This window comes from Canis lupus, chromosome 14, assembly GCF_003254725.2.
Source record: "Canis lupus dingo isolate Sandy chromosome 14, ASM325472v2, whole genome shotgun sequence".
NCBI classification, from domain to species: domain Eukaryota; kingdom Metazoa; phylum Chordata; class Mammalia; order Carnivora; family Canidae; genus Canis; species Canis lupus.
Window position 1 is genome coordinate 41,145,763 of NC_064256.1, and position 939,604 is coordinate 42,085,366.

General features: G+C 40.6%; 4 protein-coding genes, 4 long non-coding RNA genes and 2 pseudogenes across 28 annotated transcripts; 6 read left to right on the forward strand and 4 right to left on the reverse strand.

Annotated features, from left to right (window-relative positions):
- Window positions 1–40,146: 40,146 nt before the first annotated feature.
- On the forward strand, window positions 40,147–63,070 carry LOC125752484 (uncharacterized). Its single transcript, XR_007402066.1, has 3 exons — window positions 40,147–40,290; window positions 58,167–58,473; window positions 60,843–63,070. It is a non-coding gene; the product is annotated as an uncharacterized LOC125752484 (long non-coding RNA).
- Window positions 63,071–118,660: 55,590 nt separating this feature from the next.
- Window positions 118,661–120,424, reverse strand: LOC112670883 (uncharacterized). Of its 2 annotated transcripts, XR_003143272.3 has the most exons (3): window positions 120,186–120,416; window positions 119,158–119,281; window positions 118,661–119,012 (listed from the first exon to the last, which is right to left on the reverse strand). It is a non-coding gene; the product is annotated as an uncharacterized LOC112670883 (long non-coding RNA). The 2 variants fall into 2 exon arrangements; XR_004804776.2 differs by having other exon boundaries at window positions 118,661–119,281; window positions 120,186–120,424.
- Window positions 120,425–120,593: 169 nt separating this feature from the next.
- On the forward strand, window positions 120,594–615,058 carry CREB5 (cAMP responsive element binding protein 5). 11 transcript variants are annotated; one of them, XM_025464478.3, is made up of 12 exons: window positions 120,594–120,715; window positions 204,921–205,047; window positions 283,355–283,426; window positions 288,141–288,234; window positions 300,969–301,090; window positions 364,241–364,413; window positions 513,150–513,276; window positions 518,534–518,644; window positions 595,434–595,757; window positions 599,746–599,976; window positions 607,395–607,503; window positions 608,423–615,058. In XM_025464478.3, the coding sequence occupies exons 2-12, from the start codon at window positions 204,961–204,963 to the stop codon at window positions 608,584–608,586; spliced, it is 1,614 nt and encodes a 537-aa protein (XP_025320263.1). In that variant the 5' UTR covers window positions 120,594–120,715; window positions 204,921–204,960; the 3' UTR covers window positions 608,587–615,058. The 11 variants fall into 11 exon arrangements, with proteins under 11 accessions (XP_025320263.1, XP_048949710.1, XP_025320265.1 ...); XM_049093753.1 differs by lacking the exon at window positions 120,594–120,715 and adding an exon at window positions 205,403–205,598; XM_025464479.3 differs by lacking the exons at window positions 120,594–120,715; window positions 204,921–205,047 and adding exons at window positions 208,854–208,916; window positions 212,413–212,496.
- Window positions 406,074–439,769, forward strand: LOC125752485 (uncharacterized). Its single transcript, XR_007402067.1, has 2 exons — window positions 406,074–406,209; window positions 437,496–439,769. It is a non-coding gene; the product is annotated as an uncharacterized LOC125752485 (long non-coding RNA).
- LOC112670643 (uncharacterized) lies at window positions 407,067–417,853 on the forward strand. Its single transcript, XR_003143101.3, has 3 exons — window positions 407,067–407,328; window positions 413,656–413,725; window positions 417,112–417,853. It is a non-coding gene; the product is annotated as an uncharacterized LOC112670643 (long non-coding RNA).
- A 737-nt stretch (window positions 615,059–615,795) lies between the features above and the next one.
- On the forward strand, window positions 615,796–616,616 carry LOC112670884 (60S ribosomal protein L36a-like; annotated as a pseudogene).
- Window positions 616,617–707,718: 91,102 nt separating this feature from the next.
- Window positions 707,719–708,319, reverse strand: LOC112670837 (60S ribosomal protein L9-like; annotated as a pseudogene).
- Window positions 708,320–723,317: 14,998 nt separating this feature from the next.
- TRIL (TLR4 interactor with leucine rich repeats) lies at window positions 723,318–728,927 on the reverse strand. The gene has a single exon (XM_025464483.3). The coding sequence runs from the start codon at window positions 728,152–728,154 to the stop codon at window positions 725,680–725,682; it is 2,475 nt and encodes an 824-aa protein (XP_025320268.3). The 5' UTR covers window positions 728,155–728,927; the 3' UTR covers window positions 723,318–725,679.
- LOC112670646 (translation initiation factor IF-2-like) lies at window positions 727,633–754,531 on the forward strand. 8 transcript variants are annotated; one of them, XR_007402073.1, is made up of 8 exons: window positions 727,633–728,916; window positions 729,053–729,307; window positions 730,492–731,934; window positions 732,085–732,233; window positions 732,804–732,931; window positions 745,701–745,818; window positions 752,872–752,934; window positions 754,293–754,531. XR_007402073.1 is itself a non-coding variant. In XM_049093758.1 (3 exons), exons 1-3 carry the CDS (start codon window positions 728,250–728,252, stop codon window positions 730,571–730,573), a joined length of 945 nt encoding a protein of 314 aa, XP_048949715.1. In that variant the 5' UTR covers window positions 727,633–728,249; the 3' UTR covers window positions 730,574–731,971. The 8 variants fall into 8 exon arrangements, 1 of the variants encoding a protein (XP_048949715.1); XR_004804531.2 differs by having other exon boundaries at window positions 729,053–729,248; XR_007402069.1 differs by having other exon boundaries at window positions 729,053–729,248; window positions 730,492–730,780; window positions 732,002–732,233.
- Window positions 754,532–771,808: 17,277 nt separating this feature from the next.
- On the reverse strand, window positions 771,809–898,621 carry CPVL (carboxypeptidase vitellogenic like). Of its 3 annotated transcripts, none has more exons than XM_025464486.3 (13): window positions 898,547–898,621; window positions 880,787–880,974; window positions 872,873–872,991; window positions 858,086–858,200; window positions 856,866–856,924; window positions 855,125–855,204; window positions 849,382–849,448; window positions 835,535–835,663; window positions 834,888–835,019; window positions 829,898–829,996; window positions 827,854–828,027; window positions 800,731–800,913; window positions 771,809–772,048 (listed from the first exon to the last, which is right to left on the reverse strand). In XM_025464486.3, the coding sequence occupies exons 2-13, from the start codon at window positions 880,962–880,964 to the stop codon at window positions 771,944–771,946; spliced, it is 1,440 nt and encodes a 479-aa protein (XP_025320271.1). In that variant the 5' UTR covers window positions 880,965–880,974; window positions 898,547–898,621; the 3' UTR covers window positions 771,809–771,943. The 3 variants fall into 3 exon arrangements, with proteins under 3 accessions (XP_025320271.1, XP_025320275.1, XP_025320274.1); XM_025464490.3 differs by lacking the exon at window positions 898,547–898,621 and adding an exon at window positions 884,119–884,153; XM_025464489.3 differs by lacking the exon at window positions 898,547–898,621 and adding an exon at window positions 881,415–881,761.
- Between the last annotated feature and the right edge of the window lie 40,983 nt (window positions 898,622–939,604).

Here is a 939,604-nt window from a genome sequence, read left to right on the forward strand (position 1 = left end):
TTTCAAAATAGATTTCTCGATTGTCAAGTGCATTTGCCCGTGTTTTACATAAAGTACCACGTTTGTTATCCTCCCTGCTCCTTTTTGGGAGAACAAAAACTAAAATGATTTCGTTCCCCCAAATTGCAGCACCCCACTGCTCCGGCTCAGGGCTGGGAATTGACTCATCCGTGTCCCTCGGAGCAAGACCATCAGCAGAAAGGACAGTGCATTGGTTAAGGCTAAAAGGAGTAAAAACAGGGTCAAGGGACATATTTACTCTTCATTTAAAAGAGAAAAGACTCTTCCAGTCAATCTTGATTACACTGTTCGGTGAACATTTAAACCAAAGCACTGACCACTTAAGCACTTCAGTTGAATTTGGTAGCATCCCCCCAAACTAGTACTTTGCTAAGAATCAATTGCTTTCTGGTCCCCGCACCCCCCCCTCCAGTTGCACTCATATTTTGACCTGCAGAGTGTGTGATCTCCGATAGCGCTTTTCCAGGTGCCTGAGGAACATTACACATTATCGGCAGCTTACGACCCAACAGTGCATTTTTAAAATTAATACAGGCACACTGAATTTAGCACTTTTCCTTAGGACAAATTTCACTTGCCTCTGGTGCAGATATGTACAGAAATAGTATTTCCCTCTCCATAAACTATATTCATCTCCCATATTATTACTAATAATATGATTGTCAACACAACACTTTCCATATGAGTTTTAAGAGTAAGAACACCACAAAAGTTTTATAATCTGACAGTCACAGCGATTAGGGATGATTAGTTCCCTCATCCATGGCATTTCTCCTCCTCTCCCATTTCTTCTTACCCAGCTCACAGGGTGACAGCCTTGTGCTGAGATGAGAGTTGGGTTGGATGAGGCCCGGGGCCGTTGTGTCATTGAAGTTCAGTTTGGTGCCAAGAATGGTTTCCTGGGCCCATTTGCGGGTGGGGGCAGGGCCTGGGTGGGCCTGATAATGCGCCAGCGACCCGGTTGGCTGGAGACCGGAGCCAGGGCCAGACAAGGGTCTAAAGAGCAGGAGTTAGAATTCTAGATCTTGAATTAGAATTTTGGCAGCTGTGCAGCGCATTCAGCTGCCCAGTCTGGGAAGGCCTTCAGCTGACAGTAGGCAGGATATCTGGCAGACAACACACCCCACCAAGTAACAGGACAGGGTAATGCCCTGCAAAAGCTTCAACCCAAACCTGTGCCAAAACAGCTTCCCCCTACAGATAAGAGTTAGGCACCACCACCATGAAGTATCTAGGAATTATCAAGAGCTTGGGAGAAGTAGCAACTCTGCCCTCCAGGGGAAAAAAAAAAAAAAAACTATCTATGTGGAATTATTAACTCCAGGCAAGAGAGTCAGGGATGGAAAGTGCCAGAAATGTGCAGGTGAAAGACAAGGAAGTAAGGGTACTGCATTTCACTAGAGCACTCTAGTGCACAAGTGATAGGCCAAATTTAATAAACAGAGCTTTTTCCTAAGCCAAAAGAACATAAATCAAATTTTTAAGATTTACATTTTTTTTAGCTTGGGCAATTATTAATATTTTGTAAGGACTCATTTTTTCTTAAATATTTTATTTATTTATTCATGACACAGAGAGAGAGAGGGAGAGAGGCCTCTGGACACAGGCAGAGGGAGAAGCAGGCTCTGTGCAGAGAGCCTGATGGGGGACTCGATCCCAGGACTCTGGGATCATGCCCTGGGCTGAAGGCAGGTGCTCAACCACTGAGCCATCCAGGTGTCCCTCACTTTCTCTTCCACTCTACTAATTCTTATATGAACTGAAGCTCTGCCTATGTGACATTCTGTTTGTTTGTTTTATCTGCACACTCTAGGCATTTCTGGCCTTTATATTAGATACATAATCATGCTCTATTAGATTTGGGAAGATACTCTGGCTGTCAGGCCCACTGATATCGTGCATGTGGTAAATAAATTGAGGCCAGGGACATGGAGTGTGTTCTCCCCAGGCTCCCACAGCATGTTTCCTCTCTGTATTCATAGTGCATTCAGTAAGGCATCGGTTGACAGTAAAAGAACAAAGATCTAGTAACCACAGGCAAACTTTTAAAAAATTACAGTGGCTTGCTTATCATCATGTACTTACATTGAAAAGTATTTGTTTAAGAGGTGCCTGGCTGGCATAGTCAGTAGAATACATGACTCTTGATCTTGGGGTTGTGAGTTCAAGCCCTACATTGGGCCTAGCTAGAGCTTACTTTAAAAAAAATTTTTTTTTAAATAAATGTTTGTTGCAAGGATGTCCCTTCAGATGAAGTCAACACTAGGCTATAAGAATATAGACAATAAATGTTTCAGCCTATGGTGTTCAAGAGAAAGTGATGGCTGATCTATCTCTACATTTACAAAAAAAAATTGTCTGCCTAATTTGGGTAGTAAAAATATTTCAAAGGAAAGAGATAGTGAAAGAATGGAGAAGTCAGAAGGATAGCATAGTGTTTATGGCCAAAAGTGTTCCCTGGGTTTAAGACCTTTTTCTTACAAACCTTTTCTCAGGGCACTAATGCCTCCTGCTGTGGAAACCTGGACAAAATATGGACCTAGTGGTACTTGATACCACTAGGTACTTAGTATTGGTGGTTGGTACTTAGCATTACAAATGATTTGGGATCCCAAAGCAATCTCCCCAAATCCAGCATTGTCCACAGGCTGGCGCAGCTGCCAGCAATGTGTGGATCCATCGGTCTAAGGGAGCCAACCAGAAGCCACCAGAGGATTCTGTGTCATATAATTGTCTGGCCTCCACATACAGGAATCGGTTAATTTAGGGATATTCTGATAAAAATCGTGTACTTCCTGTACCCTGCATGGTCATCTGTTAGCACTGTAAGAGGATGTGTATGAACATCGGACTCTGTTTTGAGTTTAATTCTCCATACTGCCTTCAATTCTAGCTTTCTTGGCTTTTCTGCATCATTCCCCCAGGTTCCTCTTAAGTTACTTTTCGGGTTTACTGGATGTAAACAGGCTCTTTGTAAGTAGCTTGAGGCATTCCTTCTACAGCCACCACGACATAGACTGAATAGATCACAAGGCCAGTCTTTTTCTGCTTGTGCCAGTCTGTGGCCATTTGTAGGAATGGCAGCTCTTGGGGCACCTGGCTGGCTCAGTCGATGAAGCATGTGACCCTTAATCAAGGGCTGTTAGTTCAAGCCCCACATTAGGTACAGAGATTACTTAAAAATAAAATACTAAATAAATAAATAAATAAATAAATAAATAAATAAAGGAATGGCAGCTCTTAAAGACTCAGGCTACCACTTTTGCCAACAGCTACCACTTTTGCCAACAGTAACCCTTACCTTGACAGGATGTTTTCTTTAGGCTTCACCTTCTTCCAAGGAGGATGATGTCTATTCCAGATTTTCTTGTCTAATATTTATGCAACCAAATCATTAAGCTTTTTGTCTTGATTTTACTCCAGCTCAGAAATGAATCAACTTTATCAGCTCTTTGGTGCTTAACTCTCATTTTGGTCCCCAGTCTTATCTGCCTAGATTTAAGCGTTGACCTCAGGATGAGTAATGGGGGTTCTCTGGTTGTATGCCACTAGTGACCAATCCTCATAAGTGTTACCCCTTAGAACTCTCTACCTGGCTGCTTCTGCCTTACTATCTACATAGTTATGGCATTTTCATTTCCAGCTCCTTGCAGGATTTCTCCAGAACTAATTTTTTTAAAGATTTTATTTATTTATTCATGAGAGACACAAGCAGAGGGAGAAGCAGGCTCCCTGCAGGAAGCCCGATGCAGCCCTCAATCTCAGGATCCTGGGATCACGATCTGAGCCAAAGGCAGATGCTCAACCACTGAGCCAGGTGCCCCTCTCCCAAACTAAATTAATGAAACATTCAACCAATGGCTGGAGCTCTTTTTTTTTTTTTTAAGATTTTATTTTATTTTATTTTTTTCATGAGAGACACACAGAGAAAGGCAGAGACACAGGCAGAGGGAGAAGCAGGCTCCATGCAGGGAGCCTGATGTGGGACTCCATCCTAGGACCAGGATCATGCCCTGAGCCAAAGGCAGATGCTCAACTGCTGAGCCACCCAAGTGTCCCAATGGCTGGAGTTCTAATTGAGCATCCCAGGTTTACTCCCCTACTGCAGTCTGCCACACTGCCACCCAAATGATAGCTGCAAATCTAAATCTGATGGGATTTAGCCATCCAGCCCAAGCTTTCAAATGGACAAAAGAGCAGACAGCCAATCACAATTTCATTTGTTCCTTCAACATATTTTGTTTGAACCTCTATGCAAGGTCCTGCCACACAACCCCAGAAGGCATTATTTATGTAGGCAACTGCAAGGACAGTGACCCCAAGATTTGTACATCCCAGTAGCCTGTGTAGGATACAAAGGATACAATTTGGATAAGACAAGTACAGTCTCTCCTCTAATGAGGGAACACCAAATGCTTTGCAAGGTCCTTCTAAACAGGTTCTTAGTGCCTGCCATGGGTGGCTCAGTGGACTCCACATACTGTCCTCTTGGCTGCTCTGGTGTCTGCCATTTCACTCCTTTCCAACTTGGGCTCATTCAGGTGATCACTCTTGTTGCTGTTGACTATAATCGAGTCACTAAGGCACTACTGCTTGAAAAAGACTGCACAGCTTTTTGCCGAGGGATGTGTCCTTAGGCATTATTGATGCTCACCCAGCAATGCCCAGTGTTGAAGATTTTCTATCCCTTCCAAAGCTGCTAGTATCTTTTTTGTCCTAGCTTTTTGAGGTTTCATCAGCTCCTGCTTTATAATCCTTTTCCCCTAGGACTTAAATGAGTTATCAAGGGAGACTGGGCTAGAGGATCAAGTTGGAAACACTGCTCCATGATCTCCTCTCCCCTGCTAAAATCCCTCAGCGCCAAGCCTCACCATCAGAATAGCTTTCTACTCAATGATCTTCATAATCAGATCCTGCAGAATGCAGTACATATACTGGCAGTTCATGATGAATCAAATTATTTTCGTTTTCAAGATACATTCACTATACGTGACAGGCCACCTTGCCTTTACATGTGTTTGTATAGCCTGCCAGAAACATTCTTCCATCTTCCCCTCTCTTCCTACCAACACTTCAGCAGCTTAGCCTGTGACTTCCTACAGGAAGCCTTCCCAGCATCCTGCCTCTTCTTTCATCCCGGCTAAGCTATATGGTTATCATCTGTGCTTCAGCCAAGCTCCCTCTGCATTAGATTTTGACTGTTAGCTTACTGGTCTTTCTTCTCTAGACCAGTGGTTCTTAAATCTTTTAAATCAAGAACTCTGTTGGGATGCCTGAGTGGCTCTGTGGTTGAATGTCTGCCTTCGATTCAGGGTGTGATCCCAGGGTCCAGGATCGAGTCCCACATTGGGCTCCTTTAAGGGAGCCTGCTTCTCCCCTCTGCCTCTCTCTATATATATCTCTCATGAATAAATAAACAAAATCTTTTTTAAAAAATCAAGAACTCTGTCCATAAAAAAAGTAAACCTTGATCCCATAAATATTTATGTTTTTATTTATAAATTGTATACAGGCACTCCTATTCAAATATAGTATGTATATTATAAAATAAATCAGACATTTTAAGAAGGTATCTTTTTAAAAAACAGAAATGGAAGGTCTAATATCTTCATTCCACATCCCAGAGTATTGTGTGGCCCCCACCCTGGGATGAATGCATTCTACCTTGAAGGCCACAAGTCCTAGTCTCCTTGAAAAAAGTCTTTCTTTCATCATGCCTGCACATAGTTTTCAGTACAAGCTGCATGGGGGTATAGCTCAGTACTGTGATAAGGCAATGCACTGAGATTTCAGTTTTCAATGCTAAAGCAATTTTTAACAATGTGTTACTGTTCTTCTCTTATGTAGCATCAGGAAAAGATAGCATTCAATCATCTCTCAGCTTGGATAGATTACAGCCATTATACTTTGCCATGATCATGGCCCAATCTTTGATGAGACCTTTTTTTAGGTCTAGTACAGTGTCACTGCCCTGTGCCCCTAACAGGCACTTATGAAATGCTCGTCTCATTGGTTTTGATGGCACTTGGTTTCCTAGTGTCTGCTGATGCAGACAAAGCTGTTCAACTGGACAGAGATAAGCAGGGAGGCACTGAGCCATGACATGAGATCTGACACTAGCTCTCCTTTTATTTGACTGACTAGGATGCCTTTCTCTTTCACAGATGTTCAAGTTCATTTTGATGATTATTTTAAATAACAATTACTACCATTCATTGAGTGCCTACTGTTGTGTCAGGCTTTGGATGAGATATCTTAACAGATCAGTTTTTAAACCCTATATCATGCCCAAGTTAAAAAAAATAATAAAGGAGTAAGGTAACTTACTGAGGCCCATAAAGCTGAACTAAAATTTGAACTCAAGTCTGTCTGACTCCAGAGTCTTTGCTCTTAATATAATATTAATATAATATTCATACCTGGATTTGGGTATTACAGATCATTTTCCTTCTCTCCTCTTGAGTCTGAAGAAGTTGGCCTCTTGGCCACAGGCAGGATCCATCACAGACATTAAGATATCACAGACATTAAGACATTAAGATTGAAAGGTAAGAATTTTAGGCTACATTACAAAGCTGTGATTATCAAGGCAGCATGGTATTGGTACAAAAATAGACACAGAGATCAATGGAACAGAATAGAGAACCGAGAAATGGACCCTCAACTCTATGGTCAACTGATCTTTGACAAAGCAGGAAAGAGTATCAAATGGAAAAAAGACAGTCTCTTCAACAAGTAGTGTTGGGAAGATTGGACAGCAGCATGCAGAAGAATGAAACTGGAGTACTTTCTTACACCATACACAAAAATAAATTCAGAGGATCTCTGGGTGGCTCAGCAGTTAAGTGCCTGCCTTCGGCCCAGGGCGTGATCCTGGAGTCCCAGGACTGAGTACTACGTCGGGCTCCCTGTGTGGAGCCTGCTTCTCTCTCTGCCTGTGTCTCTGCCTCTCTCTCACTCTCTCTCATGAATAAATACATAAAGTATTAAAAAAAAACAAAAATAAATTCAGAATGAGTGAAAGTCCAAATATGAGACAGGAAATCATTAAAATCCTAGAAGAGAACACAAGTAGCCGCATCTGTGACTTTGGCCACAGTAACTTCTTGCTTGACACATCTCCATAAGCAAAGGAAACAAAAGCAAAGATGAATTATTGGAATTTTATAAAGAGAAAAAGCTTTTGCACAGCAAAGAAAACAGTCAATAAAACTAAACGTATGGAATGGGAAAAGATATTTGCAAACAACTTATCCAAAGTCTATTAAGAACTTATCAAGCTCAAAAAAAATAATTTATCAAACTCAACAACCAAAAAACAAATAACCCTCTTAAGAAATGGGCAGAAGACATGAATAGACATTTTTCCAAAGAAGACATCCAGATGGCTAACAGACACATGAGAAGATGCTCAGTATCACTCATCATCAGGGAAAAACAAATCAAAATCACAATGAGATACAACTTCACACCTGTCTGAATTGCTAAAATTAACAACACAAGAAACAACAGGTGTCGGTGAGGATGTGGAGAAAGGGGAACTCTCTTGCACTGTTGGTGGGAATGCAAACTGGTACAGCCACCCTGGAGAACAGTTTGGAGGGTCCTCAAAAAGTTAAAGAACAGAACTACCCTACGACCCAGCAATTGCACTAAGGTATTTACTTAAAGGATACAAAAATGCAGATTCAAAGTGGTACATGCACCCCCAATGTTCATAGCAGCATTATTAACAATAGCCAAAACAAAAAACAAAAAAACCAATGGCCAAACTATGGAGAGAGCCCAGATTTCCATTTCCATCAACTGATGAATGGTTAAAGATGTATACACACACACACACACACACACACACACACACACACACAAAATGGAATGTTACTCAGCCATCAAAAAGAATGAAATCTTGCCATTTGCAATGACTTGGATGGAACTAGAGGGTATTATGCTATGCAAAATAAGTCAGAAAAACAAATAACATATGATCTCACTTATATGTGGAACTTAAGAAACAAAACAGAGGCTTATAGGGGAAGAGGGAAAAGAAAAGAGAGGGAAACAAGCCATAAGAGACTCCTAATAATCAAGAACAAACTTAGGGTTGCTGGAGGGAGGTTGGGGGGGTGGGTGGGATGGATGACAAGTATTAAGGAGGGTACCTGTGATGAGCCCTGGGTGTTGTATGTAAGTGATGAATATCTACTAGAAACCAATATTGCACTGTATGTTCACTAATTAAAATCTAAATAAAATTTTTTAAGAAGCGTCCTACTTTGCCAAATGTACTTAGGATTGGGCACTGAGGGTTGGGATGGGCCATTGATGATGGAGAGGCCCTGGGGCCTCCACCAGGTATTGATACTCTTGGCCTGTTTTTCTCCTTTCCTTCTCCTTTGGAATGTCCTTTTATTCCTGTTCCCTAATATCTTATTTTAAAATTGAACTTAGGGGGAGCTTGGGTGGCTCAGTCCGTTAAGCATCCAACTCTTGATTTTGGCTCAGATCATGATCTCAGGATCGTGAGATGGAGCCCCACAATGGCTCCGTACTGCTGAGCATGAAGCCTGCTTAAGATTCTCTCTCTCCCAGGATGCCTGGGTGGCTCAATGGTTGAGCATCTGCCTTTGGCTCAGGGTGTGATCCCAGGATCCTGGGATCGAGTCCTGCATTGGGCTCTCTACAGAAAGCCTGCTTCTCCCTCTGCCTATGTCTCTGCCTCTCTCTCCTTGTCTCTCATGAATAAATAAATTAAATTTTAAAAAAACGATTCCCTTTTTCCCTCTCCCTGTGTCCCTCCCTTGAAATAAATAAATAAAATTTTAAAATTAAATGAAATTGAACTTAATAAAGAAGTAAGACTTTGAGAGGTGCCCTTGTTTTGCTCTCTGGTTCCTGACTTACCCTTCATTGTGTACCTTTGCACCACTGACTTTGTGGGGAGCGGAGAACATAGGCATTACCTGTCACGTGGAAAGGTGACTCTGTTTGCTCTTGTAATGCTCTTTCCCTTTGTCCCCGGTCTGTGTCATGACTCTAACCATGTGGCTTCAGCCAATTGTTTGGCATAATCATGTTTTCTGTTGCAGTTCTAATTCCTGGAGCCACAGAGCCAACAGCCCTGCTGGACCCTACCTGGAAGGGGTCTGCCACTCAGGCCCTTCTCTTCTAGGGTTGGCTCCATGCAGAGGCTACTTTTGCCTTTCAGAAAACAGACCCAGATTCCAGGAGTACCCCCAGGAAGGCCTTCTCCCCTTGGTTTTACAACTAAATTTACCTTTCTATAATTTTCATCTCATTATACTTCTGCTGACATAAATGATTGTCTTCTCTATAGTACCTCAAACATCTCATGACTTTTTATTTCTCTTAGAGGTCTCAACTCAGAAGCCTTAAGGACCAGGCAATGAGAGAAGACAGTAGCTTGTGAGTGCACATGTATGTATCGTGTGGATGGTAGGGATGGGGATGAACTGGAGAGCAGTGTTCTCTCAAAACACTGGAAGGCAAACCAGTCCCATCTGCAGGCCACATCTGAGCGACTAGTTGGCAATCTGTTTTTCCTTCCATGCCACAGTGCAAAAATTAGATGACTTTTGCTGTCACAATAGCCCAAGAGTATTGGGATTAACTATTTCTAAACTTCTCACCATCATGAGATTAGACACAATTTAATTATTGGTGCAAATAATTCAGAAAGGACCCTTTGCTCCTTAGATCTCCAAGGTGATGTCAGAGCTGTCTAGGTAATAACCATACCAGAGGGAAGAATAGTTGCTAGGGCTTTCTCCAGGCTCCAACACTTCCTGGTTCTCAGTTTTCCTCTCATATTTCCCATTGCAGATCAGAGTCTTAGGATAATTAATTTTCAACAATCTGAGTATGGGAGTCCTCCAAATTTATCTAAATGAATACTGTATATAAAGATAATGTTTTATGATGCCTGACCAGTCTCTAGCTACAGTTTATTTAAGCAACAAGGGGGCTCCTGGGTGGTTTAGTCAGTTGGGTCTTGACTCTTGGTTTTGGCTCAGGTCATGGTCTCTAGGTCATGGGATTGAGCTCTGAGCTGGGCATGGAAAACGTTTGGTATTGTGTTTGAGAAAGTTGCACCAGAAAAGAGAATTTGAGAAAGAAACATAGGAAGAAGGAAATTGGGAAAGAAAATCAAAGAAAGGGGCACAGGGCAGATGCAAATGTTGAGAAGAGCTTTCTGTCTTTTTTCTCAGGTTCACTCCAAATCCTGCAGCAGAAAAATCCTCCCTTCAGACACCCCCCACTCAGTCTCCCATCCCTCTGATCCACAATCAAATTTGCATCTTTCTTATCTTTCTTACTCTGTTCTCTGGTCCAAAAAACTAATCAGAGAAAAAGTTCAGCATCAAAAAGACCTAGATCCCAATGGTAGCTCTGTCACTTACAAGCCATTGACCTTGGCTAAGTCAGTGGCTTCAATCTGTCTGAGATTTCCTTATCTACAAACTGGATGTAACAGCACAGATCCTACCAGCTCCTGGAGAGGGAATGAGATGCTGAGATGCCACATGTGAAAACACCCTGGAAACTGTAATATGCTAATCAAAGATGAAGCATGATTGTTATTATCCCTGAATCCAGTGCTGCTATGGCATGTGGTCATCTTTTCACCAAATGTCCTTAGATTTCTTGGAGAAGGAGGTGGGTGTTACAGTCTGGTACAGCAGTGAGGCAGAACTTTATGTTTTAGGAGGGAAGTTGGCATTTTAAATTCATATATATATATATATATATATATATATATATATGCAACTGATGAACTACCGAACTCTGGGGAGGTGGGTGGGAGGATGGGGTAATTGGGTGATGGGCACGTGATATGATGAGCACTGGGTGTTAGGCCAAACAAATGAATTATTGAACACTGTATTTGAAACTAATGATGTACTTACTATATGTTGGCTAATTAAATTTATATTAAAATTAAAAAATTAAATTGCCATATTTTGCTACCTCTGAGATATCATGAGGATATGAAATCATACCTTCTCTGTTCTGGAATGAGCCATTTGAGTAAATCCTATTAGCTACCTAAACAGAGTAAGCATCCATTAGTCTGGAAGAAGGAGGAACACTTGTTTTTGTTTGTTTTGTTTGAAGAGCTTGGGGCTTCAATTCTACAGGCAGATGGGGTCTTGTTGCCAAAGTGAATGATTCAGAAGGAGGGCATGTGCCCAGAAAGTTCCATCAGAATTAAGCTCTGAGCTTTTTATTCAGTGGCTATCTGGATGGAGGCCAGCTCTCTTCTCACTTGAACAAAGAAGCATGTGGCCCAGGTGATGTTAGACATCTTATGACCACAAGGGACACCTGCCTGAGGATAAAACCAATGTAGCAGAATGCAGAGTTGAGAGATTTTAGAGAAACTGAACTGGAGCTCTGACAAAACTCATTGGTCTTAACAGTTACATGAGCCAGTGGCTCACCTTTATTGCCTAAGCCAGTTTGTATTGGGCTTTCTAATTCTAGATACTGATAACAAAGTCCTCCTAAATGGTATAGGGTCTGCCGGTTTCTGGAGAAAGTGCAGGCATGTTATATAGTGTTTAGTGAGCTTACTGAAAAGAAGATCCCAAGTCTCCTCATCTTTACCACTGACATTCCCAGTTATGAGCATACCTCTGATGGGCTGAGGCAGGCTGAAGGGAGGCGCACTGCTGGAGGGGGCTGTCAACAACAAGACCTGAACTGTCATAAGGGAAAGAAGGCTGGAGTGGTCCTAGCATGGGGACATGGATAAAGCTATCACTAGGTTGATGGACATGACTATGGTCCATGATTATGCCTATGTTCAGTTTTAGTAGATGCTTGCAAACCATTTTCGTTCCTTTTTTTTTTTTTAAGATTTTATTTACTTATTTGAGAGAGTGAGCACAAGCTGGGGGAGGGGCAGAGGGCGAGGGAAAGGCAGGCTCCCTGCAGAGCAAGAGCCCCACCCCACCCCCACCCACCGTAGGACTTGATCCCAGGATCCTGGGATCATGACCCCAGCCGAAGGCAGACACCCAACTGAACGAGCCACCCAGATGCCCCCAAACCATTTTCCAAAGCAGATTTATCAGTTTGCACGTTCAACACTAATGTTCGAAAGTTCTCAGAGCTTTTTACTTTTACTTTTCCCACAGGCTAGTAAAAAAGGTGTTCGGATTTTACCAGAGCACAGCAGTTTCCAAACTGCAAATATAGAGGTTGCTGCCAGAATAAGACATACTAAAATAGGTATACATACACAGAAACACCAAAAGCATAACAATTCAAGTAGCAGAGCAATTTGGGGGGATGATTTAAAGGTAAATACATTTCAGTTACCTTAATTAAATTCTAAAAAGTCCAAGTATAACCCAAGGGCCTGAGTAACTATTCGTTCCAAACTGTTCTCTGCAAAAAAGGAGTACCTCAGCCCTCTGTCAAAATGTCCCTTCATTATATACAGTGGGCTTGAGGAGGGAGGGAGAGAGTGTGTGTGTGCGTGCGTGTGTGTGTGTGTGTGTGTGTGAGATGGTGAAGGGGTGGGAAACAGCAAGAATATGGTTGTTTTCTACACAAGTTGCAACCAGTTAAAAATATTCCATTCCATTAAATTATTTAGTAAATGTGGATGAAACAGGCAGTGAGATTTCATAAGATCCTCACTAATATTTGGTAATTTTTTGTTAATTGTTGCTTGAAAGAGTGCTTCAGTTATCTGAAAAAGTCATCAAGTTAGGTTTAGCTAACTTGTCACACCAACTTGTAACATGTGAAGGGTTTATTTGGAAATGGTGGAGAGAATTGATATACATTTAACTAACGTAATATTTTCATTTAAAGATGTATTTACTGAAAACAAACATTCAAACTGACAAAATTCTGCATGCTCATTCAGGTAGTACCGAATTTAGTCCTATCCTATATGACTTTTCATGGGTTCCATCCTTGGAGGAGGGGTGATAACACCACAAATTGATTTCTTTGTTCCCAATTTAATGTCATTCACCTCCTATTGTGTAGGCTTTCACATAAGCTAGATTGGTGGTATTATCATCTGTCAGTACTAGCTGCCAGCCTTCAGAAGCTAATGAACAGACCTCAGGAAATTCTGGCATCTTCTGTGAGCTTGTTTCTGCTTTATATGTGATCATTTCCAGCAACTCACATTTTCATCCACTCACAGACATCTTGTCGCAGAAACTCCTAGGTACCTATCCAGTGTTCATTCTCACCTTGCTCCTGAATAAATTTTATCAAGGAAGTGGTGTGTCCTGATTAAACCTAACATTCCAAGGCTCCCTTGCATATAGGGGTAGCCATATGACTAAGTTCTTGCTATTGAGATATAAGTGAAATTGTTGAATGGAGCTTCTGGGAAAACTTCTTAAAAATCATACTGGGGATCCCTGGGTGGCACAGTGGTTTGGTGCCTGCCTTTGGCCCAGGGCGCGATCCTGGAGACCCGGGATCAAATCCCACATCGGGCTCCCTGCATGGAGCCCGCTTCTCCCTCTGCCTGTGTCTCTGCCTCTCTCTCTCTCTCTCTCTCTCTCTCTGTGACTATCATGAATAAATAAAATCTTTAAAAAAAAAAAAAAAGAAAAATCATACTGACTAGGGGCACCTCGGTGGCTCAGTAGGTTAAGCATTTGATTCTTGGTTTCAGGTCAGGTCATGATCCCAGGGTTCTGGGATCAAGCCCTGAGTTGGCTCTGTGGTGAGCAGGGAGTCTGCTTGAGATCCTCTGCTCCTCCCCCAGCTCGTGCTCACTCGCTCTCTCCCTCCCCGCCCCTCCCACTATAATAAATAAATAAATCTTAAAAACAAAAAAGAAGAAAACCTTACTAACCCAACCATTGGGCACTATTTCCACTTGGCCCTTCTTTATTCCTGCTTCCAAGTGCACAACATGATAGCTAGAGCTCCAGCAGCTATTTTATGAACATGAGGATAAGGGTCACACTCTAGGATGATGTCCTAGAACTGCCGCATCAGCTCTGGACTGCCTACCTCTGGAATTCTCATTTTGTGAGAAAAATCAATTCCCATATTACATAAACTACTGCTTCTCTGATTTCTATTACTCACAGTCAAATGCAATTCTGCTATTCTAAATAGTCATTCAGTATAATCCTTTGATTTTTTTTCAACATTTTACAATTGTCTTTGAACAGAAGCCAAGCAACAGAGACGGCTACCACTCATTCAGGTGCTCTGGCCTGGACATTGAAAGATTAAGCTTTAAAGGTTCCACCAAGCTGAATTATGCACTATGAAACCAGGGACTGAGTGGCAGGGCAGGTCCTCCTACTCCAAGGTAGCACTGAGAAGTCCATAGGATAGAATGAAAGGTTAAGGTCTCAGAGTTATCACAACGGAGCTCTCAGCCTGTTGTCATGGCAGCAAGGAGGGAGCCGTGGCAATACGTTGGAACAAATAGGAGGCTTCCTCCAGCCTTTCCACTGCATCTTGTAGGGCTCCTTGCTTAATCAGACCCCCAGAATCTAAATATCGAGATCTTCTGGCAGGTGTAAATTATTCTGTAATCAGCCCATGGACACCTTCTCACTGCATCTGCCTTTCTCACCTGGCTTGGCTTTGGAATGGTTTTTTAGCCCTCAGTCCCACCCCAATACCTCCCACCAGTAGAAATATCACTGCTGTTGTGAGAGGAATGATAGAAAGGACCACTGAGGAGGGCGTCATTCCTCTTCAATCTATAGACCCCCTCACTCCACTCCACCCCTTTTATTTTGTTTCCCCATCCCATCACTTGATTAATAAAAATAAAGTGTTTGCCAATAGGAAATATTTATAGACAGCAAAACAGGTCAACTGCAATCCCGGACCATTTTTATAAAGTACAGCTTCCAGAAACAGTTTACAGATGCACGACTCTAAAGCAAACTCAAGATTAAGGCAGAAAAAGCAAAAGAAAGAGAAGAAGAAGAAAGAAATGAGTTCAAACTTAAGCAAGTCTGACCTACTAGCTTGGCAAATAAATGAGTCTATTTCTATAACAAGAACATTCTCTACGTTCTGTGCCTTATTAAATTAATTACCTGCTCTATGCCCCTTAGTACTACTGTCATTTTGGTAATGGTGTAGCCTTAAACTTTTCACTCTTTTGTGCTTTCTGAAATGGAGCTGGAGCCAGCTTTTCAAACTACATTGAACTCAAAGAGGCCCCTTAGTGTGTCATAGATGTCAATGCGAGTAATAGCAGGTGCCTCCCCAGACCACTGTGCTGGGGCATAGGCAGAGTGCTAATGAGGAATGAGGCCGTTATTCTGTGTCCCAGATCCCACATCTCTCCTCCTTCTGACCCAGACAAGACTGGGAATTGCTAAGGGCCTTATCATGGCTTTCGTTCCTGCTGGTTCAATGTTGGCCCCTGGCAGCCTCGCTTAAAGAGTCCTCTGGCTTTTGTAGAGTCCCTGTGCTGTCATGGTGCCACCTGCTTTGGCCTCTGCTCTGGAGCCACCTCAGGCCCATCCAGGCCTTCTCTGCCTTGAGAGCACAGACGGGAAGTCCCAGCAACACAGAGCTCTTAGCACTGTCTGTGGACCTGTCATCTTTCCAGACATGCTTAGGTGGTCCCTTTCCTCTGACTCTGACCAGCACCCAAAGCCATACAGGATCTGTCACTGGGGCAGGTGACATGCACTTGAATCCCTTTGGTAGGGGCACCCGAGTTCCACACAACAGCAGCACAACTACCGAACATTTGAATCACTTAATCCTTCTAAAGAATGTTTTTAAATTTATTTATTCATGAGAAACACAGAGAGAGAGGCAGAGACATAGGCAGTGGGAGAAGCAGGCTTCCTGCTGGGAGCCTGATATGGGACTCCATCCCAGGACCTCGGGGTTAATGACCTGAGCCGAAGGAAGATGCTCAATGACTGAGCCACCCAGGTACCCCCTTTTTAATACTTCTAAACTTCAGTTTCTTTATGCATAAGATGGGACTAAAAAATGGTCCCTTTGCATTACAGCCATTATCATAATGACAGCTGCCATTTTTTTCTTTCCATTTACTACAAAAGGTGTATAGCTTAGTGGTGAAGCATACAACCTGGGATGCAAAGTTGCTTAGGTGTGGTCAAAGTCCTGCCTCTGTCTCTGAATTCCTGAATAACCATGGCAAGCTGCTTGAGTGCTCTGTGCCTTGGTTTCTCCACCTATAAAATGGGAGCAATAATGACCCTGCCTGGTGGAGCCATCCTGGAGATTAAGGGAGCTCATAGAGTACTATATGTAAGTAACATGAGTGTCCCAATATTTGCCAAGCACAGTGACAAGCTCTGTTAACTTTCACCACAGAAGTATCATTATGGATTCCTATTAACAGGTAAACTGAGGTTTAGAAAGATTAAATGAAATGATTCAAATGTTAAGTAACTGCTTTTGTGTGCTTTTGGGACCTAGGGGTTCCTCTCCTTTTCTTCCTTTGCTTTGAGAAGCCCTGGATCCCTGGTTCTTGCTCACTCTTCCCTTACTTCACCAACTGATGTCAACCTAGAAGTTGCTCCCTCCATTCCTTCACATTTCCCCAAGCTAACTCCCATCAGCCTCCCTAATGAGGCTCCTTCCTCCCAGGGCCACACCAGTCAGGGACTCCCCACTGCCCCCTGCCCAGGCTCTGCAGGGAAATGTATGGGGGCCCAAGGGAGGCACCCCCTGCAAAGAGAGGAGAGCTTAGCAGGCTGTCCCTGCTAAGGGTGGCCTCCAGCCCGGGCAGATTAGTCGGCTGGCCTTGGGTGCTAACCATACCACTGTGGCCGAGTGGTAGTGGACTGTTCCCCTTTTTTCTGCAGTTCATGCTAAATAATTAGCTCCAGCTTCACTACCTTAGGTTTCCTGGTCTAGGTTCCTGGCTCACAAAACCAAAGTCCCCTTCTGACACTTTCTTCTTAGCATTCTTTAAGGAAGAAGTATGACTTCTTCCTTCTGAATGGTCTAATTCTGGACATAGAGTTAGTGTCTGTTTTTTCCACCATGACCTTGGACTTGTTTCTCTCAGCTTCCATCTGACCTTCAAGTCTGGCTTCTTTGGAGCACGCATTAGTGGTTCATTAGTGGTTCTCACACCCAGCAGCGAATCGCTCACATCAGGGGATGTTATTTATCTACTGTTCCCTGGAGTTCCGCAAGAGACACCTGCAAAATGCCAGGAGGGCTTGGTGGTGTTTCTTTATCTTGTCCCCCAAAGAATTTGGTGTGGGAATTGATTTTCTACCAAGTGACAATTCTCAAAACATATTCTGGTCTTGAGAAGCACTGTGAAAAGTAAGTCTCGCTTCTATGACTGACCAGCCGTTCCCCAGCATGCCCCTGGGGGCAATGGCTACTACTAACTTGTGTTTTGTCTTCCAGAAATACCGGCCTTTGTGCACATCTTTTATAACCAAAGGGTACCATGATATACATGTTGTCTTGGACCTTGTTTTTTTTTTTTTTTTTCCCTTTAATAATATATCTTGGAGATCTTTCCATATGAAAATATATGTTTTCTTTCTTCTTTTTAATGGTTGCCCAGTATTCCACTATGTATGAGAGTACTTGTATTTGTTTCTTGCTGTTGCTGTAACAAATTACCACAAATTTATTATCTTATAGTTTTGGAGGTCAAAAGTCCAAAGTTGGTCTCACTGGGCTAAAAAGCAGGGTGTGGTCAGGACTCCACTCTTTCTGGAGGCGTTAGGCAAAATCCGCATTGGTGCCTCTTTCAGCCTCTTCTTGAGGCTCCCCTGTTTTTTGTCCCATGGCCCCTGTTAGCAATCTATCACCTGACTTTGTGTCTGTCATCACATCTTGTTCTTGCTCACTCTGACCCCCTTGCCTCCCTCTTATGATTATATTAGGCCCCACCTGGATCATCTAGCATACTCTCCCCATCTCAAGATACTTAACTAAATTACATCTGGAAAGTCCCTTTTGCAATTAAGGTAACATTTTCATTGACTACAGGGATTAGCCTGTGAACATCTTGGCAGGTGGGGGTGGGGGTGCGTTTTTCTGCCTACCACAGTTTTTGTTGTCCACTTCCTACATATGGACTTTTATTTTTTTAAAGAGTTATTTATTTATTCATGACACACACACACACACACACACACACACACACACACACACACAGTCAGAGACAGAGAGAGGGAGAAGCAGGCTCCCTGTGGAGAGCTTACTGCGGGACTCCATCCTAGGACCCCCGGATTACTACCTGAGCTGAAGGCAGACTTTCAACCACTGAGCCAACCAGGTTCCCCCATATGGACTTTTAGATTGTCTCCTGGAATGATTACAAGCAGTGCTTCAGTGACTATCCTTGTGTGTGTCAGAATAGAAATCATTCCTAGAAAATGAATTGAAGTTTCAAAGGTATGTTCATTTAAAATTTTGATAGATCTTTGTCATGGTAATTTTTTTAAACTTTATTTTACTTGAGATATTCTGGATGCACAATTATCATAGAATCATGTAGAAGGTAGTATCATTTTACTCTCTTTTGAGTAAATCTATCTATGACTGCTCTTATCTATGATAGCTAGAACTGCATCCTTGACTTTAATGAAAGCTCTGAATCTCAGTCAGTGGTTTTAGAAATAGGGACCTGAATTAATTTATTTGGTTAAAAACCTAATACTATAAAGATGTGGGTACTTCAATCTAAAGTTAATCAAAATGAAATATAATGAAATATGTAGCTCCTCAGTAACCCTAGCCATCTATCAGGTACCCAGTAGCCCCATATGTAGCTAGTGGCTATCACATTAGACAGTGTAGATAAAGAATAAATTCCTTCATCATAGAAGTTCCATTTGACAGAGTTGCTAAGAGTGATCTTTTGCTCCTCTATCAAATTAGAACCTACCTATTGCCTGTCCCTCATTTAAATCAATTCTATCGATTCAATTAACATTTGTTGAATGCCCACCTTATACAAGATACTAGATGATGATTTTTTTTTTAAAGGTCCCTGTCACAAATCACTAGAAGAAAACAGAAGTGTTTCCTGAACTTGCCTCAGGAATGCCAACTAACTGCACTGAGAAAATACCCCATACCATGGTAAATTCCAAGGCAATGTAGGAGCACAAAAGAAGAACATACAGTTTGTGAGGGATCCTGAAAACAAGAATATAGAGGTCATTTTCCCATCTTTGAAAATAGCTTGCTCATTGTCCATTTTTCTAATGCCCCTGAAATATTGACATATTCATTGGTATTTTATTTGTAAATAACAAAATGAGAAAGCATTTCAAAGTCTCTTAATACAGCATTATTGAGAAGAGATTACAGCATTGACTCTGGAGTCAGGCTGCTGGGCGTTAAATTTGCTAGCTGTGTGAATTTGGGCAACTCACTAGACCCTTCTGGGCTTCTGTTTTCTCTTCTACCAAATAAGTACTTCTCTCAGAGGGTTATTGTGAGGATTAAATGAGTTCATGTCTGTAAGTGCTCAGAACAGGGTCTGGCACTAATTGAGTGCTAAGTGTCAGCCATTGTTATTATTTAAACATGAATTACTGTAATACTGGATCTTCAGCCACCTGGACAGAATGTAAGTGTTCACCTGGTTCTGAACTGATCATGGAGGAGTTCAGTGGTCTACCAGAGCACACCCAGGTCTTGCTGGTCAGTGAGGCAGAGGTGACATACACATGGTTGTCCTGGCTCAGGTCCAGAACCCTGCCAGCCCTCCTTGGACCCTGTATGGGACAGTGGCACTGAGGGAATTTGCAACCAGGGAGATTGGCTTTCCTCTCTGAGGTGGACAGAGGGAATTCTACACTCATAGCAGTTAGTTGTGGCCCTATCATTCATAAATTTGGCCAAATACTACCTCTCCCTGTTTCATGTGCTTATTTACAGAGACAAGTGATATGTCCTTTTCTTGATTCTGAAACTTTCCTTAAACTCTGGTAGATAGATACCCCATCTCTACTGTCTGAAAAGTCAGGTTTCTGTGGTGGTAAAAATTGTAGCCATTTCAGTGGTGACTTCATTTGGACTCTTCCAATATTCTTGCTCCTTTGATTTTTGTCCTCCTATAATATTCCCCTCTTCCTGCCTCTGTCTTTCTCCCCATCTCTGTAATGATCTAATACCTACTGGGATTGTCCTCACCAGACGATTACAAGAAATAAAGGTTAACATGCAGAAGAATGAAACTGGACCACTTTTTTACACCATACACAAAAATAAATTCAAAATGGATGAAAGACCTAAATGTGAAGCAGGAATCCATCAAAATCCTGGAGGAGAACACAGGCAGAAAACTCTTGGACCTCAGCTGCAGCAACTTCTTATTAGATACGTCTCCAGAGGCAGGGGAAACAAAAGCAAAAATGAATTATTGAGACTTCATCAGGATGAAAAGGTTTTGCACAGCAAAGGAAACAATCAGCAAAACTAAAAGGCAACTTATGGAATGGAAGAAGATATTTGCAAAGGACATATCACATTAAGGGCTACTATCCCAAATCTATAAAGAACTTATCAAACTCAACACCTAAAAAACCCCCCAAAAAATCCAGTCAAGAAATGAGCAGAAGACATGAATAGACATTTCTCCAAAGAAGACATACAAATGGCCAACAGACACATGAAAAGATGCTCAACATCACTCATCATCAGGGAAATACAGATAAAAACCACAATGAGATACCACCTCACACTTGTCAGTACGGCTGAAATGAACAAGTCAGGAAACAATAGATGTTGGTGAGGATGCAGAGAAAGAGGAACCTCTTACACTGCTGGGGGAATGCAAGCTGATACAGCCACTCTGGAAAACAGTGTGGAGGTTCCTCAAAAAGTTAAAAATAGAACTACCCTATGACCCAGCAATTGCACTACTAGGTACTTGTCCAAAGGATACATACGGTGATTTGAAGGGGCCCATGCACCCAAAGTTTATAACAGCAATGTCCACAATAGCCAAACTTTGGAAAGAGCCAAGCTGTCCATCGACATATAAATGGATAAGGAAGATGTGGAATATATATTGAGTGGAATATTACTCAGCCATCAAAATGAAACCTTGCCATTTGCAACAATGTGGATAGAATTAGAGTGTATTATACTAAGTGAAATAAGTCAGTCAGAGAAAGACAAATATCATATGATTTCACTCATATGTGGCATTTAATAAACAAAACAAATGAACATAGGGAAAGGGAAGGAAGAATAAAATAAGACAAAATCAGAGGGGGAGACAAACCACAAAAGACTCCTAACTCTAGGGAACACACTGAGCATTGCTGGAGGGGTGAGAGGTGAGGTAAGGGATAATTGGGTGATGGGCATTAAGGAGGACATGTGATATAATGAACAGTGGGTATTATATGCAACTGATGAATCACTGAACTCTACCTTTGAAACTAATAATGTTAAACTATATATTAACTAAATTGAATTTAAGTTAAAAGAAAAAAGAGAAAAGGCTAGAAAACACTCAGCAGATACAGGGTACTAGATAAATGTGAAATAATAATGCTTTGAGGGGCACCTGGCTGGCTCAGTTTGTGGAGAGCACGACTCTTGATCTCAGGGTTATAAGTTTAAGTCCCACATTGGGTGTAGAGATGACTTGAAAATAAAATCCTTAAAAAATGTATTGAACTATAAAAATGTACATTTTACTGCTTGTATCGTAGTATGGGTTACCTGAATCTTTTGTATTGCAAAGCCTACTTCTCAAGTATTAAATTGTTCATACTTTTGGACATCTATATTATCAGAGCCATTTGCTGTCCTGACTAAGCACTTAGCACCTGCCTGTAAGCACCTGGGGGTTTCATTTATCTCTATGCAACTGTCAACTTCGATCTTAAAGCCAAACTGCAGAACTTTAGATGGTTTTGCCAAAGACAAAGTTAAAAAAAAGATGAGCAAGAAAATAAAACACACCATACCGCCTGTAATTTCCCTAATGCAAATTAGCTAAAAAGCTCTTCAGAAAAGCAGGAAAGATGAAGCAATTTACAGGTGGCCCCACTACACTCTGTATCACTTCTGCTCTGAGGCATATTTGCCCTAAAACTAATGACATTTTGGGGCCCTGAAACTTGCATGGGTCCCCACCAAGGCCCTGGCCTAGTGCTGTACTTTTTGTTGTTGTTGATAAAGTGCTCTCCCCTACAGAGTTGTATAAGTATCAAGCTCCACTAAACCTAACCCCCTCTGTTGGTGCCCTAGTGATTATTACACATGGCCACTAGCAGGGGGGCAGTTGCAATGTGTTCTTTGCTGAGTGTCGATCTCTGCCTTGCTGCAGATTGTGCGCTACTTGGTCCCATTGTTCTAGACTTGCTGACCCAGGGCCTGGAATGCTGTCTGCACCTCCATGAGGCAGTCCCTGGGGGCTGAGAAATCGTTCCCTGAGTTTCATTCCACACATCTTTAGAATCCTAGAGATTTGAGAAGAGTAGCTAATGCACCAGTGAAAAAGGAGGATATTTTGGGAAATTCTTCCTTTAATTCCGGGGTTCTCAACCTCAGCACTGTTGACATTATAGGCCAGATAATTCTTTGTTCAGGGGAAGGAGAAGGGAAGCTGTCCTCTATATTACAGGATGTTTAGCAGCATTCCAGGCTTCTATGTACTAGATGCTAGCATCAACCCTCCCCTTCCTACCCAAGTAGTGACAACCAAAAATGTCTTCAGACGTTGCCAAATGTCCCTTGGGGCAAAATCTCCTCTGTTCATGAACAGCTGCTTAATATAACAGTCCAACAAATTCCCTTAATATGGAAACTTCCTTTTTCTCTTGAACAATAAGGTAGGCATGTTGATGTTCACTGGCAAGACTTCTTCCACTCCAACACAAGTAGGACTTTGGACTGGTAAATTAAACATTCAAAAGCCAATTGTTTATTCACAGAAGACATGATCTCATACACAGAAAAATCTAAGGAACTCATACACATAAAAAAATCTAATAAATGAGTTCAGCAAAATTGCAGGATATAAGATCAATAACCAAAAATTAATCGTATTTCTCAAAAAAAATCAATTGTGTCTCTATACACTAGCAATCAATGAATAATTGAAAATGAAATTAAGAAAACAATTCTATTTGGGGCACCTGGGTGGCTTAGTCAGTTAAGTATCCAACTCTTGACTTCAGCTCAAGTCATGATCTCAGGGTTGTGAGGTCAACCCCCATGTTGGGCTCTGCATTGGGTGTGGAGTCTGCTTAAGATTCTCTCCCTCTCCCTTCTCCCTCCTCTCTAGAAAGAAAGAAAGAAAGAAAGAAAAAAAGAAAGAAAGAAAGAAAGAAAGAAAGAAAGAAAGAAAGAGGAAAAAAGCTATTCCATTTATAATAGCATCAAAAAGAACAAAATATTTAGAAATAAATTTAACAGAAGTAAGGTGTGGACACAAAAAACTATGAAATTAAACACTGTTCAAAGAAATTTAAAAAGATCTCACTAAATGGAAAGACATTTCATTAGAAGACTCAATATTGTTAAGGTGGAAACACTCCCCTTTAGAGCAGCATTATCAACAATAGCCTAACTATGGAGAGAGCTCAAATGTCCATCAACTGATGAATGGATAAAAAGGATGTTTTATACACATACACATTACATATATATAATGGAATATTACTCAGCCATCAAAAGAATGAAATCTTGTCATTTGAAATGAGAGTGTATTACATACACTAAGTGAAATAAGCCAGTCAGAGAAAGACAAATGCCATATAATTTCATTCATATGTGGCATTTAAGAAACATAACAGTTGGACATATGGGAAGGGGGAGGAAAAGAGAGAGAGAGGAAAACAAACCATAAGAGACTCCTTATGACACAGAACAAACTGAGGGTTAACATGGAGGGAGGTGGGTAGGTGATGGGTTAAGTGGTTGATGGGTATTAAGGAAGAAACATGTTATGTTGAACACTAGGTGTTAAATGTAAGAGATGAATCACTAAATTCTACTACTGAAAACAATATTACACTATACATTAACTAGAATTTAAATAAAAATTTGAGGGGCTCCTGGGTGGCTCAGTCAGTTAAATGTTTGACTCTTCATTTTGGCTCAGGTCAGGATCACATGGGTCAGGAGATTGAGCCCTGTGTCAGCCATGTGCACTTAGTGAGGGAATCTGCTTGAAGATCCTCTCCCTCTGCCCCTCCACCCCCATACACATGCTTTCTCTCTCTCTCAAATAAATAAATAAAAATAAAATTTAGGGGAAAAAAGATGGAAATACTCCCCAAATCAACCTATTGCAATATTACACAGATGGATTAGCTTACTGTCTATCAAAATCCCAGGTACCACTCTTTTTACAGAAATTTACAAGTTGATCCTAAAATTTATGCAGGAATTTATTTATTTATTTAAAAAGATTTTGTTTATTTATTTATTTATTTATTTATTTATTTATTTATTTATTTATTTGAAAGAGAGAGCAAATACAAGTGGGTGGAGGGACAGATGGAGAAGCAAACTCTCCACCGAGCAGGCAGCCTGACATGGGGCATAATCGCTGGATCCTGGGATCATGACCTGAGCCGAAGGCAGATGCTTAACTGACTGAGCCACTCAGGCACCACAATTTTTATGGAAATTTAAAGGGCTCAGAGTAATCAAAACAATTTTAAAAATAAGAAACTTGGAGAAGTAATTCTTTTTTTTTTTTGAGAACTAATTCTTCCCAATTTTAAAGCGTAGTACAAATTTACATTAATCAAGTCAGTGTGGTCCTGGCATAAGGATACATAAAGATCGATGGAATAGAATTGAGAGCCCTTATTTCTTAATAAAATCGAAAAGAAGTTTATTTCTAGACTCTCAATCCTTTTTCTTTTTCAGTTTTTTCAGAAATATGGGCTCTTGATTCTATTCTATTAATCTATACATATTCTCAATTCAAGAAGAATTGAGAGGTTAGAAATAAACCCTTACATTTATGGTCAAGTGGTTTTCAACAAGGATGCCAAGGTAATTCAATGAGGGAAATAATAGTCCTTAAAATAAATGGTTTGGGAAAACTGCCTAATAATAGCCACATGAAAAGAATGAAGTTGGACATCTACCTCACACCACATACAAATATTAATTCAAAATGTATTAAATATCTACATATAAGAGCCAAAACTATAAAACTAGTATAAGAAATATAGAAGCAAGCCCTTCATGACCTTGAATTATGCAATGGTTTCTAGGATTTGACTCCAAAAGCACAAGCGACAGAAGAGAAAAAAAGATAAGCCAGACTTAATGAAAATAAAAATTTTTTATACTTCTAAGGACATCATCAAGAGAGGGAATAGTTATCCACAAATGGGAGAAAATGTGTGGATAACAGATTTGTATCTAGAGTCTATAAAAAACTCTTACAACTCAATAGTTAATGAATGCTCCAATTTATAAGAAGCAGAAAATTCAAATTGGCATTTCCCCAAAGAAATGGCCAATAAGCACTTGAAAAGATGTTTAAAATCATTAACTATCAGAAACATGCAAATCAAGGGCCTCCTGGCTGGTTCAGATTATGGATTGTGTGATTTTTGATCTTGGGGTTGTGTGTTCAAGCCCCACACTAGGTGTAGAGATTGTTTAAAAAAATCTTTAAAAAGAAAAAAAGGAAAAAAAAAAAAAAGAAAAAAAGGAGAGGCACCTGGTTGGCTCAGTGTGTTAAGCATCCAACTCTTGATTTTGGCTCAGGTCATGATCTCAGGATTGTGAGATTAAGCCCTGTGTGGGCTTAATGCTAGGCGTGGAGCCTCCTTAAGATTTTCTCTCTCCCTCGCCCTCTGCCTCTCCTCACCACCCCTACTCACAGTCACCCTCCCCTCAAAAAAAGGAACATGCATATCAAAACCACAATGAGATACCATTTCACACTCACTAAGATGGCTATGATTAAAAAAAACAACAAGAAACATACAAAATAACATATGTTGACAAGGATATAGAGTTGGAACCCTCATACCTTGCTGGTGGTAATATAAAATGGTACAGCCACTTTGGGAAACAGTTTGACAGTTCCTCAAAATGTCAAACATAGAGTTATAATGACCCAGAAATTCCATCCCTAGGTAGGAATTAAATTGTTCCACTCCTAGTTCAATTTACTATGACCAATATGAATAAATATTGAAAATATATGTCCATACAGGGCACCTTGCTAGCTCAGTCAGTAGGGCATCTGACTCTCGATCTCAGGTCATGAATTTGAGCCTCACGTTGGGTGTAGATATCACTTAAATAAATAAAACTTTTTTAAAAAGATGGGGCACCTGGGTGGCTCAGTCTGCTAAGCATCTGACTTGTGATTTCAGCTCAGGTCATGATTTCAGGGTCATGGGATTGAGCCTCCAGTTGGGCTCTACACTCTGTGTGGAGTCTACTTGGGATTTTCTCTCTCCCTCTGCTCCTACCCCACTCCCTACTTGTACGCTCTCTCTCTAAAATAAATACATAAAATCTTTTAAAATTTGAGAGAGAGTGAGAACATGAGCAGGAGGGGCAGAAAGAGAGGAGATTTTATTTATTTATTTATTTATTTATTTATTTATTTATTTATTTATTTATGAGAGAGAGCATGAGCAGGGAGGGCAGAAGGAGAGGGAGAGAGAATCTCAAGTAGACTCCACACTGAGTGCAGAGCCTGATACAGGACTCAATCTCACAACCCTGAGATCATGACCTGAGCTGAGACCAAGAGTCAGGTGCCTAACTGACTACACCACCAAGGCACCCCAAATAAACAAAATCTTAAAATATATATATATATATATATATATATACCCATACAAAAACTGTACATGAATGTTCACAGCAGGATCATTCATAGTAGATAAAGTGGAGAGAACCCGAATGTCCATCAACTGATGAATGGTTAAACATAAAGTGGTATATCCATACAAAAGAATGTTATTCGGTGATAGAAAGGAATGAATTATTAATACACACAATGATGAGCCTTGAAAACATTACGCTAAATGAAAGAAGTCGGTCACAAGTGACCATATACAGTATGATTCCATTAAATGAAATGTCCATAATAGGTCTATAGCAACAGGGAGTAGATTAATGGTTGTCAGGGACTGAAGGAAGGAGGCAATGGGTATGGGCACTAATGGGTATGGGTTTCCTTTGGGGTTAATAAAAATGTTCTGGAAATAATGGTAATGGTTGTACAACTTTGTGAATGTACTAAAAACCACTAAATTATATACTTCAAAAGTAAACTAAAAAAAAATGACCAAGCAATTAGAATGTAAAAAAAAAAAAAAAAAAAAAAAAAAAAATAGGGAGGGGGGAATCATGTGGAGAGAAACATGACTGCTAAGAACTTCATCAGAAAGGGCCTTAAGTAGAATGGAAGACAATGGGAGATAATAATCTAGCACATTTTGGTGGGGGTCAGAGAAGTCCCTTATGATGGATGACAGCTGCATTAAGCCTACCAGAGGGAATGGAGGATATGCTTCCTCCACTCACCCCACATTGTCCAGCCTCTGATTTCGTCTGCTAAAACCTTAATACAGCATAGGAAGGAGCCACTGATAAAACCCACAGAGAAAGGGCCAGAAAAATAAAAACTTGTTTACAAAGTATACACCAAGTGTCAGGAGTGCAAGTGCAAAAGACCACATTCCTCCTTCGTTCCCATCATGACAATGAGGTTTTTATCCAGGAACTGGAAACACTGTCAACAGTCTATCTGGGTTGCCACACCAGAATGCCATAACCTGGGTGGCTTTTAAACAGAAATTTATGTCTCGCAATTCTGGCGGCTGGGAAGTTCAAGGCCATGGCATTGGCAGATTCAATGGTTTGTAGATGGTGACTTCTCACTGTGTCATCATTCGGGAAGTGAAGGAGCTCTCTGAGGCCTCTTTGATAATGGAGCTAATTCCATGATTGGGGCTCCGCCCTCATGATCTAATCCCCTCCCAAAGACCCCACCTCCAAATATCATCGAACAGGGGATTAGGTTTCAACATACAGAATTTAGAAGGGGCACAAGCTTTTGGTCTAAAGCACAGACCTTGTTCCCGCTTCGTGCGTGTTGTAGAAATCTCACTTCCTTTGTGGTTTGCCCCCGTTAATTACATTAGACTCAGGACTGCCCTCTTTGCGGTTTATTTAAAAAAGAGAAAAGAAAAAATGAAAAAGAAGAGGCACCAGAGACACAATTCAGATCCCCACCAGGAGAGCTTCCATTCTAGAGATTAAATGACAAACTGTTTTCTGGGGTTTATATATACTCATTAACTTTTTGTTATAGCCTTATGAGATTGCTATTATTATAATTTCCATCATCCGTGAGAAAAGCTAAAGCTCAGGGAAGACTCATTATGCATCTCAGCTCACACTGTAAGGGAAGGGTCACAATTTGAACCCAAGCAACTAACTCTAGGTATTGAGCACTTAACTAACAATGCCCACAATTCTCAAACAGTGTACCGAGGTGCCCCAGAGAGAGCCCCAGGGAACTAAAGGCTGCTGCAGGATCCTTTTCATTCTTGGGTGAAACAAAAGATATATATCATAAACTACATAAACTACTGCTATTAAGTTATTTGGAACTAAATGAATGGTTTTATTTAAAGCCATTAGGTATTTCTTTTGATATAGGGATACTGTGAAATATTACTAATATTATTAGCATAATATTAATCCAAAGGCACTGTGAACTGAAAAAGTTTGGGAATTTCTGGATTTTGATATTTACATGTCTGGTACCCCCTCTAGGCAGCAAGCTCTTGAAGACACCCTTGGCATGTAGTAGCCACATCAAAAATGTCTGTTGATTGAATGAATGAATGAATGAATGAATGAAGAGTAGAATAGAACTACACGGTAGGTGTAGAAGTGACTTATAAAAGTCTGGGACAGCAGAGAGAAGAAATGGCAGAAGAGGGTGCACATTTGGGGAATAGGAATTATGTAGGGAACATAATGGCGAAAGGCAGGGTCATAAAGTAGTTAAGCACACGTTCTCTGAAGTCAGACTACCTGGCTTTGAATCTCAGCTCCACCACAGACCAGTTCTGTAATCTTGGGCAAGTTGCTTAACTTCCCTGGGTCTCAGTTTTCGCATCAATGAAATGGAGTTAAAATAGAATTGTTCAACAAGCCGAATGATGCTACATGAATAGACTACTTAGGAGGGTGTCTAGCACATGCTCATTATTTCTTATGGGCTATTTGATATCTTTTGGCTTCTATTTGGCCAGGTGTGTTTTCTCATTCCTTGGGGATGAGATGTTTAATGTCCAAACTGAGGAAGTCCTGAGCAAATGGAGACACCCTAGTTGGTCACACTGGTGGCAGCTCCTCTCAGTTCTTTCGGGAAATTTGCCTAGAGGCCTATTCCTGCATCAGGAGGGGTCACTTTACTGGCAGGCCCAGAGGAAGCAACAAGGAGGGATTCGGGTTGCTTGTGGCTGAGCAACAGGAGGTGGGAAGTGTGCAACTGAAGGCAGGAAGGCATATATGGTTTAGATTTGTATCAGCACTATCACAACAGAGAGGCTCCTTCCAAGAGGCACCATATTGTTCAGTCTAAGTCTTCAGGGGTTTTCAGAGAAGGAGAAACAATAGTTTTAATGAAATTTTATAGCAAACTCAAAGATTATTGAACCATGTGAATAATAATACCAGAAACTTTTCCTTTAGTTCCATCCTTAACCAGTTGGCTGCCAACACACAGAGGTCATCCTTCCAGAGTGTGTTTAGCCACATACAAGAAAATACAGTTATGCATTATTATTTCACCTTAATTCTGGCATCAGATGACCTTAAAGGGATGCAAGCCTTCTGGTCACTGGAGAAGCTACACTTTAATAAATGGGCAACAGAGAGCCAATCTCAAAAAAGACTTCACTTTAAGATCCACTGACAAATTGCGGTTTAGGACCTGCAGAACTGGGCAGAATTGAGATAAGGATGACAACTTTTTGCTCTTATTTCCATATAAGGACTGCATTTTTTTAAAAAACATATTTGTTGTCCAGATTCACAACCCTGTTCATATGTTTGGTCCTATCATTTTCAATAGCGTTATTGGTGTTCATATCATTTTCATTCCCTTTGTCACATTATGAGCTCAGGATGTTTGACAACCACCCTCTCCCATGCCTATAGATCAACATCACTGTCCATTGATGTTATCTGTTTCTAACTGGTGGTTTTCGTTTTGTTATGACTAACTCTGTATTTGGGCACTTGTCGATTCCACTCCCAAAGTGGTGCAGGACAGAGAGAGAAGATGCCATATGTGTAGGCGAGATTTATGCATTCTGTCCAACCCTCTGCCTTTACCTTCTTATCCCACCCCACTTCCCCACCTGCTGCTTGCCATTCTTTTGTCCTCTCTCTCTTTCTATGTTTAACTCCTCATGACATCTCACACCTTCCATCTGAGCTCACATACATTCTTACTGAAATACCCTCTTTAGAATTTCTTTGAATGAGAGTCAGCTGGTAATAAATGATCTGTACTTGTTTCCTCAGAAAGTCTTTACAGAAAGTTATTTTTGCTGGGAAATAAATAAATAAATACATTGGTAGCTATTTTCTTTCAGTGCATGGAAAATATAATTTCTATTAAATATACATTAGGCCTTACCACTCTATATTCCATGCCTTCCATTTTCCCCCGTCTTTTTTTTCTTTTGCTATGTTCCAGATACTTTCTTCTGTCTAAGGCTGGTGTTGACATTATCTGCTGCATTTTTAGCCTGACTTATTAGTTTTATTTCTAGGTATTCAATTTAGTTCACTTTCAGAAACGGTAGATCACTTTTTACATTTTCCATATCTGCAGACATTATCAAGCTTGTTTCTAAAAATTCCAACACCTCAATTATTTGTGGGTCTGTTTCTACTTTCTGTGATTTCTGCTGTTCTTGTTCATAAGGCCTAATTTTCTTGGATCCTTAGTTATTTTTCACGTATGCTTCTCATTGCTTTTGAAAAATGATAGGTGAGGGTTCTTTGAGGCCATGAGTAAAGGTGCCCCTTCTAGACAGGATTTGTCTTTGTTGTTGCCACATGAATAACTGTACTGTCAGTCTGGGAACACTTTGCTAAATTCACCACCTAGGTTCTTTCAGACCACCCACATGATGTAAATTTGAGGTAAAAATCTTTGTGAGGGCCACTTGGTGGTTAAAAAACAAATCTCAGGGTGGGGTTTCCCCCTACCGCTCAACCCAGTATGAAGGCAACTTCCCCTGGAGTTGGGGTTAGTGTTGGTTTTAGTTCTGGTTCCATCTTATACTGGGGTCCTGTCTTATTGTGGGGGTTTTCTGTTATAGCTCTCCCACCCCTTGGTGGATTGGGGGCTCTGATTTCTTTTTCACTCCAACATATAAAAGTTCAAAGGTGCTGGGATTGACAAATTATCTCCGGACATTAGTGGCTATTACAAATTCATCCCTCTAGTTTTCTGCTTTTGGCTTAGATATCTTTTCCATTTGTCAGATCTTCCTTGTCTTAAGGGATATATATTTTTTAATGTTTTAGCTAGCATTTTTTTTTTTTTTTTTTTTTTAGCTAGCATTTTTAATTGCTTTCACTGAAAGGGTTGATCTGAATAACCTAGCTAGCCATGATCAAAAATAGCAATATAATCACCTAGTTTTTATTTTTTTATTTTTATTTTTCTTAATCACCTAGTTTTAAAACAGCTGCATACTTCCCTATCATATCCATATGTTGGAGTAATATAACCACTCTCTCATGATGGACATTTGTTTCTCATCTTTTGAATTATAACTATTACTGTGATGAATCAATTTCTCTACCCATTATATCACTATATATATAATATCAAATATATACATACATTCATTTTTCTGTAGGATAAGTGCTCAGAAGTGGATTTCAGAATCAAAATGTATACACGTTTTTACTTTTTTTCAGGGGGTAGGAGCAGAGGGAGAAGGAGGCAGTGATTCTTAAGCAAGCTCCATGCCCAGCGAGGAGCCTGACATGGGGCTCCATCTCACAACCCTGAGATCATGACCTGAGCTAAAATCAAGAGTCAGATGCTTAACTGACTGAGCCACCCAGGTGTCCTGATACATTTTTACTTTTGACAGCTAATGTCAAGTTATACTCCATTTCACTAGTAATGTATGAGAGTTTCACCAGAACCTTCCTACCTGAGTATTATAACACTGGATTTTGGAAAAGGCAATCCTTTTTTTTTAAATTTTTATTTATTTATGATAGTCACAGAGAGAGGCAGAGACATAGGCAGAGGGAGAAGCAGGCTCCATGCATCGGGAGCCCGATGTGGGATTCGATCCCGGGTCTCCAGGATCGCGCCCTGGGCCAAAGGCAGGCGCCAAACCGCTGCGCCACCCAGGGATCCCGGAAAAGGCAATCCTTAAGGCTAGGTTCTCAAATGCTGTCTTTGCTCATCTAGAAATTGTGGCCATGAGATTGTGATTCTGGTGGGAATCTTCTTAGGTTGGATCTCAGCTACTCTTAAAACCACCATAAGTACTAACAGAGGGCTCAGTCATATCTTCAAGCCCATATTATCTTTTGTTTTTTAAGCCCTATAGTATCTTGACTTAAAAAAAAAAAAAAACCTTCTAAGTTCACGAAGGATACAGATCAAGTTGGAATAATGACAATGTTGATTTCCCAAAGACCTGGTACAGAGAGATGCCAGGTCTGAATTAGAGGGCTAGGAAATGTGACTTCAGCACTGAAGTTGTCAAGATAACTCTGGCATTATTGGATATGCCACTTTTGAAAATGTGTGGATTTTGCCTAATCCAGGCAACAAAAAATAATTCTTAAGCAATATCTAGTGTTAGTGTTATGGGCTGAAATGTGTTCTCCGAAGTTCCTATGTTGTAGTCCTAACCCTGTTATCTCAGAATATATTTGGAGATAGGGCCTTTAAAGAGATAATTATGATTAAAGGAAGTTGGGGCACCTAAATGGCACAGTGGTTGAGCATCTGCCTTTGGCTCAGCGCATGATCCCGGGGTCCTGGGATGGAGTCCTACATCAGGCTCCCCGGAGGGAGCCTACTTCTCCCTCTGCCTATGTCTCTGCCTCTCTCTGTGTGTTTCTCATGAATAAATAAAATCTTTTTAAAAAAAAAGGATTAAAGGAGGTCATTGGGGTGATCATAATCCTTTTGGTGTTCTTATGGAAAGAGATCAGGACACAGGCACACATAGAAGGAACACCCTGGAAAGAGACAGGAAGGAGAAGATGGCCATCTGCAAGCCAAAGAGAGAGAGGCCTCAGAAGAAAGCAACCCTGCTGACACCTGGAGCTTGGACTTCTAGCCTCCGGCACTGCAAAAAAATTAATTTCTGTTCTGTAAGTCACCCAGTTTTTGGTACTTTGTAATGGCAGCCCTAGCACATAAATAAGCAAGGGATGGCCAAGGAATTGTTTATAATATCTGATTTTAAGTTGCCTAAAGCTTTGAGTTAAAGAAAATATGCTGAGTGGAAACTTATCTGCTATCTTACTTGCCTGTCTCTGCTCTTATTCATTTTAATATACTTCTAAGGAGTCCACAAAGTCATTCAATGTCGAGATAAATGAAAAACTTTTTGTGAAACTTTCAGAATGGTGACACTTTTCTTACCTTTGCTTTTTATGAAAGCAGTTTGATATTAAATGGCATCGCAGATATATTGATAACTAGTACTTTTTCTTTTTTTAAAGATTTATTATTTATTTGAGAGAGTGAGTGAGTGGGGGAAAGGGCCAAGGGAGAGAGAATCTTCAGGAAGACTCCCTGCCGAGCATAGAGCCCAATGTGGGGCTCGATCCCAGGACCCCGAGACCATGACCTGAGCCAAAATACAGAGTCAGCCACTTAACTATCTGAGTCCCCCAGGCAATCCTGGTACTTTTTCAATATAGCTGTATGTTAGACAGAGGCAGATCTTCTGCTTCTCTATGTTCTGTGTTTCCCATAATGGAGTGTAGTGTCCGGATTGGCTCTCATCCCTGACAGGGGTAGACATTCAATATGAATCCCTTGCTGTGTGACTGGTGGTGACAGTGGATAGATTACACATGCTGCTGTGGAGAAAAGCAATCTGAGACTGGAATGCAGTCTCTGAAAGCTCACTTAGAGACCAGACCCTGGACTTAGTAGGCTAAGAGTTTTGAACTCCCTGGTATGTCTCTTTCAGCAGATGAGTAGAATTTGGTCCAAAAGGCAGTGACAGGAGATGTATGGTGGGATTGTCAATGGGATACCTGTTCACTAGCAAGTTGCAGAGCAGCTCTTTTTGGCACAAATTGCAAATGATATGTTTATTGAGAGAGAAGGATAACTTATTTGCTTAATAAAACTTTCTCTTATTTATTTTTCAGACTGCTTATGATAAGAAAGAAAGTAATATTTTATATTTTTTGAGGAGGATTTAGAAAAATCTTTGATGTTCTTCTGTGAAGGACTTTACTTGTGTTAAGCATGGAGAAAAGGCTCAATGCTTGGCGTCTGTTTTTCCTTTACATCTGAATTTAATGGCCTCTTGAGTCATTCTGTTGGCATATTCTTTTGGCATATATTCTCTGGATATCCAATCGAATTACTAAAGACCTGGATGAAAATAATTTCTTGGTAAATTGCTCATATTATACACTGACCTAGTTGCCATCCTGGTAATTCGCTAGAACCGTCAGTTCTTTTTTTTTTTTTTATGTTTTATTTATTTATTCATGAGAGAAACAGAGAGAGAGGCAGACAGGCAGAGGGAGAAGCAGGCTCCCTGCAAAGAGCCTGATGCAGGACTCAGTCCTGAACCCCGGGATCATGCCCTGAGCCAAAGGTAGATTTAACTGCTGAGCAACCCAGGCACCCGAACCCCTCAGTTCTGAAAGCATTTAGTGATTGCACATACTTAAATTAGGACATGAACTTAAGGACAAACTTTAAAAAAAATTTAGGGTCCCTAATTTCAGGTACTTCACTAGAAAACTATTCTTTTCCCCTTTATGGTTGTCTTTGGTAGGGAGATATTTTGCAACTATGTAAATATTCCATTTGCACCTAACTTTCACCCACAAATGTTAGCATTCGTTGACATCTCTTGCCTGAATTAATTATTTCTTAGAGCGTTGCCTAATGGTGATTTTCTATTTATTTCTTCTATATTTAATAGTTAGCATTCTGCTATAAAAGAGCCTTTTCTTCTCCTCATTTACTTATTCATTTGTTTGTTTAAATCTGCAAGGATATGTATTCAATGGGTTACAATCCATTCCCATCACTGTTTATTTTGATATTCAAATTGTTCCAGATGTGCCCAGTGGTTGGCCTTTCAAATGGGCTTTCTATGTCCTTTTGACATGCCCCTATTGGTTTTTGAGTGCCATATTACTTCCTGACATCAAATCATTCTTCCTACTCATCTTGTAAATTTGCTGCCCCAGCTCTGAAATCTGTCATTTCTAAGACCTCTTCTAACTATTAATGAAAATCAAGAAATCAAGATTTTTTTAGGTATGTGTACTGCTATGAGCTATTGATGCCTCCAGGATCTCTCAGTAGAAAGAAGTAGGATAGAACATAGATGTATCTATACTCATTTTTCTTTGTGTCTTATATGCAGGTATCTACATCTCTATGTATATAAAGGATGAGTTCAGAGCAGTACCTCCATTTGAGTTCAAATTTTTTTTTTAAAAAGATTTTATTTATTTATTCATGAGAGACATAGAGAGAGAGAGAGAGGCAGAGACACAGGCAGAGGGAGAAGCAGGCTCCATGCAGGGAGCCCAACATGGGACTCGATCCCAGGTCTCCAGGATCCCACCCTGGGCTGAAGGCAGCGCTAAACTGCTGAGCCACAGGGCTGCCCTTGAGTTCAAACCTAATACTACAGGGTTCATTATCCTCCTTCCATATATTTTTTAAAGATTTTATTTATTTATTCATGAAAGACACACACACACACACACACACACACACACACACACAGGGAGAAGCAGGCTCCATGCAGGGAGCCTGATGTAGGACTTGATCCTGGGTCTCCAGGATCACGCCCTAAGCCGAAGGCAGATGCACAACCACTGAGCCACCCAAGGTATCAACCTTCTTCCATATTTTTTTTAAGATTTAATTTTTAAGGAATCTCTACACCCAACCCAACATGGAGCTTGAACTCACAACCAAGATCAAGAGTCACACACTCTATCCACTGAGTCAGCCATCTTATATGTATAATTCCCTTATCTGGCAGCAAGAAATCTGGCTCTATACAATTTTTCTCTATGCAAAAAAATCCTCTAATCTACTGTACCACAGTCTAGCCAACTACTTTCTGACTGTCCTTCTTGCTTGGACTCACTTAATGGCTTTTAAAATCAACATTAAGAAGAGGAAGGAAAGAAGGTAGGAAGGTAGGTAGAAAGGAAGGAAGGAAGGATAGGTATTATTTACACTAATCCTGAATTAGTAGGTGAGTAGGAAGTCTGTTGATCAGGGAAAGAAAATATAAAAATCGGGATCTAGCTTATTGAGGAAGTAGTTTTTAGGAAAGCTAGATGATGCTGCAGTAACAAACAACCCTAACATCTTAGCAGTTTTAAATGTCAAATATTTATTTTTTGAGCCCACAAAGTCCACTGTAGGCCCGAGTAGCTCTGGAAGGTGACTACCCTTCACCTGGTGGTTCAGCATACCAGGTTGCTTTGACCTCATTGTCCCTCCATCTTATAATGCTACTATGTCAGCACAAGTCTTGGTTACTCTGAGGCAGGGGAAGAGAGCATAAGATGACCAGCCTGAAATATTTCCTCAAGGAAAGGACACCCATCAATTCTGTCCACTATTTATTCATTAAAGAAAGTCACACGGCCACTCCAAATTCAAAGGGGGAACAAGGAATAATCCTCTCCACTGCCCTTAACAGGAGAGCAGAAAATATTGATACACAAAGAGATAATTACACAGTTTTCTCCCAATTGTTAGGAAACGCCAGCAATATTCAGACTATTCAGATGCATCTCTTTTTTTTAGTAAAGAAGATTTATTATCTCCCCGTAGCCATAAATATTTTTGAACTCCAAGATAATTAAGATAAAAGTCACATTACAGTGACTAAGAGATAATTTTTAAATGATTTACTTCCAAATTTACACAGGACTTAAATCTGTATTTAGAGATGTTTACTTAGTTTCCACTCTGAAAAACTTTTTGGTAACAATGTCAGCAATTCTCAAATCTGGCTGTGCCTTGGAGTCACCTTGGAATGTTTATAAACATGGTTTGCTGGCCCTTACAGAGACTCAGATCAAATTGGCCCAGGGTCCAGTCCAGATAACACTAGTTTTAAAAATTCCCCTGGTAAGTCCAACCCAAAGCTGGGGTTAGAATCCATGCATCCCAGTCCTGACGTTATTGTACTCCATGGCTCCTTCAGCCTGCACACCTCCCAAGGAAACCTCCTCAACCCTAGGTCTCAGTTATGTGCTGCTACCTCCCTCTGTTTTCTCTGTATCTTTATATTGTATCCTTTATCACACTGCACTATATTTGCCTAGATTCTTTGCTGTATGTAGCTGTAAGCCCTATAAACATAAGTATGTGTTGGAGTGTCTGGGTGGCTCAGTCAGGTAAGTGTCTGCCTTCAGTTCAGGTCATGATCCTAGAGTCCTGGAATCGAACCCCACATTGGGCTCCCTGCTCAGTGGGAAAGCCTGCTTCTCCCTCTCCCTCTACTGCTCCCTCTGCTTCTGCTCTCTTTGTGTGTCAAATAAATAAATAAATGAACAAATAAATAAATAATAAATAAATAAATTTTCAGAAAAAGATAAGGTCATGTCATTTTCATTTATCGAATATCTAGCTCCTGGCATGAGGCCTAACACACAGTAGGTGCTCAATTAATATGTGTTAGATACATTAGTAAGCTAGTACAGAAAATTAGACTTAGAACCTTCTGTGATATTACTTTCTGTTCCAGTATAAAGTCTATAGGTACAAAAAAAAAAAAGTCTATAGGTACAGACAGGTAGTTAGGGAATCAGTTTATTTGTATCCTTCGTGAATGACTGACGTTCATCTTATAAAAAGATCCTGGTCTAATTGCATAATGAACATTTATAAAACTGGGTAAAAACAGCAAATAAGATATATTTCATGTTTATTGTGATTATTTGCTCTCATTTGAGGATTAGATGTACTCATGAACTTTTTTTTTAGGAGAGTCAGAAATGGCTTATCTGTTTGCCTCAGCATATTGAATCTGTAAGGATTTGGCTAAGACAACAAGTAGCCACCATACTACTACCTGCAGGGTAAAATATAAACTTATCATTATTCAGAGGCCTTTACAATCTCTCCCCAGCCTGCCTTTCTAACTTCTCTCTGTTGAGTATGGGTGGGAAGAGTAGCCGTTGTGTTTTGAATCCAGAAACCTCAGAGTTCAATTGCTGTACCAGAATATTCTGCGAATCTTAGATTGGTTTCTCAATTTCTCTGGGCCTCAGTTTCCTCATCTGTAAAATGAGGAGAGGGGACCTCCCGTGCCTGATTTGATGGTTAAGTAAGATATAGCACAAGACCATGCTGTGTGGACTGGAGAGCTTTGTCTATGCAAATGCTGCTTGTATTTTTTTAGCTGCCAAAGAGAGCTACTGATAAATGTCACACTCATCTAGTTTCTCTGCTTTGTGCATCCCTTAGCCTAGCAGACTTTTCTCATTTCTGGCTGTCCAGACATTTTGCTCAGTAATTGTGTCTCCTTCCCTTCCCTCTTGAATTGTTATTTCTAACTGAGTCTGGGCAGTGGAACCCAAGCAGTGATGGGGAAAGAGGCAATGTGGATTACCAGATTTTCTGTTGCTCTGTAAGTGGGGAACAACGGGGGTAGAAAGGACAGAGTAATGCCCCCACACATTTGCTCACTAATTTCAACATGCCATTTACTATTAATTATTCCCATAGTACTTCAAAGCATATTTTGCAAAATTAATAAAGTCTGAGTAATTTGAAACCTCTCCCAGTTAGCCTGCCAATACATCTCTGCTGAGAAATGCAGTAAGTGGAATTCTGCGAGAATGATTTGATCTATGGTTCAGGGACAGGAGGATTACTGAGGAATTTTATATGTTCTTAGAGTGCCTTTCTATTTCAGGAGAAAAATAAGACAAATTCCATTTCACAGAAGCAAGTGGAGTTATACCAGAGGATTGCTTATTTAGCAAAGAAGTGAATTTTTGCTCTAAACCACATTCGTTATGTTCATAAATATTAAATATAGAATGCAAACAATTGAAAGCAAAAACGACATTTGCAATTGAATTCTAAGAAACTGATGCAGACATGTGATTGAAAATATTTCAAGTGTGTGAAGGCCCATATCATTTTTTGCATGATTACATTTGTTTCCAGAACTCCCTGTTGAGATTACAGACTTATACCAGCATTTATCAGCATAGCGTTATGGAAGACCGGCTCTGCACGATGCTCTGTGGCGAAAGGTTTCAAGATTAAACCAGTTTGGTAAACCATGCATGCTCTTGTTCCCCTCTTGGAGATTCACAATGCATGTCTGCCTATTAAAACTCTGAGCACTCCAACAGTAAAGATCCTGTTTAATTTTGTTTAACTCTCTCATTCCCAAATTTCTTTTGACTGTGAGAACTTCTGAAGGGTAATCATTATCATGTGTTATTATTAATGGCTAAAAACCTAATGTCCTCTGAGGTACCAACTGGGAAATAATTATATACATGGATTAAATATATCCACTTGCCCAGGTAATGTCCAGAGTGTCTTTTCTCAAATGGAGCTGCAACAGGAATTGTGTATATTTTTACATAAAGCATAAAGCAACTAGCCATAAAGGGTTTGTTGTGGTGGGGGTGGGGTTGGTAACAGCTTTATTGAGCTAGAATTCACACACAGTTCACCCATTGGAAGTGTGCAGCTCCGTGCTTTGTGGATATTCAGAGTTATGCAACCCTCACCATAGTCGACCTTAGAATATTTTCATTACTTCATGTCCTTTGTGACTTCATGATTTCATGTCCTTTGGCTGTCACTCCTCGGTCTCCTTCCCCTCACCTCAGCCCTAAGTAATTGCAAACCTACTTCCTAGTTCTATAGGAACTATATTTGTCTATTTATATAAATGGAATCACATGCTATGTGGCTTTTGTGCTGGTTCCTTTCAATCAGCATAATGTTTTCAAGGTTCGTTCATACAGTGGCTTGTGTCAGCACTTCATTACTTCAGCAATAAAGAGTCATGAAGATTGACAGAAGACCAGGAACATAAGAAAGTAAGTGAAGGGTAGGGTTGGGGAGTTGCCATATTGAGAACTACCTGCTTCCTACAGTGGGTGCCATGATGGGTGAGCACCCTGGCTAGGTTAGAAAATGCCCTGCCAGGAGAAGGAGGGCCATCTTCTTGTCTTTCTTTCCTGTCTGCTCCTGCTTTTGGCTCCAAATCTTTTCACACATATTGAATTTACCTCCTCTGCAAAATCTGTTTCCTGAAAATTTTCTGGATCAACACTGATGCTGTTTTTTGATATGTGGGGCTCCAGGCTTGCACCTATTTCTCAAAATGAATATCTCAAGTCAGAGATGGTAGTACTTGTTTGCTGTTTATTCACTGACTTTAGGAGGGAATTTCCAGGGGGACTTGCATGGAGCTTCAGTTAATCCTTTAAAAATGTAAAAATAGTCTGGAGAGATAATGCTGCTTCTCTCCTGAGGCAGCTGCTAGAATCACTATAGGGATATTATATTTTGCAAAGCGTCTCACAGCAATTTTCAGTAATTAGCTCCTAAGAGCTCTGGGGGTGAAAAGAGTTCTTTTTCTTAATGGAGCAGGTGAAGTAGGACCTGGGCTCAGAATTTACCACCCCGTCCTACTGTCCCCAAGAAGAGAAAAAGTGAAAGAAAAAGAAAAGGAGGGGTGGATTGTAATCTTCCCTGCGCAGCTAAGATTTAGGTAGATTTTATGCAGATTCCTTCCATTTTCCCAGGTTGTGACTGTCACTTGCATCCCATTGCCTGCTGCTTATTATTGATGGGTGAGCATAATGGCCCTTTTAGCTTGTAGTTCTCAGGGACCCAAATAACTGTAGGGCAGGTGTTTTGGAGGTTGTTCTGGCACTGGCCTAAGGAGACCCTAATAGCGGTCTGACTGCTCATGTCACTGTAATGGTCTGTACTTAGTCTGGGTTACATTCAGGGGAATATTGATTCTGAGGCACTGGAGCCATGGAACTTGGTCTAATTTTATTCATTCAGTCAGTCAACAGTTCTTTAGTGCATACAGTTTCTAGATAACAAAGAAGACAGCATCTGCCCTCCTGGAATGTATAATCCCTCAGGTTCTAATAAATCATGGTTGTCTCATATCTCTTGTGGATTCCATGAAATAACAAAGGATGTCTCAAGTTCGTTCATTTCTGAACTGAGCTCTCTAGACCCCAAATGAGCAAGAAGGTGCATTTACATGCTATGTGCCAGCCCCTCCTCTGTATGCCTCCTCTCCTTTCATCTTTCTAGCAAGACTGCATGTAGGGCTTTGTTAGGACCCCTTGACCAAAGAAGTTGAGGCAAGGTTTATTAAGAGACAGAACCAGGATTGACTCTAAGACTCTCTGACTCCAGATCCCATTCTTTGTCAGTAAATCAGTGCTACTCCAAAAGCCTGAGAAACTTTGGCATTGGTCACAAAGTTGGGGGATGCTAACAGGTGACCAGAGTGATTCAGAGGGATTTTTGTGTCTTGAATCCTGTGGTGCAGTGGAAAGTGTATGGGCTTTCATAAATCGGTTACTCTCAGTAACTAAAATTCCAAAAATAGTGGCTTAGAAATTAAAACTACATATACTTTTCATGCAAAAGGTTGGTATAACCCCTTGGTCTTCAAGGTAAAGGGCCCTTTCAGCTTTCTGTTTCTTTTTCCTCAGTGTCCAATATCTGCTAGAGGTTCCAGATATCACGTCATAGTCCAGGCATCAGGATGAAAGAAGGGTTAAAAAGAATGTGGCCCCCTCCCTTTGGGAAGACTGTTTAGCATAATGTATTTACTTTCATTTCATTGGTCAGAACTTACTCACATGGCCAATTACTGCAAGGGAGAGAGGAAAATGTGATCTTTTAGCTGGGTGATGTTTCCCCAAATGTGAATTAAGGTTCTATTACCAAGGAGTCTGAATATGAGAAGATAACTAGCACTCCTTGTTCTAATATATTATATCCTTCTTTATTATATGATAGAGTCTTAGCTATAACCTATTAACTGAATTGATTACAGTTTTTCATTCATTCAACAAATACTAGTTGATGCCTACTATGCGCCATGCACTATGCTAAGTGCTAGGGATACAAAGACCAGTAAGACACAATTTGAACTGGATTTCATTATGATAGAAAAATTCTGTGCACTAAGGAACACAATTATGAAAGTGATTCCCAAGGAGAAAAAATTTTTTTTGCAAATAATAACCTGATAAGGAATAGTATCAAAATTATACATATCAAACTCTTACAACTCAGTAATTAAGAGACAACCCAACTAAAAATTGGGCATAGGATCTGAATGGACATTTTTCAAAAGAAGTTATATGAGGGACACCTGGGTGGCTCAGCTAATAGAGCATGTGACTCTTGATCTCATGGTTGTGAGTTGAAGCCTCACATGGGGCTCCACACTAGGAGAAGGCATGGAGACTACTTAAAAAAAAAGTCTCCATTCTTTTTGGCAAACTCCTGAATAATCTTGAAATTTTTAATGATAATCTCTTAAATGGACAAAGACATTTTTGAAAAGAAACATAAATTTATTATGTAAAGAAGAACTAAATCCAGAAATGGTTAGAAGAAATTTCCTCTGACGAGGTCAGGATGGTTTTTTGTTTGTTTTTTGGTTTTTGTTTCTTTAGTTTTTCTTTTCTTTTTTTAAAGATTTATTTATTTATTTGAGAGAGAGAGAGCGCATAGGCAAGCAAGCATGTGTGAGTGGGGGGAGGGGCAGAAGACAGAATCTTTAAGCAGACTCCCCACTGAGCATGAAGCCTGGGGCGGGACTCTATCTCACCACCCATGAGATCACAACCTGAGCCAAAACCAAAAGTCAGATGCTTAGCTGAGCACCCAGGTCCCCCTGGGGTTTTTAATTCTATTAAAGTGTTTATTTGAAAACAACAACTACCTTCTAATATGGCAGATTATACTCTGTATTGATCTGACTAATCTAATCCCTCTTAAAAGGTATTAGATGCAATTTGAGTAAATCTAAAAAACCAAAAGTTTTAAGAAGAAATGACAAAGAATTAAATGTGAGGAAAAAGTTATCTAACCATAACACAAATATTCTTGGGTGTTTCCAAAGCCCCCCAGATTGGTATCTTTTTGGGGCACTGGGGTGGCTCAGTCAGCTGGACATCTGCCTTTGGCTCAGTTTGTGGTTTTGGGGTCCTGGGATCGAGACTCGAGTTGGGCTTTCTGCTCAGTGGGGAGTCTGCTTCTCCCTCTCCCTCTGTGATCACTCTTGCTCTTGCTCTCTCTCAAATAAATAAAATGAAATATTTTTAAAAATTGGTATCTTGCCATTGTGAGTTAATACCACAATATTCTTGATTTTCTAGTTATTTTTCTTGTGTAATTCTGAGTTGTGCTTGCACTCTCTCCCAAGTATGAAACATATCTTTCTATAGATTTATTTCACTTGGTCCACTCAAATCAATAATATCTATTGGTTCCATCAACCTCCTAAATTCTGCATGTTGTTGTTGTTTTAGGATTTTTTAAATTTGTTCATAAGAGAGAGAGAGAGAGAGAGAGAGAGAGAGGCAGAGACACAGGCAGAGGGAGAAGCAGGCTGCACTCAGGGAGCCCGATGTGGGACTGGATCCCGGGTCTCCAGAATCACGCCCTGGGCTGAAGGCAGCGCTAAACCACCCAGCCACCCAGGCTGCCCAATTCTGCATGTTTTTATACTCCACAGAGAAGACGAGGCATCCTCGGATGCCCGAGACACATTCCAATCAGCCTTTCAGCCCCATCATTCTTCCAAAACCTACCTCTTCAAGGTCCAATGACCTTTATGTTTGCAGACTCAATGGTCAATGCTTGGTACACAGGTATATGCCACCTACCAATGGCAGCTCACCATTTACTCATTCATTACCTTCACTTGACTTTCAGGACCCCTCTATTTTGGTTTTCAGACTTTGCTATTTGCTTATTTTCAGTCTTCTTTGTTGATTTGACCTGTAAGCATTGGGTGCCCCAGGTGTCAGTTCTCAGACATCCCCTCCCCTCTAGCCACACTTCCCTACTCATTTCCTAATGAGCCTAACCAAGTCTTATGGCTTTAAATGGCATCCATCTGCTTATAATACTCAACATTGTATCTCCAGCCCTCACCTCTATGAACTCCTGACTTGTGCTTCCAGCTGCCTATAAAGTATCTCCACTTGGGTGATAAATAGTCATTTCAAATGTGACATGTTCCAGAACACTCTCCCTGACAACTCTGATTCTTTTGCAGGCTTTCCCAACTCAATAAGTGGAAACATTTTTCTTCCATTTGCCGAGGCAAAGCACATGGACTTATGTTTGTTCCCCTCACACACTAGTTGTGATCTATCAGCAATTCCGCAGCTCTCCCTTTGGGTATACTCAGAAGACCACTTCTCAACATCTCCATTAACACAAACGGTCAGCATTTCCGTCTGGATTATATGCAATAAATGGTCTTCCTCTATCTACTCTTGTACCTTTCCAATTAATTCTGCACATAGTCAGAGTGAGCCTCTTAAAACATACCTTGGATCATGTTATTCCCCTGCTCAATGGCTTCCATCTCACTCAGAGAAAAAGGCAAAGTCTTTTTTTCCCTCAAATGTGACTTTCTCTAGCAAATGATACTATGCTTCTCTTTCTCTTACCAAAGTTGGTTTCTCTCTATTCTAGATGAACCCTTTTCCTGCAGTTAGCTATCTTGAAAGCATAGGCCACCGAACACAGAGAATATTGAGAATAAGTGGCTGAATCAGAGTATTTCTATTTGCTAAAAACAAATAAAAAATAATGAGTAGTGTTGATGATGCCGTAGTAATGAATGTTTATAACAAGTAACAATGTCAGTCTATAAGTTTAGGTGTTTCTAGATGTACTTTATTTTCCCATATCCCAATTTATATGTAGAGCAGTGTTGCCCCATAGAACTTTCTGGGAGGATAGAAATGTGCTATATTGGCACTGTCAAAGGTAGTAGCCATTTACCACTTTGAACAGCACAGAGCCAGGCCCCCCTATTCTTCCCAGAGGCTGAAAACAGAACCAATGTTGGGCAAAGTCAGTCAAAGCAAAAATTTCCCAGACTCTCCAGGGCACTCGCCTTCTCTCTTTATTCCCTCAGTTGCATTTAAGTTACAAGACTCCTTGAGAGTTTCTGGTTCCAGCTGTCATTTGCTGAAATGTCTAAGTTCTTATCTGGGTCTCTGGTCATTGACCTGTCAGGTGATCATACCTTCTCATTTGCTGGTCAGCCCATAAGTATTATTTGTGACCTTGTGGTATGTCTTGTGTGTGTGTGATGTGGTGGAGGGAGGAGGGTGGTGACGGAGGAGGGTAGTGATGGGTGAATAGACACTTGCTCTAATATCTGAGAATATTCAATTCTGTTATGGAAAACAGAAATGGGATGGTAATGCTCATAAAATATGTTAAATATGGATAAGTTAGGAACTATTGAGATATGTTAAGCATAAATTAAGTAGGGCCTATAAATACTGAACACAGAAAGAAAGGGAAGGCCTAAGAGAACTCTAATTTCCACAAAGCATTAAATGTACCTGGCGCACGAGACTCACCTAATTTTCATGATAACTAAATACAAAGGAGGGCTACGAAGCACTTGATATTCATGAAGTCTTAAATTTGCCAGCCATTGGTGACACCCATTTGGGCCCCAAACAGCCTCTGCCACAACTGCTCATCAGACTAATTGGTGAGCCACAGCTCTGGCCAAGACTACTTACCCCTCTGTGTCTCCTATAAAACAAGAGTCTGTGCCAGTCCCAGGCATCTCTGTCTCTTGGACCCCTTTTCCCAAACCTCGTCTTTGGTCCCCATAGTCACCTTATCAGTAGAGAAGGCTCATGGGGTGGGGAGAGGGTGCCTACGAGCATTGCCTAATCCAAGTTTCATCTTTCCACCTTGCTCACACCCTTTCCTAAATATGCTATGCTATCCCATCACTTGCTCTTTGTTTCTTGCTGGGTATTTTACATTGATTTAGTAAATTTTGTGATTTGCACATCTTAATTTGGCCTCTGAATCTTTCTGATACAGCACCTCTGGGGTAGCTTGCCTGGTGGTGGACTTAGAGCCTATGAAGGCATTGAGGTAATTGTCTCATGACATTAGAGGTAAATCAAAGACTTTCAAATACTCCCCTGAGTCATTCAGGGAGTGAGGCTGCCTAAGGCTCTCTCTGCCTGGGCACAGGCTGTACGTGGTCCGCTGCTGTTGTTCCACCATGCTGCTGTGGGAGTTCATGGCAGCATAAGCCACCTCCATGAGTCCAAACTACAGAGTGTGACACAGCCATTGTTTGCTCGCAGATCCCTAGCTTTTTCCTGATCTGATTCCTTCTTTGGAACACCTGTCAGTGGGCACCTGGGTTGCTTAGTGGTTGAGCATCTGCCTTTGGCTCAGGGCGTGATCCCAGGGTGCTGGGGTTGAGTCCCACATCGCAGTCTCTGTGTGGAGTCTGCTTCTCCCTCTGCCTATATCTCTGCCGCTCTCTGTCTCTCATGTATAAATAAATAAAAATTTTTTAAAAAATGAACACCTGTCAGTGTCTGAATAGATTTTTTCTGCCTCCTCCCTCAATTTGAAGGGTATCTCCTTTGGAAAGCAATTTTTTTTTTCCAAATCTGTTGATAATAGTATAAACTTTATGCCTCTAACCCTTAAGGAATTTGGTTTGATTCTGATAACCTAAGCTTTTTAAACTCAAAAATGCTTTATCTCAAACTATTATCTCTGGTTTCACAAGTCTATTTTGAAAGTCAATGTATCTTTTCTATCTCTGCATTTCTTTCATGGCAACCATACCTGAGGCACACACACCCTCACACAGACACTCACAGATACACACCCACAGACACGACCCCCACACACATACACACATATCATGCACACAGCCTCTCAGCTGCCTGAATGGGGGGAAAGAGGAAATGGAATATTGGGGAAAGAAGAAGCATAGGTATTTCAAAATACTGTTCTTCCCCATTTGTGAAGGACCACACGTAGCTATAGTTGGAGCTCTAGGAAAGGAAGTCCACGGGATGTCTGACCTCAGGTTTCAGATGGTTTCTCCCTCTGTGTGTCTTGGTCCTCTCTTCTGCTTGTCTTCATACAACAACAAGATGGTTGTTGGCAGTTTCATGACAACATTGTCCATAGAGTACAAAGGTGCCATGATATGTGGTTCTGGAAATATCTTTCTTACCCTCTGTATAATTTTGCTTTTAAAGTCTCAAAACTTTGGTTCTTCAAGGGAACGAAGATAACAGTTATTGATTACCTTCTACATATTGGATGCTGCTTCTCAAGAGTTCCCTTTTAAAAATGTAAATTCCCCCTGGCAGGGAAAATCCTTTAAGCCCTCATTATCCAACCCCTAGAATTAACTTATTAGAAGCATTTCCATCTGTCATAGCCAGCTGTGATCAAGGCCATGTGAGACTGGAGTTGAGCTAGTCATACCATGGTGGGCACGAGGTAAGAGCTGTGAGAAGGAAGAACAGGGCAAAGGAGGCAGACTTCCAAATCAAAGTTTGCCAACCCCACAAAATTCACACCATGGTAGTCCTGTGCTAATTGATGTGCTAATCAAAAATCCCTGTAGATTCATTTAAGTAGTTCTAAGAAGAAAATCTGTTTTGCACTGAGGATAGCTAGTAGTTTGGGTATAAATGTGAAAATCATGGAACTCATTACTTAAAAAAATTCTATTTGCCTTTTTCTATCAGTCTAAATTATATAGTTTAAACATCATTTCAATGCTGAGAAATGCAAAATATTGATAATTAGATGAGAGAAGAAGTAAAGGTCATACAGGTAGGCTTTGTGTTTGTGTTTTACAATTTATATTATATAGACTGATCACAAGTGGTCAATCAGCATGCATAAATTTAAATGACCTGGTCACACAATAGAATACTACTCAATAATGAAAATGAAGGAATCACTGATATATGCAACCATGTGGATGAATTTCAAAAACTTAACTTAGTAAGGGGTGCCTGGCTGGCTCAGCTGGAAGAGCTTGCAATGCTTAATCTCGGGGTTGTGAGTTTGAGCCCTGCGTTGGGTGTAGAGATTACTTGAATAAATAAAATAATTTTTTTAAAAAATTTACTGAGCAAAAGAATCTAGACACAGAGAATATGATTCCATTTATATGATATTTTCATATATGTGCATTTTACCAAATATAAATTTATCATATATAAATACCACAATGAAAAATATTCCAAAAATATTTCCTGGTCTTCTGTTGGCCTATCTTTCCTCAGAACTGGCTGACTGCATGTTGACTAGAAGTCTAAAGTAACTGACAATACAGATATATCCAGCATAGAGTTTTCAGGGCAAATTGTACAACATGCAAACTACTATAAGCTGGAGTGCTATACATAGGGTTGTCTACATGTCATGTTATTAATCACTTTACTACATAATATTACCTCCAAAATACAGACAATTCAAATACATCCCAGTGATAGTGTTTTGGATTTTTTATTTATCTAGATTTTTAAAAAAGATTACTTATTTATTTATTTGAGAGAGAATGAGAGTGAGAGTGAGAACGTGAGCACACAAACAGAGAGGAGGGGCAGAGGGAGAGGGAGAAGCAGACTCCCTACTGAGCAGGGAAGGGAGCCTGACATGGCACTCACTACTAGGACCCCAGGATCATGACCTGAACCAAAGACAGACCCTTTACTGACTGAGCCACCAGGTGCCCTTATAGATTTTTTTTTTTTTTTTAAGATTTTACTTAAAATCTTTAAAAATCTTTGGGTGCAACCTCTACACCCACCTGGGGCTCAAACTCACAACTCTGAGATCAGGAGTCTCATGCTCCACCAAATGAGCTAGCCAGGTGCCCCTAAAATGCTTTTTATTTATTTATTTTTAAAGATTTTATTTATTTATTTGATAGAGAGTGAGCAAGCAAGTGAGAACATGCGCACAAACAGGGGGAGCAGCAGGCAGAGAGAGAGGGAGAGGCAGGCTCCTCGCCGAGTGGGGAGACACGTGAGGGGCTTCATCCCAGGGTCCTGGGATTAGGACCTGAGCCAAAGGTAGATGCTTAACCAACTGAGCCACTCAGACACCCCTAAAATGTTTTGTAATAGGAAAAGTGAAGACCAAACTAATCTCTGCTTCATTTAAACAAAGTCTTCAAGTGGCTTACTCTTTCCTATCCTACTCCCTATGAATTTCTAGAAAAATAAAATAAAAAATAAAATAATTCAGCTCTGGCCTTATATAATACATATACCTATATTCTTTTCAATACATAATAGTAGATTAAAACATTATCTGCACCTCTTTTATGCAGACAATAGTCTGTGGTACAAGAGTAGCTGCCTGGAAAAGTGAACTAAAGTAGTGTCTTTAAGACAGAAATAATTCTGAAAGGCATATGGCACATTTTCTCATCCAAATATTTCTTTTCTTTTTGAGAATAAGAATCCTGATTATTTTCATTATTCATCTGCTCCTGTTGTTTATTCCTTTCCCGAAGTCATAATCCCCTTCTTGAGATATCCCAGTTGGTTACTATGGAAATGATTATTTTGCTACAAACATGGAATTATGACTTATACAGTAGAGAATAAGCAGCAGAAGCAAATGAACTCTTGGAAAAGACTTAGTCTTGTTAAAGCCAAAATAAGACTGAAAACTGTGAAAACCCTAAGAGAAGTTGTCCAAAATTTTTCATGAGGCAATAATTTAACTTGACATTTTCTCAAATAATTATTAAATCCATTGATGAAGAATTTATGGCTTGAACATATTTATGGGCACTCATACCTGCATAAGTTACAGTCATTCTAAAGTTTTGAACCTAATGGTTCAAAGAAACCAATGGTTTAATATTAGTATTAATCATTTCATTCTTCTCCTGTCATACGCCTAAAATGTACTTACAACCCTATTTTAAGCTCAATCATTTAAATTCTTGTGCAGTCAAGGGGTGCCTGGATGGCACAGTCAGTTGAGCATCCAACTCTTGGTTTCGGCTCAGGTCATGATCTCAGGGTTGTGAGATGGAGTCCTCCGATGGGGTCCATGGTCACCTCAGAGTCTGCTTGAGACTCTCTATCCCTCTGCCTCTCCTCCCCGCCTTTCTCTTTCTCTCTCTCACCCTCTCTTTCTCTCAAATAAATAAATAAATCTTAAAAAGAAAATTCAGGGCCACCTGGGTAGCTCAGTCAGTTAAGTGTCTGTCTTTGGCTCAGGTCATAATCTTGGGGTCTTGGAATTGAGCCCCATGATGGGCTCCCTTCTCAGGGAAAGTTTGCTTCTCCCTCCCTCTCTGCCCTTCCTCCTCACTCATTTTCTCTCTCTCTCAAAATAAATAAATAAAATCTTTAAAAAAATAAGTTCCTGTGCAGTCATATTTGACTTTATATAATATCTAGAATTTGATTTAATGTTTTCTTTTGTTCTTATTATATATATATTCTTTCCCATATTTCTACATCATCTTAATATTTACTGTATTTATTGATTCATTTTAGGTAATCTCCATGCCCAACATGGGGCTGGAACTCACAACCCTAAGATCAAGAGTTGCATGCTCCACTGATGGAGTCAGCTAGGTGCCTCAATATTTACAATTTTTAAATTACATTTGAGAAAGTACTTATCCTGGTTTCCTGTGGTGGAATATGTATGTTGTATCAAATTGTTTTTGCCATTATAAATTAAACTGCTATAAATATCTTGATGGCAGGTCTTTAAAGAAATTCTCTATGATCAACTCAGAGAAGCTGGGGTTTAGGGCAATGAGTGTGAAGATTCTAACGTGCACTCCCCTACATACACTACATGTCCTCATGAACTGCTTGTTAAATCATATAGATCATCATCCTATACACTTACTTGAGGGCAGGTAATATGTGTGGCCCTTAAGAGGCCGGGAAACCAGGACAAGAGAAAGTTCCAAAGAATTTCAGGGAAGAAAGCAAACCTTCTAGAACCAGATGTCTAGGGAAGCTAAGCAACTTGGCTCAGGCCTCCTTTGTGAGGAGGGCAATTTCAGAGGCTGGTGTTCTCCTTTCCATGTCATTCTTTGCATTGCACCAAACTGTGCTTCTTAAGGAGCTAGCAGAGTCTTGGAAAGACCCTGAGGGAACTCAGTGTGTTTCTGACTTCATATAGGTTGTTAATTTTTGTGTAGTTTCTCTTCCAAAAATGATTTCAAGCAGATTATATAGAGACCTGAAATACAGTAGAATATTGCCAAAATAAAAAAAGCTAATCAGGTCAAACACAAAGTATGAGCAAGCAAAGTTACTCCCCTTGCAGGTCATCTGGAATTGGAAAAGATGTTGACACCAATGTCACTCTGAGCTTCTTCAAGGCCAGAGGAGAGAGGAAATAAAAACCAGCACATGATAAACCAGTTGCCCAGGAGAAGAACAGCTTTGTCACTGAATCTGTGTTTTAGTGGCCCTCAAACTCCAAGATATTGCCAAGTCATGCTTCCATTCCAGCTATGTACTTTAAGGCTTCCTTATCGTGACAGGAACTGTTACCAATGTAGGCTGGATCAATAAAGCCCAGTCCCAGAAGCACCTCAGACTTGATGACTACATTGGGATGACTGCTGCCAAGTGGGAAATCATGGCTTGATGGGGAGAATTTAGGCATAAGTATTTGAGAGTCTGGAAGCATTGTACTGTATTGGAATTTGATTTTAAATACTTCTTTTCTGATTATAGATGTAATATATAATATAGCCTTATTGAAGAAAATGGACAAAGTATAAAAAAGAAATAAATGTCAGTATAGATCTATTGCATATAGAAGTTTTTAAACTTTTAGGTATATATCTTTCCATAAATTAAGGAATGTATGTGTGTGTATATATGCAGGTATGCACACAGTTTTGTACATGCATATGTACAAAAATGTATATATGATTAGGTTTATGATTAAATGTGTATATAATCATGTATATAATGTACAATCATTTATGTACATAAATGTACATTATATGTATATATAATCCATACACATATGTGGAAACCATAGACAAAGCAAATAGGAAAGAGGCAAACTGAAAAGATTCTCTGAAGCCCTGTCGTGTAACTGTTAGGATTTATTGTTTTATTGATGTTTTAAGGATTTTTATTTATTCATGAGAGACGGAGAGAAGAGGCAGAGACACAGGCAGAGGGAGAAGCAGGCTCCTGATAGAGAGCCCGATACAGAACTCTATCCCAGGACCCCAGAAGTACAACTTGAGCCAAAGACAGATGCTCAACCACTGAGCCACCCAGGTGCTCCAACTGTTAGGGTTTTAAAAGAGTCTCTTTGGCCTCATCAGGGGTAGAAAGGGAATCTGGTTAAAGGGATTGTCACATGTTAAGTCCCTCCATTTTCCTAAGACTCATATCCCAGTAACATTTAGTAATTCTCTGTGTATGGGTCCTACATATTTCTTGTGGAGTTTAACATAATTATACATGTGGTTTTTTATTTTTAAATTATTTTAAAAATTATTTATTTATTTAATCATTTAAGTAAGCTCTACACCCAATGTGGGGCTCAAACTCATCATCCCAAGATCAAGAGTCACATGCTCTTACCACTGAGCCATCCGGGCACCCCTATGTGTGTGCTTTTTAACATTGTGAACAAAAATATTTGTTTTTATTCCCCTTGCCATTTCTAATATCTATGGATTTTTATAGTTTCCTTCTGCATCTCAAGGCTTAACTAAATTCTCTTTTAACTCTTAATATTTTTTTTCCTGCAGGGTTTTTTCAGAACGAAATGTTTCCTGAAAATAATGATGCTATTGCTTCTTTGTCAATTGACAAATTTTGGAAACGCAGTTATATCTACTGATTATCTTTCTAAATATGAATAGTATGCTGACACTATTTTTCTCATCATTTAACTTCATGAATCAGTTTTCTCATCTGTAATTACTATTTTTAAAAAGGTTTATTTATTTATTCATGATAGACACACAAAGAGAGGCAGAGACATAGGCAAAGGGAGAAGCAGGCTCCCTGCAGGGAGCCCAATGTGGGACTCGATCCCAGGACCCTGGGATCATGAGCTGAGTCAAAGGCAGAAGCTCAACCACTGAGCCACCCAGGCATCCCTGTACTTATTATTTTTATTATCCTTTAATGAATGCCTATACATGACTCTTGATGGGATTAAAGGTAAGCCAACAAGAAAAATAAAGAAAATTTATCTTTTCCACTAATTCTTGCTTTCCTGGTCACATGCTTTTTCCTTTCTCCTTCTTATGGATCAGTCTTATATCTATGTAATAGGAAGAAACGACCAACAGGCAAGGCAAATAAACAAATGTGAGCCTACAAAGCAGCTAAATCTTCTTAAATCACACAACGTTTTACAATTTACCAGGGACCCTATTATGGCATATAGTAATAACTCACAATATTAAATAACTATTTTCCTTTAAATTATGTAAGACACATAACTGATGCAAGAAATTGAGGACATTAGTAAGCACAAATAAAAAAATCTAAATTAACAAGAATTGTCATATCCCAAAGTAACCTTTACCTTGGATTTCTCCAGATGGAGCCTTAGACAATGGCTCACGGGCAAAGCTCTTGTTTCTCTTGGAAAGTGATCCCAGGGAATGAGAGTGGCGGACCGGAGAGAGGGAAATTGTAAGAGAAGGAAAGGCAACTCAAATGTGTATTATCAGATTGTTCACCACTGTGGGTGAGTAGAACTCAATTTCACTGGGTATCTCTTGGGGAGTTGAGACATATAGAATATGCTTCAGATTGTCCACTTGGGAGATAAAGAAGTGAGTATAATTCAATGGTGTGTTGGAGCTTGCTTGTCCCAGCTTGGCACAGCCTACTGTGCACATCTCTTGCCAACTTAATGTTCAGTGACATCATGTTGAAATCCACCATGGTGGGAAAAATTTACATCAAGGAAATTGGTGAATGCTACAAATCAGGGCTCTTTTTGTCAGAGGACCGGATGTTAAACATTTGCCAGCACATTGTTTGAAATATTTATCAACTGGCTCCCATTCCCCTTTAATTGGAGATAACCTCATGAGGCATGAACTCCCTTGTTCTTCTGAAGCTGCAGATACCTCCAAAGGCAAGGCTGAGAGGGCTTCTATAGACAATTCACAAACTGGAGAAAATCTCTCAGCAGCAGCAAGGTGCCAGCAGGTGATACCTGCACACATGGTTTCAACAGCAAGAACTGAAGTAAAAAGGCTGGCTAAGGTGGGGTGGGGGTGGGGCAGGCAAAGCACAAGAAGTATCCAACCCAAGCACTATTAGTGTTTAGACAGTTCTTCCGTGTCTGGGTGCACCTCCATGCACATGCATACACATAAAAGCACGACTTTGAACCCACTCACTGTACCACCCATACCCCGTCTCCCTAGCTTTTAGTCACTTGACAGTGTGGAATCTAGAGAAACACCACATTTAGACACCACAGACAATAGATAGTGAACATTTTTCATGTTAATCTACAAGCGGTTGTAGATTATGAGATATATCATATTTTACTGATCTCCCACAGTTTGCACTTCCAGGCTATATCCAATTCCAGATTGGATATGGATATGGATAAATAGAGATATGACATACATATTTTACATGTATCTTTATACACATTTCTGATAAATTTCTTTAAGTACAATTACTGGGTCAGAGGACATGCATAGTTTTAAGACCCTTTACCCTATTGCCTTGCCCATATGTGTATCAACAAAGCCTATACTTTATGATCTTTTGAAATCTTTTCTAACTTCATTATTTTATAATTTTTTTAAAGTTTATTTATTTATTTAAATAATCTCTACACCCAATGTGGGGCTCAAACACAACCCCAAGATTAGGAGTCTCACCTTCTTCCAACTGAGCCAGCCACGCATAGCATTACTCTATAGGAGTATCAATGATTCTTGTAGGATTAGCATAAATCACAATAAGTAAATAGATTCTTTATTGACTCTATATCTAATAGCCCCGAATAGTACATACTTTTGAAAACAAAACAAAGCCATTTTACTTTAAGAGCTATATCTAAATAAATAATATTATTTCTCTGTATTTATGATCCATGGGGACAAACTTGCAGCAATCTCAAGATTGATTTTTTTGAGATTTTAAAACTTAAGTAAGACATTCCTATAACTGTTATTAATCACCAGTCTTAATGTATTATTCTAGCATGTCTTTAGACTCAAGAAGGCTTTGTCTATAAATCCACCCTACATAGCTATTTTATTTGGAAGAGAGCATAATGCAGATGACAAATGACTCATTGTTCCTGGAGCAAAGTAACATCATTCTGGAACAAAAGGAAAAAAGAAAAATAGTAACAAATATTGTAATATTTTTGAATTTGGATTTATTTGTTTCTTCAACACTGTTCTAACTTTCTGTTTATTCCATTTCTCAAGTCAGATTTTTAATGACAAAAAAAGAATGTTTGAGATCTTACATACAGGCTCAGATATTTAACAGTTTAAGACATTGTGACTGTATTCAATTATATTGCTCTGTTAGAGATTAGAACATACAAAATCACCATCACGAGGTCCACATAGGGATTTCCTAAAAGTTTAAAATTCCACATCTACCATAAGGTTTACTGATTACCTTCTCTGTGCTAGCTGCAGTGCTAGGTGCCAGAGATAATACAGTAAACTGGACACTGTCCTTGACCTCATAGAGCTTGCAGTTAAAAACCATACTCCAATGGAAATGATGAAATTAAGAAGCAAACACTGGAACTTCTAGGTGATCCTCCCCACCTCCCTGATAACCCCTCAACCCCTCCCCCCACTTCCCCAGGCTCCATAGCTTTCTCAGACATTAAACATCCTAATTTCCTTTTTGAAGAGCAAAGGAGGGCCTGGTTCCCACCTAACTCTAAAGGAAAAGCTCCAAAAAGTGATTTGCTAGATTGCATCACAACCGAAATGCATCCATTTTTTTTTTTAAAGATTTTATTTATTTATGAGAGACAGAGAGACAGAGGGGCACAGGCAGAGGGAGAGGGAAAAGCAGGCTCCATGCAGAGAGCCTGAAGTGGGACTCAACCCCCGGTCTCCAGGATCACATCCCACACTGAAGGCGGTGCTAAACCGCTGAGCCACGGGGGCTGCCCTGTTACCTTTCTCTTATCAAAAGGTTTTCAGGGGGCACCTGGGTGACTCCGTGGTTGAGGTCTGCCTTTGGCTCAGGTCTGATCCCAGGGTCTTGGAATCAAGTCCCGCATCAGGCGCCCCTGCATCTCCGTCTATGTCTCTGCCTCTCTCTGTGTCTCTCATGAATAGATAAATAAAATCTTTGAAAAAAAAAAAAAAGGTTTTCAGTAACTAATCTGATATTATTATTGTCTTAGTAATAAAATGTGAATTTTAGCAGAAAACAAAGCTTTAAGTCAAAGGGATAGCTGGGAATAAGTAATTTAAGGCACTGGCGAGCACATAGAATGTATTTGGACAGAACAAAACAAAGTGAAACAAAACAAAACTAGCAACAAATATTTCAGGGGATGGATGAAGGCATCAGGCTACAGCAGGAAAAGCCTAGATTTTGGATGACAAAACACACCTGGGTTCAAATGCTTTCTGAGTGTCAGTTTCCTCAAGTACAAAATGGGGATCATAGCATCTGGTTTGTGAAAACACTGATTTTATCTCTGTGGAGTGGAGATTAGGTCTGATAATGTCTGTAAGTACAGAGAGCACTGGAAGTGCTCAGTGGATATTGGCTATTGTTATGTCTTTGAAGTCAGATGGAGGAGGTGGCTGCGAGCCGGCATGTGGGCCCTTTCTCAATCCCTTTCCTTTTCTGGAAAATGGGATACAACAGGGTTCTTATCCAGAGCTGAACTCCGATAATTTGGAATACGAATAGGAAAACTTGGAGGAAGTTTGGGAAGAACAGACCTTTTTTTTTTTTTTTTTTTTTTTAAATTTAGGCTTATTTTTATAGAGTAAAGCAGTGGTTCCTAAACTTTAATTTGCCTTAGAATCACTCAGGAAACTCCCCCCACCTTCTATGTTAACTTATTCAGTACATATTAACTGTAAACATACTGTGAGCCACAGATACTCTGTTCTCAAGAAACATGCTTTTAAATTCAAAGTCTGGGGCCCATTCCTAAGAAATTCTGATTCAGATCTTGAGCAGGTCCCAGGAATCTGCATTTTTTAAAAAGCACCCTCATCATTCTGAGTCAGGGCAGCTATGGGCAAACTCAGAGAAAGCTGGCTGGAGAAAGTGTGCCTAAATTTTCGCTCTGAGAATGCACTGTTTGGGAAAAGCCTCCTTAATGGGCCTTTTGGTGATTCAAGGGAAAAGCCAACCTTTTCAGAAGTGGAAAGACTGAAGACAAAGCTAAGTTGAACAGCAAAGTAAAATAAAAGGCCATTTCATTGTGAGTGAGATGAAATCTTGGCAGATTGTTTCTTTCAGGAAATGCTCCTTTGTTCTTAATATAGATCTAGACCACATTGAATCTGGACATAATTTTTCTTCCCAAAGAGTTACTAGTAATGCCAGGAAAGCTGGAGCAGAGGTGGGCAAGAGAAGCAAGACCAAGCGGTGTCGATTTTCTTTGCCACTATAAAGCCTGCAAAGGGATGGGACCAGAAGTATCAAAGCCCAAAGTCTCTGCTATGATACATAACCCTTTGGTGTTACTTCAGACCAAACTGAAAGCAGAATTCAACTACCTGCATATTTTTAAAAATAGGCTCCACGCCCAACTCAACTCATGACCTCAAGATCAAGGGTCTCGTGCTCTATGGACTGAGTCAGCCAGGTGCCCCTCAACTACCTTCTGATCTCAGACTTTCTACCTGATTAAGTTCTTTCCAACTTATCTCTTAACTCAGGCTAAAGACCCTGTGGGCCAAGCAACCCTTGATAGGAACCAGCAACTTCTTCAAGCAAGAAGGACTGCCCTGAGCCAGCAGGACCCTGTGACTGACTCCAAGATAATGATGGACTTGACCATCACTGCCTACCTGTACGACCCACCCACCTTTGGCCCACATTTTCCTCATATAAACTGGGAAGTATTGTCAGCGTTTTGGAGCTAGCCTTTGAGATGTTAGTCCACTCTCTGCCCATGTTGGCCTCACTGAAATTCCTTCCTTGTTTCATCACCACTCGGTTCTCGGCCTTTAGCTTCTGTTAGCGGTAAGTGGGAGAACCTGATCTGTTTGGACTCCCCAGAGCCAGATACTCTTGTACCCCTTTGCCCAGGCTACAAAATGAGGGGGTTTATGCAAAAGACCAGCACTCCTTCCGAGCACCTGGCAGGATTTGCCTTGGACCTAGAAAGATCTGATTGCATAATCCCTCCTGAAGGTGCAACTGATGATCTGTCCCTCTTCTCCCTAGAGAAAAATCCTTCTTTATTTTGGACTTGTTCAGTATGAACTTTTAATAACGCTCTTGAAGAGCTTATGTGAGCTGTTTGAACTCTAAAACATTACAAAAGAAATTCTCTTTCCAGCTAAAAACATTGGCTTCATTAGAAGTCTAAGTAGAAACTGCTTGATCAGTTTTGATGAAAATGGAATTGTTTATAGTTAGCAATTACTTTTTTGGCATCCATATAGCAATCTGTTTGCACTCTTTAAGCAAGCTCAAAATCCTCACCATCTTATTTTAAGAAAAAAAATTCCCATTACACATGTAATACCTGCTCCTAATGAAAATTTAGAAAATAAGATAAATAGAAGATTAATAGAAGAAAAAAATCATCAAGAGTCTCACAAATACATTGTGAGGTATTTTTCTTTCAATGTGTACCTTTTTTACACAGCTGCAATTACACGTTCTACATGAAATTCCATATGTTGCTTTCTTAAAAATCTGTTTTTAAAACGTCTGCTGACTCTATGAAGCAGGAAGAAATATCATTTGGAAGTTAGTGACTGATATTATCCCTTATTTTAAACTTCCAGTGTGTATTTTCTTATAATTCTTTTCCATACTTTTTTTTTTTTTTGTTTTGAAAGAGAGAGAGCACACACAGGGTGGATGGTTGTGGGGGGAGAGCAGAAGGAGAGAGAGAATCCCAGGCAGGTCCCATGCCTGGTACAGAGCCCGACATGGGGTTCAATCTCATGACCCCGAGATCACGACCTGAGCTGAAATCAACAGTCAGAGGCCTCACCAACTGAGCTACCCAGGAGCCCTTCTATATATACATATATACATATATACATATAATATATGCAATATATTATATATACATATATGTAATATATTACATATAATATATGTAATATATTATATACATATATATTATACATATATACATATGTATATATATTATAATATTAGCAAATTGCAATTAGGTTGGATTAAAGATTTGTTAACACAGGAAGCTTCACAGATCCTATCAGAAAGAGGGTAGGAAGAGGCTCAGTGACAGATCAGATCTGTTACTTGGTGTCCTAGTAGTCTTTCCCAATCAAACCCCAATGACTCATGACTCTTACTGCAAATTTTAAAGGTACAGAAAATCATCATTCATGTTCCAAGGCAGAAAAAAAATAGGGCCACCATGTTGCACTATGTCACTCTGGTTTGGTGTGGGGAAAGCACTATTTAAAAGTAATTCTCAGGGCATTCTCAGCCACCCAGGTGGCTCAGCGGTTTGGCGCTGCCTTCAGCCCAGGGCCTGATCCTGGAGACCCGGGATTGAGTCCCACATCGGGCTCCCTGCATGGAGCCTGCTTCCCTCTGCCTGTGTCTCTGCCTCTCTCTCTATCTCTCTGTGTCTCTCATGAATGAATAGATAAAATCTTTAAAAAATAAAAATAAAAAATAAAAGTAATTCTCAGTTTCTTAACAGAATGCCTGGTATAGCCATTGTTCGCAAGTGCTTAAAGAGAACACTATACATTACTGTTGCCAGTGGCCATTAAACATGCAAAAGTTTTCTGAATCTGAAGGATGTGTCTCAATAAGCCTGTTTCCTGGCACTAGCAAGTGGAAAGAGGAGTGCCAGGAGAGGTCATATGGAAGAAAGGGCAATAGGGCCAAGCTTTGCCCCTACACTTGCATCCCCAGCTGGAGCTCTTGATTTCAAGTCTTAACCTGAGTGGATGAGGGATCCTCAGGCTTTTTAGTGACAACTTCCTCTTTCTGGAGTTCTTATTTTTCATCTCTGTCATGGTCATGTGAATGTATTTTCTAGAATTTTCTTAAGTGGGATACAGGGATTCTTCACATTCTGAGATGCCACATACTTGAGAATGACATATATAATTTCATATATATAGATGAAACTCTGGTGTCATGATCCTTTTTCAGAAGTCTATAGACACACCTTCCTTGTCTTCTAGAATTACTAGGATGGGGTCAAGTGTGAGGTAAGCCTGATTTGTACCTTTTTTTTTAGTTATCCTTTTTTCTCTCTGCTTGGATTGTTCTTTACTTTTCATTTAATAAGTTTTCTAGAATATAATTAATGGAGCTACTATTATTGTAAATTCCCCAGATATATTTCTCCTCTGTGTCATCCAGTTTGTTTTCTCCCCTTTCTCCTACAGCCCTTCCAACATTGTCGGCTGGTGGAACCTATTGTCCAGGGGTGAAGAAATCAAGATTAAAGAAGTTTCCAGAGTACAGGAGGAGATGCTCTTAGCAGAAACAAATGGATCCTGAGTAATTTGGATGAACATATGGGAAGTTACTCCAGGGCTTAGAGGTGGATGCACGTACACAAGCTCAGCGTGCTCTTCCCGAAACACCTACACAGCTCACTTCCTCACTTCCTTCAGGACTCCACTCACATGTCACCTCCTCAGGGAGGCCTCCCTTTCAATCTGTCCCCAGGCCCACCTTCTTTTTTTTTTTTTTTTTAAGATTTTATTTATTTATTCATGAGAGAGAGAGGGAGAGACAGAGACATAGGCAGAGGGAGAAGTAGGCTCCCTATGGGGAGCCCGATGCGGGACTCCATCCCAGGACCCCAAAGATCATGACCTGAGCCAAAGGCAGACGTTCAACTACTGACCCACCCAGGTACCACAGCACCCCTCACCTCCTGCTCCTACATTCCCATCCTCCTTACCCTGCTCTAGCTTTTTCTACAGCATGTATCACACGTGCCACAGCACAGGCTCACTTCTATGCTGTCCCAAAGCCTTTTCCCTGGATCTACTTTGCTGGGCTGCATTAGACTGACCTCCTGAGTCTTTGTCATTCTGAATGGACCGAACACATGAAAACCTTGAGATTTCCCTGTTCCCTCCCTCTCTAGTACCACTCCCAAGGTGCCCTGTCACCGTCATCTCTGTTACCTCCTGTTGAGTTGTTTTTCCAAAGTCTCTAAGTTTCATATAATGAAACTGATATATTGTCCACAAGTGCTTACTTATTTTTGTCCACTCCTGTACTAGAATATTTCTTGGCATGGCACATAGTAGGCATACAATATATGAATATATTTCATGGAAAAGCTTAGGAGAGTTAGTTTGGAAATGGAAACTTTAAGAGGAGAGTCTGCTCTGGCCTCTCCAAAAGGCCATGGCCATGTAATAGGAGAGAGTTCCTCTTTTCCTGCTTGGCCTTCAACTTGTATTTGTGGGCTAGACGGAGGTGGAGATCTGATGCATTTCTCCCTAGAGACCAGCTCGTTTTCTAGGGACAAGAAGTGGGAAGACCTGCCAGGTTCTCATGGTCCTTGTTTGCCATATGGTGAATTTTGGCAGGGAAGTGGGCAACAGTGCTTCAGGGTTCATACCCAGATTCGCCATTTCAAGCTGGACATGTTGTCATACTTGTAATTTACCTAATGAACACTTCATAGAGAATGCAAAGGTAAACTACAGGCAGCTCAATTCATCCCCCAAAGGGCAGGCAAGAGACTGCAGGTCTATGTTATGTCTGTACTACAGAATATCTTAAAGCAGTATTTTTAAGTTATTGCTTCCAAGTACATACAAATGCTTTTTACTCATTTATATTGGCCACATTCACTATTCTCATTTGCTGTACATTAGTGAGTTTTTACTGTTTTAACGAAAAGAGGTCTAAATGATTAAAACATTTGGATACAGATTGTTCATAGATAAATGTTTTATCCATTTGTAAAGTGCAAGAGGGGAAGATTAAAAGAAAAGAAAAGTAACATCAAACCCCACAGAAATAAGTAAAACATATTTAATTGATTCTTTGGCAGTTTACTGATGCTGAGGCTTTTTTTCCCCCTTGGAAATATATAAAATTTCCCTTTTATCTTCTCTAAACCATGCCAGAATAAATTAGTGACTGCATAATTAATATCCAGGTATTTTGTGATATTTTGATAATGGGCTCCCCCTCTCCTAATCTCATTTTATATTTCAGACCACACACTCTCAGTTTGTTGATAATGCATTTAGTTACAGCCGGAGATATTTCCAGGTCTAAAGCCAGGTTCACATTTTTGCTTTGAAGAGACAGAAATTCCAAACAAATACAGATGGTCAGACCATAAACTTAATTAAAATTTCTGCTTTGCTGGATGTTACATTAAATATGGCCATAATGCCAAGAGAAATACATGAAAAATCCATTTGTATTCACATCCTGCTGCTTCCACGTAGTATAAAATAACAGAATGCTAAGAAGTATGTGTTTGTGTATACGTGTGTGAGAGCATGTGTGTGTTAATCCCGTTCTCTTTTGGCTTGGCTGTCATACTAGTCATGTTTTGACCAATAAAAGATGGGTTTTAATTAAAATCTGGGATTGGCCAGCTGTACATCTGTTAACTTTTCTTCTATACATTCTCAAGCACTAATTTAGGTACTTTCTGAAGTAGTGTGATTTGCTTCTTTTATGCAAATCTGGAACATTTGTATCTTTCCTAATTAGCCCGGGATATTTATTTAGAATTGTATAGAGATAATTACTCAACTCCAGAAGGGTAATAAAGGTGGTGCATAAGAATGTGAAACAGCTTTCTTCTAGAATTTGAAATGGAGGGAGGAAGGGTTCTCTGTCATTTGTAGGTAAGGACTCCTAGAGAGGACAAGTGAGGATGAACAGTCCAGTGTGGCTAGAACAGGACAAGCTGGGCACAGGCTGGGCAGGGAGGGCTGAAAGGATAGCTGGAAACACATCTGACAGGTCTGGTTGGCCATGTGGTAGGACACCAGCCAGTTTCTACAGATGTCTTAGGCCAATTTCCCCGAGAAAGATGAACCTGAGACCTGAGACCTGGGCTTATGTGTGAGGACTTTAGTGGTGAGTGTGATCCCAGAGAAAGGGCAGAGATACAAATTGGGGAATAAGCGTATATTTCAAGTTGGCCACCACTATGGGCAACTGGTTGCTCTATCCAATAGGATCTTCCATGGAGGCCAATGAAATGCATCTCAGGACCCTCTGTTATAGGCTGAATTGTGTCCTCCCCAAATTAGGGCAGGCCCTAATGCAATCTGTCTGGTGTCCTTTTAAGAAGAGTGAATGTGAACACACAGAGGGATACAAGGGATGCGTACCCACAGAGCAAAGGCCATGTGAGGACACACCCAGAAGGTGGCCATCTACAAACGAAGAAAAGAGGTCTCAGAAAAAAACCTCAATACTGCCCACACCTTGATTTTGAACTTCTGGCCTTTGGAATTGTGAAAAAATACATTCTATTGTTCAAGTCACTCAGTCTGTGGTGCTTTGTTATGGCAGCCGTGGCAAATGAATATATCTGACAAGGGAGAAGAAAGGGTCAAAGTTTCGACTATTGGAGGATTCCCTGCCAGTACTTCCATGTTGTATAAGCAGTTTCCCTTGTAGTCCCATGCACTGAGGTCAACAGGGATGTCCTAGGGGAGGAGTGGCAGGGGTACAAGTGGGCTTAAGGCAAATCCTTGGTAGGTAACCGATGCGAGAAGCAGATTGGAGCTTGTGCAGGACGGGGCTGCAGTAGATGAAAGGGATGGATGGGTGGATGGTTGGAATAAGAGATAGAAAAGGCTGAGAGAAGATGAAGCAGAGTTGAAATGACACCTGATACACAGGATAGTGATGATGGTGATGATGATGATGATGATGATGATGATGATGATGACGGTGATGAGTGACAATGAAGATAGGCACTGGTCTCTGCGCTCTATACTCTCTGACATTTTATTTATTTTAAAGATTTATTTATTTATTCCAGAGAGAGAGAAGGGGGGAGGGTTACAGGGAAAGAGAGAGTCCCAAGCAGACTCTTCACAGAGCCCAACACAGGGCTCAATCCCACAACCCTGAGAACATGACCAGAGTCAAAACTGAGAGTCAGACACTCAACCGACTGAGCCACCCAGGTGCCCCCCACCCCCACCACTTTACAGGACACATGTACGCTACATAAACTATCTCACTTAACCCCAGCACAACTCCAGAATTTAGTTACATTTTTATCCCTATTTTACAGATGAAGAAACTGAAGTAGACAGAGGTACAGGACTTGTCATAACAGCTACTAGCCAGGAATTAAGCTCGAGTTTAAGTGAACCTGGCTCAAAAGCTTGTGTTCTCACTCATGTTGCTCTGCTTTCTCCTGATGCTGTGATTGAAATAGTATTTTAGAAAGATAAACTTGAACAGATATTTTAATTTGTCTCAATTTCATATGTAAGTTGTTTCTCTGAGAATACAAAAGGTATTCTATGCAGAACATTACCATCAGAAGGTCAGTGTAGCACAACTGTTAAACAGGCTACAGAGTCAAGATGCATATGTTCAAATTCCAGCTCTGCTATCCACTGGCTGGGTGATTTGGGGAAATTTACTCAGCCTCTCTATGCCTTACTTTACACCTATGGCTGATTAAAAACAGCACCTACCTCCTGAAGTTGTTGTAAGAATTACTTAATATACATAAAGTAATTTATAGACTGTGTTTTTTTTATAATTATGATGTTTAAAAATATTGATGATATATGACTTCTAATAATTCTTATCTATGAAAACAATTGAACATTACACGTACATCTCTGAATTTTTGCGACATTTCTGTTGCTATGTAAGCTAAGGGACAGATTTTTAAAAAGTAGCCAAATGTCAACTGTTAAAACATCACATTGCCAGCATCATAAATGAAGTCACTATTTGGCAAATAAGTTCTTGGCGGGAATGGTTCTCACCAAGAGAGAAAATGAAAAAAAAAAAAATTAAATAAAATCCCCACTGTGATTTGTCAAGCATTTCAGACACATGGCTCAGCAATTTTTCCAGCTGCAAAGTTCTTTTCCTCCCATCTTAAAACTCAGAGGGCTGAGCTGCTAGGAGGAGGTGAACTGTTAGGTAATCCTGTTTTGTTTGTTTGTGTTTTCTGTAGCTGTAGTTCTCTGCAGGTGAGGCTGTTTTCCATGGGGAGAAGATAACCACATTATTCAAACACAGACATGGTCTCTGGCTTAGAGGCTGTTTGCTTATTATCTGATTGCTTTAATTCAACATGGGGAACCCAGCTGAATGGTTGCAATAGTCATTCTTACCTCATTTCCTCCCTTTCAAGGGTAGATGGAGCAAGTATCCTCCTTTGTGAAATGAGGAGGTTGAACCAGATATCCTACAAGGTCCTTTAGACTCTGACATTTTCTGTGGCTTCGGATTGTCTTCTTGGGCAATGTTCTTTGTTTCCCAGTGCATTAAATAGGCCCAAACATCTCTACGTGCCGATTCCAGTTTTGGCTGCCAGGAAAGCAAAAGGCAAGGTCTTACATTTCAGCAAGGCCTTGCAATTTATGACACGCCTTTACATATGCGATCCTTTATAAAATCTTCACAAAAACCACAAAGGACTTTCGGATGAGAATGAGACCCAGGGAAGTTGAATGATTTGTCCAAGGTCACATAACTCGTAGGAAGCAGAGCCTTACAACAAGCCTTTCTATCAGTGCAGTGGTGTTTACAGTCTGCCACAATATCCCCCAACCCAAGAGGACATGGTGACATTATAAAGACACTTAGGTTCCTTTAGAATTGATTCTGTTGGTTCCGATTAGCTCATACATATAGCTCTGAACCAATCATGATGGCCAGCAGAGAGGAAAGCTTCTGATTTACCCAAATCTAGTCGTGGCATCTTCTTAGAAGTTGGGCAGGAATCCACTTCCCTGAAACCACATAGCTGAAAATGGATGTCATCAAATGAAGAGAGAATAGATGCACAGAAAAATAAATGTCCTATAATCTGCAAAGAAAACATTTTTCCCAAAAGACACTTCAAAAATAAAGAAATGATTTATTTTCTATTTTGTCTTAATTGAATTTAATTTTTGCAAAAGCTGTTTTCCCTCTGATATTGGCTAACTAAAACTACCTCTAGGAACAATAAGAGCTCAATTGTTTCAAGTACCGGGATTTCTGGAAATCCATATCTATTTAGTGTGTTTGTGTCTCAGCTCAAGTGAGACAAACTCACTCTTCTTTGGGACATGAAATAAGGGTTTGGAGCTCTTCCAAACAGATCAAATCAACGGACTTATTTCAGATATCTTACACACAAGTACTGAGGGGGTGATTGGGTGGCCCTGTTTCCTGCTTTTTCAATTTGACCCCAACATCTAGTTTTCTGTTTCTTGCCCTGTGATTTCCAGATTTTGTACCTGTGAGACATTGTGCTTTTTGGGTGTGTGTCATTCAAATTCCCTTTGGCTTCAAGAAGTTGCTCAAAGGGTTGTTTTTTAAAAAAATTGTTTTTGGATTATATCTTGTTGACCAAAACTTTCCTCTCAGTTGTCATGGTAACTTTCATATTGCAAGAGCTAGATGTTAGCCTAGAGGTTTGACAAGCAGATGACTTCCAGACAGGGGCTGATTTAGGACTTTTGGGCTGAGGCACAAGGCTTTTACTGTCCTGGAAACTAGTTTACATAATTTGTAAATTGTCTGGATTCAAGTAAGCTAACCTCTGAACCAACCATGGAGTGTCCCTACAAGATACTACTCAATTTTATTCAATTATATTCTTCATGTTTCAACTAGTAGCTGACTAGTTAGCCATGGATATGGAGCAAGAAAAGCTGTGGTGTTTGTAAGTTGCATATTTTGTAATATTAAGCAAGTTTTGCATATACATGAAGTGTGATGTAAATAATTTTTTAGGCCACTGGATGAATTTCAAACACTAGAATTATAAAATTTCTATTTTTATAAAAACATTTTAAAAGCTTTCATCAGTTTTAAAAAATTAAGTAGAATTTGAGCTTTATTACTTTTCATTAAATGTTGATATTATTAATAATAAATTATTGTCTCTTAATAGATCATTTTGGACATTTAGAAGAAAAATGATACTTTTGCCAAGCTAATAGAAAAATATACTTAAGTTTTCTATATTAACATTTAATAATTCATATTTTTTGTAAGATATACTCAAATTTTGAATACTTTGAATACCATTATATTTTAGATTTCTAATCCTTTAGAACTATTACTATCTATAGGACATAATTTATGTCAGATTATTGATTATAACAACCTAGTGAAGGGATGTTACTGAAATGAAGGCAATAAATATTAATGTTATTGAAATAAATGTATAAAATTATGTATGTCCTTATTATATCACAGTGCATCAACACAAAACTCAGATGTGCAGAACAATAATTAAATTCAGTTGTCTTGGGGCAGTCCCGGTGGCTCAGCGATTTAGCACCGCCTTCAGCCCAGGGCATGATCCTGGAGACCCAGGATCGAGTCCCATGTCAGGCTCCCTGCATGGAGCCTGCTTTTCCCTCTGCCTGTGTCTCAGCCTCTCTCTCTCTGTCTCTCATTAATAAATGAATAAAATCTTAAAAAAAATTCAGTTGTCTTTGATATTTTTCTAGATATCAGTCATCTAACAGTCCCTGTCTGAAAACCATAGCTTTACACTTATGTTCTATACATTGTAAAGACATATTTGTCAAGGCATGGGAATAAAATACACTTTATAAAAATTGGTAGGTGGATTCACAAACGTGAAATATTTCAACAGTGGCATGTATGCCTACTGTGTTCCTGCACTCCAAGTCCTGTAGGTATAAGCTGGACCTGTACACACACTCAGGTCTCCCATGAGGACCAACCCTCAGGTTTGGTCACTTGGTTAAGGTGGTAATGACTAGATCTCTCCATTGGGAACACACATTTTCCCCTCTGTATTTAGTGAGTAATATGTGGGGTGAGAGATTGCACATCGTTTTAGAATCCATTGATCACATTTGCCAAAGTAGTTATCAATTTGGGGACTAGAAGAAGATGATTTTTCCACTTGTATTTTTGCTTCTATGTTTATTAGATAACATTCTTCTGTAACAAAGAGCTTTCCCTCCTTGATATCCTTTGCCTATTTTTATTTTCCTTTAATTAAAAAAGTGTTTGAAACGTACCATTGTTGTGCCCCTGGCTTTTTTCTTTTTCTGATCATTTTCCTTCATGTGCTTCAGGAAGCTATGCTGGCTCTTTGAGTGCTTAATATGCTCAGTACTTATATTAATTCTCTTGACAAGAATCCTGCCTTTAGAGACACCTGGGTGGTTCAGTCAGTTAAGCATCTATCTGCCTTTGGCTCAGGTCATGATCCCAGGTTGCTGGGACATAGCCCCATGTCGGGCTCCCTGCTCAGTGGAGAGTCTGCTTCTCTCTCTCCCTCTGCCTGCTGCTGCCTACTTGTGCATTCTCTCTCTCTCTCTCTCTGTCAAATAAATAAATAAAATCTACAAAAAAAATTAAAAGAGAATCCTGTTTTTAACTTGTTTGTTTACAACAATGCTAACAGCATATTGGGTAATGCTGTAGACTCCTCCAGTTTTGCCATGGTCACATTTGTGGGGTATTCCTTTTTGAATAATGCCTATTCCCCTGATGTTCACAATATTACCTTTCTTATAGATTTGCATGTATATAGCTAAAGGAACAACTCCATGTTTTCTAAAAGGTTAAGAGAATATAGCGGGTGCCTCTCCTTCCCTTGGGGCATTTTGTCAAATTACTGGGAGATGGTGGTTCCAGCTGAAAGGAATTATTTTTATTAGTTTATTTTTATATGAGCTGCTGCCTTGTGAAAGAACCTCCGAAGTTATGCCAAAGTCATGCTTCCCAAGGTTGATTCCAACCATTGACTGGGCATGGCAAGGACACTGTTGCTGCAAGACGGTGACTCCTTGATGACGGTGACCTTGGTTCCTCCCTAGCCTGGCTGAAACTTCCTTAGAACTGTACCACAGTCCAAGCCTCTTCCTACCCGCCCCTGCTTCCTCCCTCTTTTTCCCAGGTGCCACACCTGCATCATGGTCCTCTCTAGGTATCTCCCTAATACATTTCTTGCATGTTTAACCCCATCCTGGCTTCTTAGAGGACTGAGCTAGCATAACCATAAAAACAAGTATATATAAAACACATATATACACCTTATATAGTAATAAAGATGTGTGAATCTGCCACCCAGGCTAAAAACTAGAAAATTACCTGTACCCCTCCTTCCTGTCATTCACTTTGAAGTGAACCACTGTCCTAAATTTTATATAATCTTTCCCTCCTTTTTTTTGTTTAGTCATTGATATATGTACTCCCAAGCAAGTCATTGTCAATTTCCTCCATTCTGGAATTTTATACAATGGAATTATTTTTTTAAAGATTTATTTATTTTAGAGAGTAAGCATGTACATGCACAAGGAAGAGAGGCAGAGGTAGAGAGAGAGAAACAAGTCTCCGCTCATCAGGGAGCCCCATGAAGGGTTTGAGCTCACAACTCTAAGATCATGACCTGATGGAGAGTCCAGTGCTCAACCAACTAAGCCACTCTGGCACCCCTATAAATAGAATTCTACTTCGAGTATTCTATGACTCATTACTCACTCAACACCATAGCCCATAACACAACATTCAGACGAGGCAACCATACGTAAAGTCAGTTGACTTCGATATTTGTATGGTTTTAACTGTGTATTTTATTCTTTGGCAGTAACAAGTTACATATTCTGGACACTAATCGTTTGCTAATCATATGTGTTGCAAATATCATTTAAGGCTTGATTTCTCGATCTCTTTGTGATATCTTTGATGAACAGAAACAATTACAGATAAATATCCTTTCCTATATTGTGTTTTATTTAAAATATTCTTCCCTAGTTAAAGACATTAAAAGATATTCCTGTATTGGCTATGAAAAGTTTCATTTTGCCTTTTACATTTTAATCTTTTATGTACCTGAAATTGATTTTTAACATGGCATGAAATAAAAATTCAATTTTATTTTTTAAATTGAAATACAGGTTCACCTGGGTGGCTCAGTGGTTGAGCCTCTGCCTTTGGCTCAGGGGGTGATTCCCGAGTCCTGGGATCAAATCCCACATTGGGCTTCCTGCATGGAGCCTACTTCTCCCTCTGCCTAAGTCTCTGCCTCTCTGTCTCTCATGAATAAACAAATAAAATCTTTAAAAAATTGAAATACAATTTAGATTGGTAAAATTCATCTTTTGCAGTTCTGAGTTTTGACAAATCCAATTGTGTAACCAATAGCACTGTTGAGGTATAGAATTATTCTTTCACCCCCAGGAAGTCCCCTTTGTGCTGCTTTGTAATCCACCTCTTCCTCTATTCTCAATTCCTGGGAACTACTGATCTATTTCTTGTCCTAGAGTTTTACCTTTTCAATGAGCTCTTATAAATGGAATCATACGGTACATAGCATTTTGCGTCTGGCTTTTCCTCCACTCTGTAAAATGCATTTGAGTTTCATCCATGTTGTATAAATCAGTAGTTCTTTTTTTTAATTGCTGAATAGTATTTCACTGAGTAGTTTACCATAGTGTGTTTATCCCTTCATCCATTGAAAGATATTTGGGTTGCTTCTAGTTTTTGCTGATTCCCACCAGGACTATAGGAAGATTCCTGTTCTGCATTCTCACCAGCTTATCAGCTTGATAATGTCTTTTAAAAAAGCCATTCTAAAAAATAAAAATAAAAAAGCCATTCTAATGTCTGTCTAGTGGTATCTCATTGTGGTTTTGACTTGTGTTTTCCTTAGGACTCAAAATGATAAGTATCTTTTCATGTGTTTATTTTCCATTTACATCTCTCTCTCTCTCTCTTTTTTTAAAGGGTGGGGGGTAGGGGCAGAGCTAGAGGGAGAGAGAAAATCTTGAGCAGGCTCCATGCCCAGCCTGATGCAGGACTTGATGTCACAATCCTCAGATCATGACCTGAGCAGAAATCAAGAGTTGGACACTTAACCTACTGAGTCACCCAGGCACCCATGCATCTCTTCTTTGAGGAGACGCTTACTGTTTAAAAATTTGGTTGCTTATACAGGATTGTAATAGTTCTTTATGTATTCTTAATTAAAGTCTTTTATGAGATGGTGGTTATCAAATATTTTTTCCCAGTTTGTGGCTTGCATTTTCATTTTCTTAACCATGTTATTTGAAGAGCAGATGTTCCTAATTCCATGAAGTCAATTGGATTATTTTTTTTAAGGATCATGCTTTTTGCATTCTAAGAATTCTCTGCCTAACCTAAAGTCACAAAATCTTCTTCTGTAAGTTTAATGGTCTTTGCTTTTTTTTTTTTTAAGATTTTATTTATTTATTCATGAGAGACACAAAGGGGGTGGGGCAGAGACACAGGCAGAGGGAGAAGCAGGCTCCATGCAGGGAGCCCGACGTGGGACTCGATCCTGGTTCTCCAGGATTGTGCCCTGGGCCGAAGGCAGACGCCCAACTGCTGAGCCACCCAGGTGTCCCAACAGTCTTAGCTTTTACTTAAGGTCTATGATTCATTATTGCTTAACTTTTTCATATGCTAAACGGGCAAACAAATTATTTTTAACAATAAAATATTACCATTCTGAAATATCTCATAGAAAGCTACATAGTTAATATTTCAGCTTCTTGATTCAAGCTTCTTCAATGATGATTAAAGAAAACGTTTGTATTTTCTCCCACTTACCCATCATGAACTTCTCTTTTTTTAAAGTAAGCACTATGCCCAATGTGGGGCTTGAAATCATGACCCTGAGATCAAGAGTCACATGCTCTACCGACTGAGCCAGCCAGGTGCCCCTGAACTTTATTAATTTTATTTATTTATTCATGAGAGGTGCACAGAGAGAGTCAGAGACATAGGCAGAGGGAGAAACAGACTCTCCACGGGAAGTCTGATGTGGGACTCAAGGCAGGACTTGATCCCAGGACCCCAGGATCAAGACCTGAGCCAAAGGCAGATGCTTAACCACTGAACAACCCAGAAGTCCCTCTAAACTTTATTTTTAGTCAGGATATGTGTTAAGATCCAAATCAAACAATCTACCCTTTAGCTACTTTCCATGGAGCATGCAAACTATCAGATGGGATATTTCTAAGTACAGAGAAAATCTTGATTCTAAACATAAAAACACTTGACATTATTGAGTTGAAAATATGAATATCAAAAATACCCAATAAAACAGACTTGCCTTGCTCTTTAAATTTCAGTGGAAATATTGTTTCAGCTATATCCTTTTTTGTAAAATTGCTATTTACTCAATGGATGCGTTTGAAAAGTAAACCCCCAAGAGAGATATTTCATGATCAGATTCATTCTGATTCATCTTTAAACAATGTCTGCCTGCTGATTTGCCCATGGCAAGGCTGGCTGACATGGCAGTGGACTGCACACGAGCCTTCCCTTCTTCTATCACACCTCATCTTTTGAAGATGATTCTGTTTGCATGTGCACACTCGTGCACATGTGTATGTCCACATGTGTGCCTGAAGAGACGTGATGGAAATAACAAGTCTCTTCCTCTTTATGCCTGTGGGGAGCCAGCCCTTTGATGGGTGACCATGGTGGAAGAGGCTGCTATCTAAAAGGCCTCTTGCGGACTAGGATACCGCCTCTTGGTCTCACGGTTGGCCTGGAGCCTTTGTCTACAAACAGCAGCTCCACTCAGCACTGCTAAAGCTGTACCTCTGGTCAGCCTTTCCTGGCAAGTTTCTTCAAAGTACAGTGTGACTTACAGTTTGAAATGATAACCCTTGCAGGTGGCAAGCAGCACTCAACGGGCTTTTTGCAGAATCCCGCAAGTAAACATTCCCATGGAAAAGTGATATTTTCTACCCTTTACATATTGGATTTAATAAGAGGTTAGTGTCAAAGTCACACATAGAACAGAGAGAAGGATGTTATTGAATGCTCAGCATGGTATCTACAAAAATTGTCTGCTGAAGGCAGCAAATTCCTTTTCAGAGCTGATAAAAGCCAAAATGGGTTGATGCTGATATGAAGGGGAGCCCAATATAATCACATTTTGGTTTTGGTCTTGACTCTCTTTAAACTATGGCTTCTTTTTAAAGTCATGGGGGATAAGGATCATACACAGAGTGTCACTGACATCTCTTACTTCTACCTGTGTGGGCCCTGACACAGCTGTTGGTGACCAGAAATTCATGAAAAGAAAAGACTTGCTTTGAAATTCTATGAATACTGTTACCCATGAAAAGAATGGCTAGGATCTTCATGTCTTTGAAAAACTAAATCAGAGGAGAATCTTTGTGTTCAGCTCTGTAATTTAGTTAACACATCAAAGCTAAATATTATTATAAAAAAACTAGATGGTATTAGGAAAGCTTCTCACTCTTCAATTTGGTTGGTTGGTTCACCCCCGGGTGTTTCTAGGTGAGCTCCTTTTTTTAGTCCCTGATATTTATGTGCAAAAAATTAGATTCTCCCCAGTTCTATAGGTATAAGCCTGCCTCATTTGTAGTTGAGTGCACTTGAGGCCACAACCAAGGTTCGTCCTGATAACTAGCACAACTGAATGAATGGGTGCCTTTAAAATAACAAAATTATAGAAAAGCTTCAGAAGAACCAATGGCTATTAGGGGATTGTATCTGGTTGTGGGTTTTTTTCTGTCATTTTTTTAAGTAACCTCTCCCCCCAATATGGGACTCGAACACACAGACCCCAAAATTGAGAATCATATACTCTACCCACTGAGCCAGCCTGGTGCCCCTGTATCTATTTTTTGAGTGCTTAAAATTTCAGATGTTAATGACTAATGTTTCTTAGAAATTGTTGTAATTTATAATTCTGTGAATTACGTTAACTGAGGAGCACTTGGGTGGCTTGATAGGTTAAGTATCTGACTCCTGATTTTGACTCAGGTCATACATGATCTTGGAGTCGTGAGATTGAGCCCAGTGTTGGGCTATATGCTCAGTAGGGAGTCTGTGTGGGATTCTCTCCCTCTGACCCTCCCCCTGTTCGGGCTCTCTCTCAATTAAATAAATAAATCTTAAGAAAAAGAAAAAAGATTCTCTTTCTCCCTTTCCCTCTGCCCCTTCCCCTACTCTGTCTCTCCCGCTCTCTAAAAAAGAAAAAATATTACATTAGCTGAATTGGAGAAATATATATATATATATATATATATATATATATATATATATACCATACAAAATAAAATATTTTATATAAGTTCATTTATGTATGCTAACTCTTTTTAGAGTTGAGGATTCCTTTTTTAAAAAAATATTTATTTATTTGAGAGAGAAAGAAAGCATGAGCAGTAGGGAGAGGGAAAACCAGGAACCCGAGATTGTGACCTGAGCCGAAGGCAGATGAGATGCTTAACTGACTGGGCCCCCAGGCACCCCTAGAATTGAGGATTCTAAAGAAAGGTGTTTAACAGGTACCAGTTGTCTTGCATTGCACTAAAAGCTACACAGATAAATTTTTAAATTATTAAATATATATATAACAAAATAATATATAGCAAATGTAGATTCTTTTAACCCACATTTAAAAATATTCTGTGATCTAATAATTACACTATAATAATTACACTATTACACTTCTAGGGATTTTTTTTACACTTCAATTCAAAAGAAAGAAAAGCAATAGGCACTTAGATTTTCACAGCTGGGTTATTTATAAAGGATTTAAAAAAAGAGAGAGAGAAATGTCTCATGAAAGGTAAATGCTTCAGTTAATTGTTAAAAACCTGATGGATTATAATGTAGTTGTTAAAATAACACTTATTATTTCTATTTACAGATATATAAAATACATGTGATATTAACCAAAAATACAAAAGTATGTGTACCATATGATTGAAACTGAATTAAGATATACATATGCACAGGAATGAAGAATGGAATGTTTTTTAAAATTGTAGATTTGTAAATTATTGAATTACTTTTTATCAATTTTTTTAGCAATAAAAGAGTATTTTTAAATTACTGAGCCACAAAAACTCTATCAAATTTACACAATAAACAATTCTTCCATATTCCTCATATATTTCAGCAAAACCAAAAAGAGAAAATTTTTCATGAGGGATAAAGGAATCAATTATGGCATTGAGTACACTGTTTAGTTCAATTTTTTTTCTTTTTGGGGGAAGGGGGGTCACAAGTCTTTCCTGATGAAGTAGTAATTTGATTTACATTCTGGCACAAATTCTTCACCTCATCACAGAAAACCCCCGGAGCTCATACCCACCCTCCTTCTATTTCCCAAGTATGGCAACCTTCTTTCTGTCTCACACTTAACTGTTTCTTCTGCCTGGAATGTTCTTGCCATTCCCAAGTCCTCTACAACATTTAGGTCTCAGTTCCGATGTTGTAATTTGGAAAGGCCTCTGTTAACCTACCCAAACTAAGGCTGTAAACCTACCCTAACCAAGTGAAATCTCCTTTTTATCTCTCTAGATCTCTTCGGCAGGCTCTCCAATATTTGTTTGTGATTTTGGAGGTGGAATTGGGGTGGTTTTTTTGGATAGGACAGTGATATACTCAGAGTGTATTCTATGTGGGACTAGGGCAAGAGCAAAAATGGTCCCAGAAAGTCAAGTCACTTGGTTGATGGTTACCAATATAGGGGAAGAAACTGCTATATTTCATTTGTAATAGGAAGATGCCAAAGGTCTCACAATGGATCTGGGAAAGGTCCACACTCAGGACACAGGATTGAGCATCTGCCAAAGGAAATGAGCTGAGACAAGTAACTCCAGGGCCTCTTGACTTTTTAATCCTAGTGAATGACTTGCATTATTCTCATTCTCCTTCCAAGTGGCTGATCACCTTCATTATGTATGTATCAAGAAGTCCTAGATGGAGTGGGAGTGGGAGTGATTTTGCAAAAATACCCCCACAAAACACCAAAAAAACAAAATCCCAACCCCTCCACTAAGTCATGTTAAAAAGAAACATAATTTAAGTAGGTTTATCCTTGATTCATCTTGCCTTTCTGCACTGAACAAAATCTTAACACATTCTCTTGGATGCAGAGGGAATGTGGCTCTGGGCTTACCTGGGCCCCCACCTGTTATCCCAGCCTGTCCTCTCCTCTGTCACTCTGACCTCTTTTACAAAGCAGCAGCAATGAAACTTTCCAGGTTTCAGGGGGTATGGGATCCCTAGCTTTTTCACCTTAGAATGAGGCACAGTTTTAGGAATTCCATGGTGTAGGGAGAAGCCTGTGGCAGAGCTTTTCAAACTATCTGAATTCATAATCCTTTCAACTTTGCTTCTGGTTAACTACATATATGCTAATAAAGCAATAATTAATATTTTTATTATTTATTTATTTATTTTAATAATTAATATTTTTAAGAGCCAATAAGTCAGCTATCCAGAAAGAGTCAGGAAAATAAACATAATTAAACATTGAGGATAGAAGTTGTGGGGTTTGTAGTAAAATCTGTCTACTTATTATGTTCCTTGTCTAGGCCAAAATATAACAAAGAGAATGGAATTTGATCTACTGGTACAATATGCTTTCACCTAGTATCTCTTCCATATGTCCTAAGGAATTAATGTAAGTTTCAGAAGACTCTGAGTGTCACAATAATATATTTGAGGATTCTGATATTTGCCTCTTAATGATTCACTGACTTGACAGAGAGAATTAAAATTCTTCAATATTCAGGTCACCTGGCTGGTTTAGTCAGTGGAGCATGGGACTCTTGATCTTGAGGTTGTGAGTTTGAGCCTCATGTGTAAGATTACTTAAAAACAAAATCTTTGGGCAGCCTGGGTGGCTCAGCAGTTTAGCACTGCCTTCAGCCCAGGGTCTGATCCTGGAGACCCCGAATGGAGCCCGTGTCAGGCTCCCTACATGGAGCCTGCTTCTCCCTCTGCCTATGTCTCTAACTCTCTCTCTCTGTGTCTCTCATGAATAAATAAATAAAATCTTTTTAAAAACAAACAAAAAAACCCCACAAAATCTTTTATAATAATTCCATATACAAATTTCTTGGGTTAAAAGAACTGTGTGTTTTGTTTGTCTGTTTTGGCCTAGAAATCTCCCTTAAATACATTAAAAAAATTTTTTTTGGCCCCGTAGAGTGCCTGGGTGGCTCAGTTGGTTAAGCGTCTGACTTTGGCTCAGGTTGTGACCTCAGGGTCCTGGGATTGAGCCTCATTTTGGGCTGTGCACTCAGGATATGCTTCTTTCTCTCCCTTTGCCCCTCTCCTTGCTCATGCTCTCTCTTTTTCTCTCTCTCTTTTCTTAAAGATTTATTTATTTATTCATGAGAGACACACAAAGAGAGAGAGAGAGGCAGAGACATAGGGAGAGGGAATAGCAGGCTCTCCTCAGGAGCCCAATGTGGGACCTGATTCCAGATCCTGGGATCACAACCTGAGCTGAAGGCAGCAGCCCAACTACTGAGCCACCCGGGCGTCCCTCTCTCTTTCTCAAATAAATGAATAAAATCTTGAAAAAAAAGGGGCGCCTGGGTGGCTCAGTTGGTTGAGCAGCTGCCTTTGGCTCAGGTTATAGTCCTGGGATAGAGCCCCGTGTAAGGCTCCCTGTTTGGAAGGGAGCCTGCTTCTCTTTCTCCCTCTGCCCCTCCCTACCCCTTGTGCTCTCTCTCTCTCAAACAAATAAATAAAATATTTTTTAAAAATCTTAAAAATAATAAAAATTAAAAGCTTTTGTCCTCAAGATAGTCTGGTAGCTAGGAACAGTGATTCTGAACACCTGTAACCTAGGTTTTTTTTTAGAATATATTTTTTTAATTTTTATTTATTTATGATAGTCACAGAGAGAGAGAGAGAGAATGGCAGAGACACAGGCAGAGGGAGAAGCAGGCTCCATGCACCGGGAGCCCGACGTGGGATTCGATCCCGGGTCTCCAGGATCACGCCCTGGGCCAAAAGCAGGCGCCAAACCGCTGCGCCACCCAGGGATCCCCTGTAACCTAGGTTTAAATCTCAAAGGTCACATACTCAGTTTATTTAACTCTCTCAGCCTCGGTGTCTTCATTGATGAAAAGAGGATAGGAATAACACACATCTTACAGTTTGTTGAAAACTAAATGAGTTGGGATCCCTGGTGGCGCAGCGGTTTAGCGCCTGCCTTTGGCCCAGGGCGCGATCCTGGAGACCCGGGATCGAATCCCACGTCGGGCTCCCGGTGCATGGAGCCTGCTTCTCCCTCTGCCTGTGTTTCTTCTCCCTCTGCCTGTGTTTCCCTGTGACTATCATAAATAAAAAAAAAAAAAAAAAAAGAAAACTAAATGAGTTAATCAACATAAAACACAACAACGCCTGGCACGTAGTAGAGCCTTTGTAGCAATAACAATATAGCATATTGTTATTTTAAACTTAGAAATCAAAGCATCAGGTTAGGCATAGGTGGTAAAACTCCTTGCTGCAATGGATGAACATTCCTAAATTTCTTCATAGTAATACATCTTGTAGGCAGTTCTGAAATTTAAATATGCAAATCTTGTTTGTAATAAGTTGTGTTGATCACTGTTTCTAGTAGTTCACAAAATGAACTTTAAAGCAGTGGTTCTCAAATGGAAGTTGGCATGAATCATCTGGACGGCTTGTCAAAACGCAAGTTGTAGGGCCTCTCTACAGTCAGTAATTCACCAGCTCTGCGGTGGGGCCTTAGCATTTTCCCCCCTAGCAGGCTCTCAGAGGTTGCTGGTCCTCCTGGACTCCACTTTGAAAACTACTTCTCTAACGGCTAGTGCAGTTCATGGTAATTACATGAAGGAAAAATCCTCCCCTCCTCCTCTCTTTCTGTGAAGAACACGGCCTTCCTGTGATTTCCTGGGAACTACGGTGTTCCTTACGAACAACTTGATCTCTTTAATTGAATTAAAGTCTCCATTTACTCATTTACTTCATCTCTGTGAGGACTTCCCAGACAGTTCTCTAGTTTAGGGCATTGGTGTTTTGTTTATTCTGTTTTTGCTTTTTAAAATTTGGTAAGGAACATTAACTTTGCATAAGACAGATTACTTTTGCTTCCAGATAGTGGTTATATCAGTTACCGGTGTGATCTTGGGCACGTTTCCTAATCCATCTTTGGGTCCCTCACCTGCAAGGAGGGCATCACCTCTCAGTGCACGAAGTCTTTGGGAGAGTTCAATGAAAGAAACCATGTAAGCAAGTCCTCAGTGTAGTGCCTGGCCCAGAGCAATGGCCCAGTAAACATGAGCTATCAGTGATCAATAAACAAAACAGGAAGCCAAGACTTTGTCCTAAAGAGAAAAGAGTAATTGAAAATAATAGACAAGAAAATAATGTCATTTTTTAAAGAACAGGGATAGGAGCAAGAAGGATTTGAATTTTGATCAGATTAAGGAAGCCAAGTCACCAGTTACTTCACTTCAGCACCTAATAATATCACGCATGAGTTAAGGCCAATTTGCTGGAGTATTTTGACTTGTTTCAACTTGAGAGACTAGAAAATTTTGCTGGGATTTACCGTCATGTTGTTGGAGGAGTTTTACTGTCTTTCTCTTCTATATCAGTGCTCTTTATATATAACCCCTGGGTAAAGGAGACACTGTAATTCGTCTTACAGCTTTTCACATTGTGAGTGCAATGCTTTCTCTTTAAATTAATTCATCTCCTTGGAGCACACATTTTCCAAACATTTCAGAAAATCACAACTTAACATAATTTGGCAGGAGTTACCACAACAGGATAACTCACTTTTGCAAACATTTAGGATTCTTTGGAAGAAATTTCTAGTCTCCCTTTTGCCTGATTTTATTAAGTTTATTCTTTTCATACATACATATTTATCTTTCTGGCAGCACCAGACATCCTAAGGTTATGTCTACAAAAGTGAATCTTCGTGGTAGATACGTTACAATCCTAAACAAGTCTCCAAAAACTTCCTCTTAATATAAAACAAAAGAAGCTATTATTGTTGACATTAGTATTTTTGCAAAACAATTTCTAAATCTGTTTTGTGTGGGAGGCCCCATAGGAAGAAGGGAACTTTGAGAAATATCATATTTTGTGGAGAAAATTTTATATAAAAACTTCTCTTTACAGGGAGGCAATCCAAAGCATGCATCTTCAATGAAGTAAATGAAACAATAGCGATTGTCTTTGCTGTAAAATATGAGCTTAACGGTTTTCCTCCTCCTTTTTAGTTTAAGCATTTAAAATGTGCATATAGTTCCCAATTTGTAAACATCTACAAATGACTCACCAAACGCCTAACTTTGTCTCCATTCTCATATGCTTACCACCAGAGCCCCATTCATGAGAGTTTTCCAGGGGAAAAGTCTAAAAAAGAAACAAGCAAAAAAGTCCAATTGGAACCTTTAGAGCAATGGACTCCTCTGACTGTAGCATGCATCAGAACAATCTGCAAGGTTTGTCAAAACACAAATGTCCATCATGGATGAATGGATAAACAGATTTGGTGTATGTATACACACACACACAATGGAATATTATTCAGACTTTAAAAGGAAGGAAATTATTTTATATGCAATGACATGGATGAACCTTGAGGCATTATGCTAAGTGAAATAAGTCAGTTAGAAAGGTCCAATCTTGCATGATTCCACTTATACAAAGTATGAAGAATAGCCCAAGTCATAGAGACAATAAGAATGCTGGTTGCCAGGGGCCAGGGAGAGGAGAAGTGGGGAAATGTTTCAGGAGCATTATGTAAGAATTTCAGTTTGGAAAAAAAAAAAAAGAATTTCAGTTTGGGATGATGAAAAATTTCTGGAGATTGGCTGCACAGTACTATGAAGGTACCTAACACCACTGTACTATAAACTTAAAAATGGTTATGGTGGTAGAGGTGCCTGGCTGGCTCAGTTGAAGAGCATGTGACTCTTGATCTCCAGGTTGTGAGTTCAAGCCCCACATTGGGTGTGGAGATTATTTAAATAATAACTTTAAAAAAAATGGTTAGGATGCTAAATGTGTGTACTCATCACAACTTAAAAATTAAAAAAAAGAATGGGGAAGAGAAATTAGAGACAGCAAGTATAGAAAGTGTTGAGCTTTTCTGTGATGGAAAGCTGAAAAATGGGGCACAGCTAGAAGTAGAAGTGAGGTCAAGTGTTTCGTGCATATATTGTGATCCTAGTTGTTCATATTTATGAGGAAGAATTATGTTCATTAACATAAGAAAGCTCACATTAAACTTCCTCTTTCTCAGTGAGAAGCTTGTAGGAGAGCAGGGTGTGCTGGCAAGCAGGACTGAGTTGACAAATGTTCAGGTGAGCAATAATAAGGCAGATGATATTTTGCATTTATTAAAAAGGGACTAATAGTATTATTCACAGTCAGGTTTACAGTGATTATTAAACGTGAAAAGTACTTGGCATAATATGTGGCATGTGGTGCTGGACGAATGTTAGAGTTACCATTTCCTACCATTTGTTAGTTGCCCTTTTGAAAAGGCAAAAACTTAAATTTTTGTGGGTTTTTTTTTCAAATTTGTGAATTACTTAGTATTTTAGAAAAATTCAAGTTTTCTTAAGATTTTATTGATTTATTTGAGACCGAGAGAGAGAGCACACAAGCAGCGGGGAGGCAGAGGGAGAAGCAGACTCTCAGCTGAGAATCCCAGAACCCTGGGCTCATGACCTGAGCAGAAGGCAGACCTCAACGAACTGAGCCACCCAGGCACCCCAAGAAAAATTCAAGTTTTCTACCTGTGGTTTCCTTTACTCCTTACACGGAATCCTTCACTTCTGGTCATCATATGTGTGGGAATTTTTCCTCACGGCAAACAATTCTCCATGACACCTGCTGGATATTCTAGAATTCAATCTAGAGCTGACACCACCGGGGGATAGTGTCAGGTGCTAAGGGTTAAGGGCTCAATCCTACAAGACTGCCCTGCCTCCTACTGCAGAGCCCAATCACAAACCCCCTGTGTTATCACCTGTGCTTCTGACTGGCTACAGATCAGAGGTCCCCAGAACCCTTTTATTGGGTTCTATGAATTTGCTAGGGCAGCTCACAAAACTCAGAGAGACTGCTTACTTACTAGATCACTGGTTTATTATAACGGGATCTGCTCAGGAGCAACCAGCTGTAAGAGCTGCATGGGGCAAGGTATGGGGAAAGGCCCCCTTACTTCCATACCCTGTCCAGGTCCGCCACTCTCCCAAATTCCTTCACGTTCACCAACCCGAAGCTCTCTGAACCAGGCCTCTTGCATGTTTATGGAGGCTTCATTACAGAGACACGGTGGATTGAATCATTGGCCATTGATGATTGATTCAACCTCCAGCCCCTTTGCCCCTCATTGCAGGTCAGTGGATGGGACTGAAATTTCCAACCCTTTAAAAACCAGGTGGGTTCCGTTGGCAACCAGCGCCCATCTTCAGGTGAGGTCCAAAAGTCACTTTATTCATTGACAAAAGACACCTTAATTGCTCTCAACACTTAGGAACTTCCCAGGGCCTTAGGAGCTCTGTGCCAGCAATGGGGACTGAGACTGAACATATAAGTCACAATATCGCATTTAGGATATTTTATTAGAATAATTTATATGGTTAAACAAATTTAGCTGTGGTTCTTTTGTCTATATCCCTTGTACTTTTCCATTTGGTTCTTGGATTTTTTTCTTTTTAATAGGAGGAGTTGTAATAAATGGAAATCTCCCCCCTTAAATTTGACTTGGTTATTTTTCTTACATATGAAAAAATGAAAAAAGACACTTTTTTTGGTAAAGCAATGGTTGCTTGTGAGCTAGAACAAATCTCACCATTTGGGAAGGAAAATGTGTAAAATTTCCAGAACCTTTACCTTGGACCATAAGAAAAAGAAATTTGCCTTGGCCTCTTTGAAAGATCTTAGTTATCTAGGCTCCAAGAAAAAGGCACACTCAATTTTGTGAATTACCATTTCATGTGAACAAAACCAAGGCTTTATACTATTCTTAATTTGGTTTCTGAAAGGGATTTAGATAATTGGGGCAATTTACAAAAGAGTATGTTCTCCCTGGGGCCAACCCGTTTTTTTTCTGTGGATTGCGGGTTCTCTGCCCCCTTGTGGCCTTCTGCAGGTTTTTTTTTTTTTTTTTTTAACTGTGTTTCACATTTCCAGGCTTTGCAAGTAGTGACGTCCTGGTTCCCTGAACACCAGATGTAATCGCTAATCACATTTGCCCAGATCGGGGAGGGGGCCCCTCATCGTAGCCTACAGGTCTTAATTTCGGAAATTTGCTTTCAAAGTGAAGAGAGAGAGAGAGGATTGCTTTCCAAATTGAAGGGAATTATGTTACAGGCATTTGATTGTATGAGGAGCCATAATCTCAGAGCAGGAAGGAAATCTTCAGAAGTGTTTTAATTCGATGTGGACTCCAGAAGACATTTAGGACAGATGGGCAGGAGCCTAATCTTTGTGTTAGATCTTCCTGTCTCTCCTCTCGAGACAGTGAAATTATTGTTTTAAAAACAATATTTATCGGAAATATGTTTATTGTTAAAAATTTGGAAAGTGCTGAAGAATAAAATGAAGAAAATAAAAATCATCTATAACCCTATCACCCAGATATAGTCATTATTCACATTTTGATTTAACCCTTCCTAGTATTTTTTTTTTTTGATAGAGTGAAGTTATGTATACACTCTTGCATTGTATATGTAACAAAATAAGGGTTTTCAGATAGTGCAGAGTAGGGGTTGGCAACATATGGCCTGGGGGCCAAATCCAGCCCATGGCCTGTTTCTTGTATGGTGTATGGATTAAGAATGGTTTTCCATCTTGGGCAGGCTGGGTGGCTCAGCGGTTTGGTGTCGCCTTCAGTCCAGGGCCTGATCCTGGAGACCCAGGATCGAGTCCCGAGTCGGGCTCCCTGCATGGAGCCTGCTTCTCCCTCTCCCTGTGTCTCTGCCTCTCTCTCTCTGTGTCTCTCATGAATAAATAAATAACATTTAAAAAAAGAGAATGGTTTTACGTCTTAAAATGATTGAAAAAATCAAAAGAATAACTTTCTGATATGTGAAAATTATATGCTATTCAGATTTCAGTGTCCATAATAAAGTTTTGTTGGAACACAGCCATGTGTATTCATTTATGTATTGTGTATGGCTGTTTTTGCACCACAGCGGTAGAATTGAGTAGTTATAGCAGAGACTGGAGCTCTGTAAAGTGTAAAATATTTACTGTCCAGTCCTTTACAGAAATATTTTGCAGGGCAGCCTGGGTGGCTCAGTGGTTTAGCACTGCCTTCAGCCCAGGGCCTGATCCTGGAGACCCAGGATTGAGTCCCGAGTCGGGCTCCCTGCATGGAGCCTGCTTTTCCCCTGCCTTTCTCTCTCTCTCTCTCTCTCTCTCTGTCTGTCTCTCATGAATAAATAAATATTAAAAAAAAAGAAATATTTTGCAATCTCTGATACCAAGTTAGTATTTCCAATACCTTTAAATATTTTTTCAAAACCTGAACAGCAAAGTTATTGCTTGTATAAGTTGGTGGGGATGGATGGTATTTTCTTTTCCCTTATTCTCCTGCTCTTAAAAATATATTTTCCAGGTGCTGTCTGGTTCAGTGGGAAGAGTATGTGACTCTTGATCTGGGGGTTGTGAGTTCAAGCCCCATGTTGGGTGTAGAGATTACTTAAATAAACTTAAAAATACATTTATATATTATTTTCCCATAGTGATCTTTTAAGCAATATTTATTATAAAAAATTTAAACATACACAAAAGTAGAGAGTACAATACTGCCTGCCACATGCCCATCACCCGGAGTCTGTAATTATCAAGAGTCTGTCACATATCCTTTTTTTTCCTTTTAATCTTTACTGACACTTTAGAGCAAATTATGGGGATCATGTAATTTCACCCCAGATACTTAGGCAGTGTTTTTTTTTAACTATAAAAGTAGTACCTGCTCATGATGAATACTTAAATAAATTAAAATGATACAGATTAATGTAAAAACAGGAAGAGGTGGAAATTCCTTTTTTGTCTCTCTGCACTCCTCCCCCTGCAGTTTATTGGATATCCTTTCATTCATTTTTTATGTAGATAGAAATAAAAATTTTTTGTCATATAGGTTATCCAATGAAAAATAATTTTGGACTAAAGGAATGAGATAAGAAACCCAAATGAAAACCTATATGACAGCACTCCAAACCGGTACCTTGACCAGCCAAGAGTGAGAAGCAGGATCCCTTTAAGTTATCGGTTGGGGTGGGATATATTGTCTTCCTCACATGTTACCCATTGCCCAGAAGCCCACATCATAAACCAAGAGTGTGAAGGTGGTATGATGGGGACCCTTTCTACTGCCCTTTGCCACCACCCCATCTAATTATTTCAGGTAATAGGTGAAGGCACATAATAAATTATAGGGACCTTGTATGAGGCTCCCAAAATGTGAGTTACTCAATTTAATTCACTTTATTATGTTTTAACTTTCGATTTTGAAACCAAAACTCAAATTTAGAGAAAAGTTCCACAAACTGTGTAATGAATTGCTTGCTATATACCTTAACCTGGTCTCACCAATTATTAAAGAGCCATAGTTGTTTTTTTTTCCTCTCTCTCTATATAGATACTTATTATTATGTTATTATTGCTGAAAATTTTGAGAAAAAGTTGTAGACACCTTGATTCTTTATTCCTTAATCTTTCAGTGTGTAACTGTACTTTTTTTGGAAGCCTCATTTAGAGTGTTTTATGAAGGCTCATGCAAGAGAATCCAGGGTCTGCTAAACACAAGTCTTTCTACTTAGAACTCACTTGAGTGAGTTGTTTGTGCAGTTAACTGATCACTTTTGAACTATAAATTGACAAATTATACATTCTCTCCATTTTTTTTCATTTTTCTGAAATGAAACCATTCACAGAAGGATTTTTGAGTTTTAGGATTTGGGGTGAATTTTTTCCATTCTGTTCTTTCTTTTCCTGAAATGGATATAAGGTGTTTTTTTTTTTTTAAATAATAGCTTTACTGAGATATTCACATAACATAAAACTCATCCCTTTAATAAAGTGTACAATTCAGTGTTTTTTTTTAGTCTATTCACATAGTGGTGCAATTATCACTCCTATCTAATTACAAACATTTCATCTCCCCAAAAAGAATGTGTATCCATTAGCATTTTTCCACAACCTTCTCTCTAGCCTCTGGTAATCACTAAATCTACTTTCTGTTTCCAAAGATCTGCCAATTCTGGACATTTCATTGGAATCATACAATATATGGCTTTTTTTTTTAAACATACTCATATGCATGCTTTTTTTTAAAATTTTTATTTATTTATGATAGTCACACAGAGAGAGATAGACAGAGACACAGGCAGAGGGAGAAGCAGGCTCCATGACCGGGAGCCCGACGTGGGATTCGATCCCGGGTCTCCAGGATTGTGCCCTGGGCCAAAGGCAGGCGCCAAACCACTGCGCCACCCAGGGATCCTGGCTTTTTTTTTTTTTTTAAGTAGGTCTTCACCCAACGTGAGGCTCAAATTCACGACCCTGACATCAACCCTGACATATACTGACTGAGCCAGACAGGCACCCCTAATAAATGACTTTTTATGTCTAGCTTCTTGCACTTGACATGTTTATAAGGTTCATCCATGGTTACATGTGGTAGCATGTATCAATTCATTCATTTTTATGGTTACATATTTTGTCTCAACTTATCAGTTGTAGGTTGTTTCCATTTTCTTCAAAATTATGAACAATGCTGCTATGAACACTTGTGTACAAGTTTCGTGTGAAAATATATTTCAGTTCTTTTGGGTATATACCTAGGAGTGAAATGGGTCATATGGTAACTCTATGTTTATTTAACCTTTTGAGGAACATTTTTAAGGAATTACCAGACTGTTTTTTCAAGTTGTTATGCCATTTTACAATCCCACTAGCATTATGTGAGGGTTTCAATATGTTCACATCCTTACCAAGGACACCATTATTCATCTTTTTTTATTATAATCTTAGTGCATATGAAGTGTTGTCTTATTGTAGTCTTGATTTGCACTTTTCTAATGACTAATGACACCAAGCATCTTCTCATGCACTTATTGGACATTTGTAGATCTTCCTTGGAGAACTGTCTATTCAAAATCTTTGCCCATTTTTTTAGTTGGGTTGTCTTTTTTTTTTTTTTTTTTTTAAGTAGGCTCGGGGAGCAGTGTGGAGCCCAATGTAACACTTGCACTCACGACCCTGAGATTAAGACCTGCATTGAGAACAAGAGTTGGATGCTTGACTAATTGAGCCACCCAGGTGCCCTGGGTTATTTGACTTGTTATTGAGTTGTAAGAGTTCTTTATATATTCCGGACACAAGTCTATTATCAGACACATGATTTGCAATATTTTCTCTCATTCTGTAGGTTGTCTTTTCATTTCCTTCTAGCACTTTTCACTAGCCTCTGAGTACAATTTTTAAAAAGATTTTATTTATTTATTTGAGAGAGAGGGCATGAGCAGGGGGAGGGGCAGAGATAGAGGGAGAAGCAGGCTCCCACTGAGCAGGGAACCCAAGGTGGGGCTCAACCCTGAGACTCTGGGAACATAACCTGAGCCAAAGGCAGATTCTGTTTAACCAGCTGAGCTACCCTTCCCCTGAAGTATAATAATTTCTAATTTTAATGAAACTCAATTTTTTCTTTTGTTGCTTCTGCTTTGGGATGATCTCTGAGAAACCATTTGCCTAATCTAAGGTCATAATGATTTACATCTATGTTTTCTTCTAGGAAAGTTTTATAGTTTTCACTTTTACCTTTAGGTCTATGATCTACATGGAGTTAATTTTTGAACATGGTGTGTGGTACGGGAATATGTTACTTATTATTTTAAAGTTCATTTATTTTTTTAAGTAATCTCTACACCCAACATAGGGCTTGAACTCACCATCCCAAGATTAAGGGTTGCGTGCTTCTCAGCGTGAACTAGCCAGGGGCCCTGGGGGCATATGCTTTTTTAGGAATAAAAGAGAAAAGCATTTTTATTTATTTTAAAAAGTCTTTTATTTATTTGAGAGAGAGAACAAAGGCCAGAGAAAGCACAAGCAGTGGAGAGGAAGAAGCAAGCTGCCCATCAAGCAGGGAGCCTGACTTGGGGCTCAATTCCAGGGCCTCAGGATCATGACCTGAGGCAAGGGCAGCTGCTCAACCAACTGAGCCACCCAAGTGCCTCTACTGTTTTTAAAGTATTTTAAAAATCAGTTTTTACTCACTATGAATGAACAGCTTTCAAACTCCTAAGATTTGTTGCTTCAAAATTTCTATGCCCACAGCTAGACATTTTCACTGATCTTCATTAGACTGCATTAGGAAAAAAATATGAAAACAAAGTGAGCTTTTCCCTTTATGAAAAGATCTGTGACAGAGCTGTCAGATGGTTGGTGCCTGTGACATTCTGCATGGCAAAGCATTCCATATCCCCATTGTTCCATTAACTCTGTTTTATTTTTTGGGTTTTTTGCCTAAAATAGGAAACGCATTTAATAACAAGAAAGCTAGATATCACCATAAAGGTTTAGGTTACACATTTTAAACAAAGAGGCAACTCAAAAATAACAGAAGTTTGAAATATCCAACTAGAAATATAATGGCCCATCAACCCCAAAATAATGTTTGTGTGCACTATACGAAGACGAATGGATTTTAAGGTTTCTAGTTCCCATTTCCATGGGTCATAAAACATTTGAGGGTTTCTCCTAGATGTTTTTTCCCAGATTTTTAAAAATATTTTATTTATTCATGAGAGACTGAGACAGAGAGGCAGAGACACAGGCAGAGGGAGAAGCAGGCTCCATGTAGGGAGCCTGACATAGGATTGGATCCCGGGTCTCCAGGATCAGGCCCTGGGCTGAAGGCGGCGCTAAACCACTGAGCCACCCAGGCTGCCCCCAGATGTTTATTTATATATTACATTATAAGTTCTTGAATACAGGTGCCTTGTCTTAATCACCTTTATTCCCCCACCCAGGTTCCAGGACAGTTGTGTATGCTACTATGGATTGTGTAGTGCACAACTTTCAAGTTGCACTTGACTTGCGCTCAACTGCTCTGCAGTTGAGCAGTGCCCGCCCATCTGTCCAACTGTACACAGAGGTTCTGACCCACACCATAAATTACAGAAAGTGAGTCTCAATATTTATTTGTTGAGTTGAAATGAATTCACGTAAGTTCTCTCTAAGATCAGTGAAGGCTCTTGGTGAGCAGGTTGCGTATGAGGCAGGCAGTGAAAAGTAGCCCAGACTATTGTTTTCATTGAATGCTTCTGTTGCATCTTTCAGGGGATATTAAGATGGACTCTAGTCTTTGTTCCACTAAGACTTACCGTGACTGAGTTAAGCAACGAAGAGGCTATGTAGGCCGGAGTGCACACCCCGCAGAATGCCAGGAGGCTGACTTCATGCACACTGCATGCCTCCTAAAGAACATCTTCTATCTGCCGGCTATGATATCTGACACTCTTGTCCTGGTCATCCACCTTGTGTTCCTCTCTTTTCATCACAGAATTGAACTTGGCTTCCAAGTAAACAATGCTGGGTTTTGAGTGACCCAGCAGCTGCCACACTCTGGTGAGAGAGTTGTCTTCCCACCCCCCCTAACTTCTTTCTTCCCTTTGCTCTCCCGTCTCTTTCTCCTCTACCCCCACCTCCTCCTGAGTCTCCTACCCAATTACCACACCAGAAACTGCTTCTGTCTCTCTCCCTTCCCAAAGAGACACTTCCTTTATTCCACTGCTTAAACAAATAAAACAAAGTTTCCCTTTTCCCTGAACCACCTGCTCAAAATACAAGCGGGAGACCAATTATAACCAGGGAGACAAATCCCCTTTGAACAGCTGATCCAGGGCATGGATTTGGAGGCTTATCTTCGGTCTGAATCACAGGGTCATGCCAGGGTCATCCCTAGAGCAAATCGTCCCCTTGGCTTCCACTGAGCTTACTCTGAAATGTGTAAACCAGGTCTCTTTTCCCATGGATTATGGAGCTATTTGGTGAGGGCTGCTCATTTGATGTACTAATCAGCATCTTGACATGACACATGGGAAGAGTTTAAAAGTTTGCCTTTGTGTTGTAAGGCTTCTAGGGTAGTTTCTAATTATGCCCTTACAATTGCAGATAGAGGCCTGTGACTGCAAACCGGAAAAATAACTTCCAAAGAATAGGGCAGTGCTTCTAAAACTTTCATGTGTATACAGTTCATCCAGGATGTCATTTAAATGCAGATTTTGATTCAGTAAGACTGGAGTGGTGCCTGGGATTCTGCATTTTTAACAAGCTTCCAGGTGATGTTGATGCTGGGGTCCATGAAGCACACTTTGAGTAGTCTACTTTATGTACAGCTGGCTACGAGCCTTTCAGTTTGAGGCATAATTAGTGAAATTTGGTATTCCTTAACTACTACCCTAGGACCTCCTCTGTGCAGTTTTCCAATTGCCCAAACTCAGCTGGGTGTTTTCTCATTTTTGCCACTTTTTAGTTTAAATCTCTATTACTAAAGGTGAACATATTGAATTATATTTGTTTACATGTCTACCTCCTAGACCGTGAGCCATAGGGATAAGAGACACATTCTCATTCACCTTTGAATCAAAGGCATCTAGAACTTTACCCATTGGGTAAACAGTAGGCACTCAACAGACATTTACTTAATTAAAGAAAAACTGATAGGTTAAATTCATAAAACTTAAACCACCTAGATCTGCTCCAAACATCTAAATAAGATAAAAAAGGCATATGACAAACTGAGACAAATATTTGCAGCATATGAAGATCTCTCATGAATTGTTATGGCTTGGTTTTTGTCCCCCAGAAGGATATATGGAAATCCTAGCCCCCAGTATCTCACAATGTGGTGTTACTTGGAAATACGGTCACTACGGATGTAAAGAGGAGGTCCTATTGGAGTAGAGCGAGCCCTAAATTCACTATAACTTGTGTCTTCCTAGGGGGAGGAGATACAGACAGGCACACCAAGAGAATCTCATGACAACAGAGGCAGAGATTGAAGTGATTGATATATCTACAAGCCAAGGAATACCTGGGCTACCAGAAGCTGGAAGATGCAAGGAAGGATCTCCTCCTAGAGGCTTTAGAAGGAATAGAGTCCTCCCAACACCTTGATTTGGTACTTTACTCTTTAGAACTGTGATAGAATAAATTTCTGTGGTTTGTTAATCGAGTTTGTAGTATTTTGTAAAGGAAGCCCCTAGGAATCTGATGCACATACGATAAGAAAAAGAACAATTTAGTAGCAAAAGGGGCAAAACTCTATAGGCAGGGCTCAAAAGAACACATGCAAATTGCCAAAAACAAGGAAAAAATGTTCAAGGGCTAATAGTACAAATGGGAACAACATTAAAATTATTTTAAACTATTTATTATTATTGTACTTATTATTTTAATTCTTTTATTATTATTGTATTGATTATTTTAATTAATTGTTTTTAATAAAAATAGTATTAGGGGTTTAGGAACACTGTCCTTCTGCGCTTGAGCAACTATTGTCTGTTGATCTGATCTCCAAATATATCATAAACCTTTTCATGTCTCCTGCCACTGCTTCCTTCCAAGACACCAATATTGACCTTCTGGGCAACCAAATTAATCCCCTAAGTGGTCCTGTTGCTTAGGTTGCAATCTTTTAATATTTTTAATAAAAAACACTTTTGAGAGAATCTTTTATTTTTTAAAGATTTTACTTATTTATTCATGACAGACACACACACACACACACACAGAGGCAGAGACACAGGCAGAGGGAGAAGCAGGCCCCATGCAGGGAGCCTGATGTGGGACTCCATCCATCCAGGATGACACCCCACACTGAAGGGGGCGCTAAACCGCTGAGCCACCGGGGCTGCCTTGAGGGAATCTTTTAAAAAACAAAAGTCAGATTATGTGACTCTTCTGCTTAAAACGCTTTGATGAAGTCCCTCCCTGCCAGTCACCATCCTCCAGCTCTTTGGCTTCTTGCAGCTCCTTCTTGGAGCTCTCTTTGACCTGCACATTTCACTAGTCCCTCTCAGAATGCTTGTCCCTCAACTCTTAACCTTCTTGTCTCAGCTTCCTTGGTGTGCCTCCCACCTAGGTTAGGTCTCATGGTGCTATTCTTTTTCCTTTTAAAATTCAGTTAATTAACATATAATATAATATTGGTTTCAGAGATAGAGGTCAGTGATTCATCATTCTTCTATAATATCTAGTGCTTGTTACATCACACGCCCTCCTTAATGCCCATCACCCAGATATCTCATCCTCCCCCTACGTACCCTCCAGCAACCATCAGTTTGTTTCCTAAAGTTAAAAGTCTCTTATGGTTTGTCTCCCTCTCTGGTTTTGTCTTATTTTCTTTTTCCCTCCCTTCCCCTATGATCCTATTTTGTTTCTTAAATTCCACATATAAGTGAGATCATATGATAATTGTCTTTCTTGACTGATTTATTTTGCTTAGCATAATATCCTCTAGTTCCATCCACGTCATTGCAGATGGCAAGATTTCTTTTTTCTTTTGATGGCTGAGTAATATTCCATTGTATATATATTCTCATGATGCTATTCTTATTGAGTGATTTATTATAGGTAAGTGTTTGCTTAATGTCTCCATGTCTAAATTGTAAAATCTGTAAAGGTGAGTACTATATCTATTTTACTTCCCACTGTAACCCAGACATTGTTATGGAACACACAGCAGGCACTAAATGTATATTTGCTGACTGAATATATGGGGATGAATTTGGGAAAATAAGGCCAAAAATCTAATGTATATCCTTTCAATCAGCAATACCATTGACAGAAATATGTATAATTGAATATAAATGATACATATAATTGAATGTATAATATATAATTAAATGTCATTTATAATAGGACACATATAATATATAATTGAATATATATTTAAAAAATTAAGTATAGTTCACACAATGTTACATTAGTTTCAGGTGTACAACATAGTGATTGGAAAACTATATATTATGCTATGCTCAAGACAAGTTAGTACCACATGTCACCTTATAACAGTATTGCAATATCATTGACTATGTTCCCTATCATGTACCCTTCATTACAGGAATATATTTTAAGAAAATAATTAGGGATCTGTTCTAAGACTAGTTACATTGCAACTTAAATAATAGCAAAATAGATAATAGCACTGAAGTGGGAAAAATACATGTCAAAATGACCAGTTCCACTAATTATGGTTTGTATATTAAAATAATATTATACAGATACTCAACTTGGTGTTGCAGAAATATATGAACTGACATAATTTCTGTGATCACATGATGTTTTGTAAAAATAAAATGGATGTGACATGTATTTTTAAATTGTTTTTATTTATTTAAGTAATCTCTACACCCAACATGGGGTTCAAACTCATGAATCCGAGATCATATCACAAGCTATTCTGACTGAGCCAGCCAGGCACCTTTGTATGTGTATTTTTAGATCATTCTCTAATGCACAGAAGAATATTTGGAAAGCTACATACTAAAAAGTTAATTGCAGTTCCTTTTATGATTTTTAAAATTCCTTATATATATATGTTTAAACATTGTATAATAATATTTCCTTTTTAAAAAAGGATTTTATCTAAGAGAGAGAGAGCATGTGAGACAGCACGGGGTGGGGGGTGGGTGCAGAGCGAGAGGGCAGGGAGGGGCTCAATCCCAGGACCCTGGCATCATGACCTGAGCACCTAGGTGCCCCAAACATATTTCTTGTAAAATTAAAATTAATTAAGATTTTCATTGAGTGAGTGATTGAGACTTACTTGCTTTGAATTTGGAACTTTTGCTTCTACAAAAAATGAAATAATTTATATAAGCAGAAATAGTATAAGATTCCATTTAGATCTCAGGCATGGTTGCCCACTCCTACACAAGCTTGTACTGTGAAGAGGAAGATGCCCCATCTGTGGTTCAGCCCTAGACCATCCACTGTTTTTCATGGTTGAAAGGTTATTCTGCAGCTTTTGTTGGCCGAACTCCTTTTTTTCATATAGGAGTTTTCTTCTGTCTTTGATTTTAGGTAAGAATTGAATGCAGAAATCTGCAATTTCTCCCGTCAAAGGAATTCTAATACTTTGGTTGGATCCAAAAACAAATTCTACTGTGTAGACCAAATATTGTGTAGAAAAAATGGGATCTGGATCAAATTCACAAAAACATATGAATGAGTTTTATCATTTGAAAATTTTCAGATATTTTTATGTGGAAACTTAGAACTTTATATCCTGAACTATCTTTCCATCAGGAACTCAATGACCTCCTTAGATCCTCTGGAGACCCAGCAGAGTTGTTCTAACCCAGCAGAGTTGAGATGTGTTACTTCTCTATTTTTTCCCCGTTGTCATGGCTTCTTGGTTAGATTCAAAAGGAGCCTCTTTCATATTCATGTATAAGCACAATATTGGTTTGTTTTCAGTTTTATGTCGCTCAAAATCTCTAGATTTGACTGATAACACTGTTTTCACCAGAAAGAACAGGTTAAAGAAACAAGTTACTTTGTGTATTTGTGTGTGTGTGTGCATAAAATATATAAAGTTACATATTAATAATGAATCAACAGTGTAAATCTGGGATAATTTTTAATTAATCTCCTGAAAATAAGGAGGTTGTAAAAAAAAAAAAAAAAACAAATAAAAGGTGTTTAGAAATCAAACCTAGAACTGTTTTGCTCCTGGATACACAAATCTCAAAAGTCTAGAAAGTTATTTTTTTTTCTATTTTTATTTTATTTTAAGTTATTGTTTTAGAAGGAGAAGGAAGTAGGGGAGGGTAATTTAGGAGAAATGAGGGGCATAGGAGTGAGGGCATGAGGAGAAAATTTTATGTATATTCTCAAGTTCAGATGAACCAACCAAATTAATAAAATAAAATAATTACCCCTCCCCTGACTGGAATGGACCCTTCTCTGTATTTTCAGAGCACTTGCTCCTATCAGTAGTTACCATTGCTTGCCTTGTTGCTGTGACGAACTCCACCTCCAATACGTGGCTTGTAGGCCTTGATGGTCCCACTGAAGTTTTGGTGAGAGTTAAATGAGATGATGCATAAATTGGCATGGTGGCTGATAGGTATAATAAACAATGCTTATGTGCTCTGTGTCCATTTTCATCAGGGTTTTTTTCTCTTCCTTTGCATCCTCCTGGATACTTAGAAAAGTGGTCCGGATCATAGAAGATGCTCAATGAGTGTACGATTGAAAAGAAATGCATCAAGCTCTTTTTTCACTAACATGTATTCTAATTCAGGCTAACTCTATAGAAGTTCAATACTCTTTCCTTCCTTCCTTCCTTCCTTCCTTCCTTCCTTCCTTCCTTCCTTCCTTCCTTCCTTCCTCCCTTCCTTCCTCCCTCCCTCCCTCCCTCCCTTCCTCCCTCCCTCCTGAAGCTGAGCTGAAGGCAGACACTTAACTGACTGAGCCACCCAGATGCCCTGGGAGTTCAATCACTTATTAATTCTCACTTAACATTTTTTAGGAGGTGGGTGAGTGTAAAAAACAACCAAACAATACCCTCCATCTTTTTTGGTGGGATTCTTTTCATCATTTTCTTTCCATTTAAGTAAAGGAAAACATTTTAGTTTGTGTGCATTTTGATTTCAATCCTTCACTATTCATGTATCTCCTTAGCTATGAACCTCGGATTCTACTTATTTGATAATACCAATTATGTCTCAGATTTTCTGGTTTAAATATTTAGTTCCTTTCCATCTACTTCACTTTGATCTTCTTTGCTTTTTTAAAAATACAGATACAGCTAGCCCTCCCTGGCCATCCCTGGAAGGATTCACAAGAGAGAAGTAACTGGGATTATACCTAGGGAAAGGATCCAGTTTGGGGGTAGCAAACATGGTGGGAAGGAAATATACCTTTCTCTGTATACTTCTTTGTGTCTTTTGAAGTTTGTATACTATGTGTGTATTACTGTTCAAAAATAACAATAAAGAAACAACTAGTTTGTTTGGACTTCTTAGCATCTACTCATTTTTACAAGAATTTGTACCTAGTTTCCTTAGTCAATCAACAAATACCTTCTAAAAATTCTTCTTATTTAAAAAGATTTTATTTATTTATTCATTTGAGACAGAGAGAGAGAGAGAGAGAGAGAATATGGAAGGCAGGGGGAGAAGGGGAGAAGCAGGCTCCATGCAGGGAGCCCAACTCGGGACTCCATCCTGGGTCTCCAGGATCAGGCCCTGGGCTGAAGGTAGTGCTAAACTGCTGAGCCACCCGGGCTGCCCCTAAAAATTCCTTTTAAACAAATGACTGGCTTCTCAGTCCATGATTGCTTTTTTTTTTTTTTTAAGAAAGATTTTATTTATTTATTCATGAGAGACACAGAAAGAGAGGCAGAGACTTAAGGCAGAGGGAGAAGCAGGCTCCCTATGGGGAGTCTGATGCACAACTCAATTCCAGGACCCTGGGATCACGACCTGAGCTGAAGGTAGATGCTCAACCCCTGAACCACCCAAGTACCCCAGTCCATGACTGCTTTCTTTGATAGCAGCTTTAACCGTTAGTCAAATGCATAACTTCTTCATATCCATACACAATAGGGCACCACCTTAGTCCTTCAAACACACACAAATTATGCAATGACTTTGGGAAGGGAAACACTGCTTACTGCCTCAGCCTCCCAGTGACTGGCCATTTTTTAAAATAGCCCTCCCCACTGCTAAATTGTTCCTACATTTGACAGTCTGGACAAAATGTTCTTTGAAGACCATTCTATTCCTTCCTCTTCAGGCTTAGCAAGACTCTAATTTTAACCTGGAGAGGTTGTCTGGTTCCTGTCTTCTGGACTATTATGTGCCCTTGCCCATGGCTGAATAGAGATTAGTGTCTGGGAGGGAAAAACCATTATCAAATTAGTGAATTAGAATTCAGATTTTTGGGAAAGACAAAGCTACGTAAACTTGAATTTTTCTCACTCTCTTGCAGAAATTCAAGCACATCCAAAAAGTACTGATGATAGATACAAAGGTAAAAGCATTCAGTTTTTAAAACCTCCCACATAATTGAGGATAATATAAAAATCAGTGATGTTCTCAAGGAATAATTTTGCTAATAAGTATTCCCTATCCCGGACCACTATATAAATTCTGGGCCCAGTGCAAAATGGAAATGCATGGTTCCTTGTTCAGAATGATTAAGAATTTTAAGACAGTGAAAGCAGAGCATTAAAGCAAGTGTGAGTCCTTCTGAGCCCAGGCCTAGTCTGTCACACAGGTTATATGCCTATAAAGTGGGTCCATGAAGTTGGTTCCATCCCTAGTTAAGAAATTATCTCCATAGCATAGCAGTTGGGAGTATAGATTCTAGACTCAGGAGATCTGATTTAAATCCCTGCTTTGGGGATGCTTGGGTGGCTCTGCAGTTGAGCGTCTGCCTTCGGCTCAGGTCATGATCCCAGAGTCCCGGGATCGAGTCCCTCATCGAGCTCCCTGCAAGGAACCTGCTTCTCCCTCTGCCTATGTCTCTGCCTCTCTCTGTGTGTGTCTCTCATGAATTAAAAAAAAAAAAAAAAAAAAAATCTCTGTTTTGTTACTTACTAGCTGGGAGACCAAGGGCAAGTTACTTATTTTCTTTAGGCTTTAGTTTCCTTGCCTGTGTAATGGGGAAAATATCACCAAGCTTGTAGGATATTGTGAGCATTACATGAGCGAATCCTTTTAAAGTGCTGTGAACAATGCCTGGCATTAGTATGTGCTCAAAATATGTTAGCTCTGAATACATACATACACACACACACACACACACACACACACACACTACTGTCCTATAGTGCCCGCTAGCCTAGAGAGGTAGCATCACGTCTTTGAAGTTCAAGACCACACACCCTTTTTCCTTTTTCCCTTCTATATATCGAAACATCATCTATGTGTCCACCACAGTTCTGTGGAGTTTTTCTGCTCTTTTTTTAAGCCAAATCATCATCATCATCATCATCATCATCATCATCATCATCATCATCATCATTTTAATCCAAAGAGTTTTATTTTTATTTTTAAAAGATTTTATTTATTTATTCATGAGAGACACACAGAGAGAAAGAGAGGCAGAGACACAGGCAGAGGGAGAAACAGGCTTCATGTGGGGACCCCAACCTGGGACTCGATCCCAGGTCTCCAGGGTCATGCCCCAGGCTGAAGGGGGTGCTAAACCGCTGAGCCACCCAGGCTGCCCAAAGAGTTTTAAATGCTGAGTAAGATCTTCTCAATTTGCAACCTCGAGTAAAAGTCAAAAGCTTTAATTTGCCTGCATCCTGCAAGTCGAATCCAGCACATGCTAGAGACAATAAAAGGGCCAGTTTGTAATTTACTTCTTGCTCCATGATTGGTCTGTGTGGCCTCAGTTAAAGTACTTCTCTATGCTTTCTTTCCACTGCACAATTAATGGTATTAGTGGAGAGTAAAGCTAGAAGTAAACATTTCTACACCCTGCTCCAGTTTGATATTATATTTATTTAGTTATAGGTGCCATAGAAACAACAGCTAGATCAAAGCAGTCACTATGTCTTCAAACACTAGGCCAGTGGTATAAGAAGAAGTCTAGCCAAATTCCAAATTGAACTTATCTTGGGAAACATTTTCCTGAAGGGAGAAAGGTCCCATGCACACTGGAAGTGAGTACAGAAACTACTGCCTGGAGCTTCAGCTGGTGGTGCTGAGACCAGAGTGTGGAGAGAAGCCTGAGCTCAAGTGGAATTTGCACCACTTAGCAACTGATTGACCAAGTCCCATCCCTGGGCCTTTTCTTGTCACCTAAGACATTGGGACACTATTTTCTACCTCAAAGGGTTGTTGCAGAGATTGAGAAGATATATGGGAAGGTGTTTTGTAAATGCCTTTGTATCTCCTCTTCTCTGCCAAAATTCAAGAGGACAACTGAGGAATATGCATCTGGATGGTGCCCAAAAGCCAGTGTTTATTATGCTACTTCTTTCTTCAGTAGTTCCAGAGTCTAGAAATTTGCATATAAAGAAAAGGACTGGTTCCATGATGCAGAATATTTATACAAGGAAACAAGTGCTGGTCATTGGCAGTCACAGAGACCTAGATTCTGGTCCTGGCCTGGCCAATTACCTGCTGGGTGACTTTATGTAAATTGCATAAAACCCGTGAGCCTCAGTTTTCTCCCCTGTAAAATGAGATAAAAGAAATGAATCAGACAGTCCTAGGGCTGTTATTTTATAATTAAATGAGATAATGCAAGGCAAGTCACTTGGTGGTACACTGTTGCTGTTTTAAGGATCACATTTTAAGTAGAAGGGACCAAGTTACAATGACAGAAGTAAGTTCTATCCTTCATGACCTGCCCAGTAGGCACTTTGCCAGGAATAATTAGGAAGGATCCTGTCACCTTGTGGAACACTTGCTTTGATTGAGAATCAGAGAAAATTCTACAACTTTATTTCCTCCCCAAACAAATCAAAATCAGTAGCTACTGATCATTTCCAAGGGGGTCTTAAATACTTTGTGAAAAAGTGCTATGGTTGGCATGGGTTTAGGCAGGCTTATGCAAGTTTTATCTGCACTATAACCTACAAAAACCCACTTAGAAATCTCTGAAAGCTGCATTCAAGTTAGATACATTACAAAATTGATTGGAGGGGTGGCTGAGTGGCTCAGTTGGTTGCGCATCTGACTCTTAATTTCAGCTCAGGTCATGATCTTGGTGTCAGGGGATGGAGGCCTGCCTCAGGCTCCATGCTTAGCAAGGAATCTACTTGTCCCTCTCCTCTGCTCCTCCCCTTGATGTCTGTCTGTCTGTCTCTCTCTCAAATAAATGAATAAATGATATATTTAAAAAATGATTGGAATCAGAAGCAACTCTTCTGATTTTCTTGGATCATTACTACAGCACTGGATTGTGAAAGAACATTGTGGCTGTGAAACCAGGGATGTCAAGCAGTTTATTCTAATTGCTTTAAAGATTTTATTTATTTATGAGAGAGAGAGGTGGGGGGGGCAGGGAGAGGGACAAGCAGACTCCGCACTGAGCACAGAGCCCAACACAGGGCCCCATCTCAAGACCCAGAGGTCATAACCAGAGCCTAAACTAATAAGAGTTGGATGCTTAACCGACTGAGCCATCCAGGCGCCTCTATTCTATTTTTTTTTCCATTTTCATTTTTTTAAAGTAGGCTTCATGCTGGGCCCAATGTGTGGCTTGAGCCCAAGGCTCTGAGATCAAGACCTGAGCTGAGATCAAGGGTCAACACTTAAACCACCTGAACCACCCAGGCCCCCCCTAGTAGTTTATTCTAAAGACAGCCAAGCTCAGTCTCCATGGCCATAGCTTTGAAGCTGTTGGAGTTCTTCTATTCTGATGGCTGGTACTGTGACAGTCCCCTTCAGGACTGGCAGCTCCTGCTCATGATGCCAGGGGCACAGCTCATGACTGAACTCTCTTGGTGCACCACCTTCTAGGAAAGGGAGACTTGACAAGGTCATGCCCTATGCTGGGACTAGGACAAGGGAGGACTCAGCCCTTTGCCTGGATTTGCAATAACCCCAAAGGGCTCTAGAGCTCTCCAAGGGATCAACTGACATCTTTGTTGGAACTGTATCACTGTTCAACATTTCCCCAAGTGGAAGGGAAAGAGAAAGTTTATTTCTCAAGGACCATGGCCTTGCTGTATTCACAGCCCCCTTGATATGTCTCTTTCTTCATGAGCAGAGCTGCTAGAATGGCAGAGGAACAGAGCATTGACATGGAGTCACTTCACATCTTTCAGCCTCAGTTTATGTGAAGTGTGAGTTTTGGCCTGGAGGGTCTTGAGGGCATCTTCAGACTCCAGTATTGTATAGATCTGACGTGGTTCTATTTCATTTACTGGTGGTGAAAAGCAGCATGCCAATCAGTTGTTTCATCAATGTAGTCAAAGCAACCCATTCCTTCTACCTGAATTTGCCTTAAACAGAGGGGGAAATGCAGGCTACATTATTCCCAGAATGTGGAAGCTCAGTGAGATTCTTAGTATTGCAAGGTACATTTATTTCTTGCTAATGATCCCTGAAGCTGATTTTGGTTTTAATCATGTGAGACTAGCAAAGCATAGACACTCAGGTTTGTAATAACGACTCTGTGAAATCAATACAGAGAAACCTTGGGTTATATGAGACTGTTACCACTCAGTGAATCATACTATGCAATATTTCCTAAAAGATAATGGGTTTCAAAACCAAACATAAATCTTCAGTGACATGTTGGCTATTTGTCATGTTTCCTGGCGGTGGAATTACAGCAGCTTCAATAAAATCCACTTGGTGGTTGAGTCGTAGATTAATATCTGATACAATCAGGGTCTTAGGACCACAAGAAGTAGAGTGCGGGAGGGGCGGGGGAGGACAGCAAGTTTGCAATTATTGTAAGGTTTTATAGTAACCCTAATGCCGAACCTTGGCCCAGAAATTGCTCAAAAATTGCAGAAAAGCAATATAATGTGGGCTTTTGAATATTAAGCACTGTAAAGTGATACTATATTCTCGAAATAGTAAACATGACTTCCATATGTGGCTAAGTGTGCTCAACACTGCCAACTGTAATGCAAAGCAAATTGATTTGCATCTGTTTTGTTCGCACCATTTTAACTCCTGGCTTCTCATTTGAATCCTTGACACAATTTAATCACCTCTGCATATTTCTCGACTTAGCAGAAATATTTTCCCTATGACAAGGAAAATGAAATAGATTTTCTGATTAAATGACTTCAGTTAGTCCTTCTGAGTTAATAATGCTTCTCTGTGACAGATGAGTCAGCAACATTTACTGAGCCCCTACTGGGCAAGAAGTATTTACAAGGTGTTACATGAATCTATAGGAACAATAACTTTGCAGCTTTCCTACCCCATCCATGCTAGGAATTAAGTAGCTATTTTTGTCCAGATGCCAGGTTAACACCTAATTCTCTCAGTGTTGTGGAGAAAGGGAAGGTTGTCTGGACAACAGTTTGGAATAAGTCAACTAGAAGAATCTATTTAACTGAAAACTGTCATCTTTGCAATTTCATAGAATGTGGATGCAAATTCTGTTTGTAATTTAAGTCAGTATCTCAGTAGACACTTCTTCAAAAAAATAATTAAAAAATAGATAATACATGGGGCTCCTGGCTAACTCAGTTGGTGGAGTGTGGGACTCTTGATCTCAGCGTTAGTTTGAGCCCTGTGTTGGGTGTGGTGATCTGTACACTTAAAAATGGTTAAAGTGGTAGATTTTATGTACTGTACTGAGATTACTTAAAATATTTTACAAAATAGATAATAAATAAGTACATAAAAATAGATTATGCAGTCATATGTTGCAAAAGCTACAAAGGTACAAAGGATACAACATAAAGTGCCTCCCTTACAAATAGGTCTATTGGGTATCACTTCCGGCCCCAGAAATCTCCTCCAGGGTCTTATTTCTATTATGTCCTTCCAGAGATAATAAATGAATAGAAAAGCAAAGGCGGGGATCCCTGAGTGGCTCAGCGGTTTAGTGCCTGCCTTTGGCCCAGGGCATGATCCTGGAGTCCTGGGATCGAGTCCCCACATCAGGCTCCCTGCATGGAGCCTGCTTCTCCCTCTGCCACTCTCTCTCTCATGAATAAATAAATAAAATATTTTTTAAAAAAAGAAAAGCAAAAGCGTATGTATCACTTGTTTTCTCTCTCTTTAAAATATAAATTGTGGCACATTTCTTGTTCTGAATACATTTTTCAATTAATAATGTTTCTGGAAGATTCTTGCATCTTAGCCCAAAAAGAGATGCTTCCCTTACTCTTTCTTTCTTTCTAAAAAGATTTTATTTATTTTTTTGAGAGAGAGAGAGAGCACACGCATGAGCAGCACAAGCAGGGGAGGGGGGGTGGGGGGGAGGAGGAGGAAGGGTAGAGGAGGGAGAAGCAGCCTCCCCACTGAGCAGGAAGCCTGATGTGGGACTCCATCCCAGGACTCTGGGATCATGACCTGAGCCGAAGGCAGACACTTAATGGACTGAGCCCCCCAGGAGCCCTTATTCTTTCTTTTTTAAATTGAGATATAATTGACACTTAAAAATATGTGAGTTCAAGGTGTACAACATATGATTTGATACATATACATAGTGCAAAATGATTATAACTAGAAGTTTGTCTCTTTTGACCCCCTTCACCCCTTCTCCCTTCCCTGCTTCTGCTGACCACGTCTGTTCTCTGTATCTATGAGTTTAGATTTTAAAAGATTCCAAATATAAACGAGAACTTCTCCATTTTTTCTAATGTCTCCCTTGTATTCCACTGTGTTGATGTATGATAATTTAGTTAACCAGTTTTCTATTGATAATTTCCTGTCTGTATTACTACAAACAATGCGCAATGGATAACTTTGCATATATGTCACCTTTCTTATGGTCTAGTATATTGATAAATTATTGGAATTAGAATCACTGAGTCCAAAAGTAAGGTAAATTTTAAATTTTGATAAGCATTGTGAAGTTGTCCTCCACAGGGGCTGTATTAATGTAGTTTTCTACCAACAATGTGTGACAATTGCCTTTCTCCACATCCTCTGTCATGTATATTATCAAGTTTTCAAAAATTTTTATTTTATTTATTTTTTTAAGTAAACTCTACTCCCAATGTTGAGCTTGAACTCATGACCCTAGGTCAAGAGTTGCATGGTCTACTGCCTGAGCTGGACTGGATCCCCTACCATATCAGATTTTTTTATTTTTGCCAACCCAGATGGGAAGATTGCATCCTAATGGTTTCTTTGAGGTGGAAGTGGGGGCAGGCAGCAGATCAAGAGCTGAATCTAGCTAGAATCAAGAGCTCTTCTCATTCAGAGCTCTTTCCTCCAGAACCTTCCACTGGGTGCACAAATAATAGTAGGCCATATGTTTCCTGCATATATGGAGCAATGGACAGGTCAGGGGCAACTTGATGTGGATGGAATGGTTAGTCTGGGTTTAATTTACATCCCTCTTATTATAATTTGTTTGGACATTATTTTGCATTTCATTTCTTCATGTTTTGTGTATTTCTTTTCCTTTTATATACTGTGCAATTATATTTTTCCAACTGGTGATTGTTTGTATATGTCAAAGTTATTGACAGCTGTCTCCAGCTAACTTACTAAATTCTTTTTATGATAGTTCTTTCGTTGATTCTCTTGGGTTTTCCAGGCATACATTTCATATCATCTGCAAAAATGATAATCTGATCTCCTTTTCAATGTTCACATGGTCTTATTCCTTTGTCTTGTTGAACTGTGTTGGCTAGCAGCTCTAAAACAATACTGTATGATAGCAGTGATAGTGGAGATCTTTTTTTTTTTTTTGTATTTTTCTTATTGGAGTTCAATTTGCCTACATATACATAGCATAACACCCAGTGCTCATCTCGTCAAGTGCCCCCTCAGTGCCCGTCACCCAGTCACCCTGTCCCCCCACCCACCTTCCCTTCCACTACCCCATGTTTGTTTCCCAGAGTCAGGAGTCTCTCATGTTCTGTCACCTTCACTGATATTTCCCACTCATTTTCTTTTCTTTCCCCTTTTCTTTCCCCTTTCACTAATTTTTATATTCCCCAAATGAATGAGACCATATAATGTTTGTCCTTCTCTGATTGACTTCCTTCACTCAGCATAATACCTTCCAGTTCTATCCACGTTGAAGCAAATGGTGGGTATTTGTCGTTTCTAATGGCTGAGTAATATTCCATTGTATACATAGACCACATCTTCTTTATCCATTCATCTGTCGATGGACACCAAGGCTCCTTCCACAGTTTGGCTATTGTGGACATTGGAGTGCAGGCATCCTGCCGTTTCACTGAATCTGTATCTTTGGGGTAAATCCCCAGCAGTGCAATTGCTGGGTCGTAGGGCAGTTCTATTTTTTTTATAGATATTTATTCATGAGAGACAGAGAGAGAGAGGCAGAGACACAGGCAGAGGGAGAAGCCAGCTCTATGCGCGGAGCCCGATGTGGGACTTGATCCTGGGTCTTCAGGATCACACCCTGGGCTGAAGGTGGTGCTAAACTGCTGAGCCACTGGGGCTGCCTGGGCAGTTCTATTTTTAACTCTTTGAGGAACCTCCACAGAGTTCTCCAGAGTGGCTGCACCAGTTCACATTCCCACCAACAGTGCAAGAGGGTTCCCCTTCCTCCAAATCCTCTCCAACATTTGTTGTTTCCTGTCTTGTTAATTTTCCCCATTCATTCTCACTGATGTGAGGTGGTATCTCATTGTGGTTTTGATTTGTATTCCCCTTATGGCAAGTGATGCGGAACATTTTCTCATGTGCTTGTTGGCCATGTCTATGTCTTCCTCTGTGAAATGTCAGTTCATGTCTTTTGCCCGTTTCATGATTGGATTGTTTGTTTGCTGTTGAATTTAATAGGTTCTTTATGGATCTTGGATACTAGCTCTTTACCTGATATGGCATTTGCAAATATCTTCTCCCATTCTGTAGGTTGTCTTTTAGTTTTGTTGACCGTTTCTTTTTGCTGTGCAGAAGCTTTTAATCTTGATTAAGTCCCAATAATTCATTTTTGCTTTTGTTTCCCTTGCCTTCACGGATGTATCTTGCAAGAAGTTGCTGTGGCCAAGTTAAAAAACGGTGTTGCCTGTGTTTTCCTCTTGGATTTTGATGGATTCTTGTCTCACATTTAGATCTTTCATCCATTTTGAGTTTATCTTTGTGTATGGTATAAGAGAATGGTCTAGTTTCATTCTTCTGCACATGGCTGTCCAATTTTTCCAGCACCATTTATTGAAGAGACTGTCCTTTTGCCAGTGGATAGTCTTTCCTGCTTTGTCGAATATTAGTTGACCATGGAGTTGAGGGCCCATGTCTGGGTTCTTTTATTTATTTATTTATTTATTTATTTATTTATTTATTTATTTATTTATTTTTGGGTTCTTTATTCTATTCCATTGATCTATGTGTCTGTTTTTGTGCCAGTACTACACTGTCTTGATGATCACAGCTTTGTAGTACAACTTGAAATCCGGCATTGTGATGCCCCCGGCTCTGGTTTTCTTTTTTAATATTCCCCTGGCTATTCAGGTTTTTTTCTGATTCCACACAAATCTTGAGATGATTTGTTCCAACTCTCTGAAGAAAGTCCATGGTATTTTGATAGGGATTGCATTAAATGTGTAAATTGCCCTGGGTAGTGTGACACTTCCACAATATTAATTCTTCCAATCCATGACTATGGAATATTTTTCCATCTCTTTGTGTTTTCCTCAATTTCTTTCAGAAGTGTTCTGTAGTTTTTTAGGGTATAGATCCTTTACCTCTTTGGTTAGGTTTATTCCTAGGTATGTCATGCTTTTGCGTACAATTGTAAATGGGACTGACTCCTTAATTGCTCTTTCTTCAGTTTCATTGCTAGTGTACAGAAATGCCACTGATTTCTGGGCATTGATTCTGAATCCTGTCACACTGCTGAATTGCTGTATGAGTTCTAGCAATCTTGGGGTAGAGTCTTTCGGGTTTTCTACGTACAGTATCATGTCATCTGCGAAGAGGGAGAGTTTGACTTCTTTGCCAATTTGAAAGCCTTTTATTTCTTTTTGTTGCCTGATTGCTGAGGCTAGGACTTCTAATACTATGTTGAATAGCAGTGGTGAGAGTGGGCATCTCTGTCGTGTTCCTGATCTTAGGGGAAAGGCTCCCAGTGTTTCCCCATTGAGAATAATATTTGCTGTGGGCTTTTTATAGATGGCTTTTAAGATTCTGAGAAATGTTCCCTCTATCCCTACACTCTGAAGTGATAGTGGATATCTTTGTCTTGGTCCTGGGGTTGATATAAATAGTTTTACTTACCTCATTAAGCAAAATCTGGCTTCTGTGTTGAGATGGAGCTAAAAGGTAGAAGCAACCTAAGTGTTCACTGATGGATGAGCAAAATGTGCTATACACATGTGATGGACTGTTATTCAGCCTTAAAAAGGAAGGGAATACTGTCACAAACTGCAACATGGATGAACCTTGAAGACATTATGCTGAGTGAAATAAGCCAGCCACAAAAAGGACAAATACTGTATTATTCTACTTAGATGAAATACCTAGAGTAGTTAAATTCAGAGACAGAAAGTAAAGGGTGGTTACTATAGGCTGGGAGAAGAGGGAAATGGAGAGTTATTATATAATTGGTACAGAGTTTCATGTTGGGAGGATGGAAAAATTCTGGAGATGGTGGTGAATGTTGCACAACTATGTGAATGTCCTTAATGTCACTGATCTGTACACTTAAAAATGGTTAAAGTGGTAGATTTTATGTACTGTATATTTTACCACAGTGGGACAGAGTGGATATTGAGATTTATCAGATACTTTGTCAGCATCTATAAAAAGGATCATATACATTTTCTCTTTTGGTCTCAAAGTATGGTGAATTAGGTTAATAGATCACCTAATATTGGCTCATTTTTGCATTTCTCAAATTACCCTTCCTAGATTATGGTCTAATTCTCTTAAAATGTTACTGGATTCTTTTTTTGATTTTATTTATTATAGTAAGTGTCACATAACATAAAAATTACCATCTTAACCATTTTCAAGTGTACAGCTCAGTGGTATTAAATACATCTGTAATATTGTGTAACTATCACCACTATCCAGCTCTAGAACTCCTTTCATCTTGAAAAACTGAAACTCTATACCCATTAAACAATAACTCCCAACTCCTTGCCTACCAACTCAACCCCTGGAAATCACCATCCTGCTTTCTGTCTCCATGATTTCAAACACTGTAAATGTCTCATATAAGTAGAATCATATAGTATTTGTCTTTTTGTGACTGGCTTATTTTACCTAGCATAATTATGTCTTCAAAATTCACCATGTTGTAGCATGTGTCAGAATTTCCTTCCTTTTTAAGACAGAATAACATTCTATTGTATGTGTATACCACATTTTGCTTATCCATTCATTTGTTGATGGACACTTGGGTTGTTTCCACCTTTTGAACATGGTTGTACAAATATATTTTTTGAGACTCTGATTTCAATACTTTTGAGTATATATCCAGAAGTGGAATTGCTAGATCATATGGTAATTCTATTTTTAATTTTTTGTGGAACTGCCATGCTGTTTTCCATAGTGGTTGTACCATGTTACATTCCTACCAACAGTGCATTGAGGGTTCCAATTACCCTGCATCCTAGACAATTGTGTTATTTTTCTATTTTTTGGATAGTAGCTATGACAATGGGTATGAGGTAGTATCTCATTATAGTTTTGATTTGCATTTCCATGATGTTTGGTGATGCTGAGTATCTTTTCATGTACTTATTGATTATTTGTAATCTTTTTGGAGAATGTCTATTCTGATCCTTTGCCCATTTTTCAACTTTTAAACCAGTTGGTTTGTTTTATGGCTTCTCTATGTATTTGGGATGTTAATCTTGTACCAGATATTTAATTTGCAAATATTTTCTCACATTATATGGTTTTCCTTTTTACTCTGTGGATAGTGTCTTTTAATGCACAAAATGTTTGAGTTTTCATGAAGTTCAGTTTGTCTATTTTTCTTTTTATTGCCTATGTCTTTGGTTTCATATCTAAGAAATCATTGCCAAATTCATTGCCATGAATTCTTTGCCCTGTTTTCTTCCAAGAATTTTAGTTTTAGGTCTTGCATTTAGGTCTTTGATTCATTTTGAGTTAACTTTTGTACATGGTTTTAGATAAGGTTCAATTCTTTCCTTTGCAGGTGGGTATCCAATTTTCCAAGCACTATTTGTCAAAAAGACTGTAATTTCCTCATTGAATGGTGTTGGTACCTTGTCAAAAATCATTTGACCATATATGTGAGGGCTTATTTCTGGGTTCTGTATTCATTTATTTAGTTATTTTTTTAAAGTAACTAGGCCAAACATGAAGCTTAAACTCATGATCCCAAGATTAAGAGTCACATGCTCTACAGAATGAGCCAGCCAGGCACCCCTACTCCTCCATTGGCTTATATGTCTTTATACTAGTACCACACTGTTTTGATTACTATAGCTTTGTAGTAAATTTTGAAGTCAGGAAGTGTGAGTCCTCCAGCTTGGTTCTTATGATTTTATTTTTATTCTTTTAATTTTTTAGGTTTTATTTATTTATTCATGAGAGACACACACAGAGAGAGAGGCAGAGATACAGAGGGAAAAGCAGGCTCCATGCAGGGACCCTGACGTGGGACTCGATCCCGGGTCTTCAGGATCACACCCCAGGCTGAAGGCAGCACTAAACCGCTAAGCCACTGGGGCTGCCCTCCAGCTTGATTCTTAAAAGCACTGCTGGATTCTATTTATTAATATTATATTCAGGATTTTAAGAAGTTGAAATCCATAAATGAGATTCTTCTGCTTTTCTCTCCCTCCTCCTGTCTTTTCCTTCCTCTTTTCCTCTCTCCCTTTTTTTCCTTTTTCCTTTTGTGCTGGGTCTTGTATGTTTTTCTCATGAATTCTCCATTATAGCTGCATTGTTTTTCTCTAACTTAGCTACATAAACATCACCAGAATATTCCAGCTGTATTTCCACTTACTCACAAAATTCTGAATATTTTCAGAATAAATATGAGTATTTACAAATTACTCAATGTATTCTGAATAAAAAATATATCCTCAGGGAAGATAGTAAGCTTTTCAAATGATGCTGCCATTTAAGAGTCCAGATGACAGGGTTTTATGTAATATTAATGCATTTAACAAACATTTGTTCATCACCTATGCATCAGGGACTATCTTAGACCTGGGGAATAAAAATATTATCAAGATAAGACTTTTGTTTGGTGGAGGCAGAGGAGTAAGTCAGTAATCACTAGACTACAAGATAGTGCTTTGAAAATATTGCCCATTGTGCACAGTGAGGGATAGCTGGGGAGTCTCTGGGAAGCCTTCACATCTGACTTCCCTCATCAATTCTTGTTTATTGTAATATATGTCTCTTTACCTAAGTTCAAAATTGGCATGTAGCCTCACATTTGGCAGAATCTCCCTTTTTGTGCTTATGTGTTGTCCTAGGATCCAAAGAATCTCATGTAATAGTTTGTACCTTCTTTGGCATCATGAACTACTTGGATAACCTGATGAAAACTTCAGAACCGCTTAGACTGTAAGTGGCCTGCCCAAAGCCACAGAGACGGTAAGTGATGGAGGCATCTAAGGATTGATTTATGGTGTCAAGAAACAAATTTACTGAGGACCTGCTGTGTGAGAACAGATACTGGGGAACTCTGGAAAATCTGAAGCAAAAAGAAAAAAAGAAAAAGAAAAAGAAAAAAAAAAAAAAAGAAAATCTGAAGCAGAGCTCTTCCGAGGAGAACTCAGAAATCCTTACGAGGAAACAAATGCCTTTGCCTTAATTATGTAGTGCAAATCCAAGCCACATAATGTGGCTCTTTCCTCTCCACACTGAACGTCTTTTAAGATTTCCTGTATCCAACCAGTCTTTATCTTTCTGCTAAGACTGCCAACAAGAGTGTCAATTCATGCCAACTGGGCCAATGTTAAATTCATGTTATTTTCATGTTTATGCTCACTTTTGCTTTGCATTTGTTCCAGGGAAGATTTGCAAGCTTCTGTCACTTTAAAATGTCTCCTGGAGTTACATTTTGTGAGATCTTGGGCTTCAGCACAATTCTCTGCCAAACTTAGTACAGAGTTGAGCCCTCTTGAGTCATGGAAACTGGGGGCGCACCATCTGCCTACCTTACAATGACAATGAATGCTGTATGGTGCTGATTATTTTCAGTTACTCTAACTTTTTGCTCTTTAGATATTTGCTTCTTGGAATCTACATCTCTAAGGAATTTACCTGTGTTTCATATTGAACATTTTTTCCCATTCAGAGGAATTCTAAATTGAAAAAAAACCCCAACTAAACCTACACACAATTCTGTAACAGTGTATTCTAAGTAAAATGTAATACTAGAATACCATTCAAATTCTTTACCAGAGGATTAGCTACAATAGCCAGAGACTAATGTGGCTTTTGGAATACTTAAGTTTAGTGTAATTATAAATGTACATAAGCTGATGATTCATGAACTCTCAAATTATACATCTGCATTTAATTTTATATTGAAGTGTTTTTAAACCCACAGAAAAAGATGTTACCAAATGTTTCTGGCTCACTCAGTTTTCTATTTTTAAAAATTCTTAATTAAAGGCAAAAACCCATCCAATACCTTCATATAATATTTGACGCATGGGAAATAAGTTTCTCATAATGTAAATACTTTGGGTTGAGGGAATTCAAGAAAATCTTGAATGTTTAACACAATGATTATTGCTACTTTTGCATTTCTTCTTAAGAAAGGCTACAGAACAAAGCATTGATTGACTTAAGATGGAAATAAACGTGACAAAACTATGGTGCAAATGGATAGGATAGGCTACTTCTGCTATCATCATTCTCCCATCTCAGCCGCACTACTTATTAGCATTCTGACTATGTAGGATTCTTCCCTCGCCAGAAAGGATCCTGCTGGAGTCAGAAATTCAACCAAGCATACTGCCACTGGGTGGCACAATTGGAAGTCTGTAAAAAGATCTGGGCTTTAAAAAAGGTCTTTCCCTCCCTCCTAAGGACTGAGATTTATAAACACAAAAGCTGTTGCCCAGTGTGATTGCTTTTTCTTGGGGACTGTTTATAAAAGTGAGGAAGTCTGTGGCCTTTCAAAGAGTATGGATTTCATGTTGAAAGTCTTGGTGTTTTTATTCTACATGAGATTAACTGGAGTATTTTTTAGTTTGTCTTCTTTTTGATCTGGGGAGTGCAAGGAGTGGAACAAGAGGCATATTTTGGACAAGGTTACAGGCTTATTTGCAGAGAAAAGTGGCTATCACTTTTATTCTCTATACCTAGATGTCTTTTTCCCCTGGTTCCAAAGACATTTTTTTAAAAAATTTACTTAAATTCAATTTGCCACCCAGTGCTCATCTCATCAAGTGCCCTCCTTAGTGCCTCTCACCCAGTCACCCCATCCCCCCACCCACCTCCCCTTCTGTAACTCTTTGTTTCCCAGAGTTAGGAGTCTCTCATGGTTTGTCTTCCTCTCTAATTTTTCCCCACTCAGTTTCCCCTTCTCCCCTTTCACCATTTCCTATATTCCACATATGAGTGAAACCATGGGATAGTTGTTTTTCTTTGATTGACTTATTTCACTCACATAATACCCTCCAGTTCCAACCATGTCCATGTAAATGGTAGGTTCTCTTTCTTTCTTTCTTTCTTTCTTTCTTTCTTTCTTTCTTTCTTCTTTCTTTCTTCCTTCCTTCCTTCCTTCCTTCCTTCCTTCCTTCCTTCCCTTCTTTCTTTCCAAGATTTTTAGTTTTTTATTTATTTATGAGAGACACAGAGAGAGAGAGAGGCAGAGACATAGGCAGAGAAAGAAGCAGGCTCCATGCAGGGAGCCCAATGTGGGACTTGATCCTGGGACTCCAGGACTATGCCCTGGGCCGAAGGCAGGCGCTAAACCTCTGAGCCATCCGTACTCATTCTTTCTGATGGCTGTGTAATATCCCATTTATACCTATATGTCTAGTGCGGTAGGTTCTGATTGTGTATAGCTATTTAAATTTAAATTCAAATTCATTAAAATAGAATAAATTAAAAATTCAGGCCTGAGTCACAGTGGCCATATTTCAATCACTCAATAGTCTCATGTGACTAGTAGTGAATATTTTCTACATTTCCATCATCCCAGGAAGTTCTATTTCCTGCTAATATCCTTCTCTTACCATCCTTAAAAGAATATTCTTAAATGAATATAGAAGTAATGGATGTTTTGTTTATGCTCCCCAAAATCGTTGGGAAGTGTTACTCACTAGCACTGATTGTGCAGTTTGAACCAATGCACATTTGCTTAACATTTGCTCACTGTTAAATAGATCCATTTTGTAATCCTGCAATTTTGTGTTACCAAACTTTAAGAGCTAGGGTTGATTAATAAATGCACTGCATGATATGTTTGATTGACTCAAAGTTATCTTTATTGTTGTTGTTGAAGCTCTACTCCCAAGATGGGGCTTGAACCCTGAGATCAAGAGTCACATGCTCTACCAATGGATCCAGTCAGGTACCCTCCAAAGTTATCTTAAAATTGAATTTGCATAGTGTGTATTATAAGAATCAGCTCAGAATCTGTATCACTACGATTTTGATAGTTAAATGTCATTATTCAGTGATTCCTAATCACTGCATCTATTACTATGTAACGTGGTGTTTTTCTTAAGGTGTTGTCTTTCCTTTAAAAAAAATTTTTTTTTTTTATTGGAGTTCAGGTGTTGTCTTTCCTATTCTGTCATAGCTACTGTCCATCTTGCTGCTATTACTGCTGCTTCTTTTCTTTTTAACCTTAGGTGTTTCATTTCAGCCACGCAGGGAGGGCTGCTCATCTTCCTCAACCTTTGACTCTTCACTACCTCTAAGGGAACTGCTTGAACTGCGCTCCCACCTTCCCCATCTGACACTGGTCCTCAAGCTCTGGCTCCCACTGAGGATATCACATTTACATGCTGGCTGACGGATAATTTGCTTGTCGAATATTTGTGGCAACGTTCAGAAGTTTTGATTACATTTATATGCTGGCAAGGCAGCTTGGTGGAAAATGAAAATTTCAGGCCATTGTGTCCTTCTCTGGACTGTGTGTGCTTGTCTCCAGGTGGCTGATGTTGAGTGGATGGTAGAGAGATTTAATTCTATAAGCTGTTACTGAACTTTTTTTTTTTGTTTGTTTTTGGGCCAGGCCCTGTGTTTGCTAATAAGGGGTAAAAAGATGTGTTATAGGTATAGTCCTTGCTTTTGAGGGATTCAAATACTAGAAGTGAACACACAAACCCATATTAAAAAAAAAAAGAACTCAACAACAAACCTCTGGACATTTCATTTTGCCAAGAAGTTTTGAAACTTGGATAGTTTGTGTGGAAATTGGTTGGGTGTTAGTGTATGTGATTTGATGAAACAGGTTTCACAAGATGTATGGGAAACCAATCTATTTTTTTAATGCTCATGACATCTTTCTCTAGAACAAGGGTTATTCAACTTGACTGCACATTAGAATCTCTTGAAGAGATTTTAAAAAATACTGTTACACAGTACTGACTCCTTGAGCAGTGGTTCTAAGTGTGGTCCAAAGACAAACAGCATTAGCAGACGTTGGGAACTTATTATAAATGCAGATTCTCACGCCCTACCCCAGACCTACTGAATCAGAGACTGGGTTTGGGGCCCAGCAATCCGTGTTTTAACAAACCTTTCAGTGATTCAGATCCTCGTGAAATTTCAGAACCACTGCTCTAGAGATTCTGATTTAATTGGTCTGGGACCTGGTCAAAGTTTTGGTCTTTTTAAAAGGGTTTCCAGGTGATTTTCAGGTGTGGACAGATTTGAGAACCCCTGCTCTAGGAAAAAAGTTGCTCAAACTTCCCTTTTGATTTGAAACTGTTCAGGTTGGCATGGCAGCAGAGAACCAGTTGTTTCAGCTGTCCTTGGATTGTGGTCAAACTGTCAGAAAGGGATTTTCATACTTTTAAAGTGTGTGAGGGGAAGAACACACTCACTTGAGACTAGATGTAGAGCAAAATTTAGAATTGTGGGAGCAAAATTGACCAAAAACCCCATTGGGAAATAAGCCCTAAACTGAAGCAGACCAGTGCTACTTAAATGTTCACACAGATCACCTGGGATCTTACGAAATGCCGATGCTCAGTCAGTAGGTCTGAAGCAGGGCCTGAGATTTTTGCATTCCCATCAAACTCCCAGGTGATGCTGATGCTGATGCTGCTGGCTTGGTGGTTTTCAGTTATAAGTTAGAAATTAAGACTGAGGTCCAACCCCAAATCTATTGATCCAAGATCTACATTTTAATAAGATCCCTATTGGCCAAAGGTATTCTGTACTCTAAGAAGAAAAAAAAAAAAAAAAGAAAAGAAAAAGGAAAGCATTCCAATCTCTGGAAGATACAGCCTTGAGATGAATTTTGTTGTGCTTGGATTTGTTTTGTATCCTTCAGAAAAGAAGGAAGAATGAGGTGTAATGATATACTCGAGATCTTGAAGTTGTTGCCTAATGTGACAGAAACAATTATTAAGAAACAATTAAAAAAAAGATTTTATCTATGTATTTGAGAGGGAGAGAAAGAGAGAGAGTGAACATGAACAGAGAGTAGGGGCAGAGAGAGAGAGAGAGAGAGAGAGAGAGAAGCAGATTCCTCGCTAAGCAGGCAGCCCCATGTGGGGCTGGATCCCAGGATCCTGAGATCATGACCTGAGCAAAGGCAGCCACTTACCAACTGAGCCACCCGGGTACCAAGAAACAATTTCTTAAAAAGAAATTAACTATGTTAACTATGTGAGGTGATAAATGTGCTAATCACCTTGATCTCGATAATCATTCTACCACGTGTTTACATATCAAATCATCCCTATGATCCAGCAATTGTACTATTAGGTGCTTATCCAAAGGATACAAAAGTACAGATTTGAAGGGGTATATGCATCTGATGTTTGTAGAAGCATTGTCAGCAATAGCCAAACTAGGGAAAGAGCCCAAATGTCCATCAACTGACGAATGGATATAGAAGATATAGTGTGTGTATACACACATGTACACAGACACATTCACACACACACACACAATGGAATATTACTCAGCCATCAAAAAGAATGAAGTCTTGCCATTTGCAGCAATGTGACTGGAGCTAGAGTATATTATGTGAAGTGAAATAAGTCAGACAAAGACAAATACCACATAATTTCACTCATATGTGGAATTTAAGAAATAAAGCAGATGAACATATGGGAAGGGGAAACAGAAAAAAAAAAAAAAGAGAGAGGGAAACAAACCGTAAGAGACTCTTAACAACAGAGAACAAACTGAAGGTTGATGGAGGGAGGTGGGTGGGGGATGGGTTAGATGGATGATGGGTATTAAGGAGGGCACTTGTTATGATGAGCACTGGATGTTGTATGTAAGTGATGAATCACCAAATTCTACCTCTGAAACCAATATTGCACTGTATATTACCTAACTAGAATCTAAATAAAAATTTTAAAAAACAAATCATGTTTACCCTTTAAATATATTAATATTATTAATAATTAATATTATCAATATTATCATTTTAATCAACAATATTAATCATTCCTCAAAGTTAAAAAAATACTTTTTGGATCTGTGGTTTAGTCTTAAAAAATTTCACCTTGAGACAAAAATCCCTTGAAGGTTTGCTAAATAGTAAAAATGACTAAATTGAGTTAGATCCTTGATCTAACTTTTTTTGAAACTGCTTCAGAAAATAATGTGAGGGGCACCTGGGTGGTTTGTTGGTTAAGTTTCTGCCTTTGGCTCAGCTCAAGTCATGATCCTGGGGTCCCGTAATCAAGCTCCGCATCAGGCTCCCTGCTCAGCGGGGAGTCTGCTTCTCCCTTTGCTTCTGCCTGCTGCTCTCCCTGCTTCTGCGCTCGCACTCTCTCTCTCTTTCTGTCAAATGAATAAATAAAAATAAAAGAAAAAAATAATGTGTTCGGTAGGACATTTTATCAAATAGACAAACTCAGAAGATATTTGAGTGAATTAGAAAATTTAATTTATTTTATAATAAAAATGGCGTATTATTTAAGCCAAAAGTGTGGCATATTAAGATGAAAATTATTTAAGCTAAATGAAGCGAGAAATTTCAGTATTCCTATACACCACATTAAAATATTAAAACTCCAGTAGTGAGGCAGCAAATAAAAAAAGCTGCTTATTTCACATTACATTAAGCATTTTGTTAATAATTTGAGGGTTTTCTTGGATAGATTTCTACTAGCTTCTACTGAGAAGAAATACTAATGTCAAATTATTTTAGAAACAAATATATCATATATGATTTTCTTTAGTGAATATAACAGGTTAAAAATCTGTCTTACTTTAAGTGATTCATGCATCTTAAGGCTAAAACGTACAATGAACTTAATGCATTTTTGTTATGTTTACTTAAAAAAATCCAACTATAATTATTGAAACCATGGGACTTTTAATATAACAACTTCACAGCATTTAGAGCTGGCAGAGATCTTAGATGTTGAATCCAATCCCCTCATTTTATAGATGAAGAAACCGAGAGCCAGAAGTTTTCGTGCATCTTGCAAAGTCTCAGAGAGCTGGGATTGAGTTGAGGGGGCTGAGGCTGAGAGAGGCAGAAAGGGCTTTGAGTGTCGGGCTAAGGAGCCTGTTGGGCCCCTAGGGCACGACCTCTCACTCCCAAGGAGAGCCAGCCCTCTCTCCAGCACAGAAATCATGCTCTCAAGCACCACCTTTCAAGACCAATGTGGAAAATCACATTAAGAGAACAGAACGCCACATCTGTTTGGCTTTGGACCCACAAGAATTATAGAAATCACCTCTTCTTTGCCCACCAATTATGGTGATTAAATTATTATAAAAAAATAGGACTTGAAAGAGAGGGAATGCTATGCTGTTTCATAAGATGATGGCGGAACATAGAGCTGCTCTCCACCTTCTCTCACCGATTTTTTTTAAAGAAATTCAAAGCAGAGATCTAATTTGCTAGTCCCAAGGTTATATTATCTGCAGCCTGTCTAATTCCAGATTTTTGTATAATATATATTCAGTAAGCAGACCTATATGAACCTTGTGTATTTGGATAAATGCTGTTGATCCTTGACAATGTAATGGTTGATCTAATTCATAGGAATATTTTTTTGAGGTCAGTTGACCTCAAAATATGGGCCCTCACTTACATCTTGGCACAGTTAACTAAAACCCAATAGAAAAACAAAATAATGTACGATTACAGTTTCATTTTACTACAAAAAAGAAGCAATAAAACATTATTTAAAAATACTATAACAATAAATCAGGAGGAGGAATGATTCAACCTTTATCTAGTTAACGTGCAAGCATTTTAATGTAGAGGGACTGTTCTCTTTGGTATCCTAACTTTGCCGTATGTAAAAATATACGAACACCTAATAAATGTATACGTGCCTGCTGATTAGGCTGTTTAACACAAATATTTGCATTGTTGTTGAAGATGAATAGGAATTGTATATTGTGCTGGAACTTCTATGAGTCAATAAAAGAAAAGGATTGATATAAATAACCAGTTTTGCCTCCCTGTGGCCAATTTCTCGCTTTCTAAAACCTTATGGAAACAATCCAAAATATACACATATACATACATATTTAAGTTAATGCTATTGCAAATAAGAATTTGAGAAATGTGGACCTGATTAATGTTAACTGGATTTTATAATATTTTATGCACAAGTGTTCAAAAATAAAGTTTAAATAAATGCAAAGAAAAATACCCATTTAATTTACATTGGCAATAAAAGTGAAATAAAATAAATATAGTTTTAATATAAAATCAGGCAATCTTGTTAATAAGGGAATAAATAGCTCAAAAGAACAGCTGCTTTTTTATGAGTCCAATACTGGCATTCAAAACGCTATAATTCAGCTCAAATGTACAAATTAAACATTGTTACTGTAGGACCTAATGATAGCAAGAGTAAACATAGGGCTTCATCCTGTTTTCTTCATCTAGAAGTCTTCTGTTACAGGTACGATCCCAGTGTCAACCTAAATAAAGAGTTAAACTGAGGAAAGTTTGACTTACCAGAAAAATGAGTTTATTCTTGAATAGCAGAGGAACTGCAATTCAGAAAATGCAAACTGGAGCAGCTACACGCGACAGCTCTGAGGGATAGGGGGTGGCTGTGCTTACGGAACGAGGAGTTGCAAACAGGGCGAGGAGGTCCAACCGGACCCCAAGCAGTCAGTTCATCGGCTGGAGGACTGGGAGAGATTCTTGGTAGCTATTCATTGGCCTGGAGGTAAATTCTGGTTTTCTGTAAGTTAGGGATTTATGGGAGATCAGTCTCTTCAGTTCTTTTTTTTTTTTTTTTAATATTTTATTTATTCATTCATGAGAGACACAGAGAGAGAGAGAGGCAGAGACACAAGCGGAGAGCGAAGCAGGCTCCATGCAGGGAGCCCGACGCGGGACTCCAACCCGGGTCACAAGGGTCACGCGCTGGGGGGGAAGGCAAGCGCCAAGCCGCTGAGCCACCCAGGCTGCCCTGTCTCTTCAATTCTTAAGTTGTATTCCCGAGGGTGCATGCATGGGATTCTTGATTTCATATCCTCTGGTACCATTTTAATTAGCAATAATCGCACCTTGGATAAACCTCACTTGCTTACGGTACTGCCACTGCGCAAAGCTCCTCTAGTACCATTTTAATTAATTAATTAATTAGTTTTTATTGGAGTTCGACTTGCCAACACATAGCATAACACCCAGTGCTCATCTTGCCAGGTGCCCCCCCCAGTGCCCGTCACCCGGTCACCCCAACCCCCCCGCCCACCTCCCCTTCCACTACCCCTTGTTCATTTCCCAGAGTTAGGAGTCTCTCATGTTTTGTCTCCCTCACTGATATTTTCACTCATTTTCTCTTTCACTCTTTATTCTCTGGTACCGTTTTAGATTGAAATCCTTTCATACCAGTCTTACGGGGGGGAAAATATAAAGGTGGCGGGGAGGTGTCTAAAAACTTTGTTTTGGGGATCCCTGGGTGGCTCAGCGGTTTAGCGCCGCCTTCGGCCCAGGGCGTGACCCTGGAGACCCAGGATCGAGTCCCGCGTCGGGCTCCCGGCATGGGGCCTGCTTCTCCCTCTGCCTGTGTCTACCTCCCTCGCTTCCTGTGCTTCTCAAGAATAAATTAATAAAATCTTAAAAAAAATAAAAATAAAAACCTTGTTTTGTGACCGGAGCACATGGTTTAACCATCGTCAGCGTAAACGGGTAGCGAGGCGAGGGTGAAGGACCAGAAATCGCGTCTCTTCAGAAGGAATAGCACAGGAACTGCAGTCGGGGAACCACACGCCGCAGCAAAACCCCCGCCAGGCCCGGAGAGGGTTTGGGGGTGGGGTGGGGGCGGCTCTATTTATAGGCAAGGAATACAAAGCCGGGCAAGGTGGGCCAGAGGCCAAGCAGGAAGCTCATTGGCGTAGGGAACCGGGAGATATTCTTGGCGGACGTTCATTGGTCAGGAGATGAGGCCCCGTCTTCTGTGCCTCACGTGGTTGGAGGAAATCGGTCTCGCGATGACGTTCGTTCCCGCCCCCTCCCCCCAGGACGCATGCGTGGGACTCTCGCTTCCGGGACAAGGAAGCCGTTTCCGGCAGGTGTCAAACGCCCTGTCCTAATCATAGACACCTAGGCCTGGAGGATTTGTGAGAATCCCATCTAATGACCAGCACGTAGAAGGTGCTCCACTTCACAAGTAAGCAAAGAAATGACCATTTAAACAAGTTGTTATGGGGGCACCCGGGTGGCTCAGTGCTTGAGCGTCCACCTTGGGCCCAGGGCGTGATCCTGGAGACCTGGGATCGAGTCCCACGTCGGGCTCCCGGCATGGAGCCTGCTTCTCCCTCTGCCTGTGTCTCTGCCTCTCTCTCTCTCTCTCTCTCTCTGTGTGTCTCTCATGGATAAATAAATAAAATTAAAAAAAGAAACCTCACCAAGTTGTGTTTTCACCCTATTAGATAGTTCCTCGCCGCAGCCCCCCACTTCCGGCAACAAATGCTAATGTCCAGTGTTGGTGAGTGTGGGAAGATGGAAGGAAAACCACTTTCCTCCCCAATTAGTGGAGGCGTCTTTCTGTTCCTTTCCGAAGTACAGTCTCGCAGTGGTTATGGAAAACTGCAAATTCGTTCGTTATCTCTTTCACGTAGGAAATCTCTAAGAAAATGAGGGGCATGTGCAAATATTAATTTTTTTATAAGTAAAAAAAAAGAAACAGTACAAATATCCATTAATTGGGGGGTAGTAGATAAATTATACCTGTACCATGGAATGCTGCAGAGTTAGTCAAACATTGTGGAAACTTTATTTGAATGGAAACATTTTCATGGTATACTACGACGTGTGGGGGAAAAACAGGCTGTATGGTAGTAGATCCTATATGATTCTGTTTTTTTTTTTTTTTTTTTTTTTTTAAGATTTTACCTATTTATTCATGACACAGAGAGAGAGGCAGAGACACAGGCAGAGGGAGAAGCAGGCTCCATGCAGGGAGCCCGAGGTGGGACTCGATCCTGGGTCTCCAGGGTCATGACCTGGGCCGAAGGCGGCACTAAACCGCTGAGCCACCCGGGCTGCCCATATGATTCTGTTTTTGATAAAAACATAGCATTTGTAGAAACAAAAGGCTGGAAGTATATGCACCCAAGTGTTCAGTGTATAGTGATTGTCTCTGAGCGATATATTTCTAATTTTCTTCATTGAGACTTTTTCATATTTCCCAAGCTTGCAATGTGCTTGTCAAATTACATAATCAGGAAAAACATACGGCTTTCAAAATAGTGTAGCTTTGCCAGTCTCCTAAATTACAGAGCTATGAGTTGCCACTCTCATCTGAAAATGTAACCTGGTCTTCAAAAAAAAAAGAAAATGAAAATGAAAATGTAACCTGGAATATTTAGCATCCCTCTTGTAGTGAAGTTCAAGGCAACTTCTTCTACAATTCACTTTCAGGGCCTCTCTGGTTCTTCACATTGGAACACAATGCTGGATTCACACCGAGGCTTCCTCATCTCCAGGCTTTGTGGCATCTCTTCTCCAGACTTTTGCTCGCTCTTCTTCTCTGAGTCTCCTCACACAACGTCCTAGGATAAACCTACTTCCCACTACTGAACAGGGTTTGGAGGACAACCTTTTATTTCCTTCAGAGTTACTTGCTTCTCCCTGGGGACTTTCTCGGTAGCTTGGTCCCAGCAGTTGTGAGCAGTAGGTACTCAACCCAAAGCGGAGGAGTAGGTACTTAACCCAAATCTGTTGTCTTCCTTTTGAGCTTTCCTGGTGTGATACAGTGAGGAAGGTGCCCCTGGGAAGGAATTTGCTGACATGTTGAGGACTCCTGAGGTGACTTCATGGAGTTGAGTGGATGGTGACTCATCTGTTTGTATCTCTCAGTAGCAATGCTTTCCCAGCCTCTCTTAGGTTCCTTTGCATTATTAGCCTTTACAGTGAATATCAACTCTCTGCTTGACTTATTTTAAAACTTTATTATTTTAACCGACTTTGTCCTGGGCTGTTGTGATTTATAATAAGAAATAAATATTTGGTCCTCATCTTGTTTCTGGCATAGAGCTCCCAAAACTTTTGGAATTTCTTAAGTGATGAATGTGATACAAATGTCTTTGTGATGTTCATTAGGTGACTTTGGGAAAGACCTTAAGTCACCTAAGGATGGGGTCTGGTTGCCAGGGGGACCAGTGTTGTAGTTAGAGGTTTGTTTATTTATTTATTTATTTTTAAATATTTTATTTATTTATTCATGAGAGATACACAGAGAGAGAGGCAGAGACACAGGCAGAGGGAGAAGCAGGCCCCATGCGGAGGACTCAATCCTGGATATCCAGGATTGCGCCCTGGGCCAAAGGTGGTGCCAAACCACTGAGCCACCTGGGCTGCCCTATAGTTAGAGGTTTAGATTGAGTTCAGTCACCAATGGCCAATGATTTAATGCCTAAATAATAAAGCCTTCATACAACTCAAATGGATGGGGTTCAGGGAGGTTCTAGGTTGATGAACTAACTTGTGAAGATTTGGGGAGGGTGGTATGCTCAGAGAGGGTGTGGAAGCTCATGGCCCTTTCCCCATATCTTGCCCTATGCATCTCTTCTACCTGGCTCTACCTGGCTCTTCCTCTTATAACAAACTGGTAATCTAGTAAGTAAAATGTTTCTTTAAGTTCTGTGGTCCACTTTAGGACGTTAATGAAACTCAAGGAGAGGTACTGTTGAAACTTTATTTTTCTTTGTATATTTTTTTTATTGGAGTTTGATTTGCCAACATATAGTATAACACCCAGTGCTCATCCCGTCAAGTGACCCCCTCAGTGTTCCGTCACCCAGTCACCCCAACCCCCTGCCCACCTCCCTTCCACTACCCTTGTTCATTTCCCAGAGTTAGGAGTCTCTCATGTGCTATCACCCTCACTGATATTTTCCACTCATTTTCTCTCCTTTCCCTTTATTCCCTTTCACTATTTTTTATATTCCCCAAATGAATGAAACCATATAATGATTGTCCTTCTCCGATTGACTTTCTTCACTCAGCATACTACCCTCCAGTTCTATCCATGTTGAAGCAAATGGTGGGTATTTGTCATTTCTAATGGCTGAGTAATATTCCATTGTATACATAGACCACAGCTTCTTTATCCATTCATCTTTCGATGGACACCGAGGCTCCTTCCACAGTTTGGCTATTGTGGACATTGCTGCTGTAAACATTGGGGTGCAGGTGTCCTGCCATTTTACTGCCTCTGTATCTTTGGGGTATATCCCCAGCAGTGCAATTGCTGGTTGTAGGGCAGCTCTATTTTTAACTCTTTGAGGAACCTCCACACAGTTTTCCAGAGTGGCTGCACCAGTTCACATTCCCACCAACAGTGCAGGAGGGTTCCCCTTTCTCCACATCCTCTCCAACATTTGTTGTTTCCTGTCTTGTTAAACTTTCAATCTATAGCCAGTGGGTCAGAAGTATCTGTAACAACCTGGACTTTCAGTTGGCATGAGAGGGGCAGTCTTGTGGGACTGAGCCCTTTACCTGTGGATCTGATGCCATCTGTAATAGATAGTGGGAGAATTGAGTTGAATTGTAGGACACCCAGCTGGTGTCAGAGAATTGCTTGGTGGTGTGGGAAAACCACCCCCACACATTGGATCTGGGGACAAAACCATCATTCAAGCATTCATTTATATACTTATTGGCTGATTGATTGATGAGATAATACATTGCCTTGTCAACTAATTCAAATGATACAGAAGTAAATGTTGCTTCCTCCTCAGAAGTCACAACTATTGTTATCCTACATGGGAATCCATCTAGGTATTTGTCTGCATATCTGGCATGTTGTGTGTGTATGTGTGTGTGTGTGTGTGTGTGTGTGTGTGTAAATGGATGTGACATGTCCAGATTTTGTTTCTCAAAAAATGGGATCATGCTTTTCTGCAGGCTTGCTTTTAGTCAGCCATTCTGGTGCTCATAGCTGTTTAGATAATTGCAATAATGGAAAAAGCAGTTTTTCATTATTGCAACCAATGCTGCAGTGAATACCCCTATATGATATCTTTGCACCACCTGTGTTAGAAAGCCACTCTCTCCTGGCTCGAGCTGCAGCCAGGCTAAGTGTCATTAATTGTGATAGTTGCTGCTTATGTTCACAGTCAGCAGAAACCCAACTGTCAAACTGAATATGAGCTGTAATAGTTATCACTTACTGAGTGCTCTCCATGTGCCTACTGCCTACTTAGGTCCCCATTTTGCCAAGGACAGTGAGGCTGGGAAGGGATATGGGTTATCCTTCATTGACATCATACAGGCCATCACAGTGTGACAATACTGCCGGCTTTCCACTCCACAACCTTGGCTCCTTTCTGAGGCTACGGCTTATTTCTAGGTGAATTGGTATCCCCCAGGGCAAACACCCAAATCAGAAGTTTTTCTTACTCACAGTGGCACATAATTCTAAAACAGGTGGGAAAAAAAATGGTATCAGTACATGCAGATACAATTTTATAGTCATAAAAAGGGTTTTATGAATAGTACAAGATGTGAAAATGATGACTGAAATTGGCATCTGGTAGATGCCAATTTTGGCTTCCTTGTTCTCGTGGTGTAAGTGTAGCTCTGAAGTTTGCCTGTTCAGATTATAACCACCCTTGTACTTTTTCTTTGAACTTAATGGTTTGCCATTAAACTTAGAGCAGTGTTACCTGAGAGATTACCTCTTTGCCAATAAAGAGATGGATGTCAGATGCCCTTGTTCCTCCTGCAGCCCCCTCAGCCATGGAAGGGGTGTAGCTATGACACGATGTAATTTCAGGCTCCTTCTCAACCTGGCATATCAGGGCTACCACAAATCAGGTGGGTTTGGCTGAAAGCTTAAATCTGTCATCTCTAGATTTATTAAAATCTCTCAACATATTTGTTGGGCACTGTGTGCCTGGAACTGTGCTGGGTCCCAAGGGTTCAGCTGTGAATGATACAAGCTTGGTCCCTGATCTTATGGAGGAAGACAATGATTGAGTATCTGATTCCAAATAATACTGACTACTACACAAAGAAAAGCAGGGCCAGGGCGCCTGGGTGGCTCAGGGCCCTGGGATCAAGCCCTGCATTGGGCTTCTGGCTCAGTGGGGATTCCGCTTCTCCCTCTCCCTCTTCTCCTCACTCTGCTCATGCTCTGTCTCTCTCAAATAAATAAATAAAATCTTAAAAAAAAAAATGCAGGGACTATAAGAGCATACTACAGAGGCAGTTAACTTGGTCTTGGGGGTACTCTTCCTTAAACTGAGCCTTAAATGATCAGTGGGAATTGGCAGGTAAGGAGGGCAGGGCCCAAGGGTGGCTGCTCCAGGCATAGGGAAGAGCCCTGCAGTGGTGCTGAAGGCAATTCAGGAAACATGGAGAAACCTGGTGTGACTGGAGCCTCGGAATCCTGGAGGAGAGATGTGAGTATATGGGGACATACTCAGGGTGAATCAGGCAGTCCTTACTGGCCTCAGAAGTGATTTGAGTCTGAGGCAACAGGAAATCCTAGAAGGATTTTAATTAGTAACTTAAATATATTTGCTTTTTTTTTTTAAAAAAAAAAGAAAAACATGGGACTGAAGTGTAAGATAGAATGTTTACATGGTTTAGTTCCTTCTTTTAAAAATCTTGATATTTTTATATTTTATTTTTTAAGATTTTATTTATTCCTGAGAGACACAGAGAGAGGCAGAGACATAGGCAGAGGGAGAGACAGGCTCCCCGTGGGGAGCCTGACCTGGGACTCAATCTCAGGACCCTGGGATCATGACCTGAGCTGAAGTCAGCTATTTAACCACTGAGCAACTCAGATGCCCCAATCTTGACATTTTTAAAAGATTAATTTAATATTTTAGAGATAGAGAGAGAGCATGAGCATGGGTTGTGGGTAGAGGGAAAGGGAGAGAGGCCATCTCAAGCAGACTCCCTGCTGAGTGTGGAGCCTAATAGAAGGCTCCATCCTATGATCCTGGGATTATGACCTGAGCTGAAATCAAGAGTTGGATGCTCAACAGACTGCTCGACCCAGGCACCCCTAAAATCTTATTATTTTATTCTTTTTTAATTTTTGAGTGAGCTCTCTATGCCCAACATGGAGCTCAAACTCATGACCCTGAGATCAACAGTCATATGCTCTACTGACTGAGCCAGCCAGGTTCAACTAGTTCCTTCTTATTTTGGCACTGTTTGAAGAAAAAAATTTCAATTTGGAATTTCCTAAGTACCTGTTCGGTTGAGCACAATATATAAGCTGCTGTAGTGCTTGCAAATACTACTAGTAACCTGCCCTAGAGCACTTATCTAGTGCCAGGCTTGATATTTTTGTACTTTACAAATATTCAACTCATTGAATTTAGGTATTATTTGATTTAGATGTTCCTGTGATCCCCATTTTACAAAGGAGAAGACTGAGGTACAGAGGTGAACTAACTTGTCTAAGTTAGTTAGCAGTGGAGCTGGCAGGTGGCACCACTGTCCCTGCTCTAGTGGTGAAGGGCTTGGTCCTTTCCCCCAAAGAGCTGACAAAGCTGTCTGTTCCTTGCCAGGTACCAGCGCTGCCCCTTCTGGTCCAACCCTACTAACTTCTGGGCCAGTTCTTTCCTGGCTGTGGTGGGAATATCAGGACCTGCATCATCATCCAAGTAGGAGGCCCTTGGCTAGTCTTCTAGAATCTGCAGTTAGTTGAGGCTTTTTCTGTTCACTGCTTGTGATGGTTAATTTTATGTGTCATCTTGGGTGGGCCGCCAGATACCTGGTCAAACATTACTCTGGGTGTTTCTTTGAGGTTTTTTTTTTTTTTTTTTTTTTTTTTTTTTTTTATTTTAGGTGAGATTAACATTTAAATCAGTGAACTCTGAGTAAAACAAATTGCTCTCCATAGTTGGATGGGTGGGCCTCATCCAATCAGTTTAAGGACTATATAGAACAACAACAACAAAATGGAACTCTGAATAGGAGAGCATTCCACAGCAGACTGCCTTTACACTCAGATTGGAATATCAGTTCTCCTGTGTCTTCAGCCCACCGGCCCCACCCTAGAGATTTTGGATTTGTCAGCTTCTGTAATTGCTTGAGCCCGTTCCTTATAACAAATCTTCTTCTCTCTATATATATGCATCCTATTCGTTCTGTTTCTCTGGAGAACACTGACTAATACCCCTATCTCCAGCATTTGGTTCAGAGTATGTGCTCAATAAATATGAGCAGCATTAATAAGCCTGGGGCACCTGCCCATTGAGCCATAGCCTCTAGACAACCTCTTTTTTCAGTCTCACCACACATGTCCAGCTGGTTTGCATGGTTTTTTGGCTTGTGCCCTGGTTCATGCCTACTTTCCTTTGCTGGGGGACAGGCTTGACCTCGACTCAGGGCCTTGGCTAACATCTTGCTTACCCTTTACCAGCTTCCCACTCTGAGGTCCTGGTTTGTGTTGCCTTGCCACCCAATTACTGAGCTGTCTATTGATTTTGCCAGTGCCAAGAGAGCCTACCAGCCTTTTTTCTGATGTTGGCTCCTCTTAGATCCTGCTTCCCCCAGCTAGGAAAAGTGTAGGCTTTCTTCATACCCACTGGAAATGACATTGGGATTTTGACTCAAAGCTTTGCCTACCTCCCTCATCATTTCCAGAGCCAGTCATGTTCCTGGGTAGCTTCTGGTTCTATGTGGGACCTCTTTGGTCCTGGATCTCTATTTTCTTTTCTTTTCTTTTCTTTTCTTTTCTTTTCTTTTCTTTTCTTTTCTTTTCTTTTTTCTTTCCTTTTTTTTTTTTTTTAAGATCTTTATTTATTTGAGAGAGAGAGAGAGAGAATGAGAATGAGTTGGGGGCGGGGCAGAGGGAGAGGGAGAAGCAGATTCCCTGCTGAGTAAGGAGCCTGATGTGAGGTTCAATCCCAGGACCCCAGGATCATGACCTGAGCCAAAGGCAGGTGCTTAACCGACTAAGCCGCCCAGGTGCCCTTAGATCCCTGTTTTCCCTTCTCATTTCTGCCACTGCATCACTGTATTCAGGCCATTGAAAATGCAGGACATACATATGCTTAATTGTAAAGAAGGAAGACAACAAGGACTATCACAGAGGCTGAGACTAAGGGCTAGGGTTGTCCTGAGATGGGAGAGAGAGACTTCATGGAGACAGCTGACTTGCTCTGGGCTTTGAAACTGAGCCAGATTTCAGCAGGAGGAGCTAACATTGGAAGGTGGACACAGATGTCTCAATGTGCAGCATGAGCTCAAAAGCAGCAAAGGGTGCAAAAAGTCTGGACGATGAGGGAGGTGGCTGGGAGATGGAGAAAGAATGGAAGGGAGAGTGGAGGAGGGTAAGCCCGGAAAGAATGGAGGAGAATCATCTTATGTAGAAATATATTCAGAATGAGCAAAGGAGGTGTTCTGTTGTCCTTTGACCAGTTTCACTTCTGCTAAATAATTACAGTGAGGTACCTTGTCTGAGAGTTTATAACACAAGGATTAGAGCAATGTGTTTACACTTTTTGATGGCTGTTGGGTGTAGGAGTTCTGGCCTGAGAGTCTGGAGAACCAGAGTCTCATCTTGGCTGAACCACTAAAGAGTTGGAAGAGCTTTGGTGAGGAGGGAAGGGGTCTCAGATCCCTCTTCTGGGAAACAGGGATTATGGAATGAACTGGATAAGATCTAACATTTCTTTCAGATATGAAACTTTAAAAGTTTGACATAAATTTTGCTCTTAGGAGTAACTGCAGGAGTGGATATACACACATTATATAGATACACATACACACATATATATATGTATGTTTGTATAAGGATTTTTTAATTATAAAATTTCAAACATACATAAAAGTATGTTTACCCAATTGTTAAAGATCTTACCACATTTTCTTCATCTATTCCTCTCCCCTCCCCTCTCTTTTTGGTTGAATTATTTTAAAAACACTAACATCATGTCCTTTTACCTCTGGATACTTAAGTGTTCTAACATATATGAACATTAAAAAAAAAAGAATTACAATGCCATTAATACATTTAACAAAAAGAGCTTTATGTCATCTAAAATTCAGATGATAGGGGCTCCTGAATGGCTTGGTCAGTTAAGTGTCTGACTCTTGATTTCAGCTCGGGTCATGATCTCAAGGCTGTGAGATGGAGCCCCTCCCCTCATGGGGTTCTGTGCTCAGTGGGGAGTTTGCTTGAGATCCTTTCTCTCTGCCCCGCCCCCTGTGCACTCTCTCTCTCAAATAAATAAATAAAATAAATTCTCAAAATTTGAACCATAATACAATTTTCTCAGTCCTCTGAAAAATATCTGTTCCCCATCCTTTTGTTTCAATCAGGATCCACATGTGACATTTGGTTGTTGTCTCTCTAATCTCTTTTAAAGAACAGATATTAAATTAAATTTAGTGTATTTATTTTTTATTTCTTTATTTAAAAAATTATTTATTTAAGAGAGGGAGAGTGAGAGAGAGTGCCTGTGCACAGGGGGAGGGGCAGCAGGCAAGAAGGACAAGAAGACTCCCTGCTGAGCAGGGAGCCCAACTCAAGGCTTAATCCCAGGACCCTGAGATCATGACCTGAGCCAAAATCAAGTGGATGCTTAACTGACTGAGCCACCCAGGCGCCCCTGTATTTATTTTTAAAGTTCTATTTATTTAAGTAATCAGTCCACCCAGTGTGGGATTTGAACTCATGACCCTAAGATCAAGAGTTGCATGTGCTTCTGATTGAGCTAGCCAGGCACCCCAAGAACAGATATTTTAAGATTTATTTATTTGAGAGAGAGAGAGAGAGAGAGAGAGAGAGAATGCATGGTAGGGAGGGACAGAGGGAGAAGGAGAAGCAAACTCCCTGCTGATCATGGAGCCTGATGTGGGGCTCGATCCCACAACCCTACGATCACCACCTGAGCTGAAACCAAGAGTGAGATGTTTAACTGTGCCACCCAGGTACCCCAAGAACAGATATTTTAAATGCAGACAAAAAGTTGTTCTTTTCAGACCAGAGAGGGTGGGCCTAGGGAGCATTTAAGAGGACAGTGCAAATAGCATTGTGACCAGGCACCCCTCAGTTGGCTTCCCATCTAAGGAAGGCAGGTACTGTTTCTCTCTCAGGTCCTTTTTCATGGACTCTTGGGCCATTAGGATCTATTTTCAAGTCCATTGCCTTAACCACTCGGCCATGACTACCTTTCTAGGATCTATTTTCAAAGAAATATGCAGTTTTATCTGTGGCCACATCATTAAAACCAAAGGGAACTGAGCAGTTGAAATCTTGTGCTGTGCTTTGAAAACATATCCCCATTGTCCCCTGCTCACCTGTTTTGTGGAAGTGATCAGAAACAGACCCTTGGAGCTGTCTTCCTAATATATTTAAAACCACTTTGGTCATATACAATGTACCTTATATTCTGCTCCAGCCAATCTGTGTAGCCACTGATGTGGCTAGTGATGTAGTTGGTCTCTCTCATTTTCTTCGGTTTCTTACTGGCTGGCTTTACTTCAGTCTCCCATTAAGGCCCATTCCTTTAGATAAAAGGAAGTCAGGAAACCTGGGAGCTGATTCTGGCTCTGCTAGTGGCCCAGGCAACATGATCTTGGGCAAGTTACATCACCTCTCTTGACTTCTGTAAGTAAAGGCTCTGACTCAAACGACCAGAGCATGGAGTGATTGACCAGGACCTCCCTTTCAGCAGAATCCTCAGGTGACAGTTTCCCTGCTGTGTGGCCCCTTTGTGCTTCCCATGATGCTTTGACTGTTACCTCTGTCCTTCCACCGCCTTCATGGTCAGTCCTCCTTGGAAAGGTCCTGCGCTCTGTACCCCTTTGTTCCTCTACCTCACAGAGAGACCCTCTTTACAGCTGGAAAAGATCTGCTTGGTGAATTCAGACTCTAAGATGTAATTGGCTGTTACCAAATTAGGGTGCTCCTCCTTGAAGCTCATTTTCATTTTGGTGAATGAACGTATTTAGCTAATTGATAGAGAAGTAGAATTTTATTTATTTTATGTTTTTTAAAGATTGTATTCATTTATTCATGAGAGATACACAGAGATACAGGCAGAGGGAGAAGCAGGCTCCCTGTGGGAAGCCCGATGTGGGACTCAATCCCAAGACCCTGGGATCACGCCCTGAGCTAAAGGCAGATGTTTAACCAGTGTCTGAGTCACCCACGTGCCCCAAGAGGTAGAATTTCCCAGTTCCCAGCTGGCTTCTGATTACCGTCATATCACAACTCAAAGGTAGCTTCTTATCTTCCTCAGGAGGGTGGATTTGAGAGCAGCTGACTGAAAGCATCTTTGTGAGAGAGTAAAACACCCACCACCAAGATTTTGCAGAGGGGAGGGTGTGGTGACAGGAGCTGGAGGCCTGCTGTGCCCAGACCTGCCATGGGGAGGGCTTGGGGAGCATGGTGGCTTGGAGGACCATATGTGCCCAGAAAGTCTCTGACATGGAAAGGAGAAGGAAAATGGGTGGAGGAGAAAGAACATGGATCTTGAGACCTGGGTTTGAATCCCACTTTAGACATTTCCTGGCTCTGTGGATGTGGACAAATCCTCAACCATTTTCAGCCTCAGTTTCCATCTGTAAAAATGGAGATAGCAATAATACCTGTCTTGTAACATTACTGTGGAGATAGGCTTGTTTTAGAGACTAAGTGAATTAATTAATGTGAAAGTACCCGGCAAAAAGTAGGCCTGGGACCCTTTCTCCAGAGATTCTGGGTGGCCAGGTATTCTTCTTCTTCTTCTTCTTCTTCTTCCTTCTTCCTTCTTCCTTCTTCCTTCCTCCTTCTTCTTCCTTCTTCTTCCTTCTTCTTCCTTCTTCCTTCTTCTTCCTTCTTCTTCCTTCTTCTTCCTTCTTTTTCTTCTTCTCCTTCTCCTTCTCCTTCTCCTTCTCCTTCTCCTTCTTCTTCTTCTTCTTCTTCTTCTTCTTCTTCTTCTTCTTCTTCTTCTTTCTTCTTTCTTCTTCTTCTTCCTTTCCTTTCCTTTCTTCTTCTCCTTCCTTTCCTTTCTTCTTCTTTTTTTTTTTAAAGATTTTATTTACTTATTCATGAGACACACACACACACACACACACAGGCAGAGACACAGGCAGAGGCTAGAAGCAGGCTCCATACAGGGAGCCTGACATGGGACTCCATCCCAGGTCTCTAGGATCACGCAGGGGGCTGAAGGCGGCGCTAAACCGCTGAGCCACCTGGGCTGCCCTTCTTATTTTTTAAAGCTCCTCAGGAGATCTGAATGTCAGGATTTATAATAGCAGTGATAATATATTTTTTGTTCCTTTACATAATTCAGAGTGTCGCCCAGGGGTCAAGCCTAAGTATTAGTAGGCCATTGGTTCCTCATTTCCAAAAAGGAAATAATGCAGGCCAAAGAACCTTATTAGACTCACAGAACTACAGGGTTGAATGGTCATCCAGCCCAATTATTCATCTGTTAGTTGAATCTTCTTTGCATTATTCTTGCCAAGTGGTGTTTTAAGCCAGTGTTTTTCTAATTTTAGCAGAATCACCTGGAGGTCTTGTCAAAACCCAGAATGTTGAATTTAGCCCTGGGGTTTCTGAATCTGTGGTTCTAGGGTGGGGCCTGAGAATTTTCATTTCTAATAAATCCCCTGGTGATGGTGATGCTGCTGGTCTGGGACCACACTTTGAGAACCACTGATCTGGACAATGCTTGGATACCTCCAGAAACAGAGAAATTCCTCCCTCGTGAGCTTGTTCACTCATCTTCTGATAGTTTGTAGCACTGACACAAACTGCTGGAAGGGTCTTTCTGATGTTAATCTGAAATCTGTCTTCCTACCCCTTTTACCCATAGGCTCTTTGTCTTGCCTCTTTGATGGTAGCCTTAAAAATTATTCATCTTAGCCTTCACAGAAAGTATTTTTATTAGCTTTGGCTTGTGATTCACTATGCTAAGGGTAAAAGAGAACCTGACAATATTGGTACTCTGGACATATGGTAAAAACCTTAAACCATTCTAAGGGAGAAAAAATCTGATCTTCTGTTCCTGGGATAACACCTTCAGTTGAACGATTGTATTGTGAGTGCCTAACATGTTTGAAGAGTATGAGGTACCCAGGTGAACAGCCACTTCAGGAATTCCTTTGGAAGGCTGGAATGGCCACTCAATGGATATGGATTTTTAGTGATGAACAGCTCAGTGCTCCTCTGTGGTTCCACCACAGCTTTGTGGACTTATGACCATTATAGCAATGAAATGCATATTTTGGCACACATGCAACTTACTCAAGAAATAAAAATTTAATAGACATATATCTGAAAGTTTCTAGCACTTCAGGGAGATTTTGAGATTTATTCTAGCATACCATACAATGAGTTTTATTGGGAACTGCAAAAATATATAATTTTAATAGGAATAGGTAAGCACAAAACGTTGACACCACTGAAAAAATATTGGCTATGCCAAAGCAACCCCCATAAAAGTTTGCAGAATGTTTCAGAAAAGAATTATTAGGGGCTGATTTTTAAGGAAACATATCTATGTTTCCAAGGAAAGAGCAGATATTTGCTGCCTTTGAAGAGAGGCTATCCTGCTGATCTTGTAGCTATGTAAGGAAAGATCACACACGTTGTTTTGTGTATATTTGGTGAAAAATCCTAATTAATAATTAGAGGTATAATAGCCTTGTAAGTCAGACATGTTTTAGGAAAAACACTTTATGGTGATACTACAGTGCTCTTTTGCATTCAAAAGATGGAAATTTGAGTATTAGGCAACCGGGTGTTTTTCCCTTAGAGATGGCACTGTCCTCATTCCCATTCTTCACTCCTTTGCCCAAGTGAAGAGGATTGATTTCTTTTCTTTTCTTTTCTTTTCTTTTCTTTTCTTTTCTTTTCTTTTTTTCTTTTCTTTTCTTTCTTTTCTTTTCTTTTCTTCTTTTCTTTTCTTTCTTTCTTTCTTTTCTTTTCTTTTCTTTTTTCTTTTCTTTTTTTTTTAAAGGATTGATTTCTTACTGTTGATTGTAGGGTGTGAATCTTGGTGCTTCTAGGCATGGAGCTTTCTTTTTTTTAATTTCTTTTTCTTTTTCAAGAGTTTATTTAAATTCCAGTTAGTTAACGTACAGTGTAATATTAGTTTTATGTGTAGAATTTAATGATTCATCACTTACATACAATGCTCAGTGCTCATCACAACAAATGCCCTCCTTAATCCCCATTACCTATTTAGCCTATCCCTAGGTATGGAGCTTTAAAGCGCCACTCTTTTGTGACCTTAACCTCTCTCTCTGATTTTGATTGCTGATAAAAAATGGGAGAATAGGGGCACCTGGGTATCTCAGTTGATTGAGCATCTGCCTTCGACTCAGGTCATGATTTTGGGGTTCTGAGATCGAGCTCCATATGGGTGGGACTCCCTGTTCAGCAGGGAGTCTGCTTCTCTCTCTCTCTCTTTCTCTCTCTCTCTCTTTCTCTCCCTCTGCCTCTCTCTACTGCTCATTTTCTCTCTCTTTCTCAAATAAATAAAGTTTAAAATAATGGGAGAATAATACCTCCCCCATTGATTCTTTTTTTTTATTTAAACCAAGAATCAGACTCTTTTTTAAAAATTTTTATTTATTTATGATAGTCACACAAAGAGAGAGAGAGAGAGAGGCAGAGACATAGGCAGAGGGAGAAGCAGGCTCCATGTACCAGGAGTCTGATGTGGGATTCGATCCCGGGTCTCCAGGATCGCGCCCTGGGCCAAAGGCAGGCGCCAAACCGCTGCGCCGCCCAGGGATCCCTCCCCCATTGATTCTTATGAGACATAATAGAATGTTATCTCTGACCCACTCAGCATGCTCAGCCTGGTGACCAACAAATACCTCTGTAATAGTTCATACACTTTGAGATGAGGGTCAGTAAGTAGTGACACACATACCCCAAGGAAAAGAATGCTAGTAGGTCACTTCCCAAAGAATATTGCACCAGGTGCCCAAAGTCTCTTGACTGAGAATAATAGCAGTTCTTCCCAAACTGTGTGTCCTGGATCACTGGTGTCCAGTCAGATCTTAAGAAGTCCGTTGTGCTAACTGAGGGTTAATGGAGGAATGTGGGTGGAGGATGGGCTAAATGGGTCCTGGATCTCTAGGAGGGCACTTGTATGATGAGTACTGGGAGTTATATGTAAGTGATGAATAACTGAATTCTACTCCTGAAACCAATATTACACTATATGTTAGCTAACTAGAATTTAAATAACATTGTGTTGAAAAAAAAAAAAAAGATCTGTTGTGTTAAAAGGACTTTATGGTCAATACATTTGGCTAATCTTGCTAAGGGCTGTGAAGAGCTCAACAGCAATGAATCTTGTTCAGCTTTGTTTAAGGAAGCATTTTCTAAGTTTATTCCAGTGGTAAAAAACTTATTTTCATAACAAGACTATTAACACCCTGTGAGACTCTGGTACCCGTCAGAGCAGTTTGAGAGCAAAGACCTTTAAGTCAGCAGGAGAGCCTTTGTCCTTGGTGCCTAGTAGAGTCCCAGCTGTGGTAGGTATGGTTATATGTGTCAGTGTCCTGATGATTCCTGCCAAAACAGTGACTTGTGGAGGGCACGATTTGTTGGCCTTATCACCCCAAGCAGGGAATCTGGCCCAAATCTTTCTCCCATAAGCCTCTGTTGCTACCACCCTACCAGGCGAAAGAACTTCAATGAGCAGACTTGGGAGCAGCCAAGGTCTTGGTCTGACTGATCTTTCTGGAGAAGTCACGATGAGGGCTGTTTCCCCAGCTATCTGAAGCAGAGGTGACTGCCCTCAGTGAATCACACTCCCTGAGGTCAGACCTGAGCGATGGTCAGGTGCCAGAGACTCCTGAGGAAGATGCTTCCAGCAGGCCTCCACAGAGGACTTGTTGGCCAAAGATAGGCGGGAGACCTGGAATAAAGGGTTCTGTTCTCCAGCAACAGATTTCATCATTGCAAGGCTCCCACGGGCTGTGTTTCTATTTTGTTTCTCCCTGCAGTTTCAATCCTCTTTCCTCTCAGAAAGGAATCTTTTGTGTTTGGCCTCGTCCGGGCTTTGGGAGACTTCCTGCCTGCACCAGCTCCCGCTTCCCCTTCGTGTGCCGACTTGCTGCGGCGGCGGCGGCGAGGCACACTCACCAGGTTCCCTCCCGGGGCTCCCGCTCGGCCCGCAAGGCCCGCCCAGCTACACGTCTTCAAACGCGTTCCCTTCTGCGGAGGAATGAGCTGTTGCCCGAGCCGGGCTCTGTGACACGGAGGACTGGCTAATTGGCCGGCTGCCCCGAGTGCTAATCTGGAAGCGATCAGTGGAGGAAAAAGATAACACAGCTGTGATTTTCAAGGAGACAGGTCCCGGTTTTTCTACCTGCCAACCACGTTTCCTCTGTGGAGTTTTTCCGCAAGAGCTGTAAAAGAGACCTTTTAATCTTGTTTCAAAAGCCTGGAGGCCCGCATCTTTCCAGATCTTGGGAAGAAAGCAGGCCAGGGAAACGTGCGCTGCCGAGGAGCCCCGGGTTTATAAGGAAATGCAGGGGCGGGAGGGAGGGCAGGCAGGCGGGATGCCTTGCAACGCTGTGGCTTAGCTTTGCGTGTACTCGAGAGGGCCTGGTGCACTTGGCCTCTGAGTGCTTTCACCCACACGTATGATATGATTTGGGAGTGGGGGCGGAGGGTGTTTCAGAGATTGACGAACATAAATCTGTCAGTGGGTGATTTTCAGACATCTGCCTGGAGCAATTGCAGACAAACACGGGAGTTATTGGAGCCACAGATACGCCTGACAATGCCTGGGAAAACTGGAGCCAGAGGATCTCCTGGGAGACTTCTGGGCCAGAGGAAAAGGTTGTGTCAGTAATAAATAGTTTATCATTTAACTTTTGGATCTAAAAGGAGAGAAAAAAAGAAGAATCAGTCCGGAGTGGGGGCTTCGGTATTAGGTATTGTTTTTGTTAGAAGTTGATGCTATAGAAACGCACAGATCCTGACAGTGTCCGTGTGCATTGGGCATCTTGAGTCACGGCTGCCACCAGGCTGGCTTTAGTTTAGCGACAAGGCCTGGGAAGTCCCCAGGATGTGGTTTTAGAGATTTACTCAACTGGATTATTTCATCTTTCTTAGTACATAACTGGCAGGGCTACTTGCTGATTTATAGTAGACATTTCTGCTGCTTGGTGCAGTACAGTGGATTCAACAGTTGTTATTGTGGTTACGTTTAAAAATACTTAAAATATGGTTGATTTGCAGGGTAGAATGCATGTGGTAGATGGCAGCTGGGCACCTGGGGCTTCTCCAAGCCTCAATACCTTAATCTTTAAAATGGGGAGGACAATGCTTGCCATGAAAAGTTGTTAAAAGAGCTGGTCGCCAGTTGGGCCAACAATTGATATGGTCTTGCCTTTCACAAAATGCCAACTTTTCATTTTGAAGATTCAAGAGTGGTGTACTTAAGGAAATGACACCCATGTATGTATTTGGCAGGAGCAAAAGGAGACCCCGCATTTTGTAAGATCCATTCCATCTCTTCCCCCGACAGCATTTTTCTGATGACTATCTGCTTTCTGTTGCCTATGTCTCTGCTTTACTTTCTTCCTGTCACACCTTGCCCAACTGGCATCTCACAGGAAAAGGTTGAGAAATGCTATGTATAGGGCTCGTGTCACCGTGTGAGAGTAGAACACAGAGAAATCCCCACCAGAATCAGAGATGGACTTGTGGTTGTTGTTACTTTGTGTCAAAGAGCAGACAGCTGGTTTCTCTCTTATTCTCCCTAGGGCATTCCATAAACTTCAAATTTCAAAGCATAAAGCTTCAACCCACTTTGGTGGGCAAGGGGAAGGGGCATCTTCCTAAGACCTTTGATTCCTGTGTCTCTGAATTCCTGGAGCACCAACTGCTGATGCTCTGCTATGTTCACTTGAAGGCAGGAGAACACCATTAAAAGCAGCAGACTTGGATTTATTCAGATAGGGTGTGGAAGCCCACTTAGTATCCACAGTCATGTGATATGGGACATATTGGTTTACTTTCCTATCTTCCTCCTTCATCGTCTAATTGCAAACATTGCACTGGATGATATATGTACTTGCACAGTGTACTGCACACTGGTAAGTCTTCACTACATGTTTATTAATAATAACAGACAGTATGTTTTAGATTATTGTTCCATATGTGTCACACTAATCTCTTTATTTCATTTTTAAGTACCATAAGAAGGACTGGGTCTCATATTTCTTGAGTCCCGCATGGGGTCACCACATCATTGACTGAACACACAGGATGGATGGTCATTCAATGTTTGGAACATTGGTCTCTACTGACAAGGCAAAGTCAATCATTAGCAGAGGAAGGTTGGCGCCAGAATCTGCTTAAGACACTGTAAGCCGGGCAGCCCGGGTGGCTCAGCGGTTTAGCGCTGCCTTCAGCCCAGGGCCTGATCCTGGAGACCCGGGATCAAGTCCCACGTCGGGCTCCCTGCATGGAGCCTGCTTCTCCCTCTGCCTGTGTATCTGCCTCTCTCTCTCTGTCTCTCATGAATAAATAAATAAAAAATCTTTAAAAAAAAGATGCTATAAGCCATTTTCTAAAAGTTTCAGATATGTTTCTGGAATTTGCCGGTTATACCATAACAGTGGCATTCTCTAATAAATTCTTAATATTTCCAGACAACTGTTTCCAGATAAATGAAGTTATCTAGTTTTAAAACCTGCCAAACATTCCTAGTATGTATCCCTAGGACTTTTTTTTTTAGAGTTTGGAATGTTTCCAGTCTACCACAGTCTATGTTTCTTTTCTATAAATTCTCTGATATTAAGCTCCTTCTCTCAGTTGAGATTACCAGAGAGGGATTCAATATGGAACGTGAATGTTGTATTATTGATATAGTCAATCTGCAATTCAAGAGCAGGTGGCAATAATGATGCCTTAGCAAAAAAGATGCAGATGTTCTGGAAATATCCATTCCAGTAAAAAGTGTGTTGCAAAAATGAATAGATGCTGTTTGTAAGAGTATATGAAATTCTTTTCTAGGTTTCAAAATATGTTTACTGCACACCTTGAGGTATGAGTGAGTTAAGTTGAAAATGTATTATTTTTTTCAAAAAATGTATAATTAACAATACAAGTATTTTCAACTTCATTGATTCTCCCTATGGCCTCACTTTTCTCTCACAGTGCCTCCTTTTCAGACTTGCCTGGGAGAAGACCTGGACCGCTTAGCTTGACCCAGGGGACAGGTTCAGGCTGGGAGAGACCAAGAGGCAAGACTAGTTCCTAGTTCAGGGATTGTGCCAAAAATGTCCAGTATTTAATTGTACAGAGTTAAATACTGGACTCTTGGAAGAGGCACATGATACCCTTCTAAATTCTAGGCTGCTATAATGGAGAGGGAAATATTTCATGGTTCATGAAAATCTAATTGCTTAGGCTTCTGCAGATTGATAATATAATACCTTGAAATGATTATGTGGGGAAGAAAAATGAAAGGTGTCATATGAGTCCTCCCAAACATTATTCAACAGATTCCAAATCTGGACTGATATTCTTATCTGTGGCATTTCAATCAATTCAACTAAAGGAAGCTAGCTTATCTGTATGTAAAATGTGCTAATTCAGTTGGTAGATTGGCACATGAGGTTGTTCCTATCCTCTTTTCTAGTATCTTTTCTTTTTTAAAAAGATTTTATTTATTTATTTGAGAGAGGGAGGGAGAGAGAGAGAGAGAGAGAGAGAACAGAGGGAGAGGGAGAAGCAGACTCCTCTACATCAGTCGAGAACCTGATGCGGGGCTTGCTCTCAGGACCCTGAGATCATGACCTGAGCCAAAGGCAGATGCTTAACCAACTGAACCACCCAAGTGCCCTCTCTTTACTAGTTTTTTTGAGGATGGGGACTGGAACATACTTGAAGACTTAGGCTCTAGCTTGGGAAGGGCAGGGAGCCATAGGCTATAACCTCAGGGGAAGAGAAGAAAGAAAATGGCATCCCCTTATAGATCTTTTGTGTTACTTGCTCCATGGAAGGCCTGTGGGTCAAAGGGCAACTGGACAACCCATTGGTGAGGGCAGAAAAGGCGGTATGTCTTACAGATTCATCCCTGCATGCCTTATTTATTCTTCACTTGTGCCATTCATTTACATAGGATACCTTTACCCGTAACTTGGAGTATTTTCACCCCTCAGTGTTGGTAAATTGTAGGACAGTGTTGGGTAAAGGAGTGAAGGCATGCTATTGTGTGATTCCCAAGATTCCTAGTGGAAGGTAAATAGCATTTTCTTTGTTTCTGTTTGAACAGAAGATAAGGAGGAAGCTGGACTTTCAGGCCTTCATAAAATGCCACTCTAGCTCTTGGTCTGCATATAGGCTCCTGGGTATATGGCTTCTCTTTTCTTTTCTTTTCTTTCTTTTCTTTTCTTCTTTCTTTCTTTCTTTCTTTCTTTCTTTCTTTCTTTCTTTCTTTCTTTCTTTCTTTCTTTCTCTTTTTTTAAGATTTTATTCTAAGTAATCTGCACACCCCATGTGGGACTTGACTCACAACTCCGAGATCAAGAGTCACATGCTCTACTGACTAAGCCAGCCAGGTGACCCCTGGGTGTGTACTTTTGAATAATGCAGATGGATGCAGTTGAACTCTACCTCACTCCACCTTTTACTGTTGCCTGACCTGCCATACTCAGGGAGGCCTCATGATTTCCCCATCAGCTGCAGGATTAGCACTATCAAGGTAGCAATGGTCACCTCTGGTGTTGGCATCTTCATTTATTATTTACACAGTCTGTTTCAAGCATTATCCCATGTGTTTAGAGACAGTGTTAATTGATAACAGTTGTTGGGTGGCAGGGGTCTGGCAATGTAAATATTCTCTTTTTAATATTTATTCTCATGGAAATAATTCCCCTTTATAAGTCTTTTTACTGCAGATTGTTTTTTTCTCCTTTAATATAATCTCAATGTAACACCAGCGTCCTATACCTAGCATAGATTATAAAGGGTGTAGATGTCTGATAAGGAAAAGATTCCCTTCTCAAAGAGAAGATTCCCTAACAGGGAGTCCATTTAAACACCAGATGATCCCATACAGGAAAGCTGGTGATTTCAGAGATAAACCCAGAAGTTTGGAATGAAACTTATACAAGGACATTGGCCACATAAGAGTGTGGCTCCATCGGCTTCCTCATCAGCTTTCCCTTACCCTCTGCTGAATTACAACTCCAGGTCCTGCCTGAGTCCTAATGGCCTATTTTGCCTAAAGACTATGTCTTGCATAAATACCTAGTTCTAGAATTTAGGAAATATGGTGAAGATTGTTCTGTTTTAAGGTTTCAGGCCAAGTGCAGGCCCATATTCTCAGCCAAGATAATTATTGGTGTGTGAATAAATTATGCTTGCCTGCGCTTGTTGTCTACTTAAGCAAAGATAACATTTTAAATATCAGGACTCTCACTTCACACCACCAAGTCAAGATTATTCAACACTTCCATTAGGAGTGAGTTACTAAAGTATAAGATAATCCTTAAATTAAGCAATAAATAATTAAAGAAGTAAAGTTTTATGAGCAGGAGAGCAAACATAAGTAAACTGAATTTATATTCTGAAAGTTCCTTTTTTTTTTCAAAGGTTTTTATTTATGTATTCATGAGAGACACCGAGAAAGAGAGAGAGAGAGAGAGAGGGGCAGAGACACAGGCAGAGGGAGAAACAGGGTCCACGTGGAGAGCCCGCTATGGGACTCGATCCCAGGACCCTGGGATCTTGGCCTGAGCCGAAGGCAGATGCTCAACCGCCGAGCCACCCAGGTGTCCCTATATTCTGAAAGTTCTTTATAAAAATAACATCTTTCAAAATTAGTAAAGAGGTAGGAACAAGTGTATATGCTGTGTGATGCAGAGAGGTGGAATGGGAAATTTGTGAAGAATTATAGACTCTGAAGTGAGATGACCTGGGTATGAATCCTGGCACTGCCACTTTACCATCTAGGCAACCCCAGGCCAGTTACTTAATCTCTCTGGGCCTTAAGCTTGCCTTAGCTGTAAAATGGAGCAATCATAGTACTTTTTACAAAGGATTGGTGAGAGGATTAAATAAGTTAAAATATGTTAAATGCTTGGAACATTGCCTGAATTAAGTGCTATAAAAATACTAACTTTTAAATAAAAGCATTTAAAAAAATAAATAAAAGCATTTGTTTTGTCTTCCTTCTCTTTTTTCTTATCCTTTTCCTTTTCCTGTTCACTATCATCATCATTATCATCATCATCATCATCATCATCATCATCCATAATGAATGGCCAGGGCTGGCTGCTTACCATTACAGGCACAGTACAAAATGAAATTGCAGGGGCACCTGGGTGGCTCAGTCGGTTAAGTGTTTGCCTCCGGCTCAGGTCATGATCCTAGGGTCCTGGGATTGAGCCCCACATCGGGCTCCCTGTTCAGTGGAAGCCTGCTTCTCCCTTTCCTTCTACCTGCTGCTCCCCCTGCTTGTGCTCTTTCTGTCAAACAAAATCTTAAAAAAAAAAAAAGAAAAAGAAAAAGAAATTGCAGGGACTTTTGTTCAAAAATCAGGAATAGAGCTTTTTTCTTTCTCTTGTGGTGTTTCTCTCTTTCAACTATCATGGTGTTCTCTATTTACTATCTAATGACACACTTTGTTCAAACACAAGGATATTCCTCTGGCCAGCGCAGACCCTCACAAATGCTTGGGCATCCTCCCTGTAACTTGGTGCACTGTAAGTGCTCCTCTGACTTTGACCCTCCTTGTGTTTGAGTCTAGCCACCTGCTGGGGGTGGAGGTGAGCAGAGATAACTGGGCAGGGGTGGAGGAACCAGATGGCTGAGAACACCTTCTTAGGGAGGCAGGGAGGTGGCGGGAGGAGAGCCTGAACATGAGCACAGTCTGGCAGTGTTTCATTGTTTCATTGGACTTCACTTATACATTCAAAGATAAAATTATTGAGAATTTTCAAGATGTAGATCACAGAACATTAATACCCCAAGTGTGGATCCCTTTCGGAGCATGGGCTTCTGTGTCACGTGTCTGTGAAGCCAGTCCTGAAAAGTGCTGAATAGACGTGATGTTCCTTAGCAGTCAGTTAAAATACTGTTGTTGTTGTTTTGTTCTTAAGGATTTATTTCAGAAAGAGAAAGAGAGAGTGCAAGCTGGTGAGAGGCAGAGGGAGAGGAAGAGGGGAAGCGGATGCCTCGCTGAGTGTGGAGCCCCATGTGGGCTGATCTCCCGACTAGGAGATCAAGACCAGAGCCACAACCAAGAGTCAAAGGCTTAACCAAATGAGCCCAGGGGCTCCCAAACCCTGTTTTGATTATCAAGTGACTCTTTGGTTTCAGATACAAGAGTCTATAGAAACATCCAATAGAACCTGGATTTTGTTCTCAGATTTGGTGAGGCCAACACAGACTGGGTAAATCGTTTTAACTGTTTGTGAAGCTGGAACACAAACTGGGTAAATAATCTTAGCTATTTTTTTTTTCAGGAGAAAAAAATAATTGGTCTGTTTTAACCAAACAGACAATACAAGAGATTTAAAATAACTTCTACAAAGGTCTTTGTGCTCTCCTAACCCAAAGCATTAGACAGCATTTTCCAAAATGTATGACTTGAGAAGAGGGTTTTGTAGGGAAAAATTGGATTACTGGGTAAAATAAAATTAACAGTTAAAAAATTTAGGACTACTTACTTAATAGGACTAAATAATTTTCTGGTTATTTACCACATGTCTTATTCTTTATTAATTATTAATTTTAGACTTTGGAAAGAGCCAGGAAACGTGGAAAAAGAGCCATTCAGCAAACTGAAATATTATCAAATTTCAAAATGAATTTACCTTATAACTAAAGTTAGACTCATAGTTCTTCAACTGTCTCATCCCCTGCATGGTCTGCTCTTTTCCATCTATGGCTGTCTGCTCCCAGGATCACATTGTTGATGCTATCCTGTCCTTTACTCCACTGACCATCACTTTCATTCACCCTCTCCGGTGCCCTCACTTCCCTTCATCTTTAGCTTAACTGCCATGTTTCAGCATTGTGGGCATTTTTAATTGTCTCTTAATTCTTTATTTTTGCATACTCATCCCCCCTGAACCTGGCTGGCCGAGCCCTGATCCGGTTAAAACCACAACTATCTCCTCTGTGCTGGCACTTGACTGGAGAAAAACATCTCTGCTGACTGTCCTCGCTTTAAACCCTTGGTCTCAAATCTCAAAATGGACATTCACCATAGCAGCCATCGTATTTCCTTCACTTTCACGCTCTTCAGAATTACTGCACTCTGCCTTTTCCTCCTCACCCTCTCCCTGCCCTTGTCTTGGGACCCTGTCTCAGTCTTCATTAGGAAAATAGAAGTAGCTGGGTAGTAATTCTCTTACTGTTTTTTTCATCAGTTAATCTACCCACACTCCTTCCCTTCTCTCCTTATATCCTAATAAATTATCCTTCCATCCTATCAGACATATTTGTACTCTGTATCTGTTCACTTATTTTTCAGTTCATTAACTCTTGCAACTATCTCCTCTCCAGCATCACTGCTTCACAAACATCCCTACTCTGTCTAGAGGGATACACATCTAAAGCAAAAGATGTATTCTAACATCTCCTGCCTAAAAGATAAAATAGAAAACAAACCTTCCTTGACTCTACGTATCCTTCTAGCTTCCACTCCATTTTTCTGCAGACCTGAAAGACTTGCCTGCAATTTCTGAACCCACTTCCTTGTCTCATGTTCTCTGCTTAACTCATTCCGGTAGGGTTTTTTCCCCACTATTTCAAGGGCACCATTTCCTCCATGTTACTAAACCCAGTGATTTCATGTTATATGACACTTCCTCATTTTTGAAATCCTTTAGAAAAAATAAATCTTGATTTTCCTGATGTCATATGTCTTGCTCCTATCTTACTAGCCATTTTTTCTCTTGTCTTCTTTGCTAGTTCCTTCTCCCTTCTTTGCTAGATCTCTAAATGCCAGAGGCTTCTGGAGAATATTCCTGAGCTCTTTCTTAATCCCAACCAGTATTTTTCCCTCTGAGTGATCTCATCTAATTTTAAAATCTTCAGTATAACCTACACACCAGTGACTTCCAAATCTGTGTCTCTAGCTCTGACCTTTACTTGGAACGTCAGGTTTTCTATAGCCAACTGTTTATCTACATCATCATGTGGATGTTTGATAGGAAGCTCAAATTTATCATGGCTGTTGGAACACAGCTTTTGATATTTTCTTTACTCTCCAAATCTGCTTCTCTCCCTATTATTCCTCCTCAGTAGGCATTTCCATCATCCACTTAACTGCTGAAGCCAAAAATCTAGGAATTATTTTTATTTTCTCTTTACTGTTCTGTGTCAAATCTATCATCAAGACCTATCAATGCTTCCTATAGAATACATCCCTAATCTGCCCACTTTTTCAACCTCCAGTACCGCACTCCGCTATATTCTATCACTCTCTCTAACCTGAACAACTGCAGTAACATCCCCATTAATGTCTTTGCCTACGCTCTTGCACTATTATATTTTCTGTATATAACAGCCAGAGAAATGTTTAAAACATGTGAATCAGAGCATGCCTAAAACATTCCAAAGGCTTCCTATGATGCAGAATAAAATCCAACTTCCTGTGCTGGTTGTAAACTCTACTTGGTCTAGACCCTGTCAACTTCTCCGATTATCTTCTGTGACTCTCTCAGCCTATTATGCATGCTTCAACCACACTGGCTTTCTTTACTCTTCAGACATGCCAACATCATCTTAACCAAGGAATCTTTGTACTAGTCGTCTACACTGCCTGGACTTCTCATGATTCTTCTCATTCAGTAGTTTCTTCTTTCTTCTTTCCTCCTCCTGCTTCTGGCTTAAATATCACTCTTGTAATTTATACCACTGTGGAATCATGAATTCCTATTTTACTCATTGTGTTATAACCAAGTACTAGTGTAATTCATTTAGCTGCTTAAACTGTTCCAGACTCAGCCATCAGGAGTCCCTTTATGCTGCCTTTTTTGTCCTTTTGAGCTGTTTTTGTCATTCTTTGAGTACATGATTATGTTCTGGCACACAAAGATGTTTTAGGGTCATTTTATACTTTCTTTGGAACCAGTCATTTCTTTAAGGAGCTTTGATTCTTTTAGTGGAGAATGGTATTTAGTAACCAAGATATGAGCTCCCTATGTGCTCATTGTTACTGGAGTATCATTGTTTTTAGGCCTTCCCAGCAGACAAAATGAGGACACACACACACACACACACACACACACACACACGCGTCTATCCATCTATCTAAAAAAACGTGAGTTCACACTGATTTCCACTATTCCAGTCTGACAACTACACACTTTATTCTAGCCAATTCTCTTTCTATATTTGTACTTCTTTCTTCCAACAGTGAGAAACCTGGTCCCCATTATCCTTGATGTATTTGTTTGCTCAATTCCTCCATTTGTAGCCGATCTCCTGGCCACACAGACTGTCCTTGGCTGTAGCACTGCTGATTCTCACAAGCCCATGCCAGTTGAGAATCCATGCTCCTAGCCCTAGTGTTGTTCCAGATTAACTACTTATAATTTTCTGGTAGATATTCATTTATTCGTTCAGTCATTCTTTCATTTGTTATTCTAGCAGGTGTTTACTGAACATGTAGCCTATGTCAGACACAATGCTCAATGCTGTGGATACACACATCAGTGTCCATGGCAGCCAGAACATCTGACCTTATGGCTTACCCTGTACCATGTGTCTCTGCTCTGAACATATTTAAACTTTAATGTTTGTTATTATTAATATATCAGTAGTTTTAATGTTTGTTATTTGAACATATGTTAAACTTTAAAGTTTGTTATACATAAGTAAGCCTGTGTAGCTGTGTTATGTATAATGCTAATTATGGAATTCGGGCTCAGTCATTTTTCACATGCCCTTTTGCAGTCTACATGCAGTCCTAAGTTAAAGAATATGCTAGGTAGATAGAGGTAGATAAACATACAGACATCTTATTTGGTAGACTTTATCTGACTCTGTCTCTGGAACAGAGTAGACATAACCAAGTAAGCAGTGCTTATTTCTCCCTGGCTTGGGGTATGTTAACCATACCCAAGAATTATAAATTTTGGTTCCAAGAAATGCTTCTGTGAATCTGCATTTTATCATGTATCTTAGAGTGAATTAATGGCAGATTCATACATTGTAATTAAACACAATGGGCTATTATAAAGGGAATGAAATTTAAGTTTATAGCCTAATACTCATCTGCAAGTCAGCAGTAATCCTTGTACATAGTAGGCGTCTGATAAAAATTGGTTATTTGAATTAAAATTTATGAATATATAATTTAGGTACTGCTGTAATATGTGTTGATTAAGACATTTATTGGCAGTATTCTCCTTTGTCTCTACCTTCCCTACCTTTCCCATAGTTTGGCATTTCTGTTGCCTTTGTAATCCAACCCTTTGAGAGCTTTTATTATTATTTTTTCTGCATTTTTCTATTTACTGTGGCCACATGTCCTACTGAAGAGTCTTGGTGAAAACTTTCTTCCAATTTTATTTTTTAAGAATTTTTTTATTTATTTAATTTTAGAAAGAGACCACAGATATGTGTTTTAGCCTTTGGAGGGGCAGAGGGAGAAGGAGAGAATCTCCAGCAGATTCCCTGCTGAACATGGAGCCCAATGTGGGCTTGATCTCACAACCCTGAGATCATGACCTGAGCTGAAACCAAGAGTCAGATGCTCAACTGACTGAGCCAACCAGGCGCCCGTCTTCCAATTCTTAATATCTGTACATATAGAAGTTTTCAGAACTTCTCTGGAATACATTTTACACCTCTCCCTGAGAGAGAAAATGCTAACACAGATATTAGCAACTGTTTCTGAGGCTTGATTTGTGGCAGATAAGATGGCTTCTTAGAGACTTGATTTGGGGATAAATGAGTTACTTTATATTCCATTTCCTTTTTCAAAAAATGAGTCTGGTTTTGTTCAGACTCCTTATTACATTTAGCTTCTGTTCTCATAATCCATCAAAATTACTAGCTGAAAGATCAAAAATAAAAATAAGCATTCCTGTTTTGAAGCATACTGTTTAAGTCACTGCAACACCCTTCAAGCATATGGGCCTATCTCCTATTTGCTTCTAGGATTTCCTGCAAACCAGAGCCAGTTGTCTGCTCCACTCCATGAACTCTGAAGAATGGGTGAGAACATGCCACTCTTTTTGGATGGCAACTTTCTGTAACTGTATTCAATCTGGGCCTGGAGTCCTCATTTGGTTTCAGCCTCCCATTTTAGTAAAATTCACTTTATAAACTTTATTTTCATTGTATGTCATGCCTATGGTTGGCCACAAGGAAAGGAAATAAAAAACACAGACCAATTGAGACAGACAAAAATTTATGACTGTGTCTGCATTGTCATTTTCGGTGAGGTACAGGGCTCACTTTCAAATAGTTTTGAATGTTTTTGGCAAGAGAAGAGCCTTCACACAAGTGCTGTGTAATTTTAAGGTGTAGCCAGGTTTCTACCTGGCTTTTCTTCTTTTCTATTAAGATGCTCCAACTGCCAAAAGGTTCTTTTATTTTTTAATTACTTTTAATTTTTTAAAAAAAGTTCTTTCTATACCCTACATGGGTTCCAGCTCATGACTCTGAGATTTAGGGTTGCATGCTCCACTGACTGATTCAGCCAGGCACTCCTGCCACAAGGGTCTCAAATGCTAATTCTGAATGATGGTGACAGTAAGAATCAGATTTGCTGAGCACTTACTGTCTGCACTGATTTTTTCCATGTTGAGATGGAGTCCATCTGAGTGTATCACTGTATACTGCTGGTGGGAGCTCCGCTTTTGGGAAGAGGTTCTCAAACTTTATCAAAATTAACCACTTGGGAGAGAGTTTTTAAAAATGCAGATCCAGGCCACCTTCAGAGATTTGATTTGCATGTTTAGGATGGGGCTCAGGAATTTGAATTTTTCACAAGTTCCTGGTATTACTCAGCTGTGATGGATTGTACTTTGAAAAACATCGTTTAGAGTATTGAGGGGACCCCTGGCTGTCCTTAAGAGGCAGATAACATTTCTGGAATGCTATATGCAAATGTAATTTTGGTGAAGCCAGTTGAGTTTTGTCCTTGATTGACAGCTATCCTTTCTGAGAGGCGTTTCTGATTTGTCTAAACAGCACTTGAATGTAACCAGCGAAGCTCTCCATTCAAAAGACTATTTTAGTGTTTCATTCTGTAAAGCCAAGAATTCATTTCTTATGTGAATGATCTTCTAATAGATTAACATGGGTTAATATACAGGAAGATTTCTTGCAGAAAGGGAGCACCCATTCTCATATCACATAACAATGGCAGTTGTTGAGTTTACTAGCTGAAATCATTTATGCCCCCCTTTCCTGCATTATTTTCTTTTCATTATGGACATGGTTATAGTTGTGCTGCTCAGAGGTCATAGGCTGGAGTGGAGGCTGTGTTTATGATTGTGTTTCCAGAAGCCTCAGTCTACAGAGAGTTCACCCTTATACTGGCCTTTCAGCTACAGAATGGGGTGACACTGGGGAGAAGAGTCTTTGAATTGGGGCCATTGCCTCTCCGGCTGGCTCTGGGCCCAAGGCTCCTGCACTCAGAAAACAAACCCAGATTCAAATTTTAAACATTCATAAAAATCAGAATGGTGATATTTTTGACCTGCTGCCAATTTGTTTAACCTTCTTTCTCTTTCTTTTTTCTTTCTTTTCTTTTCTTTCCTTTTTTTCTTTCCTTTCTCTCTTTTTCTTTCTTCTTTCTTTCTTTCTTTCTTTCTTTCTTTCTTTCTTTCTTTCTTTCTTTCTTTCTTTCTTTCTTTCTTCTTTTTCTTTCTCTTTTAAATCAAATTGCTGGAATATGGTGTGTGAGAATTTAAAGTCAACATCTCCCACCATGTAGGCCCCCCACCCCCACCCCCAAGCCCCAGTGGAAAGAAGCTCTCCAGTGTGAGAAATTTTGTGTCAGCTTTTTGCCATGAAAGTGTACAGCTCTTTGTCAATGATGAAACTGCAATTCTCCTCATATAATGAGACAATTTATGCCCTTGGCATCTTACAGGGTTAACAGGGCCGAGGGGTATAAATTCTCCTCATGTTAAGACAGGAGTAGACCTCACAACTTTGGCTGTGCCATCCCATGTGGCTCTGGTCAGAGAAGCAAAACCAAACCAAACACAGTCAATAAGAGCAGATGCTTAAGTACTTTTTAAACCGATGGCTTTGTGGAGCTGTTTTCGCTTAAGGAAGGAATAATTTGAAACACCTTTCCCACCAGTTCATCCGCTCGGGCAGCAGCAGGGGCCCCTCTGCTCAGTGCCTGCAAGGTTAGGTCCAGCGAAGGGCGAGCGTGGCCCAAGCCGCCCTCACTTGGCCACAGGTTTCAGGAGACATCTGCAAATCATTGTGCAAACCCGAAAAGTACAAATTCACCACAGCTCCACTCTCCGGAGTTGAGTCTGATATTTCCTGTTTTGAAGGTTTCCTTGGTATCCCACACATCGGCTGTGAAACACCAGCTGCTCAAAGTGACTCAGATTTATCGACTCTTTGATCAATTAGCTTCCCCAATTTCTGGGTAATTGAGAGGAGGGTTAAACCGTCCCCTTATGTAAATAGGAGCCTTAATTTTTCAAAATCCAATCTTTTAGTGAGTGCTATAGATGGAGCCTCACCTTTGTTTTCTTTTCTTTTCTTTTCTTTTTTTAAAGATTTTATTTATTTATTCATGAGAGACACACACACACAGAGGCAGAGACACAGGCAGAGGGAGGAGAAGCAGGTTCCATGCAAGGAGCCTTATGTGGGACTCGATCCCGGGACCCCAGGATCACGCCCTGAGCCAAAGGCAGACACCCAACCCCTGAGCCACCCAGCCATCCTTCGCCTTTGTTTTCTACACTTAATTTGTGTTAGCAGTGGGGTCCTTTCTCCTTCATGTCATTGAATCATCTGGTGCTTTGCAGCAAAGCCAAAGGGGAAATACTGTCAATGACAGATTGTAAGTAATAGTATGCCTTATCTCTGATTCTCACTCCTTGCTAATTCATTTAATTTATGGTATCCTTAGGGTTTTTGCAAAATAGAATAGTAGAATTGAAGAAGCAAAAGAACAGAAACAGCCACAGATGATGGGCTAAGTCTCCTAGTTGAAGGGCAGGTTGAAAGCAACAGTACCAATTTTCATTAGGGTGTTGTTTTTCCTTCTTGGTAGAAATTCTAAAGTCATGGTTAGGGCTTACGTACAGTCCTAGACATTCAGACTTGCAATAATTGGACTTGGTTTGTCTAAAAGCCAAAGCAGCTGAACAAATACCCGACAGAGTTCATGGTATTGTGACATTCGTGTGTCATGGGCTGATGAAGCTTAACAAATATTTCTATACTAGTCCTGACATTTGTGAAATGGAAATCCTCATTTAGCCTCCGTTTGAATACTTCCAAGGACAGGGTGCTTACTACCTTGTGGGGAAGACCTGGTTCACTGTTAGTTCTATTTGTCGAACTCCTTGTTAGTGAGGCCAAATTTGTCTCCCTGAAGCTTCTGTCCATTTATTTGACCAATGAATTAACAGTTACTGAGCACTTTGTTTACACATGGATGACAACGAGATGGTCTTTGGTTTTGTGGAGGTTCTGGCCTAGTTCAGCAATCCTCCATCTTATTTTTTATTATTATTCCCACTTCATGAAACTTTAATACCACAGATACACTGTTTATCTGATTATATACTATAGATATATCTGTGCTTTTACAATAAAAGGTAAGGTGGTTGTTGTTTCCTTTTTTTCCTTCCTTCCTTCCTTCCTTCTTTCCTTCCTCCTTTCTTTCTTCTTTCTTTCTTTCTTTCTTTCTTTCTTTCTTTCTTTCTTTCTTTCTTTCTTTCTTTCTTTCTTCCTTTCTTTCTTTCTTCCTTTCTTCCTTTCTTTTTTTCTTTCTTTCTTTCTTTCTTCTTTCTTTCTTTCTTTCTTTCTTTCTTTCTTTCTTTCTTTCTTCCTTTCTTTCTTCATGCTTTTCAAGAACCAATTTCTGCTCCTTGAGGGGATAGCACCCCTACCAAGAATTTGGTCTAGTGGGAATGACAGACACATGAGTAAATAGCTAAATCCTGAGGGTACACCACAGTACCCTCTCCTCTACCCTTATTCTCTGTCCTCTTTGGCTTCCAGCCATTTGTAGTGGATTGAATGATGCTTCCACATCCCAAGATATGTCTACCAGGAACCTATAAATGTAACCTTGTTGGGAAAAAAGGGTCTCTGCAGATGTAATGAAGTGAAGAGATCATCCTGGATTATTCAGATGGGCTCTAAATCCAATGACAGGTGTCCTTCTATGGGAAAGGTCAGAGGGATTTGATATAGACACAGAGTGGAGGCCACATGAGATGGAGACAGATTTCTGTAAGCCAAGGAATAACAGCAACCACCAGAAGCTAGATGGGATCCTCCCCTAGAGCCTCTGTAAGGAGTGTGGCCTGGCCGAAATCTTGCTTTCAGACTTCTGGCCTTCAGAGCTCTGAGGGAGTAAATTTATGTGATTTGAAGCCCCTCAATTCATTATGACAGCCACGGGAAACAAATACCCCATCTCTCTTCCACTCTCCTGTAGTCTCCTAAAGGCACAGCGTTTTGCTCATCTATGTATTCCTAATGTGAAGCCTGGCGAGTGACATACAGCAGGTGCTCAGTTTGTGTCTGCACTGTAGGAGCATTGAGTGGAAAGTGATGCTGTTTACGGCCTCCTCTGCTAGACATATTTACCTGATAGGTAGGACTTCCTCTTCTCTCTACTCCCCCAACAGTCTTCTCTTGTGCAGGATAAACAGTTCCTTATCTTATATTTTCATGTTTAGAGACATGCATTCTAAAAATGTAAAAATACTAGAAAGTAGAGGCAAGCATAGCTTTATATAAACTGGTTAATATTATATAGGCTATTCTGTAACTTGCTTTCTGTTCTTCCTCATTAAAAAACATGCCATGAGCATCTCTTCTTGTCAATAAAGGTAGCGCACACCATCATTTTAATAGTTACCTGGGTTCCATTGTGTGGATGATCATAATTTATTTGAGCTCCTATTGATGGATGCTAATGTCCCTTTTAAAACAGAATGGCTGGGGTGCCTGGTAAGCTCAGTGGTTAAGCATCTGCCTTAGACTTAGGACATGATCCCAGGGTCCTGGAATCGAGTCCCGCATTGGGCTCCCCACAGGGAGCCTGCTTCTCCCTCTCCCTATATCTTTGCCTGTCTCTCTGTGTCTCTCATGAATAAATAAATACAACCTTTAAAAAAACAAAACAAAACAAAAACCAGAATGGCCATATCAATATAAGGTCCTGTAAATGTAAGATCCTGTAAATCTGGCCACACCAATCAAGTGGAGATATAATTGCTTCTGACTTGAACACTTCATATATTTTATTGATGACTTCAGCCCCATGTATTTTAATGATGACTTCATTAGCTTTGTGAAATTGTTGCTACTTTTTTTTTTCTACCTTCTTTTCATGGCAGCTTTCTTCTTTTGAACATGTGATAACTGGAACTTGTTCTTTTAACCGAATAGTTAGAAAGTGGAGTGCTTTGTCAAACTTGCATTTGAGCAACTGATTACATGCATTTAAAAATAATTCACGTGGGATTTTTACACAACTGTAGCCATAGCTTAGGTATAGTCTTGATTTTGCTTTTAAATTGAAGTCAGTATAGAGTTTATAATATAATAAACATTTTTCTTATGCTGTTGATTTTTCTTTGGTTTGAACTTTTAAGATTTTACATTTAGCCCTGTTTAATATTGGGGGAAATGGATTTTGTCTTCTCTTGTCAATCTACTGAGATAATTTTGGAACTATTCTTTGTGCTCCATCATACCATTTACATGAGATAAGGAGGTATTTTATTTTTTCTTCTGTGTTAAGGATTGCAGTGTTGACTAGTACAAGGTGAGAAATGAAACTTTCTCACCTCAAAATGCTTCCCTTCTGGTTGATATTAAACTCCTAATGAACATCTTGTAGTCCATTATTCACCCCCAATACAGCACCTTTATCAGATTGTACTGGCTCTTGTCTTGGCCCATTCAGGACAGGACTTGCATCTTATGTTGTTTTGTATTCCTTGTCACACTTGGTACAGGGCCTGATATGCACCATAAGAGGTACCCAATAAACAAGTGTCTTAAATTGAATTGTCCACAAGAATATAATAACTTGTATGTGGTGGATCCTCATAATCTCTTAGCCATCAGCACTTTTTTGTACCTTTGCTCATTAATCATCTGTTCAATAATCCATTCTGGAATTCACTAGGGATCGGTGCCAAGTTCACTGGATTATATCCACCTTTACCCCCTTCTTAAAAGTCAGGAGCTGGGAAAGCTGTATGCAAGGGGTGGGGCTTCGAGTTGGTGTTGATGGACAGGTATGATTTGAGTAGAGGGAAGGGAAGGAGAGGACATTTGGAAACCAGAGTCTCTTCAGAGTAAATGTGGTTGGAAGACAGAATTGTTCACAGACACAGAGAATAGTTTTGCATTAGTGAGATCTTGGTTAGTGAGCACGAGGACAACCTGGAAAAAGGAAAGTGGTTTCTTTTTTTTTTTTTTTTTCTTTTCTTTTTTTGTATATTTTTTTATTAGAGTTTGATTTGCCAACATATAGCATAATACCCAGTGCTCATCCCATCAAGTGCGCCACTCAGTGCCCATCACCCAGTCATCCCATCCCCCCACCCACCTCCCCTTCCACTACCCCTTGTTCATTTCCCAGAATTAGGAGTCTCTCATGTTCTGTCACCCTCTCTGATTTTTCCCACTCATTTTCTCTCCTTTCCCCTTTATTCCCTTTTACTATTACAAAGACTGAATAGATATCATGATGACACTAAACTCATATCTCTCAATAGTAACTCTGAATGTGAACGGGCTTAATGACCCCATCAAAAGGCGCAGGGTTTCAGACTGGATAAAAAAGCAGGAAAGTGGTTTCGAGAGCAGAGAACAGTCTATGCCCCAGGGAGATACAGATGGGGAAGGGCAGAGGATGACAGGCCATCCTCTGCTTCCAACACCACATTCTTTTTTCCAGGTTGTTCTGGTCTTTGCTTAACTGAGATTTCACAAATTCCACAGTCTTTAAATGTAAGACCTCAAGTATGTAAAAATAGATTTATTATCACCACTCTTGTCTTGTTTTCTGCTTAAATGTGGCTGTAGAACCTAGAGACAGTGTGGGAGGACAGGTGGGGGTGAGTAGGAAGATCGAAGTGGTACAGAAATCCCTTTCTGCCATGAGCTGGGAATGGCTAAGAAGGTAACCATGTAAGATATGAACCTTACTGATTCAGACTAATTAGTAGTGATGTAAGTAGAAATGCAGGGAAGCCCAGGTGGCTCAGTGGTTTAGCACTGCCTTCAGCCCAGGGCGTGATCCTGGAGACCTGGGATCGAGTCCCACGTTGGGCTCCCTGCATGGAGCCTGCTTCTCCCTCTGCCTGTGTCTCTGCGCCCCCCGCCCCGGTGTCTCTTGTGAATAAATAAATAACATCTTTAAAAAAAAGGTAGAAATGCAAAGTCTGGGGCACTTGGGTGGCTCAGTGGTTGAACATCTGCCTTCAGCTCAGGTTGTGATCCCAGGGTCCTGGGATCAAGTCCTGAATCAGGCTCTTTCAAGGGAGCCTGCTTTTCCCTCTGCCTATGTCTCTTCTTCTCTCTCTGTGTCTCTCATGAATAAATAAATAAAATCTTAAAAAAAATGTAAAGTCTGAATTACTGGATTCTTAGGAAAAGAAAGGAGATTTATATGTGTTCAGGAACTCAAACTAAATTTATAAACGCTTGCATCTGCAGTGTTCCTTGTACCACAGCCTTGTGGTTGTGGAGTCAGAATGGCAAGATCACAAAATTTGAGATTTATTGAGTTAGAAACTTCTATTGAGTTATAAGGGCCAAAAAGCTTTTAATTACTGTCACCTCACCTGGATCTGCAGTTCTTCCCTCTAGCCTAGGAGGCCTTGAAAGTCAGAGAGGTTACAGAGGAACAAAACAAGATTGGAATTTCAGTTGTCACGTTTGAGCCCTCTGAGCTACCTATTTCACTTATTGCAGACGAGAATTTGCTGTGATGAGGGCAGAGTGGTAGTGGTAGTGGCTGGAGGGAGGCTTGGTCCTAATGTACATACCCTTCAGGGCAGGTGCTGGGGGGCATCCTGTTCATTTGCAGAGGCTCAGCCCAGTGGATGAACCAGGCACACTGTTCAGGAGGGCATGAAGTAGCAATATCCTGTCTTAGCCTGGCAGATGCTTAGTGTGGGGCCAGTGGGGATTTGAAGGGATTGCCTGCTGGGTTGGGAGGTGCTGGCCTTGCCTGCTGGGTTGGGAAGTGCTGGCCCTCAGCAGGCAGCCGAGGTCTTGTGCAGCAGTAGTGAAGCTTGCTGGTTAGCAGGAGACAGACCATCTCAACATGCAACTGCAGGGATGGGGAAGGAAGTGGAGGGGATGAAATAAGGTGGGGTCTTTGTTCCGGATACCACATTACCAGATGGGGGTCAGGGTAGGAATGGGTAAAAATCAGGTTGGGTTCCCCAGGAAGTAAAATCTGAGGTGCAAATCAGCATGCAGGAGATTTATTTGAGAATGCTCTTGGGATCAACATCTGTTAAAGGAAGAGATGGCAAGTGGGATTGAGCAGAGAGAGAAGTTAGCTGAGGTGCTGCTCCAGGAAAGGCCTTAGCTGACCCCGTTGGGAACTTGAGAGAATGTTTCAGAATTATCCTGAGTTGGAAGGGTAGGCTTGTGGTGGTGGTGGTGGTGGGTTCAAGCCTTTAAACCCCCCCACACTGAGTAGTCATTAGATCAGGCTGCATTGAAAGAAGATGTGACTTTGGGTCAGACATTTTTCTTTAAGAGAAACAGTTTTTGAAGATGGCTAACAGCTGAGGGCCATCTTCTGGCTGTGATCCCAGCAGCTGGGGGAATAAGTCCTTTCTTCCTGAAAGAGGATCTGGGGAACACATCACAACATTCACCACAGTGTTATGTCTTGGGGAACATGAGTGCCCACTAGCCATGAATGATAGGACTGGGACATTAGAACTTTGATCAAAATAAAAGGCAAGACATGATATTATATTAAATCCCACTGGATTGACCTTGATGGGAGGGGAGGGCACAGTGAGCGAGGGAATAGGAAAGACTGTTTGCATACTTCTCTCTGAACTCAATTGCTTTGGACCCTGGATGGGAAGGGGTGGTGGGAGGGAGGCCCTGTGGTGGCTAAGTCTAATTAGGTGAACCTGGCTATGAGAAGTTAAGGAAAACAGAGATAAAGAAATAAAAAGACCTCTGTGGATATCTGTGAGGAATATCCCTGTTCATTCTAGCAAATCTTATACATCCTTACCTTGAGGCTTACAATGCCTCAAAAATGCTCAAACAGTCAAATCTACTCATCATGTGCAAACATGCAATGTTAATTTTAAGGAGAATTTGTCAAGGCATTGATGCAGTTTTGTTCCTAAGGCCTAAATTAATATTCTTTTATTGTGAGATTTCCAGGATGCTGTTCCAGCCATTTTGTGTCTTAAGACCAGGGCAGAAGATTTTTCTATTCATTAATTTATTTTTAGAGAGAATTGTCTCCTCTCTGCACAGCTCAAAGTAGTCTCTGATTTAATCCCACTTGGAGGACAGGAAGGAGGGAAAATTGTTTTGCCTGACTCCAAGAATAGAAAATTCTTATACCAGAAAAACTTTCCCCTTATAAAATGAAGTGAGTAAGCAGTGGGGAACTCATCATATTAGAGCATGTTTCGATGTCAGCATTTTATGTGTCACAACATTTGGCTCATCTTGGCAGATTGTGAGATTTTTCTAATTCCTGAAGTATCATTAAACATCTGCTGTTTCTTTTCTAAATAACATTAACTCTGGCCCCATCCCCAACCCAGACTGTCTAGGTTTCAATAGCTTGAATTTTCGATGCAGTGGCATCAGTTTCATTTTGGAATCCCTTCACAGACTGTGGATGTCCACTTCTCATGTGGGGGTGTGACTCTCCATGAAATTGGTCAGGAGTCTGCCGTTCACGAAAAGGCTCAGCTGTAGCAGCATATGGACAACACACTTTCTAAACAGGGTTATTTCATAATTGCACTGACTCTGTCCAAGAGGAGAGAACACATTCAAATTCCCTGTAATTCAAATCATTTGTTAGCGGAACCCTGCATCCTGAGCTGAGGTGGACTGGTGTCCTTGAGAGATTGTTGTGTTCCAGACCTTCCACGTTCACCTGGTTTGAGCATCTCATTATGGCCTTGGTGCTCTGCACAGGAGAGCTTAGGAAGAGAGCCTTGTTGGGAGGGGGGTTAGATGCTGCCCTGAGCTGAGCATGGGCTGTGTCTGTGTGCTGAGATTCCTGTCATTTGTCTGGACACTCCCACTGGTTGCTTCAGAGGTTTGGGGTGCCTAGGATCACCACCAATTTGTTTGGCTTCTTACTGTACATGGGTAGAAGCAGGGCCTGGCAGGAGACAGTGTGACTCAGGGAGAAAAGTGAGGGCTTGTGAACCCAAGAGAACTATATCTGCATCTCACTACTACTGACCAGCACATTGCTAGCCTTAAGCCAGTCATGGAATGTCTCTGAACATCAGCTTCCTTGTTTATAAAATGATCATGCGTGAACACATGCGTTGTGCACACACTCGGACACTCTCATCCTGTGTGGTAGTGGTCAGAATGAGAGAGAATACATCTGAAATGCTCAGCATACTATTTGGCGCACAGTAGACACTCAATACATGGAAGTTATTATTATCGTTAGCTATTACTTAATAAGGTCTACAGAAAGGGTTTTTCTGTATAATCCAAATCCCCATATGCTTATCTTATGCCCAATCTGGCAGCAAAAATGGCTTGCTGACAGCATCCATCTTTCCATTCACAAGTCACATGAAATATATGGCCATTTTCCTAATGGGTTCCCAAAGGTCTGCTGGGTTTCCTGGCAACGAGACAGCAATTCAGGCTGGTCCAGGTACAGAACAAAGTTGTGCCAACAGCCACATTCCATGCACAGAACACTCTCCAACTGGGCCATACATGCGGCTGCTATATGTGCCAGCCTCTTGGGCCTGGCTTACCAGGCAGCTGCATAAATTGCTTCGAACATGAGGTTATTTATGGCGTAACCAACCCTGACTTTGGCCTAGCTCTTGTTCTTGTTTCTTAAATGATAGTATTAGTGCTGGGGAAAGACATGTGATGTAGGAAACTGAATTCCACAGACAAACGTTGCCAGGTGCAGGCTTACCAATGCAGTGGCACTGGACCTTGTCGGTTTATTGTCAGCTCCATAATTCCAGGCTCCGGGTGGCAGTAACTGCCCTAAGTGAAGACAGTCCACAGAGAACAACAGTTTGATTTTTCAGTGATTTTGAATTTGTGAAAGCTCTTGGCAGAGTATTCTGACAATGGTTATAACCTTAGGGGTAAGGTTAAAAGAAAATACAAAAGAGCACCTATGAGTATTTCCAATTTTTGCCTCTTTGCCCTTCATCCGAAGGAGCTTAGGTAGAGGGAATGGGCTTTTTATTCTTAGCTTTCCCTAATTTTTAAGTCAAATAACAACATATTGGAACCACACTTAAAATGTAATGGATTTTGCAGATATTTTTCTGATCCAAATTACCCCCATCCCTAGTCAATCCAGTGTCCTTTTGTGGTGGGAAAAGGGAAAGAGGAGTGTAAGCTTTGGCACTAACTTTAGGAGAAAGGGCCAATGCAAGAGGTGTGAACCTTTATAATTTTGCTTTTGCTCCAAGTTCTTATACCCTATGAACCAACTGAGGGAGGAGGCCCACAATGGGCCCAGTGGGACTTAAATACTTTTTAAAGCCATGTCAGTGTGAATGGTCATCTGCTTGATCAGGGACCTTAGTTCCAGTGATAGAGGGATGCCAGGAGATGAGGTGTGATTTAAGGTTGTGACCATGTCCCTTTAATTTTGATACCCATGTGTATACCCTATTCAATCATTCATTCAATCAAAGGAATATTTATTCCTACACTGTGCTAAACACTGGAGAAATAGCTATGAAATTTGTTTCCTCTGTGGTAGCTTTGGGGAAAGGGTACTGTGATGTCTACAAAAAAAAAAAATCAATTTTTACTTTATTTGCAGGTAAATTACTCAATGAGGTAACTGATGTCTATTCTAGTCAAGGCCTTTTAAGTAATAGAGTGGCGTCATACAGAGGCAATTAGAAAGGAAAGTTAACACATTGAATTTCCCCTATGGGTACAGGCATTAAACCATCATTGGTAGGATACAGGCAGGACCAGGTGCTGACTTTCAGAGTCACAAAGGAAAAAGTTAACTTAAGGAATAGCCTAAGGAAATATATCTATATCTACACCCATATCCATATGTATATCTATATCTATTTAAAGATAGTTCGTTGTTTCTCATCTGACCCCCTCCAGAGTGTTCCATTTCATGGTATCTCTGAGATGAAGGAGAGGAGAGTGACCACTTGTGGAAGGTAACCTGTGTGAGTAGATGCAGTATTATTACTTGCTGTTCAGCACACGTAGCTTCTCTTGCTTATAGTCCTTCAGATTTCCTTTGAGAGAGCTACTTTCCTCCATTTTTATCATGTAGTGTGGGTGGAATTTAACTCCCTTAAAATTTCATGGGAGAGTCATAATCTGCTTAAGCCAATACTATTATCTATTTCCTCTGGATACATATTGGTTCAGGGAGAGGCCATTAATCCAATAATGTTTACTGAGATTGAAGAAAAGCTTTGCTATGGTTTCTGGAAAAGAGAGCTCCCCCTTCCTTCCATGGAATCTACTAGATTGCATGGGGTAAGGGCATAAGAGTAGAGATAGATATTTATTTTGTGATCCCATAGAGAATTCTCAACTTCAGAGTTGAGACAGGGAGAAGAGGGAGCTTGAAGATAAAGCTAAATTATGGAAGGAAGAGCAGAGACATGGAGAGAAGCCATGTTTGGGTTGCTAGATCAAACCTTCCTGAAGTCAGCCATTATCTTTGGACTTTCCAATCATGTGAACCAGTACACTCTTCTTTTTCCCTCGAATAAGTTTAAGTTGGGTTTTGTGTCAGTTATGATGTAAAGAATCCCAATGGGCAGCATGGATTTTGAGTCCTACCTTTATTTCCGTCAGGTAACTTTATGTACTACAGAAGTAAAGTTCATTCCAAAGGCACTCGTAAATGTAATCCAAAGGTGGATTATAAAATCCCTGCTCAAACAAATTAAGACTAACTGTGATAAGTGGTTGGAGTGTCAGGGAGAAGTGGGAACTGAATCTATACATGAATGTAAAAGGCATTTGAGATTTTTTGGGATAATATATGATTTTCTGGAATAGCTTCCACTCTCCTGAATAGTTTCATGAAACACATCTCCTAAAAGAATACTCCTGGGACCATACAATTACTAATATTAGGTTTTCCCAATGTGCTCCATGGTTTGTTTTTTCCTCTCATAAGGGTTATTTCCTATTCAGGACACACATCCAGTGGTTGTAGGTCCACACTGCTGGGCTACATGAAAGAGGAAGAAAGATGTTTGTGAAGGAGCCAGGAAGAAGGCAGGTTGCCTGCGCCAAAATGGAGTGTCTTTTATGTTCTTTGATAACTGTGAGATTTCCCTTTCCTATTCCTTTCTCCTCATCTATTAATGAGCATGAACTACATCCTGGCCTTTAATCATTGATATCATTTCATATACACTTTTTCATTATCCTCATCTCTCTTTTGCTCCTATGAACATCTGCTTCCCAGACCCACTCTTTAGAGTTGAGTGTATACATGGCAGCTTTCCCCATTTCTGAGCCACAGAGCTAAATTTCCTATGCACCTTCAAGCATTAAATTGAAAATTAAGCTAAATGTACCATGTTTTGTTATAATTGCAGTTTAGAAAAAAAATCCTTGTTAATTGGGTATCCAAGAAAGTTATGTGGTCCATATGCTATGGAGGAATTTATAGTCCACAGTAATAAAATTTGGTAATAAAAGGATAGTGATGAGTGAAAAGGACAAATGTAAATTAACATCCCCCAAATAAATCAAAGTTTAGAAAACTGGGCCATTCATGGCAACCACATGCAACTAGTTACAATTATGTCTTAAAGTGTCTGATTTTAGTTTCTTTAAAATTACAAAAACCCAAATAGGCATGATTCAAAGCTTAATATTCTGGTATCATTTGATAGTCCTAGAGCTGCTGAGACTGCCACATTATAATCAAAAATCACTCAAATTATTCTTCATAGAGTCTTTGGGGTGGGTCTGGATAATGATGGAAATTAGTGAGTTTAACCCAGACAGGGTCTGTTCCTTCAAGGAATTTACCCTCTACAACTACCTTCATTGGCCTGAGCTGCATTTGGAACAATTGTTCTTCATTGAGCAAAAGAGTCTCCTGGTTGATACTGATGGATTGACATTGTGTTCCAAGGACTTTCTCTGGGCTTGGTCCAGCACTGAACTCTTTATATGCATTACTGCTTTTTATCCTCACAGTCTTCAGAGGGAATGTATTACCTAAGTATTTTTTTTTTTCAGTTGTAAGTATGGAAGATACCAACTAGAAATGACTTAATCGATAAATGAATTATCTCTAGGAATAAAAGCTTTAAAGGCAGGACAGCTTCAAGATTGGTAAATTTATCACTTGGCACTATTAAAAACCTGGATTTTCTCTGTCTTTTTGCTTGGCTATTGGACTTCATCTGTGGGCTGACTGACTCCCTTTAGTATTACTGGGTTATTACCACAATTTCAGGGGTTGCATTTCCCATGTTAGTGCCCTAGGAAGTAGAGGGAACTCACTTTTCCTTAGTTCTCATTTTATTTAGAGCCAACTTCTGTCTTTCATAGAAGACAATCAGTAGGTCAGGAATAGATGTTGAGTAGACAACCAATAACATCCACTATAAATAGATGCTATCTTTATCCCCATTTTACAGATTATACAAATAGGGAAAGTAAAACTGAGAAAGGTTTAATAATATAGCATCTCTCTGCTAACATGTGGTGAGGCTAGTGTTTGAACTGAGACAGTTTGTCTTTATAGTAGATGTTTTTATCCACTGCACTAAACTGCTTGGCCCTTTCGTTAATTAGGGACTAAATCTAGAATCAGTTTAGATGAAAGAAATATGTAAAAATAGTTTTTTATTTTTCTCGTCTTCATTCTTTCCTTTAGAAGTGCTTTTTTTTTTTTTTTTCCTTTTCCTCCCCAGGGTCCTGTCCTGGATCCCACACACTGATAGGGAAGTGTACAGAATTCTAGGAGAGTCTATGGGAGGGGCAATGAACTTGGTCTGAGAGTGAGGGGTAGCTTCCCAGAGGAAGTGAGTTCTATTACCTCTACTGAGATCTGAAGAACAAGAAAGATTAGCCATATAAAGTAAATAGGTTATGGGGATATGATGCATAGCATAGTGACTATAGTTAATAATACTGTGTTGTATATTTAAAAGTTCCTAAGAGAGTAGATTTTAAAAGCTCATCACAAGACAAAAAACTTTGTATATGTGTGGTGATGGATATTTGCTTGACTTAATGTGATCATTTCACAATCTATACACAAATCATTATGGTGTATACTGGAAACTACTATAATGTTGTATGTCAATTCTATCTCAATTGAAAAGAAAAAGAAAGATTAGCCAGGTGAAAAAGCATGTGTATATATGTGTGTATTATGTGTATATGTGTGTGTATGTGTCTATATATGTATGTATGTGTGTATATGTGTGTGTATGGGTGTGCATGCACATAGGATACAGTGTTTCAAGTAGAGGAAGTACCATAAAAAAAGGGAAAATGGGGTGCAACTGGAAAACTGAAAGTAGTTCAAAATAATCTGGATCAAGTACAAAGGGTGGTGTAGTTGAGAGAGAAGGCTCTAGAGGTAAAAAGTAAACTGTTAAAGACAATTAAGCACATTAAGGAGTTTGAACTGTATTCTGCAATTGGTGGGGAGTGATTAAGACATTTTGGGAAAAAAGGGACTTAATCAGAATAAAATTTTATTTTTGTTTATTTTTTTTAAAAAGATTTTATTTATTTGAGAGAAAGAGAGAGGGAGGGAAGAGAGAGAAACAGATTCCCCACTGAGCAGGAAGCCCAACACGGGTCTCCATCCCAGGACCCTAAAATCATGACCTGAGCCAGAGACAGATGCTTAACTGCCTGAGCCACCCAGGTACCCCCAGAATAAAGTTTTAGCAAGATCTTCCTGACTGTAGGGTAGAGAATGGATACCTGTAGTATTAAGGTTGTGATTATAAGTTCAAATTCAGTGGAGAAGGAAGTTCATTACCTGGGTATTCAGGAGTTCCTCTCATGGCCTTTCCTAGTGCCCCCCTGTGGTTGACTTACCCAGCTCGCCAGCCATTTCCAGTTCTTTTATCTGTATCCTACTTCTGAGACTGAAAAATCCAGATAGTTGCTTTCCCAGTTGTTCATATAAGGGTGGTCATGTTAACTCACTTTGGCTCTGGGTTTCTGGAAAAGAATTTACCTTTTTAAAAGTTTTATTTATGCAAGTAATCTCTACACCCCACGTGAGGCTCAAACTCAAGACCCCAACGTCAAGAGTTGCATCTTCTACTGACCAAGTCAGCCAGGTGCCCCTTAACTTCTTGATAATAGGAGAGATGTACTGAGCCATCTCTGACCCTGAACTGACATACATACCTGAGAACGAATGCCTCTAAGGACCAGAAAAATGGAAGTGGCCTGCATCCCTGATGACATCCCAAATTATCCAAACCAGTGGGACCCGGCTACCTTCAAATGTCTTATTCAGCAAGCAAGCGAACGTGCCTCTGGTTTAAGTTGGTATGGGTTTAGTGTTGGTGACCTCTTCTGTTACCCACAATAGAAAAAGCATCCCTAGGAAAGTGGCATGCATTCATCCAATATAAGAAATATTCAATTCTCAATTTCATTTTGGCTGTGTATACACTGCATCCTTCAAGCAAGAGAAGGAAGTTCCTATAGTGTACTTATTACACTGGCAGGGTGGAGGACAGAGCTCTGTGAAGCTTCTGTTCCATTTGGGATAAAATGGGCATGTGCAGTGCAGTTCCTACTCAGTCCAGCACAGAGAAGGCCTGGTGAATGTCTTTATCCATTGCTCCATTTCTTGCTGTCCACTCTTGACATGACATTGGAATGAAGTATGTTTGGCCTATGATTGGATCTGAGGCACCAAAAGCAGTAGTAGGAAGGATCATGGCAGTGTTTTTAAAAAGGACCTCAAAATTGTGATAAGGCTTCATGTTTGAAGAAAAATATTACTCACAACATGCTTTTCCTTCAAGCAATTTATGTTAATAGAAGAGTGTCCTAAAGAAAAATTAAACACAGCAGTGGGGCATGTTATATTTTTCTCAAACAGACACGGCACTTTTATTGGAATTCTGATGAAATATAAGCCCATAAAAGTGCTTTTCCCGCCTCCTGACCACCCCCCCCCCACCACTTCAACATGGCTGACAGTAGTCACATGTATAGAATACTCAAGCCAACATCCACTGATTAACGTGTCGTCTGAGGTCTGCCATCACCTGACAGGATAAAGCTAATCCGAATCGACTACATGCCACGTTTTTATGACATGGAGCTATTGAAAAGTACAGGAATAATTAACTGGAAATGTAATAGAGGAAGCTCTTTCCAAGCTGGGGCTGTCACAGAGTATAACACCTGATACGGCTTCCCCGAGCACCAGGCCAACTGCAATAACAGTTTTTATGCTACTTTTTGAAGAAACGAGTGACTCAAGTCGTCCATCAGTGTAGTTCATTCTAAAGAGAGCATGACAGCTGTGGCAGGTACAAAACAGAGGTGCCTTGTTCCACTGAGTGACACTAATTATAGGTAAGGGCTTTGTAAACACACCTCTGTGTTCGAGGGAAGTGAACAACATACAGTAAAGCACCAGCATAACCAAAATGACGTCTATAAATAAATAGAAAATAACGGCACTTTTCTAATTGAATGCAGATAGGTAAATAAATCAGGGGGCACTTAAACCTGTTTCAGATACAATGAGTCATTTTCTACTCCTTGACAAAGTGAAAAGGCAATTGGCCATTGGAGTTTACCCAGATGTGGCATGCTAGAAAGAAGGCTTTCCACCTATACAGCTGCTATCTCAATGAAAAGTGTGTGTATATTATAATACACACGTGTGTGTGCATACATGGTTTGTGAGCAAGGCTGTCTCAACTTAGAGGTTTTATTTTACGACATCGTTTTAGGCAATAGTTTGGCACTCTGGCATTTAACTGGAGAAGAAGTTCAGCATGTTGACTACTTACCTAGGCTGGCCACCAAGTATGAGCAGAACTAGAGCACAGATAAACCCACAGGCAATCGATAGGTTCTCAGGGTTAACCTAAGAACCTACACCCAACTGTTGTACCCATTAGACTTGCATTAGGCTGTGAGTAAGAGAAAACCCCAAATAACAGCTTGGATAAGATATAAGTTCCTTTCCATCTCATAGAAAAGTACAAGTAGTTGGTTTAGGGCAGTTATGATACTCACAGGATCAGGAACCAGGCTCTCTCTGTTGTGCTCTTTACCTTGGTGGGTCCACACCCCAGGCTCATTATGGTGAATGCTGTATTTCATCCATCATAGAATAGGGAAGATGTGACAAAGGCCCACCTGCACTGCTGCTTAGTTAGGTTACTGAAAGCTGCCACATGACACTTCTCATTAGCCAGAGCTAAGTCACATGGCACATGGCACATAGTTCACTGCAAGAGTGCTGATGATGTGTCTCTCTAATCCTGGAGGTAAAGAATATTGTTCCTGCAGAGAGGGAGCATGGAAACTGAGAGGACTATTACAAGGCTCTTCATACTTGATCCTATTGAAGAAAAGAATGGTTTTGCAGCATGCAGTAAGACAAAACCCCCTTTGTCCCTGGACCATTCCCATTCCTGTTCTTCTTTCCCTAAATCCCTCACTAAAACCCCAGAAAAAGATACTTGATGTGGGCCAAGAAGCAAATCCTATATGGAAGAATATTTCTTATTCTGCAGGGAGGGTTCCTTCTTCCTAAATCTCATTGCTAATGTCCAAATTCCATAGCATGTCTTTCTTCAACAGGAGTCAGATTCTTGTTCAAAAGCAACTTCTAGAAATCACTTTCAAATGTCTCTAGTTTTTTTTTTTTTTTTCAGTTCAATTTGAATGTGTTTCTGAGTTTCCAACTTTTTTCCATAGCAGAAGACTTTACTAGGAGACAATGAAGGACTGCCCATCTAACTTGCTGGAGATGAAGGAAATTCATTGTAATTAGGTATTTCAGCATTTGTAGAAATTACTTAGGATTTTGCTGTTTGCAGCCGTTGGTTAAGAATTCTATTAACCTGGATTTAAAAAACAGCAATTTTTCCCTATCCTATATTTTTTCATCTAAGCAATGAAAACAAAAATAGAGGAAAAATGTTACCCATAAACTTCTTTTCATTTCCTCGCTAAGTCTTTCTCTCTCTAGTTTAGAGGTGTTCTGACTTCATGTGCGTGAATGTATATCAGTTAGAAAATACTCTTGGAGGGCATAGAGTGTATGTACTGGAATTACTCTGTGTAGGAAAAGAACTGAGTAGATACAGCTTTGTGCCAGGAGCTCACTGTGGAAGCAATTGCTTGGAATAGCATTTAATGCCACTCTATCCAAGTCAGAGCTTTCATTGAGGAATTCTCGGAAGTGGCTGAGTCACATGGAAGGAAGGAAAGATCCTTAAAGGTGAAGGCGAGGATATTTGGGGGGGTTATGAGCTGAGCAGGGTGGGGGAGCAGAATCTACACTCCCATCATTATATTCTGTATGTGCTAATTGATAGCAGAGAGGGAAGCCAGTGAGGAGGAAAGAGCCAGGGTGTTTGGGTTCTATAATGAAGGAGCCAATAGCCTTTATTAAACACCTGTTGTGTGTCACACTGTCTCTTAGATGTCTTGTATGCACACCTTCACTTAATCCTCACAACCCTAGGCAACAAGTACAGTTATCCAGTCTTTGAGATGAAGACACTGAAACCAGAAGAAATGAAAGCCTGAAAGTCAAAGCTGGGCCTTGAATATAGTCTGTTGACTCACAGCCTGTCCATTCTGGCACCACCCTTGGTTAGGACATAAGGGAGACAGAGCGGAGGAGTTGGTAAACTGGTTTCACCTGGGCTCCTGCCCTCACAATTTTCACAACTCCCATTCCCCACTCCCACCCCAGCACTCACACTTCACCAGGGAAGAGGGCAGCTGCTGTGTTTCCAGGTCTTGACATGGGCCCTGGTCACCGGGGAGGCCAGTGTTGAGGATTGTTAGTGGTTCTTGGATATTATTGCTGGTCACCACTTCCAGCAGTTGGGACAAGGCCTGGGAGTTTTCGTGGTTAACCAACGCTGGTTGTTTTCTTTTTAGGCATTGTCTTGGTTTCTAATTAGCCAGGAGTTTTGTTTTGCTTTTAAGTCACGAACATCCCAGCTGTAAAAGTCTTTCTTTCCCAAACATCTGCAGCCATTCTGCCTTGGGCCATGAACTCATCTGATCTCTTACTTCAAGCTGCCTCACATTTGACCTGGCCTTGGCCATGAGACCTTCAGTGAAAGGCTAAGTGGTAAAGTGGTATTTGTGAGTCAGTCCTCCCTCTGAGTCAGAAATAAAACAATGCCTCAGCATGTTAGGGGGAGGATGGGGCCATTCTGTGGTGAAATGCAAAGGGCTCTTAGTTCTTCTCAGATGCAAAGCAACTTGTGACTTACAAGGTATATGAGAGGTGGGGGGCGCTGATTTGATGAGAGTGAGGATAAACTTCAAGGCAGCCAGACTAGTTCATTTTTCCTTTTTTCTTCCCTCCCTCCCCCTTCCTTTCTTTACTTCCTTTATTCTTTTTGACTTTTTACCTCTTTCAAAATAGTAAAACTAGTAAAACCTAATCATTCAAGGAGAATTTCTATTTCTTCTTAACTTTAGTCAAGAAACTTATGCCTATCATTAATTCTATTGGTTAAGTAAAACTGGTAGAGTGGAAAAAATACTGGGTTGGAAGCAAAATAAAAACGAAAAAAAATAAAACAAGAACCCCAAACAAATCCAAACCCAAACAAACTAAAAGTCAAACAAACCAAAAAGAGGGTTTTGAGTGGTGGCTTGACAAATTGAGAATTGAGAGATCTTAGGTAAGTCACAAACTCTGTGAAGCTACATTTCCTCAAAGGGAATATGAAGACAACCAGACTTGCCTTACCTCCCCTACAAGAGTGTTGCCAGACACTAGTGAAATAATCCATGTGAAAGTGCTTTGTAGACTGGAGTGTGTATCACAAACATGGCTAGTAGTTTGGGTTCTGGTTTCAGAGAGGTCTGGGAACAATCCTTATGCAGTGTGACTTTGTCTTAGTGAGGGTAATTTTGTCCTGCTGTGGGGATATTTGGCAGTGTCTGGAGACACTTTTTGATTGTCACAACTGGGAGGTGGGGTACCATCAGCATCTAGTGTGTAGAGGCCAGGAAGGCTGTTGAATATCCTACAATGCGCAGTACATCCTCTCACAATGGATAATTATCTGGCTCCAGTGTCAGTAGTGCTGAGGTTAAAAAAAAAAATCCTGCTTTAATTTTTTTTTTTCATCTTAAGGTAAGACAGAAATAATAGCAATAGTATTGATTGCATGGCGTTGTCATGTAGGTAGAATAAAGCAATGCAACTAAATCATAGCCCAGTGTCTGGCATAGTTAAGTGTTCATGGAAGCCTATTCCATGCTCAGTGTTCCTGTAGCTGTTTTCCCCAGAATCCTTACTTGTTTGCAGTCTTTGATTATCAACCCTTCTTACACCTTACATAAGTCAATATTCATATAGTTTTGGCTGCCTACTATTCATTCCCCCTCTTCAAGAGTACACCAGTTTGCTTTTTGAGAATTTCTTTTCCCCAGTCCTATGACACCTTGGTGGGTACATAACTCCACACATATCTCTTTTTTTAAAAAAATTATTTATTTATTTATTTATTTATTTATTTATTTATTTATTTATTTATTTATTCATTCATGAAAGACACACAGAGAGAGGCAGAAACACAGGCAGAGGGAGAAGCAGGCTCCATGCAGGGAGCCTGATGTGGGACTCGATCCCAGGACTCCAGGATCAAGCCCTGTGCCGAAGGCAGGTGCTCAACTGCTGAGCCACCCAGGCATCCCTCCACACATCTCTCTTTAAGGAAGTGAAAGGTGCTATATCCTTCCTTTCCCTGCCCCTGCACAGCTGGGGAGTGGTCATGAGATCTAACTTTGGCCAATCAAATAATCTCTTCCAGGACATTGACTCTTGAGCATAAGAAGAAGTGATGAAAACATGGCCTCAGCATGTTGATCTTGCTCAGCATGATGGTCCTGCTTCTATGAATGCGTCTGCTTTCCCATTCGAAGGAGTCTTTTGGTTCCTGTCTTTTGCAGGGCCTGTTCTGCAGCCCCTAGTGGAGTTAGTATGTTCCCACAGCCTTCCAATACATTTCCAGAGTCTGTTCTGTTGGTGGCAACCCAGACTTTTTTTTTTTTTTTTAAGATTTTATTTATTTATTCATGGGGGGGGGGGGGGGCGCAGAGAGATAGGCAGAGGGAGGAGCAAGCTTCATGCAGGGAGCCCGATGTGGGACTCAATCCCAGGCCTCCAGGATCATGCCCTGGACTGAAGGTGGTGCTAAACCACTGAGCCACTGGGACTGCCCACAACCCAGACTTTTGACTGATCACTTACTCATCAATGACCCAATGAATAAACCAGGACTGTGTGTACCATGTCTGCTAGTAGAGGAGATGAGGATAGAGGCATGGATATGTAGTGTAGATGGTAGCAAAAACAGAGAAGAGCTTCTAGTTGTATTTTTCCCAGTAGCACTGCAGCAATATTCAGTTCCAAGTTCTAGAGCTCACATTCTTTTTTCTTTTTCTTCTTTCTTTCTTTCTTTCTTTCTTTCTTTCTTTCTTTCTTTCTTTCTTTCTTTTCTTTCGAGCTCACATTCTTTATCAAAGTAAAAGCAGAATCTTCCTACTCTGGCCAAATCCTCATCAATAAACATAAATTAGCCAAGTGTTTTAGCTCTGTCCTGCAGTGAACCCTTTACATTTGGTTAATAGAATTGGGCAACAGTATGACTTACAATATTGATTTAAACAAATTCTCAGAAGTACATGGTATATTTATTGTAAGATACACATTTGAAGCTATGCTTTTTTCTTTACTTCATCTTTTGTGTTTGCCAGACCCTATTTTAATATCTGTATAGAATAGAAGCTTACATTTTGTATCCATTTGGGAATAGTCCAGCCAGGCAATGACACTGGTCAGTGATAAGTACAAGGAAGAGCAATGGGCACACTCATTAACTGTTGTTTTTAGTTTTTAATTTAAGGTCATTTCTCTGGACCAGAAGTGTGACTGTTTGGAATAAAATCTGATAAGCTTCACTTTCTGTTTTGAAATAATAGCTTAATAACAAATCACAATTATTGGGTGATTTAAACTTTGTCAAGGATTTTTAATTTTACAAAGAACATTGTGCATAATCTAGTATCTTCTTTATCTACCTTCTCTTGATCCCACCTGTCCCTCCAGCTACTACTCCATTTCTCTGCTTGCCTTCACTGCAGAATTTATTGACAGTTGTCTTACTGGGGGCCTCTACATCTTCACCTCTTACTCTCTCTTCAACTTATTTTAACTAGGTTTTTAGCCCTTTCACTGTACTGAAACTGCTCAAATCAAGGTGGTCAATGACCTGTCTGTTGCCAGTACAGTTCTATTCCTATTTTACCTCTTAGCTGCATCCGACAAGCAGACCACTTTATGTTTGAAACCTTTTTTCTCTTGGCTTATGCATGTTGTTTTCAAACATTTTTGCTCATAGAGCCCCTTAAAGAATTTTGTAAAAGACCCTTACACATTTTTAGAGATGACATCTATATTTTTCACTGTATGTTTAAATAGTTGCAAGGGATAGAATTTTTGGCATGTTATAAAAATTGACATTTTTTTAAAATAATTTTTTAAAATTTATTTATTCATGAGACACACACACACACATACACAGAGAGAGAGAGAGAGAGAGAGAGAGAGGCAGAGACACAGGCAGAGGGAGAAGCAGGCTCCATGCAGGAAGCCTGATGTGGGACTGGATTTCCGACTGGTCTTCAGGATCACGCCCTGGGCTGAAGACAGCACTAAACCGCTGAGCCACCCAGGCTGCCCTAAATATTGACATCCTAAAATAAAACTGTTATATCACTCTTTTTTAATGTGCCTGGTGGAATCTAAACACCATAGAAATGTGATATTTGCCATAAAGCATTTAGAAAATACAGACTTCTGTAGCAGTTTGAAGTTTTACATTGTTCCCCTTTCCCCTTGAATTTATATCTTCATTCAACTTTCTGCACAAAGTTTTTTCCCAGTGTAATATGTTTTAGTGCTCTACCAACTTCTCTACATCTTTCAGATTCAGTTATTAATTAGTTATTTAATTATACACTTGATAAATTAATTATTTATATACCTGATAACATGGACCTGTATCTTACAAATTTCGATGAAAAAGTATGAACCTAAAAAGAAAATTTTATTATAAACAAATTCCTCTCAGTTGGCTAGGGCTTGTATTTTTTCCAGTTTTGTTCCTATATCCATGGATCCTACTACTTATTGTTAAAATAAGACAGAATTCAGCATCAGTTCTCTGTCTATTGTTTTCTTTTTAAAGGTGTAAGCTCTGGGACACTTAGGTGGCTCAGTTGGTTAAACGTCCAACTCTTGGTTTTGGCTTAGGTCATGATCTCATGGTCATGGGATCAGGCCCCGAGTTGGGCCCTGCACCCAGTATGGAGCCTGCTAGAGATTCTCCCCCTCTGCCCATTGCCCTGCTCATGCTTTCTCTCTCTCTCTCTTGCTCTCAAATCAATAAATAAATCTTTTTTTAAAAAAATTAAAAAATAAAAGGTATAAGCTTTAAGAAAACCTGTTCATATAAATAAGATAGAAATTTTATTTTGGAAGTGCTATTCAGTTCTCTGAACTCCTGAGATATATGCTAAAAAAAAAAAATCACAGAGTAATTTAATCACAAAAATGTTTTTAATGATCCACCACTTCTCAACTCAATTAGGCTCTCATCTGATCTTGTGGAAAGCAAAAAAATTGGATATCACCTGACTTGAACAAGGCTTTGTTAGGTAGATATTGCAGTTATGAATTTCAAACTATCTAATTCTTTCTTTTTGTCCCCAGGACATTTCATACTACTGAGCACTGCAGTAGAGTAAGATGTAGGATGAAGGAAGGTGGGAGAACAGTGTTTGTGAAAGGCAATTGGGATGGAGAACCTCTTATTTTCACTAGGCACTTGCTCAGGCAGTTAAGTTTTCAGGCAGAGGGAATGTGAATTTGAGGATCTAGGAACCACTTTCCTTAGAACTATCTGTGCTTGCATTCCCCTTGGAAAATCTTTGCATACTCTGAAGACCTCTGCTTTTCTCCTAACTCAAGAGCTTTTCCTTCTCAGTGCCTTAGCTAGCTCTCCTTCTCTGCTTACCTCTAGGTGTTGAATGCCCTGGGCATAATTCCTGGGCCCCCTTCATTCCCTTTTTCTGATCATCTCTTTCCCAGATGATCTTCGTCCCATCACTCAAATACTGTTAGTAAGTTGAGGCTCCTAGACTTTTGTCTTCCCCCGTGACCTCTCCCCACAAACTCAGATTCCTACCTGACTTTAGCAGCTTCTGACTTTATTTTTCTGCTTGAATGTCTAATTGGCATGCCTTATGGCCATGTCTAAAGAAGAGATCATGATTCTCCAGGGCCACCTCTAGCTCACTTGTTCCTGTGCAGCCTTCCACACATGAGAAAATGGCAGCTGGAGTTGCTAAGTCCGAAAACTTAGGAGTTGTTTTTTATTTCTCTCGTCCATCACTCCCTGCAGCAAATTCTGTCAGTGCCACCTATAGAACATATCTCAAATCCATCCAATTCTCTTTGTCATCTTCACTGCTCTCTCCCTAGTCAGAAACACCCTTATCAGGGCTTACCTGGAGCATTGTCATACATCTTTGTTGGTCTCCCGGCTTTCCCTCTGTCACCTTCCATCCAGATGATCCTTGCTCCACAATGCAGTCAAAGTGTCTTTCAAAAATGTCAATCAGAGCATGTCATTCCATTGTCTGTAACACTAGATGAAAAATAATCCCTTTTCCTTATCTGGGTCTCCAAGGGCTAAGTGTTCTAGACCTTGCCAACCTTCCTGATCTCAGGTTCATGTCTGTGTTGTTTCTTTTTCCCACTGAACTCTAGCCACACAGACTTTCTAATTCCTAAACACAACAAGTTTCCTTCTCCCAAGCCCTGTCTTCAGGGCCTTGCACTTACTATGCTCTTAGCCTCAGATCATCTCATTGCTACCTAATTTTTTTCCATATTAAATCTCCTTTTAGGAGCCTTCCCTGACTAATTTCCTCCCTATCCCATTATCCTATGTCTTAAAATAGCACATATCCTATAGGATGGATTATTTCTGTGATTAGGGATGTAAGCTCCCTAAGAGCAGAGATCTTTCCTATCTTTCCTATCTTATCTATCTATTTCCAATGTCAGAACGGTGTTAAACACATAGTAGGTGCTCAATATATATTTATCGAACGGATGCAGAAATTTTCATTGTGTTTGCTATGTGTTTTTTTTTTTTTTTCCTGTTGTTTATTTTTAAGTACAGGAGCATGTCCTAGTGACATTTTCAGAAGAATAAGTTTGTAATGCAGGCCTAGATAATGCCTGTCATTTCATCCCACTATTGAGCATTGACCGAAAACTGGAGCTGGTATCACAGAATAACAAACAGTTGCAGGCTTTGGAGTCAAATAGGGATGAACAAGGATTTAACTCCAAGACTGCCAATGTCCAGCTCTATGATCTCAAACAAATCACATCGTTTTTTATATATCAGTTTCTTCATTAATAACTTGCAGAGTGCTCTAAGAACTGGAAGAAATATAGGTAAGTGACTATCACACAATAAACATTTAACTTATGGTAGTTGTGGAATTATTCTTAATATTATTAAATTATTACTATTATTGCCCAGACCAATTTCTTCAGAGTCTCTCCTATTGGCCTGTCCTTTGGCCGGTGCCAGACTGAGATGGGGCTATAAGATCCTGCTCCTTTGCCTCAAGCCAGGGCACACTCTGGGTAGCCCTGGAACAATGGGGCAGGACTTCTGTATCTACAAACCCCCCTGCAAGTTGAGACACAAGATACCAACTTTCCTCCTTCCCTGTCCTGATTCTTTCACTCCTCATCAGTTGTCCTTGTGACGATTCCTCAGTAAATGGGGTATGTATGAATCCCGATCTCTGGCTCTGCTTCTGCAGAACCTGACTGGGTGGTGGTTATCACTTTTTGTTTCACCAGAAAATATCTATGGGGTTCTATAACCCTGGTAACTATTTTTTTCTGATAATGTCATTAGTTATATTTGTTTACCCATAGTAAGAGCCTTATTTAGAAGCAAGAATTATCATGATGTCTTTGCATTAGTTTAATGATGATTGGAGGACCACCTATTACTAAAGAAGAATAGAAAGGAAGAGAAATTACACTTATCATTTTAGGAATATGGGATGAGGCCCTACAGCTGAAATGCTAAGGCCTTTCCATGTTGTCATGATATCTAAGGTAGCAGTAGGAGTGCCACTCACAGCTGAGCTGTGAGGCTTGGGAAGAAATATGCAACATCCCTACCTCATTTGTATCAAATGTAAAAGAAGAACAAATAATACAGACCTGTTGAGAGAAGTAAATGAAATTTTATATGTGAAAGAGGTTGGTAATTATAAAACACATCATAAAGGTGAGGTGTTTGAGGTATAAAAGTGAATTCTGGTTAGTTCAGGAATTGGAAATGAAGACATTAAGATCTTGCCTGCAAGTGTGAGCCTCTTTATACAGAAACAGGGAAAATTGTGTTAGAGTCATATGTGTTGTGTTTTAAAGAAATTGCGTTTGTGGAAAACATATTTTTCATACTTAAATAAAAGCAGAGTGAGGCAGAAGTACTTTGTAAATAATAAAATATATATATACACGCACACATTGTATATATATATATCTCCTAACTGCAGCTCCAGTGACTTCTGAGAACTATTTAGGGAAGTTAAATTAACAGTATTTCATAGGATTTATTAGCCATAAAAAGTCCCCCAGAGCTGCCTACATAAGGTTTTAATTATTCAAAGATTGTACTTTGGCACCTCAAACATTGCCAAACCCAGAAATAAGGAGAACGAGCACTTTACTGGTGGCAAAGAGAGACATTTTGTGCAGGCAGCAGCAATGAAAATGGGAACCCCAAAGCTTGAGGAACCCACAATCCGAAGGTACCTGAGAGGCCTGGGAATGAGTTATTTACTAGAGAGAAGGAAAGAAGGACTTCAAAGGGATTGGGACAAAGCCACAAAGCAAAACATGAATGACAGGCTACAGAAGAGATGAGACAGAGCGGAGGAAAGCAGGAGCAGAAAAGTTAAAGGGGCAGACTGGGTGCCTGGGTGGCTCAGTTGGTTAAATGTCTGCCTTCAGCTCAGGTCATAACCTCAGGGTCCATCTCAGGACCCTGCTCAGTGGGGATCCTGCTTCTCTCTCTCTCTCTGCCTTCCACTTACCCTGCTTGTGCATGTGTGGACACACACACACACACACTCTCTCTCTCTCTCTCTCTGTCTCTCTGTCAAATAAGTAAATAAAATCTTAAAAAAAAAAAAAAAAAGAAAGAAAGTGGCAGATTGATAATTGGGGAAGGCAGAAGAGCCAGAGGGCCCTGTGCGGCTGCACACCATTCAAGCAGAACAGAGTGGCTCTGGGAGGCCATCCTAAGGCTGGAACCTGTCCTTGGTCCCCTAGAACATCAATCTCCCTAGCGCCCTCTGCAGGTAGGACCAGCCTGATAAAGTGCCCCTCTGCACCCCTCTTCTCCAGGTGCCACACATGGAAATGACCTTGTTTCTCTGTTTTCATTAGAGAAAACAGTAGGTTTACTGCTACTGCTTGTCCTCTGGGACTTGGGGCAACCATCCCGGGCACCCTGTCTCCAACATTCAAGACAGAGGCTGCTATAACAAGTGCATTTTTTGGTTCTCTATATAAAATCATGAATCCCTGTTTTCTGCTTCTGCACTTCTCTCCTTATGTTTGTCCTAAGACACTACTGACATGTGCTCCTCCAAGATTCATCTCTGTGCTCTCTAAGCGCAGTCCATCTTCACAACCTCAGTGCTTATGACTTGGTCTGGCATATGCCATTTTCCCAAAAGAAGTTAGTTAAAACCTGCTTAAGAAGGTAGGGAGAATATTCTTCTGAAACTCTACTCAGTACTTACATGGTTAAGAGATCAGATATTTCAAAAACCCATGTTTCCATCTATTTTTCAAAAAATGAAAGAGAGAAGAGAGAGAGAGAGGGAACCAAGCAGGGAACCTGATGTGGGGCTCGACCTCAGGACTCCAGGATCATGATTTGAGCTGAAGGCAGACATTTAACAGACTGAACCACCCAGGTGCCCCTTTCCACCAATTTTTGTGTGTGCCAGATTCTGTTCTGGGCAGTGGCATGCATTTCAAGGTGATTAATAACAATGGGTAACATCAGGTCACTCTAACTCTCTACCAGGAACTGCGCTAGTATATACTACTAGTTAATAGTATATATAGCAGTATATTAATATATACTATTAGTTAATTCTTACAGCAAACTCTGCCCACAAGGAAGGCAGATCAATTATTTAATGAGGAAGGAGATAAATACATGACTAATAAATAACAAATAATTTATAATACAACACAGCCCGTCATGTAAAAGCGTGAGAACTAGGGACTGGGGGTGATTAACTTTGCTTCCTGCATTTGGTGAGCAATGATCAGGTAATAATGGAGGTAACCCTGTAACTTCAAAGCTATTTATTTCTCAAGGAGACAAATAGTCCAAATAGATCAGAGAAAGTCCTTCCTTGAGTGTTAGACTTGTAAAGAACAAAACAAAGCTCAGCAATATATTTTATCCCATTGAAAAGCAAAAGCCCCACATTACAGTCTTATTATTTGGGAAGGATATATGAGTTGCTTAAAGGTGCAAATATTATTTATGATACTTGTATTTAACTGGGACGATAGTAGGTATTATTACTTTTATTTCTCCTGTTTATTATACATTGGTATTAAGGAATGACTCTAAAGCTCTTTGAATAAATCATTTTAATTGCCTGGTAATGTGAGTGTTCATGTTAATTAAATGGATATTTTCCACATGGCAAAGAGAATTCTTTTGAGCTTTTTCTTTGGAAAGACAGCCTTATGAAGTGCCCTTTGTGAATAAATGACTTTCCTATTATCAAACTACCATGCAACTATTTAAGAAATTGTATTTAAGCATTTAATTTTGATCTTAAAATACAGAGATGCCTAGCAGAAAATAGGCTGCAAGTTAACTAGCATATGTCAGGTTGAATCATGCTGTACACTGGAGTGTGGTGAAGTGGGAGGGTGCTTGTGTGGGGTAAGGCCACACCAGTATTGATTGTGCTGAGTGATCATAGGAAAATCACTTTGGTTCTCTGAGCTTCAGTTTCCTCACTTGTTAAATGCAGGATTAGGACTCTTACAGTCTTTTATCTGCTACTAAGTCCTCTCCCAGGACGCTCCAGAAAAGGATATCATGATAGCAGGAATATGTCCCTTCTAAATAGTCAGGACACTGGGAAAAAAGGCATGACTTCAGAGATGTCAACATGAAAAGCTGGTTTTTGTTATCTTGGAACTTAGAAGTGTATTAGAAATTGATGTGTCTAAAAAATGATGCAAGTTATATTTAAAAAGTATGGAAGTAACAATATATTGAACATAAATGCAGGAAAGTGAACACATTCAGCAAAAAATAGAAGCACTTTTAGAAAAAGAAGTGTCAGTAACATTTATAGAGTGTCATCAATGAACCACATTCCATCCAACACTTGTATCTTACTTGTGTATGGCTTTTTGGTTTTATAAACACTGAAGTAACGGGCAGGGACAGATCAGTATCTCAAGTGAAAAGCATGAATCATACATATTGCTGGTCACTTGTCCAAGTCACGGAGCTGGTGAGAGGTGTAGGTATACTGAGCTTGAACTCAGAGTCTGCCTTCAGAGCACATCTTCTTTCCTATCTAGGTTTTTCTGACTTCTCCAGAATGCAGTTGTCTATGGATGACAAAAACCCTGGGGTTGGTTCCTCAAACACTGGTTGCTTATCCAGTTTGGTTCAGACTGAGTGTATCCTGGTGCCAGTCATCACCTGTTGCACACCATGATGGCTGGGACTGTGGCTGGTTAAACACAAGCAAATGGTCTTCTTTGTGGATGGATTTCCTTTTTGAATAGCACTTTGGGATTCCCTTCAGAGAAGTACCTTTATGTTCATAACCTAACTAAACACTTAATTTTCTATTAGTGAGTTTAATGTTAAACTAGAACTACGGGTGAGCTGGTTGGCTGAGTGCAATAATTAAATATATGTATTAGACACATGTTTTAGGTGGGTTATTTCCAGACTGAGCTTAGCTCGGTTATGCAGTAACAGTCTCTCTTCGGCTTCATGTCAGACCTTGAGCCAAGCATATGGCTTGTCTTGATAGATAACTTATACTGGGCTCCACCACAGTAAGGGCACCTGCTGTGCATTTGCATAACTAGATTGGCAAGATCAATTAAGGAAAGGTTGGCTGGCCACTTGTCGCAGAATATCATGAGATTGGTGTTTGACCTTGATTCTCAAACCTGACAGTCATAGAATTATAGCCTCAGAATGAGAATGGACTTGAGGATAATCCATTCCAGACCCATCCCTATGGGGAAATGCTTAAATAATCCTTGACATGTGCCCACTCAGTCTAAATTAGAACATAACCAATGACAGAGACCTCATCATTCTGTAAGGGACTCATTCCATTTTTGGACAGTTCTGTTAGAAAGTTCTCTCTAACATCTCTTAATTGCTCACTTCTCCCTGGGAAGCTATAGAGCTGTGCTGTCCAGTGTGGTAGCCACTCGCTGCATGTGGCTATGGAGCACTTAAAATGAAGCTAGTCCTAATTGGGGTGTGTTGTAAATGTAAAATTTACATCAGACTTCAAAAACTCAATATGAAAAAGTTTTACAATGATATGTGTTGAAATGATACTGTTTTTGGTGTATCGGTATAAATACAATATATTATTACATTTAATTTCACCTGTTTCTTTCTACCTCTAAATATGGTGATTAGAAAGTTTTAAGTGACATACGTGACTAGCATTGTATCTCTACTGGATAGTGCTACTAAAGCGTATTATAAGTCTGTGCACTCTTACAAATGGTAGCCTTCAGATTTTAGAACCCTGCTATTGTGTTTCCCCTAATATATATTTTTTAGAATAAATGTCTCAGATTCCTTCAAATGCTTTTTATTTAACATAACTTCTAGACCCTTTTCAGTTTTTTGGTCTCTACACTTAGCTGAATAATGTAAACTGAAGACTATAATTAAGATGTACCATACCTTTTGGGACTATTATCTCCATTGTTTTCATGTTACTAACTTTTGTTAAAGCACATAGTATGCTGTAGTTTTTATGGTGGTTCAAATATACTACTCAAGGGTTCTTAACTTGGGATCCAGAATCTCTGGTGGTCATAGATGGGCTCCAGCTGAAATTGTAAACAAAGTTTTAGGACTATGGACATTTGTCTCTGAGATAGTCTTTAGCTTTCAACAGATTTTCAAAGAAATCTGAGACCCACTAGATTGTATTGAGACTATAGTCACTTAAAACTCCTGAGCTTTTATTTTTCATTAAATTATTTTTAATCTCAATCTTTCATACTCCACTACTTTTGCATTTGATTTTAACAATGGATGATTTTATATTTAGCTTTTAGATTAATAAATAAGAACATTTGTTCTTATAAATAAATGATCTTATAAATATCAAATAAATAAGAACGTTTGTTCTTATTCATGTCAGCTTGTTCTTTATCAAGACTGTTTGTCTCTCTTGGTTCATTTGACATTTAATGAATTAGGCTTCTCTCCCAGCTTTGTCACACCTACAGTTTTGATAAGCATGTCTTTTGTGTCCTCATCCATCATTAATTGAAATTTTGGACTGGATGAACCATAGATAGCACTTGGGAGTCTGCCATTGTGATTGCCCTTCGGGTAGGCAGTGATTCATCAAGCCGTCGACATTCCTTGGGTAGAGTTGTTGAAACAGCTACAACTCTATTCAAGTGTACTGTCATTTATGTCATTCTTGTCCACAGAATGTCAAATTCTTTTCCGAAATCAAGATATATTTTTGTCTATGATGTTTCCCTGATCTCCCTGACCTGTAACCCTGTCAAGATGGGAAATGAGACTGGTTTGGTGAGACACTTATTTTGGAAACCTATACTGGCTCTTAGCGATCACTGCTCACTGATTTTTAAATAGTTTGTTTTAGAGTGTTACTAGAAGTTTGACATCAAACCCACCTGGCTGTAACTTTTAGAATCTACTTCCCCATTCTCTAAGATCTTTCTGAAAATTGGCACAAATGTCTTGACAAAGGCTTGATTAAAAAATGAAATTTACATGAGATTAAAGTGGGAAATAACAGGCTTTTATGTTAGCTAAGAACGGGAATAAAAGGTGATGATGATGAATAAGGATGCACTGAGCTGAAGGACAAAGTTATGTGATACCAAAGCCCTGGGTAAAGACACTATCTACCACTCTAACATGTTCTGTCCACCAGCTTAAACCATTTGGTCCCCCAAGGCAATCACATTTGTTTATCACAGTTTGTTCTCTGTTGACATTTAATGTTTTCTAAGGTTTTGGAAACTATTATCTTTCAGATATCCATAGTTTATTTTGTTTTGAAGTCTAGAACAGCTCAATGTTTTTCCATGGAGTGTCATAAACACTTTCTCCTCTGTCAGGAAAAGTAGATGTCAGAATACACTCTTAGGAGTTATCAAGGACAAAGCTTGGTTTTCAAAGATCAGAGGCCATTAGTTTTCACACTACATACTCCATTTTTAAAATCTTGGTGTCCATATCATATCCCCAGAAGCTAGGTTGTTGGCTTGGGTGTGGATACCAGCATTTTTTTTTAAAACTGTCTATGGGATTCTAATATGTGGCCAATGTCAAGAATGCTGATCTAGGTGATTAATTTCCCAAGTGGATTTTAGATCATCATCAGCAGCAGCAGCAACATCACCAGGAACTTGTTAGAAATGCAGATTTCCAAGTCTCCACTTCTGAAATGCTAAATCAGAAATTCTAGAGGAGGAGCTCAGGAATCCGAGTTCATTTTTTTTTTTTTTTTTTTAAATAGTATCCATGGCCAGCATGGAGCCCAATACGGGGCTTGAACTCATGACCCTGGAATCAAGACCTGAACTGAGATCAAGAGTTGGACACTTAACCAACTGAGCCATTCAGGTGCCTCAGGAACCGGTGTTTTAACAAGCTCTCCAGATGATTTTGATACATACCAAGGTTTGAAAGCCACTGCCCTAAGCTTTCTCTCCTGGAAAAAAAGGTTGCCTTGTCAAATGCTACTGACCCTGAAGATGTCTGGTCTGAGGCCAGTTAAAGCTCTGTAAGACTACAGGAGTTGGCAGGTAAGCTAAGCAGAAAGCTTTGAGTGCTCTACTTCCTCTCAGCCAGTGAGCTGGCCTGTAGTGTACAATGAATGCTTTCATCCAGTGTTGGTACATGACTGTCCCATCCTCAGTTGAGGGTGGTCATCCAGATCTGCTGATCACTCTGCTGCACCTTTTCTTACAGCCTTTTATTTTAATTTCTAGTGCATGCTTTTGAGCCATAGTGGCTGATACAAGTCTACTTGTGGCCATGCTAGGTTGCTACAAAGAAGAGGAAGACTACCACCTGGATGTTAAAACACAAATTTTATAGATATTTCAGACAATTTGAGGACAGAATGAAAAAAAGGCAATCAGAAATTGTTGGAAGATCTTTGGTATCATGCCTAGGGGATAGAAAGTTTGGAAGAAACTTTGGCCAGACTTGCACTGTCTGTGGCTGCAGAGCCACTTGGCTTAGTAGGAGCTGGCCCTGGAGGAACCTGTAGCCATTTTTTGGCTGCTTTCCTTTCTGGTAGGATGACCTTGAGTAGCTCACTTAATTCTTTGAACCCCAGTTACCTTGTGTATAAAAATAAGGAATGATGATACCTACCTTGTGGGGTTGTTAATAGGGATTAATTGAAATAATACTTGAAAAAATGCCCAGCACAAGACTAGTACATGGTGGTTATTCAGAAGCCTCCTCTGCACTAGCCCTCAAATTGTAGTGTGTTGTCTTTAGCTAGTTTTCAAAACTAGGGCTCAGTAAAACCATGAAGTAGAATGTTTATCCATAAAGCTTCATCAGATTCTAGTTCCAGAAACTTCCTGTTCTCCTCTCGGCATCCTTTTTCCTTCTCAAGCTAGGACCTTGGTCTCTTTTTACCCTTCTGAAATTCACTTTCATATACCAGTCAGTTGGAAGAGAGCTAATGTGCTAATCAAGTAGAATGTACATGACTCGGAACTACTGAATGTGTTCGTGTTTGCAGAGTTAGATGCAGTTGAACAGCATTTATACATCTTTTAGCCCTAAGGAAGGAAGTACCTTCCTTAGAATGTGCCATTTGATTTGTATTAATGCTCACATAATCCTCAGAAGAGGTACTACTCTTATCTCCATTTTGAAGGCAAGGAAACCAATGTTAGTGGAATTTAAGAAACCCATTCAGACTGTTACAAAGTGGAATATTTTTCCCAGAGCCCCTTAACTTATCACATAGATTCTAGACTTTGATTTCCCACAAGGTTAGCATACATTATAGGCAGAAACAAACAGAAAAATTTTGTTTTCAAATCCATGCTTTTTCTGCACCTAGTTGCAGGGCAATACAAAACTGTTAGTTGGAAAGGGGTGGCTAATTAGGAGAGTACAGAAGCTGGGGAAAGAAGTTAGGGTGGATTTCATGACTTGGATTTCTATTTTTTTGAAGTGTCAGGTGGCATACAGATCTCTTAAGATTTAACTTTTGCTTTATCCTAAAAGCACAATGAAAGGGTAAATCACCCCATCACTCTTTACATTTTACAGAGTCCTTATTTTATATGCTATCAATGTAGGCTTTAATTCTCTTTGGAAAATGAATACTTTTCTGGGTCCCGTGGGAGCTGTTCCTTGTGGCATTTGCAAGACTACCATCTGAGCTGAGTGCTTATTAGATAGGATGAAGTATCGTTTAAGGTTAGCAGCAAGGCATCATAGGCCACCCACTGGACACCCTGGGAATGAAAAAGAGGCCAAAGGTCTAGTGTCTTTAACTGGAAAAGTACAATTGCAAGATTAACAGTGGCAACCCCACTGTGCATTACTGCTAGTGGAAATAAGCATATGATATCATAACAGAGGAAGGCAGCAAATTTGCTTTCAAAGCCCACAGTGTGACAGCTTTACAGTTGTCTTTTGAATTTATTTATTTATTTTAGAGATGGGGGATGGCAGGGAGGACCAAAGGGAGTGGGACAAGCGCACTCTGTGCTGAGCGTGGAGCCCGATGTGGGGCTCAATCCCAGGACCCTGAGATCATGACCTGAGCTGAAACCAAGAGTCAGATGCTCAACTCAATGGATTGAATCACTCAGGTGGATTGAATCATTTAGGTATCTACAAATGTCTTTTGAGTGGTATCTGCATTGGTTTCTTATTGCCTCTGTAACAGACTACCATGAATTTAGTAGCTTCAGATTATCCTGCTATCCCAGTCCTGCAGTGTTATGCTTCCCATGAGAGTTCCCAGTCTTAATTAACCAGACATGAACAAGCATTAGAATCTTCATATTTGAAAACAGGTAATTTTATTTTAAAAAGAACCTAATTGTTTAAGTAGTTACCTCCCTTAACCTAAAAAATAAAAGATTGTTCATTTAATTAATGTCTTGGAAACATATGAATGTCTGTATGTTCTGTTTACTAGCTGAAGTCTGACAAGGAGATACATTTGGCACAGCATAGCAGTAATCAGAGTGTCGACAGCATGCTTGGGTGCAAATAGAAAAGTGGGACATCAAAACAAGGTCACGGAGGCAGTATTCTACAGTTTTTATTTTTCCTACTGAAATAAATCAAAAGGAGAGTTGATCTGAGTTCCTGTGAAACCCTTTGCCATTAAATGTTATAATCAATTTAAACTTGAATTGGTAAACACTTCTTATTGTTAAAGCTAAAATAATTGTATATGAAAGATTCAAATTGTTCCTCTCTTTATCTTAACCTAGAGACCCTTAATATTTCAAACTCACTGAAAAATGCCAGATCAGGGCTTATATAATTAAGATTTCTCTTTAAAAAACAAAGAAATTATAATATATCAGTGATATTGTAATAGTGTTGTGTGGTGAGAAGTGGCAGCTGCACTTGTGAGCATAGCAGAAAGGTTTGGACTTGTTGAATCACTGAAACTAATGTAACATTGTGTGTCAACTATACTTAAAAAAAGAAGGCAAATTAATAAGCTTTTTCCAAGAACTGCTAAAAAAAGGCATATGGCTTTTTATAATCATTTAAAATAAAAACATGAATGTTATGAAAACAAAGTAATAGACACAGAATGTTAGTGTCGTGAATTTCCCTAGATAAGTTGCAGTCTAGTGAGTTTCCAGCTCATTCCTTAGAGCCCTGTGACTTCATGGTCATAGCTCCTATGAAACATAGCTGGTAGGAATCTCCTGCCCTCACTTCTATCACAATAGCTCCATTTTATCTGATTTATATGAGTATATTTATATATCCATATATATGTTTACTCTGATCACTCCCCTGCATCTCACATATTATTGCCCACTATTTTGTGGCCAACTTTTTTTACTGTTTCAATTCTACTGATTCAATATGAATCTACTGTTTCATTAATGTTGTTTTATACTGTCAGTGTTTAGATTCACCCACTTGTTTGCATTGTCTTTATCTGTCTTCCTTTTGGGCATCTCATCTTCCTTCTCTGCTCCTATAAATTTGAAGTATATTCTTTAAATTTTGAAGGTCTTCTGGCAGTAAATTGTATCACTTTTAGTTTGTGTGAAATGTCTTTATTTCACCCTTATACTTTTTTTAAGGGGGAGAGGGGCAGAGGGAGGTAGAATCTCAAATAGGCTCCACACCCAGTACAGAGCCGACTTGAGTTCAGTGCAGAGCTCAGTCTCATGACCCTGAGATCATGACCTGATCTGAAATCAAGAGTCAGATGCTTTACCAACTGAGCTCCCCAGGCTGCCCCCATCATCCTTATACTTTTGCTATATGTGAAATTCTAGGTTAATAATTTCTCTGAACGGTTTGTAGGTTTTATTCCACTACAGCCTGGAATTTGTTGTTGCTTTTACGAAGTCTACTGCTAGTTTATCTTTTTATGGATAATCTGTCTTTTTTCCTTTAGATGCTTTAGTATGGTCTTTATGTGTTTGGTATTTTGCAGCTTTACTGCGATGAGTCTTGATGTGAGTTTATTATTTATCCTCCTTGGTTTTCTGAATCTGAACATTTATATCTTTCATCTCTTCTCAAATATTGTATGCCAATGTTATTGGTATTTTCACTAAAATAATCTTCTTGAACTCCAGTTAGACATTTATTAAATGTCTCATTCTTTTTCTCACAACCATTCTTTCACAGCTGCCACGTCTTTGTCTCTCCTGTGTTTTGGTTGATTTCTTGAGTGTAACCTTCCGTTTTATCAATTCTTTCTTCAACTGTGACTAATCTATTAAGCTATCCATTGTGGTTTTAAATTATATTTTTAATTTTTTAAATATTTGGTTCCTTTTCAAATCTGCCTGGTGTTTTGAAAGTGTTTTATTACTTTCTCTGTTTTTTTTTTATTTCATATTTGTTTTATTAACATTTTATGTCTGGTTATTTTATTTTCTGTATGGTCCATTCCAATATTCAAAATTCTTGGCAGTCTAATTCAGCTGTTATTGTTTCTGCCGGCTCTCACTCATGGGACCTGTTTCCTCATGTACTTCATAATTTTGGATTTTGAGTTATTATTCAGCTGTATCTGTAGCAATCCTGTAAGACCTGAGTTGTGAGTCAGTCCCTCAGAGAGAGGTCCCTACCTATCTGGGTCCACATCAGGTTAATTTCTTGGCTTGAGCCTTCCTAGATTGCACAGTAGTGTCAACTTAACCACAAGCTTTTATAGGACAGGCCTGTGGTTGTAAATTTTCAGGGAAGATGTAATATCCCAATCCAGAACCTCGGCTGAGACTTTTTTGTTATTTCCCTTTACATGGTTTATGTGGAAGGCATGCCCCTTCATTATTTGGGCTTTATATGAAGTCTCAGTTCCAAGTCCTCATCTTACTTAGGACTCAGTGTGGCCATTAAAATTCAAGCGTCTTGGTTACAAAGATTGGCAAATGCTTATACGATAGCCATAGATTCAGCTAACACCTGCTTTCTAGCTCTTATGAGCTCAATGATTTGTTTATCCTTCCTTTGTTACATAGCTCAACTATTAAAAAAAGATGTTTATATATCGAATCTAGCATATTTCTAGGTTTCTGGATCTAAATATTCCTTCAAACAGAACTTTTTAATTATTATTATTATTTTTTGATGAAGAAACTAAGACACAGAAAAGTTAATTGTAAAAAGGCTCAGCAAAGTGGAAAGTAAAGCAGCCTCTGAATTACTTGTTCACTACTTGTGTAGATCACACAAAATAATAACACTTCAGCTTTTAGAGTTGGCATTTATTGTGTCACTTCTAGTAACTCTTGAGATAACTCTGAAATCAGAAGTCAATTTCCCCCAAATTGTGATAACTTGCTAAAATAAGGTGAGATTAAATCATTGTTGCAAGGTCATTCACTCTATTATAGTTGAGATAAGAAGTCTGCCTCTGACTCCCAAGGCTGTAGTGATATGAGTCAGAAAATTTAGTCCTAACAATTTCTTCAGGCAGATTCTACGTTCTGAATCTGGATTTGGAACCACCTACATGGAGAGGAACTCTCTGTAGTAATTCAACAGTCACACTTTTAAGGATTCATACAGACATATTTTGGTTTGTGTTTGTTTTGATGATGAATTCTATTTACTTATTTATTTTAATATAATTTATTTAAATTCAGTTTGCGTTATGCTGAGTGAAATAAGTCAATCAGAGAAAGACAATTGTCATATGTGGAATATAAGAAATAGTGAAAGGGACCATATAGACATATTTTATCAGCATCAGGACTTGCTCACATGCAGAAGCCTCCAGTTAAGAATCTCTACTGTTTATTAGAAAAATAAATATAATTTGAAAGATATATATATTAGTTATTAATGCATTCTCAAAAAGTGAACTGTTTGTATCTTAAAGGGAATCTGAGTAACACTGTACAATATTGCAACTAGCAAATCATTGAAAAGGGAAAGCTAATATGTTTTTGAGATACGAATAAAAAGAAAAAAAAAGACACATTGTGAATTTCAATGTTCTTATCTTAAATGACTGAGCGTTAACAAACCACCACCACCACCACCACCAAAAGCAGAATCACCTAGGGCTACTAGCTATGGTTTTGTTTTGCTTTGCTTTGTTCCAAATTACTAAATTTTCACATAAAATGGAGACATCATCAACATTTCAGATTTTTCTTCAAACTTATCAGTTTTATTCAATTTTTCATCTTGTGTCTGATAGCGTTCACCCTACTTATTAGCCTTTCTTAAAATTGAAAACTGAAGGTGTGGGTTTGAAACCTCCTGTAGAGGGCGCTATTGATATGGTCAAGTATATCAAACATTTTTAAAAAATATATGGTTCATAAACTGTAGTCTCTGCTGAGAAGTCATTAGGTTGCTATTTGGGAGAGTTGAATGAAACCAAAATCCTAAGCAGACTAATAACTCTTAAGCTGTTTAATACTTGTGAAACCAGCGTCCCTCCGCTGCTGGCTTCTTGAACGCTGAAGTCTGAGCATTCCCTCCCCTCCCCCCTTTTATTATTTAATGAACAATTCCTCTTCTGGTCTGTATTAACAATGGTGCTTGGAACTCGGCATCGATAACACACTGTATGCCCTGTTGTGCTGCATGTTGAATGATTTGTGTGTCTTTGAGAAAGTCCAGCTTCTCCTCTTAATCTGGTATCCTGGAGGCTCTGTAATTTACTCCCACAGTTCCCTGCCATAACATATTTCATGTCAAGTGGGAAGGTTTAAAAAAAAAAAAACCCTCTTAATAGAGATATTTTCAAACAAAGACAGAGGGCAAAGAGGATCTTCTTAGGATATTAAATGAGAACATAACCAAAGCTTATTTTTCTTTTGTATTATTATGAAGCAATTGATGATTGCCTGGGGCTTTGGGGATGAATCAGACTTTTAATAAGTTTCAGTGAGAACAGTGTTCACAGAGATAAGTTAATTAATTGCTGTGCTGTGTGAAAGCTCATGTAGATAGTGTTTTATTCTACTGTGTAGACTGTTCATAAAAAGGCACACAATTTTTTTTACCACACTAATGCTTATCGACAAACTTTCACAGAAAATATTCCTTTGCTCTTTTCTTAAAAAAAAAAAAAAGCAACTGTTAATAACCTTATTAAACCAGAAATGAAATACACTACTGATCACTCTCCAAAAGTGGCACTAAAAAGAAAATTTTCCTTTTGGAGACTCTGATGTTTTGCATCTATTGTTTGCAAAACTCTTCTGGATGCTGACAGACACCTCTCTCCTTATTACTTTTAACCTTGAGGTTTTGGCAAAGTGCTACTTTTTCCTCTGCATCATTTGGTTGATTTTAAAGTAGAAGAGTTTTCTATCCCATCTTTTACCCTGTTGGTGTGGCAGCATTATAAAGGATGGTGAGAAAATGACTTTGAAAGCATCACTTGTTAGTACGGTGGGTTTTTCTCCTGATGGCTACAATTTACATGCCATGGGCCCTATAAGCTTTCCAGTTTTTTCTTGATGCTATGAAGAAAAAAAAAATCAAACAGTTTCTTAGAGTCTGGAATGCTTTTCCTGGCAATTGACAACAGAGTTCAAGTCAAGTTTATGATTTGGACTTAAATTTAGACTTTGCTTACACATTTTTAACTCTTTGAAAGATGGGTTGAGTATAATGTGTATTACGTGCCTTCTTTTATATATGTTTTATTGTTGACTGAAATTTTGAAAGGCTTTGTTGATAACTTTTTAAAATTTTGCTTCTAAAATAGAGGAAAGAAAGCAATTCAGAGTCTCATCTATCACCTTATTGCATTAGCTGTTAATTTTTTTCAGTTAAAAGTTAGAGGATAAAACAATTATATTTGTATCATCACTTGGTTATCTGCTCTATTTTAAACTTAGTGTTATAATTTTATCAAAAACATTTTTTCTTCATATGTATTGGTATGGTCTTCAGCCCTTGTAGAGATTTCAGTAATTTATATGTATTCTTGGGAATTAGGAGTTGTCCTAATGTGTAAGAAGTCCTCTCTAAAAGGATGATATGAGGACTAAATGAGCCCATCTGAGTTGCCTAGCACTGTGCCTGGCACATAAGCACTCAACAGATGTTTTTCATTTTTCTCCCTCTTCTTTCCCTGATCTTAATTGGATTTCATTTGTCATTACTAATAGGCTATTACATGCTATAGAATGAATCTTTTTGGAAAACAATTATATGAGCAAATAAAGCTTGTATTTAAAATATTTTCACACTTTCCAATAAAACTATAATATGAAATATATGAAATCAGATCAACTGGCCATCAAAGAATTGCTCCGTTAAGACTGTGCTGCTGTAAATTTTGCTGAGGTATGAGATCTGCTCCAATTCTTGCAGGCAGTCAGTGGCCCTCAGTGCCCCTTTTGGTGACAGCTGCCTGTAAGACCCTCTTTTGGCTTACCCTAAGTATCTCTGTGGCCTCCAGGAAAGATTGGCTGTGGTTCTTCTCATTAAATATAAGAACAACAAATGAGGTTCTGTCCCTGTTTCCTCGTTTTCACTTCTATTTCTCTATTCTGGTGTCCTTTTTTCCTCACCTGCTCTGTTCTAAGAAGACATTTTATTTTCTATGTTTGGGCATCCATTTCCTAACCTTTGCATTTTAAAAAATATTTATTTATTCATTTTAGAGAGATAAAGAGAGAATGTGTGAGTGGGGGGAGGGACAGAGAGAGAGCATTTTCAAGCAGACTCCCTGAGCGTGGAGCCCTCTGCCAAACTGAATCCCATGACTCCGAGATCACAACCTGAGCTGAAACCAAGAGTTGGATGCCCAACCAACTGAGCGCCCCCCCCACCCCCCCCAGGCACCCCAGTAACCTTTGCATTTCTAGCCAAGGTCCATCCAGAGGACATCCTTCTTTTCCAAATGTGGCCATTTTAGAAATGTCTTAAAGAGCCTTCTTGTTCTCCCCATTGTCCATCAGAGGGGCAGCGCTATACTTCAGAAGATCTTGACCTCTGGGACTCCATGCTGTGCTTGCCCCTACTTTGATTCTCTCCTCACGTGCAAGGTTTATTCTACATCCCATGGCTTTGCTTCTCGCAGCCCAGGATGATGTGGGACTACACGTCATGAGTTATGCAATATTTGTCTTGTAGGCTTTCACCTTTGGGTCTTTCCAGCTCACTCGTGCTCTTGACCAATGATAGATCAACATTTCTATTGCAAATATACCTGACATAGGGTTTTAGAAGTTCAGAACAGAGTGATCTTGTAGTTTATCTCATCAAAGCCTTGTTTTCAAAGGTGTGGTAAAGGAGACTGGGAGAATGAAGAGATTTTCCAGGTACAGGTGATACCTCAGTCCTATAACTCAGACCTTGTCTGTCTTGTGACCCAATTTAAGCATTAGTGAGTTCAGGCTGGATGTTGCTTCTTTGTTTACTCATTTGTCCTTTTTAAGTATAGCAATCTTTTTCAGTCCATAAGGTGATGATGCTTTTTAGCAAAGAAACATTAAATATTCCTGTTGGGTCTGACTCACCTCTCAGAAACTTTGTTTCCTCAGACTGCATTTCATAAAGAAAGCAACAAGCTTAAAGTTTTAGATTTTTCAAATATCTTTCTTCCTAGTCCTTCTCTCTGCTATAACCCTCCCATCTCCCTACTTATTTCAACTTTTCTTGGTTACTTTGATATTACGATGATTGATTATGGATTCTGGTTTCATTACTGTTTCTGCTACATCTTAATTAGCTTTTCTCTGATCTCTCCTGGTCTCACTGTGATGTAAATTAAGGTTGACTTCTGGGTTCCAGTCCAATATGTAAAGAGCTTGGAAGTCATCAATCCCATTCTCACAGCTGAAAATTAACAACTATTTAACAGAAAACAGTTTGTTCAAATTAATAATAGCAACAATGCATTGGGCAATTATAGTTTATGAATAAGAGAAGAAAGGGAGAGAATTTGGGAATGAATTCTCTGTTATAAGGTGCCTGGATGACCTCTGATGGAGGATGGTGTTGAAGTGGACTTGGATTAAGATGTAAATGTTTATTGCAAATTCTAGGAAGACCACTGAAATATTTTTAAAAAAGAAGTATAATTGATATCTTTTTAAAAAAGATTTTATTTATTTAGGGACACCTGGATGGCTCAGTGGTTGAGCGTCTGCCTTCAGCTCACGGTGTGATCCTGAGGTCCAGGGATCGAGTCCCACAACAGGCTCCCTGCATGGAGCCTGCTTCTCCCTCTGCCTGTATCTCTGCCTCTCTTTCTGTGACTCTCATGAATAAATAAAATCTTTTATATTTATTTTTAAAAAGATTTTATTTATTTATTCATGACAGACATAGAGTCTTTTAAAAAAAGATTTTATTTATTTATTCATGACAGACACACAGAGAGAGGCAGAGACACAGGCAGAGGGAGAAGCAGGCTCCATGCAGGGAGCCTGTTGTGGGACTCGATCCCTGGACCCCAGGATCACGCCTTGAGCCGAAGGCAGATGCTCAACCACTGAGCCACCCAGGTGTCCCTATAAATTGATATCTTAAGAGAAAAGAAATGAAATCATATAAAATGTCAATTAGAAGCTGGGAAGTCAGAAAAAGAGTAGAAGACAAAAGGAAAAACCCTAAAAGAATAAGAGCAACACATATGAAGTATTTACCAATATGATAGATATAATTCCAGCTACATTAGCAATCACTTGAAATGGGAATGGTCTAAAAGAGAGAGACTACTAAAGTGGAAAAAGAAACAAGACCGAACTAACTATATGTTGTCTATGAGAAATGTACTTTAAATGCAAAGACATATGTAGATTAATAGTAAAGAGATGGGGAAAGATATACCTTGCTTTATGTAAGCAAGAAAGCCAAGTAGCTATAATAATTTCAGATACATTAGTCCTTAACACAAGTAACATAATCCTGTGGAGAGTCAAGTGTTCTTCAGAAACCTTTGCTTTTTTCTTATAATTCATATTAAGAGACAATCCCCCATCTTTCAATATTTAGCACAAACTTCACCCACATTGGATTCTGTGCTTATCATAATTCAATGATATATCATGCCTGTTGAGTGTTGGATCTGATTTGGTTTTACCTAGGATAGAACAACATTGCTCAAAACTTTGTCATGAAAAGAAGCCTGTTTGCAAATTCATTTTATTTTATTTTATTTTATTTTATTTTATTTTTGAGAGAGAGAAAGAGAGAGAGAGAGAAAATGAATGAGCAGAGAGAAGGGCAGAAGGAGAGGGAGAAGCAGACTTCCCAGGGAGCCTGATGTGGGGCTCCATCCCAGGACCCTGGGATTATGACCTGAGTTGAAGGTAGATGCTTAACTGACTGAGCCGCCAGGTGCCTCTGCAAATTCATCTTTTAACCCTTGAATTTTTGTTTTTATAAAGGAAGGGTAAAGGAATTACCATACTTTTCCTATTTTGTTTTAGCGTACTTGTTGGTCTTATGCCTTCTTTGAATTGGAGTAACTTTTATCTATTTGGAAATGTCCATCAAAATTATCTTTCATCCTACTTTGAAAGAATACAGCTTATTTCTCTTCTCTGAAGGAGGAAAGGAATTGTAGTTACTTCCTTAGGGAATATAGGAGGAAACTATTTGGAGGTTTTTAGATGAAATTCAAACATACCTGAAAATGTTGTCTAAAATTTTATTGGAAGAGGGCCTGTGTTAGATTCTTCTCATGGAAGATGAAAGCTGTTTTATATTTTTATTTTATTTTATTTTATTTATTTTATTTTATTTATTTTATTTTATTTTATTTTATTTTATTTTATTTTATTTTATTTTATAAACGAGCAAGCACACATGTGCACTAGTGGAATGGGGAGGGGCAGAAGGAGAGAAAGAGGCTTAGGAGAGAAAGAGGCTTAAGTAGGCTCCCTGCTGAGCACAGAGCCGGATGTGGGGCTCTGTCCAAGAATCAGACACTTAACCAACTGAGCCACCCAGTTGTCCTGAATGAAAGCTATTTTAATTAATTAGTTAATTAATTAATATATTTATTTATTTTAGAGAGAGCGTGCACAAGAGGGGACTTTGAGCAGACTCCCCATGGAACATGGAGGCCAACACAGGGCTGGATATAGGACTCTGAGGTCATGACCTGAGCTGAAACTAAGAGTTGGACACTTAACCAACTGAGCCACTCAGGCATTTCATGAAAGCTCTTTTAAATGACATCTGTTAATTTTATCATCAACTTAGAATTCTAAGATTCAACTAGCTGGGGGTACTCACCTACTCTCGAGGAGAACAAGCCCATTTCAAAGCAGGCTATAGCCATTTCCATAGTGGTCAAGGGCAGTTTCTGTCCACACTGGTTTTGCAATATGAACTTCCCTTTTACACAGGCTTCATTTAAATGACATGATTTAGAGTGGATGAGGATGAACATTTGTTAGGAACAAAGTAAAGGAAGAAAAAAGGGCCCTGCCTTCTCACTGATCTTCCTGATGTTTCTGTTTTCAATTTTCCTGCATGCTATAGCCTTGCTGCATGTCAGGACAAGGTTGGTGTTAACCCAGGTTCCCCCCACCCTTTTCTTTTTCCAACTGGCTCTGTTGGGTAGCAAATATCTGACTTGTACTATTCTCCAGGTTGCAACAGGTTGGTCCACATTGTATATTCCATTCGATGGGGGTGGGGGGGTGTGCTCCAATTATAGAGAACATCCTAAACAGGTCTTCATTTCAATAAAGGCATAAAATGCCTTTGCCCTAATGGGGCTAAAAATCTTAAGCCAAAGAGGTATTCTATGAAATGGTCTGAAAGGAGGGCAAGGAGTACCTTCTCCATTTTTTCCCCTGTAGCAACTCTAGGCAAATTCCTCAGAAATCAGATTGGCAAGGACAAAGAAGGGGTGGGCTGAAACTCTGGAATTTGGGCTTGCTGAATGCATGCCATTCCCTTGCCACGTAGCACAAATTGGTGCCAACTGTGGAAAATAAAGATCTAAGTCAGAAGTGCAGTGTAGGCACAAGGCAATCATCGGCTCAATTAAACTGGTTATTCCACAAATAACCTAGAAACAGCAGGATTGCCAAAGGATCTCCAGCCCCTGAAACATTTGCAAATGAGCATGACAACTGAGATTTTTCTTTCTTTGTAGCCATACACTGTCACATTTTAATGATGGATTATAGACATGGGCTTTTGGCAGCAGACTGTAGCAAACATGATTCTACACTTATTTTCTTTTAATCAGAAGATACAAAGGCTTATAGATATATGGCATCGTGCCCAAGAAGGAGTTAGATAAAGCTCTAGAAGGAAGAATGTGGGTTAATGGGAATATATATACACACACACACACACACACACACACATACATATACTTTCCTTTCTTTTTGGATATGAGGCAGATATGCTTTTATTGTCATAAGACACATTTATATTTTTATTTTAGGTGATATTTTTATACTTGTTGGGGACGTTTATAACAAAATATAAAACTAGCTGAGATAGCATATATATCTAATTCTGTAACATATACTAATCTGTATCAGTGCCATTCAAAACTTGCAAATTAAACATCTTTTTTTCATAAACCAGTAATCTCTTGATGTCATAAATATGAAAGTAACATGTTATTTCTACAGTCATGATGTCAGGAAGATATTATTTAAGTATTTAATGGGATCAGAGGCTTAGTGGACAGGAAATATATTTTTTTTCTATATGTTTCCTGTGTCTGTTTTACTTAGTTTAATCATTTTAATTGCAATTTATTTTTATTTTAAGACAGGACTATAACTCTTGGATGCTATTCTTTTCTTTTTGGCAAGTTGAGGAATACCAGGTAACTGTAAAAATGAAGCTATAACTTCTGTATTCTGCATTGTCCCTGTCTTGGTCTATATCTATCTCATTTGGTTCCTTTCCCCTTGTCCTCTTTATATTCTGGATTATTTAGCCTTTTTTCATTTCACTGGGCTGTAAAAAGAAAAAAATCTGGATGTCTTTCTATGAAGATACTCTATAATACATTTTAAACACCCTGAAAATATACAGGCATTGTCTTGAGATGTTTTCTTGTAGTGCTTTGGATTGGAGTGCTAAATGATATGTGGAAACTGATTTCTCAAGAAGAATTTGTTCTAAAACAGCAGTTTAAAAAGTTTAAAATACAAAGAAAAAATCCAATATGTGGATTGGAAAAAAAAATCCATAGCTCTGGTTCAGGTCCCATATGTGTGGATGTGTGACATCCATCAGTGGGATAAACAGCACCTGGTGGCTGATTTACAGAGTGGTATTCTTCCAAAAAGGCAGCCATTCACCCCTTGACAACTGAATGAGTGATGGCAGCTGTATTCCAGAAGGCTCTATTTGGGAAAGCAAAATTTAGGATAGGGTGGGATCAACATAAAAAGATAAGGAGACGTAGGGATCTCATCTGTCTGGGTCTTTTGGGTTGGAGCCAGCACCTGGAGGACAGCATCTCCCTCTTCTTCCAGACTGTGGGATATTGAGGATTTTCATTGAGGAGATCCATACATGCCACAGCTGCCCCTTGGTCAGTCTATTTGGATTAGTGAATCAGAATAAAAACTGTTCTTCCTTTGATTAAAAAATGGATTCATCAGCTTAATGTAAAACCTTGGCCTTCATGTTTAACAGTTAGAACTACTACAGGCACATTCAGTAATGGTAAGTCAGCAATGCCAAGGCTTTTGCCCTGATGATCCCACCTTTGCCACAAAGCCTCCATTATTCTGGAAGTATTCTATGGCTGCTATTCCTCTACCACACAAAGCCCTCCTCATGAAAAGAAAACACTAAAACCAGAGTTTAATTCAGATGCACAATAAAGGAGAAAGTGGTGGAACCATTCAAAGCAGTAGATCCTGGTATTGAAGTCTTGGGCTTTAACCTCAGGTTTTGTGAGCTCAAGTCTCAGTTCCAGGGAGAGAGGAAATGAGGAGTTACTGTTTAGTGGGTACAGGGATGATGAAAGCATTCTGGAAATACATAGTGGTGATCATTACACAATAGTATGAAAGTATTTCATGCCTCCAAATTGTTAATTAAAAATGGCTAAAAAGGTAAATTTTATGTTCTGTATATTTACCACAATAAAAGAAAAATGAAGATAAGAATTCTAGTTCCACTTCTTAACAGCCATACAAGCAAATGACTGTATCTCTCTGTCATTATGTTCCTTCAGCTACAGAATGTAAGAGGATGATAATAATGATACGAGCTTCACAGAGTCATCCTAATTGAATGAAATGTATGGGACAGACTTACACACTAATTCAAAATCATCAAGGGATTAGCTATTGTTCCAATGATTTATGAATGTTAATTCTGTGGTTAAAATCTCTTACATTTGTTGTATAGTCCTCCCTTTGTAGAATTCTCTGTAGAAACCACCAGTTTCAGTTTTGCTTATAAGATAGACTTTCATCTTTTTGATATCTCATGCAAAACTTTTAGCTCTTTAAACCTATACCTTGTTGACAAGGATGTGGGGACAGGAGGCATTCTTCTCATTGCAGTTTGGACAGTCAGTTGGTAAAAGGCTCTCAAGCAGTATGTAACAACAGTTAAGACGTGCATAATCTGTGATGCTACAGTGCCATTTCTATGAAGAGTCATCACATATGTATGTACAAGTACACGGAGAGGCATCTATTATAGTACTGATTACAATAGCAACAAATTGGAAACTATACAAATATCCATTCTAGTGAATTGATTAAAGCTAAATAGTGGAATCTTTTATAACCATAAAAAAAGATGATGCCAAATTACAGTAAGGGAGGGGCACCCAAGTGGCTCAGTTGTTGAGCATCTACCTTTGGCTCAGGTCATGATCCTGGGGTCCTGGATTGAGTTCTGCATCAGGCTCCCTGTAGGGAGCCTGCTTCCCCCTCTGCCTATGTCTCTGCCTCTCTCTGTGTGTCTCTCATGAGTAAATAAATAAAATGTGGAATAAAGAAAGAAAGAAAGAAAGAGAGGGTCACCTGCATAGTTCAGTCAGTTAGGCGTCCGATGCTTGATTTTAGCTCAGGTCATGATCTCAGGGTCATGAAATCAAGTTCTGCCTTGGACTTTGTGCTCAGTGTATGGAGTCTGCTTGAGATTTTCTCTCCCTCTTTCCCTTCCCCACCCCCCTGCCTTTGCATGTGTGTGCTCTCTCTCTCTCTCTAAATAAATAGATAGATAAATAAATAAAATCTTAAAAAAAAAAGTAAAAGAGAGAACCATAAGGGGTCTCACTGGCTATGGAGAAGAAGAGTAAGCCCTTGTATTTCTCAAGGTGTTACCCTAATTTAAACCTTTTATTTTTATGTAGAGTCCTCCAAATCTGAGTCCATAAAGGAACATGGATGAGTGACTATTGCAATGAAAGAAAAAAATAGTGTTCCAGCAACCTTAAGTGTCTGCATCTGTCTTCTGGCAAATTCAGTCAATGTTTTGAATATCCCTCCAGCCCCCATACCAGCAATGGCAACCTTTCTGCCTTTACTGATATGTCTTGTCACTGGGGTTAAGGTAAAAACTCTGTTCATTATACTCTCATGATAAGTGCTGTGGCAAGCTGCTGGCTCTCTAGACCACAGTCGCCCCAACACAAGCAGGGTCATGATATACCTGGATTACCTATCATAGCCAAGATCTTGCTATGTAGAGTCCCATGCCCATGATCACAAAAGTCTTCTACTCTCCTCCACAAACACAGGACTCAATCTGTGAATGGATACGTCTCCCAAGAAAATGATCACTGAGAAGCACAGCAGTTTCCAACCTTTGCCTATATATATGTACACACACACACACACACACACACACACACACAGATGGGTTGCTCAACAGAATGATAAAATGTTATGCAGGAGGGTTAAAAGGAGAGATGTAGTGTTTTGAAATAAAGGCTGCTGCAGCAGGATGTGATGCACAGTGGAGATGATTCTGGGGTCAGAATGAGGTTTGAAACCCAGCTGCCTTATTGATTAGCTGTGTGACCTTGGTCAAATTACTTAGCCTCTCTGAGCTTCAGAAGTCCCATCAACAAAATAGGAGTAATAACATCTTCTACTCAGAGTTGCCAGGATTAAATGAGATAAAATATATAATGGGCTTGAACCAGAGGTGATACACACAAATAAGGGGGTTCTTTCCTTCTCAGACTTTGGCAGAGCATTAAGTAGCCATGGCAGTCCTGAAAATAGATGGTTTTTCTAAACAGCACAATGTCCCAGTGTACTGTTTGTACTGCACTCTCTTTAAGGGTCATGTAAGGGCACTGTTGTGAGAGCTATAGACAGAATATGTTAAAATCAGGATGGGGGAGGAGGACAGTGGGGAGAGGGAAGCTTTATATTTTCTGACTTTATCAGTGGATAATTTTCATGATTCAAATGAGGCTGAGAGTAACTTTCCAGGTTTTAAATACTCCATTTCATGTAAGAATGAGGAGGAATTGCTGATCAATTAGGTTTAAAAGCTACTGAAATTCTCAAGAATCATTTAAATAAGGTACTTATGAATGCCCCGAAAGAGATGAGTATAACCTTCCACGTCAGCAGTACATGAGTTAAACATGTGGTTAATGATGATATAAAAAGAGGTGGTATGTGAAATATCAGTTCAGGCGAGGTGACGCTCAATACTAATTTATGTGATATCAATAACGCTTTAGTCTAAATGAACCTTCCGTATATATAAAACACTCCTAATTATTGTAAAACCGTTACTTTCCACTTACCATTGATCTTAAGGAAATGACTAAAATTTTTGGAGTGTGCTGACACAGCACTCTTATTCTGGGTCATTATTTAGAGCAGGTGTCAATCTCTTTCACTTAATCTCAAGGCAGGAAAAAAAGTAGTTTTTTATTTAATCAAGCCTCTCAAAAAAAAAAAAGGAACACATTAAGATAAGTGTAACTTTTATAGGGATGTTAACACTCTAATACTCTTTGGGGTAGGCAAAGCTTTTGATTTTCAGCCAGGTTCAAAAGAAGGCATTAATTTTTATAAGGTGGTGAATACAGTAATTCCCTATAGGAATATTCCAAGCCATCAGCAACCGATCACCTTCCAGGTGAGGTTCCCCAAGCTTGAGTCAGGTGACCAGACTGTCCTGTTGTTAAACAACATTTCAGAGTTGATATTTACCCTCACTTCCAATGCAAGAGCATGGCATTTTCAAGCTCTACCTGTTGAGATTTTAAGGTATTATTATAGCAAATCCAAACCACACAAGAATTAATATAATTACACAACTGCTGGCATAAAATGCATTTGTAGGTCAGGACTAGAAGGTGATCATTTCAACTAGAACATCAGCTTGTATAGCATTGCTCTGTTGCCCACACGCTCAGAGCAGATTTGTTAATGTAACTGTCCCTTCTCCTTCAAATACAAGTGGCTTATAGTAAGGTCTTTAATTTGAGGCTAATTGGATTGCTTCCTCCATTCTCATCCATAGAGCTTAAGTATTATAGCTTCCATGCAATTTTATGCAACATTTACAGAGCACATTCTAAATGCTAAATAGTGCTAGGCATTTGAAACAGATCATTTTATTAAATTCTCCCCCAAATCTTAGAAGGCATAACAGCCTTCTACTGAAAATTTTGTTTTCAGTAATTATTGTGTACCAGGCATTGTTTTAAGTATTTTACACATATTAACTCATTCAATCTTTGTAATATCCTGGGAGGTGTCATTAGCTCCATTTTACAGGTGAAGAATCTGAACTTCAGAGAGGTTTAAAAAGTGGCCGTGGTCACAACACAGGAAATGACAAAGCTGAGGCCACTAAATCTCCTGCTCTGCTTGCCTGCTCTTAGCATAGTGAGCATGGACCTGAAGGCATGACAGATATCTTCAATCATTTGTCTGTAGTTGAAGCTGGCTACATAATTCTTGGACCCAGTGCTAACAAAAAGTGCAAAGTCCCTTGTTCAAAAGACAGGGGGAACATGTCAGTAAAGATATTAAATAGAGGGGCACCTGGGTGGCTCAGTTGGTTGAGAATCTGGCTCTTGATTGTGGCTCAGGTCACAGATCTAAGGGTCCTGAGATGAGGCCCTGCATCAGGCTCTGCACTGAGCATTCAGTCTGCTTGAGATTCTCTGTCTCTTTCCCTTCTCCCTCTCTCCCTGCTCATGTGCCCCTCCCCACCAAAACCAGATATTAAATAGAAAAGTTTTTCCTTGCTTTCATAGCTATCTCTTGACTTACGGTGTTTTCAATTTGCTATTTAATGTGTCATTCTAAGTAACACAAAATTTAAATATTAAGTTGTTAGCATTCATCTTACCATTAATCTTTATGTTGTGCAATGCCAGTTATAAACGCAAATATAGGTGAACTTGTATATGGAATCACAGAACTCACACAATTTATATTTTGTGGCTCCTGTGTATATGTGTATTGTGTTCTTAACCAGAGCAGTAGAAACACTGCACAAAATGAACTCAACTGTCTTTTATTTCAGTTCTTTTTTTTTTTTTTCTAAAGACCTCACTTAATTATTCATGAGAGACACACAGAGAGAGGCAGAGACACAGGTAGAGGGGGAAGCAGGCTCCCTACAGGGAGCCTGATGCAGGACTTGATCCTAGGACCCCAGGATCATGACCTGAACCAAAGGCAAATGCTCAGCCACTGCGCCACCCAGGTGGCCACTCCCTTTTTTGAAGATTTTATTTATTTGAGAGAGAGAGAGAGAGAGAGAGAGTGGGAGAGCACAAGCATTGGAGAGGGAGTAGCAGGCTGCCCATACAGCAGGGAGCTCGATGAGGGGCTTCATCCTAAGACCCTGGAATCATGACCTGAGCCAATAGCAGCCACTTAACCAACTGAGCCACCCAGGTGCCCCTTTATTTCAGTTCTTGACATGAATATATCCTGCCCAAACTCTGCCTTCTGTTTACTCATGAGTAAGGAAAGACTGAATGGAAAAGCAAGCGAGGGCTGCCCTATCTTTCCCTTTACCCTGATGTCATCATTTTAGTGTATGTGACTGGTTGGCCAGTGCAGCGATGTAACCTGAGTAAGACAGGGTTCCTTATTCATTTATGTTTCTTTGAATGGCATATCCTTTTTTTTCTGGGTTCCAAGAAGGTTCTGGTTTGAAAGGGAAGCAGGTACTCTCAGGGCTGTCACTGTCCACGTCTCTCAGGCCACTCAGCCATAGATGAAGCGGGCTTATTTCACACTCATTTTGGCTCTCACTGAACACCTATGCAGCCTCAGTAGCACTACATGCAGACGAGCTAGGAGTGAACAATGGGCACACCTGCCAAATCTCTGATCTCATGCGTGCTCCAGGTCCCACCAAGCTCTGGCAGGTGCTGGCACTGGTACGAGTGTTCTGGGTCTCTCTCACAGCTTGGCTACACCCCAGATGTGCAATCCTGGGCAAGTTACTCACTGCTCTAAAACTGTCTTCTCTGTAGCATATATATAGACACAAGAGAATATTACTCAGTCATCAAAAAGTTAAATCCTGTCACTTGGAGCAACATGGATGAAGCTAGAGATTATTATGCTAAGTGAAATAAGTGAGTCAGAGAAAGACAATACCATATGATTTCACTCATATGTGGAGTTGTAGAAAGAAAACAGATGAACATATGGGAAAGGGGAAAAGAAGAAAAGGAGAGAGGGAAACAAGCCATAAGAGACTCTTAATAACAGAACAAACTGAAGGTTGCTGGAGAAGTGGGTGGGGGATGGGCTAGATGAGTGATGGACATTAAGGAGGGCACTGGGTGTTGTATGTAAGTGATGAATCACTGAATTCTACTCCAGAAACCAATATTGCACTGTATGTTAATTAACATTTAGATAAAAGAATAAGTAAAATTATTTTCTCAGCTTAAATAGGAATACTTCCAGCCACTCATAGGGTTATTTATTAAAATATCTGAAAGAATACACATAAAGGTCTTAGCCCAAGGCATGGCACATAGTAAAATACCTGGTGTTAGCTAGCCATCATGTTGTGGATGTTGCTGCCTCTGGATACATTTTGCAATTCCATTTGTTTGAAAATCTTTACCCCTTCACATAAAATAATGAAGGGGCACTCGGGTGGCTCAGTTGGTTAAGCATCTGACTCTTGATATCAGCTCAGGTCTTGATCTCAGGGTTGTGAGTTCAAGCCCTCATTGGGCTCCATGCTGGGTGTGGTGCCTACTTTAAAAATAAAGAAGTTAATGAAGAAACCTGGTGAAGATTCATCTTAGAAAAGACAGAAACTTTCCAGTGAAGCTCAGCTAAGGTGTTAACCACAAACCTAGCATCCTTTCCACTACCACTGTCAACTCAGTTAAAAAAAGCTTTGAATGAAAAAATTAATGGGAAAGGTCCCTCTGAGTAGTGTTTGTAGAAGGGACCAGGCGAAGCCTTCTCTAGGAGTGTGTGTGTGTCCTTCTGGGAAGCAGCTATAGGATTCATCTCAAGTATACAAGCCTGGGGTCATATATATATTTTTTAGTGTTGCAGGCAGCTGACTCTGCTGTTCCCTCCCCAGCTTTCTCCTGGGTCACTGCCCATCTATGAATTCACTAAATCAGTGTCACTCAGAGTGGGGTCCCCAGGCACTTGCAGCAGAATTACAAATGCAGGATCCTGAGCCCAGTGCCAGATCTTTGAACTGAAACCCCAGGGGAAATCTCATCCAAAAAACTCCCTTTAACAAGTTGCCCAAATGCTTATTACTGCTAAGTTTGATAATTTCTGTGGCAGTCTAGAAACTGAGAAGGAGATCTTTTTCTTTTTTTTAATCCCTAGCTCTGGGAAGACTGGCCACCCTTTGTTGAATGCTGGAGAAATGTCTAAATGCAAAGCACAAAGCTACAGGATTTTTCCTCATCTGAAGACCCTTGGAATGGTTCTATTCAGGCCTAATATTCAGGAGGTAAGCACTAGTAAGGCTATAGATTTACCAAAATATTAAAATTCTTCCATAGTGGGTAGTAGGTAACCATTGTTCTGGGCTCTATCCTGTCCCACTGGCCCAGCTGCCCAGGCTTCTCCCTTGGACTGCTCTCTGATCCAGCAACTAAAGGGTTAACCCTTTGTCTAGCAAGGGGTCTCATCTATTCTCCCTGGCCAGCATAGGTGCCAGTCAGCTCCTTATAGGTCCAATCAGTGTGGTGCCTTACCAGTGGGCTTGTGCCTACGTCCCTCCCCTAGAGAGGGAGGTGGGATTGGGAAGGAGGTCCTTGGGTGGATGGTACCCTAGTCAGTTTACCTTGTTTACCTGTTATCAGGGTGCCCCTCCCCACATGTCCATGAGGCCATAATGGATGGACTCCTAGTGGGTGAGATGACATTCCTGGGGTAAATGCCCCAGGTTATGGCCACCACCAGCTGAAGTACTACCCCTAGAGATGCTCTTCCATGGCTTCTTCTGGGAACTGCAGCCTCCATGGCACTTCAGATCTGAGGGATCCTGGAAGAGACTGGGTGAGTTCGAGCCATGCAAGAATTTGAGTCTACAAACATGAGGGTTCTCTGGGCATGCTTTGACAGATGAGAGTCTATTTGGTATAGATGGTGCATGCAAGGGTTAGTGTGGGGGCTGGGTGAAGTATGGGGAAACAGGTTCTCTTTTCATTTATTTGGCCAAGTTTGCTAAAATCACTGAATGCTCTACTGTCATGGCATTAGCCACATTGCTTTTAATAATAAAAATGAGGGCAAGTATTTACATAGTTATTATCCTGTGCCCAGCACAATTCTTTTTTTTTTTTTAAGATTTATTTATTCATTCATGAGAGAGACAGAGACACAGGCAGAGGGAGAAGCAGGCTCCATGCAGGGAGCCTGATATGGGACTTGATCCCAGATCCTGGGATCATGCCCTGAGACGAAGGCAGACATTCAACCGCTGAGCCACCCAGGCATCCCTCGCATAATCCTTTTTTCTTTTTTCTCAGCACAATTCTTAATTCATTTGAGTTACTATGATCATCACCATATTACATAGATGAAGAAAGTGAGACCCAGCAGTTAGTTAAATCTCAAGTAGCAAAGTCATGATTCGAACTCCAGCACCCTGAGATTAGAGTCCAAACTTATAAACGCCACTTCTCTTCTTCAGTTTACATTTAGAAAGTTTAGTTTTTGTGTGTGACTTAGTTGGTAACAGAGAACAGGAAATATATATATATATATATATATATATATATATACCCTGTAATACAATGGATGGAAACATTTTGAATGCAATTTCTGTCAGTTCAGCAGAGGAGAGAGGAGTCAGCACCATGAACAATATTGCTGATATTAAGAGAAATTCTCTACCTACTGACACTCCATAATTAGCCTAACGATTATCAGGGTATTGGGGAAGTCATTGGAAAAGTTCCCTGTATATTCCTATGTCAGTCATGGCTCAGACAGGGGCATTGTTTACCTAGTAGCAGCACGTCAAACAAAAGTTCAGCAATCATTTTTAAAGATCAACAAATGATTTGGATAGTATTAGAAATTGATGAGCTACTTGGATGAAAACTCATATATATATGTATGCTTCTATTTAGAGAATGCTGAGAATTAAATGTTTTAAATTTATATGTTGATTAACTACTTACAGGGTTTTAAATATTTTATCACTACATCTTTGCTGATTCAATTCTTCATTTTTTTTTCCTTTGGCCCACGCTTGTCAACTGGGAAAAAGACTAGCTCTCTGACTGAATTCTGATGTCAAGCTGTATCCCTTTTCTGTCTCAAATTTGCTCCCTGTGTGGCTCACACTTCTTTGCTAAAGAAGGAGGTAGACTTTGGCTTTAGGTGGAAAAGGCTATCCTCATTATTGAGTGGCAACGCAGGCAAAAAGACTGTTCCTCAGTAGCCTATTGCTTCCTTCTCTAAGCCCAGGTAATTGAGCTGTCATATTTAAAGTTTTATTGGTTAAGATTTCAAGTTAGGACTGGAGCCCTTCTTTTGGAGTTCCTGCAGAGCTACATGTGGAAGAGAACAAATGGAAAACTCAGTGATGAGCTCTGAATAAGGCTGCAAGAAACAAAGAGTAGCCAGTCCCTATGGTCTCAAGGAACATTTAAGGGCAGGGAGTTGCTTAGACACTTAAAAACAGAAAGGAGATTCAAAACTCTTCCATTTAGTATGTCAAAAACAGCTCAGAAGCATAGTATGTGATGATTGGGGCAAAGCATTACAATTTCTAGCCAGTCCAGTCATGATTCTCTGGCAAACTGCACAGTCATGGTTATGATGCATTGGGATAAGAGGTGCTACATACATGTTAGATATTACATAAATGTCAGGAATGATTATTGTTTGTTAATAGGGGCTAAACTGTTCCTAAGCAAAACTGACTCCCAGCCAACAACAGCGGTAGCAGAGATTCTAACTCCCGAATAACCCATGAGCATGGAATATTCACCTCTGCTTCTAGAAAGAGCTTAGTTGTGATCTGGGGTTGAAAACTGGTTGGGGTGGTCCCAGTGCCACCACTTGCTCAAGTGACTTCAGGCCAGCTCCCTAGCCTCCTGGAATCTGCCTTAATTCATCTGTAAAATGGGGATAGTAATTACACCTGCCCTACTTCTCCTTCCTGTGCTAGGTGGTTGTGAGAATCAAGGGTGTTCACATGGGTGCGATTGCTTCGTGAAGGGTGAGACGCTGCAAGAATGACAGTGGTCATCTAGGATAGGCTGGTATTTAGCCTATGCCTTCCCTTTGAGTCCTACTCACAAGGGGAAATCCGAATGGAAATTAAACTGGGGATAGGGCTGGTGTGTCTGGCCGATGCTGAAAACGCCAGGCTCCTTCTCTCACGGAGCTGTCAGGAAGATACTGCAGACCAGGCTCCCGGATCCTGCATTTTGGCTCTGGCTCTGCCACTTGCCAGCCTGTGAGCTTGGGCGAGTTACAGAGGAGGCTCTGGAAGTGATCGCCAAGGGCCCTTCCGGCTCTGACGCTGAGTCTAAATCAGGCTCATCACTTGGCTCTAGCTGTGATTCACCTTTCGCCTCCTGGAGAAACTCCCCTCCAGCTTCTCAGACGCACGAAGCTGGGGTCTTGGAAAAGGTGGGGGCTGTGTATTCCATGTGAGGGTGCACAGTAAAGAAGTTACTCCCTTGGAGGTGAGGTGGGGTAGGGGACGGTGAAAAGGGGTGCCGAACGTTCTGGCAAGGCAGGATTCAGGGAACACTCTAATGAGGTCACGACTGTCGCAGGCGAAAAGGAGCTGGACATCTGCTGGTGGGGGAAGGGGGGAGCGTCTTGCATTTCTGCTTGCAGAAAGTCTCTGCACCCTTTAGCACCCTCTTAGCCCACTACCCCCTGTCCTCATCCCCACATCTTTCCAACGCAAGCAGGCCTTGCTCGTAGGAGAGCCCGTGTCCGTGCCTCCTCCGTGGTCCTGTCTGAAACCGTGAGGATTGTTTCCAAGCTGACTCACACCACTAATGTCAGGGAGCCGTGTCACACGGCGCTGGGCTCTGCAAGCTGTTGCTTGCGCGGTCGCCGCCGCGGCCGCCGCTCCCCGGCGGGTGCATCAGGGTCCGCTCTTGGGGCGGGGGCGGGGCGGGGCGGGGCGGGGCCGGGGCGGAGTCCGCCCCCTCAGCGCGCCGGCCCCGCCCCTCCTTCTCTCCCTCCCCCGCGGACCGCAATGATTTAGAAGTTCAGGAATCCCACGTGACGTCACCGGGGGGGTGATGTAATGCACTCTAAATAGAATGTATTGTAATCTTTGCTCAGTCCAACGTGGTCCCTTCACCCGGGCTCCGCTCTTGCCTTCTCCACACTTGTTTGGTAAGTTCCTAAAAATACGGCTCGGCCACTTCTGGGGCTTTTGCATTTAGCTACTTTTGTTGCACTTGCCGCGGGAGCCATCTCGGGAGCGTACTTGATTTGCAGGGGTTGGTTCTCGGCAGCAGCCGCGAGATTACTTGGTCCAGTGGGCAGGTCACAGGGCAAGGAGTAGGGAAGATGCGATGCATTTTTTTTTTTTTTTTTTGGAGGGTGATCTGTGTTTGTAAACACTTTGGCGGACCAGAGGGAAGTCCGGCCCTAAATGCTGGTGGACTGTGGAATTCTGCTGTGTCCCGAGGCCACTCCAGAGACCCCCACGCCGTGTCCGTGCCGGAGCGCGTCTCGGTGGCCGCCGCGCCGTGCGACTGGAGGGATGCTAACGTGGAGCGAGCGCCGTGTCCTCCCCGGCGTGGTGCGTGTGTGGGAGCGCGCGTGTGTTTCCCCGACGCGGGGAACAGTCATGAATCGGGGGTGTGTGTTTGCCTCCAGAGACCTGGCCAGGTGCGGACCCCTCCAGAGGTGCGGCCAAGCGGCGGCAGCGGCGGCGGCAGCGGAGACGGCGAGCCAGGAACCTCCCCCCGCGTCCCCAACTTCCCGGTGTTGCGGCGGAACCCCCGGAGAAAGTTTGCAAACTTCCAGCGGGCGCGGCGAGGACGCCGGGGTCACCTCGGGGGCGGGCGGGGGGCTCGCTCCCTCCCGGTGCCGAGCCTGCTGCTGCCACCTCTCCCGCAGGGCTGCCCGCCGCAGCTGGTGGGCGCGCGCGCCCGGGGAGGGGACGGGGCCCTCGAGGGGCACTTGGCTGTCGCTGCAGGCGCAGAGAGCTCGAGGGCGGCGCGGCTCGGTGCGCTCTCACTCCTGCAGCCGTCTCCTGCCTCCGGCCGGTTCTCGCTGGCATCGTTACCCCCCCACCCCCACCCCCCGCCGCTGCCCCCAAATGACAGCTCCCGCTTTTGCCGCGGCGGCGCGGCGGCAGCTCCCGGGACCCCGCGGCGGAGCCTTCCTCTGGCGGCAGATTTCTCCACGCAACCGCTTAAACTTTTCGCGAAGTTCTTAGAGGGGCAAGACGCGCCAAGGAGCCGAGGACACGTTTTTCTCCCGACCACCGCATCCCGCTGCTCCTTTGCAGTAGAGATGTTTCCGGGGGGAGGGAGTATCCGGTAGAAAAGCCGCAGGCCTTGTGCACCTCCTCCCCAACTTTGCGTGCACGGGGGCCACCCCCCCCACCCCCCACTTGATGCTTGTTCGAGGCCAGAAACTGGAGCGGGTTGCTTGTGTATGGCGTTGTCACAGAGTCCTCCGGGTGTGTTTGATTTTTATTTTTCCCTCCCTCTCTGACATGTGTCAAGGAATAAAGGCTGGATACAGGTCCATTACGTCATTCTGCAGGCCAGTAAGTGTTTGATTAACAGCTTCAGATACTCAAGAGTTCGGGGGTTTAGAAATGCTGACAAAGCAACTCTGCTTCCCATCCCACCCCCAACATACTCCCACAACAGCCCGTTCCCTGGTTCCCTGGGCATCTTTATTGCCCTCTCCTCCTGGCACCCCCTCCTTCTCGACCCCCTCTCCCGCCCGCACCGTTGTCACTCTGGCCCCGCCTCCGCCTTTTACTGCTTTCCCTGGGGCGATCACTGTCCCTGGAGTGTGGGTAAGAGCTTCTGGGGTCCGAGGGGAGCACGGTACCTGATAGACGCACACACAATCTGCCCTTTTCTATTATTTAAGAAAGGCACCAGCGATCCCTCTTCTGCAGGGCGAAAATGCTCGGTCCTGATAGGAAAGGCATCTCAGGAAGCGTTTAGAGTCGTTATGATGACACTGTGTCCCCGTGGTGACTTAGGAAAGCAACACACCCACTGCAAACAAAGTACTTACTTTTACCTAGCGCCTTCCTCCTAACCGGTTAGCGGAAGGGGGGGCGGAGGGGAGACCAAGAAGTGAGGATGCTGACTGTATCCTGTTTAGCTGAAAGAATCAAGATTCAGCGTTGCATTTGCAAAAGCGAGGGGACATGAGTCGTTGAACCCAAAGCACCTTCCAATAAATTGGCGAATGTATTTCTTTCTCTTAGCCTTAAGATTCTATATTTAAAGAGGAAGTTGAATACTTTAGTCATAGAACTGAGTCAGAATCTTCGAATCTGGCAGTTGAAGTAAAAACACTGTGTGTGACGTGTTTAAGGGATAAAAGTAAAAAAGAACTCTGAGTGGGGGAGGGTGTGTGTGTGCAGCAGAAATCGAATAAAAAAAAAGCTACTGACAGTTTTGGATCGAGTGGGGCAGAGGGTTTGGGTGCCCTCTGATTTGAAGTTGACGGAAGCTAAATTAAGGAACATTTATATTCTGAGTATGTGGGAATTTCGTGGAGAACACATGTTTTGTTATAATCAGATCTACTTTCTTCCAAGTGAAACAGCCATGCTGTAGAGTAGGCATTTGTGAAACTTCCGTCTGGGGTCTAATTGACATCCTTCCCTAAGTTTGCAGCGGTATTTATTATTTATTCACATCTAGAGATGAAATAGTATAACCCCTACAGAATGCTTGTGCATCTAAAATGTTAAACTTCTTGTTTGTGATGCAGAGACCTAAGGGAAAAATGGCCCGGGTCACCAGCACTGGAGAGTGTGATTAATGATCAGTGATTTAGTGATCAGTGATTAGTGGTTTTATTCAAACTGTTACCTCTGACCAGAAGCACACATCAGAGGATTAACAGGCTCTTTAGATAAATGCTCATTAGTGGAAGGGGAAAAGCAAAGATAATAGGCATGCACCCAGGGACAACTTTCGAAGAAAATCATTCCCCGTCTTCAGAATAATAAGCTCTATTAACAGAAAGCCCTTTTAATTTAAAACTTGCTTTTATCTTGTAAATCAAAGTTAGATGTAAAAGTTTGTAGTGCCATTATAACCTAAATTTTCCCATATCCACTCGATGTGGATTATCTCAGTAGCGATATTTTTTTTTTATTTAAGTAAACAATTGGACCTTCAGAGCAGCTGAACCCTGACAAGTTCTTAACTCCCAGGGTTTGAAGGTGTCCCCCCTTCTAGAATGGCGAGTGCAACTTGCTAGCTAGATGGCGCACTGTTATTTGGTGTCCTGTGCCGTTGTAGTGCAGGAGTCTCAAGGAGCAAGTAGCTGCTTGCGAGGTGTTCTTCCACACTTCCAACAAAGTTGATTCTGTGTAGGGTTGGAGGCTAGACAGTTCTACAAGTTTTTAGTCACATTTTCCATGTCAGTTAAATCTGGGGAGTTCAAGGCTACTGGAAAAATTAGTCTCATTACTAAGAGAAACTTAGCGAACGAAGGAGGAAAGGAGGTACGGGAGTCCAGGAGGTACCTCTGGGTTGCAGAAGTGATTGTAAAATACCAGACCTGTTCCTTTTTTTTTTTTTTTTAAACTAAAAGCTAGTTTCACAATCTTGTGGTCTGAGATTCTGAGGCAAATACTCAAAGATTTATTTTCTTCCTAATCTTGCTGGTGAAAAAGAAGTTACTAGAAAGAAAGGAAGAAAAAACCTGATTTGGTGACTGCAGGAAGCAACACGTTGCTGATTCTATTCTACAGATAATGGTAAGATGATGTTTCTTATGCTTATGAAGCAGAAAGGAACTTTGCATTTGGTTAAATGAGGCCGATCTTATATTTTCATAGATGGAATTCAGAAATGGAATTCTTATTTCACACCGAATTTTAATGTTGCCTTTGTCGGTTTCCTGGGACTTGGTGGCATTTTGTGTGGAAGGGGTGTGTGTGTGTGTGTGTGTGTGTGTGTGTGAATAAGACCATTATTTTCTGGGTAAAATAATGTTCACGGGCATGTGAACTGCAGGAGGGTAGCTATGAAGCATGTTAAGTAATGTGTCAGGTAAGAATTCCTTTTTCCACAGGCCTTCATGAATCACTTTAATAAGTACTTAAGTTTTAATAAGGAAGGCGTTTTTAAAAAAGAAAACTAAAAATGAAAATAAAACAACAACAAAAAAACATTCTCCACACCCAAACTTAGATGTGTATTCCCCTGAAGTAGGATGCTGTTGATTGAATATCAGCTATTATTTTAGTTTTAATACTTAAAAAGAAAATAATAATAGAACTCACTGGTGCCTTCCTATAAATGTCCTCATTTTCCTTTGCATCATTTTATACAGATCTGTTATTTTAAAATCCTGACTGATGCATAACGATTTGTATTTTTCAACCTTACTGGGGGTAAAACATATTTGCTCTATTGATAATATCTTTAAGCTGTTTTTGAATGTAAATTGCTGATATCCATAAACTGTCAAGAAGTCAGTTGTGACCTTATATAGATTCTGCATGAGTAGATAGTTTATTAGAACATTCCCACAAAAACATGGACCCATCTCTGTGACATTGCAGCTTTTATTTGAATAGAAGTTTAATTGAATGGTAGTTTGCCAGAGAGACTTTTCCTGTATAGCTTTTCAATTATAGTAGGTCAAAGGTTTTCATACAATTAATTGTCAGTTTCCCACACCTGTGGATTCAAAACCAATCAATCGTGGGTTTTCATGGCTGTTGGTACCGATGTCAAGTTCCTGGTCTCCTGATTTCTTACCATAATTTGCCTTTTAGCAACCATGCATCACTTTCCTATAGTATTTCCTCAGCCTTGGAGTTTGTTTCTTATTAAACTGAAAATTGTTTTGTGGGAAGGTGATATTTGCTGTACCCTCAAGATGTGAACTTTGTGTTTATAGTTGGTTTTCTTCCGATTGCGTTGTTGGATTAAAATTGGGGATTTGAGTGGACTTATTATGTTTGTCATATTTTTTTCCCCTTCTTCTTCACTTCAAAGCAATGCTGTTAGTCACAAAATTAATGTGATCATGGCTGGTGTTTCCCATCTATACGCTTCTTTTGCTTCTTACAAATTGGATTTCTACAGCAATTTAAGATCTTTTTTTAGAGACAGCTTTCTTGGATGAAGATGGAGCAATGATCTCAGTCAATTCATTATCTTGTCCAGTTTGACTACCAGCTGTATTATGGGAATCTACCAGTACTTTTTATAAATTGTGTTTAAAAATGTATATCTAGTACTATCTCTCTGAATGCTATTTAAGAAAATTATGCAACTGAGATAAGGTAATAAACTAGGCAGCAGTAGCCTTAAACATTGAAGTGTGAGGAAGAAGCACTTTCAGATATGCTAAGCAGACTTAAAGAACCTTTTTGTATTGCTATTTGTAAACTAAATAAGCCATCAATTTTGTGGCATTGCTTTAAATAGAAACTCTGACACTTTAAAAAATGACCATCATGTTTAATGTTTTCACTAAAAAGTTCTTCTATTTTGTAATTTGGAAAAAAAAGTGAGCAATTAGTGATTTTGAGGATCCATTAGTATTCCATTGTTGGGAATCACAAATCATGGATTTGACATGAGAGAAAGAAGAGAGAGAAGGCTTTTAAAAATTTTCAGGTACTGATAACAGTATGCCAGAGACAAGAGTTAAATTTTTGTTGCTTATATTGAGACTCTGGGACTTTCAAACTAAAACTTACATTTTGGATACATTTCAGATGTTACATTGGCATTTTTGTATTTCTTTCTGTCACTCTGCTGCTCATTTATGTTTTCTGAAAGATGGATCAGAATCAATTTAACACTTTAAAAACACATATTTTAGTTGCTTCCTTCTATTTCCTCAAGGTTTACATTTCTAATCTCTACCCTAAAATTAACAAAGATTGAAAACTATCATGTTGGTGTTTGGCTTGAGCTAATCTTGGAGAGTAAGAATTCCTTCTGGACCAGGGATTTAGATGGCCAAGTTGAAAGGCTTGCTATAGTGTATGCAGAGCCAGAGCTGGGGAGGTCTTCTCATTGATAGACCAACCTTGTCACTTTGCAGGGGAGAACCCAAGGCCTGGTTATATCCTGTGGCTCACTGAGGCCCAGAGCTAAAGACTGCCAGACTGAGCCTAAAAGCCACGTCCCTGCCTCCAGGTCAGGTTCTCTTTCCATGAGCCAGGCTGCCATAAATGGTCGTGAATGAAACATAACCCATGGCTTTGGATGCTTTGCTCTTTTCAAGCCTTTTGATCACTAACTTTTCGAAGACAGTTCTTATCAGATCTTTTGAATGAATACCCTAACCATAAAAACTGTAATTTCTGTTCTGTTTATTCTGACATATCTGTAATGTTAATTTTTTTCACATTGACCTCCTTATTGGAAAACCATTCTTCTTATTCTTCGCCATTATTATTAGACATGCCTTGTAAAACAGTACTGTCCAGATTTCATTTGAGACTAAACACCAGGCAGGATTAAAGATGTTCTAAAAGACTGTTGTAGGATAAGGCAGTAACTTTTGTTACTTCCTTTCTTTTCTTAATCACCTTTGAAGAAGGGATCCGTAAAATTATTTAAAATTAAAATAAATCCTCTTTCTTTTTGTCAAATAGACAAACAAGCGCTATTTTCACTCTGGCAGATGTACTTTTGCCCAGAATCTGTCTCTGTAGTATATTATCTTTCCAGGTTGGTATATACGAAAGTGTTTGGAGGCGACTATTACTGTATCAGAAGTGAGTTGGGTCTAGAAGTATGCTGTTTGAGGTTTGACTGGCAAAACTTGACTAATCATAGCTAATAGAAATCATGCATGCAACATAGGGGGCTCCACAGCACCACACATTTGATTTAAGATGACATTTAGGCTATGCTGTATTTAGGATGGGGAACAAGACAATCTCAACAGAAATCTTGAATGCATCTACTGTATGTGTTATTTGGCTTGACCCATAGGTTTCCTTTCCAGCTCTTTGCATGAACACTTTATATCAGAATTCAGGTCTCTTTTATTCTTTTATTACACTGAGGAGCCCCTGTGTTGCATGATTCCTCAACTACAACACATTTCAGCCAATTTTATGCAATTCTCTCTCTGCTGGCTTCCCAAGGGGGAAAACCACATACAACAAAAAACATCTTTGTTTTTGTTTGAATTAGCTGATTATAAGAAGAAATACATTTTATCTCCATTTGCCAGATCTGGTACGAGCCTTTCACTTTATCAAAACAAGATCTTCTTCTCTAAGTAAGCGATGATGCTGTTTGACTTCTGAATGATCAGGTTCTAATCATGCACCAGAGGGTAGAAAGCCTTGAGGATAAAATCCGTTTCCACCAGGGTGGCAAGGCGTGATGTAGCACGCCGTTAGGAAGAGCCCGATTTGCCTTCCTGCAATGACAGCATTGTCCAGAAAAACACTGCCTTCTGGGAGGAAAGACCATCTTCTCAATTCTCAAGCTCACTGATGGCTGTGTTGAAGATGACTCTCAGAATGCTGAGGGTTTCTGAGGTTATTTATTAAATTACAACATGGTAAAACATCCACAGGCTAGAATTTGACTATCTACATCTTAAAAGCCTTAATGGTCTTCTTCATCCATTCCCTGCATTTTTCTTATGCTAATATTTTTCTAGATTTATTTTTAAGCATCCATTCTGGTTACTCTGCTTTTATGAGTAACCCTACAATAACAAATCACAAGTGTGTGCGTAACGGGATAGGGGACATTTTTCCATAAGGGAAATAGGTTTTAATATCCAATCTTAGGAGAAGTAATTAGCAAGACAAAAGAGAGAAAGGTTTGAAATCCAATTGATGGCATCACAGGCTCTGCTGTAGCTCTGCCAAACAATGTGGTTTATGGCAACAGGAAAAGACTAAGACTGAGAGGGGGAATCCCTTCAACTCATTATGCTTCTCTGCCTCAGTTTTTTTGTTTGTGATAAAAAGAGTGTTAGTTGTGACCAGCGCTGTTCAACAATGGAAACCATAAATGCAAGTCACCTTTGTAATTATGAATATTCTAGTAGCCACATTAAAGAGGTAAAAAGAAACAGTTAATTTTAATACCATATTTTATTTAACCCTAAATATCTGAAATAGTATCATTTCAGCATATAATCAATATAAAAATGTTGATGCGATACCTTGTGGTTTTTTTTGTTGTTGTTGTTGGTCCTAAATCTTTGAAATCCGGTATGTATTTTACAGTTATTTCACGTCCAGGTTCAGGCCGGTCACAGTTCAAGTGCTCTATAGCCACATATCAAGTGACCGTGGTGTCAAGCAATGCAAATCTACACTCTGTTTCAATGGTTCTTAGTCATGGCAGCCCAGTAGAACCACCTGTGGAGTTTGTAAAAAGTACTGATACCTACTCCGCATCTCCAATTCTGATTTGATTGGTTTGGGGTGGGGGCCTGGGCCTTTGTATTTTTAAAAGCTCCAAAAGTATTTCTAATATATAGCCAGGTTTGAGGACTGAAATTGTAACTGACCTCTGTGGTATCTTCTCCCATATTCTGTGATCCGTTGACAGATAGGGATTGCAGGAAAGCATTCAGAGTTCAAGAGCAAGTGGTTGTCATAGCATGCTGCACACTATAAAATGTATTTAGGAAATGTAATCAATAAAAATTAAAATGCATAGATTGAATGACTAGAAGACAACTCTATGTGCTACAGATGAACTCTGCTTTGTATGAGTTTCAAATATTTTAAATGGTTTTAGATGGTTTGCTTCTCCCAAAATCTTTTTTTATTTTAAAGATTTTATTTATTCGTGAGAGACAGTAAGAGGCAGAGACATAGGCAGAGGGAGAAGCAGGCTCCATGCAGGGAGCCTGATGCAGGACGGGATCCCAGGACCCTGGGATCATGATCTGAGCCAAAGGCAGATGCTCAACCCCTGAGCCACCCGGGTGTCCCTGTCCCAAAATCTTTATGTATGGTTTGGTTTACATGCAGCCTCTTAGAAACCTTCCAGTTTGGAAAAGATGAAGATTGTCACAATTTGGGTATTTTGCTAGTTTATTTCTTTGCCCCGGTACTACTTGTCTTTAGCTCTTTTTGGAGGGAAAAATCTTACTGCATTTAAGACATCTGGCTCCCCTTGTGTTTCTCTCTAAGCTTTTCACAAGCTCTGTGTCATTGCAGAGACCAGACTTGCCCTTGCCCTCTGCTCATGTCAAAATGGTAGTTCCAGCTCCTTGACTTAAAGTGTTTATTCTTTGTCATCCTTTAAAATGTTAGAAGAATCAGTATTTCTCAGTGCACACCAGAATGTTCTCCTTTAATACATTTTTAACACTGTGCCAGGTTGTGCATTGACTAACGGGTGCAAAGAACCAAAAATTAAAAATAATGAGTTCCAAACTCTGTACCATCTTCTTTCCAAGTCAACAAGCAGTATTGTTTGTGGAGGGGAGGAGAGACCTCAGGGATGATCCCTTGTGACTTCGTGCTGCTGAAAGCCTCTGCATTCCCGAATTTGTGAGTCATCCCACCCCGAACCTCTCTCCGTCTCCCCTGCATAGTGGTCTGTTTCCAAGTTCATGTCTATGTGGCCATGTGCTTTTTAAACATGACTTACAGCCATTTCTAGGTGCAGAATGGCACATTTCTCTGTATTTTGTGGTGATAATATTTGTGTTTTCTGTCATGTTCTTCACTGGGAAAATTTTAACTTCCATTTATGAGAAGAAACTGAGGGATTGACAAGGCAAAGCATCGTGTTCATTAACTAGAAGGGTGTGAGACAAAGGCTCCCATTTATTAGTGCCTAAAGATAAGCACCACTCTGGGTGGCTTCCAGGTGGGGATTTTCCAGTTGTGTATATGATTGCATTTGTCTTTGAATTCGCAAATAACATTTTTTTCTAATGCTTTTGCATGCATTATTTGCACTTAAATGATTTCTCTGCTAATAACTCTTGCTACTCAGCTCCAGGCTACATGTACCTGGATTGATTAACAAATACATCTGGGTATACCAGCCTCTTAACGTGGGATCTATTCTAAAAGTTGCATGGAGACATCTGTTAAAAACCTGTGTTTTTAGTGGTATCTAGGGAAACTTTCTCTAAGGCTACTTCATGATTGACTGTTGAGGACTTTGTGGAAAGACAATGAGATTAAAGATGTAAGTGATTCAACTCTTTTAGGGATTGAAAGTAAAGAGTTTTGGGTATTCATTCACTGAGCAAGATAGAGAGCTCCTGAATTATCTTCAGTAGAAGATTTTAGCTCTTGTTTTACCAATGTACTGTCTTCACACTTGGCCTGGAGTCATTTGCTTTTGAGTATTTGGTTTTTGTTTTCTTCTAACAATGACTAGGGTTGGGCTTAACTATGAGCAGTTTCTGTCTGCACCTCTAGGTCTTCCATGGATGAGATACAAGCCATGATTAATAATGTAGTCTGTGACCAGTACCAGCGATGGGTTATTTTGGGTCTTTTTCTAAGCATTATACTAAAGTTAAAGCAGTTTCAGTATCCACACATATATGTGGTTATGGTTGTTAAGCTTGTATATAAATAAAAACCTTGGCCAGTGAGGACCAGGATGTTACTGGCATATATATTTGCAAATGTGATTATCATCTTTTTTAGGATGCTCATGGATAAACTGCCCTTCTTTTGGGCAAATATCTGTTTATCACTTTGATTTAGATACAGATATTATTGATTAAAAGATATTGTTAGATTAAAAAAATTGAAACTGTATTTAAGACACTCTTCTTTACTAATGTGGCCTGTTCAAGCACACATTGTTTACAATTTCGTCTTCCAGCTTTGCAAAGCCAGATGACTAATAACCACCATTCTTAGTGCTGTGCTGGTGGACGTCATCAAAGATGATGGTGCACAGTGTTTTGGCACCATGAAGCAGCATGTAATTTGAAATTGTACTTTTTGTTAAATACCCATACTAATCTCCAAATCATTCAAAACATTAAAAAGCAAAACAAAACAAAACAGTGATGTCTGCTTATTGGATGGAGGCAGCACTGGCAAAGATGCACATTTTTTTTTTTTTTCATGTGCCTTAGGAGCACTCACAAAAACAGGGATAAAAAAATTACATGTAATTATTTGGCATGCCCTTTGGAAGGAACATTTTTAAGATAGACAGATTAACCCTTTAACCCAAAGTTCATTTTTACCCTTTTCAGGAAATGTGCTCCCCCCTGCAAGGCACAAAACCCATAGTATCTTTAAAAGGAAGGTTGTAAATGGGATGCTTTCTCTTTCTTTAATATTTTTTTTAAAAGATTTTATTTGTTTATTCATGAGAGACACAGAGAAAGAGAGGCAGAAACATAGGCAGAGGAAGAAGCAGGCTCCCTATGGGGAGCCTAATGCTTGGAACCCAAGATCATGACCTGAGCAGAAGGCCGATGCTCAACCACTGAGCCACCCTGGTATCCCTCTTTATTTAACTTTTTTTAAAAACTTTTATTTATTTATGATAGTCACACACAGAGAGAGAGAGAGGCAGAGACACAGGCAGAGGGAGAAGCAGGCTCCATGCACCGGAAGCCCAACGTGGGATTCGATCCTGGATCCCCAGGATCGCGCCCTGGGCCAAAGGCAGGCGCTAAACCGCTGCGCCACCCAGGGATCCCTATTTAACATTTTTTAAAAAAGATTTTATTTATTTAAAAGAGAGAGAGAGAGAGAACACAAGCAGGGGGAGAGGCAGAAGGATAGCGGGAGGGAGAAGCAGGCTCCCTACTGAGCAGGAAGCCTGATGCAGGGCTCAATCCCAGGACCCTGGAACCATGACTAGAGGGGAAGGCAGACCGATTAAGCCACCCAGGCGCCCTCTTTATTTAACATCTAGCAGATGTTTTAGGAGGTCTCCTTAGGAAGTTTTATATTTCTTTATATAGTGTTAGTTACTTAATGTTTGTTTAAAAAAAGAGGGGTTTCTGGAGGTGGGTTGCACAACGATGTTACTGTACTTCACACTACTGAACCATGCACTTAAAAATGGTTTACGTGGTTAATTTCATAAACTGTGCATTTTAATACAATTTTTAAAAAAGAGAGGGATAAGGTTTGAATGCAGCCATTCCCCAGATGGAGCCATAGAATGCATAGACCACTTATTCCAACTTAGGTATCTTAGTTGGAAGAGCAAAAGTCTAAAGAGGACTTGTGCATTTCTGGTCAGTGCAGAGAGATGACAGGTGTGTAATGTGATTCTGATGCATAGAGTAATCCAGGGAGGATAACAGCACTAAATGCCTTTTTTTCTTGGAGACTGGCTTGGATCTTGATGGGTTCTGTGTATAGAAAGCTGTATTATTTAATTTGAAAAACACACCATTTGGCATTATTGGAACATGTCTGTTTGAATTGACTTGATTGCCTTTCTCAGTGTAAGGGTATGCTCAACTGATATGCTTAGATGAGAAAAAAATAGACCTCTAGTTCCTGTAAGGAAATATAAGCCCATGCTTCCCTCCCTTCCTCCTTTCCTCCCTTCCATCCTTCTTCCCTCTCCCTTTTTCCCTTTCTCCCTTCCTTTATCAGGATTTAATGAGAACCTATTATGTGCCAGGTACTGGGGACTCATGGCCAAAGCCAAACAGGGTCACTTTGTTCCCAGAGCTTACTGGTAGGAGAGATACCAGATAGGTCAGTACTGTAGAATATTGTGGGGGTGCAAGTCTGGAAGCAGAAAGCCCTGTCAGGGGAACTAGTGTGGTTTGTCCAGGCAAGACATGATAGTGGATTGGCTACAGTGGTGCCAGATTTAAAAAACAGATCAATATGACTAGGGGATTGATTACTGGAATATGAGGGGAAGGAAGAGGGCCTTCCTCATTCTAAGGGGAGAGGGAGCCTGGCAGGAAAAGTTTGACCCAGTATTGAAGCCCGGATTGTCCTTTGCGGTGGTAGAGGAATGGAGGGTTTCTGGTCTAGTGCTCCGTGGACATGTGTCTGAATCCTTGAACAAGAACAGAAAACTGTGAACAGAAACTCAAGAGAGCAACTATAACTAAAAACTGTAGTGTAGTCGTTGTGTTATAGGCATTGCAGTTTAGATAATTTCTGTTAGAAAGTAGCCTCTCTGAGAGACAGGCACCCACCTCCAAAGCAGCCTCAGCTGGGGCACTCAGTGGGGTCCAGGGCACAGCTCTGTGTGTTTGTTTGTTTCCTCGGGCTGCTGTTAACAAAGAACCATGGACTGGATGGCTGTCAGAAATTTATTTTCTCACAGTTTTGGAGGCTAGAGTTCCAAAGTCAAGGTATGTCAGAAGGGTTGATTCTTTTTGAAGGCCATGAGGGGGAATCGTTCTAAGTCTCTCTGTTTGGTTTATGGTTGGATGTTTTCTTTTTGTGTCTCTTCACATTATCTTCCTTCTATGTGTGCCTGTCTCTGTGTGCATATTTCCCCTTTTTATAAGGACACCCAGTCATATTGGATTAGGACCCACTCTAAGGAACTGATTTTATTTATTTTTTTAAGATTTAATTTATTTATTTGAGAGAGAGAGAGAGAGAACATGAGAGAGCACAAACAATGGAGAGGGAGAAGCAGGTTGCCCATTGAGCAGGGAGACCAATGCTGGACTCAATCCCAGGACCCTAGGATCATGACCTGAGTTGAAGGCAAATGCTTAACTGAGCCATCCAGGTACCCCTCAGGACTTCATATTAACTTGACTACTTGTAAAGACTTTATCTCTGATAAGGTCACATTTTAGGGTACTGGAGGTTTGGGAGGATGCAATTCAACACATAGCAGTGGGTAAGCCTCTCAAGAAGGTAGCACCCAGAGCACTTACTAGTGGGATCCCACAGGAGCTGGCAGATAGGGAGTGATGTGGCTCATAACCAGACATTTTTTAGCACATGTTAAAAATAAACTTCTGATGGACCCCCAGCAAACCTTGGAACAAATCTTCAGAGATGAGGGTACACACATTACCAGGTGTGGACAAAGCCAGCAAAACAAGGCTACACTTTAAAAAAAATGATATGTATAAGTAGTTATATATATATTTATATATAGTACTGATAAATGAATTTACTAATATGGACCTTGTCCTTGATTTGGCCTTGAATTTGTCTTCAAAGTTTGTGAAAGAGCAATGCTAAAAGGGCAATACCAACGTTTAACCTTGAGAACAAAGAATAAATACAATTAATTTGTCACCCTGCCAGGCTTAACAATCATTGTTTTGATGTGGTAGTATTTACTCCAAGGACAATAGCCACCAGTTCCCATACACAACACACACACACACACACACTCACAATTGAACATAGACGTTTCAATGCAGGGGGAAAAATTCAGCTCTTCTAGTTGTAGATGAATAATATATGCCTGTGTGCTATCTCTGTTTTATACAATGAAAGCACAGAAGACAAAATTCTGTGTTTAAAAACATATCCTAATAAATAACAAATAATCCAATTAAAAATGGGCAAAGGATCTGAATAAACAGTTCTACAAAGAAGATATGCAGATGACCAACAAGCACATGAAAAGATGTTCAGTGTCACTAGTTACCAGAGAAATGCAAATCAAAACCATAGGGAGGGGCAGCCCGGGTGGCTCAGCAGTTTAGCGCTGCCTTCAGTCCAGGGTGTGATCCTGGAGACTCGGGATCCGGATCGGGTCCCACATCAGGCTCCCTCTCCCTCTCCCTCTCCCTCTCCCTCTCCCTCTGCCTGTGCTTCTCTCTCTCTCTCTCTCTCTCTCTGTGTCTCTCATGAAAAAATAAATAAAAAATCTTAAAAAAAAAAGAGAAAAACCATAGGGAGTTACCACTTTGTACTCTGTAGGATGACTATAATAAAGAAGACGGACAATAACAAGTTTCGATGAGGATGTGGACAAATTGGAACCTGCATACATTGCTGGTGGGATTGTCTAATGGCACAGCCACTTTAGAAGACAGTTTGGCAGTTACTTAAAAAATTAAACAAAAACCTTATGACCCAGCAATTCCATTTCTAAGTATACAGCTAAGAGAAATTAAAATATATGTCCACACAAAAACTTGTACACGAATGTTCATAGCAGTGTTACTCATAATAGCCAAAATGTGGAAATAACCCAAAGTCCATCAACTGATGCATGAATAAACGAAAGGTGGTTTATCCATATATTGGAATATTATTTGGTCGTAAAAAGAAATGAAGTACTGACACATACCACAACATGCATGAACCATTAAAACATGCTGAGAAAAAGTGTCAGACACCAAGGACTGAATATCCTATGATTCCATTTATGTGAAAGGTCCAGAGTAGGCAAATTCATGGAGAGAGAAGAAGGATTGGTGGTTGCTAGGGCTGAGAGTGGGGCTGGGGACCTGGGGGTGACCACAAAGGCATGTGTGGTTTCTTCTTGAGGTGATAAAATGTTCCAAAATTGATTGTGTTGTTATTTGCATAAATCTGTGAATATTCTTAGGACATTGAATTGTACACTTAAGTGGATGAATTGTATGTGAATTATATGTCAAGAAAGTTATCTAAACTTCATAAACTATATAATTCAAAAGATAACAGATAACAGAATCATGAAGATAAAAAGATAACAGATCATGAAGAAAAATACAGGATGCCAAGTTTAGTCAGGTTATATGCCAAATAGAATATTTTGATCCAATAACTTCTCTACATATTTCGGATGAATGTATTAAGATGAGCAGCGGAGAAAGGTTGATAGGAGCATTACAGATCTTGGAAATAGGAATGGTCAACTACTAAAAATCTTAGGGCATATGCAATGTGTCTCCAGATTATACCTCTCCTGGGCCAGGAGCCCTAATTTCTGAGTTCACTCTGGCCATTTCCTCCTAGATGGACTGCTGCTGTTCCTTAATTTTTAAATTGTTCCAACAGGAACTAATCTTCATACCATTTCTCCTTCTGACACACCCATTTCAGGAAGGGCCACCATCATCCTTTGGGTCCACAGCTTGGACGTTCAGTTGCTGACCTTGCCTTTCCCCTTGGTCAAGATGAACAGGTCATTGCCATGTCTTCTAGACCCTGCAGAGCAAAATCCTGTGATTTTTGTCCTTCTGCCCTGTCTCCTTCTCAACTACTTCTTTCTGTGAACCGAGAATTAAGGGGAACAGAATTATTTAATGTGTCTTTTTTGAGCTTACCCTCTTGATGTACTATGTCAGCCTTTAAAACAAACCTACCCAGGAGCTGGACTTAGCCCATTTTATAGATAAGGAAAGTGAGACTCACAGGGTAGGCAGGGGACAAACCAGTTAATGGGACAAAGGAAATGTGACCACTAAATGGAAGAATTGGGATTTACAACTGTTTTGGCTGGTCCTTGAGCTCAGACTTTCCATTGTGGCTACGAAATAAATCCTTCTACTCTATGGCTCTGAATGTCTCATTTCACTGCTCAAGAGCCTTCATCAACATCTGTTTTAAGCCCCCTTAGTCCAACCCCAGCCAGCATCCTTGTATGTATAGCCCATATTCAACAAGATCCATAATAAACTCTTGTTTTTGTTGAGTGCCTCTCTGCCATGTTGAGGCTCTCCTCTTCCCTGGAACATCTGTCTATGGCCAGCACACTCCTTCCTCCCACCACTTCACCTTGTGCCTGTGCAAACACTCATCTCCTGATCTCCCCAAATAAAAACTAAAGGCAGAATTAATTTCTTAGGATTTTCTTAATATTTTTCTTATGATTAGAAAATATCTTCAATTATAGTTCTTTTTATATTGTCATAAATTCCTTCTCTTGGTTTATAAGCTCCATAACAGCAAGAATTGACTCTTGCTTGGTGTTGATTTCCCTCATAGACCTTAGCATATAGTTCCTTATATAGAGTAGATAATCTTGAGTGAATTGATGATAGGGATACTCAGATGTTGTTCTTTGTCATGAATTTTCTATTACCAGAGGGAGATGTTTGATGTCTGTTGAGGGCTCCTGGAAAGACTAGCCCAGGGAAATTCTTCAGGTATATTGATGGACGTCCCTAAAGTATAAAAAACAATTGTAATAATATTTCAGAACTTCAAAAATGGAGTGAGATGAGGAAATCACAGAGAATTTCACAACCTCAAGGAGTCATTGATTTTTCATTTTTACATTCTTTACCATACCTGGTCCAGATAATAAGTTTTAAATAGTTTTAATCAGAACGTAGACACATTTTTAAAGGCTGCTTCCTTCACTTAAAACTATGCCACAGGCATTTTTTCATGTTGCTACATAGTTTTCAAAACTATGATTATGCATGATATTCCATGGAGTTGCTATACCATAATTTCTTAACCATCCCCTATTGTTTGACATTGAATTTTGTTGTGGATTCTTTTTTATGATTATAAAAAAACACATGACCAGTCTTTTGGCAAGAGAAATATATACTCCGAAAACCTTAATCTCCTTCCTTTTACGCTGGCTGAAAAAAATCTTCCTTTAAAGGGTTGAGCTTAGGCAAAAATGTGACAGAGCTCAGGTTTGTCTTGGGCACCCTCAGACTTTTATTCCTTTTATTTCTGCCCCTCTTCCTTTCACACATTCTGTTCCACCACAGTGCCTGTCATAGGAGCTCAGGATTGCCATCCTCCTCCAGACACTGATCTGTCTTTTACAAACCCTGCCTTTCTTGCCCCTCATCTCAGCTGGATTCTTTCTTTTTTTCTTGATCCTTGAATCAAGAAAAGGTAAGAAAGGTAAGATAGTAACCTACCTTTATTGAGAGTTTGTAATTTTATTACAAAAGGACTTCTGGAGGGATCCCTGAGTGGCGCAGCGGTTTGGCGCCTGCCTTTGGCCCAGGACGCGATCCTGGAGTCCCGGGATCGAGTCCCATGTCGGGCTCCCGGCATGGAGCCTGCTTCTCCCTCCTCCTGTATCTCTGCCTCTCTCTCTCTCTCTCTCTCTCTCTGTCTATCATGAATAAATAAATAAATAAATAAATAAATAAATAAATAAATAAATCTTAAAAAAAAACAAAAAACAAAAGGACTTCTGGAGATGGCCAGGTGGTAGCCCAACAAAGTGCATCATCAAAGGTATGCCTTTGCTCTCTTTAGCTAGATCTCTTCCCGGTTCTAAGGATTTGTCAGTGAACCAACAGCAAAATCTCTATACAAATAGGTAAATACATAATGCATCATCATATAGCAGTAAGTGATAAAAAGAAAGATGAGACTGGGTAAGTAGATACTGTATGCTCTTTCCTCCTTCAGCTGGAGAGTTAGGGAAGGTCTTTCTGAGAAGGTGACAGGTAAGTAGAGAGACTGGAGGGAGGTGCCCTTCCTGCAGGGGTGTGGAGAACAAGTTTACAGACAAAGGATCTCTTGGTGCAAAGGGCCTGGTATGTTCGAGGGGCTGCAAGGATGCAGACATGAAGATGGTGAGGAAGGAGTAGGAAGTGATGGGTGGGCTTGCAGACCATACTGTGAATGTTGAATATTAATCTTAGCCACAGAGGAAGCTGCTGGGGAGTTTTGAGAAGAGCATCCATTATTTCTAAAGACCTTCTTTGTGATTGAAGAGTGGATTTGTACAGGCTAGGGTGACAGCAGAAAGGTGTGTTAGAAGGCAAGAGACTGTGGCAGCTTGGACTGGGTGATCATGGGAGAGGTGGTGAGAAGGCTTATTTCGAAGGTAAAGCTGAAAGGTCTTATTGACAAGTTGGGTGTTGGGGTTGGCGAGATATCAGGGAGGATGTTAACATTCTTGACCTGAGACACTGGAAGGTTGGAATTATATCTGCTAGGTGATGTGGGGAAGATAGCCTGTGCAACAGGTTTGGTGGGTGAGATATGGAACTCAGCTGTAGATATGTTATGTGTGAGATATCCGGTGAATGGGGGATGCTGAGTCTGGTGTTCAGGGAAGGAGTTTGGGCAACAGATATAGAGTCAGGATCACAGTCTTGGCATCAGATAGGACAGCCTCATTTCTCAACACAGCCCCTCATGCAGGGGGTCCTAACCATACTGGAGTTTTAGGTCTTTGAAAGCACCAAGCCCTTCTCAATTATGGGGCCTTTGCATATACTGTCCTTTTGCCTCAACCATTCCTGCTGAGATGATGGCCGCTTTCCTAATCTTTTTTTTTTTTTTTTTTCCGCTTTCCTAATCTAAATTAGGTTTCCCTGTTGAATACTCCTGCTACCCTGAACTTTTCCCTCTTAGCATTTATCAATTTTTAGATTTATATTTCTTTAAGTGATTTTTAATTTTTTTAAATTTGAAATCTATATGTCCCACTAGAATCTGAATTCTGATCATGCGAGTTTATCACCATTTTTCCAACATCTAGTGCTGGCACATAGCAGACAGTTCTTCAGTATTTGCTGAATGAATGGATGTCTGTTATTAATTTATTACTTTACTCATGATATATTGCAGTTCTTCTATTTATAAGCATATGATTTCATGAGTAATCATACCTAATGATTTTCCTATCTTCTTAAAACATAGACTAATTGATTACTTAATGGCTCCATGTGTTTTTTTTTTTTTTTTTTTGTGAACACTTTCTTATTAGGTAATAGGAGGGAGTGGGCTGTGGTTAGAGTAAATGATCACTGGACTATGATACTTTGAAAAGAAGAGGAATTTAAGGCTTATATAAACTTCCTAATCAAAATCCCCCTACCTCCTGTTTCCTTGTCAGCAGCTTTGTTGCATTTCTATGGACACTTCTATCTAACATTGCTTGAGGTTATTTTATAGTGACCTTTGGCAAGACTTATTACTTCCTCCTTACCATGTTTATTGCCATGCTTATTGGGGAAAGAGGCTAGGATGGCAGGGGAGGGGTGGGAGTGTGGTGGGGATAAGGGAATCTGAGCTGGATGAGGACTTCCTTTGGTGACTCTTAGAAAGGTCCGTTGTCTCCAGCTTCATTGGGGAGAGTTTAGGAAATGATATGTGAGGGAAGAGATTAGATTTAAAAGGGTTGTTAGCTTGTAAAAGAGCTTTAGGTCTCTGTCTTCAGCAGCATAAAACTGTATGAAAAACAGGATTAAATTAGAGAATGATCTTTTTATTGTGTTTAAAGCTGGAGTAAGCTTTCAGAGGTATCTGTGTTGTTTGAGAAACACATACACTGGTTTCATGAATACATGTATGTGTTTTACACTGGTCCGTATAGAGATTGACCAGTTGATGTGTTTGTCAGTTGGGGACATGAAACAAAGTCACCAACTTTATAGATAATGTTGTGGTATGAGGCATCCACTCAGCAAATATGTGTTAAGCATTTACAGTGCTAGACATGGAATGAGACATGTCTCATTCCATGGGGAAGGATGGTGAACAAGAGAGAGGTATTTGCCTTCCTGGAGGTCAGAAGATCTGCTGAGTCTCAGTCTCCTCATCTGTAGGATGGAGATTGTGCTAATACCTACTTCATAGCCTTTGCAAGAGGAGTAAATGACCATTTATGTAAAAATGCCAATCATATTGAAAAATGGTATGTAAATTTTAAGTGGCTATTATGATTGATGTACCAAATATAGTTATTGTTTCCTTTGGGAATAAATCCTGATTCATTATTTCTAGTTTTGAATATCCTCCATCCCTATACAACCTAAGATTTTATTCTTATAATTTAGAGAGCTAAAATTTTCTTTCACATAGACCTAACAGAAAGAGGAAATGTGAGGAATGTAATTTGGGTTATAAACAGTGTGTTAGTTACCTATTGCTGTATAACAAATTAGCCTCCTCCCTCCCATATATTTATTTTAAAGAATTTGTTTTACCTTTTTTTTTTTTTTTTTTTTTTGAGAGAGAGTGCATATGTGAGTTGGGGTGAAGGTAGAGGGGCAGAGAGAGAAGAAGAGAGAGAATCTTAAGCAGGCTCCATGCCCAGCACAGAGCCTGATGTGGGGCTTGATCTCACAACCCTGATATCATGACCTGAGCTGAAATCAAGAGTTGGATGCTTAAATGACTGAGCAACCCAGGCGCCCCTCTCCAACATATATTTATTGACTCAGAGTTGCTGTGGATCAGGAATCTGATTATGGCTTACCTGAGTCCCCTGGCTCAGGGTCTCTCAAGGCTGGAATCAAGATGTAGGCCAGAGCTGTAGGCCTCTTTAGCCTCATCTATGGGAGGATCTACTTCTAAACTCACATGGCTATTGTAGGCCTCACAAGATGCACACCCAAGCTTGTTTATATGGCTGTTTGCAGGCTAAGAGTAAGCAAGGCTTCCAAGAGGTAGAAAGTGAGAAATGGAAATCACAGTATTTTTTTCTAATCTAATCTCAGAAATGACATCCCATCATATTTGCCACATTGTGTTCATTAGAAGCAAATCACTAAGCCCAGCCTTTACTCAGGAGAGGAGATTACACACATGTATATATTAGAAGACTGGGATCACTGGGGGACATCTCAGAGACTGCCTGCTACACAATACTTGTAAATGATACTTTGGGTTAATGCTGTATCTCTGGCATTAATAATGGACACTATTTGAAATGAAAGATATAAAGGAAATAAACACTACTATTCCCCTAAGACACCATAGTTGGTGAAGACCAGGGAAGTTGGTGTTAGAGCTTTCTAGATTTTGAGTTGTAACCAATAAGGAATCCTGGTTCATTGTTTTACTTTTGGCCCTGGCTCATGCTTGGATATTTATAACCTCTCTGTTTTTCAGGAAAGCATTTAGAAGGCACTTTACAAATATTGGTGGTAAACCCAAGACAGTTTCTCCTAAGAAGAGTACCAAATTAAAAATATGTTAATTTAGTCATTTTATGGTATTGATGTCTCATCTGTTCACTTGCTTACTTTTAACCTACACTTAAAAACAAAGATGGTTCAATCATTTGGAGATCAAGGGGAAGAACATTCCAGGTATAGGTGAAACCTAGTGCTGTGAGAATAAGCTTGCCGTGGTTGAGAAAAAGGAAAAAGACCCGGGTACCACAAGTGTAGTGAAGGAGGGGGGCAAATGCTGTGAGATAACATTGGAGGTGAGGTGTGCTGAGCCAGGTTAGGGGGTTTAATTTCAGTCTAAATGCAGTGGAGAGTCATTGCAGGGTTTGGGTGACTGCAAATAGCTATGAGTTATTATTTTTTTAGTGATTCTGATTGCACTAGTTATTGCATCTAGCTGGGTTTTTTTTTTTTTTTCCTTTGAGAGAGGGAGAGAAATATTCTGAAATCTATTAAGTAAAAGCTGTGCTTGGGCAAAGATAAAACAAACATGGAAGGTTTGTAATAAGATGTTATAATTATGCAATGTGTTTGAGAGAGTTGAAGAGTTGTGTATTTCTACCAGCCAATGGCAAAGGCAGTAGGGTAGGTGCATTTGGAATGACATTCTCATAGCATAGAGATTCCTAGTATTACATTATTTTCAAGTGACAGAACTTACAAGAAATTCATTCAGAAAAACATCCAGTGTAGGAGTCTTTTTGGCATATTCTATGCATATTTTCTCAAACAAGCAGCTATCATTTTTTCTGTTGTGTCATTTATGGCTGTTGCCTCTATGTAGTCTCGGGGTTCGTCTCTAATTCGACAGGCACCTGGGCGATTTGGCAGTGTCTTCTAAGGTTTTAAAATTAGAGCACACTATTTTAAAATAGTGGTCTTGGTAACTTTTCTTACCTCTAAATTCCCCCTGAAGCTGACCTTGTGAGAAAAATACCCCAAAGAGGAACAAAAGGGAATCTATCTTTCCCAAAAGAGTAGCTAGGCAGGGAAGGTTCCAGAGTTTTAACATGGGAAATCAACCAATTCTTTTATTTTTTAATTTTTAAAAAGATTTTTAAAAATTTATTTATTCATGAGAGACACACAGAGAGAGGCAGAGACATAGGCAGACAGAGAAGCAGGCTCCCTGTGGGAAGCCCGATGTGGGACTTGATCCTAGGACCCCAGGATCGCAACCTGAGCGGAAGGCAGACGCTCAACCACTGAGCCACCCAGGTGCCCTGGGAATCAACCAATCCTAATGCTCAAATCTACTTGTGTCGTGTTCCTTTCTGAGTCAAGATGAATTTTTTTTTTCATTTTTTTTTTTCAAGATGAATTTTAGCTGGCTTGCACAAACATGGGTAAAAAAATGTTAACAATATCTCAAGTTTAAGGATTCCCTTTTCTTTTTAAAAATTTTAAAGATAAATTTACTGTTTCCTGATTTTAAAAACTCATAGAAAATACAGAAACATATAAGAAAGAAATTCTAGGGATCCCTGGGTGGCGCAGCGGTTTGGCGCCTGCCTTTGGCCCAGGGCGTGATCCTGGAGACTTGGGATCGAGTCCCACTTCGGGCTCCCGGTGCATGGAGCCTGCTTCTCTCTCTGCCTATGTCTCTGCCTCTCTCTCTGTGTGACTATCATAAATAAATTTAAAAAAATTTAAAAAAAAAGAAAGAAATTCTAACCAAAGACAATCACTTTGGTGATTTTGATGTATAGTCTCTTATAATCTATGTCTTTATCCATCTGTATTATCTAGTTATAATTCATTCGAGTGTTTGAAGATTTGTGTTTGGAATATTTCTGCTTAACATTATTTTGTGAACATTTCCCAGAGGTCATGATTTATTTTTTGAAAATACAGTTTTAATGATGGTATAATCTTCTGTTTGTCATAATGTACTTAAACCATTCTGCTTATTATTGGATATATAGTCTATTTTGGATTTTTCGCTGATAACAAATATTGTGATAAATCTTCCCACACATGACCCTTCATCTGCATCTCTCATTTTTCCAAAGGAATCATTCCAACAAGTGGATTTTGATACATTCTATCAAATGCTTTCAAACAGTTTATATCAATTGCCTTCATCATTGTCAAGGCGGTACAGAGTATCTATCAAACTTGACCTTTAACCAGGATTTAGATAGTCATTAAAAAGGAAATATTTGCCAATTTTTTAGTCAAAAAATATTTCGATTTGCTTTTATTTGATTAAAAGGAACATTGAAAACATTATTTTCATTTATTTGCTGGCAATTTGTCAATTGTTCATGTCTGTGTACCTTTTGGCCATTTTTCTTTTAGAGTATTAATGTTTCAGATATTGGAATTTATATTTTTTAATACGGGAAGGCTATACACTCTTTATCCTTAAAACTTAGAGGCACAAATACATGCGTGCGCTTTTAGTATAAAAGGTTAAAAAAACATTTTTTTTTTTGTGGTTCTTAACTCCTGATGTAGTAGTTTATATGTGAGTCTGCAAATATATAAAGACATTACTTTTAGAGTCAGATCACTTCTGCTTGTTACAGGTTCAGTAATAGCAATCTTCCTTCCATTTTTCTGCCCATCTCTCCTGTTCGTCTTCTGTAATAAAAATTTTAAAAGATCCAGACTTCTACTTATCTCATTTTATTCAGCTACACTTTTAGGTGGCAGCCTGCCAGGGAAACCACAGTCTGAAAAGAATCTCATGTGAGAACTGAAGGGGTCAATAGCTCTACTGGAGAGGAATAGTTGACAGAGAAAAAAGACAGCTTCTTGTTGATGCCATGAGAAGAATGAACTTCCCGATGCCAGCTCAGAGTGAGCAGGCTTAGTGAGTGAGGCTGTGGGGCTGAGGAATTCCAGGTATCTGACAGTCCGTTCTCTTTTCCTGCCTGTGGCCAGAGGCAACTCATTCATCTCGGCTCCATCTCTACTGCCTCATTTTATAATGGAGGTAATCATACCTCAAAGGTATGCTCTAATTAATTACTCTTAGAGACTCTGAAAATATAATTGCTAATTATTATAGGTGTTAGATCATTAATTCTTCACTCCTTTTTATAGAATTTTAATCATCTGCCTAAATTCGACACTGATGACGATCCAGTGATTTGTGCACACTTTGTTGCCTATCATTTTCACAGCTTCTTGGTGCTTATTTTAGCCCATGCTAAGAGAATTCCTTAAAATATAGGAATTTGAAAGTTTGCCGAAAATACTTAGGAAGTTTGGAGTTCCAAGAAAAGGAATGCCAGAGAAATTATAAAATTTTAGGTCTCCGTAGATCATTGTAACTCAGTAGTAAAAAAGTGAAATATTTGACTGTTGGTTTTAAAACCACATGAACTTCTTTTTTCCTTCAGTGTGAGCCATATAATCTGGTCGCTGGTAAATGATTTTACCTAAGACTAGGCATTGCAGTTTACCTAGATATTCAGCAGGAAGTTCACATGGGCACAAATAATTTAACAAATGATGTGTTCTGAACAGTGGCCCTGGCTTTCATTGTGCAATTTTAAGTTTGCAGCTGTGTGTTAACTTATTAGGAATCTTTTTGTCAGTTTATAAATTTATAAAATTAATGTGGCTCTGAGCTGAAAATAGTGCAAGGGATGTACAGTGAGCATTGGTAATTTTTCACAATGGCATCGTTTAATTTAGCATGTGAGCATCTTATTTTTGTAATTAGGCCATAAGCACCTTAAGAGTAGAAACCATGTGTTGTAATTCCTCTAAAAACAGAGAGATTCAATGAGCGCTGGACCACCTGGCTTTTCTACCCTGGCTCAACTTATAACCAACTGTGAGTTTCTGGTTACTTGGGTGACTGCCTGCTGCCTCAGTTTCCCAACCAATAAATGGGAAAAATTCTATTTTCTTAAATTTACAGGGCTATCATGAAACTCAGAGGACTAGTCCTCTGTAGGAGGGAGTGGATAGTTAAAAGCTTCATGTGGGCTGGTAAAAATTCAGTGTCATTTTGTAAGATTGTCTTATTTCCAGATGTACAACTGTCAGTGGAGATGTGCATTTTGATCTTTTCCCCTCCATTTTTTTTGCCAGAGAGATTTTGCATGCTGATAAGAATGAAGAATTGATTTAGAAGGAGTTATTGTCAGCTATTTCCAGCTCCTGTGGCATCTAACTTCTCCTGGGCTGGCCTTAATATGAATGAGGGCCATATAACCAGCCTGTTCAATTTAATGTTAGCTGCATCACCTTCATCAGGAGAAAAGTTTCAAATATTTATTTTCTTTAGAAAAGGCAAGTTTTAGTAGTGGAGTCAATTTACTTCTGAAACGATCTCATTTACCTGAATGAGGAGCACATATTTATTTTCAGGGTAAGTGGTGAGGTTGTATAATTCTCATGTGACAGATGAACCAAACACTCCACTGTAAATTACGTTTGGCTGGAAGAAGATGCTCTGCTATGAAACCACATTTCTGCCTTGCTCACTTGCTCTTCTTGGGGTGGGTCTGGGAGCTGGAGGATTGGTGACTCTTGGATTTACCTAGAAAATGAAAAGCATTTTTTAGAGAAACCAGAAAGGGGTGAGTAAGACCATCTCTCTGTCTTTATATAAAAAGGAGGATTTGAGGATGTGACCTGGGTCCAGCACCTCCCTATCCTGGAGACTGGAAGTGTCACAGAATGTGTCAGAGTGGCTTATGGCAGTACAGTTTATTTTCAAAGGCCTTTTGATAATACAAATAAGCTTTTCTCTTTGTTTTATCTTAAAGTTGCCCTTAACCAGCTATATTAATGTGTGACAAAGTGGGGTCTTTTTGTTGTTGTTTCTGTGAGCTTTCAGGTTCATAAAAATTAAATGTGTGCATTGCTGTAACCTGATATGTCCTCTCCAGTGAAAATCAATGCTTCTTGCCCTTGCTGTGTGAGCTGCAGAGGTCTTACTGTGTAGTCTGGGTGCATTGTGTGCATTTGTACGTATGGCCTTTTGTCACCCGTGTTTTCTGAGGTTTCTGAGACATATCTGAGATCGCAGCACCACTACAAACGATCTGTTGGCTCGTGACTAGTCTCCTTGTGTGCTTGATAAAGAGCAGGAGAGGGGGTGTGTTTTCTCCCCTCAACGTTTGCCTCAGGGAGTGGGCACACGATGTGGCTGGTTTATTGCTTACCTATATATTATTCCTTTGGTTGGCAGTAATAAGGGCATGTGAAAAAGATGGATTTCTGGAGGGGTAGCACAATTTTAAACCATTTAGTTCCTTCCAGACTTGAATTACACTATCTTAAATATGCCAAGTACAAAGAGTCTGCCTCTTGATGGCCAAGTTATTTGCCTGAACTTAGATGCCATGATTTTTCTTAACGAAGTAGTTTCCATCACAGTTCTCTTCTAGGAAGTAATCAAATGGTGAATTTTAGGATTAGGTTCCAAAGTAGAGGAAAGACTGAGATTCTATTAAATCCTACTTGAACTAATGGTCACCTCTGATAAATGGGACCAGCCCAGCCTTTCATAGCAAATGTATATGAGATTTAAAAACTTGTAACCAAGGAATACCTGGGTAGCTCAACAGTTGAGTATCTGCCTTCAGCTCGGGGTGTGATCCTGGAGTCCCGGGATTGAGTCCCACATCGGGCTCCCTGCATGGAGTCTGCTTCTCTCTCTGCCTGTGTCTCTGCCTCTCTCTCTGTGTCTCTTATGAATAAATAAATAAAATCTTTAAAAAAATTAAAATGTGTAACCAATATGATGGGGTTTGTGGGAGCGGGTTGTGTCTATCCTACTACACAAAATTCCCAAAATGAAATTGTGTACTGGGCTCTTGAGGTAACTCAAAGGTGTGTTAGAGAAAATAATGAACTGTTCCTAATTGTCCTTGCCTCAGTTTTAGAAGGAGAGTAAGCATCAGAAGGTCTTCAGATTGGTGCAATCCAGTCATGACTTTGTCTTCACTTAGGCCTGATATCACTGGGTCAGTAGGACAGCTTCCATCAGAGATCTCAGATCTTACTCATAAGGCCTCACTTATGTGATCTGCAGAAAGGATTCTCTCAACCTGAATGACATAGATGAGCACCTGTTAAGGGGCATGGCCAAAGATTTCATATTATTGCCTGTTCAAGTGGAGGAAATAGATTAATAAATTAATTTGATTAATGCTTACTAAATGCCAGGCACTATGTTAAATACTTTATTTACATTGTTTTATGTATGAGGTGTTATTATCTTTATTCTAATGGGGAAACTGAGGGAGGCTGAAGATTTTACCCAAGATCACGTAGCTGTTAAGTGGCAAAGCCAGCCTTTTTGTCTCAGGTGCCTCTCTTCCTTGTGTTCCTAATTATTGTACTGTGCACATATTTTGAAAAACTTTCCAAGAGAAATCACCATGCCATCTTTTTCAATGAAGCTATCTGTATGGAGAAAATCCCATGGATCTCTTGGTTCCCTAGATCTTATGTCCATTGCCTTCAGTCAATATGAGATTTTTTTTTAGTTTTATCTGTCACCCCAAATCCTAATTTTAGTGACCATTGATTTGAAAAAGTACAATGGAAGCATAGGTCATTCCACCTAACAATAAGAAATTGAGGGTGTAGTTGGTAATACAGTCTAACTAAATGGAATTGTAACTGCTGTTGTCATTAGCAGTCATGTTATTAATAGTTGCATTTACAGATACAGGCCTGTCCACTGTAAACGATGTCATTTCACTGTGCTTTTTAAGTGCAATGACTTGAGGATTTACATGTTCGGTATTCTTTGTATGATTGTTTTTGGAATTAGGGTCCTAAATCTGTTCTGGAACGGAAAAGAGAATAGACCTCTGCAAGATTAGGATCTGATCACTTTCAGGCTCGGGATGAATTTACAAACATTGGCGTTCATCCCTGCATGATATTTTCCAGTTATCCAAAAAGGCTTTTATTCAGGATCCATTTGTGGTTGGGATGCATAGTGATGCATCATTTATGCAGTGCCTTAAGTGTTTACTGGGTAGAGTGTGCAAGAGACAAAGTACAAGAGTCCTTGCTAAAGGCCTTACTATCTAGAGACACATTGACTGTTATGTAATAGAATTTCACCTAGAGTAGATACTGCTTAACTCATCCATTTCTTGAGAGCTGATGTTCAGGCTTTCCTTGGATATTTAGATAATCCCAAACATGCTGAGTTGTCTTTTCACTTCCAATAGGCATTCCTAGTAAAGAATTGGTTTTACACTTTAAAAACAGGCAGGAGGTAGGACAGGAATGAGGATATAGATTCTATCAGCAAGTTATCGCCGGTAGGGTGGATTCTGGGGGATGCTGCTGGAGGTTGGACTTGACACCACTGATTTCCACCTTTACACCACAAGGACCTCTTTGTTTTCTCTTGAAAGATTTTTTTCCCACTAGATACGTATTACTTAACTCATTTTCTTTTTAAATTAAAGACACTTGTAATTGTCAATCAGAGCTTGTGATAAACATAAGGTGACTGATGTTACCATCTTGAATCAAAAAATTCTAGCAGAAATAAGGAAAGTCGACGTTTTACTTGGCATGTGGAAGCTTTTTTGTGAATGACTAAATGTTTAAATATATGGTAAGCTTTTAGAAATACTGAAAATAGAACCGATCTCTGTTATTACTTTCACAGACTGCCTAGGAATCCAGAGACCCCCAAGTGGGGAACAACTGGACTTAGCAATTGCCATAAATTCCCTTTGACTTCTAACATTCTGTGATTTGTGAATGCCATTAAAGCTAATAAAATCGACTGGTTACAAATGTACTTCCAACAGTAAGTTTTGAAATCCAGTTCCAACATTTTGTGGGGATGGGGGAAGAGGCAAACGTAGATACCCCCAAAACTTGGAGAGCCGTGTAAGGATGTGGGAATAGTTGTGCTTTGGGTGTGCCCCACAATTTTCCTTGGTAAGCAGCTAAAAGTAGCAATGTCTACTTTGTAATCCTTGACCACAGACAGTTCTACTTGTGATAAAAACAAAAACAAAAACCAGACCCTTTATGTGGTGCTTTGTCTCCACATCTGGCATGGACCTTACCCCACCCTCTAGTGTAGGCCCCATTACATTACAGGCAGAATGCTCTGGAAAACCAGAGCTAACTATCAATTTTTTGTTGGGTCTCAACTGCCCCTTGACTAAAATCTAACCTCCTTGGCTTGATGTACAAGGTCTCTGACAATATGACCCTAATCTATACCTGATCCCTTTCCACATATACATTATGAACCTGCTATACCAACTTTTCCATTATAATTGCAACTACTGGACTTTCCATGAATCCCACTCTTTATATATGCTCTTCTGCTAACTGGAATACTCTCTGCACAGTCTCTGTTGGGTAAGTTCCTATAATATCTGGCTAAGATAGTAGCACTTATGTACTAGACACTCGTTTAATCTTTACAATGGAGGTGGTTGCCATTATCAGTTGCATTTTGCAGGAGGAACCAGAGAGGTTAAGTAAACTTCCCAGAATCACATAACCAATAAATAGTGGAGTCAGAATTTGAACTTGTATGATCTGTCACTTCAGAACCTATACTCTTGACCCCCTACACTGCCTCTCCCTCACAATGGCACCTCCACAGGCAAAGGTTTTCCAGAATCCTTCAGGTGGTGTTAACTCTTCCTTTCTTAGAATTTCCAAAGTGCTTCTTTAAAGCATCCTTGTAACAGCATTTAGCAACTTGCATTATTATTTTTGTCTTTCTGTGTCTGCATAATCTATGAGTAATTTTGAGCATCATTCAGGTTCATATGCCCAGGACCTCATGAAATGCCTGCCACTGGGTAAATATTTAGTAAATATTTCTTCCCTCCTCGTCCTCCTCCTCCTCCTGTTCCTCCTCCTCCTCCTTTAGTAAATATTTCTTGAATGAGTGAATGAATGAGCAAATGAACAAACACAGAAGCGCCTTGTCTGTACCCAGATTGAGATCATCTTTCCTTCTATGACATGACATATTTCTGGGAGAGCTTGAAAAACGTTTCCTTCCAGTAGGTAGACTTTACCTGTCTCAGGGGTGCAGAACATTCCAACAGGAAAACTTAGAGCTCTCACTTGTCATCTTCACGTGACAGTAAATCATTTCCAAATCTTGCAGGGATGCCCATGAATTGTGCTGAGTATCCATGTAGTACTCCAGTCCGACAATGCTGATTTATTTAAGTATAGGTTTGGTGCTCTGTGAGATCTCACCATCTGCGTAGGTTGTGTTTACTTTAAGTACCAGTCAGCATTTTCCTGACAAGTTATAGAAAAATGGTAGTTGAACTTAATTTTTAAGTGAAGTCTGTTTAAGAATAATTTGTTAATTACTGGTTGGTTGATTTTGTTTCCTTAAATTAAGGGCTTCAGTTAATATCACATGCTTATTATTCCAGTTTGCAGGAAGCTGCTGCAGTGGGGCCCACAGTTTCATGACATATTATAGTCCTGTTCTATGCCAGCCCCTGCCTGGGCTTCTAAATTCATCTTTAGCTAATTTTACAAGCCTGGAAAGTAATCTGATGGTTTGCTAGCTTTAGGATTGCAAGTTGCAAGCTTAATTTAATAGCCACTTATAAAACCATTTAGGCAAAAATTGGTTATTAGGCCCTCAATATGATGGGGTGCATGCACAAAGCCATTTGATTGAAGCTGATTCTTCAAAATACTGAGAATTAGAGTTAGCACCATTTGGGCTGAAGGTGTTCCATCAACTACACATAAGACAGGATCCAAACCTTGCTGTGGGGTGGCTTGGAGTCCAGTGATTTATTTTTGGCATAAAGGATATGTTTGGCAGCCTATTGGGGAGGTTCAAGGAGGCTGGCCATGGCCTTCAGAAGAGAACACATCAAGGTTGGGTGAATCTGGATGTGTAATGGTTTTATAAATGTTTTGGTTTCAATAAAATCCCAAATGTATTTTATCAATGCATTTTTCCCCTTAATTTTTAGACCCTTGTGTATTTCAAGGGAAATTTAGTCCATATGTTTTTGATTCATTTATACTTAACTCATCAAAATGTTGTTTTCTAAGAGTCATTTGGTGTCCAAGAAGACTTTAGAGCTTGATTTAAATACCTTCCAATGTTCTTTTCCCTTCCTTTTTAAAAATAGAAAGCCATCTAGTCTTGGCAAAACCTAAATGCAAACACACCAAAAGTTTGCATTTGGTTGAAAGCTTCAAGCCCATAAGGCTGTTAAGCTGGGCCAAATGCATTTGCCAGCTCCTGGTAATGTGTGAGCTCCATTACTCAAAAGCACAGAGAAATCTTTACCTTTTGATAATCTCTAGTGGCTGTGCACATGGAAAGAAACTCTAAAAAATAAAATGTCTGCTATTTGCTAGATCTTTGATCTTGAAAAAGACACTTAACTTCCCTTAGCTTCAGTTTTCCCATCTGTAAAATTGGGCTCATATTTGTCTTGCCTACCTCCCAGAGTAACTGAGAGGGTAAAAGGCTAACATGGAAGTACTTTGGGAAATACAGATAGCTCTGCAAAGAGAATCACATCTCTTTTCTTGATGTCATTGATCTTTGAATAAAATGATAGGTGGATGTTTGTTATATGCCAGGCACTATGTTAAACATTTTACAAGGCTATCTTGTTTAGTACTCATAGTACCTGGAGAAGGGTAGATACTTTTAATTTCTACATTTTGTAAGATAAAACTCCTCTGCATAGTTTACCCAAGGTCTTATAGTTTGGGAGAAGAACTAGAATACGAATCCAGCTCTTTATGGGTTTTGACCATGAAGTTGTATAGTATGTGGTAGAAGCCATATTAATCATTATACTATTGGGACCCAATATCAAAGTTTATCTTGAGTCATAACCAAGTCGCCTCATATTGTTATGACTACTTATTCATGTTTTTGATTGTATTCTCTTACTGAATAGAGTGAGTACATGTATGATGATATGCTATTTGAATATATATGTGTGTGTATATATATATATGTATATATTAAAAGATCGTTCGTTGCATAGGATAGTGATACAGTTGAATATTAGTTTGAATATTAATTGAATATTTACTTTGAACCAGACACTGCAGAGCTTTTTATCTGCTATCTCATTTAAAATGCACAACTCTATGAGGTAGAGATTGCTATAGTCAAGAACTAGGAAGATCTGGGATTTTACTCTGCATGAAAACTAATAAGTTAGCTGCAGGTTTCCTGGAGGCTGGTAGAAGATAGGAGCTTTCTGGGTCAGAAGGAAAGTTGTTGATTATCTAAGGCAGGGAAGCTAGCAGTGGCTACATCTTCACATCAGTTTCCCTGGCCCCATATCCTGCAAAGGTGATGTGGATTGGCCCAGATGGATGCTGAGCATGCCATGGGTTTGTGTCATGGGTGAGGCACTCCAAGTTTAGAAATCCCAGTCTCTTTTAATGTTGTGGTGAGCAGCCTTCCCTGACCTTTGGCGCTTTGGGAGAGATTATTTTAATATACTGGACAGTAAGCAAACCTGCCTTCTGCCTCAGAGGGACACACTAAGTATGTTTTCTGAGACTGTTCACTACATAAACATGCTTGAAAAGATTCTGGAGTGAAGGTTTCTGCTTCTCAGACATATGCAATAGCAAGAGATCCATGGAGAATTTTCTCCTAACAGTTATTATCTCTATTTTACAGACAAGGAATCTGAGCTTAGAGACGTTAAGTCATTCATTCACTCGAGAAATGTTTATTGAGGAAGTGTATATGTTAAGGTCACATAGCTAAGTCAAGTCAACCAGGCTCCAAGCTATTAACTTATACTCTTCACCTCTTCTGCCCTCACCTTCTCAACCATGGTCCATCTTGCTTCCTCCTAATGACCAATGATATAAAACAGAAATGAATTTAAGATGACAATGACCCTTTGGGACAAGTACTTCTCTGGCCATCAAGGTGTCCCTTTGCAGCTTTGACCCAGCCCTAGATACCCAAACTCAGCAGGGTTGCCTGCGATGTGGGAGTGGTATTGGTAGATCCCAAGAGAAGTCCGAATGGCATCTTGAGATCATATTTAGCAGCACACAGAAGGCAATGGTGCTGGATTATTGAAAGTTAGATTCAATGTGAATAATTTTATTCTGGAAAATTTAATTTCGTAACTTGGAAATAATTTGGTTTCTGTACAAATTCCAGAAGGTTCTTTTTCCTGGTTGCCCCCTCTACAAGTCAATTAGTATTCTTTTATGTTTGTATAACAATATCATTAAATGACTTGTGGAAGGTTTTCGTAATGGCTATGGTTGCTTGTGAGATTCCTCTTGACATGTGCCTGAATCTATGTATCAGGAAATATTCAGTGGTTATGAAGTTGGAATCTGGGGAGAAGAAAAAGTCTTGGCAACAATATGACTAAAATTATCTTTTCAAAACAAAGAGCTCTTCTCCACCCTACAGAAAGGCCTCTCAGGCTGCGGATTGTCTTCTCTCTCAGCAGGGTCCCCTTAGGGAACGAGTTTGTCAGTTTTCCGGGGAAAATAATAGAGAGGGACATGGAATGAAGAGGGTTGGTAGCAAGCTTTGAACTGTGGTAAGGAAACGGAGTGAACCTTAGTTGGTTAACCACTGTCCCTTTTCAACCAAGTATCTTCAGAGGAAACATTCTTCCACTGACATCTTTCTATCAGAGGAGAAGCTGTACCTTAAAAAAAGAAGTAGTAGAAGAAGGAAAAAAACTTGACTTCAGCTTATTTAGCTCTGCTACCATGTTCATGGATTAACATAGTATGGTGAGAAATTCTCTCTCCTGTTGGCCTACTCCTCAAACCCTGAAGCAATTGGCCCTGTTTCCTGAGCTGATTTCAACTCTCTTTGATGCCAGAGAAAATCTAATTAGTGAAGAATTTGAGAGAAAGAATTTTAGCGAGAACTCTGCCACCCCAAACCCACAGCAGAGTGGGGACATGATTCTTCCCCATGAGGTTATCCCTATCCAGAGATTTTTTCCGAATCTTGAATGTTAAGAAAGAAAGGTGATACATAAACTCTCTGTGATGGAGCCAGGCCCCTTTTACAGCAGATGATTCTAGAGCCATTTATCTTGCAAAAAAATTCTGTCTTCAGACAGGCTCTGTCTATCTGATTCTAGACTAGGCCGCAGAAAGAGGAAACTACTTTGTGGACATTAACAGCAAAGTCAAGTAGAAGAAGAACATAAGAATCTTTGGGGAAAGGGTTTTATTTAAGAATCACAGTAGGTTTCAGAAGCCAGTCTTCTCCCAGTATACTCACAGGGTGAGGGAAGGGTTGCTGCTTTGCCCAGAGAATCAGAGGCTTCTGCATGGCAGTGGCAAAACAACCTCAACAAACAAACCCAAACAAAAACCCACCAAAAACACGTGAAGCGTTACTTTCATAATTACTTGGTTCAACTTCTTTCCCCCAATTGGAGCCCTTTGAGCAGCCTGGGCACCTTTCCTTGATGGAACAGTGCAAGATGCCCAGACACATGTGGCCTCAAAGGAACCTTCCATACAGACCAAGAATCTTCCCCTCCCACTATGTTCCTTTGGATGGTTCTGCCCACAGTTTCCTTGTTGTTGTTTTTGGTGGATCTGTTTGTTTTGGGTTCCCCTCCCCCCCCAGCTCAAGGAAGCTGTACACACACTGGAGCATTTGGGGCTGACTTGGCAGGATGATGTGGCTGCCGGCAGCTTCCAAAATATGACACCAGTGAAAATATGAACCAAATGTTCCCTGTATGCTCGGGTGTGAAGTCTTCATCGCGCCTCTCTCTGAGATCAGAGAGCGTGAGAGAACCAGACAGTTTTGGGTCTTGGTTTTTGCTCTGCCTCTTAATAGCTGGGAGACATCTCTGGACCCAATTCTTTATAAAATAGCTGTCGTTTTGCTCACTTCATAAGGGTGACACTGGAGTTAAGCAAAATCATTTCTGGAGTGCCTTCTATGTGCCAGGTAGTGTGAGCTGAAGTAGCTTCAATGCTGAAGCATGAGCACCTCCAAGGCAAGGCCATTTCTTATTCCCACATGGGCCAGAGACTGGCTGGCCTTGGGTCTTGATTCTGTTCCTTGCTAGCTCTGTGATCTTGGGGAAACTACTCACCTTTTACCTGGAAAGTGGAGATCACAACACTACCTACCTCACAGAGTTCTTCTGAGAATCAAGTAAGAAAACACATGTAGCCCAGGGCTTGGAAGGCACTCCATGAATGTCAGCAATGGCTATTTCTGTACATTGAAGCTCAGTGCCTGGCACATATCTGTTTTTTTTTTTTTAATACAGAACACAGTAAATGCGCAAGAGATGCCAGTTCCATTTTCTATAACCCTTCTTTGACAAGTCTTCCCATTCACATATGACAAGTTATGATGGCATGTTCCATTGGGACTGATCCTAAGAAAGGAAGATAATGTTCTTCCAGACGGAGTTTAACCCTGAATGTTCCTGTCATCTATGTGTTTGTTCTTTTCATTGCTATAAACCCACAAAGGGAGAAACGTGGACTAACCGACTCAGTGCCTTAGGGCATTCATCCTCTTACTGTAGACATTTGTTTCAGTTAGCCCAGCTTTGGTGATCCTTCGCTGTGTTTGTGGTGGGGAGAAAGCAGTGCCCAAGAATGTTCACTTAGCATGTCCCAGGAACAGGGACCCCACACATGCACCTGCCCGGGGTGGGGAGCGGGTGGTGTATGTTTGTGTGTGGTTGCAGGATGAGAGTGTCACAGTGGGGAGAGTGCGATAAAGAAGTTGATGACTCAGGGTCTTTTATTTTCCCTGGCATTTCCAAAATGTGGCTTCTGATTACACAACTAGCTCACATTCCTCGCCGACCTCAGGTACACCTCAGGCCTTCTCTTCTTCCCATTGGCTTCTTCCTTTGACTTGGAGAAGTTATTTATAAAGATTGGAATCTACTAAAAAAAAAGAGACAAGAAGCAGCAAGAAGCCACTTCAGTGAGTGAACTTCTTTGGGGGGAGGTGTATGTGTGGTTTCATTTTTATTGCTTCCAACTGTTTTTCAGATCTGCTTAATTTATTGTTGGACACCTCAGAGTTCGTTTGGCTCTGACAAGCTCCCTGGCCCCCAGGCACTTCATTCTCCAGCCTACACTTCCCATCGGGGCCCAGGACCCTTTGTTAGCGATATGGCGCTGGTGGGTTTAGCTGTGGGGTTTTGCCACTTCCTTCGTGTATCCTTCTGGAGGACTTTTCAGATATTGAAGTGGGCCCTTCACCTTGGAAATTCTTTGGATAGCTTGGCGGGTTGCCACTTGTGACTTTGACAACATGAGAGCCCTGATTCTTTTCATCTCCAGGAGGGTTGATTGAGCAGAGGGGGATTGGGGAGTTGATAAGCCAGGACAGTTCATCACTGGATTCGTGCTCAAATCCTGAAAACATAACAAACAAAAAACCCACCAAACAGCAAGTGAAATATTACTTTCAAAATTACTTGGTTCTGTTTTCAGGATTAGAGATGATTTAGTCGAAACTTTTCATTTTACAAATGTGGGAACTGAGGCCCAGAGGGGTTAAATAACATGCTCCTAGGGACGCCTGGGTGGCTCAGTGGTTAAGCATCTGCCTTCGGCCCAGGGCGTGATCCTGGAGTCCCGGGATCTTCCTGCATGGAGCCTGCTTCTCCCTCTGCCTCTGTCTCTGTCTCTGTCTCTCTCATGAATAAATAAATAAAATCTTAAAAAAAAAAAAGAAAAACCAAACAGGCTCCTGGTCACATTGCCAGGAGCAGAGACGTGGCTGGGACACAGGCCTTGTGATCTCTTCTTTGGGCTTCTTTCTGGCTATTCTCTGCTCACTCACCTATCATTGGCTGAGGCAGAAATGAAACTCTGGCTTCTTAATCAGTTCTTAACCATTTTCCAACCCCTCTCACCTTCTCTAAAATGGCATTTTCCTGCTTCCCATCTTGGCTGAATTTCTTCTTCTTCCCCCCTTCTCCTCTTCCTCATAATATGTGCATCTGGAAGCAAAGTAAAAGAACTTAAGTTAAAAATGTTTATTTCTGGCCACTCACCAGAAATAATCTTTTCTAACTGGTTTTGTTGTTGTTTATTTTTGGAAGTGACTACTAGATTCTAAATTATACAATTATATCTATGTTTCTTTTTATCTTTTTATAACATCTGTTGAGTCTCTACTTTGAAAATGGGGCTTTAGCTCTCAGTTGCCCTGATTCTTCTCTTTTCCCTGTCTTCTCTCAATGTTACAATATTATATTTACTCCTTCTGTTGGTTGCCCCTGCCTTTAAATTATAACTTGTGTTGTGATGAGCACTGGGTGTTGTGTGTAAGTGATGAGTCACTACTTCCTACACCTGAAACTAATATTATACTGTATGTGAACCAACTGGGATTTAAATAAAAACTTGGAAGAAAAAAAAATTGTAACTTGCATGTTCACTTTGTGCCCCATCAACTTTCCCTCAATCTCTTTTTTTGTTGTTGTTGTTAAAGATTTTATTTATTTATTTATTTATTATTTATTTATTTATTTATTTAGGAGGGGGTAGCAGAGGGAGAAGCAGACTCTGCACTGAGCATAGATCCTGACGCGGTGCTTGATCCCATGACTTTGAGATCATGACCTGAGCCAAAATCAAAAGTCGGATGTTTAACCAACTGAGTCACCCAGGCACCTGTCAATCAGTTTCTTAAGTTGAAGCCCTGAATCCTCTGAGGACCTCTTCCTTATCCTACTCCCTTCCACCTTCCACGTTTTGTCAGTGCCATAGTTACTTTCACATTGTTTGGGCGATTTACCTTTTCATTCTGTCTTGCAACCACCACTCTATCTTCTGTGTTTTTGGTTAATGTTAAAAGTTGAAAACCAATGATTAGCATATATATATTATGATTACAGTTTTTGTTTATTGCCTGGTCACATTATGTATTAGGTTCCTTCTTGAGGGGGCTTCATGTCATTACTCAAGAGCCTGTCTTACAGGCATATTCCTAACATCAAGGTAATGATTGGCTTTTTTTTAATGTTTCATCAGTTTGGCCAAGGTTAGTAACTCTGTCAGTTTCTCCTAAGAATGTCCCTGTCAGCCTTTCCTCTATTTTCTTCCCCCCTACCTCTTTCTCCTTCTAACACTTCACAGTGAAATAGAGCCAAACACTGCTGAGTTTTCTTAGACTTTGGAACTGTCAGAATTTAAAGATCTAGTCCATGAGGTAAACTCAGCCAGTGATGAGATTGTAACTTTGGACCACTTTTGGACCATTTGGACCACTGGAATGAAATCATGTGTGCCCCACAATAATCAAAGAAGCTCTTATTTTGGAGAATCAGTTGATATTGCTGATGAGCTTAATTTTGTGTGTCTATTTATTTATTTTTGGTCTTCTCTTCCCAAAGGAGGATGCCAGTATAATACATGCTGTTTGTTTGATGGATCCTGTTGCGATTGATAATAATGCTTTCTGTTGGACCAAGATAATAAAAAGCCCAAGGGTATTTGTAATGTGCCTAACTGGGCTTTAAATCAATTAGTGGGTATCTGAGGGCTTTATATAATACGTCACCAGAAACAGCTACTTAAGGAAGAGCCTGGAAATTTAAAAAAATTATCCTCTTTCAAAAGTGTGATGCCTGCTGTTCCAAACTGCTGTTCTGATACTCGAATTGTTTATTATGTGAAATATTGAAATAGATAATTTACCAAACTTACAATTTCTCATGCTGAAGAAAATATGTAGTTAGAAAATGCCTAACATAGATTAGAAAAGGGTATTTGCAGCAACTCAAATGGTTGATGTTAAACCATAATTTTCCCCAGATAATGGATTGCCATGGGAGCTGAATCTGCTTAGCCAGATGCTCCACCTCATCATAGTTTTGCACCCCCTTCGCTCTGTCTGTGGATCTTGGATGAGAGAAGAGAAACATGGGGAGCAGAAGATGAAAACTGGCTCTCTCAATTTTTCTCAAGTCTTAGCAAAGTGTTGAGAATGGGTTATAATATATATTCTCTGCAATTAATCAGTCCTTTAGAAGCAGTAATTTTCTGTTTGATATTATGGGGTATTTGGAGTCATTGCTGATGAGGTAGACACATAGCCCTAAGGTATTATAAACATGAGAGTAGGGGAGCCCCTGCTATGTGGTGAATACTCACGATTGTAGGTCTCTAAGGAATGCCAGGTCTATAAGGGAGAAGCACGCTCTTTCTTTGTGCCTCCAATCAAGGTGATTTGGACAAAAAGGGTAATTGATTTTTCTGTTATGCTTCACTAGTGCTAGTACTAGCTGTGATCTGGAGAACTTTATAGGGGTCTATGGCATGGGTTTGTGGTGCTCAAAAGGAATAGAGGAAAAAATACAGTTGTGGGGGCCCTTGTCTGGGAATCTCTCTCCTGAGGGAACTTCCCCTTAATTTGTGCATTTATTAAATATATATTTATTAGAAAGTAGCTAGTTTGTAGTGTGGCTGGCATCTAATGTTCCTCAGACTTACAGTTATACCAGCTATATTAGGCTTTCTTTTCTTTTCTTTTCTTTTTTTTTTTAAGGTTTTATTTATTTACTCATGAGAGACACAGAGAGAGGCAGAGACACAGCAGAGGGAGCCTGATGTAGAACTGGATCCCAGGATCCCAGGATCATACCCTGAGCTGAAGGCAGATGCCCAATCACTGTGCCAACCAGGTGCTCTATATTAGGCTTTCTGTAAGCCTTTCATGGTTTGGGCATAGACATGTAGGACCTAGGCTGTTTGGGTCTTTTACAGTTGACCGGGATTCCAGCTACTTTCCTGGGATGTCATTCTGTTCTTTTGCCAAAGTGTGTGTGTGTGTGTGTGTGTGTGTCTGAAAAATTAGTATTATGTGAAGTTGGTTGTGGGACTGCCACTTAAAAATAGTGGGATCTGAATTCACCCAGAGGTTGCATTGTGTGTGTGTGTGTGTGTGTGTGCATGCATGTACTGTGGTTATACCATGACGGGGGTGGAAAAGGAAACCCAGGTTGTGTGTCCACAGAAGTACAACAGTCCTACAGGAGCATCCCTATTCCAGTACCACTCTCTAGAGAGTGGTACTAACCTGATCTTTCCATCCTGGGCCCTGGGAATTTGAATGTAAATAAGGATTGAATTTACATACAATTCTGGTGCCTTTAAAAAGAGCCGATGAGTTTTGGGAGGATCCTTGAGCTGACATTCTTGATTAACCTCCATAGGGTTTGCCAAACAGATCATGTATTTTGAGGCATACACATATGTAAATACACACATTTACAGCAATTCCAAGTTATATGTAAATGTCATTGCTACATGTTCTAGTGTTAGCTGCCAGTTCCTCCCATAAGGAAATAGGTTTCTGCCCCCACCTTCCGCTTTTCTTGCATCATCTGTTGGTCTACCTCTGAGTCACTCCAGCCCATCCTGGACTGGCAATTTCTATTATAGAGGTTAACATTTCTCTATAGTCTCAGCTCTTTGCCTGCTGCTGCTCAGTCATGTTTCCTCATTCCGTGTTTTCTTTATCTCTAGCTCCATCAGATCCAAATGATCCATCTTTGGACAAATATTTTATAATGAATTGTTACAATCTTGCAATGAATCTTATAAATTAAAAAAAATAACCTGCCTTAGGGTGCCTGAGTGGCTTAGTCGCTTAAGCATCTGGTTGGTTTTGGCTCAGGTCATGATCTCAGGGTCATAGATCAAGCCCCACGTTGGGATCCATGGAGCCTGCTTAAGAGTCTCTTGCTCTCGCTCTGCCCCTCTCCCTACCCCCCACCTCTGCCCTGCTCTCTCTTGAAAAAAATTTTTTTAAGTTTTAGTTTTTTAAAAAACCCTACCCTGGACACATAATCAAAAAAAACCATAAATATAATATAATAAAGAAATAAGTGTAATTTTAATAAAATAATATGTATTTACAGCATTCAGGATCCTAACAGGAATGATATGGCACAGTAAAGAATTTAACTGAAAACACTCGAATGAAAGTGAGGGCAGGGTTGTGGGAACCAGCCAAAGATAGTGAGAGGCCAGAGACTAGGGACAGCTAGAATCTGTTATTATGCCTAAATCTACAGGAATCCTGTGAGCTGGAGCCGGAAGATGGGGAGGAAGCAACATTCGGACCTTAGGGTTAGGAGGGAGAGGAGGGGGAATGTATACTCTCTGCTCTCATCCTCTGATCTCTTGCCACTGCTTCTCATTGACGGAATGCTGGAAGCCAGAGGGCAAGGGAGCCTGGGGGATGCAGTCCCATAGAGTTCAGCTTCCTGATGCAGAAAACAGAGTGGAGAAAGGCAGACAATGGATCATGGAGGGCTGGGGCAAATGGAGAAAGCAACACAGCATTTTGATACACACATGGTAGGTGCTTCTACTCTGAAAGACTTAATGAAGGGTCAAGTCCTTGCACCTTCATGTAGGATTTCCCCATGAATACGGGAATGTGACAGATTGCCTTGTGTTGGCAACTCTGATGTTCTCAGACGGCGAACAACTTAAGGTAAAATTCCAAATGAAAACAAATACAATCTTCTATTTCCAGGTTGCATTTCTAAAAATTGCAGCATATGTTAAAGTCATGCAAAAATACATTTAGCTTATACATATAAAATTGAGTTCACCTCTTACATAGTTTTAAGTGTCTTTTTTCTACATGAATGCCATTTCAGAGTTGGTTGTATGGGTGTCGGGAAAGTAGTGTCTTGTCTATTTCAGGGCAATTGGCATCCTTGGCCCCCACCCAGGAAATGCCCCTAGTTTTCCTCTAATCCTGGTAAAAACCCAAAATGAAGCACTCAGCAATTTTCAAAATGCTCTCAGAGTAGGGTCTGTCTTGCTAGGAGCCATTGCTCTAGCTGTGTCTGTGCCATTTACTATGTGATCACCCATGAAACTGCTAGAGGTGCAGCTTTGCTCTAGCACATTTGGAGTAAAACAAAAGAAAAATCTCTGTAAATGAAAATGCTGCCTTCTTCACCTTGCTGGGGTGAGTGAGGTTTTGTAAACCTTCTTGCTGGGAGAAGATATGGTCTAGGCTAGTGGCTGAAGCTCTCCCCCAGTTCCTTTTCCTGGAGAAACTTCCTGATCACCTCTCTCCTAACATGCTCCTGTCCCACACACTCTCCCCCTGGGGTTGTAGCTGAAGAGGCTCCACCCTTGCCTCTGGGGCATGAGATCAGCCTGAAGGTAGGCTCCTGAAGTGCTTGTGATTACAGGCACCAGCACCCAAGTCTCCGCTGCTCTGTTGTTATTAGCATTTCTCAGCCTTCTCTCATGGCTGCTCTGCCCTTCTTACTCCTTGTCTGTGTGGGCTGCCTTGCTTCCCACTGCTGCCTCACAACATCTGTGGCAACCGCACCTCCACTTGAGCCTCATAAGATGGGTCAGCTAGGTCATGACGGTCATGCGTCATAATCAGCCTACCTGGGGCTCGGCTCTCTCTTTATTACTATGACACTTACTTGTCAGGCCCCCAGGCCCACTGGAGTGAATATTATCCCTGATGTATGCTGTTAAGCATATAAAATTCCTTTCAAAGGACTGAGATGCCAATATAACTACGCTGCTTTATAGTTTGATACATGTGCGGCTTTATAGTTTGAAAGAGCTGATATGCCAACAGTATCTTCATCACTTGGAGGATCTGGCCTATTATAGTGAAATGTATTTGGACAGAGGGTGGGTTGACCATGGAGGACTGAGCATATTGGTCCCCACTTCCACACCCCTTTCTTCATGGGTACTGAAAGGATGCCCTTATAGTGGCTTCAGCATACATACCACCTCACCAGTCCTCAAATAGGGTTTGCTTGTAGTTGTGCATGGAACCTGACCACCCCACTAACATGAATTTAGCCAGTATTTCTACCACCTTTAGTTCTTTAATTTTTTCACATTAAAAAAAATATTTATTTATTTATTTGAGAGAGAGAAAGAGAGAGAGAGAGAGAGAGAGTGTGTGTGTGTGTGTGTGTGTGTGTGTGTGGTGGCAGAGGGAGAGGGAGAGAATCCTCAAGCAGACCCTCCATTGAGTGTAGAGCTTGATCCCAGGACCCCAAGATTGTGACCTGAATGGAAACCAAGAGCCAGACACCCAACCAGCTGAGCCACCCACGTTCTCCTCCCCCTGCCTTTAGTTCTTTTAATCAAATAATGAACAGCAGCTTTAAACATAGTATTTGGTAGAGGAAGCATGTGGAAGGTAAACCTGCCTCAAGTCATCGTTTACGAGGCATTAAAATTGTTCACTTGCTAGTAGGCATATGTCAATCTTCAGACATATTTGCAAGTGCCTATTATTTGGAGTGTTCTGGGCAAACTCCATGGAGCTACAGAGATGGACAAGGATGAAAGTGCTTCCTATCTGGTAGGGGAATCAGGCGGGCAGATGGAGCATTTCATTATGATTTGGAAGTGGACAAGATGGGGTGCAAGTAGTAGAGGTTTTCTTATGGTGACATTTGAACCAAGCCTCGAAGGTAGAACAAGCTTGTAATTAATGTAGAAGTGAGAAAAGGTGCCACTTACAAGCATGAGAAAAATTTTATTTGTAAATTAAATGCTCAAAGTGTGTGGCAAGATATTCAGGATTGCAGATATGTAGGATTCATGCAGCTATGAGCTTGCAGGAGATAAAGTTTGGGGCTAGACAACAGAGTGCCTTGACTATCCTGCTAAAGAGCTCAGACTAGCTTTAGGGCTTTGCTGCTTCGGGTTCACATTGAGGATGGGGCCAAACACAGTGAAGCCTGGGTTCTAGGAAGATCACCCTGGGGCAATGTGAAGGAGGGATTAAGGAGGTCAGCAGCCAGGAGGGAGATGGTTAATAGGCTGTTGTAATAACTCCGGCCAAGAGAATACAGGCTTGTGTCAGATACCAGTGGAGAACTGTGTGCATCTTATTTCTCAGTAACAATGGAGGGATGGCTGATACCTAGGTAAGGGGAGTTACTGACTTGGTCAACTTTTAACCTCCCCAGTCTCAGCAAGGTCAGGCCACAGAGGGGACCACCACATTTTCTCTGCACTCTCATGGTGTTGGGGCGGAGAGTGGGAGGAGAGCTAATCTGTAAAGTAAACTCCTAAGTGAGATTCAGATTGTTCTGAGGCAGTCTACTGACTTCATGTTCTTCAGCAATAGCTAGAGTTTACATCCCCAGCTTTGGGCGGGGGGGGAGTCCCCTCTGAAGCATGTACTAAAACGAAAGGCTGAGAGGATTGATTTTTTTTCCCAAAGAATCCATAAATATTTACATAAGTGCAAGTTACAAATCTGTGGCTTTGAGATTATTGAATTTCACTGCTTTTACACCCACAGCATATAAATTTCCAGCAGGCATTTGCTGGTTGTGAATGTTCAGTCTTTGGAGAATTGTCTCCTAGTTTGTTTCCTCCGCTCTCAGAAAACAAATCTCTCATGTGCTGTTTTAATGCTCTCACTTATGGTTATGGATTGGTCACTGACAGCCATGTGACGATGGTCCTTGGCCGAGGGAGCTTCACCATGATGGACTGCCTGCTAATGGGGGCACTACTCCCTGAGCCAAGAGGCTGCTTTTAAAGACCCTTTTGGTAACACAATAATTCTCCCCAGCAAAGAGCCCTAGATGATGGTGTAGTTCCAAAGTCTTTGGGGGGTTCTTAGGAAAAGGGGAAAAACTCTAAAGATCATGTCCCTTTGGCAAAGAGGCGGGTTAGCAGGTCTTTTTAAAATATGGGTGTTGCATCTACTCTTTTTCCACATGGTCAAAACTCACCTATTTTATTTTTAGCCTCTCTTTACAGAACTGTGCCTGGAACACGCTCTCTTCTTGTTTGGCTACAGTCAGAACAATCGCTGCTGAGTGAAGTTTTCTAAATTTTATGATCGCTAGATTTTGGACTGGTCTACTAATCTCAGGGGTATAAATCTGTATACACTGAATAGGGGATTGCACAGTATGCTTGGGACAGGGCCCTCCTCTGTGTCCTACATGTGGGAGGCAGTTACTACACCTTTGTGGAATTGGGGAGTAGTTGACCTGAAAGTAGTTTATATCTGTCTCATGCCAAAAAATTTGTTTTTAAATTTGAGAAGGTGCTACACAAAAAGTAAACAAAATGAATGAAAAAAATTCCTATGTTAGGGGACTGGATTTCATGTGGATATGCTTGGATCTTTTACATATGTGCAGAAAAACTTGTTTGCAGGAGACTGGCTTTCAGACGGAGAAACAAAGGGACCATTTCTTCTTGTCCTGGGACTCAGCTAGGTACAACCTAGTCACCTACAAAGATGGGATTGGTGGTACATGAGCTTAGAATTGGATTTGCCCTCTGTCTGAGAACAGAATCTCTGGCCAGCCCAGGTATCTTGGTACCCATGGCAGTAAGTGATCACTGTCTTCATGAGAGATTTGCAGTGGAAACCCAACAGGCAGGGGCAGGGGTTCCCAAAAAACAGGCAGACTAAGACTGCAGAGTGGATGGTAGCTGTTCCATCAGATTTTGTGCCATTGGACAGGACTCCAGGCCTGGGAAGGCGGTGTGGAAGATCATGGCGGGACCCTGGCCTTAAGAGGAAGTGGTGTTACTAATCAGGCAATTAGAACAGGGAGACAGGACCTTGAGAAGAAATCTAAAGTTGGAAATCTTGGTTTCTAGGCATGTAGCAGCCCCGGTATTTAAACTGGGGTGTAGGATTAGGACACATTAACAGCGAGACAAATGAGCCATGCTTAGTTCAAGAGATGGCACCTTAACCCTTGTATCAGGTCGGGCTTAGCTTTCGGTCTTGGGGGGAAGGCCTGAGACTATTTCTTATGTGTTTTATATCTTCTAGCATCTATCAAGATGCCTGACTATGTAGTATTCATTAAGTGAGTATTGCAATGCGGGTGGCATAGATGGTGTTTTGAAAAGAAAAAAAAAAAGCAATGAAAGATTATGTAAAGCTGGATTTAAATTTATAGGAACATTATAAAAAAAATCTTTTACTCCTATTGAGATTGTATAATCCCCAACAGAGGCAGACAGGAAAGGGTAGCATTAGGAGAGGGATCCTGAGTTTATTTTGGAGGCTGGGTAGCCTGGTGGGAAAAGCACATGGGCTGTGGTCTCAGAGTGACCTGGGTTTGAATCTCAACTTTGCTAGGACTAACTGTGTGATCATGGACAATGACTTCACCTCTCGGAGCTCAACTCAGTCACCAGTAAAATATGGATGCTGTTGCATTCCTGGAAGGGATGTTGTGGGAATTCAGTGAGTTAACATATGTTAAATACTTAGGTGTGCCTGAGACCTAGTGGTCACAGGAATAGCAATTCCCATAGAAAGGCCTAAAGGAACCGTGAAGGAGAGAGGCAAGAGGCCTCTCTTGCCTTGCTGTGGGATTTGATGACTCCGGTGGGCCTGGTCCTTATGCTCCCTGAGTGATGCGATTCTTGCTGAGGTAATAATGGGCTGGGTCGATGTCATGCAGATCTGATGACAGGACACCCACACCCTGTCACCCTCCTTGCCAAGATGGGCTGTGCTCATTCAAGCCTCCCCTCCCTTGCTGACTGCTCCATGTGAACACCCCAGTGGAATTGGTCTTTTTTTGGCATCCTGGAAAAATGAGCATGGGTGCCTTGCTGTGGTCACGTTCCTAGAGAGGGAGTCCCTCTCTAGAGCTGGCATTGAGCCACCTCTGCAAACCCCATCCCTCCCATCCCTTGTCCAGGCATGCCATTTTCCTGCTTCCTCAGTCAGAATTTGAGCTTGCAGCTTGATGATACTTTTGTCTGGTTTGGAAGAGGGAGAAAGTACTGAAAATAAGAATTAGGGAAAGGGGCCTTTGTTTCCCTCTTGCCAAGGCCCTTAAAGAAGTGAGACTCGTTGTTGGATCGGAGTCATGCCGCACTGGTGTTTCTCATTAGGTTGCCCATAAAGGCAAGGCCCCTGGGTGATTTTAGGTCCTGAAATCTTATCATCACGGGCTGTGTTAAATCCCCTCTTCTATGCTCCCGTCTCTCCATTCCCCACCTTCTCTTTCCAGGCAAAGCAGAGGGCAGGCAGGATACACATTTATGAATGAGCTGACGGATGTGTTCTACAGAAAACATGGCCAGGTAGGAGGGTGGGCTGTCATGGTGGGACATGTATAGTCCAATTTGGGTTTGGTTTGGCACCTCTTTTGGCCAGTTCAGTGACCTTGGCTTTGTGGGGTCTTGTGTCATTACCTAATATTTACTGGGTGTTCAGTAGGTTCCTGGCACTGATCAGATACTTTATATATGTTATTTTGCTTAAACCTCATTGCAGTTTTATAAAGTATGTGTCATTATCCCCATTTCATAGATAAGGAAAATGAGCCTCAGAGAAGCAGATTAAGTGGCTCAAATAGCACTTTGAAGATAATGATTTTTCTATAGCTACAGTTTCTCCCACAGATACTGTGTCTTCTGCTCTTGCTCTCAAAAAAACCCCACTGCCTGCTAAAAACAATGTTCCCACTACATTCATGTGACAGATAAAGACATTTGACCTCTCTGTAAAATAATTTGTTCTGCCTATTTCATGGAATTGCTTTGAGGACAAAGAATTTTGAGAAGGATTAAACATTTTACCAAGTAAAGAAATCACACTAATATCATGAAATTTATACACAGATAATGAAGGTTTGCTGGAATAGACAGAAACCAACAAACAAAAAGAGTAAGAGAGGGTAATAAGGAAAAGTTTTACTTGTTAACATGTATGCTTACCCTATCTGATTGCTCCACATGTAAACTTTACAACAACTTGGTAAGGTACACGCTTGTGCTGTTATTACCCCTAATTTACAAAGAGGTTAAGAATATTGCACAAAGTCACCTTGCTGGTAAGTGGCAGAACTGGAATTGAAGACCAGCAGTCAGAACCTGCAGTTTTAATTCTGATGATTCGATGTTCTGCTTTCTAAGGGTTTTCACAGGGGTAAGGGTAGGGGGTTAGGGGACCCATGAGAGAATTAATTTTTCTTTCTTTCTTCTTTCTTTCTTTCTTTCTTTCTTTCTTTCTTTCTTTCTTTCTTTCTTTCTTCCTTCCTTCCTTCCTTCCTTCCTTCCTTCCTTCTTTCTTTCTTCTTTCTTTCTTTCTTTCTTCTTTCTTTCTTTCTTTTTCTTCTTCTTCTTCTTCTTCTTCTTCTTCTTCTTCTTCTTCTTCTTCTTCTTCTTCTCCTTCCTTCCTTCCTTCCTTCCTTCCTTCCTTCCTTCCTTCCTTCCTGATTTTATTCATGAGAGACACAGAGAGAGAGGCAGAGACATAGGCAGAGGGAGAAGCAGGCTCCATGCGGGGAGCCTGATGTGGGACTCGATCCCAGGACCCTGAGATCACAACCTGAGCCAAAGGCAGATGCTCAGCCATTGAGCCACCCAGGTGCCCCCATGAGAGGATTTCTTAACTCATTCTTTCTGGTGGAGTGTCTACCATGGAGGTGGAGACAGCGATGGTGTCCTACCAAAGCACTTGTAGGAATTGGTAATGAATGAGACGGGAGAGTTAAGGAAGAACATGCTCAGGTAGAACCTTATTAAAAGGCTCATACTTTACTCTAGAGGACAATGAAGGGTTGTATGCAGGGAAGTGCCGCTCTCACCATGGAATATTAGAAGCATGGCAGCCATGATGGCCGCAAGGAAGGGCTGGGGCAGGACAGTGAGATGGGCGGGACTGAAGGCCACTGCGTCTGACAGACTGAGCTGTCAGCTCAGCGGGGACAGGCGACTTAGCCTGCGTGAGCCTTGCATTTAAAATGGAGTCTAATGATAACCCCTACCTAGTGGAGTTACCCTGAGGATGAAATGAGAGCTGTTTGGCACAGTAGGTGCCTCATAAAGGTCAGCTATTCATACTGTGAGCTATTCCAAAAGGCCAGTTAAGCCAATGATGGTTTTGTCTGAGATGGTGACGGGGGAGTGGAGAAAAGTGGATAGATTTGGGGCACCTGAGTGGCTCAGTAGTTAAACATGGCCTTCGGCTCAGGTCATGATCCCCAGATTGGGCTCTCCACAGGGAGCCTGCTCCTCCCTCTGCCTGTGTCTCTGCCTCTCTCTGTATCTTTCATGAATAAATGAATAAAACCTTAAAGAAAAAGTGAATAGGGCAGCCCGGTGGCTCAGCGGCCTAGCGCTGCCTTCAGCCCAGGTGTGATCCTGGAGACCCGAGATCGAGTCCCACGTTGGGCTCCCTGCATGGGGCCTGCTTCTCCCTCTGTCTTGTGTCTATGCCTCTCTCTCTCTCTGTCTCTCATGAATAAATAAATAAAATCTTTTTTTAAAAAAGAAAAAGTGGATAGATTTAAGATAAATGGAATTTAGAGGATTTGACCATGGACTGGACGGGGTGGAGAGAGGAGAGAGAAAGCTGGAAAGAGAGGAGAGTGGTAGAGAAAGGAGAAGGTGGCATAAAGGAGTGGAGATATGGGTATCAGGGAGATGCAGGTCCTATAAAAATATTTAGTGTTAGCTGAGGTGTAATCACAGGAGAAGATGTACAAAGGAAAGACAAGAACAAGAAGGAAGACTTAGCATTTGATGAGGGAAAAAAAGCCACATATTCATTCAACCGTTGCTTATGGAGCACCTATTATATTAGATACCAGTCAACAAAACACGATGTTCTGGTTACTGCGTGTTTTGGATGGGTATTTGCTCTAGACGTGGTGCTTGTTAAATGTTCATACTCTGAGTTTAGTGTAGAAAATAGCAGTATTTATTTTCCTGTATAAACACCTTCTTGTAGTCACAGTTTTCCATTAACTCATCATGACTATAATCTAGAAATTAGTGTTTTTTGAGTAGTGAAATATGTATATTTCATGTGGACTGGTGGCTGACATATATGAGCCCCCACCTCTAGGATTTTCTGTGACAGCCCCAATTTTGTGTCATTGTAACATAGTCCCAACAGACTTGTAAAACAGCTTACTGTGGTTGAATACGTGGACCTTTTCATTTATATAAATATAAAAGCAGAAACTTCTTGTGTCAGAATGTGTCCTGATCTTATTTCAGAAGGTTTGAGCCTTAGAAAGCTTAGCTTGTAAATCCATTGCCATTCTTCAACCTGAAAAATTGGGGTAAAATGTGAATCCACTTATAGACTTTAAAAATATATAAAAAACTTTATTGTGATATAATTCACATACCATAAAATTCTCTTTTAACATGTACAATTCATAATTTCTTAAAGTATAGTCACAGAATTATCTAACCATTACTGTCTCGTTTTAGGACATTTTCATCACTTCCGAAAGAGACCCTGTATCCATTAGCAGTCACTACATTTTTCCTTCTCCCCAGTTCCTGGCCACCATGATTCTCTACATTCTGTTTCCCTGGGTTTGCCTATTTTGGATATTTCATGTCAATGGAATCATACAATACATGGCCTTTTGTTTCTGGGTTCTTTTACTTAGTATAATGTTTTTATGATTCAGCCACATTGTAGCATGTATCAGTACTTCTTTCTTTTTCATGGCCAAATAATATTTCAGTGTAAGGATATACCACACGTGGCTTTTCTACCTCTCAGTTGACGGACATTTGGATTGTTTCCACTTTTTGGCCACTATGAATAATGCTGCTGTGAATGTTCATGAATGGTGTACAAGTTTTTGTGTAGATGCATATTTTCATTTCTCTTGGGTGTAGACCCAGGAATGGAATTGCTGGATCATTTGGTAACTCCATGTTTAACATTTTGAGGAATTGCCAAACTGTTATCTGGAGTGGCTGCTTCATTTTATATTCTCACCAGCAATGTATGAGAGGCTGTAATTTCTCCACCTTATAATACTTGTAGTATATCTTTTTGATTTTAGCCATTCTAGTGGATGTGATGTGATGTGATATTTCACTGTGCTTTTGATTCAGATATCCCTAGTAACAAATAATATTGAATACCTCTTCATGTGTTTTTTTTGCCATCTGGATATTGTCCTTAGAGAAATGTGTATTCAGATCATTTGTCATCTCTCTAATCGGGTTATTTAAAAATTTTTATTGTTGAATTGTAAGAGTTCTTTTTTCTGGATGCCAGATTTTTGTTGAAGATATGATTTGCAAATTTTTCTCCCATTTTTTCCTTGTCTTTTCACTTTCTTGATGGTGTCCCTTGAAGGACAAAAGTTAGAAATTTTGGTAAGTCCAATTTATTTCTCTTTTGTTGCTTCTACTTTTAGTTTGCTATCTAAAAATCTATTCCAAATCCAAGGTCACTAAGATAGATAGATAGATAGATAGATAGATAGATAGATAGATAGATTTATTTATTTATTTATTTATGAGAGAGTGAGGAACAAAAGAGATCACAGAGGGAGAGAGAGAAAAATAGACTTGCTGCTCAGCAGAGAGCCTGATGTGGGGCTCAACCCCCCAACTCTGAGATTGTGACCTGAGCTGAAGCAGATGCTTAACTGACTGAGCCACCCAGGTGCCCCACAAATATTTATACCTATGTTTTCTTCCAAGAGTTTTATAGTCTTAACTCTTTTTTTTTTTTAGTTTTAACTCTTATATTTAGTTTTATGATCCATTTTGAGTTAATTTTTATGTATTATGTGAGGTAAATGTTCAGCTTCATTCTTTTGCATGTGGATGTCCAGTTGTCCCAGCACTATTTGTTGAAAAGACTATTTTTTTGTACACTGGAAGGTTCTGGAATTTTTCTTGAAAATCAGTTGACCATAGATATAAGGGTTTATTTATGACTTTTAACTCTATTACATTGATCTATGTGTCTTACTTACTACTGCTTTGTAGTAAGGTTTGAAATCAGGATATGTGATTTTTCCAATTCTATTCTTTTTTAAAAGATTGTTTTGGCTATTCTGTAACCCTTGCATTTCCATATAAATTTTAGGATCAGCTTGTCAGTTTTTGCAATAAAAAGAATCTGGGATTATGGTTGAGATTGTATTGCCTCTAAAGATAAACTCGGGTAGTGTAGTCTTTTAATAATATTAATCCTTGCATTTCATGAACTTAGAATGTTTTTCCATATATTTAGATATTCTTTAATTCTTTAATTGGACTGGGGATATTGCACAGAGGGTTTACATAGGGCAGAAGGTGCTGGAAAGGTACTGGATGCAGTTTTTTCAGCCTCTACGGTGAAAAGACTACTTGCTCCCCATCTTTGGAAACACCCCATAGGGCCTAGGGTTTTTTAGAGCAATACTTGAGTGTTGTATCATCCGTGTATTTTTAGGACTCACTGGCACTTAGGTTAATTCCCCCAGGTGTAGAAAACATCCCAAAGCACTGGCAAATTGGTCGCTCTGCTCTGTTCTAAGAATATCCTAGTGTTTAGGGGCAGGGGGCCCAAATTCAAGTCCTAGTTCTGCTTTTCACAAGTGGTGTGACCTCAGGCATATTCCTTTCCCTCTCTAAATCTCAGATTCGTCATCTGCAAAAATGAGAAAAAAAATACATCCATCTCATAAATCATTCTAAGAACCAAATTAAATTAATGTATGGAAAATGGCTTTGTAAACTGTTAAACTCTACAAAGGTTAACAAACAGCTCTTTTTTTCCTCATTTGGAAAAAGCCACTGAATGAATAATCTCTTGCATGAGTGTCCATTTATGTCAGCCTGCTGAGGTCATATGGTGTGGCTTTGAAGTGGAGAAAGTGTGACTGTCAGGTTTTAAAAAGGAAGCAGAGAGACTGTATTTCTCTTCTCCCTGCAATGGAGCAACCACAGCTGTAAAGGCAATGATTTCACAGAACCCGGAGCACTTCGCTGGGGCAGAAATGGTGAAAATAAGGACAACTAAGAAACCAGACTTGAGCAGTTGAAGAAATGAAATAAAAACAGACCTGAAGGGCATAATAGCACCTTCATTTCTAAAGAGTGCTAGTAAAATAAATAGGTTCTTATGTTTCTTTTGTGGTCTCTCTAATAAATTCCATCTAGTTATTACCTGATCAGTTTTATCTTAAATATATGACTGAAAAAAAAAAAAACGCATGAAGTTTTTAACTTGGTACCTCGTAAAAATTGAGAATGATCATGTTTTTCAAGATGAAGTCAGATCTATCATGAACTGTTAGGGAATTTTTGCTGATTATTTTGGGAACCTTTCAATCAGAAAGAAAATAAAGCAGTCAGGGTGCTGGAAGACTGCAGGCATCGGTTCCTGGCTCCCCTTTTCCTAGCTGGGTCCTTGGGAAAATTGTTTACCTCAGATTTTCTTGCCTGTAAAGTAGGGGTCATAAAATACCTTAGGGTTGTGAGGATGACTAAATAAACCGCTGTAAATCTCTGTTGACTTCCCTGGCTTGTTCTAGGTTTAGCTTTCCCATATCATAAGGCCAACATCTCTTATTAATTAGGAAACATTTGCAACCAAGTCCTTCTACCTCATTCTAAATATGCCCTGAATGGTCTGACTTGTCTTTGTTCAGGAACATCCAGATTCTGAATGACATCCATCTGGTCCATTGACACCCCTAGAGAATTCTGAGGCCCTAGGTCAAGGCCTTGAAAATCTAGGCATATGAACATGATGAAAGGTTTCTCAAACAGAGACTGCTATATCAGTCAGGGTCCCTACAGATGGTGCCCTCCAAAGGATAAGGAAAGAAAATATAATGAAGGAACTACTTTAGGAGCCGGCTGTGGGCAGGCCAACTGGAGTCTAGCCATAGGAGGGAGCTGTTCCCACCTGAGCCTGGAGGGCCCAGGGGGCCGAGGGGAAAAACCCACTGGAGAGGACTTAAATGGGAGGGGGGCTGCCCACCTTATGTCGAGACACATAGCCACTGCCACCCAAACCCCAACAGAGAAGTGGTACAGGCAGCAGACACCTGACTTCTCCCCACTTCCACCCTCTAGTCAAGGGAATCTGGAGGCAGCCTCCTAGGACACACAGGGATGCAGAGAATGGATCTGGAGGGGCAGAGGAAGACCATCCAGCAGAATTGTCCTCTCAATGTGGGAGGGTCATTAGGACAGGCTGTGGCATTATGCAGACTAACTCCAGTCTTTGGAACCACAGGGCAAGGGCACTACACATAAACCCAACTTTTTATTCCATCCTTTCACTTTATTTACTGTCCTTTTGCACATCTAGAAAGGAAAAAGATATAATATGTCCCAGATTTGGTTGTATTCCTAGAAGTTGTTTTTACTGTTTGCTGTGTATTCTTGGGCACAACCTGGCAGTACATATTTCAGGAGATAGTACCTGTTCACAAGATCCCACTGAGGATTTATGAAAGTGGAGGAGTTCTGCTCCTGGTGATACTTGCAATTCTTTACTTTCCTTCTGTAGACAGATGAGGAGTTGCTCTTGTGTGGTGATTTGAGGTGTGCAGAAGTCACTGCAGCTCACATCAGCCTGCACATTTGTCAGAATTTCTCCACATGGCTTTCTTCTTGGGGCTACTCTGTTGAAACTGTTGCGCAAGTGCAGATGTCCCCTAGGATGGGTGATAGAGAAAAGCCCCGTCAGCCTGATGCCCCTATCGAGTTGGCACCCTAGGAAAGACAGCATCCCAAGAGAAGCTGCAGAAATGGCCTGGAGATGTTTGGTCTGTTTAAGAGGAGTGGGGAGTGGCAAGTAGCTTTGAGTTACCTGGAGATATGTGAAACTGTGCCACGTCAAAGAAAGATTACAATTTGTCAAGGTGACTCCTAGGATGGGAATGAACCCAATGGCTGCAAGTTACAGGGAGATGGTTTAGTTCTCTGTGAAGAGGAAGTTTTTAAACAATGAATGCAAATGAAGATGGGCAAGCAGCCTTAGAAGGCCATTGGGTGCTTGCACCAGGGGCAGTTTAATTCAAGGTTCAGAATTCAAGAAGCTGTGGCAGAGAGTGGATTCAGAGCCTGGGAACAGAGTAGGAGGCAGTGTCTGGTACCCTGAACAGACGTCATGAGTTGCCAATCACGAGAGCTTACTTGAAGAATACAAACGAGGCTCCTGAACTGCTATGGCAGGCAAACGATGGGCATGAGATGCTGGGTTCATTTCTGGGATTGGAAGCCCATTTCTGGGTTCATTTCGGCTCCAAAGGCCTGGACCAGTGCCCGTCAGCTAATGCTGCCAGGTATCTTAAAGACAGTGCCCAGTCCCTCACAGGGCAAGCTCACCATTACTGCAAGTCCTTTGGCCACATCGGGACGATGAGTTCTTTGAGGTGTTGTTGAATAGACTCAAGCATCAGATGCATGGTTGAACAAGATAAGCATCTCGTTCAGAGAAGATCCGAGTAAGCTTTGATTGACACTGGGTCTAGAGACATGGAGTCAGGAGCCTGAGACAGGAGCACATCCACTCAGGCAAGGATCATGGGCAGTGGGGTTGGACAGACAACAGAGAGGGGAACAGAAGGTGCTAAGAATACTAGCTTAATTCCATTTTCCTAAACTCTTGACTGTTGCAGGTAAATTGAATGGCTGCCTGCTCTGTGCTCTCAGAGTCTTCCTTGAAACTTGATCTCACTTTTACATAGACATGTAGTTATCAGCTTGTGTCTGTCTCCTTTGAGACCATACACCAATAGTTAACTTTGTTGAAAACTTATCATGTGCTAAATGATTTATAGGCAGCTCCTCATTCAGTCTTCACAACAAACATGTAGGATAGTTATCTTCACTCCTGATTTTGCAGGTGAAGGAACTGAATTGGAATAATTAACCAGTGTGTCCAGGGACACAGAGCTATTCACGGTAAAGAGCAGGAGAGGGGGAGGATCAGACTCAGTGCTGTGTTACTCTGAACTTTGACCACTGTGTTATTGCTTGGGGACTGCTTTTTTTTCATGTAGGTCTCTCCGGTACTTAGCATGGTTCCAAGCAAGATAGGCTTCCAATAAAAATTGTTTTTGATAAATAAGTGGATGACCTGAGCCCCCCTTGTATGCTTGCCACACTGTGTGATTACATACTCTAGCAAGTATGCATGCAGACTTACTGAGTCTGGTTCTACACTGGAGGAGCAATATAAAGACAGATATAAAGACAGAATGATGGCAAAGAAAATATTCATTGGAGAAATTAGCTCAGGCAATTAAGAGTGTGTTGAATAGTCCTGAAATTATAGCTTGTGTGTATATATATATATATATATAAACAAATAAAAAATTAGGACCTTGATTTTTTTGACACATAAACATAACAAATTTATACATGAATAAAAATTAGAGTCCCTGCCAATGAATGATACTAAAATGCCATGATATTCTTGCTTGTTATTTTTGTCACCATAAAATAAACCATATTTACATGATTGTGTAACCATAGGCTTTTCAGAAGTTTTAGGTTCAGATTTCAGAATAGTAATAAGAACTGGCAGTTACATAGCACTTACCACGTGCCAGGCACTGTTCTGAATTGTTTACATATGTTAACTCCTTTAATCCTCAGAGATTCTTATACCCTTATGAAGTAAGTGCCATTATTGTATGATATGAAGAAACTTAGGCACAGAGAGGTTAAGTGACTGATCCAAGGCCACACAGCTAATGAATGAAAGAACCAAGATCTGAACCCAGATACTCTTAAAAGACTATGTAGTGCTATGAGTTGTGATTTACTGTATAGTCACTGTGTATCTCATTCAGTCTTTACCACAACCCTGAGTAAAAAGGATTGTTTTGTCTATTTCACAAATGAGGAAACTAAAATCCAGAGAGGCTTAGAAATTTGCCCATGATGGAACAGATAGCTACAAAGGTCAAGGCAGGCTCATGGACTCTTAGAGTATCTGCCATCATCGCACGCTTCCAGATATATTAGCTTACATTGATTTTTTTAATCTTTTATTTTACATTGAGTTTTTTATTTATTTTGTATACAACCAATGTTCATGATAGAAAATATGCATAGAGATACAAAAAATGGGGGTGCCTGGGTGGCTCAGTTGGTTAAGTGGCAGACTCTTGATTACTGCTCAGGTTATGGTCTCAGGGAATGTGAGATGGAGCCCTGCACTCAGCACACAGTCTGCTTGGGATTCTCTCTCTCCTCTCCCCTGCCCCTCCCCCCATGCTCATTGTCATTCTGTAAAATAAATAAATCTTTTTTTTTAAAAGATTTTATTTCATTTTTTTATGAGAGACACACAGAGAGAGGCAGAGACATAGGCAGAGGGAGAAGCAGACTCCCTGCGGGGAGCCCAATGCAGGACTCAATTCCAGGACCCTGGGATCATGACCTGAGCCAAAGGTAGATGCTCAACCTCTGAGACACCCAGGCATCCCTAAAAAAAATAGATCTTTTTTAAAAATTCAAAAAATAACCTCATTGTGAACTGTTAATCTGTTAATGTTTTAGCATGTATCTTTCAAGATATCCTTTATGTATAAGATTGCAGCTTGAGATAAAACATGATTTATCAATTGCCATAGTTTTCTTGACCAACTCTCAATGGATAAACTGAGTCTTTACATTTAAAATAATTACTCAGCTCTTGAGCAGCCTTGGTGGCTCAGTGGTTTGGTGCCACCTTCAGCCCAGGGCGTGATCCTGGAGACCTGGGATTAGGTCCCACGTCGGGCTCCCTGCATGGAACCTGATTCTCCCTCTGCCTGTGTCTCTTCCTCTCTTCCTCTCATGTGTCTCTCATGAAGACATGAAATCTTTAAAAAAATAAAATAAAATAAAATAAAATAAAATAAAATAAAATAAAATAAAATAATTACTCAACTCTATAAAAACTGAAACCAACCAAAATAAATCTAACCTGTTGAAAGATAAAAATTACATTTGTTGCAGTTTCTCCACCCCAATAAAAATGTTTTAGCCACTAAATCCAAAGTATATTTAGTAGTCAAAGCAAAGACATAAAGTAGTGGAGATTGTCCTAAATTTGGTTATATGGGATTGAAAAGATCTCAATGTATTGTTTGAAAGACAAATCAAAATAAATAAATAAATAAATAAATAAAAATGAAAAAAAAAGAAAGACAAATCAGTCTCTTCTGATAGAAAAAAGTAATTATTGTTATAATTACAGCTAATATATATTATATATTCCCTGCATACCAGAAATTATTCAATGTAGAAAATACTATATTCCATATAGAATAATAAACTATTATATATTTATGTTATATCTATATATAAATCTTTAAAACAAGCCTATGAAGTCAGTGAGGAAACATGCACAGAGAAGTTAAGCACCTTCCCCAAGGTCACAGAGCTGTGGTTTGAAACCAGGCAGTGTGACTTCAGGATGCGACTAAAGTGGTAAGTGAAAGAATTAATTAATCCCACGGTGGGGCCCTGTATTTTTTGTGTTCTCCCGATCTCTCATTCCTAGGACAACATTCTTATTTGGGGGAGGGGAAGTCTAACTCTTTCTTTATGCATGAGCTAGGCTGTGTTTAGTTTATGAGAAGCTGAGCATCTACACTACCTCTTTCAGCCAGTGTCTTGTCCTGGGATGCCATTAACCCTCGAGATAGCCCCAAAGTGACTTGTTAGGATCCTCCTGTTTCAAGTGAGGCTTGAGGAGCAGAAAAGTTAACGGTTTAGAGTCCCTCTCTCTGTAGCCTGAAATTCAGTGGTTTTCTCTCACTCTTAGGATAAATCCTACAAATCCTACCCTTGGATGATCTGAGGCCATTCTGTCGGTGACTCTGGGCCCCTCTGTCCCTCACCTGCCATCCTGCAGTGTCCTACCAGCCTTTTTCCAGCCCCTCAGAGTCACCAGACTTTTGGCTTTTCTGGTCCCCTCTACCTGGAACTCCCCTCTGCTCTGTCTTCAGGCTGCTCTCTCTGCTTCCGCCCCAAGCAGCCTGCTCTGAGGGATGGACCTGATCCTACCCCAAAGGAAGTGTCCTCTGTCTGCCTTTCTGGCTATCAGAGCATCCCCTCTGCTTCTTTCAGTGAACTTCCCAAAATGTGCAGCTGTTTTTCTTGTTCACTTACTTGATTTGTGTGCTTGTGGTTTTTGCTTACTTTTGCTCTGTGAGCAAAGGAACCTCATCTGGCTCTGTTCCCACTCTTCCCCCCCACACACACCTAATGAGGACCTCCGGAGGCATTTGCTGAAAGACTGACAGGTCTCCTGGAGGAAGATAGGGGAAATAGGGGAAGAGGGTGGCCCTTCCAGGTGCCTTAAAACCCTCAACCCTGCCCTGTGCTTGAGTGAATGACATTTGTGCTCCGCGGTCTGCATGAAGCAGCCAGACCTGGGACAGGAATCTGGGGTCAGCTGATGAGGGAAGATAGAGGCCGCTGTCCATTGTCTGGAAGGGTCCAATGGTGGCTGATTAGGCCAGATGTTCCTGGGAGTGTCTCATTGTCACCTTTGGGTCCATGACCCTGGCCCGTGGCAGGGGAACCTCCCTTGCGCTTTGAAGATTTCAGACGAGTGCTTTGGGGTGTGTTTTTAAGTGACTTGAGTGTACTGTGGAATTTAGCTCCCAACAGCTTCATGTTTTTAAAGATTTTATTTATTTATTTGAGAGAGAGAGAGAGAGAAGCACAAGCTAGGGAAGGAGCAGAGAGAGAGGGAGAAGCAGGCTCCCCATGGAGCAGGGAGCCCAAAGCAAAGCTCGATCCCAGGACTCTGGGATCATGACCTGAGACAAAGGCAGAGGCTTAACTGACTGAGCCACCCAGGCACCCCTCAGCAGCCTCATATTTAAGGGGTTATCTGAAGCCTGCTTTTGTTATTTTTGCTTTTCTTTTCCTACCTTAGCTCACTGAATCACTTGTTTCAGGTACATTTAGACATCCAGATTGACTCACAACGTCACATTGACATTGAGTAAGTTCTCTTTCTCTGCAGAGTCTGCACTGAATATTCAAGTGGCTAGGGGTTGGAGCCTCTCTGAAGAGCTTCCTCTCTTATGCTACTCCTTTCTGAGCTTTCTTCGAGTATATTATTAATAGAAGAGGCATGGAAGGGATGGCTTGGATGTGAGTACTGGTTTGTATAGGAAAGCTTGAGAATAAATGAGCTTGGACTTCAGAGCGCGTGCTGGTGAATCCTGACCTCAGCGTCCGCAGGCACTGATGGGTAACTATTGGTTTCCAATGAGAGAGGAGAGCCTTAATCTCACGATGTGTGGGATGTGCCCCATGGGGCTGTGTTTTGTAGGCAGTGAAGTTAAGGCTTGCCCAGAAAAATAACATGTTTTCCTTGCCTGGTGCTTGAGCTGTTTGCCTGGTGACTGGCTGATTGGCGGTTTGGGAAGGAGGAGGATGTTGGTTTACTTGGGTGTCCAGGGGATTTTGTGTTTGTGTATGTGTATGTGTGTGTGTTTGTGTAAGTGGTTGTTTCTGTTTCTTTGGAAACAGTAGAGGACAGATAAAGAAATAATGATGATACTATTACTTTCAACTTGTGTTCATGTTCTTTGAGGCATTTTACAAATATTAGCTTGATGCCACTATTTAAATAATGCCCTCACTTCGAGAATACCAGAAATCCTTTGATGTAGGTATCGCAAAAGTGGATGGGAGAGCTGAGAGTTTCGGAAATAACTGGGAATTTTGCCATCCTGACTCATGTTAGAACTGCTTTATCCGGCTGTGTTTCCTACAGAGGTACTCAGTGGAGAAGATAAATCAAAGCTGTATCTAATCAAGGCTTTCTTTCAACCTTGATGGAAAATGCTTTTTTGAGATTAAAAATGCCCAACCCATAGTATGTAGTGGTACATGGAAAAGACATTTTCATTAAATAAAATTTTGACTATTCCCAAACATGAAACAACTAAAAATTTGTTAGGTTTTCAATGCATACAGACCTTTCCACATTGGGAGGTGGCTACCTGCTTTAAGAGACAGAGGTCTCAGGCTATTCATCTTGAACTCCCCAGTGTCCTAAGGTTAGGAAATGTTGCTGTTATGGACATACCACATCTCTGTGTTTCCAACTGGATGAATTGAGCAGATATTTGATGGTGCTCTGACTTCCCTTTTTTCCACAGCTACCTTGCACAGCTTCATCCTTTAGTCAAAGTATTTCTATTAAATATTACATGGAATATTTGGGGGATGAAAAGGAGAGAAAAGAAAAAAGTAAGAAAGAGAGGGACTAAGAATAAGCAGTAAGATGATTATATATATATATATGTATGTATCAGTCCTGTGTGTATATATATTTTGCTAAAGAGAATTTAATAACAAAAGGAAGATTCAGTTTCTTTTTTGACCGCCCAAGTGGAGAGAGTATGATGTCATAATCTCTACTCGTCTTATTTCTAATGACTCTGGGTAGATCTATAAGCAAGAAGGTGCTGACTTTCCCAGTGTACCTTGGGTGCCCTCCATACTCTACTCTTTCCTGCCCCAGGGTGAATGGAGTTAGGACTGTAAGGACAGCATAGCCAAGCACAGATGAAGGGGTGGACTGGCCCAGCAAAAGCCTTTACCTGTATTTCTGCAGTCAGGAGCAGTGTTCCAGGAAGATAAACAAATTTATATGCAGTCTGGTTTTGGCTCCTCCAAGTCCAGGGCAAGGTATCTGATGGTTTGCTCAGCCAGCAATGGCCAAATTTATCCCAGGGTCAAGTGACCCATAGCCCACGCTAATAGGTCAGCTGGTATGCCACAGAGCTAGAGTTTGAACACAGACCAGACTCCAAAGTGTTTCTCAGCATCATGTCTCAGAAGACAAAAAAATAATAATTCTACCTGGAGCCTTCAAGTAAAAGGATAGTAGATAACATTTTGCTTGATAATTGCTAGGTTATCTGAGAATCATAGAAGGTCGGGCTCTCTTTAAAGCTCATACCTTCAATACCTTTCAGAATCTTTCATCTCTTTACACATGCTTTCAGCTGTCAATGTAACTTTGCACTGACCAGGACCCTAGCAGCTCCATATGCTTACTATAAGGTGACTGTATAATAAAAACAGTAACTGCCATGGCCCAGCGCTTTACAGTTTATGAACTGCTTCCCCAAATGTCATCCATTTGATCCTCCCAATGTCCTTGTGAGGCAGATAATGCTGATATTGTCTATAGTCTCTTTTGCTAGCAAGAAAATAGTGTTCAGATATTCGTCGGGTATTCAGAATAATGTTAAATAACTTGGTCGGCTTCATAGCTCAGGGGTTAGAGCACTGGTCTTGTATTGTGAACTAATTTGCCCAAGATCACACAGCTAGTGAACAAGAGAACTGAGATTTAATGATCAACTTTTTAATGTAAAATCTGGTCTCCTGGCCACGTTGTTAGGTTTGCCACAAATAATACAGTCTTATTTACCAAGATTAAAAGTGAAAGAAAGCCTAAAGTTAAAAAACAAACAAAAACCTTATTTCTAGTTCAGTTAAGAGATTGTTTCAAGGTTTTGTGTGTGTGTGTGTGTGTGTGTGTGAATGCACACACACCTTTAATTGGCATTATATTATGAGAGATATTTAGCTGTGAAAGGAGAGTATCTGATATTTGATGTAATTAATGAAATAGCATTGCTTTCTCACAGCCTCAGAACCCTCACAGAACTTTGCTAAAATTCCTTTTTGGCCTTTAATTCTACCTTCCACTGTAGACGTCCATGCAGTCCTCATATCCCTAATGGGTGGTCAGGGCTCAGCAGGCAGAGGTTATTTTGGTGGAGCCTTGGTACTCCTAGCTTGAGGCTTAATGCATGATTGGTGCTCGGCGACTAGGTGAGGAAAGAATGAATGAATGAGACCAGTGTCCTCAGATTCTGATCCTACGCCCAGTGCATGCCAAGGTTGAATCACTTTTGAACAAGTTCTCTGTGACAGGTAATCAATCACTGTCCACAGGCCACTTTTCCTGAAGCAGCCTGCAAACAATGCTCCCTGAAGATCCCTGAATTCCCTTCTGAGCCATTGTAGTTTACCCACGTGGATGTGGGGACTTGCCCCCACCCTTTCCCCTTTACCCAGCCTTTCAGTGGAAATGTCTGATAGGCCTCCCTCCAGATCCCCTCTGGGTGTTGCCTGCACCCTTTCCCCATTATACTTTTTCTCTTGGCAAAGTCAGGTTCAGGATATTTTCCAGGGCCTGACCTACACCCCCTGAGCAAAGAGACCACATTCATGCTTAGGGAGGGCTCCTAAGTTTTGGAGAGGAGGGGCATTAAAAAAAATCCTCTTTTCCTTTCTGTGCTGATTTGGAGTGTTGACTGAAAAATGGTGCTGTTGTCTGGGGGCCGAGCCCGGGGGATAGAAAGAGCTGGCCCCTGCGTTTGTTTGTGAATGGCTCGGACCTTTTGATGAATTGGGAGTCTGGTACAGCGTAACCTCTCGTGGGTGGTGGTTCAAGGAAAAGGCCTTTTCTTTCCGCGTCCTTTTTCCAGGCTGTTTTAGTGGATTTGTAGGCTTTAGTGAGTAACTCTTTTGTTTAATAGGAAGTTGAGAAAAGCATTAAGGATTTTTCTAGCCCAAGGAAACGATTTAGTGATCCTCAAAAATACAGCTTATTTCTGTACTTCTAAAATACAAGTTTAATGATCCTTAACTGTGGTGACCTTGTGCTGAGAGGCGGACTTGGATTTTCTTATCCTGCCCCCTTGCGAGCTCAGTATTCTCCTCTGGGTTACATTAGGGACTAGGCATCAGTTTTGAATGTTGAGCTAGTTTATGGGGATGAAATCATCTCTGTAATATGTGTATGAATATATACATATAAATACACACACCCCAACTTCTCAGTAAAACAGGCCAAGAGAAAAAAAATTGTGTGTATGTGTGTGTGTGTATCGGATCTATTAATACATTTTTCTTAGTGGGAAGTTGGTTAGGAAGCCAATATTTCCTGATAAGTGTTCTGTGAGCTGATGGCTGATGGTGCTGGCAACATGAAAACAGAATTAAAAAAAAAACAGAATTTAGAAACTTGTGGTATTCTGTACTCAGATTTTAAAAAGAAAAGAAAAACATGCTCTTTTTGATGGGACTATCCTCAGCAATAATATAAAAGCAACAGGCAATTATCAGGAGTGAGAAGGCATCTGAGCGAGAGCCATATTTCCACCTTGGGCCAAATGCTTTATTTTGCTTCTGTTGAGTCAACACTGCTTAAAACGGTGTGGTAAGTTAACTGGAGAGTGGGGACTGTAGGTAGCCAAACCAGGTAATTTATTTAAAAAAAAAATCTAGGTAGCTTATACTAGCTTACTCATCTGTCTCCTCTGTGGATTGAACCTCAAAGAGTATGCTTATGCTTCGTTAAAATTTCAGCCACAGCCCCCCTCCTCCTGCCTTTGCTTCACTTGGAAAGGGAATGATAATTTCACACACTTTTTTGAATATTCATGACATTTTCTTTGGCATTGAATTTAGCCTCATCCTAAGCTACACTGTATTAGAGCTTTTTAGAGCTCTTTGAAAAGTACAGAGAGGTGAATATTATGCATTTAGTCCTTTTAGTTACTCTAGTATGTGCTGGCTTAGTTTTTCTTGTTTCCTCTGTTCTCTTCCTCTTACCTGCTTTTTTTTTTTAATCTGTGAACCCGGTGGCATGGGCCAGGGGGCAGTGGTGCTCATACTATCATTACTCTCACAGGGGCTGTGCTATGGGCTGTGGGGTCGGGAGACGAGTACTGCACTGTGCTGCACTGTGTGTTGCAGTATATGTCCCAGCCCTGCCCTCCACCCGTTAAATGCCAGTGGGGGCCCCCAGGGACAGTGGCAACTAAGAATTGGCTTCATGTATTTCCACATCCCCTTACTGGAGTATGCAAAGAAATTATGCCTTCTCTAAGGAAGCAGATGAAAACATGCCTTTTGCTAGTATTCAGAATGGGTCCCCTGTTAGAGTGATGGCATAATCTTCAGGTGTCATGAGGGTTTTGCCTTTACGTGGCCTTTAAGTGACCTGCTAGTACTGTCAAATATTCACAGGCTTGACATTTGAAGAATAGTGTGTTAGGAATCTGAATCAAGTCTGTGAGTATATTTTGACCCTGTATTCAGCTGACACCTGTGAGTTGCAGGGGGCTCCGAGCACAACTGCCGACTACTTTACATCGAACCGAGGGATGCCCAGCTTTCTGTTGGAAGTCAAGGGGAAAAGTACCTCGTTCAATATGATCATTTGCAAATGTCTTTTAACAGCAAGTCAGTCATAGTAATCTCAGGATGAAATAGCCTCTTGCCAGGCCCTGCAGAAAATAGAGACGTCTGGCGTGATCACCACTCTGTTTATATACAGCCTCACATTTTGTAGTTGAGATTCATGCACAAGAAGAAAACTCAAAAGTTTCAAGTATTACTTCAGCCCATAACTTAGGTGGACTAAACATACAGTGTTGAGATGCAAGGATACTTACATAGGATAGAAATACAAAGAAAACAGTGATAGAACTGATAAAAATCATTTGAATGTGAAGAAAACAAACTAGAAATTTGTGATTTTCCAGACTATTTAAAAATATTCATTGTTTATAAAAAGTTTAAAAACCAATATACCCAAAATGTCTCAAAAATTATACTGAGATATAGCAGAATTATTTGGGATGTGTTTTAATTCCAAAAAACGGCAGATTTTACTATAGCAGAGCAAGAAGGAGTAGAACTGTACTGCTGACTTTTTTCCTGATTTTCTAAAGGTAACTGCTTTTTGACTCAAAGGAAAAATAGATCCAGTTTTGTATTTAATCTTTTAGCTGTTAGAGTTTTTCCTTTCAGGATTTCAGGGGCAACTGTTTTAAATTGCAATGGAAGACTTTCTGGAAAGGTAAAGATGACAGTGTCAGCTAAACCATGGATCACCTCTTATTCCAATTTAACTTTTTTCTTTCCTTTTTTTTTCTTTCATTGCTTTTCTCTTCAATGTGTTTGTATTAGGAGTAGGTAAAAAGGAGGAGTTTGCTGCCTTCAGCATGTTTTCTGAGTCTGTCCTATTAGAAACAAGCAAGTGATTTGGTTACATTTAATATTTTCTGAGAATCTCTATTCTAGTGTTTTGTTAACCACATGTATGCCAAATAAACTTTTTTTTTTAGAGATGGAGTATGTCCTGCAAAAATAATAATAATAATACTGTGCTCCATGGGAGCAAAAAGAGGAATAGGACCTAAATACCCACTCTTAGTCACAAATACATGCACTGCAGTGGCTTATTCAGCTCTGCACGTCTAACGCCCAACACTGATGCTTAGCAAATACATTCTGAACTATTGAACCCATAGATGGGAAAACTGTAAGACAGGATTGTGCAAAACATAAGTAGAAATTAGCCAGCAACTTTGAAAAGAGGCCTCATATCTAAAGAAACATATGGAAAACTTAAAAAAAAAAAAAGAGGAATCTAACATATGAAAACCCAATCCCACTGGAATGTTTTTTCATACACAGTATAAACGCCACATAAATAAAACCACAAACCTCTGCAGAAGTGCATGAGAGGACGTGAGCCCCCAGCACTCTCCTGGTAGGGCCTCCTATGGGAAGTAAAGCCTGGGTGAATTTCCAGAGACAAAAAAGCTGTTTAGAAATCCTTCCTCCTGGGAATGGTGGACCTAGTTCGAAGGGGACTTTGGACAGTCCCTTAGCATAGCATGATGCAGTTGTGTGAAATAATCCTAAAGAGTCTCTGATTCCGGTTGTAAGATTCCAAACTTTGGGGAGACCAGTGGCTGCTGAACATCTTTTAAGGACGGTGATTTTCTGGTTTGAACGGAAGAGTAATATGTAACTGGAGCGGTACGTGTACAGTTTAGGGCTTCCGAGGAAGAGTTCTGGCTGTAAACTGCCCAGAAACACGCCCCAATCTCGCCAAGTTCTGTTGGAATTTTCACTTAGAAGGTACAGTCCCACTGTTGGTCTTGTTCCCTGTGTAAATCTCTGGTTCGAAAACTTTGCAGCATTCAAGGCGTTTCAAGCTTGAGGGCTGAAATGTCACTTTAAAAGCGGGAGGGGGTTAAAAAGGTCACGCAGCTGCAAATAATAATAGCCCAATGAAATTCAGATTCTAGCTGCAGCCCACTTCAAGAATAACACTGAAACAGGAAACAAGCCTACTAGATCTTTTTACCAGTAAGGCTAGTAAGAACACATCTGATAAAATGTGTGTGTGTGTGCGTCTGTGTGTGTATTCGTGTGTATGTGTGTGTGAGACAGACTCACAAAGAGAGACAGAGAAAGACAGATGTATCAAGACAAATAGAGACAGAGAAATAGGCACAGAAAAAGGTTTCTTTTTATGAGTATCCATTTTTAAAATTTATTTGAGAGAGAGAGGTACTATTTGTGTGTGTGTGTGTGTGTGAGAGAGAGAGAGAGAGAGAGAGCACAAGCATAAGCAGGGGGGAGGGGTAGAGGGAGAAGCAGACTCTCTACTAAGCGGGAGCCTGATGCAGGGCTCGATTCCAGGATCCTGGGATCATGACCTGAGCTGAAGGCAGATGTTTAACCGACTGAGCCACCCAGGCACCCAGGAAAGAGTTTTTCAGAGGGAAGATACAGGAAAAAAAGACACAGAGATGCAGAGAGAGATACAAAGACACGCACACAAAATAATTTTCTTGGACTTAAGCTCAAGGGTGTTTATTTTTCTGTTTGAAGTTACGATGTTAGGTTAGAAAACTAGAGGTATATTTGAAATAAAAGGATTTACTTTTCTGCGATTTGGCAGTTAGCTTCCATGGATTATTTTTTCAAATGATAGCTCTTTGAATGGTCTGATTTTACAGTGTTTTACTAAAGTGATCCTGTTTCACAGATTAGCAAACAACCTAGTGAAAGATACAATATCCCTCACAAAAAAAGAAAAGTCTTAGCCCCAAACTGAATATATAATTATCTTCCAGGAAAAGCTAGCCATGCTTTGGAAGAACCATCCTGCCTCCTGTTAAAGTAGGATCAGTCATCATAGAATAAAAAAATTTATAGAGTGTGTTTTGGTGAATTTCTTAATATTGTGTGGTGCTGTTTGGCTTTTGACCAATGCATTGAGAGAAATACTTGCTTCCCTCCCTCCCAAACACAAACTACAAATTGGCTAAAGAATTAACTATTTTAGTTAATAAGCAACTTTGTTCCCAGAAACAGAGACTGATCTGGACTCACACAGTGTGACTGGCTCAAGACACTCCTGTTTGCCAACTGTCCTTGGCACTTTAGGAAGGTCTTGTTTCCCCCTCTGGAACTTTTTCTGCAGTCTCATAACTCTGGCAAGGTAGTGAGGTCTCCTTCACATGAGTCCTGACAAGAAGGCTCTTTCCCCACTCATGACCGGCCAGTAAATGCTGACAGATGTTAAAGTCATTCTTAAAATTCGAGCGCCGCCCCCCCTACCGATCTATAAGGCATTCATGATCAGATTAACAATGGCAGAGCTGATGGAGACATATCAGTATTATTATTAGTGCTCATTTATATGTATGACTTTAATTTGCAACTTTGAAGTTCCCATAACTTCTGGTGTTGATAAAAGTGCATGCATATTTTCAGGTGAAAACAACAAGATACATTGTTAGTATCTTCATATTTCAAATCCCTCATCATTGTATGAATCCATCTGCTGTTATTGGGAGAAATTTGTGCCATTCTAAGATCGGAGATCTAAGACTGGAGTTTGATGTTAACTAAGGATCAGTAGCGCCTTCCTATGAGGTAGATGGGGAGTATCATTCTTGGCTGATTTCAGCAAACCGAGGTGATGGAGGTTTTTTTTCCCTTGGAGCTCAGTTGTTATCCTTGTTTAAAATACATATTTACAGTATTTTGTGCAGACTCTCCAAGTTTTTAGTAACAGTTGTTTTTTGCAATGTTTGCCTTTCATGAAATGGTAATTCCAAGTATATCTCTAAATGCCTGGCAAAGCATTTGAATGGATTGCATCAGCCATTGTGGAAAATTTCCCATTTTAGACCAGGAGGAATTTGTGGGGTCAAATGCTGAACAATGAAAGAGATTCTTGCTCATTTCAAGGCTGAGGAATCCAGTGGCAGTTGAGGGTTTGAATTGTAAATCAAGCCTGTCATCTCCTTGTCAACTAGGAAAAACCTCTACTCACTTTATGCGCTATTAGGGTTTGTTATTAGGGTTTTGTGTTGTTTTCCAAAAATTTGAAGGGAAATTAGACTCATAAGGCATTTGTTCTCAGTGAGCATTGAATCTGAACTTTGGAGAAGAGGAATAAAAACTAGAACTATTTAGAAACTCTTAAATGATTAAACAGTGTCTGCCACAATTATAACTGTATCTAACCAAATTTATGGGGTCACTCAGTGTTTCTCAATGGGTGCTCTGTGGGTATAATAAGTAGCCAGCACATGGCTAATCGACTGGACTTCAGTGGCTTTACTGTCTATGGCAGTATTAACAGATTGAATTCATAATAAATTAATAGTACATGTACATGTGAAATTTAGTGAAAACTAGCCTCATCTCATTGTTTTCACCAACAGCCATTTCGACATTTGTGTGTGTGTGTGAAATTTCTTCTATGGTTATAACTGAGGATGGGTGGAATAAGTGGTCTGTACAACCTCTTGCTTTGCTGAAAACTTGGTTCTGGGCCAAAAAGTTTGAGAACTACTGCCTTAGGAGTGGAGAAAAGTCAAGCTGTTTGGGGTGGTTTATGATGATGATTCAGGATTCATTATCCATTCCACAAATATTTATTGAACGCCTACCATGTCAGCTCTATGCAGTGGAGCCTGGGGTATGGCAATTGCCAAACAAAACTTGGTTTATTAAAATGTCCCAGCTGGTAAAACAACAGAATGGGAAATAAGAGGATGAGGCCTGACTTCTGAGGACCTAATGCAGAACAACATGGATAAAATCTGTCTGAGTGATTTGCTCCAGTTGATGGAGGATAGAAGAATATTTGCAGGGCTTTAGTAGGAGTCTGTTGAGAGAATAGTTATTACACTATTTGCTAGGAAAGAACCATAATAATAGGCCATAAAAATAGACCAGTGGTTCTTCACTAATACATCAGACCAGATCGTACTAGTTGATAAAAGTAATGAAGCCTGTGTGGTAGAGTGGTACCATTTAGTAAAACTATCACAAACACCCACACAGTAAGGAATGAGCAAGGGCATGCTATTTGCAGAGGGCTAAATGTGGGAACTGCAGTGCATCAAAATAAAGCAGTTGAGGTTCACACACTTATATATACACACCCACTCACCTCAGACTTTATTAATCACTTAAGCCTATTTTATTTTAGCAACTGCCATTTTACCTTAGGACTTTTATTCCAGGGACACCTGGGTGGCTCAGCAGTTGAGCACCTGCCCTTGGCTCAGGGTGTGATCCCAGGGTCTAGGATCGAGTCCTGCATTGGACTCCTTGTGGGGAGCCTGCTTCTCCCTCTGCCTATGTCTCTGCCTCTCTCTATGTGTCTCTCTCATGAATAAATAAATAAAATCTTTTTTTAAAAAATGACTTTTATTCCAACACTGTGTACTATGTTGCCAAAGCATTTGGTCCATGGGATCCATAGCATAGAATAAACTCATACAGATTTGTTCATGTTTAAAACATACAATAATAAAATGACAGTAGTAAGTCAGCTGAAGATATTGATGACTGAAATCTAAACTGTTTGAAGGCAGACTCTATTTCTCTGATTAATCATATTCCTCTAAACATAACATCCATACTATGAGGGCTCAGTAAGAGTAAATCTACATATGGCTGGAGCTTATTCTTTCTTTTTTTAAAAGATTTATTTATCTATCTATCTATCTATCTATCTATTCATTCATTCATTCATTCATTCATTCATGAGAAACACAAAGAGAGAGGCAGAGACATAGGCAGAGGGAAAAGCAGGCTCTCTGTGAGGAGCCTGATGTGGGACTCGATCCTCGAACCCCAGGATCATGCCCCGAACTAAAGGCAAATGCTCAACCCCTGAGCCACCCAGGTGTCCCTGGAGCTTCCTTGTTCTTCAAGCATCAACACCATAGTGTAATTTGGTGGTATTTGCTGCAGCTTATATGCACATTACACCTTGGTTACAGCACACTGTAACCAATAATTAAGATAAAGCAGCTAATGTTGATATCAAGCAGAATTGTTAAACTATTACCATTGTAGGCTGAATTTATGGGGGAAGTCAGCATTTTGGTGAAGTAGGGTTTGGGGTAGAGTTGTGATTATGGTAGAAAAATACATTCTTCCCATACTTACCTGACATGGCTTGGCTGATGTCTCTTCTCACTTTGGCTTTTTAATGAATCTCTTTTAACCTTCAGTAGTGGTGCTTCCAATCTTGACCACTTCTGTTAATTGGAGATTAATTATTATCACTAATTAGTACTTTTAGATGTATGCCATAAATGTATTTATATGGAGCTTTCCTATTTTACTGTCAGGCAATCTTAATATTGGTTTGTAATGTTACTAATATTGACATTCTTTTATTATTATCTTAGCAACTCAGGCTCTTATGTGTTAATCCAAGAAAGATTCACCTTATAACAAATTCTCTTTTATAATAGGGAATAGTTGACATTAGAGTGGGGTTCCAGTAACACTTGCCTACAGAACCTCTCCCTCTCCTACCTCCAAACACACAGACTTAAACATGAAGAAACACACTTTCTCCATAATTCGGGCATGTCTTACAGGCCTCCTAACGAATCAGTGTGATAAAGAAATGAAGGAACTGAAGATTATATTCATAGCCTTGTTGTAAAGGAGGGGAAATTGAAGCCAGAAACAGTTAAATGACCTGGCAGTAGTCAAGTAAATCATGGTCCCAGAGACAGAAAGAATTCCAGGAAAGCATTTAAAAATTTACTAGAAAAAAAAAGGCATATTTAATTAATGGATAACCCAATTACTCTGTTGTTTTTTCTGTCCTGACTCAAAACCACTCTCTCAACCTTTGTTTTGAGGTGTAGACGTAAGTCAGCCTTCATAGGAGAGAGAAGAGGTGCTTTGTGATAAGTGATGGCAAAATCAAATGAATAGTGAGGTTTGAGAAATTATTTTAATTGCTCATGACTTTCCTCAGACAAGGACAAGTGGAAAGCTTCTAAGGATATTTGTTTTTTTTTTCCTACTTCTAAGTACAATAAAGTAATTTACATAATATGCCTGATCAGGAGAGCTGTAAAATTATGTTCAGTTACTGTGTTGGTAGGTGACCAGTGGAAGTAATGCCAGACGTAGAGTACAAAGGGGTAGTACTTAGTGAAAACTGTATAATAAGGAGGCAGTGGGAAGGAGAGTTTGTGTTTGTAAATCTGTTTTGTTCTCTAATATCTGACTAGGGGTGTTATCTAAGGCAAATCTCTTTGATTTGCATTTCAGAAAAGGGAAAAGATACACCTATTTTCCAAAGAATGTATATGAAGTTTCTTAGTGCTTGGGGAAAGGGCATAGTGATGGACAAAATAGTGTTGGGTTTTTTTGCAAGATAATAAAGCTTCCATGGACGAAGGCTAACTATCACTTGAATAGAAGCAGAGTTCCCTCTTTCAACAGTAAAGGGGACTTGGGATTCCTTTGGTATCACCTACAGGTATCATTTTAAGGAAGTGGATACCTTCTTGTGCTTCAGAGATAAAGCAATAGGTTTTAGTACCCTGATAGAGCCATATCCCACTGGCAGCACAAAAGAAAAATATGATTTGGAAAATGATTTAAATTGTGAAACTTAAATTTACATAGTGTTTTGTGATGTTTAAAAAAATTGTATGTAAAAAAAAAGCTTGAACATCTCTGCTATCATTTGAGAATGTTCCTATAATAAACGCCTTTGTTTTGTCAAAAAAATTTTTTTTATGTTACTGTGTAGATCAGTAACCATGAAACTATGTGTGTGTATTTTATCAGTTTGGAGGAGGATTTGTAAAGGTAATTTTGATTACACTCTTTTTTGCCTAATAAACTTACCTCAAAACCTAACTCCTAGGCAGCCTGGGTGGCTCAATGGTTTAGCGCCGCCTTCAGCCCAGGGCCTAATCCTGGAGTCCCGGGATTGAGAACCACGTCGGGCTCCCTGCATGGAGCCTGCTTCTCCCTCTGCCTGTGTCTCTGCCTCTCTCTCTCTCTCTCCCCCGACTCTCTCTCATGAATAAATAAATAAAAAATCTTAAAAAAAAAAAACCTAACTCCTACAGGGATGCCTAGGTGGCTCAGCAGTTGAGCATCTGCCTTTGGCTCAGAGTCTCAGGATCGAGTCCCTCATCAGGCTCCCTGCGTGGAGCCTGCTTCTCTCTCTGCCTATGTCTCTGCCTCTCTCTCTCTATGTCTCTCATGAATAAATAAATAAAATCTTAAAAAAAAAACCCTAACTTTTACATAAGAAAAAAACATAGTATAATGTAACATAGCATTGAGACCATAACATAAGATTTCTCCCACTAAAGCTGCCTTACTCCTGATAACTTCTGGAGATCAGATGGGCAATGGCCTTAATCTAATATTAATTTCAAATCAGCCTGTAAAACCAAATTAACAAAATATCCAAGGTAATGTTTTCTGCATTTTCTTATTTCTGTTTATCCTTGCATAACTCAGATACTTTTTGTTGAGGCATCCGTGAATGCCTGAGATGAAAGGGAATTGAAGACCGGGGCTCACCGCTGGGGTCATTTGCTAAACTGGCTGCGGGGCTTCTTTGCATCCTGTGGTTATCCTGAAGCTTGGTGGGATGATCACGGGTGAATTATTTGACCACTGCTCAAATTTGGTCACCACACTGGTGATAACCCTGTTTACTGCCCCCTCTCTCGTTTTTCTAAGTAGCCAACTCCAAAGGACAGGTGTGAACTTTGCTTTGGAATCTTCTTGCGCAGGTGCGGTCTTACTGGGTAATAACACAGTCCAGGTGGTTTTCCAGAGGCAGAATTTCTGCTGCAATAGCCCTATGGCATTTTTCTTCAAAGTACAATAAATATGCGCCCAAGCAAACAATAGGAGCGCAGACTGCAGAAATCCTAGTGAACTTCAACAAGGCGGGACCTGTGTTCACGTTAATGTTTATCTTGTCTAATTTGGGGATTGGCATAGAAAGGGGCTCCGAGCAATTGCCTTTCTCATGTTTCTTAGGTAGAAGTAGGAGATATTCATGGATTTCTGTTTTTCTTCCTCCCTCTCCCCCGTCCCTACAGATTTATGAGGAATCCAAGATGAATTTGGAGCAGGAGAGGCCGTTTGTCTGCAGTGCCCCTGGCTGCTCTCAGGTGAGTGTGGGGGTCCTTTGGTCTGTTTTGCTGGGGATGTAGCTGCCTTCTGACAGGGAAACAGCTCTCACTTGGCAATCATGCCTGCTGTGGGCTTTCTTCACCAAGATATCGTCAACCCCCCCCCCCATCATCATCATCACCACCACCACCACCACCACCACCACCACCATCATCTTCTTCCTCATTATTTTATTTTCTACATTGAATAGTTTGAATTACTTCCCTCACAGCCCCTGAAATACATCAGCATTGGCCATTTCCATCCTTAACTTTCCCCTGGAAGTAAGCCAGACGCATCCTGCCCACCAGATGTTCAGGACTGTTATTTCAGAAAGGGGAGGGAGGATGCTGCTTTTACAATAGTCACTTGATATGGGGCCTTTGAATTACTGGTAAAATAACTCACCATCAGAGTTGAATTCGATTTTGTTTTGTTTTCCTCATTGAGTACAATAAGCCCCCTATAACTTTTGTAGAACCCACAGTTTTTCCATTTATCTAAACTTTAAGAGGGAGAAGTTGGCATGCAGTGCTAGATTAAACCTCTTTGTCTCCAATGGCTCCTATCAAGCGGGATCGTTGTGATGATTAGATGAGACACTACATGTATTTAGTATAAGGCCTGCATATAACAAATGATCAATTAATGTTCACCATTGTCACTCTTACTTCTGCTGTAATTATGGACCGTGTGGCAGAATTTTCCAAGCTCGGCACTGTAAACACTTCAGGCTGAATAATTCTTTGTTGTGAGGGCTGTCCTGTGCATTACAGGATGTTTGGCAGCATCCTTGACCTCTGCTTAATAATCCTAGGGGTCACTCCCCAGTTGTGAAAACCAAAAATGTCTCTAGGTATTGCTGAATGTCCCCTTGGGAGCCAAAATGTACCCCCCCAACCCCCCATTGAGGATGACTGCCTGGTGGTTTGCACTTTGGCTTTAGCTTTTTCTTTTTTTGGATCCCTTCCCTTTCGGGGGTCCCCTAATTCTAGCTGATGTTCTCCCACTCCATTTCATGTGTTGCTGTAAACTGTCTTTCCTCCTTTTTGGAATCAGGCAGGGTATAAATAAATAATGCCACAGACGTGTGGTCACTGGTGTCAGACGCTGCTAGAGCCGGGACAGTGAGAGGCTGAGCAGAGGCTGTTGGGTTTGGCAGTTGGGTTCTGGCGGGTGACCTATGAGAGAGGAGTCAGGGTGGGGGCCAGGTTGGAAGGGATTAATGAGTGAGTGGGTGGTGAGGAAGTGGAGGTGGCCAGCATAGAGGACTCTTTCAAGAGCATTGGGGAATGACGGGAAAAAGAGTGATATAATGGTAGCCTGAGAAGAAAGCAGCCTGAGAGAGGTTCTTTTTAAATGAAAGGGTAGCCTTTAATCAAGAGCAAGGAGAAGTGAGAGTGCTGGATTGAAGAACCACAGCTGAAGCACCAACCCCAGAAGACACAGGGTGTAGAAGATCCAGTGAGGGAGAAGCGGGTGCTTATTCCTTTCAGGCAGGAAGGAATGGAAATAGTGCTATGAAATCACAAACACATTCTGAGGTAGAGGTGGTAGTGAAGGTTGAAGGGGCACATTTCTAATGACCTTGTACTCAGTGAAAGAGCAGGTCATTTCCTTGAGAAGGCTGAGTGGACTGGTTAGACAAAATCAGAATGGAAGATGCCCATAGTTTCTTGGTTTTAAGGTAAAACACCAAATCTTTCCCCCTCAACCTCTTTCCAAATTTAAGTATAAAGATGCATCTAAAACTTGATGTTTTTATTTAAGGTGGGACCATTTCTTTTTCTTGACAAACTATTTAAAAAATATGTGCATCTTTCAATTGAAGAGGTATTAGAATTGAGGAAATGTAGTAGTTGCCTAGTGATTCCAAATGTCTCCTGCTGGGGTGATAGCAAATCACAGTCCAGTCAGTTGTGATCATGGCATTTACTGTAGTGACCTTCCAGAGCCTGGGGACCTGCATGGAGAAGAAAGGAGGCTGGGGATTGGAGAGGGGAGTAAATATGAGTTATCAGTGCTTGTGCTGCATTGGCGGCAATGGAAGGATGTTTCCCTCTTTTCCGTCATTGAAAGAAACTCTGCTGTATAGGAATGGTCTACAACACCTGGGAGGTTTTTTTGTATTACAGCTCCTTATACATTAGCTTTGTGTCTTTGTCTCTTTGAAGTAAAGAGAAATAAGCTTCTCTGGCTCTTTCTGAGCTCACAGGGTCCATTGTTAATTTCACTGCTCTTTGCCCTTAGCATGACCATGCTTTGAGTTCCAGTGGCCTCTTTTAGCTGTGTATCTGTCGTAGACTGTACATTTTGGTTATTTACAACTTGCTGTTATTTTCCTGCTAAATTAAAAAAGCCCTGTGATGTCCTGTATTGTCTCTTTGGGAGGTATTGGGAAGGTATTTATAGTTAATATGACATTTTATGGAAATTATTGTCATTTAATAAGTATTCTAGTTAATATTCTATTTTAGGCTATTATTTTATGGAACCAAAAATGGCTTACAAATACAAAATGAAAGCTATTACCATGTTGTTTGCTGATTATATATATATATCACAATAAAAATTATAATAAGGATTTTAATGGCAAGACTGAGAAGTTTAACCTGTCCCTAAACCACACATGGTAGCATCCCATATTAGATGTAGTCATTTTAAGGTGTTCTAAAGGACTGAGAGAGAAAAAAAAAAAAAAATTAAAGGACTGAGAGAATAGATGAAGCTGTAGCAAAAACTCATGTCATTATAAATCAGACTTCCATGTAGTTTGGAATGTGACATAATTACCATGCTTTGCAGATTCTATATTCTTTAATTTATATGATACAAATGATAAATAACTAAGTCATATTTGTTCCCAAAATTACTTTTAGAATATCCTGAAGGATTTAGCCCAGTGAATTCCTTTATTTGTATGAACACTAATCTGTACTGTTTGCAGAGAAGATTTCTACCACAGTGTACAATGATAATTAAAACTTATAATGACTATCCTAAGGAACTGGGAAGTTCTGAGAGACTTTCTAAGTTGTCTACAATTCAGAAATGTTTGGCAGAGTTTATTGTCTTTTCTTGTGTTTTCATTTGACTTTGATAAAGCAGATGCTCTTTTAAGTTCAATTATTAAAACATACTAGTCTGAGTCAGGAGAGGCTAGGATCTGCTGCAATAACAAATCACTCCAAAGCTTCAATGGCTTAAAACAACAAAGTCTTATTTCAAGACTGCCCAAGTAATTTCTATTGTACATTTTTATTTTAGCTTGGCAAGACATTATTCGTTATCCTTTAGAATTCAAAAATGCTCTTCAGAACGCTTCAAGAGATTTAGGATGATTGAGGGGCCACTATTTCTAATATTGTGCATTGCCATGCTAAAGGAGAGAGGGTCTTGCACCAGGAATCAGCTAGCATGTGAGTGACATATCACTTCCATTCCTGACTCCATGGGTAGAACGAGTCATATGTCCCCTGCTACCACAAAAGGGCCAGGAAATCCAATCCCACCATGTGATCCAAAGACAGACAGCTGTAAACATTTGAAAGCCACATTTTAAACAACTGTAATATTACTCTTTGAAAACTAAAAATAAAGTGTTGGTTTACTACACTGTACAAAGTATAGAATACTAAAAATGATTTGTCATTTTACTATAAGTCATCTGTATACTTATAAAAGATCACATGAGTGCAATGTGCAAGGTCTTCCTAAACAGAAACATACTATACAAATGTCACATGCACATTTGTAGGTATTTATGTCAAACAGTTAAACATGACATGCAGTTCTTTCCCAATGTCTGACATGAATCAAAATTCTTTTCCTGCTTCATGCATTTTTCCTACTTTTGGTTAATCTATAGATAATGTCTAGCATATTTATTATGCCTTAGACTACTTTATACTATTTTGTAGTATACTATTTTATACTATTATGTAGAACAGTAACTACTAGACAGAAGTTCCACATAGTTTTGCAAAACTCCAGTGCTACTTAGGTCTAAATTCATTTTTCCATAGTGGACATGTTTTTCTCTCATATATAGGTAGAAATAAGAGCATTTTACTTTTGTCATGTTGCCGCTGTTAGTTTCTTTGTGAACATATGTGAGCATTCATTCAAGCACTCTTATTTATTGAAGATATAGCATATTTCTATTGTATCTATTACTTGAATACTTTCAGCATTGTTCATTTAACTCTTTCTCATTTATTCTTTAACTAAACACAAATTTAAGATCTTCCCTCAGATGCAAACCTCTAGTTCCTAAGGAAATATCTAGTTGACTGATGAGTCTTTACAATTGATTATATTCAAAGACTGTTTAGGAAGTAGAAGCCATTAAAAGGAATTCCCAGGGAAAGTGTAGGGAGTCAGAGATGACATCAGGGAAAGGTCTCCAATTTCTTATTACTATTCAGCCAGATTTTACTGCAACCTAGTTAAGTTCCTGGTAAACGATAATGGAAATAATGATGCATATATTTGGGTGCAATCCAAAGGAATATCTCAGCACATTTGCTTGCAAAAAATAATTTGGCATTTAACTTAGCATGCTTTCATACTTTTTCAGAACTAATTTTTTGTTTTGCCTGTCACATATGTAATGCTGAATACATCTTTTTCTCCGTGATGGCAAATATATATTATAAAACTGAATGGTTCCTCTCCCTTCCCCCCCCCCTTTTTTTTCTATTTGTCTGACAGCGCTTCCCAACAGAGGACCATCTGATGATTCATAGGCACAAGCATGAAATGACTTTGAAGTTTCCCTCAATAAAAACAGACACTATGTTATCAGGTAAGGAGCCATCAGGCAAAAAGGCTTTGGGTAAACGGATCAGCTGCATGAGAGATAATTATTCTGCTTATGATAGGATGATTTCCATTGGCATATTCTGTGCCATGAAGATGTATATTTCTAAGGTACAGCAGAGACTTAAAATAATGGTAAGCAGAAATGTAATCAGCTAATGTGGTGTTCACTCAAATAACTGAAGAGCTGTGATTTCTCATTTTCAGGAATGTGAAATATTTATTGCTATGAAAGTTGGCTCCATATAAGTATTTTTAAAAATCACATACCTGTAATCACTCAAGCAAAACATCTTCATTGAGCATCTCTGATGGGTACTATACAGTTCTGAGTACTATGGGAGATGCAAAGATTGATATGATTCCTGTTCTTGAGAACATCATAATATAGTGTACATGTGAAAATATAGCTAAACTAGAGGATTATCTATGATATATTTCACATGAGTATTGTAAGGAAGATTCTATAGTGGCTTTAGTAGAAGGAGCTCTCTTGATCTCTCTCTCTCTCTCTCTGTTTTCACTGAGGTGACCATTGAATTTTTTTTTTTTAAAGAAACAGTATCTGCCTCATAAGTGGGAGGTTAAATGAGATGATATAGCATGGAGACATAGCAAGTGCTCAGAAATGTGAGTAGAAATAAATAACAATCCCAATGAACTCATCAAGTAATTGCCATTCCTTCCCATTTTGATAGGTGGTGCAGTAAATTAAAACAGTGGGCAGGGCTCAGAGTGAGGAAATCTGAACTCTAGCATGGGCTTTGCCTCCTCCGGCCAGGTGACCTTGAGCCACGTTAGTGAATCCTTTTGGGCCTCAGTTTCTTTTTCCATAAAAGGGGAATGATTTTGTCTGCCAGTCTACTCCACAGCCTCACTGTGAAGATCCAATGAAAGAATGTAAGTCAAAGTGTTTCCTAAATCCTGGTGGGGTAATTGAAGCATTTCCTGTTACCCTTCTTAGGCTAGAGATATTTCACTGAAACCACTGTCTCCTTGGCATCATGAAAGAGATAATATGCCCATAAACATGCTTTAAATGATATCAGAAGAGAAACTGACTGCCCTGGCAGGCCTAGCTCATATAACTTAGCATTTCTATGGCACTTAAATTTTACAAGTATTTTATTATCCCTATTATTAGTAGATCATCTAAGAGTTTTATCAGGCAGGTTATTATTACAACTCATATTTTACTGATAGAGAAGGGTCCTATGGAGATGGAGCAGCTTTTCCAGGCTTACCACACAGGGCAAAGATGAGGGTCCTTGATGGTGCGGTCCCAGCTCCCTGATGGACATGGCTGCAGCATTCTCACACTTCACCACTTGATATGCACGATTGCGTACTTCTGGTGCCAGAGCCATGCAACATGTCTTCACAAACTTGCCAGGGACTTGTTGATAGTACAGATGTGTTGTGGTTTAGAAGAATTCTGTTTCAAAGGCAGCCTCTTTGCCTTCACTGCCACCTACCACCTCTCTCTCAGCTTATTTGCTTGAATTGAAATAGTTGGTTCTTCAGAAATAGTTTTATCTTTCCTTGAATCTAGAAACAGAGATACAGAAACTTCAATCTGTAAGAATTACCAAGGCCTGGAAGGGTTAGGAAGGATAGTCTGTTCTTTGGTTTATTATGTTGTATCATTTATTAGGTCATATAACTTCATAGTTAAAAGATGAGCATATCTATGCAAGTAGCAGGACTGTAGACCTTGCAGTTCTCAACATTTAAATGTATGAGTTCTCCTTTTGTTTTCCTGAAATAGAATTCTGAAAATAGGTTCCTTGGTGGTAGGAGAGTGGGAGGTAGGTGTTAAATTATGTGGAGATATTAATGCTTAGTGGTAAGTACCAGGTAGTATCTTTCAGGTACAAGGAGCCCCATCCAAAGGTCTGAAAAAAAAAAAAAAGAATTAAGGATGTGTAAACACTTATATATGTTGCCTATAAACAGGTTTTTGATCAAGCTCTTGTAGCTTTTCAGTTGTTCTTACCAGATCTTTGTTAGGTTGAGGCCATTGCTGCCAATAATTGGCAGTGTCAGGTGGAAAATTGTTGAGAGGAAAGTCTCTCTAATTTTTATTATGTCAAACTTAGAGTAAGAAAATGAAGGGAGAAATAAATATGAGGGAAAATACCATGAATAAAATATTGGCATATTTTCTTCTTCCTTATGGCTTATGTTGAAGCTAATATGAGGCCATTTTATACTCCAAGTGAGATTAGTTGCTACATTTTTACACTTGCTACCCACATTGCATGCTTGTAGTGTCATTGAATTTTCTTGCTGGAACAGAAACAGAGCTATTCAGTCCAGCTCATTACTTTGCATTTAGAGGACTGAGGTCTACTATATGTCATAGGCTAGTGTTGTCTACACTACATTGTAATAGGCTGTCTTTTGGGTATTTTTACTTTGTTAATTTTTTTCTAAGAAAGACTTCAATGTATTTATCTCAAACCTCATATTACTTTTAGCATATCAGATTGTGATTGCAAGTATGACTGAAGTTTTACTTATCATATATCTTGATTTATTTAGATTTGAATTATCAAAGGCTCTAAAATCTACTAAAGTATTTATTAGAATTTTATTTCTGAATGTCCTTATTTTGTGGCCTCTCTTAAGGATGAATGATTTCATACAGCTTGAGGTAAAGTAACATAAACAATAAAAATAGCAGAAATTAAATCTAAAGTCAGCAAGCATAAGCCAGGACAAAAATCTTCAAGTCCCTCTTGGGCCACTTTTTTTGCAAGCAATATTCAGTTATACAAAATTTCATTTAAATGAATTTGAATTTGACACATATGAAGAGGAAGTATGGTAGGTGTGTTCATTACTAATTTCAGGATATCTTGTTAACTTGTATTTTGGAAAATCACTTTGTCCTATATTAATTGCAAATATTCAAGTCAGGGAAATTATTAAGATGCCATAGATATGCTTTTTGAAGTTAAGAGTCCAAAGATTTTAAGATCTAAAATAATTTCCTAGCTTTGCCATAAAGTCCATTTTATTTATACCAGGTACAATTTACTACTCAAAATGATTGTAAATGATCTTTGACATGCCATAAGGCAGAGTAGTAAAAGTGACAGTCATGATGTTTTATTAAGATGAGTCTGCTCTTATGGGTTGACAGTAAACATAAAACCTCATTCTAAAGGGACAGTGCTAGTTGGAACATGAATGGGGTTGTGATGGTGGATTCTGAGCCCCTCCCACCTTGGTCCTTCCATTCTTCTTTGGTCCATGTGGATCATTTCCAGAGTCCTGATATGATGATGGACTTGAGTCATTCCCTTCAGCTGTTCTTGCTGTGATTGAAGATAATTTCATGGTGAGGGAAGTTTTGAAGTTTGGTGAAGTGCCAAGTTTGAAATGGGAACTTATTGAGGACAATATACTTTCACACACAGATTGCAAAATTATCAGCTCTTATGTGACAAAAGATATATTTGGTTTGAAAATTATTTTAGTATTAGAGCTAAAGAGTACGGTGTTTAGGTCTGTTTTAATGGTATTATGGTTAGGTATTCAGGAATTCCCACATCTTGCCCTGTCAAAATCCCTACCCCCACTTATTTAGAGTTCCCAGGTTCTGTACAGGAAAAAAACAGAGCGGGAATCAAGTGAAGTTTTATTTATAGCCAGACAAGCGAATAATCCAAATGAGAAGTATGTTCACATATCCATGTGTGTATGTGTGTGTGTGTGTGTATGTTTGTGTGTGTGTGGTAGAAATATTGACCTAGAAGATGATGGATTTTGCTTTATGAAAAGGAAGTGAAGCTCAAGAGTGTTGCAGACCTAATCAACATTTCAAGTGGGAAGCCTGAAAAAGAGATGCATGAAACCATACCTTCAAATGCCTAATAATCCACATCAGATATCACAGCCCAATTAATGCCAAAAGCAACTTGAATGTGCTTGGAGGGAAATGAGGACAGGCACCAGCTGAGGTGTGGGAAGAGGGGCCGAAGTTGCCCTTCCACTCCCACTTATTCATCCATTCAACAAATACTTATCAAGTGTCTGCAAAGATCCTCTTGTGCTAGGTGCCAGGGATGCCCCACTGACCAAGACAGATGGGGTCCCTCTTCCATGGAACTTACAATACTCTGCTGGGGGTGAGGAGGTAGAGAGATAATCTACAACACCTCTTCTTCATCCCCCCATTAATAAACAAGAACGAGTGCTCTGATGAAGATGAAGCATGACAATGTGAAACAAGTGGCCAGCAAGCTGCTAAAGGAGGTCAAGAAGGGCCCCTCTGCATTAGTGGCATTTCAGCCAAGATCTGATGCTCAGCACTGTGGGCTCAAGCGTCCTTTCTCCCTGTCTTCTGAATATGGTGAGACTGAAAGTGGTGACACCACACCACCAGATGTGATGCAGCTGACACACAGAAGAAAGTTGAGAGAGACTGGGTTCGTCATCCCATCTTCCTATTCCTGTCAGATGGTAGAGCATCTACCACCAAGTGACAATATAGCCCCTCTCAGAACCCAGTGTCCCTGGAGTAAGTCTAGAATCAGGCACTGTCTCTAGTTCCAGGCTCTAAACCTAATTCTCACCATGGAGAAAGCAAAAATGTTGTTCAATGGAGTAGAACATTTATCTTTAAGAGATTGATCATGATTAATCAGATAATTGTAGAACCCTGATCCATTGCTCATGGCTGTTAGCTACTAAATAATCTATGGACATTTTTTTAATTTTTAAAAATCATTTTTAATTTTTTTAGAGAGAGACGGTAAGGAGGGACAGGGGGAGAAGGAGGGAGAGAATCTCAAGCAGGCTCCACACTCAGCATGGAGCCCAACACAGGGCTTGATCTCATAACCTGGAATCATAACCTGAGTGAAACCTAGTTGGATGATTAACCAATATACAACCAGCCAATTCATCCAGCCAGCCTGGAGAGCCACCCAGGCACCCGAATTCATGGGCATTTTAAAGGGGAAGTCAGAGAAAAGGTGATATATCTCATTCTACATTCTTTTTGGATTGAACTACTATGTTAAAAAAAAAAAAACAAATAAGAAAATAAATCTCTCTCTCTTTCTCTCTCTCTCTCTCTCACACACAGACACACACACACATATACAAGGAACATACCTCCTCTTCCATTGATGGTAAAGGTATATAGTGACTTCTCACTATTGAAATTAATCAGGTCTTTATGGAACAGAGGATGGTGGAAATGGCTCGCACTGGAGGGCAGCATGATAATAACATAGCTACCATTTATTGCCTTATCTTATGCCTATAATTATAGCTCCTGCTTTACATACATTATGTCATTTAACCCTGGCCACTCTTTGCATACAAAGAAACAAGATTGAGAGGATAAGCAGTTTGTCCAAAGTTCCTGTCTGTCTATAATTTTCTCATTGTACATGTAGATTTGATGACCTACATGCACTAAGAATGTGTTTTGGTGTTAGATTTATATTTGGATATACATCTATGAACTGCTTTTATTTATATTATTGGCTTATTTCTTCAATAGTCATCAAATGGATAAAACAGTCAAAAGTTTTTAGGAGATTATACTGACACATTAGCATCTAGAGGAATAAAGACTGTGTTCTTAAATCAGATTTTTCCCTCTGTTATGACAAGTGGCAGTCAGCATTTATAGGAGTTGTCAGCTTCTCATTCATGTTTCTAGCTGGTCAAGCAAGATTCAATTTTGAATAATTCACCTGAACACCTCAGAGGTCTTGATCTGTAGTACTCTTTATATATGAAAAACTGGCTTCCAGTCTGTTCTGTCTGGAAACCAAACCAATCCCTTTCGACAAGGAACTCAGGCAACTGGTGACTAAGTGGAAATGTGAAGCTTTAGCTTCCACTGTTCAAGGCGGGGCTTGATAAGAAACCTCTCGTATCCCCTCAGTTCACCTAGCCTGCAGAGACATGATCTCTGTTAATAACCCTTTCCACCAGCTCAGCTCCTCTAACATGAACTGAGGCTTGATTACTGTTGGAACACTCTGGTTAGGCCATGGCTAACAATGAGTAGGTATGGATTATTTACTTGGTTAATTTAAATCTGAATCTGTGTCTTCTGGAGCCATGTGTATTGAAATGCCATTGTCAGAGCATTTTCTAGTTGACTCAAGACCTTCCTAAGGGCATCCAGTCCACTAGCTCTCTGCCTTGACAATAAATAGATTGTAGCATTCAATTCCAGAGTCTCATGTCTCAGGGACCTGGATCATCCACACTGTAGTCAACCATGAAGCATTCCACAACTATTGTGTAAAAACCAGAGTTGCCTTCGTTTGTCCCATGGAAGCACTGCCTCTTGGGACAGATGCAGGGAAATAGTAACAACAGTGTTATGGAGAGGACCCTATTGCTCCTATTGTGTATTCACGCTCAATAAAAGGCACATTTATTGTAGAGAAGCCTAAAATTTCATGGAATTCAGTCAGTTGTTACTGATTGTTGCTCTTATAAAGGATTGTGTATTTTAAAATTCATTTAATATAGACTCTCTTAATTAAGACTTTATTAAAATTTACACAGAAATAGGAACTGTGTAAGAGTATTTTGAAGAAAGCATATGCTGAAAAATTCACCGGATAAATGTAACTATAAAAAGAATATTAGGGATCCCTGGGTGGCGCAGCGGTTTGGCGCCTGCCTTTGGCCCAGGGCGCGATCCTGGAGACCCGGGATCGAATCCCACGTCGGGCTCCCGGTGCATGGAGCCTGCTTCTCCCTCTGCCTATGTCTCTGCCTCTCTCTCTATCTCTCTGTGTGACTATCATAAATAAATAAAAATTAAAAAAAAAAGAATATTAAAACTGTCCGAGAAAAATGCCTTTTCTGAGAACCCCAACTCTTAACTAAAATAGATATGCTAATTCCAATACATTTCTCTATTGATTTAAGCAGCATTCTTGAGGAATTCCATTAAGCTGCATTTTGTTGGTTGAATCTGAGTCATGCAAATAATAAAAATGCATTACCTTTAAAAAATACCCTATAATTAGAATGGTCACTAATTCAAACTGATCTTTCTTATAACTGGTCTGAATTACTGGGACTTTTATAGTATTCCTAGCCACTGTCAATTTAATACAAAATGATGTAAAATTACTTCACATAGTTCTTTAGTGATAGCATAGTTTGATAATATTAGACCAGAAAGAAAATTTTGCTTAGGAAGTTTACATCCTTCTTCTGTGGTATATCATGGGAACCCTGCTTTTACTTTTTTTTTTTTTAATTGATGACTTGTCGCCTTGCCTTTTTATCATTGAAAAAAATGAAACATAGACAACCATGTAACTCAAATGCAGCTCTGAAACCGAATAAGGTAGCAACCTATTATTAAATATAGAGCAGACTAAACACTTTTTAAAAGAAGAATCAGATTTCAGGCTTTAGTTTTGTGCTTGTCACTTAGCCTTTGGAGTAATCATACTTGCTGGGGCTGAAGCACTTGATGCTAGGCAGACTGTGGACTGATTGAAAAACTTAGTGAGTTTTTTCCCCTCATAGTTGTAGCTATATACTTGTTGTCCTTCCCAGATGTAGTGGGGTTGCAGGATTTCCTGTCGTATAGCTGATGGGTGAATTTCTAAATCATAATGTCAAGCTTGTGGCACTATTTCAGGTAGATTTACAAGTAGAATCTCTGCATGGCAAGAATCCTCTACCTAGCTATTTACAGAGGCAGTAATTCTATGAAGTGGAACTCCTTTTTCAAGGAACAGACTCACCATTCCAGGAAGGGGCCCAGATATTGAAATATGACAGACCTTACCAAGAATTTTTTTAATCCCTTTTGGTGCCAGTCTTTCTTGTCCAAGGAGTAAAGAAATCCTAAGGACATGTAAGACAGGTAGAAGTGGTTAAGTTACTTTGCTTGCACTGGTCCTCACTATCTGGGTGTGCTGAGAAGCTGATGTGCTCTTTGCAAACTCCCTGTGAGAAAGTAACATGCAGGTGTTTATTCAGGGACAATTCAGATTTGCAAAGGGTAATAACAACAAAATGCTTTTGACTCAAGTAAAGCCCAACTCAAAAGTTATTTAACTTTTAGTTTAGTTTGAGATTTGGGGTTCTTTCTCACATTCAGATGCTCCTCACTCAAATGGAAACACTGAAAGAAAGGTGAGCAGAAGTCCTCCAGCAATCATCTCAGCTCTGAGTTCCCACTGGAACAAGTTCCTGTAAGTGATTAGAGTGTGGCCTGTTACTACTGAACACATCTTAGATAATATCCACCAGTGGAGAACCAACCACTATTATTCATGATATAGAAACTGCTGCTGCCATAGCCGGTGCATGCCCTTGGTTCTAAAGAAGGTGTGGTTTATCAGAATTTTAATTTATGGCCATGGATATTACTCACCTACTTCAGGTCTCATTTCAGCTGGAATGGTTATTTGACAAAGCATTCATGTGGCTGAGAAACTGACTCTTTTATTTAAGCTGCGGATAGATTTAGCTGCCCCTTTTTGAAGGTTTGCACATTTCCTGGCTTACTTGGAACTGGTACCATGTGGGATCAAAGACAGCCAGAGACCCTGTATTAATTCTATAAATGTTAAAATAAAAGTTAAGCTCCATTTTCTGGTTCCTGTTGTAACTGGAAAGAATAGCTCATTCACAAGAAGAAAATGAATTAAAAATTAGGAACAGTGTGCCTTATCTCTTCCAAATGTGGATATAGATATTTGTTTTGCTTTTCCCTCATTATATCATACAGCAAAGAAAGACATTTAGTAACAATGCTGTAGCCTCCATCTGGGTCTTCTGCTCTAGGGATAGGAGGGAACCAACTCTTTTTAGGGCCCATGTCTCCCCTTGCTTCACACTTCTTGTTTCCCTGTTGCTGCAGAGAGGCTCATGATGGAGGACATTGTCTTGTACTATCCCTGCGCCATGTTCTTTCCACCTCCTTTACTGATGTATGTGTGTGTGTGTACATGTGCTGGACTCTGGGGATAATTTTGCTGAGAGAAGACAGAAGACATTTCTCAATTTTGCCTGGGGCTTGGCCTCCAAATGCCAGTCTGAATTTGATTTGATGGCCCATCTCATGAATTCATCTCACAATTCAGGAGTCATATGGATCCTGCTGGATGACTATTCTCTCTACCTGGGATCATGACCCTCAACTTATAAATCTCCAATAGAGAAATATAGAGGAAGAGAAGAAAAATTAAAACCTGGCAAACTAAATTCCTCCTGGTGACAAGTGGTCTAATATTTCAATTCTGTCTTGTGTTGTTTTTTTCAGGCTTTTTAGTCACAAAATGACCCAAAAGATAATAGAAAAGTCTGTAGGATTGTAACATGGTCCTATTATATTAGGGGTGTAAATAATTCCAAGATATTTTAAAAGAACCAAGGACAGTTAGGATTGTCAATTACCAATACCATCATGTGACTCAATTTCTAAATGGGGCCTGGGGCGAGTTTAAGTTTTCTCATAAGTAAAAGGGGGAAAATATTTTTTACCAAATGTGGTTGGTGTGAAAACTAATGAGATAGTGCATCATACAAAGCCTTAGCACTATGCCTGACATGGAATAAGCACTCAATAAATGGAAGAATATGTACACACACACACACACACACACACACACACTCACACACACATCCCTTTATTTCCACTGTCAGGTCTTGTATATTTATACCTTCTTTTCAGGAAACTTCTTCTTCTATCTCTTTAGCCTTTACCTCTGGCCTAATTTCTAGTGTGTAGCCAGCTGTTGCTGGTGTTCCCATTAAGCTGTCCTTTAAATGGTCATGTTTCTTTGACCTACTGACAGTGACTTTTGAAGAGAACCCATTATGGTGGTGATTTTAGGATTCACAGAATCATGTAACTTTAGAATTTTATTTGAAACATGAGGAATATGAGGTCCAGAAAATATAGGTAATTTCCCCCAAATCACACAATTTTTAAGTCTAGTTTTCTAGGTTGTCAGCATTGTCTTTTACACATGTGACAACATCCTTCAGACCCGGAGGAAGCATTTATTATTTATTTATTTATTACATTTAAAATTCTTTTTTTTTATTTTTTAAATTTATTTTTTATTGGTGTTCCATTTGCCAACATATAGAATTACATCCAGTGCTCATCCCATCAAGTGCCCCCCTCAGTGCCCATCACCCAGTCATCCCCAACCCCCGCCCACCTCCCTTTCTACCACCCCTTGTTCGTTTCCCAGAGTTAGGAGTCTCTCATGTTCTGTCTCCCTCTCTGATATTTCCCATTCACATTTTCTCCTTTCCCCTTTATTACCTTTCACTATTTTTTATATTCCCCAAATGAATGAGACCATATAATGTTTGTTCTTCTCCGATTGACTTATTTCACTCAGCATAATACCCTCCAGTTCCATCCACATCGAAGCAAATGGTGGGTATTTGTCGTTTCTAATGGCTGAGTAATATTCCATTGTATACATACACCACATCTTCTTTATCCATTCACCTGTCGATGGACACCGAGGCTCCTTCCACAGTTTGGCTATTGTGGACATTGCTGCCATTAACATCGGGGAAAGTATAGCATTTAGATTGAGAAGGGGTTATGTCTGAAGGTAAAAGAGGACTTAATAGTGATAAAATGTTTACAAATTGTGACCTTGTGCAAGATACCTATCTCTCCATTTCTAAAATAATGTGCACCTTCCTACCTCACAGGGTCCTGTGAGATCTAGATTATAGACAGTGTGGGTGAAAATGTTTGAAAACTGCAAAATGCTCATAAATACTAATTTTATCCTTTATAAGCGCATAACACACTGTATGTATGTATATGTGTTCCAATATACATATACATGTTATGTATATATTGGGACATAGGTGTATATGTGTTAATCTTAATAAATTAATGTGCTAATAAAACCATTTTCAATCAAACTCAACTTTTGCATGACTTTTATCTGTAATGTCTGATTTATGACCACCTGTTGTGGGCTTTCTGTGTACTGCAAAGAGAATTCAGTATCTTGGAGGTTGGGCTAAGAAGGAGAAAGAATGCAGAGGGGGATTTTTGCTGCATTGAAATCCAAGTCAACCAGTTGCTTAACAGGTAGAAAAGCCCCTTGCCATAGAGAATCAGGAGACCTTGCCTTAGAAAGGCTGAATATATGGGGATATCAAGCTATTTTCAGCTTCATGAATATTAAGCTATTTCTTTGAATCTCTATGGATAGTTTACTGGGATCAACTGCTCTGTGTATGAATTAGAAAAGTAAATATGATTCTAGTTTCTTGTCATATAGGAATTTATAAAGAGCATGCAGAAATGGCACGTTCGTTTCAACTTGAGGGCACTCTTCAGTTGACTGGTGGTGAGGTAGGTGTTAGAGAACTGTACCGAAAGAGATTTGGGGACTGAGTATAGGTCAAGGTGGACAAGTGTCATTCATTATCAAACTAACAGGGTGTGCTGTGTAGCTTGGGCGGGAATAATACAGTACATATTGGAAATGGCACCAGGGCCTTGGTTATACTCCTGGTATCATCACACATACCTGGGAGACCTTGAATAAGACTCTTAATCACTCAGTACTTCTATTTTCCTCATTTGCAAAATAATAGCATGGCCATCTTCTGTTTCTGAAAAAGGGACAGTTTACAGTTTTATTCATGTCAACTTCAGTATTCCTTTGCCAAGGAAGATGACTGTCCTTAGTGATTACAAAGGTGTAATTCTACCCTATTTACCTTAATAGGATCTTGTGAGTTCTAGACTATATAGCATGTATGTAAAAACATTTTGTAAACTGCAAAGACTATATAAATATTAAGCCATAAATAGTGGCTTCAGAGCCTCTAGTTTTCTAAGTAGTATACTCGCTAGACAGTCAAGAATATGAAAGAAATTCTATTCCTTTTAAAGAGTTTTCTCAGAACATTCCTTTGGCTATAGCAAAGGAAAATAAAATTAATAATTATATTTTTAATGGATGAAAGCTGAATGTGTTTGACTTGGAACCTTTCATCATCCTCTGTGACTCTCAAAATAAGAGAGAATTGCTGTATTTTCCTTTTCCATTAAGAGAAAGGAATTAGCATGCTTGTTTGTTTCTTTTTGTTTGATATAAACATTTACAAAACGTTTTTTTCCTCCCAGCCCCCTGAAATCGAGCTTAATATTGGCTTAGCAGATTTTTTGGCCTGATTTTAGCTTAATCATTTCTTTCCAGTTTTTTTTTTTTTAAGATTTTATTTATTTATTCATGAGAGAGACACACACACACACAGAGAGGCAGAGACACAGGCAGAGGGAGAAGCAGGCTCCATGCAGGGAGCCTGACGTGGGACTCGATCCTGGGTCTCCAGGATCACGCCCTGGGCCTAAGGCAGGCGCCAAACCGCTGAGCCACCCAGGCATCCCCCTTTCCAGTTTTTTAAAAAAGTCATTCCACACATTTTGATGTGTATTCAAATGATAGGGCCCCCATAAAGTAGATGATAGAATATTTGGAAAGAAGTTTGGAAAACTGTCACCTATGCAGCCTGCTACCCATTGTATTCCTCCTGCGAGATGTGTGGTTTTATTTTCTTCCATATTGTAATTTCATTTAAAAGGATGGAAGATTATGGATGACCAGTTGGCATCTTAATTAAGACGAGGGGAGGGGATTAGTGAATTGAGCTCATGCTTGCCCCTGGCTTTTAAGGAAAAGAATCCATGTATGATCACTTGGTCTCTGTTTTCAGATCAGACTCCGACCCCAACAAGATTCCTGAAGAACTGCGAGGAAGTGGGGCTCTTCAATGAGCTGGACTGCTCCCTCGAACATGAGTTCAGGAAGGCTCAGGAGGAGGAGAGCAGCAAGCGGGTAGGTTTGCTTGAATGGACACCTTGACAGGTGCCTCCTCTAACCTTCGTTAGAATCTTCTGTGTGGAAACTTAGATGGCACTGCAGATTGTGTGGATGTGGCCCTAAAATAGTATTTCATCCATTTGCAAGTATTTGTCTAATGCTTTTTTTTTTAAAAGATGAATCCCTGATTGTGGTATAATCCGTCATGGGAAAAACAGACCTCTGAAATAGGAAATTCAAGCAACAGAACAAAACAAAACACCAAAACCAAAAACAACACCTTATTCTTGGACCTTGAGTTGGATAAACTCACAGACTTTCTGTGTTCAAAACTATTGTTTTACTTTGCTAAATACTTAGTAGGAAGCCTTACATGGGCGTTGTATGCAGAAGACAAGAGTCCAAGAATAATTGTAGCAGTAGGAGAGGGGGTTTCATCTGATTTTGTCCCAGGTTCTCATTGTCTGATTTCCATAATCTTCCCGGTAGACCTCACCAGTTTCAATTACTTCCCAGTCGTATTATTGAACATCTGTTGTTGTTGAGACAAATGGTTTAAATATACATGTGGGTTATTTGTTCTTACAAATGTAGAAAACCCAGTTTATGAATGCCTCCAGAATATATTCAGTTTCTCGTAATGTTGTGGTTGCATTTTAAAAATCACTTTACAAGATTAAGGAAAGGAAATGGGGTCACAAGTAAATGTGATAATGAAGCTCTTTAGCATTTTTTCGCTGTTGCGATAGAGCATTATTGAATGCCCACAATGTACTAAACAACAAATTAGACACATTCCATGAGAAAAGACTTAAAATATGGAAGTTGGTTGAAAGGAAGGGCTGACTAGGTTGTAATGGATTCTGAAGTTCCAGCTGTTCTATCCGGAGAAGACATTTTAAAAGGCTCTGATATTTCAAGACCTTCGAATCCTCCTCTACGTGAAATTATAATAATCCCCCTCCACCAGATTTTTCATGTCACATTCTCACACTAAAATAATCAAGGGCTTGCCTCAAGTCTGTACTGCTTTAGAAAAAAATCATGATAATTGGCAAAGGATACAAGAAAGGTATAAAATCTCAATCAACTCATTTGTGTATAATTAATTTATCATTAATCCTTGACACAACCACTTCTTCCACCCCTCAAGTGACATGAAAGGCTTTTTTTTTCCTTTTTAAACTAATATTTAATACTTATTTGCCAGGCACTGTTCTGAGCACTTAAAAATTTAACTCAAAAAAAGGCTTGCATTCTAAATTTCACCTAAAATGAAAATAACAAGGGTAAAGAAGAACCAAAAAGTCAAGTAAATTTCCTCTCTTTGAGTTATAAATTTAGCTTTCCTGATAGATGTGGCATATGTGAAAAACTGAGGAGTTAAGTTTGTTCATTCCTCAAGATAGTCAAGGTGGACTTCTTATATTAAACTGAACTGTAAGAAAAGGATATGCTGGTTTGTATTGGTTTATATTGTCTTCATTTTTGATAGAATGGTTTTAATCAAAGTATGTGCCCTTGATTTTCCTACAGACATTTACCAAGGACAGCTTTAGGAAGCCCATGGCAAGGGTGTGGTTTTAAATGTTCTTCTTTACATAGTATTCATGATCTCTTATATGAAGCCTCATGGGAGGAAATTCTTGCAGATCCGAATTCTAGGAAATTGTTTGCTTCCCCTAAGGATCTGCAATATTTTCTCCATGTGGACATGAGAATCATGCAACTGGTTCTATTTCTCGTTTCACTTTGCTCAGTTAACAGAAAGCCAAGTTTACTGCTTAACTTTGAGAACTTTTTAGAACACTGTGATGAACATATTTTACTTCCCCTGAGACTAGACTTTCGCTTCTAGTTTATATTTCCTCTGGTCCTGATTTTTTTTATTAAAAAAAAAAAATTTTTACACTGTACATTTTTTTGTGAATTGCTTTTGAGTCATTGTGGGTTGAGAAAGAGTATAAATAAACTTTATAAATTAAAATAATTAGGTAAGCAGAGTGGAGAAAGAAGATATTCTAGTTGAAGAAATATGTATTTTCAATACATATTTAGAATATTTTTTTAAAGTGTCTTTGAATGTTGCTTTAATTTTTTAATTTTAGTTAGCATACAGTGAATATTTGTTTCTGGAGTAGAATTCAGTGATTCATTACTTACATACAACACCCAGTGCTCATCACAAGTGCCCTCCTTAATGCCCATCACCCATCTAGCCCATCCACACCCACTTCTCTCCATCAACCCTCAGTTTGTTCTCTATCATTACAACCTCTTATGGTTTGTTTCCCTGTCTCCTTTTTTTCTTTTCCCCCTTCCCACATACTCATCTGTTTCCTTTCTTAAATTCCACATATGACTAGGATCATATGGTATCTGTCTTTCTCTGAGTGACTTATTTCACTTAGCATAATACATTCTGGCTTCATTCACATTGTTGCAAATGGCAAGATTTCATTCTTTTTGATGGCTGAGTAATATTCCTACACATACACACACAGGCACATACACACACATATTTCCTTTATCCATTCATCAGTCAATGGACATTTGGGCTCTCACCATAGTTTGGCTATTGTGGATAATGCTGCTATAAACATCAGGGTGCATATACCCCTTTGAATCTGTATTTTTATATAGTTTGGGTAAATACCTAGTAGTGAAATTGCTGGATGGTAGGGTAGTTCTAATTTTGACTTTTGGGGGGAACTTCCATACTGTTCTACAGAAGGGATGCACTAGTTTGCGTTCCCACCAACAATATATGAGGGTTCTCCTTTCTCCACATCCTCGCCAACATCTGTTGTTTCTTGTGTAAATTTTAGCCTGAATGTTGCTTTTAGCCATGTGCTGGCTTTGTGATGGATATTTGGGTGGGGGAACCTAAAGCCAGCTTCCCTCATGGTTTTGGGGTGGGTATCTTAGGAGATTACCTTCTTAAACCCCAGCTTGCATGCACTGAAAGTTGGATAGCATTCAGCCTCCTGAGGTATCCTCTTCCCTTGCCTCTTTCAAACCAGAGTAGCCAAATCCAGCTGGGGTGGCCTTGGCTTCTTGAGACCTAATGCTCAGTGACTTATCCAGCAATCAAATGGGCTGTGTTGGTGGCTTCTGCATAGCATTTCTTTGGAAGCCACAGGTGGGTAAATGAAAGGTAAGACTCCAATCTACCAGTATACTTTTATCCAAACTTTTGACCACATTTCTCCAACTATCAATATCCGTGGCACACTGCCACCCCTCAGCTCCTGCTTCATTTATTCATCCCCTACTTAGAAAGTAGGAATATAAGCTCTTATTCAATGTATCCCAATGCATATATAGAATGAGGACAGGCTAGAGGTAGGTCATAACAATGGAAAAAGACCTAGTATCTATCAATATTATATATACTGAAGACAACACATTCCACAGTTACCTCAACCTTCCATGGAAGTATAAGCTCATGGTTTCAAAACTCTTTAATAAGAGATGTTTTTCCCTTGGAAAAGCATCCATCACTAGCAGGTATCACAAATCTCATTTTGCCCATGGCTCAGAAGTCAGACTAGTCCATGTCCTGAAACAGGTGAGAAACTTGTGTTCAGAATTTATTCAATCAGTAAATATTTTTGAGTGCTCATCATATGCCAGGCACTGTCTGAGTCACTGATGAATATACCATGGACTAAAGTTAATTAAAAACAAAACCCTACTTTCAGGTAGCTTACCTCTCATGGGTAAGACAAACAGTAAGCAAGTAAAAACCATAAAACATATAACATGTCAGAAGGTGGTAAGTGTCCTAGTAGAGAAGGAGCAGAGGTAGTTTTGGGGGTGATCAGGGAGGATGCACTGGTGAGTGGACACGCAGCACAGACTGAAGCTCTGCTTCAGAGCAGGCATGTATTGGGGAAAATTGTGTCCCAAGTGGAGAGAATATAAGTGCAAAACCCTGAGGCTAGAGGATGCTCTGTGCATCAGAGAAATCACAAAGAGGAGGGTATGTAATAGTGCTAAAGAGTGGGCATAGGAGAGCAGATTCCAGAAGGCCTGCAGCCTTCAGATTTTACTCCAAGTGAAATGGCGAACCATTAACAGATTCAAGCAGAGGAGTGATAGGATCTGACTTATATATTAGAAAGTTCACTTTGGTTGCTGAGTTGAAAGTAAATTGTTAGGGGGCAGTAGCAGAGAGAGACCAGTTCAGGAGGCAAATGGAAGAATCTAGATTGACAATTATGGCAGATAGGTCCAAGATGGAGATGGAGGGGGTGGTTACATTCTGGTTCTATTTTGAAGATAGAGCCAACAGGATTTGCTGAAGAATTATCTATCTATCTATCTGGGGAGTAATAGAAAGGATGGAATCAAGAGTGAATCAGGTATTTGGCCTAAGCAACTAGAAGGATGGAGTTACCTGTGGGAAGATCAGGTTTGAGGGGTGAACTGTGGAGACTGTTTTTTGACTTACGTGGTGATATTGAATAGGCACATGGATATAGTGGTCTGTAATTCCAGGAGAGGTAACCCATCTGGAGATATAAATTTGGGAGTCCCTGGCATATAGGTGGTGTTTAGATACATGAGACTTGATAGAATCACCCAGGTCAGGAATGAATGAAGATGAGTCAGCATGCCCTATTTCATGTTCCACATCAGAGAAGAAAACAAAAACAAAAGCAAAAAAGATTTTTAAAAAGAGAAAAAGGGGAAGGTGAACTGACCTTTAACATTTGATTTTTTTTTTAATTGAAGGTATAATGCTTGCCTAGGAAGTGGGATATAGCTTCATCATATGATAGCAGTTGTGTGGGAGTGTGTCTGTGTGTCTGATTGTGTCTGTGTCTGTGTAAGAAAGGAAGGGCAGTTGAGAGGACTAGGAATGAACTCCTTTGTCTTGCTGAGAGAAATATAACATTACAGCCTAACGTGGTTAAGAACCCTGAAGATGAAAAGCACGGTGTGTAAGTGCTGAGTGTTGCTCTTCTCCCATAGGACCTAAATTTGACTCATTATGCTGATGGAGCAATAGCAAATGAGGACATTTCCATGCTCTAGAATTCCTACCCAAATGATGAAAAGTGCAGTCTATTCCCAGAGGGTACCGACTGTTGAACACATGGGAACAAGGGACAAGCTACAATCTTAAGATCTTGGATCCCAGCTCAACAGGAGTCACGGAACAGGGCATGGCCAGGTCAGCCTCAGCTCAGAAAAGTAGGCTGCTCCATCTGATTAAATTCTGTACCTGGAAATCATGTTACTCGACACCACCAGTTACTCAGGGGGAGAGGGTGCCGGGAGGGAGGCCCTCTGCCTTCATACACAGTCTAGTTCTGTCAGGCCTTAGCTGGCACAGCTGCCCTCTGGGGAAGGCGTGAGTGATGCTGAAATGGGAAAGAAAAGATGGAAAAGATAGGGAGTGGAGCAAACTTGCAACAGCTGCTCTGTTAGCATGTTGCTTCTATGACATTGGCTCGTGTAAAACAGTCCCTCCCTCTTGCAGAAGTCTGGAGAAAAAGAATCTCTGAAACTTAAACTTAGTTTCATTCTGATTTTGAAAATGTCATCATGTTTGCTAAATCCTAGGAGATGAAACGATGAAACTGGTTTTGATCTTGGCGTGTTTTGTTTTGTTTTGTTTTTAATCAGCATGACTGAAAGGAAACACCCACTAGCAATGCTAGAAGAGATAACAATCTATTTATTCCCCCATCCCAATGACTGGAAAACCTAACTTTTATCTTATAAGCATTACTTTTGTCCTCCCATCACAGGACACGACAAATGTAAAACTTTTCAGCTTTCTCCTTATAGGTTTACATTATGCCCTCAGCCTGAGTAGACTCTGACACTGGAAGAGAAGTTAGCTTGGTCTTTGCATCCCACTCAGGGGAATGACTAAATCAGTGGAAAAGACCAGAAGTATTTCATGTGTTTTAGTTTCTGGGATTTAGGGTTAATGTTCACTGCCACATAGAGTTCACTGGCACAAATGTCAATGAATCAAATGTGATCTGACGTTCTGCCTCGATTTTAAAATGGAGTGGGAAATAAAAACACATAGGATTTTTTGAGGGGGGCTCCTGGATAGCTCAGTTGGTTAAGTGCCTAGCTCTTGGTTTTGGCTCAGGTTATGATCTCAAGTCCCTGAGATCAAGCCCCGCATTGGGCTCTGCTCAGAGGGAAATTTGCCTGAGGGTTCTCTCTTTCCCTCTACCCCCCAACCCTCTCTTTCTCTCTAATAGTAAATAAATAAATCATTAAAAAAACAAAAAACCTCATAGGGTTTTTTGTTTTATTAAAATTTTTTTTTTGATGGAAAGTCAGGGTTTCTTCCAAATGGCAAAATGCATTGTCTATTGCCTTGCAAAAAATGAGCACCTACTATTAAGTATATTTGATGTGGATGATGAGAGAAGGCCCACGGTTTGGGGGAATACTGACCCAGAGGGGTACCAGGTCACCTCTTCCCTCGGAAAATTTGTATATTTGTATAATTTGGCCTGAAATGGATGAGTCCTCACAACCTAACTTTCTCACTGAGGGGAAAAAACGTTATCTCTTAAAGCAGAGGATCGAATCTCTAAAGCTAAATTGTTTGGCAGTTCATGGCTCTGCCTTCAGCCAGTGTACAAATCCAAATTATAAGGGGTAGTGGCAATGGTGGGAATTGCGGATAAATGTCTCAGCCTCTGAGTGGCAGGTTTTATTGTTCTCTGAGTTCAGTATTAAACATTTAAGTTTTCTTGTCATAGGTCTTCTTGATATTTGCTATCCCATGACATATGTCCTGGCTAGATAGAGGTCTTTGCCTGACATCTTTTGGAGAACTGATCACAAGGCTTCCAGAGGCTAAAGTTTGAATGAGAGCGTTTGCACTCATTCCATGCTGTGACGGGTGTTCTTATAGCAGGTACTTATGTTTCCACTTTAAGCCACAGGGTGGAAGAGATTGGGAGACCCAGACCCCATTTAAGATATAGCAGGAAGATTACTAGAAGAGAACTCAGCATTGATTTTGAGAACTGCTATTTGTGTTGGGAATATTGCAATATAAAATAGCATTTTCTTGGGCCAGTATTTCCTGTTTGGCTGTGATTGGGTACAGAAATGATCAATGTACTTATATATTCATGAAGCATATTCAGACCCACATATGACACTGAGCATGTTATTAATGATGATTTGACTTTGGTCCCTTTAATTCACAAGGATTAATTATAGGTGGTTATATCAGTAGTATGTTCTCCATTGAAATGCAGGGGAATAAACTCTCAAGAGAGATGGAGTATTGATAGGCCCTCACTGCAGAGGGCCAGCGGTAGGGCTTTTCTCCTACCTCTCTGTTTTATCTCTACCTCCTTGTCTGTTGGCTGTATCCACTCCTATGTGGTTTCTCTCTACACCTTCTCTTCAGAAAACTCATAAGATTTTGATACCATAACAGTCAACTCCTCTGGACAATTCCTTCAACTATAAATGTAGTCTTCAGACTTGACTATTAGGCTCCGATTTCCAGCTGCTACCCACATTCCCATCTAATACACTTCTGCTACTTCCACCTGCCCCCAGACTGCTCAGAGCTCCTGTGCAAACTTGCAGCCAGGTCAGAGGCACGTGTCACACAAAGCAGGAGTCAGCTCTGCCTTCCCACCCTCCTTTGCCCCCTTCACCAGGTCCCAGCAACTTCCTAAGGAAAGAGACCTCCTATCTTCCATCATCATTTCCTACCGGGTTATTGGTGTGGATTCCAAGATTATTTTTGACCGCTAACTTAACTTGAATGAAATACCTAGCATTAAGTCTTGCAAAATTAAATGCATTTTTTAATACATAAAAACTAACCAAATATTTACAAGTCAAAAAAAAATTAGTTCTCGAAGCTCTTTTACTTCTGGCTGTGGTTAAGTCCAGAGTTCCTCCAGAAATTGCCATTATTAAAAGGTAGAGAGGTTGGTGTGGGATGTCCTCGGTACAAAGAGTAGTGCATTGGGAGCTTTTAAACATCATCTTGATTGAATGACATTGTATGCATGGAATGCTTCTAGAAGGACCAAAGCAGAGATGGGGAAGCCCTGAAACTATGAAAAAAGGACACCAAAAATAGCCCAAAACACAGTGGAGCCTTGAAGCTCCCCAGGCGCCACCATCGGCCCAGACTAGGGCTGTTAGGACCACTTGTTTGGCCTGCCTTCCCATCAGGCGGCCTTCCTGTAGCTGAAAATTCATCCAATTGAATTATTTGGCTGGGAGGCTCCTCACTAAAACAATTACAAAGCTCAGCCTTAAGGGCCCAGAAAAGGGCAGCTTTTCCCAGCAGGAGACTTTCTCAACAGGGTGATTTTTCTGTTCCAGCTTGGGTTAGGTTCTCAGCTAGTTAAAATCACTCCTCACCTGTCCCGAGGCAGGCAGGCCAGGCTGGGAGTTCAAGGTAGGAACCCGAGTGGAATCACAACAGTGAATAGAGGCTCTCTTCCGAAGGAATCGGTTTCCAGCTGTGAGTAATTCAGGCCTTGCCACCCGGCCAGACAGGCCCTGGGAGGCGGGTGCGTACCTGGGCACCGGGGGCCTTTGCATCTGCAGAGGAAGCTCATACTGTCCTCTGGGAGGCCCTGCATTAATGCTCCCAAAGGCAAGCAGGAAAACAGATCTGTTTTCAGGGCTGGATTAAGACAAAATGACTTAAAGATGAAGCTTCCGTTCTAGGCAGAAAACAGCACTCACATTTGGAAAATTGGACCAAATGTTAGACTCGGTGCGCATCTGTAGCTAAGAATTACCTACCTGGGCCCCTCGCAGAGATGTGAGAAAAAAAAAATGACATTGTAAAAGGAGAATGGGAAAATAATATAATAGTTGCAAGAGTCTCTGTCTCCATCGTCTCGTAAATCCAGGTGAACATGAAGTATGGTCTGGAGCAGGTATGGGAGTGATTTACTCTGGGAACCCTGCTTTAGCATTTGTGTGTTGTTAAGTTATTTCCATATTGATAAGGCTGAGGCCAGGAAGTGGCATTCCGAGCATTCCTCCCGTCCATATTTCCAGCATGTTGGCTGTCAACTCAAGCCTGTGGTGCAATTACTGATTTTAGCCTCAGAACCCCCTAAGAGGACATTTTCTTTGTTCTTTCCTCAACTATCACCAAAACCCAAAGGCCTAGGAAATAGTGGGGGTTTTTCCCTCCTCGAATTACTTGCACCACATTCTTATATTTTTGGGAACTAGCTGTTCTGGTGACCTGGAGGGGCTCACAAGCTGGTTGGATTGGAGATGTAGGCAGGCTGTTCTCTTGGGTAGCGACGCACAATGTCACCTGCTTGCTCCCTGATACTTGGCTGGATGATCCTCACACCCCAAATATGACGGGATATCAGCTGCCGTCTTTTCTAGAACATTGCTGGGATTCACTTTGTTTTTTGTTTTATGGGATATTAGAGGCTATTTTTAGCCTGTTTGAACCTGTGACTCTTCTGTGTGATGAGGCCAGTTGTCTCACTTGGCTCTAGAGTGAAATGGAATGCCGAGAGAGTTTACCCTTAGCGTCTCCTCTAAGCACAAATTTTCTAACAGGATGCACTCACATTGGCAAAATCAGACTTGTGTACGTAGATGATATTTTGACCTTTGACGTGAAGGTGAATGTGAGCTGTTTCATTTGATCAGAAGGGATAGTCCCACCTACAAGCTCTCCCTTCATTGTCTGGCACTGTGGGGGGTGTCCCATTTTCTCTGTGGAGTGAGGGTGAACCCCACATTTTGAATTTAGTGTGGCTGCAGTCGCAGCCATCCCTGGGATCTGAGTGATATGCAGAGCACACGATCTGTTATATGAAAACTTTGAAAGTTGATGATGGTGCTGTCGAACCCTGCCTGAGTTGGTGCTAGGCCCCACCCTTTTCTGTGACTTTATATTTGGGTGGGGGCTTATTTGGGCTCTGCAAGCAGTCATGTCCCCAAAGAAGAAAAGCAGTCCTGTTCCATGTAGATGTCGGGTTGATTGACTACAGATGATGCAGCACTGGGACTTGTAAATCTCAGCCGCTTTGAGGGCACCCATCCATCCCCTTCCTGGCTTCTCCTGGTATGATTCGTTATGCACAGAGCTTAGAAACCTTCCCAGAGGATTTACAAACGTGAGGCTTTTGTTGGATTCGTTGACATGGTGGGCCCAGGCATTCCTGTCCTTTCCAGGGTAAGCCTGGAATCTTAGTGCTTTAGAATATAGAGTACAGGTGAGCCCCACCCTTCTGGCCCACTTGATTGGTCCCAAATGCCGGAAGGGAAGAAGACATCCCAGAATTCTGGTGGTCCCTTTGTGGCGTGATGTACCAACGTGTGGTGTGTAGTGTGGTAGCCATGTGCTGCTGGTTCCACCTGAAAATGGCCTTTCAGCATTTCCAGTGCTGTTCATTCACAGCCCTGGCATGGGTTGTGGAGAAGTAACGAATTGAGGACGGGGGCAAGAAATCCGAACTCTGTTCCATCACTCTCTAAAAGTCATGCATGACTTCATTTTCTCAGTGCTAAACTGAGCCTTTTAACAACTTTGGAATTATACATATGTAGTTTGAAATAAAGATCTGGAGAATAAATAATAAAGCTCATTCTTAGGTAGATGGTGTTAGATGCACATCTTACCTTGAGTATTCTTTCTGTTGTTGATTAAAATAAGTGGTCAAAAAGGGTCCCAGGGACAGATACTCAAACTCCACATTCACAGAGACAGTCCTTCAGTAGCAACATTGCTTCCTGAAGGAGCATCTCTTTCCTGCACAGTGGGGTAGGGAGGATAGTTTTTTGTTCCAGATCTCTGCTAGATTTTTAGTCTTTATTTGTATCATAATGATGCACACATACATGTATACTTGCACACAAAATGGGCAATCCAGGCTTTGTGAATAATTCTTCATTCTGACCATTACCTAGAATTGCCTTCAGTGTCCAATACCAGCTTTTACAGACATTTAATGTCAAGGTACAGGTACCTCCTGCCCTCTGATTGTGAAGATGGCACAACTAGATTTGCCCATCAAGTGTGAACTTAAGAGTTGATTGACCATTAGAGGTGATAGATTCACACAGATCCAAACACACATGCCCTCCCCTGGACCCCCTTGTAACTAGAGGCACATATTGCCAGACAGCTGGCCAGGGCCAGGGGTGCATGCAGGCTGTGATCGCAGGGGAGGGGAGCCGCCCTGACCTCATTAGTGCTGTTCTTCTAATGGAGTGCTACAGGCACAGACCACAGCTACCAAGCCCGCACTCTTCATACAATCAGCTGGTGCATTTTACACGGAAAAACAATCTGTTTACCACACTGATGGAATAGTCCAAACAGCCTTTTCTTTTTCTGAGATTTTATATTTTGTCCTTCCTGAGTCTATTGCCAATCTGACAAAATTTCACAATGCTACAGCAGACCTGCCTAAATCATGGAGCAGTGGTTTGTTGTTGTAAAGAGCATTGAGAACTTGTGTTTGTGCTTCAGTCACCCTGCAGATGGACATGTCCAGCAATGCCCGGGAAGCTCAGATGGAACAGGGGGCAGATGCGTCTGTGATCTCTGTGTATAGGTCGGTGTGAGAAGGGAGGGCATGAATGGTGCTTTGTGTGCATGCGAGGAATGGCTTGAAAGGGACTTAGCCACTAAAACACTTTGCTTGGATGCTTTATGGGATTTATTCAGCTCATCCTCCTGGACTTACTGGCTTTTTATCAAAGAGTAAATACCTCTCCAACAGAGTCATGCCCAGTGAGTATAAAATGGTTGACTTCGTGCAGTTTTCAAACATCCGTTTCTGACTTAAGGCACTCACATGCTTTGACCCAGTTCCTCCTCCTTCGTTTCGAAGTCACGGCACTTACTTCCTCATCCCCCCCCCCCAGGGTGTCTGTGAAGACTTTTTCTTTCAAGTCTGCCGCTGAGACCATTTGACATATTAGCCAGCCAGAGAATGAGGTAGGAACCAAGATGACGAATATTTGCATTTGTCTTTCCTTTCCATAGAAGAGAAGAAAGAGACCAAGTCTGATTTTTAAAGTGGTCCTCATTTTCTACAACCCCCTGGCAGAGGTGACCTGCACGAGTGCCAGATGCCTTTCCCAACAGCTGTTTGGTGATTCCGTGTCACCAGGCTCACTGTAAAATCAGGCATATCCTTTTAATTACCTGTTCATATTTCAGCCATGCCGAGCTCCGTGGCACAGAGAGAGGGGATAAGACTTCATTGTAATGGATTTTTAGTAAGACTATCTCTGAGATAAGAGTCCTAAATCTTGGCAGTCTCTTTAGAGCACACACTTTGTGATTGCACACAAATTCTTGGCTCCCCAGAGCCATGTTGTAAATGGAGTGCACTGCACAGGGCTGGGTAATAAGATACTGCAGATACATTTGAGAGCAAGGTGCACTTTTGCTTTATTTATGAAGATAGACATGCTGGTTGAGGGCTTAATCACAGCTGATAAATCATTTTAAGAAAGCCTATTAGAACCATATGCTGATTTTTTGCATTAATATAGTGTGTCTGTTTCCAGTCTAATAAGACAGGATTTTCTCACATGCTCTCTGTGTCTCTCCAGTGTGGACTATTTATCTGTTTAAGTGGTATCACTTGTGTGGGAGCATTTATCTCTTTAAGAGGTACCATTAATAAAAGAAGGTGAAAGGAAAGGGGGAAGGAAAAATGAGTGAAGGCATCCTTCACACAATGCCTGTGTGTGTGTGCACTTGTGCTTGCATGCATGTGTGTGCGTATGTGTGTGTGTGTATGGTATTACAAAGGAAAGAGTCAAAAAAACTGAGAACAGGAAATATCTCAGTTAGACTTTTGGAAGACCATGGCCTGGTTTTCACTTGGCATAAGGTAGTCATTTTACTATAGTAAAAGATTATCTGAATATGGGGAGGGGGGCGTGCGTGCACGTGTGTGTGTATGTGTGTGCACACTGACATTTTGGTTACCTCACTTCTCCCCAAGCTAGCAGAGGTCTGCCCCAGGAATAGGTCCCAAGGCTCTTTAATGAGAGCCATATTGGGGCTCTAACTCTGAGCCAAGTTCTGTTTATCACTAATTGCAGGGGTGCCTTGCAGATCTTTTCTATTATTTCCTGATTATACCCCTGTTCTTTTTATTATCTTGCCAAAATTCAAACAGTCATAATTGCATGATTTATTGTTTATTTATAATGCCTTCTACTGCATCAATCGCTGTATTTAATAGATTCTAAAACAGCAATAGCTTTTACCAAATGACTGGATTTCTTTTACCTTCCACGGAGAAGTCAAGTATTTGTGAATCTCACTTGGCATTCTTCAAAGCCTGTCTACAGTACTCCTCCAGAATCCTGTTTCTGACCATATAAATAAGGACTGTTTTTTGGTGTACAGAGAGAGCTAGTGCGCCAGGAAGATGTTTTAGGAAAGGATGTTAATTTATCCTTTAGGATTACATTCAGGTTGGGTTATATGACTCCTAAGTTTCTTTCCAACTCAGTTTCCATAATTCTATGAAAACAGAGTTTAGAGATAGAGAAAGTAAAAATCTCATTTTATACAAATTTAGACAAAGTGGGGAGATATGATACCATATGATTAGAGATGGTGATTAGAAACTAGTAATAATAAAAATCACCACCATTGGGTTCTTGTTTGTCAGGCACAGTGCTAGAAGGTTTTTTATTTTATTTTATTTTATTTTATTTTATTTTATTTTATTTTATTTTATTTTATTTTATTTTATTTATTTGAGAGAGAGAGAGAGAGATCATGTGTGGGTGAAGGACAGAGGAAGAAAGAAAAGCAGACTCTGCACTGAGCTCAAGCCCAACCCAGGGCTCAATCTCATGTCCCTGAGATCATGACCTGAGCCAAAAATCAAGAGTTGAATGCTTAACCAACTGAGCCACCCAGGCGCCCCATAGTGGTAGAAGTTTTGTTTATATTATTTCCTAATCATCACAACAGTCTTACAGGATGGATGTTTTAACCTTCATTTTACGTAATAAGAAGTTAAGGCTTAAGAGTTTAAATAATTAGCAGAAATCCACAAAGCTAGGAAGTTACAAATACAGTATTTGTATATAGGACTGTCTCCTGGGAAGTTTCACATGCTTCTTGCTACTTCAGATGGCCTCTTCTCATCCTTATCGCCTTATGGTACATGTATGTTTGAATATGCATGCTTACTGTTTAAAAACTGTCCAGTGGAAGCTTTGCAAAACATCAAACTGTGCTTGACCTTCACAAGTACATTTACAAATCTTGATTGTACCCACTATATCCTGGTCTTTAAAAGTTCTAATTTAGACTTCCAGTCTCAACTCCAGATTCTTCCATGTTCTATAGCTGTGGCTGCAGACAGCAGACTGGCCCTGAAACTTCCAAGGCATGCAGTCTACTGTGAATGCCCTGCTCACCAAAATACATAATTCCAGTTCTAAGCCAGGCATGGGACAAGCCTCTCATCTCTAGCATTTTGTGAGCAACATTCTCTTGTTTTGGGACATTTCCTTCCATGCCTGGTCCGAGTGACCATTGCTTTCCTGGAGTAAAATGAACATTTGTCCTGTGGAGATGTACTTGGAACATACATTCGATTTTAATAAAGTAATATGTGCTTGAACAACTGCCTCTGAAGAGAGTACCCTTAGAATGCTATGGTCTCCCAGGGCATGCCTTGAGATTCAGGGGGTTGCTATGCCATTATTTCTGATGTCATAGGAGTTTTGGCAGTAGGATAAAGAGTAATTGCTGGGATATAGGCTGTGGTCAATATTTCATATTTAAACATTGGATTTTAAAGGACAGCATTGCTGTGCTGTGCACCTTCTCTTCATCCCTAACTTCCACCGCTGGAAATGTTTCTATTATGTCCTCCCTATTTGATCCAACAAACTTTTATTGAGGGCTTAATACGTCCCAGGTGCTATGCTAGGTGGGCCAGGCTCCAAGGCTACATTCTAGTAGGGGAGTTGTTCATCTTGGGGTTGGGGGAATGTTTGGCTTTCTTAATCAGTTCTGAACTCTTCTGGGAATGTGTGTATAGTAGAAATAGCATTGACTGTGGCTACTTAGTTTAGCTGCATATTCTTCATGATCTGCCCTGATTTAATTTACCAGTTTTTTCTTTTGTGCCATTTTTTCTCTTGTGTCTTTTTCTGCTCCAGGAAAATGGAGTAAGTCTCCCTTTCCTAAACCTATCTGTGGCTTCCACACCTCAGTGCACTTGCCCATATAGTCATCTCCACCTGGAAGGTTTTCCCTTTCCCCTCTTCTTTAACCAAATCTAACCCATCCATAAAGCCTGTGTCAAATGCTACCACCTCTGTGAAGCATTCTCTGGTTTCCCCTCACTTGATGCAACCTTGAATTCCCCTGAATTCCCACATTGCTTTCTTCAAGTGCTTCTTATGGCACTTCCAGCTGCCTGTGTTGTGTTCTGGTGTTTGCTGTGTTTTCCTAACTCCCCCTGGACTGTAAACCATGTGATTGCAAGGCTCTCCCTGCCCCCTTATATGACTCCCAGAACCGTCACCTTATACACAGAAGGAACTTCATGAAGACTTGTTGCAGTGGGTGAATGAATGAGCATGAATGAGTGACTGGATGTCCCTACACATAAGATCTGATTGCCTGGATTCTCTGAAGCAAGGGGAATGGAAGTACCTTCTACCTCCAAGGAGAGATGTCTCTTAGATAATGTCTCATTATCCACTTTCTTTCAAGAAATTTGTTAATTCATGATGACTGAGGATAAAGTATCCAATAACATAGTTACCAGTTAATTGCCATCCTGTGCAGAGAATCTTGAATTGAAAGTAGGAAGGCTTTTCTTTTTTTTTAAGATTTTGTTTATTCATGAGAGATGCAGAGAGAGAGAGAGAGGCAGAGACAGGCAGAGGGAGAAGCAGGCTCCATACAGGGAGCCTGACATGGGACTCAATCCCCGGGTCTCCAGGATCACGCCCTGGACTGAAGGTGGCACTAAACCACTGAGCCACCCAGGCTGCCCAGCAAGAAGCACTTAAAATCAAGTGTAACAAATTTCTTGTGACATAATAGTGTATTAGGGATAAACTAAGGATTTCCCAATCCGTGTGTGTGTGTGTGTGTGTGTGTGTGTGTGTGTGGTGGGGAGAATAGTAGGTATCAGTGGTAGGTCTTGGTTAAGTAACCTAATGTTATTAACTTTGGTCTTCCCATCTGTAAAATGGTGATAAAACCCAACTCGCAGAGTGTTGTTGATGATAAAGGAAACCTCCTGTGTAAATCGTTGGAGTATATTTGGGGTGGTGCTCGATTCTTGTCCTCTCCCCCTCGCTATGCCTACACCAAAGGATTGGAGGCTGTTGAGACTTTGATGCCAAACTGGAATGGGAAATTAAGCAAATGTTCTACGCCCATAATTTTTCCTGGATTTTAGGTGGCAGTTGTGACTCAGAAGTCCCTTCACTGCTGCAGTGGGCCAAGAGCCTGAAACCTTCCAAAGGCTTTAGTCACAACTCAGAGGTGGGTTTGGGGTCTATGATCCATACCCAGCAGGAGAGAGTCTTTCTGTTGTTACAGGTGATTCTTATATAAATCAAAAGTCTCTGGGCTTCTCCAGTGTTTCCTTTCATAGCCCAGGTAATGTAGGATACCTGCTATTTATTTTTAGGAAGATTTGGCAGATGTTGGCTAGGCCGACTTCCAGGTCAGAAAAAACATCTAAGAATGAGTTCTTCGGAGCAATATTATAGAAATTCCTCTGGGACAAATCGAAATTAAACCTTAACATCTTCAGAGCACACTTGCCTCTTCCTCTGTTACATCTCCTGCTGATACCATCTCATTTTGCCTTCTTTAGCCTTTGAGTTACTTCCTGGAAAGACGTGCTTCTTCCGGTGTCTGGAGTGTTTATGACTATCAGAGTTTTGGTGACTAGAGAACATTGTTGGGAAAGAAAAATAAACACTCTCTTTGGACACATCCTCCATCAAGGTTCATGGTTTAGGCAAGTTCATGGTTTAGGCAAGTTTGGCCTGATTGAAGTTGAAAGTCTGTGCAGCTCCATGGGCTGGCCATGTGGGGCGTTTTGAGGCCAGGGATGTACAGAAAAGGTTCTGCCTGCCTGTTAGTCCTGGTCCTTCTTAGGGTAGGGATCCAGGCGAGAATATGGGTCCACGCACAGGTCTCCACTGGCTTGGAACACGGGCCCTACGCCATACAGTTCATTAATTCTTGTTTTCTTTTTCATTGCAAATATTACAGACTCCATGAGGTCCTGACTCTTCTGTACTTGCGGTATTGAAATCATCCATGCCTTATGACACCTGTGATGGCAGGTGCTTGACATTGGGACGCATACTCTGCTACTTCCTTACCAGGAATGGGAAAATTGTGAAATATTAAATCTATGATAGTGGCAGAATGCTGACTTTTTCACTTTGTATCAGACGAAGGCAACTTACTGGGAAGCCAGAGCTGAGATACGTCATACACCCTGCCCTTTTGTGAAAATCTGATTAGTTGTAGTGAGGCATGCTGACATGGGTCTTTCCAGTTTTCAAGAATGAGTTTGGGACCACCATGACCACAATTGTTCTTATCCCTTCCTAAGTAAGAGTTTGAAAGACTAACTTTCTGGGACACCTGGGTGGCTCAGCGGTTGAGTGTCTGCCTTTGGCTCAGGGCATGATCCCGGAGTCCCAGGATAGAGTCCCACGTCGGGCTCCCTGCATGGAGCCAGCTTCTCCCTCTGCCTGTGTCTCTGCCTCTCTCTGTGTGTCTCTTATGAATAAATAAATAAAATCTTAAAAAAAAAAAGTAAAAGAAAGACCAACTTTCTGCCCTAGTAGAAGTCCTCTTGTCTTTCCTTTTGCTACTGGAACCAAGTATCCAAAGCTCAGTGCCACACAAGTACTTCTATGTCAGTGTTTGCAGAAATGACTTCCTTGGAAAATTTTTCCAGAGAAATATGCTACATTGGGATGACCAGCAGAACCAGCATCACCCACCAGCATCACCTGGGACCTGGCTCAAAATACAACTTCTGGGGCTCCATCTTAGACCAGTTCACTAAGTCTGGGTATAGCAAGTTCCAAAGTGATGCTCATGCTGCTGGGCTGGGGACTATACTGTGAAAACCACTGTTCTAAGCATTTTCTTGTCAAATATGTTCACAGTTTGTTTAATCCTGTCCTTCTCCCGAGGACTCACAATATACATGGACATTTTAAAGGCCTGAAAGAATTTTGCAAGAAAGAAACTTTGTTCAACCTATTATTTTTCTAACTTATTATTTGAACAGAGAACTCTTTTCTTTATGTGGAACAGCCATTAACATCCCATGGAGCCATGACCCATTAGAACCCCTTTTTTCATGATTGTAATGGAAAGAGCTTGAGATTTCCAGACTTACTGGTCAGGTGTCCTCACCAGGTTACTTTTCTAAGCCTCCATTTCTATCCACCTTGCAAAGTTATGGCGGAGTTTAGGCATAATTACCTGTAAATAGTCTATATAGCACTTAGAATATATTTAGGGGTGCCTGGGCGGCTCAGTGGATTGGGAATCTGACTCTTGATTTTCACTCAGGTCATGATCTCAGGGCCATAGGACTGAGCCCCAACTTGGGCTTTGCTCTTCAGTGTGGGGTCTGCCTGAGATTCTATCTCTCTCCCTCTCCCTCTGCTCCTTCCCTTCTCAAGAAATGAATATATTTAATAAATGGAAAGTATGCTTTGTTTAGTTCAAGTCAGAGTGATGTTGACATTTGCCCCACTCACACTCTCTTTGACATTTTGGATGTGTCCAACGATTTCTTGAAACTTGAGGCCCATAATTTCTGTGTGTCTGTCAAGTGAGCAGATCTTAATATGGGTATAATTGAGTTAGCATTCATTGTTCCATAATTATCCAGGGGAGTGTTTTCATGGTGAAGAAAAACCACCGGCAGGGTAGTTTTTGAAGATGCTGTGACATTGAGAGTGTTCAGCATTCAATTCTAAATTATGTGAAAGTAGTTTATAGGCTTCAATGTGCTATAAAAATGAGTGACTGGTGTTAATTATTATTATCTTAAAAACATTTTTGGTTTTCAAAAAATCAGGCTTGCCATTGCAGAATAGGGAGTTTGTCACTTTCCAAGAAGGAATATGGTCTTTCTTTCCCTTCTGTGCTCATTCTCTGACCTTTATCCTTCAGAGAATCTCTTTGGGAGGGGCCTCCATAACTTCAGGACTATTCTGGGCCTTATTCCTTCAAAGCTGGACCCCAGAGAGGCAATGGGAGGGTAGAGTATCAAATGACTTTGCAGTAAGTTCCTGTAATCAAGGAGACAGTCCAGGCCTTCTGAGGCAACAGACCTGGGGGTGGGGGTGGGGGGCGGCAGGTGAGTTATATGGAGAGGCAACAGATTCCTGGTGGAGAACATGGAACTATGGGAGTGACTCTAAAGCTATGGTCTGGAGTGTTCAACTGGTTTCTATGACTTGGTTGTGTGACCAGCTAGCGTCCTGGAAGGAGCTCTCCAGCCCAGAATGCAGGGAGGGCATAGATAGACCTTAAAGCTCAAGAAAGCCTAAGGCATGGGGAGTAGGTGCCGAGGCCAGGCAGGAAGGGAGCCTTTTCAGTATGGTTCCCTGCAGGGATCCCCATTGGCAGGAAGAAAAGGGTGGGTCAGGAAAGTGGGAAAGAAGTGAGGCAAGGGAGAAGAAAAATCACAGATGTCCCAAGTTTCCACAATTTTATCAAAAAATTTTCCATGACTCATCTTGTGACCTTTCCCCAAATTTGAGATGATAAAACCAGGACTCCAAGTGTAATTAAGTTGCAATTACCCAAGAGTAAGAGGGTGGTGCATTTTAATCAACTTCTTCTCCCTTAACCACCCAGTCCAAAGGTGGGGAAAAATATAGAGCAAAAATTGTCTCTTTTCCTTCTTCCATCCCAACTCCCCCTGCTCTGTGGCCCTCTGAAGGGGTAGGGGTGGGGGTAAAAGAGAAAACATTCCAGAATAATTTCCTCCCTCTCCAAAGTAGTGAAATAAAGTGAGAGTCGCATAGAGGGAGCTGGAGGACTATGGTTTTCTGCATGTTTGTTGACTCATCCCAACGTCAAGCTATGTTTGGCTTTAACGCACTTTGCATTACCTTTCCGTATGTTGATCTGCCAGGCAGGTTTCCTTGATGGTGAGGATGTTTGGAACACTTGATAATAACTACTGCTTACTGAGCACCTATTATCTGCCAGGTGTCTTACAAACATCATCTGTTATCCCCATAAGAGGTCCACAAGTTTTACTGATAAGAAATGAAGCTCACCACTGGGTGTTATACACAACTGATGAATTATTGAACACTACCTCTAAAACTAATGATGTCCTATATGTTGGCTAATCGAATTTAAATAAAAAAAAAAAACAACAACAGAGCTCAGAAATTGAGTTATTTGTTCTTAGTCACCCAGTGGCAGAGCAGGGATTTAAAATCAAGGCCATGGAATTCCCAGAGTCCCCTCTGATGCTGGAAAGGAGCAATGGTGAAGGTAACAGGAATAAAAGCAGTTCAGATTTGCTGTTCCCGCTTGTGAATGCCTACAGACTGTTTGTCTCGGGCTCCCAATCCACCCAACCCTGTTTTCCTCACTACCCGGGATAAGAAGGGTCATGCTCGACCTGGAAGGTGTTGAAAGACCTGCTGCTGTGTGTAGCTCATCGAAGAGGACAAGGTTCACCATTGCTGTGACCTAGGAAGGTGCTGTGGTCCAGCTGGACCCCTCTCTAGTTGCTCAGGGGTGGCTCGGGCTGCTGTCCAGAATGCACGAAGCCATCGCCAATGTCAAGGACTCCTAACGTCCAAGCAGGAAACTGTGACTGAAAAGCTGAAAAAACATATGATCCCATAAAAAGCTGCCTCTGGGGAAACAAGCCATTAGTCAGCCTTATTTATTTATTTTTCCTGCTTGCTGCAAAGTTCAATACATACGAAGGAGCTGTGATTATCATATAAAAGGCTATGCAAAATTGCCCTCCCTGTATGATGCTGAAGAAAACTTGACCCTGGCTCTTGGCCATGTTAGCTTTGTTTGTGTTCCTCAGATTCTGAATGCTTTGACCACAGTTGTGTCGGAGCACAAGTGTGTCTCAAAATAAACAAGCAGAGTGGGAACTCTCCAGAGCCCCCTCTCATCTCCACCCGCATTTCTGCCTTTTATCCTGTCCAATGACAGAGGCTGGAGGAACAGGGTGGTGGTGGCCTTATTAAGACAAGATCTTCTGCAGGAAAAATGTGCTTAATGAGCTTAGGAAATACCTTGTGGTCATGAAAGAGTAATAAAATTTCCGCTTTCTTGGGCGAGATCAGGAAACCTTGACTGTCCACTCAGTTTTTGCCAGTTTCACTTGGGAATGTACTTTTGGAAGGTCAATTTATTATTTTTTTTAATGCGTGGCAGGAAAGATGAACAATATAATCTTTTGAGGAAAGCCCCATGGTCCATCTATGGATGCAAGATAACCACACCTCCTGTCTTTTAGACATCTCTTGGTATTGGAGATGTCTATTTTTTTTCTCTTACCATCTGTATTAGTTTGCTATGGTTACTGTAACAAAGTACCACAAACTGGGTGGCTTAGAACAATAGGAATTTACTGTCTCACAGTTCTGAAGGCTGGAGTCCAAGATCAAGGTATCAGCAGGGTCAATTCCTTCCGAGGGCTGTGAGGGAGAATTGTTGCATGCCTTTCTCCTAGCTTTGCTCCACTCATGGGATGTTCCCTGGCCTATGGATATAGCATCCCGATTTCTACCTTTATTGTCATATGGATTCTCCTTGTGGTGTGTCTCTGTCCAAATATCCCCCTTTATAAGGACTCTAATCATACTGAATTAGGGGCCTACCCTATTCTATCTTAACTAATTACATCTGCAGTGACCCTATTTCCAAATAAAGTCACATTCTAAGAGACCAGGGGCCGGGACTTCAACAAATGAATTTGGGGAGGAACAACTTGACCTGTAACAGCATCTGACAGACTTATCCAAGTTCTCTTTTACACAGGAATTCTGAAAGTATGCCAATAAAGAGGAGTGTGTACATACTAAGTAAAAACTGAAGTTAAAACTTTATTGGTGGCGGGGTGCTTGGGTGGCTCAATTGGGGGAATGTGCAACTCTTGATCTCAGGGTTGTGATTTGAGCCCCAAGTTGGATGTAGAGATTACTTAAATAAATAAAAACTTTAAAAATTTTATTGGTGGAAAATTACTGGTTCAATTTGAGACTCCAGTATTGGCTTACAAAGCAGGGCATGTAGGGCTTCGGTGGAAGGCAGTGCCATGTCATGAGGACAGTTCAAATGGTCCTAAGGAGAAATCCATGCGGTCAGAAACTGAGGCTTTCTGCCAACACAGCTATATAAATGATCCATCTTGGAAACATCGTCCAGCCCCAGTCAAGCCTTCAGATGAGTGCAGCCTGAGCCAGTGTCTTGACTGTAATCTCATGAAAGATCATGAGCCAGACCACTCAGCTACATCACTACTGAATTTCTGACCTAAAGAAACTGTGAGGTTATAAATATTTATTTATTTTTTATTAATTCATGAGAGACACAGAGAGAGAGAGAGAGAGAGAGAGAGGCAGAGACAAAGGCAGAGGGAGAAGCAGGCTCCATGCAGGAAGCCCAATGTGGGACTCGATCCCAGGACCCCAGGATCATGCCCCGAGCCAAAGGCAGACACTCAACTACTAAGCCACCAAGGCATCCCTAAATATTTATTGTTTTAAGAAACTAAGTTTAGAGGCATTTGTTATGCAGCAGTAGAGATTTAATACAGCACTGGCTACTCCAACTTTGGAAAAACAAAACTGTATTTACTTTGTGGACAGTAACTTGCAAAGCAGTACTATATAATGGTAAGAGCACAGAGTTCTGAGCCAAGCTGTGTCAAATCCCAGCTTCTACCAGCTGCATGATCTCTCAACCTTAATTTTCTTGCCTATAAAATGGAATTATAAGAATAGTGCCCACCTCATAGTAAATAGTTAATATGAACAATAATTTAGAACTGTATTTGGATATAGTAAGATTAATTCCCTATTGTTGAGAACACGGGGTGGGAAGATAACACTTAGGACATGAAATGTCTTATAGTTGGATTAGGGTACACGTTGAAAGAGTCAACCTTTCAGAACTTGATAATGAAGGTAAGACTGTGCTGTCATAACCTACCTTCCTCAGCCTTGATAAATATATGAACATAATAAATGTTAGGAGGAAAAGTAACTGTCCCTTGTTACAGAAGAGATATCAAGACTAGATAGCTTGTTCAAGGCCATAACATACAAGAAAACAGTAATTGCCACATCAGTCCCAACAAAATGTCTGTTTCTTTCTTTTTTCTTTCTTTCTTTCTTTCTTTCTTTCTTTCTTTCTTTCTTTCTTTCTTTCTTTCTTCTTTCTTTCTTTCTTTCTTTCTTTCTTTCTTCTTTCTTCTTCTTCTTTTCTTTCTTTCTTTCTTTCTTTCTTTCTTTCTTTCTTTCTTTCTTTCTTTCTTTCTTTCTTCTTTCTTTCTTTTTCTTTCTTTTTTTCTTTCTTTTCTTTCTTTTTAAGATTTTATTTATTCATGAGAGACATAGAGAGGCAGAGACATAGGCAAAGGGAGAAGCAGGCTTCCTGGGGGGAGCCCGATGTGGGATTCAATCCTGGAACCCCAGAATCATGCCCTGAGCCAAAGGTAAACACTCAACCACTGAAGCACCCAGGCATCCCTCTTTCTTTCATTTATACCTGCACTTCACATGGAGATGGTGACCCAAGTCATACTGTTAAGAATGACTCACCATTCAATGAGTTAAGAATTCCTATCAGAAAGTACCACAAGACCAAGGAGGGAATTTAATGGGATGAGCACTGGGTGTTATACTATATGTTGGCAAGTTGAACTTAAAGATTAAAAAAAAAAAAAGAAAGAAAGTGCCACAAGGATTTCCTAAGGACAAAGTGTTTTAAACTCTACTTGATAAAGAAGTTTCTCATTCATAATTTCTAAAATGCTGAAGGTTATTATTTTGAGCTCTGCATTTTACATGACATTTTCTAAGAAGCCTTCAATGGACTTAGTCCTGTACTGGGCAGAGAACCTCCTCTTCTGTTGTAAAAGAACTTGAAATTCCTACTCCTATTTTTACTTCTTGGTACAATAACCAACCCAGTATAGGTTGTGGGGTGCCCATCCTGAGCCAAAACCCCAAGAGGTTCATCTCCCATCCTCTTGCTCCTCCCTGTCCTCTTCCTTCCCCCTCTCCCCCTCTTCTTCCTTCTCTTCTCTTTATCCTTCTCTCCCCCTCCTTCTCCTAAATGATGCTACTATATAGGCTGGGTCAATATCTCTTTTAAAAATTAAAAAAAAAAGTGTAAACATTTATGAATCAGAATGACAGGTTACATTTGAGACTAACATTTGCTTTCAACAGGGTTTTTCAGTTGCAATCTGGAGACCCAGATCCTGTCACTCAACCCTGGAAAAGCAAATCTGTATCTGCTTTGTGAACAGTATTATCCCGACAACCTCTGGTGAAAAGAATCCTAGACCAACAGTGCCTGGGGCCTCAGGGATAGGAATTTCTAGAAGAAAAAAGAAGAAGAAAAAGGCATTTTGATCCAGTTGCCCTTCATATTATTGTCTCCCTGTCCAGTTTGCTAGAGAATTTCCCACTGGCTGTTGGCTCGTTCTCAAATTGGAGTGCAGTCTTTCAGAGATTACTCTGTATGCTAAAAGACAAGGAACTCTTTATTAAACAGAATGGGAGGCCCTGACTTCTAGGAAGGGCAGACAGATGCTCTGGCCTCCATGTCACAACTCCGCCCTGCTCCTCCCTCCAGAGCCCTCTGTAGGCCCTTCCCTCTCCCAATGGAGGAGAAGGACAGTACGGACCCCTTTACCTAGGGGAAGTGAAAACACTGTTGTAAGCTGACTAGCAATTAAGGCAGTCCCTCCCCTAATTGGGGGGCCTCTCACAGAACTATTACTGCTGCAAGATAATATTTCCAGTCAGGCGTTCCAGTATAAGGTATGGGGGGGGATACCCCTTCTTTACCCACTTTTCTCCAATTATGAGAATTTTCAAATAGAATTCTCAGATAATACTTTCTTCTCTTCACATCCACTTCCTCTGTCATTTATCTTGCTTTTCTTCACTTAACTTTTAACTAAAAGGCCTGGATTTTCCAACACCATCTTCATTATCATCACAGTAACCATTTACACAGTGCTTCCAGATTAATTCATTTACTCCTCGCAGCAGCCATGTGAGGCAGGTGGTACTATTTCCCCCAATTTGGAGATCAGAAAACTGAGCAACAGAGAGACCAAGTCCTTCTCCCAGGGCACACAGCTCCTAAGTGGCAGAGTCCAGATTTGAACTCAGCTGGTCTGATGCCAGAGTCCCAGTTCTCAAGCTCCTGATGTCCCGCATCACTTCTCTTTTGTTACTTATATCTTTTTAGAAACTCATTCTTCCCTAACGATTTGTTTCTTACCAGAGGGCTTGTGTGCTGCAGCTCCCATCTGAGCTTCCTCCCAGTCATGAATGAGTTAGTGAGATACGGTAAAGCCTTTGGCAGCAGCAGAATCCCTGTCCATCCCCTCTCCACAGTCACGCAGGGGCAGCCCTGTTAGGAACGTTAGGCCACTCTGATTTGATAACAAAGTCACATCTCTGCAGGAACACTCATATTCTTGGGCTTTGTCCCCTGCTGCCTGTAAATATCAAAGTCCTCCATAGTGAAGCTGTTTTCTTTAGGAAAAGAAAGGAAAGGAGGAAGGATGGAAGGAAGAGAGAGAGGGAGGAAGGTAAATAGGTAGGAAGAGAAAAGAGAAAGGTGAGAAGGAAGAAAGGAAGAAAAGAATACTCACTGACGTGGCAACCATGAGTTTCTTAGGAAGGATCTTCTTTCTGCCCTCTTATGCCTGGTCATTTCTGTAGCATTCTTTTTCTCCTGGGTAGGGCCTTACTGACTTCTGTCCTACAAAGATTTTACATTTGGAAGCTTGGTTATGTTCCTAGGGTTTCCTCTCTGAAAAGAAGGAATGAGGAAAAAAATGTTGAAACACATCAGATCAAATCAAGTTTCCAAGCCCGGAACTGTGAATGGGTCCCTCCAACATCCTGGGTCTTGTGAGAGCCAAAGTGTCTATCGTTGCATTTCAGGGCTCACAGAATGTCTTGATTCCCATCTTTGTTAATAGGCAGCCTGCCAGAGAAACCAGCAGGCCAGTGCTTGGAAAACACCTGGAGTCTATAGGGCACGTTTTGTAGCTTCCCTTTTTCTATTTCAAAGACAGAATAGTTTCAATAGAAGAGAGGGGAATGCATACCTGTAGACTTTGCAGAAGCCCTCTGACATGGCGTCTGTATTTCTCCATCCCCTCTTCGGGTCTATGTTACCATCCTTGGCTTCTTTTCTAGTCCATTGTAAGGTGCTTCTCTCTGCCCTGTGGTCTTTGCTGCCTGCCTGCCAAGTACTCAATTCCCGTAGAGCTCTGAAACTCAGTAATTCTAGTGGTGGGAACTCTGTCTCTGCTGTTTCCAGGCCTGATCCAGCTCAGACCTCAAGTTCCTTGCAACAGGATTTGACAGCTCCACGAGGCCGCAATGTGCTAGTCTGACCAGCCTGAGGTTTGTGGAATCACTTAACAAATAAGATTCACTTCCAGCATTCCAGTTCAGAGACAGTCATCCATCTTAAATTATTAACATTATTAATAGTATTAGCACCATCACAAATAGTATCTACCCCTGGTTTCTTAACATTCACCGGGGGCTGAGTCTATACAAATTGCTTGAGAGTGTTACTTGTTGCCCATTTAGCAGTATTTACACATAAAATCTTGTTTAGTTTCACTTAATCCTTGTACAGTCCTAATGGGTAGCTACTTGATGCATATTTGATGGGTGAGACTGAAGCCCAGGGCAGTTAAGTAACTTGCTTCAGGTCAATCTATCTGCAAGGAGAGAAATCTGAAGTCTAACCACTAACCCTGGCTGTTTTTTTTCCTGAAGCCAGTACTACTGCTTAGCTATGTCATTGCACCTCCCAAATACTAGCTATGTATATTAAGCACGTAGCGAGCATCACAGCTGTTTTGGAAGCTTAGCATGTTCAATTTGATTTAATCCTCAGAATCATCTTGCAAGTTGGGAGGATTGGCTCATTTTTTCAGGTGAGGAAGCTGAGATTTAGAGAGGTTGAAAATGACCGCGCTGGTATATTCACTGAAGTCCAATAAATGTTTAGAACAGCTCTGAATTTCACCACCAAACCACCAAAGGAGTTTCTATAACATGCATTTAAAGACTTTCTGTTTTTCAGCATTGCTGAGTGTCTGCGTTTATTTTGAGCCCATGGTCGTTGAAAATTATACCCTGAGACAGCTTACCTGATGTGGATGCCTCAGAATGGAAATGGAGAAGATGCAGACTGCTGGGATTACTGGGGGGGAGGTGGGGGGGGGGTGGTTGACACACTATTTAAATACGGGGTGGGCCAGCAGAGACAGGACTGGGGATCTGCTCCACGTTCCTGTCAGTGAATAAGAGGGAAAGACATGAACTCAAGGCAAAAAGGTCATGTTTACAGATCTTGAGAATTCCTAACTCATTTGCTGGATGCAAAAAGCACAGACTGTAGTCTGTCATAAGAAAGGAGAACTGAATCTCCATTTCAATCCTCCTACATCACACTCAATATAGTCACATCCTTCTGTTTCTCATTCCATCTTTATTTCATGTAAGTGATTTGGGGTGCAGTTTGGGTTTCTAACCATGCATCCCTTACCTTGATGAGCAGGAGAGTTTAGACCTTTCACTACTAAATCTCTGTAAATGAATGTGGCCAAGTTCAGGTTAAACGTTTTTAAATGTCACTTAAAAAATGCTGGGGAAAAAAAATCTATACGTTGCCTCCATGGTTCCTTAATTCATTTCAGCTAGGCCCATGGACTCTGTCCTTGCTGCAGTCTCTCACACTGCTGTTTCCTGAAAGTATTTGTAATGGAGCTAACATCATTTTCTCAGCTGTAAATCCTCTATTCTGGGCACTATGTAAGTATTCAGAGGGACATTTTGGTTCAAATGCCAATGTTTTGCTTTAAAGAGCAAAAATAGACTTTGGTTTTTAAAATTTAAAGCCAAGATAAAGTTAGAGGTGATGATGGACTGGAAAAAGAGACGCCTGACAGGTATATCTTGTTTTTATCGAGAGCTCAACTATGTGCCAGTTACTGTTCTGAGTGCCTTTGTGTTAATTCTCGTGAAAGAAAAGCAAAAAGCAAACAATGGAGAATACCTATAAGACTGATGCTACTGTCGCCCCCATTTTACAGATAAGGAAACTGAGAAAGAGACCAATTAAGCAGCATTCTCAGAGCCATGTAGCTGCTCATTGGTAGAGTTGGGATTTGATCAGGTGAGCCTCACTCTAGACCAGACATTGTCTTTATATTATGCTGTGAAGGAAAGAAGACCCCTGTATCGTTCTGCGCCACCCCTCAATGAAAGAAAAATTATTTTGCAAGAAACCCATGGGAAATAGTCCTGAGGACCAACTTCCTGCAGCCTCAGCTGACTCATGCTGATGCCTACATCAGTTTTCTAAAAGACTTTGTGCTGACTATGGATAGGTTACAAACTCATAGACTAATCTAGCTTTTGGCCCCCTAACATTTGGAAGGATCCTTGAATCTGGAATATGAGGGCTTGTGTTCACATCCTAACTCCATCCATCATTGCCTACTGGAACTGTGAATAGATCACCTAAATTGTTAAGTATCAATAACATAGGCAACAGTAGTATTTCTGTCTACTTCACAGAGTTGCCATGAGATAAAATGAGAACTCTTCTCTGTAAGCAAACTCTAAAAACTCTCCTATAGTCTACAGATTGAGGGAAAAGAATAAAGTCCACTCACTGGAACTAAGGAGAACACATGGCTTTGGATTTTAATTTACTTTTAAGTAAAATCCAGGTATTCAGAGGTGGATTTTGCCACAGACAGTGCCATCATAGTGTTCTTGTCTGCTTGAAAGTGCTTGTGTCTACTTCAAATAGTGATTCCATAATCATATTTTAGCAGTGGCCAGGTATCTTTATTTATTTTTTATTTTTTTGCCAGGTATCTTTATACCCCTCTTTTGTAAAACAGCATCTCCAAACACTGGAGGAAGAATATATTCTTCTGTCACCATCTGTCAAGATTTTCTATTTCTTTTGATGTCAATTTTATAAATTAGGATTATCTAGGAATTCATCCTTTTAAATAAAATTTCAAATTTTATTTCAAATTTCAAAATTTCTTGCTAGGGTTAATCAGTTTTATCAGTGTTTTCCAAGAATTTAGCTTTGTCTTTGTCAGTTTTTGTAATTGTATATTTGTTTATTTCACTAAGTTCTACTTTTATTTTCATTAATTTTCTTTTCCTTCTTTTGAGTGTAGTTTGCCCTTTTTTAGTAACTTTTTAAAAAAAGATCTTATTTATTTACTTATTTTTGAGAAAGAGTGAGTCAAGAGAGTGAGCTCAACTGACTGAGTCACCCAGGCACCCCATTTTTGGTAATTTCTTGAGATGAGTATTTAGATCATTGAGTTTTTAGCCATTATCCCTTCCTAATTATACAGTTAAAACTATGCATTTCCTTCTAAGGAAAAAAAAGCTATATCTCACAAGTCTTGATATATTGTATATTGTATTTTATATTATCATTCAATTAAGAGTATTTTCTGATTTTTACTGTGATTTTATCTTTAACCCATGAGTTCTTTAGAAGCATATTATTTCAGTTCCAAATGTTTGAGAATGTCTACTCATCTTTCTGTTACTGATTCTAGCTTAATTTCATTGTGATCAGAGAGCACATTCCGTATAATATTAATTCTCTGAAATTTGCAGACACCTGTTTTATGGCTTGGAACAAAGAACCTGCTTTGCATTTTACTTGAACAGTTTTCCTCTGCTATCTTTTAGTACCCCTACTGGAAAAGTTATTGTATACACTACTAGCAAGTTGCTTAACATCTCTGTTACTCAGTTTTCTTCTCTCTAAAGTGGAGATAATAGTAGTGTTTTCCTCAAGGTGGTTTACATTATATTTGGTAGCATATTAAAACTTTTCAGGGTGGTACACGGCCCATAGTAAGTACTCTGTATATATTAGTGATTATTAATTAATTAATTAATTAATTAATTTTTACCACTGGTTATTGTGTTTATCTAATATAAATGTCCCCTGCCTCTTTGTAGTGCACTTGGTTGTCTGCTCTCCTTTGCTGGTAAGCCGTAGGCATGTGTTTTGAATATTATTCCAAAGAGATAGGTACTATTATTATCTGCATTTTATAAATAAGAGGATTAAGTGCAAACAGATAAGAGACTTGAATGGAAGTCTCTGTTTCTCAAAATATTAGCAGCGGCCTATCCTCTAATTCACATCTATATTCTTAGTTTATCTTTTATTCCATACCAGTAAAAGAAGTAATAATTTTGCAATCAAGTGTTTTTGTGATTGACATCTTTGTCCAGTGTTCCTCATGGATGTCTCCATTCTTCAGGCCAGAGGGAAATCTTTTCCCCATTTGGTAGGTTTGCCTCACCTCAGCTGCTCAGTTTTAGTCTAAGAAAGAGGCAGAGTCCTGGTGAGCTGAAAATATGTCCAGCTGCCCAGCCCTTAACATCTTCCAAAGGCAAAACCAACCATCATCAGCTTGTGGGAACTCAACAAATGGTGGTTGATGGACCGTCATGGTATTGTTCTGAAAATAAGCACAGACATTTTTGGTTACCAGCCCACCATCACCCAAGTCGTAAAGCAAGTGAAATCAACATTCTTTCCCATTCATTGGGCATAAATTGTTATGGCTGTTTCCAAGGATGCATGGTACACGTGTAATGTGGGGGTCTTTCAGGGAAATTTGACATCAAGCTGAGTCTTGAGAGACTAGTTTGTATTTTCAAGGAACATTGAAGACTTTAACATATTTTATAAAGGGCATTTCCAACTATATTGGTGCCAGTTTCTCATCCTATATTATAATATGGAGTACCTTGTCTCTTAGTATGATTTCAAAGAGGCAAGTATTCTTCTGAGTATCCTAAATATCCTTGGATGCCCTAAAACTGCATAATTTTATTCCTTTAAGGTGTCACCTTGATACTTTGTTTATGGTTCTGATGCACAATCCTTTGGGAAAGATAACACTAAAGTTCATTAATTATTCATACTGTGGGTGAATGAGTTTTGGATTGGCTCCTAAGAGTGTGTTTTGGTTTAGATTGAGAAGGGCCAGGGGAGAGAGGGAGCATATAGGTAGAATGGGCATCTGGGTTTGGAAGGGCTAGGTGAAAGAGTCCTGTAGTCCTGAGGCTGGGCATGTGACAGCAGAGGAGACCTCATGTTTTGCTTGGGGCTGCTACTGCCCACATCCTACCACACATCCAAGTGCCATTTAGTTGGATAATTGTTGTAAGCCTTTAGCAGTATCGCCATCATTGTCACCTCACTAAATTCTGTGTTTATAGAACAAACTGCTCTTTTTCTGATTCTTTGACTGGTTGCACATAGGCATTTCTTCCTGGATTTAGACAGCTCTTAGGGTTGTATCTGGTGTTAATGGCAAAGAAGAGCTGAAAATAGAAAAATAAGGTGGGATTTTAAGAATGTTCTAATGGAGGACTCTACAGTTCTTTCTCTCCCAACCATGATGATCATGAGCACGTGATGCAACTTCTCTTGATGGACCCAAACTGAGTCCACCTGGCAGTTTAATTGGTGCTCTTCATTCTCTGTTTAAAATAAATCTGCTGGTGCTTATGATACCTCACATGCTTCCCACTGCCAGCTCTTTAGTGTGTGTCGCAGACAGCAGTTGTATTTGTTTTCAAACTGTCAGTGGTGGTTGTACCTATTTTTGTAATGCCATAACTTAATTAAATAAGGTATACATGAATAAAATATGAGCGTGAAAGGAAAGACCTAATTTGAATGCTTACAAAGAATACTGGAGAATCTCTTAGAAACACTGTCAAATTTAGTAGGGGAAAAACCGTAAGAGATTGTGAATGTATTTGTAGAAATACAGTCAGGTTCTGCGCTCAGACTGTTTCTCAATGGTCTTTTGAGTTCTCATTGTACGGTTAAAAGTCTAAAGCTAGAAATCATCAACTACACATGCAGAGTGTGGTTTATGCAAGAAAGAATATGCAGAACTTCCTCAGCAGACCCACACTCAGAAAAGGCATTGGCCCTACACTGGAAGATTGGCAGTGCATTTGTGTTTAGACATTTTAACAAGATTTTTAAAGTATACACCTATTGTTTTTATGGTCCTTCCCCCTTATTCAACATTTTGTAGTAGTCAACTACTACTTTCAATGGTTTCTTCTGTAATTTAAAAAGCTCCTTGCTGTTCTCTTTATGTTGAACTCAAAAGTTGGCATTATCTTAATTCTTCTTTCTAGTCTCTCTTGAGAGTCCTATGATACAACCACAGTTCTTAAATTCTTAGTGTCTCTCTTAAGGCTTTTTTATAGTTTTTGCTTATATTATCCAATATGCTTATTCACCACTAAATAAAGATGATAATACTGCTGACACTATAATAGTAGCCACACTTGACAAGGGCTCCATTTGTATCTAGACTCTGTACTAAGCACTTAACTCATACTATCTCGCTTAATCCTCACAACAACCAAAAGAGTAGGTTCCATTAGTATTGCCATTTAACAGGCAGTTGAGCACAGAAAGAGAAAGTAGGCTGCCCAAAGTAACACAGGTAGTAGATGGTAGAGCGAGATTCTAACCCAGACTGAATCCATATTACAACTATTGCACTATTTGTTTTTAAGTATCTTAAGACATTTTTGCAGCTCATGATGTTTATGGCTCCTTTTGGGAGGCAGGGGTGCTGGGGAGCAAAACTGACCACCTGCCGATGTCCCTTTATGTCCAGAAGGTGAGAGAACACTGGTTGTTTCAGACACTGTGTTATCTGTGAACAATTCTGTTAAATCTTGAGAAAGAGACAATGTGGAGTATGCAGCATTATGCGCTTAGACCAATAATCATTAATGCAGACAGTCATGAGTGCATGCTCATGAGTGTGTGTGTATGTGCATGCACGCAAGCAAGCACATGTGTGTGTGTATATGTGTCCCTTTTCCCTGCTGCTAATGAGGAACTGGCATTTTAGTGCCCTTTTGTGGCACTGTGCTTTTAACTGCTGTTAAGATAAGGAGTAATGTCCCTCCAGCTGTACATAATAGTGTTGTAATTCCATCAAGGGGCTTTGATAACTTCATAAACCCTGACAGAAAAGCTTGAGTGGATTTTCATGTCACCATAACACCAAGATGGAATTACAGCCTTAATTTACTGGGTGTACATTTTGGGGGGTACATTACTTAATGTTTAATCCTGTTAAAAACAAATCAGCTGATGCCATCTGGCTATTTCCACTTCATAGCGGCATCCCAGCCTCCCCACGATTTTGGATCTTTGTTCTTCTTCAGTCTACTTCTTCAGATTATTATTTTCTTCATCCTGGTAATTACCTGATCATCATCATGATGAGTATCTTGTGTCCATACAACTTTCTTCTTAGTTTACAGACCAGTTTCTCAGACACCGTCCTGTCAGCCTCATAAGAACCTCAATACTTGCTTTCTTCTTTCCACTGGAACATCTGAAATTTAGTTATTTGTGTTATGTAGAACAAATGTCTGCTGGCCGTTTTTAAGAATAAAAGCAATGTGTGCACATTGAAACTTTCAGACAGTGCAGGAAGGCATAAAATGAAAAGTAAAGTTTCCTTCTGCCTTTCTAGAATGCCTTTCCCCACAGGTGATCCCTGTTAATAGTTCCCTTTTATATCATTCCAAAAAAATTATTCATGTACCATAATCCATAGCATCCCCCCAAAAATATTATGCATTTGTTTGGCTGTCTATTCATTTATCTCTCTCTCTTCTTTTTCTCTTTATCCAAAGGATATGTTTGCTCCAAGTCATTTAAAAATACTTAATTGTATATCTGAGGCATCGTTCCATATCATAACAAGTAGCTTTCCATCATTCTTTGTAGCAACCACATGACAATGTCAGTCATGCAAAAGTCTGTTTTTCAAATATTATTTTAGGTCATAAAATGTGTGAGTAAAACGAAAAGATGGGCTTTCATTGGCCCCTGCTTGTTGGGATGGATCTCAATCCAATTCATCAGAGGAAAAGGAAATGAATTTTTTTTTTTTTTTTTGTACTGAATGTGACGTCCTGGATTTTGTGTTTAATGTAAAAGTGGATCATTCTGAAAATGTCATGCAATGTCACATTCCTATGTGGCTAGTAGGAGCATGCAAGGTGTCTGGGGGGGGGCACTCTGGACCAGGTGCATGCAGACCAGTCATATAACTTGGAGCCTTTCTGGGCTTCATTGTGTATGTGAGGGAGGGGGGGTTGGGGGGAGGGTTCATTTATCTAGGCCTCAGTTTCTCCATCTGCAAAATAAGACAGTTTGGTAGATCTACTAGAGAGTGCAGAGAGGTTAGGAGAATGTGTTTGTTTTGAATTCCGGCTCCATCAGTGCTATGCCATGTTGGACAAGTTACTTAACTGATCAGAGCTCAGTTTTCTCACCTGTAAAGTGGGATTAGTAATATTTACCTCATATGGGTGCTGTAGTCATTGAAAAGAGTGATTATTTTTGCCTTGATAAATGGTGAGTTTTATGAGTACTCTAGGCTGCTTTGCCATCTTTAGTTGATGAAATAACTTTCCTTGGAGGTGGCTGGATTTTTAATGGCTATTATCTTTCCAGGACTTAGCATTTATTGTTGTCCTATAGATTTCAAACTTCTAATATAATGGAATTGACTTTGAAAGATGACTTCTAGGAGTTGGTCTCATTATTTTATAGCTGCATATTGTTTGTTATTTTCTCTCTCACAGCCTGGCACATGGTGGATGTTTTGTAATCCTTGTCGATCCAGAAATCTGTGAGCTTTATTTTTATTTGTTTGTTTGTTTATTTATTATTTATTTATTTATTTATTTTAATCTGTGAGTTTTAGATGTTGTGTTGGAATGCTAATTATATGAGGCTTTCAATATATTCTGACTTTGGGAGAAAGGTCTACACTCTCAGATGTGTGTTTCAACTCACCTTCCAAAACTCTAGCACTTTCTCTTTTTAACAGGATAGCAGTCCATTGCAGATTTCCTAACATGCATGACTTTTTAATTTAACTTTTGCTCTAATAGACTTCCTGCAAGGTGATGCATACTCCATAAAACACAGAAGCATCAGTAGAGTGACACATTTGCCTACTACTTTGCAGTATGTTAAAAAAAAAAAAAAGGCAGTATATTTTCTTAGGAAAACAAGCTTCTCCAGAGGACAGGTCTCCTAAGATAAACAGTGCACTCAGAGAAGACATATAGGATGATGCCCAGGCTCGTCTCTGCACAGCCCTGAGCCTGCAGAGCTGTCATTTGGAAAGTACACTGTTGCCTCATGAAGATACTGCCCAAACTGGAAGCAGAGAAGGGAGTGTGGGGGGCAGGCAGAAAGATCCATTAACCTAGCTGGTGTGCAGAGGCGGCAAGACACAATATAAATCTAGAAGCTGCTCTCGTGGTGAATGCCCCTGCAGGAGTTAGAGTAACAGACAAATTAGCATAATGTAATTGGTTGGCAGGGTCAGCCCCTCTCTGTGAGCATTAGCCATGGGGATGGTAGGAAGAAGCAGATAAAAGATTGGGGGGCAGCATTTTGTCTGTCACGGTGAAGAAGGAGCTTTCATTTCAGCACCGCGTAGATCAATTGCAATCGTGGAGACAGCTGGATTTTTCAAGTTAGCAAAGTTCCCATTTTTGAGAAATTCCTTCCTTCAAAACAAAATCTAAAAAGTCCATATCACTCCCCCTGCCAAACCCAAAACCAAACAAAATCAAACAATGTAAGTTAAAAAATAAAAAAGTAGAAGGAAGATTTTGTTTCTTAGCTAATCTACTTACACCACTGGCTTTTAGAAGCTATTTCTGGAACTTTGAGGACTATGCATTATCTTTTAACTGGTATGTCTCTGGGTGATTAATTTGCTTAAATTACTTTACTCATTGCCTACTTGTTGTGCAAGCACTACCTTATCCTTTCTGAGGGAAGTGGAGATATATTTCTTTTCTTCTAACCCTAAGCATTACAGAAGCCTATGCAGAAAAGGAGACAGAAACCCTTCCTTTCTCCCACAGCAGTCTATACCTGGGCCACTTGACTGCTTGTGTGATTTTCAGGAACAGAAATGTAGATCATTTACTGCTGCTGTCATGTATTTTTAAAATGTTCTTTTGCTTTTTTAACTTAAAGTTTTCTTTCAAACTTAAGGTGTTGAGTTCATCACCATTATTCAGTAATTTCTCAGATCAGAGTACTTTGTCATCACTGGTTTGGGAAAATCTCCACTTCTGTTCTATTTTCTCTACTCTGTCTTCTATTCCCACACCCATTCACCTCTTTCCATAGCCACCTACTCCAAAATATTCATCATATGTTCTTTTTTTTTCTTTTAAAGATTTTATTTACTTATTTTTTTAAAGAAAGATTTTATCTATTTATTTATTTAAGAGAGAGCATGCACACGAGTGTGAGGGAAAGGAAAGGAACAAGCAGACTCTGGGCTGAGTGCAGAGCCCAGTGTGGGGCTTGGTCCTACAACCCTGAGATCATGACCTGAGCTGAAACCAAGAGTTGGACACTCAATCAACTGAGCCTTCCAGGTGCCCTGTATTTATTTATTTGAGAGAGAGAGAGAGAGAGAAAGTATACACATACATATGGGGAGGGGAGGGACAGAGGGAGAGGGAGAGAAAGAATCTCAAGCAGACTCCACACTGAATGTGTAGCCTGACCCAGGGCTTGATCTCATGACCCTGAGATCATGACATGAGCCCAAACCAAGAGTCCTCAACACTCAACCAACTGAGCCACTTAGGTACCCCATTATCATATGTTCTTAAATCTGCATGTACCCTTGTAAAGATATAGTTGTGTGTGTGTGTGTCTGGTGTGTTGTTGAATGGTAATGTGCTGAAAATCTGCTATTACTTTTCTCATGCAACACTGATTTAAAGATCTGTTCTTGTTATATACTTCTTCATTGCTCCTAGCTGCTATATAGCATTTCACAGTATTAATCCACTCATTTTATTTGTTCATTATGGCAATCAATTTTTAAACATTTTTATCACCTCAGAAAGAAACCTCATGCCCATTAGTCATTGCTCACCCTCCTATATCCCCTCAGTCCTAGGCAACTATAATCTACTTTCTATCTCTATGGATTTGTATATTCTGGACATTTCATATAAATGGAAACATATAATACAGGCTCTTTTGTAACTGGCTTCTCTCATTTAATGTGATGACCTTTTCAAAGATCAACTATTTTGTAGTATGTATCAGTAGTTTTTATGGCCAAATAATATTTGTTGTATGGATATACCACATTTTGTTTATCCATTCATCAGTTGATGGACATTTGAGTTGTGTCTGCTTTTCAGCTATTATGAGTAATGCTGCTGTGAACATTTGGGCAAACATTTTTGTATGGACATAGTCTTTATTTTTCTTGGGAATGTACATTGGAGTGGGATTGCTGGGTCCTATGGTAATGCTATGTTTAAGGTTTTGTAAAAAATTTTTTTTAAATTTGTATTTATTTATGATAGTCACACACACAGAGAGAGAGAGAGGCAGAGACACAGGCAGAGGGAGAAGCAGGCTCCATGCAGGGAGCCCGACACGGGATTCGATCCTGGGTCCCCAGGATCACGCCCTGGGCCAAAGGCAGGTGCCGAACCGCTGCGCCACCCAGGGATCCCTGTTTAAGGTTTTGAAGAATTGCCAGACTGTTTTCCAAAGTGACTGCACCATTTTATAATGCTAATAGTTTGCAGGTTCTTGGTAGGGTCCATTATTGCAAGGACAGACTGTACTACTGGCCTTATATGGGGTCAGTGGTCAAGACCTGGTTATTTGAGGGGTAGGGGATCTCCATAGAGCTTTTATATGAGCTTCAGTCTCTGTATAGCAATGATGCTCATCTAGAGTCACCTTATCCCATCTCAGTAGCTCAATTTTAGGGTTATTTTATAGGTAGTTGTCTGATCAGTTTTGTCCACTGCAAATAACTGAGTTGTGCAGGATTGGGAATCAGGAAATCTGAATTCAAGCCCTGATTTTGTCACTTATTCTGACTTCTCAAGTAAATTATCTGAGTCTTCGCTTCTTCATTTGTAAATTACCTGCGTGCATATGGTACCACCCTTAGTGCAGATAGAGCTGTGGGTAGGAAGAAAAGGGGGGCAGGTTGGGGCCCAGAGCAAGAGGCTAAAGGTAGCATCCCAAGGAGTTGGGACTTGTTAATTCAAACCTGGCCTTCCAGGCCTTTATGATTGTACATTTGTCAAGATAGGAGGTGAACGTATTTATAAGTTGATTTGTGACTACAAACAATTTAGTAATGTGGGATATAGACCTCCATTTGTATACCTGCCTGTACCCTACACACAGAACGGAGCTGAGTCATGATCATGATCATTGTTTGTTTGTGTTTTTTTTAAAGATTTTTTTATTTATTTGACAGAAAGAGAGAGAGAACAAGCAGGTGAAATGGCAGGCAGAGGGAGAAGGAGAAGCAGACTCCCCACTGAAGTGGGAGCCCAATGTGGAGCTCACTCCCAGGACCCTGGAATCATGACCTGAGGCGAGGGCAGGTGCTTAATCAACTGAGCCACCCTGGTGCCCCTCATGATCATTGTATGGACCTACATGAGAATAATAGGGACATACTGCCTATGCATATTTAATTTACCTAAATTGATTCTGGTTGTTTTCCAGAATGACCACAGAAATTTACATTATGATAGCATATAGTTCCTAACTCCCTATATCAGCACCAATACTAATCTATGTTTCTATTTTTTCCTATTCTCATTTTAGTTTTCATTTCTCTGATTACTACTAGTAAGTTTGAACATCTCTCCATATGTTTTGGGCATTTGGGCCTTCTCCTTTTTGAATTTCTATTCATATTTTGTAACCATTTTCTTTCTTTTTTTTTTTTTTTTTGGTAGCCATTTTCTTTTGGGTATGTACTATCTCTTTTTTGTTTAATTCTTAGGATATGTACATGTTGTGTGTGTGTGTGTGTGTGTATATATATATATATATATAGATAGAAAGAGAGAGAGAGAGAGAGAGAGAGAGAGAGAAAGAGAGAGATATCATAGGACACACACACACATATATATACCTAAAGAGAGAGAGAGAAAAAAAAGCCAATTACTTTTATGTTGTAATGGAGTCAGAAAAAGGCAGTAGCTTCCTAAAAATGTCAGCATTACTTTTTTTAAAACCCTGTGTCTATCTATATCTATACCTAGGCTTCTATCTCTATCTTTATGAGAAGTGTATGATGAATCATCTCCAACATAGATTCCAAGCAGTGTCCTCTTTATAATTACATAGATTCAGAATGTGTCTTTCTAGATTGCTGCCTTTCAGTTAAGATTATGTCTTTTTTTCCCTAGGAACAGCTTTGAGAATAGGTTTAAGTCTTGACTGAAACCCAGGTGGATGTCAGGAGCTCTCCGCTTCACTTGTTCTTCTTTGTCCCTGCTCTTAGGAAACAGTGTTTGCATGGAGTGGCAAAGATACTGTTGGATATTGTGAGGCATTGCTTTGCTTGAATTGGTGGAAGGGAAGTGCAGGCCAAGGAAGCTGTTTGCAGTGATTGTGTCACCCTGGCCAGAGCTGGAGGAAGAATTCAGACAGAGCCCTTCTTAGTATTCACAGTAATTCTTTTGACATCTTGAAGTTCTGTGTTTGGCCAACATGACTTTCTCACTCTCCCCTTTTGGAATAATAACTACTTGTAGTGTTTGTCTCTCCCATTTTATCTTTCTCTGTAGGTCAGGAGGCCACATCATGCTTTAGTTTGTATTGCTTCATCCCTTAACAGTGATTACAACAGTGATTAATTTCACCCCCATGGAAATGCTACCTGATATTCAAGACCCATCTTTAGTTCCTTGTTGAAGAGCTCCCTGAGTGCACCAACCAACAACCACCTTCTTATTTTCTTGTCTTAGTCAGGGTCTTCCAGAGAAGTAGAACCAATAGAAAATATGTATCTACCTCTCTCTCTTTCTATCTCTGTACAGAGAGAGGAGAGAGAGAGATGGGGGAGGGGAGGGACTAGGAAGTCTGAAGCTCATAAGACAGGCTGGCTGACTGGAAATTCAGGCAAGAGTTGTTGTAGCTTTTTTTTTTTTTTTTTTTTTTTTTTAAGATTTTATTTATTTATTTATTTGAGAGAGAATGAGAGCACATGTAGGGAAGGGGCAAATAGAGGGAGACCCAGAAAGAGAAAAGCTCCAGCAGACTCCACACTGAGCACAGAGCCTGACATGGGGCCCTATCCCAGGACCCTGAGATCATGACCTGAGCTGAAATTAAAAGTCAAAGGCTTACCTGACTGAACCACCCAGGAGCCCCGATGTTGTAATTTTGAGTCCAAGATCTGTAAGTGGAAAATGCAGATAGGGTTTCTATATTGCAGTCTTGAGGCAGAACTGCTTCTTCTTTGGGAAACCACAGTCTTTGTTCTTGGCCTTCAACTGATTGTATGTAGCCTACCCACATTATGGAGGGTGATATACTTTCTTCAGAGCCTGTTGATTTTAATGTTAATAATATTTAAGAAATACATTTACAGCAACATCTAGACTGGTGTTTGACCAGATAGCTGGTCACCATTTTCTAGCCAAGTTGATACAAAATTTACCATAACACCTCAGGACTCTTGAACCACTCATTTGGCCTGTAATCTTATGCAGGTTAATGAAATCTCTAGCATTATTTTCTTTTGACATTTAACCTTTTGCAAGTGTATAAGGTTTGTCTTGCCAACTTCTTGAGACAGGGATCATATCTTATACTTCTTACGGGTTTCCCAGAGTACCTAGTGGGATGGTACACGTGTTGCACTTAATAAATTTTTGTCCAAAACAAATGAGTGCACAGAAAAAGTAGCTTTTTGAAAATAACATCAAAGTAACTATTTAGTTTAAAGAATTGATCTTTAGTATTTTGTGTCCTGTTTTACTCCCTAGTTACAAACCAAAAAAGATATTGGTTTGTAAAGTCTCAATAAAGTCTCCAGACAGTTTTTGATTGGAATTTTAGTAGGGTCAAATTTTTTCAGCCAGGCAAGCATTTCAGTTCCCTTCTCAGGGAATTAACTTGAGCTTAAACTCTGTAACTGGCCTGTGAATTCAAAGTTGTTCTCTTGGTCTTTTTCACACCTGAAACACCTGGTCATTGTGGGACATTCTAAGTCCTGAAGATTCCTTTTGGTTCATTCATTTCCACCTTTTCTAGCCTTTTTTAGTTTCTTCTTTCTGACCCTTGACAATTAAATACATGCTGGTCCAGTATGTTTTGGGGCATTAGATTCCAACTTTGGTGAAATGCAGTGGACCTGAGTTCTGTGGTTGTCTTAGCCATTGGTGAAATGTCCCCTAAGGTGTGTTAAGGCTGTAAATCTCAGACTTGCACAATTAAATGACTGTTGTCAGTGACAGATGACATTCATGGTACCTCTCTAAAAACAAAGAATAATTATAGTAGGATAATGGAGTGCCAGGACATTGGTAGGGCCAAATGGATATAGAGTTAAACATACAGTCTTGTAAATGTTAGGAACTTGCCAAAATTCAAAGCATAAAAATCCCCATGATGCTAGCTAGCTCAAGAGATAAAGTTTCCAAAACATCTGAATTTCTACTGCCCTTTGGAAAGCATTTCTACTGCTCTTCTCTTACTCATATGGTCAGCTGTCCTGAGGGCTAATTAGCCCAAATTATGTTTTTTTCTTAATTACTTCTGTTAAATATTACTACACATTATTTTTGCTATCAGTTTTCCCCAGGCCAGAGGCTCCCAAACTTTCTTGGAATTTAGGCAGTGTCTGTGTTTCAATATTTTTTTCACAGCAAGCCTTAGCCAAAAGAGATAGATCATTCTGCCTAGTAAGTAGTTATGTCCAAACAACTTAATAAGTATATAAACATCTTAGTAGCTATTTGAAATGAAAAATAATAGATATTAAAATTAAAAAAATAATACTTTTGTTTTATCTTAAAATAACCATAATTACTTGCTAATAGGATGTGTGTACCTGTTGGGCTCTTTACAACTTCCCAAACCATTAAATCAGAATGGACAGCACCACCCTTGTTTTCTGTCCACATTTATTTTTGCATAGTATTTACTTTTTATCACAGCAACCACCAAAAATCTAGCTTTGCAAAGTTGTGATATAATCCAAAGGAATGTGGTATGATCTAATGTTGAAACACTGACAACCTCGAGTTTGTGCAGTGTCCAACAGATGTCAAGTATTGCCATGTTTCCCTCAAACTTGAAAGGCTCCGTGCAGCACCCAGGGGCAACGAGGCACACAGTTCAGAAATTGCAACTCTAGATGTTAAATGTAAATTATTAGATCAAACATTAAAATCTGTCAAACCTAGGAGGAATGGGAATTTCTGATTTATAAGACTGAAATTTCTCTTCAAGGGATCACATTCTAAGAGTCATACCTGTGCACCTGGCTGTTCTTCTCTTTCTTCTTCTTCCTCTTTTTCTTTTTTTAAAGATTTATTTATTTATTTATTTATTTATTTATTTATTTATTTATGACACAGAGAGAGAGAGAGACAGAGACATAGGCAGAGGGAGAAAGAAGCTCCCTGTGGGGAACCCGATGTGGGACTTGATCCCAGGACCCCGGGATCACGACTTCAGCCAAAGGCAGACACTCAATCACTGAGCTATCCAGGTGCCCCATTCTTCATTTTCATAGGAAACTATATGCCTTAAAAAAAAAAAAAAAAAAGAAAGAAACTATATGCCTGTTCAGGATAGCATTTCTCCCCTCTTTTCATTCTCTGTCTTTTGAAATACGCTCAATTTGTCATTTTTTGCTTTGGTTCCTTATCAACAATCATACTTGCCAAAACAGCCTGGTTGTTTATTTCATTGGACGCCTTTTGTTTTTGCAATGTCACCTGCCTGCTTTATTTTGGTGTAATTTATTTTGTATTTAATTAGTAGTAAGTCTCCTGAGCATGAAATACTTAGTGCAGGTTACACACTGCAATACTTGTCATCTGATGGTTTGCTTCCATCCTTTAGCCATCCATGAGCCCGCAAAGGTCACCTGAGCTCTGACCCCAGAGTGTATCAGCCACTTGGTTGGTTGCTCATGCCTGTGCTCTAGCCTTTGCAGTAGATTTTAATACCTTGGCCTTTGGCTGCTTTTCTGAAGAAGCCTCATGACATCACTAAGCTTCAGGATTGATGATATTTTAGCTTCACTTTGTGTCTCTTTTTCCTCATAAAGATTTTGCTCCTGCTGCTACTGTTGTTGCCATTGTCTCCTCTTCTTCTTCTCATCCCCTTTCTTCTCTCTTTCTCTTCCTCCTGCTCCTCCTATTCCCCTTTCTTGACCACATCCTCCTCCTTCGCCTTCCCCTGGCTTTGCTTTTTAACATGTCCACTCTTTCCCTTGCAGTATCTTAGCCCCAAAGAGGTGAACACCAAGCTGTTGGATGAGTGGCTACTGCTGCTGGAGGTCAGCCTGTCTCCCAGATCCCGGGATCTAGAACATTTTCCCAAAGGACAGGGAGGTTAGGAATAGGAGCCCTGCCAGGTCACCGAGGTGGCTTAAGCCAGTGTCGGAATCAAGATGGTCATCATGGGAGGCACCTGGGTGGCTCAGTGGTTGGGCGTCTGCCTTTGGCTCAGGTCGTGATCCCGGGGTGCTGGGATTGAGTCCCACATTAAGACACCTCTCAGCGAGCCTGCTTCTCCCTCTGCCTGTGTCTCTGCCTCTCTCTCTGGGTCTCTCATGAATAAATAAATAAAATCTTAAGGACAAAAAAAAAAAAAGATGGCCATCATGGCCAATTTTTCTCTCTCTCCAATTTAATAAGTAACTCTGGCAGATGCTGACCCTGCTGCTCGCCACTGTCCCTTCAGCCTGCCCTGACGCCTTTCCTGCAGCACCACCCCATCCCATCTCTCCCACCAGTCCCGAGCCACCCCGGCGTCTCCACTTGAGTCGCACATTCCACTTTTGACTCCAGCCCGTAAAACGTTCTTGTCGCCGTCCCCAGTCAGGTGGATGCCGCCTTAACTCCTGTGCGATATCAATAACCCACGCTAGTGAAGCCAGTGAGGTAATTTTCCCTGAAGCTCTAAATATAATTTAACAAGTTAAACACTGTAACATTGTGGCGAATGTGCTATTAAGGGACTGTAAATTGCTTACAAAGCATCAATAAACACAGTGCCCTAAAGCGAGGGGCTGTTAAGACTTTATAATCTAAAGCAGCACTTGGAGTATCACCCCGAGGCTTCAGCTTCACGTCAGATAAAAACAAAGCAGCTCAAGTCTTTAGTTGATGCCAAATGTACGTAGGAACACAACAAGCTTTAGGGGGTAATTACTTTTTGAGTGCTTGATGTGGATTTGCTGGGAAACACATCTGTTATCAAATTTGCCGGTGATTAATATGATTCTTGCATTGCCACAGAAGGGGGGGGAGCAAAGTTGTTGGTCGCAAGTGCCAAGCCAGTTGGTATGTGGCCCCTATAGGTTCATGCTGTGTCATTTTCTTGGGATAAGAACAGAAGTTTTCAGTATAATCTACTGTCACACCTTAGGTTATACCCTATAGGATTATGTGTGTAGAAAAATATTTTGTGTAATTAAATTATGTTTGGTGTTGTTGAAAGGGTGCAGCGTATTAAAAGTTAAATGGCCTCTGTTGGAAGCGAAATAATTCATATTTTAGACTTTGCAACCCCTAAAGATTCTTTGCCCTTCTTTTTCCTTCCCCTGATGTGCACTCAACCATAGTCAAATCCTTTCACAGAACACACTCCTTCTGCAGTTCCTTCCCAGGTTCATATCCTCAGCCAACTGGTGACTAACCCTTTTTGTGTTTTAACTGTTATCCAGAGTATTTGGTCTAAAGTATTTGCATCTGAGTTCTGGAAAGCTCTTAGCATTTTACAAATGTTACCTCATTAATCACACAGCCATCAGACTGACAGTGTTTGCCTTATATTAAAAGTGGTGGAAAAAAGAAAGCTCCGAGTGGCCCAGAGACCTGACCAAGGTTGCATGGTGAGTGGGGGGCACTAGTCCATCCCCTAGCCCCCACATCTTGTCACTGCTCAACGCCACTCTCTGGGGTAGGGCCATCATGTCTGTGGGATCTCAGGGTCACCTTTGTGACTTCTAACTATTTTCTTTATTTCTGACTAGCTAGCCTAGTTGTATTTTAAGCTTGAACTCAAGCCCCTGAGTAGGATTAAAAATTTCCTTCTCTTTCTTTATAATCAGGGCTATCCTTAGATTATGGGGACTTTTTACCTTGTGCCCTTGGGCTCCAGTATGAGATACTAATTCCCTAATGAGAGGGAGTAACTGTGGCAAGGATGCATCACTGGGCTTCAGAGCAACGCACAGAATGCCCTCTGTTCATATACTACCATCGTAGTAGCAGCTCTGCTCTCAGCTGGGCAGTCTGGATCCTGCCTTCTCCCTTTTCATCCCCATCCCTCAGGGTCTAAGCCATCCTGTCTTGGGACTTTGTGTGCTCATCGGGATGCATCAGGACTCCTGCTGCCTGGGCTCATCAGCATGAAGGTGCTAGGAAGATGATTGAAGGAGGGAGATGATGCAAGGAATATTTTATTTGGGCCTCATAGTCCCCCAGGGATGGCTTTGGTCCTGAGACTTCAGGAATTCATTCTTTGGTAAAATATGAGGTGGACGAGATCCAGGAGATCCTTCTTACACATAGATTACTAAAACCATTTCCAGCTGGGAAACAGGTCGCCATCCAGGAGAATTTTCCGCCGATGCCAGTCATCCAGGCTCGTGCTAGTCATACATCCCTAAGCAGGGAAGGTGTGATTCGGTTTTCTTTCCCGGCTTTCCTCACACCTATAGGATGCACTCTAAGTAGGCTACTTACATCTTGATGACAAATTATAAAAACATGAAGCTCAAACAAGTTTCTCAATAAGAACAACTTCATCTTACTTCTGAGGAGCTTTAAGTTAATTTCCAAAATCTGTTGCGGTGTAGAACACCCCCCTTCTCACCCATCCCTAATTGATTCCTTCAAACACAATCCAAATATATCATGGGAGAGGCACTATAACTTTCCTTTCTTTCAAGTAATGCATTTTTGTGTAAACATGTTGTTTAGGAAAGAACCTTTTATGGATGCTTTGTGTTGCCTTTGTGTTGCTCGAGAAAATACATTTTAAAAGAATTCTCCCCAGCCTGGCATGTAATGTTTCATTAGCCAACATAACCTTGTTTATTTGCTTTTTAAAATTTTATTTGGGAAAGGAAATCAATTTGCACCCCTGACATGCTGCCAGGTTCCTGTTTATAAGCACACAATAGCAGCTTGGAGGGGGCAAAAATATATAGTTTATGATTTCAGCATTAAGTATGACACAATCTGTGTATGAAACCATAGAAGCAATAGTGCTTTCCTGTCCCTGCAGCCATGCTCTGCAGTCTCAGCTTTTTATCAAAGTATTATCCAAGTATGCGCAGAATAAATGGTCCTAATTGTGCCGGGCACTTGAAGTGTGCAGAAGAATTGTCAGGACAAAAGGAGTTCTTTGGTGGTTTTTGTTTTTGTTGAGAAAATACTTGGAGCAGCTGGCTGACACTCAGACTTAAAACTGTGCTATGCTTTGGGGAGGCTTGACATGTTCCTCCAGTGCAATTAAGAGTGTCCTCAGAACTTCTGCTGTCAGAGATTCTGATCAGCTGCAGGGAGACTGGTAGGGCTGAGGACTGGTGTGTCCATTGTCAAAGAGAATTCCTTTCCCTTCACTCTAAACCCTTGTTGGGAGGCACCTGGGTGGCTCAGTGGTTTATCGTCTGTCTTTGGCTCAGGTCGTGATCCCAGGGTCCTGGGATTGAGTTCCGCATCAGGGTCCCTGCAGGGAGCCTGCCTCTCCCTCTGCCTATAGCTCTGCCTCTCCCTGTGTTTCTCTCATAAATAAATAAATAAAATATAAAAAAAAATAAATTAAGAAAAAAAAACATGTCGGTCATTCTGAGGAGATGGGCATCTCTGGACTTGAACCTAACTCTTGTGTCTTTTGAGTGTCTGTCAGCTTTTTGCATCCCCAAGATAAAATAACTACCTTATTAGTCCAACGTATCAAGGTCTGAATTGAACATGAAAGAAAGTCCTCTCCATCTGCTTCACAAAAATAAAACTCTAAAATCATTCATCAAGCAAACACCATTGATTGAACAATCAAGAGATCTAGACTTTTGTCCTGTTTCTGCCTCCACCCAGATGTGGGCTACTCTCCCCTGGCCTCCATTTTCTTTTCTGCCAAGTCACAGAGTTGGGATTAAAGGCTGTCTATGGCATCTTTCAAACTTAAAGTTCTGAGACCAGAACTCAGTTTCAGACTCAGAATTCAGTTTCATTAAAAAAATTTTCCTTGGGGCAACTGGGGGGCTCAGTCTGCCTTCAGTTTAGGTCATTATCCCAGGATCGAGCCTGGCATTGGGCTCTCAGCTTGGAGGGGTGTCTGCTTCTCCCTCTTCCTCTACCGCTCCCTTTGCTTGTGCTCTCTCTCTCTTTCTCTCTAATAAATTAATAAAATGTTTAAAAAATATATTTTCCTTGGCATACTGGGTGGCCCAGTTGGTTGGGCATCCCACTCTTGGTTTTGTCTCAGGTTATGATCTCAGGGTTGTGAGATCGAGCCCCACACCAGGCTGGACCCTTTATAGGGAGTCTGCTTGAGATGGTCTCCCTCTCCCTCTGTCCCACACCTCCCTCTCTCTCAAATAAATAAATAAATCTTAAAAAATATATATTTTCCTTGAAGTTGGAATTCTTTTTTCCTGTTTTCCCAGCCTGCATCTAAACTGGATCTGTTTTGGGTTTATCCATCCAAAGTCATAGGACTTTGTTTCTGATAAAGTGGAGACAACTTCATCCCTCCTTTTCACTCTTTCAGTTTCCACTGTTTCAGTGATTATATTTAATTCCATGGATCTTCTTTTTTTTGTTCCTTTCCATGTCCCAACATTACCACTGAAACCTAACAATTAAATCCTGTACATGAAAGATTTTGTAACTCTGCTGGCCAACATATCTTTGGTTCCAGACACTGGACCCACACAGGGTCCCTTTCTGTTCCACTCTGCCATTCACAGTACCAGCCTGTAGCTATGGGCTCTTATTGAAGCCCCAAAGGGTTTTTCCAGTTTTTTAAGCGACTCTTTAATTATTTTTCTAAGAGAGAGAGTAGGGGAGAAATGGACAGAGGAGAGAATGTCAAGCAGGCTCTGTACCCAGGGTGGAGCCCAATGCTGGGTTTGATCTCACAACCCTGAGATCATGACTTGAGCTGAAATCTAGGGTTAGTCTCTTAGCCAGCTGAGCCACCCAGGTACCCCTAAGTGACTCTTTACTTGGCTGAGCTTACTACAAGCTCTAGGTATAGTCTGTATTGGAATCTGGAATGTTCACATGAGTGAATAAGGAGAGCTTGAATACAAGTGAAATCTTTCATTATTTATCTCTGTGCATAATTAGAAGGCACTACTGAATAGATGTAATTGGATCATGTCACAAAAATGAAGATAAAAGGCCATATGTACTCTACCCCTTTCTCACCAATGGGCAAACATCCCCTCTCCTCTCACTTCTCAGCCTCTACTTGAATTTTGTTCAGCCAGTGGTAAGTAGCCCTGTGTGTGTGTGTGTGTGTGTGTGTGTGTAGAAAGTTTCCCCAAATGTGCTCACCATGTGCTAGGAAGATAGATTTTCTGGATTCCTTGACACAAAGATACAAACAAAGGATCAAACAGGTCTTTTCCCTCTGTTGCCTCTGGACCAGCATGAAAAAGACCTTTGACAAGAAATGTTCTTGATGATTTTAACCCCAGTAAAGGGAAGGGAGGAGAGGAAGAGGAAAGAGGTGTGTTTTAACCTTGACAGTACTTCCTCAGACATGGATCCTAAACCTTTATCAAAAGTGGACGTATAACAGGCTGTTAGAATAAATGGGGTAACATATAAGACAAGGCATCTTTGAGGGCCCTGAGGCTTTTGGGGATGGGTTCTCCTGTGCCAGCAGAGGGGGGTTCAGACTTTATGCCTAAATGTTGTCATTGTTTCTTGAAAAGTGGATGGACAGTAAGCTACTCAGAGAAGTCAGTGTGTTGTTTTGTTTTGTTTTTTTAAAGATCTATTTATTTGTTTTAGAGAGAGCAAGAGAACACAAGCGGGAGGGGCAGGGAGAAGGAGAGAGAATCCTAAACTGACTCTACGCTAAGCCCAGAACCTGATACAGGGCTCGATCTCATGACCTGAGCCAACACCAAGAGTCAGACACTTAACCAACTTGGGGCGCCTCCCAGAGAAGTCAGTATTATGCATAATTGCAGAACCAACTTGTAGGCAAAGGTGTTTAAACCAAGGTGAAGATAATACAAGAGATTCAGATATTTTGTGCTTCATCTTTTGCCCTGAACAACACATCCTTACCAATGGTTACTAACCTTTAAAATGGCTTTTCATACTCAGATTCTATTTGAGGTTAAGAGCAGACTCAAATTTCTAAATTTATCTGTAGGAATTTGGAAAGTATTTCATAAAGTGGTTAGTAAACTATATAGGTGTGAAAAAACATCTAAAAAAAATTTCTTTATACATAGGCCTGCCATTGGACTTCTTTAAAAGTAACTAGAGAACATTCAGATGTTTAAAAAATAAAAACTTATCTGTGGGGCAAACAAACACACACACATACACACACACATACATATAATCAACTTGTGGATGTTATCGACACATAGGGGAAAATATGAAGTCTTTTGTCAAAGGACTCACTTACTAAAAGCTCCAGCAATATGGGTGTATAGTTCTTATGTGGATCCTTGACTCCCCCAAGTTCTCATATTTATTTTAGATTTAGAAATAGTATTTCTTGGTCTGTTAAATAATCAGTGGTTTGTTCTACCTTGAGATTGTCAGGAGAGCAGTGGTACAAGAGGATGAAAATGACGTCAAGATGGAAAAATATAGGATGTTCAAGTTGCCAAAAACCAAGAACCTCTAGACTTTGTGTTCTAATACAAGAATGAGAGGTTGCTGGGGGAGTTATCTCAATACTGATGAAATGATGTCATCATTTCATTAGCATCAGTGCTTCTATTTAGCAAGTCAAGCCATAAATCCTGACTGTCTAGAGTAGAAAAACACACCTTCCCTCTACATTCTCTTACTTTCCTGCCATCTGACAACTTTGGTGGAAAGGAGAATTGAACTCAGCACTATTACGCTCTATGGTACGCAGACACCAGGTGCCAAATTCTTCTCTCTGTGACTCCCACATTGAAAGCTGTTCTTATTCCAAGCTCGATTGTTTCACCAAGAGGAGTGTAGTAGACATATTGGAAGCTGTGGCCTAAAAGTGAGACCTTGGTTTGAGGGTGTGTAACTGGATTCAGAGGAGCCGTGCTTGCCCCGGCTCATGGGGTGGAGCTGAGTTACTTGGGCACATTGTGGGGTAGGCTTTGCTTGGCCTTGTTTGTATTGTTTTTATCAATCTCATGATGATTTGTTAATCATGTGGATAAATGCAGAGCAAGTTGAGTTAGTGACAGTCCTGTCCTTACATGGTTTAAGTTAGAGAGAAAGGAAATAAACATACAGATAACTTTTTTTTTTTTTTTAAGTCATGGTAGATAGGGTGGAGTGCAAACTGTGTCCTGTGTCCTGGTGGGGTTTCTGATCTTCTGGATATCTTGCATATAATAATGTATGTATATATGTATATATTATATAATGTGTGCATATATTCTATAATGTATATGTGTGTGTGAGATTATGCATGTGAATAGAGAAAATATTGAGAAAGATATAGTAAAATATTAGGGTTTTTTTCTGCATGCTGGGATGATGGGTGATTTTATTCCTTCCCGCTTATTTTTTTTCCTCCTCAATTTCCTCTAACAAGCTAGTATATTGCTTGTGAAATAAAATAATGCAAGTTTAATCAAAACATACTTGTACTAGATATTTTCCGCCCAGGACCATTCTTCCCTTTTCCCACCTTGCTCTCTACACTGAAAGGCTGACCTTTAACCTGTGTTTTCTCGTTGGATTTGGGCCAGTGACCGCGAAACTACCATAGCAGGTTCTAGAAAGGAAAAAAAGGGAGCCTTGGTGTCTACTTTCCCAGCTGCTTCAGTTATTTGACCAAGGATCTCAGGTCTTGCCAGGTGTCCTATCCACACAGCTCTCTCCTCCCTGTCTCCTGCTAACCTCTCTCTCTCTCCCCTGAGGTCTGATAGCCTCTCCCTTTTCTCACCTCTGTAGGCCCAGGGATGCTAACAGAGACCTACTGAAATTGGCCCCAGGGTACTGCACTTTGGCTCAGTGGCTTCCCTGCACTCTGCCCACACCTTTGCAAATAGTTCCTTTATTAATCATTCCTCAAATTATGCAATCTGACTGTGCTGTCTGTTTCCTCCTGGCATCCTGAGTGATACAGTAGTAAAACTCTAATTGAAATTGTACATTTATCTGCAGCAAGTCTGCCCAGACTAACTAAAAGCATCAATTTCTTTTTGTTTGACTAGAATTTTATCAACGCTGTGAAATAGTAGTGTCTGATGGTACAATAGAGTGAAATGAGATTTTAGAAATTGAGGAATGTGAAAGCTTCAAAAGACTGTTATAGGAAGATGAATTCATGACTTTTAAAAAGTATTTTCAAAACGTGGCATCGCAGGGAGAGATAAAAGAGATTGCTGGTAGTAAAAAAAAAAGAAAAGAAAAGAAAGAAAAAAGGGAAAAAATGCAGTCACTGGACTTTCTGTACTTTTTCTTGCATATTGTTTTAAGAATAGGGATCAGTAGTAAGTGGTTTGGCGCTTTTGCCTTGGAGTAAGTGAGGAAGGAGTGGGTGCCATACCTGGGAAAGGATGAACTAAAGGAAATATAGATGCAGGGAAGCAGAGTTGTAATTTTAGAGTGGCCAGCCTTAGATGGAGGGCTCATTGGGAGGTAACATTTGAGCAAACATTTGGAGAGGTGACAGGAGCTGTGAGGATAATGAGAAGAAACCTTCCCATCGCTGGGGAGCAGCCAGTGACAAGGCTGCTGTAGGTTAGTAGAACGTTAAGGAGGTCAGCACATGTCTGGAACAGAACAAATAAGGTAAGGAAGGAGTAGCAGGAGATGAGATCAGAGTGGTAATAGGTGGTATCATGTAGGCTTGGGGATGTACCTCATATGCCCTGTAAATACGGAAACTGTCTCGTTGACCCCCATCACATTTTTCTTTATGCCTAAGGATACAGAGAACCCAAATTACCAGTAAGAATTCCTATTTTAAAAGTTGCTCTTAATGTTCAGACAGGATTTCCAGAAGCTTCTTGGAGGACTGTTGTATCCAGTGGTAGCCAGTGCCCCTATGCTACACAGCAAGCGTTGTTGGTTTCATATGGTCAGAATACAAATACAATCTCTTTCTATCAGGATTTCATCAAATAGGATGGACTAAATCTCTCATCGATTTCCTGTGTTGCATTATGTAACTTGGTTTGGGTCTCAAACCTAACAAACACCGGTAGCTATGATTCAGTTTGCTTGGAAGCAGTGGCGATTGAAGTGTACTTGTCTTCCAATAAAATATCCACTTCCCAGGATAGAAATCTGCTGCTTAATTAATATCGATCATTAGCACAGCAGAGCAGTAACTTCTGTTTGTAAAGTACCGAACAATTTACAAAGCAAGGCCATTCATGGCAAGCCACCTGACGGGTTCCACCAGAAGTGAAATGAAGGCCAAGTACTCTTATTCTCTATTGTTTCAGAGGAGGAAGTCTAACTTGTAGCACATTTTCCTTCCCACTGAAGATCACATTTCTATTTTATGTTAAGAGCCTGCTGTTGCCAAATATTCAGGAATGCAGATACCCAACCAGTGCTCCAGGCAGGGGAGTTTTCAAGCAAATTCATCTTCTAGGCCAGCCCTGCCCTCCAGCTCTTTTGGCCTGAAGAGAAGAGCTGAGAAGGGGGGTGGGGGGGGGGCGTAAAGGGAGAAAAGGCAAAATCTCTTCTCAAATCTGCAGTATATCATTAGCAGCTTTCAAAAGAGTGCTGCATTTATATTTCTGGTCATTAAGTAAGTATTTGATTCTCTTTGAAATATGGAGAAAACAGACCCTCAGCATCCTCGTGGTGATTTTAGATACACTCTTACTTTTAGCAATTTTACATTGCTGGTAAGAGAGGAAGAAAAATGTGTTTAGCAATTCTAGAATGGGCCATTTGCCTCTTGTGTGGCTATAGCGGGTTTCTAGTGTGCCTCCTCACCATTGCCCTATAGGCTTCAGTGCCCCTTCCGAGATATTCAAGAATCTTTTCTTCCCTGTGCCATACAGAAATGTGAGCCTGGTACTGCCATTGGTGCCATTCATATCCCTCCCCCATCCGTGCCGCAGGACCCCAGTTCCTTGCTTATTTGTCATCATTTCAGTCTGGCTCTTCCTGTCTATTTTCCAGTTACTGAAGGAGGCCTGTCTTGGCCTCACTTCAACCAGTGATTTGAATTGACCAAACACAGGACAATTTGAGGAGACTTGTTTGAGCTGTTTCTGGCCTCTGTCTGTTGATATGACTCGTGAGGATTCAAATCAGCAGATGTTATCTCTTTATATCTCAGGCTTAGGATGACCATGTGCCCAATTTAGACCAGAGGAAGTTGTAAGCTGATTGCTCTTCATTCCTGTATCATCACCTCAGAGATCACGACTCATTTATCCTTTTGGTCATTGGTTGTCTAGTTCTTTGTTGGCACTGAGCTGGGCACTAGCTGACTCATACCAATTAATGGGACCACTGTGGGGTCTGGAGTGCTCTGGGAGGGACCAGAAGGGTTGGAAGCCACGAAAACAGTAGGAAGCCATAGTGCGATTGGGATAGGAGGTAATCAAACTCTGGAGATCAGGAGATAGCAAGGAAAAGACAGATGTGGGAATCATAATGAAGGCAAAATCAACAGACTAAGATACTGAGCAAGATCATGTGCTCCATGGTGGAGCTCACCATGTGTAATCAGAGCTTTAAAAGAAGTATTTATGGGATAAAATGGAGGACAAAGGATTGGTTAATTGATTCTACCTTGTGTAGAGGTGGTATCGGCATTGGTAGTGATCATGATAATAGTAATGATAATTACAGTAATGGCTGCTAACATTTACTGGATAGTTAATGTGTCCAACATTGTATTAACTAACTTAATAATATAAAAATCTTACAAGGTACAGTTGTTCCTGTCTAACAAATGAGAAAACTGAAGCAAAGAGAAGCAATAAACTTGCTCAAAATCACACATCATTCATTTATTTACTGAATAATTGAATTTATTGCACATCTACAAGGTGCATGTCAAGGAGCAGACACATGTTCTCCGATGAACATGGTATATTCCCTGGCCTGAGTTTGCTGGAGGAAACACTTGTGGAAATAAGTCAGGCCCTTAAATGGTGGTGTGGAAAAGGCACTGTGGGAGCACAAAACAGGGAACAACTAATGGTGCCAGAAGGAGTGGGAAAAACCTCTACAGAGGAGGGGACATCAGCAGTGGATCTTGTGTTGACTGCGAAGAGGAAAAATGTGCAGAGAAAAAAGAAACATGAAACGGTGTGGAATAGTCAAGAAGCATGGAGGTCTGTGTGTATGAATGAGAGGGGAGAGGATAGAGAGGATGGATTGCCAGGAGGTGATATGGGAAAGATTGATTAAAATTAGGTAGTAAAAGGCTTGAGCCATATATCAGAGGTATGGCCAGCAGAAGTGTTTAAGTAGGCTGATGCCACAGCTTTCTTGAGGAAGACTCTTGAGACGTGAGGAACTTTACCAGTGAGCAGTGAGTACAATATTTTCAGTAGCATTAGACTAATTTCTAACTTCTAAGATATCCAAAGGTGCATCAATCACAGAAATTTGCTCAACTGTGACTCTAGTAACCTGAATGAAGTGGCATCATTTCCTTCCTTTTAACCCATATGATTATATTTAGCAGAATTAACCAAGACAGTAAATCAGGTGAGAGCAGAGACACCAACAGTCTGTGGCATTGAGAATCTGAACAGGAAGGAGCAGGATCTTTGAGAGACACCCAAAAACTGTTTCTCACAGTCAAGGGTGGCACTTGAGAAGACCTTTATTGTCTTGAGCATTTTACTACAGTATTAAATGAATAGCTATAAAATACTTACAGGGATGTTTCAGGGCTCTGTTGTCTAAACCCAGTATTAGAAAGGATGACAGAGGTCTGGAGTTGGAGGAGAGCATAGCTGGTCAAATGGATCTTGCTGCTCTGTATCCTGCACACTCAAGTCTAGAACCCCATTTGGGGGTGGGGCTGCCTACCTCCTGGAACCCCGTGAGTTGCTAAAGGCCACTGAGGGGTCACATCAGTGTGGGGCTGCCTTTCTACCACTGTAAGGGAAGTTGCCTTGGAAGTTGAACCCAACTCAAACATCAGAGAAATGATCTCTTTCTCAGCCTTTTTCTTAAATTTGTTGTTGAGGGTGAACTAACATCAAAGAATGAGTGAGTGAGAGTTGGTTGTTATTTTTGGTAGTTTGATTAAAGTATTGTTCAACAGTTTTTGAAACACATCTTTCTTCCCTAATTTTAATCTGCCCTGTTCGTTGTAAACCAGCTTAGAAAGGCCTGTGTAGGCAACATGACATTAAGATGAAGATCATTAGTCAATAACTTTGAAATGAATTAATGGTGTATTCTTAGGCTTTTCTAGGTATGAATATAGTGGTGATCACATTGACCCAAGTTGGTGGTATGACTGTAATTCTCAGGATCACATACCAGCATTAATAACTTCTTTTAATTTCTCTAGAAAGGATATTAGGTTCACTTTATTTTTTGCCATGTCATTTTCCACTAGAAAATATTTTTGCAGCAAGACTATGGAGGCAGTATGGCTTGGTAGGTAAGAGCCTCGACTCCTAAAGCCAAGTGGTCTAGATCTGAGCTCTTCCACTTATTAGTTGTGTGACTTTGAGCAAGTTACTTAACCTCTCTGTGCTTCAGTTTCCTCATCTGTAAAAGAGGATTAATAATCCTGTCTACCATCTAGATGGATAAGGATTAAATGGGTTTTCTGACATAGGGTAATGCTGTGTATGTGGTAACTATTATTAGTAATGTTTCTATTAAAATCCAATCAGTAATGGGGAGTAGCCATCCAAAATGAACACTACTCTCTTAGCTTCACTTTTGGAACTATACACTATGCTAAAAGGAAAAAAAAAGTACATGTATGGTGTTAGCACTGTGCTGGAGCATCTGTCATCTCATTCAATCCTTACTACAATCCTGTCCATTAGATGATTATCTCTATTTTAAAGATGAGGAAGGTATGGCTCAGAGAACTTAACATACTTCAGATGATATGGAGCTGATTTGAACTTGAGCCCTATTCTGGTGCTCATGTTTTTATTCTGTACCATGGCTCTCCTTAGAATTCTTCTGGAATAAATAGCAAACTCTGAAAAAGCAGAATTTAAATGTGTGTGTGTCACGGCTGGGGTTTTCACAGCACTCTGTGCTCTCCTCTCTCTTCCTCTCCTGCAGAGGTTGCCTGAGATGGTTTCTTGTCTAATGTTGTTTATCTTTCACTGTGTGGAAATAAGGAGAATGTTATGGAGATAGAAGCAGTTGGCATTGCCCCTGGTCTCCTCCCCAACCCCCCCACCATGTCCCCTTGAATACTTCACTGTCTCCTCTATCATGGAGCAACCTGCCCTCTTAGTAGGTTTCAAAATACTCACACTGGTATTCTAGCTCCTGAGAGCACCAGAAAGGAGGAGTCAGAATCCAACGAGAATCCTTCCTGGACCTCCAGAAAGCTTAGTTTCTTCTGGAAGGTTAGAACTTTTGTTATTCTGTGAATGTGTCAGACATATTTTGGATGCAATTCATGGATGTTTATATCTGGGAAGTTCTGAAAGTCTTCATAACTGCTCGGGCATCATTAAGATGCAGACAATTCCAAGATTGCACAACTTGACTTGTAAACGCGTGTTGGGATGACCCTGGCTCTTTATGGAGAAACCCATAAAATCTCCACACCTTGGCAGTTGGACAGAATATAGATTTGAAGATAACATTTTGGGACATTATGGGAATCAACAACCTTTTCCCTGTGCGCTCCAACTTTTACTTTCATTTGTGGTCCACTGCTGTTCATCCTTCATTACTACACCCTGAAATTATAGGTATTTGTAAGAACGTATATTCATATACATTGGGTTGTTATTTTGCATATTGTATTCCAAGTCCATGCATGCAGAAGGACAATTACCGCTCTACCTCAAGCTCACTGAGTATGCAATCAAGACTCATTATGCCCCTGGTTCTCATCCTATTCACACCCTTTATGTCTCAGAACAACAGTGAATGGAGAACAAGGTATATTACAGGATATGAAGGGTGGAAGAAGTCAAAGGAACATGCAGAGAAATTGGAACCAAGAAGCGAACAATTTAGGTGAAAGTAGTTTGCAGAGTTTTTATGTATGAAGTTCGAGAAATTTTACTTTGTGTTGGATCCGTTTCTTAAATCATGATGCCTTGGGTCTGGCATAAAGCTATAATTTTCAGAAGGCTCATTTCTGCAAAAGCTTATGGTTATGGAGAAAAATCAGTGTTTCTAGGCCCATGAATCAGAGTCTAAAAAGTCTGTTTGGATATTTAAGGTCTCATAAAATATAACATAGAAAGAGACTTGTGGAGTATCAGAGCTGGAAACAATCATGGAAACCAGATAGTCCAGCCCCCTGCTTTTAGCAATGAGGTTACAGAGATGAGGGAGATTGAACGATTTATCCAGATTATGTGGCTGCAAGGAGGAGCAGAGAGCCAGGACTAGAAAAGACCTCCTAACTCCTAAGCCAGTATATTTTCAAAATTATCACACATTACTAATCATTTGGAAGCACTGACCCAAAATATGAACCATGGATCATAAGTGAGAAAATCTTAGCAATAGTAGAAACCTTGGAGGTCATGTAGCGCCATCTCCCTCCTGATGCAAAAGTTCTCTTGGTGACATCCTTGACAGATGGCCACTAGTCTCTACTGGCTTAACTCCGAGGCCAGAAAGCTCAGTACTTTACAAGGCACCTTGTTTTGTCTTTGGATAAAAGGTCAAATTCATATTTTAAGAGCATCAGTCAAGAATGAGTGAAGGTGACTAGAGGTGAATGGCATATTTTCAGTGATGGTGAGAAGTTTTCTCTCTTTATCATCTTAAAATGAGGATAATAATGATGACCTTCTAGTGTCATTGTGAGGATTAGCAGTGCAGTTTATAAAGCATCTACCATAGCGGTTGCTTCAAAATAAGAACTCAAATTATAGTCATCATTGGCTTTTATCATCATGATCCCATTTTTTTGAAATTATGCCCTCTGGAGTAGTATAGACTATGTGTAATCCTACAAATATTTGAAAGCAGTTAGCAAGTCTTTTTTTCTTCAGACTAAATATTCCCTGATTCTCTTATGGTTCTTCCTGTGATGCATTTTGGATGCCTTCATTGCTTTCATTCTCTTCTATTTGTCAATTTCCCCCTTAAAATGTGGTGGCCAAATGTGGTCAGTTCAGCATGCTCTACAGTGGAATAATTACTTCCCTTGATGTGGACATTGCACTTCTCCTACAGCATCCTAGATTTATGTTAGCATTTTTAGAGGCCAGATCACAAATTTGGCTCGAGTAAAACCTGATTCTACTACCCAGAACATAAGCTATACCTCCCAACATTGTGTCAACTGCAGATTTGACAAGCATGATTTTTACATCTTTATCCAAGCTGTTGATAAAAATGTTGAGCAAGAAAAGGCCAAAGGCTGAGCCTCGAGGAACACCTCCGTTCATTCTCTGAATATTGAAACCCATCCGCTGATTTGATGACACTGTTTCACCAGCTCACAATCTATGTACCTATACTAGCAAAAATAACTCCACAAGATGTAGTCACTCATTGTGTTTTTGAAATTGGATATTTAATTTATCCAGAGGTAAAATGCCATTCTTTTATCAATGAAGACAGGTTTTGAACCCATAATTGGGAAAATGTGAACTCAGAAAATAATTTCATGTTTGAGTTACTATGTAATGCTTAAAGGAAAAAAAAATATCTTCTCTTAATGTGAAATGATAATGCTTGCCTAATTGTTTATTTTTCCAAAATGTTTTGAAATTACTGTCTGGGTCTGGGGGGAAGGAGAGTGGAGAATGTGGATTTCACATGTGGTGGAAAAAGCAGATTATTGAAGAGTTAGAATAAAACCTTTAAGAGCCTTTCCTGGGCAGCCCCGGTGGCTCAGCGGTTTATCGCCATCTTTGGTCCAGGGTGTGATCCTAGAGACCCCAGATGGAGTCCCACGTTGGGCTCCCTGCTGGGAGCCTGCCTCTCCCTCTGCCTGTGTCTCTGTCTCTCTCTGTGTGTCTCTCATGAGTAAATAAATAAAATCTTTTAAAAAAGTAAGAGCCTTTTCCATCTCTGGTGGGGTCACAGAGACAGAGATGTCTTAAATGTTGGTGGGAGAGGATGTGAGGTATATTCCTAGGTTTTTAAAATTCTTTTTGATGGTTCTCATTAAAGAGTTCGTTCCTTCTTTCTTTTAACACACTTCCATCTAAACAAAGCAAACCAACTTCTTTGTGCTATAGCACAGATCAGTTTTTCCTGGTTTTCATGTGGAGATAAAGAATGGCTGTTGCCAACCTTTAAGCCAAAGTCCTCAAAGATTCAGAGCTCACCTCTTGGCATCTTCCTCCCAGGGCTCATTTAATATTTTCTCAAGGGCTTTACTTTCCAGTCTACATCCCATGTTTGTGGCTTTCTTCTAAGCTCCTGTCCTTTGTATTTCTCTAGCCCATAATCAAACAAATGCCTTAGTATCTAAAACTCTATTACCACGAACATGCTTTGAGACCTCAAGGTAAATAGACAAAAAGCACTCTCAACAATTCGCCAGGGTAAAAGAGCTCCTCATACTGAATATTTTAGGAATGTCATTCCATAGTTAACTCAGTCAGTATTTATTGAGCACTTATTATATGCCAGGCACTGATCTAGGCAACAGAGGCAATGGGGAAGAGATTCAGATTTAGTCTCTTCTCACATTCTGCTTATGCTCTCTAGGAAGAGACATATTAATCAAACCAAAACAATCGTGAACTTATACAAAGTACTGAGAAGGAGAAGGTGCCCTTCACTGGGAAGACTTCAGGGAAGTCTTCCTCATGTGATACTTAATCTGAGATTTGAAGGTGGGGTCTGGGGAAGGGCACAGGTAGCAGAAGACAAAATATCCCAAGCCCCTGTGCTGAAGTGGAACATGGGTAGTATGAGGGCAAGAACATGCTAGAAAGGTGGAGTGAAGAGCAGAGAGCAGGAGTGAGAATAGCGTGAGATGAGCTGAGAGAGGTAGAAAGGGTCCCTCACAGGCCTTGTAGGTCACACAAAGAGTGCTCTCAGTGTCATCTGAACCATGAAAGCCATCTAGGAATCTTGTGGGGTGGGGAATAGGAGGGTGCGGTTAAGCAGGGAGAATTGTGTGATGTGATCAGTTTTGTCTTTTATAAAGATTGCTGTGGCTGTATATGGGCAAAAGGAGAAAAGGAAGCCAAAGCGACAAGACCAGTTAGGAGACCACTGTCTAGTCCAGGAAAGAGGATGATGCTGGTTGGGTGTAGGTTGGTGGGAGGTGACATGGAAGGATAGAAAGAGATGAAGGATACATAAATTGAATTGTAATACTCGGGGACTGCAAATGGGAGTGATAGAAAAGAGGTGTCAAGGGTAACTCAAGGAGGGCTCACATATGTTATATCCTTTGGCAATTTAAATATTATTAGTTTAAATTTTAGATTATTCAACTCTATTCATAATCCTTGATAGCACAGCACAACAGAAGTAATTCTAAAAAGAAAGTCTGAAATCATTCTGTGCCTCAGATCTATTATTGGCAAAGTAGGTTACTGTGAGCAAGATGAAAAATTGTTGAGTATCTCTAAGGATCCAAACAACGGAGAAAAGAAAAGTATTTATAACTGTTGATTTTGTCAAGGCCTCATTGAGACCCCGGGAAATGTGTTTGTTAAGGCTCACTTTCAAAAAAAGTACCACAATTATCTTTATTTTCAGTATTATTTTAGTTCAATTCTCTATGTCTCTAGACCCTATAAAAAGAACGTTAAAAAAAAAACCACTTAAAAAAAAAAGAACTTAAGCTTATCCCTACACTGCCACTCCAACACAAATCACCATTTCCTTTCATCTTGCTTTAACCAACCACAATATTTTCCCATGTCAGAAAAACCTTCCAGTGTATAAGAGGAGCCTTTGGACCGTGTGTGTGTGTATATAAGCCTGTTCATGCCTCTGGGATCCCACGATAACACAGTCGGCTCACAGCCTAAGCCAGGTGCCCAGTTTCCATCTGGACTCCTGACAAACTGTGTGGTCAGGATTTAGAAATCAGAAATCTGGGAAAGGTGCAATGTGATGGACACAACCACCCCAAATACCATATATGTTATCACCATCATTTAACACATAGTGCAGGAAATCCTGTTCTTTGCAGAAGAACTTCAAAGAACCACTTCTGGTTCTCCTGGGTAACATTTATTTTTTTCTTTGCTAACCCCAAAGCGCAGACAGATATATATTTTCCTTCTAGTAAATTGCTGGTGACACTCCATTTCTTTCCTGCCATCCTCAACCCATTGTCCAACTGACCTCTCAAATTTCACTACCCTTCTAGGCTGAAGAGCTATGCTTAGCTGTTTACCGAGGCCCACTTACTTACTTGGCTTTCCACTGCACTTTCCCTTTCTTTTCTGGGCTCTGAATTTCTCACCTTTTAGCTCCGCCATATTGATGAGACAACTTCTGCCCCTGTGAATCTGCCTCTGTCACTCCTTTTGTCCCAGTGACTTTCTTTTCTAGAAAGAGCTATCTTTTAAGATAGCTTTACCTTTCATGTTTTACCTTACTGTTGCATTTTAAACAAAGAAACCTTCATTTGGGTCATCAGAAATAAGCACATGATATTAGTTCCCTTAAGTGACTCAGATGTCTCACTTATGCCTTCACTAGTTTATTCATGCAGTGTATATTTACTGAGTGCCTACTGTGTCCCAGGCACCATGAGAAAGAGAGAGATATGAACACAAACATTCTGCATTCTAGAGGAAGACAGTGAACAAATAGATGGACAAGCAGTCATTGTTCTGTATTCCATTATTCCATAAAAATTGTTAGAGATTGATTTTCTGAAAATGCAGCTGAAAGTTGCAACCTAGGCTTTTAGCATTGGATTCTAGACACCCAGTCATATGTTCCAGTCATCTATCCTCACTCTCCAGGCAGTTGAGCTTGGGTCATGAGTACCCAGATTATGATTTGGAAAAGTAGTAGTTTCCTGGGGAGAAAAAAAAAAAAAAAAAGTAGGTGGTTGGCCACTCTCATAGGGCTGTAAAAGAAACAATAACCTAGTGTGTGTGTCATTCAAAGCAGGATGCCGAGCACCTCTTCACTAAATCATAGTATTGTGCACTTACCACGGAAATCATTTTCAAATGCGGTATGTATCACACCAAGTCAGAGAGGATATGCACCAAATGTCCCTGATAAAACCTCACGTTGGGATGGTGACAGTGATTAGTGAACTTCAAGATATTTTGTAGTGTGCCTTACTGTTAGGGTAAATAGTTATTTTTCATCTGCTCGTAGTTGTAACTTATAACAAGATGGATGGATCCATAGCTTGCCAGAAGCCATAACTCTTTATTTAGTTGACATGACCAGATTCCCAATTTCGTCCTCTGAGAGCTTGAGAGTACAATAAAACATTGACTTCTGACCATCCTCTTTGTCTTCTCTGGGCAGAATATCTCGATGCATAACACAGTTGGTGGGGCCATGGCGGGGCCCGGAACTCACCAGCTTGGCAGCACCAGAATGCCCAACCATGACACCAGCGTTGTGATTCAGCAAGCCATGCCGTCACCCCAGTCCAGCTCTGTCATCACTCAGGCACCTTCCACCAACCGCCAGATTGGGTAAGGAGACTTCTTCGGCTGTCTCTAGGGTCTGGCTGGAGCTCAGAGAGTGTTCTGGACCTTCTCCTTGTTTCTGGTGCTCAGATTGGATGAGATAGAAGTTGGTGTTCCTGGCAGTGTGATATCACCTGGCACCTAGCGTGATGCTTTTAACGGGAGAAGGGAGGGGAGTCCCCATTTGGTGGAAACTGTCTGATCCTGAACTTTGGGGAGCAGAGCAAGTCATTCTGTGTCTTCGTTTCTTCAGATAAGATTTGTGAACTTCAAGATGACTAGAAAACATGTTGGGTGTTATGGAAAGCAGAGCATAATTTTCAGGACAAATGCTTGAGGATGGTAGAGGGAAATTTCACCAGCTCACTTTCCTCCCCAACACAGTATGTCCCTTTTTTCCTAAGATCTGCTGAGCCCATTCCCTGTGTCTTCTACGTATTTCCATTTCTCCTTCCTCTGATTATCCTTCTTTGCTTCTCTTCCTTGTTAATACCTTCTTATTGCTCTCCCCTTCTTCCTCTGTATTGGTCCAGGCTCATTCCTGGAGTAGACAAAACAAAAAAAGCAAACCCTTTCCCCCTCATTTATGTAAAAAAGACAATACTGTGGTGTTGAGCAAAATTGGTATAAAAAGATCCTGTCAGAATCCCAGATACTCTGTATTATGGGATAGAAAGAGTTTTCACAAAAAAAAAAAAAAAAAAAAAAAAAAAAAAAAAGAAAGAGTTTTCACTTCTGAGTCTCATGGGACAGCTCTAGCCCCTGGCTACTCAAGAGTGTGGTCTGCGGACCAGCAGTCAGGGCATGACCCCTGAGCTTTCTCAGAAATGCAAACTCTCTGGCCTGCTTCCTTATCTTCAGGATGATGGTGCCGTGTCTTCTTTCCACCCTCACAAGAGCAGAGTGAAGAGGAAATAAAAGATTTAAGAGCAGTTAGGTTCTTAGGAAGAAAACGTAGTAACTTAAGCCAGAGAGCCCTGATAAATTTATATTGCTGGAAGCTGAGAACTACTTGCTGTATATTCCCAGAATTCTCTCTTTAAAATAGGAAAGGGAACTTCCTGTGTTTGGTATGTGCATCAGAATTTAGTGTGAATATCAGTTGAATATTAGATATGGCAATTAAAAAAAAAACCCCTAGAAGCTGACCCACAATTTGCCAGTGTGTCTTTCCTGCTTTGTTTTGTTTTAGTTTTAAGATTTTTTTTTAAAGTAATCTCTACACCCAAGGTAGGGCTTGAACTCACAACCCAAGACCAAAAGTCGCATGTTTTACCAACTGAGCCAGCCAAGTGCTTTCCCAACTTTGGTTTTAATGCTTCTAAGAATTTCAGATCAAGAGTGAGTATCAAGAACAGCACTGGCTTATTCCTCCTTGGAGTGCTTTAGAAGGGGTACCTTGTCTCTCACATTTCTCAACTTACCAGATGGGTTGTGATTTGTGAAGACCCATCATTAACAAATGAGAGCTGTGGGCAGTGACTGTTTTGTGAGTTTGTCATGAGTACATTTGATTTCCCATTAAAAAACATAGGATATTAATCTGGCCACTTGAATGCTTGGCTTTATTGGAAGAAGCCAGTGCTAAATTAGCTAGCATCTCTGTTAGATATTTCTTTTCTTTTCAGATGACTGTGGGAGCAAATATTGCCACCATCTAAAGCAAGAACCTATAATATACTAATGGGGTGGGTTCTTTTAAGACAGCATCTATATCTCAAGGGACTCCTTCACTCTAGTGGTTTGGCTTTGGGCAGACAATTCACAGTTAGGCCTGCTAATTATAATTATTTTATTTTTCTTTCAAGGGGGAAAAAACATAAAATGTGTTGGAGTTTACTAGCAGTTTTATAACATTCCTTCCCTCCTGGAGTCCCCCTGCCTTCCCCTTACCCCTACCGCAACTACCCTCTTGGAGGCCCTTAGGATTCAGCCATTGTTAGTACAATGCTGGTTTTTGTGAAACAATCTTTTAAGGGTTAGCACTAAATTCTAAGATGGGTGTTGACTCTGTCAATAATTTACCCAGCTGGCCCAGGGCTGTAGAGTTGGGTGACATTTCTAGGCTGTATCACTGTGCCTGGATGGGTTGGAGTGTTTCTCTGGTACATGTGACCTCCCAACCCACTCCATCTTCTCATTTACTCCCAATCCTGGGGTGTTGTATGTCTCTATTGGTGTGTTCTAGGAGATAATTGTCACTTTTGGGACTCTGTCTCATTGCCAAGCTTGAGAGAAGCTGTTTCTTTTCTGCAGAGCCTTCCTTCCCTGTCGTGCTTACCATGTTGATTCCAACCCACACATCCTGTCATTTCCATTTTCTCCATGTGACCCATCCAAAACCTTGCCCGGATGGCCGTGGGGGCTCAGCAAGGAACAACCCAACCCATCTCACCAGTGGATTCAGAATGAAACTCTAGGTGGTAACATTTGGGGATGGTTTGACTCTTTTATTTCTCCCAGCAAAGAGGAAATGAGTACTTATTTTAAAACATGAGTTCCCTCTGGAGACTGTGTCTTTAAATGAGCATTTGAAATTGCAGATAGATTTTTTTTTTGAGACTGCACAGAACCATATTGTAGTAATATTCTGATTTTTATCACAACCTCAAATATTTAAGTGTCAAAATCTGGCCAAGCCACCTGCAAATGTTTGCCATGGCTACTGGCCAACAAAAACAGCAAACAGCAATGAAAGTCTTCATTCAGGCTCAGCGCTTAAGCTGCATCCAGGCAGGGAGGCTGGGACCCACCTGTGCCCACGCACGGTGCTTTTTTGCTGCAGCCAGTGGGTGTGTTCACGACTGGAACTCTGTGGGAGAGGGAGAGGGCCGCCTGTCTTCTGCTCCCCCTTTTTCCTTTCCTTCTCCCAGTGCTTGGCTTCTGCTGCCAGCCTTACTTTTGCTTTCTTTTCGGCCCCTTCTTTTATGCTGTATTTAAACTTAGAGGCTTGAATGTACTGAAAGTGGTATTGACAAGGAACGGATTGGAAATGGGAACAGCACTGGTGTCTGGGGAAGATTTTAGGGGGACTAAATGTATGCATTTTTGTAAGCATTTGATTTTCATACTTTTTGAGCAGGCACTGAGCCAATGTAGACTAAAATGGGTGGAAATGCAAAAATCCAAAGAAACAAACTTAAGAGTAGGGGGATAAGCAACACAGGCAACTTCCGTGCTATCCCATATCACCCCCTACCATGCCCTCTGTCCAGTTCTGTCAAAGTAACGCTGTTATCCCAGTAGAAACTGGAGGTAAGTATAAATATCCCAAATTGCACTCGTGTGGTTAGGCAGGCTAGAAAAACACTCGGTGCTAGAGAGTGTGGGAGGCATCCCCAAACTAGAGACTACTTGTGCTTAGTCAGACTGGCAGACACTCTGTCGGGAAGAGTGTCTTTGGCTGATTGATGGTAGCATTTTAGGAGATAAGTTTTCCAGATGGAAAAAAAAAAAAAAAAAAAAGAGTTGAGCCATGGGCTGTGGAGGAGACACGTGAGACAGAAAACAAGCATGTGTTAAATATAGATGAAATCGATTCAGCCTTGGACCAAATATGTGGCAGATTCCATGTGGTATCTCTATTGCAGTCATTTTTTATTAGATATCATGTAACAGGCTCATTAATTCAGGATTAAGTCAGCAGAACCTGGGAAAAATGGTGGATGAGCATGTAGTGGTCATGTGAATTCCCTAGCTCTGTCTCTTACTCTCTGTCTCTTTCTGCATGAGACATTTTTGTAGGAGCCAATAAGCAGTTGAGGAGGTGGCTGTAATCTTAATAGATCCCAGCTTTCCTAAAGAAGCCTATTTCTCTTTATGGAGTAAGTATGAACAGGTAATTCATGCTCAGTAATTCTTTAGAAGAGCAATGAAGTTAGTATAGAAAGTGGAGATCCACAAGGATGGACATAAGTACAGAATTCTGATAGGTTGTGGGAGGCACTGCCACTATACTCCAGACATTTTCTTCCTGTGTTCTTTTTGTATTCCAAATGTTCTACAAATTTACTTCTCATAGGGATTTGGGCAAATAAGCAAGCTTACAGAGTTATTGGTGAAAATTATTTGATTGTAATAGTTTATGATATAGAAGTGTTCTATTCCTAATATCAAAATACACAAGCATTCCTACCAAGGCTTATATATGGACAGAAGATATCTGATCATTGTGGAATTTTCTAGTTAAGACATCAGGAAACTTGAAAATATGGTCAACAGCATGCATATATGAAGCCATTTATGTATGAAATTCCTCCTTGATTTTACATCACTTATATTCCTGGCATGTATATGTCCATGTCTGTGTGATGTCTAAACCCTATTTGCATGGGTTTTTAGCCATGTAGTGTATAGACCTAATACTTAGCCAGAAATTTATATAAAATACCATAGAAGGAAATCTTGTATTATGTAAGAATAAAGAGAAGCCTAAATCATAAATTTATATGATCATAAAATATGCCTCATCATATTTTGTGATAAATATCATAAATTGTGCCTCCTTTCACCTCACTCTTTCTGCAGTTATTTCTCTTATCTCTTTGAGATCCCTGATACTATGTATCACACAGAGTATAGGGTAGTATAGCTCAGTGGATGTGACCAAGGGAAAAAATTAATAATAATAATAATAATAATGATAATAATAATAATAATAAAAGCTTGTTATGTCTCAGAGCATGTTGGTGTCAAAAGCAGTGCTACCTTTTCTATCAGAGTTGCACAACTTTTTTGTAGGAGTTGGTGTTGCTGTTTGAGATGGGAATGGTGATTGAGGATTTTTGTGTCTCAGGAAAAAAAAAAAGAAAGTCCGTAAATGACTGTGTCACAGAAAAGCAACATTTAAACATTTAAAGAAGACTTTAATCAAACAGTTTTTTAGGAATGTGCTTGTTCTGTAAATGCAAAGGTGTGTAAAATCACTATGAAGAGTTTTTTTGAACTCTGCAAACCAAACTGAGCATGATTAAGACTGTCACTGTCTCCCCCCCACCCCCCAAAGGCTGCGGCTGGTGACATCGGGCCAGCTTTCTTTCTGCTGGAGGCAGCAGATCAGATACCCAGGTTGTCACTGGCCCCCAGCCGTTGGCCAGGATAGCTTGAAGACCCCCTTGAGTAATTCAGAAGAGAAGCCATTACTTCCTGCTCTGTGTTTTGCTGAGTATCATGGCTATGAACATTGCTTTATTGTTAGAAAGTTGCTGGATCTTTCACAGCCCCAAGAACATTTACGAGGGCCCTTCAGGGGGATGCTTTCTGGGAGGGTTGATGGACTTAACCATATGGCTCCCGTTAAATCCCATGCAGAGCCTTGAGAAATTACCTCTGACAAGGGGGCCAGCAGCCTTCCACTCACAGGGTTTTATGTGTGGAACGAAAAATTAAGTACTGATACTTGAGGAAATATAAGGTTTCTTAACATTCAGAAGTTGTAATACCACATGGTATTATGGCCAGATGAAGGGGGCAGAGCCAGAACACCAGAGCACATGACTGTATATTCCAAGGAGAAGAAAAATATCCTTGCTCTTGTCTCAGAATCAGGCTCTTGCCTCGGATTCCTCAGGTGAACTTTCTAGGTCTTGGTGCTTTAGCTCCTCACTCCAGGTGAGGCACAGCAAGGCTGGTAGCCTAGTCAGTTTAGAGTGATAAAACAAAATACCACAGACTTTGGTGGCTTCAACAATACAGACATTTATTTCTTGCAGTTTTTGGGGACTTGAAAGTACAAGGTCAAGGACCTTGGTCAGATGATTTGGTCAGAAGGTGCTCTTAATGAGGACCTTTGTACTGTCTTGCAGACAACTGCCATCTTGCTGTGTGCTCACCTGACCTCTTCTTTACACTTCATGGAGTTGGGGGAGAAGAGAGAGTTAGTAAATTCTGGTATTTCTTTCTCTTATAGGGACATCAATCCCATTATGAGGACTCGACTCTCATGACCTCATTTAAACCCAATTAATTCCCAAGCCCCCACCTCCTAATGCCATCACATGGGCGGGGGGGGGGGGGGGTTAGTGCTTCAGCATATGACTTGGGGGAGTACACAAACTCAGGCTATAAGCAGCTTGTGTAGTTGGGAGGGAAACTTGGAGGTCACTCTTCAGTGGCTCAAACTTTTTGTTAGAAAAGCACTCAATTATCAGGCTGACAATGAAGACAAGGAAGGAAGCTGACATTTATCCAACATCTATTATGTGCCAGGTACTGATCTAGCATAGCATGTTGTTTCCTATAATTGTCCAAGAGCCCAGAGAGGCAGACATTATTTACTCCAGTTTTATTTCTCAAAGAAGAGAAGTAACTTGTCTGACATCCTTCAGCCAGAGAGATAAGCAGAATTTTGAATGTAGGTCTGTTGGCCTCCAAAGCACATGCTTTCCCTGTTCTTTTTTTTCTTTTCTTTTCTTTCCCTGTTCTATGCATAGCTGTCCCAGTGCTGTGGAAGACACATGAGCTTGTCTGACCCTTTGGGAGAATCTTCTACCCATTGGAGTTGGCTAATGCTCAGTCTGTCTGGTTCCAGTGTGAAGAGCTTCTATGCTTTCACACACCTGCAGAGTGGTCAAGGGCAGAGTGAAACACCTTGAGTTGTAAGCAGCTGCTTCAATCCTCCAGGAGAAAGATATAGGAGGTCCCTAGTTCCTAAGGAAGGGAGATCAGGGACTATCTTGAGCACATAGAGGCAGAGTTGGTCTCTCCTGGAAGAAACCAGCTGGCCAGATGCCCTCATTTGTAAGAAAACCAAAGTCCCCACAAAGAGTGACTGATCTTTTTCAACCATTTGGTTGCTCCACATTTGGCTTCTTCATTTGAAGGAAGACCCCCGTATCCCTTGCCCAGATGAACTATGACTTCCAGACTTATTCTGATTCCTACTGTGGATAAGTGACTTTGCCTGTGACCTCCTCTTGGAGGAGGATTTCATTTCTAGATCTTATGAACAGAAACCCTGCCCACAGAGTTCCAGGAGCTTCCATATGAGCCTCTCTGTGTGCATCTGCCCCCCACCCCATTTTTAGAAACAGATAGGCACTGATGAGGGTCTGATTCTAGAGAAAATAACCCAGGATCATTCAGTCTGTATCCATCATAAATCTAAACAGTTGTTCTTTTCTGCAGCATATTGAAATGCCTGGAGAACAAGAGCTTGCCCAAAGCTAAACTATGTTATATCAGAGTGGAGTCTTGGAGAAGTATTGGCCATGAGTTCAAAGGTCATAGGTTTAAGAGAGTCCAGAGTCTGCCATTTAAAAGGTTTGCAGCCTTGGCCAGGTGTTCAATGTCCCTGGGCCTCAGTTCCCTCATCTTTATAAGGAAACGTTAACCAGATGATTGCAAATCAGTCCTAGCAGCAAAATTCTCGCTCAGTACTTCTTTCTGTCTCAAATTTATTTTCTCTTTTATTTTGCTTTCTCCCAGGAGCTGAGTTTGGTAAGATCTCTAGGTTATGTGTTCATGGATGTGTTCACATATCACTGTAGACAAGAACATAATTGGGCTTGGTAAGGCTTGGGAGGAGGCCAGTGCAGTCAAACAGAGGGGTCCAACATATGTAGCCAGAGATATCTGATTTCTGGGCTCAACTCCTGGGTGAATAACAACAATTTTATAATTCTGTTCCATAGAAATGAACATACCCATTTTACATTTGAGTAAAGGGAGGTTAAGAGATTATGTAACTTGCCCTAAATGGTATAGTTAATAATGAAGGGCAAGAGCCAGAACTATAAACCAGGACACCTACACTGCATGTTCAATGGGTCTAAATGAACTTGACTTCCCCAAGGTTTGGTTTCTTCATTTATAAAATGGAGAGGTGTCACTAGAAAATCCTCATGGTCCTATTTAACACTAAAAAAGTAGTGATTTTCATACAAGTTTAATTTTGAAAACTGGGCAGCCCTGGTGGCTCAGCGGGTTTAGCGCCACCTCCAGCCCAGGGCATGATCCTGGAGACCGGGGATCGAGTCCCACATCAGGCTCCCTGCATGGAGCCTGCTTCTCCCTCTGCCTGTGTCTCTGCCTCTCTCTCTGTGTGTGTGTCTCTATGAATAAACAAACAAAATGTTTAAAAAATTTTTTTGAAAACTGCTTGGCAAGGCAGGTTCTTTGGGGGCACAGTGCTTCATGCATGGCTATGTGTAGTATTCTTCTTTGCATTAATTTTACAAATAAATTGTTCTTTTATTGTCACTTTGCTAAAAGTAATTATTGTTAGACTCTAACAAGAGGAACACCTAAACAATGGCATGATAGTGAAAGATATAAAACAAGTCTGATGCGAGAAACCTGGACAATGATCTTGCCAGAAGCATCTCTGTGGGAAAATGCAATTCATTATCTTTTTTTCTGGCATTTTCATTTTGGGGGTTATTTTGTGGAAGACTTGAAACATGGGGCTTTAGTTTATATTAATATTCAGTGTTTTCCTAGAGGTAATCCTTGGATAAGGCTCCAAATAACTAGACAATGGGGGTTGAGGATAGTATTTCCCATGATATAAAATGCAGTAATTAACTGTACTTTTCTGTACTTGTCATAGTTTATACATGGGGATTGGCTCAATATTTCCTGTTTTCAGGACCAGAAACATGGTGCCTTGTTGGCTCACCACTGTAGGTTTCACATAGCTCCTGGTGTGATGTTTAAAGAGAGCCCCAGGACTAACTGTAATCATTCCTTGTTGAATGCCAAAAGGGGTATTAACATGGGGAAATGATTAGTTTGTGTAGTGCTCTGTAAGGTAAGTGTGTTAGGAGAAATGAATCTGATAAAGCAGATCTGGTCCTTTGTAACTGGAAGGACACTTTGTTCTTTTGAAGACTGAGCATGTCCAGGTCTCCGTGGACATTTCTGATCACTTAATGGTTTTCATATTCTCAAGTACTGTATGTCTCATAAAGTGTGAACAACTCTCTTCTGAACTGATTGGCAACTATTTTCTGAGTTAAGGGAGGACTGTTCTAAGAATTCGCAGATAGTCCATGGTGCCCATTGCATATACCATGTATTTATATCATTGGATATCCTGGGATTCAAAAGATTCAATAAGCTCTCATATATTTTTCAATATTAAATCAAATGTATTTTCTCTACCATCACTTTTTATATCACTTCTAATGAGAATTGAGTTAAAGATTATATAAATTCTGTGAAGTTTAGCCTTTGTTGGGATATGAATAACACATAAACATCCAGTTTGGTCTTGGATTTTGGATATAAAGGGAATCCTTGATATTGAATTTCAGTCATATCCAGATGAAATTTTATGTCAGTGAGGAACAGAGCAAAGTCATTGCTGGAGACTTAAAGCCATAGCTGGTGGTTCTGACTTTACCACTTACTGGTTCTTCAAACAGACCCTTTGACCTCTCTGGGCTCTACTTTTCCATCTTATAAAAAGAAAGAATGGAACTATATTGTCTAGTAACTGCCCTCTTCCAGCTCTTAGGAACAAGTCAGTTTCTTTTCCATGACTAACACTCTACTACAACACTGCTTGGCTGATATGGATTGTGGAAGAAGAAATTCCATAAAATAGATATGTTCAAATTTAGTAGGCAGTCTAGTAATCTATTTGCCTTGTATGTTGTGCTTTTGGTAAATATTAACGTGAAATTCCTGTAGAGTAATAAACATTCCTAATGGTACCAGACACGTTTAAAAGAATTTGGAGTTTTATAGTTTCACCCCCTTTGGCAAAGTGCATTTGGGCTGGTGAATAGGCCGGTAAAATCTGTAAAATGATAGGACCCTTGTGAGTGTGGGATAGAGACATGCCGGCATGTGCTGGGGTTGCTTTTGCAGGGTTGCAGAAGTTTTCAAAGAACAGACGGCCCTAAACATCTTTGAAATGCCAGAAATGACTTCCCCAATAACCATAGACCCATCATATATTGGTTCAGATATGGTAATTCACAAACCAAATGCACAGCACTTCATAGCTGACCTCAAATCTATTATTTTCAGTCCAGAAAACTCAGAAACATTTTTGACACAATAATCATAATGACAAGTGCAACAAGAAACACCCATCACCAAGTCACCAAGCCACTGAACATTTGTCAAATGCACAATGTTGTTCTCAGAATCTGTAGGGACTGGAGGCCAAGCATTTGGCAGACTCTCAGGGATCACTGTGTAGCATGACATCTCCTCTCACTTTCCCCAATGTCTTGCTTAAACTGAATATCTGAAGAGATACAGTGTTAGTTGTTGGATTAAAGAGAAGTAGAGGCTGTTTTCACTTCAGTATTGTTTGGATAGTTTGAATGGAGCCATATTGATGAAACTGTAAATTCAGGGAGACCAAAGTCTACCTCTAACATCTTTCTATAACCCTATGCTGAGCCAAGGTATATTTTTAATGACAAAACTAAACAAAAATGCAGCTTTATAGATGCATATTCCAAGTTATAGCCTCTCAAATACATTGCAAGTGTGAATTTAAGAATAGGGACACCTGGCTGGCTCAGTTGGGGGAGCATGTGACTCTTGATCTCAGGGTTGTGAGTTAGAGCCCCACATTGGGTGTAGAGATTACTTCAAGATAAAATATTTTTTAAAATTTAAATAATCCCAACTAAACTACACTGTTAAAGGAGACAGGGCAATTTTAATATTCAGTTATATCTAAATGTAAAGTGGTGTGTGTGTGCATGTCTCTACATTCATTTTTTTAAAATTTTTATTTATTTATGGTAGTCACACAGAGAGAGAGAGTCAGAGACATAGGCACAGAGAGAGAGAGAGTTAGAGACATAGGCACAGAGAGAGAGAGAGAGGCAGAGACACAGGCAGAGGGAGAAGCAGGCTCCATGCAGGGAGCCCGACGTGGGATTCGATCCCGGGTCTCCAGTATCGCGCCCTGGGCCAAAGGCAGGCGCCAAACCGCTGCGCCACCCAGGGATCCCTCTACATTCATGTTATAATATTTTGCTTTACTGAAATGTAATGTAGGTCATTTGATGTGTATATTATCTTTTAAAAAATATTTTATTTATTCATGAGAGACACACAGAAAGAGGCAGAAACACAGGCAGAGGGAGAAGCAGGCTCCCCTTGGAAAGCCTGATGTGGGACTTGGTCCCAGGACCCCAGGATCACAACTTGAGCTGAAGGCAGCCACTCAACCACTGAGCCACCCAGGTGCCCCTGACATGTATATTATCTTATTCAATACCCTTGAAGAATTGTCTTGGGTATATTCTGTATATTGTACAAAGTATGGTTTTTCATGATGCCTTGAATGTCCCTATCATCTCTAACATGACAATAAACTATACCAGCACCTTGGAACCATTTTTAAAGAGTAGCCCCAGTGACTGACAAGTATAATAAGATTAAAAAAGAAACTCACGTAGATTCACATTAGCCCCTTTACCTAATTTTCAGAAAATTGAAACAATTTCCTCATTATCTAGAAAATGACCATTTGGATGATGGATTATGTTTTCAAGAGGAGCCACTTTTTATTTCTCTGACACCTTGACATATTGGCATGTGGGATGACATACTTAGGTGCTAATGCTTAAGTCCCTGGAGGGTGGTGACAGCTGAATCTGAGAGCCCAGGAGGAAGAATCAGCTCAGGTGGTGATTCCCTCGCTGTGAGGAGGATGGTGAATATTTCATAGAAAATTAGCTGTGATACTAACCATGGGCTTGCGGCTTCACCAAAGAAGACTTTGATTTATCCAGAGATTCCAATTTATAGTCACAGTAGAGTGGGGGTGGGAGGGCACTCATCTAGAACCCTGACTTTCTCTCCTTTCTTTGTTCCTCTTTCCCTCTCTCTTTTTTTTTTCCTATCTCCCCTAGAAAGAAAGGAGAAATACATCACATTATTCATGTCTGCCATTTGACCATGGCTCTGGCTAAAAGTCTAGAATTGGAGAAAGTTGAAAACTTTTAACTAAAAGAAAAATGAGAGAGGGGGGGTGTCAATTACTAGACATGTCCCAATCCACCCTCATTGTGTGGATAGATGCTATTTATTTAATTTAACTCTGAAGTCAGGCACTTTGCAGGAAACTAGAGGAGTGAGTTTGTCCAGATCTCTTTTGGCAAATATGTGTGTGTCTGTGTTTGTGTGTGAGAAAGAAAGAGAAAGAGACAGAGGGAGGGACAGAGGTGGAGAGGGAGAGACGGAGAGAGGAAGAGAGAAAGAGAGACAGAGAGAGATTTTTATAAAAAAGGTGTGTGAAACTTTGGCTGCCCCACTGAAGCCACAGACAACCAACCTTATATTGGGTCCACCCCGTTCCATAATTATTACTGCCATTAGGAATAATTATTATTTGCTTCATTGAGTTGGCAGTTTGGAGCCTGCCTGAGACAGAGGCTTTTCACAGGAGCTGTAGCACACAAAGGACCAAGCAATCACCCACAAGTGCTTCAACATGTTTGGACGACGTCCTTCTCCTGGTTCACTTCATTGGGTTTCGTACACATTGAGCTTAAAATTGAATGAAAAGTTCATCAAATACAAACCCAGCATGAATGAACGCCAGCACTCAGAAAGCTTTTTTTTTTTTTTTTTTTTTTTTGATGAAGCATTCTTGGTTTTTCTGTGTTCCTTTAATTAAAAATAGAAAAATAAATAATAAGTTGAGTCTTCAGTTAGAGGCTGGTTTTGAAATGGTATGAGAGAGAGAAAATGTAGAAGAACAGAGGAGCACCCAGTGGAAAAGCAGCTGCTTATTTTAGGGGGCAGTGTCTTTACAATCTTACCTTCGTATTTTTCCTGACTTATTTTTACTCCTTGCACACAAACTCTGCAGATTCCAGACTCTGTGTTGTTTCCTTTTCCCTTTGCCATATCATTCTGAAACACGTGTGCCATGGGCATCCTGCATGCCCTCCCTAGGGACTGCAGGTAGACTGTGGCCAGGGAGTTTGAACGAGTAGAACGTTCTCAGCAGAACTTGTGCCTGGCAGAAGTCTCACCAAGTCATTAAAGTAAGAAGAGCATGACAAGATGGGCTTCCAGACATTATTTTTCCCATAAGACTTCATCGGTTTCTTGCCAACGTCTGTACCAGTCACAGGCCTCCGGGCGCTTAAAGAGAACAGTACACACCCTCAAGTGTGGGGTATCTGTCCCTTCCCCTGAACTTCTTCCTTGTATCATGGCAGCTTTTGTAGCAAAAGCTACTGATCCAGACCCCTCAAGAGCCTCCTATCTGCTGAGTCAGATGAAAAAAAAGTCCCCAACAGCTTTCGTGTGACCCGCCAGACCTGACACAACTGAGTGAATGTAAGCTTTGTTTCTACTGATGCCCACACAGTCTGTCCTCCATCCCAAAGCCAACCAAGATTCCTAGGTGGGGTCAGGGAAGACCAGGGCGACCTCACTGGGCATGAAGGAGATGCCACGTCTGTGTAATAAATAATGCTCAGTAGGTCAGGGGAGGAAGCAAGTGGGTACACACCTTCTCCCAGATGTTGTGCCCAAATAGGGTGAGTAACAGGAATTCCCTCCTCTGTTCTAGGCATTGAAAAGTGACTCCTTTTATAACACATCATTAAATGGGTTCCTTGGGTGAACGCCCCTGTGTGAATAAGAAGCAAGCGAAAGTTTCACTGTAGTGATTTCTGGGGATTTGTGATCCTGGACATTATAGGTAGGAAAACTGTTTGGAGGGAAAATATTACAAAGGAGCATTCCTGTCTGGGTTTGCATAAAAAATGACAAAACAGTACTGTAAAGAGAAAGATATCCAACGCTTTTCTTCATAGGAGTAAAGTTTGTCTTCGGGTAAGATTTCCTGCTAGGGTAGAATTTCTGCCTTTTCATCTGCTGTTTGTTTTAGGGACTTTGGGGTGAGAAGGAGCAGGGAAATGGTCTTCATTGGCATGGATTTTCCTAACTGTGGAATCATGATTTGTTCGTTTTCAGTGGTAACCTTCACAAGGAACCCCGTCCTTACAAAGCTGTGTGGAGTGTATTGTTCCTGTCAATCCTTAGTAAAAAGTCCCATTGTCATTCAGTGATTCTGTTGTACCAAGTCTTACCATAGGAACTGCTTATTTTAAGGGTATTTTGAGAGAAAGCATTTGATCCCTCAAGTTTTAATACTGGACTTCTCTGGAAAGGTGGTTTTTATAGTGATGGGTCTGATGTATCCTCAATTGGACGCCATCTCTCCATTCATTGACTTAATTTTAGGTCCTTTTCTATGTCAAGCAATGAAAAGAGCTTACAGGTTTTGTTAATAGTTCCAGAATGGGGCATGTGATGAGTTTTCAGGGAGCTTCCAAACAGAGCTAGGCACTGTGGGAAACTACAATCACATTCAAGGGAGAAGACATCACAGTCTGGCATGTGACGACACCAGGGAAATAATTGTTTTCTCAGCTGCACAGAGATTTTTCCTGAAAAAACAAAACAAAGAAACACAACTGACTGCCTATTATGAAAGATGGCCAGGTAGACCCCAGTATATTATAATATGATGCCTACATGCACATCATAAAGGTGAGTTATTAGAATATAGGCAGCTAGGATCCACTACATGGAGCTGTGCAGAGTCTGCTCAAGGGTTAGGGAGGTAGATATTGGCCAGGTGGGCAGGCATCTTACCTCCCAGGTACCCCTTTACCCAGAGCAGCTCCACATTTTTTCACTTAGTTGAATTTCTCCCTAGTCACTTCTTTGAATAAAGATTTCTGTAGAAAGAAAAAAGTTTGAGCAATCCAGAATTAGGAGCTTCTTTTCTCTCTATGTACTAGGGGAGAAAAAGTGAATTTGGGGATATGTGTATGTAGGTACCATGTTGAAGACCAACTTCCTGGAGAAGAAGTGATACCATCACCATCATGGAAGGGAGATGGGTTTAGGGAAAGCAGCCATGGTTTCCAGAGTGATGGGGGCAAAGTAAAATATGAAAGAACTTCCAATGACTGGTTGGGAAGGAAGAAAACTGTCTGAAGGAAAACATAAAACCTTCATGGGAATTTGTCCATTTTAATCTCTCAGGAAAAGGTAGGACAAAAACAACGACAAAGGAAGTTGTATTGTTTCAGTTCACTGTTGCAGCCGGATACATTAACACTTAGGATCGCAAGGTCTGAGGTGCTAAGACCCAGTGCCGGGCAGAGGCAGCCATCATGGCCCGAGGGCACCAGATGCCTGGGCTTCACCCTCCACTTTCCATCTGCAGACCTTCTCTCTTTCACCATTGCAGTTGAACTTTCCAGGATTTCAATATTTTTTTTTTCTCTCTTCACAACTTCACCTTTCCCACAGTCCGCCTGAACTCTGCCTCTTGGCATCCCTAGGACAATCCCTGACTACTTCCCCCTTACGGGCTCTGTAGGTCCTGTATCCTAGGCAAGACTCAAGTGATTTCTATCTTTAGCTACCACATGTGTCCCCCAAAAGATTGGCTGAAGTCTGAACTACCACCCCCCGTCCCTCTGAATGTGACCTTATTTGGAAATAGGATCTTTGCAGATGTCATCACGTTAAGATGAGGTCATGTTGCGATTAGGGTAGGTCCTAAACCCAGTGACTGGTGCTCTTAGGAGAAGGTCATGTGAAGGCACAGGAAAGGAGCCATGTGACAGCAGAGGTAGAGTTTGGAGTGATATGGGTGCAAGCCAGGGAAAGGCAAGGTTTGCCAACAACACCCAGAAACTAGGAGAGAACCATGGAACAGATTCTTCTTCTGAGCTTCCTGAAGGAACCAACCTTGCTGACACCTCAATTTCAGACTTTTATCCTCCAGAACTCTGAGGGAATACATTTCTGATGTTTTCAAATCACCCAGTCTGTGGTAATTTGTTACAACAGCTCTAGGAACGAATACATGTGTCTTCATGTAATGGTGGACCTATTTGCTTTGCCAACAGATTGTGGTAAAAAACAAAGCTAAACAAAAACCCCTCTATCACTTTATTCTCCTTTTATTCAGCTGCATCAGATGGGCAGATAAAAACATTAAGAGAAAAAAATGACGAGAATAAAAATAATACCACTCTAGGGAACAGGTGTCTTAGAGTTGAGACCTATTTGGTAAGATAACCCCCATTCTCCATGGGGAGAATTCTCCCCATTCTCCATTCTCTACAAAAAGGGAAGGAAGAAGTTTGCTAAATCAAACTGAACCACCAATAATATTTTCTGATGAAAGATGTCATTAGAGATTCATTTCTCTCGGGCTGCAAACATACACAGCCATAAAAATCCACTTTGAGGTGAATGGGGAAGAGTGGGGTTCTTCTCTATGCTTACTCTGCTCAGTGGTATCTGCTGGATTCTGAAGGATGTACTTTTTGCCTATTGAGCTATGTCTTCCCCCATAATTTACAATGAATGGAAGATCTGAATTGCATATAGGCGTGGGGGCTTTTAAACTCAGTCTTCCAGAAGTTTTTGGTAGCGGGTGACGTTCTCTGAACATCGAAGGCAAGGGTACCAGCAACTGGCCTGAGGAAGGGTGATGGGTTTTGTTTGCACGCGTGTGTGTCTCTCTCTGTCTGTGTCTTCAGACTAATTCCTTTTAGCCCCTCAGCCCGCAGACTGGTGCTCATTTTCATGACTGATCAGGGTTTTAGCTGCTGTTTTCCTAATACATGTTTTTGAAAAAGGAAGTAGCTTATGTGGCAGCACTGTTCTTTTGATCTGTTCGCCTGTCTTAATTCTTTTTGAAGCATCCTTCTGCCTCCCTCTCTGGCTCTGAGTGATTTAAAGGAAAAATCCTGGAGTTTATATGCTCCAAGAAACCTAATGCTCCGAGAAATCCAATAAAGCCCACCGCCAGAATTGTGTTGGGGGCTGAGGGGGTAGGAGATGACCACCCAGAGCGAGAGCCCGAGTGGGAGAGTGTTAAAAGCAAGAAGACATATACCTGTGTGAGGCTGCCGTTGAGTAGGGGACTGCAACCTGTAAAAGTGGGGCTAGACTAACACTTTGAATGTTAAAATATTCCATGTTTTCCATCAGGGAAGTCTGTTCACCCCTCAGTATAATAGATACAAAGTGCTCTTCTTGACCACCCACCCCCACCCCTGCCCTTAGAAGCTTTTGGTTTGAATTCTCACCTCTTAGGAACTTTGTGTTTTTGGATCCTGAGTGATTCAGGGTTTTCTTTTTCCTAATGGTCTCATCAAATCATGATGCCACCTTGATTTCTTTAGTGTTTTTAATAAACCAGAAAACCAAAGCAATCCCCCCGGCCAAACCACTGAGTTGATGTGAAGTGACACCTCCCAAAGCTCATGCTGTTTGCGGTCTTCGTCCTTATTGGTTAGAACTGTGGTTGGGCACTTTCCAAACACATGTTTCTCTGAGTCCTGATGAAAGCCCCATAGGTGAGCGTGGTGGCTGCTATGGCAGGCAGAGAAGGGGAGGAAGCAGAGTTCCCCCAGAGCAGCTCAGAAGAACTCTGGGAGGGATCCAGGATGTTCTCACAATTTTCGTAGAATAATAGCCGCAAAGAAACTTCCTGCAGTTCAGCCCTGTTAAAGGCAACAGGGTAATTGTCCCTGCCAGCCCTCTGACAACCCCCACTCCTCCCCAGCTGAGATCTAACACTGAACCCTTCATGTGGCTTATTCTGTCCTCTGGTAGCTTTATCAGTTTCATGAGAAGTAGAGAACAACAAGGGTGAAGAAGGAGGGTTAGGATAATTGAATTGCCTTCACCAGCAAGCATGATAAAGAGAAGTAGGGAGTCATCATGAATCTCAGGCTTTGAAATGATTTTTTAAAAAATCCAATTTAAATACAAAATAAGTTTTAATTTCCTAAGTCTTCTAAAAAGTGGTCTGTAGGAATGCCTGGGTGGCTCAGTGGTTGAGCTTCTGCCTTTGGCTCAGGGCGTGATCCCGGGGTCGTGGGATTGAGCCCGCATCAGGCTCCTCTCAGGGAGCTGCTTCTCCCTCTGTCTGTGTCTCTGCCTCTCCCTGTGTCTCTCATGAATAAATAAGTAAAACTTTTTTTTTTTTTTTAAAGTAGCTTGTAAGCAAGCTTCAGTAATAATCACATTCTGGCTGGTAGCCACAAGTGGGAAAGAATGGGACACCCCAGCTGGCCGCAGGGCGTGTTTGTCCATCCCACAAAACTCCCTTCTGGTTTGGCATCACTTTCCCCACCTGGCAACTGCCTGGCTCAGAAGAGCTTCCATCTAGAGTGCTTGGCAACACCCCCACCAGGCATTCCTGATGGTGAAACACCAGACCTGAAGTGGACAGAGTGGTTCAACCGTTGCATTGGCAGTGAGCCTCTTGCCACGTGAGCAACGCTGTGATAACAAGATCAGCTCAAATGTTACTGTAAAAGGTGGACTGTTAGAGTCATAGGTTTCTAAATATTCTGTTATTTATCTATAGTTGGCTTTATTCCCCCCAAAAAAAGGGATTTGAGGAGACTCGCAGAAAATACAACAAATTTAAAAACACAAAAATCTATGGAAGAAAGGAAAGCAGTGTGAGAGAATTCTTAATGAGACTGAACGAGATGGTTTGTCACTGATGCCCTTTGTCGTGATGGCTGCCATCTGTTAAGTAACATTAGCGTCTGTGGTCTGTCTGTACAGAGTGCTACTTGCACGAGTCACAGACTTTGAAGGGAGAGTTGAAGCTTGCTTCGTCCCTTCATAGTGGATTTTTCAGGTATATGGTCAGCCTCACCTAACCGTCCCTGCTGTGCGTCATCAGCGTACTGTTTTGGACCATGTGTTAATGAGCACTGAAAGAGCAGGCCAAAGGGAGCAGGATTCTTTGGGAGTTAAAAAAAAATCAGTTTTATAAAACTAAGCAGGCCATTGTGGAGGTGGATTGGGATGGGGGTTGGAGGGGAGGGCAGACTCATATTAAAATCCTGATATAAAGTTCTAAGTGACGAATAAGAGGCTTAAATACATAAAGAGCGAGGCTAAATTTGGACCAATTTCCTGTGAAATCTCTTGTGTAATATTTTCAATTTGTGCTTGTTTAATGTGGTTTATTTTCCTAAGGTTCACGGTATAGGTTTTAAATTCAGCCTTGACTACACACATGTGTCGAGAGGTTATAAAACGAGAGCCAGCTCAGACCAGTCTCCAACTGGATACCCTTTGGTGGAAAACATTACCTTGCTTTTCAGTACCTACAATTTCTTCACAGGCACCGTGTTCGTCTTTTCCCCATCCAGCTCCCCAGCTAGTTTTCCGTCACCTGGTTTCACCAGCATGTGTCTGGTTCCATTAGTTAGTGTAACTAAGGATGCTATAGGGCCCCTTCTATCCAGATCAGAACTCCAGGGCTGTATAGGGCAGGCCTCCCGACCCTTCTGTGAAATCCCAAATTCTTGACACCAAAGGATAATCCTGCCTTTCTGATAAAAATAGAGAAACCACCTTCGGCTCTCCAGAGGGCTCTGATTTGCAGTACAGAATTCGGGTTTTGACTTCTAATGTCCTAGATTATACCTTCTCTAGGATGGGATCATTACCTCTGGAGCGGTAATATTTCTGGTGACTTGAATATAGTACATAGGACCCGTAGTGGGAAATCAGACCTTAATTAAAACTAGATGGGATCTCTGTTGTTCATGGTACTTACTATATCAGACCTTGTATGATAACTCCCTGCTGTGGATCTATTTCTCTAGGCTTCAAGTCGTTAAGACAAAGATCGTGGTTCATTCATTCGTGTATCTCCTACAACACCTAGCACTTTACATAATACATAGGGCTATATGGGTGAAAGTGTGCTTACCCTTGTGGGTATAGAAGAATTGTGAAGAGGCATCATGTATATGCAGAGTTCCCTCATTTGAACAGTAAGAGATTGATAGGAAAGATAATGAGATGCATGTTTTTATCTTTGGGTCTCCTGGGTGGCTCAGTGTCCGACTCTTGGTTTTGGCTCAGGTCCTGATCTCAGGGTGGTGGGATTCAGCCCCGCATGGGGCTCTGTGTTCCTCAGGGAACCTGCTTAAGATTCTCTCTCTCCTCCCTCTGCTCCCTGCCCCACCCCCACCCTGTTTGCACATGCACACTCTCACTCTAAGATAAATAAATAAATAAATAAATAAATAAATAAATAAATAAGTGTTTTTATCCTCTTTACTACCATTCAAGCAAAATATTTCCATTCATCCAGCCACTTTTTTTCATTCAGCAAACATTGATCAAGAACCTACTTTTTCTGAGGATGTGTAAACCATCCAAGTCTAGGTTGCAGAACCAAGAAGGACTATTTACCGTTCCAGCTCTCATTTCCAACTGCCTGTGTGGCCATGTGCAGTGATGTTGAAATCCTGCATCTTCTCCTTGCCTCTGCTGTGTAGTTGTTTCCTCTTTGGCGTGAGAGTCTTTCTCGAGATTGTAGGTCTGGGCTTGAGGTTGTCAAGGAGCCATTCTCCAAGCTGGTTGGTTTCCCTGGAAGGGGCATGTGATTATTGGCTTGTGCTGACCCTCTGACCCCAGATATGTAGTCTGTCTCTTCTCACCTGCCTGCCCAGTTTCTAAAACTCAAGGGTGGTGTCAGGAAACCAGTAGCACAGAAATGTGAGCCTCACCCTGTGGTCACCTTACCGCCTGACATTCCGTTGCGAACGTTTTCAAATATGAGAAGCTTAAAAAATTACTATCTAGATTTTACTATTCTACTTCACTGTACATGTCTTATCATATATTTATACAGTTATCTGTCCCTCCATTCATATATCAATCCATCTTATATTTTGAATTATTTCTCTTTTTTTAAGGTTTTATTTATTTATTCATGAAAGACACACAGAGACAGGCAGAGACATGGGCAGAGGGAGAAGCAGGCTTCCTGCAGGAAGCCCAATGTGGGACTCAATTCTAGGACCCTGGGATCTGCCGAGCTGAAGGCAGATGCTTAATGGCTGAGCCACCTAGGTGCCCCCCAAAGTGAATATTTTGTATGATCAATGAACTTCTGAGGAAATACTGAACCATGTGCTTCTCCCCCCGCTACCCCCCACTGTTTTAATGGAAAAGAGCACTGTGTAGCCTCCACTGAGAAGTCTACTTTTACCTCAGACAGAATAATCACTGAATTTTCCTCACACTATTCCTATCCTGTGTCCCCGGAGCCATGCCTTAGTAAGGGAAGAGCCATGACCAAAGGATATCATGTTTCCTCTACATGGTTCCCAGGGTTTCCTTTGAAACTTGAAGTCACAAGGTGGTTTATTTTTGGCTTAGGCTCCATACCATCCCTTCAAGCATACCATCCCTTCAGGAGTCTTCTTGGCTTCTCCCCTCCATTGCTTTCACGTGCTTAGATCAGCCACATGTTTGCCTGATTTTTCTTTCTCCTTTCCTCCCAAGCCTCACTGTTCATGGTGGCTTGTGTGGTACCCTGCTTGTAATAGTCAGAAAACATTTGTAGACTTGCTGAAGTCATGTGATTATTTCTTGGAAACCTACATAGGGGAAGTTCAGCTCTTCCTGGGAACTAAACGACAGTTACTTCTTGCTTCCTCTTGTTTTCAGAAATGATAAGGGGAAAAGTTAGAAGCTGTGGAAGCTCTTCCAGAAGGTGGACAGGGTCCAAGGAAGACTGGCCACAAAATACCATCAAAAGGGACCAAAAGAGGGACCATATGAGCCTAAAGCCCTCTTCTGCTGAATCAGAAAAGGACAGACATGAGGCATAATTGATTGTGGGGTGGAGGGAAGAGAGGAAGGTGGCAACTCTGACATGTCATTAATACTGTATTAGCAATTTCCCAGCCCTTTGTGCTCTGGGGACATGCGTGTTCTGTGTGTGCCAGACACTAGCTAGGTCAGCACTATCGAAGAAGCCCTGAGACAGTATGCTGCCATCTCCACTGAGCTGAGTTCAGATGGTCACAAGTGGGATGGAGTGTGGGATTGCGTGGGCAGCACTGGTTCTGAAACTAGAGTTGGAGCAATTCGGATCCCTCAGCCCCTTCAGCTTAGTCTTATCAGATCAGGCCATCACGGAGCAGATAGACAGGTAAGTCTCGGGGACCTCTGAACCCAATTAAAGTTATACCACAAAGAAATCAAACTCATGTGGTTTGCATTTCAGAAAGCTACATTTGGTGGGCTGTTCCTGTTTTAATTCGGTAACCTAATGCAGACCATGTGAACATTTGAAACGCTTTTAACAGTTAAACCAGCTCAAATAACACAAAACCAGAGCAGCAATAAAGAATGAATTAAAGCTGATTGCAACTGTGGCCAACATAATTTTTTTCTTGCAAAGAACTTGGAGGGGGGAATAGAATGCAGGACCAGTGGGGGTGAAGAGACCAGTACCCCCACTTTCAACTTTGAGTAAAGCACTGGGCACTTTGACTTCTTTTATTTCTTGAGTAAATGTTTGAAACAGATTAATTTAGAAGGTGTACTTAAATCTTGAAGGGATTTTGGATGAAGGAGCAAAGAGGGTTGACATCCTTTAGAACTGATAGCGTGGTCGTTAGTAGCTCTGTCTAAGACAGTTAGCTCAGTGGGCAAGGGCCTGGTGCTAAACCTACAGAGGTCAAGAGTTCATTCCTGCATGGGTCACTTAGCCTCATACTGAAGGAGATGGAGCAGCAAACCTGTTTGAGTACCATAGCCCATACTCCCCACATGTGTACAAAGGGTGACCCAGCAATGAGAAGCCCAGATAACAGTAGCATGTCCTGTGTACCAGGCACTGTTCAAGATGCACCCAGTGCCACATACCTAACCTAGTTGCTGAATCCCTCTGTGCCTCAGTTTTCTTATCCTTAAAATGGGCATACAGTTACAATCCCTACTTTATAGTTGAGGAGACTGAGGCACAGGGAAATTGAGTTACTTCCTCAAGATCACATAGGTAATAAAATGACAGGGGTAGTATTCACACCCGGGTAGTCTGATATGAACAAGATCAGCACAGCCATAGTCTACTGCTCTAGCAAGCTAAACATCCCAGAGACAAATCCAATTGCTGCTGATGAGAGCAAATGGCATGAGCCTCAACGTGAGCTCTTTGCTTCCCACCAAGAGAGGCTTGACCTCAGTGGTAACACATCCAGACTCACTACAGTGTGCAGTGTATGCTTCCCAATCATCGTTCCATTCGTGCTGGTCGAATTGCAATTTATACACTCATAGAAGATGCCTCCAGAAGAGTGATTGTGTGGTCCATCTGTGGATAGAGAAATTTCTGTGAATAAAATTTAAAAGCAATGGTGAATGTGCGTGGGATTTACTTCCATGTAATTCCAGGCACTTGATGGGAGAGCCCTGGAGAATGACAGATGCAGCTTGGTCCCAACCCTGTGATATGTGCCACAGGTAACAACTAACCGCCTGCCATTTCCCAGAATGTGCTGACTTTGTCAGAGATCCAAAGAAATAAGGGAGTAAGGACCCATTAATTTTGGATCCATTAGCGACAGAAAGCCTGCCAAGTAGGAGGGAGTAAAGCTACAGGAAGAAATTTTATTCGCAGCCACCTGAGAGGTTATCACCAGCAGCAGGGGAGCTGAGTAATCAAGGGTGGGTGAAGGGGCTCCGCTGAGCCCCTGAATGCAGGTTTCTTCCCAAGCAGTGGGAAGCCAGTTTGTGGATCACTTCTGCACGCAATGCCAAGTTCATCTGTCTGACTCTGGCAAACACTCCTCTCCAGGGTATGAGAAGTCTGCCACCTTTCTCCTTATACAGTGAAAACTGGTATCAGTGTTGGCCCCTTGAAACCCCAAACAATACTGAAAATTGTAAAGTATAAATAAAAAGGTAAAGTTTATCAGTGGTTTCTTTTTCTTAACCTCATAGATAAGGTCAAATGGTTAATTGAAGTATCTTAGACTAGGTAATTATTTTTACAGCCCTGTTCTGTTATTAGAGGGGAGAAGTGGATTCAGACACTCAGTGAATGTGATGCCTGTTTGACTTAAGGTAAGGGAAAATCTGGTTACCGCCCTCTACAACTCTGGTTACAAGGATTACAGCCCACTTAACTCTCTTTAAGGCCTGGATAAACATAGACTGCCTAGTCTCCAAAACATTCCTCAGGTTATTGGTCTAGTTACAATGAACTTTCTAGAAAATTTTTCAATGGGTTCTCCTGATTTCCCCAGGCCAACCCTGCCCTCTTTCTGTAGCATGCCTGCATGGCTTTTAACATGTCACTTACCTAGATAGATTGGATGCATCGTGTACCTGGAGCTCAATAGACAATAAGTAAAGAATTTTTGAAGAGTGCCTGGTGAATAGAACAAGACAGAATAAGAACGCTGATTAACATTAAGGATATAAATTCATTTTCTGTCTCATAAAATTTTTTTCATATCAGACTCTGTCTCAGCATCTACTTTCAGACAACCCAACCTGTCACAGGATCCATCATACATATGAGGCCCAGCTAACCAAATCCTTACATACAAAGAGTTTTCAATTAAGTCTTCCTCCTTACTCTGTTTCCTCTGCTAGAACTTAAAATTTCTGTTCAGCAGCTTCTACAAGCCACTCCAGTTGTATAAGGACACAACATTCTCTGAACTTCAGATGGTTCAAGGAACACGAATTGCCAAAGATCTCCTTACGCTCTACTTCAGCCCTTGAGCATCCTTCAATTTTTTTTAACTCATCATTCAATAAATATTTCTTGAGCACCTCCACCCTCCAACCCCCATCCGATGTCTATGCTCTCTATGAAAAAATAAGTTTTATATGTTATACGTATATATTTTCATATATATTTCGCATCTATAAAGCCACACAAGGTTTTATAGATGCAAATAAATGATACAAATATATTGTATATATTGATTTATTTCATTTTATGTGCCAGGCACCGTGCTGGCCTCTGTGACAAATAATGGAGAGAAAAATAAATCGACATGATCACAGAATACATAGTCCCATGAGAGGGTGATGAGCGTTAATGGAATATTTATACAAATACCTTAAAATTGTAACCCTTTAAAGTACAAAGGTCTGTTGTTATGGAAGCATCTAGTAGAGGAGCTTGACTTTGCTAGGATGATCAGGGAAAATTTTTCTGAAAGTGTTTGGAAGTTGGGGTTATCACCATCCCATAGTATAAGCTCATTCAAACTTTAAGGATGGTGTTGGAGAATGTCTATCTTTCTAAATGGATGAATGGCCAATCAGTGGTCTAATTTGAAATAAAGATTTAAATAGTTCAACATTTCTTTCTGCTTCCACCTCAAGTTCCATGGTGTACCCACTTTCTTTGGTGGGTTCTGCTTATGTCTCACACTTTATATAGCAAGCACCCAGCTGTGCAAAAATGATAAATCACTTTTAACTTTAGCCAAAGTCTGAACAAAAAGAAGCCTCCTCTTTCTACTTGTCAACCCTTCCCACCAACATGGTCTTAATTTCAAAGCTGGTGATGAAGATTGAACATGGAAAAAGGTCTGGCTTATGGCTCTTTCTTTTGGCAGCAGCAACCTTGGGAATAATTTAGAGATCACATTTCAGACCTATTTTGCACACCATCAAAGCAAAGGGGATAGGAACTGATGCTTTTGAAATTGGAGGGGCCAGGCCAGTTTTCATGTTACTCTAGTTGAAGTTCTCTGGCGTCACAAGTTCAGCAGACGGATATCATACGCCTACTTCTGGTATGGTGTTCTGGGTTCCTTGGGAAATATGATCCTTGGCCTCACTTTCATCGTGCCTACCACAGCGTTTAGGCCAAGACCTCCTAAATCACAACGTCATGCAACCCCCTCAACCCAGTGGACCTAAGCATTGGGATTTCAACGACCCCTCCCAAAGGGGCCACCTTTCTAACTGGAGATTCTTCTCAGAGACGATATGGTATAATTTTTATGAGACTTTGAGGTGTGCAGCAGCTCCATGGAATATGATGAGTGAATATTCCCCTAAATCAAAGGATGAGTGAGTACTCCCCCAAATCGCTTTTATTAAATATTCGTGCAGCCAAGCCAATGGGAGCAAGATAAAGGTGATCACTTCAAAGTCAGAGATGCTCTGAATAAAGCAAACGGAAATTTTACTCTTTCCAAAGGGCAAAGAAGAGGAGCCAACCACCCTGAATATTTCAGCACTGAATTTCTTGAATTGCATATATTATAAGAAAAGTATGAACTGCCCTGCAACTTATTTCCATAACAGCACTCTGGGATCCAAAAGAAGTGAGTCACAGATGCTTAGAAGCATCTCAATTGCTCACTTTGAACAGTTCATATTAAATTATTGAAAGGAGGTGCACTTGAATTGTTTCTTCCCATATCCCTATCCAGCTAAAACAAGTTCCTTTGCCACATATGTAGTCTTTTGAATGGGTTAAGAACATGAATTTGCAATGGTGTGGACCGGGGTCTAAGCCCTGGCCTGGCCAAATAACTACTATGTGACCTTGACATGCTCACCTTCTCCATGCCTCAGTTACATCATCCCTAACATGTGGATAATAGCAATCAATTCACATAGCTGTCATCAGAAATAAATGAGATAATGCCTATGTAAAGTATTTAACATTATGTCCATTATAAGGACTCAAGAGCCTTCACTATTATTATTATTGCTACTGTTAATAGCATGTGATGGTGATTTTCAGTAAAAAGGATCCCAGTTTTGCCTAATAACTAATAAGTCTCAGAGCCAAGATAGCACCCAATGATGCTGATCCCTGCACACTCACTGGTGAAGTTTGCACTGGGACCAAGGCCATGATTAAGTATGAAACCTGAAATGCATGATGTTCTAGCCTAAATTCAAGAATGTGGCTAATGGATAGTTGAACCTTCTTGAGTCAAAGTCGGAAATTACTGGATCCATTATCTCCTTGGCAGGATAAGCAGTGCAGCTCTTTTCCTTTCCCAATTACAAAAATGCATGTTGAAGCAACAATCCTGATACCAAGGGTTGGATGAGTATGAGTTGCATGAGGTCTTCCATTTGACCCTCTGTTATTGCTTTCTGATGAAGTGTAGACATTAGGCCACCAGGAATAGGCATTCTCTCAGGAGCAATACAAGAGAAGAGCACACCTCTTTGCAAATGGAAAGCTGATCTCTTGGTCCTGCTTACTCTATCACAATAGTTTTTCAGATGTCCACTGGGGACTCTGAATGATATGTCATTTCCAGTTCATTCTCTACCAATAAAATGTGATAACAATACCCTTAGGAGTTTTTAGAGAGACTTGATGCCAGATCAGGAAAGATAAAGAGTGGACCTGGAGGATCTGGCCTATATGCAAGTCATATTCATGCAAATAATTTTTGGAAAAATCTAACTTGGATTTTGGATGTTTCTTTTAATTTGATGTCTGACCAGATTGATGGGGAGTGAATAGCCTATTCTTAGTCCCATTTGAGGACTATATCAACTACCTCAACTCTGGAGACACCTCAGCCCCCTGACTTTGATGAACCACAGCTTAGCTGAGTCTTTCTGGCTCTGCTTAGGGAGGATTCCCAGCCTGGGTGGGAGTAAGGATGGACTACAAGGCATGGGAGAGCAAAACAGCAAGGAGAAAAAATATGCCTCATCAGACTCTCTTCCACTGGAGGGAAAGTAGACAATATTTGTTCATTAATTTGAATTCTAAGAAGGTGGGAAAATGAACTTAGAATTATATTTCTTTGTCAAACTGATGTTGACTTCCCTCTGAAGGAAAAGGCAGGACAGAGAGCTTGAACTAAGATTTATTTATTTATGAACTTGCACTTTATGAGTCATGTCATTTAAGAGAAGATGCATAAAAAGAATAGGTAATCATTCTGAGGTTTAGCAGAACCTTTTGTGTGTGGCAAAATGTTTTTAAAGCTACCCTTGGGAAAAAAAAATAAAGCTACCCTTGAGTCATCATGGGATACTTGGCCCATGAATTATTTCTGTGGTCATTAGACTTAATTGAAGAATTATCACAACTTCTCATGATACATTTGGTCACTCCTTGTCTCAAGTTAATTAGCACTGGTGAATCCATTAAACTGGTGTAATATCACTCACTCCTAACACAGAACTAGCATCTGTGCATCTTGTGGACCAAACTCTCTCACCAACCCACTGTCCATCATGACCTTATCTGAATACTGCTCCCTCTGTAGAGTTAGCCATTCCATGCAGTGACCTGAGAGTGTTAAGAGGAGCAACCTAGGTATAATTGGTGAGTTTTTCCTGCAGAGTTTAAGGGGATATTGGAGCACCTGGATGGTTCAGTCAATTGAGTGTCTGACTTTTGATTTTGGCTCAGGTCATGATCTTGGCTTTGGCCAAACCACATTTTGAGCTCTGTGCTGAGCGTGGAGCCTACTTGAGATTCTCTCTCTCTTTCTTTGCCTCTCCCTGCTCCGCCCCCCCGCCCCCTGCAAAATAATAATAAATAAAAAATAAAGGGGGTCTTGGTGTGAAGTAGGGCAGGATTATTTTTATGCTCTATGGTATATTTTAATGGAAAGACATGTCTTCATTTTTTTAAAGTGAGGGATATTTCACATTATTATTATTAGTAGTAGTATCTTAAGTGACTTAGAAAAGTCAAATAAGACTCATAGTTTTGCTGACCCAGTATGATCTGATACACAATGTCAATATTCCTCTTCTTTTGTGGACTGACAGATTTCAATGAAAATTTTCTGTATGGAAAAGATACTTGCTTTCATACAGTAAATTACATGAGATTAGAAACATTCCCTTTTCTTCAAACTGTGTTGGCAATTTGATCTGTAGGAGGTGATTGAAGCTCCTGCTTTGAACTAAATTACTACAGCTTAAGTCTGTCTCTTAAAGTTTCCATTTTAAGTTTATTTGAAGTATATACAGGAAAGATGAGAGAGAAGGAGAGTGATTGAAACAAATATCCTGTATCATCTCACATTTTATTTGGAATGTCCTTCCTCAAATACTGCTAATTATCAAAGATGTGAAAATAAGCTCATAAATACATATTCTTGGGTTTTATGCTTACCTATTAATTAAAAACTCAACTGGTGAGGATGTCTAGAAGTATTAAAGTAATTTGATAAGATGATATTTGCAAGCATCTTGGTCTGATGTTAAGATGAGACTGTAATTTGGGGAGAGGGGGGATGTATTTGGAAGGTCTTTTATGGATTCTTCATCTATCCAAAGTAGATACCCCATTGCACAGCATGGCCTCTATAAAGATGAGTCCCTAAGTATATACTGAAATATGATGTCCATAGCTCTGCACTATTGCAAATTAGTAAGGTTCTAAAATCTGTTTTTGTCTTAGGCATGAAGAACTTTGATTCTTAAAGTTCCAGGACAGGCCCAGTTTTTCTGTATTGTTTTAGTGAGAACTTCTTTCTTTGATCAGCATACTGTCCTTGTAAGGCAACAGACACATCATGAATACTGAGTCAATGCTCAGATGTAGGAATAGTTCCACAATGATCTTTAAGATACCTATCATTTGGGGACACCTGAGTGGCTCAGTTGGTTAAGCATCTGCCTTGCCTTCAGATGGGGATCCCGGAGTTCTAGGATCAAGCCCTGTATTGGGCTCCATATTCACTGAGGAACCTGCTTCTCCCCCCTGCCCCTCACCCTGCTCATGCTCCCTCTCACTATCTCATTCTCTCTCTCAAATAAATAAAATCTTAAAAAATAAAACATATCATCTGCCCTTTTGTGATATGACCTGCCTCTATAGAAATGCCATCTACAATTTAATTTCTGCTTCTTGTGAAGTTCACAGAGAAACAATAATTGAGTTATTAAAAGGGACCATGCCATGTTATGAGGGTGGGGACTGAGGTGTTTGTGACAAGGAGCTTGTCTATAGGAGCGGGGAGTTTGGTGAAGGGTACAGGTCACCCTTGTATTATAGTGATGCCTGCCTCCTCCTTCCTTTCTGCCTCCCGCCAGCTCTATATCTCACCCTTTATATCCTCTGTGTCCCTAGACCTGCCTTGGATCCTCTCCTCCTTGCCACTCACTTCTCCTTCAGTTGCCTAATGTGCCTTGGTAGTTTGGAAAGAAAATGCTATTTGAATCCAGGTGTTGCTGAATAGGAAGTAGAGAAGCAGTGCAAAACTACCTTGACATATCCTTGGTGTGCCCAGCCAAGCACCCATTGGAAGACTTAACACTGATCAGAGCAGCTGTGTGAAGATGAGACAGGGGGCCTCATCAGCGGTTTAATAGAGGCAAAGTTTTTTTTAGCATATTTTCCTGAGAATCCCTTTGTAATAAAACTCACTTTTGCAGGCAAATGCCCATGTTTGTTTGATGTAATTATATGAGAACCAAGCATGATAGGGAGGGGATGGAGAGAAGTTACTAGCTAATACATGTTTGTGTGAGAGAAAAATTTTTGCAGGCTAGACAATCTTTCAAGGCTTTTTGTTTGTTTCAAGATTTGGTGTGAGGCAAAGGCAAACTTTTCATATTTATATCTTATTACACATGAAAGGTAAAATGTGAAAAAATAGTACCATTAGCACTGTTCACATTGTATGAAAGAAAGCCAAAAGTGTGAGGGACAGGCATGGGAGCTATCAAAAAATATTTTCAACACATATCTTAGGGTCTTTAAATATGTGTCTCCTCTAGAGTAGTTATGGGACTCAGTAACACACAAATAAATAGTTCAACCCAAATTAACATGTTTCAGCTAAGAGTTTTAACAGCTTCTTTGCCTTCACACACACCCCACCCCCTGCTGGCTAGAGTTTCTGTAAAGGGTGATTTCCACCAACACAAGCTTCACATTCTTTCCTCTTCCTCTGTCTACTTTCTTCTTGGATGTATCCAATCCAAAATGAGGGAACTAAGGAACCAAAGGAAGAGAACAGATAAAATATCCAAGACTGGATTATCTCCCTTCAAATAATCACCATGTTGGTCTTCATCTTGGAGGATCCTTAAAACCTTCTTTCATCTCTCTGTATTTGGGAGGAGAGGAGGTGATGCTTGGATCTATGTAGTAAACTTTAATAGATGCTTTCTTTTTTAGTGTATGGGGGGTATGCTATAGGACTTGTTCTAGAGATGTAGAAGATAACAATAAGAAAAGAAAAACCATGAGAATAGGAGCAATATGAAACAAAAATGGGAGGAATGGTTGAAAGCAAGAAAGAGCATTTGACAAACTGGACCAACAGGGATGCACTCTTCAAAAGTGGCAAAGTAGTGGAGCACCATGTTGGAGGTAAATGTGGTAGAACCAATCCCCTTGGGTTTGAATCCATCATTTGGTAAATATAAGACTGGGAGAAAGGTGCGTAAATCCCTCCCACACACCCATGTTTCTTTATCTGTGAAATGGAAATTATGATAGAAGCAGTTTGAAAGGATATTTGTAAAGAATAGAGGAGTTAGTCCACAGGCATTGGACATGCAGCACTTGCTCATATGCATGATATCTTAAGGGCTTAAAATGACAGAAAAAAGGAAGACAACTCTACACTCAGAACTGCTAGTTCCAGTGGAAATATTTCAGTGCATAAAATGGCTGACAAGTTAAGCAAGGCAGATCAAAAGTGCAGATCTCAGTGCTCCTGGAGATTGTTAGTTCAGTTCATCTATCTGGAAAAAACAAACAACTATTTCTTCAAATTCTGGACTCTATGAAGATCATGGAAGCATAACTATAGTTAAATGACCAAATAAAAGTCCAGGATAAAAAGTTGTTTGGGGAGAAAGTCTTTGATAGAGGTGTTTTTAGTCTTTCTTGTTTTGTTTTAAATCCAATAGAAGTATTGTGTATATGGATGCATGTAATAGAATTACAACAATATATTGAGAACTTCATACGGTCACCAAAAGGTAAAAGCCATACATGAATGCATAATATTCTTGTATAATCAGAGATAGATTTGTGCATAGATTATGGTATGACATATTTTCCTTCATTAAAGATGAGTTGTTTCTAGTATAAAGAAACTAATTTGGTTTGTGTCAGAACTCACAAATTTAGGCTGTTGTAAAATAAAGATATGTTTCCAAATGTCCTTCAGCAGGTGAAGAGTTAACCAAACTGTGGTACATCCATACCATGGGATATTAGTCAATAATAAAAAGCAATTAGCTATTAACACACACGATAACTTGGATAGACTTCAGAAGTATAGTTAATGAAAAAAGCTAACCTCAAAATATTCCATACTGTGTGATTCCATTAATATCACATTGTTGAAATGACACACTTATAAAGATGGAGGGCCAATTAGTGGTCGCTAGGAGTTAGGGTTGGTGAAAGGGCTGGAGGTGGCTATAACAGGGTATCATGAATAATCCTTATAGTAATAGAACACCTCTGTATCTTGATCATAGTGGCAGCTACACATGTTAGATTTCATGGAGCTAAACACCCACACACATATACATACATTCACACACACAATAAGTGCATGTAAAACTGATGAAATAAATTCTGTGGATTGTACTACTGTCAATTTCCTGGTTTTGATATTGTACTATAATTATGCAAGATGTTACTGTTGGAAGAAATTGGGTAAAGATAGGAATGAGCCTCTCTGTACATTTCGCTTTCTGTGAATCTGTAATTATTTCAAAATAAAAAGTTCAAAAATCAAAGGTATATTTATTTCTAATTTGATTATCACTTTGTTGATTTCCACAATACTACCATGACAAGATAAGGTAATTCTGTTGCAGGCACCTAAGATAATCACTTAAAAGACCGACTGACTGACAGCTCTTTGAATATGAACATCTTAGTGGTCTGTAACTGCGTACTACTCCAAAATTCATAAATTCACTATTTTCCCTTGCTACTAGATGAAGAGTCAGTGACAGAAACCTTTATGTGTAATTAGGCAGAGTCTAAAAAACATGCAGAATAATTTTTCCACGGCCTTTGAGAACTTGGCCAATATGACCCAGTATGTTTTCTTTTGATCACAGCCTATCTGTTGGAGGCCTTTTGATCACATTTAAAGAGGCATTGGGCAGTCCCTCATCTGAGTCCTTGTTCCATGTAGTACCAGCTCCCTTATCACTATTCCTGTAAGCTTCCTATCTCAACCAGATGACAGAACAGGGAGGAGATGCATTTGGTGTGCAGTAGACTGCTAAGAACTTGGGCTCTCCAACCAGGTGGAAGTTGTCTCAAAGAAGGTCTTTGTTGGCAGTGGCCGCTAATGAGCAATGACTGCAGTCTGAATGTGTGTGACATCCTGGTGTGGGAGTTTGTATTTAGCTTGTAGATCTTCCAAGGAGTGTGATGTTTTTGAGGAATAATAGTTGATTTGTCTAGGGCCCTTTCTGCCCATATTTTGGATTTGGATTTTGGATTTCTTTTTTTCCATTCTGGTTCAAAACCTGGTAAGCTTACTGAACATGTGATTTATGCCCCTATCTTTTAGTTAGTTGGTTAGTCTGTTAGTTAGCTGGTAAGTTACAGCCAGATGTGCTTTTAGTTTAGAAAAGAGAGGCTGGAAGATTTTGCTGTGGATTTAGGGGTCTTTAGGTAATTTGTAAATGTGTTCACAGAGGTCTAACCATTGTTGATATAAGGAGGAATGTGTCCTCAGGAGATCTGCTGCCGAGAGCTGGATTGTTTCACAAGTTTAAGGGCAGTGCTTACGTCAGAATGCATGTAGCGTACATTTATAGAGAGGTGTGCATAAAAGGGTGCTAATCCTCTGCATTTGTGTGACATTTAAAAAGTTTTGAAGCCATTTCATGTGAATCTTTTTGTTATCTAAACCCAGGTAGGGCAGGTATGACACTCGCTGCCTACTTTTTTTTTTTTTTTTTTTTTTTGACCAATGCAGAACAAAAGGCTTGGAAGGGTCATGACTAATTCAAGGGCCCCAACTCAGAAAGTGAGGAATCAAGGACTAGTTATAATTTTTTTATTTTTGTGCTCTTTTCACCAGAACCTCCTGCCTTTGCACACATCTCGATACCAAAGAAATATGATAAATTCTGTTTCTTCTTTTTATTGGCTTTAAATATTTGAAAGAATCTGTGTTTATGGTGAGATCTGGGTTTATTTTCTTCCATCAGATGCTTACGTGGCTGAGAGACTGGACTTGAGAAATATCAATGAAGAGATCGTTTTTATGGCCATTGATCTTTTGAATATATGGTTCCCTATAGAACTAGGTACTAGAGGGCAAGACTGCCTACTAAGTAGTGCTTGATACCAAGTTACCATTCAGAAAAATTAAAACTTTCTTTTAAATATTCATTCTGTGTTAGTGGTTTGATTAACCTACTCCTTGGCTCTTTCATTGGTCAGATAATCTGTCCAATTAAGGAACTATTGCTCTGTCTAGGTCATGAATTTGACAGATAATTTTACACTAAATGATAAATAACAAATATCAAATGAGTAAATAAATAATAAAGTAAAATAGGAAGATAATAAAAGTCATGAGTATAGCCCTCTCTGCAGTTCTTCTCAAGATATATCATGTTGGTTGTTTTTTTAAGTTTTGTGCCTTAGTTTTTTTCATCTATTACAACACCATTGATTAAAATAATCCTATCACTGGGATTTAAGTTATTTTGTTTGAAGTGGAGGGGTTCTTAATGACAAACATGTAATTGTAATATTACAAACATATGTAATTGTAATATCAATATGTAAATTGATTTATTACTTGCATTATGCCCCAGGACCCTGGAAGAATTAATATATTCTCTTCCAATCATTTTGTGGGAGCAGCTTGAGGGAACACAGAACCCAAGAGCTGATGTTTATATACAGAGTTAGGACACAGAAAAATGTATGCCTTTTCTCAAAAGAAAAAAAAAAGTTGAGTCACACAGGAAGGTCTTGAAGGATATCAGGAGGAAGACTAGCCTAATAATTTTGATAATTTGGATTCTTCTAATGCTGGGATGGTTTATATAGAAGAGTATCAGGTCCAGAGAGAACTGGATATTATACACAACCCAAAATACCCTTGCATGGTCCTAATAAGGAAAAGGAATTATTCATGTTTGGTGTTAAGTGTTGGCAAATGAAAATTTCTAATTTGTAAACCCAGAAAAATTCTACTTTAGGAGAGAATATTGATTGATTCAGAAATAAGTAATCCATAATTGCTTTGTACTTTTGTATTTTGGCTAAATTCTTCTAGATACTGTAAGAAAACCCACCTCTACCTCTGGTTGCATCATCAAGCATTTATCTTGCATCTACTTGGTCAAAGATAAAATACTTCAAGGCATGTGTGGGAAAGAGCATCCAAAGGGTCTTCTTCTTTTTCTATTTTTGGCCATTATGCTTGGAATTCCCTTATTCTAAAAATATCTTTTTGGGGAATCCCAAACAATGTACTAAAATTAATACCCCAAAAGGAAATGAACTGGAATTGACCTTTGCTGCTTCCTGCTCCTTGTTTCCTGCTATTTTAGCGACTTTCTCAAAAGTGGCAACCGTCCATCTCTGGTCTTGTTATCGGAGTCAAAGCTGATTTCCTGACCATGAGACACAGGAGTGAGGGGCATAGGGCTTTGAGCAAAATGATGGGTTTGGCAAATGGAGATTAGAAATGCCAGACACAGAAGAATGCATTCAGTATGATTCTACTTCTATGAAATTCTAGAACAGGCAAGATACTCTGTAGAGAAAGAGAGCATGTCAGTTTCCTAGAGTAAACTGGTAGGAAAAGTGCAGGAGAGAACTTTTGTAGGGATAGAAATGTCATATCTTGATTGTGTTGGTGGTAACAAGTATAGATGCCTGCTGAAACTCAACAACTGTACACTTGAAATAAATGTTAAATAAATTTACATTTAATTAAAGTAAATCACTTTAATAAAAATTAAATTTGAAATAAATTTTTACAATGAAATGGATTTGATTATATATAATTTATATCTCAGTAAAGTTAGTTTTTTAAAAATTGTGATTAGAATGCAATTTGAAAAGCATTGCTACCAACTCCCTGCTTGTTCTTTAATTTTGTCTTTAGTTCAAAGGACTTGACAATATTTTGGGACAATATTTTGATAGCAATAACTACTTTTCATGTTTTATAAGGTTAAGATGTCCATGCAATACCACTGAAATATAATTTATCTCACAAAACAGGATTAAGTAGAAACTTAATTAGAGGTGTTTACATTTTATTCCTCAAGATATCCCTTGCCTGAGGGTAAAACAATTTTTTGACTTAAAAATATTATTTATATATTAATTTCATTGTTGTCTTGCTAAGGGTGAATAATTACCTCACAAGCTATCCCCATGTCCTCTCATTCAAATTGTATACCTTTGTATGACCTTCCTGGAGGACACATTTAGTGTACCTGCTTGGGTTTTGTCTGAGAATAGCTACTCATCCTTGGAAAAGGGTTCTCAACAAGCAGTGTTGGCTCATATTCATTTGCCCCCGGCTTCTCCACTACAAAATGTTCCTAATCAGAACTGTTCTTTTTAAGCCTTTGCGAACTTTGTTAGATGGAGCGTGGCTTTTTACAGTCCATATGCTCATTTTTCTCTTCTGTCTTGAGAATATCATCCTATGTTACTCATATATGGTAGTAAGAAACAGTGATTTATTTTGTGACAAATTTAATGATCCTTTTGAAAAACTAGATTATGATTTCTCTAGCTAGACTTTAGAAGCAAATATAAAAGCAAATGTATAACTTTTCATAGCCTTGCAGATCCATTTTCTGATTATCTTGATGGACCCGTTTTAGGGATAGTCTAGCTAAATGACAACCCTTTGACTAGTATTTTAAATATCTGAGCTTCAAAAAGGTATATGCACCCTCATGTTCATTGTGACATTATTTACAATAGCCAAGGCATGGAAATGACATAAGTGTCCATCAATGGATGAATGGATAAAGATACACACACAGAGAGACATGCATAGTGGAATATTATTCAGCCATAACAAAGAAGGAAATCTTGTCATTTGTGACAAATGAATGAATCTCAAGGGCGAGTAAAATAAGTGAAATAAGCCAGACAGAGAAGGATAAATACCTTGTGTTCTCACATCAATGTAAAATCTGGAAAGAAAAACCAAACTCAGAGATACAGAGAACATACGTTCTCTTTATGGTGATTGCCGGAGGCAGGAGTAGCGGTTGGGGAGTAAGAGGACCAAAATAGATGAAAAGTGGTTAAAAGATACCCCCCAAAATTGTAGTTTGAGGATAAAACTAACCTAGACATGTAAAGTGTGGGGGCATAGGACTGAATGTAAGGGGAAATAGGAAAGAGGAAAGACCTTGTACAGGGTGTCCTTTGAGTGGGAGCAAAACAGTGTGTACCTACATGAACTGGAGGCATATGAGGCCTTCTAGGAACTTCCAGGGGAAGGAAAAATACCAGGAAGAGCCAATCCCTAGAAAGAGACTGGATTTACTTTTTGAGAAAATTAAACCCATTTCAATGGAAATCTTAAACTAGGTAAGATCTCCAAGTTTGAATGAAGTACACAACCCTGAGTTACTTGCAGGATGAAAGTCTGGAAGTCTGGTGCATCGAAAAGGAAGTGGCCTAATGCCTTTTTATTTGCAAAACCAGGAAATGGTAAAGACCACTGACTTACCCAAAAGAAGACCAGTGCCCATAGGTTTTTCTTTATGATGTGCATACTTGAAAAGGTATTCTCCTAACAAAAAAAAAAAAAAAAAAAAAAAAAATCCAGACTTGGGATTTGGCTTGCTTTTAGAGCTCACAGCAGTACAGTTAAACTGAATTTCTCTTCCTCCCTCTGGCTTCCTTTGTTTTTCTCCAGACTTTGCCCTTTGAAACAAACACTGAACAGCACAGGACATGGTATTTCCTGGGTAATGTCATTGGCTGTGAGCTTTGTTTATTAATCATGACATTAGGGCATTGAGAGATCTTATATGGCTTCCTCTTGTACCATACAGACTTCATACACATGTACACACACACACACACACACAAAGTCCTTTTGCCCTGCATTTTGCTTTGTGTCTTTCCTCACTCTTTAAGACAAAGTGGGACAAGGACTGTTTTTTCCCCTTATGTATGTGTATGTGAGTCATAATCTTCTGTTTTTTTTCTCTTTTCTTTTGGTTGTGATTTTTTGATAGTGGTCAGGGGTAGAGGAGTATAGATAGAGAAGACTTCAGTGGTAAAGGCCAGAAAGATCCTTTTGACAATAACATAAATGTGATTTTTTATCTTATTTTTTAAAACAGAGGTTGGAGGGGGATATTAAGGGGGAAGTAGGGTATAATTGAAACCGCTAACTAGCCTATGGTCAGAGCCAGGCTAGAATTTAAGGATGCTGCTCTAAAACTTCATATTATAGCAATCCTAGCCTCACTGCTTTCCTGGCCTCTGCCTTTACTTCCTCCCCACAGCACAGCATATTGAACATGCTACAATCCTGGGTGTAAAGACTTATATCAGTGACCCCGAAACTATTTTAGAAAATCATATTTCATTGTCCAGTCCTTCAGAAGCCATTACTACTTTTCTTAAAACTAAGGCTCTGAAATTTCTCAGGGAATGGGGCAACTTGATGGTTTGACATGTGTTGATATATGAGTAATCCATAGGTCACTAAAGGTTAATGATAGGGACTGTTGGTTAGATGTAAGCTTAAGTATTGCCTGGTTCATATATGAGAAGAACAGGATCTCCACATTTCCTCTTAAATTAGCTTAATTTAAAAGGGGAGATTTTGTAATTTTTGGCCTAAGTATTAATCGATAACAATAGTCATCACTGTTGATTCCTAATCTGTGACCTACTTGCACATATCATGCTATACTTGTGGTTATAATAAGAAAGTCAGATAATTCCTCTTGGAGCTTACTATCTAAAGCAGGATGCCAGGGGATCCCTGGGTGGCTCAGCGGTTTGGCACCTGCCTTTGGCCCAGGCCCTGGAGTCCCGGGATCGAGTCCCATGTTGGGCTCCCGGCATGGAGCCTGCTTTTCCCTCTGCCTGTGTCTCTGCCTCTCTCTCTCTCTATGTCTATCATAAATCAATCAATCAATCAATCAATCAATCTTAAAAAAATAAAGCAGGATTTCAGAGGTATGACTTTACATAGCTTTGCACATCCATTTTTCAAAAAATGTTGACTTGAGGTGATTATGCAACCACTGTCAGTGGTAAGCAGCAGTAACGTGAATAAACACGGTCATTCCTAGGTGGTAAATTGTATGTTTAATTTTTGAAGGATGTGTGCTCTTCTGACCCATGCATTTTCAACAGAGCTTCATTTTTTTTTCTTTTTAGGTTCTAGGTCTATGGTACAGCATGTCTTATGCTTTGAAGCTGTTTGTGCTGGTCTGCTAATAGCCTCTGTCTTGTTTAATTTCTAAGCCCTGACCTCACCTGAGTTAGGCTCCTCAGCTCCAGGAGCTCATTTTCAGCAAAATTTGCTTTAGACAGTGGTTGCTTCTAAAGTGCTTTCTCTACCCTTTTCAGGGCACATGGGATCAGCTTATGCACACACGGAGTTCAGGTACTATTGTTATATTTAGCGCGTGCCCATTTAGAGCAATATTTGTTAAATAAATGCAGTGTCTGAGAGAGGTTAGAAATATTTCACTATTCCTTAGCCTAGTGAAAAAGGTAGTTCTTAGAACCATCACCTTGTATTTTGATTTTGTATGCTTTTGTCTTTAGGTTAGGGAGAGTCGTGCAGTGGATTTTTTCCTTTCCTCCTGCCATGACTTTGTTCAATGAGTTGTTTTTTTCCTTTTGTTTCCTGTCTGCCAGGTGCTGGGGCCACAGCTTACTGAGTTTGGTGCACTAGGGCGGTAGTTTGGTCTCCTGCTGGCAACAACGATGGCTGAGTTGCAAAGTCAGCATGTGTGCTGGCTGAAGCCCACAGCCATCATGCACACCAGCCTGTGGTCAACTGGGCTCTGGTACAAGTGCCAGGAAGGCAGATGAATGGGAGGTGGGCACATGAGGTCAGAGGAGAAAGAGGGGAAAGGTCAGCTAACAGACTACAGATTGTCTGAGGTTGCCATTTTGAGTGGGACCTTGGGGGGCCTGGAATCTGTGCCCTTAGTGTTAGGCAGTGTTGATTTGAATGGCTAAATGTTAACTTTGTTCTTGACCAAAAGTTGGAAGTCTTCCAAGGGTGCCTTAGTAGACCTTTGTCCTTTTCTTGTCATGAGCCTCCTTCCCTGGCCTTGAGAGCGTGTAAGTCATGCTCTTGGGTCTTCAGTTGTCTTTTCAGGTCCCACACTCAGTCTCTCACGGCACCAGTGTCTGCTGGTGGCTCGTCTTGGGTTCCTTTCTGTGTCCCACTCTGCCAGCCGGGTAAATGAGGGGAGTTGGCAGCAAGAGGAAGGGGCCAGAGGGAAGGTGGTGAAAGGCGTGCTCAGAAGTATCTGGCTTTGGGTTTTTACAGAAGTTGATAGCATTGGGCTTAGTGACCACAATTCAATTATAAGCACCGCACAGCCATCCTGAGTGACTATATCCTTGCCAAAAACTGCTGTGTAAAGGCGGCTGCATTTTTGTTAGCCTTGCCTGATGGATTTTTAAGTATATTAACCACATACATTCACACAAAGGGGAAAATTTACTACCTCAACAGAGGGACCTAAATCCCCCAGGCTAAATAAACCCAATGAAAACACAAGAACTGCATTTACGGGCCTCCCGAAGATAAGAATTCAACCTTTAAAAAGGTTCCTTCAAATGAAAAATGGATGGCTGAGCTGCTAATGGCCCAGTAACCTAGGGATTTCACTCTTCCCTAATGTGCAAGGACCTCAGATGGGTTCCAGCTTCTGGGATGGGGAATTTTCATCCCAGGCTTCTGGGCCTAGAGGGTACAGCCAGGGCCTTAGAGATTTCATGATGACCCTGGAGGACAGACCGTCTTGGCAATTTTTGTGTTGCCTCTGTTTCTCGTGTGTGTGTGTGTGTGTGTATGTGAAGAGAGAGAGAGAATCAAATATGTATATATGTGAGGAGAGAAGAAAGGGCCAAAGTCAGGAGAGGGTATGTGTGCTCCAGCTTTTCCCAGTTAGCATTTGGTGGAGGGGAGAAGCCGAGGTTTTTCCTCTTAAACTTATGGGAAAAGCTAGGGGGCTAAGTATTTACCTATTGGTATTATCCTGTGTATGTTTTTCTACAGACATAGGTTATGCATGAGGGCATATGTGAGTCAACAGGTCTCCCTGAAAGGTTCTTGATCTTCTGGTGCTGTTGAGGATCTCTGAGGCTTGTCATCAGTAAATCCTGCTACCATATTGCTGTAAATTATCGGAGTATTATTTTAAAATAAACATAGTGGGTGGGAGAGGGGTTAATTACAAAGGGGCTGAAAGAACTTTTTGAGGTGATGGAACTGTTCTATATGGATTGTGGTGGTATTACATGACTGTCTCATTTGTCAAAGCTCATAGAACTGTGTATTAAAAAGAATAACTTTTGCTATCTGTAAACTATAGCTCAATAAATCTGACCTCCTTGAAATAACAAATGAATAAGTACATAATTTGTGAATGAACAAATGAATATTCCTTTCACTTGTCCCTAGCTGTTTTGCCAGCCAGTGAGCCATTTAGATAATGCCTCCCTTTCAAAGGAAGGACACCACATAGTCAACTCCAGCCTATGAGCTCATGATGCCAGTAAAGCAGTTCCAGAAAAAGCAGAGATGGTGTGTGTTTCCTCCTGAGGCAGATGACCTAACCCTCCAGGTAGCAATGCCCTTATATGGTTAGCACAGGTAGGGAAATACCTGCTTCATGCTGACTCACCAGATAAAAAATCATTTCTCTGAATGAGTCAGAATCAAAAGTGTGTTCCAAAAAGTCTCAAATGTCCTGCATCATGAAGGGCTTAGAGCACCAATCAGGGTACCTGCTTGCAGGGTCCTTCTGGCCGTATATGGATAATATCCACAACCTGCAGCTCTTATTTCCAGGCATGATCACGTTAAATTCTAGCTCACTCAACTGCGTGCTCAGGTACAGGAAAAACTTATTTAAATTTATGCTCTACTAATGTTGCTTATTCAGTTATAGGTAAACCTAATAATGGTAGAACAAAGTGCTTCAATGTTAAGTGTATATCTGGACATTTGGGGAGTGTGTGTGTGTGTGTGTGTGTGTGTAAGGATACAGAGTTAAAGCAGACTGGGGCAATGTAAAATACCACAGAAAGTAGGGGTTTCCAAGGAAAACATGGGGAAACTCTGTATGTGAATCTAATGTATGCTATAGCTTTTAAAAGGAAACGTTAATAGTGAAACATGCCCTCAAAGGGCAAGCCAGTAATAAATTTCGTGTCAGAAATTACCTGTCAGTAGGATTATGTTAAATAATGTTGAATTGTTATTAGTCGGAGGGGAAAGAGGAGAGTAACTTTCTCAAAAATGTTCAAAGAGTGTAATGTTTCAGACACAAATCCCATTATTGTTTAACAGGATTTTTGTGCTTAACCCTTCTCAAAGATGTATTGAAAATTTTGGCCATTTTAGTTCATTCCCCAGAGCAATCATTATAGGAAAAGAAGCCACTGTTTCTCTACAGGAATTTGGAATTACCCTCAATGACCAGCGTATCTTATTAGACATCCATTGCAGAGCAGCCTCATTGGTCACTGTGTAACTGCTCGCTGGAGTGACAGAGGAAACTGTCTTCACTTCTATGCCTTAGCAAAGCAATAATGAAATAGTGGGAGGCCCACTATTTCAACATTTTGAGCATGTTGGCCAAATAAATAAAAATATATGTTTTCCTTTCAAAAAAAAAATCTCATTGCAAATGTGTGACTGCCTAAGTATTTTTAAGGTTTGTTGTAATATATTGGGTCTGAAAATGAGGACGCTCACTAAGCCAGGGCCTACGACCCTGCCCTAGAAGCAGCAAGGATGAGGGACTGATGGGAACAGAGTGTCATACACACTGAGGCCTCAATGTGAGCTAACACATTGTCATGAGGTCCTTCACAAAGGGCCACTTATGACTCATAGGTGTCAAATCATCATCCCTACTCCCAGAATAAAAGATTGTTTTGACTATATGTGAACTGAATGAAAAAATGATTGCTGCATTGGATTGGGTTTTTGAAGGACAGAGCCAGAGGTAAGCTTTGGGATCCTTTCATGTGTTTTGATTTGACCCATTGGTTACTGGTCATTAACCTGCCCTGGGTCCCTTTAGGCAATTGTCATATTTGATGACATATTTGATTTCATGGCATTCGGACAAAATCTTGCCAGTGAGTGTCTGCACCTTGGGCATTTGTGGAGATGTTTATTTCTTTAGGTTGTCAAATGTCAATTTTAGTAAATGACACCCCCCCCCCCAGCAGGAATTTACAAATGGCCTTGGGGGTGGCTTCGTATTGGATATAACCATTTTAAAGTGCAAGCCAGTGTGTCCTTTCAGGGGCAACTTGCAATCTGGAGAGGCTTCTTGCCAGCCTGAAGCATTCAGATCTGCTTTAGGAATGCTCTATCTTGGGGTTAAGGACAATGGTATTTTAAAGCTCATTCAGATGGCAGGCGCTGGTGCCCTCCATTCAGGTCTTGATTCTGTGGTTATGGAATGATCTTTTAATTATATTGCCAAAGACATAGTCTCCCAATGTCCTGTTTTGAGTTAGCTAAAACATACCGAGGCTAGGCTGCTGTTGTTACCTCTAATGTAATGAAACCGAGACTAAGTCTGTGAAACCACACTTTTCCCTTGTGATATCACCCTCACCACCAGCAGGACCCCTGTCCTGGTCTAGTCTAGCTTCAGTCAAAACATATTGGATATTCTTGTTATCACTTCTGAGAGATTCCTCATGTCCCATTCATAATGAAGGTCCCCTGCATTTCCGGGAGTTTCTGAACTTCCTGTGAAATCCCTTCCTGCCTTTCAGATTTGTTTTTCTTTTAACAGTTGAGCAAAAACTGTTTTTTTTTGTTGTTGTTGTTATTTTTTTTTGTTATAATTCTGAGAAAAACACCTTTAAAATCTTTTTGTTATGGAAAATTTCAAACATGTTTTAAATACAAAGATGAAGGTAATGACCTCATAGATCTATCATCAGACTGAAACAGCTCTCGACTCACCCACCACCAGTCATGTTTCATTGGTGTTTCTACCCATTTCCAGCCTGCCCCAAGGTTGTTTGAAGCATAGCTCAAGTATCATAGCATTTCTTCCCTGAGTATTGCAGCATGTAAGAATCAAAAGTGAGTATTCTTTAAAGAAAAGTAGAAACAATACTGTTTTCTACCTAAAAAGTTACCCATGGTTTATTAATATTTTAAAATACCTTTCAAATTTCCTTGATTGTCTCATAGCACGTTTGCCCTTTACCTTTTTTTAATTAATTCACTTTATTAAAAACACTACAGTGGTAGCCACAGCTGCAGTCTGGAGCCTCTGCAGGGAGACTCCAGTGTGATTCTGTAGGAAAAGGTCAGTTGAACTCCTAATAGGGAGATTTGGTGACCCAGTCTCTCTCTAGAAGTCTGGGGTGAGGTAGCTGCAGGTCTTGGATATGGCATCAAAGGTCGCCTTGGCATAGTTGTCTAAGGTGTCAGTGCAGCCCCTGGCTGAGGTTTGACAGTCCTCCATACTGGCCATTAGCAGCAGCTTCCGGAGCACAGAGGCAGAGATCATACTGGTGTCTCTGGGGGTGAGATGAGGTGTCCAGTGTGGAGGCAGGTGCTGGCAGGGACTTCCTTGTCTCATTCCCCTAGGAGCCTCATCACACAGGGACAACTGAGAGCTTCGCCAACTGATGGCCCCAAGCACAGCAGTGGCTACCTCCTTGGAGCACTTAACACCCAGACCAACATGGCCATTGTAATAGCCCCAGATGGTGACAAATGCCTTGATCTTGGTTCACTGGGTAGTGCATGTCTGATCTTACATGGGCATGATCTTCAAACCTTCTCCCGAGGCACATCCATAGGAAAAAGCGAGTGATTTAGGACTCTTTTATGGGCAAGAAGAGAAGAGAGATATCCTATGGACATTTGATCTTCATGCCCTTGCCCTGGTGATCCAGCTTGGCCTTGCTTCTTCAGGCTCCAGGGTCTAGGCCAGACTGCCACTGCTTGCTACTCCAGGGTCCCAGGAGTGCTTGTGTATCTTCAACATTTGGTGTTTTCCTGGAGTAAGAATGCCCTTTATTTTCATCAGAATTGTTCAGTCCATACATTGAAACTGGTGACATGTCTTCCAAGACACTTCTAAATCACAAACCCATGACCCCCTTACCTTGATTTTCCTTGCAATTGATTTGTTGAAGAGCCCATAGACTTTGTACAATCTGAATATTGTTTTTTTTTTTATTTTTATTTTTTTTTTTTAATTTTTTTTTAAATTTTTATTTATTTATGATAGTCACAGAGAGAGAGAGAGGCAGAGACACAGGCAGAGGGAGAAGCAGGCTCCATGCACCGGGAGCCTGACGTGGGATTCGATCCCGGGTCTCCAGGATCGCGCCCTGGGCCAAAGGCAGGCGCTAAACCACTGCGCCACCCAGGGATCCCACAATCTGAATATTGTTGATTCCATTTTCATGGTGTCAGTTTAATAAGTTCCACTGTTTCTTGTATTTCCTATAAGTATTTACTGGCTTTCTAGACTTGCTTTAGAGTCCAGTTCAATTTTTTTTTGGCTATAGTAATTCATGGGCAATGTGGCATGGGGCTTCTGTCAGGAGGTATCAACCTCTGTCTCTTTTTGGGGTGTTGGCAGTGATTGACAGTTCTTCTTGGACCCGTTATTTCTTTAGGGATTGCAAATTGGTGAAGTATAATTCTATTTATTTATTTTCATTTATTAGCTGGAATATTTCTATAAAGAGAACCTACTCACAACTCTGTGGCCACCCTGAAGTCCAGTTCAAAACTTCTTAAAGTTTGTGTCCCACTCATTTTAGCATCAGAGAGATGTCCTTTAACCTAATAAGTACCCAGAAACAATTCTTCATAAAGGGAAGTATCCTGTAGGAGAAAACAGCAGGCCAGTGTCTTGGCAGTCTTGGTTCTACCTCAGAGATCTGTATAGTGTTGAACAAACTTTGTAATTGATTCCTCAGAGCTGGTGGTCTCCAGGCCATTACCTATGTGTCAATCAGAGAAGCAGGTTTTTTTTTTCCCCTAGTGGCATTTGAACAAATCAGGCCATGACTTTTAAAAATTGTGTAGGGGCACCTGGCTAGCTCATTCCATTAAGCATCCAACTCTTGATTTTGGCTCAGGTCATGATCTCAGGGTCGTGGAAATTGAGTCCCACATAGTGGGGAGTCTGCTGGTCTCCCTAGCCTTCTGCTGCTCTTCCTCCCTTGCACATGCTTTCCCTCTCTCTCTAATAAATAAATAAAATTTTTAAAAGTAAAAGATAAATAAAAATTGTGTATTAAGAGTCTACTACTAAGGTCTCTTCCAGCTGAAACATTTTGTGATTTTCATTTAGGATAAACAAAATACTAGTCTGTGCCAGGATATTTAGGAATCAAATGACCAAGAAGAGCTAAAATGTTATCTCTAACAATCTGATGTATCCATTCATTAATTTGCTTGTTTGTTTGTTTATTCTTTAAATTAAACACCTTTTGGGGATCTCCTGAGGTACCATTCCTGAAGCTTTAGCCTGAATTTCAGGGAGTTGAGGAAAGGATGCTGGGATTCTTGGAAGTCTACTAAAATCATCCATAAGAATGATTCCATGTATTTGAGAGCCAAATTTGGATTTTTTCCCCCATGGAAAGAATGATTCCATGTACTTAAGAGCTAAATTTGGAAATTTCCCCATGGAAAGTGTCTTTGCTATGCAGAGCCAGCATAGGGGATATTTAATAACATCCCTGAGAGGGAAAAGCAATTTAGAAGAACATCTGGAGAACTCTCATTAGTTGTTTACATGATAAAGTTAATCTCAAACTGTAGAGGAAAAATCCAATCCATGATACTCCTACACCTTTTGCTTTTACCCAGTTACTGAATGCATACAATTTAGAAGCATGCATGAAGTCTAGTGACAGCACAGTCCCAGGTTCCAAATAAGAAATGTGGACTCTGATTTCCCATTGATGTGCCTTATATCCCATCTGGAGCATGGGTAGTAGATGTGGCCCACGTGGAGGGGATGCTCAGGGGAAGGAAAGCAGAAAACACAATTCCAAAATCCACCACTTGACTCATGCTTGGCTTGTGGCAGGAGCAGCATGAAGATCAAGTCAACAGTCTTCACCTTTGAAACTTGGAGCAAATAAGGGGCTTCCCTTCACCACAGTTACACCCAGTCATTAATCATAGAAGGTGCTGCTGCTTCCCTGGCACCGAATAATTTCATAATAGGATCTGTTCCTGACAGAAAATGCTGTGAAACAACCTTAACAGTGATAGGAGGAGAAAAGAGCAATGCTACATTTAAAAAATTCAGAGCCTTTCTTGGAGGCCATGAAGTTCTCCTTCAATTTCATTATTGCCAGCAAATATTTATTTATTCACTTGATGAATATTTATTGAGTGGCTTGTTTGGGTAGCATGCAGTATAGGTGTCACTGTGACACAGGGGTGACAAGAAGCAGTTCCTTACAAACCAGCAGGGCAGAAATGGCTTGCACAACCCATCATGAAACAAGGCGAACTTTGACAGCACTGCATTAAAGGTGCACACATGAAAATTTTATGAGGACACAGTAGGAAGAGATTAGTTTTGGAGGGAGGATTGAGAGGAAGTGTAGTAAAAGAGAGGAGCATTGAAGCTGAACTTCAAAAACTGAGTAGAACTTCACCCAGGGAGGCTGGCAGGGAGGGGGCAGTTAGGGCACATGCAGTAAGCCGCCAGGAAAGGGCGCGGAGAACAACTCTTCTCACTTGGCATCTGGTCTTCCTTGAAGACATTAGAGCTTGGAGTCCATGTGTATGTCACTGGGTGAGACCTTGATGCTGAAGAAAAAGGAGGAGATGCAAGTTTCCCCTCATTTGTATCAACTGCACTCCTACTGAACTTGCCCAATATTAGCATGTCATCTCAAACTACTATCATCATGAGCCTTCCCCTGGGAAGTGAAGGAACACCAGGTGTTGGGTAAGCACTACGCTGGCTAGACAACACCTCCAACTCCTTGATTTCTGCATCGCAAGCTCCCAATGGGGTCAGACTAGAGATTAGAATATAAATGATTTTCTCTATTTGATGCAGTCAGAAGGCAGGTATAGCTCAGACATTGCAACTTTCTCTTCAAGATGATGCATTCATTCTCTATATGCACAGTGTTTTATTATTTACAAAGACAGGATGTATTTTGATTCTTGTTACATGGTTTTTCATTTTCACTTTATAGATAAATACATCTAGGGGCTCATTTGTTAAGATAATAAAAATAACTGCTCTCATTGAGCACATTGCCAAGTCCTGTCCTGAGCACTTTACATTGATCTCTTTGAAGCCCTTATATTGTCCTATGAGGTAGACCATTGTTGATCCCCTCTAGAAAACAGGCACAGAGAAGTTATAGAACTTGTTTAAAAGCCTACAGATAGTAAATTGTAGAAATAGGATTTGAATTCAGCCAGCATGGCTGCAAGGTTGCACTGGATGGCCTATTACAGGCTTAAATTCCTTAGGTCTGGAAGAGAGAGGTTATCAAAATCGACCATTCACCCAGCTGACCGGATGCCTGGGTATCGAAGGGAATGTTTCTCAATGGTGAATGATTCTGCTGGACAAATGCCTTCTCACTTATTGGCCTACTATAGCAGGGTGGGTTTTGAAAAAACTATTAAGGAAAAAGTTGTTTGGTGCCTGTTTATTTTCTCCTGTCATTCTACAGTGGACGGACACCATCCTCTTCAGTGAAAAAAACCACACATCTAAATCTGCCTCTGTTCTTCCAGAATGACAGTGAAGCAAACCTTGGGGACAGAGGGCTTTTCCAAGTTTTGTGGTGAGCTCAGGCTCCTGGGAAAGCAGCACTGAGCACAGTGCTAGAAAACCTGGATTGTGGTCACGGGCTAGAAGTGTGATGTTGGGCTAGTTATTTTGCCCCTTTGAGCCTCCAATGACTCTTCTGCCTATCTCATGTAAAAAAATTATAAGAATTAGTCTTATCTGTAGAACATAGTATAAATGTAATGAGTTACTGTTGTCCTTTAGCGTTTGTAGCAAGTGGCTACTTTTCTGAGGTCATCCTCCTGCCTCAATGCAACAGACTTTTTTAAAAATGAGATTTGACAACAGCTTGTAAACTTCTGCATAATTTAGCCATCATTATAATAAAATGGACTTGACTTAATAAAGATACTAAAAAAATAACTTTTAAGATGACATAATAATTCATCCCTTAAGGGTGGGCTAGGAATGTATTTATATAGATAAGAGAAACAATTTTTGCAATATTCTCATATATTTTTCTAGAAAATTCAGAATAAGTTACCTTTTCAATGTCTTTAGATTTGAAAAGATTTGCACTTGAGGAGATTAAGCTTCAGAGACAAGCAGAACTTCTCTACAATCAGCAGAGGTAGGCTCAAGTGCTGGCTCTACCACCTACTGCTCTGAGACCTTAGGCAAGTGATTGAGTTGCACTTAGCCTTGTTTTCTTACCTGAAAAATGAGTACATATATCAATTAACTTTATAGGTGTTTACAAGGGTTAAATGAAATAAAACATTTGAAGCATGGTCAGTGCTCAAATATTGTTAATTTTTTCTGAAAAGAGCATGGCTCTGTTGTTGCATATTGTGGAATTAGCCTCTTTTTTGAGGTTGAATAGTATTCCATTGTATAATACATTTTCTTTATCCATTCATCTATAAATGGGCATTTAGGTTGTTTCCACATTCTTGCTACTGTGGATAGTGCTACAATGAACATAAGAGTCTTAATATCTCTTTGAGATCCTGATTTCCAATCTTTTGAATAAATAACCAGAAGTGGGATTCTTGAATCACATGGTAGTTCTATTTCTTTTGAGGAACCTTCATACTATTTTTTTTAAGATTATTTATTTGAGAGAGAGAGAGAGAGAGAGAGAGAGAGAGAGAATGCACGCGGCAGGCAGGGATGGGCTGAGGGAGATTGAGAAAGAAGTTCAAGCAGGCTCTACGCAGAGCGCAGAGCCCAACCTGACACAGAGCTCCATCTCATGACCCTGAGATCATGATCTCAGCCAAAATCAAGAGTCAGATGCTTAATCAACTGAGCCACCTAGGTGCCCCCTCATACTATTTCCTGTAGTAGCTGCAACATTTTGCATTCCCACTAAGAAGGTACAGGGGTTCCTGTTTCTCCACAATTTTGCTAACACTTGTCTGGTTGTCTTTTGTTTTGACAATAACCATCATTAGTTGGGTCGCCTGGGTGGCTCAGCGATTGAGTGTCTGCCTTTGGTTCAGGGTATGATCCCAGAGTCCCAGGATCAAGTCCTGCATCAGGCTTCCTGCATGGAGCCTGCTTCTCCCTCTGCCTATGTTTCTGCCTTTCTCTCCCTCTCTCTCTCATGAATAAATAAAATCTTTTAAAAAAAATAACCATCATTACAGGTGTGAGGCATATCTCATTCTGGTTCTGACCTTCTCTGGTTCTGATTTCCCTGATGGTTAATGACATTGAACATTCCTTTTTGTATACTTATTAGCCATGAAAATATGCTAAGTGAAACAAGCCAGTCACAGGAAGACAAAAACTGCTGATTCTACTTATATGAGGTATTTAAAATGGTCAAATTCATGAAATTAAAGAGTGGATGGTGGTTGCTACAGGCTCGGGGAAAGGTGAAATGGGGAGCTATTAATCAATGAGCATAAACTGTCAGTTAAGTGAGATGAATGAACTCTAGAGAATTGCTATACACCGTACCTATAATCAACAATACTGTATAATAAGGAGCAATAATAATATATAATAATGTATAATAAAGTATAATAGTACACTTAAAAGTGTATTAAGAAGGTAGAATTCATGTAAAGTGTTCTTACAACAATAAAATTTAAAAATTTTTTAAATGGTCCTGAAAATTGGGAAGGTCTGACCCTGCTTCTAAATAATAGGGAGAAAATATATTCCAATATAGCTATTCATATCATCCTCACAGAATCGATCAGTTCTTAAGTCTGATATGATGTAAGCCTAATAGTACATTTTTAAATTATATGCAGAATTGGCTACTGACCTTCTGATAATGTTTAAATAAGAAGTTAAACAAAAGAAATAAATAGGAAGACAAAGGCATTAACATGATAAATTATTTTGTGCAGACTTATCAATAACAGGAGCCTGGTATCTTACTAGGTGAGTCCCCAAATAGTTGGTCTTCCAATATCATGTAGGATAGGATGTTCTCATTAAACTTCAAACTTGGATCTCTGGGAATCCTCCATCTTAAATTAAACTAAATCCTACTCAATAGCAAACAGATTTTGATATAATATCTTAAACTGATGAGTTGGCTTAAATTATTGTTTGATTTAAACAATAAATAAAAGTTGTCTCCATCAAACATATAGTTGGAACCCAATCAGCAGAAGACGTAAAAATTAATAGCTTAGTGGAGTAGTCAATGCCAAGTTTCTGATTTATTCTCTGTTATTGAGGTAGTAGAAATAGAAGGAAACTACTCTTTGGAAATGCCAAAAATAACTGTTCCAGAGCCCTCTATGTTGCTTTGCTGAAGTCTTTGTTTGGGAGCCATCTGATGAGAAAAGCTGCATTGTAAGGAATTCCTTTCATTTCTTCAATAACAAAATCCAGTTGGAAGAGGTGATACCATTTATAACTAATGTCTCAGTGAACAGAGCTACAAGAGAACTTTATCTCCAGATCTTCACACAGGCATGGTGACTAATGAAAGATCATCATTGTCTCTGGAAAGAATATTCTTGAGTGATAAATTTGTTCATAGTATATGACATTTCTAGGTAAAATTTGTATTTGGCCTTGTAGAGACACTAGGAATCAAATAATCAGAAAATGCCTATTCTTTTCACTTTTCCATACGTGGCCCCAGGCTCCTTCCAGTTTGACCCTCTTAATGGCATCCAGGGCCATTGTAATCAAGGGGAAGGAGGTCAGATTGATCTGAATTCAATAATAACCACTTTAGAGTTTGGAAATGTCTGTATAGATTGTCATACCCTCTGCCATAGAAATGCTGTTACCAAAGGGAGAATCAAATGAAAAAAGAAAAACAGCCTATGATCCAGTTGGTATTGAACATGAAGAAGTGCTTGCTGGCATTAACATTTCACAAAACCAACAAGAAATCCCTGAAATAAATTCCACCAAAACTTAGTCCCAAATTTGGAATTGAATGCTAATTGGAAAAGTTATGTTAAATCTCTACTTCCAAAATAATTTCAGAATGACATGAACATTTCCCCGTGCCTAATATGGCAGCATCTTCTGAGGGCCACCAGAACTGAGTGGCCTTGGAATTGTGTAGTGAGACTGGAGAAACCCCTAGGGATGCCCAGACCCAGACCATTCATGAGGTCCAATCTAGGCTTGGCTATCCCAGGGGATTCAGAGGGGTCACAGGGAATCCTGCCTTTTGGGTAGAATAATGTTTGCCTGGTCAGGTGGTGTGTAAACTATTACTGGAATGCAGGGTTACTGAAAAATGCTGAGAGCCAGAAAGTTTGTGTTATGATAGTTACAAACAAAGGAAAGTATTTACAATGTTCCTTTTGCCCCAAAATAGATTTTACCACTATACAGCTACAATGGAATGTGTCCATTCATTTCTAAATGGGTTATCTCCTACCCCCATGCTTAGGTCATAGTTATTTCAAGACTTCCATGTGACAAGACCTTCACGCACCAAATTCAGTAGTGTCACCTTCTGAACAAAGTAGCTGCATGCGCTGTGGTTTTTCCCTTGTTTATTTTGTCTTGTTTTGTTTTACACAGCCTGTATCACTAGCCTCCCAATCAAGGTCAGTAGATTGAATTCAACCCCATTCGTTTAAAAGAGCGATAAATTCATGCCAGCACCATGATCTCACCCCCCTGAGTAGCGGAATGTGTCTGTGGTGTGCTTGTGAAGTCAACCTTCCAGATGCAAGTGTCCTTGTGACCCTGAAACCACACCTGAAAGACAGGATGGTGTCATCCTACCAGCATGAATTCTGACTGCAACTTAATTAAGGGCAACATGTATCCAGAGGTGAAAAGAAAATGAAAAATGCCTGATTTATTGTCTTAATTGAGGAAGACCCTGTAATCCAAATAAACTATATCGATGGAAAAGACTCATCCCAACACCAGTGTGCAGTTTCCTAATATTTGCTGCCAATTTGCTATCAAGTAGATGGTTAGGAAGTCTCGGGTGGATTCTAATTGTACAAGGGCCAAAACAGATCTTATTGCCAAGGCGGAGGTCAGTGATTAACATTGTGATATGAAGTCATAGTCCTTGCAGTACAGCTCTTTACACTGTGCCAGGTTTGAGATCTGTGTGCAGGCAACGTTGACATGTTTGCTTGTGAGTGAAAGTCAGGTGAAGAGGGTGGCAAATCCTTGTCCCTACATGAATCCTTTATTTATTTATTTATGTATTTATGTATTTATGTATTTATTTATTTATTTATTTATTTATTTATATTTTTTTAGATTTTATTTATTTATTCAGGAGAGACACACACACACAGAGAGAGGCAGAGACACAGGCAGAGGGAGAAGCAGGCTCCATGCAGGGAGCCTGATGCAGGACTCAATCCCGGCACTCCAGGATCATGCCCTGGGCCGAAGGCAGGAGCTAAACCACTGAGCCACCCAAGGATTCCCCTGACATGAATTCTTATATACATAAACATTCTGTCTTCCTTCCTCTTTGCCTATCTCTCCCCTCTCCTCCCATTTCCCTTTTCTCCCTCTCATGTTCTCTCTCTCTCTCTCTCGTCTCTCTCTCTGTCTTTCTCTCTCTCTCTCTCTCTCTCACACACACACACACACACACACACACACCCTTCTTCCCTCCAATCATACCCCTTAACGATGTTCATTATATCAGCTGTGCAGGAGGGGTGAGAAACTCCTACTAACCTGTAGCCATCAGATATGTCTCCCGAGGCAACTATTTACAAGACTGAAGACATGCTCTAGCATTCAAGAAGTACCCAAAGAAGTGGGAAACCATACCATACCATCACTGCCAGGGCTGAAGAGAGCAGAATTGAAGCTGACACTTTTAAACATTTTATTATGTGTACGGTGTGCTTTATATGCATTACCTTATAAAGTCTCACATCAACCTCCTGGGGTAAGGACTATATCCCCATCTTACAGATGAAAATGAGACTCAAAGATATTAAATAACTTATCTATAGTTATATAGATTGACTCTAAACCATTGTACAAGTCAAAATGCTCCTAACTACTTCTTTATAGGAGCATGTATGGGATGACCACCTGTGATTCTGCACCAAATAGTCGCTCCCTACATGCTTATGAAGATGGATAGATCCGTAGTAAGTACAGGTCCGAGTGTGTGCTCATCGATGGACACTGGCACCCGTGCATACTACTCATCCTGCTACCAGATGTTCTGACCTTATGGTAGCCTCTGGTTATATTCTAGTATAATCAAAGAATCTTTATATTTCAGAATAGCTTTATAGATCAAACTCTGCGCAATCTGAAATGCCTCTTCTCTGATGAGGGTTAAATGGGTGTCTCAGGCCAGTGCTTAGTTCACGTTCTATAAATGGCTCTTATTCCTTGATCTGACTCACTGTATGTATTACAGCAAAGTCACTTACAGATCAATTTATTTTTAGAATCTTAAAGAAACAGATTCTACAGGGAGTGTTTGTTTCTGACCGCAGGCTAGTGTGAGTGAAAACATATCTCAGTCAGGAACTTTCTTTCTGTTTGATTCCTCCGCCTGTGGCTCTCTGTTAGTGATAGGTCTTTTTGCATTTTGTGTTAAAATGTTTTGAATGGAAGAATTTTATGCCAGCATCTCACATAGTAAAGGAGTTTTGTGGTGTGCAAGTGGGTGAGCCTTTTGGGGCTTAAACAAAATAATAAGTCAGAAAAAAACGAACACAATTAATATTCAGAAAAAAATATATGCATATTTCCTACTTTGTAATAGAAATTTTCTCTAAGACTGACACCCAGGAATCGGATAAGAACAATGGTGGTGATGGTGATGATGATGATGATGGTGACAACTATCACCACCGTTAGTAGAGATTCTATGGATCTATCTATTAAATAAATATGGCATACTGCCCTCTACAGGTATTCAATCTAAACCGGATGGTATTAAATTCATAAAAATAGAGAAAGCATTCTCAAATACACAGACCAATACAGAAATACAAATTGAATATTGAGGCCAGTTAAATAGCAAAACCTTTATGCTCTATAGGCCTAATTTGTGTGAATTCTGAAGCCAGAAAAGAAGCAGGCCTTTAGTAACTCATTTATTTTAATTTACTCTTTTGAGTTTTTGAGTATGTGTATTTGATGTTGAAATCAGGGAAGAACAACTGGGAATTTGAGCTAGTTTTTTGTTTATACTTGAAAAAGCTGATTGTTGTTTGGTTTGGCTAAGCCCTGTTGTTTTTTGCTAACACATACTTAATGAACAGTTAATAATAACAGGTTTAGAAATCTCAACTTTTTTTGCAGTTCAAAATGGTTGGATTTTATACTGCATTTTACCAACATTTTAAGATACTAAGCTGCAAGGCTTTGTATAAATAGAGTGTCTGGCTGGCTCCTTCTTTGCCCCTCTACCTCTCTGCCTTATCCCAGTCAGTAGTCTTGTAAGCTTAAGTTGAACATTTTCTCAGTTTACTCTTTGCTCTTCCTTTGTGGGGATATGAGCCAACAGAGGAAAAAATCGCTGGGCAAAGAGTCTATAGAACTGATTTCTTTTTCTTTTTTTTTTAGAACTGATTTCTTGTATATGTTCTACCCTCGAGTTTAGTTTAGATTAGCTTGGCCTAATGACTAGACAGCCCTTAATTTTATTCCTCTCTTATTAAAGAGGGGCCGATTCAGATGGTCTGGAGTCCATTAGACCTACCTTTCTGGGAATTTGTGATACAGGCCAGTGAGTGCTTAGGGCAGTGATGATGAGCACCAACTTTGGAGCAATATTGGGCCCATGCCTAGCTTCCTCCACCCACTTGCTGGGTGACTGTGGGCGAATCCATAATGTCTCTGAGCCTCAGTTTCCCATTAGCAAAATGAGTACAATAGTATCTGCTTCATTGGTATTTAGGGAAGATTTAAAGATACAGTGTATTACAGGATAAAGCATTTTATAAGCCATCTCATTTAATTCCCATGACTACTTTGTAAAGAAGAGACAGGTTTGTCCCCATTTTATAGATCAGGAAATGAGGCCTGGAGAGTTTCCACAGCTGATTCCAAGTTGCAGGGTTAGTAGATGTGGACCTGGATCCAAGCCCAGGCCCAGGCCATGCTTTAACCACTATGTCGTTATGTTAGGTATCTTTTTTTTTTTTTTCTATTTTTATTTATGATAGTCACAGAGAGAGAGAGAGAGAGAGGCAGAGACATAGGCAGAGGGAGAAGCAGGCTCCATGCACCGGGAGCCTGATGTGGGATTCGATCCCGGGTCTCCAGGATCGCGCCCTGGGCCAAAGGCAGGCGCCAAACCGCTGTGCCACCCAGGGATCCCTATGTTAGGTATCTTTATCCATTTTCCCAACGTATGTGGATGGATGAGTTTCACTCTACTCTCTAAGATGCCCCCTCCTCTGTCATTCTAATTTCTTGCCAGAAGCTCTTGTGCCTCCAACTACAAGAGGTAGAGAGGACAAGAGAATGAATATCTGTCACCTACACTCTCAGTACTTGGTAGACATGGAGAGACTACAGAAACATTCACACTACCCCGTGGTTCTCAGAGTTGACTTATATAGTCAAAAAGAAGGGGATCCTTGTTAGTGGTTGGAGTTAAAATCCCAAAGCGCAGTCAGCCAAAACCTCATCCAGATGCAAGTGTGTGGTCACTGGTCATGCATTTCTGTTTGCTGAATTCCATACAGCCAAGGCAACTGCCTTGCCTCGCTGAAGATCCACAGGGGAAAAAAGTTATGTGCTCTAGTACAAAAAAACACGCAAGTGGAGTTCTCCTTCATTGTCAGGAATGTTTGATACAGCAATGTTTATTCCGTGGCCTCTATCCATGGAAAATGTGCCATCAGTCTTCATGTGGGGAAAACCAACCCTGGGCTTCCTTATTGGCCTCTCATTTTGCTAAAATGATGTAGCATCATGGAGGATAATCTATTCCAATCAAAACAATTTTGTGGAGTTATAAAAGTACATGCATTTTAGTGAAATAACTACTGTTAGAGTCTTCTTGGCTGTTGCCAGAGTAAAAATGTATATAAGTTGTCATTACCATATGTTCCTTTTCTTCACCTAATTTCTTACATCCTCTGGGGGAAGTTTATGATAATGATATCCTAACAGATTATTGTCTTTCTTCCTTATGGTGTGCTCATTTTAGTCGTTCGTTCTTTGGGGGCGCACTATCTCATATTTAAAACATATAGTAGCCATTTTATGATAGTGTAATTCATTATTTTCTGTATATTCTTATTATAGATCACTAGAATAAGTAACATTTGTTGTGTATGAAAGATGACATTCTTTTCTACCTTAAAATATCATTTCTTGTCAAAAACTCCATTGGCTTTACTATTTGAGTTGTAATGTTTTTAATAAAAAATCCTTGGGAATGGGGATCCCTGGGTGGCGCAGCAGTTTGGCGCCTGCCTTTGGCCCAGGGCGCGATCCTGGAGACCCGGGATCGAGTCCCACGTCGGGCTCCCGGTGCATGGAGCTTGCTTCTCCCTCTGCCTGTGTCTCTGCCTCTCTCTCTCTCTCTCTCTCTCTGTGACTATAATTAATAAAAAATAATTAAAAAAAATATTAAAAAAAAAATCCTTGGGAATGATTGAAGTATGGAAGGGTTTGAATTCCAATAAAAATTTCCTGGTCTTCTCTTTGATAATTGCATTAGCTAAAACTCATTACTGCTTACTATACATCAGGCCTTGTTCCAAGCGTTCTGTGTGTCAGCCCATCAGTCTGCACAAGCATCCTATGAGGTGCGTTACTATAATTATACCCATTTTACCAACGGGAACACAAAGGCATGAGAAGTTAAATGACTTGCTCCTGGTGACACAGCTCCTAAGAGCTGTTTTGGGATTTAAACCCAAGGAATTAGGCTCAGTATCTGCTAACATAACCCCTTTCCTTTTGTACCACTTTAAACTGTGGGGTGATAGAATGGAATCCATTTTATTGCTTTTAAAGGACGTTTACTTGTTCTTTTAAGTGAGTACAAATAGATTGTCATCCTTGGCCAGAGAGAGAAGGGAAGAGCCTATTCAAAAAGAGATCTAAACTGTAAGGGAGAATTAGGTTCTTTCTCACGTTCTATTGCAAGGGCTGGTGAAGGAGGCTGAATGTGTCTTACTCCCCCTGGTGTTCAGAAAGGGAGCCTGTGGGGGCCCTTAATGAGATTTGGGGAAAGGAGCCCCAGGAAGGCTTCATTTCCTTTCTGTTCCTAAGCTTGAGAAATGAAAAGCAGCCAGAATGTGATACAAGAGTTTCTTTCCTCATCTGTTTTTGCTCTCAAGGCTTGCAATAAGTTAGAAACAATTCAGCATCCAATTGCAACCCTTGACGGTCAAAGTTATTAAAATTTCTAATTTCCTAAAATTTTTCCTGTTCCCCACCCCTCTCCATTCAGCCACACCCTTGGCCTTCTGCCAGAGTGTCTGGTTTTCCATAATTAGCATGGCAGTTCATATAATCTTTCTTTCCCTGTCTTTTGCCCTGGCTGCTGGGCACTCGTTCTGAAATCTCCATTGTTGTTGCCTTGTTATTGTCAGCTTGGAGTTTCTGATAACCAGCATTCAATCAAAATGGAAGATCATCCTGAATTTTCAAGTCAACTTGAACTTCAGTTCTTTGTATTAGATAAGATGGCACTCAGGCCATTAGTTTAAAGAGTGTTTCAGCCCTGGCTACCTGAGGGGCTTGAGAAAATACCAGTGCTTGGGCCCCACCCCCAGAAAGTTTGAATCATATCTTCTGGGGTGGAGCCCAGGCATTAGCTTGCTTTCTTTTCTTTTCTTTTCTTTTCTTTTCTTTTCTTTTCTTTTCTTTACTTTTCTTTTCTTTTCTTTTCTTTTTTCTTTTTTCTTTTCTTTCTTTCTTTCTTTCTTTCTTTTTTTTTTTTTTAATGTTAGGTCATAGTTAAGAAACACTGGGCTAAATTAATCTTTTGGCTTAATTCTGAATACCAAGACCCTAAAAGGTCTTGGCTCAGAAATATATAAATTTCATGTACATGGCCAATTGTAATTCCCATGACCTGTCTCTTGAAATGGGAAAAGGGTTTTTTTTTTCTATACAGTTATGGTCATCCCCAGATTAAAGAGAAAGGATGAAGTTCATGGCACCTTTGAAGTGTTCCCCAGATCTCCTCTGGCCCAGCCTTTGCAAGAGGTCAGTGCTTTGTGGCTAAGATGTTCTGGCTTACTTCAGCCTGAGACAAACCAGGGCTATCACCAGAAATCATTTTCACAAGGGTGCCCAGTTCATACTGGATGTTTAAGAAATCATAATTTGTATGTGGCTTAGTACAAAATGCAGGGGCTACTGTTACTGTGAGATTTTGGAGATGAGTCTAGTTTCTTATTTGTAAAATAGATATACTGATGCTTACCGTCCAGGATTGTTTTACTAATTAAATATGACATAAGTGAAAGTTCCTGATCTACCTGCTACCATGCAGTAGTAATTCCTTTCTTTCTTCTCTTCTGCCATGATCAAGAAACTTCCCAGTTCAGAGGAAGGAATTTCTCTCATTATAACTATCAGTACTATGATCTTCGCCAACATCATCAACTCATCTTTCAGGGGTGCCAATGAGGAATGGTTCTAATACCTCTCATCTCTAAGACCCCAAAGACAGAGAGCTGCCAGGAACTTTTGTGGTCAACGCTTACAGCACATATGAAAAGACCATGCAGGTTTCCTGAACTTCCTTCTATTTATTTACTAAAACCTGTTACTGCTGTTACTGCCACAGCAACCCACTGTGCCTGCTTATTGTCCGTCTCCTGTCTGGTCACCTCTCATAGTTCTGATTTGCTCCAGCAGGCTTAGCATCTGTCAATCTACTTTGCCCTCAAAACCTTCCAGAAGATGTTTCAGCAACCACAGGAAATAAACAGGCTCCTCTGGAACCCAGGGGACATGGCCAGGAAATCAAGGGGTAAGAGAAGGAGGAGATGACTGTAGAGTCAGAACTGGACAGAGGGAAATGTGAATTCAGAGAACATTGTGTCCTGCGGGAAGATGGCTAGGTAGCATGGAAACCAGGGGACCTGGTGGGTAAATGATAGGCTTGTGAATCAGACAGCAGCCCCTGAGGAATTGGAGATGATATGCTGCATGCTAGTGCCGTCAGTATACTACTTCTCTGACTTTTCTAGGAAAATCCTTTTAGACATTTCCTATGCTGTGTTCATTCATTCAGGAAACATTGACCAACTACCTATCATTAGCCAGATGCTCTACTAATATTTGTGAAGCAGGAAGGACAGCTCTGATTCATGAAGTATACAGTCTTCTGGGAAGCACCAGATCATTAAACAGACATTGAACATTGATAGATTCAACTACATTAAAAACAAGCAATCAAATCTAAACAACAACAACAACCATAAGCCAAACTTCCAATACCTCTTCTTCCTCATGTCTCCACCCAACTAGTGGATAGTGGCTAAGAGCCCAGACTTCTACATCAGGCCATCTGTTTAAACAGTGGGTTCACCATTTACAACTGTGTGATCTTGGGCTAAATGATATCTCAGTTTACTTCCCCCAAAATTGATATAATAAAAATACTCATTCAGAAGTTGCTGAATTAAATTGAGATTGATAAATTGATAAAGGGGATTAAATGAGATGATACAATGCAAAATCCTTAGAGGAGCGTTTATTACACGGGGTGCATGCAACAAAAATTAGATGATTGGTATTAATCCACTGAAATATGTTAAGAAAAAGGTGAGGATGGACACACAGAGGAGGAAGTCCATGTAGGGAAGTCCAAATGACTAATTTATTGCCCCATCCTCCTTTCACCTCCGCCCTTCCCTTGGAGAGTTGTTCTGGAATCGTGGATTCTGTGTACAGGTCAGCCAAGCTCTTCAGCAGCTGCTGGTTCCTGCACTCTTTTTTTTCTGGTTTCTGTAGACGCAGCCAGAGAGGCTCTGGGGCAGCCCACAAACAGCTCTGTATCACAGCTGAACAGGCAGCTAGCAAACAGGGAGTTTCTTTGCTCCAAAAGATAGCAGGACAGCCAGGAGCTGAAGGATCTGTGCTGCATTTAGAAAACTCGTTGACCTTCTAGAGTTAGGAAGGGCTTCTTAAACATAGGGCCACAACATCATCCTCAAATAACCTTTGCTTAGGAATCATAGGTTTTCTGAAAGCATTGACCTTCCTTGATTCAGATGTTCTGAAGAGCTATTTCAGTTTTGTATAAGGGATGGTGTCTATTAACTGCAAAAGTTAGTTTTTGTTTACCAGAGATTTCATTACCATGTAAAGGCTCTTTACTATGTCGAGTTCTCATCGCTAGTCAGAAAGGCTTCAGTATTGATTATGCATCTCTAGACACAGAACTTTTGACCAGTGATGAACCAAGGAGCACAGATTTGGAAGGATGGATTTCTATGACACATTTAGAAAACGTGGAGTCCCACGGTTAGAAGGACCCTCAGAGGTCTCTCAGACCAAACTTCTTGCCTAGTAGATAACTTCCAACAGTCCTGACATGTGGCTGCCCAGTTTCTGGCCTAGCCATTCTGTGATACTTTGCTCATTGGCTCCTACAGCACCTTGGGCCTGTGGTGGCCACTTGGGTAGCTTCTGTGGAGCCAATTATAGGCATACTTTGGAGATATTGTGGGTTTGGTTCTAGAAAACTGCAATAAAGTGAATATCATGATAAAGTGAGTCAAGTGAATTTTTGGTTCATATAAATATGAATGCATATAATGTTGTATTTACATTAATCTATAGTATATTAATTGTGCAATAGCATTATGTCTAAAAAAAGTATATACCTTTTTAAAAAAAGATTTTATTTTTTTATTCATGAGAGACACACACAGAGAGAGAGGCAGAGGGAGAAGCAGACTCCATGCAGGGAGCCCGATGTGGGACTTGATCCCAGGACTCCAGGACTACACCCTGAGCCAAAGGCAGATACTTAGTCACTGAGCCACCCAGGCATCCCAAAAAGTATATATCTTAATTAAAAAATACTTTATTGTTAAAAAATCCTAACTATCATCTAAGCCTTCAACAAGTCATAAGCACTGATCATAGATCACCATAACAAGTATAATAATGATGATAAAGTTGGAAATATTGTGAGAATTATTAAAATGTGATACAGAGACATGATGTGAGCAAATGCTGTTGGAAAAATGGCAACAATAGACCTGTTCAGTACAGAGCTGCTATAGACCTTCAATTTGTAAAACACAATATCTGTGAAATACAATATGAAATGCAATAAAATGAGGTATGTTGTATTGCTTTTTTTTTTTTTTTTCTGGGATTTTTACCCATAGAACTGAGCTCTACTCATTTGACCTAGCACTAAGCCCATTTGTCCCCAAATGATAGCTGTATTATTTCTCTTGAGCTTTCTTTTTTTTTTTTTTCCAGACTAAACAACCCAGTTTGATAGTTTTTAGAATTCATCATGAATCTGTAGTACCACCTGATCTGTGAAAGTAACAAATATTGTCTAGTTCTAATACTGGCTGATTAATTGTTATTCCTAACAGCAACTTCAGGAACAATGGTAAATCTACATTTCGGTCCATTTTGTTTGAAAATCTCATTCTCGAATCTGTGTTTTTTGGAAAACCAAGAATACTTAAAACCAAGTGCTGAAAAACCATGTGTTTTTCATTTTCACCTGACATATTGCATCTTAAGGCATCATGCTGGGTGTGCAGCAGCTGAAAAAGTTTTTAAAAATGTAGCTGCTCAAAACTATAGTGATACCGGGACACATGGTAAAGCAAAATGGTCAATGCATAAAGCAGTTTGCTTTATAGCTGGGAGATTGTGACCATTCGGATTAAATAGATTACCATATAAAAGGACTTTGTGCACACCGAAGACATATGTCTATAGGTTCTTTCAGTATTCATTCAACATTTATTAAGTGCCTTCCTTGTATTCTAAACAGAGTCCATATGGTATCAACACTGTGGGGTGTGTATGACCATCTTCCCCACATTACATAAGAGGAAACTAGGCACAAACATGAATAAGTTACCCAAAGTTACACAGCTAGTATCTCCCTGTGGTTAGAACCAGAGACCTGACCCCAAAGTACGTCGTCTCAAGTAACCCCTGAGACCAGCAGTGAGACGTGGAGACATATGGAAACCTTTTAACCCTGAGCTGCTGAGTGTCTCTTGGGCAGGCCCATTGGTTCCTCTCTGTGGTAAGATATTTGCATTCTGATTCCGAAGTATCATCTGCTTTAATCTGTTTCTAAACATTCTGCACCCCAGTTGCAGTGTGCAGGGGAGGCTTTTCCCTGCACATCCAAGGAAGTTCTCTAATACCAGCAGGGTATCACAGATAGTATCTGGGTGATACTATCTACCCAGAGGTAGCATCCAATTCCGCAGGTTAAGGGCTCAGTTTCACAAGGCTGCCCCAACCCTTGCCACTTCAGACCCTGTGGCAAGTCCAGGTTGTCTCCTGGGCTTCTGACTGACCATCTACAGATTGGAGGTTCCAATGACCCCCTCCTTGGATTTTATTAATTTGCTAGAGCAGGTCACAAAACTCAGAGATACATTTTACTTACTAGATCAGTTTATCATAGAACTCAGTAATGGCAAGAGATGCCTAGGGTGAGATGTGGGGACAGGCTATGGAACTTCCATGCCCTCTCCAGATATGACAGTCTTCCTGAATCTCCATGTCTTCACCAATCCAGAAGTTCTATGAAACTCATCTTTTTTGGGTTTTTACGGAGGCTTCATTACATTAGCATGATTGATTAAATCATTAGCCATTGGTGATTATTTCAGTCTCCAGCCCCTCCTCCCCTTCCTAGAAGTCAGGGGCTTCTGATGACAATAGGAAGCCGGGCCCATCCATAGACAGGGCCTGAAAGCCATCTAACTAGTATAACAAAAGCCATTTTAGGAAATTCCAAGAGTTTTAGGAACTCTGTGCCAGAAACATGGACGAAGACCAAATATATATTGCTCATTAAAAGTCTCAATATCACAACCTCCCATTGGGATACCTGGAAACTCCAATTTACTTTTTAATTTTTTAATTTTTTTTTAGTGCTCTTGACAGTCATTTGGGTGTTGTTTTCTGTATGGTGTATAGCAGAAATAGCCCTAAACCCAAAAGTCGGAAGCCCTGAGTTAGTCACAGCTTCACCAAACAGGAGCTGAATGTCCTTGGGGGCAAGGGACCAATCCTTTGGGATTCAATTTCTTCATTTGTAAAACCATCCACTCCTCAAGTTTGTGGTATGGATTCTTTTATGCAACAAATATTGAGCATCTCATCTGTGCCAAGCATTTGGTAAAGCTGTGGGTATGTGTTTTTAGATAAAGTAGACATAAGTGCTGCCTTTTTCTTTTTTTCTTTTCTTTTATTTTTTGCTGCCTTTTTCATAGATCCTGAAGTTGAGTGAGGAAGCTAGCCAAAGAGAAGTAAGCAAACACATGCATAGTTACACCTTTGGATAAGAGTTCCAAAGGAAATGAAAGATCCCGGCATTGGGAAAATGAGTGGGTGGGAGCATCTTTGACCATACCATGGCTGGGTATGGTTTCTCTGAGGAGGATATGTCCAAAAGATAAAGAGGCATCTGCCAAGGGAAGGGCAAGGAGAACTGCAAGCTTAGGACTGGCATTTTTAAGGATTCTGAGCTGGGAAATGGGGTTAAAAGAAACTTTATCCTATATGTGTATGGGGGCACTTCGTAAACGCAAATAAACTGAACACATAGAATAAACTTTTTTTTAATTTTTAAAATTATTTATTTATTTATGCATATTTTTTATTGGAGTTCGATTTGCCAACATATAGTATAACACCCAGTGCTCATCCCATCAAGTACCCCCTCAGTGCCCATCACCCAGTCACCCCATCCCCCTGCCTACCTCCCCCATGGAAGAAACTTCTATTGCAAATGAAAAATAGCAATGGCCACTTGCAAAATACAGCTCGGACCATGTTCTCCCGTTAAGAGTCAAGACTGACATTCCAACCCAGTGAAGTTTGTTCCATTTCCACAAGATAACAGCCTTTATCCCCCCACACCAAAATTTTAGGTGTCTGGACTGAACAAACACAAGCAGTAATGTTTTTCTTGATTTCCATCATCTACCAAGGAGCAGAACTTCCTCCCTCTCTCACTTTTCCATTTCCTCCACCTCCTGTCCTTGCAGATTGGGCAACAATTTCTAAAAATTTCCTGCAGTTGACTGATGACAGGACATGGGTGTCTGGAGTCTGAACTGCCTGAGCAGAACAGGATAGATGAGGGAAAAGGAGCAGTGAGGGTCCTTCTCTATTCTTTGCTCTCTGTCTCCTCTTGATGCCTTGATTGGGGGTGACTGTCAGAAGGGCTGAGCCCATACTTTTCAGATGTGTTCGTCTTTGAATGTTCTGTTCACTACCCTTAAATATATCTGTGGTAGGGCATACCTGGATGGCTCAGTTGATTAAGTGTCAGTCTCTTGGTTTTGGCTCAGATCATGATCTCAGGGTTATGAGATAGAGCCCTTCACCAGGTTCCTCACTCAGCCGGGAGTCTGCTTGAGATTCTCTCTCTCCTTCTCTCTCTACCCCTCCTCTCTTTCTGTCTTTCTCTCTCTCTTTCAAATAAACAAATCTTTAAAATATATATGTGTATATAATATATAAATAAATATTTAAATATCTATCAATATCTATCTATCTATCTATCTATCTATCTATCTATCTATCGGTATATAAAGAACATTGACAGTGTTAAAACAGGAAGAACCTACTGTAACAGATTCTTGGGGAATGGAGAACACCACAACTTGCTTCTGGTTAGTGTTCCTTACACAGGAGATGTGACTGAGGTCTCAGCAATAGTGTCATGAAGAGAAGAGATTTTGCCCACCCACTTGGAAGTTAGGCAGCTCCTGACCCCAGCCAGCCTCTCTGACATCACCCACTGGCATGTTCTTCATAGCGTTTGTCATTTGCTGACATAACATTATGTATTTATTTATTTTGTTTATTATCTACCTCCCCCACTACAGTGTAGGCGCAAGGTGCTCATCTGTCCTGTTCACCACATGTCCCCTGTTTTCAGAATAGTATCTATCATATAATGGTGCCTGAGGGCTGAATGATGAATGTGGCAATAGATCAAATTATAATAATGAGAGCTAATACTTCTGTAGCTCTCATCAAATTCTAGGCACTTCTCCAAGCACTTTAAAGATATTAATTCGTTTAATCTTCATGGTAAACACATGGGGCAGGCATTAGTATTATTCCTGTTTGCAGATGAGTAAACTAAGGCACAGAGAAATGAAGTGATTCACTCAAGGTCACACACCTAATAAGTGCTGCAACTAGGATTCAGATTGCCACTGTCTGGCTCTAGAATTTGCACTTGTACCCACTACACTGATCTTCTTCTTCTTCTTCTTTTTAAGTAGACTCCATGCCCAGTGTAGAGCCTAACATGGGGCTCGAATTCATCACCCTGAGATCAAGCCTTGAGCTGAGATCAAGAGTCAGACACTTAACTGACTGAGCCATCCAGATGCCCTATCACTTGTTGCTATTCTATTGAACATGTTGCTATTACAAAAGAAATACTGATGATACCAAAACAAAACAAACTCTTTTACAACAAAATTATTTGCCACAAACAAGTCTCAATCAGTTTAACTAAAGAAGATTCATATGCATGTATGTGAAAAGAAATGTAGAAAATTTGGCACTGTGAATATTCTTTTAGCCTGGACTCTTAGGTTATCAGGAGTTACTTTTGCTTCTGTCTACATTTCACATCTAGAAAAATACTTTTGAGAACACTTGAAATGAAGGTAAGGAACACATCCCTTCTATACCATTTCTACCCTGTGTAAGGTGATTACACAGTGGTCAGGCCAGGCTGAGAACGATGAGTTGGAAACTCATTGGCGTCCTTTTAATTTGCTGGCTACTTTGTGTATAGATTTAATAATGATGGCAGTGATGGTGGGGATTCATGGTAGCCAGTGTGGGAAAGGAGGGTTATGAATGTATGGGCTTTATGAGTTTGTCCAAAGAAATAAATACAGAGGCAGTGGTCCTGTGTCTCACTTTGGGTCCCCTTGGTCCTGCATCTTCAAATCTAAAAGATAATAATCTAGCCTGTCTCCAGTTATTGGACAGCACAAATTCTGTGCTGCCTATAAAATGAGACCAAGTCTCTAAATCACTGTTATCTGAAGCCAGGAGTCTGGCTCTTAAACAAAAGAGTGAAAAGAAAATCGATGAGTCTGAAATCTTAGCCTGCCTTCTTGGCTATCTGATCAGTCAGGATTCCCAGAATAAAAAGTAAAATGGAGGTAATTGATAACAATTTTGAGCCTCATCTTTTTCTCAGACTTTTATAAGTGTGAGCTTGGTGTTTCCCATTATAGCCTTAAAACATGGCAGACGCATTTCCGCACGGATTTCATTTGAGCTTTAATCTACCCATCCAGGCTGTCTCTGAACAGTGATTGGCACCTCTTGGCTCCAGAAGGAGTTTCTTTTTAAAAAACTATTTTCACCCAAAGCTTTAATCATGTCATTTCCCTTTCAGACCAATGGAACAGATAAATGCATACTCATGAATTAAAGTAAACCGATATTTTATAATGGGAAAGGCAAACAGATGCTCAGATCGCCTCATGATTCCTTCTTTCCTTAAGAAAAAAATATTTTATTTATTTTTTAAAGATCGTATTTATTCATGAGAGAGAGAGAGAGAGAGAGGCAGAGACCTAGGCAGAAGGAGAAGCAGGCTCCATGCATGGAGCCTGATGTGGGACTCAATCCCAGGACCCCAGGATCACACCCTGGGCTGAAGGCAGGTGCTAAACTGCTGAGCCACCCAGGGATCCCCAGGGAAAATATTTTAAAGTTGATTTTTTTACATCACTTTGACAATTTTTCTTTAAAAATTATTATGAGCTATGCATCATCCTTCAAGCTTTGCCTTCTCTGACTGTTTAGCTCTGGCCCACCTTCTTCTCTAAACTCTTAGAGGAATTTAGTCTGTATCTCTAATATCCTCCTTTAATTTTATAGATTTTCATTTATCTTCTCATGTTTTATGCATATTACTACTTCCTTTTCAAAGAGATATAAGTAGCTTTAGGGTAGAGTATTGTGTCAGGAATGCATTTGCCTGTAGGTTAAAAAAAAAACACAAAAAACAGGTTTGTTGTTCTCATGGAACAAGAAATACTTGAAAAGTACACAAATCCATAGACCAATCTTGATGGATCTTCTGGTCTCTTTTTTTATCATCACAGAAAGATTACTAGAAGGTTTGGCTCAGCTCTCAAGCTACAGAAACAAAAAATGCTAGACATTTTGAAACCATAAAACTGTCCAAATTAGTCAACAATACTTTATTTTTTTAAAAGATTTATTTATTTCTTTATGAGAGAGAGAGAGAAGCAGAGACACAGGAGGAAGGAGAAGCAGACTTCATGCCGGGAGCCCCAAGTGGGACTCGATCCTGGGACTCCAGGATCACGCCCTGAACCAAAGGCAGGCGCTAAACCGCTGCGCCACCCAGGGAGCCCCAACAATACTTTATCTCCATATTTCTTCTGTGCTTCTTTTTCCATCTATCTCTCTACCTATTTCTCTCTCTCTCTCATAAACCTATATTTATTTTGGCTTAGGGTTGCTTGCTTTTGGACCAGTCTATTTCAGTTTTCTATTCTCCAGAACCTCTTGATTATTTTTTTTAGGATTTATTTATCTACTTTAGAGAGAGGGGGGCACATGCATGGGAGAAGGACAGAGGAGAGGGAGAGAAAGTCTTCAGCAGATTCTATGCTGTGGGCAGAGCCTCATGCGGGGCTTGAGATCATGACCTATGAGATCATGACTTGAGCCAAAGCCAAAAGTCGGAAGCCCAACCAACTGTGTCACCCAGGTGCCCCGACGTCTTGATTTTTAAAATTTATTCGTTCATATTATTTTCTAGGCACAATCACATTCCAGAATGGCCTGTCAATAGACATGCGCCTCCCAAATCTTGGCAGCCCACCTGAGAATCCTGAATTGTGCCCAACTCATGCTATTGATGCATGTAGCTTGGACCTGCGAGCCAAGATTTCTGAAGAGATGGACAAAGCATGTCCAGCAGCTTGTTAACTAAGCATGCCAAAGGAATCAAATAAAATCAACAAATAATTATTGAGCAACAGAAACAGAATTGCAGAACCAGATGAAACCTTAGAAATCATCTGTTCCAGTTTCCTCTTTTTTTTTAAGTTTAATGCGCTAATTTTTATTTTTACATTTTAGTCTTTTTAAAATAAGCAAATAAATTCTCACAATACCCTTCATTTGACAAAAGGGAAAAAAGTAAAGGGCAAGACTATACAGGTAGGGGCCAGAAGCCATGTTTGTGCTTCTAGCTCATGCTCTAGGTTCCTTTGAGAGACCCTGTCTGAGGTTCTCGCTGGGAAGGATGAGGGACACAAAGGAGTAACAGCAAAAACTTTCACCTGTGCAATGTGTTTAGAGCATCTTCACATGTGAGCATTTTCACATATGGAAGATTTGACAAGGACTATTGATGTCACATTACCCATGACTTTATCATTTTGCTCCTCCTTCTGCATTCCCATACACCTGGTCCCTTTTTTTCCTGGATAGCATTTACCTCTGCCATGAGAAAATAATTTGCTTATATATTATCATTTGTTTATTGTTGCCTGTCCAACACTATAAACTACATAATGCCTTGTATATCTCCAATTATTTGTTCAATGAATAAACATTGTAGTCATCCTAGGCTCTTCCCTTTCAACCATGACATACAACCTGAGTGTTCATTTCCCATTGTGAAAATCTCAAATATGTCCTTCGTCTTCATTCCTACCATAACTACATGAGTTCAGGCCCTATTACTCCTTCTCTAATCTCCTACTTGGTCTCTCTTACCCAGCCTCCACAATCCTGCAGCTGGAGTTACTTTTCTCAAATGCACATTGGATCACATGATGCTTCCTAGCTTAGAATGTCTCCAGATTCAGTGGTGCCCTATAACTTTCATTCATTTGTGCTTCTGTTCCAGAAATAGTTCTTGAGAGGCTATCATTGCTAGGCACTGTATGAGGGACTTCCTATGTAGAGGTTAGTTTGTTCTTAAGGAACTTACAGACAAAGCAGCCCAGGTGGCTCAGAGGTTTAGCGTCGCCTTCAGTCCAGGGCATGGTCCTGGAGACCCGGGATGGAGTCCCACTTCAGACTCCCTGCATGGAGCCTGCTTCTCCCTCTGCCTGTGTCTCTGCCTCTCTCTCTCTCTCTGTGTGTCTCTATGAATAAATAAATAAAGTAAAATTTGAAAAAAAGGAACTTACAGACAAGTGAGGAAGATTGATACTAAACAAGTATGAAGAGTGTGTGTATAATTAAATGTATTTATTTATATGTAAATAATACATATTATTAATATACAAATCAAATACATTATTAAACATATTAATATATTAAAATTTGTGATGATTGTCAGTATGAAGGAAACAGGTAGAGTGCTAAAATAGAGACTAATGGAAAAGAGGAAGGGAGAGAGAGGTGTTTTTGATGAGTTACGTAGAAAAGGTGTGTGTACCTGAAACATGACATTACATGTGAGACCCAAGGATCAGAAAGAGCTGTCGACATGAAAATGCAGAGGGAATGCATTTTCACAGAAAGAACAATGGGATGAAGGCCCTTTGCTGGGGAAGAATTTGTGTCATTCGGTCTGTGAATTAAAGGTGTTGCTGTAGATGGTATATCAGTCCTTCTGGTTACACAAGTCAATTCATTAAGAACTTAACGTTTAAACACAGAGCATTGGGTACTTTACAATTTTCAGTTCTATTTTTGCTGTGTCACTATAGTTTTCCAGCAGCACTTAGTGAATAGTTTGACCAGAGAAGTTGAACAGATACTAGGTTTGTAAATGAAAAGGAATTCAGACAGCTCAGCATTTGAAACTGCATGGCTTTTATCAAATTGTAGATTAGTCATCTTTTTTACTTAATATGTGTCTTAATATGTGAAGTTTCCAAAAGACTTAATATGTGTCTCTTGGAATCTTTAGTATTAGCCTCATTAGCCACAGGATCTCGTTCCCTGGAGGAACATTGTAAACATTGATTTACAACACTTAATGAATAGTCTTTCCTGGATTTTCCAAATGTTCATCAAATCTCTGGGCTTATGAATCCTGGATGAAGGGGTTCTTGTGAGATCTGTCAGCAAAGACATGAACTAAGAACCTATAATATGTAACAATTACTATCATGTTGGCCAAGAAAATCTTGGTCCAGGCTTCATTCAACTTATTATCTGAAAGAAAGAGATCAGACATACACAGTCTCACCCCAGAGATACTTCAGGTTCAGTTCCAGACCACTGTAATGAAGCGAGTCAAATGAATGTTTTCATTTCCCAGTGCATATAGAAGTTACGTTTATACTATACTGTAGTCTGTTAAGTGTGCAATGTCATTATGTCTAAAAAAACCAAAACAAAACAAAAACTGTGTGCATACCTTAATTTACAAGTATTTTATTGCTGAAAGAAGCTAACCATTATCTGACCTTTCAGTGAGTTGTAATCACTGATTGCAGGTCACCATCACAAATACAATAATGGTGAAAAAGCTTGAAATACTACAGGAATTACCAAAATGTGACACAGAGCCATGAAGTGAGGAAATGCTGTTAGAAAAATGACACCGATAGACTTGCCTGATACAGGGTTGCCACAAACCTTCAATTTGTAAAAACAGGGAGTCCTGGGTGGCTCAGCAGGTAAGCTTCTGCCTTCAGCTCAGGGCATGATCCTGGAGTTTTGGGATTGAGTCCTGCATCAGGCTCCTTGCAGGGAGCCTGCTTCTCCCTCTGCCTGTGTCTCTGCCTCTCTCTCTCTCTCTCTCTCTGTGTCTCTCATGAATAAATAAATAAAATCTTTAAAAAAATTTTGTGAAAATACATTTGTAGTAAAATGAAACAATAAAATGAGGTCTGCCTACATGTGTTTGTCCTACGGAGCTGGTTGCTGCTAGAATGTACATTTTCTTTCTCCTAATCTTAAATAAGAGATAATCCACCAATGCAATTGATACTATTATAGCTTGTGTTAATAATATACTCCACATAGCCTTAGGTATGAGTTCATTTTATATATGAATAGTCTAACACAGATAATCTGCCAGTAATTTTCAACTCACATAGCAAATCAGAGAACAAAACCCGGACATTTTGTCTCCTCTAGAAAGGGGGTTAGATCACAAAGTAGGGAATATTTTGCATACTCCTTCCTAAATTCCAAAGAAATGAAATGTCTATATCTATTTTCTTCTCTTATTGTATATTGCATGAGAGGAAAATTAGCGCATCTACTTATTTGAAATACATTTTGAGAAGATTTTTGAGCGGAATATATTGAGCTGGAACGTGTAATGCCCACACCCAGCCCAGTAGCCTTCATGCTATGCTTCATGGATGCTACATAGCATTTGTTCTCCTGGACAAGTTGAATAATAATGACTCAGTATAATGATTACAATTTCCTCTGGTACTCAATGAGGTATCTGGTAAGTTTCTTTGCCTTAGTCTTATTTCTATTTGGCCTTTAGCATTTTTCTAGAATGTGTCCAATATTCTGATGCAAGCGTGAGTCTCTTCTTAAAATAAATCAGAAAATAAACCCAACAAAATTCCTGAAAACAAATGTGCTGTATTAAAATGTCAACAGACACTTAGCTCTAGAGAAGAGTAAGCATTTTGGTAGGTTCATTTTTGTGTCTCAAGAGACGTCAACTAAGAAACAGAAATATGGATTTTTTGTGGTATTTAATATGTTCTGCCTCAACTATACATTTTTTATTTCTAAAAATGAGAAATGAACATATATCCAAATTCAATAAAAGGAATCCATATTTCAATTTTTCATAGTGTGCGAGTGAATTGAAAACAAGGCATCCATCATTCCCTGCTGCTGGCTTCTCACTGGAAGTTGAATAATGAAAGCTGGTCATTAAACGTGGAGCGAAGACTGCACAAAGCCTTATATGATGCTCATCAAAGCAAACAAGAAATCCTGATGTCTTGTCTTAATCTGCTGTGTAGGATAACCCATTCTCCACTGTGTTTGAACTCCGACAGGCAAGAGGTTGTTGTGAATGAGGTTCCTTTGGCATTTAAAAGCATTTCAACCCTGAGGCCAGCAGCAGTGCTGTGGAGTCAAAATAGACGCCTCTCAATGCGGACAGAGGTGGCAGGGACTCACAACTACTAGCCATGTTTGTGGTCTTCACACACGCACTGCTGCAAAAACTTGAGAGCGGGTGTGCACTTGCACGTGTGTGATTCAGTTGGCAATAAAAGATGAATATAATCCCGTTATTTCACACTCCCCTTCACTCTGGATTAAACTTGGGCCCCACAGTCTCAGGTCTGGGAAGAATTTGTTTGAAAATATTAACCTCAGGGATTACCTGCACTAGAGCCTCTAGGCAAGTGAGCATGATGCTGTGTTGTGCCGCCGCAGCACCAAGTGGTGAAGTTTTAGATAGTAAATCAAGAGCCTGAGCCACAGAGCCGAATTCTCCACCCAGGTCGCTCATGCCAAATAAATGTGATGGGCGACCTCCACTTAGTCAACAGTACTTGGAAATTTCCATTTTTACCACAGGAACTCAATGACAGCACCTGTGGGGCGTTTTGACTTTGGTCTCATTTGGACTAAGAGAATGCCAAAAGCACCGTGATGTTGGTGAAAAGCTTACCAAACATCTTTCAAAACAACAACAGCAACAAGGCAGAAATAACAATTTTAACAACTACCCAAAACTACAGATGCTTGGCTCTTTTCACCATTTGGGAAAAAGAAAAATACTCCTTTTGTGTTATTTCTATCAAATGACTATTTGTAACAAAATTGGGTTAAGAAAAATTAGATTAGGAGCATTTTTAAATTTTATGGTGTCATAAGGAAGAAGTATGGAAATAACTTTCATACAGTAAGCTCCATAATTAAAAGAGATTACAAAATAAATATGAGCTGGCCACATTCTGGAAGAGAATGAGCCTTGAAATTGGGAATGTGACAGGACAGCATTTCAAAATTATATACCTCCTATAAATGCATGAAACTCATTTCTCCCCTCTTCAAGCTGGTAATTCCTGCCTCCTCTCCAGAGCAAGACCCTCTTTCCCAGGGTACTGAGAGAATATTATTTCTTAATCTTCAGTTCATTGGTCACTATAGCAGGGTAGCCCTGAGGAGGAGGTTTTTTTTTTGTTTTGTTTTTTTGTTGTTTCGTTTTGTTTTTTTGAGAAGTTTTAATATCTTGTTCTGGTTTCCCTTGGAGCCTCATTGACAATACTTTAAAATCAAGTTTTATTCTCAAACACATTTTGATGTTTGTCCCAATTCTAAATCTTTGGCATAACTAGGGTTCCTTTCAGAATGTTGGCTTTCTCCGAATGGTTAATGAGTGTCATTCTGTAAAGCATCTCTTTCACCACCTCAAGTGGAGAAATTTCATTATTAGAGAAAGCTCATTCTGGCCTGTAAGTATCCCTAGTGAGAGTGCACTGTTCCCTGATTGCTGACAACCTCGGGTTAATATTAGTTAGTATCCTGGAGGAGATTATCTGTCCCAGGTGATTTCCATAGAACCCAGAACCTGACAGTTAATAAGTTCTATGGGAACATTCCAGAAGTTGGTTGTGAAAGACCATGACAAATCGTCCATTGGTTGATGACTAGAGGAACCATCTTTGGGTTGTGGAAGATGGGTCTAAAATTTCAAAGAAGAAAGCATGGAATCAAGAATATTGGACCCAGTTAGTCCTCTTGGAAAGTTGCCTTATTCAGATAAAGAAACTGGGACTAAAGGAGCTTAGTGATTTGCCAAAATTTACCTAGCAGATTTGTGACGAGCCGGGCCAGCACACAGGTCTCTTGATTCCCAAACCATCTCTTTCCATTCTGCCAGAGGGACTTATCCTCAGGCAAGGAAGGGTAGAGGAGTAGCCACATCTTTTTCTGGAAAGAAGAAGGTACTTTGGGTCTCCTACATTTCTAGCTACATCCTTTTCTCTAGGAGAAAGGAAATGGTGATTTATACTAAAATAAGAAAAGATTTCATAAATCCAGCTTAGCAAGGAGTATTGTCGTGTCCTTGTTCTTGTCCCAAATAAAATATCCTAAGTCCTTCAGGATTTCTTTTGTTCTTATTCTTTTCTTCTCTGACCTCCACTCCCTCTCTCATTAGTTTTTATGGATGGATCATGGAAACCAGAAATGCACACACAGCAACACATCTGCCCATTGGGTAAAAAGAAAAGCGTGTGTGTACATGTGTATGTATATATGTGTTCGTGTGTGTGCATGCCATACTGAGAGGCAAGTTCAAGAGGAGCACCAAAATTAATGAGTTCTCCCACAAATAGCTGGGTGTAAGATGGCCTTTATTCAACCCAGCAATTGTGTTGGAACCCCAAATTAGAGTCTTCATTGTTCTTTGTTGCCTTTGTTTTAAGCTTAACACCAATTTTTTTTTGGCTATAAAAAAATAAATCTGAAAACAATAAGTCTTGTTCATTGACATAAACCGGCTGTCGGTTCCTTGTGGGACCTAGGCTGATAAAAACCAGGGAAAAACTATTTTATTTGCAATGTAAAGAATTTTAGCCTGTGGAGATTTTTCAGTTCAGCAGCAGTAAAGGTAGGGACAGCAACCAAATAAGCTGTTAAAATCTATATCCCCCGCCCTCACCCTTCTCCCAGTCCCAAGAGACATAATTAAAACTGCAGAAAGTGAGAAGCTGTTACTAATACTAACATAACTATTTAGTGCAACAGAATCATGCATTTACTAACTTCATTTTTTTTAAATAGTTCAAGCTGAACTTTATTTTGCTATTTCACATACAAAGGCCTTTTCTCTGTGTAAGTGCTTTAATATGATCTGCCAATCAGCCTGTTAATATTTGTCAATGAGTAGACATGCTGGTAAAAGATAGGACAGTACTTATTAGGGCCCTATGTGCACCTCAGCTGTGAACTTCACTCCTTCCACTGAAAATGTTCTAATTGGTGGCTCATATATTAGCCTCATCCCAATTTTCTTAAGAAAGGGATTTGTAGCTCTAGCTGACTAAACTGTCCTTTGTGAGTTTTTGTATGCAAACAGAATAGAGGTAGGAACAGATGGAAATGTGCGTATATAATAACTAGCATTTTTCTTGAAGTGGATGAAAACAGTCATGCCCTAACCTTGGCCCAGAGTATACACAGATCTTATTCAACATTTGCCAGAAAGAAAAAAGAATAGATTTTAACCCTTATTTTTCATGTTGGTACACTACTTTTGAAGGATCGACTTCCTTCTTCTTACACAGACAGACAGACAGACACACACACACACACACACACACACACACACACACACGTCCTGGCATGGCTGGACACCTTATGAGCAAGCCTGTTTTCTCAAGATTCAACTCTCAATTGTCAGCTTCTGGAGGTTTACAGTAGCAACTGCTTTGAACTCTCATACTTTATGAATTTTTTGTCTCAATGTATGTAATAAGGCAAGCATATCTAAGAAGCCAGAAGCTACAGATTAGTCCTTGGAACCAGCTTTCTTAGAAATTTCTAAAAACACTTGCTAATCCCCAAAGGAATCTTCCAGCTAATTTTAGGGCATATTTGTCCAATCTCACTAAAAGGGCTGGAGTGTATGGGTTGAATTTCTAGGTGTTTTGTGTATTTGGTGCTTCTGTTCCATTCCAAAGTGACTGGAGTGGAATCTTTCATTCTCTATGCACTGGGACTATCCACCCTGTTCCCATAGTGACCTTCAGCCACTCCCTCCACACACACATATACAACATGCTCAAACGCACATCCTCTCTAACTTGAATGGAACTGTAATGACCTTATAAAGTTAAGTCCTTTCTGTGTTTGTTGATTTGTAATGGGATAAATATATATATATATATATTTCCATAGGTGTTAGGACACCTGATGAAATGATACAAGTGAGGAGGCTGAAAAATACCTAACACATAGTAAGATTCAAGAGGTATCAGCTTTTACCATCATCATCCTCATCACTATGTTGAACTAGAGGCAAATGCCTATAAGAAGGAAGTCTGTATAAATATAAATATTGCAATACACTGTGTTGGGATGAGTGTATTGATGGTAGATACCCCACGTGTGTGCACATACTCACACTCCTTGGGCTGATGGATGCCCAATCATCTTCATGAATGCCTTTCCCTCATGCTTTCCAGAATAGCATCAGAAAAAGTGTTTACAGTTTACCAGTGGGAATTCCAGATTATTATTTTGGAGGGCAAGGGACTAGACTGTCAAATTGATTTCCATTATGGCAGAAATCCAACTCTACCTAGAAATGTGAGCCTTTCTTCCTGGCCTACAACATTCCACCCTGCTGCAGACTAGGGAACAAAGGGTATTATATGCAAATGAACCTGGATGGAGGGATGCGAGTGTGTCCAGAGATTCAAAATTAGGATCTCATCTCAAATTCTATCGGCAGATATGTGATGGTTAAAAAGAAAAGAAAAAGAAAAACCAGAAAGAATCTAGTGCTCCTATCTGCATTTAAATTGTTTATCTAAGATTAAGAGTGCCTACTGACCCTAAATATTAGATTTTTTTTTTCCAAAAATCTAGTTAGGGGACACCTGGGTGGCTCAGCGTTGAGCATCTGCCTTGGGCTCAGGGAGTGATCCTGGGATCTGGGATCGAGTCTTGCATTGGGCTCCCTGTGGGAAGCCTGCTTCTCCCTCTGCCTGTGTCTCTGCCTCTCTCTGTGTGTGTGTCTCTCATGAATAAATAAATAAATCTTAAAAAAAAAAAAAAAACTAGTTAGTTTTGCGGTCCCACCAGTACCACATTGTACTAGTTTTTGTAGATTCCTCTTCCTGTTAATGATGATCATTGTGTGTAGCATGCCAAATTCAGGGAGTGTTTGTGCTTATTAGAACACAGACACATGAAGGGACATGGGAGAAACTCTCCCAAAAGTCCATAGCCAACTCTTTGTTTTTTTAGATGGAAGATCTCTGGTGCCACTTTCAAGATGGGAATATCCAGGTCAAGTTCTGTTTATATCCCAATTTGTGCCCCTTTTAAGTCATCTAAATAGGTTTTGTCTCAGCCTTTAAATGGGTAAGAAAGCATAAGCCTAAAGGAATTGAAGCCATAGAGAGGTGGGTGGCATTAAGAATAATTTTCTTGGGCAGCCCCGGTGTTGCAGTGGTTTAGTGCCGCCTGCAGCCCAGGGCGTGATCCTGGAGACCCTGGATCGAGTCCCATGTCGGGCTCCCTGCATGGAGCCTGCTTCTCCCTCTGCCTGTGTCTCTGCCTCTCTGTGTCTCTATGAATAAGTAAATAAAATCTTTAAAAAAAATAATAATTTTCTTACCTTGAAAGCTATGGATCTCTTGATATCAAAATTACTACCATGATAAAATCCTAATTACCTCTGAATCTTCATAAGGGAGAACAAATGGCCGAAAATGTAATCTCTCTGGATGCTAGCAGAAAACGATAGTTGTTCTGTTGATGATGATTTTACCTTCTCCCTGAGGGAGGAGGAGGTGGAGAAGGAGGGGAGAATATTTACTCTTGTAATGATTGTTTTAAGATTTTTATTTTTCTTAACGGTCAGAGGGAGAACTGAAGTGGCACCCAATCATTTGGTGATAGAGACCAAGAAATAAGTTGATGAGCAAATGATGCTGCTTCTGTTTTGAGAAAAATCTCTGCCAGGGAATTAGAAAAACTCAAAATGCCTTCTTCAAGGAGAAAGCTTCCCAACCTTGTTTTTCCATGAGGGATATTTCAGTCCAGAGATCCCAAGAAAACTGAGAGGAAGTGGAAAAGAGAAACATCAGTCACACCTTTCTATGGAGGCCCAATGCTGTCATCTCCTGAAGTATTTTGAAGTAACCCTGTGAGATGTTACATACTTTATCTTTCAAAGCCATCCCCACTTGCACAGACTTGGGTATAACTGTGTTAACAGTGCAAAAGGCTGTCCTCTGAGTGCCTTCAGACCAGGATTATTTCATGTGTTTTGAAGAGAGATAGTGCCAGTTACCACGATAGCATTAACCAAGGATAACAGAGAACAAAGCTTTTAAACTTAGAAGAAAGAAATCTTTCAGAGAGGGAAGAATGTTTTTTGACACAACCCAAAGGGCAGGTTGGAAGTATCAGGAAAAATCTGAAATGTGTTTTCTTTATGTTACCCCATCTTTGTTTTGCAGGCTGAAATAAACTTTTACAAGTGAGATTTTTTTTCCACTTGGGCTTCTACATTATTTATTTTGCAATTAATTGTGATTGCAAATTTTCTAAAGTAACCCCTGGTTACAACAACAGTGGCAACAATAGCACAGTCTTCTGCATCTGAGTTTGTTTCTTTGGATGAAAACTGGATTAACACAACATGGTTGCTAACAGATTTGGAAATAACACAGGAGATATCATGAGTGATGTATCGGTAGGTTCTTGGTGATAAGAAGAAAAGTTCATTTGTTACCTGAATCAAAAGAAGGGGACATATTCAAAGGATATTTGGTTGTCCAGAATTAGCCAGAGGCTGGAGGGGATCAACATTATAAAGGAGGCAGAGATCAGAGGAGCTCCAGATGGCCTCTAACACTTGTAGCACGAACAGCCTGGCCAGAATGTCACTTTGGCTGCCACTGGGCGCTCCCCACCACCACTACTGGACACCATCACAAGTGTGACACAAATGATCCAATCTGCTCTTTCTTTTTTTTTTTTTTAATTTTTATTTATTTATGATAGTCACAGAGAGAGAGAGAGGCAGAGACACAGGCAGAGGGAGAAGCAGGCTCCATGCACCAGGAGCCTGACGTGGGATTCGATCCCGGGTCTCCAGGATCGCGCCCTGGGCCAAAGGCAGGCGCCAAACTGCTGCGCCACCCAGGGATCCCCAATCTGCTCTTTCTTGACCTCACTTGCCCCAGACTCATAGGCCAAAGTGGATCATTCAGTTGACCAAGCCTGCATATCATGTGCTCCACCAAGTCCTTATTCAACAGGAATTCCACAAGAAAGAGTAAGGTAGACTCTTCTAGACAACGCCCTGAAATGGCATTTGTTGACCATAGGTGTATCATTAACATTACTTTGCTAATTCTTGGCACTGAACATGGGAGATAGAGGTTTAAAGAGAAAAGCTTCCTAGCCTATTATTAGAGGGCAGGACTTTCTAATAGTAACACATTGTTCATACTTGTAATTGAGAAAACTAATTTTATTCTGGAGAAATAAAGAACTAAGTTGGGCAGGATAATTCTTAGCTGATATAAATAAATCAAGGTGATTGACCATCATAACTACTGTCTTCCTGCTCTTTCATCTAGATCAGCATGGTCCAGCAGCACTTTCAGAATGATGGAAATGTGGCTGTTGAGCACTTGAAATATGGCTACTGCAACTGAGAAACTAAATTTTGCTTAATTTTATCCAGGTTATATTTATAAACAAATAGTCATGGGGCACCTGGGTGGCTCAATCGGTTAAATGTCTGCCTTCAGCTCAGGTCATGATCTTGGAGTTCCAGATTGAGCCCCACATCAGGCTCTCTCCTCAGCAGGGAATCTGCTTCCCCCTCTCCCTCTACAACCCCCCCCCCCCCACTAATGCTCACTCTCTCTCTCTTTCTCTCAAATACACAGTCTTTTTTAAAATTTTAAAAAATAAAACTAAACACAAATAGCCACATATAGCTGGCAGATACTATATCTTATGAAAATCACAGTTTCATAGTATAGAACCGGAAGGGATATTTGAGATTCCTCTAGCACATTGGAAGTTTGTTATTTTTAATGTAAAGTATGTTGAATACAAGATGGTTAGGTTTGGATGGGATGGAGGATATAGAGACTGTCATTCACAATGGTAAGAGCAAAGATAATCAGGATCACAAAGAATTTATGTTGAGAAGGGACCACAGATTAGCACCAGGATGTGTGGTTTAAATTTGTAGACCTTAGAAAAAGAGTGCCCAACTCCACTCACAAACAAGAACCCTAGTACGCGGGCAGTGAACCAGCCACATTGCTCTCAAAGCTAAACCTCATCAAGTATGAAAGGAATAATAAGATGATAGCTTTGAAAAAATGCTATCAAATATTTGGCTATCAAGAGTTACTAAAACATTACTATAAGTTTCCATAATATACTTACTTGAAATCCTTTTTATTTAAAAAAGAAAAACAGGAAGCCTGTATTTTTCTATAGCTTCTCTTCTTCTGCTCTAATTAAAGTTATGCCTTGAATACTTTTGATGTACCAATAAAGTATCTGTGCTTTGGGAGTCTAAACAGAACACTACTGGCAGTTCCAACCACCAGAGGAAAAGGGACTGGTGTTCAGTAGGTGTGCAGAGAGCCCACAGTGCTTTCCCTGGAAAGCATGGATTATAAGGGTGACTTCACATATGTGTCCAGAGGTGAACTATACACAAAGCAAGTGATTGAAATTCCTGTGATTCTTGGCTACCAGCAACATTTACCAGAGAAAGAAAGCCCCCGAAACGCCTTCCTTCAAACTAAGACAGGGGTTGGTAAACTACAGCCCTTGGGCCTAATTTAGCCTGCCACCTGTGTTTATATGGCTCATGAGCTAAAAATAGTTTTTACACTTTTAAGTGATTGGAAAAATTAAAAGAAGCATGACATTTAATAACATATAAAACTTACAGGAAATTCAAACTTTAGTGTCCACAAATAAAGTTTTATTGGAGTATAGGCATGCCGTCATCGACATATTATCTACTGCTACAACATAGAGGAGTTGCAATAGAGACCGTATGGCCATATCGATGGCCAAAATTGCACTTTACAGAAAAATTTTGCCAACCTCTGACACATGCCCCAATGTGTGGATCATCCTTTAAGCCAGCAAGAGAGTATTCAACCCACTTGGAATATATTTGACCCTGGATAAAGAAGGATGGTTTTGCCTTTTCATTTGAGACTTTTTTCCCATCATCCTCTCAATAAAGTATAATTTTTTGAGAAATGAACCATGTGTTATTTTCTCTTGTATCTTCTATACTGCCTTACAAATAGAAGGTATTAACAGTTCTTTGTTGAATGAGTGGGTAGCTAGATAAATAGAATGGTGGATAGGTAGAGTTTGGGAACAGATTACCTACCTTTGCCTTATTGCTGTATATGAATATCAGAATTATAATAGTCTTACGTAATGAGCTAATTAGCCAGCTAATTACTAGAAAATAGGAAAATACCAACAACAGTAAAGTGTAACAGAAGTTCTATTAATTGAAAACCATCCTTGTTTAAAACATGCTGATTAATGGCTATGTCACACAAAATCTGCAATGCCAGTATGTAACTTTATTTCTTTTTTTTTAAGATTTTATTTATTTACTCATGAGAGACAGAGAGAAAGAGAGGCAGAGATAGGCAGAAGGAGAAGCAGGTTCCCCACAAGGAGGCTGATGTGGGACTCGATTCCTGGACGCTGAAATCCCTCCTTGAGCCAAAAGCAGACGCTCAACCGCTGAGCCACCCAGGCATCCCCAGTAGGTAACTTTCTTTGGCTCCCATTTATACCTACTCCATCAGCTGAGTTGTGTACGTACTAATTGCCCCCTCCCCAATATTTGTGGTTATATGGTGGTTGTACTAAAAGTGCATAATCCAGTGAAATACTAGAAAACTTCTATGAGCAAAATAGAGTGGAGAAAAGTAATATTTGTTAAATACCTTCTTTCAGCCACGTGCTGACTTGGGCACCTACAAACACCTACAAACCCAGATTCTCTGGAGCAAGATTTTCTGTTATACACACTCTTTGCAAATTCTGTCTTCCTGCAGCCACTGAGTGGGACCATAGCCTAGATGATCTGCTCGTTTTTTGCTGTCTTCATAAGGAGTATTGATTGCCTTGGTCAAATCAATTGTGTGGCCATTTCCATATACACATCATTTAGCTGCCTGAACTGATTGCTTCTGCCAAGCCACAATTACGTTGTTTCAATCATGTAGATCCAGGTTGTCTCAAATCCTCCAAGTGGAACGCTGAAACATCAAAACACCAGGCTCTGGAGAATTAGCATAGCATATTTTTTTTTCCATAAGAAATTAATGTTAAGGTTAGTAGGAAACAAATCATCAGAAGGTTGTTTTGTTCAATAATATCAAGTAAATCAGAAATTTCTAGAACATCTATTCCTTAATAACAAAGAAAAAGAATATCCAAATTAAGTGTGCATTCACCTAGACTAGAAAACACCTTTGGTAGCAGATGGCTCTTTAGATCTCAAATTCAATTATCTTTCTTGAAAAAGAGAAAACAAATGGTGATTTTAATCACCTTTGATTATTGGATGTTGGCATATTGGACTGAAGTTTTCTGTGTTTACTGGATTCACATAAAGATGGCAGGGGTCTGAGGTCTGGAAAACAAAGTACTGTGCTGAATGGGAACAAAACCCCTTTTGCAGGTTATTTTCAGTAGTGGCAGTAATCCAGAGCTGGCAGTGGTGGTAAAAGGGAGAATGGGAATATAAAGACAATTCATTGCTGGAGGACATGATTTTTCTTTTACTATTTTTTTTTAATTTTAATTAGTAGGAAAAGCAGGTTTGCACCTCCTGGCAAATTAACCTGTAAAACAAATATATGTTTTAACAAATATACTTTAGCATAAGCCAGGTACATTTTATTAAAAATCACAGTGGCGACTCGAGGCTGACTTAGAAGAATACTACTGTTGCTGTCTCTTTAGAATGTGGTGGAGGCTATGCTAAAAATTACACAAAGGACCCTAACTGCATTCTTGGGCAGGGGCAAATGGAGGAAAAGAGTGTTTCTCAGTGCATACATTCAAAAAGTAGCCTCACAAGATGCTTTATTAATGTCATGGCAGCATATGTGTAGCAACATAGAGTCCAAGCCCTACATGAACTTGCAACACAGGCTTAGGAAGACCTCTGGGCCTTTCTACTTCTGTTTCAACTTTTTCTGGTCCTGTTTCATCCACTAGCACTGAGGACCAACCTGGGCCAGACATAACATTTTGCTTAACTTTGTTTCCTGCCGTCAGAACTGTTGGAAGGTACTGTTGGCATTGTGAACTATGCCAGTTACATTTTGAGCCAGAATTCGTTATTCTCTTATCAGAAGTGCTACACCTCTCTCTTGGGCTTTCACCATTATCCATTATCTTATAAGCTTACTGTTCTGTGTCCTATGGCAGAGAAAGTACTAGATGGGAGTCCTCAGAGCTGCATTGCACTTCTAGCTCTGCTACTTTATAGAGGCCATTTCAGAAATGAAATATTTGGTGCCAGACCACCAGAATGAAGTGAATATTGAAATGTAGTAAGTCAAATGAATTTTCTGGCTTCCCAGTGCATATCAAAGGTATGTTTACACTATATTGTAGTCTGTTAAGTGTGCAATTATGTTAGCATTATGTTTTTTAACAGTGATACATACTTTAATTAAAAAATACTTTATGATAAAAAAGGCTAACCATTGTCTGAGCTTTTAGCATGTTGTAATCTTTTTGCTGGTGGGGTTTCTCGCCTCCATGTTGATGGCTGCTGACTGTTAGGAGGTGGTTGCTGAAGGTTGGGTGGCTGTGGCAATTTCTTAAAATAAGACAACAATGGAGTTTGACATATCTATTGACTCTTCGTTTCACGAATGATTTCTCTGTAGCATGCGATGCTGTTTGACAGTATTTTACCCACAGCAGAACTTCTTTCAAAATTGGAATCAGTCCTCTTAAACCATCCTTCTGCTTTATCAGCTAAGTTTATGTCCTATTCTAAATCCTTTGTTGTCATTCCAACAATCTTCACAGCATCATCACCATGTCAAGTGGTGATGTCCCCTTGATTCCACATCAAGAAACCACTTCTTTGGTCATCCATAGGAAGCAACTTTTCATCTGTTCAAGTTTGATTATGAGATGGCAGCAGTTTAGTTCCATCTCTGGGCTCCACTTCTAGTTGTTGTCTTGCTATTTCCACCACATCTGCAGTTACTTCTTCCACTGAAGTCTTAAACTCCAAGTCATCCATGAGGGCTGGAATCAACTTCTTTCAAATTCCTGCTGATGTTGAAATTTGGACCCCTTCCCATGAATCATGAATGCTCTTAATGGCATCTAGAGTGGTGAATCCTTTCTCCATGTTTTCCATTTACTTTGTCCAGATCCATCAGAGAAATTACTCCTTGATCCATGGGGTAGAGTATGGATGTTGTGTTAGCAGACATTAAAACAACATTAATCTCATTGTCCATCTCCATCAGAGCTCTTCGGTGACCAGGTGCACTGTTCATGAGCAGTAATATTTTGAAAGGAACCTTTTTTTTCTGAGCAGTAATTCTCAACAGTGGTCTTAAAATATTCAATTAATGATATTATAAATAGACGTATCAGCCAGTCTTTGCTGTTCCATTTATAGAGTGCAGCGGATTAAGTTTAACATAATTGTTAAGGGCCCTGGGATGTTTGGAATGGGAACTGAGCATTGGCTTCAACTTAAAGTCACCAACTAGAGTAGCCCCTAACAAGAGAGTCAGACCTTTGAAGCCAGGCACTGACTTCTCCTCTCTATCTATTAAAGTCCCAGCTGACATTTTCTTCCAACATGAGGCTGTTTCATCTACTTTGAAAATCTGTTGTTTAGTGTAACCACCTTCATTAATGATCTCAGCCAGATCTTCTGGGTAACTTCCTGCAGGTTCTGTATCAGCACTTGCTGCTTCACCTTGCACTTCTATGTTATGGAGATGTCTTCTCTTCTTAAATCTCATGAACCAACTTCTACTAGTTTCAGACTTTTCTTATGCAGCTCCCTCACCTCTCTCAGCCTTCATAGAATTGAAGACAGTTAGGACCTTGCTCTGGGTTGAGCTTTAACTTAAGGGAATATTATGGCTGATTTGATCTTCTATCCAGACCATTCAGACTTTGTCCAGGTCAAAAATAAGAGTGTTTCACCTTCTTATCATTTGTGTGTTCACTGGAGTAGCACTTTTAACTTCCTTCAAGAACTTTTCCTTTCATTCACTGTTTGGCTAATTGTTTAGTGTAAGAGATCTAGTTTCTAGCCTGTCTTGGCTTTTGACATGCCTTCCTCACTAAGCTTAATCATTTCTAGCTTTTGATTTAAAGTGAGAGGTGTGAGATTCTTCCTTTCACTTGAACACTTAGAGGCCATTGTAGGGTTATTAATTGGTCTAATTTCAATATTGTTGTGTCTTAGTGAGTAGAAAGGTCCAAGGAGAGGGAGAGAAACATGGAATGGCCAGTCAATGGAGTGTGATCAAAACACACTCATTATTAAACTCTTCTGTTTTATATGGGAGCAGTTCATAGCACCCCCAAAAAATTATATTAGTAACATCAAGGATCACTGATCACAGATCACCAAAACCAATATAATAATAATAAAAAAGTTTGAAATATTGCAAGAATTACCAAAATGTGACACAGAAACATGAAGCGAACAAATGCTGTTGGGAAGACGGTGCAAAGGTTTGCTTGATGCAGAGTTGCCACAAACCTTTAATTTGTAAAAAACCAAAAAATAAAAAATAAAAAACAAAAACAACCACAAAACTGCATCTGTGGAGAGCAATAAAAAGAAGCGCGATAAAATGAGATATGCCTGTGTTTTTTTTTATTTTTTTTTAATTTATTTATGATAGTCACAGAGAGAGAGAGAGAGGCAGAGACATAGGCAGAGGGAGAAGCAGACTCCATGCACCAGGAGCCCGATGTGGGATTCGATCCTGGGTCTCCAGGATCGTGCCCTGGGCCAAAGGCAGGCGCCAAACCGCTGCGCCACCCAGGGATCCCAAGATGCCTGTGTTTATCTGAGCCTCAGCTCCTTGTTTATAAAATAGAATAAACCTACCTACTTACTTTTTGTGGTTACAGTGAAAGACATTGACGTTATTATTAGGCAAATTGGTAAAAATAACCAAAGTATGTATTTTGTCTGTGGAGTAATATCTTACTTCCAAAATAATTAATAAACAAGTTTAGCTTAAAGGTAAACATATTGCAAACATATAGTAAATTTTATGTTAATTTTTCATATCTAATATATTAATAACAACTTTCCTAATATCGCTTGTAGTTATTACAATTAGGACAAATAGATAGCATTTCATAATTCACTATTTTGCTCCTTGAAAGCTCCCATTTTCAAATTGCTTTAAAGCTATAATGGAAATGTTTTCACATTATGGTTTTAAAGAAATTTATTCTAATAACCTAAACTCTTAATGGTTCTAATTTTATAAATGTCGGAAACGTGACTACTTACGGAAAGCAGATAGGAAAGGGAGAGTGCCATTCTGTGGTCTACTTAAGACAGCAGTGTATTGAGACAGGTGGCATAGTGAAAAGAGAATAGCCTGAATTCTGTCTCCTATACTTTTTGTGTGGTCTCCTTGCTTTCTTTGAGCCCGAAAGCCCCCATTTATAAAATGAGAGTAATAATATCTTGTAATAATGTTGTCAGGGTTGGAGAGAATGCATACAAGACGCTTTGTACACAGCTTAGATGCTCACTAAACTATTATTATATAACCATCCACCTACACACATCCACCTGGCAATGAACTCTCTTAGGCTTAGGTGTTCCTTGCTAACGGGTTGATCATAGTGGATTCCTGTGATTCCACCCAAATATGTAGTTCCACTGCAGCCTGTCATGTAAAAACAGGGAAAATCTGATTTAATGAAAGATGATGGATGTCCAGGTGCCTTTGCAAACATGCCTGAGAAGTGAAAAAATTGTGGTGACAGATATTCCAAATTCAGTCTTGCTTCTTCTATCTATGAAAATCCTTTTCAATGAGACTTGGCATAGCATTGAGCCCCATACACCCAGACAGGAGTGAAACAAAAATTAGGAAGCCACTAAAATTAGAAAGAAACTAAGATCAGGAAAATCAGTAACCCAACGTGTTTCATTTGGCAGGGAGCAAGAGTAATTACCTTGGATAATTTCCATGCTAAACGTTAACATGGACTAGAAAATGTTTCTTGTAATCAAAAGATGTGAAGTTACTACTTTAACAGCAACCTCTATTCTAGAAGAGCCACCCATGAATAATTAAATTAGAGTTACCATTTGAAAAGTACAAGTGGGCGTTTTCACTAAACATCTATGAACATGTGCCGTTTTCCCCTTTGAGGCACTTTAGGTTGATGGGATCTTGAGGTGCGGGTGATTTTCCTCAGGAACAGAAGTAATTCTGTAACTTGTCAATGCGTTGACATGGCATGCCCTTTCAGATTTCCAGCATGAAGGCAAGTAGTGTTTTATTGAGGCTGACTGAATGTGGGTGAACACATTCATTGTACATTTATTTTATTTCTTTAGAAGTAGCTATTTCCATGATAGCCATTTCCTGATTTAAACATTGGGAAAATAAGAGTTTTCCATTCATCCATGAGAACACAGTAGACATCACCTTACATTATTTGCCACCTAGGTACGAAGATGTTTTTCCCTAACAACTATCTGTGAATGAATCTGTAAGCTAGTCAAAAGACTCTTTTCAGAATCTGGTAAAATAAGGCTCAAGTGCCAACTCCACCATCCAAAAGATTTGTAGAAGCCATGGTGGCAAACCACTTTCTGCAGGGAAAAGTCCCAATTTGTAGGGTTTACCAATTTCTGTGCTCCCACCCCCATCCATTTCAACCTCCCAACAGTTGAAGAATGGCTTACAGGATTCCTAAATATAACAATTGGCTCTCACAAAGCTGGTGCAACTGGCTTTAATACATCTCAGCCTTTAAAGTGAGTTTTTAAATCTCAGGCCCTGACCATTTGATTTCTTTCGGCTCCAAAGACATCTTAATGAGACTGGCAGGTGCCTGTCACTTGAGGCTGCATGTAGGAGCCTGTGGATTTTTTCCATTTCCTTGCCTTTACTGCATCATTTAAACCTTTTGTTTCCAGTAGCTGATACACATTACACCTGTGAAGTTTCCAACACAACAGACCTCTACTGAACACATTGATTTATATAAATAAAAGGTTCTCTTTCTACCCAAACAGTTAAAAATCTAAGATATACTATAGTCCATATTCCCTCAGCAATTAGCCAAGGCTTGCTGCTTATAGGAGTGGATGTGACTCACTCACTTTGGGTTCTCAGCTTGCTATGGAGTTTTGCTGACACCGCTCTAACATCCAGGCCTTCTAACTGCTGCCTGTCAGTGGCTGCTGGAGTGATTTGATTCCTTTATGTATGTAATACAGTAAAGCGCTTTGAGGCTTGCAAATGGCACTGTTTAAATCAATACATAATGATTTATTACATATTGTGGAGCACTTATAAATATATTATGAAGCCCTAGAGCACAACAGCATTGTAGGCTAGTGGGAGGCAGGGGTGGTGGCCCTCCATGTGGTGTTTTGTGCTACTGAGATGATGCTTGACCCTGGATAATTCATTTGTCTTTGCTGTACTTCATTTTTATATTTGGAGAATGGGGTCACCAGGGATGAGATTGCAAATGGTTTAGAGACATTGGAGTGCCAAATGGGCAATATTTCTACAAACTAAAGAATTACTGGGTCACCTGGGTGGCTCAGTCCATTGAGCGTCTGACCCTTGGTTTCCGCTCAGGTCATGATCTCAGGTGGGGCTCTGAATTAAGCGGGGAGTCTGCTTGGGATTCTCTCTCTCCCTCTGCCTTTCCCCTGCTTGTGCTCTCTAAATAAATAAATAAATAAATAAATAAATATTTCTTTTTTAAAAAAGAGAAATACTGTATTTAATATCTTCAATATAATCAAGCATGTTATCACAGTGGCTAAAAAGTGAGGTTCAAAATACATACACGTATGTAGCAAAAGTATAAAGACAGGCAAAGGAATGATAATCACCAAATTCAAGGCACTGTGACTTCTATGGCTGGGGAAGGGGAGTGACCAGGACCCAGAGGGGGCTATAGGGGACCACCAACTCACCCAACTCTATTTGTAATACTTTATTTCTTAATTTGAGAGGCGGGTATTTAGGTTTTTATCGTGTTACCCTTTAAATTTTTACCTGTCTATAAAGTAACACCAAAAAGTCTTTAAATAAAATGAATAAAATGAAATTTAACGTTTCTCTTAGTCATGATGCGTGTGAGTTTAGCTTTCCTAATGTGTCGCATTTACAAATTAATGAATAGGAGTTTTTGCTTGTATTCACTGAGACCTTAAGGAGCTCTCAGTGTCCTCAGTTAACTGAGTTGGGTGTGAAGACTGTAACAGCAATAACAGACATGGCTTAATTAATCTCCATCAAGGCTGACAGTTTATTAACACATTCTAAAACGTTTTTTAAATGTAGGAAGCTGAGCCTATGGGATAATATTTCTATTGATTAAAGGAGAAAAGAAATGGGGGTATGTTTAGTTACTTGTCTAAAATTCAGCCCAGATGTGCCCCTCTCTGGGTTGGTCATATAAAAATATCATGACAATTCTAATAATAACCATTAGGGCATTACTAACAAAAACTGGACCCTAATGGGACATAAGTTTATCTTTTTAAGGTAGTTCAACTGAATTAAAAAAAAATATGGAGATGAAGGTTGGAGAGACTCCTACTGAGATACTGTGCCTAAAACAGTGAAATGTACCAGCATTGACTTAGTACTCCTCAGTCCCAGAGTCAGTAAGGTGATAACCTAGTATAGGCTCTGGAGTGATACCACTGCAGGCAGCCTTCTTATGAATAGCCAAAAAAGAATCTCATTTATTTGCACCTAATAATTACTTTCTTTGTCATGAAAAAGGCAATATTCTGAGTGCAGATGATTTTCATAGCAGCATGGTATAAGAACAATCTAAATTGTGGGGTCTGAAACAGGCTAAGCAGGCATAGCCTTGGATTGTACTGCATGTAACTTTAATGGTTGTCAGTTCAAGCTCCGGACTCACTCTGAAAGAAGGAGTCGTGGAGTGAAGAAACAGGACAGACCTTCCTGCTCACTCGTGCTTCCACTCATGCTGGAGGTTTAGAGAGAAAACTATCATTTTATTCTTGGGGCACATTGTATAATGTGTTCTTCCTTGATTATAAGAAACCAGTTTTCTCACCTTTGTATTCACATCCAAGAAGATCTTAACTCCTCTTTCAGTATCTTCTTTTTTTGAAAAATATTGCAGGACAACCAAATCATTGGACAACACATGAGACTATTTACTGTGAAGGGAAGAAAAGTAGGAAAAGGAGCTTTTCAAGAGAATTTCAAATGATGCGATGCATGGAATATGTTTCTATGCAGATATGATCCCAAACACACATAATTCCTTCTGAAAACACACCTGTCCCATCTGTAAGGTACCAGCCTCATTACTCACACCTGCCATACACACAAAGGGTCTTAAGCATATAGTGGTGGTTTTGTGAAAAAGTTTTTCATGCCAGAAGGTAGAGAAGTAGGTAGCCAATTCAAAGTTCCAAGGGGATGTCTCTGGACAATTGGTTTCTAAATATAAACTGTCAGGTCAAAAGGAATTCAAAGACCAAGCCAGAGCCTGCTTTGACAACTCTGTCTATTGGCATTAATGCTGAGTTCAACCTCCTTTGTCTCTGCAATTTTACTTCTCACCAACCCCCTCCCTATCCCTTGGCCTACAATTAAAAAAAAAAAAATTGTTCCAGAGCTCTATTCTAGTCATTGTGTCTCCTTTGTAAAGTAGTGGAACCAATCAGCTATCTTAAGCCAGCTGCTTAGATATATGCCGGCATGGCTCATTAGAGTGCAGTCATAAACTCATTCATAGAAATATTCTGAAGGATGTTTTTATTGCTTTATTGTGTGTATAAATCTCTTTGTTTGCACACAGAGAACACTGATTGAACAAAATGATGAACTGCTGGTTCCATTTCTTATCTGCTCACTGAGCAGGCACATTATAGTTTATCTTATGTTACTCTTGCGTAAACAGTATATTAGTGACCGTGAGCATCATTTACTCCACACCTTTGTCCTCCTTAATGCAGAGCATGCAATATAAATAAATGCACTGATGAGGGTGGAGCCTGGCTTGCACACCAGGGATAATTGTGGCTCCAGACAAAGGATAGGATGAGTTTTTAATTGCTTTTTGGAGCCATTTCTCCTGTGTGTGCCCCAGACTTTTGTTTCCTGAAAAATAAGGTAAAATATCCAAAGTCAAGGAGTAAAATTCATTTCATGACTAACTCTGTGGTTGTGTGAATCCAGAAAGAAAGAGAATTATTGGTCAAAACCATAGATCCTAGCTACCTCTGCCCATAAACTGATTTGGATGTTTGTTTTGTTTTGAAGACTTCTTTATTAGGTTGACTTTTGTTTGCAGTTTCATACAGGTTAGGGATGCTTAACACTGGTGGAGGAGGCGAGAGTTTCTGTTCTGTGCATGCAGCAATTATCTTCATTGCAAGAGAAGGCAGTCCTTGCAGCTGCACTGGGAAGCTCAGGCATCCTTGAACAAAGCACGTCTGCACTCATGCACACAGAAACGTGAGAGACACTATCAAATAGACAGCTCGCTGAGGTCTGGCCAAGTAGCCCACCAGCAGTTCATGGAGTTCCCAGGAGGATGCAGCCTGGCTTTCTCAGACTCCGAACTGATTAAAGTAAGGGGTGATGGCAAGGCTATGTTGAGTCTCTACTTTGGGGAGGGGGATAAGAGAAGGGCTGACAGCTGCTACACAACTGGAAACAAACATGGGTAGAGATAACAGCCTCCTGTTGTGGGGGAAAAAATAAACCAACAACTCCATAGCACTAAGCTATGCTCTAGACTATTTGCAGTAAATGAATGCTTTCTCTATAGTCCCTCTATTGGCTAGCTCTCTAAGCTTTAAGTCATTGCACTAAATATAATATATATGTCGTAATTTATAATAAGTCTTCATGTCGAGGGACCTCCAAAACAAGAATGAACATTTTATTTGGTTATCTGCCTCAGAACACTGACCTACTGACTCATTCCTTTCACAAACGTGCAAGAGAGTCAATGTTTTAAACAATCTCCTCAATAAGTGTACTGGGCGGACAGGATTTTTCCTGTTTATTAGACACGCATGAGGAAAGCCTTTGCAGGCAATTATTTAGTATCTGGAAAGTCCCCTTAGCAGCTGGAGTCGGTTCCTGTGGTGCTTCAGAAGATGGAAATGGTGTTCAGAGCTAAATGCCTGATAGGATGTTGGATATTTTAAGCCAAAGAGGGTAAACCGGGCTCCAAATGAGGCAACAAGGCACTTTTTCCACTAAGAGGAAGTTTAAGGTGTCAGCTGCAGAATGCTTTTCCTAAACCATTTCCGAAGCTGTTTTATTCTTCTTTCAGTATGCTGTGACACTGTCCTGTAGCCAGATATGACTTGCATGCAAAGAGCCTAGAGCCTTGGACCAACATTTTATTGTTGACCTTCATGGTATCCTTTGGCAGAAAGAGCTACTAACCAAGTTATAAATACACATCATTTTGAGACAGCAAATTCTGCATTTTTCTTAGTCTTTAGGCTGCCTCTTAATTTACACATATAAAAAATCTATTTCAATATGGATTAGATCAAATTGAACTAAATTTCATTATAATTTTGATGTCTCTAATAAATGAGTTTAAAATGAAAAAAATAAAATAAAAAAAAAAGGATGCCTGGGTGGTTCAGTGGTTGACCATCTGCCTTCATTTTAGGTTGTGATCCTGGTCCAGGAATCAAGTCCCACATCAGGCTCCCTGCAGGGAGCCTGCTTCTCCCTCTGCCTGTGTCTTTGCCTCTCTGTGTCTCTCATGAATAAAGAAAATCTTTAAAAATCAATCAATCAGTCAATGAATCAATAAAAATGTAAATGCAGTAGTTCAAGATGTCAAACCAAGTGTGTGTACCTGACTTCCTTGAAATAACCCATACATATGAATAAAATGAAACAAACACACACACACGAGTAAAACTATAACAGCACTGGGAAATGACAAATGGTACCATGATTGAATCCAAAATTTTGAGGATTTCCTGGAAGATATGATCAGAACAGAGGAGAAAAAGTAGGGAAAACTGCTTCGCAAGACACCAGGAGCAAATGGGTTTTTCCTCAGGTTCCTCAGCTATGCTCCAACCTTCAAGTCAGTAATTCCAAAGAAAAGGAATGGCATTAGGGCAAAAGAACTGCATTTACATGAATTGAGATTACTGAGGTTCTTCCTTCTCTGTCAATAGTGTTTCTCATTCTTATGATTATGTCAAAATATGCTATGTATAGAGTAACATGGCTATTATGACATATAGCTTATCTATAAAAATAGAGAAAATTTTTATAAGTTTTGAAAGGAAGGAAAAAAGGTTCTGGTTACCTTTAAGAATAAAAAAATAAAAGAATAGGATTCAGAATGGCCTCAAGCTTCTCATCAACAACACTAGTTACTAGAAAACAAAGTACAATTGTAAAAAAAAAAAAAAAAACATACAAAACAAAAAAATCAGGGAAATTTACTTTGAACCTAGAATTCTATACCCAGCCAAACTATCATTTATTCATTCAACAATTTTCTTGAGCGTCTACTATGTGTTAGACATCCTGTTATTGACAATAGATAAAACGGTGAGCAAAGACAGGCTTAGTCCTTGTCCTGTTGGAGCTGATAATCTAGTTGGGGAAGTAGAGGTAAATAATTGCGCAAACAAATGCGTAATTACAAACAGGTATAGTTCTACCATCTAGTACTGCCCACACTGACTTGGAGATACAATATTATTTTATCAAAAACTGAGAAATCTTCCCATAAAATGCCTGGATAACTTTGTTTAAGCAAATATGTCCTAAACCTATTTAAATGTGGAATTATATCTCCTGCTCCTTTTCTCCTCCTTGTCCCTTCTCCTTCCCATTTATATTCTTACATTAATATTCTGTGGATATTGAACTCATGTTCCCCACACACATCCTGAGAAATGCTGGATTCCAGAGGAAAAAGTCATTTTTCTTGGCACTACCTACAAAGCCTTTTCATAATCTGACCTTAGCTTACTCTCCCCGCCCCCCTTCTCTCTTTCTCCACAAACCTTGCCCTTAGCCATTCTCTGTTACTTGCCAGGCCTTGAACATGCCAACCACTTTGGCAGCTCCTTGCCTTCTTCAGTGCTATTTTCTCTGTCTGAATTTTTTCAACACTCATTCATCAAGCACCAACTGAGATTTTGCTATAGGCTGAACCATATGTGGGGGAGAGAATACTGTTGGGGTGTGAAAGATGAAAATATGGCCCTTCCTTCAAGGGTCTGATATCTCTTGCCTTTGCTATGTCTCTCTCTGGCATCCAAACCCCAGTTCAAATGTTGCCTTGTCAGTAAAGCCTTCTAGAATTGCTTAATTCCTCCTCATCCTCCATTCCCAGTGGCCAGTCTCCTAACACATCCTACTGTGCTCCTGGAGCATTATATTAGACCATGATTGTTTGACTTATTTGTATTGTTTTTGCTGGAAGCTCAATGGTTTTTTTTTTTTCTTTCTTAATTAATATACTGACTGGGATAAAGATCATCCAGTAACTATTCTCTTTTTCTTTTCCATTCAGCCCGCCAGCTTCCATGGAACCCAGTTTCCATGTCATTGCAATCACTTCTCCCTCTTTCTGCATGAAAGCAAAATTTTCTCAAGTCATTATCTTTTTTCTCTTGGCTGTTTGCATATCTGCCAGCATAAGTTACTTGCTAGGTTTAGAGAGACTTTAACTTCATAGATAAAACTCCTTGTCTTTATTGAAACAGAGACACAGAATTCATTAAAGCTTTGGCTTCTTCGGAATTTTCTTTTTCTCTGAAGTCAGCAAAGTTGATGGGTTTTTCAAATTCATCCTGATTCTTTCTAGCTTCAAGACAACACTCATTCACCTGTCCTTGTAGTGAGGGTCAGGTTTGGGTTACCACCATTCTCTTGCCTTTACACAGAGTTTGAAATTGAATCCATTATTGTTAAGGGGAAGGTAATGATGATTTAATATGAAAGTTGCAGACTAATTGTAAACATCATAAATGGCCACTGCTTCTCCTGTAACAATAGGTGCACACGCCAGCTGTGAAGGAAACTGACATGCTGTACTTGGGCAGAAACATCGTGTAATAGGGAAACACAGTTCTTTGTTTGGATCCATTTCCTATGAGTGCGTTTCATATTAGGTCTGTGCATGCCAGCCCCCAGGGACAGTATGCTGGCCCCTTAGAGAACAGCAGGAAAGTATGCCGCTCTTCCAGCTGCACATACCTCCTGATCATCGAGAGCACATACTCAGATCACTGCGAGGAAACAAAAAGGTACAAGCAGAAGAAAAGCGGGGTCCATCCTCTGATGATGGTCTTGTGACTTGAAATGGTGCATTACTGATGTGGGTCAGCCACCAACCTTGACTGGAAGGGGGGAGGAAAGAGACCTAAGGTGGTGTGGACAAGATATTCGGGGGCCTGGCCTTTTATGAGGCAGAGACTTCCTGAGGGCCTAACATGCTCTGATGGTGAGTGACTTCACCAGGTGGCTTTGCTGCAGCTCTGTTCTTTATGCCACCAAGAGGAGTTCCAAACACAATGTGCGCTCTCGTGCTTGCCTCAGCAGGAAATGGCAGGGGTTAACCTTGGCCCCCAAAACCTGTTCTGCACAAGATTGTTGATTTTTGCTGCCCACAGTCAGTCTTTGGGGGCCAAACCATAAAACCGACTTGTCATCTCACTCTGGAGTTTGATTTCAGCACTTAACCTGCAAATGATGACCCTTGGCCTTCACACACACGTACACGGCACACACTCACATGCAAGCATGAGTGCACATGGCACCATGGCCCCGATGAACTGACTGGTGAAGATGCTGTGAGGTGTGCGAAGAAGCTGCTCCACAACAATCTGCCCTGGGCCAGCTCCATCTCTGTTTCTCTCAAGGAGGATGATGAGGGGACAAGAGAGCCTTTGGTTTCTGAGATAGCTGTCAGCCTATTTTTCCTATCAGGCTTACTATTTAATCCTCCTTGATGGATGTGGCGGGGTGGGGTGGGGGGACATGGAGGGGAAGGCATTGGTATACTTGAGAGATCAGTTTCCTCTATTACCAAAGTCCACTTCTTATGTGGATCAGTGTTTGGGGGATATGATACTACCTGGAGGAACTCTCTCACCTTGTGGGTGAAGCCGAAAGGAGTCTCTAAGATAAGACGGGACCATAAATCTGTGGTTTAAAATTCCATTTTCGGGCGTGTGTGTGGTTCAGTGGTTGAGTCTGCCTTTGGTTCAGGTTGTGATCCCGGGGTCCTGGGATCGAGTCCCGCATCGGGCTCCTTGCAGGGAGCATGCTTCTCCCTCTGCCTGTGTCTCTGCCTCTCTCCCTGTGTCTCTCATGAATAAATAAATAAAATCTTTCAAAAAAATAAAATAAAAAAATAAAATTCCATTTTTTATTTTCCAATTGAAACCCTCTCTAGTTTCTAGACTGAGGTATCAGGGACAGAAAGCCTGTGTTCTCATCAGGTGACTTGATTTCTCTCCCCACATAGTTTTGGTATTAATTTTTCTTCTTGGAATTTAATGATTCAAATTTTCTCTGTTGATTTGTGTTTATGTATGTGTTTGCATGTGCTTTCGTTTATTCTCTTCTCTTTTTTCATTTGCTCATAATGTGTTCTTCTACACCTTGTCTTATATTCTTTCACATACTTTAATGGTAGTGCTATTTCATTGAATGAGGGCTTGGTAATTACTGTTCCCTCCCAAGTGCAGGCTAAAGTCTTTTGGGGGAAGACTGTTCAAAGCGTTTCTCAAATTTAGCCTGCAGAAGAATGACCTGGAAGGCAATTACTCAGATTCCTGGTCCCCACCCTCAGAGATTTTGATTTGCGGGTCTGGAGTGGGGCCCAAGAATTTGCATTTCTAACAAGTTCTCAGGTGATGCTGATGCTACTGGTCCCAGGACCTCAATTAAGAGGTGTACTGCCCTAGAAACCCATCATACAGGACTTTTCTGCTTACTTAGCTTCTACTCTTTTTCCTCCCGAGAGCTCTCAGACTAGTCATGAAAAACAAGCTGAACCAGTCATCTTGTTGATAGAGGTGGAATTAACATTCTTGTCTCTGAGCTATGTATCAAATCAAGGAGTATCGAGCGAATTCAACCCTTCAAGTATGATTTGATATTTCAGATCCCAATTTTTTTCCAGTTTCCATTCCTACAAGGAAAGTCCTACAAGGACTTTTAGAAGAAGTTTTTGTGTATGGAAAGATGAAAAATATTACCAGTTGGTTTTTTCCTTCCTCTCTCCTGTCTTCTCTTCTTCATTCTCTTTTCCTTCCTTTTTTCTTTCTTTCATCCTCTCTCCCTTCCTTTCTTTCCTCCCTCCCTTCCCTCTTTCTTTTACTTTCTTCTTCTTCCCTTCCACTCACCCACCCTTCCTTCCTTCCAGCCTGCCTTCCTTCCTTCCTTCCTTCCTTCCTTCCTTCCTTCCTTCCTTCCTTCCTCTGAAGGTAAGGGTTTAAGTAAGTGAATTTTCCTCTTTCATTCTTCATTCATCACTGCTGTGCCCATCATTTTTCCATCATCCTCATTCCTGTGTTCTTAAGTAAAGAGTGGCAATTGAATTGGAAGACTTGATGCCTGTGTATTTAATGTTTTCTCCAATGTGATAATTGGTGATTTTTGTGAGTCTGGCCACAGAAAGCTATTTCAGCAGGCAGTTTTTATATTCCAGAGTTTCACCAAAAGGCACAAAGATTAGGAACAGAACTCATATAGCCTGCGTTAATGTTTTTCCATGACAAAATGGACCACTCTTTCAGGTGGATGAGTTAGGGGTGGGAACGATTAATACCATGGAGAGCAAAAAGGAAAGGAAAAGTGAATGTTAGAGACAGTATATTCTCTCCAGAAGTCATAGAACATGTACAAATAATGAGAGTTCTGAAAGAGGGACAGACCTGGCTAAGTATTGTGTCAGGAACATCTGTGATCTCAGGCTATTAAATATTACCCAGCTCTTTCTGGCTGTCATAATTCAAAACTACAGTGACACCATGGTAGCTGCAAGTGGTAATCCTGCCTTTGGGGAAAAGACTAAAAAGAAGACAAAAGCTGGGAAAGATCAGAGAGCATATTGGGTTGAGATAAAGAGGTTATCTCATTTTTCTATGAAGCCTCATGAAATACTCAGCTTGACCTCTGCTGTTGGATAATGAATTTCAATGAAGATGGGGGAGTGCAGAGGTATGGGGGGTAGTGGGTTGGAGGAGAGAGGAGGCTGAAGGTCAACATTTCCTGGATCTCCTGGAGCCCAGCTAAAAGGACTGGGCCGAGTTGCATTAAACCTGATTGGGAAACTCTGCTTAATACATTAAAGAAACAACTTGCAGAAACATCTACCTCCCTTCCTTCCTCCCCCAAACAGTAATGAGTCCAAATTGCTAATAAAACATAAAAACTCAAAGATGTTGTGCATGGGCCATTTTTCTGAGCTGGTTATTTTTTATGTCAGTTTTCCCACAGCTGTGAGCATGCTATAACTATCAACTTACCAAATGCCCCAGTTTAAATGAAACTTAAAAAGAATGTATTTAGGAACTTTATAAAGAAGGGGGGGGGAACAGACAGGCAAGCTCTATCAATTTTTTTTTCCTTTGGGTAAGAAAGAGGAATTGGGAAGGATATGGGCTGGGGGAATGGCTTGAACTGATAAGTCTCAGCAAGTAGTGGTTGAGATAAAAGAGAGAAGATCTATTCTTCTCCTTGCAAAGCCATTATTCAAATTGCGTTCAGCCTGAATGGTGTCTTTTTTTTTTTTTTAATAATAAATTTATTTCTGAATGGTGTCTGATAGAATCTCACACATGTTACTGTGACTGTGATCTAACTTCTGAGGTTAACTTACCCAAGTAAAATTAAGGAGCAAGTCTAAAGCACAAAGAACAACAGAGTATTTCTTACACCTACCTTCAGCAGAACCCCATATCTACCCCAATAGATCGAATGGCTAAACTGTCTAAGGAAATGTATTTTTTGCTGTCTTTTTTATTTCCGTCTCTCAAAAAATAATAAGCATTCTTCTTTGGAGATGCATGAACATTGTTACAAGGAACAATTGCCAAAAGTTGAGGAAATAAACAAGAAACGCATGTTGTGGAGATGAAACTTGCATGTTATACCCAGAATTAGAAATTGAGTTCCATCACTCTGGGGCTCACAGCAGCATCATTCAAGCCACAAAACACCTTAGGGATATTTAATGTTCTGTGCCCACTCCTTATAAATCTATATGACTCAATATCCCCAATGAGTAATATGGCTGGTGGCCATACCACCTTCAGCTAAGCTCTCATAAGCTGAATGAGGCTGGGCTGGGTCGATGTTCATATGGGAGACCTCCAAAGAAACGCTGGAGGTGTCAGCGATGATTCAGTGGGTAGTTCCCTGCCTTGAGTCAGTCCCAAATCACTTTCTTTCCTGGTGTTAACGGGCCCTTTATATATGCAGGTGCAGCATTTTTCTTTCTTTCTTTCTTTCTTTTTTTTTTTTAGAATCAGTCCAAAACCGATTTGGCTTTTTAAAAAAAAGATTTTAAAAATATAAAATAAAAGTCAGGGTGGAGGCAGGTGGCCAAAAGAAAGGGAGAGGGAAAAGGAAGGGAGCAGCAAAAACAGAGAGAAGTGATCCTTTGCAGGCCACATCCCATTTCAAGAAACTCATGACAATGTCCCTAGTTATTGGACTATATTGGAACATGCTTGTCACAAATTTTGCTTCGACAGAGCGGATCATCCATGACAAGATTTGGGGATCTGCTTTGGCATGGAGAGTGAAACAAGGATTGATGCTTTTGGGACCCAGAGAAAGTTCTGACTTTCCCCGTGAATGACCCACTCAACACAAATCCAGAAGATCTGTACAGCCTCATTAAGAGTTCTCAGATGCTTGCTGTCCCTGGCTGGACCCATTCAGTCCAGGGCAAGCACTGCAATGCCAGCCAGAGTCATCAAAGATATGTAGTCTCAGTGTATCTTCTTGTAAGCACTTACTCTGCTCTTCTTGTTGCTTGAAACTGCCACCAAGTTTTGTTGTTGGTAATTAAAATGCTACTGTCCCCTCTTTGTTTGGATGGTGTTTAAAATCTTATCAAATGTTTTGAGGTTTTTGGAGTAAAAAGCACTTCTTCATATGCAAGAGGAACTATGAATATATTTCCTTTCTCCAATTAAATGTGGTTAGGTGGCTTCTATCCATATTAAACCCAAGGATATGAATAAATCTGCCTAAATATTTTCTTTGGGATCAGGATCATTTTCTAAGTAAATCCCATTGGATGATGTAAAAAAAAAAAAAAAAAAAAAAAAAAAAAAAACAAAGAAAGAAAAGAAAAAAGATGAAACAGTTAAAAAAAACCAAAACATTTCCACTGTTACAAAAGAGAAAAATTTGTTCTGTTTATTTGTAAACTTGCAAAATATTTCTAAGTTTGCAAATAAAATAAACATTTTTCCATACAGTTGTTTTTGAAGTCACATCCAGCCTGTCTCCCTAAAATGACAAAGCCGAGGAAAGAAAAACAAATATCTCTTCAATAGACTTGAAATTAGTCCGCATTTATATTTTTATTTGGGGGATGTGTTAGGCTTTTAAAAAACTGCACACGGCAAATATTCAATTCTTATTAATAGAATTTTCTGGGCACTTGCTTTGCCTTTAAAAGGAAAAAACCAGTTACAGTGTGTATGATAATTAAAGGTTTAAAAACTGCATGTCTGCCTTGTAGTCGCATTAAGTTAATCATACGTCTTCTTGCATGATCTCCCCAGCCTTAAATACTGCATAGTCATATACAAAAATCAAACTTTTCCATAAAATGCCCTGTAGTCAGGTTATATCACATTCTATCACATTCATGAGATTTCCCTTCTGAGGTCTAGTGCATGATCTCACTTTACACTGTTCAGCTTTGGTTAAGTTTATTTGCCAACTTAATGCTAAGAGATATATAAGAAAACTATTAAAAGGATAACACATCTTTTCATTTGCAGAAAATAAATCAGCGTTCTGCATTCTGATAGGAGAGGTCACATCATACATTCCTTTCCATTGTCTGGGTTTCAAAAACCTCTCTGGATATGTCAAACTTTATTTCTTTTTTAGTAATCCTTTTTATTATAGATCTATAACTATACAAAATTATGTTGTGATTATGCAAATATGGAAGTAGAATCATAAAAATACAAAACAATTGCAATAGTCAGTGATACATTCATGTCTTCCCCTGAAGTGTGGCTACAAAAGAAAAAAAAAAGAAAACGCACTTGTTATATAACTTTTAGTGAAGGAAGGAGGACAAAATACGAACACCTAAACAAAAAGAGTTTATAAAGCATTAGGTTTTCCTCTACACAGAGTTTGGGTGAAAACAGGCTTTACTCCAGTTAAAGGAATATTATAAGTAGGAAATATCCGGTTCCTTTTACTTTCTGATATGATTTCACTCTGTAGCAGCATCAGATTGTATTGTTATGCCTTAAACATTCTAAGAAGTTGGGTTCTGCAAGCAGGTGAGAGTGGAAAGTTTCTTCTCAAATTCACTGCAGTGCCATGTCCAGAGGGACTCCTGTTACCCCCTATTTCAGGGAACCCTCAGCTGCTCAGGCCTAGCCCCTCCACCCTGCCCTGCTCTGACATCACACCCCATTGCAGCCCCAATACGCAACACAAGAAATGCAACCAATACCACGCACCGGAAGTTTCTGGGCAAAAAAGATCACGCCTGACTTGAGGGGCTAGTAACATTTTCTTGAACCAAGAAAGCACTGGATTCAAGCCTTAGGGAGAGTATAGAACCACGAGCACGGGAAAATGTTTGGAGTAGAGGGACTGGCATGAGCCAAGTTGTAGATGTAGGAAAGATCAGGTATATTGAGACAAAGAAAACATGTCCAGTTGGGCTGAAGCCAAACCTTGTAGGATATGTGTTGGTGAATAGTGGCAGCGGATTCTAAGAGTATAGGATGCAACCAAACAACTGAAGAGCATTTACTTCGATTGGTGACAGAGCTTGTTTTTGAACAAGGGAATAAAATTATGAAAGCCCTGTTACAGTGGTATCGGGGTTGGGGGGGAGAGAAATTCGTGAAAAAACTAGTGAAGTCTGTAGCTCAAATAATAGTATTCCACTAGTGTTAGTTTCTAAGTTGTTATAAATGTGCCAGGCTTAATTAAGCGAACATTAGGGAAGAAGCTCAGTGAGGGGCATACAGGGAGTCTATACTATCTTGCAGTACTTCTGACCATCAGAAGTGATTTCAAAATAAAAAGAAGCGACAACAAAACACCACGATGGGACTTTATCACCAACACAGGACCCTCACATTAGGGGCATCGGGGGACAGTTTGGCTGTGGCCACAAGCCAAACTCCTGGAACCGAGTAAAGCATTTGTTGTTTTGCTCTAAGCTCTGGAAGTCTGTTTCCTGTGTCAGGAATCTTTGTTTCTGTAATTTCACCTGCTCTTAGGGGCTGCTGCTTCCTGTGACCTGCCATCAGGGTGAACCTCTCAGCTGAAAGCCCAGGGCTGCCCTGGGGACCCATGAACTGGGCACAAAGAGAAGACCCAGCTCCCTGGGGCTTCTTTTCTTGCTTTCTTTACCAGTTCTCCCTCTGTCCCCCATCCTCTTGATGTCATTCTGAGCGTTGCCTGCCACATGTGCTAGAAAGTAAAATGTTTCTAAGACCACTTGGCATATAATTTGAAGTGCTTATTTGAGTTCATCGCCTTTTATTGGGTGACTTTTTAAAAAGATTTTATTTATTTATTTATGAGACACAGAGAGAGAGAGAGAGAGAGAGAGAGGCAGAGACTGAAGTAGAGGGAGAATCGGGCTCCCGGCAGGGGGACTCCATCCCCAACCCAGGATCACAACCTGAGCAGACGCTCAACTGCTGAACCACCCAGGTATCCCTAAAAGACTTACTTTTAAAAAAAGATTTTATTTATTTATTTGATAGAGCACAAGCATGAGGAGTGGCAGGGAGAGGGAGAAGCAGACTCCCTGGTGAGCAGGGGGCCTGATGCGGGACTGGATCACAAGACCCTGGGATCACACCCTGAGCTGAAGGCAGACACTTAACTGCCGAGCCACCCAGGCATCCCTTATTGGATGATCATAAATGTGTCTTTCCATTAAGATTATCTACCTGAGTTTGGGATTCTAGGGGCTGCTGTGCATCTGGCATTGAAAATGTTTTCTGTAGTCATTAGAGCAGACTAGGGGAAGCTGATGGTTTATCCAAAAATAATAGAAACGTGTTTCATCCATGAATGCTTACTTATATACAAAGACTAGGGCAGCCTATGTGAGGTCATTGTTCAAAATTTGCTTTTAAATCTCCGTAGCTCCCATGGGTCATCAAAAAAACCTGAGGGTACACGTCAGTAGGAATCAAGACAGCAGAAGTTCACTGGTATAGAAATATACAAGTGTGTACATATTTATATGGTGTGTATGTATGTTTTTCCATCAGTCTCTAGCAGGCCTGTTTTTTGATGTAGTTATAATTACATTTCCTATAACAACCCCGTTATCCAAAAGTGTGTACCAAATCGTTTGAGTTATTTAGTGACATTTATTGCGAAATGAATTCAGACACTTCCTATTTAGAAACGTGTTTCCTGCTTTTCATCATCTCTTCTCAAAAACACGAGGTCCTCTTACAATTTGCTTTAGCATAAGCACAATTTGGATACCCTGGGCCAGTCTTAGATGTCGCCAGCCAGCTTCAACGAGAAGAGCATGATCCTGATTGTTCAAATTGTCAGCGGAGAAGCAAGAGCCTTTTGGCTTTTTTTCTCCTGTCTCAAACACTTCTTCTCAAATTCTGGTAGCACTTGGGTGGCTCAGTTGCCAATCAACATGTGAGAGTTCAAACCAGGCAGAAAAGCCAAGAAAGAAGAATTGGGCCTTTCAGTTCTTTTTTGTTTTGTTTAGCAGCAGCCCCAAAGGAAAAGCAACAAGGTGTGGTGGATTGGGGTGGTGAATGCATTAATCAACTGCCTGGGTTTGTGACTTGACTGCCAGGGCCAGCTGTGTGACCTTGGGCAAGTTACTTAACTTCTCTGAACTTGTGTTCCTTCATCTGTAGAAAAAAGAATAAGAATTCTGGCCAGATTTGTTTTTAGAATTTAATGAGATTTTGAAGATTAGCTCTTAGCACATTGCTTGGCATCTAGTAAGGACTTACTGACTTTTATTTTTATGATACTTATTACTACACTTTCTTTGTTCTTTCCTACCTCAAAAGTTCAACCATGCCACTGAATTGTACATTTAAAAAAGATTAAAATTGAGGACACCTGGGTGGCTCAGTGGTTGTGTGTCTGCCTTCAGCTCAGGGTGTGATTGCTGGGGTCCCGGATCCAGTCCCTCATCGGGCTCCCTGCATGGAGCCTGCCTCTCCCTCTGCCTATGTCTCTGCCTCTCTCTTTCTGTGCCTCTTATGAATAAATGGATGGAATCTTAAAAAAAAAAAAAGGAAAAAAGTTTAAAACTGTAAATTTTTTGTTATGTATAGTTTATCACAGTAAAAAAAAAAAAAAAAAGAGTTCCAATCACCCTAGCCAACCAAATACAAAAATCAGTTTCCAAGATAAAACGACACACATCCAGGAGACCCAACAAGGAAGAAAGTTATATTATAGAAAAAAACGCCAGACCAAGATGTTAAAAGACCTGGGATCTAGTTAACGAGTCTTTGTTCTTGACCAAGTCATTACACCTTTCTAACCTCAGCTTTCTCCCTGGGAAAAGTTCTAGGAGGCTTAAATGAGGTAACAGATTGCTTTGCAACACATATAAATTGGCATTATTGTGGCCAGAGACCCTACTGTTTTTTATCCATTCCTAAGAGCAGACCCAGGATGTTGTAGAGAACTGCAGGAAAAATGTCCTGCTCATAATGCATTTATTTGGTTACAAAAACATCAGGGCATTTAATAATGTACTATGAAATAGGCTCTGACAAATTCTGATCGACAGAGTCTGGCCGTCTTGACTCAGTTAAGGGGAAATGCCCTGGGCCCAGCTGTTGCTTCCATGGGCCATTTCCAGTGCCCCTCAACTGACCTTGTGCAGGGCACAGCTTCCACTCCCAAGAGCCCAAAGCCAAGAGCAAATTCAAGGAATTAAGTGAATGAAAACCTCCCCATAATGCAGAGATACCTGGGCCATCCAGAACTGCAAAAGAAAGAGCTCTGAAATGGGCACAAGGGTCCTGGGTTATTTTGAATTAGTGACACCGATATTTCGGTTTTCTTATCTGCAAAAGGAAGAAAGTTGAATTTTGAAATCTTCATGGTTCAGTGCTCTGTGAGGTTGTGTTAATAAAGTACCTTGAAAATTTTAGAATATTTTTCTGCTTGTCTCTTCAAATTTAAAATAATTATTGTAGCCCTTGGTCTCACAGACTACCATGGTCACCCCAGAACCTACTCCCATGCTTTCCCTCTGTGGCCCTTTATAGGTCAGTAGAGGTCATCTTCAGGGGAGGGATGGATTTGTGTAGACCCCATGCTCCTGCTCTTTAGGGAAATTTGAATTTACCTGAAATATAAGGGTCCTCATGAAAACATCTACAATTTGGCCTCTACATTTTTAAAATACATTATTTAGTTTTTGAAATTTGGGTGGTGAATTTCTCAAATCTCTTTCTCTCTCTAAATCCAGAGCCTCTTGGGCCTAATATAATGGATGTCATCCCACATTCCAAAAGGACCTCCCATTTTAAAACCTGTCCCAGGGATCCCTGGGTGGCGCAGTGGTTTAGCGCCTGCCTTTGGCCCAGGGCGTGATCCTGGAGACCCGGGATCGAATCCCACGTCGGGCTCCCGGTGCATGGAGCCTGCTTCTCCCTCTGCCTATGTTTCTGCCTCTGTGTGTGTGTGTGTGACTATCATAAATAAATAAAAAATAAAATAAAATAAAATAAAATAAAATAAAATAAAATAAAATAAAATAAAACCTGTCCCAGGATACCTGTGTTCTCCCAAAAATGCCTATTGGAAAGCAGCTCTTGCAGCCTACATTCCCAAACCATCCTGGGACCATTCGAAAGTGAGAAAAGTCCTAGAGCTATTAAAATCACATACATTAGTCAAGTTTATTGTTTAAAAACACATTTTAGAATTTTCTTTTCAATCTTCTTCCTAATGAGACAAAAGGTCTTCATTTGAATGCCCATGGGTAATTTCAATTTTATCATTTCTTCTAAATCTCAAAAACGGTAATGACTAAAGCAGAGGCCCTTATTGATCAGAAGTTTATCTCTTGCTAATAAAAACTACACAGATTTATCTGGGTGTTAGAGCCAGGTTTCAAGTCCCCCACGAATAGCGACTATAAAAGAAAAAGGTGTCCGGGCAGGGGGTCTCTAACAGATCTTGACCCCATGTGGAATTTTTTTCTAAAACTCATCTTTTGTGGCTGGCGAGTGAAATCCTCCAACTTTCAGCATTATGGTAGTTTCTTTCTTGATGCTTAAAATGAGAGGGAAAAAAAAAAGAAGTGTAGTATTTGCACCAAGGCGGTGGGTGAAAGAGAAACTGTTCTCTCATTCAACGGACTCTCCGTGTTGCCCTTCCATCTTCTTCTAGGCAGATCACAGCCATAAGACCGACCACATAGGTGACTTTTAACAAATGTGTGCTTCTTGGGCATCTGAGCAACTGCTGTACTTAAACTGACTTCCAGGAATCTCCCCTGCCTCCTTCCTGGTTTTTCTCCCACCTCACCAGCTACCCCTCCCCTGCCCAGCACTTACTGTAAGACTGTCCCACATGACTCAGTTCTGAGACTCACCCAGTCTGTGGCTTTAAAGACAGTCCATCAGAATTGACTCCCAAGGGATGTCTTCGGCCCTGCCTGCCCACTGAGCTCAACCGTTCCTAGCCCTCTGCCTTCCCGATTTCTCTGTCTGTATGTCATCAGGCATCTCAAATTTAGCTTGTCCAAAGCAAAACCCTTGACCCTCCTCGAGTCATCAGCAATGCCAGTCTTCTTCATCACAGCCAATAGCCGCAGCATTTACTCATTTGATGGTATGGGAATCCAGTCTTCCTGGACTCCTCGTCTTCAGTGCTCCTGTGGCCACCTCCAGGAGTGCTGCTGGGTTCTCCCTCTATGTACCCTGGCTCTCCCCTCCTCTGCTGCGTCTTCTGTTGCCAGCCTAGTGCCAGCCGCCATCACCACTTGCCCAGGCTCTTGCAAAATCTCTTCACTGCTCCCCAAACTTGAATTCTTACTCTCAGACATTCCATTTTCCATACAGCAGTTAATGCAGGTTCTTTAAAATACAAATCAGATCATGTGAGGCCTTTCTCTCGACTTCTCCCTGAAAATAAAATAGAAATGCTGTTGTGCCAGCAAGACCTCTCCGACTTCTCTGGCATTTCTTACCCCTCCCCTTATCTTCTCTGCCTGGCCTTCCTTCCAGTCAGGGAGCACACCAAGTCCTTCCCCCTTCAGGGTGTTGGTCTCGGTTCTGTCTGCACACGTCTCCCTCTGTGTCTACACTCACACCTTCATATTTTATTATTCAGTTCTCAGGTACAATGCCATCTCTTTGGAGAGGACTTCTCTGAACACCTTATCTGAAAGACTTCACCATACCCACCCTTCCTTCATGGTCTAGCGCTCCATGGGGTTGTGTTAACAAAGTACTTAAAAAAAAAAAAAAAAAGATTTTGCTTATTTATTTGAGAGAGAGAGCATGAGCAAGGGGAGGGCAGAGGGAGAGGGAGAAGCAGACTCCCCGCTGAGCAGGGAGCCGGATACCAGGCTCCATCCTAGGACCCCAGGATCACTATCCTAGCCAAAGGCAGATGCTTACCCGACTGAGCCACCCAGGCACCTCTGTTAACAAAGTACCCTGAAAATTGTGGAGTATTTTTCTGCTCATCCCTGTAATTTTAAAATAACTATTGTAGCCCTTGGCCTCACAGACTACCACGGTCGCCTGGACCCCAGAAGCCACCCCCATGCTTTCCATCCATTGTCCTTTATTGGTCAGTAGTGGTCTGTTTTGTTTTCTGCTGTTTCTCTGACATCTATCTGGACCCAGAGATCCAGCAGCATCCTTATACCAGGATGTTCCCTTTCCACCAGTACGCCCTCTACGTGCCACCGTAACACCTTATGACTATGTGTTTCCTGGAGTTCTCAGCATATATAGTGGAGCAAATTTGCCTTTATCAGCTAAAATCTTTTGTAAAATTACTTGAAACTAGTTAAGAACAAAAGGGCGTCAGGAAATGCAGAGAAAGATAGTGAAAGGGGAGACAAGGTGGAAACAAAAGGATCTCAATTTTTGCTGAGGCTTGGTCAGGTCGAGAGATATCAGGTGACACCAAATAGCCTTTGTTAAAATAACAGAAACTTTGACAAATTAAAAGGAGCTGCTCCAGACTAAGTTATGGGGCTTTCTAGGCTCCAAATCATAACCTTGCAAAATTGTGCTACCCTGTGCAACTGCGTGCATCATGGATACCGTTTCAGTTTGGGGTAAGGTATATGCACTCCCACACACAACAGCATCTCAGACTTGAGACAGGAAAGACTCTGGGCTTGACAATGAGAAGTCAACAAGGACTTTTTTTTTTTTTTTTTTTTAACCAAACGGAAAAGGCAATTTGCTGGTCATTACAGATTATTTCTGAAAATATCCAGAACTTTAAAGAGGATTAGTATCCCCAAACTATTTCATTCAAAGATGAGAATCATTAATAATGATCAGTGTCTCTTTATTCTCCGAATCTTGGAAGCTTTCCTCTTCTGCCTACACAAAGCTTCTCTGAGTAAATGGCTGTAAAATTCCAACAAGTATCAGAATGAAAGGGGCACGATGGCCCCTGGCTTAATGGGCAGTAAGCGACCAAAGACTCTCCTTTCCTTCTGTCATCTCCATCATTATTTTCCTTGTTCACTGCCCTTTACGTTCCTACAACCTTGATACCTCCTGTTGAAGCATTATTTTCCCAGACATTTAGCGCCTATGAAGGTTTTTCCCTTTTGTCTGTTCCCTGGACTTATGTGTGGTGTCTGTTTTAATCATTGTTTCAGTGCTGCTGTGACAGTATTAATATGACAGAGCGTTGGTCAAACAGAAATTATACAAGGACTATCATTGTAATTCAGACACTTAATTCCTACTTAGCAGTGGATACAGCCCTGGATGACTCACAGGTCATGATCCCCATTCCCCTTCATCCATCACTTGCATTTTTGGGTCTGTGGAGGGCCTGGCACTTTCTCTTCTCAAGTGCTCATGGCACTTTACAAGGATAAACATAGAAGACTTCTCAAGAACTTTAAAACATCCTTTAGAGAAACAGATGGGAAAAGAACTCTGGAGAAGGGACACCTGGGTGGCTCAGTTGGTTGAGGATCTGTCTGTAGCTCAGGTCATGATCTCAGGGTCCTGGGATAGAGCCCCACGTTGGGCTGTCTGCTCAGCCAGGAGCCTACTTCTCCCTCTCCTTCTGTCGCTCCCCCCTGCACATGCTTGTCATACTCCCCCCCCCCTCAAATAAATAACAAAATATTAGAAAGAGAAAGAGAGAGAGAACTCTGAGGAAGGTGACCCCGTGCAGAATTTTGTAGCATTCTGTAGTACACAGAACCAACACCACTGTTTGATGTTCAGCTGAAGTTCTAGAAGATAACCAAGTTGTGCCAAAGATGTGGTGGGCTTATACCATGCAGTGCACTCTTCAGCTACCAGTAGTATTTCTTTCCCTTCCCCAAAGCACCCTCCCTGTGATTGTCACACGAAGAGACTGGGAATATTGCAAAGTAAACATCTGGAACCATTGATAGTAAACATAGGAGAGAAATGCCTTGTTAAACCAGCCACAGGTCAGGAAGCTCTAATCTTATCAGGAGTCTTGGGACTATAATTCCATAGACCATTTAAATGTGTTATGTCACTGCGAATATGTTTTATTTCCATCCATAGTAGGCATCCTGCTTTGGAAAAGCCACTATAGCCGATTTTTATAGGATTGATAATTTTACTATACTTCTTAGCTTAAAAGATAAGGCATAAACAAGATCACAGCTCCTTTATACCCTGAATTGCAGTGGAAATATAAACATATTCATATGTGTTTTCTTTTACTTATTAATTTATTTCTTTATAAAATTTCTAGGACTGCGGCATGACCAGTTAGAATTCAGTCTTTCTTGAAGTGTGCACAGTCTGTGGATCAGTAGCATCAAAATCTCTAGGGAGTTTTGCTAACAATGCATATACTTAGGCTCCTCCTTGCTGTTGCAGTCTTTGAGGTAGTACCGGGAAATCTGCATTTTAGTCTGTTCTCCAGAGATTCTCAGATATAGCAAATCTGAGAACCATTGAGCTAGAAAAAGACCAAGGTCTGCAGGTCACAGTGCCAGGATCTGGGTCAGCCTTCAAAGCTTCAAGATACGGCTGCGTGTGGCTGCTTTTCTTTACCTGTAAAGAGCGTAGCTTGAAGTTTCATATAAGACAGCATGCTTTGTTTTCTTGGGGATTTGAAACCTGGGGTCCATGGTCAAAAGGAGGGTGCGTGGGACTCCTGGGTGGCTCAGCGGTTTAGTGCCTGCCTTCAGCCCAGGATATGATCCTGGAGTCCTGGGATTGAGTCTCATAACAGGCTCCCTGCAGGGAGGCTGCTTCTCCCTCTGCCTGGGTCTGTGTCTCTCTTTCTCTCTCTGTGTGTGTCTCTCATCAATAAATAAATTTTTAAAAATCTTAAAAGAAATAAAGGAGGGTACACAGTTTTCATTAGACTCTCAGGAAGGCATGTTGCTGAAGAAAAGTATGTTCCAACACAAAAGTGTGCATTCCAGTCTAGGTGAGGGCTAAGGGAAAAGAATTGGGCACTCAGACTCCCCCAATGGTGCTTGGATCTCACTTTCCTTCCCATTTCTTTGAATGTCAGAGGAATTCTAAAGTTTATGAAGGAGGAGGTTTGGATCTCTCACTCCCATACTTAAGACCCTTTGGACATTGTAATATTCAGTTTTCCTCTCATAGGAATGGAGAGGACGAGACCAAGTTATTTATAAATCCAACAGTACTATACTTCTAGAAAGACAGAAACATCTCCCAGTGCATATGAAAGGGTCCCTGTGATCCTTTTCTGAAAGTTTAAAGCTAAATTTCAGCATAAGGCAGGATTAGCTGCACCTTTCCATTTGGGATTCTGATGCCGGTACAGACACTGCTGTCATGTCCAGGCCTGAGAGGGACAGCAGAATGTGGAAGTGGGCTTGGAAACCAAAATATTATGTCAGCAGTTTTCTCTTTCATTTATTCTCTCTTATCAAAACCAACTCTTTAACTCAGGCACTCTGTTAATAAAAACATAGATAATTTCATTTGGAAGGCCCAAGAGCTTCATGTTTGGGGTTAAAAAAAATTCCTCTTATCCCCTCCAGGCACAAGTGTTGGAGGGCTTGTCCCCCTTGCAAACTCTCTGAATAAATCAGTGCTGGTGAACCTCTCTGCTCAGAGGACAGGGTGGTCAGTTACTAAATACACACAGAGCCTGCAGCGGGAGTCTCTGGGAAAAGAAACAAAACCACAAATACAACTCCTGACTTTAAGCCTTCCTTTTTATTTTTAATACCCTTAAAACCTCTTCAAATTCATTCTTTTGTAGTTTTTTAAAAATTTATTTAAAGATGTTTAATAACAAAAACAACCAGTGGAGTGTACTTTCAAGGCCATCGTCCAAGCAAGTAAGTAGTCTTTTTCAGAAAGCCCTTTTGTGCAACTGCAAAGTATTGGAGGGGTAAATATTCAGAATGGAGACACCCCAATACTTCACACTTAGAATATGCAAAGGAATAACGTTGTTCACTGAGTGTGAAAGTGGGCAAGAATGACTTTTCCAGATATGAACACTCAGCAACATGATGCTTAGGTTCTGACAGGCACACATTTTCCTCCACGTGAAATGAGGGGACCCACCAAAGAAACAAAGAGCTTGGAAGCCAGCTGCCTGCGGTTACTAGGGGACCCGTGGGGATTAACTTTGCAGTGCAGGTTCAGATTGTGGCCCCTGACAAGACTTCAGGGATGTAGCGGAGGTCAGGTGAGTGGTGAGAGTCAGGCAACGGCATCTTATCACCTGGCAGGGGTGACCTCCTGCATTTCTGACTTCTCCATGTTATGCCATAAGGCTTCATTCTTCCCTGCTTCTACTCCAGGCCTCCTCTTTTGGTGAAGCTCCCTGATCAGAAGCCTGAATCTAAGAAGACCCACATTCCCCATCCTGCTCGCTTTGACCCAGACACTGCTTCCTTCTGCTCACGCAGATTAGCCGGCTCACCAGGAGCATCTGGTTGTACAAGGAGTTAGTGCTCGGATACAAACCAAGGAGGTGGCACAGTCCCATCCCTGACTTGGGCATTAGACGACTTTTCATTTGACTCTCAGCCCCACTGTGACATTTAGGCAGGTTACTCAATCCCCAGTCAGTTTTTTCATGATATGGGGATAAGAAGAGTGCCTACTTTCTAGTGTTGCTGGGTCTTGAGAGGATTTAAAATATTAGTATCTGTGGGATATCTAACACAATACACGGCACAGTATTTGTGCTCAGTAAATACTGGCTAATGATGAAGCTATGTGTGCATATATTCATATATGTGTAAATTTCTTTGTATGTATGCAGGCACATGTGCATATAGACGCATGTGTACTTTCATATATATATATATATATATATATATATATATATATATATATATATATGTTCATGTGCCAGTAAGATGTGTAGGATAGCTACAGAACTAGGAAAAATTATCAATTTCTATAAATTTTAACAGAGAAGGCCATAATCTTAATGTTTCACACAGACAGCAGTTAGAATGAGGGAAAACTAAAACAGCAAGCTGACAGGAGATTGAGAAGGAGGACAGAATGAACACAGGTAACGCTTCCAAGCAAACGCTCAATCCACTGTAGACACCGCCTCTCTTCCCCGCAGCCGGCCAGGTAGACCTAGAGCTTCTCCCCTATCATTTCACTAGTCCTCCCAGTGCTCATGAGGGATGCAGAAGGGAGTAAATCTCACCAACCAGGGCTCCGGACAGGCGGGGGGCGGGGTGGGAGGGTGGGATGGGGGTCCACAGCTCCACATTGAAGGGAGGGGCTCACTCTCAAGGTTGTGAAATTGCTGACGTGCCCTTGCACAGCTCCAAGAGCCAAGAGCAAGCCGCCTCCTTAGAGATCACACCCCATGCCCCCTACCTGCTTCACCCTAGACTGGCCTGGTCACCACACTCTGTCAAAGGGACCAGGAGAATTTGGTAGATGACCTTTCTGAACCGAGGTTAGCCACAGAGCCTGTGATGGAAGCCTGTTCCTCTCCCTTCATTTGGTGGCCCACCTTTCCCGAGAAGGATTGCCCCTCAGCCAGTCCTGGGCATCAGCACTACCATGTCCCACCTCCACTCAACACAGGAACAAGAATTCACTGTAGTCAAGCAATGCTGGTATGTTCCAATCCTGTCTATACTTTTGCCTACAGATGTTTGAGCCTCCTCCACTTTGAGCTTTCTCTACCATTTTTTGGAGTGCTCTTCCCATAGTTCCAACCCTGAGTTGGAGGGATCGATGGTTAGAACCGACACCACCATTGCTTTGGGGACAAATGAGTCCTGGGGTCAGTCTCTTCTTCCTTAGGGCACCTCAACACCCTGACCAATAGGAAAATAATTGCTCCCTTTTACTTCAAGTCTTGGTTTCTCTGGATGTTTCATATGGGAAACTGGAGAAAACAGTCTAGTGTCCGCTGCTCTGATCCAAACCTCAGTGTGCCCATTCTGGCATCGCCATCATGTGGATCCAGGAACAGAGGAGCAAAAAGAATCTAAGGCCTTTTGAGGAGAAATATGCATAGTGCAGGGATGGAGAAGGCCAACCAGAAGATTTCCTAGGATTTTCTTATTATCCCAGGTTTTTTAGTTTCCAGATCTCAAGAAAACCACAGAAAAAGTCTAAGGACGCAAAAGGGAAAGAGGACTTTTGGGAGGGAAAATATTCAGGGAAGACAGAACAGCCTATGCTGCCAACCCTCGAGCTTTAATCGTGTTTCTTGAGGACCTACAGTGTGTGAGCCAGGTGCTTCCTGGGTGCTAGGGTGCTGATGGATAAATGGGTAAGCCCAGGTTCTACCCTGAAGAAGCTAGTGACTCATGAGGAAGACAGGCATGGAAATAGGTACCTTCCATAATTGCTAGAATAGAATCTGGTCCAGGATGCCATGGGAAGCTAGAAAAATGGACAGTCCTACCCCAGGGTAATAGTTGTACAAAATGTTCATGGAAAAAGTAATGCCTGAGCTGAGGAGTATGTTCATTCACTTATTCATTCATTTTTTCAACAAATATTCATTGGGTGTCAGCTGTCTTTCAGAAACTGTGATAAGTTCGAATGATATAATGACATGTACTTTTGGGTTTTTTGATGACATGACATTTTAAAGATGGAGAAGTTAGGGCAAAGATGCTATGAGTAGGCAGGATCAAGGATAATATTTTAGGGCTGATCAGTGGGCTCTCCTTACCTCCCGATACCTACCCCTTAAGCTTCCTGATGCCTCCTCCATTAGAAATTCATTCCTGTGTTTGAGACACTTTTAACGTTGCCACTTCAGAACTTTACAAGTAGGTTTGGACACAGGAAGGTCCAGCAAGCTGCCTGAGGGCACTTGGTGCCAGGGCTGGGATGTAGGAGTTGCAGTAGGTACAAGACAGAAGTAACCAAGGGCTGACCAGTCTGTTTTTCTCCCTGGGAGTGCCGGGAGCTGGCTGTAGGAGGCTCAGCCATCTAAAGCAGCTAATTCCGCTAGCACACAGGATGCATGCTGCACAGGTTCACCCAGACAGCCCCTCAGCCTCTGTCCACTGTGAAAACACGGGACACCCAAGTTGAAGGGAATGCTGAATGACACCACGTGGGTGTGCAGTGGTCTGTGACCGGAAGGTTCGCTGGAAGCAATTTGCAAAGGAGGCCTTAGAAAACCACCTGGATGGTTATTGTAAATTAAAAAAGGAAGAGATGCCACTTTTTTCTGAATAATTTTTAATACTAGGTTTATGGCTGGGTACATATGATAGTCATTACAGCTTATTTAACGCTGAAATTATCTGGCCCCTCAAACTCCACTGGGACTGAAGGAATCATGGGTCAAATTTTAAAAACAACGTCTGAAAGAAGATGATATGCCTTTCCTTGAGGAGAATAAATTCAAACCTATAAGAGAGAGAGGGAAAAAAAAGTCCGCTGTCTCTAGGAAGCATCGCTATCATTTCATATATTTGCTGCGTGCCTCCGTGTGCTCGAGCTCAGAAATTCCCCCAGACACGCAGAGTTTTCTCTAGTTGGCCCTTGCACCCTTCAGTCCTGCCGTCCAAGTTGTGCCTTTTCTAGTGGGTTGTTTTGGAGATGGTCCAAGCGTATTCTGAACTCTGAGCTCAAATCTCAGAGGCTTCCACTTGTCCGGAGCCCAGCATTTCATCAGGAGCTGGGAGTATGGGAGTGAGTTACAGGGAACAGCTGCGCGGTACCCACCACCCTCTCCCCAAGGATGACACGTTCTGAAAGGAGGGTGTTGCAAGCATTCCTGAGCAAGCCAGCTAATCTGGAGGCCTAGCCTGCTGGCCGGGAGCTACTTTTAAGAAGGCTCCCACTGGAATTACAGCATCTCACAAGCCCTATCTGTAAAGCCCCCAGTCTTCAGAAGAGCAGCTAGGACGCAGAGGGGGCTGCAGGGGGGCGGAGAGGCGCGCGGGGAATCAACCAGAGGGCCAGATGGGTGAAAAAGGAAGCTCTGGAGTCTGGGGGTGGGGGGGGATTTCCTTTTGGGAACAGGATATTCTCTATCATTAGCTGCTCACAGGAAGGAAAATGGGAAAGCAGGGTTTCTTTTCAAGTGGGGAGAAACCCAGCAGCCAGTGAGAATGCCTGATTTGGAATGGCAGGGAGGGGTACTTATGTTTGGACCAGCAAGTGCAAATGTAAATACTCAGAACCCCTTTGAACTCTGAAATTGTTTCCAACTCGGGCCAGCACTCCAAAGAAGGTTTGTTGGAATGTCAGTGTGTCCTGGCACATTGTTGGGCTTCAGTGGCATCATCGTCGGGGCACAGGGCTCTCAGAGTTTGGCTGGGTTCTAGAAGCTCTGAACCCACTGGCCACACCACTCACCCACCGCTCAGAGGCACGCTCACCATCTTGGAACCTTTTGGCCCCTTCCTCCTCTTGGCAGAGGCAAAGATGCTGTGGTGTCTCATGAGAAGTCTGTGCCTGGCTTCGGCCAAAGCTGCCATCCCCTTCGTTACTTATACGGGAGAGCTCCTTTTACATCATCTTTACCTACAGCAGAGGGTCCCTTTTACCTACTTCAAGGAAGGAAAAAAAAAAAAAAAAAAAGGCAGGGACCCACTTCCAGCAGCTTAACCCTGCCTCTGTGACTTAGTATAAGAAAAATCGTAGAGAGATCATTTTCCCATTGAGGTTACAGGAGGATGTCAGTTTGGAAAACTTTTACCACATACCCATTTTGAGATGCCTAAAATAATAATGTAAAGAAAACAGTTCAATACGAAAGCTAAGGCAAGGATGGGGGTGGGAGGGGTGTTGTCGGGAGCAGAGAAGGCAAAGGGAAAGTCCTTAGCTTTATATTAACCAACATGGTCAATGGCTCTTATAAAAGGGAGAAAGTGGCTTCTGTAAAATCTTGTCAACCTACCTCGAAGTGGAAAGGCTAGTAGGAGTGATTGAAGAGTTTGTTTTATTTATTCCCTGCATCAGAAGAAAAATCCATAGCTGCTTGGCGAGTCAGACGTAAATGAGTTATACAGGCCACTGACATGGTGGACCAAACTTTATAACAACCACATTTGCCGCTGTCAGGCCACAGGCTTCAGTGGCGCCAGCTGTAATTACGGCTGATCACCTTTAATTCAGAGCTGCCTGCCTTGATAAAGGTGTCACTGCAGAAACTGTGGCATCAGCGTCAATTGGGGATGTCATGCTCCAGGCAGACTGCTGGAGAAAGCGCTTCCCCGCCCCCGCCCCCAGGGTCAGGCAAACACTTGGGCAGACCTTGCTTTTTAGCTGGATATTCCCTGAAGCTGTGATTTAAATTCCAAGGGACTCAGATTAACCGTCCTGTCCCCAGCAGCAGAGATCTTTAACAAGCAATAGATTCCTCTGCGAGCAGAGGAGCAGAGGGTAGGAGTTGGGATCCTCTCCGCTGGGCAACAGGAGCTGAAGAGACCAAGGTTTGTAGCATCTGTTCAGTTCCCTGGGCACAGATGCGACGAGGGGCAGCAGACTTGGGCAAAAGCTATGATCCTTTTCGAAAACAAAACAAAACTTTGCAACTCTACGCCTTTCTTCTGCTTTTGTGGTATTTAAAAGAAATTTCTCGTGAACTTCCCATTTTTTGAAAATCACTATTTTTTTTTTTTCTTTTTTAAGGAGGCATGTAAGGGTGGTGGTGGGGGGAAGATTAAAAGGAGAAGGTAGGGTTAAAAACCGTCGCTAATAAAGCAGCAAGTGTCTGTACTGTTCTAGGTAAAGTCCTGAGCAGAAGTGTGAAGTGAGGAGTAGAACCCGCGTTAAAAGGGCTTCACTCCTGTTGGTGAAGGATGATGTTTGACTCCCGCCCCCCACCCCCACCCCAGGCTGGTTTTCCTCACTCTGTAATTAAAGGAGAGACACACATACTGTTTGTTCTCCCTGTATCCTTTTAAACTCACAGACAGCCCCACCTGCACTGGTACCCCCGACCCCACCCCCAGCAACAGGTAGAGGAACAGGATAGCTTGTCTTTCATTTTGAGGATGGATGTGTTTTAACTCTCTCTTCTTTGGACAGCTCACCTGAGAGTGGAGTGCTAAGCTCAGAGTCAAGCTTTGTGTTCTGGGACTAGGGGCCTTTACCCTCCCGCCCATAAAAAAGGGACCAATAGGGGCGGGGGGGGGGGGCGAAGTTGGAGTGGGGAGCCACTGTGATTTCCCAGACCTTGATGGCTTCAGACACAGGCGCGTGTTTGGCCCCGAAGTGGGTTTGCCCTTGCTGACAGGGAGGTCAGATGTGCGAAATCTCTGGAGGGCTGGTGGTTGGCATCCAGCAACAGAAAATCCAGCAACAGCTCCAGGGGAAAAAAAAAAAAAAAAAAAAAAAGAGCCTTGAGCCATGGAAACCGTGTCACCTGGTTCTGAAAGGAAAGCCTGAGCTGGGGAGCAGTCTTGGTTGGACAAGCCCCGTCCATCCCAACCTGACCCCTGGGTCTCTACTTCTACTTGTATCTCCAGTCCTGTTTGCAAACACGGGGACCTTTTTGTTGTTGTTGTTTTAAAACCAGCATTTTTTTTAAAAAAAAAATCGGAACCAGTGGACCCCTGCCCACAGAACCCCCGGTCCCTCTCTGAGTCCGAGGCAGCTGTTGGGCCATCCCCAGGCGGCACTGTTTCCACCGCTGTTTACTGGTTTCTAAGGGCAATTGCACCACTAAAGGCTCCCTGAGTCTGGAACTCGGCCTGGGGCTGTTTTGGTTACATTGAAGTTTTTGCTTCAGTTCTGCCAGATTTAAATGGTGACTTCACCAGCACTGAGCTAAAAAGAAGAAGGGGGAGGAGGGCGAGCCCAGGAGAAAGAGCGAGCAAGGGAGCGAGCCGGAGGGAGAGAGCCAGAGCTAGGCGCAAGAGAAGGGCCAGCGCATTACATCATCGCTTGGCCTGGAATCAAGTGGGAAGGATATGACTCACTCAGGCTAGTTAAGCTTTGGCTCAAATTCTACACACACTCATTCCAGAGCTCTCATGTTCTGCACCTCAGGAGGGAATTCAGCCTCAGTGATGTCCATGAGGTTTGTTTTTAATTTTATTTTCTTTTTTCCCGATTTTATAGAATTTTTTTTTGCCCCTACCGCCTTCTTCTCTCCAGCCTTCATCCTCCTCCTCCTCTTCTTTTTCTTCCCTTTCCCCCCTTTCTGCCCGTCTTTGTTTCTCCTCTTCTTCCTTCTCCTCTTTCCCCAGCCCCTCCGCTCCTCTTCTTGTCCCGAAGAGGCATTTCTTTTCACTTTGATAAGAGTTTTTGTGCTAGCACAGCGGCCTGAATGAGTTGAACCGAGGCCGGGGTTGGGCAGAGAAAAAAAAAAAAAAAAAAAAAGGCAGAGCGAGCCAGAGCGCGACAGAGCAAAGAGGCCACAAATAAAAAGCGAAGCGAGAAAGAGCAAACTCGGGCGAAGTTTCTTTGCGGCGGTGTCGCTCCTAATCGGAGGAGACAGGGAGAGAGTTAAAATGCAGGAACCAATCGCTTGAATGGTGATGTAATGCAAGAACCGCAGGGTAGTTAAGTAATGTGAGAGCAAGGGGGTCAGGGTTGCAAAGCATTTACCTGCTCTCAAGGGGTTTTCAGTTTATTATCAATTGCAGTGACTGTAACTGGCTTCAGACTGCAATCTCTAATTATTCACAGACGCCCCTTTTTTATCTTTTATTATTAAAAGTAAAACTATATTATGGTATTTTAAAAAAAACACGATATTATCACAGCTGTGTATTATTTTCCACCAGGATTCTCTCTCCCTCTCTTTCTTAAATGGCTCAAAACGGTTGTCTTTTCATAAAAGGTCGAAGTGAAGTGACGGTGGGAGTGGGGGGGCGGTGGCTTTCTGAGTGTAACTGGTGAATTGCAAATGCCTGGAGAAGGATTTGGTGTGGTGTGCTGAGTATGAAGAGGTGTGCGATTGCATTTATTATTAAGACTTGACTGTGGGCTTGTATAGTCGTAGGGGACGAGCCTCCGAAGTAGCCACAGTCCTTTGCCTATTACTTCGGCCAATGTTAACGGCGACTGTGCATTTGCTTGAGAATTTTAACTTTCTGTTGTTTTACGTGACAGCTTAATCTGGTGCTATCTTTGGGACTTCTGTGTTCTTGAATTAATTTTGAGATGATATGCTGTGGTTGTGGGGGAGATGATGGAAACTTCCTGATTGATTTGTCTAGAAACAGCTAATTAATGTTGGCAAGTCAGGAATCAACACTAAATAAATGGGGGAGGGGGCAAAGGATGGTGTTCTTAAGGCTTTATGGCTCTAGTACACCCAGAGACAGAAACAGATATTTTGAAAATTACACCACATTTCTGTGGTGTTTCATAAAATGGATTTAGTGCTGTGATGCACTGCTCAGGCTGTGGACCATCTGAAACCATCCAGCATCATTGGATAGTTACAGACCAGAGCCCTCTGCATCTAGAGACCCTGGCCCCGTGAGAGTGGTCCTGACCCCTGGCTACTCCAAAACTTCTCTGCTTGGTTAGCTGTGATCGTCCTACAGTGAGAGGCATAATGAGGCATGGGACACATACCAGAAAGGCGTTTATGTTTATTTACTAAATGCATGTCTTGGTTATAATTAATTATGACTTTTTATGGATCTTTTTCTCGCTCTCCTTTTCTGGGCAGAGATGGAAGGGGCAGGGAAGGCAGAGGTGATTTTTGGAAGAAACAGCCTGGTGTGGTCAGGTCAAGAGGCCTGAGTGCAAATCCTGATGACCTGGAGCAAATCACTTGAAGCATCTGGGCTTCGTTTTAAAATAAGGGAGCAGACAAGGTGGGCTGTAAGCCCCTCCCCCACGTGTGGAACCAATCTGGGATGGTCTCTGAAGTCCCTTCCAGCTGGAAAGTTCTGTGTCTGTGTCTGTGTCCGTGGTCTGTAAAAGTTCTGCTAAAAGGTATTTGGCGTAGCTTTTCAGAGAAAAAGTACATTTGAATTCAAGATGCATTAGTGCCTTAAATGAATGGAGGAGGGTGAGGAGAAACAGGGTTTTCTCCACTTTGAAGATTGTTTTTTGTTTTTGCTTTTTTGGCGTCAAGAGTCCCCTAGTGAAGGTCTTAGTTTTCGAATGCTACCTGCAAGGAGTCCTTAACGAGGGAGAATTACGTGAGTGAGTCTTGCAGAAGAGCAAGGGAGGATTTACTGATCCAGCACATTTTCCTAAAAGACCCTGCAAGTTTCCTCAGATGCATAGAACAGGGCTGCAAATACAGGAGACACATATATTTCATTCACTCATAACGATACACAACAGTATTGGTAATGAATTTATTCCTCTAGAAGAAGATCGCATGACTCCTTGATAGGTTTCAGGAATTTTAATACAAATTCAAGTTTTTAAGTGGAGGTTGAAGGCTCAATTTTAAGACTTCAAAGAACATGAAAGGCAAAACTATATGTGCTTCTTAGAAAGATAACTTTCCCAAACAATATCCCTATTCTTCAGCCAAATCCCAGGGCAGTGGCCTTATTGTAAAGCATGTATTTATGGACCAAGCCTTAATTGTGCATAGGGAGAAGGACCACAACTATGCCTATCTGGGGGTGGGGGGGGGAGGAATTACCCAGCGCTGAAACGAAACCGCTGGTGAAGGTTATTAGTCATTGTGCAAAGTTTGATGAGTGCCAAATGTGTGCTTGAGACTCTTCAGGAATAAAGAGGGCATGATTTCTTTTTTTAGAGCATTACAATTTATGTTGACTTGGCTCTGAGTTGTTCACCTTAATCAGAAATGCTCTGCTTACAACTGACAGGCAGGCAGTGCAGGGAGCATGAGCCCAGCCGAGCTCTTAGATCAGCCTAATATTATCTCGCTTCTTCCCCATGGTAGCCTGGAAAGGTAAAACTGATTGCTTCCACCATTTGGAGATTGTTTTGTTTTCTTTGAAGTTTTTGTCTTGGTTATTGTTTTGTAACTGACATTTTTACTGGGATAATTGTAGACTTACCTGCATTTGTAAGATAGGATAGTGATGCTGTGTACCCTTTACCCAGTTTCCCCCAATGGTAACATCTTACAAAACTATAGTAAATATCTCAACCAGAATATTGACATTGCTGCAACCCACTGCCCTTACTCAGTTTTTTTTTTCTGGCTTTATTTGTACTCATTTGTTTGTGTGTGGGTTGTTTTTATCCATGTGAAAACTGAGGGTCAGACTTGCCATAGTTCACCCAAGCTCTAACCCCTTGAGTTCACTCCACACTGGGTTTACCTCGCCATCACTGACAAACTTTGCACCATCGTCATGTCGGTCAGGGGCCTCATGGCTGTGTTGTCAATGAGCAATCTAAGTGATGTTGCCTATGTTTTATAATTTTGGGGGGCACGGCTGGAATGGTAGCTTTGCTCTCCATAGGGGTCCCTGGGGCCATGCCTCCCATGTTAGCAGGTGAAGAAGGAGGCAAGGCTTCGATGGCATGATAGAAGAGGCACACATGTATTCCCTCTGGACGCCAGGCACAGAGCTGAGGAATGCCAACTGTCCATGCCTAAGCTTCACCATAGCCGGTGCTGAACTCAGCATTCTTCCTCTTGCCCTTGCAGTTTTGCCTGGGTGGATACACCTGTGGCACCAGGGATCAAACATCTATTGATCAGAGAAGTAGTGTAGGGTTTCCTGAAAAGAGCATGGCCTTTGAAAGGGTCCAAAGGACTGAGTTCAAATCATTTTTCCACTTACTAGTTGTGTGACTTCGGCAAGCCGCTTAGCCTCACTGCACAATAGTTTCTATCTTCTATGTAGAATGAGGACTGCGATACCTACCACGTGGGTTGTGAGGGGTGGAGATCCATAGTGAGGCCCCCAGCCTGCAGTGAGATAACAGAAAGTAAGCCTTGGCTGCTGCTACAGGGAAGCAGTGAAGAATCCACTGGGAGAAGCTTCTGTGCAGGTAACCAGCTTCAGACTCTACCTGGTTTGAGATCATGTCAAGTGTGAGAGAGGTGAAAGTACAATTCTGATTAAGGTAAGGTGAGGATTTGCCAAATTTCCAGTGCTCTGAGTGGAGGGAGAGATGAAAATAGTGCAGGTTGGGAGGGAGACTCTTGCATCCGTGCTGTGGCTTTGGGAATGGGAAATGAGGTGAAATGGAGATGAGTGAATTCACCCCTTAGAACCAGATTCCATTCCTGGCTTGAACGAGAGAAGGCTGTTTTTGCAATAGCATATGTGGGTAACAGGTATCTTGAATTGGGTGAGACTGCCTTTCAAGCTTGCACCTCCCCTCGTGCATTTCTCTGGTGGTGGAACTGGTGTTTTGGAGACTGAAGGGAAGGGGGTTTCCAAGGTGGGAAGTGGAACAGTGTGATGATGGCCAGTTTCATAGAACCATACAACAGCAGTGGGGCCCAAAGCATATATTGAGGGCTCCATTCTAGGATCCCCAAGTCTATGCTGGGAACAGGCCCCAGGCTGTTTCAAGTTGAGTGATAAAAACATGGTCTCGGATTTTACTTAGTGTTGGTCAGAAAGGCCAGGTGAACATTAAGAGGCAGAAATTCATGTGTCCTGATGAGAGAGAGAATGAGCACTGCCATGGGCCTGATAAAAAAGTAGGATGAGTAAATCTGGAACTGCATTAAAAAAAAAAAAAAAAAAAGGAGTGGTTTGAACACTGGCTTCTGCTTTCTGCTCCCTTTTTGTTTGGCTTACATGGGCCTTTGACCTTTGGAGGGGACTCCTTTTGCATCCGTTTACAGAAAGATGTGTGTGCAAGTAGCTGAGTGAATGAATGGTCCCAGCTCAGGGATGTGGGGAATAGCCAAGAGGAGGAAGGAAAACGAGTGGCATTGATAAGGGTGAGTGAAGCCAATCAAAATTCTGTGGTCCAAATTTGTGATTTTTAAGGAAATTTTCCTAGGCCTATTAAATAGTTCACTAATGCTTCCAGAGGTGTGTGTTTCATGAGTCTCATTTGCAACAGGCGCAGGTCCTTAGCTCCTTACATCTTTAAAAACAGAAATTGACTTGCCTTAGAACTCTCAAGTCCACTACACAGTACATATACACTTTATAACAAGTCCATACATCTTTCCTTCCTGCACCTATCCTGGCAGGAGAGCTTATTTAATGATTGATGAAGCAATGCTGCACCCAAGAAGGATTAATCAATAGTCCGCAATCATTATGGAGAACGTGAGAGTAGTTATACAATAGCTGAAGCCCATCTAGCTATCAGCAAAGTCCTCCTTTCCTTCCACGGGATACCAGACATTGAATTCTATCTTATAATTTCTTTCTTTGTCGTCTGAATGACTGAAATAGAACTGGATGTGTCCAAAAAAGCCAAGCCTGGAAAAAATAATAATAAGGCTCCAAATGAGTGCCAAGGTATCTGTTAATGCACAGACTCAATCACTCATCTTAATGGGAGGTGGAAATGGGGCCAAGAGGCTGTGTTATATAAGCTGGAATACCTACCATGAGTTACAGTGTTTTAGGAGCCCATGAACTTTTTTTTTTTTCCTTGTAAATCAAAGACCTTTAAAGACTTGAGGTCATGGTGAGCTGCACACATGCTGATATGGCAGAGAGGCCAGCTGGGCCTCGTCTAGCCTGTGCACCTGGCTGCCCACTTGGCTCTGCCCCTCTGCCCTCAGTGGGGTTCGTGTCACTGCTAAAGGAAGGTCTGTAAAGCTCCTTTACAAAGGTGAAACCTGTTTATTCAAAACCCCGTGCAGCCTATGTGATTGTGCCCTATGAATCATGTTGGAGTTAGATCTGTCTTCCAACTCTGGCTTTGCCACTTGCTAGCTGTGTGATTTTTGACAGTCTGTTGAAAGTTTCTGAGCAGCATTTACTTCATCTCTGAGACAGGATCCATGAAATGATGACTGTAAAGCACTCAGCATAGTAAATGTTCAGTAAATGTGAGTTATTTAATAATGGGACACTTGGGACCAGTTGACTTCTATGGAAGTCTGGATAATGATGTGTTTGGGGCATCCATAACGTAGAGAGAAATGCTGTCCTTTAGCAGTTCCTTCCCAGGCAAGTAAACTGAGTCACAGAATGCTGGTGAGACTTTGAGCAGTAGACAAGGTAAGGAGAGAAGCCTTTCATGGACCCTATTCTGTGTGACCAGATCTCTTCACTGGCCAGAAAACAAGGCCTGAGACCTCACTGTAAAGCAGTTTAGTTCAGCATCAAGAAGAGGTGGGCCTTTCCCCCCCCCCCCACTGTTTTTTAGTGAAGTACTAGGGTTCCTTTTTTAGATAGCATAAAGCAGTTTTTCTTTTGCATTTGTGTCTTCTTGACCTTCTTATTTATTTTAGTACTTCAGTCAGCTCAGCAGCAGTGCAATAAAGGGCTGATCTCCTTTAATTCCTCGGGAATTAATCATAATAACAGCAATTATGATAAACCCATTTAGTGTAAATGTAGATGTAAATTACTCTTGCGATGCATGTTCGCCTTCAGTCTGCTCTCAGGCTGTATCCACCCTGAGACGATTGCACACTAGTCTCTCTCTAGCCACACTAGTTTTCTTAATTCGGATCTTGACCTCGCTTAGACTGTGGCTGCTTTTTGGCCTTTTCCTCCCATCCAAGGCAAAGAGGAAGCTTCAGTGTATGGGTCACAAGGGATGTCATTTCATTAGGCTTCCCTCTCACCACCCAGAACTTCCTTAGCAGTAGAATAATAATCCCCTAATTCTAAATGCATCAATAAGGCAAGAATCTTAGAGATCCTTCAGCCCAACCATTCATTTTACAGATTCAGAAATCGAAGCCACCCAAAGATGTGATGAATTATCCAGTATCCCCACAGCAGAGAGATGAATGATCATAAAGCTATTTGGTGGCAGGGCCAAGACCTGGCTCTGATGCAGTGAGGAACACATTTCTGCCCTGCCAGGCTATTGGGCTTCCAGGTGCCAGGAACTCCATCTTCTCACTCAAGTGTATGCTTTCCAGTCTTCTTTTGAGTTCTGGCTCCTGGGGACGGTGCGGTAGGGTGAGTGCAAAGACTTAGCTGAGCAAGGGCACAGGGGAGCCCAACCAGCTGGCTTTGAAGAAGCTGGGAGTCTGACAGGCACCTAGCAGTGCAAAGACTCCACCCTCTGGTCTGGAGGGAGGAATGGGGAGATGGACATGAAAGCTTGCTTTCTCCACCTCCAGCCAAAAGCTCCCTGGTGTCTAGTTAGTGGGTGGGGTGTGCTGTCCCTGGGCCATAAATGAGATGGGGTAAACGTCCAGAGTCTGGCACTCTCTGCTTCCCACCACTCTCGCCTTCCTCTCTCTCCCTGCACCAGCCCTCGCTGCACTGAGTGCCTGTCTGATGAGGACAGAGTTTGGAATCCACCCCAGAACCAGCACCCACCCACCTGCAGGATGTGACCTCTGGGCTCTGAAACTCGCTGCTTCCTCCCTCTTCCTCCCCACCTAGGGACCGGTTTTAGACCACAATTCCCAACACAACCCACTTCACACTTTAATCCCAAAGAGACTCAGGCACTTTGTGACCACAGAAAACTTGTCACTTCATTACATTTCTGAAAAAAGAGAGCAAAGGGTAATTCATAGTTGTTTTAATAACTTTGCATCCTTTCCCATGGAGGCAGCTTTGAGCTGTTAGGCACAAAGGATGCCAGCTCTGACATCTCACAGCGCAACCGGGGCAGTGTTTTTCACAATGCTTTATCACCAGATTCTTCACAGCCAGTTAACCCAATTAATCTTCCCACAGTAATTATCCAGGTGCTGTACGATTCGGCTTCCCTGAAGTCTCCAAAGCTCTGCTGCGTGTAGATGAACTATTGTGCCTCCCGACCTTGAAAGGATGTTTCTAACTAATTAATGATTGTTAAGTGCTTGGAAAATGCACTTTGGAAATATGTGGGTGCTAATATGTCTGATTCTTCCACTGTGCAATTGCAGTGGATGCAAGTTGGAAATCATTCCTGTCGTTTGTAAATCATATGAGGGTGAAGATGACCCTTTCTTTTCTAAGCCAGGTATCTGGCACCCCCTTCCCTTCCTGCCTCCACCACATATTTGTTCCTTGTCCATTTCTCCCAATCTGTGTAATAAGCTGTCTTTGGTGCAATAGGCCAGTGATTCATAGGATTTCCTCCTTGAGGTGAGAAGTATCATTTGAGGTCTGTTAGCCATGTGATCTTTAACGAAGCAAACTGAAAACTGCTACTGGCTAAACTACCAGTAAAAGAAACATGTTTTTCTATATGGTAAAGTGGTTTTGAAACTTTTTGGATATGAACAACAGTGAGAAATATTATTTTATCTTGCAGCCCCATACACTCGCATGTGTGTTTACATATGTGTATATATGTATGTATATAATTTGATGGAATAGTACTTTTTTTACTGTATAAAGTCTTGGGTATCTTATATTCTATTCATTTTTCTAAGATACTATTCATGTCAGATTAAACTGATTTCACCCATTTCCCACCAACTGACCCACCAATGAACTACATCCAGAGGTGGAAAAGCATTGGCGTAGTGGAAGCATCATGAGGATGCTGGACAAGGGTCAGGAGACCTGGGTCGTATCGCCAGCATTATCCCAACTCTGAGATTGCTTCCCTGGACCTCAAGGCCCTTATATAAAATTCAGGTATTTGTTTTTAAGCTGGATTTACTCTCAGAGTACTTTGTGTAAAAAAAAAAAAAAATTTCTCTTATGTGGAAGCCAAGTATGGAAGACAGAGAGAGCCCGGACTGGCCCATAGCTACTCCCTTAAGTCACCCCCCACCCCCAACCTCCTCCTAGGAGCCCTTGGGGCACAATCTGAACAGTACTGGGCTAGAAATCTCTAAGACCCTCTAGGCCTGGAATTCAATGATCATTTTATCTCCTAGGTAATAGATTTATCAAATGGGATGCACCAAGTTTCACTTCTGTTGATTCTGAGCTAGGATTCTCCATTGGGAATCTTCAGGATCAGTGGGAATTTTTGCTCTAGGACCATCGTTCTTTCCTGCTTCAGCTTTATAGCTTGTTCTTGGGCCCCATGGGCTCGGCTTCTTCAGGGAGAGGGGGCGTTTGAAAGGTCTTCAGGAGATGCGTGAGCAGGCAGGCATGTGAGGACGTTTATTTATGTCATTGTGTCTGCTTTTTCCTTGCCTCCTAAATTCAGCAGGTTCCTGATTTTTAGCACAGCTCAAGTCATTTGGCTTACAGCTGGTAAAATACAATTTTCTGGTTCTCAGAAAGAAAGGCTTTTCAGACTTATAAAAAGAGAAGCGCATAAGACTTCTTGAACATCAAATAGCTCTTACAAAACACCATTTTGATGAGTTAAGTGTAAATGAATCAGAAACATACGGATTAAATTTCCCTTGAAAGACACATGGGTTTAAGAATTAAGGGGGGAAAGTGCTTGGCAAGATGAATTTCAGGTTTTTGCCAAACCTCAAAATGTTTGAAAAATGGCTTGAGACATTTTTACTGAACGCAAAATGCCACGGAGTTCACCCATCCCAGACATAATAGCGAATCTTTTTGACAACAACTTTATGACAAGAAAAAGGGCCTGTGGGGCTTAGCTATTTTATTCATTTCTCCTTCAATAGCCTCCCCACCACCACCACCAGAAAAAAAAAAAAAAAAAAAAAAAAGCACATTTATGGGGCTCAGAGAACTGTCTGATTGACAAACTAAAGTTTCAAGTCAGGCAATTACCAGAAAATAGCCCTACAACTCAAAAATACTTGGATTTTTTTCCCTCTATACTACCCAAAGTCAATTATACCATTTTCTAAGTGGAATAATACACTCTAGGGATATGCAGTATTTGATATATTTTATTCATTGGTGTCTAGAGCAATGCACGGTTATTCTAGTCATTTGTCTGACAGTATAATTCCAGTTTCTTTGGAGAGGGGGAAAAAGCCCACTAAAAGCAAACAGATTGGAGGGAAATATCCATTGGTTTATTAAAACAGCCGCAGTGTGGAAATGCTATATATTATAGAGGCAGGGCATGGGTTGAGGTTTTCAAGTTGCTGGGAATGGTCTTGGAAACTTGAATTCTGTTATAGCCTCTGTATTTGATAAGTTGTTTTAGAGCTTCTCCACACTGGAGAATTCTTGCTGGCATGAGAAAACTGAGGAGCAACAGATTAAGGACCCAGGGATTGGTCAGCAGAGAGTTGTGCATCTTATGGATGAAATGGCCTCCAATTATCTTTTACTAGCTATTCCTACCAGCTAGTCAAAAGCCTGCTGACACTTTTATAGCCTCATTTTTCATATGCAAAAGCACAGAAGGAGTGGGTTTTGAGTGAGCTGCAGAGCAAGTAAGAGAAAGAGTTGGGATGGGAAGCCGTGGGCCAGGCCACCCACTCTCTGAAGCTACCTTGTCTCCTGCCCTTGTTTCCTCTTCAGAGTTAAGCCAGGATCACCAAGGTTTGCTTGCTTGCTTGCTTGCTTGCTTCCTTCCATCCTTTCTTCCTTTCTTTCTTAACTTTGAAAGAAAGGGTGCATTCAGTGACTGCCAATATCGATTTAGAAACGAAGGGAGAACAATGTACTTTTCAAATGGTTTCAAGTCATGCAGACCAAAAACAAAACAAAACAAATAAACCCTATCTTTGAATCTATATGTTTTAACTCTGTGCTAGAAGTAATGGAGAGCTCTATTATTTGGTTAGTGTAGCCTCTGACACAGTGCTTCCAGGTAGGACCTTCCTCCCTAGGAACCAAAATTAATTTGTTGCAAAAGGAATACTCACAAAGGAGAGTAAAAGTCACAGGAAACACAAAAAAACTACTTTTGCCACCTCCAATGAAAATGCTATGTAAAAGTGATGGGTTAAAATATAGGCCCACCCTCTATCTCGTGCCCATCTATGTTTATTGAGCTCCAAGTAAGAAATGGAAACTAGAAATCTGGGAGAGAAAACTCAAGTGATACCAACTTTCTGTCTTGGAAAAGGTTTCAGAATCAGAAAAACTGGGGCCAAATTCTAGCTGCATTTTTACCTTTTCCAAAGCAATTTAATATAGGATAATAGGGCCAAAGAAGGGTTCCTTTGATTCTGAAAAATGCTGAGCCCCTGCCCAGAGCTCCCAGCACCTCCCTCCCACTTACCCCAAATCTCTTTCTCCCTTTATTCCCCTCATCCCTAAATCAGAAAGGATCAAATTGTGCAGTATAGCCTAGCAAATGGTTCTCATAGTTTGTAACTCAGCCACCTACAGAAAATACTGGAAAATCAATTTAAAAAATTCTAAATCTATATAGTTCCCGGTTTGGCCCCTACAAGGGGATCAGGCTGAGTGAATGCACATCAGATGGCGTGTATTTCTAGGTAGGGATTGTTACCTTCCAAAGAGATTATTTTCCTTTCGTGTTAAGCTATCTATAAGCAACAATAATTATTCACTATCTTTTCAGGCTTTTGTTGATGTACTTTAATAATCTGTCTTGCACAGATGGTTAACTCAGCCCAGAGCCTCTACCACCAATATCCATCCTCTCTCCTCTCTCTCCCTCACTCTCTCTTTCTCTCTCTCACACACACACATACACACATGTGTGCACATGCAGTGCAAGGTTAACATCTCATCTTTCCTCAACTAGTTCTTGCGTTTCCTCTTCCAGGACCCCTCCCCCAGAGCCCCCATGGTATTAGATATCATGGGGAGGGGGGGGGGTCTCCCATTACACCCTGCCCTGACTTCCATGCCTTGTCTGTTTTCTCTTAATAGATGATGAATTTCTCAAGGGCAGGGATGATCTTTTATTCACTCCCGGCCCTCATTCCTGAAACATAGCAGGAGCTGAGTAAATGTTTAAAAAAATAAACTTAAAAAAAATAATTTTAGTTGTGTTTCTGTTGGATCACAATTTTTTTTTTTAAATTGAAGCCACAGAAGGTAGGTGGGACTGAAATTGCCTCCCTGCAAGCCCTCTGGGTTCTCAGTTCTTAGAAAATGCAAGGAGTAAAGTGCAGTGTAGTTTTTGCTCAGATGAGCTCCTTGCCTGATTTCAACTTTCTCCCCTAACCTATGTTTATCTCGATGGTCTTATTTATATCTATTTCCTTTTGACAAAAATAGAAGCTCAAAAAAGTGAATTTACCACACAAGGGATGATACTTTTGACTTGTGTCTGAGTTCACAGATGTAGTTAAGATGCTGCCCTGTGTGTGGATATCCAGCTAGATGCTCATTTTCTGAGTCATCTGACTTCTGAGTTTTCACTTTTTTAAGAGTATAATTAAGATAGGTTCCCAGGGCTTTAAAAAAAACACACACACAACAACCCATGAGTAAAGCAGACAGTCTATACGTTGAGACCCATATAAGGCGATCTGTGGGCACCTGACCAAATTGAGAGAAGCATTAAGAGCTATTCAAAACCTACTGAAATGTCAACACACTTTTGAAAAGGGTCCATTAGGGATGCAAATGTGTGGTTCCCTGATTATGATAAGCACGGGAAAGAAAACAGTGAAACCCATTAGGAGGTTTTGAGAACTTGGTTTTGAAGAGCGGGGAAGGCAACTCTAGTTTCTGCTAAGGGCTGGGCTTCATTTTTTTTTTCTCCAGTGCCCTGAACCAACAATTCTCCTGAATTAAAGGACCCTAAAAATTCCTCCATTTTTGGATAAAGCTAATTAACTCATCTGTAAATGGGCCAACTTTGAAATTCCATCCATGTCAGATAAAATTCATTTTAATAAGATTCAGTTTCTGGATTGCAAACTGTAACTTGTTTGTGTAAAGGATCTGACGTCAGACCCTCAGTTCAGGCTTTTGATGTCTTTTGATTTGTTCTTGCAAGGATTTTTCTTATACAAGATCAATTGTAATTTAAAATCTATAATTCTTACTAGATAGTCTACAAATCAACTCACACTAGGGGGTGTATTTCTATTTAGTAACCATTAGGGCTTTCCTGTGAAAATAATTGGTTCATCTAATGGGAAAGACACCTTTAATTCTGGCTGTCTTATGTTGTTCACACATGACGTCAAATGATATTCATAGTAATGGATAAATTGGGGCATAATTTTTGTGTAATCACTGTCAGTGTAAAAGAAAAAAAGTAATTGATTTTTCCATTTTCCTTGATCTGGAAGGAATTGTATCAATTTCCAGGACGTCATAAAACAAAATATTTAAAGTATGTTTCAAATAATAATAAAAAAAGAAATACTTAACTTAATAAAGATGTGGAATTCATTTATGAAGAAAAACACTGGCTGTGAACCAATAGGCCGAAAAGTTTGCCAGAAGCCTGCAGTAGACCATCATTCCTGTATGTCCGCTCTCTCCTCATCACCTCTGAGCCCACACCATATTAAGAAAATGAATTCTCTCAGCCACACTGGACTTTGAAATCATTGATTTTGTTTACTTTGTTTTTGAGTAAAAAAATAGAAGATCTTTTCCAGCGTTTGCCTTATAAGGAAAGCAGTCCAAGGCACTTATAACTATAGTTCTTCATGCCCTATTTTAACTAAAGAGGTTTTCTTGGCATATATATCCGATGCTTGGGAACCTTACATAAAAGTTGTGGGTTTTGACCCTTCTGGAGAGCCTCAACAATTGAAACCATTGGCAAAAATGGAAAACACTTAACTGTCATAAGAATAGTTGAATGCTTCAACATTGACCTAAAGCAAAATTATAAGCCCTGGAATGGACATTTCCATTTGGCGTTTTTGCTTTTGTGCTTTTCAAAAGAAATACCCCCCAGCTTCAGGAAAGTAGAAAGATCTATTACTAATAGCATGTAGATAAATACCATGGTACTGACTTAGGTTAGATCAATCCTCTTAACTTCTAGAACTCTTTCCAGCTATATTATGGTATTCTCATTTCTCCTCCATGCCTATGGGGTAGGATATTCTAGGAAGTAAGCACAGATTTTCCCAATTCTTAAAGAAATCAGAATGACTTTACCTCTGATACTCAAAAAATACACAGTCCCTGCCATCAGGGAGGTAGAAGCAAAATGATAAAGATTGACACTAAACAGAGGCACTTGAGAAGCTCTGTTGGTTAAGCGTCTGACTCTTGATTTCAGCTCAGGTCATGATCTCAGGGTCATGAGATCAAGAGCCCAGTGTTAGGCTCCATGCTCAGCTGGGAGTCTGCTTCTCTCTCTCTCCTGCCCCTCTCCCCACTGACTCCCTCTCTCTCAAATAAATAAATCTTAAAAAAAAAAAAGAGACTGACAGTAAATAATAATCATACCTATAAACATATTATTAGACATTGCATGAAGAAAAAGCACACAGAGCTATGAGACCCTCAAAATTAGAGGCACCTCTAATTTGAGGGTCAGAGAAACTTTTAAGAAAGCGATATTTAAACTGAGACCCAAAGGATGAATAAGAGCTGGTCAACAGAAGAGCAGATGACTAACCTTTCCAGGTAATTAGATGTACTAAGGCCCTGGAGCAGGAAAAAGCTTGCACATCCTAGGGAATGAATGAATGCCAGGGTGGGAGAAGCACATCAAGTCAGATTGAGAAGTAGTACTATAGGACATTAAGAGGTAGAACATTTAAAGGATGATTTTATTAAATCCCAAATGCTGAGGAAAGCCATGGAAAAATGTTGAGTAGGGAAACGTCATGATTAGATCATTGGTTCATGGAGATCATTCTGGCTATAATGCAGAGACTGGATTGGAGAGGAGTGAAACTGAAGGTAGAAATTGTTGGGAAAACCAAGCGAGAGAAGAGAGTGTTTTGGACTAGGATCTTAGTAGTGGGGAGGGAGCCAAGTGGATTGATTCCACATCTATTTTGGGGGTGGAGTAGATAGCATTTAGTGAATGATTAGAAGTAGATGGTGAGGGATGTCAAAGTTAATGCCTCTATTCCACTAATTCACTACCATCAAATATATTTAAAGAAACATAGGACACTTTCTAGAGAAAAGGGCCTAAAGTTGAGCACTGTATTTCTCAGAATGAATAGGATATGGGATATCTATATTATACAGATATAATATATATAATAGGATATGGAATTTACATATGATATTGAATATATATAATTTATTATATTATAATATATAATCATATATGATTTATCATAAAGAATTGGCTCATGCCAATTATGGAGGCTGAGAAGTCCTACTATCTGCTGTCAGCTGGCTGAAATCCTAAGAAAGCCAGTGCTACAAATTTCAGGCCAAAACCACAAGCCTGAGAACCAAACAAGAGCACTGATGGTATAAGTCCAGGGCAGAAGAAGGCTGATGTCCCAGCTCGGTGAGTCAGAGAGAGATAGAGAGAGAGAGGGAGAATGCAACCTTTCTCCTTTTTATAAAAATTCTATTGAGAACCTCAATAGATCAGACAATGCCCACATCATTTCTGATGATACCCACTCACCCATGGTGCGGGGGGGGGGGGGGGGGGGAGGGCAATCTTCTTTCCTCAGTTGACCCATTCAAATGCTAATCTCTTCCAGAAACACCGTCGCAGATGTGCCTAGACATAATGTTTAACCAGCCATCTGTGTATCCCATGGCCCAGTCAAGCAGACCTGTAAAAGTAACCATCCAAGGCATCAGGGACAGGATCAGCCATGGGGCTTAACATAAGCACTTGGGGAGTATTATCCTAGCTCTTCCAGGGGTAGGGCAAGGTAGCATTTACTACTCAGTAGTGAAAATGGTTTTCCTGGCAGCTGTCAGACTTGGAGGACTTTTGTCATTTTCAGAATGCCCAGTTTTTTCCCAATGCCAATGGGCTTGATGGCACCACACCGTACAGATAGAACTGCTTATTCGAGGGCCTGACCTACGTCTCCTAAAGAATGCTATCCTGTTTAATAATAAGTGACTAACTGGTGCACAAAAGAGTGAAACCTTTATTTTATGCTAATTAAAAGGATCATTGTTCCTGTGTGAGAAGAAACTACACCCCCTCTCCTACCCTTCAGCACTCCTGGTTCCTGGCCTACTTTGCTACTAGGCAAACCAGTGGCTGCGGCAGTAACATGTGCGCTGGGGTATTAGGATCCAAAACCATACCATGAAGGGCTCGGTTTTACTTCACTGTATCTTTTTATGATCTTCAGACTGACACATTCTCTTCCGGTGAGTGGCTGATATTCAGAGGCCAGAGGAGAAAGCAGACTTTCGTCACAGACCAGTGAAGGGATTTCTGGGGGAGCAGTGAACTAGGAGCAAGCATAATGTGGCACACGTCCTATAAATATACTGTCATTCAGATACAATTTCTATTTCTAGTAGGGCTTATTGTCGATAGCTAAAATTGACATTTACTGTGACCATAACCCTACCACAAATTAAAATCAGATCCCAAGGCCCTCTGGGGAAGATGTTTATTAAGCTGTAGGAAGACATCTGAAATGATACCAAATTACATTTTAAACTTGAAACCCCAAATACCACATTTGTTTGGAAGTAGGAATAGGGCTGTCTGGGGAATAATATGGGAAACTGAGCAAGTCACTCTTTTTGGCAAATGCAAGGCCACCAAGGAAGGGAAAAGTGCCTTAGAAGAGATGCTTTATGTATAAACCCCTGTATGTTTAAGCCTAAACAAAATCTCCTTCAGAATGAACCTAAAGGGAAAATAAGCCCTTTAAAACTTTATGCCTTTAAAGAACAGACATGGAATTTCCAGTTATACCTATAAACACACCAAGAAGGGGCTGAAAGAAGTATCATAATAAAACAAGTCTATCAAAATACAAATCTGTGTTCCGAGGCTTGACCAGGCTGATAGAGATAAGAGTGTGTTAGGAACCAGATGTCTTTTTATCACTTTTGCCTCTTAGCAGCTAGATGTCTGGGGGTGTTTGTGGATAGTGGGTGTGTTTACATGCATAGCGTAGCCACAGTCTCAATCTCAGAACCTAATGATAGACCAGTTCAGTCCACAGGGAAGCCATACATAATGGCTTCTTTACTTGTGTTTCCAGCCCATGAGTAGCTTTGAAAATTGCAAAGCCCTTTGAGATCCTTGGATGCAAAGTGCAAAGTAAATGCCAGGTATCATTATTATGAACTTTATTGCTATTATTTTATTAAGTGTTCGAGATTAATATCAATTTAGCTCATGATAGGTGCTGCTGCAAAGTGGGAGAACTTGAAAGGTAGCTCAGGGAAGGTTGCTCAAGGAGGATACCAGTTTCCTAGAAACTCTTTCCCTCCCCCAATCCCCTTGCTCAGGTCAAAGATAAGTTGACTGTCCCTACAAGATAGGATTTCAAGTTATCATGACCCTTAATAAGAAGCCTATCAAAAATGTGTCATTGGGGTACTGCTGCTGGGAAATGAATGACCATGTACAATAAGGCAACTTCATTAAGTCGTTCCACAAATCTCTACAAGGCTCGTATTATGTGCCAAGCTTTGTGTTTTGTGATACTCTCTCCAGTCTAGTGAGAGACTGGTATTTGCTGTGAGAACACAGAGCAGGGATCAGCCTGGCCTGGAAAAATCAGAGCAGGTTTTCCTGAGAAGATGACACACCACAGATGCCAGGTCTCATAGTGATGGAAAAGACACTCAGGTCCCTCAGAGCGGCTGGAAGTTTCTGGGTCTTTTTTCCCCGAACTACTTCACCCTGAAATTTAGAACAATATCATTTTATTTTTTTATTATTATTATTTTTTTCAATATCATTTTACTTTCTGTTTTAAAATGACACTAGCCGTAGTTTTATTCTCTAAAATAGATTAATCATCTCTTGGGTGGAATATACATCGATCGTCTCCCAAGGGCCAGGCGCACACATGATATTATCTCATATATGATCATTGAAGCACCCTCAAACCGTACGCACGAAGTATAGGCCTGTTTCTGCCGACGAGAAAACGGAGAAGTTAAACGACTTGTACAGATCACACACTCGTGGGCCGTGACAGGGCCAGCAGGCGGCCCAGAGCCTATGCCTTGTCAGCCACACAAGGCTGCTTTATTCAATTTACTGGTTAATGATGGCAGCCAGCATTATCTCTATCATTTCTGTCAGCCACTCTGACTGGAATAAGTGAAAATAATAGACCTAATTTAGGACTATGAGAAGCCTGCCAGTTCCTCGTCCTCCTCCCTAGAAACCATGCCAGACGGGGACGAATCTAGTTTTTAAGAGCCTAATAAGAGGAAATTCCAAAACTTCAGTAAGCCATTTAATTGTTTTACACTATTCGTTCTTGGGAGATACTCTTTCTTCTAACGTAAATCCCATGTGCTGCTGTTTTATGACAGTTATTATTCTGCTTTGGTTGGCTTTGAGAGGACCCGGCCACCATTCTCTGAATATAGTAATTTGGAAACTTGAACCCTGCTCTCGTCATCTCTGGGGCTCGTTCCTTTTACTTTTCCATTTAGGTCTTCCCTTCTGGCCTCTCAGTGTTTCTGCGTGCGTCTTGGGAGCCTTCTCCAAGCGCTGCCCTCCCCCGTGCCCTCTCCCTCCCTTCTCCCCCCCCCCCCCCCCATCCTGTCCAGCCCTGTCTGACAGGGCTCTTTAAGGCTCTCACACCCTCTCCTAAGGTTTCTGGTTATTTGATTACAACCATGGCCTAGAGTGTGCGGCTGGCTGTCATGATGTGACCTAGTGAGGAGTTTGCTAGGCCTTGAAGCAATGCCTCTTGCCTTGTCCTGTGTTTCCTTGGAGGAAGAGTTACCCGCTCAGCACTTGTGATACTTTATGGAGAAGCACAGAACTTGAGCAATCAGGCTTTCAGCCGCCTGCATCCCTGCCCTGCGTCACAGCTGGCCTAAGCCCCTCCTCCTGTATCACTGACACATCCCCTCTCCTGCCAGTATAGCTATGGAGCTAATAGTTCCTAGTGCCTCCTCCTAAGGAGCTGAAATAATCCTGGCAAGTGGAGGGGTGGAGAGGGTTAGAAACCTGGTGTCCCCGGGGAAGTACTTGAGAACTGTCTAAGAGACCCTGCCTTGAGATTCAGGAAGAGGTTAGGTAAAGGCATTCTTGGGGTGACTTAGTAGGGAGAGCTTGCAAAGTTCCCGGATGAGTAAAGATTGTCCAGATGATCTTTTTCTAGAGCTCTTCTGTTCCTGCTGAAGTCTTTTGCGGTTGGGAGGTTTTTGTCATTCAGCTGCAGAATGATGCTATGTATTTGGATCAGAGGTATGGGGCGACTGTACAGGGTGTGGAGTCCACCACAACTTACTCATTAAAATATGATAACTGACAAGCTGTGAGCCCAGAAGAAACCAAAACAGAATTGCTGACTTAAGAGTTAGGGGTGGAGGTGGGTGCTTGTAAGCTCGGCCAGCTCTGCCTCTACAGAACATCCAGACAAGTGTGTTAGTGAATGTTTCCATGAATTATTCATTGATGGTGAGTGAATGCAAGCAGCAATCACATGTAAATGACAAGGCTCATAATCAGAGGGCTCCTTATTTGTCCTTATGAAGCAAGGAGGAAGCTTATTAGCAACGCAGAAACAGGAAGAAATTTTACTTAGAGATACGTCTCTATAAAGAAAAAATTTTCCCCAGCCAGCCAGATGTATATCATTTATTTGAGCCTGCATTCGAAATCTTCATTTATTTCATGTCTTTTGATCTGCATTTACTTGCCTTTTCTGAGTGTAACTTTATGAATAATTGATGCAACTGAGAAGTTATTGGCTAATTGAAAAGCCATCTCGTCATGTCTTTGAGCCTGACCCATGGCGAAAGCCAAACTGTTCAGGCATTTAGGGTCTTTTATAAAGGGTCTTTTAAAAGAGCCGTTAGCTCTTTACAAGGAAAAAATATCAGATTTTGAAAACGGATTTTTTTGTGTGTGACAATAGTATATCAGAAACCAATCCAACCGTGTTTTGGGTTAACTTAAATGAATCAGACTGACTGCATGACTAATTCAGATTAATGGTGCAGAAATCAGTCATTAAAGAAGAAGAAAAAAAAGAGATTGATTTAATAGTCTTCACAGAATGGCCATAAATTTACATCTCCCTTTCTATTCCTGCTCTCTCTGTTTAAAACACTTGAAAGCACTAGTAAACATCTCCTCTGCCTGAGTAGATATAGCATATATTGCTATAAAACCCAGCTCAGGCTCCAGCAGGATGCAGCTCTGTGAGCTGTATTACATTTTATGACTACTATTGGCTCTCTCGCAGTCAGGCTTTTATTTAAAGAAAAAGAAGTTACATTTCCAAGATATCAGATACTACATCTATAAAATAAAGGCGGCAGTAGTACAAAATTGATAAAAAGGAGGCCTGGATTTATCTTGCGTGGTAAATTTAATTTCCGACACCCCTGGTGATAATGATTACAAAAGTGTTCTTGTCAATATCGATAAGTCAGTGCAAAGCAGAAACGAGATGTTTAGTTGACCGTGGTGTGGGTGTAACTGGTACCTCTGAGCCCAGAGCTCTGAACATTATAAACTGCAGCCTTATTGCAGGGCAGGCATCCAATTTTTAAAACATTATATAGATTGGAGACAGATGAGTGTTCCTGAATTATTCTTGGCCTTTTCTTATGAAATGCCCAGAATATAATTTCAAATGGAAATTAATTTAATTGACGCAAAAACAAATGGGCCTAGGAGTCATCAGAAAGCTTGAGTTTAATCTAAGGGGCACTGCTAAAAAGTACAGATTACCTTGGGCGTAACCATTTATGCTTTTCAAGAACAGAAATGGGTTCTATTAGGCTGTTAATGTAAATTGGAGTTTCACTTATGACTTGTAAATCAATTAAGTTCTTCTCATTAGTTAGCAACGATAATTTATTGAACCCTGTTCTTGCAATGTGTTTTGCTAGTCGAAGAGATCCTTGATATCTATGTTCTTATTAATTCAAGAAGTATCTATTAACACCTACTAGGTACCATGCGCTTTCTTAACATTTCTGAAGTATCTGCATCTGTAAAAACAGAGCGGACGTTATCTCTCACGAAGTTTATTGTCTAGTTAGGGATAGAGACATCATTTAAAATCACTCAAAATCATTGAAGAATTATAACTGGAGAGCTGAGATGGTAAACACCAAAAGACCATGAAACACATCTATTTTGTTTTTCATCATGTTGTCACAAATTTTGAATTTGTAAATGAATTGTTAGGCAAACGACCTAACTTGCCAAACTGTAGTTTTCCACTCAGAAATGAGTGCGTACAGAGCCTGAAATGCATTAGATGCTTAATTTGATCTTTGATTTATTCATTGATCAAATAAATGGTGATAAAATGTTACTAAGGGAAGAATGCAGGGTGAGAGGACTCCAGAGAAGGTCCTATCCTGGAGTGGTTGCTCAGAGATGGTGGTGAGAATTACTTACGTTCAAGTTCAAGGCTATGGCAGCAAGGAAGGTAGTGCTTGCATGAAGCTGGAAGGAAGTCAGCTATAGCGCTTGGTGCGGAACCCAGGGCCATAAGCTGGGGAGGCAGTGAGGGGCCACAGAGTGTGATGGCCTTGGAGCCATGTCAAGTTTGTCACAAGGGGCCTAGCTTACTGTTACCTCTGATGAGGTAGAGAATTCACTATTTTTCATTAGGCTGTCATACTAGCTTCTTTAGAAAGGATGGGGGGGTGAGGATATAGATATATAAGCAAAATTTTCTTCCCAGACACCCAAATGATTGTGTCATCAAAGGAAAGGTGGAGGGGATTGGAGTGGAGGAGTGAGGGATACCTTTCATGCAGGGAGTTTCCAGATCTTACCAGAGGTCCTCCCTTGAGCTTAAGGAAGCATTGACATGGAAAATACATATTTTAATTGAATTCTGCTGATATTTTGGTGCCTTTTCTAAGGCTAAACATTTCTACCCCTTTGTCTCAAATTCCTCATTTCTTAAAAGGGGAAATATTGTATTTGCCACCCAACTTTAGGAACTTGGCAGTGAGACTTGGTGCAAGGCATGAGCTCATTCAAAAAAAAAAGATACGGGTAATATGATGTCTCTTAAAATATGGGCCAGATAACTGTCTTGTTTTCCCAATTATTGCTTCTGTTGGATTTTTGTCATTGTTTTCAGGAAAAACAAGATACTGAGAACTGATCTCTGGGGAACTAGTTTGGTTCCATTTTGAGGAAATATTTTCAAAGATCCTTTCTGAGAAATAGTGTGAATCATTTTGAAATTCTGTAAAATTGCGGGCGAGAGGAGTCCATTTGCCTCCGCAGAAGGGTTTGGGAATCTAAAGTTGATGGATCTTTAAAGAAATATCTTATGTATGCAGGAAGTATGGGACATTTTCATAGGCATTTGGTTATGCTGTGGTTCTTTAATTAAAGCTAAGGACTGATATTACCTTTAAGATCCCAGCCTTAAGCCCCAGTTCCTTGATTGAAGTGTTGTGCTTAATCTGTTGTTTGGTCTGTGTTCCAGAAGAATAATAACAAAAACAGCTAATTTTATTGAGCATATTCAATATATAGTTGACCCTTGAACAGCACAGGTTTGAACTGCACAGGTCCACTTATTTGTGGATGTTTTTCTGTTTTGTTTTTTTTTTTAAGATTTTATTTATTCATTCATGAGAGGTACTGAGAGAGAGAGAGAGAGAGAGAGAGAGAGGCAGAGACATAGGCAGAGGGAGAAGCAGGATCCCTGCAGGGAGCCCGATGCAGGACTCGATCTTAGGACCCGGGATCATGCCCTACGCTGAAGGCAGATGCTCAACCACTGAGCCACCCAGGCGTCCCATATGTTTTTTTTTTTTTTCAATAAGTACAGTACGGTACTGTAAGTGTAGATCTCTTCTTATGATTTTCTTAACATCTTCTTTTCTCTAGTTTACTTTACTACAAGAACATTGCATATATATATGTGTATATGTATATATATACACACACACACATATATATATATATATATATATATATATATATAGTTCATGTTATCACTAAGGCTCCCAGTCAACAGTAGCCTATAGTAGTTAATTTGGGGGAGACTCAAAGTTACACAGGACTTTTGACTGCACAGGGAGTCGGGGTTCCTAATACCTGCATTGTTTAAGGGTCAACTGTATTTAATATGTAGTAACTCACTTAAGGCCATGGCATAAATATCTCTATTGTCCCATCTTATAATTGAGAAAACTGAGGCACAGAGAGGCCAAGTAACTAGCCCAAGGTCACACAGCTAGTGAGTGACAGAGCTGAGATTCCAACCTAGGCAGATCATCTTCTGAGCCTACATTCTTCACTACCCCATTCATTTTACAATGTAATTATTACCCATGGAAGAAATTAACTATGTCATCTTTCCATTTCACATTCTACTTGGTTATCCTGCAATTTGCTTTCTTTACAAAAATAAGAATTTTTAAATTCCACTTAGGAGAAGAATGATAAAATAAGCATTTCTTATTACAAATGGCCTTCTCTTAAGATTTAAGAGTTTGTATTCCCCTCTTTAGTTCTTCAGCTTCCCCATCCTAGACAGAAACTTGTTTGCCACGTTAGGCCACAATACTGCATTTAAGAAGGTGGAAAAAAGAAAAGCACATTTCTTTTTATAAGTAAATACAATGTAGTGAGTAATACTCTTTCTCTAGCCTGTGTATGAAATTATGTTACATGTAAATGAGGAAAAGGTGTGGACCCCCTGGGATGTATTAAGTCCTTGAGGTCCTTCTCTTTCTTTTTAGAGACATTTTCTATTTGCAGTTTATTCATAATTCAAATGTATTTTTGACATTAAGAACTAAGTACCATACTGACTCTGTTCCATTCAGTACAGACACTGACCAGCTACTATGGTGCAGGTGCTGGGTGAAGCACTGTGGATTCATCAGTGAGCCATGAAGAATACCCTAACCATAATAGAACATAGAGTCTCATGAGATTAAGAGCATCTCATTTGCAAGTTCTAGAATCTGAATTTTAGAGCTCCAGGGCATTTCCAGATGGCCTATAGTCTGATCCATTCATTAAACAGATGACGAAATGGAGAGCCCCAAAGTGAAGAAAGTCTCTCCCCCGAGTCAGAAACTCTAATGGCAGTGGCATCTGGATCTTCTGCTCCCTGCCCACTCTTCTTTCCATTTTATTGCTTTGAAGCTTTTCATATTATTCTTCTCACACAAAGTCCTTCCAAATCCTTTTGTTGTTATTTATTACCTGCACACAATTTCTTAGATGTCTATGGTTGGATTTTGATGCTAACATTGATCTTCCGATTCTTTGACCTAATTTTTTTTCACTGCTTGCTTCTTCTCTTTGCCTAACCACATACCTGGCGGATTTGTCTGTCCTGAGTTAAATAGGCAATCCCAGGGTGCCATGGGTCTTTTGAAGACCTGGGAAAGGGGAGCAGTCTGCAGTGACCCTTGTGAGACCTTCCAAACAAAAGCACTGGCCCCTAGCTCCTTAAAGATAGTTGGGCTTATCCACGGGTAAAGATCAGCAGACATAGCGCTTGCTTTTCAGACACCCCTAGACTGGAAAACATCCTTTGGGGGTAAAAATGAGGACATGAAATCGCTTGCTGTGGTACCTTTCATTCTGTTAAGGACACTGAAAACACAGTCTGTCATCCTTGACATTTTAATTGAAAGAAAAGCTTACATAGATTTCAGCCGTAAGCAGTATGTTTATACAAGTGTATAAAGAGGAATAATCTGTCAAGTTGGAAAACTCTTAATGCTACAGGACTCAGTTTAGTAATTGAACAATCCAACATGAGCTCACACATCTTACCTTGTTCCATGCCTCAATAATTTTTAGTAGAAATACTTTACCTAGAGGCATATGGTTATTAAAAAGGAGGCTCGGCTTGCTCAAAGTCTGGAGTTATTAGCTCATGGCAACAAGCCTGCACTGGAGAAAGACTGTTGGGTCTTTGTTTTCACAACTTTGCTGCGATTTGCCCTCTGATTTTCAGAGTGTTGTTTGGGAAGTTTTTTGTTTTTGTTTTTTTTTTAAAGGAAGAAAACATAATTTCACATGGATGAGTGACTTCTCGTGTTAGCAATACTGCCAAATTTTACTACTTCATTGCAAAGTCCAGGGGAGCAGTGTGAATATCAAAGGAAATAGACTGTGAATTTATTTTAGTATAAAAAAATCAATAATAACTTAGTTATGGGAGCCATCAAGGTGTGATGGGGGGAAGCCCTGTGTTGCAAGTTGAATATGAGCCCTGCTTCTTTTCATGACCCATATGACCTTGGGCACATTTAAATGTTTCTGAGTTCAGCTTACTCCAAGTAAAATGGGGGTAATCTGACCTACCAACCACATGGCATTGTTTCAAGTCACGTGAAAGTGAAAATATTTTGAAAAATATGAAACTGTATAAGTGCAATATAAAAAGTTTTGAGCGAGCGCAATGTGTTAATAATTATTTCTATATACACAAAGGGAATTAGATAATTAATGTAATTATTCCGATACCCCTCTTGCTTCAGGGATCAGAATATGCTGGACAAATGATTATTTATTGGGCCAAGCTACATAATTACTTCAATCTAGCTAGCCCTTTGTATACCCAGTGATAGGTAGGAGTAGATTTTCTTTTTTCTTTCAGTTTTTGTAGTTTTAAAAGCCCAAGCAAGCATAGAAAACTCCTCATTTTTATTCCCAACACGGATTGGGAAATTTATTTATAGAATCTATGTAGGGATCCCTGGGTGGCACAGCGGTTTAGCGCCTGCCTTTGGCCCAGGGCGCGATCCTGGAGACCTGGGATCAAATCCCACGTCGGGCTCCTGGTGCATGGAGCCTGCTTCTCCCTCTATGTCTCTGCCTCTCTCTCTCTCTCTCTCTGTATGACTATCATAAATAAATAAAAATTAAAAAAAAAAAAAGAATCTGTGTAGAGGTGCCTGGGTGGCTCAGTCGGTTAAGCATCTGACTCTTGATTTTGGCTCAGGTCATGAGATAAAGCCCCATGTCAGGTGTATGTGGGGCCTGCTTAATTCTCTCCGTCTCCCTCTGCCCCTCCCACCTGCCTGCATGTGTATGTGTGCATGTGCTTTCTTTCTCTCTAAAAAGTAAATAAATGAATAAAATACAGAATTTGTGTTAAACAATAATTCAGAATTATTCAAAATCCAAAGATGCAGAGTTCTCAAATAGCCATTTCTCTTTCAAGTATATATTGCTAATTGGTTTGATTGCTGTCATTAGGCAATTATTATAATTCCAAGGGAACCCAGTACCTTGAAAAGCTTTCTTAATTAAAGAAGGAATGCTTGATATTTAAAAATCTTGTACATCTATGCATGGTGTTGAAGTAACTGACCTAATAAGAACATTGATTAAATGAAGCATACCATTCCCCAGCTACTCTATCCAACTGGGAGTTTACTGTAGTTGTGTGAAGAATGAAAACTCATTTTAAATTTAATTACTTTTGCATCTTCATTCACATAAGCATTGTTTAATTGATTTCTTTTTTAAAAATGATTCATCAATAGAAACTGATCACCAAGATTATCCTAAAATGTCCTGTTGGAAACAAAATGTAAATGATGATAATATGCTGCCCTTTGTTTATTTACGAGGATGATATGACCAATCATCATTATAAACGTTTTCTGTTGTCCTTTTTTTTGCTGGTCCCTATCTTTACCCAAAGCATTCCTCCTGGTAACTGGGAAAAAGACATACACGGTAGAGGGTTGTATGTATGTGTGTTTAGATGTATGTATATTATATGCATGGATAAGATGTATGTTTGTACATCTCTCTGGATAGACGAGGAGATGGCTAGGTGATTAACAACTCTCTGTAGAGATGGGCTCAGTGAATCTTTTTCATTGTAAAACAGGGCAGTTCAGATTCCTGTCCTTGTCTGTTGACAGAGCCACATTTGTACCTATCTGACTAGAGCTGTCTGCCTCTGAATGAGGTAGGCTTTAAGACCCAGTGAAGGTACAACATACTATAGAACTTTGCAGCAATTGGAACTAGCAGTTTCCTACAACTCTAAAAAGTGAAGGACCTTTTCTTTGAAGACCCTACTAATCCTATTGTTAATCTATACTCTGGAGGTCCCCAGGGCACATGTCAAGAAATACCCATAACACTCATTTGCTTTTCTGAAAACACTCATTTTATTGTTACAGGCTGCTTACCTTGGCCTGTTCATGTAACGATTCACACACACACACATTCTATCAATAAAGCGGGGTGTCATTTGTGTACATCTGCACAGAGTCTGTGTAAAGGTTTTATATTATTTTGTATTTTCATTTATATGTTTTCCTAAACATCTAAGTATTGACTAATTGATGATTCATCCTTCCAAGATGCATGAGCCTGTGACAGCTAGCTCTACCCAAAGGAGCTGTTAGGAAAAAACAATAGGAAACCTAATCTTTGGGATTTCAACAACAATGCAAAAGAAGAGCACGTTGGCACTGATCTCCCTGTTTCAGTCTCCCGCTTCTCACTAAATCAGCCACGAAAGGCCCGTGAGCTCCAAAGAAGAGGCTTCTCGTGCTACTTTGGATGGGACTGTCCTTCCCTGAAGCATAGGAAGGCATTGGCCCATGTAGCACATCTCTGTCTGCAACCATTACCCAGCACTTAGCATGAGGGAATTGTGGGGGGGGTTTTTGTTTGTTTGTTTTGTTTTGTTTGTTTGTTTAAGGAAAATGCATTAATTCTGGAAGGAGTCACTTCTTTTATGGCATTCAAGACAAGGTGGTTTAACATGGAAGACTCAGAGGTCCCCGGGGGTGTTTGTTTATTTATTTGTTTTGTTTTATTTGTTAGATCTTTAATTTAGTGGTTTGACATTTATACGGCTCCCTAGAGCAAAAGCATCAGGAGATTGAGAATTTAGCTGAGGAGGTCACTTATTTGCCATTTTTCATAAACACAAATAATTTCCTTTTTCCCTCAGCCACACATTCCCTGGCTCATTAAATCAATTTAAAGTCCTAAATTTTTCCCCCCTCTGGCAAATTGAAGCTAAAGCTCAAACTATGTACTCCCCTGAGGAATGCTTACCCAAGTTCTACAGGTCAGGCCAAAATCAGTTTCTGTCAAACAGCCTAACACCTCTAGTTATTATAAAATGAGGAATTGGTAATTGGGGGCTGGGCTCTGGACTTGCCTGAGAAGGGCTGGCTGCAGTGGCATGAACCTCATTCCTGCTGCTTTGGTCTATGTCCTGGCTTTGTTTTGTTTTGCCTTTTTTTTTTTTTTTTTTTTTCCTACCCACAGTGGAGAACTATGAAAAAGTCAAAACAGATTTCTATCGGGAATTCATGAATTGAGTTGGCTATACAAATCTAGACAGTGAGAAGTGTATTCAGAATAAAGCCAGGAGGGCTTCCAGGCAGAGGCATAGGACAGTGTGGATAAAAAAAAAAAAAAAAACATACTCAGATCTCAGGGTCTAAGATCCTCCAAAGGGCAGAGAATCCTGAGTAAAGGATTTCACCCCCAAGCCCCTTCCCTAAGAGGCAGGGGTTGTAGGAGATTTACTGACTTGTTGACTATTGAATATGAGTTAGATAACAGAGGTCAGGAAATGAAGTGGAATTTGATGTATTAACTAGGAAGCAGCAGAGGAAGCCAGGCTTGTGTTTTATTTGTTATTATTTCCCTAATATCCTCAATTATGTGGTTCCCATCAGAGGATCTGATCTGTTGCTCATGTAATGGTGTTGTTCCCTCTGGTTCTGGACACGGGGAAACAGGCCATGAATCCCCTGCCCCAAGGCATCGGGAATAATGTTTGCTTTTTTCTGTGTGTTGCCAGGCCTGTCCCAGGCTCTCTATCTTCTCTGCTACATCTCCACAACAGACAGAGACAGCCCATGCCAGCCTCCATGCCTGGGACCCTGCCCAACCCTACGATGCCGGGATCTTCTGCAGTCCTGATGCCAGTAAGTGCTTCTCACTTCCACTGAGCCTTGCTCTTTTGAAAGCAGTAAAGAAAAAGCTGAGATCTAAGCTGGAAAGAAAGTGGCTTCTTCTGGATGAGGAGTTGAGCTGTGTACTGGTCTGCTGAGAGTGCCTGGTTGTCTGTCGCTAGGCATCTCACTGGCTTTCCTGCCCTTCAGTTCTTCCTTAGCGAGGCCTGGCCCCATCCTCCTGCTGGTGACAAGTGAGCTTGCCATACTCAGGGAGTAGAATTTGTTCAAGGATATAGTGTTTTAGGACTAGCCCACAGTCTGTATAGCTATGTACAGAGTGTCCTTAACTTACTGGGGAGTGGTCTTGCCAGGCAGGACTCAGTAACAGAAGAATAAAAGTAATAAAGACGGTGCACAATACCCACTAATATGTATTCCTGCATATCATGTTCAAGTCATCATGCTCACAACCTTTACTGCATACTTACCATGTGCTGGTCCTTCTGTAAGCACTTCAGCAACACATGAAACCATCCTGTCAGGCACGTACTATTTCTACCACCATTGTTTGCATGAGGAAGGTATAGCACGTGGCTTTCTTGGCTGAGAAGCAGCATAGCTGAGTTCTGAACCCAGGAGTTCGGACCCCAGAGTCCACTCTGTCAACCACTGCATGATACGTACATTCTCTGCTTTCACTGTCACAACAGACCTGTGAGGGAAGCACTGTTATTAACCCCATTTTACAGATGAGGAACCTGAGGCACAGGATGCTGAGTAGCTTGGCTAAGGTCTCAGTTATTAGGTGATGAAGTGGAAGGATTTAAATCCAGGTGGTATGACTCAAGAGTCTACACTCTAATCATTATATGATATGACCCCCTTCTGAAAACAACACATTAGCCTAGAAGGGACATCCAGAGTGTTCCAGAACAAACCTTGCTCTCCTAATACAGGATTCCCTCCCTGTGCTGCTTCATCCTCCCTGGCCTTGTGCTTCGTGGAGCATGGCTGGTGTCATTGTTCCTAGGGCCACAGGAGTTCCCCAAAGCCCTAGATGTGAGAGGACAATGCAATGAAAACTCTCCCACAACAGTATCAACAAGGCCTGACTGGAACATTTTTGCATTTTGAGGAATTATCTACATTTGTCACTTCATGTTGCTCTCATTGGGGTCCTGTGGGAATGGGATCACAGTAATTATTGCCATGCTCATTTTACAGATGAAAAGCTGAAGAGTAAGAAGTTGAAGGAAGCTGTCTAATGCCACACAGCTGTGACGATCCCCAATTCTGCTCACACTGAGCAGCTCAGATTTTTGAAGCTTGAGCAGTTTGCTGATTTATCTGAATGGAGGCAGGTGTGGACAAGGGCTTGGAAGCCCAAGTTCAAAAAAAAGTTCCTGCCTACTATAAATATTGGATTGTCCCAGCTAGAAACAGTCTTTGCAAAATCAGGCCAGAAGGAACCAAAGAGTTGACACATTTTACCTGCATGGCTCACTTGAAACATCTTTAGATGAGGTACAACAGCACCCCCAATGTCACTATCCCAGGTATTATTCAACCCAGCCAGTTGCATGAAAACTCCCACCATAAGCTGTCTTCCTTTACACTATGAATCACTCTTGTCCAAAATTACTTTCCTTTCATAAATTTTCTCCACTATCCAGAAAAATAGCACTTTGGTGACCTTCTTCTTTTTTTTTTTTTTTTTTTTTCCATTTGATTGTACCATTTCCAGGGACAAAGGTGGGACATGGGCTGAGAGGACCCAGAGAATAAGTATCTGGCACTGGTTTCCACCATATCATCTCATTGTACAACTTGACCTCCTATTGATGCTTCACAATAGAAGTAAAGGATGAGGTACATGATCAAGAGCCAATGTAGACAGCAAGTCTGGGAGGCCATCCCCACAGGAGTTCCCAAACCCATGCCACTGATAGTTACAGCCGCCATGACAACAGCGTTAGTCTAGAGCACTGAGTCTCAACTTGGGGCTATTTTCTCCCCCAGGGGATGTTGGGCACCATCTGGAAATACTGTTGATTGTCACAATTGAGGGAAGAGTGCTACTGACATCTGTGGGTAGAGATCAGGGATCCTGTTAAATATTTTACAATGCACAGGACAGCCCCCACAAAAAACTAATTATTTGGGCCCCAGATGTCAACAGCACTGAGCTTGAGAAACCTTGGTTTAGAGTGACAGGAATGTAACTAATGAAGACTATTATAAAATATCTAAAAAAGAGATACCCTAAGAGCCCCTGGTCCCAGAAATCTAGGCCTTCTCCCCATTGTTATTGAGTTCCCTGCTCCTGTGATAAGATTTTGGCATTTTTAAGCCCAATCTTCTCATAGAGTTCCTGCCTTGAGAAACCATGATGCTCTTGACATAAAAGATCTGTCTATAAGTGGAGGTAATATTCTTTTTTAAAAAAAATATGGGAATCCTGGGTGGCTCAGTGGTTGAGCATCTGCCTTTGGCTCAGGGTGTGATCCCGATCTGGGGATCAAGTCCCATGTCGGGCCATGGAGCCTGCTTCTCTCTCTGCCTGTGTCTCTGCCTTTCTCTGTGTCTCTCATGAATAAACAAATAAAATCTTTAAAAATAAATAGATAAATAAAAAAATAAATAAATTTAAGTTGTTATTAATTAAAATAAAAACACATACTCCTGTCATATTACCACCATACATTATCAAGGTAAAAATGCAGTTACAAAATAGTATGTAAAATATAATCTTATTTTTATAGAGGGAATATTCTTAGCTGATTTGTAGTGCATGCTGACATTTCACAAGGTCCCAGGTCTGCAGCAAAATGATGTGTTTATTCATTCCACAAGCTTTTGCTGAGCACCTGCTATGAGCCAAGTACTGTCCTGGACACTGGGGATGTGATGAACAACAAGACAGGATCTCACGGTGCTATGATTTCCTATCCTCAGTCAAATGTTGGCATAATTTGGGAATACAAGCACTCATTGTAATTACAAAAGCCCAGTGAACTGTTGAGATTTTAGCTCCCTTTCTCTGACTTGTTTCAGAGGGAAAGGAAATGCTCAAGAAAAAGTGAATCCTTTACCTGGATGTTTTTTTTTTTTTTTTTCTTTACCTGGATGTTTTACCTGCAGTGCTAAATGTTGCTTCGTATTCAGCAAAGCCACTCCCATCTTCTGACTCCTTGATTCCAGGAACCTCCCCAAAACACACTCATGCAGCAGGACCTTGTCAGTATAAGCACCATATAGTTGTCTTGCAGAGGCTCTTGCTAACCCCTTATAATCACTAAGATGGAAAAATGCGATTTTTTTAAAATAGAGAAATCAGCCTGTTTTCAACATTCTGGTGAATTTGTGAGTCATGGAGTAGGAGTAGTCACAGACTGTAACTCTTCCACAAAGTGGGAAGCATGGCTGATTCTGGATCTCGAGGAGAGCAAGTAAGCTGCTCGCCCTTTGTAGTACATGATGGAGAGCAACGTGAAACTTCCAGATAAGCATTTGTACTTCTCAGTGACCTTCTTTCAGGAAACTGAAAGCAAAAGCTCGTTTGGGCCTGATTTCTCTCTAGGAGCAGGTGACCAGTTGGGATAAACAGTCAAAGGCCTTTCTGACTCTTCCATCTCGCTGCCTCTGGAAGTGGGAGTTATAAGCTCTAAGTGTTTTGAGGAGCAGCTGTCAAGACTTAACAATTAGAGTACATGAGTGTACTGCATAGCACTGAACTGTTCGCTTAAACATAGCTACAATGGTAAATTTTATGACGCACATTTTACCTGAATTTCCAAAATAATCATACAAAATAAAAAACCTAGGCTATGTGGAGACTCAGGGGGTCTAGGAGAGGGAAGGTTTTATTTTACTGAATTGATAAGGCTCCAGAAGTTTTTGCTGGCTTGCTTTGGAATGTATAGAAAATTCTTCATCAAATAGCCCCTTGTGAAGCAGTGTCACACCAACATACACTGCCCAATAACTGATGTGCTCTTTCAGGCTAAGGTACAGCTGAGGGGGATTTGCTGAGACAGGGACTGTCCACCCATCACTCGTGTCATTTAGTGAGCATCTCTGCTCACCCACACATTAATGTCATAATTGCAGCCCCGCACTTGGGACGGACCCAGCAGGGATGGAACCCGACAGCAGTGGGGACCCTAACGGGGCATTTACCTGAGCTTTCACTCTCAATTCTTGCCAGGGAGGTTCCTGGCCTGCACTCTTGGAAGAGCTCCAGTGACAAAAACCTCTGTGTTTCCCCAGACTGCCCAGGCTAACACTCTTCTCCCTTCCTTCCTTTGGCAAGGGGAACAACTTTTGCACCGAAGAATCTATTTTTTTCCTCTTGAGGCGAGTCTTCTGTGCAATTTAGTATTAAGTATACTCACTTTATTTTTGTTCTTTGAAACAGGCTAAATTTCTACTGAATAGACAGTATCAATCAGATCTACCCTCCCCTGGCTAAAAGAGAGGTTTTACTGTATTTACTTATTAACAGGGACACCCTGGAGACAAGAATGCCAGAACTCGTGCAGGTATTTGAACAATGTTAATTCTACATGCGGTGGCAGGCCAGCAGGACAATGTCCATCATGTGCCGCACGGTACCCTCACCTGCTCTCTTCACCCACTCAAAGGCCTGGCCCTGCCATGAGGCCAAAATCTGCTGCTGTATGGTGTCCTGATGAGGTTAATAGGGAAGAGGAGATGTGCCAAGGGCAGCAGCTCAAATATCTCTTGGACATCGTGATTGTGTTTATAAGTTACAATGGCAAGGAGACCCAGCATATTCAAGAGCATTCCTTTTTTAAATTAATTTAATGTTTTCCTTATTGGTAAAATGATTCATATTGTTGTATAAAACTGAGGGAGGGAAAAAAAAAAGCCATGGATAACCTGAGATAACCATTTGGTATATATCCTCCCAGCATTTTTCTGTGCATACATTACTCTTTACATTTATAAAAAGAAGCATGACTAGTGGCAGTTGGAGTGTTTGCAGAAGTGGAAATATTCCATACTCGTGTTTGTAAATGTACCATGACAACACGATTCTCGTTGGCATGGGGCATCTCCTATAGCAGGCACAGCTTTAGATTAATTATTTGATGTCCTAGAGTTCAAGGCTCAGAAGTGTCTTACTTGCCCTTCCTCAAACCATAGTCTTTCTCCAGAGTTATTCAAAGAAATTCTAAATGACCCACTTGAAAGAGAAATGCAGCTTTGTCTGTGACCTAGACTGCTTTTCTGAGACTCTGACTCTTGCTTTTCTTTCTCTTAGATGGAGAGACAAATGTCAGTGAACTCCAGCCTCTTGGGAATGCAAGGTCCAAATCTCAGCAACCCCTGTGCTTCTCCCCAGGTCCAGCCAATGCATTCAGAAGCCAAAATGGTAACTAACAATTATAATCATCCTTTTGTTATTTCGTGACTTTTTCTTTGGATTTCTACTCTGATTTCCAAATTTCAGTTAAGGCAGGTAGATGGCTCCGTCGTCATCATTTTTGGTGAATAGGTCTTTTCTGTGGAAAGGCAGTACAGAACTTGGCCCTCTTTTTGAGGGTGTTTGCTATTGAACCTTGGCATCAGATGACCATGTAACAAGCATTGGATCACCCTTCATGAAAGGGATGTTTAGAAGTTTGGGGAGATCCATAGGAGTTGCGGTGGGATACACACAAGTAGGAGTTCATTTCCCCCTAAGGTAAAATTAACAAAAACCATCCAGAGTTCCTCTTCTTCAAGGTGGTCACAATTTCAGTGCCACGCTTCCTGTCCCCCATATCCGTGAGAACAGACACGTGATTCTGAAGCACACACTAGCACAGAAATATTTTTCATGTTTTGTTATAGTTGTCAGATGTGACGTTAATTCAAAGGATCACAGCCTTGTTTTCATGCAGGGTAACTGCGCCTCTTACTGAAATACGTGATTTCAGGTGACAACCTTCACCGACTCGTAACGTAGAAGATTTATGTGCAGTAAGCTCAGTCTTTCCAGTCATATTGAGAGATTTATACATTATATTCTGTTAAATATTAATAAAAGCAATGCATGTCCATCTCTGCCATACAAAGTAAAGTTGCTGGCTGTATTTAGTAGAGATACTTGAAGTAGACTGCTCGGTTTTCATGTAGTTAAATTCTGACAATTAGTATAAGGTATCAGATGGCAACAAAATACACTGTTAGTATCTGATATTGGATAAGGGTAGCTTTGCCACAAGTCGGAGATTTATTTGGTTTCCTGACAGACAGCATTGGGGACCGTGTCTAATGGCTTGGTATGAGGATGTTCTTGACAGCTCTGAAAATTAGCCACCAAACGCCAGTGACTTCAATTTCAATGGCAGCAAGTTTTTTTGATGTCTGCTTTGGTCACTTTCTCTTGGAAATTTTACTCATGTGTCTTTCAGCTCCTTGATTCAAGGAAGCGCCTGAATTCCCAGTGTTGGCTACCTTGGGCAAATAAAATCTGTGGTTAAGAGAGTTCTCTTTGCTGTGCCACAGTCCCTGTGACATGCCAGATGGCACCGGCATCTTCAGCAAAGCTCGTTAAATCTTTTTGGAATCGGCAAATATTTTTTCAACTCAAGCCCTGCAGAGCCAAACCAAATACTTGCTGGCAGAGTAAAGTTCAAACTGGCATCTGTTTTGGAGACCAGAGTAATACCATTTACTTTAAAAAAAAAATTTTTTTTTTTAAGGAAAATAAAAAATGAACTGTGAAGGTACTTAAGAAAAAAACAAAATTAAGTTATTCATGTGTTCTGGGTCTGAGCATCAGATGCTACTCCCCCAGCTGAGTTATTTCTGAATCATCTTGTTTGGTTCGGGGTCTGTATCCCTCTAGGGAGACCTCCCAGACAAACTTTAGGTGGATTTTTACACATAGTTCCAAACCAAATTTCCCTGCCAATTGATTTTCGCTGGATTATATGCCACCACTTGACTCAGAAATGTCCTAACCCTCTCTTCTTACTGGCAAAGAGAGAGAACGCTTCCAAAGGGAGTACAGGTTATAATTATTTATTTATATGTATGAAATAAAAACATATGATATGGCCAATTACTATGAATAATATCAGCTGGAGACAAAAGGAAATTGGTCTGTACCTATAAAATAGTGTTACCCCACAAATGTTTGTCGAGTTAAATTTACTGAGCAAGCACACTACTCTGCTGATTCATGCTCTGAGTGGATGGATGAATATTTCCAGATCCATGATGTCTGGGCTAATGAACTCTTATCATGGAGTTAGGGCTTAGAGAGCATAGTTAGTCTCTCTGTCACAGGCTCCCACCCCTGACACTATTACTGGCAATCAGTTATTCCAAAGGGGAAAATGATGTACTGGCCACTTACTTTTTGGAGAAACAGCATTTACTTCTTAGCCTGGAAAAGTGTTTAGTAATCGGCTTTTAATGCATTACTCAGCATTTCTATTCTTATTCCACTTGCCTTATTCACAGGAGAGACCAGTTATTGCCATCAACTAACCATACGGTATTTTCTAGCAGCTTTGGGGCTGCTCAGATGAAAAGCTTTTACAAAATACAAAGTAATAGAGAAAAAAAAATCTTCCATGATTTTAATGTCAGCCAGAGCCTCCCCAGGTTTTCTCTGAACTATGGGCTTTGTTGTTCTATGCCTAATTTTCTTCCTGTGTAAGACTGGAATGGATTCCAGATTTCAACTAAGACTCCTGTTTCACTGTTTTCAAGGACTTTTCCAAAGGTCACACATGGGCTATTGTGATGAATGCACTCTGCGGGGTGTGTTCTCCGAGCACACAAGAAACCAGAGAGCTGCCAGGGAGGTGTCGCCCACACCACAACACTGCATATCTGTTCTCCTGGGGACGGCGATGTCAGAGTGTCTATTTCACACTCTCTATTGACCACTGACAAAAGCCGTCCTCTTGCATCTCTGGTGAAGTTTGGAGGTCCTGGAGGTGGACAAAAGCTTAAGACAGGATTGCTTTAACTGTACAGCTTTGTTAGAAGCTGTCCGACTAGTGATTGCTCAGTAGGATACATCCTCTTCCCTCAAATTGGTCATTTCAGTTGTGGAAGAGAGCAAAATAGGTGTCCCCAATAAGCTGCACTGTGTATTAATCCAGGATATCCAAATCAAGCAGCACAGTGCTCTTCTTTGGATTTAATGTATATTGGCATCAAGCAGTGGGCTTCAGTGTACTGAAGTCACATCTGTCCAAGCTGGTTCTGTCATGATTTCTGACAGATTATAATGGAGTTTTATGGATTCTTTTTCTAAAGAATTAAGCCAACAAACATATGGCTTCATGGTGATACAAGTGAATATATACATATTAGATTTTGTTTTGCGGGTCAGGACAGACTCAAAGCTGTGAGAGCTTTCCATCTGTCTAACCACCCAAAACTACGGGTTCTCCTCCCAGATTCCTGGAATTGGTGGGTATTGTCCATGAAAATGGGGTCTGCTAGAAAGAAAATTGACTGGATACTGATGGACATTTTTGACATTCAAAAGGGAAAGGGAGAAAATGGGGGGGATAAGCAGACAGAAATTGAAAAGGGGAGGAAGAGAATTTAAACCAGACTGGGACACATTTCCAGCCTCTTGTGGCTCTTGTGGCCATGAGTGATTCTGTAGTGGTGTGGATATGGTATCTTCCGGTTACGGAGATTTGTGTTCATTTCTATTTGTGAGAATGAGACCAATCTTATTTAGTTTTAAAAGAGGTTTTCTTTCTTTCTTTTTTTTTTTTTTTTAGACCAGTAATAGGGTTGGAAGCTAAAATAAGGAATGGGGAGAACTTGTCCGTATATCTGTCTTATAACTCAGTAATGTTGAGAGGATTACCATACTGAAACCAACTAAAGTGAAAGATGGCATATAAACAACTTTCCAGACAGGGCTGTGGCCACTCTGCCCAGAATTCACCTTCAGTGTGGACAGAGTTAGGGAAGCTCATGGAGTGTGGAGATACTAGGGGGAAGGTACATACAGCTGATACCTGGTTTTGCCCTCAGGACAGTCCAGGATAGACTTGTCCTCATTTTATAGTTGAGACAACTGTAGCTCCAAGAGTTTAAAAAACTGGCCCAGTGATGCATCACATAGCAAAGGCTAACGTCTCAGACTTCACCGACAATGCTTTTTCATCACAATATAGATAAAAAAGGATGTTTGGGTGGCTCAGTGGTTGAGCATCTGCCTTTGGCTCAGGGCATGATCTCGGGGTCCTGGGATCGAGTCCTGCATCGGGCTCCCCATGGGGAGCCTGCTTCTCCCTCTACCTATGTCTCTGCCTCTCTGTGCCTCTCATGAATAAATAAAAATAAAAAATAAAAATAAAAATACCACAGAGCTTCCAGATAACAGTAACTGGCAGATTATATCAAAGTCTTTGGATTTCTTTTATATTTATATACAAATGGGAGATAAGGATGACAAGGCCCTCCCATTTAGAGGTTAGACCTCTAGATAACCTGGAAAAGATGAGGGATAGGTGGTAGTACAGGATGTCCCCCTTGGCTTAACCAGAGCTCTGTGGCCTCTCTGATTCAGCTTCACTGCCTCTCTTTCTCCAAACACATTTTTATCTTGATGTTTCTTATTTTACATATGTGTCCCCCCCCTTACTTGATTGATGAAGATAATCCTTGCATCATGGAAGTTCCTTGTACTAAGAAAGGCCCCATGAATGAGAACTGAATTTGATTGGTTGAGCTGAGTTGAATTAAAACAATGAGAAAGAACCAAACAGTAATAGCCATGGAAGTGAGGGTGGGATGGAGTGGATAAGGGGCAAAGGAGAGCTCAGAAGGGAGAGGATAAAATTAGGTAAATGCTAAGCTAAGTAATTAGCTGATAAAAGAGTATTTGACTGCATTTGATTTCTTTGGAAGATATCTGGAAACAAGATCTGGCTTATATTTTTTTTCCTTGATAGAAAAGCAATGTATGTGTTACTTAGAAAATAGAAGTTGGAATCACACTGACTTCTTAGGAATTGAGAAGGATCAATACCAAATGTTGTTTCTTCCCTTGTGATAGGCCAGCTGTGCTGCAATTTGGTTGTCAACTTGTCAGTACCTCATCTATAGTTAGGTTTACAATCTTTTGAATATATACATAAATATGTGAATGAAAAAGACAAAAAAAAATTGGAAAGTCAAAGCCCTTTAGAGGTGGGAGGTACTTAGTGAAGACCTTGCCCAGATTCCTCATTTCACGAGTGAGGACACCAAAGACAAATAAACACAACGAAAATCAAGGCATCATTTAAACACAAAGCTGGGTCCCCAGTTCAGACCTTCCCATTTCTACCCAGCATTATGCTTTTTTCATTCACTGTACTGATAAATTACTGACAGTGCTTCTTTTCTTGGCTCGTGGTTTTCTCCTGGCAGATTGGCAGACAAGAACTAGGGTGGTATAGCGAGCCATCCGTGGTTAAATCTCCACTTTGTTTTGAATGTCAACCTGGGTGTGTTTGTGTTTGCCTTTTCCCTCCCTAATTATCGAGCTGGATAACTGTTTGCCTACGGTGCCCCTTGGCCACCCACTGTCCAACAGATAAATCACAGAGGAGCCTGGCTCCATATGGAGTTGCCTGGAAAGTTTATACACATGAAAAGACAGTCTCCAGGTAACATCTCTCTGGCACTCTTGAGAAATACCCTTCATCGATTTGCCTATTTGCTTTAATCACCCCCCTAGTTTCACTTCCTAAAAGTCCAGGCATTAAAAAAAAAAAAAAGAAAAAAAGAAGGCAGTGAATGAATAGGCTGTCTGCTTCTCAGAAGCTTTGTGGTGAGGCAGGAAATACTGTTGACTTTAAAGAAACTCTCATTAACTTTTGAATCATGCCAGCAGCTATGTGTCCCTGTAGCTAGTGATCAAAACATGAGGATGGCCTGATCCAAGGTGGCCTCTTTTTTCAGAATCCTCCTCCCTCACTGCTGTGAAAAACCACTGTCCTGTATGCAGATGAGTAGGAATTATGTAGGATTCCCTGACAACAAAAACAGCAACAATGATCTATGCTCTCCTCTAATATCTGTGATGGGTCTCGTTTTAAAGGCAATCTGCTTTCTTAAAACACCCTGGTAGAAAATGATAACTGTTAACATTAATTAAGCACTTGTACTTGTGGCAGAAGCTTTGTTAAGCATCTTATGTTTTCTCATTTAATGCTCAGATCAATCTGATAAGGGAGATACTAGTCCTAATCTCATTTTACAAATGAATCAACTGAGAAGTTAGGTAGCTAGTGCAGAACATAGAAGCTGGTAAAATATGTTGGGCTGGGCTCTTGGTCTCGGCTCTAAACCATAATGGTTTGCCAGCAGGGGGATGATCATCCTATAGGTTTCTGTTAGTAGAGACCTTTCCAAATTGCAAAGCCATCTGTATTGAAGTATCATTGAAGACTCTTAGCAACCCTGTAAGGTCAACAGGGAACTATTACCATCCTCATTTTGTAGACACGGAAATGATGAGTGGCTTTTCTAGCATCATCCAATGGCACAACCAGGCCCTGCACCCAAGTCTTCTGTGGGTTTTGTCCTGTTTCTACTTTATCATCCTGCTGTCCGGGGTGTCCCTATAGTAACTTACCCTGAGTAGAAGCAAGTTCTTACAAAAACAAAACTCAGCAATAAAAGTACGATGAGGCTCAAATGAATAGTTCAGGTCCAGGCTCCTATTTGCTTATACCTATCAGACTCTCTAGTTTTCACCAGCTAAACACAGGAGAGAAGGCTGGTCCATATTTCTGTCTGGCCAGGACAAATACTGAATTTGAGCTTAGTTATGATTATTAAAGAATTAAAAGCAGCAATGTTTCTCTAAGAGCAAATAGAAGTCCCAAGTCCTTTCTGTTGGCTGAAGGTATACCCGTTCACATGCCATTGCCACTTTGCCTGTTAAACTATAGAAAGTTTAATTTAGGAATATCTCATGCCATTTTTTTGATAAAATATTTACATTTACAACTCAATTTTGAGATCCTCGGTAAGAGCTAGCAACCATTTATTTATATTTCTATAGAACAGAACAAATTCCTACAGAATTACATTCTGGAATTACATTCTGTGTGCTGATCAGAACCTCAAATATATGGGATTAGACATTTGATTATATTTGTTTTGAAAATAAGAATTTGAGAGATTATCAATTGCCTGTGAACCACCAAATTCCAGAGAAGGAAAGGAGCTTGGGGATTCTTTTAGCAAAATCCTTTCCCTTTGAGAAAAAAGGCCTGAGGTTTAAGTTAATAGCTCGTCCCAGATCACATAGCTAATTAGCAGAAAGAAGAGGAATTAAAACTCAGTTTCTGGATTTTCAAGTTTATTGGAACTTTACTCCCCATGTGTCAGTCAGGAATTGACAGGGAAAGCCATCTGCTAGCTGCTGTGATAGCAAACTTTCTAAGGGGAATGTTTCCTGAAGTGTTTTTTGCAGTTTAGTTAGGGAGGCAAAGTACCTGGGGAGAAGAGGGTCAATCAGCTTTTCCTTTTTATATCATGTCAACTGGGATTGACAGCAACCATCAGACTACCCAAAGGAATGGTCCAATTCTCTGTAATTCTTCTTGAGACTGGGGGTCTTGACATGATACCACTAAGCTATTCTTTTTTATTGTTATTATACAAGATAGTTAATATATGGTGTAATTACTAGTTTCAGGTGTAGAATTTAGTGTTTCAGATTCATCAGTTGCATATAGCACCCAGCGCTCATTCCATTATGTGCCCTCCTTAATGCCCATCACCCAGTTATCCCATCCCCCCACCCCTCCAGCAACTCTCTGTTTCCTTGAGTTAAGAGTCTCTTATGATTTGCCTCCATCTCTGATACCACAATGCTATTCTTATTCATCATCCAGAGTGGATACACACTGAGTATTTCATCTCTTGGTGCTTAGGACAAACTGCCTCGGTGTTGTCCGCCTCCAAGCAGAACTAAACTTCCTACTTCTCTGTGTGTTCCTTGGGCTGCATGGGTCTTCCATGGGCTTTAGGAGGTCTGTATTGTGTCCCTGCAGAGCGTTGGCCGAGCCTGCTGCTCCCACAACACAAAGGGGTATTGAAACGCCCCTTTCCATTGGATCTCTTCTCTGGGCTCCCCACTCTGCCCTCCCCAGCAGCTCCTCATACACACATTCAGACACTCTCCTGGGACTCATTGTCTTCCCAGTTTGATTTCTTTCTCTTTCTGTCAGTATCCACCCTGTTTTGGTAACCATGGCAATAGGTGAAACACAATCTCAATATTTGCTCGGGCCTCTGTCATCCAGCCCAGCACGCGCATTGCCGGGTCTTGTTTTTGTGTTTGTTTAATGTTCCCAAGCCTGAAGTCAGATGCATCTGGGCAAGGACACCGCACATGGTCCGGTTCGGAACACTCCCTCTCAGACAGTTTTCAGGCACGTCTTCTTGTGGGTCTGTGTACGTGTACGTGTGCGTGTGTCCCTGTCTGCTTTGGAACGTCATGCAAAAAAGTTTAGCTTGTGTCAGAATAGCCAAGGAAGGGAAAAAAAAAAAGGAAATTTTATGAATCTTGTTACAGGGAAGTTCTGCTTTGCAGAGATATATTATATTTTGGTCGTTTTCTTGGAATTTGTGTATCTTTCCAAGATTTTTGCCAGCGCAACTAATAATGAGAGTTTGCTTTGCATTTTGGGATGATGGCTCTGCCTTGATTAGGCGTTTTTATGTGGCAAGTACAGAAAATCTGTCAGGAAATTTGTGCCTGGAGGGAGGTGGAAGGTGGGACATGAGGGTGGATGGAAGAAGAAATGTTTTCCTGAAGTTTGGGGATTTTTCTTTTCTTAAAAAATAAAAGGGAGAATTTAATCTTCAAGTGAAAAACTCACAAAGAGTATATTTTTTCTACTTGTATCCTTTTAAAATTGTCTTTTTATCCCCTGTTTGAAAAGCTAGCTGTACTATGGTACTATAATTCTATATGACTGTTGTGTTTGCCTTAGTAGGAATAAGATAAATTGCTAGGTTCTCAGAATAGTTAAGTCCCACACAATAAAACTAAACGCCAAGTATTTTTATTTTGAAATGGTATTCACAGTTACCAGAACAGAAGATGTGTTTAAGGAGGACAAGATTTTCATCCAACTGTGGCTTTGGATTCTAGAAATTAAAAGCACAACCAGAGAGGCAAGGCAGTAACCTGATGCCAGTAGACAGCCAGGATCTGAAGTGTAAGAGGGAGCAGGAGCACACTGGGGTAGAATTTCAGAGCTGGCAGGTGTTTCACTTGCGCCCTTTCCTGGAACATCCTTCTCCATTTTGGCACTTTGCATGGGAACGTGCCCATGTTTGCGTGGTACTTGAGGGCCCAGTCTGGTCCCATGTCCCCTCTAGCCTCTTCTGCTCTACACAGCTCTGTGCACCATGGTCACTCTCTGAGAGCCCATCCCAGGAAGCTGGCACCTTCCTCAAGGCTTCTTGCTCTCTCTCTGGCTGCCTTACCTCTCCCATCCTATTTCCTTTGCCTCCTTTTTTTCAAGGCTTAGCTCAAATGCACCTTTCCTATGAAGTCTTCTCAACTTTCTCAGATACATAGCAGTCACGCCTTCAGCGAGGGTAGACTCCATTTGTACCTTGTTTATCTCTTCCTTGTGGTGCTGTTGTCTGTGTTCTGGCCTCACTGCCAGCTTGTGATCCCTTTGAGAACAGAGGCCAAATTGATTCAGGTCTCCTGCATGTTCTGGGTATCCAATAAATGTTTGTAGATAGATTGAATAAGGGAAAGTCTGATAAACTAATTTAGGTGGGATATTACTCTGAATTAATATGTCACCTCACGCTGTGGGCTTTTTTTTTTTTTCTTTTCTTTTCTTTCTTTAAGTTCCAGGGATAAGGTAGGACTTAACTGAGATGATTGATTCACAGTGATAGAATTTCAGGGCCCATGACAAGCGGGTGGAAAGAGATATTTGAGCAGGTGAGAATCCTTCCCACAACTCCCCCAGTCCCTGCATCACTTGGTACCTGGGGCTCTGCTAGCCATAGCTGAGTAAAGCTCTCCAGAGATATCCTACACAAACCTTCCACACCCACTGTGGTACCTCCTGAAGGTGAGGTGGCTTTATATGAAGGCACTTTGATACTTCAGTATTGAAGTACCCTTGGTGAGGGCCCAAGACTTTAGTACCTTTTAAAAAAAATTACAGAAATTCACAGATTCTGATGTATTTTTGGTCAAAAATTAATATATAACAGCAAACTTTTAGATAATGTTAAAATGAAAATATTCTTTTGTTTCACTGTTCATGTAATATATCAAGATTAGCTTTATACTTTCATGAATATATACTTTATATCCTGTTTTGAAAAAAAACTCACATATTATAAGCATTTTCCCATTTCAAGTGCCTTTTGAAACCATTTTAATAATAGTATGATTTATCCTATGGGTGTCACATAAAACTTTTAACTATTCCCTTATTTCTACTTTTGGATATTTAGTTTTTATCTACTAGAAAAAAAAAAAAAAAACAAACCTTTGATTATAAAAATAAATTTTTAAAAAACTGATCTGAAATTATTTGATTAACATCTTTAATTATTTCCTTAGGATAGATTTCCAGAATTAGGATTAGCAGATCAAAGAGAATTAATTTTTTTTGAGAATTAAACATTTTAAAGTTCTTGTATATATGCTGCCAAATTTCTTAAAATTTATATTAATTTTCATTCCTATCTCCAATACAGGAAGATATCTAACATTTTCAGAAGTGCTGAGCATTACCATTGTTTTTAAAAGATTAATTTATTTGAGGGAGAGAACGTGTCAGGGGAATGGGCAGAGGGAGAGGGAGAGAGAATCTCAAGTAGACTCCCTGCTGAGCATGGAGCCCAACCCTGGGATCGATCTCACAAACCTGAAACCATTCCCTGAGCCTAAGCCAAGAGTCAGATACTTAACCGATGGAGCCACTCAGGTACCCCAAGCACTATCACCTCTTAAAATCTTGGCCAGGTTTTGTTTGCATTTTTTACATTACAGGTCATGTTGCATGTCTTTTTCTATATTTGTTGGCTACTTGATTTTTGTCTTTGATACATTTCTGTACTTGACAGCAATTTTTCTTAATTAGGGTGACTATTGGAATCCAGGGAAAAAATAATAGAGCAGGTTGTCCTACCCCTATTCCATTTTTCAAAATCTTATTAATTAGCTGGCTTTCCTACCTTACTTTACTCATTATATATTTCTTCCTAAGACCTTAAAACACATACCTTAAAATATATTCAGTACGGTTTTTTTTGGTTGTTTTGTTTTGTTTACATGACTCTTTTGCTTGAAAGCACTGTGTTTTGAGGGTTTTTAGAAATTCTTTTTAAGTCTTCTAGTTTTTGTAGTTATTTGACTTATTTATTACAAAAATATTGGCTTCCCTAGGAATATAAATGTGACTCTTCCACATATTTTGTGTTTATTTAGCCAAGCCTTTGTGTATTTAAATATATACCTGAGTATCTTAAATAAACCAAAGATATGTTTGTGTCTTTCACAATGACCTGAGGTAGGATTATATGCCTCCTGCTCTTATCCCGTTTATGAGAAATCAACCTCCAATCATTTTATTTCACCAGTCACTATGTAAGTAGATGGATTTATATTGATTAAACTTTATCATCATGACTGGATGGTTAAATGTTGCTGATCCTATTTCCAAACAAGAAAGTTAAACAGAGAATATAAGACAAGCTTAAGTCCCATGGGGTGATATTAATGGAGTATTATTTTAAAGGTTGGGTGAGTCTTCTGGTAACCAGATTGTAACCTCCTTACCATGCCTAGGCTGTCCAAAGGGAGGGCTCTGAACACCTAGCACATAGTTGGCACAAAATATCCCTGTGTTGAATGAATGAATATGAGTAATTAATTATATGACAATATCAAACATGCATTGAGTGCTCTTCATGGGCTCTTCATGGAATTGTGTGTAAAGATTTAGTGAGGCACTGTGCATAAAATACTTACTTACACTTGGCATTTACATGTATCATCTTTTTTTTTAAGATTTTATTTCTTTATTTATGAGAGAGAGAGAGACAGAGAGACAGAGAGAGAGAGAGAGAGAGAGGTGGAGACACAGGAAGAGGAAGAAGCAGGCCCCATGCAGGGAGCCTGATGTGGAACTCGATCCCGGGTCCCCACGACCATGCCCCGGGCCAAAGACAGGCACCAACTGCTGAGCCACCCAGGGATCTCCTACATGTATCATCTTATTTAATTCTCATACCTATCCTATAAAAACTGTATTCCTGCTTTTACAGGCAGATGAACTGATTTATAGTGCCCAAGATCACTCAACCAGCAAATGACAGACCAAGGATTTAAACCTAGCTTTGGGATATACCCTTCCATACTGGATCTTTGCTTTGGTAACCTAAAAACAAGGTGGTGACTGGATTCTAGTAGGAGTGGAAGCATGGAAGCAGAGAGAATCAATTGGCAAATATTTATTATTAGCATCAGTTATGCACTTGGCTCTTCTTCTTCTTCTTCTTTTTTTTTTTTTTTTTTTTTAACAGTAGGCCTCTGACATTCCTGAGGGTTTTGCCTGGCGTTGTTGTGAAGCTTCAGACCTCTGCTTGTGGCACATCATTTCCTGCATCCAGGGCAACAAGGAGAGAACAAAACCAAATTGTAATCGTGACTCTGAATGGAGGGTCAGGCTGGCTGCTATATCCCCACTCAGAGCTGCAGCAAATGCAGTTCAAATCTGTGCTCCCAGAAGTTCAAATTACTATAGGTTATGGAATTTGAGGGTTATTTTTTAATACTTGAAACCTTGAATGTTAAATTGGAAAAAACCAAGTCTCTGTCGTTAGCAATAATGTTAATAATGACTTCTAGCCCATATTTTAAGATCTGCAGAACATTTTCACACCTTTCACATAGACTGTCAAGCTAGTCTCTTATGGGAGCCATAGCTCTCAACTAGAATTAAGAATAGGGTAGGTTTTAATTTTATTTTTTTTCTCTCTGAGTAGCAAAAGGAAGCATTGGTTAAGAGCAAAGGCTTGAGAGTCAGACTGCCTGGCTTCAAATCCTAGCTGCATGATTTGGTTGCCTGACCTTTTTGTTCTTCATTTACCCACCTATAAAATGGGGATAATGGCGGGGCCTCTCTTAGAGACTGATTTTGAGGACTAAATGAGGTAATACAGGGAAATAATTTGACACAGTACCTGGCACCTAGTATTCTTGCTCTCTCTATATTTTTTCCTGTTTCAAAGGGTACTTCTTTTTCTTTTATCGGTTTAATTCATGATATTTAAAACATACTTGCATAAAGTCCATAGTCTCATAGAAAACTGAAACTAAGAGAGATTAAGTACCTTACCTTTGATCATTCAGCAAAGTTGTGGTAAACTCAGTTCTAGAATTTAACTCCAAGTTTTGATTAATGCACTAAATTACTGTGCTCTTTATAGATACTTGGATAAATCCATGTGAGTTATACAGCTGTTGCTTCGAACTGACCAATTAATTGAAACATGTAAAAATAAAAATGACTTCAAAAACTGTTTTAAAATAGTTAAAAAATTATTTTAGAAAACAAAGTTCAGTGCAGCATATTTTCAAATTTCAAACACATGTTGTTTTATGGTTAGTTCACAAACATATGAATATGAAAACATTTTGTAACATTAAAATATTAGAACTGAAATTACACAAAAGATCAAATGCTCACCAGGAAATATATATTAAAGTCCATTGCCTAAAATAGACTTTTACTATGTCTGTACAAATTACTTTAAATTATACAAATATTTGGAATATGTCTAGCCATGAGACTCAGCTATGTACACTAAAATGACACAAGCAGTGCCATGCCAACTTCTAGCATTCAATTTTTTTTCCAAAACACCTAGAATCATTATTGGTTTGAATGAGAGCATCTCTTATTTCTGCAAGTGAGTTTGGAAGAAGTGCTAGTGAAGGAGAGAAGGAGTCCCTCAGTCCCTTGGGTGAAGGTAGTTGAGTCTCTGGGACATGGTTAAGAAGGCTCTTTGCCAACATACCCTTTGGAACAACCATACCCGTGATAACAGAGTGTGAAGACCTGATTATTTTCAAATCTGATGAATGAGTCCAGCTGTTCTGCAGGCCAGTATGGGGTATGTGAGAACATGGGATCACAGCAAAAGCATGTTTATCTCACTCCATCATTGCAGTGAACTTTATCTCCTGGGAATTTTCTTAAAGAGCAAGTCTGGGCAGAGTCATGGCTTAATGACCAGGGGCTCTACAAGAGGGTTGTTCCTAAGTTCCAGTTATGCAAAGACAGGGCCTGTGTTTGCAAGGAAAGATAAGCTAAAAAGCTGTGCATGTTCCTCAGACAAAGATAATTTGTCACATCACCACCATTAATCTCTTAGTTCCCAGCTCACATGGTTCCAAGAAATCTGTTTTGTAGATTTATTACATACAAAGCAATGTCTTTACCAGTCCATTGAGCAATCCATTCGTCTATTCATTCTTTCATTCAAATATCTTTATTGAGCACCTCCAAAATGCCATATTGTACTTGGTTTTGGGGGATCAAACTGTGAATAAGACATAATTCAAGACTTTAGAAAATTACAGTCCAATGGAGACTGAGATAAATAAATAGGCAACTGAGTATGTTGTGATAAACGTTATGATAAAGACACATATAAAGCATGCGCCTAATTTGCCTTCATGGTGATGGTGGCAAGGCTTCCAGAGGGGCCCGCAGTGTAGATTTCTCAGGTGAATGAAGATCCTGCTCTCTCCAGTAAAGTAGCCACTACCCACATGTGATCATTTTAATTTACCAAAATAAAATAAAATTTAAAATACAGTTCTGAGGTGCAATAGCCACATTTTAAGAGTTCAATAGCCACATGTAGCCAGTGGCTACCACGTTGTACTACACAGATAAGGAACATTTCCATCATAGCAGATCTTTCTTTCTTTCTTTCTTTCTTTCTTTCTTTCTTTCTTTCTTTTTTTATTTGTAAAGATTTTACTTATTTATTCAAGAGAGACACACAGAGAGAGGCAAAGATATAGGCAGAGGGAGAAGCAGGATCCCTGCAGGGAGCCTGATATAGGACTCAATCACAGGACCCCGGGATCATGACCTGAGCCAAAGGCAGATGCTCAATCACTGAGCCACCCAGGTGCCCCCCATCATCATAGATTTTTCTATTCAATAGCACTGGCCTAAGCAGATTGGACTGATGGGAGAGTAAATAAAATCGTTTAAAAAAAAAAAACTTTTTCAAATTTATATATGTATTGATTTTAGAAGCATTTATTATGCAATAGTGGTGGAGTTTGCAAAGATGCATAAGACAAGATGTCAACCTCTAAATAACTTACATATCTATAGGTGAGGTAGGAACCATAAAAAATGACCAAAAAACTGTATCTTGAGTTCAGAGGAGAGACTGATTGATTACTAGATGTTAGGAAGGAGAATTGCAAGGTCAGGCTAGTCTTCAAACTTCATGAAGTTGTTGCTTTTCATCTGGGTCTCGAAGGGCTGTTAGGATTCATACAGGGAGGTGGAGTTAAATTCCTACCTTGGTTAAAAAAACATTCAAGTTTCGCACAGTTATTCCAGCGTTAGGGTCCAGCAAGCAACTGAGAAGCTGAGGGCTCTCCCCACTGGCATATTCATTAATGTCTTTCTACTAAGACTGCCGTTTATACAATGGGGAGCTTATTCGTCTGTGCCAACTTACACGGAATAGTCTCCCTTCTAAATGGTGTTAGCATGGATTAGTTTAGGGAAGTTTGAGCCAGATCTTGTTTGCATTAGGTGGCTGAAAAAAGGATTGGGGTGTGTGTGTGGGGGGTGGGTATTAAGGATTATGCAAATCACTGGCCAATATGTAGGGTGGAAACTGGAGACTTCTGTACAAGCAGCTTTTATGTGCCAATAGGTGAGAGAACTTGGAAGCAGTCGTAGGCGTATTATGGGGCAGATGACTTAGGCAGATCCAATGAAAATATCAGTAAATGCCTATGTACATATATAAATCCAAGTCTCTGAATTGTACAATCAAATCTCATGAAACTCATCCCTGGCCTTTTTTTTTTTTTTCCCCTGAAGTTACAGACAATGACCGCTTCCCTTTTGTGTTTGTTATTTTTCCTCCGCTGGAAGCATCTACCAAGTGCAGTTGAGGTCTTGCTTATCACAAAAGCCACTTGTCCTTCCATTTCTAGGATTATGATGTACTTTGTTGTTTGGGAAATGCCAGTCATAGGACTCCGCATGAAGGAAATCTTCCAGCCATCCAGGAAGAGAAGGATTCGAAAGGGTGACTGTGGAAGATCTTCTTAATAAAAACGATTCTGATGTGTGCTGAGACTTGGATTGAGATCAGATCTTTAGAAATTGTGTAAAATGGTGGGTGAAATAAAGGGAAAACCAGTTTTGCAGATGACCATTTAAATCTCCTTTAAAATGGGATAATCCAAGCTCTCTTCTTCATCCTTTACCAGTAGAAAACCCTTACAGAAGTTCTAAAGCTTTAGAAAACAGACAACTGGGAAGATAGCATGAATGATTTGGGAGAAAAGGAGAAATTTTTTTCCCCATTATCATTTGGTATGTAATTTCTGAAATTTATTTAAATGTTATTTGATATTTATGCAGGAAAAATAAATTCAAAAGGACAGTAGTCTAACTGGATTTTATGCTTTGAGCTTCACAAGACCAAGAAGAATTATGAACAAATTACTTGGTTACTTAGTGGGTGTTCTCCACAGTTGTTAAATTGACTGATTTCTATTTAACTAAAGATTGTTGAGTTACCAAAAGTGCTATGGGGTTGAGCAGATTTCAGAAGGTTTACAGTACTGCCTTTGGAACTCCAAGGTGGATCTTCTGCAAATAATTCTATTAGAGGCAGACCTGAGTCTCACACAGGAGTGGTGTTCCCAAAGTGTGTTTAAAAGTCAGTCATTCAGAACTCAAAACACAGTTTTCCTCACAAGAAATGTCAGAGATGGTTACTTTCCCAGGGCTGCCCACAAAAGCCTTTTATTCTATAATGTATCTGAAAGAATCTGTCTCCATGTGTTGAGAAAAGAATGGAGTAGTATGGGACAGGACTCCCCCACACCATCCCTAAGGACATCACTAGTTATTTGCAGTGGAGGCAGCCACCAGGCTTCAGTGAGAAGAAAAGGAAACATGTTTCTCTCTGAGGGGAGCTTATCCCTGAAATTATCCCTGGTTCAGCCTTTTGTAGAGTGAACCTTTATCTGTCAAGTTGTATTGCCTTTTCAAAATGACAGCTCGATACTTCTGGAATTAAGTATGTTTTTGAGCTTTCTCTTCTTTTATTTCTGGAGCTCCATGGTGGGTATTCTACACCATTGCTAGATTTAGAAACCAGGGGAATGATGATCATGTGACCACAGAAATCAGTGTCCCTGGGGTTCATCGTTAGCCAAAGGTGCACGCATCTCCTACTAACTTAGATTTTGACATTTTCATAGCTCTTAAAAATAGCCGCAATGTGCCATTCTCACATTCGATTGATATATTGTGACTTTTTGATGTCTGAGCAATTGATTGATTGATTCTTTTTAGCATGGAAACCAAAGACCAGAGTGATGGTGATGACCTAGAGAAAGGTTAAACCTTTCCCCTGTGAGGACTGGACTAATCGAAACAATTCTATGTATTTACTTCTTCTTAGAGAATGAGCCCTTCATGTCCTTCTCATCATCAATGGCACTAACATTCTCTACCATTTTTACCCATCTAGAAAGTATATCTGTGACTGATTCCTAAAGCATGAGTTACTACCCCTGCAACCTTCATAGTGATATAGTTGGGAATTTTTCAGCCAGTCTCACAGACTATTGCTTTCTCTTTTCTTTCTTTCTTCTTTCTTTCTTTCTTTCTTTCTTTCTTTCTTTCTTTCTTTCTTTCTTTCTTTCTTTCTCTCTCTCTCTCTTTCTTCTTTCTTTCTTTCTTTCTTTCTTTCTTTCTTTCTTTCTTTCTTTCTTTTTTAAGATTTTATTTATTTATTCATGAGAGATACAGAGAGAGAGAGGCAGAGACATAGGCAGAGGGAGAAGCATGCTCCCTGCAGGGAGCCCAATGTGGAACTCAATCCCAGAACCCTGAGATCACAACTTGAGCCAAAGGCAGATGCTCAACCACCGAGCCACCCAGGTGCCCCAGCCTGTTGCTTTTTCTTGCTTGGATTTCACTATGGGAGATTTGAGTTTTGGATGACAAAATGAACCCTAAAGTTCTATGGCTAGTTGTCAGTGATAATCAAGGATATTTTTGAAAAAAGAAAGAACAGAGAAGTGACCATTAGAACACATAGGAAACATTTATTTCTGTGTTGGTTTGTTAGAGCAGCCATAACAAAGCACCACAGACTGTGTGGCTTAAACAACAGAAATTTACTGTCTCACAATTCTGAGAACTAGAAGTTCAAAGTCAAGGTGTCAGCAGGATTGGTTCCTCTGAGCAGGAAGGCTCTGTACCAGGTCACTCACCTTGGCTTATAGATTGCCACTACTCCTTGTGTCTTAACATGATCTTCCTCTGTATGTTGTGTCCTCATCTTCTCTTCTCATAAAGACACCGGTCGTGTTGGATGAGAGCCCACCGATATGACATCATTTTACCTGAATCACCTCTATAAAGGTCCTCCAAATATGGTAACACTCAGAAGTACTGTGGGTTAGGACTTCGATATGTGCATTGAGGGGTAGAAGACAGCACACAAATTAAGACCAAAACTGGTTTCAAAAGTAATCTGAAGGTTACTTGAATCTTAAAATCTTAAACAAAACCTTGACCAAGACTCCATGATTTGCCTTTGCAAAATCACATCTTAGATCCCAGTGGAGGTTCTGTGGAAATAGTAAAGCTTAACAATGCTGTGGCTCTCCCTTGATAAACATAGCTCGCAGATTGGCCCATTTCTGAAGCTTAAAAGGGCTAGGACAAGAGACAAGAGAGGCACCCAGGATACAACGTGAGAAAGCATAACTGCCAGCGCTGGGCCCTTACCTTACACCGACACATTTCCATAACTCTGTGAGTGAGTATCCCCTTAAACATTTGCCCTGGCATCTCTCCTGCCTCACCCTAGTCCCCACACTTCTTCAGAGGAAGGCGAAAGCTGTCCATGTGTCATCCACACAGCTGTTTCAACCAAGTTCTGGCAAACACCTAGTATTTAAGTAGCATTAAGTAGTATTTCAGAGGTGGACTGAAAGTATGATGGTTAACAGGGGCGGAGAGACAGGATATGGGTCCTGAGTCCCTCCCCTGTTGTTAGCAACAGCCACTGAACCAGGAATAGTTTTGGGGGTTCATGTGCCTTATCTCTACATCCATAACCCAATAGGAGATTTGCTCTTCTTTGGCCATATTCTCAGCCATGTGCTGAGTGGTCTAGAGAAACGCATGGAATTTGGGAAGCTTCTTAGTGCCCCTCTCTTTGTGAGTCTGTGCTCAGGCTCAGAATATACTTCGGTCACCCATGCTGTATCATTGCCATGATCCTACCCGAAGTGCCAGCTATATTCTGAGAGCTGAGTAGGAATAGGCATATACCCATACCTCTGCCTATGGCTGATGCCTCTGCTGTGAACTTGAGAAACCTGTTTCTACTGTGGCAAAGCAGAACCCCGTGGCCCAGAACAAATGTGTGAGCAAACTCTGCCAGAGCACGCCACCACTCTAGCATTGGCTTGGAGTTGTCTAGACAGAAGAGAGATTTGCCCCTGCAGCCATTGCCCCTGCAGCCATTGATCTGACCGCTGAAGCAATGGTGATGTTTTTCTTTAGAAGTGCTGTGATTAGTAGGGCAGTGAATGCTGCTGTTTTCTAAGAGGCCAGAGAGGACAGGTCAGACCAATGCTTTCAGGGTTACCATGTTCATGCTACACAGGACACTGTAGCTCTCCTCTTTTGCCTAAGAACCTGTATGTTTTCTGGGAGCCCGCATGACTGCTTCTCTAGGGAGTTCAGCTCCTTGCTAGCTTGTGCCTTAATGTGAATTTGTAGAGCCTTACTAAATATTTCCTTCTTTTTTTGGTAGGTTTTATTTATTTATTTATTTATGAGAGACAGAGAAAGAAGCAGAGACATAGGCAGAGGGAGAAACAGGCTTCCTATGGGGAGCCCGATGCGGGACTTGATCCCAGGACCCCGGGATCACGACCTGAGCCAAAGGCAGACACTCAACCACTGAGCCACCCTGGTGCCCCAATATATCCTATTCTGATGGGAAAATAAAAGCTATCTCTATCTTTCCATCTGACTATTAAAAATGTCATTGTAAAATTTCCTTTAGAAGTTGGTTTCTAAGGAGATTCAAAGCTAATTTCACAATGGATCCACCTTTTCTCAGTGTTTTGGGAAAGTTTCACCATTAATATTAACAAAAATAAGTTCGCTAGTGACACGAGGGAAAAGAAATTTCACTCATAAGGAAAGTCCGCCTGTAGCTTTCTCCTTCTACCACACCATGGAGAACAATAAGAAAAATTATGTCCAACACAACATCTATCTGGGGCAGCCCATTTTAACACCATGAAGTCTACTTGAATTGTGTCTTGTGGCTAAATTATATAATCTGAGACCTTGCTATTCAAAGTGGGTCCCTCAACCTGTGGCATTAGTATCACCTGAGAGCTTGTTGGGAGACGCAGGATCTTAGGCCCCACCCAGACTTACTGAATGCAAACCTCCATTTTTATGAAATCCTCAGGCGGGTCAGAGGCACATTAAGTTGTGAGGAACACTAAAAAAAAAAAAAAAAAAAAAAAAAAAAGTTGTGAGGGACCTGATGTAAGAACCATTGCACCTGAGGAGATTCTGACCCAAGCAGAAATATTAGAATCACCCACTCTCCCCCAAAACTCCTAATGAACATTAACAGTCATGTTACAGAAGATGATTTTTTCCTGTCCACCCCCTTTGTGATTGGTCCCTGGTTATCCCATCTTTTTAAGACCCCTTTGGTTTCTAATGAAGCTTAATTGATGAACCCTGTTTGTGAAAAGCTCAGGCCCTAGTAAGTACACACTCCCACTGGGTACACAACTAAATAGTTTATGAGGTAATTCGTATTTTAATGTCTTTACTAATGAGCTCTTTCAGTAAAGAAATCTCCCGAGAGAAAACGTTGCTGGTTCACAGACCTTTCTTAGGATTCTATAGCAATGGAGCTTTAGGTTCCAGTGTAGAAAACAGTTCCAGTTCAAAAGGAATCCAACTTTTTTTTCCTCAAAAAAATTTCAAATAAGTTTTTTTTTGTTTGTTTTAAATACCTTCTTTTCTAAGCTTCTATCTTCTCTGTCATTTTTCATGTTAGAAATGAGACTTTCTTTCCTGAGGCAGTTCTGGAACTCCTTACTTCTGCTATAAGTAAATAATATGAGGACTGCCAGTGTGTATAATGTTATATGAACAAAAAGGTCAGATGGAGAGGATGAGGAAAAGGGACACACACGCACATGCACACACACATGCATGTGCTCACACAGCAGTGCCTGGACAGAGATTCCTTGGTCTTTCATCATCTGTATTTTAAATATTCTCAGCAGTATCATTTCTATAATAGATGATGAATGCATCAATCACTCCTCATTAAGAGTAAAGCCAAAATGAATCCCATAATGAGAAAGAAGCATTTAGAACTGCAAAGTAACTGAGCAACAAGACGGTTATGTGCAGAATTCTGTCCAAAGGGAGTTAGAGCCAATTCCCTTTGAGTGAGGGAGGAAGCGATGTCCCATGGGCTGGCTGGCGGCTGTCTAGAACCTGTCATGGTGGAAGGACTCACCTTTCTGCTTCCACAGCTGAGCAGAGAGAAGACATACACACGCATTCTGGAACCCTAACTTGAAGCCAGACACCTGGGCATGAAGGCCCAGGGATCTTTTTCCCAGTTTCTCCCTCTGGGCAAGGTGCAAGACACTGGGCCGGCAGCTGACACATTGCCTATGGCCTGTACTGCAAATGATGGTGAGGCATGGCTTGATCCTACTTTGCATGACACAAAGATCAAATCTTCCCAGCTTGTAATGGATCCTGAAAAACAGCCTTTGTTTACCAGTTTTGCCCTTTTAATTTGTTAATAGCATCTCTCCCTGTAGGAAGAAGTTTTCTCAGCTAGATGCTGGAAATGGAGAAGATCCTGTATGGTGGCAGGAAAGTGCCTCTAGAATCACTGATCACAGTGGTATATGATGTCTGTTCCTGTAGGAGAAAAGCCAGAAAAAGATGAATGTATTTCAGTTGGGCCTATGGCCATGTGCCTGGCTTCAGATTATCCTTTGTTACCTGATTGCATTGGATAAGCAGGATACAGAATAATGACTTAATAGGCCATGTTTTAATAACATGTCTGTAGGTCACTTGGAACAGGGACAGTGAAGAGCTGAAGTGAAACAAAAGAGCTGAAGTCTTTTATTTTTCTACAGGCAAGGCCTGTGACACTTTCCTGGTAGTCTCTGCAAGTCCAGATCTATACAAGCTAGATTTCGTGGTAAATCCCTAGATCTGTGGGCATCTTGGATTTTTATGAATGAGGCAAGCAAATAGATGCGTAAAACTCCTTTGAAATCCAAGTTATAACTCTTCTTGTCATCATGAGAAAGAACATGTGTGGATAAGGGAAATCTCTTTCCTCAAAGCCAGAGTTGGTGATTTTGAGGGCAGAGATTGCATTCTGAGCATGACCCTTTGAAACTAGAGAGAATCTGTTCTAGCCAAGGAAGACAAGGTGCTAGAGCTTAGTGTTGTGAAACAAGAAGAATCTGAGTCCTGGAGAAGACTGTTTCAATGCCTCGAGCAGGCTTTGGAGTCAACTTCTTTTTTGAGAGGTGAGACTTCATTATCCATGGAACAAATGAAGCTAGAACTTGGCATTGGAGCATACTGCTGAGCAAGGAAATCTCTACTCAGACTTGAGTTACTACAGCATGCCAGTGAGGAAAAGAAGCCTGCCTATGCCCCAGCATGCAATTAGGATTTCAGAGTGGTTTGTAGGTCTTGGCCCTCCAGACATCATGAGCTTGTGTGTCTCTGAGAGATGCTGCCTGGAAAGTAACACAATGAAAGAGGGGAAGAAAAACGCAATGCCATTTTTCTTCTAGTGTCACAGCTGTTTCTTTGCAGGAACAAAGAAAGCAATCAAAGAGCAGGTGGTATATATCAACTATATTTTATAACAGTTGATGAGGGTTTAATGCTTTTAAAAGTTTATGCTTCCACTGAATCTATCTTGAGCCACTTGCAACTATCCTTGAGGAAGAAAATTGGGAGAGGGACTTTGGAAGCAGAATCTAAGTCTAGTTTTATCAGGTGCAAACTCTAGCCACTTTCTGGGTATTTCAGCCTCTATGAAGACCAAGGCCTCAACACAGAGTGGTAATTTCAGCAATTTCCCCAAACAGCGATCTGGATGAGACAAGTCAGCTCTTCCCATTTACTTATGAGTTAATTGGCATTTAAACTCAAGTCTCCAGGCCAGTGATTTATTTTAATAATATGTTAGCCCCACGGCAGGCCCATGACTTCATGACTGCAGCAGTGGAGAAAGGGCACACCGCCCTGATGGATGTCTCAGTGCTGCATGTGGCTGATTTACAAGGCGCTCCTCTGACCTGACTCACTCTTGCCTCCTTAGCTTCAAGCCCTACTGGGTGGTACCCAGTTGTTAGAGGGGCCACCTGCTTAAAGGGACGGTAGGAAGAAGTGGGTTGAACACAACTAACTTGGAAGACATTATTCTTGGACAAGAAATCACTGGATACTGCAGATTGTGAGGTGGTTTGTACACTGGTCAAATCTGATCAGTTTTCATATGTTTATTGCATGCTGCCTTTGTTAAAACAGAAGATAATAGATGCGGTATTAAATAGACTTTAAATTATCCTTTTGAGTTCTATCAGATGTCCTCTGCATTTTACAGCTCTCATTACAAGTGTCCCTAATGATGGAATCAGTTGATTTTTTTAAGGCAATCTTTAAGGTTACTTTGTGTTTATTAGGTTGCTAGGGGTACCTAATACATCAGTATGAGTAGAAGAAGTGTTTAATGCAGTTGCCAGATTTTTGTGCAAGATAAATAGTTTTACATGTCTCAGAAGTAGAATCCAATTGGCCAAGAAGTTGGCTAAAAGCTGAAATTTGACATCATTCTTGGCAACTAATCACTTTTTTTTAAAGTGCACAATGTAAAAAAGTATACTGCATCTTTTCTAGATACATTAGACCCAAAATATAATAATAAATTGATGTATGCAAACGATCAAGTATATTTCCTGTTGGTCATAGCAATAGACAGTATTTCAAATGCAAACAAACTTTTTATTTTTAAAATGAGAATATATATCATGCACATGTATGTTATAAAGCATAGTGATATAACAAATATCTGTGAACTCACCACCCAGTCCCAGAACTAGATCGTCTGCCATTTCTAACTACCTATGTGCACACTCCATCTTCCTCCCTCACCCTGGAGGTCATGACTATCCTGAAATCTGAGCTCATCATCCCTTAGCATCTAAAAAATAGCTTTATCATGCATATATGAGTTTCTTATAAATAATATTGTTTAAGTTTGCGTTTTGTAAAACTTTGTATGAAATGGTAGCTTATAAGGAGTGGTCTAGACTTGCTTTTTCACTCAATGCAAATTTCTGACAAGGAAACTCATTAATTTTATTTAAAGAAGAGGATGACTGTATATCGATCATTTTAACTCTATGCCATAGATGTCTAATACATAAGAAATATAAGAAATACATTTTGAGCCTTCATGTAATATATATAGTTCTTTCTTATTGGATTTAGGGATGCTTGTAGTTCTCATATTTTTATTTTAATTAATAAATGGTTAAAATATATGACTCTTTGAAACTAAAACCTTAGTTTGATGTTTCTACAATGTGGCAATTAAACTCAGAGAAGATACATTTTCCATGATACACTTACACCTAATTAACATGTAATAATTATCAAATTAAATGCTCATTTTAAAATATGTTAATTGAGTATCATGGGTTGAAATCTAATTTTTACGGAATGAATTTATTAGGTAATGAAATTCAGGTTTCCATCAGCTTTCAGGGCTGTGCTAAGCCTAGGCCTAATTATCCCTATAGAATCTTTCAATTATCCATCTGGTTCAGTGCAGATTCTGAATTTTTTAAGGGTAGAAATGGAATATTTGATAATCTCATCAAGAATTAAGTGGTATATTCCTGGATGAAAGCCTTTGGATTAAGTTCTCTGGGCTTCTTCCAGCTATCAAGGCAATTTTGTGCCTTCCTCATTAGCCAACATGGGACGCAATCCGGCTGCCCACAAGCCTGAGAAGTATCAGGGAGCACAGGTGGACTAAACATGGCACAGTGGGGATGGAGTGGAAAGGACACACTTCTTCTCCATGTATATTTATTAACTAAGATGCTGTTCTCAGCATTCTGAGAAAACCATGACTCTTTGAAGGGTTTGCCATGATTATTATTTTGTCAGAAAAGAGAAACAGACATATTTGGAATTTAAATGTTGGCCATGTGAGAATCAAATGGATTTTGTCTATAACATGTTCTTAGATTTCAGTAGACAGGTTAAATTAGCCATTTCAAAATGGACAGTGTTTTTCTGCTCAGTCATGGAGTAACCTGTGGTTTGCAAATATCTGGAAGGATTCAGTGCCTTCCAGACAGGACTTGCCTCCTTATGTGAGATTTCATCTTATAGGTGCATCCTGTTATTTCTTTTCATTATGGATGTCATAATTTTTAATTCTTACATTTTTTATTTTGAAATCATTTTAGACTTAGAGAAAAGTTGACAAAAATAGTATGGAGTTCCCATATACCTCCCAGCAAGCTTTCCCTAACATTAATGTCTTATATAGCAGTAGTATAATTATCAAAACCAGGAAGTTAACATTGGTGCAATGCTGTTATGCTAAACTACAGACTATATGCAGATTTCCCCATTTCTTCCTATTAATATCTTGTGTCTATTCCAGCATCCAACGCCACTGATGTCTTTTTTCTGTTCCATCACCAAATTCAGAATCCCACATTGCATTTAGTTGTCGTGCATCCTTGACCTCTCTGATTGGTGACAGTTTCTCAGTCTTCCCTCAATCTTATGTAAACGTGGCCTTTTTGAGAGCCAATTACTTAATAGAATGTCACCAATTTGTGTTTGTCTGATGTTTTCTTGTCATTATTGGGGTTATGCATGTTTTAGAAGAATACCTCAGAGGTGATGTTGTGCCCTTTCTGGTATATCATGTCAGGGGTACCTGATGGTGATAAATCTTATTACTGGTGATATTAACTTTGCTCACTCAGTTGAAGTGATATGTGTCTGGTTTCTTCACAGTAAAGTTATTGTTTTTTCCTTTGTAATTAATAATTACCTTAAGAGACTATTTTGAGACCCCAGTACCCCTTCTTTTGGGGGAAATCTTCACAGAGAAATCTGAAATAAATACTGATGCATTTTCCTGCATTAACAAAGGATTCTTCACCTTCCCAAAGAATTCACCCAGGATTTCATTTTAAATAGCAATCTCAGTTCTAGTCCCTTTAAAATATGGCTCACCTAATGCATGTTGATAGCTATACAACTTTTTGAGGCAATGTCTACCACAATGTCTTCTTTGGGGATAATGTTCGTCTTCTCAAATAATTCATGAATATATTCTCATTCCCTCATACAATTAAAACAAGTAGAATTTGCCATATATGGCAGTTCACTAAAAAACAACAGCAACAACACTAGAGTTTATCGTCTACTCTTTGTCCTTTAAAAAAAAAAGAAATCCTTTTTTATTGTCAGAAATAGTTAGAGGTTAGGAAAATATATTTTTTGGTGGAAAATGTTTTAAGAGATGCTGTCTTAATACTAAATAGATACTTAATACTAAAGTAGACAGGCTAAGAGGATGTCAATTATATGCCATATATATGATTTCACTCTCTGGAAAATGATCTGGCGAGATGTGCCAAGCCCTTCAAAGGTGTGAACCTTGAGAATATCTGTTCTACCTAAAAGAATTAGTCCTCAGAAAACAATTGCAGATGTACTCAGAGAATTATGATCAAGGATATTCACTGCAGTGCTATTCTCAAGAATTGGGGAAGTGGTTTGGAAAATTGAAGATAATGTAAATACTCGATAATAAGGCAAGGGTACAGGGATGTACAACAATTAAAATCATCTTTTCAGAACACAAATAATGTCAGAAGAAAATGTTCAGGAGATCACAATAATATACTATGTGGAAGAGACAGAAATAACACTGTCTGCACAATGTGTCCCTTCTTTCTCTCTCTCTCTCTCTAACACACACATACACACACACACACAATTGGAGGGAGTATATCAGAAAGTTATCGTTACGTGTTAGAATCATGAGTGATACTCATTTTCTTCTTTGTACTTGTTTCCCAATTCTTCCATACTAAGCTTCTTTAATTATAACGAGAAGATATTTTTGAGAAATTAAAATAAGCAATAATTTCACACATGTCCTTTGGTGGGGGGGGGGGTGGATTCTTTGGAACCTCTTTCTAAGTCCTCTTTTCAACCCTGAGTAGATCATAGCCTTGAAAGCAACCAAATGGCATGTACTTCCTGAGTGTGTTCTCAGAAATATTTATGTGTATACATTATGCACACATACACATTCAGAGAGTCATGATGAACTGCTTCCATTTAAATAAAATAAATGGAATTTTAGAAATTCGATCTGTATTTCGAGAAAAAGATTTGATGTCTATGTTTTCTATGGTTGACTTCCTAACAGTAAATAGAAAATTCCCTGGGTTCTAAGGACTGACATACAAGAAGGATAAAAGATGGGTAACTCTACCAGAGAATAGTTTTCTGGGGGCGAGAAGAGTGGGAGGGATATTTTTTTCTATTATTCTTTCAAGGTTAATCTTTAAAATTAAACTTATTTAAAAAAAAAAAAAGCTCATTCAACCCCATCAAATTGCAGAAAACCAAATATCTAGCTTTCATTTTTAATCAAACAGGCTAAATATTCGTGTTTATGTGACTAAATGAAACTTTTGTATGCCGTGGTCCATTCCATCCACATGAATAGTAGCATTGTGGCAGGGTGAGGTCACTGCAGAAGGGAAAGTGAGGTAAGAACACAGCTGAATCTACAGGCTTTTCGGCAACAGGGCGCACCAGCTCTTTCTTAAAGCCACAGAACAGCCATTCTCACACCAAAGGCCCTCAGTGTGTTGATGCCAGGCTGCAGCACCCCTTGCCTATGTGTAGTGATGCACTGTGGGTCATGAATAATTCAAATCTTCCAAGACCGAGTCAGAAGTGCAAGGAGTACCATGTAGCCAGAACCACAGTAGTGTATAGCATCTTCTCCTTAGGACATAAACCTTGGCAACGTGCTCTCAAAGGAAAAGACAGTACCTCCTATTCCCTGCTGCTCAGTCACAAGATCGAGGAGGAACCTCAGTCGCAAGATCCAGAAGGGATCTCTACTATAGGTGTGGGATCCTGATGCAGTGCGTCTTCCTCCCAAGCAGTGGCAGGCTGACATCTCAGAGCTAAGTCACCAGAAGATGGGTTAAAAAACATGTCAGTTCATATTTTAACTACAGTGGTTCCTACCAACCTAGAGGAATAAGTCCTTGACCGAGAGCATGCTGGCAAATAGCCCTTGCCAACACTATCTTTACTGAGCTGGGAGGCCTTGGAAAAAACCCTCCTTCCCCCCTCGCCTCCTGCCCCCCACCCCAACAAGTTCTCCAAGCTCTTAACCTCCTGCTTTATAATGGAGAGGGATTCTTCACTCTTCACTTGGCATCAAGCAGCATCCAATTTAAATAATGAAATATTTTAAGGATGGTAGACACCATGCCCCTGCTTGTATCTGCCTCAGCAAGTGCCATCACACCAAAAATAACAACAGCTTTTAAAAGCTCTCCATGAGCACATCTGGGTGGCTCAGTGGTTGAGCCTCTGCCTTCAGCTCGGGGCATGATCCCGGGGTCCTGGGATCAAGTCCCACATCGGGCTCCCTGCAGGGAGTCTGCTTCTCCTTCTGCCTATGTCTCTGCCTCTCTCTGTGTGTCTCTCATGAATAAATAAATAAATTTTTTTTTTTTTTAAAAAAGCTCTCCATGAAAGCTGCCTCACCCAAGGTCTTAGCCCTTACAGATAAAGCCATCCCTGAACCTAAACTGTAAGAGTAGGTAAGCCTGATTCTTTACAATGACCATATCCTATATATTGCATTTCAGGAATCAGTACTGATAAATGAAAGCTTAAGTTTCAGTAGGTTAAGGTTAGGCATTATGAGGCTCCTGATCCATGCCCTTAAGAAGCTTATCGCTCTGCTGACATGGGGCAACAGAAAGTTAAATAATGCAAAGCAGTTTGTGACCAATGTGCCACAGGCATGCTATAAAAAGGAAGCGCTATAGAAATTTAGAGGAGGAGAATGTACTTCTGGACTTGGTGGACTTAGAGAGAAGACCCAATAAAGGAGTCAGGTCACTGAAGGAGGAACAAGCTTTGGCTTCTTTAGTTGAAGAAAACAGAATGAAGAGAGAGATGATGATGCCTTATTTATGACAGTTCCTCAAGATACAGATTATCAAACAGAGGAATCAACTGACAGTTGACCAACCCTGTGTTCAGCCATCAGTGGCAGATGTGTTGACCTGAGAGATCCCATCCATGTGAGAGAGATGGGAGGTCCAGTTGGCAAGGCACCCTGGGTGCCAGCCAGGCCATGGACATTCTGGAATGCCAGCTTAAGGAAATGGTCATTATCTTTTCGGCAATAATGAGTCACTGAGGATTGTGAGTAAGGGAGGGACACAGTAAAATCAGTTTTTCTGGGAGGTGAATCTGGCAGTGGTGTGCAAGAAGCACATAGCAGCCAATAACAAGAAAGGGAAAACCTCACTAAGTTACAAATACTACAAGTTCCAGTTTGGGCAGTGTTAAGCAGTGATTAAACAGTGAGCTCGGCTCCTTTCTGCAGAAAGCTGCAGAACGGTGACCCTGACAGCTGCTCACCTTGGAAAGGATGAAATGAAGACTGCCAGCCAAAGACCCAACCACGATGCAGGGAGCCTCTCAAATCTATATGTCTTGGAGGCTAACGTGTGATTTCAGAGTGTTTCGAAGATCTTTGAGTCCATCCATTCATTCATTCCTTGAGCAAATATTTGTTCAGACCTGCTGTGTGTTGGGCACCATCACAGCCTCTGGAGGTATGAGGTCAAACAAAACACATTCTATCTTTGCAAAAGATGTATACCTAATTGCTATGGATTTCCCCCCACAGATCATAGAAAGGTGCAGAAGCCCAGAATTTACACCATATATGATACCACTGTATGCAAATGAGGACTCCATCATAATATACTTCATTAATGAAAATGAATGACAAAATGGTGTATGGACAAGCTGGGACACCTGTGATATCTTTAACTGCGTGTCCTTCAGAGTTTTGTTGCTTCTGGCACAATAAGGTGTGGAATATTAAGTATACTTTGAGCAGTTTACCAGGCTGTTGGTAAGCACTCACTAGCCTTGCTGAGGGCCAGCTACTCGGTGGCCTTGCATATAAGAGAACAGAATAATGGAAGGCCAGCCACAGCCACAGGAAGGGCTGGCCAGCTCCCTTTCTCAGTAAAAAAGCAAATTGTATCTAAGGAGCCCTTGCGTTTTAGTGGGTTGGAGACCTGTTTATTTTGTACTTACAAAGGAATCTTTTCCAGAAACTTCAGTTGAGAGCCCCAGACTTCCTGGCCAACAGTGTTCTCCAAAACGGCCCTTCCTCATACACCACATTGATCATTAGTATCGGCCACAACCATATACTTCGAACTCTGTAACTACGGCTCTGGGACATTTCTTGGGAGTTGACAGTAGTTTTCAGAGAGACAGAGGTCAGTTAGCTGTTCTTGCATCGTGTTTAAATTGCGGGTTACAGTTCCAGCGGTTTTATGGATCATTGGTTTAGGCACTCACCTTTTTAAGATTGTATGACCAACCATTAATAAATGCATCTTGGCAGTCTGTAATATGTTGTTTACAGGCACCAAGTTAAACACAGTTAATGCCCATCATATTGTGTTATTGCCAGTTATCAACTACCCATGCTAATTTTTTTTTTAGCATACTATTATGTAGTGTTTTCTCTGAGCCAGGCACTGTTCTAAATACTTTGTAAATATTAGCACACTGAATGCTCATAATATCTTATATTTACTAATCCTGCCCTTATTTTATAGAGAAGGAAACTGAGGCACAGAAAGATTAACCTATTCAAAGTTATGCAGTTAGTAAGAAAGCAGAACGGACATGTAAATCTTGGAGTCTCACTGCTCTAGTTCTTACCTTTAACTGTGATGCCAACAGAACAACAGGCGGCAATCTGAGGACAGGAATATATAGAGTAATAGCATTGATAGTGGCAGTAAGTGGTGGTGAGGTACTAATGGGAGTAACGTTGTAGTAGCAATAGAGGTGTTATAGTAGAATTATAGTAGTGGTGCAGCAGCGGCAACAGTAGTAGTGGTAGTATTGTAGCAGCACTGTAGTAGTAGTACCGTACTGTAGTAGTAATATATAGTCATAACTATACTGCTGGTTGTGGTGGTGATGGTGGTCATAGTATTACCGTAGCAGCAGTTGAAGCAACAGCATCGTAGTACTGTACTATTAGCGGTAGTAATGGTGTAGTAATAGTAGCAGTATAGTGGTGGTGGTGATGGTGGTAGTAGCATGGTGGTGGTAGTATATTAGTAGTAGTAGCAGTAGAAGCAGCAGCGTGGTAGTCTGTGTATTAGTGGCGGTGGTAGCATGGTAGAACATCAGCCATCATTGTGTCTCTTGTCCTTGTCATTAGTATTTCCTTTCAGAGATGACGATACTAAGGCTTAGGAAGCACTAAAAACTAGCAAGGGTCAGAATAGGCTTGTGCCTGCATGTATCTGCATCCTTTGTCATCTCTCAGGATGAACACCTAAGAAGAAGCAGCCTGTAGAAATCAGTGCTCAAATGCATTTGTGCCAGTGACAGCATGGCCATTGGTTTAGTGATGGTGCCATACCCTATGTGGTGCCTGGATGGTTTTGTTGTGCTTGCTGGCCTTGGTAGAATAACTGTCATATTCAAGTGACCGGTTTGTTGGAGGTGCAGCTGGAAAGTGAGAGGACTGGTTTGTGAAGGGAAATAAGTCCACTGGGACAAGCTAGTCAAATTAGTTGTGACTAAACTAACTTGTCAATGCGGTGAGACGGATCAACCCAGTAGCCTCGTGTAGATACTGCTGGGGTCTGAGCCACCAGTCTGGAGGTCACTGACTCGGGCCCCTGTGAAATGCCCCTGCCACTTAGAGCAGTAAAGACTGATTAAACATGTTTATATGTAATTTGAAAATGGCTCTTTCAGGAAATGTGTGGTTCTTTAAAGTCATTTTAAAACCTGAGATTTTACTTTAGTTTATTTACATTCTGGCCAAAAAAAAAAAAAAAAAAAAGCACAAAGTTGAGCACAAAGTCCCATGATGTATGGAGTCCTCTAGGAGGATTGTCAGAGCTGTTTTATATATTTTTACTCTTTCAATACACCCTTTCACAGTTCCTAATTAGTTTTGTTAGTTGACTTACAGAAAAGTGTATTTAAAGTGAGACGTCAGTAATTCCACTGAGGGAATGGCATTAATGAAAAGCACACACTGTCAGGAGGCCAGTGGAAGAGCAAATGGTTCAGTCCTGAGCACCCCTAATTTGTACTGGGGTGATTAACTCAACTGTTGCTCTTGTTAGAAAACACTTCAGTATAGAAACCTCTAGAGATTATTCAAGCAATAGATTGTGTGTGTGTGTGTGTGTGTGTGTGTGTGTGTATGGGCACACTCATGCCCACATGGACATTCTTTTTCTTAAAACCAGTAAATAAGGATTAATCGAGCTTTTAGAATACCTACCCAGTGTACTTCTGTTAACATATATGCCACAGAGATTATATTGGAAACTCAACCGAGTTTGGGCTAAGGTGCTGTATAACTTGCCAAGGAGAAAGGAAATAGCTCCAAAATAAAGAGAAGGAGCAATAAAATATAAATTTACCCAATTTTGACATTTACTTTTGCCAGATATGTGAAGTCTGACTTTGGTTATTTATACTTACATGGGATTTCTTAGAATAATGTATTTGAAGAATGCTGTCTCAGAATTTCAATAGCTAGAGCAGATGTGCAGTGTACTTTTGTGGTTTTTACAGTAGATATGTGCAGTCTACTGGAAATTATAGATGCACAATTAGATTTTTACAATGTACACATTCATGCAGTTCAAACCGTGTTCCTTAAATGAGGGCTTAGTTTTCTTTATTTCCTGCTGAGTTTACCAAGTGGAGAATTGGCTGCCAGCATTTCTAACTAAGAAGTTTGCAGTAAAACCATTTCCATTCGTTTGTGCTCAGGCCAGGATGGAGGGTCACTTATCTTTGTAGAGAGGATGCAAAACAGGAGAGTCATGTGTCATCACTCCAGCTTCTGCACCTCTGGCAAGGAGACCTGTTCAGCGTGTATATACCCCGCAACTTTTCAGAACGCATGACATGCTCAGGTTGGTGTTTGTCTGCGGTATGCCATGGTTGTTTATTATGTGGAAGAAATGGAAAGCTTGCCAGTCCACCTCGCTAATGCAAGTTTGACTAATGACATCAGCAGTAAACTAGAACTTAGCTTCTAACCACATACAAATAGGTCTCAGGCTGCTGGTTATGCTATGATGTCAACCCTGATGCCCCCTTCATTAGCTGATGTGCTTTTCAAGGTAGATGCCAAAAGAAAGAATTTGGTTTTGTTTTCCTAATGCACCAAACATGTTTTGAACAATAGAAATACTTCTCTATCAACAGTTTTCTGGCTTGTTGATTTCCCAACTCTGTTAATTACACCCTGAGTCTGTATTTCCAGGTCTTTATTAGAAGACAACATTACCTACAGGAGAGTTGATTTCTAAATCAGATTGAGTTTCCACACACACCTCTCTCTTCTCTCCCTGGAGACTCCATTGGGTATCTACATGTGGCAGCAAAACCAGACCAACCAAATTATTCCATACTTCTGATGCATCACGGCAGGTTAAGACAGTAGCCTAACCAGTGGAGAAAGATGTTTACAAGGTCCTACTGATGATACCACCTTGAAGATCCGAGGGAATGATTCAGACCCGCCAAAGTTTTTGCTTCAACCAATGCTGCCTCTGCATGTTTGCATTCATCTGATGGGCAGTCTTGCCATAACTTAGGTAGGGCATATATTATCATTTGTGGCTGTCTCTTTGTGAATCAGCATTTACTTTGCTGGCATACTGTTTTGCCACACACAACAAAACTATTTATTAAAAAAGCATTTCACTCCAAAATACAGCATTGACTTATGAATATGTGCCCATTTAGGGCAGATCTGTGTCTAGTGTCAAGAAGAAGTGATAAGTAGTTTTTTAAAAAAGAAGAAGAAGCAAAACCTACCTGTGACTAGCTTTCATATGAAATGCCTCTAGAGTCTACACAGCTATATTTTTGGCACAGAAACAAATACAAATGAAATCGTTGCTGAATATATGAGAGAGAACTTTAATTAGGTGTAATAATAGCACTTTTCATTTCCAAAGCACTTTGCAAATGCTAACAAATTAATCATCCATAATATTTCCAAGTGGTACGGATGTATATTGTTCTACTTGTACTGAGAGTAGTGTGTAGAGGGTGCTCAGTTCACAGGAAGACCCTTGAGGACTCTGTCCACATGCATTTCCTCCCATTTCCCACGCATCAAACCAAAGTGAGTATTGTTAGGAGGAACTGTGGCATGGCAAGATGGACTGGGTTGGAAAGAGAGATGAAGGACGTGAATTCTAGTATATAGAAATTCTAAAGAAATTAGCATAAGCGGGGCACCTGGGTGGCTCAGTGGTTGAGCATCTGCCTTGGGCTCAGGGCATGATCCGGGGTCCTGGGATGGAGTCCCACATGGGGCTCCCCACAGGGAGCCTGCTTCTCCCTCTGCCTATGTCTCTGCCTCTCTCTGTATGTCTCTCATGAATAAATAAATAAAATCTTTTTTTAAAAAAAGAAATTAGCATAAACCTGGTGATTTCAAGTTCAAGAGGAAAGACAAATTAAGAGAGAAAGAAATATATTTTTATATATAGCTGTTGAACTTAGGTGTGAAATGTATATCTTAGAGCTGAGAAGATCACGTTTGCTGCTAACCAGTGGAGGGCCCTGGGGCAAGTTAGTAACTGCTCTGAACTTCAGTTTCCTCTTCTATAAAATTGTGGGTGTCAGACAAGATCTTTAAGGTCCCTTTTGTTCTCAAATTCACGGGTCTCTGCTCAAGGCAAATGGTGAGTCAATGGGCATGTCTCCATTCCTCAAAGAGGTCTCAGCAGAATGTTTTCTGAGTGGGTACCTCTTTAGCAGTTGAGCAGAGACATGGTATAAATCTCCATACAGAACATTTATCTAATTAAATTTAGACTCCAGCCTTAATTAAAGATTTCTCTTTCGTGGTGCTATACCAATATCACAAATGCAAATAGGGTAGGGTCTTTTTCAGCTGGAGAACATCATACAGTTAACATTTTGTATGATTGGGAGAGACTCCCACTTTTCTTTCTCTCTGTATAGTCACTTTAAATGTGTGTGGGGTGGGGGAGTGTTTTTATCATTTATCTTATGAAAATATTTGTATGGGAGGTAAAAGTGATAATTCAAGAAGAGAAGCTAATTATATATGCCAAGACTTCAGAAGATTTTGATGATTCCTTAAATATTTAAATCATTTTTTATAACAGTATGATTCTGGTGCTTTGTGGAAGCAGAATAATTTTTAGAAGTGAATTTGTGACATAAAGATAAAATAGTGTGAATCTAAGTGGTCACATAACCAGTTGAGGATGAAACTGACCTCATTCTCAAACTTCTTGAAGAAGAAAGTTTGCAGCAAGAAGTAAGGTAAACTTGCCAGCTAAGTCATTTACCTAAAGCTTTAAAGATTTCCCCAAATATCCGTGCAAGCTTTGCAATGCCACCATCCATATTTGTGTTTTAAACGTGGTAACCACATTTGGCAGAAACTATTATTTTGATTGTCAGTTTAGGTCAGTTAACTGAAACACCTCACATTTCACAGAAAACCCTAATATAAGACAAAAAATAGTTTACAAAAACTAATTTTGTGTGAATAGAACTTTAGAGATTTAGGTGTCAAAATGATGTGCTCAAATTTTCAAGTCCCATAGATTAGATTCCATTTAATTTTAAAAGAATTTTTAACATACTGTGTTTGGTGGTTTGAATTTTCAGGCAAGTATTTATTAAGCAATTTTTTTGCTGTTGTTCTTATTGATGTTGACAAGGATTTGAAATTATACACTCACAGTTAAAATGCACGTATCCTGCTGAAACACAAGCATGGTTCATGGTATGGAACTTAAAGCAAAATAATGCTTTGATATAATTTTAATGACCGTATTAAAATTATTTGTATTTCCACGTCACTGTGCACCCAGAACTGAGAATCTCTTGTGCCTTCGAACCCTCCCTCCTATACAACACAAAAGCAAATACAACAAAACCTGATAAATCTAAGTATATTTTTCTTTCCTCAGCAAAATAGTTATCTGTCCCAAACTCTGCGTTTTTTTTTTTTTTTTTTTTTCCTTTGTGAGACTCTCAGTACAAGTAGAGGTCACCCTAGGTGGTATGAAATGGAGAGACAGTACATTTCTTTTCATCCCCTTATTTTCTCACACATCTTTAGTGCTTCATTTTGCTTTAGAGCTGAGAGACACAGTAAATCTGTTAGAGATTCTTGATTTTAATCATGAATTAGTTCCAATGCACAGTCCCAGAGGATTTTATTTATGAAAGCATTCAACTTAAATGTGGGGTTTGTTTCTTACCTTCCCTGAGTTTACCCAGGGACAATATAGATTGTCAGGAGCTTAGAAAGAAGGGAGAAATTGTAGCAGAAAGAGGCCTATCCTTGGGTAAAGCAGGACTCTTACGTGTTCATCACTCTCTGAGCTTCTTAAGGCTGATCAGATCAGAAGTTCTCTTGTTTGTCCCGTTAGCCTTTCCTGATGATCTGTTCTGCTCTTTAATATAGAAACGTGCTTGCTCTCACATCCGTGAAAATCCCTTATGTAGACTTCCACATCCTGAGTACTTATGAGCAGGGACTCAAGTTCTGAGGTGTGTATGCATTGTATAATCCTACTGATCTCCTTTAGCGGTGCTCTAAGTGCTATTTCAAAGGGAGTCCTCTTTGCTTTCTATAATTTGCTTTTCAAGACAGGCCACTATTTCTCAGGAGCTTGGGGGACAGGAGAAAATTTTAGTTTCCAGGAATATGAAAATCTTGGATTTCTTGCTTCAGTATTGTCAAGAAATTGTGAAACTCCCCATATGCAGTTAAACACCCTCTACCCCCAGCCCCAGGGCCCCCATTATCCTGCCACATGTTAGCCTTTTAAAAAAGCTGGTCCTGCTGCAAGGCGTTTTTCCTGTGCCTAGACCCTTTGTAGCATAAACCTGACCACAAGAAGAGCCTTTGAATATATTTTCAGTAGATTCGCAATATTCCCATAAATCATCCTGCTCTTATTCTGGGGTTTGGTGATTGATAACAGACATATTTCCGTTAGAAATATTTCTTGACTTTTTTTTTATTCATAAGATTTGAAAACATGATATAATCAAGAGTGTGGTATTATTTTACTTGGTGAGGGTTGTATAGAAATAAATTTCCTGGCGCTGGAGAAGTGTCCTTCAGTGACTACTTAATCGGATATAAAAATCACTTTTCTATTGACCTGAATTAGTCCCTAAATTCTCTATCATTTTCTTATGTCACTTAGTATTTTAAAAAAATTTCCACCAAACAATAAATTATACAATGTTAATATTATAAAAATTAGTGTTACACACAAGCCAGAGCTGAAATTCAGGGAAGGCCTAGAAGTTTACACTTTCAATCTACCATTAGCCATCTGGGTTTTGGATGGCAAACACAACACTTTGCCAAGCTGTAAAATTCATGATGTTTAAGAGAAAGATCAAAACTAAAACGAGAGGGTTTATATGTACAAATATTTGCTTAGCGCAAATATTCCTGTTGGATGGTCTGAGACCATTTGATTCCGGTGGGTTAAAAGAAAGTCTGAGCTATAATTTATTTGATTTCTATTTTTATAGTATGCTTTTCCACTTCTTAAAATCCTTTGCGAATATTACTGATTTATAAAGCTGCTATCTTCCTGTGAGAAATACAATCCTTCTTCATAGACTATTAGATTTTTTTAAAGTTTTACATGTTTTAAGAAGTGAGAATTTCTTTCCTTTTTTTCCTTAGTGTCTAAATATAAATGGTGATGGTAATTTATCCTTCTCTTGTTGTGAAGAATCTATTTCTGAGGATAATGAGGTTTAGAAGGGCCACTTACATTCTGTTGATGTCACATAAATCATCTTTAGTCGCTTCAATGTCTTATCTGACCAAATACAATTTTGTTTTTATAGTCAGATTCTCTGCTTATTCAGCCAGGAAATATAATCTAAGATGTTGGTCATCAAAATGGTGACAAAAATGAGCTGAATATCTCCCTGGTATTTACCTGAATGACGTTTTTGTTATTTTGAATCATAAAATATTGCATAGGGTCTCAAATTATAAAATATTTTATCCCATAAAATATAGGAGAGTGGACCTTATTACAAATTAGTCTTTGAATATTTCACCTGTGCTTGTCACTTGTGTTATGATGGAAGTCTTAAAGAGAAGAGACAATAGTGGGCATATTTACACTGCCCACAGTCTCGCCTGATTTTCTTTTTCTTTTTCTTTTTCTTTTTTTTTGGCCTGATTTTCTTGAACACAATGTGAGGTTTTTGTTAAAGGTCAGTGACATAAGACTCTACATCTCCAGCTGTTTTACTGTTGTACAAATCCAGCACTTTAAATGTGAAAATATTTATCCAGGATTTGTTGTCAACATTTCATTCAAAGAAACACAAATGCATTTTAGGTGTGCAGTTTGATATTTAGCTGTTGTTCCTTTGGCATTCCTCTCAAGGAAAGCAAATGCCACAAAATCGCATTTGCCTTACCAGTATCTTTGCGTATACACGTATTTCTACCTTTCTCATAGAGCCATGACATAAGCAGACAGGAAAGGAGAAAGAAGAAAGAGAAAGAGAGAAAGAAAGAAAGAAAGAAAGAAAGAAAGAAAGAAAGAAAGAAAGAAGAGAGAGAGAGAGAGAGAGAGAGAGAGAGAGAGAAAGAAAGAAAGAAAGAAAAGAAAGAAAGAAAGAAAGAAAGAAAGGCAAAACAAAACAACTGAAAAAGAGGTTCAGCGCTAGCAATATAAAGAGAGGAAAATGTTGTTTAAGACATGAATGGCTGGAAAGCAGGAATCTCTACTTTGCCTGTTGGTATTTACAGCAGAAAATCTGTTTCTCATACATCACACCAGATCTCAACCCCAGCAGTATTTATGATGGGTGCACAGTAATGTGCCCGTAGAGAGTGAATGGAATAATGCGTAGAGCATGTTTCCAAATGTAGCCACCATCCTGCTTCAGGCGCCCTCTGTCTACCCAGTGGTGGCAGATTGCTGAGGCTAATGCTTCTGTGCAGGTCAGTCTGGGAATTAACCACAAATCATCACAGACTCTAATCTCAGAAGTTTTCTTTGGGTGGTATGGCGGGAAAAAGCAAGGGCTTTGAAGTCAGACTAATGTGAGTTTAACACCTTGGACAAGTTACTTAGACTTGGAGCTACAGTTTTCCAGAGTATAAACAGTAACTCTTAATACACCAAATTAAAAAAACACATAATATTTGTATGTTCCTTAGCTTATGCCTAGTGCATAATAAGATCTCATTAAATGGTATTTATTGGGTTAGCCACTAGACTTACTCTCTTTAGGTTGTACACCATTTCTTTAATGTTACTTAAAAATCATTTGGCTATATAAATGAGAAAACACAGTCTATGAAAAGGAGAAAAAGTGATGCTTTATGCCCCAATATTTTTGTTAAATTCCCGGCTTGGTTCTCTGTAAAGGGTTTAAACAGATCCCTTGAACCCTGTCTGATAGCTTCTTCTAGAAAGTGCAAGAGAAATAGAATCAGTTTACAGAAAACATTTAAGGATCCAGGAGTGGGAATATCAAGTTTTAGCCATTAGAATGAACAATGTCCATTAGACTGTGGCTATTGGTTGAGATGGAGACCTGAGGACAGCTTTTATGGGTAACTAAGCCTTCTGTGGAATGATGAAGACGACCTTCCTTCAGGCTCTAGATTAACAAGACTTGGTAAATCTAGATTTTTGAGTCCCCTTGCCTATTAATGTTCACTGGAAAAATGTAGAGACAACCTTTCTTCCTCAGCAGGTTTCATTTATAAGATAACTCTTGGGATCAAGGTGATATCATGCTTTAAACCTCAATAGAGTATGAAGTACAGGTCATTTGTGCCCCAGTTCAAACCCAGAGCCTGAATAGTATTTCTATACTAATGTCTACTTCTACTACTACTACTACTACTACTACTTCTTCTTCTTCTTCTTCTTCTTCTTCTTCTTCTTCTTCTTCTTCTTCTTCTTCTTCTGTACATGCTTGGTTTTAAACTACATGCTAGGAGAAAAGTTCTGGAAAGGCGAATTGCTCAGGATGCTATGTTTTGTCTCACGTCGTGACTTAATTTTGAAAACTCAAAATGACTTCATTCAGAATTTATGTACCCAAGTAACTTAGCTCATCTTGAAATTCTCACTGCCCACCCCCACCCCTTTGTATGAATATATTTTTAAAAATTGTGATTATGTGTACCAGACTTGGCTATAGGCAGTATGTCACTGACAAGTCAGAAAGCATGAGAGGGAGGGAGGGAAGGAGAGAAAGAGGAAGTGGGAGGAGAGAGAGAGAAAGAGAAAGAAAGAAGATGAATGGAGCTTCTAAGTTGGCTCAGCCAGGCTCTCTAGGTGCTATAGTCACAACATTATTTTCTTTGTTTGAGCTTTGCTCTGTCCTTTCAGGAATCTTCCTATTAGTAAGTATCTTAACAAACCTGGGTTCATTTTGCTTGGCAATGGTTCTGATTAGAAATGTTGCAAAATAACCATTCAGCTCAACATGGCCCTAAAGACTCAGAGTTTCCAAGATGAATCAGGACAGACATGGCATATAGACTGATGAGCATTTCTAACCTTTAGCCTGAGGGGGTGGGGACGAAAGGCATACTGTGAATTGGCAAACACCCTTTCTGCTGCCCTCAATTTTCTTTCTTTTTTTTTTTTTCTCAATTTTATTTCTGTGGCTTTTTCCATGTAAAAGAAAGTTACTTTCAAAATTATGAAGTTGCCAAGCATCTGTATCCATCCAGCCGCTGCTTCAAAGCTCCCAACTAGAGGGACAGAAGCTGCCCATTTTGCCTAAAGCCTCTTCAACTTAAAGCAGTTCCTTAAAGATTAGTCCTTTCATGACCCATCTAATTCCTGTGTAAGGGATTTTGTATCCTCTCAGGTGGCCTACAATACATTAAAGTTTAATTTCATTGTAAAAAAAAAAAAATTAAGGGGCACCTGGGTGGCTCAGTCAGTTGAGCATCTGCCTTAGGTTCAGGTCATGACTCCAGGGTCCTGGGATCAAGCCTCATATCGGGCTCCATGCTCAATGGGGGAGTCTGCTTCTCCCTTTCCATCTGCTGCTCTCCCTGCTTGTGCTCTCTCTGTTAAATAAATAAATAAAATCCTAAAAAAAATAAAATTTGATAAAAGTTCCCTTAGGAAAACCGTCCAAATGTCCTTAAAATATTTGAAAGGTTGGTGAATTGAAAAGGATCCCCAGAAGCATGAAAAACAATACTACCATTTATAAAATTGTGGGATTTTGCATGTATTGGACTTACTTGGTAAAAATACAGAACTGAGTCTGAGTTGCATATATCATGAAATGGAGGAGGAGTCTAAGGGGGCAGATTCTGTGCTGTGCTAAGGGCATGAAGTGCCTGTGTGGAAGGGAAGGACACTTCCTCAGAAGTGAAAGAGGAAAGGCTAATGAAGAGAAAGACTCTGAGGGAAGTAAGGAGCTGCCTGGTGGTGATTGGAGGCACTCACATCCCATGCTTTAGTCTTCTCATGAATGTAGAGATGAGGTAGAGTCCTTGGGGGAACTTTTATCCCACCCAAATTGGTAAAGAATCTGAAAACCTTGTTGCATGAAGAGTGAAGGAATCCCAATATCTAATCTAAGATGTAATAATTATCCTCATATATTTGAAAATCTGCAGTGTGGTAAAGGAGTTAGAGTTCCAGAAAGACAGATCTTACATCAGGATAGAATAAGTTGCTCTATAGTTGGTGAGCTTTTCCTTTTCAGATCAGAGGATAAAATAGCTGCCTTCTGAGGATACTGTGTATGTGTTGGGGAAAAAGGATTTCTGCATAAAGTCTCTTCTAGCTCTGGTTCTTCTATTAGTAAGTTAAGGTTTTAAGTGTTCATTTTTGAGCAAGTATCAAGAGAGTCCTACAAACACTGAAATTTGATCATGAGCTCCAATCTAGTTCCACCATTTATGACCCATGTAGAGAATTCCTCTCACCCAAATGAGTTAAGCATTTTGGCCATCTTCCCACAAGGAGACAGTTTCAGCCAGTTAATAGGATCTGAGTTAAGCAGCATTCACTGAAGGTAGTCTTCAGACTGTCTCATCCCATCTCCTTCTCAGGCTGCCTCTTGGGCAAAGCAAGACCTTTCATTCTTCTAGACCATCTAGGCTCTGTCCTATAAGTGACCAAATATCGACCTCCAGCCATGAGCTTGGGTGTAAATTCAGTCCTCTGATACTCTGAAGAAAACTGATCTATCTTTGGTCTCAATGATATAGCATTAACATGCAAAGAGTTAGGGAGGTAGCGAAAAAATGACATTTATCTTCTTTTTTTTTTTCTTTGCTGAAGCTCAAACAGATAAATCATTCTGTTTTGACCAGGCCTGTAGCCATAACCTCATTCAGTGGCTACCTTGTTGGCTTATGAACCTCTCATGCATGTAAAGGATATGTCCTAGAGCCTCAATGCATATGTCCTGTTGTGGCTATGAAGTAATTAACTATACACTCAAGTGGGTACAATTAGGTTTCAAAATTAACTCATTATTTTAAGGAGGACTGGGGAAGGCTCCTTGGGTACCTGACTGAAATGTAATTCCTTAGACACCACAGGGTCATTTGAAATATCCCCATGGCCAAAATTCATCATTTGGTTCAATGGGATGATCCAGGAGCTGAAAATTGGGATCAGAGTGGGAAGGTGAATAGGACTTGAGGAACATTCTTCCAGCTTTAAAGCCAGGCATTTCCATTACAACGAAAAGAGAGAGGCTATTGCCAATGGAGAAATGAGGCCAGTTATTAGCATTAGGCCCCAAAGTTCTATACAAGCATGCCCAGAGTGAGTTACTGCTGGCAATATCTGCCACCCAATCTCAGACTGGGGCAGAGTCTCCACAGCAATTTCTCCCCACAGCTGCATTCTTACCTCTGATAGAAAATTTTCTATAGGAGGTGAGTTATGAAAAGTGAGCTGTGAGGAAGGAGAGCCCCTGGAGAGAAGGGAAGAGGAATGCACACAGTAGGACTTCAGCCACCCACGTCTGTTGTCCTGCCTCTGAGAGCAGAATTATGGCCACTACAAGCGGATTCCAAACTTTCTGAGGCTTCTGTGGCAGCCCTTTGTCTGCTGTACTGGAGCATCTGCTTGTACTTGCTGGTAAGCTTAGTCCCAGCACCAAAGTTGGGAGTAGGGAAAGAGAAACACAACAAAACCCAGAGTATTCACACATTCTCTTTCAGTCCTGCCAAGACATCTTTTTCATTAGCCAATTTTCCTGAATAAAAGACAAGGAGAAAGAATGGAACACTTTTGGTTGGGTGTGAGGGGGTTTCAGACCTTTTGTCTGCTCCTTTTTTTCATTCATTAGTCCACTTACTGCTTTGGTTTTCAAAATCAGAAAAGTAACTCAGAAGAATGAGGGGGAAAAACCTAATTTGGTAATGTCAGTTGCTTGAATGATGATACAATGAGCTGATAATCTGCTGATGGTCTTGTGAACAAAATGTGGGGGACTTAAATTTTGAGTTGCAACAGCAGCAGTCCTTTTTGCTTTCTCCCACTAACTGGAGCATTCTCTCTTATGTTAAAAGAGAGAATATATATATATATTCTCTCTATATATATGCAATAGTAGCAGAGCCGAAAAGAAGGGCTTCATTACTCCTGAATTTCTGTCTTGGAGTAAATTATCCTACATCTCCACACTTCCATTTCCTTCTTTGCTCTGTGACAAGGTTTGGATGAACTGATCACTAAGACCCCAGTGGTTCTGTAAACAGAAACAGAAACATGGGGTTTCCTTTTGCAGAAAAAGACAAGGTTTGAAATTCCATGGTCACCATTCCCAGGATTTTTTCAGGGGAAATAATCAGTCAGTTAATGTTGCTTTGTCAAGGAAGCTATTTTGGAATAGAGAAATTCTACTCAAAAGTGAGCCTGGGCAAGTTAGGGCCCCTCTTAATCTTTAATAGGAAGATAACGACACCCACCTCGGAGAGTTGTGTGAATACATGAAATGATTCTTATCAGTCTCCTAGCATGTGTGAGAAGTAGGACATATTATACTCCTCATATTATACTCTCTCTATGTGGGCATTTCATCTATAGCCATACCCCTTCCAGAAACTTCCAAGTGTATTTTTAAATGGCAAGTGCCTAAAACAAAAAAGTATCTGTATTGATGCCCAGACCTGGCACTTCATAATGTTTAAAGCATTGGCTGCCAATTTGCTGTGCCGGTAATATCTGATTTACAGTTCCCCGTGGGTGGGTGGGTGGGTGGGTGGATGGGTGGGGTACAGTCTCTCAGAAGAAGACATCCTCCTTGCTTGGAACTTTTTTTCTTTGGTCATTTAAAAGGAGGTTGAGTGACCACGCTCCACGGAGTCAGAGAACATCCCATCCCTCCTTTGCATGGCTCATGTGTGAGTCTCTATTTTCCTCTGGCAGTAAATTTTTCATGAGGGGCAAGCCACCATTTTCTTTCTGGCCCAGTTAAAAACTAGACAGCAAAGGGCAGTTTTCATTCTGAAACTCACCCACTTTCTTGGGCAGCCACCTACCTGGTGGTCTAGCCTAGACTTTAAGGAACATAGGGTAGTTTCACTTATAAAATCTGCTTCCTCAGACAGAAGACACCAGTAGAGTTCCCTGAATTTGTCAGAATCTCTCTTTAGAGAAATTCCACTTCAGACTGCCAGACCCTGAAACCTGTGGGCTCAGGTTTTAGAAAATGCTCAGGTTGGATTGCCTGGGTGGCTTAGTCAGCTAAATGTCTGACTCTTGATTTCAGCTCAGATCATGATCTCAGGGTTGGGGGATCGAGCCTCACATTGGGCTCCATGCTTGGCTGGGCAGAGAGTCTGGTTGAGATTCTCTCCCTCTTCATCTGTCCCTCCTTCCACTGCTGCACACATGTGCTCATGCTCTCTCTCTCTCTCTCTCTCTCTGTCTCTCAGATAAATTTTAAAAACGGGAAAGAAAGAAGAAAGAAAAGAAAGAAAGAAAGAAAGAAAGAAAGAAAGAAAGAAAGAAAGAAAGAGAGAAAAGAAAAGAAAGAAAAGAAAGATAGATAGATGTTCAGGTTAACATACAGAAAGTATTGGATGCTGGGGCAAAAGAGCAATGGGGGGCAGCAGGGTGACCTGAGAAGGCTGTGGGGTGTGACTGCTTGGGGCAAAAATCAAATGGGGAGCAGAGCACCAATGAGGGCCCAGGGAGGTGTGAAGTCAAACCCACCAAGAGGCTGTGAGCTCAGGATCACCTGAACTTTGACCCCTGGGGGCAGCAGAAGGTGAAGAGAGGTAGGGGCAGGTACAGAACTAACCCCATATGTATAACTATCAATTCTCCTTGCAAATACTGGAAAAGAAAGAAGCAAGAGCTGTTGTGAACAAAGGAAACACAGGAAGGTAAATTCTTTTTTAAAGATGTTTTCATACTAAGTATAGTAAAATTTCCAAGCAAGGACTTTCCTAAGCAAGTCCTCTTACTGTGGTTCCCTGCATTGCAGGGCACAGTTGGAGAATGGAAGGCATTGAGCTTTGAAGGTGACCCTTGTGATCTGGCTCTGGTCTACCATTTTGCTAGTGAAGTAATTACAGGCAGCTTTCTTAACCTCTTTGATCTCAATTTCATCATTATAAAGTGAACTAAATAATATCTAATGTCTGGGTTATTGTAAGGATTAAATGAGTTACTATAAGACAAAGTGTTAAGGAGCTTTAGAAATTGTTACTATTATTTCCAAGCAGGTAAATTCCCCCTTTAAGCCCTTATTCCAGCATTTCCTTTTTAATTTCTTCATTAATACTCTCTTAAATAGTTTGATTTTCAAAAAGGAATCTTCTTAAGACTATTCGTATTGAATTCGACCTACCTCTAATGTCATTTTTTTATGCAGGGCAATAAATAAATAAATAAATAAAGCCTCATTTCAAATGTTACAGCTTAATTGAATACATAATATATATTTAATCTTAATTGAGGAAGTAAAAAAATAAGGATCCAGAGAAGTAGGTTTTTACTCTAAAGCTTAAACATGAATTCCTAAAGGTTATGCCCAGTTGGGTAGCTATTCTTATAAATTATTACTCTAAAAAGTTTTTAAACCACTGAAGCTATTCCAGATAACTAGTAAACTAAAGCAAAGATGGGCAAGTTACTTCTGAAAAGGGCCAGATAATCAATATTTTTGCTTTGTGGGCCATATGATGCTTGTACCTATCCATGCCTGTCATTATACCTCAAAAGCAGCCATAGACAATACATGAATGAATGGGCATAGCTGTGTTCCAATAAAACTTTATTTACAAAATCACACAGCTGGCCATGGGCCAACTCTTGTCTTAAAGGAAGCCATATCTTTCCCTGATTTTCCTGTTTGGAATGGTTTTAACTGACACCCTTGCTCCCCCGAGCTCACACAATTTCACCTAGTATGGCTCCACCCAGGTGAGTGGATTGAGGAATTTAAGGAACACTTAAATTCAGAGCTGATTTTTAATGAGGAAGTCAGCCTATAAGAGCTTTAGTCTCCTAATCTTTTCCTAGCATCTTTTATTTCTGTTCCCATGCCAGCACCTTACAATACAGAAGTGGATGAGGAGCTGTTTTCCAACATGAAGATTTAGGCTGGAGTATTGCCCAGGTCATTTCTCTCATATTTCCCTCTACTTAGAGGTTGTTCATTAACTGATAGACTTTGAGGGGGAAGTTTCATATTCTTGACTCCTGAGGAATTCTTTCATCTTTCCTTTTTTAAAGTGAAAGGTTTCCAGTGTTGTGGGGTTTTTGTTGGTGGTGGTTTTTAAATGTTGACTTGATTAGTTTCCATTTCATAGCTGCTGTCAAGATTTGGAGAGTTTTCGATCAATACACAGCTTTCACATTTCCAGAATTTTAACCAATAGGTTAAAACCCTATTGGCTACTGCAGATAGTACTTGTGAGTGAGCTCAAACAAGAAATAATTCAAATTTTGTCCCATTTTTTGGCATTCCTTTTGTTTGGGCCTTGTCACCTCATTTCATTCAGGTCTCCAGTTCCTAGACGACAAGCGGTATTATCAGAGGCCAAACATCATTCACAAAGATGTCTCTTGGTCCTTTTAAAAGGCACCTTTTCCCTCAGCTTCTCTTCAAAGACCCTGCGCGTCCTTCCCAGAATCCTGCATTTACAGTATGGGCATTTGTTATTCTGAGACTTACTCTTGCCATACGGTATTACATAATTATTTTCCCTTTAGGTATAATTACGGAATTGCCAACCCTGCGACTCTGTTTTGCATTATTTCACACGTATTTTCTAGTTTTGATTTAAGTCTCTGCGTGGTATGCCATAAATCAGCAGAGAGGGGGTGGGTAACGAAAGGACATCAAAACACAGCCCCCACTGCTATAGAATGTTACTCAAGTGACACTCCATAATTCAAATACTGAGAACCACAGGGTAGCCAAAGCAGGGCAGTGCGACAGTATGAGTTGTTTTTGTTAATAGAGATGAAATTATGGGTGTAACTAGCTGGCAGTCCTCAAACAGACTTCAGCAAACTGTTTACTCAGCTGTCCTCAGGCAACAACTTAATACTTGTGGATAAAATTATTCTCCCACCATCTCCCAAGTGGTATATTCCAGGGATCCCAATTTGTTCTCACTGTTAAAAAGAAAGAACAAGTTTGCAAGTCTCCAAACACAGTTTGAGATTCTGGTTATGTTTGGTTTTTAATGTATTGGGCATTTAGGCACCATGCTTCATAAAAATCTCCTTGTCCTTTGTGTTCTGCAGTTCAAAAATCCATGAGAAGATGAGATCTAAAATGCTCCGGGTGACTTTTAGAAACCTCATGATCTCTGCTGCTAAAAACCTGTTATTTTAATGTGCTTGTACTATTCCCTTCACCCACAGTGCCTTCCCTTTCTCTCTACCTGTGGAAATCATGCATCCTTTTAGGACTAGCTCGGGCACCTCCTTCTAGAAGTCTTCCCTTATCCCCTAGCATCACCTGGTAGAAATTGACCTATGACTTTCCCTCTAATCCAATATTTTAAAATTATCATGCACCATTTAAGATATACAAAACTGTACAGGAAATAACCCTAACAATCGCCAATTTGCCCACCATATATGGTGCAGAAGGTGCCGAGTGTTAGAAGAACCACTATCTGACTCTGGTATTGATCATTCCTATGGATAGCCTCATAGAATTATATATTATATACATACCTTTATATTTTATATAAATATAATTTTACATGATTAAAATACATAAATTATTAAGGGATTTATACTATTAATAATATATAGTATTTTAGTATATTTTAAGCTTTATATAAATGTTTTTATGCTATATGTATTTTTCTAAAACTTGATTATTTGGGGCCCACATTTATGTTTATCAGGTTTATCATGTGGATTCTCATAGACCATTCATTTCCACTGTTTTATGGTATTCCATCATATCATTCTGTTGTTACACACTTAAGGTGTTTTCATCTGAGCCCATAAAATTTTTTAAATTAGTATTATGACATTATTATTGTATCCTAAGATATATTTCTTACCCTCTATGAGAGTAAATGTTTCTTGAGGGCCGAGATCACATTTTTTTCACCTTCCTATTTGCCACAATGTCTGCTGCAGTCCTGTGAACCCAATAAGTAATTCTTACATATTTTTTCTTTTGGATTAAATCCCTACAAAGAGCCAGCAGTATTATCACCTTTTTACAAAATGAGGAAACTGGCACTGTGTTACTGTCCCGTGAGCACAGTTTAGAAGCTAAATCTTGTGATTCCCTTGGCTGGAAAGTTAAGCAGGGCTCTCTTAAAAACCTTCAGAGTTTCCTAGAAAAGACTAGGAGATTTTTTAATCTCTCTGTTTCTATCTATGTATATTCACAAAACTCTGGATTTTTTTAGTTCAGAACTTGAAAATTCTTTGAAAAAATTTAAAAATCATATTATCTCTGCTTTTCATTTGGAGGAACCACATCTCATGATGAGAAGGCCGATGATAGAATTGAAAACAATTTGTAAAATATACCATAAAATTTACCTTTTTTTTTTTTGAACATTTTTTAAAATTTTTATTTATTTATGATAGTCACACAGAGAGAGAGAGAGAGGCAGAGACATAGGCAGAAGGAGAAGCAGGCTCCATGCACCGGGAGCCCGATGTGGGATTCGATCCCGGGTCTCCAGGATCGCGCCCTGGGCCAAAGGCAGGCGCTAAACTGCTGCGCCACCCAGGGAATCCCTAAAATTTACCTTTTTAAAATGCACACAATTCAGTGGTTTTTAGTATATTTAGAGAGTTATACAATTATCAGCACTACGCTCATTTTCATTAACCCACGAGGAAGGTTACCATTAACAGTCACTCCTTCTCCCTCTCTAGCCCCTGACAACTACTAAATTAAGTTTTCTGTCTCTATATATTTTCTTCTTTTGGACTTCTATCAATGGAATTATGCAGTATGTGGGCCTTTCCTGTCTGGTTTCTTTCACTTACATAATGTTTCCAAGGGTCATCCAAGTTACAGCATGGGTCAGCACCTCATTCCTTTTTATTGTCGAATAATATTCCATTGTATGGTTCCACCACATTTTATTCATCTACTCATCAACCAGTGAACAGTTAGTGTGTTTCCACTTCATGAATAATGCGGTGTTGAACATTGGTGTAAACATTTCTGTGTGGATGTATGTTTTTAGTTCTCTTGCATATATACCTAAGAGTGTGATTGCTGGTCATATGGTAATTCTGTGTGTAATTTTTTTGAAGAGCTGACAAACTGTTTTCCAAAGTAGCTGCACCATTTTACCCAGTACATTCTTATAAGGACTTCAACATTCCAAAGACACTACTAGCTTAATCATTATCATTGGTCCTTAATTTAATGTTCTGAATTTTATTTTATTTTTTTATTTTTATTTTTTTTAATGTTCTGAATTTTAAAGCAATGTCTGAACTCCCTATATTATTCCGTGTCCCTACACATCACTACATGATTTCTCTAACAATTTCCTATTTGTCCTTCCATTTGTGAGTGAAATCGTCTTATCCCAGATTGCATTTATACTTAGCTTCAATTTGATACAGCTTCATTGTAGTGAAAAATCCATAAAATCATTTCCCCCTTAATTCACTGTATCTTCCAAACTTAAATGGCTCTGGCATAAAGAGAGTAGCAGAAAAATACCCCCCCCCCCACACACACACACTTTAAAAATATAGGACTTTAGGACTTTTCATGTAACTCATTGAAGTAACAATGTAGGTGATTCATATTTGAATGAAAAGAAAAAAAAATAAGACAGTGAGAAGTGTGAAGTCCTGCAAGCCCCACTGCAAAACAATCTGAACAAGAACAAAGTAATCTGCTGTCCAGATGTTTGCCCATTGAAAGTTCTGGGACTTGTGAATCATCTCTGTTTTGGAGGCTTATTTTATTGCACAAATATAAGTCTCCACACTGTTTTTTTTTTAATTTTTTGATGCTTGGTGCATTGTAAAAATTATACTTATTTTTTCTGATTAAAAGCTATATGTTAATTGCAAAAACAAGTTTTGGGAAATGAAAAAAAAAAGATAGAAGAAAATAAAAACAAATAAAGGAAAATAACCTGTAACCCAATTACTCAGAGATGACTACTGTCGACAGAATATTTTCTTTTGGTCTTTTGTCTATGCATAAATAATTCTTTGAAAACATGATTTCTCTGGTTGAACGACATGTCTTCCTATGAATGTACTGTGATTTATGGGGCCATCCCCCTGATGGAGAACAGTTTATTGGTCTTCTCTGTATTGTTTGTTGATGTTTCCATATGGAATTGTGAATACCTTTAACTTGTTCTCACATTATGGTGGGAAAGATGGCCCAGACCTACCTATTCTTCCCATGGAAGAATAGCAAACAAGAAAATTTCATAAGAAAGTATTGGGAACTTGTAGGAACCAGAAAAACATCCTCAGGTAAACAGTTTTCTAGTTGAACTCTGTGATTTAATGTGCAATTAACAGAAAATTGTGTAATAGTTAAGTTTAAAAGTGACAAGGCAGTAACTTTTGACTTATAAGTACAGGATTATTATAACTGCACATATAAAGAGGCTGAACAATACTTTCAGGACTTAAGGCACCTTAAATATGTAGGGGTAGGAGATTACCTCTATCTTTCTTTGAAATCTTCTGAAGATTTATCCGTTGTCATTAGGACTGATTATTATTATAAATTTGTGTTTCCCAGTCATGTTGGAGATACAAAACTATTTAGACTTACTAAATATCTTCATGCCTGCCCTTACGAGATCCACTTACAGATCCATGGACTATTTCCATTCCATGGGCATATAAATAATGAGCATAAGTATAAAATGAATTCAAATTATATTTATCATTATCATTTTTGGAAACTCCTTAAGGAAATGGAAAATGTCTTAGTATAGTGCCAAAAACAACAAAATATGACTGGGAGTAGAGAGAGTAAAGATCACTATTAAAATTAATTAATATGATCCAGAATCATAAATATTACTTGGGTAATTAGGTAAGACTGAAAAAGAAAGTTAGGAAAATAAACTTATTTCAAAATACTGACTCTTTTTTTCCTCCAATTCTTCCTCATGACTCAGACATATCAAATATATTTTGACTTTATGTTGGGATTTAATAGCATATTTTTATAGATTTTAAAACTCATCTCATTCATTCTAAACCAAGGAAACCAATCATTTTTACCGTTGTTGTGAAATACCAGCCATGCCAAGACAGATTTCTTCCCCTCAATGCATTTGCAATCTTATAAAGAGCTTCTGGTGACTCAGAAAATCCCATGCATCAATTTTCCAAATTGGATTTTATGTGATTAAAAATAAATTTAAATCACACAGAGACTTTGGTGTGCTTCTGAGAATTCCCATGTCAGGAGTTGGCAAGTACCAACTATGTGTAGGTGTATGTGTGCTCACTAATACTGTATGAGCATTTAGGACCTTATTTGAAAAGTTCTTTCCTGGAAGAAGAGTAAAGGGTACTGTCTTGGAACATAGCCTGCCATATCCAGCTCTGCTTCAGAGTAAAAGAAAGGGGGGTGGGTAGACACAAAGAAAGTCCACAGTTTAAAAATTAAAGAAATGGGCTCACTAGACTTGTTACCCTGGGATATTTATTAACTGGAATTATTTGTTAATGCAGAGCCCTCAATAGGTAAAGGAGAAGGGAGGGAGATGAGTATTCTCATGCCACAAATAATGCATTTTTCTAAATTACGTTCACACCCTCGTCTAGGCCTGCTCACCCCAACTGCTCTCAATTAGTGGCAGTGACCACGTTTTTCTGTTTATAGGTGAAATTGGTAGAATGAAGGCAAAGTCAAAGAGAAGGGTAGACCTCGATAGGTAACACACATCTGAGATCACTTTAAGTAAATAATGAGTCTTGGCAGAGAACAGAGGAAGAGAAGGAAGGGACTTCTTTCAAGAAGCTCATACTGTTATCTAGATGAGGTCTCCAAGCTTTGTTAGAAACCTGGAATTTGTCCCCCTCAAATCGTCATATAAGACGCCTGGCTCTGACTCACCTTTCTGGCCACCCCAGGTGCTGTCAGGCTCTGTCTCCTCTGACACTTATTTTCTGTCCCTTCCACTAATTTGACTGTTTAGCTTTGGTGTGTATGCTTTTTATTCCCCCAACTAGACAGCAAGTGTCTTGAAAGTAGGAGCCAAGTTTTCTGGCATCTCCCACAAGCCTGTTTGATTGGCTTCTGTGTCTTGGGCAAGGATGATGCAGTCTGCAGCATAACGCTTATGCCTGTACGCTTGGGAGGTAGAGAAGCTGGATGTCAACTGAACTGTCCGATCGGACAGTCCCCTGGCGAAATCGGTGTGCTCTACACCACAGAAAACACTGCTTTCCCATTATTTTTTTTAAGTTTTATTTTTTTTATTTGACAGAGATAGCAAGTGAGCACAAGTAGGCAGAGCAGCAGGCAGAAGGAGAGGGAGAAGCAGGCTGCCTGCTGAGCAGGGGGCCCAACTCAGAACTCAAGTCCAGGACTCGGGGACCATAACCTGAGCCGAAGGTGGATGCTCAACCAACTGAGCCACCCAGGCACCCCCCACTTTCCCATTCTAAATGGAGGAAATGTCCTTTGCCTAATAGGAAAGACATTTCCCAATTCAAAGCATAATTAATGCTATATTAAAGTGATTCTAAATCAAACCTGTTAAGATCACCTGCACTTTGATTCTAGTGGTTCTTTCAACTCTTGTTCCTTGAAATACATTGCAGTATATACCCAACATACAGCTCAGTGCTTTTCTTCTCTCAGCATTCAGTAACTACAGCCCACTCCCCCCCTTTTGCACTGTCGTTTATATTTATGATGGCAGAGCAGTAAAATACGTTCAAACTGCCTTAGCCAAAATAGTGCTCTTTTCTGAATGCACTTTAAACTGGAATTTGAGAAACAGAATTATGTTATTTCTGTGGTATTGAACTCTGAGGGGAGAAATATTTATTCCTGTCCCTGCTTCTCCAAACATTATACATCCTAAAGGAGGTGCGGATCGGCTGTGTTATAACGTACGGGAGGTCAGAGTGTAGCTGAAGTGACCTTCCTAGGGGCAGATGCCCCCAAGGATCCAGAGACAGTAATGAATGAAGCCATTTGGAGAGATCAGTGCCCTTCGATTATCCTGCATTCAGCAAAGCAGATGGGATGTCCATTCTCTGGGGAAAACATGAAGAGAAATCCTGAAAAATCCTTAATTTGCCTGATTTATATGGAAATTATAAGTCTTATTTGCACAGAGCTGTTCAATAGGCTATAACAGGAAGATTAAGAATTGCTAACATGTTGATATGTGGTCTCAACAAATCTACACGAGTGAAATTATCTGCCAGTGTTTCCATTTCCAAAGGAATTGGGTTCGAAGTGTAAAATTTGTGTTCAGTGATGAGAACCTTCTGGAAGCAAACACCAGAAGTCAATCTGAGAAATACCTTTGTGAGTCAAGCAAAGCTCTGGGGAAATCATCCACAGCCTTTCCTACCAAACCTAAGAAGCCAGACCTTCAGTGTCTAGGAGGCTTCGATATAATACAAAGATATTTCCCTCAGTTTTAGATATTTCTCTCACTTTTAAATGTGCATCTTACCACTTGAAATAAAGTGAGAGGCCAGACAAGATAGTTACAAAGAAGAGCTATGAATTCTTTCGTGAAATTTCCTGTCAATCAAGTAGCCTCTTGTTTTGTCCACCACTTACCTTTTTTTTTCCTGGAAATATTTTGTCTAGTGCTTTGTGCCAAAGCACAGTTTGGGCTAATATACCTTTTTAAAAATTGAAAATAAACTTTAGAAACTGAAATTTAGTAAAGATATTGCTGAATCCAAAAATACATTAGGTTTCAACAATGTGAAGTTTTAAACTGAGCTGTTTTTCCTACGCAGGGATCAACTTCTCAACCAAAAATAGATGTGTATGCATACCCATGTAGCTGCCTGTCATTTTGGTGGAAAAACAGTAAATGTTTTTTACCCAAGACTGCTGATTAAATTTGTTTCAAGATTTACCCAGAATCCTTTAAGATATAAAGAGTTAAAGAAATGCAAGGATGATTGTTCTGTTGGTTTTGCCATCGCCGGATATAACTGTCACACAAATTTTGTGACGACCCATTTTGATACTTCATCAGCAACAGAAACTGAGACCACATGCTTAACTGAGAAATTCAAACACATATGGAAAATAAGAGAATATCCAAAGTTAGGTAAAATGTATCAGTTTAAATTTTTTGTTTTTACTTAAGTTGATCTGAAAATAAAAAGAAGAAATGAAAGACATACTAGTACATCACCACCTAAAACTTCCTTCCCATTTTTGGAAGCAGAAACTCCCAGTCACAACTGATGAGACAAAAGATGTTAATAGGAAGAGGGGATTTAATTCCCCTGGATCTTATTCCTCTCAGCAGATTATTATTATTATTTTTTTTTAGATATTGTAAGGCAAGTGTTGAAAATATTATCAAGAAGAGCTCATATTTCTTGGGGAATTTTAGAAATCAGTAAACTGTCAAAGGAGAAGCTGAGTCCTGGGAGGAGCTGAGTCCTGGGAGGAGCCAAAGACTGAGTTAGCCAAAGGTGAAAGAAGGAAGGACAATGTAGGCTTGTGCATAGGTTGTAGGAAGCAGTCAGGCCAAAGGAGTCACAGTGAGGTGGCCCTCTTATGAGTTCATCTACATACATTCATCTGTGCACCTGATGTTTTGTTTCACTCTCAAACTTGGTATTGCATGAATGGAAGAAGGAAGGAAGGGGATGGAAGGGAAGAGAAGAGAAAAGATAAAGATGATGTGACATTTCCAGAAGTTGGAAATGTCTGCCCCTGTACAGTTAATGGTGGATATGAAACAATGATGATGTTTAACTCTTAGCATGATATAGAGAAGCTGGCATAATATACTCCCGGAATCCTAAAATTCAATAGAACACTCAGGTGAGTGACTTCCTCATCTCTCCCTAGATCTAGCTCTGGTGTAGGCTCACAGGTTTCCCTTTAATATGCAATGTCCCCACTAAAGTGGCCATTTTGGTCTTATCATTGGCACCATCTTCACATCACATTTGCTGCTTGATTAGCCAACAGAATAACCAGAATATTGATCACATTCCTTTTTTAAAATATTTTATGTATTTATTCATGAGAGACACAGAAAGAGAGACAGGATCTCTAGGAGGATCCTGACGCAGGACTCGATCCCAGGACCCTGGGATCACGACCTGAGCCAAAGGAAGAAACTCAACCACTGAGTCACCCAGGTACCTCGATCACATTTCTTATATCATGATTCCTCCTCCCTATTTTTTAAAATTTTATTTATTTATTCATGAGAGACACACAAAGAGAGAGGCACAGACACAGGCAGAGGGAGAAGCAGGCTCCATTCCATGCAGGGAGCCTGACGTGGGACTCGATCCCGGGTCTCCAGGACCACACCCGGGACTGAAGGTGGCGCTAAGCCACTGAGCCACCCGGGGTGCCTTCCTCCCTATTTTTTTTTTAATCCAGAATACACTTGTTCCAGATTACATGTGCAAATTACTCCTTCAAATTTGTAAAACACCTTGGTTGTGAGGCTAATGAGAGACATTGCTATATTCCGAATTTAAAAAATCAAATGTACACATTAGAACCATCTCTCATGATGAGGTTATTTTGAAACAAAACAGTAAAATTGTAGACATGTTCTCCTTTTTCTCCCTTCTTTCCTACTTGCCACCGTAGGATCAGCAGAAAATGTGTAGTCTGGGTCACCAAGGAGACATTTGGCTTCAACCAGCCAAGAGCAGGGTCAGAGGGACAGCGGCAGTGAAATGAGGGGGCCATCAGGGACATCTCATTTCATTCCCAAGGGGAGACCTTGGTTGAATCGACAACAGTTGCTGCATTAGCCGACTCATGGTAAGATAGACACATCTTACCCACGACATGAGGGTCCAGTAGAACCGGCAACATCTGTAAAAGTGCTGTAAAAAGACTTCAGCACAAAGCAGCAGTTAGTAAACCCTTTGTGGATTTTCTTTATTTGATAAACCAATTACATGAATGAATTATTTCTCTGATCCTGAGCAACACTGGTCTGGACAAACTGCTGATACGCTGGCAGCCTTGTGTCTAAATAACCACTAATGAATGAGAAACACAAACACCAAAAAAAAAAACAAAAAACAAACAGGAACTAAAATGAGCCCAGAAAGGATGCTGCATTTTCCCTGGAAGTGGCCCTCGAGTGGGTGGTAAGCCCTAATGACTGTCATCACTCAGAGGACTTTGTCCTGTTCTGAGCATCTTCCCACCCTAGGATTTCATTACAACTGATGGGCTTTCCTGTCCCGTACCAGGCGTTCAGGGTAAACACAGCTAGCTGATGCTCCAAATCTTGGGGGGTCAGAATGCGGGTCTCCACTTTGCCTGCGGGGCCCACGAGCGACTGCGAGACGCGGGCATCCTTTGGCCTTCTCACCGCCCCTGCTAACCCAGCCCTGATAAATAAGCCAGCTAATTGAATTAATAAACAACTCTTTCTTATTTTTTTTTTTTATGGCCAGCTGGCATGCAACCAAAATGTGTGATAAATTATCTGTCACTGCTTTAACCACAGTGGGGGAAAAGTGGAAAAATTAGCCACTTGAACCCTTTCTTGCTGCTTCCAACCCTCCTGCTCCGTTTGCTCACTTAGAGGGTTTCCCCCTCCCCGGTCTTGTCACTTTGGCTGAGGTCCAGGACGGAGTGGCCTGGGTGGAGAACCTGACTTGGCTGCCCCCCGATGATGTTGCCGGAAGCCCCCGCACGGTGCTGGGAGCCCGCAAGGCCGCAGGCCTGCGCGCAGGCCCGACTTGCCTGCTGCCCCGGCCGGGAACGTTCAGTTATGAGCTTGTGGTTTAAGCCCACAAGATTTTCGTTAAGGGAGGGGAGTGTGATGTGGTTCACGGACGAAGTGTTGTGATGTCTGCTTTTCCTTTGCTCCACCTCTAATGCCAAACAGCTTTGGGGCCTTTGTGGAGTGAATGCTCACCAGTCTTAGGGAATCCGAGTGGCAGGCAGCCCGTTGCGCTCTGCGGATGGCTTCTCGCCCAGATTTGCACCTTACCCACTTTCTTGGGTGGCTCTTTTCACCCTTTTCTCTGTATCTTCACGCCTGACTTCAGGTCACTGTTGTCCTTAAAGGTATGGATTTCTATCAGCTCCCCTTCAGGACTGGCCACCAGAATCAGGAAACCTACCAAAGGTTCTGCCTAATTTAATGAGACTTTTCCTCCTTCGTGTTTTCTGTGGATCCCCAGTGCGGTGTCTCAAAAGTCAGGAAAATAAACAGTCACCGCCAGGCTAGATGTAGGCGTAGACCTCATTAGGCTTTCCTGTGTCGTCTCCTTCTGTGTGGGGACCTCCTGGGGTTTACCCGAGATGGGAAGCATCTGGATTGTATGTCCCAATTTAACACTGTAATTCTTAGAGGTGCTTTCAGTTTAGGACATTGCCTTGTATGACAATATACAGATCATCTGCAGGGGACACAGATGTAGGCTGGCTGAATGCAGGGGTTCTTGGTCTCTTTGGTTCATGGACTTGCAAACACTTACACTTCGGAGGAGCTTTTTCCAGAGCCTCTGTGCTTTCTCGTCCAGATAGAGCCAGGGTTTTTATCCACTAGACTTAGATAGGGCTAGGAGATGGGATAAAAGGCTATTTTTTTTTTTCTTAATCTTTCAGGAAAATAGAGCTGTTTGAGCCAACTTCAGGTAATTGCTTAAGTCGGACTTTGACCATTACCAAGCAAAAATCAGACCTATGCTCCTTGTTAGTATTTGATGATATTCTTATACTAGAATGCTTAGTGCAGGTCCTTTTGCTGCTTTCATTGGCCTTTTCGGTGCTGGCTGAGCTAGGCCTCTGTGGATCTAGCAGCTTCTTAATGGGGATGGGGGTGGGGTGGTGGAAAGAGGAATTAAAATAATTCTGAACCAACAATGTGAAGTATTGTGCTTATAGAACTCCAGGACATTCACACCTCTGTGGAACAGTAACTGGCTGCCCTGAAGAATGCACTTGAAACTCCACGGGACAGAATCCAAAAATTCCAACAAGGATCCTGTTTAAAGGTCCACAGGAAAATCTCAGAGCAGACCCATTATTTCTGGGGCCTGGTCCGTGCCATGGTCCCTTCCACCTCCCCTGGCTGCCTCCTTCATCCTACACACACACATACACACACACACACTCATACACACTCTGGCCCTATGCTTTGTTCATTTCCTTGGTCATGAGGCAGATCCAGTAATGTCAGAAGACAGATGGTGATCGTTTCAAGGAGAATATTAGTGATAGTGTCAGTAGACTGACAGAGGAGATTGCCAACTTGTATGAAGCTTTTTATAGGCCTTTCTCCCAAGAAAATGAGCAACACAAAACAGAAAATTCAAACTAAAATGTTGCTTTGAAATACCCTGCATTTATTTTACAGAAGATCTGAGAGGAGAAAGGAAGTAAGGAAAAGTCTTGTAGATACTTTGATTGCCATATTTCCAGGCCCCTCTTGAAATTCTTTATAGACAGAAAGTAGGATGAGAGTCAGAGGGAAGTCCCCCTCCCCATTTTGTTGACTAAATAAATGTTGAGTCTAACTACTAAAAAGGTTTATGAAAATGTGCATTGGAATCTCTGGTTTGGGGTTAATTATTTGAAAGTAGTATTGTTAAATTCACAGAGGCCATTCTTTCTGCTTTTTGGCAGACAAATGGAGCATATCCCTCTTTTCCCACTGCAAAGGCTATATCCATACGTAAAACTAATAAATTACTAAGAAAAGAATATCAGGCCTGAAGTTTTATATAATTCCCTTTAAGCCCCTTCACAGGAGGGCACCTGGGTGTCTCAATGGTTGAACATCTGCCTTCAGCTCAGGTTGTGATCCCAGGGTCCTGGGACCGAGTTCCGTGTCAGGCTCCCTGCTTCTCCCTCTGCCTGTGTCTCTACTCCTCTCTCTTGTGTCTCTGTGTCTCTTGTGAATAAATAAATAAAATATATATTTTTTTAATTTTAAAGAAGGACCTTCACAGGGCTGGAATTATTTAAAAGGTAAAAATACAATCCATAATCACTTTAGGAAGCCAGAAGAAGAAACACTGGAGAAGGACCCTAGCCACCTTGGTAAAAGAGTATATGGTTATGTCCTTGATAACACTCCCCAAAAGGTGCTAGGATCTATACCCTGGCCTTCTAGGTTGGTAGATCCTACCAGGATAGCACTCGTTTCCAGCTGAGGAGATGCAAAGGCCTATGAGTTTCCCAAACCCTACCCCCCAGTTCCTTCATGGCACAGTGGCTGACATTGTTACTGTGGCTCCGCACAAGAAGTAGCCCAGCCTCAGAACACATTGACTGAATGCCATGGAAAATACACAGCACATGGGCTAGTTCACATTTTCAGATGTCATTTCTGTTTCTTATTAATGTTCAAGATGCAGCTGAGCCCCACATTAGTCTCCAGGGTAGCAGAGGAGACCTGGACAGCAGGTCAGGAGGCATGGGCTCTAATTCTCCTTCAACCTTGAACCTGTCACGTGGTCACAATGGCCTTTAATCTCTGATTCTCAGCTGTTTAATCTGTGAAATATATATCTTAATGAATAAATAAATTTTATCATTTTGGTCCAGGTGGGTCCCAAAATTTTTCCAGTCATTAGAGCATATGGTGAAGAAAACTAAATTCTCAGTGTTGTTATCATCACTGCTATTCAGGAGCCAAAGTGAGGTGACAAATTTCATTAAGGACAGAGAGAAAATGTCACACAGACGACATTCTGTTATTCACTTGGATTCTGATGCAAGCCTATTTTAATACCCACATCACAATGGCCTGGTGGTATCACCTTCAAAGTAATAAAATGAATAACTGCTTGGTAAATGCCATTTGGTCATGGTGTGGTTAACCAGGAAATCAGGTCAAGGCAGGGCTTCTCAAACTTGGCGTTATTGATATTTTGGGCTAGATAGTTCTTTGTTGTGAAAGACTGTCCTGCATATTATAGAATGTTTAGCAGCATCTCTAGGCTCTACCCACTAGACATCATAGCACCTCCCCCGTAAGTTGTGACAATCAAAAAAGTCTCCAGATATTGCCAGATGTTGCCACGGGCAGGGGCAAAATCACCCTTGGTTGAGAACCACTGGGTTAAACCATTACTAAAAGTCCCAGTGTAGGGCAGACTAAACTTTACAAATTTGATATGCTGCAATTTAAGAATGTTAGTCCCAGAGCACCAGTGATATCTATTTAATTCGGGGACACCCCTCTAATCCTGGTCTAAAAATCTCCCTAGAAATAGCCCATTTAATCTCTAGTGTCATAGCACCTCACAGGTAATGGAACCTACTAGATTTCAAGCTTTTTTAGGGGAAATGAGCAGAATCATCTTTGTCTTTGTATTTCTTACCGTGCACAAAGTAAATGCTCAGTAAATGCATGTTGAAAAATGAGTGGTTCCCCCCAAACACCAGCAGAGTGTAGAATGAGGAGCTGCCATGCTCAGCCAGCCATTCTGCATGATTCTTATCCTACAGGAGGAAATGAAGCAAGTGTTTGCCAGTTGGAAGGGTAGAAGGAATCTTTGGGAGGGAGGCTGCCATTACCCTAGCTGAAGTGGAGCCAGGTTAAACCTCTTCTGGTTAAAAAAAAATGTCATGGAACATTTAATAACCAGCCTTAGTGCATCAGAGCCCAGGCTATGTACATCACCCGTGCTCCCCAAGAGCATATAAGAGTGAAAGATTCAATTACTTGAACTCTTCCATATTCCTAAATTGGCATCTATTTTGGCAGCATGGGATGTGGAAATCTCAGATGTGCATCTGACGTGTTAATCTCCCTTAAATGGTAGCCTCGCTGTTTTTCTAGTGTACTTAAAGAGTATGACTTTAGATTGCATTTGAAATGTCTCACTCAGTTGTCTTGACAACAGTATTTCCTCAAAATAAACAGAATCCACCAATATCTGTCACTGGAGACATGAGTACTACACTGAGTTTGTTTGCATGCATGAGTATTCTTTGAACTAGCCTTGCAACTCAGGACAATGTTAAATCTAAATCTGAATTATGTCCGATTCATGATATTTGTAACCATTTACTTAATGTGAGATGTTTGCCTCTTACCTGGGTAGTTATTGTCATTTAGAAGGAAATCAACCCTATCCATCCAGTCCCATTGCCCACTTCACTGGGGGATATCTCCTTTTTAAAATAGATCAGTCTTACCAACAGATCCATTCATTGAGTTTGAATGGCGACTGCTTTGGAAACATCACACTGTATTAGGACCAGGCGAAAGGTTCTCTGTTGTGGTATCCTTTTGATTATATAACTAATTAATTGCCAACTGATGTTACAAAGATCTGAATTCTGAGATCAAAGCCAAGCCAATAGCAGTAGAATGGAAAGAGAACGCTTCTATCTCTGCATCTGAAACAAGGCCCAAAATTAGGATTCAAAGAGAAGTCCAACTGTTATTTCAAAAGACTGGTGTAATCAGCATGGATGATGAATACATACTTCTAGGGTTCCTGATTTTAGTCCTGTGTTACACATCCTATCTTTAAATGAAAAACTGAAACTAGTTAAAAATTTTTAATCTGGGATGAAAGAAGAAAGAGATTGAAAAGAATGAAGATGTGCTCCTTTTCTATCCACCTTCCCTCTGTCCATGTCTCCCCACTCCTCCATCTGAAAACACCCAGCAGAGCAATGTTGTGTACCCAGATTGAATTTAAGATTTTGAAAGAATGAACACAAACAGTTAGATGTATTTATTCTTGTTGGATTCTGATTTAAAGCCTGGTTTTGTCCTTAGGAGAAATAATTGGGGTCGGTAGCAGAAGAGTATAACATTTATTTCTTTGTTTACATTAGATTTTAGTACATATTCTTCCTACTTCTAGAAATAATTTTGAATTGCTAAATAATACAAATTAATACAGTGCATTTAAGAACTAGCCCTCCTCTAACACACACATGTTACCCAACTGTAAGAAGTTTAGTGTCTGACTATTGACAGTTGTCCTCTTTGGCAGAGCATACAATATTTGGTGTCCCACCAAGGAAGCTTAATAATGATATACTTCCTGTAGTGAATGGGTTTTGGAAGGAAATCAAAGGATACTCTGGAGCAGAAGAAGAGAAAGAGGAAAAAGTAGCAGGCACTGAAATGGTACCAAGAAAAACAATCTATCTCCTACTTTAAAAGGATTCCCAATTGATGGGCTTGGTCCCATCAGTTAGTCAGACCAGAACTGAGTGGTGAGCTCACTTACTGTGGACACATTGGAGAAAATGTCTCAATTCATACCCAGAGCTGCAACATCTGCTTTGAAGGAGAAGCAGTCTATAAATGCAGACGGCCCTTCCCCTGGTCAGCTGGGCTTCACTCGTGTGAAGACAGCAGCCCCAAACATGCTCCCTCCAACATGCCACCATTCTGAAAGTTGGATGCTGGATGCTGGGTGGAATGTGTCCCAGAAATGGGAGAACTCCCCAGTGCTTGAACTGCCATCACTATTTCCACTTGGCTTAGCAGCTGACACATTTGGTTAACCATTTTGTTAGCCTCTGGTTAACCACGCATGGTTTGAAAACCTTACAGGAGTGGGAAAGTGTCTATATATGACTTGACCCATATAAAAAACAACCCTACAGGATGCACTCCTTCCTTACCTGCCACATCAAATCCAGATTCTCTCCTGCTAGCTCATGGTGAAAAGAAGAAGCCACTTGATAATACCCTTTGGTGGTGAATTTATCTGGAAACAAGGGTGGAATGGACAATTCTCTGAAAAGGGGAATTGAGCTTGTTTTGGGTTTGAGACACTTTGACTCAATCTCATATTCACTTCTCTTTTATAATTATTCTTCCTTGTCCTTGTAAATTAATAAATACAAATATCGGAGCCCTGGGTAGAGCACCTTTTCCAGCTCCTAGAGCTGACTTCCTTCCCCTCTTTCTTTTTTTTTTTTTCCTTCCCCTCTTTCTACTCTTCTATACGCCTTCTTCCCTTCCATCTGTCCTTTTGCTTCTTTCCTTCCTTCTTGGCTTTTCCTCCATGCTCTTTATTGTCCATGAGCTTTCTCCAGACAGACTGTCAGGTTGCATCGCAAGGAACATCAGGTTCAAATGGCTTCTCTGTTTACCCAAAAAATACAAAATCACTAATCCAAAGGGTTATATGCTCCCCAATGTTTATAGCAGCATTATCTACAATAGCCGAATTATGGAAGCAGCTCAAGTGTCCACCGATAGATGAATGGATAAAGAATTTGTGATTATATATATAATGGAATATTATTCAGCCACAAAAAGGAAGGAAATCTTGCCATTTGCAATGACATGGATGGAGCTAGAGAGTATAGTGCAAGTGGAATAAGTCAGAGAAAGGCAAATACCATATGATTTCACTCATATGTGGAATTTAAGAAACAAAACAAGAAAAGGAGGAAAAGAGAGAGAGAAAGAGAGAGAGAGAGACAAGCCAAGAAACAGACTCTTAACTATAGAGAGCAAGCTGATGGTTAAGGAGCGGGGGGGGAAGAGGAGGGTTAATATGTAATGGGAATCAAGGAGTGTACTTGTCTTGATGAACTGGAGTTGTTGAATCATTATATTTTAGACTTAAAACTAACACTGTATGTTAACTATACTGAAATTAAAAAATTTTTAAAGAGCTTCTAACATCTATAATAAAAATAAATAAAATACAATTATCTTAAAGCAAAAATCCTTTCTCAGCACTGGCTTCTAAGCAGATTGACTTAACATTTCTTCACAGGAATTTTCTGTATCTCCAGAACATGGGGAGTGATCTCTGTTACCTACAGCAGAGGCTTACTATCTGCAAAGCGCTTTGCTCTCCCTAGAAGGAAGGTACTGACTTAGGGGCAAGCTACTATATATTGTCAGTCCCTGGTGAGCAGTTGCTTAAGAGAAACTTGGAGACAGAAATGAAATTGCTTGAGCAGAAAAGAAGACAGATAATGAAAATGATATTTTAAACTTGTTAGAAGATAAATTCTTAGGCCGTTTTCAATTAATAAATCCACCAGGAAGCTTTCTCTTTGGCATTTTTAGAATGGTACTCAGTTGTGACAATGTGATTTAAAGAGCTGGTTGCACATTCCCCACCCCAGCACCACCATTACTTGTGTTTAGGAAGTAAAATGGTAGATTTAAATCTCTGGTTCATTGAATTGTACACCAGGGAGACAATAGAAACAAAGAGATAAAAAGGTAGCTTTGCAAGGGCCTGTGATTCTACTCTCAAAAATGTGCAGACAGTCCAAGTATTCTGTGGGTCAGGCCTCCTGAAACAAAAAAGAAAAACTGCAGAGAAAACTCTAATAAAAGTAGAGAAGAGCATAGAATACTGGAAATTTTTCAATACCTGGTTATTAGCGGAGTTTTAAAAAAACATGTGACAACTAACATGATTTGGATGCACATCAGCTCAGAAAGAAGTTGTTATTCACTTTTTTGGTTGGCAGTGCTCTGCACCATCATCTTCTCAGGCAAAATTCACAAACTCTCCTTAAGCTTAACTTTCTAAACACACACCAGTGACCAGATACTCCATGAATCATAAATGGCTTCTCTTGAAAATGCCTTAACCATAGACATGTGGTGGGGCGGGGGGGTGGGAGGGACAGCTGATGTTTTGTTGTGGCTTCCCAAGCCCTACTTTATTCTCCCTGGTGTGGTTTGCCTAAAACCCCAAAGATTGTGCTGTGAGAGCTTTTGGTAGTGATGATGTGTCTTCATTTCGAGTCTGACAGGTATCTCCTGGCCTTCTCTGCTCAGCGACACCAGGCAGCTCAGAGGTGGCATCAGGGATTCTTGATGTGCTCAGAGCCCCGGGGGCTGTTTATAGATGCACTGTTGTATTGTCCAAAAAGAAGTTACACAAAACTTTAAAAATCAGAGTTTATCACTATCTCCCTCTTCCCCCTCCCTGTCCCCAGTTCCTCTCCCTCCTCTCTTCTTCCCATATCAGTATTAAGACACTTTAGGGAACTCAGGCAGAGGTCAGATCTAGAGGCAAAGGATACATGGAGAATAAGAAGGTACCATTACTGTTTTACCAAGTGGAAAGACAGCACCGGACACACGTAGAACATTCTAGATGGACTTGGATATAGATACCAAGAGGCGGGACACCTTATACTTCATACAATCTACTACCCATAATTAGAGAGAAATACCTAGAGACTTCTTCTATAATAAGTTTGTGGTCCTCTTGGCCAGACACCTTATGTCTCTAACAGAGACAGTAATGCGCATCTTGCCATCTTCCCACAACTGGGATGAAACTGGAGAATGACAACGTGGACAGCTCTCTTGGACAAGTCTCCTCAGGATCAGGCAGGGATGTGTTCAAGAAAGCCCTTTGAACCCCCTGAGGGCCTTTTAGTCAGACTTTCAGACTCAGCGGTCTGAATATCTGAATTATAATTACCGAGAGATGTCCTCTGGCAGCAGAGCAGGGATGAGGGGGACAGCACCCATTCAACACAGCTGTCCTCGGAAGGGCGGGGGGCAGGATCCCCTGGAGCACCCGACGATGGGGTGGAGAGTAGCTGCTCCACCTGAGTAGCACATTGCCAAGACCTGGACCTCCTGACTCAGGCATGACAGTGACATTGTTTCATTGTGTCATTTGGGTCACCGAGGACTGCCGTACATCAGAAAGGGTACAGTTTACGTAGCTAAAATTGACCACTGTCCATCTTGCTCGGGATGATAGGAATTGTCACCATAAGGAGAAATCTTTTCCGTTGCTTTTTATTGCACCACATTTTACCAAAGAATTAGGTCACCCCACTCAGGAAGGTCCTGGGATGCACATGTGGAGTGAAGCCTGCTTGCTATGGGAACTTGAACTCTGAATTCCCTGACTTCTGTGCAATTAAAACCCCAAACTTAATGTTGCATTAGCATGGATTTTCCATAGCAAGTTACAAATGCAAAGTTCTATGTTTCATATATATTTTTCTAACATATGTTACTGCCTATGTTTCTGATTAAAAGCTCGTCCAAAATAAAATAACAAAGGATTACTTTTTTTCCAATAGAACTTTCTTCTTCCATAAAAGCTGGAAATAAGCCCTCACCTAAAATTACCCAGGCTTGCAGGTGCTGGGTTTTTGGGGGTGAGTAGTGTTTGCTAGCAAGACAAAGGGCATTATTCTCCCCGCAACCACCACCAGAAGGTGTTCTTTCTGTGGAGAAAATTATAGGCCAGCGCTTCAAAGACATTCCATGGTTAGGCACCACTCCTGGAGACTTGCAGGCGGCAGGCAGGCAGGCAATCAACAAATATTTATTCTAAACCCACTGTGGATTCTGCACCTTTAAGATTGCCAGGGAAAACAGCCAGGAGGCTGTAATATCTGCTAGAGCCAAGTTAGTACCTAAGGTCGTCCCTTAATGCTTAAGGAGCTCAATGACCTGAAGGGAACAAGGAACCCTAAAACTATAAGGCACTATCTCCCTTAAGTATGGAGATATTGATAGAATAAGAAAATGAGACCCAAGAAAAGGCTTTTTAACTAAGGCTGATACTTAACAGGTGTCCCCACCCACTTTGCTTTTAGCTCCCCTTAACAGTCAGCCAGCCCCCCATTCCTTGCATCCATCCATTCCATTCCAACCTCCATACACACACTGCTGCTACTACTACTACTACCACCACTATCATCACTATCACCTCTGCCCAGAAACCAAACCCAACTGGACTGATCAATTCATTGTATTTTTTTTTATGATCACTCTTTTCAAAATAGGCACACATGCCAAGATGTGTGGATACAAGGATGTTCATCTCAGTATTATTACAGAAGGGAAAAAAGGTAACCACAGACATGTCCACCAGTCGAGAATTGGAAATACAGGGAAAATCTAACACCTATTAGACGTGATGCTGAGACGTGAGGCAGGGATGCAGGGGACATGGACTGGTATGGTGCACATTGTGGCCCATGCAGAGGTGAATGGACAGGACTCTCATGCTCTTGCATGATGTTCTGCAATCTAGTTTCAGTGATGCAACTGAAAGTCACATCAGCTGTTTTGACGTGTGCATTACATAATGGTGCTTTACAAATTCACATGAAATTCCTACATCCTCTGTTATTCCACTAAGCTGCCTTTGGACAGTACTAGGGTTTTGTGTGTTTTGTTTTGTTTTGTTTTTGTGAACCAAGCATAAGATGTTACCCTGATCCCTGTCAATTTTCTCTTTTTAGACTCCTTGCTGCCGGTCTGCCAAAATCTTTCTTTTTGTATTTAATGCTCTCTACCAGCTTTGAATCGTACACAGTTGATAGCTATGGCTTCTGCATTTTCTCTTTAGTTTTAAGCCAACTAGAAGATGACAGAGTTGTAGGGAAAAGAGGGTGCCAATGTCTTGCAGAGGAGTCAAACTCCCTGAGGCATAGACTAAAAATCTGGCATTGACTTGCAGCCATTCTAGGGCGAAATATCTTTTTGGCCTTTATTATTCGCAATACAGTGCTTTACTTAAGGGGACGTCAAAGTGGCTGTTAGTAATTCTCAGACGAAGTCAAGAGTTTGTATTGCCCCCCTGTTAAAAAATGAGATTCTCATTCTGCTTTATTTTCAAAATAGTTTTAATTGACATACAGGTCATATAAAGTCTATAACCATGACATTGTAAAGTGTACATTTCAGGAGCATTTAGTACATTCAAAATGTTGTGTAACCATCACCTTCACCTAGCTCCAGAACATTCTTATAGCCCTAAAAGAAAATCCTGTACCCATTATGTAGTCACTCCTCATTCTCCCCTTTTCCCAGGCCCTGGCAAGCACTAATCTGTTTTCTGTCTCTGTAGATTTCTCTATTCTAGATATTTTGTTTAAATCTAATCATAGGAGATCTAATCTTTTGTGTCTGGCTTTTTTTTTCTTAAACATAATGGTTTTGAGATTCACCCATGCTGTAGCATGAATCAGTACTTCATTCCTTTTCATGGGTGATTAATATTCTATTGTGCTTTGCTATGAATTTTAAAAGTTGAAAGTAAAACATACATCTTAATGCTAAGAAAAATATTTTTTAATGTCTCACTTTGTTATTTTTCATTGGAAGCTGGTTTTACCGCTCAGAAAACAACTGTACTCTGTTCCACTAATTATTCCATATATCCTTCTGGTGTATACATCTTCTTATCCCATTTTGTATCCCCGTTACCTAGAGGAGGCATTTGAAACTCAAAGTGACTGCCAGGGTGGTGGAGCCAGGCTTCTAAGCAAAGACTTCTCACTACTTCTCACTCCAAGTCTTCTGTTCTTCTTTTGAAATCCTCTGAAATAATGTCTTTCTTTATTCTAGACATTCATATAACTCTCTCCTCCTGTAAATTCCTACTTTTTAGGGCCTTCACCTCAGATTCTTTCTCTGATGAAATACGGAGCTCCAGATTCGGCCCTTATGTGTTAGGTAGATTAAGGCCACAGAGCCAAAGCGGTTTACTTCCCTAAATGATTAAAAGCTATCTTATAGCAGAATGGAAACCAGCTCCTGCTCTCAGAACATCAGCTTGTTCTGAAACTCACTAAAACATACAGCCTCCTAAAATGCTCACGATCCTGCTGAATTGTAAAAGGTAACTACTGAGTCAAAGAGATGAAGGGAAGTGGTATCTGAAATAAAATAATTCTGTAAATGCGCACTCATTAGCTTCTTCATTTAAAAAGAATTTTTCAAAGGCTCTCTCCTGCAGAACTGTAATTAATACATGATTTAGATATTGATAGGAAAAGGGCTGGCAGGGAAATTGCTAAGATTTCTCTCTGGGGCTTGTTTGGCTTTTTAACCACCACAGTTTAACGTATCACCTAGCACTTAGGTCTGCTTTTCCTCATTTTAGGAGTTATATCCACAAGTGGAAAATGGGAGAGTGAAATCAAACACCAAATCTTTTCCTTGTTTTTATTAAAACTGCTGACGTTCTACTTTTCTAAGGTACTATTCTTATTTGTGAGATGTTCTTGCATCATTTTCCAGGGTACTAGAGTATTGATTTATAATACAATTTATTTGTGTTTTTTTTTCTAACTACATTATGTCTAATATCTTCAGAGTTAATACTTTGTAATGGCAACATGACAAAGAATATGAATATTTTTACCTTCTAGACTTTAAGGCATCTTGCCCTTCTGGATCATCTCTCCTTCCAGCTTGGTAGCCTTATTTGAAATTTATTTACCAAACCAAACCTAAACAGATGAGTACTTAATTATGAAACCATCAGAGCCAAACAAACCAGAGTTACATTATGAAAGTTTTGAAAGAAACAGATTCTATTCTAAACGATTGAGCCAAGTATAATATAAGTTAATTATCTCAACGATGATCCTGAGATAAGTGTGGATTTTAAGATCCACTATTCTATCAGAGTTATACGATTATTTTCAATGGTCATCCGGAAGCCCAGATGTGAATCTGGGAATTAAAACTATTTCTAGGGGTACCTGAGTGGCTCAGTCAGTTGAGCGGCCAATGCTTGATTTCAGTTTGGGTAGGGATCTTGGGGTCCTATGATGGAGCCATCGGGCTCCATGCTCAGCTAGGAGTCTGCTTGGGGATTCTCTTTTTCTCTCTCACTGCCCCTCCCCATGTTAGCTTCTCTCTCTCTTTCTCTCTTTCTCTCTCTGAAATAAATCTTTAAAAAAAAATGTATTTCAGGATGCTTGGATGGCTCAGTCAGTTAAGCATTTGCCTTCAGCTCAGGTCATGATTCCAGAGTCCTGGGATCAAGCCCCACATTGGCTGGGCAAGGAGTCTGCTTCCCCCTCTCCCTCTGCCCTTCTCCCAGTGTGTGTTCTTTCTCAAATAAAAATCTTAAGAAAAAAAAAGGTATTTCTATCTTGGCAAAATAAAGCTCACAGTTTATATGACTGACCCATGGCACTGTGTGACAGGACTCTTTCTGCCCATCCAAGTTTGCCCATTCCAAGTTTGGGAAGCATTGGGGGGATCTGGCCGTATAATAGTCATAAAATTCAGTGGATAAATATCAGGTTTTGTTTTTTCATATCAGGTTTTGGTTTTTGTTTTTTACTAATTCAGAGACTTAAAATCAGGAATCCTTGACACCTAGAACAAGTCAGTAATCATTGACCCTGACCTTCTGGTGAAGGCATCCAGTCCCACACCATTGACCATTTAGACCATCCTGAAGCCTGTGTTGACCCTCTCACCTGATCATTTATGTCTAGGGAAGAGAAAGAAAGAAGAAATTACATTTCAAGCAATACCTTGGGGACGCCGCTGTTGGCAATTATCATGTATTCGAAAGTTAAGATGAATACGGATTTTGCCCAGTTTTTTCTATACACAGCCTCTTCCTCAGTGGTCAACTCAGCAACACTACATTTTGATGTTATCACATTCTTTTCTGGAACAAAACCCAACAGCCGTTTTTAATGAAAACCTTTCTCCAAAGAATGCTCCAACCTTGCCCACCCCCACCCAGCTGAATTTCAAATAATGTTTAATTCGCCTTGGCTTTCAGAGTCTGTAAAACATAAGCAATCGGCTGCGCTGAGGATGGAGGAGAAATGTTTTTACAGTTCCACAAATGTTTCTAATTGGCAAGAGCGAGTTGTTAATGGGAGATAAATTGCCTGCGGTGGGTGTGGGTGGGTGTGGCGTGTGCGTGTGTGCTCACGCAGGCCCACATGCACGTCGGGAGCGTGCATGCCTACCTGGGCCTCACCAGGTGCCCGAAGCCCCAGATGAAAGCGGGCGGAGCGGCGGGGTCGGTGGCTGGTTCCTCACCAGGACTCGGATCCCGGGCAGCAGGCCCACCTCTCTCCCATCGGGAACAGTGAACAAGGATCTTGTAAAATACACAGAACGAAGGAAAATGACCCTCTTTGACTGAAACCAGCTGTGTCGGGCTTCTCGCTGTCTCTCCTGATTTGCTCTCTCAAGTAAATGGATGTGGTAAAGGATGATAGAGAGTAAACAGAATCATTCTTTTTCTTTCTTGCAGCCACACCTCAGTGAGAGCCCCGGTTTTCATAGCTGAAAAATATATGTTTATTTGCTCATTAATTTTCCTCTCTCTCCCTTGCCTTTTCTTGGCATTGGGTAGAATGTTATTTAAAACAAGACACAGTTCGGCTTCAGAAAGAAAAATCATTCTGCAAAATACAGCTTGGACTCATTTAATGGTCATTCATCATCCCTGAAAAGAGTGGGGTACAAATATCTACATTTGGTATATTTTAATGATTTACAGTGCAATGATTCGTGTTGGCACCAGGATACAGGGAAGCAGTAGGCTCTTTAGGGCTTTGAGAAGGGCCCCAATAATCACCTCTTGGCACTGCTTTCCTGCAAAGAGGACACTAACTGGTGCTCCAACCCCAAGGAATGGACTCAACCCCAAGGCCTGAGGTGCTCTGAGAGGTGCTTGAAAGCCTTCCTTTCCTCGCTGGAGTGTGTGTGTTTTCTCTCCAGGGCTTTGAAAAAGCTTTGGTTTTATGTGTCTCCCATTTCTTTCAGGTAGTGGGCAAATAATGATGTGCCCAGCACATAGTAGACGCTCCATCAGTATTTGTTGGGGGAATAAATAGTTAAAGGGAATGTTATAAGCCTTACTAGTATTATTGTCTTGGCGTGAAATATGCAAGAATAGACTTGAGGCAACCAAGTAATTTCCCTTAACAGGACAAGCTAATTATTTGAGAGATGAAGATCTGGTGCAGAGTGTTTATTTGTCAGGCTCCATTGGCTCCTAATTAAAGGTGGCCATTGGCTCCTAATTAAAGGTGGGAAAGTTGTTTGTAGCATTGAAGGGATAACACAGTGACCCACGACCAAACAGCTTTTCAATTTTCCATACCCACTTTTTCAGGGAAAACGTGTCAAGAGAAAGTTCATGCACATTCCTTTTGTTTCTTTACATTTTCTTATTTCTGTTATCAGTTTTGGGAAGGCAGGCAGGGTATGGAGCAGGAAGCTCTTTTGACAGTGCATTTGTAGCCTGTCTGCCTCCATGACTTCTGTAATCTTTTCTAGTGACTTTGGTTGACCCCCAGACAGTACCTGCAGTGGTCCAAGTTGAAGATGCTGCATCCTCGGGAACCTCAGAAGATTCTTTTATTTATTCATTCATTCATCTGGACATTCATTTCAAAAATATGAATCTAGTGCCCACGATGTACCAGGCTCTGTGCTAAAGCTCTGAATTTAACAGTGAGCAAAATCCAACAATCCAACCATAACCTGCTCTCATGAAGCTTATGGTCTGGGATGGTTGCTGGATATGAATTGAATAATCATACTAAAAATCATAACTAAAAAACTGAATTAAATAGAGGAATATGGCCTTACTGGGACCATGTAATAACAGGAATTGATTTTGACCAGGAGACCAAGGAGAATTTTACTAAGGAGGAGCCAAGAGCTAAAAGCTATAAAATGTCTGAAGAGGGGTGCCTGGGTATCTCAGTAGGTGAGCGTTCCACTCTTGGTTTCAGTTCAGGTGGTGATCTCATGGGTCATGGGATTAAGCCCCGCATGGGACTCTGGGCTGGGCCCAGAGTCTGCTTGAAGATTCTCTCCTTTTGCCCCTCCCCCCAATCTCTCTCTCTTTCTCTCGCAAATTAATAATTAAATCCTTTTATAAAAAATAAAAATAAAATGACTGAAGAAAGGGAAAGAGCATTTCAGGCAAGAAGACTGTCAAATGCAAAGGCCTGTGGGGCCTGCGTCAGAAGAGCAAGGGCTGATGGGAAGGCAGGGCCATACCCTTCAGTGTCTGTGCCTACACCATATCGTCTTCTGTACATTAGAAAGACAAAAGGGTCATAAACCCAAGGGTTAGGAAGTGGGGACAAGAAGAAGGGACACGTGTTATCAGATTGGGGGGCACAGTGGGAGGGAGAAATACAAGTATCCATTCTTCACAAATGTAACAAGGGAAGTGATCATGGTAAGCCCATGGTCTTTTGCTGCACTGGAGCTTTCTGGAAATTCTTACCATTCATCCTTCTGTCTGCCAAGTTTCAGAAAGAGTGTATCTAGATCTTCATTGTGTGCTGAGTCACCATGCACTGGACCATGCAGCAATGGCATCTTGTCATTTTTATCATATACCTATCTCTTCTTTCTGCCTTTCTTTTGATGATAAGGAGGTGGCATAACATAGTTTATAACTGTTTTTGGCAAGTGTGCATGGTGTGCCTTCCAGCACCTTCTTTCTTGTTTTAGAGAACAGGCTCTAGAGGTAGCATGCCTTTACATTTCTCCAGTGATGTGAGCTTGGACAGGTGGCTTAGCCTCTCCTTTAGCCCTTGTAGGATTGTTCTAAGGATTAGGTGAGTTAATACTTGTAAAACATAGAATGAGGAGTGGCATGCAGTGAGTGCATGCAGTAATGCCAGACATTGTTATTAGCTACTTTTACTCATACAGAAAAGTGTGGAAGAAATATTGTTAAGGAAAACAAAGGCAAGCTACTTGGGACTGGGGCACAGAGGGAAAAGGGTAGGCAGGTGGGTTTTACTCTTTCACCTCATTTTCTTGTAGTAGTTGATTTTTTTTTGTACTACATAGCTGTGTTTTTATAATAATGAAACTACGAAGAATAGTTTATCAATACTACCCAATTTCTAAAAAAAAAAAAAAACCCAGTGATTCAGTATAATTTCATAATTTTCTTCACCCTTAAGTTTGGAGATGTCATTTGGAAACTTTTCTTGGCATAAAGAAACATACAGCCGAAGTCCAGCAATTCATTTTATTTGTTTACTTCTTTTGCTTAGGTTATATTTAAATTAGAATTCTTCAGTTATATGCTGTTACTATCCCACAGAGGTGAAATTATTCTACTTGTTTTTCCACCTCCACATATGCATATAGAGAGTTGTCTGGAATGCCATTCACCCACCAAATATAAACAGTGCATTTGGTTCATTGGTTGTTGACTTTATTGTACTTTCAAGCATTGTTTTTTTTTTTTTGTAATTAGAATTTTGATAAAAATAATGAAATCATTTCTAAAAATTGAAGTTGAGGAGTATGAGTTCACCTTTATGTTTAGTAATAAACGCAGTCAATACTGAGCGTCTAATCTTTCTCAGGGATTCAGGAAGCTTAACTTCTTCACGATTAATATGATGAAGGTCAGTCAGTAGCTGATACTCATGAAAGAGGAAGCAAGTAGGCTTAGTGGTCACTGAATCTGGATGTAGGAAATCTTTTCAATGATTATCTAATGTTAAGATAAAGTCTGTCACATACTCCACTGCCTTTTATTTTTCTTTTACAAGTGGAGGTTCCTTGTGTTTAACTAAAGATTTTGATGAATTCGGTTGGCATTTATCAGCAGCTTACTCTGAACAGTCGAGAATCGTTAAAATTGGGGGCTGGAGATTAGTTGATTTGACCCACATTTAAATACAACTCTTCCTTTTCACAGTGATGGCACACCACTATCATTAATTAGATAAGAACACAAATCAGGAGAGAACTTTCAGTCCCCTAGCAAATATTTCACAAAGCCAGGGTGAGCTTGCCAACCAGACTATCATCATTGCAGAAAATACGTTTCCAAGGAATAACTGTATTATACAGTACTTAGCACATTGTGCCCCTCAGGATAGGATGATAATTGCCTGTGTACAAGAAAAGGCAATTTTGAAGAAACTGTGACTAAGCTGATTACCAACTGATTCTTTAAATCGGGGCCAGCAAACCATGGCCCGTGGGCCAAATCTGGCCCATGGCCTAATTTTGTACAGCGCATAGCTAAAAAAAGGTTTTTGCATTTTTAAATGATGAAAAATCAAAAAGTAGAATAGCATCTCGTGTCATGTGAAAATTATATGGAATTCAAACTTCCTGTCCCTGAGTAAAGTTGTATTAGAACACAGCATGCTCACTCATTTACTTACCATCTATGGCTGTTTTTGCACTAGAAGGGCAGAACCGAGTGGTTGTGATAGAGACCATAAGGCACGCAGTGGTAAAAATATTTGCTATCTGACTCTTTATAGAAAAGGTTTACTGATCCCTGCTTTAGATTCAGGTATAAGTTATTCATGTGCATGTCCATTTGCTTGTTAATGGATAATGCTTTTGTGTTAGAGATATGCCTGGTGATGTGGCCATCAATGAAGCTGTAGAATTCAATACTCCGAATCTTTCCACATTCCTCACTTCCTTCCCCAAATCGGAAGAACGTTATTGTGTGAGAAGAATTAGGTCATCAGGACTATGAGAAATTTTATGGCAACAAATAGAGAAGACCTACTAACTGACTCCAAAAGTTCTAGATCATGAATCTAATTTGAAGCCCTAAAATAACATCAGTACTATTCCTGTATTCTGAAATTTGAAGTTATTTCCTTTTTGCCTTTGAGAAGTCTTTTGAGAGGAATAAATCTTTTATTCTTGTGACCCTTACAAAACACAGTGTCATATCAAATAAGCCCTCTGTTCAGTGACATTATTGTATTGAATGATTTTATTTACTTTATCCTTATATTCAGCTGCCAATGGGATATGATGAATATTCGATACTTGGAAATTAGTAGGATATACCCTTTAGTAGACTGCCTACATCTTAACAGGGTATCCTGTTCATCTGCTGTGACAGTTGAATTAACATTTCCAGCCAACATTGACCCTCCTAGCCGCTAAAATATATATGAGAATTTGAAATTAACATAAAAGTCATACTGCCAACCAATAAAAAATCATTGACAGGAGTACCATAACATAGAATTGAAACTATGAGTCATTTTGATTCAAAATCCCTATTCTGTACACGACTGACCTCAGTTGTCCCCTCTTGTTTTGTTCTGTTTCAGAGGTTGAAGGCCGCGTTGACTCATCACCCTGCCGCCATGTCAAATGGGAATATGAACACCATGGGACACATGATGGAAATGATGGGCTCCCGGCAGGACCAGACGCCACACCATCACATGCACTCACACCCGCATCAGCACCAGACACTGCCAGCCCATCACCCGTACCCACACCAGCACCAGCACCCAGCACACCATCCTCACCCTCAGCCCCATCACCAGCAGAACCACCCACATCATCACTCCCACTCCCACCTTCACGCGCACCCTGCACATCACCAGACCTCGCCACACCCACCCCTGCACTCCGGCAACCAAGCACAGGTAGACCCTTTTATGATCTCTTACCCCCTTGTTGTTATCAGCGCAGGCTTGAATGTGGGGCTCATTGGCAGCAACCTGGTGTGACAAGCTTGGGTGTTCTGAGCTCTGTTCTTTCTTAGGAAATGATGGTAACCTGTAAGACCCTCCCAGATCCTCATTTCTAGAAGTAAATATCAGGTCTACTCTCTGAGGGCAAATGTAAACTTCAAGTTCTCCAAAATCTGGTTGTTTGCAGAGTGTGACAAAGGTAACTCTAAAAAAAGTAATAGCGATGGGAGATCAGGAAGACTTGGAGCATGTGAAGAAAGATGTGAATAAAAAATGAGAAAAATAAATGAATTCTAGCCATGATTTTAACTTCAGTGCTTTGTAACAGAGACTCAGTTTTGGCACCTGTAAAATGGAAGTTAAATACAACGGACAGTCTTCTGACTAACACTAAATGTTAAAAATCTAAAAAATAACAGTTCCAGGCAGACAAAGAAGCTTGGTAATGGATGATAGGGCATAAGGTGCTGTATAAATGATGAACAGAGGTGACTCATGCCACCTAATGTGAAGTGCGTTGGAGGCAGCAGTCAGAGAGCCAAGCTCTGTAGATGATTGGTTCTAGAGAAAGGCCAGATCCCAGGGGTGGAGAGTCACCAGAAGTGGCTAGAAAGAAAGCCAGCATTTAGACTCAACTGAAAGAGGGTTGGGGGACCAGGCAGACGTTATGTCACCCAGCCCAAGAAGAGAGGCGGGTCCATGTGCCCAAGTACGTTTTAGTAAGTGGATGAAGAACATGTCTAGGGGCATGGCTAGCCCAAGACACTTTGGATCTTGAAGCAGGATGACCTTTGTCAGTCCCCTCCACCCATCCCACACTGCCAGGTTCCAACCAGTTGGGTCAGAGTGGTGTTGGTAGCCTGGAATCTCCAAATAACACTTATTCACCGTCTCCTCCATCCTCTGCCTCTGAACTTCACACTAGGCAGTTTGGAGCTTTAGAACCCTCTCCTCTAACACACACCAGACTTGGATGGCCATCAACAAGATGGGTTGTTCACAAGCAACTCTCTGATCTATTATCTCTCTCTTACCTATTCAATAGATAAGCTTATTCATTAGGTCAGCTTACTTTTGCAAAGGTAGTCAGAGGAGTTCTACATAGTGAGTAAGAAAAAATCTGTAATTCTTTTCCCACCTTACTTGCTGTGTGACTGTGGTCAGTCAGCTAAACTCCCTAACCTCAGTGGTCCCATCTGCAAAATGTGGTAATAATAGATGAAATTCATAGACTTCTAGGAGTATTAAGACAATGTCTGGAAAGCCCTTGGCACAGGTATCAATGCATGTTAACCATGATTAATTCCAAACTGAAGTAATATGATAGATGTCTAGCAAGTTGTTCAGCAATAAAATGCCGACCAAAGCACTTATTAGTCAAATGCCTTAGTAGGACATGGAGACAGTTAGAAGTGACAAAGAAAACTAGAAGTGCAAAGATAGGCAAATAAATTCACATTTGTACTTATTTTTTTAAGGAAAAGGATAGCATCAAGCTTTGGTTTCCTTGTCGGCAAGTTACTTCACAGACAAGTATAACCGTTAGTTGAATGTAAAAACCATTCATTAGCTAATTACCAATTAGCCAATTGCCCGCCATTTCAAGTCAGTAAGTGGCCAACTGTATATGCAATTAGTTAATTGCTATTATAATTAGCTGCACAAACAGTTGCTTTTTAATCCCATACTAAAGAGAAAGAGTACAGGTTGCTCTTGTTAACATTTGAACAAGATCATTTAGACAATACTCAAAATGCCACCCTTAAATTATATGAACTTGGCTGATTACTGAGATCTTGTCATATTGCTTAAGCATACAATGATTAGAGCATTAGGAACAGAAGTTTATTGAGGTCCTCCTGACTGTGAGATTCTAATATGACTTCCAATAAATTTGCCTTTATGAACTAACAACTCATTATTTTTTATCAAAAGTTTCAGAGCATCTATGCCAAAAGAATTCTATTTTTAAAATAAAAATAAGTAACAGTAATTACCAGGGATGTATATTCTGGTCTTAGAGTTGCATTTGCAATTCCTCCTGCCTTCTTAGGGATTCTCTTGCATGTAAGGATGTGATTCTAGAGTCCTGGCATCACTCCTCAGTCACTAGGAATTTCTCTTAGCCAAACTGCGCTTTCAACCCTGAACCAAGCCTGAGCCTGAAGCCACCACATAACTTAACCCCTCGGGTAAAGGCACAGGAGAAGTGTCAGAGATAAAGGTTGGTGGGAGAACATCGTATCAACTGAGAGGTCTTGGGGATGGAGGTTCAAAACCCAGTTTTGCCTCCTTGAGAGTCTTGTTTGCGGCTGACAGTTAGACAACACAAATTGCCTAAAAGAAATGGTACAGGCAAAAATGGCCAAGTTAGCAAGTTCCTTCCTAATGCTTTGCTTTGAGGTAGCTAGCTCAGCAGCCAGCATCTGAAATGGCAAGTGCTAACCCTTTGCTAGTAACAAGGCTCGCATTTTCACCAGCCACTCTGGTGAATAAGAACTTCAACACTAAATTTATTTTGTTGTTTCTCTGTGATTGGGAGGAATGGAATCACCAATAAGCACTTTTAGAAAATGTCTCCGGTTTAAATAAAAATCACTGAGATGCAATCTACTTCAGGCCTGAGCCTGATTTCTTCTACAGTGAGTCATAGAAGCTTTGATAGAATTCGGTATTAAAATATATCACTTTCAGTCCACTGATGTCAACCAGTAGTGATTATTAGTACAATTACAGTCACTCTGATGGATTTCAATCATAGATTCGGAATCTGGTAGCAAAGGTTGCTGTGCTTTCTTTTAAACACTTTTTTTTTTTTTGCCTGTTATTTCTATAGGTTAAATGTCTCTTGTAAAACAACTTTATAGATATTGCAGCCATAAGCCTGAGTGACTGAGAAATGAGAAGGAAAAAGAACACCCTTTATTGAGGATGAAGAAAGGAGTGCAGTGCTTTAGGGAAAACATTAGGTGTCCAGACACATAAAGAGTCAGTCGTGAAAATTTCACTCAATGCTGTGTGTCTGCCTTATGAAGGGAAATAAAGCTGTATGGGCAGGAGTCTCCAAAACTTCAGGTACCACTGAGCCTCTTGCAGTTCTTAGAGGGAATCTATAAGTATAGTAAAAATTTTTAATAAAGTGCTTTGCCACTCCTAGGGTTTCCTTACAATATATGTGGTGCTTCCTAGCCCTCTCTCCCTGTAACACAGACAAGGTGTATTACAGGGCTCAGGGCTACTCTGGGCATCCATCGTGTAGGCCCCACTTCCAGCCATCTGGAAAGGCCTGGCTCCGGCTCAGCTCCAAGGGGCAGGTGGACCCATCTGGAATGTGCCAGTCCAGCTAGGCCGTTCGCTTTAAGAACTCTGAAATGGTGAAAATAGGATTGTAGCTGCTTTCTGGGCTTCCCAGGGTTCTTTCGGCAGGAGTCGCAGGGGTGATGATGTTCCACAGGTGTGTTCTAGGAACACGGCTTTGACACCAGGAGAATGAAAGCTCACAACCTGCCCAGAAGGAGTTTTCAGCAGAGGACAGAAGACTCATCAGTATTGTGACAATAACCCTGGTCTCTCTGCTTTCACCTGTAGCCCTGCGCTGGCACGTTAAACCTTTAAAACACACCTTAAATAAAACATGCTTAACATCTGAAGGAGATGTTAAACATGTTTCCTCAGCTGTGGTTCAGCCCAAATGGCTGTCAGGGAAAAAATCTATTTGACTCTGTTTCGCGAATCATTTCTACGTCTTGCCAAAATATCACAGAAGATAGTTCAACGATGCCTTTCATGAGCACGATTTCACTAGTTACTTTGTTCTTAGAAAACAAGTTTGATATGAGCCACCAGCTCTCTGTACTTTGTGTTCCAATACCAGCTTGGGTTTCTTCTCTCACCCAGCATGTTCCTTCTCTGTCCCTGACCCCTTCCCTCCCATGCCCAGCAGGTCTCACCAGCGACGCAACAGATGCAGCCAACCCAGACAATACAGCCGCCCCAGCCCACAGGGGGGCGCCGGCGAAGGGTGGTGGACGAAGATCCCGACGAGAGGCGGAGGAAATTTCTGGAACGGAACCGGGCAGCTGCCACCCGCTGCAGACAGAAGAGGAAGGTCTGGGTGATGTCACTGGAAAAGAAAGCAGAAGAACTCACCCAGACAAACATGCAGCTTCAGGTGCAGGCCACTGTCTCTTTCCTCGGGACTCAAAAAGCCCTGTGTACAGTTGGCATTTCCTGCCCCCGGCAGGCACTTGTTGACCTAAGCAGTAATACCACACGTTAGCCCACAGAGCAACTGCAGGCCTACTCCTCAAGCTTTGGTTAACTCTGGGACACTTTACAAAACAAAATGACCATTCAGTTTTAAATCAATCTGCCTGCAAAGCTCTGAGGAGAGAGAAGCTGCCCAGCTGAGTTGTATAGGGCTGACAGCATAGGCTTTGGTCAGATGAGGTTCACACTCTCCTTCAGCCATTAATTGTGTTGAACCCCCAGGCCCTCAGTGTCCTCATCTATAAAATGGGAGTAATAACCTCATAGAGTCGTTGGGAGTAATAAGTGAACTAATGTCTCCAAAGCAGTTTTCCCGGTACCTAACACATAATAAATCTTCAACCGAAAGGCAGTTCTTTGTATTCACCAGGGAGGGGGTTGCTTTGACTTCCACTGGGTGACCGCTGTTTTTGTTTAATGGAGGAAAAGAACATTCATGGTTGTTATTTTGCTCTATAGGAAAAGACATGTTCCCGTCTCATTTTCTAACTCAACAAGATTTGAATCTTGCAAGATTTTTCCTTTTCGTGGGTGGCTCAGCGGGGGACATTTCCTAACAAGGCCACTTCTGGGAGCATTTGAGAGAAGGGGAGGAAAGTGTAGTACCCAGGGCTCCTCCTGCGGACCTTGTGTGGTACAAATGATGCGTTCAGGGCATCTGTTCTCACACGAAAAGGAATGCCCTCTCCACCAGCAGAAAAAGCAACTAAATAATTATATGCAGGGATAGCTTTAAGAGTTGGGGATTACGGCCTCGTGCTTCTAGAAGCAGAGAGAATGGCTGAAAAGTGGAAGGAAGAGGGGAAAGATTGCCCCAAATGGGGAGGATCTGTTCCTCAATAGTTTTTGTAGGTCACCTTCACCTTTCCCCACCTGGTTCTCTGTGTGTCTTTAGAAAGGAACAGTAGAGGTGCCAAGCTCCCAAAGCTTTTGCATATTCAGTGCATTCAATGGAAATGGCCTTGGGCAGCAAATGTGTACACGAAAATATATAAAGAAAGCTTGGGTTATACATGGACTGCATATAGATGCTTACATTTTCCACTAAATTTATCATCCTTTGTGTGATAGACATGAGAAAGACAATGGGAAACATATATAGCAGATATGGGAAATAGAGTAGTAATTCTTCCCAGTGGCTTATATGTGTATGAAGGTGGGGGCTGTGTCTTATCTTATTGCCCTTTCCCCCTACTCTACTCCCTAACCCTGTTTCTAGTATAGTGTCAAGCTAACATGCTGAGTTCCTGAGTGTCTATACTCAGTATCTGCTTGTTGAGTAAATGAATGAGTTCCCCATCTCTGGAGTGTCCAAGAACTGGCTGCCTGACTACTTGGCAAGGATGTGATTGAAGGGAGTCAAGCCACAGTGGGATGGCTGGACTCTTAACACCTTGAAAGTCATAGCAACTTGAAAATCTGTAGTTCTAAAATCCTGGCAGCCACAGTGGTATGTGAGAAGCTTTTAGGTAGAAGATGGTAAGCACTTTTAACATTCATAGTAATCATGTTTTTATTTTTGTGTATATTGAAAAATGTAATTAGAACATCAGACCTTCAATTTCACAGATACTCTTGGTAAGGATGAGGCTAAATTATTAAATAATGAGTTAATTTGTGCAAACATGTTAAGTCAATAAAAACTCTGGTACATGTGGATCCAGCAAATATTACAGCCACTGGCTCTGCAATGACTGCCGTGTGGGAATCTCTGGAATTTGCTACCAGTTGTGAGGTTTGCAAGAGGACCATGAAAATGGGCAGGATTTTTCAATCTTGGCACTATTGGTTTTGGGCCTTGATAATTCTCTGTTGTATCCTATTCTTAGTAGATATTTAGTAGTATCATTGACCTCTACCTCCTAGGTATGAGTAGCACCCCCTGTCTCACCACCAGGTTGTAACAACCAAAACGTCTCCACACATTGTGATTATACCCTGTGGGGGCAAAATCAGACTAGTGATTGAGAACCACTGTCTTAGATGAAGGAGCCATGAGTAGCCAGCTGGCACATATCAGATGCCAACAAATGTTTAAATCAGTTTTAACTGAAATGAGTCCTTGCAGAATTATATCAGCATATTGACTATGGTCCTAGAGCTTAAAAACAAGGAGAGATCACAGCAGAGATCCAGGGAAAGTGAAGATGCTGGTCTCCCTGAAGTCAGATGTTCTCATGACTTGGCATATGCCTGTATCTTATTGCTTTTACAAAACACATAAGATAAATTTACCCTTTACAAGGCCCTAATCCATTAATTTTTACCATTCTTTAGGACCATAGATGACAAAGGAAAAAAAGATACTAGAGTTCTAGCCCCCCAAAACCAGGGGGTTGGAAAGTTTTATTTGGGCCAGTCAACAGGCACCAATATTTTTGGTTGTTAAAGCAGTGCCCAAGGAAGGGACAGTCTCCGAGAAGACTGAATTCTTTGTGTTTTCCAACCACTGCTTTGCTTCAGAGGGACAGAAACCACAGCCGTTCCATGTTTTCTGGGATGCTGAGTGCTCCACATCATGCCTTGTGATGCTGGAGAGGATATGCAGATTCTGCTACCTTTGAATGACCCTTTCCCTCTTACTGGACCTTTGTCAAAAGAAAAAGGTGTCTCTCTTGAGGCTAGTCCAGTGAGCCAAATTTTAAGTAAACAGAAATGGAAGGTGCTAAGCAAACAAACTCTAGCCAAACGGAATATCCAAGGTCTGGATGGCCAGCTGCCACTTTTGAGTTGTTTTTCAGCATAGAACCTTTTAGCTGGGCTGCAGAGTTTCAGATTGGAAAAAAATCAGACCTAAGAAAACAAAATCAAACTCCCAGACTTCATTTCCTTGTCTCACAACAAATCTAAACCCAAGAGGTCAACACAGGTATAGGAATTGAGGCAAATATCAGAAACCACCCAGTCTGACGTTTCGTAGAGGGAAAAACTGAGGGTCAAGGGGACAAAAGGAGTCTTCCCAAAAGTCACACAACCAGCAAGTATTAGGATGAGGACTCAAGCAAGTCTCCTCTTGACCCAAACCACTGCTGTATGATCTTTCATTGTAGACAATTCTTCAACTAAAGGAATCCACGTTCTTTTCTCTGACAGACTAGCTAAGATCAGCTCTGAATTTATCAACTACTGATGGGGTGCTCGGTGGATTGTTTGTGTGCAGTAGATGATATGGAAATCATCTGGTCACCCGTGGAAATAATTGCTTTTCTTTTTTAGTGCAAAGACACATGGCCTAAGTCGCTGCTAAAATTTTAGACACATGAGCCCAGGTTTGGGACTTGGCAAGAGAATAGGCCAGATGGGAACTGTTGCCTTACAAATTGAGAGTCCTTTGTTTTAGAATGAACTAAACCTGGCCTCGGCTAATCTACAAAAAAGAAAAAATAAGTGTGTGGGGGTATGTGTGTGTGTGGGTGTGTGTGTGGGTGGGTGCTATATTGTAGGGCCCATTTTGATAATTATTTTTTTGGCACAGACTACTGCTTGCATCAGAAAGCATTCTGGGTTTATCATATTAACAGAATGACATCCCCAAAGCCAAAAACTGCAAATGTAGCTATTAGGAACTTCTTGGAGTACTTGTTTAAAATATGTTATTATGGTATTGAATGTCTGTATAGGGGCACTACTTCACCCCCTAGACAACCTTATGGGTTAAAGAATGGATTAATACAACGGCGTCTAGCCTCTGACAGTCCCTGTCTAAATGGCTAACTGCTTTAGAGTAGCAAACCCAAACTCAGTTCAAAAACTGAAAAAATGAAGGGCGGATTTCAACAGGATAATTAATACTGATTATTAATACTTTGCTTTTGTAAAGTACTTTTATATGAAGACCTAGAACGATTATTATAACCCATGCAGGGGAGTAAAAAAAATTGGTGATTTGCCTCAATTCATAAAGCAAGGTAATTCAGAGTAAGAAAGTGCCTCCGGAAGGCCTGGTTTTTATTTCCCTCCTAGAGCTGCGGGCAACATTTTATTTCTTCCATGCATTTTGAAACATTTGCTATCTGGTTGTTCTCTCCCAAAATGAATTCAAGGTGATTCTACTTATGTTCCCTCGAAAAGCATTTTTATTTTAAATATAGTCTAGCATCTCCTAGGTCAGTTAGCATGGAGACTTGAAGATGGTGATTATGCGTGTGCACGGCACATGATCTACTCTGCTTTCTCTAGGTCAGCGATTCTCAACCTTTCTTAATCCAAAGTCTCCCTAATGGGATCTGATGAAGGCTCTACAGACTCTCTCAACAATATGGACACATACATGGACATGAGGATTTGTGCTAAACTGAGACTGTAGCTATAGCTTTGGAATCTGCCCTGATAAGATTCGGAAGCACGGGCGGTGCCAGAACTGGCCCCCTCAGGAAATACAAGACTTGAAATATAGGCATAGTTGAGAATACTAAAGGTAGTCGACTAATGAATAAAAAATAAAGATCGACTCTTTCATTAGATTATTAGGTGGTTAGCTTTCTCACTAGAAGGCAAAACAGAAACACTCAAAGAGTAACCACCATTTTGGGGGCAGGAATTGGAGAACTCCTCTGACCATCTTGTCACCATTACTTCAGTGTGGCAGTTTGGGAGGCCAGACAGTATTATTCTGAAACCCCTGTTGAGAGCTCCTTTTCCTGCTGGAAGTTGCCCTGGGATTTTCTGTTGCTTCTGTGGCCAAAAGACTTTGATTTCATCCTTAACAGCATCGGAATTATGTGTGTATGATCCAAACAAGAGGCTGATTGTTCTTCTTTATGGAGAATATTGATTGGCATTGGTTTTCCAACCATAACTCAACTAACATAATTACTAATGCATTACTTTAAGAAATATGTCCATATTCACATCTATCTTTAAAGGATCAGTTACCACGGTAGTCTTCAGGTTCCTACACTTGTACAGACCATCCTACTCCCAGGTTCTCGGTTCCTATACTGACAATGTATTGCTTTATTAATAAAGAGCTTTGCTATCTCTAGACCAAAAGTGCCCCCTGAGTTATCAATTTTTTTGGGGCCTTTGGTTAAAGGCCGAGACACTATATATGCCGTTCATAGCGGTGATCCGTGCTGTTCTGTTGTAGCCTCTCATGGAAGCAAAAGGTTTACTGTGAAACAATTTGGGGTGTGCCAAGTATTGCAGGCAGTTAGCAACTTGCGATTGTAGAAGCCCAAAGAACGGAATTCAAAGTGTTTTTTTAAGGAAGGGGCAATGAACACTTTGTGCCTGGGAGATTGAACACTGCCTAGAGAAGGTGGGACGGAGCAGAATGTAGTTGGGGAGGAACAGAGAATAAAATCAACCTCTCCAAGAGGGCCACCGGGTGGGAATTTTTTTTCTCCCCTTCTAGAAGTGTAAGAAAGCAAGAGAATCTTATTTGGTTTTGTTTTAAATATTTTCCTTATTTGTTGTTTCCTAGGTCACAGAAGAAAAATTGTGGGAGGATATCGTAAAAATTGGAGCTTGACTCCATTTTCTAAGAACGATTGTCTGCATTATCTGCAGCTGAGAGTTTCTCCTTAGAGTGCAGGTGTCTTGGCAGTTGTGGGGTTAGAAAAGTGCTGTATCTAGAATCCAGTTGCAAATAATGACATTTCATTTTGTTTTCTTTTTCTCTATTTTCATTTTGTGTTTGTTTGTTTGTTTGTTTCGTTTTTAACCAGGGGTTGCCTTCTATTTAACAGTCTAACTTTCTTTTACACATGCCATTTTTAAGCAAAGGGAATCTGGGAAAAGCAAGGACGGCTGTCTGAATTTAAATGGGCATTAAAATCAAAGAGGAAAGAATTAGTATTTAAGGCTAAAATAAGTTGTCCTATAAATAAAGGTTGCACTGACCCCAGAATTGACAAGGGTCAGTTTTGGCTTTCATAAGGCCCCATACCAGTCATACTCCTTTGGAGGTGGGAGATGCAGTTCACTCTCCTGAATGTTTGCAGATTAAGAGCAATTAAGTGATTTATTTGTCATTAATGCTAATTTCCCAGACAGGCATTTTTATTTTGTAAAATTTGGAGAAAGGTTTTTGTAGATAAGATTCTTACTATTTTGTTACTTATGTTACTCAACATTTTATTATCTATAATATAGTTTGCAAATAAATTTGGAAAAGGGAGGTATTCCTTAAAACAAGTCGCAAAAAAAATATTTTAATTACTTTTAGAATCCCAAACTTACTTTTTTAGGTGGTAAATGCATGCCTGAAAAGCCAAGTTCATATTGAAAGTGTAGATACAACTTAATGACAGCAATGTTAAAACACCCTTTTCTGTGTGCATGTTTTTTTTAAAGTCTCCCACATGTGGAGTACAATGCCTGGCAGCCACAAATGAACATTGGCCAAAAAGAGGGTATTATTTATCACAACTATAAAATGGCTTATTTGAGATAGTGCTGTGTTTACAGTTTACTTTTATCAAGTGGAAGCACCTTAGAACCAACCACCTATTCTACATTTATATTTACAGACAGTAGTGCCAAGCACATTATTCTACAAAGCTATGAATCGGTCTTTGTGAATTACTACATAAAGTGGAGATTTGAGGCACAAGAAACACACACACACACACACACACACACACACACACACACACACGGAATCCACAATACCCTGATATTGATGCCAGAAAGAATTCATAGGCTTAAATGAGCCAAACTAGTTAATGAACCAATCAAACTAATTTAATCGTGGCCAAAGCTTCATTGCCCCTCACATTTCTGGGCTGACCTCATCCTACCAGTAGAGGATCAACATTTGTTCCACGTGTTCCACGTTCACTTTTTCATCACATTGAGTGTCAACCTGAGCTTATCAGACAGTGTGAAGATGATTATTATGAATAGCTAAATTCAGTGATTGCTCAGTATGTGCCAGGCAATATTCCTGATGTTTTACATCTGTTGCCTCATTCCGTCCTCACAACTCCAAGAACTTTATTCTGGTTTTATCCCCAATTATAAACAAGGTCACTGAAGCTCAGCTGGCTTACGTTTCCTGCCTAGAGTCACCCAGGTTGTGTAGAGTGGAGATTCCCACCCAAGTAACATGTCCCAGAGTCCACCACCTGAAGGGTATGCTCTGGACTTTTAATAGGATTCAGCTCTTGAATTTAAATTGGGTATTTTCAAAAAGTCCCAGGTAAAGGTGAGGAGCAAATTAAAGGCAAGCTACACATTTTCAAGTGAATCCCATTAAATATTATTCTTAATGTCATTCAGACACAACAGAAAAGGTTGCCAATATCATCGTTGAAGGTGCATGGGGACTTGTATTCTCTGGTCTTTTCAACATGGCTTTGATATGTCTCTTTCCAGAATGAAGTGTCCATGTTGAAAAATGAGGTGGCACAGCTGAAACAGCTGTTGTTAACGCATAAAGACTGTCCAATAACAGCCATGCAGAAAGAATCCCAAGGATATCTAAGTAAGTCATTGACTTTTTCTCTTTTCTTAGTGTCCAATTTTTTTGCCATTAATTTCGCATTGGATTTTATTGAAAGAGCAAAAGTAAAGTGTAGATTGCACACCCGGGCAGATATCATACTAGAAGTCTTCAGTGGCTGCCAGACTATTGCACTGGGGGATCCCTCTTTTCTGGCCCTATCACCATGCCCACCACCTCCCAAAAATTTCTGGCTAGCCTTTCCCTGGCATTTCACATTATAAACTCCTACCGAATTCCAATTATGCAGCCAGTAGGAAAATAGCTTGCGGGAGCCCAACTACCAGTGGGCTAGCAGTCTTCCAGAGAAATAAATGGGCTGGGGTAGAGGCATTAGGTGAATCACATGCAATGCCTTAAGTTATGCTGCCTGTTATTCACTGGGCTGAAAAGCTAGTGACCTTGTCTTAGTTTTCCAAGAAGTAAAGTGAACCCCTTCCTCTAGACCCCAATTTCTGCATCTGGAACGTCAATAAGTTAAATGCTAGTTGAGTGGGGGATGGTGGGAGGAGCAGGGATTCATGGCTGAAGGTCAATTTATTTTCAAATAATTTTTTAGATTGAGCAACACAGATTCTCCCACCACATGTGAGTATTTTTCCACATTTGATATATGGATGGCTATGTGAAGATACAAAAATGGGGAAGTTCACATATCAAGACTCGAACACATGAAATCAGTTTTGCTGGTCTAGAAAGCATGGCTTTGCTTGTAGCTAATAAAGTGGGAAGGCATAGCTTTTGACTACAGTTTAAAATAAAGTTTTGAAATTAACGTCCAGGAGCAAATGTGTGAAACTCTTCTATTTCTAGTAAACACGTAGTAATATTTTCCTGAGTAGCCCACAGGTCCACCCAAGAAGAGCTATATTGGTATGTGTGTGTGTGTGCTTTTTCCTAGGTCCGGAGAGCAGTCCTCCTGCCAGCCCCGTCCCAGCTTGCTCTCAGCAGCAGGTCATCCAACATAATACCATCACCACTTCCTCCGCAGTGAGCGAGGTGGTGGGAAGCTCCACCCTCAGTCAGCTTACCACTCACCGAACAGACCTGAATCCCATCCTTTAAAATCCACTGGTGGGTCAGACCTTGCCTCCAAGAAGAGCTGTCGCATATCATGCGTCCTTCTTTTAAGGGCATTTTTAGAATTAACTCAGACCTGGAAGACTCCTCAGCCCTTCAGAGACTGGCTTTCATTTTTATAGTTATTATGGAAATGTTGTCTTTTATACTTAGTTATATAAGAAAAAAAGGGAGTTATGCAATTAATTAATCTATCAGCTTGGGAAATGCTTTGGTGCTTTTCTCCAATTTTCTGGTACCAGTTAACTTGTTTATAAACTGAACTCTTTCTGTATATAGAAACGGTTTCATTCTTATCAGTCCAACCCTTTGCCTGAAACATTGAATCTTGTTAAACCGCAGCTTTTAGCCAAAATGAGGCATACCTAGATGTCACGTAAACGGATGCAAGGTAACTGGGTGGTGAGTCTGGCGACATCATAACACATATTGAATTTGCGCTGTGATGTCGCTAGAGTTCCAGATAAACACAGAGCCTATTCCATATTTTCTTCTCTTCCTATAAAAAATTATAAGATCCGTTGATGTCCAAATAAAACCACCGAGCATCTCGCCACCTCTCTTCCTCTTCTTGGTCCACTTCCTCGAATTATCCTCTAATTTCCTCCAATCTTCCTTTCCATTTCCACTTTTTCCTGGGCTCCCTGTGTACTCTTCATTTTTACTTTCTGCTGACTTATACCCCCCACCCTGCCCCTTAGCATCGCAGGTAAAGAAGAAAGTAATTCCTAAAGGGAAAAAAAAGCAAATCTCAAAAATATGGATCTAGCCATCGCTTCCCTTGCCCATGATCCACAGCTGGATTCATTCAGCTCTTGCTTTTTACAAAAATGGTAAGCAGGAGATGTTTAACGCGCCTGATTTAATGCTTTTAATAATCAGAGCAAATAAAAGGTGGCTTAGCCATAGGTGAAGCACTGTTGAATGCCAGCTGTGGAGACACCAGGGAAGGGAGCCTTATAAGCCTCGATTGTGAAGGTCCAAATTATGATGCGGGCTATAACATCACACCCTCAAATTACAACTGGTTTTATATGGCCTGTCTATAAGGTTGAAAATCCATATACTATATAATAATTCAGAAGGGCTCTCTATTCACTACACAGATCACATTGTTCCATCATCAGCTGCTAATAGACTAAGATTTATTACTATTTTTTTTCTTAAGCCTATGGAACTGCCTTTGCCGTTATGGTGGGTGAAAGTGGACACACCACTGGAGGAACAAAGAAAGAAAGAAAACCTAACGTTTCCAGAGGGGTGCTTTCAGCCCTCCCAGAACAGCCAAAGCCTTCTTTGGCTGCTGAAAAAATCCCATGGATGTGGCTTCTCCACTCTTCTGAATAATTCTGATTTATATTTTCAGCAACTTTCATCGACTTGCCCATTTTAGAAAGCAGAGAGTCCCAAACCACGGTTGTGCCTCCTTGAAACAAGCCATTCGACTGTGCTAATGTTTTAATATCACATCTCACAAGTAACGGGGCTAATGTTTTCCTCCAGCAGTCTAGACAGGTGCTGGTGTTTCATCTCCATTTGAATGCTTGATTGACCTCCTAACACAGTGTGTGTGTGTATGTGTGTGTGTTCGCGCACGCGCGTGTTCATGGGATTTAGAATAATAGTATTTTACAAAAGGTGTAGCTTTTATAAGAGTTCAGAAAAGGGAAAGATGTGTGTGGGTGTGTGTCTATTTGTTTATCTCTCACTATAGCATAAGAATCTATTTTGGAGAAAAAAGACAATACGAGGGTCGTGAAGCATGATTTTTATAACTAGTTTCAGTTTTATCTAATAACTTGCTTTTTAAATCAGTATTTATCAACAATTTTTTTTATGTATGCAGTGCTTTCAAAAGAAAGTTTCGAGTGTCCAGGGAAACTCATGACTGGATATGTGGTCTAAACATCAACACAAAAGCAAAAACAAAACAGGAAAACAAACCCACACACACACACGCAAAAAAAAAAACCCAAAAAACAAAACAAAACAAAACAAAAAAAAAAAAACAAAAAAGAAAAAAAAAGAGAGAAAAAAAGAAAAATGCAAATGAAAAGAATTTTCTATTATATTTTAGACAAACATATCTTTTTTTAAGTATTTTAAATACTGAATTCATAGTTATTTTGTTTTGCATCCCAGCAGTAACAGCTAAATGGTTGAACCTAACTGGCTTCCTAAGAAATATTTAAGGTATATCTGTATACTGATATTAAGTTTAATTTTTTCAAAACTCCTTTCTAGGACCATGTATGTGTCTCTCTAAAAAAGATGAAAAGCTCATTGAACTGTTTGCTCGGGTTTTAAATTTTTACATCTTTATTTTATTTTTTGCTTTAAGTAAACAAAAACTTTTCTTTCTTTCCTGCATGCATAGCACTTAATCAAATGGATTTTTTAAAAAATCCACTGGTAATATCAGAATGTCCAGGGAGTGGGCTGTCACTAAAATTATGGTTTACTTTACTTCTGTTCCACCTCTTGATTGAATATTTAGTTGTTAAACTGAAAGCCTCTGTAGTGAAGAACTTGCCTGAGTTTTCTTAATTCAGCAACTTGACAGTTTGACTGATGTGCATTATATAGAGCTCAATTATGTCTGTTTTTTATGCTAAGTAGGCAGACCAACCACACACACACACACACACACACACACACACACACACACGTTAGCAAACGGCCCTCAATGTATAATTAGAATAAACTGTCTTCTTGTTATACTTAGAGCCTTTAGGTATATTCATTAGCAGTGTGGAAATACAGTAAAATGGAAGACGCCAGCTCATTGTCAGAGCATCTTGAAACCCTGAACAGAAAGGCTCATTGGTCAAATCCAACACTCGGCTTATCAGTATTAAGTACTTCACTGGAAGGTCCAGCCTTCACCAGCCTGCCTGAAAATCCCTCCGTGCCCTACATTTTTTTGCCAATCTGGGAAAACATCTTTTTTCTGCCCCATTCTCCTCTCCCACTCAATTAATGGGTCATCCACCTAGATCTTCATGAATCCATTGTAATGACCTTCGGAGCACACCCATCCTGAGGAGGGAAGGCCCCTGCAACCCCTGCAACACTGCCCCTCCTCATTCATGCATGGTTTTTTTTTTTTTTTTTTAATTGGCAGCATCTGCCTTTCAAGTCACTGCCAGCCTACCTAGAAATTTCTACATCGCTTTCCCCTCACCGTATGTGATGGGACTTGACAGCTTAGATAAGTAGACCTGATGGCATTTTCCCACCAGGCGATCCTAAATTGAGGCGTCCACTTCGTAATTATTCCTCCTTAGGACATTTCCTAACATTTGATGCCAGGACAGGTAGAGAGAAATCCTAGCCGGATGATCGTCCTCATGTTAAAGCCTGTGTGAAGCTGATTTTTGTCCCTTTCCACCCCCACTCATCCCTCTCCTACCTCCACGTCAGTGTGAGTGAGTCCCAGTGTTCACGCGGCCTGTGGGAGATGGCAATTTGTGTGGTGTCGTTGCATGAACTGTGATAATTAGGGTGACTTACTTGGGGCAAAAGCCCTTTGGAGCCCATCCGGACAAAGAAATCAAATACAGCGCATGTTCTGAATAGAGGGGCACCGATGGTGGATGTTCAGGTGGTTTTGTTGCCTGTTAGTAAATTCTAGTGTGTCAGTTGAGTTTGCCATTAAAATCTGAAGCCAGCTGCGGTGAAAGACCAGCCTTGGGCTGGGGTGTTGTAAGCATCAGTAACTGCTATAAAACTAGCCATCCAGTTAGGATAGAATGTGCTTCTTTCTGGTTAATAAAAACCATCTAAGAAAATATATATGTATGTATGTGTGTATACAGTGGAATTCAAGGACCAAAGCAAAAATTTGAACAGGAATCTATTAATTTAGAATTTTATAAGATATTTATTAATAAATGTTATTTTAAAACATTCCATTTGAACAGTATTCTTCTGTAGGATCTACTTGTTTTTAAAGTATTAGTTCATAATAAACTACTCTAGTTGTGTATATCTTCATTTTTCAGGGTTTCAAATGGCTATTCTCCATCATTTGGTGGAAGTGTTTTGCCTAGATCTCTGTGCATAGAAATTTCAAGGATTTTTTATTGCTCTGTGAGTTATTTTTTAATCTGTGTTCTGAACAGTTTTTTAAAAACTTTTATTTCTTCTTCTTCTTTTTTTAATTTTTAAAAAGTAAGCTCTTTTCCCTTAGGAAGCAGAGTTCAGCTAAAGGGAATCGGTAACTATAACTGGAACAGCTTTCTTGTCCAAGTGTAGAAACAACTTCATCTCTGCTTCTCCCTGCCCCACCCCAATTTCCTAGAATGCCTTGCACTATTCAGCTTCCTTAGTGCTCGTTTTGTCCGTCCCAAACAATGTGCAGTAGCTTGAAGCCATTCAAGTTCCATTATGCAGCATATCTGAGAAGGAAAAGGAAACAACCCATTTAAATTTGAATAAAACTGTGCCTCTGTGAACAGTAGCAATGTAGAGTCTCTCTTCTGCTTTTAAAATAATTTATATTTTAAAATTGCACTTTAGCTTTTTCGACCCCTTTCTGTTTCTCCTGTTCTCTCTCAAAAGTCCCTCCCTGTCCTCAAACTTGCCTCCTGCTCTCCTCTTTCCACCTCCCCACCCTCCCTCTAAGGCTCTGAGCTGCATCATTTACAAATACTTTACAGAATATTTGCACCAGGTACATGTGCGTGTGTTCCTTAGTATCCTAGCAAAGCCATGTTCCTCACATCAGCCTAGATTAAGCCTGCTACGAGAATACCAAGGAGAAGAGCCAGTTTGTACTCTTTAGCCCTTTATTCATAGCATGTTTTTTTTTTTAATGTTATATTATGCAACAGATGTGAGGCAGCAGCTAAGCTACACTTAAGAGTTTTCTATCTCATCCTCCAAACCAAAGTGTCCTGAATGAGCCAGGAGACTTACTCTTTTGTGCACCATGGTGCATGTGGACTGGTGTCCCAGCCGTCGTCTCTCTGAGGCTGCTGAAGTAACAGTGGCCCCGTCTATTTCATTCCTAGGTCTCAAAAATACAATGTTGCCTTGTGACATAATTAGGGACAGCACCTCTCTTTTACAGTGATAATCTGAGAAAGGACAAGAAGGCACTGAAGCAATAAACCTACTCGTAAAATTCAATACCAAAACAAAGAAATGAAAAACAGAAAACAAAACAAAAACCCTAGCTCATCATGTTGTGAAAAATGAAAAAGTGTATGTCCACTCAAAATATTTTACTATTTCTTGGGGAGTTTTTCAGTGATGTAATGCTTATAGCCAAATTGCTTAAAGAGTGTTTATATATTTTTTTCCTTATAAATTGTCTATTTTTTAAAAAAAAGAAACTATTTACCACAAGTTGAAGAGGGGGGTAAGGCCAAATTGCCAGCATTTGTTAAAAGATTAATATTCTTAAGTAGCACTCTGATACATTTCCAAGCTTATCATCAGAGGGGAATCAGTAACGATCCGCTATTGTATTTCGACCAACTTCTAATATGTAGCTCATTAGAAGCCAGGATTTAGAAAGCTCTTCTTAAGCCATTTAGGATTTCTTACATTGAGTTTCATATTATAGAACTTTCTAGGATTAAAAAAAAAAAACAGAATCATTTTAGCCTCAGGACTGAGAATGTGGAACCTGAATAAATTAGCTTTAAGTATATCATTAAAATCTTATGCACAATAAGCTCATTAGATTCTAGTTGGCTCCTTTAGAATACCAATGCCATAGGCCGGAGATAATGGAAGTTATCAGCAGTGCTGCAGTGGAGGGGGTTTCAGAGAAGGGACCCTTCCCAACCAGCCAGCCAGTAGAAGAGGAGACCTACTCACCCTCTTTCCTTCTATGTTCTGCTAAATCACACCTGCCTCATAGAGAGAGGAGTTCTGCCTTTGAGGTTTGTCTTAGAGAAATGATAAGCTTGAAATGTTCTCCCTGGCGGGGACATGGGGTTTGGGATCTTCTGAAAAGGCCCAGAAAAATGGCTCCGTTCAAACACAGTGTTCTAGGACAATTGGAATATAAATATTGTCCAAAAATAGAACCTAAAAAGTTTAGCACTGTACAAAGTAAGTGCTAACTAAGGAAGTCCCAAAAAAAGGTGCTGTCACTTTAAGTTCTGGACTGGGGGGGTTGTTTGTAATTGTAAACAGCAAAGCATTTATGTTTGTCTGTCTATTTGTAAAGCAACCACCTTCCTTACTGGAAGGAGAAAAAAAAATTGGGGGTACATGTAAATACTTGCTGCAGCATTTAATATGTTCAATTTTATGTTAAGCTTTTTGTTGCATCGTGAACACATTTATTGTTACCAATGGACAATGAGTTCATTAAGACTGTTCAACGAGGTCAGATTTTTACATCTCTTTCGAGCAAGAAGAGACAAGATTTTGTGCATTTGTACAAATGTTAATAATATCACTGCAATTCCAATATAATAAAGCACTCAAATGCAAATAATACATGTAACTTTTGTATGATGAAATTCGGGTTTGGGGATAATGGTATCTATCCTGCACATGGTCTCATTCATGCCTTGTAAACGAAGGCTTGCTTTTCCAGGGTCATGATGATCTAGGGACAGAAGGAGGTGGGATTTTCTCCTTCCTAGACCACCACTATGCTCCCACTGCCTCTTCCATCCAACATCCCAACTAAGGCCACCAGCCTAACACAATCACAGCGAGTAGGCCAACTAAACTTCACCTTGGGGTCAACAGATTTTAGCAGTCCAGAAAAACAGCCAGCATAAATTCACGTTCAAGATGTCCAGGAGCCAAGCATCACATGCTGGCCACTGAGGCAATCAAATCCTGGATTTCTTTGCTTGACTTACAGAAAAGTCCTAAGGATAGTCTTAGCCCTATTGAGTGTGCACTCTTCAAGGTATCCTCCTCCCTTCCATCCCCTTCTACCTTCTTTCCCTCCATCCATTTCATTAATGTTTTCATCATGCTTCTCTTTCTCCTACATTTAATGTCTGATCCATCAGTGTGGCCAGAATCCAACCACCATTGATCGCTGGCTTTACTATTACAGCTCTGTCCAAATTACCAGCATCTTTCACCTGAATTATTGGATACTCTCCTAACTGGCAGCCAGAGGGAACTTTTGAAAAGGGAAGACAGATCATGTCCCTCCACTGCTCAAAACCCTCTAAGGACTTCTCTCCTCGTTCAAAGCAAAAGCCTGCTTTCCGTGCCAATAGCCTTCTCGCAGAGATGGTGAACGTTCCTAAAACCCGCCAGACTTTCTGCGAGAAGTGTGGCAAGCAACCCCACAAAGTGACACAGTACAAGAAAGGCAAAGATTCTCTTTATGCCCAGGGAAAGCAGCGTTATGACAGGAAGCAGAGTGGCTATGGTGGGCAGACTGAGCCATTTTTTCCAGAAAAAGGCTAAAACTACAAAGAACATTGTGCTGAGGCTTGAATGCGTTGAGCCCAACTGCAGATCTAAGAGAACTCTGGCTATTAAGAGGTGCAAGCAGTTTGAACTAGGAGGAGATAAGAAGAGAAAGGGCCAAGTGATCCAGTTCTAAGCTTCATGTTTTGTTATGAAGACAATAAAATCTTGACGTTATGTCCACTTCAAAAAAAAAAAAAAAAAAAAGCAAAGCCAATTCCTTACTACCAAGTTCTGGAAAGGCCTCCATGTCCTGCCCCTCATTAATTCCGTGAGCTCATCTATCATTATCTTTCCCCCTCACACCTCTCCAGCTCCACTGATATCCTTGAGGTTCCTTGAGCCACCCAACTGAGAGCCTTTTCACATGCCCTTCGTTCCCTCTACCCAGAATATTCTTCTCTCAAATGTCTTCCTCACATCCTCACCTGCCTCCCAACTAGTTAAGCCTTTCCTGACCATCCTCTATAAGATTATGCCACCTTCACTCTTCCCCTCACCTGCCTTGTACAGACTTTATTTTCTATAGCATTTACCAACATCTAACATAATTTTTATTTAGTTGTAATTTTTTATTGTCTGTCTCCTCTAAGCGGAATGTGAGCCCCACAAGAGCAAGGGTTGGTTTGCTATTCATTCACCTTGGTCACCCAAGGTCTAGAACAGCCAGACATAATGGGCACACAATAAATATTTGGGGAATGGATAATCTTCTGTTTCCTGTCTTCCTTCTTGATCTCAGAACACTCTGACCCAACCACCTGGTCCTATGGCCACAACAGTCATATTTTAAAATTAAGTACCAGGATGTGTCATCTGACACATAGCCTGACAGGATATTTGAAATTGGGACAGAAACAACAATTTGGGTGGAGAGGATGACTGCTGTTCTAATGGCAATCCCATCTGTTACATTTACATTTGGACCACTCACTACACTCATAGTTCCCATGAGAGTCTTTCTAATGCCCATCCCACACTCATTTGCAATTTCAAAGCCATTACTATTGGTTAAAAAAAATTGTTATGATCCCACATTTATACTTTGAAGATAGACAGCTCTAATCTCCATTCTATGTTTCATCCCTTTGTCTCTGGAGCTTCATAATGTCCTTTTATCTTATACTCGCTATTGTGGTTGGTTATTGGTTGGTTGCTGGATCAGATTTTAATTTTGCATTACATATTTTCTTATCTAACAAAAACAGTGTTTTATCAAGACAACTTGCCTTGTGGTTTGGAACCTAAGTATCTTCACCATGAGATCATAAAACTCTGGAGCACTATGAGCCACCTTTTCAAAGCAATTGAAAACAAGACACTTTGTGAGATCTGTTCCCATGGCAGTAATGGCTGATTTTATCAAAAACAACCATGAAAATTAGGCCTCAAAAGAGAAAAAAATATATCAGTTTTAAAAATCTAGAGTCTGGGTTTAGACTTGCACACTTAAGAAGCTACTTCTTTTGGCCACTATAGATGGTTTTTCAGAATGGCTGAAAGGATGGGTACATTATCACATCTAAAAAAAATAGTAGCTAGTAGACCTAGAAAATCAATAATAATAATGAAAATGATTGTATTTAAACCTGAAAATTAATTCATAAATTTTTCAGTGATCACTAAGTTTCATCTTTTATATTGTCAAGTACTATGTCCTTCTTTATATCATATTTCCTTGTACCAACTGGGGGCTGAATCATAGCATTGTCAGCAATCTTCCATAAATCAAAAGAGACACAATGGGCTACAAAGGGTCCCCTATAAGTCACTTGCACTTTCTCAGAAAAAGAGCTGCCTACATGTTTTTAAAAATGAATAAAAAGGGAAGATTCTACATTCACAACACATTTCTAATTTCTTAATATTACAGCAAGAAAATTGTCCTGAATATCTAAGTGTGATATTTAGTATTTATACAGGTTAAGTCCATGATCTACCATCACTGCATTTGCGTTATCTTAAATGAGCACTCTTCTACTTAAGTTGGCTTACTGACAATGATGAGTCTCAGAGTGCCTGTGCTTAAAGAAAGAGAAACTCTTCCAAGGAGGCTTGAGTGAAGGTGGGTTTCTTACAAGGATGTAAGAGGCCACTCATAGAGCCCAGCCAGGCAGTGTAACAACTATCCAAAACAACTCTGGAAAGTCATTAAATAGCTCATCTCTCTGGCTTGTCCATTGCTCAGGGCTTATTGTTCCTCATTCTGTTCTCTCTCTGCTCTCTTTCTCTCACTCCCTTTCTCTCCTCTTTCTCTGCAAACTGGTTTTTATACTCACTCAAGTGTTCCTGCATGGGCCCATCATTTCTGCTCCAAAATGACAGCCTCAGCCTCCAGCATATCTTTGGTCTTCTAGTTCAAACATCCAACGTCAACTTGGTCTCTGTCTTTCTATTCCGATTTCTCAGGAGAGAGAATCTCGTTGACCATATGGGGTCAGGCATTTAATCCTAGGACAATCAACTGTGTCTAGGGGAGCAGGGCTACATGCATTGAAAGCTCCTACTTCTAGGGGCAGAACTGGATTTCCAAAAAGACGGTGAAGAGAAAATGCCTGAAATAGTTGTGATGTCTAAGACTACTTCTAGAAATCTAGTCATTTACCCTTAAAACATACCAAGAGGAAAAAGTACAGTGAGCAGATGAACTCGAAGCTGGGCATAGAGCAGATGTTAACAAATGTTTATTGAATGAATAAATGGTTAATGAGTTGTTATTTTATTGAAAGCTTGGAATTGAAACAAAATTCATTAAAGATTAAATAAAAGTAATTTTATAAAATTAAGAAATTTTCTGGATATTATGGCTCAGTTTGTAGGCCATACTTCCAGAATATAAAAACTAACCATTAAAAAGAGTGAGAAAGATTTTAGTTTGTCCTGTTTACCAGGACTTCCCATTCTCTTGCTTTGAGCTGACTGATCACACATATACTCTCCAAGAAAGATCACTGATATATGTATAGATGATAGATAGATAGATAGATAGATAGATAGATAGATAGATAGATAGATAATCATATATATATGATATATATATCTATATATCATGATAGATATAGAGAGATAGATGATGTAGATAGGTAGATAGATGATGATAGATGAATTATAGATAGATAGATAGGTACTTATAATCTCCAAAGCTGATTCCAGTGTATTTGTGTCTGTAAGGATGTCACCATAATGTCTCCAAGGTGAGGTTAAGAAACACTCTTGTCTTAAAACTCCCACCAGATATTATAATAGCTGATGAAGCCTTTGTGACAAGGAAACAGGGCAGTTTTTTATCAATAAGGCTTCAATAAAAGCAATGAGAATTTCTATAAAGAAGACTAGAACAAAGCTTAAAAGACTATAACAACCTAGAATAAGAATTAATAGTTCTTCATTTTAATACCAAATTGCCACTGATTTCCTATATGACCTTAAACAAACACAGATTTCTGTTCCTTGTCTCTTTTGTCAGTGTAAACACACATGGAGTGAAGTGGAAATTATTCCTATGGTGCCTATCTACAGAACTCAGCCAAATACCACTACCACACCTTTCTCTGGAAATTTCTCTTCCCCACTCTATCATCTGACTCCTCCAGGAGATTCCATGGTCCAGCCCTCTGGCCATAGCTTCTTAGTCCAGTACTCTGCCCTGAACTCCCAATGGAAGAGTGAGCCCCAGCAACTGAATAACCTAGGAGACCTAGAAAGTCAGAGTCTCTCTCTCTCTCTCTCTCTCTCATTGCTTGGAATGAAAAAGATGCAAAACTTAGGAGCTAGCAGGATCCATGTTTCCTCCAGGTAAGGGAACCCAGTAGAGCAGGAGAGAGAAATAAAGCCAAAACAGCAGAAACAGAAGCAAGAGGCAGAAAGAGAGCTTTGGAAATGGTCATATCCTATTGAGATAGTTTTTAATGGCTCACTGCAACCACGACTCTCCTCCTAGCATGGTTTTACTGTAAGATAGCCTAAGGACCATCTGATAAATTTCTTTTGACTTCCAGTGGCTGAAACAAATAAGGGTTTATTTTTCTTACATAATAGGAAATCTAGAGATAGGACTCTTGGCACTGATCTGGAAATGAAATGATGTCAACCCAGCAGCTCTACAGTAGTCTTGACCTCTACTTCATGCCTTTCACCCTCTGGTTGCAAGATGGCTATTGAAGCTCTAGAGCACACCCAATCAAGGAAGAAAGAAGGCAGAATGATCAATACCAGGCACACTCCCTGTTGTCCTTTTTTATTTGGAAAACGAAAACTATCCCAGAACTACTGCTGCCCCCGGTCAACTCAATTATGTTTCACTGGCCAGTATTAGGTCATTTGGCCACTCTTAGCTTAGCAATAGTAGGAAATAGGATTGTCATGCTCGCTTAGACCCAAGCTTCTCAACTAGTGTGCTGGGTTGCATAAGGCCTCTGGGTTACAGTTAAGCAACATAAAAGGGATCTCCTCATTTCCTGGTGTAGCAGCGCCCTATGGCTGGTTGTCTCTGGCTACAAGCATGGTCTTCCAGAACATCTTGCAGCTTAACCTGAGAAGACCTCTGCCCAATGGTGTACCCTGTAGTCCCTTTAGTGGTGAGTCTAGGGAGCACTATCTGGCACTTGGTGACAAGACGGTAAGCCTCGCCACGGAGGTATGCACTGGAGCAACTGGCTACAGAGTCCGCAGTGGTAGGGTTGGTGATCTGAGGGCTGCTGGAGAGGTTTGTATAGCAGGTGTTCAAGGAGACTGCACAGCCACAGATCATTAGGGGTTGGGAATCAGGGAAGTCAAATAGGGGCTTCTGTAGGACCAACTCTGGTTGACTACCCCTAATTTCAGCCTTCTTCTTCCTATATTAGAAACTTCTGTCCATGTGCAGTTGATACACTATTTTAGTACATCCAACCTACCTGAGGCCAAGTGTGGTTTGAGAAGGCAACATGTTATATTACAATATTTTCCAGTTCACAAAGTGCTTTCACACAGTCCCATTCACATGTTCTGCAACTTACAGCTTCGTCATGATTTTTAGATCCTTGATATGAAAAGTTTGGATTTATAACACATTCACATTATTACACAAAACTTTAATACTGTATTTGTCAAAACAATGTTAGACTCAAAAAAGTCATTTCAACTATTACAAACCTTGAATTGTTATAAATACAGTTCTAGGTTTTTTTTTTTTTAGTCACCAATTTGTACGAGCAAAATTGTGATGACTTTCATTAATTTGAAGGGACTGTAAAAAAAAAAAAAAGCTAGAAAAGAGATTATCATTTCAACCCTAAAACCCTAAAAATCTGATTATTAAAATTAAGGTTTGTAGAAGCCAGCTTGAGTTTCTCATTTAAAAAAAATTAGAAAATATTTTATTTTGACATTTTATCCAAATTTAATAATTCATATCTTTCTAAATATTTTATTTTTCTTATAATTATATAATATGAAGAGCATGTAATAGATTCGTTTTTGCCAAGCCCCATACTGATGCCTCCAAATCCCCTCCAGGTTAGCACAGAGCACAGAATGCAAATTTAATCATTTTCCATGTGTCAAGTCATGAAAAATGTTTGGAAGCACTGGCTGAGACCCGTCATCCATCCCCAAAGGGGGACATGCCACCATCCTAAATGCACAGAGGTCTTTTTTTGCAAAGAAGATGGTGAATGAATGGCAGCTGGGCAACCCAACAGCATCTGCCACAATGGGTTCTAAGTTTCCACTGTATTCATTTCAGGACATTGAGTAATTGTGTGCTTATTTCCTTAGCTCTCATTTAAAGGTATGCTAAGACTTGGCCCCCAGTACAAAGTAATTAAGTGAAGCATCTCCACGCACAGCTCCTTTCTCCAGATGTCTTGCAGTACGGTTCAATTACCTTAATAACAACAGCACAGACTAACTCCATTTTGAACAGATTTTTTTTTATTTTTTTATTTTTTTTTTTGCCAGACATAAGCCAAGTGTTCTAGCTGAATTGAGATGGCCACACTATTTCCTGTTGTTCCCTTGCCATCTCCCAGTCTCTAAGAACAAAGAAAGAATTTCAAGAGGAAAATGCCTGGTGCAAAACCATTCTACCCGCATCTCATGGGAAGAACTGAGTTTGCCTTGATCACCTTAAATTTTGTATTATCTACGGCTCTCCCTCTCCCTTAATTTTCTACCTCTGATTTAATTTGCCATGCATTGATTTAGCACTTACCGTGTGCTAGTGATGAAGGAACAGAAGGCAAGCTGAGGACAGTGCACAAGCTGACACCCAGAACCATCCTCTCTGCAGCTCCCACTCTCGGGTGGGATCTGTGTGACATTCCTCAGGCACTCCCAGATGCCCTAAAACTAAGGGAAGGAAAAGACAAATGGTTAACTAATAGAGATCATAGTCCTGCAGGACAGGAGTCTTCCTCTGTTTACAAATGTCTTAGTGATTTACAAGGAAAAAGCATCCTTATCAATAGCCTAACTTCCAGAAAACTATAGACTCAATTTCATGGAGCCCCAATGTCACTCTCCCCTCCATAGTGATGTGGGAAATGAAGGTAGAAGGAAATGGAGGGAAAATTAAATGTCCTTATGACCTGTAGCCCATTGACAAATACTTGAGGCAGGCAGAGTGTAACCTTCCTCCAGGAAGCTCCCGACTGTCTTAATGCTTTGTGGGGCACCCGGGTGCTGGCTAAGCAGTGAAGCCTCTGCCTTCAGCCCAGGTCATGATCCCAGGACCCTGGGATTGAGTTGCATACCAGGCTCCCTGAGCCTGCTTCTCCCTCCCTCTGCCTGCCACATCCCCTGCTTGCACTCTCTCTCTCTCTCAAATAAATAAAATCTTTTTTTAAAAATGTTAATCCTTTACTAGAGGGAAAAACAACTTTAACAATAGCAAGGCCTCCAGTATCTTTTTTTTTTTTTTTTTTTTTTACATTTTTTAAATTTAAATTCAATTTGCCAACATATAGTATAACACCCAGGGCTCACCCCATCAAGTGCCCTCCTCAGTGCCGATCACCCAGTTCCGCCAACCCCCTGCCCACCTCCCCTTCCACAACCCTTTGTCTCCCAGAGTCAGGAGTCTCTCATGGTTTGTCTCCCTCTCTAATTTTTCCCACTCAGTTCCCCTCCTTTCCCTTATAATCCCTTTCACTATTTCTTATATTCCATGTATGAGTGGAATCATATGATGATTGTCCTTCTCCGATTGACTTCACTCAGCATAAACCCTCCAGTTTCATCCCCGTCGAAGCAAATGATGGGTATTCGTCTCTTCTGATGGCTGAGTATTATTCAGGCCTTCAGTACCTTGTAAGTCCTCTTTAGCACATGAAAATCTTTTTGAAAACCTCTCTTTTTCCTTACCTCTCCTAACTCTCAAGTACATAACCAGTCACCCCACACACCTTTATAATGCAGCTCTTTCTGTCCACGGGTCTGATCCCTGTGCTTTAATAAAATCACTTTTTTGCACCAAAGACATCTCAAGAATTCTTTCTTATCTGTTGGCTCCCGACCCCACCACTTCGAACTACATCACTAGTCTGGAGAGCACAAAGGTGATTTATTTACCCTAGAGCTGGCCCAGGATGCCAGATGATGTGCTGAAAGCGGACAGACCAAAGGCCGAGAATATTTGGTCTCATATACCTCAAAGGTGATTTGTCTAGTGTGGCAGGGCAAGAAGAGGAGTGAAGATGGAAACCGAAGCAAAATGCTGAAGATCTAAAGAATTTAAACTTTAGGCAAGAGACAACAGGAAGCCTTCGAAGATTTTAAGGCCAAGTGTGGTTTGAGAAAGCAACATGCTATGTTATAATGTTTCCCGGTTTACTAAGTGCTTTCACACATATTCCCATTGATGGGTTCCTGAATTTTCAGCAAATTAATTATGAATGGGTACAAAGGAAGCCACAGCTAAAGGAACATTTCGATCAGTCAGGTGCATGCTTTCAGAGTAGCAACACAAGAGGGAGAGCTCTGGCATCCAAATGCCTGGATTTGCAGCTTGGCTTCACTGCTTCCTGCTGTCTGAACCTGGACAGTCTTTAGCCTCTCTGTGCCTCAGTTTCCTAATATGCAAAATGGGGCTAGTTATAGTATCTACTTCACTGAGTTACTGTAAAAGTCGAATGACAAAATATATAAACACACATATGAAGTCTTGAGAATAATGCTTTGTGTGTAAGTTCTAAAAAATCTATTATTACCATGGGATACTATTTTCAATCTCAAAATTAACAATTTTCTATATATATCTGGCATATATACACATTTTTGCACATATACACACACATAATTTCCTCCACTAGAATTAAGATTCATGAGAAGAGAGTGGCCTGTCATGTTCCAATGTCAACTATAGCACTTGACATAGAGTAGCCTCTTAATTAATATTCATTAAATGAATGAACTGTGGGTGAGACAATGCTAGGCACTCACCAAACCTTTGTATTCTGTTCTGAGCAATTACAAGGGGCCATGTTTCCCAGGCTCACTTTATCTAGGTGGAACCATGTGACATGTTATGAAAAGGGAACGTGCTCTGGCCCCTAAAACCTCTGTGAGATCCTCCAGACTCTCTCTTCGCTCCCCTGAGGAGGTTCTTGCAGAGGATTCTGAAGCCCTGGGTTTGAAATTTGCTTGGATTCCTGAGCCTTCACATGTAGGAGGGGTACCCAGGGGAGCTGACACAGCAGAAATTGCCATGCTGGAGTTTGCAGAAGCAAGAAGTAAACGTCCATTTTGTTAATCCACTAAGATTTTTTTTTTCCTAATAGCAGTTAACTTCTTTTGACTAATGCAAAAGGAAGGAAGGAAGCAAGGAGGCAGGCACATTCACTTTCATGCTTTTGTCTAATAAGAATAAGCAATACTAGCAAAGTAGGACTTAGAACTAGGAGAAACAGGGCAGCTAGGTTAACTTTCTCACTCTGCAGTAAAGAATCAGACGCCAGATGTGGTTACGCCACTCATTCAAGGTCACACAGCTGAAACTGGACACCAGAACTCCTGATTTCCCGGCCAGTGTTCTGTTTCATCTTGTTTTGTTTTTCCTATTGGCCCTATTGGTTTCTTATATCAGTTTTCCTAGGAACTGAATATATTTTTGTCCTCCACACCAAGTCCATAAGAACAACAAAATAAGGAAGTTCTCTTTTTAAAATGAAACAGGAAACGGAGAGAAGGTGACATTTAACTAGCAGTCAAAGGTAAATTAAAACTAATTACACATTGATTTTTTTTAGTTCATTCAGATGAAAACTTTCCAACATTGTCCCAGTTATGCAGCCTAATTTCTTTGCCTGGCTAAGCCACCTGCCTCTCAGATCCCAGGCACTTTGGACCGGGAGGTCCAGTTACTACAATAATAGTCTTTAAATCCAAACACTGTGCATTAAACATTAATGATGGCATGATAATACTTAATTGTGCCTGAGCCCCTTCTTGACTAAATCATAATAGCATTAACTAATAAGAGATTAAAACATTTAGATTCAACCTAGAGAGTTTCCAAAGCCAATTCCCCAAAGTCACTCAGTTTTATTTATTCTTAAAACAACTTTAAAGCTCTTCCAAACAATAAAGTAGAGAGCAAATTCATCAGGGACGATAAAAATAAAAATTGCAAATGAACAAAGCATCGAGGAACATTTTTTTTTTTTTTTTTTAAGTGCACGAATCCCATGAGCCAGGACAATGGACTTGAAGTCAGTATTGCTAGGCCTGGATGCTTGTTCTGTCACTGGCAGTTTAACCTGACAAATTAACCTCTCAAGGCCTCAGTTCCTGCATCTGTAAAGTCAGGACAACAATTTATATCACAGGAGGTGTTTATGAGATACTACATGAAGGCCAGCACAGTGCTTAGGAAATATTTGTTTTCCAAAAGTGAGGAAAAGCCTTCAGACTAAGAGACTTGAACTTGGCCGGTGCTAGCTGCAAAACATAATCACTGAATCTAGTTACTGGAGGAAAAGTTCATGAAAGTTGCAAATCCCATGAAAGCAGCCAGATCTATTTTTGCCTAACATGGATGCTGAAAGTCCTGAGGGCTGGGGGCAGATTCTGAGGGGATCAGAAGGAAGAAAGCCTACCTGATAATCCTGACTCCCGCCACCCCATTGCCATGGACACCAGCCATGTTTCTCTACTTGCTCATTCCCCAATCAATAGAACACTCTCTTTGAGGCTTTACCTACACAAATTCCCCCTCCGTCCAAGTTTTTCTCCTGGATTATAGCCAACCTTAGAACCTAGACTGGCATGCTCATCATGCCTAAATGCATAAGGTGTTCGATAAAAATGTACTACTGTCCTGACCAGGAGCACCTGGGTGACTCAGTGGTTGAGCATCTACCTTTGGCTCTGGTCATGATCCTGGGGTCTAGGGATCGAGTCCTGCATCAGGCTCCCCATGGGGAACCTGCTTCTCCCTCTGCCCGTGTCTTTGCCTCTCTCTCTCTCTCTGTCTCTCATAAATAATAAATAAAATCTAAAAACAAAACAAAACAAAAAACAAAAAACTGTCCTGACCAGAAGCTCACTGGGGTTGGAGATACATCAGGCATTGAAAAGGACTGCACGTAGGCAAATGAAGAAAGCTGGCTTGCCGCTCCCTAGGCTAGAGGCCACTGGTGATTCCAAGACCTCCATGGGGCTCACCACTCTTTGTCCTATTTCATGTGGTGTGGCCCAGAATCAAGGGAAAGGTCCAAAAACCCACAATTGACTCCAAAACCCAGAAACCAGTTTATAAGATTCATTGGAAAAGTGAACTCAAACTCATGATTTAGCACAGGGAAATGATGCTTGTCCCAGAGAGATTTGAAAACTAACAAAGGAGAGCATTCATTCACTCAACAGTCTCCAGCTATGAACTCGGCAGTACCAGGATCATTTGGACAACGAGAGAGAAACACAACTCCACTGGCTTAATATGTGGCAGGAGCTATGCAAGCCAACCAAACATGCTGGCATGGCTGGAAGGTGAGAAGATAAATCAGAAGAAAGCGATGTGAGGCTTCAAGGCTTTGCCCCGACGACGGCACTGGTGCACACCCACGACGCCGGTGAACAAGAACCAGCCACGCTGATGTCACCTGGGAGCAGATTAGAAATGCAGACTCTCGGGCCTCACCCCAGACCTAATGAACCAGAATCTGCATTTTAATAAGAAACCCAGATCATTGATGAACAGTTCAAGTTTGAAAAGCATTCTTGGAGGTAGAGTTTGTCCATCGGGTACAGGTTTCATTCACTCAGAGACACAAGGCCTCCAATGCTAATTTCGAATTCAGCTTTGCTCTGCTCCTTTTCTGTTCCCCATCCAACACTTTCCTCAGACCTTCCTTTCATCCAATACCACTGCTTGCTTCTAACTTCGGCCTCCCGTCTACATGGAGGGGAACTATTATCCAACCAGAATGCCTACTTTACATCCGTGAAGCAGGAAATTCATTCTGCTGATAAATAAAAGTCACAAATAGGAATTTCAACAGTCAGAGGCACCTGAGTGACACAGTCAGTTAAGCGTCCAACTCTTGGTTTCAGCTCAGGTCCAGATCTCAGGGTCATGAGATCGAGCCCCACGTCGGGTTCTGCACTCAGCTGGGAGTCTGCTTAAGCCTCACTCTCTCCCTCTGCCCCTCCCCATCATCTCTCTAAAATAAATAAATAAATATTTGGGAGAAAAAAAGGAAATTTCAACAATTAACCCTTTTCTTGGGAATTAGAATCCAACATTTAGGGTTACTTCACTGTATAATTTTTTTTTTACTATTTATTTTTAATTGAGATATATTTGACTTACAACATTCTCTAAATTTAACATGGACAACATGTGTATTTGACACATTTATATCTGATGATTGCCATTGTAGCACCTCTGTCAGGTCACATAATTATTTCCTTTAAAGATTTGGTCTCTCAGCAAGTTTGATGATTATACTCAGTATCATTGTCTACATTCACTATCCTGTGAATTAGATGTCCAAGACTTACATATCCACAAGATGCACATTTGTACCCCTCAACAACATCTTTCCTATCCCCCCACCACCCTGGTAAAGACCACTCTACTCTGTTTTTAGGAGCTTGGCTTGTTTGAATTCTACATATAAGTCATATTGTACAGTATTTGTCTTCCTCCATCTGACTTAGCTCACTTCTCATAATATCCTCAAGGTTTATCCATGATGTTGCAAACACTCTACCACTACTCTACCTAAATGCACTTGTAAAAAGTCTCCTTTCTAGTAGAAATCAGATAGGTTTTGGATGAATAAAAAATTGGAAGAGGTCTCATTATTTTGAGTTGATCAGTTACCATGAGAGAAGAGTTTCCATTAAAGCTTGTTGGATTTTCTAGTGCTGTTAAGTGAGCTTAGCCATTGCCAAATAAAGTGGTTCCCAAAGTGTGGTCTTTGGATAAGCAGCAGCACCTGGAAACCTATAAGAAATACAAATTCTCAGGCCCCATCTTAGACTTGTTAAACCAGACAGTCTGGGGGTAAGGCCCAGCAATCTGTGTCCTAAGCCCTCCAGCTGACTCTGACACCCACTCAGATTTAAAAATTGCTGATTTAATTTAATTTAAGGACAGATTGACACATCAAGAAGACAGGTTAGGCCAAGAGAGCCAAGGAGTTTCCACAGAAAAATCTAAGACATACTCATGGCAAATATTTCCAAACAGGATCACGAGACTCAGAACTAGTCAGTCAAAGGCAAGATTTGAGGATTCCATTGTTTAAAGAGTCAGGTAGGAATAAGGAATACTGTGTTCAAGGATAGTTATAGTTGGTTGGAAACCTTGAAATACTCATTTATATGGGAATATTTTCAAAGCAGACACTGTTTTTAAATCAGCTAGTGGTCTAAAGAAGACCTGAAAGGATCCTGGCAATTCCTCTGGTGGTGTTGCTTCTCCTCTTTCAAGACTTAAAAAAAAAAAAAATATTCTGCTCCTGGGTCATTTCATTTTATTCTTGTCAACTTAGAGTTTCAGATTACAAAACACTTAATAATCCAGTAGAGGGGCTCTTCTTCATCCTATAGTGCATTCAGCTTTTCAGCTAATGGATAAATTTCCACTCAGTTTCCAAGTGTTCACTTAGCCTAAGAAGAAGCATTTGAACTCCATTTTGGTATGCAAACAGCCAAATCATGCAATTAGCCCATGCCTGGTTCTTCAGAACCAGGGAGCAGCATGGGCATAGGTCAGGACCGTGCGATTTTTATGTTCAGGAGTCGATTATACTAGCTAAGGGAGATGCACTTAAGTAAAGTGCACGAGGCTTTAATAGCTGGCTGTCTTTACGATATAGGGAAAGCCAACATCTTAATACCTACAGTCTTGTTATCAACTTAATCAAATTTTTAATATCAGAATGTGTATTACTGTTATGTCACTTAGTGTGGGCCAAGACCCTTCTGCCTCCCTCCTAGGTCTGTTCCGCAGGCCATGCAATGCCCTGTGATGAAAACTACCCTTTAAACCTGATAAAATATTTAAGACGTGTGTCCTGATAGTGTTATGTAAGCAAATACCAAGAAAAATCCAGTCATTAGTGAACCTGATCAGACCAATCTCCAAGGACTGGGCAAACAATCCAGTCATGGCTACAGTGCTGATGTGCAAGGAGAGCTTCCCAAGGTGTGGACTCCTGTAAGCTCGGAGCACAAACACCCTCCACACTCCTTGAAAAATGATTCTTTGTCTCATTACTTTAACCAGGTTCAAGAGTCACTGAGTCTAGGGGACTTCACTTAAGAAAGATTAAATATCTGTGCCTATCACATTGAGATCACAATGTGAAAAGGCAAAGATCTTAAATGCAAGGCAATTTTATATAGATAGATAGATATAATACATATATATATATCTATATAGATAGGTATAGATGGCAATATATAATGCAGGTGCTTACTCTTGTGTTTCTCCTTATCAGGCAGAAACCCTGAAACAACTGTTCTCTCTTTCTCAGCATCCTTTTTCTCAGCAAAAGAAATATATAAATCATGCTAAAGGGAGCTTTGAGGACTGAAGGATCAGATAATTTTATGAGACCTTCCTCCCACTGATGAATTTCCTCCCAGGTGAGCCATCTGACCACCTAAATTCACCAATCACTTCTAGAAGGACAACTCCCAAGTCTAACTAAATAGAACCTATTTAGTCTCATGATTTTCCATCCTCAATCCCCAGAGCCATTGGAGTCACATTTATCTGTCTTAAATCTCCACTGTGTCCCAGTTCCCAGCTCAGTACCTGCCCTGCTCAGTAACAATTTGCTGCGTGCCCTACTAAAGGGATGTGTGGGTGTGTACACTCGTTCCTTCTCACCCTCCATCTCAGGCCAGCTTGCTGCCGTGGAGCCCCTGTACATTTTGTCCATGCTTTCACACCCAGCTCTAATCAGCAAACCCTGGCAATCTTGCCTTTGTGATAAAACTTAAATCTGTCTCCTCTTTATTGTGCCCACTTCTCTTTCATAGAATCTCGTTATCTCCAAGCTGGGTTACCATAATATCCTGCTCACTGGTCTCCCCTGTTTCTGTTCATGTCCTTGCCCCTTTCACACTGCCAATGCAGCTCCTTTGCAAAGCACAGAACTCTCCTGTGTCCTCCCTCCTTGCTCGTCCTTCCCTCATGCACACGCATGCACACGCATGTACTCCTGCCCCAATTCATATACCTTTAATGACTCTCCATTATGTGCCAGGCAAAGCCCAGATTTAGTAACCTGGTGGCTGCAGAGATGATTGCACACTGTCACTCTTCCATCTCTCTGCATACTCTATATCTTCTTGCCCACCCTCACCCTCTGCCCGCACACCATCCCAGGGAGGCTGTTGCACGCACAAGTCCTGTCCCTTCTCTCTGGAACACTGTTCTATAGTTCCCTCTGCCAGGAACCCTTCCACCGACCCCTCTGCCCCAAGGGAGACTGCCAAACTCACTCATCCTCTGAGCCTGGGCCCACTGCCCATTTGTTCAGAAAGCCTTTCCAAGATCTTGCCAACTAAAATGCATCTACCCATCTACTCTACTTTATCATATCCTATTGTAGCTCATTTCACAGTGTGCTTCATATAAATATTTATACGTGTTTGTCTCTCTCACCAGATGATGGCATCTATGGGATCAGTGTTGTACATCACTCATTTCTATCATCTCTTATGGCTTAGCATACAGCATAGCACTGAGAAAGAGCTCAGAAATGTTTTGCAATGTATGCCATTAATTTCTATAATGTCAGAGATCTACATATTCTCTCTCATTTTCTCTCTCTCTCTCTCTCTCTCTCTCACACACACACACACACACACATACACACACCATTGGCCCCAGCTCAAAATGAAAATCCTACCTAAGGACTCTGAGGCCCACATGTGAGAATATTTTGCCTAACCCATGCACAGCCTATGGCCTTCACTTTTGTCATATAGCTTCTTCAGGTAATTAGTCAAATTGTCATGTGATGAACATGTAACATGCAAGCTCCCTGAAAAGCACACATGGTTGAGAATCCACAGCACAGCACCTGGCCCTTTCCTAGGTGACTGCACCTACTTTGCATTGGGAGAACCATCTGTCCAGAAGCCCTACACCAAACCACAGGGATGTGCTCCTTTAGGCAGTCAAGCAGGGCTCCCTGGTCTGCATTCAACCCTAACCACCATCCCTTTGATTAGGTGGGGCTGCTCTCTCCCAAATCTGACTTTTTCTGACTCACACCCAATGGGTGGCCCTGGAGCTAACAGTCTTTGCCAGATAAGCTTTCAGATAAGCTGAAGTTGAAAGGAGCTTCCTGAGTCTCCTATTGGATTAGATCCGCTTGTGACTACACAGATGCTGGCTGCAGGGTGCTCTGCTCAGAGCTGATTGCCAACTTGCCCTTGGGATCGAGGCATTCCGATCTGTTTCCCAACCAGCAAGCACAAACTTTGTCTACATTTTTCTTAATTTAGCAAATAAACTATTCATTCTAGATAGTAGCCAAGTCTCAAAGGTGATAAACAAAGAAATGTGATTAAGACACCAAAAAATTACATTAAAATTCTCAGAGCAAAAATATCACTCAGTCTAGGGGCGCCTGAGTGACTCAATCAGTTAAGGATCTGCCTTCAGCTTAGGTCATGATCTCAGGGTCCTGGGATGGAGCCCTGTGTCAGACTCCCTGCTCACTGGGGAGTCTGCTTCTCCCTCTGCCCTCCCTCCCCATCCCACCCCCCTACCTCCCCTCTCATGCACACTTTCTCTCTCTCAAATAAATAAATAAAATCTTTTAAAAATATATCATTCAGTCTGAAGTGGGGAAAAAGGCACTGGAAAGCTGAGGATGGAATTTTAAAATTACTAAATATAAGACCAAAAATATTTGTTTCCATATTTTCCCTATTCCTATTTTGAGGTGGAGAAAATTATTTCTCTTCCAGATCATTTCCTCCTGAGAGGTTGTACTTGGCAGCCAGAGCAGTTCTAATCCTTTGATTGGTAAGAACTGTAGAAGAGAATATTTAATTAAATCCTATTTTCTGGAAATAAATAGGCTAGTTAGCTGCTATTTACCTCTCATGCACTTCTTTCTTATCAATTGTACTATCAGTTGAAGAAAATGTAGATTTGATTCACCCCCAATTCCAAGTAGGAAAGGGCTCCTGGCATTATCCTTAGGTTTTTCTTTCACTGGTAAAATGTATTTGGAAAAAAATTTATAAATAAAATGCTCCATAATAAGACCTAGATTTAAGAAGTGTTGGACTAGTTCCATCAATTTTCCTGCAACAAAGCTGTAATGTTTATTATTAATATTGTCGAAGTCATATTTTTAAAATATTTTATTTATTTATTTGAGAGAAAGACAGAGAGAGAGAGAGAGAGAGAATGAGCCGGGGGAGAGACAGAGGGAGAAATAGACTTCCTGCAGGGAGCCTGACATGGGTCTTGATCATAGGACCTTGAGATCATGACCTGAGCCGAAGGCAGACACTTAACTGACTAAGCCACCCAGGTGTCCGTATTAAAGTCATATTTTAAGCAGCTTCTCTTTTTGTCTTTCTCTGTCTCTCTATAGATATCTCTCAATAGATAGATATAGATACACACACACACACACACACACACACACACACACACACACACAGAGATACATGTATATCATTACATTTAAGTCCCCTAGAGGTTTCAGAAGCAGAGAATGTTTAGTTTAGAGGTTTGGGGAAGCCACATATATCAGTGGTCTGAATAATAGAAGAACCCATTTGGGTCCATCCAACTGCAGTCATATTCAGGAATGAGCTGTCACCAGGAGCCTGTAGTAAGAATGACGGTGAAAGAGGCTAAAGCTGGCTGTCCCCGCTCTCATAGCTTCTGCATCTCTGCATCTCAGAGATGTCCTATCTCTGCATCTGAAAACACAGGTCCTCCATGTCGCTCCAATAGAACAAAACACCCCCATTAGGCAGACCATCGTCTTATTTCCAGTCTATACTCTCTTACCCAAACCAACATGAATGAAGCTCAATGGCCAATCTCCTAGAATCAGTGTGACATTAATTCACTTATTAAGTCAATCAACAGAATTCAAGTGAGCTTAAAAAATAAAGAACATTCAGTTAGAAATTATGGTGATAAATGAGACACAGCTTTTGCCTCAATTCGCAGTCCCTCAGTGAGGATAGGCAGGCAGCACCAGCATAGGTGAGCCCAGTGCTGGAGCCCTAAAGGAGGTAGATTGCCTGGTGGGCTTCACAGAGGAGGTGACCTGCATGGAGATTCCCAATGGACATAGATTCCAAGGAAGTAAAATTTAAGAAATGCAGCCCTGGATATCAGAGCAGAAAATGAAGACTTCATAGGCGATGTCTTTACAACAAAACTTTCTTAAGCAGAGCTGTCAGTTTTTGTTTCTTACGGTGACAGATTATAGTTTCTACAAATGACAACAGTATCCCACATACCCTTCTGCAGTGTGACCTTGGCCATCTCCCATTAAGAAGCGGAGTCTATGTCTTCAGCCCTTAAATGTGGGTGGGCCCTGTGAGTGCTTTCACCAGTCAAATTCCATGAAGGTAGCAGTGAGATCCTTAGGAGGCACAAGTTTTCCTTGGCCTGGCTGCTTTCACTTCTTGCCTCTTGGAATCCAGCCCCCATGTGTGAAGCATGCCTACCTTGAGACCACCATGCTGGAGAGAGGCCAAGCCACGTGCAGAGGCCTTAAGGGAAGAGATGTCACACAGGGAGGGGGAGGAGGGAGAGAGAGAGAGATTGAGAGAGACAGAGAGAGAAGAGACAGGAGGAGGAGGAGAAGGAGGAAGATGAGGAGAAAGACGAGGAGGGGGAAGAGGAGAGAGTGGAGAGATGCTAAGAAGCATAGAGGTACCGGATACTTGAATGAAGTCACCTTGGAAAGCATCTCCAGCCCCAGGGGCTGACTCGTGTGGGCCAGAGATGAACTGCCCACCGATCCCTTCCTGCATATGTGACCTACAGAACTGTGAACAAAGTAAAATGGTTGGTTGAAGCTACTAGGTTTGGGGATAGTCTGTGCAAGGGATCCCTCCCCAAAGCATAGAGGTCCTACAGTGCTACATGATGCCAAGGGAAATAGAATCCTAACATGACTTAGGATGTCATCGTGTTGGTCCCAAAGTATGGAGATAAAGAGAAACCTAAGTCCCTTTTGTTCTCCTCTCTTTCGTGCTTCCATACTTCTATTCCCGTGCTGGGACTCATCTTCTCCCATTATGTAGGTCAAGGGTAGACAGCACAGCAATATTCCTTCCTTTTCTTTTTCTTTTTTTTTTTTTTTTTTTTTTATAATATTCCTTCCTAATGCTTAAAAGATCTTTTGGGGAAGCTATGGAGGCTCCGAAGGTGTTGCCCTCCTTATGCAAGGAAACCAACCTCTAAGCAAGGAGATGTTTTAAGTATTAGTCTGCCAAAAAATGGAGAAAACACTCTTTGTCCATTTTTCATCTTTTATAAACTCCAAAGGGTATAACTCACCCAAAGATTAATAGAGACTTAGGTGGCCATCACTCATGGGACCTCAGAACATGATTACCTGCTTCAAAGGCTTTTAAAATCTCCTAGAGGACAATGTAACATTTCACTGCACTGAAGGGAAGAGTCTATGCCTGGTTAATACCAAAGAGGAGAAACAAATCTGCTAAGGGTCTTGAGTTTTATATTAAGCAGGGAATATTTTAGTCTTAGAATAGGCTAGAATCTGTGCTCGCTTCAGCAGCACATATAATAAATAGGCTAGAATCACTCACTATGTGACTATGGGCCCACACGTCCCACCAAAAACTGAGATGCCACCCAGAACTTTCCAAAATATAGTGAACTCACTCAAACATTATGAATGCAGTGAGGTATAGTCAACAGTTCAGTCTTATTGCTTCTCTCTCTGCCCCCATCCATCCCCAACGTCGGCTTTGAGTCCTGGATTGACGGACTCTGATTCATTCTACTTGGAAATTAGCAAAGAGTTAGACTGATCAAAAAAACTTGTCATCAGACGGGACCTTTGTGAAATGGCTGTTTAATTAGCCATTTCATATTTTTGTTATTTCTTTGGCGATTCATGTTAAAAATATGTTCCACGGATGCCAGTCTGCTAGATTGCAAAGAGCCCTTGTCACTCAGCAGTAGTTCAGTGAAATAATAAATAAGAGCAACAGCAGCCCTGGCCCCCCCTCCAGCATTAGCTCTTCCCCACCGCTCCCCCTCCCCCAAGGCCATGTGCCTAGGCTCCCCACCCCATCATCGGGCTCTGTGGCAAGCACTGAGCGGTCAACACAGACAAGAAAGGGATCTTGCCTCCCAGGAGCCTTCTCTCTACAACGATGGGCGGGTGGGTATGTCTCCTGAATCTGAGGTCACCCAAGGACTGGGTGTAAAAGGCTGTCTTCTTTGACACACTGTTATCGCAAGCAGCATATCTCTTGAGTGAAATTTCAGGAATGGAAGTTCCTAAGGGAAAGATGCCATTTCATCCACTAAGCCAGATCAGCTGGAACTGGAAGGCAAAGGCTTACATCTGTGGAACAGCTTGGACCAGGACCTCATGTTCTGTTAGCTTTTAGGTGGGGCCCACCCGCTGGCTCCCGCCAAGATTTCAGCCGGGTCCTAGCCCCACCCTGGCCCACATTAATCGTCCTTACTGAGCATCTCAGGAAAGAAACAGTAACTTCCCCTAAGAGGCTCACCCTTCCTCGTCAGTGTTAGAAAAACAGTAGGGATCTATCAAAATATGACAGAGGAAGATGTTACTCAGGCAACCCTGGGCTAGGGTCATAATGCTCATGATAGTAAGCCAACTGTGGCTTTACGTACCAGGCGGTCTGTTGGCGGGAGATGATGGAGATAGAAAGCAGCAAGGCAGAGAATCCTGCCTCCTTCCCTACTTTGCAGAAGGCCAGATTTTTCATTTAGGGCCAAGGGTTTTGATTCACTCTATAAACGGAGATGACAAAGAAATAAGAAAAGTCTATTATCACCATTGGAATCCACATTCACTCAGGGACACTCAGAAGCACTCCTGTTCATTCTAGAACCTTCCACGAACATGCAATGAACAGGGAGCCCTGATCAGAGATCCCCACTGAGCCCCCATCTTTTCTTTGTATCCTCCTTAGCACACAGTTCCCCAGGGAGTGGGTCTTGGATGCTTTTTACTTCATAGATGTCTAGATCATGTCAGTCTCTTGATCTAGCAGCCGTATGTGAAGAGAACTGGAGACCACCACCGAAAAGTCACATGTTGGATGACAGGAAATGAGCAGAAAGGATAGAGCTGAGGAAAGCAGTTCTGTTATTCCTTCAAGGTCCTACGGCATGAAATAAAGAATAAGGACAGTTAGTGATATGTTCTAGTCATTTACTCTTCTTTTGGCTTTCCTGATTTTTTTAAGCAATAATTTTGTGATTTGGACCTATAAAAAACATTCATCCTTTTAAAAAGTCCATTGTCTTAATTAGGTACCATTTCTAAACAGAGAGTAGGTTTTTCTTAACTTTCTTAATTTTCCTATGTAGCAGGAAAATTGGTTTTAGAGATAGACAATTTTTTCTCATAGAAAATATGAGGTTTTGCTGAAATCTTAAATTGACAGTGTTTTCCGATTATTGGGCAGAAGCATGCTGAATGCCACTGCTTACTATACAGGTGGAACATCTTCTTCCCAGACTCATAAGGAATGCAAGCAGAACCTACCTACCTGTTCCGTATTTTTTCTTCCTGACACTCCAAACATTATTAAAGGAACCGAACTCACTTTATAAGTATACATCCTAGGGAGAAGGTCCTTGGGACAATCTAGAAAAGCAGAATAATGATGTGACCACAAATGGCCTTTTGATTATTTGCATGGAATTTTTAAACCTGTTTTTTTCTGAGAGACAAAACACAAAGTCCCTGTTTTTACGTTGTATTTCACACCAACCAACCAATAATCTAACAAACCCTGAAAATAATATAAACGGTGAATGACGGAAAGCTGTTTGAATTAATTTTGTTATATTTATACAGTGTAATGCTCTAAAGTGCATTTAAAATAGTGATGGCTTCTGTATTTATCCATGTCAAAAGATGCCCATGACCTTGTTAAGTGAAAAAGTAGGTTAGATTGTGTAGTATAAATGCATATTTTGTTTTTTAAAAGGTGCATCATAAGGGTGCCTGGGTGGCCCAGTTGATAAAGCAGCTGCCTTTTGTTCAGGTCATGATCCCAGGCTCCTGGAATTGAACCCCATGCCTTTGAGTCCCTGCTCAGCCGGAGTCTGCTCCTCCCTCTCCTTCTGCCCCTACCCCCTCCCACCACCCAGCTTGTGCTTTCTCTCTTTCAAATAAATAAATAAAATCTTTAAAATAAAATAAAAAATTTAAATGTGCATATATATCCATAGAAAAATATCTGGGCAAACGTGTTAAATAGAATATATGTCAAAATGGTAACTGTGCTTCTTCCTGTGTGTTGGACAGAATTATGATGGGTTTTTATTTTCTTCTTTAGACTTTTCTTTATGTATGACTTATCTTAATTCAGAACATCTATTACTTTGTATTAAAAATGATATTTTCAAAAAAAGATGATTATTTTCAATTAAAATATTTTTCCCTAAAATATGGATATTTAGCCCAATTTTAAACTGGGTTAGCTCATGCTGCCGTTCAGTGCTGAAGACCCTGGGCTGGCTGTAAAGCTGTCTGTCCTCAGAGATACTCGTAAAGGGGAAGGCCGTGCAAAACAATCGGAAAAGGTGATAAAGACACGTTCAAGATATAAAGCTGGCATAAAAGAGTGAAGGAGACCACATATGCAGGCCGTTTTAAAATTCTCAACCTGAATGGTTTTTGGAAATGTTTTAGAAACATTTATTGATTCAAAACCCACCAGTTCAGAACTTGTAAAAAGTCTTTTGTCGCTGAGTAGAAGTTATCTTTTGAGAGTTACTTATTAAGAAAGACTTATTAAAACAACAAGTAAATTGGATTATGTGAAGACTTGGTTGATTTTTCTAAACAAGCCACTGGACTGGTCTAGGGGACACGGCATCCTTCTTTTTCCTTGTGTAAGCCCACGTCATGCAGGGCCAGACACTGCATAGGTGCTTCAGTAAAGGGTTTTTGATATTATATTATCATATGATAGCACATAATAGTGTATTCCTTATATGCAAATAAGGCTGTTTCTTACAAATGGGAACTATCAATAGTCATTCAGTTAAACTCACTTGGAACTAACACTGAGAAGTGCTCTTTATACCGAAAAGTAATACAACTGCATTCCATTCAGGCTTTGCACTAACTTTTTTCCTTGATTAGCCTAAAGATTAACAGGTTACATAATGTTGGATTTAATTAATAAAATTTAAACTGCCAGAATGTTAAATGAATCATAATCAAATACCATACATTTCATGTGAAAATTGAGATCCTTTTACATATTTTGCTTTTGACTGCTTACTATTTGATTTGAATACATTAACATTTTCTTTTCACCATAATCAAATCAAACAACTCCAACACGAAATGTCATTTTCCCGCAAAGTATTCTTATGGTATAACATCCTTTTCATGCATAGCATTGTGATTAGTATTGTTTGCTGCTGTCTTTAAATCACATTCATTATAGACAGGTATCGGTTTCATAAAGAGAGAACATTGGGATGCAGCAAAGAATGAGATATTATTCCCCATTTCATTGTCAGCCAACAGGGATGATGCTCAAAGAGAAAGTGAGTTGTGTGTATATCAAGCACGAAGAGTAATAGGGACAGAAAGATCACATCTGAGCAGTAATGAAGCAGAATAGTCTTCTCTGACTGATTTTGAGAAAGAAAGAAGGGGAAATTGACTTCTCTAAATAATATTATTCTTTAAATTCAGCGTGAATGAGATAGTAAAAAGGAGGACAGGTAATATCCCAAAGCAGAGGCTTTCTGCCTCCCTGATTCTTCCTCTCCCTCTTCCCCCTGCTGCTCTGTCTTCCTGTGTCCCCCATTCCCATCACACACACACACACACACACACACACACACACACACACACATGCACACACCCCAGACACACAGCATTACAGTAGCTAGGAATTTACCCAAATATAACAATAGTCATACAAATGAAGATATTCACTGCCCTTAACTCTAAGAATAGGCCGAAACTATGTACCAGAAAAATCTGGATCCAGACCTTTGGCTCTGGTACATTGGGCTTTTCCACGCTTCACTGTGTGAAGTCAGAGGTCTGTCATCTACGAAACACAGAACACTGACTTGTTGCTTAAGAAATAGCCGGCCGTTTCATGTGCTCCCATCTTGATTCCAGATTTAAACATACAATTGAAGAGAAACAGAGCCCTTCTTGAATTGGAGAATCCAATGGGAAAATGGGGGGGGGGAAGGGGGGGAAGGCAACAAAAATTCTCTTCCAAACCTGAATCTTATTTTTTTTTTACTTTTCTTATTAACTAATAAAGTACAAATTGATAGCTAAACATCAGATGAAAATTAATCAAAATCCCGATAATTAAGAATTTTTAATTTTTTTTGTCTAAAGGTCTTAATATTTTTTCTCTTTTTTTTCTTTCTGTTATTTATTTAAAAATTTTTTTAGCATAGTCAAGTGAAGAAATTCCAGCACAAACTCTCATCTTCCTGAAACGTTTCATTAGAGTAAAACACCCTTTCTTTGTATCTGAGTTCACTTTTTTGGATGGAAGAAGAGAGGGTAAGATTCTGACGTAAGAGAATGGCAATGAAAGATGCTTTCTGCCACGCTGTAGGGCAGTTTACTTTAAAATGTACGTGGGAGAAATTTTCGAGACTCTGCCTTTCTGCACCTAATAACTCAACCTTCAAGCCTCCCTGCCCGTACTTATCAAGGTTGGGAACAATTTTTTTTTCGGTCATTTAAAAGTCTTCATTGCAGCAACTTCCTCTGAAACAGACCACCTCTTTCATTAGGAATATTTATGGGAAATAATATATTTGTACAGTTGAAAGCATCACCTGTTTTGCCAAGTCAGTTCTTGTCTGGATGCAAATAGACTGTTAGAGGGTTTACTCAACAACACTTGCTAATGGAAAGTACTAATCAAAACTTTGCTACAGCCGTAAATTTTTATATTTTTTAACCACTGGATTCCAATTAAATGTATTCAATATAGCACGCTTTGATTAAAAAATTTTTAAAAGAGATTATGTATACAGCACTGTGTAAAACAAGGCAGGTTAGGTATGCGAGCACTTGTACATTCTTAATAGAAGTCTTTACCTGAAGGTAAAACCCAATAAAATGTACCCTATAATGTGCTATGGACTCTATGTTGATTTACCTGGGTTACCCCGTCAGCAGAAACCAACTTTACCAGGTACACACTACGCTTATATATTTAGTGCATATAAAAATGCATATAAAGAAGTACTGAATTCATTAGGGCACACTTTTTCTTTAAAAAGTTCTTTGTTAACCATGGGATATACTGATTGCAAATAAAGGAAGTTATGGCACTCTGCTGATGCTTATAAAGGGAGAGAAAATCCTTAACGTGAGCCTACAATTTCAATGAAAAAAAAAGCATAAATAGAAGGGTTGGCTGTACTCAAATATACATTAGCAACATATTTCAAAGAATCTTCTTGCTTTCACCGATATAGAAATACTCACCAAAAGAGATGTTATTTGATTTAATTGAAGTCCATGAGGACAGGTCTGGGAATAGATGGCTAAAAATTATGGGTCTTGGGGGCGGGGGGGAGGGGAGGTGCGTGGATCTCAGTTTTTCCTTATCTGGGGATTTTTAAACAGAACATTTTTTGCACATTTCCCTTAAAAGTTTCACGGACCTTTCATATGTGGGATTCTTTTCCCCGTATTTAGGTTTCAGGATTAGTTGCCGTCTTAAAAAAATATTTAATTCCCTTTGCTCTGTGACATGGCTTAATGAACCCAGGCTGAGTCTCTTTAGGAAATGTAAGAACTTCTTGACAACTGAGAAGTCTCCCAGACACTCATCCCCGCCAGAGTTTTCCAAAACCACACGTAAGCTGAGGCCACGAGGTGCCTGCATCAGACAAGAAAAGAAGAACACGGCTTCTCTCCTCCACCTCCGTTATATTTGAGGGAGGAGAAGTGTGTTTATTGCTCAGTCTCGCTGAGTGGTTAAATGTCCCTATTGTGCAAATCCTGAGGCCTTTGAATGCAAATTATGGGTGCAGCGGACATTCTCTATAATTTCCAACGGTCTGATCTACTCTATTTGTCCTTGGTAACCACCCACCTTTGAGAATTGCAAAAAGCCATGCTCGTTATTATTTTTAATAAGGCCGTTGCATTAAACCTTGGTGGAAGTCCTCTAGTGATTTTTCTTTCCCTCAAAATCTATATCGCCGTTAAAAGCATTTCATTAAGACTCTGCCTTTATAAGGAGGGAAGAGAAGAGGAGGAATGGTTGATATTAGCTGCAACGAAATGCTTTTTAATCCCCAAATTAAAAATAATAATATTAACCTAACAAAATAACAGATATCAACCTAACAAAAAATAGCAATATTAACTGAAAAGAGCTGCCTGCCTCTTTGCCTCGGACCCTTGATTTCTAGGGCGTGGGGCTGCTGATGAGGGGGGCGCCTGAGTGGGAGGCGATGCAGGTGGGCCTGCAAACTGCAGCAGCTGGAAGGCAGGGAGCCCTGGCCGGGTCTGCGCGCACCCACTGGGGGGGGGCAGGTGCCTTCCCCCCGGGGCCAGGGGGCCTTCCTACGCTCCCAGCACCCAGACAAGTCGCCCACGGGTTTCAGGAGCAGGTGGCAGGGGCCACCATGTGACCAGTGAGGGAAGAAACAGCCCCGTCTCCCCTGCCTGTGCTGGGGCCCCCAGGCTCTCCCCAGCAAACGCGCCCTCCCACTCCTTAAGCGGCAGAGTGACCCCGCTTCTCTCGCTCGCTGCTGCTGCCTCCTCCTGCCTGAGCCGCGCACCGAAGGGAGCGCGGGCGGGTGCGCGGGCCCCGGGAAGGGCCGCCTCCAGCCCCGGAGGCCCGGCCTGCTCGCCTCGCAGCACCTGCAGGGCTCCTCCGGGTCCGCGGGTTTCCCTCCCCTCGGGCGCCCTCTGGCGCTGCTCTGGAGAAACTCACCCGGGGCCCGCGCGGCGGCTCTGGCTGCGAGAGCCGCGAAGGGGGCTGCTGGTTCGGGGCCCATCGCCCCCCCGAAACGTTGGGCCCGGCTCTGCCCCAGTGTGCCAAGGCTGCGGAACCCCACGGTTGCCCTGGGCAACCTGTTAGACGCCGGTGACCTTCCCCAAATAGGCTTGTGTGAGACTCCAGATCTCAGGGAGAGCAAGGAGGTCCCACGACTTCCAGAACCATCTTTTGCCTCTCTCTACATGCACACGTACCTGTTTTCTTTATTCATCCACAAGGTCTCCAATGCATTAGTCTTAAACCCACGTGTGGGTTTTTTTTTTTTTTTTTTTTTGATGTTTATGACATTAGACCCGAATCGAGATGGGACTGTGAGGGGGGGTTGCAGATGTCATGGAAATCATTAATGAGGGGGCCACCTGGGTGGCTCAGTGGTTGAGCATCTGCCTTCGGCTCAGGGCATGATCCTGGGGTCCTGGGATCGAGTCCCCGATCCGGCTCCCCACAGGGAGCCTGCTTCTCCCTCTCCCCCCTATCCCTGCCTCTCTCTGTGTGTCTCTCATGAGTAAATAAAATCTTTAAAAAAAATCATTATTGAGTATAAATAAAAGAGATCATACTGGATAGTCTGGGTGGGCCTGACTCAATCAGCTAGAAGCCAATGAAGGCCTGGCTGAGACTTCCCAGGGAGGGAGAGACAGGGAAGAAATTCCACCTGTGGACAACAGCTCCGGCCCTGCCCGTCGAGCTCCGCTCTACTTCTGATCTTCTCTTCCTAATTGCCTGCCCTACAAATTTCGGACTTGCTTGGCCAGCTCCCACAATAGTATAAGCCAATTCCCTGTAAAATCTTTTAATATATAGACGGGTTCTGCATCTCTGGTTGAACCATAGCTATACAACTCACGTGGCTTAAATCAGAAAAGGTATTAAGGAAATTCACAGTACTAGAAGATTCCATCCAAATTCCCCCTGTCAGGCAGCAGATACTTTCTGAATGTCTACTGGCGGTAGGCATGAGGCACTGTGTTCCGGAGATGCAACCAGGAGCAGAGCTGATGGGATTTCTCCCCTAATTTGTAGCTCCCCAGATTTGTATCTGCTACTAAGGTCAGTGATTGAGAGAGGTATTGGTTATAATAGTTGGTGACGCTCTCTCACACGCACACCCAGTTCCATGTGGCAATTGGAACTATTCAAACCTGGACCAGAAGCTGGCTCGAATTAATGGTTTGCTGTGGATGCTACTGGTGGCATGCTTGGAGCTATACAAAAGTATAGGAGAAGGAGGAACAACCAGGAGAACCAGACAGCAGTCTTTGCCTCAAGGGCCCTCAGTCTATCACCATGGAAGGTAAAAGGCTCATTTATCCCATTGCCAAACACCCTGAGTCATCCACCCCCACAGCTCGTTTTCCTCTCGCTTGCTGTTTCTATATAAGGCAAAGGGGTGACACTTCCTGATAGTGGATCAGAGCTGCAGAATGTTGGCAAAAGCAAATTCAAACACCCCTAGGAAAAGGGAGTCTTCTCTCTAGATTCATCAGCAGAACCACTGTTCCTGGGCCAGACTGAAAAGCCCAATAAAAGACCTCAATCCTTCTCCAAAATCTCCTACCCCTGCCTCAAGGCTCATGGCTTATTCCATGATGGCATTAATCCAGTGCATTGCAATCCAACAAACGTTTAATGAGTACCTTCCATGCTACGAGTTCACCCTCTACAGCCTTGTGTCCTGAAATAGCTTTTGTAATCACCAGTAGCCTGCAAATAAATTGCTATATGTAGTGATACCTTTCATGGGTATCCTGTTGACATAATTTTTTATCTTCTGGGTTACTTTCTACTTGATAGTCACACCTACGCCTGGGCTGGATCAGAATTCTCTCCTAATTTTACCTCTCCTTCTTCTTAGCCTCTTTGGAAGAATTTTCTTCTCGTCCCAATCCTCATGATTGCCAAGTAGGGGGGTGTTCAAGGGCTCTGGATGGGTCACCCTATTGTCTGAAGCCATTCTGTATTCTCAAGAGATGAACCATACGCCGTGATCCCACATAAACACCTCAGGCTTGGACCTCTCTCCTGAGCCCGTGTATTACATTGATGTGGACACTTAGGTGCACCACGAGCACCTAAGTTCATTCACCAAATGAACGTCCCTCTGTGCTAATCTGTTGCTCATCCTCAAAGCCCTAGCTGATGCCATGAACTGTGTCTGCCCAAAAGCCCATGCCAGGAACTCAAGAGGCAGTCCAGATTTCCTCTTGCTGACCTCGCACAGCCAATTGTATCTGTATCTGGCTTTATCACCTCACTACAGAATGTCTCTGGTGTCTGCTCCTCCTCCCCATCCTTACTGTAGGCGCTTTAGTCTAGGCCTTTCACATTTCACATCAGGGGCAAATGGTCTTTTAATGATACATCCGGCTCCCTATCTCTGCCTTCTCCCGTTGTTCTTTCTAAAATGCAAATCCTCTTATGACACCTTCCTATTTTAGAAGTGTCAATGGTTTCCTGAAAGCTTTCCTTGACTCTCCTCCCCACCCCACCCCCACCCACTCCGGGGGGTCCTACTCTTGGTTCCCTCTGCATCCTAACTTATCCCATATCATAGCACTTAGCACATGTAGCGTTTTCTTCTTTGATGAAATATCCCAAACAAAGAGAATTGTGCAAAACAGAATGTAAAAAATACCCACGTCCTCGCCATCCAAATTGGACAAATCTTTGATGTACTGATGTCGCTGCTTTTTATTTTTAATTTTTCTTTAAAGATTTTATTTATTTATTCATGAGAGACACACACACACACAGAGAGAGAGAGAGAGAGAGAGGCAGAGACATAGGCAGAGGGAGAAGCAGGTTCCCTGCAGGGAGCTGGGTGCAGGACTCGATCCCAGGACCCCAGGATCATGCTCTAGGCAGAAGGCAGATGCTCAACCTCGGAGCTACCCAGGTGCCCTCATTGCTTTTTTTTTAAAAGAATTTAGCCCTGATAAAAATAGTCAAGGTCCCCCTGTGACCCATCCTTTGTGGAAGCCACCGCCGTTCAAGTTTGGGATTGGTTTTATTATTTAGCTCTGCACTTGACTGTTATATCCCCAAGAATAGCTTCTCTGTCTTGTTCAACCAGAGGAAAGTAAATAAAAGGATTGAGTGAAAGGTTTGTTGAACAATTGTATGAATGGATGGATCCACGTCTACAACTCTTGTGGACCATTCTTTGTCACATCTCTGAAAATTTGCCCAGTTAACATCCAATGCTTTTAGAAGCATTTGATTTTAATAAGTTATCCCTGCTCTCCAGAAGTGTTCCTCCTAACCAGTGCTTCTCTACATTGACTGCACACTGGAATCAACAGGGGAGATATTAGAGTACTAATATCTGGATCCTGCCCCTTCAGCAATCCTGATTAATGGGTGAGGTGCCTCCTAGGCATGGGTTGTTAAAAGCTCCCAGGTGCTCGTAATGTACAGACCAGGCTAAGAACCTCTCTTACCTCCTACCTGGCATCATTATCACCAGCAGCATCATTACCGCCAGCACCAGCAATTGCTCACACTAACTAGATGCTGTTTGTGTGCATTATCCTATTGATTCCTCACCACAATCTAAATATTTTTATTATCCCCATTTTACAGATGAAGAAAGTGACACTCGGAGGGGTCAAGTCAACTTGCCCAAAGTCAAATTAGCCGTTCTCTGCTGTTCTCACTCTACCATCAGTTTCTACTATGACCATAGTTCCATCCCTTAATTTAGCTATGGCTCTTACAAAGCCCAGGATTAATAGAATTTCAAATACCCTAAAGAAAGTCACTGAAGCCTGATATTACCAGCGCTCTCTAAGATGCTGAGCTTTAAGTATTAACCCTGCCTCTTTCTTGAGTCGCTTGCTGAAGCTTGCCATAAACTCCTTGCCTGAGCAGCCGCCAGAGACTCAAAAAGGTGGAGTCCTTCCTGCCGTCGCCCACCACACCCTCTTTGACTATAGGAATTATTCCTCTCAATTACATTCTTTAGCACTCTGTTCCTCCCTCCCTTATCATACTGGCCTGCCTTTCCCATTGTTCCCTGCCTCTTGTTCTCCTTCTCCTGGAGGACATGGAACCATCCACCAAAAATATGGAAGACTGACGACTCAAGACCACACTGCTGCCTCTTTATTCTCCTTCTGCTCTTTTTAATTAAGCAAGTGCAGGAGGAAAATACACATCGGTATTTGCTCTGTATACTGATTTCTTTATGGGCCTAATGCACATGCTTAACAAAAGTGTTCCAAAAACAGGATTTTGCTGTAGGAGAAAGCAAATTGCATCATCTTAGAATCAGAGGCCCTTACAGTTTAAAGGAATCTGGGAGATCACCTAGCCCAGGGGTACTGCAATAACAGAAGTACTCAGGAGTGAAATAGGCAGCACTGCCTCACTAGTTAGGCAGCGGACAGTGAGGAGATTAGTGTTCAATTTGGGGAACATAGTACTTCCTGTTGTGCAAGTCTACTGCCTGCAATCACATAAGAGATCACAGGATTGTAAGCCTATCGCTCCAAGGAAGAGGCCGCTATAGACCATGTGCGGCCAAGTATCAAGAGAAAGAGATGAGCTCAAGAAAGAATGACTGTTTCACAAGAAGAGAGAAAGGAGATACATTCCAAAATTTGAGACCTGATAAATTTAGTCAAGGGACCACTTCATGATTCCTAATAATACTGAGAAAACATTCGACCCAAAGCAATTTAGGGAAAGGAATCAGACTAATGATGTGGTGCTCAAAAATAGCTTTCTGTTGGATAAAAAGACTCAGGGTAAAATCCTATGAAAGGAGTGACCGTGCCACCAAAGCGGACAGCAATGTGAAGTTGAGATGAGACGTGGAGCGCGGCAGAGGCAAGAGAGCAAGGACACAGAGATTAAATCATTTCTCCGAAGCAACTTAACAACAACAATGAAATGATGGGTGTCATTGCTGGCTCATAGAATTGGCTGGAAGCAGATAGAGGAGAAAATTACTGTTGGTTTGAAAGAGACGATTGGAGAGTTAATATTTTTTTTAAATATTTTATTTATTTATTCATGAGAGACAGAGAGAGAGAGAGAGAGAGAGAGGCAGAGACATAGGCAGAGGGAGAAGCAGGCTCCATGCAGGGAGCCCGATGTGGGACTTGATCCCAGGACCCCAGGATCACTCCCTGGGCCGCAGGTGGTGCTAAACCGCTGAGCCACCCGGGCTGCCCAAGAGTGTTAATATTTTACAAGCAAGAAGTGGGCTGAGAGAGCCATGCATCTCTCTAGGAGAACATGTTCCCCAACACTCATTTCATATTTAACCCAGGAAATTAATGAAAAAGGAAAAGACTTCCAGAGCTTCCAGAGACGGAACCAAAGGTCATGTTGAACTCTGGGCTCTGTTACTGACCAGAGGTCACTATGCATCTCACAATATTCTCTTTTCCAAAAGGGAGTGTGTTTTGTGGTTGTCTGTCCCTGTGGCACTGTTGCGTATTGGGTGTGGGGGAAGGTAGAGAACGTCGCTTTAGTTGACGGGTCTCTGGACCACAATAAGCTTCATCCTGCTCTGATGGAGATGCCACCTCTAGCACATCCCCCTCATACCCTCCCGGAGATCCTGGACGAAGAGCTGTATGCAATGACTAGTTGGGACTTTGGACAAGCTCCCCTGGAGAGGTGTTTGTAGTTGTATGTGTGTTCCAGGGTGGACTGTTGCGGAAACTTTTCCACTCATCACATAGGCACTTATGGGGCCTCTATACGGCAAGCCCCCTTGCGATTACTCAGCCCTGTGGGCAGTTCTGGCTAGAGGGCTGTGGTCAGGCACAGTGACTGTCACTTCTGGGCCAGAGCATTTAGAAGCTGGTGTGGGAATGGTCAGCTTTCTCTTTGCCTGCTGCGAGACCAGGAAGGCATTTATTGTGATGGCAGCATCCTAACACCAACACGGGCTAGACTCCTGCATTGCCACGTGGACAAGAGGCATCCTGGAAAGTGACCCAGCCTGCGCCGTATAAGTAAAGCCACTGAGGTTTGGAGCATATTTGTTACTGTGGCTTTGCCTAAAAAAATGATATTTTGACTTCTGGTGTGTCATTTTGTTATCCACATGACTGAGGCCCAGGTTGCTGTGGCTGACCATGTTATTGATCTCACTGGAGAGACAGACCCAATAATTGGCCGAGTGCCACTCCGAAAACCATTCACCAGGCAATAAGAATGGGTTTTCATTACTACTGAGGGCCCAGAAAATAAATATTCATGTGTGAGCCTTCTCTCACTCATTCTCTCAACAGTATTTATTGAGCTTTTACCATGTACCAAACATTTATGGGCACTAGAGATATGGTGCCCAAGAGACATGAGGTCTGTAGTCCTATAGAGCTGACATTCCAGTTGGAGATGATCAGGAATGAAAAGGACAATGAGATCATTTCAGAATGAATAACTGCTCCTAAGAAAATAATTGGAGCACAGTAGTAGAGAGTGAGTGGGTGGTCAGGAAAGGTCTCTAGAAGGGGGTGGCGGTTAAGCTAATAACAGGAAGTAGCCCTGTGAAGATCTGGCGGTGGAACTTCCAGACAGAGGGAACAGTAGCTGCAAAACTCTGAGGTGGACATGTTCTTATTTGGTGGCCTTGAGTTTTCAGTTTGATGGGAATTTGCTTTGGCTGGAATGTCATGAATGGAGAATAGAGAGAGTGAAGTCAGAGATAGATAGGGGATCACCTAGGGCCTTTTAAGCCATCACAAGGTGGCTGGATTTTATTTGAAGAGCAATGGAGGGACGCCTGGGTGGCTCAGTGGTTGAGCATCTGCCTTTGGCTCAGGGCGTGATCCTGGAGTCCCAGGATCGAATCCCACATTGGGCTCCCTGCATGGAGCCTGCTTCTCCCTCTGCCTGTGTCTCTGCCTTTCTATATCTCTGGGTCTCTCATGAATCAATAAATAAAATCTTTTTTTAAAAAATGAAGAGCAATGGAAAGCTGTTCAATGACTTGAAAGAGAAAAGGTACAAGATTTGATGGAGGCTGATTAGCAGGATGCTATGCCTCAGTGAGAAAGGATGGGGCAATAATGGGTACGTGTTGAAGAAACAACCCTCGCAGATGGTTTACATGGTACAAATGAGAATAAGAGAGAAAGGAATAAAGAACAACCTGTGGATTTGCAGCTTGAGTAACTGAAAATGAATAGTGTGGTGCCATTTCCGGAGATGGGAAGGCTTGGAGAAGCCTGGACTGGGGGCCTCACGGAGGGTGTGATGTTAAGAATTCTCAGTTAGAGATGCCAACAGACATTCACGTGACTACAAGAGGGAAGCAGGTGGAGTTTCAGGGCAAGGTTTGGCCTGGAGATATAAATTTGGGGCCTATCAGTTTATAAATGTTATTTAAAGCCACGGAACAGGATGAGATCACTTAGGGAGAGAGTGTAAATACAGACGAGGTCCCAAGACTGGGGTCTGGGATCCAACATCTATCTAGAGGTCAAGGGGAGGAGAAGCCATTCTTCCAGAATACTGAGACCTTTTCCACTCCAAAGGGCTGTTTGCTTTTTAAAAGATGTCCTAAGACATATAGATTTTTCCACATATCTTAGTAATAAATGTTACATCAGAGTCTCCTGTGAGTGTTAAGTCACATGTGTCACTGTGAGGAAGCAGCTGTAGTAGAATGGAAAATGTGTGACACCGAGGGTCAGAAAACCCTAGGAGCTTTCAAACACTTGGCTACTCACTAGTGATGTGACAAGAGTTAAGTCACACATTCTCTGGGCCTCAACTTCCTCTGCCATAACTCGAGAGTAATGAAGGCTCCTCGTTGGGCTGGTGTCTAAATTAAAGAAGGTAATGGAGGTAAACGTGTTTTGCACACTCCATGATTACACTGTCCCTTACAGGAGCCACTAACCACATGCCATTTACACTAAGATGAAATCAAACTAAATTTTCAGGTCTTCAAGACTCTGAAGACATAATGTATAAATACAATGTGGGATCCAGGACTGGATCCTAGAACAGATGAAAGGTCAGTAGTAGAAAAGCTGGTGCAATCTGAATAAAGCCTGTAGGTTAGGGATGCCTGGGTGGCTCAGCGATTGAGTGTCTGCCTTCAGCCCAGGCTGTGATTCCAGATCCAGGGATCGAGTCCCGCATGGGGCTCCCTGTGTGGATCCTGCTTCTCCCTCTGCCTATGTCCCTGCCTCTCTGTGTGTGTGTGTCTCTCATGAATAAATAAATAAAATATTTTTTTTAAAAGCCCGTAGGTTAGTTAATAGTATCATACTAAGGCTGATTTCTTCATTTTGACAAATGCAGTGGGGGTTGTGTAAGTTGTCAACGTCCCAGGGAAGCTGCAAGGAAAATAGAGGAAAACTCTCTGTGCTTCCACAATAAAAAGTTAAACAAAAATTCAGTTGGTCTGGTCACACGGGCCAGACTAGTCAAGTGCCCATTAGTCCCATCAGTGGTGCTTATATGGACTATTTCCATCACGGCAGAAAGTTCTATTGCACAGGGTTGGCTACAGCATTAAAGAAATCTATGGTTCTACTGGGCAAGGCACTGACCATAGCACCGTGCCTTAAGATGATTTCTGTGGAAGAGATTCAAGGGCTTTGGTGAAAGCCTTGAAGTCATGTCTAGAAATAAAAGTTCTGTCTGCTCTCCCACACCCAAATTAGACTAACTTCTGTTCTTTCCTCCAATAGATGACAGGGTTAAACCAAATGATCTCTAAAGTACCTTTTACAGTGAACGTTCTATGGATCCTGGACAAAGAACACAAAAGGAAATGGCTCATTATCTCAGTAGCCCATGGAGTAAAGTGCTCCTACGGCAAAATCTGAGTATGTGGGGTGGGAGCTGGCAGCGATTCCCTGCCCCTACTGGATCTGCCTGGGTGCCGAGTTTTAATGAGTGGGCAAGGGGACGAGAATAAATAGAAGATAATTTTTTTCAATGTGAGAAACATCCTACTCTCTGCTGTTTTTGTGCTCATCACTCCTTGTTTAAAAAAAAAAAAATGAAATAACTCAGGTCAGACTGCATAGGGATTTAGAAAACACTATTGACCAGGGAAGTTAGTGACTATTGATTTTTCTCCTCTTCATACCCCAGTGAGCAGTCAGTAATAATCTGCTGTTCTAACGAAGCACTTTTCATCCAAAGACATTTCAGATGAAGCATGACTATTAACCCATTTACTTCACCATGTTCATTGACAGTTAGATATGGTCTTTTCATATCTACTATTTATAAAGAAAAAACATGAGATTATGTCACTGTTGAGAGGAAGATAATCTGGTGCCTAAGTAGAATGTACATACATATATGCAAGGTTCCGTTCCCCTTGAATCATCTTGGAATACTGACCAAAATTAATTTTTAGTTTTTCATCAGATTAATAGTTATTAAATATATCTGAAATTCTGACCACTATGTATTTACCTATTTATCTCGTTCTTCATAAAGGGTATATCAGTTAGGATTCTTGGCTAAAAGCAAAAGAGACTTTTTTCTGGCAAATTTAAGCCAAAGGGATTCTTACACCATGCATCTCCTGGGAGACTCGTCTTGGGATTCCCTAATTCCCTCAAAGGAAACTGGAATGCCAATAGACAAGAGCAGGTGGAAAGGAAGGAATGCCCACTACCAAGTTCAACCTATCTATATTTTTATGCACATTCATCCTTTTTATAAGTTAAGTATAATCTGAATGTGTTAAGTGTGGAACTTTTTAATTTAAATTACAGCACACACACTCCATCTGTGTTTGTGTGAGTTCATCAGAAAAGGTACATGCGGTCATTGATATTCATCGTCTTCAGTTAAGCAGCAAATAAAGATCCAAGTAAAAGCCCTTGATCTCCAAACACTCTACTTCCAACAGAACAAATTAGAAATATGAACAAAGGAATAGAGATCAGTATAATGTGTCATTTGTTTAATAAATATTATTTTGATGTGTTAGTAAGTCCTGTAATAGAAACTGTTGTTCAAACACCCAACTATTGGGTTGAACAAATGTTCAAAGAGGCACTTTCTATCAATAACTTGATAGTTAATGATCACTAACCGGGGGATATATGATATTGCTAGCAGGAAGGTCATGAGAGGACTGCTGTTCTCAAATGTACTCTTGCACCCATATGTACCTGGAATCCACATTCTCACCTGTACTTTCATAGCTGTTGCTTATAAGCTGATCTTATAATAACTTTTAAAAGTTTAAGAGAATTCCTTCTGTCCTATCCAAGCTTTGAAGAAGGAGATATTATTTCTCCTTGTTACAGTATTTGAGTTTGCTTTAACAGCACGTTAGGGCAATAATGTTATTTCTCCATGTGCACCATTGTTACAGACTTCTCCACCACCCCTTAGAAATTTTTAGTTGCATTTGTTAAAAACCAAACTGCCGTGAAACTGCATGTTATTTTATTCATCTTGAGATTAACGGTGTCTTCCTAAGAGAAATGCAAACATTTGTCACATTTCAGAGGAATGACTGAAAGTAGCCAAGCAGATTCCAGAACTGTCACTGAGCGTTAAGATATGTTTCTGAGGGAAGGGTGGTGGTGTTTGTCTTTCACATCCTTTTCTACAGGTGTGCCACCCAGAAAAGACCCAGGGAGCCATCGATGGCACCAACTCCCTCTCCCAGGAGATGCAAAACCACCAATGACATTGCTAGTCAAATTCAGTGTTCTGATAACTCAGAGACTATACCAGGGACACACTAAGCTGAAATAGCCACCTCTCCTGCATTACAGCATCTTCAATATCCTTTTAAGAAGAGTGTTTTGGGAGGGGCACCTGGATGGCTCAGTGGCTGAGCATTTGCCTTTGGCTGAGGGTGTGATCCCGGGGTCCTGGGATCAAGTCCCGCATAGGGCTACCCACAGGGAGTCTGCTTCTCCTTCTGCCTGTGTCTCTGCCTCTCTCTCTCTGTCTCTCCTGAATAAATAAATAAAATCTTTTAAAAAAGAAGAAGAATGTATTGGGAAATCACTTGGTATTCTTGACATTGACATTTCCTGTGGAAGGCTAACACTGAAAATCTATCAGATGACACCTTGGCAAGGATTGCTGATGGCTCACCCATGCTGCCTCTGCTCCAGGAACCTAGGGAAGTGTGAGGGAGCAGCTCTGAGAAGGGGTGATTGCCACAAAAAAACCTGATCCCAGGTCAAGTCAATCTGGCAGCCCTCGGTTGGGTGTCACAGTCAAGAGATAGCAAGGCCACTGTTGGTATCAGGCAGGAAGGTAAAAAAAGTCAGGGTTAGGACAGAATGAGGTGTAAGGCCCCTCAAAACTCCTGGTTGCTGGATACTTTTACATAGGATAACTGAGATTCCTCATAGCTGAAGGGAGTAGAGCCTTCCCCAACCAGGCCCAAGAGAACTTACCCAGAGAAGGGAGAAGGAGAGCACTAATGAGAGAGCAGTAGGATTTAAAAACCCAACATCTGAAGGTGATACTTGCATTCCCAACTGTTCCTCTACCAAGCATACCGCTGCCTCAGGGCCTTTGAACTTGCTCATCTTTCAGAAAAGAAAACTGTTGCTCCAAGATCCACAAATATCCTCCCTGGTCTCATTCAAGTCTCTCCCCATGAAAGAGGCCCTCTCTAATCACACTATTAACACCTTCTATACTGTCTACTCATCCTACGTAATTTTTCTACATAGCTCTAGCATCAGCATACATATTAAATATTTATTTGAAAATGTAGAACTCAAGCTCTCTGAGAGCAGGAACTTAGGGTGTTTTTTCCATTCCTGTGCCCCTAGCACTGAGTATCATTCTTGGCTGGTGCTCAAGAAATTGCAAAATCAACCCTGCATACTTACGTGAGTTTGATTTACATGGTACAATCCTCTTGTGTTTGGGATCTAATTACATGATTCTTCTTTGATTTTGTAAAATATTTCAGTATACGGTACAGTCCCTGTCTCTCTCTGCTTTTCCTCTACTCCCTTCCTTCTGACTCCCACCCATGCCCAAGCTTGGCCATCAATAAAATATTTTTGCATAATTCATTCATGAATCTGTTCAATAGTTTTTGGATACTCACAATGTGCTAAGCATAATGCTAAGTGCTGGGGATTTAATAGCAAAGCAAGAAAAAGAAACAATTGCTGCCAAGAAGAGAGTTATGGTCTAATTGAAGAAGCCAGGAATTAATTTTTAAAAGCTCACAAATACACGGAAATCACCACTTGGTGGGGGCTGCTAGGACAGATGTGTGCTCTGAGTGCTGTTCGCGAGGGATGAGATGGTCAAGGAACCCGGGGAAGACTCCCATGAGGACATGATGAGGTCCTTCCATGGTGACAAAGGGTTTCAAAGGCTCAAGAAAGGCAGAAGGGCAGTGTGGCTGTAGAAGTAGGTAGGGGGCACATCGTGCAGGGCCTGGAAAGTGATGCTGGGGACTTTAGCCATTATCCTGAGATATGAAGAGCCATGGGACTCCTCTGAAGGGTCTGGTAAATAAGTGGAAAAGGAGAAAGAGAAAATGAGAGAGAAAAGTGGTCACATGGGTGGAAATTCAGGAGGTCCAGGTTAGACATTGGGATCCATTCTTATAAAAGATTCAAAGATGGGGTATCTGGGGGGCTCCGTGGGTTGGTTAAGTGTTGGACTCTTGAATTTAACTCAGGTCTTGATCTCAGAGTCATGAGTTCAAGCCCTGCATTAGGCTTCATGCCCAGAGTGGAGTCCACTTTAAATAAATGAATAAATAAAACAATAAATAAAGAAAACAAAACAAAGATAAACAATCCCTGTCCGCAAAAGCTTAAATTCAGAATGCCCATTTGCTAGATAAAAGAAAAAAATCAAACATAATGATTCCTGGTCAAAGTCTCCAAAAGATAGTCACAAAATATCCTTATGGAACTAACTTTCTGACCAAGATCAGTGGATCCCTAGATGATCCCTAACCAACCTGTTGAACCCTAGTATTTTCAAATAACAAGAAAATAAGATCTTCAAAGAATTAAATTTAAGTTTTCTGTGATTATAACATGGCGGATGGAGGGGAAAAAAAAAAACAACAACCTCATCTGCCATTTGCCTCTTCTTGGTGTCAGCTTCTGCCTCTTGAGGTTTTGTAATGAAAGGCTCTGGGTTTGGTTGATCTGGACAAACCCACCGGTCAAGTTCATTGCCAGCATTAACAATAATAAATGAAACCATCAATTTTACTACAGAAGCACAAGGGCACTTAGTGCCTTCGATGTGAGGGATATTATCCCTCTGTGAAATAGCTTGAGAAAATAAAAAATGTTATCTTATGTCAGACTCATTTAATGTGTATTCATTTATTTGACTTTAAAGTTATTTAAGGGATAAAGGGGTTCATCTTTAATCTTCCTCCAGCATGGCGGAGCATTACTAAATAAATCTGAAATAGACAATAAGGATAGAAGACAAGGAGGCGGAATTAAGAAGTGAAAAGGGGGAAGTTACTGCGCTATAGTAAAAACATTAGAAAAAGGATTCCTTAATACTCTTAGATTGGTTGATGTGGCCATAATTTTTTTTTCTCAAACAAAACAATACGAAACAAAACAAAAAGGTCTGAGTGTGGATCTAGGGAGGCATAGGGAAAGGGAGACAAGATCATAACACTCTCCTTTTGGGGGGAGTCCCTCCCTGCCCCTCCTTTATGCGTATTGAAGATAAGGAGCATGAAAACCATAACCCCAACCACCACCAGCGTGGTGTGGGTTTTCTGTAATGTCGGACTTCATTTTAGTGACTATTTAGTATTTTCTTAATCTGGCACACCTTTTATCTGACATCCTGGAACATTTCCCTGTTCCTTCTTTATTATTTCCTTCCCCACTAATGATGTTTCTGGAACTGAAGTCTGTTCTTGAAATGGGTTCTCTTCATTAACAGAGGGAGCACTGGGTTTGATTTATATGCAAAACCCTTGGGATGACTTTTGTGCTTAGATGTCAAAGAAATTCTCCATCTCCTTCTAAACCATTAATTTTATCATTATGGAAATAGCTTCCATAATTGATAAAACATTGTCAACTGAGTTTGACAGACTATTAAAACACTTCTGAAGATTTGTAATCTCGAGCTCCTGTCTCTTGGGGCTTGCTTAAAACACGCACACCCATATTTATATTCTCTCTTAAATGTCAATGGAAAAAATCTTCGAGATAAGGTCATTGTAATGCACACAGACAGTGATCAAGAGTAATTTCCCTCCTGTCCTGGCCAACTCATGTTATTATTAATAAAACAGGGTAAGCCATTCATCTTTTCCCACTAACTGAGAAAGTTAAAGCTCTATCATAAATGGGAAGAGGACCACCCTGTAAAAGGCATAGCCTGTTGTGAAGTCTGGAGGGGGGGGGGGGTCTACTTTTTAAAAAAAAAAATTTTTTTTTGTTAAAATTTTTTTTTAATTTTTATTTTTTTAAAGATTTTATTTACTTATTTGAGAGAGCGCGCACATGAGCACAAGCAGGAGGAGGGACAGAGGGAAAGGGAGAAACAGACTCTCCACTGAGCAGGGAGCCCCACGTGGGGCTCGATCCCAGGACTCCAAGATCACGACCTAAGCTGAAAGCAGATGCTTAACTGACTGAGCCACCCGGGTACCCCTAAAACATCTTTACTTTTTTAATTAAATCTTTTTTTACTTTTTAAATTAATTTTTTTAAAATTTTGAGATAATTGTAGATTGGTTATAAGAACTAAAAGAGATCCCATGTGCCCTGTACCCAGTGGCCCCCAAGGATGACATCCTGTAAAAACTATGGAACAATATCTCAACCAGATTATTGACATGGATATTATTCAGATTTCTTGTTTCATTTGTACTCATAAGTGTGTAAGTTCCATGCAATTTTATCACACGTGCATACCTGTGTATGCGCCACCACAGTCAAGAACAGGACAGTTCCAACACTGCAAGGATCCCTCATCTCATTCTTTTATAGTCACACCCATCGACCTCCCCCCACCCCCAATGGGGTATCCACTTTTCTCAGAGCTTTTTTTTTTTTAACTTTTCTGCATAATAAAGAGAAACCAAGTTTGTGACGATTATTTGCCCTCAGTGAAAGCATCTGAGCTTTTAGAAAAAGATGTCCCCTGGTGATGGATGCAGCCAGAGCTTGATTTCTGAACATGAGTTTCGGTCCTCACAGATCTACCTGGATGATAGGCACTTTTGTGCAGGGTGCAGCCTTCACAAATGTAGGCTGTGGCTTTGTGTTCAAGGCAACAACAGTTAAGAAAAGAGGTGTTCTGTGTTAGTAAGCTTCAATTTTTTTTTTTTTTTTGCAAAATCCCATTTATATTATTCCATTGAAATGATGAATTTTCAGGTAAATCAAGAAGTTGCTTCCAATTGCTCAATCTCGAGGGTTTCTTGGGAAGTTATGAGTGAGAGCGTCCAAGGTGCATGAGCAGCTTCTAGTTGGGACTAGGATAGTATCATTCTCTGGAATTTTGTACTTAGAGCAAAATGGACTATAAGAATATCCAGAATTCTTTGTTTTTAAATATGGGAAGTCAGCTTGAGTTTCTATCCTTTGCTACAAGCTGATTTTATACACACACTCTCTTTTTCTCTCTCCCAGGCTGCTCCCAGGCTGACTCTTCCCATCTGCTACTGTAGGCATTTTTGCCCATCTGATATAATATGCTGGAAAGTAAGTCCTCAAATCCAGCTCAATGGCTCCATAAAATATGGTCTTCCTGTCACCCCTAGTGCTTAAATCATTTGTTGTCAAACTGGGTGGCTTTCAGAGTTGACATTTACTGCTGTTTGCTGCAAAAGAGATTGTAGCCTCAAAGAGAGGGCCAGAACTGTCATTAAGCACTGCCAACTATGAGAACAAAGGACTTGGTTAATTTTTTGTGATTTTGTTGCTGCCCTATGGTTCTTAAGATGGATCATTTTTAAATAATGGATTTCCAGCAAGAGACACTCATGAAGTGTTTACCCAGTGGTCCCAATGGCCTCATGCCTACACAGACACTCAAAGCCATACAAAGAAATATTAAAAGACCCTTTATCTTCCCTCTCGCTGTGCTCGATTCAGCAGCACATACACCATCTTCCCTCTCCCTATTCCTGCCCTCCCCCCCACTTCTCATGTTCTTTCATAGTTTTTTTTTTGTTTTTGTTGTTGTTTTTTTTTCAAAATCTCTAGGTTAGATCCAACATGGACAGGTAATAGGAATGAATTTAAAGAAGCTTTCAAGATTCCATTTGACAAAGATAAATCCAGTGACTTATATGTTTATGGCACTATGATAATTGATCATTGCTTTGGTAGATATCAGAATGAATCTCTTCTTTCAAAAGGGAAGAAACTGGGACACCTGGGTAGCTCAGCGGTTAAACATCTGCCTTTGGCTCAGAGCATGATCCCAGGGTCCTGGGATGGAGTCCCTGTATCAGGCTCCCTGCAGGGAGCCTACTTCTCCCTCTGTCTATGTTTTTGCCTCTCTGTGTCTCTCATGAATAAATAAATATAATATTTTTAAAAGGAGGGGGAACTAATATTTATCAAGCATTCCCATGAGCCAAGCACTTTGCATTTGTTATTTCATGCTGTCCTCATGGAGACTCTGATATTATGGTACTAAGATTTTCTGTATCAGGAAACAGGAGCCCAGTGAGGTTCAAGGGTCTGCCCAGGGTCAGACAGCTATTAAGAGGTAAAGCTGAGATTCAAACCAGTTATACCTGACTCTGAAGTCCATGCTCTTTCTATACTGTCTCCTTTAACTTACAAAGAAGGGAATAATAGAAGTATGGAAATGTGGAAATGCAAGAGTACACAAAACTGTAGGACAGAGTAAATTATTCTAAATTGCATAAAAAATGTTGAATCAAAGAGTTCCAAGGAAATTCAATATATGTGTGATGTGGACACTGAGGATCCCCTCTCCGTGAAGGGCTCATTGTCCCAGCTGCTGGGAGTGCTGATGACATACAACCTTCAACTGTCCCATCTACAGAGAACCACCTAATCCAAAGTCATACCCCTCCCTAAGAAGCCCACATCCACTGACTAATTGATATGGAAGTAAAAACATGGACATCTTGATTCAACTTGGGATAACCTGTTAAGGACAATTCTGGTCCAGAGCTCCCTATGTATTGCTTGACCTGTTGTTGAGGCTTCACAGCAGCTCCTGCTTCACCCCTCCCTTTCACAGGTGTCAACCCCAAGGACACTCCTTAATAAACATCCTGCATGTTTAGCTTGGCTCAGAGATTGTCCCCCAGAGAATCCAATCCCTAACAGTTGGGTTGACCAGACACTTCTTTACAGGAAATTTGTCTTGTAGGAAATAGGTCTTGGGTGACAAATATGATTTCAACAGGACCACCATGTAGGTATTGTTGAAAAGGCAATTGTGAGTCTGCTATGGAAGATCTCCAAGACTAGAAAAGGAGCCTGTACCGAGCTGAGAAATAGAGAGCCAAGAAGGCTTTGAGCAGAGGCAGGCTGTAGCTGAGGAAAATGGTGTGGTCATTTACAAGGACAAATGTTGCAGATGGAGGCAGAAGATGGGGAGCCAGTGGTCTAGATAGTTTCCATGAGCAGACTATCAGATTTCTGGCAGAAAACTTAGGTCTGAATCCTGGCTCTGCCACTTATTATCTGATGGACTTGTAGAAGTTTCTTAATTCCTCCAAACTTAATTTCTTCCTCTGCCAACTAAGATAATATTTGCAGTGTGGAATGGCTGGGAGTTTGTGAAGCATTACAGACATACACGCATGCAAAAATCAGCCTATAAATCCCTAAACAAATACAAGTTTTAACTGTGAAGATAAAGAAGGTTGGCCTAGAGCAGGAGCTAGTGAACTACAGCTCTCCACCTTACTCAGGCAGCAAGTTTTATAAACAAACTGTTACTGGCACACGCGTTGTGCCCATTCATTTAGATATTGTCTATGGCAGCTTTCAAGCTACAATGGCAGAGATGTGTGGTTGCAACAGAGACCATATGACCCCGTAAAACCTCAAATACCTACTGTTTGGCCCTTTACATAAAAAGTTTGCCACCTCTGACCCTGAGTATCAGAAGTAAAAAAGAAGTGACTGATATAAAGAACACGATGGGGTCAAATCTTTAAGACCTAGTAACTGCTCGGTCTTAGAAAAAAGCGAGCAAAAGAAAGGACCCATAACCCAGAGTTTTCTAGCTCAGGGCCCAGCGAAAGTGGCACTGTCATTACACTGAAGAAACCAGGAGGAGCCCTTACCCTTGATGGTTGGCTGAACTCTGGGCATTCTGCATTTCAGGTGCTGGCAAAAATGTTCAGCCAGAGAATAGAAAATATGAACCTGGTATTTTGGCAAGGGCTCAGGGATGAAGTTTTGGCTTTTGGAACAGTGTCCATGGATGTGAAAAAATGAGAGAAAATTGGTAATCCTGTAGGTGGTAAATTTCCATGTTAAGTTTCTACTTTTCAATGGATCAAGCTCTGTATTATATTTGAGGAGTTACCCAAAGACTTAATGCTTAGAACTGGTAAGTTAAAGTAAGGCTTTGCTGACCATTATTCTATTGAGCAGAAAAATGAGAAAAGGGCAGTAAAGTTTTATTGTCGCTAGAAAGAAAATATTTCAGGACCAGGCAAAGACTCCCCTGCACGGAAGACTTATCTGACCATGTTACTGGCCACTAAACAACACATGAAAACCAATTTTCTGTCCCAAGCAATGTGTGTCCCGTGAGATACTAAATACTTTTCTGCAAATCAAAGGATTTCATGGTTAAACAACTTTGGAGAAAACCAGATTAAAGAAATGTAAAGCTTTCTTTATTATAGAACTTCTCAGAGTCTTTATTTTTTACTTTATTTTATTTTTTTAAAGATTTTATTTGTTTATTCATGAGAGACACACAGAGAGAGGCAGGAGAAGCAGGCTCCCTGCAGGGAACTCGATCCTGGGACTCTGGGACCACGTCCTGAGCCAGAGGCAGATGCTCAAACACTGAGCCACCCAGGTGTCCCACTCGGAGTCTTCAATATGTGAATAAGTACTGGGAATCCCCAAGAAGAGCCACAGTAAGGAGATAAGAAAACTTGGTCTCAGTACTGGCACAAAAACAGACACAAAGATCAATGGAACAGAGTAGAGAACCCAGAAATGGACCCTCAACTCTGGTCAACAAATATTCGACAAAGCAGGAAAGACCATCCACTGGAAAAAGGACAGTCTCTTCAATAAATGGTGCTGGGAAAATTGGACATCCACATGCAGAAGAATGAAACTGGACCATTCTCTTACACCATACACAAAGATGAACTCAAAATGGATGAAAGATCTAAATGTGAGACAAAAATTCATCAAAATCCTAGAGGAGAACACAGGCAACATCCTTTTTGAACTTGGCCACAGCAACTTCTTGCAAGATAAATTCATGAAGGCAAGGGAAACAAAGGCAAAAATGAATTATTGGGACTTCATCAAGATAAAAAGCTTCTGTACCGCAAAAGAAACAGTCAACAAAACTAAAAGACAACCTACAGAATGGGAGAAGATATTTGCAAATGACATATCAGGTAAAAAGCTAGTATCCAAGATCTATGAAGAACTTATTAAGCTCAACAGCAAAGATACAGACAATCCAATCATGAAATGGGCAAAAGACATGAACAGAAATTTCACCAAGGAAGACATAGACATGGCCAACATGCACATGAGAAAATGCTCTGCATCACTTGCCATCAGGGAAATACAAATCAAAACCACGATGAGATACCACCTCACACCAGTGAGAATGGGGCAAATTAGTAAGACAGGAAACAACAAATGTGGAAGAGGATGTGGAGAAAGGGGAACCCTCCTGCACTGTTGGTGGGAATGTGAACTGGTGCAGCCACTCTGGAGAACTGTGCGGAGGTTCCTCAAAGAGTTAAAAATAGAGCTACCCTACGACCCAGCAATTGCACTGTTGGGGATTTACCCCAAAGATACAGAAGCAGTGAAACAGCAGGATGCCTGCACCCCGATGTCCACAATAGCCAAACTGTGGAAGGAGCCTCGGTGTCCATCTAAAGATGAATGAATGAAGCAGCTGTGGTCTATGTATACAATGGAATATTACTCAGCTATTAGAAATGACAAATACCCACCATTTGCTTTAACGTGGATGGAACTGGAGGGTATTAGGCTGAGTGAAGTATGTCAGTTGGAGAAGGACAAAAGTTGTGTGGTTTCATTCATTTGGGGAATATAAAAAATAGTGAAAGGGAATAAAGGGGAAAGGAGAGAAAACGAGTGGAAAATATCAATGAGGGTGACAGTACATGAGAGACTCCTAACTCTGGGAAACGAATAAGGGGTGGTGCAAAGGGAGATGGGTGGGGGGTTAGGGTGACTGGGTGACGGGCGCTGAGGGGGGCGCTTGACGAGATGAGCCCTGGGTGTTATGCTTTATGTTGGCAAATTGAACTCCAATAAAAAAAATATACAAAAAAAAAAAAAAAAAGCAAACTTGGTCTCAAAGTAGGAACTTGCCCAGGATTACAGAGCTATTAAGAGGGAGAGCCAGGAATCAAAGTCGGAAACTTTGCTTCAGAGCTGGTAGCAATCATGCCTTCCTAATGGTGACGACGATAAGGGTTGATGGCGGGGGCGGTGGCGGCGGTGGTGGTGGTGGTGGTGGTGCTGAGAAGTGTCATTACTGCCAAGTGCCCCCTTTGGTACATGATAACCCTTGGAAAGCTATGTAGTCCTCAGACAGTATATCAGCCCCCTGGTGACAATATAACATGATGTCAAACACTGAAACCTCAGTGGCATAAAACCATAAACATTTGTTATGTCATGTGCATCTGCAGGCTGGCAAGGACAACTTTGCTGATCTCATCTGGATCTGGCTCCAGCTTGCAGGTTCCAACCAGGTCTGCTCTCATCTGTCTGGGATGAGCAGACTGCCATGAGCATAGTCCTCTTGAGCTGGGGGCAGGATGGCTCCATTTGCATCTCCAAGTCACACACCTGCACTGGAGACAAGGAGCAGGGATTTCCAGGCAGGGATCTCTAGTCACATGGTAAAAGCTGTGGGTATGGGAAAGAGTGAAGAAATGGAATCAATTCTTCAATCTCCCATGACCCATGTGTAAAATTCAGCTTAGGAACATGACATAAAAAAATTGAATCTGTCTGTTTAAATAATTTATAGAAACCTGGCACCCTGAATTCAAGTTCAGTCGATGCACTATGTGAGATTAGGTGTTATTCATCTTATCCCTACTTATTCAGAATCTGTTCAAGCCTGGGCTAAATAAGGTATACACTCTTAGAATCATGCTAAGGGTTTACTAAATACATGACAAAATGGTCTGCGAGTCCCTTTGTATTCCCTTAGCTCAGGCATCAGAACTGTTGACTTGGCCTCTCTGCTAATGCTTCTCGGGGTCCTGCCATGCGAGGGCCCTGCTGTCCAACCTCCTCTGCCGGCCAGGCCAGTGGGGCTTGAGCCTTAATCCAAGGCTAAGGTCTTGGGAGTACTGGGTCTGGATAGCTTGCCTGTTTATGAGGATCCATGAGCCTGTGAGGACTACCTAGGCCAAGAGAGCAAGGGGGGTGGTTGGAGAAAAGAATGAACAGGAGAAAACTGGTGAAATCAAGGGAAGAATGAAGGTGCTCTGAAGCTCATGCTGAGAAAATGCATGGAAGGAGAGTGAGCTTTTTGTGAGGGTTTGTGGTTTAGTTCTGGAAAAAAAGAGGGAATGGGTTGCCTGAGTGGCTCAGTCAGTTGAGCACCTGGCTCTTGATTTGGCTCAATTCACAATTTTGGGGTGCTGGGATTGAGCCCCACATCTGGCTCCATGCTAAGAGGGGAGTTTGCTTGTCCTTCCTCCTCTGCCACACCCCCATTCTCTCTCTTTTGCTATTTCTAAAATATAAAGATAAAAAAAATTTTTTTTTATTATATTTATGATAGTCACAGAGAGAGAGAGAGAGAGGCAGAGACACAGGCAGAGGGAGAAGCGGGCTCCATGCACCGGGAGCTCGACCTGGGATTCGATCCCGGGTCTCCAGGATCGCGCCCTGGGCCAAAGGCAGGCGCCAAACCGCTGCGCCACCCAGGGATCCCTAAAAAAATTGTTTAAAAAGAAAAAAAAAGGGAGAGGGAAGCCGGAGACCATATTTCCCATTTTTGATGAAGGTGATGATGATGCTTCTGCTGACAATGAAATATTGGATATATGAACAAGGATATACATGACACATATAAACTTGGAAACCCAGTCATAAAACCCCACCCATGACCTCACCACGCAACTTAAAAAGCAGCGTATGACATCTACTGTTATTCCACTATTGGAATGTTGTGTTTGTCATTCTCTTGCTTTTCAAAAAGATTGTTACATGTTGTATGTGCATTCTCAAACAAATAGGATACGATACTGAGGCTTTCTCTTCTTTGAGTTTTATTTTATTTTATTTTTTTTTCTTTGAGTTTTATAAAAAGGGTGTCAAGTTGCATGTAATCTTCTGCACTTCATCACTATCATGTTCCTGAAATTCCTTCATGCTTTGGAATCACTTTAGTTCATTGATCTTCACTGCTCCATGATCAACTTTATTAGAAATATACCACAGCTTGTTTATTCATTCTCTTGTTCATAAACATTTTAGGCTGTTCCATTTTTGCTATTATAAACAATTCCATTCCCAGTGAATTTGTATGTGTCTCCAGGTGCACAGATCCAAGAGTTTCTCTGGAATATGTAGTTCAGAGTGGAATCTGGTTTATAAGCTTTTCTTTTTTTTTTTCAATTTAATTCTAGAAAGGTTGTATCAGTTAATAAGCCACTAGCAGGGTATGGGAATTCTTTTTGAATCACATTTTCACCAATACTACATTGTCAGATTTCTATAGTTTCGCCAATTAAGCAGATAGAAAACAAATCACATTTTGTTTTGTGTTTCCCTGATTAATGATGAAGTTGAACTTTTTTTCCACAATTGAATTTACCATGTATATTTCCCCTTCAGCAAAATGTTTGTCTATTTTCTTATTTCTGTTAGTTTCTTATTGATTTCTTATAGTTCATTATAAATATTGAGTGCTAATCACTTGCCAATCACATGAAGTGCAAATATCTTTTCCAATTGTGTGGCTTGCCTTTTTACTTCGTCTATGGTTTCTTTTGATAAGCAGAAATTCTCAGCTTTGGAATAGCCAAATGTATTAAACTTTTCATTGCATCTTCTTTAAGGGGTCGACCCCTGCCCTAACTTTGTAAAGATATCCTCTTCATTTGCCTCCTAAGAGTCTTAAAGCTGTGCTTTGTACACTTAAATTTTTAATGTACTGGGGATATATTTTTGTCAATGGTATGAGGTTGGGAGCCCCCATCCACCTCTTCAGTCATCTGCAAGATGGCCCATGTCAGCTTTTCCATGTAGCAAGGTTGCCTCATGGACCTGGAACATTGATGGGCCCTCTGCTCTGTTGCCTTGGTCAATGTACATCCCAATTTAGACTTTAGAAGTCTTGATAACTGGTAGGGCCTCCTCTGATCGGGCCTTCTAGTAAGTAGGTTACAATTAGAATTTTAGAGGTAAAATGAGTTTCAAACACTTCAAGTAAGAAAATAAGGAAAAGATGTTAAGGATTTTAGGCCATTATGTATTTTAAAATATATCTATCATCTGGCTTCTGCTCCTTAAGGCTGGGGTTACTGTAATTGAAAACGCCTGCTAGTTATTCTGGACTCCATATACATTCTATTTTCAGGTGAGTGAACCATTGCTTTAAGCACAAATAATTCAGATTTCGATGAAGTTGGTGAAATTTGACTTTGCTTTTCTGTTTTTGCTTCAAGTCATCAGCTGATACATTGCAAAAAAGATCACTCCGCTCCTTTAGAAAATAGTCACATTAAAATGTTACTCGTGTTTATTCTGAAGTAACTCTAATGCCAATGTGTCTTTGCATTTCTTCAGTGTTATTTATACAGGGTTTCATGTTTATAAAGCTAAGACAAGGTGATTGGACGAACTTGAAGTTTTCTGGGTGGGGGCAGGGGTCTTAGGCACTCTGCTATAAATATAAACTCTCCTCTCTCTATGGACCACACATTTTATAACTCACTCTGTAAAAACAGCACAAATCTTTTGAGCATTTTCTAACCAGTGAATGTTGAATAAATTCTTTTCAATGGTGACATTGACTCCTTAGGCTGTTTATTTGGACTTCTTCGCTGGAGATATAGCTATACGAATCGAACAATCTTTTAAATGTTGTACCCAGGATGTATTGTAAGTCATGTTTATGAATGGAGTTTTATATTCTCTATGAAGGTGCAGAAGGAAAGAAGGTAGTACACACAGGACCCTCAGGTCAGTCAGTATGTGATAGAGTGAAGAAAGGGTAGCCGTGACCTTGGTAAATGTGTGCCTACCTAAAGGTATATTTTTTAAAGAAATTTGAAAATTGATTTACAAAGAAATATTAAATGTGCAAAGAATTGGCAATGTACATTTAAATATGACTTGCTAGAGAGAACATGCTCATGGTTCGTGGGCAGGAATCAGTGGGAAATGGATAGAGATAAGAAAAAAAGAAATACAAGCAGGAAATAGATTCAGGGAGACACATAATGTAAATGAAAAGAATAGAACTGAAGCCAATAATCAAAATCCTCTACCTTAACAGAGGTAAGCATTATAAATGAGAGAGAGATGATTTTTCAGTAATTTTGGCTGGAGCAAGGAAATAGTGGGTCTTCTATAGAATAGCACTTTTAGTGTGCGCCAAGGTGGAAAAACAATCAGAATTATTGAGCTTCTGTTGGGGCAGGAGGTGGGCGGAGCAGGGAGCAGTAAAAGGAAGTTTGATTTTTGCTATGGTTACAAATTAAGTGTAGCTCAGAATCCAGTCTCTAAAGCTTGTGTGGTGCTCCCAGCTTCCCAGCTTCCTCTCTTCCTTACCATCCTGAGCCCTGCTTTCTCTCCACTTGTAAAACCTGTTTTAGGTCATGCTTCTCTTGGTGCCTTACAACCTAGGAAAATCTTTTCACCCAGCAGCCTGTTAATAACACACATTGCACAGTAGGAAGCAATGCAGCCACAGTGAAGTAGAAAAAAATTGTCAAGAGAAAATAAATATAATTTAAAATTTTTTACATTTGTATTTACATACACCAAAATGTGAATGAACCCTGCAATGGATGAATGATGGCAATGCTCCAATAAATATTCTTTCATGTCATTTACAATTCTTACATTAATAGGGTTGCAAGATTTAGCAAATAAAAATACAGGATCCCCAGTTACATAAATTACATGTCAACAACTAACAGTCCTTTTGGTATAAGTTTATTCTGTTAAATTAATGAAACAAGGAAGCCATTGGACTGTGACTCTACTGCTGTGATGGCCCATGTCAGCAAGCCAAAGTTAAGCCTGTAAATGCCTCAAGATTACAAAACTGAAATGCTAATGACAACCAATCACAACAGCCAAGTAAGCTCTAAGCTATAGTCAATCAATAATTGCCTTGCTTGCTTCTTTCTTTACTCCATAAAAGTCTCTCCCCACGCTCTTGCTGATGAAGGGCTGTGAACCACTTCTGGTTTGGCAGTGCCCTGTTCTAATCGGTTTTTACCCAAATAAACTCTTAAAAAAATTTAATAGGCCTCAGTTTATCTTTTAACAGTCCTATGCAATATTTAGGACATACACTAAAAGTATTCATTGTTTATCTAAAACTCAAATTTAACTGGACATCTGTGTAAAGATGCAATTACAAGGATCAACTTAAAAATAGTAAGTTGAACTAAACGAAAATGAAAATATGACTTAATGAAACCTATGGGATACAGCTAACACTGTAATTAGAGGGATAGTTTAAAAATCCATGTATTCGAAAAAAAGCTTTCTTTACTTATGGGTTATTCCGATGTGTATTACCTAATTTCAAAATATTTGGGGATTTTTCCATAGTGGTTCTCTATTATTATTGACTTCAAGTTTAATTCCATTGTATTCAAGTAGTCTGTTTCCATCCTTCGAGATTTGGTGAGACTTGCTTTGGAGCAAAGCATAAGATTCTTTTGGTAAATCCCATGTGTATTGGAAAAGAATACTTATTCTACAGATGCTGGGTGCAGAGCTCTTTAAGTGTAGATTTGGTAAAGTTACTCTGGCTTTTTGGATTTTCTGTGTATTTATTGAAATTTTATTTATTTATTATCTCAGCTGTGAGAGAGATTTGATAATAAATACAACTAGGATTGTGCATATGGATATTTCTAATTTTAGTTCTACCAATTTTTGCTTTATACATTGTGAGATTATGCTATTTATTGTGCAAAAATTTGTGATTGTTATATCTTTTATCTTTATAAAATATCCCTCTTCTAGTAATATTGCTTGTGTGGAAGTCTTATATTTGTTATAGAAAGATGGCTCTCATTATCTTCATGTGTGCACTTTATATCCTTTTCTATCCTTTAATTTTCAGTATTTCTGTATCCTTTATATTTAAGGTGAGTCTCTTATCAATAACATATACTTGAATGTTGTTTATTTTGCATTAGCAAAGTTTGTCTTTTATTTGAAGTTTTAAATCCATTTATATTTAACTATCACCATATCCGAGTTTGACTCTTCCATCTTGCCATCTGTATGTCCCATCCATTAGTTACTTGTCCCTTTTATCATTTTTTCTTGCCATATTTTAGTTTAATTTTTAATTATTTCTTTTCCCCCTCCTAATAACTTGTAAGAGATTATTTCATTATCTTTCACAATCCCCCAGACAAACTCTCAAGATCAGTCCGTTAAAGAGTGGTTAAATGTATCTCCTTAAATTTGATCAATGATGCTTTTAAAAGGGCAAACTCACCAATACCCCTAAATGATCACACCAGAAAACATTTAGCCATGAAATATGAGTTTGTTTTAGACTTGAGACAGAAAAGAAAAATCCTTCCATTAAATATTGGGCTATAAAGGCTTATATTCTTATTTCTGGACCGTCAGGAAAAATTATTTTACAAATTTATCATTAAGATCATAACAGAGCTCAAAATTCCAATATGAAAGACCGCTAGCTAAAGTCCTCTAGAAGACAACAATGACAACCTCAACAATGTATAAAAAATGAAAGGAGGCAGTTTTCCAGGGAGGAGAGAAAATCATAAAGCTGGAATTTACTAGGAAACTGAAGCGTTTCCAGAGGCGATAGAAGCCCTGGGCCTGCTTTGTCACTGGGGCAGTGGGTGCATATCCCGGTCCACCCCCTGTTGTTCCTGGTGAACTAAGAAGCAAATCTTTCTTCTCCTTCTTCTTCTTCTTCTTCTTCTTCTTCTTCTTCTTCTTCTTCTTCTTCTTCTTCTTCTTTCTTTTCTTCTTCTTCTTCTTCTTCTTCTTCTTCTTCTTCTTCTTCTTTCCTTCTTCTTCTTCTTCTTCTTCTTCTTCTTCTTCTTCTTCTTCTTTCTTCTTCTTCTTTTTAAGATTTTATTTATTCATGAAAGACACAAAGAGAGAGGCAGAGACATAAGCAGAGGGAGAAGCAAGCTCCCTGCAGGGAGCCCGATGTGGGACTCGATCCCAGGACCCCAGGATCATGACCTGAGCCAAAGGCAGTTGAAGAAGCAAATTTCCTATGAGAGTCCTTAGCTCCTCGTGAGTATAAATGGTCACATGGCAAGCATACCATTGGAAAATAGAAAACCCCGAAGAAGTCAGATTTTGGAGCAAAGATGCTTCTCTGTTGCCTCTGGCCCTTTTCCCTACTTGTACAAGGGAAGTGCCTGCCTAAGAAACAAAACTCTGCCTAAGTGTAAAGTTCACAAAAAGCCTTGCCAGGAGCTGGAAGGGCCTTGAGATGAGGTGTGATTCTTGTGTCATTGGGCCCCCGCACGGACTTCCTTTGGGTGTGTCACACATCTGCCGAGGGAGGCCCACAGGAAAGTTTTATAACCTCTCAGGGAGGAACATGAACTAACCTATCTATACAGTTTGTGTAGCTTGTTTTTTGTTTTTCTCCATATATCCCCTTTCCTTTCTTCCTCCTTTCCTTTCTTTTTTCCTTCCTTCCTTTCTCCTTTCCCTACCTTTTCTTCCTTGTTCTTACCTTTCATTCTCTCATCCTTAACCTGGTGGGATTGTGTGTATGTGTGTGTGCTTGGCTGACCTAAATCCTTTTAGCCTTCAAACCAGGCCTCACCTTGGCTCATGGCACATATAGAATAAACATGATTTTTCCTTTGGACGGTTTTCCTGTTCTGACACTTCAGTATTTGAACAGTCCTCCAGAGCCTAGTCTCCATTCTTTGCTGATGTGGTTCTCATTATCTTCTGGCCAGGTGTCTTCCTATTTTTTATTCCCCTGATGGGGCAGTTTTCTTCCCCATTCTGTGTATCCAGAGAATGGAGAAGAATATGTTCAGTGTCACCCGGCTGGATATTTCATTAAATTCTCAGGGTTTGTTTCATATTAGCTGAAGAAAAATATTAACATTCTGTGGCTAGAATGCAAGCTAGTATAAATTACAGTATATTGGTTGCAGAAATGAAGTTTGCATTGGAAAGAGATTCTAATTGGGGATCATAAAGCATGATGAAAAACATTTTAGCTGTGTCATTAGTATTGTAATTTATTCATTGATGCCTGGCCTGTTACTGATGCATTCAGAAGTACCTTTTGGTCCATATCTGTCCCCCACTCTGAGAATCTGATGATGAGAAACTTCAAATTGCCTTCAGAAAAGCAGGGATAAGATCAATTTAAAATGGATGGTGTATTAGTTAGGGTAATAAAGGCTAAGCTCCCATAACAAAAAGACCTCCTCCTTCCACCTTAGGAAAGGGAAAGAGAAAAAATAGAAAGAAAATGATTTTCTTTCACAAAAGTGAGGTAGGAATTGCTCACATCACTGCAGCTTGCATTCCATTGACAAAAAACAGCCACATAGTTATTCCTAACTGCAAAGGATGCTGGGAAATTTCATTTCCAGCTGGGAAGCTATGTTTCCAAGAGGAAAAAGCAAATAGAGGCCTGTGTAAGGTACTCTGAATATCAGACTTGAAACCGATTCCAATTATCATTAGCTCTTTAAGGCAAGATAGTATAATGGTTAAAGGCTCTAACTCTGGAGACAGAAAGCCATGGTTTGGGCTCTACCACTTACTAGTTGTATGGCTATAAGCAGGTTACTTAACTTCCTTAAAACCTCAGTTTCCTTAACAGTAAAGTGGGAAAACATAATATAACTTGTGCTATTAAATAAAAATTTGAAAAGAAAAAAAAAAGAGCTTGTATTAAAGATCATATGAAATCTACAAGTGCTCACCTGGTAAGTGTTCAATACATGTTTGCTTGACTTAGTTTCCTGAAAAGAGGAATTGACCCCTCATTAATAATAAGACTTCCAGGGCAATGAGAGATTAGCCACCAAAGAACTTCTTTGTTTAAGCAAAATTGATTTAACAAGAGTCTACTTCACAGAAGGCACTGAGACAGTCGCTTTTAATATATCAGATAGTTCCACACCTCGAATGACATGGATGTAGCCATGTCTTTTCTCACTGAATTTGGAGGGATAAATGACATATTTTTTTTAAGAGCTTAACTCCCCCTCTAGCATATAGTAAGCACTCGGTACATTATTATATATTACATATATAATATACATAATAGTATAATATTGACCACTTCTGGTAGCAGCTTACATTGTAGACTAGATGGATGAAATGAGAACCTGGGAATCTAGATAGGTAACTTGCTACAGTCCAGGAAAAGAATGATAAGGTTTGAATCTGGGCATTATCATTGAGAATGAAAAGTGGAAAACAGAGAAGAATCACTGACAGAGGTAAAATCAAAAGGTTTTTAAGACATTCTTACTAAGATAAGGAACAAAGCAAGGGTAATCACTGTATCTTCTGTTCAACATTGTCCTAAAGTTATTAGCCAAAGCTATCAAACAAGAGAAATCAATTAGAGGTATTAGAGGTATAAGGTAATTAGAGGTATAAGAATGGTATAAGGTATTTAGAGGTATAAGAATGGTTAAAAAAAGAGGTAAAATGAAGTATAATGATCTCTATTTGGAGACAATATGATAGTATACTAGTAAATCCTCAGAGAATCCATGGTGAAATAAACTAAAATAATAAGACAATTCAGGAAGGTAGCAGGATATAAAATTAGCATTAAAAATCAATAGTTTTCATATGTATAAATAATGAAAAGTTAGAGGATACAGTGGTAGAAAAAAATTTACATTAGTATCAAAAAATACTAGGAGTAAATTTAATTGTTAATATGTAAAACCTATACAAGGAAAATTCTAATAAACTCGCAAAAGACTAAAAAGTAGATTTGAAGAAATGGGAAGACATCTGTTCTTGGATGAGACAGCTCAATATTTTAAAAATGTACGTTCTCTTTAAGTTAATTTACACATGTAATGTAATCCCAATAAAAATACCAATGGAGTCTTTATGGATTAAGTTGTTACCAATGTTTATATGGAAGAACAAACATGCAGAAATAGCCAGGAAACACTGAAAAAAGAATATTTATGGGGGGTGGGAGCCAGCAGACACCAAAACATACTATAAAGTTTCCATAATTAAAACAGTGTGGTACTGGCACAGGGCCAGTAGAATAGAGTAGAAAATCAAGAAATATACTCAAATACATATAAAAATTTAGTATATGATAAGGGTGACATTCCAAACTACCAGAGTAAAGGTGAACTTTTAAAATAAATGATGTTGGACAACTGAATAGCTATTTAGAAAAAGATAAATGTTAAATCCAATATCTCACACTACACATAAGAATAAACTTCAAATAGTCTGGGGACATAAAACTAAAAAAGAAATAAAACCATAGAGTGCTAGAAGTTTATATGGGTGAATTCTTCTGTAGTTTTAATGCGGAAAGTCTTCCTGACAATGGCTCAAAATCCAGAAACAAGCTGAGAAGAGATGGAAAGTAAATGTGACTAATAAAAACTAAAAGGTTTTGTACAATAAAAACAAACAAAATGCCATTTTTGAAAAGCCAACTGACAAACTGGGAGAAAATATTTGCAACATATACCACAGACAAAGGGCTAATATCCCTAATATATGAAGTAAAGTGCAAAATTGTAAATCAAAGTATTGATAGATCATAGTGGGTTACAGATTGAATTCATTAGTTTTCTTAACGCTTTTAAGGTAGGTGGCCGTATTATCTTTCATATGGAGAAAAAGAGGCATAAATATTAGAAGACCAACCTAAACCATGCAGATGACTAAAGTACGTTCTATTGGCAGCCCCCATCCTCCCCAACTGATGCCTCTCTGTGTGCACATCTTCCTCACTGGCCACGCTCTCAAACCCCAGATTTTGTTTCATCTTCCCTCTTATTTAACAACTCCTGGTCACTCCCACCATGCCCCAGAAATCAGTTCAAATCCTACCCTCACTAGACAGCTCCACAGTCACAACCTGTTTGTCTACCATGACGTGTTCTTTCAAGTGTTGGTCGCAAATGGATTTATTTATCCTGTGAGAATTTTCATGTATGTTGACACCTGGCATTTCTTCCCAACTACACTCCTCCCTGTGTCAGTTTCTAGAAGGAAACTAGAATTAGAAAACCATAAAACTCAGCTGAGTAGGTGGTGGCCTTAAAAGCAACACTTGATTGAACAACCATTCATTTATTTTTGCTCTTGTTTAAACTATGGTCTGTCTGGAGTGTTATATTGTGACCTAAGTTTTTCGAAGGCAGCAGCACACCTTCAGGCTGTGGGGGATAGGGGTTACAGTTTTGCCAGGCTAGAGTTTCCAGTTCACCAGGTTAGTTTCCTGTTGAGCTCCAGCGCAGAACTTCTGGACAAATTTAATCCCCAGCCAATTCCAAGGATTTAGCTGCAGGGCCAGCTGATGCCCCAAACTCTTCACTGACCACTCCTGGAACTCCTGGAACCCCAGAACAGAGGGAGGTAAAGAGTTAACCCTTCTCTCATCAGAGCCTAGCCTTGCCAGCACTACCTCTCTGCTATCACCTTCTTCAGTGATGCCTCCTTAAAAAAAGTTGGGAGCTGCTTTTTCTAGCTCCTCCTTTGAATCTTACACTTCAATATCATTCTGCCAGTTGACCAGAGCATCAGTTCACAGTCTTCATGGAAGGAAACAGCAGAGAAGAGACATTGAATTATGGCTGCTCTGGACTCTGTTGGAGTGGAATTTCGGGTGTCAACAGTGTTAAATAGTTATAAATTCTGTTTTGTTCAACCCAAAACTCCAAATTTCCTTTTCTGTGTGCATGTGCTACCACATTAAGTTATTAAGTAATTTCATAATTAAGTTACTTAGCAATTTAATAATTCATTCCTATTACAAAATATTCAAGCAAATAGAAATATATGTGTGTGTATACATATATAACATTTTCCTATATATGGAGGAAAACATAAAATTCATCCTTTATCTGCTATGCTTCCCCCCATCCTAGCCACATTTCCACTTCCTTCCCCAAGGAAAGGCAATCCAACTGGCATATACTCTTGCAAATCTCTCTCAAAATATATACTGATATGCACACTCATATCAATTTCTCTTTCTCCTTTTTTACATTAATGGAATCATACTATACACTTAAACACTGTGACTCTTTTTTCACTTAATATTTTGATAATCTTTCGTAAGGCTGCTTAATTTTTTCTTTTCTTTTCTTTTTTTTTTTTTCTAAGGAAGAGTGAGTACTTCAGGGAAGTCCCCAGGGCCAAGACCCACTTCTCTATCCCCCACAGTCTACTCTATTCTTCATTCTTATGAGTGGTTATGTACTGTTCCACAGGCTGAATGTACCATAACCACTTTCCTATTTTGCATTCAGGAGTGTTCTCAACTGTTATAGCTAAATGATGTTCCCTCAAAATTCACATATTGAAGTCCTAGCCCCCAAACCTCAGAATGTGACTGTATTTGGAGATAGGGTCTTTAACGAGGTTATTAGGTTAAATAAGATCATTGGAGAGAGTCCTAAACCAGTATGACTAGTGTGTCCTTAAAAGAAGAGATTAGGATACAGACACACACAGGAGAAAGACCATGTAATGATGCACAGGGAAGATGCCCATCTATTAGAAGCCTCAGAAAAAAACAAAGCCTGGCAATACCTTGATCTTAAACTTCGAGCTTCCAGAACTGTGAAGAAATGAATCACCAAGCCTGTGGTATGTTTTTATGGCAGCACCAACAAACCAGTTAAATAATACACAAACCTTTTGTAGCTACATAGACCACTCTGGTGAAAAGTCCTGTACATATATATTTTTGCACACGTGTGAGTATTTTTTTAGGCTAAGTTACTAGAAGAGGAATCTCTAGGTAAACCACATGATGACTTTTTAATTTTGACCGGTACTGTCAAATTGCCTTTCAAGAAGTCTTCATCAGTATCATTTTCTCCGTATTTGCCAATCCTTGACATATAAAGCCTTTCAGTATTGCCCAATGATAAATAAAATTTAATATTCCATTGTTTTAGCTGATTACAAACAGGCCTCACAATTCTTGTTTGTTGGCCACTTATATGTAAATATCAATTGTCCAAAATCATTTATCAGATAGAAAAACTTTCTCTATTCATTTGAAAGACTATAAGCATATGCATTTTTCTATTCTCCTTTCATCTAGTCCTCAACAAATACTCATTGATGTAATGATTATGTCTTTACAGTACGTTGATAGCTAACAGGAAAATATTCTCTTTGTCTTCTAATTTTTAAAAACTTCCTTATAAATTCTTTTTCATATTTTCTCTTATAAAGTTTTAGACTTTTTCTACTGACCCTTATAAAAATATCTTGATAGAAATTTCATTGTAATTGCATTGAATTTTTAGATAAATTCGGGGGCAGGATTGTCATTTTTACAATTAAGTTTTCCTATTCAGGAACACGGTACATTTTTGTTTGCTTAAGCCTTTGTAATGTCTTTCAGTAACATTTTATCATTTTCTTTTTTAAGTCTTGCATATTTTTGGTTGCATTTATATTTAGGTATTTATTTTATATTTCAAATTGGTATTCTGAATGAAATCTCTTTTTCCCAATACAATAGTGTATAAAAGCACAATTGATTTTTATACGTTGATCATTTTCTGGCTACTTTATTGAGCTTATTTTATTGAGTTGCTTTTTTACATAGATATTTGTATTAGTTTGCCAGGTGTACCATAATAACAAACACCACAGATTAGGTGGCTAGAGCAACAGAGATTTATTTTCTCAAAGTTTTGGAGGCTAGAAGTCCAAATCAAGTATTTTCCAGGGTTGGTTTGTTTTGTTTTGTTTTGGTTTGGTTTTTGTTTTAAGACCTCTCTCCCTCACTTGCAGATGGCCACTTCTCATTGTGTCCTCACATGACCATACCTCTGTCTGCACATGTTTCTGGGGTCTCTATGTGTCCAAGTTTTCTGTTATTTTTTTAAAATATTTTATTCATTTATTCATGAGAGACAGAGAGAGACAGAAAGGCAGAGATATAGAGGGATGGAAAAGCAGGCTCCACGCAGGAAGCCTGACATGGGACTTGATCCCGAGACTCCAGGATCATGCCCTGAGCCAAAGGCAGAAGCTGAACCACTGAGCCACCCAGACGTCCCAGTTTTCTGTTCTTCTAAGGACACCAGTTATCTTGTTTTAGAATCCACCCTAAAAACCTCATTTTAACTTACTCATCTCTTTAAAGATCTTATCTCCAAATATGATTACATCCTGAGGGTTTGGACTGTAATATATAAATTTGGGAAGACACAATTCAGCCCATAGTAACAATCATATTTGCAAAGAGTGACATTTTTATTTCTTCTTATTATTCTATTTATACTTCTAATTTCTTCTTCTTATGACATTGGCAAACTCTCTAACATAGTGTTGAATTACATGGTGATTAAAAACATCCTTTTCTTTTTTCCATTTTTAAGAGGAATGCTTCTAACACTTCACTATTCAGTACGATGTTTGTTCTTGTTTGCTAGTAGGTAATCTTTATTAGGTTGAGCAAATTTTTCTCTCATAACTTACTAAATGTTTGGTGTGTTTTTGTTTATTTGATTGGTTGTTGTCTCTTTTGTTGTCTTTGACTTGTTTTGCAGAGCTGGTATTTGGTCCTAGCTGAGTTTGACTTTTTTCAACTGTCCCACGCTGATTTCAATTAAGCTTTTAAAAAATTGCAAACAACCAATTTGAAGGTATGTGAAAGCAGATTTGGGGTAACATTAAGATCCCTTTTCAATCTCATTGATTGACAGGTACTTCAATCTTCAGTTTTATCCTCAACAAATAATTACATTGATGAATAAAATGGAATTTATTCCAAAGATGTATTTTATAAATGTCTACTGGGAAGGTAGACAATTGCACTGCAAATAGTGAAAGTCAGACTTCAAATATTCTTGAAATAATGCAGACATTTCTTTATAGTCTCCTTGCCTTGATCTTCACCATGCCCCTTTGTCTTTTGGTTTCTCTAAAAGGCATGTAGAAAGTCCTACATTTGATATATGACCAGATTTTCACACAGAAGTGGAAAAGCCTAAAGATAAACCTATGTTCTTCTGCCTTCCACCAGTCATTACTGAGTTCCCAGTGATAATACTAAGAGTTCCCACTCACTGAGGACCTCTCGTCAGGGCGCTAAGGATGGGTAAGAAACAAAGGGCTCACAGTCAATGTCTGAATCAATCTACTAATTCAAGTTGGTTGTATTTTCCCACAGATTCTGTTCAATTTGTTGGCCGTGCTTGGGTAAGGTCAGATAGCACTTAATTGCAAACAATTCTGGAGCTTCTTGGCAATGCAAAACTACTTGAAATGAGAGAATAGCAAGTATACTACATGATGAATAATATTAGGACCCAGAGGGCATTTAGAAGACGGAAAAAAGGAGTGGGTTAATTTTGAACCATTTTCAATTTCCATACCAGTCATTACCCACATTAGTGGATTTATTATGTTCTTTTTCTTCCTCTAATAAGAGCCTTGTAAAATTCAGCATATCATCAGGCAACCTAATAATTACTGTATTTAGGGGCAAATGTTAGATCCTAGACAGAGACCATTTATTATGTTCCATTCCCTAAAGTTTGACTGAATGGTCATTTTTCTGCTTCCTCATTAATAATTATAATAAGTAAACTGCAAGAAAGAGGAGGAAAGAACTCAGCAAATCAAAACGTAGAAAACTGGAAAGGTCAGAGCAATAAAGCATCCTGCCATTACTCACACACTGTGTGAGATATTAGAGTTATGATTCTTAATTTTCAAGACCAAAATTCTAAAGGGAACAAAAATGGCACCAAATGAATCCATTCAATTAATGTGGAAGCCCAGATGGAAAAAGAGCAAAATAAATAATTCCCTGAATCTGCCTTTTATCAACTCAAGTCCAAAACTGTAGGCCTCCCTGGAGCCCAAGAATCACAAAACAAAAGCTTAATGTGACCGGTAATTTAAGTGTTTGCTAACCTTTTGTCCTTCAAGCTCTGTGGAACACCAGAAAAACATTACGTGATGAAGTTGCTCTGGTTGAATGTGCACTGGGTAATGGCATTAATCTTCCAATATTCTTGATTCAGGATTTGAGATACAGAAATAACTCCACCCATAAGATTTTTATTTTTTTTATTTTTTTATTTTTTTATTTTTTAGAAAGCTCTTTTTCTTTGGATCACACTCAAGGATTTTCTTGCTAATTTTCCAAAAGCACGTTGTTCTTTTACCAAGCTTACTTCCCGCTTTATCACAAAACGTGTTATAGATAGATACCTAAACTGTAATGCAATTCCATTGCACGTGAAGGGAATGTTTGTGAGCTACCAAATAATTTTTTGGTGACCCATTGTTTGGCTTTCCATCTGAAAATGCCTTCTGCACAAACATGAAGATCCACTCTGGAAGATTTTGCATTTTATTTATTTATTGATTGCTTTTCTGTTTTCTTCTGCAAACATGGAACCAATTGCTTCATTCCTATTACAATTTTCTTTCCCTCCTCTGAAAGTCTGGGCAGCCCGAGTGGGTGTTTAAAGACACCTTCTTAAAATATTCCCTAAGGCTAAAGCAGCAAGAACTCACTCTCTGTTTTTGAAAAGTTAGAGCAGTTGGAAACTTTTGAACAACCACTTAGTGCCAATGTTGCCCTTGATCCCCTCTTTACAGTACATGGGGTTTACATTTTGTGAGCCAGATTCAATCCCAGCGGACCTCTGCTGGAGAACACAGGAAGAAATCTCCCCACACGTCTGCAGGGAGCATTTTCCAGCCAGAATGCATAAACCATTGAGAATATCTCCCATGGAGTCACTGAGAGGAAGATAATCCATTCCCCTCCAGGCATTTGGCTGCAGTAGGAAAGACTGGGGAGCCCCGCCTCGGGTGATAATAATGGGAGTTACATTTGAAAACCTCTTAAAAGCCAAATTCTGGAATCCAGTTTTCTCCTCACAGGTTTTTCATTTCTCAGAAAGCAACACAAGGAGACACAGAGAATCAGAATGTAAATCATGACCTTTAAGAAAACATATAAATCAAAAGAATGGATAAATATATTGTATTTGCATAGCCCCTCTGACGACTTGCATTAGCTCGATTCCATACAAACCCGTGTGCCCCAGTTTCATAAAGCCTTCTCTCCTTGGCCAAATGAAATCAGCCTCTCCAAGTGACCCTCAACTTTAACACTTCAAAGTAAAGCACAGAGTTACTTTGATTATTACCACAGTACTTGACCACAATCCAGAGAAAGTCAATGAAAACCAGGACCAGATAGAGTTAATGCTTTCATAGAAACAAAATGCCGCCTGTGGATGCTGAGTGCCAGCACATCATTAAGGGAAGGATAGGAATAAGGCCTTCTTAAGAGCTGACATTAAAAATTGAAATCCATTCTGTAAAAGACAGGCCTTGTGTATTTTTTAAAGCCCAGAGCTATAGCAGCTGAAGGGTAATAAAAATCGTATATAAGAACATTATGGTGGTTAGATTGTTCCCAAGAACCCTTGATTCAGGATTGGGTATATAACTATATAAATTGGGAATATATCTATGTAAAAATTCCACCCAAAGTTAGTAGAGCTTTTCCAATTTTAGGGTGAGGAGAACCAACGATCTGATGTAAAAACGAGCAAGTCATCTGAAAGCACACTGTTCACCGAAAATGAAATATAAGTGCGATACAAATATTTGAAAAGATACTTGACCATAATCATAATTAAGGAAAATCATTTTAGGAAAAACAAACACTTTCACCTATGAGAGAAGCGATAATGAACTCGTTTGGTGACACACGAGTTAACCAAGTAGGGAAACGGCATGCTTGTTTTCTGTGGCTGGAAGTGCCATTTGGCCGTCTTTTGGAGATATTTTGAGTATAAATAGACCCAATTAGCTTGGCAATATTTATCAGAATTTTAAAATGTATATTCCTTTTGCTCCAGCAATTCTACCTCTAGGGGTTTACAGACGGATGTACTTGCACTCACATACAAAGACAAGGATGTTCACAGCAGCAAGTTTTTAATAACAGAAAACAACTACTTGTTTAGGACTGGCTACATTAAATATGATACATCCGTTAGTGGAGTACTTGGGGGCATTGCTGGATATAACGAAGCGGATCAACAAATAAATACTGACTTGGAAAGATCTTCAAAGTAGAGCGTTGTTTTGTTTTGTTTTTTTCCCCAAATGTGATAATATTCTCCTCTTTTTGTAAAAAGAAAGAAGAACATAAGTGCAAATGTTTATATGCTTACAAATCATAGACAAATCCTGGGAGGATATATAAGAAATCGTTAATAATGGTTGCCCCAGGGAATGAGATTATAATGTGTGCTTCATTTTATGCACACATAAAATATTTTGTAAAGCTTGAAATATTTTATCATGTATATATTCTTATATATATTCTTGTGTATATATATCTTGTATATACATATATACATATACATGTGTGTATATATGTAAATATATGAGCATGTGTGTATATATATATATATGCTTGTATACATATGCAAGGAAAAATGAAGAGATGGTCGGGTGGGTGTGAAGGTGGGATTGTGATCATTAGCATGGTGCTCTTGTTTGAGGGGCTGGAAACAATAAGAGACCCCCGATGGACAGCTCTGACATGGAGGGTCCTCAAAAGGCCACCAGAGGACAAGCTCAATCATACATACACTGTACTCTTGGAAAGTCTTTCATAGGAGAAACTGTCTTAAATCTCATTTTTTTTTTCTTTTAAAGTGTAGTCAGCATGCTGTACATCACATACCCGGAACTTACTTATCTTATAACTGGAAGTTTGCATATTTGGCCACCCTCACCCATTTTGCCCTCTGTCCATCCCCCATCCCTAGCAGACACTGACCTGTTCGCTGTGTCTATAAGCACAAATTTTTTAAGATTCCACATACAATTAAAATCATCCAGGATTTGTCTTTCTTTGTCTGACCTCACTTAATTGATGCCGTGGGCATACAGAAATGATTTCTATGTTTAGGATTCTGTTTAAAGTAATGCGTATATTGATTCAAATAAAGTGAATGTTTTACCAGGTTTTGTTCCTCAGTGAAAGTATCCAACAGATCTTTTTTTTTTTAACCAGAGAAATGCTTGTTTTGCAGATGGTATTTCCATGAGCTTCAATAAATATTTCAAACTCTTGCTTCCTTTAAATAATTAACTTAATCAAGTTTTAAGAATGCCTACTATATGCTTAACTTGGAAGTATTTGGCATGAGTATTACGTAGGGGAGGGGAACCGACAACTAATAGAAAGTGGTATTACAGATTTTCGTTCTTAAGTAAGCATTTGACAAACACTGAGCTATCGTTTTCCACTGAAAATCTGTTGTCGGAGTTAAATCAAGAAATGACGCATTCATCCAAATGTCAATCACTGGCAAACTTGGCCATCTATCCTGCATTTGGAAATATTAAAAATGAAATAAAAGAGCTGAAGAACAACAGAATTATCACAAAACCAAGAAAGAGGCAAGATACATTTCGCATTTGTTCATTGAATTAACAGAGGAAGGAATGAGAAGTAACCATGAAGGGAGGCAATATGAGACCATTGAGAAGCTCTTTGGACCCCTTTATTTTTAAAATTTTATTTATTTATTTGAGAGACATATAGAGATAATGAGAGAGAGAGTGTGAGCAGGGAGCAGAAGGAGAAGTGGACTCAATCCCAGGACCCTGGGATCATGATCTGAGCTGACCAAGCACTGGCAGACCCTTGGTTTCATGCAAAGTCTCCCCAAGAAACCAACTCAGATGCAAGTATAATGCAAGGTCATCTGGCTGCAGGTCTGTGGTCCCCCTGAAGGTCAGAATTGATTCCATGTTTTTTCTCTTCCTCATCACTCAAGTCTGAGCTTCCTAAATGAATGACAATCTTTCTTTCATTTGGGTAAAAGTAGGGTGGCTCTGTGGTCAGGTTTGCCAAGGGCTAGCCCTGGTTTGCTCTTGTAGGTTTTTAATGTCATACAAACCCTCTTCATTCCCCCATAGTGTCCTTGTGTGGATGATAAATTGTATGGTCACCTTAATATAAGTATATTAAAGTGGAGAGTGAGGAGACAGGGCCTCTTTGATTATGACTGCAATATTGACTCTAAATAATAAGTCATTGGTGGGCTATTAAAAAAATTATTAACAAAAATCAACTGGATTTCTCTGCAGACACCACTCTACATAGCTCAGAAAAAGGCAATGCATTCTTTGTTATTTACCCAAAGTATGTTGTCTGCAGCATGGAAAGCACGTTGTAGTATATTTTAAGTCTTACTATTTACTCTGTGTAGTAGGCGAACTTCTAAGATAATCCCCGCCTCCTGCTATGTATGCTCTTACATAATCCCCTCCCCTTGAGTGCCCTCACAAAATACCCTCTCCTTGGCTGGAGCAAGCGACTTGCTTTTAACCAAGAGAATGTGGGAAAGGTGATGGTGGTCACTTTTGTGAGTCAGTTACAAAAGTTCATGACTTGCATTCTCCCAGCAGCCTCACTGCCTTCCTGGTTTTGATGAAGCAAACTGCACATCTAAGAGGCCCAAGTGGTTGGGGACAAGAGGAGCCTCTAGCCAACAACTAACAAGGAACCAAGGCCCAAAGTACAACAACCTTAAATCTGAATTCTTCCAATAACTACATAACTGAGCCTGGAAGGGGGACTCTCCCTCGGGGGAGCTTTCAGACAAGACTCCAGCCCTGGCTGACATCTTGGTTGCAGCCTTGTGAGGAGACCCTGAAGAAGAGGACCCAGCTAAGCTGTGCCTGATTCCTGATGCACAGAAACTATGAGATATCAAGTTGTGTAGGCTGCCAAATTTGGGGGAGGGTGTAATTTATGACCTATGTAGATAACTATTATACTCAGTGTGATGCTGGGGTAAACCACAGACCTCCTCTACACTTCAGTTTTCTTCTCTGCCTGGTATGTAGTAAGGCTGAATAAATGCTCGTGGCCTGAATGAATGGGATACTGAGGTTGGACCAGATAACACCTAAGATTTCTCCTAATGCAAACAATCTACCATGTTTTGCTGAGAAAGTGACAACTCTTGCTGACGGATTTTAAATACTGGTTGTACTACTTTTCCTTTGATACTACATTTTTTGGTAATTTTTAAATTGCTTTAAAATTTAATTTGCTTTTAAAAGAACCTCAAAACAGAGGTCTCTTGTTTGAAAACTCTCCTCACCAACTTTTCTTGTTTTAAAAATATTCTGACCTGTGGGTGTCTGTGCAGTCTGGCTGAGGATCACCGCATACCCCAATGCTGCCTTTGATGTAAATGGTTATGTGCCCTGCAACTTTCAAGTAGATACGTGTGGATTTTATGATCACCATCTCACCTGGCTCCAGAGCAACACCTGCCTTTCATTTAAGATACAAGGCGACTGCAAGCTGGCCAGGGTGTTGGACACATTTCATTTTGCCTCCCTCTGAATTCACTGGTGGAACCTTTTTAAAAAAAAAAAAAAAATCTTACAGGTCATTACCAAGAATCTCTGGTACTAAAATACCACCAGTCTGTGCTAACCCTGCTTTCCTGAGGATTAAACTTTGCTCCATTGTGGATAAAAATGGTGTTTTACAGGCTGGAAACAATGTCTTTGATGCTAAAACCATTCCTGTGGTGGACCCTAAAAAACTTTTTGGAGGCAACAACTCAAAATCTTTACCAAAACCTCTTTTGACATTTAAAACAATTCTTTCATTTTAGAGGGAGTCATTTAAACAGTGAAAGAAATAAGCTGCCATCCAGGTGCCATCTTGTGCATGTGCCCATGTGCATGTTTCATGCCTGTAGCTTCAAAAGTCAGAGAAACACCCATCCTACAGCTGTTGCAAAGGGCTTGGGTTCAGCAGAGTGGAGATAAAGTAGTCAGAAGTGGAGTTCATTTTCTTTTGTTTATATCTTGGATATTCTGGCTTTATGCAATGAGCCATTCATTGACCCATCAGATTATTTTTATAGTGGCATTCTATAAAAGGCACCAATTTTGGTTTAAATAAGCAAACAAAAACACAACAAAGAAATCTCTCTCTCGAACTGAGTGGGAGAAATTAGAGAGGGAGACACCATGAGAGACACCTAACTCTGGGAAATGAACAAAGGATTGCAGAAGGGGAGGTGGGCAGGGGGATAGGGTGACTGGGTGATGGGCACTGAGGAGGGCACTTAATGGGATGAGCCCTGGATGTTATACTATATGTTGGCAAATCAAACTTTAATAAAAACAAATGAAAAAAAAAAGAAAACTCTCCCTCCTTGGATAGAAAAATAGGAAAAACTATGAAATTTATGAACATGACAGAGGATAAAAATCCCAACTTTATGTTTTCTAGAGTCACGGATATCTCGTTATCTTTTATCTTTACAGAGAGCTTAAAGGATTTCTCTTACCTCCACTGCAGGATCTTTCTTGTCCTTGAAGTGTAGGTTAATATGTCAGCCACGTGCTGTTTCCACAGAAGGCTTGTAAGGGGGTAACTTGAAAGATCTTGTAATCAAGAGCACCTAGTGTGGACACATTAACGCTACCATCCTACCGAATTGAGGCAGAGTGGGGATATTTTCGACTTCACTGCCACCATGCCAGTCGTTTCTGGGCAAAGTCAACTAAAAGAAGCTGTTAGGAAAGGCAAGTGATTAACGCCAAGAACTATGATTTCTGTGAGGGATTTTGTTTGGTGATCATTGTTAGTGTAATTTAAAAAAATAGGAATGACCATGTATGGCATGTCATAGAAGCATGGGGTTTCAAACTAAGAAATCAGAGAGTATAATTCAGGCACCTCATTGTTTGGATTACAGAAGATCATCAACAGTTGAGTGACTCAAGCAAAAACATGTATCTAGTGGAAGAATGCAAGACTCTGGCTCCTATGGGGGCGGGGGGGGAGGAGTTAATGCGGGTCCAAGGTTGAAAGATTGCTGAAACATGAAACTTCTAAGTTTATAGTATGACTATTTAAAAATATCTTTGCGGAGAAGCTGTAAAGATGTGATCTATACGATGCTGGATGGACAAGTTCTGGTACCTTTAGCTTTTTGCGGTGGAGATACTCTACTATATCTACCCCACTTAACAGATAGTAGAAAATCTTACAGGATAAAAAACTAAAACTAAGAGTCAAATTATCACCATAACCAAGGAAGATTTTCCATGAACTTACAGAAATTGTGGAGCTAGACTGAAAACACGAGACCATGAAAGCCCAGAGTTTGTCAGGAACCCAGAACCAGCCTGCCAAAACAAAAGAAGGTAGAAATAGGCTAGCCCACTTCCTATGCCGTCTGATTCCTGGCTCGGAGACTAAGAAACTAGCCAAAACACTAGAAAACAATAATCACAAGAGCAAAAATAAAATTAACAGGGAAATGGCCAAGAGTGAAAATGACACATCACTTAGGACAACAAATCACGGAGGCCGAGAAATCTTTGAAAAGATCAGGAGAACACACAAAATGAGGAAGCCAAGGAAAGGTGGGTAGTTCTGGAGGCAAACACAAGACTCGATCATCAAGGAGAGGGATTCTAACCCATAAAGGTCAGGAAACTCAAGGAAAACCTGCAACTGAGTTGAGACCAAAGAGATGACCGAAAAGAAACTAATACTGGTAGACTTAACAATTTTAATAGTTACACTTATTTAGGTTTTAGGTGTTTTTAAGATAAGATAAAACAATGAAAAAGAAAGGAAACGTGGAATAATTAAAACAGAGAAGAAAAAACAAGGCCAAATGTAACGATATGTAACAATAACAAATGGTTTCATAAAACCCCTTTTTCAAAAGACCTTATTTTCAAGGTGGGTTTAGAAAATCTAAGTCCAGGGATGCCTGGGTGGCTCAATGGTTGAGCATCTGCCTTTGGCTCAGGTCATGATTCCAGGGTCCTGGGATTGAGTCCTGCATCGGGCTCCCTGCAGGAAGCCTGCTTCTCCCTCTGCCTATGTCTCTGCCTCTCTCTTTGTGTCTCTCATGAATACATAAATAAAATCTTTAAAAAAAAAAAAAAGAAAGAAAGAAAAATCTAAGTCCAGTTACATGCTGCTAATAAGGGGTGTGCCTAAATCAAAAAGATACAGACAAGTTAAAGGTAATTTATAGGCAACCAATAGAGTGTGGTAATAGCACTGGGATAAACCAATAGACCAGGGAACAGAACAGAGAATCCAGAAACATCCTTATATAGTTGCTTGATTCATGAAGGAGGTGACACTACAGAGCAGTGGGGAAAGCATAGACTTTTCAACAAACAGTGCTGGGCTAATTGGATAACCATACAGGGGGATCCTCAAATGTTACCTCACACCATACACAAAAACAATTCAGATAAATAGCAAAGACAAGTATCAAAGCTATAACAATACAGGAACTCTGGAAAAAAAAAAACTTAGGAGACTATCTTCATGACCTGGGAGTAAGCAAAGATTTCTGAAACACATTGCAAAAAAGCACTACCCGTTAAGGGGGGGAAACAATCAGTGCATAGCATTGAAATGAAGAACGAACTAGGGGTGGTGGAAGGGGAGGAGGGTGGGGGGTGGGGGTGAATGGGTGATGGGCACTGAGGGGGGCACTTGATGGGATGAGCACTGGGTGTTATTCTGTATGTTGGCAAGTTGAACACCAATAAAAAATAAATTTATAAAAAAAAAACCTTCATTCTTAAAAAAAAAAAAAAAAAAGACTAGTAGTTATCACCCACCCATGCCCAAATAAGTGAATATACTACAGCTTCTGATGTTAAGGTATAATGGTTTTGCTGTTTGGGCTCGTAAGGGATTTTAAATATTGACAAGTACTTTGAGTTATGTTTCGAGTAAAATTTCAAAATGTTGTATTATGCATAGGTTCCACAGTGTTAGAAAAACTGAAATGTCGAATAAAACATATTAGAAGAGCTTAGGAAAACGTATAAAAATTAAAAGGCTAAAAAAAACCACTCCGTTTTAAATGTGTAAAAATGAATTGGTTCATGGGAAAGAAAAAAGAACCTCTGTTCATTAGAAGACACCATTATGAGAGTGAAACAGTGGATCACAGAATAGAAGAGATTTGCAATGTGCATATTTGCAAAAGAATTAAATGGAGAAAATATAAAGACTTTCTACAAACTAAAAAGAAAAAAAATAAACAACCCAACAGAAAAATGGGCCAAACCCTCAAACGGGCACTTCACGTAGAGGATATTCAACTAATAAACATACAAAAAGATGTTTCATATCTTTAGACATTAGGGAAATTCAAACGGAAATCGTCATGAGATACCACTGCGTATCTGCTAGAATGACCAGAAGCCAAAAGACTGATGATACCAAGTGCTGTGGGGAAACTTCATGTCTAATCCGCTGCCGCTAGGGTGACTTGATACAACTACTTAGAAAATGATTGGAATGATCTACAAACACTGCATATTAGCTTACTCAATTACCCAGCATGCCAATCTGGTTTTATATCAAACTGAAACATATATATGTGTCCACTAAAGACAAGTCTAAAAATATGCAATTGCCCCAAACTGGAAGCAACCCAGATGTACATTGCCATAAAGTAGATAATTGGTGGCATATTCATAGAATAGATTTCTATTCAGCAAAGAGAGTGAATGTGCTATTTCTACATGCAAGCACTTGAATGAATATCATAAGCACTATGATGAATGAAAGAAGTCAAACACAAATCAATGCAAGTTGTATGATTTCATTTCCAGAAGGCACAAAAACAGGTAAGACTAATCTTTGGTGTTAGAAGTCAGATTAATGTGGGCCTGGCTCAGTCAGTAGAGCACGCAACTCTTGATCTCAGGATTGTGAGCTTGAGTCCCACATCGGATGTAGAGATTACTTAAAAAATAAAATCTTAAAAAAAAAAAGAAGACAGTTAATGTTTATCTTGAAGGTGGGGTTGTGTCAGGAAAGGGGTTTGAGGGAAACTGAGATGCTGGTGGTATTCCATTTCTTGACTTGGGAACTGGTTACACTGGTGTATTCACTGTGGAAAATTCATCAAGTTATACATTCCCATTCTTGTGTGTACGTTATACTTCCATATTTTTTTTAAATTCTAAAAGCAAACTAGAGGCACTTTAAATATATGCTAAAAGCAAATAAAACTAAAATGCCATTTTATACTGACAGGTCAATCCACCATAAAGCCTCTATATCTCAAATCAACTAGTGTTGAATTATATTAAGCAGAATATTTGAAAGATAAAACATTTGCCAAAAAGATTTGTTAGGAGATATATATTGAACCTCTACCATGTAGAGGTGTAGGTGGCCATTTATAAACATGTACCTAATAATTGATGATGGTAGGGACACAGTCTACAACTTGAACTTCCTCTCACTAAAGCTAATTGCACCATTGCCACCTCCTTGGTCAGAAAACCTATAACCTAAAATCACTCTGTTCCACATGAGGACTCACCAACTATGTAATGGCAGGTCCAATACGTGGACCTTCTCTAGAAGACAAATGCCAATTCATCCTCAATGTACAGTACATTTGAGAGGGGAGGTGACGCAGCAGAGATGAGGCTGCATCACATGGGTCACAGTGGGATGAAAAGGTTTGCTGCACTGATGCCTCCCCAAGGCCATCAGTGATCTTGGTCTATGTGTGCTCACATCATAAAGTCTGTTACTCTTAGACCTTGATCATCCACCCACTCATGACCAAAAATAACGGAGGGGACACTAGTCCTAAAGAGAGTCTCCGGCTTTTGAATTGGCCCATCCATTACCTAATTTATGAAACTTGATGGACTTACCATCACTTTCCTGTCTTCCATATAGGAAAACTGTGCAGAAGCAAAGCATGTCAGTGCCTACACTTTTTTGGGCATTTGGCCTAATTTCCTTGTGCTGTCTGGGAAAGGAAATCTGGAGGGTTCCACCTATACCAACTCACAACTTTGTTTATTTTCCTTTCAAGTCTGCTTCTGAGGCCAAGACGTTGGTGAGATGAATAGTCCATTTATTGCCCTGGGTTAGGACATCACGGTCTGTCATTGCGCAATGTGTTTTTGATGTGTGAACTTGGATGCTAAATGAACGCTTAACGTGGCGGGTGAGAGGTGGGGGTGGAGATGACAAACAGCCAGTGGGAACGAGCGGACTTATTTCAAGGCTTCAAGACTGATTTAAAAAAAAAAAAAAAAAAAAAAAAAAAAAAAAAAAAAGACTGATTTAGAAGACGATGGGGTCATAGTAGACCTAACCTGATTATCAGTGGGCAATGGCTGTAAGAAAATAAACAATTCTAGGATAAAATATGTGGAAGATAGAACCAGGATGTATTAAATAAAGTTGACATAATTTAATCAGTTAGGGTTCACTGGTGATCTCTGCAGCCAAAGGAGAATTTGTAAATATAGCAAAGAGGCAGAGGTAGATGCTAACCAATGTCGCCAAGTGGAGTGGAACCCTTGTCGTAAAGGATGAATAATGATACCCACCTACCCAGCCACCATTCTAAGGGCACAAAAAACTAGATGCAGATGCCTGAAGGGGGAGGGCCACACTTGTATTCTTAATCACTTATATGCATGACTATGAAGGAGACTTATGGAAACATTCCATGGAGCACAGTCTGACCAGGAAGAGATGGAAAATGTCTAAGGCCCCCCAAGGAGAGGGTGGGGTTGTGGGTGAGATTTTGCAGACAAAGATTGGAAACCACTAAAAACTGGCAGTGAAAACTTCTGGGGGATTGAAGATAGTAGCTGTCTTATCTCGAGCCTAGGATAAAGGAATATTCCAGTACTTGTATCCCATCTTCCTCTGCAATGGATGAACAACAGTCTATGTTTCTAGAAGCTAATCAGGCAGGGACAATTTTTTTCTTGTCTTAATTGCCCAGAAGCTATTGTTTCTCCTTACGTACTGATTAATTTGTGTCTTACAGACCTATAATTCCTGGGATTTGTCATGTTTCTTCCTTGCTTCAATGGCTAGCAAACTCCAAACTAAACTTAAGATTCATTCTTACCAAGACCTTTACAGATCTTTATTTTCATTCATGTGCTTTGTGGACTTATTTCAAACCTGGTTCTATTTTATGTTCTTACCCCTTTCTCTTTTTTTTCCTTATCCCTCACACCTATTTTTATTTTGTTATTTGGTATTCTATATAGATTTCAAAAAAAAAAAAACCCACCTTAAATATTTTGACACAAAGACCTGGTATAAATAAATGACACCACAGTGACTTTTAATGTGGCCTATAAAACCTTATTTGCCTTGTTGTGTCAGCTTTGTAAAGAAGATCAGTTTTAAACAAGATCGACAGATACAGAAATAGTGAAATTGGACCTTAAAAGAAGGATTCCAGATTTCTTGTTGTAACTGCTGTCTCACACTCCGCAGCACGTAGTGAAAATATTTTAGATCTATGGTCAGGTAAACTCCATTTCATCCTAAGTAAATAGTAAAATAAGTTAAATAGTAAAATAAATTAGAACATTTCTCTAACCTGTTTATCACATTTTCAGGGCATGTTATATTTCAGAGGGGCATAGGTTTGTTTGTTTGTTTAATCTGTTTACTTTATTTAAGGTTATCTTATGATGAGAGAAATACAAGTTTGTGTTAATGAATGAATGATAAAATAAAAAGCAAGTTTTCATTCTCCTGCCCTCTTCATATTGATCCCCAGACGTCACAATCATTAACAATTTGATGTCCATCCTTTTGCAATTTCCCATGTATACACACACGCAAATGCATGCACGCTTGCACGTAAATGTGGTGCAAAAAAGCAGCATTCAATGTTAAATGGATCAAATGAATACACCATAGTTTGTTTACCCTTTTGGTAATTTACTTAGTGTTTTCAATGCTTGCTCCCACTTGACTTAATAGCTAAAATAGGAAAACAGACAGTGGCCAGGCACGTCAGCCCATTGTGAATACCCACCGCTCTGTAGGCTGTAACTCCACATTCCACGTTGAACCCTAACACATTGTTGGATCTGAATGCACTTATTATTTCTTTCATCTAAGGCAGGAATTTAATAAGAATGAAGATTGGTAGTACTTCACTGATCACATACCGGTGGCTTCAGTTTCCCTGGACAGGACTCTGCACTCACCAAAAGGTATATCCTCACGCTTGTTTTGGGTTCATTACTGCATTAAATTTTAGGGCCAAATGTATAAATTCCCCTAATGGCCACCAGAGGGCATCATCCATCAAGAGTATCAACACCCCTGAACGCAGGCAACCTGAACACGACTGTGTATACAGGTAAATGCCTAGCTTCTAGCTTGAAGCTCTGTTTCTGCCTACATTGATTAGTTTTTTTTTTCTTTTTAAATCTCATTAAAATTTTCTAAAGGGCCATGACTGAACCCCTCCCAAATGACTGAACTTAGCAAGGCAGGTTAAGTGCTTTACACAATGCCTTGAGAAATAAACAGTAAGCGAGTTATTGTTATTGCCATTCGTATCCTACTGAAAAAAATAGCCAGTCCTCGCTGTGATATTCTCCGTAACAAATACATCCTTGCTCGGGTTTTTCATTTACTATTCAGTGTAGGGCATCACACCATTTCCAAAAGTGATTCAGCCTAAATTGTGTAATTCAAGCACAGATGGTGCATCTCGCAAAGCACATTTAAAAATTTTTTATTCTTTTTTTTGTTAAATATGTATTACCTTATAGACTCCTGCCCCCAATTAAAAGAATTTTGTGAAATATATATATATATATATATATATATATATATATATATATATATCATGCATCATTGTTAATCAAAGAATTGGGGGAGGTATCCTGGAAAAGGCATATTTTCCTAGTTACCACCATCCCAAAGGCAGAATGCTGACTGACGTGAGGCTTGCGATCACTCAGAAACATTATTCAAGCATGTTCATGCCAAGAACAAACGCATAATTTTTCTACCAAGTAGTTTACAAATGCACCTGGTTGTGCAATCAGGAGGTTGCACTGAATTTCCTTAAATTGCCATTAGTCCCATGAATTTTACAGGTAAATATATAAAATATGTTGTCATTTAAACAGGAAATAGACTTTCTGATACTTATTTACCAAGGTTCGGAATTAAAAATTCAAAGACCAGAGTAGTGAAGGGCATTATCCCATTAGGCCACACGGTGGCACTATTTCTCTGATTTGAGAAATTCTTTAGCCACCTGCTGGAGATGACCCAGCTGAAAACAAGATTATGAATATATGAATCTCCTTCCCTGTATTTGTCGGGTTTTTAAAAAAGATTTTATTTATTTATTTATTCATGAGAGACACAGAGAGAAGCAGAGACAAAGAGGGAGAAGCAGGCTCCTTACAGGGAGCCTGAGGTGGGACTGGATCCCAGGACCCCGGGATCATGACCTGAGCTGAAGGCAGATGCTCAACCGCTGGGCCACCCAGGCGTCCCTCCTTCCCTGTATTTGAAAGACAGAACCCTAATTTGAATGCGAGAACCCAGTAGAGTTTAGCATTTAGGATTAGTTTTCTATTTATTTATTTATTTATTTATTTATTTATTTATTTATTTATTCATGGTAGTCACAGAGAGAGAGAGAGAGAGAGAGGTAGAGACATAGGCAGAGGGAGAAGCAGGCTCCATGCACCGGGAGCCCGACGTGGGATTCGATCCCGGGTCTCCAGGATCGTGCCCTGGGCCAAAGGCAGGCGCCAAACCGCTGCGCCACCCAGGGACCCCTAGGATTAGTTTTCATAACCTCTCTATACAATAAAGCAGCACCAAAATGCATGAGGAAGCCATTGCTGAAATGTGGGTTGTTTGTGAAATTATGCATAAAGTTTCATAGTATGAACTAAGACTTTAATAGTAATATTCTATAGCGCTCTCTGAATGTACAAGGTGTTTCCACTTTCCTTATTCCATTTGTTCTCCACATGATCCGGTGAAGCAGGGGAGGGAGCTCTGATCCCCCATTTCACAGCTAAGGAAGCTGACATGTTAAGAAGTGGGGGTTCCCAGCTCCCACAGACTGCAGAACCTTCTGCAGCACTGAGGAGATTTGGGGGTCCTGACCCCCACCTGATGCATGGGAGAAAGTGTAAACCCTACAGGCACTTCACCGAAGCCACTCTGGCACTCTGACTCGGGACTGCTCCTCACCCAGGAGAATACGGCTGGACCCTAAGGTTGAAATCCATTCCCCATGGGCCAGCGCAGACTGGCCTCCACAGTGCTGATCATGGAGAGACTACAGCTTCCACAGTCAGAGAATCCCCAAGGAGCCCGTCTTCCATCCCAGAAATATGAGATGATTTATTACCAGTACCCTCCCTTCAGCCATGGGGCTAGAGCCTGCATCCTGTAGCCAGTCTCCCATGATAGGAGACTGCAGAAAACAAAATACCATCCCCTGATTTCTTATTCATAGAGAAGCCGACGTATAATATGATTACATACGTGATGGATTGGATCCGACAGACAGTATAAAAGGCAAGCCGGAGAACATTAACTAGGGAATGGATTTTTCACTGATGGCCAATGTCTCCTGTAGTCAACAGCGAAGGGAGGTGGGGGGAGGCAGATTCAGAGAGATACAGAAATAACTTTCAAGATCAAACTCTAAAATAAATTCCTCCACTAGGCAAAGGCTCACTGAGCGTTTGCTCTATGCCAGGCCCTTGGCCGGGTGCTTCACATACTTCATCTTCTTTGATTACCCTTGTTTTACAGACATGAGGAAAGACATTCCAAGAAGTGAAACTCACAGACAAGACCTCGCACCCGTCTTGCCCAGCACACCCAAACTGCTCTTCTTGACCATGAGCTGCCTCCCAGCATCCTGCCAGGACGCACGCTGTCTAATGCTGAGCAGGGCCCGCCTGCACAGCCAGGGCTGCTTTCAGGTGTTGACCCCTCTGAGCAGGGAATGGCACCAGAGACTAGATGTGACCTTCAAAGAAGTGAAGGAAGCCTAAGGCTTCTTTAGCACAGCCCCCTGTGAGGTCTAGAAGTCCCCGAGTCACTCCTGGAGAGGGCAACAGAGCAAGCCATGTTGAGATCACAAAGCCCTTCTCACATTAAGCGTTTTGGTGCATGGCCTAAAGAGAGCTTCGGGAGCAATGACCTAAACCTTGAAGTTTCCAGTAATCTGTCATGAGTTGTTTTCTCATTCTCAGTAAATATTCACTTTGCATGCCTGATTTTGTATTTATAATCATACAGCTTTTTATAAAGAGAGTATCCCAAATGGAAATGCTTCAGGCTTTGCAGTCAGGACCTGCCCCTACCTGTGCCTTTGTTGTCAAACGTTTTGCCTCTCCTCTCCTGAAAGGCTGAAACCATTTCTCATATGTCTTTAGGCTGTGTCCTTGGCATAGTCCTGAAACAAAGTCGTCCTGGAAAAGGAGAGAGAAGGAAAGAGAAAAGGAATGGAGGGAAGGTGGGAGGCGGGGGCGGGGGGGAATAGACAGGATTATACGTAGAGTTAGTAATTGGTTTAATCCACGGAGGGAGAGTCAGCAGTGGTGGGAGCATCTCTTTAAAAGAAGCAACCTTTTAAATACACTGGGTCTCTTCTTCTCTTATGAGATTTCCAGCACACCAGGGTGACTTCAATAGGATATCCAATAATAAGCCAAAAGGGTCACATTGCCACAGGCACCGCCTGGCTAGAGACAGGATTTAGACTTAGCTCCTCTGATTGTTTTACATTTTGCTAACAAAACTTATATTTTTTTAAAAAAAGATTTTATTTATCTTTTCATGAAAGACACACAGAGAGAGGCAGACACATAGGCAGAGGGAGAAGCAGGCTCCCCGTGGGGAATCCGATTGGAACTCAAGCTCAGGACCCCAGGATTACAACCTGAGACAAAGGCAGATGCTCAACCACTGAGCCACCCAGTCATCCCAATAAGAAGCGTCTTGTTATATTAACCACTGATGATCAGTCATGTATTATTTTGCCTCATCCCAATCCTCCAGTCGGAGGGTTTAAAACTCCTTAACAATTCAACTGCTTGTTATGGAAGTTTGTAGCAGCCACCTGGCACCTTTGTCACACAGTAGCTCTCTCCACTTATCTTGAGGACCATGTTGATGGAGCTGTAAGAGCAGTAGAGATCCTTGGATCTGAGGATGGGTAATTTGACAGCCAGACTCCCTGACTTCACCATCTGTCTTGTTCACCTCCACAAATTCCCATCTTGATCATACTGACAAGTTTATGTCTACCTCCATAGATATCATCTTTTAGGTGGTATCTATCACCAGAGTGTTGGGGCTCAGACTCCTGTTAACTTGGGGTCTCGGAGTCAAACCAAATAAAGTGACAAGAAGAAGGTTAAATAAGCTTCAGAAGCATAAACAAATACATGGGAGGTTTCTACCATGTCTATTCCTTTTTATAAAACATCTATGCACATTTTATTGTTTTGAAGCACAAGCTGTTGATTAAGCCATTCACACTGTGAGGCAAGAATAGAGGAGAAATTTTTTTAAAATGTGGGGCAGGGTAAAGGGAGTAGTGGGGTTTCTTTCTCTGGTGCATGCTCATATGCAGCAGAAAGAAACAAGGGCATATTTATTCTATTAAGCTTATAAATCTTAAGGAAACCCAGCTGCTGCCCATCGCAAAGGCTTCTGCAAATGTCCAGTTCACAGTATCTGACCTTCCAGGCTCTTTGCTATTTGTGTGCTTTAGGCCTAAAATCAGAACTGCTTCAATAACTCTAGTTTAGTATGAAACTTTTTGGTATTTGTTTGACTTAGCTGCCAAAAAAAAAAATATAATAAAATTCTAGCTCCCGAGGCCTTCAATAAAATTTTACTTTCTGAAAATAGAAAACGCCCTTTGCAAAAAAAAAAAAAAAGTAAATACCAATCATGAATTCACCATCCAGATTTGGATGAGGTGATGTTTTGAGTGCTATATTCTGAGATAGTTAAACATATCATTGAAGCCCACATGTACAGTTACTTTTTTAAAATGTCCTTCTTGAAGAACCAGGTTTCAAAATCTGTAGAGTAGCTTCCTTGGTCTCCATTCTCCTGGGTTTCCACCTTTTTAAAAGGCTTTATAGGGTGACGCCTGGGTGGCTGAGCGTCTGCCTTGGGCTCAGGGAGTGATCTCTGGGTCCCAGGATCGAGTCCCACATCCGGCTCCCTACATGGAGCCTGCATCTCCCTCTGCCTGTGTCTCTGCCTCTGTGTGTGTGTGTCTCATGAATAAATAAAATCTTAAAAAAAGAAAAAGAAAAGCTTTATAGGATTACTAATGGCACAATGTCACCTATTGACAGAAGAAGGCCATTAGAGTGGTCTCTAGTTCTCTGAGACTTCCCTGGGCTTACCAAAGCTCTTAAGATGACAAATCCGTGCATTTGCAGGGCTACGCCTGTCGCATCAGGTTAACTAAGTGGTCTGGAGCTGGGTAAGGAGAACAGACAGGCTCTTGCACAGTAGCACCGTCCACTTGGGAGGAAGGACATTCCAGGGGAAGTTTTTGAGGTCCAGCTCAGAAACAGCAACAACAAATCATCCACATTTTTTTTTTCCAGCTGAATCGTTTCTATTTTTCGTGTGGCAGCTCTCTTCTGGGCATTCATAAAACGCTTCTTGTCGGCTGTTTCTAGGGACAGGATGCTCCTTCTATTTAAAATGAAAACAGCTTTGAATTCTTTCCTGCAAAGAAGAGGCCCAGTCCGCTGGCAGGAAGGAGCAAGGGGTCACTGGGTGCTGGTGCTGGGATGTGCAGGAATGGGGCTGCAGAAAGATGGGTGGGGCTCAGGGAGGAGAGGGGTGCGGCTGGGGGTGGGGGGGGGGACGCCCCAGGCTCAGGATTCCGCTAAGCCAGAAGGCAGTCGCTCTGCGGACCCCGCCCAGCTCCTGGTGGAGTCCCTGGCTGGGTTTCCAGTCTGATAAAGTGGTTTGATTAGCGCCTTTCTGCCGCGTGCTGCAAAACCAGGAGACCGCTCGGGGGCACTATGGTGCAAGACAAGAACTTGCTCACCCTTCGGTTAGAGACCAGGGAAAATCGAGGTATTGTAAGGAAGTGTGCGGAGTATGCTTTCCACGCCCTCTTCACCGTGGCCATACGCTCCCCAAAATATTGACAAATTACCATGACAAAATGCTATGCATGTGAATCCACCTTTTTTTTTTTTCTTCTTTTTTTTTAGGCAAAGTGGAAGAAAAATTCAGGGTGAGGGACCCTGGTCCAGAGTGACTGCAGGTTGCAGATGATTTCCACTAAACAAGGGTGTCATCTAGTCGTGCAGCACTTAAAACCAGACACTGTTCGAGGATCCCTGGGTGGCTCAGCGGTTTGGCGCCTGCCTAAGGCCTGGGGCGTGATCCTGGAGTCCTGGTATGGAGTCCCACATCAGGCTCCTTGCAGTAGCCTGCTCCTCCCTCTGCCTGTGTCCCTGCCTCTCTCTCTGTCTCTCTCTCTCTGTCTGAATGAATGAATAAAATCTTAAAAAAAAAAAAAAAAGGCAGACACTGTTCTTGTTGATCTGCACCCCTTATGCACCAGGTGTTTTTGCCCTAAGTAGACCTGTCAGTCTGATTGAACTAGGCTAAGGCAGTTTCATCCCTCTTTCAGACGCCTGCTAGTCCTGGGAGACCCATTTTCTGCAAGGCAGTGGCCCCAGGACACCTCAACTTAGAACACCCTCTTTGTCCCTGGCAAAGGAGTCACCAGCTGCCCCCTCACCAGACCCCTGGGTCCTCTCCTAACAGAGAGGTGTGGATCCTAGCCCTGCCCTTGCAGGGCACCAGGCAGTGGTCTGGAGCATCAGCTCTGCCTCTAGGCACCTGGGATTGAGGTCTTATTTCCACCACTTACCAGCTGGGTGACCCTGAACGTGTTACTTAGCTTGGGGATGATAATGCCCTACCTCCTCAGGGTGCTGGGTCCTGCAGATGAGCTAATGCACTTAAAGCCTGATAGGTCCGTAATGGTATGAGGCATTTCCCCTTCTCTCTCTCACACTGTGTTTCTTCTCTGAGAAGGCTTCACTCAAGGGCATGTACAACATCTGTCATTCTCTCATGCTTTTTAATTTAAAAAAAAAAAAACACTTGTTTTGTGGGAGTCATTATTCCATTCCTCATCTTATTACTGACACTTTCAACTACTTTGCCTAGAGACAGTGCAAGGAAGTGATTGCAAAATCTTGACCCAGACTGCCTGATACTGAACCTCTGTCTGTCCCTTTCTTGATAGCTAACACTGAAGAAGTCATTCAACCTCCCTGTCCTCAGTCTTCCCATCTCTAAAATGGGCATGATAACAGTACTCGTTTCATCAGGATTAAGTTAATCACTATTACGAAAGCAGCTGGAGCGGTGCCTGGCACACAGCAGGCACTCCAGGAGATAGAAATAAATGGAAACAGCAGTGATAAGCTTAATACTATTTCCCCAACACCTAAAAACAAACCCAAATGCACTAGAATAATAAATGAGGGAATGGCTGAGGCTAAACATAGAGCCCAAGCACTCCAAGGTCATCTGTTCTCTGGGGGTAAGCTTGACGGGAGAGCTTCCTTTGCATCTAGGAACATTCAGAGAGCAGAACTGCATATGTGGTCAGACTCTCTGATTTTACGAGCCTTGCACACCAAGGCTGTCAGTGCTGCACGGTACAGAAGCTGGGCTACACACGCAGCTTGCTGCCTTTCCCCTCCATTTAGTGAGTTCAATCAGTAACTGCTGTATTGATCTGACATCGTTTCTGACCTTCTCCACAACTTGCAATCTGGCTTCTCCACATCCTGAACCGGCATTATATTTCTTATCATATAGCCCCTTGAGAATGTTTCATGTCTCAAGAGGCACTAAATTCAAAGTACTTAAAAAACATCAGCTGGGTTTTTTTTTTCCTTTTACCAGTGGGTTTTTATCTTAAATAGAATACCATTAATATTACCGAAAGAAAAATTAAAAGGAAGCAAAATCAAGCAGTGAACATAAAAACAACCAGGATGTTAGAGAATTTTTCTTGAAAACTCAGCTGTCCTTCAAGGGTCACTCCGATAACACCTCACCGTTCCCAGATGCATTTTGCACATGGTATTATGACTGTTGGTTTATTTCTCTGTGTCTCCATTCTTTGAAATCTTATGGGTAGGGGCAGTCATCATCATCTCTGTGCTCTGGGCAGGAGCTCGGCACCAGGCACACCGTAAATCTCATAAATATTTGTTGCTGCCTTGGAGAGTGGTGTTGACTCAGGCCCATAGGGCAGCGTAGACGGATGCCTGCTGGCCCTCACAAGGTTTTAGGTGGAGAGATGATTTTAGATAGGGTGTGGGCAAGGTATTAAACAAAACATTGACTCAAATAATGAGAAAGTTATTTCTGCTTCAATGAGCCTCCCATCTTTCCAATTCCTTTAGAGAGAGGGGTCTCCATGTGGTGCTAATAGATCTTCAACTCCTGTATCTCTCTCTCCTGCGCCCCCCTCACCCCAACATCTCTTGGACAAGAAACTAAATCTAAGAATCAGAATGTTTAGCAGACAAAAATATCTACCTAGAATTTAACACATTGTTCTCGTTACATCTATTTATGACCCTATCTTATTCCCAGCAAGCGATAACAGCAGCTTTCCATTCTTGTCCTCCTGTCCTCAGGATGGGGACCTCGGGCTCAGTGAATACCTCACATGCCCGCTCCATGGCCATGCCCCTTGCTCTTCGCCAGCAAAATGTGAGTAGAAAGAACTTATGGCACTTTCTGGGCTGAAACACTCTCGAGCCTGTGTGCAGCCCCTGTCGCCTCTCTCTCCTGCCTCAATGGCCCCTGGATGCCACAGCAAGGGAGAAGAGCCTTCAATAGCTGTGTCTCTGAAATAAGCTGACAACAAGCAGATTAACAGAAGAAAACCTATGCACATATATTGACTTTAAATATCATGTGCTTGCAGCATCGCAAGAAAAAGCACAAATACCCCCAAATCCAGTGGGATCCGAGAACTTATATGTCATCTACACAGGGGAAGTGGGTAAAGGGCAACTCAGGAGAGAGTAAATGATTCTTAGGAAAGATGAATGGACCCTTAGAAGAACAGATGGGAGGTGTGATCGTTCATGACCCGGTTTGTCTGGGTGTGGTGTTGGCACCGAGGTTCCTCCTCTGTGATTAGACTCAATCCTCCCTGGTTGATGGAACTCTCAGGAAAGATGGTTAGGACAGTTGGGTCCTTTTGGAACCTCTGTATTTAGGCAAATAAGGAGAATTCAGAATAAGCCTCTCTCCTCTCTGCCTTGGCTGTTTATCAAGCGCCTTCAACTCAAAATAATCAACATGCCAAAGCAGCACATCGTAGGGTAACATGTCCCGAATTTCCCCACCACACCTGGAGGTGGTGGCATTATAAAACAGAGGGACCGGGGATCCCTGGGTGGCGCAGCGGTTTGGCGCCTGCCCTTGGCCCAGGGCACGATCCTGGAGACCCGGGATCGAATCCCACGTCGGGCTCCCGGTGCATGGAGCCTGCTTCTCCCTCTGCCTATGTCTTTGCCTCTCTCTCTCTCTCTCTGTGTGACTATCATAAATTAAAAAAATAAAAAATAAAAAAAAATAATAAAACAGAGGGACCCTGGACCTAAGGGCCATCATCTAAGAATCATCTCCAAGAAAAGCTGCCCTGGAAAGTCATCAGACTCACATTGGATTTCACATAAATAAAAAATAAACCTTTGCTATGTTAAGCCATTAAGACATTAGGGTTTATTAATGCAACAAAGCCCATCCTATCCTGACTAATACAAGGATTTAAAATTGTTTTTAATTATAAAAGGAGTACATTTAAAGAAAATATTGACATGATGGTCCAGGATATAATAGAAATTGTAAAGGTGGTACTCAAATGCCACTTAGTGTTGCAGAGTCTTGAAGCTGATCCTCCAAAAGAGTTGAAAGGCATGGCGCGGCTGCCCTCACTAGGTCCCCTGAGAGACCAGGACCAGGCCGGGGTCAAGTGCAGCCTAGGGCTACAAAACACAGCTAAAGGAAGTAGGAGTTTCAGGCATCAAATCTGAGCCTCTGTCCCCTTGGAACCTCCATGGATTAGCTCATTCTAACAAGTGGAGGTAGCCTAATTAGGATCATTAGGGGCTAAGAGAAAAGACTTAACATTAGTCTGACAACACAAGTGTGATGTACTCTTCCTTCCTTTTCTTTTATGAAGCCTGGCTTCCCTAAGCCCTGGTGCTTCCATGGATGGCAGGTGGATTCAACACCATGTACTTCAAGGCTAAGTTTTCCTTTCCAGTCCTCATGCTCTGATTTGGCCTAAAGTCCAAATTATTCATTCATTCTCATTATACCAGACATGGAAAGGGGTGCACGCATATTTTCATCTTGGGGATGATTTAATGTATTGATCAAATATACTGTTTCAAAGTGGGAAACAAAACCCATGGGGTTGATTGCTTCCAAGTAAATTCCTTTTCCCAAAGAAAGATCTGGGTGGGATCAATCTTAAGACTTAGACGTGTCTGGGGGCACCTGGGTGGATCAGTCTGTTAAGCATCTGCCTTCAGCCCAGGTCATGATGTCAGGGTTCTGGGATCCAGCCCTGCATTGGGCTCCCTGCTCAGCGGGGAGCCTGCTCCTCCCTCTGCCCCTTCCCATCCCACTCATGCTCTCTCTCCTCTCAAATAAATAAATGAAATCTTCAAAAGAAAAAAAAAAAAGACTTAAATACATGTGGGGCCCAGTGACAAAGGAGGGAAAACTCACAACAAATCTAACTCCAACGCTGGTTTTGCTGTTTGCCTTTGAGGAAGTTGCTTTACCTCTCTGGGCCTGTGTTTTCCACACCCAAAAAAGAAGTATTAATGGTTACCTTTACTAGGTAACTAATACTGTGGTGAAAGCAGATGATGGACACGGTACTGCTGTGCAAATAGCACCAGTATCGGCTAAGGTATCCTGAGCTCTCACTACATAGTAGGCCCTATACCGAGCACTCGACACACTGAGGAATTCAAACTTCAGAGCCAGCGAATGCAGAAACCGTTATGGTATCATTCCCTTTCACAGGTGGGAAAACCAAGATTTAGCTGGAAAGAGCAAGTAGCTTGCCTATGAAGTCACTCCATTACTAAGTGGTGGAACCAGAACTCAAAGTCGGGGGTGTGGGCAGCCCAGGGACTCAGCGGTTTAGCACTGCCTTCAGCCCAGGGCCTGATCCTGGAGACCTGGGATCGAGTCCCACGTCGGGCTCCCTGCATGGAGCCTGCTTCTCCCTCTGCCTGTGTCTCTGCCTCTTTCTCTGTGTCTCATGAATAAATAAATAAAATCTTAAAAAAAAAAATACAAAGTCGGGGGTGTGTGGCCACAGAGCCCTGGGCCATGACACTTCCTTGCCCCCAGAAAGGACCTTGTGCTAGGAAATGCAAAGTGTAGATTGTTACCGACTCCCTGATGTGATTCTTGGGACTGTCACACCGCCCCAGGCTTTTCATCTAGGGCCAGCCACATGGGGTTAATCTGAATAATCAGAAGAGGGCGGGAGTGGACAGGCAGCAGCCAGCACTGCCAGGGTGCCCCAGGCTGCTTAGCAACGAGGGAAAACAAGCTGTGCTCTAGAAGGAAGGGAAATGAGCTTGAGGGGTGGGTGGGAGGAAGGCGGGTGGGAGGAGGAGGAACTGGGTCCTGCCAAATCCGGGAGTGTGCGAGCAGCGATGGGCACCAGGAGTGCTGGCGCTTGGGAGCAGCAAGAGGATCATCTGGGGGGGCCCGTGCCCTCGGTCAAGTGGTCAAGTGCTTCCTTGTGAGGCGAGAAAGGCTCCGCCAGGCGGTTCACGTCCTGAGGTCTCTTTAGTTCCCTCTCCTCGGGCCTGTGGATGCTGTAGGGGACATGGGGATTCTGAAAGTTTAAACTGGAGTAAAATTCACTTAACGAATCTGAATACCTTCTCCTTATTGTTACCTCGTCACTATGCTTATGAAACCTCAGGCCCAAACAGGAGGGCAGAAAATGGAAACACCTGATCATCTAAGGGTGACCTTAGCCATGGTATAGATACCTCCACAGGTGGTGAGCGCAAGTGCCAGCCCTCAGAGGGCCTGGATGGTGTAAGCATGGCCTGCGGATGGGCCACGGAGAGGATGCAGCTCTCCAAAGCCAGCATCTATTGAGACCCTTAGAGGAGAAAATTCTAGACGATTAAGATAGTTCTAATGTAGCCCCACTCATCCAGTACAAAAAGTATGAGACATTTCACACTTCCATCTAAAATTTGTAAGAAGGTAAAATGGATGCACATACCCTTCTCTAGTAGGGATGACTTCTGTTCTGTTATAGTTAGAGAGTACGGAGAAGCTAGACCCCCTCCCTCCAAAACCTCCGTGAACATTTTATTACATTTCTAAGGAATTATTGTTAATTTGTTAGGGGTGGTTATGTTAAAAAAAAAAAGGAGGCATTTTGAAGCAGGATAAAATGATATGCTGTCTGGATATGCTTTCAAATAATTCAACAAAGAATAAAAAAGGAAAAGGAAATGTTGCGAATCGTTGATAATTGTTAATCTGAGTGATGAATCTATGAGGCTTGTATTATTCCTACTATTGTACTGGTCCGTCTATTTTTATGTGTGTTTGAAACTTTTCATGAAAAGGAAAATGAATTCATGGAACAGACACCAAAAGACTTCCAAATGTGCCCAGGATGTATTCCTTTGGTTTAAGTAACTTCCAAACATCTATGAATTCCAACAAAATCTTCATGCCTCAAATCTCTGTGTGCTCTAACACTTTGTGAGAATTAATCAAGCAGATGATATTGCAATTAATATACAAAATTAGGACAATGATAAATTAAGGAAAGAATTTGTTTGGGGAAGAAAGAATGGGCATCCGTAAGCTGAAGTGTGTGGAAGTGCAGAAACCACACTGGGTTTGGGGGAAGTTGTGGAGAATGTCTTCTCAAAGGCATTCTCTGATGGGAATGACAAATGAAGTACCACGGATGGAAGACCAGGATATCTGGCCACTAGCCTGATCCTTGCCACGTGTCTAAGGACATGTCGTTTGTGTATTCATGTCGAACATCTAAAGCACCAGTGCAAGGGGAAAAAAAAGACACAGATGGCACCTTCCAGTCCTGGAGTTGCTTAGTGTTTCTCGGGGAGGATGCAAACTAAGAAAGCTCCATTCATTCAGCATGGTTCAGCAATAAGTGTGCACCATGGGAAGACATTATGGAGCTGTTGAGGCCCCAGTGGGAGGCAGAAGGAAAAAGAAGAGCTGAGCACAGGTATAAAGGGGAAATGCTATTGCAAGAGGGAGGAACCGCACATGATAATTTGTGGATGTGTGCTGCAGATCTCCACAGATCTTTAGGCGGCTGGAGCATAGGGTAGGGGTGCAGGGGGTTGGGGATGTGGCATATGGAGAAGTAGGCTTGACAGTTCTGCTTGACAATTTATTCAACCAATAATTACCCAGCACCTAGTGTGTACTGGGCAACGTGTAAGGGACCAGGAAACGGCAATGACCAAGACAGAGAAAGTCCTCACCTTGGCAGGAATCGCACTGGTACAGAGGAAGGAGAAGACAGTGAAGAAGACAAATGAAGATGGAGTATGAGAACAAGAGGTATAGAGAAGAACTGGAGGTTGGAGATTGTGAGACACTGCCTAGGGAGGCTGGCTGGGGAGGAGGTGGGAGAGGACCCACCGCCCATCACACCCCCTTCTGATTTCTGCAGATAGAAGGGCTCTGGGCAGATGTTTGAGTTGACCACCTACTAAGTAAGCTCGGTGTTTGATCACATGTCTTATCACTGGGTGACTCAGGTGTGACCAGAACAAGAAGGACAAGCCCACACCCAGGGCTGCCAGTAGTTGCCACCTTGGCACATGAAGGGTTGCTCCTCATTCTTGTGGCTGGCATCTCTGTCCATGTGTCCCAGCAGCAATGGCCCTGCTCCACAGAGAAAGATAGGCCTCACACCACCAGCTGGAAATCTTTCTTATTTCAAAAGAGACACATTGTCCTAAAAGGCACCTTGCATCAAAAACTTCAGAATGGAAGAGAGTGCCATTGTGTCCTATAATTAGCCGAAGAGCCATGTTTTGTTTCCTGGTGCAGGTTGGTTGTACAGCCGTTTGTATTTGTTCTGCTCCATTAGGTTAATTTGTTTTCAGATATAAATTAAAGTTGCCTTCCCAAACCCACTGTGCTGTCTTTTCACAGAAATACCCCATTCTGTGTTTAATGAGTTAGCAAGTTTTGGAGATGCAGAGGGATACCTCTTTGATTTAATACTCAAACTAAAAAAAGGAAAACTGCCCACTGGAGCACAGAAATAATTAAGCAGTACAATATAGAGTGGTATATGCAAAAGCCACATGCCTGGGGCAGGTCAAGTGTCTTGGTGTGGCATTTGCCATTACACTTTCTGCATCAAAAAACACATGGCCACTGGGAATGTCCAACAGGAATTCCATTGCCCCAGGCCGTATCTCGCAGTGCAAAAATATCAGGAATCATCCTGAGGTGCCTATAGCCATCTGGGTTGGTTAATGCAAGAGAACAAGCCCCCTCCATTGCTGTAATTGCCTAGGAAGGTAGAAAGTCCCCTTCCCCTGATACATCTTTCCACTTATCTGTCTGTGTGCCACGATCACCACCATCAGAGGCTTCATTAAGTCAAGACAATTGCTCTAGACTGGGATCAGCTGGACTGACTACATAATTTGTGGGACCTAGTGCAAAAGGAAAATGTGGAGCCCCTGGTTCAAAAAATAGGGGAAAAGTGCAATGTGAAACTAAAATAGAGTTTTTTCCTTCTGCTCCAGTCTCTACCTGAACTAGTTATGATATTTTTTATTTGCTATTTAATGCCATGCCAAGTAAAGAAAACAAAATTTTAAACTGTTAGTAGGCTGAGTGAAGTAAGTCAATAGGAGAAGGACAAACATTATTATGTTCTCATTCTTTTGGGGAATATAAATAATAGTGAAAGGGAATATAAGGGAAGGGAGAAGAAATGTGTGGGAAATATCAGAAAGGGAGACAGAACATAAAGACTCCTAACTCTGGGAAACGAACTAGGGGTGGTGGAAGGGGAGGAGGGCGGGGGGTGGGGGTGAATGGGTGACAGGCACTGAGGGGGGCACTTGACGGGATGAGCACTGGGTGTTATTCTGTATGTTGGCAAATTGAACACCAATGAAAAATAAATTTATTATTAAAAAATTAAAAAAATAAAATCTGAATCTGAAAGTGTAAAAAAATAAATAAACTGTTAGTAGGAATTTTGCAATGCCAATTTTAAAGGCAAATAGACGTGCATTTAACTCATCCATGAAATCACCAAAATTATACAATTTGCATTTCATAGCTCATACATGCATATGTATTTTGTTCTTACCAGAACAGTTTAAATCCTGCGGGAAATAAACTCAACTTGCTGCTTCTTTTTTTTTTTTTTTTTAATTATTATTGGTTTAAGAAAAAGCCTCAAATCAATACAGCTTTTATTGCATCTTTAAAATATCACAAATAAGTCTGAAAAGTCATCTAGCATCTTGTTATTTCTGTAGCTGGACAGATTATATTTTCTTCATTAGCCTGCTGAACTATTCCTTTTTCAGAAACATAGATACCACCCCAAAATTTTCTGATATACTTGTTTTTAACTGTCCTGGCTTTCTGAATCAAAGCAACTGAGTTGGGATACAAGTTCAATGTCATTTCCTTCAAGAACTAACTCCTCTTTCTGGGCTTGAGATACTGAACAAGTAATACCTGGTCTCACCTGAACACTGAGGATGTATTTTTCACCCAAGAAATTTTGGATTTCAACAAGAGAATCGTTCTCCTGAAGAACAATGTTGATGGGGAAGTGAGCACATACCAACCTCATCTTGTAACGGAAGCCCAGGGTAACAGCCTTGATCATGTTCCCCACATGACTACAGATAGTGTGGACAAGAGCCAGTTCTTTTCTAGTTCCCACCATGTGTCAGCTAGTAGCCTCTTCTTTTTCTTTCCAAGGAGACTGAATTCTACATCGATGCGATTGAAGTCCCTTTGGGGCTCTTCAAATAACAGTGGGTCCCTTCGGAGTGATGACATTTTCTGGAATGTTGGCAGTCTGACTGCTGAGAATGGTCTTCATTCTTGTGATAGATGCCGCAAAGAGCTAAACTCCACTTGCTTCGTGATCACGCACCTTCTACCAACACTGTCTGCCTTCAGCTTACTGAGGAATAAGGAGAGAAAAAGAAACTACGGGCTGGCCTATCCTTCCTTTTCCTTCTACATCATCACGTCCAGGACAAGTGATTTCTAACACAGTTAATAGCAACTTGTCAGTGTTCATTTCTTCATTTTGACAAAAGGACCACGGTTTTGTAAGATCTACATGTGAGGTGGAAATGGATGGGAGAGGGTAGATGGGCTCTTTCTTCATTATCTTTGCAACTTAGATGAGTATCTAAAATTATCCCCAAATAAAAAGTTTATTAAAAAGAGAAAAACTTTTTTTTTTGCATGCATCTTGCCAAGAATTACTAAGTTAAGGGGATCCCTGGGTGGCTCAGCGGTTTGGCGCCTGCCTTTGGCCCAGGGAGTGATCCTGGAGACCCGGGATCGAATCCCACATCAGGCTCCCGGTGCATGGAGCCTGCTTCTCCCTCTGCCTGTGTCTCTGCCTCCCTCTCTCTCTCTCTGTGACTATCATAAATAAATAAACATTTTAAAAAAATTACTAAGTTAAGAAGAAATTAAGGCATACCAGCAGTATTTATAAAACTTGCCAGGTCAGATTCACCTAGGGTGAATTCCCGTACCCTGTATAAAAGATTCTGGTTTATGAGGTCTGCAGCAGGATCAGACCCAGGCCCAGAGTTTTCATAATAAGCATTCACCCTGAGGAGTCTTATCAGACAAGTTTGGGAAATATTGCATTGGAGTACAATGGAATCAGGATAGCTTTAAGAATAAGGTAAATTCAAGGCCACATTCCAGCTATGTGACCTTTTATCTTTATTTTATTTAATTTATTTTTTTTGTACCGCATTTTTCACTTAACACCAGATTGGAATCCTACTTGCCAGTTGTGTGGCCTTTGAGGTACTCACTTAACTGCTTAGAAAATTCATAGTGACAGAGTCATACTATAGAACCACTGTGACATTTAAATGAGGTCCCTGTAAAAATCCCTGCACAGAGCTTGGCATGCCTAGGTTTATGTTATAGTTGACCCAAACACCTTATATTCTGATTTTTTTTTTTTCTCCAGAGGAGAACAGAAGAGGTTAGTACACTGTGACCGTAGTTCTTGAACTAGTTACACCCAGACCCATGACCTTTTTTGCAGAATATTATTAAACCCAGAGAATAGGAAATATGACTTCCTCTTTAAGTTTTCCTTCATCTAGAGATTGTGCTTGCTCATTCATTTTCTAACAGATAATGGAGAGATATTTGCCCTTCACTGTGCCAAATGAGGAGAGTCAGCCTGGACGTTTCCGCAGGCTTCTGCCTGAGGGAAGGTCGCCTGATTGCCTGCACAGAAGCCCCAGGCACAGCTGTGGCATGTGAGCAAAACCCTTCTGTGTGTCCTCCTCCCTTCCAACCCAGCCACCCCAGCTCAGGCCCCAGAACAGCTGGGATGTTGGATGAAATCCCTCCCTTGGCAGAGGACAGGAAGCAGTGTGGGTAAAATATGAACACCACTTAGCGTTGTATTTCATGGGAAATAAAGGGACAGTAAACTCCTTTGGCTGCTTTTTGTGTCTTGACATCCTGAAACTGCTGTCTCTTTGGGATGGAGAGAATCACCCTATCACAGGTCCTGAGATAGTATGCCACAAGCTGCTAGTTCCCTTGTCTCTGACAAAATAATACATTACAATGTTATAATCTGTGGGTATATTAGAAAAAAAAATTTCAAGGCACTGAGAAGATGACCATGTAGCAGGCATTGGCCAAGAGGCTGATTAGATTAAAAGGGAATGGAGGGATGAGGCTTAAGAGGAAGCATGAGGAGAGGACACAGTTGGGAGTTGAGGGTTGGCCAGAGAGCAAATGGAAGGTCATCCTTTATAAAAGGAGTGGATGTCGCTGGTCTGCTTCTCTCAACATCTCTGATGGCAAAACTTACCCTACACCCCCCTCTGGCTTTCCACCTGTCAGTACACATGGCTGAAGATAGTGGCCCTGAACCCCAGAGCGCTACCTTCTCCCAGCTTCGGCACAACCAAACGACTGTCTGACATTCCAGCTCCCAGAGCAAGAATCTGTCTTGCTTTGTGTCCAGCGTGGATCAGGAGTGAGCCAGCCTCATGGGGTCATGTGAGGTAAGCATGACCTGCGTTTGCAGTCCTTCGTGGGGTGGGGGGAGGGAGGAGCAATTCTCCAAGAAAGGGGCTCGGTCTCACAGAGACCCCAAAAGGTATTTAGCACAGGTGGAAAATGATTTGCTGCTAATTCAGAGAATTTTTTTTCTTTTTTTTTTTTTTTTTTAGCACCTTGGTTATCCTCTTCATAGCTGCTCGGTTCGGCAATTTGTTAGTTCTGCATTACACATTTGGATGTTGGAATCTGGAGGAGAAAGGAAACAAAGTTAAGGAAGTTAGTGATTCTGGCTTTAAAATTATCTGCAGAGGCGCACCTGGGTGGCTCAGTGGTTGAGCATCTGCCTTCGGCTCCAGTCATGATCCTGGGGTCCCGGGATCTAGTCCCACATCGCCCCCCCTCCCCCCAAGGAGCCTGCTTCTCCCTCTGCTTCTCTCTGTGTGTCTCTCATAAATACATAAATACAATATTTTTTCAAAAAATTATCTGCAGAGTCTACAGACACACCCAGACTGCTGTCGGTGTTCTCCCTCCCTCCACGCACTTGACATTCAATTCACATCGGGGAAGAAACACACAAGCCCGATTTGGGGCCCGGAGGAGGGCAAGGGCGCCTGTTCCCCCCAAGCGTGGCCTTCCAGGGCACAACTCTCCGAGGGAAACCGCAAACAGGAGAGGCTATAAACTGTGCACAGAGGAAGAAAGGCAGGGTGGAAAGGTTAGAAATGAAAAAGGATCTGATAGCAGGAAAGCTGGTTCAAATTAATGAGACAATGCGAGCCTTGACATTCTTGATGGATGTCAGCGGTTAAGTGCTAGCTGGACCTTCTGAGATTACAGCCTCCATTCAAACCCCAGCCCCGGTGGCAACCTGAAACCCAAGGCCATGGGCGGCCGCGAGCATCTGTGGGCACAGCCCGGATTAGTGCGGTGGCCTTGGGGGACCCTTCCAGGCGGCTGCTTCCTCCCTGTGTACCAGTTACCCCGAAGCCAGGTGTGCTCCGGGGGGCGACGACAATACCAAGTAATTAAGATAAAATGTTCTTGGCTGTGTCTGCGGCATATTCCTTTATGCCAAGAACAAAGAGTGAGTTGATGAACTAATTTTTTTTGGTGGGGAAAGCGGCAGCACCTATTATGAAATGAATGCTTGGGATTCTCGTTTGTTTGTTTTTCAATAGCCCCATTATAATTTCAGTTCAGATACTCCAAAGCTCATGCTCCCTAATTTATTATCGCTGCCGCCGTCCTCTGGGATGCAGTAATTGAATTTCACTGGCGTCATTACCATCTCCACAAACAAGCCAGTGCTCTGAGCTCCATCAGTCAAAGCCTGTTCGGGGCCCCACAGGAGCTGTGCCCAGCGTGGATGTCGCTCTGGGCCCACGAAGGCCGGCGGGTGTCCCTGGCCGGGGACACTGGCTGCTGCTCTGTGCAAAGCGGGCTTCCAGCCGCCAGCTCTGCGGGAGCCAGAGTGGGGGGCACTCGCAGGAGAAGAGAGGAAACTCTGGGACTCGGGGACTCCCAAGACATTGCGACCCACATCACCAGATGGAAACCCTACTGCAGCCAAAAATAGACGAGCTTCTGGGAGATGGGCTCTACATACTTGGTCGAGAACCAGGAAATTCCACAAGGAGATGTTAAAATTCCATCTTTAAAAAAACAAACAAACAACCTCCCCCCTCCCAGATGGACAGCCTACATCCTCTTCTTCGGACATCCCAAACAGGAAAGTAAGATCATAAGTTTAGATGCACGTTAGGGCCACATGGATGCCCGGAGACCATCTGAATCCGGTCTCCTTGTTTTATGCTAGAGGCTCAAAAGGGTAAAATGAATTAATGAGTTTTTTTTTTTTTTTTTGGTAAAATGAATTCTTACCTCGATGTGAGAGTTCATATTTTTTTAGAAATTCACATTCTTCAAAGATTTACCCTCAAATACTTAGGGAAGCAGGGAGGCAGAGAGAAAGGGATACAGTGTGCATGCAAATGGGCTCAGGCACGGCTTCCGTGGGGCCCTGGGCAAGCCACTGAACTCTGAGCCTTGATTGCTTTATCTGGAAAGTGGGAATGGTACTACAGGCTTCTGGGAGGACTGAGATAATATGAGCCAGTATCTAACAAAGCACTTGGCAGCTGCCCTTAGCTGAATTTCATCCTACTGTGGTGATTGTCAAGGAAGTAGATAAGGTATTTTTGACCTATTTCATAACAATGAGGAAGCTAAGAGGCTGAAAGAATGGGATGCTTCTGCAGGAGCTGCTCCTTCTCAAAAAGTTCCCACCATATTTGAGAACACAGGGAAGAAGAAAGGCCAGTAAGCACACCCATATTTCTGAAGGCATTAGGCCAAGGACTTGGGGTAATTTTTCTGGGCAGCTAAAATTCTCATACCACTGGGAGTTTGCATAAGCTTTGGGGACTTAGGTCCTCTCTGACCCAGAGACCATATTTCAACTCAGATACTGTCTGTGTCCTCAAACGGATGACTCCTGATAAACGATGAAGGAATCCTACCCCTTCACCCCACAAACTTTGCTTTCTCATGTCTTGATTCTTTGTTAGGAAAAAATTAACTGTTCCCACCGGTTCTTCTCTTGGTTTCATGTTCCTTTCCTGTTTTTTTTAATTAATAAGCAGATACCTGGGGGTGGGAGGTGCCTGGATGGTGTCCCACTCTTAGTTTTGTCTCAGGGTCGTGATCTCAGGATCATGAGATTGAGTCCCGAGTCAGGCTCCGCAAGCAGCAGGGAGTCTGCATAAGATTCTCTTCTTCTCCCTCTGCCTCTCCCCTCTGTGCTCGCTCTCTCTCTAAAATAAATAAATAAACCTTAAAAAAAAAGACACTCCCAACTGAATCAATTGATTTCTGAATTCTGTTATGGGCTGAACTGTGCATCCTCCCACTCCATAAATTCAGATGTTGAAGCCCTAATGTCCAAGAACCTTAGAATACCACATTATTTGGAAATAGGGTCGTTGCAGAGATAATTATTGTTAAGGTGGGGTCATCCTGGAGTATACTCCAGTATAACTGGTGTCCTTATACAAGGGGGACATTTGGACACAGACAGGCACACAGGAGAACGTTGCAAGGAGATGAAGGCAGAGTGAGCCGATGCGTCTATAAACTAAGGAATGCCAAAGATCTCCAGAAAATGACCAGAAGCTAGGAGAGATGCTTGGAGCTGACTCTCCCTCAGAGTCCTCAGAAGGAACTGTCCAGCCCACACCTTGACCTTGGACTTCTCACCTTCAGAACTGTGAGACACTGGATTGTTATTGGAGCTGATTCATGGTACTTTGTTGCAGCAGCCCCAGCAAACTATAGCCAACGGCAACTACTTCTTTCTGGAAATAAAGCCAGTCTCATCTTATTAGTCTTGTCCCAGGACTGCTGTGGACTGAGCATTTGGCCCCCTCTCTCCTACACCCCCCTTCCCACAACAGCTTCCATGGGGCTCTGCTTCACTATCACTTAAGCAGACTTGGTGCTCTCTGTACACTGAGGTCCCAAAGTTTGCCTCTAAACTCCAGTCCAGAAAGCCGTTAGCACCATGCTGGGGTGGGGAATGAGGGGCAGGGGAGGGGCAGACAGCACCAGCACCATCCAAGGTCACATCCCTCACCTCTGGCCTCCCCTAATCAGATGGCAATCATAGCCTGAGAGATGATAACACAGATTGTCTTTGTTTTTCAGCCTTATTCAACTCCCTTATAAGGAAAAACTATGCCCCTTGAAGTCTTGCAGATCAGAGTGGCTATTACAAATGAATCTGAGCTTGCAGATGAGAAACTGATGTCATATTCCCTTGTCAGAAAAAAAATTAAAAGTGGAAAGTGTAAGAAATGAAATATTCTTGCTCTCTCTCTCTCACACACACACATACACACACATCACCTATAAATACAAATTCTTTTCCACTAGATTGTACCTCCTTTTATGGATGTGTATTCACAAGAATAGATATATTGGTTTCTGTCCCCTGGGGTAATGATGATAAATATGCCAAGGTCAGTAGCTTCATCAGCCATTGAGACTGCTCACTCTGGCCCCAGCAGATAATCATTTACCTGGTGGGACTAGTCGCCTGTATTTCAATTCATGCTTCATGGCGTGGCTGAAATGTTTCTTATCTCACAAAAACACTTGTCTTATTGTGTCTTTCTGGTACAGAAATAAATTCATAAATTATTGCCGTGCCTTGGATTTTTCAAAAAGTCTTGGTCATGATTCTGTCAGGGAAGAAGTTACTAAAGGATGGAGAGAAGGTGGAAAGTCACCAGCGTGTGTACAACAATATTCTGTTCCATATCCTAGAAAGTAGAAACTCAGGTTTTGGTAGATCCAAAACATCTGTGATGACAAATTCCTCCTATTGTGACTCCTTTTCTAGTAGGACCAAGACTTAATTAAAAAAAAAATTAGACTAACATTTTTTGAGAACCTACTATGTGAAAGCACTATGCTAGATGATAGGATTACCATCATAAGTAATACATAATGTGGAGGCCGAGAAAAATCAAGGCCATTCCACCTCAAGTTTAGCATTAGCACAAGTACAGCCATCTTAGGCCCCTGTGAATAAGAGCTGAACTTCATAGGAAAAACTGCAGAATGAATCCCATATCAGAAAGACAACAGAACTCAGAATTGCCCTAGGCAGAGAATCCCATATCAGAAAGACAACAGAGCCCATGCCTGTGGTAGAAAGTCCCATATTAGAATGAGAACAGAGCTCAATGCCCTTGAAAGCCCCATATCAGAATGTAAACAGAACTTGAGAAATTCCTCCACCCCTTCTTAAAATCCCCTAGACCAGCCTATAAAAAAACCAACTGTAACCCACTTCGGGGTCCAAGTCCCTGCTCTGCTGTGTTGGGTATACTTGGACCCAAGCTCGAGCTTGCTAATAAACCCTCGTGCGCTTGCATCGGTGTCGGCTCCTTGGTGGTTTCTCGGATTAGCAATCTTGGGCACAACAATAATTCCAGATTTAGTCTCAGCAACATGAAATCTATTACTAATAATAAAAAAAAGAAATCTATAAATAGTACGCAAGGGGAAAAATAAGTTAAAATTCCCAAATGTTCACTTTTTGAGAACTGTATTCCTATAATAAAGATAGAAAAAGTCATATAATACCCCCATCTTATATCAGTTCCCCACTGTTGCTATATAAATGTATATTTGGGTAGAATTATAGCTATTAAATGACTTGCCCCACTACACAAGTGTATATCACTATTGTGAACAGTGTCTAGCATGTGTGTCTTGGGAAAAGGTTGAGCAGCTGCCCAGCAGCATTCATCAATAAGTAGGTAGCCAGGGACTCAACTCTATGCTAGCCAGGCCCTGTGGAAACACAAAAAAAAGTATAAGATGCAGGGCGCCTGGGTGGCTCAGTGGTTGAGGGTCTGCCTTTGGCTCAGGGTGTGATCCTGGGGTCCTAGGATCGAGTCCGGCATCACGCTGCCCACAGGGAGCCTGCTTCTCCCTCTGCCTATGTCTCTGCCTCTCTCTGTCTCTCATGAATAAATAAATACAATAAAAAAAAAAAGAAAGAAAGAAAGAAAGGAAGGAAGGAAGGAAGGAAGGAAGGAAGGAAGGAAGGAAGGAAGGAAGAAAGAAAGAAAGAAAGAAAGAAAGAAAGAAAGAAAGAAAGAAAGAAAGAAAGAAATACAAGATGGGATTCTTGTCCTTAGGGAACTTACAAACCAGTAGAAAGGACTGACCCCATAACACACAACAGTGACCCATCCATGTCAAGACAGAGTGAAGCATTTGTGTCTATGAGAAGGGCTGTATGTCTCTCATTAAATATTTAAGGACAAATGGATTTTGCCCTTGATGTAATACACGGATTGAGAAAAATCAGCCAAAGATAAAGGACAAACTAGAGATGATTTTTTAAGTGTTGTATTGGGGGGAAAAAGAAATACTCACAAGAACCATCCCTTGATGTTTTATCAGTTGTCATATGTACACACAAGGCAGCACAGGGTCAGGATGGACAGCGTTGGCTCTGGAGCCAGCCAGTCTGGCTTCAAACCAGACTCAGGATTCTTGGTCAAAGTCCATAACTTCTCTATGGCTCAGTTTCCCTATCTCTCATGGAGGGATAGTAACAGTACCTACCTCAGAGCATTATTATGAGGACTGAAGGAATGAGTGTGAGGAATGCCCTTAAAATAGAGCCTGACACAAAATACATGCTTGTAAGAATCTGTTAAATTATTTTTTTTCTTTATTTATTTATGATAGTCACACACAGAGAGAGAGAGAGGCAGAGACACAGGCAGAGGGAGAAGCAGGCTCCATGTACCGGGAGCCCGACGTGGGATTCGATCCTGGGTCTCCAGGATCGCGCCCTGGGCCAAAGGCAGGCGCCAAACCACTGCGCCACCCAGGGATCCCCGAATCTGTTAAATTAAATGCATTAAATACTTTGTATCCTCAAATAGTTAATACTTGAATCTTACATGCTCACTTTATGTAATAGTCCACTTTAAGTCTTCACATAAATGAAATAATACATACATAAAGCCAAGATTAAAGTCTCAAATACAGCATCTCCTTCCTGTCCATTGTTTCATGGTGTCAGTCAATAATACTTTTGATGTAGGCAATATGAAAATTAACTATTTTTATTTTCTGTGTGACAGTGTGCTATATTTTGTCTAGCTAAAATTTTGAGATCTCAGGAGCCTGGGTGGCTCAGTCGGTTAAGTGTCTGCCTTTGGTTCAGGTCATGATCCCGGAGTCCTGGGATCAAGCCCCACATCAGGCTCCCTGCTCAGCTGTGAGTCTGCTTCTCCCTCTCCCTCTGCCTGCCGCTCCCCCTGCTTGTGCTCATGCAGTCTCTGACAAATAAATAAATAAATAAAATCTTATAAAAAATAAAATGATAAATAAAATTTTGAGATCTGGTGATTATTATACAGTACTGGGTTTGCATAATCCTTGCCAGGAAAGAGGCATCATCACAAAACACAAATCCTAGTGTCAAGCATTGCTTGTGCTGCTCCTCTTCTTCCAATTTGACTTCAGACTGAGCATTTGTTTACAGTTCAATGTGTACAATAGAAAGTCATTGCCTTTTATAAGATAAGGTTCCTTTGTAAACAAACGCAGTACAAAGATGTGTCTAACTGGGAATTCCTGATACCATGATTGGTGATGTTCTCAAGCCAATGTGAAGACCCCCAAACATAGAGCTTTGAAAAGTACTCCATTCTGTACTCTCCTCTCTTGAACTCTTTCAGACATCTAAATGTAACCCAATTCATGGAGCTATTTATTACAAAAGGAGTCTCACACTGATTTTATTCAGAAAAGGGTCCCTATTTTTTACACCATGTTGGAGAGGAAAAAGTTAAGTAAAAAGAAAATTTATCACTAGGTGTTAATTTGCATATATATTAGCATAAACTCTTACACAAATTTAACTTAAGAACATCTGTCTATGTGTGCAAAATCTCCAAAAACAGTTCGTTGAATCAAGAAAACTTCTTACTTACTATGCATAACAAATGCTTCTGAAAATAAATAATTCTAAAAATTAAGGTTAAACATACTATTTGACATATAGATGTATTTGTGACTTAACAAAACTTGCAAAGCAAATAAAGCACACAAAAGAAATCACCTATTGTTTAAAGATAAAGCAATCAATAAAACCAGACTCAGAGATGACCAAGATGTTGAAATTATTAGAAAGGGGCTCTAATTCAATTTAAATTAATATATTAAAAGATGTAATGGAAAGCTACAGAACATGGATGAACAGATGCAGAATTTCAACAGAAAGCTATACATGTTTTTAAAAAGAATCAAAAGAAATGCTAAAAAAAAAAACATATCAGAGATGAAGAATTCCTTAAAAGGCTAATTAGCAGATGGAACCAGTTGGAAAAAGACCAGTAAATATAAAGATAGGTCAATAGAAGCCATCCAAGCTGAATTACAAAGATTTTTAAAATGTCAAAGAAAAAGAACTATGGAATACCCAAGAGCTGTGTGGGAGATATCAAATGGTCTAACATACACATAATTAGCTTTTTATTATTAAAAACCCGTACTTAAAAAAAAGAAAAAGAAAATCAAAGGAAATGGAAAGAGAGCATAACAACATGACAACTAAGTGCAATGCATGATTCTACATTGAATCAGGGGAGAATAGCTTTTGAAAGGGTATTATTGGGACAGTTGCTATATTTTAAATATGGATTATGGATTAGAGAATAGCATTTTATTGGTGTCAATTTTTTTCTCGATAACCATACTATGGTTATTTAAGAGAATGTCCTTGTTCTTAGGAAATACAACTGAAATATTTAAGGGTAAAGAAACACGATACATGCAGTTTACTCTCAAGTAGTTGAGAGAGAAAATAATAAAGCAAATGGAGCAAAATATTCACGATTAGTAGAGCTGGTTAAAGTGTATACAGAAATTTTCTGAAATAGTCTTGCAACCGTTTTTAAGTTGAAAATTGTTATTTTATTACCTATTTTTATTTATTTGACAGAGAGAGAGAGAGAGAGAGAGAGAGTGTGCATGCACAAGCAGGGAGAGGAGCAGAGGGAGAGGGAGAAGCAGGTTCCCCGCTGAGCAGGGAGCCTGACTTCAGCTGGATCCAGGATCAAGACCTGAGCTGAAGTCAGATGCTCAACTAGCTCAGCCACCCAGGTGCCCCTATGTTATTTTTTAAAAATATTTGTTATCTCGTTTTGGGTTTCTTTCCTTTTGTTCTATCATGACATTTCGCCCATCCCCCCCACTAGTAACCAGTTTGTTCTCTATAGTTAAGAGTCTGTCTCTTGGTTTGTCTCTCTCTCTTTTCTTTCCCTTGCTCATTTGTCTTGTTTCTTAAATTCCACATATGAGTAAAATCGTACGATATTTGTCTCTTTCTCACTGACTTGTTTTGCTCAGCATAATACTCTCTAGCTCCCTCCATGTCACAAATGGCAAGATGTCATTCCTTTTTACGGCTTGATAATATTCCATTGTATTTATATACCACTTCTTTGTCCTTCACCTATTGATGGAAATTTGGGCTGCTTCCATAATTTAGCTATTATATATAATGCTGCAATAAACATAGGGGTGCATGTATCCCTTGGAATTAGGGGTTTTGTATTTTTTGGGTAAACACCCAGTGGTGTGATGACTGGATCATAGCGTAGTTTTATTTTTAGTTTTAGTTTTTGAGGAACCTCCATACTGTTTTCCACAGTGGCTATACCAGTTTGCATTTCCACCAACAGTGCAAGAAGGTTCCTTTTTCTCTACATCCTAGCCAACACATTGTTTCTTTGTTTTTAATTTTAGCCATTCTGGCCAGTGTGAGGTGATATATAGGTCATTGTGGTTTTGCTTTGCGTATGTCTGATGATGACTGATGTTGGGTATCTCCTCATGTGTCTGTTGGCCTTATATGACATTAGAAGTTTTGTTTAAAGAACCAAACAAGAAAGAGAGAAAATAATAATGAGTGATACCAGCAAGATATAAGGAAGAACAGCCTAAGTAGAATCAAGCACAAGGTAAAAACAAACAAAAAGCTGTGTGTGCATGGTTTCAGCAATCAAAATAAAAATAGGAAAAGTATATGACCCAACAAGGTGTGTAAAGGCAGCAAGAGTACATAAATAAGAACTTCCAAGAAGCAAACTGTCTTCTCAGAGGAAGCCATGTTTTCCTTTGGCACAAAGAAGAATGCCACAGAGTTGGAGAGTCTTTCACAGTTAAGGGGAAACAGAATGGGGGGGGCGGGGGGGTCAGGTTTATACTTAGCCCAGGATTATACTCAGTCTAGGGATAATACTTAGCCATTTCTTCTCTGTGGAGCCCTTCCTGAGAAACCAGGAGTAGTGACTGGGCAGAGGTAAGACACCTACATGGCTATCTTTTCAATGTGTAAGTATACCCAAAGAAGAAATAGAGATGGTGCACATATAGCAAGGGAACAAAAACCACTCTGAATAGCTAGAAAATATTCAACTAGAATTGTTGAAAAGAAAAAAATTTCCCACCACCTTCCCCTTTCACACAGGGCCAGAGCCCCCTTCGCCAACAATACAACTAGGTGTGGTTATTCATTGAAAAGACAAAAGACTGGCCAAGGCTTGAAGTGAATAATTAATTTATGGCTTTGATAAAACAGGTGGGGTCACAGGAGGAGGATCTGGGCAGATAAAAAGCACAGTTGATCATCATTTTTTGCAGATTATGTATTTGTGAACTCTCCTACTCACCAACATTTATGTGTAAGCCCAGAATCAATACCCTGCAGTACATTCCTGGCCGTTCCAGGACACATGCAGAGCCGTGGGGAGTTTGAGTTACCCATGCATGCTCCTAGCTGAGGCTGAAGGAGGCCATGTGTCACCTTCTTGTTTCAGCTCTCCTCTATAAACAAGTGTCCCTCTCATAGACTGTTTAGTGCCACATTTCTTACAGTTTCTTGCTTTTTTTGTTGGTGATTTGCTATTTTAAGGAGCCCCCAAACTCTAATGCCGAAGCGCCGTCTACAGTTCCTCAGTGAAGGATGGCAATGATGTGTTGTAGAAAGAAAGCTGGTGTTTAAGGTAAACTTCATTCAGGCATGAGTTATAGGTCTGTTGGCTATGAGTTCAGTGCTAATGAATCAACAGTATCTATTAAATAAGGCGTCTTTAAACAGAAACACTCATAAAATAAAGGTTATGTATTGATCAGTTGATGGAAATGTGACCAGATGCTTGCGGGCACCCAAACCTGAATTTCTCCTCAGAGCAATGGTTCAGTATTTGTTCGTTCAGTGTTTTCTGTGATCTTCTACAGCATAAGTGTGAATAAGAATTGATTAATAGAAACACATTCAACTCTCAATGGTAGCTGGTGTTGAGGACAGAGTAGGGAGAAAGAGCTAACAGTCTGAAGCTTTGGTCAGTTTGAAAAAAAAGTTATGGGTGAGAGCCAAGAGATGCTGTTGCTTGAAATCCTGGTACATGACAATTTATTTATGTCTCGCATCTGATGCCATTTCAGAGTCCGATTATAAGCCACATTTCTGTGTCAATAAGGAAACACCCACCACTTGTAGCTTAAAATCTCTCAAATGGTTGTAATGACATTTTTGGGTTTTCTGTCCCAAGATAAAGCAACCAGATAACAGGAAGCTACATTTCCCCCTAATTATTTCAGTGATCAATGTGAATATAATCTCCAAATACCTTAGTCTCCCATATAAAATGAAAAGTATATTGTTTGCCACATGATTGAGAAGGATGAAGTGACCTGAAATACCTAAGGAGGAAAAAAAGCATTTGTTCATACAAAGTATCCCTTTAAGAAAACTAAGTCAAAGGACACTTGGGGATGCTATCACAAAGTGAAAGGGAAGCAACAGCATTTATACATCCTTAGTTCCAATCTAAAAGATGAATGAGCTTATGCCAAGAGTTTAATAAATGTAGAAAAATTTGCTCAAATACTAGTATATTCATTTTTTCTTTTTTAAAAATAATGGAAGAGGAAAACATAATAAAATAGTGGGAAGGTATTTCAAGAGCTATGCTTCCACATTAAATTACACAGGAGCCTCAACTAACCAGAACAAAGGGAGGGGGGTCACTGAATCTCATTATCTTGAATTTTCTGATTGGTTAGGGCGTAAGCAGAAATGCCTTGTCCGTGACATTTCTAAAAAGTCTCCTACCATTTGTTGCCCTGTGCACAAAATACTGCTACTAATAACACATCTAATATGTATTGAACATCTGCCTTGGAACTGGTGCTGTCAAATGCTTTTTCACTCATTTATTCCTCAAAATGGCCCTCCACAGTCAGGACTCGGGATTCCCATTTTAATGCGGAAACTGAGGCACAAAGAGGTCAGGTTAACAGAGCGAATGCAATCCCTGAGGACTGAAATACTTTCATCGCTTCCTTAAAATCATACTGAACTTTAGCGAATGCTATCATTCTCTGGGATGGCAAAGGTATAACACTGGGTAGAAATCTGTTTTAACCCTGGGTCATGGTCTTGATTTTTAATAAATTTTTGGCATGAGAATGCTTCACTGGCACTTATTTCCAAGTCTTAGAAGCAGATTGGGGAGTGGTTAAGCACAAACACCAGGTAATCCAGTGTCTATTTTGATGGTTTCTTAATATAGAGTAGCTGCCCACATTGCTATACCTCTGGTGAAAACTAGGTTTTTGCAAATTAGTGAAGGTGCTCTGATCACATGCCAGGTATTACCGGGCAGCATGGCGCAATGATCTGTCTTAGGAAATCAGTAACAATCCTACAGGTTGAGCTGAGGATCTGACCACATTCCAGACTGCTTCAATGGCGCTTTAACTGAACACTCCTACTTCATTCAAAGTTTATTCTTTCTTTCTTTAGGAATCTTATCTTTTCATAAACTTTGTAATGGCAAAAATGACCTCCAGTCCAAGATAGCTCTTTCTTATTATTGACCATGAGAGTCAGAAGTCCTGATTCTTTTAAACAGCTGATGTTGGCTGAGACCCAATCATCTCGCTGTCACTGGTATTTTAACAGCATTTTCTTATCATGGCTCACCATCTGCCTTTAGAGTCATCTCATTGTTTGTTTGGGCATAAACTCTCCTAACTATTTCTGAAAAATAAAGTCCATACTCTCCCATAGAGATGCAATTAAAAACCACTGCAAGAGGACGACAGGTTTCAAGCTTATGTTTCATTGTCATCAATGAAAACTGCTGTAGAAAAGCACAGCATATCATTATGCGAGTGTATAAGACATTTGGAAACTCCAACAATAAAACATCTCTAGTAGTAAGTGGGTTTATTGACATAACTGAACATAACAATGTATAACATTTATTCATTTCCCACCAAAGGACTTTCCAGTCAAAATGTTTTTACATAGATTTTGCTGGGTATTTTTTTTTTTCTTTCCGTGAAGTATTTTCAGTGATGTTCTGCGGTTGAAAAGGGTGGGTGGTGGGGAGAATCAGAGGTTTTTTTTTTCCCAGACTTTCGATGGGGCTCAATATTACACCGCTGTGCAAAAGGAACAGCTAAAAGATGCCATTGCTCTACACATGAACAAAACCAGGAGCACAAGAGGGGTAAGTAAATAACCTAAGGTTGCAAATAAGAATGAGCTGCGACCCCTGTCCCATGTACTAAGATGCTCGGGATCTGACACAAGCCCTGGCAGCAAACTTAGAATGACAGCCTATTTCCTGCGGTTTATTAAGTTTTGGCCCTACAGATAAGACTGCCAGAGAAGCAGCTGTACTGTAAGTGGTCTGGACATTTATTCATCTGAACATAAACACAGATCCGTTCGTTTAGAGCCCTGGGTCCCTGCTCAGCTGCTGGGGCAAAGGCAGGCTCGGCTCAACGGAGGCCAAACATAAAAGGAGTGCACTGGGGTTGAAGGACCCCCAGACTACGATAGATTCCCTGAGTCATCAGGACCCTCAGGGGCTTAAGGCCTGAAACAGAAGATTCACTGTTAGCCTTTGCACCATAGCAGTAGCCTCCATGGCACCCCACTGCCAATAAATCCATAACCACGGTGAAATATAACCGTGCAGATCTTCCCTGTGACTGCTTCTCTTAGACCACACACAAGATTATTAATGTAAACCAAAGCACTACACTTAGTGATAAACATGTACTTCATAAATATCAGGGGACCAAAGAGTCCCAAATAGTTGAAAACCACTGAGCAAATAAAGGAGCCTAATCCTAAATCTAAAACAAAAACATTTAAAGGAAATACTGCAATTATTAACTAAAAGATAAGATTTAGTAACATGGTAAAACACTGCATAGTGGGGGGATTAACTTGCAAAATATATAATTATTTCACAGTGAGGTTTAAGTATGCCTAACAATCTTCTGGTTTTAGTAGAAACAAACAACTGCGGATGTACACTTTTCACATTTTTTCCCCATAATTTCCTCCCCTGTTTCATATAGAGTAACAACACATTAATGTGATTGAACATTACACTGTCAATTGACTATCACCTTTTGCTTCCCTGCCTTTATCACTTAACTGTGCAACTCAAGAGAAGCAGGGCACAATCAACCGCATATCACTGATAAAAACATGAGAAGTACCGCATCGCATTTATTCCAACCTGGACACAGTGTCAGAGATGCGGTTAGGCCAACCGGGAGGCCGCTGTTCCCTACACGGTCATCTGTTGTGCACACCGTACATTCTTTTATCAAGTCTGGCACTGAAATTTCCTTTTCCACACATGGGCTTAGAAAAATAAAATTAAAAAGCCACAGGAGCAACCCTGACAGAGAAGTCTGGCACGCAGCCTTCTCCTGAGAAAGTAGGTAATCTCAGTTAACCCCAAGGTCGGCAAATGTTCTTGTGGTGTTAATGTTAAAAAAAAAAAAAAAAATACTAGTTGAACTGCTCAGCTCAACTAAAATAGTCCTTGAGTTTATGGTCAGTTTGTTAAACGTCAGAGCTCTTCACATTGTTGAAAACCAAACCAAACCAAACCAAAACAGCGTCTCTAATTATTTAAACATTAAATTATCCTGAATGTTCTATTAACCAACATGAAAGAGTTCCTTGGCGAGCGTGTTAAACTTTACCACCTGTTTACAGCCTCCACCTTCTTGGCAGAGACCACCAGACCAGTGCCTCCTTTGTAACACTAATAAGTTCCTTTTCCCTTAAATAGGACAAAACTCTTCTATTTCACACTGAACAAACAAACAAACAGAACAAAAAAAAAAAAAAATGCATGCACCCAAATCTCTTTCTGGCCATACCGGGGAGGGCAAAAGCACCCTTTTCTACCTGGCCATACGGGGCCAGGTTCTTGCACTGCAAAGCCACAAAAGCCATATCCAAGGTCTCCATGCAGAAGAAGGCTTCCCGCCTCTGGCCTGTACCATCCGTTTGTCCCCTACTCTTGGCCTTGACCGCCAAGTACCACCCATGCACTTCACGAGTGAGTACTGGAAATTGGGGGAGGGGGTGCCAAACCGGCTTCCCCTTGGGCCTCTCCGGCAAGTGCACAAGAGGAGAAGCTCTGATAAAATGAGATCTTCCCCTGAGGTCGGCTGAGGGGCTCCCCGGGCAATGAGAGGGTCTGCACACTGCACCCCCCTTCCCCCCCCGCCCCCCACCCCCTGCAGTCTCTGGAGCTAGTCCGCAAATCGCTGCAGAAGATGGTCCTCCCGCCTCAAGCTGCCCCCCGTGCCGCCGCCGCCGCTGTCCATGAAGCGGTCGCAGGGGAACTCGATGAGGTCGGCCTCGCTGAGCGCACACACGGTGGCGCGCGGCCGGTGCGACTGGAACCCGGAGAAGTCCGCAGACACGCCGGTGCCCATGGAGCGCAGCGGCCGTCGGGTGGAGTACATGTGCCTGACGTGCACCGGCGCGCCCGCCTTGCGCCTCGCCCGCAGCTTCCTGCGCAGCCAGCGCGACGCCCAGGCCGCCAGCGCCAGGAGCACCAGCAGCGCGTTGACCGCCAGCAAGACCAAGGTCAGCAGCTGGTAGTCCACGCTGCCCCGGGCCCCGGGCTCCGGCAGGGTGACCAGCCCGGCGCAGTGGTCGCGGGGCGCCACCGGGCAGACGCGGCCGCCGAGGACGCCCTCCACGCACACCAGGTAGGGGGTGTCCCCGCGCAGCTCGCGCAGCGTGGCCGAGTCGCTGCGCTCGGGCAGGTAGACGAAGCGGTGGAACTTGGGCTGCTGCCCAAAGCGGTCGAACAGCAGGCGGAAGCGCGCGCCGCCCAGCGGCGGGGGGCTGCGGTGCTGGCGCACGGCCCAGCGCACCGACGCGCTGTCGGCGCCCACCGCCTCCACCGTCAGGTTGCACAGGATGAACTTGTTGAAGTCGCACGGGTCGGACACCAGCGGCGGCGGCGGCGGCGGCCCGGCCCCGCCGTCGGACGGGGCGGCGCTCTCCCGGGGCTGCGCGGCCAGGCGCTGCTTCGCCGCGCGCTGCCAGGGGTCGCCCGCGGGCGGTGGCCCAGAGGCGGGCGCGGCCGTCGGGCTGGGCTCCGCGCGGGCGGCCTCGGCGGGAGTCGGCGGGCCCCGCTCGGGCTTCTGGAGCAGGTCCAGGGGCTGGGGCGCGGGGCCCGCGGCGGCGGCGGCGGCGGCGGCGGCGGCGGAGGGGTCCGGCGGCTGGAGGCCCGGGCCCCGGCGGCTCAGCCTCAGAGCGCTGCGGTTGCCCAGGAGCTCCCCGGCGGCCCCGTCCCAGGCCCCCCCGGGCAGAAACCGCCCGCGCTGCTGCGGCTGCGGCTGCGGCTGCGGCTGCCGCGGCAGCACCTCCGAGAGGCCGCCTGCAGGGGGCGCCGCCGCCTCCCCGGTGGTGGTGGGCAAGGGCCTCCCCCGGCCTTCGGCGGTCGGGGAAACTGAGGGAGAGGGATCTGCGCAAGACCCGTTCTGCAGCTGCTGGTCATCCAGGTAATCCAGGTACTTGCCCCGCAGGGCCGGGGGGTGGCGACACTGCACGAAGACGGTGAGGAGGCGGCCTTGAGAATGCCAGTCGCCCATCCAGCGCTTCAGGCCGCGCAGACGGCAGTCGCAGGTCCAGCCATTGCCGTCTAGATCCAGCCGGTAGAGGGCCGGGCTGGCGGCGAAGATGTCCCCCGAGAGGGCGCTGAGCGCGTTGTCGCGCAGGCTGAGCTCGCGCAGCCGGCCCAGGTGGCCAAAGATAGCGGGGTGCAGGGCGGACAGCGCGTTCCCGCTAAGGTCCAGCGCCTCCAGGCTGTGCAGGGGCTCCAGCAGCGCCACGGGCAGCTGGCTCAGCCGATTCCCCTCCAGGCGCAGCTCGCGCAGGGCCTCCAAGCCCCAAAAGGCCTCCGGCGCCAGGTGTGTGAGCTGGTTGCCCCTGAGTGACAGTAGGCCCAGCCGCGGCAGGTGCTGGAAGACGCGCGGCCCCAGGTGCTGCAGGCTGTTGGCCGAGAGGATGAGCGTGGAGAGGGAGCGCAGCGGTGCGAAGGTGGCTGCGTGGCGTAAGGAGGGCTGCAGCTCGTTGGCGGAGAGGTTGAGGAAGCGCAGTTTGCCCAGCTGGGCGAAGGCGTTCTTGCCCAGAAAGCGGATCCGGTTGGACTCCAGGTGTAGGTAGAGCAAGTTGCCCAGGGGGGCAAAGGCCGCGTCCGGCAGCGCCCCCAGGGCGTTCCCGTCCAGCCGCAGCTTGACCAGACTCTCCAGGCCCTCGAAGGAGCCGCGGCTTAGGCGGCCGATCTCGTTCCCGTTGGCGTAGAGGATGCGCAGCTTGCGCAGCGGGGCCAGCGTGCCCGGGACGAGCGCCTGCAGGAGGTTGTTGCCCAGGTACAGCTCCTCCAGCCGGGAGAGCTTCTCAAAGGTCTTGGGGTGCAGGGAACGGATCTGGTTGTACTGCAGGTCCAGCCGTCTGAGCTGCCCCAGACGGTGGAAGTCGAAGGCCGTGATGTTGGTTATGAAGTTGCCGCCGAGGCTGTAGGTGAGCACGTCCTGGGGGCTCGGCAGCGAGCTGGTCTTGGGCACGGCGCGGAGCCCCCTGTTGGTGCACAGGAGGTGCTGGGGGTGCTGGCAGTCGCAGCGCTCGGGGCACACCGGCTGGGCCCGCGGCGGGAGCGCGAGGCAGCCGCACACCACGAGTAGGAAGCGCACCGCGCGGGCAGCCCCCATCGCCGCCCGCCCTGCGTGCTTCGGCCGAAGCGTCCTCTTGGCCCGCCTGCTCCGTGTCTCCTCTGCATTCCCCTTGGCCTGGCCAGAGCCGCCGAATGGCCTCTTTCGGACTCCGCAGCGCGGTCCAGCCCCTCCTCCGCCCTTTGTCCGGTGGCTGGCCCGGGTCTCCGCAGGCGGGCTTCGCCCGGCCAAGTCAGGCGGCTCGGGGCGCTCCGGGAGCTCCGGGTGCTACTTGTTGCATTTCTGCACAAAACTGTTCCTCCGGCTGTGCGTCGGGGGGGCGGAGGGGGCGAGCCAGACCTGAGCTTTTTGTTTGCAGCTTGAGTCCGGAGAGCTGGATTCCCTGGCACGGATTCTCCCCGCCGAGCGGATTCCCCAGCTGCAGGCGGGAGCCCTTCCAAGAGCTCCTCGGGGCGCGGCTTGGCTGCGGCGCCCCGGCGGCTCGGCCCCCGCAGCCCGCAGCCCGCGCCTCCCGGTCCCCGGACCCCGGACCCCGGTCCCGGTCCCGGTCCCGGAGCGCGGCCTCGGTGCAACAGCCGGAGGGAGGAGCCGGGGGTGCGCAGGCTGCGTCCGGAAGGGACCCAAGTCGGCGAGTGGCGGGCAAACCGGGCGGAAATTCGTTCTTCCCACACTCTGCCCCCCGGGGATGCAGGCGGAGAAAGAGGAGACGGCGGAGGGAGGACAGACCCCGACTGGGGGAGGAGGAAACGCTAAGTGGCTCCGCGTCTGGTCAGCCCGAGCCCGGGACGCCGAGTGAGAAAAGTACGGATTAGAAACAGCTGTACGGGTCGGCCCTCTCCGCCGGGCTGGGGGCGGGGGTGGATTACCGGGCTAGCAAACGGAATTTGCAGACAGAGACCTTTTTTTTTTTTTTTTTTTTTTTTTAAATTTATTTTAGATCAGTACACCAGGCATTTCGGAGCACCAGGAGCGCCGCTCCTCTTTTTCGTTAGAAGTCACTGGCTCTTCCAGGTGTCACCTTGCGGGAAATCCAGGCAGCACGGAGCATGCAAACCTTTCTGCAAAAAAAAGTTTAGGGCAGCGTTAGGTTGTCTGCAAGGAGCTGTCGGTGGACCCCCGTCGGAAGAGGCCAGGTCAGCCCCTTCTGAATGTCGGGTGTTTAGGTGTCTGACCAGGCTGCACAGGTAGCCAGGTAGGTGGCCCAGGAGAGGCATCGTCCCATTTAGGGATCTGGAACTGAGCACTCGCTTGGCCTCTGCTGTAGGTAAGCGCCTGGAGAATCTCAGAACTGGTTCTACCGCCGTGAAGGTGTCTCTGTCAGATTTTCGTGATTTAGTCCCATTACTCCTCCTCCAGGCTTACAGCCCTTGGGGTAGGCTCTGCACATGTGCACATATATAAAAGTCACCTTCACAGACCCTCAGGGAACTGCTGCCTTGGAGCCTCACCCTCCCCACTGCCTGGGCTTGTGGTGATCTTCAAAGTCTTTAGGCCCAGGAGTTCTCAGGCCTGGCTTAGTGGGGGAGTCTCACCACTTATCAATATAGAATGGAGCATTTGGCACTGACTCCTTTGAGGGCAGCCCCTGCTGAAAATGAAGATGGGCGAGGAGTCTCTGTTTTGTAGAATTTGTTTATGCGAGGGGTGTTGCTAAAAATAAAGGCCCCTTCTCTCCCCTCCCCACCAAGGGGTTCAGAAAATGTAATCTTAAGGACCCACACTGTGAAAAATTAAGGGAGACATATCCTCACCTCAAAAGGCTGACTGTCTAGTGCGGAGGGCAAGTCGTGGAAAGGTGAAGTCATAATCTAAGGTGGTAGTAGGAGACAGCTGCTGAGATACAAGGTGAGTTTTAGTAATTCTAGTGATGGACAGTGATTGATCGTCTCATTTAGCAATTTATGTAGGCGGGTGATAGAGACGCGTTCTGAATCGCAGGAAAGATGAGATTCTTGGCTGCATGGTTGAGAAAGACTTACGGGAAAGCAAGTACCGGGCTCCAGGAAGATGGGTGGTGGAGAACTAATGGCCAGTCAGTAGCAAAATGCCTGTTTGGGGCACAGTGAACAGCCTCACGTTTGCTTGTGATGTGCTTTGAGTTTTCTAATAAAGGATGAATGTGGGAAATCAAGTATCTGTCTTCACAAGATAAAAGGTAGTTTGGTTTTTAGTTCTCATGGTGAGAAACTTCGAAAACCTTTTTAGTTCTTGACTGCAGTCCTCTTTACAAAGGAATGGCTGCTCTAGAGGGTGAAACCCAGCCAGTGTAGCATGAGCTGGCCTGATCCAGGTCCCAGGAGCTCTTAGGAGGATGCTCAGTCCTTGCTGGCAACAGAAGTTATCTCGTTTTTTGTTTTGTTTTGTTTTGTTTTTCAGAGGAGAGAAGACTAAGAAGCTACTGGCTTTCAAATTGAACCACTGGATATACCTGGGATGGAGCTGTGAGCCTGTAGTGTGAGGACACACAAAAAGCCATCTGAGCAGAGAAGAGGTTGGGAGCTGAGAGACGTGTAACATGGAAGAGAGACGGCGGAGCCGAGATCAGACCCATCCCTTAGCATCAGCCTCCCCTCCTCCTGAGCCTGCAGAAAACTTGCAGAGCGGGGACAGCAGGCAGCGTTCCATAGGACCTCTATAGTTGGCCCTAATCATAAGATGCCGCTATGTAAGATTTACAAAGTCATCAGGCCCCTGCCGATGTTCGGTATTTTTCAGCGTTTTTTGACGTTTTGACTGTCTTTGGTAGTAGTATTGCCCCGAGTTGAACATTTCTACCAGTTGGTGCTGGATTGCAGGTAGAAATAACATCATATGCGGTTTATGTCAAAAGACAATTGCTTTCCCATAACATTCCATTTCCTTGAAGTAATCCATCTGCCTCCTATAGTTAACTTTGCTTAAAATAGATACAGTGTGCCATACTTCAAATGAGTATAAAAAGCTTCTCATGGGTTTTGCTAGGCACCCTCACCCAGTTTCAGCGAGATTAAGACTTTGAGATCTACAGATGACGCGATACCACCTATGTGTGTGTGCGTGCAGATGAATTCTTTCTGAAGTAGTGTGATTACTGTCTTTTTAACCAGGGCTTCCATTTGCAAAGGCATGTAACTTGAGGTCAACTTTACAAATCAATGACATTTACATCCTTCAGAGTACATTAATGTGATATTCCTCTGTGCCCCCAGTGGTCTCCATTTCTGTAATGCTACACGTTCAGGTGTTCGATTTATTTTTCAGGCCATCTCTCTTCCAGGAGCTAAAACAGTATTTTGCTTGAATTCAGCAGCACCTTAGGTGCCCTGGTAGTGAAGAGCTATAATAGCAATGCCAAAACTGCATTTGCTCTGAATGCTGGTGGTCTGGCGGGTAGGTTTTAGTGAGAATCTAGCAAGTGACCAATCCCAGGATGAGTGATGGGAATGTGGTCTCTGATAGGATTCGATGCCAGACCCCAGGGCTTAACGGCTCAGTCGGGAGGCTGATGAGCAAGGACCCACTGCATCACCAGCTGATTAAGTGCTGAGGGATGGAGCCGTGGAAGCCCTGAGGGGGACACGTGGCCTGGCCTGAGAGCGTGAGGAAGGTGTCCAGAGGAGGAAAGTGCTGGAAGCCTGCAGACATGTGCAAGAGAGTCTGCTAGGAAGCTCCTAGATCTTCTGTCCTTGTAGATGAGAATTTTTTTTGACATCTGTAGTTTTCCACAGTATCACACAACCTTGCTCATACAATGATTTTCCAATAAATATTCCCTTATTCCCCTTTAAGGATTTCTGCAGGCAGTGGACAAAAATCATATTTGCACTGCAACGTCAAAAGGTATCTCTGCTAAATAAAGTAGGTGCTATACAAAGAACATGTTATCTGTCTAGTTCTTGCCTTCTAGAACCTTGCTGTGACTGTGGTTTGTGTGGAATATGTGTTGATAGAACATCCAGACCAACGTATTCATTTATGTACAATATACAGAAGCATCGTGTAGGTACTAGATCTATAGCACCACTCTTGGACCAGGGCTGCCTGGCCCCCTCTTCTGGGCCCCTGCACTTGAGAGAACTTTGTTCCAGTCCTCCTCTGGTGTGTCCATCTCAGAAGAGCAGGATTTCAGGCTTCCGAAGGTATGTGCCCACCCACAGCCCACAGCCCTACTCCTGCTTGGTTCCTAGGACCCTGGAATTTCTTACTCAACTGCCTCAGTCTGTGAAGACCTTTTATCCATCTGTCCTCTTGGCGGTTGATTATGCCTAGGGCCAAGGGAAGGCCAAAAGGCAGCTGTGCAAAAAAGAATCTGGAGGTGTGAGCTGCAATTTCCCATGGTATGCCCGGGAGGCCACTGCGAGACTCCTGGTAATTCAGGAGCCGGAGCTGAGAGGAGGAGCCAGGGACCAGGGATCTTCTCTCACTCTCTAATCCTGGGCTTCTCAAATATTAGCGACAGGCTTGTCCACGTGTGTAGCATTTTAGGAGGAAAAAGTACATATACTTTGATTTAGAAAGAAAAAGGAGGCAAATTATAGGAGTTTGAAGGAAAGCATTTTTTAAAAAGTAAATTCTACTTTGTTATAACATAGCCTATACCTAATTTTCTATAAGAAGCAATAATTTTTAGTAAGAGCAAGGATGCTGTTGTCTCCATTTAAGTGCCTGTCTCTTAACTATGTAATGTCTTTGTTTACGGATGGATCCAGGCTTGATCATATTCCGGGAGATTCATGTATTGATTATGCTTAAATGTATAATTTGGATAATCACACATGGAAATCCAGAAGCGAATGCTGTTCACCAGAGAAACAAGAGCTTTGCTGTTGCACTTTTGGTAAGCTTGCCCTTTAAATCTCAAGCGCATTGGGGGATAGTTGCAGAGGTCAGAAGCACAAGCAAGTCTGGGCTGGTTCCATGACACATATATATGGTGCAAGGGGTTCTTGGATGTTCTTGCCTGGGCCTGGAATCTTCTTGGGCTTGCCAAGGATGTACAATGCTTTCTTCCCAAGCAACCTGTGGTTCCCTTGAACTTGAACTGGAGAGGCAAGAAGGATTCCAGGCCGTGTCTTCAGTAGCTCCTGGACCTGGTGTGAGTTGGCTGCTCTGGGGCAGGAAAGGTTAGGGGGAGGAGAGCTCAAGCTCCCTGCCGCGGGGAGAGGTGGATCTGCCAAGTTCTGCTGGAGCAGCCTCCTGGAGCTCACTCAGGACAGCCTGCAGAGAAGGCAGCTGTTTCCTCACCCCTGTACGCCAGTCCAAGAGAGGCAGTGTGGCCCCTGACACAGATGAAGTAGGAAACCAAGAATCCCTGTTGGTTCATGTTACCAAACCCGACCCCCAAAACTCTCTTTCTCTGTCTGAATGAGCCTCATCTTACTCCCAGTCTGGGAGTCAGGTTTTTTGCCTCCAGGATTAGGAATGTGAATAAGAAGACCAGTGGGTTACAATATATTTGCTGATTCTCCATGTTCCCCCCGCCCCCACCCCTTATGCAATAGGAATGTGGATTCCTGGCTAGGTACCGGCCTTACTAAATCAGAATCTCTGGGGACAAAGTTCTAACATCTGCATTTATAAGCCATCAGATGATTTTTACGCACAGCTTAAGTTTGAGAAAACTAATCGACAGTATTTTGCAAACACCTGCTTATGATTGGCTGGTTGTATTATGATAATATCAGTAATGATGACTGGCACTTACATCGTGCTAGCTGAGTGCCAGGCAGTGGTGTGAGCACTCTGCATAAAGTAACTCATTTATATCTCTACAACTACCCTGTGAGGTGGTAGGAGCTATTGTCAACCCATTTTATAGAGAGGAAACTGAGGAGCTTACTAAAGATACCGGATCCTAGGCTCACCCTGATAGACTGATTCAGAACCTCCAGAATAGGGCCTAGGAATCTTTATATAACACATTCCCAGGGTTTGGTTTTTTTTTTAAGGTATTATTACTGAAGGAGAGATCTGAAGGGCTTATTCAGACCTTTCCATGTCTCCTCTGCTAGAAGCCCAGGAAAAGAAAGATCAGGGAAGGGTGCCTGGGTGGATCAGTTGGTTAAGCATCTGCCTTTGGCTCAGGTCACAATCCTGGGTTCCTGGGATGGAGCCCTACATCGGGCACCCTGCTCAGCCAGGGGGTCTGCTTCTCCTTCTTTCTCTGCACCCCCATTCATGTTCTCTCACACTATCTCTCTCTCAAATAAATAAACAAAACCTAAAAAAAAAAAAAAAGGAAAGGTGAGTGTGACCTCTTTCCATTCCTTCTGAGAGCTCAGCATCCTGAGCTGAGTTCAATGTTATATGGACAATAATCCAGGATGCTGGTGCCATCATAGATAAACACAACGAGCACCATTTGCTGTAATAGCAATTATGTTTTGAGAAGAAAGGAATAACTGAAACCTTTGTAGGAAGTATCAGCCCACATAATACTGTCTGTGTTGAAGGCCGTTGACAAGTGACTGCTTCCAATACACTGGATTTTAGGCTCAAGGAACATCCTTAACCATCCATTCAAAGATGCCTGAGTATTTGAAATGGACGTGTATAAGCAAATTGCCTCGCTACCAGAATGATAGTGAACTGCAGGCACTTTTGGCAAGTTAAAAGAAAAAGTTGCTGGCTGAGTGTAAGAACTTAAGAAATAAGGCAAATCCACATACTGTTTATAGTTGCAGCACAGAGTTTGTTTTTGTGTAAACTGAAATTTTATAGCAGTAATACAATGATGTCCCCTCTTAGAATTCAGTCAGTAGCCTAAGGAAATGCTTTAGGTATAAAAGTGTTTCTTATTCCTAAATACTAAAATATTTGCCATCTCAAGGAACCAGACCTATAATTGTATTTTATGGTACAACTTTCCAATATTCTTTTATTTGGGTTTCTTCGCACTACAGTAATAACATTTATTTAGCGATTTATATCCCCACCCAGCTGGAAAGACAACAAACACCCTTATTTTATTCCACTTTGGTGGTACTCAACAGCTGTCGCTGACTTGTCAAAGAATTTTCACAAAAAAAAATCTAGAAGAAAAAATTTTAAAATGTTAATAGTTGTCTTTACATGGTGAGAAAATGAATGATTGCTTGCATTCTGTTTTTTGGCTTTTCCTAAATGAGGTCCAATCATTATGTGTTACTTTGAAATTAATAAAAAATACTTTAAAAACAAAATTTTAAAGAACAAATTGAATATCTGGCTTTAACCTCAACATCGGTCTCATGAGGCAATGAGGTGAGCATTTTTCATATCCCAGTTTGGAGGAGAGGGTGCTAGAAACTAGAGAAGTTAGCTAACTTCTGGAATGATCCAGCACTATAATAATAGAGTGCAGACCACAACCTAAGCCATTGGCTTCTGACCTCGAATTTTTATGGTTGGACCTTGCTAGGCTCCCTGTTGATACACGCCTATAGGTACAACTCATGAAGCCAGTTGAGAGTGATATTCAAAATCTTCGCAGTTGGTACAGTAAGAGCACCAGCCAGCCGGGTTTGGCACTGCCCCAGTTCCGGACAGACGGATGCCGTGAACAACCAGCTCAGCATGCCAGTGCCCATCAGCTGAAAGTAGACCTGCCTGTACTTGATTAGAGTTTTTGAACAGTGCTTTAGACATCCATCTTTTTGTTTCTTTAATAACTGCATTATTAAAAGCCATCAGCTTAAGGCTTAGGCACAATATAATCAGTAACCACGAGAAACAACACACAGAGCCTTCCTGGGTTCAAGTTCTTTCAAATTACAAGTTTGTCTGGGCTCCAGTCTTAACAACAGAACATTGATGAGAGGGCAAAGTCTTCATTCAACATTTCACAAAACTTGGGTTTTGTTTTCCATTTATAATTCAGAAATTGTCTCCCCCTCTCCTCAGTGGACCCACAGATATATTTGAAGGGAATTTAATTCATAACTCATTTAATTCATAACTCATAAAAAGCTTCTCACAACTTGATCTGAATTGTTATTATTAATGGCTTAAAAATTTTTGTGTGTGGGGGGCACCTCTTGAAGAGTATCAACTTCAGGACTCCTGGGTGGCTCAGTGGTTGAGCATCTGCCTTTGGCTCAGGTTGTGATCCTGGGGGGTCCTGGGATGGAGTCCCTCACGGATCCTGCTTCTCCCTTTGTCTGTGTCTCTGCCACTCTCTCTGTGTCTCTCATGAATAGATAAATAAAATCTTAAAAAAAAAAAAAGAGTATTGACTTCAAGGATGAGTCACTCTTCCTGTCTGTTATCAGTGATTTTTTTTTTTTTAATCAAAGCCTGGATGCACATGTGGCAAGCCCCAGCCCCCCATCTGCCCCAGAGCTGCAGTGTCTCCTTATTCTAATGTCACAATGTAAGGCCAAAATAAGGGAGGCAATTTCATACCCACGCCACTGAAAACTGTGGCGCTATCCTGGCAAGAAACAGTCTATCAATCTCAGCAATGGAAATAATCTCGAACAGTCCAATAATTGACTGTATACACGGTGTAAATACCCTCAAAGTGTTTGCAGATTTCATCAAAAGACCAAATGCTTTTTCCTTAAGACCAGGAATATGGCAGGGAAGGAAATTAAAGTAAAAGAATACCATCCCCTTCTCAGAGTCTCTGTAATTTTCTATAAAGATTTGCACTTTGATTATGCTTAGTAGCACCATATGCTGGAGTGGGACGCAAGATCAAAGGTTTCAGCCACCGCACTGGAGCCTTGCTGGAGGCAGGATCAAATATTTCTGCTGGTAGAAAGCTAATGGGTACGTAGGACACTCCTCCAGCTCCCTGTGCCTCCCTATTTAATTTCCGAAATATAATTGAGAACACAGCCAATGTGAATGTTTTGAGCATCTTCTTCATTGTCTGCTCTAACACACCTTAGGCTGAAAAAGAAAAGTGTTTTTTTTTTTTTCATCACTTAAAGATATTTAGAGGTAAAGAATTTTCAGAGGCTTAATATCAGTCGTCAAGTTTTATAGTATGTATGATCTTAAAAAATTTGGGGAATGAGAGGTTGCTGAACATGGCTTTTCTCTGGTTGGTAGGAGAACAGATATTTTTCTCATTCCACTTTATGATCAAAATTTTCTTCAATGAACATTTGTTTTTGCAGTTAAAAATCTTTGCTAAAAGTGTACATGATAACATATTCAGTCTTGCTTTCCCCATTGCCCTGACAATGTCCCTCTTCCTTCCTTTGTTACAAATGGTTTTTCTTATAAACCTTTTAAAAAACATTTAAAAGCATTTTAAATGCTTTTAAAAAACATCGATCTTGGTAATGGAAATAATCCTGGATAATCAAACAATGTATTGTATACTGTGTAAAAACCCCCAAAGCATTTGCAGATGTCATCAAAAAGCAAAACATTTGTCCTAAACTACCCGTGTGATGTGTATGAGGTGAGCAGAAGACAGAGTCCACTTGCTAGGTCTCTGACCTTGAACCATGTCAGTGTCTTTGGTCGGTGGTTCATTGTCTTATTTATAAAAAGGGACAAATCATACTTGCCCGATGTATGAGTTTTGGGAACTATATGGGAAAGTACTTAGTGACTACCAGCGTTATGAAATCAGGATTCTTGCTAACATTTCGACTTCATGCATGTCTTCTCTGTGAGAATCTGTGGCCCTCCAGGGCAGGACCGTGCCTTATGCACAGATTTTGACATCCTTTGTGACATCAACAGGGGCTTTTCTTAAATTGTGAGTCTCTAAAAAATATTAGGTTGAGCCAAAAAGTAGAGGAGGAGAGCACACTCCAAGTAACTGTTCTTTTTTTTTTTAATTTTATTTATTTATGATAGTCACAGAGAGAGAGAGAGAGAGAGGCAGAGACACAGGCAGAGGGAGAAGCAGGCTCCATGCACCGGGAGCCCGACGTGGGACTAGATCCCGGGTCTCCAGGATCGCGCCCTGGGCCAAAGGCAGGCGCCAAACCGCTGCGCCACCCAGGATCCCAGTAACTGTTCTTCTACCTTTCCGTGTAGGTTCTGTTCCTAACTTTTCATGGTTTCCTCACTCTATTCCAGGCTGCCTGAGCCCAGAGCACTCAGTCTTTGGCACCCAGGTTCTCCTCGGATAACTATATGGATGTGCCTAGGTTCTGGGCCAGCTCTGCCGTCCGTTAGAACATGGTGAATCTCTTGACCACTTTGGGCATCGTGCTTTATAAAGTGCGGTTGTAATACAAGCAGTGCTTGCTCAGATGGTTGTTCTTGTCAGTAGTAGCCCCTATGCAGGTGAAAGATTATCAGGGAGAGAAAAGGAGGAGTTCTTTGGTCAGCCTGGGCTCTATGCCACGTCTCAGTCTTGAAGAGTCCTGATGCATGATATATACTGAAGTTGTCTCCAGTCTCTCACAGCCCCAGAAAACTTGCTTGCTTTGCCCCCACATTGTCAAAGTAGCAAATTATTAGACTTTTCTCTCCATCACGATACAAATGTTAGAACCCCATAGTTATAAGCACCATTTGGCATATTGGCAATTCTGGGCATAAGAGCTGTTGATGCTTCAAAAATATTATTTAGCCACTGTGCTAATGCCACTGGGGTGTTTCCTGGGAACCTAGCCATTTGGCGAAAATTCCAGTAGTGAAACCCTCAGGCTAATTACTCTAGTATCCTTGAGTGTAAGAACCTCGTTGATAATCAGTGCATGACTCTTATGATTCCCCAAAGTGATGGAACATAAGTACCAGCTTAAGTAAAATTCCAGAAGTGGTTTTCCGTCTGAAACAGGTGGCCACAAACACCTGCCAGAACCGTAACCATTACTGACTAGTGTCTATAGGGTCCTTGTCATGTGCCAGGCACAGTTCTAAGCCCTGTACAAGTAGTAAATCGCTCAATCCTCCAACAACCCCAAGAGAAAAGTCTCCTCTTTCGGATAATGCAGTGGAGGCAAAGAGAGATTAAATAACGGGCACAGGTCACACAGCTAGTTAGTGACAGAGCTGGGACTTGAACTCACATTTTATGAATATTGTTATTCATACTTTTCACATGTCTCTTTGACCATGGTGTCCTTGTCATCCCTAGAGTCATTTTTTTCTCTTGATACATAACATTTTCCAGAATGTAGCATCTGCCCTTTCATACACATTATTTGAACTATAGCATTTTTAAATATGATCCTGTCAGTGGAAATTTTCCAAGGCACCAACACCTATTAGGCCGTATGGTTTATGCATTCCTGCTGTAGGTGTTTATTCATGATCTTTGTAATATTACTGCTTACAGTATTGCTTCCTCCCTCAGCACTATACTTATTTTTAAATGAAGAATAGCCTTTTGTTATTACAGAAGCCATATATGAGCATTGTAGAAAGCCAGAAAATACAGATGAGCAACAACAAGAAAAGAAACACCATGTTTCCATTGTGGAAGGCTGCATAGTGGCCCCTCCAAAATATCTATGTCCTAATCCCAGAAATTGCAAATATGTTAAGGTACAAGGCAAAGGCGAATTTAGGTTGCAGATGGAATTAAGATTGCTAATCAGGTGACCTTGAGATGGGAGAGTGTCCTGGTGTTATTCTGGTGGCCTGGTGTACATGGGTCCTAACAAATGGAAGAAGGATGCCGAAGAGAAGTTCAGCGTGATGTAGGGTGAGAAGGGCATGATCTGCTAATGAAGGAGGAAGTGGAGGAAGCAGCCATGAGCCAAGCAATGCAGGCAGCCTCTAGAAGCTGGGAAACACAAGGAAATAAATTCTCCCCCAGAACCTCTAGAAAGGAATGTGGCCCTGCTAGCACCTTGATCTTAGCTCTATGACACCCATGTTGGGCTTCTGAGTTAAAGAACTTTGAGATAATAATTTTTTATAGTTTTAATCCACCAAGTTTTTGGTAATTTGTGTGACCATAAATAATTGATATACTCACCACCCCAAGACTGTTAAGTGGTAATCTTTTATTACATGTATTTCCATATTTTTATACATATATGTCTTTTTTACTAAAACAAGATCATAATGTTGGAAATAGTTTTCTTTTCATAGTCTTTCTCTTTCCCTGCCAGTAAGTGTCCATAGCATCCTATCCCTTGATCATATTGAAATTATCCTAATTATCACATAACTATTTCCCCAAAGCTAGTTTGTTCAAATCAGGGTTTAGGTCCAGAGCCTGCATTTTATCCAGTTTGTATGTCCCTTAGGTGTCTTAAATCTAAAACAGTCCTTTTCTTCATCTGTTAATTTTCCTACTCAATGTTTGATTATTTCCTCATGTTGTCACTTACCCTGCTCCTCTGTCCCCTGTATTTCCTCTAAACCAGAAGTTACATCTAAGAGTTTGATTGATTTATGTTAATAAATTTTATCTAGAATACATTTTGAGTGCCATTGTATGGTTTACATGGCATTTCTTCAGGAGGCACATGCCATCTGGTTTTAATATCACTGGAACCCAGACTGTCCTCTGGGTTGTGTGATGGTCCCCAGAGCTGGCTGCTAGACACTGCTATGATTTCCCTCGTGACCTGACAGTTTTTGGTATGGAGTTACGTCATCACCATACAGATGTGCCATTCCCCCTCAGCCATTCACTGCATGGCCCATTCCATTTGATAGCCCTTGACTAAATTAACATTCTTTAGAAATCACAAAATTATGATTTTTCTAATGTTAACATTTCTCCTACATTAATCAGCAGCCACTCATTAGTGAAGAAGAGTTTTCCCTAATGAAGTAGATCCATTTGGTTACCCTGAAAAGCATTTTAGGCAGGGGCAGCAGGACAAGTGCTTCTTCTTTTGTCAGTTCTCAAAGGGAGGACTTTGTTAATAACCACCTCGGTGATGACCACTGATTTCTGCCTGTCTCTTTTTGAGAAGCATTAAAGTCTCCCAGATTTTCACTGAATCTGTTTCTTTCTACAATTTTTCTGTGTGCTCATGTTGTCAATTTGATATATGTTTAGGTTTGCTTTCCAACTTTAGGGGTTTTTTAGTTGTAAATTTTTTAAGAATTTGATGAAATGGGGTAAATTTATTTCAACTGAATACCTTACTTGTAATTTTTAATGGCAATACATTTATGTAATTCAAAATCAAAAGTATATGAGAAAATATTTAGGAAAAGTCTTATTTCTACCCCTGCTCTCTCTGCTTAGTTTTTCTTTCCTTCTACACATGACCATATTTTATTAGTTCCTTATTTATATGTCCGTTTGTACGTTTTTTTGCACATATGATATATGTATGTGTGTAGATATATAGTCTTATTTTAACTCCTCTTTCTTTGTATACATACTTCTTGCTTTTGAAAATTTTTTCCACTTAATGGTATATTCTAGAGATGTCTCTATATCAGTACCTACAATCCTTTCTCATCCTTTCTTTAGAACTTCTTAGAACTCCATTGTGTCGGTGCACTGTAGTTTATTTCAACTAGTTCCCGATTACTGGATCCTTGCATTCCTAATGACCTTTTTTAATTGTAAACAATACTGCATGGAATAAAGTTGTACATTTTCTCTTGTACTTGAGTAGATATAAATGTAGGTAGATTCCTAGAAATGGACTTGCTTGTTCAAAAGGTTATTACATCAATAATTCTCTTTATATTTCTAGATTATTCTCCAAGGACTCAGTACTCTTAACTACTTTGCTACATTGCTTCTCAAAAGTCTCGGTCTTACCACACAGATGAGTGAACTTTAAAAAAGTAAAGATCTAAAATACTGGCAATGCTAAGGCGAGAATATGGAGTAACCAGAACTCTTGTACATCGCTGGTGGAAACATAAAATGATTCATTCATTTTGGAGAGCTGTTTGGCAATTTGTTTATAAAGTTAAACATATATTTATCCCATAGCTCAGAAATATCACCTCTATGTATTTACCCAAGAAAAATTAAAATGCTTTTTTTTTAAAAGAAGACATTAGGAAGACTATTCTATAGTAGTTTTATTTCTAATAACCCTAAACCGGAAACAACTGAAATGTCTAGCAACATTTATATAGATGGACAAATTGTCCTATCTATGCCATGGGATATCTTTCAGCCATAAGAAGATATTACATGTATGGATACATGTAATAAAGTAGATAAATCCCAAAATAATTATGTTGACGAAAAGAAGCCAGATACAAAAATGTTCCATTTATGTGAAATTCTAAAACAAATCATGCTAACTTACAGTGATAGAAATCGAAATGGTGGTTGCCTCTATGAATGCTGGAAATTGGCTGGACAGTGTTCCAGGGAACTTTCTGGGGTGATGGCAGTGTTCTATATTTTGATTTAAGTAATGATTACATTGAGTATATATGGTGATCAAAGTCGTAACTGAATGCTTATTATCTGTGCAGTCTTTTATTGTATAATGTATATTGTATTGTACATATTTACAATATGTAAAATCTTTAAAAATTTGGTCCTCAGTAGAACTCTTTAGGAAGTGACGGCTTTCTTCCTTCATCATCCCCACCCTGGTTGCACTCTTGTTCTGGGGCTCTTAATACTCTACCTCTCTGGCCCAGGCTTACACTTGAGTACCTGTGACTTTTATAGGCTCCAGTCTTAGCTCCTCCATAAGTTATAAGCCTCTTACAACAGAGTTATGATTATGCCACTTTAATATTCTTTACAACAACAGTCGTCAATCTCCGCTGCATAATGTTAGATTCTCCCCGTGTCTTAGCTTGGGCCGCCTTAACAAAATGCCATAGAGTAGGTGGCTTAAACAACAGAGATTTATTTTCTCATAATTTTGGAGGCTGGAAGTCTGAGATCAGGGTGTTAGCATATTTGAGTTCCTCTTCCTGGCTTGTAGGTGGCCACCCTCTAACTGTGTCTCAACTGGATGAAAGAGAAAGAGTAAGCTCTCTGGTGTCTCTTCTTTTTCTTCTTTCGTAAAAATACTTTATTTATTTATTTGGAAGAGAGAGAGCACAAGTTGGGGGGGTACAGAGGGTCAGAGGGAGAGAGAGAAGCATATTTCTCCTCTGAGCAAGGAACGCAACATGGGGCTCAATCCCAGGACCCTGGGCTCATGACCTGAGCAGAGGGTAGACACTTAACCAACTGAGTTACCCAGGCACCCCTCTGGTGTCTCTTCTTATAAGGATACCCATCCTATCGTGAGGGTCCCAACTCATGACATCATTTAAATCTAATTGCCTGGGTGGCTCAGCGGTTGGGCACCTGCCTTCAGCTCAGGTCATGGTCCCGGGATCCAGGATCGAGTCCCACATTGTGCTCCCTGAATGGAGCCTGCTTCTCCCTCTGCCTGTGTCTCTGCCTCTCTCTCAGCCTGTGTCTCTCATGAAAAAGTAAATAAATCTTTAAAAAATCTAATTACCTCCCAAAGGCTTTATCTCCAAATACCATCATGTTAGGAATGAGGGTTTCAACAAAGGAATTTGGGGAAATACATTCAGTGCATAAGCACTTGGGAAACATTAAAAAAATTAACAGGGCTTGAATTTCATCTCCAGAGGTTCTGATACAGAATTGGGACCTGGGCATCTGTATTTTTTCTGGGTTCCCCCATACTGTGCAATCAGGTTTGGTGACCATTGCTCTGTGCCTTCCTGTTCAAGATGAGGTCTAGGGACCAGCAGCAGCAGCATCACTTAGGACCTTCTTAAAAATGCAGAATCTCTGGTTCCATCCCAGATCCATGAATCTGCCTCTTCATGGTAACAATATCCCCCGTTGATTCTTATGCACTATAAAGTTTGAAAAATACTGGTCTACAGCACCTTGCATAGACTTGCATACAGGTAGGGGAATGCTCCATCAGTCAGTTCCTGTTTGAATTCAAGATGAACGTTTTGTCAGTGAACCAAGTTTCACCTTTTTTCTTCTTGGGAGCCTGTAAAGGTGTGGATCTTGCCTGCAAAGAATTGCTTTGCAGTGTGAAGATTTTATGGATAGCCTATATATCATTGTCTATTAGCAAACCAAAAAAGCAGCAAGTAGACCCAATATTAAAAACAAAATCTTAATGTTTTTGAAAATATACAACCATCCTAGCAATTCCGTCACAATGAATGATTACTTCCTTAGCTTCAGGTGAGCTTTAAATTGATAATGAAATAGAATATGTACTTGTGTTCCAGCTGCAAAAGGAGAGAGAAGCGGCACTTAGCACAGAGCAAGAGTATTGTGTAACTAATAAATAATTCAGGAAACCGGGGAAAGAAAAAACACACAAGCTTAAATAAATAGCACAGAATCCCTAATGCTTAAGGTTGAGAAATGAGAGGATTATTATATATGATGCCATTATGTAGCATAGAGTGCTAGTTTTCAAAAGATTCGATTACGATAAGTATGCTTACTACTAAAAACGTAGAAAGGAATGCAGTCTTACTTGATATTTCAGAAGGCAGTTCAAGGTCTTGTCATCTGTCAAGAGCTTCGATGTGGTCTTCAATATGAATGTGGCTCATGAAAGTACTAAACAAGAGATTCCGCGCTGACAGACACTTAAAATGATGAATTTCCACTTTCCCCGGTTCAGAAGTACCTAATGGGTATCCTTCTTTATATTTAAGAACTATTAATTCAAGTACCTTTATGTTTAAAACACCTTCTTAAGTCAGTATAGGTGCATTTTAAGACTTCAATCTCAGGAATAATTTCTGCTTCTGGAGAGTGGTCTTCCCTTCATTTTCTTTTCCACCCCTACTTGATAACTTCTTCATTGTTAATAGGATTAAATAGTTTGCTAAATTGTATCAAGATGGCTTTCTGGGGACACCTGGGTCCTCAGCAATTGAGTGTCTGCCTTTGGTTCAGGGCGTGATCCCGGAGTCCCAGGATCGAGTCTCACATCGGGCTCCTTGTATGGAGCCTGCTTCTGTCTTTGCCTCTCAATCTCTCTCTCTCTCTCTCTCTCTCTCTCTCTCTCTCTTTTTCTCTTTCTCTCTCTCCCTCTCTCTCTTTCTCTCTCATGAATAAATAAAAAAAGTCTCAAAAAGTATAGCTTTCTGGTTTAATTCATACTGCATTCTATTCTATGTAGTAAACTGAAAATAAAGAGAACAGTTGCTAATTTACAGTAAGTACACATACACGCATACATACCTACAAACCTACAGAGAAGAGAACCTCAGTGCTTTGTATTTAAATTCCATTTCCCACATGCTTAGTGTTGACATTCATCTAATTAGTGATCTGATTCAACCCAACAAGTTTTTATTGGATGCCTATTGTGTACCCAACAGAAATGCACTTTGAAACTAAAGATCTTTTACCTTGGGTATTCATAATGAAAATTTATGTTCCAGTGTTGCAAATTATTGAATAAAGACATTGCAGGTTCAGTAAAAATCAATTTAGAAGACTACTTTCTGAAACAGCCTAGAAGAGAATGACTTTTCTCCCTTAAATGTTGTATAAGAAAATGTCCACTATGTTAATACAATAATGCACAGCCAGAATTGTTGAATTTTCTGGTTTTCTTTCTAGCAAAGATATTTTTCTTTTTGTATTAATCTTTAATGAAAAGTATAAATACACCTCCTAAAAATAGTGGAAAGTTCAGAAAAGGGATATCCAGTGGAAAGTAAATCCTTTCAGAAATGTTCTATGTACATACACACATTTTATATATAACTCTGTGTATCAACTTATTCCTTGCTTTTTTTTTTCACAGGTGGGAGCATACCATGTACTTTTCTGTCCTTTGATATCTTTCACTTATGTAATTTTGGAGACTTTCTGGAACAGAAAGTCGACATCAACCTCATTTCCAGTGCTCCGTGGTTTTTCAGGTATGGATTTAACCATCCACTACCCATATACATTCAAGATTTTTTTTTTTTAGGATTTTGGTATTATATATAGTGTTCTAATAAATAATAGGTAGATATGTCTTTGCACATAGATGGTGGCATATCTACAGAATCGAATCTTGGAAGTAAAAATGCTATGTTCAAGAATGCATGCGTCTGTAATTTCAGTATATAATACCAAATTTCCCTCTGAAAACCTTGAATCAGTATGCAGTGTAAGAGTGCCCTTTCTGCCTGGATGGGTGCCCATATATCGCTTTAGCAATTTTTCCTTTCTCTCTTACATCATCAGTGTATCCTCTCTACTGGATCATTCCAACTGGAGTCTGAACTTGCCTTCATTTCTTGCATCCTAAAATAAAAAAGCTATTTATTGACTCCACTTCCCTTTCCCTCACTAACCCATTTGTCTGTCTCCCTTTGCAGTGAAACTACTAGAAAAATAATGTCTACAGTGACTGTCTCTTAATACTTGTCTTCCTTTTTGTCTTGAATCTTCTCCAGTTAGGACTTTCAGCCCTACCCTTTCCAGAACTGCCCTTGGCAAATCACCAATGACCACTGCTGCATCCAGTGGTGAATTCTTGGTCTTCATCTTGCTCTGCTACAGCTTTTGTCAGTAGCCTGTGGTAGAGCTGATCCAACCATTTTTCTTGGGCCACTGTCTTCTCTTGGCTTCAGTGATACCATACTCTCTTCCAAGAGTATAAACCATTTTTTCTCACTCTCCTTGCAGTTTCTTTCCATCTCTATGACCTCTTGATGTTGGGGTGTCCCAGGTCCCAGTCTTTGGATCTCAACCCTGTCTGGGCCCCCTCCTTTGGTGATCTAATCTAACCACCCAGCCTTAGATACTGTGTCTATCTAAGAGACCCCAGATATTCCCTGGCTTGGATCTCTCTTCTGAACACAAGCCTTGTGTATTGAACTTTCTCTTGACATCTTTCCTTGAATATCAGAGATCTTCCAAATAAAACATATCTAAAATTTGGTCTTTTCCCTAAAACCCATTCCTCCCACACTGTATCTCATTTTAGGCAATAGTCACTCCATCCTTCCAGTTACTCAGACAAGAACCTTGGAATCATTCTCGACCTCACTCTTTTGTTCACACTTCAGAACCCATTCATTAGGAAACCTTGCTGGCTCCACCCTCAGAATATACCCAGATTCTCACATTCTCACCCCTCCCACCTCCAGCACCCTAGTACAAGAAGCTATCATCTCTCACCTGGACTATTTCAGTAACTTCCTGCTTCCACTCATGCACCCCACAGCCTGTCCTCCATGGAACCACACAGCAGCCAGAATCATCCTGCTAACACCTATCAGATCATTTCACCCTCTGCTCAAAACCCTGCAGTTGCTCACTCAGAGTTTAAAGGCCAAATGTGAATCTCCTTCCACCCTTGAGAACATTCCTCTCTGAGCTCTCCCATTCTTCTTCTCTTTCTCCTCATGCTTTGCTGCAGTCCCACTGGCCTTCTTGCTATTCTGGTGCCAGTACAGGTATAGGCTGATGCATCTAAGGAAGAGAACAGAATCCAGAAATAGACTTATCTATATATTGGAATGCTTTATTTAAAACACTTTATCATTTACCAAAAAGAAAAGAAATGATATACTTTCCAGTAAATGGTTTGGGGACATTCAGGAATGAAACTCAAGCAGATCTAAAACCTGAGCCTCCTGTAGGATACTCCCGTGAAATTGCCATTCATTTCACTCAGTCTCCTGGTTAACACTCCCTGAATGTGTAGGCACATTAGCAGAGTTTCTGGGATAATCAAAGGTGAGGGAGGGCCAGAAGGGTATAAAAGCCCATGGATGTGCTTCTAGGCCATGATAGAATCCTCATTGCTCATGGTGGTGCCATCCACAGCAGCCTGTCTCTGTGGTCCTTTGGGGGATCTGGGAAGCCTTGGCTATGTCTGGGAGCATGCTGTTTTATCTCCTGCCTTCTCTATGAAGATATAACCATCTCTGTGTATTTCCACATTATTTGGCATTTTAGCCAGTACATTGAACAAGCAGGTCTTAGAGGGTCCAACTACGAAGCAACATTACTTATATATCCCAGTGTCTTTTATAAGCCACTCCATGGGTATTTCTTAAAAAAAAAAAAAAAAGATTTATTTATTTGAGAGAAAGAGTGTGCGAGTGAGGAGAAGAGCAGAGGGAGAGGGATAAGCAGACTCTGCACTGAGTGTGGAGCCTGACATGGAGTTTGAGCCCACAACCTCGAGACCATGACATGAGATGAAATCAAGAGGTGGATGTTCAACTGACTGAGCCACCCAGGCGCCCCTCAATGAATATTTCTTTGCCATCGCTTGGATCAAAACTCAGGCAGATCCCTGAATTCTCTGGTCACTCTTAAAGTCATATAAATGAAACTCCAGTCACTTCAAGTCATACAACGTACTCTTATTTTAGTAATTAAATTCCATGTAAAGATGAAAACCTTGTTTTGCAGATAAGTCTCCTTATCCGTACCTTAGGCAAGAGAGAAGCCTTCAGTACAGATGGGGCTGGGATCAGTTTCCTCTCTTTTTGCTCATGCAGTGCTTCTACCCCATACCCTACCATGCTAACCATGGTAGGTCATGGTAGGTTCTGGTTCCTCTAGGATGGAATTTGGGGAGACAGAATGGTAGCAATGGGAAAGGTCTTTCTTGATTGATATTATCATGGTCAAGCACGGTGGCAGATGTTTTGAACTTTCTTTCTTGTTCAAGGGTTCTTAAGAGACCCACCAATGGGAAAAGATGTTTTCATTAAAACAGACTGCTTGACTTCGGTGGATGACAGCCTTCTGCAGGGGCAGAGCCAAATGGCAGCCCTTAAGTCAAAGCAAGATAGGTGATACTATTATAATGGGCATAGTGCCTGAAGCAGCAAGCAGAGTATTTTAGCACCCAGGAGTCTTTGATGTTGGCTAACTGTTCTTGGTGGCCCAAGAACCAGAATATCTGGGCAGTCTACTAAGAATTACTTTATTTTATGTTATTGGAAAATCTCTAGGTCTAGTGCACAGAAACCTGAGTTGTTTGATAGAGAGTCATAGCATTTCACCCTAGTCCCAGACCTGAATCTATTCAAAGACATAGAAATCCTCAGGTCACTGATTCTCAGACTGTGGCCAAGGAGTGGCAGCAGCAGCATCACCTGGGTATGTGTGATAAATGCAGGTTTTCAGGCCCTCCCCAGCCCTACTGACACACGTACTCTGCAGGTGTGTCCAGCAGTCTGTTTTGGCAAGTGCTTCAGCTGGCTTTGATGCAAGCTCGGTTTTGAGAAGTCTAACCATAGATGAAGAAGGGGCCTAGAAGCCTTAAGAAGGATCTGGATAATATTGCTATGAGCTTCTAGCATAAATATTTCTTTACGCCTTTCCCAAAAGACCTGTGGCCATTCATGGGGGTGACGGTAGACTGAGGGGAGGGGAATAGCCAGACCTTGAAGGAATTTCTGGACATTGGCTCTAAGGCAGTACTGACCTCCAGGGGCCCCAAAAGCCTCTGGACACTGGGGGCGGATGGCACTTGCAATAATCTGGGGATAAATGAAATTTTGGCCTGTGCTTGCATTGCGGAGTTCCAATTGGTCCATTGGCCCCCATATGGTTATTTTCCCACTCCTGAATATAGTTGTAATAGGTACCAGCAACTCAAAGAACCCCCGCTTTGATTCCCTAACCTGAGTAGTGAGCCTTGGGATAGCAGCCCTAGCCTCGCAGAAGCTTCTCCGAATTTGCTCTTTCTACATCGGAGTAAACTGAGAGCTATATATATCCCTGGGGGGATTGCAGAGGTCAGTATTCCCATCTAGCACTTGACCAGCATGGCATTTGACCATTCCCTCATGTAACTCATTTGTGTGACATGAGCAGAAGTGAGACAGTTGTTGGGGAATGACTGTGGGTTCTTGTAAAATTATTCGGGTACTGGACCGGATGTAGTCTCTTTATTGGGTGACACAACAGTGCTCCTGGCACTTTGTGCACAGCTGTTGCTCTGGCAGATGCTTTTTTCCCCTCATTACCAAATTAGCAAAGATCACCAGCTGGAGTTTGCTTTCAACTAGCAGGATCAGCAAAACACCCTCACTGTCCTACCTCAGGCCTACGTGACTCTTCTGCCCTCTGACAAGATCTGGTCTGCAGGCGCCTTGATCATCCTGATATTCCCCAGAGCAGCATGCTGATATATTATGTTATTGACACCATGATGAGCAGGATGTAGCACAGATCCTAGATACCTTAGTAAGACATATGTATGCCAGAGGGTGGGAGATAAACCCCAAGGAAAATCAAAGGCTTGCTCCCCAGTGGAGTTTCTGGGGGTCCAGTAGTCTGGGAAATTTGACATTTCCTTTCCAAAGAGAAAGGCAAATCGCTATACTTGCACCACCTACCACCGAGAAAGAGCTACCATGTTTTGTGCCTCTTTTGATTTTTGAGATAACATATATACTTTTTGAGAGTACAGTTCAGGGCAATGGTTTGTGTTATATAGACGGCTGCCACTTCTGTGTTGGGACCAGGGCAAAAGAAGACTCACTAATGGGGTTTCTTAACCTCAGCACTCTTGACATTTTGGGAACAGATAATTTTTTTTTTTTTAAGATTTTGTCTATTCATTCATGTGAGACAGAGAGAGAGAGAGGCAGAGAGACAAGCAGGCTCCATGCAGGGAGCCCGATGTGGGACTCGATCCCGGGACTCCAGGATCACGCCCTGGGCCGAAGGCAGGTGCTAAACTGCTGAGCCACCCAGGAATCCCTGGGAACAGATAATTCTTAGATGTGGGAAGCTATCCCAAGGATTATAGAATGTTTAGCAGCATCTCTGGCCTTTACCCACTAGATTTTAGCAGCTCCACTATCCTCCTCCTCAGTTGTAGACCAAAAATGTCTAATATCCTTGGAGGAGCAAAATCACCCCCATTTGAGAACCACTGGTCTACAGCATGGCTAGTTAAGCTGGAGGTGACTCCCTCAATGGCTGGCAGCTTGACCTCAGCCTCATGAGAGATCCTGAGCCAGATCCTCCTGGTGTAGCCTGACTCCCAGAAACCACGTGAGATAACAAATGGGTGTTGCTAAGTTTTGGGAGTAATTTTTTACATGGCAGTAGATAATTAATATACTGATCTAGCAGGCCATAAGGCTGGGCGTGTACAGGAGCAATCCATCATCCACTGTAAATAGCATATACCAGATAGGGGTCGAGGGAGTCCTGAAGACACAAGTAAGTCTCATGAGCAGGTATCTCAGACTCCCAAGGTGTCTCCTTTTGCTGCATTTTGATTCTCGCACAGAGCACACCTATGTCCCTTTGCAATTGACAATTGACAGAGGAAGAGAACATTTGGGGCAAGTTCACAGATGGTCCCTTGCAATTTGAAGGCACCAGGTAGATGTGGACTGTTGAAACATTATAGCTCACATCAGGAATGTGGTAAGGGAAGTTCTCTCAAGGCCAACACAGCAGTTGTCCATTTTGTCTGGATGGAGACATGGCCAGAGGTTGAGATTTACATAATTCATGGGTGACTAATGGTTTGATTGGCATATGGGTGACAAGGGAGTTGAGGCAGAGGTTTGCAGATGGACCTCCCCATATGGCCACTGTCTTGTGTGAATGCTACCATGGGACATCTACTGAGAAGGCTCTCAGTAATCAACTGGATGGGATGGTCCATTGTGTGGATGTCAGTCGGCCCTTTTCCCGGCCACCTGAGGCTTGTCCAATAGGCTCATGTAGCACATGGCTGTTGCGGTAGGGATGGAAGCTACTCGTGGGCTCAACGGTATGGACTTTCCCTCTCCTAGGCAGATCTGGCTACTGTCACTGTGGAATGCCTGTCACTGCTGACAGCAGAGACCAGTAGGGAGCCCTGGTGTGGCATCATTCCCCAGGGGGACCAGTGAGCCACCTGGTAGCAAGTTTATTACATGGAACTCTTCCCATTATGGAGGGCATGGTTTTGTCCTTACTGGAGTGGACACTATGTCTAACTGTGCTGCCCATCCCTTGCCTGCAGTGCTTTTATCAGTCCCACCATCTGTGAACTTTCGGAATGTTTTATTTCATGACATCATGTCCTGCACAACATTGCTTATTACCAAGGAACTGATATTATGGCAAAAGAAGTATAGAATAGGGCTCATGCCCCTGGGACTTATTGGTTTACCATATATTCCATCACCCAAAGGTAGCTATCATTATAAAGGAAAGGAATAAATCTTTGAAGTTTCAAAAATGGCACCATTGGGAGATACCTCTCCGCAATTTGGGTGACGTTCTTGCAGAATGTGGATTAGGCTTTGAATCAGCAATGAAAAAGTGGTGTTGTGTCTCTTATGGTCCAGATACATGGATCTGGGAGTCAAAGGAATCTGCATGATGTCACATGCAGAACATCACTCAGATTATTCACCTGCCTTCTTTGAAGCATCGATCAGCTGGCTTATAGGTTTTGCTTCTAAGGAGACAGTGGTTTCTCAAGGGACATACAATTGTTCCACTGAACAGGAAGTTGATAGTGCCATCTGCACGGTTCAAATTTCTCACGCCACTGAATTGACAGGCAAAGAAGAGGGTTACTGTTCTGGCTGGGGTGATTGGTCAGAATTACTCAGAGGAATTAGGTTGCTGTGACACAGTGGTGGCAGGAAAGACTGTGTCTGGAGCCCAGGAAATTCTCCTGGGTGGTTCTTAGCCCTTCAATGTGCTAAAAGTTGCTGGAATAATATTGCAACTCGCCAGTCTACTATAAACTCAGGCCTTTCAGAAATGAAGATTGAAGTCATCCTGCTAGGTAAAAAACCCAAAAGCTAAGGTTTAGGCTCAAGGCAAAGAGAACCTGGAATGGATATTGGAAGAAGCTCATTGTGAATTATTACTCAACTATTATCACCATCAACTAGTTTTGACAAGAACTGTGGTGGCTACACATATTTTCTTCTTTGCTTGTTATGTGTAGCATCGAGTGTTGGTGGCGGTTAACCTTACAGTGTGGCCTTTAGATTACAGAATATCCGGGATGCCGTGGTGATGAAACCGAGAAGAAGAGCTGACATCACACAGAGGTGAATACAGTGGCTGAGGCTGCCTCTTCACATGGTCCCGCTATGTGTCCCCCTCTTTTGGGGAGAGAGTGAGCCTGCACTCATCTGTATGAGGAATATAGTTGCATTCTGTTAGGTAGAAGCACGATGTCGTTGTTGAATGGGTACAGTGAAATGTGTGGATCTGAGTAGCAAATGTACCAGATTGTCTCTTGGCAGTTGGGTCCAAGTTCATCTTAGGGACCCACCATTCCCTTTCCCAGACTTGCTTATGTGACCAATTTCATGTTAGATTCTTCCAAATGGGAGGCACTGATGGTAGATTCCAGTATGGGAGGAAGAAATTAGTCATTTCCCCCACTACAGGATCCAGCAACCTGGGGGGTGGTTTTAGCCACATCAGCAGTGAGTGTTCAGTCCTTTAATCCAGCCAAGGGACAGTTGGCAGCTTCCATCTTTGGACAAGAGCCCCCCTCTTTTATGCTCCATAGCCCTCCTGGCTGTTTTTTCACCAATGTCCTCCACTGCATCCTTTTCTGCTTGAAATATGGAGAATGGCTCCTACTCTCCTGTTTGGACACTGAATGATGTAGAGATTTTTCCATATCAGCACAAAGCAAGCTTCCTCATTCTCCAGTTTAAAACAAAAAACCAGAATGCATCATATTTATATAAGAAGACCCAGGTGATGGGTATTTGTGTTGCTCTCAATCTCCTCTTTTAATCAGTAGGAGCATTAAGGACATTTCCATTTTAGGCAAACGCTGTTAAGGCATGTATTTGGCAATGTTCATGCCTTTTCCCACTTGGAATTATGCCCACCGAAGCTCTTGTGCAGGCTTCTAAATGGCTGAAATGGGATTAAACTCGACTCTGGAATCCAGCAGCTGGCTACTTATTGCTTAATAAGTATTCTCAAATACCGTCCATGTGTGTCTTAGCCTTATCTTTTCCAAATGAATGGTGAGCACCTTGAGGCTTGATATGATGTCACCTTTTGAATATGCAAACATGGTGCGTGTTGGGCAGGGGTTGCTGGTTAGCAGGACCTCTCCCATTTATGATTAACAGCATCTGAACATGTCAGCTGACTGGCAGCCGGGGGAGATCCCTACATTCTCTCCTGCGAATGGGCTCAGGTTTTCTGTTGAGGAAGGAGCTGATGACACAGCCAATACTGCCACAGAGGTCAGTGGCTCACACCGAGGTCCTGTTAATTTTATTATTGGCCTTATTCCAGATCCCTTCCACAGAGGCAGTGCTCTTTAGAAACCATTTTTTCAAAAAAAAAAAAAAAAAAAAAAAAAAGAAAGAAAGAAAGAAAGAAAGAAACCATTTTTTCCTAATTATGAAATATTTCAAATGATTTTGATTTGTAGGAGGCGCTCTTCTTCAGCGGGTGCAGCCAGGCCCCTTGGTTGAGCATGGGCTGGAGGGCTGCCCAGACCCACACAATAGCCTCGGCCCCATGAGGCTGCCTTGGGCCGCATCTCGGCCACCTGATACTCCGCTTCCGCCAGCCTGGAGAACCAAGGCCTCTTCAGCCCTGCACTAACGCCATCCGCAACTCTGTTTCCTGATTTTATCTTCTTTAATTCATTAAACAGCACTTTTGCCATCTTCTCGTCTTTTAGGTGTTCAGAGGATTCTAACATTCTACTTCCAGCTCTTAGACTTGTTCAGATTTTCTAAAATGGGAAAGGTTGGGTCCCATTTACAGTTGTTCACGCCAACTCCCATTCAGCCTTTTCTAGGATTTTTCTTTAGCTGCTCTACACTTTCACAGCAACTTAGAGTGTGACAGGAATCCTCAAACATTCAAGCATCTCGGCCAGTAGGGACGCAGGCCTGTATTCCTAAAATGAATATCTAATCTTGTTCCAGGAGGGCTCCACTTTTTCAGCATAATCCCTTTAAAGCATGACTCCCTGGCAAATCCAAGCTGCTATGGTATGAAAATTCTCATTAAGGGCAAAAACCAAAGCTGCTTTTGGTGGTAATGCTGTTAGACTGTCAGCCTCGTTGTCAGCCAAATTAACAAAATACATTTCTACTAAGCCAGCTAATGCTGGTAAGGAATCAGTAGCCAAATCCATTTAACTCTCAGAAGCTTAAATGCTGTTAAATCACATTTTTTTCCTTGTGGGGCTGAGTGCTAGAAGATATGCATGGATTATATATTTCCAAATAGTTGAAAAAATGAGAACACATGAAAAGGAGAATTTTTTACTTTTTATGTTTCAGTCGTAGTCATGGCATGTACTGTCTATTACCTGTAATACTCTATCACAAATACACATGACAATTATTTCAGTCTCTTCTGGTACAGTTAACAAAATTGCGTTGAACAAAGCAGCAGTTATCCAGGGTAAGTGGTACATTGATGTGCTCATTTTCTAGAGAGCCACATTGCACAGGTGAGGTCCACCAGTGGATCAAACACAAATTTCATGGAAATTGGTTTTAAAAGTATCAAAACAGGAAGAACATGGAAATCCCACCCCACCCACCACCCCCGAATCTTCGACAGCACATAGGAGATCTGTTCATGCAGATGCTTTTCTCTTCCCTGGAATTCCACAGGCAGGCTGGGAGGTGGAAGGAGTTCTTAGAAGCCACACATCTGACATCATCACAAATTAGTTTTGCCTCTTGCTGGTTCATATTCCCTGTGCTCAGGTGCAAAGAAAACTCATTAAGTCTCCAACTGAATTTCAGTCAAAGGACGCAGTTCTACCTTTTTCGTCCCAGCCAGTTTCACTGCTGGGAGTACCACCAGCTTTCTCTTTAGCTGTCAACACATTTGGAATAGACTTTTCTCTGTGGGAAAAGATTGTATACAGCAGTCTGGATTTTGGTATATAATTTCATTGTAAATAAGACAGACTTCTAAAAACTCACTTAGGAACCACCACACAGCTTCATCTGGGATTTGGCCAACAGTTGTTGGAGTTTTATTAAATCAGCTGTTTCTCTAACTGTGAAAAGCAGAGGTTGAAATTTTATATTTTCTCAATTCCTCAACCTCTAGCTCAAATAGCTAGGGATGATTCGGAATAATATAATATGGGGTATTTTCAGAATTATACATTCACTTTGTTTACCTGAATGTGAAGAGAATTGATAAAATTTCGTCTTAGTGTATCAAATTTGAAGTATATCCCTTCTAGAGTCTAGAATCCCCTTTTTGTGTACACTATAGGGGAATAATCTGTTTGTTATTGCTGATGGGGCTTAGTTTGTAACTGACAAAGGAGCAGTGCTAGATACGAAATAGGATTTTTATTTGTTTTTTTTTAAAGATTTTTATTTATTCATGAGAGACACACACACACAGAGAAAGAGAGAGAGAGAGAGAGTCAGAAACACAAGCAGAGGGAGAAGCAGGCTCCATGCAGGGAGCCCAACGTGGAACTCGATCCTGGGTCTCCAGGATCACACCCTGGGCCGAAGGCGGCGCTAAACATCTGAGTCACCTGGGCTGCCGGGATTTTTGTTTGTAATGGAAGAAAGGGTTGACTTTCTAATACCTAGGGATGGTTGCAAATTTAAACTAGATAGACATCTATTTTAAGAGTCTCATTGCTTCCTAAAAGTGAAAGTAGGTTGAATTTTAATTCTTAACTCCAAGACAGATAAACATTTCTGTTTCACACAAAACACCACAGAATTTAAAAAAAAAAAAAATGGGCAGACTTCCATTTCCTGTTAGAAAATAGCTCAGTTATTCAACAATAAATATTAATGAACACTTACGAAGTGCTAGGTACTCTACCAGGAGCTGAGAGTACAAGGTGGAGCACAACAGAGTAAACTCTCTTCACTGTCTTCGTAGAGCTCATGTAGCTCATAAGGGCTTCTGGCATGAATTGAAACGTTAACAAAGTGTTGATCTGAACAAACGAATGTTCTTCACTAAATGGGTGAAATGGCAAATGTGATAAAAACTATAAATAAAAAAATACTGCACAAAGGACTTCTGTGATGTTCTTTTCCTTTCATGGAGCATCAAGATTCTTGAATCTCTCCACTATTGTGTTGTTAATAATGAACAGAACTTTTCGATTCATTTGTTCTATGGAAAGGATTGTTTTCTGGAAACCATCTTGCCAAAGTGGGGAAAAAACATCTTTCCTGGGGAGATTCAGACAAGGAGCTGTAAAAAATTCTGGCAGGACGAGTGCTGAAGGGAGAGGATGTCAGCAATTGGAAATGGCTTGGTTGCCAGAGGCTGCATATGATGACATTAGGAGCCACAAGATGGAATTAGACTGAGGCCATGTGCAGGTCTGGTTAAGCTCAAAGCCTCTAACAACACGCCATGAACTGATTGCGGGACAGCCATAGAAGCAGCCGAATGCAGCTTTACTATCTCTGGATGGGAGTCTGGTTTTGAGATCCAAAGTCTGGGGAAAGTGTTGAGAAATCATGACTACACTCCTCGATGCTTCGCCCTGTTCCACCCACCCCAGTCCTCAGCTTTGATCCGCAGCCCCGTCACAGAGTGCCTTCTCCCTGGGAAGAGCTCCAACCTAGAACATCCCCATGGCTACAGGGAGAGAGGAAGGAAGAGAGGCAGGAAGGGGAGAAAGAAAAGAAGAGAGGAAATATGTCTCTGCTTTGCAAGTGACATGAAGGTTTGCACTGTGCTGGCTTATGTGCAATTGCTTCTGTCTTTAGAGGCGCCCCCCCCCCCCGCCCACTCCTCTAATCGGGGCACCTGGGCTCCCTCCTCCATCTGGCACTAATCATCTCAACCAAATAGGGCTGTTTGTTGGTGGCGGTGGGTTGCGTTTTTTTTTTTTTCTAAAATTTCCCATTAATTTTGTCTTGCCTTAGGTTTGTTTTCCTTTCAGTAATGCAAGATGAATAAATTCATTTGTTGCTCATGGGCAAAAGCAGCTTTAACAACCAGCCAAAAACATCATTAGGCTCTAACAATGGTGGCTCACTGGTAAAATCTGCATTATTCCAAAAACATTCAGTGGGCCTTCCCTCTTGGTCATGAACATGCCTGTCTACTTCTCTGAGCTCTAAGAGCACACACCTCAGCACAGGCCCTCAGCATACACCTCAGCACACACCTCAGCACAGGCCCCAGTGGCTCTTCCAGAAAGAACCTTCCCCAAAGCACATGTAAGGATAGGAGGCCGCATCGGAGAAGAGCTTAGGCTTGCTGCCTGATTTCTAGTAAGCCCTCTCGGATTTTGTTTTTACTGAGGCACATGTTTATTTTCATATTTGAAAAGCTTATAATCCTGGACATTGAAAATACATACATTTTATGTCTTCTGACTTATGGTCGTAGCTCGTAGGTGGTTTTACTACCTTGGTTTGAGCTATGTGTCATTGTGCGGCAAAATGGTCTGGCTCCTTTAAGAAGCCACATGTTGTAGACCCAGAATCAAGCTGAGTCATTCACCCAGAGAGAGAATTAGGAACAGCTGGGGGCAGCTACTGGAGGTAAAAGCAGAGACAGAAAAGGAACACACTGCCTCTCTAGGAAATGTTCCAATGCCTCAGGCCCAAATGTGGAGGGGAAAGTTGCACAGGCGCTGTCTTGCTAATGATGACAAGCTCTGTGGACTGTGAGGCAAAGACGCCCCCTGTGTTAGGGAGCAGACTCAGGCATCCTGCAGCCAGGCGCCAGCAGGGGTCCTGTGGGCCAGCGTGCTGTCACTCCATCTGAGTCTGCAAGGTTTGGTGGTCTGTGCACCCCCCTCCTGGTAAGACTTAGTGGCTGCTGAACATCTCCTGTGGCCCTTGAGTCGGTTGCTACTGGTCAGAATGGCTAAAATTAACAACCCAGGAAACAAGAGATGATGTGGAGTGAGGATGTGGAGAAAGGGGAACCTCTTACACTGTTGGTGGGAATACAAGCTGGTGCCGCCACCCTGGAAGACAGATGGAGGTTCCTCAAAAAGTAAAAAAAAAAAAGAGCTACCCTACAACCCAGCAATTGTACTACTGGGTATTTACCCCAAAGATACAAGTGTAGTGATCCGAAGGGGCACAATCACCCCAAAGTTTGTACCACAATAGCCAAACTTTGGAAAGAGCTCAAATGTCCATTGACAGATGAAGGGATAAAGAAGATACACACATAAACAGACGCACAGAGACACGCAGAGACACACGCAGACACGCAGGAATATTATGCAGCCATCAAGAAGAATGAAATCTTGCCATTTACAACAATGTGGATGGGACTACAGGGTATTATGCTAAGCAAACTAAGTCAGAGAAAGACAAATACCATATTATTTCACTCATATATGGAACTTGAGAAACAAAACAGATGAACATAGGGGAAGGGAAGGAAAAATAAAAAAAAGATAAAAACAGAGAAGGAGGCAAACCATAAGAGACTCAACTCTAGGAAACAAACTGAGGGCTGCTGGAGGGGAAGTGGGGGGGAATGGGGTAATTAAGGAGGGCATGTGATAAACACTGGGTGTTACATGCAACCGATGAATCACTAAATTCTACTCCTGAAACTAATAATACACTATATGTTAATTAAATTGAATTGAAATAAAAATTTTATTTTAGTATTATTTCTTAAGATTTTATTTATTCATAAGAGACACAGAGAGAGAGGCAGAGACACAGGCAGAGGGAGAAGCAGGCTCTTCGAGGGGAGCCTGATGCAGGACTCGATTGGGATCACATCCTGAGCCAAAGGCAGATGCTCAACTGCTGAGCCACCCAGGCGTCCCTAAATAAAAAAAAAAAAAAAAAAAATAATAATAATAATAATAATAATAAAAGAGTCAGTTGCCTTATGACCACTTTGCTCAAGTGACTGGGACCAGTTAGATGCACAGTGCATCTCCAGTGAGTTAAAGGATGATATTAAAAATTGCACACTGATTAAGTGACGAAAATATGACATAGCATTGTCTCAAATATGAAAAAAGATAGAATCTACAAATAATAAGTAAAAGACTAAGAGGACTAGCATTAAAGTTTAAAAGTGGTTCTATCTGGGCTAAGGGCTTATGGGTCATTCTTGTGTTCTATATATTTATTCATATCTTTTATGTTATCTTTTACTTCTCAGTGTGTCACAAATCACCATGCTCCGTCCACCCTTGATTCAATAATACTCCCTGAGCACATATTGTGTGGTTGGCACCCTGCAGGGGAAGCAAAACTGAGCAAGTGCCAAGTCCTTACCTGATCTACCACCTTCCATGGGTCTGACATGACCAGCCCCTCCTCCTGGCTCAGATGGCTGGCCGGGGCCCCTGCTGTCCCGCAGTGTTGGTAGCACACTCTCTCAAATACAAGTGAGACTCCTTCCCGCCCTTCCTTCAGACCCTGCTCGGATGTCAGCATGTCAGGAAGGCCTTTTCTGACCACCGGATGTAATCACACCCTCACCTGCTTTGATTTTCTTCATGACACTTGCCAATATGTATCTTTACAATATATATATAGTTGAACACTGACCTCTCACCGTGATGTGTTGTCCTTGAGGCAGGGTCTTCGGTCTTGTTCATCGGTATGCCTCGACATCTAGACCAGCACCTGGCTCACAGTGGGCACTCAATAAATACTATTGTCTTCCTCAACGGACAAAGTTGTGATATGTGTTTTATATATCAAGAATGAACACCAATACACAAGTTCAGGTGTTAAGAAATATGGTGTCTCTATTTTTTACAGTATTTTTAGAATATTGACTCCTACACTGCTGGGCCAGTAGACAATTGCATTTCAATTATTCCTCTGCCTCCCCCCTTATCCATTTTCAGAGGGGCAGGGGTGCCAAGTTTCCAAGAGTCTCAGGCAGTGACAAGGGCTTGGAAGAAGGGACTCTGCGAATCAACCTACCATGTTTTGTCTGCACGGTCCCTTCATGCCTGATGACCATCTACTGTTTCTGCACAGGGTTGAAAATATCAGTGCCTGCGGCCTCCACTCCCCAGATGCTTCACCCCAAAGCTCTCCCTCTCTGGGATCTTGCCCTAGCATGGCCCCTGCCAGGCAGCAGATCCCACAGAACTTGCTTTTCCCTCCACAACTGGAGGGATTTCCTTTTCATCTGTTGTTTCCCAGCCTGCTTTTCCAAGCCACTAAAGCTTTCCTCAAGCTTTTCACTCCCCCCCGCCCCTTTGGGCTTCTGACTTTTAGAAAACCAAAGCTGGAATCCTTCTGCTTCTCACCCTGCCACTTACCTCCCCGAAGCAAAGGACATACAGTCTGTTACCTGCTCAAGTCGGGAGTAAGAAGGAGAACTTCAAACAGCTTTGACACGAGGCAAAAATGTAGGTTACAGGGACAGTTGATGTGGAGAAGAAAGTGATTCCATTGAGGTGGGGGTGGGAAGAGAGAAACCAAGGCAAAAGGAAGAGTTAAGGCATCTTGCCCTTGCAAGTGAGCCTGGAAGGCTGGGTGGTATTTCATGTCATGGAGTGCGGTGGATAGAAAGAGAGGCCCAAGCAAGGAGATGTATTAGAGGTGGTGTATAGCTGAAGGCAAATGATCTCGTCTGACTTGTTATGTTTGAGCAGTGGAAAAAGAAGTGCCCAGAAAGGTAGGTTGGAGTCATCCTGCAACAGGCCCTCAAAGTCAGGGCATTTTGATGTCAGCTTGAAAGTCCTTGGAGGCCAATGGGTCATGGAGCGTGGAGATGAGAAATGTGCCTTAGAAAATGAAATAACAATTCTGTAGAGGATGGATGATGATCAGGGCTGGTGACTGGGGAGACCAGAAGTAGGGAGAATGTTTCACAGGGAGTGGCCCGGAATCAGCAGCAGGCAGAAGGAGTGGAGAGATGCAAAAGATACTGTAGATGTAGAACAAGCAGGGTTGACCACCGGGCGCATAGGAGAGAAAGGCCCGAGGAGGATGGTGATGGTGGGAATGGAGACCTTCTCAGCAGAGGAGGGAAAACCAAGAGCAGCTGCTGGTCTTTGGGAAGGGTGACAGGCTGCTCGTGTGGAATCCGAATGTCCATCAGGAAAGTTGGAGCTGTGGATGGGGCGCTCAGAAGAGCCGTCATGAGGTGAGACGCTGCAGCTGAGCTGGGGTGGGGGAGGGAAACCAAGGGATCCAGTGTCGGGATGGCTTTGATGGTCTCAGTGGAGCAGAAGGCAAGGCTGCTGAGGGGGGCGGGGGGTGAGGGGAGTCCCTGGGTCACACTGGAGCTTGAACGTGGATGCAGTGTGGAACAGCTGCACCGGGGAGCAGAGAAAGAATCAGTTCCTCAAACAAAAGCACAGGACCATGCAACCTCAAGGTTTCCCTCCATAAATACAGAATTTTTTTTTAAGATTTCATTTATTTATTTGAGAGAGAGTATGAGCAGGGAGAGGGGCAAATGGAGAGGGAGAAGCAGATTTTCTGCTGAGCAGGGAGCCAGACACAGGGCTCCATCCCGGGACACTGGGATCATGGCCTGAGCCAAAGGCAGAAGCTTAACCAACTGAGCCACCCAGGCGCCTCAATACAGAGTCCTTTTATGGTGGTTTTATGAAATCTGTCCAGGCGGATGTGAGAAGAAATAGCCTTTACATCATATACATCATATATCTAGTTTAAGGCGTATTATATCATTCTCCGTGTTTTCTGCTAGTTCTCTCTTCCTTAGTGTTGTTATACCATTCATTACAGGTCTCTCTTTTTAGGAATCTATTCAGATGCTAGAGTCCCTCTGCATAGCAAACCTGGAAAAGTAGCAACTATTCATGGCCAGCATTCCCAACCCCTGTGCTGTCTCTCTGGCATTGAACTTCTGTTCCCAGAGAAGCTCATCTTCACCTGCTCTAGGGCCAGGTGGTTTTCTTTACTGGGTGGCCTCGGACAGAATGGGGGAGACAGCTCATCACAAAGACCAGTGGCATTTCAGGCTTCAAGGCCACCGTTGCATCTACACCTGGAGCAGGTGAGAAAGGGGAGCCGAAAACCCACCTCACTCTGGGGTGAGTGCCACACACTGCCCTCCGATGGTGCAGGAACCCATCTCCCTTTATCACCTTTTGTTATTCCCAAGCTTCTCCATGCCTCCCTTTTCTCTCTAGACCCGGTGTTGTTTTTACTTGATGGTACATCTGTTGGGGATATAGGGCTTTATGTGAAGTGAGACGTAGGAAAGAACAACACAAACCCCTCTGCATCCTTAGCCTTACCGATACTGTCTTCACTAAAAGATGATCCCATGAGAATTGTTGGTACTGGGTTTGGTTTGGTTTTGTTTGGTACTGGTATTTTTAAACCACCTGATTTCAATATTCATACCTGGGTATATCCTAATCACGTGGGATTATTGAATTCCTTTTCTCATCTTTGTAATATTTCCAAGTTGAATACATGACTATCACCGCTGTCCTCTACTCTAGCCCAAGGGTTTAAAAGGTCCACTGAAGAGCTGGGAATCACAGAACATTTGGAATTGGGGATTCAGAATCCCATGCTCCCTAGGCTGGAGCATCTTTCTCTTCTCTCTGACCATCCAGCAAAGAAAGAAGATGATGTAGAAGCAATGCTACATGGAGCTTGGCTTACTTCTGAGGCCAAAAGAGAATTGCATTTCTCCTTATGTAAGAAACTAGAACTTAGAGACCTGTTCAGGTTGTGGCCTAACAAATGAGAAGATTTGTCGGGGGAAGAAGGAATATAGCTGAGGGAGCTGTGCCTTATTAGAGATCCCTTTTCCTCCGTCCCTCGTAACCCGGGAAAGTACATGCTGGTGAAATTTCACACTGAACAAACTACCTCATTTGACTAAGTAGAAGCTCTCTCCATTATTCCCTCCAGCCTGTCCAAGATAAGCTCAATTTTCTAGTGCAGCATCACTCCTAGCCTTATTTTAAATATACACAGAATCGGCATATTTTTTTCATTTTTGTTTATTTTTGCCCCAAAGCCTTTGGCATTTCCCTCCAGTGAGTCACACTATGGGACCATTTCAAAACGATCTTACAGTATGTTTCTCTTCCCAGAGGATATGGGAAATGGGTAAATGACAGCCTGTCCCAAGATGTTGCCATAGAGCATGCAGGGTTTTTGGTTTTGTTTTTTAAGATTGTATTTATTTATTCATGAGAGACACACAGAGAGAGACAGAGACATAGGCAGAGGGAGAAGCAGGCTCCCTGAGGGGAGCCTGACATGGGACTTGATCCCAAGACCCCGGGATCATGCCTTGTGCCAAAGGCAGATGCTCTACCACTGAGCCACCCAGGTGCCCCTTGTGCAGGGTTTTTAATAAAGAAATGCCATATCACTTGCCACCAAAGCCACTTGATGGATGGACTTACAGGGAGGCAGCCTTCTAGATCTTTCTCTGATCCCACAGAGACAAGATGAGAAAATGAAAGCATGGCTGTGAGGGGTTTATTTATATCAATTGATTACGGAAATTAGTCCTTTTACTTTCTCTCTTACAGAAGTTTAGGATAAGCATTTGAGAGTTCAGAGTTTGCAATAAAATAATTGAGCTGTCAGAGGTGAGAGGTTACAGCTAAGAGGAGAGAAGGCAGGAGCCTCACCATCCCCTGGCACTGATGCTTATTCTTCAGGCCTTTGCCCCTGGAAAGCCTCCAGCCTTCCTCCCCACTCCTCAGTGTGGAAAACTTTCTCCCCAGTAGTTGTCACTCTCTCTTCTCTGCTCTCAAAGGACTTTGGACTTTCCTCTATTAGACTACTTGGCACTCTGGGACGATGGTCATTTATGCAATGGTAACCCCCCTTGCCCCCATTTTGAGGGGCAGGGAAGTGGGCCAAATTTGTCTCGGTATCTGCACCACCCAGAGCAGAAGGTTTAATACAGCACATCCTAATATAAGGTGGTGAGCATTTGGGCCAGGGATTCAGGAGCATTTCTGTTCATAATGCTGACATGGGTATTTGGGTTGTCCTAATCTCTTCAGACAATACCCCACCTCCCCTGGCCTTGGTGCTCTCAGACTCTTATTTAGTTTTCCCCCTTTGATTCACATAAGAAAATATAAAGTATTAGCAAAAATTACTAGATGTGCATGTAAGTAGTGATTACAAATATTCATTGGGATATTAGGAAAATCACCAGCATGTATTCCCACTGCATGTCAAAATGTAGAGGCTGGCTTGAATCTTTCTACTGAGCTTTGACTTTTGCATATGGCGGACATTTTCTGGCCCTTGGTTGTCCAGCATCCAGGCCTCTTTTCTTCCAGAAACAACACCCTGGGTTTTTTTTTTTTGGGGGGGGGGAGGATATAATTGGGTGCAGACTTGGTGGTACCAAGTTCAAGGAAGCCCACTCTCCCTTGGCCTGGGGTGAGTTATTAGTGGTCACCACTGTGTATAGTGTAGGACTGAGGAGAGGCTGCTTTTACTTAATTTTTGCAATGAACACTTTGCAAATTAAAGATTTAAGGAAAAGAATAACATCGCCCCAAAGACCTGGCTAGATGCAATGAATTTTCCTGTGAAATCCATTTGAACAGCAACCACAGGCCTGATCTCTCCTCCTTGAATGCGCAGGGCCCAGGGGAATGCAAACCGAGCCACGTCACACTCCCGAAGTTGCCAAAAATCCCTTTAAAATGATTGAACAGATGTCTTTTCTTGGGGTTGAGCGGATATACATCACAACAGCCTGCTTTCAATTCCAGGCTTGTTGTCTTAGGGGCAACTAAACCAATCCCTTTCAGGTTTGTTTGGGGAATGTTTTTTAAATCTTCAGAATTCTAATAGCACAAACCATTACAGTATGTGAGGAAACTAAACACATCTGTGCAGGTTGCTGAATTTCGTCCCGGGGTGTCCACTTCGCGTGTGACAGTGGCGAGGAACGGGCCTCCCCCCAGTCATCCTTGCAGCAGGGGCTCACGGGGAGAAGTGGTTTCTGAGCTTAGAGCCAAAAGTTTAAATGGCACAAAGACAGACACAGCCACAGCCTCTATACCATCAGCAGTAAGAGTGGGGGCTTGTCATTCACGAGTAGGAAGGGAGAGGACATCGGACTTTCCAAAAGAAATCGGGGCTCAAGTCAAACAGTTTGTCACAGGATCTGTCCTTGGTTTCTGGCGTTTATCTATCGTGTTTTTGGTGGCAAGACAAAAGACAATTGAAGAATGGCACATAAATAAATGATTAAGTGAAGGCTCTCAGTGCTTGTCAAAGAATCATAATTTAAGTTTACATTCGTTCCTCTTGGATGGAGCAGATACGGCATCTAAACATTTCCAAGGATTTGGTTTATACAACTTTCAAAAGAAAGCACATTTTTTTTTTTTTAAGAAAGCACATTTTTAATGAGGGTACACACTTCCTGACCCCCAATGGGCGTCACTGATGCCTACTTATTTGTCCACAGCATCAGTTGAGGAGGAAGTTGGGGATCAGAAGGCCATGTGTCTCCTCCGTGGAGAGAGGGTGAAGTAGAGGGAGAGACACCGGGGTTTGAATCTGGACTGGCCTGCCAATGGCTGTGGAAACTCAGCAAGTCTCTTTGTATCGATGAAGTGCATGACCTCATGTGGGGAATGAGAAAACCATTTCCCTGGTAATATCATGGTGAACATCTGGTACATTTTCGGAGCTTAGAAAGGATAGCTGTTATTATTACCTCTGATTTCACAGAATTAGGTATGTACAGCTCAAACAGACCCCTGTTTTGCCACGTGGGAACAAGTTCTCAGAGGTCAAGGCTGGGTGTTGCAGACCTACCCCATGGGGCTCCCAATACACAAGCCCATTGCAACAGAAGTGCTTTTCTGCCTCCTGACAGTTGCAACCCAAAGGTCAAATCAACTCACTCCCTGCTCGCCACCCAAGCACAGAGAGCAACAGCATTGAGTCAGCCTCCCTTGCCCGACAGCCCTGCCTTCTGCATGGGGGTGGGGGTGGGAGGCTGGGGAGCGGGGTGGGGGTTGTGGGGGGCTGACTTTGTTCCTAATGCAGGTTCTGCAGAATTCCAACTCTCTCTGGTCTCAGCCAACACATGGCCAGTCTCCCTCCTTTACCTCCTCTAACCCCTCCTTCTCACAGATTTCTGGCACTTTCATTACTCCACTGTCAGGCTGCCCAGGAAACCTGAACACTCCTTCTGGGATTTTGCTGAGTAGACTTAGTCCCTTGGGAGCTGTCTCAGGCCTCTACCTCCACAGCAAAATGACCCAAAGGGCAGTTCTTTCTCTGAGATTCTGGAGCAGTTATATGTGTGTATATAACACACACATATATATGTGTATATAAATATACACACACACACACACACATATACACAAACACATATGTATATACATATACACACATATATACTATATGTTTTATATATATTATATGAAGTGTATAATATATATAATGTGTGTGTATATATGTAACATAAACAGAAAATTGTATAAAAATCCTGTCTTCCTCACACCCACCACCAACACCCAGTTCTTCTTCCCCTACTTCTATTAGTTTCTCATTTATCTTTCTAGAGACACTTACCCTCTACAAAACTTGTTTCTTTCCCTCCCTTCCTCCTTCTCTTATTTGTTTAATTTCCTTCCTTCCTTCCTTTCTTATAAATGAAAGCATACTGTATTGTTACATGCCGAGCTTTTTAAAAAAAGATGGACTTATTTTTAGAGTGGGAGGGGCAGAAGGAGAGGGAGAGAGAGTCTTAAGCAGACTCCTTGCTGGGCCTGGAGCCTGCCATGGAGGCTCGATCACACAACCCTGAGATCACGACCTCAGATGACAACCTGAGCCGAAACCAGGAGTTGGTCACTTAAACAACTGCACCAACCAGGCTCCCCCCATGCCTTGCTTCTTTAACTTAGCCAAATAGGTACATAGTTTAAGGCCATTATTAAATGTGGACTTTTTCTGTCCTCTGAAATAGTGTTGTCCAGATCTTTATGTATCATCCTATCATCTAAAAATTGCTGGAGGCATATCAAAGAATATAGTTATTCATTCTATATAATTACTCTATATAGAGAGCATGATCACACCATTACTGTGTTAATAACATTTACATCATAAAATAGTAATCAAGGGCGCCTGGGTGGCTCAGTCGGTTAAGTGTCTGCCTTTGGCTCAGGTCATGATCTCGGGGTCTTGGGATCAAGCCCCATGTTGGGCTCCCTGCTCAGTTGGGGGCCTGCTTCTCCCTCCTTCTCTATGTCTGCCCCTTTCCCCGCTCATGCTCGCTTTCTCTCTCTGTTAAATAAACAAATAAAAAATCTTTAAAAAATAGTAATCAAAACAAACTTTAGAATTATGAAGATGAAGTTTTACATACTTAATTTTAAAAAACTATTTGATTTTTAGTAGTACAAAGTATTTTTGCTTTCTAAAATATTACTGTTAATATCTTTAATAGGATCAATGTGTTGTATATGCTTTCTCATATTTGAAAAATCTTGGGTCATCCTTTGTGATACAGCAATTCAAAGTCTGGTTATATGTTCACTTTGACACTTGGTTTCAAAGTCTATCAGAGCTGAAGAAGACACTTACAAATGGAGATATATAAATCCAAGTGGAAAAAATGCCTCATCAGATGAGAAAGCTCATCTACCCCACAAACTCATTTTTCAAACCTATCTATCTTTTGTGCAAAGACATTTGTTGAAATTTCCCTTGATTTAAGTTTTTTTTTCCTTGTAATGTGCAACAAAGTAAATGGAAAGATTTCCAAACATCTGTTTTCAAAATGTTCTTGCCATAGGTTGAATTTCTTTTGAAAAGAAATGACTTTCTCACTAATTGTTAAAGTTCCACTTCAACCTTGAAAGGACAGATTGTGGGTTTACTATTTATGTATGTATGTATATAAATATGTATGTATATATTTTTGTGTGTCTACTTTTAAAAAAATATCTGCTAGATGATATACTACCAATAGCTGCTTACCATGACAGAAAGTTGACAGCTCATCTGCAACACTTGTGTTTTTGTCAAAGAAAGAATGCATGACTCATTCCCAGGTTCTACAACTACTTTTAATACACTCCCATGAGGTGACCAGGGTGGTATGAGAGGCCTACCTGGCCATTTCCCATTGATTGGCGAAGTGCCATAATAATCCTACTATTTGAAGGCTTTGTTTTCATGAAATTAATCCTATTGATAATATCCTATAAGCATGGAAGTTGCAATTGGCAATATACTGGACCCAGAGTCATGAGAAGGGCCCTCACCTCTCCTCTATGTAAGTTGTTCATGGTAATGGCAGCCATGTGAGACATGAGTCTGTATCACATTTGAAGCAAGAGAGGGCATCTTAATGGATTGTCTTGAGTGTCCCACAGAGGGTGCATACCCCGCACAAAGATTCTCTACATAAGGCTCTCTCCAAGTGAATTCAGAAACTTGTTTTCCTTTAGTCTCTGAACTAGTCTTCCCTTCCCTTTAAAGTAAAATACGTGCCAGGTTTAGTTTCCACAGGACTGTACCCTAGGGTTGTTCTGGGAAGACCTGGCAGGTTGTCCCCTAGTACTCCCCACTGCGGGAAGATGATAAACCTGACAGCATCACAAATTCTGTTTGTTGAACTATTATTTTGTGTTGGTCCCTAAACTAAGTGTTCCATACATACAGTCAATTCTCTTTGTTCACTCCAGTTGTCTTCTATAACATCTGAATTAGTGAATGCTGAACCATTGCTCCTAAGGAAAGTACAAGATGTGGTTCCTACTAGCCTCTGGTGACAATATTTTTGTCAACCAGTTAATATACATAACCTTGTTTTATGTGTGTTTTTGTTTGAAGACGTTGAGAAAGAGAGAGAGAAAGAGAGCACAAGTGAGGAGAGGAGCAGAGGGGGTGGGAGAAGGAGAGGAAGAGAGAGAATCCCAAGCAGATCACTTTGAGTGTGGAGACTGATGCAGGGCTTGATCTCACGACCCTGAGATCATGACCTGAGCTGAAGGCAGACGCTTAACTGACTGAGCCACCCAGGCACCCCATGTGTATTTCTGCTTAAAGAAACCTTATAAAATATATATTATTGCTTTATTAATATTGAATTCATGACCAACAGCACTGTAACTTGTGCTTGAATGAAGACTACCTAACATGTGGACTTTCTCCAGAAAGCACACCACAGACCTCTTGCACTGAGGAACACTAGACAGTATTTCAACACTGTGCTTAGAAGCCCCCCGTCTTTTTTAAAAAGATTTTATTTGTTCATTCATGAGAGACACACAGAGAAGCAGAGGCATAGACAGAGGAAGAAGTAGGCTCCCTGCAGGGAGCCTGATATGGGACTCAATCCCTGGACCGGGATCACGCCCTGAGCCAAAGGCAGACTCTCAACTGCCAAGCCACCCAGGCATCCCACTTAGAAGCCCCTTTAAACAGCAAAAGCACCAATGAAAAGCATAAAAATGCAGAAAAATGTGGCACTAAATAGACTACAAAAAGAACACCTGTTGGATCGTAGCTGGGAATGCGCACTTTTGGGCAAGTCAGATTTTTCATCATTCTGAGCATGTTCATGAATGACCACACAAGTGAAAAAGTATTGATTCTGGAGTTACAAGTAAATTCTAGTCAATAGGTGATACAAATATGGAATCTATGAATAATGAAGATTCACTATATCATCTCATGGTACCCTTGTGAAATGATACTAGTATAATGATATGTGAACTGAAAGGAACCTCAGGAATCTTTTCTGGCTGTCTTCTTTGAGACTTTGGGAAGCTAGGAGAGTGAAGTATCTTACCCCAAAATGCCCAGGACACGTGTGATACACATGGCACTGAATTCCTGCTCTCCTAGCCATAGTTAGTGTCTTTTCCACCGCATATTTTTGGGACCAAATGCAACAATTTAAATGGCAAGTGGGGCTATGTGCAAAACTCTTTGCACACTCCCTCTAGTTTATTCTCTGTGATAATTAAAATCTGTTTTCAACCAGAATGTTTGATTTGATGCCTTATAGTATATGGGCACAATGAAAAATATCTATAAAAAAATACGAAAGGAGGTCACAAAACTAAATGAAATCAGGCACAAAACGAGAAATTAAAAGAACCCAAAATATTTGCAGCAAGAACAGGTTTGACTTTTAAAATTTAGTTCTCCAGTGAGCCAATTCACAAATGGGTAATATGAGAGAGAAAGGATGTTGAAAAAGCCAAACGTGCTGTGGAATTTCAGAGATGAGAGCACATGTTGCATAAACAGGAGAGATGTGCCAAGATGTGATATTTTAGTTGGATAATTACTAATGTATGCATATTTATAAATGTATATATTTTGATGCCAGATTATCTCAAATTTTTTGGCTATCCCAACAATTATACAAAATTACTTTGCTCTTTATTTGGCTAAAAGAAGTACAAAACTTAAAACCCAAATTTAAAATGGCTCATAACTAATGCAGCCTGCAGGCTGTTTGATAAATGTGTACTCTTGAAATGAGCCAACACACCGAGGAACCAAAAAGCTGAAAACACACACAAAAAAAGAGAAGATAAAGATTCAGTGAGTTCTTCGAAGAAGAGCCTCTGGTACATTATAACTTTTATGGATAAGATTTCTATTTCAAAGAATCCCAAGCTACCTTTCTTGCTAAGACTCTCCACATTCCAAACTCTTGCCCACCACTGTTAGGACTGCACCCTTTCCTCGGGAGTGCTAATTAGATGCTCCTATCCAATACTACTCACCAAGTACTTTCCTGTACATAATATGACAAACTCTTCTGCTAGTCACAAAACAGGCTGTTGCTACAACTTTATTCACTTACTGCACTTTGCACACACTCTTAGAAGGGATTAAAGACTCCCATTCAAGGCCTCAATGTTCCATTTATCCATTTCTATCCGAAAAGGTGTCTCAGAAACCATTCTTCCCATCCGTTAAGTTAAAAGATGTCATTCGTCCTCAGGAATAGCATTTTCTTAAAGTTAATTTTGTAAGGAGCCATCTCTCCCCACAAACAGAGCCTTACTTGTTTCAAAGATAATTTTTATTGGTGAGAAACATTTTAAAGATATAAAAGATGATTTTCTTATTTATATGACAGTTTCCATTTTGAAAGTTTTCTTCTCAAAGTCTTCTTTCTTTCAATAACGTAGCTTATCCATCAATAAGGATCCCATCCTCTCTCGAAAATGAATCGATTAATCATGTCAAAAGATCTCAGAGGCTGGTCATAGGGTAAAATGTGTCCTCCTCCTCGAACAATTACCTTGGAGAAGAAAAAAATAAAAGTTAAAATTTAGAGAAATGGATGTTCTACATGGATGGAAAGTTTCGGTTTGGATTAAAGTATTTTTAAAGCTTACATGAAATACAGAACCTATTCTATCAATCCATGCCTTTGGATATGCTGATTGCCTAGGTTTTGATAACTTTGCTGATAGGTACACTTTAAGGTAGGAAAGCTTTACAATTGTTGGGTTATTTAACTTAACACAAAGTAGTGTTCATCTTTCACAAGTATGGAACTCGAAAATTGTCTTTCTCCTCTTGGGAGTGAGCTGTCTGCTGCTCTATGCTTTACCCTTACCTGGTGAGGCCCCTGAGGTGTGAGGATCTACCCTATGGTCAGTTCTGTTCCCAAGTGGGTGGAGGAGCCTACCCAATGCCCTCCTTCAATCCACTGAGCCACGTGGCCCTCACACTGAGCTCTACCTGACATCTTAGTCTTGGCCGCTAGTACAGGGGAATTTTGATTCTCCAAAAAATTACGACAAAAACGAGAAATCCTTGACACCTGAAATCTTAAAAGGCCATTTTTTTTTTTTGGGTAGCACAGAATTAGAACATTCTTTTTTCCCCCAACATTATGAAAACTGTCCAAATATAGAGCGAATCTGAAAGAATTTCATAGACTTACAACTTAGGTTCTCTCATTAACACCCACTTTACTCATTTTCTCACACTATCCATCTATTAATCCATCTTATCTTCTTGACATATTTCAAAGTAAAATATGGATATCAGTACACTCCCCCCCAGATTTTATGTAAAATTAACACACAGTGAAATGCACTTATGTTAAGTGCAGATGCACTGCGTTTGGATAGCAGTGAATGCATGTGTCACCTGATGAGATATATAAAGCATTCTGAAACATCTACAGTTAGGGTGAGTTCAGACCCCTGTGCTAGGTGCCATACAGATTTAAAACAAAAAAGAAAAAAAAAGGAAGGGGTGGTGGAGGAAGGGATCAGTCTCTATTTGCAGCAAATGTCAAGGGGAGGCCTTCATGATTCAACACCAAAAGAGAAAGAACCGACACTGAGTATTGGCAGGTCGCCTGCAGGAGGACAGAGCAGTGTGGCTTGACATGTCCTATGGCACATGTGGAAAATAGCCAGGAGTTAGTAGTGGATGAAGTGAATGAACACTTGCAAGTAAAGAGGTCACACTCAGTAAGTTCTACCTGCTAAATCACAACAAGCAAGTTAAGACAACTTCGGTAAGGCCCTTAATAGCTGGTTTAACCTGCCTCAATCAGAAGGGAACTGAGGCAGAAAAAAAAAAAAGGAGAAATACATTTACACAGTGCATTTATTATATTAAAAAGCCACCCCAACACTCAGCATCTTACAACCTTGCTGTGCGGTAAGTGGGACCAACATTATTAGATGAATTTTGCTTTACAGCTCACAGCTACACAAGTTGTGTACTGCACAACTAGCAGCAGAGAGCACCATTCATGCCAGCCTCGGTGACTGAGTGATAACAGAGCTACTAGGAGGCTTGTCCAAGTCACATAATTGTAACTGAGAGAAGGAGCTGGAACCTGGCTTTTGATGCACACACCAGTGTTTTTATTCAAATCATAGTATTTGTACAATAATTCTTTATATTTGAACCAAACTTTACAGTTTAGTCATAGAACATTTCACCTGGCTCTCAACAGCCCTCTGAGGCGAGTAAGGGAAGTAGACCACTATTACAGATGTGAGATTGGACTCAACCCTCATACACAATTGGAAACACGTGCTGTATGCTACACTCCGTCAACGGCCATTTGTGCCTTGCTGCAATGACAGTGGAGCCCATCTACCATGTGTGTTCAAGCCTCCATCTGGAAACCCAACATTTTGTCACAGACTGAAAGTAAACATGTGTGACATGAGCCCCTCATGTGACTCTAGAGGAAAACTTTTGCTGCCCCCACAATCCCAGGCTCGAACTCTTCCTGTAGGTTCCCATCCAAATCTCCGGCTTTGGCAGGATTTTGATGAGTGATTCTCTGCAACTTCAGCTCAGCTGAGGACACTTAAGGAAGCCATGTTTGTGACAAAACCCAGCTGCTGCTTCAACTGGAAGCAGAAAGCTGAATCCAAGAGTTGAATCCAAGAGCTAATGGTCATTCTGCCTCTAGGACCAGAGCTGGAGCTACTAGGGGTAACATAGTGCTTTATGGCCCAGGCTTGGAGTCAGAGTGCAGGAGCATGACTCAAGACACAGCAAGCTGTGTGACCCTGGACGAATAACTTACCTGCTCTGAGCCTCAGTTTCCTTAACTGTACAACAGAGAAAAAAAGCATTACATCTTGGGACAGTTGGGAATTACGTGAGCAATTAATGGAATAATGTCCATGGATTACTTAGCATAGTGCCTGGACTAGGATGGTACTCAGTGAATATTAGCCATTGTCATTATTCTTCCAATAGTTATCCCTATTCAAAATCTAGGATCAAAATGCTTGTGTCAAACTACTCTAAAACACTAAGTTCCTACATTAGCATTAAGAAATCTTGGTTTCAGGGAGTTAAAACAGAGCTTCTCAAACCTGAATATGCATCAAAATACCTGAGCTTGTTAGAACAGACTGCTGGGCCTCACCCCTGGACTTTCCAGTGCTGAAGGTCCAGGGCAGGGCCTGATAATTTGCATTTCTAACAATTCCAAGGTAATGTTGACACTGTTGGTTCAAAGATTATTTTTTGAGAACCACTGTTTAGAAGAACCTTTTCCATTCTGTGACAAACTAGGCAATTCTCTATATTAAGAGAGAATACGAACAGATTTTGTTTAACACCTAACTCATGGCTCACCACAGTATATTTCCTCCCAATCATCCACGTTCCCAGTATTTACACACATGCACACAAGCACACACACACACACACACACACACACACACACACAGCTTCTCTGACCATGATAATCAAGTGGTGAAGAAGAGATGATACGTTTGGTGTTACAATTCTTATTCTTATAACCTGCATGACTCCTGGTCCAGTTCTTAGCTGCCATATGCAGTGACCAAATGTCATCATAAATGGTGCCATTAAGATTGGAAAGAAAAGCTCATTTGGGAACAAAGTCTTTTTCACACAGCAGAAAATTCTCAAAGTATATTCCTTAGCATATTCACAAAGAACATTTTACAAATGTTAACCTCAAAAATAAACTTATGAGTTCCAGAAAAAAAAGACCATTGTTTATAACCATGCTGTTTACCACTCGCAAATCAAGGATACAAACAACTCCATGGTTTTTAGAAGTATATAACAAAATGTGACAGGGCTGTGATTCCATATTTGACTGTGATGAGATTGATCCCAAGTCTCTCTGGTTAGAAATGGTCTCATCATCAGAAACTGTCTATGTTGGGTGTTTCCACGCTAGAGCTGAAACCTCTAAACTCATGTGTTCCAGATGTTCCAGGGGGTCACAAATGTGTCATGAATTTTAAAAGGGTTATGCAAACACTTTAAAGCTTCATTCCACTCTATTTTTTCGACATAGATACAATTCTCCCTGGAACTAGAAACATGGACGTGGCGGTCAAGGTTTCCCAGTTGTGCCTTTATAGGTGACAAGATATAGAGGGAAATTCACACTGGGATTGTTGATATAGGTTTGTCAGGGGAAACTTCACGGGGGTCTTGGAGGAGCAGATGTCTGGACAGACTGTGCTGGGTGGGGTGGGGGAGGGATGCACCCAGAGGAAACTGCCCTCGCAAAAGCAGCGGAACATGAAACTGCATGGCACGTGCAACAAGCAACAACCCATGAGGGGTTCCAGGTATGCAGGGGAAAGAGAAGGGTGGAACAGACAAATACTAGTGAGACCATGTGATGCTCCATATGATGTGCTGCTGGGTTTGTGTGTTTAAACGAACGGTAGCATTTAGTACATTCATGATGTTGTTCAAGCAACACCTTTATCTAGCTGCAGAATGTTTTCATCACCCCAAAGGGAACCCTATATCCATTAGCAATCTCTTCCCACTCTCCTCTCTTTGCCAGCCCCTGGCAATCCCTAGGCTGTTTTCTGTGGACCTGCCTATTCTGAATATATCTAAAGGGGTTTCAAGCAGGGCAGTAATATACTCAGATTTGCATTAGAGAAGGATGACTTAATGTGTAATGAGTGGGCTGATTTGGAAGGAAATGATACTGAGGCAGGGAGGCAGATTAGGAGACCAGCTGTTCAGGTGAGAGAGGATGTGAGTGCATGGGAGAAATGGGGAGAAGGGGAAGGAGAAGAGAGATGTCAAGGTGGAACCATAAAATCAGTGACTATTCAGATGTAAAGGTAAAGTGAAAGCATGCCCCAACACTCATACATATCCTCCCCATTTCAGGCTTCTGACACAGGCAGCTTTGTAAGTGGTGGTGCTATTAACCAAGAAAGAAGAAAAAGAGGCAGGTTTGGGTAGCTGGCAATATAGTATAGATTTATAGTTCTTCTTTTTTACTACAGGATGATGCAGACATGGGAAAAAATCTTGCTTGTTATGGTGTCTGATTTACACTAAATTTATTTTATTATTTTTATCTTATTTCATATTCACAAAACCTTACCCTTTAGCTTTCAGACAATAACCTTGTATTGAAATGGAATAAATATGCACTCAAATAAAAAATATACTGAAAACGAAAGATACCTGGGAATGAGCCAAAGCTTGTTAGTAGCCACGTCCTAACAAGGAATTGGGCAACCCACTTAAAAAAAAAAAAAACGACAACAACAACTCCCCCTGCCCCTAAAAAAAAAAAAAAAAAAAAAAAAAAAAGCAGAGATCGAGGTTGCAAGCTGTTCCCAAAACCCTCAGGGAAAACTTGAGATTTACCAGTGTACACTTCTAGTGTACCAAAGCATTACTGAACAGGAGGGGGAAAGGTGCTTTAGCTGACCAAAATGTAGCCATCACAATGGGAAACATCCCTCAAGTAGTCAATACATAGCTTTGGTGGTACTTGACAGTTCCTTAAGGGCTTCCCAGATACACCATCTTACATAATCAGTTGCAACAATATTATAATTTAAGATTTCCACCTATGATGTAATAGCAAGTGTCAACCCCACCCACAAGAACACTCAAAGCTGAATTAAAAAGAAAAGAATCCTCTTTAAAAGTATCAGAAAGCAGCCAGTACTTGAGAATGAGACCATGGAGAAAAGAGAATCACAGAGAAGTGAACTGAACATTTTGTTCTGCTTTTCTCTTTGAGAAATTTCACCATTTTCTAAGCTTCTTTTTCCAAGAAACTGAGCAAAGAATGAAGATAAAAGGATAAAAAGCTAAGTAGAGCGTAGGGTACTTGGGAGACCAAAAATTAAAACAAAGAAAACCCAAAAAGAAACAAAAGATAAAATTTAGAATTACAGGCTTGTCAAGGAAGCATGGCTCTAGTAATACTATAGGCTTTCTGTTAGACCCACAAAAGACAAGGTCTTAGAAGTAATGGAAACCAGAAGGAGGTTAGCCCTCCCAATATCTGAAATCCAGCACCAAATCACCATGTTTGCCCCTGACTGAAGCCAGTTGATCTGCCCCTTCACTAACTGCCTTTCAGGAAAAAAAAAATCAAAGCCTTTTTGGAGGAAGATAACATTATTTTTCATATATTTTGTTCAGCATTCAATAAAATGTAGTAGACATGCCAAAAGATGAGATCAAATGACTGAAAACCAAGGGAAAAAGCAGACAACAAAAAGAGATCACAGGGATCCAGGTATTGGAGTTATCAGGTATAGATTTTAAAATAACTGTAGATTTTAAAATCTAAATCAGGCACAGGTTTTAAAAAGACAAGAAGTTATGGAAAACACAGAAAAGAGAAAAAAAGACATGGTATGACAAAATATTTAACTATGTTTAACTGGAATCCTATAATAAGAAGAAAAGGAAGGAATTGTGCAAAAGACATAGTAAAATATAGAGATCATGAGTAAAACACTCCCCCAAATCAACAGAAGTCATCAAGCCACAGTGTTGAGAAGCTCTATGGACCTAAACTAGAAAAACCCAGAGAAAACCACATCTGGGCACATAACAGTGTGCTGCTAATACTAAAGACATAAAATCTTAAAAGTTGTCAGAAAAAGAAACCGCATTTTCAATAACTTCAAAGAAGCAAGAAAATTGACTAGTTAACAGAAACAATGGAAGCTATAAGCCAGTGGAATTGGATCTTTTGAGGTTTTGTTTTTAAAGATTTTACTTATTCATTTATTAAAGGGAGAGAGAAAGCAGAGGGTGGGGCAGAGGGAAAGAGAATCTCAAGCAGACTCCATGCTGAGTGTGGAGTCCAACGTGGGGTTTAATCTCATGACCCAGAGATCACAACCTGGGCTGAAACCAAGAGTTGGACGCTCAACTGACTGAGTCACCCTGATGCCCCCATATTTTTCAAGTTCTAAAAGAAAGTAGCTGCTGCCAAGGACTCCCATGTGAATGACTCCTTAAAGATATTTTCAAGGGAATAAAAAACTGGGAAAAGGTATTGTCAACAGATGTGTAAAGAAACATTTGAAGATTATTCTTCTGACAGACAATCATCGCTAATGGAGACACGGAGGAGAATGAAAAGCAAACGAGAGTTTACATGGGTAGATAAACAGAAATGAATGTCAATAATAGTAATGTCTTGTGGAGTATGAATGATGCAGAAGTTTTAAAAAAAAGACAACAGTTGCACAAAAGGTGGCATAAATTGAGTTAAGGTATTGTCACGTACTTGCACATCTGGAAAATAATAAGTGCACTAACTCAAAGTCAACATTCTAAGTCAGCATGTGTGTTGTAATCTCTAAAAGGATAAATACCCTGATGCTTATAGCAGCATTATTTACACTAGATAAACTATGGAAGCAGTTTGTGTCCATGATAGATGAATGGATAAAGAAGATGTGGGATATATATACAATGAAATATTACTCAGCCATCACAAGAATGGAGTCTTGCCATTTGCAACAGCATGGATGGATCTAGAGAGTAAAATATTAAGTGACAGGGATCCCTGGGTGGTGCAGCGGTTTGGCGCCTGCCTTTGGCCCAGGGCGCGATCCTGGAGACCCGGGATCGAATCCCACGTCGGGCTCCTGGTGCAGGGAGCCTGCTTCTGCCTCTGCCTATGTCTCTGCCTCTCTCTCTCTCTCTCTCTGTGTGACTATCATAAATAAATAAAACTTAGAAAAAAAATTAAAAAAAAATTAAGTGATAAAGGCCAGTCAGAGAAAGACAAATACTATATGATATCATTCATGTGTGAAATTTAGGAAACAAAGGAGGAAAAAGAGAGAAAGACAAACCAACAAACATACTCTTAACTATAAAGAACAAACTGGTAGTTACTTGAGGGAAGGTGGGTGGAAGCATGGGTGAAATAGGTGATGGGGATTAAGAGTACATTTAACATGATGAGCACTGAGTAATGTATAGAATTGTTGAATCATTATATTGTACACCTGAGACTAATTTAACAGTGTATGTTAACTATACTAGAATTAAAATTAATAAAAAAATAAAATTAAAAAATAGATAATAAAACAATGTATCTTCAACAAGCTAATAGTTTTTTAAAAAGGAAATGTCTCCAAAGGAAAATATGGGATAGAAGGATGAGAATAAGTGGCACAGACGCTTCTGTGTAATGTGAAAAACAGACATCTGACAATCAGGGAACTTTTAAATTAGAAGATATCTGGTGATCAAGTAATATAGCCTGTTTTTTTTTCAGAAAGGTACAAAATGAATGCCTGGGAAGTGAAGACCCTTCAGTCAAATCTCAGCCTCATCTCATCAAATCAATTAGATGCTTCAATGTGCTATGAATGTCTCTGTTTTTAAAAAAGAAAAAAGTCATGGAAATTTTCTCTAAATGAATTCCAAGAATCTCTATGTTAACTTCAGCAAGGTTGGTGGTATGAATGACTAAGGTTAGAGCCTTGTCTTCCTTTGATCATTATTATCAGTGGAAACCTAAAGGCACAGTACAGTGTAGTAAGAAGTGATTCAGCATGGTGATCAAAAACATGAACTTGGGATTCAGTAGATCTGATTTTGAGTCCAGCTCTGTGACTTTGGCACCAGGACTTACCTGCTTCTATTTTCTCATCTGTAAGATGAAGGTAAGCATTAGGGTGACCAGTTGTCCCACTTTGCCCTGGCCTGAGGGATTCCTGGAAATATAGGATTTTCAGTGCTAATGCTAAAAAAGTGTCAGGCAATCTACGATGGTTTGTCACTCTAAGAATATTTAACTTTTTGTATGGATTCGAAGAGATAATGCACATCAACCACTGTATGGCACTCAGCTCACAAATACACACCATGTGCCATGTAGACATATACTAAGAACTCAAGCGATAGTCATCATACTATTATCTCATTTTTTATTGTCAAAGGAATATTTTTTCCCTTTGACAGTAGAGAAAGATCAGAAGTTACAATACTAATAAATATAAAAGATAGTACTATACTTTTTCAGTAGGAAAAAAATATATTGTTCAGGAGGGAGAATATTTCTTTCCAGGCTTTTTTTTTTTAATTTCCATGCCATGAATTCTTCCTACCCACAGGAAAGGTCTTAATTAAAGAAAGAAAGGAGATTGAATATGAGCTCAAACTTCTGTCAGTTTGCTTGACTTAACTGTCTAGAGTGAATTTTATCCCTTTAACCTGCCAACACCACGATCCATCCCATTCTTTCCCTCCACCCCCTTTTACCACTTGCAATGCTAAACACCCTCATCTCACCACACAGAAATGTCAAGCAAGCAAGACCTTACTTGTCTTAGCAGAATGGCAAAAAGCTGTTCTGTCTTTTTTACCCATGTAAGAACCCACTTTACAACACGGGATTTGATGCAGTTAAAAAGTCATCAAAACTTTACTTCCTTCATGTCCTCTTTTCTATTTGAAATCCACCAGAGGATAAAAAGCAAAATCCAGTTCATTAATTACTCTTACTCCCTAGCTTTATGCTCTACGTCTGTAGTTTGCTCTGCGAGGAGAGAATGAGAGCTGGGGAGGAGTGGACAGGGGTTACTGCAGCCAATGCTCTCTGCTGGCAGTGTTGTGAGGATGGAGAGCCGACTCATTGTCTTCTGGGGAACAGGGAGAGGAGACCCAGCAAACCTACTAAAGTTTTACCTCCCGCACGACAGTGTGGAATGGCTCTGGCATTGTGCACTGGCCCAGGACAGCTGATTGTGCACATTGCTGCCCACCCAACTCTACATTCAGGGGTGTCATGCTGGTAGCTTGAAATCAGCCACGGTGGGAAAATTTACAGCACAGAAATCGGCAAACACTATAGATCAGTGTCTCCTCTCCCTCCCAAGCCAGTCTACCTTCCCACCCCTAGTTCTCTGACATTTAAGCTCTCCTGGGGACAGATGAAACATTAGAGCATTCTTTCTCTCTCCCAAGATAAATCAAAGAAACATCTATTCAGATTAGTAAATTATAAGGCCAAAACTTCTCTGAAATCTTGGCTCAGGAAATCAGATGGGCCAGGTTTCAGATATTTGCTGAAAGATGAGAAGGTCCTGCTCCCTGCTTCCTTTCCTGCCTACCCCCTGCCAGTTATACTGAATTCTAGTATAACTGGCAATGATAGGTTCAAGAGCACACACTGCATTCACTGATACTTCTGTTGGTATCAGAGCCCCTGTGACACTCCAAAGCTGGTCTGTTTGGGACAACTGGTCACCAGAGAGGGTATCTAGATCCAACCGTGTTCCTGACCCACAGGCTAAGGGGATCCCAGGCCTGAAAGTGTCCCCAGGTTCCAAAAATTGAGGATACAGGACACGCCAACTGGCACAAGATTTTAATGATGCCATTGGTTGAAATAAAACAAGGTGAACAGTTTTCACTACCAAGCCAAAGACTGTCCAAGGCAAAAACAGTCCCCTTGGGCCAGTGGACAATGTGGCAGTATCTTAACACAACTTTATTTTGTTCTTCACACTGCTCCTTTCTCTGCCCCTCTACCCTCCACCTTGTGTATTTTGGGGCTGTGCTTAATGTTTCTACCAGCACTTTTGTGAATCTGGTTACACTTCAAATCAAAACAACACAATGTTACTATTTAAAAAGCAAACCCCCATTCCCTCTTTGTTCCTCAAATATCATTAATTTTTAAAAACTATTCTCCATATGTGGATAATACTTTAAATGTTAGTCTTCTTAGTATTTATTCACTTCCCATAATGAAATGGTTCTCTGTTAAATTTCAATAGATTATTAAAACCCACTCAACGGCTAAGAGAAAATTATGCATCATTGCCTAGCTGTTATACCTCAGTAAATAGATTTGCTATCCAATTTATATTTTAAATAATACAATAAATTAGCTCCCTGAGTATTAACTAAGTGCATATTTGGGTAGCTTAATTTAGAAGCATTCTTTTTATGCTAATCAGCCCTCTCTAATGAAATAGAACCACATGAACTAAGAGGACTCTTGGCAAATAATCAGAGTAAAATTGGGAGTTGCTATTGTTTATGGTTTCCTTTGTTTTCAGGCAGCAAGCTGTGTGGGTTTTATTTATTTTTTTAAGAAAAAACCCCCCAAATGCCAAAAATTTAATTTTTTTTAAAAGGAGAGGACATTCTAGTCAGCCCCCAAGATAATGAAACTTCTACAACTCCTCCCATAAATTTATTTCCCAGAATATTTCTCCTTTCTTCTCCTGTATAACACAGAAAAGAAATCGTCTTCAGCTGACATGAACAATGCATCCTTTCATTTGAAGGGAATTGCTTTGAACTGTTCATTATCTTAGCATGCCTAGACTGTTTCCTAGAAGACACTTAAGCATGTACAATTGGTGAGCAACCATAGCATTCCTTGAAAACTGCAGTATGGTTTGTTTTGAGATTTTACTTATTTACTTATTTGAGAGAGGCAGAGGGGCGGGGGGCAAGTAGACTCACCGCTGAGCACGGAGCCTGATGTGGGGCTTGATCCACAACCCTAAGATTGTGCAACCTGAGCCAAAGCCAAGAGTCTGCAGGTTTAAAACACACACACCTACACACACACATGCACGAGATGAGTACGGATAGAAGAGGTAGGGGCCAATGTGATTTTCATTCACTGGATATTCAATGGGGGCTGGGAATTGTGGTAAGGGGTTTGCTAAAGAGATAAATGATACATTATTCCTGTTCTCAAGGAACTCAGTGTCAAGAAGGGGAGGAAAGCAATTAAAGAGTTACATGAAAGAAAAACCCCAGTGTGGTACATGCACTAAGGTGTACATAGAGATGCAAAGGAGGTATTCTGAGAGAAGAAGGCTTCCTTCCTTCCTTCCTTCCTTCCTTCCTTCCTTCCTTCCTTCCTTCCTTCCTTCCTCCCTTCACTCATTCATTTATAAGTAATCTCTACACCCAACATGGGGCTTGAACTCAGGACCCCAAGATCAACAGTGGCATGCTCTACTGATCTAGCCAGCCAGGCACCCCCTTAGAGGTAATTTTAATCCCTGAAAGGTAAATGGGGGTTCTCCAGGCAGCCAGAGGTGCAGAAAGGACCTTATAAAGAAAAGAAGGAATCCCATGGGAATTGCTGGCTGACACAAGAGCAAGGAGGGTTTGAGGAATCATAAGGTGTTCTGTTTTTTAGGATTCTAATGGAGAAGGAGGCAGGGTGAGAACTCAGATTGGAGAAGAAAGCAGAGGCCAGACCTAACCTCTTTACTGCTCTGGAAAGAGAGTTCAGACTTTATTCTGCAGGTAGCAAGGTGTCCATGAGAGAGTTTGAACAAGGGAAAACATGATCAGACTTGTGTTTTGGAAAAAGCACTGAAAGAAGAGCAGATCGGAGAGTAGGGGGACTTGTTAAGACCAGCTATTGTCAACGGAAAAAGTTTAAACCACAACTTAAAACACAGAGTGTTCTTGAATAGCATCCTCTAAAACCTGTGCTTTTATTTTATTTTTTTTGAAACACCACAGAGCAAAAAAGTTTCAGTTTAGAATGTATAAAGTAGGGGAGTCTCTCTTTTAAAATGTCCCCAAAATGCTGTATTTTTTTTTATTGCTGAATATAAAATCAGTGTTTTTCCCTTTAAGCAGTTCTTTGTGGTTTCTGTGTCAAGCACTAGGAAATGAATAAAATCAGGCCACTGAAAAGGATTTATAAAGCAGATGTGAGGGATGCTAGCTAAGGAACTGGGTGAGTAATATTTACCAATTACTATTCTTCTCAATTTTCTGGTAAGACACAAAGCAAAGCACCTGGCTAAATAACTTCACTTCCTTATTGTTTCCATGGGAAAGGGATAGAAGTGAGGGTATTTGTGCTGTGTTGGGGAAAGATGGCCTAGGGCTTGCCTGCAAATCCAAGGCATCTATTGAAATCTGTCTATTTTAACAATTGTTCCTTTATACTGAGCCACTGTTGGGGAGTTGAAATGAAAAGGTTCTAAAGAACTAAATTTCTTATGTTTTAAAGATGGATTTTTTTTTAAATATTTACTTATTTATTTATTATGAGAGAGAGAGAGCGAGTGCCAGGGGCACGGGTAAGGGCAGAGGCAAAGGGAGAAGCAGACTCCCACTGAGCAGAGATCCTGATACGGGGCTCGATCCCAGGACCCTGGGACCATGACCTGAGCTGAAGGCAGATATTTAACCGACTGAACCACTCAGGCACCCCTAAGCTGGATATTTTGGTAGCCAACCTCGGCACAGGAAAGAAAAATGCATCTGCCTAACCAAAGCAGTGTTAGGACTTAGACATGACAAGTCTACTCTACTTTTCACTCTGTGTGGAGACTGCAGCCTTTCCATTTGGTGCTAGCCAGAGAAGAGGGGAAAGACAGCAAGAGAGAAAGAAGACAATCATGAATGGCAGATATGGGAAAGGACATTAAGCTTCCCTTTAACTTAACAAACCCACGGGAAAGATGACTAGTGACAAGTCCAAGAGTTGGCAAAAGTGTGAAATAATCAGATTTCTTATACATTACTGGCAAGATTATAATCAATTTAGAAAACAGTTTGGCATTATCTCATGAAGTTGAAGATGCTCAAACCCTGTGAACGCATCAGTTCCACTTCTAGGCTTTATTCTTAGAGAAACTCCTGCACACAGGCACGAGGAGGGCAAGAATGTTCATGAAAGCAATACTCGTAGTAGCGAAACACTGGGAACCACTAACATATCCAACAGCAATGGAATATATGGATGATAGAATTATACAGTGGAATATTATGTGGCGATGAAGAAGAAACAAAGCATAATTGAACTTATCAACGTGGATGAAATTTTAACATTGCTGAATAGCAAAAGCACATTATTGCAAAATACACACAAAATAATTCCTTTTTGGGACACCTGGGTGGCTCGAGGTTTAGTGCCTGCCTCCAGCCCAGGATGTGATCCTGGAGTCCCGGGATCGAGTCCCACATCGGGCTCCCTGCACGGAGCCTGCTTCTCCCTCTACCTGTGTCTCTGCCTCTCTCTCTCTGTGTGTCTCTCATGAATAAATAAATAAAATCTTTTTAAAAATTCCTTTTTATATAAAATTAAACATGAAAAGTTGGGACACCTGGATGGCTCAATGGTTGAGTATCTGCCTTCAGCTCAGGTCGTGATCGAGTCTCACATCAAGCTCCCCATCCGGAGCCTGCTTCTCCCTCTGCCTGTGTCTCTGCCTCTCTCTCTCTCTCTCTCTCTGTGTGTGTGTCTCTCATGAATAAATAAATAAAATCTTTAAAAAAATTAAACATGAAAAGTAAAATGTTATTTATGGGGATGTATATCTGTAGTCAAACTATTATTTTTTTTAAAAAGGAAAAGGATGATAAAAACAAAATCCAGTTCAGTGGTTTACCTCCAGGGGAAATGAGGGAAAGAGGTGGGATTGGGGAGGGCAAGCTCTTGGTAATGTTGCATTTCTTTAACTGACTGGTAAGTACAAAGGTTTACTTATGATTATTTGTTTTATCTTCACAAGTATTATACATACTCCTCGGTTATTATTCCATTTTTAGTTTAAAAAAAAAGAAAAAACCCACCTACTGATGCTGCCAGACACACAAAAATGAATCTTTAAAAATTTAACATGTTGTCTGTCATGTTCTTTTCTTTTGTGTAAAACAGAGCTGATGAGATGGGCCATGTGTCTAAAAAACAGTAAGAGGGGGGGATATAGGGAAGCAACTGAACGGCAACAAAAGCAAAAATGGGAAGTCCCCCTCTGGCAAGCAGCTCTACGAAGACAGAGCTGGTGCCAGAATCTAAACCTTGGGATTCTGGTTGCTGCATACGAAAATAAATATTAGGAACAAAAATAAACACTCACATCTCCATGCCGGACAGCAGAAGAGCAGAGAGTTTGCTAAATAACTGGGGTTTTTGTTTTGCTAGATGGTTTTTTACTCTCTAAATATGAACCCCTATATTCCTCTTCTTCCCTGTTTCCATATGTTAGAAACTCAGTACAAAGAGGTGGGGGGAGGCAAAAACAGAAAGGCTGGATGCTTTCATTTATTGTCAACAGGGATGTTCCAGATTACTGGTGACCTAGAAAGGGACTCAATGCTGCAGAAACATCTCATTACTCAATGTAGCCATTTATATTTACTATCATTAGACTGCATGTAGCAAAAGCTGGAACACCTCCCCTGCCCCTCAGTTCCTTTTACCTCTCACCAAGACAGTTTCTTTGTTATTGTGAAGTTACAACTGGTGTAACTTCAACTGTCATAGTTCTAGGCTTTTCTGATAAAGAACATTTAGTTGAGCCCTTAAAACACAGTATCTATTAAGGATTCTTTTAGGGACACCTGGGTGGCTCAGCGGTGAGCCTCTGCCTTCCACTCAGGGCATGATCCTGGGGTTCAGGATCCTGTCCCGCATTGGGCTGCTTCTCCCTCTGCCTGTGTCTCTACCTTTCTCTCTGTTTTTCTCATGAATAAATAAATAAAATCTTTAACAAAAGGGATCCTATTAGATAGGAGGAGATCTGAATGCAGAAGAAAAACAGATGAATACTAGGAGAGGCAGTAGGAATTTTTATTTCATGCTTACTGGGTGCCAGGTAGAGTGTCAAGTAATACATGTAGGCCCATAATGAATCCTAGTAACTAATCCCTTCCTGAGAGAGAGAAGTATTGATGTGATGCCCACTTCACTGATGAAGAGCCTCTTGGAGAGGTTAAGTAACTTCCCCAAGGTCACACAGCTAGTAAGTGGTGGAGCAGGGTCTGGCACAGGATCCAGTTTTTTTTTTTTTTTAGGATCCAGTCTTTTAACCTCTACCCTGTTGCTTGACTATGGTGATAGTAGTCATTAGAATTACCGAGGTATTAGACTAGAAAGAAAATTCAAGCCTACTTGATAGCTAAACTCATAGCTGTCAGTCTGGGGTTCCCAAAGGTGGTCTGTAGTTTGGGTTGGGGAGGATCTAGAAATTATTTTCAATAATTCAAATAGTCTAATGCATGAGTTCTTGGTCTTTTTTGTGCCATGGACTCACAGTGTCTACTGTGGCCTACGGATATTTTCCAGAAAAATGGTTTAAAATACTATATATATATATATATATATATATATATATATATATGTATGTATGTATGTATACTTACATATATATCATAGATTACAAGCGAACTCATTACATTGAAATTAACAAAGTAGTAAGAAATAAATTTGTGATGTAACAGTATATATACTTCTATATGAATGCATTGAATAAGAGCAATCAGGGGTCTGGTAACTACTGCAATTTTAAAGTAGCAGTGACGGTGATAAATGTTGTTTCAAGGTATTTGCAACAGCATTTGTATTTGGTATGAAAGTATTTCTGCTTTCTGTTGGTGACAGAGTCAAAGGTATTGCTAAGGCCACTGCGGTTTGTTGCCTACATTCATAATGGGAGGAAATGCTAAATTTCATAATTCATAATGGAAGGAAAAGCTATTTGAGGTCAGTGAAAATAAAATGCATTTTTTTCCCTTCTAAGTTCCCTGACCCCTTGAATACTAGTCACAGACACTTGCCCTGGGTTAAGAACCCGAAATCATTGCATTTTTATTTTTGCTTTGATAGGACATTAATTTTATCAATCCATCATAGTGTTTTATCAACTGATTAATATCCAGAAACAAATTCAGGGTGCCTGGTAGATACCATCTTTGCTAAGAAAGGATCCAGATGATGTTTACAGCAGACCCTACTTGATCTAGTTGTGTCATTTCTGAAGAGTAGCATAAGACACACCACTATCTAAGGACTGCACAGGACGACCACATCACTTCAGTACAGCACGGAAGTCTGCTGGGAAAAGGAAGCTAATCTTTTGAATAAATAACGGAGTTTTTCTATGAGTCTAAATTACCAGTGGTCTATCAGTGTTTTGAGAAAACAAAGACCATTTGTAAACCTACAATGCACTGCAGGGACTGAGGTTTAAAATTTAGCTTAAGGTTTTGGCTGAGGATTCCAGAGAATCAGAGCCCCGCCAGTAGATACTATTGACGAGAGGACACTTTTCTAAAAGTGATATTTCAGATCAATGGCTGGTTTGTTAAGAGTGAAACTACATTCTCAAGTTTCTGGTTGGCCTGTAAGGAAGTAAAATAGGTCAGGATTTAGAGCTGCCTTTAGGGATCAGAATGGAAGTTTATCCAAACAATAAACCACGTGGGGTTCCTACAAGATGAAGCCATTTTGGCATCAGTAGAGGGTCAAAAGACATCACAATTTAGGTTTCCCCCAAACAAGATGCACACTAGAATTCCCAAAAGACATATATACTAATGTTCAGGTCCTACCCCTGACAAATGAAGTCAGACTATTTGGAGATAAGGCCTGGGAATCTATACTTGCAAGGGTTAGCATACTATGTTAGGAGAGTGCAGTAGATTAATGATGGTCCCAAATTCTTCATCATTCTTCCCAACAAGAGGAATCTGGCCTTCTTCTGTGATTTGTTTTGGCCAAGAAAACACAATGAAAATAATATTCTGGGACTTTTGCACCCTGGGCTTAGAAGGCATCTTTTGCTGACATCTGACATCTTTTGCTTCCCAGTTTGGGAGACTGGCTGCCAGGCTGTGAGGCCCAGGCCAAGACACTGCATGGTGAGAGGCCCTATGGAGAGAGCCCTGGAGAAGAGAAGGCCACCTTGCACGTTCCAGCTTTTGCCAAACTCCCAGCTGAAGGCAGCTGCATGGATGACCTCAGTGTATCTCACGTGAGTCAAAAGAACCACCCAGCTGAGCCCATCCCACTCACATAATGATGAGAAATAACAAACTTGTTGTGTTAAGCCACTGAGTTTTAGTGTAATCTATTATTCTATTAATAAACAATTAAAAAATAAATATTACCTAAAAAATATTTTTTTTCCTAAAAATTCTGCTGTTCCTATCTTGGAATCTTGATATGAATTAAAAGCAAGGCTGGAGCCATCTTTTTAATGCAGACAGAAGACACAATTACACTAAGAGCTTAGGATAAAACTTACATTATGCCAACAAAGAACAATATCTCATGTGGTGTTGGGCAAACCACCAGCCCCTGATGCAATCCCCTTCTCCATGCCAACCCTGAGAGTTCGCAACTACATTATCTGGGTGGCCTTCATGGTAGACAGAGATGCACTATCAGATCCCTCCGTCAAGGATGGGCAAGCAGCCCAGCCTCCAGCTCTTAGCAGCTCTAGGGGCTGCCTCAGCTGCAGAGAGTAGCCTTTCCCAAGATGATGCCCTTTCTGGGGCAGTCCACATTTGGTGAATGAGTGAGGTGGGGGTTTAAAGGCCATGTCATTTTGGCCCAATGTGGCACACTGATGAAAGAAGACTCTCTCCAGAGCTCCCTGCCAGGTTGGCCAAGCTTTCTCAGGCATAGACCACAGTTTGATTCCCTCTTCCATCAATTCTGCTTCCTCCCCACTCCCTTCACTGGTGTTGATCCCTAATAAACATCTTGCACCCCAAACTTGGTCTGAATGCCTGCTTCTGGAGAACTCAGCCTGCAACTACCATGGAGCTCTCTGATGATAGCAAGTCATGATGATGATGATGATGATGATGATGATGATGATGATTTGACCACTATGTTCTGGCTTTCTGCTCATAGTCTGATTCCCATGCATGAACAGAGAACCTTCCCCAGATCTAGGTAACAGAGACAAAGAAGCTACGAATTGGAAATCATTCTTTGTAGGAAGTAACAGAGCTGGGAGAGAGGTGAAGGCTCTGCGTAATAATCTCTGTAACAAAGCCAAAACATTTTCCCAGGGAATTAGCTGCATTTGGTAATCATCATCTCAAATCTGTTTAACAGTTACTTTCTTGCATTAAATATTGTTTTAGCTTCATCTCACCCCTTCTCAACTAGTCAAATGCAAAAATCACATTTGTTGCTCTTTGCTTACTCTGATTTTGTCAATGCAACCAAGGACTTGAGGAAGACCTTTCTGGAACCATTAGTTCCTTCAGAAATAGTGCAGAATGCACCACACTGTTTAATTAAAAAAAAAAAAGTCAGAAGTCCAAGAGAGGCAGGTGGCCAGCTCTCTGTCATTCCCTCTGTGGATTATCCGTGGAAATGTTCAAATCCCAGCCTGATCTTCCTTTGTACTCGAAAGACTGAGGTTATTCTTTTCTCTATTTTATAGTTGTGCATAGTCAGAGAAACTAAACAAAGTGAACATTAGTTTTAGAAAAGCACAGTTAGGTAGCTGGGTTTGTTCCTGCTTTCTATCTGCACACCATACCTTCCCTGTCCTCCTCCCTCTTGTAAGCACTCTGCTTTCCTTTAGGAGACAGGCTTTTCTGTGTGGACTGGATGTGCTGCCGAATATACTGGCCGCCACCACCACTCCACCCCTCCCCCTCTGTCACCACCACCGCATACACCCCCCATGGGCAGACATGTAGTCCACTCTGGCCAACTAGAGTGTTCCATTCCTTTCCACCCCACTGCCCTCACAGGTACTTAGAAGCATGGTGGTGTGGAGGAAAGATCGAGATTTGGGTTGTTGAGTCTTGGATACAACTACTATTTGAAACCCGAAGCAAGTATCTCAGGTAAACCTTCTGTTTCCTCATTTACAAATTAGTAAATATAATCACATAATTTATAGTGGAGCTATTAGTATTCCATAACATTGTGGATAAATAGTGCGTGGTAGGCCTGAGGGCTGACATATGCTGAAGAATGGGTGTAGCTGTCATCAGCATGGGCCTTCCTGACACCCTTCTTGCTCAGAGTTTATAGAACCATGAACAGCCCACAGCCAGTGAGTGGCAAAACTGAAATTCACACCACGTGTGTCTAGCCCCAGAATCTAGACTCCTCTCCTGATATCAGACTGTCTTCCATTCGTCACAACTCTTCAAAGTAGTCAATCTTTGAGGGTGGTGGGCTCCTTGCCTCTGGTTTCTCTGTACATAACCTTTAGCAGAAGGTCTCATTCCTGTTGGGTAGTCAGGGAGAAACCCTTGAGGAGATTGTAGCAGACCACCAGCCTGAGGGGCCCCACAAGCCAAAGCCCAATCAGGTGGAGAACCTCCTTCCAATAAAGCTCCCAACAGGACTCCTTATTTCTCAGGATCCCCTTTCCTGACCTCTCTTCACCCTGAATTCATCCTATTGCTGGATCCCCTTTCCTGACCTCTCTTCACCCTGAATTCATCCTATTGCTGCCACTTTAAACTTCTCAAAGACCAGTTTTGAAAATGTGCATAAACACCTTCCATGGTGACAAGCACTGTATGCTTCCATTTATACAAGATACGTAGAGCAGTCAAGTTCATAGAGAAAGTAGAATGAGCAGAATGGCGGTTGCTAGGGACTGGAGTGGGGGAGTGGGAAGCAAGTGTTCAATGGCTATAGGTTCAGTTTAGGAGATGAAAAGAGCTATGAAGATGAACGGTGGTGATAGCACCCCAATATTATGAATGTATTTAATACCACTGGATGACACACTTCAAAATGGTTAAGATTAGGGGGTGCCTGGCTGGCTTAGTCAGTAGAACATTCCACTCTTGATCTTGAGTTTTAGCTCTATGTTGGACATGGAGCTTACTTTTAAAAATAATTATTTAATTAAATTTAACAAATGGTTAAGATGATACATTTTATGTTTTATGTATTTTACAATTTAAAAAAAAAGGAAAAAATAAACCTTTGAATGGCCTGCCTCCCACTGCTTCAACAATGGAGCACTCACTTCTTGACTACCATCAAGGGCCCGTGACCCTTCATAGTCTCTCCCCTGGCTCTTATTCTCTGGGCTCCAGTTTGGAAACTCACAGGCTGTGCACACTGCTGGTGCTCTGCTCTTCAGGCTCCCACTATGAGGCTCTGCTTATCATGTTGCCTCTGTTCATTTTAACTACCTTCAGCATCTGTTCTTTTATTAATATCAGAAGTTCGAGATAAAACCATAACTTCTTAATTTAGGATGAACCTTGCCTTACCATCCACTAAGCACTAATATACCTTTTAAAAACCCTGATACTCTGTCTATAGGAAGCGGGTGCACATATGTGACTTCACAGCTAAAGCTAGATGTGAAATACAAGATTTCTCAGGCCTGCCTGAATTATGGCAGACATGTATGCAGGCTCCAGTCTTCACCATACTAGCATGCAGCTGCCAATGCATCATTCTGGAGGTGTGCACCCTTGTGAAGCAGAAAACCACTGGGCCGGAAGCCAGGAGTCCTGGAATCCACTCTCAGCTCAGTCATGAAATGAGTAAGAGACTTCGGGACAGTCACTTAACCTCTGGGTTTCACTTTTACCACCTGAAAAATGAGATCTAAAATTTGTTCCAGCTGTAAAATACTACCTAGCTGAGATAATCCATCCTGTAATTATTAAATAACCCGAATTGATATTGATAATGAAAACATAAAATAAAAATAACAATGACTCAAACTGCAATCAGGAAAAATAGACTTGTTGGAAATTCTGCAAAACTCATGTTAGCAGAAACTACGCCCAGTAACATTTGATAAGAATGAAAACTGACCAGCGACTCAAACTTTTCTTTCAATGTGGAAAATAATTAGTCTCAATAAAATATTTCCAGTGAAATAAAGATGGAAAAATTGGAAATGGTTTCCATGCCTTCTTCAGAAAATTTAGCTTCGTGAAGTTTATTTTAGGAAGATGTTCTTAAAGGAATTCATCAGTGTTATTCTGACTAAAATTTTTTATTTCTAAATGTAGAGTCAAAACTTCCTTGGGGTTGAAATAGCAATTCAATGGTGTAAAAACAAAATATCCTGTTTCAAAAGTAGTGGCAACATCAAAACTGATCATGAACAGTAACTGTGACTTTTGGATAAGGGAAGAGAAAGACTGTAAAAGGAACAGCAGGGTAGCCCTGACAGTGTTGGTCTGGGTTTTCACCAGCCAGGGAGGAAGAGGATTAGATCTTTGATCTACCACTATTAAGTCAATGCACACACACACACACACACACACACACACACACGGGCCACTATTCTATTCTATATTGCTTGCTAACTGAGCCCTTCTGAGCATTAATGAAATATAGATATTTCAGATCTTTCTTAGATATCTTACAGATAACTCAGTCCAAACCTTGCACTTTAGAGATGAACAAGCTGAGAAGAGGCCACTGCCCCAGATGCTGTAATAAGGCAGTGTCTGAATCTTAGAAAGGCAGAGATGCCAAGGGCACATTGTCTTCTAGGCCAGAACCAGCAAGAGGCCGCACGCAGCCCTCCTTCTTCACCTGCCCTCCATGGGCTGGCTGGGGCTGTCTCCGGGTTTCCCAAGGCATCGCCTGATGGGAACATGTGGGGAAGTGGCTCCCTGTCTCTTACCCTGCTGCTCCCCAGGGACAGCTGTCTTCTTTCAAGTGGACACTTTAGGTAACCATCCGGGGACAAGTCTACTTTGGTTTTGATTTTTAAATTAAGAGCTGTGGAGTTTGGCAAAGAGTGAGGTTTCTCTTTTGGCAGACACATTCACATGCTTCTGTTTTGTGTGTCTAAGGCTGAAAAGTAAGTCCATGGCTAAGGCCCGTTTTTTTCATTATCAGACGCTTGATGTTTGGACAGGATTCTCAATCCAAGGCTCACAGAGAATGCCTTTGTTAACACCGGGGCTCTTTTCTCTCCTTAATTCCCCCTCATCTCCACACGCCACCCTCAACCCTACGCGGAGGCATTAAGCGGGCAGGAGCTCTGCCAACATTTAAAAATCACCTCCATAAAATTCAGATCCCTTGCCGTGCGGTAAAACACTCCCTATCACAAACACATGTGGGCCTTGCTTCTTTTGTTACCGTTTTTTTGGCAGCCAGAGGAGGGCCATTTCATCTCTCAATGTGTTTTGCATTCACAAGAGTCAGTGGGCTTAGTGTGATATTTGTCACAATTTCTGAGTGGCGGCCAATCCCTTTGCCCACCTCTGTAGCACATGCCGCCCTGCAGCCACAGCCTGGCCTCTGAACTAGATATTTTATGCACTGAGCCAAGCAGGACACATGTGCAGTGCCAGGCGCTGGAGCGTCTCACAAGGCTGCTCTGGGGGATATAGGTAACAGGTAGCAGAAACAGCCATCAGGAATCTGGAGGATATGCTGAGAGTGCCTTGGTGGGACTGTCATCACAAAGCAGTGTAGCAGACAGGGGGCAAGTGACATGTCCATTGCTCCCTAGCAGCTCAACATTCATGTTGCCCTTAATAGCTTAAATATTAATATTTATTTATTTAAAAAATATTTTATTTATTTATTCATGAGAGACACAGAGAGAGGCAGAGACATAGGCAGAGGGAGAAGCAGGCTCCCTTTGGGAAGCTGAATGCAGAACTCAACCCCAGGACCCCAGGATCATACCCTGAACTGAAGGCAGACAGACCCTCAACCACTGAACCCAGGTGTCCCTAAATATTAATATTTAAACTTTCCCTAAGGGTTGATTTTCAAACATTTTCCCTGATCTTGACTTTTGCTATTTATAATTTTTACTATTTATAATTTTACTATTTATGATTTTCCTTTAATTACTATTTATTATTTATAATTTTCCTTTTATTATGTATACTTTTATATGTTATTTGGGATCATTTACTATACATGATTAGAGATAACGTTTACTATGATGAGATATTGCTCTATGCTAATTGACTTGTTGAATTCCCTCAATAATCCTATAAGGATACCATACACTGTTGTTCCTAAACAACAGACATTTATTTCTTACATTTCTGGAGCTGAGACAAAGTGCTGGCCGGTTTGGTTTCTGGTGTGAGCTCTATTCTGGTTTGTAGACAGCTGACTTCTTGTTGTGTCTTTCCATGGCAGAGACAGGGAGAGCAAGTGAGCTCTCTGGTGTCTCTTATAAGGACACTAACCCCTGCCTTTATGACCTATTTAACTTAAACTACTTCCTTATACGTCATCTTTGCAAATATAGTCACATCATAGGTGATGTCTTCATCACATAAATTAGGAGAGACATAGTTTAGTCCCTAGCAGATAGGTATTATTATCATCCCTATGTTTTAGAGCACTGTGCTCTAATATATTACTGAAGGTAACTCAGAATTTCATGAGTATTTATAAGTATCTCTTTTATATTGCACCAAAGAAAGCTTAACAAGTATCTTTCAAACGCATGAAAAAATTACCTAAAGGAGTTTTACCCTGAGTGTTTCCCTTCTATTTAGCTAACAGTCCCTATATTACTGGCAATTAAGTATCAGAGGTAATATGAGAGGCATTGATAAAACTGCTATGGAAGCAGAATGAATAAGGTTCGAATCCCCATCCTATCATTGGATGATACAGGACTGTTTACCTTCTTCAGTCTTTCCTCATATGTAAAATAGAAATGATATTGTATGATTTGCAAGGATGTTCTGATGATAGCCATGAAATACCAATCATGTCTGGCACGTTTGCTCAAGAAGCAAAGCTATTTTATCATTACTGAACATAAATATTGATAGATGAGCCCACCCTTATAACTCCTGTCTTTTATTGGCATACTTTCTCTTCCATCCTCTCTTTTGTTATTTTGCACACAAAATTTATAGTGGTTTTTGACAGGTCTCTTTAAAAAGTTGACATAGATCAGAACTATTGAAACACCTATTTGTTAGAAATTAATAATAATATATCAGCTACAACCACAAGAGAAAACAACCTTAAATGGTCAACAGGAAGATAATTTTTAAGAAAATTAATTACATATATTAATGGAATCCATAGAATATTACTTAAAGATAAATGAAGAATGTATACTGTAACTTTGAAAATATGTATGGTATCATCCTAAAAGAACAGAGCAACAAGTGCCACTTCCTGTCTTGGCAAAGAAACTTGTTGCTCTCAATCTCCCTGCTAAAAAACAAACAAACAAACAATCAAACAAACAAACAAAAAAATGAAAAATAAAACCAGGAAAGCTGGACAAAAATACAGAACATGCCCATTTGAAAGTCAGGGTGACCTATGAAGACAGCCAGGACATGAAGAATGGATTAGTTTCCTATTGTCTCTATAACAAATCACCACATATTCAGTGCCTTTATAACAATATACATTTCTTATCCTATAATTTTGGAGGTTAGAAGTCTGAAGTGGTCTTACTGGACTAAAATCAAGATGTTGGTAGAGTTTCTTCTGAAGGTTTTAGAGGATAATCTGTTGCCTTGCCTTTTTTAGCTTCTAGAGGCTACCTGCATTCCTTGGCTCATGGCTGCTTTTGCTATTTTCAAGGCCAGCAGTGTAGCATCTTCAAATGTCTGACTCATCAGCCTCCCACATCCACTCATCCTTTTAAGTAAGCTCTATCCCTGATGTGGGGCTCAAGCTCATGACCCCAAGATAAAGAGTTGCATGCTCTACCGACTAAGCCAGCCAGGTGCCTCCCCCCTCATTCACTTATAAGGACCTTTGTAATGACACTGAATAATGCAGAAAAATTTCCCCATCTCTGGGTCAGAGGATCAGCACCCTTATTTCCATGTGCAGTTTTAATTCTTTCTTCTGTAAAACATAACATGTTCACAGGTTCCAGAGATTAGGAGAAGGGCTTCTTTGGGGAACCACTATTCTTCTTAGCACAAGGAGCTATGGTTACAAAGCGAAGGAGAGGGCAACAAGATGACTCTGATATTCTGTGGTTCTTTTCCCATCAAAGCAATAGTTGATTCAGGGACCAAGAGGCTACAAAATCTTTATTAACGTGATAGTGAAAAAGCTGGAAACCTGAACAGAGCTGCGGGGAGACAAAAATTGGTGTTCATGGCCTGCCTAAGAGTAGAGGCCCTAGTTAACACTACAAATGTCAATTTAGGACCATGGAAATAGACCAGCTAAAATACAGATTTAAATATAATCAATTCCAGACTTGATCCAAGTGCTTGACCCCTATTTAACTGCTTGACAAAGCAAAGTAAAATCTCTTTAAAAGAAAGTATCATCAGCCAAAAGCTCAAATTATCTCTACAGTTTTACCAGCATAATGTCTGACATTCCATTGAAAACTTGAGGCATACCAGAGAAAAGGATCAAGTTACCATAAAAATAAAAAAAAATAATAAAAAAAAACACACAATAGAATCAGGCTAAAGGGTAATACAAATCTAAGAGTTATCAGCAATGGATATCAAAGTAAATGTGATTAATATGTTTGAGAAACAGCATGATGAGGAGTAGATAATTATCTAAAAGTTGAGATCTATAAAATCGATAAAAAAGAAAAAAGACTGAAATTCCAGAATGACAAAAAATAATTACTGCAGTTAAAAAATAAATGGGCTAAACAACATATTTGGAATAGTAGTAGGGAAGAAGAGAAAACTAAAAGAGAAAAAAGAAAATATCAGACTGAAGAATGGAAAGAAGAAAGAACAGAAATAAAGCTATATGGGATGAAATGAAAAAGTCTAACATTTGCATAATTAGGTCCTAGATTGAGAGGAAAGAGAGAACAGAGCACAAGCAGTTTTTGAAGGGATAATGATTGAGAATTTTCCAAATATGACAAAAGACATCAAGTCTTAGTTTCAAAAAGCTTAAGAGAGCACCTGGTGGCTCAATGGTTGAGTGTCTGCCTTTGGCTCAGGTCGTGATCTTGGGGTCCTGGGACTCAGTCCCACATCGGGTTCCTCGCAAGGAACCTGCTTCTCCCTCTGCCTGTGTCTCTGCCTCTCTCTGTGTGTCTCTCATGAATAAATAAATAAAATACTTAAAAGAAAAAGCTTAAGAAACCCAAGAATAGTGTACATATGTATTTAAAATCACTGCTATATACACATAGTCAAATCTTCTGAAAACCAAAAATTGAGAAAATCTTAACAGTAGTCAGGTGGGGAAAAAATCACCTTCAAAGGAACAGCAGTAAAAAGGACAGCTCACCTCTGAAGTGATGCAAGTTAGTGAACAACAGAATAGTATCTTTTATGTGCTGAAAGACCATAACTGCCTAGCTAAACTTCAATTCCATGAAAAATGAAGTTCTCAACTAAAGGCAACACAAAGACATTTCAGACAAACAAAAACAGAAACTGTTGCCAGCACAACTTTACTAAAGTAAAAAATAAAAGGATTTTTTTTTTTAAGCGAAGAAAAATAATTCCAGTCATAAGCACGGAAATGGGAAAGAGGCTTAAGGGGGACTGAATGGATCAATTTATGGGTAAGTCACAGTGACACTGGCTGTGTAACATGATGCAAGTAATGTTTTGTGGTGTTCAAACTGTATGTGGAATTTTTTGTTTTTAATGATAACACAAAAACCAGGAGACTTGATAAGGAAGATCTAAGGTTCTTGCATTTATCTGGAAAGTGGTAATAATCTAAATTATGTAATTCTAATTAAATAAGTCCAGATATATATTTTATATTACCCTTATATTTTACCCTTGAGTATAATCATTAAACATTAAAAAGTGTTGGCTCATGGCTGCTTTTGCTATTTTCAAGGCCAGCAGTGTAGCATCCAGTGTAGCCTGGGGCACCTGGGTGGCTCAGTGGTTGAGTGAACCCAGTCCCCATGAACCCAGGGTCTGGGGATTGAGTCCCACATCAGGCTCCCTGCAGGGAGCCTGCTTCTCCCTCTGCTATGTCTCTGTGTCTCTCTTTGTCTCTTTCATGAGTAAATAAATAAAATCCTAAAAAAATCAAATAAAAATCAAATTAAAAATATCTGAATTCTTTTTTTTTTTAAATATCTGAATTCTTATATTACTTGTGTTACTTAAAAACAGACAAATAAATACCAAAAATGAAATCCAGAATATCTTCTGCAAATGGAGAGCCTCCACTTGTCCAAGAATTCCAATTGATTTTGGAATCAATCTTCAGAGTTAACCAATTATTGTGATTCCCAAGTCAATACCCAACCCAAGACTGCTTGGGCTCCAGTTTACAGAAGCACACAGGGCAGACAAGCACGCTCATCGCCTTCTCTCCAGATCTCTCTGCAGGTCAACAGACACTCCTCTCTCTGTCCTTCGTCAGCCTCACTTACAGACCTCACACGCATCTTGCCAGAACTGTTTCTGCTCTGACTCATTTAGTTTGCTGTGGCACCAGTTTTTAATTCTTTGGTATAGTTTATCTCCATTTAGAAACTGTAATGTTATAAGTTTTCCAACATAGAGTTTCCCTTTACTTGATCCCAGAAATACATCTCTCAACTGTTTCCTTTGTCCAAGGTAGTTAACGTTGCACGATATTTAAATTTCGTACATGTTGTTAAATGGTGAGAATGATGGGTGGGGAGGGGGAACAGAAGGGGAGCTTTATACGTTAGACTTACCCATACTTCTGCTCGATCTATCATGCCTTCTAACAGAAATGAGTAATGCATTTCATAACTCAGTGACCCTTATGAATATTTTTGTGAGCTCTCATTTACTTTCCCAAAGCAAAGTACTTTTAAGGTTGTATGCTTCTGAAATTAATTTTTATTTGGAGCATGGATTTGCCTAATGAAAAGCTCAAGCGTTTGGAAAGCTGTAATTCCAAATACCTAATACAGAATGGAGGTTTCAATGTTGCCTCAAATAAAAAATTGCAGGAAAAAAATCAGGTCCAGAAGATTTAAATTTCTCCTCTTGACTAAGCAAAAGTATTCTTAATCTCTCCAAAAACTTTCTGGAGGTAAACGGTGGAATCCTCATGTAGTCACCAATGAAGCCCTGACGACCCTTGTGGAGCTGAAGCCTGTAAACTGGAGGCACAGTGGACAGGCTTGGCCAGAGCAAGGTCTGACTCCTAAAGTGAAGGTCACACTAGGGGCATCAGATGGACAGATTCGGTCCTGGGGCTTCGTGTGTGGGACCCAAATAAGAGCACAGATTTGCCAGAAGAGATTACATTGAAGCTAACTTACATCACGTGTTCAAGCTCCCTTCTGTACAAATTCTCTCATTAATGATTTGCCTTTTTGGGCTGAGTATTATCTTTTTGATTGTCGTCTTGTCTCTTGAACAATATCTCACCTTTCATCTTGTTTTGCGTTACGCACCATGTACGTTAAGGAACTCAGACACTGCTCTGTGGAAAGGAGGGCTACGGAAGACACGCTTGGGCTGCTGTGTGACTCTGCGTGGGGCGAGCCAGGCCTTACTGGGATGCAGGCTTTAGTTTCGATCCCACCATCCCCTTCCCCACAACCTACAGGTCCCAAAGTATCTCCGTACCTGACAGAACTGACCCACTTGCCGCACGTAACCAGCCACTTCGGAATCCGATTTAAAGATCTTCCAAACTTTTCTTTCCGCCTGGTTGTATTTCTGGGACCCCTTCCACTTCATGGCCATCAGAGAGCGCTCTGTCAGGGAAGCTGCCACAATGATGTCTAGTTGGCCATTGTAGATCAGAACCTGAAATGAAATCGAGTTGTGGGCAAACGCGGGACTCAACAGGTAAAGCCAGCATACCTATCTAGGTATAGATAGTATGTGCACGAGAGGCAAGGTCATGTGAGGTTTTCTGATAGTGTGCTCAGAGGCCAGCCCAGTAGGAGGGTGGGGTCATTGTCTTCCAGTTGGCCATACACACCAACAACCTGAAATAAATGCCAGCCTTGGCTCAGCCATTGCAATTCTTTTTTTTTTTTTTTTTAAGATTTTATTTATGTATTCATGAGAGACGGGGAGAGAGAGAGAGAGAGAGAGAGAGGCAGAGACACAGGCAGAGGGAGAAGCAAGCTCCACACAGGGAGCCCGACGTGGGCCTCGATCCCAGGTCTCCAGGATCAGGCCCTGGGCTGAAGGCGGCGCTAAGCCGCTGAGCCACCTGGGCTGCCCCAGCCATTGCTATTCTTCCAAAAGTTCGAACCTTCACAGGAATCTGCACAAAGGCTTCTCTCAGTTACAAAAGCATTTGTGCTGTGTTATCCAGTGATATCACTTAGATGTACAGCTGTGTACAAGAAGAGGACTGTGGTTACATTTCCGTGGAACGGAGGAACACTACACCATTGGATTTGCACGAAGACAGCATTTCATTAACTTGGCTTTCAGGCTGGTGAGCTGGGCATTCTCTCAGGAGCTGCTAATCCACGCTCTCTCCCTCTGACACTGATTTTACAGTGGCGACCATAATTTTTTGAGGCAGATGGATAGAAGCGGGTACCTCAGATTTGTGACTTGTTGGAGGCAACTATGTTTGCCATGCCACTTCTATGGCCTCCTTTTCTTAGACATGATAGCCACTTGTCAACAATGAGGAATGCCTTTTCTTCCTAGAATATTATATATATATATATATATATATATATATATATATATACATATTTTTTTTGCTAAGTTGGTAGATCTTATAGCAGAAACAACTCTGAAACAATTCCTGTCTTTTCTCCAAAAACAATATTCAACTGGCTTGAAAAGAATTCAGATAATACCTAGTGTTGATGAAGTGTAAAATGGCACTACTCTTCAGGAAAACAGTGATCCATTTTCAACAAAAGGATTTGAAAATGCCGAGACTCTCTGTCCCAGTAACCCCAGTTTGTGGAAAAAAAATCTATGAAAATAAGCCAAAGAAATAAAAAATATATATACATATATATATAAAGCCATATTTATAACCATATTCATACATACATATATATTCATATTCATACATATATATATATTCATTGAGTCTTATAATGAAAAACTGGAACACAGTCTAAAAGTTCCATAATTAGTGACTGGGTTAAATAAACTAGGATACAGAAATTCTATGGAATAGTGCAAAACCATTTAAAATATTTCATTGAACCATGTTGCAATGTGGAAAATACTTATCACATACTGTTAAGTATGAAAGCTGAAAGTCAAATAGACGTCACAACTATGAATATATAAAATAGGCGTACATATTTACAGATATGGAATGCAACTTTTAAAAAATGAATACAGTGGTTAATTAAGGTGGTACAAAATCTGAGTAATTTTCTCCTTTGTTTTCCACTCTTCTTAGGTTATTTTTATGCAACTAAACTAACACGATATTAATTCTCAGAAGATATTGTCTCTCAATCCCTGGCAAAGAATTTTTCCTCAACTCCAATGCTACCTTTGATCTACTTGGAAGTTCTGGTTTTGCTCAAGTGAAGACCTTTGGTTGAATCCTCAAATTGGATATAAAATGTTTTACTGCATATGTTTCCATCTCTGTCTTCCTGGTGTAGGCTTCTTAAAAGGCTTGCCCATAATTAAATAGCCCCGGACTTTTACACACTCCAAATCCTCGAGCAGCAGTGGGCCAGGATTCAGCCTAAGATGAAAGAGTCCTGGGCCTCTGCGGCCGGAGCACCGGGTCTTTTATGTTACCGGGTCACCATCACCACCTCCGCTCTCCTTAAGCAAAAACTCAAAGGAAAAGTTCTTCATAGATTTAAAGCCTCTTTAAAAAACTTAACTCAACTATAGCAATGAAAATTTGCATTGTTTATACAAAGAAATTGCCTCAAAGACCTTGGGTACGTATGGCCCATGCAAAACTCCTACAGCTGTTTTGCCAACAGTATGGAAACAATTACACATGATCTGTACCAGTGAACACGGCTTAAATACTCCACCATTCTAGGAAGGCCTGATTAACGAAGATAATCATCTACAAAGTAATTCCTCTGCTAGAATTCCATGAAAAGATGTTGATTAACTACCAAATACACAAGTGCATCAGGCTGTTTTCCACTCCGTGGCCACTAAATGAAGCTTGCATCTTTCTGTGTGTCTCTTGGAGCTATCTTCCTATCATCAGTATATTTTGAAATTAATTTGAATTTTTTTTTATCTTTAAGAGATGCAAATCCACAGGTTACAGCCAAAACAGGCTTATTTGTACAGCATTAGAATACACGTTTGTTGGACTGAATTGAAATGAAATCCATCCCTGAGCTGTGCCCCTTGTTATTCAAGACTCATCACAAACAAGAGCACTAACTCTCTGGAACAAGACAGTGGAGGGCCGAACTGCATAATTTTGTGCATGTGATGTGGAGAAGGCCTACTTTTGGGGGCGAATGGAAATCTTCTTAAAGCAAGGAAAACATTTTTAACTTCTAAAGGGCATATAAGTCAAATGCAAAAAAAAAAAAAAAAAAAAAAAAGGAAAAGAAAAGATCAGATTAATGATCAAGTGAAGTGATTTCAAAGCTGGCATTTAAGGCTGCCAGCATTAAATATAAGAATTCCAGAGCTTTTATTTTTATCTAAATGTCACATTTACTCTCATCAGCCCTGACAGGAATATCTCAGTAGCCTTTAGAGCTGGGTGAGTGGGAGAGAGATCTCAGGATCCAGTGACAGTGAGCCAAGAAGCCAGGTGGGGGGAGCTAGGAGTGGGTGGTCCTGATGCCTAAGGGCACATGCTACTCAGCTACCTCTGTCCTGGTACTCAGAGGAGTTCCGGGACAAAGCCTAAGCCCTGATGAGCTGGCCAATTATGAAGGATCTGGATACATTTGCTCCATTTCTTCCTGGTAGGGTGACCAGCTGCCCTGGTCAGCTTTGGCCTGAGGAGTTCCCCAGGAGGCAGGGCTCTCAGGCTAACCCTGTGACAGTCTGGGGCAAACCTCTCCCTGAGGCTTGCTAGTATTTTAGGCAACAAGATCTAAAGACAGAGAGATGGAGACCGACATGAATGCAGCTTTTAGCTACCCTTCTCTTCTGAGCAGAGACTAAAACACACAAGGCATAAGGGACAGACTGGCCAGATGGAGTTGGTTTGCGGTGACAACACCAGGCCACCCCCCGAAACACCCAGTGTCCTCACTTTCTTTCCTGGACAGCTGTGAAGCCTTAATTAAAGAGTAAAGGAGAATTTTCTTTTCTTTTACTACTTAGAGATCTGATCAGTTAGCTTGGTGAAATGGAAGGTTTTGCAAAACATGGAAAAATAACTTCTTATTAAAAAGCAGTGAAGACCAAGATTCCACTGCTTGTACTCTATATTTACAACATTTTCTTTCTTTTTTTTTTAAAGATTTTATTTATTTATTCATGAGAAACAGAGAGAGAGAGAGAGAGGCAGAGACATAGGCAGAGGGAGAAGCAGGCTCTATGCAGGGAGCCCAACGTGGGAGTCAATCCCAGGTCCCCAGGATCACGCCCTGGGTTGAAGGCAGCACTAAACCGCTGAGCCACCCGGGCTGCCCTAGTTACAACATTTTCAATAAAGGTGCTTCCAACTTGGGAAAAGAATACATCAAAACACTAACAGTTAAGATAACTAAAATATGGGTGATTTGTTTTGAGTTGACTATTTGCTAGGGTTGTTTGTGTGTGTTAGGGGGGTAAATATAATTAGGATGTTTTTATAATGAAACGATAATAAGATAGTAAGACAATAACACTAAGAGGTTGGGAATCTTGGCTGGCAAAAGGTGGTCTTTACTGAGGAATAAACTCAAATATTACCAGTGCTCAATTTTCATGACAAGATAAATAGCCTAACTAGTTTGTTTGTTGATGACCTTAAAAATCCATTCCAGAATTCAAGCATTTATAAGAAAGATTGGATTACAAGCATCTTTTGTTTGTTTGTTTGTTTGTTTGGTCCAAAGGCAGAGATGAGAAAAGCATTTTTTGCTATTTGCCTTCCGAAGTGCTTTCTTGTACATATGGCTTTATTCTCATACGCTTCATGAGGTCGAGACGGCAGGAATTACAACGTCTGCCTCTACTTAACTGTTAAGGAAACTGTGACACAAGAGGTGCCAGGATATGTCCGAGATCCCAGACTTCCAAACTCCTACCTAGAACTCCTTAAGAAAAGAGAGAAATTCCTTCAAACCAACAAGCATTTACTGACTCCCCACAGCTAAATGTTTAGTGCTACTGGAAGCCTCTGGGAATGGAGAGCTGGTTGAGTGTGAGACACAGTTCACACCTCCAGTTCAGAAACAACCTTGGTCTGTTAGTCCAACTCTGATGACAGCTCTCAGTCATTTCTCACTTTGGCTCTAAGCACAAGGATGTGTACAAGGCCGTTATTCAGCTGGTAACAGATGCCTCACTTCTCTTGTAGGGAGCGCCACTGATTAAGCAGTTGAGGCAGAGCATCAGCTTCCTGAGAACAGGGCTCTCCTAGCACTTTCCTGCCTGCAGCCCTGCACAGGACCTGGCATCCCAGGAAAAGTATTGACACTTACTGGGTAAAGTCTATCGTACTCTCTAAAAGCTTTCTGTAAGGCTGTATGCTGATCATCTGTTGCTTTGGGCTGCCTACATCCACTCTCCCTTCCTTTGATAACAGGACTTGTGCACCTGCAATGGATCCAGCCCTAGTGGAGGCTGTCAATCACAGCATCCTGCCTCCTCTGTACAAGGAATGAGCGCGTGACCTAAGCTACGGCACTCAAATGCTCTTTTCATAAATTTGAATTGTGGGCACAGTGACATAGGTTCCCTGGTGAGTCTGCCCATTAATTTGCCTATCTGGATCCCCAGAATTTTCTGCGGTCCCAATCTTACCTCACTCCACTTTTTCAATTTTTCTGTGAATTCCATGACTTATCATGTCTTTTGATCAATTCTTTTTATGTAAGCACAGTTGTTTCTGTTGCTGGAAGCAGAAAATCCAAACTCATACAACAATGAACCTGTGTCACCCTTGCCCCAGTGTTCAGTAACTGGGAACCCCTGGACTTGTGGCTTAACCTCCCTGGGCTGCATTCCCTTTTTTGGGCATGAAGATGGGAAGACCTACCCACCTCATTGTAGTGAGAGTAAATGAGATGCTGCGCACAGAGTTGCTAGCATAGTGCCTGACACAAATTAGGAGTTCAGTGCGTGTTACGTCCTCCTCCTTTTCAAGTAGGTTGATAACGAGAATGACTTAGAAGACTCAAAAAGCCCTTCTTCTAAAATAAGCCTTCAGAATATGCGGATGGTACTTTAGTGTCAAATACTTGATTGCCAATCTCACTCTTCCAGAAAAGGCCTACAGTAGGAGGAAATCCAGCCAGTATAAACCAGAACTCCATCTATTCAAATGCCTGAAATAACATGCCTTTCACTCCTAATTTTACACACATTGGGCATGGTATCTCAGCAATCTTTTCTTGGTAGTCAGAGCCATAATTTTATAAATTACTCTTTTAAAGGAACTTTTAGTTTTGAAGCATGGGATTCAAATTGCAAGGAATTTCCCCATATCTGACTGCTAGAAAAGTATGGTAAGGATATAGCCTTTGCAGGGAGCCTGCTTCTCCCTCTCCCTCTGCCACTCCCCTTGCATGTGCTCTCTCTCTCTCTCTCTCTCTCTGTCAAATAATAATAATAAAAAAGAGTATAGTTTTTAAAAGGACATTTTTGAATAACAGCAGAATGTTCTTATTCTTCTTCTTTTTTTTAAAGATTTATTTATTTATTTATGATAGAGAGACAGAGACAGAGACACAGGAGGAGGGAGGAGCAGGCTCCATGCCGGGATCCCATGCAGGACTCGATCCTAGGACTCCAGGATCGCGCCCTGGGCCAAAGGCAGGCGCCAAACCACTGAACCACCCAGGGATCCCCAATATTCTCATTCTTCTTATGCTGGAGGAACTATACATGATTTCACAACACCTTCCCCAAAAATCCCATTTTAGGGGCAAGGAGACAAAGGTAGAGGGAGATGAGGTAACTGGTAGTAGAGTCAAGCTCAGACCTGCTTGAGTCCAAAGTGCATGCATCTAACCCTTCCTCTGTCCTTCCTCACTGACTAAATCATTGCTCCCCAAAGGAACACATTGAACAAGTGGTTTGTTCCATCTTTGTAATCCCACAGGCAGGAAGCAAACCTAAAGGTAAGCGTGGAATGAAGGATGCAGATTTATAGTTGACAGCACAGGCTCTGTGGTTTGAATCCTAACTGTCACTTCCTAGCAAGATTATCTTAAATTCCTCAATCTGTCTAGAAGTCCATTTCCTCATCTGTAAAATGGGTGGAAGGGAACTGTATATGACAGAGAGTCTCTGGGAAAATGACATAACATAACGCATGTAAAGCTCTCTGCATTCTGGGGATAAAGTGTTCAATGAGTGCTAACAGCTATTATTATTATCAACACATCTGAAAAGCTCAACGCAGCTATTTAAATAGCTCTACAATATCCAAGTAAGAATTACAATCGTGATTTAGGGTGTAATAAGAGTTATAATTCTAATGCAACTGCACTAGGTCATCAATTTGACAAAACAAACAGTGGGCTCATAAAAGTAGTATGAGGCATGCAGACAGAAGGCTTGAGCTCCAGCCCCAGCTCAGCCTCCCAAGGCCTGGATTTACTAAGTGACCTTCGGTATGTCATCGACTCACTCTGAGCCTTAATTCTCTCCTCTGTGAAGTGGAATATTTATATTCTGGGACTGTTGGAAGGGCCAGATGTGATGTGAGATGCAAAAGTATCCTGTAACCTGAAGAGCAAGGTTTTAACAACGTTGTTGTTACTTTTGATCAAGAATAACCTGGAAAGTGAGTTCCTATAGTGGGATGAAGAGATTTTAAGTTGGCTGCTGTAGGTCTGCGTTGTGCTTACAGATATATACTCATGTAGTCTACATGGTATTGTTGCTGCTCTTGGAATTAGAGGCCAGCACTTAACTACTGGGAGATCTGACCAAGCTGTGGCTGTATTTCCACTCACCCACAGTGAGCTAACCCTGTGCAGTGGCTGAGACCAGCCCCACCCCTTCCTCAGTGTCTCCTCTGACAGAGGGGCAAGGGCACCTGTCATCTATTTACTGCTTATGCTATTGTTTTTCTTAGAAGAGGAAAATATTTCCCTGTATCTATGTCTTTGTCATCGGTAAAAAAGAAAGATCAATAGGTCTCAATCCAACTCTGTTCATTTATTTCCTTTCCTTCCTGGATCCACAGGCAGCTGAATTTTACTTCCACTGAAAATGGAAAGGAAGTGGCCTTTTGTTTGAGTTGGAGGAAAGAGTGCATGCTCACTTATATGTGGAGTGTGTTTTGTTTGTTTGCTTGTTTAATCTGCTGCTAGGAAATCTCTACTTATTCAATAGTAAATATTCATGGAGAGCCTGAGGACTAGACACCCAGGGTACAGATATGAAAAGATGTGACCCCCTAGCCTCCTAATGCTCCAGATTTTTTTTTTTAACTTTCCAAAGCAGAGAATAATTAGATGAGGAGAGGCACGTTTACTCTTTCATCTCATAATTTTCCTAAAAGAGGGGTCAACCAGTCAGTTCCACTTAATTCTTTAAAAAATCTAGTCATTTTAACATTTTATTTATTTATTTTTTCATTTTAACATTTTAAACCATAAACTTTGCAGCTTCTGGATGTATATAAATCAGGTTTTTTTTTTTTCCATGGATTTAACTCTCTCAGCAAGGAAACCTCTCCCTAGTAAAGACCAGATGAACAGAATCAGATGACAATTAACCTTATTTTACACAGCGCACACCCCTGAAGGGTAAATATTTTCCAGGAAGATAAAAAGCAACCAACCATTAGCCAAAGATAGCCGCAGACCAGTTGACCTGCAGACTCCCCTGAAAACACCCCCAGTCCTCTAAAGTCAGATTCTGACTTCAAGTAGGTTAGGGAGTCGCCCATGATACTCAAAGGGGAAAAAAAAAAAAGACATCAGTGCTTTCCATGGTGGCTGTACAACAAAATACTTGAAAGAAGGGATTTGGGGAAGAAAGGCATATGAATGTGATTTTGATATATTTTCATTGTCACCAGTAGAAAAGTGTAAGATTGAGAATAAAATGCATGAGGGCCACTTACTGATCTAAGCCTTAGCATTTTTTTTTTTAAACCCAAACTGAAACACACGTGTTACTGACAGAGAACACAAAGCTTTTCTCTCTGCTTTCCCTACTACTCCTCTACTTATTAGGAAAATTACTGAAATCCCGCCAAAGGGGGCTCTGGTCTCTCAGTACGACAGGAAAGCCAACTGCGCCTTTGTGAGAAGGCTGGATTTCTGTTGCATTTTTAGACGAAAGATTTATGCTTATATTTTGGCCCATTTACAATCCATCATAATACTTTGCAGACAAAGTTATGCTCTTTTCCCAATGATCTAGTGACCTTAATCTCTAACATTTTGTGGTTTCCTGTCTGGGGAAATGGTCGAACGGCAGCCTATGCTATTCCAGGCTGCACAGCGGTCCCCACTTGGCCACTATCTGTCTTAGTTTTGAATGTTCTCCTGTGCACTCATCAAAAATAAAGGTTTTTTTTTCTTTTTTTTTTTTTAAAGAAGCTTTCCCTACAGATGCTAAATCAATGAAACTCCTACAAAGCAGCCCTCCACACTTCCTCTTCTGGCTGCCTTACTTATCATTCTTCTATTACAAACCCCAGTGTAGCTGGGAGTTCTTTCTGCTGGAGGCAATTAGCATGACCACCAGTGCCTTTCTCCTGAACAGAAGAGAATTAACTTCACCAATATCCACTTCAACGTAGGGTAATTCCCCAGGGTTTCCCAAAAGCTCAACTGCAAAAGAAAATCTGAATTTCAGCTGTGGAGTAGAATGTTCAAGAAATGTTTGCGACTGGAGACAGTTGTCAAGCTTGCGCGGACAGTGCCTCAGCCCTTGAGGCCCGTTGCTTGCACTTTTGGCTCTACTTCTTCCTGGTGGTTCTGTGGGGATATAGGGCTGCAGTGCAGGAAGCCGGATCCCCCAGGGCCTGCCTAGAGAAGACTGGTGGAAAAATTATGCCACCATTGAATGAAACGGTAGTCACTTCTGCAACCAAGCTGTTCTTCAAAAGGGACATATTCTGCTTCCAAGTTTAAGGAAAAATGAAGACAAAGAAAGAGAGTGAATGAACTCAGAATAAACACCCCCATGTGCCTGCCATTCCCCTACCAGCTGGTTATGCCAAGACGAGTAAAGAAAAACGAAAGTGGAGAAACAAGTTTGAGTGAGCGTCCAGCGATTATACAAATAATGTCTTTTGGCCAAAGAAAATTATTCCTGCCTTCTTACAACTTAACTCTAAATAATTCAGTTGCTTTGAGAGGGGAACAGGAAGCAACGCCAACTTGAAAAGGATCCAGCAAGCCATCACTGCAACCTAGAGCTATTTGAAAGAAAATTTAACTACCTAAAATTTAACTACATGCTTAAAATTACTTCTAATAATGACCCAGAATAATATATTTCCTCTAGTTTGAATAGAAAAGTCATGGGGGCCCACTTGAGGGGATTCTTTGCTTGGCTTCTTGTTTCAGAGTCTGTTCTCAGAGCCCTTTACTGATTCCCTAACCTCTTAAGAGTCGCCTTTGACCCTCATCACAATGAGTAGATATAATGAACTGAAACTGCCCCAGTAGCGGACCTGTCCATCCCCCCAGACAAGTCTCTCTAGAGAGGAATCGTCTTCCCAGGTTGTCAGAATGCCAGCTTCAGGATTTCACCAAGGGTCATCTCCAAAAACTGTCTCATGCCTGCCGTTGTTATTACTCTACTGAAGCCTGGGCAAATAAGCCAATTCTTTCCTTTTCCACATTACTAAATGGTCTTCACTAATAAGTATACATTTGCACTCAGCCCAAGCAACAAGAAACAGCTCCATGGAACAAACGAAAAATACTGTGATTGATAATAATAAAGTCTACAGGTATTGGCCCACACTAATCAAGCCAGCAGCCACATGTGGCTAGTGAGTACTTGGAATGTGACTAGTCCAAATTGAGAAGGGCTGGGATGCCTGGGTGGCTCAGTGGTGGAGTGCCTGCCTTTGGCTTAGGGTGTGATCCTGGAGTCCCAGGATCGAGTCCCACACTGGGCTCCCTGCATGGAGCCTGCTTCTCCCTCTGCCCGTGTCTCTGCCTCTCTCTCTCTCTCATGAATAAAGAAAATCTTTAAGAAAAAAAAATGAGAAGTGCTGTAAGTCTGAGATATACACTGGATTTTGATGACTTCATACAAAGAAAATAATGTAAACTATCTGAATAATTTCTTAATATTGATGCTATGTAGATATAATATTTGGAGTATATTGGGTTAAAGAAAATGTTATTAAAATTAATTTCACCTGTTTCTTTATGTACTTTGAATGTTCCTTCTGGAAAATTTAAAATTACATATGTGGCTTGCATTATATTTCTATTGGACAGCAGCCATGTATACCTTGGGTTTGGTATATCCTGCAAAGAAAATCTGTCCCTTTGTCAACAGTTTCCAAATGACAGATAGAACTTCCAAGGACAGCCATTCTCAGGGGAACAATCTGTAGTCCATCAAGCTGGACTAAGGAAACTGGAAAATAGTCCATGTGCAGGACCAGAGGTATTCCTACAGCCTCAATTATTATGGGAATAGATAGGAGCTGTAGAAAAACCTTGCTGTCCAGTTCCCTTTCAGCTCCCTGCTCCTCGATATCACTGTCACTCAAGTTCAAAAATAAATAACACTGCTATAAAATTGAGTGGGTCCATCAAGGATATTGAGAAGAAAAAAAGAAAGGGAAGTGGAGCCCTTGCCACTATGCACTAATATTTTTGTCTGCTCTCCCTTCTGCTGGGGAAGGACAGAGAGATGACCTCCCTGCTGAAGCTTTCCCAAGGACCAACCTAGAGCAGGGTGGTCTGTCACAGGAGAAAGGTGAACAACCTCAACAGGCATCAATTTAGCAGTTCTCAGAAGGGGCACCTGGTGGCTCAGTCAGTTAAGTGTCTGCCTTCGGCTCAGGTCATGATCTCAGGGTCCTGCGATTGAGTCCCATGTCCAGCTCCTTGCTCAGCAGGGAGCCTGCTTCTCCCTCTGCCTGCTGCTCTGCCTGCTTGTGTTCTCTCTCTCTCTCTCTATCAAATAAATAAAATCTTAAAAAAAAAAGTGCTCAGAAGGTCCCAAAGGAACATATGAACACTGGGAAGGGAGGTACTCCACTACTACATGAGTAGAGCATTCAGCAAGGTGCAGTCCACTTTGGATTCCAGCTGGCCTCTGATACATGTCAACTGACAGCATTCTCGTCTCCCATAACAAATTTCCCTTCCAGCCTCAGAAGGTTCTAGTTCTCTGCAAATGAAGATTACCTTGCCTTTATATTAGAAGAAATCTAAGAGTAAATAGGGACTCATTCAAGGAGCCAGAAAAGCCACTTCTGGAAGTCTAATTCCTGCCTGCCTACATTAGTCCCCAGATGAGTGGCAAAATTAGTGAAAAGTTTCTGACCAGGCTGATCTCCCCAGGAGAGAAGACAAGTTGCACAGCTCACTTTTCCCTACCAAATTAAAAACAAAACAAAACAAAAAAACAAATCTAATTGACTCTGGGTTGTTTCCATTTTCACCTACACAGAAAAACCTGGTATTAGATGCAAGATTCTCTGCCCCATACGCTCAATAGTGATATTCCATCAAAGCCACCCCAGGAGGTTGCAATTCATTTGGGGGGTGTTTTGGTGGTTTTTTCTCCCAAAACATAGCTCCCCCTTGTTCCTTGTTTGGTAAGTAAAACGCCTTTTCCCTATTTTTTTTCCAGAGAATAAGCTCAAAAGGACTGTGCAAATCAGGGTAACAAATAGGAGGACTGTGAGGATGATGAAGGAACAAACATGAATGAATATTCAGCATGAACGGAGCCTGGGGAGACACAGGAAAGTCAAGGCACAGGAGGTCAGGGGCTCCCGCCTGCTCTTCTTATAAAGCTTGGTTGAAGTTTCTAGCTTTCTTTCAGTTACAGGTCACTCAGCACAGGAACCTTGTGCTGTGGTGTAGACTGTTACCCAGTGACAAGACTTGTGGGTTGCTCATAATGATCAAGTTGACAGCACCCCTGCGGCAGGGGTGTGACTGGGCAACTTCTACAGTGCAGGGCAGGCAAATCCAGTGATGACATGGCTCTGGAAGAGCCTCAGAGGTCATGACTCTGGTTTCCTCAGGCAGCAGAAAGCGTGTGAATATTGCCTCCCCCTGTGGACCAATAGACCAGGTCAACTGCCACTGAATTAAGTCATGCTCAGATGGAAGAAGAGAAAACTCTAGTGGAAAAAAGCACTAAGCCTGGAGTCAGATCCTGTGTCAAATGGACTCAAATGATGATGGGGAAGGTTAGAAAAACCAAAACAGGGGCTTTGCATTCCAGCTCCCTCACAACTAAATATGTGACTCTCTAACAGACCAAATAAGCTCCTGGTGCCAATCCATCTACTAAACATTAGCAGAGCTTATTTTTGTTTTTAATTTCCTTTTCTTAAAAAAAATTAAAAAAATGAAGGCTTTACTATTTTCTTCCCACTCCCCAGAGGATGGTGGTGGGCACACACTGGTTTCCCATGGTCCAGTGTTTTATAACATTAGTGTCAGTGTTTGGCACCTTCTCCTGTTATATGATGGCACGAGACTAGAGATGGAGAAGCTACTGCAGCATGGTGACGGTTATTGCGGAAAAGACACTCCTTACTCTCTGGAAAGGACTACCCCCACTCTCACCCCCCCACTCTTTCCCTGTTTATCTTTTCGAAGTAAAGTCAGCTGATATAATTGCCTGTATTCATAAAGTTAGTTTTCATACAACTGGATTCAAATATGCATCTCTTAGCTTATTGGTTTTGAGACTCATGGAGCCTACCTAGCAAATGGTATCACCATTTATTATCATTCTCCTCATACCGCCCTCAACCTGCCATATTTGGGCGACTCCAGATTAAATTCTACTTTTCCCGCTGCCATAAATCACAAATGTACCTTCTAATGTTTTGAGTATCATGCAACAACAAAATAAAGCCCTTGCAAAATGATGATGGTGCTCACCAGGCAAAGCAACTGAAAACAAACCAATTCACACAGAATATATTTTCAAGCAGCTTAAACAAGTAAGAGAAAATAAAAATACATGTTGGTTCTCATTTGAACATTTCATCCCAACATAAGTTTAAAGGACAAACAAGAAAAGGTGTCAAAAGCATGGCAAGTTTGGATAAAATCAGTCTGTTTCATAATTTATGGGTATTCTCTTTACCCCTTCTTCTTTGAAATGCTTAAAAATTAAAGAAACCCAGTAAAAGTTGGCTCATAAAAAAATAATGTTCCTCTTGCACTTGAATTAAAACTGAAACAGGTAAAATGAATTCATAAAGAGCTCTGCAGTAAAAATTGGTTTTCAAATACATACTATTTTTATTTGCCTGGAAACTGGCAGTTGCTTGTCTACAGGCTATGATTACATAAAACAAATGTCCCAGGATTAGCTTCCCTCTCTTTAGCTAGGCTTCACTGGGAGCAACTTCCTCCTCCCAGTTTTTCATAGAATGGCACTGGCATCCCTTCATTGTCTTCAAAGGGTTTAGAAGAAAAGTGATCATGTCAGCTTAAAGTCAACAGAGCCAGACTTTTCCCATCAGGCTTTGATGGAAGCTTAGAGTCCACCTAAAAAGTTGAAGAATCAGACCTATTTAAGGGTTCAACTTTTCCTGTATGCTAGACATTTGTCAAATCTACTTTCCTGGCCACTGCTGCCATTTTACCACCAGAAGATGTCATTAAGGAAAATGCCACAAGCAATTAGAATGACTACTAAAATGAGTGAGATTTACTAGAAATATTTACCTTTCAAATTTCTAAGTCATATTCATTAATCAGGATCTGCCTATTTCTAAACGAAGATCTTTTGATAGCCTAGGATAACTAAATAGAACTCTAATGACCTGAGTGTTAAGATTTTGCTCTGGTGGTAAAGCTGAGAAACATTAAGATCTTGAATTCTGAAGATGCAATTAGTTGAAATTTAATGAGCTGCAGAATGATAAACGACAGGGAAAGGTAACTTTATATTTACAATTTCCTGACAAAATGAACTTTTAAACACAGAAAACTAAGCCCTACCTCAGGGCAATTCAACCTTTTAAAAGCACACGCATATGGAGGTAGGAATTGGCATTTGGAGATGGTACCTCCTGAAACTGCAGTGGCCTTCCGAACAACTTAGAGACAGGAGCAACTTCAAATCCAAGGACAAGCCTTTGCTTTTGATCCAAATGGCCTTTAGGTTTAGAGCTGTAACTCCTGTTGGTTGAAATAATGGTTTCACACAGGAAATACACCACACACACATACACACGCACACACTCACATTCTCTCTCTCTCATGTACACTTAGACTTTGAAAATATAGCTCATATATTTTTGGGAAGGCAAGAACTAAATATAACCAAACAGAGAGAGGGAGGTTAAAAACATACTTAGATTTTTTTTTTCCTACAAGAATCATTACCAGAACAGAGTAACTTCCAGAAAGGACTAAGGACCAGAGCATGGAGTTCTATATAGAGAAGGGTATTCAAAGCCAATAGCTCTTATGGAGTATGGGCTGCATTTCCCAGATTTGAGAGATACGTTTTCCACCCCTGGCCACAATTTATTATTTTAAAAAACAAGAAACATCTTATAATCAACCTATGAGGGTGTGTTTGCTTTTTTTTTTTTAATGCTGCTTAAGGAGATAGGAACATAATAGATGTAATCAATGGTAATCAGACTGGAGAATTATCTGCAGTTATTAAAATCAAAGATGAGTTTATTGTAAAGACAGCTTATGGTATAATGAACAAACCACCTGTCTTTATTCTGTCATTCTGTCTTTTGTTCCCTCCTTCCCTTCCAAATTTATTCACACTACTATGTGCTAGTTGATATACTAGGCAACTAAATAAGAACCTTTGGTGGAATGGGCCATGATTAAGTTTTTATTTTTGAGTTTCCCCAGGTGCTTCTAAAGCAAAAGCAGCAATGCAAACCACAGCCAAAGTGGAAGTGCAGTTTCAGAAGGGTAGAAGAAGGGCAAATTAAAGGAGTAAGATGTATTAGGTAACATCGACTCTCTGTCAAGCATTTCGACATTATTTCCTTTTTCCCATGACAATTATTTCATCATGAAAGTTTACTAAATGTCTACTACATGTCAGACACTGTGCTGGGTGCCTCGTGTAGAGTGGCGAACAAGAAGGCAACGTGGCTGCCCATATTATGCTTATTGTCAATGAGATAAATAGGATTTTACAGATTAGGGAGTGAAAGGAAAATTTTAAACTCTAGGCAGCTTGACACCTGACACTGAACACACCTTACCATCAATATCAGGGAGCTGGAATAGAATATGATTTGCAAGGTAAATTTATTGCCTGCTTATGAGCATATAGGGCGAGGTAGAAAAAGATTATTCTAATCACCTACTATTTTGGATTATGTAATCCATGTCTTCCTGTGAGGAAAACGGCTGGAATTCTCCATGAGAGTAGATCCGTGTCTTTGTCTCCACCTAATGCCTTGCAAGTCTCTGTCATATGCTGAGGGAGTTTAAAAGTACGGCCATACTAAGCAGTCCACAAGCTCAAAACATGTCAGTTAAATCTCTGCAAAGTACTAATCACAGTCTGCCTCCTTCAAAATTTTATCACGTACCCTATATATATGTCAAAGAATATATGTACTCTATCTGTAGATTAGGAAGCATAATATAAGCAGACATTCATTCACAAATGCACCAGCTACCCTAAGAACAGTGTGTTACCAATATCAGAGAATCTACCCAGAGTACTTCTCCCCTGTCCCAACCATCTGTCTACCCCACAGAGAGAACCACTATGCTGAGGTTTAGGTTTAGAATCATCTTACTTTTGAAAAATGGTTTTACTACCTATGAATGTATCTCAAAATGATATATTATTGATCTTTGCTTGTTTTCATGTTTTATTCTGTATGTATTCTTCTGCAGCATGCTTTTTTTTAACCCAACATTATATTTCTAAGAGTCCTTATAATATTGCATCCATCTATGGCTTATTAATTTCCACTAATGACAAATAATAGCTAAAACTCAAAAGAAAGCATAGGAATAAATATTTATTACTTTGAGTTAGGCAATAGTTTCTTAGATATAATACCAAAAGCATAAGTAACAAAAGAAAACACAGATACATTGGACTTTGTCAGAATTTAAAATTTTGGGGCTTCGATGGACACCATCAAGAAAATGAAAAGAAAGCCCACAGAATGGGAGAAAATATTTCTGAAATCCTATATCTGATAAAGGACTAATATTCAGAATACATAGAGAACTCTCAGAACTCAACAGTAAAAAGGCAAATAATGCAATTAATAAATGGGTAAAGGACCTGGATAAACATTTCCCCAAAGAATTTACAAAAATGAACAATGAAAAGCACATGGAAATTTGCTCAACTCATTAGAGAAATTCCAGTCAAAACCACAAAGGGATAGTTCATATTCATTAGGATGGCTAGAATCGAAGTGTCAGACAATAGCAAGTGTTGACAAAGATGGGGAGAAATTAAAACTCTCATCCATTGCTAGAATTGTAAAATGCTGCAGCCACTTTGGAAAGTTTGGCAGTTCTTCAAAATGTCAAATATGAAGTTACTGTATATCCTGAAATTCCACTCCTAGGGATATAATGAAGAGAACTGAAAACATGTCCATACAAAAGCTTGCACATGAATGATCACAGCAGCATTATTAGTAATAGTCAAAAAATGGGAAGAACTGGTGAATGGATGAATAAAATGGGGGCATAGCCATGCAATGGAATACTATTTGGCAATAAAAAGGAATGAAGTACTGATCCATTCTACATGCACGAACCTGATAACATTATGCTAAGTGAAAGAAGCCAGTTACAAAAGGCCACGTATTGCTTCCACTTATGTACAATGTCCAAAGTAGGCAAATCCACAGAAGCAGGAGAGTAGTAGTTGTCAGGGGCTGGAGACAGGGAAAATGTGGGAGTTATTACCAAAGGATAAGGGATTTTTGGGGATGTGGCAAAAACATTCTTAAATTAAATAGTGGTAATGGCTGCAAACATTGTGAATATCCTAAAAAGCCACAGACTTGAATATTTTAAATTGGTAAATTCTGCAGTATGTGAACTGTATCCTCAATAAAGCTGTTAAATAGTATGAGAGTTCCTGTGTACCCTTTAGGTAGCCTTCAAATTATTAACATTTAACATAACCACCATGAAATCATTAAATCAGAAAATTAACACTGATATTAAAAATTTTCCATCACCTAATAACTTTTTTCTGGTCCTAGGTCACATAGTATATACATTTAGGTTTCAAGTCTCCTTTGTCCCCCAAGTTGTTTTTTTGTTTTGTTTTTCTTTTCTTTTTTCTTCCTCCTCTTTCTTTCTCTCTCTCTCTTTCTCCTTCTTTCCTTTCTTCCTTCTTCTCCACCTTTTCTTTCCTCTTCTTTGGTCTTTTCATGACATTTTGACAAGTACTAGCAATTATTTTGTGAAATGTTCCCTAATTTGAGTTTGTCTGATGTTTCCTCATTATCAAAGTCCTGTTAGATATTTTTTGGAAGAATATCACATTAATGTTATTGTGTCTTCTCAGCATAATACATCAGAGACATATAACGTTGATTTGTCCCATTAATGGGACAAATATAATATTAACTTAGATCATTTGATTTCTATATGCCAGGTTTCCCTACTATAAATTACTAATTTTTCTTTCATCATAAATATTTTGAAGGTGAATACTTTGAGACTATTTTGATGCTATTTCTCATCATAGTTTCATTCACTATATTTAGCCTCCATCGGTGATTCTTGTCTGAAACAACTATTACCATACTATTTGTCAAATAATGATTCCATTACTCCTTATACATTTAGTAACTGGAGTTTCCCCCATTCATTTTTAAATTTGTTTATATCACAAAACCCTGATCTTAGAGCAACGTGTATGTTATGAAACAGAATTATGCTTATTGTAAGCTTTTGGTAATTTTTATCAAGTCAAGAAAGTCTCATATTGTGCTAGGCTGAATAATACTCAATCCCCAAAGATACCCATTCAGTCCTAATCCCTGGAACCTGTGAATGTTACTTTGTATAGAAAATTTAAAATGAATGAATGAACAAAGATAGATACAAAGGAAGGAGGAAGACAGATGCAGATGTGATTAAGTCAAGCATCTGAGATGTGGAGATTATCCTGGATTATCCAGTATGTCCCTAAATGTAGTCTCATGTATCCTTATAAGAGGGAGGCAGAGGATATCTGACAATAAAGCAAAAGAAGTCAATGTGACCACAGAGGCAGAGATTAGAATGATGTGGCCACAAGCTAAGGAATGTCATCAGCCACCAAAAGCGAAAAGTGGCAAGAAATGAATTATTTCATAGAGCCTCCAGAGGGAGTAGAGCCCTACTAAAACCTTGATCTGAGCCCTGTGAAAGGGACTTTAGATTTCCATCCTCCAGAACTGTAAGAAAATAAATTTCTGTAGTTTATGCCATCAAGTCTGTGGTAACGGTATTACAACAGCCATAAGAAAATACTAGGGATACTATTCCTAGTTTGCTAAAAAATGTTATTGTAAATGTTTTTTAATTTTATTAAATTCACCTTTTTGGATCTATTTAGACAAAAACAATTTTTTCTCTTTTAACATTACTATATATGTAGCTTTCATCTTTTTTTGAACATAACTTTTTTGATACACAATTTATATGGATTTACATTTTTATTTGTATTTTTTGGATATTTTTATATATAGTTATTATTGATTTCTAAATTCATGGTATGTGGTCAGAGAATATGGGCTATATAATGCAAATTCTTTAAAATAATTAAGACTTGCTAATTGCTATGTTTACAGATTTATATACATTCATTAAATCAAGCTGGATAATTATATTGTTCAAATCTTCTTTGTCTCACTATGTTCCATTTTGGTTACTTTCTTCTAAACCACAAATTTTATTGGCAGCAATATCTACTCTATTCTTTATTCCAAGCACTGGGTTTTAGATAGATAGATAGATAGATAGATAGATAGATAGATAGATAGATAGATATTTTAAGATTTTATTTATTTATTTGAGAGAGTGAGTGAGCACAAGCAGGGGGAGGGGCAGAAGGTGAGGGAGAAGTAGATTCCTGCGGAGGGAGCCCAATGTGGGGCTTGATCCCACAACCCCAGGACTGTGGCCCGAGAAAAAGGCAGATGCCCAACTGACTGAGCCACCTAAGCACCCTCCAAGTGCTGGATTTTAAATATAACAACTGTATTTTTCATTTTTAACAATTATTATTAGTTCTCCTTCAAATTGGCCTAGCCATATTTTATGGTTCTTTGTTAATTGCTTATTTTTAAGCTCATTATCTATGCATTTAAATATTTCACACATAGTTATTTATATTCTATACCTCATATTTCCTTTATCTGCAGCCCCTTGGATATCTATATCTTTTGTAGTTCTTTCTGCTTATCCTCAGCAATGGTAGCCAGTTTGCATAGTGGGTGATTTTTGATTATGAGCTTACATTTGCATTGAACTTAGCTAATAAAAATCTGAAAACCCAAAATAGCTCTAGGTGTTGTGTATTTGCTTCTGTTTTATTATTAGATAATAAAAATCTGAAAATCCAAAACACCTCTAGGTGTTGTGAACTTGCTTTAGTTGGTTGCCAACCTGGGACCAATTAGCCCCTCCATGTATCCCAGGCTTGGTGCCAGGCTCTCAGGTTAGCAGCTTCACCTTACTTGGGCCTATGGTTCAGTCACTAACTACAATGCTGAGGACACTGACCTTCAGGGCCACTCTGTGTTACTTCTCCTGCTCTACAGAATTCAATTTCCTATCTTTTGTCTTTCTTTCTTTCTTTCTGGTTTCTTTTTGTCACTTTGAGATCTTTTGTTAAAAGCATGGCAACTGGATTTGTTGCATCTAATGTGAATTTAGTTGTGTTTCAATGAAGAGGTCTTTCAGTGTCTACTTTATCATTGTGCTGGAAGTAGAAATGGAGTCTTTTATCAATATACTGGTATCTATACCTCTTTCAATAAGCAGATGATCAAGTCTTTTTTGTTTTTTAATTCAAGAGGCACACAGCAAAGTTGAGCAAAAAGCAATACAGTTCTATTATATCTCCTGTCCCCATAGATGCACAAGCTCTCCCACTATCACCTTCCCCCAACACAGTGGTACATTTGTTACAATATAGGAGCCTACACTAATATACCTCTATCACTCAAAGTCTCTAGTTTACATGAGAGTTGACTCGTGCTAGTGTACATTCCATAGATTTTGACAAATGTACAGTGACATGTATCCACCACTGTAATATACAGAACAGTTTCACTGCTCTAAAGATCTTCTCTGCCCTGCCTATTCACCTCACCCTCCTCCCTAACCCCTGGCACCAAGTGAATCTTTTACTGTCTCCATAGTTTTGCTTTTTCCAGAATCTCATATAGTGGGAAACATACAGTGTGTTGCTCTTTCATATTGACTTCTTTTAAGTTTCCCATATCTTTTCACAGCTGGGTAACTCATTTTTAAATTTTTATTTATTTTTATTTTTTTCTAAAACTCAGTAAAAAGTAATTTTTAATTTAAAATTAAATTTGTTTCATGGGACACCTGGGTGGCTCAGTGGTTGAGCATCTGCCTTTGGCCCAGGGCATGATTCTAGAGTCCCAGGACTGAGTCCCTGCATAGAACTTGCTTCTCTCTCTGCCTATGTCCTTGCCTCTCACTCTCTATGTCTCTCATGAATAAATAAACAAAATCTTTAAAAAAATTTTTTTCACATATAACATATAGTTTAATTTTATTTTTAAAATTTTATTTAAATTCAATTAACATATAATGTATTATTGGTTTCAGAGGTAGAGGTCAGTGATTCATAAGTCCTAAATAATACCCAGTACTCATTACAGAATGTGCCCTCCTTAATGTTCATCACCCAGTTACTCTGTCCCCCCCACACCTCCCCTCCAGAAGCCCTCAGTTTGTTTCCTAGGATTGAGAGTCTCTATGGTTTATCTCCCTCTCTGAGTTCATCTTGTCTTATTTTTTCCCCTCTTCCCCTATGATCCACTGTTTTGTTTCTTAAATTCCACATATGAGTGAGATCATATGATAATTGTCTTTCTCTGACTGACTTATTTCACTTAGCATAATATCCTCTAGTTCCATGCACATTGTTGCAAATGGCAAGATTTCATTTTTTGATGGCTCAGTAGTATTCCATTGTATACATATATCATATCTTCTTTATCATTCATCTGTCGATGGACATCTGGGCTTTTTCCAGTTTGGCTATTGTTGACATTGCTGCTATAAACATTGGAGTGCAGGTGCCCCTTCAGATCACTACATCTGTATCTTTGGGTAAATACTCAGGGTGCAATTGCTGGGTCATAGTGTAGCTCTATTCTTAGTTTCTTCAGTAATCTCCATACTGTTTTCCAGAATGGCTGTATCAGCTTGCATTCCCATCAACAGTGTAAGAGGGTTCCCCTTTCTCTGCATCCTTGCTAATACCTGTTGTTGCCTGACTTGTTCATTTTAGCCTTTCTGACTGGTGTGAAGTGGTAGCTCATTGTGGTTTTGGTTTGTATTTCCCTGATGCTGAGTGATGTTGAACATCTTTTCGTGCATCTGTTGGCCATTTGTATGTCTTCTTTGAAGAAATGTCTGTTCATGTCTTCTGCCCATTTCTTGATTGGATTGTTTGTTCTCTGGGTGTTGAGTTTGATAAGTTCTTTATAGATTTTGGGTATTCTCCCTCTATCTGATATGTCATTTGCAAATATATTCTCCCATTCTGTCAGATGTCTTTGGGTTTTGTTGACTATTTCCTTTGCTGTGCAAAAGCCTTTTATACAATGAAATCCCAATAGGCCAGTTTTGCTTTTGTTTCCCTTGCCTTTGGAGACATGTCTAGCAAGAAGTTGCTGCCTGTGTTCTCTAGGATTTTGATGGATTTCTGTCTCATATTTAGGTCTTTCATTCATTTTGAGTCTATTTTTGTGTATGGTGTGAGAAAATGGTCTAGTTTCATTCTTCTGCATGTGGCTGTCCAATGTTCCCAAGACCATTTATTGAAGAGACTGTCTTTTTTCCACTGGATATTCTTTCCTGCTTTATTGAGGATTAGTTGACCGTAGAGTTGAGAGTCCATTTCTGGGTTCTCTATTTTATTCTATTGATCTGTGTATCCGTTTTTGTGCAAGTACCATACTGTCTTGATGATCAACCAAAACCATAAGATACCTAGAAATAAACGTAACCAAAGAGGCAAAAGATCTGTACTCAGAAAATTATAGAACATTCATGAAAGAAATTGAGGAAGACACGAAGAAATGGAAAAATGTTCCATGCTTACGGATTGGAAGAACAAATACCATTAAACTGTAGGGATCCCTGGGTGGCGCAGCGGTTTGGCGCCTGCCTTTGGCCCAGGGCGCGATCCTGGAGACCCGGGATCGAATCCCACATCGGGCTCCCAGTGCATGGAGCCTGCTTCTCCCTCTGCCTGTGTCTCTGCCTCTCTCTCTCTCTCTGTGACTATCATAAATAAAAAATTAAAAAAAAAAAAAAAACTGTATATGCTACCTAAAGCAATCTATACATTCAGTGTAATTCCTATCAAAATATCATCATCTTATTTCACAGAGTTGGAACAAATAATCCTAAAATTAGTATGGAACCAGAAAAGACCCCAAATAGCCAGAGAAATATTGAAAAAGAAAACCAAAACTGGTGGCATCCCAATTCCAGATTTCAAGCCCTATAAGAGAGCTCATTCTTTCTAGCACTGAATATATTGTCCATTGTCTATACCACAGTTTATTCACTCATCTACTAAAGAACATCTTGTTGCTTCCAAGTTTTGGCAATTATGAATAAAGCTGCTATAAACACCCGTGTGAAGAATTTTGTGTAGACATGAATTTTCAATTCATTTGGGTAAATACCAAGGAGTATGATTACTAGGTTATATGGTAAAATTTGTTTAGTTTTATATGTAAAAAAACAAACAAGCAAACAACAAACTTCCAAACTGTCTTCCAAAGTAGCTATACTATTTTGTATTCCTAACAGCAATGAATGAGAGTTCTTGTTCCTCTATATCCTTCCTAGCACTTGTTGTCAGTGTTTTGGATTTTGGCCATTCTAATAGGTGAGTAGTGGCATCTCATTGTTTAAATTTGCAATTCTCTGATGACAGATGATGTTGAACATCTCTGCATATGCTTACATGCCATCTGTATATCTTGAGTGAGGTTAAGATCTTAAGACTTGGGTGTGTTAAGTTCTTTGACCATTTTTTAATTGGTTTGTTCATTTTCTTTTTTTTTTTTGGTTTGTTCATTTTCTTATTGTAAAAACTTACAGTTTGGGTTTTGTTACCCTGGCATTGGTTCCTATGGAAGTCTCTGCTCAGATAAGTTGTGGTTCTCTGTATTTGCCTCTTTCCAATTTATAGAGAAGTAGTTTGGCCTCTGACCTCACTCTTCTCACAGATCTAGGAAGAGTTGTTGACTTTTCAGTTTGTTTAACTTTTTACTTGTTCTTCAGATCGAGAGGTAACTTCTAAGTTCCTTACATGATGAACTGGAAACCAAAAGTCTGTTAAGTCTTTATTTTTTCTGTTTTTCAGGGTTTCTTATATAACTTTGTATATAGCATGTGCTTAAGACTCTTGCTAAAGTTTGTTGAACACCATTGGTAATAGCTTATATTTTCAAGCACTTTCTAATCACCAGTCACTGTTCTAAGTGTTTTTACATATGTAATCTATTTAAATCTCATAAGAACTCACCTGTAAGTACTATTATTATTTCTGTTTTACAGATAAGAAAGCTGAAGAACAGAGACTTTAAGTATCTTCCTCTAAAGGAACACAGCCACTGAACAATGAACCAGAATTCAAGCTCAAAATATTTGAGAACTCATGCCCATAACCGCCATGCTCTATGACCCAGCTAACTCTAAAAATCCTGCTAGTATTGTGATCTGATTTAGCCATGAGAATTTCAAGGACCACAGGAGTTCTTTGAGTTCCCAGAAACTCATGAAGTTCTTCTTCAGCCCATCAGAGATACTCCACATAGTACTAAAATGAACTTAGTACTAGAAAAAGACTCCCATGGTCCTATGAATGGAAACATGTACACCATTTTCTATGACAAATTAGCACTGAGACTTGCATAAATATAATTTTGAGGGCACTAATGTTTTAAGACAACCTAGGTCATTCTGATTCTATTGGATATACTTTGAGGTTCACCACCATTAACAGACAAGCCAAAGATAATCATTGCCCTGGAGGCAATGGCAGCTGTAGCAATGAATCCATAGTCTGTTGTAACAGCAACCACATTTTACTCTGTGCTTGGACTGACTGCACATTTCGTTCTCTTTCTATATGGAAACATGGTTTATCTATACCACTGATCTATTCTCTTTCTTTCTGACAACTGATTCAGAGCTTAAAGTTTAAAGAATATTCTGATTTCATTGGAATTCATTTTGGTAGGTTTAAGATACATTGGAAACTGGGACAGAGATGTTTACATATCAAAATCCTGGGTCATTTTTAATCAATATGATCTTTATCAACCAAGGGGATATTCTATGGCGATTAGCCAGTATCAGGATAGTTTATATAATCAGGTGAGCTACATGTTCCTTCCTATCCTCACTTGGCTGAAAAAAGAATCATATTGTAGTTAAATTTAGACAGTGAGAAAATGTTCTTCTAGGGGCACACAAGATATACACAGAAATTCCTTATCTGCTCTCCACTCAAAAAAAAAAAAGACTTTGCATTCTTTAATGTTATATTATAGCCCATTATTATGTTTTGAGAACACAAGTGCTCAGCTCTTCTTCTTTTTTTGGTGGGGGGGTAGATGACACCTAATAAGTTATGGACAAATATATTAGATATATTTTTGATGTAACACTAATTTACATAGAATGGATTTTTCATTCATTCATTCATTTGTTATTGACATCTGCACCAGGCTGGTGCTGGAATGGACAGACTGCAATGATAGTCCAAGGTTCTAAGTGTGGCCACAGTGATAGAGACAACAGGGTCTGAGAACTCGGAGAAGAGGACAACCAGTGAAGTGCTTTAAAAAGGTGTGCAGAGAAGGCTCCAAGTAGGCAAGCACTAAGGACCCCAACAGAACCAAACACAAGGATGGTTGAAATTCTGACCTCATCTAGCTAGATCCTTTCTTTCTTCGAAAATATTTCATCAAGTTCTGCAAATTTATAATGGGTCTGTAGATGGCATGCCGCCGACCGTAGATTTTTTTTCAATAGGATTGAATGTCAAGGGACTCAAACTATTTACTAGAGGCAACACCAAAACATGGGCCTCCTTCTAGGTCCGGCATATTTCAGAACACAATCTAGTAAGGGTACATTTGGCAACAGACTTCCCGTACAGTACTGAAGGTTGCACACTGAAAAATCCTAAGGAAAAAGATTTCTAACACAGACCTTGTAGGCATGTATATTCCTCTTGGCAGAAAAATGGTAGTGAAGAGTTTCATTTGAATTAAAGCAATATGTTAGTAGAGCTTTTTGACTGATGGAACTGAAGTATCCTGAACGGAGGCTAGCCTTTTTTCTAATTCCTACCAAGGTATGTTGGTTACTGGTAGCCCTGTTTTTTGTTCATCTCAAACATTACTCTTGCCTCTGCCAGGAAATAGAGAGGAAATGGATCACCTCAGGAGGTAGTCCCCTCTATCATCAGCACACTGACCCTGCAGACCAGGCCTAGGACAGATGATGAGAATTTAGGAAGATCAAAGGAGGAGGTGAGAATAGCAGTAGCAGGAAAGAAAATCACAGGATGCTTTTTTCCTATCTCACTTGTTCTTGGTGTCCTCCTCTCATGGTGCGAAATCTAGGAGTCCATGACCCCTTTGCCTGCATTTTCAGGGCATCACGGTTTCACTTTCCTTTGGTACCTCCAGCAGAAAATCAGACAGAAGAACATCTCAGGTAACAAAGTGCTTGAATTTATACTCCTCAAAACAGGGACCCTCTCTTATTCATTGTTTCATTGTTTCAAGGGGATAGCTTAACACCATTTGGGGCTTAAAGCAGATACTGAAAAAAAAAAACTGTGATTGAGCAATGGGAATGAATATAATTATGAGGTAAAATGCACTTTTTGGAACAACCAGTTGATTTCATTTAACCCTGACTTCATTGGGATTAATATTATAAAGCAAGCAATAAGGCAAAATTGGCTTCCACAAGGCCAGTCATCTTGGCTCTGCTGTACCTCTTTTCTCAAGAAATGATGAGAAGTGGCATGTGCCAAAGAGAATTTCATTTGAAGAAACTATCAAGGGATAGTTATTTAATTAGAAGGAAAAAAGAAAACTTAATCCAAAGAAATCAAACAGTACAGGGGGGTGTTATTTGTATTTATAAAATATCCTAAAAGTAAAAACAAAATGGCAGAAGTTGAATCACAAATAAAGTCACCTCTTCTCTGGGTTATCTGCAAAGTTCCTGAAATAGACAGTAACTGAAGTAACTCTCTTACCTTGTAATTGTTCATGATTTCAGCTAACCAGGGCTTAACGGTCTTGACTGTATCTTCTCGCATGTATTTTTCAACTTCAGATCCATCACTAAAGGTCTGGTTTCCCACATGGATGGCTTGCCTCACTTGTGGGAGGGACAAAAAAGTCCCATAGTAATTTTGGTCCTCAGCTTCCTGGCAGAAGGGGACATCAAAAAAATATCAGGGAACATGACCAGGTGGCAGGAACAGCATGCTGAGAAAGCTTCAAATTTCTCGACGGCACTGGGGGTTATTCTGTATGTTAGTAAATTGAACAATAAAAAAATAAATTAAAAAAAAATTTCTCGTAACATAAACAATGATGAACAAGATGAGACCTGACTCTTAACTGGTCTCCATCCAGAAATTTTGGATTTGAGGGTTCTGAGGGAATTGAAATTCTACTAACAGCAAAACTGGATGACACCCCATTTGCAAATGCTCCATTTTCCTTTCTTGCAAACTAACCTTTTACAATCTGTAACTCCAATCAATAACCCCATCTGAGGCAAAGACAGGAAAAATGCAAGAGGTGAGATTATCAAAAGCAATTTGCTCCTTGTCAGAGGCTCTATGGAACGAAGGTCAAATGGACCAGAGGAGCCAGGAGCCAGGGTGGTGGCATGGTGGATTAAAAGCTGAGGCTTTCTTTCCCATGTTCTGCTGTTTATTAAAACCACACATACAAAATAACCAGCTAACCATAATTGAAGAGGGGAAATACACCAAGTGTAAAAACAGATGACTTTATGAAGGACATTAGACAAAAAAAAAGTTGTCCAGAAGTCTTATTTTTTTAAAAAAATACTGCATAAAAATCTGTGATATTGATAAGTCTGTGATATTCATCATACTAAAAGAAGAAAGGGTGTAAATGCTGTTTTTAAGAAATTACAAAAGGATAAAAGAGAGTTTGAGATCAACAATCTTGTGCATCCTCAATTTTTGCTAATTTTTTGAATATATTACTTTGTCAAGGAAAAAGAATTGTGATTACAAATTCTGTTTCTCTTTTGCCTACCATATGGTTTTTTCTTAGGGGAATCTAAATCCAAAACCACAGGGTTGGCAAATTCTATTGAAATTAGCTTTATATTTTATCTATAAAATAGTTCATAAATAAGGCAATTTTAAAAACAAGATGCATTGGGGTGCCTGGGTGGCTCAGAAGGTTAAGCATCTGCCTTTGGTTCATGTCATGGTCCCAGGGTCCTGGGATCGAGCCCCACATAGGGCTTCCTGCTTAGTGGGGGCAGCAGAGGGGGAGCTTGGTGGTGTCTGCTGCTCCCTCTGTGTGTGCTCTCTCTCTCTCTCTCTCAAAGAAATAAACAAACAAATAAATCTTAAAAAAAAAAAACAAAATGTATTGTCATATGCACTAGATAAAGATTATACAAATTCAAATACCCACTTTGGGTATTTGTTTTATTTGATTGTGTTTTATTTGATTATTTCTGCACAAAGGACATCAACTTTGGTCTTTTTTTAATGGAAGAAAACTACTTGAATACTTTGAGAAATATTCCAAAGGGCTTGAAGTGAGGGCTATACTAAGTGCACAAACCATCTTAAGTTAAAAGTAAGGCAAAGCAAATATTTTCATAAAGGCTTTGGCAATTTTGCTTATCCAAGCTGTCTTAAGTACAGAACAAATAATGTGGACATTTTCAAGAAACTCACTACAGACTTGGCATTCTGGAACCTAATTCCCAGATCTGTAATCCTGGCCTCTATCCTTGACAAAAGAACTTTTGTATAACAAGCTCTACTGGGGGGAAATTGTGTTAATCAGAGGTTGTTTTGAGTTATCTGGAATATCATACATCCTTGATGGTCAGGTTATAGCATATACAACATTGGTGGGGGGAAAATCCTATAGATTAGTAGACCAAATAAAGCCATACAGTTAGGACATGTTTATCTAGTATAAAGTCAACTATAGTGTTTCTCAAATTGGAAGAAATTTGATTTTGCCAAAACTGTTAAGCAAACACTATCATAGTTTTAAAAATGTTGTCATTACCATACACTGTAATATGTTATAGTAACTAGGACATCCTGTGACATTCTGGAAGTAAGAAGGGTTGTTTGTGAAGTCACCGTCTAGTAGTCTATCCAGTATCTAGGTCAGGACAGAGAGAAGAAAGAAAGAAGGAAAACATTAGGGTAGGTAAAAACACACAGGCACTTGTCATTGCATTAATTCAATAATTTTCTCATTCTTCCATTATTTCATTCAGTGACCATTTATTGCATATCTTCTGTGTGCTGGACACTGTCCCAGGCACTGGGGACACAGCAGTGTGAACAAGGCAGCTCAAGTCCTCCCTTGTGAAGTTTATATCCTGGAGGGGACCAATAAGCAAGCATTCGTAGGAAAAACATTCAGTATGATAAGAATGATAGGCATTAAGGAGAAAACTAAAGAGGAGGTAGGAGGTGTCATGGGGCATGTGGGAATGTGTGTGTGTGTGTGTGTGTGTGTGCATGAGTGCAAGGGACACTGCAGAGACAAGGAAACACAGGTCTCACTGAGAAGGTGGCATTTGAGTCAACCTGCTGGAAGGAAGAAAGTGAACCATGCAGACATCTAGGGAAAGATCTAGGCAGAGGAAACAGGGAGCCCAAAGACCCTGACTGTGAGAGTGAGCCTTGTAGGGAAGGATTGCCATGACGTGGATCATTGACCGTTCACCATAGTACAAGGAGAGAGGGCAGAGGCTGCAGACATATATGCAGGTGCTTGGAGCTGGTGGAAGTTCTCTTGGGACTTCTGACTTCAAAAACTTGTCATCAGTGGTGGTGAGAGCAGTGAGCATGGTTGTATGCTCACTGTCATGTGAAGCAGGAGAGGCAGACATGGGGTGGTAGACAGGTGCTTTTAGCCAGGATGGTGGTTTTGCCAAAGGAGCTGGGATGACCCTGAGTTTCAGTTGGATAATAAGAAACTAAGACCCGAAGGGGCTAAGTAAGGATCATGACATGGTAGTAGGATTGGTGGACTGGAAGACAATGGGGTTGCAGGGCTGTTATTAGAATTGGTATATTCAGAGAAGTGACCTGGCACAATGAGGATCTGAGGTCGTGGAGTGACTGTCAGATTTTTATTTTATATTTTATTTTATTTTATTTTATTTTATTTTATTTTATTTTATTATTTGTAGTGGGACTGAGCAGCTAAGGTAAAGAGGAGAACAAGATTATCGAAAGAGAGGAAACTAAGGAACTGAGGGGCCAGGTATTAAAAGGATCATTCATGCAGACACTGTAATCACTAGACATGATGACAAGAGTGATGTCCTTGAGAGAGAATGACAGTAAGGCATTCTCAGAGGATGAGATGGAGAAAGCTAGAGAGTGTTAGGCAACTACAACAAGAAGTGGTGGGTAGGATCACTTGAGGATGTGAGAGTCAAAGCTCAGTGCTTCTGGAGGGACAGGACATAATCTGAGGGCAGCAATGAGGAGCAAGGAAGACACCCACTCTACCCATGAACCAAGTGGTAAAAAGTAGGTAAGACAACATAGCTCCTGTTTGAGAGGGGGAGTGACAGAAGCAGGGGAGAAGCAGCCATGGGGCAGAGCAAGAAGATGAAGGGAATACTTACAAAAGAGATCGAGAACATTGGGACATTTTTGGACGAGGATATTGAGTTTGTAAAGGGCTCTTATAAAAACATGAATTCAGTACATTTTCAAACACCAACTTACAGGAATTCAGGACAGTAGTATCCTAGTTTTACAGGTGAGGAAACTAAGGCACACAGAGGTTAAGTCACTTACCAAGGACGCCTCCCTAATCATGTCAGAGGAGAGATTCAAGCTGAGGCCATGCCTCTGCAGCCTACATGCTCCACCCTGCACACACGCTGGCTCCCCAAGGGGCAGACTACCATCTCTCCTACTCTTCAAATGCTTTCTGGCCATGCTTTTTGGTTTAATACAAAATTCCATTATTTTATTAGATTAGTTTTCTTTACTGAACATGAAGCAACTTAATTTATCCAAATTACTATTGCCACAGGGCTAGGGACCAAGCATGAAAAGGATGGTCATTGTGGAAAGGGGAGGGAGTGATAAGTATGCTCCAGCAGCGTTATGGACACTCAGGACCACTGCCTCTGGCTGTGCAGATTGTGCACTATATGGGGATGCCTGGCTGAGGGGTGAGGTGGGGCAGAGAACAGCCAAAGGTCTGCTTGCCAAACTGCATAAAAGACTTGGGCTGCGCATGGAGAAACAGCCAGCTTTTATTCTCATACAATGGTGGTATCTACTTGCCAAACCCTGAAGCCACAGGACCATGTCAGCCCAGAGGAGGTATCTCTTTCTTTTCTAACTTGTCCACCCAGAGGGGACTCTGTAGGTGGGCAGTAGTCCTGAATGTATGCAGCATTGGGGAATTTATCTTTAGAAATTATCTTCAGAACCAATGGAAATATAGATTCCACCCTTAAGGAAAGATCTGGTTTCAGAAAGAGTCAAAAATCATGTGTTATCAAACAAGTTAAGGTGGGTGGTCAAGACCTGTGAAATCCAGTTTCTGGTCAAAACTTGTTTTACAGAAAGAACTCTGTGATCCAGAACCTTGTCATGGTAAGGGGGACATTACAGGGCCAGAGATGGGCCACTGTGCATCTTGCAGAATGTCTAAATGTCCCAGGATTTTTATAGACTGCCTGAAAGTTACCGCAGGGGAAACACTAGGGTGGGAATCTGGGGAGAATGATTCTAGTCCTAGGCCTGCCACAGTCTATTAAGTGGCTTCTGGCAACTGAATTCAGCAACCCCAGGCTTCCGCCTCCTCATCAGTGGAGTGTGGATGTGTGTGTGTGTGTGTGTGTGTGTGTGTGTGTGTGTGTGTAGGAGCGGAAGATGGTCTATAAAATTCCCTCTAGCTCAGAGCTACTGCTTTTTGATTAAATCATTTCAAGGGATCAGAGCATCAAACAGCCCTTATTAATTAGGCTTGTGATTTGGACATTTGTATTCTCTTGGGCTTCTGGATTTCTTGGAGTCTTCTAGTGCATACGCTGAAACACATCTGACCACTACTTGCTTCCTTTCCTAAGTATCATTTTATCTATTTCTCTTAAAAGAATACAAAGGTTTTTATGTTAACTCATCACTCAAGATATTGGACCAGTGGTCTTAGAGACATTGTGTACTGTCATAGGTTTGTTGTTTTTGTCTTCTGTTTTTGTTTTGTTTTGTTTTTTGGGCCCTTTTGCTTTGTTTTCTGATGAATCTAGTTTGGGAGAGCTCTAACTTAATGGGCCATCTTCTCATTACCTCTGAATACACAAAATAACCTGAATTTTTCAACAGTTTGGTTAACCCTGTGGGTGCTCAGCCTGTTGCATCATGCACCACGGACATCTTTCTGCTTTCCTTATCCCTTACGGCCTATCACATGTTCTTTCTCTTGACATCACTTAATCCCTGTATGCTTCCTCAAAAACACATCAAATATCTCACTTGCCTATTGGTCTCACACGATATAACATTTTGATATTAATTTTAAATTCTAGAGGTTAGGGGCCCTGGGTGGCTCAGTGGTTGAGCATCTGCCTTCAGCTCAGGTCATGATCCTGGGGTCCTGGGATCGAAACCCATATCAGGCTCCCTGCAGAAAGCCTGCTTCTCCTTCTGCTTGTGTCTCTGCCTCTCTCTGTGTGTCTCTCATGAATAAATAAATAAAATCTTAAAAAAAAATTCCAGAGGTTCAATCTTTTATCCTTTCTCCCTATTACAACAGATAGCCTAAAACCAGACTTGCAAACCGTGTCATTGCATGTTGAAGAGTAATCCTACATGTCCCCATAAGATCCCTCTTCCTTTGCATTTACATTTACACAGAAACTCTGAATCTGCACTCTGCAGCCACACCAGGTGTCCTGACACAGAGAAAGAGGAGGCCAATGGCATCTTGAGGTATGGGTGGGGGCTTCCTGGACGGCTTCAGCTGCACATCTTGCTGCTGTAAGATTTCATGGTAAAGACACTCACTGCTTTGGGGATTTCAGGTAGTACCATGCACCCTGCTTGTAAAATGGAGCATAACCTTGTTGCCCCCTTCTCCGTAAGTTTGTATATCTCCTGTCTTGATCTAAACTGGCTGACCTGCAGTGCTTAGAAGACTATTAATATCAGGCCTCAACCTTAATAACAGTAATGCCATTAGGTAAACTGGTACAAGATATGCTCCCAAGAACAAAAAGACCAAAGTCCTCAAAATGTAATCCTTGCCTCATTTACTAATACGTGAAACACGATGGCTCTATAGTAAAGGTGGCCAAAAAACTCCTAAAAAGGATCGTTGATACATGATCATTGTCTGCATTGGCAAAACAAAACAAAACAAAAAACTTGCACTCCTGTATGTTCATATTTAGTATAGTCTCAGATTTTAAATAACTTCTACCCCCACGAAAAGGGTGGGGAACAGAACCATATTATTCGATTCTCAAATTCAATTTTAGGGAAGCATTGTGATGATATTTACAAATACCAATGGCTCTTTGTAAAAGTTTCAGATTACTATACTTCATAATCTTTGTTCCTGACACACAGAACATGTGACATTCGTTACACACTGTGGCCACTTCTCCAACTGCAACGTCCTGTGTGGATATCACCCTTCTGAAGGGTTTAAAGCATATGCTGAAGCATATGCATCCACTTTCTGGGTCGCCTTTCTTCTGATTTCCTTGAGATAGGGTATGCCTTTAGGGCCAACACAGCATTTAAAGAAATCAAAACAGTTAATGAAAGACACAGTTAGATAAACACTCCAAGGTGATCACAGGTTTAAAATAGAGCCAAACTAAATTCAAAGAGACCCAGACAGTTCTTTTCTTCACTTTGACCCCACTCATCTGCCCCCTGCTCTCGGACAGCATACCAGATATTCCTTCTCTAACAACAACAAAATGCCCGAGTACCACGGTCCTTCTAGGACCAAGCTCAGATGGTTCTCATTGCTCCAGGGCAATGCAGGCCCCAGAACTCACTTCAAAGGCTTTAAGCCACTTCTCCTCCTTGATGTATTTCACACAGTTATCACACTGCTTCTGGAAGTACTTTCTCTGCTTCTCATCCAACAAGCCAATTTGGTACAGGAATGTTGCATAGCCCTCTATGATCTGAGGAGAAAAGAGAAACATAAAAAACACAGGGAAAGAAAGAGAGAAGCTAGGGAAGCCCACTTTCTTGGTCAAACAACCCTTTGTCATTTGTCAATCTTGTGTTGCAATTAGCCAAGCAAGACAATTATACACCCAGGCACATCCCCCAGAACACACAAACACATTCACAACACGTCTAAACATACACAACACACATTGCACACACAATGCACACACATACCACAAACATACACACACAACACACATATGCAAAAATACAAACATCACACACACACATACACACACATACATGTGCTCCACGTTTATGCTCATATCCAACCTAGGCTGACCTAATGAGTTGACACCTTAAAACACTTGATGAAAATTAGAAGATTTAAGTCATCAGAAAGTCAACTGGGCAACACCATTTCCCTCTATCGAGTTAAGTGTCTCAAGTCAGAGGAGCCTCCATTGGATTCAAGGGGATTTAATCTCCTTGAAAACAGAACGGAAAGGAAAAAGGAGACACCTACCGATTCAGGATCTGAATACGCATCTCCAAGAGCAATTCCTTTCAGGTTGATCTTCATGCTCATCATGGGGTTGGGGTTGATAATGTGGATGTAATGTGCAAGGGCTGGCACATATTTCCCTGCGTAAGACTGAGAGGGGTGTTAAAATGAACCATCGCAATTTGGTGTTATAAGCATGATGTGCTTAAGCTAATTAAAATGACAGTAAAATAGCCATATCTCCACATGAGACCCAGGTTACCCTACGCTGTAAATTCCACAATGGCACAGAGCTGTGCCTCTCACTTCTGCTGGCCTCCCAGATCGTGTCAGTGACAGGCAAGTCACCGGGGAGGTGCACGAGAAAATGACAAGTGGCCATGGAATAGGTGGACAGTCTGATTTCCTTCCAAAAATAAAATAATGTGGACCAGTGAACAAAGTTCTGCCACCCACAGGGCTCTTCTTACCTGAAGCTCCATTTAAAACTGTTAAAAAAAAAAAAAGATCTCAAGGCCAAAATTAAGACTTCAAATCTGTATGATGCAGTTTGAAACTTACATGTATTAGAACAAGAGGGAAAGGAGAGTCATATGTATTGGCTACTAAAATTGTCACTGGACTATTATCTTTGTTTCCAACCTTTTCAAGAACAAGGTTCTTTTTTCAATTTCAAAATATTGTGTGGACACAAGCATTATAATTCTGCCTCTAGATTACGCGGAAAAGAAAGCTACTCTTCAGGAATATTTTAAAAATAATTTTGTATTTTTTACATGAAAAAGCTGCCTTTTGACATCTCCACTTGCACGTCTAATATTAAACTTCATATGTTCAAAATGAAGCTTGAGGGACGCCTGGGTGGCTCAGCGGTTGAGCGCCTGCCTTCGGCTCAGGGTGTGATCCTGGGGTCCCGGGATCGAGTCCCCACATCGGGCTCCCTGCATGGAGCCTGCTTCTCCCTCTGCCTGTGTCTCTGCCTCTCTCTTTCTGTGCCTCTCATGAATAAATAAATAAAATATTTTTTTAAATGAAGCTTGAATCCTCAAGCCTTCCCTACAACCTCTCTATTAATGTTAACTCTGTTCTAACTGCTTATGCCAAAATCATGGCACCATTTCTTTTCCTTTTCTTTTTCCTTTTTTAAGTAGGCTCCATGCCCAGCGGAGAGTGCATCACAGGGCTTGTACTCACGACCCTGAGATCAAGACCTGGGCTGAGATCAAGAGTCGGACGCTTAACCAAATGAGCTACCCAGGTGCCTCAGTGCCGTTTCTTATCTCTCTTTCTCTCACGCTCCACAAAAGTCCATCAGTGAACCTTGTCAACTCAACCTATTCTGTCAAAATAAGCCCAGGCTCCAGAGTCTTCATAGACCCCCACTTCATCACCTGGCTCCGGGTTGTTCCATCAACTCTTCTTGCTTGGATTATTGTAGTAGCCTAACCAGCACCTCCCTGCTTTTATCCTTCCCCTCATCCAGTCTGTTTTCAAGAGAGGGGTCTACTAAAACATAAATCTGATCTTGCCACTCCTATGCTCAAACTCTCTAATGACCCCCCCCCCCCACCTCCCTCAGAGTAAAAGCAAAGTGCTTTTTTGGAGGCATAAGGATTGGCATGATCTGGTCACTTCATTAACACTATCCCTTGCAACCCTCTTACTCATTCCTCTCCAGCCCCTCTTAGACCACAGTCATGATGGTGATCTGTACTGGTCCTTCCACCAGGGCCTTTGCATTAGCTTTTCCCAGGGGGAATGCTCTTCCCCCTGATGTCCATATAGTTAACTCCCTTACACCTTCAATGAGGCCTTCTAGGGATGCTTTCCCTGGCCATCTCATCTAAAATTTTAACACTCTCTCTCTCTCTCTTTTTTTTTTACATTTTCTTTTTCTTTTCTCTCTTTTTCCATAAAATCCTTATCACTTTTCTATAAACTCTTACTATTTATCTTGTGTATTGTTATTCTCCCACCCACACTAGAATAGAAGATCCACGAACATGAGGGTATGTCTGTTTTGGAGGTTAGTATATCCCCTGTGCCTGATGCTGTTTGATGCTGTTTATTTGTTAGTGCTCAATAAACAGTTGCTGAATGAATGAGTCTTGAATTAATCTACATGCATATGAAAAAATACTAATGCATATATGTTCAAAATAGACTAAAAGCATTGAGTGGGTATATATGAGTCTGCAAACCCTCTGTAATATTTCCAAGGTTCTGTCTGCAAGGGGTCTGTAGTTCAAGGGCTGGGAGCCTCCAAGAGCTTTCATTTATTCCACACCCTAATCATATGCTGGAGACGTCACTATGCTCATATTTCTATGAAGGCCTGGAGGTTCAGAGAAGTTAAGGGTAGAGTCAGAATCAAATCTACTCTGACCTACTACCAAACTTAGTCTTCTTCCAAGGTATGATAAAATAATGTAATTTGCATAATTTATACAAAATCTCACTGATGCAGCTCTCTTGTGCAACAGCAATTATTTAGGCAAAGTATTGACTGAAAACAATGTATCCATTCATAACCGTGAGCACATTTTAGCTTCCTTGTGATAATATAAAGATGTGTTTACATGCTTGAAATTTGATTTGTTGCATAACAGTGCTATATTCTCTTATTAGGAATAATAAGTGAACATTTATCAAATATAATTTCTGTAAGATGAACAAAAAACAAATTTCCTTGAATAATCATTTTACTGGTAAAGATGTATTATATAGTCTTCATTCAGTGATGGTTCTTTAGACAACTCTTCTGTCAAAGGCATTGTGATAGATATTTGAGAAGACACAAAAACACAGAACTTGTGCTTGTAAAATTAATCATGTCTTTTGAAAAAAATATTATGAAAACTTGACCTCTATGTGGTAGGCCAAAGTTTTATGCATTATTATTCTCACACTGTGTACCTTGCCCAGCACATAGTAGGAACTAAAAACATATTTGATAAATGAATGACTCATCTGACATCACTGCTAAACATTTTCCTCTATTGGATGTTATCACTGAAGTTGTCTTGTTATAATAAGATCAGACAATAAAACATCTCTTTGACTCTTTCTGAGACAGAGGGACATGGACTTTAAATTGCTCTATTGATGGTGATGACAAATTCAGGCTAACACAGCCACATTTTTATGGCATCCTCCCCCTTGCAGCCATCATGCATATCTGGGATATATCCAGGCAGGAAATTAAAAAGGAACACCCACTCAATTTCTGATCATCGACTATGAACAGGCTACCTCTCTCACTTTAATTTGAACCCATTTAAAGTTAACCTTATCTTTCCATTCTTGAAATGATGAAAACAAGGGTCTCTGCATTCCAATCATGTCCCTGGCTAGAATTCCACTGAGGGTTGGCTGCCTCCACATCTTCCATTTCTCATATTAAATCAGACTTTAATTAAAGGTCCTGGAGACTATGTCTGTGGTCTTTCAACTGGGGCTCCGCCTTGGGTTCATCCACTACATGCTTGCCAAGCTGACCATTTAAAGAAAAGAAGATGGTGAAATGGGTAGTTCTATAACCATGTCCAAAACAGATTCCTCAATGTTCAGTCCACATCTGCTAACCTAACGATGATGCTTATCTCATTTTTGCTTTCTAATGACTATCACACACTTCCTTGCCCTGTGTCAGTGTGACAAATCCTTCACTGCTGTTTTCATTAATCATTCCATTGGTTGAGTGGCTCAGGCTGTCACACAGTAGACAATTATAGGATTATTTTATGGAAAACAGACACTGAAACATTATAATGAAATTTCAATTATTTTCGCTATCCTTGTTGAGACTTTTTTTTTTTGCAAGATCAGACCAGTTTATCTTCCTGAATCATTTATTTCTCAATTTAATGATTCTCTGACCACCACAAGCAGTTTAAAAGACAACCAGACAATAAATCAAATGTCTTACTTGCCCAGCTTTCTCTTCTCTGGATATATTTTAAATAGAACAGAAACTTCTATTTGCCAGGGGTGGGGAGTGCAGTTTGAGATGTGGTAGTATGATGGATCAGAAATGAACTATATGGCCCCTTAGGACTTATGATTGTAATCCTGTAATTTTATGAACTCTTGCTTCTTTTGTTCTGAGTTCCGTCTGTAACGAGAGCAACAACCACCGCAATTATCAGCCCTGTGGTCTCTCTGATGTCTTGCTGGTGTTCACCAATGTGGGCAGCAGCTGGCCAATGCAGCCCCTGAAGTCTGTGAATTAACACTAACCTTCTACCATCGGATCAGACCCTAATCTCCAAAAAGCTCGGAACAGCATCAAAGCGATTATAAAAGAGGAAAAGCGTGGCCAGAAACTATTTGAACACGTAGTATTTTCAAATTCAGCAGTGACCCTCCAATGAGGAACTCAACCAGACAAACGTACTCATCTAATACAGTAGTCCAAATTAGGTTAGCAATCGACACATCAAGATTTTCGTCTGCCCTTATCATTCCTTTCTAGTACTTAGAGCAGCTTCCAGCTCCAATTTCCAGCACTGTTGTATGGCTCGTTCTCCTCACAGTGACCACACTTTGAGCTCACCTCTGACAAGAAGGACCAGAGATATTAGGGTGTGTTTGTGTATGCTTGTATTTGCTGGGGCTTGAAGAAGCAATAAACCTCCAGTTTTTCTCTTACATCACACGGATCTCAGAATTCAGCTTGCAATCTTTTATTTCTCCCACGAGAGGAAGAGGTCTCCCCATCACAGCTGAACAGTGGGTTCTGAATCTCTGTCTGCGATCTCTCTAAGTTCTTAAATGATGTTTGGAACAGTCTAATGGAAATCACGTTAGGAGCAGATTGCACTTGTAAAAATAGTCTAGAGAGAATGTAATGCTTGGTTAATTATCCAGATGTGTAAAACCACAATGAACTCGGACTTAAAGAAACTTGTAATTGTGTATTCTGTCTGAAGCCCTCCCCTCTTACATGTTTCTGCAACACTCACAGCAGACTTACTGTACCCCTGCCACCCGGTTACTTTTAAAGGAGGAAAAGCCTTTTCATATCTAAAATCAAGTTTCAATCAGCTCCCCTAGAAGAAAAAAAATCGTGTCAGAGAATAATACTCTAATGGAAACAACGTTTTCTTGCAGAAATGTCACATATGTTAGCTGTTACTATTGTTTAAACTACATTTCTTGTCTACATTTCCCACTAAAGTTTAGTTTTAAAAAAGGGATGCAGCTATATTCATTCTCTCCCTCGCTTCTAGGTATACATTTATTGGTAAAACATGCAGAATCTCTATTGATAATAATGAGCAATAGCCTCTGAAATAAGACACACCTGAACCCAGACACAGAGTGTCACTGTCCACAGGCCCTCGTTCCCAAGTTTTGCCTGGAAATGGAAGAGATGACGTGACAGCCTTAGGAAGGGTATGGTGAGGACTTCGTCCTTTGCTCTGCTCTACCCCCCGACCCCCAGCCACTCCAGCTGGAAGGAATGTCTCTTTGAAGAATTCACTTAGGGGCTGGTAGGAACTCCTTCATGTTCCCAGAAGGAAACGAAGTGAGCCGCCCTTCTGGAAAGAGTCATATCAGTGTGGTGTCCTCTTGCGCTCCCCAACCACAGAATGTTGGTGGAGCCACCCCCATTTATGGGGGCGATAAGAGAATAAGGGGATATGTTTTGAAAAAAGTTTCATGCACACACTGAAAAAACAAAATGGTGAAAAGCCTAAGTGCAATGGAATAATAGGTGACACTGCAGTCAGGAGAACAGGACTGAGTTAGAGCGACCTTGACTTCATCTAGCCTCAGGATAGACTCTTACTTCACTCAGCACCATTATTTTCTCCGAGAGAAGAGGCATTGTCTTTAAAATGGCCAGTTCCAAAAATTAATGAATGGAGAAAGCTGGAACTTCAGTATTGTGGTAATCTCTACAACTTCCTAGACATTTTTAGACCGTGTGTCATCTAATTTCTAGTCCACACTCCTGCAATTAAAAAAAAAAAAAAAGCTTCTAACAAGAGTATGACTTTATCTAAACATCTATTTTTCTTGAAAAAGAGCTTAAAAGAAATGCAGAATCTCTAGGAATAGACATGTAAGAAAAACATTTTGATCTATATCTATTAGTCACATATTTATCCAAAGGTACATGCTGCCTTCCAAATATATATTTTTTTAATTTTTTTTAAAATTTTTTTTAAACTTTTATTTATTTATGATAGTCACACACACAGAGAGAGAGGCAGAGACATAGGCAGAGGGAGAAGCAGGCTCCATGCACCGGGAGCCCGACGTGGGATTCGATCCTGGGTCTCCAGGATCGCGCCCTGGGCCAAAGGCAGGCGCCAAACCACTGCGCCACCAAGGGATCCCCCAAATATATTATATTATATTATATTACTTTGTATTGAGAAGATGCTTCTTTAAAAAAAAAAATCCAGTACAGCCAGTATGGAAAACAGTATGGAGGAGCCTCAAAAAATTAAAAATAGAACCAACACTTATTCCAGCAATTTTACTTCTGGAAATATATCCAAAAGAAATGAAAACACTAACTTGAAAGGATAGCTGCTCCCCAGTCCCCATTTTTATGGCAGTATTATTTACAACAGCCAAGACATGGAAATAACCTTGTGTTCATCGATGGATGAATACATTAAAGACGTTGTGATATACGTGCGATGGAATATCATCCAGTCATAAAAACTGGGGAAATCCTACCATTTGTGACATGGGTGGACCTCAGAGGCACTATGCTAAGTGAAATAAGTCAGACAGAGAAGGACAAACAGTGTTATGATCTTACTTACATGTGGAATCTAAAAAAACCCACACACACAGAAACAAACAAAAAGAGGTCAGACTTGTGGTTACCAGAAGCAGAGGGTTAGGAGGAAGGCGAATTGGGGGAAGGCGGTCAAAAGGGACAAGCTTCCAGTTCTAAGTCACAAATTCATTTTCAATTCTAAAAGGAAATACTGGCAGGTCAGATGAACGTAACTGAAAGTAGACATTTGTCATGAGCTCAAGAGCTAAAGCAGCTTGAATGTCATCTAATAAAATTCAGCAAGTTCCAAGCTATGAAACATAACTGCATTCTGTGGACTTCAAGCTTTTTTATCACTTGAAACTTCCATTTACTCCATAAAACTTTATATGATCAAAGCTTAGTCTTTATGATTAAAACTCAGTCTTTGCCCAAAAGACAGAAATATCCAAAAAGACAGGGAACTTCTTTCCTGTTTGAATAAGGTTGATAAAGCTTAGAGATTCTCCAGAAAATATGGAAGAGGTGTTGACGCCCTTCTATAGACAGGGCACCTGCTCTCTGGGAGACTGCAGATCTTGGAGATGGAAGTTTTGCGGACAGAGCACCCAGGCTGCAGATAGCACCTACATAAGCAGGGTTCCAATCCTTAGCTTCTTGTCTGTAGTCGTTAGGCCCTGGAATCTGGCTGCTTTAGTCCAAATCCTGGCTGAGTGACCTTGGTAAGGCCGACCTAACCTCTTTAAGCCTCAGTCATCTCAGCTGTAGAATGGGGATGATAATAACAGTGCAAACTTCAGAAGGCAGCGACGACATACATGAAACAGGGCTTAGCACCATGCCTGCCATACAGTCCACTTCCAATATTCTCAAAGACGAGCTACAAATAGAACAGGTGAATGATAAGATTCTTGAAGGTCCTTTCTGGCTACCAAATTCAAGCCAGGGCTAAAAGGATAATGGTATAGGCCTGCAAGACAGTTCTCCTCTCTCACTGCTGCTTGTACATCAGTGCTGGAAATGCCTCCATTACAGCTATCTTTCTATAAATCAGGCTCTGTCCTCTATTCATACACAAGCATGTTGGGAGTACGTTTAATGTATCAGATCTTTTCTAATGGACAGTGTGCTGATAAGTCAGAAAGGGGAAGAGAAACAGAACAATCATGATGGAGATGGAGCATGGAGAAACAGGACCTGAGCACAATACAGCGAAGGAAAGAATGGAAGGCTGAGGGTGGGGGGCAGGGTACCTGGCAGCCCTGGAAAATAAGCGAGTAGAAAAGATGGTCCCCAGGGTCTGGGACACAGCGGCAGGGAGAGAAGAGCTATGGGAGGGAGATGAAAAGATACTGGAGAGAAATATCATCAGTATTTTTATCTTATCTAGCAACAACCTGGCACAGTGCTGCTCTGTAACATTCAATGAATGCTGTTCTCAGGACCGTATGAAACAAATCACACAAACACGGCTCTCACCTACCGGGAACCTGCAACCTGAACCCAGTGGACCACGATGATTACAACAAAGGTTGTCGAACTCCATGATCCCAGCAGGACTTCACTCATGCAGATGAAGATAAAATATCCTATTAAGCTCACTGATTTTTAAATAGCATCAAAGTTTTGCCTCTATTTGGCCCTCAAATTAACCATGGTTGCCAAACTGCTTCTGAGGAGAGTAGGCCCCTTCCTGCTGATCAAGAAGAGATGCCCAGTTTTAGCCACATGTTCTGGCATTTTGGATGGGCTCCGCGTTTGTTGCCTCAACCACCCATAGGTGCAGAATGTTTCCTAGGAGTGGGCACAGAGCCACATGCTCAGAGAACAATGGGCAGTCCCCCTTCCTGCCGCCACCTCCCTCTCTGCCTTCCAGTGAGGGCTGTTTTGCTTTAACTTCTAGCTGGGCCCATGGACACTTGAGAGGATTCTAAAGTGTGTCTGTACCTCAAGAACAAGAGCAATCTCACTAATAGTTACTGGCTCAGAAAGGATAACACTTATAAAGAAAGTTAATTATGTGAATTAAATGCAGCTTGTTTCTCTTTTTGAAGTACATTTTTTTCATGCCTTGAGGAGGGTGATTTACAGACACATTTGTCTCTCTTTAGAGAAAATTAATTCCAGTTGGTGTTCTGGGCAGAAATGGGGAGAAGGGAAGGAGACAGGCAGCTCTTCCCTCTGCATCGCACTGCCTGCGAATTTCAAGTTTTTTTCAAATAAGTCTCAATTTTAATAAGATCCTCTACATACACATTTGCTACTAAAAATTGAACTTGCACATCAAAAAAATTACAATCAATTTCTGAAAACCAGAAAAATCTACCTTATGCACAGCCTCCCCTAATTATACTCTAACCAAACCACCCCCCAAGTTTTCTGTGTATTCCTTCTGCACAAATTACCTGGCTTCCAGTTTTTTGATGTTAGGTTTTATCTTAATGACTTCAGGTTTTTCAAACGCCTAGGCAACACTCAAAACCTAGTAGTGCTTTCTTAGGTCAAACTGAAAAGTGGACATATACTGACGTCATTCAAATGTCGTGGGCTTGCCAGGGGCAAGGAGCCTGGGTCCGGCTGGAGACATTTTGCTACTATCCAGAACTTCAAATATCAATTTCTAAACTCCGTCACAATGTTTTAGACAAAGCAAACAATTTCTTTTGAAGATTTCAGGGGGGGCCTGGGTGGCTCAGTTGGTTAAGCATCTGTCTTAGGCTCAGGTCATAGTCCCGGCGTCCTAGAATCAAGCCCCAGAATTGGGCTCCCTGATTAGCGGGGAGTCTGCTTCTCCCTTTGCCTCTGACCCTTCCCCCTTATGTGCTCTCTCTCTTCCTCTCAAATAAATAAATAAAATCTTAAAAAAAAAAGATGATTTCAAAATAATAGGAGAGACAATGCTACATCCCCAAAATAAGTGAGAACTTTTTAAATATCTCAGCCCCTGTCTACATGCATTAGGCCATATGCTTTGGAACCATAATATATTAATCCAGCTTTTCACCATGAATGGTAATAATAGTCATCATGTGTTGGGTACTCACCACAGCCATCACTCCGTTAAATATTTGAGGAGGATTATCTAATTAAATGCTCAAAACAATCATATGTAGTAGGTATTGTTATTATTTCCAGACTCCCTTGCACCAGAATCAGGGTGCTGAACAGCTGCTCCAAACCCTTCGAGCATCAGGCTAACCCTCATTCATAGTATACAAATGGGAAGGATATTCAGGTCCAGTACATTTGCACTGAAAATCAGAAAACCATTTCTGAGTTTACCATTTATTTTTCAAGGACTGTTCTATTATATTAGCGGCATTATTTGTTTAGCCTCCTAAACAACCCTCCTTAAGGGTATGTGGAAATGGAGTTCTGAAGAGAAAGGATTTCCCTTTTTCCATTTTGGGAAAAGTCTATCATAACTTTTTTTTTTTTTTTGAGAGAGAGAGAAAGAGGGTGAGAACTACATTAAAATTGAAATCATATACAGATACTTTATGAATACATCTAGGCAACTATAGTTGAACACCTAGCAAAGCAAAATATCCCTGGAAGTGATCTAATCTAAAAACCACACCCTCTGACTATAAGATGAAAAGCAGAGGCCAAGAGAGGTTAAGGAACTTGCTTGGAACCATCCAGAGAGGCAAAGCCAGCAATGAATCTCAGGTCTCCAATTATTAATCCAGAGCTCCTTCCACTTTTCCATTCTGCCTCCTAGCCTTAAAACAAGAGACCAGATGGAACAAACTGGAATGGAGGAACATAGCATTCTAATAAAATGAACCATCACAGTATTATTATTTAGTGCTCTTCCTTCTAGAAAGAAATGGGACCCTAGATTTAGTGTATCCCGAGTAGTTCATATGAAAATGATGCTGCCTGGCAACTGCATCTCTATCCCAGGTCTTGCCCGCCCTCATTCACATCTTCCTTCATCACTTGGAAGGCATAGGTTTCCTTAAAAGTATTCATCCTGGCAGCAAAGGACTTAAAAAGAAAATTGTCCTTTCCTACACACATTCAAAAATTACATGCGTGAAACCACTGGCAGACATGAAATAGACACATTTTTCATCCAGAATTTGGCAGCTTTGCTGAAAGTCCAACATCACGGTTAACAACATCGCCACATTATTTGCAAGGCAGGAATTACACAGTAAGCGGATCACTCTTATGTTAGAGGTAGACACTGGGTATTTTCCAGGGTTCTTTCCAAAATGACAGGAATGCCACTTTCTGTCGTTTTGTGCAGCCTGCCTCTGAAATGAGTTAGAAGAGAAGGAACAGCAAGGAATTATTGATAGAGGTCCTAAACAATCTTGACCAAATAATTGGCTTTAAAAACACGTAAGGGTAATATGCCAAACAGAACAGTCTGCCAAATAGAAAGAGAAGAAAGCAGGTGGAAGAGAAAGAAAGTCCTAGTTCCATTTACTTGTCATTTCCTTGGAAAAACTGAGACTATTTTTTCACCTTGACTCTCTTACAGTAGACATTTGTGGTTTGGGCTTGCTCAGCATCCTTCCAGCCCTTCCTCTGATATCATCACTGGGATCTTCCCTCATCTTCACTCATCTCCCACTCTCAGGCCTTGTGATTCAAAAGGTGAGGGTTCCCCTATGATCCTACCCCTCCCAGAGCACTGCGGTGGTTCTCCGGTGCTATTATGGCCAGGCTATATGTCCATCCCATTGACCCTAGTTGCTAGTTCTAGAATAGGCATGGGATCCAAATGGATCACATGAGATTCAGCAAAATGGGTAGAATTATTGGGAAAGAAAAGTTGAGCTGATAGGCTATACCTAGAGCTCTGGAGTGGAGTAGAGGGACAAGGGCACCACTGAAAAAAACACAGCTTGGAATGAAACCAGTAAAATGCAAAGCCTAGTGAATAGATCAAGAAAGAATAAGAGACAAATTCCTGATGAAAATGTTTGGGCCATGACCCAACATGAATCAACTCCTCTCCTGTTTTACTTAAGCCATTTGAACAGAGTTTCTGTTACTTATAAATTTAAGAGCCTTGACTAAACACATTCCTCCTCATCTTTCAAAATCCAGTTTAATTGTCACCTCTCCTGCTTGGCATTTCCTGAAGCTCCCATAGCTATTTGCACTGTCCTCGTGTTATTTGTCTTTATAACTATTTCTCTAATTGTATTTTTCATTCAGTATTATACTTATTGCCAGATGTTCAGATTCAGGGTAGAGTCAGTCTTATCAACTGTTGAATTTCCAATACTTGTCCAATGCCTCAGACATAGCAGTCACTCAAAATGCGTGTGTTGAATTGAATTTGATTCTAACTACTGTTTCAGTGAATACTGCATCCTTCAACGATTTCCCATTATTTTGGACTTTATTCTATATTAGATATAGATCATCTACATGATCTGCCTGCCTCTCTCATTTCAGATCTTTCTACAGTGGCTCCATGCTTTCCCTTGAGCACACCAAGTCTGTCTCCAACTCAGAGTCTTTGCATTTGCTATTCCTCCTTCCAGGAAAGCTCTTCTCCAAGATAACTGTAGCTATAGCTCCACTAACTCACTCACTAAACTACATGTACTACACTCAGTGTTCTCTCTGATTGCCCCCTTATCAAAGAGCCTTTCTCTGACAGTCTTATGCAGAATAGCACCCCCACCACTCTGCAACCCTCATCTGCTTTATCTGTTTTCATGCTTGATGTATAGTGCATTTTTATTTCTTCATTTATCATTGCCTTTACCTGTACAATGTAGGAATGTAAGAAATTGCCCTGTTTTGTTCATGGTTGTATAACTAGCACCTAGGGATTCTTGTGTTCTCAAAATATTGGCTGCTATACATTTTTAAAATAACCTTAAATTTAAATGGATGAAAAAAGCAAACACTAAAATTGAAGTCAACCTATGCAAGTGAACCTAACTGCATAATAAATTATAACATAGTCGCCCTAGGAAAAAAAATAGAATTCTTAAAACTTTTAAAGATGGTACTTTTAAACCTGTAATGAAATATAGTCTAAGGATATAAGTAATTACAGTAAAAAAATATTGAAAGTAAGTTGGAGGTTTCCTTGCTGGTAATGGTACTGATGTAGTAATTTAAAATCATTTTGCATATATTGTAGGATTCAGCCAAGAGGTAAATACACTGATGCTGTTGGGAAACACAGTCCATAATGTGGGAGAAGGGGTATACAAACACAGAATGGGGAAAGGAAAAAAGAAACTTGTGATGTTGAATTAGATTTATGGGTAGCAGTTTGGAGTCATTCTGTTCCTCAGTTCTGCCTACAGAGAAAGTCTAAAAGAAATGGCATCCCAATAGCAATGAGCATACTTAGTGCTCAGATCTTGGTTTTAAATACCATCTCCCATTAAAAGGAGCCAGGGTTCCTTGAAGAAATGACTGATTCCAGGGTTAGGGCAGGGAGACCAAAGGACAATCCTAGAGCATAGATTTGTGCCAAAAAGCAATGAAATGCTCAAAGACTAATTGAGCCTTGTCAAAAAGACACAAAGCCCAGTTTGAAAAGGCTCCCCCACCTAGTATGGAAAATATGAATATTAAAAATAATAATGGCAAAAAAATTTAACATATCAAACAGAAATGACAAACTATGAGTCCACAGTGATATTTTTAAAAGTAAATAATAGAGAAGAGGAGGGAAAGATTTTTCTCTATAGAAGAATACCAGGTGATTTCTATAGGAAGACAGATTCCCCCCAAAATCACCATTTTTAAAGACTCCAGCAGAATAACTGATTCAGACAGGAATCATCAATGAGTGCTAAAACTATTGGGTGACAGATTTGGGGGGAACAGATTTTCACTTGGTCTCACATTATTTATTAATTTCAAAAGGAAAGGAGTACCTTTCCAATGGTGAGACCTGGCAGTTAGCACCTGGACCAAGTGACCAAGTTTAGCATTGCCAATAATGAGGTCAACAGATATTATGTGCCTCTTGATGGGATACAAATGTTTTCACTGAATCTAAGCATTGAGGAAAGAATCAGACAAATTCAGAAAATGGGATATTCTACAGACCGAATGAATGAATCACCATGTCATGACGTTTTTCAGTCCTGAAGATGTTGGAAGCACACGAGAATACATAACTTCAACTTACCTCCCCAGTGGCATAAAAGTCATTGTCTTTATATTCAGGAAACAGCAGGAAAAATTGAACTAATGCACTGCAAAAAGAACAACAATAAAAAAATCAAATGGCATCAGAAGAGCTTAATGCTCCCACTCTGCTACCAAATCTATAGGTTTGACATATAGGTTTGACATTTGAAGTAAGATGCTATTAGGCTGTGAGCTCCTACAGGCATTATATTCAAAGTGTTACGTATGTAACATTCCACACTGGGGATGGTCAGAAAATAATTGTGGGCATACTTTATGAGATTAATAAGTTGAGTCAACACCCTGGGCAGATTTCCAAATCTCTGGGTTTCCAACATGGACCATCTAGCTGTTGAGGAGACCCTTGAGCAAAGTGATACAACCTTTCACCTACTCTTATAGTAATTCTTGGAGGAAGTTCCCCAAACCTTATGACCCCATTAGCCTGGGTTTGTGGTGAAGTAATGAGAACCTTACTGGCTTACCAACCTCTTCCTGTGGGGAAGCCTGAACATTTCCAATGGGGTTCCCTAAATTTCAGCATTTTAATAACCAAAGAACAAAAAAGCTGTAAAGTGGCCATAGTCTACAAGAAAACCATCGAATGACCAGATATGGAAGTAACTGTACAGTGGCATCTAGGCTCAAAAACAAATCACACTAAAGAATGCCAATAGACACTTGAATGAGTTCTGCTGAAATAGATTTCAGCGGACTCAAGGAAGTATTTCATAATAAGCAAGAAAAGGGTAGATCATGGAATGATTCTCTATTTGACCAAAATCTTTCAAAAAGGAAACAAAACTTGTGAAACTCAGAGGCTCTATGAGCGTGCTGGCCCAGATTGCATTGTCTGAGAAACGAAGCAGCGCTTTTGTTCCAGCTTCCTGCCGAGGGACTAAAAGCCATGAACTATCCAGCGAAGATGAAAGGCAAGGAGGCCCTGCAAAACCAGGAGGAGGAGAAAGTTCAAGGGTTACAGGGAGCAAAACTGGGACATTACAACCACTGCAATTCTGGCTGTACTTAGTTTTCAAAGGCTCCATAAAAATCCACCATTAAGGACCACTGTAGAGTTCTGGTTATTTCTGTATTTATTATTTATAGTAACTAAAGTCTTTGTAGCAACTAAATCTGGGAGGCCGCACTATATAGCTTCCATGTTTGTGCTAGCAATAAGCTGGCTTTAGCATAGAGATAAAAATAGGAGTTTATTTTCCACTCTTCCCTCTCCAGCCTTCAGGCTAAAAACTACTACTCTGTCTCTCTTCCTGCTAGTTGGACTAGCAATAGACAATTTAATATAGTAAATCTCAATTAAGCCTTCTGCTTTAGCTTAAAGCTTATTTCCTTAGAGAATCTGGTAAAGTTGTCAGGGTTGCCAGATTTAGCAAGTAAAAAAAATACAAGACGTCCAATTAAACTCAAACTTCAGATAAACAACAAATAATGGTTTAGTGTAACTATGACCCAAATACTACATGGGACATACTTAGAGTAAAAAAAGTATTCCTTATTTATCTGAAATTAATATTTAACTGTATTCTGTATTTCATCTGGCAATCTTAGTCCAAGGAGCTAACCTCTCAGGTGGCTTCTAGCTTGAAAATGTCAGGATTTTCTCGCTGAAGTTTCCAAGTCAAGGCCCCACTGGAGGAAGTTATAGTTTTAATTTCACAAGAACATCAGAACAAACATTCAGCTAATCATAGCAAGCTCTTGGTAGGTCTTTTTTTTTTTTTTTTATGATAGTCACACAGAGAGAGAGAGAGAGAGAGGCAGAGACATAGGCAGAGGGAGAAGCAGGCTCCATGCACCGGGAGCCCGACGTGGGACTCGATCCGGGTCTCCAGGATCGCGCCCTGGGCCAAAGGCAGGCGCCAAACTGCTGCGCCACCCAGGGATCCCTTGGTAGGTCTTTCTTAAATGAGAGTGAAGAATGAAAAAAATAAATTTAGTAAAAGTTAGATACACATAGGCCACCCATGCTTTAGTCCACTGTGTATGATTCTTATTCCATGGCAAGAGTTTGCTTAAAAATATAATCTAGAATCATACCTACATAAAGTTTCAAATTTTAGAAGCAGAGCTGCAAACATATGTAATACATAATACACACACACTTACACACACACACACACACACACACGTCCTTGTGAATGCACTCCATACATTTTTTTGAAAAAGATTTTATTTATTAATGAGAGAGAAAAGAGAGAGAGAGAGAGAGAGGCAGAGACTCAGGCAGAGGGAGAAGCAGGCTCCATGCAGGGAGCCTGATTCAGGACTTGATCCCAGGTCTCCAGGATCAGGCCCTGGGCTGAAGGTGGTGCTAAACCGCTGAGCCACCCGGGCTGCCCAACACTCCACGCATTTATCCAAGCACAAGAGCTAGATGTCCCAGGAAGCATGCTTCTGCCAGATGATTCCATTTGGCAACCTTGCTAGCATTGTGCTAAGGGCCTTATCTAATAACTAGAATTTTAGTTAAAGGCCACCTGGTGGCAGAAAGTTGCATTAAAGGACATCAGGAAGAATCGGAGCTTGCGAAGGACAATGACAAGGAAGAAATTATTGCTCAGATAAATTTTGCAAAAAGGAAAGTTGGTGAGTTCAGGGCACAGAGGGTAGATGGAAATGATAATGCACCAGAGAATCTGGTGAGTTCGAATGGGGTCACAGGAATGATAAATACAAGATGTTCAAAAGAATCCAGGCTAAAATAAGGCCTATGGGCAGCCATCCTCCCCATTCATTCCACACCCAGGAAGGCCAGGCCAGGATCTGCTCTGTCCATGCCAATCACACAGTGTTCTCATTTAATATATGAAACCTATTTCATGGTCATTGTTATGAAGTTTTGTTTAGCAATTGATATTATTTCCTATACCAACTAACAGGTGGAATAGAATAATACTATCATTTCCGTCTGCTGCTAACAAACTAACTTGAGGCATGCTACCAGACTGGCTACTAGACGGTAAGCACCAGAGCAAGGACTTCAGGGCTCCTTGACTGATCTATCACCTGCACCAGAAACAGTGTCTGGCATATAGCAGGCAATTGATAAATAGTGGCAGAAGGAGAATGGCACTAGATAGCATATTCTAAATCAGTTAATAAATGTATTATTTTTTAGTACATTTATTTATTTTTATTACTTAAACCAGAGGGGCATTAAGGCTCAATAGCATGTTCCAAATACCCCCAAAATTGAATATTTAAATATGTTGTTAGTAAAAACAACAAAAAAAGGGCAGCCCCAATGGCTTAGCGGTTTAGCACTGCCTTCAGACCAGGGCGTGATCCTGGAGACCCGGGATTGAGTCCCACGTCAGGCTCCCTGCATGGAGCCTGCTTCTCCCTCTGCCTGTGTCTCTGCCTCTCTCTCTCTCTCTGTTTCTAATAAATAAATAAAAATGTTGAAAAAAAAGAAAAAAAGTTTTACTTCCAAACACAAAGAAAAGCAGCCTACGTTGTGAATGTCAAATGCCTCGTTAAGAGTCTACTCCTTACAGCCATGGACTTTTACTAGTCAAAAGGAATAGGATTTTCAGGGGGGTGGGGGGAAGAAAAGAAAATGGAAAGAAAATAAAAAAGAAGAAAAAAGCTAGGGAGAGAAAAAGAAGGTCCACTCTTTAAACCTGTAGTAACCCATTTATAGGTTTCAAAGTGACCTTCTTATTCCAAACACCCATCTGGAGAGCTGGAGAGAAGAATGTAGTCACAAAGGGAAACAAATAGTGTAAACTATAAAGGAAACAGCTGAAATCAGTTTTCTGCACTACCCTTGATTAGCTATTTTCCAGTTCTAAGAGCCTGAAGCAAAAAGAACTAAAACAGCTATAAACAATGGATGCTTTGAAATAGGTTCTCTTTACATGTCATGCAAGAGGAGATGTACCACATGTCAGCAGTAAATATCCACATGGAAGGTCAATGGGAAGTTGGGACCATCTTTGGGGGAGGGGAACGAGTGACAGAAAAGGAATGGCAGGGTTGCATGCTCTGGCTTAGAGGGCACTGATGCATTTCTCCACGACAGAACCTCCGCCCTCTGGGTGTTTGCTAGTTAAACAACTGAGCTTGTTTAGATTTAAACCAAAAGACGGTCAGAGGGGGTAGAGAGGCATAGGGGGAGAGGTAGGTTTTCTATCTGTAAAATGAGAACACACAGTCACCGCTCACGGTGCTTGAGTAAACTTGTAAGGACAGCCATCACAATTATATCTCTATAGGGGAAGAAGAGGTGCCTGAGCTTGGGCTGGAGAAGGGGGATTCCTGTGGAAATCTGGCTAATATGCTCCCCAGGACTCACTGAACCTGGAAGCACAAGTGTGGGGTCTTAGCTATCCCCCTGGTAAACTGAATGGAAGTGTTAAAATAATGGGACACAGAACAAATAAAGTGCAGAAAACAGCAGCCATATTGTTTTCTGGGTCAGCAAAGAAGAGAGAGAGAAATATCTCTGGAAGAAAGGCCGGAAGCTCCTCTTTCCTCTGTTCCCCCAGCCATCTGCCTTAGGGAGAAAGAAAAATAAAACGGAAAACTTCTGTCAGAGATCAAAACACTCTGACTTCTATTAGATTTACTTTCACTTTAGGGATGGGTTGGGTTTGCTCACCATGCAGAAGGAGTGTTTGCTGCAACCCGGCAATAGGGAAACTGGTTAACTCTTTCAAGCCACTAGGATTCTTTGAGAAAATTATTATGATGCATAATGTGGGGCCCGAATGACCTCAAAGAATTCAGGGCTTGATCTCTAGTAATAATTTACAGACTGGAAAAAATGTGACCAAATAAGAACGGTCACTTACTTAAAAAAAAAAAAAAAAAAAGTACTAAAAATAGCTATAACAAATATGAGTAAGGAAAAAAAATTATATGTACACTGTTTGACCAGGCTTACAACTTTACATTTTCCTTCCATTTTTTTCTTCTTTTTAGTAAAAGATTAACTTTGTGAGACGAAATAAAAAATAAGAGACTAGTAACAATCTGAGCATGGGAATCATGAATGGAAAGAAAGGGGAGAAAGAAAAGAAACAAGCAAGCATCTAAGAAGATGTTTCCAAGCAAATGCAAAGTTAAAATGCAATGCTGGAAAGAAAGCAAAATCCTCTCAGGCATCTGGCTGAAAAGTTTGAAAATCATCTTTGGTGGAATTATTCTGCTCTGTTTCTATTGTTTCTTAAAGGCTATTTTTATAAGATTACAATCATGCCTTAGGATTCCGGCCTTCCTTGTCATTTTCCCTGCTGCCCAGTTTCACAATTTTCAGTGATAAGAAAACAAAGGGGAAAATAAACCAAATGTGCACACGCATGTATGTGGATGTGAACTCCTCATGTAGAAGTATTCTTTTTTAAAAAAATTTTATTAATTTATTCATGAGAGACCCAGAGAGAAAGAGAGAGAGGCAGAGACACAGGCAGAGAGAGAAGCAGGCTCCATGCAGGGAGCCCGATGTGGGACTCGATCCTGGGACTCCAGGATCACACCCTGGGCCAAAGACGGTGCTAAACCACTGAGCCACTGGGGCTGCCTTAGAAGTGTTCTTAAAATGCTTAAAAAAAAAAAAAAAAAAAAAAAGAAGAAGAAGAAGAAGTGTTCTTAAAATGTCTTTAAGAATGAAATCACGAGGGCCTATCAGTAATAGTTATACTATTGGATGAATCTCCCTATTGAAACAGAAAAACATTTGGTCTGAAGAAAGCCAAGAGGAAGCCTGGTCCTTTTACCTGTATAAATTCCGTGCCACATCATCCTCGTTGACTGCATATCCCTGGGGGCTGGTGGTAAAACTGAAGCCTGTGCCCACCTGAAGGTGAAATAAATAAGCAGGTGTAAACACAGAGAAGCACATGCCCTGGATCCGGCAGGGAGCTACCACACCAGAAGGAAATCAACCTTATTCCAAAGGCCAAGCCTCTGACCTCAGATTTCTCCTCTACCCCACGTACATTTAGCCATCCTCACAAAAGGATACTGCATTTCACCTTTTTCCTCTCCTCTCCTCCAAACCCAAATACAATATCAGCATAGGGGTCCCTGGGTGCTCATTGGCTGAGCATCCAACTCTTGGTTTCAGCTCCGGCTGTGATCTCAGGGTCGTGAGATGGAGACCAGTATCAGGTTCCTCGCTCAGGAACCTGATAATAAGGTCAAGTCTGCTTGGGATGCTCTCTCTCTACCTCTCCCTCTGCTTCTCATCACCCCTCTTGTGCTCTTTCTCTCTCTCTCTCTTAAAAAAAAAAAAAAAAATCAGCACAAAGCTCTGTCCTGAGGTCAGGGAGTGAGCTTTCTTGATTCCAGAGTGGGGACCCTGTCAGATGTTGATTTAAGGGGAAGGAATTCACCTTTCCTGGCCCCCATAGCAGTATCAGAAGACCCAAAGTTATCTCCTCTCTGAAACCTGGAGAGTGTATTGCTCTGTTCTGACAAGAAGGAACTCTCTAGGCTGGAGAGAAAAAGTGTGTGTGTGTGTGTGTGTGTGTGTGTGTGTGTGTTTTGCTTTTTCATTTGTGAGGAATATGGCCACTAAGCCCCTTCACCTTCAGTTAGGTAGGTTTGAAAAGAAAGATTAGTTTTAAACTAATATTTCCTTATGCCTAGAGATTCATAGACAAATAAGCTATAAAATTAAGAAGCTAGCAATTTAGTTTGTGTCAATAATTTCTGAAAGGGATGCACCTCAACCAGGCCTAAGTATTTTTGCTTTTGTTTTTGTTTTCCCCAAACACACAAGGGAACAAGGACATTTCATTCAGGTCATGCACATAAATATGTAATTATAAACTAGGAAAGAGGATGGTTGACAAAACTTGGTGGGAAAGGCAGGAATGAGTATGTTCAACTCCTTTTATCCCTATTTATGTTTCCTCTTTGAACCATCCGGAAAGTGAGAGAAATCAAAGAAATTAGTTAGGGATTAAAGATACTCCTGATCAACAGAAGCTTATCCTAAAGTTACTCTTTTATTTTGTTGTTTACTGGACTCCATTTCAGAAGAACATCCCAAAAAGAATTCCACTTTTTGTTCCTAGATGAGGCTCACTGTGATAAATGAAGGAGACCGGTTTTGACTTTTTAAACCTAGAACTCTGTTAAAAAGATTAGGAATTCTAATACTACATAATAACACAGGGTATTATATCATCAGTGGAAAGAAACTAATCCCTTACCCTAGATGCTGTAAATCACTGAACAGGACATTTCATAAGATTAAAAATGAGAGAAGGAGACAAAGTAGCAAGCAAAATTCCCAAACTTGGATTTAATGATACATGTTAGAAAAGCTAAATCTCGAGTGTGTTTTTGAACAGATTGAATTTTATTTTTATTTATTTATGTTTTGAATTCTATTTTAAAAAGCAAAAAGACTCTAAGTCTCTATTGCCCTTCCTCCCCTATTTCTTAAAAGTACTTTATAAAAAGAAAAAAGACAAGAAAGGCCCACAGTGACATTTGATAGATACTCACTGGATTATCAACGTAAAGCATGGAGAGTGTGGTGGTCCAAGGAAAGTCTCTGGCACGCACTAGTAAAACAGAGAAGAGGTTTGAGACTGGGTCTTTAACGAAATATCCCACCTAGGACCTAGGTCTGCTCAGGAGCCCAACAAGCCCACCTGTCCCCATCACATGAATGAACTCCTGGTATCCCTCTAACGTTGCTTCATACTTTCACAGTGGAGAACAGACACCAGTACCTTTTTCTTCTCCTCTCCTCTCCTTTACTTTTCCTGGACCCAGAGGGTTTCTACATCTAGAATGAAGTTTGAAAACAAGACCCCGTGCACCTGGTTCAACGAAAATATTCATCAACCACCTATAGGATAAACCCATCTGTCTGATCCAATCAACCATTCTTAACTATCTGGTCCTTCTGAATCCTTTTACCCCTAGCCAATGCTAAAGAGATCAACTCCAACAGAATTGGCATACATGCTTTTATTTTTTTATTTTTTAATTCAGAGAGAGAGAGAGGCAGAGACACAGGCAGAGGGAGAAGCAGGCTCCATGCAGGGAGCCCGATGTGGGACTCGATCCCGGGTCTCCGGGATCATACCCCGGGCTGCAGGCCGTGCTAAACTGCTGCGCCACCGGGGCTGCCCGGCATACGTGTTTTTATACCTGAGTCACAGAATAGTTCACCCTCCAAGTTCTGACCCAGGGAAAGTAAACAATCTCCCTTATCCCCTGAAAATGAGATGGAGGGAAACCAGGTTACAGCCAGGTATGGTTCCTCCTCTCCTTCCTCTGACCCAACCCCCCAACCCATAGCATCTCGCTTCCAAGATATCTGATCCTGCATGCAACTGAACCATAAAGTGTTCAGTTTGTGTGAATAATTAGGGATATGATTCCACCCATTAGTCTCATGCAAAAGGACTCGCCCAAATGGTAATAGATACCAACTGTTTTCCTAAGCCCAGATTGCTTGAGTCAGCAGCTGACTGCAAGAAAACAGCTTAGAACCTTTCACCCAAATTTCAAGGGGAGGAAGCAGCACAGCCAAGATGCTCACTATGGTGGCTCCTCCTTCTTGGATCGACATTGCCAGACAGCTATGTTTTTCTAATTGAAAACTATTAAGCTATTCCTTGTGGTTTCATGTACACTTTCAATTTTTTCCGGAGCAGATACAAGGTTCAGGTGAAAACTTCTCCATAGGAAGATAGAGTCCAAGCAGTACTTACAGGTCATGTTACTTGTGACAAAAAAAGGTCCATGTTCCACAAAGAGTCCAAACATGGATGAACCTCCTGGCCCTCCTTGCAGCCAGAGAACTACAGGAGCAATTGCTGGGTCTACCTAAAGGGACAGAGAAGCTAGTGACCACACAGAGTACTAAGCAAAAGAACACACTCAAGCTAACTTATCCTGATCCTGTGTCTTTTACTGCCTTGATGACATCTCATAAAGCCTTCCCAGACCTCAGTGACCGCTCCCCATGACAAGCAAAGTGCTGGTTGTCTCTTATCTTAAATTAGTATTTGCCTCACAATGCTAGTATCTATCTTGCTCAGTTCAGTCTTTCCCTGCCAATAGCCAAAAAACCCACTAAATATAGAAGCTTCGCCTCTGTATGCCCCCTACAAACCCAGCGCACTATGCCTAGGGCACGGTCATATTTTTTTTAGCTGTTTAAACTTGCGTTTGACCAACAGATTCCCAAAGACACATAGCAAAGAATTCACCCTCCTCGGTGACAGCTTGCCCAAACTACCTTTCTGATTTAATTCACTAAGAGGGTGTTCACAAGGACAACAGCAACTTTATCCACCACAAGGAAACTGAGAAGAAGCACACAGGCCCAGAGTGGTTTAGCCAATGCAAACAATAGCAACAAAACCCTAAACAAGGATGAATTGATTGGGGAGATAAGGAAGAGGTAAATGAGAAAAGGTCATTGGCAGGGGTGGGATGACAAAAAATGAGCTTCTGGCTGTAGAATCAATACCATCAACCTCAACGACAGAGGGGTCTTTACTTCTTTCATATCTCTTTACATATTTATTGAGCACCTCATATGTGTCAGGCACCATGCCGGAAGTAGCTACAAAGCAGGGCAGTGAGTGAAACAGCAACAACATCAACAAACCACTCTTCCAATTTACATTTTCATGGAAATGCAGACTGTAAGTAAGTAAAGGAATAAACCCAATGATTACAGAGTGTGTAAAGGAAATAAAAGTGATGTTAAGAGAGTGGGTGAGGGGGTGCCTGGGTGGCTCAGTAGCTTAAGTGTCTCCCTTCAGCTCAGGTCATGATCCTGGGGTCCTGGGATGGAGTCCAGCATTGGGCTCCCTGCTCAGTGGGGAGTCTGCTTCTCCCTCTGCCTCTGCTCTTCCCCCTGCTTGTGCTGTCTCTCTCTCAAATAAAGAAATAAAATCTTAAAACAAAAAGAGAAAGTGGGTGAGCGCAGAAAAGTATAGTGCTTCCTTTAAACCCAAGTGATCATAGGAAGGACTCTGAGATTCTGAGCTGAATAAGACCTAAGTTCTAGAACGATCCAGCCACGAGAGGAGCCAGGGAATGATGCCACAGACAGAAGAAAATGGTGGAGGAAAATATTTATGACAGAGAAGAGCTGGATGTAAGAGCTGTGAATGACAGGACATCTGGCCCTAAGTGAATCCTCCAGAGCTATCTGGAAAGAGCTCAAAGTGGCTCTGGGGAGGCTCACAGTTGGATGTGACAGTGAGTGTTCACTGGGGGTTGTGGCTCATTTGAGGTCGGTCAACTGGGCTCAGCAAGCAAGGATCTCATTATTACTTCAGCTCAGAATGAAATCCTGCAACCCCTTGCTTAGCCCAGTCACACAGAGACCAATGAGGATTTCGTTTAAAGGTCTGATTGGCCTGGCTATGTCTGTGTGGATGATGTGAGAAGGCTATGGGCAGAGGCAAGACTAACCCAAGGGGAGGTGATCTGAGGCACCACCACCAGGAACCCGGACGAAGAGCTGACCAGAGGGTTCTAACCGTGAGGACAGATGGGGGACAGGGATTTCTCTTCTCCAGTCATCAGAAGTCTGACATAGTCTTTTAGCAGCTTCAGAAAGGGGACAAGGGGACCTTGCAGAAAGAAAGGCGCTGGTAAGAACAGCTGTCAGCTGGTCATGAGCCTCTCTAGGAACAGGAGCCTCTCTAGGGACAGGAGCCTCTCTGTGGGTTTCCTTGGGGTCCACTCTCCAGCATCAAGGAATTAAATAAAACTTGTAAAGCCCTTGGAACAACACCTAATGTCTGATAGAGGCACAGTAAGTGTAAAGAATTATTATAATTAAAGAAACAGAAAAGGTAGGGGCCCAGAGTCAGGCTGAGAACTCAGATGAGCAGGGCTGTAACTCTTAAGAGTCAGCCCAGTATAACAGGTAAGTATGTGAGCTCCTGCCCCACATTGGATTCAAATCTGGGCTTTACTATCCACTAGCTGTGTGACTTTAAGCAAGCTGCCTAAGCTCCCGGAACCCCCGTTTCCCCATCTGTAAAACGGGAATCAATAATAGTACTTACATAAAAAAAAATAGTATCTATGCCATATAGTTGATAGAAGGACTAAAATTAATCTTCAAAAAGTCTAGTGAGTGGCATAGAGTACGTGTTCTGCTCATGTCAGCTATTGCTATATTAAAGAGACCCTAGGAGTTTATAGATGGTTTTAATGAAAATGATCCCTATATGAGAGAATAGGAAAAGTGGGTTGCTGGGTGTTTCTCCTTGCTCCTTTGGCTGATATCTTCCCTGGTTGGTTTCTCACTAACCTCTTGCCAGAAGTCCAAATGTCCATAAAGGAGTCAAGAGAACTAGGGTCTCGTCTTACAAGTTGAAGCAGGAACTATTAAAATCAAAGATGGCTTTCTAAGACTGCTGTAGGGACGTAGGGTGAGCCGTGACATTGGTAGCCACACAGATTCTGGTTCTACTTGGCCACAATACAGCTGTGTGATCTTGGCCCTCAGATCCTTCCAGCGCAGGTTCCTCATCAAATGGTAATAATGCCCACCTCCCAGGCATGAGAAAATGTATCATGAAATGATATTGCAAACTCTGCTGGACCGAATAAATAGAACCAGCTCTGCTCTAACCCTCTTGGCCCCAACTGAGGGTGTTTTGTATGAATAAGGGATATTTAGCTTTCCTCAGGCCCTCTAATTTGCTCTTTAATACCACTCAGCAAGACCACCTTCCATTTGTATTCACGCAGCAGGGGAGCATATCAGAGGTCGAGAAGCAATGCATCTCAGCCTCCCTGGGGATGTGACATACTGTGAGTCCACCCATTCCAGTGGATACCCAGCCCCCACTTCCTTCCTAATGTGCAGAGGCGCTTCTAGAAGCCACAGTGTGCTACATGTAAGCCAGCGGTTCTCAACCATGGCCACCCATTATGATAGCTTTATTAAAAAAAAAAAAAATGCAGTCTAGGCCCAAATCCCAGTGATTCCAACCCAAATGGTCTGGGGTGAGGCAGGCATGGACTTTTTTAAAAGTCCCCAGGTGGTTCTGATGTGAAGGCAGGGCTGAGAATCTGTGCAGGCAAAGGAAGTTTGTCCACTCTGGTGCCCAGGCCCTCTGGTCTCTGCCCTACCCTCCTCTAGCTTTTCATGTCCCTTCCTGTGATCTGGCACAATGATGGGACCTCTGGGCTCTCAGAAAAATAGCCTGACCCTGAGAGGCCACACTACAAAGTGAAGTCAAACACATTGGTGCCAAACATATTTATTATGCAACTTTGAAGTACAGGACACTGCATTCTTGGAATGCTTCAATAATAAGAGATCAGCATACACACCTCCAACCTCAGCTGACCTTGCTCCTCAAATGTACTTTCCTGAAGGAGGTGAATGAGCTCAACAACCCTCGAGGAAGCCCATGTTTAAAGAAAACTCCATGCACACATCTTTCTACCTTGATATGCCAACCAACCTATGAATTAATACTGCCCTTATCTGGGATGAAATGCAAAAGTCAGATGCTGGAAAATAAAAGTTTACATATTCAATGCTAAAATCCTAAGAGTAGGGAGACCTGGGTGGCTCAGTGGTTGAGCATCTGCCTTTGGCTCAGGGTGTGACCCTGAGGTCCTGAGATGAGTCCCACATCAGGTTCCCCACAGGGAGCCTGCTTCTCCCTCTGCCAGTGTCTCTGCCTCTCTCTGTGTGTCTGTCATGAATAAATAAATAAAATATTTATAAATAAATAAATAAATCCCAAGAGTTAGTTATATCACAGCGTGAAGACTTTTGTAATGTGATAGGACATCCTGATGTCACACATATAATAATTACATCAATCATAATGGCATAAAGCTATTGTGTGATAATTCATAGGGTGATCTATTTAGCTCTCAACTGTGAGAATGTAGCCCTCTCTCACTCTCCACACCAACTTAGGAAAGAAGAAAAGTAAATGAAGACATCCTGATCAGAACCACATTGCAAAACTTAAGAACAAATGAAGTAAGAAACAATTGCTTTAGGGGAGGTGGGTGGGGGGTGGGGTGACTGGGTGACGGGCATTGAGGGGGGCACTTGATGGGATGAGCACTGGGTGTTATTCTATATGTTGGCAAATTGAACACCAATAAAAAACACATTTATTTTAAAAAAAAAGGAAACAATTGCTTTAATTCATTTACAGATTTACAAAGGTCAGGACTTTTAAAGTATCTATTATTTTGAAACTATAATTTAAGACTGTACAGAACAAGAGGAAAAGGACATTTATTTTCGTCAAAAGTTTTAAAAATTTTCCTTAGAACTTGTTATGTTATTAAGAAAGCACTTACTCTTAACTAATATTTTAAAAAAATATTTAATATATGTATATATTTAATATATATTTAATATTTAAATATTTATGCATTTAAGTATTTTTTAATCCCCCTTACCCTACCAATCATGGTCCCTAGAGATGATTATGAAGATGTTTAATCTTCCAGATTTTTCTCTATGCCCCCCCAGCACACACATATATAAATATTTTGTAGACGTCACATATCCTTTGTGTGTAAATAATTTTTGTTTCTGAAAAGAGGATCAGAATGCATAGTATTCTATATTTGCTGTACTCACTTAACATGTTATGAAAATCTTTTCATAACAGTACATATGATCATTTAACCAAACAGTATGGCATTTTTTAATTCAACACAATGTATTAATGCATTTAACATACAGCATTGACAGACATTGTTCCAAGGCTGAGGATGCAGACCAGATCATGGACAGACAGGTAGGATACATAATGGTTAAGAGCATGGATTTTGGCACCAGACTGCCAAGGTTTGAATTCCAACTACTTTTTTTTTGAAGATTTTATTTATTTATTCATGAAAGACCCAGAGAGAGAGAGAGGCAGAGACACAGGCAGAGGGAGAAGCAGGCTCCATGCAGGGAACCCGACGTGGGGCTTGATCCCAGGACTCCAGGATCATGCCCTGGGCCGAAGGCAGGTGCTAAATCACTGAGCCACCCAGGGATCCCTCCAACTACTTTATTTTACAGCTGTGTGCCCTTGGGCAAGTTGCTTAACTACTCTGTGTCTCAGTGTCCTCTGCTTGAAAATAATAATAATAATGTTGATCTTATATGGTTGTGGTACAGATTCAAAGAGTTAATGTATGCACAGTACTTACAGCTGTGCCTGGCACATCTGTTTAAATGATAGCTCTGATTATTTCTCTGGTGAGGTGGGAAGACAGGTAATAAATAAGTAATGAAATAACTGGGTGATCTGAGAGAGCAATGGAAAGCCATTATATTGAGCTCTTAAAGAAAGTGTCTGCTGAGAGGCTAACATTTGAGCTAAGATCTGAAAGATGAGTAATCTCCTACTAATAAGCATTTATATATTTAATTTAAAAAGAAAATAAAATCTCTATTAATGACCTATAGGTATGAGTCGTGTGGTGTGAACTGATGATGAAGAAGGGACAAAGAAATTCTAAATATAAAGGAAAGGACAAAGGAGTTGTAAATATTTAAGTGAGAAGTTTCTCCACCAAAAGACGAGTGTGGGCACACAGGTCCCACAAACCTGCACCTTTTGTTGGTGAGCAAGAAACTAGGGTTTTGCCTCAAAAGCCCTTTAAATTCTTCTGGTGACCCCTGGTGGCTGATTCATGAACTTGGACACTCCTTCCTCAAGGGTTTGTTCCAGAATGAAAAGCCCAGAAGGAAACAGGTATCTATTTAGTTTTTTAGAATCTCTACAGATGGACGTTTTACAGTGTCTCACGTTAGCACATTCCAATATTTATTCATAACAATGGTGAAAAAAATCTACCTTCTGTCTAAATAGGTTATATTTGTTTGGTTTGACATTCTGTACATAAAGGATTCTTAGAAACACCAGTTTCTTCCTTTCTCCTTGTTTCGAAGTGAGCACACAAAAATACATGTGAACAGTAATGAAACCAAACTCTCCTGCCCTACTGCTCCCCACATGGACATGCCCTCCATGGATGGTGTCCTCTTATGCTATGAGTCTTCCTTTTCACCCCACTCCCCATCAAACCATACTCACCTTCCGTCTGTCCTCCTAGGCCCCCACTATATTTCCTGGTAGAGATAACCTCCTACTCAGGCTTTACATGTATCAACAAAGCAGTGAGTTCATATACTGGGGGGTGGGAGTGGTAATAAAAATTTGCCAATCTTGGTACTCTGAAGTAGCTTGATTGCATTTTATACACAGGACATATGGGAGTGACCCTAGGGAATCCTAGGTATCTCAGCAAGTATTAGAGCAGCATTGTCTGCCAATGCCCAGGGTACGTTCTAGCCACCCCATTCCTCCCACCCACCCCATAAGGAATACCATACTTTGTAAGTGAGAGCAGGAACCAAGCCACTAACAGACCCAAATCAATGGTACCGGTTAAGATGAGAAATGCAATTAGTAAATTAATTAAAGCTCACTTCACACTTCTACATGCAGAAGCTGATCATTTGCTTGGTTTAAGTAATGTATTCCATCTTAATTGAAGTCATTAGTACCCCAAGTAAATGTCTTGAAATTCCCCCACGTAGGTTTGAATGGACTCCCATCTTGCCACACAGACCCAAGTTCAGCTGATACTTCAGCTACTAGACTAATGGTTTAATCAAGGCAGGGTGTTGTTTTTTTTTTATTTATTTAAAGCAACTAGTTTTGTGACTAGAATTGTTAGCTAGCTAACTAGTAACATTTTTGTTTTACCCACACACTCTCAATATATATGAACTGCTCGCTTAAAACATTCTGTGCTGTTTGGAGGAATTTTACTTACAGTGGTTGGTGTTGACCTCTTACTAAATCTCCCTTTACTGTGATTGTTGCCTCTGCACCATCAATGGAAAACTAACTTCCTCAAACATATTTTTCTGTTTTGAGGCTTTCTTACGTCACTACCAAGCTTATGCTGACTCTCCTTGAGCTTTGAGTCATCTCATTAATCTGTGCCAACTTACACTCCGCAGAATCTTCTCTACCTTTCTCCTTCCGAGTACAAAGGCTCTCATTCCTTCATGAGAGCATTATGGCTTCTCTGTTGGTGTCTCCTGCCAGAAAGGTGGAATTTAGAATGAATGGGAGTATAGGGGTGGGTATCAGAGAAAAGCCTGACTTTCCCATTCTTGATGCAAACAAAGAAATGGCTGAAAAAGTTAGTCACTTTCTTCCTCCATTTTAATCAGGCACACAAAGGTTTCTGCAGTTCTAATATTTCTATGGATGGAATGATCTATAATGTATCATTTTCAGCTATTTTCTTCTTGTTTTGTCTCACCTACCTTCTATTCTTACAGACCTCTGATGCTTTAAATACAATAATAGCAAAGAGAAGATAAACAGTATAAGTCTGAAGACAATGTCTATGACATCCAAATCTTTGCTGTATGACTAATGGATTTGCAGCCTTCTGTGGCAGACATATTTTAAGAGATCTGTTTAGTCCACAACCCCTTCTCTAAGAACTGACCCTCCATTTATCAACAGAAAAGGCCCACTAGCCATGTTTATATCACATGAAACTACACTCTCAGCATTAGCTGACTGGATAAAGAAAGAACACCTGATCCAAAGTGGGCCGGTCACACCTGCCCCTAGCAGAAATGCTATTTGATCTCTGTTGATGGCATGATTCAAGGACAGGAAAAGGTGGAAACTGTAGGGTAGCCATTTTCTGCCAGATACGTGGAGAAACAAAGCATGTTAATCTGCCAAGAGAGAAGAATGAAGCACAGATGAGTGGTCCTATGGTCTTGGACAGAATAGGGCCGAGATAGAAAGATTGGCTGCCCTGGCTCCCAATGCCTTTCCAGTTGATCCCACTTTCTGCTCTTGATGTCTCTGGGTAGGAAAGAAGGATTTAGAATGGGTTGGCTAAGGGTGCCCAGGGGACTGAGTCAGTTAAACATCTGACTATTGATTTCAGCTCAGGTCATGATCTTAAGGTCATGAGATTGTGCCCCACATTGGGCTCTGCACTGGGTGTTGAGCCTGCTTGAGATTCTCTTTCCGTCTCCTACACCCACCCTCTGCCACACATTCTATCTAAAAAACTAAATACAAAAATAAATAAAGAATAGGTTGGCTATATTAGTTAAGGTCCAATCAGAAGACAGAAGCCATATAGTAATTTAAATTTTAAAATTTCCTATTTTTAAATTACTATTATTTTTTACATGAAAACATTGACCCTTAATTCTGTTACAAGTTCCAGTGTTGGCTCTGGTCCCCAACCACCATGGGTATCATATCCACCCACTGCTGGGCAAAAGTGGAACTGCAATGCCAGAGGGGTCTGCTTCCGCATGGGCCACATCCTCAGTGTTGGCCAAATACCAGCATGCTGGATTTGCTTCCTGTGTCCACCAAGGAAGAGGGAAATTTTAAAGAGATATTCATTATAACAGGGGATAACCATAAATATGTAAGGAGAACCATAAAGAATACCCTGAGCTGAGTGCCCATGGATGGACAAACTCATATGGTGAGGATGGGGCTCTTCCCAAGGCTTATGTCCCAAGGTGTAATGCTTACATCCCAAGGCTGTGGTCTAGACCTCACTAGAGAAAGGGTGATTGTACCCACTGGGTGGCTGAGAAGTTCACTGGGTTGCCTGGCTCATTACTGGCCAACAATCCATGGGCAAGCAGGAAGGGCCTCCAGGGAAAAGTGGTCTGTGGCTGGTGGGAGAGTCTACTGGTTTGAGGGTGGCACACCACCTGAGGTGCACAATATCCACACTGGGAGGGCTGTGAGAAACTAGCCATGGGTATAGGTAGTCAAGGCTGGTGGGGGGGCTACAGAGAGGTGGCTTAGGAAACTTAGGGGAACCTGCTCATTGAAAAGGCCTGGGATGTATGGTGTCCATGTTGAGGGAGCTGAGCCAGGTGGTCACTGAGCCAGAGCCAGGACTGTGAGCTTGCCGAGGGTCTTTGTGGTCTGGGAGCCCAGCTAGGGCAGGGCATTACTACTGGATGTCCTCACACATGCACTGCTGACAGACTGGACAAACAGGGCCAAGAGAAAGCAAAATGCAGGACAAGGAAATGGGAAGAAAAGCCAATGTCCTCTTGTAATGTCCCTCCAGCACCCTCTACTGACAAAGCTTAATATCATGTTTGCTACATAGGAAAAATGTTTATAGCTGTTACGGAGCAAGAAAAAGGATAGAATTGAAGCTAGTTCTAGTTGTCATAAGATACCATAGTCACAGCCCAAAAGTACATGACAAGAGGCTATAGTAGTTATCTAATGCTGTATAACATGTATCCAAAACTCAGTGGTTTGAGACAACATTTATTCTCCCATATGCTTTCTGTGGGCCAGGAATTTGGGGATATCTGGCTGGACAGTTCTGGCTCGGGGTCTCTCATGAAATTATAGTTCAGATATGAGCTGGGACTATAGTCATCTGATTTGGCTGGATGAACATCATCCAATGTTGGTGCTGACTGGTGAGTGAAGGACTCACTTCCTCTCCATACAGGTTTACCCACACGTGGTCGCTTTAATGTCCTCCCAATGGTAACTGGCTTCCCTCAGGGTGAGTGATCCAAGAGACCAAGGTGGAAGCAGCACCGCCCTTGAAAATAGCCTTGGACGTCACCCCCATCGCGTCTTCTATAGTGTATAAAGACCAGCCTTGATTCAATATGGCTGAGGACTGCAAAAAGCATGGCTATCAAGAAACAAAGGTCACTCTTGGAGTCTGACTACTTCACCCTCTCTCAGTCTTGGTGATTCCTCAATATGATAGTGAACTTCCTCAGTCACCAGACACTCAGATTCCAGGAATCCCAGCCACTCCCCTTGGCCAGGGGAGCACGATGGGGCCCTTAGTAAAGGGGTGTAGGCCTAACTCTAAATCTCTCTGGTTTGGACTCCATAATATTTGAGGCAAAAATCCAATAAATCATCTATCTTTGATATCTATAAGACAAATATAGGGTATCTTTCTCTAGTGGGAAGAATTCTAATTGTAAAAGTAATCACGTCACGCCTTATCTTCTCAAACAAGGAAAGCCTCATTCTTGCCTTATAATCTCTACCCAGTAGCAATAAATCCACACTCTTCACTGATGTTCAGCGACTTCCGATTTAGAATTGCCCCATTCCTGATCTCTTCTAACCTCCCACATTGCAACTGGTTTAGTTCTGCACAGTATTTGTGTTAATAAACAGGAAAACTAATAATGATAATGATGATGATAATGAAATAATAGCAATAGAAACTCTACTTACTACGTATCAGGCATCAGTCTAAGGCTTTCCCACATTCTTTCATTTGTTCCAAAACCGGTGTCAGGTAGGTATCATGATCCTCACATGTGGTGTATACAAACCAAGGTTTTGTACAAGCCTGACTAACTCAAGAACTGTCATGTTAATGCCTAGTCTAGCACCTTCCATGGCCAGTTTTCTCAGGATCAACATACGATGATCAAAAGAAAAGATTTCACCATCAGAGGCCTAGTTTTAAATTCAAAGTTCTGCAAATTTCTAGTTGGGCAACTTGGAGCTAATGATTTAATCTCTGTAATCCTCTTCATCTATTAAACAAGGATAATAATTGCTTTTTCGTGTGGTTATTGTAGGGATGTAATAAGAAAATGCACAGTGCTTAGCACATAGTCAATGTTCAATTAACAATAGTCATTATAATTATGACATTTTTATTGGCCTCATTACACTTTTTCTACCATGCCAAATGCCTATTATTCCTCTTGCATATTGCATCCCCACTGCACATCAATTTCCAGCTCTTGAATCCATTATGCACTGATTTGTATACAATAACAGAGAAGTCTCACAGAACTAACAGGAAGACAAAACTAATTTGAGAAACACCATCCTCCCCAAAATACTCAGAGGATATTACAAGTGTGGCATCCTTCCTGGATCTCTTATTTTCTCTACCTTCAATTTTTGTAGAGGGTCATTTCTCTCCTGAAGATAATATCAGCTGCTTCCCTGTGACAGGCAAGGAACTAATATTTCTGCCAAATGAAAGGTACTCTTCCCCTGTCTGGGTGATCACTGCTTCTCCTTCTCACATGCTTTATCTTCTTCACCCAAACTGGCCTGTTTCATAATTTACAGCCTGACTGGCTTGGCAAGAATGGTTACTTTGGGGCCTCGGATGCCAGCTGTGTGTGTGGGCTCCCCAGGTAAGGGGGGCTCAGAACAATCTATCCTGGCTGCCACTTGGTGACACTTGTCAGTGGTACCATCTTTCCATCCTGCTTGTTTCTCTCCTGAAGCTGAGCCTATCACTGCCAATAGAACACGCTGCACTCAAGCATCTTCTTTCCTGTTGTGGCGGCCTTGAGTTTATATCTCCTGAGATCATCTTAGAATAGGTTTAAGGCTATAGTCCTGGGCTCAAAAGAACATAATCTGGCCAGGGGACACAGAGGTAGATCTTCATTTAATTAAGGGGGGACACTAACAGCTCAGTCCCTGTTTAATGCAGTGGGGGTTCAGATGTCAGTCTGGCAATCAGGACAAGGTACAGAATCTAAGCCCATTTACCCAACTGGCTTTCCAGTCCCAGTGTACGACCTATGCTCTAGATGAAGCTGTACACCTGCTCAGAGGCAACCGAAGAAAGAAATGACTGAGTCTTTGTTTTGTTTTCATTTGACCACTTCGCTCACCATTAATTCCTGTTTTCATAAATCTGGATTATTACTATCAAAGATGCAAAATACAGAAGTCAATGGGGGAACTTCCTGGTATCAGAAACAGCCACTAAAGCAGAAGACGAAGTCAGAAGTGGGGTTTCTTGGGGTTAAGGGAGACAGAGACCTCAGGGGAAATGGAGGAACACCAAGCAGGATTAGAGGAACACGAAGCCATTTTAGGAAAGTTGACCCCACAGGCTACACTCCTCTCTTCAGGCTTGCATTCCAGCCCTCACCCAGGTGGGTGCATGGGACAACCCATCACCCCCACTTGTACCACTTTAGCTGGGAGAGGGGTTTCTTTCTGGTAAAAGGGATGTAGATCACTGTGGGGCCAGAAGCACCAGAAGCAGGACAGTGGCCTGTAGGCATGAACCATGGTTTCTCAAGCATGGTCCATCTGGTAATTCTACAACTTGTTGGCCTCTTCCAATTTATAAGTCAGAGTCTCTGGGGAGATTTGGAAATAATTCTTAAATACAATAAAATGTGGGAATTACTGAGAGAGAACATACTAAGAATCATAAATCTAGGCAAAATTTTCAAGTACCCATTTTGCACAGAATAATGGCCTTAAAAGTGTCCATGTCCAAATACCCAGATCCCATGAATAGGATGGTTAAGTCACACGGTAATTGGGAATTAAGGTAACTGATGGGATTAAGGTTGCTAGTCAACTGACCTGAAAATAGGGAGATTATCCTGGGTTATCCAGTGGGCCCAATGTAATCAAAAGGGTCCTTAAACATAAAAGAGGACAGCAGAAGACAAGAGCCAGAGAAGGTCATGTGACCACATGGAGTTGACCAGAGTGTCGCAATGGGAGAAGGATTCAGCCTCCTTGCCAATGCAGGCTATGAAGACAGAGGAAGGAGCAATGAAGCAAGGATTCTGAGCAGCCTCTAGAAAACACAAAAGGCAAGGAAACAGATGCCTGCTAAGAGTCTCCATTAGGACCACAGATCTGCCGACACCTTAATTTTAGCCCAGGAAGGCCTATGTCAGACTTCTGATCTACAGAACTGTGAAATAATAAGTTTGCATTGTTTAAACCACTAAGTCTGTGGTAATTTGTACAGCAGAAATAGAGAACTAATATAAAAGCTTTATGATAAATGCCTTTATTCAATGATATTAAAAGGCGTGATATTAAAAATGCACATATATAGCATGGTTTCTGAAAGGCATAAAGTTTAAGAGATTTCCAAGAACACACACCCAAAATTTCCACATGTTAGAATGAGGTCATATCGCATGAGGCTTAATTTTTTTTTTTTCTTTTTTTGCATGAGGCTTAATTTATACCAGTTCAGTCGTATTGGATATTTGGATGTCTCCCTCCATGCTTCTAAAGATCCATTCTCTACTCTGCTCTGTGCCCTGGTACACAGGCTGCTGAGGACTGGTCTCCCTCACCTCTGTTTCCCAGATGGGTTCCACCAATGGGAGGTAGCAGCAGGAGTCTGGAGGGCACTTGGGTGCCAACATTGCACCCAATGAGTTCTCTCCTTTGATTTTGTGCTCTAAGCACCTCACTTGCATACTCAACAGTAACACCAAGGAAAAAATAAAAAACTCTAGGGTCCAGCACAGTCTTCCCAGAGTAGGTGAGAGCCGGAAGACTACCATGAGCCCAGCCAAAGAGCGTCTGGAATACCTCACCAATTCTTACATGTTTCCTCCCATCAAACAACTATGTGGTCAACTATGTCACAGGCCATGGCTGGGAAGACAAATGAGAAGTTAAGAAAATACAACCCAATAGTACCAACAAAAGCAATTTAATTTGAAAAAAACTACCCTAGAGTAAACAAATTTCATATATGCAACGTTGCTATATGCAAATCACATGCAAATATAAATACAACCCTCCCTAGGGATAGCTTTTTCTTTGTTTTCTCTAGTTTCTAAACCAAATCCAATTTGGAAAGTAAAAATAGAAAATTATCCTGTGGTGGGATAAAATTTATTTGTAAATAAAATTTATTTATTTATCTCAACACCTCTACCAATACCGCCCCCCCCCCCCCCGACCCACAGTACCCATTAGCCTAAAGTGATTTGTTCATGCTGAAGAATTGTGTGACACTGCCATGCACTAAGTAAGATGGGTAAAGTACAAGAACATACCTGGCCGTGTGTGTGTGTGTGTGTGTGTGTGTGTGTGTGTGTGTGTCTGGGCCTGAGAAAGTGAGGGATCCGTCTTTTAGGAAGCCATCCTAGATCTGCAGTCCTCCCTACCTGTCCAGCAAAGACTCCCAAAATAAATTGTTCTCTCTCTTCTGTGGCCCCACAGAGTCCTACTCAGTGGCTCCTGGATGCATGAAGGGGTGAGTACAAAAATAATAATGAGCACTGCAAAGTCCGTGGATGGAGCAGCCATGGAAGTCCACAATGTATTAACTCTCGACGTGCATTACCTGTGTATTTGGGGAATCTTCCACTCCTTATCATCCATTGGCTCCCTACTGCCCATCCTTGCCCAAGATATTTTTAGAACAGAACAATGACAGAATGATTTATAAGAAGACTGTGGCAGGAAGAAGGTGATAATGTGAATATTCTGAATAAGGCTGCAAGGAATTTAAAAGTTGGACCTTCCCTGCAAACATTCGTTTCCTTCACATAAACAGGAACACCAGAGTCACTGGCACTTATTTTTAGAAAAAAAATCTAAAAGGTGCAAAAAAAATAAATAAATAAAATAACAGTCCCTTGTTTGTAGGCTAACATTTCTGCCCTGGGGCAGCATTCTCAGCTGGAGAGGGGTAGCGTCCTATTAGGGCACTCTTAGCAGGCCTACCTGAGCCGGGAAGAACCAGAAGAAGAGGTTGCTGTTGTAGGTTTTATTCACGGTGATGTAGCCAGCGTAACTCTTCACATTCAATCCTGAGAAAGCAGTGACCAAACTCTTTGTTTTTGCTGGCGGAAGAAAAAGTTTACCCAGGGATTAGAAAAAATAATACAGTGTGAGCCATCTCCCTCTTGGCCTGTCTTCTCCTTCCCAGGGGCCAGGTCTGGGATGGATGATCCAAAAGGCTACAGAGGATTGGCACAAAGGTACTTACTGTAGCAAATTCCAGCCTCTCCTGGTCAATGCCACATACTCAACATTTACAACTTAGCCAAGGACAAGTGACAGTTTTGACATTTTTTTGCGTGTGTGAACTATAAGATTTTTTTTTTTTTTTAAGAAAAAGAGAATAGCACCTATCCTCAGCTCCAGTCTGAAAAGTAAGCCGTGGTATTCGCATTTGGGTCCCTGGGAAGGCCAAAGCAGAAGTCACCCAGTTCCAAAAGGTGAGGCAGTTGCAAGAAAAACAACATAGCTAAGTAGCTCTTGGCCTCCGGAAGGCCTGTATCTCCACACTCTCATTATTATGAAAGCAAAAGGCCTGCCAGTTGCATTAAGGGAAATGGGCTGACGCATGTGGGCAGGGTGGGAGGCTGGGGAGGGTTGGGAGGGGCAGCCAGCGAGGCTAGGGGTGACCTCGTGGCTGCTCAGAGGAAGCCAAATAGGACAACAGGTTAGTTGTAGAGAGCAGAGGTCATGGCTTTTTATGGCACCAAAGGGCAGGAACATGGAGGGGGAAGAGGGGCTGCTCAGATGGCTTGAGAACGTCCAGGAGTAAATAGTACTATGAGGTGCAAATACTTTATTTATTTATTTATTTATTTATTTATTTATTTATTTATTTATTTTTAAGATTGTATTTATTTGTTGGAGAGAGAGAACATGTGAGTGGAAGAGCAAAGGGAGAAGGATAAGCAGACTCCATGCTGAGCACAGAGTCCCACAGATGGGGGGCTTGATCTTATGACCCCGGGATCAGGACCTGTGCCAAAACTGAACCCAAGAGTGGGATGCCCAACTGACCGAGCCACCCAGGCACCCCTCGAGGAGCTAACACTTTCAAGGCCACAGTCCTGAGGGCTTTACATTGGGCGGTAGGTATAATTATTAGCCCCACTTTACAGATGAAGTTCAGAGAGGGTAAGTAACTTGCCTGAGGTCACATGGCTAGTAAAGGGGAGCTGGGATTCAAAACTAACAGTCAGGCTGCAAGGCTGCAGAGTCTGTTCCTTCTCTCATCCTGCTACACTGCTCGGGACCAGAGAGTTATTCAGAAAGCATGGGTGGCAGGGAGTGAGAGGAGGAGCAGTGATTAGGAAAAGAATGGAGAAGAAACAGGAAACAGATGGCAGGGTGTATGGGGAACTAAAAGAGGAGTCTGGGTGAAGAGAGGCTCCTTGGTGGTGACAAAGCAAGCATCCCCCAAAAAACTAATGATTCAAGAAAAGCTATTTATGTCTGACATGTATTAAGTTAGAAACTGGTTAATAGAGAGGAACAGGTCCGGAAGCCTGGTCCTTCACACATGCCACCAACTAAAGATGCCCTTAGCGGGGTGCTGGAGCCCAGAGGCTCTGGAGTGCTGTCAGTGCCTCTTCCCAACCTGGCACTCAGCAACATCCCTGCTAGCATGCAATGAACTGTGCTAAGGATGTTTATACTCAGGGATGGGCGCTACAAATCAGGGCCCCGCCCCTCAGAGCCGCTTGTGAAACTTAGCAGCACACCATGACCCAGGGGCTGCAAGTTTCTCTTTTAAAAAATAGTGTCCCTCCCCTCGCAGGGAGACTCTCCTCTAGAACAGCACCGTTTCCTTTCCTTTGCCCTTTGCTGATCCTCACGCTGCTACTGGCCGGCCCTGTGGTCCTTTGGGCAGTCATTTAACCTGTCCGCGCTTCAGTTTCGCATCTGCGAAGGTGGATGACCTCATGGGTCAATGAGAGTAAGAGGCCGTACATGTATAACCTTTAGACAAGAAGCTGGGTCTTCGGGAGCTCAGCTATTGTTACCTGGGGAATGCACCTGCTGATTAGAACAAGGAGCAGAGGCGATGGGGAGACAAAGGCAGGGTTTCCACGGCAGTTTCCAGAGGGTCCTGCTAAGCCAGTAGAACAAGGACACAGGTTTCTGAATCGGGCAGACCCAGGTTTGCGATTCCAACTAGGCTCCCTGACAAGTTGCTTTATCTCTCAGAGTCTCTCTTTCCTCTTATGCAAAATGTGAGTACTGATTTCCCCACCCTGGGCTTTCTGCGAGGATCAAATGAAGAAAGCTGCACATAAAATGAGACTCCCCCAAGGGAAGAGAAGATTGTCACTAGCTCGCATGAGCCTCCCCACCTGCAGTCTAGAAGACTTTGCTTTTTTCTGGCTTAGTCCAGTTCCCCCAGGGAAGATCGCTTAACTCAATTCAGCTTCTCTAGCTCTTTCTGTGCTCTTTCCAAAGAGATCTATCCTTCCCTACCAGAAAAAAGGCAAAGAAACAAGAAAGGGAGAGGGGCATTTTAAGAAAAGGAAAAGGGAGATGTTTAGGGAAAGTGGTATGTGCCAGCCCACACCCTTTCCCCACCCAGCAGCCTTGCTTCCCTCCACCCTCTTTTGCTTCCGCTCTCAATTAGCCCAAAGAAGGATCACCCTCCAGGGCTGGGCAGCCTTTCAAAACCTTTTTTTTTTTCTTTTGGCCATTTAAAAATTGAGATCTAATGCACATATAATGTTATATTAGTCTCGGATGTGCAACCTAACCATTCAATATTGCAAAGTGGTCACCACAATGTCTAGTAGATACCCATCACCACACATAGTTACAAGTTTTTTTTCTTATAACAAGGACTTTCAAGATCTATTCCCTTAGCAACTTTCAAACATGCAATACAGTATTGTGAACTATAGTCACTCTGCCATACATTATTCTATCCTCAGGACTCATTTCTTTTATAATTGGAATTTTGTACCTGAAACGTTTCTGACATATTTTCCCCAAAACTATTAATCTTCTCAAAATCAGAGAACCACACTCCCCCCCCCAAAAAAAAAGGAGGATAGAGAACCGAAGATGGAGGGGTTGGGAATAAGTGAGATGTGAATCACAGAGAGGTAAGTGAGCAGGAGAGGATTCGAAAAAGAAGACTGAGAAAAATGAGAAAGGTCAAAGTAGAATGAGAAAAAAAAGGAAATATATAATAGAAAGGAGCTGGCGGGAATGGAATATGGGAGAGAGATGATTGAATCAATCTATCTCTCTGAGGCCAGCACAGCACAAGGTCCGCTGGCCTGCTCTGAAAATGACTCAGATGCTCTCCCAGCCCCTCCTTTTCTGAGGATTCCAAAGTTGCTTGCCTGCTATCTTTTACTCAGGTACATTTGCTGCCTTCCCTTCTAGACCAGAGGCTACTGGAAAGCAGGGAAATTGTCTTGTTTATTTTTGTACCCACAGAGATGCTGATTTAAGAACTTAAAGACATTCGATGCACACTTTTTAATGAATGTTAGTGAATGGATGCATGAATTAATAAACTAAAACCTGTCGCACTGACAATGCACTAAAATCAGCATATTTCTACAAAATCTTCCTAAGGAAGGCAGGCCTTATGAAGATCTTAAGAATTTAGAAGAACTTTTCCCTGCCTCACAAAAAAAGTGTTTCACTCCATTTCAACTTTTAAATTTCCCTTAACAAAATCATGGTAAAATAATTAAAAGTTCTTTCAACTAAAATGATATTTCATACTTTCAAATGTTGGGTTCATCCTTCCAGAGCCTATTAATGGAATGTGGAAAACAAATTCCCAAGATGTAGGAGTTTCTTACTTCCTGGAACTATGACTCACAATACAAATGTTCAAAACAGTTAAAAAAAGGAAAGGTTTTCTTTGAAGTGATTTCACTTCCTCCTTATTATTTACTGCGGTTACCAATGTTTGTGATATTAACACTTTGAAAAAGTTTGGAATGTGACCAAAGAAGGACTTGAACCCCCTAGTCAGGGTGCACATCATATTCACAAAGACTCCAGGACGGAGAAGATGCTGCCAGACCATAAGTCATAATAAATTTACACCTTATAACAAAATATTCTTTAAAGTTTGTGAAAAGGCTGTGTCTGTTAGAATTTTAAAATTTGCCTCCTTTATTCATTTTGCTTCAAGGGTTTATTCTAGCTGCAGAGAAAGCAAACATGCAATTACAATTACGCAAAACTAAATCAGCTAATTGGGAGATTAAAAAGTTAAAAATCCCTTTGTCTTTTTGTGAATTACTATTTATCTCAAGAATGTTCCATTGCGATCCTAAGACTCACGTTCCTAAGGTTTTGACAGACTCAATAAACAAAAGGGATTTAGGGGAATGTGCTGACCATCTGTCCAGGGTTTCCTGAACTTTCAGTAAAGCGGATGAATAAAATTATCCTTAATTATGTTATCAGGACTGCATTTGAATACCCAGATGTACCAGATTTCAGATCAGCCACTTAAAATTCCATTCAAAGATTCTGACAGTGTAACAGAACTGTAGAAAGTGACATTACATCAGATTTACTATTTTAAATGTTGTCCCTCATCAGATGGTGATCCATCAGAGTTGGCACAGAAGGACAGAGGATGAAAACTACCTCCCTCAAGAGTTTCTTCACTGCTGCTGATGACCACAATGGTGAATCGCTTGTAGGCAACAAATACAAGAATGGGAGGGATGCGGACGGTCTCTCAGATGGGCTTCTCTATATTCTTTTCACTTGCTTCTTCCAGCTATATGATGTGACACACCATCACAATCGTCTTCACCAAATGCCTCTATTAAAACTATACACATCCCGTCTCCATCTGCCCAAATCTTACCTAGTGCCTTTCAGCTCTGGATCTAGTCACACATCGCAGTGGCTCATAGGTGGGGTTCTGGAGTCAGCAAAGATAGGTTTTAATTCCACCTTTGCCATTTACTATCGTTAAATGGCCCTGAGCAAGATACATAATTTCTCTGGGCCTCAGTTTTCTCATCTGTAAAATGGGAACAATAATTATGCCTTCTTCATTAGGGTTGCCCTAAGTATTAAATAAGCTAAGATGTGGGTTACACCCATCTCTGGCACGTAATAGGGTCTAAAACTTAAATTCCGCAAATATTTATGTAGTGCCTATTACATACAGAAATTGTGCTAAGTCCTGGGAATATAATTATTAAATATTAGCCATTTGCTATTTTGACTACTACACCAGTACTATTTTCTGGACTCTACCAACCAATAGGATAGCTTCCTTCTCAAAATTTCCAGCATGCCTACTTCAAATGTAATACTTTAGTGTTTTAGCTCACTGCCTTATTCCTTGTTTCATGTGTGTGCATCTGGTCACTTCAGAATAGCGCAAGAGTCTTGGGGTGCATGGGTGTCTCAGTCAGTTAAATTTCTGCCTTTGGTTCAGGTCATGATCTCAGGGTCCTGGGATCGAGCTCCTCGAAGGGCTCCTTCTGCAGCAGGGAGTCTGCTTCTCCTTCCCCTTCTGCCCCTCCCCGACCTCATTCTTTCTCTCTCTCTCTTAAACAGATAAAATCTTAAGAAAAAAAAAAAAACAACACAAGAGTCTTAAACAAAAGGAAGTAAATTACAGCAGGCATATTACAGAAAAGAAGTCAAAAAACCTATGTCTTAAACGCATCTCTGGTATTCTTATCTACACCTCCTTGGGCAAGTCATGTAAGGTATTGGAGTCTTGAATTCCTCTCACCTATGGATTGGTAGGACTGTTTATGAGTACTCAACTCCTTTTCGGCCCTAAACTGAAAACATGCTTTGATTTATTGTTAATGAACATAATCTAAGTTGTCAGTGCCCATTTTTTTAAAGAAACCAAAAAAATGGTGATCCATTTTGGTGGATTTGGATATTTTGCTTCTTCATATATGTCTAGCAATGTGAGCCTGTGCCACTGGGATACCATCTTTTCATGACTTTTCCACATCAAGTAAAAATGAATCTTTTTTTTTTAAAGGACTGACTACATTATCAACTGTACCCTGATGTACACTGACTACACTACTAAAGTTTTTCACCTTCCCTTAGAAAAGAGATAGGAGATGTGGAATCATGTGTATGCCAGAAGACATATGACCAGGACTCAAAAGCACTTTTAAGATACAAGAATGTGTTGGTTTTAAAGCAAACGAAACAAAAATAAAAAATAAAAAAAATTGATGATATCCTATTGGCTATGATTATATTTCAAGTAAAGAAAAGTTGCTTTATTTTAGAACTTTTCTATAGAGGACTTATTTTTGACTTTATTTTTGATCTTTTTTGATAGACTTATTTTTGAACTTTAAAATAAATATTTCCCTAAAATTTCCAGTATCACTTCCACATTCTCATGCTATCTACCAACCTAGCAGCCTCCCAGTCATTAACTAGGTTTTCCCACCTGTGATTAGAGATAAACTTCAGTTCTTCAAAGCAAACGCCGCCATCTATGTGCCAGCACCATGTCTCTCATCTACTCTCATCTACTAAGAAAGTACTCCTGGGGCACCGGGTGGCTCAGTCAGTTAAGTGTCTGACTTTTTTTTTTTTTTTTTTTTTTTTGACTCTTGATTTCAGCTCAGGCATGCATGATCTCAGGGTTGTGGGGTCGAGCCCCATGTCGGGCTCTGCAATCAGCACAGAGTCTGCTTGTTCCTCTCCCTCTGCTTCTCCCTCTACATCCTCCACTGGCTCACATGAGGTCTCTCTCAAATAAATAAATAAAATCTTTAAAAAAAAGAAAAAGGCAAGTACTCCTGAAATCGTTACCCCCACCTTGATCAACTTCCCCCTCTGTTGGATCATTCCTATCAGCAAATACATGTCTCTTACCTTCTTAAAAACCCTTCCTGCCCCCACAGCCCCCTCTAGCCACCACTCCATTTCTCTGATTCCTTTTATAGACAGCATCTCAGAGTAACTGCCTCTGTGCTATTTTACAGTTCAGGAGCCTACTAAAGTCCAGAAAGACAAAGTAATTTATCTATGCAGTGATTTTCCTAAATATAAAAAAAAAATTAAGAGCAGGGGCATATCATAAATTTTAATCTCTGATGATAGCAAATGACACCCTTTTCCCTATTAGAGAAAACCCCACAATTTCTAAATAAAAAGGCATTCACAAACACTAGTATTTATGGAGCAATGTACAGGTTACAAAGAGTCTTTATGTGCCTTTTCTCATCTGATTCTTAACATTCCTGCAACTTGACTAAGAGGTTATATCCCATCTTGTTAATGAGGGAACTGAGGCCTAGGAGGTTTGGGTAACTTGCTGGGCCGCGCGGCCCAACGCTGTGCCTGTGGTCAGAGGCTGAGGAATGAGATAGGGTGTAAATCCTGCAGCTACCAGTTGGTGTCCATGTGACTCTGGCAAGTAACTTAATCTGTCTGCTTTAGTGTTCTTGTCTGTCAGTCAAATGGATACAACGCCTTGGGTTGGGAACCAGTAGCTGACGTGTATGGAGTTCTAAGGAGAGTATTAACTTTATTAAGTCCCAATTGTGGCCAGGCACTACGCTAGTTTTATAAATAGAAGTGTAAAAATACCAGAATATATTTTGAAACCTGTAAGATAATTGCTTTAAAAAAAAAAAACTGTTGGGCAGCCTGGGTGGCTCAGCAGTTTAGTGCAGCCTTTGGCCCAGGGTGTGATGATCCTGGAGACCAGGGATCAAGTCCCATGTCGGGCTCCCTGCATGGAGCCTGCTTCTCCCTCTGCCTGTGTCTCTGCCTCTCTCTCTCTCTCTCTCTCTTTTTCTCTCTCTCTGTATCTTTCATGAATAAATAAATAAAATCTTTTTTAAAAATGTTGAAAATATGCCAATGGTTTTCTGATTTTATTAAACTTACCTTCTTTGAGTTTCCCAGCTTCAATGTAGGGAGTAAGAAATAATGGCTTTCCTACGTCTCCCTTATGTGGTACGGAAACCTGAGCTCTTTTGTATAATGAGTGAAAGAGCCCATCACCACCAGGGCAGAACATGAACAGGGCCACCAAAACAATCGCCTTCCACGTGGCACCAACCATTCTCCTAGTCCTAGGATGAAAACAACAAATGAATCCAAAGAGTAAATATTTACCAGCCTTTTGACATACAAGATATTCATTTATTTTCATTCAAAAAATATGTATATTGTAAAAAAAAAAAAAAAAAAAAAACCAACCCAAAGTATATTGTGTGTCAAAGCCCCTTGCAAAGCATCTTGGATACCACCTGAATAAAACAGACCCAACCCCTGGTTACCCTGAAGTGAATAGTCTAAGGGGCTGTTCATGGATTTATCATTATCACTAGAAACAACTTACATTTCTAAAACTGTGGTCTAAAAAGTAAATTCAGTACAGGATTAGATAAAGCCTCAGGACAACAAGGACTCTAACTCATCACCGAATGAGTTGGCGGAGACAGTTATCGACCACAGGAAGGGAGAGGATTGAGAACACACCTCAGACTAGGAGAACCCAGGAAGACCTTACCAATCGGATGTGAGTAAAAGGTGGGTGGAACCCAGATGGGCAGGAGAAATAGGGAAGGCATCACTGATGGGTCAAACAGCTTGAGCAAAAGTGAGACTTCAGTTGTCCATGGGTACTTTGTAGAGAAATTTAAAATAAAATGGATTTTCCGCGTACCCCTTCTCTTACAAACCATAAACTTTGATTCCGAGAACAAAAAAGAAAGAAGGAAGAAAGGGAAGGTCCTAAAACTATCCCCTATAGCTAGCTATTAAGCTCAAGACCTACACCTCAAACTTTATGAACACAGCTCCTCAAGGGTCTTCAAATCTGGAGTTTGCCTATTTATCTCAGCTGATAATAATAATGGTTTAAAATTGTATGATGAGTTCCTTAAACTTCTACATAAACATGTAACTTGTATTTACAATGGACTTTCCCATGTGTCTTCAGTTTATTTGAATATCTTAATAGCCTGACCGAGAAATCAAACATTACCATCACCAATTTTAGATAAGGAAAACTTGATTCAAAGGACTATCTTATCCAAGGACATGCTGAATCCCATCAAGGCAAAGACCAGATTAAGGTAAATCAGGGGTAGAGGCAGGGCTGGATCTCATTTTTTTCTGAAATTTTGATGTTTTGTTCATCATGGATTTTTTTTGTATGAATTTTGATGTTTTCCAAATATTGCATTAAAATACTATGTATCATGATTATTGAGTTTTTCGGTACTCTCTTGAATTTTACCTTGGGCAGGGGCCTCAGTTGATTTACCTTAATCCTTAATGCTAAGTGTTATGATCCTATATCAGTGCTATTATTATTCTGCACTACTAATTAAGCATGATCCAAATTCTTAGCTCTAAAGTCTAAGTAAAGTACATGAAATGAATAAATACTTTACTCATTCAGGTTTCTGGATATAGAAAGAAATATATAATTATGCCAATATAATGTCTGCTTTAGACTGCTTAAAATAGTGCTTTAAAAATGCCATGCCATTAAAACATCTAAAAACATGAAATGTGTAAAAATCTATTACTACATGCTTATCACAACCCAAGTTGGCACAACATGAAAATACTGGTTGTAACAAATTTTAGACACAATTCTCCAATAAGATAAACATTTATAATTATAATTTGATCAAATATATAATGCTTGTCAAATCTTTCATGGTTAGCTTAATAGAATTCCCCATACTTCATGTAAACAAGCCCAACCAAATATAATATGTAGCTAAAAAATGGTTTTGCCTATTATTGACTATAATAAGGAACAAAATGAATTTAAAAACTGAAATTAGTCCCAAGAAGCCCAAGGGTAATGACCACTATTGCACTGATAAAACTTTTTGTTTTTTATTATGTGCACTTATTACACTGATGTTTTAATAACATAATTACTTTCAAGGAATACTTAAAATCAACAATCTTACTAGCTGGTTCAGGGAAAAAAATCTGTGGAACTAAAAAAATACTGGAAGAAGCTCTTCCAGTAAGAGGTGTTTTGTTTTTTGTTGTGTGTGTGTGTGTGTGTGTGTGTGTTTTTCCTGGCGGCAGAAATAAGAACCTAATCACACCATCTAATTTCTCAATCTTCCTGTTGCAAACCTCCAGCTCCCTTTAATGGAAGTCATTAATATTTAAATAACCAGGGTAGTAACAACACTTCCCCTTGTAAGCAGATGTTGACTCAAAGATGTTAAAGAAGGAAAGAGGTAAAACTCATCTTGTTTTAATTGACATAAATCTAATACGTAAAAGTAAGAGTTGGGTCAATTTAGCAGATCTCATTAACATTTAATCAAATAACTATTAGACTCATGGTTTCTCGTGTTGGTGAATTAAAGCAACAACATACTTCATTTCATAATTCCCATTTAACCATCAGAAATCCTGAATTGTGCTTGGCTGTCACCTCTCCTCACAAAAATGAAAGCTATAATCACAAATGGAGAAGTTTTTTTTTTTTTTCTTAAATCCTTCTCAAATGTTTTTGCTTATCCTAAATTAGCCTGAATCTTATCATGTATTGAACATTTATTGAGTACTTTCTAAACAAAAAACCTGGTACTAGAAGCTATTGCCCACAGAAAGTGAAAAAAAAAATAACCATACAATTTATCATGTCTATTTGAAATAATATGAAAACATTGATGCTATTTCCAGTTCAAATACATCATATTGAAGGATTCAGGCACACTGTTCCTCCTAATGTTTAGAAACATAAAAACCTAAGTAAATACAAAGCAACATTGGCAGAATTAAATAACCTAAAGGTCAAAAGTATATGATTTGCTAAAATTGTCTTACTAAACTTTAAATATTATGGTTGGCAACCATATGTCCAAAGTACAATGTTTTTCTATAAACACAGCTATTTATCATAGTGTTCCTTAGAATAATAAAAACTGTCAACACTGCAAACAATTTAGAATAAGTAAGTTGTTGTACACCCAAAAGATGGAATTATACACAGCAATTCAAATGATGAGAATATTTTGGAAAATATATTAAAACATTAGGAAAGAAGACCAATTATACTGGATATATGGTAGTTTCTCCTTAGTTAATACTTCTTTGAAATTTCTAAATTTTCTATAAGAATTACTCTTATAATTAGAAAAAAATTAGTTTTTGGTTTTGCTTTTGTTAAGATAAAGTGAAGCAACTGAGAGACATGGCAAAAAATGCTTGTTCCTTATTCCTTGTTATACCTGGTTATGACCTCTTGCGTTTCCTAGGAATAAGGGTTCTGTTTGTTCTTTATTAACATTCTTCTTTCTTTAACATTCTATGAAGATGTGTCTTGATCTCCTAGAGCCATGGAACCTCAAGACTCAAAGTAAACTTTCTCTTTGGTAAATTATAGGGCTCTGCATAAATGTGAGCTGCTTTATAATAATAATTACTATTATTGTATTTAATTCTGCCTGGAATAGAGTCCATAACAAATGTGTACATAATTGGTATTGGCATATATTTGTTGAATTGATGTGTCTAAATAGTGAATCATATTTTTGACAGATATGAGATATTAGATATTCATGTGGTCCAATTCTTTCATCTTGGAGACTAGAAAACTGGAGTCAGAGAAGTACGTAAGTGACTTAAGATTACACCATTGGCAAGTAGTAGGGCCAAGACTCAAAGCAAGAATTTATTTATGGCTGTAAATCGAATCTGCTTTCCACACTTCCATCTTTGGTCACAATTATATTCAGATAATTCTGTTATTGTCTCAATAGATAATTAACAGCCTGTAACACTCCTAAACCCCTTTCTCAGATCATTAGAGCATGCAATAAAAAATAACAAATGGATAAACAGAAATATTAATAAGTAAATCTTCCTAGAGAAATTTGTTTTTTAGAAACAGTTGACCTTAATCCAGGTTTTGTCAACTAATACACTGACACTTCAGCAAGACAGTGGACTTCTTTGAATCCCAGTCGATGCTTTTAAAACCAATGGTTACTTTCCAGGATCTTTGAGAGCTAGTTGTTCAACAAAGCCATTTTTAGAAATTAAACTATAAAAGCTTACCATGTAATAAGTTTTCTTCAAAAACATAACTAATAAATGCCTAAAACTCATCACTTCATAACCATTTACTACATTTTACCAAAACTCCAGGGTTACGGTGTTTGTAGGGGTGGGCAGATGACATAATGGTTTGCTACAGTGCATTTCTTTCCAACTCTGTGAAGTCTTGTTGGTATCCTAAAATCTGCCATGGTGGGAGTAGTTACACCTCAGAAATCAGCAAACACCCCCACTCCCAGAGAGCTGGTTTTTAAACATTTACCTACACATGGTGATGTCATGCTCCTAATTTGAAAAATGAGCTGGAAACTACTTTCCATCAACTCACACTCCAATTCCAATTGAAGTGATCACCATTAGAGACAAGAGAGGACAATCCTGCCAAGTTGTCCTCTGTGTTTGAAAACAAGCGTGAACATGATCAGATACAAGGCTTCTAGAAAAGAAACCTGAAAAAGCCACTGGAAACTGTGGTTTAACAAGTGAAAAAAGAATCAGGAACTAAAACTCCAGAATGAGGACAAAGAAACAAAACAGCAAATTATTAAGCCACCCCTGTTCTCTCCCTCCTGCTTCCTTCTTTTATATTATAGATTATTCCAATGAAAGGATAGGAATTGTTCATGTAATAATTGCTGTATGTGCAGTAAAATAGCTATTTGGATTCCGGCTCCATTTTAACCGTCTTTAGTAGCTCCCAACATAGTAAAAACATTCCCCCCAAAAAAACAAAACAGGCCAGCTAGTAAAAGACATTTCCATGAAATTTGTAATAAAAGAAAGGTACAAAAAAGTGGTTCCTCTACTTTAAAAAGATTTAAGCACATCTCAAGATTATTCAAGCATATCCAAAGCACCCGAATCCTATAATGAAGAGCTATTGTGCAACCCTCACCTAAATACCAAATCTAGCTCTTTTGCTAAAAGATTTAGATGCAAACAAGTGGTCTATTTATTTATACAAACAAACCTTTATCTAAGAAAACAAACTTCTGTATAAACAGACTTTTATTTTGAGGGATCCACTACTCATTTTCCTCAAGACATCATTTGAATTTCTCAAATTGATATTTGAAGTACTCTTTTCCCAGGAAGGACATAGTACTAGACACACAAGGTGAGAGGTGGTGATAGGCAATCTTCTGCTGAGAGGGCAGTGAGACCATGCTTATCTCCTTTTCACAGGCCACCCCTCTGGCATCAGACAGGGGTGTCTAATCTTGCTAATGACTTAGTTGTTCCCATTCCCGCCATCTTATTTTTGGACTCAAGGGAAAGGGAGGTAAACTTGAGTTATGCAGCAGGTAGAGGATGAAAAGAATTAGGAAGAGGAGGAATAATATTATCTGACACAGCAGGAGGAAGCTTTACCTTGAAGTCTCACTCCAACCAGAAGGAAAATTTGAATGGGGGGTGGTGGGGAGAGTAAAAAGTAGACATGTCTCAAAATGTTAATAACAGTTTTAAAACAGAAAGACATCCTCATGATCCTCATGAGGCCTCGTCATAGTAATACCAGTAACAGCTACCAATCATTGAACATTCTCTATATACAAGGAAATGTGCTAATTGCTTTATATTTTTATTTCTAGCCTTTGTAGGACAGGTACTATTTTCCTCCCACTTTAGAGATGAGAAACTAATCCTCAGAGAATTTAAGTTATTGGCCTAAGTTCACACCACTAATAAGTGGTAGAGCAAGGAGTTAAGGCCAATCATAATCAGTCTACAAAGAATATTCTATAGTCGCAATACTGGCATCTCCCAAAATGTGCTATGTGGGCTAGGGTCCCTCCTCCTTATTCAGGTAAATCTGGAAGTATTATATATTATATCCCTGCAGAATTAAACGATTATGTTGCTAAGAAGTTCTGTTGTAAATAAATCTGTTAAAACTTTAGCCCAGTATTTCCCAAACCAATAATTTTTGATCAGGAAAGAGTTCTTATTTTTTTGTAATAACTAAACATTTTATGTAATGCACTCTGTGACCTTTACTTATTCAACAAAACATGGTGGTGAAACATTTATACCCTTGGCCCTTCCTGCTGGGCTAACACTTCAGTTATGGTCTGAAAACGTCTCTGAGTAGAGCTAGCTTTAAGGATACAATGCAAAAGCTCTGAGGTACGACTAAGTTTTGTTTGTTGTTGGTTGATGAGAGTACAGGCACATGATGAGTTCAGAGGGTGCTCAGGGCCAAAATACATAGAGTTTTAGCTGTATTCATATTCATTAGCATTAGGGAATATTAGGTCTAATCAGAATTGTGATATGTGAAATGATGGCTCTGGCTGGCATCTAGCAAGTAGACTACAGGAGAATAAGGCCAGGGTATCAATTAGGAGACTGATATAATATTCCAGGATAGATGGCAGAGGCTCAAGCTAGGAAGTAGCGGTGGGAGTGATGAGAAGTGTGAGCTACATTTTGTAGGCAAACCTACTGGTATTTACTAATAGACTAGATGCAATGGCTGAGGGGAAGAAAAGAAGTAAGGATGACTCCTAACTTTTTTTTGCCCAGAGCAACTTCATGGATTGTTATGGGTGGCATTGTGTCCCCAAAAAGATATGCTGAAGTGCTAACCCCAGGACCTCAGAATGTGACCTTATTTGGAATTAGTGTCTTTGCAGATGTAATCAGTTATATTAGAATGAGATCATACCAAATTAGGATGGGACTTTAATGCTATGTAACTGGTATTTAGCAAAGAAACACACAGAGGAGAGTGCCATGTAAAGCCAGAGAAGACAGCCAAGTGACAGTGAGTGCAGAGACTGGAGTGGTGCATCTAATGAGCCAAGAATTACAAAGGATTGCTGGCAAACATCAGAAACAAGAAGAGTCAAGGAAGGGTCCTCCCTCCACCTCCTTCTAGAGATTGCAGAGGGAATATGGCCTTGCCAACATCTTGATTTTAGACTTCTATATGAAACAATAAATTCTGATGTTTTTAAGCCTATCGGTTTCTGGTACTTTTTATAGTAGCCCAAGAAAACTAATACATGGATAGTGGGACTAATAAACAACTGGAGGCTAAGAAAAATGTGGAAGGAGGCAGGATGGAGGAGGTAAAATTTGAGTCATCAACAATAAAATGGAAAAGAGAAGCTAAATTGATTTCTTATTAAGATATGTCTGGTATTATTATAAGTCAGGATTTCCCACGGGATCCTTCATGAAATATTAGCTCAGTAAGATATTAATAGATTTTAAAAGGGCAAAAGTTTGAGAAAATTTGGGTTAAACAAACTTAAATAGGCTTCCTGGTTTCAGAACATCTCAGAGCCTTTAATTTGTTACTGGGCAAATGTGTTTATTTGACTGTGGTACTATTCTTAGAGAGGTCCTTATTCCAGAGGTTTATACAAGACCTATTCAGATGAGGACACTAATTCCAAGGTAGAACAATTTTAAATCCTGGGCTAATTTTCTTAAGCTCCTACTTAGCTATTATTAGACAATAAAGCTGGAATTCGAAGCCAGATCTGGGTGATTCCAAAGTCCATGTGTTTTACATGTATCATTGTAAAAATGATATAATATAAGAAAATCTGCCTCCACATAACTTTTGACGTTATATGAAAGCAGAATTCTGGGTAAACTTGATTATCTCAGCATTTGCAAAACTTATAGGTGCTAAAATTGCAAGTGACTTAAGGGCATGTTTATCTGCAAAGCAGTGAAAATCACATGCCCAGAGAATGCTTTTTCTAGTGTACGTCTTTCAGTTTTGAAAACAATTTTTTAGAGGTAGCTCAGTCCTTTAGGACTTGGGGCAAAAGCACTATCTTTCAATGAGAAATACTTTTTCTGATGTAATTAGCTCTATCCTTCTTAGAATTAGCCTCCTTTTTGTTATCTACTGTGACTAAATTTCTCAAATAAAAAATTAAGATACATGGTGTGGCAAATACAAGTAGAAGACCAGGCACAATGGATGAGAATATTTTAAATGAGGATGGTCTTGGGAAATTCTGCAATGTCTTCACCTTAACCACCACTCCCTGAGATGACAAGAAACTGTTCCCTGATTCCAAAACAGACATATTATTGCAGAGAGTAACTGCTACGTAATACTCCCTTAGTTGAGTCTAATATTTCCTCATCTCCTTTTCCACACATTGTTTCATCTGGTCTTCAAAGTAGTGGCTCTCTAACAGAGACCCATGTTGATGGAGTAGAGCTGAGGTGGACTCCAAGTTCACTGGACCATCCACTCAATAAACACATATAGTTGACCCTTTATCAACATGAAGGTCAGGAGTATGACCTCCTGGACAGCTGAAAATCCATGTATAACTTTTGACTCCCCCTCAAATTTAACTACTAATAGCCTACTGTTGACTGGGAGTCTTACCGATAACATCAACAGTCAGGTAACACATGTTTTGTATGTTATATTATACACTATATTCTTACATTAAAGGAAGCTAGAGAAAATAAAATATTATTAAGGGGCACCTCGGTGGCTCAGTGGGTTAAGCGTCTGCTTTCACTTCAAGTCATGATCCCAGGATCCTGGGATCAAGCCCCATGTCAGGTTCTCCCGCTTGGCAGGGAGCTTGTTTCTCTCTCTGGCTTCACTCCTGTGCTCTCTCACTCTCTCATTCAAATAAATAAATAAAATCTTATTTAAAAAAATCAAACCATCCCAAATACCTACACACAGGTAATCAAAGAACAACAAAGTCATGGACTACTTAGCAAGAACAAAGAAATACAGAACTGAACTCCTTCATTAATTATTTTAAAATCAAGTATGCATAGTATCCAAAGTGGAGACCATAGAAAAAACCCACAGACTTGTTGATCTGGTTCTCCTGCCATAGAACCACCCTCTACAATTATCTCTATAGCTTCTGAAAAGTAAAACAAAATAAAACAAAACAAAGAAAACAAACCAAAAAATACTATTTTCACTCTCTTCCTTGCTGCATTCTCACTTCTGTTGTACCATCTTTCCCCAATCATTAATGATTCCCAGATTCCCAAATTCAGAGATCTTCATCTTAATTGCCTTCTCTGACACATTGACATTACTGTTTTAGTAAATTTGCCAAATCTGTGCAATGTGTGCTTTCATGGGTCTTCTAGAATGTTTTCTTTCATGGTTCCCTCTTCCTCTGCCTTCCCCTTAAATATTGGGTTTCCTAGGATTCTATCCTTGGTCCACAGCTGATGTCCCTCCACACATTCTCTCCAGGGTGGTCCCATTACTCTAGGTAGAACTTCTACTGACAGTATTCAAATAACTGCTCTTCTCTGAAGCGGCAGGCTTATCTACCCAGCCGCCTGCTGACATTTTCACTCGATGCCCAATGGGTATATTAAACTCAACTGGTCAAAATGGAACCTGATCATTCTACTAAAACACAGTGAATTGAACACATTTATTTCTGTTTCCTCATGAATCCACTCTATTGTGAAATCAGAGACATTTTTTTAAAGGTATAAATCTCATGGCCAAAGAAAACAGCAAACATGGCAGATCAAAATTTTGTTGTTACTGTTAGATGGAAAGTGAACAAAGTTTGCAGAGAATGAAAGCAGAGTACCAATGGGAAACAAGCTAATTCACGTCACAAAACCACAGAAAAGCAAATGGTAAGTACCAGACACTGCAGAAGGCAAGGGGCAGCATGGCACCAAAAACAGAGGGACAGGTTGAAGTCTGTCACAGAGGGTAAAGCCTCAGGCCCCACCTGACCCTGGCAGAGGAAGAAACTCCTTCTACAGAATACTTACTCTCTGAAACATCAAGTCAGAAACTCTAGACTTGAGAATATGAAATACAGAAAAAGTTAGAGGCATCCAATTTAAAACTAAGAAAGTCTACATACTAATTGCCTCTGGCCTCTCCAAATTCAGCTCTAAGAAAGCTGGCAGCCAGGACTATATGCCTCTATCTGTCACCCTATGCAAGAGAATGAAGGATTCTTCTCTCAAATATCTAAATCTACTGGGAGAAAAGTCCTATACACACTTACTTGTACTCCAACAAAATATCTTGGACCCCACCAATCAACTTATCAGGGAGCCAGTGAACTGCTGGCAAATCCCTTCAACACAATGGAGCTTCTAATCAGCAACTTTCTCACACTTAATATAAAACTAGAATCAAAGAAATGCTGGACATTGGAAGAAAGCCTTTAATTTGAAGGAAAAAGCAAAAGAAATTATTTGAAGGGAATAAGATCAGAAGAAAAAAAACATGAGTGGAATAACTCTTCAAAAACAAAAAATATATATCTTCAAGGAGATGAGAAGGTATTGGATTCATTAAACAATAGAATACTGCCTTATAAAGGAATGAAGGACAAGAACATGCTCCTGAAACATAAGATGGTAGCAATTTTAAGGTTTTGATAAAAGAGTGGGATAGTAAATACACATAAATCTCCTAGAAAATATAACTCAAAAGAAAAGGGCTTTAAAAAATAGGAAGAGAAAAGATAAGATAATTCGGGGATTGGTTCTGGAAGATCAGCATCCAACTAATGAGAGTTCTAGAAGAAGAAGGCAGATACAATTCAGGGGAGGAAATTATCAAAGAGATAATACACAGACACATAGCAGAGGTATGACTCTCAGGTTTAAAGGGACCACAAAGTTCCTAGATTAAGGAAGGAAATGACACAGAACAGATTCTAGAAATAAAGAGACTGTCACTAACTTTCTAGAGAGAGATAAAGAGAGAGACATAGAGATATCACAAAAGAGAATCAAGGACCAAGATGTTATTAAGCTTTTCAGTAGCAGCAACAACTAGCAGCTGGGAAGATATGCCTCCAAAATACTAAGAGGAAAATAATTTTCAAGTTAGAATTACATGCTCAGTCAAACTATCAAACAAGTGTGAGGATAAATTACAGAAATCTTCAGGTAGATATAAAGTTTCAAGAAATCATTTCTTACACTACTCAGCAAGCTACTAGTAGATGTGTTCCACCAAAACAAGGAAGAAAACCAAGAAATAGGAAGTTGGAAATTTCACTAATAGGGGAACAAATGCAGAAGAGAAAACCCAAGATGACAGCTGAGCTACCAGTGCAGGTCAGAGCAGCAAGACAGAGCAATCCACCAGCAAGATCCCCAAGGGGAGAAAAAAAAGAAAAAAAATATGACTATCACATGAGTTTTTGTAAAAAATCATATCTTTTTGTTTTGTTTCTGTTTAAGTACGATTTGCCAACATATAGTATAACACCCAGTGCTCATTCCATCAAGTGCCCTCCTCAGTGCCTGTCACCCAGCTACCCCAACCCCCCACCCACCTCCCCATCCACAACCCTTTGTTTGTTTCCCAGAGTTAGGAGTCTTTCATGGTTTGTCACCTTCTCTAATTTTTCCCACTCAGTTCCCCTCCTTTCCCTTATAATCCCTTCCACTACTTATTATATCCCACATATGAGTGAAACCATATGATGACTGTCTTCCTCCATTTGACTTACTTCACTCAGCATAATACCCTCCAGTTCCATCCACGTTGAAGCAAATGGTGGGTATTCATCCTTTCTGATGGCTGAGTAATATTCCATTGTATGTATAGACCACATCTTCTTTATCAAGGGATAAAAATCATATCCATAAGGATACTACCATTCTGTCAGCAGCTTTGGACAGAAGTCCTGCTAGTGTCACAGAAAACTAAGCAATCCAAAAAGAGGCAGTTATTCACTTGATGAAGAGTATATAAAACTGCAAGAGAAAGGCAATGTAATTAGAGCATATTATCTGGTTCAGCAAGAAGTAACACTTGAATCATAAAGTAAACATCAGATATGGATTTAGCAACAATGAGACAGTCTATAGCCAATGAACAGGGTGGGGGGCAGGGAAGTTGAGATATAAGCTAAGAGTGCTAAATTCCCACTTTAATTAATAAGTTTATGAAAATATCTCAAATTGAGAAAAAAAATGTAACTCTTAAACCAATAAGTCAAGAAATAGACTGAGTAGATTAGTTAGAAATTTGGAGTTAAATACTAGAAGAAACAGACAAAAGAGTCAGAGGACCTGAGTGGTTCAGTTGGTTAAATGTCTGCCTTTTGCTCCAATCATGATCCCCGGATCCTGGGATGGGGCCCCATGTTGGACTGCTGCTCAGCGGGGAGTCTGCTTCTCCCTATCCCTCTGCTGCTCCCCTTGCTCATGCTTTCTCTATCAAATAAATAAAAAAAAATCTTAAATAAAAAAATAGTTGGAGGAAATCTTACAGATAATGGAAGGGTGGGGAGTGATAGGGAAAAGGACTAAATTTTTTTTTGATAAGAAGTGTAATAGGACTTCAATTTTTCACCTACATTTGTGTATTATGTTGATAAAAATCAAAAGCAATTAATAAGAACTCAAACACCAAACTTAGTATCTTCTTCCCTAAACATGTACCTACTTCTCTGTTTTCTGTCTTCCTTAGAAATACCGTCCAAGTGCTAATACCTTATGTTTTAACTATATCTCTCAGTTAAGCTGACAGTATGATCCAAAGGTGGGAAGTTAAAAACAAACAAACAAACAAAAAAAACACAACAAAACCACAAGCACAAAATGACATCACTTAGGCCAAGTCCCCAAACGAGGGCTTAACCCATAATCTAATTACAGTTTCAACTTTCCCCATAAATGTAGTCCTAACTAGTCAATCAGGGTTTTTCTGATGGGTACTAGTGAGTCTTCCCCCATGGGAAGATGAGGTCGTCTGCATGATAAGACCCCTCCTCTCTCCCCCTAAGAGACAGATGAACAATTCTTTTCTTTTGCTAATAACTTTCTTTCCCCACTCTCCTATAAAAACCTTCCATTTTTTACAGCTCCTCAGAGATCCTCTCTACTTGCTAGCCCAAATGCTGAAATTCAGAAATCACTTAATAAACCCAATTAGATCCTAAAAAAAAAAAAAAAAAAAAAAGGAAAGGACAGAAAAGAAAAGAAAAAATGAAATACTCTCAAAGCACTGAAGCTAGAAAAGCTAGAAACTCCAGATTCTTGATTTATCTCTCTCCTTGCTGCCTTCCCATAGCCAATCAATCATCAACTGAATCTCAGCTGTCTTTCAAATTTGCCCTCTCCTCCTCCTTAGCCCTCCTCCTGTGTCCTAATCCAGGTCCTTATCATGATTTGCCTGCACCACTGCAAATCTCACAGCTGCTGATTCATGACCCTGACCTTAACTCCCAGTTAGATGAATTTCCCCACACTCTTCATTTGCTGTTGTCTTTCCTATTTTCTTGGGCCAGGGGTTTTACACCTCTTCAAACTCTGTTACTTGGCAATGGATAACCAATACTTAAACAAGGTATCAGCATAATAGGGCAGGGGAAGTCAATAGAGGGCAGATCGCAGACAGCCTGGAAGCTCTTCAGAAACTTTATCCTCTAGTGACTGGAAACTACTGAGTGCTCTGTATTTTGAATAGAATATTACGATGGCAGTAATAGGGATGGATTTATTGAAAAGAGAGAAGGCATAGATACCAGTTAATAGGCTTTACAGTAATGCAGAATTAAGAAGATGGATCCTAAACCAGGTAAAGGCAATAGTAAAGGGTGTGGATTTAAAAATACTTAGAAGGTAAAACTAGCAGAACCTTGTGAGTGATGAGATATTATATGTCGGAATAAAACAGAATGTATGCTGATTCCCAGATCTGACTTAGATGGCTGGGCAGATGGTGGTATAGTTAACTAAGATCTCCCACTACTAGATTTTGCCATGAATTATACTAGCATTAGTGCACTAACAGGTGTGCATGTATATAAAGGGAGGACTGAAGAATCTGAGAAAGCGAAAATCAGCCCTTCTGATTCTCGCAGTGTTCCCAACAGAAGAGTGACAATGTTTCTACATGGCCAAGGCCACACTGCAGGTGCAAAATGACTGACAATCCTTTCTGGGGAGTTGCTGCTTTCTTTCTTTTTTTTTTTTTTAACAATAAATATTTTTTTTGTTGGTGTTCAATTTGCCAACATACAGAATAACACCCAGTGCTCCTCCCATCAAGTGTCCCCCTCAGTGCTCGTCACCCACTCACCCTCACCCCCCGCCCTCCTCCCCTTCCACCACCCCTAGTTCGTTTCCCAGAGTTAGGAGTCTTTATGTTCTGTCTCCCTTTCTGATATTTCCTACCCATTTCCTCTCCCTTCCTTTCTATTCCCTTTCACTATTATTTATATTCCCCAAATGAATGAGAACATATAATGTTTGTCCTTCTCCGATTGACTCATTTCACTCAGCATAATACCCTCCAGTTCCATCCACGTTGAAGCAAATGGTGGGTATTCTTTCTTAGCAACGTGTCCCCAGCCCCACTTTGTTCCTCCCACCTCCTGAACCAAGACTGCTGTGATAGTCAGTTGCTGAACTGCTTTGAAAGCGACCACCACCCCCACTTCCCTGAGCCCTCCTTTGTCTCACTTAGCACAAGGACAAACCTTTCACAGGCCTCGTCCTATGTACCCAGGCCCTTGGGTATATGCCCTCCTTTGCTGCAGGTAAGCAAATAAAACTAATTTTGCATCATTATAAGTGAAGACAAGTCAGAAAGACCATACAATCAAGGGGGAAGAGACAATAAATGTAGAACCTAGAGGGCTGCTGATGGCTCTATATATTATTCTGTGACAAGAAAGCAAGTCTTTGCCACCATTCTGGAATGTACAACATTTGATTATAAAAATTTTCAAGTTCTCAGAAAAGATGAAACAATTGTACAATGTATACCCCTACCTAAACTCTATTATCATTCCACTGGTATTGATTTAGTGCCTACTATTTGCCTGGAGCTAGGCTTACCTGTAAAGACATAAAAAGCAGAGTGAAATTAGGAAACAAGAAAGAGTTTGATTTGGGTGGAGCACAGAGTTTGTAAAGGGGTCATGTGACCTTGGTCTGTGCAGTCATGTTGGAGTTGCATGGAGGACATTGAATTTCAGGGTAGGCAGTTTATACTTCACCCTAGTTGCAGTCAGGAGCCACTGAAGACATTTAAGGAGGGGAGTGTGTTGTGCTTTCGAAAGCTCATTCCAGCATTGGTGTTAGGCTGGAATGGAGAGAACCTGACATCTGAGAGCTAAATTAGGAGATTTTTGCAAAAGTCCTGGGACAAGTAAAGGTTGAACAGCTAACAGAATAGATTGGAGAGAGAGGAAAATGAGAATCGATCTTTTGGGAGCTGGGTTTACCGACTCCCCCAGAGAGCCAAATAAGATATGTCCAGTGGTCCTTTTGAAAGATAAATAATGGAATATATGGAGTCTCAAAAGAGAAGGGAGGAAAGGCTAACCCAGGATGCCTACATAAATATTTTGACCTGTAAATAATGCTAACAATTTAAAAACAGCCACCAATTAGAATCAGAATATGGAGAAAAAGTTAAGAGATAAGTCCCAAGGATATTGGGAAGATAAGATGCTAAGAATTTGCTCTTTTAGGCCAATAGATCAAAGGACTTAAAGAATTATCCCCTCCCGTTCTCACCTCACTTCCCAAGTTCTGGTTTAAAGCAATAAAAGAAAAGTATATGGTTTCAAGTACAAGGCTATTCCTACAATATCTCCAAGGGAGACAAATCTCAATGGTCTGGTTTCAGTTCAGTTATGCTTAGTAGGTGGATTTTATGGTGAAAGCACCTGATCACTGTGAACTGAGTTCATTATTGCTTAAATCTTTGGACTTGCAAATATATAGCATAAAAGTTTAAACTTCGTTCCTAGTTTTGGCCAAGGTACAGTTCTTAGCACTCTGTCCAGCTTACTCCCTCCCAAATCTATGTAGATGTTAAGGAGTCATTCTTCCAAAGGTACCTTTCAACCTATGAGAAACTTACCTACTTTCATTCTTTTAAACATTCTTAGTTCAGCCCATGAAAAACCCATATTATTAAACCCCTGGGAATGCTAAACTGAAATAGTCACATTTGCTCTTTAAAATGAACTACACTTCTTATTAAGAATGGGTCATTACCTGTTTACCTTGGGAATTTCAGTGTTAATAAATGGGTATCTGATGCTATCTGGGGCAGTAATTAAGCTCTTCTCTATCTTCCTTCAGTACATACCAGGATTGTATTCAACACGCAATCTTTCTTCTGACAAATCATATGCTTTCCAAAACAAAAGCAAAGTCATTAACAAAACACTGTCAAGCTCTTTGCTTCTTGTTTTTATTTTCTCAAGGGGAGTGAACCGGTAAGCCCTGTGAACTTCCTAAATGCTCTTCTAAGTTATTTGAACTACCTGTCAGTCAAAACCCACTTATTCCTCAGGCTATAAAGTCAGTCTAGGAGAACCCCACCATAAACTGGTTTATAAGTTAGACTCATATATTTTGTGAGACCAGTCATGCCCTTCCCAAAACCCCAACTCCTACTAAAAAAGAGAGAGAGAAAGAGAGAGGGAGAATGTAACAGCTTCTCGCTAAGAACACTAGCATTACATTATAAAGAGTTTCCACTGGACTTAAAAGTGGCCTGGAGTACAAATCTAGAAAGCCCAAACAGCCAAAGGGTCTTGACAACTGTACAGACTTCCACATGCCAACAAAACCAATGTGACCTACCGTTGCCAAAAGTGTAAAGGTTTCTGAACTTTCAACTTTCTTACAACTTTCTTGAAAGTTGCTTTTCAAGTTAGCAAACTACATTTTAGCTGGATGGGTTTCTTTTTTTCTTCCTTACATCTCCGTTTTTTCTCATCTCACACCAAAAATGGTAAAAAAGCTAATGGTACATATAAGGGGAGGAAAAAAGACAAGTGCCTTTAAAACGGGGAGACCGCAGCTTAGCAAACTTAAAACATTTGCTCAAAGTCACCAACTAACAAAATGTATGGCTGAGATTTGAATCCATAAATATACCAAAGCCTATTTATTTATTTATTTATTTATTTATTTATTTATTTATTTATTTATGCCATGAGGCCAAAGCTGACCTAAAAGGTACTGGATGCTTCTATTTGGCTTCTATTTGTCTTTACGGGGTCCCACTGGCTCCTAGGAACTCCCCAGCAAGGGCTGAACCCACTTGGCTGGGAGCTGTCCTGTGCACCTCAACAACCGCCCCCCCCCCCTTGAGTTTTCTCCTAATCCTGTATTCTAGGTCTCTCTCCTGTGCTTTGCTTCCATCAGCCCAAATCCCCTTTTGTGGGGCGCTCACATCAAAGGCATCTCCCGCTTCCATTCTCCCCGCAGCACCCACGGAATCAAAGCATCCCAGAGAGATGCGCTGAGGCTGACTGAGGCAGAGGAGGGTCCCCGCTTTGCACCGAGAGTCACGGGGGACCCCAGAGCTTCGCGCACCCCGGGCCGACTCCTGAACAGGGAGGTTTCCCGGCCTGGACCTGGACTAATCACCCCCCCACCCACCCCACCCACCCCACCCCCCGCGCGCGCCAGGGCCTCAGACTGTGCAGGAGCCTTCGGGAATGTTCCCCGGCCCGGTGCACCCAGAGCCTAGTGCCAAGCATCCCGCAGTTCCCCAACCTGGAAAACCCGGAGCCGGCCGCGACCTCCCGGTGCACGCGGCCCCCCGACCCCCGCGACCCCCCGCCCCGCGCTCCCCGCCGCCCAGGCCGCCGCCGACCCGCGCCCTCGGCTCACCCCAGGCCTCCTCGCCCCGCCGGTCACCTCTACCCTGCGGGGCGCGGCCCTGCGCTCCTCCCGCGCCCACGTGACCCAGACCTGCGGCGCCAAAGTCCGGTCCACACCTCCCCTCCCGTGACCCGGCCGCGCCCCCCGGAGAAGCAGCAGCAGGCACCCCAGAGGGGGATCCTGAAAGATAACGGAGACAGGCGGCCGGCGGTGCAGCTCTGCTTGGTGGGCTCCTTCCTATGTTTGGATTTTCCCCTCCCACTTTTTTAAAGCTGTTATCAGAATCTCCTTTTAAGATTTTATTTATTTATTCCTGAGAAACACAGAGGCAGAGACACAGGCAGAGGAAGAAGCAGGCTCCCCTCCCCGCTCCCACAGCCTGATGTGGGACTCGATCCCGGGACCTTGGAATGGACGGAGCCAAAGGCAGATGCTCAACCACTGAGCCACCCAGGTGCCCCAGCTGCTCTGACTTTGAACATTGTATTTATTTATTTATTTTTAAAGATTTTTATTTATTTATTCATGAGAGACACAGAGAGAGAGAGGCAGAGACACAAGCAGAGGGAGAAGCAGGCTCCATGCAGGGAGCCCGATGCGGGACTAGATCCCAGGTCTCCAGGATCAGGCCCTGGGCTGAAGCCCAGCGCTTAAACAGCTGAGCTACCCGGGCTGTCCATGAACATTGTATTTAAAAGTTATTCCTCACACTGGTGCTTGCTAGTCCTGGTGCTTGCAAGCCCGGTACTTGCATCTGGAAACCCGAGTGGTGTTTTACTGCCACTGTTGAGAAAGGCCCCTTGCAGTCACCCAAAGTCCACACTTCCAGTCGCGCTGATCCCCAGAGCTCACAGGGTGCCGACATTGTGTCAGGTGCTTTTCCCACAGTATCGGGTGGGAATCTTATATCCTAAGATATATTCTGTACTAAGATGATCTCCGTTTTGCAGGCAGGAAACTGAGACTTGGGTTAAGTGTCCCATTCAAGGTCACATCTCTTGTAAGTGACCTCAGGGGGTATTTTTAACCTCCTTCAGGTACTGGGGCACTGAGGCAGACCTTGAAGGAAGACAAAATCTAAAAAGGTAAGGAGATTCCAAGAGCAAGTTAAGACAAAATGCAAGAATGTCATCATTTGCTGCAAAACCAGCAGCCGAATGGCCCAGCCGACCCACTGAGCAGGGAAAAAAAACAAAACCAGTTCATTGTTATTTTACACCATTTACATTTTGGATGGTTTCTTATGAAACTAAGGCTAACTACAGCACTAATTTTGTAACCTGGGACAAATTATTTAATGTCACTGAGTGTCAGTTTTTTGGAGAAGCAATCTGGGGATCATGGACACTCCGAAACAAGGTTTGGGGAAATATGGATTTGTGGCAGGTGGCTCACAATGGACTCAGTCCCATGGATGCCTCACTCTATGTAGAGGAGTACAGCCAGTGGAGGACCAGAGGGGGGGGCCTTCTAAATTGTGGGCCTTAGCTCAAAGAAAGCTACTGGTCAAGGAATACTGGTCATGGAGCCAGTTAAATGAAAACCAAACTGAATTTTACAGTAAATAGAAAATGCATCATACTTACGCACATGTATTCAAAAACAGGGTGTCATCATTTTACTGCAATCTTAATAACTTCAGAGGCATAAATGCTGCAACTTACAAAAACATTACTTGAAAATTTAATTAAACATATTTTATACTTATTCAGTTTTGTGAATTTTGAGTAACACATTTTCAGTTTTAATTTTTGTTTCATTTCCCAAGTGAAAAATGGCATACATTTATTAAAAGGAAAAAATTACATCTATTAAAATAATGAAAACTTAGAGCCAAAAGAAGTAAACTTTCAAATGACAGTTTTGTAAGTGTGTGGCATGTATACTTCTGAAGTTATTAAAGCCTAAAATTGCAGTAACGTACTTGAGGCGCTCTGTACTTGAGTTTGCGGTATGTGGGGTTTTGTACTAGAGATTAGCTTAGATTTTTAAAAAAACAGTGCACCTGGGTGGCTCAGTTAGTTAAACATCTGAGTTCTGCTCAGGTCTTGATCCTGAGGTCCTGAGGTGGAGCTATTGGCTCCAGCAGAGAGTCGGCTTCACCCTCTCCCTCTCCATCTGCCCCTCCTCCTGCTTGTTCTCTCTCTCTCTCTCAAATAAACAAAATCTTTAAAAAAGAAAAAAGAAAGAAAAGAAAGAAAAGAAAGAAAGAAGCAGTCTTCTTTAAGAAACCTGAAGTTCAGTTGGAGAGATGAACCACTTAAATTGATCCCATAATACAATATGATAAGAGCTTTAAGGGAGGCCTATAAAAAGTACTGCTGGTACAGAGAACAGGTACCAAGTGACTGGCTAAGGAGCCAGGTGACATGAGATGACATGAAGCTGGGCATTAAAAATGAATAGACATTATGGGGAAAGGGTATAACACAGGCAAAGAACATAACCACTTGTGAATTGCTGTTGCATTCTGGGAGTGATTGACTATTCGGGGCTACCGGATGCACTCAGGATGGGTTAGCAGTTGGCTAAAACAGATATACAGAAATCAGAATGGGAAAAGCTTGAATGTCCAGCTACAAACACTGATGTCATTCAGTTAGTAGACTGGGAATTCAAGTTTTTTTTCTTTTAAGTTCAATGTGCCAATACATAGTATAACTCCAGCGCTCATCATATCATGTGCCCTCCTTATGCCTGTCACCGAGTTACCCCACTCCTTCCCACCTTCCTCCCCTTCTGCAACTTTTTTTTTTCCAGAATCACGAGTCTCTAATCGTTTATCTTCCTCTCTAATTTTTCCCCACTCAGTTTTTCTTCCTTCCCTTATGGTCCCTTTCACTATTTCTTATATTCCACATATGAGTGAAACCATATGATAATTGTCTTTCTTCGATTGACTTATTTCACTCAGCATAATACCCTCCAGTTCCATCCACATTGATGGAAATGTTAAGTATTCATCCTTTCTGATGGCTGATATATTATTTTATATATATATATATATCACATCTTCTTTATTCATCTGTTGAAGGACACCGTGGCTCCTTCCACAGTTTGGCTATTGTGGACATTGCTGCTATGAACATTGGGGTGCAGGTGCCCCTTCAGATTACTACATTTGCATCTTTGGGGTAAATACCCAGTAGTGCAATTGCTAAGTCGTAGGGCAGGTCTATTTTTAACCTCTTCAGGAACCTCCACACTGTTTTCCAGAGTGGCTACACTAGCTTGCCTTCCCACTAACAGTGTAAGAGTGTTCCACTTTCTCTACATCCTTGCCAACATTTGTTGTTTTCTGTCTTGTTAATTTTAGCCATTCTCACCAGTGTGAAGTGGTATCTCATTGTGGTTTTAATTTGTATTTCCCTGATGCTGAGTGATGTTGAACGTTTTTTTCGTGTATCTGTTGGCCACGTGTAGCTTTTCTTCAGAGAAATGTCTGTTCGTGTCTTCTGCCCATTTCTTGACTGGATTGTTTGTGTTTTAGGTGTTGAGTTTGATAAGTTCTTTATAAATCTTGAATACTAGCCCTTTATCTGATATGTCATTTACAAATATCTTCTCCCATTCTGTAGGTTGTCTTTTGTTTTTGTTGACTGTTTCCTTTGCTGTGCAGAAGCTTTTTATCTTGATGAAATCCCAAAAGTTCATTATTGCTTTTGTTTCCCTTGCCTTTGTAGATGTATCTTGCAAGAAGTTGCTGGGGCTGAGTTAAAAAAGGTTGCTATCTTTGTTCTCTTCTAGGATTTTGATGGATTTCTGACTCACATTTAGGTCTTTCATCCATTTTGAGTCTATTTTTGTGTATTGTGTGAGAGAATGGTCCAGTTTTGTTCTGCACGTGGCTGCCCAATGTTCCTAACACCATTTATTGAAGAGACTGTCTTTCTTCCATTGGATATTCTTTCCTACTTTGTGAAAGAGAAGTTGACTACAGAGTTGAGGGCCCATTTCTGGGTTCTCTATTCTGTTCCATTGATCTATGTGTCTGTTTTTGTGCCAGTACCATGCTGCCTTCATGATCACACCTTTATAATATAGTTTGAAGTCAGGCATTGTGATGCCCCTAGGTTTGGTTTTCTTTTTCAACATTCCTCTGGCTGTTCGGGCTATTTTCTGGTTCCATACAAATCTGAGGTTTATTTGTTCCAACTTTGTGAGGAAAGTCCATGGCATTTTGATAGAGATTGCATTGAATGTGTAAAGTGCTCTGGGTAGCATAGACATTTTCACAGTATTTATTCTTCTGATCCATGAGCATGAGCATAAGCATGTTTTCCTATCTCTTTGTGTCTTCCTCAATTTCTTTCATAAGTGTTTTTTAGTTTTTAGAGTACAGATCCTTTACCTCTTTGGTTAGGTTTATTCCTAGGTATCTTGTGGGTATTGGTACAATTGCAAATGGGATCAATTCCTTAATTTCTCTTTCTTCAGTCTCATTGTTAGTGTATAGAAATGCAACTGAGGAAATCAACTTTCTTAATGAAGTAAGATAAAATAGAATAGAGGAGGTATATTAATTTCCTAGGACTGCTATAACAAAATACTAATAACTGGGTGGTAATAAACAATAGAAATGTATTGTTTAACAGTTCTGGAGGCTGGAAGTCTGAATTAAGGTGTCTGCAGAGCCATGCTCCCTCTGAAACTTGTAAGAGAAGGATTGTTCTCCCCTCTTCTAGCTTCTAGAAGCCCCAGGCGCTCTGTGGTTTATGGCAGCATAATTCCCATCTCTGCCTCTGCGTTCAAGGATGTCCTCATGTCTCTTCACATTATCTTCCTTCTATATGTGTCTGTCTCTCTGTCCCAATTTCCCCTTTTGATGAGGACACCAGTCATATTGTACTAGGACCCACCCTAATGACCTCATTTTAACTTCATTACCTCTATGAAGACCTCTTTCCAAAGAAGGCCACATTCTGAGTTACCAGAAGTAAGAGTGAGGACTTCAATGCATCCTTTTTAAAGGACACAATTAATCCATGCAAAAAGAGAAAATATCAGAGTAAATCATGCTTTGTGACACTTTGTTTCAGTGTGTGTGTGTGTGTGTGTGTGTCCTAGGTCATTGTATTAGCTTACTATTGGTAGCATACCAAAATTACCACAGAATTAGTGTCTGAAAGGAACACATTTATTCTCTGGGGTTCTGGAATCAGAAGTCTCAAATTAATGTGTCAGGAGGACTGCATTCCTTCTTGAGGCTTTAGGGAAGAATCTGATTCCTTGTCATTTTCATCTTCTAGAAGGTGCCCACATTCTTTGTCTCCTGGATGCTTCTGTCTATCACTCCAACCTCTTGTTTCTGTCCTCATATCTCCTATAAGCTAATCCTCCTTGCTCTCTCTTAGAAGGATCATCGTAACCACATTTGTCCCACCAGTTAATCCAGGATACTCTTGTCATCTCAAAGTTCTTAACTTAGTCACATCTGTGAAGTCCCTTTTGCCATGCAAGGTAATATATTCATAGGTTCTAAGGGTTAGGACATGGACATCTTTGGAGGGAGGCATTATATATCACAGTCATAATGCAAACTGTATTTGTTACTATGAGATATGGTCAAAATAGCTTGAAAGCCACAGCACTGGAAGCCTGAATTTTTTTTATTAAGATGTATTGCTTATTTTCTTCTTATGAGCATAATACATGATCATTAGAGAAATATGAAGATATGCAAAAAGGTTAGATAAAATTTTTGTTGTGACTTCTCAGAGATAACCAAATGATGTATTTTTATTTAATCTTTTATCTATACAAATATATGTTATAAACAAAAATGGAATCATATCATATGGAGTTTTTTATCCTGCTTTTAGCAGTTAGCATTATATCCCAATTATTTCACACGTTGTTAATTCAAAAACATAATATTAGTGACTGTATAATGTTGAATCATATGAGTCTATTATAATTTATTCAACCATTTCCAACATTTGGTCATTTGAATTGCTTCCAATTTTTTCATATTATTAATTCACTAAGAAATATTCTCATATAAATAATTATGTGCATCTGATTATTTCCTTAGGAGAAAAATCTGGAAAGCAGAATTACTGAGTCGGAGGGTCTTTGGAAGGTTATCCAAGTTCAAAGAAGAGAACTCTGTTGGCAAAATAAAGTACATGGAGCAAAGGTGTGGATGAAGGTGACAGCCACGGGAAGAGCCGAGTTGGAAGAGTCTAGTACAAAGTACAGATAATCCCTGCAAAAGAGGATGAGCTCTTGGGCCAAACTGAGTGTGGTAGTCTCTGTATGAGTTTCCTAGAACTGCTGTAGCAAATTATCACAAACTGGGTGGCTTAAGACAACACACATTTATTCTCTCACAGTTGTGGAGAAGTCTGAAATCAAGCTGTTGGCAGGGCTGCTCTCCTTCCAGGGACTCTGGGGGAGGATTTTTTGCCTCTTCCAGGCCCTGGGAATCCTCAATGTTCCTTGTGTTGTAGCTGCATGTCTCCCATGTCTGTCTCCTTTTTTACATAGCTTGTTTCTCTGTGTTTCTTCACGTCCTCTCCTTTTCTTTTCTTGTTTTTTTTTTTTTTTAATATATATTTACTTATTTGGGGAAAAAGAGATAGTAGGAGGAGGGGAAGAGGGAAAGAGAGTCTTAGGCTTGATCTTAAAACCCTGAGATGATGACTTGAGCTGAAACCAAGGGCCCAATGCTTAACCTCATCTTGAGTAGTTAGCTCTGCAAAGACTCTCTTTTTCAAATAAGGTCACAGTCTGAGGTTCTGGGTGGGCATGAGTATTGAAGGTGATACCATTCAACCCACCAGAATCTCTGTGGAAAGGAAGGTACAACTGTGGGAGGTATTTAGATACACTGAGAGGATATGGGAATGGCTAAGCATGGGGTAGGCAAAAATGATGAGTCTGTATATTTTCTTAGTTAACACTTAGCCTGTCTTTCTTAACATCCATTCTTCAGTGGACTCAAGCATCTAAAGGCGCGCATCTGGTGAACCCATGAACGATTCTGTTCTGAAGCCACCCTGCAACAGAGATCATGTGTGCTTACAGCCAGACTGTGCAGATACAATTGTCAGTAGCATGAGAGAGATATTTTAATATGTGTCTTTTCATAGAGAAAAATGTCTCCCTTCTCTTCACTGCTCACTAGCATATCTTAGTATAGTTGGCTGAACATTTCTAATGCATAATTTTACATTTCTCCCCAAATTACCATAATTGTAATCAACTTAACCATTGAAGAATCAAAATATGGAACTTGTAGAGAAGACTCAAACTACTGAAAATAATATTTTTAGCTTCTTTCTTGTACTGAGTACTCAATAGTGGACAAAAGAATGGCCTTGCAAAGAAATTGGTTAAACCTTCTTCTTTGATTGGCTTTTCTGAAAACAAAGTTTTAAAGTTGTCAGGTTGGGCAGATGAATGGATAAAGCTGGATATATATATATATATATATATATATATATATATATATATACACATATATATAATGAGCTATTACTCAGCCATCAAAAAATGAAATTTTACCATTTGTAACAACATGGATGGAACTAGAGGGTATTATGCTAAGTGAAATAAGTCAATCAGAGAAAGACAATTAATTATATGATTTTACTCATATGTAGAATTTAAGAAGCAAAACAGATGAACATAGAGGAATGGAGGAAAGACATAAAATAAGACAAAATTAGAGAGGGAGACAAACCATAAGAGACTCTTAATCATAAGAAACAAACTGAGGGTTGCCAGAGGGGAAAGGGTTAGGGGGATGGAGTGACTAGGTGATGGGCATTAAAAAGGGCACAGGATGTGATGAGCACTGGGTGTTGAATAAGACTGATGAATCACTGATCTCTACCTCTGAAACTATATATTAATTAATTGAATTTATTAATATCCATAATAATTAATTATTATTGAATAATAAAATGAATGATTAATATTCATAATAATAAATTCAAATTAATTGAATTTAAATTAATATATTTAAAATATATATTAAAAAACCACAAAAACCCAAACAAACAAACAAAGAAGCAAAGAGTTGTCAGATTGGAGTGCCTGGCTGGCTCAGGTGGTAGAGCATGTGACTCTTGATCTTGGAGTTGTGAAAGCAAGCCCCACGTTGGGTGTAAAAATTACTTAAAAATAAAATCTTTAAAAAAATAATAAAGTGTCTTCACTTGAACTTAAAATAATTTTTTTAAAAAAAGAAAAGATTGGGTTCATCAATCCAGGTGACTTCAGGGTTCCCCCAAGCCCTTGTATTCTCTGCACTCACATATTCTGGGGAGACTCTGGTTTGTTAAGCCCTAATGGTTTAGAACATGAGTTGGACCCAGGTTCAACTAGAACCTGCCATCTGGTGACCTCAAGTAAGTGACTTCATCTCAGTTTTCTCATCCATACGTGGCAAAAAAATAGTATTAACTCCCTTGCAGTGTTATTAAGAGGGTGAAATGAGATAGGGTACATAAATACTTGTCATACAGAATGGGCTCAATAAATGGTAGCTATAACAATAATAATGATGATCACACAGGCTTATGACTGTCATTCTTTCCAGCTGTCTCACCCAAGATCCTGAATTGCATCCTCTCTCTCACTGTATTTCAGTGTATCTGGACACCACAGAAAAGCGTGCCCCTCCCTGACCTATGGCCAGAGCTTTGCAGTGTGCCTTATATTCCAATTAAGAAGACACAGAGAGGAGCCCATTTACACGCCTCCGTCAGGTAAATACAATTCCAGTTGTCTAGCTTCGGAGCTTTGATTTCACATTTGTAGCTGCTGCCACCCAAGATAAATGTGGACCTGTAATGAAAACAAGGGGAATTGATTAATCTTGTAGACAACCATGCCCCTCTTACAAGTGTCTGTGTCTCTCCCTGCACTTGTCAAGGCTTCTGCCATTGTTCCTTTTCAGTGTTGTTACATATCTTGGACGGGCAACCCACGGCTTTGAAAACAGCTCACAGGAAAGAGGAATGTCACAGCCTGCACATGGTATTAACTTATTCAATAAACCATCAACTACACTGCTTCCGAAAAGAAGCTAGATATGTCACATTCACAAAGTTGCAAAAACATCATCATGCTGTTGAAAAGGAGGGGAGCAGAGATGCAGCTGATATAACCCCATGGTGTTTCTGCACCTCAGCCATAGCCTTGAGAGGTAGACCCAGATGGCCCTGACCCCACTGTAAGACGCAGCTGCGTGCCCTGGAACCTTAGGGAAGTGCTTCAGTCTCCTTACACTTTGGTAAGGAAGGGCCACCTCCTAAGACTAGCCGCAGGCTACAGACCCAGGGAAGTTGTGGCTAATTACATGGTAATTACGTATAATAAGTGCTTCTGCTCTCAGCATGATTATTCTTCCCTGGGTTGCTTGCCTCCTTGTGTCTGGTTTATGTGGGGGAACAATGCCCAAATTAATCTAAGTCTTTTGTGAATGAATCAGTTTATGTTCTGATGATCCAGCACCCTTTGGCAGCAGGTGTTAAGCCTTTCTAACAAAAGACATATTTTTGGTTTCCCTTTGGCTGTGCTGAAAGCCGGGCAAACAAGACTTTGGAGGATTAAGGATGAATTATGGGATTAATATAGACTTGGCCACCAAGGACCGTAGTGCTAACCCTGTGTAAAGCTGTGAGAAATCATCACAGTGAACCTTTGCAGGGCTTCATGGTTTACCTAGCACTCTTCCTATATATCATATCTTTAATTTGCACAGCAGTCCTGCAAAGTATATATTGATATTATGATGAACCTGCCCGTGTGCGCAGTATAATATCTGATTAAGGGCACAGCGAGGCTTTAGGAGTAGACTGGTAGGGATTTGAATTCTAGCTCAACCACTCATTAGCTGTGTGACCTTCACCATGTTAATTAACCCCTCTAAGCCTTAGCCTTCTCATATATGGAAAGAGGACAGCCCTACAGGGCTGATCTGAAGATTTAATGAAATTATGTATAGAGCTGTTAGCACAATGCCTGGCCCATAGCAAGCAGGCCATTCATTGGTTGAAGGCAAAAAAATTTGCAAATGATCAACAAGAGATCAAAGAAACTAAGTAGGGAAAATGGCATGTGACATCTCTGCTTTTATCTTTCATTCAAATTTTATTTTATTTTCCTCTAATGCAAAGAGTGGTTTGCTTACTAATAAAATACTAGTATGCTCTACTTACTAATAAAATATTAAGCCTATGATTAATTGGATGATTCAAAGCAGAGTTGACCTAGAAAAGTGACTTTGCTGGTTCTGTTGTCTCTTGAGTCTGTCAAGAACCTCAAGGACTAAGTAGTATCACCAGATAAAGGAATGCAGATAAAATAGGTGAAGGATAGTCCTTGCTAGGAATACCTAAGCAATTACCTAAAACCTTATGTTGTATTTTATGTATGGTGGTTCAGGCTAAACTGCTCAGACCCTCCTGCTTGGCTAACTTCTATGGATTTAAAGGACCATTCCCTGACTTTGAAATGGCTATGCCATAGTAGCATACAGCAGCTGGGTGGAGAGGAAGACCAGTTCCCAGCTCTCTTCCTTTTCTAGTCTTTGTCCCTAGCTACAGTCTTTCTCTCAACCTTGGCTTCCTTATCTGAAAATGGAGGCTATAACACATCTCCTATTCCATCCACCAACCAGCCCCTTGGCCCCAGAGGCTGATTGAAGCATAGGCTAGATGAGGGCTATTAGGGCACTAGGTGGACCGCACGGTGTGTGTCGTGTGTGGCACAGTGGTCACCAATGTGATGGAAATTGCCTGTGCTTAATTTGTATCCCCTCCAGCCTACCCAGAGATCTATCAGGAAAAAGAGTAGAAAAGGAATGATGCCTTCCCTTTCTTAAACAGACTCAACACCTAGGTCTTAAATTCTAGACTTCTTTGCACCAAGATGGTTGGAAGAATTATTAACCTCGCCTTTCCTCTTTCTGTGCACCCAGTTGTTTATTTCTCTCAGGAAATTAAAAAAAAATTTATTTGTTCATTTGAGACATACATATATATATGTATATATATACATACATATTTACATTTATATATACATCAAAAAAGTTTATTTGTTCATTTGAGACATATATATATATATATATCCCCCAGATATGGGGCTCAATCCCAGGACCCTGGGATCATGTCTTGAGCCAAAAGCAGATGCTTAACTATCTGATCCACCCAGGCACCCCTCTCTCAGGAAATTTTTGACAAAAGTGAGCAAACTAAACAAAAATACAGTCTATCCTCATTGTTTGTGGATTCTGGATTGACAAATTTGCTTCCATGTTTTAGATAACAGGGCCCTCAGAATTCCTCACCCACCTGTCTACAAGAACCTGCTTCCAGAGCCTGCGGAGATTCATTCTTCACCTGGTTGGGGAGGCTCCTGCTATGGGGGTTGGATATTCAGGCTGGGCTGTGCGGGAGCAGGACAGGCTAAAAGACTGTCCAGCTCTATATCACCGTGTTCCAGCATAGAACCTCAAGGAGTCTCAAAATTCTAAATTCAAATCTGGTTCCCCAGGTTGTTATAATGGCATGTTTTTCAAGATAAGAGGGTCGAACATATTTCATTTAATAGTTTGTTACCTTAGTTTTTAACTTCTAAATATTTGGACACTTGGCATGTGGACCTCCATTTATACTCTTATCCCAGGTCTCCCAAGAAAAAAGCAGACTTGGAAAAAAATAAAATTGTTGTTGATTTAAACTGCTAATATTTGGGGCCTGTTTGTTACCACATCATAACCTAGCTTATTCTGATGTTTGTAACTGAAGAGGTGGTGGCAGGTTTTTCAGTTAGAGAAGTTTTAAAGCCATATGTTCTGGAATGTTGACATGGATGCGAGGAGGGACTCAATCCAGCGAGCAGTCCTGGGAGACTCTGAGAGCATTCCTGTGGTCTGTGGTACAGACTGAGGGAGGCGTGTCTGTGTAATTTGCCTGGGGCGGGATGCCAACGGATGAATGAGCATCAGTCAGCTGCACTGAGTAAGTGAAGGAAAATATGGGCAAGGGAAATTGTGAATCTTGGGGATCAGGGCCCTTCTCATTTATATGAGGGTATAAGCCAGCACGGGTGTCAGATCTAAATGAGAAAGCGATATTCTCTCTCTCTCCTCCCTACCCTCTGAACTGATCGATTTTGGACTTCTTGCCAAACTCCACAACTGTGAACTCAAATTGGATTCTTTTTCAAAAATATAAAAAGATATGACATTTCTTATACTCCAAATATCACAAAATAGTACACACTTGACCAATCTATAAAGTGCTATTGTTATTACCTTAACTTGGTTTACACCATTTCAGAAAAAACAAATACATTTTCATGACCTAAGAGAAAAAACAATTTTCAAAAAAAGTAAATCTCTTTCCAAAGCTAGAAGGAAAGACCAGGGCAAGAGAAGAGAAAGGAGGGCAGCCCCGGTGGCGCAGCAGTTTAGCGCCTCCTGCAGCCCAGGGCATGATCCTGGAGTCCCAGGATCGAGTCTCACGTCAGGCTCTCTGCATGGAGCCTGCTTCTCCCTCTGCCTGTGCCTGTGCCTCTCTCTCTCTCTCTCTGCATCTCTATGAATAAATAAATAAAGTCTTAAAAAATATATTTAAAGAAAAAGAGAAGAGAAAGGAATAAGAAAGATATTGAGCTTTTACTATTGGCCAGAAGCCATGCTAGGTATATCATACGTGTGATCGCACTTAGACCTCACCGTATCTCTACATAGTTGTCATTACATTCTTCATTTGAGAACAGAAGTAACTAAAACACAAAGATGTTCAAAGTTTGTCCACGGTCAGAGAGCTACTAAATGTTAGAATCTAGATTCAAACACATTTGATCCCAAAGCCCTCATTCTTTTCAAAAGTTTCAAATAAAATTTGGGCTGTTGACATCACCACTCTGCTTCTGTTTCCAAGCCCTGTCCCTTTAGCAAGGTCAGCAATGGGCAGTTCTCCCTCATTTGGGACCAGGAAGTTGGGCTGGCTGGAGGGGAGCAGTTGACAAATGTCGTCTCTGTGGTGGCTTTCTTATAGGTGCAGGGCAACTGAAGAAGACAGTCCCTAAATATCCTCTATGTCCAGACAGTATTAGGGTTTCCTGTCAAGGTCTGGGCGCTGGGTGATGAGTCCTGAACTAAAGGGTCCAGAGGAGGCTACATGGCTCCTACAGAGCACACCAAGCATTTACCCTATGGCTGTTGGTTAGAAAAGTTATTTTTACATTCAACCATGTTTTTCTCTCCTTAAATCTGAAGAGGCCCGAGGGATGGAACAGCAAAACATGATGAGATGGAGAAAAGCTTAGATAATGTGTATAAGGTTATTCCTAGACCTCAGAGGGAGGCAATTTGAAAATAGTATGTTTAACTTGAGTTTTTCTGACTTCAAGATCTTTTCTATCTTCCCTTCCTCCCACCCTGGACTAGTCTGTTTTTCTCCGTTTGTAAATCCTCATGTGGCATGTCACCTTCCTTGCAGATCTGTGACAAAGTAATCACATCTCAGTGTTAGGGTCCATGTTCTAAAAATGTCAAAACAAATCTCAATGATTAAATGCCATGAATTAAGCTTGTTACTTCTCTAAAATTGATATGAAGGATACATTTTAATTAGAAAATTATAAATCTAGGCTGCAGTACCACCAAGCCAACTGCAAAATCGGTATGAAGTTCTAACCCTGAAAAAAAACAAAAAACAAAAACAAAAAGAAACCAAACAGTTAAATCCTGTCTAAAGACAACAATCTTGTTAAATAACCAGCTGCATCTCATCTTATTTCATTTGGGTTGAAATTTTTCCCTGAGCTATGTGAGGGTAAGATATCTCTTATAAAGGTCATCTATGAGTAAACCTTTGAATGTTTTCTCTTTAGATGTCTATAAACTCTAATTAAATCGGCATTTGTCACTGTGATTTTTGACCAGGGAGCTTTTCATTAGTATGGAAGTGACTGTTACTCTCCAACATAGCTTACACAGAGCATTACACTAAATTTTCAGACCTTTTATTCTGTGTAGCTAAAGACAAAGTCCAAGAAGTCATAATTCTTTATCAAAACTGAGAAGCGTTTTATGCATCTGGGGATTTGTCCAGAGAACCCTGCTCTACGTTTTCAACATTAAAATCCTGCCACTAGCTGCCACTAGCCCCATACGTTTAATTTTAACACAAGAAGGACGTCTAGCAAACATCAAAACAAAACCTGCCCTCAAGCTTAATTTTCTTTTTCACGCATTTGGCCACCACACCCCTTTGGTATCAGCAGGAAGTAATCTCACCTATGGAAAGGAAGCCAGCACCCTAACTGTGCTGACAAATTGTAGGGAAGTGAAAGGCTTAATGACTGCTGAATGTTATCCCTTTTTATTTCCAAAAGAAGACTAACAAGACGTGGATGGAACTGGAGGGTATTATGCTGAGTGAAATAAGTCAATCGGAGAAGGACAAACATTATATGGGCTCATTCATTTGGGGAATATAAATAATAGTGAAAGGGAATAAAGGGGAAAGGAGAAAAAATAAGTGGGAAATATCAGAAAGGGAGACAGAACATGAAGACTCCTAATTCTGGGAAACGAACTAGGGGTGGTGGAAGGGGAGGAGGGCGGGGGGTGGGGGGGGACTGGGTGATGGGCACTGAGGTGGGCACTTGACAGGATGAGCACTGGGTGTTATTCTGTATGTTAGCAAATTGAACACCAATATAAAATAAATTTATTATTAAAAAAAAGAAGAAGACTAACGAAGAGCTTTCTTTGCTCTCACTTAACATCCTAATCGCCCAGGTCTTCAGTTTACACTACTACTACCCACGCTTCTGCAGAGGAAGGAAAAAAAAAAAAGAATGAGATGCAGCCCCTCCCCTCCCTTGCCACACCCATTGAAACCTGTCGTGCATCCTTAATCAATCCCCCAAATTGCTGTGGGACTGTACAGTCCTCCCCCGTCCAATGCCCAGCCCCTGCTGGTGTAGGGAGCTACACAGCTTGTGGTAAACTGCTATCCATTATTCCTCTATATTTAGAACTTCTCTAGAGAAATGGCATTATCTCAGTCACGAAGCTGAAAGCTACTTAAAGTTAGTTTTCCACAATTATTTATCCACAGTCGGCTTCCTGCACCCTTCATTCACCTTGCTTACAAAAATATTCACATCGATGCCCAACTACAGAAGCCCAAACTATTGAAATATCACCTCGTAGAAAACTGACAATGATTTGCATTTTGCTAATGTTGGAACAGGTCAGAATGTTCTTTCTCTTCTCTTCTCAATAATGTTTCATGGAAGGTAAATACTACCCCTTCCACCAGTGAAAGGCTGCTCAATGACCTGAATAAGATCTGGTGATAGAAAAAATATTTTCAGTGATACTGAAGTCATTTTTCTGCCAGAACAAATTAGTCAGTAGGTATTGAGTATGTCACAGAGATTTTCAAGAGGCACTTAGGAGGATGCTAAAAAAAAATATTCCTCTATGTAGATTATTAGAAATGTCATGGTGCTAATGTAAAAACGTGGTGGTAATCTTTCCGTTTCGCTCTTCCCTGTGAAAATACCGTTTCTCGCTTGTAATTCTGCTCCTGAAAGAGAAAATGTCGTTTGAAAATGATTGCAAAGAGAACGAGAAAGGAAATTTTATAATTTAAGCTGGAAAAGCACAAGATGGAGGGGTAATCAGATAATGGAGGTAAAGACACAATTGCGCTATTTCTCTAGAGTTCCCATCTCTACCTAGAACTGAATAAGGAAGGGGGCCTTGGGCTGGATTTCTAGGGAGCTTTCCTGGGGAAGAAGTGTGTTAAAAACAGGATGAGTTCCTGAATGAATGGATTTATAAATGAATGGATGACTGGAAGGCTATGATGGAGGATTGTCTTCCTTCAGATACTCTGGCATTTGAAGGAAAGGCAGTTTACAGCACACACATAACATCTGGGACCTCAGATCCTACCATTATATAGTAGAGGGTATAACTGCTACTTTTCTGGGCATTGAAACAACTAAATAAGATAATGTGAAGAAAGCATCTAAAGTGATGTCTCGTGCATAATCATAGAAAACTAGAGTAATGTCAGGCTGTGATGCATGTGTGGGGTGGGGGTAGTAGTTAAATCCTGAAAATTCAGGCAGAGGGGCTGACTCTCTTTTATTGGGTAGCCCGGTCTTTATGTGAGAGCATTACAATCAGAGTTTGCCAACCCTAGAATAAAGGGACTCCTTGGCATCCTCTACATGATCCATTTTCTCATTTGTAGAGTTGACTGTGTGCTTGTATGGACAACTTAGGCATTTCTCCCAACTCTGCTATAATTTGATATTAGATATGACCATAGGGTTAACAATTTAACATCATAGTGTTGTCTGGGATTTTGCTGGTTCCTTCTGGTTTCTACTCAAACTTAAAAAAGAGTATTAGTAGTAGTATTTGTGATTCACCATTTTAAATATTTACAGATGCTTAACTCTTGGTGAGATTCTTTGACACTCTACCAGATTTAAACTCTACATATAAAACATTCCTTTGGGGACTTTTATTTTACTCTGATAGTAAAAACTTCCAAAGAATGTGACTTTAATCTGATTTCCAAATGAAATCTCATCTAGCAATTGAAATATCCTATGTGATTATTACCCTGCTGGAAAGTACACTTTACCCTAGGGTATGTGCTATAAGTGAAAATTAAAACCTAGCTGTCTATATTAAAGCCCCCTAAGTCATTTGGTGGCTCTTCAGTATTTGTGAGCTGCGTTCTCCTGCTGGGCTGCAGCCTTCCCAGAGCTGGTTGAGAAGGAGCTCCTGCAGCCTCCCGCAAGCAGATCTCTTTATCCAAGAATCACAGTGTTGAAATCTGCAGTGGACCTTGGGCATCATTCTCTTCAGTTTCCTCAATCCGCAGAAGAAGAAACTGAGCAGAAAGGAGCTTACATGGTTTTTCTAAGATCCATAGTTGGTTAAAGAAAGAGTCAGAGTTACCCCCCCAGAATCCCTGCAGCATTTTGAAACTGCAGGGCCCACCTGGTCTTGAAGATGAGAGGAATTATTCTAGGCCAATGTGCTGTGGTTGATGGAATTAGAAAACTATCCCTGTTGATGGTTGTTTCAGATGGAATAAAAACCTATTTTTTAAAGTAAAATATTTAAAATATGCTTTACTTTGTAACATATAATGTACTGCCATTGAACCTGGGTCCCACAGTGTTGTGATGTGCATTTAATCTGTGTTTTATATTTAAAAACTTCCAGTGATCACCCCCTTAAGACTAACAGTTTGGAAAGCAAGGTAATTCAAAATTATTAATTCGATTCTTTTGAAAATGCACTCTAGTTCACAATAAATGTCTCCTTCAAAGAAGCAGAAAGTGGAATCTGCGTTAGCTTGAAACTCTTTGGAGTCAAAGGATCTTAGAGCTAATCTATCAATCTCTCAATCAATAGAGCCAATTTATCAGCCAATGCAGCCTTTTGTTTTACAGAAAAGAAAACTCAGCCCCATTGAGTTTACCAAAGTCACACAAACCAGTAAGTGGCATAATTGGGATGTATAGACTGTGCTCCTTTCCTGTTTAACTGAAAAGCCTCACTTAGAGCAGGGTAGAATCATTACTTCATAAATATTTTCTAAATTTGTATAAAATTTATAACTTAAATCTTAAAAACAGTGTGTTGATTCAGCTTACTTGTCAGGGACTGATCATTCCCGTGGCATTGTCCTGATTACAGTTCTCACAAATAAACATTAACTAGAAAAGACATATTAATGTGATAATAACGATCAACAATAAAATTAAGGAGATTCATCCTTAATTACTTAAATGCTAGTGCTATATTTTGGTGTCAAGTGTGAGATGACAATGAAATATAAAGTTGATATCAAAGGGAACATTGGAAATAGGCATATGGAGGCCCCCAACTTTGTTTCAAAGAGAAGCAATGGCTCACTTCCCTTCAATATAGAGATTATCTCAAGCAAAGGTTGGGAGACCCATGTTTCTAGAAGTCTGGAGGCAGGGAAGGTCCCTCTGTAGAATGGAAAAATGGGGTGTCTAATATTAGGTAAACTCTTCCCACAAGTGTTCTCAAGGCTCTCCTTCACTCCCTTCAGGATTTTGCCCAATTGCTACCTTCTCAGTGAGATAGCCCTGACAACCCTATTTAACCTATCCCTCTATTTAACCAATCCCAAACTAGGACTACTGATCCCTTTTACCCTGCTCTATTTATTTTCCCTAGTACTTATCTCCTGCTCATTTACATGTAACTCACTCATTATTATGCTAGAACATAAGTTCATGACCACAGGAAATTGTTGTTTTTGTTCACTAATGTACTAGAAGTGTCTAGAACAGTGCCTGACATATAATAGGTTCTCAAAAAAATATTTGTAGAAGGAGTTAATGAATTGTCCCCAAATGGCCTTCTTTGGATTTTGAAGACTTTTTCTTCTGATTGGTGGTTTGCTTCTTCCTGGATATGCACTGTCTGTCAGCATAGTAAGGGTAGACAAGCAGGCTTTATTATTATCTACTTTAGTGAAAGATAAACATTGTTTCTCTCTGGCTTCCTTAATATCAGTGTGATATTTCAGCCCTCGTAAATATTTCTACATGTTTAAATCCTACTCGGTTTGCTACCTTCTATATTCAGCTATTCTAAAATGTGTACTAAGCACTCACAACGTGCAGAGTTGGTGCCAGACATTCAGTAGTGACAAGGAGACATGAGGAGAACATTGTGAGACTTAGACTGGTGTTGCCTAAAGCTTCCCTAATTTCCTGATATTCCCCTTGTCTATGCTTTTGTATTCTCCGTGGCAGACAAGATTATTACTTGCTTATCTATCATTCATTCTTCCTGTTTTCTATCTCAATTTAGTTTGGGCAACAATGTGCCCAGAGCTGAGTCATGCTGGCCTCAGCTAGTCATGGCATCCACTTCCTTTTTGCCAGAGATTGTTCTGCAAGTCGGTATATAACCCAGTCCTGGTCAGTGAAATGTAATGAGAATTCCAATGGAGGGCTTAGGAAAGATTTTTCTCTCTCTTTTTTCTTTTTCTTTTTTAAAATGTTATTATTTTTTAAAGGTTTTATTTATCTATTCATGAGAGACACATAGAGAGAGGCAGAGACACAGGCAGAGGGAGAAGCAGGCTTTATGCAGGGAGCCTGATGCAGGACTGGATCCCTGGACCCTGGGATCACAACCAGAGCCCAAGGCAGATACTCAACCGCTGAGCCACCCAGGCGCCCCCCTCTTTTCTTTTTCAAGGATTGTATTTATTTATTTGGGAGTGAGAGAGAGCTCAGAGAGAAGAGCAGAGGGAGAGGGACAAGCAGACTCCTGCTGAGCGCAGAGCCTAATGTGGGGTTTGATCTCATGACCCTGAGATCATGACTTGGGCCAAAATCAAGACTCAGATGCTTAACCAACTGAGCCACTCAGGTGACCCAAGATTTTTCTCTTTATAGACTAACTGTCAATAAAATGTTCATTAGAAGAAGGTCAGTGAGAAACTGTGATACACATCCAGTGACATGGTCTTCATGATGTACACTGGAAAAAAGAATACATTTTTATAGGCAACATGACTCAGGTATCCCTGGTGAAGTGATACTTGAACCTTTTGTTGTAAGACAGACTTAACACCAAAAATTTTAAAACATAACATTTTGCAGATGTGTTTGAGTGGTTGTTGGGCCTTTGTAGAGTTGTAACCCTAGAGCAGGGCGGAACACAAGTAGATGTTCAAGATTCTCTAGGCAAGTCAAATCAGGGTGAGTGATCGAGAATTTCTAGTAGTCTTTGGAATTTCCTGCTGTCAAGGAAAACCCCAGAGCTGCTTGAGCTAGAGGTGTGAGTGCATTTTGGTTGCACTATAACTATTTAAGCAAACTAAACACTACAGCTAGAAGAAGCTTCAGGGGGACAACTGATCCTCTTCATGGTATATGGAATATCTCATTGTTGTTTTATTTTGACTTTTCCTGCTTACCTAATGAGACTAACCATTTTTTAATAAATTTTGTTCCACTCTATTTAGTCTTTCATAAATTGCCCATTATAGCCTTTATCCATTTTTCAATTGGTTTCTTTGTCTTTCATTAATCAATTTGTAGGAGTTCTTTTAAGCACTTTGGATTCTCATCTTTTGTCAGTTTCATTTCAATTTTTTCCCCCAATTTATGGTTTTTCTTGTAATCCTATGGCTCTTAAAAAACCTTTCTATTTTAGAAAATTTCAAACATATACAAAAATAGAGAGAGTAGTATAATGAACCCTCATGCAGCCATAATAACCCAGTTCCCACAATTATTGACTCATAGCCAGTCTTGTTTCACCTGTAATCCTCATTCATTCCCCTTCCCTGTAGACGACTTTGAAAAAAAATGCCAGACAGCATGTAATTTCATCTATAGGTCTCTGAAGATAAGAACTCTTTGTTATTTGGAGACTCAGCTTTGTATTCTAATCCATTCGATAAAAATCAAAGTTTTGGTGATTGTTAGAACATCATGAGGAAAATTAACTCAAATTATGGCTTGATTTTCATCAGTAAGTAAAGAAATTTATCTCACAGGGAATAAAATGTGGGCTTTTCTCTGTTTTACTCATTTCAGTTTTCTTACTTACATACCTATTCTAGGTAATCTATGCGTTGTATGTTCAGCACTGTTGTTTTTTAAAGGTACTTAACTCAAAATATATGGTTTTGTGCTATGGATAAAGGCATTACATTGTTACAATTATAGAAGAATCTGGAAAGAGCATTCCATCATTCAGTCCCTTCAAATGCATCATCAAATTACATCTTGTAAATTATTCATGGACAATGTACTCTGTCTCTCAGAGTTTAACAATCTCATTTGCATACCTCTCTAAAATGGTGTTTTTAATTGTTATTTTTAAGCAACACTTCATTAGTGATGTCTGTTTTTATAAAAATGTCTAAATACAATGATTTTCTGTTAAAAAATAAATGCAACTGTTTTATTGTTATATTATCTTCCACTTAAAAGGAAGGAAAAGAAGATTAAATAGCTGGCTGTATATTGAAGAGCAACTGAAGAGAGCAACACAGGATCACTGGCTTTTTCTGCCTTTTCTCCTCTGGTTTCATATCCTTGGAAGGCTGGGATTGTTTGCAGCTCTGTCTCTTTTCCTGAGGGCCTGCTTGACACATTTGATCCCACAAAGGTCCTCCCTTCCCTCTGATGCTGCTTGCTACAGTTGCTGTGCCTGTAGCTCTCCTTGCCCTCATTCCGTGGTTGTCTGACAGGGATAAATATGATGTCCTTTCGATCCTTGTATTTGACCTTCTTGATTAATCTGGCACTCCCAGACTTCCAGCTGACTCCCATTCTCTGGAGTTGTACATACTCCATAAGAATCTTATGGAGTAGAAAGAGTTCTCAGAGCTCTTGCACCTTGGCCACTAGGTGCTCTCTTGGTCACCTTTTGTTTAGCAATCGACCACTGCTGATCTAATTAAACTCTTCTTTTGTTTTAATATCTGACATATTTCTCTCCAATCTTCATTACCAGAGCAACTCTCAGGAAGAGGGAATCTTCAGACAGGATTTTATATGCCTCTGTTTAAGTCAGGGCTCCTCAGAGAAACAAAACCAATAGGGTATGTATATAGATTTGTTATGAGGAATTGGCTTAAACAATTTGAAGCCTGAGAAGTCCCATGATCTGCTGTCTGCACGTTGGAGATCCAGGAAAGCCAGTGGTGTTATAGTATGAGTCCCAAGGCCTGTAAACCAAGGGAACTGATGGTGTAAATCCTGGTCCAAGGACAGAAGAAGATAAGATGGGATTCACCAGTTCAGCAGTAAGGCAGGTAAAAAGGGATAGATTTCTTCTTCCGCCCTCTTTCATTCTGTCCAGGCTCTCCGTGGTTTGTATGATGCCCAACCATGCCGGGGAGAGCAGTCTTCTTTACAGAACGGGCACCAGTTCAAGCGCTAATCTGATCCAGAAGCACCCTCACAGTAACACTCAGGAACAGTGTTCAATCTGGGCACGCCGGAGCCCACTCACATTGACACAGGGAATTAATCAGCACACTTCTCTTCATACCAATGTTCCTTTTATCTATATCCTTGATAAAACATTTGTTCTCTTTGATCCAAGAGATTTGCCTTTCCTTTAATTAATTTTGGGTATTGTAAATATTAGGCACCACCTCCACCATGCATTATTCATATTTTCTCCAATTATTCATCCAATGGCTCATTTAAGCAACTTGTACCTATCCCCACTTTATAGTGGCTTTTGCATATTTAATGAATATTTTGAAGAAAGACCATCATTCATGACAAATATGTGTCTTCTAGCACCTTTGTTCATGAGCTCTGTGGAATGCTTCTGAGTGACTTTCTGTAATATCTAACCTCAGGCAAGAGCAACTTACACTGCTCTGTGACTCAGCTGGTCCATTTCTCTAATGGATACAAACCCACATTTCTCTTTTTGAAAATGACTGTTTATGAGGTTTGTCAATCAAGATGAAGGGTGCTGAACATAATGAACTGTCGGTTTGGCTCCCAATTCTGACTCCTGATTGCATAGTCCTGCTACTACTTATATATGCACTGCTTCTTCACATGAAATAACGGATGACACCACCTTACAAGCTCCCCGCTACATTCTTTCTGCCACACTCCTAGAAACTAAAAAGCCCTTAGGAGTACCCAGGGGATCTCACAGATCTGTAAGAAGAACAACCTGTTAATTGAGCTTGGTTATTCTATGGGGAGATCATCCAACATAATACATGCATAATGGAATAACATACAGCATTAGCCAGCTCTGAGCCCTCAGGCTGAGCTTGCCAGAAGAAAGAGCACCATGTCATGAATAAGCAAAGAGGGTGGGGAATCCCAGAGGGAATGGAATTTGCCCAGAATCCTCCTCAATTTAGCCCTGAGGTTTTTATCAAGGGTCTTCTGTGTACAGAACGTAAGGTTAGAGACTTTTAATATTTCTTTCACTTGTGGGCAGGGGAGACAAGCTCTAAGACCTTATGGGATGCCATTTAATAAAATTCCACAAACTAAATATTTGCCAAGAGACAATTCAGAACATAGAATTTGTTGCAGCCAAATCCAGGCGTGAGTTATAATTAAGAAAATGGCCAGTGTGTCTCCAAATAACACTATTTCATTTTTCCATATAAACACACACCAAAAAGGACTAGGCCAATAGCAGGTTCAAATGCCAACATTGCTATTTTAAAGATAGCCATTCTTTGATTTGGAAAATGTAAATATGGCCCCATCTCTCACATGGCTATTGTCTCCAGTGTATGTAGTATGACAAATAGTGTGACAGGAAAACAAATAGTATCTACCAACAGTGCAGGATAACAAACTGGTGTTCCTCCTTTTCCAGTCAGAGTTATAAGATTTGGGGATTTTTTAAAGTACAAATATATGAGCAGCACCCTATCTTTTGAATGAATGGAATGATAATTATCTTAAATAAAATTTAAGGGATAATTATAAATGGACAGTCCAAAATGTTTTCTCCATATTTGTATCACCGTACCTGAAATTCACTACATACTCTTAGGAACTAGCATATCTCTCAAGTTTCAATCCCTAATAGTTTTAATGAAAAAGATAATTCATGAGCACATTAATCAACATTATCATCCTACTGTGTAAGATTTTCCACGGAGACATGTTTCCTTTTTGGGTTCTCAGAGTTTGAGATCGGAGAGAGGAGAGAAGATGATTCACCTAGAGCATGAAGTTTTCCTTGGGAAGGACCACAAGATAAATAAAACTGGTATTTGAGGTCTATTATGTTCCAGGTATTGAGCCTGAGGCCATCATGATCAGCACATGTCCCTTATTATCCTGGACACTGATATTTTCTCAGCCAAGCCTCTTGTAGTGGCAGAGAATGAAACGGAACTTAAAGGGTTGTCTTTGTTTTAGTTTTTTAAGTTAGATAATTAAAAAGTCTAGAAGTTACTTGTTTCATATACATCTGGTTCTGGGTGCTTGAGCTATGGCTTTAGAATCTCTACTTTTTTCCTTTTTCTTCTGAGATTTTGTTATTCTCAAGCAGGTTTTCTCCTACACAGAGGATCTCCAGGTTTTCATGTCCTGTCTTTTGGTTTATCTTCTCAAGTGGAGAAACATACTCTTTTTCTTAACTTCTATTAATCCCAAATAGAACTTATAAGGGACTTGAATGGGCCCTGCTTAGATTTGTGTTCACCTCTGTGGTAGGGCTTTCTAGACCAGCACAAGAACCCATGTTCCACCAGGAGATCTGGGTGGAGTCAGTACTGGACAATTAGAGTGGGCAGAGACATGAAAACAGAAAGCTATGTTCGTTTGTACCACTGTAACAACATACCATAAATCTGATGTCTTCAAGCAACACAAATCTATTAGTTCATAATTCTACAAATAAGTCTGATCTGGGTCTTACCAGCCTGAAATCAATGTTGTCTACAGGGATGCATTCTTTCTCAAGGATCCAGGGAAGACTCTGTTTCCTTCCTCATGAAGATGTTGGCAAGATTCAGTTCCACGTGGTGATAGATCAAAGTCCTCATTTCCCTGTTGGCTATTGGTCATGGTCACTCTCAGCCTCTGCATTTGCTTTCTCATGGCCTCTTTCATCTTCAGAGTCTGCAACAGTGGGTCAAATCCCTTTCCTGTTTTGAATCTCTCCTGCTTCTTCTTCCACTGGATTTCTCTCACTACAGCTGGGGAAGGTTCTTTGTTTTTAAGTATTCTTTTGATTAGGTTGGACACACTCAGATATTCTAGGATAATCTTCCCATCTCAAGATCTATAACTTTAATCACAACCACAAAGTCTCTTATGCCATGTAGACTAACATATTCACGCGTTTTAGGAGTTAGGATGAGGACATTTTTGGGAGGCCATTATTTAGCCTGTCAGAGAGGGTAGGAAAATGCCAAAAATAAATGATCAAATCCTTATTTTTAAGGAAGGAAGTATTGTAACTGAAGCTTTTCAAGTATGCCCTCGAATATAGTTCCTACAATCGGAACTTAGCTGATTTAGTGGGAAGCCCCCAATTCCTGTATCCTTGACTATAAAGAACAATCAGTTCTATTTGAAAGGTTGTCTTCCTCAACTGAGTACTTGGTGTGCACGAGAGAAAACCCATGGATGATGAATGAGGAAGGAGACAACCATCTAGTCAACCAGTCAGCCAAATCATGTTAACATACTTGGATAACATTGCCGCCTAAATGGAACTCAGAAGTACATAGGACTTTTTTTTGGGGGGGTGGGGGGTGGGAAGGGAGGATTTCCTGCAATGATTCTGTCCTTTAATGAAACATCTTAGTTTAAACCATTAAAACTTAGCATCAGCTTTTCTCCAGGATGCAGTCTCACTGCAGTCTTAGTAGCATAAGTAGGTAGGCACTTGGCTGATTTCTGTTATTTGATTGGTTGCATCTAATTGACCAACTTTCTGGCCTAGCAATGCTCTGACCTCTAAACTCAGACTCACCTTTGGTTATGATAAGATCAGTGTCTAAAGTTTGCATTAGTATACTATAACAACCATCTATTTATTAATCTGTATATCTATCATCATGTAACCATCCATTCATCATTTGTCAAAAGAATTTTGTTAGAAATAACTAAGCTTTTGGATTCAGCAAAACTCTCAAAATCAATTTTATTTCTCTTGCAGTCGGAAAATGAATTTTAAATTATTCATGTTAACACCCTCCAGATAAATTGAACTTCTAGAGTATTTAAGAGTATTTAAGAAAAGGTTAGTAAAGTCCGTCTTTTACATTAATGGATTCCATTTCTAAAATATTAATTTCACATTAACCATTGCTTTTTTACTTCTCCAGCCGTCTCATCAGCAATTTCAAGAATCATTAATGTTAGTAAGTAAAAAAATAAATTATTAAAATTTTAGCATTAGAAACTTTTTTTTTTTCCGACTTTTGTTTCTGGCTAATGACTCACTAGCTGTCTGGAAGAGCCGTTCTGTTACAAATCACCTAAAAAATGCTGGATAACATAGCTTCTTTTTTCTTTTTCTTTTTTTAATCATAGCTTCTTTAACAAAAAACAAAACAAAACAACAACAACAACAACAAAAAAAAAAAACACCTTTTTAAATGCATCTTTGAGCTTATAGGAAAATAAGGGAAATCCTCCCAGGCCAGCAAAATAAGACAACAGGAACCCAGAGAGGCACTGAGCCCTGCAGCTGGCATTCCCCTGAAGGCATCTGCCAGGTGCTTGTGACTTTGAGCTCTGGCCTTATCTTCGGTGGCCATGTAACTTATCCCACAAACCAGAGTGTCTGCAAAGTGAGAGGTGGTGCTGCTCATAATAACGTTCTTGCTTAGGATACAGAAAGCTGCAGGAGAATGGCACTCCCATCTTCATAAGAAAATATAGAACAGTGTACAAAATCCTAACTTTCCTGAACTCATCAGAAGGCTGAGGCCATAAGGCAGTAAGGAAACTGAATTTCAATGGATAAAAAAACAAAAACAAAAACAAAAACCAACCCTACCGCCACTTAGAGGAGAGTCAGGGTGCATGAATTGTTTTGCTTTTGACAGTGCATGGGAGGGAGAGACAGCTACCATGGAGTAGGGAGGAGATATTTTTTAAAAAATGAATTGCTAAAGGTTGAGTATCAGTTTAGAATAATCGGGGGCCCAGACACAAGGGGAGTTGTACCCACTCCCAAGTTCCAAGTTCTTGAGAAAGATTGGGATTGGCCCGGACACTGGAGAAGACCCCCTCTGGGTGGCACAGAATGCAGGAAGAAGTTGCTACTGATGCACCTTCCTGTTCCTCTCCTAGGAGGTGGAAGTGCTAAGCTATTGGGGAAGCAACAGCAAACCTCTGATCTTCAGTGTTGCTGAGGAGGAAACAAGCAAAAGCACATGCCTCTGGAAGGACACACCCTTTTCCCCATATCAGCATTCAAAGACTTACTATCCTGAGGAAAGGTCAGAAGCAGAAGCCATCTGCCCTCTTGGAGCCGCAATGAAATTCTTTTGGGTTTGACTGCTGCACAGTAGCAAGCAGAGATCTGCCAGGCCTTGGGGGAGAAGCAGGAACCTCTCTGGACAAGGGACTCTGTCTGTGTAGTCCAGCTCTCAAGCTCTCAGGGCACAGAGCAGGGTGGATTATGGGGAAGGGGGGATTTAGAAGGGGCAGAAAGATGATTAAGATGATTAAAAGAATGTGGGAGAGAATCAAAAGTTAAAGGACCAAGACACTATGAAAAACAGCCCAAGAAACTTGAAAAATCATGAGATGAAATCCTAAAAAATGAAATATTAAAGAATTGAAATTATATATTCAACTCAGTTGATAAACAGCAGATTAGATAAATTGATATTTACTTGATGGATAACCAGCAGAAGAGAAAATTAATGAAAGGGAAGATAAATCACCTACAATAGAGCACAGGGAAACAAATAAATGAAAAATATGAAAGGCAGGTTAAAAAGCATTGAATGGGAAGGTTTAACATATGTCTAAATCACTGAAGGTTTTGAATAGGTAATATTCAAAAAGTTAACAGCTATTTTCCAGAAATGAAAAAAGACATGGCTCCTCAGATTCATGAGGTCAGTGAATCCTTAATGGAATAATGTCACACCTAGACATACTGTAGGAAAACATCACAACCACCAAACAGAGAGGGGGTAAAAACTTTTAAAAGCAACAAAAAAGAGAATATAGCCAAAAATAAATAATAATTAGATTAATAGTAGACTTCTTTTTTGGCCAGAAAACATTGTGTTTGTCAGAACACAATGAACAGCACTATTTTCAAAGTGCTGAAAGAAATTAACCTTCAGCTTGTATTCTATACAAACCTACATTTTTATTTGAAAGAAAAGACCAAATGAAGACATTTATAGACAAAAATTGAAAGGAATTACAACTAAGAAATTCTTTTTTTTAAGATTTATTTATTTATTTACTTATTTATTTATGATGGACACAGAGAGAGAGAGAGAGAGAGAGAGAGACAGAGACACAGGAGGAGAGAGAAGCAGGCTCCATGCCAGGAGCCCGACGTGGGACTCGATCCCAGGATTGGACCCTGGGCCAAAGGCAGGCGCTAAACCGCTGAGCCACCCAAAGCATATGGTTTAGGAAGAAGGAATACAGAAAGAAAGTCCAAAGGACAACAAAGAATTGTGAGCAAAGAAAATCAGAAACTTCTGTTTAAATCTAAACAGCGTCAATGCAAAACAGCAATAACAATGTCTAACTTCCTGTGTTGAAAAAACAAGATTGAGCTAAAATACTAGAAGAGCAAAACCTAGGGAGCCAGGTAACTAGAGTTAAAGCAGATTCGTGCCCTACTATTGATGGTCTGTATGGTAAGGATGTAGATTAATATTAGGCTTTGTTAACTCAAATGTGTATCTAAACATGTCTATGGCGATTTTTAAACAGATAGCAATAGTTTATAACTTCCAAATGAATAGAAAGAAAAATGGAATGAGAAAAATTCAATTAGTGCAGAAGAAACCACCAAGAAATAAAAATTCATGGAAAGAAGAGATAAATATAAAAAATAATCTCCTCGAGGTAAATTTTTTTTAGCTAGCAAACATTGTCTTCAAGCACAGAGACAGTAAGAAATGCACTCACTGGGAAACTTATTCCTTTCTAATCTTCAGGTTGTTTAAAGCTATTCATACCATTGGGGTGCCTGGGTGGCTCTATTGGTTAAGCGGCTTTTTAAAAAAAATATTTTATTTATTTACTTGAGAGAGAAAGCACACAAGCCAGAGGAGGGGCAGAGGGAGGGGGGAGAAGCAGGCTCCTCATTGAGTTTATATTATTTTTTATATTATTTTTTTCTACTTTATCAGATCTTTGAGTTAGTGCACATGAAGATTTATTTACTATTTCCAGCCAATTAATTTAAGAATTACAAAAATTACAAACTTTATCTAATCACCATCTTATTTTGAAAATATTAAAATAATTTTACCTTGTTAAACATTTGAACAATCTTCTATTATTTGTCTTACATTTTCAGTTTATTGTTTTTCCCTGAAGACAGTGGAAACACCATTGAGGATGAAAATGTCCCTTCATTAAGTAGTTTAATTTCCACATAATCACATATCATGGTTACATATGTTTCATTCTTAATATTCCAAAGTCAGTCTTTACTCCAATAGTTTTTTTTTATTAGAAAGGAAAATATCATTTCACACCAAGCATTTTAATAATACCATGATTCAAATTTTAAACATTTAAAAAATATGACAGAAATCTAATATACAAAGAAGTCAGTAAGTTAATATGGAGACTTAAATCTATAGTACATCACATTAAGGCAAATAATGAGCCAAGAAAAATGCCTTTGCCACAAATTTGACCAAAGTTCATTATAATTACTATACAAAGAGTTATGACAAACCAGTCATAGAGAACACTGACATACTAATGAAGGAGCACTATAATCCAGTGATAAAGAACTCAGGCTCTAGAGGTAGTTCAAATCCAAGTCCTATCAATTGCTGTGAGATCTTGGGCAAGATCCACAACTGCCATTCACCTCTTAGAGTTCTAATTTATATTACAGAGGTACTAAAAGTGACCTCTGCAGTATAATTGGGGAGAATAAATAAGATCACACACCTACAACTCTTGGTGCTGTCATTGGGACTCAGTACTTATGATTATTCTGGCAAAAGATGTGAATAGGCAACTTGCAAAAGAAGAAATATAAATGATTAATAGGCATAAGCAAAACTTTAAATATCACTATTAATCAAATAGATACAAATGAAAACAGCAATATGATACCATTTTTTCCTCACAAATTTGAATTTAAAAATATTTCTAATTCTCAATTTTGATATGGATGGGGTGAGTCCTGGGAATGAGTATAAATTGGGACAATTTTTTCAGAAGGCAATTTGGCAATTTTTATCAAGGCCTTTAAACATTTTCATAGTCTTTGACCAAATCCAGTCATTACTCTACTGCAGCGGATACCACTCACATTGTGTTTTGAATTTGCACCATTTATATAGGATACACTGTGTCTGGTGCTCTCTAGCTGTGTTCAGCTGGTGGCCCTACCATTGACATGTTCAAGTTATAGCAATCAAGCCTAAGAAAATAAACATAAAGTCACCCACGATTTATGTGCAAGAATTTTTATCCCAGTATGAATCACAAAAAGCAAAATCTGCGCAACAGTTTAAATTTCAATCAATAGAGGAATAATAAATTAAATTATATACAATGGGATTTCAGATAGCCATTCAACATCACATTAAGAATATGTAATGATGGGCAGCCTGGGTGGCTCAGCGGTTTAGCACTGCCTTTAGCCCAGGGTGTGATTCTGGAGACCCGGGATCAAGTCCCACATTGGGCTCCCTGAATGGAGCCTGCTTCTCCCTCTGCCTGTGTCTCTGCCTCTTTCTCTCTGTGTATCTCTCATGAATAAATAAATAAAATCTTAAAAAATATATATATATATATATATATATATATATATATATATATATATAAAACGACATGGAGAAATTTTAATGACTTCATTCCAAAATGAAGGTAGATTTCTTATGGTCTCCAATTATAAAAGTAAAATATAATCACTTAAAAATTTACACAATATAGAAAAACTAAAGTAGTTGTAATTTTTTCAACACACAAAGATAGGCACTTTTGATATAGGTTCTAACAAGCTTTTTTTCTACAGTATGTTCATATTCCTACATAACATAAAATGCAGAAAACAAACTAAAAAACTGCTAATCGCCCCAGGGAGAAAAATATGACAACAGCATTAATGTATTTATGCATGCTGGTGGGAATATGGATGTTTTTATTTTTACTTATCTCTCTTTTACCTCTAACATGCTCACAGTTAGCATGAGTATGTATTTTATAAGAAAAACATTTTAAATAACATATATGCAGTAAGTGATCTGATATTAAGCTACCTTAGGACTATTTTTTTCAGTACTCTGAATATAAAATATAGACATTCCTTCTGTGAAATGAGAAATAGCACTCATTAATCATTTTGCCGTCTTCCTCTTAATGAAGACATGCAAATGCATATGCAAACAAGCTGAACTTCTATTATGAGACTATGACAGGGAGCTCTGAAAAAGAGAAGGTAATGATACAGTTTGAAAAGTAGGAGGGCAGAAGAAGGTTAGCAGCGGAAAAAGATTTCTACTCTGAATGCCTTAAAAGAACTGTATAAACCTGATAGTGTTCTAACAATAATAAAATTAGATCGCAAACAGCATTAAGAGACAAAAGCTAGTCATTAGGGTATCACACATATAGTTGTAACGGAATGGGGACATGAAGACTCAAATCAGAATGAAAATGTAGAAAGTTGTAATATTGCTCAGTCTTTTCCCAAAGTCTTGCCAGATCATCATATTCAACTACTTGTCAAGTTCCGTCAATATTACCCATGTATAACTCTAGGATATTTTTATCCAATATCACACATTTGGATCAAAACTGAAAAAATCATTTTAACATTGAAACATTTTGTCTACACAACTGCATGTTCTCACATGTCAGGAAACAAAAATTGAGTAAACTCGGTTTCCCCCAAGATCATTAACTTCCAATAGGAAAGGCCTTAATGTCACAGGAGGGTAGGAAGCATTACACTTCTCGATATAACTGTCCCAAAGAGAATTGGAGCTAGGCTTATAGAAAATTAAGTTCCTTGGACAGGGCAGAAGACAGTATCAGAAAGCATCCTATCGTGTTAACTCTGCTTCTGCCCTTTTGTGCAGAAAATCAGGACAGCCTGCCACCATCAGATGGCTTGGGAAACCAGAACAAAGATAAACACTCAATTGAATTCTACAAACTTTTTTGAAATTTGTTTACAGGAAAGATTGTTGGGTTAGGGAAGGGAAATGTAAAAATGGCAAAACACTCTTGATGCCCTCCAGAATCTTCTCATCTCATGAGAAAGCCAGGTGGAAAGACAACTGCAAAATGCAGCAGAATTTCTTAAAGGGCTGAATCGGAGGTATAAACACAGGAAGAGATGAAAAGACAGTCCCATAGAAAGGGGCCGTAATCTCTCTTACAATGCTCATGGACCTTACCACTCAAAGGATTCTCAGAGTAGCATCACCCAGGAGCTTGAGAGAGAGGTAGACACTTAGCTCCCACCCTCGGACCTCATGAATCAGAATCTCTGAGGGTGGCACCCAGGCTTAACAGATCTCCAGGTAATGTTTATAGGTTCTGAAGTTTGAAAAGCAACATTGATCGGAAGTATAGACACTTGTGATGTAGGAAGACATGAGCTTTCCTGTTGCTTGTTTAATAATGTATAATTTAAAAAAATCAATGATTATATATGCTCACTGTAGAAAAATTGGAAAATCTGGAGGGATGCAAAAGGTGAAAAACATTACCCTTATGAATTATTAGGATTCTTCAGAGAAATAGAACCAATAGGGTAGATAGATAGATAGATGGATAGATAGATAGATGATATAGATATATGCATACATGTCTATATATACATGAATGCTCATGGAAATATATATTGGCTCATGCCAATTCCTCTGTATATGAAGGCGCATGCATATAGAGTCTGGTAAGTCCCAGATCTGCCGTGTGAGTCAGCAAGATAGAGACCTAGAGAGCTGATGGTTTATTTACAGTCCAAAGCCCAATAGATTTGAGTCCCAAGAAAGCCAGTGTTTCAGTTCAAGTTCAAAATCAACAGAAGAGCGGATGTGTAGTCTGAAGGCTGTTAAAAAAAATTCTTTCTTACTCAAGGTAAGGTCAGCCTTTTAGTTCTAGTCATCTTCAACTGATTGGATGGGGCCCACCCACATTAGGGAAGGCAATCTGCTTTACTCAGTCTACTGATTTAAATGTTAACCTCATCCAAAAACTCCCTCACAGAAACACCCAGAATAATTTTTGATCAAATACCTGGGCACCCTAAAACCCAATCAAGTTGACGCATAAAAATTAATCATTATACCTGAATTAACTGCTCTAAACATTTTGGTTTATTTAAATTGCCACCTTTTTAGTTTCAACCCTGAGGAATGGTAGTATATGTGGATGGGGATACATTTTTTGGCTATAAAGAGTCAGCTAAAATACTTTGTCTCTCTGCAGCAAACACCACTGGAAGTGGAAGGCAGGTGAATTCACCTTTGATACCACTGCCTCCTGTCCAAGCTGAGAGCTTCATTTTCATATATTCATAACACATAAGAAGTTGAGGGTCTTTTTTTTTTCCCTAAAGCAATTTTTTTTTAGCTGTGGTGTGAAGTATTTCTCTGGCATAAATATCACCCTTCAACCCCATCTGAGCTGAAAATCCCATTTCTAATCTTCTTTCTGATTGAGAAATGATAGAGTGGATTTGCTGGCAAACATCTGCCTCACTGACAGCTAGCTGCTCCTAGTGGGAGTGGCTCTGAAGTAAGTGAATGCTTATTCATTGAGAAATATATTTTAAAAATCATAATGTGGACAAAATTTGAAGATGAATTGTCCCATGTTGATTAAGAAATTCTTTTTTAAAGACTTTATTTATTTACTCATGAGACACACAGAGAGAGAAAGGGAGAGAGGCACAGACACAGGCAGAGGGAGAAGCAGGCCCCATGCAGGGAACCTGATGTGGGACTCGATCCCGGGACTCCAGGATCACGCCCTGGGCTGAAGGCAGGCGCTAAACCGCTGAGCCACCCAGGGATCCTGGACCCTGATTAAGAAATTTTTGTGTGAGGGACGCCTAGGTGGCCCAACGGTTGAGCATCTGCCTTAGGCTCAGGGCATGATCCTGGGTCTGGGATCAAGTCCCACACCGGGCTCCTTGCAGGGAGCCTGCTTCTCTTCTGCCCATGTCTCTGCCTCTCTCTGTGTGTCTCTCATGAGTAAATAAATAAAATCGTTTAAAAAAAAATCTTGACAAGAACTTGATTCTTGATCTCTCCTTTTATGAGCAGAGACAGTCCTGGCAAAGTCACAGAGCAATGTTAGCTCCTGCCATTCCCTGTTGACCTCTTTGATATTATAATCTTTTCTCTACATTCCATCTTTCCTGTCAGTGGTTCCAAACTATAGCAGCATGTTAGAATCACTTGGAGGTTTGTTTGTTTAAATACTGATGCTTGGTTCCCACCCACTGGCATTTTGATTTGTTTGTTTTGGGGTGCAATCTGGGCATTGGGATTTCTAAAGGCCTTCTGGGTGGTTCTGATGTGCAGCCAGAGTTGTGAACCATTGTTCTAGGATCTTCGTTACTCAAAGTGTGCTGATGAACCATTTGGCATCACCTGGGAACTTGTTAGAAATTCAGATTTCAGGTCTGCCCCACATCTGCTGAATCTGAATCTTTATTTTAACAAGAGCCCCCCGGGCAAGCTATAAAAGTATTAAAGCTTGCATACCCCTGTCCTATGTGTTGGTTTTCCCCTTAGTATTAAAATCAGCTTTTGGAAAAAAAAAAAGAAAAATTAAGAAAAAATAAAATCAGCTTTTGGGATAAGGAAACTTACTCAGGTGAAAATAGTTATTTGGTTTAATGTCTTAGTTCCCCCCAAAATGATTGATTATAGCATTTGTTCACAGCGCTGTTTAAGTCAAAGCAGTGAAAGTTCTAATTTTGGAACTTCCAATATCTGGAAGCTGAATATGATGGAGTTTTTGATCAGAGAGCATTCTTGGTTCCCTGAAATCCCCTCACTTGGGCAAACACCTTCTTATTCTCCCTAACACTATGCTGTTATGTTTTATGTTAGGACTTATGTGTCAGAACATAAGTCCTGCAAAGTCTCCAGAGTCTGGCCTGCCCAACTATTTGTGCTTTAGGCAAGGAATAACAGTATCCTTCCATGAAAAACATGAGTGTTTAAAGCAAGGAAGATGTATTTTAAAGATTTCATTTCTCTCCTAAGTAAAGGCTCACACAGGAAAACACTCACCAAAAAAGCAAAAAGAAACTTCTACTAAAGGTAATGTTTTTTTGAGCATGCTCTGAAAAAAATCAGCCAAAGCTGGGTTTGAATTAATGCCTCTAACCTTGATCAATTATTTACCCTCTCTCATTTTGGTAAAGTGGGGATGATAGTACCTACTACCAAGGTTGTTGTGCATGCTGATTAAGATGTAAAGGATGGCTTTTGGCCTCAGTTTCCCCAAAAGGAACATGAAGATCATGATTTTCCCTTCAGGCTGGTTGTGAATATATGAGAAGGTATACAGAGTGCTGAGCGTGGTCCTGGCACACTGCAAATGGTTATTATGTGGCAGGTGACTTTTCTGTATCACCAGGTAGCAGTACTTAGAGGGGTAATAATACTAATGGCAAGGGACGCCTGGATGCCTCAGTAGGTTAAGCGTTTGACTTCGGCTCAGGTCATGACCTTGAGGTCCTGAGATTGAGCCCCACGTCAGGCTCTGAGCTCAGCTAGGAGTCTGCTTTTCCCTCTCCCTCTGCACCTTTCCCCACTTATGCTTGCTCGCTCTCTCTCAAATGAATAAATAAAATCTTTTTTTAAAAAAGTAATGGTGGTAATAGCAAGTCATCAGATGTTGGTTTTCTTCCCTTTAGCTTATAGATGCCAGATTTGGCAGAGAGATTAAGTAACCTGTCTACCCACTGTCACTGCATACTTTAACATTCTACGAGGATTCTTATCCAGGGAAGTTGGTGAGGAAACGTCCCCATGTGAGGCATTATCATCTTGTGTGGGGTGTGTGTATGTGGTGTGCATGTGTGTGTGTGTGTGTGCGTGTGTGTGAGAGAGAGAGAGAGAGAGAGAGAGAACCTGAGTGTACTTTCTTTTCTTATATTCCACATACTACTCCCTGGAGATTCTGAAACACTCTGCCCTAGCAACACGCACTCATTCCTCAGGAACAGTTATAAAGTACTTGTATATTAATATTATTTAGAACACTCATACATTGTCTTTTATATAAAGATGAGGCATTTTTATCAACATTTGAACAGATAAGTACACTAAGAAAGAGCAAAAACGAAGTTCCTTATCCAAGGTTACTGGGTGGTATGCAGCAGACTCAGGATTTGAACTGGATTTATCTCCAAAGCCCAGGTCTCTCTCCTATGTCATAATGTCCTCTCATACGAGTGATCTAACAAGCAGGGGTAGGTGGAGATGAAAATGACTTTTGCATCAGACCATTATTCTCCCAGCCAGCTCTGGGAAAGGCGGTGTAAGCACACCATGCTTTGCTCTTAGGCCCAGACACCCAGAACTCCTAACCAGGCTTCTATGTGGCAGACACGATACTACATCTATTTTTTCACAAATTCTGTGAACTAGGTGTTATTACCTCATTTTAATGATCAGAAAACGAAGATAAAGTAACTTGCTCAAGGACACAGAGCTAATAAATAAGGAACTGGGATGGAATGGGATCCGTCTGACTCCATAGATACACATTAAATTTTTCCGAAATCATTTCTTCATGCATAGTTTTACAAACCAATCCGGAATATTTGCAAAATGCTAAAATATGTTTCCTATGCCAGAAGACTGACCCAGATATTTTGTCTCTTAGCTTTCCTCCAATGCCCACTTACCTTCCCTCCTTAAAAAAAAAATTAAAAAGATTTTTCTGTTTTGTTATTAAATCTATAACTGCCACGGGGAAAGAAATGAAAATATTGATTCAGAACTTTTTCTGGAGAGTGAAGGCACAGAACGTTCAGAGTATCTGCTTGGTTTCCTGAGCTGACAAGCTAAAATCGTGAAAAAAAAAATGCCAGTTATCTAGAAATAGACTTTGAGGCTTGGAGGTTTTATTTTTTAAAATATGCTGAAAAGAAAGCTGATACCAGAATGGATAATACCTGTATGTCCCAATTAGAGTTCATTTCCATAACTTGAAACCTTGTCCCAGCAAAAATGTAAATGTCCAGAGGCGGAGGGGATCGTACTATAGAATACCCAAGGGCAAGGATGTAACACTCCTATATCTCTCTTCCTAGGACCCACTATACTCTCTGACACATAGTGAGTGCTCAATAAACATTACTGAATGAATTATTGAATGCATAAATTCAAGAATAGTTAGCAGAGAATAAATGCATCGAATACTTTTATGAAAGCAGTTGTTGATAGGACAAGAGCATCAATCCATAGGTATCCAATCCCCTAGATGATAATGAGAAACAAACTCACTGCACGCTTCTGCCCACAGGAGACTTAGAGCACTCTTCACTTTAGTTTATCCTAGATTTCTCTTAGGACATTGAAGGCAGAAAATCTTTTTGTGATCTAAAATGTCAGAGAACGAGCCAGAAGATGCAGCATGCAGAAGAAAACATACTTCATGAGTTTCTGCATTCTCTTGTGAGTTTCTAAACTGATTTTTTTCCTTGGGAGAGAAAGAAAAGCTCTCACTTCTTTCTCTTTCTCCATCTTTCAAGTCCAAGAGGCTGTAGCTGATGGTGTGACACAAACGTAAGTCTGTGTGTTTACACGTGTGTCATGTGTTTGCGTCTGATCCTCCCTCCTCCCCAAGTTAAGTGGTTAAATAGGAAACTCGGGGTGATACCCCGGAGCCCCTCTGCACTTCAGTGAGGAGAGTCAGGACACCTGTGCCTGTGGCATATCTGTCGCCACTAGGGGTCCCCAAGCAGCAAGCGATGTGAATTGGGAATTGGGTAGCTGAGGCAGTCTCCCTTTGTCTGCACCCCAGGTGTGGACTCCTTTTGTTCAGAGGCTAGGCTGCTACCTGCAGCGCGGGAGCTGGCTGCTGGGGAAGCCCCCCTGGGCTGCCTGCACAAATCTGAGGAAATGAAGGCCTTCTCAGCTTCTGCCTCTAGTTATGCCTCATGTTACTCCCGAAGAGCCAATGTTTTCTCTTTAACAGAACTAGGAATCTTTGTATTAGAAACACAGCTTAAACTACAAAGGGGAATGTTTCTCACTACAACAAGGAGTCTATCGATATTGAGATGTTGAGAAATTGATGGCAAAAAGACCAATTTCTAGGGTACAGTAGAGTGTTTGCCATAAAATATTTAAAGCTAGTTGACAAATAGCCACACTATTCTTCCTTGAATGCCGGCCACTGGATTAATCTTGAGAGTAAGGAATATTTCATTCTGTGCTTAGCACAGAGGGAAGGAATGACCTTCACAAAGAAACACTCCAGAGTGCCTGAAACATGGGAGCCCAGCTCCAACCACAACAGTCACTTCACCCTGTGGTGTTTTCTTGTCTGCTTTCAAACTTCAAAGGAACAGTAGAGCAAAAATAAACAAATTACAGCAACATAAGAGCTACTCTGTAAACAAGAAATTATATCAGTTGTAACAGCCGGTGGTTGGGGGTGGGGATTACAAACACTTGCTCCATCAAAATTGTATGCCTATATTTTCACAATTTCAGTTTTTCTTGTTCATAGCAAAATAGTGTCATTACGCTCCCCTTAACTTCTTCTTGTGCTCCAGATATGTTACTCATCTTGTTGCTTGGTGGTCAGAGCTACTGATGTGAAAAGTCCCTGGAGAACATGAGACCCATTTATGGATTTATTAGTTCCTTGGTTTACTCACTCCACAAATATCTCCTGACTACCTACTGTGGGTAGAGCCTGGTAGAGAATACAAAGGCGGGCCAGACAGGGATCCTGCTCCTGGGAAGCTTCTAATAGAGAAGGGAGATAAAGTACATGTTCCAAAATTACCATCAAAACAAACCAGAGCGTCTGCCAATTGAGAGGTATCGGGGAAAGACTAGAAGGATTCATTAAAAGGAAAGCTGGTTTCTGGCTTGGGGATCAGGGCAGATTCTCCAGGAAGGTGCATTCTACTTACCTCCTCACAGCATAAGATGCTCAGCAGGGAGGACATGGGAAAAGGCCAGTGTTGACAGCCCTTGGTTGTACTGGGCACCGTGAGAAGGGGTCGCAGGCGTGAAGGGGAGAATAGGAAATACATATGGAGAGGGAAGGTGGGAAGGCTTTAGATGCTAAATTAGCTTTCATGCTAACAAAATGGTAATTGCTAATAATCCTCAACAGACCAAAGTATTAACAAAAATTCTTTCCCCGCCATAAGCCTTTTAATATTTGAAGAAAGAGTAGACATATCTTTTAAAAATCCTACTTTTCAAACAGGCCTAAGATTTTTGCAGCACCAGTATTCCCTTTTCCACTGACAAATAGGCATAAGCTAGAATTAATACCCATGAGTGAATGTATGAATGAATAAAATACATGAATTGATATCCTTATTGTCTCATTTGGAGAAATGCTTTGGAAGGCCTACAAACAGGTGTGTGAGCCTACTGAAGAGGGGTTAGCATCTTATTTCAGCAACCTTTTCCTAATTTACTGATATTATAAACATTTTTGCAAGGAACAGCCAGCCAGCCTTTAGGTCTCTGAAGCTAAGAAAAATGATAGTGAGGGATCATGCCTGCTGAGTTTTCTCCATTTGTTGGGGCTTTAACAATCTAAATTATTGATCAACTTTCAGATTTTAGTTCTGAACCTGGAGCTTTCCATTTGTTCTTCAAAATTATAGGCCTCCGATTTATGGTTCATCTCGGACCAACAAGCTGAACTTCCCCAGTCGTCCTGTCTTTATTCAGTGAGCATATTTGTTGGCCTTGTATCCTTCTTCTGGTCTCTGAACCCAGTGGAAAAAAAGCGAGTCTCTGTTTCATTCTACTTTTGTACAGCACAGGATGGCCGTGGGGTAGTACCTTCACAACAAGTGCTCCTTTGTCCCTTTCCTTCATATTATCTCCAGTCAGTTTGAGGTAATAAAAGCAATCTACTTCACAAGGCCATGCTTTACTTTCCCTAACTAAAGACTGCAAAGCTCTGTGAAGGTAAATAGTATCATCAGACTACAGAAATAGAGCTTGACATCCTTTCGTGAGACCTCAGGGATGAATAATGAAACCTGTTGGGTATTGCCCAATTTGGAACAAGAAAGATATAAACCTCGGGCCAAAGATTAGACATTTCCTGTGGTAGAAGAAGTCACTGCTGATTCGTTATCTCCAATGCAATGGAGAAAGCAGAAGTTATTTGAAGCAAAGATTTGGCCCTTCCGGTACACAATTTATAACCACCTATGGAACACAAACTGTCTGCCAGGTACACCGTGGCTTTATACGCTTCATTAAGTCTTTATAACACCCTACATTATCAGGATTTGGGTTGCAGGTAGAGAAACTGAGACTCAGTGAGTGTAGGTAATTTGTTTAAGGTCACATACCTAATAAATGGTGGAACCAGAGTATGAATTCCTGTGTTGTTTTTCTTCTTTTTCAAAGCCCGATAGGTGTCAACGCTATTGGGTGACATAGCCAAGCCAGTCTACCTTCTAAAGATCTGGAGGGATACATGGATTGCTAGTCAAATAGTAGATGTGTTTTTGATCAGAAGAACTTTGGGAAAGCAGGAAGTCATTTGTGATGGAGAGGTTAGTGTGATGGGCCATATATCCCTGAAGGATTCCAGATTAGCCTACTTTGGGGGTGCATTGTGCAACAAGAGAAAAAAAAAAGGATGAGTGTGGGTGCCTGGGTCTCCTTATACCAGGCAGGGATGTTCCAAGTTCCATGTAGATGAGGGTCAGGAAGATTCAATGTGGCTAAGGTGGACTCATGACCCCTCAACTGTTGAGAAACCTGCATTTAAAAAAAGAGAGAGAGAAAGAGAAAGAGAGAGCGCTTTATTGGGAAGGTGCGCTGGGATGGCATCCTGAAGGGAATGTTTTTTTAAAAAGTTTAAATCAACTAGAAAATGTGACATGAGTGCATATTATGATTATTCAACATTTATCATTCACTGTACGTTGGATGCGTGGTTGATGTGAGCCCCCTAGGACTGTCTGCTGTTCCTGTGTCACTCCTGATAATTTTTAAATTGACTCTGTCCTTTTAACCACGTTTTAAAAAATTGAACTACCCCAATGTGAACACTTTCCACTTTGCTACATAATGAGAGTACTTTCATTCCTTTAATGTTTGCGTTTTCCTTTGATCTAACAATTTCTGTTCAGATTTCACAGTTTTCTGTTGCTTCAGGATTGAAAGCACCGAT

Excerpts from the sequence above, each read along its gene's own strand:
- CREB5 (XM_025464476.3), top strand. The coding sequence starts at position 256,356 with ATGCTCCCGTCTCTCCATTCCCCACCTTCTCTTTCCAGGCAAAGCAGA. Across the intron at positions 301,091-364,240 it reads AGGAGGAGAGCAGCAAGCGG|AATATCTCGATGCATAACAC; the intron begins GTAGGTTTGCTT and ends TTCTCTGGGCAG. Across the intron at positions 607,504-608,422 it reads AGAATCCCAAGGATATCTAA|GTCCGGAGAGCAGTCCTCCT; the intron begins GTAAGTCATTGA and ends GCTTTTTCCTAG.
- TRIL (XM_025464483.3), bottom strand. The coding sequence starts at position 728,154 with ATGGGGGCTGCCCGCGCGGTGCGCTTCCTACTCGTGGTGTGCGGCTGC.
- LOC112670646 (XM_049093758.1), top strand. The coding sequence starts at position 728,250 with ATGGCCTCTTTCGGACTCCGCAGCGCGGTCCAGCCCCTCCTCCGCCCT. Across the intron at positions 728,917-729,052 it reads CGGGACGCCGAGTGAGAAAA|ATCAGTACACCAGGCATTTC; the intron begins GTACGGATTAGA and ends AATTTATTTTAG. Across the intron at positions 729,249-730,491 it reads CCCCCGTCGGAAGAGGCCAG|AGGAGAGAAGACTAAGAAGC; the intron begins GTCAGCCCCTTC and ends TTTGTTTTTCAG.
- CPVL (XM_025464486.3), bottom strand. The coding sequence starts at position 880,964 with ATGGTTGGTGCCACGTGGAAGGCGATTGTTTTGGTGGCCCTGTTCATG. Across the intron at positions 856,925-858,085 it reads TGTCACAAGTAACATGACCT|TGCGTGCCAGAGACTTTCCT; the intron begins GTAAGTACTGCT and ends CTGTTTTACTAG. Across the intron at positions 835,020-835,534 it reads CGTATTCAGATCCTGAATCG|ATCATAGAGGGCTATGCAAC; the intron begins GTAGGTGTCTCC and ends TTTTCTCCTCAG.